The sequence below is a fragment of the Triturus cristatus genome, chromosome 3_1 (assembly GCF_964204655.1).
Source record: "Triturus cristatus chromosome 3_1, aTriCri1.1, whole genome shotgun sequence".
NCBI lineage: Eukaryota > Metazoa > Chordata > Amphibia > Caudata > Salamandridae > Triturus > Triturus cristatus.
The window spans coordinates 527,307,494-528,460,926 of NC_140583.1; the positions used below are offsets into that span (position 1 = coordinate 527,307,494).

At 46.6% G+C, this 1,153,433-nt stretch overlaps 1 protein-coding gene across 2 annotated transcripts; it reads left to right on the forward strand.

Annotated features, from left to right (window-relative positions):
* The first annotated feature begins 372,300 nt into the window (after positions 1 to 372,300).
* TICRR (TOPBP1 interacting checkpoint and replication regulator) lies at positions 372,301 to 959,014 on the forward strand. 2 transcript variants are annotated; one of them, XM_085644448.1, is made up of 22 exons: positions 372,301 to 373,109; positions 417,235 to 417,529; positions 445,507 to 445,748; positions 460,789 to 461,029; positions 461,158 to 461,302; positions 476,885 to 477,024; positions 507,753 to 507,962; positions 526,396 to 526,547; positions 526,767 to 526,867; positions 527,949 to 528,042; positions 536,049 to 536,128; positions 549,601 to 549,840; positions 566,932 to 567,025; positions 587,371 to 587,464; positions 634,856 to 634,999; positions 688,908 to 688,998; positions 724,431 to 724,492; positions 765,308 to 765,457; positions 812,091 to 812,233; positions 812,320 to 815,230; positions 900,445 to 900,567; positions 958,080 to 959,014. In XM_085644448.1, exons 1-22 carry the CDS (start codon positions 372,441 to 372,443, stop codon positions 958,214 to 958,216), a joined length of 6,558 nt encoding a protein of 2,185 aa, XP_085500574.1. In that variant the 5' UTR covers positions 372,301 to 372,440; the 3' UTR covers positions 958,217 to 959,014. The 2 variants fall into 2 exon arrangements, with proteins under 2 accessions (XP_085500574.1, XP_085500576.1); XM_085644450.1 differs by having other exon boundaries at positions 461,161 to 461,302.
* The last annotated feature ends 194,419 nt before the right edge of the window (positions 959,015 to 1,153,433 follow it).

Here is a 1,153,433-nt window from a genome sequence, read left to right on the forward strand (position 1 = left end):
TGAGTAGTGCGCTACACAAGTATCACATTTACATTTATAGATAAAGCTATCTATGGAGCCAGTAGAATGTTTAAAACCGTCAAAAAATTACTCTTTAAAACAACTAATAGCTAGCTAGGATCATTCTAAAAAGTAATCTGCAAGCCATGATAATATGTAAGCTAAAAAGCCTTAACAGTTAACATACTGTTCAAAATCCCAAGCACTCAGAAAGCCATGGTGCCTGGAAGAGAGAATTAAAACAAAATCTGTTTTGGTTCATTTTGTTTAAAAACAGGCCAAATCTTTCTCACCCAGAAAAGCCAATTTTGTTTTATTTGCTCTGCGTGCTAGACGCAGCATTGCTGTTTCCCACAACCGCATACGATGATCCCAGAGGCGCAACTCGAAGCAGGTTTATGGAGCAAAGGTGTTTCCATCCAGATCCTACAGCAGTCGCTGAGGGAGGTGTTGTATCCCATAAGGTCTCCGCAGAGCCGCTGTTCACATCACTAGAAGCTGAAGCATCCCAGGGTGGCTCTAAGAATGCATTCATCATCGATAGAATACACTGAGGACAGCCATACACATGGGCCTTTAAGGGGTCCATCAGTAATTCAGTATCCAGTGGCGCAACCAATTCTGATCAGAGACACATATCCAGGTCACAATTGTGGCTGCAAAGCAGATAGAATAATACAGGTTGTATGCAGTCAAGCAAGACAGGCCTGAAGAATAAGAACCAGTGCTAGTAGTTCAGTTCTTTAAGCCGTGGTGTGCGGAAGCAGTATACCAGGCCCTCACGGCAATGCAGCACCAGCAGTGCTATCTCCATTCCAGGTTGCATTGGAACATCCATTGAGGAACAGAAAAATTAAAATCACAATTCCCACCAGAAGAAGCAGGACAAGTGGGAGCCCTCCTAAAACGCTTTCCAACACAGAGTGTATAAAAAATTGTATAACTCCGAAAATCGTCTGAAAAGTGCTAACCAGACCAAATCCGATACATTTTAAAAAGTGCACTATTCCCTTCATATCATACAAGTTAAAGAAATGGAGGGCTTTCTCCCCAAAATGCAGGGGGAAGTTAGTGTGGAGTAGTGTCTGTATCTCAGAAGAGGACCTTGCAAACCGGAGGTCAAATATCTCTCTGGATGAAGGTAAGGCCACATCCTTTTGAAAAAGCATGGCTTTCAGTTTGCTCAAATAATCAAACTATATGTTTGTAACATTTATCAAAGGCCATAGCACTGCCTCCCTAACTGCCTCCCTAACTGTGCGGGCAGGTGGAAACAGAACTTGTGTGCAACAAGTCACTATGGAATTAACCGTCTCTAGATAAGCGACGCCCAGTTCCATTCCGCAGCAACCTTGGTCATTCAGCATCAATTAGCTCTCATTCGATAGCAGCTTAAACACTTGATGAATCACAGCAAATGGAGAACCCTTCAAATAACAAGACAAGTTCGCTACCGAAGCATTGCTGCCCTATGGAGTGAAATCTTCTTGCAGACTAAGGAACCACACAGTTGGAACTACTAAGGAAAACCTCAGTGTCCTCATTCCTACAGCTGAACCTGAACGGTAATTCCCAATACTCATGCACATGACCTTCCCCAGCGCATATACCTGTTGGCCTGTTGGTATTGGACACAGTATTGGAAATGGAACGTTGTGACAGGTAGGGTGATGTAACCATGGATTATCCAGTTAGTGGATGGTGTCTCAGCCACAGTGAAAGGTAATTTGTCTAATTTTTCAATGTGCAACATGGTATATTTTGCATCTCTGCGTGCCATTATTATCCGTCTTTCTGTTAGATCATATGCCAGACACAAACTTGTACTGTTGATGCAACGCCATGGCACGTGGCCAGAACTTAACATTTGTAACATCAGTTCAGTATTATGACTGACAATAATTGTGACTGTCCATGCTGTGAAATACACATATCTTGCTGTATTGTCAATTGCGGAAGACACTATGTTTTTTAATGAATACATTCTGGATGATAATGTGGTCATACCGTTGTCAACCTCATACAAAACCTTTTCTAAGTTAACCCTGTCGATCTTGTGCAATCTCTCAGCAGGTTCCTGTTGAGAAATCTTCCACAGCTCATTGCATATACAGTACAAAAAGCGCTTTTAATCTGGGTTCCGGGGACCTAATGAAAAATCCCTGCAATCCAGGTCATCAGAAAGAAGTTAGAGTGTGTTGCTTCACCTGGGAAAGTGTTGAGGTTTTGGCCAATCTAGGCATACCTTTCCTACACTTTATGATGTCACCACCCCAAATGTTCTGTTTGTACGCATAGTTACATAGGCCTATTGATCTTAAATCCTCCAGTGGTACCTAGGAATCTAGACTGTCAACTATTTGTGTTTATTGGCCAAACCAACCATCCATTCCAATTGGGATGTGATGAATTAAAGAGACCCATTACAAATCATGGTATCTAGTGTTTCAATTGTGTTACGTGCTGCCAATTTTCAAAGTGAGAGAATGTGGGAATATGCGGTGTTTGAATCCTTAATTTTTTGCTATACCAAGACATGAAGTTTGTTGCACTGTTGTTCAGAAAAATCGTTTGATGTGGTATGAGGCATGCTCTAAATAAGGCCTCTATTCATTGAACCTGCCAATATTTTGTCCCCCAGAGAGATTAAGGGTCTCATTACAGTGTCGGTCAGAAAGAATTCCGACCAACTCCTTGTCGAAATCGTTTTCAAACAACTTGGGTTCGGGGAGTACAACTGACCAATTACGATGGTTCCGAACAACTCCCATTGATTTCAATACAAGCCTGTGTTCCGACCAACAACACAGGAATGGGTGATTGCAGAAAACCTTGCTCCCTGTGGTGGGGAACCCATGGTGCCTGCCACACTGTGTATGGTTGCAAATAGGGGTTCCATGGGTACCCCCACGGGCCCCAACGGAGGGCTCTGTGTGAAAGGGGGGCTGCTACAGGCCTCCAAAGGCAGTTTCTGACAGCCTTTTTGTGTCGGCCAAACCGATTCGGAAAGGCTATCTGAATCCGACATCATAAAATGTCGGTCGGAAACGTGGTGCATAGAGCTGTATGATTCGACTCCGTCTGACTCAGAGTCTCCGAATGCCGGTCAGAAGCGAGTTGGACAGACTAAACGGTTACCTTCCATCGTAATCGGTTGGTCGTAAATGTGACTTCTGACTCGGGTTAAGAAAATCCGAAAGCCGTTCGGAGCCTTTCCGAACAACTTAGTAATCATGCCATTTGTGTCTATGGTGTCTCTTCAAAAGTCAAAACCCTGTATAGACAGTTGAGAAATGAAGGAAGCAGAGTATATCTGCTTGTTGTTTGTAAGCATATTTTTGTTTGCAGGCGTAGGTGCAAGCCTATAAAAATTCTAGGCTGGGTCTGATGTTTCGAAACCTGCAAATTATGCAATCTTTTGTGCAAATGTCTTTGAACTAACATTGGACGGAGTTGGGCAGTGTTCTCATTGTGTGTAATTATAAACAGCGCATGGGATTTCTGCAAAAAATGGCAATCACAATGTTGGTAGCAGAACATGCCCCCATAGTTAGATGTACCATCATACAATTCATCTTTAGAAAATGCAGCTGATTGCTCTAGATCTACAAGCAAATGATGCTCAGTTTCAATGTTCCAATCATCAGAGAAAGTAGTAGAGGCGATGATATCACTTAAGGAAATCTTTAAAAAAATAAGAAATTTGCACTTATTCTGTAGGACCATACACATCATACAATACCTTGTCCCAAATAATTCCTTCAGGAACTGGAACTGCTTTAAAGTTCACCAGGAACAGGTCCCTTAGTTCACGGTGCGAAGATGCATGTGGTTTAAAAATCAAGTTCACGAGTTGTACTGCAGAGTGTTCTGGGAGAAAGTGACCATTCAGAAGTAGGAAAAAGACAGTCAGTAAACCAATCCAGAGTACCAGGAAAAGTAATCCAATTGTAATCCAGAGATGTAGCCATTGAACAAGAAAGTAAGTCTTTTTCAGGCAATGATAGAGAGCATACATTCATAGCTGAAAGGGAGAGGCGGTGTTGGCAGGTCAGATTCACTTGGATCCAATGAGAAATCGTCATAATGCACAAAGTAGCCAGACACCATCCAGTCTATTCTTGGCAGCTCAGCGGGTTTTGTGGAACTGGTAGATGACTTGATCTGTGGGATGTTTACATAGACCTCGTCAATTTTTCGAACTGAAATATCTGTACTTGTTGATTATACAGTTTTAGCTGTTTCAAGAGGGTAAGTATAATTTCATTGTTGTTTACAGCTGCTCTTTGCAGAGTGGAGTCTTAGTCGATATTAAAGCTCCCATCTGAACTTACTGTACAGTCGCGAGAGGAGTGCTGCAGCTACCCAGGAGTCCACATGGCCTACTGTTGGGAATGTGGTTTGATCAGAACTATTGAGACAAACCTTTTGTCTCAGCGACCCGCAAGGGATGGAAAAAGTGCAGTTCTGGTACCTTCAATAGCCAGGACAGGTACAGGCACTCTGTAAGACAGCCCAAATTCTTTCTTGTCCACTATATTTCTCTGACCAGGTCCTAAATCTTCAGGACCCAGGCAGATTTTGGCAGAACTACCTCCTCTACTCCATTGGCGGTGCGTTTTACTTGGACATTGTTTTGTAAGGCCTGGAATTCTTGAGTTCCTGTAAAACAGCAAAACGTCCATTGATGTCAAATGGTGTTTCAGCTGCCACTATGCTGACACTTTCGAGGTCTGGTACCCACATTCTAACACCTAACAGGTGTTCATAAGGCGTACAACCACCTAGGGATTTTCTTGACATGTTGTTAAGTGTCCTCTGGACCCCAGATAGGAACCAACTGCCACCAAACCTATTACCCTAGCTGTTAAGGATTGCTTTAAGTCATTGTTCTTTCTCTCAATGTCCAAATTTCCCTCGGGACGGTAGGGGAGGAGTGCCGCAAAGCCACACCGAAGCTTCCCATAGCTTCTTTGTAAGCCTGTGAGCTAAATGCTGGACCATGGTCAGAATGCAGTGTGTCAATGGCGTATTTCCTGATCAAAACGTGCAAATCTTTTATATCAGTTTGAGCATCAGTCGAGCGCTGTGACCAAATCCTCAGGAATCTGGAGCATGAATCCACTGCCACCAAGATATACTTGTTAGTACCATTTGATTGTAAGGGGTTGCAGTGGTCCAAATAAACAATGGCTTGTCAGATCAATAGAAGTGTATGTGCTGGACATGCCACTGTGGAGCCTTTTATCTGCTGGCAGATGTCTCATTTAAGGACAAAGTCCTTGGTCTGTTTTGAGAGACCTGGCCACCAATATTGATACTTCAGTAAAGAAACTGTAGCAGTAATCCCTGCATGAGCAGAACCCAGTCCCTCGTGTGCAGCTATTATTTGCCCCAATCTGGAATCAGTGTTTAGTATAACTATATCCCCCACTCCTGAAATCTGAATATAAGGAATGTTTTTATTGCATCTAACTTGTAGGAGTACTTGAGTGCAAAGCCTTTTGGCAGAGCTGTTCCATTGCATAAGGCATTAACTGCCACTATAGTTGTTCCGTCTATCCTTGTACTTGAATAAGTTATTTCAGTAATGGCAGCAGTACGGACTGTTGTCTTGATGGCTTCATCTGCCATTGGATTCCCTTCAATGTGAATGCCAGCACACTGATGACTCAATGTATGAATGGCCTTCTTTCAGCTTTGCCACTTCTTCCCAAAGCATCTTGTGCTTTACTGTGCAACCTTTGGAATCCCTAAATCCATTTGGGCCCCAATAATGTAAATATTTGTTATAAGACTGGACACAGTAAAATGAATAACACAATTAGTGTGGGGAATTCATGATCTGTATTTTGTAGTGCAAAAACAACAGTTGATGGACAGAATGCAGAACAATGTCATACATTCACCCCAGTACAGAGATCTCGGCCTAAATCCATCGTTTTTTTGCTCACCATGCCATTCCAGTTTGAACCCAACCATATGCAAATCAGTCTTGACCCTGTGCCTCATGGGAACAGTCCAGCCCGAACTGCCAAGCCAGGTCCTCCCTGGACGGAACACAAGCATCCTAGGACCGGTTTCGGGGATTCACCCCTCTTTAGCCAGGATAGCTTGATTCCAGTGGCATGGAGAGCACGGGACTCACGTCTGAGCATACCCGTCCCACTCGGGGTGACAAATGCAAAAACAACAGTTGATGGACAGAATGCCGAACAATGTCATACAATCACCCCAGTACAGAGATCTGGGCCTAAATCCATTGTTTTTTTGCTCACCATGCCATTCCAGTTTGAACCCAGCCATATGCAAATCAGTCTTGACCCTGTGCCTCATGGGAAACCGGTCCTAGAATGCTTGTTTCCGGTCCAGGGAGGACCTGGCTTGGCAGTTCGGGCTGGACTGTTCCCATGAGGCACAGGGTCAAGGCTGATTTGCACATGGCCAGGTCTAAACTGGGGTGGCATGGTGAGCATAAGAATGATGGATTTAACCCAGATCTCTTGACGGGGTGTGAATGTTTTGATTTGTTTTGCATTCCGTCCATCAATTGTGTGTCTTTTGCTGTATTTTGTAGTGCCAGTATCAGAGCTTTTAGCACTGCTAGGTGCGCCGTACAGTCACTTAGGGCCTGAGTGTATGTTTTTTTAGGATGGAACTTTCTGTCATGCATGCACCCTTTTACCATTGCGCATGCCGCGTAATATTGCTTTTTCACTCCTACGGCCGCTGGCCAGAACCATCGGTATAGTTGATACAGTGATATCGATCTAGAGGCATCATTTCATTTGGCAGAGGATGTTCTTGTTTGTAGTGCAAGAATGCTTGTGTTTGTAATGTAGAGTCAAATCTTTAATCTACATCTTTTGCAGTGAGAGAGTTAGCCCATTGAATTTGTCTTGGATGTAATGCTTTAGCATTTGGGATGCTTGCTTTTATAATTGTCTCTTGGGCCGGTACCGGAGTCACAACAATTATGCATTTCTCCTGTGTTAGTGCTCTCTCACTCATTACAGCAGTACCGTTGTGAGTATCTTCGCAGTTGGTGAAAAACACATTTCAGCGTTCGTGTACAAATGTGATTTATATGCAAGAGGAACTGCATCGCCTTGATTGAAAGTGATATATGAGTACCCATTTGGTCCAGCAATTACGGGGATCACCAGGTTAGTGGTGTTAGCACATGTATATGAATGTTTAGAACCTATCATGTCAGCTTGTACGGAACCCAGAATATTTGTATGTTCCTGTGTTTAATAATGCACTGAAAAGTCAGGTCTAATTAAGTCGTAGAAAGGTTTCACCCTTTCTGCATAATCCAAAATGTATGTCCTGCCAAAATTCAAAAATCCTAAAATGTATTGTAGTCTTTTCAGAATCTTTGGAGGTTGGAGCAGTGCATATTTCTCCTAAAACTGTGCTGCCAGGAGTTTTCATTTACTTGACAACTTGATTTTTTAAATTGAATTTGTAACCCAGGTGAGCAAACCGAAGGATTTTGTGTTTCACTCTAGCTAAGTGTTCCATTAAGTCATCATCCGTCAGATAGATGTCATCTACATAAGACAATGCCTCTTCATCAAAATTTTAGAGTAACACTGTTACTCTAGCTGAAAACAACCCAGGGCTATTCTTATACCCCTGAGGTAATCAACAAAATTGGTATTGAGAACCTAGTGCTGAGAATGCTGTCAAATATCTGCTCCTAGGTGCTACATTTTGGCAGAAAAATCCATTTGAGATATCTAATGTTGTTTCGTGTTTTTTCCGCTCAATGTTATTCATTAGTGCAGCACAATGTGTATTTTTTACTGCAAATGTGCCTGTGTAAGCGTTGAAATGTCTATGGTCTAATATTAGTTGATTTGAATTATCGGGATTCATTACCAGAAACAAGGGATTATTCATAGGTGAGGTGCAATACTCTATCAAACACTGGTACTCAGTTTGATTTAGGATTTCCCTGACGTGTTACTTTGCTTCATGCTTTATTGGGTATTGTCTCTGTGGTTGAGGAATCAACTTTAATGGGATTTTGTGATGAGGTGATGAATCATCCCACCCAAAATGATTGCTAGTGCTAATGCCCACTCCTGTATGTATGAATTTGTTACTGATTCTGGTACAAGGTCAAACAAAGCAGGTAAAATAACTTCTTCCCCATTGGGCAATCCACTATGAAATCAGGTGGCTAATCCTTTTCTGCCAAAAGAATGTCATAACCATATGTCAGGTTCTCTCAAATGAGACACTTTACTTGCCTGGGTTTGTTCCCCTTCATATGGGGCGTTATTTTGTATAAACGATGTGGGACACTTACCCTTGTATCAGGTGTTTCCACGGTGATATGATCGCTCAGCACTACTGCCGCCAGATAATCCATCATGTTCCGGTGAGCAATAGTGACTTCTGCTGCGCTGTGTTGCATCGTCACTGCCCATTCCCCATTCAGTAACAGAGTCCTCAGTAGCATGGGCATTTTTAATTTTAATCCCAGCTACCTTCTTCTTTTTAAATTGAGGTTTAGAAGTCTTTTGTTTGTCTTCCTGTTTAATAATGTAGTCCAAAGTGCGGTGTATCTCCCTTTTCGACTTGACTCGCTCTTCCGATCTGTGTTCTGATGGTCCGTCACTCTCCAAACATTTTTCAGATGATTCCTGAAAGGAACAAGAGGAACGTGTATCAGTATCCTAATACCTTCCAGGCTTCATATTATTTTCACTGTTTCTCAAATTGTATTTTCTCTTTGTGTTCCTGTTGACGAGATCTACTCGTGACTGTGTTTAGTTTTGTTTAGTTTTTTGTGTATTATCTGATCTCTTCTTTGAAGAATCGGTTGCTTGCTTAGAGTTATCCTTCCAAATCGCTCTTAACTATTGATTTCCTAGGCATGGCTCCCAGATTATCACTACCTAGTGAAGCATATGTTTTTCCGATAATCTTAGGCAATTCTCGCTCCTGCTGTGAAGGAGTGAATTCCCTCAGGCATTGGAAAATAACCACTGCTGTTGCCTCCCCTTTTATGTTACTTAACATGATTGTAGATACCGGGTCAAAATTGCTCATCAGTTTCATCCCCAGATCTAGGGTGGCTCTGCCATGTACTCATTTTGTAATTGTTTCAGTACGTCTGGTATAACTGCTATTGTAGAGGTTCCATGAGTTCGGGTATAAGTGGCAATGAAGATAGTACCTCAAGTGACACAATCTTCTATTGGGGGAGCAATTCAATCAATCAAACAATCAATCAATCAATCAGAACATTTGTAAAGCACACTACTTACCCATGAGGGTCTCAAGGCGCTGTGGGGGGGGGGTGGATGCTGCTACTGCTCCAATAGCCAGGTCTTGAGGAGTCTCCTGAAGGTTAGCAGGTCCAGGGTCTGCTGTAGGAGGATGGGGAGAGTGTTCCAGGTCTTGGTGGTGAGGTGGGAGAACGATCTTCTGCCGGAGGTTGCTCTTCGGATGTGGGGGACTGTGGCGAGGGCGAGGTCGGCGGAGCAGAGCTGGCGGTTGGGGCTGTAGAAGCTGAGTCGTCTCTTGAGGTATGCCGGTCCGGTGTTGTGGAGTGCCTTGTGTGCGTGGGTGAGGAGCTTGAAGATGATCCTCTTGTTGACGGGGAGCCAGTGCAGGTCTCTCAGGTGGGGTGTGATGTGGCTACGGCAAGGGATGTCGAGGATCAGGCGTGCAGAGACGTTTTTGATGCATTGAATTAGTTTCAGGAGTTTGTCCGAGGCTCCTGCTGCTGACGAGGGCCTGGGTGACCGTTCTTCTTGTTTTGGTGGGGATCCACCTGTAGATCTTGCGGAGCATGCAGAGGGTGTTGAAGCAGGAGGAGGAGCCGGCATTGACCTGCTTCGTCATGAAGAGAGTAGAGTCGAGGATGAACCCTAGGTTGCGTGCATGGTCGGTGGGTGTTGGAGCTGTTCCCAGTGCGGTCAGACACCAGGAGTCATCCCAGGCCGAGGGGGTGAAGCCGAGGATGAGGACTTCAGTCTTGTCTGAGTTTAGCTCCTGTCGGCTGTTCTTCATCCACTCGGCGACTGCTTTTATTCCTTCGTGAAAGTTGGTTTTGGTGGTGAGGGGGGTCCTTGATGAGGGAGAGGATCAGCTGGGTGTCGTCGGCATAGGAGATGATGTTGAGGTCGTGCAGTTGGGTGATGTGGGCGAGTGGTGCTATGTAGATGTCGAACAATGTCAGGCTGAGGGATGAGCCCTGGGGTATGCCGCAGAGGATCTCGGTGGCTTCGGAGCAGAAAGGGGGGGAGGCGGACCCTCTGGAAGGAGGTGGTCCAGTCCAGAGCCTTGTTTTGGATCCCAGCGTCGTGGAGGTGTGTGCATAGGGTGCGGTGGCAGACAGTGTCGAAGGCGGCTGACAGGTTCAGGAGGATGAGGGCCACGGTTTATCCGTTGTCCAGCAGGGCCCTGATGTCATCGGTGGCGGCGATGAGGGCAGTTTCGGTGCTGTGGTTGCTGCGGAACCCGGACTGGGATGGGTCCAGGATGCGGTTCTCCTCGAGGTAGCGGGTCAGTTGTCTGTTGACGTCTTCTCGATGACCTTCACTGGGAACGGGAGCAGGGAGATGGGCTGGAAGTTCTTGAGGTCCTTGGGGTCAGCCATGGGTTTTTTAGTATGGCGTTGATCTTGGCGTGCTTCCAGTTCTCCGGGCGGGTCGCTGTCTTGAAGGAGATGTTAATGGCTTTCCGGAGATGGGGTGCGATGGTGGTGCTGGCTTTGTTGAAGATGTGGGGTGGGCATGGGTCTGACGGAGATCCAGAGTGGATGGTGTTCATGATTTGGATGGTGTTGTTGTCGTTTATGTTGGTCCAGGAGAGCAGGGGGTTTTTGCGGACGGTGGCCATGGAGACAGAGATCTCAGTGGTTGTCGGGCGCCCGTGATGTTAAGGCTGTCGTGGATGTCTGCGATCTTGCGATGGAAGAAGGTGGCAAGGGAGTTGCACAGTTCTTGCGAAGGTGGGATGACGTTGGTGTTGGAGCTGGGGTTGGAGAGTTCCTTCACGATGTTGAAGAGCTCTTTGCTGTTGTGTGTGTTGTTGTCTAGGCGGTTGGCGGAGCGGAGCTGGCGGTTGGGGGGTGTAGAAGCTGAGTCGTCTGTTGAGGTATGCCAGTCCGGTTTTGTGAAGCGCCTTGTGTGCGTGGGTGAGGAGCTTGAAGGTGATCCTCTTGTTGACGGGGAGCCAGTGCAGGTCTCTCAGGTGGGGTGTGATGTGATTACGGCAGGGGATGTCGAGGATCAGGCATGCAGAGACATTTTGGATGCATTGAATTCGTTTCAGGAGTTTGTCCGAGGCTCCTGTGTAGAGGGCGTTTCCGTAGCCCAATCTGCTGCTGACGAGGGCGAGGGTGACCGTTCTTCTTGTTTTGGTAGGGATCCACCTGTAGATCTTGCGGAGCATGCAGAGGGTGTTGAAGCAGGAGGACAAGATGGCGTTGACCTGCTTCGTCATGGAGAGAGTAGAGTCGAGGATGAACCCTAGGTTGCCTGCATGGTCGGTGGGTGTTGGAGCTGTTCCCAGTGCGGTCAGACACCAGGAGTCATCCCAGGCCGAGGGGGTGGAGCCGAGGATGAGGACTTCCGTCTTGTCTGAGTTTAGCTCCAGTCGGCTGTTCTTCATCCACTCGGTGACTGCTTTCATTCCTTCATGAAAGTTGGTTTTGGTGGTGAGGAGGTCCTTGGTGAGGAAGAGGATCAGCTGGGTGTCGTCGGTATAGGAGATGATGTTGAGGTCATGCAGTTGGGCGACGTGGGCGAGTGGTGCTATGAAGATGTTGAACTATGTCGGGCTGAGGGATGAGCCCTGGGGTACACCGCAGATGATCTCGGTGGCTTCGGAGCAGAAAGGGGGGAGGCGGACCCTCTGGGTTCTGCCATAGGGGAAGGAGGTGGTCCAGTCCAGAGCCTTGTCTTGGATCCCAGCGTCGTGGAGATGTGTGCATAGGGTGCGGTGGCAGACAGTGTCGAAAGGGGCTGACAGGTTCAAGAGGATGAGGACTACGGTTTCTCTGTTGTCCAGCAGGGCCCTGATGTCATCGGTGGTGGCGATGAGGGCAGTTTCGGTGCTGTGGTTGCTGCGGAACCCGGACTGGGATGGGTCCAGGATGCTGTTCTCCTTGAGGTAGCGGGTCAGTTGTCTGTTGAAGGTCTTCTCGATGACCTTCACTGGGAACGGGAGCAGGGAGATGGGCCGGAAGTTCTTGAGGTCCTTGGGGGTCAGCCTTGGGTTTTTTAGTAAGGCGCTGAGCTTGGCGTGCTTCCAGTTCTCCGGGAAGGTCGCTGTCTTGAAGGAGATGTTAATGGTTTTCCGGAGATGGGGTGCGATGGTGTGTGCTGGCTTTGTTGAAGATGTGGTGTGGGCATGGGTCTGATGGAGATCCAGAGTGGATGGTGTTCATGATTTGGATGGTGTCATTGTCATTTATGTTGGTCCAGGAGAGCAGGGTTTTTTTGCAGACGGTGGCCATGGTGACAGAGATCTCAGTGGTGATGTTGAAGCTGTCGTGGATGTCTGCGATCTTGCGATGGAAGAAGGTAGCAAGGGAGTTGCACAGTTCTTGGTAAGGTGGGATGTCGTTGGTGTTGGAGCTGGGGTTGGAGAGTTCCTTCACAATGTTGAAGAGCTCTTTGCTGTTGTGTGCATTGTTGTCTAGGCGGTCTTTGAGGCCCTTTTGGCAGATCTGATGAGGTGATGGTGTCTGCAGGTGGCGTTCTTGTGGGCTGCGTGGCTGTCCGGTGTCTGTTCACGGTGCCATTTCTTCTCTAGCTTTCGGCAGGTTTGTTTGGAGGCCTGGAGGTCTTCAGTGAGCCAGCTGCCTTTCTTGCTGTTGTGTCTGTTGGAGGGTTTCTTGATTGGGGCGAGGGTGTTGGCGCAGTCGTCGATCCATTGTATGAGGTTGCGGGCGGCGGAGTCGGGGTCGGTGGGGTCGGCGGGCGTGCTCTGGGCGAGGGTGGTGGTTAGCTGGTCTTCGGTGACTTTGCTCCAGCAGCGGCGGGGGATCTGTTGGGTGTGGTGGTGCGTGGTAGGTTTCCGGAAGGTGAAGTGGATGCAGCGATGGTCGGTCCAGTGGAGTTCGATGGTGTGGTTGAACGAGATGTAGGCGCTTGCGGAGAAGATGGGGTCAAGCGTGTGGCCTGCGGGGTGGGTGGGTGTTGTGATGAGTTGTCTGAGTCCGAGGTTGTCTATCAGGGTGGTGGAGTTGTTGTTCTCGAGGTGGAAGTTCAGGTCCCCGAGAAGAATGTAGTCTGTGGAGGCGAGGTCGTGTGTACTGACGAAGTCGGTAATGGAGTCGCTGAACTGTGGTCAGGGTCCGGGGGGTCTGTAGATGAGGGTTCCTCTGAGAGTGGTGTTGGGATCGGTGTGGCTCTGGAAGTGCAGGTGTTCGGTGGTGCTGAGGGTGTCGTCGATGTTGGTCAAGACTCCGAGAGTGTTCCTGTGGACGATGGCGATTGCTCCTCCTACTCTGTTGGTGCGGTCCCTGCGGGTGATCTTGAAGCCGTCCGGGATGGCTATGGCAATGTTGGGTGCCGAGGAGGGGGTTCAGCCAGGTCTCCGACAGGAAGGCGACGTCTAGGGAGGTTGAGCCGAGTAGGTCCCAGAGTTCAATGGCGTGTTTGCAGGCGGAGCGGGTGTTGAGAAGAATGCATCTGAGGTAGTTGCGTTCTTTCCCGGTGGGTGGATTTGCTGATCGGGTGCTGGTGAAGCTGCAGTTCTGGCAGGAGAAGGGTCTTTGTGTGCATTTCGGAGCGGCCAGGAAGCAGGTGTGTGATCGTCCGATGTTAAATGCTTGGCGGGTGCTTGCATCGTAGCGGCGTCGGGTGTCGTGGTGTTCGCAGGGGCCAGGGGTTCTGGTGCTGGGCGCGGTCCAGGCGCAGATGGGTGGAGGCGGGCAATTCCCAATGGCAGGCAAATTGTTAGTATTCTGTGTTTTTCCTGTAGGCTCGAATGGGGATAACCTGTTTCAAGCTGTGCTGTTTTCTGTGCCATCCAGAATGGGATTTGTCCCGGCTGGTGGAAATCTTTCCCATAACAGCATTCAGCGTTTAGGTGCTAATACCTGTAGTAGCTAATTGAGGTTTATGCAGCCTGAGGAGGCTGAGCAAGTTGGATTGTCAATGTTCCCATTATGTATCGTGTAAGACTTCTGTAAATTTTTACTGAATCTCTATAAAGGGCCTAACGGCATTTGCTCCGTCCAATTTGGATCGGAAACATGTCTTTATGACTGGCTTGGAAAGGTTTCCGACCGACCGACCGAGTATGATGCAAGTTAGGCGTTAGGAGTATCCCAATCCCAACCCCACGGCATTTGGAATGACCGAGCCATATGGAACCAAATCGTACGTCTCTACGGGCTGCGTTTACCTACGACCGAGTACACTGCTGGTTTTGGACAGCTGTCTGAATTGTGCTCTCCGACTCGAATTGGCAGTCGGAATGAGACTTTGGGGGCACGTAGTGGCCCCCCCTGCACCAAGAGCCTTACCAATCGGGCCAGTGGGGGTACCCACGGGCCCCCCTTACCAGCCATGCACAGTGTGGCAGGCACCAGGGCGTGCCCACCACAGGGTATCAGATTTTCTCCAGCCACCCCTTTTTTCAATGGGAGCCTATGTATTCGGTTGGAACAAAGGCTCCCATTGAAGTCAATGGGAGTCCAACCAAATCGTATCTAGAAGCATCCGGATGCATTGTACTCGGTCCGTTGGACTCTTCTGATCCGATTAGGTCAGAAACCATTCTCAAACCCATTTGGTCGGGAAGCTTTCCAAACCGCATCAGAATCGGACACGAAGTGCACGCATTACTGCTGCTGTTAAAGTAGCAATGCCTGGATGTGGTGTATATGAAGCTAAGACCGGCCATGTCACTCCTTCTTTGCTGAGCGGACCGAGTCTCACGTTTTCTGTGGTATAAAACCAATTAATATACTCGTAGTAAGTTAATGGGACTTCTATGTCCACCCATTGGAAATATTCCTCAGGTGGTTCATCTTCATGAAATGACCATGTATGTGCATCTGCAGGCAGGAATTTAACTGACAAGTAGAATATCTCTGTTCTGAATGCTTTGTGTGCCTCAACCACGAAGGTAACATCTCCACCCATTGTTGCAAGGCCATGTTGTAATAGTTTCATAGTAACTGCCTGTGTGCAATTTTCTATAATATTTAGAGCTGCTACCTCCTCTTCAATGTCCTCACCTGCTTTTCCATTTTCATACATTGTGTGAAGAGAAAAGCTAGTTTATTTGACTTAATATTTATGGAGATATGGTTTTCACAATGTGGGAACTTCTAATCCTCCAAGCTTGAATAACCTACAGCCAATACATAAGGTATTCCTATTCAACTTGTGGAAATATGGATTTTTATGATCAGTTATGTCCCCTATCTTGGACCCCAACGGTTTCATGTATAAATCACAAGTACATGTATGTTCCCTCCAGTTCCAGTTATGAAGACGCAAATACATGTGCGTCCACCGTTAACATGTCCTCTTTCAGATCCGCCATGAATGGGCCGGATATTCCATTCCTAAGTACGAAAGGCCACCGGCTTTATATGGTTCACTTATGCTATTTTTCAGTCCAGGCGAGTAGGCCCTGATTCTGCCATCAAGCTTTTCCTGCCTTCTGCCTCTGAGAGCTCCAGTCTGAGCCTGCATCTGTATCCATGAACTTTGTCCTCATTCTCTGCGCATCTAACAGTGCCTGACATCAGCTTGTTGCCTGCCAAAAACTGTATTTCACCTTCGAAATTATCTGCTCCGCTCCCTGCCCAATGCATTCCTGTCTAGTAGTTTAAGTAAACATCCTGCCAGCTACCGAGCAAAGGCCCGGCTTCTCTGTCTTTATGCAAGTAATTCATAGCCCTGTTACTATGGACGATTTCTGCCCCCGCATATTGTGTAGACACTTAGACGCTTGTACACGCACTCACAGTCAATATAGTCAGTATAGAATAAGGTTCTACTCCGAGAGACCTTTCTTTTTGGATAACATAGTTCTTTAAACATAGGATGTTAGATATGATTTGGGATTAGGTTGACATAATCCCAGACTTTTGTCTCCACATGTAGAGCTAAATGTCAAGTCCCTTTCTCCCTCTAGCCCCACGTCAGTTACACGTCATGCTCGAGTTGAGCACAAGTAAGGCAAAGTTCCAGTACAATTCCAGCAGATCACGCAACCCCCTCCAGGTATCCACCCACACATGACAAATTACCCATTATCATCAAGTGGACGCCCACATGGACGCCCACCTTCACGCCTACTTACACGCCCACATGCTCTTATGTCATTCTCTCTTGCTCTTTTGCTTACGTACAATTGAGAAATGTATATATACTGTACTCTGTGAATAATGTTTTGAGAATATTGAGAATACTTTTGAGCCCCTTTCCAGATCCAATTTTGGTGATGGAAATATTCTCCCTTTGACTCGAGTTATTGGAATAAATCCCTTTATGAACCTGATACCACAGACTCAGCCTCTTGCTTTATGCATGATCTTATTGATATTCTGAAATACATAGAGCGTAATATTTTATTTACCACATAATGGCGCCCGAACAGTTTAATCTCTTTCCCCACACGCCGGAGATGAAGGTCCAGTTTTGCCCCCTTCCATAGCCGTGATGGACTTCAAGCGCGCACGTCGCGGGTCTTCCCGCCAACTCCCTCAGGCCAACGAAGGGGACAGACTGCGACCAGGCATCCATACGAGGCGGTGAGGAACGCAGATTGTCCTACCCAGAGCCCACCTGCGAGAGAGCTGTGTCCGAGGTATACAGAGGCCCACCAGATTCCGAAGTTCCGAAGTATCCAGTCCAGTCCAGTCCGGTCCAGTCCAGTCCAGTTCAGTTCCGAGGCCTTCCGTTCCGAGCTACCCGGTGAGTACCATTGCCGGGGAGGCGTTCTGACGTGCACATAGGTTGTGCCGGTCAAGACGGGTTTGGGTACACAAATCCGGTCTGCACTGTTTTAGCAGTGTATCTGTACTGTTTAGCAGTATATCTAGTATATCAAGTATATAAATTCAGAATAATCCAGTTAATGCCGAGTATTATGTTTAGTGACTAGTTTCTTAGATCATCATCATCATTGTTGCTCATTAAATGTTAAATGTTAAATGTGTTAATACGTCCTACATATTGTGGTATGAATGACTGTTCATTATCGTGTTTTATTGTATTAAGTGTGTTCAATAATCAGGTATCAAATCAATTCTCAAAAAGGGGTACTCGAAGAAGCTGTTCCCATTCAACCTAGGGACACTCCAGGGTACTTTATGTATCATAAGCATGGCCTAGATGCCGTATTATTTCTTGATTTATGGGTGAACTACACCAAGGATTTACCAGAAAGTCAGAAGTGGCCCGCAGTTGGGACATGGGATGCAGATTGCATCATGAGAGTAGAAGAAGAATTATGGAAAAAGATAGCCAGACAGTAACATAATGATGCCATTGAATTATGGCGTAAAGAATAGCATAGACGCACAGAGTAAGCGCTCAGAAAAGAAGAGAAAAGTAGGGAGGATTCAGACAAAGCCCGAGAAAACGTGTTAGTTGAGGAAGGTATCCGAGTAAAAGCAGAACAAGTAGATGGACAACGAAACACTCTTATGAAAGAGAAAATGTAGACCAGCTTGGAAGGATGCCATTGAGTTTTGGCGCAAGGAGTCACATAGGAGGTCAGAGTAAGTGTTTCACGAAGCAGAGAGAAGTAGACTGGAGTCTGGAAAAGCCAAGGAACAGATGTTACAGGAGTAATTGGAGTAGGTAAAATGAGCGCAGGCTGACAGAGAAAGAAATACTGACGTTGCTGGTATTTATCCCGTCCTTTCAGAGGACCTAGCAAGAGTGGCCCCAGTAGAAAGACCAGTTAGAGTGCCACCGCAAGTACCACGATACATATAATAATGATATAGTAGCCCGAAGGTTCTTGAACCACCCACCAATTGAACAGCGCATAGCTGGTGTTTACATGGTCCAACATTTGACTACGTTGTCAATAGGAAATTGAGAGGGGTGTAGCTAGAGAAGGAGCAACACCTGTGATTTGATGACACCCCTAATGTACAAAGTGCTAAGAAAAAGTAATTTTTGAAAAGTTTAGCTTGAAAAAAAAAAAAAAAAAAAGAATTGTGGGTATTTCGAATTTGCAAATTGTTCAAGAATACAGGTTTGTGTTCTTGGTGGTCCAGTGAGCCAATGTGCTGGGTCAAGTCGGTAAGATTATGACCCCCTGAGTGCAAATTGTATGTAAAAATAATTTTTCAATTGAGCGAATTATTGCAGTTTTTATGGAATTGAGTAGTCTTTTTGTCTTTGACAGCTTCAGAGTGAGGAGAAGGTGGGGGCTGTGTAGAGCAGTATGTGATACAGAAATCGGAGACAGATTCTGACCTTGTAGCCAGTGTAGGTGGGGGCCGGTGAGAGGAGCAGAACAGAGGCACTGCTTAGAAAGCTTCTCTGACATCGCATCTGTGTAATGCCTGCAGCCGGAACAACGAAAAAAAAGTTGGCTGGCAGCCCAGGCTCAGGCCGCGCTGAGGGGCTATTTTTAACTTCTCTGATAAGACAGGGCAGCTGAGAAATGTAAGTCGAGAAAGATTCCCTTGTTCAATTCTGTGCAAAACGAGTGCCCCGAGGAAATGTCTATGGAGAAGATTTGTTTTATTTTTTAGAAAATGCTATATTGCTTCTGGCCAGAAAGTAAAATGTTGCTCTTGCTTGGAATTTTAAGGGCTATGTGCCTATATAAAAACGATTTTCAAATTCAGACATTTTTGAATTGTGGCCACAAGCTGCCACCAGTTGCATTGGATAAATGATCCAGTGGTTAAAAGTCTGTGAGGAGAGATGAGAGGTGCGTCTTCGTCTGGGACATTAGGGTACATTGTGTTGACGAAGATGCATAGCTCATTTTTATAAAAGAAAACAAACAGGTTCGTGTGTTCTTCGTTTTTGATTATTATTGCTGATTCTGTTTTTATAAAAGAAAACAAACAGGTTCGTGTGTTCTTCGTTTTTGATTATTATTGCTGATTCTGTGTGTCAGACTTGACACGGTGATTTCAGATGGGGGTGTATAGGGCAGGTAAATGAATTATTGATTATAAGCCTGACAAATTAAGCAGGCCAGAATGTTCGCCTCTGAGCTGTAGGTACTGTAATTGCGCATCGCTGCTCATTTATATATGTTAGTGCAATTATCTATGCTTTCTGTGCTTGGTATACTGATGGCTTGGCATATGTATTTTATATATGTTTTGTTTTTGTGTTGTATTGACCAGTCTGTTTAGCGTTTAATACCAAGTTCTCCTGTGCAAGTACAGAGATAGTCGTGACGACGGCGATCTTTGCACAGCGCTTGGCTGGAACTTGTTCACAATTACTAAATTTCACAGACGTGATATTACCTTTATCATGCTGTCAAAATAGCAGACAACACGTTATCAGTGTATGTCTAATTGGTGTTGGAGATGAATGAAATAAAAGGAAAAATTATGCAAGACTAAAATATTTTTCACATGACTGCCTTTCTCTTATAGACAGGCAGCCTCGGTCATATGTTTCCAGATTGGACATTAAGGAACAATTATGATCTGTGCACTCGCATCTTAACTCTTGAAGGCCTGTTTTAAATAAGGACTGCCACCACAGAGTGACAAATGAGGCTCGGTATTTAGGGTAATGAGAAAATATCTGACAGGATTTCCTTTTTAAAGTTTGCTTTAGTAAGCTCATTCTTGTAAGTGGTGGCCCCAAAAGTTGACTTGTTTTTAAATTAGGCTATTTATTGTATAGGTGGAAATTATTGCAAAATGACTGATTTCTTTAGCAGATAAATTATTAATTATCAACATTAACAACTGTTCTTAAACTTGGTTTTCCGAATATTTAGGTAATTTAGCATTCCTATTAGGGCCTACTAGCATTAATATTGACTTCAGGTTGGTGTAGGTTCATGTAATAGGGACATTTGCATATGAGATGTCATTTGGCTAGCTTATGAGCTAACACAATGAGGTTTGTACATTAATTTGAAGGATTTCTCGCCGTTTCAAATACGCTGTGTATCTCCTATAATTTTGCTTACGCCCAGTAGCTACACACAGGGATTAATAGTGTTGACAAGACACAGGGTTTGATAGTGTTTGACAGCAGTGAAATCTGTTTCAGATTTCCTCCTGTCAAAAAGGGGGGGAAGGAGGAGAATATTGGCTTTCTGCTGGCCCCTGAGGAGGTTCGCTTCCCGCTAGCCCCTTAAGAAATTAAGCCCCTTAGAAATTAGCCCCCTTAGAAATTAAGTCGAGGAAATAGGTATGGTGCTTTCCCCTTTTTCTCATGTTTTATTGTGATCTTTCAGGAGAATTAGTTGTGGGCACCGGAACGTATTCAATTGATTTCTGGTTTTTCCCAGCCCAAGACACAAAAAGACTAAAGTCCTCAAGAACACACTGTGGCATTTGAAGAATTAAAGAGAGCTTTATGTCAAGCACCAGTTTTAGCAAACCCTGATTACAACAAATCGTTTATGCTTTTTGTGACAGAGCGGGATGGAACAGCACTATCTGTCCTAACACAAGATCATGCAGGAAAACACGAGCCCTGTGCTTATTTTTCTAGTACATTAGACCCAGTAGCACAGGCTTTGCCTGCGTGCCAAAAATCAGTTGCAGCAACGGCCTTAGCCATAAGACAAAGTGACTTGATAGTGCTGGGCCACCCTCTGACAGTACAAGTACCACACGCAGTAGAGGTTCTCTTGAACCGGACACAAACACAACACCTGACTGTAGCTAGACTGACAGGCTATGAGCCAACGTTATTTCAACCACACATAGAGATCAGACGATGCAACATACTGAATCCTGCTACCCTTTTGCCCTCCAGTACAGAAAGCGTTTCACCACACGACTGTGTTGAAGTAATACATACCGTGACTAAACCAAGACAAGACTTGACAGACGTTGCACTCCCAGACCCCGACCTAACACTATAAGTTGACGGCTCATGCATGAGGACAGGGGCGGGAGAATTCGTGGCAGCATATGCAGTAACTACTGATACTGTAATAATAGAGACTAAAAGAATAGACATATTGTCAGCACAAGCAGCAGAGCTCATCGCCCTGACACAAGCGTGCATAAGAGCTAAGCACCTGAGAGTAAACATTTACACTGATTCTCTGGCGAGAAAGAGGTTTCTTGACCTCTCATGGGGCCAAGATACAGCATGGCCCCCATATTCAAGCCCTACTGGAAGCAATACATTTACCAACAGCCATAGCTATCCTAAAATGTAAAGCACATACTAGAGCCACAGATACCATTTCCCAAGGCAATGATCTGGCAGACCGAACAGCTAAACAGACAGCTCAGACCCCACTAGACATGACAAAGTTACAGGTTCAATAAGTGTCCAAAGCCATGACAGTTAGGGATCCTTCCAAGGATGTACAAGACATACAGACACATGCTACGATGGACGAATTAAAGAAATGGTCGGAACAAGGAGGGGTACTGACTGATCAGGGTTGGATGACAAGGGCAAATCCACATGGCTTCTTCCTGATTCGATGGTACAAGTGATTATAAATACCGCACATAGTCCTGCACACTTAGGAGAGAAAGCAATGATAGATAGCTTACAGAATATATGGTTCAACAAGCACCTGCGTGCAGCAGCGAAACAAAAGGTCAGAACATGTATGATCTGTTGCCAATTCAATCCAGGTAAAGGCATTCCGATGGAACAAGGTGGATTCCATCCACCTGACCACCCTTTTGAAGTGCTCCAAATGGATTATATCCAAATGAACAGATGTAGAGGTTACAAATATGTCCTGGTACTAATGAAGCAGGTGTCCCTTCTGTTAGGGTATACCTGGAAATTCCATTGTGTGTGACATCCTGAAGCAGCAGGCCTTGTAGAAAGACATAATCGGATATTAAAATTTGCGCAGACAAAGGCAAGATTGGATGGTAGCCCTGCCGGTTGCCCTCTTTTTCATGCGAATGGTAGCTCATTCTAGAACAGGCTTATCTCCCTATGAAGTGGTCTTTGGTAGACCACCAAATATGTGGGGCACTCCAATGCCTAAAAGATTACTGATGTTAATAGTAACATGCTGACAGATTACCTGGCTTCCTTGATGTCTGCACTACTCTCTTGTTGTTCGCAGGTTGCTGCCGCCTTCCCTGACAACACCCAGGTCAAAGAATACTCCATCGCTCCTGGATGAAAGGCGCCAAAGTCAGTGCTCTGGACCACGGGGACGGCCGTTAAAGTCAAAGTGCACCTTCACCACTCTTTTACAAAGGAAAAAGACTTTAAACTTGGATTTTGGATTTTGAACACCATTTTCTAGAGGAGACTCCCCAGAAGTTTCCACAAAGCTAAACTTTGATCTAAGAAGTCAGAACCCGTTTGATCAATTAAGTCCACTAGGTGGTGAAGCGGTTGAACATGTATTCTGGCTCGCATAAGATCTTGGACAATAACATAAAGCAAAAATAAGAGAGCAAGATAAGAAGCAAATAGATGTATAGTGACTGTAATTTTTCAATCTCTTCTGTGCATCACGATAATATGTATCAGCTTAATACTACATGCTATTTTTCCTCCTATTGCCTCACTCTTATACTCCTCCACTAATGATACCATAAAGCACACATTTAGTGATCTGCCATCCTATGAGCTATCATATCGACTTGCCTTACGCAACAATACCTTTATTCAGATGCTGCACCATTCACATCAGACTAGCAATGCTACAGACTGCTGGGTCTGTGGCCGACTCCCCCCCTATCAGAACTATAAGGGAGTTTTGCCCCTCTTTCTCTATCCGTTCACACACAATGGCTCCTGTGGAGCATGGTTTAGTTTGATTAATTCCCTAGATTCGAATTCCGCAGTTTATCAAGACAACTGGGTATGGGGAAACCTGAACTTAGTTTCGCTTAAAGTCTGCTACCCTAACAAGGAGGGACTTCCCAAAAGAACAGGAACTGATCTAAGAAATGAAGTATATGGATTAGGTAATTTTACACTTAACCTCATGATCCTGAACGTTGAATCTGAAGCTACACCAATCTTGCCCGCCATGTCCGTATTCCCAGTAAAAGGGGAATTATGTATAAGAAAGAATGGCTCCATACACATGGGCCATAGTAAATGCACCACTGTAATAAAATTTAGTGATCAAGGCAAGTCTACATTTAGAGCTTCTCGTCATTCCTACTTTATATGTGGCCAGACCGCATATATACGCCTACCTCTAGATTGGGATGGTACCTGTTACATAGCATTCCTCCTACCACCTGTTTTCCTAGCTCCTCCTGATTATCATAGAAATACTCATTTAGTACACAATAGACAGCAGAGAGATCTCCCAATTGTCGATTACACTGAAACAGCATGGGAAAAATACACAGATTTCAATAAAGGTTTCTTTCCCTATATAGGTACAGTTACCAATAGTAAGCTGATACGTAGATTAACCAGAACCCTTGAAGCAGTAGTGAACGAAACTATTTCTGCCTTAGGCAATTTAACAGAAGAGCAGTCTGCTATGCGGATTGTTGTGCTTCAAAATAGTCTTGTCCTTGACGTTATCCTGGCCGATAGGGGCGGAGCTTGTAGGGTCATCAAATCAAGCTGTTGCATTTTTCATACCAGAGAATTCGCCATCTGTATATAAAGCCATAACTCGCCTTCATAAGATTGTAAGCCAGATACACCAGAATCCAGGCACCTGGACTTGGTCCGGTTGGTTTTGGAGTGTATTATCTACCTTTGGATGGAGGGTCCTATCCTTCCTAGGTATTGGCTTTCTCATACTATTCAGTTGCTGCTTATGCCTACAATGTGGACCAGCGATTTGTGGTCTGTGTGCCACATCGTGTATTCCACCACCAAGATTTCGTTCGTCCCAGAAGAAAAAAGAAGAACAAATGATGCTATATGAACAGATCAATGGATTGATGAAGATTGATATCTCTTGACGGGCAAGTAGGGGACAAGGAGGGAATGTGGAAATATGGATTTTTATGATCAGTTATGTCCCCTATCTTGGACCCCAACGGTTTCATGTATAAATCACAAGTACATGTATGTTCCCTCCAGTTCCAGTTATGAAGACGCAAATACATGTGCGTCCACCGTTAACATGTCCTCTTTCAGATCCGCCATGAATGGGCCGGATATTCCATTCCTAAGTACGAAAGGCCACCGGCTTTATATGGTTCACTTATGCTATTTTTCAGTCCAGGCGAGTAGGCCCTGATTCTGCCATCAAGCTTTTCCTGCCTTCTGCCTCTGAGAGCTCCAGTCTGAGCCTGCATCTGTATCCATGAACTTTGTCCTCATTCTCTGCGCAGCTAACAGTGCCTGACATCAGCTTGTTGCCTGCCAAAAACTGTATTTCACCTTCGAAATTATCTGCTCCGCTCCCTGCCCAATGCATTCCTGTCTAGTAGTTTAAGTAAACATCCTGCCAGCTACCGAGCAAAGGCCCGGCTTCTCTGTCTTTATGCAAGTAATTCATAGCCCTGTTACTATGGACGATTTCTGCCCCCGCATATTGTGTAGACACTTAGACGCTTGTACACGCACTCACAGTCAATATAGTCAGTATAGAATAAGGTTCTACTCCGAGAGACCTTTCTTTTTGGATAACATAGTTCTTTAAACATAGGATGTTAGATATGATTTGGGATTAGGTTGACATAACCCCAGACTTTTGTCTCCACATGTAGAGCTAAATGTCAAGTCCCTTTCTCCCTCTAGCCCCACGTCAGTTACACGTCATGCTCGAGTTGAGCACAAGTAAGGCAAAGTTCCAGTACAATTCCAGCAGATCACGCAACCCCCTCCAGGTATCCACCCACACATGACAAATTACCCATTATCATCAAGTGGACGTCCACATGGACGCCCACCTTCACGCCTACTTACACGCCCACATGCTCTTATCTCATTCTCTCTTGCTCTTTTGCTTACGTACAATTGAGAAATGTATATATACTGTACTCTGTGAATAATGTTTTGAGAATATTGAGAATACTTTTGAGCCCCTTTCCAGATCCAATTTTGGCGATGGAAATATTCTCCCTTTGACTCGAGTTATTGGAATAAATCCCTTTATGAACCTGATACCACAGACTCAGCCTCTTGCTTTATGCATGATCTTATTGATATTCTGAAATACATAGAGCGTAATATTTTATTTACCACAAACTGAGGAGCATTTGTTTCCCCTCCCACTTTAGATGTCTACGTTTTAAATGTGAGTAGGGGTCTCTGAGAAAGCATGACTGAACTACTCAGATTGACTGTTAAATAAGAACTCAACCAACATTGGTGGCACCATGTCATGTATTTCCTACTAATCCATAGGGTCTGCGCTTTGTTTGGAGAACATAAACTAGGGGCTTGGTGCACAGACTGATTCTAAACACCCCCACAGGATATGTTGGCCTATAGACCACCTAGCTCACAGTGCCACCGTAAGCCTTCCAACGTACCAGGGAGCGAAACATTTCTGGTTACCACTGAACATGACAACCCTGACCCCTCAGGGATCATGAAAACAGTACAGAACCTTTCATTCAGTCAATTGTGCCTACTTATTCTCAGGGAAGTATACAGAGAATACACAGTGTAACGTTTTCAATATATTTATTCAGCCAACATTATTCTTGTATAGAATATATATGCTGCAATGATTAATAGACAGAAGCAGATAAAAGTGATTGCCAGCAACAAAAATGCGAATAGTAGATATCGTTCCACCATGGTGCTAAAACAATGTGTATATACTGGCATATAAAACAAGGCAGTAATCGAAAGTACTCCTACTATGCGAACCCTTCTCTAAGTGTACCTAGAGTGTGTGTAGTTGTAGAGCCAAGAATCCCCCCAAGGGGCGATCCAACCCCATTACCTGGTGGGAGAGAATGAAGGACCCCATCTTGGTCATGAAATGCACATCCCTCATAAGATGTCAGACCACTGCGTGGTGATTTCTCAGCATGAAAGGACCTACGGTTTCAGCTGCAGTGCCTCCTCTGCTAATCTGTCAGGATGCTTATCTTTTATAATAGAAAGCAGCCTTGAGATGTGTGTATAGATTAGATATGTTATCGATATGTAGATAGCCCTGTCGCCCCGTGGATGAAGATAGAGATGAGATTTGTACATAGTGTGAAAAGAGACCTTGTACATGATGTTCAGGGCATTGTGATAATATGTGAAGCTAGATGTGTAAACCAGTTTAGTGTCAGGGGAACTAATCCAACATTGCTGTGCACGCAAATATGTGCAAAAGGTAACTGCTGAAAAATACTACAATGTAAGAAATAAGTTGCTTCACTACATGGGCCTAACTCGGGAAAATAACAATGAGCCCTCATATTTTTTGTTCATTTTTTTTTATAATAACGTAAAGGGTCACCGTAAACCCCGATGGGGTAGAAGACAATCTCCACATGCTGCCCTAATACGGTGGTATATTCACAGCAGAGAGGCAGTCAGCAAATGTTTCATGTGGTACCCTCAGAGAGCACGTATAATGAGGAAAGTGCTCTACTATTTTACCCATTAGGTCACCAGTACGTAGTTGTAGTTAGGACCTGGTTTCCAGAAGAAAAGAGTTTTTGACTTGCTTATAACTTTGGCGACGTTCGACTCATTTTCACATCATTTTACCAAAAAATGTACTTCCTTTTTCTTGTTGTACATGGAAATTTTAGGAGTGATGTGGCAAGCAGGGCCAAGAAAAACAGGGGGGGGGAGGGAAATTGTTTTTAAGATGCTAATTCCCATAGAGATTTTAGGCACGACTACAGCCCGAATCTCTAAACGGAACTACACCAAATTTGGCAGAAGCTAGCTCGCTCCGGGTCCAGAAAAAGCCCTTTTCACTATTTTGTGTGAATCCGTTCAGCAGTTTTGGAGATATTAAAGGAAAAACATATTTGTGTATCTAGAGGCGCAGACCCTCAACGAATCTTGCATTCTCGTGCAGAGATCTGATTGGATGCCAGCACTTCAACCAGGGAGTGTTTGCAGCTATCTTGGGACTCAGACTCAGTCAAGTCTCAAATAAAAACATTAAAAAGGTAGGAATGCCCTGGCCCCCTGGGTCTGGTGGTAGTTTACTCCAGGGACCCCGCCAGGGCCAAAAATTATTATTTTATTGTTGCAGTGAAATTTGCAAAGAATCACAAATCCCATGTTTTTTTTTTTTTTAATAAGCACAGTCTCTTGCGCCTGTTTCTATTTCAGTCCCCAGGTGGGCCAGGTCCCAGGGGCAAGCGTACATTAAAAGGGGATGGGGCGCATCTGGCCCCCCCTTCCCAGAGGCTCTGTAAGGCCGAGGGCCACAATCTCCCAAAGGAGGGGCACAAATTAATGGAAGGGGGTCACGTGGCACTCCTACTATAAAGACCTATACTTTGGCCTATAAAGACTCCAGGACACAAACCAAGAAAGAAGGGGGGGGCCATGCAGCCTACCTACCATGCTATATTTGGCCCCAGGGACCATCACCTCCCTGGAGCTGGCCCTGTGCAAACTAAAGAAGGGGGGCACATGGTCCCCTTCCTGGAGATATTAATGGCCCTTGGGATCTCCACCTCCCCAGGTCCAGCTTTTTATCTCCCAAGGTGTCCACCATCTGGAGACACCAGTTTGCTTTCTCTTGGTGGGAGCTTTGACAGTCCCTGCCAAGCAAGAGCAAACTGTAAGTCTGCTCACAGTGGGCAATAGCAGGAGAACTGGTCCAGCCCGCTGGGAGCAGACTCTTCCTCCGTTTTCCTACCCACTGTCAAGTGGACAAGAAAACTGATGAAAAAAATTGCTTCCACAATCAGGGAGCAGAATTTGTGGCTACTCCCTCCATGCAGGAGCAAAGCCCACTCCTGCTGGAGGTGGGAAGCCTGCAGGAATCACAGGGGCATTGAAGCTCCCTCTGCTGTCCCCAATGCTGCAGATTGGGTACCCTGGGTGGATTCCTGGACATCCAGCATCAAAGAGCTGGGCCCTTGAGGATGGTGTCCCTGGGGCCAAATTCCACCCATGAAAGGGGCCATGTGGGCCCCTCCCCTTCATTTCATAAAGTTTAGACGCAGAGATTCACCTCTTTGCAGTCTCATCTTCTTCTCTAGGTCTCATTCATGTTATCACAGATTTGTGGATCAAGATGCTCAAGGAACAATCACATTAAATTTCATGCACACAAGGTCATTGGAGACATTTACTTGTGGTTCATTACACAGCTGTAGTGTGGACTATGAACTAATTATTACCCAATGAAGTAGCACTTACAAATTAACCAGTGGAAAATACTCAATTGGGTACACTTTTTCAGATGAACTGTGGAATTTTGCTGGCTAAAGGGGCAGGTGAGGTTCTGTTCTGGCCCAGTCACTCACATGGCTACTGACACATCCACGCAGTCACTCAGACACCCACTAACACACCCATTCAGCCACTCTCACATATATCCACAGACACACACAGCCACTCACACACCCACAAAACCACTAATTCACATACCCATACAGCCACTCACACAATCACTCACATACCCATATAACCACTCACACATCTACTCACAGACCCATACAGCTATTCACCCATCTATTCACACACCTACAAAACTACTAACATAAAGACTCACACTCATATAGCCACTCACACACCCACTTTAAGATCCATATACCCACTCACACACCCACTTACAGATCTGAACAGTCACTCACATACCTATTCATAGACCCATACAGCAAATCACACACCCACTCACAGACCCATAAAGCCACTCAAAAATCCAGTCACACACCCACACAGTAACTCATGTACCCACTCATAGACCCATACAGCCATTCACACACCTAGTCACCAACCCATGTAGCTAGTCATTCACCTTCTCATAGACCCATACAACTACTCACACACCCACTCACATTTCTACAAACCCACTCACACACCCACTCACAGACCCATACAGCTACTCACACAATCACTCATAGATTCAGGCAGCCACTCACACACCCACTCACTGACCCATACAGCCACTCCCACATTCACTATCAAAGTTTACAGGTTACAGCTAGGAAATAACATTTTAAAAACCTTAGAAATTCACAAAGAAAACAAAGGTTATGGAGATGTTATAGTTTGGAAATAATAATAAAAAACTAGAGCAATTCACTACAAAATAAACAAAGGTTACAGGGAAGTATAACAATAAAAAAACATAGAAATTTACTGAAAAACTCAAAGGTTATGGGAACTTTGTAATTAGGAAATAGTGTTAAAAAAAACTTAGAAATTCACTGAAACAAAGAAGTGTTACAGGCGCATACAAATAAATAATATTAATGAATACCAAAACTGGTGAAATTCGGTAGTTATAGTTACCTGAACTAACTATAACTTCTGCCCACGCAATGCACAGCTTATCACATCACTCATGACATGGTAAGTGACATTACTGATGACATCTTAAATTACATCACTGATGACATCATCCATAGAACAAATTACACACTCACTCATACACCCACTCACATACCCATATAACTACTTGTATACCTACCTACATACCCATACAACCATGCACAGACCCATTCAAGTACTCACATACCCACTTACATACCCATTCAACCACCCCCACACCCATACAACCACTCATATACCCACTCACACACCCACGCAGCTACTCCGACACCTACTCAAACACCCATACAGCTACTCACACCTCTACTTACAAACTCATACAGCCACTCACACACCCATACAACCATTCAAGCACCCACTCACATACCCAATTGCATACCCAGAAAAGCACTCACAAACCCATTCACAGACACATAGAGCCACTCACATACCCACTGACAGACCTATACAGCCACTTGCACACCCAATGACAGATCTGTACAGCCTCTCACACACCAACTCACATAATCAAACAGTATTCAGATACCCACTCACACACTAATACAAACATCCACAAAGCCACTCTGCTGACATATGTTAGAAACAGTACCACTCATTAGTATTACAGTAAGAATAGCAATTTAACTTATGCTGTAGCTTAGTATTTATCTTTCAGTCTCAAAAACATTTACAAAACCCTTACACTCACTGGATGATGTTCACAATAATGTGATATGAGATGTCATCAATGATGTCACTGACCATGAGTGATGTAATATGTAAGGTCATAAGCAGTGGAATGCAGGGGACGTAAGTTACCCTTAGCTTAGGTAGCTATAGCTGCTGAATTTTACTGGTTCTTTGTGAGTGAAATCTGACTCTAACTAAAATGTCCTTTCATTGAATATATATATATATATATATATATATATATATATATATATATATATATTCACTGAAAAAACCATGGGTTTCACACACGTTATAGTTAGGAATTAGCATTTAAAAAACCTTAGAAATTCAGTGAAAAAACCATAGGTTTCACACATGTTATAGTTAGCTGGACATTTTACTCGTAAAAAACCAATGAAATTGCCCCGTTATAGTTAGTTCAGCTAACTATAACTCGCACGCGCCCGCAATGCACTGCTGATGACGTCACATATTACATCACTCATGACATGGTCAGTGACATCACTCATGACATCACTGATGACATCTCAAATGACATCACTGATGACATCATCCAGTGAATGTGTGTTTTTCTGAAAATTAAATATGTTTTATATATGTATATCTCAAGGTTGATGGAAGAATAAATGGGTATATAAGTGTCTAAATGGATGATTTGTTTTTTAAAAATTGATTGTGTAACTGACTGATTAAGTGTATCATAGTGAATACATGGCTTAGTGAGTAATGTTTAAATATGTAAATATCTGTATCAGTCTCTCACTTGTATAAGTGGCTGCATGGGTTGGTGAGTAGCTACATGGGTGTCTATATAGATTATTAGTTGGTTTTTTGAGTGTCAGTCTGAGTATCTGCATGGTTCGGTGGGGGGTATTATGTAGTGCATAGGAACATGAATGAGTCACTCACTGTTTGTATGTGTTGAAGACAGCATGTGTGCAGGACTATATGGGTGGATGAGTGTGTGTATGGCTGTGTTAGTGAGTGAATGACTGTCTCAATAGTGACTTTATGAGTAACTACATATGTTTTAAACTAGTATATGTGACTATTGGTGTATATAAGTGAGTATATGTGAGAGTGAGAGATTGAAAGAGTTCCTGTATGAATAAGTATGTGTTTCTATAAGTGATTGATTAAATGACTAAGTATGTTTAAGTTTCTGTAGAAGTAAGTGTGGTGGTGTGTGTATAACTGTGTATGCAAGTAAATGTATGTTTGATTCTTTATTAGCATGAGTGACTATGTGTGTGAGTAACTCTATGGATGAGTGGCATTGTGTAACAGGATGTATAGGTGTATGAGTACATATGATGAGTGAGTACATGTATGAGTGACTGTATAGGACTGTTGGTGAATGAGTGGATGTGTATGTGGATCTTAGAATTACTGAAGAGGTTGTTGTAACTGGTATTGGTATGTCCATTGTTTTAAAAATTTTAGTCTCTATTATTCAATGTGTGTATCAAAGGTTATATTAGGGTGAGAGGAGGTCTGCCACTCTATCACAAGGATGATGTCATCAGTGATGTCATTTGAGATGTCATCAGTGATGTCATGAGTGATGTCACTGACCATGTCATGAGTGATGTAATATGTGACGTCATCAGCAGTGCATTGCGGGCGCGTGCGAGTTATAGTTAGCTGAACTAACTATAACGGGGCAATTTCATTGGTTTTTTACGAGTAAAATGTCCAGCTAACTATAACATGTGTGAAACCTATGGTTTTTTCACTGAATTTCTAAGGTTTTTTAAATGCTAATTCCTAACTATAACGTGTGTGAAACCCATGTTTTTTTCAGTGAATTTGCAAGGTTTTTTAAATGCTAATTCCTAACTATAACGTGTGTGAAACCTATGGTTTTTTCAGTGAATTTGCAAGGTTTTTTAAATGCTAATCCCTAAATATTTCGTTTTTGAAACCTATGTTTTTTTCTGAGAATTTGTATGGTTTTTTATATGCTAAGTTATGTATTTTTAATTAAAGATATTTTTTTTTATTTAAATAAAATTACTTTATATTCATTTATATATTATCTGTATTTTTTTATAAATTATTTTTTTAAATAATTCAATTTGGATATTTTTTTTTTATAATTTTTTAAATTATTTAATGTCCTCTTTTTTTTTTTATTTATAATTTCTTGGGGTGCGCGCTCTGAGCGCGCACCTAGTACTATTTCGTATGTTTTTTATGAATTCCGGCGTACGTTATTTACGTACGCAAATATACTTGTTGGTGCGCGCTGGGAGCGCGCACCCAGTACGTATGCGTACGTACGTACGCACGCATGCGTCCTACGCCCTCGACGCGGTTTACTTCCGCATACGCTAAAATTACGCGCAATAACGGTCGCGTATACGCGTGTTAAACGTATGCGCGCTAGGTGCGCGTATATGACGTATGCACCTGCGCGTTTACGCGTTCGTGCATACGTCATCACGGGGTGCGCGCTCGGAGCTTGCTCAGTGCGCGCACCTCGGGTTTATACATAAGAAAACAACATTTCTTATTGGTTATCATTACTTTCAGTTTCTAATTGTTTCAATACCACACCCAATCCCCTCATGGCAAGTCATGTGATCAAGAATCATCACTTTTGATTGGTTTGAAGTACTTTCTGTTCCAGATTCTTCCCAAACCACACCTACTCCCCTCATTATTAGTTCTGATTCCTTTGGAGAAGGAGCTATTCTGTTGTTGAGAGACAATGGCTGAACAGCAACCTACTTCAGACAGTGACCAGGACACTCTTGAGAGGCAGAGGAACAGGAAGCAGAAAGACAGCTTTATATGGCAGTTTTTCACTTTTCCAGAGAATGAGAAAAAGGTAAATGCACCAAAAGTTACATGTGTACTTTGTAACAAAGTCTTATCTCGTGGGAATCCTAACAAGAAATATTCTTTTAGCATTCACACTATGTTAAGACATGTTGACAAAATGCACCCAGTATCTTTTCGTCGAGCTTCTGAAGAAAACTCTCCACCTGCTCAGCCGACGACATCAGCAGCAGCTCAGCCGAGCACATCTTCGGCAGCTCAGGGGAGCACTTCAGCTGCGATGGTGCCTTCACCTGTTTCTTTACCTCTTGTTGGTCCACCTTGTTTGGCGAGGTTGTCTACACGGTGCACTGATTGCGGTTCACTTATTTCTGTGGGGGAGACCAGTCTTGATCTCCTTCAGAGAAAATTTGATGCGCATTCATGCACTAGGCCATAGATTTTTTTTCATTTTTTGCGTTTTTCTCTTCCTGTTTCCCTCCATTAACTCAAGGGCTCTTTTAAGAGCCACTTATAAACTTAACCCCAAAAATTTTTTTTTTGAAATTTTTTGGGGAAATTTTTTTGAGGTGCGCGCGTGTAATTCCTATTTGCACACAGAGTCATGTTTTCACATTAGTCACAAAACGAAAAATCTTTGCCAATTTGAATGCACACTTACTGCTCTTTTTTGTTGGCAAGTGAAAATTACTTTTACAGACTGACACATTATGAATCCACTTTTCAGATTTTTTTAAATGCACATGTCCAGACTGCATTTTCAGACCACAAACCATGTGTATGCTGGGTGACTGCCTACACTCCAGCAAGGGCAACCAGCCTTAGTGATGCTGAATGTATTTGCATTACAGACTGAAACCTCAAAACCCCACAGCACATTATCAGAGCCAGGACCTTTGTTCTCTACACCTCTCTCCACTCAGCAGAACCAGATAATGGCAATCTTTCCCTCTATTTTTCCACACATATAGATGTTAATTTCAAATCACACTGCTTCCCCCTTTTTTTCAAATGTAATCACACATTTCTATTGCTTGAAAACCAACCCTTTTCCAAATGTACCCTTCCCCCAACTTGACTTCTGCCTAGTACCCTTCCCCCAACTTGACTTCTGCCTGCTACCATAGCAACAGCTCATGGAACACTGCTGTGTGGAGTTAGGTCAGAAGTTCGCCACACAATGTTTCAATTCCACAGAGCAAGAGTGCTTGACTTTTCAAACCTTACAGCAAATCCATAGTACTGTTCTTTGGTAACACATTTTTCTGAACCAATACAAAACATGCTTCTATTAATTTACACATACAGCCTAGTTTTTAGTGTAGAATGGTATGAAACAGCCAATCAGTTCTTTTTTTTTTATAAAAAATATGTATGCCTCCATTTCCAAACTGTCTTTCATTTCTTTTTACCATTCTACTGAATTACACCTCCTGAGTGCATCCAGATCTCCTTTGAAGATGTTCACAGTGTGGATTGTAGGACACAGCTATGTCTTCTGGAGTGAAAAATTTGCAGAGAAAAGAGGTATGGTGAGAGACCTTGCTTTGCCAAATGTAGACATCAAGTGGATTGGTCAGAGAGGGTTAAAGTGGCACCAATTAATGCCTTTGGTGAAAACCTTTCTACATCTCCCACAGCCTAACCTTATTATTGTGCACTGTGGTGGTAATGATCTAGGCACTTTAACTGGGGTAGGTTTGGAAATGCTTATTAAGGACACCTTTGTGCAATTAATGTCGCTTTTTCCTCAATCTGCCTTTGTATATTCTAACATATGCCAAAGGCAAAAGTGGAACTGGTCCAACCAATTTTGTCCGCAGATTGACAAAGCAAGGAAGCACGTCAACAAATCTGTTTCTGCTTTCCTCCGTGACTATGGTATGGGTTCCATTTACCACAACAACTTGCGTTACGACATGCAAGACATTTATAGAGGAGATGGTGTGCACTTCAATGATGAAGGGAACAGAGTCTTCCTCTTGAAACTCAGACTCTGCGTTGGTACTTACTTGTAGGTACCGAAAAACAAACAATAAACACAAGGGCTCTTTTTAGAGCCACCTTATATCTAAACACTTAAATGCAATTTTTTTTAAATTTCTTTTATTATTTTTTTTTCCGGGTGCGCGCAGGGTGCGCGCACTCGGCGATATTTTTTTTCAAAATATTATTCTTTTTTTTTGCCCTACAAGGTCCTACTTTGACCCCCTTACAATGCCTACTGGGTCTATTTCTACCCACTCTGCCCCCTTTTCAAGTGCTCCCCCTTTGTTTATCACCCCCTCTTTATGCGATAGACAAAATGGCGGCCGTCGCTTCCTGACTTCCACCGATTCGAATGTTTACTAAGATCTAACAACCAATCAGAATTGCGCTCGCGCACGGCAAGGTGCGCGCACCCAGCGCGCACTCTGCGCGCATACATATATATATATTGATTCAAAGGCTATTTTCTCAGAATCTACTGAACAGATTTACACCAAACCTACAAAAGGCACTTCCTTGACCTAGGGACTACCTCACTGCCAAATTTTGAGTAATTCTGTTCAGCCGTTCGGGCTGTAGCTCGTTCTAAAGGTCCTATGGAAAAATGCATGGGAAAAACGCGTTTTGGGACCCCCCTTTTATCTCAGCCCCCGCTTGACGAATCCCCCCGAGACTTTCAGGGTAGGAGCGGAGCGTAGCGCCCCACCTATTTTGAAAAATTCGCGAGGATTCGTCGACCGGCGCCAAAGTTATTCAAAATAGAATGTTGAGGTTTTCCTATGGAAACGTGGTCCTAACTATAACTACCTACTGGCAACCGCCAGTAGGTAATATATATATATATATATATATATATATATATATATATATATATATATATATATATATATATATATATATATATTCACTAAAAAAAACATAGGTTTCAGGGGCGTTATAGTTAGCTGGACATTTCCCTCGTACAAAACCCTAGAAATTCCCCTGTTATAGTTAGTTCAGCTAACTATAACTCGCGCCCCCGCAATGCACTGCTGATGACGTCACATATCACATCACTCATGACATGGTCAGTGACATCACTGATGACATCACTGATGACATCTCAAATGACATCACTGATGACATCACTGATGACATCATCCATGTGATAAATTAGTGCATCTTCTCACACCCTAATATAACCTTTGATACACCGACTCAAAATTTCAGACGGCCATTTTGAAAACCATAGATACTCCAATACCAATAACTACATACCCACTCATTAACTTTTAGGTCTACACCGCCAATCATCCATTGAGGTACTGACACACATAGTCAGTCGTTCAAATAATTAAACACAGTCCAATTTACTCACCTATACAGTTAAACACACTCAAGTTCACTTACTCATAAAAATAGTACCACATTCTTACGCTCTTATACGATCATTGATACAAGCATACATTCGTCCATACAGCCACTCTCACAATCACACACTCTCACATATACCCACTTATATACTCTTATACACATATACACCGCCTTTCACATATGTAGTTAGTCACACATGTACCACTGAGAGATACATTCAATCCCTAACATACCCATACATACACTCACCCAACCATACAGTCCATCACAGATGCACTCTTAAAACCATGCACCCATAGAATCACCCACTCACACATCTATGCATAGAGTCATACACACCCTACCCACACAAACACTCAGGCACTCATACAGATACTCAGACAACCAATCAATAACCCATATAGACACTCATATAGCTATTCACAAAACCATGCAGCCACTTATACACCAACACACAGACACATACAGACATTCACACAGTTTAGTCACTAGTCTGCAGTAAGATACATTTAATGACTCACTTATAGAGTCAGTTACGCACCTAGAAAACCATCCATTCACACACTTGTACACCCACTCATTCTTCAACAGACCTTTCCCTATATATATTAAACATATTAAAACTCACTGACCATGTCATGAGTGATGTAATATGTGACGTCATCAGCAGTGCATTGCGGGCGCGCAAGTTATAGTTAGCTGAACGGGGAAATTTCTAGGGTTTTGTACGAGGGAAATGTCCAGCTAACTATAACGCCCCTGAAACCTTTGTTTTTTTAGTGAATTTCTAAGGTTTTTTAAATGCCAATTCCTAACTATAACGCCCCTGAAACCTTTGGTTTTTTCAGTGAATTTCAAAGGTTTTTTAAATGCTAATTCCTATCTATAACTTATCTCTAAAGATATCATGTTTAATGATTTTGATAGGATTTCTATATTTTTCAAATTCAGTGTGTCAATTTCATTAGTTATGGGTTTTTTAAAATTCTTTTTATCACCATTTTTTAAATTTATTTTTTTAATTAATTCTTTTAAAAATTAAAAAATATTATTTGTTTTTCTTGGGTTTTTCAAACATATTTTTTTAAATTTAAAAAAAATTTTTTTTTAACTTTATGTTCAAAACGTTATTTTATAAAAAAAAATTGCAATGTTTTTGGATCCGCGCACCCTATGCGCACCGTTCTCGATCCCTACGCGACAGCATCCGCACATGGTATGCGTTGGGTACGTGTTTAGTGTACGATCGCAATGCGACCGGTACGCGACTCCCAGCCTATACGCGACACAATCGATGTATGTAACGCGACGTTACGCGCTTCCGCGATGCATTATCTGCATCTATGACGCGGTAGGTGCGCGAATCTTGCAAAATTTTTAACATTTAAAAAAACATATATATATATATATTTCATGTGAATATTAATTGAAGACAAACTCTAAACTAGTCTTAAAACTAATATATTTTTACATCTAATCCTATAAAAAAAAAAATCCTCTTCTAACTATTGAAAGACCCCACCCAATTCAATCATTCTTCTTTGACCTTCTTTGCAGAGAAGAAGATTTTTTTAGACTAAGTTTACACTTAGCTCTAACTTTTTTCAACTAAAAATGGCTTCAGGGCAGCAGGCATCACCTGCATCTCCTCATACATCTGAGGATGATTTTTTGGAGGAGGCACCACGCAAAGAACGTTTTTCTTCAGTGGTGTGGAAATTTTTTACTTTTCCCGAGGGGCAGAATAAGACCAATGCCACTTTGGTCACATGCAAGATTTGCAAAAGAGTGCTGCCGCGAGGGGATCCTAACAAGAAATACTTGTGCGGCACGGCTAGTATGATGAAGCACATAAGGACCCTTCATCCAAACAATCTTGCACGAGAAGAGTGCAAACGGATAAGAAACACTCCTGCTCCTGCGCCTTCCACCTCATCGCAGCCGAGCACTTCAAGAGTGCATCCATCAGCCCAAAATTTGGACATCTGTCCTCAATTTCAACATTTAAAAGTGCTCTGCACTAAGTGCAATGCGACTTTGTGCTACGGTGCGCAGTCGATCGATCAGATCTGCCGCCGGTAAGAAAGTCACATTTGCTATTTTTTTTTTTTTTTTTATTGTTCCCTGAAGTTCATTGTTTGGTTACTCCTGTTTATTTCTTGTTTTTATTTTGCAGAAAAACCAAAAAAAAATTAAAAATTGTTCAGAAAACCCCCAAGAAAATATAAAAGAAGAAAGTAGAAAAAAAAAGTTCTTGTAAGAACTAACTTTCCTGGTTTAAAAAAAGAGCTAAATTTCTATGTTAGTGTGTGAAAGTTTAGACGAATGTATGTGTAGTACGTAATTGACTGAATGAATGCATTAGTAGCGTATGGTGAATGTATAAGTGCAGAACTATGAGGAAGTGCTTCAGCATCACACAGTAACCTCTTTAACTGCAGTGTGCTGTAGTACTTCCGAAGCACAGGGATGCAACATATGTACATAAATATGTTGCAAATCTATGCTTCTCACTGCACGGCTGCTTAAACTGCAGCCATGTGGTGACACAGGCACCCTTGCACCATAGTGCAAGGATATCTGTGTCATGTGCTGTTTTTTTTGTGCAGGAAGACACACCTTCCTGCACAAAAACAATCAGTAAAGGCATTTTTCTCCTTCAATGTATGCTGAGCATTGTAGCATGCATTCAAGATATAGAAATGTGGAGAAATGAAAACAATTCTAGAATGGTGCAGCATTCACACACATATCGAGATTTATGATTTCTGACAAATCTAGACATGTGTCTTGTTCGATGAGTATTCAGTGCAATCATGCACAACAACACTTATAGAACACCCTTTCAACGCAAACTGGTGTGCATAATGAGGTTGTATTTACATGGAGTTTAAAAAGTGCACAGAGTGCCTGTTCCTCTCTTTGTAAATATGAAAGAGTGTCTTGCGCAATAACTATGTTACAAAAAGTGACATATTTCCAGTTTTAAAATTCCTTGCGAATGATAGACCCATTCACAGACACATAGAGCCACTCACATACCCACTGACAGACCTATACAGCCACTTGCACACGCAATGACAGATCTGTACAGCCTCTCACACACCAACTCACATAATCAAACAGTATTCAGATACCCACTCACACACTGATACAAAATGTCTGCAAAGATGTTCAAAGAAGAATGATTGAAATGATTGCGGTCCTTCAATAGCTACAATGGGAAATATTATGAACACCTCAAATCTCTTTTTTTGCAGGTCCCACGATATCTGATTATGGTCAGATTTCAAAACTACATAGGTATAAACAGAGTGTTTTTAGAAACGTGTTTCAACTTTGTAGCTTCTTGCAGACCTCCGCATTCTGCATATTGAGACTTAGTTAAACTTACCTTCACAGTAATAGCAATAAAAAATGGTATACATTTTTTTCAGATTTTCATTGCAATCTAAATTTATATAAATTGCTTATTTTTAAATTTGGATCTGTGAAAGAAAAGGAAAAAAAAATATAACATGTAATAATACATTTTTTACAACACAGCATAATTTCCACAAAGTAATTTGTTTGCCTTTTTTGCTGTTCTCAGAATATATTGACACAGTGAATGGATTAGTACTTGGTACCTAATGGGTCACTAGAGGAGTGCAAAGGGAGTGACAGGATGTTTGCTGGACTATATGGATACTGACTAGGGAATTGAAGATGTGAAAGACAAGTGTATAGTATGTTAGAAGACTGTATGCATTCTGCATAGACATTTGAAGCAGTCTATGTGGTAATGTATGGTTCACAACATGAGTACTTGCAAACTGACTAAATCATCAGACTACTGCTAGGACAGTGCCTGGGTAAAACTTTAAAATTTTCAGTTCTGGCACAGTGAAGAGAATAGTACATGGTACTGCACTTTAGTGTCAAACCCTGACTCATTTTATCAATGCATAAGCAAAGAATAGCTTCTAAAGCTACTAAAACTTGACAACATGACCGGTTTTAAAAAAGTCATCTGTCAGCAAATGCACGATGTTACCATATGCTTCTCTCACAGTGGTTCCCAAATGCACACAGACTCACAGTGTGATTCTAGACAACAACCAAAATCCCTAGGAGTTTACCAAAACTCATTCACTACATTGGAAGTGGTAAGGAAGCTGCACACAATCTACATATTTCAGGACTGCACTTTTGTGTCAAAGCCTGACTCATTTAATCAAAGCATAAGCAAAAACTGCCTTCCAATGCTACTAAAACTTGACAACAAGACAGGTTTAAAACAGTTATCTGTCAGCAAATACACAATGTTACCAAATACTTCTCTCACAGTGGTTCCCAAATGCACACAGACTCACAGTGTGATTCGAGACAAGCAACACTATCCCTAGCAGCTTACAAAAACTCATTCACTACTGTGCAAGGGGTAAGGAGACTACACACAATCTACATATTAAAGTACAGCACATTAGTGTCAAAGCATGACTCATTTTATCAATGCATAAGCAAAGACTGGCTTCTAATGCTACTAAAACTTGACAACATGACAGGTTTTAAAACAGTTATCTGTCAGCAAATACAGGATGTTACCAAATTCTTCTCTCACAGTGGTTCCCAAATGCACACATACTCACTGTGTGATTCTAGACAAACAACACTATCCCCTGCACTATACCAAAACACCTTTCTTCATCTAGAAGGAGTACTACATTTTAGTATAGAAACATAACTCATTTCACAAATTCATAAACAATGACTGGTTTCTAATTCTACCAAAATATAAAAACAGCACAGTTTTCTGTATGCAAACCAATGAAAAACAAAAATGCTTATCACAGAATGGTTTCTACATGCACACACACTGTCAATAAGATTGTAGAGAAAAAAAAGTACTCCCTACACTTTAGCAGGAGAAATACATTAGTCTGATTAAAATCAAAATAGTCTACATACATCCCCTCACAATTAAATAACTCACCTTTCAAGTTGTTTTGTAGATTAAGAAGTATATCAGTCACACACCAGATTTTCTTTTACAGAATCTCTGCACTGTGCACCTCTCAGCAAAAACAAAGAATGGAAAAGTTTCCCTTTCACTTTCCACACATATACATGTAAACATCAAATCACAATCCTTCACACATAAATTCAAAAGCAAACACACATTTCTATTGGTTAAACATTTCAACCCTTTCCAAATGAAATACATTTCAACCCTTCCCCCAATCTGCCTTCTGCCTGTTACCATAGAAACAGGTCATGGAACACTGCACACAGGTCACAAGTTCAGCACATAATGTTGCTAAACAAGACAGCAAGTGTGCTTGACTTTTCAACATATCAGCTTATCATATATAATGTTCCTTACAATCAGTTTTTGTTAACCAATAAGAATTATGCCTTTAAAAAACAAAAATATACACACCACCTTTCAGGGTAGAAAGTTGACATACAACCAATAATTTCTTGTCTTTTTTCAATTTTATTTTCCTTGGATCCGCGCACCCAACGCGAGAGAATCCGTGCACCCAACGCAATAGGATGCGCACACTGTGCGCGCATTTCGCCGTGTTTTTTTTTAAAGGGGGCCCCAGGGGGTCCTTCTGGGACCCCTTACGCACCTCTAGAGGGTCAGGGTATTTCCACTCTGCCCCCTTTATATGTTTTACACACTTATTCCCCTTGCTTCTTCAGCCTCGCTTCTACCGAGGCAGAAAATGGCCGCCAACAGTTCCTGGTTTCGAATGTAGACAGACACTCGACAGCCAATTAACATTCAGCACGCGATCGGGAGGGTGCGCGCTCGGTTCGAGGAGGGTGACTTACGGTGCGGGTAGGGTGCGCGGATCCTCCCTGGCCATAGATATATATGTACTTTTAACTCTAATTTTCTCGTGAACTACTGAACGGATTCAAACCATTTATGCAAAAGGCATGAGTCTGAACTGAGGACTACCTCTTTGCCAAATTTGGTGTCATTCCGTTCAGCGGTTCGGCCTGTAGCTGTGACAACAGATCCTATGGGAAATTGCATGGGAAAAACGTGTTTTGGGACCCCCCTTTTTTCTCAGCCCCTGCTTGACGAATCACCACAAAACTTTCAGGGTAGGAGCAGAGCGGAGCTGTCCAAATGTTTGGAAAATTTTGCGAAGATTCATCAACCGGCGCCAGACTTATTGGGAATAGAATGTTGCGGATTTCCTATGGAAATTAGGTCCTAACTATAACTATCTACTGGCGACCGCCAGTAGGTTATATATATCTATATATCTATATATATATATATATATATATATATATTCACTGCAAAAACCATAGGTTTCAGGGACGTTATAGTTAGCTGGACATTTCACTCGAAAAAAAACATTGAAATTCCCGCCTTATAGTTAGTTCAGCTAACTATAACTCGCGCGCCCGCAATCCACTGCTGATGACGTCACATATTACATCACTCATGACATGGTCAGTGACATCACTGATGACATCACTGATGACATCTCAAATGACATCACTGATGACATCACTGATGACATCATCCAGTGACTGTGTGTTTCTTTAAAATTTAAATATGTTTTATATATTTATAGTGAAAGGCCTGTGGAAGAATGAGTGGCTGTACAAGTGTGTGAATGGATAATTTTCTAGGTGCGTTACTGACTCCATAAGTGAGTTATTAAATGTATCTTACTGCAGACTAGTGACTAAACTGTGTGAATGTCTGTATGTGTCTGTGTGTTGGTGTATAAGTGGCTGCATGGTTTTGTGAATAGCTATATGAGTGTCTATATGGGTTATTGATTGTTTATCTCAGTATCTGTATGGGTTCCTGAGTGTTTGTGTGGGTAGGGTGTGTGTGACTCTGTGCATAGATGTGTGAGTGGGTGATTCTATGGGTGCATGGTTTTAAGAGTGCATCTGTGATGGACTGTATGGTTGGGTGAGTGTATGTATGGGTGTTTTAGTGATTGAATGTATATCTCAGTGGTACATTTGTGACTAACTACATATGTGAAAGGCAGTATATATGCGTGTAAGAGTATATAAGCAGGTATATGTGAGAGTGTGTGATTGTGAGAGTGACTGTATGGATGAGTGTGTGCTTGTATCAATGATTGTATAAGAGCGTAAGAATGTGATACTATTTTTATGATTAAGTGAACTTGTTTGTGTATAACTGTATAGGTGAGTAAATGGGAGTGTGATGAATTATTTGCATGACTGACTAGGTGTGACAGTACCTCTATGGATGATTGGTGGTATGTGAGTGTCTATGTAGGTGCATAAATGCATATGATAGTCTTGTACGGAGTGACTGTAAGTATGAGTGACTGTACATATGAATGAGTGGAGGTGTATGTAAACCTAAGAGTTAATAAGTGGGTATGTAGTTATTGGTATTGGAGTATCTATGGTTTTGAGAATGGACGCCTGAAATTTTGAGTTTGTGTATCATCGGTTAAATTAGGGTGTGAGAAGATGCAGTAATTTATCACATTGATGATGTCATCAGTGATGTCATCAGTGATGTCATTTGAGATGCCATCAGTGATGTCATCAGTGATGTCACTGACCATGTCATGAGTGATGTAATATGTGACGTCATCAGCAGTGGATTGCGGGCGCGCGAGTTATAGTTAGCTGAACTAACTATAACGGGGGAATTTCAATGGTTTTTTTCGAGTGAAATGTCCAGCTAACTATAACGTCCCTGAAACCTATGGTTTTTTCAGTGAATTTGCAAGGTTTTTTAAATGCTAATTCCTAACTATAACGTGTGTGAAACCTATGGTTTTTTCAGTGAATTTCAAAGGTTTTGTAAATGCTAATTCCTAACTATAACGTGTGTGAAACCTATGTTTTTTTTAGTGAATTTGCAAGGTTTTTTAAATGCTAATTTATGAATGTTTTATTATGTTTTTTATTTATTTATTTTACAATATGCTACCTATGTATATAATTATAGATTTACTGTATCCTGCAATATGGAATGGCTCAGCTTTTTTTTTTTTTTTTCGGATATAGTTGAACAGCGTAGTTAATATCTTCTATAAACCTCTTAACCTTTTTTAAAAAATTTTTTTGAAGGGTTTTTGACCGTACGCGCACCATACATGTACGGTACACGCACGGTACGGTACACGCACGGTGCGGTACGCGCACGGTGCGCGCACGGTGCTTGCATGCGTACGTGCTCCTGTGCGCATGCGTACGTGATCCACTAGCGCATGCGTACTTCGTGCGTGATGCGTACGCGTGTGATGCATATGCACGTGCTCCGTACATGCATGCGTGCATGCTCCTTTTGCTAATGCGCGCGTGCTCCGTACGCGCATGCGCGCATGCTCCATACGCGGTCCATACGCACGTACTCCATACGCTCATGCGCACATGCTCTGTACGCGCATGCGTGCTTGTACCGTGCGTGCTCCGTGCGCGCAACGTACGCGCTCGGTGCGCGCACGGTAAATCATGTGATCAAGAAACAACACTTTTCATTGGTTTATAGTAGTTTCAGGTCATGTGATCAAGAAACAACACTTTTCATTGGTTTATAGTAGTTTCAGTTCCAGAAACTTCCAACACCACACACACTCCCCTCATTATTACTTCTGATTCCCTGGGAGAAGGAGCTGAGCAGCTTTTCTAGTACTTCAGTACTTCAGAATGGCAGAGCAGCAGTCATCTTCTGGGAGTGAGCAGGAGACTCTTGTGAGACACAGACAGAGGAAACAGAAAGATTCTTTTATCTGTCAATTTTTTACATTTCCACTGGGGCAGAAGAAAGTGAATGCTCCCAAAGTCACCCGCACTCTTTGTGATCGTGTCTTATCAAGAGGAGATCCTAAAAAGAAATACTCTTTTAGTATCTTCACTATGATCAGGCACGTTAGAGATGTACATCCTGTGGCTTATGCTCGAGCTGCTAGAGAAAACCCTCCAGCAGCTCAGCCGAGCACATCCGCAGCAGCTCAGCCGAGCACATCATCGGCAGCTCAGCAGGGCACTTCATCTGCGGCAGCAGCTACACCTTCTTCGGTTCCTCTGGATATACACCCACTGTTTGAGAGGGTGCATATGCGGTGTAACTTTTGTAATGCTCTTATCTCTTATGCGGACACCAGCATTCCGCTAATAGAGATGAAGATACAGCAGCACACACTATAATTTTTGCCAAGTCTTTTTTTTCCTCTGTCCCTCAATTAACACAATGGCTCTTTTTAGAGCCACCTAACATCTAAACACTTAAATTTATTTTTTAATTCTATTTTATTTGTTTTTTGCCGCCGTACGCGCACCGTGCACGCACGGTACGCGTACCCCGTGAATTTTTTATAAAAAATAAAATGTTTTTTTCGCCCTTTATGGTCCTTCAGGGACCTCCTGACAAAAGCTAGGGGGTCAGGAACTCTGTACCCTGCCCCCTTTTCACGTTCTCCACCTTTCTTTTAAATGGAAACACACATTTCTTTTTTTGCATATTTTAACCCTTTCCAAATGATTTCTACCCCCAACATGACTTCTGCCTGCTAGCATAGCATTAGATCATGGAACAATGGTGTGTGCAGAGACGTCAGAAGTTCAGCACATAATGTTTCTAATCCAAAGAGCAAGATAGCTTAACTTTTCAAACCTAACAGCAAATCCAAAGTAATGTTCTGTGTGAACACATTTTTCTGGACCAATACAAAACATGCTTTTAAAAGTTTCAACATACAGCCTAGTTTTTATTGTAAAATGGTCTGATACAGCCAATAGTTCTTTTAAAAAAAAAAAAGTATATAAGCCTCCATTTTACAACTACCTTTTTTTATTTTGTCATTCTATTGAAAGACACCTTCAGAGTGCATCCAGGTCTCCTCCTCACTCCCTGAAAAACACTGCTGTTCTACCATTTTCAAGTAAAATTGATTGCTGCTCAGCTCCTTGTCCCAGGTAGAAAGAAGAAATAGTGAGGGGAGTGGCTATGGTGTATGAAGATTCTGAAAGAGAAACTACTATGAACCAATGCTTCTGAGTGCATCCAGATGTCCTCCTCACTCCCTGAAGTAGATTGCTCTTCTGCCATTTACAACTAAAATTGATACCTGTTCTGCTCCTTGTCCCACGAAATAAGAAGAAATAGTGAGGGTATTGGCAAGGCATTTATAGAGTAGAAGGTGTACATTTCACAGATGAAGGGAACAGAGTCTTCCTCTTGATCTTTAGACTCTGCATCGATACTTACTTATAGGTACCAAAAAACACTCAATTAACACAATGGCTCTTTTTAGAGCCAACCAACATCCAAACACTTAAACTTTATTTTTAATTCTATTTTTTATACGATTTTTTTGTCGCATCTCTATGCTTCCCCTGCGCAGGCGTACAAACTGCAGCCATGCGGCGGCGCAGGATCCCTTGCACCATGGTTCAAGGATGCCTGCGTGGTGGGGAGATTGTTCTTGTGCAGGAAGGGACACCTTCCTTCACAAAAACAATCAAAAGAGGCTTTTTCCTCTTTCAATGCGTGCTGTAGAATGGAGGACGCACTAACAGAGGAAAAAACGAGGAGAAATAAAAACATTTCTCATCGTTGTGCCTCGCAACACCACCTCTAGAGTGGCGTAGCATTCACTCGCATCTCCAGAGTTACGATTTCTTGTAAACCTGGAGATGTGTCTAGTTCTTTGTGTGTTGCGAGGGAACACCCACAACAACACCCATGGAACGCCCCTTCAACGCACAGTGCTGCGTGTGAAGAGGCTGTATTTATGTGGAGAGGAAAAGTCACGCAGGGTGGCTTTTCCTCTCCTTGTAAATATGGAGGAGCTCCCTGCGCCACCAGTACGTTATGAAAAGTGACGTAGTGGTGGCGCAGGGGCCTTGTTAATCTTCCCCAGAGATGTTAAGCAAATTAAGGGTAAGACAGACAAAGCGAGAGAGATAGAAACAGAGACAGAGAGCAAGGAACTGAGAAGGAGTAAGGCAGTTAGAATGACTGAGACACATGGAGACAGGGAGAGATACATGGTTGAAAAAGTAGTGATGGAGGCAGTAAACCTAGGGGAGTAGTATAGAAGGAGTGAGGGAGTTACGAAAGAGCAGTAAAGGAAGAAGAGAGAGAGAAGGGGAATGAGAAAAGCAGAGTGAGGAGAAGTGATGAAAAGGGAGCATGAAAGTGAAGGGGTGAAAAATACAGATATTTCAAACTTACCTGACCAACAAAATAACTTAATTATAAATAAATGTTTTTTTTTATTTGCTAGAAAAAAGGATTACATTTCCTAAATTTTCTTTCTCGATCTGAAAAAAAAGAAAAAAAGTAGTAATATTTAACAATACATTTTAGAATACAGTACACATATTTTCATATTTAACAAAGTAATTTTTTGCCCTTTTTTTGCTGTTTTCAGAATATATTGAATTTCACTGCAAATTGTGAAATCAATTGCATTCATCACTTAACAGCGGGCAAAAAAATTAACAATCTGAAAGATTGTTTAAAAAAAGCCCTGAATTTCTCCTCAGTAAAACATACCTTGATAGAAATGTAACATATATATTAAAAATATCATCTAAGAACAATAACTATTTGCAATAAATAACGTCTGTAAATCTTGTTGCTTAAGCTCATACACCAAAATAATATCTGTTAAAGAAGTCCACAATAGAAACAGTTACCTTTCCATGAGGCCAAATGGTAATTTTTAAATTCTTTTTTGGTGAAATATCCATTGGTAATCCTATAAAATCGAAATATTGGTTTCTTCAGATGCTGCAATTTGTATCAAAAATTTGGGTTTTAGAAAAATTAAGTATGAATTTGGTAATTCTGCAGGCAAACGTTGCTTGAAAATCAATTGTGAATCATTACACAGTGTCCAGCCTTTTTCACATTTTAGATAAACTGTGTAATGACCAGAAGTTATAGAAGGTCCATCATGGAAAATTATTGCAACTGCAACAAAAGTCTTTTCTGATATTGATAATTGATTTCCTGTAAACTTCTTTATTGAAGTGTCCAATTTTGTTCCATCAGCTCCACAACGTTGCATCATTAAAATTACATACTGTCCATATTTCTTTAAAAATAACGTTGATAACATTTTTGATTTACATTGAGAACATTCCATGTTGTGATTTGCATCTCTAACTAATTTACTAAAAGTCACTGATTTACTCTCTGGTAATGTTAAATACATGAACCTTTCAGAGTCAACATTAGAGCTGCATGTGTTCAAACAGTTTTCACAACTATGTTCGCCTTTATAAGAGAGACCAAACATATTTTCTATTTCTATCCCTTCATTTTCCAGTACCATACGCATATCCATTAAGAATTCCTGTGCATCTTGCTGGACATTTTGTGTAAACTGTGTACATCCAGAACGTACATCTAACATCAGAAGCACTTTCTATTTTAGTTTTATCATTACTCAGCTTATCATAAAGGAAACTCAGTAGAGAACAGAATCTTTTTTCATGATTTAGTATTATCTGCTCTTTCAAACTTTCAAGATAAAATACAACATTCAGCACTACATTAGCGTAGCAGTTGACACCAGAGCTATTTTCAAAATGACAACCAACAACCTCTCCAGCATTCTCCTTTTTTTTGTTGCTTGCAATCACATCAGTCTCTATTTGTTTACTCTTCTGTACATCCTCATTACAGATATTCTCAATTCTCCTTTTCCGACAAACAACTCGTTTTTCAAACACAGGATACTGACCTAAATGAGGAGCATAGCTTCTTCTTAATCTATTATATTCCTTTACACAGTTTGCATCAGCACTAACTTTTGACTCATCAAAGTCTATCATGAATAAACCAGATATTTTTTTCACGCGTGACAAAGCAACATATGCCATACCTTCTTTAAACACACTAGATCCAATGTTTACAAAAGCACTATCTACAGTTAATCCGTGAGATTTGTGAATAGTTACAGCATATGCTACAGAAAACGGAAACTGTTTCCTACGTACATATAAGTCTATCACAAGCAAGAAACGAACTGAACAACGACTAATGTCTTTAACCTCTTCAATCTGATGAAATTTTATTTTAAAAAATTCAATTCCATCATTTTTCTGGTAATTAACAAAACCCACAACTTTACCCATAGCTCCATTCACTAAACCTTTTTCTACATCCAAATTACGTCTTAAAATTACTCGGCAGTTCATACATACATAAAGATTCTTTTCTAAACCAGCTGTTTTTGATATGTTTTTCTCTAGAGAATCCAATTTAGTTGTCAATTTGCTTGTCAATATAATAGTTATTTCTTCATGCTGTATTTTATCCACAGCTTCCAGTTTTACAATCTCCTCATTTCCAATTTCAAAAGTTCTTGATTGAATATAGAGCATTCATGTAGTGTTGGCATTAAGCAGATTACAGTATTTTTTCCAGCAATTTTCTTGTATATTTTCTCTGGAACTATTTGTTCTGTTGGAAACAAATTACATAGCAATCGACTCTGTAAAGCTTTTCTGCCATGTTCTGTGAGTAGTCCAATTCTGATATCTTTGAGAATACTTGCATAATGATCATCATTTGTTTGCCGCATATTGGTAATGAGTTCTTTGTACTCAAAGTATGTCCAAATATTCACATTACCTATACTTCCTAACGACTTTTTCGTGTCTTCATGTGTAAGAGTATGAAATACTGGTTGTCCTTTAACTGAAGTGAGCTGCAGTAGATACCCAAAAACTATAACATGTTTTCCTCCAAATAGCACATCATAGTTTGTCTTTAGAATTTGCTGCATTCTTAAATGCACAAAGGCAAGCATTAAGTTTGATACCATGCTTACCTCATCAATAATAAGAACTTTCATTTTTTTCAATACTCTTGAAACTTCAAAACATGCTTCTCCTGTTAGCTTGTGGTATTGTATTTTGTTCTCATGCTCTACTGGTAACATTAGCAAACGATGGAGGGCAATTCCTTTTATGTTATATGCTGCTAACCCAGTTGGAGCAGTAACAACACAAGACAAAGTTGAATCAGTTTTTTTCTGTAGGTAGCTTCTAATTACTTTAATTAAGAAACTTTTTCCAGTTCCAGCTTGTCCACTCACATACATTCTGATTGGTTCAAATGATGTGCATGAGCACTCTTTATTTTCATGTAGTAATCCATGCTCAATTTGTTTTGTGACTTCCTCATAAATTTGTTGTTGTTCATCATTCAGTTGCTGTTCCAAATTTGGTAAGTTTATTAAATCTTCCTGAGCTTGATTAATAGCTGTTTCCACTTCAGCCATGGCTATTGCAGCTTCATCTTCTAAGATTGGTTGTCCTAGGGGATCTTGACTGAGCGTCCCAGAACTTTCACTGTCTTGAGAACTGTCTCTAGCTACTTCAGCTGCAATTGTTGCTTCTTGTTCAATTTCTTCATTTAACATTTGTACATAAGTTGTGAAAGTACTGCATTCTATGTTATCTTTGCATGCATTAAAGGAATCTTCATAGCTTTGAAAATGTCCAAGTAATTCATTCTCTGAACGCCATGGTTTAAACAACTGTAAAAGTGCTAAGTGGTAAAATTCCATCTTGTCAGTAGTGTCGCAACTCAGCTTTCTGTGATTAATCAAACTTCCTTTTGTTTGTTTTACCAAACATCCTTCCTCACCAATGACTTTATATTTACCATTGTTGATGTCTTCTGTGGTATTCCGTTTAAAAATGTAGTTCTGCAGCACTTCATAGAGACACATGTTCTCAAGATGATGACTTCTCTTTGGGTAATATGTGTCTTAAAATGTCTGTACTTTCTGGTTCGTACTCTGCTAAATATTCAATTTCTCGAATAGATTTCAATACCCGATTTCGCATTCCTGCAAGGCCTAAACTTACCCAAATTATTCTTCTGGATTTGGAGTACAGACTTGCAGATGATAACCTATCTGAGCATTCATAAGAGCCAATTTCTCGATGCGATAACATCTTTAAACTGAAACTGTATAGCTTTTTACTGACAGTCTTCTCGTGAGAAATCTCTTCCCACATTTTTTTCAATTCCGTTTTCTCAGATTTAGTGATGTAAGATGTGACATACCGAGCAACAGCAATAGAATTGTCTGCTACATACTGAATATCCATGTTAGCATTCCACATGGATAAAATGACTGGGTTGTAGTCATTTATATATTTTGACTCTTCTTTTCTTCTTAGGTTGTAGGTATTTTTAGGCGATTTTCTTGTAATAGTATGTCGCACAGCTAACATAAAACTGTTTACTCTTCCTTTTGAAAGAACAGGTCGTAGAAATCCAAATCGACATTTTGTGTAGAATGTATCTTTACTCTTGTACTTTCGTTGACAGTATTTTCCACACCGATGACTTTGGAAACGTAAAACTTGCTCTTTTAAGTTTTTTTCTTCTGTGCTTTTAGGTATAGCACATGTTGCATATCCTTCAATGAAAGATAAAACTGCATCATCAGAATCTGTTCCAAATTTTGGGGCATCCTTGATCCACAACAGCATATGAATATGAGGAGCACCTCTTGCTTGGTACTCTTTTCTCCAAAAGAATTCCACAACTTCTCCAAGAGGTGGACTTTTTTATTGCAGATGAAGGACATCATAGCCTCAAATCTATGATTGAAATATCTGCAAACATTAACCGGATCCAATGAGCACAATTCTCCTGCTGTCTTGTATTGGATGTTTTCAATATTTGAATTTGCCTCTCGAAGAAAATCCAGTAAATCATCCCAAGCGTACTCAGCACAGCTTAGGGTAAGGAACCATGTAGGAGTTCCTAAATTCCGTAACAGACATTTCAAATCTCCATGACGTCGGTACCAATATTCATTAGTCCCACGCTGACAAGCCATCAGATTAATCAATTGTGATTCCAAATGATCATCTCGCTGTTGCACTTTGTTCAGAAAATCCTTTGCAGACACATTATGTAGATGTACTCCAGTTTTCAAAATGTGATTTACTGCATAAGATAGTGCAGATAAGTCACTTTCAAATAAAAGATGGAACAAATAAGGAATACTTTGACGAAATCTTGGATCTTCTGCATATAATCTTGTAGTCCGATACTCAGAAGCAGGAATCTGTACTGGACGTTCATCATATCGTCCACCTTTTCCTGTAGGAAACAGCTGAGGAAAACAACGAGCTTCCAAGCTCTCCTCCCATACACTCATGGGAGTTCCTTTTGCTTTTTTCATCTGAAACAGATCAATAGTGTTTCCCATAACTTCTTTAGAATGAAGAGGATGTATGCTGAAATGTTCATAAATTTCTTCTTCTTTTGACTTATCCACTTTTTCAATTTGCCCAGTTGGTATTCCTGTGTCTGCTAGTAAAACTTCTTCATCTTCATCCATATAAATTGATTCATACCATTTATTATTTCTTTTCAAATATAAATTTGCTCTTTGTACTTTTCGTACATCCACCAGCTCCTGCCAAATTTTCTTATTCTTTGTAGGTACACCATTAACCAGAATAACTAATGGTTCAGTTTCCAAACTATCTGCATCAATTGTTTCAATATTTTTTTTCAAATCTAATGGCAAATAGACAACTCTTCCTTTTAAACCTCTTTGTAAATCTGAAGGAGGTAATTTGCCTGTTTTGGGCTCCATACGAACTATAGTCTGAAACGGATGGACACATTGAATGAGTATAGACTCATACGTATTTAAATCACTAAGTTCTGCAGGAATATCAACCAATTCTAAATTATTATGTACAGCTCTAGCTGGTATTTTATTTTCTTCTAACTTGTTATAACAGTATTTACAAATACGCTGATCTTCACCCAATTCAAAACAATTTTCCAGAAACAAATATGTAGCAAAATCCTTCCACTCATAATTATTTTCTTTTTCACTTTTTTTATAGAGATCAACATTCCTTGTTTGAGTTTTATAATGGCTTCTCCGGCAACAAATACAAGTAATATTTGGTCTTTCATTAGAGATGATAGTAAATTTTGTCATTTGATCTTCAAATGTTTTACTAACAGTGGGTTCTACATTCTCTTCCACATTTTCTTCAATAACTGTGTCATTTCCTGCACTTTCTTGCTCTGGACCAAAGTAACAAAACTCAATATCCTCACAAACCTTCTTCACATCTGATACAGATCCACGGAACAGAGCACTATTCAACTCATGTAACTTTAGTGCTGGACTTTTAGCAAAATACAATCTTCTCACAAACTTTCTCATTTCAGTATGATGAACTGCCAGCATCCTAAAATGGTGAAAAACACTTTGACAAACTTTCCTAGAAAGACAAGCCAGAGAATGTCCTTGCAAACCAGTATTCTCTCTCACTCTGCATGGATCTAGTCTTTGAAGCACCTTAATCTTCTGTTTAACACTTTTTTACTATATTCTCTTAGAAAGTCACAAAATTTATCAATAGATTCCTGTCGTACAGTACAAATACTACTACAATTCCAAGTGTACACTGGGGCTTTAGGACGTCTCCCCATAACCTCATCAGCTAACACTTCTTCTTCATTTCTTGGAACCATTTTCTCCTTTTCCATTACACAACCATCCTTAACTTCATATGCTCGACCACTGGTGTCAACTGCATGCAGCAAACTATTACTTTGAAGATAACTCTCTTCATTAAAAAATGGTTCAGTACTTGAACTATGCTTCCATTCTCCTAAGAACACTTTACAAAAGTTTGTTTTTTTCACTTCTCTTTTTCTTTTTCTTTTTAACTTCATTACATTCACTAATTTATCTAATGTACGGATCCTGTTCAAAATTAAAATGAATAGTTTTCTTTTTAATACCAAAGCCTTTGCAACAATTGATTCAATATGTTTCTTTTTTTTATAAAATTTGGCTTTCTTCCTATATTTTTTCACATCCTTTAGCAAATTGAACATCACTCTTCTCTGAAACATTTTTCTACGAATGTTTTTAAAATCTAATTTTCTTTTTAAGTCATTCTTTCTTACTTCTGATTGTACATTAGCATTTAGTATATCTGTCGATTGTCTTGTTGTTTTCTACTTGAAACACTATTTCCAGTGGATATATTTTTTACATTATTTCTTTGCTTGAGGATATTTTTTATAAAATCCTTAGTCTGCTTACCAGAAGGCTTTTTCTTTTTTCCAACATGAGGTTCTTCAACTAATTTTTGTTGTCCAGTTGTCTTCAAATATAGATGGTGTTGCTGTTCTTTTCTCTTTCTTGATTTTATAGGCATCTTTAATTTATTTCAGTCTTGTTCAGCAATACCTGAAAGAAACTAAAAAAGAAACACCTTTATGTACTTTAAATATATTACTATATTTTTTATGAGCTTTTCAAAACCTATCATATGAGCTGTCCCTTTCCTACGACTGCAAGTCTTACACAATAAAAGCTACACAAATTAATTCTCTGACAACAATTCCTGTGTGCACACAGACTCATGGTGTGATTCTAGGCAGAAAACGATATTTGATTGTCAATTTCAAAGCACATTTACTACTGTGGTAGAGCAAGTCATAATTACTGTAACAGCCTGACACATTTTCCTTATAGTTTAGAGAGGCAGAAAAGAGCACATGTCCTAACAGTTACTTGAGACCATGAGTATGTGGAACCTGGGTGAGTGATTAGACTAGAGCAAAGGAAATGAGCCTTGGTGAGGTTGAATGTGGTAGCGTTACACACTACTATCTGAAATACCAAACAGTGCTGAATACTTAGCATGGGAGTGCAGGAGAAGCTACTGCCTGTGTGCTAAAAGTATGTTTCTGGAGACTGTGTATTGTCAGGTGCAAGAGAGATCTGCATGGAAGCTTGCACAACTGCATGAACACTGCAGAGATGTATGTAAGATCACCTGTTCTAAGGGTTAATTGGAGTTTTGAAAATGTAGGAACTACCTCACCCATTGCAGGAGTGGAAGGAAAATCTACCCTGTTGTTTTCAAATGTGTTAGCATTTGCCTCTCATTTGTGAGATATTGATTTGTGCTGAATGCTAGCCATCACACTTCAAGAAAACAAGCTGCCCCTTTCCTATGAATGCAAGTCTTACAGAACCAGACCAACACAAATTAAATCTCTGACAACAATTCCTGTGTGCACACAGACTCATGGTGTGATTCTAGGCAGAAAACGATTTTTGATTGGCAATTTCAAAGCACATTTACCATTGTGGTTTTGCAATTGATAATTACTGTAACAGCCTGACACATTTTCCTTATAGTTTAGAGAGGCAGAAAAGAGCACATGTCCTAACAGCTACTTGAGACCATGAGCATGTGGAACCTGGGTGAGTGATTAGACTAGAGCAAAGGAAATGAGCCTTGGTGATGTTGAATGTGTTAGCATTACACACTGCTATCTGAAATACCACACAGTGCTGAATACTTAGCATGGGAGTGCAGGAGAAGCAACTGCCTGTGTGCTAAGAGCGTCCTTCTGGAGACTGTGTATTGTCAGGTGCAAGAGAGATCTGCATGGACGCTTGCACAACTGCATGAAGACTGCAGAGATGTATGTAAAAGTACATGTGTGATAAGTTTTAATTGGAGTTTGTAACACGTAGGAACTACCTCACCCATTGCAGGAGTGGAAGGAAAATCTACCCTGTTGTTTTCAAATGTGTTAGCATTTGCCTCTCAGTTGTGAAATATTGATTTGTGCTGAATGCTAACCATCACACTTCAAGAAAACAAGCTGCCCCTTTCCTACGAATGCAAGTCTTACAGAACCAGACCACCACAAATAAAATCTCTGACAACAATTCCTTTGTGCACACAGACTCATGGTGTGATTCTAGGCAGAAAACAGTATTCCTGGGTGATACCAGTACACCTTAACTTATAGTGAAGACATACTCCATAATATCTTACAAGTTCAAGGCAGTTAAATATCTTCCAAAACATAAAATGTAAAACACAACTTTAAAACAAGAATCACATTTATATTTTTATATCAAAATGCACCACATATATCCCCTCACTGCAGATTATCAGAGCCAGAATCTCTGAACTGTACACCTCTCAGCAGAACCAGTAAATGGCAATGTTTCCCTCTCTTTTTTCACACATATACATGTTAACTTCAAATCACAGTGCTTCCCACATTTTTTCAAATGGAAACACACATTTCTATTGGTTGCAAATTTCAACTCTTTCCAAATGATCCCTACCCCCAACATGACTTCTGCCTGCTACCATAGCAACAGGTCATGGAACACTGGTGTGAGCAGAGAGGTCAGAAGTTCAGCACACAATGTTTCTAATCCAAAGAGCAAGAGTGCCTGACTTTTCAAACCTAACAGCAAATCCATAGTAATGTTCTGTGGGAACACATTTTTCTGAACCAATACAAAACATGCTTTTAAAAATGTAAACATACAGCCTAGTTCTTAGTGTAGAATGGTCTGAAACAGCCAATGAGCTCTTTTTATTAAAAAAAGTATGTAAGCCTCCATTTTACAACTATCTTTCTTTTCATATTGCCATTCTACTGAAAGACATCTTCTGAGTGCATCCAGATCTCCTTGAAAGATGTTCACAGTGTGGATTGTAGGTCATAGCTATGTCTTCTGGAGTGAAAAGTATGCAGAAAAAAGAGGTATTTTGAAAGACCTTGCTTTCCCAAATGTAGACATTAAATGGATTGGTCAGAGAGGGTTAAAGTGGCACCAATTAATGCCTTTGGTGAAATCCTTTCTACATCTCCCACAGCCTGACCTTATAGTTGTGCACTGTGGAGGAAATGACCTAGGCACTTTAACTGGGGTAGGTCTGGAAATGCTTGTTAAGGACACCTTTGTGCAATTGATGTCACTTTTTCCACAAACTACCTTTGTATATTCTAATATATGCCAAAGGCAAAAGTGGAACTGGTCCAACCAATATTGTCCGCAGATTGACAAAGCAAGAAAGCACGTCAATAAGTCTGTCTCTGCTTTCCTCAGAGACTATGGTATGGGTTCTATATACCACAACAACTTGCGTTACAACATGCAAGGCATTTATAGAGGAGACGGTGTTCATTTCACAGATGAAGGCAACAGAGTCTTCCTCTTGAACTTTAGACTCTGCATCGGTACTTACTTGTAGGTACTACAAAAAACACTCCATGAACACAACGGCTCTTTTTAGAGCCAACCAACATCTAAACACTTAAACTTGATTTTTAATTCTATCTTTTTATGAATTTTTTTCCGCCGTGCGCGCACCGTACGCGCACCGATATTTTTTAATTTTTTTTTTGTGCCCTAAGGGGTCTTTCATGGTCCCCCTGAGAAGGCCTAGGGGGTCAGGGACTCTCTACCCTGCCCCCTTTGCACGTTCTAAAAAAAATGTGTTTTTCACCCTTCGGAGTACTTCAGGGACCCCCTGACAAAGGCTAGGGGGTCAGGAACTCTCTACCCTGCCCCCTTTTCACGTTCTCCACCTTTCTTTTTCCCTGTCACACACACAACACACAAAATGGCGGCCGACACTTCCTGATTTCGACCGTTTCGAATGTTGACTGTCACAAATCCACCAATCAGAATTACGCTCACTTTACATGAGCATTGGTTACATCACACAAGAACAAATTCATTTTGGTTGTAGACATGGGGAGATTAAGTGATTTGACCAGAATCACAGAATGTCGAGCTGAGGCAGAAACTCTAACCTGGTTCCCCAGTTGCAAAGTCTGCAGCTCTGGAAGTAACACCACATCCTCTTCCCTATGTGCACATTTAATCAAGTGGTCAACTGGATAAAAAATCAGAAAGATAACAAATAATTTAAAAGTGCTTTGTCGCTATTTGAAAACTCAGAAAATATGTCCTCATTTTAGTTTTTTAGAGCACTAACCATAATTTTGATGATGCAAACAAGACCCTGTCATATATGTAATTTCTAAAGGAAATGCTCTAGGTATTACAGTTTTGATTACATCAAGATGACGTCGGGCGTTCCACACTCTTGTAATAAATATAGAATGTTAGCAATCTATTGGTTCATTAGGATACTGTTGAGAGGCAGAGGCCAGGGGCACGGAGTTTCCTGCCGCTAAAGCGGCGATAATTTTAACGCTGTCCTTGATAATATGCCCCCAAGTCTTTTAAACAATCACTTATAGAAACACATACTTATTCATACAGGAACTCTTCCAATCTCTAACTCTCACATATACTCACTTATATACACCAATAGTCACATATACTAGTTTAAAACATATGTAGTTACTCATAAAGACACTATTGAGACAGTCATTCACTCACTAACACACCCATACACACACTCATCCACCCTTACAGTCCTGCACACATGCTGTCCTCAACACATACAAACAGTGAGTCACTCTTTCATGCATCTATGCCCTACGTAATACCCCCCACTAAACCATACAGACACTCAGACACTCATACTGATACTCAAAAAACCAACTAATAACCTATATAGACACTCATGTAGCTACTCACCGACCCATGCAACCACTTATACACAAAGTGACAGACTGATACAGATATTTACATATTTAAACATTACTCACTAAGCCATGTATTCACTAAGATACACTTAGTCAGTTATACAATCAATTTTTTTTTAAATCATCCATTTAGACACTTATATACCCATGTATTCTTCCATCGACCTTGAGATATACATATATAAAACATATTTAATTTTCAGAAAAACACACATTCACTGGATGATGTCATTAGTGATGTCATCATTGATGTCATTTGAGATGGCATCAGTGATGTCATCAGTGATGTCACTGGCCATGTCATGAGTGATGTAATATGTGACGTCATCAGCAGTGCATTGCAGGCGCGCAAGTTATAGTTAGCTGAACTAACTATAACGAGGGAATTTCAATGGTTTTGAACGAGTGAAAAATCCAGCTAACTATAGTGCCCCTGAAACCTATGGTTTTTCAGTGAATTTCTAAGGTTTTTTACATGATAATTCCTAACTATAACGTGCCTAAAACCAATGGTTTTTTAAGTGAATATATTTATATTATCTACTGGCGGTCGCAAGTAGATAGTTATAGTTAGGGCCTATTTTCCATAGGAAATCCGCAATATTCTATTCCCAATAAGTCTGCCGGCGATTGACGAATCTTCGCAAAATGTTCCAAACTTTTGGCCATCTCCGCTCCGCTCCTACCCTGAAAGTTTCGTGGTGATTCGTCAAGCGGGGCCGAGAAAAAAGGGGGGTCCCAAAACGCGTTTTCCCCATGCAATTTCCCATAGGATCTGTTGTCGCAGCTACAGCCCGAACTGCTAAACGGATTTACACCAAATTTGGCAAAGAGGTAGCCCTCAGTTCAGACTTGTGCCTTTTGCTTAAATGGTGTAAATCTGTTCAGTAGTTCCTGAGAAAATTAGGGTAAAAAAGTTAGTGATAAATATGGCCGGGGAGGATCAGTGCACCCTCCCCGCACCCTCCCCGAACCATCCCGAGCACGAGCTGAATGCTAATTGGCTGCCAACAGTCTGAATCAGGAAGTGTTGGCAGCCATCTTGTGCCTCGGTAGAACCGAGGCACAAGAAAACCGAAAAAAAAGGCGCAAAACGCGACAAGGGGGCAGTGTAGAAACACCCTGACCCCCTAGGCCTGCTCAGGGGGGTCCCACAAAGACCCCCAAGGCCCCAAAAAAAAATGTTTTTTTGAAAATAATTGCGGCATGCATGTAGGGTCCGCGCATCCCACTAACGGAAAAAAAACCGAAGCGCGGGCTTCCACGCTTCGTTTTGATTTAGCCCCCGGGGGGGCCAAGTCCCGGGGGCAATACGGTATTATAATGGGGGGCCCAGAGGGGCCCCCCAGCCCCGGGGACCACCACCCCCGGGGCTTCAATTTCTTTAATGGGGGGCTCTCAGGCCCCCCCAGCCCTGGGGACCGCCACCCCCTGGGGCTTAAACAATGAATGGGGGCTCATGGCCCCCCGTGGCCCTGGGGACCGCCAGGCTTTTTTAAAAAAAAATATACCCTGTGTGGGGGGGCTCAAGCCCCCCCACACGCCCCGGGGACCGCCACCTCCCCGGGGCTCTAAATATGTAAAATGGGTGGTCCGTGAGGGCCCCCCCAGCCCCGGGGACCACCACTCCCTTGGGCTTTGAAAGAGGTGGGAGAGGGGCCTCACGGCCCCCCTCCTGGAGCCCTCGATGGCCCTGGGCTCCAGCAGTGTCCCGGGGTGCCAACCCTCAGGACACTGCCGTTTGCAATGACAGGGCGGGAGCCTCGCAGCTCCCACCCTGTCATTGCAAACTGCTTTGCTATTTGGAAGAGAGAGCAGGAAACCTGCTCTCTCTTTCAAATAGCAAAGCTGATTGCTTTTCCACATGGGGAGCAGCATGTTAGCTGCTCTCCATGTGGAAAAGCAATGCCGGCTCCCGCAGGAAGCGGGGAGCCGGCTGGGACCGTGGGGGTATTGGGACCCCCCCACAGTCCCCAACGAGATGGCCAGGCCCTGGGGGATAGGGTCCCCGGGGCCATATGTGGCCCGGGAGGGGGGCCGCGCGGCCCCCCTCCTCAACATTTAAAAAAAAAAAATTTTTTTAAAACGGCTCCGGGGGATGGGGTCCCCGGGGCCTTAAGTGGACACAGGAGGGGGGCTACGCATCCCCCCTCCCTAAAAATATCTTGTTTTTTTTTTTTAAAAGGCCCATGCCCCGGGGGATGGTGTCCCCGGGGCAGATTAAGGCCTCGGGATGGGGGCCACGTGGCCCCCTTCCACAGTATAAAAAAAATAAATTAGGGGGCAGGCCCTGGGGGATGGGGTCCCCAGTGCCAAAAAATAAGAAAAAGAAGGAGGGCTACACAGACCCCCTTCTTAAAAAGAATTTTATTTAAAAAAAATTGGGATGGGGAGGAGGCCATGCCCCCTCCTTTCATCACTCTGCAAATGCGCCCCCTGGTGCGTTTGCAGAGGTGGAACAAATTCCCCTTCAATACTGGGGGTCCCTGGGGGCCAACTAGCCCACCAGGCACCTCCAGTATGCACCAGGGGGCTGTGTTGCAGAGAGGTGTTCTGAGGCCATGCCCCTTTTTACACCTCTCTGCAACGCAGCTCTGTGGCGCTATATGGAGGTACCTGGTGGGCTAGTTGGACCCCAGTGGACCTCAGGATTCAAGGGGAGTTAATCTGCCAACTTAAAACGCACCACAGGGCGTGTTTGCACAGTGGTGAAGGTAGGGGGCGGGGCCTGAGGTGATACTGTGCAAACACGCCCTGTGGCGTGTTTTTAGTTGGGGAATTCATTCCTCTTCAATCCAGAGGTCCCCTAGAAGACAACTAACCCACCAGGTACCTCCACTAAGCTCCACGGAGCTGCGTTGCAGAGTGTTGTAAAAAGGGGTGTGGCCTCTTAACACCTCTCTGCAACGCAGCTCCCTGGTGTATACTGGAGGTACCTGGTGAGCTAGTTAGCCGCCAGGGAAGCTCAGGATTCAAGGAGACTTAATCCCCCAACTTAAAACACCCCACGGGGCACGTTTGCACAGTGGTGAAGGTGGGGGGTGGGGCCTGAGGTGATGTGTGTGCAAACACGCCCTGTGGCACGTTTTCAGTTGGGGAATTAATTCCTCTTCAATCCTGAGGGTTCCTGGGGACCAACTAGCCCACCAGGTACCTCCAGTAAGCTCCACAGCGCTGCGTTGCAGAGTGTTGTAAAAAGGGAGGTGGCCTCTGAACACCTCTCTGCAATGCAGCTCCCTGGCGCATACTGGAGGTACCTGGTAGACAAGTTGGCCCCCAGGGGACCTCAGGATTGAAGAGGAATTAATTCCCCAACTGAAAACGTGCCACAGGGCGTGTTTGCACACGTGACCTCAGGCCCCGCCCCCTTCCTTCACCATTGTAGAAATATCCCTGTAAAATCAGCCGAACTAGGAATTCCGATTTACTCACCTGTTATCAGGAGAGAACCCAGGGCTGCATCCTTTAGCCCAACACTGACTCAGAAAAGTAATTCTAAGCGTACTTACCAGTAACTTGTATTTCCTTCCATAGGAATCCATTGTGTGGTTTTCAGCAGAAAAGTTTCTAAGCGTCCATTTTTAAAACGTACAAATATTCCTCTAAAATCAGCCGAACTACGAATTCAGATGTACTCACCTGTAATCAGGCGAGGACCCAGTGCTGCATCTTTTAGCCCAGCATTGACCCTGAAAAGTAATTCTAAGCGTACTTACCAGTAACTTGTATTTCCTTCCATAGGAATCCATTTTGTGGTTTTCAGCAGAAAATTTTGTGTCCAATTTTGAAACGTACAAATATTCCTCTAAAATCAGCCGAACTACGAATTCTGATTTACTCACCTGTTATCATTAGAGAAACCAGGGCTGCATCTCTTAGCCCAGCACTGACCCTGAAAAGTAATTCTAAGCGTACCTACCAGTAACTTGTATTTCCCTCCATAGGAATCCATTGTGTGGTTTTCACCAGAAAATTTTCTAAGTGTCCATTTTTGAAACGTATAAATATTCCTCTAAAATCAGCCTAACTACGAATTCCGATTTACTCACCTGTTATCAGGAGAGAACCCATGGCTGCATCTTTTAGCCCAGCACTGACCCTGAAAAGTAATTCTAAGCGTACTTACCAGTAACTTGTATTTCCTTCCATAGGAATCCATTGTGTGGTTTTCACCAGAAAAGTTTCTAAGTGTCTATTTTCACAAACAAAATATTCCTAAAAAATTGTCTGTATGACTTAAACACATTCTTTCAACTGTTTACAGGAGGTTGGCCAGTGCTGGATCCAGGATCCACCACTGAGTAAGAAAAAGTAACGATAACACTACTTACCTGCTAATTGAATTTTCTGCCATAGGATAACATTGGTGATTCTATGGGAAAATGTTTCTAAGTGTCAACTTTTAAAATACAATAATATTCCTTAAAATTTACTACTGTAACCAAAGCACTTTTACTCAACTGTTTACAGGAGAAGTCCAAGGACTGAATCTAGGATCCAGTCCTGTGGTTAGAAAAGTAATCCATAAATTAACTAATTGCATTTAATTAGACATTCACATTGAGCTCAATGTTGCTCTGTGTTTGAAATTGTGTTGCCCATTGCAAAAACTGTAACTACTGTACTTAAAAGTCTGTTGCCTATTTGCCAAGTATTTAAACTAAAGTAATTCATTCTGAGAAAGTATATTTTGTATTGTAATGTATAATGTAATTATAATGTAATTAAAAATATATATCTAAAATTAAATAGTTTGAAAAATGTAGTAAATCAGTATAAAAAAAATCAGTATAACAATACATAAAAAATTGTCATTTACAAAACCTTTGAAATTCACTGAAAAAAACCATAGGTTTCAGGCCTTATATAGTTAGGAATTAGCATTTAAAAAACCTTTGAGATTCACTGAAAAAACCATAGGTTTCAGGGGCGTTATAGTTAGGAATTGGCATTTAAAAAACCTTAAAAATTCACTGAAAAAACCATAGGTTTCACGGGCGTTATAGTTAGCTGGATATTTCCCTCGTACAAAACCCTAGAAATTCCCCCTTTATAGTTAGTTCAGCTAACTATAACTCGCGCCCCCGCAATGCACTGCTGATGACGTCACATATTACATCACTCATGACATGGTCAGTGACATCACTCATGACATCACTGATGACATCTCAAATGACATCACTGATGACATCACTGATGACATCATCAAGTGAGTCTGTGTTTCTGTAACGTTTTAATATGTTTAATATATATAGGGAAAGGCCTGTTGAAGAATGAGTGGGTGTACAAGTGAGTGAATGGATGATTTTCTAGGTGCGTAACTGACTCTATAAGTGAGTCATTAAATGTATCTTACTGCAGACTAGTGACTAAACTGTGTGAATGTCTGTATGTGTCTGTGTGTTGGTGTATAAGTGGCTGCATGGTTTTGTGAATAGCTATATGAGTGTCTATATGGGTTATTGATTGGTTGTCTGAATATCTGTATGGGTGCCTGAGTGTTTGTGTGGGTAGGTTGTGTGTGACTCTGTGCATAGATGTGTGAGTGGGTGTTTCTATGGGTGCATGGTTTTAAGAGTGCCACTGTGATGGACTGTATGGTTGGGTGAGTGTATGTATGGGTGTGTTAATGATTGAATGTATATCTCAGTTGTACATGTGTCAGTAACTACATATGTGAAACGCAGTGTATATGTGTGTAAGAGTATATAACTATCTATATGTGAGAGTGTGTGATTGCGGGAGTGGCTGTATGGATGAGTGTGTGCTTGTATCAGTAATTGTATAAGAGCGTCAGAATTTGTTAGTATTTTTATGAGTAAGTGAACTTGAGTGTGTTTAACTGTATAGGTGAGTAAATTGGACTGTGATTAATTATTTGCTTGACTGACTAGGTGTGCCAGTACCTCAATGGATGATTGGCGGTGTGTGAGTGTCTATATAGGTGTATAAATGCATATGATAGTCTTGTACGGAGTGACTGTAAGTATGAGTGACTGTACAGGTGAGTGAGTGGAGATTAGGGGTAGGCGGAATTTGCAAAATTCACTTTCGCGAATTATCGCGAAAATGTTAAAAATCTCCGCACACACGCAGAAATATCGCGAAGATGCGGAAGTTTTTTTCCCGCCCGTTCGCGGTATTTTCTGCGTGGTCGCGGCTCGCCAACTTACCCATGCGGTTGCTCGGGGGCGCGGCCATCTTGTTTTCACTTGTCTCGCGGTGCATGATCGCGAGAAGAAAGACGTGATCGCGTGACGAATAATGTTACTGCAGGCCCGAACTGTCGCGAGACAGCGCAAATGGCTACCAACAATCCAACATCTCGTGGAGGATGCGACCGGATCGGGAAAACTTGTCGGCGAACGCGGGGATTCAGGTAAGGCGATCGCACGCACGCGAGAATGTATTATTTTACAGTGCGAGCAAGCAAAAAATTTCCGGTAAAATGCGGATTGCGGAAATTTTGACATTTTCGCGCTCTCTGCGGAACGCGAAAATGTCAAATTGTCGCAATTTCCGCGAGCGGAACAGGTTTTTAGCCCAGGCCTAGTGGAGATGTATGTAGACCTAAGAGTCAATGAGTGGGTATGTAGTTATTGGTATTGGAGTATCTATGGTTTTCAAAATGGCCGTATGAAATTTTGAGTCGGTGTATCAAAGGTTATATTAGGGTGTGAGAAGATGCACTAATTTATCACATGGATGACGTCATCAGTGATGTCATCAGTGATGTCATTTGAGATGTCATCAGTGATGTCATCAGTGATGTCACGGACCATGTCATGAGTGATGTAATATGTGACGTCATCAGCAGTGCATTGCGAGGGCGCGAGTTATAGTTAGCTAAACTAACTATAACAGGGGAATTTCTAGGGTTTTGTACGAGGGAAATGTCCAGCTAACTATAACGCCCTTGAAACCTATGGTTTTTTCAGTGAATTTCTAAGATTTTTAAATGCCAATTCCTAACTATAACCCCCCTGAAACCTATGGTTTTTCAGTGAATTTATATATATATATATATATATATATATATATATATATCCCATGCTTGCAGTCTCAAAAAAATCCGTATCCACGGAAAGCAGAAACCACGCATATCCAAAGTCAGGCACAAAAGTTGTTAATTTATTTTAAAGCCGAGTCTTCACAAACATCTGACGCGTTTCGGGCATCCGCCCTTGCTCACAGACAATCAGTAAAATAAAATGAGCCCATTTTATACATCAAGGCTTTCAATTGGCTGCATTTTTTTCACCATTTTTCTACACCATGTGACATTTAGAAAGTGAAGACACATTACTCCAACTTAGAAAGTCTGTTTTCCAAACAATGCATATTGGACCACATTGAACATGCTGTGCAACTGAATAACAGGTTAAAATCCAATATCATCAGGCGCAAATAATATATATGTTCTAACATAATAATTATGCAAAACATATATGAATACATGTCATTATATATATATATTCACTGAAAAAAACATAGGTTTCAGGCACGTTATAGCTAGGAATTAGCATTTAAAAATCCTTAGAAATTCACTGAAAAAACCATAGGTTTCAGGGGCGTTATAGTTAGCTGGACTTTTCACTCGTACAAAACCATAGAAATTCCCCCGTTATAGTTAGTTCAGCTAACTATAACTCGCGCGCCCGCAATGCACTGCTGATGACGTCACATATTACATCACTCATGACATGGTCAGTGACATCACTCATGACATCACTGATGACATCTCAAATTACATCACTGATGACATCACTGATGACATCATCCAGTGAATGTGTGTTTTTCTGAAAATTACATATGTTTTATATATGTATATCTCAAGGTCGATGGAAGAATAAATGGGTATATAAGTGTCTAAATGGATGATTTGTTTTTGAAAAATTGATTGTATAACTGACTGATTAAGTGTTTCTTAGGGAATACATGGCTTAGTGAGTAATGTTTAAATATGTAAATATCTGTATCAGTCTCTCACTTTGTGTATAAGTGGCTGCATGGGTTGGTGAGTAGCTATATGAGTGTCTATATAGGTTATTAGTTGGTTTTTTGAGTATCAGTATAAGTGTCTGATGTCTGTATGGTTTGGTGGTAGGTATTACGTAGTGCATAGGTGCATGAATGAATGACTCACTGTTTGTATGTGTTGAAGACAGCATGTCTGCAGGACTGTATGGGTGGATGAGTGTGTGCATGGGTGTGTTAGTGAGTGAATGACTGTCTCAATAGTGTCTCTATGAGTAACTACATATGTTTTAAACTAGTATATGTGACTATTTGGTGTAAATAAGTGAGTATATGTGAGAGTGAGAGATTGAAAGAGTTCCTGTATGAATAAGTATGTGTTTCTATAAGTGATTGTTAAAAAGACTAAGTATGTGTAAGTTTCTGTAGAAGTAAGTGTGGTGGTGTGTGTATAACTGTATATGCAGGTAAACGGATGTTTGATTCTTTATTAGCATGAGTGACTATGTGTGTGAGTAACTTTATGGATGAGTGGCGTTGTGTAACAGGATGTATAGGTGTATGAGTACATATGATGAGTGAGTACATGTATGAGTGACTGTATAGGACTGTTGGTGAATGAGTGGATGTGGATGTGGATCTTACAATTACTGAATAGGTTGTTGTAACTGGTATTGGTATGTCCATTGTTTTGAAAATTGTAATTTCTATTTTTGAATGTGTGTATCAAAGGTTATATTAGGGGGAGAGGAGGTCTGCCACTCTATCACAAGGATGATGTCATCAGTGATGTCATGAATGATGTCACTGACCATGTCATGAGTGATGTAATATGTGACGTCATCAGCAGTGCATTGCGGGCGCGCGAGTTATAGTTAGCTGAACTAACTATAACGGGGGAATTTCTATGGTTTTGTACGAGTGAAAAGTCCAGCTAACTATAACGCCCCTGAAACCTATGGTTTTTTCAGTGAATTTCTAAGGTTTTTTAAATGCTAATTCCTAGCTATAACGTGCCTGAAACCTATGTTTTTTTCTGTGAATTTCAAAGGTTTTTTAAATGCTAATTTCTAGCTATGCCTACAGAGATAGGACATGTGAAGAAAGAAGGAAAAATGCACAGAAAGAAAAAAAAGAAATGCAGAAAGAAGCAACAGAAGTCCTCAAAGGCGAAGAAAAGTGCAGGAAGAAGTATAACGTGCAGAAAGAACAAACAGAAGAGCAGAAACAAGCCTTGTTGCAAAATCATCCTGTACCCTCAACTTTTTCAGACGGATACTGGTGGTCACTGAGTCTGACTAACCAGTCCTAGAGCCAGTGCTATGTTAAAAGACACTCAGAATACAGTGAAAACACCTACATACACTAGGGAACATTATGTGTTGGGGTCCCCCTATGATTAGCATGACCGCCTCTGTAAGCCCCTAGTATATAATAGGGCAGGGGATTAAAACTACCTCTTAAAACGCACCACAGGGCGTGTTTGAACACGTCACCTCATGCCCCGTCCCCTCCCTTCCCCACTGTGTAAACACACCCTGTAGCCGTTTTAAGTTGGGAGATTAAGTCCCCTTGAATCCTGAGGGACCCTAGGGTCCAACTAGACCACTAGGTACCTCCAGTAAGCGCCACAGAGCTGCGTTGCAGAGAGGTGTAAAAAGTGGCACGGCCTGCACCACCTCTCTGCAACGCAGAGCAGTGGTGCTTACTGGAAGCACCTGGTGGGCTAGTTGGACCCCAGGGTCCCTCAGGATTGAAAGGGAATTATTTCCCCAACTTAAAAATGCGCCAAAGGGCCTGTGGACGTTCTGAGTTGAGAGATTAAGTCCCCTTGAATCCTAAGGGTCCCTAGGGTCAAACTAGCCCACTAGGTACCTCCAGTAAGCGCCACAGAGCTGCGTTGCATGGAGGTGTAAAAAGGGGCGTGGCCTCAGAACACCTGTCTGCAACGCAGCTCCCTGGCGCATACTGGAGATACCTGTTGGGCTAGTTGGCCCTCAGGGACCCTCAGTATTGAAGGGGAATTAATTCCTCAGCTTACAACTGGCCAGGGGGCGCGTTTGCAGAGTGCTGCAAGGAGGGGGCGTGGCCTCCGGCGTGATGCCGGTCTTTTATTTATTTATTTTTAAGAAGGAGGGCTGTGTGGCCCCCTTTCTTTTTCTAATTTATTAGCCCTGGGGACCCCATCCCCCAGGGCCTGCACCCTAATTTTTTTTGTTGAAAACAATTAATTTGACCCTCCCAAGGTCTTAATCGGCCCCGGGGACCCCAACCCCCAGGTCATGGCCTTTTTTAATTTTTTTTATTCTTTAGGAGGTGGGCTGTGTTGCCCCCCTCCTCAGGCCATTTATGGCCCCGGGGACCCCATCCCCCGGGGCCGGCCTTTGTTTTTTATCTTTTTTAAAAAATATATATTTATAGAAACACCTAGGACATGCTGGACAAACCGTATGTACCTATCACCATGACGATTTGCGTGATATTCATTAAAAGGCGACTATGCATACAATGAATCCACGTAGAATGTATTCACACCGCTAATGAAGCTCTGACATGGCTGACACCCTACTGTGCCTAATCCCGGCGCCCCCGCTGGTGGGTACTCTCCAAGTAGACACCCTTGTCGTTTATTTATACAAACATGGGTAGCTATTGACAGGCACATTTAATACACATGCACACCAAGCCATTCAAAGGGGATTCGACAAAAATTCGACCAAACTATGCAAGAAACCCCCTCACGGTTAATAAAACACACATCCACCGCCGGATGTGTAATACTTTTTATTTTACTCTCTTGAAAGGAGACAAACCTCACTTGAGAGTCACAGCGTGCTCCTGGCTGAGCCCAATGCTGTGTTACACCCACCAGTGCCTGCCGAGTGCCACACACCTCTGTGTTGTATTCCACCAGCTAGTGTATATGCTATGACACTCTCTAGCCCATGTGCACTGTAACACCACCCCGTGAATATGTCATGCCACACTTGCCTTTGCACGGGTTATATTGCCCCATCTAACGTGCCTTCCTCGATGCCTATGTTATAAAGCACAGCACTATGCCATACATATTACAATCTGGGATCCATATCTTTGTCACAGTGCATATGCAACTTTACACTCCCCAGCACATATTTTATATTACAACTTTAGAGACTAGTTATGTTACACAACACTGCCCTGTGCATATTACACTCCAAGGCGCATATCGCATAGCACGCGCTAGTGCCTGTGCTATCTCGTGCTCTCCAATGAATCTGTCATTGCGCACAATGTATTGCATATTATATTTCACGCCCCGGTTCATCTTATATCACACTTTTTGGTGCATAGTTTATACCATATACTATATCTAGTTTTCATTTTCAATCGTGCTCTCAGGACTATGTTCTATATAACACTGCATCCACCTACCCTTTTCACGGGCATTACATTTTGCGATGGGGGGTGGAGGGTCAGGGGATGTTTCTGCCAAGTGAGCCCGGAGTCACAGTCCCAAACGTCCTCTTCTTCCTGAATAAAAGTGAGATTATGCTGCATACTTGTTCATATTTTAAGTAGTTCGCACAGACACACATTTTAAAAACAATAAAGTTCCTACTACCCACCCTCTATGAACAGTTAGCTTGCTGCCCCATCCACCTCCTCCCTATCCTCTGTTTTCTGAATCCATGGACTAGCCTCCTCCCTCCTGCCATGCATGGTCTGATGTGCTGCCACTGCCCTGCATTTAGCATGATGTACCAGTCCACTCATCCTGCCCTCCATTGCCCAATACTATGGCCCATCATTGACCTCCTGCTTAGCCTCTGTGTTTTGCTTGCTGCCCCTATTCTCCTTCCCCTTTCCCTCCGATGTCTTTGTGCATGCCCCTGCTCCATCCTTTTTGACCACCATGTTCCATGGACCTGCCACTCCTATCTACTCTGAGTGTTCTGTTGAGCTGCCACTCCCCTACCACCTGCCTAGCATTGTCAGATGACTGTAACCTGTCCCTGCCACCTCCACCCTGCCTGTCCACATGCCATGCCCCTATCCCCTTCCTCCTGTCCTCCATGGTCCATTTTACTGCCACACCCTTCTGCCCTCCCTGGTCTGTTGTGCTGCAACTGCTCCTCCTGCCTGCCCCGCGCGGTCTGTTGTGAGGCCCCTTCCCCTGAACTCTCTTGTCTGTGCCCAGGTCCTGACCCTCCCTTCTATCCTCCACGGTCCTTTGTGCATGCCCCTGCACCCTCCTTCTTGCCCATCATAGCCATTGTGCTGCCACTAACCCTCCCGCTTGCCATGCATGGTCTTCTATGCTGCCATGCCCCTCCCACCTTCCCTGTGTGGTCAGCTAGCTGCTCCTGACACCCTCCCACCTTCCCTCCATGGTCTGTGTGTATGCCATCATAGTCTCACTGTTGCTCTCCATGGTGTGTCTTGTTTCTAGTGCCCATCCTGCCTGACCTCCATGGTCATCTTGCTGCTCCTGCCCTGCCCCCTTGCCCCCAGCCCTCTGTTTCCATGTGCAGACCCCTATTCCCTCCATCCTGGCCTGTCGGTTCCATTGTAATGCCCCTGATCCATCCCTCCTGCCCTTTATGGTCTGTTATGCTGCAGCTTTCTCTCCTGTCTGTCCATTATGGTCAGCTAGCTACCCTTGCCTCTTTCCCCTCTGTTGTCTGTTCATGTGCATGGTCCTGTCCCCTCCCTATTGCTTTCTATGGATTGTTGTGCTGCACTCCTGTCCCGCATGCCCTGTGTGGTGTATTGTGCTGCTGCAAACCCTGATGCCTGCCCTGTAGGGTCAGTTTGGTGCACCTCTCAATGTCCCTCCTGTCCTCTGTTATCCGAGTCCATGTCCCTACCCCAATTCCTCCTGCCTACCATGATCCAATGTACCATACTTGCGAACATTTTGAACTTGGTAAGAGGGAGATTTTGAAATAAAACTGGGGTATTGATTTTCCCCTTTGAGTTACATTGAAAAAGAGAAGATTGTAGACAGGAAACAGATCAAGTAAAGCCCATTTGAGCTTAAAAACATTGGACGTTTCCTGGCTGAAACGGGTCTGTTGGCATGTATGGTTGTATGACCACTGCCTCTTCCTTCTGCCCACAATGGTCTATTATATTGCCACAGCCTCTCTTGCCAGTCCTGTATTGTTGGTTTGTTGCCCCTGCCCCCCTTTCCACTGCCCTCCATAGTCTGTTGTGCTGCCACTGCCCTTCCTGCCTGCCTAGTGTGGTCAAATTGTTGCCTCTGCACTCTCCTACCTGCCTTCAATTTTCAGAGTCCGTGCCCCTGGCCTCTGCCTCTCAACAGTATCCCAATGAACAACTAGATTGCTAACATTCTATATTTATTACAAAAGTGTGGAATGCCTGACGTCATCTTGATGTAATCAAAACTGTAATGCCTAGAGCATTTCCTTTAGAAATTACATATATGAGAGGGTCTTATTTGCATCAAAATTAAGGTTAGTGCTCTAAAAAACTAAAATGAGGACATATTTTCTGAGTTTTCAAATAGCGACAAAGAACTTTTAAATTATTTGTAATCTTAGTTTTTTTATCCAGTTGACCACTTGATTAAATGTTGCATCCAAGGGGAGAGGGTGTGTTGTTACTTCCAGAGCTGCAGACTTTGCAACTGGGGAACCAGGTTGGAGTTTCTGCTTCAGCTCAACATTCTGTGATTCTGGTCAAATCACTTAATCTCCCCATGTCTACAACCAAAATGAATTTGATCTTGTGTGATGTAACCAATGTTCATGTAAAGCACTCCAATACCTGACAAGTCTGCACTATATAAAACTGCAAATACACAAAAAATAAGTGTTTTGCACACTTCTGTCATTGGGCTACATTTGGGCTACATCTGGGTGATATTTGGGCTACATTTGGGCTCTTTTGTCTCTGGTGGCCATTTTAGGAGATTTATTTGTTATGAAGTTTCTTAATTTCCTCATTTACTGCAGTCTCCTCAGTAGGAAATGCTTTCAGTTTTTTACTTTGATTCCATCAAGAAGGTATTCAGGGAGGGAGGAGCATAGCGCGCAACCAAGATGGCCGCGTAGGTGCGAGGCTCCCGAGGACCTCCGCGACCTCCTATGTTTATCCTGTCTTCATCCTGAATCGGTTGAGGGGACTGTGTCGGTGAACCTGAGCCGAGGTGGTACCCGTTCTCCGTTTTTGAATCGGACCCCGGGTGCCGTGATGAGCATCGATTGAAGTTTGCGGCCTGCTCCTCTCCTGACCCCGGACGTGAGTTGGGGGGTGATCCAGTGGGGAAGTGAATAACAACGGCGGGACGAGCCTGGCGAGTCGCGTACCCCACACTTTCACTTTCGCTTTTGAGTCCCCTTGCCGCCATCGCGAGTGGGATCACGGCGCTTCTTTGTGTGGTGGTTGCCTCGCTGGGGATCCTGCCTGCCTGCGGGGACCTGCTCCGCCTTCCTGAGGTGACCTCCGGGGTCCTCGGCCTCGATTGCTCGTCTACCGCTGCATGACTCGTAGGGGTGCGAGATACAAGACGATGGCCACGAAGCAGGATGGAGATCGGCTGAAGGCCAAGTCGACCCGGCGTGGCGCCGCACTTCAAGTCAACATTATGGATCGCTACACCCTACCGAAAGGTTCTCCCGGCGGGTCGCATAAGTCTTCCGAGTGCCCCGCGGATGCCCCGGATTTGCCGATGGATCTGACTTTGCAGGACGTCATGGGCGCCATAGCTGAGATGAAGACCTCGGTGGGTCAACAATTCGACACCCTGGCGCACAAACTCGACGCGGTCCTCATCGATGTCAACCTTGTTAGAGCAGATCTATCCAAGACAAATGACCGGGTTGACTCTTTGGCCCATACCGCGTCGGGCCTCACGACTGAGGTGGCGGCCCTCCAGGCGGAGGTACGCCGGCTCCGGCAGGCCAGTGCGCTCACGGATCGGCGACTGGAGGACTCCGAGAGCAGGGCCCGGAGGAACAACGTTCGCATTATCGGAGTGCCTGAGGGGCTGGAGGATTCGGCGGCGGATCTCTTTGTGGAGGATCTAATTTCTACTCATCTCCAGCCTCGAGGACTGAGTAAGTTCTTTGCGGTGGAGAGGGCCCATAGAGTTCCTGGCGGCAAGCCGAAGGTCGGAGCCCCCCCGCGGCCTCTTATTGCCCGTATCTTCAACTTTCGGGACAGGGATGCGATTTTACAAGCTTCCAGACTGCGGGGGCCGCTTAAGCTGGAGAACATGGAGGTGAACTTTTATCCTGATTTCACGCAGGCGGTCCAGAAGCAGAGACTGGGTTTCATGGGCGTCAAGCGGCGGCTTCGAGATATGAACTTAAAATACGCAATGCTTTTCCCGGCCAGGCTGCGTGTGGAGTCTGATGGTCGCACTCACTTTTTTGACCGTCCTGAGACGGCCGGGGACTGGTTGGACACTGTCTGGGGGACATGATCGGGATGGGATGGGGGCAGCGGGAGGAGAGTGCCCACCGGACCGAGTATGAGGTATTGACACTGGGGCTCATTCCTGATGATGCCACTTTTCGGCCAAGCTCAGGGTTTTTTGACTGTTGTGTCTCGTTCCCCCTCCATGGGAGGTTGTGCTGTGTCTCGAGGGGGTTCTCTTTCCTCCTCTAGGGGGTCTTTGTAGTTTAGTTCACACAGGGGCGACAGGCACACTGCAAGTTGGGGGGGCTGTCTGGGCTCATGCAGGGGTGCAGGGAGGGGGGAGTTTTGTTTGGGATGTTGGGTTGGGGTTGGGTATTGTTTGTTTGTACCACAAGGCAGAAGTATTGTTGTGCTGTATCTAAAGTGCTCTCTGGGGGAGACTGATCGGTTTTGGCTGTGATGGGGGGTAGGGGACTGAGACTTTTGTCCTGGAATGTTAATGGACTGGGGGACAGGATAAAACGGGGGGTGGTCCTGCAGTTCTTAAAACGGATTTCACCTGATATTGTATTTCTGCAGGAAACACACCTTATTGGTAATTCCTTCCGTGCCATGAACAGGCGGGACTATCGCCTTGTAGCTCATTCGGGCTTCACCTCTGGTTCGAGGGGTGTGGGCATTATGGTTAAAACTTTGCTCCCGCTGGAGGTTGATGAGGTGCTCCATGATGATAGGGGACGGTATACGGCTCTGGTGGGTAGATTGGAGGGTAAAGTGATCGTTTTGGTTTCTGTTTATGTCCCGCCGGGGTTGCAGACGACTACTTTCGCTGATCTGGGGCGCCTTCTTCTTGGACTGCCGGAGGGGACTTTAGTGGTTGGGGGGGATTTTAACGCTGTAATTTCCGGAACTGAGGATCGTCACCCGCCCAGGGATCTCCCCCGCGCCCAAGCTTGGTTGTCTGGCCTCTTGGATACCCTGGGACTGGTGGATTGTTGGCGGCTGAAACACCCTGCGCAGGTACAATACACCTTTCATTCCGGGGTTCATGGTAGTCTTTCGAGGATTGACTATGTTCTGATGCCAGCAGCACAGGCGGGGAGGGTTGGGGAGGTGCGGCATCTGGCTCGGGGTATGTCAGACCACTCCCCGCTCTTGTTGCACTTCGATATTGTCCCAAGGGGGGAGGGGAGGGTGATCCCGATCAACCCCTGGTACCTGCGTGACCCCACAATTCGTGCAGATTTGATTAAATCCCTTGAGCAATATTTTGGGGATAATGTGGGATCTGTGTCGTCTGCTGTTTCTCTGTGGGAGGCGTTCAAGACGGTAATCCGGGGGGAGGCCCTATCCCTCATTTCCCATTCCAGGAGGCGCGAGCGGGAGGAGGTGACCCGTATCGAATCTGAGATAACTGAGTTGGAGGGTGATCTGGATTGTGGTGTCACAGACGACAAACTGCATGCTCTCAGGCTCAAACAAGCGGACTACAAGGCTCTAGTCACAGAGGCGGCCAGGGGCCTGAGTAGGGAGCAACAGGGGCGACTGTATGATGTGGGTGATAAGGCTGGAAAACTGATTGCGTGGCTGGAAAAAAAGGAGAGAGCGAGTCGAGTTGTCCCGTCGGTTGAGAGACTGGATGGTGTGTGTGTCACTGAGCCGGAGGAAATTGTTGATTGCTTCGCTGAGTATTTCCGCGGGGTGTATTCCCCGGTATCTTCCCGCTCGGAAGAGGATTCCCACGACCTGCTTAAAGATATTGCGCTGCCTTCCCTTTCGGAGGAGGATAAATTGTTGATGGACGCGGCTCCGACATCTGAGGAGATTGCCCTCGCCATACGTTCGGTCGCCTCTGGCAAGGCCATGGGTCCTAATGGCCTCCCCATCGAATTGTACAAATTGCAGCCGGATACACTGGCTCCGCATCTCCGTGATATGTTCCTCGCGGCCCGTTCGGCGGGTTCCCTCCCGCTGGACCAGCGTCTTGCCACTATTGTGGTTATTCACAAGGAGGGGAGGCCGCGGGATAGGGTCACGTCTTACAGGCCCATTTCGCTGTTGAATGCGGAGCCGAAAATTCTGGCCAAGGTGCTGGCTAATCGGCTGGTCAGCGTGGTATGCGATCTGATCCATCAGGACCAATCCGGCTTTATCCCTCATCGCAAGACCGCGCTTAACCTGCGGCGTCTGCATGGGGTGCTCTCGAGGGTCCCGTTCATACGTGAGCCAGCCATTTTGGCGTCCTTGGACACCACTATGGCGTTCGACACGCTCGAGTGGCCGTATATCTGGGCGACGCTGGCGAAGTTTGGGTTTGGCCCGGGATTCATTGGCTGGGTGAAATTGTTGTACTCCGGACCGCTGGCGCAGGTGGTGGTGAATAGTAGAGTGTCGGCTCCTTTTGAATTGGGCAGGGGCACGCGGCAGGGCTGCCCGCTGTCGCCGCTCCTCTTTGCGCTCGCCTTGGAGCCCCTGGCGGAGTGGCTGCGGTGGCACCCTTCGATTCGTGGTCTCCGATGGACTCCTGAGTATGAGGATCGCGTCTCCCTTTACGCGGACGATATTCTTTTGTACCTTGCTTCCCCGCGTGAATCGTTGATTGTGTTAGTGGATGTACTGTGTTCATTTGGCCGCAACTCCGGCCTAGTCATCAACTGGGCTAAATCCTGTGTATATGTCCTCTCAGGGGAGGCTCCTATCCTTCCGCGGGATTGTCCTATCCAGGTTGCTTCGCAGGGATTTAAGTATCTGGGTATCTTTATTACCCTGGACTCGGCGGCCCGATATAAACAGAACCTACTCCCACCCCTCCAGCGCCTGAAGGAGGATGTGGCGCGTTGGAGGCGCTTGCCGCTCTCGCCACTCGGCCGTGCGGCGCTGTTTAAGATGATGTCGTTGCCACGTTTCCTATACGCTCTACAAAACACGATGGACGTCGTCCCGGCTCGCTACTTTCGGGAGGTGGAGGGTCTGCAGCGCCAACTGTTTTGGGATGGGAGGCCGCGTATCGCCATCGCGAAGCTGACGCTCCCGTGGTATGACGGGGGGGTCGCCCTCCCAGACATCAAACGGTATTACTGGGCCTCCCAGCTGGCTGCGATAAACCACGGGCTTTATGGGCCCACCCTCAACCCGGCTTTTGAAATGGACAAATTGTTGTTGCCGGGTGGCGACTACAATCGTGCGCTCTACTCTAGATCGCTCGACGCACCTTTGACGGGTCCTACACGGGTTGCGGTACGGGTGTGGCACGCGGCAAACTTGGCGATGGGGTGGAAGGATCGGTTGACCCGGGCGACGCCATTGTATGCATCTGAGCGATTGGGCTGCTTGTGGACTACGAAAGGCTTTGAGAAGTGGGATACGATTGGCATCAGCAGGGTGGGCGATCTCTGGACAAGGGGGGGATTTAAAACGTTTGATGTGCTGCAGACGGAATTCCAGTTGCAGGACAGGGAGTACTTCCGGTATATACAGGTTCGTCACGCGCTGTGTTCTGTATTCCCGGATGTGGCGTCCATCCCGGAGTGCTCCCCTCTGGAAGATAGAGTGCTAGACGGGCATGTACCGGATGGCACTATCTCATTGATTTATAAAAAGCTCATCAACGATCGCTCGGGACTGCTGACTGGCCTTCGTGAGGCATGGGTTGCCGATGGATTGGAGCTGGATGACGAGGACTGGGTATCTGCGGTGGCCTCCCCGAAAGAGGTGGCCATACCGGCCCGCCTTCGTTTCGTCCAGCTCAAAATACTCCACAGGGTCTACGTTACGGGGCCGGGACTGATGCGTATGGGATATGCCGTGGATGGGATGTGTAAGCGTGGGTGTGGTTTGTTAGGGACCTTCTTCCATACTTTGTGGGAATGTCAGGAGGTGGCGCGATTCTGGCGTGGTGTACATGCGGTGTTGCAAGCGGTCGCGCATGTGACGCTGTTTCCCGAGGCTAGGAGATGCCTGTTGAATGTGTGGGAACCGACTGACTACACGGTGTCGCAAACGTGGTGGGTGACACTGGGATATATGGTGGCCAAGCGTGACATAGCACAATTGTAGGGCTCCCAGAGGTCGCCAACGGTTTCGGTATGGAAGGACAACTTGGATTGGTGTATGTTTCGGGAAAAGGTAGTGTATGTGGCGAGAGGTAAGCCTGGGAAGTGGGTGAAAGTGTGGGGCCCCTGGAACTCCTATCGTGGCGGGATTTGTACCCCGCCACTGACGCCTGACTTGGCGGCGGCCCAGTCTCCCTAGTCTGCTTGTTCCCTTGATTCTGTGTCATCGTGCCCACTTTGTTTCTGTCCCTGCCTGTCCCCCCCCTATTCCTGTGGATCGGTAGGGTCCTCCCTAGGGGAGCACATAATGTTGCTTAGACTTTTGCTGCCTTGTGGGTTTGTTTGTAGTTTTTCATTAAAAAATCGAACCACCATTTGGGGGGTCTGGACGGTGTGGCCGCAAACGCTTCTTTCGACTTCTGGGTCCTTTACCACTTGCCGCTTGTGTTTTATAACTGTGTTTTATGATCTCACTGTTTGCTAGCGGCCGGCCTGGAGGTTGTAGGCCCATATTTGTATATCTATTGCATTCTGTAATAAAGGTTTAAAAAAAAAAAAGAAGGTATTCAGATATGTCACACATTTGCCATAAATTCTGAATGTTAGCACACTAGTTGCTCATTAGATCACTGTAGTAAAGCTACTGCTCACCACAAAAGTCTGCTGCTGGTATTAAACGTGCATGTTTCAGTCTGCATGTCAGAATGTTTTTATGAAATAAAAGAGGGTTTCAGAAGTCAAAATGTGCCCTAGTTTTTCTTTCTGCAGCACTAATCATAATTTATCTGGCAAAATGAACCCTCTCATTTTGTTCCTTTGTAAATTAAATGTGTTACCACTTTATTCCAATCAAGATGGCTTCAGGTGTGCCATACTTTTGTCATAAGTAAGACTGTTAGCGCTCTAGTTGTTCTTAAGAACACTCTGGGACATTCTGTCATTGGGCTATACTTGGGCTACATCTGGGTGATATTTGGGCTACATTTGGGCTCTTTTGTCTCTGGTGGCTATCTTGGGAGATTTATTTGTAATGAAGTTTCCTAATTTCCTCATTTACTGCAGTCTCCTCAGTAGGAAATACTTTCAGTTTTTTACTTTGATTCCATCAAGAAGGCATTCAGATGTGTCACACATTTTCCATAAATTCTGAATGTTAGCACTCTAGTTGCTCATTAGATCACTGTAGTAAAGCTACTGCTCACCAGGCAAGTCTGCTGCTGGTATTCAAAGTGCATGTTTCAGTCTGCATGTCAGAATGTTTTTATGAAATAAAAGAGGATTTCAGAAGTCAAAATGTGCCCTAGTTTTTCTTTCTGCAGCACTAATCATAATTTATATGGCAAAATGAACCCCCTCATTTTGTTCCTTTGTAAATTAAATGTTTTAAGTGTTACCACTTTATTCCAATCAAGATGGCTTCAGGTGTGCCATACTTTTGTCATAAGTAAGACTGTTAGCGCTCTAGTTGTTCTTTAGAGCACTCTGGGAAGCTGCAGTAGAACACAAAGGAATCAACTGACAGTCTATGCCCTTGTTGATGTACATGTTTTACTGAGAATGTCAGACTTCATTCTTACATGACTGAGAAAGATAATGTGAATTTACAGAAAATATGCTCTCAGTTTAGCTTATAGATCACCTTCCAAACCTCTGTGGGAAAAGTATGAGAAAATAGTTTTCTCTCAAACATGGTTCGTGATATCACAGCAGAAGGCTTTTTCACATGGTAAAATCACCTTAGAACACACCACAATTCCTAAAATGAGTATGGTACCATCAACAAATGATTTATAATGTAACTAAAGTCTTAAAACCTTCTATTAATTGCAATGCTTTTTAATGAGGTGCTATCATGTATATTGGTCCCAAGATGGCTGCCAACACTTCTTGGATGAAGTACTGACAGCCAATCAGATCTCACGATGAGATGTGTGGTTAGGCTCCGCCCAGATATGTATGTGATTTTACTTTTGATTTTCTCAGGAACTACTGAACAGATTGACACCATATATGCAAAAGGCACATGCCTGACCTGAGGACTACCTCTTTGCCAAATTTCAAGTAATTCTGTTCAGCCGTTCGGGCTGTACCTTGGACTAAAGGTCCCTATGGAAAATTGCATGGGGAAAATGCGTTTTGGGACCCCCCTTTTTTCTCAGCCCCCGCTTGACGAATCCCCCCGAGACTTTCAGGGTAGGAGCGGAGCGGAGCGCCCCACCTATTTTGAAAATTTTGCAAGGATTCGTCAACCGGCGCCAAAGTTATTCCAAATAGAATGTTGCGGATTTCCTATGGAAACACGGTCCTAACTATAACTATCTACTGGCGACCGCCAGTAGATAATAGATAGATATATATATATAGGTATAGATATAGATATATATATTACTAAAGTTCCTGGCCTGCCAAATCCTCGACAGAACCACTAGGCACAGACCTCTTAGGAGCCTCCAAAAGAAAATCCAAACAACTCCAATGTTGAATTAAGCAGTGCAAGGATTCATTTCACCGAATTCATCCATTGTTATTCGGGCATAGTGCCCGCCATGACGTGTTTCGCTCGCACACTCGAGCTTGATTACATGACGCACTTTGAGATAGGAAACAATAAACACAAAAGTGCGCACTAATGGCTCTTGAAAATAAAATGCCACGTTAGTGAAGCTGAAGAACAGACTGTTGAAATCACATCATATCAAATACATCACTGATAAAAACCAGTTTTAAAATTTGCGATGTGCAATAACAGGATATTTTAAGAGATTAAATTGTCAATATGACTTTAAAAAGTACGGGAACAAAAATGCAATGTGCAAAAGGTAATTCAGACAAATTATTGATCACTGTATATTTTAGGGCAATTGGGAAATATATTTAAAGCACCGATGAATGGTATAAATACAACAACAGAATAATATATAGCGAAAGTTTAAAATTCTACAAGTCGTATCAGAACATAGCGATCTTAAAAAGCTAGTGCTGTTAAACAAACCCTCCGGTTTTGAAATGCACAAACTTTATTTAAATGTGGACAGGAATGAATTAATTGTTGACACTGAGGAAGGCGACCGTGCCAAAACGCGTCTGTCATCCTGGTTGCGGTGGAATAAATGATTGAAATGTATAATTGCTCCAGAGTGCGCATATAATTTTGCTATTGTCAGGACAGGCAATAGCGGTCTCTGGATTGATTCTGCAATCCACGTGGTGAGGGGCACCCGTGGCGAGTGGTGAGATGGCTGGTGGACTGGTGTTATGGTATATATATATATATATTCACTGAAAAAACCATAGGTTTCACACATGTTATAGTTAGCAGAAATTTTACTGATAAAAAACCAATGAAATTCCCCCGTTATAGTTAGTGCAGGCAACTATAACTCACGCGACCGCAATCCTCTGCTGATGCTAATACTGTATTTAGACACTTATTTGCCCATGTCTTCTTCCATACATTTTTAGCTATACATATATTACAAATATTTTTTTTTCATAAAGACACATATGTCATCAGCAGAAGATTGCGGTCGCGTGAGTTATAGTTGCCTGCACTAACTATAACGGGGGAATTTCATTGGTTTTTTATCAGGAAAATTTCCGCTAACTATAACATGTGTGAAACCTATGGTTTTTTCAGTGAATTTGCAAGGTTTTTTAAATGCTAATTCCTAACTATAACGTGTGTGAAACCTATGGTTTTTTCAGTGAATTTGTACGGTTTTTTAAATGCTAAGTTACTTTACGTCATTCGTGGCGTGCGCGCCCACTTAACGCAGTTCGTTCCGTGTGCGCACGGTGCGCTTCGCGCACCGCGCGCCCACTTTACGCAGTTAGTGCCGTGCACGCACGGTGGGCACGCGGTGCGCTGCGCTCACCGCGTGCCCACGTTACGCTAGATGAGCCATGTACGCACGATGCGCTTCGCGCACCGTGCGCACATGGAGGACATATGAAGCACTTCGTTTTGAAAGGTAATATTTTAATTTTTCGTATATTTTATAAGCCATGCACAAATGGTGCCCTTCAGGCACCATTTGCACACGGGGTGGAGAGAGTGTGGATCATTTTTTTTTTTATTATTTTTTTTTATAATATTTTAGTTTATCTCATCAATAATAAGCCATGCACAATTGGTGCACTGCGGGCACCAATTGCACACGGGGTGGAGAGAGTGTGGATAATTTTATTTTTTTTTAATTTTTTACCGTACGCGTACGGTAAGCGTAATCGGCGAAATTACCGAAAAAATAGAAATTCAGTTTTTGGCCTTGGGGGATCTTTGGGGACTCCCTCAACATGGCTATGTTTGTGGGAGCTGTCTAAACAGCCCCTTTACATGTTTTTGGGCTTTATATTTTAAAAATCACTCTCAGTGCGAGAGAGAAAATGGCGGCCGCCGCTTCCTGGTTTCGGCCGATTCGAATGTTTACTAAGATCTAAGAGCCAGTCAGAATCGCGCTCGCGCACGCCACCGTACGCGTACGGTAAGCGTACCGTAAGCGCACCGTAAGCTGGTTCAGATATATATATTGATTTAAAGGCTATTTTCTCAGAATCTACTGAACAGATTTACACCAAACCTACAAAAGGCACTTCCTTGACCTGAGGACTACCTCTCTGCCAAATTTCTAGTAATTCTGTTCAGCCGTTCGGGCTGTAGCCCTGTCTAAAGGTCCTATGGAAAAATGCATGGGAAAAACGTGTTTTGGGACCCCCCTTTTATCTCAGCCCCCGCTTGACGAATCCCCCCGAGACTTTCAGGGTAGGAGCGTAGCGTAGCGCCCCACCTATTTTGAAAAATTCGCGAGGATTCGTCGACCGTCGCCAAAGTTATTCAAAATAGAATGTTGCGGATTTCCTATGGAAACATGGTCCTAACTATAACTACCTACTGGCGACCGCCAGTAGGTAATATATATATATATATATATATTCACTGAAAAAACCATAGGTTTCACACATGTTATAGTTAGCTGGACATTTCACTCGTAAAAAACCAATGAAATTCCCCCGTTATAGTTAGTGCAGGCAACTATAACTCACGCGACCGCAATCCTCTGCTGATGACGTCAGATATTACATCATTGTATTTAGACACTTATTTACCCATGTCTTCTCCCATTAATTTTTAGCTATACATATATTACAAATATTTTTTTTTCAGAAAGACACATATGTCATCAGTGATGTAATATCTGACGTCATCAGCAGAGGATTGCGGTCGCGTGAGTTATAGTTGCCTGCACTAACTATAACGGAGGAATTTCATTGGTTTTTTTACGAGTGAAATGTCCAGCTAACTATAACATGTGTGAAACCTATGGTTTTTTCAGTGAATTTGTACGGTTTTTTAAATGCAAATTTTTTTTTGAGATTTTTGGTAAACCTATGTATAAAATAATATATGTACTATATCCTGCATTATGGAAAAGTTAATTTTTTTAATGCATTTTTTTCCGTGCGCGTACGGTAAGCTGACGCTACGCGCTCCGTACGTCATAAGTACGGTGCGCTTACGTGATACGATGCGCGTACGGTAAGCTGACGCTACGCGCTCCGTACATCATAAGTACAGAGCGCTTACGTGATACGTACGTGACGTACGCGTACACGCGGAAGCAACGTCGCGGTTACGCAGGGGCGTGTAATGCGCATGCGCGAGTGCGTCTTACGTACGCCCTCCGTAAGTGCTCCGTAAGCGTCACGTTCGCGCATGCGTACTTGTTTCCGAGCGTGTACCGTAAGCTTACGGAGCGCGCACGGTAGGTCATGTGATCCACAAAGAACACTTTTCATTGGTTGAAACTACTTTCAGTTCCAGAAACTTCCCACACCACACCCATTCCCCTCATTACTGCTTGAGATCCCCTAGGAGAAGGAGCTGAATTGACATTGAGATACAATGGCAGAGCAGCAGACCTCTTCTGAGAGTGAGGCTAGCAGCACCATCATCAGACAGAGAAGGAGGAAACAAAAGGATTCTTTTGTGTGGGAGTATTTTACTTTTCCAGAGGGGCAGAAAAAGGTCAATGCTCCATTGGTCACTTGCACACTTTGTGACCGTGTTTTATCTAGAGGAGATCCAAGGAAGAAGTATTCCTTTGGAAATCACTCTATGAAGAGACACCTTAGGGATAGACATCCCAGGACCTTTGCGCGACATACTGGAGAAAACTCTTCAGTAAGTCACCTGAGCCCAACCTCAGAAGCTCAGCCGAGTACATCATCGGCAGCTCAGCTGAGCCCTTCCTCTAAGGTGGGAGCATCACCTTCTTCTGCTCCTCTGGACGTTAACCCTCGATTTGGGAGGGTTGCAATGAGGTGTACAACATGTTGTGGTCTTATTGTTTTTGGGGAGACCAGCGTTTCCCTTATTAACAATAAGATAGACCAGCACGTTTGTAGACGCTCATAATATTCCCATTCTTTCTTTCCTCCATCCCTGTATTAACCCAACGGCTCTTTTAAGAGCCAACCTTACCTCACAATTCTTTTTATTTTTTTTTAAGCTTTCCTTTTTGAAATTTTTTTTTTGCCGTGCGCGCACAGTACGCGTAATAGTTACGCGAAGTTCGCAGAATTTCTCCTCGCGGAATTTCTCCGTTTACGCCGTGCGCGTACGCTGCGCGCATTCGGCGATTTTTTGAAAAAAAATTAAAATTAATTTTTGCCCTTGGGGGTCCTTCTGGTACCCCCTGACAAAGGCTAGGGGGTCAGGAACTGTCCAGCCTGCCCCCTTTTCACGTTATCCACCTTTGTTTTTCACCCCCTCAGACTGCGAGAGACAAAATGGCGGCCGACACTTCCTGGTTTCGACCGATTCGAATGTTTACTGAGATCTAACAACCAATCAGAATCGCGCTCGCGCACGGCAGCGTGCGCGTACAGTAAGCTTACGGTACGCGCTCGGAGCGTACCCATAGATATATATATTGATTTAAATGCTATTTTCTCAGGAAATACTGAACAGATTTACACGAGACCTTCAAAAGGCACATCCCTGACCTGAGGGCTAACCTCTCTGCCAAATTTCAAGTAATTCTGTTCAGCCGTTCGGGCTGTAGCTCGGACTAAAGGTCCTATGAAAAAATGCATGGGGAAAACGCGTTTTGGGACCCCCCCTTTTTCTCAGCCCCCCTTGACGAATCCCCCCGAGACTTTCAGGGTAGGAGCGGAGCGGAGCGCCCCACCTATTTTGAGAATTTCGCGAGGATTCGTCAATCGGCGCCAAAGTTATTCCAAATAGAATGTTGCGGATTTCCTATGGAAACACGGTCCTAACTATAACTATCTACTGGCGACCGCCAGTAGATAATATATATATATATATATATATATATATATATATATATATATATATATATATATATATATATATATATATATATATATATATATATATATATATATATTACCTACTGGCGGTCGCCAGTAGGTAGTTATAGTTAGGACCACGTTTCCATAGGAAAACCTCAACATTCTATTTTGAATAACTTTGGCGCCGGTCGACGAATCCTCGCGAATTTTTCAAAATAGGTGGGGCGCTACGCTCCGCTCCTACCCTGAAAGTCTCGGGGGGATTCGTCAAGCGGGGGCTGAGATAAAAGGGGGGTCCCAAAACGCGTTTTTCCCATGCATTTTTCCATAGGACCTTTAGAACGAGCTACAGCCCGAACGGCTGAACAGAATTACTCAAAATTTGGCAGAGAGGTAGTCCCTAGGTCAAGGAAGTGCCTTTTGTAGGTTTGGTGTAAATCTGTTCAGTAGATTCTGAGAAAATAGCCTTTGAATCAATATATATATCTGTATGCGCGCAGAGTGCGCGCTGGGTGCGCGCACCTTGCCGTGCGCGAGCGCAATTCTGATTGGTTGTTAGATCTTAGTAAACATTCGAATCGGTGGAAGTCAGGAAGCGGCGGCCGCCATTTTGTCTATCGCATAAAGAGGGGGTGATAAACAAAGGGGGAGCACTTGAAAAGGGGGCAGAGTGGGTAGAAATAGACCCAGTAGGCATTGTAAGGGGGTCAAAGTAGGACCTTGTAGGGCAAAAAAAAAGAATAATATTTTGAAAAAAAATATCGCCGAGTGCGCGCACCCTGCGCGCACCCGGAAAAAAAAATAATAAAAGAAATTTAAAAAAAATTGCATTTAAGTGTTTAGATATAAGGTGGCTCTAAAAAGAGCCCTTGTGTTTATTGTTTGTTTTTCGGTACCTACAAGTAAGTACCAACGCAGAGTCTGAGGTTCAAGAGGAAGACTCTGTTCCCTTCATCATTGAAGTGCACACCATCTCCTCTATAAATGTCTTGCATGTCGTAACGCAAGTTGTTGTGGTAAATGGAACCCATACCATAGTCACGGAGGAAAGCAGAAACAGATTTGTTGACGTGCTTCCTTGCTTTGTCAATCTGCGGACAAAATTGGTTGGACCAGTTCCACTTTTGCCTTTGGCATATGTTAGAATATACAAAGGCAGATTGAGGAAAAAGCGACATTAATTGCACAAAGGTGTCCTTAATAAGCATTTCCAAACCTACCCCAGTTAAAGTGCCTAGATCATTACCACCACAGTGCACAATAATAAGGTTAGGCTGTGGGAGATGTAGAAAGGTTTTCACCAAAGGCATTAATTGGTGCCACTTTAACCCTCTCTGACCAATCCACTTGATGTCTACATTTGGCAAAGCAAGGTCTCTCACCATACCTCTTTTCTCTGCAAATTTTTCACTCCAGAAGACATAGCTGTGTCCTACAATCCACACTGTGAACATCTTCAAAGGAGATCTGGATGCACTCAGGAGGTGTAATTCAGTAGAATGGTAAAAAGAAATGAAAGACAGTTTGGAAATGGAGGCATACATATTTTTTATTAAAAAAAAAGAACTGATTGGCTGTTTCATACCATTCTACACTAAAAACTAGGCTGTATGTGTAAATTAATAGAAGCATGTTTTGTATTGGTTCAGAAAAATGTGTTACCAAAGAACAGTACTATGGATTTGCTGTAAGGTTTGAAAAGTCAAGCACTCTTGCTCTGTGGAATTGAAACATTGTGTGGCGAACTTCTGACCTAACTCCACACAGCAGTGTTCCATGAGCTGTTGCTATGGTAGCAGGCAGAAGTCAAGTTGGGGGAAGGGTACTAGGCAGAAGTCAAGTTGGGGGAAGGGTACATTTGGAAAAGGGTTGGTTTTCAAGCAATAGAAATGTGTGATTACATTTGAAAAAAAGGGGGAAGCAGTGTGATTTGAAATTAACATCTATATGTGTGGAAAAATAGAGGGAAAGATTGCCATTATCTGGTTCTGCTGAGTGGAGAGAGGTGTAGAGAACAAAGGTCCTGGCTCTGATAATGTGCTGTGGGGTTTTGAGGTTTCAGTCTGTAATGCAAATACATTCAGCATCACTAAGGCTGGTTGCCCTTGCTGGAGTGTAGGCAGTCACCCAGCATACACATGGTTTGTGGAATGAAAATGCAGTCTGGACATGTGCATTTAAAAAAATCTGAAAAGTGGATTCATAATGTGTCAGTCTGTAAAAGTAATTTTCACTTGCCAACAAAAAAGAGCAGTAAGTGTGCATTCAAATTGGCAAAGATTTTTCGTTTTGTGACTAATGTGAAAACATGACTCTGTGTGCAAATAGGAATTACAGGAAGAGATTTGTTGCGTTTTCCTCTGGTGATTTCACAGTTGCATTAGTAGGAAAAAGGGGGAGTCTCTCAAAAAAAAAAAAAAAAAAAAATTAAAAAAACCTTGGGTGCGCGCAGGGTGCGCGCACCTCAAAAAAATTTCCCCAAAAAATTTCAAAAAAAAAATTTTTTTGGTTACGTTTATAAGTGGCTCTTAAAAGAGCCCTTGAGTTAATGGAGGGAAACAGGAAGAGAAAAACGCAAAAAATGAAAAAAAATCTATGGCCTAGTGCATGAATGCGCATCAAATTTTCTCTGAAGGAGATCAAGACTGGTCTCCCCCACAGAAATAAGTGAACCGCAATCAGTGCACCGTGTAGACAACCTCGCCAAACAAGGTGGACCAACAAGAGGTAAAGAAACAGGTGAAGGCACCATCGCAGCTGAAGTGCTCCCCTGAGCTGCCGAAGATGTGCTCGGCTGAGCTGCTGCTGATGTCGTCGGCTGAGCAGGTGGAGAGTTTTCTTCAGAAGCTCGACGAAAAGATACTGGGTGCATTTTGTCAACATGTCTTAACATAGTGTGAATGCTAAAAGAATATTTCTTGTTAGGATTCCCACGAGATAAGACTTTGTTACAAAGTACACATGTAACTTTTGGTGCATTTACCTTTTTCTCATTCTCTGGAAAAGTGAAAAACTGCCATATAAAGCTGTCTTTCTGCTTCCTGTTCCTCTGCCTCTCAAGAGTGTCCTGGTCACTGTCTGAAGTAGGTTGCTGTTCAGCCATTGTCTCTCAACAACAGAATAGCTCCTTCTCCAAAGGAATCAGAACTAATAATGAGGGGAGTAGGTGTGGTTTGGGAAGAATCTGGAACAGAAAGTACTTCAAACCAATCAAAAGTGATGATTTTTGATCACATGACTTGCCATGAGGGGATTGGGTGTGGTATTGAAACAATTAGAAACTGAAAGTAATGATAACCAATAAGAAATGTTGTTTTCTTATGTATAAACCCGAGGTGCGCGCACTGAGCAAGCTCCGAGCGCGCACCCCGTGATGACGTATGCACGAACGCGTAAACGCGCAGGTGCATACGTCATATACGCGCACCTAGCGCGCATACGTTTAACACGCGTATACGCGACCGTTATTGCGCGTAATTTTAGCGTATGCGGAAGTAAACCGCGTCGAGGGCGTAGGACGCATGCGTGCGTACGTACGTACGCATACGTACTGGGTGCGCGCTCCCAGCGCGCACCAACAAGTATATTTGCGTACGTAAATAACGTACGCCGGAATTCATAAAAAACATACGAAATAGTACTAGGTGCGCGCTCAGAGCGCGCACCCCAAGAAATTATAAATAAAAAAAAAAAGAGGACATTAAATAATTTAAAAAATTATTAAAAAAAAATATCCAAATTGAATTATTTAAAAAAATAATTTATAAAAAAATACAGATAATATATAAATGAATATAAAGTAATTTTATTTAAATAAAAAAAAATATCTTTAATTAAAAATACATAACTTAGCATATAAAAAACCATACAAATTCTCAGAAAAAAACATAGGTTTCAAAAACGAAATATTTAGGGATTAGCATTTAAAAAACCTTGCAAATTCACTGAAAAAACCATAGGTTTCACACACGTTATAGTTAGGAATTAGCATTTAAAAAACCTTGCAAATTCACTGAAAAAACCATGGGTTTCACACACGTTATAGTTAGGAATTAGCATTTAAAAAACCTTAGAAATTCAGTGAAAAAACCATAGGTTTCACACATGTTATAGTTAGCTGGACATTTTACTCGTAAAAAACCAATGAAATTGCCCCGTTATAGTTAGTTCAGCTAACTATAACTCGCACGCGCCCGCAATGCACTGCTGATGACGTCACATATTACATCACTCATGACATGGTCAGTGACATCACTCATGACATCACTGATGACATCTCAAATGACATCACTGATGACATCATCCTTGTGATAGAGTGGCAGACCTCCTCTCACCCTAATATAACCTTTGATACACACATTGAATAATAGAGACTAAAAATTTTAAAACAATGGACATACCAATACCAGTTACAACAACCTCTTCAGTAATTCTAAGATCCACATACACATCCACTCATTCACCAACAGTCCTATACAGTCACTCATACATGTACTCACTCATCATATGTACTCATACACCTATACATCCTGTTACACAATGCCACTCATCCATAGAGTTACTCACACACATAGTCACTCATGCTAATAAAGAATCAAACATACATTTACTTGCATACACAGTTATACACACACCACCACACTTACTTCTACAGAAACTTAAACATACTTAGTCATTTAATCAATCACTTATAGAAACACATACTTATTCATACAGGAACTCTTTCAATCTCTCACTCTCACATATACTCACTTATATACACCAATAGTCACATATACTAGTTTAAAACATATGTAGTTACTCATAAAGTCACTATTGAGACAGTCATTCACTCACTAACACAGCCATACACACACTCATCCACCCATATAGTCCTGCACACATGCTGTCTTCAACACATACAAACAGTGAGTGACTCATTCATGTTCCTATGCACTACATAATACCCCCCACCGAACCATGCAGATACTCAGACTGACACTCAAAAAACCAACTAATAACCTATATAGACACCCATGTAGCTACTCACCAACCCATGCAGCCACTTATACAAGTGAGAGACTGATACAGATATTTACATATTTAAACATTACTCACTAAGCCATGTATTCACTATGATACACTTAATCAGTCAGTTACACAATCAATTTTTAAAAAACAAATCATCCATTTAGACACTTATATACCCATTTATTCTTCCATCAACCTTGAGATATACATATATAAAACATATTTAATTTTCAGAAAAACACACATTCACTGGATGATGTCATCAGTGATGTCATTTGAGATGTCATCAGTGATGTCATGAGTGATGTCACTGACCATGTCATGAGTGATGTAATATGTGACGTCATCAGCAGTGCATTGCGGGCGCGTGCGAGTTATAGTTAGCTGAACTAACTATAACGGGGCAATTTCATTGGTTTTTTACGAGTAAAATGTCCAGCTAACTATAACATGTGTGAAACCTATGGTTTTTTCACTGAATATATATATATATATACATATTATCAACTGGCGGTCGCCAGTAGATAGTTAAAGTTAGGACCGTGTTTCTATAGGAAATCTGAAATTTCTATTTTGAATAACTTTGGCGCCGGTTGACGAATCCTCGTGAAGTTTTCAAAACTAATGGGGCGCTCCGCTCAGCTCCTACCCTGAAAGACTCGGGGTGATTCGTCAAGCGGGGGCCGAGAAAAAAGGGGGTCACAAAACGCGTTTTCCCCATGCATATTCCCATAGGACCTTTAGTCGAAGGTAAAGTCCGAACGGCTGAACAGAATTACTTGAAATTTGGCAGAGAGGTAGTCCTCAGGTCAGGCATGTGCCTTTTGCATGTATGGAGTAAATCTGTTCAGTATTTCCTGAGAAAATTGCAGTTAAATCACATAAATATCTATAGCCGCGCACGATGCGCGCACCCTAACGTGCGCGAGCGTAATTCTGATTGGTGGTTACATGTCAGTCAACGTTCGAATCGGTCGAAATCAGGAAGTGTCGGCCGCCATTTTGTTTGTTGTGGGCGCGAGAGTGAAAAATAGAGGTGGCGAATGTGAAAAGGGGGCAGGGTAGAGAGTTCCTGACCCCCTAGCCTTTGTCAGGGGGTCCCTAAAGGACCCCGAAGGGTGAAAAAACATTTACATTTTTTTGAAAAAATCGCGGGGTGCGTGCACGGTGAAAAACCTTAAAAAAAAAAAAAAACATTCATTAACTTAGCATTTAAAAAACCGTACAAATTCACTTAAAAAACCATAGGTTTCACACACGTTATAGTTAGGAATTAGCATTTAAAAAACCTTGCAAATTCACTTAAAAAACCATAGGTTACACACATGTTATAGTTAGGTGGACATTTCACTCGTGAAAAACCGATGAAATTCCCCCGTTATAGTTAGGTCAGATAACTATAAATCGCGCGCCCGCAATCCAGTGCTCATGACGTCACATATTACATCACTCATGACATGGTCAGTGGCATCACTGATGACATCACTGATGACATCATCCTTGTGATAGAGTGGCGGTCGCGCGAGTTATAGTTATCTGACCTAACTATAACGTGGGAATTTCAGTGAAATGTCCACCTAACTATCACATGTGTGAAACCTATGGTTTTTTAAGTGAATATATATATAAATATATATATATATATATATACCCTTCTGCCCCACGGACTCTGGTTCTCGGGCCCTCCACCAATGTAAGCACCCTCCTCACCCTCAACACTGAATGCCATAAAGCCTGCCAACTTGTCTCACCAAAGGATCCCCACGGACCCTTCTCCTGCTGGATCTGCAGCTACACCTATACCTACACCTATACCCACACCAACACACCAGCTCTTCTCGCTGCCCAGCCAACCAACAGCTCACCAGACCGGATCACCAGCATCCTCCTCAACTTAAGCTCCCTCCACAAACATGCCACAGAAATCTGGACCAACCCCTACTCTGGTCCAGGCTTCGCTACTGCCATTCCCGATGGCTAAAAAACACCCACAAGGTCCTCGCAGACTGACCAGGAAGAGGCATCACTATCGTTCACAAGAACACTCTCCGTCTGACCACTCACTCAGACAACACAATGACAACCATGGATGACCTGGAAGACCTCCATTTCCAGATCCAGACCAACCCCAACACCACCCTCTGGGACACGCTCACCTACAGGCCTCCCGGCCCCCATCCGCCCTTCACCAACGCCATCTTAGACCTCATCGCACCCCAGGCTTTCTCATCCACCTTTTACATTCTACTTGGCGACCTCAACTTCCACTTGGACAGCCCCAATGACCAGAACACCCCATCCCTTCTAGAGAACCTCCCCAACATTGGACCCAAGCAGCTAGTCACCGCACCAAATCAAACAGCTGGACACATTCTCGACTCCCCGTCTTCACTGCCAGCAGGAACATCACCTACAACCACACCACTGAACTCCTCTAGACACCACTACGTGCACTTCACCTTCGCTTTCTCCCATGGTTCACCACCATCCTCACTGCCCCTGTTGCAGCAGGAAAAAGGCCAATAAAGAACATCTCAACACTTTCCTCAGCACTACCACACTGCCAATATCAACAGATGCCAACACCTCAGCATGCAACCTTCACAGGTGGATCTCAACTGTGCCAACACTCTGGCTCCCTTCAAGAAAACACCAGGCAAGCAACACCCCAAGAAAGCCAGCTGGTTCACTCCTCCCCTCTATGAGTCCTGACACACCTGCAGAAGACTCAAGAAGAGATGGAGGAGCAACAACCCCCCGAAACCCACGCAACCTTCAAAACCACCATCAAGACACACCACCTCCTCAAAACCACAATGAAAAAAGCCCTCCAAGACAGAATCAATGCCCACAACAACAAAGAACGTTTTGCCATCGTCAAGAAGTTTGCCAGGCCCAACAGCGAGACCACAGACGTCCCACCCTCCTAAGACCCCTGCAACAAACTTGACACCTTCTTCCAACACGATATCAGGTAAATCCATGAACACTTCGACAACCAGGACCCTGCCACAACACCCATCACCACCACACGCAACCTAGCCACACCCCAATGGACCCTGGTAAACTGGACTGTGCTTACCACAGATGACACACACAAGACCATGAAGAGCAGCCACTTCCATCGCCCCAGACCTTTGCCGCACCATCAACCGCTCCTCCGAAATCACCACCATCCCCAACATCAACCTCCTTCTGAGTTAGCCATCAGCTGACCCAACACACCTCCAGAGCTTCAGACCCATCTTCCTCCTCTCCTTCCCTGCCTAGGTCATCAAGAAGGCCATCAGTGCCCAACTCTCCGAGTTCATCAAAGAGAACCTGGATATCTCTCAATCCAGCTCCAAAGTAACCACAGCACAAGACCGCACTACTCGCCGCCATCAACAACCTAAGCTCCCTCCTCGAGCAGGGCGAAACCGCAGCCCTCATCCTAATGGACCAGCCAGCCACCTGCGAAACCGTCTCCCACCACACCCTAATCTCAAAACTCAATGGTGCTGGCATCTGATACAAGGCCCTGGACTGGATCCACTCCTTCCTTACCATCTGAACACAGAGTGTCAGACCGAACTTTCACAGTGGGGTGAAGGCTGTGGCCGCCGGGATGAAAGATAGCAGCCTCGAGCTCAACTTGGACAAGACCAAAGTACTCATCCTGGGACCTGCCCCTCAGCCTGGGACAATTCCTGGTGACCCACCGCATTGGGAACCCTCCCACCATGTGGGTAACCTAGGCATCATGCTGGACTCCTCACTCACAATGACTGCCAAATCAACGCTGTGTCCTCATCCTGCTTCCACATGCTCAGCCTGCTTTGAAAGATACTCAGATGGATCCCCACCAAATCCAGAAAGATGGTCACCCATGCACTTATCACCCACAGACTCGACTCTGAAAACGCATTCTATGTTGGCGACACCCAGAAACACCTCCGAAAACTACAGAACGTTCAAAACACCGCAGCCAGACTGGTCCTCAACATCGCCTGCTGCAGCCCCTTAACACAACACCTCTGATACCTCCACTGGCTCCCAGTCAACAAGAGAATCACCTCCAAGCTCCTTGCACATGCCTACAAAGCCCTCCATGACGCAGGACCCGCATATCTGAACCACCGCCTCTCATTACACGTACACTGCAGACAACTTTGCCCTGCCCAACTTGCTCTGGCCACTGTCCCATGGATCCACAAGACTGGAACCGGAGGAATATCTTTCTCCTACCTCACCACCAAGATCTGGAACACCCTGCTCCTCCACCTCCGGCAATTTATGTCACTGACCCAATTCAGGAAGGACCTCAAGACCTGGCTCTTCAACTGAACCGCCAAACCCAGAAAGATCAGCAGCCCCCCGCAGCACCTTGAGACCCTCTCTGATGAGTAGCCACACTTTAAAAACTTTAGATTGATGTGTGTATATATATATATACATACATATATATACATACATATATATTATCTACTGGCGGTCGCCAGTAGATAGTTATAGTTAGGACCTATTTTCCACAGGAAATTTGCAACATTCTATTCCCAATAACTTTGGCGCCGGATGACATATCTTCGTGAAATTTTCAAAACTCGTGGGGCACTCCGGTCCGCTCCTATCTTGAAAGTTTCGGGGTGATTCGGCGAGCGGGGGCCGAGAAAAAAGGGGGGTCCCAAAACATGTTTTCCCCATGCAATTTCCCATAGGAAACTTTAGACACGGCTACAGCCCGAACTGCTGAACGGAATTACCCCAAATTTGGCAAAAGGGTAGCCCTTGGTTCAGAAAGAACCCTTTTTTTAAATGGTGTAAATCTGTTCAGTAGTTGCTGAGAAAAACAAAAGTAAAAACACATATATATCTATGGCCGCGGAGGATCCGCGGACCCTCCTGATCACGAGCTTTATGTTAATTGGCTGTCAACACTCCAAACCAGGAAGTGTTGGCAGTCATCTTGTGCCTTGGTAGAACCGAGGCACAAGAAATCAGTGAAAGAAAATGCGCAAAACGTGAAAAGGGGGCAGGGTAGAAACACCCTGAACCCCTAGCCCTGCTTAGGGGGTCCCACAAGGACCTCTCTGCAACGCAGCTCTCTGGCGCATACTGGAGGTACCTGGTGGGCTAGTTGGCCACCAGGGACCCTAAGTATTGAGCAGGAATTAATTCTTCAACTTACAGAGTGCCACAGGGCATGTTTGCAGACATGTCACCTCAGGCCATGCCCCCTTCCTTCACCATTGTGCAAACGCACCCTGTGATGAGTTGTAAGTTGGGGAATTCATTCTCTTTCAATACTGAGGTTTCCCTGGGGGCCAACTAGCCCACCAGATACCTCCAGTATAGGCAACTATAACGTCCATGAAACCTACATATTTCGACTGTGTATTCCATAAATGTTTCATCTTTTGTGCCATACGCCTACACTGCGGTCAGCAGAGCTCACAATTTGAATTCAGTGTTGACTTATTAATTACAGACAGAATTGTGCTCTATGTCCTCATATTTTGTCAAGAGGAAGTGGGAAAAAGCATTCCTCGATGTCTGTGCTGACTACTGCCTTCGATCTACACTGCGGATAGCAGGGCTCACAATTCACATTGAGTCACGATTGCAGATGACGCAGTTCAGTAGGCAACAGACATTGCTACCAGTGCGGCCCTCGCGGACCACGCGTTTTAGAGAAGACAAGGGTACACCAATATGTGAACCTGGGGTGGTAAGATGTATTTAGGCAACAATGGTTCAGGTGTGGCCTTAAAGGTCCAAAGCAAAAAAGTGACCCAGCAGGGGGCACTGTGTTCTAAGGAAATGAAATTAATTCTGGAGGGAGCAAAAGAAAAGATCTACAGGGTCATGTAGGTCAAAAAATGATAGACATTTATTTGCAATTCAGTTTAATATTCAGGTGCTCACACAATACGTGAAAAGAAGTGTGACGTGAAGGGTAATAGTGAAGCCTTAAAAAGACATCGCATTGACAACAGTATTATGAGCTCCACAATTGATGTACAAAAAGTCATAGGAGTTCATGTTGTGTGGTGGTCGATGGCGTTTCGAACCCAATTATTGGGGTTCATCTTCAGGACATGGGTAAGCAAGCTGAATTTAAAGGCAGAATTAATCTTACTTAATTCGCTGAGCAGTTATTGGTGTGGGCAGACGGCAATTTTACAGTGATTTTTTAAAGTTGATTGGCGAGCGTGATAATCGTAAGGGCGCGCCAAAGAGCTGATTCGATCTGTCTGTGCCAGGGTGTGGTATTAATTAAAAGAAAAGCAGCCCAGGTTGGAAGGCAGCTGGGCAGCACATGAAGTCACATATGTTGGTTTAAATTAATGTCGACGAACAACAGGGCATTAAATGGGAGCCTGGAGCCGTGCAGACAAAAGCGTCCTGCTTCTGCCGTTGCTGGTAATAAATGCCATAATTCATCACCAGCAACAGCAGAAGCAGGACTTGAGGGCTGCACTATGTACTGGCACGTGGCTGGAGACACACCGGTGGCAGTAAGGTGAGCTGTGAGGATTTTCTCCACAGTGTCAACACTCACCCTCCCTCTCTATCTCTTCCTTTCTGTCACTCACACTCTTTCTCGCTCTCTCGCTCTCTCACTCTCTATCTCTTCCTTTCACTCTCACACACTCTTTCTCTATTTCTCTGTCTCTTCCTCACTCTCTCATTCTTTCTTTCTCTCTCTCTTCCACGCTGTCTCACTCTTTCTCTCTCTTCCTCTCTCTCACACTGTTTCTCTCTCTCTCTCTTCCTTGTATCTCTCTCTTTCTCTCTCTCTTCCTCTCTCTCTCATTCTTTCTCTCTTTCTCTGTCTTCCTCTCTCTCTCACTCTTTCTTTCTTTCTCTCTCTCTTCCTCTCTCTCACTCTTTCTCTCTTTCTCTCTCTCTCCTTTGATGGATGCATGACACACAATCTTATCTTTCTTTTTGTTTTGCAGGCTGTGATTCACAAATTGTTGAGGGATGACACGCCATGCCTGTACCTACTTCTATTTTGTTGTTTTGTTTAAATAAAATGTTTTATATGTAAATCCATAGATGACTGAGATTCTTATTTGTCCAACCTCACATGCATCTTCTTTATTATAATTGGGCCACATTAGCCAATTTGTTACGTTCCAGATTTCCTAAGGTTGCTGTCACATTTGTTTGTGGGGGTGAGGGTGGATGGCGGACAAGGGGCTGGTGGCAGGGAGTGTCGAAGCAGTGTTGGGTGTCCGAGCTGCATGATCGTTGGCTCCATTGCATCTGCTGTCATTCAGGTGTGGCTCTGGACTGGGCTCCCTTTCATGTTGCAGGTTGTAGTCTGACTTTACACCAGCTCAGAGCAGGTGTAAACTTCCTGCTACTAACACACCTTATCACCTGTTTTGTATTCTCTTCGATGATCTTGTTGGTGGTTGAGAAACTTGCGAAGTGATGTGTTTGCTGCTTTTTGCACGGGAACGCCTACTCTACATCTCATTAGCAATATTTGCCGGGGTCATTCGTGACAATGCTTTTTGAGGCTGCTATCGCTAGTAAACTGGTGATATGGGCTGTTTGCTCCAGCTTGTGAATGGTGCGTTAAATGTATCACCATTTTGGTTGCGATAAAGTGCCGTTAACTCGGCAATATGTCCTTCAGAATATACCCCTTGGTGTTTGAAAGACTTAAGAAATACTCGAGTGCTGTGCTGAGAGCAGAGCACCCATCGCTTTCACACGGGGGGCTGAGCTGAGAGCCGCGCTAGAGTCGCGACTCCATCAAAAAGAAACACCAAAATAGGTCCACTTTCACTAATTTACATTTGCCTCGGGCACCACATCCCCCAAAGAATGCCAACATGTTCATTATTTAAAAAAAAAACACAAAAAAACAAGAGGAGGGACGTGTAGGTCCCCCTCCCATGGCCAATTCTGGCCCCGCGGACCCCATTCCCCCGGGGCCTGATCTCACCGTTGGGGACCGTGGGGGGAGCCCCAATGCTCCCATGGTCCTGCCGGCTCCCTGCGTCCTGCGGGAGCCTGCATTGCTCTTCCACACTGGAAGCTGCTGCCATGCAGCTCCCCATGTGGAAAAGCAATCAGCTTTGGATTTTGGAAGCGAGAGCAGGTTTCCCTGCTCTTGCTTCCAAAATCGAAAGCTGATTGCTATAACAGGGCGGGAGAAGGGGTTTATGTTGTCATAGAAATTATGGTTAGTGCTGTAGAAAGGAAAATTAGGACACATTGTAAGTGAGCTTTCAAATATCTTCTTCTATTTCATGAAAACATTCTGACATGTAGACTAAACTTTCAACACTTTCAACACCAGCAGCAGGTGCCAGTTAACTCTCTGGTGATCAGCAGTTTACTACAGTCTTCTGATGAGCAAATAGAGTGCTAGCATTCTGGATTTTTGCCAAAAGTGTGGCACATCTGACCCCCATCTTAATGAAATCAAAGTGGAAAACTGAAAGAATTTTCTACTGAGGATACTGCATTAAATGTGGGGATTAGCGAGCTTCATAACAAATAAGTCTACAAAGATGGCCACCAGAGAGAAAATAGCCCACATGCAGCACAAATATCACCCAAATGTATCCCAAGTATATCCCAATGGCAGAAATGTACAAAACACCCACACATATTGGGCATCTTTATAAAAGTGAATGAAAGGGTTAACACATACTAACCATTAGGAATGGAGTGACAAAATAAAAAATGAAAATGTATTTTTGTTTTTGCTGACTTTCACTCTATTAGAGGGTGCAAAGTTGAAAATGCTGCCATTAATGATAACTTTGTGTGAGAGTAGTGTGCCATTCTTATGCTTAGTTTTTACATTTCCTGACAGTATTGTATCTATCTATCTTAACAAACTCAATTTTCAGGTATGTGAATTACATTTAATTTGGAGAGTAAAATTATTGAAAAGGTATATGTGTATGTGAGAATGTTCTAAGAGATTATCAAATATTTTAGAGAAAATATTGGAACTATATGAGGTAATGTATGAGTGGCGTTGTACGTTTAATTATAAGTGATTAAGATGCTTTATGAGTGTATGAGAAAGTGACACTTTGTCTGATTTGCAGACTAGGTGTGTGAAAAGTTGGTTCATAATCTGTTGCCTTGAATTAGTATGTTGTTCATTTGCTGGTTACTACATGGTGTATTTGATCGTAAAAAAACTGCAGATTAAGAGTTAAACTTTTAGCTAGCAAGGCATTAGAAGATGTGGAAATATTTAAATGAGTATATATATGATGTGCTCTTCTCAAAGAGTGTTTTCTTTGAATTCTGGATTTTATAGTACTGTGACACTACTTTGTCAGAAAGCTACAGAACCACATATACATTCAGTCACTTACCCAGAAACTACTTGTGCATGCAGCAGATTCAAACATGGTCACATCTATAGTACTCTTTCTTCTGTAAAACAGGCTCTGAGGTGTTTGTTTATAAACACTGACATAGATGTTTATAGAGTCATAGTGATACTAAAATAGACATTCACATATCTGCACATTTACTTAAATGTCTCATGGCACTGCTAAAGGTGCACTCCTGAAATTTCTCAGATATGTTGGCAAGTACAGACACAACCTTCTCATTCATGTAGAGAAATACTCTTTCAAACATCAATGATGCTTGGTAGAGCAGGCCCTGTGTGTGCACTTTCACTTGTAGCTTGATTTGCACTGTAAAAGCTGTTTGTCAAGTCTTAAAAGCAAGTTTCAGTATGGACACGTCACATGTGAGAGCTGCAGTAGGTGTGCCATAAAACATGTTGGATTTTGCTTAAGTTACATACCAGCACATTTACTTAACCATCTCATAGCACCGATAGAAATGTTTGTAGGCAAGTACTGACACAACCTTCTCAACCATGTATGGAAATAGTCCTTCAAATATGGGTGATGGCTACTAGTGCAGACCCTGTCTGAGATCTCTCACTGCAAGCTTCACTTAGCATGTTATAGGTATTTCTTTTTCTCAAGTGTCAAAGCTACTAAAAACTCATGCATCCAGTCACTGAACCACTCAGACACTCAGGCACCCGCTTAGACATCTACTCAAACAGTCAGAGAATCACCCAGTGATGCACCCACTCACACACCCAGGGAGACACCTATGCAGGTAGTACCAGACACACTGAGACACATACACACCCCAGTCAAACACCCACCAAGGCACTCTTGCACTCACTCAAAAACTCATTTTCAAAATTTACAGGTTATAGGTAGCATATAGAGTTTAAAAAACCTTGGAAATTCACTGAACGAAAACCAAAAGGTTACAGGGACGTTATACTTAGGAAACAGAATTTTAAAAAATGTAAAAATTCACTGAGAAAACCAAAGGTTATAGGGACGTTATAGTTAGAAAACAGAATTTAAAAGAAAATCAGCAGTTATAGTTACTTGAGCCAACTATAATTTACACCTTCAATGCACCAGCCCACGTACTGATTTCCTTCCACCGCTTTGGTGGGAGGAATTTGTTTTATTGGGTTAAGGCTGCAGAGAATTTACGGTTTAATTTTACTTAGCTGTCACCACGCATTTCTGCCATGCTTGTTTTGCTTCTTCAATGCCTTTAACGACCCATTTTACGAATTCTCCTCGTGGCTGCATCATTTGAAGCATCCTTGTTGTTTCTTTCTCGTCTTATGTCAGCACAAATTTCAAGCATACAGCTGTATTATTTTAAGGTATTCTCTGATGCATTTTAAATACTTTTACGCCAACTGGGATGCTGTTGGATGTTCATGTAAAAAGCAGGATTCTTTTTTAGATCAACCTGCAGGGGAACTCTTACTTTCCTACAGTGTCAATGTATAGGCCAGTTATGGCCGAGTGTACAGCACAGATGAGTGGCGACGTGTTGAGAGGGCATTTGTGGGGTGACATATTAAAAGATTGCATTAAATATTACCTTAATCGTTTAACACATTTGTGTGCAGCACTTTCCTGCCAATACATATTTATTTATAGATGGTAGTTCAGAACATGCATCTGTGCTTTCTCATGAGAGGCGGCATTAAATGTGTGCATGCTGTCCTTTGCACTAAATCAAAGCCCCTTAAGGAGGGAATGAACACAGAGAGGACCCAGATTTTCCGTACCCTCTATCTCTCTTGCGGTTAATGGCTGCAACACGGAGAGCATGTTGTCAATGGATCACAAAGCAGAGCTACGAGTTTACAGTGCCCCTTCTATGGACCCCACCCAAGCACCTTTTATGGGCCTCATCCTCTCACTCTCCTACACAGTGCTCAATTTGTAAAAGGGCCAGAAGATTGCTTGGTTCTAGCGAAGGTTGGGCCGTTTAGCCTATCAGCACAAGTTATTCTCGATCAACCAGATATAGGCTTACATGAAGCTGCTTCCTGAGTGGACATTCATTTTTCAAGGATTGTTTGGTGGCACTCCTCCACTCCGCTTTTGTGAAGTGTGCAGGATGGATTTATTTTGTACACTGATCCTTGTGGTATATCAGGGGAGACAAGGTAATGCACAATAAAAGAGAGGGAAAATGCCCCCCAAGTGTCTGGTGTTCTGCTACAGGCACATAAACACTCTCTGTGGAAGTGGGGCATTATGATTTTCATAATGAGCCAGCAGCTGCCATTCATTTCAAATACCTGACGGTGGCAACGAGGCGTCTATGTGTGAATGGAACTCCCTGAATCTGGCAGTTCTTCCAGCAGTGTGTCAAAAAAGTATGGGACTATTGGAACATTGTTGTGGGACTAATTTCCATTCAACGCTTCCTCCGTGCTGCGGTACCGTAAGTGTCAAACTTCCAAACAATCTTTTTTGCACTTAACACATCTTGGGTCGTCAGGTTTGCATTTTGTTAGTTGAAGGTATATGCCATATCACTTCAGTGTTTACAGGAAGGTATTGTGATTTAGTTTCCGTAGTTTACAGTAAAAAATGATTATATATTGTAACTGTGTGTTTGCAGAGAGTCATGGGTGTGGAGCATTATTGATTCGATTCCCTGCTTGCTCATTCATTCCCCTTTTTTTCATAGTATGCAGTCTTTTATGAACGGACATAACGTGTAAATAATCCTGCCCATACCATGGACTATGCCAGAGAAATTGTAGGTGCACGGAATTGGTGTACTGAATTATGCTTTATAAGTAAAAAGAAATTATCCTCCAGTGCTGTACCATCATTATCAATATCTCTGATACATTAACTCATTCATACAAAAGAAATACAGAGCTAGAAAAAAACAAATGGGTTTATAAATAATGAATATTGGACATACACATCAAGTCCTATTGAAAGTATTATCAATAAAAATAGACTAAGTCATATTGAAAATGCTAAATAGACAAAATAATGATTTTGTCTTGCAACTTAGCACACCAATGCCATTTAGTTTTATTGTAATGGGCTGCTGGAAGCTTCTCAGCAAAGCAGAGAAATACTACGCATTACACCTTTAATAATATCTTTTAAAGAATTACTTTTCATGTAAGGCATCATCATTTGTATAACAACTGTTTTAGGATAGTCTTAATCTACTTATAACTCCATGAAATAACTGCTGCTTTGGGAATAGTGTCTGATATAAAAATTATTGTAAGCGAAAAGTATTGTAAACCATTTTAATTTCTGAGAACGTATACTTTTTTCCTTCTCTGGCTACAGAGGATTTTGTTACTTGCTGCAGTTGGAAAAAGTATATGCCTTAGTGAATTTGTGATGTTAGCGTTACTGTATTGCCTTTGCATCTGCATAGCACTGTAGATTCCCTTGTGGTGCCCAAAGCACATTACGGTGGGCACGTAAGTAACTACTTTATTTGTCATTCATTCTTTCTTTAATTTTTATTGTTCAACTGCTTACCAAGCAAAACAAAATGTAATATTAATCACATAGGCGAAACCTATGGCATTTTCCAATGCTATATCTATTTTATTACCTAACTATAACGGCTCTGTAACCTTTGGGTTTTTCAGTGAATTTCTAAGATTTTTTAACTTCTATTTCCTAACTTTAACATCCTGGAATCTTTGTTTTTTTCAGTTTTCTGTTTCAGTTATTTTGTAGGGTATATTTTTAATACTGAGGTCCTTATTATGTATGACTTTCGCAGTCCCCTCAGGAAGCGCCACACCAGCGCTCTGACAAAGCCCTGCACACACCTCCCTGCAGATTAAAATTGTAATCCTTGGTGGTTGGCATGCTGCAGTAGTGTCTCATTTAAGGGTGAGTGGAGCTGGCGTAGTAGTGCTCTGCAGAATTTCACAGAGTTACTAGAAAACTCTGTGAAATTCCGTGGAGTTCCATGACTGGCAGAGTAACTTACTGCCTCCCACCCTGTTCCCCCCTGCTAACCCCCTGGGCCCCCCTCCCTCCCTCACTCCCTCCTGCTAAACCCCGTACACCCTTCCTCCCTCATAGTAGACTAGTAGTGCTGAGCAGAGTAAGAGACTTACCGTGCCTTGACTCCTGCCTGCTCTGTTCCTGCTGCTGCTGTGGCTCACTCCACTCACCTACTGCTGCTTGGCTGCTCCAGTGTTTAATTCCAGGAAAACCGCAGTGTGTATGGGGTACTATGTGAAGGCATGCCTCACTCTATCATGGAGAGTCAGGCATGCCTTCACGCAGTATGCCTTGCGCACTGCAGTTCTCTTTGGAATTGAACACAAGAGAAGCCAAGCAGTGGTAGGGAAGTGGAGCGAACCATAGGAGCAGAGCAGGCAGGCATCAGAACACTGTCTGGAGGAGAACGGTAAGTCTCTTACTCCGCTCCACTGCGAATGTGGAGTTTTGGAAAACTTTGCACTACAAACAGATGGCGGAGTTTTAAAAATCCGCAAACTTCGCTGGTGGAGTGGAGTTATCTGCCCACACTGCGTCACAGTGGTGCCTTTTAAAGGCCCAGAGGAGATCCTTAGAAAGGCACCACTTGGGATGGCTGAAGTACATTCCTGCATGGCATGGAATACACCATGTCGTGCAGTCCATGCCGTGCAGGAACATGGGGCTGCATACATACAGGGGGCACAGCACATGCCCTCCTGCATGCATTCTCTGGCCCAGAGGCAACAGGGTATCCTGTAAGGGCCCCCTTAGTGGTCTCACCACCATACTTTACATGGCAAGGCAACTTGTAATATTCTTGGCAGTGTCGCAGCCGTACTGCTAGCATTTTGCTGCCTCTGACGGCTGCACAAATGCCGTAGGAATTACAGATCCCCGACGGTTGTAGCGGTCCTGTGGCGGCCCTGTAATAAGGTCCTAAGTGAGTTACAAATTATTTTTTATATTTTTTTATAATTTCTTTTTTTTTTAATACTGTAGATCTTCTTTTATTACAAATAGACTTTTATACATTTTAAAATATTAAATTCACCTTTTGACAATGTAAAGTAAAAAAAGTTTGTTTAATGTAATGAAATAAAATTTATTTTTGCAAATATTTTTGCGGTACCGTGGTAACTTGGCTGGTCCGGAAATAGAGATGGGCTGCTACTCTACGGTTTTTAATCTTGATTCCGTGATTGGAACGAATCACCGAGTCCAAATACTAGATTCAACGAAATTGTTACAAACTACTGTGCATATATACCTCCCTCCATTGTCATTAATAACATCAGTGTGAACATATTTACAAGTATATTTGTTTTTCTAACAATGTACTCATTTACCAGTTTTGCGAATCTGTGAATTTATGGACCAGATTCACCCAAAAATACACGCAAACCTCACCTTCTGAACGGATATATTAGGACCCCACGCTGAAGGTATCAGCAAAATACGTAAAGTGCACAATTTATCGCAAGCAGTTATCCAGAGGCACTGCAAAGAAAGAATTGCATGGGACAAGTTCTATGTTTAAGCACCTAAAAGCATTTCATGAGAGATTCTACAACCAGTTTATGGGAGTGAAAGCAGATGCAACAGGACAGATGGCCTCTACAGCAGCCTTGGGAGAACCATCTTCAGCTACACTCCTTACAATACCAGCTGGCTGTGAGGAATTAAGAGACAGTGGTTGCTTACTGCATGAAATGTCAAGTTTGTCGCTGTAAGAACGTCTTCTGTGGGTGCATTCTCGGATACAGTGAAAAAGCTTTGCTGCTAGTTTGGGTTTTTTTGTATCCAAAGGCTGCATAATGTTTGTTGAAGAGTGAAGCTAGTTGTTTATTTGCATTTCTCCATCCTAACCCTTTTTACCACCTTGTTCAGTTTTTGTTAAAAAAGAAAAAAAGTAAAAAAAAACCTTCTAGAAAATAAACGGTTCTTGTTAGAACCACCATTTACTGATACAAAGACCTAACTCTGTGTTTTTAACGTGTCAGTGACTGTATCAGTGTGAGAGTGGGTTTATCAGTATGTGCATAAGTGTATGCCTAGGTGTATTAGTGTATGCATTAGCGAGTACCTGGGTGGGTTAATGTATGCATAAGTATGTGCTTCAGTGTGTTTGCATATGTATCAGTGTTTGCCTGAGCATGTTATTGGATGCAAAACTGTTTGGCTGGGTGTGTCAGTGTCTGCATTGCTGTATGCCTGGGTTTGTCGTGTCTGCAATGGTATGTCTCTGGGTGTGTCAATGCATGTGTCAGTTTATGTTATGTTATGTCACCAGTATTTGTATTGTGCACAGCCACTCCAGGGAGTGTCCCGGGGCGTGCCCAGCAAAGTGGTAAACAGAGAATCAGGCTAGTTAAAGATGAAGGTGTTCAGTCTCTTCCTAAGGATCGTTGAAGATGAAGAGCATGTAACTCCACTGGGAGTTGGTTCCAGTCTACAGCAGCCATACATAAAAGGGAGTTGACACCTATTATTTGTCAACGGAACCTAGGAGTGCATGCCATATGCTTTGTAGAAGAGCACAACTGCGTAGCAGGGGCAAAGAACTTAAATCTCGTTCTCAAGTAAGCCGCGCCAAGCCCATAGAGAGCTGCAAGAGCAATGACCAAGGAGTTAAATGTCACCCTCTCTTTCACTGGCAGTCAGTGCAGGCTGCACAGGTGTTGCCTAATGCTGACCCTCTTAGGGAGGTTCAGAAGAGTTCTGGCCACAGCATTCTGAACAACCTGAAGTTTAATCAATAAATAGCCAGACCAACATACAAAGCATTAGTATATTCAATGTGAGATGTGATCAGAGCAAGGGTAACCGTTTCCCTTGCTGAAAGCGGGAGTAGGGGAAGGAATTTTTTCAGTGCTTTCAAAATAACAAAACTCATTCCAGACAGTTTATTAATCTGAGGGCCAAAACAAGCTTTCCATCAAACCAGATCCCTAAATTCTTAGTAGGGTGACCCAGAGGTGTTGGCAAGGGGGACTCTTTGAGCCAAAAAGAGTGCCAGAACAGAGGAGGAAAGTTACCAAAGAAAAGAATCTCAGTTTTTTCCTTGTTGCACTTCAACTGAGCCGATATAAGCCAATGGAAAACTGCAGTCAGACATGTTTTGACATGGGAGATGGAAGAATCATTTTTATTCCACGTAAATAGACGCTGAGTGTCATCAGCATACGCAATGACTTTGGCACCCAGATCGTCTGCCAGTCGAACAAAGGGAGTCACATAAATGTTGAATAACAAAGGGCTCAATACAGAGCCTTGTGGAACCCCGGTCATGAAATTCTGGGGGGCGGCTGTAAAAGGCAGAATCCAGATTTGCTGAGTTCTGCCCTCTAGGTAAGATTTTAGCCAATTCCATGCTGACCCTACCACTCTGATTTCCTGAAGACGGGCCAGGAGCAGGGCATGTGGCAATGTATCAACCACAGTTGATGGGTCAACAAGGACCAGGGCACCCCTGCCCCCACATTTAGAGTTTCACGGATGGCCTCGGAAATTCCGACCAGTGCTGATTCCGTACTATGTGAGGATCTAAAGCCCAATTGAGCCGGGTGAAGAAGATCATAGTTTCACAAAGTCAGATAGCTGTTTATTGATCAATTTTCCAAGAACCTTAGCCACAGCAGGGAGAAGGGAAATAGGGCGGATGGAAGAGCAGGATCCAGTGCAGGTATTTTAAGCAGGGGAACAATCATCTCCTGTTTCCAGGAAAGAGGGACCATGGTCAATGCTAAGAATTGGTTGATCAGAGTATTAATCACCGGATTGATCACCTCAGAAGCAGTGGCCAACAATTTGGCTGGGCATGGATCAAAAGGCTATCCAGATTTAAGAGTTTTTAAAGCTGATAGTGAATCCCTCACAGATTTAGGTTCAAAGGCTATAAGTTTGGCGTAGGTGGAAGGGGGCGGATATGTCTAGGTATGTTATTGGATGCTTTAATGTTTGGCTTGCTGTGTCAGTGTCTTCATTGCTATAAGGCTGGGTATGGCTGGGTCTGTATTGCTATGTCCCTGGGTGTCTCAATATATGCCTCACTGTATACCTGGTTGTGTTATTGAATGCATTAATGTTTTGCTAGCTGTGTCAGTATCTGCATTGCTGTATGGCTGGGTGAGTCAGTGTCTTCATTGATAAGTCTCTGGGTCTGTCAGTGTATGTGTCAATGTTTCTTAAGTGTCTTATTAGTTGCATTAGTGTTTGGATGGGTGTTTTGGTGTCTGCATTGCTGTATGCCTAGATTTGTCAGTGGTTGTACTGGTAAGTCTCTGGATGTCTCTTTGTATGCGTCAGTGTGTGCCTGGGTGTGTTATTGGATGAATTAATGTTTGGCTGGCTGTGCCAGCATCTGCATTGCTGTATGCCTGGGTGTGTCAGTGCCTGCATTGGTACATATCTGGGTGTGTCAGTGTATGAGACAGTGTATGCCAGGGTATCTTATTGGATGCATTAGTGTTTAGACACGTGTTTAAACATTAAATCTGCACAATGTTGTTATTTCACTTGTTGGTGGTGAAATACCTCACTCACTATGAGTGTGCATTGTTGAGTAAAACGTTTTAACATTTAGTTCGGTTTAGCGACTTTTACTGCACTTTTTAATTAAGAGTATCTGCATGATTTATTTCTCATTTGCTGAAGAGTGTGGTACACACGTTTTGTTCATGGAATGAGATGACTAATAAATTACTTTTCATTTACACGAATGCAGCCCATACAGGATGGCAACAAGGCTTGGAAATGAGGTGACTGTAGCTGTTTCTTTTGTAAATACTGGTTCTACAGGAACACTAATTGGATATTACCATTTAGGTAACTTTTTCATAATGGTATTGGGTTTTCTGGTGTAAATACAATTTGCTTGAAATGTTAACAATACAGTCCGCCCACAAGCAAGTCTTTAGCCCTGTTCACTCCCTTCTCACTGTCAGGTATGTGACTAATTCTCAGGGCATTTCAAGGGTGAAAATATTTAATCAGATTTTTGGGCATTTCTCAGATAAAAGTAACCTTTGATTACACCTTGTACTAATGTACACCTATGTGCATAATCTCACGAATGTCTAGAGTAATGTTTTGGTGGAACAAGTTAAGGCCTAATTTTCCTCCGTGGCATTATGTGAAGTGGAATAATTTTCTATGGACTGAGTTAGGTTCTTCTTTTGACTGCTATTTAAGAATCAATTGGTTAATTGATCATATTTCTTTCTCACTTAGAAGTGATTTGAATATGAGAACCACAGGATCGTGATATGATTTATCCATCTGTATCTAATAGTGAATTGCATGTAACTTAGAAGTGATTTGAATATGAGAACCACAGGATCGTGATATGATTTATCCATCTGTATCTAATAGTGAATTGCATGTAAGTCTGGGATACTATGGCAGTCTATTTCGGATACTGGTCAACTACTGAATATAATTAGAAATAACATATGAAAAATCGATTTATGTTGGTTTTAGCTGTTTTCAAACTACAATACCTTTTACCGTACGTCAAGAAGATCTTTGTGTTTTCCAGTGGTTCACATCTCTTGGTAAGTGACCTTTTTTAAGAATCTGCCTGTCTTTTTCACTCTAGACCAAATGGGCAAAGGTACGGGGCCTTGCCTAGGTTCTTTGCACACCACCAACTCTCTTTTTCTTATTCCGTATCATGACTGATTCTTATTAAATGCTCAGTCTCTAAGAAGGAGCTGGGAACTTTTCACATGAACTTGAATCACTATCCATGCTTTCTTGGTCTACTCATTTCTACTCAAATATGTCTCCTGGGTGTTTTTTGATACCTGAACTTGTAGTAAGGAATCCCTTAATACGTCCATGCATTGTTAAGTTAGCATAACCACGTTAGATGTTAGAAAGCCATCTTGCTGCTTTTGCGCACGACACTGCATCTACATGTTATTGTTTATACAAACTGCTGACTCGCGCTTTGCCTCACACGAGAGCAATCTGTTGTTACCATCCCGAGCTCTGCGCAGCGACCTTGGTCTGTACATGGTGTGACAAACAGTCTGGGTTGTTAGACAATGCATGTTTTCCACTCTAGGTTGATCGACCCACTATTTAGCCATAACACACAGGCAGCTGCGAATACCTGAAAGTTGGTGCTTTTAATATTGCAGACATCATTTTTAATATTCAGACCGAAGACGAGCCTTCCTGCGAGAAGTCTTCTGATGCTCCTGTGATGTAATTTCACTAAGCTGATCTTTGAGGTATGGGGTCCCCTATTCAAGCCTAAGAGACCTTTTATTAGCATAATAATAATATTAGCTTCTTAGTAAAGGGAAGGTGGTAGTATCCACTGTCATTTATAACATGATCACTCCTTTTATATTCTATGGTATTGTAACAATGCTGATGGTTTTAATTATAATCATTTGTCTGCTTGTATTAGCCAAAGTACTGCATCTTAGGACACGTGGTCTATAAAAATAAACTCCTTTTATTTTCACCGTGTCTCTGTTTTATTATTGTTGTGGACTAATGTGAGAATAATATACGAACAGGTATTTCCGATTCCCACCATTCCTGAGAGTACACTGAGTCGCTTGTTCAGGGTTGTCTTTTCATTGGGATCGCCGAACTAAATCTCGGATAACGAATGGGACACTTATGCTAGCCGGATACTGGGTTCTGGGTTCTGAGGTGAGTTTCTGGTACACCACAATTCACTGAGGTCCTGGGGTTCTACGCATAGTTCTGTGTATAAGCAGAATCCCTGCAACATGGCGCACCTAACGTTTGGTCTATGAGTTGAAACGCCTTAGTAGTGCTGACATTAGTCCACAACACCCTCATTCTTGTTTCCGGATAACAAGTCTGACGGATTTAAACCTACCTATTTCTGTTGATATAGGTTTCTTCAAGCTTGATCATTAAAAAGGTTATTGAACCCTTGTGCTACTGATTGCTTCGAGTGTAGCTTGTCCTTATGTCGGTAGAAATAGCGGCGCATAGCCGTGCAGCTCTGAAACGTCATTTGACGCAGTATGGGGTGCCGGACACTGGTATGAACGTCATCTTTGTGGTGGGAGCCGATGCGGCTCACCCTTATGAGTTATTCTACTCTTGGGTGACGATTCCGGCAGTGAGTGAGGACGATAATACCTTTCATTCTTACACTGCCACTGCCGTGCCAGCGAACTATACACCGTATAGGACACAGGAAATACCAATATCTGCTTGGCAGCATCTTATTTGGTTTAATGGCGCCCTTCCCCATGTGGTTATACTGCCGAGAATGGGCCCTTTATCGATTGCAGGGGCCACTTGGCCGGTACTAGCCGGATTTACGCCTCATCCCCGTTACCTCACGGTGACGGTGGCTGAGTTGCGTGTACTACACACTGCCCTTATTACAGTATATAGGGCGTTGGTACAGTACGTGTCGCGCAATATGCAGGCGGGGGCACTTGCTGTTGCGGGACAGCCTACTGACCACCACGCGGTGGTCATTAGTCCTGTTATGGTTAATTCTGTTATGGGCAAGCGCCCCCAAAATCGGGATGATTTCCCTTTTTGGCTTGCTGAAAAATTTGACCAGATAGAAGCGGTTTACCCGAATACATCTCCTGTGGAGAAACACAGGATCCTTACCATTAGTTTGCCTAAAGACTTGGTCCTCGACATTGATGATTGTGTAAACTGGGGCAAGGTCTTTGCAGCGACGTACTCGCAGTGCTTTGGCACTCCGTCTATGTCGGTGCTGCCCTCCGTGATTAAACGTGTTCAAGATAACCACGGTGCGGAGTCTGCGATAGAATTAGGAATGCGGCTCCTCGGACAGTTTGACCTGGTGGCTACCATGATAATGTGTAACCTTAAGGGTGATGCTATGCAGTTCCAAGTTCGTAATGAACTGAAGAAAGTTGCTGATGAGGATAAGCCGCGGGAATTTGTGAAAATAATCTCGTCTGCGTACAGAGATTTGGGTCGTAGCTCTTTGGATGTTAAGCCTGTGATCAAAACTCCCGAAATTAAGCAGCAGGGTAAGGCGGAAGCCTCTGGTAAGGATGACCGTCCAAACTTTCCGAAACAAAATTGGCGGTCAAAACAACAGGGAAAGCAGCAGCAGAAACAGGGCTCTCGGCCTGCCTCTCCCGTACAGTCAGGTAGTGAACGCACTTATGATCTGCGTGATCGTGCTACTATTAAGTCTCCTGATAGATTTCAGGTTTCTGAACAACGTTCTCCTCGTTCTTCACAGGAAACATCGGCTTCACAGTCCGGTGGCGGAGGCGGTGGCAAAGGTCGGGGTGCTCCACAAACACGTGACCAGCCACGGCAGACTGAGGGTAAAGGCAAGCAGGACGAATTTGCACGACAAAGACCCCCGTTTCAGAAGAAGGAAGTGGCTGCTCTGACGGCAAGGTATGCCTCAGATAGTGCGGACACAGCTTCGGAACCGGACATGGGCGCTGACGCTCCTGGACAGCGCAGCGGAAATTACCATAGTCCGTCAAGCTCTGCGTCCATTTCTGGCGGCGACAGCAACTGATATATTGGTTACTGTTGAAACAGCTGACACCAGAGTGGCTCCCCCTGACAGACTTTACGAAATGGTCTTATTAATTGAGGGTGACATACAACGTACAATAAAGGGGATATTTTGGGATAATCTGACTACCACCTATGATATCCTCCTAGCGGAGGCAGATTGGCCCCCAGCTTTCATTTTAGAAGCTCCTAGAGGGGAGGAGGTAATCCTCCCGTCCTTTGGGCACCCAGTGCCTAAGGACCAGGCTGGAGTGTACGCTGAGGAGTGGGCACTGGCGCTGGCGCCGGCAGTGTATCGTACTCAGGTGGGGTGGGACCGGTTGTCCCCCTGCCATGAGATTCCATTGCGGTCTATGCCCCAGCCTCAACCCCAATATCCCATGCGTCGTGAAGCTAGACCGCACGTCGCGGCGATCCTTGAACAATTGAAATATCAGGGTGTTATTGAAACTTGTGTGTCCCCTATGAATAATCCTTTATTCACTGTGACGAAGCCTGACGGATCGTACCGTTTAGTTTTGGATTACCGGCACCTAAATTCGCATTGCCGGACCTGCGCGGTACAAAATACTCACAGCTCGCCTCTGGTCGACAGTCTCGTGCGTAAGAGATTTAAAACGACACTTGACATTTCCAATGGCTTTTTTAGCCGTAACCTGTCCACACTGAGTAGCCAGTGGACTGCGTTTACTTCGGGCGGCAAACAAAAACAGTTTACGAGATTAGCCATGGGCTACAAAAACAGCCCTGGCGTCTTTTCCGCTCGCGTGGTCTCTCTCTTAGAGAGAATAGACCCCGACGCATACTCCTATGTTGACGATATCTACCTCACGGATGATGAGCTGATGCCACATCTGTCTCGAGTCGACAATATTATAGTGAGATTTGCAGACTATGGCTACAAATTTGATTTTGCGAAGTCTCACATCGCGGAATATACAGTGTTGTTTTTGGGCTATGAGCTCAACAATGAAGGTAAGGGATTGGCTCCTCACTTTCTGGAGAAGTGTGCATGCTTGCGTGCTCCTACAACACTGAAAAAATTACAATCTCTGCTGGGCTTTCTGAATTTCGGCCGTACGTATATTCCTGATTATGCCCAGCGTATCAAACCGCTTTACGCCTTGGTACAACCTTCTTTTTCAAAGTCTAGCTGGCAACTAGAACATTCTGCTATTTTACAGTCTTTACAGGCTGATCTTCTTGCTTCACAATACTTGCTGACACGTGATAACCGCACGAACCTGGTAATAAGAATAGTGCCAGGCGCAGTTGGTTTCACGTATTTGACGTTCAATGAGGGCGATACAGTCCCCATTGCGTATAAATCACATTTGTACACCTCTGCCAAATTGCGTTTTTCCACTGTCGAGAAAGTTCTGACGGCAGTACAGATGGCGATCCTTGAAGAACGCGCACTGTCGCATGGAAAACAGATACTGGTTGTAACACCGTATCCTGCCCTAGAGGCAGTGACAAAAGCAAGTGTACCAAATTCGAAAGCTTTGCATCCACGGTGGATACAATGGGCCACGACTCTGACATCGCCAGATGTCACTTATATCTTTGACGCCTCTTTACAGACTCAGGAGTACTTACAGTATGAATTCGTTCATCCGGCTCCTCTGTCTTTGCGCCCGCTCGAAGAATACCATTGTGTCATATACACTGACGGCTCGGCGCAGCCGGCGATTGGTTCAAAGCATGCCTACTCTGCGGCTTGCGCAATTGTCGTAGGTACATTCGTGAATGGTGAATTCCAATCTGATGCAGTGCATACGCAGTCATTGGGTGATTGTACCGTGCAATTGGCGGAGCTTCGAGCTCTGTTGCTTGCACTGGAGTTTGCTGATCCCCGAGTCACTACTCTTATAGTGAGTGACTCCTTTTATTGTGTCCAGTCCTACAATGACAACTTACACTTCTGGTCTCAAAACGATTATCGAGATACCAAAGGTAGCACAATTAAGCATAAATTGCTTTGGGTTCGAGTGGCAGACTTTAAAGACCGTCTCCCTCTCGTGAATGTTATTCACATTCTTGGTCACCAACGACTTGGTGTCCATGCTGTCGGTAACAGCTTGGCTGACGAGGCAGCAAAAACCGCAGTGGCTACATACTTAGTGGCAGCAGTTACAAGATCCAAAAGTAAGATTGATGATGACATCTTGGCAGCTATTGCTGCTACAGAGAAGGGATGTGATTACCCGAAGGGTCTTCCTTCTCGTTATTTTTATCACTTAAGTCCTGATAACGTCCCGTTAGTGAGGATTAACGACGTTGGTGACAGAATTATTCCCAACGCGGACTGCAGACCAGCTCTGATACTAGCAGCGCACGAGGGATTGGCGTCAGCCCACGCCGGCGTGTCCGCTACTATATCTCTGTTACAACAACGTTACTGGTGGTTTGGTTTATATAAACAAGCGTGCGCTTATGTTCTTGATTGTGACATTTGCCAACAGATTAAACCTTCCACTGTTGCGCGCCCACCACAGACACAGTTGTACATATCAAATAAGCCATTTGGTTGTGTTTATTTAGATCACTGCGGTCCTTTTTCTTCTGATACTGCGTACAAGTATATCTTGGTTGCAGTGGATTCGTGCACACGTTTTCTCTGGGTATGGCCACAAAGGAGTGCTGACTCGCGGACTGTCATCAGGGATTTGCGTGTCTTTGTGGGAACTTTTGCGTGTGGTACCTTCCATTCTGATCAGGGCCCTGCGTTCGCCTCTAAGGCTTACAAGGAGGCTATGAGAAATTTGGGGGTCCAAGTCAAATTTTCGTCCCCCTACCGACCTGAGGGTAATAGTGTGGTGGAGCGAATGAACCGTGACTTAAAGCAATCTTTGACAGCACGTGTTTTAGGCACAGGCCGGAACTGGCTAGCCCATTTGTATAACGTCCAACGTGCACTAAATAATCTCCCTAGAAGGTCTCTGGGTGGGCGGACCCCGTACATGATGCTCTTCGGAATCAGAATGTTTGTCCCAGACCTTGATGGTCTAGACATGGCGGCGTCGACCACACCCTTTGACGTAGATGATCACTGTGCTGTTTTGCAGACCCTACAAGAAGCCAGAGACACTCTATCGAAGGAACACTTGCCCTCCACGTCTGATGCAGAGCTTCAGATTCCGGTAGTCGGCTGGCTACCCCGAGTTGGGGACCTGGTCCGTGAGAAGGTGGAGAACAAGAAGGAGTTTGGCCCCTCTTATCGTGCACCAGTTCCAGTGCTTGGAGTGCAGGGTACGAGAACAGTCATTTTACCTCCACTTCCTGGTCGAAAAGAAAACAGGTACATCTCTATTGACAATGTCAAACTTCAGCGAGTGGCCGATACTTCTTAGTCTGACTCCAGCAGTTTCATGCCAGACGATGCAAAGAAATTCAATGTTGGTTCCTGCTTCTAACACCTTGTCTGATGTTGCCATCGAGATGCAGTCTGTTACTGATCCCTTGTTAATGCCACCGGATGGTGGTCTGCCCAAAGAGACTGTATACTTATCCTACAAATGGTCACTCGCCTGTTTTTCAATCTACGGCAGTTGACCAGTCCCGTTTTTCCTTTGACACTAACTCATTACCCTCCACTCCCCCTTCGAACATTGCTGTTCCTGCGAGAAGACTTCTGATGCTCCTGTGATGTGATTTCAATAAGCTGATCTTTGAGGTATGGGGTCCCCTATTCAAGCCTAAGAGACCTTTTATTAGCATAATAATAATATTAGCTTCTTAGTAAAGGGAAGGTGGTAGTATCCACTGTCATTTATAACATGATCACTCCTTTTATATTCTATGGTATTGTAACAATGCTGATGGTTTTAATTATAATCATTTGTCTGCTTGTATTAGCCAAAGTACTGCATCTTAGTACACGTGGTCTATAAAAATAAACTCTTTTTATTTTCACCGTGTCTCTGTTTTATTATTGTTGTGGACTAATGTGAGAATAATATACGAACAGGTATTTCCGATTCCCACCATTCCTGAGAGTACACTGAGTCGCTTGTTCTGGGTTGTCTTTTCATTGGGATCGCCGAGCTAAATCTCGGATAACGAATGGGACACTTATGCTAGCCGGATACTGGATTCTGGGTTCTGAGGTGAGTTTCTGGTACACCACAATTCACTGAGGTCCTGGGGTTCTACGCATAGTTCTGTGTATAAGCAGAATTCCTGCAACAAACTTATGTATCCTTTTACTTTTTAATTGGTTGATTTCTTAAAAGATAACAATGTTAAGAAAATGGCATAAGAATGATTTTACTTTCTGACTTCCAATATCGCTGAATGGGTAGATGTTGTTTTTACATCTGTTTCCTTGGTTTGTGTAACAGGACACAGCTCCGTGGGTTCATGGGTTTGTTAAAACTTTGCATTTTTTGTGTAACTAACATATGTTTTTATTATTATCAGCCTCAAGTCAATAGCTTTTTTGTGTGTCTATTGAGTCATAACGTATGCACGTTTTCATGTTTGCATCCCTGATGATGCTTTTGTAAGATGAAACACATTGCCTGCGCTATCTTGGAAATACACAATAGAGAAAAATACTACATCAATAACTTAAGACCCACGAGCATCTGTTTAATGTTTAATGTTGAATGTTTTCTTCCTTAATTGTTTCTGTTGTTTCACTATTTTTGGTATAAAACTGTGTCTAATGTGTGCTCAATGTGCAGCTGACCATTGAGGTGGGCAACGGTTTCTGTTTATTGTAGTGACTACATCAGGGGGTGCAGCTTTGAATGCCCTGGCTACCTTCCTTTCTTGTTTAGTGTCTGTATTGGTAAGTCTCTGGGTACGTTAGTGTATGTATCAGTGTTTTCTTGAGTGTCTTATTGGATGCATTATTGTTTGGGTGGGTGTGTTGGTGTCTGCATTGCTGTATGCCTGGATTTGTCAGTGGCTGCACTGGTAAGTCTCCGGGTGTCTCTTTGTGTGTGTCAGTGTATGCCTGGGTGTGTTATTGGATTCATTAATGTTTGGTTAGCTGTGCCAGTGCCTGCATTGCTGTATGCCTGGGTGTTTCCGTGTCTGCATTGGTATGTCTCTGGATGTGTCAGCCTGATCCGGTAGCACCGAAAACGAGAAGCTGCACAAGCTAGGAGATTGTATCCCTGAAAACAATAAGCCTGTTCAAACTGCGCAAAGCAAAAGGACAGCCATGCAGCGCACCTCTGTAAGGATTTATGCACCTAAATAATTTGGATGCAATTGACACAAATATTCTAAACAGTGGGATCAATTACTTTCGTTGTGCTCTTGAACAAACAGAACGTAGAAGTAATGATCTAATACACCAGGATATATAAATAATTTTCAGAGGAGTTAAACCTCTAGAATATTTCTGTGTCTACTACAACAGTTGGAACACGGAACAGGTGTCTGGAAATCAGAGGCTACGCCAATAAACACACAGAGACCCCTATGTTTTCATCGCTCAGATGATAAAGATACCTGTAATAATACACTGGTCCTGAAGAAGGAGACGTAGAACTTATTTTTAGTCTCCAAAACGTACGTCGACCGGGAGTACCGACCATACACTGGGAGATCCACAGAAGAATTCAATCTCAACGTCCTGATCTTAGAATCCTAGGACTTAGCAAGAACTATTCAAAGTCTATGTTTATATTCCCTTTGAATTTGAATTGGAGTAGGATCTCTTGCCAGAGTTGGTTTGTGGTTTTAATAAGAAATCAAAAATTGTCTTTGGTAGAATGTTTGATAGTATGCAAGAGTGAGTGATAGGTGAGAATGTTGATGTGACGGTTTTTCTCATTTCCCCTTGGGGTCTCTCCACATAGGTCTCGTTATACAGTTTTGTCTTTTATATTCATAAGTATCTATGAAATTAAATTGATGTGGAAACATTGTATGAAGTAATGTATGTTCTACACATGAATTAGATTCTAAATAGATCAATCATGAATGTTTTGTTATGTATATTTTTTTAAAAAAAGAAAATTATTGAAATAAAAAATGATAATGCTTTTGAAGTAACTTTGCACTCTGGGGTTTTTTGCAACACAAAAGTGATTAAGTCTATAGAAATAAGATAGGTCAGATAAGAGGTCTTTTCTCTCTATTTGTCTCTTTCCCCTCCTCTTGGACCTAAAAGTACCCAGGGAAAACCTTTTGCACACATGTGGCAGTGTATGAGTCAGTGTATGCTGGGGTGTCTTACTGGATGCATTAGTGTTTGGATGGGTGTGTCGGTGTCTGCATTGTTGTATGCCTGGGTATGTCATTGTCTACATTGCTAAGTCTCTGTGTGTCTAAGTGCATACAACTGTGTGTGGCTGAGTGTGTTATTGGAAGTATTAGTGTTTGGCTGGCTATGTCAGTGGCTGCATTACTGCTTTCCTACTTGTATAAGTGGCTGCATTGGTAAGTCCCTGGGTATATCAGTGTGTGCCTGGGTGCGCTTGGCTGGAAGTGCCAGTGGCTGTATCAGTGTGTAGTTGGTGTGTCAATGATTATATCAATGTGTGTCTAGGTGTGTCAGTGGATCTCTTAATGTGAGCCTGTGTCTGTTAGCACCTAGGTCTGTGTGTAGCTAGCTATGTGAGTTGCTGTACTGATGCGTGCCAAGTTGTGTTAGTATCTGTAGCAATCTGTACTTCGGTTTGCATCCTCAAAATCTAAACTTATGGAACACCACTGCAAAAACGAATTAGTAAAGTGCATTTCCCCAATAGATGGTGTCATTGATCTGCATAAAAAGAAAAACAAAACATATTTAATAGTTTTACAATTATTAGTATTACAAAAATAACTTACAATTTAAACAACACATAAAGATATAATTCTAAGACACAACTAGACATTTCTCATACTATGAAGGTATGTATTAATATAACTAAGCATTTCATTTTCCGTTTTTTACTATTCTCGACTTCTTTATTCATACACCATAAATGATGTACTTTTTAAGCACACATCATTGAATAGTGAGGAAAAACAATCATAAAAATTGTAGGAAAAAAAACAAATTTGCACACTATCTCATTACAATTATCTGAGACAAAAGTCTAACTTTACGACTTTTGGTATTCACAGAGGTCATTTACAAATTGTATCTTTATGTCTGCAGTCGCACCTACACTACATTACAGTAAACAAATGAGAGCGCAAATTGTGGACCACATGTACCATGATGTATTATTTGCCAGGATTATATTTATATAGTAGGGCTCCACCCATGCACTTGCAGTGCTGAAATGAGAAATGAAATGAAAAGAGGAATTTAATAAAGCGCACTGCGGCCAGAGCGGCTTCCTGGCGCTGGGGGCTCAAACATGCTCACAGAAAAAACCCAAAAGGACTAGCCGGGAAAAGCCTGGGAAAAAAGAAAAGTTTTGAGGGCCTTGCGGAAGTGACGGTGGATGGGGATGGAGCGGATAGCAAGAGGGAGGCTATTCCAAAGCCGAGGGGCCAGAACCGAGAAGCGAGTGCCCCCGGTACAAGTTTTACGAAAGCGGGGAATGTGAAGCAAAGACAGTGATGAGGAACGAAGAGTGCGAGCAGGGGCATGAGAGGTGATAAGGGAGTTAATGAACAGGGGGGCAGAACGATGGTGGGCCAGGAAGGCCAGGCAGGCGAGTTTAAAAGAAGATCTGAAATGTACTGGGAGCCAGTGGAGAGACCTAAGGGCAGGAGTGATGTGAGAGCATTTGGGTAAGTGAAGAATAAGTCGGGCCGCCTGATTTTGGCTGGCCTGAAGACGGCGGGTTTCATAGGCCGGGATGCCAACATACAGGCCATTCCCATAGTCAAGGCGGGAGATGATTAAAGCGATGACTATAGTTTTGAGAGCATCAACCGAAAAAAAACGAGAGATCTTGCGAATGATACGAAGGGAAAGGAAACATGAAGAAACAACAGAACTAATTTGTGAGTGCATAGACAGGTCTTGGCTGATCTTGATGCCCAAAGTCCGGACAGAAGAGACGGGTACCGGGGGAGGACCAAAAGAAAGAGGCCAATGAACAGGGGACCAAGGGTTGGAAGGACCACCGGTGAGGACAAGCTCCGTTTTATCCGGATTGAGCTTCAAATGATTGGAGCTCATCCACTGCGAAATAAAAACTAGAGTAGAGCAAAATTTGGGAAGGGAAAGAGAAGGGGATGAAAGATCGAAAACAAGCTGGAGGTCATCAGCGTAGTTATACACAGAAACCCCCAGCTCGAGAAGAGAAGAGACAAGAGGGCGGATATAAAGATTAAAGAGAAGAGGGGAAAGAGAAGAGCCCTGCGGCACCCCACAGGTGACTGAACGAGGGGGAGCGGAAAATCCGGAAAGATGAACCGCTTGCGTCCTGCCTAAAAGGAAGGACGCGATCCAAGAAAGGGCAGCGCCCTGAATGCCCACTGCGCTGACACGGTCGAGAAGAATGGCATGATCGACCGTGTCAAACGCAGCGGACAGGTCGAGGAGAACCAGGGCCTGGGGGAGACTGCTATCAGCTTTCCCCTTAAGTTCATCCATGACTGCCAGCACCACGCCCTCTGTAGAGTGGCCAGGACGGAAACCCGCCTGGTGGGAGGCCAAAAGACGATTCTCCTCGAGATAGGTGGATAAGCAAGTGGTGACGTAGCTTTCAAGGATCTTCCCAAGATAGGGAAGCAGAGAAATGGGCCTGAAATTAGATAACAAAGAGGGGTCAAGACTAGGTTTTTTAAGAATAGGAAGAACAATAGCAGATTTGAATGAGGAGGGGACAGTAGCCAAAGTAAGAGAAGCATTAAGAAGAGCAAGAGGGGGAGCAGGGCAGATAGAAAAGAGAGTTCTAAGGATGCGAGCAGGAGCACAGTCCGCAGGAGAACCGGACTTAACTTTGGCAAGCAGATCCAAAAAAAGCAGAGAGGAAATGGGTTGAAAGTAATTAAAAGAAGAAGAGGGTGAAGAAGAAAAGGCAGAGAGTTCAGGTTGGGGCACGGGAGGAGTTTTGGCCTTAATAGTAAGGATCTTATCAATAAAGTAATCCTTGAGTGAGGAACATAAAGATTGGGAAGGAACCAAAGATGTGCAAGTGCGGTCAGAAGTGGCAAGACTATGAACTAAAGAAAAAATTTCACGCGATTTGTTGGCAGAGAAGGTAACTCTCTCAGTGAAGTATTTGGTCTTGGCCGCTAAAATAGCACTTTTGTACTCGTTCAAGAGGGTTTTGTATTTGAGCCGGAGAGTGGGACAGTAGTTCCGTCTCCACTGACGTTCAGAGCGCCTGAGACCCAGTTTAAGAGTTTTTAGTTCACAAGTAAACCATTTGTGGGCATCATAAGGTCGAACACGCTTAACCCTCTTGAGGGGGGTGGCCTGATCACAAGAGGAGGAGAGCCAAACAGTAATGGCGTCGGCCTGATCTTCCAAGGGCAAGTTAGTGAGGTCAGGAGCGGATAGGGCCAGAGAAGATGAGAGAGAATTAAGATCAATCTGGTTCCAGCTGCGTGCCAAGATGGTTTTAGAAGGAGGAGCTTTCTCGGCAGAGCCCAGATGGATGGAGAAAGAGATCATAGAGTGATCCGACCAGACACAGGGAAGAATAGAAATGGATGAAATGTTGCAACGTGAAGACCAGATTTGATCCAGAGTATGACCCTGTGTATGAGTGGGGGCCAAAACATGAGAGGAAAAATTGAGGCACTTGAGAGTGGCAGTGAAATCTTTGGATGATGAATCCTCCCTGGGATCACCTGGCCAATAGTTAAAATCCCCGAGTAGCAGCAACGAAGAATTGTTGACTACCAGGGTGGCCAGGAGGTCCAGCAGGGTGGACACAAAAAGCGGCATGGCTTGAGGGGGGCGTCTATTTTCCTTACCTCTGCAAATATTGGGACAAATGAATACTGGTATTGTCATCATATTGAGCTTAACTTCATGTTGGGAAGTACATGTTGTGAAATATAAGAACACAAGCTTGGTTTCTAACCCTGAGTAGTGCAGAATATCCCTGGGATCACTTACATTACTTTTTGAGAGAAGCATACTCTAATATTAACGGTATCATTTATTTAACTTCTGGAAGGGCTTAAAGGTACAGTTGTGTATTTTCCTTTAAATGTGAAACTGTGGTAGTACAAACAGATTTGGAAGAACCACTTGTTAGTCTAGTAAATGATGTGCCCAGTACAAACAACAAAATGTGGCATGAACTAGTTGATGTTAGTAAAGTGAAGAAAGCTACATTATATCTTAAACACAATGGGTACAGTAAAGATGTACGTGTTCTCTAACATGGAGTTGCATGGTGAAAGAAATGTTGCCTGCAAGTGGACAGGTTGACAAATTACATATAAGTAGAATGAAAGACATATATAAGCATTACAGTATCAATCTACTAAATTCAAAAGAGATTATGGGGATGCCATTGGACTGTATTAGATAAACAAGCTAGAATAACTCCATAAGTGCCTGAAGAAAAGGTTCCTCAAGTTGCTTCTTCGCAGTCCTCTTTGAAAAAAAAGAAAAAGTAAAAAACTGTTAGAACACCTTTGTAAAAAAAAACAACAGTACTTTTAACAAACATTTGACAACTACCACACAAAATCCTCCCACAGTTTCTGACTAACACTGAATTTCAACCTGCACTCCTCTGGGATGAATTCATACTTACTGACAAGGACCTCCTTTATAGTAGGATGCCTCAACCTCTTCCCTTTCTCTAGAGCCAGCATGTTGTCCATCCCATCACTATAAATATGACTTCAAAGACATCTCTACAATCCTCCTAAGAAAGCCTCTGTACCATTAAAAGGTCTTCTTTTAAAAAACATATTTTTACTTAACATATGCTCAGTATATTGGACTGTGATTGATACATATTGCAATGAAGTAAAGACATAGAGGCATTCTACATTTACAAGGTTCAATGATCTCTAAGAAGGGAACAAGGCAAATTTCCACATAAAGTATACTACTTTACATTACTGGAATAATTACCACTTAAATACAATTGCAGTCTACCAGGGTGTAAGGTCAGTAGCCACTGTATGCCACCCACAGGCCCCAAATGTTTTCACACTTGTATGGGTAAACTCGGCTCTGGTACACCAACTTTTCAGCATCACTGTACCAATCTAGGTCAGTCTTTCAGTCTCACACTCTAGACAGGCAGTTTTGCCCCTGGTCCTAGCTATGGTCCTTTTTGACACCATCAGCCATATCTTGTGATATTTCGGCCATACCTCCTCTCCCATTACACAAAAGATATGCCACTTAGCCTCTGTCGCGACCTCAAGGCCTGTGACCTCAATCATAAACTGCACCACCTCTCACCAATAATGCTAAACCATAGGGTCGGCCCATAAAATGTAGAATAACGATCCCACCTCCCCACACTTTCTGGCACATTGATCCAAACTGCATCGACCCAATCTATACAAAAGTGATTAAGAGGAGTAGGATCTAAGGAGGATTCATAGCTGTATTAGGCGACCTCTTGAAGGCTCTGAAGCGCCTCCACCCAGTCATCCTCCTTCAGCGGACCCAGTTTATTTCCCAGGCTTACCTCATGGTCCACAGAGGGTCTGGTGAGTTGTTCATGAGCTTCTTGTACATGAATGACTATCACTGGGCAAATAAATCACATATCCTCCAGGAGTGTGTAGTACAACAATTGCTCCTCTTCAAGCACATGCCTGCGCAACGTATGGCCCAGCTGTAAGTACCAAAATCTTTCTGTATTCCTCGGTTTGTATTCTACACTCAGGTCATCATAAGAGATCATTGCCCCCCCCCCCTTCAAACATCTCAGAGGTAATCAATGTCCATGAGTCCCCATTTGCGAAATCCCTTCAGGTTCCCCAACTCCCCTACTAAATCGTTATCCCATAGTGGGGTTTTCTCCATCAGCTTGTCCTCCCAGCCCAAATATCTGGTGGCCTCTCATCACACTCAGACCACCATCTGTGTGTGAGCAGGCAGCTGCCCCTCCAGCTTCCTACGATAAAGTACTGCCGGGTATCCGCGTCCACCCATTGCATTGCAATCCATCCAATAGGCAGGTTCATTCCTATCTTGTTGATGTTTATCAGCTGGACTGCTCAGCAATATTTCTTTAGATCTGGGACAACAACACCCACTTCAAACCACTACAGCTACTTCTTATGCCAGAAATAACCTGTCTATATCAAACCCCTTCTTAAAGTCAAGCACCATGTCTCTGAATAAAAGAACTCTTTCTTCTGCACTGGACAAAGTAGTGGTGTTCACACTGTTTCAGCTGGCTCTAACAGCTATTTGGCCCTCAAGTGCAGAACCCTTTTCTACTCTTAGCTTCTCTTAACCGTGCCTTTTCTCTCCTCTACACTCAGCTTGCTCCAGCTGTGGCCACAGGTTCTACTCAGCCTGTCTGTCTTTGAGATCATCAGGGGACTGGATTTGGGAGGAGACAGTACTTCTTGCACCATATCAAATAGAGGTTTGTCTCTGATGGATCACCTCTCTCCCCTAGAGACTTCACTCATTCATTTCTCCACTCTTCTCCCTCCTTATGAAATCCACTACACTTTAGGGCCCTCATTCTGAGGTCATCTACAATCATGTAACCGGATATGCAAGTGCCTGCCTGGCTGTGTGAGCATGTGCAAATTACATACTATTAAATTACCACTGTAAGCAATCACCCAATTCTAATTTCAAACACATTCATTCATACTGATTAAATAAAATAACAAAACTTTCAGTATACCAATGTCTCTTCTCATTTCCTGCTCACTCTATTTTTAGGTTTTACCTGCTTGCTGTTCTTGTGAAATCTCATGTATTCAATATATCTTAAAAGGTAGCTCTTATCAGTTACCGGTTCTGAAGTACTGTACTCATCCGGTTTTGTGTGGATCTTTTTTTTGTTTTCTTTCCCTGGCTGCATGATTTAAAACCATGCTTTTGAAGATGTTTTTGAGATGGTTACATTATTATTATTTCATCGCACATTTTGTCTCAAACCTGCTTTAATATGTTTAGGAAAATGGATTGCAATGTGATGTAAAAGTGGCAGTACAAGTCATCCTGGCTGATGAGGGGTAAAACACCGAAACCGGTCCTAGGATGCTTGACTCCGGTCCAGGGAAGACATGGCTTGGCAGTTCGGGCTGGACTGTTCCCAGGAGGCACAGGGTCAAGACTGATTTGCATATGGCCCTGTCTGAACTGGGGTGGCGTGGTGAGCAAAATAACAATGGATTAAACCCAGATCTGTGACTGGGGGTGAATGTTTTGCCAATGTGCAACATTCCGTCCATCATCTTGTGTGTTTTACTTTTATATTACACTTATTAAAGCAGGTTTTCACAAAAACGTAAGCAGCAATCTCGCTCAGCTTTTAATAACACGGGCCATATTATCAAGGAACGGCGATAACATTATCGCCGCTTTAACGGCAGGAAACTGCCGCTAAACGGCAATAATGGGCTTGATAATATGCCCTTGTGAATTCCCATAGAAGCCCAGGTTCTGGTGTGAACCTGGGTTTCTATGGGAATTCACAAGGGCATATTATCAAGCCCATTATCGCCACTTTAGCGGCAGTTTCCTGCCGCTAAAGCGGCGATAATGTTATCGCCGTTTCTTGATAATATGACCCTAAGTCCCTTGCACAGTGCTTTTTATAGAGCTGGAGAATTTAACGTAGAAAACATACATTTGTGTTTCTGCCTTACTTGAACGTATGGTGATCTGGGGTACTTCGGAGTGTTTAGGGCCTATTCACTCTGTAGGATTGCCAAACTGCTAATGGTCACAACAAGATCCAGCCAGTCGGCCAGTCAGAATGCTACATTGTTGCAACAGTGATTTGTTTCCTTCTTTCTCTTTGATGTTCAAAACACATGATTTAGGCTTCCTTGGCCCTTTTAATGCATGCCGTATTACTATTAAAAGTAGCAGTGGAACATTACCGTTTTTTAACTCTGCAAAAATGTGCTGTAATATGTTACACAGCTGATCTTTAAACCGAGCTATCATACTCTGTGGTGGCATAATGCATGTGTATGTTTGTTTGTATGCGAAGCAGAACTTGGTTTCAAGAATGGGTGCTTTAAAAAACATGCCCTTGTTTTATCAAATGGTTTGGGCCCTTTTTATTTGCGGATTATGAGAATTAGAAGATGTACAGCAATGGTGCTTAATTTATTGTTAATGAAAACCTAATTTTATTTGTTTGGTAAAATGGATTGGAATGTGACATAAAGTAGCAATGCAACTTGCAATCTGAAAGAAAAATATGTGCCCTTCAATTAATGTTTTTTTAAGCACTTTTGTTTTTTACAAATACAGCGAGATTGAGTAATTAACAGACCGTTTGTAATCCTGTTATTGAAGTTTCAAATTAGCCTCTATTACAGGATGTGCAATGCAATGAGAGTTAATAAATTATAAATATTTTCATTAATAGTTGGAACTACAGATAGCTAGCTACTTCTATAATGTTTGCGGTGTTTTTCTTTTTGGTCTGCTTCTAGCAGCAGGCGCTCTATCCACTGAGCTATCTCACTGAGTGGTGGTGCAATGAATCTATATCTTTTTTTTAATCATACCATGTATGTAAGAACATGGCCATTAAAAAACATGTCCACTTTTTAGTAAACAATAAGGGCCATTTTGATATGTGACTTTTGAGTATAAAACGTTGTACGGAAATGTTGCTTCCTTTTTAGCATAACTTCACCTTACTATACTCTACTTCAATACTACATTAAGGAGCATATTTCCCTTAGTTCTTACTTCAAAATTCATCACAACCAAAACAACTAATAACAGTTTCTAAAATGTAACAAAGGCAAAACCTATTGGCTTTGACAATGCTTGATAGTTAATGGGTCTCATCTAAGCTCCTTTCTATTTTTCCTTCTACTATATTCTCTAGAAGGTATAACTGTTCTTTCAATTTACATGCACTCACAATGTTTTATCTAAATATAGTTTTATATACCGCAACCAAATTAACATACCTGTAAAACCCCTTTGCTGTTCTCCCAGTTTTGTTTTTATCTTTGATTTCCATTTCAAATGTTCAGTCAGTACTCCTGCAAACCACCTCCTCTCTCAGTAGTAAAGCAGGTAAAATGGCTATCCTCCACCATGTGCTCTTAATTATGCTGCTCTAGTTAACAAATCACAGCGTTCCTTTCATCTTTCTTTTTTCATAGCATTTCTAAATGGTCAATATTTCTTTAACCCTTTCCATACTTCCTGCGAAAAAGCCCAATTTGGTAGGGTTTTTCCAAGAATCTGTGAATCCTCCACGATGCTCAGTGTGCCCCCCATGTAACTTTGTTGCACGGTTCACGGATTTACATGCGGGGGGGCACATGGAGCTCTGCAACAGCTCTGCGGATTTCACAAGTGACCAAAAATGTTTTCTGCCATTTTATGTGCCCATTAAGGATGCTTTCACCTCATTTTTAACACACCCATAGACTCAGGGCACCTGTACCCGGAACCCTTCATCTGTTTTACATGCTTCTTTTTAGACCTGGGGACCATTTCCCAACACAATAAATGGCAGCCACAACTTTTTTCTCAGGTTGTGGACAGCCAATCTGGTCCCTGCAGTGGCATATGGATATATATATATTTTTTTCTATATTTGGTGTAGCAGCGCCACCTCTCATGGGCCCTCGGTCACGGAAGGGACATTTGTTTCTGGGATACATTATATGGCTGTGGAGTGCGTTTTTGAATTGGGGGCACTTTTGATGAATAATTACCTGACGGCAGCCCATCCGTAAAGACTGCACTACCCCGAACCTCAGTGGGGGCCACGTAAGCCTGAACAATTAGAGGCCCACTAACTCTGAAAGTGAAATGCTGGTTGCTGGTATTAAAAGGTATTCTTTGAATTCGTCTGACTGTGGAGTCAGCGCCCCCGCTGGTGGGTACTCTCCAAGTAGAGACCCTTGTCGTTTATTTATACAAACATGGGTAGCTATTGACGGGCACATTTAATACACATGCACACCAAGCCATTCAAAGGGGATTCGACAAAAATTCGACCAAACTATGCAAGAAACCCCCTCACGGTTAATAAAACACACATCCACCACCAGACGTGTAATACTTTTTATTTTACTCTCTGGAAAGGAGACAAACCTCACTTGAGAGTCAAAGCGTACTCCTGGATGAGCCCAATGCTGTGTTACACCCACCAGTGCCCGCCGAGTGCCACACACCTCTGTGTTGTATTCCACCAGCTAGTGCGTATGCTATGACACTCTCTAGCCCATGTGCACTGTAACACCACCACGTGAATATGTCATGCCACACTTGCCTTCGCACGGGTTATATTGCCCCATCTAACGTGCCTTCCTCGATGCCTATGTTATAAAGCACAGCGCTATGCCATACATATTACAATCTGGGATCCATATCTTTGTCACAGTGCATATGCAATGTTACACTACCCAGCACATATTTTATATTACAACTTTAGAGACTACTTAGGTTACACAACACTGCCCTGTGCATATTACAATCCAAGGCGCATATCACATAGCAAGCGCTAGTGCCTGTGCTATCTCGCGCTCTCCAATGAATCTGTCATTGCGCACAATGTATTGCATATTATATTTCACGCCCCGGTTCATCTTATATCACACTTTTTGGTGCATAGTTTATACCATATACTATATCTAGTTTTCATTTTCAATCGTGCTCTCAGGACTATGTTCTATATAACACTGCGTCCACCTACCCTTTTCACGGGCATTACATTTTGCGATGGGGGGTGGAGGGTCAGGGGATGTTTCTGCCAAGTGAGCCCGGAGTCACAGTCCCAAACGTCCTCTTCTTCCTGAATAAAAGTGAGATTATACTGCATACTTGTTCATATTTTAAGTAGTTCGCACAGACACACATTTTAAAAACAATAAAGTTCCTAATACCCACCTTCTATGAACAGTTAGCTTGCTGCCCCATCCACCTCCTCCCTATCATCTGTTGTCTGAATCCATGGACTAGCCTCCTCCCTCCTGCCATGCATGGTCTGATGTGCTTCCACTGCCCTGCATTTAGCATGATGTACCAGTCCACTCATCCTGCCCTCCATTGCCCAATTCTTTGGCCCATCATTGACCTCCTGCTTAGCCTCTGTGCTTTGCTTGCTGCCCCTATTCTACTTCCCCCTGCCCTCCAACGTCTTTGTGCATGCCCCTGCTCCATCCTTTTTGACCACCATGTTCCATGGACCTGCCACTCCTATCTACTCTGAGTGTTCTGTTGAGCTGCCACTCCCCTACCACCTGCCTAGCATTGTCAGATGACTGTAACCTGTCCCTGCCACCTCCACCCTGCCTGTCCACATGCCATGCCCCTATCCCCTTCCTCCTGTCCTCCATGGTCCATTTTACTGCCACACCCTTCTGCCCTCCCTGGTCTGTTGTGCTGCAACTGCTCCTCCTGCCTGCCCCGCGCGGTCTGTTGTGAGGCCCCTTCCCTTGAACTCTCTTGTCTGTGCCCAGGTCCTGACCCTCCCTTCTATCCTCCATGGTCCTTTCTGCAAGCCCCTGCACCCTCCTTCTTGCCCATCATAGACATTGTGCTGCCACTAACCCTCCTGCTTGCCATGCATGGTCTCCTGTGCTGCCATGGCCCCTCCCACCTTCCCTGTGTGGTCACCTCGCTGCTCCTGACCCCCTCCCACCTTCCCTCCATGGTCTGTGTGTATGCCATCATAGTCTCACTGTTGCTCTCCATGGTGTGTCTTGTTTCTAGTGCCCATCCTGCCTGACCTCCATGGTCATCTTGCTGCTCCTGCCCTGCCCCCTTGCCCCCAGCCCTCTGTTTCCATGTGCAGACCCCTATTCCCTCCCTCCTGGCTTGTCGGTTCCATTGTAATGCCCCTGATCCGTCCCTCCTGCCCTTTATGGTCTGTTATGCTGCAGCTTTCTCTCCTGTCTGTCCATTATGGTCAGCTAGCTACCATTGCCTCTTTCCCCTCTGTTGTCTGTTGTCCATATGCATGGTCCTGTCCCCTCCCTATTGCTTTCTATGGATTGTTGTGCTGCACTCCTGTCCCGCATGCCCTGTGTGGTGTATTGTGCTGCTGCAAACCCTCATGCCTGCCCTGTAGGGTCAGTTTGGTGCACCTCTCAATGTCCCTCCTGTCCTCTGTTATCCGAGTCCATGTCCCTACCCCAATTCCTTCTGCCTACCATGATCCAATGTACCATACTTGCGAACATTTTGAACTTGGTAAGAGGGAGATTTTGAAATAAAACTGGGGTATTGATTTTCCCCTTTGAGTTACATTGAAAAAGAGAAGATTGTAGACAGGAAACAGATCAAGTAAAGCCCATTTGAGCTTAAAAACATTGGACGTTTCCTGGCTGAAACGGGTCTGTTGGCATGTATGGTTGTATGACCACTGCCTCTTCTTTCTGCCCACAATGGTCTATTATATTGCCACAGCCTCTCTTGACAGTCCTGTATTGTTGGTTTGTTGCCCCTGCCCCCCTTTCCACTGCCCTCCATAGTCTGTTGTGCTGCCACTGCCCTTCCTGCCTGCCTAATGTGGTCAAATTGTTGCCTCTGCACTCTCCTACCTGCCTTCAATTTTCAGAGTCCGTGCCCCTGGCCTCTGCCTCTCAACAGTATCCCAATGAACAACTAGATGGCTAACATTCTATATTTATTACAAAAGTGTGGAATGCCTGACGTCATCTTGATGTAATCAAAACTGTAATGCCTAGAGCATTTCCTTTAGAAAATACATATATGAGAGGGTCTTATTTGCATCAAAATTATGGTTAGTGCTCTAAAAAACTAAAATGAGGACATATTTTCTGAGTTTTCAAATAGCGACAAAGAACTTTTAAATTATTTGTAATCTTAGTTTTTTTATCCAGTTGACCACTTGATTAAATGTTGCATCCAAGGGGAGAGGGTGTGGTGTTACTTCCAGAGCTGCAGACTTTGCAACTGGGGAATCAGGTTGGAGTTTCTGCTTCAGCTCAACATTCTGTGATTCTGGTCAAATCACTTAATCTCCCCATGTCTACAACCAAAATGAATTTGATCTTGTGTAATGTAACCAATGTTCATGTAAATGTTTAAGAATACCAAGAGTGCCGAGGTACAGTGTTTTTCTCCTGCTGTTGTATGTCGGACTCCACTACCCCCCAACCTGCCCCTCCCCCACCTCACCGCTCCACAGCGTTACCTCTGCGAGCCGCCACTGCTGGAATTAGAGTGGACCTGTTTTAGTTTTGCATTTTTGGATGATTTGTTTGGGATTATTTTTCCATTTTTGGTGGATTATATTTTTGACCACATGGAGATGGATGAAGATCCACAGCTATAGAACAGCAAGGTGTAGTTAAGTTATTTTTGGGGGGTGGGAAATGTAATGAATGCTCTCCCCTCCTATATCAATAGTAAAAGTAAAGAGGTATATCAATAATGTTTTGATCAATAAGCATTTATTTAACGAAAAGTCAGTGACCTACTCGTATTAAAGAGTGGTCCGATATGCAGTCCAAATGAGATATGTATTCTTCTTCCTTCTCTTTTTTATACACTGTAAATTTGGACATGGAATGCATATATAATGTTTGTCATGAACAAATGAAATGACATTAATCCTCATTATCGTTGGATAACGTCGTGATATATGAATTCATTTTGATTAACAATTTAAAGTCACAGAAATAAGGGACAACTTTGTTTTTTGAAGGAGTTCTGTAAAAGTCTTTTGTTTATGTCCTTCGAATTTCTTTAAATAGACTCAACTCTGAACCTATGGTCATGTGACCAAGAGCTTGTATGCTCGAAACGCGTCTGTTTTTTGCCCTGTAAATAAATCGAGTATTTTTGAAAACTGGATTCGTGTGGCTCGTACTTGCATCGAGAGAGGATTTGCGAGTCGTTGGTGGATATATATATATATATATATATATATATATATATATATATATATAAATAGAATGTTGCAGATTTCCTATGGAAACACGGTCCTAACTATAACTATCTACTGGTGACTGCCAGTAGATAATATATATATATATATATATATATATATATATATATATATATATATATATATATATATATATATATATATATATATATATATATCTCCTAAACAGGATTTTGAAACTTGTTGACAAAAAGTTATGTAAAAGAAGTGCATATATAGATATATATATGTATATATATACATCTATAAATCTATATATCTATATATGCACTTCTTTTACTTAACTTTTTGTTAACAAGTTTCAAAATCCTGTTTAGGTAGATCTTTCATAATACTATGTAGTTTTTAAATAGTATTTTTTATTTTATACTTTACATATTCATTTCATATTTCTATATCACTTTTATTTACATGTTTCCATGTTTTAAACATTTTTACATTTTCTGGTTAATTCTCTAGTATTTTCTATAGTTTCACTTAGCGGGAAGGTGCTGCCGTTTGTGTTATCATGTAAGTCCTTTTTTAAGGTTTTCTATTGGGTGTTGAGGGTAGGGGGATGTAGAGAGTACTAGTACATTGTAGTTTTAGTGATGCTTTCTACCTTTTGGAAATGTTATTTGTAGTTTGTGTTATCTTTTTTATCAATGCTCTATGTTGAGCTTAGTTAGGGTTTGGTCCTGTTTCATTATTTTATTATAATTATTATTTTAAGTGGTTTGTATAGTTTTATATAATGTTTATGTTATGTTTGAAGATAGTGTTTTGTGTGGGTGGATTTTGTATTTTTTATTGCAGGGTTCCTGATCCAAAGTCATCATATGGATGATTGAATGCAGCTTTTTATGTATTTTGGTTCCTAGTAAACCACTATTTTTAATTTTGATTTCCTTTGGTTTTTGGGCCTTCCAGGATTGTTTCTCTTTTTTACACTTTTTCTGTTTTTTTGATGCCTTAGGAGTTTGGATTGCTTAACTAGAATTCAGTGGTGGCTCGCAGAAGTAACGCTGTGGGGCGGTGGGGCAGGGCAGTGGAGTGGCTAGGTGGGGGTCATTAGTGAGTCGGACATAGGACGGCAAAAGTGAACGTAAATTATACCTGCTGTTGTATACTCGCTTATGCCGGACCGGGATTGACGTATTGACATACGGCGGGATCGCCGTTAACAGGGGCATATCACAGCCCTTGTTCTTTTGCTGTATTGTGAAAGGGCACATTTTGGCCCGTGACCACTACAAACCATTAATATAGGGAACATTGAAGCTTGTTTTCGCTGCAAATTAAACATATAGAGTTTTTTCAAAAACGTGTTCTTAAAACAGTCATCTTCACTCTACTCAAGTGGGGTAACAACCACACATGAGTGAATACGTGTTAACTATTGGAGGCTGGACATACCCTTTCCAGGACCTATTCTGCTTGATGTGGGCTTTATCAATGACTTGTTCGGTACCGGTACCGCTTGTCACAAGGGTCTCTTGAATTTCCTTGAGAAACTTTTAAAGTCTTTACATGCTTGTTTGACAATTTTTAGTCTGAGAACTGCAATTCCTAAGGACTCAAGTCTTAAAGAAGTTACATTAGTAACGAAACACGTGTCGGCTGCCATCATCCTCTGTCATCAAGGAGGTTTCAAGAACAGGACCTCCATATGTCAATCCATTTTATGCAATCTATTTAATTATGTTGGATTGACTTGCACAAATTATTAAGACAGCATATTGTATTGTTGAGTGGAACATTGTCATTAGAAATTAAATAGCTTTGTTGAAATAACTTATCAAGACTGGTGTTTCCTGTGAGTTGCCATATTGAAAATAGGATAAACCAATATGCCTACTGTTTAAGAATACTAAGAGTGAGGAGGAGGAGCCTAGCGCGCACCCAAGATGGCCGCGTAGGTGCGAGGCTCCCGAGGACCTCCGCGACCTCCTGCATAAATCCTGACCGAATCCTGTCCTAGATGAGGGGACTGTGTTTGTGAACCCGAACTGAGGTGACGCCCGTTTTCCGTTTTCAATTCGGACTTCCGACACCGGCGGGAGCACCGATTAAGGTTTGCGGCCTTCTCCACACCGGCCCCCCGTACTGGAGTTGTGGGGCGATCCGGCGACAAAGTGAATAACAGCGGCGGGCAAGGTTGGGCGACTCGCGCACCCCGCACTTTCACTTTCGCTTTTGCGCCCTCCTTGCTGCCAGGCGAGGTAGGGTCGCGAAGCGGTGTGCGGTGGTGTGGCCTCGTTGGGGTGCCCTGCTGGCCCGCCGGCTGTGGTCCGTCCTGCGGAGTGGTGGTCGCCCCCCCCCAGAGCCCTTGAACGGGATTGTCTACCCCCTTTTTGAGGAGATTGGCTCGATTTGGGGACCGCGACTATGGCCACAAAACAAGATGGCGACCGGGCTAAGGTGAAGTCGACCCGTCGTGGCGCGGCCCATCAATCCAACAACATGGATCGCTACACCCTCCAGAAGGGGTCTCCAGAGGCGCTGCGTAGGTCCCCTACAGGCCCGACTGATGCTCCTGCTCTGCCCACGGACCTGACCCTCCGAGACGTCATGGGCGCCATCGCCGAGATGAAGGCCTCGGTGGACCAGCGCTTTGACACTCTGGCGCAGAAGATCGACTCGGTCCTCGTGGACGTGAGCCTCGTGAGAGCCGATCTGTCAAAAACAAATGACCGGGTCGATTCTTTGGCCCACTCTACCTCGGGCCTCACATCTGACGTGGCGGCCCTCCAACAGGAGGTGCGCAGGCTTGGCCAGGCGAGCGCCCTGATGCATCGTCGACTGGAGGATTCCGAGGGTCGGGCCCGGAGAAACAACGTCCGCATTATCGGGGTGCCGGAAGGACGCGAGGCAGAGGCAGCGGATCTGTTTGTGGAGGACTTGGTCCTCAACCATCTCCAGCCTCGGGGGCTGAGTAAATTCTTTGCAGTGGAACGTGCCCACAGGGTCCCCGGGGGTAGGCCTAAGGCCGGAGCCCCTCCGAGGCCTCTCATCGCCCGGATTTTCAATTTTCGGGACAGGGACGCTATCCTGCAGACTTCCAGGCTACAAGGGCCGGTCAGACTTGATAATATGGATATAAATTTCTATCCTGACTTTACTCCGGCGGTCCAAAAGCAGAGATTGAGCTTTCTCGGTGTCAAACGTCGCCTACGGGACCTGAATCTCAAATATGCGATGCTTTTTCCGGCTAAGCTGAGGGTGGAGGTGGATGGCCGCACGCACTTTTTTGATCGTCCCGAAGCGGCCGGGGACTGGCTGGACACTTTGCCCGGAGATCGGGGCCGGGGGGGAGGGGGGGGAGCGGTTGGTGGGGAGGGCCCGCCGGATCAGGACTGAGGGACTAATGGTAGGCCTTGCTCTGGACTGTGTTATTGTCACCATTGACTGTTAGGGTAAGTTCCCCTCCTGTGGAGGTCGTGTGGGGTCTCTTGGGGGATCTCCCTCCTCCTCTGGGGGACTAGTTAGTTTTCTTTCTATGGGGCGACAGGCACACTGCACTTTGGGGGGGCTGTTTGGGCTCATGCAGGGGTGCAGGGTGGGGGGAGTTCTGTTGGGATGGGTGGGTTGGGGTGGGGTGTGGTTCGTTTCTACCGCAAGGCAAACCCTTCATTGTATTGGTGTTTTTGAGATGCTCTCGGGGGGACAAATGATGGCTTCTGTATGTGATGGGGGGTAGGGACCTGACTTTGTTGTCCTGGAACGTTAACGGACTGGGTGATAGGATTAAGCGGGGTGTGGTCCTGCAATATCTGAAACGGATTTCGCCTGATGTGGTCTTTTTGCAGGAGACGCACCTCATTGGTAACTCCTTTTGTGCCATGAATCGGCGTGGCTATCGTTTGGTGGCCCACTCGGGCTTCACATCAGGCTCACGAGGGGTGGGCATTATGGTCAAGACCTCGCTCCCGCTAGAAATAGACGAGGTGCGCCATGATGAGAGGGGACGCTACACTGTCTTGGTGGGGAGAATGGAGGGCAAAGTAGTCGTCTTTGTCTCAGTGTACGTCCCACCAGGGCTACAGTCCACCACCTTTGCGGACCTGGGACGCCTCCTGCTTGACCTTCCGGGGGGGCTTCTGGTGGTTGGGGGGGACTTCAATGCGGTGGCCTCTGGGACTATGGATCGCTATCCCCCTAGGGACCTCCCCCGGGCACAAGCGTGGCTGTCTGGCCTTTTGGACACACTGGGATTGGTGGACTGTTGGCGTCTAAAGCATCCCACTCAGCTGCAATACACCTTCCATTCGGGGGCCCATGGTAGCCTTTCGCGGCTTGATCATGTCCTTGTCCCTGCGGCCTATGCCGGGAGAGTGGGGGAGGTGCGCCATCTGGCGCGGGGTATCTCGGATCATTCCCCACTCCTGTTGCACTTTGATGTCTTCCCGAGGGGGGAGGGCAGGGTAGCTCCAATCAATGCCTGGTACCTGCGCGACCCCACTATTCGTGCGGACTTGATTAAATCCTTGCAACGGTATTTTGAGGAGAATGTGGGGTCTGTCCCGTCGGCCATCTCCCTGTGGGAGGCTTTCAGGACAGTGCTTAGAGGGGAGGCCCTCTCCTTTATTTCCCATGCCCGGAGGCGCGCACAGGAGGAGGTGACCCGGGTGGAGGCCGAAATTACTGAACTGGAGGGTGATCTGGGGAGTGGGGTGACTGACGCTGCGCTGCACGTTCTACACCTTAAGCAGGCGGCCTATAGGTCCCTCGTCACGGAGGCGGCCAGGGGCCTCAGCAGAGAGCAACAGGGGCGATTGTATGATGTGGGTGATAAGGCTGGCAAGTTGATTGCGTGGTTGGATAAGAAGGAGAGAGCTAGTCGTGTGGTCCCGCTGATTGAGAGAATGGATGGTATACGTGTTACTGAGCCGGAAGGCATTGTCTCTTGCTTCGCAGATTATTTCCGCGAGGTATATTCCCCGGTTTCTCCCTGCCCGGAGGAGGATTCCCATGCCCTGCTGCGTGACATCGCGCTGCCCTCCCTCTCAATGGAGGACAGGGAGTTGATGGATGCCGCCCCTACCTTGGACGAAATTGCCCTCGCCATCCGCTCGGTCGCTTCTGGCAAGGCCATGGGCCCGAACGGCATTCCTATCGAGTTGTATAAACTGCGACCGGATGTACTGGCACCCCACCTCCGCGCAATGTTCCTTGCGGCCCACTCGCGGGGCTCCCTCCCGCCGGACCAGCGTCTGGCTACCATCGTGGTTATCCACAAGGAGGGGAGACCGCGAGACCGGGTCACATCCTACCGGCCTATCTCGCTCTTGAATGCGGAGCCTAAAATCCTCGCCAAGGTGCTCGCCAACCGGCTGGTCGGCGTGGTGGGCGATTTGGTCCACCAGGACCAGTCCGGCTTTATTCCCCATCGCAATACGGCCCTTAATCTGCGGCGCTTGCACGGGGTGCTCGCGCGTGTTCCGTTCGTGCGGGAGCCGGCCATCTTGGCGTCCTTGGACGCCACCATGGCGTTCGACACGCTCGAATGGCCCTACATCTGGGCGATGCTGGCGAAATTTGGATTTGGCCCGGGATTCATCAGTTGGGTCAAATTGTTGTACTCGGACCCATTGGCACAGGTGGTGGTGAATGGTCGAGTCTCGGCCCCATTCGTGCTGGGACGGGGCACGCGACAGGGTTGTCCCCTGTCGCCGCTCCTTTTTGCACTGGCCTTGGAACCCCTGGCGGAGTGGCTGCGGTGGCACCCTTCTATCCGTGGTCTCCGTTGGACCCCCGAGTATGAGGACCGCGTGTCCCTCTACGCTGACGATATCCTTTTGTACTTAGCCTCCCCGCGCAAGTCACTGATTGTCCTGGTCGATGTTTTGCGCTCCTTTGGCCGTAATTCAGGCCTTGTCATCAACTGGGCTAAATCCTGTGTCTATGTGCTTTCCGGGGAGGCTCCTGTCCTCCCTCGGGGCTGTCCGATCCAGATTGCCTCGCAGGGATTTCGTTACCTGGGGGTCTATATTACGCTGGACCCGGTGGCCCGCTACGAGCGAAATTTGCTTCCCCCCCTCCAGCGCTTGAAGGAGGACGTCGCGCGCTGGCGGCGCTTGCCGCTTTCGCCGCTCGGCCGGGCGGCATTGTTCAAGATGATGTCACTGCCGCGCTTTCTGTACGCTCTCCAGAACACTATGGACTTGGTCCCGGCGCGCTACTTCCGTGAGGTGGAAAGCTTACAGCGCCGTCTGTTTTGGGACGGGAGGCCGCGTATAGCTCTGGCAAAATTGACGCTCCCGTGGTACGACGGAGGGATTGCCCTCCCGGATATTAAGCGGTATTACTGGGCCTCCCAGTTAGCTGCAATTAATCACGGTTTCTATGGGCCCGCCCTAAACCCGGCATTTGAAATGGACAAAATGCTCCTGCCCGGTGGCGACTACAACCGAGCGCTCTACACTAGCGTGCCCGATTCCCGCTTGACGGGACCCACGCGTGTCATGGTGCGAGTATGGCACGCGGCTAATGCAGCTATGGGATGGAAGGACCGTTTGACCCGAGCGTCACCGTTGTATGCGTCGGAGAGACTGGGCTCTTTGTGGACCTCGAAGGGCTTCGAGAGGTGGGACATGATAGGCATCAGTACAGTGGGAGATCTCTGGACGAGGGGGGGATTCAAAACATTCGAGACGCTGCAGGCGGAGTTTCAGCTGCAGGGCAGTGAATACTTTCGCTACCTGCAGGTCCGTCACGCACTGGGTTCCGTCTTCCCAGACGTGGCCTCCATCCCGGAGTCCTCCCCCCTGGAGGATAGAGTGCTAGATGGCCACGTTCCGGACAGCACGATCTCCCTCATTTACAAGAAATTGATAAATGACCGCTCGGGCTTACTGACTGGCCTCCGCGAGGCTTGGGTTGCCGATGGGCTGGAGTTGGACGACGAGGACTGGATTTCCGCGGTGGCCTCTCCGAAGGAGGTGGCCATCCCGGCTCGCCTTCGCTTCGTCCAGCTTAAGATACTCCACCGGGTGTATATGACGGGGCCAAGGCTTCTGCGTATGGGCTATGCCGAGGATGGATTGTGTAAGCGTGGGTGTGGGGCTTTGGCGACTTTTTTGCACATTCTGTGGGAATGTCCGAGGGTGGAGCGATTCTGGCGTGGTGTGCATGAGGTCCTGCGAGCGGTTACGCATGTCGCGCTGTTGCCTGAAGCGAGGAGATGCTTGCTGAATGTGTGGGAACCGACCGATTACTCGGTTCCGCAGACGCGATGGGTGACTCTGGGATATATGATAGCTAAACGTGACATTGCTCAACTGTGGGGATCCCAGAGGCCCCCGGCGGTGTCGGCCTGGAAAGAACACATGGATTGGTGCATGTTCCGAGAAAAGGTGGTGTATGTGGCGCGGGGTAAGCCTGGGGCATGGGTGAAGATATGGGGCCCCTGGAACGCCTATCGCGGGGGTATTTGCGAGCCGCCGTTGTTGCCTCCCACTTCACCAGCTCCATCCCCCTAGTTGACCCCCTCCCTCAGCCCCGGGCACATTGTTCTCCCAGTCCCGGATCTGTTTCCCTTCCCCTCTCTGGATTTCTTTTGATGGTTGGGGTCCCCCACTGGAGGAGCACGTGTCGTCATTTTCGATCGCGGGTTGCCTTGCGGGTGTGGTTTTATGTTGTTGTGTTGTATAAAACGAAACCGTATGGTGGGCTCAGAGTCATGTGGCCCACGTTGTTGATACCTCCTGCTTTATCGTCTCTGCAAAGTCGGGTGCCTTATTGTATGTATGTCATTTGCTTCTGTCACTTTAGCGGCCGGCCGGAAGGTTGTAGGCCCATACCTGTATATATTTGAGATTGCAATAAACGGTTTCAACAAAAAAAAAAAAAAAAAAAAAAAAAAGAATACTAAGAGTGCCGAGGTACAGTGTTTTTCTCCTGCTGTTGTATGTCGGACTCCACTACCCCCCAACCTGCCCCTCCCCCACCTCACCGCTCCACAGCGTTACCTCTGCGAGCCGCCACTGCTGGAATTAGAGTGGACCTGTTTTAGTTTTGCATTTTTGGATGATTTGTTTGGGATTATTTTCCCATTTTTGGTGAATTATATTTTTGACCACATGGAGATGGATGAAGAACCACAGCTATAGAACAGCAAGGTGTAGTTAAGTTATTTTTTGGGGGTGGGAAATGTTATTATGTATGTGCATTTGATGTGATTGCTCGTAATATATTTATTTCTTTGTGTTGCATTTAATTGATTATATTTGATTTGATTTATAATATCTATCTTTGTGGTTGGTGACTTTTTCATTTTGTAACTAATTCATATGCATATTAATTCTATGAAGTCTAATTTCTTATTTTAGTTGTATGAATTTTTGACTAATGTATAATGTATAAAAATAATTTGTTAAATGTTTAGTTAAAAATAATTTAGTTATGCTGGTTTGAATTTTGCCTTAGGTCTTTTGGTTATTGTGTAGATAGTGTGGTAAATTTTAAATAGGGTTTTGGCTATTGGTTCTAAATAGTGTTCTACCTTGTTGTTAATAAAGAGTTTTACTTTACAGTACTTTACATTGTAACATGTTGTACATTCTATTGGAATGTTTTCTAATTTTAGGTTTCATTTGGGTTACAGAGTGCTTTATTCATAGTTGTTGGCAGCTTTGTTCTCTTTTTGTAGGGCTTTTATGAATTTGGAGAGTGTAGGTTGGGTTCTGCTTAGTGTGGTGTAGATTGGAAGGCATTTGACATCCTTCTACAGCGTTGTCAGTTTTGGCTTTTTGAGCCATGGTGCTGTCGTAGACATTCCATCATGGTATGATGTCCAGATCAGTGCAGTCTGCCAACCCAACTATCTCTAAAGAGGTCTATTAGGGGACTTAGTTTGTGTTCGTTTTGTTGGTAGGTCTTTTTTATCAGTAAGTTGAAGTTGTTAACTACCTCTGTTACAGGGACACAGTTTTAACACATTATCAGCTGTAGCAAATATTATAATGTGTTTTTGTATGTTAAGGCTACCATGTAGGAGCAAAGGTTCTTCATTATGTGTGGTGGTTAAGTATTTAGGAACTCGGATATCAAGAGCGGTATCATTGGTGCTTTTTTAGATCATGTTATTAATCCTTTTAAGGTGACTATAGATGCTAGCTTGCCTGTGATGTGTTAAGGGACTTTAGGGAGTGTAGCTTTTAGTATTTTATCTATGGGCTCTTGGGAACTAGTGATTGCCTTTTCTAAATCTTGCAGTACATGCCTTACTTTGGTGATTTTAAGTGGGGAGGTTGAGTTCTCTTTTATTAATAACAACATCATCTTGTACTGTAGCAAGCATTAGAGTAATATTTAGTACATTTTCAATCAATAATTTCTGTGCTTGTACTTTTTGGGCTGTAAGAGTATCTTTTGTGAGAGAGTAATTGTTTCCCTTTCTGTGATGTGATGTATACTTTATCTTGCTGTCATTATGTTGGGAAATAATGCAAATAACTAATGTGGGTCCGGTGGCTCCTATTCTGTTGGGAAGAAAAAGTTGCTTTAGTTTTATTTTCAATGTTTGTTTGCTGATAGCAAGTGGGGGCTGAGAGAGGCAAATTTATTTTTTGAGCCTTTTAGGATGAGCTGGTATTTAGAAATATTTTTATATACTTTTTCTGTGTCTTTTTCCGGGCATGTGATTGCTGTAGTTTTTCGGTAGATTAATAGTTTGTCCATGGTTTAATAATTTCTCTGTAGTATCTACAGTTTTAGAGATAAAAGAAGTAAAGTGTTTTTTAGTTCTTTTTTTCTTATTAATTAATTTATAAGTTAGTTTAAATAAATGTTTTATTTATTTAGAAGATAGTTGTATGTATTCTTTCACTTCTGTTTTCAGATTGCCTCTGGCAAATCTGTCATAGTACTGTTGCCTTCCAGCTTTCGCAGCTTTGGTGTGGTAAGTAGTTATATTTGCTGTGTCTTTTATGTTGTTAGTTTAGTTGATAATATAATTGTTTTGGTTACTTTGCTTCACAGTTTGTTTTTATTGGTAAGTGTTCCTTTAGTTTGAACTTTTATTTATTTATTGCCTTTTACGGTGAATGCTAAATAGTTTATATTTTATAATGTTGAATACATATTTCTTATTTGTGCTATTCTTGATGTATTATTTATATATCTTTTTTAAATTATTTTTGTTTAACATTCATATGTTAGTGATTGTTGTATATGTAATTTAAAAATAATATTTTGATGTATTGAAGTATAGACTTTTGGGGGCGGGTTATTTTATTGATTTGACATTGTTATAATGTTAGAACATGAATATATTTGTTTAAGTTTGTTATTCTCTGGTTTACATAAACTGCTGTTATTTAAATGGCTTTCTTTCTGGTGTAATAATTGTAGTCGATATTGTGTACTTTGATTGTTTGTATTTTTATTTAAAGGTAACAATATTTATGTTTCTGATATTTTTGTAATCAAAGTAAGTAAAAATAGATATTTATAACTGTGATATTTTGGTTATCGATATTTGGGTTTTTATTTGTCAAGTATAGGAAGGTGATATTTTTGTAAGTGATATTTAAATGCCAATATTTGTGTGAATGAATATGGTTGCTATTATATTGCTGATCCACTCTTGCTCTGCTTAGAACCAGCATTATCACCATCTGCTCTGAGAGCCATCACCTCACACAATGAATATGTCTGCACTGCAGCAAGAAAATTACATTTGAAAGTGAACTACCCCAGACTGGTTCCAGGATCTTAGACAGTGGATCCAGATCCCCTTCCTCGAAACTGAGCATAAAGTTGGGATCCAAAACCATCCCACTTTGTTCCAGTTCCAACTTCTTCTTGAGCAAGAAGGGAGTGCCTTGCAGAGTACTCAAAGAGCTGTATAACAGCAGGGCTGGTGTCTGCATGACAGTCTGTCCCTCCGTGGTAAAGGACAGCACCTGAATTCTGTGCAATGTGCTAGGGAAATTGTGGACTAGGTTCTGCCATTCCTGTTGTTAAATGGTAGCGGCAGTTTCAGTCGATAACCTTTCAAGTATTGCCCGGCGGTAATCGCCTCTTATACCATTCGATGATTAACCAACAAAAGAGGCAGGCGCCGGAGACTGGAAGGCAGGAAACAAAGTTTTATTCCGTCGGAGCAGACCACGTCAGATCGGACAGCAAGGTATCGTCTCGAGGTGCTCTAACCACATCTCTGAGGCCTGGCCTCTTATACACAGGTTTATTGCTTTATTACATGTGATACATTCTTGTTGAGACTTTGATGTACGGAAAGACATCCTTGGAATCCCCACTTCAAGCTTGTTCCCACACATATCTACAGTAGAAGTCCCCACCCCACCCATAGTAGGAAATGGCTATCACACAGCTGGACATTCCGCCAATTCCTGGGGGTGTGTGCGACTGGTCGGGTCTCAGGGGGTGGGGTGTGGATCTACTGTAATCCCTTTGATGTGGGGAGTCTCCCTTATAGTAGGGGCAATAAACTGCATCCGCAGGGCTAGGTGATGGCCTGGGATCGGTTCGGACAATCGGGCGCAGAGGAAGGGGGTTATCAAAAGGATGTATGACCATGTATGGGATGAAAGGAGGTGTTGGTCAGGCGCGGGATGTGGTTCCATGGCAGGGTCACGCAGAAGGAGAGGGTTTAGTTTATGGCCCATGTATGAGAGAGCGGGGGTGGCCGGCGCGCGGGGGGATGTTCGCAGCGCCAGAGGGACGCGCTGGCGATCGGCAATGAGCGGGGAGAGGGGCCATGGTGTCTAAAATGGCTGCCGTGTGTCTCTGCGTGCGGCGCTGGAGAGAGACAAGATGGCGCAGATAATGTTCAGTTACGAACTAAATTTCCACAGTCCTCCCTTTTAACATATCGCGCCAGCTTGTTTAGTTCGGATCTATCCCCATAATACCACGTACTTCTACCTCATACAGAGCTTTCATATGTTCTGCTTCAAAGTTCAGAGTCTTAGGGCAGATGCAGTTCGTGAAAAGTGAACATAGAGGTGGCAAGCATTGAATCCCCAGGCACCATCCACACAGTACCACAATCGGTATTAGGATAAACGTAAACAACCTCCACCCCCAACTTTTAATAGTGTCTCAAAACCAACTCCCAAGCGACCATCCTTCTTGCTCCTGATGAACCTCTGCGGAAAGTCTGTGGAGGTGTTCAATCGCCTTGTAGACTGAGGGTGAGTTATCCGGTACGTAGGTGCAACAGCTGGACCCAATGATGCGGCATGCTCCTCCACGATCAGCCAGAACCACGTCTAGGACGAGGCGGTTCTGAAGAGCTACCAGGCGGACGGCCTGAAGGTCAGCGGTGTTGTTGGTGAGGATGCCGGCTGTAATGTTCATTGTGGTTTCGACTGCCTGGGTTAGGTGTCAGATGGCACGGCTGTTTGCCATTGGACCCCATAGTGGAACAAGTCCCTTTACTGCATCCATGAACTGCGCTCCAGTGGAGTCGGCTTGTACAATGTCCTTTGCACGTTTCTGCCGGTGATGGTTTGCTGGAGCCACATATGTTGGAGGAAGGATAAAAGCGATGTAGCAGGTGCCTCCCCAACCCTTCGGAAGCCAGGTGTAGGCCTTAGTACCACAGACGAAGTACATATTTGGGGAGGCAACAAAGGAGGGTGGGTCAACTGAGTCCAATGTTCGGGTGATGAGACAGGAACTGTGGCCTACCGGCTGTGTCCCTAGGCCTTCGAGGCACACCAGACCTGTGATGTTGACGACGGATAGGGCCTCTGTTAGGGTGGCGGCCGTTCATTTCCGGAGGTAAGAGAAGGTGGGTCTGGCTGGGTTGTTGAACACCTGCATTTCAACTCGCTCCTTGGCAGGGATGTCCATATGGAGAGAGGTGTTTGATCTCAGCGGACAAAAGGGGGCAGAGGTTTTTCCAGTTTGGTTCAGCCAGAACCCATGATAGAAGTGCGACACAGTTTTGCCGGAAATGGCATTGTCCTTGTAACTTTCTTGCAGGAGGATTAGCCAAGCGAGGCAGGAGCCATGGACAGAGAAGGGCGAAGGGATGAAAGGGATAGAATGTCCAGTGGCATGTGGTAGCAATCCACAGATCCAGCAGTTAGTGGCATTGGCGGCAAGATTGTGTTGGTGGAGCAGTTGCACAAAAGAGTTATTCCAGAACTCCTTACGTCTTTCTCGGAGTTGGGGTGAGAGTGAAATCAGATGGTGTTCTTTCATGGTGGTGGGTTGAGCAGTGGTCAGCAATGTCTTATGAGCGGGTGCGTTTTCTTCCATGATCCAGAAAGTGACCATGAGAAGGAGGCAAAGGAGAAGGGTAATAAAAAGTGCAATAGTCTTTGAGCTGTGCATTTTGTCAGTCTTTGGGTTTTTGTAGTGGATCTTCGGACGTCCGGCTGCTTCCATCATCTTCATGTCGGGCGCTTCCATCACCTTCAAGGGACTCGGTAGTGGGCAGGACCACAGACTTTGTTTAGTTTCTCTCCTGGAGGCCTTTGAGGTGACTAGGCTACCGCTCTGAGATTTCAACCTAGTTCGTGGTCTGCTTAGCCGAAGTGCCCTCCTTTCGTCGTAGGTTATACCCTTCTTTGGATGGCACAGTGGGATCGGGATATTCAGTCAATTCAAGTGTCTCTGTATTCGGGTAGCAGCTCAGGGATGGTCGGTCTTTGTCCAGAAGTTCCTCTTGGGCGGTGATGTTGTCGGTGGTCGTCAGGGTCGATGATACCTTCTTGCAGTGGTGTGCATGCAGCCAATTACGTTTCCCCTCCACTCGAAGAGCTGTTCGGGTGGTGATCAGGACTTGCAGGGGGCCCGTCCACCGGGGCTCCAGACTCTTGGTGCGCTGGAAGTTGCGCACTAGGACAAAGTCACTGGGTTGGATGTCGTGTCCGAGGCCCCTGGAAGCATCGGGAATGGCTTTCAGCACCTGCTGATGGATAACAGACAACGTTTTAGTTAGATTGTACAGATAGTCAGACATGAGGACGTCCGGGACGTCGTGAATGGATGCTGGTTTTGGTGCAGTCCAAAGGTTCATGGGTCGCCCGAAGACGACCTCGTAGGGGGTTAAGTGGTGTTTGGTAGGAGTGGAACGCATTGATAGCAATGCTAGTGGGAGGGCGTCTGGCCATTTCAGTCCTGTGGTGGCAACTATTTTGGCTAGTTTGAGTTTCAATGTGGCATTATGTCGCTCAACCAAGCCTGCAGATTGGGGGTGGAAGACCGCATGAAACTTCTGTTTTACACCCAACCCTTTTAAGATGAGTTGGATAACTTCGGCTACGAAGTGGGGGCCGTTGTCGCTCCACAAAATTCGACAAAGGCCGTAGCGGGGGAAGAATTCTTTCAGTAGTACTTTTGCGGTAGTCATAGCAGTGTTGTCGCGGGTTGGGTAGGCTTCCACCCATTTGCTGAAGGCGCACACAACGACAAGCACGTACTTCAGGGTTTGGCACCTTTCTAACTGAATGTAGTCCATCTGTAGGACTTCAAAGGGGTGACTAGGAACCCCAAACCCTCCCCGGGGTACAGCAGTTCCTTTACCAGGGTTGTGTTGGAGGCATATCAGACATTGTTGGACTAGGCGTTTAGCTGAGTCTGGGATTTTGTCGTTGTGCCAGACTTTGGAGATGAGTTCAATCATGGGGGCAGACCCTATGTGTGCGGGGGAGTGTGTCATGGTCAGCATGGGAATCAGGTATGAGTCAGGTAGCAACCATTTGTTTGTGTCTCTAGTTCGCCAGCAGCCTTCATCATCTTTCAATCCCACCCGTGCCCATTCAGTCAATTCGTGTGGTGAGCTGGCCAATTGTATGTCTCTAATGGTTTCCCTAGCATCCTTCCATTTTTCAGTTTGTGACCTGGTCACGTACATGCGTGTTGTTGACCTATTCTCGTCTGTGGTTCGGGCAGTGATGTCAGCCAGCGCATTTCCCTGTCCTATAATGTCCGTCACCTTTTTGTGTGCCTGGCATTTGATCACAGCTAGCCGTGTGGGGAGGAGGACTGCTTCGGTCAGAGCAGAGACTAGATCTCCATGTAGGATGGGTGTGCCATGGGAAGTCAGGAATCCCCTCTCCTTCCATAGGAGTCCAAAGTGGTGAACCACCCCGAAGGCGTACTGGCTGTCGGTGTAAATGTTTGCGGTTGTCCCCGCTGCTAGGATGCATGCTCGTGTGAGAGCAATCAGTTCAGCCGCCTGTGCGGATCGCTGTGTGATGCGGGCTGTCTCAACAACTGTTCGGGCCGTGGTGACTGCATAGGCGGCTGAAGTGGTGCCGTCGGGGAGCTTGATGCATGAGCCATCTACCCACAGCTCTCCGTCAGGATCTGGGAAGGCAGTATCTCGGAGGTCAACCCTACTCTTGGTCTGTTCGTCGGTGAGGGTCACACAGTCATGTATAGGGGACGCATTGGGGTCATTGTCAGGGAGAGGTAGCAGAGTGGCTGGGTTCAGAGGGGTGCATCGTTTCAACGTGATGTGAGGTGCAAGCAGAGTCAGTTCATAACCAGTCAGTCGTACGCTAGTCAGGTGTTGAGTCTTAGTCTGGTTCAGGAGGGTGTCAACTGCATGGGGTACTAGCACGGTGAGGGGGTTCGAAAGCACGATCCCCTCACTTTGTCGGATAGAGACAGCAGTGGCGGGTACCGCTCGAAGGCATGCGGGCAAAGCTCTGGCTACAGGGTCAAGAGTGGCAGAGAAGTAGGCACAAGGGCGTTGCTTGGGACCTATGGACTGGGTTAGAACAGACAACGCGCATCCCTCTCTTTCGTGGGTGAAGAGGGAGAAAGGTTTAGTGTAGTCTGGGGTTCCTAGGACTGGTGCTGAGCAAAGGGCATCTCGTAATTCTTTGAAGGAGGATTGGCATTCGGGTGTCCAGGGGAGGGGGAAGGGGACATCTTTAGCCAACAGGGAAAGCAGAGGTTTTATAATAAGACTGAAGTTTGGCAACCACTGTCGACAGAAGGAGGTGAGGCCTACCAGAGACCGCACTTGCTTCTGAGTTTTGGGAACAGGGGTTTCTAGGATGGTCTGAATTCGGTCAGGTGTAAGCTTCCTCCCATCTTTGGATAGGAGGTGGCCTAGGTATGTCACTTGGGGTTGGCAGAATTGCAACTTCTTCCTGGAGACCTTGTGACCGTTCTCCGCGAGGAAGTGGAGGAGGTGGATGGTGGCTGTGACTGCAAGTGGAGTGGTGTCGGCCGCCAAAAGAATATCATCGACGTACTGTATTAACACCACTCCGTCCGGTAGTTGAACTGCATCCAGCTGTCTTTTGAGTGCTTGGCTATATATGCTGGGACTCTCGGTGTAGCCTTGTGGTGCCCTACAAAATCTGTACGAACGGGCTTTTAAGGTGAAGCCGAAAAGGTAGCGGCTGTCTGGGTGGATGGGGATGGAAAAGAATGCGTTCTTGAGATCAATAACGGTAAAGGTAGTGGCAGTGGACGGAATCAGGGTGAGGATGGTGGTAATATCTGAGACTACGGGGTACTGAGGTATGACTACTTTGTTAACCTCTCGTAAGTCGATAATGAAGCGGTATGCTTACTCATCTCCCTCGCCTTGCTTCTTAACAATGGGTAAGATAGGGCTGTTGCAAACATTACTAACTACTTCTTCTACCACTCCTGCATCGACTAGGGACTGGATGATTTCCGCCAATGCCTTCTCGCCTTCGGGTGATATCCGATACTGTGGAAGCTTTGGGAGCACTGCGTCCGGTCGGACAGTTATGTGTACAGGGTTGATCACCATGCGTCCTACGTCTGAGTCGGTTTTAGCCCATAGATGTGTGGGTAACGTGTCAAGTAGGGACAGGTCAGCATCGGTTATGGAGAACATACGTCGTGCGGGACAAGGCCCGAACAGATCTGGGTTATCGTGCAGTATGACTCGAACTCCGTCTGGGGAACATCTGATGGTAGCCCGTAACTGTTTTAGTAAATCAAGACCCATAATGGCGTCGGGGGTGTTGGAGGAGAGCAGAAATGTCGTGTCAGTGGTGTTATTTTCCAAGTCACAGGAGATTGGTGCGGACAAGGGATTAGTGGAGGGCGTTCCATCAAAGCCTATTGAGGTTACATGTGAGCCAGACAAGGGTGCCCTTGGGATCAGCCGTTTAGTATCTACCAAAAATTGAGACTTTGTGCCCAGGACCTTAGCAGTGACGTAAGGACCTTGCTGGTCAACACGGAGTTCGACTGGATCCCTCCCTTGCCCCTGGCGGCCCTATGCAAAGTCATGGGTGTTTTCGTAGTCGGACTGCTGGCACTGGTTCTGTCGGGGGCGGTCGAAGGTGTTTGGTCTGTCCGGCCTGTCGTTGGTGGTGTCGTTCGTGTACCCTCGCCCCTGTCCTCTATTTCTGGGGCTGTTTGCTATGTCTCTTGTGTCCCTATTCTTGTTCATATCCAGAAGGACCGGGCACTGGGATTTCCAGTGTCCGAACCTTTTACAGAACGCACACTGATTCTCGTCTAAGTCCCTGCGTCCAGCGTAGGGTGTGGGTGCATGGTCTCTAGGGGGTAGTCTTCTAGGAGCAGTCGGTTGGTAGTTTCCCTTGGGAGGTTCCCTTCCTATGGTCACCCCTTGCAACTGTGCGATCATTACCCTTTCCTTCAGCTCCTTTTTCTTTCTCTCGGACGCCCTATCGTTCTCATTCTTTTGGTGGATAGCCGCGGGTTTGGAGGCTGCCCAACTACTCTCGCTGGTCTGTAACTTCTGGGAGACTTCCTGTGACAGACCCTTCACATAATTCTGGACAAAGAGGTGATGTCCGGTTGCAGTGGTCATGTCCTGGCCACTATAATCGGAAAACACTGTCTCGAATCGAGAGAAGTATTCGGATACATCCTCCTGGGGTTTCTGGCAGCAAGCCGTCACTATCGACCAGTCTACCTTCCTTTCTGGGATTAGGGTCTTTAATTTCTGAACAATCTTGTCTGGGAGTTCCAATATGGCCTTTAGAGGTTTCTGTCCAGGTTCTCGCTGCTTGTCTATGGTATCGAGTTGTACCCAGGTATATCCGAACGGCTCAGCGTGGTCGACTTTCCGGATTTGCTTCCACACGTCAGCCGGCAGACATAACCCGAAGAACAAATCGATATCCGCCAAGGTCATTATAGTTGAACCTAAGGCCGTACCTAGTTCTGTGTAAAAGGCAGTCGGGTTCTTTCTTAAGTCGGGTAGGGTTTTTCTAAAGGTCAGGATGTCTTGTCGGTCCCATGGCTGATAGACCCAGTTATATACAACCCTTCCCTTCGCATCTTGGTGGTTGATGTCATCGTGTGTTCACTGACCTCGTGGGGGGACCCAGTAAGGAGCGGCTTCCTTGATGGGCATCATGGTATCAGCTTTTCCTGCCTGGGGTTCAGTCGCTATGGGGGTTTCTGTCTTGGTCGTCTGCCTGTGTTCTTTAAGATGTCGGAAGACTTCGAGTGTACGTGTGAAGAGGTCCGTCACATCGCTCTCTCCCCCTTCCCCAATATCAACCTTTCTATACAAGGTTGCTAAGCCTTCGGGACCTTTATCCTGGTACCTATCCTCATAGGCATTCAGAGTGTGATAACAAAGTCGTACGACAAAGTGTCGTCTGTGGTTGTCGGCATACGAGTTATACGTATCTGTCACATATTCCTCACTTTCCTTCCGTTCTACTAGTGTTCTCACTACCTTATCGATTCCGGCTCGTTCATCCTTTGTTAGCCGATTCATTCTGGCGGAATCTTTCTTTCTCGTCTCGGGGTCATCTAACGTTATTGCTAACGTTGTGTTTAGTACAAGAGGCTCGGCCGGCGCGGAGGCCGCGAGGACCGAGGCCCTGGTACTGCTTTCGTTTGCGTTCGGGGGTTGTGGGTGCGGCACTATAGGCTGGGAGGGAGCGTATGGAGGGGGCATGTAGATGATCGGAGGACCTAATAGCAATTCATCGTTCGCCCGTTGCTTGGAAGGCAACTCAGGGTAGAGCGTAGAGGGGGTCCTACCAGGGCACTGGCCTGACGTTTCAGATTCTTGTTTTTGTTTAGCTTCCTTTCTCTCCTTTATTTCTTCCTCTAACTTTCTGGCGGCAAGGTGAGCTGCCTTTCGTAGTTCTTTTTCTGCCTTTACTTCTTCTCTCTTTTTCCGTTGCGTTGTTTCTTTGCGCCACATGCCGATACTGTCGAGCATAGTGGGCGTCATTTTATTGCTACGTAGAGCTATTTCTAGCGTTTCTATTTTATGGTCATCAAAGGATCCCATCAGTGGCCACTGACTTTCGGAGTCCTTCTTTGTATATTTATGCCATAGTTTGCTATAAGCTACAGCGACTAGTCCATATTTAGTAAACATGTCCTTATTAGGGGTGCCTTCCAGTGGAGCCGGATGGTTCATCTCTAATAAGCGGTCCGGGCAGAACCAACTACCAATCAGTGGGGAGAAGATAGGCATGACGGGTTACAACGGGGACAAAAGTCTGCACTACCTATCTTTTCACTGCTTGCAAAGACTAGACAGAATATCTATATTCCACGTTATTTGTAAGCAGAGAATACCTCAAAAGAACCAATATCGAACAACTAATGTTCGGACAATCAATCAATGGGGAGACAAATAGGCACGACAGATTACAAAGGGGGACAAAAGTCCGCGTTACCTACCCTTCACTATCTGCAAAGACTAGACAGAATATTTCTATTCTACGTTATTTGCAAACAGAGAATATCTCAAAGAGCACTATTCTTCAAAAACAATCAATGTTCGGACAATCAATCAGTGGGGAGAAAAATAGGCACGACAGATTACAAAGGGGGACAAAAGTCCGCGTTACTTACCCTTCACTATCTGCAAAGGGAGAGAGAGTATTTCTACTCTTCCCCGTTTGCAGGCAGTGAATATCTCAAAAAGAACAATCAAATAAGCAATACTAGTATTTTCAATCAATCAATCAATCGTTTCGCAATTTGTCGTGTTACACGACCTTACCCGGACCGCATGGACAGTTTCTCGTCTTCCGTCTCCAGCGCCCGATCGTCCTCTACTCTCCGTATTTGCCGCGGCACTCCTGATGGTTCCCAGTCAGGACCGTAGATCACTCGAGAGAGGTCTGCTCGGAACCAGTGAAGTTCGGATGATCGGCTGCCAGACGAGGGTCTATCGGGCAGGAGCTCTTCCCGATCGTTGCAGTCGTTCACTCTGTCGTTGGATCCACGTGTCGCTGATGGGCCCCACGCTTGGGACGCCAATTGTTAAATGGTAGCGGCAGTTTCAGTCGATAACCTTTCAAGTATTGCCCGGCGGTAATCGCCTCTTATACCATTCGATGATTAACCAACAAAAGAGGCAGGCGCCGGAGACTGGAAGGCAGGAAACAAAGTTTTATTCCGTCGGAGCAGAACACGTCAGATCGGACAGCAAGGTATCGTCTCGAGGTGCTCTAACCACATCTCTGAGGCCTGGCCTCTTATACACAGGTTTATTGCTTTATTACATGTGATACATTCTTGTTGAGACTTTGATGTACGGAAAGACATCCTTGGAATCCCCACTTCAAGCTTGTTCCCAAACATATCTACAGTAGAAGTCCCCACCCCACCCCTAGTAGGAGATGGCTATCACACAGCTGGACATTCCGCCAATTCCTGGGGGTGTGTGCGACTGGTCGGGTCTCAGGGGGTGGGGTGTGGATCTACTGTAATCCCTTTGATGTGGGGTGTCTCCCTTATAGTAGGGGCAATAAACTGCATCCGCAGGGCTAGGTGATGGCCTGGGATCGGTTCGGACAATCGGGCGCAGAGGAAGGGGGTTATCAAAAGGATGTATGACCATGTATGGGATGAAAGGAGGTGTTGGTCAGGCGCGGGATGTGGTTCCATGGCAGGGTCACGCAGAAGGAGAGGGTTTATGGCCCATGTATGAGAGAGCGGGGGTGGCCGGCGCGCGGGGGGATGTTCGCAGCGCCAGAGGGACGCGCTGGCGATCGGCAATGAGCGGGGAGAGGGGCCATGGTGTCTAAAATGGCCGCCGTGTGTCTCTGCGTGCGGCGCTGGAGAGAGACAAGATGGCGCAGATAATGTTCAGTTACGAACTAAATTTCCACACTGTAGCATGCCTAAGGGACTTCTGCTGCCACTTACTGACAACTGGCATATCCTGTGAGAGCCATCATTGCCATTGGAGTGGAGGACCAGCCTTCAGCCTGGAGACCATCACTTCAGAAGATGAGCATCCATCAATTATGCCAGCAACCAGAGAAAGGCCAACATCTGCTGTCCGGTGCCACTGATGAACATACTGCGTTGCACCTCTGAGATGAATGACATCCACCACCTCTCCAACCATAGCTCTTCTGAGTAGGTAATGCAGGGCCTGAGATTAAAAGACTGAGACTACAACTCAACACAGAAAAAGAAGCTTGCAGTTTAAGAAGTTAATATTTACCATCATGTACTCTTTGACTCAAAAGCTGGTTGAACTGACCTAACGGTAATTGCTTGATGAACAAGCATCTGTGCCTTATTTTTTCCTATAACCGTATCTTTGATAAAGTCATTGTAGTTATTCAAGAGGTCCCTTAAAACAGGTATAGGGCACAGTAATTTCTTATGTATTTCTTGATCAGCAAAGGGAACCAAGGTCTCAATTGGCACTTCAATACAGATAGCTCTGTTCATTCTTTCTCACTAGCGAGCCAATTTATGGTAGATTACAACTGTGACTTATGTTTCCAGAATCCTGTATACAATCAGAACGATTACTATTAGAACTCTCATTGGTATCTACATGACATGGGGGTAACACATAGCTTTTTAACATAACTTTGTATATTGTTTCTCTCTTCCTCTTTGCAGACTATTGTAATACAAGTGAAATATACTATACTCCATTAAGCTTTCTAGACTTGGTCCAATTTTAAAGAACATACAGACTTAACTCAAGGTATGCATGGTGTTTTGTCATTTTTTTGTAACATTTTTTTGTATCTTTTCTGTTTCACTTGTCAAATATCCGATTTTCCCCTGTAGACTCTTTTCTTTCTATTCTTTTTTATTATCACTTACTCTTTGAAATGTACCATTTCCACTTTCGTCTTTCATTCATAGTTTATGGCTCTTTAATAGGTTCTTGTCACACATTGGATGATAGCAGATCAGAGTATTAGATGTATACCAATAATGAGTTGGTTATGGTCAGTTTAATTTTCACACAAAAATGTTCTTTGAGGTGGACAGTTTTCTCTAAATTAAGCTCCCACTTGACATACACCTTTCTGTAAATATGTACATATTGAAATAATATCTTTTATCTGTCTAATGTATGTTATTTTAAATGGTTGCTGCTTCATGTTGTCCATAAAAAGTCTTTATAATTTTTATATTATGTGGTCATTGTATGTTGTTAGTCCTGTGCTTTTTGATTTATATGTAATATATATGTTGGTTTGTTATGTTACAGCCCTGATGAAGTTCCCCTTGAGGGAATGAAACGCGTTGGCTGACCATCCTTTTATCAACCTGAAATCTATTTTGAAATAAAGAGTATACCTAAACTTAACATTGAGGCTCATTGGACTATTTCATCTGTGCACCCCCTTTTTCTCATTTTCCATGTTGTATTGATCTGGAGCACAGTAGCGCCACTCAGCGGCTGGCATATGGGGTTGACTGCACGACAACTACTTTATATATAAAATGTTTTTGAGAACTGATGTGAGGTGCGGCAAGAAGGGCCCGCCGTTGCTGCAGTTGAAAGATTGCACTCTCAAGAAGACCTCCTTGGGAAACAACCCGCATGGATTGGGAGTAGCGGGTGGGGGGGAGGTTAAGGGAATCTAAATGAAGAAAAAAAAAAGTACCTTATCGCTGCCTCTCTCCTCCGTCTCTCTTCCACTTTCCTCAGCACCGCCAGAACAGGAAGAACATCCATGCTCTCCTAAGCCAATCACAACATTGCAATGCAGCATTGTGATTGGTCTGAGCCCCGTGGTTTAGCACTCAGCCAAGAATGGGAGCCTGGGCATGTTCTCCACCCAGGCTGTAATGCAGCCTGGGAGGAGAACATGCAAAGTGTGCATTCATGTTTGGCTGGCCCGAGACGGCGGGCCAAACATTCATGTGTACTTACAAAATGTGCTCACTACTCCCCCTGCTCCTTTCGTCAGAGTAACTCTGCCCTGCCCTGCCAACCTGCCGCTGCAGGACAAAAGAAAATGATAATAACCTCAAGTTATCGTCATTTTATTTTTCCATTATTTCACTGTTGAGAAGCAGGGGGCGACACTCCTACGCCTTAGCAGAGAGCTGCCACTGATTTTATAACATGCCCACTAGTGGTTAGATTTATATTTTGTATTGCAGCATATAGGATGTTTCACACACGTGGCTTGGTGCAATGTTTGCTGTACTGCAATTTGTGAAAAATGTATGGAATGTCTTAATTTCAGAGGTCTCAGGGAGGGTGAATTCGTATTAAGTCTAGATGGGTGAGGCGCTGAAAGCTCCAGCCAGACCAGAGCCTGAAGTCTGCCTCTGGCTCAGCTCATGGTCTCTATGGAAATTCAAGGCCATAATAAGCTAAGGGGCATATCAGCAACAACCGGTGATAATTATCGCTAAGCGCACTTAGCGCTAGGATAATTATCGCCGGCTAGTGTGGATTTTTATCGCTGAGATAGCATATTAGCAACGCTTATCTCAAAAGTGATAAAAATCCTAGCGCTAACTGCCAAACGTGAGATTATCACTGGAAACCCAGGGATAATCCCATGAAGTTTGGCGATAGCTTGCTGATAGGGCCTCACATACTTAGCCATGATATCCACCTTCCATAGGATATCATGGCTAAGTCAGTTTCAAAGCAGGCATAAGGAAAGTAGCGATAACAGAGGTTATCTCTACTTTTCTTGTCGCTATGCTGCTTTGCAAGAGGCTTGATAATAGGAGAAATGTCGCTTAGCGACATTTCTCCCGTTATCCTGGGGAGGAACGCCCATCTTTGCATCTCATTAGAGATGCAAAGATGGGCGTTAGGAATTCAGGCGCTAAGGCAAGGTTTCACGCGGTAGCGTGACCTTGCTAATATAGCGATAAAATTGTCGTCGCTTTTCGGCCGAAAACGGACGCAAAAGCGGCGATAATTTTATATCGCCGCCTTGTAGATATGCCCCTGAGTTTGATGTGGCTTCTGCTTGCCATCCTGGCTCTACCTTCCTGCACAAAGAAGTAAAATCAAAGCATTAACATTTAAGGTGAAAAGGAGAGCTAAATATATACCCATTTAGTAGCTGATTTGTACAAAGTGAAACCAGGAAAACGGCTTAATTGCAGCTTCCCATTTCAGACAAATTGTATGATCTTAGGCAATTTTTTTCTTTTACTGACTGTCCTTTCTTCTTCATTATCGTAAATAAAAACACCTTCAAAACACTTGAGTTCAGAACACCACCAGTACAAGAACCTATTGTGTTTGATTTATTGAACTATAATATGACATATCAATAACAAAGCTTCCGTGTGTTAAGGAAATGCACTTTTTTTGAATTTTGAAGGGACTTTACATAATTTTATGTGTTATTTGTTGTATGATTTACATGGCAAAGGTTTTCATGGCTCGACTCGTGCAGAAGCTCGCCCGGTCATTTCGCTGGCTCACCCGCCTCCATTATCAACAACACCGATTAAAGAGCACATTTATTATTAAAACATGTTGTATGCCTTACAGGGCTGCAGCAGAAACATTACTTTTCAATAAACGAAGGCGAAAGAGAATGTTGGAAGAGCTATTTTTTAAAGAGTGCATACATAAAAGCACGTCTGCAGCTACAGAAATTGTGCAGTATTTCAAACCTTCCACTAGATGGCAGCAGTGGCAAAGAGTTAAATCAGGAATGCCTCACAACGTTTAGGCGAATTAATGAAGTTTGGTATTTGCTGCGGGCTAAATACAGTTAAAGCAGAGCTGCTTTTGAGCCCAGAAATAGCAAACATTGGCAAAGTCAAAAGGTCGGATTTTAGTAGGGTGTGCCAGTAATCTTGATGAATGCAAAGCAGAATCTAGACATAGGAAGCGACAGAATGACAAACACATAACACAAATAGCAAATGGTCTGGCTATGTGTGCATCAGTGCATGCCTGTGTTTGTATGCATTATAGCTCTTTATAGAATCAGCTATTTTGAGTAGCAGCTATTTTGTATGGATTGAAAAAGTGTGAACCAGGCAGATGTCACTGCAAAACTGCAATCTCAGGTAGTGCAGAGTTCGTTTAAAACTGGTCAACCCCTTGTATTAAGCTACCAGTAATGTGGGATTGAAGGCCTGTCTGCCAAACCTTGGGGCATATCAGCAACACCCGGCGATAATTATCGCTCAGCGCTCTTAGCGTGAGGATAATTATCGCCGGGTAATGTGGATTTTTATCGCTGCGATAGCGTGCTATTAGCAACGCTTATCTCCTCAGCGATAAAAATCCTCACGCTAACTGCCTAATGTGAGATTAACGCTGGAAACCCAGCGATAATCTCACGTAGTGCGGCGTTAGCTTGCTGATAGGGACTCACAAACTGAGCCATGCTATCCGCCTTCCATAGGATATCATGGCTAAGTCCGTCCTGAAGCAGGCGTAAGGAAAGTAGTGATAACAGGGGTTATCGCTACTTTTCCTGCCGCTATGCTTCATAGCGTGGGGCTTGATGATAGGAGAAATGTCGCTTAGCGACATTTCTCCCGTTATCCTGGGGAGGAACGCCCATCTTTGCATCTCATTAGAGATGCAAAGATGGGCGTTAGGAATTCAGGCGCTAAGGCAAGGTTTCACGCGGTAGCGTGACCTTGCTATAATAGCGATAAAATTATCGGCGCTTTTCGGCCGAAAACGGATGCAAAAGCGGCGATAATTTTATATCGCCGCCTTGCAGATATGCCTCTGAGTTTGATGTGGCTTCTGCTTGCCAACCTGGCTCTACATTCCTGCACAAAGAAGTAAAATCAAAGCATTAACATTTAAGGTGAAAAGGAGAGCTAAATATATACCCATTTAGTAGCTGATTTGTACAAAGTGAAACCAGGAAACCGGCTTAATTGCAGCTTTCCATTTCAGACAAATTGTCTGATCTTCGGCAAATTTTTTTCTTTTATCGATTCTCCTTTCTTCTTCATTATCGTAAATAAAAACACCTTCAAAACACTTGAGTTCAGAACACCAGCAGTACAAGAACCTATTGTGTTTGATTTTTTGAACTATAATATGACATATCAATAACAAAGCTTCCGCGTGTTAAGGAAATGCACTTTTTTTGAATTTTGAAGGGACTTTGCATCATTTTATGTGTTATTTGTTGTATGATTTACATGGCAAAGGTTTTCATGGCTCGACTCGTGCACAAGCTCGCCCGGTCATTTCGCTGGCTCACCCGCCTCAATTATCAACAACACCGATTAAATAGCACATTTATTATTAAAACATGTTGTATGCCTTACAGGGCTGCAGCAGAAACATTACTTTTCAACAGGGCCGTTTCTAGGTGTTTTGCCGCCCTAGGCGAGAATTGAAAAATGCCACCCCCTCCCTTTTACTACCATCATTCTCTCCCCCTGTCATCTAGGCTAGAAGAATTAATGTATTCAGCCCTGTCAAGAATCACGCATCAGACATTAGACTAACGCATTTCAGTGTGGTGGTCCGCATCACCGCACTGAAATTCTCCCAATCGGTCCTAATGCATGAGAGGAAATTGCACCCCTCTCCCAATCCCTTGGTTTGGTACTAAAAACAGTACTAACTAGGGTGAAGTGGGTCCCTCACACTACTGTGCACGGGTGCCACTGCACATGCTGCACTACTAATAACTACGCCCCTGAGATACCTGGCACCCCATCTAACAAGGTCATACTCACCTCGCAAGCTACAACCACAGCAGAAGACACTGCAACCCTCTCACTAGCTGTCCTGCCTCAGTCCCAAACGATGGTGCATCTCTCACTGTCTCACTCTGTGTCTCTCTCCGTGTGCCCCTTCCCGCTATTCTCTCACTCCATTGGTCGGTCTGCTTGCCACTCTCTTTCCTTCTCTGGGTGTCTCCCTCCATTTCTATTGTTGTCTGCTGGCGCCCCTAATCAACCCCTCCCCAATAAGTCTCTCGACCTCTGTTATCTCTTTCTGTTGCATTTCTCTCTCTCTCTCTCTGGTAAAAAGGACATATTATTTTTACTGTTCTCTATAACAAAAGTGAACACTCGGTGGGGGTGGAGGGTGTCACTGGGACTCAACGCCCAGCAACTCAACCCCCCCCAAAAAAAGCTCACCTGGGTCATAACTGACATGAGAGGTGGATTCTGGTTGCTCTGCTCAGGGGCTTTTCAGCTGGTTTTCTGAACCAAGACATTTGCTGGTGAGATTTACAACGGAGTTCAGTTGCGCATGTGATGTAATTTACAACAGGCCCTGTGTTGAGGAGTTGCCAGCGTGTCCATATGTGCTGATGAGTCCTCCTGGAAGGCTGGGTTGTGTTTACAATGTTAAAAAGTCTTGGAGCACAGGCTGATTTGCTGATATATTGCTAAGTGTCCCTGCTGTGCTGGTGCAGCCGATTTACCAGCTGATGAGTCTGGAAGTTCTGATGAGTTTTACTCAGTCCACTGCTATACTAATGCCTCTTAGAGCCAGACCGGTGCTAATGACGAGTCTAACTGAATACCTGAGCGTGCTGATGACTCTTGGGTTTCCTATGCTGTATCTATACGTCTTGCATGACGCCCTGATATGCTGATGAGCCCCAAGGTATGTCCAGATATGTGGGAGGGTTTAATGGGAATCCCTATTGTCCTGATGGCCGGGTGTGCTGATGAGTCCTCCGCTGTATGGATGAGCCATGCAGCATCATGGCCAGATGTGCTGTGAGTATCACAGATGGAGCTCCTGTGTTGGTTAGCTCAATGTGGCAGACCTCTACCCCTGAACTTTCAGCCCTCCTCCTTGCCACCACTGCCCCTATCTTCTACCCCGTCTGCAACCTTCACCCGCCACACTAGGCCCCATAACCACCTCCACACCCGCCTACATGTCTCTGCCAGTCCTATCCACAACAGACCTTCAGCCCCCCGCCTCCCCTGGTCTCTGCCCCTAGGTCTTCCACACTACCCTGCTCTTCCTACTCCATATCGATATGGCCTGTCCTCTCCCAGGCCCTGCCTCTCTGCCTCCTTTGCCCCCCTCCTCTGTATGCCCCTAACTCCTTTCCTCTCGTTCTCTCCAGCCTCCTCTTTTGCTCCCCCTCCTCTCTAGCCACTCTCCCTTCAGTATTTACATTACAAGGGTGGCCCCGACGGCCGTCGGCTGTGACTCCTTCGTTGAGCACTCCTCCTCGGACCCTCTCTGCCCACCCTTCTAGCGCCTCCCCTGCCCTTCTCGGCGCTAGCTTCATATACATTCAAATAGGCTGTGTGGCCCCAACCTTCTTTTCCGCCTCTTTCCCCCCCCTGCACCCCCTACAGTTCCCATGCCCTCTTCACCCCTCTCTCTCGCCCGAATCACCGCAACACCTTGGCTGTCTCCTCCCCCCTCCGTCTATCCCGCCTTCCTTTCCCCCCTGTTATCCCCGCTCCGCTGTGCCGTCTCTCGCAGTGCCTCCTGCACGTCCCCGAGCCTTGTCCTCTCCACGCGGCCCTCTAGCGCCCTCCTTCCCAACCGCCCCCACTCCAGATCCCAGCATTGCGCCGGACTCTAGCCTCGCTCTCTGCCTCACGCGCTCGTCGCACTGCTGTCTTGTGCAGCTTCACCTCTTGCATACCACTTTTCGGAGGCCTCCCGCGCGCCGGCGCCACTTCACACTTTATTTCTATCTTTGCCTCCTCCATCAATCTCCCCCTTTCCCTGTATCTCCTCCTTCTCCCTGTTACCCCTCCCGCTCCTGACCTCTCTGCCCCTGCCTCCTCTACGGCGTTAAACATTCTTTCATAGACCCCCTCTTCATTTCTGAGTCTTTCTTCACTCTTTCGTTAATGACCTAGCCCACATAGCAATCTGAAACCTTGGCAGCTTTGTAAATTAGATGTAAAAGAACTTGTATTTTGCCGCCCTTCCCCTTTTGCCGCCCTAGGCGGCCGCCTAGTCTTGCCTAATGGTAGAAACGGCCCTGCTTTTCAATAAACGAAGGCGAAAGAGAATGTTGGAAGAGCTATTTTTTAAAGAGTGCATACATAAAAGCACGTCTGCAGCGACAGAAATTGTGCAGTATTTCAAAACGTCCACTAGATGGCAGCAGTGGCAAAGAGTTAAATCAGGAATGCCTCACAAACGTTTAGGCGAATTAATGAAGTTTGGTATTTGCTGCGGGCTAAATACAGTTAAAGCAGAGCTGCTTTTGAGCCCAGAAATAGCAAACATTGGCAAAGTCAAAAGGTCGGATTTTAGTAGGGTGTGCCAGTAATCTTGATGAATGCAAAGCAGAACCTAGACATAGGAAGCAACAGAATGACAAACACATAACACAAATAGCAAATGGTCTGGCTATGTGTGCATCAGTGCATGCCTGTGTTTGTATGCATTATAGCTCTTTATAGAATCAGCTATTTTGAGTAGCAGCTAATTTGTATGGATTGAAAAAGTGTGAACCAGGCAGATGTCACTGCAAAACTGCAATCTCAGGTAGGGCAGAGTTCGTTTAAAACTGGTCAACCCCTTGTATTAAGCTACCAGTAATGTGGGATTGAAGGCCTGTCTGCCAAACCTTGGGGCATATCAGCAACACCCGGCGATAATTATCGCTCAGCGCTCTTAGCGTGAGGATAATTATCGCCGGGTAATGTGGATTTTTATCGCTGAGATAGCGTGCTATTAGCAACGCTTATCTCCTCAGCGATAAAAATCCTCACGCTAACTGCCTAATGTGAGATTAACGCTGGAAACCCAGCGATAATCTCACGTAGTGAGGCGTTAGCTTGCTGATAGGGACTCACAAACTTAGCCATGATAGCCACCTTCCATAGGATATCATGGCTAAGTCAGTCCTGAAGCAGGCGTAAGGAAAGTAGCGATAACAGGGGTTATCGCTACTTTTCCTGCCGCTATGCTTCATAGCGTGGGGCATGATGATAGGAGAAATGTCGCTTAGCGACATTTCTCCTGTCATGTTAGGTCAGGAACGCCCTCTTTGCATCTCATTAGAGATGCAAAGCTGGGAGTTAGAAATCCCCACGCTAAAGCAATTTTTCACGCGTTAGCATGGCCTTGCTAATCAGGCGATAAAATTATCGCCGCTTTTCGGACGAAAACGGCCGCAAAAGTGGCGATCATTTTTTATCGCCAGCTTGTAAATATACCCCCTTGACCGGGCCCGGCTTTAGCGCTGGTGGCGCCTGGTGTGGCAATATTTCTGGGGAGACCTCCTTCCACATGAATTCCTTCAATACCATCTTTCAACAGCGTTTCTCAACTCACAGCGCTGCTCTATTTCATCCATTCTCGGTTCTGTGATCTGCATGTTACACGTTCTTTGCAGCAGGCACATTGACCGTCTGCGCTACTTTAGGATGAGTCAAAAAACTTCCACCGACACAAAACTCCTATCACTCTACAGCAGGAACATTAATCACCAGAGTTATCTTGCCATTTTTATTGATGTTGCAAAACTGCTGGACACACAATGAACTCTGCAGCAGGTACTTTTAAACCCAGGAGTTACTTCTAAACACAGTTCCCAACAAAGGTCAGCGCCAGGTGCATGCTGCATTGGTCGCACCGTCTTAGAGCCAGCCCAGCCTTTGACAATTAATAGAATATCTTTTTGGGCATTGAATTATAGTTTTCTGTTGAGTCCAGCACCGATTAATATATTCCTTACATTTTTAAAAAGACTTTAATTTCATATTAATCTGATCTGACCCTGCTGATCAAATTGTGCAATGTCTCTTGATTTTTCCCATGGACATTGTAGGAACCCATTCTAGTAGGCTAGATACAATTTAAAATGTGAAATTACAGCAACAGTGGCCAATAGATTTAGCAGAAAATATGCGTGAAAATTCACATTGCAGAAACTGCCGCATGCTCAATGCCCCCTTAAAGTTGGAGATAAAAGAGCAGATTTTCATACCAGTAAAGGAATGATCTGATTTTATCCAAATACAGAGGTGAATATTATGCTTTTTGCGACTCCTTTAATATAATTATAAAGAAAATACACTTCATTCCTGTCAGACTTTGGGGAAAAGACTACAAGTCAAATAAGACCCAGTCAGTTGTGCAGTGCCCTTCTTTGCTGCTCATAACAAAAATAAGTACCATGGTTCTTCTGATTCCTTCCTTGTGCCACATTAATGTACCATATTTTTTTTTGTTTTACTATATGTCATGCATGTACTTGCATTCATCTTAGTTAGCTTGTGTTCGAAAAGTAAATGTGACCCTGCAATCCAATGTATTCACTTTCCCCAAGGTTTGGAGTTAGAGTGAATGGAGTTTCCCCAATGTTTGTACTTATAATAGTGTACTGGAATATAGTTTTAATGATTTTGAATCATTTTAATTTAGTAATTACATTTTTTGTGTAAGTTTCGAGTGCATCTAATTAAAATGTTGATAGTTTTAAAGTTGTTTTTACTTTTTTAAATTATGTTTTGTTTTTTAAAGATATTTTTGTAATCAATAGTCTTGTACTTTACATTACATGTATATAAAGTCAAATTTTTTTACCTGTCTGTTTTTTGCATTCTTTTTATATCAATAATTTTTCAGTTGATATTCCCACATAGGCGTGTCATGAGGGAATGTATGTTTTTATATGCATATGATTTGATTGGTCTGTTTTGGAAATCCTGATGACAAGATTTGTTTTCATTTTCTTGATGGAGTTTCGATTTAAAGTCATGTGGGTGTGGGTATGTTGTGGCTCACGCTGCATAATCCTGTTATTGATTGGGCAGCAACCTTCTCTCTACTGGTAACCCAGTACCTCATTGTAGCACTTGACCCTCACAGGATAACGACAGAGAACACTTCAAATCTTAACCAGGCGAAGTGTTGAGGCCTAGTTCCCCAGTCTGTAAGCACACAACACCCAATAAATTGTTGTCCACTTATAAAAAGGAAAAGTATTTTATTATGTACCCGCTACTCAATGCTACACATTATTTACAAGTATATACATGATATTAGGTCAAAATACCTATGATGACACCCGCCTAAGGATTCACCTCTCTGGGGAGCCCTGAAACCGTAAACCAAAATACACCCCACATATACTAGACCTCATATAATGGGGTCTTGCTATCAAAGGGCAGGACTATTGGCTTTGTCAGGGTATCACCACCGTAATAAAAGTAAAAGTATGACATAATAAACCAATACAACACCATTAAAACACCAAGGATGGTGCCACGTTATGACAATCATTAAGACCTGTAATAATTCACTGTTAACTATATTATTCTTAGTGAAGGATTTCAATGGTGTTCATTAATAAATGTAATTGTATACAGCGTTTGTTACCTTATGTGGGGCCCTGAAGCATTCACCTACATGAGTAGCATGCTAAACCAAGTTGGACGCATGGTTGTAAGTGAGTTGTTTTTGTTTTGATCCTATGTAGAAAATGTTTCCATGTTGTGCTTGATGGCCATAGAGATGCAGTGATCATGTTATGGGAGGCAGTGCTTAGCAGTGTGATGGATGAAGAGGTGTTAGAGAGAGGCACACAGTTTATGTTTTTCAGTAAGATGGCAGCTTTGAGCAGTCCCACTGGTCTATTTATCGTATTTCTTAGAATCATAGTCCATTTAGCTATTTACTGCTATCAGTTGTCCATTCTGAGATATGTTGCTCAAACTTTACTGCTGAGCAGGCATAGGTTAAAGGAAGAAATATTGAACCCCTTAGATTTCTTACTTAAATAATGCTCAACGTTTAAGAGTTCCTGCTATAGAAATAATAATAGTCTTCACAACATGGTCAGTTCCATTCCTATAGACCCTAATTAGGGAAGATTTAAGTTTCAAGATCGATAGTTACCGGAACATTTCTGTTAGACTGTCAGCCTTTGTGTGGTCTTCCCCCAAACCTTTTGCTACACCATTCCTATTTTTCTGTATTTGTTTTTTTTTGTGTAAGTACTCTGTGGACTTTACCACGGCTAACCAGTGATAAATCACTTGTGCTCCCTCCTTAAAACCTGGTAAAATTGTCTTACACCTGTTTGGCATATTTAATTTACTTGTAAGTCCCATATACTCAGGGTTGGTACATTAAATGCAACTAGTGGGCCAGCACTACTTATTGTGCCACTCACTTAAGTAGCCCCGTAAATCATGTCTAGGCTGGGGGGCTTTAGGTTTAAACCTATAAAAACTGATAAAACCCCACTGAAAGTGAAATAGCCCTCACCAGTGAAAACATATAAACACTGAAAAAACACCTGCACAACCACAAACCAAATGCCATTCAAAGAAAGGAAAAAGAGAGTGAAAGAGTCATTTTTTTTCTTCCTGAAGGGGCCACTACAATGTAACTTTCTATTACAAGCTAGCATTAAGAAAGACTGGGCTAACATTATTCTGCTTAAGTTTTGTTGTTTAAGGATGCCACTAAAATATTGTTTCTTCTTCCTTTTGCTTTTTTCAGTTTTGTGGTCTTTGGCCTAAAGATGCAGGGTTTAGAAGCATGTTTTAGGTCTCGTTTAATTATTTTATAAACTGTAGAGAATTAGGAAATATCAAAATCATATTTGATATTTTGGCTGTGTTTGATTCTTTCACTGATAGGTAAAATGGCTGGTTTCATAAGAATCTTTCCTAATATGTGTCAACACATTTACCCTCAGAGAATGGGTAAAAACCCTTAATTCATCCGCCTACAGTTTCTAGTGGGTCAGTATTGATAGTAGGTAAATTGCCAACACCTCAGGCTTTAAACATTCAATGCAAGGTATAGTGACAAGTATATGTATAAAGAGCGCTATCACCAAGCATCTGGGATAGTGGTGAAAACATGACACCAGACTTTTGGAAAACATGGAAGGCAGTGTCACTTAGAATGCTCTGCAAAAAAGGTTCTTTCCAAGTACAACAAAGATTGGAATGATATTGTTTGTATTTGCAGTGATTCAGCTACGTATATGAAAAAGTTGTGTGATGTCCTGTCAAAATTGATACCCGGGCTGAAGGGATTCCCTGTAAGAGATCCTTGCCACTTGTTAGATGGTATGCTGAAAGCATCTTTACAATCTTCGGAGTTAATGAGGGATGCTATTGACTTTTTAGTCCATTCGGTGCACTGTTTTCTTATGCACAGGAACTAAAATGGTAATTTTTTATCATTTTGTGCTTTGTGTGGCATCAAAGAAAGAGTCATCCCAACTGGGCCCCTTAGCTGATGGTTCTCAGTCCAAGGGGCTATGAATGCTATATTATCCATGTGGCAACTGTTTCCAAAATTTTGCTGAGTGATGAAACCAAAGGCAAGAAATGTGAGGATCTTTGGTTGCATATTGATGGTGATGTGAAAAAAGTACACTCTACTGCATTTCTAGATTTTTACAGGAGAACATAACTGCTGTAGTGGACATAATTAAAAACCTAGAGTCTGAAAAACCCCTTGTCTGCCAAGTGTTCAGCATAATTGGTGTAGATGTTAAACATCTCCTTGAGAGTAGGCAGGGCGACACCTTTAGGGACTTTGGCACTGCAACATGTTCCCATGAGGCACCTGGTCAGACTGATTTGCATATGGCCATGTCTGAACTGGGGTGGCAGAGTGGGCTAAAGAATGTTGATGGATCAAACCCAGATCTGTTGACTGGGTGTGAGTGTTTGATTGGTTCTGATGCTCCGTCCATCACCACCCCCTTTTGTGCCGCTTTGTTCGCCATAAGTTGGCAGGGTATGCTCAGACGTGAGTCCCTTGCTCACTTTGCCACTGGATTCAAGCAAGCCTGGCTGAAGACGGCTGAAATGCCAGAAAACGGTCCCAGGAAGCTTGTTTCCGGTCCAGGGAAGGCATGGCTTGGCAGTTCGGGCTGGACTGTTCCCATGAGGCACAGGGTCAGACTGATTTGCATATGGCCATGTCTGAACTGGGGTGGCAGAGTGGGCTAAAGAACGGTGATGGATCAAACCCAGATCTGTTGACTGGGTTGGAGTGTTTGATTAGTTCTGATGCTCCATCCATCACCGCCCCCTTTTGTACCGCTTTGTTCGCCATAAGTTGGCAGGGTATGCTCAGACGTGAGTCCCTTGCTCACTTTGCCACTGGATTCAAGCAAGCCTGGCTGAAGACGGCTGAAATGCCAGAAACCGGTCCCAGGAAGCTTGTTTCCGCTCCAGGGAAGGCATGGCTTGGCAGTTCGGGCTGGACTGTTCCCATGAGGCACAGGGTCAGACTGATTTTCATATGGCCATGTCTGAACTGGGGTGGCAGAGTGGGCTAAAGAACGGTGATGGATCAAACCCAGATCTGTTGACTGGGTGTGAGTGTTTGATTGGTTCTGATGCTCCGTCCATCACCACCCCCTTTTGTACCTTTAATGACTTTGGCACTGCAACATGTTCCATGTTTGAGTGCTTGCCACTTGGTAAGCAAAGCAATGTTGAAGAGCAATTCAGGAACGTTTATTTTACAATATATGAGAAATGGTTTGCAATGATGCATAGAAATGTCCCTTCACTACCAATGGCATTTGAAGTCAATGAAACCTCATTGTGGTACTCTGTACAAGTTCTTGATCCCTTTAGTAAAGGGGAATTTCCTCTGTAGGTTCAAAAGTGCTGCTTAATTTTTGACCGCTTTAAAAACTCTGAGGACATAAGCGTCCAGCTCAATGCAAATGTTGCAGAACCTGCCCTGAGAATCTCAATCTTCAAGTGCACCAGTATTGGCATGGAAAGCAATGTCAGTGGCCAGAGTTAACAAATTGTGTACTGTCTGTCTTGGCATTGCCCGTCTCAAGTGCCAATGTTGAGAGCGCAGTATTGTATTGTGTGCTACAATAAGTTTAATTTGCAAAAATCTATTTGGACCTCATATACACTATACGTACATGTCTATATACCATGTTCTATCGGTGCAGGAAGCAAGCAAAGCATTCCATAAATACCGGAAAAAACACTTTTTTTGTTGTTTTTAATGGCGCGAAAATGTGTAACCACTGATAACAACCGTTTTTTAAGGTATTGAAATCACTAGAAAACACTGGAAAAAAAAACCCAGAATTTACTAAAATTGAAACTGAAAATAGGAAAGCCTAATCATGTCCCAGGTCTACCATAGAAGCCTGTACACAGTTTTAAACTACCAATTTGACTTGACAAAATAACCCTTTAACCAGGCTAAAGTCCCCCTTTTTCAAAATGTGAGTTACCCATAGGGTAGCCCCTAAACAGTCCATAGGCCAGGGTGAAGAGTATTTAAAAAGTTGGACATGTACTTTTAATTTTTACATGTCCTAATAGTGAAAAACCCCTAACTTAGTTTTTCAATACTATGAGGTCTACGGCTCTCAGAGGAGCAATCAATGAATCAGGGAATTGTAAGCGCGCTACTCACCTGTGAAGGTCTCCAGGCGCTGGGGGGGGAGGGGGGTCCGTAGATCTGTTTAGCTGAAGAGCCAGGTCTTGAGGGTCTTCCTAAAGGTGTTCAGGGAGGGGGTGTGTCTGATGTCTGCCAGTAGCTTGTTCCAGGTCTTGGCTGCAATGTGAGAGAAGGATCTTCTGTCTGCTCTGGCGATGAGCGGGGTTTCGGCCAGTGCGAGGTTGGAAGATCGGAAGTTTCTTTTGGGTACGTGGAAGTTGATTCTGTCATTGAGGTATTTGGGTCTGTTGTTGTGTAGGCATCTGTAGGTGTGAGTGAGGATTTAGAAAGTGACTCTTTTCTCCACGGGGAGCCAGTGAAGTCTTTGTAGGTGTTGGCTGATGTGTTTGTGCCGGGGGATGCCGAAGACGAGTCTGGTGGCGGTGTTCTGTATTGTCTGGAGTTTTCGGAGTAGGGACTTTTTGATGCCGACGTAGAGTGTGTTTCCATAGTCCAATCTGCTGGTGATGAGTGCTTGGGTGACTGTTTTCCTTGACTCAGGGGGGATCCACATGAAGGTCTTGCGGAGGATGTAGAGGGTGTTGAAGCACCTGGAGGTGACGGCGTTGACCTGTCGGTTCATGGTGAGTGCTGAGTCGAGTACGATATCGAGGTTCTTGGCGTGGTCTGAGGGGGTAGGTGGGCTTCCAAGGACGGTTGGCCACCAGGTGCTGTCCCATGCAGAAGGGGTGGTCCCGAGGACGAGGACTTCTGCCTTCTCAGTGTTGAACTTCGACGTCTTGCAATCCTTTCTGGAAGTTGAGTTTGGCAGTGGTGGGGTCTTTGGTGAGGGAAAGGATGAGCTGGGTGTCGTCGGCGTAGGATACGATGTTGAGGCCGTGTTGTCGGACGATGGCTGCGAGGGGGGCCATGTAGATGTTGAAGAGTGTGTGGCTCAGTGATAAACCCTGCGGGACTCTGCAGGTGATTTTTGTGGGGTAGGAGAGGAAGGGTGGGAGTCTGATCTTTTGGCTTCTTCCAGTGAGGAATGATTGGATCCAGTCCAGGGCTGTTCCTTGTATGCCTGCGTTGTGTAGTCTGGCGATGAGTGTGCGGTGGGAGATGGTGTTGAATGCCGCTGATAGGTTGAGTAGGATGAGGACTGCGGAGTGGCCTTGGTCCAGGAGGGTGCGGATATCGTCTGTGGTGGCGAGTAGGGTGGTCTCTGTGCTGTGGTTGCTTCGGAATCTGGATTGGGATGATCGAGGATGATATTCTCTTCAATGAATCGTGTCAGTTTCCTGTTGACTGTTTTCTCTGCAACTTCGGCTGTGAAGGGGGGGAGCAAGATGGGCCAACAGTTCTTGAGGTCGGTGGGGTCAGCTGTGGGCTTCTTGAGCAGGGGTCTGACTTCTGCACGCTTCCAGTCGTCTGGGAAGGTGCCTGTTTTGAAGATGGTGTTGATGGTGCATTGTAGTTCGGGTGCGGCTCGGTGGTAGATGTGAGGGGAGCAGAAGTCAGTGGGGAGCCCGAGTGGAAGCTTTTCATGGTCGAGGCGGTGTCTTCGGCCGTGATTGGTGTCCAGTTGGAGATGGTGTTTCTGGGGGATGGGGCCATCTGTGGTGCCTGGTGGATGGTCGATGAAGTTGTCGTAGAGGTTTTTGTTCTTGAGGTGGAAATAGATTCCAAGCTTGTCACAGAGGTCTTGGGATGGGGTGATGTCTGTGGGTTGGTGAATTCTTGAATGACACTGAAAAGTTCCTTGGAGTTGGTGGAGTTGGCCAGTATTTTGTTGTGGAGGAAGTTCCGCTTGGTAGCTCTGATCTTGTTGTGGTAGTTCATCATGGCGTTCTTGTAGGTGGTGTGGTTTTCGGTTGTCTTGGTGTTTCTACAGTTCTTCTCCAGGAATCTGCAGGTGCGTCTGGCTCCTTGGAGAGCGGTGGTGAACCAGGTGGCTTTCCTGGGGTGTTGTCTGTTGGGGTTGCGTAGCGGGACGCGCTCGTCTGCGCAGTTGGAGATCCAAGTGTGGAGTTCTCTGGCTGCATCATCTGCTTCGGGTGCCCAGGTGTGGTTATCTCGGGTGACAATGGAGTTAAGTTGCTCGTCGGTAACCTTGCTCCAGTTCCTTCGTGGTGGGCATGGGGCTGGTTTGGGTGCCTTGGCTTGTTGATGGTGAAGTGTACGCAGTGGTGGTCGGTCCATGGCAGCTGCGTTGTGTGGCTGAATTGGACGCTGTTTCCTGCAGGGAAGATGGGGTCGAGGGTGTGTCCTGCTCTGTGGGTCAGTGTGTTGACAAGTTGGTTAAGTCCGATGCTGGCGAGGTTGTCACGAAGGATAGTGGAGTTGGGGTCGCTGGGGTTGCCTTATTACATTTATTAAGTGATGCATTTTGATTGGGAGCAGGTAGGAAAGGCATGTTTGGTGTCTGAGGAATTGTAATTTAAAATCATCTTTAACAGAAAAGTCTGATTTTAAGTCACAAAAATCCTGATAATTCCACTTTTAGAAAGTTTCTGTCCTAGCCATTTGGTGCCTGCAGCTTTACCTGGGTGATATGACTGGGTGTAGGTGGCAGTTGGCCTTTGTGCATTTCTTCCCGACAGCCACACAATAGAGGGATTTGAAGTGCCATGGATGGGCCATCTCAGGCATGATGGGTTGGTTAGAGCTGTGCACAGCCCCACTTGCACTTTAAAAGACTGTGCCCTTCTGTCACACAAAGAACTTCACTCTAGCTTATTGTACCACCAGACAGACTATGATCAAGTTAGGGAGCCAGGAAATTTCGGATTCTTCTGTTAGGAGAAGCCTTCAGAAGTTTCTGCAACTTCAAAGGAGGCACTAGGTATAAAACTAGGACCCTTAGACTCACTCTTCTGTTCACATTCAGGACCTGCAGAAGGACTCGGAGGACGACCTGCTGATATGGCCTGCAGTGTATTTCAGAAGACTGCTTTGCTGCACGAAGAAGGACTGCACTGCTGTCGGAAGTGGGTTCTGTGTTCCCAGAGGTCTGCCCGGCTGCTGCAGTCCTGCTATTCTACTTGAACCCAGGACTTCCAGAGTGTCTTCAAGGGCTAGTTGGCTGGTATCCTGATCAGCCTTAGAAACAGAAAAGGCTCATCCATCTCTAACCCACACCTGGACCCTGCTTGATTAAGTCTGGACCTTCCGAGTGGTGCCTCCAGAGTCCTGGACCATTGGAAGTGATGCTAAAAGTGACCTGATATCCCAAATCCAAAATCTGGGAAATGTTTGCCCAAAAAGTGCTCTGTGAACCCGAGAGGAGACTGGCTCCTACTTGCTTGTCCGTCCATCTAAGGTGAATCACTGGTCATGCTGACTTTGCAGCAGCATATGTGGCGTTCTCTGCTGAAGCAAAACATGTTTAATGGCTCCTCGCAGAAGGGGTATCAGGCCTCGTGGAGCCCTTGTCAGCTACAGTATACATCTTTGTTCCATTGGAGATTTGAGACTTTCAAAAAGAGACTATGTCCAAATGTAGGAATCTACACCTTGACTTCATCTAGCTTCTCCTCGATGACGACGCCTCCTCCTCGAACACCACCTGCTGCCTTGCCCTGCTGAACTTTACCTTTTCAGACATTTTCTTCCAAAAGGTTAGTGGAGACTGGGCAAAATGCACCTTGTGTATCCGACCTGCGCTCCATTGCGGTCGGCCATAACTTTGCCGCAGTCTTGCACATCTTGATGTCCGCAATTGGCACTTTGATCTTTTAGGTGCTACGTTCCACTTCAAGCTTAAAAAGATCATTGCTGTGTTCTTCTCCACAGCAGTAAATTCCGTTCAGTGGTCCTTCGCTAAAGAGGTATCCAACCTTATGGAAACCTCATCTACTACAGCCTACAGCTTCATCCTGCTGGAGGTTTTTGACTTCTGCCGGACCACAACCCCCAGCATTCCTAGGGGCAGGACGCCTCACAATCCCTCGCCAGGAGGTGCTTAAAGGCGGGCTCGGTGCTGAGTCCCTCGGCGTGCTGTTTGTCCTCTGCTGGCTGCTTGGTGTTTCCTGCTCTACCGGGGCCGGGCTTTGCTCTGCCCTCTACACCCGTTGTTTTCTCCTCACCGGGGCTTTACAGGCCATTTGACTCGGTCGGCCGGGCTTGGCTCCGCCGGATCACAACCCCCAGCATTCCTAGGGGCAGGACGCCTCACAATCCCGTGCCAGGAGGCGCTTAAAGGCGGGCTCGGTGCTGAGTCCCTCGGCGTGCTGTTTGTCCTCTGCTGGCTGTTTGGTGTTTCCTGCTCTACCGGGGCCGGGCTTTGCTCCGCCCTCTACACCCGTTGTTTTCTCCTCACCGGAGCTTCACAGGCCATTTGACTCGGTCGGCCGGGCTTGGCTCCGCCGGACCACAACCCCCAGCATTCCTAGGGGCAGGACGCCTCACAATCCCGAGCCAGGAGGCGCTTAAAACCGGGCTCGGTGCTGAGTCCCTCGGCGTGCTGTTTGTCCTCTGCTGGCTGTTTGGTGTTTCCTGCTCTACCGGGGCCGGGCTTTGCTCCGCCCTCTACACCCGTTGTTTTCTCCCCACCAGGGCTTTACAGGCCATTTGACTCGGTCGGCCGGGCTTGGCTCTGCCGGACCACAACCCCCAGCATTCCTAGGGGCAGGATGCCTCACAATCCCGCGCCAGGAGGCGCTTAAAGGCGGGCTCGGTGCTGAGTCCCTCGGCGTGCTGTTTGTCCTCTGCTGGCTGTTTGGTGTTTCCTGCTCTACCGGGGCCGGTCTTTGCTCCGCCCTCTACACCCGTTGTTTTCTCCTCACCGGGGCTTTACAGGCCATTTGACTCGGTCGGCCGGGCTTGGCTCCGCCGGACCACAACCCCCAGCATTCCTAGGGGCAGGACGCCTCACAATCCCGCGCCAGGAGGCGCTTAAAGGCGGGCTCGGTGCAGAGTCCCTTGGCGTGCTGTTTGTTCTCTGCTTGCTGTTTGGTGTTTCCTGCTCTACCGGGGCCGGGCTTTGCTCCGCCCTCTACACCCGTTGTTTTCTCCTCACCGGGGCTTTACAGGCCATTTGACTCGGTCGGCCGGGCTTGGCTCCGCCGGACCACAACCCCCAGCATTCCTAGGGGCAGGACGCCTCACAATCCCGCGCCAGGAGGCGCTTAAAGGAGGGCTCGGTGCTGAGTCCCTCGGCGTGCTGTTTGTCCTCTGCTGGCTGTTTGGTGTTTCCTGCTCTACCGGGGCCGGGCTTTGCTCCGCCCTCTACACCCGTTGTTTTCTCCTCACCGGGGCTTTACAGGCCATTTGACTCGGTCGGCCGGGCTTGGCTCCGCCGGACCACAACCCCCAGCATTCCTAGGGGCAGGACGCCTCACAATCCCACGCCAGGAGGCACTTAAAGGCGGGCTCGGTCCCTCGTCCCGCGAGGACACGCGCGCGATGCGCCGGCCTAAGCCCGGGCAAAGGGCGGGCCCTCTGTGGCCCTCAGAGGCCTGAAGAGACTGGACTGGGCCGGAGACTCTGGGTTTGTAGTGCCGGACTTCACTCGTAAAGAGAGACTCTACCTGTTTTACTTGTTGTTCAATGTATAGTGTCATCTGTTTTGTGTATTAAGTTACATGTGATATATTCGATATAATGTCTAAATTGAAACCAGTTAAAACCGCTCCCGTGCTGGGGACCTTGGATAATTACTTGGTGCAAAAAGTAAATCGCATAAATAACGATCGTATGACCTCTTTGGGATTGGGGAGCACTTTAGTGGTAGAGGAAGTTATGCCCTTGCCGGTCGACGTCATGGATGGGGACATTAACCTGGACACTAGAGAGAGGGCTGAGATACCGGTTGTTGCCCAGGTGCATGCAGATCCACATGTAGAACCGATGGACACCTCGATTGAGGAAATAGAGGAGATACCATCAGTCCCAAGGCCGGTGAGATCCTGTAGGAAAGCACAAATGAAACGGGCTGGGAAGCATAATAAAAAACGATCTGATTCAATTCAGCCAGTTTGTAATGGCTCAAAATCCTCTACTCTTAGTAGAAATAGTGAGGGCGATACCAATATAAATCTAGAGCAATTTACTTTACTGATTAACACCTTGGAAGTAAAGTTAGAGGCTAAACTAGAGGAGCTCACCCAGTTGAGTGAAAAAAACAGCAGTCTGGCCCAGCCTGACTGCGACGCCTTCCAAGGTTTCTTCCTCCAAAGGTGCAGGATATCCTCTCGGATATCTCGAGGCTCTCGGACAGTTTGCCAACACAACTTGGTATGGACAGCTTGCAGGCCGTAGGATCTTTGGTCAGGTTTCCCGCCATCAATGGAGAGCACCTGATAGAACTGGTTAGCCGTATAAAATCAGGATCTTCCAGTGATCCCTGCCCTCCGAAAATTTTCAAACTAGCCTTGCCAGGTATCCAATCCCAGCTTTCGCAGCTAATCAATGCCTCTTTGGATGCGGGCTACCTCCCAGCATCCCTGAAGGAGGCTAGGGTTTCCCCACTTCTGAAGAAAGCAGGTACTGACCCTTTAGTACTAAAAAACTACAGGCCTATCTCTCAGCTGCCGTTTCTAAGCAAGATCTTGGAAAAACATGTCTTGAATGTAGTCACCCACTACCTAGAGGAACACCATCTCCTACATGTCAGGCAGGCGGGATTCCGACCACAACATAGTACGGAACTGGTGATGGCCACGGTCACCGACGAGCTAAGAGTAAGAGCCGACAATAAACAACCTTGCGCTCTGATTCTGTTAGATCTCTCGGCAGCTTTCGATACGGTCAGCCATTCCATCTTGCTGAGCCGTATCGCGAAGTTGGGGATTGCCGGCCAGGCATACAAGTGGCTGGAGTCCTTCCTGTCGGGTCGTACTCAGAGGGTTCAGATGGGGGACCAGCTATCAGGGAGTAGTGATGTGACCTGGGGGGTCCCTCAAGGATCCGCACTCTCCCCCCTACTGTTTAATATCTATCTGCAGCCCCTGATTGAGCAACTCACGTGTAAGAACTGTGAGGTCTTTAACTACGCAGACGACACACAGTTACTGGTCCAGCTGGGTGACACATCAGAGGCCCAGGAAGCAGTCAGAGATCTTCTGAGATTCACGGTCAACTGGATGACTAACAACTTCCTTAAAGTCAATGCAGACAAAACGGAGGTTCTGGTGGTGACCAACATGGCCAATCCCTGGGATGATCTGTTTTGGCCCCCAGAACTCGGCAAAACTCCAAGCCCGGGGACGGTAGTGAAGAGTCTTGGCCTAAAGATCGATGCGGCTCTCTCTATGGCCCCCCAGGTGTCGGCAGTGGTAGGATCCTGCACGGCCGTGATGCGGCAGCTGCGTAAACTTACTGCCATTCTCTCTGCCTCCACGCTACAGACTGTTGTCTCCGCTACCGTCATCTCGAGGCTAGATTACGGCAACATTCTGTATCTGGGCCTGTCACAGAAGCTGATGAGGAAATTGCAAGTCGTGCAAAACGACGCTGCCAGACTGGTCTTTTCTCTCCCTAGAAGTGCACATGCATCCACTCTCCTTCGCAAACTGCATTGGCTTCCTGTGAAGCTTAGGGTCCATTTCAAAGGCCTCTGTATGGCTCATAAAGCACTATTTGGTAATGCCCCGGAATATATTAAACAGCGATTAAGGAAGTATGTTCCCGGTAGGTCACTGCGCTCTGGCTCTGTCTCAAATTTGGCTCAACCTAGATTCAATTTAAAAACCAAAGGAGGTAGGGCTTTCTCAGTGCTCATTCCTCAACTCTGGAATGACCTTCCGCCGAGCCTGAAGGAAGAATTCAACCTTATTTCCTTCAGAAAAAAATTCAAGACATTTTTGTTTGGCACGGTAACATCTTCGGCCTAATTGGGTATTGGCGGATGGTTGGGAGGGGCATGATGTTTGTGGGGCGCCTGTTTAGCGCTTAGAGACCAGTGGTGATAAGCGCTCTATAAGAGCCATATAACATAACATAACAGATGTTAAGACCTTTGACAATTAAGCTTGACATTTTGGCATTGGAAGTAGATAGACTTGGTGGTCTGTTAACTACACACTTGGCACCAGCTATTACGGCTGGAGCTAAGGTTGTGGATAAGGGGCAGGAAATCACGATAGGGAATGCACAGCGGCTTTCTCAGCATGTCGCTGCAGCAGTAACAATTCCTCCTGTGACACTAGCCATACCTCCCCAGTCTACATGTCCCACAATAGCTCTGGAGGATAGACATGATTCCATGCATATGAGGAAAAGCCGCTATCTTAATCTCCCTTCTGAGTGCGCACCATACGTGGTGGTGCTGTCTAATGTTCCACCTTGTGATGACCATCTAGCTCTACCATATGGGGAATCCCACACCTCATTAAAAAACAAAACAGTTGCATGGCTCAGCAAAAACTGTGGTTTTCCTGTTGCATATTCGGACCAGATAATAGCAGTAAGAAGGGTGAATTGGGTTGGTCCGTCCAGAAAATTAAGCAGTGGGGATTGTATTGTTGTCAATTTTAAGCATCCCCAACACGTGGCAACAATTTTATTAAGAGCATCCTTATTATTGTGCAATATGAATAGTATATGTGTCCGTCCACTGGGCTATTTCTATGCACATCTGAATAAAGATCCACGCCTTCAAATGAGAATTAGGCCAGCAAATTCAATTCAGAGCCCTGCCCTGGATGCACCATATGTGTACAATATTAATCAAGGTGGGTATGGGCTCTCTGTAGAAACACAAAATAGACTTAATTTTGCTGGCCATTGCAATAATGGGTTTAACGTGGACATACAGAATAGATATGATGCTCTGTCTGGCTTGGAGGCATGCGACTGACGTGAGGTGTCTGTGGGTCGGTATGTAACACCAGCTGTAACACCAGCTGAGATATCACCCATTAAGACCATACAGGTTAAAGCTAGTTGTAACAATGTTATTTCCTGGAACATCGCAGGCTTGGCATCAAAGATGACGGATGATAATTGGATTATGTATATTAAGCAATTTATGATCATCTGTCTGCAGGAGACATGGTTGTTCCTTGAAGGGTATAAGGCCTTTTATGTTCCTGCTATAGCATCAAGTAGAGGTAGGCCTAAGGGGGGACTGGTGATTTTTATTTCCGTTACACTATCCTGCAAAATTCGTAGAATTTTAACAGCAAATACTGGATTTATAGGCTTAGTATTGAATGGAGAAAATTGTCTGGCTGGTTTGGTCAATTTTTATAATGCTGTCAATGCCAACACGGGTTCTAACCAAATATTTGTACTAAATGAATTTATTAACTCTTCATTGAGGGAATGCCTCCATAACCTTATAATCATGGGAGATTTTAATGTTCATCCTTGCGGTGATCCCCTGTCGAAATGTTTAATGGATTTGCAGTGTGACCGCCTTGGCGGTTTGCATTTGGAACATACGATAGAAGGGGAATTCTTTAATGACTTATTGAGCTGTTTAGATCTTTCTTTGGCTATGGCCTTGAGGGATCCCACAAAGTGTTTTGATACCCCAACTTTTAAAGGCCATGGGAGGGGTACTTTTATTGATTATGTGTTACTCTCTTTGCCTATGCAGTCATTTGTGGACTCTTTTACTATCGAACAAAGTGAATTCAGTGATCATAATCCACTCACTGTTCACTTGAAGGGTCCCTGGATGATTAAAGAAGATAGGAAATGCTTCAATGGCAGGTTGAGCACAATCGATGGTAGACGGCGCCTAAGATGGTCAATGATTACTCCTGACCTATTATATAAAAATACTAGGGAGAACTGCACGCAGGACATTAAGAACTGTATTGAAGAAGGGGCAGACCCAAATCAGGTTCTTAGTGATTTTCAAAGCTTGACGGAGAAGGTGTCTGAGTTGATGACGGTCCCAGTAAAGACCATAGAGAATGAGGGCCCGAGATGGTTTAATCATGCTTGCTCTAAGGCAGCACGTAATCTAAGGATAGCCTTGGCAGCTAATCCTAGAATAAATACGAATGTTAAGTTGTGTCATAAAGAATATAAGTCTGCCATTGCTTCACGCAAGGAGTTGTTAAGAGCGGAGGCCTGGGGTGAGATTCTCGATCCCTCTACTTTAAAATGTAGCTCTAGATTCTGGCCGGTAGTAAAAAAACCATTTTTGGTCCAGGATCCGGGTGATGGTCTAGAATTCTGCATAAAAAAGGAAGAATGGGAATCACACTTCAAACAATTGTATATTTGTGTGTTGATTGAAAATGTAAATCTGCTCCCTAGTAATAATGGTGGAATTATTACAATTGATAGAGGCGAAGTTATGGAGGGCATAGTGGGACTAACAGCCAGGAAAGCTCCGGGCCCTGATGGGATCCCACCAGACTTATATAAGTCTGAACCTAGCTTTTGGGCTCCCATTTTAGAGTCTGTTTTTAACGCTGCTGCTGAAATTGGCTGTCCCCCTTCATGGGGAGTTTCAACGATTGTCCCTGTCTTTAAGAAGGGGGATAGAGGTAGTCCCTTTTGTTACAGGCCAATTTCATTAATTGACTCTATGGTTAAAATTGTGGGGAGAATCCTGTTGCAGAGATTGTCAAACTGGGCGCTTGAAAACAACATTATGTCAATTTCCCAGTATGGCTTCTGCAGTGGTCGTTCCACTATAACCCAGTGCCTTAATCTTTTCTTAATATTAAGTAAATACACTGACGTTCAGAAGGGCACTGTCCATCTCGCCTTCATGGATCTGTCATCAGACTTCGACTGTGTTAACAGGGGAAGGCTGTGGCAGTCCATGAGGGAGAAGGCTGTGGATAGTGGGATCGTTAATTTTTTGGTAGACCTACACAGTAACACTAGCGCTAATGTTAGGTACTCGTCGGATCTGTGTACCTCTGGCAATTTTGACATTAAGAAGGCTGTGCGACAAGGCTGTATTCTTGCCTCCTTTCTTTTTAAATTTTATATTAACGAGTTAGATACCGTTTTACAAAAGGTACAGGCTGACTGTCCCAGAGTTGGTAGGCGGGGTATTCCTGTTCTTTTATATGCAGATGATGCGGTTTTAATCTCTAGAACCGAGAAGGGTCTCCAAGCCTTATTAAATGATTTTAAATTGTTTATGACAGACAGAGACCTAATGGTCAACAATTCGAAATCATTTATTATGCAAGTGGGCCTACAGCCAAAAAGGAACTTTGTATTTAAATTAGACGATGTATTCATCCCCATCACAAAATCGTTCTCGTATCTGGGGGTCCTTTTTGATACTAAATTAAGTTGGGGCCCCCACTTGGCCAAAAAGAAAGGGGAACTGGCAAGGGTTAATGCTACTATTTTTAACTTTGCAACAAAATTGGGGAACAAGCCCAACAATGCCATAATGAAACTTTATAATGCAAAATCAGTGGCAACTGCTGTCTACGGCAGTGAATTATGGGGCTATGTGGCTGGCGAACAGCTACAGGTGGCTGAAAATGCTTTTATGAAGCGTCTTCTATGTGTTCCAATTGGCACATCTAACTTGGCAGTACATGAAGAATTGGGGGCACAATATTTATGTGACATCTTTTCTCTACGCCCTTTGACTTGTTGGGCAAAACTGTGGTTGAATCAGGACATTCCACTAACCCACTTGATTGTGAAAGACCTTTTGTCCCATGATAAGGCAATGTGCACCCCCTGGTTAAAATATTTGAAATCCTGTTTTTCTCGACTTGGTTGTCTGGAGTTGTTTGAAAATCCAAGCGGGATTGTAAAAGGGGATGTGGAGGCAATTAAGCGTGCCTTTTAGATGGGGAGAAGGGTTCAACGAGAGGGAGAGGAGCTCCTGAAACCCAGTATCAGGAAATACGTCATGTTAAAAACCTGCAAGACAATGGAGCCATATTTGATGGGCTCATTTAGTTCCCACGAGAAGTTCTTGCTGACAAGGTTTAGGTTAAATATCTTTCATCATCTGTTAATTAGACCTAAAAAAGATATTTTTAACAAGGCTGTGGCGGCGACGGAAAGTCTCCACAGGATATGCTGCATTTTATATTTTTATGTAAATTTTATGAATACCCGTGCAAACGCTATCTGGTAGCTCTTTTAAAGAAACTTAATTTTAACCAGATCAGACCAGCACTTATGTATTTACAACTTTTGCACAATGACAGTGTTCTCCATGTAATTGAATTTAAATTAAGAAACTGTTTGGACCAATGAGGCTGTTTTTCTGCCTCATTTATCTCAGGAACCTATATGGACTATACTTTGCCTTGCGCCATTTGCACTTTATCAACTATGAATTTATTGCACGGAATTTCAGATCTGCTTTTGTTTCTAACTGTGATGTTTATATGTATACTTTTATGGTTTGAATCAATACCGAAATAAAGTTTTATTGATTGATTGATTGACTTCCAAAAAAGGGACTAAGTCCAAAGGTAGAACTCTTCAGCAATACTTTGTCCTGAGGCTCCCCTGCAACAACCCCACCTCCTCAGACACAACCTGCAGCCTTGCCCAGCCAAACATCTGCCTTCTCAGAGCCTTTTTTTCAAAGGTAAGTGAAGACCAGGCTCAATCCACTTTGTGTATTTAACCTGCCCTCCAGCCCAGTCGGCCATAACTTTAGCACAGTTTTGCACGACTAAATGTCCACAGTTGGCGCTTTGATCTTTTAGGTGCTATTTTCCACTTTTAGCTATACTTTATTAACATTTTGTACAATGGTGTGGGGTTTTTCTTGTGTTGTGTTTTCAGTTTGTTACTGTTTAAGTGCTTCATAAAATCTTTACAATTTGCCTCAAAGTTAAGTTTGACTGCTTTTGTACCTATGTAAGCACAGGTAAATGTAATAACTTTTTATGGTTCAGCCTGATGAGGATTGTGACTACTTCTTGAGAAGGGCTCACACCCCTCTTAACCAGCAACCCAGTTTCTTACAATGTCTGTTCTACAATTGCCATTCATATGTTCATTTCAGTTCCTAAGGCTCCTGTTTGGAAACTAATGCATTTCCATGGATACCCGTGAGGAGAACAGAGAGTAGTGAATTCAGACCTTGGATTGTGATCTCACCATCCATCCTGGCCAAAGTGAATTATTACTATCTTTGTCATTGTCAATACAACTTTTCAATATTTATTAAACTGTGTGCATGAATTCTACTTTTACACAAGCTGTAAAGCAATATCAGGGCCCACCAAGCAGAGCCCCTCTACTGTAGACAATTTAAGTTAAAATCACCAGCTCCCGTAGTGCTTGAAACTAAGGTAAACCTCTCCTGGGGTCACCAATGTGGCCCTTACTGGGAAATTTAGAGCAACATTTTTCAAAAACTGTTAAGAGCTCACTGGTGCTATCCCTTACTCTCCTGAGGCACCGCCAACCAAACGTTTGTTTCTGGGCCTGCCCACAGGCCTTACCGGGAATGCCTTCCTACCAGTTTCCTTGTTCTTTCAGGTGCCAGGTTTCTTTTTGTACCCGGTGCCCAGTGTAGTGCTTCACATGGGTACCCCCACTTTTTGCTGGTGTTTCACTGTTTTTCGACCGTAGTCTGGCTGTGGCCCTGCTAATCAGGACCACAGCCTAGCTGCTTCCTCTCTAAAATGGTTTACATGTACATTAGGTACATATCTAATTGGATTCTGGAGTGCCTTATAAGCCCCTAGTATATGGTATACTATGTACCTAGGGCATATATACCTCAGAGGCCTACCAGGGGCTGAAGCATGTATTATGCCACCCCTGGGAAGCACTCCAAAATGGTGCCACAGGTCTGCTACTGCAGCCTGGGTAAGGGTGTGCTTGCACCCCTTACAGTGGTATAGGCTACCTATATCCACATATATATACAGACACATATAAACCTATAAGTCACTCCTATGGCAGGCCTTGACAATCCTGAAGGCAGAGTTGCTTGGTTTTGTGTGAGAGGGTGCTCTAGCAATCCTTCCTTATGGCTGTTCTGTGATACAGCCATACCATATACTCTTAAGTGCATTATAACCTCGCGGTAAATGCTAACTTTGGAATGGCTGCATCAAAACATGTCGTGTTTGGTGTCAAATGCTTTGGAATACTACCCACCCACGCCAGTTCTGGCGGCGGGGGTAGCATTCCACCCTTCTAGAGGGAGAGACATGTTCACACTGGTCAAACCCAGTAGGAGTTTCCTGAGCCCTGGCATCACAAAATGGATGCCTCTGCCACAGACACGGTTCTGGCCTCCTGCTGCTGACCGAAACTCAGGCCAGCAGCAGGCCTGGACAATAGGTTTCCTGTTGAAGGGAGGTGTAACCACCTCCCCAGACAGGCAGATGTGTATTGGGGCTGGGCGGGAGCATTCTCTGGTGCTTTGAAGTCCTGCACTGGGGGCACACTTGGTGTCCCCGTGCATAGTCCAGTTCAAACCGGTTGCAGGGGCTACCTGCCCCTGCTCTGGCGCGAAACTGGACAAAGGAAATGGGTATAACCACCCCTCTTTCCAAGCCCACCCATAGGTGGGGCCTTAGAGTTAGTCCATCCCCTAAACTTACTATAAGTATAGGAATCCAGTCCCTAGGACTTTAGATTACCCTGGACGAAACTCTGCAACATATATCCTGGACCTTCGACTTTCTATCACGACTAGAAGAAGGAAGAAATCTCCCTTGGGGTCAAGGAGTGACTACCCTGCTTGGCAGGCACCAAAGAAGCAACTGACCGGTCTGCATCGCTGAAGCTCCCGCTGGACACCGAAGACTTGGAATCACCAGAGGTGGATTTCCAGACTTCTCCGAGGCTACCCTGAGTCCACAGCAAAGCTGAGGATCGTGGCTATCATGGGTGACGTGGAACCACGACTCCTGGACACCGTGATCTTTTGCAGCAACAACATCTTCCTGGGATTTCTGAAAGTTGTGTTTTGGGCTCTGAGTAGCCCCAGCCTTGAGCACCTGCTGCACCGAAGATTGTTGGCCTTCACTCCACGAGTGACCCTTGGGCCAGTTTCAAGTGCGGCCGCTTGAGGCTCCTTCGCGATCACTAGCCCGTTGACTAGCAGGTCCCCACAAAGGCAACTCCTTTTTTGCTTGGGCTTTCCTTGTTGCTTCAGAAGTGCCCTCACTTACCTTCACTGGGTGAGTCCCTCAGACCTTGCTGGTCTGCACCGCAGTCCTTTCTCTGAATTCCTGTGACTTGCCAATGCCAAGGCTTGTTGGGTCCAATCTGGTCGCCGACGCCGCAGCACAGATTTTGAGGGACAGCTCAAATCTGGCTTGTAGACTTCGTCAATGCCTCCTAGACCTCGTGGCTGAAGAGTCAAGACACCCATCAACTCACCTGAAGCACCCGACATCTGTGGGCATTGGTCCATCCTGCCCTCGGTCACTGGCTAGTGACCCAGACTCTGTCCCCTCTGCTTTCAGGTTCCTACCATCCTAGATCCAGGCTAGAATCTCTTCGGACACTTCTCCTCGTCACTGCAGCAGCAGTTCTTTGCAGACTTTCATTGAAATCGACGACGCGACCTGACACCAAAAGACACCTATGCAGCCGGCTTCCCTGGGTGAGGTAACTCGAGTACTCCGGTGCTCCCATGGGGTGCTGGCCCTAGAACTTCTTAAGTCCAAAAGGGTTTGGTCCTGACTCGATTAAAAGTGTCCCTAATCTTTAAATTTCCAACCGTGACATTGCCCATAGAAGATAACAGGAATACGAGGTTGTATTTACAGTCTCCGTGGGTCCCCTGTGTCACTACCTTGGGTGGTTCCTTGGGGTCCCAGCGATTCTACAGGCTCTAGGCCTTGTGTCTAGTTCAGTCGTTGTTCTTATACCACTTTTTTGGTATATGGTTTGGTACGCCCCTAGGGCCCAAACATGTATTTGTGCTATTACTGATGATTGCAGGTTAGCGCTCCAGCCTCGCACGCCCCCCTCGCTATTTAGTTCCGACTAAGGGCGCGGACGCGCGCAGCACTGCTCAAGTTTTTGAGGCCGCTGCTAGGTGTTCATTCAGACTCTGGCGGTATCTCCTATCGGTCATTCTAGCCTGTGGAAAAGTAACGTTTTAAAATAGCTGCTCCTGCTCATTAAAAATTTTAATTATTTGCTTGTTTTGCACACTTTGACAGATGCTACATTTGCACATTGTTTTTTAAATATATTAAGCTGTATGTACTCACTTAAACTGTTGCCTCGCCCTGCTTAGCTGCCCCTGACCCCGTTCCGTCATGGCTTGTGCCGATTGAGCGGAGGGTCGCTGGGGCTGGTACTCACTTCCGGTTGCCACTGGAACTTGCAGGTTAGCGCTCCAGCCTCGCACGCCCCCCTCGCTATTTAGTTCCGACTAAGGGCGCGGACGCGCGCAGCACTGCTCAAGTTTTTGAGGCCGCTGCTAGGTGTTCATTCAGACTCTGGCGGTATCTCCTATTGGTCATTCTAGCCTGTGAAAAAGTAACGTTTTAAAATAGCTGCTCCTGCTCAATAAAAATTTTAATTATTTGCTTGTTTTGCACACTTTGACAGATGCTACATTTGCACATTGTTTTTTAAATATATTAAGCTGTATGTACTCACTTAAACTGTTGCCTCGCCCTGCTTAGCTGCCCCTGACCCCGTTCCGTCACGGCTGGTGCCGATTGAGCGGAGGGTCGCTGGGGCTGGTACTCACTTCCGGTTGCCACCGGAACTTGCAGGTTAGCGCTCCAGCCTCGCACGCCCCCCTCGCTATTTAGTTCCGACTAAGGGCGCGGACGCACGCAGCGGCTCGCCGGAGGCGCGCCAAAGGCAAGCCCGTCTGCGCCCGTCCGCGCCTGACCGTAGCCAGGAGCCAGGTACTGTGGTATTTTTAGCTCGTATTCCGCACTAGCGCTCTTAATATTTCTGTCCTATCTTCCTATCTTCATTATTTTGAGCGCGCTATCAGAAATATGGGTTTCATTCAATATACGAGCCAAGAGATCAAAGACTTACATCCCTACGAAGGCAGTTTTACTGGCATATGGGAAACCGATCCGTCTAAGGTCCAGGACATATGGCGTTCCTCTGCACCTTTTGGTTGCAGGACCCCAAAATGTCCTCCTTATTGCGGTAAACAAAACAAGTCCCTTACGGCGATCTACTTAAATGCTCGCTCTATTCCCAAATACTCAACTGAGGTATGGGATATATTAGACTCGAATAACTCTGACATATGTTTCATTACTGAAACCTGGCTTCATGCAGATGCTGGTCCAGATATATATGTCGCCTTTCCCTCGCAATATGAAATCATCCGAGTCGACAGGAAAGGAAAAAGAGGGGGTGGTATATTAATAGCTCACAAAGACACCTTAGCAATTACTATCTTGGATAATATAATGAATGCCCAGATGGAAATATGCGCAGTTAAGATTACCGGCCTCTCAAATGGTATTTGGAGAGCGGCTTTGGTCTATCGACCTCCCGGTGTTAAAGGCAATTTTTCCAATCAAATACTAGAATTCATTGCACCACACGTATTAGCCTTGGATAACTTTCTCCTGATTGGCGATTTTAATCACCATGCAGAGGCGTTGTTAAATCCTGATACGGACAAACTAATTACAAATATGAGTTCGCTAGGTCTCGCACAGTTGGTTGATGGTTCTACTCACCAAGCGGGGCACACACTAGACCTTCTGTTCACAAACATACCTGACATTGTTATGGAACCTCCAGAAGCACTGATATGGACCGACCACTACCTACTGAAATTTATTATTTCTACGGCTTCAACTGAGAAAAATAATCTGGTAAATGAAATCGTTCTACGCAGATCCTGGCGTAAGATTACCCCCCATCTTTTCCAAGAACATTTTGGTTCGGACCATAAAGTTTTAGAAATCAGCACTAATCAAAGGGCGTTAAATTTGAATGAAGATATTTTGGCTACCCTTGATAAAATTGCTCCTTTCAAAAAGGCCAATCCTAAGGCCAAAATCGCCCCTTGGTTTACTGATCAATTAAAAATTACTAAAAACTTGTGTAGAAGGGCCGAAAGATTATGGCGAAAAAATAGAAGCCCTGCAAATGAGGAAAGTTCTAAAAAACTGCACCATCTGTATATGAATGAAATAAAACAGAGAAAAAAGTCTTATCTGTTGAACCGAATAACTAGGGCAGAGAACTCTTCTAGAGAACTCTTTCACATTTTAAAAGATTTCACAACCTCTACAAGTCTACCTACTATACCCGTGTCCCAAGATTGGGCCGATTCATTGTCAAATTATTTTGATGAAAAACTATGACTATTCAAAAGACTTTTCCCCCGATACCCAACGATAGTCACCTAATAGAACGACCCTGTTTTTTATCAAATCCTTCGGGTCTTCTAGTCAAATTTATCGAATGTGATCAAAAAACTGTTACTTCAGCTATGCAGAAAATAAAGTCCGGCTCCCCGGCTGATACTATTTCTGCTAAATATTTTTCCAAAATAGCACCCACTGTCCTTGACAGTCTAATTGCACTTTTTAACCAATCTTTGGCTGACGCGGTGTTCCCTTCTGTTTGGAAGGTAGCTAGTGTCAGACCAATTTTAAAGAAACCAACAGCGGACCCTAAGGTACTTTTGAATTATCGCCCCATTTCACTGCTCCCATATTTCGGAAAAATACTGGAATCCATCATAAATCAGCAACTGGTGAGACATCTAGAGAGGTATGAACTTCTGGACCCCTCTCAATCCGGTTTTCGAGCAGCATATAGCACAGAAACGGCATTGGTCGAGGTCACCGATAACATCAGACTGGCCCTTGACAAACACCAATCGGCTGTGCTTTTCCTGCTCGATCTTTCCGCGGCTTTCGACACCATCTCCCATAAGACTCTTGAGCAAAGACTATGGGAGGTTGGTGTCAGGGGAAATGCTCTGAGGTGGTTCATTAGCTACCTATCTGAGCGCACCACTGCTGTTCAGTTGGGAAACTTTGTTTCCTGTGCAAGGCCAGTGAAAATGGGAGTTCCACAGGGCTCCATTTTAAGCCCGACTCTCTTCAACCTTTATATGACCCCTTTAGCTGAAGTAATTAGATCACATGGGTTTGATGTCATATCCTATGCGGATGACACGCAGATTCTGGTCACTTTTGGTCCTGACCCAACTGATACTAAAAAGCATTTTAAGGACTGTCTTATCTGTGTTGACAAATGGATGCGATCAAACCATCTTCAGCTAACTGGGGCCAAATCAGAGATTGTGCTCTTTGGAAAAGCCAACAACCATTGGTCACAGGACTGGTGGCCTTCTGAGCTCGGAATCTGTCCTGTTCCAAAGAATACAGTTCGAAACCTGGGCTTTCAGATGGATGATTGCCTATCTATGCGCAATCATGTTAAGCATATTATAGGGACTTGCTTCGGCGTTATGCGCAGTCTCAGAAAGGTTTTTAGATGGCTCCCCATGGAGGTGCGTAGACCCCTGACTCAAGGACTGATCACAAACAGAATAGATTATGGCAATGCCCTGCTGTTATCCATAAATGAAGACCTCACTGACAGACTTCAGGTTCTACAAAACACTGCCGCAAGACTGGTCTTGGACCGTCCTTACAGATCATCTTCGGCGGCCTGCCTGAATACTCTCCATTGGCTCCCGATAAAAAAACAAATCCACTTCAAAGTTTTATGTCTTACACATAAGTCTATTTATGGAACTGGTCCAAAATACTGGCGAAAAAAGTTGCAATGGTATCATCCGGCTAGAAGGCTGCGTTCCAGTGATGCGGCACTACTAACTCCGCTAAGAATCAACACCGCCAGACAAGGAGGTCGTTCATTTTCCTTTCTTGCACCGACTCTTTGGAATAAACTACCTTTCCATCTACGTACCATAAAAGAACATGGTAGTTTTCGTAAACAGCTGAAAACCTGGCTATATGTTAATTAGCCTGGTCTTTGCCCGCTTGAGCAGTCTGCAGCGCCATGAGACACTTGCTGAGTGATATGTTGCGCTATATAAATTTTCATTTGATTTGATTTGATTTGATTGCTATCTTGTAACTTAAGTACTTCGAACTCTAGTCTCATAAAGAGACTGGAGGGGTGTGTGTTAACCTAAATACATATATTTTAACTATATACCTGGTGTGGTTGTCCTTTCATTTGATCATTCAAGAGGTTATAGACTGGTAAAACAAGCTGCTTTACATTCCTTGAAGACTTAGCTTGAAGGCTGCTCTCCATAGCTACCACTACGATAGCTTTCAATAAAGGTTGTCTTTAACCTATCACCATAAGGGGTTGTTTGGACTGATACAAGTTGCCCACTAGTACTAGTGGACAGCATATATCAGGCCACCTTCTCACATTGGTGTGCAGCGTGTGGGATTCCAGCTTGCTATTGTTTCACCAGATAATCTCAATTGAATTGATCAACTGAAAACCACTAAAGGTACCTGAGGTACATATAATATCATGTTTAGCTACAGTAAGTTCTACTGAACTTAGAGTTGTGTGTTAAGGGATAGCACACCCTTTCTACAACTCAAGAGAGTTTAGTAGGCCACACTAGTGTAGGTAGTGCAATACACCACACAACATTAGTAATGTCTAACCAGCCAAGAACCAGTGGGTCCCTACCAGGAACCAGTGAGCTCCTTCCCTATAAATATGAGGATCTCCCCTTTGCTCAGCTCAGGGCCTTATGTTCAATTAATAAGCTGGAGACAGGCAAAAGTCCATCCACCCAGCATCTCATAAAGATACTTAAGCTGGATGATATCACAGGGCCTAGTGGCCCTGATGGGATAGACGGTGTGGGTGGAGCAGCACCTGAGGGTGGGCCTAGGGGAGGAAACTCCCCTGACCCTACCTCTGATGCTGGCCAGACTGGTGACAATGACCAGACTCTGGTGAACCCAGGTCTCCTGGATGAGGAGGATGACACTAATGCTCCTTCCTTTATTCCTCCAGGTAGACCTGACAACAGGGCTAGAAGGGATAGATCTCTGTCAAGGGGATCTGTCCAGTCTAACCCCTCTATAGGGACCTCTGACTTTTCTCACAGAGGGAGGGAAACCTCCCAGGAGAGGAGAGAGAGACTGCTGAAGTATGAGCAAGACAAGTTCAACCTCAGAAAGCAGCAGATGGCATTAGATAGGGAAGCCCTAGAGCTCCATAGAGCTAGTAAAAAGGAGGGACTAGAGTCCCTTGGTGGCAGCAGTTTCCCTAGAGATAGGGAGAGGTCTTATGACCATAGAAACCTAAGTAAGATTGTCCCTCCCTACCAGAGTGGGGATGAAATCCACAAATGGATAACTGACTTGGAGAGGGCCTGTAAAGTACAGAAGGTCCCTCAAGGTCAGTGGGCAGCAATCTTATGGCTCTCCTTTGCAGACAAAGGTAGAGACAAGCTCCTCACTGTAAGAGAAGAGGATGCTGATGATTACCAGGTCTTGAAAAGAGCACTTATATATGAGCTTGGCCTAACCACTGAACAATACAGGTTACAGTTCAGAGACACCCAAAAAGCACAAAATCAGGACTGGGTTGACTTTGTTGACTGTGCTGCTAAGGCTCTGGAAGGTTGGTTATTGGGCAGTAAAGTGTGTGACTTCAAAGGATTGTAAAATCTGATAATGAGGGAGCAGATTCTTAATAATTGGGGTTGTGTAGGAGAGTAGGATCTGTTTCACATGGGTGCCCCTACTTTTTGCTGGTGTTTCACTGTTTTTCCGACCTTAGTCTGGCTGTGGCCCTGCTAATCAGGACCACAGCCTAGCTGCTTCCTCTCTAAAATGGTTTGCATGTACATTAGGTACATTCTAATTGGATTCTGGAGTGCCTTATAAGTCCCTAGTATATGGTATACTATGAACCTAGGGCATAGGTACCTCAGAGGTCTACCAGGGGCTGAAGCATGTATTATGCCACCCCTGGGAACCACTCCAAAATGGCACCACAGGTCTGCAACTGCAGCCTGGGTAAGGGTGTGCTTGCTCCCCTTACAGTAGTATAGGCTACCTATATCCACATATCTATCCAGACACATATAAACCTATAAGACACTCCTATGGCAGGCCTTGACAATCCTGAAGGCAGAGTGTTTGGTGTTGTGTGAGAGGGTGCCCAAGCATGAGCTGAGCCCCTCTGCAGCTTTCAGAAATCCTTCCTTATGGCTATTCTGTGATACAGCCATACCTTATACTCTTAAGTGCATTATAACCTCGCGGTAAATGCGAACTTGGAATGGCTGCATCAAAACATGTTGTGTTTGGTGTAAAACGCTTTGGAATACTACCCCCCGCCAGTTCTGGCGGCGGGGGTAGCATTCCACCCTTCTAGAGGGAGAGACATGTTCACACTCGTCAAACCCGGTAGGACATTCCTGAGCCCTGGCATCACAAAATGGATGCCTCTGCCACAGACACGGATCTGGCCTTCGCTGCTGACCGAGGAAGGAGCTCTGGGCTAGCTGCTGCTGTGTACTATACGTAGGTCTACCGTGGGCTCTAAATTGCTTGAGAAGCCTTTTATCTTGAGGGCCTTGGTAGCCCCCGCTCCCAGGGGCCCTCACCACAATCCTGCAGTCCTCCGGATCGGTGTGCATCTCTCCGGATGTGTGCACCTCTCCGGATGTGTGCACATAGCAGGCCAACAGCGCTCTGGCCCAGTTCCTTCCGGCCCTGTACACATTAAAGCACTGATCCCGCGCTCTCCGAATGTGTGAACACTGCAGCCCAGTGAGGTATTTCAGTTTCCGATCTCGTTCGTATTTAGCCACCATTTTGTGTCTTTCTGCCATTTTGTGTTGCCCTCACTCAGGCGGCACGGTGAACGAAGTGTTGTTTTCCCTCATCCTACTGCAACGTGTCAAATAACCTCCTGCCTCTGTTTATAGCTGGTGTCAGGGTCCGGCCGACTCCATTAATCCTCGTCTGGTCTGACTGATCCCTGTTTCAACTATCTCTTGGTTCGCACCATTCTTTCCTGACTTTATCTTATCCTCTGGCCTTCGCTATTCTTTACTCGTATTCTCTCATTTCACAACTGTCCTCTGGGCCATACAAATGTGTCCTGCCACCTGCAAGTCGACTTATAAACACTACCACTGATTAACTTGTGGGGAAGGGTGACAAACACAGTTGGGAGAGAGGCTTATTTGAGTTACTTAATATCTTGTTTTCACATTCTTCTCATTGGTTGACCCTGTATGCATTGGGAGTGTTCTTTGTGAATATGAATGTTATAAAAGATTGTGCGCCACGAAGTAAAGTGGCAGTCTCCTAAGAACATACCGAGTGTACTTCTGGGACAACTGTACTTAGCTGCAGCTAATAAATCGAACCTTCTACGCCTAACGGAGTGTCCCGTGTCTCTGTTCGACAAAGCAGGTGAACTCAGGAGATTAAGGCGTACCCTGCGCCACGAGGCCCCTAAGGTCAGGTTCTTCAATTGGCGCCCGAACGTGGGCCGGCTTCAGAGGTAGCAGTTCTTGACCGAGGATCATGAGGAGCCCCGCAGGAAAATTCTGGAGGAATCGCGAACCACGTCAAGCGACCCCTGTATATCGAAGTGGTCCGAAGGTCTTTTGCAGCGCGGTTTCTCCTTTCTGACGGCTGCTGATGACTGCTGCCCTGACTGCCGCCCTGCTTTGGTCCCTTTGATGATGTTTGGTATTGCGAGACATTAAACGGGCCTCTGTTGGCATAAGAAGACACTTAGTTAAGTATTGGTGGGTAGCTCCCACTATTTTGTTTTTGGTTTGGGTCTTTGATTCGGCTATTGCAGAAGCTGAAGCCGAGGGGTGAACACGTTTGTGCTATAGTATTTGATTTAACCCCTTGATGTTTGTGAACAGTCCAGTGAAATAACGATGCCTGGTCTGAATAAGTTTAGGAAGTTCTGTTGCTTTGGTTGTAATAGGAATTCCCGGCTGGAGGACTCTTGTCCGATTCCTCCGGTTGGAACTCCCACCTATGAGCTTTATTCAAAACATGGTGTCGGCCCCATTGCCTTTAATAAGGCATGGATCCGATACACGAAGAACGATGGCGTTCTACAGTGGCCACAAAATGGTAGTTTTGAGCCTGACATATTAGACAATTTGGAAGCGATATTGTTCAAAAGACAAGCCCGGCCGGCAATGTTTGACTCTTTCCGCCTCTGGCGTAAGGAAGCCAAACAGAAAGAAATTAAGCAGGCAAAACGAGATAAGAAAGCACAAAATATGACAATTATACAGGCTGCCCAGCAGTTTAAAGATAATGAGATTGATAATGCAATGGAAATTTCAGAGAGACAGCATCGTATGGCAATAGATAGATGCTATCCGGTGTTGCCTAATTCCCCTTCTGATAAAAATAAGGATCTGGAGGAAGACCCTTTGATGTCTCACCTATTGAGATTGCCTCCACCCTATGTACAAGGTGTTAATGCACCCCCGTTGTTACAACCTGTTCAGCTACCTGTTGTCCCCCCACCTGTTCCGGTTCTTCCACATTTGCCTCTTCCGGTATTGCCACTCTCCCCTCTCGTGCCACCGATTCCTTTGTCTCCATCTCCTGAACCTCAATCTTCTTTGCCTTCGGCTCCCCTTAGAACTGCCAGTTCCTCTCCTGTATCGCCTAATACCTTGTCCCCTGTCCTTATGTCTAATTCTCCTACTGTGCGCAAACTAATATCTGGTTTCTTGTCCCCTTTCTTTGAGACTCTGAACATGTCTCCGGCTTTTTCTCGAAGACAGTCTCGTAGTCAACTTCCAGGTTCCGACGAACGGGTGGTATTGGACTCTCTCGCTCGCAAATGGATCGAGAAGGGTCCCCAGTATAGTGTGAAAGATATCATGACCACCTTTCATCAGTGGGAGGCGCCCACGCAGAGATATGTATTTAATGTTATGTGTGACACTCTCGCTAAAGAATGGGAGGATATGGATTTGGGTTTACTTCCCCAGGGTTTGTTGGATGTTCAGGCTAATTTCGATAAAGGACTCATTGTGGGTTCTAAGGTTGAGGACGCCGTAAGGACACTTGTTACTTTTAGGTCCTTATTTTCCTCACAAACTTTTCTTGATTCTGATCCTGCTGTTCGGCAAACATTGAAACATTACCCGATGAGTGAGGTTCCTCCGATATGGAGGGAAGAGGTTGCGCAAGCAGGTAATAATCCAGCTATTCCCGCTCACTTCCAGCGTATATGGGTACATGTGACCTGGAAGAGGTCTGATGTTTTGGCCCTCAAACAATCTCTACCGGATCCCCGTAAAAACCCTGCTGGTTACTATAAAGAATTGTCTCAGACTATTGATGCCTGTATTATGAACTTAGCGGATATTGACATGCTGATGGGAAATGTAGTCCCACAAGCGTTATGGGCTCGGATTCGTAGAGAGGATCACGCTCAAGAATTGGGTGGTACATGGAATGCTATTACTGCCTCGGATAGAGCACAAGTGGGTGGTGCTAAGCCTGATGTTTTGATCACAGAACTCCCTGGTAGGATTATTGCTTTAATGAAAACAATGATGCCTGCCTTACGAGTTAATTGGGATAAATTAGCCGCGTGTAAACAGAAGAAAGATGAGAGTGTCTCCGATTTCTTCACTCGTTTTGAGGAGACGTTTATGGATCACAGTGGTCAGGATATGACTACGGAGGGTGGACAGTGATTTTTTGTAGATAAATTTGTATTCAATTTGCTCCCCAAGTTGTCACATAAGTTAAAAGACTCTGAAAGTTCATGGGCTGTTTCTTCTTCGGCTCAGATATTGGCTACTGCTCAAAATTACGAAAACAGGGACAAAGAGGAAAAAGACAAGCAGGAGAAAAAGACTAAAGAATTAAAAACGAAGGCTCTTCTGCAACAAGCTTATCCTCCTCTTTCTGCTCAACGCCAGTTTCAACAGCCTCCCCAGTTTCAGAGGGTGTTTCAAAAGCCTGAGCCCTATATTCCGCGGCCTTTGTTAGGTTCCAACCAATGCGCATATTGTAGGGAGGAAGGTCATTTTAAGAATAGCTGCCCGATTTTATTACAGCGTAATGGAGGACTATCTACTCCACGAGGTCGTGGTGGTTCCCAGTTAGTGCCCAGGGATAGAGGTCGAGGTATGTCGCCCCAGACACAGCGTTCCCCTCCACCTCCACATTCTATGAACTACTTTGATCAACAAAATACTCAGTCTACACAGTATTACAATGATGATTACTATGTTGAAAGTGAGAATGACGGTCTTCATGCTAACTAGGACAGCCATAGACAAAGTGAGGGAGTTGTATCGATTCCAGTAGATCAGAATGGGCCTTATGTTAATGTCACTACAATGGGTGTTTCACAGCGATTTCTTTTAGATACTGGTGCGATGAGAAGTTCTATTATTCACTCCAAACTCCCTGGGGCACCTTTGTCTGGCTTAACAAACGTATCCATAGGATTTTCTGGCGCCCCAGTTCATAGCCCGATCTCTTGTCCTCTGCCTATTTCAATTGGTTCTTATGATTTGGAAGCTCCGCTTCTTTTAATGACTGGTTGCGGCGAAAATCTGTTGGGTTTGGATTTATTGAAAAGACTGCATGCAACGATATATTGTTCTCCTTCTGGTGTACATCTCGTTTTGGGGCAGAAACTGACTTCTCCAATGTATTTGTCTAAAGATCAATTTCCACCTGAATTGCTCTCTCTCCCTGCAACACTTTGGGCTACGGGTCCAAATGATGTTGGTTGTCTTGAGATCCCACCCTATGTTGTTACCCTCAAGCCCAATGCTAAATTGCCACGCATCCCTCAATACAAAATTCCCAATGATGGTGAAAGAGCACTTTTTGCTATTATTTTTGATTTGGTTCAGAAGGGTGTGGTCGAGGAGACGAGGGGAAATGTTTGCAATAGTCCTGTTCTTCCGGTTCTTAAACGCACTGATCTTTCTCAGCCTCCTGTCTATCGTTTTGATATTGATCTCTGGGAGGTTAATAAAATTGTTGTACCACAGTTTCCTGTTGTTCCAGATATCACTGCCCTGTTAACTATGATACCTGCCTCGGCAGCTTGGTTTTCTGTTATCGATCTGAAAAATGCTTTCTTCAGCATCCCCATTGCTGAAAAGAGTAGGGATATTTTTGGCTTCTCTTTAGGAGGCCGAAGTTTCCGGTTCAAGCGTGCACCCCAAGGCTATTGTGAAAGTCCCTGCATCTATAGCCAAGCTCTGAAATGCCAGCTTGATGCTTTTCCTTTGCCGCCAGGTGCTACCCTTATTCAGTATGTGGATGATTTATTGATTTCTGCTGATTCAGAGGATATTTGCAAAAACGTGACTATTGCACTATTGCGTCACTTGTCTGACCTTCACCATAAGGTTTCACCTTCTAAATTACAATATGCCCGCCAAGAGGTTACCTATCTGGGTCATCTCTTGTCGAAGGAGGGAAAGCGACTGACCCCAGAACGTATTCAAGCAATTGCACAAATGTCTGTGCAATACACACAAAGAGAAGTGCGTGCCTCTTTGGGCATTACCTCTTATTGTAGACAGTGGATTCCAAATTTTTCTTTGTTGGCTAAACCTTTGTTGGCACTCACTTTGAAAGACACACTCCAACCCCTTCCTTGGAATGATGAATGTCAGAAGAGTTTTTCGATTTATGTGCTGCTCTGTGCTCTGCTCCTATGTTGGGTACTCCGGATTACAGTAAGCCCTTCACGCTCTATGTCCATGAAAGAGAGGGTTGTGCGTTGTCAGTCTTAACACAACGATTTGGAGACACGCAGCGGCCATGTGCCTACTTTTCGGCTACATTAGATCCAGTAGCCAAGGCATTGCCTAGTTGTCTTAAAGCTACAGCAGCAGCAGCAATTTCTATTCGTCAATCTGCTGGAGTGGTGCTTGATAACACTCTTATTGTCATGGTACCACATGCAGTGGATACCTTGCTAAATAGGACAAAAAGGCAGCATCTTACAAGCGCTCGCTTATCTGGGTATGAACTGACGCTCTTGGCTAGTCACGTGCACATCAAACGATGTAACACTTTAAATCCAGCCACATTGTTACCTCTTCCAGAAGAGAAAGGTATTCAGGAACAACATGATTGTTTTCTCTGTACTGAGGAGGAGACAAAAGGTAGGATTGATTTGAAAGATACACCACTAATGGACCCGGATGGGATCCTATGGGTGGTTGGTTCTTGTTTTAAACTCCCTAATGGTGAAACAACTTCAGCTTACGCTGTTACCACCTTGCAAACAATTGTGGAGACAGCACGCATCAGACATAATTCAGCTCAGGAGGCTGAACTGATAGCTTTGACCAGAGCATGTGTGTTATCTAAGGGGAAGAGAGTGAATGTATATACCGACAGCCAGTATGCGTTTGGTGTGGCACATAGCTTTGGCCGTTTGTGGAAGGAAAGAGGATTCTTTACCTCCCACGGTACTAAAATACAGCATGGTCAGTTGGTAACTGATCTTCTTGAGTCACTTGCTTTGCCTACCCAGATAGCAATCATAAAGTGTAGCGCGCATAGGAGGATTACTGATGATGTTGGTCGTGGGAATGCTTTTGCGGATGAGGTAGCGAAAGAAACAGCCAGAGATGCTATGAGTCGCATGTATGTTGCGGGCCCTGCAAATTGGGTCAAGGAAAAAGAATGTGTGAGGATACAATAGAAAGTGTGAGATCGATTCAAGGAGAGGCTACAGAGAAAGAGTTGAGTAAGTGGAAAGAGAGTACAGGAATGTTAGACGCGATGGGATGTTGGATAGAATTGTCAGAACATCAGCGTTGGCTGTTACCAGATGCCTATGTACTGCCTGTAGTTGCTATGGCACATGGTCCAGCCCACATCAGTGCGAAAGGAATATGTAAGCTTCTGGCTCCAGTGTGGCTGAATGAAGGGATTCCAAAATGTGCAGATAATTTAGTGAAGCATTGTATCGTTTGCTTGATGCATAATCCAGGAAAGGGAACCCCAACTCCAGCTGGTCATTTTGCTCCCCCAACATATCCTTTTGAGGTGTTGCAAATTGATTATATTCACATGGAACGATGCAACAATCTCAAATATGTTTTGGTGGTGGTGTGTGCCTTCTCCAGATGGATAGAGGCCTACCCCCTGAAAGACAACACTGCTTTGTCCACTGCCAAAGTTCTTCTGAAAGAGTTCTTCCCTAGGTTTGGTTTGCCGCGCATTGTCTGGAGTGACAATGGAAGTGAATTTGTGGGCCAAATTATGAAAAAGGTGTGTGCCGGTCTTGGTATCATCCAAAAATTACATGCGGCGAACCATCCCCAATCAGCGGGTTTGGTAGAGTGCTATAACGGCACTCTCAAACTTAAGCTTGCAAAGGTACAGGGTAGCACGGGACTTGCCTGGCCCGATGCTTTACCTTTGGCTCTCCTATCCACTAGAACAGCTGTACATTCTCGTTTGGGACTCAGCCCATACGAAGTTGTTTTTGGGCACCCGGCTAATGTTTTGGAAGTCCCTCGCCCTAAAAAGTATTCTGACATACAGTATCCAATGCTGATTGATTACTTGCATGACCTCACCACTAAATTACGTGTTCTCCACCAACAGGTTCGAGACGCTTTACCAGAGGCCTCCACAGACCCAGGTCATTCTATCCAACCGGGAGACTGGGCCTGTGTGAAAACTTTTCAGAGGACAAGGAATTTGGAACCTCGTTGGAGGGCGCCTCGACAGGTTCTTCTAGTACCACATACAGCAGTGAAGGTCAAAGGAAAAAAAGAACTGGATCCATGGCGTGCACTGCAAAAAGGTGCCCTTGCCTTTTGACCAGTGGGTCCGTAAGGGTGTAGGTGATTTTGAAGGCGAAAGAGTCCCTCGGTTTGTACCTTTCAGTAGTGCACACCTAGATGGAGCTCGGTCTGAAAAAGAAGATGACGACGTTTTACAAGAAGCAATACCGCCACATCTCCGATTGAACACTACAGATCCACAGATACTATTTCAGGACCAAACTGTACTGAACAGAACTCGATATAATTTAAGGCCTAGACTGGTCAAGGACACCTGAAATGTTCATCTCTTTCGTGACATGCATCATCTGTCCGGGTTGCAGGGTCACGGTAGGAGTCTTGGTTCGTGACCTGTATAGTGGCTATGCCCCCAGGACTTTCAGTGTCATAGGACGGCTAATAATCACAGCCAAGTGAGTAAGGAAGATTGCCGTGAGCAACAATTTTAGAGGATGGATGTCAAATTGGGAAAGAATAATAAGAAGGAAGAGATGAAAAAGAAATATTGTAAATTAGTGTACAGTCAATGTGGCATAACATTGTGTGTTCTTATGTTTTCTAGTATCATATTGGCTTGTATAGGTTGGATTGTTCATGTTACGCAGCACAAATCTGTTCCTACTTGTATTTATTTGCCTTTTCATTCTACTATCTCCCCACACCGATTATATACGCTTCCCCAACATGAACTAATCAGGAGAACAGAATATTTTAACAATTCATTTGTCCAGTTATTGCACCAACACCAATTGGTAGTCAACACAACCGACTGTTGGGTGTGTGGACTTATGCCTCATACCACAGACAAAGGGATGCCATATTTAGCCCTTCCATTTTCCTATGAGGGTTCCGCTTGGGCCTATTTTGTAATGTTTTCAAATGCATAGCAGAACCGATTTAGACGTCCAGCAGGTTCATATGGTAATGGACAAGATTTTAGTCATAGTTGTCTGATAAAAAGAATAGTGGCTATGGCTAGAATTGTGGAGAATAGTAAGATTCCTGTTGATGAGAAACGGGCATATGATGCCTGGAACGTGACTCGTTACGCCACTAGCCTTACAGATAGAATTAAACAGGGAAAATCTCCACCAATTTGGACTGTGCCTCATCAAGGTAACTTTTGTTTACAAATGAATGGCCAGACTACTGACACTGGACAAGGAAAGAGTGTTTGTTCCCATACATACACTCACATATCTCAGAATTCACCACCGTTAGTGCCATCCCAGGGCACGTATTTTGTCTGCCACAATAGAGCGTACACGTGGCTACCAACGGATTTTTCAGGAACGTGCTATATAGCCTTTCTTCTCCCCCCTACATACACTGCTCCTTCGGGACATCACAGAAACAGATATGGCAGAGGGATTATTGATTCTAAAGACACGGCAGGACAAGAGGGAGGTGATTTCCTTAAAGGATTTCTTCCTTTTTGGGGCCCAATGGCCAACAGTAGAAACATGAGACAATTGGTTTCTGTTGTTGAGACTACCATAGACGTCACTGTGGGAGCCTTGAGCAATCTCACAGCTGAACTTCAGGCGGATCGTCTCATGACATTGCAGAACCGGATTGCTTTGGATGTTATTCTTGCAGATCGTGGTGGAGTTTGTAAATTGATCGGATCTAGCTGTTGCATTTATATACCTGACGACGCCCCTACGGTATACCAAGCCATCTCCAAATTACATGTGATCTCCGAGTCGATTCATTAGGACGAAGGAGATTGGTCTTTGGTGGAATGGTTTTGGGGATTACTGTCCAAATGGGGATTAAAGGTATTAACATTCCTTGGAGTGGTTTTAGCCATCAATTTTTCCTGTTGTCTCTGTATGCAGTGTGGCCCCGCCATCTGTGGTCTTTGTGCCACTATGTGTGTTCCAAGACCTGTGCCACGGAAGACGGAGAGCATTAAAATGATGTTGCAGCAACAGCTTGATGACCTCATGGCCATTGACGTCGACTCAGATTAAAATGAGTCTGTGTGTCTTGCCTGGGTAAAGGCAAAAGGAGGGTCTGAGGTAATTCAGTTTCCGATCTCGTTCGTATTTAGCCACCATTTTGTGTCTTTCTGCCATTTTGTGTTGACCACACTCAGGCGGCACGGTGAACAAAGTGTTGTTTTCCCTCATCCTACTGCAACGTGTCAAATAACCTCCTGCCTCTGTTTATAGCTGGTGTCAGGGTCCGGCCGACTCCACTAATCCTCGTCTGGTCTGACTGATCCCTGTTTCAACTATCTGTTGGTTCGCACCATTCTTTCCTGACTTTATCTTATCCTCTGGCCTTCGGTATTCTTTACTCGTATTCTCTCATTTCACAACTGTCCTCTGGGCCATACAAATGTGTCCTGCCACCTGCAAGTCGACTTATAAACACTACCACTGATTAACTTGTGGCGAAGGGTGACAAACACAGTTGGGAGAGAGGCTTATTTGAGTTACTTAATATCTTGTTTTCACAATCTTCTCATTGGTTGACCCTGTATGCATTGGGAGTGTTCTTTGTGAATATGAATGTTATAAAAGATTGTGCGCCACGAAGTAGAGTAGAAGTCTCCTAAGAACATACCGAGTGTACTTCTGGGACAACTGTACTTAGCTGCAGCTAATAAATCGAACCATCTACGCCTAACGGAGTGTCCCGTGTCTCTGTTCGGCAAAGCAGGTGAACTCAGGAGATTAAGGCTTACCCTGCGCCGCCAGGCCCCTAAGGTCAGGTTCTTCACCAGCAGCGCTCTGTCTCTGTGCACACTGCAGCCCAGCAGCGCTCTGGCCCGGATTCCTCCGGTTCCGTGTGTAGCGGTCTAGTTGCTGTTGTGCAGGCCTCCCCGTCCTGGAAGCACCCCCACACAATGTATCACTCTCTGGCCAGGCGTGGCCAGAGAGCATAAATAAAGGAGCCGAGGTCGCTCGTGACCTTCCGGGTCATACCACCAGGCAGGAGTGTTGTGTCGCATTATTGTTCATCTACCCCTGTTTAGCATATTGTTGTGCGAGGTCCATCTGAGCTTACCTGAACACTTACACTGAGGATGAGCTTGGGATCACGTCATGCCTCGAGATCACCCATCCAATGAGGCATTCCGCCGGTAAGGTAGCGAGCACGTTGCCGCTGTGAACAGAAGCGCACCCGCTCACAAAACAAACAAAAAAACACAGACTGCCCGCGGTGTTCGCGCTGCCAGTGAGGGAGTGCAAGCGGAGATCCCAGCGCCCGCTTTGCACCGCCAACAGTGAGATGCGTTCGATGCTCCCTGGGGATCGACCGGTCGAGCGAGCGTCGGAAAAAGAAGCGCACGCATGCGCGTTAACATCTGCTGCCTCAATTGACAAAAAAAACGGAATCAAAGTCAAGGAGCGCGTATGGACAGCGCTGAGTAAAGCCAAGCGTGTGGACAGCGCTGAGTAAAGCCAACGCAAGTGTCAGAATAACTAAGTGAACATACCACTAACAAGCCCTGGCAAATGCAAGCCTCAAAAAGAGGAAAAGAGGCAGATAATATTGTAACACAAGGACAGTAAATGGGCAGCAAGAACATCAATGAACAAAGCATTGGCTAATGCATGCCGCAGAGCAGAGAAAGTGCAGACCAACAGTGGCAGGCAAGCTCCAGTCAAGCTGGAAGTAACAGAGAACTGGCAGCAACACCCAAAACTCACACAAGAACTTAGTTACATTGGAAAGCACAGCAAATCAAGCACCAGCTATGGTGGATCAAGCAGCACCAGCGCCAGTACAACAGCCAGTCGCCCCTACAGCTCCTCCTCACCTACATTCGTAAGTCAGCGCACTTCCCCCATTTAGTGAGTTGATCGACCCTGCAACAGCATCACCTCGGTGGAAAGTATGGATAGGCCTCCTCGACAACTATTTTAATGCCACCAGAGAAACAGATGGGGCTGTAAAAAGATCACTTCTGTTGCACTCTGTGGGAGACGAAATATACAAGCTGTTTGCTCACTTGCCAAACACAGGGTCACAAACGGACTACGACGCAGCTGTTAGGGCACTAAATGCCCATTTTGACAATCAACTAAAGCCTGAATATGAACGCTTCAAACTCTGAGAGGCTCGACAGTGAGAGGGGGAATCAATGGACACGTTTCACGCTCGCCTCCGCGAGCTAGCCAGTACGGAGGATGACCAGGTGAAGGAAGTCCGAGCACAACTCATCCAAGGATGCCGCAATAAGACTCTGCGGACCCTCATCCTCCGACAGCCTCGTATATCTCTTGAAGGCATACTGATCCTAGCTCGGTCGCATGACCTGTCCGATGTCCGGGCGTCGGCCATGGAAGCCACACTCAACTCAACCACCTAACAAACAGTAACCGTCAAGACAGAACGAGCGGATGCTGTTCGCGTGATGACTCACGGAGGGCGAGGAAGGCGGCCCAATAGAAATTCACGACAGTCGCAGTGTGGATACTGTGGGAAAGAAGAGCATCCGCAAGACAACTGCCCAGCAAGAGGAAAGACCTAAACAAAGTGCGGCACTCCCAATCACTTCGCAAGTGTGTGCAGGGGAGGCACTCGATATAGAGGGGCATCAGGACGTAAACCACCATTCAAACAAGTAAGGCACCTCACACTCGACGAACCAGGCACTTCGAAAACAATTACTACGACAGCACACCGCCGACACTATCTGGAAGACTCGTCCTCAGAGGGTGAAGAAGAATGCCACTTCGTGTCATTCGTAAACGATCTCAAACAGAAACGTCGCCCACAACCAACGTGTGCCATCGAGATAGCCGGAACGCCGGTCACAGCTCTCATCGACACCAGAGCATCAGCTAACATCATGGAATGTCAACACTACAAATCACTGAACCCCAGGCCGACACTGATGCCGTCAAAAGTCAAGATCCTCACGTACGGGAGCCAGACCCCACTTCCTTTGAAAGGAAAGATGACTGTACAGGTTAAATCGGAAGACCAGGAAGACCAGGAAGTCATCAAAACATTCTACATAGTAGACAAGGAAGCAGACATACTGGCTGGGAGTCACACTGCAGAAGATCTGTGCCTGGTTACGTTTGTGACTGCAGTGAAAACACTACAAACTGAGGACATACTAGAGTTCGTCCCACAACTATTTGAAGGCTTAGGTAGTATGAAAAGACCGCCCGTAAAACTACACATTGACACTGCTGTAAAACCTGTGGCCCTACGGCATAGGCGAATACCCTTCCACTTAAGACCACTGGTAGAACAAGAGCTGGCGAAACTTGAGCAGCAGGGCGTGATAGAAAAGGTGACAGGCCCAACCCCGTGGATGTCTCCCATGGTCATCGCCGAGAAGCCACGTCAACCAGGAAAGATCAGGATCTGCATCGACATGAGGATGCCTAACCAAGCTATTAGGAGAGAGAGGCACCTAACGCCTACAGTTGAAGACATACTAGCTGACCTCAACGGATCGCAGTGGTTTTCTAAGCTGGACTTAAACGCTGGATACCACCAGCTGAAATTAGTCAAAGGAAGTAGATACATCACCACGCTTTCAACGCACCTAGGTCTGCGACGATACAAAAGGCTAAATTTCGGGATATCCTCAGCGGCTGAGATATTCCAGAACGCGGTGAAAGAAGTTCTGTCAGGACTTCAAGGAGTTATCAATGTCAGTGATGCCATCTTAATTCACTCAGCAACACTAGAAGATCATCATCGTCGACTCAAGGCTACACTAAAATGGCTGACAGAGCATGGAGTGACCATACACAAGGAGAAATGCCAATTCTTCAAGAAGTCTATTGAATTCTTTGGGTATGTCTTTAGTCAAGACGGAGTGAAAGTAGACCCTAGGAAATCGCAGGCGATTCAACTGGCCCCAGCACCCACTTCTGCATCAGAAGTCAGAAGCTTCATGGGCATGGCAACATACTGTGGGAGATTTATCCCGAAACTCACCACGATTGCAGAACCATTACATAACCTAACAAAAAAAGACTCCGCCTGGCGATGGACTCCTGTAGAAGAAGAGGTTTTTCAAAAAGTAAAGTCAGCACTACTAGCAAGCACAACCATGGCATACTTCAATACGAACCGGTCAACGGAACTGATAGTAGATGCCAGCCCAGTGGGGTTAGGAGCGCTACTGACTCAAGAGACGGAGCCAGGGACCTGGGTTACGCTGGCGTTTGCTAGCAAGGCACTGACAGCAACCGAGACTCATTATTCTCAAATAGAATGAGAAGCGCTTGCAATAAAGTGGGCCTGCAATCACTTTCACCTATGTATCAGTGGTCATCCATTCAGAGTAGTGACGGACCATCAACCACTACTCCTGCTGTTTAGAGGAACTGCACCTCATCCCCCACCCAGGATCAAGCGGTGGGCGACACAACTCCAACACTATCAACTAGAATTGGTATACAGACCAGGGGCCAAGAACCCGGCAGACTTCCTGTCACGTCATCCGGCGCAGTCCGCAGAAACTGACTTTGATCAGGAACGGAAAACAGAGGACTTCGTCAACATGGTATCCCAGTGATCATGCCCCCAAGCGATGTCGATTGACGAAAACAAGTCCCACATGGAATCAGACATGGTCCTTAAAAGGGTGAAAGACGCAATACAAAAAGGTTCCTGGGAGGGTTTTCTCCAGGATGTCCAAGGATGGAACGGAATCGACAGGGCCCGACTCGCAAAAGGATGGAGAATCCGGGATGAGTTCAGCATCGCTGAGTGTGGCATCCTGCTGAGGGGGTCATGCATCGTCATCCCTCAAGGACTTCAGGAACGCATGACCATATTTGCGCACGAGGGTCACCAAGGCACAGGAAGGATGAAATCTCGGATGAGAGAAAAGCTGTGGTTCCTAGGACTCGAAGATGCCGTAAACAATGTAACTGCAGAGCATGCCAACTCACTGGAAACGCAGAAGCACCAGCTCCGGTGATAACTGAAGACCCCGCCCTGTCTGCATGGTCATGGGTAAGCCTTGACTTCTGGAGCTTCCCAGATGGGAGGACCACAGCGGTCCTAGTCGACAGCTACACTAAATACCCCTGCGTTGAAGTCCTACCGTCCATGGCATTCAACAATCTGGAACCAGTGTTGACAAAAATCTTTGCATTGTTTGGTCTTCCCCAAGTGATTAAAACAGACAATGGTCCCCCGTTCCAGGGTAACGAGTTCAGAGACTTCCTCAGCCGGCTGGGGCAAAAAAAAAACACCGCATCACACCACAATGGCCACAAGCCAATGGAGAAGTTGAACGTTTTATGCAGACAGTGAATAAGATCCTACGCATAGCACTAGCCGAGCACGCTGACCCAGAAATCGAGTTGCAGAAGTTCTTGCAAGAATACCGCAGCACACCCCGCTGCACAGCACAGCGATCTCCATGGTCGTTGATGCTGGCAGGGCCCTGACAGTACAACTTCCCAGTGGCTGATAACAGAGAACCCGAACCATACAACCCAGCAAGCACCCAAGCCCGAAGAACAGCGAACAGCGCAAAAGCAAGTCACAGAAGGCGAGCGAAAACCCGACCGCTGATCCCAGGATGTACAGTCCTCATAAGGAACCGCAGGAGCGGAGGAAAGTTCTGCACCCCATACGAGGCAGAGCCGTGGACTGTGAGAGCCATCCGAGGGACAGCCGTGACTGTCGAGCGGAACGTAGAAATAATAACCAGAAACGTAGCATGGTTTAAGAAGATACCAGAGGCAAGTGTCGGACAACAAAACCCAGTACATGTACCAGGCAACAACACCAGGCTTGGAGAGACAGAGCACATTATCACGGATGAGACACCTCGGAGTCCAGTACCATTAGCACCTGAGGTGGAGTACAACCCTCAAGTCGTAGTCAGTGGAGGAGAGATGGTCAGCCCGTCCAGAGGTCCAAGCGATCGTCAACATCGTTACAACCTCAGGCCAAACCCTTGACCGAACCACAGACTGGCTGAGTTTGCATGGTAAACTTGTCACAATACAAGTTAGAAAAGAACTGATTTGGGATGGGATGTACCGGTCTAGTTGCTGTTGTGCAGGCCTCCCCGTCCCGGAAGCACCCCCACACAATGTATCACTCTCTGGCCAGGTGTGGCCAGAGAGCATAAATAAAGGAGCTGAGGCCGCTCATGACCTTCCGGCTCATACCACCAGGCAGGAGTGTTGTGTCGCATTATTGTTCATCTACCCTTGTTTAGCATATTGTTGTGCGAGGACCATCTGAGCTTACCTGAACCTTTACACCGTGCATACTGCAGCACTGATACCCCACTCTCCCTCAGCTCTCTGCTACCTCCCCCCTCACCTGTGACTGACAGCACCGGCAGCCCCCGCAACCTCCTATTGGGAGCCCAGCTGGGAAAGGGTTGACTCTAAAGCCAGGACCTGCAAGTTCAGTGACGGTAGGACAGAGGGGGTGGGTGGGAGACCGGGCTGGGGGCTATTAACTCCCTCCGGTCACCGTTAATTCTCACTGGCCAGCTAATTAAGCTAATTAAGTACAACTGACCCCTGCCTATCGTGGTCACGTACTGACATTGAAGATTGTTTTTTTAATACACGTTTTCAGTAATTTTATACATTGCTTTTTTTTAAGCACAACCATTTTTTTATGAAAGTAGTGACATTATTTGACTGTTCATTTGACACCGAATAGTACAAGGTCAATTTGCATAAGTAAGCGATGTTTAAGAGCAATATTTTTGATTTACAGTTCTGTTTAAAACATGTTATTTTATGTTCATCTGGATGAGTTCTGCGGCTGCCTTTTCAATGTGAGTCTACCAAGACTACTGTTTGTGTGTAGTAACTGTGTTGTGCTTCTGACACGATCAATAGGGTTGCCGTAAATTACACAGTATTTGTGATGTTTGCATATTTAAAAGCACTTTCATGCCATTGAAATAATTTATTAACGAGAATTTCTGGAAATATTGAAGTATACCCCTTTAGTCTTGTGAACTATGGGTTTTGAAACTTTTACTTGTGCAATATACAGTGATAGCAGTTCTTCCCTATGTGCAGTATTTTGTTATAAAGATATATGCATACTGTTAGAAATGGGGGTCTCTAGTTGGCAATGGTATACACCTTTCTCCAAATAGGGACCCTTGTTTCTAGTCAGGGAAAGGGGGGTACACTCCTGAATAACCCCTGCTCACCCCCTTGGTAGCTTGGCACGAGCAGACAAGCTTATCTCAGAGGCAGTGTGTAAAGCATTTGTGAACACATACAGTACCAGTTTAGAAAAATAAGTAATCTTTACTAGACTTAACACAAGACCAAACGACAAAATCCACAATACTGTAATAAAAATATGACGTTAAAATGGTAGAAATAGCTTAGTTCAAGGTAGATGGTAAAAGCGACACTTTACTCTCAATGTACCTTGGATGCGTCACGCAATACAAATAAAAGGGTCGCAGAGAAGGTGATGCTTCAGTTCCTTGCTTCGGGGGAGGTGATGTGTCAGTTCCTTACTGCAGCGCAGGGGAGGTGATGCATTGGTTCCTTACAGGAGAGGAGGTGATGCATCGGTTTCTAACTGTGATCCGATGCGATGCGACATAATGGCGGCTTTGATGCGATGCGACAATGTGGATGTGATGCGTGCATGCCGGACGGTGGTGTGGCGAGGTTGATGAGCTTCGGAGCTGTGACAGGCCCTGCGACACGTTGCTCTGGTGATGTGACAGCGACCTCTGAAGCGGCAGCACGCTTCTCCGGTGATGCGACACGCTACGTCCGTAATGCGCCGACGAACAGCTGCGGTGGCGGCACGCTTTGGCGATGCGACGGTAACTGCTGCAGTGGTGACACGCTTCTCCTTGTTGCGTCGCGCTTCCAGCTCCCAGCGACAAACAGTCTCTAGAGGTCCTAAACAGCTGCAGGCACCTCTCTGTGGGTTAGAATTCCCAGCAAGGAAATTCAGGGGGAGCTGGTGGTGAAGTCTTTGTGTCCCTGAGACTTCAGACAGGAGGCAAGCTCAGTTCAAGCCCTTGGAGATCTTCCTCAAGATGACAAAGCAAACAGCAAAGTCCTTTTCTCCTTTCCTTGGCAACAAGTAACCACTGCAGGCCAACCCCAGACAGCAAACAGCACAGGGGCAGTAATCCTCCTTCAGCTTCTCCGGTTTCTTCTCCTTGGCAAAGGTTCTTCTTGATTTCCCAGAAGTGATCTAAAGTTCTGGGTCCCCCTTTTTATACACACAAATCCTTTGTCTCTGAAGGCAAAGAGTGTCTGTATCTAGTCCAAACCAGTTCTGGGTGCACTCTGCCAGTGCACAACTTCTTCCTTTGTCAGTGTGGGCCAGGGTCATCGGACACACCGCAGGAGGTGGAGCCAGCATTGTGGAAGGCAGGCACAGCCCTATTCAGGCCCAGGTGCTACTCCTCCCACCACTCCCAATGCAGATAGGTCTATTCAGCCTACTGCTGACTCACCCTGTCTCCAGAGGCAGGCTGGATGGTTAGGCAAGAAAATAGCTACTTTCTAAAAGTGGTATTTTCAAACACAGAATGTTAAAACCAACTTCACTAAAAGATGTATTGTATCATTCTGAGTTCAGGCATACTAAATTTGTGTTTCTATCATGTTCCCTGGGTCAGTTAGGATTATAAGATGTTATAATCAAACTGCCCATTCTGGCCTATGGGAACAGGTAGCCTTGCAATAGTGAATAACTAAATTGGCGGTAGTTCACTATCAGGACATGCCACACGAATAACTGACATAATATCGACGACCACAATATCGACATGCAAAAATATCGGCACAAAATTATCGATAACACTATTATCGACTACCGATACTTATTTAAGAAATAATACAAATATCGAAACAATATATTCGTCATTAAAAATATTGTAGACAACATTGTCGAAAACACAAATATTGTTAAATAAATTATCGACATTCTTATAAAAAACATACAAAATGTCCTAAATATCGAATACTAAAATATAGACAGAAAATTAATAGAATTTATACAAATATCTACTTTTTTTAAATAACTAAAATGAAGATATCTTGCCCCCAAAATGTGCTTTCACAATTTAAACACTCACTACGCACATTATAACTATTGTATAATCTTATTATAACATATAAACATATAAAAAAATAAGATAATAACAAATCACACTAATATCTATTAAATAAAATATTATAACACATAACACATACAAAATTTAACATTATAAGCAATGTAAAACATACATAAGCAAGGAAATACGTTGGAAAAAAATAATTAGCACTAACAACTTCTTAATTAGCGTTTTCCATATATGGAAAACAACAGCCAGAAACTAAAAAAAAAATTAACAACAACGAATGAAAACCTCGCACTAATAAAATACACTAATGAAATAAACCTATCAATTAAACAAACACTATATAAACACCTACAATTTACTTTAATATAAACTATAATTCTACAGAAAAAAGAAGAAGATAGCTTCCAGAACGCAGATTTACATTTCAGAAAGAAGCTTTGCAACAGCACTTAGGGGCCTATTATCACGATGGGCGGATCGTCACCGCGGTGGTGGTCCGCCCACCAAAACACCCCGCCGGATTCCATTTACCCCCTGCGACATTAGCATGGTGGGGGGTACCGTGGTGGACGGAAAGACCGTGCACTGCTTTCCCGCCGGCAGGCAATCGTCACGATTGCCTGCCAGGCAGAAAAGGTCCATAATATGGTGGCGGTGCCTTGCAGGCACCGCCAACCATTTTATGATGTGTGTGGTGTGCATGCATTTCCATGGCGGAGACTCCGCCATGGAAAGGCATGCAGAGTTTACTTTGGGGGCCTGTGGCGAGCCCCTGGGGATTTGCGGGGGGCAGCACGTGGGGGTACATTGGCATTCACAAGGTGGCAGGCACCGTGCGTTTGCATGCCAATGCACACCATGCATCTTTTACATTACGGCGGGTGCTACTTACAGCACCCCCCGCCGCAATGTAAAACATGCAGGATGCGACCGCCAGGGTGGTGGTCCCATCCTAATGAGCCTGGCGGGACAGCCGCACCTCTGGCGGTCGGTCCCGTTTACCGTTACGGTGGCGGGCGGACATCGTAATGGGCCCCTAAGTAAGTAAAACTCCAGTTAGAATAGAACACTACTTATAGTCTTCACCAACAAATATATCAACATATAATTGACTAATATATCTCTCTTAAATTTATATCTCCTCTACAGATACCTTCTAAAGAGGACCAAAAACTACTGTATCAACAATAGAGTTACTAATAAAGTAAGTATATCTTAATTTTATATTGAACAATTCCCTAAAATCCCCACCCAAAAACGCACTTATCCACAATGTCCCCATCACCTACAACTTAATAGAACAAACATATTAACATTATATTTCTTCTTACCATAAGAAACATATTCAAGAAAACGAAAATAGAAGTTTGCAAAATAATCGAAACCATCTTCGCTGAGCTCAACAGCAACATTGTAAGTATATGCAACAAAATGTATATGTATTTACCTAAAAAGTGTACTGTATTATTTCAATTAATTTTTATAAATATTTTCCTTAGAACTAAAAAGACCACCATGACTGAAGGCGCACAATTTATTACGTTACAAAAAGGGAAAATGTTATTGTGTTATATGGGTTATGTATACACACAAGAAAAATAAAGTGGTTTAAAAGTGTTTTGGCAATGCAGCAAATATTATTCTAATAAATGCTATGGAAGAGCTATTACACAGGAAACCACTGTTCTGTCTGTGAAAGAACATAACCACCCCCCAAATGTAACCAAGATTGAAATAAGAGGTGCTCTTGAAACAATAAAAGAATCCAGCACTAGTACAGATAGACCTACCACAGAAATACTGAAAGAGCAATTACTAACAGTACCCCAACATGCATCTAGTCAATTACTCTCTATTGATTCTTTACAAAAGACAATAGCTAGACAAAAGAAAGCCACTACAACTACTACACCTGCCCCTAAAACTTTTCAAGAAGTAGAGATTCCCCATGAGCTAAGTATAACACACAGTAATAAACCATTTATACTATTTGATAATAAATACAAAGACAAAAGAATTATTATGTTTGCTACTGCAAACAATTTACAAAAATTACAACAATGTCACACTTGGATGATGGATGGGACCTTCAAAATTTGCCGCAAACCATTTTATCACTTATACACAATACATGTTTTTTTCCAAAATACTAATATTCCATGTATCTATTCCCTACTCCCCAACAAACAACAAGCTACCTACCTTGAAAATTTTAAACCAAATAAAAGCTAAAACCAATAATTATTTTGCTCAGAAAATAATTATTGATTTTAAGCATGCCATGATTAATACTATACTAAAATGCTACCCACAGGAATCCAGGGTTGCTACTACCATTTTAAGCAATGTCTATGGAGACAGCTGCAAAAGTCAACCCTAAGGGGTCTATTACTATGGCGGGCAGAGGCACCACAGCGGTGCTGGCGGAAAATGCTTTTTTCCCCACGCCAGCAGCAGTCCTCACGCCCGCCATATTAGTATGGCCCAACATAGCCCATTTCCCATCTGCCGTGGTGCGACGCGAACCGCCATCAGAGTGCGCCCGCCACCGCAGCGGGGGAGCCAATGGAGACTCACCCCGTGCGGAATGACGTCCCGTCCGCTGTACCAAATATCCAGTCGCACCGCAGCAGAAAAACCGCCCAACCAGAGATGGTGAAAGCACAACAGTGGTGCGTGAAACCAGAGTCCCGGTCCCTTCCACCCGGTCCAGACCGTAATGGATCCAGCTCTACACATCTTCCTAGTGCTGTACCTGATACATTACCAGCAACTCATGGACCGTCGCGGACGACGCAACACGTACGCAAACACACAAAATCGCAAACAACCACAACACACAACGCATGGGGTGATATAGGGTTCCTGTCCACACCAGACACTCTGGTGGGGACAGGAACACATCCACAAGTGTACCCACACATGTCCTACCTGTCACCAAATCACCCCTCCGCATCCAGGTCACCCATCTACCACGATCATGAAGTAATTTCCCGGTCACGTCCCCGCAGCGGTAAAGATGCATAAAAACATGCGCACAATGCAGAAGGCAGGGCCAGCTCCAGGCATGGGTGGTGCACAAAGACCACAGGGCCACACCTCTACCCTCCACACACTAGCCCTCCCCCAACATAAAGGGACATGCCATGTGCCCCTCCTGTGCTCCCCATGCACAATAACCAGCCAGATGAACCCACACCCTGCACCACACACCAAACAACTAGGGAGACAGCCACAGCAGGTGTGGCTGCAGAGGAACACACAGCACAGGGCCAGGGCAACCCACACACCACAACAACACCACACTCATGGCAAGAAAACTGAGTCCAAGCACAAAATGAACACACAGATAATGAACAATCACTCTACTGGATGCACAGCCTGCCAAGTTACACAGACATACCCCACACTGACACACAGCCACATACACAGACCACATGCCAGCAGCAATGAAGTACAACATATAGGAACGCTAAAGTGAGGTGCACACAAATGGAATGCCAAGGAGCAAACCGCCAAGCATGTGTACATCACAAGCAAGAGAAGGAACATATAACAACACCCTTAGCCCATCAAATCACACATGGCTGGCACAGTGAGTGACGTCAAACCACAGTCACCTCAGTGCAACAACTCAGGGAGACAGCAAGGCAACCCATGTATAGGCACAGGGATGAAAGGAAGGGTATGAAGTCAAACAGTGAACAGCCACACAGCTGTATCCAACTACTTGACAGGTGTATGTCAGCAGCACATGGAGGTGGAGTCATGCTGCCGTGAGACACAATGTGGGTGGGAGATTGTGGAGGGGTGCCTTTCCACTTCTTGGGTAGTCAAAATGGCTTCCCTGTCTTGGAATTAATGGCAATTGGTGTTGATACAACAGGCACACTCACCACCAAAGCTGCATCAGGTGCAGACGGTGGCCCTCCCTCTGGGGACATGCTGGATCCAGCTGTTTGCTTGGCCTGGCCTTGCCTTTGCCCCTCCATCCCCTGTTTACCAGGTTGACCCCCTACAGTGCTATCTTTTCCCTGCTTCACAGGGCTTTGGATGGGAGTTGAGGTTGTGGGTGAATCTGCCTTGGAGCTCTTCTTTTGTGGACTCTTAGCAGGCACCATCTTCTCAGCGGGCACATAAACTGTCTGCTTGACTTTGTGAGACACTTTAGGGACAGGAGAGTTCTTGGCTGGGGATGGCTCAGAGGCATGTGACCCTGAGGTCTGCTTCTTGGCTTTGTGGCCCTTGGTGTGGCCTGATGGGCTTTTTCCTTTGTGCTCTGGGGTTACTTTAGTTTTCTGTGACGATGGTGTCTTTGCCCTAGACCGCTTGAGCTGCTCCTGCTGTGTGATGTGTGTGCTGTATCTTGCCCTTGATGTCTGTGGTGCGTGGTCACTATCGTCAGATGTGGCCACTGGCAGGGGGGTGGACAAAGGGACTGGAGCTGGACTCCGAGATTGTGCCAGTTGAAGGGCTGCCGTCACTGCGGAGGACAAAGACTGGACAGTTCGGTGTAGCCCACCCACGTCTGACTGTATGCCCTCCATGAAAGCAACCACCCGTGCCAACTTTTTGTCATGGGCTATGAAGGCATTGAGGAGAGCTGTCTGGCCCACACACAGCTGGTGCAAAAGGTCCACAGACTCAGCACTGATGGCAGCAGGGGGGGCAGTGGCAGCGGTGCCAGGGGTGAAGGGCACTCTTCCCTTCTTACTGTTGTGAACACGGGCAGCACTAGTGGAAGTAGCTGTGAGGGTGGGCACTGTATGCTGTGTGATGGAAGAGAGTCCCTGTTCCCTGTGCCCGCCAACATGGATGCATCACCGCTGGCGTCAGATGACATTGAGGTTTGCGTCTCTGGTTGTGATTCCTCAAGCAGACTCCTGTCCCCCTCCGAGGCACTGGTCACATCGGTGTCACTGTGCTCATGTCCAGCTGTTGTGCTTGATGCCTCACCACTGGTGTCCATCCCCTGTCTTTCCGTGCCCACGGGAGATGATGCATGAGAGAGAGAGATGGACCACACAGCACAATAACCTGCTGGTGGCTCCGTTCAACCAGACACACAAATAGCTCTGAGCACACCTAGGGCCCTGATGGGGGCAAGGATGAACCCCACGACATGTTGCCACTGTCATTTTTGGATGGAGCAGAAGGGGACAACACAGATACAGACTACAACATGACAGTCTACAATGGCCATGAGCTCATGCCATCCACCATGTTATACTTTGGGGAACAACTACTGTTACACATTGGCGTCAGATGTCTAAGCCTCACAAATCTGAGGTCAGGCAATGCACGCATTGATGAAAGCACACTCAGATTAGGCACACTGCCGTTCCCTTCCATGTGATTTCCCAGACTACCCCAATGCAGATGATACCTGAAGCCCACGAATGCAATGTCAATGTACAGTACTCAAATTACATTAGGAAGTACAGGTAGGGCAAGCGACCCATTAGCAATCTCAAAAATCCTGTACAGAGGTCGAGTGAGAGGCAAGATGGTGGTCGAGTGAGACCGTGGTGCAGATGGACCGTTGCTGGGGAGGCAACCAGCAGCTCTGAGCTTTTCACAATAAGGGATTATATTTATCAAGTTCCCTGATGGTGCTGGAAACCGGAAAGACGCTAAATGCCGGGTCTAATGTAAATGCAGGAGCTTACCTGAAGACTCTCGGCTCGCTCATCGGTCTTTCTGTTATCCGCTTTCTATGTCGAGAACAGCTGTCAGCGCCACGGGAGCCGAGGGAGCCGAGGGAGCAACTACGCGGTGTCCGGGCAGAGATAATTGTCGGAGACTCTGGCCAGCAATCTCTTCACGATGTTGACAAGGAGGGGTCAGTGATGGCTCCTAAAAACGCTGGATCCACCGCCGCAGCCAAGGCAAGGGCTACAGCAGCGGCGGCGTCAAGCCAGGCACAACGGGAGGACGCTGTAAATGGAAAGCGAGCCGCCAAGGAAACGGACGTGGGCTCCGGCGCCAGGACTCCGAGGCAGGGAGCTGCGGTGTCAAGGAAAGGGAGCTTGACCGGCCCCTCAGTTGCTGACCTCCTTCGCCGAACACCGGGTGTAGCTCTTTCAGGTCAAATAAAGCAGAGCAAGCCAGTGAGTGCAGAGCTAGCGCTGCAGAATTGTTTGGGGAGCTCTGTAACCTTCGGAGTCACTGGAGTTCCAGCAAGTGAAGTAAGGTCTGATTTACTTGTGGGGGAAGTGGTAGAAGAGAACTTTGTAGACCCAGCTAATGCTAATGAAGTGCCTCAAAGTGCCCCCACCATTTCTATCCCACTTCAGTCAAAACCAGTTATAATTACAAATGTAAATCAAAATGAAATGCTTCAAAGTGCCCCCCCTATATTTATCCTGCAGCAGCCAAGTGCAGATATAATTACAGTTATAAACAACGACAAGGACATTGATGTCAGGGCAGCTGTCAGGGCAACTCCTGCAGTATTACCCGAGGCACGTCTCAAGGAGGCCACGGCTGGCATGGCTGGCAGAGATGTGATTCCACAAAATCAGACGGCTACTATGCCTAATCTGGAGGGACTGAGTCACCCTATTGGGTCCCAAGATAAAAACACTGAGAAAGTGGCTTGCACTGTTGAGGCAAACAATAGGAAATCTGTAGATACAGACGCGGAAAAGGACCCAAGTGATTTTTACTCCTTTTCTGACGAACTTGAATGGTCGGACGAGACATGCTCTATATCAACGGGGAGCGACAATGATAATGAGTCCGGTCGCGGAACTCAAAAAACAGTAGTCAGAAAAAGAAAGGGCCATCATGGCGCGACTGAATTGGTATGGGATTATACCCCTACAACGCAATTTATGCCGCAACAACCAACAGAATATACGCCGGCTAACGCCTTACATTCTCCCCACCAATCTGCTGCTCTTGGCTCTACAGATTTGCCCTCTGGCTCACCTGCTACCCTGGATACAGTAAAGGAAACTGTTCTCCAAGCAATTGCAGCACACAGGGAAGAGACTGTACATGACGGGTGTAAGGCCCAAGCTACTCTCCGGAAAGTACAAGGGGTGGTACGGAAATTAAATAAACCTGTTAGTTCATTTGGAGACAGAATGACTGACCTGGAGTCTCGTATAGTATCCAACGAAACTGAGATTGCTGTAAATCCTGAGTGAGCAGAGTCACATGAAGCAGAGCTCTCTGATGTAAGATGGAAGTTAGAGGACTTCGAGAACCGCCTCCGAAGAAATAACCTCCGCGTTCTTGGTGTCCCAGAAACATTAGAAGGGGAGGATTCTCGGTCTTTTATTATTAGAGTATTCCGTGACTCTCTACCAGAATTGTCCAATTGGAACTGGGACTTTGAAATACAACGGGCTCATCATGTGCCCATGAATCTAAAACAGCCCGTGCGTCCGGGGGGGTATCCACGAGCAATTCTAGTTTACTTCAGTAACTTCCTCCTCAGGCAGGCAATATCCGAGAAAGCTAGGCCAGAGGCGAAGCGTGTGAGTGGCACTATCTCCTATTTTGTCCGTCCCGATTTTTGCCATGCTACAGTGGAAAGGAGGTGGCGTCTCCACCAGCTGATTAAACCTTTCCAGGAGAAGAAAGTGGTGGCTTATCTGAATAACCCAGCCCGTCTTAAAATAATTAATGGGGGGGGCTACAACATTTTTTATATCTGAAATCAAGGCCAAAGAATATTTAGACGGTCTATGATTCAGCCTTCAATCTAAGCGTTGTTAAAGTCTTTGTTACAATAGGATGCACTTATTATAGAAATGAAATTTATATTAAGGTATAAGGGTACTGGTGGTAACATCGACGCAATGTTTTTGTAATATCTCCTGGTTTTCTTTCGTATTTTCTTTCTTATTTTTCTCTTTTCCACTTTATAATTTTCAAGCTTTAGGCTTTTTTTGCTCAAGTGAGCTACCGATTTTGTGTAAAGTTTATCATGATGATATAAGCATAAGGCTCCAGCACCGGTCCTAGAAACGCACACTCATCAAACAGACTCTTAAGGAGTCTGAAAGCCTCACTGAGGGTGTGGGGGGAGGAGTGGGGGGGGTGGTAGTAAAGGGGGGGGTAAGTTGGAAGGGGGAAAAAGTAAGGGAAAAAATGGCAACTTCTTACGCATATTGAATCCTAAAGCAATAAAGAGAATGTTTTTTTATAATTATAAAGAGATAATTTTGGAAATCAACTGGACGACGCTATGGGGAAGTTGAAAATATGCTCCTGGAATGTGGCTGGGATTAATGATAGAGCAAAGAGAGCTAGTATTTATGATTTAATCAAACAAGGGCCTTATGACATTCTTTGCTTTCAAGAAACCCACATTACATGGGAAGATAGGGACTTAATAAGAATGCCTGGGTATAAGTTGTTAGCAACCACTTCACAGACTTCAAAAACTTGTGGTGTAGCTATTTTCGCCAGAGGTTTTTTGGGGCAAGCTAAACGTAAGCTAGCAGACGCCTCTGGTAGATGGGTCATCATTGAGATAGAACCCGGAATTACAGTTTGTTCAGTCTATGCTCCCAATCATGACGATCCACACATATTTGAAGACTTAGAGCTCGAGCTGGCTTCATGGCCTAAGGTATTGATATTGTGTGGCGACTTGAATATTTCTCTTAATCACGTAGGAATGCCTTATAACCAGTATATGTTCACCTACACAGGAAGAAAACCCAAAGTTTACAGAGCGATCTCCCAACTTAGAGAAAGCCTGGACTTAATAGACATCTGGGCTTTTAAACAACAATCTGATCCTGGTTATACATATTTCTCATTTCCACACAATAAATATGTTTGAATTGACTATATGTGGGTGGTCAGTGATCAGGTTTCGGATGCTGAAATTGAGAAAAGTCCCAAAACACTCTCTGACCATAATATGCTCACCCTCACTATTAATTGGTCTAATCTGTATAGGCCCCACTTTAATTGGACATTCAACAGGAAACTCCTCGCGAATAGAGAGTATATTGACCACATTAAGATTTGGGCACAGGGGTACTTCGATTGTAATCGATATAGTACGTTGAGGGTTATAGTGTGGGACTGCTTCAAGGCTGCTCTTAGGGGAGAGACTTTGAGTTTTGTAGCCAAACAAAAGAAAGAGGCAAATCTGGTTAACCAGCAGCAGATGCAAGACCGTGCCAAAGTTGAGCAGGAACACACAACCGCTATAACGAAAGGTGGGGACGGCAAAGTTACACTACGCAAACTGCTAATTCTTAAAACTATGGTCAATAGTAGGATCAATCAGAAAGCAGCTGAAACCTTTCAAACTAGCCGTAACAAACTGTACGAAGACGGAGAAAAGGTCGGAAAGCAATTAGCCCTACGTACCCGACAGAAACAATCACTAAATAAAATTAGTAATATCCACGCAAACAGTATGATTTATACCGAACCAGATAAGATACTTGAGGTATTTAAAGGATATTATGAAAACCTTTACAGTAATGAAGAGACTCTTGAGATAGACGAAATTAAAGAATCATTACGGCTTTGGCTAATGGAATGTGGATTCAATAATATTCTTGACGTAGCCACTAGAGACGACTTAGACAAAGACATTATGTTAGTCGAGGTACAAGCGGCCCTAACAGATCTTGCTTCTGGCAAGGCAGCTGGTCCGGATAAGATCCCCCTAGACCTCTATAAAATACTGGGAGAGGTCATTATACCATATATATTAGATCTTTGTATAGTTATACAGGGGAATGGCAATACGCCTCTATCTTGGAAGGAGACCAACATAGTGATATTTCCTAAGAAGGGTAAGCCTCCAGAACTTCCCACTTCGTATCGCCCTATTTCCTTAATAAATTCAGACTCAAAAATATACGCAAAGGTCTTGGCCAATCGGCTCAGGAGGGTGGTAGAACATCTGGTCTCCCCGTGGCAGCATGGTTTCATTCCCCACAAAGGAACTACGGATCATACCCGTAGGGTCATATCACTATTTGACATCATGGCTGCGACGGGGGGCCAGATGTCTATGATCCTCCTTGACGCCGAGAAGGCCTTTGATCGAGTCTCATGGAAATACATGAGGGCGATAATGGATCTTAACAACTTTGGGGCCTGCTTTGTTAGATCTATACAAGCAATGTATCAAGATCCAATCGCTAAATTTCAGACGATGGGCTTAGAATCTAGATCATTTAACATCTTAAGGGGCACAAGGCAGGGGTGTCCCTGTTCCCCGATATTATTTGCCCTCTATATAAATCCGCTGATTATGAAATTATTGGCAAGTACTGCGATAACACCGATTAAGACAGGCAAGCATGAAACTAAGATACTTGCTTACGCCGATGAGGTGGCGGTCGTAACACCAAACCCCACCGAGGCAATTGGAGAAATTGAAAATATAACTCAGTCCTTCGGGGTCATGTCCGGATATTCCTTGAACCGCGAAAAAACTGTCATTATCTGTACAAATAATATTCTATTTAATGATCCCCGAAAGGCAACCAACGCTGTTTATTTAGGCATCTCTATATCCCCGCAGATCGAAAATATTAATAAACTTAATTATGACCCCCTGCTTGAAAACATAAAAAAGGACCTTTTGAGGGTCAATAGTTTATATCTCTCAATGAATGGTAGGGTCAACTTTGTTAAAATGAACATTTTTCCAAGGATACTGTACTTTTTTCGTGCAATCCCTATAATTGTTGAGGATAAGATGATTATAGCCCTAGAATCACAAATATCTTTATCTGGGGATACGGTAAAATTAGGAGATCCTCAAAATTCCTCTCCCTACCGCAGGAGAGAGGGGGCTTGGGGCTTCCAAATATAACTCTATATTTTTGGGTCAGTCTCCTCCAAGGGATGTTTCCACTATTTAACACAAACCCAATAAGTAATAACATAGCTGGGACTGGGATCCCCTCAATATATGAGCTAGCTGTAGGGGAGAAAGCAAAAGGCCTTTTGTTGAGACAGATAGAACCATCGTACTACAAGAAGGTTAAGTTTAAAATTATTGACAGCGCTTGGAAGGTATGGAAGAAAGTTTCCAAACATTTGGATATCTCAAACATCAATAAATATACACCATTATGGCACTCCTTCCTGCTCTCTAGGCAAGTCAATGACGATATCGCTAAGAGGTGGGAGAGCCTCGGACTGGTATCAGTGGGGGATTTTCTAGACAGTGAGCCCGGTGTGAGGTTCTCCAATCTCCAAATAAAATTCAACATTCCGACCTCTGACCTCTTTAAGTATATTCAAATAAATACCATTCTTTCCTCAAAACTCTCAAACATTTCAATGTTGAATATTTCTATTCTTGATCATATTGGGGGGAAGAAAATTTCTAGTATAAGCATACTCTAGCTGGAACAACAACATGACGATTTGGAGAGAACAGAATCACTCTGGGCATCTAAGTTGAACAATCCAAATGTTGACATTGATAAGGTCCTCTCCCTTACTGCTAAGGTTTTTCTAACATCAACCCTCAAGGCCCAACTTTATAAGACTATATACAACTTCTATTTTACACCGGCAAAATTGCACACATGGGGGAAAAGAATAGACGATAAATGTCCCAGGTGTGGTACAGGCCCGGCCCATTTAATACATATGCTCGCTGAATGTAGCAAATGAACTACCCTCAAATTAAAAGTATCAGACTTCTGGGAAGAGGTATTTGGGCATAAAGTTAATATGTCCCCGACCCTTTTTCTGTTAGGCTACGATAATACCCTAGGGCATAGTAAAGAAGAAGAAATTTGCTTGTGTTTGGGTATGGCTGTATATAGGTTAATACTGGCTACACGATGGAAAGATATCGATTCTCCTAACTTTCAAGTTTGGATAACCCGGTTCTTGGGGATATCCAATCAAGAAACGGCAATCTATTCAGCCAAGGGTAAAAAGGCTAGACAGCGTGGTATTCAAATTTGGTTGGAAAACCATAAGGGAGGGTCCAAGGGATCGTTTAAAGACCAAACAGACTCAGTCCCCTGTTCAGTAATCAATAACTCAAAAGAAGTCTGATGGTCTATGTGTTAAGAGAAAGACAAATACAAAAGGTGAGAGAGAAACTTTACAGTGCTATTTGGCTATAAAGGATTTCCATCAATAACCAGTGATTGGTCAGTATCATCATCTGGATATCCATCCTTCCCACCACAATAAACCCCTCCAACAAGGGGTGTTGCGTGTGGTATAGGTGTCAACCAGAGCACCTGAATGTAAACCGGGAAGGGGGAAAAAAGAAGACAGCAAAGATCACTGGCTTAGTCAAGAATGTGTGAATATATACCAAAAAATGATATGTAAATAGTGCAGTGCAAAAACGTGAAGTTAAAAAAGGATTTAGAGGAAAAAAGAAGTTTTATTCCCATACGGCTCAGATACACCCCGAGGTACCGACGGAGAGGGCGGGGCCTCCCTTAACCTGAGTCAGCACCGGGTGCTCTGGTTGACACCTATACCACACGCAACACCCCTTGTTGGAGGGGTTTATTGTGGTGGGAAGGATGGATATCCAGATGATGATACTGACCAATCACTGGTTATTGATGGAAATCCTTTATAACCAAATAGCACTGTAAAGTTTCTCTCTCACCTTTTGTATTTGTCTCTCTCTTAACACATAGACCATCAGACTTCTCCTGAGTTATTGATTCAAATTTGGTTGCCTATTACCTCCTGGAAAGATAGGTTTTAGTTTCTGTCTCTATGTAGTACTTGTAATAGGTCGTACTCCTGTGAATAAATGTAATTTAATGTAATTGAAATATGTATGTGTGAGATATCCCTGCCGCAGAATGTATAGCTTCTACATGTCTTAGCATTTTACTGTTCCATTATTTATCTCTTAATGGATTTAGGTATGCAGCTATATTACTGAAATATTGTTTTAATTGTCTTCCATATTTTTGTACGTATTGAAGTTGCTTAATAAAAGTTTTCAAAAAAAGGGAAGTACAGGTAGGACAAATGCATGACAGCTGCACCCAGCACAGAGGCCACTTACAAGCCACTGCATTACACTACCAACATCGCATAGCCCAGCACTGGCCCAGGCTGTGTACACATGCAGCCATTCACAGCCAAAGTCAACCTTCCAAGAATACTCACCACTAGCTTGCTGCTGATGCTCCTTCAAACGTGCATCCAGCTCAGGCTGTGTCACGGTCAAGATGCGGGCCATTAGTGGTGTCATGCTCTGCTGCACCAACCTGCCTGTCCAAGGGAGCAGGCCCATCGTCATCTCCGCCACGTTCTTGCTCAGCCAGCAGATGTCATCCCACCTCTTGTGACAGTGAGTGCGCCGTCAGGTTGAGACACCCAGAGCCCGCACCTTGCACGCAATGGCCATCCACACGGCCTTACGCTGGTGTACTTTGAGCTGCAGGCATGCGAGACAAGTGGGGGAAAACATCAGTGACACTGTGTTATGTACCACTATCTCTCAGTACAGTAGCATGATACTAACTCATCCCAAATCCACAGATATGTCTAACAGAGACAAGAATGCATCTCACATGGAACATCAGCATGGGAGATCCACACGTAAACGCATGCAGGTGTGAGGGTGGACACAGTACCTGCCCATCTCATACACATGCCAGATGCCAGCACAGAAAGTCATATGTAGTCTGCCCACATCTACTGTCCATTTTTAGGTAGAGCAAGACATACATTACATATCAATATATGTTTGGGGGTAGACTCACTGTGTCCAACACTGCACAGTCCTCAATGTCCTTGACCTGTGAATGGCTCACTGTGTCATGGATGTCACACTGAGGGACTTGATCTCACAAACCCACACGCTTCTCACAAGGCCTGTCGTGTGCAATCTACAGGGCTGAGATGGCTCATTGATGGAGAGTAAGGAAGAAAAGACACATGTAACACTCTGTACATTCAGTGATATGTCCTTGTCAGATTTGGTGGGGACTGTGCATGCCAGGTGGGCTCACATTGAGAAGGACAACAGGAACTCACACAGCCATTCACACAAGCAATCACTGTCCTGACACTGTTTGGCTGACAAGACAATACATGTCCCTCAAATCTTGATGTGCAGGCAGGGAAACGTGTGAAATAGGCTACACACCCCTTCCCTCTGGAGAAAGCATGCTAAGCAGTGCCTGACAAAACCCCACACTCTCAGGCACATACTGCAGCAGCTCAACTTCATGTGTGCCCCCCCTGCACTCTCACTCACACTGTTGAAGACTTGTCACAACATTTGGGGCACCATATAGCATTGGATACTGTGTGAGCACCTCATCCACCAGGACCCCCAGCTCCTCGTTGGTGAAGCGACTGGCCTGGATCTTCTCAGTCCTCGCCATCACTGTGGCCAAGTGACAGCAGCAGCAACAGTTGCTGTTGAGGGGTGGCAGGCAGCAGTCCCTGGAGACAGCAGCAGCAGCAGTTGGTGTTGAGAGGTGGCAGGCAGCAGTCCCTGGAGACAGAAGCAGCAGTAGTTGGTGGTGAGGGGTGGCAGGCAGCAGGCTCTGTGATCTGTGAAAATGTGAGGCTCTTCCCCACGTATATATAACCCCATGGGCTGGTTTCAGTGGTTCTAAGCTGCTGCAATTGGTGTTCCAGGTCAGCCTTTTTCAAATGTATCCAATGACCGGCTCCGCGGTGGCGGAGCACGCCTACCACAATTTTCAAAATTGCATTAGGCTACCGCTATTGCGGTGCCCAATGGCTGTAAGGGCATGGTCCTTGGTGGTGACACACCACAGGGGCCAGGCGGGCACTACCGCGGTGATGCATCTTTCAATTGCATCCCATGACCGGCCCCACAATGGTGGAGCACGCCTACCGTGATTTTCAAAAGTGCATTAGGCTATCGCGATTGCGGTTCCCATTGGCTGTAAGGGCATGGTCCATGGCGGTGACACACCACTGGTGCCAGGCGCTAGCTACCACGATTTGGGTGCCATACAATGACATGCGTGATGGTGATTTGGGTGGCAGAGCATGAAAATCGCCATTTGAGCATGTGTATATGCCTATCACCACTGCACTTGCGTTTTGAGGATTAGTGGTGAAATACCACTGGTGGAAGGCGTTAGCTACCGCGATTTGTGTACCATACATTGACATGAGTGACCGTGAATTGGGTGGAGGAGTCTGCCAACCACCATTTGGCAATACTCAAATGCCTATCACTACCACAATTGTGTCTTGGGCATTGATGGTGACACACTGCTGGTGCCAGGTGGTAGCAACTGCGCTTTGGGTGCCATACATTGACATGAGTGACCGTGTTTTGGGTGGCGGACACATGCTGTGTCAATGGCCAATGGGCAGTTATCAACAGTGCACAGTGGCCACATGATTAATGGCACATCATTGTGCACACAATGCCAATGTAACATTTAGCCAACTGATGACTACACATGCCATGTTTGTGTATGTGATTTTGAACATTTGCATGTACTACCTAACATGTCACTTGTGATATTGATGAGCATGTACACAGAACAGTGTTGTGATGGACTATCCAATGGGTACACATGTCAATGTGTGAAAGGGCTGAGAAAATCCCAGTGATGTATGTCTTAATGAACAATGTGCATATATGACTGTCTACTTTTCTTGGCTCAGGCACACACTTGTTGTTTACGCACAGACTGTGCTCATTGTGTTGTTGAAGTGTACCCTGTTCAAATTACACCTAAAGGTGTGGCAGGTACAGCAGCTAGGTATGAGACAGTAGTGTTGCAGTTTCACACATATGCTGCACGAAATACTCTCAGGGCTGCTCATGCTAGATGTGGCCATATCCTTTTGTGCATTCTCATAGTCCGATATTGTTTTGGAGGTACTTGCTGTGTGAAAGGGTACAAGTGTACGAGTAGTGTAGCTGAAGGTGTCCCTACATGTAAGGTGTTCTGTAACTCGACTGTGATGACAGTCATTGTTGGCGTTGTGTCAATCAAAATGTAAGATGTTGTACACATCTTATGGTGTATTGCATTGACCTGTGTCTCCTTTCATCTCAACTAGGAGGAGACCAAATCTGCATTGTCCCTTAAGAGTGCTGGCAGACTTGGAGCAAGAAAATCGTTCTGGATAGAGCCACCCTACGAACCCTATGTGCTATGTTGGAGCCCCACCTGCAGCCTCGCAGAACATATCCAAATGCTTTCACCCCAACATCGATTGTGATGGCGGTCCTGTATTTTTTTGCCACTGGATCATTCCAGCACACGGTGTCCAGCACAGATGGTATGTGGCAAACTATGTTTAGCATGGTGCTACGGAAGGTCCTGTCCGCTCTGATGATCTACAAGGACAGATATATCCATTTCCTCAGGAGGCATGAGTTGGCGGGTGTTAAGGGTGATTTTTATTCCCTTTGGCACATCCCCCAGGTTGTTGGTGCCTTTGATTGCACACATGTTGGGCTTGTTCCACCACAGGCATGTGAGCACATCTACAGGAATCGGAAACATTTCCATTCCATCAACGTGCAAGTGGTGTGCCAGGCGGATATGATCATCTCACAAATTTCCAGGCTCGGCCCATGACTCAAACATCATGCATAACAGCATTGTGCCCCAGCTGATGGCTACTCTGCTTCCTGAGCAGGCATGGATTGTGGGTGAGTATGCAGAGTCAATTACCATGCTGTGTGTGTGACATGCTGTCCTTTGCCACAGTTGTATTACAAAGTAGGTCTGTTAATCTCACACCTAGGTGACTCTGCATATCCCAACCGTCCTTGGTTGCTGAGCCCACTGCGCAATCCCCAGACACCGGCTGAAGTCCGCTACAACAATGCCCATGGGAGGACCAGTCGTGTGGGAGAGCATACTTTTGGTCTCCTCAAGTCACGGTTTCGCTGCCTGGACAGGACAGGAGGTGCCCTGATGTACTCGTCCCAGAAGGTGTGCCAGATTGTTGTTGCATGCTGCATGCTCCACAACCTGGCCTTGCGCAAGGAGATCCCCCTGCTCCTGGACAGTGATGAGCAGCCGAGGCCCCCTCCTCCAAAAATCAACCCATGTTCAGTGACGAGGATAGTGGAGACGAGGAAGGTGTTGACCTGCGTCAACAGCTCATCATCCACTACTTGTTATGTTATGTTATGTTATGTTATGTTATGTTAAAATGGCTTTTATAGAGCGCACGGCTACTCAAAAAGAGTGTCCCGGCGCTTTTATTTAAGGTAGGCTACAGTATGTTAACATAACACATTAAAAGAGAAAGTGACACAGACAGAAAGAAAAACAACGAACGAGACAAGACCTACTGAGTAAACAACCAGGATTTGAGATCCTTTCTAAAAGCTAGTAAGCTGGTGGCTCCCCGAAGTGTCAAGACAGAAAGAAAAACAACGAACGAGACAAGACCTACTGAGTAAACAACCAGGATTTGAGATCCTTTCTAAAAGCTAGTAAGCTGGTGGCTCCCCGAAGTGTAAGAGGCAGAGAGTTCCACAGCTGTGGCGCCAGTAGTCCAAAAGAGCGACCTCCCAAGCGCGCTCTCTTTACTCGCGGGACGGACGCCAAAAACAGGGATTCTGATCTCAGAGAACGAGCCGGTCGGTAGAAGGCAAGTCTCCTTTGGAGGTACTTTGCTCCCGTCGCGTGGAGGGCCTTATATGTCAGGGTCAATGCCTTAAAGGCGATCCGCTTGTGGATTGGAAGCCAGTGCAGGGTCTGGAGCAGGCCCGCAGCACTGACGGGTCTGTTCAAGCCAAAAATCGCTCTCGCCGCAGCATTCTGCACAATTTGGAGCCGCTGTAGCAGGTACTCTGGCAGGCCCAGGTACAGAACGTTAGAATAATCTAGCCTGGAGCCTATCAGAGCCTGCACAGTCAGCCTCCTGTGCTCCTCCGATAAGAGGGGAAGAAACCTCCGTAGCATCCTAAGGAGGCCGAAGCAAGTGCCCGACACCCCCAGGATCTGAGACTTCATAGTCAACCCCTTGTGCATCTTGACCCCCAAGTTCTTCACTTGAAGGTGAGTGACAAAGGTACAATGGGGCAATTGTCTGCTGATGTCGTTGTTGGTGAAAAGGTCTATGTGACCTTTGTGACTAAAGTCTGTTGTTGGCTGACAATGTTTAGGGAACAGGGTAGTTATGCACAGCTCAAGGATGTCTATGTCGGTACTGTTGCTCATTATCATGTGTGCAGATTGGAGTACCTTGATGACAAGTGTTGTGTGTCGCCTGTGATGCCACCGCCTATCTAGTGACTATTGTTCTGTTGTGTTTTCCTAGGTCCCTTCAGCCTCTCCTTGCCTACGGACAATCCATGCTCCTGTGACATTGTAATCATGGTTAACATTGCACATACTGTGATAAACATGGAGCAGACACAACGACATTGGTGTGTAAGGAGTGTTTATTTGCAATGGGTATATGTGACAGGGGAGTGAATATTTACAGACATGTGAAGGGTGAAGCAATGAGTTGTCAGTGATGGTAGATGAGACAGTTGAATCCTCACCACATTGATGTGGTGACCCAGTCCAACAGACGGATGCCTTTAACATGGCCGTGTAGGGAAGGACAGTTAACAAAGTCAATGGCAGGGTGAAGAGGTGTGCCATCATGGCTGGCTCCTTAGCTGGCTCCTTGGATGACGTTTGGCAGGTGCTTTGCCACGGGTTGCTCCCAAAGATTTCTTTGGACGGCCCCTTGGTTTTTTGGCAGGGGGCCACAGCTGCAAGGCCAGTGGGGTCTGAGGATTCACCCCTCTACGTGTCCGCAGGGGAGGATGGGGAACTGGCATCCTGTGGGACACCAGTGGGAGGTGGAGATGTTGTTTGTGCTGCTGGCCTGATCCTCAGTACCGCCACAAGCTCCCCCAAGAGGTCCACGATTTGGCCCATGAGGTTGTCTATGGACCTCAGAAGCTGTTGGAGCTCACGAGCATCTTGGTGAGCCTGGCCTGTTTGTCCCTGGACCTTTTCATAGGCCCCAAGGACTCTGGTGGATTCTGGTTGTCCATGGACCTCAGCAGCTGTTGGATCTCATGGGCATCTTGGTGAGCCTGGCTCGTTTGTCCCTGGACCTGTTCATAGGCCCTAAAGATGGTGATGTTTGCCAGGGCTTCGGTCCTATGGTCTAGTTGTCTTCATATCTTCCTTGGCCTCCCACCTGCCCTGCTGACATGGACCTGTTGCCTCACCACTGTATGCACACGCCTACTCTCCCTGCCATCCACAGTTGTTGGGGTGGGGTGGTCCTCCTCTGGGGCAGGGCGAGTGTTGCAGCCAGCACTGGTGGTGGTGGTGGCCGCACAGGTCGTTCCAGCAGGGGTCAGCGTTGTTGTTGTTGCTGAGGGGGCGGGGTGGCTGTGGTGTCTGGGACCTGTTGCGCCCTGGCATACCAGATGGGCCGGCTTGGAGATCCAAATCCTCAGAATCCATGGAGTCCGCATCAGAGAGTCCATGTTCCGGGGTAGGAGACTGGCTCTGCAGTTTGATGTAGTCGTCCTCTGCAGTCAGTTCTTGGTCACCTGTGGGACAGAGGGGAGATGATCATTGACGTGCACACCTCAAGCTTGATGTTCAATGTCTCTTATTTACAGGTCATCCAACACACATTTAACTATTTCACACATTGTATGTCTGCACAGTGATGTACATCATGACATGATGTGGGGGTACATACATTATTTTTACATGGTGTGACATGCCAATGGATACCATGCCCCATGTGAAGATTTTAGTATTACGATGAAAGGTTGTCATCTGACAACTGGTGGCTAAACAACTTGATGTGAAGCATATTTGCTGATTACTCTGCCTGGCAGCCGTTACTACTGCGCATGAACTAGCCATTGTCAACTCATGCATACCTTTGTCCTGTCCTGTGCTTTGATTTCTTTGTTCAACAGACCATGCTTGTTTACTTTTCCTATGATCCTTCATGATCAGCCCCCATGGAAGTACTAACCAAACAAGCCAAAACCAACAATGCTGTTGAAGGATGGCATAATGCCTTCCAATCAACAACAGGAAGAGGGATACCTACCCTACATAAACTACTCCAAGCACTCCAAAAAGAACAAAGTTATCAGGAACTTAGAATGGAACAATCTGTGACTCAAATCGGCCCTAAACTCACAAAGCAAACCAAAAAAATGTACGAATTACTACAAAGTCAGGTAACACTAAACACAACCACAAGAGGCCTAGAATACCTATCACTAATAGCTAAAACACTTCTCTAACTAATTATTCTAAAATAATTTAAAATAGCTTTCATACAAAACGCAAATTGTAACTGTACATATAATTTTCCTTAAGTTTGTACAATATAAATAATTTGTCATACATATTCATGTAATTATATAAATATATATTGACATCTTACTTACATTTTAACAAAAATAACACATATATAAAATATTACACTCAACAAACCCTCCCACAATTATAAAATTAATTACTTACGGTTTCTGTAGCTGAAGAAAATGTAATCCAAACATCGTTAATCCATCCAGGTAGCTCTTAATCCAAATGAATATTAAAAATAACCCCTAAAGAAATGTAAAAATACAACTGTTCCAAAATAAAAATCCAGTGTCAATAAATCCAATGGATTTAAACCATAAAAAAACCAAAAATATTTCTTTAAAAAACAAATGCTCCGGGAGTACCTGAAAAATTAAGAAAGTGTTAAATAAATATTAGTATTGAATACTAATACACACTTCTTAATAAAAAAAATGCAATCCTGTCCAAAACGCGATTCCGATAACGAAACCTGTATAAATAGAAATAAACATACCCACCCAAACTTATTCATACACTATAATAAATAACATGTAAAAACACTTTATCTACCATATACACACATTTCTATACATATCCTACCCTCTCTACACTAGGCCTCAAACACAAACTCTTGACATTTTGCTAAAACATAACTAACAACTAAAACACACCAAAAAAACAACCACCTAACACTACACATACTACCTACCACCTAAAGACATGCAAATACAAGTAAAAACTTAATTTAAATATAGAAGATTAAAGTTACCTTCTTCGACGTGATGCAGCATCTAACCACGAGCTTCTCCCCTGTGAAATGGCCCAAACGAAATGTAAAGGGTTACAAAATAGTCCCATAGAATATAGTCATAAATAAGCAACTTATATATTTTCTAAACATATTAGAATATTGCACTAATATTTTTAAAATATATTAACATTTTTTGTACATTGTAAAATTATAATAATAATTAATATAAAATATATTAATAATTATTAAAATTACTTCTTTATTTGTATCATTTACAATGCATATCCAAAAATGCCTAAAAATGTATAAAATGCTAAATAAAAACTTACCTTTTGAAAAGCATATTTGCATAAAAAGCAACAATGTACTAATTAATATTATACATTTTTCATATATTAATAATACTAATTAAAAATATACATTACATGTTCAAAAATAATTAAGAAGTGACAATGTGATTTTTTTGGGAACAAATATGTATAATATGATATTGTGTAATTAATAAAAAAATATATAACTATTTACTAAGGGGTCTATTAGGATGGCAGGCGGTGACACCACCGCAGTGCCTGCGGCGGCGTAAAATGCCTTTTTCCGCACGCCAGCAGTGGGCCTCATGCCCGCCATATTAGTATGGCCGAACACAGCCAATTTCCCGTCCGCCGCGGTGCGACACGGACCGCCATCATAGTGCACCCGCCACCGCGGTGGTGGGAGCCAATGGAGAATCACCGTCGTGCGGAATGACGTCCCGTACGCTGTACAAATCAGAATGCCTCAAAAAGCCAGTCGCACCGCAGCAGAGAAACCGCCCAACAAGAGACGGCGGAAGCTCGACAGCGGAGTGCGAAACCTGATTCCCGGTCCCGACCGCAATGGATCCAGCTCTTCACGTCTTTCCGGTGCTGTACCTGATACATCACTAACAACTCATGGACCGTCGCGGACACCGCCGCAGGTACGCAACAACACAGCACCGCACACAACACACAACTCATGGGCTGATACAGGCTCCCTGGCCACACCAGACACTCTGGTGGGGACAGGAACACATCCACAAGTGTACCCATACAGTTCCTACCTGCCACCAAGTCACCCCTCCGCAGCCAGGTCACACATCACCACGATCTCCAAGTAATGTCCCGGTCACGTCACCGCAGCGTCAAGACAAGGGAAAACATGCGCACAATGCAAAAGGCAGGGCCAGCGCCAGGCATGGTCAGGGCATAAAGTACACAGGGCCACACCTTCACACTCCACACACTGCCCCACAACATGAATGGACATGCCATGTGCACCCCCTGTGCACCCCCATGCCCAACACCAAGCTAGGTGAATCCACACCCTGCACCACACAACAAACAACTAGGGAGATAGCCACAGCAGGAGTGGCTGCAGAGGAAGACACAGCACGGAAGCACAGGCTCAGGGCAACCCACACACCACAACAACACCACATTCTTGGCAAGAAAGCTGAGTAACCAATTCAATTTAGAAAGCTGAGTATAAGTACAAAATGAACACACACATATACAATGAAAAAACATCCTACTGGACACAGAACCTGCCAAGTCACACAGACATACCCCATACTGACACACAGCCACAGACACAGACCACATGCCACCAGCAATGGAGCACAACATATAGGAAAGCCAAAGTGAGGTGCACACAAATGGGAGGCCAAGGAGACAACCAACAAGCATGTGTACATCACATGCAAGACAAGGAACAGAGAACAACACCCTCACCCCATCAAAGCACACATGGCTGGCACAGTGAGTGAACTCAAACCACATTCACCTCAGTGGAACAACTCAGGGAGACAGTAAGGCAAAACATGTATAGGCACAGGGATGAAAGGAAGGCCCTGAAGTCAAACTGTGAACAGCCACACATATGTATACAACAACTACACTGGGGTATGCCAGCAGCACAACACACAGGGCACACTGACCCACTCCATGACTGTCAAACACAAGTAGGATTCTCCACACATACCCCCCTCACACTGTAGTGTAGTTCCTATATGCCTGATAGGCCCTGCGCATTGGAATAATATACACTATAGCTTTGACATAGGACTGAGGTCCGTATGTCTCTATCGAGTACATTAAACGTAATTACTTGTGTGTGCCAGCTAACCCAGAGGTCACTAGAAACTTCTCGAATAAACAACCACATAAACATGACAACTTTGTTTCCCTTAGAATCGGAACAATCTCAGAATCGTGGAAACAATAGATAACAGTTTCACTCAGTCAATCATGCATGCTTTGTTTCTATAGAGTTACACAGAAATAGATAGACGGGCGTTTCAATAAAAAGGGTTTATTGAACAGTCTTATTTCTCGTGCAAGAGATATGAACTGCTATAATCATAAGACAGAATGCAAAGTAAAATATGTACAGCGTTAACAGTAAGATAAAATAATACTGCAATAGCACGGTGTGTAGCTATGACAGATATTCATAAAATACATACATAAATAACACAGGCTAAAATGTTAATACTCGAGCAGGGGAGCGTGGCCAAGATGGCGGCGCGATAGGACGTGGATTCCTGTCCCTCCAGCGCCGCCAGCCTACAGCTTTGAAATATTGCCTACCTTGGAGGCCATCCACGGGTCTTTGCAGGCAGGGAGACCTTGGCGAGCGATCTGGTGCCGGTGACTCGCTTCTGTCCGGCCACAGTCTCCTGTTTGCGGCGTTTGAGCCTCGCTGCCGGATCGCGGCCTGTCGGGCCTGGTGCAGCGCGTAGCACCAGCCGGGATCTCTTCAGCGGACGGATTCAGGAGATGCCCTGCGGCTGGGAGCCGTGGCGTGACTCACAGCAGTGCCCTTCAGTGCAGAGCCCGGGCGGATGGGGAAGACGAGCCTGCCGGTGTGGCCAGGTGTGGGACCGCTCTGGCACCATTTTGCGGCTTCCCTGCTGCGGCCTGGTGTGGTGGTGGAAGAGATCGGCTGACCTGCGGGGCTCGGGCCAGATGGTGCAGTGAGGTTGTCCGGGCCTGGCCCATCGGCTGAGCAGTGCGGAAGGTCCCTGGTGTGCCCGCAGCCGGTTGTAGTGCAGTGTTGAGGCGCTGCTGCTGCCTGGAGTGATCGGCGGCGACGTGGGAGGTGAGGAACAGAGGGGGTCTGGATTGCAAGGCGCGGCCTGGTGGGGCCGCCCCATGTCTGCGGATCGGCAGACAGCGTGAGTGGGAGGCCGGAAATGCCTTCGCTCCTTGAGGCCGGTAACTAGAGCGGATCTCCCGTGGCGGGGCCCTACAGCTGTGTTTGGGGCTTTGGAGGGCTGTGAAGCGCCCGTCTGCTTGCCAGGCCTATCGGCGCCTGGGAGGAGGATCTGTCCCCCCGTCTGGAGGACTGTCTGCGTGGCAGCAAGGATGACGGCGCTTTGAGGCTGGTGGCACAGTGCGGCTTCTCTGCAGACCCATGAGGTGTATAGCCCTAGTGCCCCCCCTTTTGTGCTGACAGCGAGCCTTCACGGGCAGCGCTTTGAGGGCCTCTGGTCTGCCTGGAGTGATAGGAACGTCTTGAGGTCCAGTGCAGTGCACGTTCTGCTGAGATCCAGGATGGGGGGCAGCGTGGAGGGAGGCCTTGCAGAGCGGGGGGTGCAACGGTGGCCCAGGTCGGTCCACAAGTCGGCGGACAGTGCATGTTGGGGCGGTGTCCTGCTGGTGATGGCAGCTTGGTTTTGAACACTGGTGGCCTTGGCCCCCGTGGGTCCTGGTAGCAGCCGGTCCCTGAGCGGTGCATAGAGCAGGCTGCACAGCGGGTGGTGGTGCTCGCCTGGGGGTGGACGTCGATGGCCCAGACGGTGGCTCAGGGGGATGTCCAAACGCTAGGACCCAGTGAGGCGGTCCGGCCCGAGTAGCCCCTTGGCGCGGAGGGCTCGCAATGGTGACAGCTAGGGCCCGCAGAGAGAAGTTGCTGTAAGAACTCCTCCAGAAACAGTCAGGTCCATCGCCCTCTCAAAGCGGGAAGAGTGCTGAGCAATTGGAGGGCGGTGATGCTCCAGCGACCAAAGCGTTTATGGTGGAGCTATTCACGGCTATCAAGGAAGACATTCAGGAGCTCAAATCCCAGTTAGCTGCCGATCTCAAGGAGGTGAGAAGCGAGGTGGACGACATCGGCGAGCGGGTGGCGACCCTAGAGGTGCATGATGTCGGCAGGGAAGATCTCCATCACCTGCAACAGGAAATGCTGCGCCTCCGTGACCAGAATCTTGATCTTCAGGCCCACGTGGAGGATCTGGAGAACCGTTCCAGACGGAACAATGTGCGGATCAGGGCCATCCCATGGAAGGAGGAGGGCGGCAATCTTCGGGCTTATGTAGGCGCCTTGTTTCAACAGATCCTCAGGAAGGAGGGGGACTTAGCTATCCAAATGGACTGGGTCCATCGGGTGGGTCTTCCCCACGGTAACAAAGCCCCCCCTCCTGATATCCTCGTGTGTGTTCATGACTTTCAAACGAAGGTACACATCCTGCGGAAGGCCTGAAAGCAGCATCCCGTACAGTATCGTGGTCATCACCCAGCTCTATTTCAGGACCTCGCGGTCTCCATTCTTGAAAAACGCAGAGCGTTTAAGCCTGTCACCACCTACCTGCGAGACAAGAATATTCCTTACTCTTGGGGTCACCCATTCCGCCTGATATTCAAACACCAGGGGAAGCTCCTACAGCTTAGATCACTAGAGGAGGCGATGAGAACCTTAGGTTTTGATGCTGCCCCATCTGCGGCGGGGGTGGACCGACCAGACGCCAGGCATCGCTCCCGCGCTTCGGAGTGGCAGCGAGTAGGCAGATCTTCACCAGGCCCGAATCCTGACCAGGCTGCAAGCATCCAGGAGAGGGAGGCGGTCCTTGCCTCACTGTCGCAGGTTACGGACTGCCCAGTCACTCCGTGACATTCCTTGCTGATGGCTCCAGAGTGTACTCAACGCTGGCCGCCAGAGGGGCGGAATGGACCCCTCGACTTGGACTGTTGCCTTTCTCCTGGTGGTGCAGTGGGTGAGAGAGATCCACCCTGCTGAGTGGGCGACTTTCCTATCACGCCCCCCTGAATGTGGACTGCTGGGGCATACTTTAGTCGTGTTTACAGCTTCAGCCTTGGTCATGTTCGTCCTGTTACACGCTGACGGACTTTCGTTATGTTCTTTCTCTATTTTCTTTTGTATTTGTTGGATTTGGGTGGGTTTTCTCCTCGGTGAGCTCTTCTACTGCTGCTGCACCCGCTGCCTGCGCGCTTGGGCTCCCATATCCCTTCCTATTGTAGCACCCGTCTCGTGCCCCTGCTTCGCTTCCCGGCGTTCCACCTTTCCCTCTGGATCTTAAAATAGTCAGTCTCAACGTCCGGGGCCTCAAAAACAAAGTCAAGCGGAGGGCAGTTCTGTCCTTATTGGAACACTCAGTTGCAATGTATGCCTTATTAAGGAGACTCACCTCTTGCAAACAAATACCCACCGTACGCGGCATGGTCACTTTCCACACCAGTTTTGGTCCTCGGCCTTTAGTAAATAGGGAGGAATAGCCATTCTAGTGGCCAAACACTTCAGGGGGACTGTACTTGGAACGGTCTCTGAAATCAAGGGGTGCCTTCTTGCAATGCAACTGCGGGTGGGGCCTACATCTTGCACTGTGGCTTCCATCTACTCCCCTAATGATTGCCCTGAGAAGTTTTTGTTAGATGCTTGCGCGGCAGTACTGCACTCTGCGGATCATGCGGTTGTCATTGGGGATGACCTCAACCTTGTGAGGAATGGCGACCTTGACCGATCTGGCTCGCGCATAAGTGGTGCCGGCGCCCTAACTGCAGGGGGTGTGGAGTGGCTGCGGGAGGATGGGACGAAAGACGCCTGGCGCTGCCTGCACCCAAATGAGATCTACTACTCCTACTTCTCTGCCGCTCACAATACATATGCTTGCCTTGACCACTTTCTCGTCATCCCAGCTGCATGGGCCACAGTCACAGACTCCACAATTGAAGCTAGGTCCCTCTCTGACCATGCGCACATTACCTTAGCCTTACGTTTCCCCCCTGTGGCATCGTCCCCTGCCCTGCACTGGCACCTGCGCAATTCCCTGCTCCGCTCCCCGAGTGTGGCCGTGGATATAGAGCGGTGTATCGCAGACTACATAAGTAATAATGAGGGTGTGGACGCCCCACTTTCCTCTGTATGGGAGGCGTTGAAATTGGTAGTGCGCGGCGCCTTCATCGCTAAAGCTGCTCATGACAGCAAAACTAGACAGGCCAAGCATGCAGAACTTGAGGCAGCTGTCCTGGAACTGGAGGCAATACATAAGTGAACTGGTGCGCACTGCATCTGGCGGCAGGTGGAGAAAGCACGCCTCCAGCTGCATCGGGTGGACCTTGATCGAGCGGAGCACGCCGTAATTCACCTCAAACACAAATACTTCGTTGGTTCCAACAAAGGAGGTCGCATGTTGGTGCACTGTCTACGTAGCCAGCAAGAAGTGCATAAGGTGAAATCGGTTTGGGATGAGGTTGGTTGTCTCGCTATGGACGACACCCGGATAGTCTTGTCCTTCCGTTCCTTCTATCAAACATTGTATGAGGCGGATCCCTCCTTAGGCCCTGATCCTTCTGAGTATTTGAGCGATGCGGCAGTGACGCCCCTGCCCGAGGCTTTAGACTTGCCTGTACGCGTCGAGGAAGTCATCTCTGCCATTTCTAGGCTGAAGTTGCAAAAGGCCCCAGGGCCAGATGGCTTCGGCGCCCTTTTTTACAAAACTTTTTGTGCCGAACTCGCCCTCCTGCTCACTCGTCTTTTTAACTCATTTTCGGACTCGGGCTCCCTCACCCCCTCCATGCTACAAGCGACTATTTCCGTTATTCTCAAGCCGGGCAAATATCCGGAATCCTGCAGCTCTTACCACCGATTTCTTTACTGAATGTTGATGCCAAGCTGTTCTCTAGTATCTTAGCGCACCGACTAAACCCCCATATGCCTGGCTTGGATGATCCGGACCAGTCCGGCTTTTTCCGGGGCGGCAATGTGGAGACAATACTAAGCGCCTTTGTTACCTGACCGACAAGGTCCAACGATCTAAAGTGGAGGACCTTTTGTTGGTGATCGACGCGGAAAAGTCCTTGGTCGTATCTCATTGCCGCTCTGGAACGTTTCGGACTGGGGCCTCGGTTTCAACGTTGGATAATGAGTATATACAATGGCCCACAAGCTGCGGTGTGAGTCACTGGTGCACTCTCCGAGTACTTTGATGTGGGCCAGGGGACGAGGCAGGGGTGCCCCCTCTCCCCCCTCCTTCGCGTTATACATGGAGCCTCTGGCCCAGCGTCTCCGGGACAACCCTCTTTCGCAGGGTATTCCTTTCGGTCGGGATCACCATCTTATTAGTCTGTACGCAGATGACATTATTTTTACGATTGCTCATCCCCTAACCACACTGCCGGCCATTATGCTGCACCTTCAGACGTTCAGTCGTTTCTCCGGCTTTAAAATTAACACGCAAAAGTCCCAGGTCCTCAACGTCATGGTCAGCCATCACACGGCAGAGGCCCTCCGGGCTCGCTTCCCCTTTGAGTGGGTGGCTGAAGGGCTTCCCTACCTAGGCCTGACTCTCCACAAGAGTTTGTTGAAAACGGCAGAGGTGAGTTACTCTAATCTGCTTTCCCGCATTCGCGCCGATCGCCAACGTTGGCGTTGCCAGCCCCTGACATGGTTCGGCAGGTTAGCGGCGATCAAAATGAATGTTCTACCGCGCGCGCTCTTCCTGTTCCAGACCCTGCCATTGGTACCCCCTCCGACAGTCCTTTGTAAAATACAGAAGGCGATTGAGGGCTTTGTCTGGGGGCCGATCTCTCCGCGATTGTCACGCTCCCAACTCTACAAGACAAAGAAACACGGAGGCTTATCTCTCCCTAATTTTACCCAAACTATCTCGCATCCGTCATCCGCTATATCGTCGAATGGAACCGTCCCTTGACGGAGAAATATTGGGTCTTCATGGACCACACCATGGCTGGCCACCAAATCTGGCGTGACGCCTGGCTGCCGAGGTCAGCTCGCGCTTGGGGGCTTTATTTCTCTCCGGTCACATGATCCACGATGCTAGTGTGGGACAGGGTCTCACGGAGAACAGTTTTGACCTCTTTCCCCTCTCCCCTGACTCTGCTTTTGTCGAACCCTGCTTTCCCACCAGGGATGAGTAGTAGGGCGGCGACATGTTGGGTGATGGAAGGTTGTAAGCGCATAGGCCATTTATACGACATTAAGGGCCTCATTCCCTTCAAGGAACTACAGAAGGACTACAATCTCCCTGACTCCGACATTTACTTACACTCCCAGATGATCCATTGGATCACGGCCTCCGGGACGCGCCCCCTAGCTCTTTGGCCAATGAAACCCTTTGAGAAGTGATTACTAACTAAGAAAGATGATAAGAGCCTTTATCTCTGATCTCTACTCCTACCTTAACGCTGCAACCCCGAGGGCGCGCACAGCTTGCCAGAAGTGCTGGGAGGTGGAGCTGGGGCGCACGTTGTCGGACAAGGAATGGGAAGACATTTTTTACCGAGCGCACCACACAACCTACTCCTCTAGCCACAAGAGACAGCTTTTAAAATTGCTACTTACTGGTACTATACTCCTGAATGGCTTTCTAGGTGGCAGTCTCAATGCATGGGCCTTTGCTGGCGTGGGTGTGGGAATCCCGAGTCACTGGTTCACTTACTCTGGCACTGCCCCAAACTGACCTGATACTGGGAACACATCCTGGATGACACTGACTCGGCTTTCAACACTTCCATACCCCGGCTTCCCGCGTACATGCTCCTAGGCCTTCCCAATGCGCTTACTTTCCCCCTGCGCTCGCTTAAGGGATGGCAGATGGCATTGGCATTGAACGCTGCGCACAGAGTGATCTTAGCACGGTGGAAAACCGATAAAGTCCCTGACCACACCCATTGGCTCCATCAATTGTGGAATTTGTTAGCGATGGAAAGGCTCTCCATGGTAGCAGTGGGGAAGGACAAGGACTATCCTAAACTTTGGGCACCTTTCCTAACTATTCTCTCTGCAGAATTTCAAGAATTGACATGCCCGCAGTATCTCTGCCTCTTGGGGTTGGTGCCAGACACTACTGCACGCACCACATAAGACATGGTCTTGTCAGGCTCTGTCCCTTCTCACTTTGTGGGGGCCCTCCTTCAGCACTATAACTCAGGGACTATCGCGCGTGCAACTCCTTCTATCAGCGCTCACCGAGGGGAAGGGGTGGAGGGGGGTGGGGGATTTTTGTGGGGTTTCCTTGGTTTTTGTTATTCTTCTGTTTACTGTTTCAATATGGAGCACCTCTCGGAACCTACGGACCATAGTGGGCCTCTCTCCCAGGGCCTAGACTATCTATATCCAGTCTGAGCACCTACTTACCCCTGCCTTGAGTCCCAGCTCACGTCCCTGCCTTCTCCTTTTTCAGACGCGGCCGGCTCGGCTGGGTCGTAGGTGGCATGCTGTGTTAAATATGCTATACCTACTGTTGGTCTAGTGGCAAAAATCTGTTATATCTCTTCTGTTATATCTATTGCGCACCAATGCCGGCCAACTGGGTTGTAGACATTTAGCGGTTCTATCACTGCAGCTGTCCCTCAATAAAAACAGATTTAATACTATGTTAATACTCATCTGATGCTTCTAGCTAGTTCTACCCCAGTGTACATAACCTAAGTGTAGTACGAGGTAAAGAAGTAGGTGCTGTTTGTCTATAGTCTAGTTTAGCTATAGTTGCCAAGATTTGCCAAAAGTCCCTCTAGGTTCTAGTCCGCTCCATACCTTAGAATGAGTGAGGTTGGAATCTCTTTCCGAGTCTCGATCTCTAACACCCCGCAAGGGGAGTCAGAAACACTGGAGCTGGATTCTCTGCGAGGAGGATGACAGCGTCTGGTCAGTGCATCAAGTGGGGACTTGACTTCCTTCCGAACTTGCCGTGGTGAGCCGCTTCATGCAAGTATGCAGTCGAACCATGGTTTGCCATGGTAAGTGAAGGTATATTTATACCTTGAAGGTGTTTTAGGAATGCCAGTATTGACGTAAAAGTCGGGTAGAAGAACGGCATGAATGAACCCCTAAGAAATAGATGGTCATGCATAATAAATTAGTTCTTGGAGAAATCAATATCCAGGCAAGGGGAAGTCCTAAAGGCTTAAGGATCTGGTTTTCCAAGATCTCGTTGTGACATAGATGAACGGATGTAGGTGGCAATGCCTGTATTTAGGTAGCATGGATAATGCCTAATTAAGGGTAGGATTTCTATGCCTAAATATGGGCAATGTGAATTGTGCCTATATAAGGACACAAATCGGGAAACCTATTTATGGTATCTAAATTGACACACAACAACACCTGCAGCACACAACCCTAGTGTCAGACACACAGAAGGGTGTCAATAATGTCCAGTCAATACAAAGACAAACAATCGCACTCCCTGGGGGTATCCACAAACATCACACACACAGAGGGATGCCGGAACCAATGTCTGCACCAAAACAACAGCCAAACATATAACTCAACAGAAACACACACAGAACCACAACAAGACCACACATGACCTGTGCAGCCAAACTGTGGGAAGGCAACGGGAGCACAGACACAACAAGAGTACACAACCTCATTAGTCAGAAACAATGCACAGACAACTTACCACAACACAGACAAGAAGTGCACCATTACAGAACAACACAGCCACATCTAACACACAACAGATGCACATGACAATAAATCACATAGCAAACACAGCGGGACATCAGGGGATGAACACCAGGCCAGGACAAGGCAACATACACCCACAGCACTGCATGCACAAGCAGTGTGTGCACACATAACAGTCCCACACAGCCATGAGTGACACACCATGAACTCCCACAACAACAATCAAAACAGCACACTGACAACATCACACACAGGAAGTCAAGCAGTACCCCAGCATACACACATACACCTAACACAACACCCACGGATGCACAAGTCTGGGACACAAAAGTGGAAACAACTTGACCAGAGGACTGGTCAGAACAGACAGTTGAACTGCATATGAGCAACCATGACTGCTGAACAGTACAAGAACAACACAGATAACTAATTGGGGAAATGTCATGATTAGCACAGTGCTCCTGGCCTAAGATCTGCACCACAAAGCACAGTGTCACAAATGAAGTGATGGGCAGGCACACACACAGGCAACACAAGGGGACAGCTGAAATCAAAGTGAAGTAGTGTGCACTTCAGTAGTGGGCATGGCAGGAGTGTACCATACACAAATAGAGGGAGTGCTGACTCACAATGTCAAGGTATCTGAAGCACAGATAGGGGATGGTATGACACCGCACACCACATGCCACACTGGAGGCAATAAAGCACCATGTGACAGCAATGCTTGAGAATATCACACCCACAATGTCAGTGTGGTTGAGCAGGTATGCACAGTGAGTACAAACAGTATCAAGACACACGGCTGTTCAATAAAACAAAACCCTGACTTGCTAGTTACACTGCCAGAACTGCAAGGACACACTAACACACTGCACAGTGCACAACATACAACTCACACATGTGCACACAATCACAGGCCTGAACAATCCAAACAACAGGCAGCCAACTCCTGGGTGACATGTGTGTAGTTGACATTGCATGGGCACACACACATCAACACCCACGACAAACTCCCTTCACACTGCTCACTTCTTCACCACCCAAGTGCACACATTGAAAGTAACCCACGTGACTAGGATGACTGCCCATCACAACATGACCATACACCTACACTTCTGGGCACACAGAAAGTAAGAACACACATACAGGATGACCGTGGCCAGCCTGCCTGCAATCCTGTGGAAAGAATTCCACACTGTGCTGGCAGTGCCCCCAAACCTGACATGTGTAAAAGATATCCAACATGAACGAAGAATGAAAATGACAACGGTGTACCATCTAAAAACAACATCATTGCACCCACAAGTATCACAGTCAGGAAGAACTGAAGTCCCTGTCAACCCAATACAAAATTGAACAAGTTAGACAAGCCATTGGCAATGTTGAAGTGGCACACAGGGCATGTGGCACAGTAAACCATATACACAGAGGAAAATCTTTATTCAGGACGGACACTGACAAAACAGACAACAGGAGCAACTGTCTTTATTCACAAATTGAACAGATAGGCACCAATATTAGACAAGAGCAAGACACAAAATGTAGAGCCTGCACATGAGAAGCTGCACAGGGAGGGGGCACACAGCAGTGAACGACAAGGCCATTGGGTAGGATAAAGTGCAGACTGAGTCCATGAGAAGCTGCACAGGAAATAGTTCAACACAGCAAGGAGCAACAAGGCCAGTGGTCAAAACGATGTGTGGAGCTTGTCCATGAGAAGCTGCACAGGCAGGGGGAAAACAGCAAGACCAGTGGCTAGTCCAAGGTGCAGCTGAGGAACAAGAGAAGCTGCACAGTCAAGGGGCAAACAGCAAGGCCAGTGGCCAGTCCAAGGTGCAGATGAGGTACATGAATAGTCCAACACAGCAGTGAACGACAAGGCCAGTGGACAGGACAAAGTGCAGAGTGAGTCCATGAAAAGCTGCACAGGCAGGGGGCACACAGCAGTAAACGACAAGGCCAGTGGGCAGGATAAAGTGCAGAGTGAGTCCATGAGAAGCTGCACAGGCAAAGGGCATACAGCAGTGAATGACAAGGGCATTGGGCAGGACAAAGTGCAGAGTGAGTCCATGAGAAGCTGCACAGGCAGGGGGCACACAGCAGTGAACGACAAGGCCAGTGGGCAGGATAAAGTGCAGAGTGCGTCCATGAGAAGCTGCACAGGCAGGGGGCACACAGCAGTGAACGACAAGGCCAGTGAGCAGGACAAAGTGCGGAGTGATGCCATGAGAAGCTGTACAGGGAATGTGTGTGACTACCCTGCCATGGTTAGCAACACAGTCGGGGTTGTCACGATGGGCAGCACAGACCCTGCTGTGGGAGAGACATGTGTGTGAGGTTGACCAACATTCAGACTAGGCTGTCAGTCGGACTGGGAGCTGGCTGTGTGTCGGGTACAGTTGGAGCACTTGACTGGGGAGAGAGAGGCCCAGCTAAGGTAGAGCTATCAGTGGCTTGGGAAGCCGGAGGGCTGCTTGGACCAGATGGTGTAGTGGCACGTGGAGGTGGAGTCATGCGGACGTGAGACACAGTGTGGGCGGGAGATTGTGGAGGGGTGCCTTTCCACTTCTTGGGGATTCTAAATGGCTTGCCTGACTTTGGATCAATGGGAAGTGGTGTGGACACAACAGGCTCACGCAACCCCAAGGCTGCATCTGGTGCAGACGCTGGCCCTCCCTCTGGGGAAGTGCTGGATCCATCAGGAAGCTTCGCCTGGCCTTGCCTCTGCCCCCTGATCCCCTGTTTACCAGGTGTTCCCCCTGTGGTGCCCTCCTTTCCCTGCTTCCTGGGGTTAGAATGGGAGTCGAGGTAGAGGGTGAATCTGCCTTGGAGCCCTTCTTATGTGTAGCCATGGCAGGCACTACCTTCTCAGTGGGCACGGAAACTGTCTGCTTGTCTTTGCGAGAAGCTTTTGGGACAGGAGAGTCCTTGGCTGGGGATGGCTCTGAGGCATGTGACCCTGAGGTCTGCTTCTTCGCTTTTTGGGCCTTGGTGTCGCCTGACTGGGTTTTCTCTTTGTGCTCTGGGGTGGCTTTGGTTTTCTGTGGGGATGGTGTCTGCGGCCTGGACCGCTTGAGCTGCTGCTGCTGTTTCTCCTGTGTGCTACGTGTGCTGAATCGTGACCTTGAGGTCTGTGGAGCGTGGTCACTATTGTCAGATGTGGCCACTGGCATGGGGTGGACAAAGGGACTGGAGCTGGACTACGAGATTGTCGCAGTTGAAGGACTGCCGTCACTTCGGAGGACATTGACTGGACAGTCCGGTGCAGCCCACCCACATCTGACTGTATGCCCTCCATGAAAGCAACCACCTGTGCCAATTTGTTGTCGCGGTCTATGAATGCATTGAGGAGAGCTGTCTGGCCTACACACAGCTGGTGCAAAAGGTCCATAGACTCAGCACTGATGGCAGCAGGGGGGACAGAGGCAGGGGCAGCAGTGCCTGGGGTGAAGGATACTCTTCTCCTCTTACTGGTGCAAACACGGGCAGCACCAGAGGGAGTGGCTGGGGGGGTGGGTATTGTTCGCTGTGTGGTGGAAGACGATGCAGAGTCCCTGTACCCTGTGCCCGCCAACATGGATCATCACCGCTGGTATCAGATGACATAGAACTTTGCGTCTCGGGCTGTGATTCCTCCAGCAGACTCCTGTCTCCCTCCAAGGCATTGGTCACATCTGTGTCACTGGGCTCCTGTGCAGCTGTTGTGCTTGTTTCCCCACCACTGGTGTCCGTCCCCTGTCCCTCCGTGACCACGGGAGATGCTGCATCAGAGAGAGAGATGTAGGGTCAGTTCAGTGGCAGCAACAGAACAAACAAATGCAAGCAAAGCAACACTGAGGATGACTAAATCTACATGTTGCACGCCAACCTGTGCAATAACATTGTGCAAACACACTTTTGTTACTCAAACAGTGCGTGTAAACAAAAAAAACAGGCATAAGTGAGCCATGTGATGACCACACAGCACAACATCCGGCATGTGGCTCTGTTCAAACAGTCTTTGGTAGCTAACCCTGAATGAGGGTGTGTCCCCAGGGCACTGGTAGGAGGTGTACCTTTAAAGTTTGAATAAAGTTGCATAGACTTTCAATTCAATAAACGTTTGTTTATTTCATCACGACGTTTGTTTTCATTTTTTTCATTTTTTAGTCGAAGATGCAGATTTAAACCAGTGCCATGATATTACAAATCCCAATGCATTTCGGCTAGGTATTAGCCTTCGTCAGGGTTTTTTTCTGAAACAAACGAAATATGTATACAGTCTTAATGTTTGCTGAGTTGTTGTATGGGTATGGAAAATAATAAATTAATGAGGGGAAAGGTGAACCACTAGTGAATAGTATATCCGGGTGGTTAAAAGATCCGGTGTTGTTACGCTTACATGCATGCTTAATTTCGTACCTTTTGGGCGTGGTGAAAAAGCTGGAAGAAATTTACCCCTGCGTGGCTTGATAGATGAAAGGAAACCTATACGGGCTTGTAAGTTGTGAAAATTTCGTGTGTTATAACGCTTCCGTGTCTGGTAAGTAGCGTGTATAGTTAAAGGGCTGGTGTTCTAACGTTACTGTGCTCGAGTGCTTTCACATCCGTGAGGGTGATCTCTCAGTACATAAAAAAAGTGAGTTAATTAGGGTAGGTGAACCGCAATCCCTTCTAGTATCAACACTTACTTGTAGATAAACGTGGACAGTGTTTTAGAGATTTCTGGGCGCGTTCGATCTGGCGACGTGCTTGGTGCTCCGTGGAGTGTAACGGCGCGTAGGTGGGCCTGTGTGATTAAATGTCCTGGTGTGTGTGAAGGTCAAAATGGGACTGGTTTCTATAACTATGGAAAGTGAAATAAGACTATGTCTGAGTTAGAATTGTGATGTAGAGCAATATGTGATTACAAAAATGCAATGTTGGTTGAATTAACATTGGATATATCACATTTTCTGAACCCAGGCACGGAGCACGCTATCCAAAGAAAAATGGCATATGAACAGATCACGAACTTAACGGACATCAGAGCAGACACGTTTACCTTTCCAGAAGATGCAGCAAACAAGATCTACGCTCTTATACAGGAGGACATCACGGAATCCACATCCTCGAGAACCAACGAACAAAACATACGCCAACTACTTTATCTCTCCAGAAAGGCAATCAATCAGAAACTACACGCCAGCACCATGATCAAATATCATAAAGCCCAACGCATCCTCAGAGGACTCAGAATTCCATGAAAACCATCTTTATGCAAAAACAACCAACCGTTCAAGGACCGCTGGTTTGCGATACTGAATAAATGTTCATTGGACTTAATCCTCCTAATCATAGAAGAGTTATCCAGCATACTAGAAGAATTAACTAAAGAAATAGACATGGTCAAAACGGAATTACAAACAAATTTACCCCCAGAAGACTGGAACAAAATACTAGAAGACATCAACATACAATTATTTAAACATACACTAGAAATCAACGAAAGAAAAATCCGAAAGTACAGAAGAGACACCGTAGATTACAAATTAGGAGAAGTCTACACCTGGGCGGACATATACGCCAAAAGGAGACAGAATAAACCATACAACATAAATACCGATACATCTTCCTCAGAAAGTGATCTTCCCAATGTCTCAAGGAAACCCACAGAACATACCATTCCAACAACCTCACAACCTGACACATCTGCATCGGTTTCTTTTTTAGAGGTAGGCACAACCAACGAGGAAGACCCAGGAGGAGTGTGTTATAATGCTTCCGTGTCTGGTAAGTAGCATGTATAGTTAAAGGGCTGGTGTTCTAACGTTACTGTGCTCGAGTGCTTTCGCATCCGTGAGGGTGATCTCTCAGTACATAAAAAAAGTGAGTTAATTAGGGTAGGTGAACCGCAATCCCTTCTAGTATCAACACTTACTTGTAGATAAACGTGGACGGTGTTTTAGAGATTTCTGGGCGCGTTCGATCTGGCGACGTGCTTGGTGCTCCGTGGAGTGTAACGGCGCGTAGGTGGGCGTGTGTGATTAAATGTCCTGGTGTGTTTGAAGGTGAAAACGGGACTGGTTTCTACAACTATGGAAAGTGAAATAAGACTATGTCTGAGTTATAATTGTGATGTAGAGCAATATGTGATTACAAAAATGCAATGTTGGTTGAATTAACAAAATTAATAAAGATTAATAAAGAATAATAAAGAAGAATAAAGAAGGCAATCAATTTAGAGATAACACGTGAATTCCATGCGATCATTCATCCCATGTGGTTTCATTGAATTCAATGTGCGAATCCAGTAGTTTTCTCGTTGCAGCAGTGTTTTGTGATTGTCTTTACCTTCGGATTTGGTGACTACTTCTAAGATATTGAACTTGAGTTGACTGATGTTGTGTCCAGCTTCTTGAAAATGGTTAGCCACTGTGGATTTCAGGTTGCTTGTTCTGATGCCACATGGGATGAATGATCGCATGGAATTCACGTGTTATCTCTAAATTGATTGCCTTCTTTATTCTTCTTTATTAAGCTTTATTAAGCTTTATTAATTTTGTTAATTCAACCAACATTGCATTTTTGTAATCACATATTGCTCTACATCACAATTCTAACTCAGACATAGTCTTATTTCACTTTCCATAGTTGTAGAAACCAGTCCCATTTTGACCTTCACACACACCAGGACATTTAATCACACACGCCCACCTACGCGCCGTTACACTCCATGGAGCACCAAGCACGTCGCCAGATCGAACGCGCCCAGAAATTTCTAAAACACCGTCCACGTTTATCTACAAGTAAGTGTTGATACTAGAAGGGATTGCGGTTCACCTACCCTAATTAACTCACTTTTTTTATGTACTGAGAGATCACCCTCACGGATGCGAAAGCTCTCGAGCACAGTAACGTTAGAACACCAGCCCTTTAACTATACACGCTACTTACCAGACACGGAAGCGTTATAACACACGAAATGTTCACAACTTACAAGCCCGTATAGGTTTCCTTTCATCTATCAAGGCACGCAGGGGAAAATTTCTTCCAGCTTTTTCACCACGCCCAAAAGGTACGAAATTAAGCACGCATGTAAGCGTAACAACACCGGATCTTTTAACCACCCGGATATACTATTCACTAGTGGTTCACCTTTCCCCTCATTAATTTATTCTTTTCCATACCCATACAACAACTCAGAAAACATTAAGACTGTATACATATTTCGTTTTTTTCAGAAAAAACCCCTGACGAAGGCTAATACCTAGCCGAAATGCATTGGGATTTGTAATATCGTGGCACTTGTTTAAATCTGCATCTTCGACTAAAAAATGAAAAAAATGAAAACAAACGTCGTGATGAAATAAACAAACGTTTATTCAATTGAAAGTCTATGCAACTTTATTCAAACTTTAAAGGTACACCTCTTACCAGTGCCCTGGTGACACACCCTCATTCAGGGTTAGCTACCAAAGATTATTTCATACGCACTTCTACTCAGAGAAGTGACACCCAGGAGCACGGAACAAATTTTGTTTAACTTACCACAACCTCAATATGTATTAGCTGTGCACGCGCTTAAAACATTGGGCACGGAGCACGCTACCCAAAGAAAAATGGCATATGAACAGATCACGAACTTAACGGACATCAGAGCAGACACGTTTGCCTTTCCAGAAGATGCAGCAAACAAGATCTACGCTCTTATACAGGAGGACATCACGGAATCCACATCCTCGAGAACCAACGAACAAAACATACGCCAACTACTTTATCTCTCCAGAAAGGCAATCAATCAGAAACTACACGCCAGCACCATGATCAAATATCATAAAGCCCAACGCATCCCCAGAGGACTCAGAATTCCATTAAAACCATCTTTATGCAAAAACAACCAACCGTTCAAGGACCGCTGGTTCGCGATACTGAATAAATGTTCATTGGACTTAATCCTCCTAATCATAGAAGAGTTATCCAGCATACTAGAAGAATTAACTAAAGAAATAGACATGGTCAAAACGGAATTACAAACAAATTTACCCCCAGAAGACTGGAACAAAATACTAGAAGACATCAACATACAATTATTTAAACATACACTAGAAATCAACGAAAGAAAAATCCGAAAGTACAGAAGAGACACCATAGATTACAAATTAGGAGAAGTCTACACCTGGGCGGACATATACGCCAAAAGGAGACAGAATAAACCATACAACATAAATACCGATACATCTTCCTCAGAAAGTGATCTTCCCAATGTCTCAAGGAAACCCACAGAACATACCATTCCAACAACCTCACAACCTGACACATCTGCATCGGTTTCTTTTTTAGAGGTAGGCACAACCAACGAGGAAGACCCAGGAGGAGCCAAAGAAAACACAAACGCACCACCCCAAACACGCATGACAACAACCAAACAAAACAAACAGAAGAAAGGGGGCCCGAAAACAACTTAGTCATCAATATTTCAGACTATCAACTAACTAAAATTGAAACCAACGTACTACAAAAAGGCACTTCTTTTGTTCCTACGTCACACACTAACTACCTAGAAATAGAAATAAGTTTCCTTAAACTGATGAGAAAACTGCGATTAAGACATTACTTTGAAAACGTAGTAGAACACAAGGAACCCAGCATTGAAGATCCTCTCAAAGGTTTGAAACCCAAAAGCACTTATATGGCTCCAATTAGCCATAAAAGCCTCGACACATTTGAAGCTCTCGTAAAACAAGACCTTCAGAAATTCAACTTTCAGAAACAAAAACACAAGAATCTCACACAGAAAGAATGGGGAGTCCTAAAAGCACTAGCCAATAGAACCAATATCACATGTCAGAAAGCAGACAAAGGTGGAGCATTGGTAATTCTCAACACCAGTTTCTATGAAGAACAAGTGGAAACTCATCTATCAGACGAAGAAACGTACATGAGAATGGATTTCAATCCCACTGAACAAATCAAAGAGGTCCTCATTAAAATAGTGGAGAAAGCCACCGACAGAGGCACCATCAACGAAAAAGTCAAGAAATACCTGATTCAAACGAACCCCAAAAGTCCTACCATCTACATGGTGCCCAAAATACATAAAGATCTGACCCACCCACCTTTCCGACCCATCGTATCAACAAAGAACAGCATTCACGAACCAGTAGGAAAATACTTGGACAGACATCTTCAACATAGCGTCACCAAACTTTCAACTTACATCAAAGACACTACAGATTTTCTCATCAAATTCCACGAAACCATCAAAGACATAAATCTACCCGTGACAATGTGTACTGTTGACGTGAAATCACTTTATACATCCATACCGCATCAACTAGACATAGAAGCCACAGAACAAGCTATCTTGCAGAGTGAGTACAATCAAGATTTACAAATTTTCCTTATGGAACTATTAATATTCACACTAGAACACAGCTATTTCAAATGGAAAGTCAACTGGTATCTACAAAAGACAGGTACATCGATGGGAAACTGTGCTGCCCCAACATACGCCAATATCTTCATGGGAAACTATGAAGAACAACACATCCTAACGAATCCAGAATGGCAGACTCATTTAAAAATGTTTGTACGCTTCATTGATGATATTTTCATTTTGTGGCAGGGACCAACAACCACCCTCACAAAATTATTGGCAGAACTTAACACCATTGATCAGAGAATACAGTTTACCTTTGACATCCAACAACATATGATCAACTTCCTGGACGTCACTATCATACAAACCAATCAAGGTTTTCAAACAGATCTCCACAGAAAAAGTACCGACAAAAATAATACCTTATCATATGACAGCTTTCATCTCAATGCCTTAAAGAACCACCTACCTTTCACACAAATTTTGAGAGTAAAAAGAATCGTATCTGATCCAGACACCATGATAGCACGCACCAAAGAAATGTTACATCGGTTCAAAACAAGGGGATATCCAGATAACATCCTTCGTCAAGCAGAAGTGAGAAGCAACACCATTAGTAGAACAACAGCATTACTACCAAAAGAAAGAACCCCACTCAACCGCATGACTGTGGTATCCAAATACTCCACAATGAGCAAACGTTTCAAAAACACCATCAAGAAACACTGGTCAATATTGCGCCTAGAACCGGATTTTAACAAAATCTTTGAAAATGAACCGATATTTGCATACACCAGAACTAAGAACCTGGGAGAGATCATAAAAAATCCCACCAACCAAGACCAACAGACCAGATACAAAGGAACCATTGCGTGCAGGAACTGCAACAATTGCAACAACATCACACCCGGACCATATATCACACACCCCATGAAAGGACACATCATTAAACTAAAGGTAACAGCCACATGTGATACCACTAACACAATTTATGCTCTAAAATGTCCTTGTGGCAAGATTTACGTGGGACAGACAGAAAGAAAAATCAAAATACGCATAAATGAACATAAAAGCAGCATCAGAACAAGCAACCTGAAATCCACAGTGGCTAACCATTTTCAAGAAGCTGGACACAACATCGGTCAACTCAAGTTCAATATCTTAGAAGTAGTCACCAAATCCGAAGGTGAAGACAATCACAAAACTCTGCTGCAACGAGAAAACTACTGGATTCGCACATTGAATTCAATGAAACCACATGGGATGCATGATCGCATGGAATTCACGTGTTATCTCTAAATTGATTGCCTTCTTTATTCTTCTTTATTATTCTTTATTAATCTTTATCAATTTTGTTAATTCAACCAACATTGCATTTTTGTAATCACATATTGCTCTACATCACAATTCTAACTCAGACATAGTCTTATTTCACTTTCCATAGTTGTAGAAACCAGTCCCATTTTGACCTTCACACACACCAGGACATTTAATCACACACGCCCACCTACGCGCCGTTACACTCCATGGAGCACCAAGCACGTCGCCAGATCGAACGCGCCCAGAAATCTCTAAAACACCGTCCACGTTTATCTACAAGTAAGTGTTGATACTAGAAGGGATTGCGGTTCACCTACCCTAATTAACTCACTTTTTTAATGTACTGAGAGATCACCCTCACGGATGCGAAAGCACTCGAGCACAGTAACGTTAGAACACCAGCCCTTTAACTATACACGCTACTTACCAGACACGGAAGCATTATAACACACAAAATTTTCACAACTTACAAGCCCGTATAGGTTTCCTTTCATCTATCAAGGCACGCACGGGAAAATTTCTTCCAGCTTTTTCACCACGCCCAAAAGGTACGAAATTAAGCACGCATGTAAGCGTAACAACACCGGATCTTTTAACCACCCGGATATACTATTCACTAGTGGTTCACCTTTCCCCTCATTAATTTATTCTTTTCCATACCCATACAACAACTCAGCAAACATTAAGACTGTATACATATTTCGTTTTTTCAGAAAAAACCCCTGACGAAGGCTAATACCTAGCCGAAATGCATTGGGATTTGTAATATCGTGGCACTTGTTTAAATCTGCATCTTCGACTAAAAAATGAAAAAAATGAAAACAAACGTCGTGATGAAATAAACAAACGTTTATTCAATTGAAAGTCTATGCAACTTTATTAAAACTTTAAAGTTACACCTCTTACCAGTGCCCTGGGGACACACCCTCATTCAGGGTTAGCTACCAAAGATGATTTCATACGCACTTCTACTCAAAGAAGTGACACCCAGGAACACGGAACAAATTTTGTATAACTTACCACAACCTCAACATATACTTAGCTGTGCACGCGCTTAAAACATTGGATCTGTTCAAACAGTAACACAAATAGCTCAGGCATGAAGCCCACCACCCAGAATGCTATTGAAATGCCCAGTACTCGAATTCCCTTAGGGAGTACAGGTAGGACAAATGCATGACAGCTGCACCCAGCACAGAGGCCACTCACAAGCCACTGCATCACACTACCAACATCACATAGCCCAGCACTGGCACAGGCTTCGTACACATGCAGCCACACACAGCCAAAGTTACCATTCCCAGAATACTCACCTCTAATTTGCTGTTGATGCTCCTTCAATCATGCATCCAGCTCAGGGTGTGTCACGGCCAAGATGCGGCACATAAGTGGTGTCATGCTGCACCGTGCCAACCTGCCACTGCGAGGGAGCAGCCCCAGTGTCATCTCCGTAACGTTCTTTGCCAGACATGAAATATCGTCCCACCTCTTGTGGCAGTGGTTGCACCGGCAGTTTGACACACCCAGGGCCCGCACCTTGCTCGCAATGGCCCTCCAAACGACTTACGCTGGTGTACTTTGAGCTGCAGGCATGGGAGACAAGAGTGGGAAAACATCAGTGACACAGTGTTATGTAACAATATTTATCCCAACTCCACAGATATGTTTTGCAGAGACAGGAATGCATTTCACAGGGTACATCTTCATGTGAGATGCACATGTAAATGCATACAGGTGTGAGGGGGGCCACAGTACCTGCACATCTCACACACAAGCAGGATGCTAGCACAGAAAGCGATGTGTAGTCTGCCCACATCTACTGTCCATTTTCAGGTAGAGCAAGACATACGTCACATGTGAACATGTGTTTGGGGGAGACTCACTGTGTCCAACACTGCGCAGGCCTCAACGACCTTGCCCTGTGAATAGTTCACTGTGTCATGTTTGTCCCATTGGGGACATCATCTCACAAACCCACACCCTTCTCACAGGGCCAGTCGTGGACAATCTACAGGGCTGATATGGCTCATTGATGGAGAGTCCTGCAGAAAACACACATGTAACACTCTGTACATTGAGTGATGTGTCCTTGTCAGATTGGGTGGTGACTGGGCAGGCCAGGTGAGCTCACACTGAGATGGACAACAGGGACCCACACAGCCATTCACACAAGCAATCACTGTCCTGACTCCTGCATTACCAGGTTGCTGCGTCACTTTATGGCTGACAAGACAAGACATGTCTCTCTAATCTTGATGTGCAGGCAGGGAAACGTGTGAAATAAGCTACACTCCCTTACCCCTGGAGTAAGCATGTTAGGCAGTGCATGACCCAACCCCACACTCACAGCCACATACTGCATCAGACCGACTACATGTGTGCCCCCCTGCACTCTCACCCCCACTGTTGAAGGCTTACCACAACATTTGGGGCACCATATAGTCTTGGGTACTGTGTGAGCACCACGTCCACCAGGACCTCCAGCTCCTCGCTTGTGAAGGGACTGGCACGGATCTTCTCAGTCCTTGCCATCACTGTGGACATGAGACAGCAGCGGCGGCAGTGGGTGGTGAGGGGTCTCAGGCAGCAGTCTCTGGAGGCAGCAGCAGGTGAGAGGTCTCAGGCAGCAGTCCCTGGAGGCAGCAGCAGGTGATGGGTCTCAGGCAGAAGTCCCTAGAGGCAGCAGCAGGTGAGGGGTCTCAGGCAGCAGTCCCTGGAGGCAGCAGCAGATGAGGGATCTCAGGCAGCAGGCTCTGTGAGCAGTGGAAATGTGGGGCTCTCTCCCACACATATATTGCCCCCTGGTGTCATTTCAGTGGTTCTAAGCTGCTGCAATTGGTGTTCCAGGTCAGCCTTTTTCAAATGCTTCCAATGACCGGCTCCGCGGTGGCGGAGCACTCTTAACGCGATTTTCAAAATTGCATCATGCTACCGCGATAGCGGATCCTATTGGCTATAAGTGCATGGTCCATGGCGGTGACACACCGCTGGGGCCAGCCGGTAGCTACTGCAGTGGGGCATCTTTCAATTGCATCCAATGACCTGTTCCGCGGTGGCGGAGCACGCCTACCGCGATTTCCAAAATTGCATCATGCTACCGCGATAGCGGATCCCATTTGCTGTAGGGGCATGGTCCATGGCGGTGACACACCGCAGGGACCAGGCGGTAGCTACCGCGGTGGTCAATCTTTCAATTGCATCCAATGACCGGCTCCGCGGTGGCAGAGCACGCCTACTGCGATTTTCAAAATTGCATCATGCTACCGTGATAGCGGATCCCATTGGCTGTAAGGGCATGGTCCATGGCGGTAACACACCGGTGGGGCCAGGCGGTAGCTACCGTGACTTGGGTGCCATACAGTGACATGGGTGACCAGGATTTGGGTGGCGGAGCATGCCAACCGCCATTTGGCAATACATATATATCAATGACTACCGCAATTGTGTCCTGGGCATTGGCGGTGATACACCGCAGGGGCCAGGCGGTAGCTACTGTGAGTTGGGTGCCATACAGAGACATGGCTGAACGGGATTTGGGTGGCGGGTGACTGTGACAGCACCAATGGACACATCATGCTGTGTCAATGGCCATCTGGCAGTCATCCACAGTGCACAGTGTCCCCATGGTTGATGGCACGTCATAGTGCACACAATGCCAATGTGCCATGTACCCCACTGCTGAGCACACATGCCATGTTTGTGTATGTGATTTCTTAGATTGGCATGTACTCCCTCACATGTCATTTGTGATATTGATGTGCCTGTATACAGGACAGTGTTGTTATGGACTCCCCAATGTGTACACATGTCAAGGTGTAAAAGTGCATGGAATATCACTGTGATGTATTTCAAGTTGAAGATAGTCCATATGTGCCTGTTCGCTTATGTTTGACCATGCACACACTCATCATGTACGCTCAGCCTGTGGTCATTGTGTTGTTGATGTGTGCCAGGTTCGACTAACGCCTGAAGGTGTGTCAGGTGCAGCAGCTAGGTGTGAGTCAGTGGTGTTGCATTTTTACACCAATGCTGGATGATATACTCCCAGGTGTGCCCATGGTGAACGTGGCAATATCCATATGTGCATTTTCATAAGGCGAGTATGATTTGGATTTACTTGCTGTGTGTCAGTTGACAGGTGTACGATCAGTGTAGCTGAAGGAGTCTCTACATGTCAGCTGGTCTGTAATACAATTTAGATGACCGTCATTGTTGTCGTTGTGTCCACCAAAACGTTAGATGCTGTGCCCATCTCATGATGTATTGCATTGACATGTGTCCACTTTCATCTCAACTAGGAGGAGACCAAATCTGCATCATCCCTTTACAGTGCTGGCAGACATGGAGAATGAGGAGATCATCCGGAAATTCCGTCTGGATAGAGCCACCCTACAGACCCTTTGTGCTCAGTTGGAGCCCCACCTGCAGCCTCGCAGAACATATCCAACAGCTTTCACCCCCACGTCTAAGGTGATGGCGGCCCTGCATTTTTTTGCCACTGAATCATTCCAGCACACGGTGTCCAGCGCAGGTGGGATGTCGCAACCCATGTTCAGCATGGTGCTACGGGATGTCCTGTCCGCCATGATGAGATACAAGGACACATATATCCATTTCCCCAGGGGGCAGGAATTGGCTGCTGTGAAGGGAGATTTTTATCCCCTTGGACACATCCCTCATGTGGTTGGTACCATTGATTGCACCCATGTCGGGCTTGTACCACCACAGGCATGTGAGCACATCTACTGGAATCGGAAACATTTCCACTCCACAAATGTGCAGGTGGTGTGCCAGGCAGACATGATCATCTCGCACGTGTGTGCCAAATTTCAAGGCTTGGCCCATGACTCCTACATCCTGCGGAACAGCATTATACCACAGCTGATGGCTAATCTGCTTCCCGAGCGTGCATGGATTGTGGGTGAGCATGCCTAGTCAAATAGCGTGCTGTGTTTGTGACATGCTGTCCTCTGACCCCGCAAAAACAACAGTTGATGCACAGAATGCAGAACAATGTCATACATTCACCCCAGTACAGAGATCTGGGCCTAAATCCATCGTTTTTTTGCTCACCATGCCATTCCAGTTTGAACCCAGCCATATGCAAATCAGTCTTGACCCTGTGTCTCATGGGAACAGTCCAGCCCGAACTGCCAAGCCAGGTCCTCCCTGGACTGGAAACAAGCATCCTAGGACCGGTTTCGGGGTTTCACCCCTCTTCAGCCAGGATAGCTTGATTCCAGTGGCATGGAAAGCACGGGACTCATGTCTGAGCATACCCGTCCCACTCGGGGTGACAAATGCAATAACAACAGTTGATAGACAGAATGCAGAACAATGTCATACATTCACCCCAATCAGTCCTCTGACCCAGCAACACTGCAATGTGTATCTGTGTTTGTCACACTTAGGTGACTTTGCATATCCCAACCGTCCTTGGTTGCTGAGCCCACTGCGGAATCCCACGACACCAGCTGATGTCCGCTATAATGATGCCCATGGGAGTACACGTTGTGTGGTGGAACACACCTTTGGTCTGCTGATGTCACGTTACCGATGCCTGGACAAGACCGGAGGTGCACTGAAGTACTTGCCTGGGAAGGTGTGTCAGATTGTAGTGGCATGCTGAATGCTCCACAACCTAGCCATTCGCAAGGAGATCCCCCTGCTCCTGGAGGCTGATGAGCAGCAAAGGCTGAAAACCAACCCGTGTCCACAGAGAACAGTCGATCGGAGGAAGGTGTTGACCTGCGTCAACAGCTCATCACCCCCTTCTTCACTTGAAGGTTAGTGACAATGTACAACGGATCCATTGTCTGATGATGTTGCTGTTGTTGTGAAGGTGTATGTGGGCTTTGTGATTGCAGCCAGTTGTTGACTCAGTGGTGGCTGGCAATGTTTCTGGAACAGGGCAGTTTTGTACTTCGACAGGATGTGTATGTTGGCACTTGTTGCCCATTTTGATATGTGCATGTTGGATTATCTTGATGGTAGGTATTGTGTGATGTCTGTGATGCCACAACAAGACTAGTGAATGTTGTTCTGTTTTGTTTTTCTAGGTGCCTTCAACCTCTCCTTGCCTACATACATTCCATACTCCTGGTACATTGTAATCATGTTGAAGACAGTACATTCTGGAATAAAGACGGAGCAGACACAACAACATGTGTGTAAGGATTTTTTATTTACAATGGTGACACGTGAGGAGGTGAACATTAACATTGAGGTGATTAGTGGAGCAGTGAGTTGACAGCTATGGTAGATGAGATAATTGAGTTGCCACCACATTGATGTGGTGACCCAGTCCAACAGACAGATGCCATTCACAAGGCAGTGTGGGGAAGGACAGTCCAAAAAGTCAATGCAGTGGTGAAGAGGGTTGCCATCATGGCTGGCTCCATGACTGGTGTTTGGCAGGTGCTTTGCCTCCAGATACTCCCAGGGTTTTCTTCGGACGGCCCCTTCGTTGCTTGGCAGGGGGGGCCCCTTCTGTAGGGCCAGTGGGGTCTGAGGACTCACCCCTCTCTGCGGGCGCAGGGGAGGATGGTGAACTGTCATCCTGCATCCCACCAGAAGGAGGTGGAGGTGTTGGTTGTGGCGCAGGCGTGTCCCTCAGTGCCACTACTTGCTGGCCCAAGAGGTCCACAATTTGTCCCATGAGAATGTCGATGGACCTCATCAGCAGTATGAGCTCGCAGATCACTTTGTCCTACTGACCCCCTCGTCCCGGGGCCCGTTCATATGCCCCAAGGACTCTGTTGATGTGGTCCAGGGATTGGGACCGAGTCTTCTGTTGTCTGTGAGTGACCCTGCCCCTCCCACCTTCCCTGCTGCTACGGACCTGTTGTCTCACCACTGTAGGCACCTGCATCCTCTCCCTGCCCTCCTCAGTCGGTGGGGTGGGGTGGGGTGGTCATCCTCTGGGACAGGGGGAGTGTTGCAGGCAGCACGGGTGGTGGTGATGTTGGTGGTGGTGGTGATGGTGGTGGAGGACAGCAGGGGTCTGCAGAGACGTTGGTATTGCAGCAGATGTGGTGTGGGGACGGTGGGGTCCTCTTACCTGTTGTGCCCTGGTGGTGATGGTGGTGGTGGTGATGGTGGTGGTGGAGGACGCACAGGCCATAACAGCAGGGGTCTGCAGAGACATTGTTATTGCAGCAGATGTGGTGGGCGGGACGATGGGTTCCTGGGACCTGTTGCGCCCTGGCACACCAGATGGGCCGGCTTCGAGCTCATCGTCCAGAGAATCCCGGGAGTCAACATCCGAGAGTCCATGTACCAGGGGTGGGGGAGACTGGCTGTGCAGGTTGCTAGTGTTGTCCTCTGCAGTGAGTTCTTGGTCACCTGTGGGTCAGATCGGAGATGGTCATTGTAGTGCACCCCGAAAGCTTTGTGTTAGCTGTATGTCATTCATTGTTGTACACCACTGTTGTACACCACACAGTTGACTAATCATCACATTTTGTTGTATGTGCACTACTGTGCCTCCTGACATGGTGCTGTGGCACATGCATTACTTGTCCATGGTGTAAGGTGTCAATACCTACCAAGCGCAACATGCATAATTTCTGAGTACAGGGACATGTTGCAATCTAGGGACTAGCGCAAGAAAAACCTTCGCTGAGGATTCTTTTTTGCTTTCTCTGCACTGGACGTTACATCTGTCCATGAAGTGGCCATTGTCATCTCCTGCATACCTTTGTCTTGTCATGTGCATATCTGGATTTGTACCACCAACCATGCTTTCTTGTTTCTCATTTGGTCCTTGCTGCTCTGGCCCCATGGCACTTACACATGGAATTCAGTGCTGTGCATGATTGTGCCCCGACTTTCTTTTACATCTGTATTGGCGTGTCACACTTTGGTTGCTGTGACGTTTGTATTCGCTTAGCTGTGTGCACACTGTGTGTGACAATAGGATCTGTGTGTATGTGTGTGCAATGGGAGGGCTGGTGTTGTCATGTGGCACCATGCTTTTTAAGGAGAATGGTTGTGTGCACATACTGGCTACTTACCTGTTATGTTTTCCCATTTGGCTTTGACTTGACACATCTGTGTGTGTGTCTGTGTGGTGGAGGCTTGCATCCTGCTCAGGGGTGTGACAAGCAAGTATGATATGTCTACCTACCTGTTAGTTTATTTGTAGTGATACAATGGCTGACACATGCATCAGGGTGGGAGGGGAGGCTCCATCGTGATGGTCTGGGGGACACGTCGGCCTGGGGTGAGTTGTTGTTCAGGCATCCCACCCCCAAACAGACCTCCCAGGGAAGATGTCTGCCTGCCTGTTAGTTTTTTTGTAGCGAGCCAATGGCTTGGAACTGTTTCTGGGTGTGGAGTGCTCCATCCTGCTTGTGTTGGGACAGGGCTGCCTAGTGAGAGTTTTAGTGCAGGCCCACCCCCGACCTCCCTGTGAGGATGGCTACCTACCAGTTAGATGACGGTCAACAATGCAATGTGTGCAACATGCTTTTGGGTGGGGGTGGTGCTACATCGTACTCAGGTGTGGGACAGGGTGCATGTTGGGAGTTGTAGTACAGTCTTCACACTCACAAACACCCCTCACTGTTAAGATGGCTACCTACCTGTTAGTTTGTTTGTAGTGATAGCATGGCTGCCACATGCATCTGGGTGGGAAGGAGTGCTCCATCTTGATGGGCTGGGTGACAAGGGTGCATGGTGGGAGTTGTAGTGCAGGACCCCACCCCAAAGAGCCTCCATGGCAAGATAGCTACCTACCTGTTAATTTGTTTGTAGAGGGACAATGGCTTCCAAATGCTTCTGGGTGGTGTGGAATGCTACATCCTGCTCAGGGGTGGGACAGGGGGCATGGTGGGAGTTGTTGTGCAGGCCTCCCATCCCCACACAGCCTCCATGGCAAGATGCCTACCTACCTATTAGTTTGTTCATAGTGGGACAATGGCTTCCAAATGCTTCTAGGTGGTGTGGAGTGATCCCTCTTGCTGAGAAGTGGGACAAGGTGGCCTGATGGGAGTTGTGCTGGCTACCTGTGCCCATGCCCCCATGGTGATGTTGCTAGCTACGTTTGGGGTGGATGTGAGTGAGTGAATGTTGGATCTGTGAGACATGTATTGTGGAGTGTGTGGTGCATATGAATGTACTTGTGCCTAGGAGATGTAGCTTTGTAGTTGTGCAAGACAGTACGTAGCAGTGTGGTGGTAGTCATTTGTTTGTACTTACCTGCCTCCACACCCGTGGCTACTCCTGTGAGACTCTCTGGATGCAGTATAGAGAGCACCTTCTCCTCCCATGCGGTGAATGGTTTTGGTGGGATGGGAAGACCACCACCAGTTCTCTCGACCAGCTCACGGTTCTTGCTCTTCTGTTTGACAACCCTCATCAGGTCATGACACCGCTTCATGATTTCATTTTTTGAGCATGGGGTGGTCCCTACTGCATAGATCTTATCGACTATCCTTGCCCACATTTGAGCTCTTGTGGCTGATGGTGTCTGTTGGACCAGGCTACCAAACAGTTGTGGTTCCACTCTGACTATCTCATCTACCATTAACTTCAACTCACTCTCTGTGAATTTTGGCATTTTATGTGTTGCAATGGTGTGTGATGTGCAAAGGGATTATGGGTGCAGGGGTGTGAGTGGTGGAGGGGGTGATGTGTATGGTGTGGGATGTGCAGGGGGGTCAGAGTTGCAGGTGTGGAAGTGTTGGTGGTGCTGTGTGTGGTGTGAGTGGTGCCGGTGTGTTGCATTGCCTATCCTATGTTGTCAGGGTTAGTGGCCTTCAGTCTTGGAATGTTGCAAATGTTTATGGTCAGAAAAGGGGCTGGTTTCTATACTCAGCTATGTGGGTGTGTCCGAATGGGTTATTTCTGTCAGGTGTGTTGTGTGGGTTGTCCTGGGATTTGTATTTTTGTATTTGCCATGTGGTTGTGTCATTGGGGTGTGCTCTGTGTTTTTTTTGCGGGGAGGGGGCATGGCTAGTTTGCTGTGTGCACTTTGTGGCCTTGTTGTGTTATTTTTTTTCATCCGCCATATTTGTCATGGCGTGTTCGCAGCGGTGGCTGTGCTGCAGCTCTTCCGCCGGCTCTCCCATTCATCACTGTTTGCGACTGCGGCGGTCGGAAACTGGGGAACATACCGCGTGGGCATCGGGGTTATCCTAATTTTTCCGTGCGGTGTCTCTGCTGTCCTGGCTGCGGTTTGATTGTTTTCCGCCGCAAATGCTACCGTTTTGCCCATCTCCGCCCGCTACGGGTGGTTTTTCTTGGCCTCGTTCCGCCGCGGTCGGTGTTTTTTGGCGGTTGTTCCTAATTTGGATGCCAGATTTTACACAGTGCCGGCGGGCGGTTGATTTCCAGATCCATGGCGGTCAGGGTGGTTTTCCGTCCGCCATCCTAATAGGCCCCCAAATGTTGAAAATGCAGAAACAAAACTGTAAAACTATGTAGTCTGTTACAATAATGTTATAAAATAAAATTTCAAAAAATGTTTCCTGCTACAAAAGAAAAATACCTATGTTGGAAAATATAAAAATGTTAAAAAAATGTATGTTCAAAAAAGTATGTATGTGACTAAACATATATCTCCAAATTATTTATTTTTTCAAAAGTGAAAAATGTGTATTTTTTCTATATTTCCTCACTTGTATAATATTGCCTTATTAAAAGTTTTTTTCTTTCACTCTAAACATTCTATTATTAAAAATCAAAAATCATTTTAAAAGTAACAAGTGTTATTCTTTTTGTATTGTTATTGTCATTAAATATTTCCTTAAATGTATATTTTAATGCAATGCATATATTTTTTAACTAATATATATATCATATGTTTATAGTTATTTTACTTGGCATTAATTCAGGAAAGGTGCTGGACACTAAACCTATATAATTTACAAATCCCACTCCAGTTAATATTAAATCAGAGAAGGTGCTGGACACTAAAGATATATAATTTACTATTCCCACTCCAGTTAGTATTAAGTCAGGGAAGATGCTGGACAAAAAAATTATATAATGTACTATTCCCACTCCAGTTAGTATTAAGTCAGGGAAGGTGCTGAACACTAAAGATATATACTTTACTTTTCCCACTTTAGTTCATATTATTTCAGGGAAAGTGCTGGACACTAAAGATATATAATTTACTATTCCCACTCCAGTTAGTATTAAGTCAGAGAAGGTGCTGGACACTAAAGATATATAATTTACTATCCCCACTCCAGTTAATATTAATTCATGGAAGGTGCTGGACACTAACGCGTGTTTTCCGCCTGACTCGTGCGAGCTACATGAAATTCACCAAACCGCTCCGTATGTCTCGGTCGTAAGATAACCGTGGCATGCAATGGATGTGATTCACGACCGAGCCAGTACGATGCACGCATCGGACAGCCTGTGCAAGCCGGAGTCTCCCCAACACAGACATGTACGGTGCGGATGGCACCGCGCGTACTCACTGTAGGGGGCGCACCTGTCCGCGACGTACCCATTCAGTCAATGGGAGCCCATGTGCGCGTTGTACGACCGGCTCCCATTGACTTCTATGGGAGTCCGACCGAACCGAGTCCGACAGCAGACGGCCGCATCGTACTCGCTTGGTCGGACGGACTGCAGGACTCCGGCTCGGTCGGAAAACACTCCGGATCTGGCTCGTGGGAGTGCTTTCTGACCCGGATCGGAATCGGCCCCTAAGAGGCTCATTAGAATGGTGGGCAGACTTCTGTCCGCCTGTCACCCTAACGGTGCTGGGACCGGCCGTCAGTGGTGCGGTGGTCCCACCCTCCAATACCCTGTGGGCCTGCAACGGGCCCCTGGAACAGAATTCCGCATGCCTTTCCGTGGCGGCAACACTGCCACGGAAAGGCATGTTTCCCCACCCATGCTAATATGGATGGCGGTGTCTAGCAGACACCGCCACCATATTAAACCCTTTTCCGCCCGGTCGACTTATCGACCGGGCGGAAAGCGGCGGACGGTCTTCCTATCTGCCATGGTACCCCCCGCCATACTAATATGGTGGGGGGTAAATGGGTGGCGGGCGGGGAAGGATGTAGGGTGGATCGCCTCCGCTATGCGGGCGGAGGCGATCCGCCCTACATCCTAATGGGCCTCATTAGATATATAAATTACTATTCCCACTCCAGTTAGTATTAATTCATGGGAGGTGCTGGACAGTAAAGCTATATAATTTACTATTCCCACTCCAGTTTGTATTAAATCAGGGAAGATGCTGAACACTAAAGATATATAATTTCATATTCCCACTACAGTTATTATTAAGTCAGGGAAGGTGTTTGACTTTAAACTTTATATTATCTAAATTACATAAAAAATGATTTTATTATATAGTATTAAACTGAAATACATAGGTTAAATATAATGCATTAATACAAATTAAAATCACTTTTTTAATCAATAGTTATAACATTATTATTACATAAGCATTTTAAAATATTAAGATTTTCAAATAAATTTACAATAAGGTGGCGATTCCGATCCGTTAAAAAAATGTACCGTCCGACTCGTATTCGTATATTTTTACGTACGAATCGTACAAGTACCGTACAAACTGCGAAGTACGATTCGTACGTGAAAAATACATGCGAATTGCGTCGGGAAAATGGTCCGAGAGGGAGCCGTAAAATTTTACGTCCGAATAGCGTCGGGAAAAGTGGCCGATAGGGAGCCGGACATTTTTACGTGCAAATCGTAAAACAGAAATCCGAGCGCGCTAGTACGATCCGTACCGCCCGTCCGAATACACAACCGCATGTAAAAGGCCCCATACGGAGAGAACGCTGTAGCCTACATGTGCACGGGTAAACTTGTGCCCGAATAGCCCCCCTCAGCTCGCACATGTCAGCACCGTACCCCCGTACGTCAGCACGGTATCCCCCCTCCGCACCATACCCCAACACTGTAGCACAGCCCGCACCTGTACGTGCCGCACCCCAACACCGTAGCACAGCCCGCACCTGTACGCGCCGCACCCCAACACCGTAGCACAGCCCCGCACCTGTACGCACCGTACCCCAACACCGTAGCACAGCCCACACCTGTACACACCGTACGCCAACACCGTAACACAGCCCGCACCTGTACGCGCTGCACCCCAACACCGTAGCACAGCCCCGCACCTGTACGCACCGTACCCCAACACCCTACCACAGCCTGCACCTGTACGCACAGTACCCCAACACCGTAGCACAGCCCGCACCTGTACGCACCGTACCCCAACACCGCGCACCGTACCCCAACACCGTAGCACAGCCCGCACCTGTACGCACCGTACCCCAACACCGTAGCTCAGCCCGCACCTGTACGCGCCGCACCCCAACACCGTAGCACAGCCCGCACCTGTACGCGCCGCACCCCAACACCGTACCCCAGCACCCTCACCCAGCATCGCGTATGTACAGCCCGTAGCACTATGGCGTACACCTACGGCAACACTACCATAGTGCTACAGGCCCTACACACGCGGGTACGGCCTGTAGCACTAGGGTAGTGTTGCCGTAGGCGTACGCCATAGTGATACGGGCTGTACATACGCGGGTACGGCCCGTATCTCTATGGCGTACACCTGCGGCAACACTACCATAGTGCTACGGGCCCTACACATGCGGGTACGGCCCCTAGCACTAGGGTAGTGTTGGCGTAGGCGTACGCCATAGAGATACGGGCCGTACATATGCAGGTACGAGCCCTATCTCCATGGCGTACGCCTACGGCAACACTACCGAAGTGATATGGGCCCTACACACACGGGTACGGACCGTATCACTGGAGTAGTGGTGCCCTAGGGGTACGTGTGGAACGCACCGTACCTGTGTGTGGATAGTGAAATAACATAGGGGACACATGAGGGACAAGTATAAGGGCCTAAATGCATGCTGGTTGTCATGGAGACCGAGTTTCCAGTTCAAATTTTTGCATCAGGTGGCCAGCAAAAGTCAGTTGGAGACAATATACTATGTTGCAAAGTGGTTGTTGACTTGACATCATGCTCAAATTTTGAACCATGCAAAGGCCCTCACTGGGGTAGGGATTGGAGGAAACGTAGGATGCAAATGAGATTGACCAATCACTCTGTACTCCTGTAAATGAAACAGCCCAGCAAGGGAGATATAAGGCAGCTAGGACCAATGAGAGAGCACTTGCCTGCACAACCTTTCACCACTGCTTCTGCTCGTGATTCCTCTGGCACCATGTCCAGGTCTGTGGAGAGGGCCCAGCCATTCACCCAAGAGGAGAATAAGGCGTTGCGGACGTCATCCTCCCACAGTACCCCTGCCTATATGGGAGACCAGGGGAGCAGGTGAGTGCTGACTCCACTAGCTGTGACTGTGCCCCTTTTTTGTGTCTGTCACTTCTGGCATTGTGTCCAGGTGTGACAGACATGCAATGTTGTTCATGGTGAGTCCCACCATTGTGCTTACTGTGACAATCACTGCATGGTGCATGCCACATTCAGCCTGGCTAATCCCCTTGGGAATGTTGTTTCCATAGTCCTGATGTGATTCTGTGGTCCCCCCAGTGTGACAGGTGACTGTACCCACAGATATGTGTGAGTTGAGTGTACCTGTGGTGATAGTGTCCAAATGATGTGTACGGCCCCTGGACATTGGTGTGTGTGTAAGTCCCCTGTCATGTGGGTGAGTGTCTATGTGGAGTGTTGCACCCCAGCTGCATGGAGGATGCATATGCCCTACCCATCTGATGTGAGCAGGGAGCCGTGCTGTGTGTCTGACGTGCTGAGCTAGGCCCACACCTGTGACTCCCCCCAGTCAAGTGGCACATGTGCAGAGTGATGTTTGTACCCGCAGTTGCCAATGGCAGTTGATTGTCCTGTGCCTGTGTGTGTCTGTGTACTCCGCTGAGGTTGCGTCAGTGGCCTGGGGCATGTGACTGCTTTGAGGTGCTGTCCATTATCCTGTTGTTGCTTATGATGCACAGTATGAGCCATGATCATTGATTCTGTCGCACCCCTCATGCCACCTGTGTACTTTAAATGCCACGTAGTGCATTTGGCCTTCCCCAGAGGATAATGTCCCTATGACAAAGGTGCAATGAGTTTGCTGCATACTATGCCCTGTTCAAACAAGCCCAATTGTTCTAATGTGTGTCTCTGTGACATTGATGTTGTCTCACTTTGTCATCCTCACAGGTAGCCACCTACGCCAAGGGGGAGATTTGGAAGCGGGCCGTCAGGGCCGTGAGGTCGGTGGAGGGTCGCAGTCGGCGCCTGGCCCAGGTGAGGAAACGCTGACAGGATATCCGGTGCTGGACCAGGAGGATCGCCCGGGTCCTGCTGGAGGACTCACCTCCACGCAAACACGGCAGGCGCCGGCGCCTGACCCACCAAATGAAGCGTGTCCTGGCGGTGGTCTTCCCTGACATGGATAGGCGGCTACAGGAGGAGCAGCAGCAGGAAGGGGGTAGGTACATGTGTGTTTGTTGTGTGTCACCAGCTTTTGGAAGTGCTCAGTCGCCTGGATACACTGCCAGGGTTTATATGTGCAGTGCATATCCTGTTCCCCAAAGTCAACCGGTCCTGTTCTTCCTCCCTTCCCCTCCTTGACATGTGTTCCCTGGTCTGTGTGTAGTCACTCTTGCACAAGGTAATCTAGGCTAGCAGTTAATCCAAGTGCCCAATGCTTGCAGCATCATGTGTGGGGGTGGTCTGTGACATGTGTTGGGACCTTGCCTGTCCCCTGTCCAGTTCAGTCATTTGGGGGTCCCTGATTGTTGGCACTGATGCAGAGTCTCAACATAGGAGTGTGAGGCTTAAAATGAACTGCCTTGCAGCATGCATGACCGATGTTGTGGCCTCAGACAAGATGTGAAAGAGGGGGAGATATGCATAGTGCGGGGACGGTTGCTCCTGTTGCAGTCAGATCTATCCAGGACCATGGAGCAGTGTGGCCACTACAGTCCCCTGAGACACCTTTTCCTAGGAATCATGTGTGTCATGCAACACTGTGGATATTCTCTGTGTCTTCAGCATAGGTTGGCCTCTGTGGCATTGTACCCTGGCCTCATTTGTACTTACGTAAAGTGTGCTACATGTGTACACTGTACAGGGTGACCCAATGTGGCTTGTGTATCCTCACACTGGCCAGTGCCTGTGTGTCTGTGTGCAACTATCTGATGATGGTTGTTTGTCAATATGTGTGGTCAGCCCCACGAGGGGTAGTTAGAGTGCAATTAGGCTTTAATGGAGCCCATTAATGTGATCCCTGATTAAGAGGTGTAAGTCCTTCCTCTGTCTCAATCACATTGTCTCAGGTAGGGGGGGGTTTGTGCAGGCAAGGCCTACATGTCCAAAGCATATGTCTCCTTGCCAGGTCTGGCCTGTGTGTGATGATAGTCGGAACAGACACTCCACAAGTATTGACCCAGTCATGTTGTGCAGGGTTTAATGTTTGTGCTTTGCAGCATGTGTCAAAAGTTAAAAGACATGGTTCCTGTTCATCTATTTTTGGCAACGGTGTGTGGGCCAGATGCTGTGCTCCACTGTCCCCAGACACTAGCTTCTCTGTATAATTCGATATCAAGTTCTTTGCTGTTGTGTCATGCTCTCCATTGTTTCAAAGTGGCATGGTGGCTCAACCAACTGTGTAGTGCATGGCCTACATATGTGCGTAGTATTGTAGATGTTACTCATGATGCTTTTCATGCTATGCACTGTGACCTATGTAGTTTGGACTCATGTGTCATATGTATACAGGTGTCTGATTATTTCCTGTCTCTTCACCTTGCCCACAGCATCGTCGGGGGGACACCGAGGGTGACACCAGCATGGACGCGGAGGAGGGATCCAGCACCGGTGCCACCAGTGCTGGGGAGTCTGGCGCAGCAAGTGGCACGGAGGGCGAGGGGAATCAGGCGGAGGACCTGTCCAGTCCCAACACCGACTATGACGCTAACGGGTCCGAGGCTGAGCTCCCAGAGGGGGCGGAGGCTGCTCCCACAGCTGAAAGCAGCAGTACATCTCTCGCCGCCCCCTCCATTCCCATCACCGCCCTCCCACTTGCTCAGGTCCCTTCTGTCCGTGCTAGGCGACCACATGTCTCCTTCGTGCCAGGCACCGCACCCCCTGCCCCTGACTCCCCTGCTGCCGTCAATGCTGAGTCTGTGGACATCATGCGCCAGTTGCAGGTTGGTCAGACTGCGATGCTTAATGTCCTCCATGGCCACACACGAGTGCTCACCCAGATGGCGGCATACATGGAGGGCATCTCAGCTGCGCAGTCTGACCAACGCCAGTTGCTGAGGTCCATTGACTCGACACTGACTGCAGCAGTGGGTCTCCTGCAGTGCTACGTCCCCCCCCTACCCCTGCACCATCCACACTTCCCACTCCCATGCCTGTCCAAAGCACACCCAGATGTACCCATGCACGCACCCCACCAGACACAGGCACCACACCACCAGGGAAGGCCAAGCGCACACCTCCTGTCACGCACACACAGGGTGAAGTAGGCACACCCACTGGGTCGGGGGGCAAACGGAAGACACGCAGCCACAGTGGGAGTCCACATTCATCACAACCCACTACCTCCAAATCCACTCCCCTCAGCTCTCCTGGCCAAGGTTCCACCAAAGAATCCTTCATGGCCGCTCTGTCCCTGAGCCCCAGTGTGACACCACCCCGCAAGCGGTCGAAGGAGTCCCCGGTCAGGGTAGTTGAGTCCCCCCCCCTGTCCATACCCTTCCCCAGTAGCGCTGCAACCCATCCCTCCGACCCCCCCCTCCTTGGGGCCTGTGGATCCTTCAGGTGCAGGGGAGACGCTGGCAGACCTTGCAACTGTGTGCAGCGCCATCCTAACCACCACCTTTGGTGCTTCCCCACCCCCTGTGGTGGAGTCATCCGTCCCTGCACCCACAACACCTACCCTTGCCCCTCCTGTCCCTGCGGTGCCTGGTCCTTCCCCCCCACATGATGCCCCCCCCCCCTGTGGATGGAAAGGAACTGTGAACTGTGCAGGCACGCTAGGAGAGACGCGTCCCAATGTGTCCCCCCCCCCCCCCGGAATTCGCATATGGACTGGCCTATGGGCCTTGTATATAGTGTACATTTCAAATCCAATTTTTTTTTATGCTGAATAAAGCATTTTGTTTTTCATTTGCACACGAATGCTTTTCTGGTATTGCTGTTGGTGCTGCTGCTCCCTGAGTTGGGGTGGTGATAATGTGTTAGGTGTCTGGGAAATGTTGTAGTGTGCTGCTCATGGGGAGGACCCTGGTATCTGCGTGCCATCACAAGGTCTCTGCAAATAATCTTTGGTCATGTAAGCTCTTACTGTATGGTGACATTGTCCCAAGGAGTGTTCCTTCCTCTGTGGGACCTTACTTCTTCCCTGCAGGGTGTTTCCCAATTGTTGTGCTGACCTGTGTCTACAGTTCCTTGCTGTGTGAGGGATCCCTTCAACTTTGCCCATGCCTGCTCAGCAATGTCTCCGCCTGCATCGTCTGTGCCATCCTTGGTAGTCACTATACTTGTGTATGGAGTATGTTGCCATGGCTTAATGTGGACATGGTCCCTTTTCCGCACTATGCATGTGTGTACTCCCAGCCTAGCACACATGTGTTACTTGTTCTGCAGGGTATTTGGGCACCTGACTGACAATTGTGGGCATTGTATCTGTGGGTACTCCACCCTTTTCCTTCCATGGGAGGCAACAACTTGTTGGCTGCCCCAGCACCTGTACATTCCTATCAGTCCTGGAATGTGGGTGACAGTGTGTGTTCCCTTAGGCTCTCTTAGTTTAGTGGGGTTTCACATGAGGATACAGTCTTGTTGCATGATCTCAGTGTGTATTGTGCTGCCACTGCCAGGGGTGGGTATGCATGTGTAATTTGTCATCACACCCACATGTGGTGTGTCATGCAGTGGGGGAAGGACATCCATCCTCATGGGAGTGGGACACTGCTGTCAGTGATGTGTTGTCATGGCACTATCAACATAGTCGCACATTGTGGATGCCTTCATGCACCCATGGAGTTTTGCTAATGGGATGATGATGTACACACCCCCATGTCTCTCTCCACTGCTGGGAGGCCTCTGCACCCACCCCTCATTTGTCTGGGCACTGCTGGGAGTGATAGGCACCCACCCCTCATATGTCTGGGCACTACTGGGGGTCCTCTGCACCCACCCCTCATATGTCTGGGCACTGCTGGGGGTCCTCTGCACCCACCCCTCATATGTCTGGGCACTGCTGGGAGTGATAGGCACCCACCCCTCATATGTCTGGACACTGCTGGGGGTCCTCTGCACCCACCCCTCATATGTCTGGGCACTGCTGGGGGTCCTCTGCACACACCCCTCATATGTCTGGGCACTGCTGGGAGTGATAGGCACCCACCCCTCATATGTCTGGGCACTGCTGGGAGTGATAGGCACCCACCCCTCATATGTCTGGGCACTGCTGGGGGTCCTCTGCACCCACCCCTCATATGTCTGGGCACTGCTGGGAGTGATAGGCACCCACCCCTCATATGTCTGGGCACTGCTGGGAGTGATAGGCACCCACCCCTCATATGTCTGGGCACTGCTGGGGGTCCTCTGCACACACCCCTCATATGTCTGGGCACTGCTGGGAGTGATGGGCACACACCCCTCATATGTCTGGGCACTGCTGGGAATGATAGGCACCCACCCCTCATATGTCTGGGCACTGCTGGGAGTGATAGGCACCCACCCCTCATATGTCTGGGCACTGCTGGGAGTGATAGGCACCCACCCCTCATATGTCTGGGCACTGCTGGGGGTCCTCTGCACTCACCCCTCACATGTCTGGGCACTGCTGGGAGAGATAGGCACCAACCCGTCATATGTCTGGGCACTGCTGGGAGTGATAGGCACCCACCCCTCTTATGCCTGGGCACTGCTGGGAGTGATAGGCACCCACCCCTCATATGTCTGGGCACTGCTGGGGGTCCTCTGCATCCACCCCTCATATGTCTGGGCACTGCTGGGAGTGATAGGCACCCACCCCTCATATGTCTGTTCCTGTGCACCAGGTCGTAGGCTATGAGGGCCGGGATGACACGTAGGATGGGGTCCATGGCTGTCCGTCGCATACAGGTGCTCCTTCCTCGCGTCGTCCTCAATTTCCCGGCAGTTTTTGGCTCCCGTAAAAAATGCTACGTGCGGAGTGACGTAGGCACGAATCGTACTTGCTGGTCCGTAAAACGCTGCCTGACTCCGTCCGGACGTCACGTACGCGGTGTCCCGGATCGGAATTGTGGGTATATTTTAGCCGGTCGGTGTTTTGTACGAATCGTACGGAAATGGTATTTCTGTACGAATCGTACTTGCGGGTTTGTAAGGTGGTTTTCCCGGGTACGAGTCGGACGGAGAAAACGCTCCGTACGACGGTTCGTATCCAGGTTTTACAGGATCGGAATCTGCACCTAAATGTATAATAATTCCTATTATTAAATATAATTGTTTTAATTAATTTTTTTGTTCACCTTTTTGTTAAATAATTTTTAAAAATTACATCAAATACAATTTTACATTATATTTCAAAACAGTCATCATTTCTTATTCCTATAAACATAAAATAGCAAATATATAATCTTTATTTTTATAAAAATTTGAAATGGAATTTATATTTATAAATTTGTATAAAAATTTCATTTCTCACCAACAACATCGATTATAAACACAACATACCATTGAAAATAACTCTAAATTTCAATTTTTATTATTTATCTTTAAAAAAATCTTTTTTTAATTTGTAATTTTAAATTAAAATCCCTACCATTAGCCGCTAAAAAAATTCTAATGCAAAAATATATATTTTTACCATAAATTAAACTTTTAAATTTCCAAAATTAATTTCTTACATTTTTTAAAACACTCCCCACCCATATCCCCTAAAAACCCAACATCCCACTGCTAAAACAACATTTCGTAATTTTTAAAATTGTAATTTACATTCAATTTTTTAAAATAAAATCATTTTTAAAACACTCCCCACCCTCATCCCCTAAAAACCCAACAAAATTTCAATTTTTCAATTTTACATTTTTTTCAAAATTTTGAAAATCAATTTTTAAAACACTCCCCACCCTTATCCCCTAAGAACCCAACATCCTGCTCCTAAAATTTATGACATTTTTTTTTTACAATTTAGGGGCCGATTCCGATTCCGACCGCAAAACGAACCGACCGACACGGACCTGGACAGAATACCGACCGACACGGACCAGCGCCGTACGACCCGTGCAGTACGATGCAACGCGTGTGAATTACAACCGACATGTACGGAATACAAGCCGTACGACCGAGCCGTAGGGAAAATAGTGATCCAGCTGGAAAACCGACGCGATTTTCACCAACCTACACGAACCCAGAATGAACCCAACCGACCCGTACCCGCGATGTACGATTAGTGCAGTACGATGCAATGCGTGTAAAACCAGACCGACTCGTACGGAGACCAGGCCGCACGACCGACACGCACAGACAACCGGCACACAAGCAATAGAGACCGCCGCGACCGACTCGTACCAAACACTGAAGACAGGCAGCGTGAACGAGGCGGAGAAGCCCGCACGAGACAACAGCAGCGGCCGTTTCCGTCACATGAACGGCTCCTTCATGCCTACAAATCACAAAGGAAAAAAGACAAAAAAAAGGACCAAACAAGCAATGACAAAGCCAATAAATACCAACAAAAAAAAATGGGACAAAGACACACCCACAACTCCAACTATATAAAGGACTACAATCACTACCATCATCCCTTGCAAACAGGAGACACAGCCAGCAGCAAACACCAGTACACAGCAACCACAGACACACTCACAACTCATCCATCACACAACCAACCCACCATCACTTGCACCCTCACACACACATCACTCACCATGCCTCCAAAGAAGAATCCAAAGTTCACAGATAGTGAGTTAGAAGTGCTGGTAGACGAGATCATCAGAGTAGAGCCACATTTGTTTGGTACATTGGTTCAAAGGACCCCCATCTTACAGAAAACCAAGATGTGGGCGAGGATTGTGGACAAGGTGAACGCACAAGCACCAGCAAGGCGCACAAAGGACGACATCCAGAACAGGTGGTATGACGTGCGCGGGAGGGTCAAGAAACTCATAAAAAAAGATCACACCCTGAGTCAGTGCACCGGCGGTAGCCCTCCTGCCAAACCAGTCTACTTCAGGACCTGGGAGGAAAAGGTGCGGGACATCCTACCACCAGAGAGCGTCCATGGCCTAGCACACTTCCCAGAGCCTGGTGAGTACACAAACAACATACACAAGATTGTGTGGCAAGGGGACAGTGAAACCATGCACCGCAACCAAAGCTACACTAACCAATAGGCAATCAGCCCAAGATGTGTATGCCAGTCACACCAACACAATACCTGCCATCTCATAGTGACTGGGGACTGTGTCATGACATGCACCAACCTACAAACAAATAGAGCAAGCCAGTGGCACTAAGCCAAATACACCCTGCCAGACAGTTTGACACCACAAACACACCACCTCACAGTGCAGCTGACTGTCATGAAGGAATAGTGGGGATGTGGGTGAAGTGAGTGTAGCCAAAAGCATGATGGGGCCTGTAGTCACAGATAATGCACACCCTCCTGATTGGCCCATCAAGACCTCTCAGAAACTTGCCCACTTCACAGGGAGTGGAAAATGACTGACAAGATGGCTGACACTGGGTCCTGCTGTGGGGAGCACAAAGCCCTCCTAGGGCTTGTGTGCAAATCAGAAGCAGGACACCACTGACTGACATCCTGAAAGACAACTTGCACGCCCTACAATGGAAGCACGTTTCATGATGGGAAGGAGGACTAATCAGCATGGGGAGACACCCCCCCAACACAAACTCCACACAACACACTGGGTACAATGCATTGCCACACACCTCATTGAAATATCAGTAGGCTGTCCGGTTTTAGGTTTAAACCTATAATAACTGATAAAACCCCACTGAAAGAGAAATAGCCCTCACCAGTGAAAACATATAAACACTGAAAAAACACCTGCACAAACACAAACTGAATGCCATTCAAAGAAAGCAAAAAGAGAGTGAAAGAGTCATTTTTCTATCTTCCTGAAGGGACCAATACAATGTAACATCATTATACAATCTACCAGTAAGAAAGACTGGGCTAACATTATTCTGCTTGAGTTTTTTTGTTTAGGGATGCCACTAAAATATTGTTTCCTCTGCCTTTTTTCAGTTTTGTGGTCTTTGGTCTAAAGATGCATGGTTTATAAGCATGTTTTAGGTCTTGTTTAATTATTTTATAATTTGTAGAAAATCAAGAAATATCAAAATCATATTTGATATTTTGGCTGCATTTGATTCTTTACTGATAGGTAAAATGGCTGGTTTCATAAGAATCTTTCCTAATATGTGTCATCACATTTACCCACAGAGAATGGGTAAAAATACTTAATACATCAGCCCCCAGTTTCTAGTGAGTCAGTATTGATAGTAGGTGAATTTCCAACACCTCAGGCTTTAAACATTCAGTGCAAGGTATAGTGACAAGTATATGTGAAATGAGCGCTATCACCAAGCATCTGGGATAGTGGTGAAAACATGACAACAGACTTTTGGAAAACATGGAACGCAGTGTCACTTGGAATGCTCTGCAAAAAAGGTTCTTTCCAAGTTCAACAAAGATTGGAGTTATATTATTTGTATTTGCAGTAATTCAGCTATGTATATGAAAAAGTTGTGTGATGACCTGTCAAAATTGATACCTGAGCTGAAGTGCTTCCTTGCCACTTGTTAAATGGTTTGCTGAAAGCGTCTTTACAATCTTCAGAGTTAATGAGAAATGGTATTGAATTTCTAGTCCATTCTGGTGCAGTTTTTTTATGCGTAGGAACTAAATGCAAATATTTCTCATTTCGTGCATTGTGTGGCATCAAAGAAAGAGTCATCCCAACTGTGTCCCTTAGCTGATGGTTCTCAGTCCAAGGGGCTATGAATGCTATATTATCCATGTGGCAACCGTTTACAGAATTTTTGCTCAGTGATGATGCCAAAGGCAAGAAATGTGAGGTTCTTTGGTCACATATTGATAGTGATGTGAAAAAAGAACACTCTACTGCATTCTTAGATTTTTACAGGAAAACATAACTGCTGTAGTGGACATAAAAAAACTAGAGCCTGAAAACACCCTTGCTGGCCAAGTGTTCAGTATAATTGGTGTAGATGTGAAACATCTCCATGAGAGTAGGCTGCGCGACAGCTTTAGTGACTGTGGCACTGCAACATGTTCCATGTTAGAGTGCTTGTCACTTGGTAAGCAAAGCAATGTTGAAGAGAAATTCAGGAACTTTTATTTTACAACAGCAGCTCACTTGGGACTCGTAGCCAAACAAACACCAGGATTTCACAGTCAGCCATCTTGCCATTGCTGTCACACCCCCTCACAGGGAAGCAGAGTCAAGAGGGAGGAAGTATGGGCATGCTGGGAAGGGGGGGTAGCCAAGAGTATTTTGGGACTCGCAGTCACAGATAGCCTACACCCATCCACATGGCCCAGCAAGATCAAACTGAACCATACTCACCTCACAGGGAGTGGTAAGGGACTGACAAGATGTCTGGCACTGGGCTCTGTTGTGGGGAGCACAAGCCCATGCGGGGAAATGGACAACAACAATATCAAACTCTGTCTGTGACAGGCTGGGAAAAAGCAGTGTACAGGCAGGCATCTGTTTAAAAAGTAGAAAATGTCATGTTTGTGAACCAACGATGCATGTAGAAACATAAATCACATTGTGTGTCTCTTCCAAACACAGGTGGTGCTGGGCACCCAGCACCAAATTACGAGGATACCCAGTCCCAGACTCTGGTGGACACTGAGCTCTCTGGTCTGACTCTCTCACTGTCCTCTTCGGATGACGACGACCAACCTGGCCCATCTGGTGTGAGCCATCATGCAGCACCAGCAGCATCAACACCTGCCCCCCCCGTACCCACGCCTCCAGCATCTGGACACCGGCAGGGCACCCCCACCAATACGGACAGACCAAGGACAATCAACACCCACAGCACAGGGACACAGGACCCCCCGGAAGCTACAGCCAATACCACCAGCAACACCACCCAAGGGGTCACAGTGTCACCTATGCGTACCGTCGCTGGTCCTGCCCGTGTGGAGAGGGGTGCTGGGAGGGGTGGGAGGCACAGGGCGTGCCTTGCAGAGGGGTCTGGACTGCATGATGACCCCCAACTGGCACGCATCTTAGATGCGTACCATGATAGCACCGGAGGATTTGGCCAGGTAGTGGGGATCCCCAAGGACATGCAACACGAGCAGGTCGCCCACCGTGCCCGCATAGAGGCCAAGTGGGATGACATCACTGCGGTGCATCGGGACATACTACAATGCCTCCGCCAGATCAACACCAACCTGTCCACACACCCCTGTGTGCCCACAACATCTGTCGTAACACCATCGACCAGCACCACAGGGAGGGAGGAGGACTATGGCGGAGAGTCCCCTTTACCGCAGAGGCCTGCACATGAGGATTCCCACCCCCCGGAAGAAGAGGGGTCGTCCGAAGAAAGACATGTGAGAGGCAGATGTCCCAGCACATCTCTCAGGGCCTCCAAACCTGTTCTGGACAATTTTATTTGTGCTCAACCCGTTCACCTTGTCCAATCGCACACAACTCGCCCACATGACATGGAGGGTTCATGTTGGGCCAGTGTATCAGATGACTGTGGACTTTACTCTGGACATTTCATCTACCAGCACTGCCAACTTCAATGTGAACTTTGGATTCCCAAACCACTGTACAGCACCCACCATCCTGTGCACTTCCCTCACACATGTTTATAAATAAACTCACCAGTACACCATACTTGCCTCTGTTGTGATTCCAACTTGCCATGTTCAGGGAGATGTCGATCTGCTACACAACACAGTGCATGCCAAATACTGCAACAATGTGACCAACGTAAGGTGAGTCATGGGAATGTGACACATGTTAGGGACACACACCACTATGGCAACACAAAACATACTCACCATGGTCATGTTACTCATCACACACAATGATGTTGACCTGAAACACATTGGCATGCACAGACACAACACCAAGCCCAGTCAGTGGTAACAAGTCCACAGGTGAGTTAAGCAGATGTCACTCAGATGTGGGAAGACAGACAACGCACATAACAAAGCGTAGCACAGGTTCATTACACATCAGCAACACGTTTATTCCACACTAGTTACACGGTAATTCTACGTAACAGTGGACACACGGTCCCAATGTGCTGGAGAATGGAAGTCCAGGGATGTGTGGTACATCAGTTGATGGGAATTGTCATCTTCCACACTGGTGTTGGCTTCTGGGTGTTGGGGGTCAGTGTTGACCACATAACAGGCAAAGTACCCTGGGAAGGACAGACAAGATACAGTCAAAAGAACAGAAGAACAGGAGAGAAATGCAATACACATGCACAAAACATGTTGCAAAACACCTACACAAACACTAGTTAGCAGTACTACCCTATTGTGGAGTACACACCAGCTGAATGGATACATCACAGCACGAATCCAGTCAAGTGGCACACAGACACACTCAGACAGCAACAGAGCTGGCTCAACACATTCCAGGCTACCTCCATACATTCACATAACAACCCTGGAAACTCACATTCAGGTGAAGAAGTTGTTGATGAGCTGGGAGCGGACGTCACCATCATCTTCATCATCAACGGCATCTTGGCCCAGGCCGGGATCCTCCACAGGTGCCGGAGGTTGGTCGTCGTCATCGTCATCCTGGATGAGAGGCACCTCCTTCCGCACCACCATGTTGTGTAGCATGCAGCAGACAAGGATTATTTTGCACACCTTTGCAGGCTCATATGGGAGGGCTCCTCCGGTCTTGTCCAGGCAGCGAAGGCGGCTTTTCAGGAGGCTCAATCACCCTCCTGCTCCGACCATGTGCCTCATTGTAGCGCATCTCAGCTGGTGTGACAGGGTTCCAGAAGGGGTGTCAGCAACCACGGCATGTTGGGGTATCCCGAGTCACCTACACACACAAAAATGAACAAGTTGCTGAGTTTTATAGGAGTGCGGAATACAACAGTGACAAACACACACAATGAGAAACAGTCAGTACACACCGACAAGCCAGGCATGCTGAGCTGGCATCTGTGACATCAGCGTTGCAATGCGACTATCCTCATAATGTAGGCATCGTGCGCCAAACCAGGGAACCGTGCACACACATGTGTGATCGACATGTCAGCAAGACAGACCACCAGAGCATTGATCGAATGGTAGTGCTTCCTGTTCCGGTATGCCTGCTCATGTGCCTGTGGTGGTATCAGGGCAACATGTGTCCCATCAATAGATCTGATGACGTTCGGCATCCTCCCCAGTGTATACAAGGCATCCTTAATTTCAGGGAGTTCATCTAGGCTCGGGAACTTGATATACAGGTCGAGGAATTGCAACATCCCCTCCAAGACATCGCGTAGCACCCGACTAAACATTGTTTGCGACATACCACCAGCAGTAGCCACAGTGTACTGGAAGGTACCGGTAGCAAAGAAGTGCAGGGCTGCTATCACCTTCACCTCTGAGGTCAGTGCTGTAGGGTATGTCTGGCCAGGTAGCAGATGTGGCGCCAACTGCTATGCCAACTCCGCAATCAGTGGCCTGGTGAAGCGGTACCGTCTGATGCAGTTGCGTTCCTGCATGGTTGCAAGGTCTGGGAACGGACGATGGACAGCTGGTGCCCTGCAGTAGAGGGATGCACAAAGGAAGATTGTCAGTACATCCACCCATGTGGCCATGACCACGATCACTATCACATGCTAGTTCATGACATTACACAATGTACTGAGGTGTGTGCTGTTGGGCATGGACACATATGTCACCTACAAGACCACCCCCTCACATCTCAATTCCACATGTCCACATGAGTCCCATGTAGTGCAATGGCCAATCATCTGTCTGTGTCACCCAACCTATGTGCTGCTGCAACGTTCAAAAAACACCCTCCAGTGACAATTGAGGCCTCATGTCTCCCAGGCATCACAGATCTTTGCCATGCAGAAACCCAGGCTCCCTGTATTGCCACATCAACACAGCAATGGATATGGCGTAGCACGTACACACCACAAAGCAAGCGTAAGTCCCACAGTTAGTGGCCACTGTTGTTCCTGCCAGCCCTACATGTACGTCTCTTAGACACACACCCCATCAAGCGTGATGCATATACCACATGGATGTGGAGACTGTCACCCATTGGTAACATGTGATCAGACACATCTGAGAAACAACATGCACACAGACTGTGGATGCACATCAGTATTGTGACTACAGGTCTCACTGGGACATACATGCCATCACCCCAAGGACTCAGGGTGTATGTGACATGTCCTAAACATATCCAATCTGACACTGTGGCCTTGACTCTTGCCCATTAGTGTCCAATTGCACATCACAGTGGTAATGTGCACAACACACAAAGGATTCTGCCCCCATGTACACGTGCACAGCCTGGGAGTGGCTGCACTGCCTGCCAGCCAAAAAAACAGCTATGGCCCCCCCAAACACCAAGGGAATGCAGCCTTACATGCCATGGGACACTGTGTGGCTGTTAGACCTGGCACCTTGGCGTGAGTTTACCTTCCACTTTTTGATGGTGTGCCTCGATTGTTTTGTTAGTGTTGTCCGCTCAGGGGGCCGCGCCACGGCTAATCCGTGACCGCAGCGCAAGTGCTCCCTAGATAAAGTGTTCATAATTGATATACATGATTGGTTTATTGGATTCCCTGTCAGTCCCCAGTAAAGTGCACCCGGAGTGCCAGGGCCTGTGAATGCCAATGCCACTAGTGGGCTGCAGCGCTGATTGCGCCACCCACAACAGCGGCCATGTAAAATGTGTCCTGGGTCTGCCACTGCAGACCCCGCGTGCAGTCCCGTACTGTCCCGCCGGCTGGGCAAGTGCCCACACTTGCCAGCCTCCAGAACCTTCCCTTAGCCTCATGTTAGTCACCCCTATGGTAGGCCCGCGGGCAGGGTGCGTTGTAGGTGTAAGGTAGGACAAGCCCTGGTTGTGTGGCCTGTCCTAGTAGTGAATTACCGCCATATTCGTGGTTCACTATTGCAAGGCTACCTGTTCCCATTAGGCCAGATGAGCTGCTGGAATTATTACACCTTATAATCCCAGCAGGGTCAGGGAACATGGTAGAGAGATATGTTTCGTATGCCTGAACTCGGAATGATAAAATACTTCTTGTAGCCAAGTTTATTTTACTATCCTGGGTTTGTAAATACGACTTTTAGAAAGTCCGTATTTACTCGCTTAATCATTTCAGCCGCCTCTGCTGTGCGTGTATCTGACTGTCTGGGCTATGTGAGTGACAGGGCTGGGGGGATGACAGGTAGCGAATGGCAGGAGAACACTTTGGTGGGAGGTGGGGATGCCCCTTGGACTCTGAATAGGGCAAGTGCTCCACCACCACAATGCTGGCTCCGCCCCCTGGGGAGCGACTGATGACTCAGCCTGCACCTGACCCAGGACGGGCGAAGCGCTGTCCACAAGGTGCTCCTGAAGGTACTTGTCCCCTGAATGCCGGCTCCACCTCCTGTGGAGCGGCTGATGTGCCTGCCCCTCTCAGTGAAAGCAGAAGTCAGAGTACCCCCAACAAAGTACTCAGGACTGAGAACGGTTATGCGCAGGCCCCCCTGGCCTGAAAGAACAAAAGAAATGTGGTATAAAAGTAGGAGCCCTGCTCCTTGCAAATCAGAATCCTGTTTTACCACAAAGAACCTCTGCCCGACTAGAAGGAGAAGAAGACGCTGGAAGGACTGGCCTGCTGCTTGCCTTGCTGAGAAAGGAGAGGAAAAGACCTGCTGAAAAGACTTTGCTGCTTTGTGCTTTAAACATTCTCCAAGGGCTTGATCTGAGCTTGCCCCCTGAACTGAACCCCAGGACCAGTGGGTTCTCTGTGCTTTTGCTCGTCCTGAAACTCGAGCTGTGTTTGCATCCCGCTGGAGAAAGACTGCGCCCCTCATCGCCCCTCCTAGGGTCGTGACACTCGGGAGCTCGCCTGCGTTTGACCCCGTGAGAGCCTCGCTCCGACCGGAGTCGCTCTCTGCCCCTGGGTTAGGCTACCTGCTCCTCTGCCACCGTCTGCGACTGGAGCGCGCTGAAGCGCTGTCACCCCTCCCGCCGGAATCCTTCCGACGATCGTGATCCTCGTCGGGTCATCAGCTGCACGGACCGTGCCCTGTGACCCCGCTTCGCTATCCCCGGAATACCCCAGGCCGCGCCGCCCCCGCTGTGGAGACCCCCCCGCACCGCCGTGCTGAGGGTCGTTGGCCGCACCTGCCTGTCTGCATACACCCGCTGACTAAGGACCCAAAAGTACTCCCCGAAACACCGAGTCGCACTGACCCATGCAGACTCCTAAAGCAACCGCAACGTTCTTCACAGAGTTCCAGTATCGGGCTCGGGGCCCGCAACGCCTTCTTTCCCCGTCAACCGGAGCCGATCGTGCCAGAGGACTGGGCTTCCTTCAACGATCTCCTAGGTGAGTGAGAGCGAGCGCTTTCCCCGTCCTCACCCCTGGGATCTCGAGCCCTCTGACAGTTACCGGGTTCCCGGTATCCCCCACCGCACCGCACGCCCGTCTCGCCTCCCGCTGCCCCAGAGCCGCCGGGAAGAGCCGTGCACGGTGCAGGCGCGCCGTGGTAGGGTCCGGACCAAGTCGTGTGTGGAACCACGAAGGAACATTGCTAAAGACTAAAAAGTAACCATTTGACACTGCAACAAAGAAACCATTTGCCTATTTTAAACCTCAGGTGGCATGAAGACAACGTTATTGGTCTTGTGTTAAGTCTGCATATATATATATACCTATTTTTACATAAAGGAGCGTATTTTCACATAACCAAGCCTGGTGTCCGTTTCTGGGGGGATTAATGTGTTTACTGTGTGCGGTTACAAATTGCTTAACTAACAAACGCCTGAAGAATCGCCTTGGCTGCTCACGCCACGCACCTAGAGGGTGAGCAAGGGTCATTCCAAAAGGGGTTATCCTGTGCCCTGACGTAGAGGAGAGGGTTCCTGCTTGACACAAGGGCAACCTTGCGCCAATCAGAGACCCCCGAGTCTAACAGTGGCCAATACTATAGTGTGGCAGGTGTGCGCAGGTGTCCATGGCCAGTATATGTGTGTTGCATCCGTATAATAGTCACACTAATGAGGACCGACGCGGGCGTACGCATTGCACGGGTCATATCTGAGCTGTGCGTACGCTTTGGCATTGAATGCAATGAGGTCCGACGCGGGTGACAATGCGTACGCATTGCACGGGTCATGTCCGAGCCGTGCGTACGCATTGGCATTGAATGCACTGAGGTCCGACGCGGGTGACTATCATGCATACGATTCAGACAGGCATGGTCTGAGACAGGCGTACGCCTTTGCCATTGAATCGTATGGAGACGGGTGCATGTGTACATTCAAAATACGCGTTGTACAGTCAGTTGAACGAGCCGTGCGCACCCATTGGCTCTGGACTGTCATGGAGACGGATGCGGATTCAAAAGTTGTACGAGTTTGTAGTGGTGGACTTGTGCGTCCTATCGTTCATCATTACAGAGTTGTGCACTGGAAATTCAGTTGGATGCCTACAACAATGTTGCAATTTCAAGTGTTCCATGAAGGTGAAGATTTGAACGATGCGGAAGGCGTGTACGAGTCGTACTTTTAAATGGATTGGCCAGATTCATAGAATGCAACCGTGTTGGACCTATCACTTGGGAAACATAGCACAGAGTCTGCCTCTGCAGCGCAGATATAAGGCTGGCTAGCCCCCAGGGAGCTCACTTGCCTGCACTACATGCTACTGAACCACATCCCTGCTACCACTGCTGCTGTCTCTGCATCCTCTGGCTCCTGCTATGGCACGTACTCTGGAGAGGGCTCCAGCCTTCACTGAGGAGGAGAACCAGGCCCTGCTGGACGGGTTCCTTCCAGAGTACAGAAAGCTCTATGGGAAACCAGGGAAGCAGGTGAGTGTGCAGTCCACTGCCTTCCTAATTATGCATGTTGTCTGACTAGCAGTACTAGCAGTGTGTACACCAGTGGCAAGCAGTCTCAATGACTGCTTTCATCCCCCAAAGTGTGTAGGTACATGCAATGAATAGTTTTCCTGCTGCTAAAGTGCATTATTGCAAGCTCAAACTATCCAGGCATTGTTAACATGTCAGACATGCATGTGCTTTTGCAATCCCCATGGTTGCACTACCTGTGTAATTTATTTCCCTTTGTGATGATGAAATGTCTCTCCAAATGTGTGCTGCAGCAATCTGGGGCATGTGTGTTAACGTACTTTTCACTTTGTCCTCCTCACAAATTGATGCCCACCAGAAGCAGGAGATCTGGCTGACCATCGCCCGGGCTTTTCGTTCTGTGGGGGTCTACAAGCGCCGGATCCGCAACTGCCAAAAGAGGTGGCAGGACCTTCGGGGCTGGACCCGGAAGATAGCTAGAGTCCAGCTGAAGCTGTCACCTCCACACAGGAGGGGTGGACACCTGACCCTGACTCCCCACATGCTCCGGATCCTGGCGGTGGTCTTCCTGGACCTGGATAGGCAGCTGAAGGCCAGACAGCAGCAGGAAGGGGGTGAGTCCATGTCTGATCTGTGTACTATGTCTGACATGCAAATAGCAGTCTTTTGTCCTGGTCACACTTCCACGTTACGTAGCTATTGTAGTCCCAAACTCAGGTCCCTCATTTGTGTGATGCACCCTCCTCATCCGTTCCACAGGTGTGGCCCCTCCAATCTGTTGCTTGTGTCACTAGGGCACTATGTCCCTGCAGTCAGCTATGCTTCAGGTACCGGTCAGCATCAGTTCCCGTGAATCTGTTGTGTGTTTCATGGGTGGGTCAATTGTTTACACAATGCCTGAGATCTGACATGTGATCTGTGTGTGCCCTTGAGATGTGTACCAATTGCTAGTCTTACTCGCAACATGTGGCTGGGGTATTCCAAACAAACCCATGCAGCAGGGGACTCCAATTTGTGGGCCTCAGGAGTATGTATAGCAAGTATGTCACACTTGCTTAGCCACCTGACTACTGTCCAGGGCCAAACACTGTTTCACTTAGTCCTGGCCAGTCATGCCCCCTCAAGGGCATTTACAAACAGTCTGTAATTCCACTCCTGTGTATGAAATTGCAGGTTGTGCTCAGTGGCATGTGCCCTCAGGTGTCTGTCTCTGTGTCATTAGGGTGTGGCTTCTTGCTACGTACAACTGGGGTGTCCATGATTCAGAGGGTCAGCATGACATCTGCGATGTGACTGTGAGAGACAAGACCTGTGTGACATATAGGTGTGTGATCATCTGGCAGCGCACAATGGTGTATGCAACTGTGTCCTTCATGCAGCTGGGTTACATGCATGGCAGACTGTGATGTGTTAATGTACAGGGATTTGTGTTTGTTGACACTCATATGTCTGATTTGCATGATGTGGGGTCTTGTGGGTCCTGGATATGTTGTTTTCATGGGATGTGCAAGTGCGCCGTTCATCTGCTGAGTTTGCTTTACCCCAGAGCTAGGATTGTGAGTCAGTGCATATTGTTGTTGTCTAGATGCCCTGCTCCTGTGACAGGAGACAGTGTTGACTGACTTTCAGGGCATACCAGTGCCATGGCATTTAACTTGCTATGAGTGAGCCTGCATTGTGTTCAAGTGTGCACCACATTGTGGCATTGGCCATCAGGACAGGAGTACATCACAGTGTGTGTTGCTGGCATGCATCACAAGCATGTGGAATGAGTCTCTGCCCATCCCTTCATCCGGACACCTGTACTGAGTCAGTAGCAAGAGATGTGCTGTGTGTATAGTGACATACTCCTACATGTTCACTTGCATGTACAACTGATGTGTGGGTGGTGCATGTTGGCACATTGGGGTGTTAGCATCCAACATGCAATGGACATATGTGTGAAAGTCAAGGAGGGATATGTGTGCCATGGTTGATGTTGAGACAATTTTCTTATCCTAAACAGTGTTGGCACTTTGAGCTGTGTTCAGCTGATGATGCCAGGGCTTGCCCTGTGATGTGATGTACTCACTGTGGTGTGTGCAGTCGGTGCAGGTGACTGATGTAGTTCTGTTACTTCCTATTCCTATCCAGATACATCCACGGCCACAGGAGGGGACAGCTCCATGGACCAGGAGGAGCCACAGAGCCTTACAGGGACCGAAGGAGAGGAGTCGGGTGGACCCAGTGGCACGGAGGGCGAGTTGAGCCACACAGAGGAGTCGTCGGCACCATTCCCCCCAGCTGAGGGCCACAGCAGCTCTGAAGATGACTCCCTTGTGGAGGTGGGTGTCAGCAGCCACCAAACCCCAGCTAGTGAGGCTGTCCCCGCCACCGCCACCACCACCACCACCACCCCCTCCCATCGGCTCCCATCCCAGAGGTCCCTGTGGGCTCCCATGTTCGTGAGCATGTCTCCTTTGTGCCAGGCACCACACTCCCTGCCCCTGTGTCCCCTGCTGCTATGGACTAATTTGACAGATCCATGTAGGGCAGACGTCGATGCTGAAGGTCCTCCATGCACACACAGGTCTGTTGACACAACTGGTGTCATTCATGGAGGGCATTTCCTCGGGCATGTCTGTCAGAGGACCAATCAGTCCGTGGCCTCCACCCTGACGGCAGCAGTGTCCCTCCTCCAACAGTCCCGCACCCCTCCTACCCCTGCACCACCCACAATTCCTAGCACCCTACCTGTCCCAACCACAGAAACCCCCAAACCAAGGTCTAGACGTGCACACAAGCAAGCGCAGGGGACTGATTCCACACTCACAGGGGCTGGTTTGCTGACACACACACAGTCATCCACAACCACTCCACAGTCCTCCGAGACCTCTCCCTCCCAGCCCCCTTCCCTTGCCTCACCTGCAACCCCATCCCCCCAGAAGCTCTTCCTCTGTGACCTTGGCCTCTTCCCCACCAACCCTCCAGATCCTGATTACAAGGGGAAGAGGAAGTCCCCACATACAGAAGGGAGTGCCCCTCATACCCGGACACCCTCCCCCAGGCGCAGTCAGACCGAGACACCAGCCCGCAAGTCCCCCCGGTCGCTACCACGCAGCTCTAAGGCAAAGTCTCTGTCCTCCATCCCCCAGGCCACCACTCCAGAGGTTTCCCCACCACTCCCTGCCCCGGGTTCCCCCACACACAGATACACCATCCCCAAAATGCTAAGGCCATCCCCCCCTAGCACTTGCTCCTCCACACCGGGTCAGACAGTTACTGCCACTGATGTGGGGACCGTGTCCCCCCCCTACCCTGCCGACCTCACCTGTCCCCCATTCCGCTCCACTGCTTTGGAGTCCACGACCACCCCGTCTGACTTGGGCACTGCAGTGGTGAGCCAATCCACTCCATCTGACCTGCCCACTGGAGTTGTGCCGGCACCCACCCCATCTGATCTGACTTGTGCCCCACAGTTGTGACAGCCCCCACCACTTCAGTCAGATCCACTGCAGTTACAAGTATCTCTCCTGCATCCACCACCTCTTCATTGCCTCCTTCTGCTGCGCCCTGATCCTGTGCCTGCGGTGCCTGGCCTGCCCCCATGTATTCCCCCCGAGGGGATGACCCCGGTCCTTAGCAGTGCAGGCAAGCAAGGTGTGACAGTTGTCACTCTACTTCACTCCTTGGCATTTGGACATGGACAGGCCATTGGCCTTTTGTTAGAACAGACGTTTCACTTTTAATATGCTGAATAAAGCTTTTTTCTTTATCCCTGTGAACTTGATGTAGCTGTACATTATGTTGATGTTGTTTTACATGCCCTTGCACCTGTAATGCTTGGTTTACAATGTTGAATACTGATGTGTTGATGTGAGGTACTCCCTGTGGTCCATGAGATATGTATCCTATTCTGGTGGGTATCCATGTCATCCTTTGCAGCTACCTGGGTGTGTCAGGATCAACTATTTGTGTACATCTCTCTGTGAGCATTTCATTTGCATGGTCACATCTGTGGCTTGCACCCCTGCACATATGATGTGCTTCCCATTGTCCAATTTGTCACTTCCACATAATTTGTGCTCATCAACACTGGACCTACAGATGTGGGCATCATTGTAATAGGAGCAACTGGGGCCTCTGTACAACTTGCTAGACATATGTTTTGGGTATGTGCAGAGGACTTAGGGGAGACTCACGTACCCAGGCTGTTGTGATCAGAGCCTTCATTGTGTGGTAACTGATGGGTGACTGACCAAGTGTTCTGCAGACATGAATGGGACTTGCAGTGAATATGTTTGGCACAGCTGGGCTCCCACAGGAGTTGTGTCCCCTCCATCCCTGTTCATACACAGACTGTGTTCCCTTGATATGTTCCTGTTGTTGATGCTTGCTGAGTGGTACTGGGTTCATCCCACTACTTTCCCAATGGGCTACCAGATGTGTGGGTGCATGACACACTACTGTTAATTGGTGTATCATCATTGGGATTTGTCAGTTCTGAGTGGTGATGATGTTGTCAGACACAGATGGGACACAGTCAGGGTTCCTCAAGGCACTTCTTTGTTCGCAATATCATGTAGTTGTTCCTAGGTGGTAGTTTTCAGTGATTGAGACATTTATATGTGTGTGTGACTGCTCCCACTTGTCGGGTTCACGGCTGCGATGCTGGCAGGTCTCAGCATGTGTGCCTTGTGTTTCTCCTTGGCATCTGCATTGTCCTGGGACTGTGGCAGGGATTCTGAAGGTTACATGAGCTTTGAGGTAATGGCCATGTACCGCATACTGTGCAGTATGTCTGTCATTCTCCAGGGTTGTGAACTGTCCTTGTGTGATGTGTGTGTGCACCCTAGTTCCTCCCAACAGTCCTGTGTTTGTAATGGGTGCATGTGCAATGTCACCTTTCCATGTGGGCTTCACAGATACACATTGTTGCAGTTCAGGGTGTGTGGTGTTGAGGGTGGACTGATGTGAATGTTTGCATGGGTGGTTCCCTAGCTCTCGTTTGTACATGGATGAGTGGCCATGCTGAGTGATTTGTGTTTGTGTATGTGTGATGTACGTTTGTGGCACAGGACACATGTCTGGGTTTCCCAGTTTGTACGACATCTGCCTTTAGCATCACCGTGGAGGTTTCATGCATGCTTGTGTCACTCCAATGTCTGTTCCCTGGGGGTAGTGGTGTTGTGTGTCAGTGTTGGACCTGGCCCTTTTTGCAGGGTCATCCCTAAACTTTTTGCCTTCCTCCGGTATTTTTTCTGACCTGTTGTTGGCTGTTTTATGACTCTGGGCACCTTACCACTGCTGATCAGTGCTAAGGTGCATATGCTCTCCCTATGGTAAAATGTTGATGTTCATTGGATTCCATGATTGGCTTATTTGGTTTACTATCAGTCCCTAGTAGAGTGCACCAGGGGTGCCAAGGGCTTGTATATCCGAATGCTGCTAGTGGGCTTGCAGCACTGGTTGTGCCACCCACAGAAGCAGCCTGGTAAAATGTGTCTAAGGTCTGCCATTGCAGAACCTGCATGCAGTCTGGAACTGTCATGCTGACTGGGCAAGTGTCCCCACTTGCCAGTCCCTAAACCTTCCCTTACCTTCATGTTAGTCACCCCTATGGTAGGCCCTAGGGCAGGGTGCATTGTAAGGATAAGGTAGGACATGCCCTGAAGTGTGTGGCATGTCCTAGTAGTGAATTACAGCCATTTTCGTTTTTCACTATTGTAAGGCTACCTGCTCTCCATGGGCCAGAATGGGCTGCTAAATTATAACACTCTATAGTCCTAGCAGGCTCAGGAAGCATGGTAGAAATTCGTGTTTAGTATGCCTGAACTCAGAATAATAAAATACATCTTTTAGCAAAGGTTATTTTAATATCCTGGGTTTGCAAATGCTACTTTTAGAAAGTTAGCCTTTGCGTGCCTAACCATTTCAGTCCGCCTCTGCTGGGAGGGGTTATCTTCTTTGTGTGTAGCTTGAGTGACAGGGCTGGGAAGTTCCAGGAGACAGGCTGGGGCTGCCAGGTGGTGAATAGAGAGATTACACCAGGATGGGTGGGAGGAGTGCACCTTGACTCTGAATAGGGCAGTGCTCTGCCACCACAATGCCGGCTCCACCCCCTGGGGAGCGTCTGATGTCTCTGCCCTGCCTGCTGAAAGAAGAAGCCAGAGACCCAACAACAAAGTGCTCCTCACTGAAAAGAACTGGACTGGGATTATGCAAAGGCCCCCTGGCCTGTAAATACAAAAGAAACTTGGTATAAATGTAGGAGCCCTGCTCCTAAGAAATCAGATCCTGATTGAACCATGAAGGAACTCTGCCTGACTAGAAGGACCTGGAAGAAGCTGAAGGAGGAGTAACTTTCCCTGACCTGGGGGATTGGCCTGCAGTTGGTGCCTTGCTGAGAAAGGAGAGGAAAAGACTGAAAGAGACTTTGCATTTTGTTTCAACTATCTCCAAGGGCTTGGAAGAAGAGCTTGCCCCCTGACCTGAGTCCCAGGACCATTGGACTCATCTGCCTTCCAAAACTGAGTTGCCTGGACAATTCTTGCTTGTTTTCCGCTGGATTTGGCCCCAGTACGACTTGTACCCCATCCGCCGCGAAGCCGTGTCTTTGCCGCCCGGCACCGTGTGTCTACGCTGATCCCAAAGCGTTAGTACGTGCCGTATCCCTCCCGGCCGCATCGCACTTAACCTTCCCCGCCGATTCGAGACGTACAACCCTGCCTGCCTAATCCTGTACGCCGGACCCAAGCTTCGCTGTCCCGCAGGTACGGTCCGTACGCTGCTAACGTACTGCCCGTGCCGTACTCAGAGCCGAGACGCCGCATCACACCGATCCTCCCCGTACGCTGTACGGTGCTGAGAAGTGTCGCTGCCTATCCGCACCGAAGGTACGGATTGAACGCCGAACGCCACGGACTCTGCAAGCTGATCCGGGCCATCTGCACGTATCTCTGAAGGTCCCGTACCAACGCCGCGTCCCGACGCCGCGACCCGACCAGCATCTGAATACGCTGCTGAACTACGACCCGGACCCATCAACTTGTCCCACACTGTCCGTCGCGGACCCCACGAACTTAAGGTACTTTGTTCTGTTCGCACCGCCGCATGCACGTCACGGACCCCGGAGTCCGCCACGATTGTTTGACTCGTACTTTCCTTGTTTTTAATGCCAACGAGTCGCACATCCAGGTACGAACCGTACAGAGCCTGAAAAGAAGCATAATTGACTAAAAGAAGCCTATTTTTGTATTTTAAGCCTTTCTACAAGAACATTGAACTTTGAAATAATACTGTAGTCCTTTTATTCGTTATTCTGGTCTTGTGCTAAGCCTTATATAAAGAAACCTATTTTTGATACAACCTTGACTGGTGTCCATTTGTGGTGTGTCATTGTATTACTGTATGTGTTCACAAATGCTTAACCTATGACGCCCTGAGAATAGTCTTGACTGCTGGCGCCACACTACCTAAAGGGTGAGCAGGGGTTATTTGAAAGGGTGATCCCCTTATCCTGACTTAGAAGTAAGAGTCCCTGCTTGTCACAAGTGCATACCTGTGCCAACCAGAGATTCCCAATTCTAACAGTCAGTCTCTTGCTGTGTTAGTTCGTGTTCATTCCATCTTGTGTCACAAGGGTCTGTTGTGCTCCCTCTCATCTCCCAATGCCTGATTGCCCACTGAGGGTGTCCCAATGATGGTTTACTTTTGTATGGCACTGTGTCCACATCTGTGTCACTGTGGTTCAGCCCCTCTCATGTGTTGTGTAGTTGCCAGGGGATACTGTGACACACACGCACACATGTTGTGTCAGATGTGCAGTGTGAGTTTGCCTGTTTGTGTTTGTGCATCTGCACCAGTGCATTGGTATTGCTGTTGTGGGCCTTTGTCTGGATGTTTGTCTGGATGCTGTTTCTGTGATTTTGCATGCTGTCCCTGTGAGTCATTTCACATTATTGTGCACATTCATCCTGGTTGTTGGGTGCCATTGCTGGCATGGAATGTGAGTTTGGGATCTGACACCTACAGTCTACACATGTTGTTTGGATTGGTGTGTCTATTTTCGAGATGTGTGCATGCTTGGTGATGGTCACTTATGCTATTGTGGCATTGTACGCTATATGCATTGTCATCCCCCATGTGTGCTGCTTCTCTGCACATGGCCAAGAGTGTGTTATGTTTTCACAGCACTGTTAGCCTCACCACATCTCTGTGTGTATGGGACGCAACCACTAGTTTGCCCCAGAAGTGTTTAATGTGTTGGGAGCAGGGACCATACATGCTGTTTGTTATTTGCAGCTTTGACCATGATGACACTTACCTGTTGGTCACTGTGATGAGGGGGTTTAGTCCCCATCACCACAATGCTCAACATCTGCTGCATTTTGGGAGCTACCACTTAACTTATGTTCTACACAGTGAGGGGGTGTTCTTTTTACATTGCCACAGTGCTATGGTGATGCTTGCCTTGTGTATGTCACACTCATGTGTTGGTCACACATGTGCTGTTACTTACATTGTATGCTCGAAGCCATAATCCCTGTTGCGGGCATTTGTCACAGACTACACACTGTTGACATGATGTTGGGGGGATGTATTTTGCGGACATACCTGATGTTGGAGTATGCTGGATGTGTTGCGCATCACCCATCCTATGGGTGGGGGTGGCAGGGGTGATGGGCAACAGGTCCCCTGTGAGTGGGGGTGGCAGTAGTGATGGGCAACATAAGCCCTATGGCTGGGGGTGGCAGGGGTGATGGGCAACAGGTCCCCTGTGAGTGGGGGTGGCAGTAGTGATGGGCAACATAAGCCCTATGGCTGGGGGTGGCAGGGGTGATGGGCAACAGGTCCCCTGTGAGTGGGGGTGGCAGGGGTGGTGGGCAGCAGGTCCCCTGTGATTGGGGGTGGCAGGGGTGATGGGCAACAGGTCCCAATGAGTGGGGGTGGCAGGGGTGATGGGCAACAGGTCCCCTGTGAGTGGGGGTGGCAGTGGTGATGGGAAACATAAGCCCTATGGGTGTGGGTGGCAGGGGTGATGGACAACATCAGCCCTATGGCTGGGGGTGGCAGGGGTGATGGGCAATTCAGCCCTATGGCTGGGGGTGGCAGTAGTGATGGGCAACAGATCCCCTATGGGCGGGTGTGTTAGTGGTGCTGGCCATGCGACCCCTATGGTGGGATGCTGTTAGTGGCCAGGATGTGGATCCCCTGTGTGTGTGTGCCAGTTTGCGGGTACGTGTCGTTTGTTTGTGTTGTAGGTGTCTGACTTTCCACCTGCGCCGTCAGTGCCTGAGCCGGTCATAGATGTAGAGTACTGGTATGACCTGCACGTGGGATTCATGATGTGTTCGTGTCGTACACGCTGCTTGTTGCTCCGTCTTGTACCCGCTGCAAGCAGGTCCGTCTCGTAGCCGTTTATTGATTTGTGGCGCGAATCGTAACTGATTTGCTTGTTTTCCGGATGCTGTGACGTCCCGTACGTGACGACCCGTCCGGCGCGTAGGAAGTACGCATCGTACTTGTCATGCCGGAAACTGCTATGGATACTGCTTCCGGGCGACTTGGTGTCGGTCGTGTTTTTGGCAGTTATGCGCATCGTACTTACTCTACAGGACGGACCGGCTCCGGGTACGTGTCGGTCGCATCGTAAGGCTACGGACAACTGTCCGACCGGCTATCGGAATCGGCCCCAGAGTACAACGATTATTACATAAAAAACAACAATATTTTAATATCAAATAATACTATGACGGAATTTTAAAAAAACGATATTTTATACATTCTATATATCTTTTCCGACATTTTAAACAACACTAACAAACAATATTTTTTCATTACGATATTTTGGAATCGATATTTCATACTTCGATGTTTTTAATATAAAAAAAACAATATTTTTAACATCAATATACATAACATCGATATTTATATATAATAAATTCAATATTATTGTATATCGATATTAAAAATTCGATATTGTGACCAGTTACCATGCCACACACATCAGGGCATGTCCTACCTTTTACATACATTGCACCCTGCCCTAGGGCCTACCTTAGGGGTGGCTAACATGTAGAAAAGGGAAGGTTTAGCCCCTTCGCTGCTAGGCCATCCCCCCCCCCCCCCCACCCCTCGTGCTAAGCCTTTTTTTTAGCTATTTGGTGTAGTTCACGCTTAGGCCCCTGTGACCTTTAGACCACATAAGGTATCCACGCCAAATTTGCATCCTTTTTTCCAACATCATGAGGATTCTAAAGGTACCCAGGGTTTGTGGATTGCCCCGGAGGGCACCCAGAAATTAGCCAAAATACAGGTACATTTTTGTTTTTTTGGGGGGAAAAAGGGCTACAGATAAAAGCGTCTGTTTTTTTCCCTGCAAATGGTATCAAAAAAGGGGTTGTGGTGCTCAAATCACCATCTTTCCAGCTTTCAGGGACAAGCAGACTTTTGTCAGAAAACCAAATTTATTTACACAGTTTTGGCATTTTTCTGGGACATAGCCTATTTTTGCTATTTTTTGTGCTTTCAACCTCCTTACAGTTAATGGTAGAAATGGGTATGAAAGCAATAATGGATCCTGGAAAGCTATACGTTTGAGAAAAGTAGACAAAATTCTGGATTCAACAAGGGGTCATTTGTGTAGATCCTTCAAGGTTTCTTTATAGAAACTAACAGTTAAATATAGGAAAAATTGAAAATTAGTTGAAAAAAACAGCCATTTGTGTCAACGTTTTCACCTGTAACTTTATCTAATTATGACAGCTGTTTGAAAGCAATATACCGTTACATCCGCTGGACCTTTCTGGTTATGGGGATCTTGTAGGTTCACCAAGAACCCAGCGAACCGGGAAAAAAGTTTGAAGATCCTCAGCTGGAATGTCAATGGATTGGGGGATAGACTAAAACGTACTATAGTATTACAATTTCTCAAACGACACCAGCCATATGTGGTGCTATTGCAAGAAACGCATTTGCTGGGGAATGTTTGTCAGGCCTTAAACAGATATGGCTACGCGCTAGCGGCGCACTCAGGTTTCACCACGGGGTCGAGGGGAGTGGGGGTCCTCTTGCGCCGCTCGCTGCCTCTTCACATAGACCTCACCAAGACTGATCCGCAGGGGCGCTTCACGGCGGTGTCGGGGCGTTGGGAGGGCCGGACGCTCAATCTACTCTCAGTCTATGTCCCCCCGGGCCTCCAGACCGGGGCCTTTGCAGACCTGGGCGCATTTCTCCTTTCGCTTCCTGAGGGGCAGCTGGTCCTAGGAGGGGACTTTAATGCAGTAGTATCGGGATCGCGCTACAGGCAGCCCCCTAGAGAACTGCCACAGGGGCAGAGGTGGATGGCGGACTTTCTAGAGTCCTTTGGACTTACTGACATATGGCGCATGCTCCACCCCACCGAAAATCAATTTAGTTTTTTCTCTGGGGCACATCACTCCTTCTCGCGGCTTGACCACATCCTTACCCTGCTGCAACATGAGATGGAGGTGCTGGAGGCTGTACTCCTCCCTTGCGGCATCTCTGACCATTCGCCGGTCCTTGCCCACATTGTGTTCGGAAGTAGGCGAGAGGGCTGCATTGCACCAATAAATGCCTGGCACCTGAAACATGAGGTTACTAGGAAACACGTTTCTACCTCCATATCGCGTTACTTCACAGAGAATGAGGGGTCGAGGACTCCCCGGTCACCCTGTGGGAGGCATTTAAACCCGTGGCGCGAGGTGAGGCGCTGTCGGCCATAGCGGCTCGACGGAGGGACCGAACCCAGCAGGTCATGACATTAGAGGCGCAACTGGAAGAACTGGAAAGGGAGGCATCGGCTAGCGGGGACCGGGAGGTTCGGCACAAGCTGCAGCTTAAGGCTGAGGAATACAGAGCGCTGGCGACCCACGAAGCCCAGGTGGTGATGCGGCACAAAATTGGCAGGATCTATGACCAAGGCGATAAAGCGGGGAAACTCATTGCTTGGCTTGAGCGGAAGCAACGTGCCGGTCGGGTAGTGCCTGAGCTGCGCGCTGAAGACGGGAGAGTGATTACGGAGCCGCGGGAGATAGTACAACAGTTTGCTGCTCACTATCAGCAGGTCTATAGGCAGGAATCGGACCGGCCAGAGGAGGACTCTATTGACCTCCTTGTTGACATACGTCTGCCCACTCTCTCGGACGCAGACCGGGGAGCTTTGGATAGCCCTCTCACTGAGGCGGAGCTACAGCGGGCGATTGGGGACCTCCGCCCGGGCAAGGCACTCGGTCCAAACGGAATTCCCATTGAGCTCTACAAGCTCCAGCCAGACGTCATTAGTAAGCACCTTAAATCCATGTTCGACCGTAGCAGGGAAATGGGGCTGCTGCCCCGGGATCAGCGCATAGCGACCATTGTAGCGCTTCCGAAAGAGGGAAAACCTAAAGACTTATGTGCCTCATACAGGCCCATTTCGCTCCTCAACGCTGAGCCCAAAATACTGGCGAAAACGTTGGCCAATAGGCTCAGGCCGGTGCTAGCCTCACTAATACACCCCGACCAATCGGGGTTCATGCCTCGCCGAAACACGGCCCTAAATATCAGGAGACTCCACGGGGTGCTAGGGCAATGTCATAGGCTTCAGGAGGACGCGGTGGTGGTCTCACTGGATGCCACCATGGCCTTCGACACCTTGGAATGGCCGTATATGTTCGCAGTCTTACGAAAGTTGGGTTTCGGGCCTCGCTTCATCGAGTGGGTGCGCTTATTGTACGCGGAACCCCTGGCGCAGGTGCTGGTAAACAACAAGGTGTCAGAAGTCTTCGCGCTAGCCAGAGGGACTCGACAGGGCTGCCCCCTTTCGCCACTTCTTTTCGCCCTCTCTCTGGAGCCGCTTGCGGCCTGGATAAGACAGGTTGCCACTGTGCAGGGCATAGCATGGGCGGAGGGGTGGGAGGATAAAATATCACTGTATGCTGATGACATACTTCTTTACCTCTCTAAGCCGCGTGGCTCCATGATAGCGGCGCTGGACATACTGGCTAGCTTTGGTCGCAACTCAGGGTTCAGAGTTAACTGGGCTAAATCGCACCTCTACGTCTTGCACGGGGACCCTCCCAGACTCCCTGCCTCCTGTCCTATTCGGGTGGCAAAGGATGGGTTTAAATATCTCGGAGTGTATGTCACCACCAATAAGACCCTGCTGTACGAGCACAACCTCAGACCGCCGCTGCTCCGGCTCCAGAGGGAGGCGAAATCCTGGCAAAACCTCCCACTGTCATTGCTGGGCCGAGCAGCGCTTTTTAAGATGTTATCGCTCCCGCGCTTCCTCTACGCGCTGCAAAACTACCCAGACCTGGTCCCGAACGGCTACTTTCTGGCGATCGAGACCGCGGTACGCACCCTCCTCTGGGCCGGGACGCCGCGTATCTCGCTGGCTAAGCTCACGCTGGGGTGGTACGATGGCGGAATAGCTCTCCCCGACATCCGTAAATACTATTGGGCGGCTCACCTGTCCGCGATTAACCAAGGGACCTACGGGGACGGGAACGACCCAGCGTATGGTATGGATAGGTGGTTGCTTCCCGGCGGGAATTATGACATAGCACTCTATTCTAAAAGAGGGGCACGCGGACTCACCGGTCCGACGCTCCACTCGGTGCAGATATGGCATATCGCACAGAAGAAACTCGGCTGGTCTGGCGTCCTCACGATGGCCACGCCACTCTGGGCCTCCGAAGCACTTGGCAATCTCAGGCGCACCAAGGGGTTCCGTAACTGGGACCTGATTGGCATCTCCCAGATCAAAGACATCTGGGGGCCTACGGGGGTCCGCACTTTCGCCCAAATGAAAGAAGCATACGAGCTGGCAGATACTGAACACTATAGGTACTTGCAGATAAGTCACTCCCTGCAGGCCAATATCCCACCGGAGGCCAAGCTGCCGCCCGCCTCCCCCCTCGAAGATAGGCTGCTGGACGGGCATCTCGCGGAACACGCCATCTCCCTCACCTACAAAAAACTTATCAATAACCCCCCAGATGTGCTTCTCCCCCTAAAAGCAAAATGGGTCGCGGAAGGGTTGGAGATAGATGACGAGGAGTGGCTCTACGCCCTGGCCTCCCCACGGGAAGTCGCGATATCGGCCCGATTGCGGCTCATTCAGCTGAAGATCCTACATAGAGTTTACATCTCTTGCACGAGACTACACATGATGGGGAGGGCGGACACAGCACGCTGCAGGAGGGGTTGTGGGTACACAGGAACGTTTTTCCACATACTGTGGGGCTGCCCGAAGATTCAGAGGTACTGGAGAAGAGTGGTGCGGTGTATGGAGGAGGTGTGGGAGGTGGAGATTCGCCCTGAGGCTAAAAGATGCATCCTTAATATATGGGAACCAACCGACCTGCCGCCAAAAGGGAGGCTCTGGGTCACACTTGGCCAAATGGTTGCGAAGAGGAACATAGCTAGGCTCTGGGGAAGCGCTGTTCCGCCAAAACTATCAGATTGGACCAATGATATGGACTGGTGCATGCTGCAGGAAAGAACTGTGTATGTTGCGAGAGGGTGCCCTAGTAAATGGGTTGAGGTATGGACCAAGTGGAACGATTTCAGGGGCGGCATTTGTGAACCACCCGCCATCGCGCAGGAAGAACCCGGAGATGTCTAGTATCCTGCTGGTGCGGTTAGGGTGTTGGGAGGGGGGTGGCGGCTGCAGCCCCGAGCCTTGGACACGGGAGACAAGTGTGGTGTGGACCGGTAGCTAAGGGGAGGGAGGGGGGGGAGTTTGTTGAGTTTGTTAGTTCGATTGTTTGGCACTGTAATGCAACTTGGGGCACTCTGCCCATATCTTGGTGGACATTCTGAAGGACACTAGATTTGCCACATACTAGCTACACCTTGGTACACCGGTATCCTTCAACGCCGCCGTACCTCCGGGTTGACGGCATATGGGCTGTGTGCTTCGAGACATATGCAAGTTAATTACCGCGGCCGGCCCATAAGGGTTGTAGGCTCTCTGCTGTGTACCTTTGACTCTTAATAAAGGTTTTTGAAAACAAAAAAAAAAAAAGAACCCAGCGAACCCAGAGCCAATAACCGAGCAGCATCTTGCAATAATGCTTTATTATGCACCGGGTATATAGCAATTATTTGGGGAAAATGTATACCTGGAAAAATAGGTATGAAAGACACCTATGTATTTCTGAAATGGGAACAAAATATAGAGTTTAGAAACAGTAGATATTTGCACATATCCAAAATTGGGAGTACCCATACCGTTGCAGGAATTCTGTTCATGCACAGAACTATGAGCTGGAAACAAGGACCTCAGTGAATTGCGGTGTACCAAAAAACTCACCTCAGTACCCAGAACCCCTATCTGACTAGCATCAGTGTCTCATTCGTTCTCCGTATCATCTCGAAGCTACCAATGATTAGACAACCCAGAACAAGCGACTTAGAGTACTCTCAGGAATGGTGGGAATCAGAAATACCTTTTCGTTATTATTCTCATATCAGTCCACAAAAAAACCATCAGCATAGTTACAATACCATAGAAAAGGAAGGGAGAAATCATATTACAAATGATAGTGAAAACAACCACCCTCCCATCGCTAGTAAACTATTTTTATGAAACTAATAGAAGGTCTCTTTGTTTGAATGGGGAACCCCATTCCGTAAATATCAGCTTAGGTGAATCACATCACAGGATCAGCTCTGCTCTTTGTGTCTGGAAAGGTTCTCTCCAAGTGTCTGAATCATGCATGCAAATGCAATATTAAAGGCACCCGAGTTTGAGATACTTGCAGCTGTGTGCGTGTTATGGCTAGAGCGTGGGCCGATCAACCTGAATTCAAAAGCATACATTGTTATTTGACCTTGACGGCTTCTGCACACAGTGTTCAGACTAAGGTCACAGTTGACGTCTAGGGATGTGAACAACAGACAGTTCTCATGTGAAGAAAAAGCAAGCAATCAGTTTTTCTTATAATAACAGCAACCTGCAGTGTCGTGTGCAAAAGCAGCAAAGCGGCAAGATAGCGTTTTACATCGAAGGCGCTTATGCTAACATAGCAATGTGTGTACATAGAACTCCGTCTTCACTACAATACAAGCATGAGAATTATAGGTCATTTTTTAAAATGACTTTTTTTTTACACGCTGAAAACCAGCCCGACCGCCATGGATCTGGAAATTAACCGCCCGCCGGCACAGTTGAAAATCCGGCGTCCAAATTAGGAACAAACGCCAAAAAACACCGACCGCGGCGGAATGAGGCCAAGAAAAAATGCCCATAGTGGGCAGAGATGGCCAAAACCCATCCGCGGCGGTCGCATTCGCGGCGGTAAACAATCAAACCGCCGCCAGGATAGCAGAGACACCGCACGTCAAATTAGGATAACCCCGATGCCCACGCGGTACGTTCCACAGTTTCTGACCGCCTCGTTCGCAAACAGTGATGAATGGGAGAGCCAACGGAAGAGCTGCAGCACAGCCACCGCTGCGGACGCTCTGTGAGAAATATGGCGGCCGAAAGAAAAAACCCACAACAAGGCCACAAAGTGCACACAGCAAACTAACTAACTAACCCATTTGGACATACCCACATAGCTGAGGATAAAACCAGCCCCTTCCCTGACCACAATCCTTTGAAATATTCCAAGACTGCTGGCCACTAACCCTGACAACAAAGGATAGGCAACGCAACACACCAGCACTACTCACACCACACACAGCACCACTTCCACATCTGCACCTCTGACCCCCCTGCACATCACACACCATACACATCACCCCCACCACTCACACCCCTGCTCCCATAATCCCTTTGCACATCACACACCATGGCAACACATAGGGCCCGATTCACAGAACTAACTTAAGACAAAATCCTAAACTTACTACCATTTTGGTATTCACAGAAGGCACTTGCTCATTTCGCTATTCACAGAAGTTAGGAGTCCTAACATTAGGACTCCTAAATGCCTTCTGTGAATACCGAAAGTCTTAAAGTTAGGATTTTTCTCAGTTTAGGAGTAGTAAAGTTAGGACTCCTAACTTTAGGACTCCTAAATGCCTTCTGTGAATACCAAAAGTCTTAAAGTTAGGATTTTTCTCAGTTTAGGAGTAGTGAAGTTAGGACTCCTAACTTTAGGACTCCTAAACTGAGAAAAATCCTAACCTTAAGACTTTCTGTATTCACAGAAGGCATTTAGGAGTCCTAAAGTTAGGACTCCTAACTTCTGTGAATACCGAAATGAGTAAGTGCCTTCTGTGAATACCAAAATGAGTAAGTGACTTCTGTGAATACCAAAATGGTAGTAAGTTTAGGATTTTGTCTTAAGTTAGTTCTGTGAATCGGGCCCAATAATTGCCAAAATTCACAGAGAGTGAGTTGAAGGTTATGGTAGATGAGATGGTCAGAGTGGAACCACAACTGTTTGGTCCAACAGACTCCATTAGCCACAAGAGCTCAAATGTGGGCAAGGATAGTCGATAAGGGCTATGCAGTAGGGACCACCCCACGCTCAAAAAATGAAATCATGAAGCGGTGGCATGACCTGAAGAGGGTTGTCAAACAGAAGAGGAGCAAGAACCGTGAGCTGGCTGAGAGGACTGGCGGTGGCCCTCCCATCCCACCAAAACCATTCACTGCATGGGAGGAAAAGGTGCTCTCCATACTGCATCCAGAGAGTCTCACAGGAGTAGCCGGGGGTGTGGAGGCTGGTAAGTACAAACAAATGACTACCACCACACTGCTATGTACTGTCTTGCACAACTACAAGCTACACCTCCTAGGCCCAAGTACATTCAAATGCACCACACACTCCCCAACACATGTCTCACAGATCCAACATTCACTCACTCACATCCACCCCAAACGTAGCTAGCAACATCACCATAGGGGCATGTGCACAGGCAGCCAGCACAACAACTTCCACCAGGCCCCCTTGTCCCACAGCTCAGCAGGATGTAGCACTCCACACCACCCAGAAGCATTTGGAAGCCATTGTCCCACTACAAACAAACTAACATGTAGGTAGCCATCTTGCCATGGAGGCTCTTTGGGGGTGGGAGGCCTGCACCACAACTCACACCATGCCCCCTGTCCCACCCCTGAGCCGGATGTAGCACTCCACACCACCCAGAAGCATTTGGAAGCCTTTGTCCCACTACAAACAAACCAACAGGTAGGTAGCCATCTTGCCATGGAGACTGTGTGGTGGTGGGAGGCCTTCACAACAACTCACACCAGGCCCCCTGTCCCACCCCTGAGCAGAATGTAGCACTCCACACCACCCAAGCATTTGGAAGCCATTGTCCCACTACATACAAACTGGTAGGTAGCCATCTTGATATGGAGGCTGTTTGGGGGTGGGAGGCCTGCACTACAACTCCCACCATGCACCCTTGTCAACCAGCTCATCAAGATAGAGCACTCCCTCCCACCCAGATGCATGCGGCAGCCATGCTATCACTACAAACAGCGAAGATTGATTGATTGATTGAGATGACAATGGCCAGTTCATGCCCAGATGTAACGTCTGACAGGGCAGAGTAAGCCTAAAATAGTCCTCACCGAGATTTTTAGTTGCGCTAGTCCCTAGAAGGCAACATGTTCCTGAACTCACAAATTATGCACGTTGCACATGGTAGGTATTGACAACTCACACCATGGACAAGTAATGCATGTACCCCAGCATCAAGTCAGGAGGCACAGTATTGCACATAGAAAAAACTGTGATGATTAGTCAACTGTGTGGTGTACAAACAGTGAATGATATACAGCTAACAGAAAGCTTTTGGGGTGCACTACAATGACCATCGCCAATCTGACGCACAGGTGACTAAGAACTCACTGCAGAGGACAACACCAGCAACCTGCAGAGCCAGTCTCCCCACCCCCCCGGTACATGGACTCTCGGATGTTGACTCCCGGGATTCTCTGGACGATGAGCTTGAAGCCGGCCCATCTGGTGTGCCAGGGCACAACAGGTCCAAGGACCCCACCGTCCCCCCCTACCACATCTGCTGCAATACCAACGTCTCTGCAGACCCCTGCTGTTCTCCACCACCACCAACATCACCACCACCAGTGCTGCCTGTAACACTCCCCCTGTCCCGGAGGATGACCACCCCACCCCACCGACTGAGGAGGGCAGGGAAAGGATGTGGGTGCCTACAGTGGTAAGGCAACAGGTCCATGGCAGCAGGGAAGGTGGGAAGGGCAGTGTCACTCACAGACGCCAAGAGGCTGGGGCCCAATCCCTGGACCACATTAACAGAGTCCTTGGGGCATATGAACGTGCCCAGGGACGAACGGGCCGGTCGGAAGAAGTGTTCCGCGAACTCATCCTGCTGATGAGGTCCATCAACACCCGGATGGGACAAATTGTGGACCTGAGGGACAGGCCTGCACCACAACCAACACCTCCACCTCCCTCTCGTTGGCTGCAGGATGACAGTTCACCATCCTCCCCTGCAGCCACAGAGAGGGGTGAGTCCTCAGACCCCACTGGCCCTACAGCAGGGCCCCCCCCTGCCAAGCGACAAAGGGGTCGTCCGAAGAAAACCATGGGAGTAACTGGAGGCAAAGCACCTGCCAAACACCAGTCATGGAGCCAGCCATGATGGCAACCCTCTTCACCACTGCATTGACTTTTTGGACTGTCCTTCCCCACACTGCCTTGTGAATGGCATCTGTCTGTTGGACTGGGTCACCACATCAATGTTGTGACTACTCGATTATCTCATTAACCAGAACTGTCAACTCACTGCTCCACTAATCACCTCAATGTAAATGTTCACTCCCCCTCACATGTCACCATTGTAAATAATAAATCCTTACACACATGTTGTTGTGTCTGCTCCATCTTTATTCCAGGATGTACTGTCTTCAACATGATTACAATGTACCAGGAGTATGGAATGTATGTAGGCAAGGAGAGGATGAAGGCACCTCGGAAAACACAACAGAACAGCATTCACTAGTCTTGTTGTGGCATCACAGACATCACACAACACCTACCATCAAGATAGTCCAACAAGCACACATCACAATGGGCAACAAGTGCCAACATACACATTCGGTCGATGTACAAAACTGCCCTATTCCAGAAGCATTGTCAGCCACCACTGAGTCAACAACCAGCTGCAGTCACAAAGCCCACATACACCTTCACAGCAACAGCAATATCATCAGATAATGGATCCGTTGTACATTGTCACTCACCTTCAAGTGAAGTAGAGAGTGATGAGCTGTTGACGCAGGTCAACACCTTCCTCTTCTCCACTGTCCTCATCACTGGACACGGGTTGGTTTGCAGGCGGGGGCCTTTGCTGCTCATCATCATTCTGGATCAGGGGCATCTCCTTGCGAATGGCTAGGTTGTGGAGCATGCAGCATGCCACTACAACCTGACACATCTTCCGGCCAGTAAATCAGTGCCCCTCCGGTCTTGTCCAGGCATCGGAAATGTGACTTCAGCAGACCAAAGATGCGCTCCACGACACGACGTGTCCTCCCATGGACATCATTGTAGCGGACATCAACTGGTGTCCTGTGATTCCGCATTGAGCTCAGCAACCAAGGACGGTTGGGATATGCAGAGTCACCTATGTGTGACGAACACAGATACACATTGCAATGTTGCTGGGTCAGAGGACAGCATGTCACACACACAGCACGCTATTTGACTAGACATACTCACCCACAATCCATGCATGCTCGGGAAGCAGATTAGCCATCAGCTGTGGTACAATGCTGTTCTGCAGGATGTAGAAATCATAAGCCGATCCTGGAAATTTGGCACACACGTGCGAGATGATAATGTCTGCCTGGCACACCACCTGCACATTTATGGAGTGGAAATGTTTCCGATTCCGGTAGATGTGCTCACGTGCCTGTGGTCGTACAAGCCCAACATGGGTGCAATCAATGGCACCAACCTCATGGGGGATGTGTCCAAGGGGATAAAAATCTCCTTTCACAGCAGCCAATTCCTGCCCCCTGGGGAAATAGATATATGTGTCCTTGTATCTCATCATGGTGGCCAGGACATCCCGTAGCACCATGCTGAACATGGGTTGCGACATCCCACCTGTGAACATGGGTTCCGACATCCCACCTGCGCAGGACACAGCGGAAAAAAAATGCAGGGCCGCCATCACCTTAGACGTGGGGGGTGAAAGCTGTTGGATATGTTCTGCGAGGCTGCAGGTGGGGCTCCAACTGAGCACAAAGGGTCTGTAGGGTGGCTCTATCCAGACAGAATTTCCGGATTATCTCCTCATTCTCCATGTCTGCCAGCACTGTAAAGGGACGATGCAGATTTGGTGTCCTCCTAGTTGAGATGAAAGTGAACACATGTCAATGCAATACACCATGAAATGGGCACAGCATCTCACGTTTTGGTGGACACAACGCCAACAATGACTGTCATCTAAATTGTGTTACAGACCAGCTGACATGCAGGGACTTCAGCTACACTAATCGTACACTAATCGTACACCTGTCAACTGGCACACAGCAAGTACATCCAAATCATACTCTCCATATGAGAATGCACATATGGATATGGCCACGTTCACCATGGGCACACCTGGGAATATATCATCCAACATTGGTGTAAAAATGCAACACCACTGTCTCACACCTAGCAGCTGCACCTGACACACCTTCAGGCGTTAGTCGAACATGGCACACATCAACAACACAATGACCACAGGCTGTGCATACATGACGAGTGTGTGCATGGTCAAACATAAGCGAACAGGCACATATGGACAATCTTCAACTTAAAATACATCAGAGGGATATTCCCTGCACTTTTACACCTTGACATGTGTACACATTGGGGAGTCCATAACAACACTGTACTGTGTAGAGGCACATCAATATCACAAATGACATGTGAGGGAGTACCAGCCAATCTAAGAAATCACATACACAAACGTGGCATGTGCGCTCAGCAGTGGGGTACATAGCACATTGGCATTGTGTGCACTATGACATGCCATCAACCATGTGGCCACTGTGCACTGTGGATGACTGCCAGATGGCCTTTGACACAGAATGATGTGTCCATTGGTGCTGTCACAGTCACCCGCCACCCATAACCCGGTACCCCATGTCTCTGTATGGCACCCAACTCGTGGTAGCTACCACCTGGCCCCTGTGGTGTGTCACCGCCAATGCCCAGGACACAGTTGCGGTAGTGATAGGCATATGCACATGGTGAAATCGCGGTTGCCATGCTCCGCCACCCAAATCCCGGTTACCTGTGTCTCTGTATGGCACCCAACTCGCGGTAGCTACCTCCTGGCCCCTGCGGTGTGTCACCACTAATGACCATGCCTTTACAGCCAATGGGATCCGCGATCGCGGTAGCATGATACAATTTTTAAAATCGCGGTAGGCATGTTCCGCCACCGCGGAGCCAGTCATTGGATGCATTTGAAAAAGGCTGACCTGGAACACCAATTACAGCAGCTTAGGACCACTGAAACGACACCAAGGGGCTATATATGTGTGGAAGAGAGCCCCACATTTCCACTGCTCCTAGAGCCTGCTGCCTGAGACCCCTCACCTGCTATTGCCTCCAGGGACTGCTGCCGAGACCCCTCACCTGCTGCTGCCTCGAGGGACTGCTGCCTTAGCCCCTCGCCTGCTGCTGCCTCCAGGAACTGCTGCCTGAGACCCTCAACTGGTGCTGCCTCCAGGGACTGCTGCCTGAGACCCTCACCACCCACTGCCGCCACTGCTGTCTCATGTCCACAGTGATGGCAAGGACTGAGAAGATCCGTGCCAGTGCCTTCACAAGCGAGGAGCTGGAGGTCCTGGTGGACGAGGTGCTCACACAGTACCCAAGGCTATATGGTGCCCCAAATGTCGTGGTAAGTCTTCAACAGTGGGGGTGAGAGTGCAGGGGGCACACATGTAGTCGGTCTGATGCAGCATGTGCCTGAGAGTGTGGGGTTGTGTCATGCACTGCCTAACTTGCTGTTTCCTAGGGTGAAGGGGGGTGTACCCTTCTCCACACGTTTCCCTGCCTGCACATCAAGATTGGAGGGACATGTCTTGTCTTGTCAGCCATACAGTGAGGCAGCAAGTTGGTAATGCAGGAGTCAGGACAGTGATTGCTTGTGTGAATGACTGTGTGGATCCCTGTTGTCCATCTCAGTGATGCAGGACTCTCCATCAATGAGCCATATCAGCCCTGTAGATTGCACGCAACTGGCCATGTGAGAAGGGTGTGGGTTTGTGAGAGCATGTCCCTCAATGTGACATACATGACACAGTGAGCTATTCACAGGGCAAGGTCGTTGAGGTCTGTGCAGTGTTGGACACAGTGAGTCTCCCCCAAACACATGTTGATATGTGACGTATGTCTTCCTCTACCTGGAAATGGACAGTAGATGTGGGCAGAGTACACATGGCTTTCTGTGCTGGCATCCTGATTGTACATGAGATGTGCAGGTACTGTGTCCCCTCTAACACCTGCATGCATTTATGTGTGCTTATCACATGCAGATGTACCATGTAAGATGCATTCCTGTCTCTGCAAGACAAATCTGTGGATTTGTGATGAATCAGTTTCATGCTACTGTCCTGAGTGATTTTGTTACATGACACTGTGTCACTGATGTTTGCCCCCTCTTGTCTCCCATGCCTGCAGCTCAAAGTACACCAGCGTAAGGCCATGTGGAGGGCCATTGTGAGCAAGGTGCGGGCTCTGGGTGTCTCAAACCGACGGCGCACCCACTGCCACAAGAGGTGGGACGACATCTCACTGCTGGCAAAGAACGTTGCAGAGATGACACTGGGGCTGCTCCCTCGCACTGGCAGGTTGGCACAGTGCAGCATGACACCGCTAATGTGCAGCATCTTGGCCGTGACACACCCTGAGCTGGATGCATGATTGAAGGAGCATCAGCAGCAAATTAGGGGTGAGTATTCTGTGATGAGTGACTTTGGCTGTGTGTGGCTGCATGTGTACACAGCCTGTGCCAGCGTTGGGCTATGTGATGTTGGTAGTGTGATGCAGTGGCTTGTAAGTGGCCTCTGTGCTGGTTGCAGCTGTCTTGCATTTGTCCTACCTGTACTTCCCAAGGGAATTCAAGTACTGGGCTTTTCAATAGCATTCTGGGTGGTGGGCTTCAGGTCTGAGCTATTTGTGTTACTGTTTGAACGGAGCGACATGCAGGATGTTGTGCTGTGTGGTCATCACATGGCTCACTTAGGCCTGGTTTTATTGTTTACACGCACTGTTTTCGTAACAAAAGTGTGTTTGCACAATGTTATTGCACAGGGTGGTGTGCAATATGTAGATTTAGTCATCTTCATGGTTGCTTTGCTTGCATATGTTTGTTCTGTTGCTGCCACTGAACTGACCCTACATCTCTCTCTCTCATGCAGCATCTCCCGTGGTCACGGAGGGACAGGGGACGGACACCAGTGGTGGGGAAACAAGCACAACAGCTGTACTGAAGCCCAGTGACACAGATGTCACTAGAGCCTCGGAGGGGGACAGGAGTCTGCTGGAGGAATCACAGCCCAAGATACAAAGTTCAACGTCATCTGATGCAAGCGGTGACACATCCATGTTGGCTGGCACAGGGAACTGGGACTCTGCATCATCTTCCACCACAAATCATACAGTGCCCAACCTCCCAGCCACTTCCTCTGGTGCTGCCCGTGTTCGCACCAGTAAGAGGGGAAGAGTGTCCTTTACCTCAGGCACTGCAGCCCCTGCCCCTGTCCTCCCTGCTGCCTCAGTGCTGAGTCTGTGGACCTTTTGCACCAGCTGTGTGTAATCCAGACGGCTCTCCTCAATGCATTCATAGACCACGACAAAAAATTGTCTCAGGTTGATGCTTTCATTAAGGGTATACATTCAGACGTGGGTGGGCTGCACCGCACTGTCCAGTCTTTGTCCTCCGCAGTGACGGCAGCCTTCAACTGGCATAATCTCGGAGTCCAGCTCTAGTCCCTTTATCCACCCCCATTCCAATGGCCAAGTCTGATGATAGTGACCACGCTCCACAGACCTCAAGGTCACGATACAGCACACGTAGCACACAGCAGCAGCAGCAGCAGCAGCCCAAGCGGTCCAGGGAGCAGACACCATCCCCACAGAAAACCAAAGCCACCCCAGAGCACAAAGACAAAAGCCTGTCAGGCGACAACAGGGACCAAAAATCAAAGAAGCAGACCTCAGGGTCGCATGCCTCCCAAGACTGAACTGTCCCAAAAGCGTCTCGCAAAGACAAGCAGACAATTTCCGTGCACACTGAGAAGCTGGTAAATGTCAAGGGTACACATAAGAAGGGCTCCAAGGCAGATTCACCCACTACCTCGACTCCCATTCCAAGCCCAGAGAAGCAGGAAAAGGAGGGCACTGTAGGGGGAACACCTGGTAGACAGGGGATGGAGGGGCAAAGGCAAGGTCATGCGAAGCGTACCGCTGGATCCAGCACGTCCCCAGAGAGAGGGCCAGCGTCTGCACCTGCTGCAGCCTTGGTGCTGAGTGTGCCTGTTGTGTCCACACCCATTGATCCAAAGTCAGGCAAGCCATTTAGAATCCCCAAGAAGTGTAAAAGCACCCCTCCACAATCTCTCACCCACACTGTCTCTCACGTCTGTATGACTCCACCTCCACGTGCCACTACACCACCTGGTCCAAGCAGCCCTCCGGTTTGCCAAGCCACTGACAGCTCTACCTCAGCTGGGCCTCTCTCTCCCCAGTCAAGTTCTCCAACTGTGCCCGACACACAGCCAGCTCCCAGTCCGACTGACAGCTAAGTCTGAATGTTGGTCAACCTCACATACCTGTCTCTCCTACTGCAGGGCCTGTGCTGCCCATCGTGACACCCCAGACTGTGTAGCTGACCATGGCAGGGTACAGTTGTACACATTCCCTGTGCAGCTTCTCATGAACTCACTCTGCACTTTGTCCTGTCACTGGCCTTGTCGTTCACTGCTGTGTGCCCCCTGACTGTGCAGCTTCTCATGGGCTCACTCTGCACTTTGTCCTGCCCACTGACCTTGTCGTTCACTGCTGTGTGCCCCCTGCCTGTGCAGCTTCTCATGGACTCACTCTGCACTTTGTCCTGCCCAGTGGCCTTGTCGTTCACTGCTGTGTGCCCCCTGCCTGTGCAGCTTCTAATGGACTCACTCTGCACTTTGTCCTGCCCACTGGCCTTGTCACTCACTGCTGTGTGCACCCAGCCTGTGCAGCTTCTCATGGAGTCACTCTGCACTTTGTCCTGCCCACTGGCCTTGTCGTTCACTGCTGTTTGCCCCCTGCCTGTGCAGCTTCTCATGGACTCACTCTGCACTTTGTCCTGCCCACTGGCCTTGTCATTCACTGCTGTGTGCCCCCTGCCTGTGCAGCTTCTCATGGACTCACTCTGCACTTTGTCCTGCCCACTGGCCTTGTTGTTCTCTTCTGTGTGCCCCCTGCCTGTGCAGCTCCTCATGGACTCACTCTGCACTTTGTCCTGCCCACTGGCCTTGTCGTTTACTGCTGTGTGCCCCCTGTCTGTGCAGCTTCTCATGGACTCACTCTGCACTTCGTTTTGACCACTGGCCTTGTTGCTACTTGCTGTGTTGAACTATTCCCTGTGCATCTTCTCATGTACCTCATCTGCACCTTGGACAGGCCACTGGCCTCGCTGTTTGCCCCCTGCCTGTGCGGCTTCTCATGGACAAGCTCTGCATTGTGTGCCTTGCTCTTCTCTAATGGGGCCTATCTGTGCAATTTGTGAATAAAGACAGTTGCTCCTGTTGTCTGTTTTGTCAGTGTCCTTACTGAATAAAGTTTTTCCTGTGTGTATATGGTTTACTGTGCCACATGCCCTGTGTGCCACTTCAACATTGTCAATGGCTTGTCTGACTTGTTCAATTTTGTACTGGGGTGACAAGGACTTCAGTTCTTCCTGACTGACATACTTGTGGGTGCAATGATGTTGTTTTTAGATGGTACGCCGTTGTCATTTTCATTCTTTGTTCATGTTGGCTATATTGTACACATGTCAGGTTTGGGGGCACTGCCAGCACGGTGTGGGATTCTTTCCACAGGATTGCAGGCAGGCTGGTCAGGGTCATCATGTATGTGTGTGCTTACTTTCTGTGTGCCCAGCAGTATAGGTGTATGGTCATGTTGTGATGGGCAGTCATCCTAGTCACCAGGGTTACTTTCAATGTGTGCACTTGGGTGGCCAAGATGTAAGCAGTATGATGGGGTGAGTTTGTCGTGGGTGTTGATGTGTGTGTGCCCATGAAATGTCAACTACACACATGTGTCATCCAGGAGTAGAGTGCCTGTTTGTGTGATTGTTGAGGCCTGTGATTGTGATTGTGTGCACATGTGTGAGTTGCATAACTAAACAAAATGGTCGCACGCTGCTCCACCCACTAGCGTGTTACCCCGAAGAACTGTGGTCCCTGTAGTCAGCGTCGGCGGGTACGCCTATGCTCAGTGGTGCGTGCGACACGTGTTTCGCAGTAGTTGCCGCTCGTCAGCAGGGAGTAGGAAGAGTGTGGGGTTGCATGTGTAGGCTGCTAAAATCATATCAGGTCTGGTACCTCTCGTAGCAACGCAGGTGCGTAACCTACAGCCCGTCGGCTGTCGGGGCTCAGAGAGCCACTAAATAACTAAACAAAATGGTCGCACACTGCTCCACCCACTAGCGTGTTACCCCGAAGAACTGTGGTCCCTGTAGTCAGCGTCGGCGGGTATGCCTATGCTCAGTGGTGCGTGCGACATGTGTTTCGCGGTAGTTGCCGCTCGTCAGCAGGGAGTAGGAAGAGTGTGGGGTTGCATGTGTAGGCTGCTAAAATCATATCAGGTCTGGTACCTCTCGTAGCAACGCAGGTGCGTAACCTACAGCCCGTCGGCTGTCGGGGCTCAGGGAGCCACTAAATAACTAAACAAAATGGTCGCACACTGCTCGACCCACTAGCGTGTTACCCCGAAGAACTGTGGTCCCTGTAGTCAGCGTCGGCGGGTACGCCTATGCTCAGTGGTGCGTGCGACACGTGTTTCGCGGTAGTTGCCGCTCGTCAGCAGGGAGTAGGAAGAGTGTGGGGTTGCATGTGTAGGCTGCTAAAATCATATCAGGTCTGGTACCTCTCGTAGCAATGCAGGTGCGTAACCTACAGCCCGTCGGCTGTCGGGGCTCAGGGAGCCACTAAATAACTAAACAAAATAGTCGCACACTGCTCCACCCACTAGCGTGTTACCCCGAAGAACTGTGGTCCCTGTAGTCAGCGTCGGCGGGTACGCCTATGCTCAGTGGTGCGTGCGACACGTGTTTCGCGGTAGTTGCCGCTCGTCAGCAGGGAGTAGGAAGAGTGTGGGGTTGCATGTGTAGGCTGCTAAAATCATATCAGGTCTGGTACCTCTCGTAGCAAAGCAGGTGCGTAACCTACAGCCCGTCGGCTGTCGGGGCTCAGGAAGCCACTAAATCACTAAACAAAATGGTCGCACACTGCTCCACCCACTAACGTGTTACCCCGAAGAACTGTGGTCCCTGTAGTCAGCGTCGGCGGGTACGCCTATGCTCAGTGGTGCGTGCGACACGTGTTTCGCGGTAGTTGCCGCTCGTCAGCAGGGAGTAGGAAGAGTGTGGGGTTGCATGTGTAGGCTGCTAAAATCATATCAGGTCTGGTACCTCTCGTAGCAACCCAGGTGCGTAACCTACAGCCCGTCGGCTGTCGGGGCTCAGGGAGCCACTAAATAACTAAACAAAATGGTCGCACACTGCTCCACCCACTAGCGTGTTACCCCGAAGAACTGTGGTCCCTGTAGTCAGCGTCGGCGGGTACGCCTATGCTCAGTGGTGCGTGAGTTGCATGCTGTGCACTGTGCAGTGTGTTGGTGTGTCCTTGCAGTTCTGGCTGTCTCCTGCTTGTTGCTTTTGCCAAATGTGAGTATGCAGAGTGTGTGACTGGCAAGTCAGGGTTTTGTTTTGTTGAACAGCCATGTGTCTTCATACTGTTTGTACTCACTGTGAATACTTGCTCAACCACACTGCATTGCTGTCACATGGTGCTTTATTGCCTCCGGTGTGGCATGTGGTGTGCGGTGTCATACCATCCTCTATCTGTGCTTCAGATGCCTTGACATTGTGAGTCAGCACTCCCTCTATTTGTGTATGGTACACTCCTGCCATGTCCACTACTGAAGCGCACACCACTTCACTTTGATGTCAGCTCTCCCCTTGTGGTGCCTGTGTGTGTACCTCTGATGGAGCAGGGTTTTTACTTTTAAACCAATTACCTGTTTCATTTTCGTATGTCATTATTAAAAATACTACTGATTAATTAGTAATTACTAAAGATTTGTCGAGTCTTGTCTAACCAACCTTATTAACAGAAGAATCACACGTGGGAATGCTATTGCATGGCTAAAATAATAAGTGAACTAAGTTGGTGAGCAAATTGACAGAATAGATGTTGCTTATGTGATGTTATTGTGTTTTGCGCTTATAATTAATATGCATTAATGGCTTTTGATGTCGCAAATGGCTAGATAAATACATACACATAAGGGTATTAGCAGGGGAATAAAACTGTATAATCATTTCCATGCAGTAATTATGTTTTGTGTTTCTTTTTACTTAAGTTGATCATTGTGGCCTGCTATAAAATGGCTACCACCCGCAGCCTGCATTTGAGTAGATGGAATATTTGAAAGGAGGCTTTGCGCTGACTGTGACCTTGTCCTCCCATTGAACTGAAAAGCCATGAACATGATGACAAATCTGGGAGAGATGCCAGATGCCCCTGAATGTGAAGATTTGTTGCGAATCCAAAATCCGACCTGATGAACTTATAATGGTCCCATGGATGAGATACATTTTATCCTAAAGAGACATCCGTAGAAGAAACGAATTAGTCATGGACTTCAAATTTCTATTCATTATTTGAGACTATCAATACGTGAGAAAATCCATCATTGTATCCCAATGTACCAAGACGACATAATTTCCGCCATTTCAACTGTTTTGAAAGATATGTTTGCAACATTTGGAATGTAATTTTGGTATAAATATTAGTAGACTAGAGAGGTCTAGTGCCACTTCTTCCCGAACCAATGATCAGAGGTCCCGATGCTGACGGAGAGGACGGTGACTCTACATGACGGCTAGAAACTTTAACTATTTTGCTGAGGACCAGTTCTGACTTAGAAAACGACTTTTAGCCAGAATAGGTAAATATGAGAGAAATGATTTTGCATTTTATTTGGCTTTTCTTACAATTTTAGATAAACAATATTCTGTTTGAATTACTGTGTCGGGTGGTTATTTTATTGTCATGTTTATTGAATATATAGAGTGTTAAGATGTTTCACCAGATCTATAGCAACTAGTTGATGCCATTGACCTCAAGGTATATGCAGATTGGTTAGGTACTGGAAAGTGTTTTCCCCTTATACATGGCACGGATAGAGTGGTAGGATGAATGTTGGTGTTATGGGCCCCACCAGCGTGTGATGTGTGTGTGCGCGTGTGACTGCGAAATCACTCCGTCCGTGGAAGAAGAGGGGATTCGGAAGCTCCGATCTGCACCACCTCCCCATCACTTCATTTGTGACACTGTGCTTTGTGGTGGCGATCTTTGGCCAGGAGCACTGTGCCACTCATGACATTTCCCCAATTAGTTATCTGTGTTGTTCATGTACTGTTCAGCAGTCATGGTTGCTCATGTGCAGTTCAACTGTTTGTGCTGCCCAGACCTCTGGTCAAGTTGTTTCCACTTTTGTGTCCCTGACTTGTGCATCTGTGGGTCTTGTGTTTGGTGTATGTGTGTATGCTGGGGTACTGCTTGACTTCCTGAGTGTGATATTGTCAGTGTGCTGTTTTGATTGTTGTTGTGGGTGTTCATGGTGTGTCACTCATGGCTGTGTGGGACTGCTATGTTTTGTGTGCACACACTGCTTGTTGTGCATGCAGTGCTGTGGGTGTATAATGGCTTGCCCTGGCCTGGTGTGCATCCCCTGATGTCCTGCTGTATTTGCTATGTGATTTATTGTCACGTGTATCTGTTGTGTGTTTGATGTGGCTGTGTTGTTCTGTGATGGTGCACTTCTTGTCTGTGTTGTGGTACGTTGTCTGTGCATTGTTCTTGACTGATGAGGTTGTGCACTCCTGTTGTGTCTGTGCGCTGGCCCTGCCTTCTGCATTGTGCGCATGTTTTCCCTTGACTTCACCGCTGCGGTGACGTGACTGGGACATTACTTGGAGATCGCGGTGATGTGTTACCTGGCTACGGAGGGGTGAGTTGGAGGCAGGTAGGACATGTTTGGGTACACTTGTGGATGTGTTCCTGTCCCCACCAGGGTGTCTGGTGTGGCCAGTGACCCTGTATCAGCCCATGAGTTGGGTGTTGTGGTTGTATGCGAGATTGTGTAGTTGCGTACCTGCGGCGGCGTCTGTGACAGTCCATGAGTTGCTGGTGATGTATCAGGCACAGCACCGGAAAGACGTGAAGAGCTGGATCCTTTGAGGTCTGGGCCGGGAATCAGGTTTCACGCTACGCTGTTGAGCTTTCGCCGGCTCTAGTTGGGCGGTTTCTCCGCTGTGGTGAGACTGGCTTTTTGAGGCTTCCTGATATGTACAGCGGACGGGACGTCATTCCGCACTGCGGTGAGTCTCCATTGGCTCCCACTGCCGCGGTGGCAGGCGCACTTTGATGGCGGTGCGCGTCACACTGCGGCAGATGTGAAATTGGCTGTGTTTGGCCATACTGATATGGCGGGCGTGAGGCCCGCTGCTGGCGTGCAGAAAAAGGCATTTTCCGCCACCGCAGGCACCGCGGTGGTGACACCGCCCGTCATCCTAATAGACCCCCTTGTCCTTCATTTGGAAGGCAGAAATGCATTGAAAGTCAATAGGTAATAACTGTTGCTCTACAAATCTCTGTTTCCCTAAGTCTCCCGATAAAAATGGTACCTCACTTGTGTGGGTAGGCCTAGTGCCCATGACAGGAAACGGCTCAAAACGCAACGTGGACACACCACATTTTCACAATGAAACATGACCCTTTTTGTGCAAAGTGCCAAGCTGTAGTTTTTTAAGCCTAGCTCTGCCGGCATCTAGGGAAACCTAGCAAATCTATACATTTTTAAAAACTAGACATCCAGGGAAATCCAGAATGGGGTGACTTGAGTGGCTCTCAACAGGTTCTGTTACCCAGAATCCCTAGGGAAACCTAGCAAATCTATACATTTTTGAAAACTTGACACCCAGAGGAATCCAGGATGTGGTGACTTGACTGGCTCTCACCAGGTTCTGTTACCTAGAATCCCTTGCAAACCTAAAAGATTGTTTAAAAAAACACTTTTCCTCACATTTCTGTGGTGGAAAGATCTGGAATCTGCGTAGAACCACAAAACTCCACCCACCCTGCGTTGCCCAAAGTCTTTTGAGAAATATGGTATCTCACTTGTGCGGGTAGGCCTAGTGCCCACAACAGGAAACGGCCCAAAACGCAATGTGGACACACCACATTTTCACAGTGAAAAATGACCCTTTTTGTGCAAAGTGCCTAGCTGTAGTTTTTGAACCCTAGCTCTGCCGGCACCTAGGGAAACCTAGCAAATCTATACATTTTTTAAGACTAGACATCCAGGGAAATCCAGAATGGGGTGACTTGAGTGGCTCTCACCAGGTTCTGTTACCCAGAATCCCTTGCAAATCTAAAGATTTGTCAAAAAAACACTTTTTCCTCACATTTCTCTGGTGGAAAGTTCTGGAAACTACGTAGATCCACAAAATTCCACCTACCCCGTATTCCCAAAAGTCTTCTGCAAAAAATGGTACCTCACTTGTGTGGGTAGGCCCAAAACGCAACGTGGACACACCACATTTTCACAGTGAAAATTGACCCTTTTTTGCAAAGTGCCTAGCTATAGTTTTTGAACCCTTGCTCTGCCGGCACCTAGGGAAACCTAGCAAATTGATACATTTTTGAAAACTAGACACCCAGGGGAATCCAGATGGGGTGACTTGATTGGCTCTCACCAGGTTCTGTTACCCAGAATCCCTTGCAAACCTCAAACTTTGTCCCAAAAAAACACATTTTCCTCACATTTCTGTGGTGGAAAGTTCTGGAATCTGCGTGGATCCACAAAATTCCACCCACCCCACATTCCCCAAAGTCTTTCGAGAAAAATGGTACCTTACTTGTGTGGGTGGGTCAAGTACCCGCGACAGGCAAGGGCCCAAAACCTATTGAGGCTCCATCAAAATTACCTATCGCAAACTAACCTGGTTTTCTAAGGGGGGTCCCATTTGTTTTTGGCCTAGGGCTCGGCAGCCATCTAGGGAAACCTACCAAACCCACACATTTATGAAAACTAGACACCAGGGGGAGTCCAGCGAGGTATGGCTAGCGTGGGTCCCCCAACATTCTCCTACCCAGAATCCCCTGCAAACCTCAAATTTAGCTGAAGAAATCCCTTTTTTCTTAAATTTCTGTGTGGGAAAGTTCTGGAATCTGCGTGGATCCACAAATTCCCTCCTACCCAGAATTCCCCCAGTTCTCCCAATAAAAATGGTACCTTACTCGAGTTGGTGGGTCAAGGACTCGTGACAGGCAAGGGCCCAAAACCAATTGAGGCGACATAAAAATTACCTATTACAAACCAACCTGCTTTTGCAGGGGGGGTCCCATGAGGTTTTGGCCCGTGGCTCGGCAGCCATCAAGGGAAACCTACCAAACCCACACATTTCCGGAAACTAGACACCCGGGGGAGTCCATCGAGGTATGGCTTGCATGGGTCCCCCCACATTCTCCTACCCAGAATCCCCTGCAAACCTCAAATATAGCTGAAAAACTCACTTTTTTCTCAAATGTCTGTGTGGAAAAGTTCTGGAATCTGCGTGGATCCACAAATGTCCTCCTACCCAGCGTTCCCCCAGGTCTTCCAATAAAAATGGTACCTCACTTGTGTGGGTAGGCATAGTGGCTGCAACATGAAATGCCCCAAATTGTACTGTGGAGACTTCAATATTACCTATAACAAAACTACCAGGTTTTGGGGGGAGCACCTGGGGTTTTGGCCCAGGGTTCGGCGGCCATCTTGGGAAACAACCAAACCCAAACATTTTTGAAAACTAGACACCCAGGGGAGTCCAATGAGGTATGGCTTGCGTGGATCCCTCAACGTTTTTGTACCCCGAAACCTCAAATTTAGCTTAAAAAAACACATTTTCTACATATTTGTGTGTGGAATCACCGTGCAGGCACAAATGTCCTACCCCACAGCGTTTTCCTTAGTGTCCCTAGTAAAATGATACCTCACTTGTGTGGGTGTCTGTTAGACCTGTCAGCCCTAGGGTGGTCTTTCCCTATGTTTTTGCCCTTCCCTCATTTTTTCCACCCTCTTTTTGGTTGGCCTTAGGTCTCCAAGCGCCTTTCCATTGCTAATCAGTGTTAAGGTGCAGGTGCTCTCTTCCCCCAATATGGCTGCCACAGGCCCCTGCTGCTGCGGAGTGGCCTTTTTAGTAGCACCCTAGTTGCCAGGAGCTGGCTGGGACCCTACAACATTGATGCGACACCAGCTCGCCTTTTTTCTCCTATAGCTAGAGTGGGTAAGCTCCTGGAACTTGCTGGTACCTTCTAGAAGAACGGTGGGGTTTACTTTTACCGCCTTAGAGAGTGGTCACCTGACCTAGGGATACTTAAGGAAAGGAGGGAACATTTTTAGTCAGTTGGGGCGACGCAGACCTGGGGGAACCCACGCAGGAGTTTTAGGCGGTAGGGCCTAGTCAGGGACCTATGCCACTGAAAGTGACAGGGCTTAGGTGCTGCCTTGAGTGAGGGATCCTGAACTAGCCCACTGATCTGGCCCAGCGGGAGGGGAACCCAGGGACAACCTACCAAGCCTGACTGAGAACTCTCTCCAGTCACCAACTCAATCTACCACCCTCCAAGGAACAAAACTACTAAGGGCGCCAGAACCAACAAGCGCCAAGAGGACTACACAAACTTACCACAGAAACTTACCACAGAAACTTACCACAGAACTGCTGGGGGATCGACCAGGTACCTGCGCTGTGCCACTCCTGCGCTCCCTGACTTAACCTGGGCCCCCTCCCTAGCTTGTTCTGCCCCTGGCGTGTGGCCTGCCACCTCCCAGCCTACCTGCCCCGAGCTGGGGCGTCTCTGGGGGGAAAAAGGGGGCGCTGGGCGCCACACCAATCGCCACCTTAAGCTGCAGGCCAACCCTTAATTTCCACCACCCCCCCTCTGCGGGGGACCTGAAAAGCACTCACCGCTGGACCTATGCCACTGAAAGTGACAGGGCTTAGGTGCTGCCTTTTAAGTTGAGTGAGGGATCCTGAACTAGCCCACTGATCTGGGCCAGCGGGAGGGGAACCCAGGGACAACCTACCAAGCCTGACTGAGAACTCTCTCCAGTCACCAACTCAATCTACCCCCCCCCCCCCAGGAACAAAACTACTAAGGGCGCCAGAACCAACAAGCGCCAAGAGGACTACAGAAACTTACCACAAAAACTTACCACAGAAGCTTACCACAGAACTGCTGGGGGATCGACTAGGTACCTGTGCTGTGCCACTCCTGCGCTCCCTGACTTAACCTGGGCCCCCTCCCTAGCTTGTTCTGCCCCTGGCGTGTGGCCTGCCACCTCCCAGCCTACCTGCCCCGAGCTGAAAGGGGAAAAAGGGGGCGCTGGGCGCCACACCAATCGCCACCCTCAAGCTGCAGGCCAACCCTTAATTTCCAGCCCCCCCTCCGCTGCGGGGGACCTGAAAAGCACTCACCGCTGCGGCCCGGGGCCGGAAAGATTGTCCCTGCTATCACTGGGGCCCGCGGAGAAGCCCGGGGCCCCGTTGCTGCCGTTGCAGCCGATCTAACGCGGCCCCCAGGGCGGAGAAAGCCGCCGGAACACAGCAAAGGCCTCGTTAGGCCTGGAGCCACCCAGCAACGGCCGCGCTAGGCCCTGAAGCCCATTCCCGTGTCACTTGACGGGGGCGGACTTCTCAACGCCGCCCCCGCCGCTTCGTGATTTGTTGTCCAGGCCGCGCCCCCGCAGGCCGCGCTGTCATTGGCGGCTGCGGGTGCGCCTTCCCAGAACCGGGAGGAATCACCGAGACCTGATTGGCCCGGACATCGCCGGGAGTCTCGCACGGCTGGCGGGAGGGGCTCTGAGGAGCGTGAGCTCACGCCCGGCCGTGGATCTTTGCAAGGGCCTGCGGTCGGCCGAAGAGCCAGGTAACCCCTAGGGGAGGAGGGCGGGAGGCCCGAGAGAGGCCCGGAGCTCGCCCCTCCCCTGGGGTGGCCCTCCGTAAGGTCTGCTGTGCCCTTCTGGCCCGGAATGGGGCCCAACACCAGCCACTGGCCTCAGTATCTCTTGCCCCACGAGGGGCTAAGTGCAAGCCTCCTCTCAGGGAACATTTCAGGAGCCTAAGGTGAGACGGTGTTCCCCCGGCCGACGGGATTATGCCTAATGACGCACCTGCCTCCAGGACTATGGTTAAGGCCCTGATCGAAGACTCTGATCCCAGGCCCTGACTTAAGGCTCCGAGTAGATGTGGGGCCCCGGGCTCAAATGTGACAGTAATGTTTAGCGCTTCAGTGTCCTACAAGGTTTAGCGCTTCAGTGTCCTACAATGTTTAGCGCTTCAGTGTCCTACAAGGTTTAGCGCTTCAGTGTCCTAAAATGTTTAGCGCTTCAGTGTCCTACAATGTTTAGTGCTTCAGTGTCCTATAATGTTTAGCGCTTCAGTGCCCTACAATGTGTAGCGCTTCAGTGTTATACGATGTTTAGCGCTCCAGAGATGTAATGTTCAGCGCGTCAAAGAGATGCAATGTGTAGCGCTGCAAGGATGTGTAAGGTTTAGCGCTCCCCTGCCCTACAATGTTTAACGCTCTAAGGAATTGCCCAGTGTAGTGCTTCCAGGAAAAGTAAGGTGTAATGCTCAAATGAATGGTCATGCGCAGCGCGTCGAGCACATGCTCTGGTAGACGCTCTAATGGATCGCCAGGTTTGACATTTTAATGAAATGCCAGATTCCTTCTTAATGAAATGCTTTGATCCCAATGTTGATCTAGATAAAGTGGTTTGGTTTTAATCAACCTACTGGTGTGGTGCCAATTATTGCGTGCGTTTCCTGTCTCAGTGGATGTGTGTGCTGTCTGGTCACTTTACACGTAAACCTTTGGGTGCCTACCTGCTCGCGCCACGTTACCCCCATAGGGCCTGGTGACCCCCAGTCCTACATTGTTGGCGAGCGTGGAATAAGGACCTGTGACTATACAGCACCCTCCAGTGAGACGGAGGGCGCCGCAATTAGACGCCTATTGTGTACTGTATTTCTGCATCAATTGACCCCCACTGTCTAGACTGAGAGTGTGGAGTCCTGGTTAGCCCAACACTGTTACTCACATCCTAGTATTTTTTTGCCTTGATGTCTGGGTCCCCACCTGTCACAATGGAGTTCCAGTTAGCCAACCTTGAGGGGTATACAGTAAGGCAGCTGAGAGAATTCGGGCAGGGGATGGGGGTGCCTGGGGTGCGGAGAGCCAAAGGACCGGAACTCCGTGCAGCCTTGAGGGCATGGGTAGAGGCCCACCCAGAGGGTAGAGGGGATGGGGGACAGGAGGGGCAGGGTGCACCTCAGGAGGAGAGCGTGCAGGAGGAGCCAGACCTGCTCAATGTTGATGTTTCTGAAAACTTGCCACCAAGGAGACGTTCCGGGGCAAACAGTAGTGCAGGGTCTAGGAGGAGTGCATCGCCAGAGGAGTATGTGGACAGGAGGGAGGAAAGGCAGTTGAAGTGGGAGCTGGCCAAGCTAGAACACGAAAGGGAAAATAGACAATTAGTGATGGAGGAGAAGAAGCTGGCGCACGAGCTTCAGCTTAAGGAGCTGGAGCTGCGAGCTCTACAGTTGAATGCGTCAGGTAATGATAATGGTGGCAGCGTACCAAAGGCTCAACAGGAGCCAAAATTTTATCTACCCAAGGATGTGATTGCCAGTTACACGGTGGGGGATGACATCACCAAGTGGCTGGAGGCGTATGAGGTGGCCTTGACAGCCCATGGGGTACCCGAAAGCAACTGGGGGGGTGGCCTGAATCGCTACATACCTCCCAATGTCAAAGACACCCTTTTGTACCTAGCAAAGGCGGATCAGGTCAGGTATGCCTCCATGAAAGAGGCGCTACTTAAGAAATTTGGGCTCAACCCTGAAAGGTATCGGCAGAAGTTCCATGGCAGCCATAAGCTGTCCACGCAAAATTGGGTGGATTTTTTTTAATATGCCCGTAAGGCTCTAGATGGTTGGGTGCGTGGCAGCGAGGTGCATGATTACGAGGGTTTGTACAATCTGTTTTTGAGAGAGCACCTCTTGGATAAGTGTTTTCCGGAGCTGCGCCAACATCTGGTGGACCGCAAGTTGACTGATCCCCGTGAGCTTGCGGAGGAGGCGGACATTTGGGTTAGCACCCGGGTGTCTCACAAGGGCCCCGGGGGAGATGGCCCGAAAGGCGGACAGGGTTTCCCCCAGAAGAAAGAGGGGGGAGATAAAAAGGTGGAGTTCTCCTGAGGCCCACAAACTAGACAGTTTGGGAAAGGAGTAGGGACCCCACCTCAGTCCAATTCCCCAAAGCCCACTTACCCTGACAAGAGTCAGCAGCCAAGGATTGTGCGGTGCTATGAATGTGGGGAGATTGGACACTACAAGGGCGATCCTAAGTGTCGCAAGAGACCCCCAGCCCCAATGGGCAGGAATAGCCCCGGGGTGGCTAGTGTAGCGCTTGGGGTGGAGCTGCCCCTAGATAGGGAAGGGGAGTGGACAGGCCTGACCCTGGTTTCACTCGGGGATAGAGAGATGGTCCCAGTGGTGTCCCTACCCCTGAACACTGCTAAGTACCAGCAGATGGTGAGAGTTAACGGGGAGGAGGTGGAGCTCTGAGGGACACAGGTGCCAGCATGACCACCGTAGTGAGGCGGCTGGTGTCCCCTGAGCAGGTGATCCCTGAGGAGTTCCATCCGGCCGTGTTGGCTGACGGCAGTGTGAGTCACTATCCAGTGGCTCAAGTTCCCTTTGAGTGGGGAGGAGTCAAAGGCCTATTGAGAGTTGCGGTGAGCCCTGCCTTGCCTGTGGAGTGCTTACTAGGGAACGATCTAGAGCACACCAACTGGAAAGATGTGGAATTTCGAGCCCACACTGAGATGCTGGGGTTACCAGGATGGACTTGCGTAGTCACGAGGTTCATGGCTGCCCGGCATGGAACTCAACCCGGGTTGGAGCCTGGGATTTTGGCCCAACCCAACGCCGATTTTGGAGAAGATAATGTGGTGGAGGACACGCCCCGTGTGATGGATGGTGAGCCCGCGGAGGTACCCCCGGAGTCCGCGGAGGTGGATGTTGTTCCCGTGGGGGACTTGCCGACCCTTGCCGACTGGCATGTGGAAGGAGGGCCTACCCGGGAGGAATTTTTTCAGGCGCAGAGGGAGTGCCCCACGCTTGATGGCATGCGGCGTCAGGCCGAAGCCCAAGCAGCCAATCAGGAGACTGGCGGTTATCACGTGTATTGGGAGGATGGCCTCCTTTACAGTGAGCCTAAGGTGCCGGTGCATGGATCTTCGAGGGCCCTAGTGGTCCCCCAATGCTACCGGGCCTTCCTGTTGGAATTGGCGCATGAAATACCCTTAGCCGGACACCTGGGCCAGAACAAACCCTTTGCGCGGTTGGTCCCACATTTTTATTGGCCCAGGATGAGAGTTGCCTCTGACACCTATTGTAAGACCTGTAAGTCTTGCCAGGCGAGTGGCAAGACTGGGACCAAACTGAAGGTCCCTTTGGAACTGCTCCCGGTGGTCGGGACCCCTTTTGAGCGGGTCGGATTCGACATTGTTGGGCCATTGGACCCTCCGACCTCAGCGGGACACCGGTTCATTTTGGTATTAGTGGATCACGCCACTCGGTATCCGGAGGCTATTCCTCTGAGGACCATCACTGCACCGGTGGTGGCGCGGGCCCTGTTGGGGATTTTTACCCGAGTGGGATTCCCCAAGGTCGTGGTGTCAGACAGGGGCACGAATTTCATGTCGGCCTACATGCAGGCCATGTGAAAGGAGTGTGGAGTGACCTATCGGTTCTCCACCCCTTTCCACCCCCAGACTAACGGGCTCGTAGAGCGCTTTAACAAAACTCTAAAAGGGATGATCCGGAGCCTGCCAGAGGACTTGAGGCGGAAGTGGGACGTCTTCCTCCCTTGCCTGCTGTTCTCCTACCGTGAGGTGCCGCAGAAGGGAGTCGGGTTCAGCCCTTTTGAGCTGCTCTATGGCCACCCCGTTAGGGGGCCCCTCAGCCTAGTGAAGGAGGGGTGGGAGAAGACTTCGAAGAATTTTCCCTGTGATGTTGTCAGTTACATGCTGGCATTCCGCAGCCAGATGGCCAAGCTGGTAAACAGACATAATATCGAATTCAAAATATCGATAGGACAGAATATCGAGTTTTTAATATAGAATGGACAGAATATCGAATTGCCAAAATATAGTGGTGAAGAATATCGAAAATCAGGTAAGAAATAAAATATCGATTTAAATAATATAGAAGTAAGTAATATCGACAGTCATAATATAGTTGTTAAAAATATCGCATTTTTTTATAGTGTTTTAAGTGTTAGTATATGTGTTAAAAGTATGTATAAATTTTGGAATGTATGTTTGAATATTTTTAAAGTAATGAATTGTATGTTATTTAATTTTTGTGTAATTTAATTCCGTAGCGGGTTGTGGGTTTATAGGGGATTAGGGTGGGAAGTAATTTAATTATAGTACATTAAATAATAATTTTTAGGAATTATTAATTATTTTTTATTTAATTTTGCGTTTTACTTCTGTAGCGGGTTGTGGGTTTATAGGGGAATAGGGTGGGAAGTAATTTAATTGTTATTAGGTAATTATTAATTGGTATTGAAAATTAATTGGTTGTTGATTAATTATTAATTGGTAAATAATTAGTATTAATTGGTAATTAATTAGTATTAATTGTTTAATTGATAATTATATTAATTGTATTAATTTATTATTTGTAGCGGATTGTGGGTTTATAGGAGAATATGGTGGGAATTAATTTAATTGTAAATAATTAATTATTGAAATAATTTTTGTATATTCCTAATTAATTTATTCTTAATTAATTATTAATTGGTATTAATTGTATTTATAAATTTTTGGTATTGAAAATTAATTGGTTGTTCATTAATTATTAATAGGTTATTAATAAAAAAAACATTGGTATTTAGAATAAATTAATTATTAAATATTGTGTGATTGGTAATTAATTTTCATATTTTTATTTGGTATTAATAATGTATTTATTTTTAATAAAATATTAAATTATTATTTTCCCTACTATTGCACTCACTGGAGTGGGAATAGTAATTTTTACCCCTACACTATCCAACGCTTACCCTAGAGTTGCACTCACTGGAGTGGGAATAGTAAATTTTACCCTCCCGCTATCCAACGCTTTCCCTACTGTTGCACTCTCTGGAGTGGGAATAGTAATTTTTACCCCTACGCTATCCAACGCTTTCACTACTGTTGCACTCTTTGGAGTGGGAATAGTAATTTTTACCCCTACGCTATCCAACCCTTCCCCTACTGTTGCACTCTTTGGAGTGGGAATAGTAATTTTTACCCTCCCGCTATCCAACGCTTTCCCTACTGTTGCACTCTCTGGAGTGGGAATAGTAATTTTTACCCCTACGCTATCCAACGCTTACCCTACAGTTGCACTCACTGGAGTGGGAATAGTAATTTTTACCCCTACGCTATCCAACGCTTTCCCTACTGATGCACTCTTTGGAGTGGGAATAGTCATTTTTACCCCTACGCTATCCAACGCTTTCCCTACTGTTGCACTCTCTGGAGTGGGAATAGTAATTTTTACCCCTACGCTATCCAACGCTTTCCCTACTGTTGCACTCTTTGGAGTGGGAATAGTAATTTTTACCCCTACGCCATCTGACGTTTTCCCTACTGTTGCACTCACTGGAGTGGGAATAGTAAATTTTGCCCTCCGGCTATCCAACGCTTTCCCTACTGTTGCACTCTCTGAAGTGGGAATAGTAATTTTTACCCCTACACTATCCAATGCTTTCCCTACTGTTGCACTCTCTGGAGTGGGAATAATAATATTTAGCCTACTCTATCCAAAGCTGTCCCTACTGTTGCACTTTTTGGAGTGGGAATAGTAATTTTTACCCCTACGCTATCCAATGCTTTCCCTACTGTTGAACTCACTGGAGTGGGAATAGTAAATTTTGCCCTCCCGCTATCCAACGCTTTCCCTACTGTTGCACTCTCTGAAGTGGGAATAGTAATTTTTACCCCTACGCTATCCAATGCTTTCCCTACTGTTGCACTCTTTGGAGTGGGAATAGTAATTTTTACCCCTACGCCATCTGACGTTTTCCCTACTGTTGCACTCACTGGAGTGGGAATAGTAAATTTTGCCCACCCGCTATCCAACGCTTTCCCTACTGTTGCACTTTCTGAAGTGGGAATAGTAATTTTTACCCCTACGCTATCCAATGCTTTCCCTACTGTTGCACTCTCTGGAGTGGGAATAGTAATTTTTAGCCCTACTCTATCCAACGCTTTCCCTACTGTTGCACTCTTTGGAGTGGGAATAGTAATTGTTACCCCTACGCTATCCAATGCTTTCCCTACTGTTGAACTCACTGGAGTGGGAATAGTAATTTTTACCCTCCCGCTATGCAACGTTTTCCCTACTATTGCACTTACTGGAGTGGTAATAGTAAATTTTACCCTCCAGCTATCCAACGCTTTCCCTACTGTTGCACTCTCTGGAGTGTGAATATAAATTTTTACCCCTACGCTATCCAATGCTTTCCCTATTATTACACTGTCTGGAGTGGAAATACTAATTTGTACCCTCCCGCTATGCAACGTTTTCCCTACTATTGCACTTACTGGAGTGGTAATAGTAAATTTTACCCGCCCGCTTTCCTACGCAAAAAATATTGATTTTTTAAAATAAATATTACGTTAATATATATGTATTATTATTTTTTTACTTACATTAATTATTTATTAATTTTAAAGTAATTTAAGTATTTTTAAGTATGTTTCAGTTAATTATATGTTTTATTTCATTAATTTTACATTAATTTTAAGACATTTAAAAAAATTCGATATTGTGACTAACTATATTTTTTACAACGATATTTAAGATTCTATATTTTTGTACTTACCTGTTTGGAGATAGGGCTTCGATATTTTGGCATTCTATATTTTTCCTTTGATATTTTGGCAATTCGATATTCTTCTTCTCGATATTTCGTCAGTGATCCGGCCAAGCTGTGGAAGGCAGCCTCGGATAATCTGGAGGCTAGTCAAGCCGTCATGAAGGAGTGGTATGACCGCAACGCTCGGACGGTAGAGTTGGACGCTGGACAGAAGGTGTGGGTCATGGAGCCTGGGGAGCTTAGTGCCCTCCAGGACCGGTGGACTGGTCCGTACGAAATTGTGGAGCGACGAGGCCAGACTACCTATGTCGTTGATATGAAGACCCCCGTCAGCCCCATCGGGTGCTCCACGTCAACCGCCTGAAGCCGCACCATGAGCGATCTGAGCTTGCTCTCCTCATGGTGACGGATGGGAGCGAGGAGGAAGAGACCTTCTGGCGGCCCAGGAGAAGGACGGATCGGTGGCGGGGGTGATCCTCTCCCCATCCTTGACCCCAGAGCAACAGAGGGACTGCCGCCAGGTGTTGGGGCAGTACGCCTCGTTGTTCTCCCTCACGCCTGGAATCACTCATTTGTGTACCCATGATGTGGACACAGGAGACAGCCCACCGGTAAAGAACAAGTCTTACCGGCTATCTGACCGAGTGAAGAACAGCATCCAGAGTGAGGTGGCGAAAATGCTGGAGCTAGGGGTGATCGAACCTTCCAGCAGTCCGTGGGCTAGTCCGGTGGTGTTGGTGCCGAAAGCGGCCCCACCGGGCACCACACCAGAACTGCGGTTCTGTGTGGACTACAGGGGATTGAACTCTGTCACGAAGACAGACGCTCACCCGATCCCACGAGCAGACGAGCTGGTGGACCGGCTGGGAGCAGCCCGGTACCTCAGCACTATCGATTTGACGTCAGGGTACTGGCAAATTGCCATGGCCGATGGAGCAAGGGAGAAAACAGCGTTCTCCACCCCCGAGGGCCACTTCCAATTCAGAGTGATGCCCTTCGGGCTCAAGAATGCTCCGGCCACTTTCCAGCGGTTGGTGAAACAGGTGCTATCTGGCCTGGAGTCCTTCTCAGCGGCATATCTGGATGACATAGCTGTCTTCAGTAGCACCAGGGAGGACCATCTGCAGCACCTCCAGGAGGTACTGCAGGCTCTGCAACGTGCTGGTCTGACTATCAAGGCCAGCAAGTGCCAGATTGGACAGGGATCTGTCGTTTACCTGGGACACCTGGTGGGCGGGGGTAAGGTGCAACCCCTCCAGGCCAAAATTGAAACCATCATGGCCTGGGAGCCCCCCAAGACCCAAACTGAGGTCCGAGCTTTCCTCGGCCTCACTGGGTATTACCGCCGGTTTGTCAAGGGATATGGTACCATCGTAGCCCCCTTCACAGAATTGACGTCCAAGAAGCAGCCACGAAAAGTAATCTGGATGGCTGCTTGCCAAGAGGCATTCAAGACTCTGAAGCACGCGATGTGCACCGCCCCGGTGCTAGCAACACCTGACTTCGCAAAAGAATTCATCGTGCAGACGGACGCCTCTGAGCACGGCATAGGTGCGGTGCTCTCGCAACTCAACAACGATGGCCAAGATCAACCTGTGGCCTTTATCTCCAGAAGACTCCTCCCTCGGGAACAACGGTGGAGCACCATCGAGCGAGAAGCCTTTGCGGTGGTCTGGGCTCTGAAGAAGTTGAGGCCATACCTCTTTGGCTCTCACTTCCTGGTTCAGACGGACCACTGACTCCTTCGCTGGCTCATGCAGATGAGAGGCGAAAATCCCAAGTTGCTAAGGTGGTCCATTTCCCTACAGGGGGATGGACTTTCGGGTGGAACATCGGCCCGAGTTGACCACGCCAATGCTGACGGTCTCTCCCGGTTTTTCCGCCTTAGTGACGAGAACTCCCTAGAGGTTGGGTAGCTCTCCCCTCTTTCAGCTGGGGGGACCGTGTTAGACCTGTCAGCCCTAGGGTGGTCTTTCCCTGTGTTTTTGCCCTTGCCTCCTTTTTTCCACCCTCTTTTTCGTTGGCTTTAGGTCTCCGAGCGCCTTTCCATTGCTAATCAGTGTTACGGTGCAGGTGCTCTCTTCCCCCAATATGGCTGCCACAGGCCCCTGCTCCTGCGGAGTGGCCTTTTTAGTAGCACCCTAGTTGCCAGGAGCTGGCTGGGACCCTACAACATTGTTGCGACACCAGCCCGCCTTTTTTCTCCTATAGCTAGAGTGGGGAAGCTCCTGGAACTTGCTGGAACCTTCTAGAAGAAGGGTGAGGTTTACTTTTGCCGCCTTAGAGAGTGGTCACCTGACCTAGGGATACTTAAGGAAAGGAGGGAACATTTTTAGTCAGTTGGGGCGACGCAGACCTGGGGGAACCCACGCAGGAGTTTTAGGCGGTAGGGCCTAGTCAGGGACCTATGCCACTGAAAGTGACAGGGCTTAGGTGCTGCCTTTTAAGATGAGTGAGGGATCCTGAACTAGCCCACTGATCTGGCCCAGCGGGAGGGGAACCCAGGGACAACCTACCAAGCCTGACTGAGAACTCTCTCCAGTCACCAACTCAATCTACCCCCCCCAAGGAACAAAACTACTAAGGGCGCCAGAACCAACAACCGCCAAGAGGACTACAGAAACTTACCACAGAAACTTACCACAGAAACTTACCACAGAACTGCTGGGGGATCGACTAGGTACCTGTGCTGTGCCACTCCTGCGCTCCCTGACATAACCTGGGCCCCCTCCCTAGCTTGTTCTGCCCCTGGCGTGTGGCCTGCCACCTCCCAGACTACCTGCCCCGAGCTGAAAGGGGAAAAAGGGGGCGCTGGGCGCCACACCAATCGCCACCCTCAAGCTGCAGGCCAACCCTTAATTTCCAGCCTCCCCCCCCGCTGCGGGGGACCTGAAAAGCACTCACCGCTGCGGCCCGGGGCCGGAAAGATTGTCCCCGCTATCACCGGGGCCTGCGGAGAAGCCCGGGGCCCCGTCGCTGCCGTTGCAGCCGATCTAACGCGGCCCCCAGGGCGGAGAAAGCCGCCGGAACACAGTGAAGGCCTCGTTAGGCCTGGAGCCACCCAGCAAGTGCCACGCTAGGCCCTGAAGCCCATTCCCTTGTCACCTGACGGGGGCAGACTTCTCAACGCCGCCCCCGCCGCTTCGGGATTTGTTGTCCAGGCCGCGCCCCCGCAGGCCGCGCTGTCATTGGCGGCTGCGGGTGTGCCTTCCCAGAACCCGGAGGAATCACTGAGACCTGATCGGCCCGGACATCGCCGGGAGTCTCGCGCGGCTGGCGGTTGGGGCTCTGAGGAGCATGAGCCCCCGCCCGGCCGTGGATCTTCGCAAGGGCCTGCGGATGGCCGAAAGCCAGGTAACCCCCAGGGGAGGAGGGCGGGAGGCCCGAGAGAGGCCCGGAGTTCGCCCCTCCCCGGGGGTGGCCCACCATAAGGTCTGCTGTGCCCTTCTGGCCCTGAACGGGGCCCAACACCAGCCACTGGCCTCAGTATCTCTCGCCCAATGAGGGGCTAAGTGCAAGCCCCCTCTCAGGGAACATTTCAGGAGCCTAAGGTAAGACGGTGTACCCCCGGCCGACGGGATTATGCCTAATGATGCACCTGCCTCCAGGACTATGGTTAAGGCCCTGATCGAAGACTCTGATCCCAGGCCCTGACTTAAGGCTCCGAGTAGATGTGGGGCCCCGGGCTCAAATGTGACAGTAATGTTTAGCGCTTCAGTGTCCTACAAGGTTTAGCGCTTCAGTGTCCTACAATGTTTAGCGCTTCAGTGTGCTACAGGGTTTAGCGCTTCAGTGTCCTAAAATGTTTAGCGCTTCAGTGTCCTACAATGTTTAGTGCTTCAGTGTCCTATAATGTTTAGCGCTTCAGTGCCCTACAATGTTTAGCGCTTCAGTGTCATACGATGTTTAGCGTTCCAGAGATGTAATGTTCAGCGCGTCAAAGAGATGCAATGTGTAGCGCTGCAAGGATGTGTAAGGTTTAGCGCTCCCCTGCCCTACAATGTTAAACGCTCTAAGGAATTGCCCAGTGTAGCGCTTCCAGGAAAAGTAAGGTATAATGCTCAAATGAATGGTCATGCGCAGCGCGTCGAGCACATGCTCTGGTAGACGCTCTAATGGATCGCCAGGTTTGACATTTTAATGAAATGCCAGATTCCTTCTTAATGAAATGCTTTGATCCCAATGTTGATCTAGATAAAGTGGTTTGGTTTTAATCAACCTACTGGTGTGGTGCCAATTATTGCGTGCGTTTCCTGTCTCAGTGGATGTGTGTGCTGTCTGGTCACTTTACACGTAAACCTTTGGGTGCCTACCTGCTCGCGCCACGTTACCCCCATAGGGCCTGGTGACCCCCGGTCCTACAGTGTCCAATGCAGAATTGGCTAAAAACTTAAAATTTTGCACTTAGAATTTTCAGTGCTATGCCCTTATTCCCTAATTTTGGGGCCCTTCCCAGTCACAGGCCCTTGCCTCACCCACACATGTGAGGTATCATTTTACTCTGGAGACTGAGTGGAATGCTGTGGGGTAGGACATTTGTGCCGGCACGGTGATTCCACCCAAAACATGTTGAAAATGTGTTTTTTTCAGCACAATTTGAGGTTTGCAGGGCATTCTAGGTAGGAAAATGTTGGTGGATCCACGTGAATCAGCCCCCACCCTAATTAAAATTGCCCCCCAAAAAATCCCTGGTTTCTAGTGGGCTTTCGGCCCCCCCCCCGAGGTGACAGAAAGACTATAATTGTTGCAGGGGGTGGGGGCATTGGCTTGCCTGTTTTGGGTAGCCCCCACCCTAATTCAAATTTCCCCCCAAAAAATCAGTGGCTTCTAGTGGGCTTTTTGCCCTCCCGGGGGGTCAGATTGGGGGCTACTGCTCCCATCTGTCTACCAGGGGTGGCAGAAAGGCTATCATTGTGGTGGGGGGATGGGGGCATTGGCATGCCCGTTTTGGGCAGCCCCCACCCTAATTAGAATTGACCCCCATAAAATCCCTGGTGTCTAGGGGGCTTTCTGCCCTCCCAAAGGGGGACAGAAACGCTGTAATTGTGGTGTGGGGGTGGGGGTATTGGCTTGCCTGTTTTGGGCAGCCCCCACCCTAATTAAAATTACCCCCAAAAAATCTGTGGTGTCTAGTGGTCTTTTTACCCCCCCGGGGGCAGAAAGGCTGTAGTTGTGGCAGGGGTTGGGGGCATTGGCATGCCCGTTTTGGGCAGCCTCCACCCTCATTGAAATTGCCCCCAAAAAAATTCCTGGCATCCAGTGGCTTTCTGTCCCCCCGGGGGGGCAGATTGGGGGCTACTGCCCCATCTGCCCCCAGAGCGGCAGAAAGACTGAATTTGGCCAATATTTTTTGGGGGGAGCAAAGGCCCTTTCCCAAGGGGCCGCTCCCCCCTCCCTGGTGTCTAGTGGTGGATCCCTGCTTGGGCATCGCCGTCCTGGGTCGATCCCCAAGCAGGGATCCACTGCGGATCCTCCCCTTTCCAATGATACCGCTCCCGTCTTTCTACTTGCTCATAAATGCTCATTTCAGTTTCGGTTTCTATGAAATGACGTTAGTGTGACGTGCTCGCTGATCGTCATTTCGCAGACACCACAAGGGGCTCAGGGGGGCCTCGGGAGCTGGGGAAGTTCTTCCCCAGCTCCCGAGGCTTTGGGGAAGAAAAATAAATCAGAGGGATTTTGGTGCCATGTACTAGGACGGCCGGGAGCCGTCCTGCGCACAAGAGCACCGTTGCGCACTTACCAAGTCAACATGGCAGTCCCAGACTGCACACAGGCTCTGAAATGGCAGGCCTGAGCCACATTTTACAGGCTGCTTTTGTGGCTGGCACAATCAGTGTTGCAAGCCCACCAGCAGCATTTGATTTACAGGCCCTGGGCACACATGGAGCACTGTACTAGGGTCTGACAAGTAAATCAAATAACCAATCATGGAATCACTAATCCATTACATTATTTTACAATAGGAAGCACTTGCACTTTGGCACTGAACAGCAGTGGTAAAGTGCCCAAAGCATCTAGACCAACAAAAACAGATGAGGCAACAGCAAAAAGTGGAAGGGAGACTCATGCCAATGGTGCCAAGTCTAACACATACACACACACAAAACTGGTGGGTGCCATCGTGCATCCAGAACACCAGAGGTGTTTCTCACAGCCGAAACAAGTAGATATTTTAACACAGAGAGAGAGAGACTCTCTAACACAAGTTACCTATAATTAGGGTTCCAGTTTTCCATTTTTACTGTTTTTTAAAGATAAATACAGACAGAACACTATTTCTTTTCCTGTCTGTATTTATTTTTAAATACAGAAAAATACAGAAAATAGGCCTTGATTGGATGATTTTTTCTACTGTCAGTCATGAGGGCCAGGTCAGTAGGTGTACAGATTAAGAGATTGGGGAGATGAAAAAAGACAATGGATTTCCAAATTAGCTTCGTTAAGTGCAGATCTACAGATACTGATGCTATTCTACAATGGAAGTGTTTTCAGATAACACTATTGCACTGTATACTGCTGAAACCTTTAGGACATTCAAATGTGAGTATACTTTTATCAGTTAAATAAATGTGGAAAATACCCATTGCAGCTTCATTTATACAGAAAACACAGAAAAAAATGGATAAATACAGAAAAAATGAGCAAAAAATAAATATGGATAAATACAGATGGAAATGTCAAAAAAATAAATACCATAAAACCGGGAGCCCTACCTATAATGTAGTCGATTTGTGGCTTATTTTTTATATTTTATTTTGCCATGTTTTTTTCTTTAAACATTGGAATGTTTTTAAAAAAATGAAAGTGAAATACTGTAATATACTATTTTGTTTTCTTTAGAAGAAAATAAATGTGTTAATAATGTAATTAAGACTGTAGAATTTTAGAAAACCCTTACTTTGTTTTGTTAAACACATAGGTGCCGATTCGGATCCTGGAAAAACCGGGTACGAACCGTCGGTCGGAGCGTTTTCTCCGTCCGACTCGTACCCGGGAAAAAAACATTACAAACATGGAAGTACGATTCGCACGGAAACACCATTTCCGTACGAATCGTAAAAAACACCGACCGACGAAAATAAACATACGAATGTGATCCGGGAATGCTCCGACGTGACGTCGGGACGCTTTCAGGCAGCGTTTCCTGACCCAGGAAGTACGAATCGAACCGACAGCAGTCCGGACGGCAATATTTTTACGGCACCCAAAAAGTGCCGGAAAAGCGAAGTACGCCGCGAAACGACCAGATTAGGGGGCACGGTACATGCCGTACCCCCCCCCCCAGCCCCCGTGTACGTTCGAGTCGAACCCCCACCCGTGTATGTACACCCGTGTACGTACGAGTCGTACCCCCACCCGTGTATGTACGGTGCGTACCCCCAGCGCGTGGGGTAGGCACCGTACATACACGGGTGGGGGTACGACTCGTACGTACACGGGTGTACATACACGGGTGGGGGTACGACTCGTACGTACACGGGTGCACATACACGGGGGGTTCGACTCGTACGTACACGGGTGTACATACACGGGTGGGGGTACGACTCGTACGTACACGGGTGTACATACACGGGGGGTTCGACTCGTACGTACACGGGTGTACATACACTGGGGGTTCGACTCGTACGTACACAGGTGTACATACACAGGTGGGGGTACGACTCGTACGTACACGGGTGTACATACACGGGTGGGGGTACGACTTGTACGTACACGGGTGTACATACACGGGGGGTACGACTCGTATGTACACGGGTGTACATACACGGGGGTTCGACTCGTACATACACGGGTGTACATACACGGGTGGGGGTACGACTCGTGCGTACACGGGTGTACATACATGGGGGTTCGACTCGTACGTACACGGGTGTACATACACAGGTGGGGGTACGACTCATACGTACGGGGGTGTACATGCACGGGTGGTGGTTCGGCGCGTACATACGGGGGCTGGGGGGGTGTTCGGCGCGTATGTGGGCACATGTCTCCATGGTTGCTATGGGAGTTCGGTGCGGACGGTGTTTTTTCCATACGGTTGCAACATCGGACGCACGGGATGGATCGTACTTGCGCGGTCGGACTTCACTTTTCACATTTGGACGGTAAATCGTCCGGGGACGTGTCGGACACATTTTCCGACCCGAGGACGTGTGGGGAATTATTCCCAATGCGATTCGTATGGACTTTTTCCCATGCGAATCGTACTTGGCAGTTTGTACGGCACTTGTACGATTCGTACGGTTAAAAGACCGGATACGAGTCGTACGGGGAAATTTTTTCCAGGATCCGAATCGGCACCATATTGTGTCCGGTCTGTAGGAAGGTCAGATTGTTGGTGCTGTACTCTAAAAGCTGCAGCCAACAATGGTCACTAATTGTAATATGAATTTCCGATTTGTATTTAGCTTTCATTACTAGAATGTAGTTTAAGTCATGGACTTTTGCAAGGCTGTGTAGGGTGGTTGGGGCAATCGTGACAACAAAAACCATATTTGACGAAGGGGTGGCATTAGTTGAATATTTCCATATTTTATAGGCACCTGTGAAATATTTTCCATGTGCTTTAGGTTTCCTATAAAATATGGGTTGTATACCACTGCACTTTGTGTAATAAAAGCATGACATCGTGTTTATATGTGTGCAGATGTGAAGCTCACCCACAGGTATTTAAATATAGTTTAAAATATTTACATTAATTATAAAATGAATTATAATCACTTTTTTGTGATTTGTTGTGGTAATTCCAACATCTGTGTCTGCCATAGTTGGGCAGTTTGTAATGCCACATCAAGGGTTGATGCTCAAGTGCATGGACAGCGGTCTTCATCACAAATTCCAAAAGTTGTTATTGCGCAGCCCTACTGTAGGAACAAATAGAGAAACTAGTGTTGATGGTCACGCAGCTCCTTAGGCGTATAATATGCAATTTCATTTTTCACCCCATTACAGATGCACACTATAGCTTGTATGCTTCTGAGCGAATCTTACAGTCCGTGAATCATCTTAAATACAACCTTCCAAGGGGCTGTTATTGACTTGTATTTCCTCTTTGTCATGAACACTTACAAACCCCCTCTGCACCTTCACACCTTAAGGCCTCAACCTTTTGGCATTTGTTATTTATCTACGTACGAGAAAGTTCTATTGAAGATGCTTTTTAACCAAATGAATATTAGACATTTCTACTAGGTGATGGACGCAGTGATGTTGGGAACAGCCTATTCAATTCTTGCATTGATGGGGAATGTACAGTGTGCACATCAGTCATTCGCTAACTTCTTTCCGCAGCCACCTTAACACGTGCAGTTTATGAAGTTCTAAATGTTATCTTTCTCTTTCAGGTATTTCGTATTCGTGCACAAGCTGTGTAGCTCACACCCCAGAAGCTGCAACACATTGAGCTTCCATGCCATTTTCATTTTATCACCCTGTTTCACTGCCCACGGGACCTGATATCCTTTTTGTCAGCCTTCAAAACACTTATAATTAACATTAATACGATACATACCTCATTGTTTATTGGTTTGCTCCCTTAAATCTAGCTACGTTCCTAATAAACCACCTTTACACTAATGGCCTACGTCTCCTTGTCTGTTTCAAGCCTCATCTATGTGAGCGAGAGGGATGCTTCGCCTACTAGTTTCTGGAATTTAGTGACGCTGAGGATGGGTGCCCAGGTATCTGGGTATATGGCTAGACTGCAGATGAGCCCCCAAGCCACCAAAGCTGTGGCTAAGGATTATGCCTGTGAATTGCCTACTGCAGTAAAGATTACAGACCCTGAAGCAGGGTCACCTGCATATAGTCCTGTTTCACCTAACATATGATGTAGCCCTACTTGTGTAAATCACAATTACATATGAGCGTATTGCATTTATGTTAATGCATTTAGAGACCATTGTTTGAAGTGCCTAAAAAGCAGTATGTGAACTGATCCGGAGTGCCGGGGGGTGGGGGGAGAAGTCAAACTGTGAATACTTTATTGCTTTTTCATCTCCAGATTACTGCATATAAAATTATGCAAACCTCACCGAAAAAAATAAATGCAGCTGTGAGACATTCCTTCAGGGCACTTAAAATGCTAAAAACAAACATCTTCATAAGCAACAAATATTTCCATTACAGTGCCAATAGCTCTAACTCTAAAAAACAAGTGAGACCTATTACACTGCAAATGCTTGTTCTATCTTATCCCTATGGGAAGATATGCTTGTAAAATGTTACATAGCATTCCCCATTCTGTGCTATGGTGCAAGATAGCCTTTCAATAGTGAAAACAAAATTGGCAGTATTTCACTATCAGGACATGTTACACACATCAGTACATGTCCTACCTTTCACATACACTGCACCCTGCCCAGGGGTTACCTTGGGCCTACCATAGGGGCAGGCGCGTAGCTAGGGGGGGGCGGTGGGGGCGGACCGCCCCAGGCGGCACTGTTTTTAGGGCGGCCGCTCAGCACTGGTGGCCCGTTGCGGCTGCGGCGGCCTTTATAATTTATTTAGGGACAGATTTGACTGTCCCTAAATAAATTATAAAGTCAGCCGCGGCCGCAACAGCGCGCGCGGCCGGCGGCCCAGTTAAAAGTTAAACGTCTTCAAGCAGCGCGGTGAGCGCGCTGCGCACTGCACGCACCTGACGCTGACCAGCAGACCTACTTGTTTGTGGTGCGCCAGTGCGTCAGCGCCTGCTGCAGTGCTGCCTTGCCATCATGACGTCGGTCGGTTCCGGTTCGCCAAGACTAGAGCCAGGACTTCGTATTGGTCACCAGCCTGCTCCAGGGCCTCGCGATGAGAACGTTACGTAGTGGTGACGCGTCACGCGCTTCACCACTACGCACTCGTGAGGACCCAATTCTGTGCTGCAGAGGTCGGAGTCGGATTGTCGGAGAAAATACGTTTGTTTATTCCTATTCCCCTTTCCTGACCCCTGCAGCTGCTTATCGCATCAGGCTGTGACACAGAGTTCGACTAGTAGGTAAGAGAATGTGTTACTATTTTTTTTCTTTTAAAAATATGTGCAGGCCCAGCAGGACACATACTTCTGTGCACGTCATTTAAACAGTTTTTATCCTTCTCATGGCCGATGCAGGACACAATATGACAACGCAATTCAGAATGCCCAGATAACGCTAGTGATTAATGATCCTGCTGGAGAGCAATCGTTTGTCTGTTGGTAGTTTTTAAGTGCAGATGAACTGTATTTTATGTGGATAGCTCAGTGGGTTACTGCCTTTGTCACAGAGATCCTTGTGTTACTTGCAGTTCAGAAGTCACAATCCTAACATAGGACAGTGACCAATGAACTGTCATCAAAGAGCTGCATACAAACATGAATGGTATCGTTTTTTTTGTTTTGTGATATAGTTAGAGCTTCCTCAGTCTTTCATCATTCTAATGTTGCTAAAATGAGTATGTTTGAGCAGAGATACATTTTTATCAGTAAAGCTGATCCCCATGGAATACTCTTTTAAATCCTAAGGTTGTGAAGGTTGTGTTTCCCCAGACCAAATCCTCTCAAAATATACTGCCCACCAGTATGGATGACATGTGATTCCTACACCTTGTAATCCTCATTGGCTTATGTGACATTCCCTGTAGACTGATTTACATACTTGTATGATTGATTGTCTCTGTATAATGTGTTTGTGGTGTAAAGTGCTGACACACTACACTACACTGATATGAGTAGCGCTAAACAACAAATGCATATGAGAGAGGGGCTACGGAGCGATGAGAGGCACTGGTGGAGGGTGGCAGTGAGGGAATCTGAGGAGGAGGTAGTTGGAGGGGCTGTGGAGCGATGAGGGGCACTGGTGGAGGGTGACTGCAGGGCTCGAGTCGGGGTACCAGGCGGGTGGACGGTGTCCCCTCACTTATTTTAACGGGAGCTCGATTACTGGAGCAAATGGAGCCACACATTTACTCTTTGGCCTCTCTGGGGCGAGATTGGAGCTCATTCAGAACGCTGCTCACGCGCTGGCTTCTCTGATGCAATGGCATCTAAGGGGTGAGCGAGGGGAGGCAATGAGTCTGATGGTGCAAGCCACTTTCGTGACATTACTTCCTGTTGTGACGTCAGCGTCCCCATACTTCTTTTTTTAGGACTTGTGCCCTGGGTGACAGTGAGGGAATCCGAGGAAGAGGTCATGGTGTGGAGGGGGAGCTAGGGTGAGATGAGGAGCACTGGTGGAGGGTGGTAGTGAGGGAGTCTGAGGAGGAGGTCATGAGGGGGAGAGGCTGCAGAGAGATAAGGGGCACTGGTGGATGGTGGCAGTGAGGGAGTCCAAGGAGGAGGTCATGAGGGGGAGGGGCTATGGGGAGATGAGGGGCACTTGTGGCGTGAGGCAGTGAGGGAATCTGAGGAGGAGGTCACTAGGGGGGCCATGGAGGGACGAGGGGCACTGTTGGAAGGTGGTAGTAAAGGTATTTACAGAGAAAGAGGTTATTAGTGTGGCGCCAAAAAAGACTTTCGCATCAGCGCTAAAGCCGGCCCTGTCATGGCCTTTCTGTTTTTGTTTATTTAATTAGCAGTCGGGTCATAAGGGCTACTGTGGAACATGCTTTAAAGTGCTGCTAATTATATTTACTGCTATATTCAATGTTTTAAGTTTTAAGGTGATTTTACTAATGTTTTTACCGGGAAAAAGCAAAGTGGAGCTCGATAGTGCCTGATATGGGGCTGGGGCCCAAGGACAGCTGTGAGAAAAGGTGCACTGGAGAGAGGAGTAGTGGATAATCAAGCCTGTAAGGGAGAGCGTTGCCGAGTCCGGGGTCAGCTGGAGGTAGTAATGAAGAGGGATCCTCCATGAAGGCTCAAACAGATGGAGCCTGAGTAGTATCACTTGCCTGATACTCCCACCTCAAAAAAATCCTCTTCCCATCAAAGGAACATTACATGGAAAAAGCACTTTTTGTGAGTGATAATATTTAGAAAGAGATTTGGAAAAGAGTGAGTTTTACTGGTCCTTATAAGGCTAAGAAGAGATAAAGGAGGGCTCTGAAGCAGGCCTGCCCAGACATATATGCGACAAATCGAGCCCGCAGTGGCCCACCCAAATGCACCCTTGGCCCACCCAAATAAAAATTCCTGGAGCCAGGCCTGATGTGTGGCAAAAATATTTGTGCATGTTTGTTATGTGGCATTGCTCTGTGGTGGTGACTGTTTTTAAGCTGCCTCATCTGGAGGCATCCGACTGGGCCTCAGTGGGTTTATCCTGCTGGCTACGATGCATGCTAGTATTTTACAATGAACATTTATGTGCGATGGGGATAGTGATATGTATGGTTAGGGTTGAATGGCCACACAGTGTTAAAGATCCTCAACCCTTTACGTTCAAAGAATGGGTGAGCACAGCTCTAAACGGTTTGAAGCTGAAAGGCTCTCCACAGAGAAGAGGTATGGGGCTTCAAAAAGCATTCCATAAGCGATCAATGACTGGGTGTATAATAATGTTAACAGACAAATCTTGTGGTTCCAGCAACTGAGCAGTACTTCCAAAATTAAGACCCATTACACACATTAAAATCCCACTCCACATTGAGGAAGAATGTAACAGCTTGGACCCAGGGGCTTAGTTGATCCTCGACCATTTACATTCAAACAATGGATGTCTGGAGCTGACAGCATGGCACTCCACAGAGCAGCCCTGCCCTGGCACTGCCTCCCAGCCCGTGTCTCTCTCGGCAGTGGCTCCCTTCCTGTGTCCTGGGTAGACTTGGGGGTAAGTTACAGGCTCAGCCCACAGGACAGGCGGCTCTCGGCTTCCCACCATTGGCTGCACTTCCAGCCCATTAGGAAAATGAAGACCCCTCTCCGGTTGCCCGAGCGGCTAATGCCGTTTTCTGGAAACCCTCCTCATTCTCTTTATCACTCCCTGGCCTCTCTCCCTCACACTGGCCCTCCTCATTCTCTTCCTGTCTCGCCTGTTGGTCGCCCCCCTAAGTATGTGCATCTACAGTCCCTCTACCAATTTGCCTGCCTCTACTCCTTCATTACCTCCCGCTGCTCTCTGACACAAGCCTGACCATGTAATTGCACGTTCTTTTTTCTTCCTGCATCGCGTCCTCTTCCATGAGGTTCCCTCCCTGTCCGGAGTGTGTCTTGCTGTGCATTGCCCTCCCAGGTTCTTTTGTGTCCTCCGTCCCCAGACGTGAACCAACCCCTGCCATAGAGACCCTGGCTCTGGCTGCCACCACTGTGGAGTGCTGCTGGAGGCTGAGTGAGGTAAGAGCTAAACGTTTTCAGAGGGGATATTTAGTGAGTGGCAGAGTGGCAGCATAGCTGCCAAGGTTTCAGATGTGTGACATTTTCTCATAACTTCAGTGTAATTATGATTGACATTTCAACGATTATGAGCATAGCTCCCAAGGTTTCAAATTGCTATGTGTGACATTTTCAGAATTCAATTGTAGTTGTGAGTGACATTTCAACGACTATGAGTGACACTTCTTTGCGAGCAAAACTCAAGCAATGAAGACGAGGGAAACATATATATATATATATATATATATATATATATATATCAGTAATTACACCCATTTGAGCAATGAGAAACTCTAAGAAGACTAAAACTGGTACAAATGTCTGCGGCGGCGGACTCATAATTGCAATAAAATTATGAAAATATCACACCCAGCAATCTGAAAGCTTGGCAGCTATGCACTTTGAGGCTGCTATTTACCAACTGACGTTGGAACTACTCAAAACAACAATGTACAGTAGAACTCTTCTTACTGTGTATCATCTGTGACTTGTCCATGCACATCAAGGGTTGGATCTCTTTGGCAGTACCCCCATATAAGTCATATAGATTGCACAATTTTCTTCTCTAATGTATAATTCAGATGTAGCTTACTCAAATTATTTTAACTTATGTTGGTAATAGATTTTAATGGGCACATATAACAGGGGGGCACAGTAGTATAGCACAATACAGCCCATCCCATAATCTCCATGATTATCTCATGTACATCCAGGGTTCGATTCCCTGGCTTTACATCCCTTAATTTTCAGTTTGATTGTTATTGTCTTCTTTAATTTAGCCATAATGTATGTGTGGTATTAGTTTGGCAATATATTTAAATAGACACACCTAACAGCATCTCATGTAAGTTTAGCATAATGCAGCCTACCTGGTATGCTCAAGACTCACCTCTGTACATCTACTTCCTTTAATCTAGATGTATTTCACTTAAATTTTAGCAGCTGACAATCACACTTAACATGCTTGATGTCGTCTTTGTCTTGTATCTATTTATTTGCCCTGCACATTTCTTTATTTCGAAACATTGACCATTCTTGGCCGACATCACTGTGGTTTAATATTTCTTGTTTCTTCTGAATATTCAAGGAGTGCCGCAGCGCCGGAACAGTTTGTCCCGGGTCTTGGATAGAGTTGAACAAGTCCCCATGGCCCCCACAACTGTGTTTAAGGATTGTGATCATAATGTGTCGGCCCTCCCTGTATTTTAGCTTTGGGCCCCCAGGCAGGCTGTGCACCATGTGTGTGCTGAGGCTGCTGTGAAGGAGAGATGCACTATTACAAGCTGGTTTTGGGTACCAAGAGCACACGTCTTTTCATTCCCAGGGAGTTGGTTGCTGCTGCTTTGAAGTAATGACAGGGAGCGGCCCCTGGATGTTGCCTTTGGGCCACCAGAGTGGGCTTTGTATCTGGTCTGTGTTGGCAAGGTGGAGCTGACTGACCCCTTTGTGCTGCGTTTAGTTTTAAGGGCACACAGTGAGTCATTCCCTGTGAATAATTAATTTGCTGTTTTTGAAAGATAAAGAATCACAGGCTTCAACACTGTTAAGTTGGTTTTGGGTCCCCAGAGCACATCACGTTCGTGCAGGTCCCCACTGCTTTAATGGTGGGACCATGATGTATGGTCATTTAATGTCAGCTGTAGATGAAGGTTACATGAACAGTGTCATGTGTGTGCATGTTTGCATTGTGTTGAGGGGATTACCAGGTAATTGTTCACGCAGCTCTCTGATGGATGTCATATGAGGTTTTTCTGAGTCCCCAGATAGATCATGCAGTCTGTGTGTTCTCTTTTGTACTGCCAGTCACCGGTGTATTCAACTGTGTAGCCTTGGACCGTGTCATGTATGTGCATGCAACTTGCATGATCAAGGTAACTATTCGAGGCGATATTACGTTTTTTTCGGACCTCTTTGAAGTGCATGCCCTCCCGCCAGGGATAGCCCCGGGCGCCACAAGCTCTAGCTACGCCACTGCATAGGGGTGCTCCATGTGTAAGAGAAGGGAAGGGTAGGGCCTGGCAAGTGGGTGCATTTACCAAGTCGACATGGCAGTGAAACTGCGCAAAAAGCACCGCGTTGGTCGGCCTGAGACATCTTTTCAGGGCTACTAATGAGGGTGGCACAATCAGTGCTGCAGGCCGACCAGTAGCCTTTGATTTACCAGCCCTGGCACACTCAGTGCACTTTACCAGGGACCTACTGGTAAATCAAATATGCCACTCATGGATAACCAATCATAATAACAATTTACACAGAGAACATATGCACTTTAGCACAGATCAGCAGTGGTAAAGTGCCCAGAGTCCTATAGCCAAAAAACACAGGTCAGGAATAATGGGAGGAAGAAGTTAAATGTTTGGGGATAACCCTGCAAAAAAGGGCCCTTTCCAACACAACCCCCTTCCAGTCTAAAGCCAGGGAAGACCAATCAATACCTTAATGGGCTTCCCTGCTTGGGGCGATAGAACCTGGAACCTGGCCTGAACAGCAGGGGTCTATTCCTGTTCTATGCCTTCCTGAACCCAGTTGGACCCCCTATCCATACTCTCTGGGCCCACTAAGATAAACCATGGGGGACCCTTCTCCTCACCTGGGGACACCATCAGTGCAGCGCTTAACCTTACCTTGCTCACAGATGTGTCCCAGCAACCAGACAGCACACACAAAGTCTACACAGTGGTGTGGCCCAGTCAACCCCCAGGGTGTGACTCCTGCCCCCCTCCCAGCGGCAACTCTGTCCACCAGGACAGCCAGCCAAAGTGGCCACTGACAGCTGTCAGTGATGAGAGCCAGGCCTCATGCCTTTCAGGCCTCTCTAACCTCTGCGGCATCAGAAAGTGGGGAGCAGTAGCCCCAGGTGCCTGGCACCTTTTCTCCACTCTCCCTCCTGCCAAGTCAGGTATGCCTTGGCCCACCAGCCCAGGGTCTGTACCCTGCGGCTGGACAAGAGACTGGGGTGGGCTCTTCCAAACCCTGTCTTTCTCCCTGGGGCACTGCACCCTCCTACCTGGAGCAGCATCCCCAGAACACAACTTGGTAGGGGCACTGTTAGCAGTCTCCCCTTCCTCCAGGTCAGTGGGGACACCCTGAACCTGGTCCTCCAACCCAGGGCCTGTACCCTTAAGCTGGACCTGTGCCAAGCAACCCAGGACTTCTGGGGAGTACACCCCCCCCCCCCCCAAGGGAAACACACTCCTCATGAGCTGTGCAAGAGTCTGCCTGGTGCAGGTCTCCAGCCTCCTGTCCACTTGACAGAGCATGAAGACCCCCCGGCCAGAAGTGGCCTCATCCGGGTCAGAGCTGGCAACCCGTGAGCCACTGAACCTTCCATTCACCCTTTTCTCTGGACTCATGCACCCTCCCCACTGCCTGACACCAGAACTGGTGGGATGCTGGTTACAGCAGTTCTCCCCAGTTCACCTGACGCTTTGGGATCCCCCTCAGTAAATGGCCTCCCGGTACAGACTAGGCCCCTCTCCTGGTGTTCAATTATGGAACCAACCAGGTCTTGAGACTGGATTTCAGGCACTTTGGGACACAGCCCACTCCTTCTCCTGTGAGACAGGACATGGGACCCTACACCCCTCCCACTACAATGGGACCTATCGGGGCTACCACCAGCAGCGGTCCTTGGAGGGAGTTCCGTGGGGTAGAAAGGCGGGGCGGGGGAGGGGCAGGGTGGGGGTTAGTAAACACCGGAACATGGATAATTGGAGGTAAGTAAACAATTAAATAAATAAAACGAATTTCGTAGCGCGCCCTGCATCACAAAATGCGGTGCAGCGCGCTACGAAATTCATTTTATTTATTAAATTGTTCACTTACCTCCAATTATCCATATTCCGGTGTTTAGTACCCCCCACCCTGCCCCTCCCCTGCCCCGCCTTTCTGCCCCACGGAATTCCCTCCACGGACCGCTGCTGGCTACCACAAACCTCCCCTACCTCACTTGGGGGGGGAAACTGAGCCAACCTCTTCAGGATCACTTGCAAAAGCTTCTTCAGACCCTCTGATATGCACCAAAAGGTCTGCCTCCAGCGCAAGCTCTCTGGAATCAGAGAACTCACACTCCACCGGGTATTGGTGTAGCTCTGGAAAACAGGGACTTAAAATATGCTATCCACAGTTGTTAACCAAGCTACCCTTTTCCCCACCATCCAGTGTCTCACACAAGTACCCCACACCCCTCTCCTGAGATTGGCAAGACAGTGTCTGACTATCTTTGTCACTCAACCCACACTCTTCTGGGCGGTCTCCACAAACACACACCAGGACTTCTACCTTGGGGGAACCCCCCTCCCTGCACCTCTCATCTAGACTCAGTAGAGTGTCCCTCCCACCACTAGGAATATGATCCACGGTGTTAGTTCTCCAATCCACTTCAGGGACACTGCACACCACTGGAGCTTCCTCATAAACCTGAACCCCATTATGTATGTTAACCCCCTCTTTCAAGTCAGGTGCCACACCTCTGGATGTGTGTACTGCACCTTCAGCACTAGACACTTCATTTTTGCTGCCACCATCTGAGCTGGACTCCACCTCCAATACAGCCAAGCTCACTTCATGAGCTGCACACATTTAGTTTTGCTTGGTTGAGACACTCGGGCCTAAAGCCTTGCGAACTCCTCATCGAACTCTCTCATTCTCAACTCATATGCCAAGTTCAATTTCTTATGTTCCAAGGCATAACCTCTCCTGCTCTCCTCTGCCTTGGCCTGGATTTCCATTTCCATCTGCCTTGTTTTGATCCTCTGGACTTCTAGCTCCTGCTCCCTGACCCTTTGGTTCTCCTCCAGTTCCCCTGGGGAAAAACTGCTAAAGGAATGATTGCTGCCAGCCCAGGAGGCTGCACTTCCCACAGACAGATCCTGTGATCCGAAACCATCACCACGTGCATCCTCATCCACCTCTGCATCCTGTGCCTCCCCAGCCCTTAAGTCCTTCTGTATCTCCTCCTTGTGAGAAGTTGGCCTGGCATATGCTGGTCACTAGTTCTAGTGACCATCTTGCACCAGTCCAATTCGACTCTTGGTAGATAGGTTTAAGGCAACCTTTTTAAAGAAAGCTATCCTAGTGGTAGCTGTGGAGAGCAGCCTTCAGGCTAAGGCTCTGAGGAATGTAAAGCAGCTTGTTTTACCTTATAATCTCTTGAATTACCAAATGAAAAGACACCACACAGGTATATATATCAAATATATATGTATTTATTTCTAAATATACTCTACTAATCTGTTTATGAGATTAGAGCCAGGTAAACATTCAAAAGATCAACAGTTCTCAATAAATTAAGCACAATTATGGCTGTAGCCCTAGGGGCGTACCAGACCATATACTAAAAAAATGGTATAACAAACTTGACTTGCAAAATGAAGAGGCCTAGGGCCTTGGGAATCGCTGGGGCTTCACTTCTGCAGTGTTAGCAGGTAAGTAATCAGCCCACAGGAGACGCATGCAGTGTCTAAACACACACGCGGGTTTCCTATAGGTTTCAATGGCAAATGTCGCGGTTTGTATTTTACAGTTTTAGGGCACTTCGCAAAAGTCAACAAGCAAGCAACTTACAGGGTGAGTATTTAGAGGGCCAACACACACTTGGGCACCGGAGTGCACGAGTTACCTCACCCAGGGAAGCCGGGTGCATAGGTGTCCTTTGGTGTCGGGTCGCGATGCTGTTTTCAATGGAGATCACTGAAGACTTGCTGCTTGTGACGACTGGAGAGGTGTCCGCTGGAATCTGAAGATGGATTGGAGTTGCAGAAGACCTAGAAATTGAGGGGACAGAGTTCAAAGTCACTTGCCAGTGACTGGTGGCCAGCAAGATTGATGACCACAGCTGTCGCGTCTCTTCAGATCGATGATGGTGTTTTGTCTCTTCGCTCACGAGGTCCAGGAGAGATCGACGATGACCAGCAGCTGGATTCGGAGGTTCCCACAACGTCTGCAGCTGATGACGGTGTTGGCACCCAGATTGGAGCCAACAAGCCTTGGCAACTGCAAGTCTCGTGTGGAGTGAAGATTGGCAATGGTGCATACCAGCAAGGTATGATGGACTTACTCAGTGAGGGTAAGTGAGGGCAGGCCCAGAGCAACCAGGCGAGCCCTTGAAGTCGATGTGGAAGTCTTCAGGTGAGTTACTACCCAACGGGCAAGCAACCGTGAAGACGCCTTTGCAGGAAAAGTTTAACAACAGCCCACGGTCACTCGGGATGGGGTAGGCCGCTGATCTTTGGTACTAGACCTGCTAGGGACTTGGACAACAAATGGTCCAAAGCACAAGTTCGTAGAATGTAGATTAGGGCTTGCACTCAAAATCAGTGCACGGTTCCCTGGTATTGCTGTTCCTCATCACTCGTGGGGTCCAGATGCCACAGCTTCGCTGGGGACTCAAAATGGCCGTCGAGAGGTCAGGAAGTCCACTTCAGGGGACACAAAGACTTCGGTCTCTGGCGGGAGCGGTAAAGTTTGCAACTGTTGTCAAAGAGTTTTGGTGCCTGCCAAGCCGGGGAGTCACTCCTTGACTCCAAGGGAGATTCTTCAGTCTTCCAGAGATAGTGGAATGTTGAAGGGCCAGGATTCTTCTTTGTAGAGCGTTGTCCAGGTGTAATCTAAGTTGCATTGGCAATGCTTGGTATCTTATAGTGAAAAGATGGGAGGGACTAGCTCTATGACCACTCCTCTAGGAGGGTCAGGGTAGTGGGTGGTTACACCCACTTCCCTTTGTCCAGTTTTGTGCCAGAGCAGGGGCAGGTAGCCCCTGAACCGGTTTGAGCTGGCATATGCACAGAGGAGCCTACTGCTCCCCCAGTGCAGGACTTCAAAGCACTCTAAGAGTGCACCCACCCAGCTCCAATACACTAAATCCTGTCTGAGAGGTGGTGACACCTCCCTGTGACAGGAAACCCTTTGTTGGGCTCCCTCCACTGCGAGTTTCGGTCAGCAGCAGGAGGGCAGCCCGGTGTCTGTGCTGGTGGCATCCATTTTGTGATGCCAGGGCTCTAAAAGATTTCTACCATGTAGTACAGTGGGTACATGTCGTCCCCTCTAGAAGAGTGGGATCCTACTCCCACACCAGTTACTGGTGTGGGGGTAGGATTCCAAGTTGTTTGACACCAAACACGACATGTTTTGAGCCAGTCATTCCAAAGTTAGCATTTACCGCGAGGTTATAATGCACTTAAGAGTATATGGTTTAACCGCATCCACAAACAGCAGTAGAGAATAGACTCTGCTAGCTGCAGAGGGGTCCTGCTCAGGCAGAAGCACCCCCTCACATAGTAAACCAAGCACCCTGCCCTTAGGATTGTTAGGGCCTGCTAGAGGGGTGACTGTTAGGTTTATATGTGTGTGTATGGTGAGATACAGGAACCTATACCTCAGTCAGGAGTGCTAACACTACCTCACACAGGCTGCAGTAGCAGGCCTGTGGTGTCAGATTGTGAATGCTTCCCAGGGGTGGCATAATACATGCTGCAGCCCCTGGTAGGCCTGTGAAGTACGAATGCCCTAGGTACCTAATGTACCATATTCTAGGGGCTCCTAAGGTACCACAGTATCCAATCACTAGTGCATCTAACATGCACACCAATCATTTAAGGGAGTAAGCAGATAGGCTGGGGTCCTGAATAGCAGGATCCCAGCCAGACTAGTCAAAAACCATTCAAACACCAGGAAAAAAGTGGGGGCAACCATATAGTCAGATTCCACCTTCCTACACTCCTTCCTGGAGCTGCTCTTCTTGGGACATCCTAAGTTCCTGCAGAACTGCTTGAGTTGACCTACTTTGAAACTACTTAACATTTCAATATCAAACAGCAGTTCTGCAACATCACTTACTGGTTTACCCTTTTGAGACATGGTGCGTGGATACTTTAAGGTTACTCAAAAATAGAACCAAAACAAAACGCAGTATGTGGATGCGTAGTGGTCTGCCCTAAACTAGTGAAGTACACCAATCATTATGGGTCAAGTGCAAATACAGGTTCAAATCCTCACCGTTGACCACCAATGTTAGAAATGGGGGTCTCTAGTTGACAGCGGTAGGTACCTTTGTCCAAATAGGGACCCTTGCTTCTAGTCAGGGTAAGGGGGATACACACTTTTAGTAACCCCTGCTCACCCCCTCGGTAGATTGGCATGAGCAGACAGGCTTATCCCAAAGGCAATATGTAAAGTATTTGTTACGTTATGTTATTTTAATTTATAACGTGCGCGGATACTCACAAGTGTCCGGGTGTGATGCCAAAAAGGGAGAGGGTGTCTGTTTAAGTGAAAAGATGTGTTTTCAAGTTTTTCTTTAACCCTGCGGGGTCCTGAATATTACGAAGGGCAAGGGGCCGTGTGTTCCAAGCTACAGTGCTCTTCCTTGCCAATAAACTGCCTCCTAGCCTCTGGTATTTGAATAGGGGGACCTGAGCAAGGCAAAGGGACGTAGAGAGCAAATGTCTAGATGGCACATAGAAAGAGAACCGTTTTTGTAGATAGAGTGGGCCGAGGCCATGTAGCGCACGGTGGGCCAAAACCAACGATTTGAACTTCACTCGTTCCGCCACGGGTAGCCAGTGTAGTGAGTGCAGGTGATGCCGCAAGCTGTTCCTGGCGGAGATAGCCAGAAGAAGTCTGGCCGCCATTTCTCTCACTGTCTGGGGAAGGAGAGGGAAGAACTTCCTCAGCGTCTTGAAGAGACCAAAACAATTGCCGGCCAGCTTCTTGATATGGTTTGAAAAGGAAAGGCTCTCGTCAAACCACACCCCCAAATTCTTTGCAGGCTTCCCTACAGAGGTAGGCAGGGCCAACTCAGGGGGCCAAAGAGATTCCCGGAAGTTAGAAGGGAATTTTCTAAATAGGAGAATCTCTGACTTCTCCTCATTACACTTTAATTGGGCAGCCGCTAGCCATTTAAAAATGGAAGAGAGGCAGTGGTGAACCGAGGAGAATGACTCATCGTTATCGTCCCAAGTAAATAGCAGCTGGGGGTCATCGGCCATCGACCATTGGTACCAACACACACAGTAACACAGTGAAAACACCACAAAAGGACAACACACCAGTTTAGAGAAATAAAATATATTTATCTAAACTAAACAAGACCAAAATGACAAAAATCCAACCAACACAGTTAAAAATATGACTTTCAAAAGGTTTCAAGAACTTGTACCATAGAATACTATGGATGTGTGACTTTTCACCAAAGTACCTGTAGATGCGTCAAAGTTCACATTCCAAACAGCCGCAGCATTGGAAGAAAAGAGATGCGACACTCCTGAGACCTTGGGGAGGCGATGCGACAGTCCCACTGCACGCAGAGGAAGGGTTGCGCCGAATCTGGTCTGTACTGGGAGTAATGCGTTGATTCTTCATGATGGTTCCAGTCTGTAGTTCTTTAAGTTTCTTCTTTCTTCCAGCTCCCAAACAGCAGCAACAACCTCCAGAGGGCCAAAACTGGCACAGGCACCTCTTGGCAGGTCGGAACTCACAGCAGCAGAGTTCAGGGGAGCTGGGGTGAAGTCTTTGTGTCCCTGAGACTTCAGAACAGGAGGCCAGCACACTTCAGGCCCTTGGAGATCTCCTTCAAGCAGGGGATACAGCGCACAGCAAAGTCCTTCTCCTTTTCTTGGCAGAAACAGCAACTGTAGGCCAACCACAGACACACTGCAAGGGCAGTACTTCTCCTCCGTCTCTCCAGCTCTTCTTCTTGGCAAAGGTTCCTCTTGAATTCCACGAATTATCTAAAGTTCAGGGGTTTAAGGTCTAGTACACCAAATGTCTTTGTTCTCTTTGTGCAAGGGGCTCTGAACCCAGTTCAAACCAGTTCTGGGGGGCACTTTGCAAGTGCACAACAACATTCATTGTCAGTGTGGCTCCAGACACACCACAGGGGGTTGACCCAACATTGTGGAAGGCAGGTATTTAGGTACAGGTGCTATTCCTACCATCACTCCAAATGCAGATCAGGCCTATTTAGTCTAGTGCTGACTCATCCAGACTCCTGGAGCCACTGCACCTCCCCAGCCCCTGTCACTCCAAAGCAAGACAGTCAAATCACGAACAGGCAGAGGCGCACAGGATGGTTGAACAAGAAAATAGCCACTTTCTAAAAGTGATATTTTCAAACACACAATTTAAAAACCAACTTTACTAAAACATGTGTTATTAAATCCTGAGTTTAGGGATACCAAACTCCAATTTTCCATCTTATCCCCATGGGAAGATAAGCTTGTAAAATGTGTTTGAATGACTTTATTCGATATAAAATATCATAAAAGTATGTACATTGTGAGGTCATCCTAAAAATCCAAGATAGTACAGCATAAACATTAAAAATATAAAAGGTAAATATGTACAATTATGCAACCACCACCAGGGAAGAGACATCAGTTAAGAGGAAGCGAAGTGCCACCCTGCAGTTCTCAAAGCCCAGATTCCTGCAAATGGGTCTAAGCCACTTCCTCCTGGCCGCCCTGTAAATTGGGCATGCAAAAAGGAAGTGGGAAATAGATTCGCTAGGAGCAGGGCACCCAGGGCAGTCAGCAGATGTTGGAGTCTGACAGTTCCAGCCTGCTACTAAGGAGTTAAGTGGGAGAGTCCCGAACCTAAGCTTCATGTAGAGCGTTCTATCTCGGGGGCATTGAATGTAGTCCAGGTATTGCTCGGCTTTTGCCACCAACTTGTGCTCAAGGAACTGGATAGTAAGAGTACCCCTTTTGGGGTCCCTATCTTCCTCTCCCTTCACCCAGACCCAGTATGCTTTTTTGATGACATGCTTTGCCGGTGGGGTCTGATTGAGCCATGCCTCCCCAAAGCCAATATCGGTCACCAATCGCTTTAAATTGCAGATCCATTTGATCTTATTGCCTGTGTTTAACTTGATGATCTCATCCAGGGCATCTGCATAGCTGGCCAATTCAGGGGTGCGTCTCAAGCGAACCCAGAAAAGCAGTGGGTGTAATCTTACAATATCCCTAATGGAATGTTTACCCAAATCCATACGGAGTGGTATCAAAGGGGTGGAAGGTGGGAGAGAGACCAATCCTCTCAAAAAGCGGTTCTCTGATTTCACCAGGTCACATGAATTCTCAAACCCCCATAAGTCCGCTCCATATAGTGCTGAGGGTAGAGCCTTTCCATCATAAATCTCGAGGGCCTCGACAATTGGTCTGCTAAAGGAGAGCCGCTGTTTTCTTAATATAGCACCCGCCACCCTCTTGTGAGTAAGGAACATTTTGGTTAAATGGTCATTCCATTTCATCGATTTGTTGATCCTGATTCCTAAATAGTCAAAGGAGTCTATGATATCTAGAGGCGTGCCATTAAGTGAAATGTCATTCTTGAAACGTTTGGAAGGGGAGAGTGTCATTAGTCTAGTTTTGGATGTATTAATTACTAAACCCCGTGCGTCACAGAACTGACAGAACCTGTCAAGCAGTTTTTGGAGGCCACTTGGACTTTTTGACATCAAAAGGGTGTCGTCGGCAAAAAGGAGAGTGGGGGTTTTTTCCCCTGCCAGGGCTGGGGCGTCTGAAGGCACCTCTCTCAAATAATCAACCACCCCGTTTATGTAGAGGGAAAACAGGGTTGGGGCCAGCACACATCCCTGGCGGACTCCCCTGTCTACCGCCACCCTGTCTGTCAGCTGACCCTGGTTGCCCCACCTGATCTTTGCATAGTTTCCCTTATGGAGGCGCATGATGATATCCAGGATCAAAGGTGGAAAGCCCAAATCGGACAGGACCGCCCAGAGTTTGGAACGAGGGACCAGGTTGAATGCCGTCTTTAGGTCAATAAAGACCAGATATAAACTGCCTTTCCCTATAACACCGCTTTCCAGTAGATTGTGTAAAACCGGAAGACCTGGTCCATCGTGCCCACCCTGTGTCTAAAGCCCGCCTGGAAATGTGAAAGCACATTGGCTTCGTCCAGCCAAATTCTGACCCTCATAAGGAGGACCCTGCCAACCACCTTCTGAATTACATCAATTATGCTTATCGCCCTGTAATTGGCAGGCTCCTCCCTATTCCCCTTCTTGAATATGGCTACCACTTCGGCGCCCTTCCAGGAGTCCGGAACAGGGTGACCTCTAGCAATTAGATTCAGTATGGAAAGAATAAGCTCTGTCCACATTTTTGGGTCATGAAGAAGGAGATCGCCCAGAATTCCATCTGGTCCTGCCACTTTCCCGTATGTCAGCCCTGAGATGGCAGAAGAGACCTCGCTAAGCTTAAAAAGGTCCAGAGCACTGAACGAAACAGGGGTCGCAGCTGTTGGGGAAACCTCGGAGGGTGGGAAGGGCACATCGCTGGGCAATTGTGGGTGGCAATTAGCCTCACTGTACAGCCCAGTGAAGTGTGTATGCCACTGTTGCGAGGAGATATGGTTGGGGATCAAAGCCTCGCCCATGCGGCTACCCTTATCAACAAGTCCCAAAAACAGCGTAGCATCCCGCAAAAGAGCTGCAGATCGAAGATCCTGTCCGTGCGCTTCCTCCCATATATGCTTGGCTAGCTCAATAGATTTTGCGTACTCTTTCCTGGCATGCCTAACAAGAGAGATGTTGTTACTTTGGAGGGCTACAGTTAGCTTACGTCTCATCTCCCTGCAATCCCTGGAATACCACGGGTTAGTGGATCCAATAATTGGTTTATTAGTGTGGGACTCTGGCATGGTGAGAAGAAGACCCATTTTGTCGATAAAATCTTCGTAATGATATGTGAGGGGGGAATTCTGTGCGCCCATAAAGGGCTCTTGAAGAAATCCAAGCTCCCTAGACTTCTGCTCTACCAAGGTTCTTATTTTGCACAGTTTGTCCTCATCATGTGCAACCTTATGCCATTTAAGGCGTCGGTTACAGTGAGAAGGAACTACCTCTTTTGTTATCAGTTTTGTTGCATTAACATATTTGGATTCCGACCAGGAATTGTTTAGGAGCATACAGAGCGAATTATGATCACTATCCTGAGATGGTATAATTTCCATGTCCACTAAGTCATGCCAGAGTCGTATGTCCAACAGGATATAGTCTATCCTGGACGGGCAGCTAGCTCTGTTGTTGGTATTAGCCCCGCACATATCGGAGCGTGACCTGCCGTTTACGGCTCTGAGGTTATGCTCCAGGGTGAGGGCACACATTTGTGTGGCCCTTTGAGACCACTTCTTAATTGGAGCCAAGCTAAGGGAAGGGATTGCAAATTTAGTATCCTGATCACCAATACCCAAAACATCCACGGTACAGAGAGGTTCATAGGTGCAATTAAAATCTCCAGCCACAATAACCGCTGAGTTGGGGTTAATTTTGGATAACTCTCTCTCTAATAGTACTATGGTTGAAGAGAGTTGGGCCCCAGGAGACCCTCTAGCATAGATGTTAAAGATTTACAGTTTGAGGCCTTTTTTTGGGCCTTTTATCGTCAAATGTAAAATATCAATCGAGGGGGTTGGATGAGAGGATACTGCCCAGTTTAAACAAACATTTATCCAAATATGAAGTCCCCCCGCTGGGCGGCCTTTCCCAATTCTCGTAGCTGGAATATAGTGGGTGGCAAACCCATGCTTGTGAAGGGGCACCGTGCTCCAAGTTTCTTGGAACAAACAGATGTCTTGGCCATCTATGAATGTGTTCCACTCAGGGAGCAGCAGTTTTTTTTGTAGCCCAGCAATGTTCCAGGAAAGGAAGCGTAGTGGCCCTTTGGAGTTGGCCACAGTTCCAATACATCCTACGCTTACATCGCTGTTGTGGTCAGCCAATGAAATCCCCCTCTCCACTTGCCCTACCCCCCTAAGATTTGAATAGGGGGCTATACCGTCCTTTTTCCCCTTTTTGTTTTTAGTATCGGGAGCTAATAGGGAAGTTTTGTCCAGTCAATCTACTGTGGTTAGGCCTGACTCGGTTTGCTCCCCAGCAAATGACCATAAAGGAGAGTTGCGGAACTGAATTTTCGATGGTCCCGGCGGAGAAGTACGAAATTCTAGTGCCACCAAATTTTCAGCTATTTCAACATTAAATAACTTAATCTCAATACAGTCTGTCCATGAGCCGTCTTTTTTAATCCTCGATACCTTTGCCAAATCCTCCCGTATTACTGACCTGCAACCCCTCACGTATCTTATCCAATGAATTACTTTATTATGAAGGGATTCTTGGGTTTCATGACTGTGGGGGCTCATAGGTTTTGGGACATTGGTCATAAAGATTGTGGGAATAGGGCCCCTTGGATGTATGTTGCCTTTGTTAGGTCTTGGATAGGGCCGAACGAGCTGCTCTTCCCTAGTCAAAGCCATGTGGTCACGGTTGGCTCCCAGGAGGGGTCGATCCAGTAAGCCATCTCTACTACCCTTACTGGAGCCCGGGTCGAGGTGTAGTTTAGATTGGGTGAGGGGGTCAGAGGTGCCAATGGAGGGCCAAACTTGGGACCCCTGACCTTTCACTAGTCCTTTCACTAGTCCTCGCCCAGCCCCTTCAGTGCTCTTTCCCCCCGAAGCCTGACATGATATAATAGTAGTCGGTGGGGGTGGAGGGGGGCTGGGCCAGGAAATCTATTCCCAAGCAAATCCACCTTAACCCTCAACATAGCCAGTTCCTTTTCAAGTGCATCCACTCTTAATTGAAGGGCATCATTCAGGGGGCCACAAACGCTACAGGACGATGAACTAACATGGGGCTTAGCCGTCCCTGCTTTGCTAGGGGTGGAAGTTTCAGTAGACTCTGCACTGAGATCTAAGACAGCATACCTATTAGAACAGGGTAATTGGGCAGACATACATTCGCTATTAGCAAATACGGGGGCGCTTGGATAAACATTTTTAGGTGGAGTTGAGAGTCCACAAATACTCTCTGCTGTGCTATGTCCCTCATGAGTAAAAGGTTTATTTAATGACTTCTTAGTGAACATAGCTGGAATATGTCTCTCATGTGGAAGTGTCCGTGCTGGCGCAGCCACAGGCTGATTTCCATCACTAGCTAAAGTAGTATCAATGTTAGTACCCAAAATCTCCTCACAATCATTCACTATGCCCTTGATCCTTGTTAGGACACAGTAACTGGCAGCATGGGCACATTTTTTGGCTTTCCTCCCTCTTTTACTCGTCAGTGGGCCCCCACTCTCAGTTAACTTCCTCTTCCCCATTGATAGAGGGCCACAGAACCCGGAGATTGATGCACAGTCAACAAGTCGCAATGGACCAAAGCTGAAGCAGACAATTATCTCGTCCACAACCGCAACAGTACTTACAGTTGTACGCTCCTACATCGGGAGTCAGAGGGCTTGCCCAGCCCGGCCTCCTTCGGCCTTTGACGGGCAAGGACGGGCCCGCCCTTGGCCCGGGCTTCGCCCGCACGCGTCCCGCGCCGCGATGGATGTTGGCGCCCTTTATGCGCGTGGCAACAGAGGCAGGTCTCCCTGGGCTGCAAGGCAGGCTGGGACTTAGAGTCCCCAACGAAGTCCGGTGCTGGTAAGGCGCGTCCCGCGCCGCGATGGATGTTGGCGTCCTTTATGCGCGTGGCAACAGAGGCAGGTCTCCCTGGGCTGCAAGGCAGGCTGGGACTTAGAGTCCCCAACGAAGTCCGGTGCTGGCAAGGCGTGTCCCACGCCGCGTAGGGTGTTGGTGCCCTTTATGCGCGTGGCAACAGAGGCAGGTCTCCCTGGGCTGCAGGGCAGGCTGGGACTTAGAGTCCCCAACGAAGTCCGGTGCTGGTAAGGCACGTCCCGCGCCGCGATGTATGTTGGCGCCCTTTATGCGCGTGGCAACAGAGGCAGGTCTCCCTGGGCTGCAAGGCAGGCTGGGACTTAGAGTCCCCAACGAAGTCCGGTGCTGGTAAGGCGCGTCCCGCGCCGCAATGGATGTTGGCGCCGTTTATGCGCGTGGCAACAGAGGCAGGTCTCCCTGGGCTGCAAGGCAGGCTGGGACTTAGAGTCCCCAATGAAGTCCGGTGCTGGTAAGGCGCGTCCCGCGCCGCAATGGATGTTGGCGCCGTTTATGCGCGTGGCAACAGAGGCAGGTCTCCCTGGGCTGCAAGGCAGGCTGGGACTTAGAGTCCCCAACGAAGTCCGGTGCTGGTAAGGCACGTCCCGCGCCGCGATGGATGTTGGCGCCCTTTATGCGCGTGGCAACAGAGGCAGGTCTCCCTGGGCTGCAAGGCAGGCTGGGACTTAGAGTTCCCAACGAAGTCCGGTGCTGGTAAGGCGCGTCCCGCGCCGCAATGGATGTTGGCGCCCTTTATGCGCGTGGCAACAGAGGCAGGTCTCCCTGGGCTGCAAGGCAGGCTGGGACTTAGAGTCCCCAATGAAGACCGGTGCTGGTAAGGCGTCTTATGACAATAATGTGAACCCTTGCTGCGTGGTGCGGTTGGCAGTCAGGCAGGTTTTGGTCTGGCTTCTTTGCTGGCAGCCCGCTTGTGCTGACATGGGAGGGGCTTCTCCGGGAGACAACTGTGGCACGCACTCCAGGCCCCTTTCCCACTGGCTGCTCTGTTTGGAAATCAGGGCGCCTTACTGCAGGCCTGTTATCTCAATGGGTGTATCTGCTGGATTTGCTTGGCATACAGCCTTCAAAACTTCATTCGCTTCTTCCCTCAAGTGTCAACTCCCCGCAGTAAAATGGTATAAAGCATTCCCCATTCTGTCCTATGGGGCAAGATATCCTTTCAATAGTGAAAAATGAAATTGGCAGTATTTCACTATCAGGACATGTTACACACACCAGTACATGCCCTACCTTTCACATACACTTCACCCTGCCTAGGGGTTACCTTGAGCCTACCATAAGGGTGCCCTGTGTGTAAGAGAAGGGAAGAGTAGGACTTGGCAAGTGGGTGCACTTGTCAAGTCGACATGGCCGTTAAACTGCGCACAGGCACGGCGGTGGCAGGCCTGAGACATCTTTTCAGGGCTACTCATGTGGGTGGCACAATTAGTGTTGCAGGCCGACCAGTGGCATTGGATTTACCAGCCGTGGCGCACTCAGTGCACTTTACTAGGGACCTACTGGTAAATCAAATATGCCAATCATGGATAACCAATCACAATAACAATTTACACAGAGAGCATATGCACTTTAACACTGATCAGCAGTGGTAAAGTGCCCAGAGTCCTATAGTCAACAATCACAGGTCAAGAGAAAATAGCAGGAAGAAGCAAAACGTTTGGGGATAACCCTGCAAAAAGGGCCATTTCCAACAGTGACCATGTTGAAAAGGGCACTTTCCTACAGTGTTCTTGTGTAATGTAATTGCTGATCATGTAAAGTGCACCTATACTTTCTAGTCGAGTATGCGCTATAAATATAATTTCAGAGCCAAAAATCTTACAACCATGGCAGATGGATGACTATTGCGGCGTGAAAGATAGACCCCTGTACTAGCTTCGTCAGATGTTCGCTCTTGCTGGAGCGCTGGGCCTTAGAATGTAATCCCGTAGTCATGTTGTCAAAAAAAATTCCCCATTGGTCATATAAACCTTCGATAGCTAACATAAGGCACTGAAAGATTGAAAAGACATCAATACAATTTTAATATGTTAAGCCCATGAGACTCCACAATGAGGACCAGGAGTTGCTGCATATTATTAAAGGGTTTTATTAGGATTACCAATCAATTCAGTAACTATGGAAGACAAATTCAAATTCAATAAGTACATTAGCACAATAGGCAAAGTGAAATATCTCAATTGATTGAGACGCAACAGAATGAAATACAGAATTTTGACAGCCACAATTATATAATAATATAAAAAAGTGAACAGATGTTCCATAAAGAAACTTCCCTTCTCTACTATAACCATAGGTCACGTATGGATTCATCTTTTAAGGGTCTCTAATTCGGGAACATAGAAGAAGATGTTAGCATGATCAGACTCCAGTAGAAGTCTAAATTAAAAGGAAATAAGTGTAGCATAAAGCATCTCACTTGCAAGAATATGACAAGCAGAGAGTTCTGCACCTCTCTAAGTTCAAAGAGAAATTCCTCTAACTCAGACTATAGAAACACCAAAATAAAAGGTAACAAGAGATTCAGAAATGTCTAATCTCCCTTACACCACCAGAAACCAATCAGAGCACTATTTGAGTGCATTTGTAACATATCTCTTAGCTCCCCACGTCTTGAACTGAGGCTGCAGTTCTCAGCCTTGAAGATCTTGCCGGCCTGGTACATGATGAACAGAAAGCTTCTGTCGACCGTTGTTTCCCCATGTTCACTAACAAGTCTCTCTCAGGCCTCAAAAATCAACAGTCTAATACAGACAATAAGCCTTTCTCTACCTAATGAAATAATAAACCTGCAAAAAAGAAAATCGTGCTGGCAAACAAAATATATTTCCACTGAGGCCTGCAGTCAGGCTAACTTAAATGAGCATTTAATGTGCACTTTGAGTACATGGTTATACATGCACACATAACTTTAAAAGAAATGCAATGTGAGCAAACAAATACATGTTTACATATGCAAATATAACTTGAAGTATAAATGTAAAATGTGAATAAGAATAAATGATTCATGTTCAACTGAACATTAGTGCACACAAATATAAATCTTTCGTTTCTACAGTGAATTAATTCCACTAATGTGTTTCACACGTTAATAAAGTTAAGGCACAGAATGAATGTAATGTAAGGTGCACATATATAATGGCATTTCTGTGACATGTATGGGTGTCATGGAAATTACGTTGCTCCACTCTCTTCGGACAGGGTACTGGACATGAAAAGATGATGAAATGGAATATTTCCTTTTACAAGAGTAAGCCGATTGTTGTATCGATAAATGAACTATGGAGCCACTATACGTTACAACGTGTGTTTATTGCTTACAGAGGCCCACGATCCGCTACGGCAGAAGCGCGGGCTTAACTCCAAACCCCCTGGTAACTCCCCCCTCTGACGTTGACACCATTCCTGGTTGGCCGGGTCCCACACGTGACCCGGCAGACACTAAAGAAAGACTGCATCCGTGTTACGGACGCACCCACACGACTAGCGCAAGTGCAACATCTCCTTTTTTTCCATAAACAAAAGAACAGTATTCAGTCCATAATATACTCATCATATCGCCTTGGCCTTCTTGCCTCCCTCCTTGGTCTACTATCGGCGTAAGACGGGGAACGTCCTTCAGCACTAGTGCTGCTGACGCTGTGCCCCGCGCCTTCGCGTTCCTGCCCATCCTGGGGCTGAATGGGCTCATTCGTACCTCTTCCTTCACAGCATGCCCCCATGGTGGCACTCTCTCCTTCTCGCCATTCTTGGACACTGTCGTCCCCACATTCATTGCTCTCCGAACTCCCTCTCAATAGTATTTCGGCCTGGCCCTTCTTCAGTTTGACCACATCATCCTTGCTGCGCCAGCCCCGGCCTTCCAAGCATACCGCACCTGGGATCGCCTCTCGCACTCGTGCTGGTGACCCAAACACAGACTCACCCTTCACCACCTTGTGCGGCTTCCGTACTAAGACCCAATCTCCCTGTTCAATGGCCTTCACCTTCGCCTTATTTGTCGCATCAGCGTACTGTTTCGAACACTCCTGTCTGGACACGATTCTCTCCCGCACTCCCAGCATCTCATTGCGTATAACCTGGGTGTCCTCACTCACATTGTACCATCTATTGTACTTGGGCGTAAGTTCGTTGGTGCACCGCCTCCCCCTCATGAGGAAAAACGGAGTGTGCCCTGTGACCGTGTTCGGAGTGTTATGGTAAGTGCAGATTTTCTCGGCCAGGAACTCCTTCACGTCCATATGAGAAGCTACGGCTTGTTGAACGCCTTCCTTCAGAAATCTGTTCATTTTCTCGACCTGGCCGTTACTCTTGGGACTATACAAGGGCGTTTTCTCTTGCTTGATCCCTAGGGCGGACAGGAAGTCAGTCATCTGCTTTGAAACCAATTGAGTACTGTTGTCAGAGACTAGGATTTTCGGCTGTCCCTCCGATGCAAAGACGTCCTTCAATACCCTTATGACACGTTCCGTGGTGACAGCCTGGACAAACTTGAAATGCATCCACTTCGAATAATAGTCTGTGAGGACAATCAGATGACGGCACTCTTCGGGCCGCTTAGAGTACGGGCCTGCAAAGTCTATCGCCAGCTTGCTCCAGGGGCCCGCCGGGATTTCGACCATCTGTAGTTCTCCTTTACTGGTCTTCCAGTGCTTATCCGCCTTCAAGCACTGATCGCACCTGTCGATGTACTCACATACCGCGCTGGACATTCCCGGCCACCAATAGTACATTTTAAGGATATTCTTGGTAGCGCTGCTCCCCGGATGTCCCTTGTGCGCGATCCTGATCAATGTCCCCCGCAGGCCTGACGGCGGAACAAACAAGTCGTGGCGCTTCAGGAATCCGTTCTCGATGGTAAGTTCCTCGCTCACCTGCTGGAAACTCCTCAGATCACTCTGCAAGCTCCGGATAGGAGGCCACTTGGTTGTCACGTACTCCACTACTTTCAAAAGGACGGAGTCTTCTTCCTGACAATGCAGCCATTCGTCCTCCGTGACGGAGCCGCTGCATATCACTGTCGCATCCACCAGCGCCACCACGCACTCGGTGTCATCGAGAGACGTCTCCTCCGCACCTCTCACTGGCAGTCTGGACAGGCAGTCCGCCCTATAGTTGAGACCACCCTTGATATGTCGGATGGTAAAGTGGTATTCCTGCAATTTGGAGAGCAGCCGCAGAAGCCTCGAGCTCGCTCTCCCATTTCCACGGTCTTCCCCGTCCATCATGTAGACCAGTGGCTTGTGGTCCGTGACAATCTCAAAAACCTTGCCCCACAGGTAGTTCTTCAGCTTTTCCACCGCCCATGCACACGCAAGAGTTTCCCTTTCGATGGTGCTGTAGCTCTTCTCCACGTCGCTGAGCGTGCGAGAGATGAAGGCGATGGTGTTCTCCTTGCGCCCCTGGAACTGACAGAAGACAGCCCGATGCCCTTGGTGCTGGCGTCAACGGTGACCACCTTTCGCAAATCCTTGATGTAGGGTCGCAGAACCGGAGCCGTGGCAATAGCTGTTTTGACAGACTCGAATGCGGCATCTTGCACACCTGACCAAACGTACTTCACATTCTTCCGTAGGAGCTGCCGCAGCGGCTCGACCTTGTCAGCGTATCCCTGGACGAACTTGGAATAGTATTCCCTGAGACCGAGGAAGGATCGTAGCGCGTCTTTGTCCTCTGGACGCGGAGCATTGCAGATCGCCTGGACCAGGTCGTCTTTCGGGGCTATGTCGTCCTGGGATAGTACATGCCCCAAGTACTCGATCTTGTCTTGCATGAATTTGCACTTGTCCTTGGAGACCGTCATCCCTTTGGCACCTATGACTTCCAACACTGTGCTCAGCAGCACCAAGTGCTCCTGTTTGCTCCTTGTGTGTAATAGGATGTCGTCTTGAAACGCCTCTACTCCCCGCATCTCACGAAACAACACGTCCATCAACTTCTGAAAGACCACCGACGCTGAGGCCAGCCCGAAGGGTAACCTGACGTAGCGATAAGCGCCGAATGGAGTAATGAAGGTGGTAAGGCTCCGGGACTCCTTGGTCAAACAGACTTGGTGATAGGCTGATTTTAAGTCGATTATAGTGAAGTACCGGGACCCAGATGTAGACGACAAAATCTCCTGTATGTTGGGGAGAGGATGACAATTTATCAGAATGTTCTTATTCAGGGATCGGAGGTCAACGCAGAGACGGATGTCTCCCGTCTTCTTCTTCTTGGAAACCACTATGGCGGAAACCCACTCAGACGCACCGGCCTCCTCAATCACACCTTCCTGTTTGAGTTTGTCCAGGACGGCCTTCAGCTCACATCTCACCGATAGGGGCACGGTCCTGACTTTGTGTTTTACTGGTGTGGCACCCTCCTTCAACTGTATGTCATGCACGAAGTCTTTCACACGCCCCACTTCATTCCTAAACACTCTGCCGAACTTGGCGAACACTTCTGGCAGCCCTTCCTGGTCCTCACCCTGGTCCCCATCCACATGCACGTATCCAACCCAATCGTTGCGTAGGACTATGGGATCATCCGCTCCTGGGACCAACAACACCCCCAATTTCGCTAGATCCTTCCACCCCACCAAATTTCTGCCCTTCTCGGCCACGTATATCTTCGTGGGAATCGCCCTCCCTTTAAAGGTTAGGGTATCACGGAAGTACCCCAGCATCTCAATGTCCTGCTCACCAAACGCCTTCGGGTTGACATCCATCTCATTCAACTGTACACCATCACCCCACCGTTCAAAAAACACCGTGTCAGAAATTATGGTAATGGGTGAACCCGAATCGGCAGTAAACGGCAACTCCACTGCCCCAATCAGCACCGTCCCTATTGGACCTTTCACATGGCCATCCTCCATCTCAATGGACAAGACAATGTTCGCACACATCTCCATATCGTCTTCACTCACAGAACTCACTTTCACACTGCGCACATAACTGCGCGCCTTACAGACTGTGGCAAAGTGCCCCACTTTCTTGCACTTCGAGCATGGTTTGCCCAGGGCAGGGCATGATTTGCTATCAGCTAAATGTTCGTGCGAGCCGCATCTAAAGCAGCATAGCGGCTTGCGGTCGCCTGTCTTGGCATGTCCGGCCTTGACCAAAGTCTTATGGTCCGATCTCTTTCTATCCTGCACATAAAACACGTTGGAGCTAGGGCTACTACTTGCCAATTCTTTAGTAGAGAGAAGCGACCTCTCGATACCTTTTGCAATGTCCGTCACCTCACCGAGTGTAGGGTTCCTGCAAGACAGTAGACGCTCCTGGACCTTTTTGGAGTGACAGTAGAACACCACCTGATCACGGATGTACGTATCGACTCTGTCCTCAAAGCCACAGTCCTGTGCCAGAACACGCAAACATGCGATGTACTCCTCGACGGTCTCACCTTCCGCTTGCTTCCGCAGTGCGAACTTGTGGCGCCCCACCATTATATTGCTTTCCACCGCGTACTGCCGCTCGAGACGTTTAACCGCCTCCTGATAGACGTCGAGCGCATCAAGCACCCCTGGCGGGTTCTTGTACTCTGGCAAACTGTCGAAAACTTCCTGGCCAGCCTTACCCAGCAGTCCGAACAGAAGCGCTTGTTTCCGATCAGCCTCAAACGCCTTCCCATCGATCGACACAATGTAGTTCTCAAAGGCCCTCAACCAGCTCTTCCATTTCATGCATGGCTTACCCGGCTCATCGAGGAAGAGGGATGGGACGCAGATGTTGTTGCTCTGCGCCATCGTGGCAGCGCACGCCCACGGCACGCTGGAAGACGCACGACACCAACCAGTCGACACCAGACAGGACACTCAGCAGCTGCGGGCAAGTCCGGGCCCGGCGCTGGCGCAGAGGACACTGGCGCAGGGCCCCCAGCAAGAAATGCAGGCAGGTAGCAGGAGAAGGGTTGCGTTGAGGACGCTGTCGCAGGGCGCCCAGGAAGAAGCGCAGGCAGGTAGCAGGAGCAGGGCACACCGTGACTCACGTGGCGTGCAGGGAGGCCGGACAGGCAGGCAGCAGGTGCAGGCACAGCAGACACAGGGGCATACTGTATGGACGTGAAGGCGGTCAGACGGCCGCCGCAGGCTCACAGGCTCGGCAGAAGGCACTCACAATGGAGCGCGTGCAGCATGCAACAGAAACGCACGTGGCAGTAGGTGCGACCTGTTGCGAAGGGGCGCGCCCACCAGCAGTAACAGGGCGCTCCAGAATGAAGAACTCTGCTCTCAGCAGGACCGGTAGAGATCCGTGAAGCAGGGCAGCCAGCGGGAAAGCGAGCGCGTCCGCTCGTAGGGGAAAGAGGCACAGAAATGCCCAGCCGCCGCCGGCGAAGCAGGAATGCGGTCCGCACGTCAAGGATCGCTCGTGGGCCTCTGCACAGACTTAACCCTCGTCGCCATTTGTTGTATCGATAAATGAACTATTGAGCCACTATATGTTACAACGTGTGTTTATTGCTTACAGAGGCCCACGATCCGCTACGGCAGAAGCGCGGGTGTTGTAATAACTTCCACAAAGATTGGTTTGTCAGGAGATGGAAGTTTATTGTACAGATCCTTCAGCCTCTCGTAGTGAGATGCCAACATTCCAACATGAGCTTCAGCCCCAACATTCTAAGGCTGGGCAGTACCAATATGCGGAGGAAAGGAGGGGGGGGGGGGGAAAAGAGAGGGAAGGGAACAGGAGCAGATTACAACACATCTCCCTGCGGAGCAAAGAACAATATACACAGCAATTGAACTCCTCGGATAACCATTACCTAACTACAAGAAGCAAAAAGGAGAGTAATAAACATACAAACATTTCAAGGGACAAGAACGTATGGAATAACGTTTTCCACCCATATACAGCTGTATAGAAGATACATACAATGCAGTCTCCCCCCCACTACCCTACAAGAAGGAGCCTATCTGACACCATCGGGTAGGGAGAATGAGACAAAGTGGAAAGATTAAGATCCCATTCTGTAGTCGGATTGCCAATTTGGGGGTTTGCGTACTCTGGTCACCTTGAGTTCACTACTACTGGGCGTTTCGGGACTTAGATCCATCTCATAAGTGGGTTCGACCCCAGTAGTGCTTGGACAACTTGCTATGTTGTCCATACTCCACATGCCGCCGTCTTCCAGCACAACTGAATTGTTGTTAACCCGCGTTATCCTCAGTGGTTTGGAAAATGAGGAGATCTTGGATTTGGACAGGGACGGCCTCTTAACAACCACCCACTGGCCTTCTCTCCACCTTTTGTTCGATGCTCCCCAACGACTGTCGTACCTGAGCTTGTACTCTTGTTGATGTTTCTGAGTTTTTTCCCTCCCGACGTCTCTATCCACCCACACAGGGGATCCACCATTTAGCCAGTTAGGAGTCAGTTTAGAACTCGGGTTCCTGCCTTTGAGAGAGACAAAAGGTGACACACCCGTGACAGCATTTGGCGATGTATGATATGACCACAGCATTTTCCTTATGGCGTCTTCCACTGGAACCTGGGAGTTCAATGCGAGCTGGATGGTGTCCTTTATCATCCTGTTCGCCCTTTCCACCAGACCATTGGCTTTGGGACAATACAGTGGGGATTTGAGATGTGTGATGGCCAGCGTGGACGTAAACTGCTTCATGTCCTCTGAAGCGAATTGAACACCATTGTCCGTTATTATGACCCCTGGAATACCTTCCTTGGAAAAGGTGTCTCTCAAGAAGTCTAATAGCGACGCGGTGGTGATGGAAGATACCATTCTTGTTACAATCCAATGGGAGTGGTAGTCTATTAGAACAAACATGAATCTATTGGATTGGTTTAGTAGGTTTAAAGGACCAATTATGTCCAATCCCAGCTTCTCCCAAGGTACGGTGGGGACCTCCACCGGGAATAGTGGAGACTTACGGACAACTTTGGTTTTGTCGCAGGAACCGCAGGCTGCACAATTCTTTACTTGTTCCTCCACTTGCGAATCCATCCCGGGGAACCAATAGTGTTGCCTGATTTTGCTTTTCGTCATGCTCCTCCCCGGGTGGCCCTCATGGGCAATCTGTATTATTCTTTCGTACATGTTTTTCGGAGGAATGATCTTGCTTCCTCTACAAATTTGGTTCCCGACGATGGATATTTCATCTTGCACAGGCCAAAAATGCTGAACAGACTCCGGCACCTCCTTCTTGTTGACAGGCCAACCACTGTGAATCATATTTCTTAATGTGGCTAAGTCACTGTCCTCACTCATGGATTTCTCCCACTCCTCCCGATTGATGGCCGGGATTTCCACCAAAAGAATGGTCTCCTCCGGAGGGTTTTGCATCGGGTTCCCATTGGTGATTGGTAGTCTGGAGAGACAGTCCGCTACCCTATTCTCACTTCCTGGGACGTATATCATGGTGTAGTTGAACCCTTGCAGACTCAGCACCCATTTAGATATTCGTGGGGTGGTATTTTCCAGGCGCTTAGTGGAGAATAACGGAATTAAGGGTTTGTGGTCCGTTCTCAGCACAAACGGGATGCCCCACAAGAAATATTTAAAGTGGTTTATGGCCCAATAGCACGCCAATGCTTCTTTCTCTATCGTCAAGTAGTTCAGCTCGGCATCTCTCAACGTTCTGGAAGCGAAAGCAATCACTGTCTCTTGACCTTTCGTCCTCTGCGTGAGTGAAGCACCCAATCCCTTAGCGCTAGCGTCTGTGGTGAGGGTGGTTTTAGCATTTGGATCGAAAGCACTCAAGATGGGTGCGTCAACGATGGCCTCCTTGATGAGTTGGAAGGCTGATTGGTGATCTTGCTTCCAAACAAATTCAGACCCCTTCTTCAGCAACTCTCTGAGGGGACACACCTGATCCGCAAAGTTTTTGACGAACTTTGACATGTATTCCACCAGCCCCAGGAACGATTTGAGTTCATCCTTGTTGGTTGGTGCCGGGGCTAATTTAACCGAGTCTACCAGACTGGATCTGGGTTTGATTCCTTCACTTGAGATGGTGTGACCAAGATATACTACAGATTCCACCCCGATTATGCATTTGTCTTTCTGAGTGGTGAAACCTGCCTTACTAAGTCTGGTCAACACCGCTTCCAGAGTCTTATTGTGTTCTTCATCTGATGAGCCGTGAATCAGGATGTCGTCCTGGAAACAGAGAACTTTTCCCAGACCTTGCAGAATATGCTGCATGACGCGTTGAAATACTGCCGCAGCAGAAACCAGGCCAAATGGTAATCTGGAAAACTGATAAGCTCCATGCGGGGTTATAAAAGAAGTGAGGGGCTTGGAATCCGGGTGGAGAGCGACTTGGTGGTAAGCCGAGGATAGGTCTAGGACAGTAAAGACTTTAGCTCCATGGATGGCAGACAGCATTTCATTAATGTTGGGGAGGGGGTGTCGGTCCACCCAAATGTTAGAGTTCAAATCCCTAAGGTCAACACATAAACGAATCCCCTTGTTTCCACCTTTGGCCGCTACGACGATGGGTGCCAACCATTCAGAGCTCTCAATCCTCTCTATGATTTTGCACTCCTCCAACCTGTCCAGCTCCTTCTTAAGCGGTTCTCTGGTCAACAGCGGGATAGACCTTGGTTTGTGGATGATAGGTCTGGCATCGGCTTTAAGTTTGATCTTATGGAGGAAGCCTTTTAGGAGTCCGAGTTTGTCTGTGGACACCTCTGGGAAACGATTGCAGATTTCCATCCCAATGTTGGTCCTGTCGATAAGATACACAGGTTCCGACGCGTTGGGGTCTAGTCTGATTCCTAACTCTTTTTGGTGTTTCCACCCTAGTAGGTTGGAACCATTTCTTGTGATGTAGACTTTTCCCACGGTCGACCTATCCTTAAAATTAATGTTCATGAGTAACATTCCTACTAGTGGTATAGGATCTTGATTATAGCCCCCTGGTTTGACATCAGGAGGTAAGAGGGTATACTCCCTTGTCCCCGAATTAGCCTGAAGTGTAGCTTCATTCACAAGTGTATATGGGGAACAGGAATCTGCGTAGACCTCATACTTTACATTGTCCAGAAATATTTCACACTTGGGGTAAGGAGTGCTGTTGCCTTCTGAAAAATTAGATACTTGAAAAACAATATCTTCGCTAGGTAGTTGAGGATCCAGATCACTGCCTATCATGTGGGTGACACTGTTCATTGCATTGTGGCATACTTTAGAGAAATGGCCCCTTTTCTTACACTTGCTGCACACAACGCCCCTTGCAGGACAGTTTACGCTGTTTGCCAGATGATTAGGATTTCCGCACCTATAACATTTCGGCTTGTTCCCTGATGCTGTAGGTGCTTCCGGACTGGAAGGTAAAGGTTTGTGTTTGTGGACTTTACTGGAGATCTTGTGTACACTGTTCTCCGCTACTTGTTTTACCTCCCCCGCTTCCTTCATTTCATTCATACAGTACGCTGTATGCTCTATGCTTTTAGCAATATCAATGGCATGTTTTAAATCAGGGGCTTCTGCAAGAAGTCTTTCTTGTATCTTCTTGTTAGAGGTACATCTAACTAGCTGATCTCTGATTAGTGATTCAGTTAATATTCCAAACTCACATGTAGAGGCTAAACCTCTCAGAACAGCAATATAATTTATCACTTTTTCATTTTTTCCCTGAATGCGCAAAAAAAATTTGTGGCGTTCTAACACAATATTAATTTTGTCACCAAATTGAGCTTCCAGTTTCAATAATGTTAACTGATACACATCATACTGGATATCACCCTCACCCCCAGCCCCCTCATTAGCATTTTCAACATTATAATCTGGTAGGTCATCAAAAATATCCCTCCCTTGCTTTCCTAGATTATGCAGTAGAACATGTTGTTTACGCACCGCCGAAAATCTGTCCCCACCAATGGCGATAAGGTAAGATTCAAACAGGTTTACCCATTTTTTCCATGGGATCACCGGATCTCCACTCTCATCCAGGAATGGGGGGGGTTGAGACATAGCGAATGCCGACATGGTGGAGAGAGTAGAAGAAGAAAATGCTGAAATAAGGGAAGAAAAAGGCAAAAGAAGGAAAAGGGGTAGGTAGAGGAGGGGATAAGAAGTATAGCGATAAGGAAAAGCTGACTGTGAAAAATTCACAGAAAGTTGCAGTAGAAGTAGAAATGACAAGAAACCACCAGTGCACCCCCACAGTATAATGGAAACAGTCTACCGTTGGAAATACCAATTAAAGACAATACATTTCCATGAGCTGAGCCTGTCAGCGAAAAATTACGAAGCAGGCTGGATGAGGGAAGAAACGTGCAATATTATATTCCACCAGCAGGAGGAGCAGACGAAGGAGCAACCAGAGAGCAGTGTCTCACAGCGGAGCGTCCTCTGAGGAAATCAATCTGAGAAGAGGCGGAAACCAGGAACAGGATGTTTGTGAGGAGATTACGACGTTGCCACAGCCACACACGAAGAGCAGCACTATAGTCCTCGACCATCTGCGACACAACACCCTTCACAGCGCTAAATGCTTAGCGACGGCACTCAGAAGCCAGCATGCGATCTCACTGGGGGAACAACAGGCGTCTTCCTGTCAGCCAGGACGGACAGCAAGTCCAGAGAGCAGCGCCGAGCAGCAGACGACAGGGACTCACCGGAGGGATGATCAGTTTCAGTAGAAGAGCGTGAAGGGACACTCACGCAGGCAGCGAGCTCCGTGGAGGGCGTGAAAGAGTCCAGCAGCCGGGAGCTCTTGTCGGCGGAGTCCAGGGAAGGCGTGAAGGAGCCCAGCAACCGGAGACTCACGGCGATGGAGTCAAACGAGGAAAGCTCCCCTTAACGCCACCACAGGGGGCGATGGCAGGAAAGGAACCAACACTGCCTGAGAAATCCAACGAGAGGCGGTAGGGCACTGGGGGAAGGATCCAGACCGTCCCCAGCACGGTAAGTCAGCTCGTCGCCAATAAATGTTGTAATAACTTCCACAAAGATTGGTTTGTCAGGAGATGGAAGTTTATTGTACAGATCCTTCAGCCTCTCGTAGTGAGATGCCAACATTCCAACATGAGCTTCAGCCCCAACATTCTAAGGCTGGGCAGTACCAATATGCGGAGGAAAGGAGGGGGGGGGGGGAAAGAGAGGGAAGGGAACAGGAGCAGATTACAACAGCGGGCTTAACTCCAAACCCCCTGGTAACTCCCCCCTCTGACGTTGACACCATTCCTGGTTGGCCGGGTCCCACACGTGACCCGGCAGACACTAAAGAAAGACTGCGTCCGTGTTACGGACGCACCCACACGACTAGCGCAAGTGCAACACCGATGTTGCGCCCATCTTGGAATTGAAGATTTTGCACTTGAGAATTAGGAAATACAAAAGACCCGTAGTCTTAATAGCAGAGGTCGAAGTGGGCGGGATCGGAGGAGCATGATGTGCCCATACTTTTTTACTTCATGAAAAAACGTTGCCCTACTTTTTGTGAAAAGACAACCATCCCGGATGGTTAATTCCGATACATTCCCATAGTTTAAATGCTTTAACTGATGTGTCATTCAGGGAGTCTCTTGTGCTGCGAAACCGACGAAGGGGCACACAGCTAAATAAAGCCTTCTCACCAGGTTGCCTGCTGCCTGGAAAATATGCAAATGTGGTCAACAGGTTAATCTGCAAATTTGAAGGGTGTTTGGGAGCCATACTGGCTTTAATTGATGGAATCACTTAATCTTTGTGATTACAAAGATTTAATCTTTTTGAGTGGTAGCATAAAGGAGCTACCAACTGAGCTGTGAAGTGTATTCTTTTAAGGGACAATTATGTTTAAAAAAAAGCATTAAGTACAGTCTGAGCATTACTTAAATCTACATTTTGGGAGCACCATTTTATCTTGAACCTTTTTGCATATTTTGTACCAGTCTGTCTTATGCTGTCTGTAATGCAAGTTTAAATTAATGACTTACATAATCACAGTGCTTTCTACTGATTTATGTAATTTTTTTGTGGATTTTTTATCTATGGTACGTGTTATTTTATATGTATCTACCTATAGGTGAAAAAAGGTACAGAACATATTTTTAACTATACCTTGGATCCCGCCCCCACGCTCACCCCGCCCACATTGCATTCAACAATACATCATATGTCGCATGTTTTTAATTGACTTTTTATTTATTTTTGCATCTTTTATATAGCGTGAACTCGACCCGAAGGTATTGGAGCGCTGCACATGAGCACCATATTTACATTACATATTTAGGCACGGGGAGATTAAGTGATTTGCCCAGAATTACAGGATGTGGACGGGACCCCGAGGCTCGAACCCTGGTTTTCAGCACCACAGTCAGCAGTCTAGCCAACGGACCACATCCTCTCCCCTTCAGCCGCCGCTTAATAGAAAAGAGGACATTGACCGTATCTATTTATGTTTACAGATATGATCATGTTATTAAAGCCTGGAGTATGTTTCCGTGACCTGAAATGCAATTTAAATTGCGAATGCATTACGATAACAAAACACTGTTGCACCCTTCCAATAAATCCATCCTGATCGGTGTTGGGACCTAAGATAAGTGTTGCATGATAATTTGTTGTGGCAAGGGCACCCCAGCGCTGATCCTTTTCACCCGATTATTATACCCAAAAGTTTTTGCACTTGACCTAACGTGGCAGCCGAACCGGACGCACGAAATAAACGAGTTTCGGTCTAGCTTCGAAGAGATTCACCCTCCAATTGAAAGGAGGCACTCTCATCACACTACTAAGTGCTCATTGGAGAGAGCAAAAGAACAACACTGGCCCAATCAGACAAACGCGTCTTTCGTGTGGACCAATTGCAAGCCTGGGGTAGAGGAGCGCGCGACATGTTTGTATCACTGTGAAGTGGTAGTGATCCTAGAACTGGAAGGGGGCATGGGGGAGTGGATTTTTGACTAAAGTTAGGGCTGCGGTCTCTGGAGCTGTCCAGGGGGTTGCAACGCAGCTATCATGGCTTCCACCTATACTGCTGTGCTGCTGGTTGACACATCCCCCGCTAGCCCAGAGCACCGCTTGCGCCTCCGGCTGGTCGCTTTGCGGCTTTTAAACTATCTGGGCTGCCGCCTGGGTCCCGGCCACGTCCGCTGGGGCTCCCGGTGCTTCGACTCGCGTGGACTCCATGGCCGACCATCTCGTCTCTGCCGTTTTCGGGAACTCGGGGTCCGTAGCTTTGAGGAGCTGGAAGAGGAGTTGGAGATTCGAGGGGATCGGGATCCCTCGCGTGCTACACGCACCCGAGTCCCGCCGCCGGTCTCCTTGACGCACACTGCACTGAAGGAGACGCTGTTGGATTACCAGTGGGATCGGCCGGACATCACTTCGCCAGCCAAGCCGTCTCTGTTGCGGTCTAGGGGGATTAGGCGAGGTCCCTCCGAGGAGTCACTACAGGCTCCTGGGAATACCTCTCCGAAGAGCCGCAACGCCATATTCCTACTTGCCCCCTGCCCACATTCAGAGGGAGAGTTGCGGCGCTTTCTGGTGGGAGCCGAGGCTGAACTTTCCAAAGGGGGGGCCATCGGCCAGGAGCTGAGAGACAGGCTATTTCCCAGGCCCCTTCAGGACTTGATCAACAGCAGAAGTGTCGCCCTCTATTGGGTGGACACCTCCGAGCAGAACAAGGTGAATCATACTAAAGTTTGGGCATGTCTGATGTGTCCGCAGATGCAATGTCAGTCTCTCTCCACACCCTACACTTAAGGGTGAGGTCTGAATCCCCAGTGAATTGGGTGACTGTTGGGATCACTCTTTGGCTTCGTCTTTTTGAGCTAGGTTTGGACTAGATGTAGCCCGTAATAAAAATGTTGTCATGGCGGGGTTGAGCTTCAGGTAGATGCTGAACTTTCATTTCCGGTTAAGGTGTTGCCTGCTTGAGGTGTTGGATGTGTGGAGCTGATTAGACTTCAAAGTTCAGTTGGCGTCGCCATCGGTTTCCATGTCAATGCTGCAGATGACCAAGCAAGATAGAACCCTACCTGCAGCTGATAGTGTCGTCTGATCTCTGGGTGTGGTCATGTGAACCAACTGGGGTCTGTTGACTAGGCAGGAGGAGAACCAATGAAAGATGTTGCTGATGAATCCCAGTAAAATCTTAATGGTATGGGTTAGGATGAGATCACCAATGTGGAAAGTAGTTTAGAGTTCTTTCAGTGTCAGTAAGCAGGTATCATCTTTTCCTATGGTTAGGAGGGCACCGCCTACGATATGCAGGTACCTTTAGGTGTATCTTTATTTACAGTACAGAAGTGATGTAGCAGGGTAACTTCTGTGTGCAATCGTGTTAAATATTGAATGCACTAAGTCCAAAATGTTGCTCCAAGGATGTGAAACAGCCACTGCACCCTTCAAGTAGGTGACCAGACTGCCCACAATCGCAATCCCGAGCACCAATGTTAAAATCACAGTTTTTCCACGAGTTGATGTAGATATGTTCTCTTTATTTTCAATCTTCGTATGTCTTCCAAATGTAGTCTGTAGATAATATATATATATATATATATATATATATATATATATATATATATATATATATATATACATGTCATCATCAAAGACTGTATAAACACTAAAACATATCCGCACCCTCACTATTTCTTGCAAACAAACCATATACATTCTGCACGGATATGGTACGTTAGGAAGATATAGTGAGGGTGCTGAAATGTTTTAGTGTTAATATAGTCCTTGATAATGATAAGATTACATGAATATATATTTTATTTACATACGGACTGTGTACTTGGAAGACTCTGGAGAACTTTGACTGATTTGGGTTGGCAACCGCATTGATCAATATGGTAAGCAGTTGATCCTTAGGGGGCTTACAATTGGTTTGGACTTTGGTCAAATATGGGAGCACTAATGGCATTACTTTATCCATTTAGGACATTGAAAGGCAGTATACAATATTGTGTGCTCGTAATAACCGCACCTTTACAATAAGACAGAATAGATGAGGAGGTTTGGAACGGAATCAGTCTGCTTATGGCTATTCTTTTGGTTTGAGCACAATACAGTGGAATGAGGCATAACATGATTTTGATCAAATAAATTATTAGGTTATCCTTCACGTCCTGTTTTTTTTCTTTTATTTGTTTCCCCTTTGTATGCATAAATATTTTTGTTGACATCAGATTTCACTGATCACAAGACTGTTCCAGGGAGTAACCATGGTACTAGAACACGGTCACATTGGATGTCTATGGCAGTATCTATATACTATTTTTAGCCATTTAGCTAAGGCTATAATTTGTAGTTCCTTACGCATCACATTCTTATCTTGGATCTATTGGTTTTTCTAATGTTTGTTGATACTTGCCACTTAGTTACATTTTAGGAGGAAAGATAGTTTACAGCTTGGAGAAATTTTACCGGTTGCACATCTCTGGCAAGAAGACTCTAGATAGACTCTCCCCACCCCCTAAGACATTGCGTCATAGTGTATCAAATCCCGCTGCATCAAAAATAAAACTTTGCAGCACACAATTGAATTTTGTTACTTCAAAATTGTTTGTTTTCAGCCTTTAAAAATGGAAGCTATTTGAGCAAAAGTATTAGATTTTTAATAGGTATGTTAAGGTAACGGAGTCGTATTTTCTTTACCTATCTTGCTTGAACAAGCTGCAGTTTGTACTACCCATTGCTGAGCCTGATGGGTTAAAAGGAAGTGCTTCCATGGAGGTCACCCCATAAGCAAACTATACCTTTATACTTTCTCAGAACGACTGTTCTATCCCTTTGAGTGCCGTGTACTCTTTTGAATGAGCCCTGTAGCTTCTTTCTCCATGCTGGTTACTTTTGTTGTATGTTTCCCTCTACTTGTAGATTCTCACTACAAGAGGAGTCTCCATGCACTGAGAGCAGTTCTGCTGTACACCATCCTCTGTGCAAGTGGCCTCCCTTTAACATCCCTCTGTAGGTCGCCTCACTCTACCTATTCTCTTTGCTTGTGTCCCACATCTACCCTAACCTGTGAATAAGCTTAGTTCCTGGTCCTTCTATGTGGAGGTGGCATGTCTCTATCCTTTCCTATAAAATTGACATACCCTTTCCTATGCATTGTATTTCTCTTTCTGCTTTCTGTCTGCACACTGCCCCACCCCAAATGTGTATGTTGTCAGCATATCTACCTGTGCCTTGTGCAGATAGCCCTGTCTCCTGCTTTCTTGTTCCCTGTGAAAGTGGCCATTGTTCCCTTTTCCGTTGTTGGACACTTATTCATAAAACTTGTCAATAAAGATGCTATTTCTCTGCCCCGTGCAAATGCAGACGTTCTCCATTTGTGTTCCCTGTATTGGTGGTCTCTTGTCTGCACCTTCGATATCAGATAGTCCCTTTATTGTGGTTGTGACCTCATTTCCTTCCCACTTGTAAACTTCTCCCATCAGGTCTCTGCCTTCCACTTTAGACCCTTGTGGGCCCCAAAGTATTAAGTTAGAAATATTGCTAATCTCTAGTGTTAACATACACTTTGTAGATGAAGTCTCCAGGCTTCTGTCAACTTGATGGCTCTCATGAATCAACTCATCTAGCCTGCACTTTCGCTATCTCCATTATACTTAAACTGACTCATTTCTGCACCTGTAAACGTAATAGAATTTTGTGTGTAGAGTAGTGCTCAAATGCAGTGTCTCTCGTGCCTAGCATGCCTGTTTCAAGCCGTTGAGTTCTAAATTGTGATTTAAGAGCGGACATTCCTAGAAGTGCAGTTAGCTGCTGGCTGGCTAGTGAGAGTCCTCTCCGAGCTGTTGTACTTAATAAAAAACACTACCTCTTCTTCTGCTGTGTCCATGCAGTTGCCTCCATAGCAATTATGGAGAAGAGGGTGGGATTTGACCAGCAAGGAAGGAGGCATTACTGTTGAGTGCTCTCGGCAAAGAGGATCAACGTGTGTTTAGATATTTAACTACAGATGTTGAGGCAAATGGTCAGCCCAATCAAGATGTGCTTAAGGAAGCTGGAGGCAGATTGGAAGTTCGGTATGCAAAAGGGGAGAACCTTGTCATGACTACGTATAAGTTTTTTATTCTCCACATCAGATAATTGAAGAGACCGTTAATGAGTTTTTAGCTAAGTTACATGAATTGTCTACCAAATGTCGTTTTGGGGTTTGACAGATGAGTTCATCAGGGATCAACTCATTGTACAATGCAAGAATAAGAAGAATCAAGAAAGGTTGTTTGCCGCCAAGAACCCAACATTGAGTGATGCTATAGGTATTGCCAAAGTTTTAGAACCGTCATATTTATGCATAAAGGAACTGGCGAAGGATCATGGAGTTGAGGTCTCTAAAATACGAGCGATAAGTAGATCGGGTTGTGAAACTTTCACTGCACCAGTCCTGGAGGCAATCAGAGGCCCTAGTCCGGGAGACAGTCGGGGGCGGGGGGGGCTCTTCTTTCCAATTCGCCATGGCATCAGCCTCCGTCTTCCTCAGCCAGAGACAATCCCAGTGTGAGCTTCTGTCCTGAGCAAAACCTTTTAAGGAGGGGCAGAGGCTGCTGGAAGGAATGCACCTCTGGTCTAGAATTGCTGTGTCACCTCACCTCTGCTTCTGATCCCACCTTCCTGCACAGGCATCGGGGATACTTTAAATATGGCGTTGTCCAGGGGTCCCAAGCCACATGATCTCTGAAAAGCCCTCTTCCCCAGCTTGCTTACATTATGGAATAGGTCTTGTGCCGGGTTACAGCTGCTGATTAATCCCCTGCATCTCTCCCTCCTGGAGAGACCTCCACCCTGGAGAATGCTTGCAGTGAAGGGCTAGGCCTCTGATGCTACAGTTTGGGGAGGAAGGTAATTAAAACCAGCCTCGCAGTCACACAAGGCTGGGCTCTAGTTCTGAGCTGAGTCAGAGGAATATGACATTTCTGAATGACCCATAATCAGTACAGATATGCTTTTGGACATAGCAGAATGGTTCTTTTCACACAATTTGTATTGCACTTTTATGCGTGTCTGGAGTTTGTAGGCCCAAGGGAACTGAAACCACCCCTTGAGGCCTCCTTTTTCATAGGAATATAATGGAGTGTTCCTACAGTGAAACAGCAAAGCACACTCACTATTCCTTACATGTGTACCCCCACATTATAAAGACTACTCCATGTCACCATCCAACTCTGCATAGTTCCCTCTGCGCCAGTCTGTCTGCACACATTTCCTGGTCTGCGCATGACAGGAATCTCCCCGACACAGCCTATACACGGGTGCTCACATGTAACCAGCCCAGGGTCCCTTAACCTGGCTGCATCGCATAGGCCTCATCTCACAAAGTGGACACTGGCGGAAAACACATACATCCCACTTTACCATGAGTGAGTGCCAGGTTATCATGCTCTCCCATAGTAAAAGGTAAGAAATCAGGTGATCAAAATGCGAATAATCCGGGCGGCTCAGAAGGTCTGAACCACCTTTTCACAGTGATATATAACCAATCCGGCAAGCTTCGGCACAGAGTATGTATCGATTTTTATCGGTCTCTTGTCTGATTTGAATAGCAGTTGCATGCTTGCTTTGGTGGCTTTGTATGTGTTTTCAAGATGGTTGAATGTGTTCATGAAAGTAATCACCGTAGAAGCCACAATTGTTGCTTTACAAAACATTTTCTTAGAGGAGATGGTTCCTTCTACCTTTATCACGGACAATGGTACACAGTTGGTTTCCCACAAAATGAAGAGGTTTCTCCAACAGCATGGTATCACGCATCATTGCAGTTCTTTTCACAAAAAACTGGGGAATGGCATTGTGTAACGGGCCAACAGAATGGTGAAGGGTGTGATCCAGATGGCTGATGTGGCAGGACAGGATATCAAAAGAGAAGTGGGGGAGTTGGCTTGGGCTTACTGCACAATAAGGCATTAGGCAACATTCAAATCACATTTGAGTTGATGAAGGGGAGGGCTCCAGGATCTAAAGTTGTACCCTGTTGGATGAAAGAAGGGTAGCTAGAGGTGGTGTGCAGGAACCTAGGTCTGAGAAAGTCTATTTGAACTCTAAAGGGGCAATCACTGAAATTGATTGTGTAAAAATCAGGACAGGACATGTGGTGAGAGGCTTGTCAAAGTTTAAAGGTCCACGTAAGGTGGTTACGTTTTATGTGTCTTGGAGAGTGGCGAACGGTGGAATAGACGCAGAATTGCATTGTATCTGAAAGGCGATGAGTGTGGATTGAAGAGGGTTGAGAATCGTAGAGGGCACATCTTGATAAAGAGATCGTGAGTTTGAGCCTATTCCAACACAGGGGAAAGTGGGACAAGTTGAGAAGTCTATTCCGACTGAGGACAAAACCGTTGATGTGTGTAGGTCTAAAGGAGTGTGACCACCCGTATACTTAAGGGATTTTATTTGGTAGTTCTTTTATAGTATTATGTTTGTATTATGAACTAGCAGAAACGCTTATATCTAATTGGACAAGTTCAGTAGCTTGCTATTTGTTTTAACATTTTTTTTATTTTTATCCTTTATTCATCTTCCTTTGACATGTGAACCTGGCTAATGCATTACAGTTATCGATACATCTGCTTCACAAAAATCACAGCTCCTATGGTTGGTGATTAACAATTACACATATAGATGAGTTGTCTCATACCGCTTTTGCAAGTAATTATCCAATTTCTGACATATAATCAGAAAGGAAACTAACAATGTCTATATTACTGTATTAACAAATAACAGTTAACTGCATTGCGGACTTAGTATCCCCCAGATCATGTTGTACATGCTGGTTATCGGATTACTCAGGGTAAGTCTTGTGTCTGATTATTCACCGTTGTTTTCGTGGAGGGGGGGAGCCAGATTGGTCAATTGCATCTACATTCGAACACCGTGAATACAAATTGTGTCCTCCTCAAAGCAGGATTATATGTTGTGTGTAATCCTCAAAGCAGGATTATATGTTGTGTGTAACCAAGGAAGAGTCTCTTGGTGCTCTTAGGTGTAGTGTAGCGGCGGGGGGGTCACACAATGTTAGCGCCCACATCCTGCCTACCACATTTGTAGTTTGTTGTTCGTCATTTGCTATGTTTGGTTTCAATGACTGTAAGGTATGCCCTCCAGTTTGGGAAATTAGTTGCATTCTGTACGACTGCCTGTTGCCCCTGTATGATGTATATCTCGGCCATTAAGACCTTGTGAGGGTCTTTTAGCCATTGGGAGAAAGGCGGCGGGGCAGCCTCGCTTTCCAGATCATAGCTAATCTACGTTTTGCCACTACCAGCGCAAAATCCCAAACTGTATTTATTGCTTTGCGTTTGGATGAGCGTTCAGTGATCCCAAGTAGGAAGTATTGATTGTCCAAGTGACTGCACTGTTGTTTCCGTAGCCTCCGATATTATTCCCGTTACTGCTTCCCAGTATGGGACTATTTTCGGACATGAACATACTATATGGACAAGCACAGCCATAGGGGTACCACAGCATGGGCAGCTGTCTGAGGAGCCAGGATACACCCTGGCTACCCCTTGTGTAGTAAAATAGGTTTGGTGTAAGTAGTTGAATTGGGTATACTTGAGCCTTGCATTAATTGAGATGCGATGGACACTAGATATGTAATTCCATGTGTTTTCTTGTATGCTCTTTGATTAATTCTTTACATATACTCAACAAGTGATGCCATGTAATATTGTTGTATTGTCTTGTCCCCTGTTATTGTGTTTGTAAACATAATCACTACATGTATGATGTTTTCATGTAAAAAAATTACCAGAACATTATACGCTGGAGTGTACATCTCTGAAAATATTAAATAACAGGTCAAATCATAGATATCAGAAGGAACAACTTTTTGTTTCTTCTATTAAAGAAAGATTTGAGTGATGGTCTTCGAGGTACCCTTCCATGATTAATTGTGAGGGTTAGCCAGGCATTTTGTCCATTGTTTGTCTGTCCGTGTTGGCGATAGTTCCTCGTCCCAGTAAGCCCTCAGTGCTGTTACCGGAGGTCTCCTATCCTGGCACAGAGATGTGTATAGCATTGTAATGGCCCGTGGGCAGTGCCATGAGTGAGGAGTGTTTGGAGGAGGTGGGATAACTCTGGTTCAGCATGGTTTTTTCCCTCCATAACGCTCTTAACTGGTTTGTCAGCGTGGCATATAGTAAGGAGAAGCCTGGGTATATCCAATAGTCTTCCACCTGTGTGTCAAATGTGAGCAGTATGGAGTCATTAAACATGTCCCACGGATTGTTAATCTCCCATTTTTCCATTCCGTTACTTCGGGTCTGCGAGCATGCGCTGTATAATTCTTGGCTGACCATAGCGGTAGAGCAGTTGTGTATGGGAAGGGAGAGTTCAGTTTATGTGCACCTTGGCGCCATCGGAGTTTAGCCGTACACATCAATAGATAATCTGGTTTTTTCGGGATTGTAGTCTCCGTGCTGAGGAGCTATTCTAAGATTATATGTGGGTAGGATGCATCAACCCAGCATCCCAATTCAAATAAATTGTGTCTTGCGATCCACCTCATACGCCATTGTAATTGTGCGGCTGCGTAATAGTATTCGTAATTTTGGACTCCTAGTCCCCCTTCAGACAGTGGCGCATATAGTTTTGTAAGTGAGACCCGTTTTCTACCCATGCCCCATATTAGAGCTGTTAACAATGCCATTAGTTCCAGAAATAATTTTTTGGGTTACATGTATTGGGAGGGCTGCAAAGTAGTGCAGTCTTGGTAGCAATAGCATTTTGGAGATGGCGATATGTCCCACGGTTGACAAGGGTAGTCCTGTCCAGAACTGCAGGGATGATTTGGTGCTAGTCCGATTTAGGCCTAGTTTTCCATCCATTAAGTCAGCGGGTGAGTGGTAAATTTGGACACCTAAATATTTGAATGTGTCACAGTACCAGGGCAATGGTTTGACTGGGAGCGGTCCCCTCCGTTCGGAGGTCAACATCGCCAGTGGAAAAAGGAAAGATTTGCCTGGTATGTTTCTATTATCCTTATGGTGTATTATTGCGTCCTCTGCAAATAATGATATTATATGCCATTCATTGTGAACATTTAATCCCCAGTCCTGTGCATGTTTACGAAGTGCACATGCCAGGGGTTGCATTGCTAGGCCAAATATGATCCGCGATAATAGGCAACCATGTTGTGTGCCCCGTTCTATATTGAACGGCTCCGAGATGATTCTGCCAGTGCGTACTCGCCCTGTTGGGGAGTTGTATGATAGTGATACCTACCTCAGGAAGCAGGGGCCTATACTGTTGCGTGTTAGCACTTCTGCAGGTACCGCCATCCCAGTGTGTCAAATTATTTTTCTATGTCGAGTGATGCCACCCAGCCATGTGTCTCATTCGTTTTCTCCCAGTCCATTAGCATGAATAGCCTTCGCAGATTTAAGAAGGTTCTTCTGTTCAGTATGAAACTGTTCTGGTCTCGGTGCACCAATATTTGTGTCAGGACCATTAATGTATTTGCAAGTATTCTTTCTAGGATCTTATAGTCTGCATTTAATAAGGATAGGGGTCGAATGGAGCCAAGGAGTAAGGGATCCCTACCCGGCTAAGGTAGTACCACCAATATTGCTGCCCGCAGGGAGGGAGGTACGATTCCTTTATCATACGCATCCATGTGCAGTCGGTGTAGTTGTGGGGCCAACTGGGTTTGGAAGGTCGTATAAAATTTTGGAGGCCTACTGTTCGCCCCAAGTATTTTTCCTCTTGCCATTTGTTGTATGGGGTCACCTATTTCAGTTATTGCAAGTCTCCAGGTCTGTGTACCTTGTCAGCAGTATCTGTGGAAGTCTAATGTCCTCAAGGAACTAATGTAACTATCATGTCTGCATACTTTGTGGCGCTATATAGTGTCACAAAGTAAGAATAAAAGGCTGTGTTTGTCATTATGAGTGTTAACTACACGTCCTTTCCCGTCTTTGATAGCTAGTATCGGAGTTTTCGGTACATCGGATCGTAATAGCCAAGCCACATTCCTGCCTGCTTTGTCACCTTCCGCATGTCTTTTAGCCATGTATTCCCTGCAGTCAATTGTTCCTAGCCGGTCTAATGCCTCCTTAAGATCTAAGCGTGTCTTTGCAAGCTACCCTCATTTGAGTTTGGGTTAGTGTTGCTATGTTGTAGTTGGTGTATCTCTAATTCTAATCAAGTTTTTTCCCTTTGGAGAACCATTTTGGTTCCGTATACAGATTTAATCGTGTTACCCCTCAGTACAACCTTGAATGCATCCCATTCAATCCCCGGGCCTGAAGCTGAGCCTGAAATTTCCCTAAAGTAGGAAATTATACTCTCAGACATGGCAGTCCGTAAGGGTATGTCCTTGAGTGCCGGGATAGCCACAACTGTAACAGGCTGTGGTCGGGCAGTGTGCAACCGAGGTACTCCGCTTGTGTAGGCCCGAGTAGAATGAATATTCCCTGCACTCTAGGTGTAGGCTTCTCCATGTGTCTCGGATGTGGAAGTCTGTACACCAAATATTTAGACTACATCTAATGCGATAGCTCGTGACACGGATATAGGAGGGCGGGAACGATCCATATCTAAGTGGGGTATGCAATTGAAGTCTCCTCCTCAAAAGGCAGGGGCTAACTTATCCTGCAATAACGCCAGGTTTAACGATTGCAAAATAGATGCCTGATTGGTGTTGGGAGCGTAGATGGATATCAGTGACCATCTAGTTGCCCCTCAAGAACAACTTGTCTTCCCTCTGGGTCAACACGGGTGTGACTAATCTACGGTGTCCCAGGTGCCACCCAGATCAGTGTCCCCCTAGCATAACTGGAGTAGTTGGTGCCTACCAGTTGGCCCTCCCAACGTTTGCATATTGCCTCCGTTTGTGTGGTGAGTTGTCTCTCTTGTAACAATGCTGTTGATACTTTACTCCTCCTACGGTATTGGTAGACTATGTAGCATTTAGTATAGCTTGCTAGTCCGCAAACATTCCATGTTAGTATGGATATTAATGAAGTTGTGTATGACAAATGTGGGTGTATTGCACTAGGGTCATCTGCCATTTCCAACTGGAGAGGGTCTCCCCTTCCACCCCCCCCCTCCATCTCCATTCCAACGCATTCCATCAAACAATACCCGGGCATGATCCTTGATCTTGTGGTTTAAGAGTAAACATCTGTCTCACAGATAAACCGCAACAAATAATCAATAACATGGTCCTACTCCCAAACTCTACCCAGATCGCCAACAGGTGCCCGGCCATTTGCACTTAAATGCATGTTTTACTGTATTGTTCGAAACAATATTAAGTAAGGTTCTGTACAGAATTTCCTGCTTTGCGGGGGTTGTCAAGCGGCCTAACCAGGCCCTTGATTAGTCTGTACCTCTGCAGGCTCTCTCTGCTAGCTTAGCGTAACAGTGTGAAGATGGTAGGGGTGTTTATAGTGCCCGCCCGGCCTCCCATGCCCACTCCAAACCTCATAAGGATAGGTCACATTAGGTCATCTGCCATTTGTGGTGTGACTGCTGGGCCATCCCCTACTGCCGCAGCTATCTGGGTGGCTGAGAGGGGAGTTTTGACTTCCTGTTGTATGCCCGACTCCGAACCAGATGTGGTCGGAGAGGAGGGTGATACGTGTTTTCCCTCTTCTTGCCCTGTTTGAGCCCTCTCCTTTGCTGCTTGTTCCTTGGTGGGTTCTTTGGGTGGAATTTGGAGTGCTTTCTTCTCGTCTGTTGCGTCTGCCACTCCTGCGGCGAGGCTTGCTCGCCTCCTCTGGTCGGTGCCAGTCCTTTCTGTTCCAGCAAGTCCCATGCTACCTCGGGAGTTTTCCTGAATTGGTTTGTGCCTTCGTGTTGGATTCGCAGGGTTGCTGGAAACTGCAGTGCATATTTTATTCCACGATCACAGAATATACTTTTCACTGCTATGAAGGATGATCTGCGTCTTTGAACCTCCAAGGTATAATCTGAGTAGATTTGTACTTGGGCGTTATCTACAGTCCATGGGCCCTTGGCTCTTAACACTTTGAGGATATGGTCTCCGTCCCAGTAGTTGAATAGGTGTGCCACCACTTGTCTTGGCTTTGTGCCTGGTTTGGGTGGACCTCCTGGGATACCCTGTGCTCTCTCCGCCGAAAAGAAGGTAGTCTGTTTGCCTTGCATTATCGTCCCCACAAACCAATCTTCCAAGAAGAGTTCCAAGTTATGGCCCTCTGTCTGTTCTGGCAGGCCCACTATGTGCACATTGTTGAGCCTAGAGTGCCCTTCTTGATCTTCGAAGGCGCTCTCGCAGGTAGGACACCTCTGATTGCAATGTACATATATGCTAATCTGATTCTTTCACCCTGGGGCGTAGTGTTGCTAGAGTAGATTTGGTCTCCTCTATTTGTTCTTTGAGTTTATTATGATCTTCATTGAAGATTCCCATTTTGATACAGATAGTCAAGTTTTGATTCCAGTGTCGGTTTGATATCCATGACAGCCGTGAGCCGCTCCTCAAATTTGCATGAGTGGTCTGACAATGTGGCTGCTAAGGATTTGTCCATAGTATCTTCGTCATTGGAGCATGTAGGTATAGCTTGTGGGCCTCCAATTGCAGTCTAATCAGCTTTTGGTTTCACCATTGTGATCCACATGGTGACAGGCACTGCTAAAGAGATACTTCACCCAGCCCTATATTACTTTGGAGGCTGAGATGTGGGCAGGTCGGGTAGTAGAAACAGTGGCCTGCTACTATCTCGTGAGCAACTTTATTCAAGGGGGGGGGGGTGTTTATCTGATCGGCGTCTTTAGGTGCTATAGGCTGTTGTGGGACCTTGCCCATCCGCTGTCACTACCACTGTACACAGGCCTGATGTGCAAGTTTCTTTTGGGGAGGAGGGCTTACCAGTGCCCATGTAGCTTCTCAGTGCGCCTCGGTATTCTAATAGCGGTGTGTATGCGCCTGCCCAGTCTCCGTCGAGAGCCTCTCCAGCTTCGGGCACGCCAATGTTCCAGGAGGAGAGAGCTGGGGAGGGGGGGGGGGGGGGAAGCTGCATGCAACATCCTGGACTACCCCTCTGTCTGCAGTTCAGGACGCTCGTTTAGTTCCTGTCGCGCTCGGCTGTGTACAGCTCCTGACCCGGGTCCAGGAAATGGCCTCGTCGACGGGTCCCACCGGTATCTCTAATACTGCCCTCTATCCGGGGGATGTGAAAGTCGAGGGGGTGGGTCCACTCACCTGATTGCCCGAGTTCTTTATGTTCGCTGCTCCACACCTCGCTGGCTCCTCAGTGCCAGGGACAGCGCGTCGGTCATGTCCAGGCATTGGTGATCTGTATGTTGCAGGGTGCATGGATCCGTGGTGCGGCGGTGGGCTGTCTGTTAGGACTCCTTAGGCCAGGGTGGAGACCGTGATTACAGAGGCAAGAGGGTGGAGGCTCCATCACCCAGACTCACTGCACCTCGGTATTATTGTCTTTCAGCCGCTCTTTGCCATGATAACACCCCGGCATGGGGTGTAGTTCGCCTCTCCGGCCTGGTCGATGGCAGCCGACATAGGGGGCTGGATACGGGCTTGTCTGTCAGCTGTATGTCAGCGTTGCCCCGTTTCTCCACTTCATAACCGGGTCTTACCTGCGGCGTCCGGAGACCCAGCACCTACCCCTCATGGTGCGGGAAGCTGCGGGACAGTGAGGGATCTGCAAGATATTGCTGGGCCTGTGGGGGGCTCGTTACATTTCGTGCGCCATGGCTGCCATTTTGGCCAAGCCCCCAGCTTGTTATTTGTTAACCAACAAAATGTATAAAGTTGTATTGTTATGTTCCATTATCCTCTTTTCTGTTTTCTACATATGGTTTTATTGCCATGCTTCTTGAACACTCCCCTCTCCTTATAGTTAAGGGTATTCCTGTATCCATTATTTTACATCTGTGCTCATACAGAATGAAAGGGGATGTTTAGTGAAGTGCTCGGGTGCCGTGTGCCTGGTGCCAAGCATGTCTGTCTCATGCCATTGAGCTTGTGGAACCCTGCCACAGCCGGGTTCCAGATTGTGATTTAAGAGCGTGCGTTCCTAGTAGGGCAGTTAGCCACTGGCCGGCTAGGTAACGTTTGCTCCGAGCTTTTGTGCTTAATAAAGCCCTACCTCTCCTACTGCTGTCTCCGTGCAGTTATTGTGCTTACCACAGACCACTTCTGGCACTATTGACACCTTCCATTTCGTCCTAATCAAATAAATTAGGACAATTTATATGGCTCTAAAAACCAAAACAAATGTGACTAAGCGCTACAAATATTTCAGCTGCTTCTGCCTTTTCTTTGAAGAGGTAGGGACGTAAAGAAAGAGTTTCAGGTGCTTCTTACGATGTTTCAATTTTGCAGTGTTGTACTTGGCCCTTTTTGCAGGGTCATCCCTAAACTTTTTGCCTTTCTCCTAGCCTTTTTTTAGGTCTGGCCTACGCCGCGTGCATTCGTTGCATAGGAGGGCCTTTAGCCGTTGCTCTACTCATTTTCAAGCACACACTCGTGCTTGTTGCGGCATCCACCTTGCGGGAGCGAGCAGCGGCGTGCCACAAGCATGAGTGCAGTGCTTGAAAATGAGCAGATTGCTCTCCCTAGCGCGCACGTACCACTCGCTGGCTCAGTAGACCGTACTGTGCACTTGGTTAGCAGACTCGTTACAAAAACAAACAAACATTGGCATAGCCAATAGGTCTCGCCTTTGGGAACTTATAAGTGTTTAGCCAGAGATATTGACTTTACCTATGTCTTTAAGCTGTGCTCTACAGAAGTTTGCAACATGCTGAAAAGTAATAATAAAGAAGTGTCAGAAGCATTTTTGTTACCTTAGATATAACCAAAAAAGCATTATGTACAACTAAACGACCAAATTAAAAAAGTATTAAAAATAATGTCTTTAGTTTTTGTTTTGTCCTTTCAATGCTGGCAACTTGTATCTGCCTGTCCCAATGGTTGCTTGTTGTGGTTTTTTTTGTTACGGGGGGCATAAATAACAGGAGGGTGAGCGTCAGTCGGTCAGTGAGCGTCAGTCGGTCAGTGAGCGTCAGTCGGTCAGTGAGCGTCAGTCGGTCAGTGAGCGTCAGTCGGTCAGTGAGTGTCAGTCGGTCAGTGAGCGAGAGAGTCAGTCGGTCAGTGAGCGAGAGAGTCAGTCGGTCAGTGAGCGAGAGAGTCAGTCGGTCAGTGAGCGAGAGAGTCAGTGAGAGTGAGTCGGTCAGTGAGTCAGTGAGAGTGAGTCGGTCAGTGAGTCAGTGAGAGTGAGTCAGTCGGTCAGTGAGAGTGAGTCAGTCGGTCAGTGAGAGTGAGTCAGTCGGTCAGTGAGAGTGAGTCAGTCGGTCAGTGAGTCAGTGAGAGTGAGTCAGTCGGTCAGTGAGAGTGAGTCAGTCGGTCAGTGAGAGTGAGTCAGTCGGTCAGTGAGTCAGTGAGAGTGAGTCAGTGAGAGTGAGTCAGGCGGTCAGTGAGTCAGTGAGAGTGAGTGAGTCGGTCAGTGAGTCAGTGAGAGTGAGTGAGTCAGTGAGAGTGAGTGAGTCAGTGAGAGTGAGTGAGTCAGTGAGAGTGAGTGAGTCAGTGAGAGTGAGTGAGTCAGTGAGAGTGAGTGAGTCAGTGAGAGTGAGTGAGTCAGTGAGAGTGAGTGAGTCAGTGAGAGTGAGTGAGTCAGTGAGAGTGAGTCAGTGAGAGTGAGTCAGTGAGAGTGAGTCAGTGAGAGTGAGTCAGTGAGAGTGAGTCAGTGAGAGTGAGTCAGTGAGAGTGAGTCAGTGAGAGTGAGTCAGTGAGAGTGAGTCAGTGAGAGTGAGTCAGTGAGAGTGAGTCAGTGAGAGTGAGTCAGTGAGAGTGAGTGAGTGAGAGTGAGTGAGTGAGAGTGAGTGAGTGAGAGTGAGTGAGTGAGAGTGAGTGAGTGAGAGTGAGTGAGTGAGAGTGAGTGAGTGAGAGTCAGTGAGTGAGAGTCAGTGAGTGAGAGTGAGTGTGAGTCGGTGAGAGTGAGTGGGTGAGAGAGAGTGGGTGAGAGTGAGTGGGTGAGAGTGAGTGGGTGAGAGTGAGTGGGTGAGAGTGAGTGGGTGAGAGTGAGTGGGTGAGAGTGAGTGGGTGAGAGTGAGTGGGAGTCAGTGAGTGAGAGTCAGTGAGTGAGAGTCAGTGAGTGAGAGTCAGTGAGTGAGAGTCAGTGAGTGAGAGTCAGTGAGTGAGAGTCAGTGAGTGAGAGTCAGTGAGTGAGAGTCAGTGAGTGAGAGTCAGTGAGTGAGAGTCAGTGAGTGAGAGTCAGTGAGTGAGAGTCAGTGAGTGAGAGCCAGTGAGAGTGAGTGAGAGCCAGTGAGAGTGAGTGAGCCAGTGAGAGTGAGTGAGCCAGTGAGAGTGAGTGAGCCAGTGAGTGAGTCAGTCAGTCAGAGGGAGTCTGTGGGAGACATTACACACTGACGACATTGTAGTAATGCAAACTGTGGGGGGCAGGATGTATTTGACACACAAGGTATGAGAGGCTGCAGAAATGCAACTGCACTGTGAAGTGAAAGAGAAAACAGTGGAAGTGATGAGCAGGGACACAACTTGTGCCTGGTGGCATCTCTACTAGGTATGAAAGGAGCGGGATCTACAGAGATTTGCAAAAAGCTAAGATCAAAAAATATAAAACACGAGATAGCAAGGGTTTGTGTATGTGACAGGTCCGAACATAGCCTAGGAGAGCTAAGATGGTGGAAATCTTCAACATGTTAGAAAAGATGGGGGTAAAGACTAAAAGGGGTACGGGCCATTGAAAGTATAGGTTGCGGCTAGTAGAACAAAGTGCAAGGAATGAAAGGGAGCGGGAAGACAAGCAAAGATCTTTACAACTTATCGAAGTAAAAGAGTCCGGACCATCTATGTACGGTCTCTGGCAAACAGAATGCAAATGTTTCAATTAAAAAAAAGTTTATAATAAAAGTAATGCGCTAGTCTCTTTTTAAATGAACATGACCCACAAGACGTAAAGGCAGTGACGCCCTAAATTGAGTGGCGACCTGCAGCTGTGGGAGCTTAATTGAGCATGCCTGCAGGCTAATTGTTAATTGGCTGGGCTGAGAAGTAAACAAGGTGCATGTTGACGGGGGTAGTGATTGGGGTGTGGCGATAATTCCACTAGGCTGGACTGTGATGTGCACCTGCGGGAGCTTCATTGGGAATCATACACGGCTAAGCTCGGTCAGCCGGGAAGCGCTGGAAGGGAGGCAGATGGCTGAGTGTGAGTGCGTGCACACTCGTGTGAACGCAAGCGCTAGGCCACCAAAAGCCTGCTGTGGCAGCCCTTTGAAAACCCTGAAACTAAATGTCTCGGTCAGCGCATGCGCTGGCTCAGCGAGACAAAAGGGAGCGGGAAGACAAGCAAAGATCTTTACAACTTATCGAAGTAAAAGAGTCAGGGCCATCTATGTACGGTCTCTGGCAAACTGAATGCAAATGTTTCAATAAAAAGTAATGCGCTAGTCTCCGTTTAAATGAACAAGGCGCAAAGGCAGTGAAGCCCTAAATTGAGTGGGGACGTGCAGCTGCGGGAGCTTCATTGAGCGTGCCTGCAGGCTAATTGTTAATTGGGCCCGGCTGCGAAGTAAACCAGGTGCATGTTGACGGGGATAGTGATTGGGGTGTGGCGATAATTCCGCTAGGCTGGACAGTGATGTGCACCTGCGGGAGCTTCATTGGGAATCCTACACGGCTAAGCTCCGTCAGCCGGGAAGCGCTGGAAGGGAGGCAGATGGCGGCTGCGTGCGTGAACGCAAGTGCTAGGCCACCAAAAGCCTGCTGCGGCAGCAATTTGAAAACCGCAATACTAAATGTCTCGGAGCAGCGGATGCGCTGGCTCAGCAAGACCTAAAAAGTGACTTGTGCCCATAACTTCATGCCGGTGCCAAAACAGAAAATATGTTGAGTATATTTATGGCTGCTCAGTTAGGTACGTTTATTTAAATAACATACTGAACCAGCTGATGAGAAGATAGCCCGAACCTAGTAGGGCACGAATATATAAAGTGTAGGCATTCCAAAGTATCCAAGGTGATAAACGGTGACCTGAACTGAAAAGAGCTCTGCATTCTCGATCAGAATCATGTGGACATTTAAAGAGGATAATCGAGTCTGTTAGTATGCAGCGGACTCGCGGGTTAACAAAATGTGAAACTGACTAATTTAAAATATGAAGTGAAAAATAAACAAACGATATACGGCAGGCTTGCATGTTAATACACAACGTGTATGGATGTATATCATGCTTTAACGCTCACCTTGCTCTGCCGAAATTAACCTCGTGCATTGGAATCAAATAAGGACAGGCAGTAAACGCGCTTTTCCGGATGTCTCTGACTATTTAAATCGTGAAAGTCAGAACTAATCGAAGTAAGAGAGTCAGGGCCATCTATGTACGGTCTCTGGCAAACTGAAAGCAAATGTTTCAATAAAACAAAAGTTTTTTTTTTTTTAAAGTAATGCGCTAGTCTCTGTTTAAATGAACATGACCCACAAGACGCAAAGGCAGTGAAGCCCTAAATTGAGTGGCGACGTGCAGCTGCGGGAGCTTAATTGGGAATCCTACACGGCTAAGCTCGGTCAGCCGGGAAGCGCTGGAAGGGAGGCAGATGGTGGCTGCGCGCGTGCACGCAAGCACTAGGCCACCAAAAGCCTGCTGTGGCAGCACTTCGAAAACGCCGATACTAAATGTCTCGGAGCAGCGCATGCGCTGGCTCAGCGAGACCTAAAAATAAGGCTGCTTCTTTTTCAGCCTAAAGCAGCCACTGGAGGACTCCTACCATACTTAACCCTCTAGGCAGCCCATGGCAGACCACACACCCCCTACCCCCGTGCCACACACTTAACCAGGCATCTCCTGCCCGTTTTTCTCCCCTCACCTGAAGGTATTCCAGCACCAACTTTCTCTCCTTTCTATCTAGTATTCCATAGCAGACTTGCCCCTCTCTCCCTAAGGTAGCCCCAAGAAAAATAAACTTCATTTGCAAAGCTCTGGCGGAAACCTCCCTAAGATAGCCAGGCTGACTTTCTCCATCTCTCTTGGAAGCAGCCACTGACAGCCCCCATCCCCTTCTCCCATAAAAAGCATCTCCTGGCAGACTTCCATCCTCGCTCCCTATTGCAGCTTCTGGCACACTTGCACCCCCTCCTCCTTTCCAAAGAAGCCACGGCAGTTTTCCGCTGCAGTTCACTGCACCAACCCCCCTCACACCCTCTTTTACAGGCAGCCCGTACACAAAGCAAACTCTTAATATACTACACAAGTAACCCTGGCAGTCTTCTGCCCCTGTTCCCATTAAAAAATATTTGTTAAAAAAAATTGTAGATCCTACCCCTCTGCCAAACCTGCCCTGGGCTGACAGCAGCTGTACAGAAACCATCACATGAGCGCACTCTGTATCCTGTGGCAGCCAGCCCTATTTTACATACTTTACCACGCTCCCCTTAGGGCGCTTCTGTTAGTCTCACAGGATGCAACTCTCATTGCCCCTGGCATCAATTAGAGGAGCTACCCCTGAGGGTCGACTGAAGAGGGCCAGGCTCTGTCACAGGAGACTGCTGGCGGGAGCATTAGTGAGGGTGATGGAAAGGCGGGGGTGCGGCTTTAATGTAATCATCTGCAACTACAACTGCCAAACACGCCTAATGACTTAATCCGCATCTTCACAGGTTCGGAGTCTGCGCGCCCTTATTTACCCCAGTGCGTTGGAATTTCATCCGGTACCGCATCTCGGTGGGTTTATGCGCCTGCTGCACAAAAGAGTATTTCATTTCCCTATCATATTTGAATCAAGGTGAGACCGAGTCAGCGTTTTATCTTAGTCGGTTGTGTTTGTTGTGGGAGGATGTATGCGTGAACGGGAATTGGGGCCTGAGGTGATTCAGAGAGTGGCGCGTGGGACACCTGGATCCAGAAACTTGTGGGAGGGAGATTTTGTTGTGTCTGCCTCAAGGTGGCAATGATGACGCAGAAAGCAGGAGTTAGGGGACAAAGCAGTGGCTATTTCAGGCGTGCTCATCACTTGGCTATCCTTTTTGCACGTAGATGCCTATACTAGTCCAGATCCAAATGTAAAATATTCAACCTAAAGCTACTTCCAAGTCATATGTTTACCACTATATAAAACCCTAATTCCTAAATAAATATCTCAAAGTTTTTTTTTTGTTAAGTAAGGGTTTCCGGATATTTTCAAGTGCTTCTGATTTTGGTAGACATGGAAACTGGGATACGGCATTGCACTGCTTTTCTGCTTGCGATTACGTGTCACTTAAAGTGTCACACAAGCCGTGCAAACGCCGCATGTGGGTACATAGCAACTATAGAAATGTCAGACATGCACAGAGACAATTTTGCAACTGTGAAGCTCCATCAACCCCTGCCCACCCCATCTCAACTTCTCTGCTTTCTTTTTGCTGCGCTGAGCGACTTCTCCCACACCCTCCTTCATAGTCTCCCTACGTTCCTTTATATTGTGCCCCACCCACCATTTCCTGCCTCCGTAACCTCACTGCTTCCAGTTAGCTACCCTTAGAGACCCCCCCCCCCTCCCAATTCCTCCGTGACATCACTGCTTCCCTTTAGCTTCCCCTAGAGACCAGCCTGCTCCTCTGTGGCTTTCATTGGCATAGCCAATAGGTCTCGCCTTTGGGACCTTATAAGTGTTTAGCCATGCAACAGTTAATGTTGTTGCAGTAAGGATATTTTGCTGTATAACTAAATACTTGTAAGGTCCCAAAGACGAGACCTATTGGCTATGCCAATGCTTGTCTGACATGGTGTTGGTGGTTTTAGGACTCTGGGCACTTTAGCACTGCTGTTCAGTGTAAAGTGCGTGTGCTCTCTGGGTTAAATATGGTAAGATTGGTCTACACCTGTTTGGCCTTTTTAATTTACCTGTCAGACCCTCGTAAAGTGGTATCTCATATACCAATGGCTGGTAAATTAAATGCTACTGGTGGGCTTGCAGCGCTGATTGTGCCACCCACCAAAGTAGCCTTACAAACCTATCTCAGGCCTCTGCCATTGTAGGGCCTGTGCGCTCAGTGTTACTGCCTCTGTGAAGTGGCACCTAAAGTGTGTGCCCCCCCTTTTTTTTACTACATGTCAGTTACCCCTAAGGTAGGCCCTATCTAGCCCTATGGGCAAGGTGCATTGTGGGTAAAAGATAGGACGTGTACCGTAAGTGTGTCCTGGCAGTGACAAACGGCCATTTTGGTTTCTCACTACTGTGGGCTGCCCTCCCATAGGAAAGCATTGGGGATTCCCTGATACGTAGTTCAGTGGTAATTCCTGATATGAGAGGCGCAGCGTGGTCACGTTTGGTATGTTTGGAATAGTGATAATAAATGCTATGCAATGGTGTGTGCAGATGTATTATAACTATTTTAGAAATGCCACTTTTAGAAGCTAGCATTTCTGTGTGCTATATGTGTGCCTGCCTGATATGGATTGTATGTCTGGCTTTTGAGTGACAGGGCTGGTGAGGTACGCGTTGCTCCAGGAGGGGCAGGGTAAGTCAGCGCTAGGCTGAATGGGACACCTGCATTTGGAGTAGGAGGAGGAGAGGTCCCTGGTCCCTGAATAGGATTGTGCCTGCCCCAGTGAATGCTGGCTCTGCCCCCCTGTGGTGTGTCCAATGACGAGCCCCCACCTGACAAAGGGGAAGAGGAGCCTTGTAAACAAAGTGCTCCAATTCCCCCCTGATCCAGTTTTTTCTGGTTCCCCAAGCCCTGTGCTGGCGCAGACAAAGGGAAAAGGTGATATAAATATAGGGGCTGTGAGACCATGTTTCTTGTGCTGTTCCTGACTTGCTTGGGCTTGCTGCTGCTGGGGCCTAGGAGGAACCGCCATGGGGGCTTCCCTCCCTGCTGGAGGGCCCTGTATGCTGGCTTCCCTTGGCCCAGCTATGCCCCTTGGACTTTTTCAGGACTTGAGCGCCTCGTGAGCGCTTTATTTTCGCTCCCAGGAGAGAGGGGAGTACCTGGGCTGTGCAGCGCTGCACATTATGGAGAGGGAATCCCCGGCATAGGGATTCCCCCCAAATTGCTGCAAGGAGCGGGAGCCCTCCCCGCTTTTATGCGTACTTACTTAGCGGGAGCCTACCCTGCGTTTATGCCGCGTTTTGGACCAGGTGCCCATCCCCCATGGATGCCTTGCTAGTGGGATCCCACCCAGCTCTCATGCCTTTTTAAAAGAACGGGTGCCCATCCCGCATTTATGCCAGAGACGCGGGTGCCCACCCGCATTTGTGTGTTCTGATGAATACATCTGCCTGAGGATGCCTCACCTTATGAATATCCCCTGCGCCAGCATTCCACGGAAACTTTTTTCCCCTAGCTCTCCACGCCGACAAGGTTGTCACAATTTCATGGCTCCGCACGCGGCTCCGCATGACGTCACAGGAGCCATAAGAAGACCATGTCGGTGTGATGACGTCCATTCCCTTCTTTCCGCGCTGTCGACGCTATCGTTTTTTCTGGGACTCGCCTTACTTTTGTCTGGATACATTGTAATTTTGATTTTATCTCTCTGTTTTGGCATGTCGGCCCAGAGGAAGTCGGGCTTTAAGCCCTGCAAAGAATGCGGGGGGTCATATGTTGATTACTGACCCTCCTGAGGACTGTCTTTGGTGCTTGCCGTGTGACCACAACGTCGAGGGCTGTTCTTCTTGCAGGAAGATGAATCCGAAGGCTCTGAAGGAACGGGAGGCCAAGCTGTATATGGCTAAGGCAAGAAAAGGAAAAAGGGATCGTAAAAGATCCAAGTCAAGATCTTCGACGTCGCATGACTCCAAGAGAAAGTATAAGAAGAAGAGGCATGCTTCTCGGTGCTGGTCGTCGAAGGCTGTGGCTTTGAGGTCGCCTTCTTCAGCCCATCAACGTCAAGAAAAGGACTTTGTCTCTCCTTCTCCTTCAGTCTCCCCCTCAGGTGACTCTGGCTCATTCTCCATACAAGGGGGACTCCGAAGCCGTCATCGACGCCGAGATTCTCACCGACTCCAGAGGGTGTGTCGAATCCGGATGATGCTGAGGTTCCTTCGGCTCCTGCGGCTCTGGCGGCTCTGACTTCAGAGGTGCCTCGTTTGGATCTTGAACCGGCACATTACCCACAATTTCCAGCGCCGGGTTCGGATCCATCGCATTTTTTAAATGCAATGAATGGCGTGTTAGCCAGGGTCTCGTATCCCTCTGTAGCACCTTCGGGTCCCATGGGTCCTATGGCTTTTACTTTGGGTGTGCCTCACCAGTATCCTCAGGCCCCCTTTGTACCATTTATGCCGGCGACGCCATCCTGGCAGTTTCTGGCTCCGAGGATGTTGACGCCGTATGGGCAGTCCCCGGCTCCATCCCGTGAACTTTCTCGGATTCGATCGGCGCCAGTTACTACAGCGGACCCTCCTTCGACGCCGTTCCTGGAGCCATCGACTCCGTGTGTGGTGCCGCCAACGCCTCAACCGAAGATTCTGTTGGTCAACCATGCATGCTGGCATATGAGGGCGCTTCAGTGGTGTCTCCGCAGGCAGTGGTATTAGCACAATGGAGATCTCAGGGAGTCAGTCAGGATCTCCAGAGAAGCTGCAGTGGATCTGTCTTGGTGGAGCGTGGAGGGCAATCTGTCTCAAGAAAAGCCCTTTCATCTTCCTCCATTGGCGGCCACGGTGATAGCGGATGCCTCTACCCTAGGGTGGGGTGCTCATCTGAGGGATCTGGAGATCAAGGGTCTTTGGTCTCCAGATGAAAGATTGCTTCATATCAATCTTCTGGAATTGCGGGCGAAACGTTTGGCCCTCAAGGCCTTTCTCCCTTCCCTTTGTGGTCAGTCGGTCCAAGTCCTGACAGACAACACTGCCGCAATGTGGTACGTCAACAAGCAGGTAGGGGTAGGGTCGTACCGTCTCTGCAGAGAGGCATTGCGTCTCTGGTCCTGGGCTCAGGACCATCGGATTTGTTTGATGGCAAATAATCTGGCTGGGGTGCTGAACGTATGTGCGGACAGTCTCAGTCGGCAGTTCTCCGCCAACCATTAGTGGAGGCTTCATCTGGAGGTAGTTCGACACATCTTCCGGACGTGGGGAACTCCTCGGATGGACCTGTTTGCCACTCTCGAGAATGAGCACTGCCAGTCATTCTGCAGTCTCTAGTTTCTGAGGCAGGGAGCGTTGGGGGACGCGTTTCAGTTGAGTTGGAGCTCACAACTCCTTTATGCGTTTCCTCCCATACCCTTGATTCCTCAGGTTCTGAGGAAGATTCGCCAAGACCGGGCCCAAGTTATATTGATTGCCCCAGATTGGCCAAGGAAGCTTCTTTCCGGTCCAGGGAAGACTTGGCTTGGCAGTTCGGGCTGGACTGTTCCCATGAGGCACAGGGTCAGACTGATTTGCATATAGCCATGTCTGAACTGGGGTGGCAGAGTGGGCTAAAGAACGGTGATGGATTAAACCCAGATCAGTTGACTGGGGGTGAGTGCTTGCAATGTTCAACACTCCGTCCATCATTTCCTTTGGTTTTTGAAGGGTGTGGTACACACAACTTCTTCACCTCTCGTAGCACCCTCCGCTCCGTCTCCCTCTCAGGGTAGACCTCCTCTCGCAGTCGGAGGGGCAGGTTCTACACCCCCACCTCCAGAGCCTGCACCTTCATGCCTGGAGATTGAACGGGGCAACCTGAATTCTTTCTCTCTCCCGCCTGACGTGGTGGATGTTATATTATCGGCCAGGCGACACTCCACCAAGTCTATCTACTCCTACAGGTGGTCTAAATTTGTTAAATGGTATGGCTAGAAGTCTATTGATCCCTTAGAAGCTCATCTTTCTGATCTTTGTTTTTCATTGCATTTGGCCCAGCAGGGTTGTGCTGTGGCTACTGTTAAAGGATATTTCTCTGCTTTATCGGCATTTCTTTGTTTGCCTGATCAGCCGTCTCTTTTTAAATCTCCGATTGTTTTAAGATTCATTAAGGGGCTTACTAACATGTTTCCGCCCACTCCTTTTATTATGCCCCAGTGGGATTTAAATCTGGTTTTAACTTTCTTGATGGGTTCTCCTTTTGAACCTATGCATAGTTGTCCTTTGAGACTTCTGTCTTTCAAAACTGTATTCCTTGTGGCTATCACCTCGGCTAGGAGGGTGAGTGAGCTTCAGGCTTTGAGTTCAAAGCCTCCGTTTTTGACAATACATGCAGAAAGGATGTTCCTCAGGACCAGGACTGCTTTTCTGCCTAAGGTGGTAACTCCCTCCCATCTAGGACAGACTTTCTATCCTCCCCCCTCACCCTTCCAAGGAGGAGGAGCGGCTTCACCGATTAGATCCTAAGAGGGCGATTAGTTTCTATCTTGATGAGACGAAGGATTTGCGACAGGACGATCAGCTCTTTGTGGGCTACGTTGGATGCCTGAAGGGCAAGGCGGTGCACAAGCGCACTTTATCCAGGTGGATCATCTTGTGCATCAAGATCTGCTACGCTCTGGCTGGTAAGGAGCCTCCTGAAGGCATTCGAGCTCACTCCACCAGGGCTAAATCATCTACTTCTGCCTTGTCCAGAGGTGTTCATGTGCTGGACATCTGTAAGGCCGCAACTTGGGCCTCCCTTCACACTTCCATGAAGCATTACTGCTTAGATTCCGAAGTAAAGAGGGACGGCTATTTTGCGTGCTCTGTTTTGCAAGACTTTTTGGTATAGAAGGGTGGACACCCTCCTCCGGGAGTGGGACTGCTGTGGGATTCTATTCATAAGGTGAGGAATCCACAGGCAGATGTATCCATCAGAAGAACAAGTTACTAACCTTCGGTAGAGCTTTTTCTAGTGGATACAGTATCTGCCTGTGGATTCCTCACTGTCCCACCCTCCTCTCCGTTGTCCACCCTTTTATACCTTAAAAGAGGTATTGGTTATTGTCATTTTGTATTGCCTCTATTTGCCTTTGTGTAGGTTTATAAGAAATGTTTGCTTTCTTTGCTTTCCTATTTCACTTTACATTGTGTGTATTGGTGTGAATTCTGTGTACTATGTATACATTGTTTCTATGGTCGGTCCTCCCGTTTGCCTCGGTGGCACAGAAAAAATGGGTGGAACTGACGTCATCACACCGACATTGTCTTCTTATGGCCCCTGTGACGTTATGCAGAACTTAATGCACTTTATCGTACTCCCCCCTGTGATGAAATGTGAAAATGCTTCGTTTTTAGGATGCTTTTATGGTTTTTCATTTTTTCAACCAATTAAAGCTTGCTTTGACTTGACAATACAATGCAAATTAGGAACCTTATATGACAACCTTATAAGGGACCAAATCGTCATTCATACTAATGATCCTAATGACCATAAACGTTATAGGCAAATAGTGAAACAACCTTGACGGTAGCTATAGCCATAGGGAAACAAGCTGCCTTAAACGACACTAATAAAGATGATACTGTTTATGTAGTCAACTCCTCTAAATTGTCTACTAAAGAATACAAGAAAACAAAGGGAAATTCCATGACTCCTACCAAGATTAAAGATTCAAAATCGTTTAATCAGGAATTTAAATCTTTAGGCACTAAAATGTGTTATAGATTTGGAAGCAAGGGACACTTAGCTACTTTAAGCATTGTCCAGCCTTGAAACAGGTACTCAAACTGTGGCATAACTGGACATTATGCAGTGTTGCATGAAAGGGACGTCTGCCTCAGTAAAGCGTGTTGTGAAATCTGGCTCATCTGGGTTGGAAGAGGATGATACTCAATGTGTTTTGTGTATAGATTATGATGTCCTAGAGCTGCAAAATGATTAAAGAAAGATCCTTTGTGCCCTATTGTTTTAGGTGGTAGGTGTTTCCTCTTACAATATAGCAGACTGTGGTTCACCTTATACCATCATCAATCGCATTGTATGGGAAGAAAAGTTTCCAAGTGTATTGGGTAATTTGGTTAATTACCCTGTGACATAGATCCTATGAGTTTCATAAGTGATCCAATCCTGGTTATTGTAAGTTGAGATTTGAATTCAAAGTAAGAGAAGCGGATGGTAAGTTACAAATATGTTTCTGAAAAGGGCCCATCTGTATTTAGATGAATAGTTCAAGGAAACCTAGGTATCTCATTAAATCACAAGAATCCCGAACAAAGCTTTAATCTCTGAATGCTCTTCAACCTATCCACAATCGTTGCATGAACAGTTTCTGAATGTCTTTTCAGGTAAGGTAGGATTCTTTAAAGGGTTCCAATACAAGATGATTTTGAAGGAAAAATACTGTCCTGTGTTGCATAAAGTGTGCATTATTCCCTTCAGTTTAAGGAAAGAGGTCAAACTTGAATTTGAAAAATTGGTAGAGTGTGGTATCATTATGGACTGCGCTTGACAGCACAGCTGTCGACAAACCATTGTATGAGCATCACCAGGAGAAAGGGGCTTTGCTCTGCCCATATGTTGAGAGCAAGAGTACACGATTTGATTGGGCAGAAGTTGTGGGCTTCCTGAGAACAAGTCCTAAAAAAGAAGCGGGGGGAATAACCTAGTTAGGCAGTATGAAAGTGTCATCGTGACGTGTGCCATCACAGCGCATAATGTCACTGCACGTGACATAGCACATGGCATCACAGGGAGTGACTTCACTGGAAGTTAAATCACAAGATGAGACATCAGATATTAAGACCGTACACATATTTATGAGGTACATCAGGAGTACATTTAAGCACAGCAGATTTAACAAATAAGATTTTGTGTTGGGTTAGTGCAAAAAAAGTGGTGCAACCCCGACGCGAGATCTGGGCCTCAACTAATACATTTAGGTCTCTTTTTTTTTTTTTTTAAACCATGCCTCAGAAAAATTGGCAACAAAGAAAAGCATTATAGTAGATTGGTTCTGCTCAATTGGTTGCAAAGTCTGCATTTTAAGATATTTTATGAGGTTATGGCAGTATATATCGGGAAATAATAATAATAATAGTAGTGAGATGACTCTGGAGATTAACTGGTTGCAAAGTCTGCATTTTAAGATATTTTATGAGGTTATGGCAGTATATATCGGGAAATAATAATAATAGTAGTGAGATGACTCTGGAGATTAACACATTTGTTGGAGAGATCTGTGTTTGTGTAGTCCCAGATTTTAATTGAAATAGTGTAGAAGGTTAATGTATCTCCTGTAAGGCACATCATGTAACATGCAGATGACAGATTTGCATTTTATGTAGATAGGTAAGTGGGTTACTGCTTTGAACAGAGATTCTTTTGTTACTTGCAGTTCATAAATTGTAATCCTTCTAATATAGCACAGTAAGCTATGAAGAACGTGACTCCTACATGTTGTAACCCCCACTTTCTCAAGTACCACATCTTGTACATTGATACACACTCTTACATGATTTATCGTCAATGTATAATGTGTTGTATTAAGCGCTCTTACACCCTGCATTGGGATGAATGGCGCTATAAAAGAAATTAAAACAGTACTATTTAAATTATTTGTGTAAATACTGGGACAGACCCAACACATCTGACATTTCTTGCAGTGCATGCACTTATATACATAGACTGGACAAAGTCAAAAGCATGCCTCTTAATTACTTGTGAAGATATAACAAGATCTGAGCCTTTCTTTCCCCTTCCTTGCATATGCATTTAAGTGTGAGGATCCAGGTACCCTTCAGTGAGGATACTCGATCTGCACGTTGCTGCTTGGAATGGAAAGTAGAAAATCACACCGGGAAAAGTTCTTCGTATTTCTGTGGGCCCAACTTCGCAGGGTGGACGGTGTCCACACTGTGAAACAAATGAATGGTCGTCGTGTACCCGCGACTTGTCAGTGCTTCCTCAGAAGAAGCATAATGCAGTCGGCGCACGCCACAGTGGTAGTGACCATCTTTTCCATGTACGAAATCCATGCTCAGGATGTCGGAGGTTTAGCCATCTGCGCACGTCAGATAGGGGGTCTACCCACATCTCCAGGCAAGGAGGAGGTCAATGAATGTACACCCCCAAACACTCCGGAATCCTTTCGGTTCCGGAATGCGGCACAAAAGTTGAGTGTGGGGGTCAGCAAGCGGTAGCAAAGTCATGTTCTGAGTGTTTTTCACGGAGTTGAGCCTAATAGTGTATTCTCATGGGATTAGCATTACAAGGTGACTTGGGCAGGCATGGCACATAGCGCTGTGACACCTTTTACATTTACCACTGCTACCTCAGGCAGGGATCTTTCCTGGCCAAGGTTGGTCGTCTCTTTGTCTCCCATTAGCTTCCTACCACCAAATCAATCACTGGGGGCGGAGAGGAAGGTGCGGCGCAGCGATCCCTCCATGCCGTCCGTCCGCCCGTGGTGTGGGCAGCCTCCGTAATTCATCTTTCTCTCCATATTCTCAAAAGCGCCACAATACTCCTTGTGTCGGTAGGACTCTCGCAGAATATTGGCAGTGTGCAGCAGCCTCTGGATTACACACACACCTTTTACTAAGTCTGCAGGATGCACAGGCCCTGTCCTGAGGAAGAAGTGCAAAAAAAGCGTCTACGTACTTTGCTAACTATAACCAATACCGGTACTTCACCTCTTTCTTTAACACCATTGGGATGACGTACAAATGCCAAGAAAAGAACCGTTATAGTTTGAATCCACCGACCAGCAGTCATTTTATGAAGGCGCTATTTAACATCCTGTTCAGAGACGACCATTTATTTGACTGCCTCCTCATCCACATGGTTAGGTTACAAACCAGGACCCCGGGGCCAAGTAAGCGCGTGTTTGTCTTGAGATTGTTTACATAGCACTTTCACACGCTTATGTGCTAGATATCCCAGCTGAGGGCTCGCAGAGCAGAATAATTAATCTTGAAAGCCGGCAGGCACATTTCAGCAAACATGTCTTATACTCTCATCCACCTGTGTGCAGCACGGTAATTGCCTAAATGTGTAAAATCAACTCGTCTCTTTCAGTTCCCAGTAAAATGAATTTAAACTGCATCAAAGTTATAACTGTGTATTCCATAATTAAGAAACGAAAAACCATTCCAAACGGGGAATTTGCAGGGAAATCTCTCTGTGCCGAAAAAAGCTAAGAACAAAAAACCCAGAGAAAACATGTAACGGAGTCTGTCTGTGGTGAAGGTCGACTCCACGCTATGCCATACTCTCCAAAAAAAAAAAAAAAGCATTTGCAGTGCAATAGGTCTCGCGTTTGCGAGAGTTTAGGTTATTGGCATTGTAAGTGACAATTACTTTAATTATATGTTTTGCAAACCAACACATTTATAAAAGGCATTGTCAATTCACATGTAAGACCACTTTAATGGTGGCTGCGCCCCTTTACTTTGCTCGCTGTGTTGAGGTTACAGCAAGCCACATCTAAAGAAAGGGGCGCAGCCACCATTAAAGTGAAAGCACAGCATAGGGTGCTTTTAAAAAAAAAAAAACATTTGTGAAGTCCTCAAACATGTTTTTTTGTAAAAGCGCCCCTTGCCGTGCTTTTAGTTTAATGGCATCAGCACCCCTGTGTTTAGATGCTGTTCGCTGTAACCTGAATACGGCGAGCAGCTCCTAAAGAAAGCATGTTATAGGGCGCTTTTTTTTGTGGCGCGGCCATTAAAGTTAAAGCGGACTGCGCTGACAAATACAATAAATAAAGAAGCGCGGCCATTACAGCGGACATCGCTGGCAAATTAAATAAATAAGCGCAGTCACCGTAGTTAAAGTGGACCTCCAGTATTAATTAAAATATAAAAGCGTGCGGTGTGCTTCCTTGTAGGAAAGCATGTCATGGGGGTAATTTGGGAAAATCATTAAAGAATAGTGCTCACAGACTTGATAAAGCAGACCGTGTAACAACATGAGTAAAAAGTCCAGTCCTCATTGGAGGTTAGAAATGCAGACAAGCCGGTACCAAGGAGGGACTACTAAGCCTATTCATGAATCTAATGTAACAATTTAGAAAGGACAGTAACAGAAGCCAATTGAAAAGATAGGCGGGGGAATGGGCAGATCTTTAAGTCCCTACCTGAATACAGCATGCCTCACAGAACAGTGTATGCACTGCCCAGGCTCGACCTAAACATGTGTATGCTGCCTTTCACCCACATACTGTGAGCCATATTATACAGTTAATAAATTGCATATGAAGTTTTGATATTCTGATGAACATAGATACATATATATGTACAATTTAATTAATATTTGCCTTTGAAAGTGGGTACAGTTGTTGGTAAAGTGCCATATGATTATTTTGTTGTGATCTGACCCAATTATAGAACATATCAGTTTGACATGTTGAAATAGTGTCCAACATATGATGCACCATGTTATGTCCAACCCATGGTGCCTAATTGATCAATCAACATATCATTCATATTGGCTGAGTGCCTTTAACTGGAGGGTGTGGACAGTAGCTTACGTCCTATATGATTGGAATAGTTCCAATGTTCTGTATTGGCTGTGATTGATCATAATGGCATCACATGTACTCTCATGTAAAGAAAGGGGGGGGGGTTACTCGTACATTCTGTCTTGCACAGTTGGACATATCTTGTAGACCAAAAACTCCTTTGTTGCTGATGAATTTCATAAGTACCGGGATATGGAGCTACTACGCCTATGTATCCGCAAATTCAATGCGAGTTAGAGATGGACACATAACTCTTCATCTGCGTTTAGTCCTTGCAGCTGTTTGGTCCCGAACCGTATTATCATACGAGACTCCAGGCGTCTTAATTTCAGTGTTCTGTCCCCACCTCTTTCTTGTTTGGGAACATGTGCTATGCCATAGTATCTCATTCTTTGCCATGTGTAACCTTCATGGGTTTCTCAGTGTTTCGCCATGGCATAGGTGGTATCCTTGTTTTGTACGGCTTTGATATGTTCCAGTATTTTTTATCTTTTTAGTGGACAGATTGTGCTGCCTATGTATTTCTAGCTGCAGTCATATTTGTTCATGTATGCAACATGTACACACACACACACACACCCCCCCCCCCCCAGATGGTGCCGCCTATGTATTTCTAGCTGCAGTCATATTTGTTCATGTATGCAACATGTACACACACACACACACACACACACCCCCCACACACGCACCCCACACACCCCCCTCTTTTGCAGGCTATGTGTTATGGTGCAGAACAAAGTGAACAGTTGACATGGCACACACGTCAGTGTGCCATGCCTACAACCCACTGCCCTGGCATAGGTCAGCTACCCCTCTAGCTGTGTGCACTATTTCAGTGGTGAGGGTACAGGTGCATGAGCCCTGTACCCCTACAGTGTCTATGCCAATTCTTAGACATTGTAAGTGCAGTAATGCCATTAAGAGTATATTATGCTGGGAGTTTGTCATTACGAACTTCACAGTACCATAATGGCTGTTAAATGGTAGCAGCAGTTTCAGTCGATAACCTTTCAAGTATTGCCTCTTATACCATTCGATGTTAAACCAATAAAGAGGCAGGCGCCGGAGACTGGAAGGCAGGAAACTAAGTTTTATTCCGTCGGAGCAGAACACAACAGATCAGACAGCAAGGTATCGTCACGAGGTGCTCTAACTGCATCTCTGAGACCTGGTCTCTTATACACACGTTTATGACTTTATTGCACGGTTATCATACATGGCACATTCTTGAGATCACTTTGATGTATGAAAGAATATCCTCGGAATCCCCACCTTGAGCTCGTTCCCACACATATCTACAGTGGAAGTCCCCACCCCACCCACAGTAGGAGATGGCTATCACACAGCTGGACATTCCGCCAATTCCCGGGGGTGTGTGCAACCGGTCGGGTCTCAGGGGGTGAGGGCCTTGATCTGCTGTAATCCCTCTGATGTGGGGTGTTTTCCTTACAGTAGGGGCAATAAACTGCATCCGCAGGGCTAGGTGATGGCCTGGGATCGGTTCGGACAATGGGGCGCAGAGGAAGGGGGTTATCGAAGAGATGCATGACCATGTATGGGATGTCGGTCAGGCGTGGGATGTGGTTCCATGGCAGGCTCGCGCAGAAGGAGAGGGTTTATGGCCCGTGTATGAGAGAGCGGGGGTGGCCGGCGCGGGGGGGGGGGATACTTGCAGCACCAGGGGGACGCGCTGGCGATCGGCAATGAGCAGGGAGAGACCAAAGTGCCTAAAATAGCTGCCGTGCGCTTTCCTGTGTGTCGCGCTGGGGAGAGGCAAGATGTCGCAGATAATGTTCATTTGTAAACTAAATGTCCACATGGCTTTACTGAAAACTGGGAAGTTTGGTATCAAACATGTCAGCACATTAAACCCACACTGATGCCAGTGTGGGATTTAATGAAAAATGCACACAGAGGGCATCTTGGGGATGCCGCCTGAAAAAAACCCAACACAAGTGTCCAGGCTGAGTGGCTACTCGCCAGATGCCACCACCAGACATGTTTCTAGACCCCTGGGTTGAGAGCCTGCTGCTCTCGGGAACCAATGCACATCCTGGGACGAGGTGCCAGGCCTCCTCCCCCAGGATGGGCAGGGTCCACAAAAGGGAAGCTTCAAAGGCTTGCCGCCTTTGTGAGCTTCCCCAGGCCTGTTGCTGCTTCCAGCAACTGGCCCCCACTGGTTCAAATCCCACTTCGGGTGGGAGAATCGGTGGGAAAACCAAGTGAGGAAGGGAGGCGTGCCCACCTAGCCAACACCGCGCTTCAGGCGGGGGAGGCGAGGTGAAGCACAACTCTCAGTCCCCGCCATCTTGCAGTTGGGGGGGACCCATCCAACCAGAGTGAAGCTTATGCCACCCTCACTTACCTGTAATGCCCCTAAATCTATTATTTAGGGGTCCCCTTGAACCTTGCCTCCTCAGACAAGAACCAACCAAGAAGAAAAAAAGGACAAAGAGCCGTGCTGAAACTAAGAAGAGGAGGATGCCCACTGACTTGGCCCCAACCCTACCGGCTTGTCCCCACCTCAAACCTGCTCCAGCGAAAACCCAGTGTGTCCTGCAGCCAGCAGCCTCAAGATCTGCCTTGCCTTCCACAGAAAATACTTGGTCTCTTGTGAGCACCAGATTTGCTCACCCACAGACTCTGGCCAAATCCGTGAGTCTGCACCTGATGCCCAGGGTTCCGGTTTGAGTGGCCCAACACCACGAGGAGGTCTCCCTGGCAATCCTGACCCAAGATCTGGGGATCTCTGACCTGCCTCGAATCTTAGAGAAGCCTGCAGCCTCTTTCTGGAGGATTCCCCCCGACCGCGACCGGAGCTGGTAAGGAAAGCGTAACGCCTAAAGACATCCATCCATTCGAAGTCCCCGGCCTTGGATGTTTCAATCGACGGTGTCCCAGCATCCTCAGGCATTCCAACTTACCTCTCAACCGGTGGTTACCTCCAGACAAATTCCGTCCCCGAGCCTGCAGTCGTTGTTGCAACCAGAGAATTTCCATTTAAATCAACCGGGCACCAGACGCCAAAACCGTACCCTGCACCCAGCCGCCGTTGCAGGTGTACTTTGGGTGCTAAATCGGATCCCCATTTGCCCTGCGCTATACCCCAGGAGCTTTGCTCCCACAACCTTGGGCCTACCCGTGAGCAGCCACCAACTGGAAGCCCCCTATTCCTCTTTTGATAACATTGGGCCTCAGCACTCTGCACCCGGCCGCCCTAGTGTCTCTGAGGGTATTCTGAGAGTGCTTCCTCGACCCTGGGGGACCCCTGGTTCTAATCCCAGATGACCAACTCCCACAAATAACGACTTGCCTGTAAACCATTAACTCTAGTTTTCTCCATAGGATTACATTGACTCATTTTTCCTAAAAAATGTGCCGTGTGGAGTTGGTTTTTATGGAACATTGACAAAACTGCAAAAGTACAAAAAGTGATTTACTTACCTTTTGTCTAGGAGATGTCTGTGTGATATCTAGGCATATCACACTGATTAGCAAAAGTACTCTGAAAAGTTATCCAATAAGTAGCGTGTAAAGTAACTTACAAAGTAACTGAAAAGTAATTTTAAAACAGTAACTTACCTGTAATTCATTCAACTGCATTTGAACCTGTATTCAGTTCTAAAATAATGCGTAAGATTTTGCTAAGCATTTTTTACACTTACCTGTACCACGCCTGGCTTGGTTCTAGAAATGAAATAACTAAATAATAATATTTTTGATACAAACAAATTGGTCTGAGTTCTGTCTTTGAGTGTGTGACATCATTTGCTGATTGAGTGTGTACAACAAATGCTTAACGCTACCCTATGATCAAGCCTTACTGCTCGCCCACACTACCACAAATGGAAAGTAAGGTGTTATCTACCTTTACCTCTGCCTACCTTTGGGGTTCCACTGGACTCTGTGCACACTATAGGATATACAGAGCCAGCTTCCTTCACTTTATCTTTGAAATCAATTAATTGTTTAAGTTGTAGGAAGATTGCTCCGTATATACTATACCAAAGTGAGGTATAGTGTGCACAGAGGCCAGTGGAACCCCAAAGGTAGGCAGAGGTAAAGTTAGATAGAACCTTACTATCTATTTGTGGTAGTGTGGTCGAGCAGTAAGGCAGTATCAGAGAACAGTGTTAAGCATTTGTTTAACACATTAAGTCAGCAAATGGATTCACACACTAAAGACTGAACTTCAGACCAATTGTTTTTGTATAAAAATATTCTTTAAGTTTTTTTTATTTTCTAGAACCAAGCAAGCCTGGCACAGGTAAGTTGATGAATACTTTGCAGTAAATAAACAGTTTGAAATGCAATTGTAAATGTACTTTAAAATGGTTACAGTTTGAATTACTGGTAATGCAATACTGTGAAATGCTGTACATATACTTTGTATCGACTTTGCAATGAAAATTACAGGTAAGTTACTTTTACGTTACTTTTGAGATTACTTTTTCTACTCAGTGTGATATGCCTACATATCACACTGGGACATTTCCTAGAGAAAAGGTAAGTAAAATCAGTTTTGCACAACTGTTACTTTCTAGGTTTCCTTACAAATTAAATCCACAGTTAAAAACATTTTTCAGAGAAAAACAGTCAATGGATTCCTATGGAGCGAAATGAAGTTAACTGTTACCAGGTAAGTAATCGGTCTTTGGAGTTGAGGTTCTTGGGTTAGAACAAGGGTTCCTCCAGGGTCAAGGATGCACTCTTGTTAACACCCTCAACGCTATTAGGGCGGCTGGGTGCAGGGTGCTGTTTCGACTTCGGGCGCCCTGTTGGTTTCAATGGAGAACCTTTGGTTTGTAAAAGCGCTGCAGACAGGGAGATGAAGGTCTTCTGGGTGCGACTGCCACTTCGAGAGCTAAGTTGGGAAGTTAGGGGTGGTTAGGCACCGTTAGTTTGGGCACACAAGGCCGTGGGGTGTCTGTTGCGGGGGTGCCTTTTGGGGGTAAGATCTTCTTACCAGCTCCTGGTCGCGCTTTGGATGAGCATTTCTGTATTTAGGCTGCAGGTGTCGGCTGGAGGTTTGAGGTAGGTCAGGGGTCGCCAGGTCTCGGGTCAGGATCACAGCGGTGACCTCCTCGCGGTGATTGCCCGCTCAGGCTGTGGACGGCGGGTGCAGAGTGGGGTGGATCCGTGGTGTCCGGCCAGAGGTTGCAGGTGAACAAATCTGGTGTTCAAGGGAGACAGTCTTTGTAGTTGAAGGCAGGCAGGTTTTCGAGGTTGCTGGCTGCAGGACACAGCAGGATTTCACAGGAGCAGGTTCAAGGTGTAGACATGCCGGTAGGGCTGGGGCCAAGTCAGTAAGCGTCTTCCTCTTGTTAGCTGCTGCACGGCTGTTCGGTCCTTCTTGTTGCTGTTGCAGGTTCTTGTCTGAGGAAGCAAGGTACAGGGGTGCCCCTAAGTACTAGATTTAGGGGTGTTACAGGTAGGTAAAAGGCAGAGACTAATGGGTCCCTTCCCTGGGATGGGTACACCCCCTATTATGCCACCCTCCAGTGGAGGGGGGTATGAGCCTGTCTCTAGTTGGCTGAGTCCCCCCATCTTCAAGATGGCGTGGACTGAGAGTAGTGCTTCACCTTGCCTCCCCCACCTGAGGAGTGGGGTTGGCAGAGGTGGGCACACCTTTCTTCCTCACTTGTTTTTCCCGCCGGTTCTCCCGCTCAAAGGGGGAGTCGGAACCAGTGGGGACCATCTGCTGAGAGCAGCAAGTGGCCTGGGGAGGCTCACAAAGGCGGCAAGCCTTCTAAGCATCCCCTTTGTGAACCCTGCCCATCCTGGGGGAGGAGGCTTGGCACCTCGTCCCAGGATGCGCATTGTTTCAGGCCCCAGAGAGCAGCAGGCTCTCGACCCCAGGGGTCCAGAAACATGTCTGGTGGTGGCAGCTGAAAGCAGCCACTCAGCCTGGACACTAGTGGTAGGTTAGTTTTCATGCCTCCTCTGTGCATTTTTTATTAAATCCCACACTGGCATCAGTGTGGGTTTAATGTGCTGAGATGTTTGATACCAAACTTCTCAGTTTTCAGTGTAGCCATTATGGTGCTGTGGAGTTCGTAATGACAAGCTCACAGCACCATATCCTCTTAATGGCAGCACTGCACTTACAATGTCTAAGAATGGACTTAGACACTGTAGGGGCACAGGGCTCATGCAGCTGTACCCTCACCACTGGTATAGTGCACCCAGCTAGAGGGGTGACTGACCTATGCCAGGGGAGTGGGTTGTAGGCATGGTACACAGAGATGCGAGCCATGTCGACTCTTTACTTTGTTCTGCACCAAAACATGCAGCCTGCAAAGGCAGTATGTGTGTGTGTGTGTGTGTGTGTGTAAAGGTACAGGGTCTCTAATGGTGGCACAATAAGTGTTGCAGCCCTTCGAGGTCTTCCCTGGTCACACTGCCCTCAGTACCTGTGGTACCATTAACCAGGGGCTGACCTGTGGCTAGAGATGCCAATTAGGTTAGTTTTGGGGTAAAAACACAGGCCCTGGGAACCTGATTGGCAGGGACCCAGGGCACATCAAGTCAAAATGCATCAGTAGTCTGGCAAAAAGGGGGGAGGGGGCTGTTACTGCAACAGAAACCCACTTTCCTACATATGTTTCTGCCAATTTTGTATGCCTTACATTTGTCACATTTCGTGAAGCCTTTCTGATAGTCTGTTTTCCAGGATTCGTTCTTTGAGCGTGAAAAATGGGTTTTTACTAATCTATCCTTTAAAATGGTGCTTTGCGGAAAGAGACATCCATTTTATTCACTAGAATTTTACCACTGTCTAACTTTTTTTTAATGACGTCCCAATATTTATTCATGATTTTGATAATTGAGTGTTTCTTTACTGTAGGTCATAATCAGCCTAATCTTTTGATTTTCACTTTCCCGGTTATGTTCTCCAATGTTATTTCTCAGAGTTTCAGGCCACGGGGTGGCTGCTGCTCGTGTTTTCCCCTGTTAGATGTTGCGCATTCTGTAATCTCTCTGTTTGAATTTCATTTGTTTCGATTGCTTTTAGTTCAAATTCATTCTCATCCGAACAGTTTCTTCTCATCCGCAGGCATTCGCTATTCGTAATGCTTTTCATCAAAGGTTTGGGATGAAAGCTGGATCCATGCAGCAGACTGTTTGTTGCTGTTGGTTTCTGATAGACCGTGGTTTGATTTGGTTATCTTCGATATATACATTTAAATCCAGAAATTGTACTGCGGTTGCACTGATGTAACATGTGAATGATAGCCCAATATCATTGTGATTTAATATGCAAAAGTATTCCATGAATTCATTCTCATTGCCATTCCAGATGATAAATAAATCATCTATATTACAAAGTCATAGATTATTTTTTTTTCAGTGTATTTCTCGTTCCCTTCTCCCCAAGCTATGGTTCTCTCCCACCATCCCATTGAGAGACTCGCATAGCTTGGAGAGAAAGAAACTCCTATGGCAGTCCTACAGATTTGTGAATAAAACTGGCGATCAAAGAGAAAGATGTTGTTTCGCAGGCACACTTCCATCATTTCAAACAACAGTTCAGAGTGTTTCAAGCATTGAATGTTTCTTTGTGCAAGGAAGTACCAAGTTGCTTTCAGGCCCACATCGTGACTTCTAGAAGTATAGAGTGAAATCACGGCTATTGTGACTAGCAATAAGCCACTTTGCCATTCAGTGTCTGCCAAATGCATCAAAAAATCTCCTGTATCCTTGATATAGGAATTGAGTGTAGTTACAATTGGTGCAAGGAAATGGTCAAACATTCTCATACAATGACCCAGAACTTATATCAGACATGGAGAAAATGAAAGAAAATCTAAGACACGGAGGAAGGATAGCATTAGATGAACTCACCAAAAATGATCTAATAGAGATCAAACCTGCTGATAGAGGAGGAAACATAGTTATCTTGGACAAATCACATTACATAAAAGAAGCAAAAAGACAACTTAATGATGGCAAAAATTACAAGAAACTCAAATCAAATCCTATAAATGATCGAACCATAACCTTAAACCAAAGAATAAAAAAGTGGTTTGAGGAGAGTTTAGTAAATGAGACAGAAGCCGAATTCCTAAAAAATGAAATCCCATCATTCCAACCATGTATTTCCTCCCCAAGATCTACAAATCTTTAATTGATCCACCAGGGAGACCAATCATTTCAAGTGGTCATTGTATGGGAATGTTTCCTTATATGTGGACGCATTCCTTGCACCTAGTGGTACAATTAAAGAACTTTTGAGAAAACTCATGGAGGATGTAGCTATAGATAGATATAGCTATATATATGTATTTTTGAGCTGGTGGTTTTCCTATGCTAAACATCATCAACTTTTCATGAGCATCAGTTAGCGACAAATACATTTATGGTAGGCACGGGAGATTAAGTGATTTGCCCAGAATCGCAGGATGTTGAGCCGATGCCGAGACTCGAACCTGGTTCACCAGCTCTGAAGTCCACAGCTCTGGCCATTACACCACATCCTCTCACCACTTTCATGGTTAATAGTTGGTTGTGTATTAGGCAGCGCTAACAGGAGAAATGGGCTGGTGCAAGCTGCCTCCTGATGAAAGCCCGGCACTCATTTTTTACAAACTAGCCACTGTATGGCTAATTACAGAAAAAACTTTTTGTTTACATTTGGTTTGTATGAAAATGTAATACATAAACCTATTTTTCTTTATAGGCTAAGTTTTTTATGGTAGGGGATGTCGGAGGACCTTCCAAACTGGGAGGGTGGGGATATGCTTGTGTACACCAGAGAATGCAGGGGATTCGTACTCTCTGAAATTGCACAACAAACACCTGAGTATTCCTTTGCCTAAAGAGTAAAAAAGGGGGGTGCGTACCACGACTAAAAACCATGTTCGTGAGAAATGGGGAAAAAGGAAAAGTAATCCTTTTTTATATACAATCCGCACCCCCTCTAGTAGTGGCATGCTTCATCATCTGGTTCACCCTGACCCCTATTAGTCATGGTGGGCTCAACCGTATTTGAGGGAGCTCTTTGTATTTGTATAAAGTGCCATCATCAGGGTCTTTAAAGTATTGTGTCTTGTTGCTACTTATGTAGTTTATTTTAATCTTTTCCCATCCACCCCACAAATAAAGGGATACCTTTGGAGTGTGTATGCATGTGTGTGTGTATATATGTATATATATATGTGTGTGTGTATGTGTATATATATCCACAGCTTTTTATCGCAAAGAAACCCAAGCCTATTGCAGCGGTGGGCTGTGACGGGGTCGCGAACCCCGGATCTCAACCACAATCGTTGTTTCACCGTACCAGAAAAAACGATGCCACAGCCACGTAATCCTTTTCAAAGCGTGTATATTTAATTTCGTTTGGCCAGTCCACTCGACGCGTTTCGGAGTACAACTTCTTTTTCACGAGTACGAGTGCTTTGCAAATACTGGTGTATATACAAACTTAAAGTGCCACACCTTCTTAGTAATAAACAGTGAAAACAGACCTCACGGCATATTTCTGTGCAAGGAGCTTAAGAAAACAGACTTCATAGTCCAATTAAGCGAATGATTTTAAAATAGCATTTTAAACATTTGCCATGTTGATTAATAAATGTGCGTTTGCATAGTATAATTCATATTCAGGAAAGGAGCATCGCTAATATTTCAGCACGTTCATATCTGCTCATCATTTGATCACAGCAAATTTTGTATGAACTTTATTGTTCCATGACGGTATGAACACTAGCCTCATATAAGCCCAAGTGGGCGTATTTTAACGAAAAGACGGCTTTAATTCATCAAAAGTAATGGCCGATCTGTTGCATTATAACCATAAGAACAAATTAATCCAGTCCTGGTAGGTATCAGTAATTTGATGCAGATGCTCCTAATTCATACATTCCACAAATCATTCACGTAAATGAAGTGCTTCGATGAGTCTTACAATCAACTCTCCTCCAATACCCTGCCGTGAATCTGTATAATCAAAAAAATAAATAAAAGTGAAACACCATCTTAAAATTCGAACAAGATTCGCAAACACTACAAATTTTAAAAAAAGGCAAACCAGGTTAGACAAGCTAAAAATGGATGTAAACGTTAAGCTCTATACAGGGGAAGATATGACTGCAAACATTAGCCTAAATGTGTCGAAAGTCCCTCGTCACAATTGTGGCCTTCAGGTTGCAAAGTGTGATACTTGATAATTATTTTGGATTCCAATCGTCTGAGCTCTTGGACTCTGTCCCCTCCTCTTATTCTGGTTGGAATATTATCAAGAACACAAAAAGAGAGAAGTGCATTATTACCCTTGTGGTAAGAGGCAAAATGCCTTGCAATTGGGTATTGTCTATCATTGTTCTTGTTCTTAATTGCCCTTTAGGTGTTCAAGGATTCGTTTTTTTTGCTTTATGTATGGTACTACCAATGTAGTACTTATCACATGGACACCTAAGGGCATACACTACAAATTCAGTGTTACATGAGTAGTGTTCAAGAATCTTAAAAGGTTTACAGTGGGCAGATAGTTGTACTTCTTTCACATTAAAACTAGGTGTCCATGTGATAAATACTACATTGGTAGTACCATACATAAAGCCAAAAAACGAATCCTTGAACACCTAAGGGCAATTAAGAACAATGATAGACAATACCCAATTGCAAGGCACTCAGACTTGGTTCCCAAGCAGGACACATGGGAGCTGGTTCCTCATTTCCACAGCTCAAGCACTGCTTCAAGGACCACTCACTGGTGTTATACCACGCTCACTGTCACACCTAGCGCTTGCTTCTTCGTGATGCTCCACTCGAAAGTGCGCGGGGCTCTCAACACGTAAGAGCCTCCTGCACCTCTCGCTTCACTCGTTTAGTGCTGATGAGCTTCAGGGGTCTGCGAATCCGAACACTTTTGTCCTTGTCCACTTTCTGACAGGCTCTCTCTGCCTGTCTCACGGGACTGTTCTGCCGGGGACCTGTGTGCAAAGTTTCTGAGCTGCGAGGTTTACCTGTCAAATCGAGCTGTGCCACTTAGTAGGGCTACAAGCGCGCAGCGCCTGACGGAACACATCTTCCCCACCCATCTCGCCTTTCTTTAGGCACCAGACCGAGGGCTCTCAGACATTATTTGTATGCAGCTCTCTTATACATCTGCGATTCTTTTTTTTCAAGCGTGGGGAGTGCAAGTAAGCAGTGCGTGCCCCCAATAACTGCCTCTGGGGAACGAAAGCACTTCTTCCATACATCAAACCGGGATCACAAGACTACTCGAGGTCAGCTTTCTGATGACCTATAAAATCTAGCGACTGGCCTATGGACTTCTCCTCTTTCGTTCGTCTTTCTTCGATTACGTTCCTTCCTTTCTTTTATCATCCCCACCCCCTCTCCACGTCATCCTTCCCCCATCCACTCGTTGCCCTGCATGTATTTTGTCTAACTACCCTGCTCATTTCTCGGCATCATATGTGTCTACCGGGCCCATTCTCACACAGACAGCTGTCTGATCCCTGCTGCTTGCTCACCCGACACCCTTGCCAGATTTTGCCTTCACTCTACTCCATTCTATGTGGTCTTTGGTATCTCTGTCCCACTTCGTTAACTCTGGTGCACTTCTTTGCCCCAGGTATTTGTCACTGCTCCATCCTGCATGCTCGTTAAACTCCCTGCCAGGCTCTCTTATTAACTTTTCCCTCAGTTTTCCTCAACCCACTCACTGTTTCTCCCTTACACACTCCATCACTGCTGCCGCTGTGTGCTTACGCGACAACGAATTAACCCCACGATCGCTCCAACGTCAACTGCTCTGTGCGTTCCTGTCCTACCTTTCATAAATGTTCATAAATCATGCTAAGTGGGCTTCTGCTCTTTTACTTGTGCTCTGTGTGCTTCCTATCACCGTAGTTGTTTTTACTGTTGATGCTCATGCAATGTGTGGTTCCACTTTAGCTGTTCATGTATGCGCCTATCCCAGTTGTTCATGCGCCTGTCTTAGCTGCCCAGTCTACGTGTGCCCCTACTTACCTGTTCTTGCGCAGTGCAGGCTCCCCCCTAGAAGTTAGCGCCATGTGCCCCCCCAACTCTAGCTTCCCTTGCTCTCCGCTCCCATCTGCCCCTGCAGCCCGTTGGAGACCTAGTCCCCCTCCAGACCCGCTCCTCTGGTACTTGGGAGCTTTGAGAAATAGTCCGAAGGTGCGAATTTCCCCCATGTCTCGGAGTTCTTTGTGTCTCACGGGGAGGGGCGGAACTCTTTTTCCCGCTGCCCCCTGTGCTTTTCTGTCTCAATGGAGATGGCAGCTTGGGACCCCTGCCTGGAGGGTGGGCTTCGTTGAGCTCACTAGCATCTTCGTGCCACCAGGGTCTTAGTAATTTTAACCCCTCAGCAGACACAGGTTTTAGGTACTGTATTATATAGCCCCCACTCTATTTGTTAGCCGCTTTATTATCTATAAAACTGCAGGTGCCTTAAAGTATTCCATGTGACTATTCTCTGTGAGTTCCTTTACTTTTTATGGACGTGGCACATTAAATATGCAATACTTGCATTATCGAAGAATACAGGCTTCGGTGTAACACCCTCCATGCTCAAATGTCATCGTTTTCTACTTCTATCCTCGTCTGGGCCCTCTGTCGGTTGCAGGGCCCTGGTATCCACCCTAGCAACCCCCATCCCACCTTTCTGTAGGATACTCGCTTGAGCTATCGTCAAGACGCGTGTCCCACAGCTCACTGCTCTGTACCCATTTTAACCTTTCGTTGCCAGCACACAAGCACTTCCTGCAAAGACCTGTGTTTGATCGGCTTTGATACAGCAGAGTGAAGGGCTCCCTGCTTGTTTGGGTGTCAGCAGCATGTTGGTCCCCATGTGTGCTTCGGCGTCAGCAGCTTGTTGAGCCCCCTGTGTGCTTGGCTATCAGCACTGTGGCAGTCGGCTCTCTGCTAGCTTGGGTGTCAGCAGTGTGTCTGTGGGCTCCCTGCATGCTTGGGTTTCAGCAGTGTGTCTGTGGGCTCCCTTCTTGCTTGGGTGTCAGCAGTGTGTCCATGGGCTCCCTGCTTGCTTGGGTGTCAGCAGTGTGTCTGTGGGCTCTCTGCTTTCTTCGGTGTCAGCAGAGTATCCCTGGGCTCCCTGCATGCTTGCATGTCATCAGGGTGTCCGTGGGCTCTCTGTTTGCTCAGGTGTCAGCAGTGTGTCAAGTATTGGCATAGCCAATAGGTCTCGCCTTTGGGACCTTATAAGTGTTTAACCATGCAACAGTTAATGTTGTTGCACCAAGGATATTGTGCTGCATAACTAAATACTTATAAGGGCCCAAAAGCGAGACCTATTGGCTATGCCAATGCTTGTTCCCACTGAGTTGGTGTTTAGTCGTGGCACGCAAGCCCCTCAACCCCCCTTTTTTCCCTCTTTAGGCAGAGGGATACTCTGATGTTTGTTGGTTACGTTTTATAACCTGTGGTGCTGTTTGTTTGCTTGAAATTTTGAACAGAGGCCACATTTGATATGCATGTTAATTGAGTTTGCAGCTCTGCTAACTTTGTGTTCTAAATCATTTCAGGTTTACGAATTTCCAGATCATGTTGGCTACTGGACACTGATGGAACAACTTCAGTTAGTTGGAGGCAAAATGTTGCCTTTCGAAACATTTTTTCACTGTTCACGTAAAGATTTTTGTCCACGTCAAGAAGAGGCAAATCAAACTGTTTGCAAAGGAAGCTCTGGACCTTCTAAATTCGAACTATGCTTTCCAGACCTCCCGTTGGACTCTATTTTAAATTGTGTACTCTCCAATGACCTTGACTACCTTGCATCATTCCCGCTGCAAGAAGGAACATTAGGCTTCGTAAGACAAGGTAATTATGTATCATATTCTTTAATTTTGATATTCTTTGCTAAAGTTACTTTAATCTATATTTACTGTATGAACCTTCTTTTGATTCTTTTCTTTGTTGGCCAAACGTTTCGATTAATTTGGACAATAATCCAATTATTTCAGACCATTTAGATATGTTGACACAACAGCATATTCACTTGTGAATAGGTAAACAAGTAAAAACTGGTGCTGTCCATAAAGCCTCCTATAGTTTTGTGGTGTTCGATACTAGCCCAGGTTAGCACAAAACGTACAGATGTTTTCTCATTCTCTGTGCACATGAGTCCAGCTTGGTGAGTTATTATGACCGTATTTTTTAATCTTAAGTTATAAGTGAAGTTATCTTGAGTTATAATTGTGAGGGTATTATTTAATCTTAAATCCCAAAAAAGAAGGGCTTTCCAGTGTATTTATTTATGGGACATGATGATTCAGTACCTGGGATTTATCTCACCTCCGTACAGTATTGCTATAAAGTAGACCTTTAAATGATTCTGAATCCTATGTCAGACAATATATTCTCACAGAGCTTTTATCAGTAACTTTTTTTAATTTTCTTTAATTACTTGTTTAGGTGCATTTAAACCTGAAATGGATATATACATTTATTTAGGATGGTAGCATAAACAATTTTGTTCAGATGGCAGTTAACACTCCGCGATGTTGTGGGTAAAGTAGTAACGCAAGAATTGCAGAGCAGAGTTCCCACCTTCTTCCTGGTCATTACGTACACTCTTTTCAGTCCATGATTCAGAGTCTTGCACTTTTTTATTTTGAGTCCATTGATATAATTAGATTAAGAAACATGAAATCAATGATTTTTAGGTGAAAGGTTTAGGACTGAAGTCAGTGTCCGTGATGACCTGGACCGAAGTAGTCACCGTTGGGTATAATTATACTGGTTTTAAAGTGCATTTTGTTTAATTGTCCACCTGCAAAGGCCTACCTCCCTAGAAGGCAAAGTCCTTTATTTTTTAGTCTGAATTGACAACATAACTGTCGACTCAACCGTATGTGATTGTATAAAGAGAGTTAATTCCTGAAGAATACATTTTCCTCCAGGTATCTCACCTTTTGAATTATGCTTTCAAGCTTCAGACTGGTACGGAAAGCTTTTCCTCAGCAATAGCTTTCCAGTACCACCAGGTACAGCCATGCTGCTCCGGCTGTGCCTCTGAATATGGTGACACCAGAGTGTATTGGGTACATACCGGTGCAGACGTTGGTTCCTGTTTTTCTGTGCATCATAGCCATATTTTTAGAGTGGGCTGACAAAATTCCTCCTCATATATACAGTGATTAGGCCTGATCTCTTCACCAGAGCCTTCAGTTTTCAAGCCTGGTCACACAAACCACAAGATTATGTCCCATTTCTCAATAAACTTTCAGTTGCTGTCTTGGATCAAAAGCTGGCTCCATTCTTGTGTGACTATGCTTCGAAGGAGAGTGGGTGGGAGCTCATTCCTCCAGGCTTTGGCATGTTGGCTTTGGACAGTGACAAGAATTGAATCCCACCTAGGCTCCGTTTCCTTTTCATTCGGAGCCTCCTTAGCGCGGATGCTGCATTGGAACAGACTAAAATTCCTCACCCAACGCAGTCGGTGTTGGAGAAACATGATCTGTTTGGTGAAGGAACACAGGTGAACTTTCATAATGTTCCCGTGGCAGAGCACCTCTAGGGTTCAGAGATTTGCCAGAATAGAACGATTTTTCAGCTCTGAAGCCCTTCTAATGCCTGATAAAGTTTCAGAGATTATGGCCGCACAAAGGATGAAGAGCCCTCCTTCACCGTAATGATGCTAGTGTTATACAGTTCCGACTAATCTAGGAGGGCTGCGTATTTAGAACAGGAAAACCTCTTAATACATAGTCTGAGTCTTTTTTATAAAATCTGTAAATATCCTAAACTTTTATAGTTAAAGTTTTGCAGTGTGAATCTTTCTGGATTCACTATGCTGTGAATTATTCCGCCATCTAGTGGTTGGGTCCATAATTGTTGTATTTCTTCTCTTTTTTTCTTTTCTTCGTGGCCTAGGTGGGCGTCGACATACCACCATTTGGTTCCCTTTCGTGACTTCGACGCGCTTCCTCCGGAAGCTCCCACTTTAGGTCGCCATCTTTAGATTCTTTTTATCCGCTTTTGGTCTGGATCGTCAGTGAAGGAGCTCCACAACTTTGGGGAGAAGAATCCATGGAAAACAACAGGAAAATTGAAAAATCACTGTAGAACATATCGGACTACGAGACACGCAACGGGGACAACGAAAGAGGAGAGAAACCTCTAGAACTTAGTTCTACAGAGAATGCACACGCAGGGGACTCCCTGGGCACAGTGATGGACAAAATACCCTTTAAATTTTGCGCCAACTGCCATCACAAGTACGCGCAGAAGTATCAACACCCTGTTTGCAATCTCTGCCTGCTGCTCGACCATCGAAGCGAGGACTGAAACGCCTGCGTGGCATTCACTCCGAAGACCCTCCGAGTAAGAGAGAGGCAAAGAAGGGCAAACTACAACATGCAGGGTTAGGGGACACCTCCATCGCTCCGAGATTCGGGCCTCTCCAGTGGAGAAGAGGACAACATCGCCGGAGGACGCCACAGTCGTTGAGGTCGAAAAGAAAACGCGGAAGGAGGTAAGAGAGTCGTCAAACCCCTGGCACTCCACTGATACTCGAAAGAGTCAGTCCAAGTCCTCGGAAGGAGCATTGCCGTCAAAATACTCTACATCCGCAACTGCATCCAAGGACTCAAAAACGGCGAAAACCCAAGATAAGGCAAAGGCATCAAAGAGCAGTCTCGAAACGGACTCTTTGACGTCGAAAAATGAACGTTTGAAAGCGGCTTCTACTTGGACGTCGACAACCGCGATGCGAGAGGCTGAAACTCATGACGCGGAACACATGTCCGAGATGGAAAAGAAAAAGAAGGGGCTCAAGGCCGAAATGGCGAGCATCTTGCAACGCAAGAGGGACTTTGACGAGAAGATGAAGCAGTTCACTACTCCGCCGAAGCCCAAAGGTGCACCGAGGACCATCAACTAGTCGAGTAACAGGAGGAGGAAGACCTGTATTACGGCGATGCCGAAGGTGAGGAAGACTAACAAACTTACCAGGGCTCGACATCCTCGGAGGCGCAAGACTTGCAGTGGCATGATCTCGAAGCCGAATCCCCTATCCTTCGAGGCCTTTGCTGCCGGACAACATGGGAATCTACAACTAGGTAATTAAGAGGGCTGCAGGCACATATGGAGTGCAGCTAGAGGAGGAGAAACCTCAATCTTGCTTCCTGTTGGAGGCATTACCATCCCAGACAATAAGCCTGTTCCTACCCATGCTCCCAAGTGTGCTGGACCAGGGGAAGGAGGTCTTCAAGGAACCTGCAATGTGTAAATCAGTAACTCCAAGGGCTGAGAAGAAATACAAACACTATTCTAAGAACACTATGTATATTAGGGGATCCGTACCAGCGGATTCAATCATAACATCCCCTGCTAGGAAGAGGGCCAATATACCCACAAATACAGTACCACCTCCAGACAAGACGAGCGGTAGAATGGACCTAATGGGGAGGAAATTGAAAGGAGTGCGGCGATCCAATGGTGCATCGTCAATTCTAATGCGCTCATGAACAGGCACGCATACCAGTACTGGGAGGAAGTGGGCGAACTCCTAAAACATCTGCCAGAGCAATACCAGAGAAGGGTGAGCCACCTGGTGGAGGAAGGCAAGAACATGGCTAATACATGTCTGAAGTCGGCCCTGGATGCAGCGGAGACATCAAGCAGGCAGATGATGCTGGGGTTAACTGAGAGATGGCATGCCTGGTTAAGAATTTCAGGCTTCAAGACTGAAGTACAAAACCACATCCTCAACACACCCTTCAACGGGGAACAGCTTTTCGGTGCTCCAGTTGACGAGATACTCAATCAGGTCAAGAAGTCCAGTGAGACAGCTAGGCCCATGGGGGCACTACAGTTCAGAGGAATGAGAAGATTAACACTGTTAGACCTGTCAGCCCTTTGGGTGGTCCCTCCTCATCATTATTTATTTTGTCCCACTTTTGCCTCAAACCCTGTTTGAATTTTTCCTTTTTGGGAACCACCAGACTTTTTCGTGTTGCTACAGATTCAGGGAGCCATTTTAGCTACCCCTGAAACTTCTGTCTGAGGGCCTGGAGCACAAAATGGTGGCCACCTGTGACATCACCAGCATCCACTGGAACCTACCAGCACCTTCCAGAACATTCCAGGAGATTCCAGAACTCTGTGACAGTTGGAGACCGTTTAGAATGTTGGGAGGATAAGAGAGGCAGTTGGAGCTGGCAGTTGGCACCTGACTGGTGAAGAGAGAGGAGCACAACAGTGAAGGAGGAAGGAGTGAAGCAGCAGGGGTGGAAACTTGTGCCTGGAGTGGGGTCCATAAACCCACCCTTGATACTTGTCCCTACTGATGGATCCCAGCCTATAGCCCTGTGTGGGAAGAAGACAGAAGAAACTTATCCTAAGGACCTGGACAGCAGGAACAGGCCTTAGAACCAAGAAAACAGCAAGATTCTGACCTGAGAACTGGTTTCCCTGGAGTCCGGCGTCGAGTAGCCTGAAGACCTGGAGCCCGAGGTGGAGAAGCGGCGCTGACTGAAGTAGCAGACGTCGTACCCGGAGCCGCCTGAGGTCGTGAGAGGGCGCCGACGAAGGTCGTGAGGAATACCAGAGGTCGAGGAGGAAGTGAACCGAGGTCGAGCGAGCGGCGTCATCGGAGGAGTGAAGTCCGCCCTCCGGAGTCGTCGGAGACCGAGGTAGAGGAGCACCGGAGGTCGGGAGTGAGGATCGCACTCCGGAGTCGCCCGGAAGCTGTGTGGAGGAGCACCGGAGGTCGGGGGTGAGGATCGCACCCCGGAGTCGCCGGAAGTCGACATCGAGGCCAGGCCGGCCGACGTCATCGGAGCCGAGAGCGCCATCGGACCGGAGCCGCCCGAAGTCGACATCGTGAAGAGACTGCCCGACGCCGTCGAATCGGAGGTCGAGATCGAACCGAGGCCACCGACATCGGACCGGAACCGCCTACCGGCGTCGACAAAGAACTGACATTGTGCCGAGGCCGCCGAGACCGAACCGGAACCGCCTCACGGCGTCGACACGACTCCAGCGGCGTCGGAACATCAGAAAAAGGGCAGTAAGTGGAGTAGAGGGCGCCTAAGGCCCTGTGGAGACCTGAGAGACTGCTCTAAGGGGCTAGGGAGGTGCTGAAACCAACCTGACTGTGCCTGGGGTGAACTGGGACTAACCTAGAGAGGTTGTGTGGAGAGAGAAAGCCAGGGCACTGGTATTCCCCCCTTTGATCTACCTCAGTTTAGGCCTCAGCCTTGTCCCAGCCAGGGAGTAGCCCCCCTCAAGCCTTCCACAACCCTACAAGCTGTGCCTGGGCCAAATCAGCCCTTAAGAATTGAAGTGTCATCTGATTACATGAGTGTTGCTGTATACTTTTAATTAATTATTGGGGGTACTGTATTTATTGAGTTTTTACCTATTTATTGCTTCACTATATTTATAGGTCCACAGGACTTGTTGGTGTACAATATTTATTGGTACAGTATTTATTGCCTCAAAGTATTTAATTGTCTGTATATATTGCACTTGTATTTATGCCCTGTTATTTATGATCACCCCTCTTTATTTCATCAAACAGCCAATATTTATTTGACCTGCACTAATTGAAACTTGTATATTGTGATTGACCTATTTATTTTTCCAATCAGCAACTAAGAGAAAAAGATAAAGAAAGAATATTTTCATAATTTTTACGGTGTAGAGTCGTTTTTGGAACGGATGCACGCATGGTTATTGTATGGGTATATTGTATGCTTAGCACTGCGCCTGTTTCCTGACCACTCGAGCCAAGCTACCACAGTGTGTTCGGGGAGTCCACCACCACCCTGCGGAGTGGGAGTGGGCTGTTTCCAACATAAATTGGTGTTCAGTGGTGGGATAGAGCTGTGCCTACATATACTCAACAATAACTGTGGGTAGTCCATAGGCCTACACCGGGAGTTTTCTCAAAGCGGCCTTCCTAATTGTGGGTTTTTGCTTTTTCCAAATTTACTCTGGTGGTGGGAGGAGGTATTATTAAAGGTACCCCCCTGCATTGTTACTGCACAAAACCTGTCCTCTAACCTGAGTGGGCAAGATGGAGTTTGTTCTTGAAAATCTAGACACGTACACTGTGGCCCAACTCAGGGAGTTTTGCCAGCGAGAGGGGGTGTACTGTCCCCCAGGAGCAAAGAAGGGTGCACTTCAAACCAGCTTAAGGGCTTGGGGGGAGGCACGCAGGGAAAGCAAGGCTGAGGAAGAAGACAGGGATGGAGAGCCTGACCCCGAGGGGGCTGAGATGTACCAACCTGAGGTGGGGAACCTGTCCGCAGGGCCCAGGACACTTTCTAGGAAGGGCAGCACTGTCTCTAGCGGGGGCTTATCCAGCGTGGAGTTAGCAGATCGGAGAGAGAAAAGACAGCTCACATGGGATTTAGCAAAGCTGGAGAAGGAGAAGGAGGAACAGAGGTTGGCTCATGAGACGGAGAAAGAGAGGATGGCTCATGAGATAAGACTGAAAGAGATAGAGCTTCAGATCCTAAGAATTGGAGCACCAACTGTTCCTAATGGTGGCAGCCAAATCCAAGAGTCCACCAGGGAACCCAAACCTTACCTGCCAAAGGACATAGTAGCTAGCTATGGGGCGGGTGACGACATCGCCAAGTGGCTAGCAGCCTATGAGGTCTCGTTGAGGGCCCATGGGGTTCCAGTGAAGTACTGGGGAGGGGGATTGTATAAGTACATGCCTCCAGCTGGTAGGGATGCTTTATTGGCCCTCGAAGAGGATGAGCAGACCCACTACCCCACCATGAAACTGGCGCTCATCAGAAAGTTTGGACTAACACCTGAAAAGTACAGACAGAAGTTCAGGGGTAGTCACAAACTGGGCACACAGAATTGGGTGGACTTCCTGGACTATGCAAAGAAGGCACTGGAAGGTTGGATTCAGGGCAGTGAAGTAAGGAACTACGAGGAGCTGTTTGACCTAGTACTGAAGGAACACCTACTCGAGAAATGTTTCCCTGAACTGCGGCAACACCTGGTGGATAGCAAGCTGACCAGCCCCCGGAAGCTTGCTGAGGAGGCGGACATTTGGGCTAGTACCCGGGTGTCCACAAGGGGGACTGGAGGGGATACTCAAAAGGCCGGACAGGGCGCCCCCCAGAAGAAAGAAGGAGGGGAAAAGAAAAAGGAGTTCTCCAAAGGCCCCCAAAATAACTTCCAAGGGAAGGGAACAGGATTCACCTCTAAGGCTAACCCACCCAGAAACCCTAATCCTGGCCAGAGTCAGCAGCCAAGGGTTGTCCATTGCTACGAGTGCGGTGGCGTTGGACACTATAAAGGAGATCCGAAGTGTCAGAAACGATCACCCCCTCCCACTGGAGGAAAGCCCCCCGGAGTAGCTAGTGTAGTGCTCGGGGAGGAGATGCCCTTAACTAAGGGAAGGGAGTGGGCGGGTGTCACTTTAGTGTCCCTGGGAGAGCGGGAGATGGTTTCTAAGATCCAGGTGCCCGCCAATACCGCAAAGTATGGGCAGTGGATCACCATCAACGGCCAAAGAGGGGAGGCTCTGAGAGACACAGGAGCCAGTATGACTATGGTGCGTAGCCAGCTGGTGTCTCCAGAGCAGGTAATTCCCGATGTACTCCACCCAGCCGCGATGGCTGACGGCAGAACAGGCCACTATCCCGTGGCCGAGGTTCCCTTTGAATGGGGGGGGGTTGCAGGTTCACTTCGAGTTGCCGTAAGCCCTGCCGTGCCAGTCGATTGTCTGCTGGGCAATGACATGGAGCACAACGCTTGGAAGGAGGTGGAATACCGGACTCACACCGAGATGCTGGGTACACCTGACTGGGCCTGTGTTAGCACAAGGTCCGAGACTACCCGAAGAGGGAGTTCATTCCGGCTGGAGCCTGGAACAAAGGCCCAGCCAGCTGCCAGTCAAGGGAAGAACCGAGGACAGGAGGAGCCTGCCTCGGCGTCTCCACCCCGTAGGACGGATAGGCCACCGGAGGTGGTGGGCCAGGAGTCTGCGGAGGGGGACGTTACCAACCTGGAGGACCTACCCATCCCGGCCGAGTGGCACGTGGAGGGAGGCCCGTCCAGGGAGGAATTCTGCCAGGGCCAGAGGGAGTGCCCTACCCTTGAGGGGCTGAGGCGACAGGCCGAAGCCCAGGCAGCAGGGAACGTTGAAGGGAACTACAGTGTTTACTGGGAGGATGGCCTCCTCTACAGTGAACCCAAGGCACCCCTACATGGATCGTCACGAGCCTTGGTAGTTCCTCAACGTTATCGAGCCTTCCTTTTAGAGTTGGCTCACGAGATACCATTGGCAGGACACCTGGGGCAAGACAAGACCTTCGCCCGTCTTGTCCCACACTTTTATTGGCCTCAGATGAAAGTGTCGTCCGATACCTACTGCCGGACATGTGTGTCTTGCCAAGCCAGTGGGAAAACAGGGGTGAAGCTGAAAGCTCCCCTGGAACCACTTCCTGTCGTTAGCACCCCCTTTGAAAGGGTGGGCATCGACATTGTGGGTCCATTAGATCCACCGACTACAGCTGGTCACAGGTTTATCCTGGTTCTGGTGGATCATGCCACACGGTACCCAGAGGCAATACCTCTGAGGACCATAACAGCACCTGTTGTGGCTAGGGCCCTGATGGGAATCTTTACCCGAGTGGGTTTTCCCAAGGAAGTTGTGTCCGACAGGGGGACCAACTTCATGTCAGCATATATGCGGGCAATGTGGAAGGAGTGTGGAGTGACCTACCGGTTCACAACTCCTTACCACCCCCAGACCAATGGTCTGGTGGAAAGGTTTAACAAAACCTTAAAAGGCATGATCAGAAGTCTGCCTGAAAGCCTGCGGAGGAAATGGGACGTCCTCCTACCCTGTTTACTTTTTTCCTACAGGGAAGTGCCACAGAAGGGAGTGGGCTTCAGCCCCTTCGAGCTTCTGTATGGGCACCCTGTACGTGGACCTCTTAACCTGGTGAGAGACGGATGGGAAAGAACTCCCAGAAAGCTCCCCCAGGATGTGGTGAGCTACATGCTGGCCTTCCGGAGCCAAATGGCTAAGTTGTGGAAGCAAGCTTCTGACAACTTGGAAGCCAGCCAAGCAGTAATGAAGGCGTGGTATGACCACAACGCTCACCCGGTGGAGTTGGAGCCTGGCCAGAAGGTGTGGGTGATCGAACCGGGAGAGCTTAGTGCCCTCCAGGATCGCTGGTCAGGACCCTTTGAGGTGTTGGAGAAGAAGGGTAAGGCTACCTACTTGGTGGACCTGAAGACCCCTCGTCAGCCCCTGCGGGTGCTGCATGCCAACCGCCTCAAACCCCACCACGAGAGGCCCGAAGTCATCTTGATGATGGTGACTGACGGAGGAGAGGACGTGGAAAGCGAGCCTCTCCCTGATCTGTTTGCGTCTCAGGAAAAGGATGGGTCGGTGGAGGGAGTGATTCTCTCCCCATCTCTAACTCCTGAACAGCAGGAGGACTGTCGCCAGGCCCTGGGGCAGTACTCTTCGTTGTTCTCCCTTGTCCCGGGTAGGACTCACCTGTGCGTCCATGACGTGGACACAGGAGACAGCCCACCTGTGAAGTCCAAGATCTACCGGATGTCAGACAAGGTGAAGGCCAGCATTCATAGTGAGGTCACTAAGATGCTGGAGCTAGGAGTGATTGAACCTTCTAGCAGCCCCTGGTCCAGTCCGGTGGTGTTAGTACCAAAAGCTGCACCACCGGGTGCCCAACCAGAACTGAGGTTCTGTGTGGACTACCGGGGACTGAATTCAGTGACAAAAACTGATGCTCATCCGATCCCTAGGGCGGATGAATTAATTGACCGGCTGGGAGCTGCCCAATATCTAAGTACCTTTGACCTTACATCGGGGTACTGGCAGATCTCTTTGACTGATGGAGCAAGGGAAAGGTCAGCCTTCTCCACGCCCAATGGCCACTACCAGTTCTGTGTGATGCCCTTTGGGCTCAAGAACGCACCTGCCACGTTTCAGCGCCTGGTAAACCAGATCCTCACCGGAATGGAGAGTTTCTCTACTGCTTATCTGGATGACATAGCCGTCTTCAGTAACAGCTGGGAGGATCACTTGCGTCACCTGCAAGCTGTTCTCCAGGCCCTGAGACAAGCTGGATTGACGATCAAGGCCAGCAAGTGCCAGATCGGGCAGGGGTCGGTAGTGTACCTTGGACACTTGGTGGGTAGGGGAACGGTGCAACCCCTCCAGGCGAAGATCGAGGCCATCATGGCCTGGGAACCCCCCAAGACACAGACTGAGGTCCGAGCATTTTTGGGCCTCACGGGATACTATCGCCGCTTCGTGAAGGGGTACGGTACCATCGTAGCCCCTCTCACGGAGCTCACGTCCAAGAAACAACCTCGACGGGTAGTCTGGACGGAGGCTTGTCAGCAAGCCTTTGAGAAATTGAAGAAAGCCATGTGCGAGGCCCCGGTCTTAAGGGCCCCAGACTTTTCCAAGAAGTTCATTGTCCAGACAGATGCATCAGAACATGGCATTGGGGCAGTGTTATCGCAACTCAACGAAGAGGGTCTGGATCAACCCGTGATCTTCCTATCCAGGAGACTACTTCCCAGGGAACAGAAGTGGAGTGCAATAGAGCGTGAAGCCTTTGCAGTGGTATGGGCTCTGAAGAAGTTGCGGCCATACCTGTTTGGCTCGCACTTCCTAGTTCAGACCGACCACCGACCCCTTCGTTGGCTGATGCAAATGAAGGGGGAGAATCCCAAGTTGTTGAGGTGGTCTATTTCCCTACAGGGGATGGACTTTCAGGTGGAACATCGGCCTGGAGTGGACCACGCCAATGCAGACGGTCTCTCAAGGTATTTCCGCCTTAGTGATGAGAACTCCCAAGGGGTTGGGTAGCTCTCCCCACTTTCAGCTGGGGGGGACGCGTGTTAGACCTGTCAGCCCTTTGGGTGGTCCCTCCTCATCATTATTTATTTTGTCCCACTTTTGCCTCAAACCCTGTTTGAATTTTTCCTTTTTGGGAACCACCAGACTTTTTCGTGTTGCTACAGATTCAGGGAGCCATTTTAGCTACCCCTGAAACTTCTGTCTGAGGGCCTGGAGCACAAAATGGTGGCCACCTGTGACATCACCAGCATCCACTGGAACCTACCAGCACCTTCCAGAACATTCCAGGAGATTCCAGAACTCTGTGACAGTTGGAGACCGTTTAGAATGTTGGGAGGATAAGAGAGGCAGTTGGCAGTTGGAGCTGGCAGTTGGCACCTGACTGGTGAAGAGAGAGGAGCACAACAGTGAAGGAGGAAGGAGTGAAGCAGCAGGGGTGGAAACTTGTGCCTGGAGTGGGGTCCATAAACCCACCCTTGATACTTGTCCCTACTGATGGATCCCAGCCTATAGCCCTGTGTGGGAAGAAGACAGAAGAAACTTATCCTAAGGACCTGGACAGCAGGAACAGGCCTTAGAACCAAGAAAACAGCAAGATTCTGACCTGAGAACTGGTTTCCCTGGAGTCCGGCGTCGAGTAGCCTGAAGACCTGGAGCCCGAGGTGGAGAAGCGGCGCTGACTGAAGTAGCAGACGTCGTACCCGGAGCCGCCTGAGGTCGTGAGAGGGCGCCGACGAAGGTCGTGAGGAATACCAGAGGTCGAGGAGGAAGTGAACCGAGGTCGAGCGAGCGGCGTCATCGGAGGAGTGAAGTCCGCCCTCCGGAGTCGTCGGAGACCGAGGTAGAGGAGCACCGGAGGTCGGGAGTGAGGATCGCACTCCGGAGTCGCCCGGAAGCTGTGTGGAGGAGCACCGGAGGTCGGGGGTGAGGATCGCACCCCGGAGTCGCCGGAAGTCGACATCGAGGCCAGGCCGGCCGACGTCATCGGAGCCGAGAGCGCCATCGGACCGGAGCCGCCCGAAGTCGACATCGTGAAGAGACTGCCCGACGCCGTCGAATCGGAGGTCGAGATCGAACCGAGGCCACCGACATCGGACCGGAACCGCCTACCGGCGTCGACAAAGAACTGACATTGTGCCGAGGCCGCCGAGACCGAACCGCCTCACGGCGTCGACACGACTCCAGCGGCGTCGGAACATCAGAAAAAGGGCAGTAAGTGGAGTAGAGGGCGCCTAAGGCCCTGTGGAGACCTGAGAGACTGCTCTAAGGGGCTAGGGAGGTGCTGAAACCAACCTGACTGTGCCTGGGGTGAACTGGGACTAACCTAGAGAGGTTGTGTGGAGAGAGAAAGCCAGGGCACTGGTATTCCCCCCTTTGATCTACCTCAGTTTAGGCCTCAGCCTTGTCCCAGCCAGGGAGTAGCCCCCCTCAAGCCTTCCACAACCCTACAAGCTGTGCCTGGGCCAAATCAGCCCTTAAGAATTGAAGTGTCATCTGATTACATGAGTGTTGCTGTATACTTTTAATTAATTATTGGGGGTACTGTATTTATTGAGTTTTTACCTATTTATTGCTTCACTATATTTATAGGTCCACAGGACTTGTTGGTGTACAATATTTATTGGTACAGTATTTATTGCCTCAAAGTATTTAATTGTCTGTATATATTGCACTTGTATTTATGCCCTGTTATTTATGATCACCCCTCTTTATTTCATCAAACAGCCAATATTTATTTGACCTGCACTAATTGAAACTTGTATATTGTGATTGACCTATTTATTTTTCCAATCAGCAACTAAGAGAAAAAGATAAAGAAAGAATATTTTCATAATTTTTACGGTGTAGAGTCGTTTTTGGAACGGATGCACGCATGGTTATTGTATGGGTATATTGTATGCTTAGCACTGCGCCTGTTTCCTGACCACTCGAGCCAAGCTACCACAGTGTGTTCGGGGAGTCCACCACCACCCTGCGGAGTGGGAGTGGGCTGTTTCCAACAAACACCTTCAAGAAGAACAGCGGGTATGGGGAGCCACCAACCTGTGACACCACACCAAAGCTTCCAACAGAGTTATCAAGGTGGTAACCAGGGCCAACAGCAGGGACAGCAGCAGCAAAACTGGCAGTACCAGCCCGAGGACAATCCTTTCGATGGCGCGCACGAGGAAGCGGAAACGGATAGAGAGGGGTTCGACAACCTACATCCAAGTGACTCCGCTGTAAGACCAACTCACACCCAGTCAACATCTCTAGGGGTGCAGCAAAGGATAAGACAAAGCCGAGAACTAATTCAAGACCAACAACAGTTCCTCCAGCATATAACACTGGTAGTAGGCAGGATAAAACACTTCTTCCAGGAGTGGAGGAAGATCACATCAGACATATGGATACTAAACCTCCTACAATACGGTTACTGTATAGAGCTAGAAAAACCACCTCCAAACAAGAGACTGAACAGCAGAGTACACTCCGCAAAGGAGCGTTCTCATTTACTTCAAGAAGCACAGGAACTTCTAAACAAAAGGGCCATAGAAATAGTACCATCCAAGAAACGGAACACTACTTCCTCATACCAAAGGTGGACGAAACCTTACGACCAATTCTGGATTTAAGGTTCTTTAACAAGTTCATAAAAACTCAAAGATTCAAAATGACATCTCTTCAAGAAGTAAAACCCCAAATACAGGAAGGGGATTACATGGCAACTATCGACTTAAAGGACGCTTACTTACACATCCATATCCACAGCAAACACAAACATCTACTAAGGTTTATGATCAACAAGACTCACTACCAGTTCACAGTGCTGGCATTCGGACTCCAATCCGCACCAAGGGTATTCACAAAATGCCTGGCAGCCGTTGCAGCACACTTAAGGAGGCATGGAATACATGTATACCCGTACCTCGACGACTGGCTGGTAAAAGCAAACTCATACAACCAATGCAAGTGGCACATGCAAGAGATCATACAAACACTATTCCAACTAGGGTTTTCAATCCATTGGGGAAAGTCATCAATAGAACCAGAACAGGTGAAGATAGTCTTAGGGGCGGAGATCAACACCATACAGGGCAAGGTGTTTCCGAGCACAAATAGAACTTTGGCAGTATTGAAGGCGACATGTCTTTACCACAAGGGTCAAGCTCTGACAGTGAGGATAGTGGGCAAACTGATGGGAATGATGGCGTCATGCATACATTTGGTCCCAAATATCTGCCTCCATATGAGTCCATTCCAAGAATGGATCCAACAACAATGGTCACAGGCTACATGGAGTTGGGAAGATCTAGTGGTTGTCACACAAGCAGGACAGCAAGAAATAGCGTGGTGGAAGAAGAACATAACACAAGGAAAACCATTCACACAGCTAACTCCTACAGTGACCATCACAACAGATGCCTCCCAGGCTGGGGTGGGGAGCACACAAAAACACACTCCAGGTAAGGGGATTGTGGTCATAACAGGATGCGATAAAACATATCAACTACCTAGAGCTGAAGACAGTATCCCTAGCCTTAAAAGCCTTTCAGAAACAACTGTACGGATGCAGGGTACTAATCCAAACAGACAATGCAACCACCATGTTCTACCTCAACAAACAACAAGGAACACAATCAGTGACACTATCAGTGCTAGCACAGGACATAAGAAGATGGGCGGTTCCAAGGCAAATAGACTTGCTAGGAATGCATGTACCAGGAAAGGACAATGTGGAAGCAGACAGGTTCAGCAGACAGACGTCCGCATCCAACGAATGGGAAGTCAATCAACCAGAAATCCAGAAGATATTCGACAAATAGGGAACCTCGTAAATAGACCTATTTGCAACACACCAAAATGCCAAAACCTCGCTTCCAGATAACCGTGTAAACGGTCCCTAGGGAATGCGCTATGGATAAGCTGGTCAGGGACATTAGCCTACGCTTTTCCACCGATACCACTGCTACACAAGATACTAAACAAATGCAGAATTAGCAACATGATGCTAATACTGATAGCACCTCAGTGGGCCAGACAAGCCTGATTTCTCACAGATTATGGAGATGGCACAAGCACCTGCACACAGGTTCCCCACAAGAAAGGACCTGTTAACGATGCAAAACGGAAGGGGGCTACACCCAGAGCCTGAGACCCTCAGCCTAGCAGCATGGCTCCTGAAGACTTTGTGTTTGCTGGTAGTTTGAGGTGTGCAAACTCTATGGCGGTGCTAAGAGAGGCAAGGAGGCCTACCACAAGGAAGTGCTACGTAGCAAAGTGGAAAAGATTCTCCGAATGGTGCATTAAGGAGAAACTACAGAGAAGGATTACCAAGGAAACAACAGTACTGAAGTGCGTAACACATCTACTACAAAATCAACTAAGCTACACATCACTAAGGTTGCACTTAGCGGCAATAGTGGCTTACACAAGTGGAGAAACAGGGAAGAGTGTCTTTACTTCCCAAGTAGTAAAGAGATTTCTAGAAGGGGCAAAAAGGATCGCACCGCCAAACAGAATGCCACCTCCAGCATGGAACCTCAATGTAGTGATAACTCAATTGATGAAGACACCATTTGAGCCTATTCATAAAGAAACACTGCATATGCTCACGCTAAAGACAGCCTTCCTAGTAGCTATCACATCACTACAAAGAGTAAGCGAATTGCAAGCGCTAACACTACAAGGGCCCTACCTACAAATACACAATGACAGGATCGTAATGAGACCGGACCCACATTTCATGCCAAAGGTGGTGTCAAGGTTCCACATAAACCCAGACAATACAAATACCAAGTTTTTCCCAAAAAACAACCACAAGCACAGAAACGGCGTTACACACACTGGACGCCAGGAGGGCAGTAATGTACTATATAGAAAGGACAAAAGAATGCAGGAAAACAAAGCAATTCTTTGTGTCTTTTGCCAGCAGTTTTCTGCGACGACCAGTTACCAAAAATACCATCCATTGCACAATGGATTGCACAAACCATACAATTCTGCTACAAACAGGCAGGGCAAGAATTACAAGGAGCATCACATGCTCACCCAACAAGGAAGAAAGGAGCAACAATTGCTTTTCTAGCAAATACGCCTATTCAAGACATTTGCCAATCAGCAACACGGTCCTTAGTGCACACGTTCACTAAGCTCTGCTGCGTAGATATTCAGATGAACAAGGAAGTACAAGTGGGACAGAAGGTCTTGCAACACATATTCAGTAGCCAACGCTCATCTTCCACCCAGCCACCACAAACCTAGCAAACCGCTACAAAGTCTATGCACAGCACAGTGAATCCAGAAAGATTCACGCTGCAAAACGTATAGTTTCTTACCTGTCGGTGTAGTTTTGCAGCTTGAAGACTTTCTGGAATCACTAGCGATCCCACCGTTCTCCGCCAGAAAGATGAGACAGGAGTAAGAATATTAGAATATTAAAACAGGACGAACAATATTAAAGGAGAAGAAACATTTTAAAAAAGAATCCGAAGATGGCGACCAAAAGTGGGAGCTTCTGGAGAAAGCGCCTAGACGTCATGAAAGGGCACCAATGGTGGTATGTCGGCGCCCACCTGGGCCACGGAAAAAAAGAGAAGAAATACAACAATTCCGGACCCAATCACTAGATGGTGGAATAATACACAGCATAGTGAATCCAGAAAGTCTTAAAGCTGCAAAACTGCACCGACAGGTAAGAAACTATACGATATTGTCGGTAACCTCGAATGTGACTATCAGATTCCAACAAAATCTTGGAAACAGATCTAACCGTTTCCTTTGTCACTTTTGCATGTCCAAAATATCACAAAGAAAAGATAAAATTTTGCTTTTTCTGTGGTGTGGAATTTAATAAAATATCTACTTGTCCATGGGGCAGGTTGCTTAAAACATCTACTTGTCCTGTAACAAAATCCACTTGTCCCTTTTGTGCCATGTAATGCACTGACAAATTATGGCAGCAATCTCCTATAAGAGCTCTGAAATAGCCTCCCTGATTATGCCAGGACTTCTTCCATAGTAGGGGTTGAATACTAGCATTTCCCTTATGTTGCCACGTTTCCGCAGATCTACATACTGGGACTGAATGTAATTGTAAGCAATAGTTCCAGGTTGGAATTCCCTTTTCAGCCTGTGCAAACCTACTAACATGCATGTTTTAAGGGTTTTCACCAACTCTTCTCTAATCTTTTCATATACTGAGAAAGGTTGGAAATGTACTCCCGACAATGGCAGACGTAATACTACTTCCAGGGTTGGGAACAAAGTCGTTGGAGGGAAAGTGAACTTCAAACACTCAGATTTTCGCATGAGCAAATCTACACCTGCGTATTTGCTCATGGTAAAATGCAGTTCACAAATATTTTATAGCAGTAATATGTCTTTGCCTACTTCTGTAGAGTTTTGTGAATTCACGAAAGCTGTATATCTGCACTTAATGCAAGGACATTGGTGCACGTTCGAGACTTTATTTAATATTTGGGCCCCTAATTTGGTCTGGCATGAACCATGACATTTTGTGTTTGTAAAAATTCTCTCTCTCTCTCTCTCTTTCAATCAACTAGCTACACGGTGAGTGACAGCATTCTGTTCTTTCAAAAGGAGCATATCGACACAGTCATTTTTTTTAGTGCCAGGAACTACTGTGACAATGTGTGCTTTTTGAGACCAAAAAACTAATTTTGCTTTTGCCAAGGTTTTTTTTAATGGTTAGGGCCCGGCAGTTCCCACACAATAAGATTTTACAGAAACCATGCCAAAACAAGTCGCGCATTGACAAAACCAAAAGACTAGCCAACAATTTCAGACCTACTGCCCTTACTAATGCTTGTTTATTCGTATGTTTCCCATAATCGTATTAAAACTGGTTACTCTGATTTTCCATTATGAATATTTTGGGGAAATACAAGCATGCATCAACACATTTTAGTAAATGATGCTGCAAAGAAATGGTACCTAACATTTTACAGTAGCTTAGCGAAATGTTTTTGAATTCTTTTTTGTGAACATTTTATCTTGAAAGCAAAGAGTCATCAATCTTGCTTTCAAGCTTCTGCAAATATTTGCATCTAATCGGAGAGCATTCTGGGAGCATTATACATAGCCTCATATTGCTAAACATTGAAAATGTGTGTATACATTTTTATAATGGAATCTCTGTCAGTAGTGCATTCTGAGCTTACAACATTTGCTTTGAGCACTCCACCTTATAGTAAATGCTTTTCATTAATGAACCATAAATACAAGTTTGAACAGCATTAACACATGAACACAAATATTACCTTAACTGCAATCAGTGCCTTTCTCTGAGCCATAATGTGGTACTGTAAACTGGCAGCCAAAGGGTTTGTGCTGCCGGGGTTTGGGCCTACTTTTCCCAAAGACAAAATACACATGAAAACTTGTTGTCCTTGACCCCAAACAATATGTCCTGGGCGTCAGGCTATGGAATTCCACATACCTGCTTTTTCAAACCTTTATTAAAACGTTCTAATCTTTGCAAATGAAACATGAACTGTGATTGTAAGAAAGATGAGACATTATTGTAATGAGCATTGGAATAGTGGAAAATACAAACAATTCAACCATGGTAGTTCATAACCGTGCTAATGTTATTACTCCTATCTGTTGCAAGGCTCTATGCTAAAGAGAGCATATCTGGAGTACCCATCTGCACGGTCTGTTGGAATGACCTAACCCTATACCTTGATAGTGTATGTTAGGAAGCCAGGATTCGTGCATCCACAGATGCACTCCGGAATGTACAGCTATCTTCCATATCAGGATGAAGGTCGGGGACAGCCAGTCTGCATGTCAGCAGCATTCCGTGATTACTCTGGCGTACTGTTACTAACATGCTTTAAATATTCATAAGGCAAGCTAATCAAACTGTGTAAAAAGTGCAGAACAGTGTTTTTATTAGACTGAAGCAGAAATGTTGCCTGTTTGCGAGCACAGAAAATAAAACAATGCTTCTATCTAAATTTTTGCGACCCTAGAACTAACTGCGCAGACTACATGGAGACAACGCCTACCCAAAAAAAATGTGAAAAGGGCTGTTCCCACAATAGAAAGCCATGCACAAAGCACTATTAGAAAATGAGGATAAGTTAGCAGGAGAACTAAAATGAAAGTTAAACGCAAGTCGCATAACACCCTCCCCTTTGTCGAAAAAGGGACGATTAAAAAAGAAATTAAAAATATGTCAAATATATCAAAAGCAGTGCGTTATGTTTCTTTACAAAGCCTTGCATTTTGCATAAAAACAATAACGCAAAAAGCAGATGCCAAAAGCAATAATGGCAGGTATGGGAACACATGGAGAGAAATATTACCTTTCAGTTGGAAATGGTATGGTCCAAAGCTCTGTTTTTAATATAAAATCAGGTCCTTCGGTGGTCATATAACTGAAAACACAAGATTTGAAAAAAAATATTATTGTCCCAGGTGCTCGTGGAAGACTATTTATATGGATTGGAATTTAAAGAATGCTAAAGTGAGTCAGATATTTTACTGACCTCTGCTGGTCATTTTCTATCAAGAAAGTTAAATAGAGGCAGTTGCCAGAAAATCAGCAGAAAGCAATTCTGGTATTTTACTGACCTCTACTGGTCGTTATGTATCAATACAGTTAAATAGAGGCAGCTGAGCAGGAAAAAAGTCCCTAAGCGGAAGCAGACCAGCCCTAGGGCTGATCTCCAGAGCCCATAAAGTACATACACTTATAATTATATACTAAGAGGTCTCGAATACTCGACCTAAAAAAAAATCAGGCACTCGTCCCATCATGACACAGCCCCTGCAGTGTGCAAATTGAATTACTTTAAACAGATATTTCCCTGAGTTATTGCGTTCTTTTAGACTGAAAGAGGCTAATCCTGCTCACTGTTACCGAGCTGTATTATCTGAAAATAAAGGACTAACTCAAAGAAATGTTGGGTTAAATTCATTCACTTTATGCACTGCAGGTGCATAAAACAGGATCTTTGGTCTCTGCTGAGCCATCAAATCCATTCATGATATGGCCCATGGAGAAGGAAAGGTGAAAGAAGGGAAGAACACTAAGGGAGAGAGGACATTAAGAGGCAGGAAGCACACAGAAATTGAAAGCAGCCAACAGGAGACACCGGTAAAAGGAACAGACAGGCAAGCAGGCCTTACTGAGCATGAGTGTATGGTTGTGTATCATCCACAGAAGCATAGCACTCAAGATATCAGAAGATAAAGGGAAGCATTGACTGAGGCTGATTACACAGGGTAGCAGAGCATAGGCAAGACAGGCAAGCAGGGCAGCCAGGGACACAGAGGAGAACATGCAGAGATACACTGGAAACAAAGTGCTTACTTAAGCTTTGTAGAGAAAGAAGCAGCACACGGAGAGAAAGGGAGAAACCAGGAAAGCAGAACACTCAGAGTGGCAGAGGAAGCGGGGAGCTAGGGCACCCAGTAAGAAAAGCTCACAGGGCGGGACAGCACACAAGGAAACAGCGCTCTGATCACACAGGACTGTAAAGTATGGTGAAGCATCCTACTCCGGGAATCAGAATTCATGGGCAGCAGAGCACATTGAGAGCCATGACACACAGGAAACAACACACTGTGGGGAGAAGAGCATGTATTGAGCCATGACGCACAGGAAACCTAACACTCTTGGAAGAAGAGCACATAGAGGGCCATGACACACAAGAAACCTAAAACTTGAAGAAGATGAGTACATAGAGAGCCATAGCACACATAAAACAGAATTCTCAGGGAAGAAGAGTACATGGAGAGGAATGACACACTGGGAACGTAACACTCATGGAAGAAGAGCAGGTGGAGATCCAGGGCACACAGGAAACAGAACACTCCGGGATGAAGAGCACATAGAGGGCATGGCACACAGGAAACAAAAAACTCTTGGGAGAGGATCACATAGAGAGCCATGACACACAGAAAACAGAATTCTCAGGGAAGAAGGGTACATAGAGAGAAATGACACTGGAAACGCAACACTCGTGGAAGAAGAGCACATAGAGGAGCATGACAAGCAGGCAACAGAACACTGAGGAAAGAAGAGCGCATAGAAAGCCATGACACCAGGGGTGTCTTCTCCACTTGGGCGGATGAGCGTCCCCCCACTTCTTTCTCACAGTGCGAGAAAGCCAAAATATAAAATGGTAATAACTTTTAGTTATTAACATTTTATGTTTTCTTTGCACATTGCGGGCAGGCCGGTGGATAGGGCTGCTCTGCTATTTGAGCTGGGCTGGAGAGGAGTGGTTTGCCCACTCCTGAGTGCGCAAAGACTGTTTGGTCGGCCCCCCCGAGCCACCCAAACCAGTCATGCGCACTCTGCCCTTCTCCATGTAGGCTGCAGTGCAGCCCGCGTGAAGAACATGGCCACCCCATTAGCCCCTGGCTGAGCACCGTCCCAACCAATCACAACTCTGCTTGCAGCATTGTGATTGGCTATGGGGAGAGAGCCTGACTGCCTACTTCCTGTTACTGTTGGAAGCAGGAGGGCAGGAGTAGTGAATACGCAAGACCCGGCAGAAAGGTAGGTTTAAAAAATAATTATTATGACCCATCCCCCGCCCCCACCCCACGCCGGCCGCTACTGCATGACACACATGAAATAGACTACTCGGGAATAGAGGGCCATGATACACAGGCAACAGCATACTAAGGGAAGAAGAGCACATTGGGATCCGTGGCACCCAGAAACAAAACAATCAGAGATGAAGAGCAAATAGAGAGCATGGCACACAGGCAACAGAACACTCTGGGAAGAAGAGCACACAGAGGGCCATGACACACAGGAGACCTAGCACTCTGGGAAGAAGAGTGTTAAACGGGGTCTCTAGTTGGCAGGGGTATGTACCGTAGTCCAAGTAGGGATCACCGGTTCCGACAGGATAGGTCTCAAAATACCCTAGACCACCCTCTGGTAGCTTGGCGCAGAGCAGGTAGGCTAACCCCAGGAGGCAACGCGTAAAGTACTTGTGCAACACACCCCCACAATAACACAGTGAAGATACCACAAAAAGGACACTAGACCAGTTTTTATAAAAATAAAAGCATCTTTATCGATGTTTTAGGCAAGATCAACAATAAAAATTCAACATATAGCAGGAGCTCTTATGAGCAATGTTTGCTGACAGTGTTCTGTGGAAAGGAAGCAATCTTGCAGGTCTTGGTAGTCCTTTAGGCAAACTGTGTAGTTACCAGTTCAGTCTCGGGGCTTATAATAAGAAAAGAAAATGTGCACAGGGACTGTATTCCTCCCAGTCCCCAGATAAGGGTCTTTTAGTGTGGGATTCCCCCGCCCACTCTTTGGCTTACGTAAGGTGTCTTTCAGTGGAAATACTGCCACAGGGGTTTAGGTTTTCAGGGTTAACATGCCCCCGCCGTGCTTACTGAAAGTATGCTGCCCCCAAAAAGTCAGGCTGTTACTGGTAATCGGCCCCTGCTGTATTTAGTGCAATGGCCCCGGTCCCAGCTGATCCAGGCGGGAGGCCGCGAGCGCTCTCCCGCAGTACTGCACCCCCCCTCACCTCAGGTGGTAACACGCATGCTCCCTGGCCCTAGCGGTTACCGGGAGGGGGCACGGTCTCTCCTTGTCTTGACACCGGCAGCAGCTGGGGACGGGTCTGGACGCCTCGCGCTTCCTCGGCTCCGGCGCGACTTCCCTGGGTGACGCTCTCCTGTTGCTGGGCAACTTCCGGCACCAATCCTAGTGTGGCTTCCCTCTGACGACAGCGGGGGGGAATCCACGCGGTGCTCCTGAGACTCCCGGGCCGGCGGCGGTGATTTCTGGCTCCCAGCGCTTCAGGTTACAATGCGGTTAGGTGCCCGGGCAAACTTCCGGCAGCGGTGAACTTTGGCTCCCAGCGCTTGCAGGATACAGCGCGTTCAGGGTACCGGGCGGCGGCGGTGATTTTCTGGCCACAGCACTTATTCCGCAGCGCTTACAGGTGACAGCCCGTTCAGGGACCCGGGCGGCGGCGGTGATTTGCACACCCAGCGCTGCAGAGGCAGTTTGAGGGAAATAAAATGTTGTTGCCTTTATGAATCTCCCATTAGGCAGGGGAACAGTCAGTAGTAGATTATGGAGACACTCTGGAGATGTTGCTTCAGTCTCCCTGTCAGGGCAAGATCAGCCGGCAATAGGGCAGCTCAGCAAGTTGGGGCAGCAGTTCCTGGGAGCAGTCAGCCTCAGCAGTGTAGCAATCCTCCCGGCACAGCAGTCTACACTCCAGCAGAGATTCTTCGTGGTCCAGTAGTGTAACAAGGATGTGTGGCCTGGACCCTCCCTTTTATTCCCTGGTGCCCAGTCACTAGAAGGGGGCAGAAGCTTCTGGAAGGGTCTAGGGGGTTCTGGTGTGTTCCCTGCCTTCCCTGACCTGGCTCCTGGCTGTCTACAGTGACAAAGGCAGGGTCGTTAAGCCTATTATGGGGCAGCCGGGCCCATCCTATTCATGTGTAAAGGTGTGCATCACCACTCCCTCCTAACAGCCCAGGAAGACTATCAGCATGCAGATAAAAGGTGGGAGTCTGCAGTGCACAAACTAAGTGCAGGCAGGAAAATGTCCGCTTTCTAAAAGTAGGATTTCTAAAGCAGTAGTGCCCAAACCCCATATACCACTAGAGAGGGTTCCCCCCTACGATTCCAACTATACCAAACATGACATACTTATTAGGTCTCAGTCAGAAGTTATCCCATAAGGGTGTTCCCAATGTTAACCTATTAAGGGGTAGGCCTCACTGCAGTAGCAGAGGCCTGTGGCAGGTATGCCAGTGTCACTGTGACGAGGGGGAATTGAGGAAGGACCCCCGGGGCACCAGGTCACCGCTGCCGGTACTGACTCTACTCTCACCTGAGAGGAGGGGCTTGAAGGACCCAAAAGCACCGGAAGCGGACACAGAAGGAGAGGAGCGGAGCGAGAGCGAGGAACATAGCGAGGAGCAGAGCGAGGAGCGGAGCAAGAGTTAGGAGCAGGGCGAGAGTGAGGAGAAAAGCGAGGAAAGGAGCGAAGGAGAAACAACGGCAGAAACCAGAGGCTACGCCGGGACGTACCCCAAGGAAGGACCCGAGGACGAGGCAGCCGGGGCCCGTGAACCGGGTCTCGGCTTCAGGCAAGTGCTAGAGGAAACCAGGAGGTCCCTCGTGGGTTGGTGGCACGCACAGTTGGCCTACTCCGGCTTATAGACAACCGCCGATAGGGATAGTGGGTGGGCAGCCTTTAAATCATCCCCAATGGGACACACCTGACGATAAGGCCCCGGGGACGACGGAATCGAAAAGCCCACACCCTAGAGGGAATAAGGGGTTGGGTACACTCCGGGTCGGTGTTCCACTCTGAAGTCCATACCCTGTAGAGGAATGGACCACCTCAACAATTTGGAATTTTCGCCCCTCATTTGCATGAGCCACCTGAGGGGCCGGTGGTCGGTCTGAATCAGGAAGTGAGAGCCAAACTGGTATTGCCTCCGCTTCTTCAGAGCCCAGACCACTGCGAAAGTTTCTCTCTATCGCACTCCACCGCTGTTCCCGGAGGAGTAGCCTCCTGAAGATGTAGGCCACCGGTTGGTCCAAGCCCTCCTCATTGAGTTGCGAAAGGACTGCCCATATGCCATGCTCGGAGGCGTCTGTTTGGACAATGAATTCTTTGGAGAATTCAGGGGCCCTTGAAGAAATCAAAATCTTCTCAGGGGATTCACTGATACACCTGGTCCTTTTAAACCAACAAAGAAGAGATTTGCACAGAAGCTGTAATATAAAAGACATCTTTTTTATTAACCTCAGATGAGGGAGATTGCATCACACAGTACCCTCAAGTCACTGTAGGAGGCATTCTAAGGAGTACAGAGAACAGGGGCCTTATATACCCACACAGGGGCTCAAAAGAATGCGGTACAAGTACACATGAGAATAGTTACACACATAGATGGTCATACAGAAAATGCACAGTCAAATGCCAGAAAACTCTTTAAAATAATATGCCCCTTTAAGAAGGGTCTCTTCTTTGAATAAAAAATAAATCCCTGGTGCCTAGTAGGGGCATTCCTGCTGCACGATCGCGACACCATGCGCGATCGTGCAGTAGGACTGCCCTGCAAAAAGACATTAGGACATTAGGATTCATCTTATTGATGTACCCCTCTTTCCTCTCCCTCGATGCCGAAAATGCACCCCAATTTGCCAGCGCTCCACCCCCCTGCCCCCTCCGGAGCAAAGAAACTTACCTGCTTCCTGCTGGATGCCTGGAAGCAAATGGCTTCCAGCACGTCCGGCTGTTCCTGATGACGTTGGCGTGTGCTGTCATCATGGGATTGCCGGGGTTGGGGTCGGGGTGGCAGTGGAAACTCTTCCGCTCCCATCCCCCTTTGTGGGGGCTAGATGGGCTGCCCATGGGGGGAGGGCCATGACGTAGCGGTTCCGTCATGAGCACACGCCCACTGTGGCTCATGATGAAACCGCTCCGTCATGAGCATAGAAGGGGTTAAGATATAGTAGATTTAAGATTCAGTAGATTTAAAATTCAGTAGATTTAAGATTCAGTAGATTTAAGATTCAGTAGATTTAAGATTCAGTAGATTTAAGATTCAGTAGATTTAAGATAGTTTATTGAAGATACAGTAGATTTAAGATACAGTAGATTTTAAATACAGTAGCTTTGATCGGGACTTATAGCCCCAGATTTCTCACCTTAGAATAGTCCCCAGGCGTCCAACTTTATCAATTTTCCAGCATATATTTTAATAAGCGGTACCCCTGTGTCCCGGTAGGTGGTGTAGTTTGGCTCCGTGTACCGCCGTCCACGCCAGAAGTGACGTGTACGGTGCCTACATAGGCGCTACCTCTTTACTTTCCGTGCCAGTCAGCGCATATCTAGAGAGAGCCACCCAGTCACCTTTTGACTGGCCTTTTTTCAACCTTTTGGTGAAGAAATGTTGGGATTTAATCTCCTGGTGTGCAAGATGTCCACTAGACAGGCAGGTTTTAGACCATGCGGCGCCTATCACAGGAGATACTGGTGACAGACCAGTAGTTGGTTTACCACTGGTGGTGGTAGCGTGATCACAACACCAAGACATACAGGGATTGCTGCCCCATACATCCTAAAGCGCTGAGGAGCTATCTCTCAAGTTCCGTGCTGCCCGGCGTCTAATGACTCCAAGATGCTCCATTTGTATGTCGCGAGTAACGTCTCAAGATCGTTTTTGAAGTCATGCCTGGCGATCGTCATCCCACTCCAAGTTGTCGGGTAAGCACAAAAAGAAGTAGTAAAAGGGGTCTTCGACTGCGCCGCGCAACTCTAAGGAAGAGTCGCACGGATGTCCGCACTCTCATGATTGAGCCTGCATCTGTGTCCTCTCTGTGCCTCCCTCAATTTCAGGGAGGCAGAGACCCCTAATGTAAGGAATTCTATGAGGCCCTGCACCTCATCGTTTGGTGGACCGACCTCTCTGGATTGTTCTCAGGCCCCACCTGTCCAGTAGGGGCCCCAACTATTGTTCCGCTGACTGGTCATACCTCTGACCCCCAGTTGGACCCCTGGGATCTATTGACTAATCCAGAGCGGTGCTAGTCGAATGACCTCGATCTTCCCCTGTGCCCTCTACAGCGCTGACTCCATCAATACTTATCGATGGTGCTGCCCTAATCATTCCCTACTCCAATATGGAGTCGGACCGCCCTCATCCAACTCTGTCGTCGACTCCCTATATCGGAGGCAGGGCCTTATTACTATGACAGGCCTGGAATGGGTGATGAGTGGGAGGGTTCTGCGACCCTTATTTTTATCAAATATTGGAAGAGCCCACGGACACCTGGAATGAGGGTCTGCATATATCAGTGAACTGGTCACCTCCCCAGACACTGGCCTGATCTCTACCCCTACCTTGGCTATAGTGGAGGGTGCCTCATTTGCAGTGGTGGTGCAAAAGGTTGGCTGATGTCCTGACCTTACCCTACCCTCCGTAGCAGTAGGAGCTTCAGCCGGGAGTTGCCCCCACAGAACCATTGCTCCCATTTAATGAAGCCCTTACTCTATCTCACCGCAGATACCTCACTGCCCTCCCACCTCTCCAGTCTGTGGAATGGTCTTTCTTAACATTTACAAAGGTCCTAATGTTAGTATTCAGTACACTAATAGCAACATTTGTTAGCACGTCGCGCCTGAGGTTACAGAAAAGGAAGAATAAGAAAATGATGTCCGTGCACAGGAGTTTTGATTGTATGCCGCTATGCTCCGTCACTTCCAGAGTGGTACAGAATTAACACCGAGCTGTCTGGCACCGCCTTGCAGCACACTAGAGCATTGCTGCAGAAAGGTTTTTCTGGTCCAGTCTGGTGCCTAGGGTGACAAATCTATGGTTGGATTATCCACCAGATAGAGCGTTATCAAACATAAGTAACCTGTTCTACTTCAGGTAATACTTTTTTCGCATGGGATTCATCTTATTGATGTACCCCTCATTTGTGCTGCATGACAAAACTGTACTTAATGGGGACATCTATGTTATTGTCGTTAGGCAACTTATATTTTAAAAAGTAATTTGTGCACTTTTTGCTCTTTTTCACTGTGCTAAAAATATAACGCAATTAAAAACCTATTATCAGATAATTATCTGGGCGATTTAAGATGCGTATGCTTCGTGGTTTCTGTGATACTTTACTCCCTTTTTTCCCATCCATGTGCAGATAACTTTTTAAACTAACTACGCGAGGCAAATTTACGATCTTAGTTTTGTTTCATAAATGGACGTGGGACTGGGTCTTGCTTTTTGTTAAACAAAAGATGTGGGCGAGAATTAAAGTTAAATATGTATTGATTGAAGTTGGTGGGGTGTGAAAGTCCTTGCCGACTAAGTGGTTAAGTCTTTGTTTAATTATTCAATTTAACTTTAAATCATGCATTGCTGGTCTGACTTAGTAAAAGTAAAGTGGGGGGAAAAAAACCTTAAACCTTCTGTTTTACTAAAACCTGTTGTCTATTTTGTACGTTAGGCATGCCAGGACAGTGGAATTATTCTACAGTTGTCTTGGAACCTGTATCAATGAACCAGCGCTTTCTGCAGCATCCAGTGACCATTACTTTGAAGGGAACCGTTAAGGATTGGAATTTGCAAGATACGTGCACGTTGAAAACAGACAGCTGGGTGCTACGACATTCTAATCTACACGATTTTGAAGTTGGAGGTCTATTTCTACACATTTTACAAAAACTCTCTGATGACCATTTGCATATGGTAAATTTGGTTCGTAATACGTTTTCAACAATTGTCAAAGTGATGTCATTTAATATCAAAACGTGTAACAACAGGGTTTTTAAGGTCTGGCCTAGATACAGCTTTAGCTATTTTTCTCGCCACATGTGTTCCCAAACAGTCTTAAATATGGTTAACTTTCGATGGGCTTGCTTAATTCATTTGTCTCCGCGTCTCATTCAACACTTAGCTACTGCCACCACAGCCTACATCATTAGGTAATGGGTCAGCTGACTTAAGACACTGGCGCTCTCTACTGCGAGTGAGGAAATTGTGCTCTTGTAGATGGGCACATCCATTTGGAAACTAGTTCAATTCAGTGCTTTGGTTGGTAGGCTAGACTCGGTTTATAATGTTTTTATTATTTTACTTGTTAGTATATTTGTTTTTTGCAAATGTGAACGCTTCATTTAGACCTCTTTTCTTTATATTTCTTTCCAAATAAATATAAATAAGTGCAGGCTTGCCAAAGCTAGACCTCTTGGCTTTTGCCAATGCTTCTTTATTAAATTAAATTACAATATACATTTGATACAAGCATCTTATTTGTCGGAAGAAAAACATTCTCCTGTACCAAGGTAAAATGAAGCAGAAATGGTTCAGAGAATATTAGCTCTCTATCCAGAAAATCTTTAAACTGTCACTGGAGGGTTTCACCGTGTTTTAAAGTTCTTGAATTTCACACATTATTCTCAATACCAGTTTGCTTTCATTGAAAGTTCAGAGCACATAGTATTTATAATGTAATTTTTGAATGGTGCTACACTGTAAAGTTAATTTCCTCAACGTGAAGTTGATCCATGATTTATCCAGTAGAATTCAGTTCGGCACCACTTTGCAAGAATATAAATATATAAGGGCTCGGAAAATCCACTCGACCGCTCGCATATGCGAGCTAAATCTAACGAGGTCGAGCTGTTTTTACGTCCTACTCGCCCTTTCTGGCGAGTAGGAAGACAAAATAACTTTTGTCATCCGTCTGTGAAAAGGTAGCAAATGTGACGCTAACAAGATTTAAAGGCAATTTTATTGCTCACAAAGTTAATGAGCAATACTTTTACTTTTACTTTCTTTCTTTATTCGGTTTCACAAAATAGAAAAACCATAAAAGCAATATATCAGTTAAAAACATATTCTCACAAAAAAAGCAGTTCCATACTAGCATTTGTCGTCACTATCTATACGTAAAAGAAAAGAAAGTCATCCAGTTCACAAATAAAAGACTTTTCACAAATTTGTTCTATGTTTAAAAATGCATTTTAAGAAATTGACGACATGATAGCATATACATTCAGAATCTAGAAACTGGAGTCGTAACATAGCCGGGCGACAACGCCTAAAGCCCCAGAATTTCAACAGAGGTAATAACCAGAGTTTGCGATGACCATGATAGAACTTACAGAACAGGACAGTGTGTATAGTCGTCTGTTCTGATATTTCATCGCAGGGGCATGGCGAAAGGATTGGGTCCCAACTGTTTCTTACAGGAAAAGCGACTAATCAATGGAAAAGATTCAACCTGAATCTCGTCAAAAGAAGTCTCTCAAAAACTTTGAGATCAAGTGTCAGGTAAGGCCGAATTTGCAAGGTGGTCTGAACCGTGATTACGTGTTGGGCAGAAGCTTTCATTGCTTCATTCGTGAGCCTTAACATTGCTAAATGGCTCAATGCCCTTGCTTTCAGATCCTTCCTTGAGATCTCAGATTGTCTCAGGTGATGTATAGTAAGACTCTAACCCTAAGTCAGTTAGAAAGTTTCGCACATAGAGGAGCCAACTAATTTTCACTGAGTAATCTAGTAACATACAGTCTGTCAAGATTTGTTTAGTTAATAGGTTCTTTTCAGAGATCCATATTCGTCGCCAAAGAAGAAGTGGTTGAATTTTTACCAAGTCCCCTAAATACGGGATCCCCAGTTCCATGTGACATGCTAATGTGGAAATGCGTTTGGGTGCCACTAAAAGGAACTTTAAAAACGTATTTTCTGCCACCTGCAGGGCTGTGTCAGCGTGCCCCCATACTCCCGCCCCGTACAGGGCTATTTCCTGGCATTTAGCACTATAGATTTTTAACAGTTCTACCGGGGACCTTTTACCCAACCTTTGGGAGAAACTTATAAGTGCAGCAATAGCTCTCATGAAAGAATGTTTTTGTGCCTCAACTGCGGCTTTCCAATTCAACTTGTCGTCTATCATGATGCCTAAATAGGGATAATGGGCCGTAACTTCAAGTTTTTGTTTACTGAGAAATATATCTTTGACCCGTTTTTTCACTGTACCTGCTGCCATTACATATGTCTTTTTTATGTTTATATGTAAATCAAGGCTCCCCATAAAGTCTGCATACCTATCCAAAGCCTTCTGTAGTTCGCGTGGGGTACGAGCCAGTATCACGGCATCGTCTGCGTAGAGCAGAGCAGGGATTGAACGTTTTTTTTTCCTGCGGAAGATCCTGGCCCCCCCTCAACATCTCCACCTCCAGACCATTTGTATACAGTGAGAAGAGAAAGGGGGCCAAGACACAACCTTGGCGAACCCCACGCTCTACTCCAAACGACGCAGACAATTTGCCTTTTACACCGAATTGTACCCTCGCGGATGCCTTGGAATATAGCTCCCTCAAAAAATCTACGAGGGGGGCGTCGACTCCTAATTGTGACAAAACTGACCAGAGCTTAACATGGGAAACTCAATCAAAGGCAGCGGACAGGTCTACATAGACCATGTATAGCTTGCCCCGTTTTGCGTATACGTATTTGCTCACCATCATTGATAGATTCAGGGCCTGTTCTATTGTGCCAAAGCCCTCCCGGAATCCGAATTGGAGATCGCTCGAGCACTACTCTACCCACAACCTTGCCCAGCGAATCCAGCAGTGAGATTGGGCGATAGCAGGATACCTCTTGCCGATCTCCTTTTTTAAATATAGGCACCATGATGGATCTAGTCCAGGATTCCAGCAGGCCCTTCTCTGTTACGGCCATGAACACCCTGGTCAATATTGGGGCCCAGAGATCTGTATTATACTTAAACAGGTCCATAGGCACCCCATCAGGTCCCGGAGCCTTCTCATTCTTACTCGCTTTTAATGCACGAAGGACTTCCGGAATATCGAATTCTAACGGGATAGGATATGAGACCGAAGGGGAGCTGCTAGTGTGAGATACCTCAGTCCCCATTTGTGCTGGGCCTTTCTGAAATATTTTCGAGAAGTGGGCCACCCAAGCTGATTCCTCAATTGCTACTTCTATTTTTGGGAGGTTTGTATCATCAACCAGGAATGGAGATTTTACCACTCTCCAGAAGGCCTCGCTGTTTTTCTCTAGGGAGCTTTTATAGAGTTGGTCCCAGAGTGATTGTTTTAGTTCGCCCTTGCTCTTCTTCCGTGCAATGTTATTCTCCTTTCTGAGCATACTAATTTCCTGTCGGTCTCTGTTGGATTTATTTAGTGCTGCTCTTAATTTGTTATTTGCTGCCGTGCAGCTATGATTAATCCATCCTACCTTCCTAAGTTGATCTCTTTTAGACTTTGCTGTCAGTGTTTCACTTATTTTTTCAAGAATTACCGCAAAGTTACTTAGAACTTCCTCCTCTATCTTCTAAGTCTAGGCAACTAATAATGTATGGATAGGCTGCTCTAATTACTTTTTCGGTGATTTGTCCAGGGTCTAGCTTCTCCCATTTTATAGAGTAACCATTTATTCTGTCTAGATGTAGGGTGTTCTGGCTTAGAGCGGTAGCTATAGTCTGTGGAGAAGAGTGTGTAAGGTTTAAATGGAGTTCTAAGAGCAGGGCCGAGTGGTCACTTAGTGCATTGACTAGTACATCAAAATGTCTGACTCTACTTGCCAGGATGTGTGATATTAAAACATAGTCAACTGTTGTTTCATACCCCCTCCCCAGGTATGTTGGTTGGAACCGGTCTAAAGTTGGTTCCAGTTTATTTACTATCATAAGATCCAATGCTGACAGGACTTCGTTCATGTACGAACCTAGCCTGGAGTGATTGAAATGGACGATAGGACCCTCATGTTCATCCACCAGCCCACAGATGTTATTACTACTCTGTGGGCAAGGATGCAGGTTGAAGTCCCCCCCCCCCATACAATACTTGCATGGCCCATTTCTCCATAATCCTTTGTCTGCTGGGAGAGTTTATCATGCACGGTCGACAAAACCTTTAGAACCTGCCCTTCCGCTAGGTTATTATAGAAGTAAAGCAATAAGATAATCTCTTTATTGCTAAAGGAAAGACAGAGAAGCTGAAAATTTACATTCAGCTGCACTACGAAAGTTTTCATTCCTTTTATTGTGTTGGCTATAAAAATAGTCAGTCCCCCTTTGGGCCTGCCCATGATGCCTGCTAGGGCTGGGGAAAAATAAGTTTTGTATCCTAGAAGGTGGAGTTCAGTCGTAGACCATGTCTCCTGAAGGCAAATTACTTTGTACATCTCCAGGAAACTCAGGGCAGTGCCGTCTTCGACCTTAGGACGGAGACCCGCAATGTTCCAGAAGATGACATTTAGCGCTTGGGAGTGTTTTTGTTACAGTACCACCCGCTAGGGACCCAGGGTCTATTTACTCCCCATATCGCACCAAGGTGTCGCCCAGTAGGGGAGAGAGGTCTATTTCCTCCCTGTTTCCCGCCAAAGTGCCACCCAGTAGGGGAGAAGGATCTAATTCCTCCCCATTTACCACCGAGGGCACCTTGGTCAGTCGACCATTTCCAGGCCGCTGTATCTGTTTGCAGTCGGGACGCCTCTCCAATAGTCCGTGTGAGCTACTTCTCTTACTTGGTTCCTGGCATGATTTCCTCCCCACTCCTCCCATTCACCACCCAGATATCGGGGGCCCACTATATGCCAGTTCCCCTCGTCAACTGGGCTGATACGACTCCTGGGAGGATAGAAGAAGGAGAGACGTTTTGTTCCTATGCCTTCATTCATCTCAGGAGAACCCCATGAGCAAATATAGTCAACTGTGCGTGGATCATCGAAATTAATCAAGACGCAGTCTCCCTGAATAGATTTCTTTCCGTGCCCCACCCAGGGAGCCCTGCGTACCATTAGAATCTTACTCGACCACGTAGGTGGTAAAGGACGGTTTATATTCAGCCAATGTTGGACCTTATTTTTTAATGACCAGCTTGGTTCTGCTACCCGATTTGCCACCTCCGGTACACCAGTCATCACAACCACAAAAGGACTGGCCTCAGGAGGCAAATTAACTGCAAATCTGCCATCAACGGCTCCCCTGTTCCAATCTCTGTTAGGATTTAAAACCGGAGTTTTCGGAATAATATGTTCCGGCCTAATCAATGGGGTTGGTTCTACAGTCTTCTCTGCAATTTTCTTTTGTATTACTATAGGTGGATTCGGTTTTGGTATTGACCCTGCAGATGATGGTTTTTTTTAACTTGTTGCCCTGTTAATTTGTTAGTGATCGGTTTATTTCCCCCAGTCTTTGGGTCCCCATTTGGTGGATTTTTTAAGATGACCGTCAATTCAGTTAACTGTTTTTCGATTTGCAGTAATCTGGCTTCTACTTGAAAGAAGTAGAGGTTAAATAGGTCTGCCAATCTTGTCAGAAGTTGGCTATCGACCTCTTTTATCTCGCTTCCCCCTGGTAGATCGTCCGGTATCTCTGCTCTAATAGGTGCAAGGGTCTCATTCAGGATTGGGTTTGGGAGGGCAATGTACCTGTTTTTTTTCTCCCTCTTTCTACAATTTGATCTACCTTCTCCCTTTGATTTTCGGGTAACTCCCGTATCTTGTTAACCTTAGGTGTTTTCGGTTTTCCCCTTTTTTCCGGACTGCACCCTCCCTCCTTCCTCTCCACTGTCTACTTTCCTCTGGTATAATTGGTAAGACTAGTTCTGGGGTCTTTTCCAATTCAGAACTTAGTTCAGAATCGGATAGCAGTTGTGAGGCCGATAAATCCACAACATTTGGTAGGCTATGGATATCGGCGCGAACTTCAATCAGTCCGGACTCCCTAGTCCGCTCAGGTGTTTTCGCGGTGGCTAGGTGTCCCATAGAAGATCTTTTTGCTAAAGCTAGATCTTGGGACACTCTGCGTTCCATAAGGGAGATACTTTGATCTATGAAGGAATTTGCCCTGATGATGAAGTTATCTAAAGGGCCTATAAGCTGGACCTCCCCTGCCGCTGTTTTACTTCTACTTCCTCGTGTTGTCATATTGCCAGCTTCAAAGGGAAGTCTAAGTCCAAAATAATAACTATTACAGGTGAGGATGTAATCTGTGCGAATAAAAAAGATCCAACATACGTACAGTTTATAATAGAGTCCTGTTGCTTAAGAGGTTAGAGGGGGGGCCCGGTCTGGCCTCCCACGATCTCGAACGGGCTACAATGGGCCCGCCCTTGGCCCGGGCTTCGCCCGGCGCGCGCCCGCGTGCGTTCCGCAAGGCGGGAATGGGAAACGCCTATATACCTATGGGGGGCAGGGGGTGGGATCCGGGAAGAGGACACAGCTGAGGCTGTTCGTAGGCTGCTGGTCCTCGCAGTCCCTACACTTCCACAATGCCCAGTTCGAAACACCAATGTCCTACCGCTGCGAGCGGCGCCCGCGAAGTGGGGGCTGCGAGCGGTAATGAGGCTGCAGGCAGGGGGCGGGATCCGGGAAGAGGACACGGCTGAGGCTGTTCGTAGGCTGCTGTTTCTCGCAGTCCCTACACTTCCACAATGCCCAGTTCGAAACACCAAAGTGCTACCGCTGCGAGCGGCTCCCGCGAAGCGGGGGCCGCGAACGGTAATGAGGCTGCAGGCAGGGGGCGGGATCCAGGAAGAGGATACAGCTGAGGCTGTTCGTAGGCTGCTGGTCCTCGCAGTCCCTACACTTCCACAATGCCCAGTTGGAAACACCAAAGTCCTACCGCTGCGAGCGGCTCCCGCGAAGCGGGGGCCGCGAGCGGTAATGAGGCTGCAGGCAGGAGGCGGGATCCGGGAAGAGGACACAGCTGAGGCTGTTCGTAGGCTGCTGGTCCTCGCAGTCCCTACACTTCCACAATGCCCAGTTCGAAACACCAAAGTCCTACCGCTGCGAGCAATAAAGATGCCTTTAAATCTTGTTATCTTGTCAGATTTGCTCCGCTTTCAGAGGCGGATGTCAAGTAGGTTGCAGTTAGGTCGAGGAGATTTTTCAGGGTACTAGTCCTGCAGGACTAGAACAATTTTTGGGATTTTTAGACCTAGTTACTGTGGGAAATTGATATTTTTGGTTTGCTAATAACTTTGACGGCATTTGACAAATCTTCACAACACCTTGCAGAAAAATGTTAATTCACCTCCGCTCCTTCCTTGAAAGTTTCAAGGTGATACATCAAGCAAGGGCCAAGGCAAAAAAGGGGGAAGAAAGGGTCCTTTCACAATGTAATTTCCATACTGAATTTTAAATGCAACTAACTCGAGATGTACTGAATGGACTGTGTCAAAGATCTAGCTTTCTGCCAAATTTGGTTAAAGTGTGCTTTTTAATATTTTGTTTATTTGGTGTAAATCCGATCAGAAGTTTTAAAGAAAATTAAGGTTCAAAATGTAAAGATATCTGGACAGTTGGGCTCGCAGACTCTCGCAGGAATCCCACAGGCATGCAACTTCAAATTATAGAACAGTCATATTGCCCTAACGGGCTTTTTTTTCCTGTTAGCACCTGGCTCACTTGGAAGTGAGAAGCTCCTGTGGGAGCGTGCACTCTGATTGGCTGGTTGCAACATGGAGAGAAATGTTTCGTCTGCCATTGCAGGACAAGAGGAGTATTGATCTGTGGGACTCTCATGAGAGCTAGCGCGTCCTCTTGCAAGATTAGAACCCACCCCCTTTTTTTAAATGTATTTTAATAAAACGGGGGGGGGCATGACTATATGGTGGGTTAGTAGCATACAGGCTGGTCTGCAGCCAGTCCACGCTAGGCAAAGAGAAGGGCTTTGAATAGCGTGATAACCTAATAAAGGGAGTAATAAAGCACTCAATATAGTTCTCCTTGCTTTCTTAAGTGAGATATCTTAAATTCAAAGATCAAATTATTGAGCACAATGACTATTATTTCAGATTCTGATTTTTGAGTCCTGAAGAAATTATTATTCGTAGAACCGGTGTTGGCTGTTATCAGGTAACCTGAAGGATGGTTGTCATGTATTTTTTTTGTATGAAGAACCATGTCAAAAATAGGACATTGAACTGTGACAATGAAAATTCATTCTTCGAATCGAAGATTCATCTTTGACAAAAGAAATTTCTTTGAAATAATCACAGTTCGTTATATCTTGTTTTTGGGTACATGAAGCTTTTCACCGGAAGGTAACTGGTAATCTGAGAGTTTAGCACCAGGCAAGATTACAATTCCCTATTGTATGTATATCTATGCATGTATTTGTGTGTGCATGTGTGTATGAGATGTGTGTGTATAAATAAATCTTTCTTTGCGTTTAGAAAACCCTCAAAGTCTCTAAAAAAATAAATAAAGGTTAAAGCGTTATGATAGTTGGGTAAGAATGTCAGTTTATACATAATATTTTAACCGGAAAAAAACCCTGAAATTCTCCTGTTTTTTCAATTTACCATAACTCGCGCCTCCCCATGTACAGTGTTGTCATCAAAAAAAGTAATTTTAGATGTGACCAGTGATGTTGTTCAATGTCTCATAAGTGAAGTAATATGTGAGGTAATAATCAGTGCATGGTGAGCAAGCATTCTGCAAAGATTTGGTGTAATTTGGTGTAATAAGCCATTTGGACTGTAGCACTCTTCATAAATCCCTATGCAAATTGCATGGAGAAATTAGGATTTGGGGCCCTCCTTTTTTTCTTTGCTTTTGCTTGGCAGATCACCATGAAACTTTCAAGAAAAGTTTTGTGAAGATTGGTCAAATGGCACTCATGACTAATTCGTAAATTTATTGTCTACCAACATAAAAGGGGTTGGGTGCGCAAGTGACGCCAGTTTATTTATTTTTTGCATTTATTCTAATCGATCTGTATTTGTGGAGTCTTTCCTAGCATTAAAAAAAAAAAAAGAACTTCTTTTGAAGAAGTTGAGATTTTTTTTCAACATGTTGGTATTTTCCGAAGTTATCCGATATCAAAGCCACGTACAATCTGTAAGATGCATATGTCTCTGCAGCCTGGACAGGGGACCAGCACTGTTTGTTTAATATTGTGAACAGAAACCAAACTTATGATTATTTAGGTAGTCTTGAGCCAGACCGTGATCACCAGTGGATCACTCAGTACAATCTAACATAGTCTTTGGTCTTAAGGCGACCCACGGTATGGTAGTAGTCTCAAGGTCAAGAGGGATGTCAAAAAAAGTGGAGTCGGGCCACAATTCTTTGGGTGAGAAACAAAATCACAGATCATGATCATGAGTTGATAGCTCTAAGATAGGATCTAAAAACCTTTACATGAGCAGTAATCCTGTGTGCTGCCAGGTGGCTCCATTTGGCAATGCTGGTGTCGTTGACCTCTGTTGTGACAGTAACCTATATAGGCGCAACCCAGGCACGCACATGTATGTTCTTTTCTTCCCACTCCAGTTAGCCCTGATCCAGGGAAGAGCTACTCCTCTGTCTCTTTTTGACAGACATTTTTCTGCGTATTGTCAAGAGATTGTTTCTTATGTGTTGAGGAATGACCTCTAGACGAGTGTGTGGTGCCTGTCACCATCCCATGTTGGTTACCACCCTCCCCCCCCCCATCCAAAGTCGTGCTCAAACTACTGTGCCATGGCACCGAAGGCCTTGAGGGAAGGATCCATGAAGCTTCTTGCAGCCCGGCAGCCAACGCCATCAAGCAAGACTCCTTGGATGTCATGATTGAGGAAGAAAGGGTCGTGGGACTGTCCAGGAGCCCCAAGTCCTCTTTGTCGCACATGAGGTTCTTGGGACACTCTGAGAAGATGCATAAGAAGTCTGTTGTCTGTAAATGAGAAGTGTGGGGAGGATCGACGCCCCAGGCACGTTTCCGCGGAATCGTTGCCGGGTCCTTCTCCTCCACTCCCACCATTTCCAGGACCCGGTGCGACTTCCGCTCACATTAAAGAATATTATGAGGCCATGCGCCGCGTATTTATGCGGGCCGACCCTCCAGAGCGCCTTCGGGGGAGACCCCATCAGGCTCCACGCCGACTACTCCAACCTCTGCACTGGTGGTGTCTCGGGGATCCGATTCCGGATCTGGGTCTGCAAAGGTTGTGCCAACGTGACCTTCACCGGTGCCGGTCCCAAAGACGGTGCTCCCTCTGCCGCAAGTGTTAGCCCCGTTCTGATAACCAACAACTCTGATTCATATTGAAGTCTGTCGATGTCTCCTCTAGCCACGTTGGCAGCCGTTTATCCATGCCGGAACCACACTGTACTTGCGAGCAAGGTTGCCCATCTATCCAATGTATTAAGGCTTCACTGACCTTGTGAAGAGCAACCTATTCTATACTGTAGGACAATTCCCTGAGCTGTCCGCACGTGAGCCATCTACCCTTTGCCGGCTTGTAGCATTGCTACTTTTGGACCTTCTGGAAGCTTAATTCTCTGGTCATTAACACACGACAATTCAGTTGACCCAGGACAATCTCCTACACCTGACTGTGTGTACCGGGGCATCCTCAAGCTCCCTGAATCATTTGGCCATGAACATCTAGCTCATCACAACTTGTACTTGATACTTTTCCATCCGTTATGCAAAATAGTTTTTTTCGGTCTACATTTGGAATCACTGTGGCTTTCCTGATGAAGGCGTCCTGCACGCCGAAACTCGCGTAGAAGATCCATCCTTTAGCCACCTGATTTAAATGTTTATTCCTTGGATGTACAGTGTTTTTTGAAAATCTACCATTACCATCCCTTCTTGATTTTTGTCACCACATCAATGTTTGTATATTGTTTTCTGTATTTTGTAAGTTATGTCGAGATGTTGTCATGTGTTTGAACCTGGAAATTGTTGAAATATGTATCGGAATGATTTTAAAGAGTTTTGTATGAAATAAATGAACTTTTAATGAATTCATGTGTACACAGAGTCCCTAATATCATGTTTATGTTTTGTTAGGTCTGAAAGTTGCTATAGACCTATAGTTGCCATGGGGTGTTTTCTGCAATTGTGATGTCTCCTCCAGCACCAGGGGAGCCCAGAGATTCTGCGTCGTTGCTTGTTCATTTTGAAGAGGTTTCAGGCATAGGAGAAGAATAAGAGGGGCCTCTGGAGCCTTTAGAACACCAGTTGGGCGCTGCTTGTGAGGAATTGGACTGGTATGAATAGCTTGTAGAGGCTAGTGGTCTGGACACCTCTCCAGATGCTGGTATGCTCTCTCTGCCTACTGTGGCTACCGAGGAGGGGGCATCTTATAATATGGTGGTGAAGATGGTGGCAGAGGTCCTTGACCTGGAACTGCCCTTGGCGCAGGTCAAGACTAATATCTTGACCAAAGTACTTCCACCTGTGGCTTCCTCATCCGAACCCCTTTCGCCCTTCAGTGAGGCACTTACGGATGTCCTTCTAGTCACTTTGTCCAAGCCTAGCACAGGGGATCCTGTGAATAGGACAATGGCACACTGCCATCGCCCTGCACTGGGTAATAAATGTTTCCTCAGCCAACACCCCGCTCTGAGAGCTTGGTAGTTCAGGCTTCAAAATCCCATGGTGCTTTCCCTTCCGCTCCCCCGTACAGGTAATCCAAGAGGCTGGATGCACTTGGGAAGAACATATTTTCTTCCAGCAGCCTTGCGTTGCTGTCAGTGAACACTGAATGTCTATTGGGCTGTTTCTCGCATACCTTATGGAAAACAGACCGTGCTCTCTCAAACAGTGAAAGATGGGAGAGATGCAGCAAAAGTTCACTATCGGGTGCTGTCTGGAAATGACTGACAAGCAGGGTAGAGCGGTTTTGTCGACAGTGGCCTCAAGGTGCCATGCCTGGCTAAGAACATCTGACATTTCTGGGAATGATAAGGCCAATCTTATGGACATGCCCTTCAATGGGACTCTGTCTCTTTAGACAGACAGCAGACTCTGCACTGGAGCGCTTTAAGGATTCACGGGCTACGGCCAGGCCATTGGGCCCCTCTGTTGCACCTTGCTCCCAGTCTGCCTTTTGCCCCTTGCGTGGCAATGGAAGGGGTTTTCAGCCACGTATGCCATATCCCAGCCACCGTCCTACACAGACTTCCCAAGTTGTGCAAGGACATGGACGTAGTACATTCTGGCCTTTTGGGAATGGTAGCCAGAGATCATCTGCCAACCACGCCCCGGCAGCTGCAGCCTCCAAGCCTTCCTAGTTGGTCCTGCAAGACTATGCCAGTCCAGTTGAAGGGAAAATTCAACGTAATCTCCCCCGCTGATGGCCCATACCATCGGAAGCCTGGGACTTACAGATCATTCAGGATGACTACTCTCTACCTTTTCTGTCTTTTCCTCCTCCTTTACTGCCAACTCGAGAGTGGCTGGCAGAGGATCATCTATTATTACTCTGAGAGGAAGATACAGCTCTCCTGGCCATGGGGTCTATAGAGAAGGGTTCGATTTCAGGAGTAGGCAGTGGTTATTACTCTAGCTACTTTTGTGATATCAAAAGAGAACAAAGGTTCACATCCTATTCTAGACCATCGGACCGTCAATCTCTTCCTCAAAATGAAGAAATTAAAAATGCTTACGTTGACTCTGGTCTTGTCTGCCCCAGACAAATGAGACTGGCTGGTAGCTTTGGACTTGCAGGATGCGTATTTCACATCCTCCTTCTGCTGGCCCACAGACATTAGCTGCAGCACAAGGTAGGCCACAAGCACTTTCAGTTCACTGTGCTACTCTTTGACCTTACAAGCATCCCTCGGGTGTTCATCAACGTGATGGCGCAGGTTGCGGCTCATCTGCGCTGGTTAGGGGTTTCAGTCTTCCCCCTACCTCGACGACTGGCTGTTGAAGGCGTCCTCACCCCAGACTGTTGTCTCCCACCGCCATACTACAGTGGACCTCCTGCATTCGCTGGGGTTCACTATAATTGTGCCAAAGTCAAATCTGACTCCTTCTCAGACGCTCTGTTTCATCAGAGCTATTCTGGACTCAGTGCAGTTTCGGGTTTATTCTCCCGAGCAGTGAGTCCAGGATATTCAGGTTATGATAGTGATGTCTCAGCCTCTATCCTGTATGTCGGTGAGAGGGACTTTGAGGCTGCTGGGACTCATGGTCTGCTGCATCCTGTTGGTAAATCATGCCAGATGGTGTACGTGGACTCAGCAGTGGGTCCTGAAGTTCCAGTAGGTGCAGCATCAGGGGAATCTCTCAGACATGGTTCAGATCACGGCGGGAACTGCAAAAGACCTGCAGTGGTGTTTAACCATTCGCGATTGGGTCTGCGGCAGACCCCTCTCTCTTCCCCAGCCGGATTTCATAGTAGTGACAGATGCATCTCTCCTGAGCTAGGGCAGCCATCTGCCAGAGGTGAAGATCAAAGGACACTGGTCTCTGGCGGAGTCAGGGTACCACATCAACTTGTTGGAACTTAGGGTGATCAGACTAGCTTTAAAAGCATTTCTTCCCTCTGTCAAGGGAAAGTTGGTGCAAGTGTTCACAGACAACATGAACACCATGTGGTACAGGGAGGTTTGGGGTCGTGGACCATTTGTCAATAGGCCCTACACTTCTGGATATGGTTGTCTTAGCAGGGCATGACCCTGGTGGTTCACCACCTGGCAGGTTCTTTGATGCCAGGGTGGACAAACTCAGTTGTTGATGCCTAGCGGATCACAAATGGTGTCTCCAGTCGGAGGTGGTGCAAGGTCTCTTTCAACAGTGGGGCTAGACTTGGTTAGATCTGTTCATCTCCGAAGAGAACGTGCTATGCCAGCAGTATAGCGGGCCGAGGCTTCCAATGCGACGATCACTTGGCGACGCTTTTCATCGCGAGTGGAGCTCAGGCCTCCTGTACACCTTTCCACCCATACCACTTCTGCCTAGAGTTCTCAAAAAGATCAAGAACGACTGGGCCCAAGTCATTCTTGTGGCTCCAAACTGGGCACACAGAGTCTGGTATGCAGAGCTTCTTCGAATGAGCATTGATCGTCTGATCAGGTTGTCCCTTCGGGAGGAACTTCTGTCACAGCAGCAGGGTAGGGTTCTTCACCCGAACCTCTTAAGTCTCTGCCAACTTGCGTGGAGATTGACCAGCGACAACTGATAGCTTTTGACCTTCCTCCCGAAGTATGTAGTGTTATCTTGATTGCGTACGACCAGATGGCCGACGGGATTGGTGCGACCAGATGGCCGACAGGATTGGTGCGACCAGATGGCCGGGACCTAAAGGACTCCCATCTGCCCGCCCCGAGCCGATCCATAGCGGTAGGGCTCCCGCCTGCACTTGCAGGTCTCCGGGGCTCTGCACCAGGGACCCTTGTCCCGGGTAGATGAACACTTGGCAGGCCGCAGGACGGGGGCTCCCAAACCCCAGGTCCTAACCGAAACCCAGGCCCCGGGGCTGGTCCCTGCTGCTCAACCTAGCCAGGCTGGGGAGATCGGCGAGCCTGCCCGGGCACGAGGGACCCCTGTCCTGAGGACGTGCGCTAGTTTTCCACACATTTTTTCCCAAATTCTGCGTAGTGGCGCTACGCAAATTCCACCCAGCCCTAGCCGTGGGGCATTGCAGTGCCGGCCCCACGTGGAGCTCAGAACGATAATGATGGGTGATGACCACGTGGGTGTAAGGGCGATAACTTCCAATAAGGAAGACCCCCTCACTTTTTATAAACTCCAATAATACGCCCTTTGTATAGGAACCCCCCCTCCCCCCCCCCCCCCCCGTTCATACTGTTAAGGTTCGACACAATATTCGCCATGAAGCAGGGCTTCCTGGCATTGTACCTGCTGTATAAATAATTAACAAACATTTACACAAAGTTCCCTAAGCAAGGAATTTGAACAAAAATGTGCTTTCCGTTTGATTTGTGCGCTCTTAATTTGTTATAATAACTTTCCTGTTTTAGCATTCATGTGTACGGATTTTGAAAGCCTATTTTTATGTCCTAGGTTACTGATGTCTCAACTTGTGAAGATACATTGCCTAACACTGCCATACTCTCACCAGTTTCTTATGGTGTTGCACTTCTGACTCTCATCAGCACTGCGCAAATAGTTGGACTCGAGAAAATGTTGTCAAGTGGGTCAGTGCCAGATTCTTCAGAAGATGTTAACTCTGATCTTCCCGATATTGTGACCAGTGTATTAAACCATGTTTACAGTGGCGACGAGGATGATGAACCAAAGTCGGGTAAGTGTTTGCACTGGCCGTTTATCTGTAATAATAGCAGCCAGGCTACTGTAGTTTATATTTAAATCTTTACTTGCGTTCACTGCCTCTTCCTTGTAGTGATGTAAGGATTTTCATTTTCCTTTCAGAAGCTGTTCCAGTTCCAGTTCCAGTTCCAGATTGGGTACAGCAAGAACTTGCTCGAACCAACCCTTGGAGTAATTCGATTGTCGAAGGGTGGTATCCATTGTCGAACGTCTGTGGAGCAAGTTCTGATTTAATGGAGTCATTTAGGTAATATACCGGTTATTCCCATCTGCTTCTGTAGCAATCTCAGTACCGAGCACAAAGGTCGTTATCGGGGACCTTGTTCGTCCGTGGGAAAAGCATTCTTTCTTACTGCATTACAATCTGCGACCTTTTGCTTAGGTTTCCTATATTCACGTACATATTCCTAGTTCGGTGCTATGTGGGCAATGTTTTAGATTGTCACATTGCTCAGCTAATCTTGGTCGCATTCCATAGTTTTCCCTTAGCAGTACAGATAACACGAAAAGCTGTTCCATGAACCTCTTTCAAATATACAGAGAAAGGATCCATGTTGGGGGACACTGGACACCTGCTATAGGGATGTATTTTTTTCTGGGTTCTCTTCACCCTTTCCAGACAAACTGGTAAATAACATAAGCAAAATTATTCTAGCAAATACCAGTTACAATGACCACAAAAAATAAACAGAATGTAAATAAAGTGAAAAGAGGCAATGTTTGTGATAATTTATTTCCTCTTCCTATTGAATCTGTTATTTGGAATTAGCACCGCCGCCTGAAACTCTGCCATTGAGAGAGGTACTGTACATCGTTGCTAACCTGTTTGGTAAAGGCATGCTGCTTCTTGCTCGCAAACCCAAGTACTCTGAGAGCCCACTTTATTTGCTGCCAGTGTCCTTAAAGGAGAAACAAGCTTCCTGTATTTATACATGTGATCCTTTCTGTCTCCGAGAGTTTATGATACGTGCTCTGTACTGTTTTCTAGGACAAACATGACAATTGTCCCCATAATTGCTGAAGGACCATGCTTGTAACAAATCCAACACCTAAGCTCATCACTATACTATATGGCTATATTTTAACAAAAGACACACTGTAATAATATGCTAAATATAAGCGGCACATTTGTGTATATATAATTCATAGTGAAATAAAAGCAGTTGATAATATCAATAAACAATTTGGAGTCCGGAACAATGACACAAAAGTGGAAAGGTGCACATTGCAGGAAAAAAGACAAAGCAAAAATTGTGACAATATATTCTACTCTTGGATTGAAAGCAAGCATCATTAGTGAATATCTATATTACATTGATCGTTTGCCCATGGTTTAAAACAGAAAAGAGGTCTAACTGAATTATTCCTGTAATTCACAATGCTGAGTTCATTTGAAGGATATTTAGCTTCCCTAAGGAAAGAATAAAGTTAAATTGATGTTTAACACACCTTTCATCTTTCTTTCATTGCTGCCTAAAGAAATGCTTTCACAGAGACAGTGTTGTTCTTAGACTATTAAATCGGCACACCTGAAAAGCTCTCACACAATTCTGGAAGAGCAATAATAACATGGAATCATTGGTCTTGCCAATGGTGCAAGATGATCCTAAGAGCTTAGAGTGCTGTGTTTTGTGCACACTTGAAAGCAAATCCACCCTAGATGGAAGGCTCTGTGTAGCTGCATTGCTTCTCATTTAGATACAACAAAGTCATCTTTGAAGACGAACAAGAAGGATGACTTTTGCACTGATTAAGATATGAGCCACTCCCATGAATACTTCTGAAGTTGGAGATCAATGAAAGTTTGGAAAGACACCAAATAGTCTTGTATGCTGTAAGCAATCCAGTCCTTATATTTTTGAAGGCAGCAGCAACAGCTGTAGTGTTCAAGGTGTTAAACATAGTACTGAGAAATGTTCATCTGACAAAGTTAAAGGCCTTTATTTTTGTGTTCAACAAGATTTTAATGTGTTCACTTTATCAATATGCTAAGAGGTCACAGTATGTTTGGTCAACAGGGAATGTCAGAAGCTCTAATGCTAGAGGGATATGTTGCTCTGCAGCATTTCAGTCATTTGAGCAATGAGTAGATGAACATATTCTAGACGCCACCCACTACATGAGGAATTTGGTCTTGGAATATAGCTTCTCTTTTAAACTAGTACATGGAATTATGGAATTTGAGGTGGATCCTGTGCTAATTGGTAAGTCGGGCCATGCCTGACATAGTCCAAAGAAACAATATGCAGCGATCAAGCTGTAGACATGGTCCCATTGATGTAGGAGAGAGGTGTTACCATAATATTAAAAGGTCATGATGTGCTACAGAATTGTTCCATGGTTTAACCACATTATGTTGGAATCAGCTGAATAGAAGAATTTGTCTTTTATTTGTTGGTTTTAAAGTAAATATAAGTTTCATGCTTTCCATCTGCAATTTTCTTTCTCGATCAGTAGTGTTATAATGGGCAAAGAGAGCTGCTTTATTGGAAATGCAGAGGGCCCATTATGAGAGTCTGTAGGGTCCCTTTCTTGTCGAAAGGATGACAAGCGGCCTGTAATAATTTAGACCACAGATGATGTAATAGTAGAAATAGAATATTATGTATCTCTAAACTGTGTTTTAACATTGTGAGAGAGAAGGTGTGTTGCAGTGTCTCCCCAAGTTCTGCTTTACATCGAACAGTGTATGCTGCTTTCTGTTATAGCAAAGTATGCATCTAGAACAGATATCCGCGGAGGAGCTGGGCCTGATGAAAGTCATATCATCATGTGCTGTTTGTGTGTGTGTGTTGGTTAATCAAATGAATTTTCAACAAGGACAACCGCATTTGATATAATTTACCTATACTGGAAGTAGTTCTGTTAAGTGGCCAATACTAGGGATCTAATTTATTGGCTAGTTTGCCAGTGGTCTTCGATAAAAATCAAACGGCACATTTGTTGCTTTGAAGTCGCCACAAAGCCATGCTCCTTTTCACTGAGAACGATGTTTTCATAGTGTTATTTTTAATTAGTTTATTAATTTAATTGGTAGTCAAGATCATTTCCCGTTTCTAGTCTGGTCTGAGAAGCGGGTGTAGTTGTTTTGAGGAGCTAGCAGGCTCATGTAAGTCAATGTCAATGAAGTAATTGTCAGTAACAAATGGAAGTACTTTGGGATCCTCCTATTGGAGTTTTTTAAATCCCAAATCCTCCTTTGTACTCAGCCAGACCCACAAAAACCCTTTTCAATTTTATGGGTTCCTCTCCATAAGCATACAGCTTAATGTCAGGTTTTTGTAGCTTGACATTCCTTTGTCGTTTTTAGGGGGAAAATACTTTTGAGATCAGTAATTTTTGGACCTGACTCAAATCATACTCTTGTGGTTTCCTCTTCGACTTGAATTTCACCTATTGGTCTCTTTTTTTTTTTTTTGTTTTCCTTCTTCCACTTTTAATGCTTTTAATCACATCAATCTCTTTGCTATTTCCCATATTCCTCTTTTGCATTTGTTCTGGAAGTGACACATTTTCCCACAATTTTTGCACAATGCTGGACAAACCTTAGAAAAAGGCAAGTGACTTTTACTTCCACATCTTAAACACTTATTTTCTACTGCGGGTTTTCTTTTTCGTACATTTCAATAGCTGGCTTTGTCTTCTGCATGAATTGTTTTTAATCACTTTTATTTCTTGCCCCAAATCTTTTTTGAGAACATCCATGCATTTCATAGAATGCTCAATTCTTTTCACTGGTACCAGCACCTCCTCCAGGGCAGGATCATCCTTTGACGACATTTCATCCTGCACTTGTCTATATTACAACCAAGCATGAACTGGTCTCTCATTCTTTCTTCAGCACTTCTGAGAATGTGCATGATGATGCTAGCTTCCTTAAATCCGTGACCTAATCTTCAGAAGATTTCCCACTTCTTTGTGCCCTACGACCAAAGTGGTACCTCACCAATATGGTACTGACCGTGGGTAAATAATAGCTGTCCAATTTTTTAAAACACAATTTGTACTTGTTCAAATTCACAGCAACATGATCAGGAAGGTCAAGGAGATGATCGAACATCTCATCCTTCAGGCCCCAAACAATCTAGCAATTAAGCTGTTTTACGCTCTGAACTTAACGAGGCACCACACATTCTTGCATACCTTTCAAATGCCTTTTAACACCGACTCTATTTAATACTAGAATCTCCAGGTGAGAAAAAGAACAAGCATTAAAAATGCAATAGGTCTCGCCTTTCATTAAGTTAAAGCCATTTGCTTTGCTATACAATACCATTAGCAAAGCAAATGGCTTTAACTTAATGAAAGGCGCGAGACCTATTACATTTTCAATGCTGGTTATTACTGTCGGTGCTGAGCACTGGCGGGACCCGGCACACTTAAACACGTTCTGGGCCCCACTTTTCACCGCTGTCTCCCATCTAGTGCCTTCATTTTACCCGCTCCCTCTTACCTCTTAATTTGTTCTTCACCCCTCCCCCTTCCATCACTCTGTCCTCAACTTCACCATTCGTGTCATCTTACTGTTATTGCGCTCCTCTTCCTATCCACTCCACTCTTCCCATCCACTCCACTCTTCCCCTACGTTCTGTGTCTATTCTCTTCCATCTCAGACCGTTTTGCAACCTGTCCCATCTCTTCTTCACCCAACAATTTCTCTCCTCCTGTTCCACCTTGTTCTGCTCACCTCTCTTTCCCGGCGCTCGTGCCCACCCTTTTCCACATCACGCTTACTCTTCTTCACACCCTGCCCCTTCTCTTCCCCTCTTTTCTTCCCCTCTTTTCCTGATGCTATCGCTCCCACCCCAACCCGAATTATCTCCACCCTGCTGTTCCCCGTGCAACCCCTACACCCGCCCTGCTTTTATCCCCTGCCTCCCTCAGTGTTCCGAGCCGTGTTGCTCACCCCCATCCCTGACGCTGTAGACACCGCTCTTGAATGACTTGTTTCGAGTCATCCGCTTGTTTCTGCTGTATGACGAGCACGTGCTGCTCCCGCCCCTCCCTCGCAGGGATGCTGGCTGCACGGAACTGTAATTCCTCCCCAGCAGAGGTCCCTTCCACTTGGGGAGCACATCACCCGCTGACCACTCTCTATAGGAAATAAACACTCAGGCGATGGGATCCCTTTTATTACCGAAGGGCCTCATTTATAAAAGTAGGAACTTATTTTATACCCACTAGAGTTTACCCCAATATCAATGCACTGTAAGCTAATGTGCTATTGTACATATATAGTTCCCAGCACCATATTGTGTCCTGCTTCTTGGAGCTACTAATGTTATTGAGATAGGAGGGAGTTGACAAACTGATTAGCCCAAGATTACACATTGTGTGGATGTGGATACTTTGAAAATTCATTTCAGCTCGTCGCTTTCCACCGCCGTCTTCACACACGTCACCACAACATAATATCAGATGCTAATATCAACTGGACAGCACTTCTCCTATCCATATTGTGAGGATGAAGATGAAGTCACAGCAAGAATGAAGGTGGGCTACAGAGCAGTGTCAGGCTTTGAAGACCGGGCACGTATTTTCCTAGCAAGCTTTTCAACCTTTTGAACACCTCATTTGCGAGAGGCGCCCCACCAATATAAAGTATTTTAATGATTTACATTTCAAAAGAATCAGAATAGATGTAAGAATACTGATGCCGGGGAGGGAGGAGATAGCGAACTGAATGCTGGGAAAATGGCATGATTTGGACAGAAGCGAGAGAGCCAGGTAGAGACGGCTCGAATGTTAGGAAAGGGTACACGAATGTAAGAAAGTGCTGGAGGTGAAAAATGTTAGATGCAGGCGACATGGCGTTGAAGGGCTTCCGAGCCTTTCGGCATTTCTTGTCACAGAGCATGGACCCCTGTGGGGGTTCCATCAGGATTCAGTCTGTCCGCATTGCCAATAGTTCTTTCTAAACGCTGCAGGGCAACCATTTTTACCTTTTTTTAAACGCCGAATAATAATAGTTGATGCTTCTGGCGCCCGATACACTATAATAAAATTCAAGCATTTGCAATGAAGCTGTCTGCCCATTCTTAGACTGTCACCTCGATTTAAAGCACGCCAGATGGAGCTGTGTCGGCACAGTGGGGGGTTCGCCCGATGACTTCCTACATTCGCTCATACCGTCGGGACCAGTCGAGCTTGGCGCGTGTTTATTTAATGCTCGTTACTGAAGGAGAGCTTCCAGGCACACCTCGATTAAAAGCACGCCTTGGAACCGGCCTCGACTGCCGGGCCTTGACTTCGATAGTTAGGCGGGAGCGGTCCCGCAAGCTACTTGAGTACCGACAGTCTGCTCTGCGCCGCTCAAGGAGGAGGTTGAGGGACTGGTCGCGGAGCCGCAGCCACCACCGCTCGTCGGGGTCCAAGTCTTCGAAATCTGGTAATTTGAAGCACAGCAAGAAGTCGAAGAAGCGACATCGCTCTTCTGACTCCCCTCACTGGTCGCGCGACTCGGCTGAGGGTTCGGGTGGCACCACCCGCGCGGCTCTGACGGAGCCGCAGGGGTCTCGTCCGTCCCCATACCCTCCGGTCCCTGGGACTGACGCGGCTCCGGCGGAGTTCAGTGCTTTCCTCATGGCCATGAGGAACCTGTCTCCGCCGTCGACTCCAGCCAGCGCGCCTTCGGGCCCCGCAGGCTCGACTGGGAGGCCTAGCGAGCCGACGGCTCTGGCCCCGGCGCCGCCGTCGACTCTGGTCCTGATGCAGCTGGGGGATCCAGGCCTAGATCCAAGTGGGCGCCGGTCGACCTCACGACCCCTCCGCCGGCGCCGACTCCTCCTTTGCCACCCCCGGTGCTGTCCCTGGACGACGCCGTTCTCCAGTTTAATATCGGTCCGGGCCTGGCGTCGGAGCGGCGCCGTCCGGCGCCGCACCCGACGCCGATGGGTGGCAATTTCATCTTCCGCCCGGCTCCGATCATTCAACCTGTATACCAGGAATCGGATGACGGTGACGACTGGGAGGGGTCTGAGGACCCTCTGGCCCGGCAGGGCCAGTTATCTCAGGACTGAGCAGACGAGCTGGGGGATGGCAGTGGTCTTGACACCTCCCATGACACTGGCTTCATCTCTCCTCCAACTGTGGCTTCAGAGGATGGTGCTGCATTTTCTGTGGAGCTGTGCAAGGCGGCCGAAGCCCTTGGGCTAGAGCTGCCTGCTGTGGCCGTGAGGACGAACTTCCGCACCGAAGTGCTTCAACCGTCAGCAAGCTCCATGGAGCCTCTGCTGCAGTTCAATGAGGCACTCATTGACGTTCTGAAGGGCACCTGGTCCTAGCCCTCCACAGTTCCTCCTGTGGACCGGCGCCACCGCCCTGCACCGGGCGACCCCAATTTTCTGTCCCAACACCCCACGCCCGAGAGCCTGGTTATCCAGGCCTCTACCTCCCAGACCTCCTTCCCGTCTGCTCCCCCAGACTAGAACAGTTTGGGAAGAAGCTGTTCTCCTCTCTTAGTTTGGGGTTGCGGTCTATCAACACAGCGTGTCTTTTGGACTGTTACTCCCACTCCCTGTGGGATACGGTGGAGGACGTGCTGCCCCAGTGTCCGGAGGAGGCCCGGACACGACTCGCTCAGGCTCTTGCCGAGGGGCGGTATGCGGCACGGCATGCCATTCGATGTGGACTGGACACAACGAACTCGCTGGGCGGGGCAATGTCGACCACGGTGGCGCTTCGTCGTCACGCCTGGCTGCGGTCCACAAGTTTTTCCGGGGATGTCCAGAGCACCCTCATGGACATGGCAGTCGCCTTTTTGGCGATAAAACGGATAGTGCGCTGGACCGCTTTAAGGACTCCAGTCCAGTCTTTGTGTCTTCCGGCCCTGCGCCCGCAAACTTCCGCTTTTCGTCCCTTTCGTGGCCAAGGAAGGGGCGCCGCCTCACGTCGGACTAGCCACAGGCCGCAGAACCAACCTCCACGCGGACGTGGATTCCACCGAGGCGGTCCAGGGGGACAACGTGCCGGTCCGTCCACATCTACCCCAGCAGCATCCGCCTCAAAGCCCTCCTAGTTTGAGCTTTCAGGCCCATTCCATGCCAGTGGGAGGCAGAGTTTGCCATCACCTGCTCCACTGGCGCACCATCACATCGGACAGGTGGGTGCTGCAAATCGTCCGAAGGGGCTACTCCCTCCCCTTCGAGGCGACCCCTCCAGCCATGCCACCGAATTTCGGGGGATCACTTGCAACTTCTGCAGGAGGAAGTTACGGCCCTCTTGGCCAAGGAGGCCATCGAGCGCGTTCCTGGTCCAGAAGTAGGTCGTGGTTGTTAGTCCCACTACTTTCTGGTTCCCAAGAAGGGCAAAGGGGGCCTACGCCCTATCTTAGACCTCAGGAGCGTCAACACCTTCCTCCGGAAGGAGAAGTTCAAGATTCTCACCTAAGCTCAGGTTCTGGCTGCCCTAGACCCTGGAGACTGGATGGTAGCGTTGGACTTGCAGGACGCTTCTTTCCACATCCCTGTCCTGCTGGCCCACCGGCATTACCTGCGGTTCACGGTGGGCCAGGAGCATTTTCAGTTTACCGTGCTCCCCTTCGGCCTCACCAGTGCCCCTCGGGTGTTCACGAATGTGATGGTGGTGGTCGCAGCGCATCTGCGCAGATTGGGGGTTCCAGTCTTCCCCCATCTCGACGACTGGTTGTTGAAGGCGGGCTCGCCCCAGGCAGTCGTCTCCCACCTCCAGACTACGGCCGACCTCTTGCATTTGCTGGGGTTCTCCATCAATGTGCCGAAGTCTCATCTGAGTCCCTCGCAGAAGCTCCTCTTCATCGGAGCGGTTCTGGACTCGGTGCAGTTCCGGGCCTATCCTCCGGAATAGCGGGTCCGGGATATTCAGGCTCTGATTCCCATCTTTCGGCCTCTATCCCGGGTTTCGGTCAGGCTGGTGTTGCGGCTTTTGCGTCTGATGGCCCCCTGCATCCTGTTGGTGCATCACGCCAGATGGCGAATGCGGGCTCTGCAGTGGGACCTGAAGTTTCAGTGGGCCCAGCATCAGGGCACCCGGTCCGACCACGTCCTGATATCGGAGGGCACTGCGAGACAGTTGTAGTGGTGGCTCACGGACCGCGATTGGGTCAGTGGCAGATCCCTCTCCCTACCCCAACCGGAGAACGTGGTAGTGACGGATGCGTCCCTCCTGGGATGGGGAGGAGGGGGGGGGGGTCATATGGGAGAGGCGGAGATCAGAGGCCTCTGGTCTCCGGCGGAGTCCTGGCTCCATATCAACCTCCTGGAGCTGAGGGCGATCTGACTTGCACTGAAGGCATTCCTTCCCTCTGTCCGGGGAAGTGTAGTGCAGGTGTTCACAGACAACACCACCGCCATGTGGTATTGCAACAAACAAGGCGGGGTGGGGTCGTGGACATGGCTGGAACATCAGGGCATCACCCTGGTGGTTCATCATCTGGCGGGCTCTCTGAACGCTACCGAAGAGAACGCGCAATGTCAGCAATTCTGCGCGTTGGAGTTTCCAAGGCGGCACTCGCTCGGGGACGCCTTTCGTCGCGAGTGGAGTTGCGGTCTGTTGTACGCCTTTCCGCCTATACCACTTCTGCCCAGAGTGCTGAAGAAGATCAGGCGCGACCGGGCCCAAGTCATCTTGGTGGCTCCGGATTGGGCACAAAGATACTGGTATCCCGAGCTACTCAATCTGTAGATCGATCCCCGATACGGCTGCCTCTTCAGGAGGACCTTCTGTCGCAGCAGCATGGGACGGTCCTCCACCCGAACCTGTCCAGCCTCCACCTCCATGCGTGGAGATTGAGCGGTGGCAGTTGATGCCATTTGACTTGCCTCCTGAAGTCTGTAATGTTATTCTGGCAGCCAGGCGTCCCTCCACAAAATCGGTATACGCCTGCAGGTGGATGCCATTTTGTGGCATGGTGCACAGCAAAAGCTATGGATCCCCTTTCCGCCCCTCTTTCTGAGGTTCTCCTCCTCCTTTCCTTGGCCCAGCAGAGCTCTGCTCTGTGCACCCTCAAGGATCATCTTTCAGCTTTTTCTGCTTTCTTACGGCTTCCTGATCAGCCTTCTCTTTTCAAATCCCCTGTTGTTTCTCGGTTCTTTAAGGGCATTACTCACATGTTTCCTCCTGTCCCTTTCGTAATGCCTCCGTGGGATTTGAACCTTGTTTTGGCCTTTCTGATGTGCGCTCCCTTTGAGCCACTTCATAATTGTTCCCTTCGCCTTCTCACTCTTAAGACTGCTTTCCTGGTTGCCATCACCTCTGCTAGACGGGTGAGTGAGCTCCAGGCTCTCTCTTCTAAGCCTCCTTTTCTTTCTGTCCATCCGGACAAAGTTGTTCTCAGGACTCGTCCTTCCTTTCTGACGCCTGGGGATATTCTAAGGTGAGGAATCTAACTAACTAATATTTCTTACAGATATATCGTTACCGAAGGTAAGTAACTTGTTCAACAAGTGCATGGGTGACTTTTTTCCTGGACTCGGTGGGGATCCACTTGAAAATCTTCCGAACCAGACTGAGTGTGTGGAAGCAGGTAGATGAGACAGCGTTGATTTGGCGGTTCACAGAGAGTGAGGAGTCCTGGATGATGCCGAGGTTACATGTGTGGTCCGTGGGTGTGGAGGAGTTCCCAGCGCTGCGGGTCACCAGGAGCCGTTCCAAGGGGAGGGGGTGGAGTCCAGGATGTGGACTACGCTCTTGTCTGAATTGAGCTTGAGGCAGCTGTCCTACATCCAGGTGGTGACTGCTTTCATCCTGTTGCAGAAATTGCTTTTGGCGGCTGTGAGTTCGTCTGTGAGGGAGAGAATCAGCTGGGTGTCGTCAGCATAAAAGAAGATGTTGAGTCCATGGCTTCTGACAAAGAATTCACTTATGTTAGGTAGACCTTACCACAGCATGAATAGTCCGACTGCACTACTACTTGAACTTTTTTCACACATTCACACTTTCACACAGATGACGACCAGCTCCTAGCTCTAGGGATATATGATACTGGATTACACAGTGCATTTGGTAGGTGTGTTGTGTTTTTGCCTTTGTTTGGATGCTCACTCTGCTTCTGTTGAAAGGGAAGCTAGCCAAAAGAAAGGGTGAGGGTTGGGTTTCCACCAGACAGTTCACACTGACATATGGAAGAAAGGAAAGGAGCTGGTGACCTCCTCTCCTTTAATTGAACTACTTTTCATGGAGGAAGGCAGGATGCAACTTGTGTAGGAGTGGATAGCTAAGGACATCTCCAGCGCGGCACAAAACAGTCTACCAAAATGTCTTCCTTACATGGGATGTCCAGTGGAACCCAGCATTCACTACTTTATATGTAACTCCTACTTTCCCAAACATACGACTATTTCTTTTCCTACATGTCCCTAACATGATGAAAGCAAAAAACAAACCAGTTTTAACTTTGACTAACATTTTGCTACTAACACCACTGTCGGCATCCACATAATATGATAGAGACTTCTAGCTGAAGATTCTTTACCATAGAATATTCCCCAGGCTTCAGAGTGGATCTGGTGCTCATCGGTTCGGCATCGTCTGTGCCGGATGTGACATGCATTATACTTGTATAGGTGCCACTCTAGTGTATAGACCAGTTATTTACTTTCCACGCCATCAGCTCAGATTTGGAGAAAGCTACCTCAGTCCATTTCTCTGGTAAATTTTTTGCCTCTTTGTGGACCCTTTTTGAACTTTTTCCTACCAGTGTGCGTTGGGAGGCACACTGTTTTTTGTCCACTCAAATAAAACCTGCGGAGTTTAAACTCTGTGGTTCATGTCACAGACAGATGTGTGCAACTTGCCCCCACTTAGTTTGCCTTTGGTGCCTGATGGTAGGCCAAGACTCCAAGGTCTGTCCCGACTGCCCTGCCATGGATCTAAAGGCGGTTCAGGAGCCTTCTCTGAAGCTCCCGGTCACCCGGTGCTGGTTGACACTGCATTGCGCCAGATCCCAGGCCATTCATGGCGCTTATCATCCTGCTCAAAGTCATCGCAGTGCAAGTCTCTAAAAAAATATAAGAATCCGAAATGCTCTTAGACTTCATTGCAAAAAGTGGTCACACCCTTCCACATCTTCCAGACCATCGCACTGGCGACCTTCTTTGCCTCACCCTTCCAAAGAAGAAGAGAGACTCCATCGTCAGGACCCGAAACAATGATTGTACCAGAGAACACTGGGTGGACGATCATCTCTTCATTGGGTTTGCCGGAGCAAATAAAGGGAAAGCTCTGCAGAAACTGACCATCTCTAGACGGATTGTATTCTGCATTAAAATCTCTTACGCACTGTCCAAGAAACAGTCCCCTGAGGGCTTGCAGGCTCTCTCCACCAGAGCCAAGGCTGCAAACACTGCGTTAACTCATGGAGTTCCCGGTCTTGGACATCTGTCAGGCTATGACATGGGCATCTCTGCACACATTTACCAAGCACTATTGCCTGGACATTCAGTTCTGTCGTGATGGGCATATTGCTTGTTCAGTCCTTCAAGACTTCTTGGTCTAATTTTGTTAGTAGACACACTTCTGGGGGAGTATTGCTTTGGTATCTATTTCAAGGTATGGAATCTGTAGCTAGAAGTCTCTATAGGATGAGCAAGTTACTTAACTTTTATAATGCCTTATCTGGTAGAGAGTCTATCTAGCCGTAGATTCCTTCCATTCTGGTACCGGATATTTCAACTAGCATGGCCCCTGTTGGCTCTTAGTGTCTGTGCACTGGTACATCCCCATTCTGTCATGGCTTCTTGCTTGTCATGTGGAAATGTCACGGAATGTAACGGTGTGCTGGGGCGACTGGTGCAGAGGTGTCTTTAGGCTGCTTGTTTTTCTTACCGGGAGCAGTCGCAGTAAAGGGGTCCTGTGTGCAGCTGCTGAAGGTGTCGTCGGTGAGTTCACTGAGGGGAAACCACAATGGACTGCATCTCTGGAGGGCTAGCGGACCACAATGACTCTTTATGCCCACTTCAATTTGACTTGGAGTGACGGGTGCAGTCATGTCTTCAGGTGTTGGGTTCCTGTGGCCACGTAGTCCTCACAGGAATCTTTGGGTGCCTGCAGGGAAGCAGGCCTGCTACTTCTCTGGAGGTCTTGGTTCCTACGTGAAGTGCTTAAAGGTCTCTCAGGCTTTGGAGACTCAGCAGCTGCAATTGACTTTTGGTGCAATTGTCTAAGTCTACAGGCAGGCTGGCAGGGTTGGGACTAGATCAGTTGCTGGGTCTTCAGTTTTTCACGTCCTTCTTAGTCTTTTAGATCAGCAGGATCTGATTGCCTGGTACCAGGGGTTTCCCTAAATGCTGAACTGAGGCCGATAGGGGTGTGTAGGGTAGTAACCAATGGGCTACTTACCCTTGGGGTCACTACCCCTCTATATGACCACTTCCTGTGGGAAGTGGATATAACCCTGTCCCAGAGTTCCTAAATGTGACGGCACAAAGATGACCACTTTTGAAAAACCATACTCGCATCAGGTTAGGCTACCATAGGGCTGATACTAGCCTGAGTGGTGGGTACGCCTACCTGACTAGTTAACTTCCTGTCTGTCCAGGTGCCAAGGGGCTCTGGACAAAGGGAGGGTCAGCCTCCTCTCCTGTCAGGGGAGCAAGATTTGCATTTCAAAAGAGGGAGTTTTTTAAAACTTGCAGGCCTAGAAGTGCTAATCAGTAGTTCATCCTGAGGGAGGGGGTGTAAACACCCTCTTCCTGTGCAGGCTTAGTTTCTGACCTCCTGAGAGCAAAGGACCTCATCCTGGGAGGTCAGAAATCTGTATCTGGTGGCTGGCTAGCAGAGAACAGTCAGCCAACGCATCAGAGGCTGGTAGGTTTGCAGAGGACACCTCTAAGGTGCCTCTGTGTGGCTGTATTCACAAATCCACCACTGGAATCAGGGTAGGCTTGTGAATGTGAGGTGTTTGATACCAAACATCCCTATTGTTAGTGAAGCCATCATGTAACTGGAGAACTAGTTTTCACCAGTGTCCAGCACATGTTTGAAAATGGCTTCCCTGTTCCCTTGCAATGGCAGTAATGGAACTGACCAGCACAGGGGCATATCTGTTCAATGCAGCTATGCCCTCACACGTAATACTAAGCACCCTGCTTTAGGGCTGTAAGACCTGCTGTAGGGTTGACTTACAAGTACTACAGGCAGTGTTAGAGACCTGGCACACAGGGAAGTGTCATGTTGTTTTTTCACTTTTGTCTGCACCAAAACATGCAGCCTGCGATGGTAACCGTACATGACTTTGGTGAGGGATCCTTTAGGGTGGCACAATTTCTGCCGCAGTCCTGGGGGTACACATTATTAGACCCTAGGTACCAGGGGTACCACTTACTAGGGATTTATAAATTGTGCTAAAGGTATTGCCAATTGGGGGAACACTTGTACTGTTTTGGGAAAGAGATCCTGCACTGGAACCTGGTTATCATTAACCCAGTGCATTTACAGTCAAAATCACATCATGTAGCAGGCAAAGAGTGGTGGTAACCATTTAAAAAAGGAGTACTTTTCTACGGTATACATGGGTATTCCCCGGAGAGCGGAGCACATGTCTCGCAATCTAAACCTAAAATACTGGGAATGCCTCCAGTGGGCTTTGAACATTGTCTAGATCACTGCGGGGAAAAGCACAGGGTTATTCAGAAAACATACAGGGGAAGCATGGCACTGCTTCACAGCACCAAGCAGAGGGCTTTGGGCCCACCATCTTGAAGAGTGTGAGACTAGCTGTGTGTTTTCAGTCCCCTTGAAAGGTTTACCTGCCTTTAATAAGGTTAGTATTCTAGACAAACACGCATCAGAGGCTGGTAGGTTTGCAGAGGACACCTCTAAGGTGCCTCTGTGTGGCTGTATTCACAAATCCACCACTGGAATCAGGGTAGGCTTGTGAATGTGAGGTGTTTGATACCAAACATCCCTATTGTTAGTGAAGCCATCATGTAACTGGCGAACTAGTTTTCAGCAGTGTCCAGCACATGTTTGAAAATGGCTTCCCTGTTCCCTTGCAATGGCAGTAATGGAACTGACCAGCACAGGGGCATATCTGTTCAATGCAGCTATGCCCTCACACGTAATACTAAGCACCCTGCTTTAGGGCTGTAAGACCTGCTGTAGGGTTGACTTACAAGTACTACAGGCAGTGTTAGAGACCTGGCACACAGGGAAGTGTCATGTTGTTTTTTCACTTTTGTTTGCACCAAAACATGCAGCCTGCGATGGTAACCGTACATGACTTTGGTGAGGGATCCTTTAGGGTGGCACAATTTCTGCTGCAGTCCTGGGGGTACACATTATTAGACCCTAGGTACCAGGGGTACCACTTACTAGGGATTTATAAATTGTGCTAAAGGTATTGCCAATTGGGGGAACACTTGTACTGTTTTGGGAAAGAGATCCTGCACTGGAACCTGGTTATCATTAACCCAGTGCATTTACAGTCAAAATCACATCATGTAGCAGGCAAAGAGTGGTGGTAACCATTTAAAAAAGGAGTACTTTTCTACGGTATACATGGGTATTCCCCGGAGAGCGGAGCACATGTCTCGCAATCTAAACCTAAAATACTGGGAATGCCTCCAGTGGGCTTTGAACATTGTCTAGATCACTGCGGGGAAAAGCACAGGGTTATTCAGAAAACATACAAGGGAAGCATGACACTGCTTCACAGCACCAAGCAGAGGGCTTTGGGCCCACCATCTTGAAGAGTGTGAGACTAGCTGTGTGTTTTCAGTCCCCTTGAAAGGTTTACCTGCCTTTAATAAGGTTAGTATTCTAGACAAACACCAATCAGCCATGAATGTGTACATTGCCTTTGAACAATTTATTTGTCACAAAATCAATGACTAACTGCCGTGTGTTTTTACAGGTTACTTGATGCTGTTCATGTTAATGAAAAGGAAGAGTGCTACAGGTTTGACTTGGACGTGGCCAATAATTTATCAGAGTTCTATCAAAAACATTCCAGTGAAGAATTGAGTTCTGCTGGTCAGGTAGAAAACAAAAGACGTAAGTATAACAGACCTACTTGGTACTATATTCATACTGTGGAAGGCCCGCGCTGGGCACCCTAAACCTCATTTTATAAGTGCTACAATGGCACAAGTTCATACCTTGGTGAGAATTCTCCTTCCCTAACGCATACAGCAGTCGAGCTCATTTGCAGATAGTGCTCCCACAGACACATGCTTACTTGCTGACAGCATTTACCCCCTTGCTGACATATAAATCACTCCCTACAAGCTCACACACTGATCATTGACAGTTCTCTTTTACAAACTTGCCTGCAGAGAGTACTCGCAAGTTTATTAGGTGATAGTACTCATTGCCTCTCTAATACTATTCACTTACCCTGACAGTACACACTTAATCATACGCTTACTTTGTCACCAGTAGTTAGAAGACCATTGGCTGACATTACACACTTCTTTGCTAACTCATACTAGCCATTCATTCACAAGCACACTGGCTGAATTCTTTGGCAGTCAGTACTCACTCCGCCTCCAATTCAGATCACTCACCCACAATCTCACATTCTTTCAGTGCTGTCAAGATCAATTAATGGCACTTATTCTCTAGCAAACTCTTAACTGATGATCACCGACCCATAAGCACATGTGCTGACAGTACTCAGTCTAACTAAACACATACCAGTCACTTACCCACAAGTTCCCTCACAGACCGGCTTGCCCGCAAGCTCATTCCCTGATAGTACTGCCTAACAAGCTCACCTATAGACCGTTCTCTCTCCATAGACTCACTGATTGACAGTACTTGCTCCTTTGCTAACTCATATATCCAATTCACCCACAACCACAAATTCACAACAGTCACTCCCTTATTAACACATTTTTCTCTTTTGCTTGTTCCGTGCAAGTTCACTATTTCACAGTACTCTCTTTTTGCCTCGTTAACTCTAATTTCTCATTGATGGGAGGAAAAATTACCATGTTGAGGCTAGTCTTGTGGGTGCATAGTGAAGTAACTGGAGCAGAAGTGCTGGCTGTGCAAGTTGCACATCTGTGTGAGATTAAATGGTGGTACTTGACGTGTGTATCCTATTTGAAACTAGAATACATGGAAACTAGGTGCAGCAAGGTTAACATTTTTAGTTTTTTAAATCCTTATTGATAATTATGTTTTATTTGTGTAAACAAAGATGCTTGATGCCTGAGTGTTTCGGCGGACCGCCCTTTAGTCAGTACTGTATCTGAAAAGGATTTAGACAAAAAAAGTATGCCTGGTCCTGAAATTCCAAAGGAATTTACTTGATTCTAAAATGGTGCCACCTCTGTACTCTTCTTTCATTGCTAGTTGATTATGGTGCACTTGTGTACTTTTTGTGTTTGGTGCCTGCGTTGATAGGTCTGCAAAGCTATCTGATTACTTTTATTAGATTGTGTTGCATTTGTGAATACTTCCCTGTTTGCTTGGGCTTTCAGTTCAAAGTATCCTTGTCCTCTGGATCTGTACAGTGTTGTCTTCAATCTCCAGATGAAATAGGCTACAACTTAGGTTTTTTGCAAATATGCATTAGTTACCAAACCTAGAACAGATGCAGAGTTTAGTCAAGCCTTTCTAAGGAACGTTTCGACTAATTTCATGCTTTATAAACTGTCTAGAAGAAGCGGTGGTATGTGCAACACGCTTCCCCCTCCAACAATGTTTGGATCTTCATGTTTGTATTTTAGGCTTGGTTTGGCGGTAGATGGCAATAACGAAGCAATGAGGAGTGCCTAAGTCAGGCTTCTGGCAGGGTGTCCTGACTGTGGTGTGAGAAATGCTGAGAGGAGAAAGGCTTCACTGAGAGGATAATAGTTTCTCATCTTCCGAATATTCCACAGGCGTCAGAATGGATCTTGAAACTTGTCAGCAGTATCTTTGCGTGCTGATAGGTGCACCCTCCTGCTCTGCACTGCCACAGTTTCCCTCCGCCTATATAGGCGCCACTGCAGCGCACTGAAGTCATTTACTTTCTTTCCAATCCACCAGGCATTGATCTGGTGCTAGCATGCGTCTGTTTGAGACCCTTACATTGGACAAAAAATATTTTTACAGTGTTCTAGGGACATGCTGCCTCCCAAAAAGGGTTTTAAGCCTTGTGAGAATTGTCTTGACTGGGGGTGAATGTTTAGATTTGTTCTGCATTCCGTCCATCAATTGTGTGTCTTTTGCTTTCTCACCCTAAGTGTGTTGGATATGCCCAGACGTGGGTCCCAGGCTCACTGTGCCACTGGATTCAAGCTATCCTGGCTGAGGGGTGAAACCCCAAAACCGGACCTAGGATGCTTGTTTCTGGTCCAGGGAGGACCGAGCTTGGCAGTTCAGGCTGGACTGTTCCCATGAGGCACAGGGTCAAGTCTGATTTGCATATCGCCAGGTCTAAACTGGGGTGGCATGGTGAGTAAAAGAATGATGGATTTAACCCAGATGGCTTGACTAGGGGTGAATGTCTTGATTTGTTTTGCATTCTGTCAATCAATTGTGTGTCTTTGTCAGAATTGTCAACAAATGTCGGACACAAATCCTCACCCAATTTTCCTGCGGTGCCTGGGGTCGAGCCATGATTGTGAGGCCTGCAGTGATTGTGCATCGATCAACCCAAAGACCATAGGAGACTGCAAACTGAAACTGTACCTTGCCAAGCATCGAAAGACACCGCTACTAGACTGGTCCATGTCGAAAGTTCAGTTCTGGTCATGTTCAACATCTAGAATTCTCCAGAGTCACTCCGGGATTGGTCTCTCTCTGGATTCAAATCTTTAAATAAGTCAAAGGAAACATGCAACAAATCTAAGCGGTACTTTGCCCCTTCATGCCACTCTCATATAGTAGGCACAGGAGTGGCACCATACAACTCGATCTCACTCCAGGGCAGTCTGACTCTACTTAGCAGAACGAAGAGTACTTCAAGGCCATGTTCTGACGCTGTGGATCCTTGCCAAATCCCTCTGGCACATCTGTGGGCCTCAAGGCGCTGAGGTTTTCCACCTGGTTGACTGCCAGCGGGTTCATCCACTGTCAGTTGGATCCTCTGAGCCCATAATAGGGTCATCTGCTCTACTCTTGATTCCACCTCCAGCACCATGGTCTATGGTTGTTCCTGCTGCAATGATGCCGTTGCCAACTCCGTCAACACCAGAAGACAAGGCCCAAATTGTCCTCTCTAATGCGGAGTCTGCCATCCGATTGACCTTGATCGAAGTCATGCCTGGGCACTGTTTAGTCTCCATTTCTTCCACTTGAGATGCCTTCTCAATAACAAGATGTGAGAAGTTGGCCTGGCATATGCTGTTCCTAGTTATAGGGACACCTTGCACCAGTCCAATTCGACTCCTATTGATGGTAGGTTTAAGACAACCTTTAAAGAAAGCTATCCTAGTGGTAGCTGTGGAGAGCAGCCTTCAGGCTAAGTCTTGAAGGAGTGTTAAGCTTATTGTTTTACCATAATAACCTCTTGAATAACCAAATGAAAGAGTAGCCCACACAGGTATATATATAAAATATATGTATTTATTCTAGACAGAATCCCACAGTCACTTTATGTGGCTAGTGGCAAAGTTACAATTCAAACAAGCATTTCTAAACACAATAAATAGCACAGAAATCAATGGGCCCCAGGGGGGGACCAAACCATATACTAAAATAGTGGTATAAGAACCACGACAATTCTACAGGCAATGCCTAGGGCATTCAGGATCGCTGGCCCCTTAAGAATCCACCCACAGTTAAGAGGAAGGGGACCCACGGGAGGCGTGTGCAGTGCGAGAAGTTGCTGTCGGGATCGCAATGTTAGCCTATGGAGAATGTCGCGGTTGAATAATTAAGGTTTAAGGACACTTCTAACAACAGTACAAAGTTAAGGCTTGAGACTTAAGGCTTTGGAGAGCCCACCACCACGGAAGTACCGAAGTACCACTGTTACCTGCCCCAGGGAAGCCGGGTGCATAGGTCGATTCTGGTGTCGGGTCGCGGGCTGATTTTCTATGGAAAAGGAGTCCAAACTGCTGCTAGCTGGAAGTGTCGCTGAAGTCGTGAAGATTGAAGTTGAAGAAAAGACAAAGATGAACCTGAAAGCAGAGGGGACAGAGTCTGGGTCACAGCACAGTGACCAGGGAGCTCACAGGAAGGAGCTCGTGGATGTCGGGTGCTTCAGGTGTGGGAGGTACAGCTGGGCTCTGCAGTCACGGGCTCCGGGAGGCTTCAAGGAAGGCCAGCTTCTGGAGGGCGACTGTCCCACGTCGGCTGAGGGTCGCTGCGGTGTTAGTGTCCCGATTGGATCCACTAAGCATTGGCAACCGCAACCCACGCAAGATGAACAAAGCAGCTGCTGGTGCAGACCCACGTGGTCTGAGGGTGCTCTCCTTTGCAGGGAGCGTAGAGCAGGCCTGGAGCAACCAGGGGAACTCTTAGAAAAGAAGATTGTCCTCCGTCAGGGCCCACAAGTCGAGAGACAAGGGACCGCGGAAGGCAGCAAAATGGAGTGCGTAAAGGGGCTCCCACGGGCCACCGGAGCGGGCCAGGGAGCTGAGGGTCGGCACAAATGCTGCTTGAAGGTTGGCTCAAGAATGGGCCAAAGCACAACTTCCCCACTGGTCGGGGTCGTGTGCTGGACAAGAGGTGGCCGGTGTCTCGGGGTATGCGGGGATCTCGACACCCACGTGGTCCAGGGTGCTCAGACTTGCTGGGCACACTCACAGGACGCTGGGATGCACTGGAGACCCACCTCGAGGTCGCTGGAAGGCGTCGAAGGTCGTGAGAGCAACGAAGTTCCAACCGGGTATCTTGTAGTCTTTTAGGTGCCTGCCAAGCAGGGGGATAACTCCTTTATCCCAAGGGAGATTTCTTCCGTCAGCTGGGCAGCAGCTCGTCGAAGGTCAGTTCTGTGAAGTCCTGTACGAATCTAAGGCTCTAGGGCAAAGTTATTCCCATATATCCCCAAGATTAGGGGATGGTCCAAAATAGAGCCTACCAATCAGAGTAGAGGCGGGAAAGGGTGGCTACACCCACTCCCCTTTGTGTGTTTCCCGCCTGGGCGAGGGGCAGGATGCCCCTGAACCGGTTCCAGGCGGTGTATGCAGAATTGGGGCTCTGCAGCTGCCTACGTGCAACTCTGAATGGACTTTTGGTGCACCCACCCTGTTCCAATCCACATATCCTGTCTGGGGAGGTGCTGGCACCTCCCTGCCACAGGAGCCCTATTGTCCAGATGGCGAGGCTGGGGTTTTCCCCAGCAACAGCCAGCCAGAGTCGTGTAGGTGGCGAACAGTAGCCATTTTGTGGTACATGTGCACTTTTAAATTGGTTTCCAAATTCTACCGCTTTTCCCATATCACCCTCCTAGCAAGGGGGAATCGTGCCCCCATGCCCATGGCTGGACTGGGGGTATGATTCCTTCATGTTTGACACCAAACACGATATGGTTCTGTGTAGCCACTCCAAAGTTACAGCGATGACGCAATAACTTATAATGCGGTTAAGAGTATATGGTATGGCTACACTACAAACAACCCAGTAACATTTTTACGAAGGTTGCAGGGAGGCCCTACTCACGTAGGGGTCCCCCCTCACACATACCTCAGCACCCAGCCCTGTAGGATTACCAGGGCCTGCCATAGGGGTGACCTATGAGAGTATATGTGTTGTAATGGTATGGGACATAGGGTACCTACATCCCTGTAAGGGGTGCTAGCACCACCTTACCCAGGCTACAGTAGTGGCCTGGTGGTGTCAGTTTGGATGGCTGTCCCAGGGTGGCACAATAAGTGCTGCAGCCCTGGTAGGCCTACTGGGGGCCCCATGCCCTGGGTACCTAGGGTACCATCTACAAGGGACTGGTAGGGCATGCCCAGCATCCAATTATGTTTGTACCTAGAGTACTCACAACAGTTTTAGGGAGAAAGCAGATAGGCTGGGGTCCTGGATAGCAGGATCCCAGCCAGACTAGTCAAAAACCACTTGAATACCAGGCAAAAAGTTGGGGGCAACCATTAGTCAGATTCCACTCTCCTACACAAGAGCACACCGTGCATTCCTTGTCCAGCACAGATGTAGATAATTATTACGTTGCAGGTGATGAGATTGGCCAACCTTATCACGAGGAAAATTGGTATGACCAACTACAGGAATCTAGTGGCATTGACACCCCGTCTAAGTCTAGTCTGCTCTGACCCTGCCACTGAGGAGAGTGCTTCCTATGTCATGGTTATGCGCAGGGAGGACGAGGTTGATGCCGTCCCTACCTTGGGGGTCAAGGCCAATGCACTTACAGGTTCTTCAGTTGGGCCACATCTACTGAGCACCTCTTATAATTTAACAAGGCATTTACGGATACTTGGTTGGGAACATGGGCCAGACCTTGCCACCAAACTGCAGGACCCCGCCGCCCTGCCTTGGGCGACCCAGCATTTTTATCAAATTTTCCTCACCTGAGAGCTTGGTGGTGCAGGCATCTGCAAGCAAGACTAATCCCAGGACATTCTCAATGACTCCCTTCGCTAGGGAGACTACATTGGGGAGACGTTCGGGAAGAGGGTTTTCTCATCCACCAGCTTGGTGCTCAGGTCAGTAAATGCCAGCTGCCTGCTGGGGTGTCCTGCTCATGCCGTTTGGGAGTTAGTGGCTCATGTCCTCCCAGGGGTCCCTGCTGATCTCTAACTGTTCCTTGCCCAAGCCATACAGGACAGTTGTGATGCAGCCAAGTTCACAGTTCATTATGACTTTGATACCACCGATTCCATCGGGTGGGCCATTGGCCCTGTCCTGTTTTTGCGGGATGTCCAGTTCCTCATGGACATTCCATTCGATGGAACGCGCCTGTTTGGTGACAAAGCAGACTCTGATTTCAAGCGCTTTAAGGAGAGTAGAACCACGGCGTGCTTTCTGGGCTTTTCGGCCTTACCTCGCCAGGCACATCGGCCCTACCATTCTTTTGTGGCTTCAGCAGAGGTACCCCATACCGTCGGCTAATCCAACCCCAGCAACGTGTGAGGCAGTTTTGCGACCATGGTGCCCATCGCCCCTTTGGTCAATGTCTACTGACCAACCAGTCCACTGCTCCCTGCCGCCTTCAGCCCCACCTGTGAATCCCCTTTATCACTCCCTTTGTTGAACACAGCCTCCTGGTAGGAGGCAGGATCAGGCAATTCTTGCTGGGATGGCAGGCCATAACATTGTAGAGGTTGATCCTGTAAATTTTGCGGAAGGGGCCACACCCTACCTTTCATTTCTGCCAAGCCACACCTTCCACCATCACCACAGCGACTGACTGAGGTCCATCTTTACGTTTAGGGGTAGGAAGTGCAACCCCGTTTGTCCAAAGGGACTATTCAGGCTCGTGCCTATGCCACAAATAGGACCCAGCTTCTTTTGGTGCCAAAGAAAAACTGAAGCCTTTGTCCATTTCTAGATATGCACCTCCTTCTTGAAGGAAAAAAAATCAAAATGCTCGCAGTACCCAGGTGTTTTCTTCCATTGACCCAGGAGACTGGATGGTGACGTTTAACCTGCAGTATGCCGATTTCCGTATACCCATCTTGCAGGCCCACCGGTGCTGCCTGCAGTTCGTGATTGAACAGGAGCATTTTCAGTTTCCCATAGAACAATTATGCAAAAGAGGTTGAGGCAATATGCTACAGCTAGAGTGGGAAGAAGTAATCAAACACTTAGAAAGGTGCACCGAACCAAAAGTTCAACCCCTTTCAACTTCAATGGAAAAACTTCGAGACATAAATCAAGTAAATGGTTTAGCGACCTTATTTGACAAAACATGTTACTTATTATTCATATTGGTGCAGCACAAAACTCATGGTATTCCACACATACAGTTTATGTAATTCACAATCTCCAATAAATATATTTTGAAGAAACGTCTTTAATCATATTCTTCTTCTTTTAATAATCTCCTTAAAAATAGTAGCCTCAGTAGCCAATGCGTTTCATCCTCATGGACTTCTTCAGGGCTACAAAATGCATATAAATACAGAAAAGCTTATTTAAAATATATACAAACAATTCGAATTGTACAATAAATAAGACCTACAAAATGAAAGTGACAATTGCACGTTGAGTTAATAATTTCATATTTTGTGACATGAACACAAACGCCAAAATCTATATCTGTATCTAGATAAAAGTTAAGTAAATTAGTTTTTGTAAACACAGTTTCTTAGGTTCTCATACAATTTCCAACTTCACACTTAGACCTTTTTCACAGAAAAGCAGTCAATGCAATCCTCTGGGAGGAAATGAAGTTATCCGTTTAAGGGTAAATACTTGGTTGTGGTAGTTGGGTTACTGGGGTTAGAACCGGGATTCCCCCAGGGTCAAGGATGCACTCAAAAAACACCCTCCGTGGTACTTGGGCAGCCGGGTGCAGAATGCTGAGGTCCAATTTTATCCAGTGGGGGAAAGCCTCCGGTTGGTGGCTGCTCACGGGCACACCACTTGGATGTGGGGGGAATCCAAGTTAGCACACAAGGTGCACCCACAGCGTCACAGTTGCGTCTATTGGTGTCTTGTTTTCCTTGCCTGCTCCGGTCGAGGACAATCCTCAAGAAAGGGGCTGCAGGTGTTATCGGGAACTTGATGTAGATCAGGGATTACCAGATCCCAGGTCAGGTTCGCCAGGGAGACCTCCTCGTGGTGTTGGGCCACTCGAACCCGGGCCGTGCAGGCTCAAGGATTTGGCCGTAGCCAGAGTCTGTTGGTGAGCAAATCTGGTGCTCACGGGAGACAGTATTGTTAAGGAAGGCAGGGTAGGTCCTCCGGGTTCTGGGAGGCTGCTGGCTGCAGGACACGCCGGGATTCTGCTGGAGCAAGCCGGTAGGGTTGGGGTCTTCTTCTTGTCTGAGTAGGCAAGGTTTGGGGTTGTCCCTAAATACTAGATTTAGGGGCGTTTTCAGGTAGGTACTGGTTGGTACCAATGGGTCCTTTCATTGGGGCGGTACACCCCTTATTTATGCCACCCTCCAGTGGGAGGGGGGCATAAGCCTCACTCTGGTTGGCTGAGTCCTCCCCCCCCCCCCCCCCCCCCCATCTTCAAGATGGCGGGGACTGAGAGTTGTTTTATAGGATGAGGGGTGAAAAGGTCCCGATCCCTTACTGGCCGTATATTGAGCAGGATTCCTTGTTCTGATACTTGCCCTTGACAGTTGGAAACCCCAAACTCCCTAATTCAAACAAGGTTTAACAGGATTGTTAGGGCAAGATAGGTTTCTATTATTACTTAGGAAAAAATTCCAATCCGAGACGATCGTTCATTTTGTTGGGTGTTTTGAAATTGTCACTCTATCCTTGAGAGTGAGTGAAGGAACAAACTGACAGCCAACACACGTTTCACCCCTTTACATGGCCATCCAGCCTGGGGCTTCCTCAGGGCGTAGTATTTTTGAAGATAGAGGTCGTCTGTAATAATGCGGTCCTGTAGTCAATCTGATGAAGTAAAAGGTGTAATGCCTGTCCGGTCGGATCTGTGGTAGCCTGGTGGAGTTGTGCTTCGCCTCACCCACCTGAGGGATGGGGTTGGCAGAGGGCACACCTCTCCTATCTTGGTTTTCCCGCCGATTCTCCTGCACAAAGTGGGTGTCAGATCCGGTGGGGGCCAGTTGCTGAGAGCAGCAAATGGCTGGGTCAGCTCACAAGTGCGGAAAGCCTTTGAAGCTTCCCCTTCGTGGGCCCTTCCCATCCTGGGGAGGAGGCTTGGCACCTCTGCCCAGGATGTGCTTTGTCTGCAGACCCCAAGAACGAGAGGCTCTCGACCCAGGAGCCCAGAAACATGTCTGGGGGTGGCAGCTGGCGAGCAGCCAGTCAGCCAGAACCCTAGAGTTAGGTCGTATTTCAGGGGGCATCTCTAAGATGACCTCAGAGCGCATTTTTCATTAAATCCCACACTGGCATCAGTTTGGGTTTAATGTGCTGAGAAGGTTGATACCAAACGTCCCAGATTTCAGTAAAGCCGTTATGGAGCTTCAGAGTTCTTATGACAAACTCCCAGACCATATACTCTCTATGGCTTTACTGCACTTACAATGTCTAAGAATCAAGCACCTTGGGCAAACTTTCCCCCACAACAAGGAGTTATGGGCCCACACCCCATGCAATTCCATTACCCTTTTAGCCCACATTTGGGTTGGAACCCTGGATATGCGTCCCCAATGTACCCTCCTAATCCCTTTACACAGAACCCTTTTTTAGAAAGGGGCCAAAGGGGAAAAGGCCGGCGGAGAGGGCCCAACCAAAGAGTACACTGGGTACAAGACGACCCAGTGGGCAACCACACCCGGAGCAAACAAGCGCAGGAACAGTTGGCCTCGGGACCGAGCACCTCGACAGCTTGATCGTCAATCTGTCGAACAAAACACTGACAGACCAAGAGAGATCCATTTTGGAAAAGGGATTGGGTTTTGTTCCATCAGCCCGCCCCGATAAATTCCGCCTTCACTGCGAACTTGCAGCATTCTTCAGGAAGTTGAAACTAAAAGCTTTTTTCGAGGGTCGCATCACAGATGAAGCTGACTTGGACGTAGGGGACACCCCCCTACGCCCACCATCCACCTTTAACCCCCCTCCACATACCATCCCTGTGGAAATCACAACCTTTGAACGAGCGGTGTTTGCCGAAATTGAACATTTAGACATCTCCACTACTTTTAAGAACCTGAGGGCAGATGAATACAGAGCCATCACCTCTCTCCGTGCGGACCCCAATCTCACCATAAAACCTGCAGATAAGGGGGGCGCAGTCGTACTACTGAATACCACCGACTACGACCAAGAGTGCCTCCGATTGTTAAACGATCGTCGAAATTACACACCACTCCTCAATGATCCCTCCGGTGAGCTAAAGGTTCAGATCTTGAGTATTGTTGAAGATGCACAGACACAAGGTGTTATCACCAGGGCTGAAGCACGATTCCTCACTGAAGGCCCGGGGAATATCCCTTATTTCTACACACTTCCTAAAATCCATAAAGAGAGATTCCCTCCCCCAGGACGTCCTATAGTCTCGGGGATCGGCTCTCTTTTGGAACCCCTATCACGTTTCTGTGACCACTTTCTGAAACCCTTGGTCCAAAAATCCACTACTTACCTTAAGGATACGAAGGACCTTCTAAAACTACTCAATAACACCACGTGCTCAGAACACACCATACTGGTGACATTAGACATAGAAAGCCTTTATACGAGCATTCCCCAGGACGAAACCATCAGGGTCCTGGAAGAATCACTTGACTCCACTCCCTAGGAGTATAGAACTACAAAGGAGTTCATAATCCAATGTGCTTCTTTGGCCTTGAAAAAGAATTTCTTCGAATACCAGGGACATCTGTATCTCCAATCCACAGGTACTTCCATGGGGAGTACCTTGGCTCCCAGTGTGGCTGGATTGTACATGTATGCTTTTGAACAAGAGTTCATCCTCCCTACTTCAAATCCATATCGCTCTTCCATAGGCTTATGGAAGCGATATATAGACGATGTGCTATTGATCTGGCATGGTAATAGCAACGCCCTCCAGTCTTTCCTCACATGGATCAACACTCTGAATCCAAACCTGAATTTTACATACACATATGACGAGTCTGAAGTTGTATTCCTTGATGTAGTGATCACTAAGACACAAGGGTCCTTTCAAACCAGGACCTATTACAAGCCTACTTCGAGGAACAATCTCCTCGAGTTCACTAGTTTCCATCCACGCACCTTGAGGGAGAATTTACCCTATGGACAATTTCTCCGCCTACGACGAAATTGCACCACCTTGAGCGATTTCAAGGCCCAATCTCACGATCTAACAACCAAATTGAGAGCTAGAGGGTACCCTTCCCCTCTCCTTTCCAGAAGCTATAAACGTGCGAGAAACCAACCAAGGGATGTACTCCTAACTGACTATGTAAAAGATACTGCTCCTATCCCACTAACATGTGTTACCACCTACAGTACCCTTTCCAACCAATTGAAAAAAACTATCAAACATTGGGGGATAATTAACAGCATTAATCGTAACTGGGAAAAACCGCTCTTTTCGTTTAAACGCGCTCAGAGCCTCCGCAATAGTCTTGTACATACACGCCCTTTGATGTTCCCCGAGACCCCACAAAGAACCATAACTGAAGCATGGGGACTCCCCAAGATAACTGGACATTTTCCTTGCTCTGACTGTAGCATATGCCATCTGACCTCACACACTAAAACCCTCAACCTTGAACCCAACAAGGTCTGGACCCAAAGAGGTCATACGAACTGTAACACATCAAATGTGGTTTACCTTATTACATGCCCTTGCGGTCTACGATACGTGGGGATGACGACGAGGAAGGTCAAACTCCGGATATGCGAACACCGGAGCAACGTCAGGTGTAAACGTGCTACCACAAAATTGAGTGAACACTTTCTATCCGTCAACCACACAACCAATGACTTAAAGTGGACTGTGATCGAAGAGATTTCAACAGGCAGAAACATCCCCAAAGTACTCTTTGAAAGGGAGCAGAGATGGGTCTATCGCCTGGGGACTAACCTCCATGGGTTAAATGATAATGTACCTTGGACTAATGTTCTGTAATCTACTCACGGTCCACAGGATGGGTAGTGTCTACCTTTTATACCCTATGTACTCCTGTGACTAAGAGACCTCAGCTGCTATGACTGAATAAAGTCATTTGGAAGAATCCACTTTCTGTAGTAGGGGATCTCTGTGTATAGTCATAATCTAGTGAATAGTCCCGCCCATGTGCGCGGACCCCGGAGCAATAAAAAATAATCTCTAAAAGGTGACAAATCATGCAGACCTGCATACACCTTTAAGAGAGAATTTAATTTAAAGACAGATAATGCAGCCTATACCCACAGGCTACACTGTCCAGTACTTCAACTAGAATTCCACCAAAATCCACAAACAGCACTGCCTGTCCAGTTTTTCTCCCCATAGGAAAAAAACCCTGCCTCTACCAGCAAAAGCCACTGGAATGATAGAGAGGAAGGAGTGGACAGACAAGCCCCATAGGCTGCCATTATGTGGCTTGGAACAGGATACTGTGCCTTTAAGAAAACTTTCCAGTTTTCCAGAACTTTCCCCAGTATCCCAGAATGCCCAGCAGGTCCCATTTACTTTCAGTTCTTTTTTCCGGCTCCTGCTAGCAGGACCCTGGAGCATTGAGCTCTACCTTTTTCAAGGTTTTCATTGAGATTTTGGCAATTTTTGTCACTTTTTCTTGTGTTTAATAGCTGGTACTGTCAACATGCCTGGCTTGTTCGACAAGTGCCCGGAATGTGGTCGAAAGAAGGCTAAAACTGACCCACACGAGGTGTGCATAGCTTGCCTTCCCCAGTCCCACGTGCCTGAAAGCTGTACCATCTGCCACTCGTTTTCAGCAAGAACCCTGAGGGACAGGATGAAGAGCAGGCTTCAAGCTCTGGAGGAGCGAAGACTGAAGGCACCAGGTGGGTCTGGAGGGGCTGATTTGGCCCATGCTGAGGCCTCTGGGGGGCTCCCCAGGGGCAGGAAGACCAGTAAACGCTCCCGCTCCCCGTCGACGTCGACGGCGACGTCGAGGAGGATGACCACCGTCTGTTCGCCGTCTCCCCAGGGCTCTGGGGAGAAACGGCGTCGACGATCGGCGTCGAGGGACCTGAATAGACCGCCGTCGACTACATCGGCGTCGTCGGCGACGACGCCGTCTTCGACTGCGTCCAGCGGTCGACGTCGAGAGAAGACCCGGCGTCGGCGTTCGGCGTCGAGGGATCGCAACTCGCCGTCGATGAGGAGAAGGAGATCGACGTCGAGAAAGCGAAGATCGCCGTCGAGGCGAAGATCGCCGTCGAGGCGAAGGTCGCCGTCGAGGCGAAGGTCGCCGTCGAGGCGGAGGTCGCCGTCGAGGCGGAGGTCGCCGTCGAGGCGGAGGTCGCCGTCGAGGCGAAGGTCGCCGTCGAGGCGAAGGTCGCCGTCGAGACATAAGTCGACGCCGAGGAGGAGATCGACGCCGAGAAGATCGCCGTCGAGGCGCAGGTCGACGTCGAGGCACACGTCGACGTCGAGGAAGAGAGAGTCGCCGGGATCGGTGTACTCAGTGGTGTATACCCCGCCTCGGAGGTCTCCGTCGCCTCCTCCTCCTCTCCCACCTCTGCCACCGCCTCCTCCACCGCCACCACCACCTCCACCGCCACCTCCTCCACCACCGTCTCCACTTCCTCCACCGCCTCCTCCGCCACCCCGGCCTCTGTTGCTGCCAAGCACTCCGGCGGTGCCGCCGCCGGTCCCCCCGAGGTCGGTTTCCCTTCCACGGTACCCGACTCCGCCGCAAGGGACCCCGAAGCCACGACGCCCACGGTCGCCTGGACCAGCGAGACCGGCGGACAGGCCTAAGCCGAAGAGGTCGCGCTCCCGCTCTCACAGGAGGCGTCGATCGCGGAGCCGAGGGCGATCCTCGTCAGACTCTAGACGACGCCGCAGAAGGTATAGGTCCAGGTCGCGCTCCTCGGACAGGGACCTTTCCCCGACGCTGTCGGACTCCCCGGGGACTAGGGTGTCGCCGGTGGACGACTTGGTCTCGTTCCAGGAGGTGCTGTTGCGAGGGGCTGCGAAGCTGAATATCACGGTGACGGTTCCAACACCCACGACGTCCGTGATATTTGAGACGCTTCATAAAAGACACTTGTCTCGCCCCCTCCTGCCTCTCGTGCCTGGACTGGTGGAACCAGCTTTGGAACTGTTCCTCACTCCCACAACAGCGAAGGCCGCTCCGTCCAGGCTCATGAAGAAATATAGGGCCCCGGAGTCGGATCCGTCATTCTTGAGAGGGGACCCGAAACCGGATTCGGTTATCGTGACGGCGGCGAGAAAACAACATGCGACCGCCCCGGCCTCCACGGTGCCACCGGACAAGGAAAGCCGCTGGCTGGACTCTGCGGGCAGGAAGGTGTGTGGTACCGCTGCCACCACGATGAAGGCGGCGAGTGCAGGGGCGTTGTTGGGCCGTTACGACTGGGCCCTGTGGGAATCCCTGCAGCAATATGCGGACCTCCTGCCACGAGACAAGAAGGAGGACTTCTTGGAGACGGTGCGCGAAGGCATGCTGGTTTCTAACCAAACGATCAGCGCAGCAGCGGATATATCGCTATTGGCCGCCCACGCCTACTGTCATGGCGTCCACCAGCGGCGGCATTCCTGGTTGCGCCTGACGTCCCTCAAGCCGGAGGCGCAGCAGAGAGTGGCCAACTTGCCCTTCTCGGGGGAGACCCTGTTCGGGAAGCATGCGGACGATGAAATGGCCCGCATGAAGGCTGAAGCGGAAACCCTGACGGCCGTCGGGTTAGAGAAGGCCGAGAAAAAGAAACGACCGTTCCAGAGGAGGTTCGGGTCGTCGGGCCGAGGGCGTGGGCAGGGCTCGGGACAGCAGCAGCCACAACAGCAGCAGTTCCGCAAGCCCTTCCAGAAGCGCCAGAGGGGCAGAGGTGGCCAGCAGGCTACTACCACAAACAAGGGCCCGGCCGGGTCTCGGCCCTGAGCTGTTACTTCCCCCTCAACCGTTACCCACTCCAGTGGGGGGAAGCATTCGATTTTTTCCGGCAGAGTGGAGAAAAATTACTCAGGACAAGTGGGTGCTGAATATTGTTTGCAATGGATACAGTCTTCGGTTCATCAGCCCGCCTCCAGCGATTCCGCCGGTCAGCTCTCGCTTCCAGCTGAGGGAGCTCCAGGCGGAGGCAGACATCTTGTTGAGAAAAAAGGCGGTAGAAGAAGTACCTTTGTCTCAAAGGGGAAGAGGTCTGTACTCTCGGTTCTTCCTCGTTCGCAAGAAGGACAAGAACGAGTTCAGGCCCATTCTGGATTTGCGACAAGCAAACAAGTGGATTCGCAGAGAAAAGTTTCGCATGCTATCGTTGCACCAGATTTACCCTCAGCTGCAACGGGGAGACTGGCTCTGTGCCATAGATCTACAGGATGCGTACTTCCATGTGCCCATAGCACAGAAGCACAGGAAGTTCCTGCGATTCCAAGTCGGCGCCAATCACTATCAATACACAGTACTGCCATTCGGGCTAAAGTCTGCTCCCAGGACTTTTTCGAAGTGCATGGCGGTGGTGGCGGCACACCTGCGGAGGAACAAGGTGTTTGTCTACCCGTATCTGGACGATTGGCTGATCAAGGCGTCATCCTTCGAGGAAGCGCAAGAACACTTCCGTTGGACGTGCGAGCTCTTGAACAAGCTGGGGTTACACGTCAACATGTCCAAATCGGTCCCATCTCCGGTACAGTGCATACAGTACCTGGGGGCCTCCATAGATACGCGGTCAGCAAGCGTGTCTCCTTCGGAGGAGAGACGGTTATCACTCCTTCGGAAGGCTCAGGACCTCAGGACTGCTCCATCGACGACTGTGAGGAAGGTGTCGTCTCTGCTGGGATCGATGGCCTCCTGTATCTTCCTCACTCCGCACGCACGTCTACAGATGCGACCACTGCAGGAGTGCTTGGAGGATCAGTGGGATCAGAAGACAGGCTCTTGGGACGACAAGATCAGACTGTCTCTACATGCTCGTCAGTCTCTGAAGTGGTGGTGTTCGGCGGAAAACCTCCTCAAGGGGGTTCCCTTCCACAAGGACATTCCCACGACGAATGTGGTGACGGATGCTTCTCTCCAGGGCTGGGGTGCGCATTCCGGGGACCTGCAGATTCAGGGGAAGTGGTCTCCTTTGGAATCGACGTACCACATCAATTTCCTGGAACTCAGAGCTGTCTTCCTGGCACTGAAGGCTTTCCTTCCGTCCTTCCAGACCAACTCGCTGCTGATACAGACGGACAATACAACCACGATGTATTACCTCAACAAGCAGGGGGGGTCGAGATCGCGCACTTTGTCGCAGGAGGCGCAGGCGATCTGGCGCTGGCTGCTGGCCCGAGGATTGACGATCACGGCCACACATCTGCCAGGGGTGCAGAATGCTCAGGCAGACGCCTTGAGCAGGCTGATTCAGGAAAACCACGAATGGGTCATAAACGACGAAGTACTAGGAGAAGTCTTCGCAAGGTGGGGGACTCCAGACGTAGATCTGTTCGCCACCGCCGAAAACAGCAAATGCCGAGACTTCGCATCCAGGTACTACCAGCGGGGGACGCTGGGGAATGCGCTATGGATCGATTGGTCGAACAGCTTTCTGTACGCTTTTCCACCCATTCCCCTGATTCCGGCGGTGCTCATCAAGCTGTCCCAGTCCAGGGCGCGGATGATCCTGATCGCCCCGGAGTGGCCCAGGCAGTGGTGGTTCACGGACCTTCTTCACCGGTCTCTCCTTCCTCACATGCGGTTGCCGTGCAGGCCGGACCTTCTCACGAAGTTCGGGGGGCGGATGGTGCACCCCAACCTCTCGTCTTTGAGTTTGGCGGCATGGCTCCTGAAATAGTGCAATACGGTCATCTGAATCTACCAGACGATTGTATGGACATTCTGAAGGAGTCTAAGCGACCTTCCACTAGGACATCCTATGCTTACAAGTGGAAGAGGTTCTGTATCTGGTGTAAGTCCAAGAACTTTGATCCGACAACATGTAAGGAAGATGTCATCCTTCCATACCTTTTGCATCTGGCGCAGTCTGGCCTTAATTTCCATTCCATTAAGGTTCATCTGGCTGCTTTGACTGCTTACAGGAAGTGCCCTTCACAGACGTCCTTCTTTCAGATTCCTGTGGTCAAGGATTTTTTGGAAGGCTTGAAGAAGGTGTTCCCTCCTGTCAGACTTCCCTCGCCTTCTTGGGACTTGAATGTGGTGCTGTCCAGACTGATGAGAGAGCCTTTTGAACCTATTCACAAGGCTTCATTGCAGCACCTATCCTGGAAGGCGGCGTTCCTAGTGGCCATTACATCGGCCCGCAGGGTGAGTGAACTTCAGGCATTATGTTGTCAAGAACCTTATACTGTGTTTCATGCTGCTAAGGTTGTGATGCGTACTCACCCTAAGTTCCTTCCTAAGGTTATCTCTGATTTTCATGTCAATCAGACCATAACTTTACCTACGTTCTTTCAGAATCCCTCTTCACCAGCGGAAAGGGCTCTCCATTCCCTGGATGTCCGTAGGGTGTTGAAATTTTATCTGGATAAGACCAAGGATATTCGTAGGTCTGACCAATTGTTTGTTAATTATGGCTCAGTCAGGACTGGTCTTGCGACCTCTAAGCAGTCCATCTCTCGGTGGATTGTGTCCTGCATACAGTTGTGTTATCAAAAGGCTAATAAGACCTTAGGGGGTAAACCTAAGGCTCATTCCACCAGGGGCAAAGCTGCCACGACGGCTTTGCTGCGTAATGTTCCGATTGCGGAAATCTGTAAGGCGGCCACTTGGAAGTCGGTCCATACCTTTGCTGCGCATTACTGTCTGGACTCAGATGCCAGGGCAGATGCTCAGGTTGGGCAGGCTTCGCTGCGAAATTTGTTCGCACAGTAGTGGTTGTGTCTTATGTGTTCTCCACCGCTTTTGTTGTGTGGGGATGGGCTTGCCATTCTATTCACTAGATTATGACTATACACAGAGATCCCCTACTACAGAAGGAGTAGTTTCTTTTCTGTAACTCCAGTTCTGTAGTAGGGGTATCTCTGTTATAGTCATAAGCGCCCGCCCTCCTCCCCGGTGGAGAGATACTTATTCATATGGAGAATGCTACAGGTCTGGCGTGCTACGCCTTCAAAAAGAACTGAAAGTAAATGGGACCTGCTGGGCATTCTGGGATACTGGGGAAAGTTCTGGAAAACTGGAAAGTTTTCTTAAAGGCACAGTATCCTGTTCCAAGCCACATAATGGCAGCCTATGGGGCTTGTCTGTCCACTCCTTCCTCTCTATCATTCCAGTGGCTTTTGCTGGTAGAGGCAGGGTTTTTTTCCTATGGGGAGAAAAACTGGACAGGCAGTGCTGTTTGTGGATTTTGGTGGAATTCTAGTTGAAGTACTGGACAGTGTAGCCTGTGGGTATAGGCTGCATTATCTGTCTTTACATTAAATTCTCTCTTAAAGGTGTATGCAGGTCTGCATGATTTGTCACCTTTTAGAGATTATTTTTTATTGCTCCGGGGTCCGCGCACATGGGCGGGACTATTCACTAGATTATGACTATAACAGAGATACCCCTACTACAGAACTGGAGTTACAGAAAAGAAACTACTCCTTCCCAGCCATTACGATACATGACTTTTATATATGATATTTCATATATTTTATCTGAGACAATTGGGGATTAATCACCTGCCCCATACCCCCTATGCACAGCTAAGCACCACTTGAATACGCGAGTCTGTCGACCGGTCACTTCTAGCAGAACCAATTTCAGCGTATGCATAACACTTTACCTTCACCTATTTGTGGTCTGGCCCTAACATCAGGCCCCTCTGCACACTCTACGTGTGGTCTGTGTTAGTTTGCTTTGTGTCCCTTTAGGAACCTGTCATTAAAGTTTTGTGCCTCCCCTCTTTCTTTCCCCTTTTTTTCTACGTAAACACGTCGTTCAGCACGCAGAACGACTCGTTTTTCTTTTCTTCACTCCTATTGGATACTCCAAATCCAATCAGTAACGGAGCTGGGTGATTCTACCCAATCACGTTGAAGCTCTCTGTGTGAGCCCAACCGGGGACGCTCCGACTGTCTTTTTATACGCACCTCCGGCCCCGGATCTCTACCATCCGGACCCGGCAGCAAGAGGCTGTGTAGGTTTACCATGGGTGCTGAGCAGCAAGGGCGTAAGTAATTCATACCGCTCCCCGCCCGAGAAGGTAAGCGGGTTCTTTCTCCTCCATTCGATTTAATGACCCGGACTCCTCTTTCCCTTTGTCTTTCCTTTCCTCGATGCAGGGTGTGCCAATTTGCTCCCAACCCCCCTCCCAGGATCCATGAGGCATTTAACGGATTGGCCTCTCTGTAAGATTTTATCCTAATACGTGCATATTGAGCATCGGGGGCAGTTGAATCATTCCCTAGCCCTCCCTTTTCTCCGTATTTTGAGTGGCACGCCAATACATTTCACGTGCGTTCCGAGATTTGACTAGTAGTCACAACCGATATGATAACTAGCCGTTGGCTTTATCAAACACCGATACTTGGATATACCTAGGTGCACATATCTTCACCTTTTTGCACCTGAGGTAGATCTAGTGGCACTCATTTGTCCTCTGAGCACGACTGTTCTTAACTCCTGAGTTGTAGAGCACGATTTTGCGACAAACACTGATAATTCTTCTTATGTTTTGTCTTTCTGTTTGTTTGTCATTTGTAATATCAGAATAAACTCGTTCCTCTCCCCTTAACAAATAATATTTTTGGGCGGATTTTTTACTATAAGTTTTTGATTTTCACACAAGTAGTCCACGGTAGGGTGAACCTTAGAGTGTTCACACCACCGGGGCTCCGCACGTCCACTCTGGTCCTGAAGAATGCCCGACTAACACTCATAGAGGCAGAAACATGTTGACCGCCGCGGAGTGAACCAGTTCTTTAATTTTTTTGACCCTCACTCCCTTTTATTCTTTTCCAATTAGCAAAATTATTAAAGTTTTTTATTTTTTGACTCAATTGGAGATTTTAAATTCACTATCCCCACACAAGAACCCCGCTCCGCAGTAACCTGGCGTTGCAGCACACTGGGATGACATTCGGTCGTCCCAGTGGAAGCCCGATGATGAAGCATGTCACCAACCAGGTTGGCGAGTGAGGGCTTTTAATACCAACTGGTATTGTTTCATAGAGGTCTACTTTCTTTTCCTAAACATACCGGTTTGTCTGGAACTTGTGGACCAGTGCTCTTTTGACTAACAGTGCCCCTTGTATTGATTTACTGTACACTGGCTTTGTTGATTTTGAATAAGAATAGACTTAGCCACTGTATGGGTAAAGGGCTCATACACCTATACCCTCACCAGTGGCAAAGTGCACCCAGCTAGAGAGGTGGCTGACCTATGCCATAGGCAGTGGCTTGTAGGCAGGGCACACAGAGATGTGTGCCATGTCGACGCTTCACTTTTCTCTGCACCAAAAAACGCAGTGTGTGTTAAGGTACAGGACCTGGGATGGGGCGGGGGGGGGGGGGCACATTAAGTGCTGCAGAGCTTAGAGGCATTCTCTGGTCACAGGGCCCTTGGTACCTAGGGTACCTTTTACAATGGACTTGCATGTGGCCAGAGAGGTGCTAATTTGGGGGTTCACAGTACAGTTTTAGGGAAAGAACATAGACCCTGGGTACCTGGTTGGCAGGAACCCAGGGCACACACAGTCAAAGAGCATCAACATCAGGAAAAAAGTGGGGGCAACCATGCCTAAAGGGGCCCTTTCCTACAACCTGGCATCGGGACTGATTTATGGATTGATGTAGATGGACCCCACCCCTGTAGGATGACATTTTGTTGATTGTTTTGTCCCTAGCCCGGCAAAGCCTCGCTCTGGGCACAGTGAATGGGTACCTTTTCGCTGTATCTGCCTTTTTGCGGTTGACAGATTATATGGTTTACAGCATTTGTTTCCACCCTCTCCCTTTGTTGTGCCACAGTGGGACCTTAAGTTGGTCTGCACATTTCAGATGCGCTCTCTATTTGAGCCACTTCACAGCTGTTCCCTGTGGCTCCTCACCTTCAAGTCAGTTTTCCTTGTTGTTCTAACATTGGGGCAGCATGTGATTGAGCTCCAGGCTCTGTGGCACAACACTATATACCACCTTCTTCCCAGAACTGGTTTTGCAGGCACAGGCATCTTTTTTGTCTAAAGGTGTGACGCTGTTCCCCATTTGTGTAAACATTACAGTGCCGGCGTTTTATGCTCTACCTCACCCCTCTAAAAAGGAGGAGAGACACTATCGTCTGAACCCCCAAAAAACCAGATCGCACCAAAGAACACTGGTTGGAGTATCAGTACTTTGTGGGGTTCTCTGGAGCAAAAAAAGGCAAGGCTGTGCAGGTGAGAGCCATCTCCTGCTGGATCATCGTGGGGAAATGGGATGTATTACATGGTGTGGTTGAGACCTTACTGTGTAATGCACTTACCAACCTCTTTAGGAGGAGTAAATTTTGTTTGTTAAAACTTGAGCTCCACCCTGGAAAGCTCTGGCTCAAATCAGTCAAGCTTACACAAAGGAACAAGTGTAAAGCATTTAAACAATACCAAAACAATTGTAGAAGAAATACTTAAGACACTTAAGAAATCTGACACAAATTTTAAAAAGTTAGAGCAGATTTGTATATACTTTTTGACACTAAAACGAAAAAGATCTACCTGAGGGTTGCTGGAGATACATAATTTACTCAACCTACTAACATGCAATTGCAAATTCAACACATTTTCCACTTAGAAACTTTTAAAACTTGAGTAGGTATCAATACGGTTACTTGAAGTTATTTTAGGCTACGAACTGCGGCAGGGTGCCAGTCAGCGAGACCAGTAAGGTCCACAGAAAGTTACCTCAAAATAAAACCAGTCTCCAGTCCAGTTCCAGCATCCGTGGCTACTTGCCATTGACTTCTAGAGAGTGGTTCTGATACAAGTGATAGAGGACGCTGAAGATGCTGTGCGGTCAATGGGGGGGGTATTCCTAGAAATACTTCTCGGTCCACAGGCTTGGTGTGGCAATCCAGGCCTCAGGTTTTGATATCCCTTTAAGTCCTTTCGAACTGGGTAGGAGTTTAGTTGCCACTGGGCTACCCGTGCCAGCTACAGTGGTTTAAGTTGTTTTCCTCTTTTGGCAGTAACTTACCTTTTGGGTGACCTAGCTGCAATCCAACAACTCTATTATGCTCCAGCAGACTGTGGGACAACGTTTGAATGTTGGGTCCTGTCCCGTGGACTGCATGGTGGCGAGGAGCAGCGATTCGGGAATCTGGGCTACCAACTCACCCCAGCAGGCTTCTTGAGCTGTTGTGGCCCTGTGCTGCAAACAGGAGTTCAGCCAACTGACCTTTGCTGTCTCTTACTTTTACGGTGCTCCAGAGTCGTCTTCTCCACGAGCAGCACACAGCAGGCACAAACCCTCTGCTTTGCTAGACAACAGGCGCAGCAGGCACAATCCACGTTGGTGCAGCCTCTCATCACTGCGGCCTTGGTATTGCGAGTTTTTACTGTTGGAACATGAATAATTACATGTCCCGCTTTCTCGTTATTATACTGCACACTGCCATTGGGCTTGATAGGCCTGCTTTACTGGTGTTTTCTTTGTATTAAAAAGGGAAGATTGGAATTTGCCATTGCTTTAAATAGCAAAGTGGGGTAAGCAGTTTACAACTACCCTTCCAGTCTGCAATGGTAGACTGGGAGCCATGTTCCACCTTTTTCATTTCCTGGGTATGCAACAAGTGCTACAATCCCTTGCGTGAACCTCTAACTTATAGGCCCGGGGTAGCATATATTAGGGACTTTCACGTAAGTTAGCTTATGCTAATTGGGTATAAGTTAATCAAACACACTTTTTAAGGTCAGGACACAGGTTTGGTTAGCAGGCCCAAATGCGCTCTAAGAGTAAAAAAAAAAAAACAAGCAGCATCAATCCAAAACTTTGGGGGGGAACATTCAAAAAGAGGCATTTCTTTACACTCGTATTCTGCATTATGATCTGCTACACAATGGCTAAAAATAAGCTTCTGGAAGAACTGCATGCTTATTTTACCAGGTCTAAAGCTTCCTATACTGCATTAGCACCAAAGTCCTGGTCCTAGACACTTGCCAGGCAGCTATGTGGGCTTCCTCCATACGTTCACGCTGGCACTGTTGTCTGCATAGTAACGCTGGCTGAGAGGGACATCTGTCCTGCAGAACTTTCTGGTTTGTGTCCATCTAGAGACCCACCTCCAAGTAAGTATTGCTTTGGTATCTGTTTAAAAGGTGAGGAATTTGTGTCTTGAAGTCTCTATCAGGAGAACACATTAATTCCCTTCAGTAATGCTCCTTCTGATAGCGACTGTATCTAGGTGCAGATTCCAACATTACCATCCTTCTCGTTCTGTGGTTGGGTTGTCCTCTATTCATTCATAACATCCTGCATCTAGGAATCTGCTCATTATCCAGTATTAGGGTATCTTTCATAGATTCACATGCCTGAATCATTCCCCGTTGTCGGGATGGGAGTCCCCGGTACATAAATGAAGTAATGCCTCATTAGACATATAGAGTAATAGGCCAAGGGCCTCACCTTAGTAACATATCCATGTCCTTTTGTAAAAAAGGACCACACTTTGGAGTAGAGCCAATCAGCTATCACCACCCTCTGGAACCTTCCTGGAAGATGCTCTAGTCCCTCAGATTTTCTACCGCACGTCGTCCTAAGGGAGTCTCCTCTGAGCTCTGCTCAGCTTTCCTTATTTTTGGATTTCCAGTGCTTCTTATTTCAATTTTCCATCTTCGGGGTGAAGTTCTCCAGTTCTTCATGGCAGATACTCCAGAGAAAGGCCTTTTTAGGCCTTGTGCGTCCTGTGGAAAAAAGAGACTTCATGTGGATGACCAACACAAGGATTGTCTCTACTGCCTTTATCTGGATCACTGCTCAAAGGACTGTAAGGTATGTCATACCTTTTCCTCAAAGACCCTCAAAGATCGTGAGGGACGCCTCTTAATTTGACTGCATTTCTTAAAGACAAAGAACAAGTACTGTCTTCTGAGGAGAGTGAGGGCTCTTCCATATCTTCTCAGTCCTCTTAGAATAGACCAAGCGAGGCTTCTCCAGGCCCTTTGTCGCAGTCACCTCAAAAGAAGGCGCATAAAAAGTCTTCAGAGGTACATCCCAAGGCTCTTTCAGCGAAGGTTTCTCCTCAGGAGGTTCTTTACACCTTCAAAAAGCCTTCTTCCACCCCGTCGACGACGGCCTCGTCGACGGTGGCCTCGACGACGACGAAATCTCCATCTACAGCCTTGTGTGTAACCTCATCGACGACTACTGTTTCAACTTCTGTTGCGTCTTCTTCATTATCCACGTCGACGATGACGACTCCATCGTCGACGGCCGGTAGGTCTGTCTCGTCAAAGCTTAGGATAAAGAAGTCATCGTCGACGTCCAAACTAACGTCGATGCTGCGATTGACGGCGACTGTGTCGACGACAACACCGTCGACGAAGACTATCCTGTCGACATCCACTTCATCGTCGGCGAAGACTCCGTCGTCGACGGCAGCTTTGACAAACTCCTTTTGACGACAACAACACAGTCGACGACGGCTCCGTCGACAGGAACTCCGTCTACCATGGTGCCCGTCGACACTTCACCGTTGAAGAATACACCGTCGACGGGCGCGTCGACAGCGGTTTCCAATCTAAAAAGTACGTACATACATCTGAAGATCACAAAACGTACGTTGACGCCGGCCCTGACTTCCCCTAGTAGGGTGCAGTTATTGCCTCCAGCACACCATTTGGAGGAAGAAGATTCTGATGATGGCAGTATGTTTAGGACGGTGACAAGCCCATCTCAAATTAAGGTCAAGTATCAGGACAGTTCAGACTATGAGGATCAAGTACAGGACGATCAGGCAGTTTATCCTGAAGAATCCCATCCGCCTCCACTTCCCATGGTTTGTCTGCCTGCATCTTTAGTTTCTGATCTGCAATTCCTCATTACGCTCTATAAGCAGAGATTTCCCACTTCTGCAACCTCTCCGCCTCCAGCTGTGTCTCCACCGCCAAGACCGCAGCCTCCACCTTTAAATTTGCAGTCTGGGCCTGTCACTTCACCACCTCCGCTTTCTACAGACGATGAGGAGAGGGATTCACATGAGGAAGGGGAACTTCAAGATTCCCAATCTACTCATGATGAGTGGGACGATTATGTACTCCCCTGTCCAGCTTCCCCCGGGCCCGCTCAAGCTGACTCGCCTCCTGAGGACATTGGGGGATTTCACATAGTGGAAAGAGCAGTGCAGCGTTTCCAAATACCTAAAATCAGTCAGATCTATCCCTATTATAGATTATATATGGGATCAGGGTGTTAAAATAATGCAAAACCCTTCCTCGGTGCCCCCAGTATTGCCTCGTCTGGATAAAAAATTCAGAGCCCCGGATACTGCTCCAGCTTGCCTAACCGGTCATCACACAAGCTGCTCAGCGGAAATTGAAAAATCCTTCCGCTCTGCTGGCCGCTCCTCCGGACAAAGACGGTAGTTGATATCGGAAAACGTTTCTCTTCAATGTCTGCATTAACAGTGCGTGCATCCAATTCCTTGGCACTGTTAGGACGCTATAACAGGCAGATATCGCTCCATATCTTACAGCCTTGCCAGATGACTCAATGGAAGAAGCAAAAAAGATCTTGCTGGAGGGCGAACGTTCTGCATCCGAGATAATAGACTGTGCGATGGATATCGCCTCTACTGGATTTCGCCAACTGGCTGGCGCAGCTGTACTACGGCGCCAGGGTTGGTTGAAGGCAACTTCATTCCGACAGGAAGTTCAAACAAAAGTTTTGGGCATGCCCTATGATGGTCAGCTTCTTTTCGGAACGCACATTGATTAAGCTCTTCAGGGTATAAAAAAGGATACCGACACAGCTAGAGCTTTGGGTACCCTTCAATTCAAGAACCCACCTTTTCGGGGCTCAAGAGGAAGAGGACAAACACCTGCAAGAGGTGAATACCAACACCGATCTTCCTATTCTTCCAATCAGCAATATCGGCCACAATACCAGCAACGTCAACAGCACCAATCAACCTACACTAAGTCCTCCTTTCGTGGCAAAGGAGGTCGACAGAAAGACTCTGCTCGGCGACAATGATTTTCCACTATCGCCGGTCTCCATCTCCTCTCCGCCCTCAAAGGTCGGAGGAAGAATTTCCCACTTCCTACAAAATTGGAAACAAATAACAACGGATCGTTGGGTTCTGCAACTAGTTCAATTTGGACATTTACTAGAGTTCATTCAAATTCCTTCCCAAACCCCTCCCTGACCTATGCTTCACAAAAATGTACGTGCTCCACTCCTGGAACTTTCACTTATGCTTCAGAAGGGAGCTATAGAAAGAGTTCCTCTTCGTCAAAGGGGGAAGGGATTTTACTATCGTTTTTTCTGGTACGCAAAAAGGAGAAGAAATGGAGACCAGTTTTAGACTTGAGAAGTCTCAACACGCAGTCGTTTCGTATGGTTACCATCCAGGAAGTACTGCAACTTCTCAAAGCGGACGACTACATGGTGTCTTATGACCTTCAGGATGCCTATTTTCACATCCCTATCCATCGGAATCACGAGAAATTTCTGAGATTCGCAGTAGCGGGCAGACATTACCAATTGCGTGTCCTACCGTTCGGACTCAAATCGGCGCCACGCATTTTTACAAAATGCCTTTCTCCGGTTGCCGCATAGCTCAGACAACAACACCATCAGTTCTTTCCATATCTGGACGACTGGCTCGTCAAAGCACCCTCTCTAGAAGGCGCGTCCAGGTCTTCCGATGCATGTCTACGGCTTTTCGATCGCTTGGGGCTCACTCTCAATCAGGACAAGGCCATCCTCGGCCTTCCCAGCGTATAAGTTTCCTGGGTGCTACTCTCGACACGACCCAGAAGGAAGCGTTTCCCTCACAAGAGCGAAGAGACCAGCTTCTTTCCTTGGCGATTCGCATACGATCCAAAAAGTCTCTTACAGTGCGCCTTTTCAAATCCCTGCTCGGGATGATGTCTTACTGCATTCTACTAGTTCCACACTGTCGCCTTCACATGCGCCCTCTTCAAGAGGCGCTATCAGCTCAATGGGTCCAATGTACGGGATCATTCGACGATGTCATCCGGGTGACCCCTCAGATGATCAAGGCTCTACGGTGGTGGATTTGCCCTCAAAACCTTTCTAAAGGCTTGCCTTTCTTGCTTCCTGCTTCTTCACATACCATTACAACAGATGCATCCCTGGATGCATCCCTGGAAGGTTGGGGAGCTTTCCTCCATGAACTCCAGATCAGCGGGAAATGGTCCCTTTCCAAAAGAAAACTCCACATAAATCTCCTGGAGCTACGAGCGGTTTATCTCGCTCTTCTGGCATTCCTACCACGGATCAGAAATTCACTAGTGCTTGTGCGGAACGACAATACCACGACAATGCACTATTTAAACAAGCAGGGAGGGACTCGCACTTTCTCACGAGTCGCAAAAAATCGGGAACTGGTTGCTCCATCACAACATTTCTCTTCGGGAAGAGTACGTTCCAGGAACACACAACTTTCTGGCCGACCCTTTGAGCAGACAACAGACAGCATGTCACGAATGGGAATTGAATCAGCGGACTCTCAACCGCATATTCTCTCAATGGGGCACCCCTCTTCTGGACCGATTTGCTACCAAGCAGAATGCCAAATGCTTACACTTGGCAAGCTGGTATCCCCAGAAGGGATCTCTAGGGAATGCATTTTCGTTCGCATGGTGCAACGTCTTTGCATACGCTTTTCCACCGATTCCCCCGATTCCCAGGGTTCTCAGAAAATTGAAAGCGAAACCTTGTACGCTCATCCTGATAGCTCCAGCTTGGTCACGCCAATTCTGGTTCACAGAGCTTCACCTTCTCTCCCTGGAGCCGCCGAACCAGTTGAAACTGTCCCTCTCTTCTCACAATGAACAACCAACAAGTCCAGCATCCGGATCCAGCATCTCTCAGATTATCAGCTTGGCTCCTGAGTTCAGAGAGGTCCAGGGTCTAGACATACCTCCGGACTGTAGAGCAGTTCTGGCTCGGGCAGACAGTACTAACAAAACATATTCCTTAAAATGGAAGAGGTTCTGTATCTGGTGCAAGTCAAACAAAATACACCCTCTTTCATCCTCTCCAGAGCAAATACTGTCTTACCTTCTCCATCTGGTGAACTCTGGTCTCGCTCATGCCTCCATTAAAGTCCATCTGGCAGCAATATCCCGTTTCAGGAAATCCTTTGCAGGCCGTTCTCTGTGGTCTAATAGGTTGAATAAACAATTTCTTAAAGGCCTATTTAGGACATTCCCTCCTGTAAAGACTTTACCTCCTTCATGGCAACTCAACACAGTTCTGGGTCAGCTTATGAAACACCCTTTTGAGCCGATACACAGAGCTGATGTTAAGTATCTCTGCTGGAAAACAGTGCTCCTTCTAGCCCTTACCTCGGCAAGGCGAGTGAGTGAAGTTCATGCTTTCTCAATTCAAGACCCTTTCCTTCAATTCAAACACGACAGGGTTATACTACGCACGAATCCGAAATTTATACCTAAAGTCCCGTCAAACTTCCATCTCAATGAGCCTATAGTGTTACGATCCTTTTTTCCAAATCCTCAAACAGTGGCAGAAAGGACCCTCCATTCTCTGGATCTTAAACGCTGCCTAAAATTCTACATTGACAAGACAAAGACATTCCGCAAATCCAACCAACTCTTTGTGGCTTACAGTCGACCTAGGAAAGGTCTCCCACTCACTAAACAAAGTATCTCTCGCTGGATCTCCGCAGCTATTACTTTTTGTCACCAGCAAGCGGGGCAGCCCCTGCATTCCATAGTTCGAGCCGTTTCCACGAGGGCAATTTCTACCTCAATGGCACTTTTTGCAGGTGTGCCCATTTTCAGACATTTGCAGAGCGACAACATTGAAGACGCCGCATACATTTACCAAGCATTACTGCCTGGATATGGAACTCGTGAAGGACGCTGCAGTGGGACAAGCGGTGCTCGGTCACCTATTTCATTAGAGGTGAGCCCTTCCTTTCATCCCACCATCCTTTCTTCCATACGCACATTTCTCTATTGTGTTTCTTACTATGCTATTTCATTGCTTTTTGGTACTCACGTTGATAAGTTATCTGGTGAATTCATATACACTGTACCATTCGAAATGTACTTATCATTGCTTACTACTCCGATTCAGGCATGTGAATCTATGAAAGATACCCTAATACTGGATAAGGAATGCGTTACTTACCTGTAACTGCAGTTATCCAGTATTGGTATCTTTCATAGATTCACATGCAACCCACCCACCTCCCCTGGAATGACTCTTGTGGGTCTCTCAGTGATACACCTACTTAGCACTGTGCTTACGAAAATCTGAGGGACTAGAGCTCCTTCCAGGAAGGTTCCAGAGGGTGGTGATAGCTGATTGGCTCTACTCCAAAGTTTGGTCCTTTTTTTACAAAAGGACATGGATATGTTACTAAGGTGAGGCCCTTGGCCTATTGCTCTATATGTCTGAGACATTACTTTATTTATGTACCGGCGGCTCCCATCCCGACGACGGGGAATGATTCAGGCAAAGAATCTATGAAAGATTCCAATACTGGATAACTGCAGTTAAAGGTAAGTAACGCATTCCGTAGTCACTTTGCTTTAGGGGCTGTACTTCGGGGGCACAGGCAGCGTCGAAAGCGACTGACAGCGTATGGGTGTGGTGCCTATATAGGCCCACACATCGTTTCCAGAGTGGAATGGCGTCATTGTAGAGTCGCGCAGAGGTAGTGCTGAAAAGCTTCTGGATCCAGGGTGACACCTGGGGAACATTCTAAAGATGAGGAATCTGTAACTTGATAGTCACTAGAAGAAATAGCATTACTGAAGGCAAATAACTTGTGCTTCAGGGCTAGAAGTTACAAGAGTGACCAGATAAGGAACTTGCACTGCTTTAACTCCTACCCGAACAAGTCATGTTTGATTTCCACTTAATTTAGCTAAATATATGTAGACTTTTCTTTTTTGCTTGTTAAAATTGTTCCTACCTATGTATTCTTGTTTATCCTTTAGCTTGATTATATTTTTGAACTTTTATATTGGTATTTCTTTCTACTGTCATTTTGTTTCATAGGTGGGATTCCTCGCACTCCAGTGAGGCAAAAGATGAAGACCATGTCTCGCTCTCTACAGATGTTAAATGTTGCCCGATTGAATGTAAAGGCCCAGAAGTGCCAGCAAGATGATCAGTCTCAGCCAGTAATCGAAAAAATGCCCCAGAGGCAGACAAGACCTAGGTTATCTAATAAAATAGAAAAGGCAAAATCACAGAAAATTGCTACAGGTAAATGTTACCTAGGGCATGGTTTAGTTTTAAGAAAACCTTTATTTCTTTATTGCAAAAGTACAGGAAATTATTTTTATTTGTAGCAGCATCTTTGAAGAGGAATTTGATATGTTCACTTTAGTCCATAGACTGGTAAAGATCTGCAGCCGTCAGTCACTGGATCTAAAGATGTACTTGTACATTCTGCAAAATGTCAAAGAGAATCTGCAGTTTTGCAGACCTCCTTACTCCACCTTAGCTGGCAGCCGAATCACTTATCTTGCTGTTTCAGGTTCCTTCGCATCCAAGTCTATGATGCTAGGGTTTTCAAGATAACTGTCTTGCTTCGCACTCCCAGATAATATAGCATACCACTCTCCCACACAGTGGCTCAAACACGACAAAGCAATTAACACAACACAACACACCCTGGAAAGGGATTTCACTTTATGAAATGAAGCACATCAAAACCTGTTTTCAGAATAAGGCTTGAGGTTTTATTTATGCAATGCTCTCTAAAAAATACACAAGCAATAATAACACACTTGGCAAAGGCAATTGTGCATGGATAACGATATGATAATAATATGGACGTCCTGCAAGAAATTAGATAGATATATACACTAAATACATCAGATGATCACCTTGGATGTGCACACAGACTCTAACGCATCACAAAGTCAATACTCAAAGTAAACACCTCCGATGATTATGATTTATAGCTACTGGAAACTGTAGGTGCATACAGACAGTCACGCATCACATTGACTGTTATACCCTCTGGAAACTGAATATCCATGCAAACAGTCACACATCACAACGGCAATAATCGAAAATCATCTGGTGCAAACCTCATCCAGGCCTACTACATTCTGGGGGTATTCACAGCCTGGGTCAAGAGACTCAGCCACCAGATATCTGCACTGACGATGCGTCCACCGTTCAGGCTCAAACAATCCCGTTCTCTAAGTCAGCAAGCCTTAGCTTTATAGTCTCAAAACACACTAGAAAGTTCCAAGAGGCTTTCCCTAGTGCCAAGGAAACTTACTGGAGTTGGACACTTTTCAAGCAAGCATTCCAAGGCAAAGGAGTTCTCATGTTCCTTCTGCATTTTCATGTGTCCAAGCCTTTATCTTAACCAAGCTTACAAAAGTCTTCGGAGGTACATTCAACAATAACAAAGCAACCTTGACCATGAATAACCTAAACAACTTGAGTAATCTGGGGGCCTGCCTGTGCACGCGAAAAGCTCAAGCAAGACCGAGTCAGATTTCAAGATGACATAAGGGCATGTCAAAGCCAATAGTAAGAACTTCATAATACTTCCCAATGTACAACACAATGCACATTTGTGCACTACTGCCTATAGCATCAAACACTTCATCTCCCAATGTGCAACATAATGCATATCTGCTCATAACAGTGCAATTCAAGACCAAAAAGTACATTCCACACCTCTCTCATGCTTTCAAATGCACATCCCACTTGTTCTGTTCTTGGCAAGCTATTGTAGTCTGTGACCGCTCCCACTTTAAAACGACAAAGAGATACAAAAGAAATCTTCAAGGGAAACATGCACATGCAGGGAGATGATCGTACATTCATGCTAGGGTATAACAAAACACCAAAAGTCAACTAAAATAATGGTAGTCAAAGGTCATCACATGGTTTCAAACCATGCCTCTAGCACTACAATAACTGGTTGAGTAATGCATTGCCCTGCTGAGAGTGTAATGTATTGGCTCCTTAGGTTAGTTGTATACTGGCTTCATGACCTTTTTTTTATGTAAAACTGACCTCTATGTATGCCTCTGCAACAACTGTATTTATGTGTGGGCAAGTCCCTCAATGCATCAATTCCCTCCTAATAACCTCAATGAAATGGATCCAGCTATTCCACATACACAAAAACCACAATATTCACCCATTTTTGCCATACAAATGGGTCGACAAAGGTATTCTATAAATGACAATACAATACACATTATGAACCAAATATTAAAAAGCACATAGAAAAACTCAGGGACATTAACTTTGAAAATCTGTGTGTAAATGATATTTCTCTTCCAGGGGATCCTCATTAAAGTCCTAAGCACATGAATATTCCCGCCCATGTGCGGGACCCCGGAAACATACAACATATATGTGGAAACATATATGTAGCTCTATGTGTATATATATATATATATATATATATATATATATATTACCTACTGGCGGTCGCCAGTAGGTAGTTATAGTTAGGACCACGTTTCCATAGGAAATCCACAACATTCTATTTTGAATAACTTTTGCGCCGGTCGACGAATCCTTGCGAATTTTTCAAAATAGGTGGGGCGCTACGCTCCGCTCCTACCCTGAAAGTCTCGGGGGGGATTCGTCAAGCGGGGGCTGAGATAAAAGGGGGGTCCCAAAACGCGTTTTTCCCATGCATTTTTCCATAGGACCTTTAGACACAGCTACAGCCCGAACGGCTGAACAGAATTACTTGAAATTTGGCAGAGAGGTAGTCCTCAGGTCAAGGAAGTGCCTTTTATAGGTTTGGTGTAAATCTGTTCAGTAGATTCTGAGAAAATAGCCTTTAAATCAATATATATATCTGAGCCAGCTTACGGTGCGCTTACGGCGCGCTTACCGTACGCGTACGGTGGCGTGCGCGAGCGCGATTCTGATTGGCCCTTAGATCTTAGTAAACATTCGAATCGGTCGAAACCAGGAAGCGGGGGCCGCCATTTTCTCGCTCGCACTCTGAGGGGGGAGCTGATAAACAAATGCCAAAAACATATAAAGGGGCTGCTTAGACAGCGCCCATGCACATAACCATGTTAGTTGAGTCTTCAAAGATCCCCCAAGGCAAAAAACGGTAATTTTTTATTTTTCGAAAACTTCGCCGATTACGCTTACCGTACGCTTACCGTACGCGTACGGTAAATAATTATTTTAAAAAAAAACCCCACTCTCTCCACCCCGTGTGCAAATGGTGGCCGAAGGCCACCATTTGTGCATGGCATATAAGAGCACTGCATTTCCCCAAAAAATTTCAACAGATTACCTATCACAAGGAAGCGCATAATATGTCCTCCATGTGCGCACGGTGCGCGAAGCGCATCGTGCGTACATGGCCCATCTAGCGTAACGTGGGCACGCGGTGCGCGTAGCGCACCGCGTGCCCACCGTGCGTGCACGGCACTAACTGCGTAAAGTGGGCGCGCGGTGCGCGAAGCGCACCGCGTGCTCACTGTGCGCGCACGGTGCGCGAAGCGCACCGTGCGCGCACAGAACAAACTGCGTTAAGTGGGCGCGCATGCCACGAATGGCGTAAAGTAACTTAGCATTTAAAAAACCGTACAAATTCACTGAAAAAAACCATAGGTTTCACACACGTTATAGTTAGGAATTAGCATTTAAAAAACCTTGCAAATTCACTGAAAAAACCATAGGTTTCACACATGTTATAGTTAGCGGAAATTTTACTGATAAAAAACCAATGAAATTCTCCCGTTATAGTTAGTGCAGGAAACTATAACTCACGCGACCGCAATCTTCTGCTGATGACATATGTGTCTTTATGAAAAAAAAATATTTGTAATATATGTATAGCTAAAAATTTATGGAAGAAGACCTGGGCAAATAAGTGTCTAAATACAGTATTAGCATCAGCAGAGGATTGCGGTCGCGTGAGTTATAGTTTCCTGCACTAACTATAACGGGGGAATTTCATTGGTTTTTTATCAGTAAAATTTCCGCTAACTATAACATGTGTGAAACCTATGGTTTTTTCAGTGAATATATATATATATATATATATATATATATATATATATATATATATATATATATATATATATTCACTGAAAAAACCATAGGTTTCACACACGTTATAGTTGGGAATTAGCATTTAAAAAACCTTGCAAATTCAGTGAAAAAACCATAGGTTTCACACATGTTATAGTTAGCTGGACATTTTACTGATAAAAAACCAATGAAATTCCCCCGTTATAGTTAGTGCAGGCAACTATAACTCACGCGACCGCAATCCTCTGCTGATGCTAATACTGTATTTAGACACTTATTTGCCCATGTCTTCTTCCATTAAATTTTAGCTATACATATATTACAAATATTTTTTTTTCATAAAGACACATATGTCATCAGCAGAGGATGCCAAATTTCAAGTAACTCTGTTCAGCCGTTCGGGCTGTAGCTGTGTCTAAAGGTCCTATGGAAAAATGCATGGGAAAAACGCGTTTTGGGACCCCCCTTTTATCTCAGCCCCCGCTTGACGAATCCCCCCGAGACTTTCAGGGTAGGAGCGGAGCGTAGCGCCCCACCTATTTTGAAAATTTCGCGAGGATTCGTCGACCGGCGCCAAAGTTATTCAAAATAGAATGTTGCGGATTTCCTATGGAAACAGGGTCCTAACTATAACTATCTACTGGCGACCGCCAGTAGATAATATATATATATATATATATATATAAATACAATGCAGCCTTCCATAACAATGCTGAACAATGTTGTAAGAAATTCCCCTGTATATGAATACATTCCAATAAAAGCAGGGAGAAAATGCACATTTGGAAAACTGCTTTAATAAAACAGTAGAAAAGACCATCTTACAAGGAAGAATGAGAAAACATTGTCAGCACATAGGCTGCATTGCATAAAAACCTTACTGTAGAAAGCTGAAAAGCTAACCCACAGAAACACACAGATAAACTGGCACCGTGACTTTAAGGCAGTCATGACCCCTAGCTTCCCATCATGCCTCAGGGGTGACAGGTCAGTTGTTCTTTCCGGCTCCTTCTGTCAGGACCCTGGTTACTTCAGCTCTAACTTTTTTCTGGTTTCTGTCAGAAAATACTTCTCTTTTTTTTGTCAAAAGCTTTTTACTTCGAGTTCTTTTTGTTGTTGGAGTATATCTCTGCTATTTTTGAGAGTTGATCATTATTTTCCAGTCAAACATGCCCTCTCTATTTGACTCTTGCCCTGCCTGTGGCAAGAAGAAGGCTAAAACAGACTCCCATCCTGTCTGTATTCTCTGCCTTATGATCATAATCCAAAGACCTGTCAGCATTGCCAGCTACTGTCCAACAGAACTCTTAAGGACAGGGAGAGGATACGCCTATATGGGCTGGCTGAGAAGAGGAAATCTCCTTCAAGAGGCAGGTCTCCGATGAAGAGGAGGAAAGAGAGCCACTACTCCATCTAGAAGTGAGGTTCCAGTCAGTCAACAATAGCTTTATTCGGTTAAAATTTTAAAACCATCAAAGGATACAACGGAATTTCAGGTAGCAAATAGTTACAGTTACAATAATCTACAAGATCCATTCAGACAAAACCAAATGACACAATTAACAATATTTCATAAATAATTAATCAAACAATATAATTGGCGAACAATCACAATAAAAAGTATGTCAGCCCAAAATTTATTCAATTTTTACGTCTTCCTAAAACCAAAATTAATAGATTAATCCACATTCTCCAACTGTCAAACAAAATTAAAAATGAGGGAGGGACCCGAAAAACTACACCCGGTTTCTGCATCTAATAGCCCCTATAATGTGAGGTTCAGTTGGCCGCACACTGCTCGTCACACCAGCAAATTGCCCCAAGGAACTGTGGTCAATGTAGTGGCGTCGGCGAGTACGCCTATGCCACGGTGTATATCAAAAATTATATGCTGCGTATATACATCCCTGGACACGTGTTTCGAGGTAATTGCCTCTCGTCAGCAGGGAGCAGGTAAGTGTAAGGGGTGCCGCGTGGACTGCCAAAGTTTAAAAACAGGTATAGTACCTCTCATGGCGCGCAGGTGCTGGTCCAGGACTCGTCAGTCCAATGGCTCGAGGGAGTCGTATTATATCAGGTTCAGTTGGCCGCACACTGCTCGTCACACTAGCAAATTGCCCCAAGGAACTGTGGTCAATGTAGTGGCGTCGGCGAGTACGCCTATGCCACGGTGTATATCAAAAAATATATGCTGCGTATATTCATCCCTGGACACGTGTTTCGAGGTAATTGCCTCTCGTCAGCAGGGAGCAGGTAAGTGTAAGGGGTGCCGCGTGGACTGCCAAAATTTAAAAACAGGTGCCTGCTGACGAGAGGCAATTACCTCGAAACACGTGTCCAGGGATGGATATATTTTTTGATATACACCGTGGCATAGGCGTACTCGCCGACGCCACTACATTGACCACAGTTCCTTGGGGCAATTTGCTGGAGTGACGAGCAGTGTGCGGCCGACTGAACCAGCCCCTATAATGTAGCTGGCTACCCTGAAACATACCAATGGTGAACCTAGCATTTGCAAATAAACCAGTGCGGGCCTCACTTGGTCAAAATGACAGTTCTTAAAAATAGGGCATATAAATTTCTTACGCTGCAAGACACTCCATCTAGAAGTGAGGTTCCAATCTGCTCTCCATCGGCGTCTGGCTCGGGGCTGCGAATTCCGATATCGGCAAAGAAAACGTCGACAAGAAGACCATCGACGTCGGGCTCGCCGTCGAGAGAACACCGGTCGTCGGCGAAGACAACAGATACGTCGGATCCTCCGCCACCGTCAACCCGGCGACGATCAGCATTGAGGGGTAGATCTCCGTTGGTGTGGGCTCGCCCAATGTCGAGGCATGGTTCCCTGTCGTCGCCGGCGAGGCGGCGTTCGACTTCGAGACATGTTCCGCTGTCGCAGGGTCACCAGCGATTGCCTTCAAAGCAGGCGTTTCTGTCGACGTCAACCAGGCGGCGGTCGACTTCGAGACATGTTCCGTCATCGCAGGGTCACCAGCGATTGGCTTCGAAGCAAGCGTCTCCGTCGACATCAACCAGGCGACGGTCGACGTTGAGACAGTCCTCGTCACCAGAGACAAGGCAATCATCACCTCCGTCGTCCAAGCGACGTCGAAGGCCAGATCCTCGTCGAAGGAACATTCGTCGTCGAGGCCCAATGTGAAATACACCAGACGTCGTTTGACGTCGAGACGGCGGTCTCCGCCAGCGACAAGCAGACGGTCAGCGTTGCAGCGTTCCTGCACTAGGAAGCGACGTCGAGAAGGATTTCTCCGTCCATCCATTCTTCCTTAAGGTCTCCTACACGCTCAACTTTGAAGGTGCAATCTGTATGTTTCAAGGGTTCGACGTTACATCATACAACGTCGAAGGTGAGATCGACGTCGAGGAGACTATCACGATCAAGGGGCTCACCAGTGATGGTGACACAGAGCCGTTCGACGTCGAGGCATTCTCCATTGACGTCACATCGCTCATCGAGACGCCGATCTCACTCCAGAAGTCAGAGAGTTCTCTCATTCTATCCGGAGCTCACCTCGGACAATTGCGATGTCACACAATTCTTCTGTTCACTCACCTGAGCCTCCAAGGTCACCAGGAGGCTCTCCAAGGAGACGGCGATCTCCTTCAATTCATCTTTCGCCCAGATGGCTCTAACCTCTCCATCATTGGCAAACAGTACCAACGGGTCACGTCCAACGATCTATGGACTATTCCAGTCCTCTGCACAGATCACCCTTACAACGTCTTGTGCAGGAAGTGGACAGGTCCTCCACTACTTGGACCAGAGAACACAGAGGCAGATCTCCTGAGCGCAGATCGACTCAGTCAGCGCAAGAGGCGGCGAACACCTTTGTGGTTCTCCTCTTTGCACTCACCCAAGAGGGATTACTCACCCACCCTCACGGCTAGTCCTCCTTCTAGGGTGTCACCCATCGACGATATGAACACGTTTCATGATGTTCTCTCCAGAGGAACACAAAAGCTGGGAATCACCATGTCAGCTCCTCAGACCACCACGTCTATCATTTTCGAGACCCTCCATCAGAGGTCTGCGAATAGATCATTACTACCCTTATCATTGAGCCGGTAATGGACGTTTTCCTTACTCCATCATCGGTTAAAGCAGCTCCTGCACGAATCTTTAAAAAAATGTAGACCTGCTGCCTCAGATCCTCTTTTCCTCAAATCGGATCCGCCACCAGACTCTCTCATTGTGGCAGCGGCAAAGAAGACACACGCAGTTGCTTCTTCCTCCTTAGCTCATCCGGATAAGGAAAGTAGAGCACAAGACTCTTGGAGGAGGAAGGCTTGCGGCTCTGCAGCGTCTTCTCCAAGTTTCTAATGCTGCGGCTCTGCTGGGCCGTTATGACTGGTCCTTATGGGATTCACTGGAGCGCTTCAAAGACAAACTCCAGAAGGAGGACCAGCAGGATTTCTCTGAAATTCTCCAGGACGGAGCGCTGGTGGCCAACCAAATAATCAGCACTACGGCGGATGGGGTGTCTTTGTCGGCTCACTCTTATGCACATGGCATATGTGCGCAAAGATCTTCCTGGTTGCGTCTGACTGCGTTCAAACCAGAGGCGCAACAACACATCCTAAATCTCCCATTTTCTGGCACCTCACTGTTCGGATCACATGCAGATGAGGAAATGGCTAGAATGAAGGCTGAGTTGGACACCTTAAAGGCCGTAGGCCTTGAAAAGAAAAAGGAATTTAGACAACGCTACAGGCCCTACAATCGTAAAAATTACCAACAGAGGGTTCAAACCCCTCAATGGTCGCAAAACAAGCAGAACAAGTCCCAGTTCCAGGGCCATCGTTCCTCGAGACGAAGAGGAGGACACCAACAGCAATCCTCTTCCACAACAAAAACTTAAGGGAAGCAATGAGCCTCTGCTTCCTCTAGCACCGTTGCACACTCCAGTGGGAGGAAGTATCTCAAACTACAGTCAAGAGTGGCGCAACATCACCAAAGACCAGTGGGTGCTGAATATACTAGACAATGGTTACGCACTACGTTTTTGCGCGCCCCCCAAGACGGGCTCCTCCGGTGAAATCCCGTCAGCTACACCTAGATCTCCTACATCAGGAAGTGTCGACCCTTCTCAGGAAACTGGCCATAGCAGAGGTCCCTTCTGCACAGAGAGGACAGGGGGTCTACTCAAGATACTTCCTTGTTCAGAAAAAGGACCAACTGAACAAGTTCAGACCAATTCTAGACCTACGTTGTCTGAACAAGTTCATCAAGAAGGAAAAGTTTCGGATGTTGGCGCTCCATCAAATATTTCCATATCTGAGAAAAGGCGATTGGATGTGTTCGGTGGATCTCCAAGATGCGTATTTTCACATCCCAATCAAACCACGGCATCGCAAGTTCCTGCGGTTCATGGTGGGCCCAAACATTACCAGTTCAAAGTCTTACCCTTCGTTCTAAAGTCTGCCCCAAGGGTTTTCACGAAATGCATGGCAGTGGTAGCGGCAGCATTACATCGCCAAGGTCTGTTCGTGTATCCATACCTGGATGACTGGCTGGTGAAGGGAATATCCCCCCACATGGTGCCGGAACACCTTCACATCTGCCTGGACCTCCTGCAACGCTTAGGCCTTCATGTCAACGTGGAAAAATCGGTTCTTCAACCGACTCAATCACTCCACTATCTTGGCGCCCCCCTAAACTCCGACCTCGGAAAAGTGCTTCCTTCGGTGGAGAGGTTGTCATCAATGAGAGTCAAAAGCAACATCATCCTCCAAACTCCTCAGCCATCAGTAAGACAAGTGGCTTCTCTTCTGGGGTCGATGGCATCTTGTATTTTTCTCATACCCAACGCCAGATTGAGGATGAGACCGTTACAACAAGATCTGGAGGACAAATGCGACCAATCCTTGGGTCAGTGGACCGACAGTATTCTCCTCTTGCCAGCAGCAAAGATGTCCATTCTCTGGTGGTTACAACCAAAGAATCATCTGGTGTTAGTCCCATTCCATCAAACTCTGCCAACACAATCCCTGATCATGGATGCGTACCTTCAGGGATGGGGAGCACATCTGGGTCATCTGCAAACTCAGGGCAGGTGGACCAGCAGGGAACGGACCTATCATATCAACATGCTGGAACTGCGGGCGGTTCATTTAGCCCTCAAGGCTTTTCAACCGTCGATTCAGTCCGAATCGATCCTAATACAAACGGACAATACAACCACCATGTATTACTTGAACAAACAAGGTGGAACAGGTTCTCGCCCTCTGTCTCTAGAATCCCAGGTGATCTGGCACTGGCTGCTAGCCAGAAACCTATCGATCACAGCAGAGGACCTACCGGGAGAGCAGAACGTGCGAGCAGACTCCCTCAGTCGTCACTTCAGCGAACAAGAAGACTGGGTGCCCAACGACAAGGTAGTGGCAGACATTTTTTATCAATGGGGTCATCCCTTTATCGACCTCTTTGCGGACGATCAAAACAAAAAATGCCACGCCTTCGCATCCAGGTTTTACCGACAAGGAACGAGCGGGAATTCTCTTTTGATAGACTGGTCAGGGACGTTTGCATACGCCTTTCCACCCCTCCCTCTCATTCCGAAGGTTGTGGACAAACTGATCTGATCCAGCATGACGATGATCCTCATAGCACCAGACTGGCCTCGCCAATGGTGGTATCTGGACCTTTCGCACCTCTCAGTGCGCCCGCATCGGAGACTCCCGTGCAGGCCGGACCTCCTGACCAAAATGGGACCCCAGTCTTTCCTCGCTCAGCCTGACAGCATGGCTCCTGATGTCCTGCAGTACGGGCATTTGAACCTCCCTCAAGATTGCATGGACATTTTGCGGGAGTCAAAAAGACCATCCACAAGGACCTCCTACTCCTTTAAATGGAAAAGGTTTTACTTGTGTGTGCGTAATGGGTGGAATCCAATTCAAGGGCAAGAAGAGGTAATCTTGCCCTATCTGCTCTACTTGACCAAATCTGGTTTGAAGTATACATCCATAAAAGTGCATTTGGCTGCCATCACTGCATATAGAAAATCGCCTAACCAGCCTTCGTTTTTTTCAACTTCAGGTGGTCAAGGATTTCCTAAATCCTTGACCAAATGCCGGAGAGTCTTCAGTACTTCGCAATTCGACAAAGAAACTCTCTTGTGATAGAGGTATTATCACCCTGCAGCTGCAGGTCTCCAAAACTGCAAAGTCCGGTCCAGCATTGTCCAGCTATCCAGCCAAACTGACGTCTCCGAGTGCCAGCTGAAGGTACACTTGCTCTGGAGGGTCAGCTCAGCCTCTGCACCAAGTCTTGAGGCCCCAGGACCCACTGGAGCTGAAAGGCACCCATACCCGGGGTAACGGACCCCTTGCTGCAAAACCCGGTATAACGAGTCAATGCAGACCCCAAGTCTACAGTGAGACAGCACCCGATGAGCAATGTCAGGACTCCAAATCCACCTCAGCAGTGGCCCAGCAACTCCAGAATTGTCGCTCCAAGGGGCCAGCTCCTGACCGCGCTGCACTTTTTGGCCCCCCATTGCCCATCTGCACGTCTTCGCTGTCCATCTTCATTTCACCCAGCCCTCCCGGCCGGTGCATCTTCAGACCAGCTGTGCTCTCGAGGTCCCAGAGCCCTTGCGCCCTCTACTTTCTCTTGAGAACCCTCGTACCTGCCTTCAAGACCCCCTTTGCTTTTGCAGGTGGCCCTCTGTCTTTGTAGAGCGCCAGCTGCAAAGTCCCCCTTTTCTTTGTTTTCAGAGGAATCCAGGAAGCTCCAGAGAACTTGGCCTTGGCACTTAGGACATTGGCCCCCAAACCTTCTTATTCTAAACAGTGTACCACTAAAGCAACTGCATTGTACTGATTTTTTTAATAGCTTTTTTACTTCCATAGGAAATGTATTGTGGGTAATTGCTCCCAACTGTGATTATTGCATTTATTGTGATTTTATCGTATTGCAAAAAGTATTTACCTTGTCCACGAAGTTCTTGGTATAAATATTTTAATGAAAAGATGTACTATTTTACTTATTTGGTCCCAACTTAATTTATTGAGTGTATCATTTACGCCCACATTACCACAAAATAAACCGTTAGCATGATCTACTTTTACCTCTGTAATCCAATAGGGGTCTCCCCGACCTCTCTGCACAGTATACCCTATTCTGGTGCACTATATAGAGAGATGGGTTTCCTACATCGGTCATTAAAAGTACTTCAAGCCGCGATAGTGGCTTATACAGAGTGATGCATAAGGAGAATATTCTTCACCACCCCAGTGATCAAAAGGTTTCTGGAGGGGGCAAAAAGAATAGTGCCACCAAGGAGTGTGCCGACATCCACGTGGAACCTTAACGTGGTACTGGCACAATTGATGAAAGAACCATTTGAACTACTCCCCAGGGCCACCTTGAAATTCATGACGCTAAAAAACGCATTCCTAATTACTAAGACATCGCTTTGCAGAGCAAGCGAGCTGCAAGCACTCACCACACAGGATCCGTAAATGCATACACACAAGGACAGGGTAGTCCTGAGGACCAACCCACACTAATTCCCAAAGGTCATAACTCACTTCCACATAAACCAAGCTTTGCAGACACCAAGAGCCAAAGACTTAAGCAGAAAGGGAGTTACCCACACTGGACGACCCACAGGGTGATGATATATTGCATGGAAAGGGATACAACTCCGTGTACCGTTCGCAGACAATAACAAAGGAGAATTGGTTCCAAGAACACAATCGCAAGGTGGATAACTCAGACAATTCAAATGCGTCTCAAGAGAGCTGGCATACAGCTAGATACTGAACCAAGAGCAATTTATTCTGCACTCTCTCTACCCCCCCCCCCTCCCACCTGTCACCCCTCCCCCCCCCCCCGCCCCCCCCCCCCCCAGCACCATTTGCTCCTGCCAGAGCCAGAGACGCTTTAAATCAGATCTTTGAGGCCAGGAGCTGTCAAGCCCTGCTCGGTGAAGAAGATTGATCGAGTCCCGGTTTTCCTTCCAGCTTGGTTAGAAGCTAGAAAATTGAGGGCCTTGCTTTTATCGTTCGAGTTTTCAAGGCCCCTGTGTTTAGATATTAAACAACCGCGCACTTTAGCTTGTTTTCTATAAACCGAGGCTTGGATTGCAGTTTTCCGGTGTTGCATTGCCAGGTATTGCTTTGTTGTGTCTGTGGACTAAAAAGTAGCTGAGCCCAGAAAGTACTTGTGAGGGGGCAAACGTCTCTTCCTGGCAGTCAGAAACAGTGTGAGGAGCCTGCTGCAGACAGAGGCAGGACCAGCCTAGCCTGTAGCACAAGAAACGCAAAAGAGGAAAAAAATATATAAAAGTATTTTCTGAAAGGAGTGCGTGTGTGTTAAAGTGTAAATAAATCCGTGCATGGTGCAGAATGAGGCCTGCCTGGCTTTTTTTGAATCAATCACACAGTGGCCTCTTTTGATTAAACCCCAAATTATCATTGGGCAGCGGCAATCATGTGACAGCCAATTCGGTCCAATTTCAACCTTGTCTCCATGAATTCAATAGTTTAATGGTAGCACGGTCCCCATACGGCTGTAATCAGTGAATTAGAAAAAAAACACACTCGGCGAGATTTTATGACATTTCTTGTTGTTTACCGGGGCCTTGTGAGGCATTAAATAAAAGACCTAACTTTGGTAAAGGGGCTCGGAGGACGAGGGGGCGATGAATTTCGAATTTGAGCGAGAGATTGGTTTTATCAATAGCCAGCCGTCGTTCGCCGAGTGCCTGACATCTTTTCCCCCTGTCCGTGATACATTTCAGACATCATCAATCAAGAGCTCAACGCTTTCCCACTGGACACACTTCCAAGCCAAGGCTATTGAAGTAACCAGCCTGGTCACAGGAAGTCATCAGCTAACAGAAGTGCTTGAAAAGTGCAGACGTGCGCGCGGCCACGCTAATTTGAAACAGATGGCCCCTGCGTGCCGCTGCTCGCTCCTGCAAGGTGGATGCCGCCACAAGCACGAGTGCTTTAAAAGTGCAGGGCGATTCCAAAAGGTCATCTCTTAGAGCAGCTCATGCGTGCCGCGCTTGGCCCGCCCTAAAGAGAGGATGGATTAGATGGTTGAAAAATGCAAAGCACGTGAATCCTTAAACATCTTCAAGCTGCAAAACGACTCCTATAGGTAAGTAACTATTTTGTCTTCTATTGTGGTTCATGTTATGGCTGCTGACTTGCTGCAATGTGAACAGTATAATCCTTGCCTGACATAGTAGGTCCATTTAAAAAAAATGTTTGTGTGCAGCAAAAAATAGTTTATAGCTTTGAAAATATGCCAGTCTCTGCATATTTGTTTCAAATAGATTTTCTTTGTTTTTGCCAAAAAAGTAGAGGGTCTGTAACAAGTCTTCAGGTTGTCTGCAAATGGGTTGTTTTTTTTATTTCTAAAGCAGAAGACCAGCATTCGTTTGACTGATGAGCATTGTATGCCTATGTACTTATGGTTTTTGCACTATGGCTTATAAACCATCCAGCATCGCCGAAGATGCTGGTGAGTTTGCTGCACTCTAGTGTAAGAAAGTGGGTTTCTGTTGCAGTAACCTCCCCCCCCTCCCCCCCCTTTTGCCTAATACCTGATGCACTTTTCCTTGTTGTGCCCTGGGCTCCTGCCAATCAGGTGCCCAGGGTCTGTGTTCCTTCCCTAAAAACTGCCTAACAGCCAAAACCCAAATTGGCAAACCCTGGCTACATGTCAGCCCCTGGTAAATGGTACCCTAGGTACCCAGGGCCTTGTGACCAGGGAAGGCCTCTAAGGGCTGCAGCACTCATTGTGCCACCCTTAGAGGCCCTGTACTCTAACACACACACACTGCTCTTGCTGGCTGAGTGTCTGGATACAAGACAAAACAGAGAGTCGACATGGCACACATCCCTGTGTGCCATGCCCACAACCTACACTGCCCTGGCTTACATCAGCCACCCCTCTAGCTGGGTGCCCTATGTCAGTGGTGTGGGCTTAGAGGCAGGAGCCCTGTGCCCCTACAGTACCCAGGTCCATTCCTGGGTCCTGTAAGTGCACTGCTGCCATCTAAGAGTATATGGTGCTGGGAGCTTGTCAAACACGAGCTCCACAGCACCATAATGGCAGCACTGAAGACTGAGAAGTTTGGTATCAAACTGCTCAGCACATTAAATCCACACTGATGCCAGTGTGGGATTTATTGTACCAAGCACCACAGAGGGCATCTTAGAGAGGCCCCCTGAAACCTAAACCTACAATCCACGTCTGTTCTGAGGCTGCCACACAGCAGACATGTTGCTGGAACCCTGGGTAGGAGAGCCCCTGCTCTCCTGGGTCTGCAACAATGCACATCCTGGGCGAGGTGCTAAATCTCCTCCCCCAGGATGGGCAGGGGGAAGCTTCAAAGGCATGCCACCTCTGTGAGCTTCCCCATGCCAGTGCAACCCCCCACTTTGGCGGGAAGCTTGTCCGGAAACCCCAAATAAGGACAGGGGATGTGCCAGCCTGCCAACCCCACCCCTCAGGTGGGGGAGGCGAGGTGAAGCACATCTCAGGGCTCTCGCCATCTTGAAGATGGGAAGCCCTGCCCAATCAGGCCTAGGCTACTGCCCCCCTCCCACAGGAGAGAGGCAGGATAGGGGGTGTACCCAACCCAGGACAGGGACCCATTGGCCCCTGCCCTTCACCTACCTGTAACGCCCCTAAATCTTGTATTTTTGTGGCACCCTGAACCTTCCTTCCCAAGATTCCAGATTCCAAAATCCGAAGAAGGGCTAGAAGAAAGAAGACCTGCCCTGCAGCTGCTAAGAAGAGGAAGACACCAACTGCTTTGGCCCTAGCCCTACCGGCCTGTCGACCCTCGAACCTTCTCCTGCTCCAACCCGCCATCTCTTGTAGCCAGCAACCTCACAAACCGTGGAGGACCTGGCTACCCTTTGACTCTAAGCCCACTGGGACTCCCATGAGTAGAGGCTTTACTCAAAATCTACTTCTAATCCCTGGCAGCAGCCCGGAACCGCGAACCCAGCACACTCTGCACCAGCCAAGCCTGGCCTGTGCCGGAGTGAACAAAGACCACGAGGACGTCCCCACGGCGACTGTGACCCGAGTCCGGCACCCAAGGACCTCCCTCGACACTCCTGAAGAAGCCTGCAGCCTCAGAACAAGGTGCCCCCCCAACCGCGATCAACAGAGGGTAGGATTTCCCGACACCCCTGCACCCGGCGCCCCGCGGCCCCCTGTGCCCAATCCCGGGGTACCTACCTATCCCCCAACTTACCTCTCGAAGTGGTGGTGGCACCTGAAGAATCCTCGTCCCCGAGCTAGCAGTCTTTTTCCAAACAGGAGATTTCCCATTGAAATAAATTGAGTGCCCGAAGGCTCAAAAGCACCCTGCACCCAGCCGCCCGAGTGGCCCTGGCAGTGCAACCTCTACACCTATCTACTTTCCCACTTGCCCTGAGTAAGTGACCAGGAGCCGAGCTCCCACATCTGCGTGGCCTGCTAGTCAGCAGCCACCAACCAAGGCCCCCCTATCCCTCATAGGATAACATTGGGCCTAACTCTCTCTGCACCCGGCCGCCCTAAAGCCGCTGGGGGTGAACCAACTGTACCTACCTGACCCTGGAGGACCCCTGAGTCTATGCCCAGAACCTCAACTCTGCCATTCGAGTTCTTACCTTTAAACCGATAACTCAATTTTCTTCATAGGGTAACATTGACTGGCTTTTTCCTGAAATTTCTTCTAAGTGTGGACTTTTCAAATCTTAAAATATTAACCAAAAATCAGCCGAGTAATGAAAATACTCACCTGCTCTTAGGTGAGCTCCCAGTTCTGGATCTTGGTGCCCAGCACTTTTTCTCCCATAGGAAATCATTGACCGTTTTTCTGTGAAATTTCTTCTGTGTCGATTTCTGCAATCTTTAAATATTCTTTAAAAATCATATAACTTCTGAAAACGTAATTGCTTACCTGTTTTGGATAAAGGTCCCAGTACTGAGTCTAGGCATCCAGTACTGGATTACAAAAGTAATGAGAACCTACTATACCTGTAACTTGAATTTTCTGCCATAGGGAATCATTGACTGTTTTCTATGAAATATTTTCTAAGTGTCAACTTTTAAAATAGCAAAATATTGTCTAAAAATCATCACAGTAATTAAGTCGACTTTTATCACTTGATTCCAAGTACTGACCCAGGACTGAATCTAGGATCCAGTCCTGGAATTCCAAAAGTAATCCTAAAAGTTATCTGTGGCAAATAACATGAAACTTCCATTGAACTCAATGCATTATTGTGTTTAAAATAGTGTTGCCTATTGCAACCACTTGTAACTCAGGGACCATTTTTGATTGGGGTAACACGCTTGGTAGGTGGAGCAGTGTGCGACCAATTAGACTTAACTTTATTGCAACCACTTGTAACTGTTTACAAAAGTCAATTGCATATTGCAAAAGTATTTATATAAAGCATCTCATTCTGAGAAAGTATATTTTAATTCCACTTGTTGGTTCTAAAATAAAACAAGCATATATTTTTTATATATAAAACATTGGCCTAGAGTTCAGTTATTGAGTGTGTGAAACCATTTGCTGACTGAGTGTGTACAGCAAATGCTTTACACTGTCCTCTGATACTGCCTTACTGCTCGACCAAGCTACCACTTTAGAGAGTAAGGTTATATCTAACTTTAGCCTCTGCCAAGCCTCTGGGGACTGTGGACTCTGTACACCCTGTACCTATTTGGGAACAGTATATACAGAGCCACCTTCTCACATCTAGTGTAAGCATTTGTCTGCAAATTAGGCATGCTTCTGGTTTGCTTTGTTAGTGGGCCAACTTCAGAAAGGACAACCGTTTTTTTTCTCTCTTACACGTTTCTTTCAGTTTATAGTAAACAGCTTGACAAGTACAGGCTTTATCTCTTCTGTCAAAGGCATGCTTTTCGATTCTCTTAAGAATATTCAGCCAGTCCTTTTATGGGATAGGTAGATTTGATCTAACCCAAGTTTGCACAAATCTAACAAGTCTATCCCTTTTATGAAAAGATTTCTTTCTCAGCTACTTAGTTTAATGCTTTCATTGCGATGACTGAGCAGATGAGGATGTATAGTTGCTCTCCATGTTTCAAAAGGGGAAGTTCCAAACATTTTACTCTTTTTAATTGGAAATAACGATATGAACCTTCAAAATAGCCCTTCAGTCCTAGGCATATAAATGAAATGTCCAAGTAGGATGACCAACATGTTACTGTGGCTGAGAACCCTCAGTACAATTGTAAATAGTTGTGGTGATGATGGTATGGTTTTGGTCCTTCTGAGGTGCTGGTGACCCATGAGCATGGTGGTGTTGCTTGCTCTGCCTGGATATATTTATTAATAAAAAGCAAGAATTCAGCATGTACTTTGAAAATGTTATGTTTTCTCGGTATATGAAAATGGATTTTGATGCCTATGACCCCCTTCTCAGCAATCGGATATAGATGGTGCAGGTAAATAATTGCTTAAATAAGCTGTGTTCTTAATACAGTGATTGAATTATTCTTGCATTTTAAGCAAGTTGATATTTTTTGGTCATAGTAATGTCTAGTTTGCATTAAAATATGCCTTAAGAATGGAAAACCTCTTTAATCAATGTGAAAAGTAATCATTGCATAAAATGTCCATGTTGGTGTTTCTTGCAGACTTTGAAACTGAAAAGGAACTTCTCTCTTTCATAACTGACGCCTATCAGAACGCTATCACAGAAAGAGGCCGTTCACTATCTTCATGTGCTCAGAATATGATTGCAGTCATTAAGACCTATTTCAAATCACGCAGTACTGAAGCGTTCGAGGTAATATAAATGCATTTTTGGTATATACTTGGCAACTGATATTTCACATATGCATTAATAACGTAATGGCCCCTTTTTAGCACCTATGTAAGTTGCTTGCTTAGTTGAAACACTCATGAATACAAATGAGCAAAAGCAAAAATACTGCTACATTCTTAACATATTTCTGTAAATTAATTATTTTTGCTTATAAAATTTTGAACTTTGTGTTTTATACAGTTGGACTTTTTGAAGATTATCCAATCTAATTTGTTGAAAACTGGCAAATTTATAAGGCAGCAGTTCGGTAACATCCAGGATGAAGAAGCCAAAGTCAGAGAGTATGATTTCCATTATTTCCCATCATATTTTGTACTTTCTGCCATGCTACTGTCTGGTTTTCTTGCATCTTTTATTTTAATTTCATTAAGTTTTCAGTCCAACACATGTTCTTTTTAGCTCATCTCACTGCATTACCAACTTGCTTATTTATTACACCTCTCTAAATGGATATTGTCAAAGAGCGTGCCTCTGCCCAACAGCGGTTGGAGCAAGGCACATGTGAAATTATGCTACCTATGCTTCGCCCCTGTGTGCTGCATCTTTCAGTTCATAATGTTTGTTTTCACAAACTGCATTAATTAAAAATCTGTTTCCATCTATACTGTATCACAGTTTAAGTTGCTAAGGGGTTTATATGCTTATAGGGCAGATTCAGGTCTTGATATTTTCCTTTACCATTTGATCTTATTGAGGGCCGTTTACTTGGCAACTGACTTGTTCTTGGCCTTTATGAATCTTAAGCAGTTTCTCTGACAAGCGTTTGCCGTCCTATGGATTTTCATCCCTATGAGTGGTAAAGGCAGAACGCTAGACTCTCTTTACGGTACCACCATGACACACCACCCTGTCTTCATTCTGAGCATTCAAGCCTTTCCTGTAGAAAACCGTGATGGATGCAATCAACTGTGTGCTTAATAAACTATTCCTTCGTTTTGAGTGGCGGGCCAGTGAAATGCTACAATTTTCTTTCTAAATGTGATAAACTTACTGCATTTATAGTGTTTTCGCAGTACAATGTAATTATACTAAATTATATTCAGATTGTTAGTAGTTGGATTTTTGCTCTGCTTGCCTGTTCTTACATCATTTCGGGTAGAGCAGATATTGACATGTGGAGTTAACACTTGATCAGATCCTAATTGTGATGTCTTAGTTATCTGCTTGCTTTTGGTGGTTTCTCTAAAGTACCAGAAGTTATTAAATTGTATGCACTTTCTTTGAAGGTGTGAGGAGCTGCATCTCCTCACTCCGTTTGGATAGCTGTGTGTTCACGTACACTACTGTCTGAAAGAATTAGAAAGCCATTTTTAAAGGCACACTTGTGTAAAATGTTAATTTTACAATTTTAAACTGTTATAGGTGCCAAATTCAAATTTTTCTGCGTTTGGAAATGTGTCAACAGTGTACTTCACTGCAGAATAATACAGATGCAATGGAGCTAATAGTTGAAGAGGTAAGGTGCCTAACTTTTTTTTAACAACTGTATGATTGGGAAACAAAAGTAATGTAATTATTCTGAAACCTATGCAACAAATATTGAACTTGTGGAACCAAAGACGGGGAAATCAGAAAAAAATCAGGAAATTAGGTCTATGGGCACAGTACAGTCTCTCTCTTGGGTGTTGATCTCTCCAGATATGTTAAGGGCTGGTACTTGATCTCATTAGAAAACAACTGTGGGCCACCAAATGCTGCTATTTCTGGCCCGATCTGTCCACAACTGGTTCTGGTGCATGATTGAAATCTCTCCCAACCAGTAATTAATCTGTCATTTATTGTGCTATATAAGGACAGAGCCAAGAATAAACAGGCTCCTTGTTGTCGTTAGAACCATACACTGAAAGTATACTATATGGTCTGCAGAATACAATTCTGTGTATCCCCACTAGTCTTTCCTCTTTATCGCTGTACGTAAATTGTACTTGTACTGGCACCCCCTTTCATTTTAGTCAGGGCGTTTCAAAGGAATTGAACTGGGAAGTATCTGTATTTTAGTCTGAGCAAGAGATGCTTCTCTTGTAACAGAATTGCATCTGCTTCTTTAGTATATAACCAATTCAATAGAGCTTCATGTTTTATTGGTCAATTCAGACGTCGAGTTACAATGGGTGAGTTGGCTCACTCATGTCTTATTAAGTATCCTTTTTTTTAAGTTTAAGTCTCTAACGGGGTCTCTAATCAGAAATGATCTGTCTGAAAAAATATATATATAGTAACCTGTGTTTCATCAGTTCCTATATAACAAATTATTGATGCATTAATTCGTTCAAGTCTTGAATTTTTTTTTATCTCTCACTGATCTCTGGTAAATCCGTTTTTGTTGTTGTAGTAAACAGCAAAACCCATTTCACCCCACCTGGAATTGATCCTACTTTGTGCAGCACGCTTAGTCTGCGGGGCCAAAAAGAATAACTACATCACACCTTTTCTGGTATCTCTCTGCTGACTTGCCATTGAAACCCAGGGCTGTATACAAGACTGCTTGCATCATTCAGAAGGCCCTACACACAGCCATTCCCAGTTACCTAGCAGATAAACTTAAGCTTTCAGTAGGTTCAAGGCCATCGCAAATAGCCAAAGTATTGATGCTAGTACCGCTGACCTTTAAAAAGGAACTACCTCTGGCATAATCCTACTGGAGCAGCACTACCATCTTGATGGTGACCTTCAGAACGGAACTGAAAGCCCTCCTCTTTTCAACAATACTTTAACTATGACATTGCAGCCAATATCCTCCTTTGAGAACATTTCACTCACCTACTAAACAGAATTGAAAGCAATATGTTTGTTAAGCCCTTGTTGCTCATCCTCTCCATTCAGAGCATATTTACTCACGTCTTGGCACAGAACTACCTCCACTTCATCATCAGGTGCTTACATATGTTTCACTGCTGTATATACCTGTTGTATAACTTGTTTCCTTTTTTCTATAATCTGCCATTTGTACTTCGAGAGCTTATGTAACTATCGTGGAGAATATTTGGAAATTCATGAACCCTCTAACTATGCATGAAACGACTTATGTCTACTGTAAAGCGCTCTGGCATCTTTGGATAATGTTCGCTCTATATAAAAATACAAATACATTATTAATCTGTGATTGCTTTGAGCATGAATATGTAATATATAGAACAAAAGATTTGTTTCAACAATCCTTCTGTTGAGGATACTAAGCATTCTCATGGATACTTGTATCTGCAGATTCCGTACCTGTAGAACAAACCAGGAGGTCCGACTAGATCAAGAAAGCTCCAATGCTCTCAAGTCACTTGTAGAGGGTGTTGGCCTCTTAGACACAGGAAGTAATGTCAGGCAATGTCACAAAGGCCATAAAACGCCAGCCCCGGTGCAGCGACGTCGGTTCCCTATTTTCCACGCCTTCGACTTGAATTTGTTCTCTCTGAAAAGTTTACTCACACAACATTCTTTTGAAGCAGTACCAGGTCTCCTTCCAAGAAATTAAGAATCAAACCACCTAGGGATTGTGAGGGACAGATGTCCATTATGTCCCCCTATGCAGCTTGTCTTTCGCGCCTGGGGTGAGACCAGACTTCGAGGCCTTTTCTTCTTGCCTCATCATGCACCCAAAGGCCATAAAAGAGTGGAAGGCTAAGGTCTTCCTGGTCATGGGCAGAGAAGACCATTGACGCCACAAACAGTCAATGCATCGCCTAGGAGTCGATCCTCCTCTTCAGCAGGCAAGAAAAAGAAGCAGCTTAGGAAGTCGAAGAAACACTTGAAAGGTAAGTGTCTTTGTGCTCTCCCACATGACCTTTGTCTTCAGGGCCTGAGTTAGTTGACCTTACTCTAGAGGATCCACCTCTGTGCAGTCCTCTTCTGCCACTGGACTATGCTCCGGATTGACCTTCTAACTGTCTGGAGCCCTCAGCTCTGTTACTTTTACCGCTTGAGGTTTTGCCTGTGCCGCCGAGCTTTCCCGAGTTTCTAATCCATGGGCAGGACCCAGCGGCATTCCTTAACACCATGTATTCTGTTTTTTCGAAAGGTCTCTATGCGGGCAGCCTCTTACCGATTTCCAGTGTTCATGCCCTTGCATTAGAGGCCCTTCAGGGCCGTTCCGAGAGATTCTGTGCCCAGGCCACACTGTTTTGAACAAGCATTCAGGTACTCAGCAGTTGACACTGTGGACGGCACCACGTCCACCTCTGCCTCCAGTGCCAAATGCGGTGCACGGATGCCACACTCCAACGTTGCCCCTCAGGTCAAATCCCATAGGGATGCCCATCATCTGGGGACTGTCCTCCTCCAGTGGCATAGACTCATCTCACTTCCCCACCAATCCACCAACGCCTGAAGTAGTCTCTGTGCATAACGTAATGATAAAGGCGGCAGAGTTCATAGATCTTCAATTTCTCACCACAGACACCAAAACAAATATTCTGTCTGAGGTCCTTTTTGCTGCAACATTATAACACCTCCTACCCTTTAACAAGTATATTTTAAAGCACACTATGACAGCATGGGAGAAACCCTCTTCCACCCCTGCAGTCAACTGTCTTGTAGTGCTATATTCCAGAGTTAGGCCCATGTGGCGAGGCAACTACTTTCTCACACTGTCCTCACAATAACATTTCAGCCGTGAACTTTTGCACAGGTTTGTGTGCGTGAAAATATTGGATTAGTTCCTCTGAAACTAAACTTGTTTACACATGTACCTTCACACAACATTATCACAATGCCCTGAACATCATGTACAAGGGCTCTTTTTGCACTATGTACAAATGTCATCTCTGTCTTCATCCACAGGGCGACAGGGCTATCTACATATCATTTACTAATCTATATGTAAATCGTAATGCTGCTTTGTATTATAAAAGATAAGCATCCGGATAGATTAGTGATGAAGGCACTTCAGCTGACACTGCTTGTCCCTGCATGCTGAGAATTCACCGCACAGTGGTCTGACACTCCGGAGGTGTGTCCATTGTTGACCAAAACGGGGTCCTTCATTGTCACCCATCAGGTAATGGGGTTGGATTGTCCCTTGGGGGATTCTTGGCTCCACAACTACACACACTCTAGGTGCACTAAGAGAAGGGTTTGATAGTAAGACTATGCCCAATTACTGCTTTCTTTTATATGCCTGCATATATACACTGTTTTAGCACCATGATGAAACTATATCTACTTTTTATGCTTTTGGTGCTTGTAATCACTTTTATCTGCTTCTGTTCTGCTATTAATCATTGCAGCACATGTATTTTATAAAATAATATAGGTTCAATAAACTTATTAAAAAACGTCCCACTGTATACTTCTCTGAGAATAAGTGAGCACGAGTGACTGAGTGAAAGGTTCTGTACTGTTTCCATGATCCCTGGGGGATAAGGATTGTCCTGTTCAGTGGTTGCCGGAAACCATTCGCTCTCTGATAAGGTTAGGGGGTTTTATGGTGGCACTGTGAGCTAGCTGGTCTGTAGGCCATCAAATCCTGCAGGAGTGTCCGGAATTAGTCTAGGCACCATGCCCATAGTTTGTTGTCCAACAAACTCACAGATCCTACAAATTAGTAGAAACTACATAACAGTAGGTCGCCTCTGTCGCCCAGCTCCAGGTAACTCAGTGTACCTTTCAGCCCATCCATCAATGCAGAGCCTTTGTGTTCCGAGAGCCAATCCATAGGCCCTTTTCCAACATCTCCCTGTGATACGGAATTAAAACGTCTTGAGGATTGGGGCAAAGAGCTTTTTCCATCGACTGTATGACCCTGAAGTCCCTTAACATGAGTAGCCCTCTAGCCAGATAAAATTGTGCCATATGGAACATGTTTGGATGACATTAAGGACCATTTCCAGGCTCTCAGTTTAGATGGTCACAATGCCTCCCACCATATTATCAAATCGGGCCTTGATACGTGCCATGGGTACCTCCATAACCATCCAGAGGCATGCTTGGATCCACATATTCAACTTCTCTGCGGATTTGTCCAGAGCGCCCTTATGGAACTTCTTTTTGATGGGGTGCCTCTTCTTAATAAAAAGGCTTCCTCCATCTAAGTCCGTTTTCAAACCAGCAAGACCACCACATGCTCCCTTGGTTTGCATCTCCCACCTCTGAACAGAGATTACCATCAGTTAAATCGCTTTCTCAGCTTCTAAAGAGGGTCTTCCTTTTGTCCCAGACAATTGCAGCTTCAACTCCCACAACAGCCTAATCCCCACATCAAACAATACAGGGTATAAGCCAGGATAAGTGTCGCAGATCCTCCTTGCCATCTTCCTTTTCTGTTTCCTCCTCTTCTTCCTCACTGCCAGGAAACAGGTCTAATTTGCTTCCGCCAGCTTCCGAAGAGCTTGTGGGAGAGCAGGTGTTTCATTTTCCGCCGGCCTTTAAGACGATTACTTCGGACCACATGGTCCTCCAAATCATAGAAAAGTGGTACACCCTTCCCTTTCTTCAGGCTCCAGTCCCCATCCTTCTCCCCTTTGAGACCCCCTATCCATACTACAGCAGGAGGTTACAGCTTTTCTCTTGAAAGGAGAAGTGGTGTTAGTGCCAGAGCAGGAGGAGGGCCAAGGATGTTACGCCAGTTACTTCCTCATGCCCAAGAAGGATGGCGGTCTTTGTCTTGTATTGTACCTAAGGGACCTGAACTCCTTCAGAAAGGAAAAGTTCAAGATGCTGACCTTAGCTCAACTTTTACTGTAGCTTGTATACTGTATGGTGTCGCTTGACCTGCAAAATGCGTATTTCCAGATCTCTATTCTGTGGTCACAGCAGAAGTGCTTGTAATTGTTGGTGGTTTCTATGCACTATCAGTTTGCAGTACTTCCTTCGGCCTAACAATGGCACCTTGAGTTTCACAAAGGTTATGGCAGTGGTTGTGAAGGTCGTGCATCCCCATTTTCATGTATCTGGACTATTGATTAATCAAATCAGGTTCGCCTGAGCTGGCGTCGCGTCATCTGCAATCGACCGCATCTCTGCTGTATGACCTGGGATTTTTATTCAACAAGCCCAATCCTCCCCTGTGACCTTCCCAACTGCTTCTGTTCATAGGATCCGTACTGGAATACTGGACACCACCCTTTACCTCTCCTCAACCTCTGAGTAAAAAAGCAACATCCAGGAAATGGTCTCATCCTTTGTATTTATAAAATAAATTGCTTGTTTTTGTGCTGGGTGAGGGGTGGGGTGGGGGAGGTGGTTTAGAGCTGGATCTCAACCCGAAGATATCAGAGCCTTTTACATGAGTACCAGTTGCGTTACAGACTGACGCATTCATTTTTGTTCGGCACAGTGAGATTACATTTGCCCAGAATCACAGTATGGTGAACGTCCCTGTCTTTCACCAAGGCACAAGAGTCCCAGTCCTGACTTTCCTCAGATTCCTAGGTCGGCTGGCTTCCTGCTTTCTTCTAATCGTTCATGCACGTTAGCCCTGCAGTGGTTCCTCCATAGGCAGTGGCTCAAGTACGGGTAAGACTTGTTATTACCATTGTCCTCCTCCCCAGGGCTGTGGCTTGGTGGGAGAACAAGGGGAACCTGAGCTGCGGAATGTCCTTCACTCCCCCTCCAACTTTGACTAAGGTAGTGATAGGCAAAGGAGATCAGAGTCTTCTAGTCTCTAGAAGAGCAGCTTCTTCACATCAGCCTGCTGTAACTGTGTCCATTCCTCCCCTTCATCTAAGGCTGGTCTGTCTGATTCTTGACGGACAACATGACCGTGATGTGCTAAGTCGACAAGAAAGGAGGAGTAGGTCTCATCGCCTTTCCTTGAAAGCATTGAGACTGTATTCTTGAGCACACCGCCTAGGGATTTGGCTTTACCGCCAATCACCTAACAGTCTCTGAATGTCAGAGCCGACAGCCTGAGCTGGGGTTATCTTACTGATTCTGAGTGGCGTCTTCTCCCACGGGTAGACCAGGTCATCTTCGCCCAGTTGGGTACGCCTCAGCTGGACCTCCTCATCTCCTTTGAAAATGCTCAGTGCCAGCAGTTCTTTGCCCCCCAATAGTTGAGGGGAGTCTTGAGGGAAGCTTTTCAGCTGAGGTGGATCACCCAGCTGCAATATGCATGTCTCCGCCATGCATTAGATACCTTGATTTCTTTGGAAGCTTCAATAAGAATGGGTCCAAGTCATTGTCAGCAGCTCGGATTGGCCAAGAAGGGTGTGTTATGCGGACCTTCTGCTCACTTTCACATGCCCCCTGCTTTACCTTCTGTTCAGGCCAGGCCTTCTCTCCCAGTCAGGAGGAAGGGGCCTGCACCCTAATCTCCAAGACCTCTACCTACATGCTTGGGATTGGGGTTTGAGTGTGGACTACACTGGAGTTGGTAGACCTAATCTTTTTAGCCCATTGCCCCTCCACAAGTCTGCCTTCTCCGGCAAAGGGGGCAACTTTGATGCCTGGTGTGGACTCCTTGCAGACCAAGTTGCTGCTGGTTCTGAAATACGGGCATTTGCTTGCTCAAAGGGGTTACGGCATAGGCACTGTGCATTCCTGTTTCTGTCCGACCAGCTCTCCATTTTTATGTCTCCTATTGTTATGTATTTTCTCAAAGGTTTGACAAAAATGTATCCTCCAACTCCTTTTGTGGTTTCTCAGTGGGACTTGTATCTGGTTCTATCACATCTGCTAGAAGGGTTAGTAGACTGCAAGCCCTTAGCTGCTGACCTCCCTTCACCTCTATCTTGATGAGTTGGTGTTGCGAACCAGGGCTGCTTCTCTCCTCTAAGGTGGTGAGCCATTTCATCTTGGTCAGTCCATCACACTTTCATGTGTTCCTATTTTAGAAATCTGCAAGGCAGCAATGTCTGCTTCCTTGCATACCTTCGCCAAGCACTACTGCCTGGACTTTGAGTAACACAGGGACTATGCTGTGCCAGGTCCGTTCTGCAAGATTTCCTCGTCTAGCTATACATCAACCCCCCCTCCTGCAATCTTCAAGAAGAAGTATCAATCAGAAGAAAAAGTTACTTGCGGTAATTTACTGGTGGATACTGTACCTGTTGATTTCTCACCGAACTGCCAGTCTCCCCATTTTTTTAGTTAGTTATAGGGAAAGTTAATACGATCCTAAATTTATATCTTTTGGTACTCTAATACTAGATAGATATGAATCTGTTTTATCGCCTCGGAAAAAACGGATGGAAACTGATGTCGGTGCACCAGGGTGGGCGCTTTATGGCCTTGATAAAGCTGCTGCCCTCGACCAGCAACTAAAAAGCTATGAAGTTTTCCAGTGCCTGGGAGTGTTCTGTAGATGAGTAATCTGCAGTTTGATAGAGTATCCATCAGAAGGTTAGTTACTGCAGGTAACTAACTTTTTCATATGGATTAATTAGGTTGCCACTTTGAATGTTTTCTTTTACAAAAAAAAGTGTAAATAATTTAACTAGTGATTAAGAATGCTTTGCTTTAAATATATACAAAGTTTGAAAAATAAAAGTTACTTTGGTAAAGCGAACTTGTTCTTTTTACTTTTTGCTATAGATGACTGATATGCTTCGTATTTTGTCTTTGACTGAAGATCCTGCCTATCTTACAACATTTCTTGAAGAAGTGCTTGATTTGTAAGTATGACTAGAAGAGTGCGCTCTTCTCAAAAGCCAGTAGAGCATTCTTGACCAACCTATTTTGGATATGGATAGACCTATTTTTGGACATTTATATGGTCCTTGTGCGGTTTTCTTGTCTTTGAGGCAAGGTGAGATGGTTAGCAGAGATCACTTGCATCGTGACGTCTATTGGCATGTAGCTTCAGGCAGACAAAACTGCCTCTCCTAGACCCAAGTCAATATAAAGTAAGCAATAACATAGATAATAGATTTTTGGGTAGTGTTTCAAAATAAGAATAAAGGAGCACTTGCCAGTTGAAACCTTTTGATTTAACCATCCCGTTGATGTAGGTTGTCTGCTGCACAAGAAGAGCTCCGTGACCAAAATAGAAATTGGTTTGTTGGCTGTGAAAACGTTTTCATCATTGCACATTTCATAGGCACACATGCACTGAAATATTCCGTAAAGCAGGGAATTCATGTCATGATATTGAATAAAACGGTATTAGAAGAGGCAACCCTTCTGCTTCTTTTTCCCTTTTATTCCTTTCTGACAGCAGTAGGCGTAGAAGAGAAAAATAATTTCTACAAGATAGAATTCAATTCTCATACTGAGAGATACCACCAGCAGCAGAGGGCTCAAACTCTCATTGGCCATATAAACAACCACAACAATGGCAATATTATGAGAGATTGCATTCATTGTCTTGATCCGGAAATCCAGGATATCTTCTAATTATCCTCCTCTGTAAATCACGCCTGCGGTGGAAAGTATTGCCATTATGCTGAAAAGAATGCAAAACATATCAAGAGATAGATGGATTCTAAATAATATGCAAAATCACCATAGTTTAGGCTGTGAAACACCCCTGCCTGCATAACAGCTAAAGGAGCCTACTAAATCAAGAAAGTAGAACCAGATAACCTTCTGACAAATTAGGCAAAAGAAACCAATATTATGAAAACACAAAATCCAAGGTATCTACATAAGATATATTCAGATTTGAAAGAATTATTCAAAACAAGAGTTTAGACTCGCTTTGGATCAGAAATGTGTTATTAAATAGACAAAAAACAAGACATTTCGGATGATGGCGCTGCAACATCTTTTCTTAGGTTACAAGTGAGGGATCATATGTTCCTTGATCTGCAAGATTTCTACTTAGAGATTGCTACTAAATACAAATATGTCTTTGTTTAGTTGTAAGAAGTCTACTACCAATACGAATTTCTGCATTTGTATTGAAATCAACTCTCCATGGCAGAGATTGCATTGTGCCTATGTACGAAAACAATTTTCATATGCCTTTTTCAAGACAATTGGCTAATAACAGGTCAGTCTTGCCAAACAAGACTTTTAGACAACTTTCTCTCTTCTTAAGGAGCTAGAGGTTTAGATAAACAGCCCAAAGTCAACACTTGTTTTAGCTCTTGACGGCCTGGCCTGGGAACAAAAGTAGACCCCAAAAATAGTGTTTTAGTTGGAGATTGTCTTTTCAACATTAATTGTCTGCAGACAATACAGTCAGAGTGCGTTGATTGATCTCTGCTGAACTCAGTTGTGGTCTGCATTTTCACTGTGCTGATAGCTTGACTCAAATGAGACCACTTCAGCAGTTATTGAAAATCACAGAAGTCAAAACTAAAGCAACTGGGAGGACAGGCCCACTCTGTTCCAAGCAGCACCACAATCTCTTTCATGATTGTACTGTCTGAAAAATCTCATGGGTGAGTTCTAATTCACAAGGACTATCTATCTCAGACTGATGTATACCTCGCAGGCTGGGGAGCTCATTGCAGATAAAGTTGCAATACAATAGCTGTCTTTTGGAACTAATGCCAGTTTATCAAGAAAGCAGCAAGGAATTATTTGTGGTATGAGAGGACGCTGAATTAAAAAGCTATTTGGAACGCGAGATAGGACTAACAAAAGTAGGCTTAGTTGCCAAGTAGCCCCTGCCATATGATTGCTTCAGCCCATCCTAGGTTTCTACATGACACTTTATATTCTCTGACTTGTAGTGTTACTTTTTACGATTTTAACTATGGGCCTCAAATCCTAATATCCAAAATTCTATTTTGCCGAAACCCTAAGACTTACTGACCCTGGTAGACCTGGCATAAGGCATGTGATAAAAAATTAGTACATCTAAAAATAAAAAAAAAGATTTTGGTGCAAAGTAGTCCCATGCCACATGCAATAGCTTCAGCATGCCCTGTCTTTTGAGTGCAGAGTGGATGGTAGTTTATGATTTCAAATAAGATTCCTATGATGTAGAACCAGGATCACAAGTACTGGCAACTCTGTCGCCCGGCTCAAACCAACTGAGTTCTCTACCTTTGCACCTGGGGTAGTTGGGAACATATAGCAGAGTCTAAATATATCACGGCAAATTTGATAAAATGTCTACACCCATACATCCATTAACTGGAGAAAAATATATTTTAATAGATGCCCATGTAACATTAAGGTAAAATAAGTACCTTAACCTTTCAGAAATAATGGGTCTCCCTGGGCTTTGAGTTTGTGTTGCCAGTATCACTTGTAGGAAAGTGCCCCTTTTTTCATGGTTACTCCCCCACTTTTTGCCTGATGATTGATGCTCTTATACTAAATGTGCCCTGGGCTCCTTCAAATCAGGTACCCAGGGCCTGTGTTCTTTCCCTAAAACTGTAGTTTTTCACCCCCAATAGGCATCTCTTTGGCCACATGTAAGTCCCTTGTAAATGGTACTAAGGACACTGTGACCAGGGGAGGCCTTAAAGGACTGCAGCACCTATTGTGCCACCCTTAGAGGTCCTGTACCTTAATACACACACACCCTCAGCCTTTGCAGGCTGCGTGTTTTGGTGCAGAGAAAAGTGAAGAGTCAACATGGCAGACATACCTGTTTGCCATGCCTTCAAGCCACTGCCTATGGTATGGGTAAGGCACCCCTCTTGCTGGGTGCAGTATACCACTGGTGAGGGTGCAGGTGAATGAGACTTGTACCCCTACAGTGTCTAAGTCTATTCTTAGACTCAGTAAGTGCAGTAAATCCATAAAGAGTATATGGTCTGGGAGTTTGTCATTACGAACTCCACAGCACTATAATGGCTTTACTGAATTCTGGGAGGTTTGGTATCAAACTTCTTAGCTCATTAGACCCACACTGATGCCAGTGTGGGATTTAATGCTAAATGCACTCAGAGGGTATCTTAAAGATGCCCCACAGAAAAACTACCTAACTCTAGTGCCCTGGCTGAGTGTCTGCTCGCCAGCTGCCACCCCCAGACTTGTTTCTGGACCCCTGGGTGGAGAGCCTCCCACTCTCGGGGTCCTGAAGCAAAGCACACCCTGGGCAGAGGTTTCAAGTCTTCTCCCCCAGGATGGGCAGGGTCCTCATGGGCAGGGGAATCTTCAAAGGCTTGCCGCCCTTGTGAGCTGACCCAGCCATTTGCTTCTCCCAGCAACGGGCCCCCACTGGTTCTAAGCCCCATATTGCGAAGGAGAATCGGCGGGAAAACCAAGATAGGAGGAGAGGTGTGCCCACCTTTGCCAACTCTGACCCTCCGTGGAGGAGGTGAGGCGAAACTCAACTCTGTCCCAGCCATCTTGAAGATGGGGGACCCAGCCAACTAGAGAGAGGCTTATGCCCCCCGCCCAGTGCCGGGTGGCATAATAGGTGTTGTACCCACCCCAAGGAAAGGACCCATTGGTCCCAAATTATACGCACCTGAAACGCCCCTAAATTTAGTATTTAGGGGCAACCCTGAACGTTGCCTCATCAGACAAGCAATAAGAAGGACCGAAGAGCCGTGCTGAAGAAAGAAGTGGAGGACACAATCCATCTTGGCCCCAGACCTCGAACTGCTCCAGCGGAATCCCGGCGTGTCCAGCAGCCCCCCAGAACCCAGAGGGCTCTGCCTTCCCTACAAAGACTGTCTCCTTGAACACCGGACTTGCTCAAGAATCAGACTCTGGCTCCGGCTGAATCAGCGAGTCTGCACCAGATGCCTATGGCCAGAATTTGAGTAGCCCAACACCACGAGGAGGTTCCCCCCCCCCCCCCCCTTTTCCCCCCCCCCCCCCAGCGAACCTGACCTGGGATCTGGTGATCCCTGACCTACTTCAAGCCTCCTGACGATGCCTGCAGTCTCTGTCTGGAAGGTTCCCCCACACCGCGACCAGAGCTGATAAAGGAAATCCAACACCTAAAGACAACCCTGCACTTGATGCCCCACGGTCTTGGGTTGCCCAACTGACAGTGTCCAGGCAAACCCCTGTATCCCATCTTACCTCTCCAACCGGAGGTCGCCTCCAGGAAGCCTCCCTGCCCGAACATACAGTGATTGTTCCGACTGGGATTCTCTCATTGAAACCAACAGGGGACCCGATTCCAAATCCGCACCCTGCACCTGACTGCCCCTGTGCCGCTGTGGGTGCACCTTTGCCCTGAGGTTAACCCCAGGAGCTTTGCTCCCTCAACCCCTTGGCTTGCCAGAGAGCGGCCACCAACAGACGGCCACCTACCCCTGTAGGCCAACTTAGGGCCTCCGCACTGTGCACCCGGCCGACCTAGTGCTCCTGAGGGTGCATCCTTGGCCCTGGGGGGACCCTTGTCCTAACCCCAGAAACTCATCCCTAAAAACCAAGTGCTTACTTGCAAACCGATAATCAAATTCTCCATTGTATTGAATTGACTGTTTTCCTCTGAAAAAGTTCTAAGTGTTGAGTTGTGTTTGTTTGGAGACCTTAGCAACTCTGTTTTAATGAAAAACTGTATCTGAAAGCAACACGTAGTGATAGATTCCTTACTTTAGAATTACCCCCAGGCGTCCGACTGGATCCGGAAAGTTTTTCGTCAGCAGTACCCCTGCGCATCGGAAGTTGGTGTCGTGCAGCTCTGCCTCCGTCGTTGGCGTTGTGGTCGCCAAGATGACATTGCGGCAGGTACTTAGACGCAACCCTAGTGCGCTGATGTCAGTTCTTTCTTTTTCCGCACCAGCAAGCGTAGATCCGGGAAGAGCAAGTACCCCCAGTCTCTTTTACACTGAGTTTTTTTCGAGGCCTTTTGTCTCACTTTTTTCGAGTCGATCGACTCCTGGTGTCATAGGGATGCCCGGCTTTAAGAACTGTGAAGACTGTCACCGCATGATGTCGGTGATGGACCCACACCGTGTGTGTATCTACTGCTTGGGGCGCGACCACGACTCCAAGTCGTACCCCGACTGCCGGGACATGACGCCAAAGACATTGCGGGAGCGGTCCCGAAAGTTGCTGGAAGTCCGGCAGTCGGCTACGCGACGCTCAAGGTCCCGATCCCGTGGGAGGTCGAGGGACCGGTCGCGGAGTAGTCGCCATCGTTCCTCTGGATCCAAGTCTTCGCACTCTGGGTCAGGTAAGTCGAAGCATTCCAAAAAGAAGTCTAAGAAGCGTCGTCGCTCCTCGACTTCCCATTGCCCGTCACGCAACGCGGCTGAGGGTGGTGCCACCCCGTGGCTCCGGTGGAGCCTGCGACGTCGCTGTCTACCCGCCCTTTCCGGGTCCGTCGACGACGCCTGCTCAGGTGCAAGAGTTTCTTGCTGCCATGGCCTGACTCTTTGGGCCAGTCTTGGCCCGCCGGGGCACCTACGGGCCCCGCGGGCCCGACTGGCAGTCCTGCCCTTTTTTTTTATTGCCGGCGGCTCTGGCCCCAGCGTCGCCGACGGCTTCGGCGCCACAGGACCCCCCTGGATCCGGGCTCTGATCCTGGGTGACACCGGTTGACCTCATAACACCTCCACTGGTGTCGACACCTCCTCCGGCACCACCTCCGACGTCGTCTGGTGCCACTGCCGACGTCGACCCCAGTTTCAGCCCTGAACCGGACACGGTGTCGGATCGGCGTCGCTCTACGCTGATTCCGACGCCGATGGGGCTCTCTTTACCCTTATGTCTGTCCTCCTTATTTTCAGCCTGTTTCACAGACTTCGGAGGAAGGGGAGGACTGGGAGGGGTGTGAGGACCCTCTCACACAACAGTGTGATTATGATCCGGACTGGGCAGAGACTTTGGGGGATGCCAGTGGTCTTGACACCTCACCTCACCTTGGCATGCTGTCTCCTCCTACCGTGGCTACGGAGGAGGTAGCCAGTTACAAAGTGGTGTTGCGTAGGGCAGCCGAGGCCCTCCACCTTGAACTCCCTACAGTGGCCGTCAGGACTAACCTCCTGACAGAAGAGCTTCAGCCGGCGGCAATCTCTTCGAAGCCATTGCTGCCTTTTAATGACGCACTTTCAGAGGTTCTTTTGGGCACATGGTCCAGGCCCAACACAGGGGCTCCTGTGGACATGAACGTGGCCCGACACCATCTCCAGGCGACCCCCCTTTCTCTCCCAACACCCCACTCCCGAGAGCTTGGTGGTCCAAGCCTCTGCTTCCCAGAGCGCGTTCCCTTCCGCACCTCCGAATAGGGAGTCCAAGAAGCTGGAGCAGCTTGGCAAGAAGCTGTTTTCATCTGCCAGCTTAGGGCTGCGGTCGGTCAACACCGCATGTCTTTTGGGCCATTATTCCCACTCTGTGTGGGATACGGTTGCTGCCCTACTGTCCGGAGGAGGCACGGACAGTACTCTCCCAAGCTATAGAAGCTGGGAGAGACACAGCTAAGTTCACTATTCATTGTGGGTTTGATACCGCCGACTCGCTGGGTAGGGCGCTTTCCACGATGGTGGCGCTTCAGCGCCATGCCTGGCTGACGACAACTGGCTTCTCAGGGGATGTCCAGAACACTTTGATGGGCATTCGTCTTTTTGGCAATAAAGCGGATAGTTCGTTGGAGCGCTTTAAGGACTCATGGGCTACGGTCAAGTCCTTGGGCCTGTCGGCCACTCGCCCTCCTCTGCCTTCCGCTTTTCGCTCCTTTCGTGGCCACGGAAGGGGTGCCCCAACACGTTTGTTCCAGAGCCACAGGCCTGCGCAGCAACATCCTCAGCGCGGCCGTGGATGTGGGAACCGTCGAGGCGGTTCTGGGGTCCAGCGGGCGAGTCAGTCCACCTCCACCCACGCAGCATCCACTGCAAAGCCTTCCTAGTCCGATCTTTCAGGCCCATCAAACGCCAGTGGTCGGCAGAATGTTATTCCCACTACTTTCTGGTCCCCAAGAATGCAAGGGTCTGCGTCCCATCCAGCCTCTATCCCGGGTTTCGGTCAGGAGGACCCTCCGGCTACTGGGCCTGATGGTCTCCTGCATCCTGTTAGTGGATCATGCCAGATGGCATATGCGGCCTCTGCAGTAGTACCTGAAGTTCCTGTGGGCCCAGCATCAGGGCAACCTGTCCGATCACGTCCAGATCTCGGAGGGCACTGCACGACAATTACAGTGGTGGCTCACGAATCACGATTGGGTCAATGGCAGATCCCTCTCCCTTCCCCAACCGGAACACTCAGTTGTGACGGACGTGTCCCTTCTGGGATGGGGCGGCCACATGGGAGAGGCGGAGATCAGAGGACTCTGGTCTCCGGTGGAGTCCCGGCTCCATATCAACCTACTGGAGCTTCGGGCGATTCAACTTGCGTTAAAGGCATTCCTTCCCTCTGTCAGAGGGAGAGTAGTGCAGGTGTTCACAGATAACACCACCGCCATGTGGTACTGCAACAAACAGGGCGGGGTGGGGTCGTGGACCCTATGTCAAGAGGCTCTGCGCCTCTGGACATGGCTGGAACATCAGGGCGTTTTTCCCTGGTGGTTCAACACCTGGCAGGTTCTTTGAACGCCAGGGCGGACGAGCTCAGCCGCAGGTGTATGATGGATCACGAATGGCGTCTAAACTGGGACATGGCGCAAGGTCTCTTTCAGCAGTGGGGAGAGGCTTGGTTAGATCTATTTGTCACCGAAGAGAACGCGCAATGTCAGCATTTTTGCGCGTTGGACTTTCCAAGCCGGCACTCGCTAGGCGACGCTTTTTGTCGCGAGTGGAGTTGCGGTATACTATACGCCTTTCCGCATATACCTCTTCTACCCAGATTGCTGAAGAAGATCAAGCGCGACCGGGCCCAAGTCATTCTTGTGGCTCCGTACTGGGCTCGAAGAGTATGGTATCCCCAGCTACTCAGCATTGCTATCGATCCCCTGATCCGACTGCCTCTTCGGGAGGATAGTCTGTCGCAGCAACAGGGGGCAGTCCTCCATCCGAACCTGTCCAGTCTCCACCTCCTTGCGTGGAGGTTGAGTGGCGGCAGTTGACTTCTTTTGACCTGCCTCCTGAAGTTTGTGATGTAATCTTGGCAGCCAGGCGTCCCTCCACTAAGACGGTATACGCCTGCAGGTGGAATAAGTTTATGGCATGGTGCACAGCAAAGCCTTTGGATTCCTCTTTCTGCCCCTCTTTCAGAGGTCCTTCTATTCCTCCTTTCTTTGGCCCAGCAGGGCTCTGCTCTGGGCACTATCAAAGGCTATCTCTCGGCCATTTCAGCCTTTTTACGGCTTCCAGATCAGCCTTCCCTTTTCAAGTCCCCTGTTGTCCCTGTTGTAAATAGATTCTTAAAAGGCATTACTCATCTTTTCCCTCCTGTTCGTTTCATAATGCCTCAGTGGGACATGAACCTGGTTCGGACATATCTGATGTGTGCTCCCTTTGAGCCCCTTCACAACTGTCATCTTCGTCTTCTCACTTTAAAGACAGCTTTCCTGGTGGCCATCACCTCTGCCAGAAGAGTGAGTGAGCTCCAGGCTCTTTCTTCTAAACCTCCTTTTCTCCCTGTCCATCCGGACAAAGTGGTTCTAAGGACTCGTCCATCTTTTCTGCCAAAGGGTGTCACTGCCTTTCATATCAGGCAGACCATTACTTTGCCCTCCTTCTTTCCACCTCCGCATCCCTCAAAAGAGAGAGAGGCTCCACCATCTGGACCCAAAACGTGCGCTCTCATTTTACCTGAACTGCACACAACAGTTCCGGGTGGATGACCAGCACTTTGTTGGCTATGTGGTTTTCAAGAAAGGTCGGGCCGTGCACAAGTGGACCATCTCTCGGTGGGTCGTTCTGTGCATCAAGGCTTGTTATTCTTTGGCTAAAAAGGAGCCTCCGGTGGGACTGCGCGCCCATTCTACCAGGGCGACGGCAGCCACTACTGCTTTGGGATGAGGAGTTCCCTTGCATGACATCTGTCAGGGAGCTACGTGGGCCTCGCACACGTTTACCAAGCATTACTGCCTGGACAGCCAAGTCCGGAGAGACGGCTTCTTTGGCCGTTCTATTCTCCAGGACTTTTTGGTGTGATCTTGGTTCGCAGACCCACCACCGGGGCTGGTATTGCTGGGGTATCTATTCTAAGGTAAGGAATCTATCACTACGTGTTTCTTTCAGATGCACAAGTTACTTGCCTTCGGTAATGATATATCTGTAAGAAACATAGTGATAGATTCCTTACTGCCCCACCCATCCTCCCCGTTCTGCGAACTGATTTCTAGGGTTAAGGTCATCCCTTTCTGGCCCTAGTTTCAAGGCACCAGTGGTCAGTATCTTGCATGGCTCTGCGTTCCTGGCGCAGAAAGTCGTGTACAGATCTGACGTCCGCGCGCAAGGGCGGTGTCTTAAGTAGCTGCCGCGATGTCATCTTGGTGACCAGGACGCCAACGACGGACGCGGAGCCGCACGGCGCCACCTGTTGACGACAAACTTTCCGGATCCAGTCTGACGCCTGGGGAATCTATCACTACTAATGTTTCTTACAGATATATCGTTACCGAAGGTAAGTAACTTGTGCTTTGCTTACCTTAGTCTTAGAAATGTCCCAGTGTGATATCTAGGCATACCACATGGAGTAGAAAAAGTATTCTAAAAAGTACTCTCAAGAGTAATCTGAAAAGTAATCACAAAGTAATTACAAATTCCTATTCCCTTTAAATATTTTACAAACCTGTAACAAAGTAAATTTCATCCAGCTTGCTTATTTTGAACAAACTGTTTTGAAAAGAACAATTCTACTTACCTGTACCAAGTACTGCTTTGTTTGAAAAATAAAATAAAACTGAAGAAATATTTTTTATTCAAACAATTGTTCTGAGTTCAGTCTTTGAATGTGTGACACCATTTCTTGACTACGTGTGTACAATAAATACTCAACACTACCCTCTGATAAAGCCTTACTGCTCGCTCACACTAACACAAATAAAGAGTAAGGTATTAATTTTATTTTAAGTCTGTAAGCCTTTGGGGATCCACTGGACTCTGTGCACACTATACCTTACTTTTGTATAGTATATATAGAGCCAGCTTCCTACATCAGTGGATCAGCAGTGGGATCTCCAACTTTGCATTTGTTGGACTGACTTGGTCAACACCTGATCTCATGACAGAACTATTAAATTGTCTTTAGAATTATGAAGTTTTTGAATTGACAATTTTTCCAAATTTCTAAAAGTCTGGTAAGGGCCTTTGTTAAGTCACTTTAGTATTTTTGTTTAGAAAAAAAAACTATAATTGTTAGGGGTAAGAGGGTTTAGAAATTTTTCTTTGGTCACTTAAAAAGATCCCTGCTATTAGTGAAAAAATGCCAAGTGCCATAGTGAACATGGTTCAGGAAATCAACCTAACTCCTTACTCCCATCTAGAGATGGCAAAGTTAAGGCATTTATGCAAACTCAAAAACCTTGTAATGGGGTCCCATCGTGCCAAGCAAAAGCTCCAGGAGCTCTTGGCAGGGTATGCTAAGGACCACTCATTTGAAAGCCGTGAAGACCTCTCAGATGGGGAAGGAAGTGGAGGAGATGAGGATAACTTCCAACCCCCCCTCACTTCATGGGGAGGACAGGGTCCCTGTGCCCCTGACTCCAAGAATACTACTCTCCGCACCTAGATCCCACATAGGTGGGTCAGGTACTTCTGAGACCATTGAGGACAGCCTCAATGAAGAGACCAACCTTTTAACAAGGTTGGACAAAAGATTAGACCTCGAGACTAAACTGCTGGCTCTAGAAAAAGAAAAAGCAGAGGTGAGCCTAGTTCCCCTCAATGGTCGCAGCCAAGCCGAGAGAAATCTTATGATCCCAAAATCCCCAAAGGAATTGTTTCCAAATTTGAGGAAGGGTATGCCATCACCAAATAGTTCACCTTTGAGATGGCTTGTGAACTGAGAAAAGGGAAGAAGTCACAATGGGGGTCACTACTTTAGGAACTGTTCACTAGAAATTGCAGGGACAGACTTCTGACCCTTATTGTGCCAGATGCTAGGTCTTATGACCTCATGAAGAACATTCTTATTGAGGGCTTTGGGCTCACAACTGAGGAATGTAGGATTAGTTTCAGGGCGGCTCACAAAACACAGAGCCAGTCCTGGGTTGACGATTAACTGGAAATGATGTGCATGATTTTATTTTATTTTTTTAAACAGTATGTTTTTATTTTCTACGCACAAAGTATAACAGAGGTCCAAATTGACACAGCGTTAAGCCTACAACCTATTTAGGGCCGGCTGCGTTTTATCCAGTTCCCTCGGGGATTATATAAAGGCATTAAGAGACAGGTGAAAACACAGCTTGTCGCCTACAACCCTTGGTCGGCCGGCCGCGTGACATTGCATGTATAACAATAGGAGAGTGATGTGCGAAATCGCAGGACCTTTTTGGTGCAACAACAAGAATAGTGAGAACACTGGTACGCGGCCCATCAAAAGTAAATAATAGGGAAGGAGCAGAAACGAGTCCGAAGAGGAGGGGAGAAAAGAAAGAAGGAAAGACACAGCAAGGAAAGCGGCTAGGTAGGCGGACGGGTATATGCGCATCGAGGTGCATGGTATTGAAAGCGCATATCTTGAGGCTTGCCGTGGGAAGCGTCGCCCAAGGCTAGTATGATTACGCAAGGAGCCTATTGGGGTCCGACGGGAGTATGGCATCTTCAAAAAGTCGTAGCGCTTGGAGGGTAGATAACGCACATGTTCTATTTTGCAGAAATATTGGACTAAGGGCCGCCAAACAGCAGTAAAGCGGATGTCGCGAGACTGCAATCGTGCTGTAAAAAGTTCCATGGTTATTAGATGCCATAAGCGTGTGAACCAAGCAGTTATTGGGGGAGGTTCCGTTCTTTTCCAGTACAGCGATACAAGTTTTGTAGCCGCCCCAAGTATATGAAGGGCTGTAGTCGAATCGCTGTGGGTAAGTGCCTTTCGGTTAGTGGGTTTAAGGCCCAAAAGGATTATGGTTGCAGACTCAGGCAGGGGAAAGCCCAATACCATGTGCATGATTTTACTGGGCTTTATAATCTTTTATGAAGGAGCACATTTTAACTAATTGCACTAATGAAAAGTTGCCTCAACATCTGGTAGACCTAGGTCTAATTTCTCCCCAAGAATTAGGAAAGAAGTCAGACCATTGGGCCAAGACTAGGGTACCAAAAACAACCACCGCGGGTGACAAAAAGAAAGGGGTTACCAAACCTTCCTAAAGGAAAGGGGGTGAAAACTCCAAAGATAAAAATCGAGAGTCTTCTAACCTGCTTGGGAAGGTGAGTCCCAGAACTCCTTCCAGACCACTGGTAGGTACAAAGGGAAAAACTTTGATCCCTAAAAGGCTTTGTGTTATGACTGTAAGACGTTGGGACACCTGACTGGAGATTGCCCTAACGAGAAGCCCCCTAGTCGCCCTCCAGTTTGAACTGGTGTAGACAGTCACCAGATGAGATCAACAGTGTGCCCCTAGCATATTAGGGTTCACACTGAAGCTATTTTAGTCACATAAGGGGAAGTTGAGTTCGCCTCTTTAGCTGTGTGGCCTCCCAACTTGAAAAAGCATTTGCAGTTCCCCTTGATCGATGGGACTAGAATAGAAGCCCTGAGGGGTACAGGTGCCAGTGTCAACATGGTGAGAGATACACTGGTTTCCCCAGAGCAATACCTGATTGGAAAATCTTATCCAGTCACCAATGCTGACGGTGTTACTACAGACCATGCTATGGCTATGGTAACATTAGATGGGGGCAGGAGGGGATTGTTTAAACGGGTAGTGGTCTCTCCAAGACTTCCAGCTGGCTGTCTTCTTGGAAATTACCTATAAATGCTTAACACTACCCTTTGAAAAAACGTTACCACTCACCCACACTAACACAAATAGAGAGTAAGGTATTATCTACTTTTACCTTTGTAAGCCTTTGGGGATCCACTGGACTCAGTGCACACTATACTTACTTTGGTATAGTATATACAGAGCCAGCATCCTACACCACATTCTCGATTAAAACATGACTACTAGATTTTTCTACCCTTTGAGAGTCAAGTGACACTAGCAGTAAACCATGGCGCTCCCCCGAGATACTGTCCCATAACCACTGATGCCCACGGCCCAAAGAACAGGCCTCTCAATAATTAACTGTCATGAATCAGTATGTATGTTTAGCCCACTTGTGTGTTAGTGTCGCTCCATTTAACGGAACTATTTCTTAGGTGTTCGTTGTTCAAAAGTAACACATCTTGAGTTTACCATATTTTTGCAATGTGAATCATCTGGTGATCTTTAAGATCTGATTTCTTCTCCTAGGTACATATCTTCTATACCAAAGATTCTTGGAAATCTGTACTTCAGTCTGGGGACACAAATGCCTGAGAAGCTGGCCTCTGCTCTTCCTGCTGATATCTTTGGTGAGGACTCCTTGAATCATGAGAGTACATCTCCCACACTAAGTCATCCACCAGCCTCCACTATGCCTAGCACTGCTTCAGTAAACAGTGAAGCTGATCAACTTGAAGAGCTGCGCACCAGATCAGCCAAAAAAAGAAGGTATTGCTACATTGTGAAACACTAATCAGATTGTTTAAATTGCTCTATTCTGGTATTTTTAAATGTTTATTTTATTTTTAAATTCAAACTCGTTCAGCCATAAAACCTTCCATGCATGAAATAGGTTTTCCAGCACTAGATCTTTACATGATTCAAATGTTTGAATCATTCCCTGCCATCTTGGATGGAGCATTTGTTCACTGTTGTTAGCAAATCATAATAGCAATCAGCAACAGAAACAAGGTAAAAACCTTTCAGTTCATTAGCTGCCCACATTATTAAAACTGACCCTAGCATAGTGAGATGGAAATGCTCTGAACTGCACTCATTCTGAAGCCACCATAGTCAGATTTTCAGAATTCTACTGCAGGTCATGTGTGCAGGTCATCTCCACCGAACTCTGCTCACTTTACCCTGTTGCTAGTTCAGCTTACAATATATGTAACTTAGTGGCAGTCACCACTAGGTAGTTATAGTTAGGTCAGCCGTGCCATATGAAAATAGATTTTTTGTTGCTAATAACTTTGGCACTGTTTGATGAATCTCCACGAAACTTTCCAAAAGGTGCTACTTTTTTACTAGTTTGTGCATCACAAGTTTCAGGGTGATCTGTTAGGCGGGGGTCATGAAAAAACTGGGGTTCCCAAATACAAAATCCCTATGCATTTTTAATAGGCTACAGCAAAAACTACTGAACAGAATTACATCAAATTTGGCAGGCAGCTAGATTTTGATCTGCAGATTGTGCTTTTTGTGATTTAGTGTAAACCAAACCAATAGTTTTTGAGAAATTAAGGTTAAAAAAAAAATTGTATATCTGGACTGTTGGGTCTGCAAGAGTCTCGAGAACCAATTTAAAATTGGAGCATTCTAATCGGCCCAGGGAGCTTTATTCTCTTGGGCCATCTCGTGATGATAGACTTCAAGCAACATGAGAAAAATGTTGCTGGCAGCCATTACAAGACTCTGGGACTTAGTCCCCTGCCATGAAATTAAAAAAGCACACTAGTATCGGGGCGGGGCACCAAGGGGGAGTAGGTATACCCTGATCACCTAAGCCCAATGGGGAGGATCCAGAGGAAACCCCAGGTCAAAAAAGACAAAATAAATTGGCAAAAACTGCAGCGTCTAGCAGGACTCCCGTAGGACCGAAAAAACAAAAATTGCAGTCAGGCTGCATTTACTGTGTAATAGGGAGGGAGAGCTGCATGGCCTAAAAATAAATAAATATATATATATATATCAGGTAAAAGCAAGCCGTCTCATCGCATTCAGGTCAGTGGATAGAGATGACATGAATCCCAAAAATCAGGCACAAGTAAATTTATTTAATTAAAGAGTCAGCGAATCTGACGCGTTTCAGGCCGTTGCCCTTGTTCACAGATAGCCAGATCTCGGCCCGCCATTTTTTTAAACATGCTTAAACAACACCACGTGATATAATAAACATAAACAAAATACTCTTCTTAGGCTGTGCGTGTTACGAGTCAGTAGGTCTGTTTTGTTGGATGGTCGGAACACCCCTATTGTAACATTTGCCCAATGATGTAAAATAGCAAACTTTCGGAAAGTGGTAATAATTAAAATACATGAATGTACATAAACCTGAACACAACACACAATATTGTGATAAAAGGGAAGTAAATCAATGGCAAGTCACATTATTTGAGCACATTATACTATCAATATAAAAATTGGAATTGATCAGCAATACATAGATATGCACCATTGAAAGTCGATACCATTTTATGCACACGAATAAAAAGTGTGCACCACTGTGTACGTTACTATGTAGTCATAATGTAAGTATATAAATAACACTAAGAACTATTACAAAAATCTTGTTGATGTCTGTATAGATGTGCAACAATTTATCAACAAAATAATGCAGTTCAATACATAAATACTGGGTTTGATGTGCAAATCAAGCAAATAGTTTGTAAACATATAATGCATGTGCAAATTACCGCAAGATTTGTAAAAGCATTTATAGTACTGTGCAAAATTCACCTACAATGTATCTAAAATTACTAATCAAATTATTAATAAAAATCCCTATGTTCAGGTTTTAATTTGATGTATTTAATAAACCCTGTATGTAAATTCAATTTGAGTTTGAGAAGAACCACTATCTGTCCGACCACCCAAATAGTGCTGATGTGACTATATAAAAAAGAGATTGACCCATAGTTCTATCTACAGCTTCATAAGTGTGCATACCTAATCAGTAAATAAAACAATAAAATCCCATAGTGAAAGATTATTAATTAGAACATTTGTTTGTTGCTATTTTTTTGTATATGTATATTTATAATGTTAATAAAATGACGCTGCAGGGAAGCAGCGTAAAAAAATCCTAATTAGTACTGAGTTCTCATAGGGCAACCATTGCATGTAGACAGTGTATAGGTAGTGTTTATAAGAAATGGTAAAGATCCTCTGTCGTATTTAGTCCATTGGGGAATTTGCTGTCTAGTTCCAAAATTATTTTACACTCTAACCTTCTCAGCATCTTATCTCTGTCCCCGCCTCTTCGTGGTTTGGCAACTGCCGCTATTACAAAGTAACTAAGACACTGTAAATCATTGTTGTGTACTAACTTAAAGTGTCTTGCGACAGGATATGAACTATCGTTATTCACGATTGCTCGAAGATGCTGAAGGATTCTGACATGCACCTGTAGCTTAGTACTACCTACATATCTTAAGCCACAGGTGCATGTCAGAACATAGACAGCATATTCAGTTCTACAGTTGTAATTCCCTGTAATGTTGAATTTTTGTGGGCTAAAAGGAGTGGCATATTGAGTGGTGTTTGCTCCGAACTTGCAAGCCCTGCAGCTGGAACATTTTACAAACCCCGGCCGGGGTTGTAGCCAGATTTGATCTTTGCTCAATTCTGGATTTTTTTTTTTTGTAATTTGCGTTCTCATTGAGGGCCCTTTCCTATATGTAATGGTCGGAGTTGCAGGGAGTCTAGGAGCCATAACTCCATCAGTTAGTAATATGGGCCAGCTTTTTGTTATAATGGCTCTGATCTTTCTTTCTTGGCGATTATAAGTTGTTATAAATCTAGGAGCCGATTCATTGTCTTTTTTTGTCTTTTAAGTCAGGATTTGCATCAATGGTATCTTTTGCTCTTAGGATCAGGTCCCTGGGCTTGGCATTCATTTTCTTGACGGGCTGTTTTAGGATAGTCTCTCTCTATCCTCTCTCTCTTTAAATCTCATAAGGGCCTGATTGGTACATGTGGCTAAATCTTCTTCCGTGCTGCAGATACGTTTAAGCCTAAGTAGCTCTCCATAAGGAATAATATTGATGACGTTTGGGATGAGCACTGCTGGCATGTAGTATGGAATTTCCAGCAGTGCTCTTCCTATAGAGGGTGGTAGCTATTCGTCCCTCACGGATAAAGATGGTAACATCTAGGAACTCTACCTGTAGTTTGTTGATATTGCTTGTAAACTTAAGATGTTCTTGATTTATATTGATGTTGTCAACAAATTCAAATGGCAGTTTTCTCATCTCCTCTCTATATAATAAAAACGTCATCAATATATCGCATCCATTCTAAAACATGATTGGTAAATATAGAATTGTGAGTGCGCTTGAGGACCTGCTCCTCCCACCAGCCCACGTGTAAACACGCGTAGCTAGGAGAGAAGCAGGCCCCCATCGCCATGGTTCTGTAAATGAATTTCATTACCAAACATAAAATTATTATTGTTAAGACACCAGGATACTAGTTCCATAATCATTTTGTTCTGATTATAGCATTGTAACGGTCTAGTACCCAAAAAATACTCCAAAGCTTTTAATCCAGCAAGATGTTCGATACTAGTGTAAAGGGACTCAATATCTAACGTAATAAACATTGAGTCCTCAGTCCATGGAATATGCATGATCTTATTTAAAAAGTCTCCGGTGTTTTTGATATAAGTTGGTCAACCTGTAACCAAATCGTGTAAAAAATAGTCAATGTATTGGGTGATATGTTCTGCAACACTCTGTATTGCCGATATGATTGGTCTTCCAGGGACTGGTACCGTTCTTTTATGTACTTTAGGTATCAAATATAATCTAGGTAGAACAGGATTTTCAACATGCAGAAACTTGAATTCCTCCGCTGAGATCATGCCCTCTCTTTTCCATTTTAGGAGTGTGTTTTTTAGATTATCTCTTGCATTATTGTATTCTTTTAGGGTAGATTTCTCATAGCATGTCAGATCATTCAATTGTCTCCGGGCTTCTGCAATGTATTCATTTTGTGGCCAAATAACAATATTACCACCTTTATCTGACGTGGTAACAATAATTTGATGATCATTGATCAATTTTTTAATCAATGCCGTGTATTGATTTTCCTGCTCACTTTTATGCCTTTTTCGGTGTTTGATAGTGAAATTTCTTCAGATCTTCCACTATGACATCATGGAAAGTGTCGATGGCATCCATGGGCATGTTCGGCACAAAAGTGGATTTGGACTTAAAAGGACTTGTGTGAGCTCCTATTTGAGGAATAGCTGCTTCAGTTAATTCTTGTTGAGTAGACATAGTCTGTTCTGAACTGCTATTATCCTGAACAAGTTGGTGCATGGAAAGCAGGGTTCTCGTGTCTGATGCCATAAGTTGGATATTGGCCTGATTGTCAGAGATAGCTTGCTGGTCCTTTAGCCCCTCTTTGATGCTAAAAAACTTTTTGAGCTTAAGTTTTCGAATATAGCAGAAGACATCAACACGTGTGTAATCAAAGTCACTAATAGGGCAAAATGACAGACCGAGGCTTAAAAGCTGTTTTTCCGCCCCGGATAATGTAATATTAGAAAGATTTACGATTGTGTTATCTTTTATTGATTCTTTCGCCAGTATTGCTTTCTTGGTTTTTTGTGAAAGCTTCCACTTTTTACGGCGTTCTCTCTGTCTTTTATTGATTCTTGTTCTTTGTTCTTTTGACTTCGTGGTCTCAGTGTCTGCAGACGATCGAATACTAAAAAATGTATCTCTTCCCCCAGATCAAGGATCTTAGTTTTATCACATGTCCCTGTTCTGTTTAGACTGTCTTCATCTGAGGACATGCTACTTATTAGTGATTCATTGTCACTACTTTCTGGGGCTGAGTCGATATTAGTACTTGTTGTTGCTACTGCTTGTGCCGTTTGTTTGGCTGGCTTTGAATTTAATTTGGATTTTTTTGCGTTTTCATATTTTCACGCAAAAGTGTAAATGCGCCGCTGCTCGTAATCTTCTTTCTCTTGCGCAAATGTATACACTTTGCGGGCTTTGATTTTGTCTTCCTGCTTGGTCAGTCTTTCTATGTATATATGTGTGTGTGTATATATATATATATATATATATATATATATATAACTCCTTCGGCCACAAGTTTGCAAAATGGGGAGGGGGGGCCAGCTCATTAGGTATGTCCTGGGAAGCCCCCCACTGGCAGACAGTGGTTTCACTCCCCACACCAGCGCATGCAGGGAAACCTATCATTGCTCTCGCTTGGCAGGAGCATTTTCAAAAATCCTGCCAAGCGGGAGCAAACTGTCTGCTCTCATCGAACGGGAGCTTTGAAAATGCTCTCGGTCACTGCTAGCAGACATTTGATCTGTTTCCCTGCTTGCACTGCGGAAATATTGCACATGCCCCGAGGAAGCAGCATTAGGAGCTGCTCCCTCTGGGTGGGAGCAGTGCCGGCTTGGAGGGAGCCAGCGGGTGCCATGCGGGCCTTGCCTGTCCCCCAGCGGCTCCTAAAAAGTGTATGGGGGGCCCTGTGTGGGTATCTACCTAAAAAAGCACAAAGCAAATGCAGGCCCGGGCCGATAACTGCTCGGGGAGGGGAGCCGTGCAGCCCACCTCCCCTTGGATCAAATCCACATCCTGGGGCGATTGAGTCTGTGTGCCTTTTTAAGGCTTGTGTTGGAGGGCCACGTGGTGTGGTCCTGGGGGGTGGGGTCCCAAGGACCTAACAAGGCTCCAGAGCGGGCCACGCAGCCCCACTCCCCTTTATATGAATGAGTGGCCCTGGGGGTCTCTATGACCTAACAAGGCAGGGGAAGGGGGACCGTGCGACCACCCCATCACCTTTAATTTTAGTAGGGACCTTGGGGCATGGGGTCCCCATGGCCTAACAAAGATCAGGGAGGTGGGGGGGGGCACTCGGCCTCCCATTCCATTAAATAAATACCAAATAGCCCTGGGGGATGTTGTCGCCTAATGAGGTTTAGAGAGGGGGTGGGGGGCAGTGGGTTGGTCTTAGACATCTGCTTCTCATTCTTTAAAAAAAAAAAAAAAAAAAACTCCCTGGGCGAAGGAGTTCCCAGCGCCCCTTTAAAAAGCATAAGACCCTGGTGTTCTCGGGCCCTAATGAGCCTTCTTAGGTATGAGAAAAAATAAGCCTTTTGACCTAACCCTCCCAGTGTTGGTGTAGGAAACTGGGTTTTTGTTGCAGTGCCCCACTTCCACCTCCACTTTTTGCCTGGTATTTGATGCAACTTTGACTGAAGTGTACTGGTTTCCTGCCAACCAGGTCCCCAGTACCCATGTTATTTCCATAAAAACTGTACAATTTCTCCCCCCAATTGGCAAAACCTTTAGCACCCTGTGTCCCTAGCAAATGGTTCCCAGGTGCCTACGGCCTGAGATTCTAAAGAGGGTCCCTAAAGGCTGCAGCACGAATACTGCTACCCTAGGGGACCCCTCACCGAGCACATGCAAGACTGCCGTTGCAGGCTGCATCTCTTGGTGCAGTCAAAATTGAAAAGACAACATGTTACACATTTCTTTTTGCCATGTACCTCACACTGTGTGTTATATTTGCAAGTCAGCCCTTCCACAGGAGATAATTACATGTGAGGGCATACCTGCATCAACAGATATACTGCTGTGCTAGTCAGTCCTATAACGTCCAGTACAAGTGACCAGAGAAGCTATCTTAAGATGTGCTGTACACTGGTGAAAACGAGTCCCCGTTCTACATGATGACTTCACTGAAAATAGTGATATTTGGTATCAAACATCTCGTATTGGTAAACCCACACTGATGCCAGTGTTGGATTTACCAATATATGGTTTCAGAGGGCATCTTAGAGGTGCCCCCTGAAAACCTACCAGCCTCTTGTGTCCTTGTGGGCTGGTTTTTGCTAGCTTGCTACCGAGAAGCTGTTCTTACCTCCTAGGGTGGGAGCTTTTCCTCTTAGGAGACCCAGAACAAAAGCCTGGCTGGGAAGTGGGTAAAACACCCCGTCCCACAGGATGACCTGTTGATTAGCCTCCTTGGGCCGTAAGCTTCAAAGAGCTGCTGCCTTGGAGTGCGGACCTTCCCTCCTTATCGACCATCCTGTACAGGACCCCTTTGGCACCAGGACAGGCAGGATAATTAGCCAGTCGGTAGGCTTGCTACCTTCAAGCTAGTTTCACCCCTAAGTGGGGGGGCTACTGTGAGGTGGAGACAATTTTTCAGAAGGAGCCATCCTTGTGATGACATATTGGGTATTCTGGCACAGGTTCATGCCCACTTCCCACAAGAAGTGGTCATAAGGGGGTTAGTGACCCCTAGGGTCAGTAGCCCATTAGCTACTACCATACACTCCCCTAAACTATATATGTAGGGGAGCCCCTGTCCCCAGAGAAGGAGATCCTGCCAACCTAAGAAGAGAGAGAACACCAAAGAGCCGCAAAAGCAGAGAGGAGGGAAGAAGCAGCTGACCTGGTACCATCCCTGCCAGCCTGTCTACATCCCTCATTGCAAACTGCGTCAAAGTCGGCTCGTCCTGTATTTGTTGACTCCAGAACCATGGGAGTACTGCCTGCCTTCGCAAAAAGAGTCGACCTCCCATAAACAGTGGACCTGTTCTAAAGAAACTCCAAAAGAGAGTAGCCTGAGGCCTCGGGAACCACCAAAACCCGACATCCGAATTCACCGCTGCACCCATCGTCTACATCCTGAGCTGAAGTGGACCTACCATGTCAACAAGGTCCCCCAGCCTTCTAGAACTGGAGTCCATCATGTTTTCACCCCTTCTGGACTCCCCAACGCCACCTGCAGCCTCTGCACGTAGGCCCCCTCAACCGTGACTGCTCTGGTAAGGAAAAACCCTACGCCTAAGGACACCCCTGCACCCGTCGCTCCTGGGCCTTTGAGAAGAGGACCTAAGTTGTTATCCCATCCCTGAGCATCGCAAGTATTGAACCCTCTTGCTGTTTAAGCCCAACTAGCTTCCTAGCCAGAGTCTGCAGCCTCTTTCTGCAGTGGCTGACTGATCAGTGAGCTCCCAATGCTGTTTTGCACCTTTCACCCTGCAGCGGCTGTGCCACTGCTGGTGCTGCTTTGGATCTTGCCCAGCACTCACCATAACTCCTTGGGACTGGTCTTGTAAGTTGCTGTACTATACCTGTTTGCAGAACTTGCCATAACATAGCATTGAAGAACTCAAAAATTACTCTATCCAATTTTTAAAGTGAAAAGAATTTGTATTTAAAAACATACCAACCTGAACAATTTTTCTTTGATGCCTACGTAAAGATACTTGCTATTTTTATAAATTGCTGTGGATCTTGAGTCATGTGACCTTTATTAAATCATTATTTGTATTTGCGAATGTCTTGCACTCCTCTGTTAAGATTAAGGCGGCTGTACCACAGTAGCCCCATATAGAGCACTTTGGAGTGCATAGTAAGCACCTGTCCACTCATAAGTTTAACCCCTGGACTCTTTACACGGTATAGCATATTCTTGATATGTCACATAAAGAGCCAGTTGGCCTTACGTATGGTAATAAAATATTACTTTATGGTTAAAAAGGAAAAAAAAACGAATTCACTGAAAAACCAAAGCGCTATAGTTAGGTGTGATGGAAAGATTTGTTTTTAATTAACAAAAAACTTTAGAATTTCATTGGAAAAACAATGGTTATATGGTTATAGTAATCTTATAGGTAGCTACGTTTGTCAGTGACTAAATTAACGTTTTGAACTAACTAACCCACTCCCCCCTCCACAGAAATGTACCTGTTATAATTAGCAGAGCTAACTATAATTTGTGCCTCCACCTGCACTGCTCCTGGCCTCACATATTGCATCACTCACAACATGCTCTGACATTATTTATAACGTGTTATGAATGTGTTTTTTTTTTATTGTAGCAAAACAGTATATGGTTTAAAGTCTGCAAAATCTTTGTAAATTGTGAGTATTAAACCGATAAATATTTAGTAGAAATTATTTGCTCAGTTATTGTAACTCTAATATAAAGGCTTCACCAGCAATCTTTTTTTGAAGTGTCATTACTCTTGCACTGACTGGTGTGTGTAGTAGGGTGTGTTGAGAGACTGACCTCTCTGCTGAGACCTCTCTCTGTAATGATAGGTACACTTGGGGTGAGAGGAGGGACTGGGCTCTCCTTTCTGACCTCGATCTCAGATGATGGGTATGCGAAGAAGGGTGTTTGGATGAGCCTCAACTGTACTCAAAACTCTTCTCAAACCAATGAGCATGAATAGTACGAGTCTGAAAAACACCATCCCCAGTAAAACATCTCCGTACAGTAACAAGTGTGCTTAGCAGAATGGATTCAAACATCACCGGCCTTAAGGCCGCATCCTGGATAGAGGGAGCCGCTTGAAAGCATCAGCTCTTTATGGGTACGAGGTTCCACAGGACCTCGAGCTCAGCCAGAGCCAAGCTTCAGGCTCAAGCTTTCAGTGGCTCCCTCACATCTATTTATTTGTACATAGTGAGAGGTACCTACATTTTAATAGACAAACCCATTGGTAGGGTCACTGCTTCAAAAGTTAAAGAAACCTTCAGACACCTTAGAAACCACTGGAGTGGGCATTCAGTGATTATTTTTGCCATAATTTGGGAGAAATTTGGTAGAGGCCTTCCTAGTGTTATGAACTCCAAAAGTCAGTTATGATGATTAGTTTTTGGGCTTATAAAAGACATGCGGCTAAAATAGTGAATTCCTCCGTGGTAGAGTAACAAGGATCTGAAAGAAACACGTTAGTTAGATTCCTCACCTTAGAATATCCCCAGGCGTCAGACTGGATCCGGAAGATTTTTCGTCAGCAATACCCCTTGCGCGTCGCTAGGCGTCGTCTGCGGCTCCGCGTCCGTCGTCGGCGTCGTGTGCCGGAATGACGTCGTCGGAGTACTTAGACGCCGCCCTCGCGCGCTGACGTCAGTTCTTCTTTTTTCCGCGCCAGTAAGCGCAGATCCGGGAGAGCTACCCCTTTTAGTCTTTTTTGACTAAGTTTTTTTGATCCTTTTTAGGTCTCGCCTGACCCAGCGCATGCGCTGGTCTGGCGAGACTTATTGAGAGGGCTCCAAAAAGTGCTACCAGGCCAGCCTAGAGCTACAGTGCATGTGCGCGGGTGCGCGCGCCACTTTTACCGAGATTATTTTCACTTTAGCGGCCGCTTTGATGTGTGATCGTGATGGCGATCACTTTCACTTTCGCGGCCGCAGGGCCGCCACTTTTACCGAGATTATTTTCACTTTAGCGGCCGCTTTGATGTGTGATCGTGATGGCGATCACTTTCACTTTCGCGGCCGCAGGGCCGCTTTGCATAGCCAATAGGTCTCGCTTTTGAGACCTTATAAGTATTTAGTTATGCAAGTGTTGCATAGCTAAACACTTATAAGGTCCCAAAGGCGAGACCTATTGGCTATGCCAATGCTTGTTGATCTTGTCTCGACTCCGGTGCCGGTAGGATGCCTGGTTTCAAAGCCTGTGCTGACTGCAACCGCTTGATGTCGGTTACGGATCATCACCGCCGGTGCCTTTACTGTTTGGGCCTCGACCACGACGCGGAGTCGTGTTCGGACTGCAAGGCCCTGACCTCGAAGGCTAGACGGGAACGGTCCCGTAAGCTCCTCGAGCTTCGCCACTCGGCTCCGCGCCCCTCTCGATCCCGGTCCAGGAGGAGGTCCAAGGATCGGTCGCGGAGCCGCAGCCGACGTCATCATCGCTCTTCTGGCTCCAAGTCTTCGGGTAAGTCGAAGCACTCCAAGAAGTCCAAGAGGCGACACCGCTCTTCGGACTCCCCTTGCCGGTCGCGCGACTCGGCCGAGGGTCAGGGTGGTTCCACCCCCGCGGCTCCAGCGGAGCCGCAGGCGCCGCGCAAGTCCCCATACCCGCCGGTCCCTGGGACTGACGCGACGCCGGCGGAAGTCAGTGCCTTCCTCTCGGCCATGAGGAGCCTGGCTCCGCCGTCGACGCCCGCTGGCGCGCCTTTGGGCCCCGCGGACCCGACTGGGCAACCTTGCATGCCGGCGGCTCCGGCCCCGACGCCGCAGGTTCCCGAGGGACTCGTCCCCGCCGACGCAGGTCGACCTCGTCACGCCTCCTCCGCCGGCATCGACACCGGTTCCACCTCCGACGCCGGCTCCACTCGGCGTCGAGCCCCGGTTCAGCCCCGCTCCGGATCCGGCGCCGTTACGGCATCGATGGACGCCGCGTACAGCGCCGTTAGAGACACATTATGTCTATCGTCCGGCTCCGATCCTTCCTCCTGTTTACCAGGAATCGGATGAGGGGGGGCGACTGGGAGGGGTCTGAGGACCCTATGGCCGTTCAGGCTCAGCTGTCACAGGACTGGGCAGATGAACTGGGGGAGGCCAGTGGTCTGGATACCTCACCAGACACTGGATTCATCTCTCCTCCGACTGTGGCTTCGGAGGAGGGTGCTGCTTTCTCTGTGGTGCTGCGCAAGGCGGCCGCAGCCCTTGGGCTCGAGCTGCCTGCCGTGGCTGTGAGGACTAACGTCCTCACTGAGGTGCTTCAGTCTGCAGCAAGCTCCACTGAGCCTCTGCTGCAATTCAATGAGGCCCTCATTGACGTTCTGCAGGGCACCTGGTCCAAGCCCTCCACAGTTCCTCCTGTGGACAGGAACGTCGCCAGGCGCCACTGCCCTGCTCCGGGCGACCCCAGTTTTCTGTCCCAACACCCCACCCCCGAGAGCCTGGTTATCCAGGCTTCTACCTCCCAATCCTCCTTCCCGACCGCTCCGCCGGACCGGGATTCCAAGAGACTGGAACAGTTTGGCAAAAAGCTGTTCTCCTCCCTTAGTTTGGGTCTGCGGTCCTTGAACACCGCCTGTCTTTTGGACCGTTATTCCCACTCTCTGTGGGATACGGAGGAGGACGTGCTGCCCCTGTGCCCGGAGGAGGCCCAGACAAGACTTACCCAGGCTCTGGCCGATGGCAGGGATGCAGCACGACATGCAATCCGATGTGGGCTTGACACTACGGACTCGCTGGGTAGGGCGATTTCTACCACGGTGGCGCTTAGACGTCACGCCTGGCTGCGGTCCACGTCCTTTTCGGGTGATGTCCAGAGCACTCTCATGACATGCCCTTTGATGTCACTCGCCTTTTTGGTGAGAAAGCGGACAGTGTGCTGAATCGCTTTAAGGACTCCCGGGCTACGGCCAAGTCCTTGGGCCTCTCGGCCCCGCGGTCGCAATTCCGCCTTTCGCCCCTTTCGTGGCCAAGGAAGGGGTGCCTCCTCACGTCCGCCTAGCCACCAGCCGCAGAACCAACCTGCGCGCGGTCGCGGACGTGGTTTCTGCAGAGGCGGTTCTGGAGGACGACGCGGTCAGCCCACATCCACCCCGGCAGCATCCGCCTCAAAGCCTTCCTAGTCCGAGCTTTCAGGCCCATTCCACGCCAGTGGGCGGCAGAGTTCGCCATCACCTTCTCCACTGGCGGTCCATCACATCGGACAGGTGGGTGCTGCAAATCGTCCGCAGGGGCTACTCCCTCCCCTTCGAGACGACACCTCCAGCCATGCCACCGCAGCACCACCGTATCTCGGGGGATCATTTGAATCTTCTCCATGAGGAAGTTTCGGCCCTCTTGGCCAAGGGGGCCGTCGAGCGCATTCCGAGCCCAGAAGTAGGTAGTGGTTGTTATTCCCACTACTTTCTGGTTCCCAAGAAGGGCAAAGGGGGCCTACGCCCTATCTTGGACCTCCGGAACGTCAATACCTTCCTCCGGAAGGAAAGGTTCAAAATGTTAACTTTGGCTCAGGTTCTAGCTGCCCTAGACCCTGGAGACTGGATGGTAGCGTTGGACTTGCAGGACGCATATTTCCACATCCCCGTCCTGCCGGCCCACCGGCGTTACCTGCGGTTCACGGTGGGTCAAGAGCACTTTCAGTTTACCGTGCTCCCCTTCGGCCTTACCAGTGCCCCTCTGGTGTTCACGAAAGTGATGGCGGTGGTCGCAGCTCATCTGCGCAGATCAGGGGTTCCAGTCTTCCCCTATCTCGACGACTGGTTGTTGAAGGCGGGCTCGCCCCAGGCAGTCGTCTCCCACCTCCAGACTACGGCGGATCTCCTGCATGTGCTGGGGTTTTCCATCAACGTGCCGAAGTCACACCTGAGTCCCTCTCAGAAGCTCCTCTTCATCGGAGCGGTTCTCGATTCGGCGCAGTTCCGGGTCTATCCGCCGGAACAGCGGGTCCGGGATATTCAGGCCCTGATTCCCATCTTTCGGCCTCTATCCTGGGTTTCGGTCAGGCTAGTGTTGCGGCTTCTGGGGCTGATGGCCTCCTGCATCCTACTAGTGCATCACGCCAGGCGGCGCATGCGGTCTCTGCAGTGAGACCTGAAGTTTCAGTGGGGCCAGCATCACGGCAACCTGTCCGACCATGTCTTGATCTCGGAGGGCACTGCACAGCAGTTGCAGTGGTGGCTCACGAACCGCGATTGGGTCACGGGCAAGAGCCTCTCCCTTCCCCAACCGGAGCATGTCGTAGTGACTGATGCGTCCCTCCTAGGATGGGGTGGCCATATGGTTGAGGCGGAGATCAGAGGCCTCTGGTCTCCGGCGGAGTCTCGCCTCCACATCAACCTGTTGGAGTTGAGAGCGATCCGACTTGCACTGAAAGCCTTCCTTCCCTCTGTCAGGGGAAGTGTCGTGCAGGTGTTCACGGACAACACCACCGCCATGTGGTATTGCAACAAACAGGGCGGGGTGGGGTCGTGGACCCTTTGTCAGGAGGCTCTGCGCCTCTGGACGTGGCTGGAACACCAGGGCGTCACCCTAGTGGTTCAACATCTGGCGGGCTCTCTGAACGCCAGAGCAGACTAACTCAGCCGCCGGTGCATGATGGATCACGAATGGCATCTGAACTCCGAAGTGGCGCAAGGTCTCTTTCAGCAGTGGGGAGAGCCTTGGTTAGATCTATTCGCCACCGAAGAGAACGCGCAATGTCAGCAGTTCTGCGCGTTGGAATTTCCAAGGCGGCACTCGCTCGGCGACGCTTTTCGTCACGAGTGGAGTTGCGGTCTGTTGTACGCCTTTCCGCCTATACCACTTCTGCCCAGAGTGCTGAAGACGATCAGGCACGACCGGGCCCAAGTCATCTGGGTGGCTCCGGATTGGGCACGAAGGTACTGGTATCCCGAGCTACTCAGTATGTTGATCGATCCTCCGATACGTCTGCCCCTTCGGGAGGATCTTCTGTCGCAGCAGCAGGGGACGGTCCTCCACCCGAACCTGTCCAGCCTCCACCTCCATGCGTGGAGATTGAGCGGCGGCAGTTGATGCCATTTGAATTGCCTCCTGAAGTCTGTGATATCATTCTGGCAGCCAGGCGTCCCTCCACAAAGACGGTATACGCCTGCCGGTGGAACAAATTTGTGGCATGGTGCACAGCAAAGGCTGTGGATCCCCTTTCCGCCCCTCTTTCTGAGGTTCTCCTCTTTCTTATTTCTTTGGCCCGGCAGGGCTCTGCCCTGGGCACCTTGAAAGGTTATCTTGCTGCCATCTCTGCCTTCTTGCGGCTTCCTGATCAGCCTTCTCTTTTCAAGTCCCCTGTAGTTACACGCTTTCTAAAAGGCATTACTCACACGTTCCCTCCTGTCCCTTTTGTAATGCCTCAGTGGGACTTGAATCTTGTTCTCACATTTCTAATGTGTGCTCCCTTTGAGCCTCTTCATAATTGTCCTGTTCGTCTGCTGACGCTTAAGACTGCTTTTCTGGTAGCCATCACCTCGGCTAGACGGGTGAGTGAGCTCCAGGCTTTATCATCAAAGCCTCCTTTTCTCTCTGATCATCCGGACAAGGTTGTCCTTCGGCCTCGTCCCTCCTTTCTTCCGAAAGTGGTGACCCTCTTTCATCTTGGGCAGTCTGTCACCTTGCCCACCTTCTTTCCGCCTCCGCATCCTTCCAAGAGGAAGAGAGGCTCCATCGTCTGGACCCAAAACGTGCGCTCTCCTTTTATCTGGACCGCACAAAGCAGTTCCGGGTGGACGACCAACTTTTCGTTGGATACGTGGGTGCTAAGAAGGGGAAAGCTGTGCACAAACGGACCATCTCTCGGTGGGTCGTTTTGTGCATCAAAATTTGTTATTCCTTGGCAAAAAAGGACCCTCCTGTTGGGCTGCGAGCCCATTCTACTCGGGCCACGGCGGCTACTACTGCTTTGGGGTGGGGAGTCCCTTTGCAGGACATCTGTCAAGCGGCGACGTGGGCTTTGCTACACACGTTTACCAGGCATTATTGCCTTGACAGCCAAGTCCGGAGGGATGGCTTCTTTGGCCGTTCTGTCCTCCAGGACTTTCTGGTGTGATCTTGGTTCGCAGACCCACCACCGGGGATGGTATTGCTTGGGTATCTATTTTAAGGTGAGGAATCTAACTAACGTGTTTCTTTCAGATGAACAAGTTACTTACCTTCGGTAACGATGTATCTGTAAGAAACATTAGTTAGTTAGATTCCTCACCGACCCACCCATCCACCTCGTTCTGCGAACTGACATCTAGGGTTAAGGTTATCCTTTTCAGGCCCCTAGATTTTATTTTTGGCACCAGTGTCGGTCTTTTGCATGGCTCTGCGTTCCTGGCGCGGAAAGCTATGTACAAGAACTCACGTCAGCGCGCGAGGGCGGCGTCTAAGTACTCCGACGTCATTCCGGCGCACGACGCCGACGACGGACGCGGAGCCGCAGACGACGCCTAGCGACGCGCAAGGGGTATTGCTGACGAAAAATCTTCCGGATCCAGTCTGACGCCTGGGGATATTCTAAGGTGAGGAATCTAACTAACTAATGTTTCTTACAGATACATCGTTACCGGAGGTAAGTAACTTGTTCTTTAGTTGCTTAATCCAATATTGAAATGAGTTTCAACGGACAGACCAGCTGGCTGCCTGCAGTCCACAGGGAATCTAGAACAACCTGGGCTCATTAAAAGAATGAGTAAGACCAGCGGGACAGGACTTTTTGTTTTCGCCCTATAGAAACAGGATTGAGAAGTCAGTCTCCCACAAAGATCTGTGGCGTTGAACCCTAGTATAGCTCTCAGAAGCTTTGGGGCTTCCAGGAAGAATTTGTGCAACTTTTGAGAAATTTGAGACTGAACATTTGAGAATGGTCCTGAAGCATAGCGGTGAAGAAGTCAAGTGTGCCTGTCTGCAAGATAACTGACCTAGCCATTGCTCTCCAAGGTTGCATGAGACACAGCAGTTTACTGGTATATTGGTGTAAAAGTGGCCTCCTGTAGCCACGTTTGCCGTGCCTATAGACCAACTTTGAGTTGTGCGTACCCTTTTTAAAAATATTTGTTCGAGGCATATGAGCTGTAGATCGTATACTTGTGCATAGATCGCCATCTGGTGTTGGGCTCGGATGTTTGCACTTTATTTTTGTCTTGGAAGAAGTCTTTCTTAGTCACGAGGTAGGTGATTCCGAGCTCAACACCAGATGGCGATCTATGCACAAGTATACGAATCTACAGCTCTACATGGCAAGAACAGATGCATACTGGTAAGTAGCATTTTTCTTTTACATTTCATCAAAAGCTCATAACTTCTGATCCTCTCTGCCAGTATTTGGCATTTTGATGTCATTTTAATGATTACTGTTCCTATTTTACTAAATTGGTTTTAAAATGTTAGCATTTGGTTTCTTGGCTTTCTTGATTTTGCGGCTCCTAAATCACTGAATATTATTTTCTCTGAAGTAGGCATTTTGCTTAAATCATACTCTCAGGAGAATGCCCAGGATTCCTGAGGAATTATAACTTGTTTGACAACAAAGCATCTTTTGCTCACATAACTTTTGTGATCAAATGTTTGTTTACAGAAGCTCTTTGGCTAGACACAGAAGCATAAATGAAACCGTGCAGAATTTGCGGCAAATTGAGTTACCTAAACTAGCAAAGGGGCAACTGAAAAGGGTAAGTTGTTGTTTTAAAGTTGGGTGAAATGTGGCCTTGGTTTCTCACAATACGTTGTGTTTTGCTTAGCCTGTCATAAAGCATGCTGAAGGCATCCTTTTATGGTACAATCTTTTTAAAATGTGTGCAGTGCTACATGAATGTTTTTACAGTGGGATCCTTTTACACCTTTATGTAAAAGTTTCAAGCGGGGTGGAGGGCATTCCTTTGACAAAGGTAACTACTCTAGCTGCGTAGATAATGCAGAGATGCATAACATGCAGTGGCCTTAAACCGGAGGAGCAAAGCTTACTTTGCACCCTTTAGTGCTGCTTCTTTTAATAATTTGTGTAGGTTGATTTCTGCCAAATATACATTATTCTCATTCGGCCTGTGATTTATAGTTTGTGTAGCGGGTGTGCAAGTAAAATTTTTGTGATCTTGAACATAATGGGTCGATGTAATGCTTTTTTTCTTCTCCAGTTTTGTATAGTAACTATTAATTCTCTAGGTTTTTAGGTCTCGCTGAGTCAGCGCGCATGCGCTGCTCAGCGAGACATTTTGTATGAGTTTTCAAAGTGCTGCTGGCTGGCCTAGCACTTGCGTGCACGTGAGCGTGCATGCGCGCAGCCGCCATGCGCTAGGCCAGCCAGCAGCACTCAGGAACGCCTTTAGCACGTCATAGCGGTCACTTTCGCTTTCACAGCGATCGTGATCGCGAAGACTTTCGTGGCCAATGCTTGTTTATCTTGTCTTCTGGACTCTGTGCACCTTTATGTCACATTTGCCTCCTTTTTCTTTAGCCTTCATTTTAAATGATTCGTTCTCCCTTACTCTGCTCTGCTTGTTCTTAGTTTCATAGCTTTCTCTTTAAACCCCCTTATGATTGCCTTGCACACATTCTCTTCTTTCCATTGCCTTCTATCTATATCATCTCATCACGTTGCCGTTTTTTGCACCCTCCCTCCAAGTTGCTCTTTTCACTGCCTTTTCCTCGACTTCCTTGTTTCTCTCCCTCTCACGCAATCTTTTAAAACCTTAGTTTTCCTCGCCCCGCTCCTCCATCTGTTTCCTTTCTCTGATTCCATCCTTCTCACTTTCGCTTATACCCCCCTCTCACATTCCTGTGTGCCCTTGGTTCTCGTGTCAGTCTCCTTTCCCTCGTCTTCTGGCCCTTTCATCTTTCTCACCTTCTCTTCCCTTTCTTGGCATCTCATCTTTCTGACAGCGCCCCTTTGCTCGCTCACCTCGTTGTCACCCCTTTTTCTCATTTCACTTTCTCTTCCTCTTCGTATGTCCTCCTCACTCTCTCCTAACCACCCACCACACATTTTCATTCCCCCACCCCTTCTAGGGCACCCTTGGCTCCCAGCCCTAGTACAGGCCACAAGTGAAAGTGCTCTGGGACTCCTGTCTCTGCCTCCTGAATTCAACTGAGGTGTGGGAGGGAAGGCGCGAGAGGGCGGGATGCAGGTGTTTGCCTCTGAGGCATTGGGCGCGCATTTTGGTCTGCTGGCAGGGGGCTGAGCCAGAATTCACACACGCAGGTGCCTGGCCTGTGGTGATTCAGTCAGGCATAGCCAAAAGGTCTCGCTTTTGGGACCTTATAAGTATTTAGTTATGCAGCACAATATCCTTGATGCAACATGATCAACTGTTGCATGGCTAAACACTTATAAGGTCCCAAAGGCGAGACCTATTGGCTATGCCAATGCTTGTTTAAATATGTTAGATTCTTAGAAGTAAAACAAATTGTAACTTACTGCAAAAGATTTTTCATTTAATCTTTGTTTTTTGTTGTTTGCTGATACGTAGGAAGCTGAGTGTACCAAAATGAGGTGTATTTGGTAGAGTCCAGGTATCCCCTACTAGTGTACAGGGGCTTGCCTTTGGAATCCCAAGGTGCTCTATTAGTAGCAGTGTGGTTGAGCAGCTTAGGCCCATCACAAACTAGTGTTAGGCATTTGTTGCAGACAGTCAATACACAAGACACACACTCAATAAGGAAATTTGACACCACTTTATAAAAATAAGACCGATTTTTATAATAATTTAGACATCAAGATCTTCTATCTCGGGTAGGTATTTTTCGAGTTAGCAATTTTCATACCCCTAGAAAATACAGCTGTCAGATTTGAGGCATGAGCCTTGAACGCGGTAATGTAAGCCTATAGGGAAAGATGCGTAGTCACTTGCAAACAACTTTTCTTCTGGATTTAAGGTAAGTAGAGGCCAAGGTCCAAGAAAGCACCAAGAATTCAGGTTTATCCATCAAGGGGTGTCCGAGTGCAGAGGTGCTTGTCATCTTTGGTAGCCTCGACCGCTACACATGGAAGTCAATGAGGAACACTAACTGCAAAGAAAGGCTACAAGGGAGGACTGAGGGACATGTCTGGCAGAACCCAAAGGAGGGGGTCTGCTCTTGAGGGTCCCACAGAGACACCATCAGTTTCAATGGACTCAGGCTAGGGTGCATAGGTGTTTTGTCTAGCACGTCAGTGAGTTTGAGGCTCTCCCAGTTCTTGGTGCAACTGCAGAAGAGGGACTACCTTACCATCTAATCAGTGTGGCTGAATTTCCAGGTATTTCCTCAGCTGGGGTAAAGTTTTTCTGCAAGTATGTTGCTAAAACAGCTTGGTTTCTTTCGCAACAGACCTTCTGGAGCTGCTTTGGTAAAGGTCCCAAGAGATGACAGAGTACATCCGCCATTTAAAGGTTCTGATTCTGTGCTGTCGCAATGATTCGACCAAATAGTGCTTTGTCTGCTTTCATGATAATTTTCTTGCCGTTGCAGTACACTGCCTTCTTCTTGGTTTTTAGTTTGTTCTTTTTCATTGGGTCATGGAACTTCTTAATAGGCGGATTATTCTCAAGTTGCGCAAGTTTGAAGTCTGCATAGGACTGTTCACCTATTTCATGTGCCTTCATTATGTTGGATACTATGTTTGCGATTCCTTTTTTTCAGTGGAGAGACTAATGTGATCATGTGGCCCAACAAATGGGTTTATCCATCCTTGAACCAGCCTAACTGCTCTCGTAACAGTATATTTTCCCTTTTCAATTTTTTACTTATGTAGGTCTGCATGAATAAGATCCTAACGGACTAACATCTGGCAGTTTAACTGAAAAGCATCTGTTGATGAAGTTGTTGTATATCTCTGGATGTTTCTCTGCAAGTAATGTAATTTCGGCATTGTATACAGGAAGATATCGAACGTAGTTCATCGTGTCCTATGCAAAACGCCATGGGATCATAGCGCGTATGTCAGTAAGATGTAAATGCCAATTTCCTTCTTGAGCAGCACGCAGCAGAGCCAGCAATAAATGTTCAACAAAATCCACATATAACATCCAAAATGCAGAGAGATCTCCATTTTCATGACTAAGATGTTCAAGGAATACATCCCTTAGCTGTTTTACTTAGTCAGAGGGCTGTATTCTGCAAGAGATCGTCTTATCTCTGTTGGCATAGGTATTTTGTAAAGTCATTAACGTGCTCCATGAAGGTGTCGACTACATGAATGTTCTCTTGTAATTCTTATACATGCAGGTGACAAATTCCAACCAAGCCTGTCTCAACATAGCTTCATACATGCACTTGTGTAATCGAACTGCATGATTGTACAAACAACCTTCAAGTACTGATGATATTGATCCTTCTGCTGTCATGTCTGCTTCAATGCAAAGGTAGCAAAGGTCTGCGTCTTGAAAGCGTTTTCCTACAATGGATACGACATTGTAAATGATATGAAAGGTGCCCATTCGAAGAATGATTCTGTCGTACGTTGAGTTATGCCTCCACACGATCTCAGTTGCTTTTGCGTTGAGAGCTTGAAAAATAAATTAATTAAAACATTTATAAATTTTACTTGCTATACTTAATATAATTATAATTAGAGCACCCGGTTTTATGGTATTTATTTTTCTGCCATTTCCATCTTGATTTATCCATATTTATTTTTTGCTAATTATATCCGTGTATATCCATATTTATTTTGGGTTTTGTGGAAAATGTAAGCTAAAATTAGCATATGTCCTCATTTAATTAACCAATAAATATGCACTAATGCTCTGCCAGGTTTCAGTGTTGAGCACCCTCAGCAGATAAATCATTGCACTTATATTAAAAAATGCAAATTTCACTATCAACCTTGTGCATATCTACTGCTAGCCTCATTACTAAAATCCCTTTCTTTTTTTAACCCACTTATCTATCAATCCACATATCTATTGGCTCTTGCAGTCTTGGCAGACATTGTTTAGAATTACTCAAAAAACAACCCAATTTCCGCTTTTATCCACATTTAAGAATAAATACAGACAAGAAAATAAATGTTTTCTGTCTATGTAAAAATCAGTAAAAATGAAAAGCGGGGAGCCTTAATTATAATTATCAATTTATATAATCACATTTACTGTAATTGTAGTTTTTAATAATAACATTTACAATAATAAAAATGTATATCAAAGTATCTTGGGAGTGGAGTGGTAACCCACAAAAGTCAAAGAGGGATGACCAGGGCTCGAGTCAGGGGTACACACGGGTGGACAGCGTCCACCCATTATTTTCGCAGGGTGGACGCCGTCCACCCTGCTAAGAAGTTGGGCCCCACTAAAAAATATGCCTAATTCGTCCCAGGGTTATTTGCAAACACCGGAACACAATCGGCAGCGCCTGCACGCCGTTGTCTGCTTTCGATCGCAACAACGTGCAGGCGGGGAAGCAGCTTTCTTGGTTCTGACTCCTGCTGGGCCAAGAACAAAGGCCCAATTTAAGGGGTCATCAGGCCTCCTTTTGTTCGAGTCTCCTGGCTGGGAACAGTCAGGAGCCTCACACTTAGAAGTGGAGAAACAAAGGCTCACACCTTGTTAACACATCACACCTAATTAATGAGGCATCTTTTCACTTTGTTCAGGCTTGGTCAGACTGCTGGTATAGTTTGTTTTTGACAGGTAGGCTGTTCCCAGTGTCCACAGCATGTGCGTAACAAGTTGTCTGACCAGGGATGAAAGAAAAGAGCCCAGCATACTGCCTTAGAACATGCCTGCAGTCAGTCTGCTGGTGGGCAATAATGGTGTCTGAGAAGACAACTCCCTCAACAGACCAAAGATCTTAAAAAAACCGACAGAGTACTCCCATCAAATTATCTGCATCCCGCGAGACACCGATAATTTGATGGGAGTACTCTTCATCATTTTTTTAAGATCTTTTAAATATACTTACTCTTATGTGCAGATTATTTTGGAGATATAGGTTCTTGAGGAATAGAATACAGATTATTTTACTTTTGGAAGCGTGACGCATTTTTGTACATAGTATTGCCCTGAGGAGGTTGATGGGTGATGACCCAATGACGAAACACGTGTTGGCTACATCCATCATCTGGCTGTGACTGTATCTACTACTGTACCAACCAAACTGTAACGATGCACTACTGGATGTGATTTTCATGAGATAGGAAGTGAATCCTTGGAATTAAAGAAGAAGGTTTTCAACCACTATACGTTTACGAACACTTGGACATTGTTTCTGCTCCGGATAAAGACTGATTGTTACTTTTAATTTTGGGGCTTCTTAAGTCCACAACATTCTTTGGAATGTGAGGAGGCCGTTTCTCCTTTATCCTTGGAAGCATTCAGAGGAATTTAGGAATTTTTATTTGCTTTACTGTTGTCCGCAGAATTTACCCAGCCACGATCATCTTTTAAGTACTGTTCTTTTAAGGGCTGACAGGTCTTCTCCCTGAGGAGAGGGGACCTGCGCTTTTGTTTCTAAAGAAGTTCGTTTCGCAGCCTTCTTGCCTTTTCTCTTGGAGGATTGGACCATTATTCCAGGCTTAAGCTCCTCTGTTTAACCATTGGCTTTGCACTATGCTCTAGTTTTCACACACTACTATTCAAGAATTCCCACCATGGCTGCATGGGATCTTAGCCTTCTGAGTCCCCAGATAATCTCCTAGCAGACATTGGACTGGAATTGCAGAAGACAAGGCCACCTTTTGGCCATTAACCCGTCCCCATTATAAGGTCATCATTGCCATGGGATGTAGCTTGGGGTGGTGTTCGCCATTGATGACTGGATACGTTTGTCCAGTCCAGTCATGCACTGTTTTGGGGATATTGTTTTTTCAGTCACCATAGTGACACTTGCACCTGTATTCCTCAGTGCTTTTACTTCAGCCCCATTGATATGTGGCTTTTCTTTGTACTTCAGGTTACTGGGCCAGACAGCCAAGGTAGCTATATCCACCCACCCCATTCTCGGAGACTAAAGTAGCTTCAGTTTGCTCTCTGACCTAGTCAGGGCACACCAGGATCCCATCTGCAGACTCGTCACCCCATTAAAAACTGTCCCACATCTTTCTCTTTGGGGGAGCGGGAATTAGCAAACCCTTTCTTTTGGTCACCACCACCATGAGTCTTTCTGGGGACCCTTGTTTTGATCCAATGGTCAGTCTTTTTCCCCAGCTCTTGGGGAGAAGCCAACCCTAGATCTTCTACCTACTGATGCAGTTTTTCTGGTTAGCAATTACTTAAGAAGTGCTCCTTCATCAACAGATTGTAAAGCCCCTCATAATCTTGCAACTTACTGGCTTTCAACCAGCCACCTAGTGTTTTGACTGAGAAAATAACAAAATCAACCCAAGACTGACTCGATGTTTTGTGAGTCTCCATGAATTTAATCCTGTACTCCTCAGTGGTGAGTCCAAAGCCCTCAATCAGGGTATCCTTCATGACGTCATAGCACTCAGCATCCTCCTCAATAAGTGTCCGGAGTCTATCCCTGCACTTGCCTGAAAAAAGCTCCCAGAGTACTGAGCCAACATATTTTTGATTGAGATTTCTTATTTTACAAGCCCTCTCAAAAGCTGTAAACCATTTTGTGGTTACTTAGAGGCCCGGTACTTTTACACACACACACTGCCTTTGCAGGCTGCATGTTTTGGTGCAGAACAAAGTGATGAGTCGACATGGCACACATCCCTGTGTGCCATGCCTACTACCCACTGCCCTGGCATAGATTAGTCGCCCCTCTAGCTGGGTGCCCTATGCCAGTGGTGAGGGTACAGGTGCATGAGCCCTGTACCCCTACAGTGTCGAAGTCCATTCTTAAACATTGTAAGTGCAGTGCTGCAATTAAGAGTATATGCTGCTGGGAGCTTGTCAATACGAACTACACAGCACCATAATGGCTATACTGAAAACTGAGAAGTCTGGTATCATACTTCTCAGCACATTTTAACCACACTTATGCCAGTGTGGGATTTAATGAAAAATGCACCCAGAGGGCATCTTAGAGATGTCCCCTGAAAAGCGACCAGCCTCTGGTAGGTTCCCTGACTGATACACACCAGCCTGCCATGACAAGACATGTTTCTGGATTCCTAGGGTGGGAGCCTTCACTCCCTGAGCCCAGAAACAAAGCCTTTCCTGGGCGGAGGTGTTCACACCTACCCCAGGCCAGGAAGAGCCATCTGTGGCAGGGGAGCTTCAGTGGCCTGGCAGCCTTTGTAATACGACCCCCAGCCTCTCCTGCTATCAGGAGCAGGCCCCCTTCCTGTCTCCCCTCCTTTTCGTCAGGAAGACAGGCGGGAACAACTAGCCAGCCCAGAAGGTGTGGCCAACTCCACCCCTCAGGTGGTGGAGGTGAGGTGAAGCCCACTCTTAAGTGCATGCCATCTTGCAGATGGCAGGCACTCCCCAATCAGGATTGGGGTTTGTGCTCACTCCGCGTGGGGTGAGCACACCAGGGGTGTAGTCCATTGGCTACTGACCTGAAGACCCTTAAACCCCCCTAAATACAGTATTTAGGGGGCAGCCCTGATCCAAGAAGGCAGATTCCCGCAACCTAAGAAGAAAAAGGACGAAAGAAGATGCCCTGCAGAGGAGACTACAAAGAACAACTGACTTGATCCCAGCTCTACCGGCCCGTCTGCAGTTTCCAGAGATCCTGCACCAAAAAGTGTCTTGTCCTGCAGCCAGCGACCTCCAGAACCCCTGGGAGGACTGACTGCCTTCAACAAAGACATGATCTCATGTGAACAGCAGCTCTGTTCAGAAGAAACACCAAACAAAGATTCCACGCCTGCTGAGGAAAAAGAACCCCACGCCTGGAACCACCAATGCATCCGTCGCCTACGGCCTGAGTTAAAATGGCCCACCGGTCCCAGCGAGGTCCCCCAGTGCTCCAGATTCCGAGTCCACCGTGGGTTGACCCCTCCAGGACTCCCTGACGTCGCCTGCAGCCTCTGCACGGAGACCCCCCCCCCACCCCCCAACCGGGAGTGCCCTGGTATGGTGAAATCCGACCTCAAAAGACATCCCTGCATCCAGCCGCTTTGTGCCCTGGAGAAAAGAACCTGAGGTGCACCTACAACCCCGAGCCCTCCAACTTACCTGCCCAGCTTTTGGTTGCTCCCAGAAATCTTCCTGGACCGAGCCTGCAGCTAAAAACCAAAACCGAAAGTCCCCATTGAAAACAACAGGGCACCTGACGCCAAAACAGCACCCTGCACCCAGCAGGACCTGCTGGTGCACTTTGGGTGCTAACCCGGATCCCACTTTGCCCTGAGACTAACACCAGGAGCTTGGCTCCTACAACCTTGTGGCCTGCTCGTTAGCAGCCATCAACCGGAGGCCCCTTATCCCCCATTGGATAGCATTGGACCTCAGCACTCTGCATCCGGCCGCCTTAGTGCCGGTGAGGTTGTAACAAGAGTGCATCCCTGACCTTGGGGGACCCCCAGAGTCTACCCTCGGAACCTCAACTCCCACTACCAAATACTTACCTCAATACCGATAACACTATTTTCCTCTATAGGATAACATTGACTCTTTTTCTCGGGAGAATTCTTAAGTGTGGAGTTTGTAAACCTAAAGAAATTCTTTAAAATTGTACTATTTAACCAAAACGATTTTACTTACCTATTTATAGGAAATGTTCCAGACTAGTATCCAAGGATACTACTCTGAGAAAGAAAAGTAATCTGAAAAGTAACTTACCTGGTATTTTACTGAAAAGCCCATTCAAGTCTATGTACTGTATTTACAAAGTATTGCATTTCTCTGCGACCATACTGTAGTTCAAAACAAAGTGCATATACAATTACAATTCAAACTGTTTACAAACTGCATTACTACTGTAAAGTATTTATTGCTTACATGTGCCAGGCTTGCTTGGTTCTTGAAAATAAAATGACTAAAAGAATATTTTTATACAAAAACAATTGGTCTGAAGTTTAGCCTTTGAGTGTGTGAATTCATTTGCTGACTGTGTACAACAAATGCTTAATACTGTCCTCTGATACTGCCTTACTGCTCGACCACACAACCACAGATAGAGAGTTAGGTGCTATTTAAGTTTACCTCTGCCTACCTTTGAGGTTCCACTGGACTCTGCACACTATACCTCACTTTGGTATAGTATATACAGAGCCAGCTTCCTACACCACCGAATGATGCACTTTTGACGGAATGAATGGGTAGATGTTTTAGGTAGTCCTGATTATGTAGATGCATGCACTTGTGGTACAATTAACATGTGTCTCAAAACTAAGCGCTGTCAAAAATGAGCCCCAGGTTTTTAGCAGATTTCACTGGGTTAGGAAGAGCGTCGTAGTCCTCTGGCCACCAAGTATTGGTTCAAATAGATTCTTGTACCCCAAACACCAGCACCTCAGTTTTGTCCGCATGGATTTTTTGAAAGTCTTCTTTCATCCAGGTGTTTATACTGTTAATGCAGTGATTAAACTTATTTGCTGCAGAGGGCAGATTGTCAGAGATGGATACAATAATCTGTGTATCATCAACATATGGACAATATATACGAAAAACTTTATTTCAATCACTATAGATCATAAAAGTACACTGTTGTAATCTTGTCCTTTTACGGTGCGTGCTTTTCCCTTCTCTGTCTATTGACCTTTTCCCCTCTTGGAATCTTCCTACCTTCCTTCCTTTCTCCTTCTCCCCTTCTGCTTTCCGCATTTGGTATTTCCCAACTGTTGGCCGGGAGGCTGCTTTAGAATGTTGGTGACAGAACCCTAACTGGCAGAGCTGCTGCTGGATGTGTACTGTGGAGGTGGAAAAAAGAATATTTTCCTGCTTTCAAGTTTGTATCTTTATTACAACACTGGCGACGAGAAGACTGCGCAAGGGAGCAGTATCCAACTCCTTCCCTTCTGTATAAAGAAAGCACTCCAGTAAAGTGGAATTGAAAAGTTTTACCTTGTGGCCACAAGGAAAGGTAATTTGAAAGAGCTATTAAGGCGAGATAATTAATCAGATATATTACGTGACTGACGTTCAGCTGAAGAGTTCTAACCTTGGAAAAGTTTGGGTTATGAGCGGAATCCAGCTAAATGAATTGAATTGTTTAAGCAAAGTCACAGGATCGTAATTTATATTGGATGTACTACGAAGATAAAAAAAAAAATAACATTCTGCGTTTTAACAGAAATATTACGATATAGACTTTGGCTGCAAAGTTATTACCGCTCGCTTTCCTGTCATAAGGTCTTGGATGTGCGGCATTGTTAAGGCGCTATCATGAAGAGAATCTTACCATAAATTAGAGTTGGGAGCTTCTCATATTTCGAATGTGAAGTCCATGTTCGCGCGGTGGTAACGAAGGGGTTCCGTGATGTGAGGAACGTTCGTGGAGCTTCCGCATTCAGCCTTCGCACCAAGTCCGCAATTCAGGACGCCATGCTTCAGATTTCGGTTGTGAAGTCTGTGTTCGCGCTGTGGTAACGGAAGGGTTTCGTGAGGTGAAGAACGATCAAAAGGCTTCCACCTTTCGCACTAGGTCCGCCCTTCAAGACACCACGCCTCTATGCTCTGCGGAGTGTGGTGCGCGGGAGGTGTGTCAGGCAGGGTGATCACTGCTAAAAAGAAAGACCGACTCATACGATTAAAGGAAGTGAATATATTACAAAATAAAAAAGAGAAAAATCTGCACAACGTTTGTTAAGCCTGCTTATGTACATCCACGGTGACGGGCGCAACTATAAAATATTTGCAAGGCATATTTATGAGAAAAGATATAACAATTTGGAGAATTATTAAGCATTCAAAAGCTTTTACAAGAGGAAAATTTGAAAAGTTGAACAGTGACAGGCACACCCCTTGCTGTGTATATTCTAATTGCATCAAAGGAAGAATATTATAAATTTAGCCTGTCAACCTGGTATTTCACTGACAAGAGTTTTAGAATGTCACACAATATTGCATGCAGTTTATAATTTTCAGTGACAGGCACAGTAGAGACTTAAATTGTGTTTAAATCTAAAGCTTATATAGTGTAATTTATTTTATGTACATTCTTTCTGAATAGTTATTTAAGCATTCATATCTAACTGTAAGATGGCGGCTAGCATGGCTCAACCCCAACCATTTTTAAATGAGTTCTCTGAACCGAATTGCCCATGGAAAGAATGGGAAAAAGCGTTTGAATCTTATTTGATAGCGATAGGAGGGGAAAAGTTTGGCCCAATAAGAAAATTACATACCTTACTACATAATCTTGGGGGCCATGGGAGAAAGATTTTTGATACCCTTCCTGATATTCCCCAAGGTTCAAATTTAGCTGATGATGAAATGAATGCGTACAGTGTGGCACTACTTAAGCTAAGATTACACTTTTGTGACCAGGTGAATATTGTTCTGGAAAGGCACATTTTTTAGCAGGGTGCAAGGGAAGCAAGAGAGTATTTAAAACTATGTTGCTGTACTAAGGGGTTTGAGTGAACTATGCCAATTTGGGGATCTTAAAGACTCTCTAATTAGAGACCAGATAGTTAGATGTACTGACAACCCTAAAATACAAGAAAAACTTCTACAGAAACAACCCAATCTTAAAGATGCTGTTGAAATAGCAAAATCAATTGAACACACAGCGTTATGCATCAAGGAGATGAAAGCGCCAATAACTAATGAACAAGTATCAGAAGTCACTAAATTAACAGAAGATGAAAATGTATGCAAAGTGAGAGAAAAAAATAATGAGCACTCACGTAGTGACGATAATACTAAATTTAAATGTTATCGCTGTGGTAGCAGCAATCACTTAGCTAATAGCCCTAATTGTCAAGCAAGGTCATCCACTTGTAGAAAATGTAATAAGAAGGGGCATTTGGCTAGGCTATGCCACAGCCGTTCGAAAAAGTTCTATAGTGTTAACTATACTCATGAGAACAAACAGGAGAGTGTAATAAAAATGTTTTTTTTACAAATAAATGATTGTAGTAATGTCAATCAGATTGTATATCCACAATGTGAAGTTGGGTTGGAGGGGAAAAAGATAAAAATGTACGCTGACTCATGCTCACCATTTACATTGTTGAATATTTCTGACTTCAAGGACATGGAGATATGTAAAGAAAATGATTTACTGGTGGCAGACATTTCCCCTAGTAGTTACACTAAGGATTCAATCCCCATAAGAGGGATGATGAATGCTCGTATCTCTTTTAAAGATCGTTCCACCACAGGGAAAGTTTACATTGTTGAAAATGGGTCAAACCTACTGGGGTGGCAACACCAGAAGGAGCTGGGAATCAAGCTTGACCCAAACAACCCAGAACAGGTGCTGGTAATAGATCAGGAAACATCTGGAAAAGAAATTTGTAGTCAATTTCCTGAAGTGTTTACAAATAAGTTAGGGCACCTCAAAAATTACCAACACCGCATTATGCTGAAACAGAATGCTAGGCCTAAAGCTCATAAAACCAGACCTATACCTCACCTCATGTGGGAACCACTCAAAAAAGAATTGGCAAAGTTACAGAACTTGGGTATTATACAACCAATAGACTGCTCTAAATGGGTTGCCCCCATAGTTATCGCTAGGAAGGCACACGGAGAAGACATCCGTCTATGCATTGATCTCAGAGATCTAAATGACAGCATAATAATTGAAAGGCACCCGTTACCCCGCATTCATGAAGTCCTCAGCACAATGGGCGAGGCAACGTGCTTTAGTGTTTTAGATCTTTCAATGGCATACCATCAGGTAGAGTTGCACACAGAATCTAGGGAACTTACAGCTTTCACCACCCCCTTGGGCACATTCATGTTTTGCAGAATGCCTTTTGGGTTGGCCTCAGCGGCCGCTGTATTTCAGAAAATTATGCAGCACATTCTGGAAGGCATACCTAATACATTATGCTTCCAGGATGATGTTATAATCTATGGTGCAACTACAGAAGAACATAACAATAATCTCTTCAAAGTACTTTCTAAATTTAAGGAAGTGGGACTTGCACTCAAAGTAGAGAAATGCAAAATAGGTGTGACCACAGTTGAGTACTTAGGACACACCATCACAAAGGATGGTTTCAAACCAAAAATTTGCCTGGTGGAAGCAGTAAAGAATGCCCCTGCTCCCACAAATAAACAAGAACTTCTATCTTTCTTAGGCTTATCTGAGTACATGGCAAAGTATGTTAGAAATTTTGCAGATATAACAAGCAAACTTCGGGACCTTACTAAAAATCATTTAAAGTTCGATTGGCAAGAAGAACATCAGAAAGCATTTGAAGAAATTAAATCTGCCATCCTCTCCACTCCATACCTTTGCAATTTCGATCCTAATAGAAGAACAATTCTCACCACAGATGCAAGCAATAAGGGTCTTGGTGCCACTATGTCACAAATAATTGATGGCAAAGAGCGAATAGTAGCATTTGCGTCACGCACCCTTAGCAAATCGGAAAAAAACTACTCCGTAATTGAAAAGGAAGCTCTATCCTGTTTCTGGGCCATTAAACACTTTAAATTCTAATTATGGGGTATAAAATGTACTGTGCGATCTGATCACAAACCCCTTATATTTATGTTCAATCCTAAAGGAACTTTTAACAGCACCCCAAAAGTAGCAAGGTGGGTGTTAGGACTAGAGGGATTCTGTTTTAAGGTTGAGTATGTGGCAGGGGAAAACAACTCAGCCGCAGACTTCCTTTCAAGAGCACCCCTAAAAGTGGAAGAACAATATGATGTCACAGAATACCCTATACTGGAAATACACTCTACCACCATAAGCTCTGATGAATGGTGCACTTTCCAAAACAAAGATGAGGTATTGACCCAATAAAAGAACTACACGTTGCAGTGGTGGCCAGAGTCAAAGGATGAAGTTAACCAAGATATTAAAAATTTTTGGGAAGTGAGACATGAAATTAATTTAAACCAAGACCGGGTGTTGAGGGATAACAAGATAATTTCACCATCTGGGTTAAGAGACAAAATCATCGACCTAGTTCATGAAGGACATATGGGGCGTAGCTTAACTAAATCAAGAGTTAGGGAGCGTTATTGGTTTCCGGGTATGGACTCATTAGTGGAAAAGAAAGTAAAAGATTGTAACGTGTGCGCAAATAGTGACAAGTCAAAGATGACATATAAAGCACCATTGTCTCCGGTATCTATACCTTGCAAACCATGGGACAAGCTAGCCCTTGATATCATAGGTCCTATCAACAAAAAAGGAGTAAATAAACGTTTTGCGTTTGTTTTAACTGATTACCATTCTCACTGGGTAGTCATCAGAATGGTGAACCAAACTACTACAGAGGCACTCATAAATTTCTTAAGAGACATATTCGCATCAGAAGGCATTCCTTCGACAATTGTGACAGATAATGGGGTGCAATTCACTCCTTCAGCCATGTCGTAATTTTTGTCTAATTTAGGCATAAAACAATTTAAGACGGCTCTTTATTGTCCTAGAGCAAACGGCATGGTTGAAAGAGTCAACAGAATGGTCAAAGAACACATTCAAATTGCGTTCTATAACCAATTACCAGTGGAGAAAGTTTTACAAGAAATGTTATGGGCATACCCTACTACTCCTAATCATATAACTGGCACCTCTCCATTTTCATCCCTAAGAGGGAGGAAACCGTGCACTAAATTCTTCCCCAACTGGATTGGTGGGGGGGGAAGTTTGGAGCAGGACGATGTAGAGCGAAGCAGAAGAGTTGTTGATAACCAGATTAAGTACAAATGTTACTATGATGTAAAACATGGTACAAAAGAAAAGAAATGGGAAATTGGAGACTGGGTGTCGGTTAGAAGACCAACACGTAGTGGAGAAAGTGAATCCAAATTCATGGAACCTTTGAAAATTGTGAAGGTAAACCAGAATACGGTTACTTTTGAAAATGGACAAAGCTGGAGCATGGATAGACTGTCAAGTTGCTCTGAACCTGTTTAGAACCTTTTAGTTTATCTTCTTTTTCACTATGTAACATTGTTTATCAAGAAAGTGACTATTATACTTATTGGCTGGTGTTTATTCGTAATACCACACTTACTACCCATGTTTAGGTCACTTCAAGATTAATGATTTTCTCTTCTTCTGTTAAGGGGAAGATGTGTTGTAATCTTGTCCTTTTACGGTGCGTGCTTTTCCCTTCTCTGTCTATTGACCTTTTCCCCTCTTGGAATCTTCCTACCTTCCTTCCTTTCTCCTTCTCCCCTTCTGCTTTCCGCATTTGGTATTTCCCTACTGTTGGCCGGGAGGCTGCTTTAGAATGTTGGTGACAGAACCCTAACTGGCAGAGCTGCTGCTTGATGTGTACTGTGGAGGTGGAATAAAGAAGATTTTCCTGCTTTCAAGTTTGTATCTTTATTACAACATACACCATAAAACAGAACACTTACAGACACAAAATGCAAATAGGACATGGCATTATGAATAACCGTTTGCAGTCCATTTGCAATAGCAAATGTTGGGTAAAGCAAATGTTAGGTCCTGCAAACAGCAGGACGCTGTGTGCAGGACACTTTTAAGACTACGAACTATTCTGAACTCGCTTTGTTGGAGGTCTGATTCACGGAGACTCTCCCCACTCTTAATCTCGGAAAGAGAAACTTGCCTTTCTGAATGTAATTATGAGACATATTTTCTGAATTCGCCGTGTTGAAGTATTTTTTCACCTTCACTTGTTTTAAACCTTGTAAAGAGACTACTGCCCTTTTGACTGAGATCGCCAGGCTTGGCTTTCTCCTATATACGGTATTGATATTTTCTCCTCAACCTGAATAGGAGCATATCAGTGAGGCACCCTTCTGTTTTTTAAATATTTGATTACTCAAGTTCTAGTTAATCACCGAGCTAGATTAGAGGGACTTACAAAGAAATGTATGTCCTGAAGATGGTCTGACGGATGAACTCACCAAACAGACCGAAACCTCGACTGCTACAGCCATTTCCCTAGCATTTGAGTTGTCTGAGGAATTGTTCTTTTTTGCATTAGATTCATCTTCCTCTTTATATACTTTTGGAATGGTTGCCTACACTTATGATTTGTAGGCCCTTTTATGTATCCTCCAACATGGTGTTTTATTGTCATTCATTGTACCCCTTACATTTCTGTTTCACATTAAAATTGTGTTTCTAGAAAAAAAAGATATACCCGTGTTTCTCTAACTGTTCTGCTGAATATTCACTCTATGAATAATTACATTAATGTTTAGATTTTTTCAACGTTTAGTCAGCATTTGGGACTCAACATATTAGTAACAAGTTCACAATAAAATCGACTAAGATTAATTAATAAAATCCCTTGTAGGCACCTTTACCTAACATTTGCTTATCTGCCCAAGCCTCCAAGGGTGTATTGGGTTTCCCACTGTTTTGTTACAACATTTGCAATAGCAGCATAATAAAGTGATCAGAGTACATCATTGTAGTTCTTTGGAATAGCAACCAGGTGTAACAATTTCTAATACATCATTGTTTGTAATTAAAAACGTTATCTTAAAATACACTAATAACAACGATAAAACATATAAAAGGACTTACAAAATGAAAAAACAGCATTTACTTAAAGTGACACGCGGCACACGATATGACTTTGGCAGGAACCATACAGTATGGTACAATGGTACAACCTAGAAGCTAACAGGGGTGTACTTGATACGCCTAATCCACATAGCCATTGAAAACTTAGCTGGACAGAATTTCAATCATTCTCGTTGTATTTGACTGCAGTATTCTATAGGCCTCCTTGTACTTTCTTACCCCCAAATGTCTGCACAGTGGGGCTTTCCAATTAGTTTGAGATTGGCAGTACAAGGGGCAAAAAAATTAAAACGTGTTCAAGTGACTTAAGTATCCCTTGGCAGCAGGGGCAATTTCCTTCAACCCTCTCCCATACTTTGCCCCATTTTCCTTTAAAATTATTTACAGGTAGGCAGCCATACCTAAACTGTAGGTATAGTTTCCTTGCTAATGGGGGTTCCATCTTGTCTATCATGGCCTCAAATGACAATTACTTTAAAATTAATAAAAGCAATCGAGAATGAACTCTTACAATTCATTATCAAATCGGTCTCCATGGTGCCCCAGTATGCAACTTTGAGACTGTGTTTGTTTATCTGACTAAGGATTTCCGGTTTACTCCAGTATACATCTAATCCTAATTTATGTAGCAAAGTCTTAACTGTACACATCCAAGGAATCTTGTCTTCACAAGTTGGTGTAATTAGTTCACGAAGACCCACCCTTTAGGAAGCAAGTGCTGCAGTAGACCATAGCCGATGCCAAAACATAACCATTCTTGGAACTATTTTATGTGCTATTCTTTTCTGGCCTAGATCAAAATAGAGCGGAATCAATGGGGTGGACACCAGAAGGCTCAATAGATATCTAAAAAATTCTTGTTCAGTTACTGAGAAATCGCTGCAATTTAAACAGCCCTACACCTCTGCACCATATAGGGCTGCACCAAGGGCTTTGACGTTCTATATCTTAAACGCTGGTGCCAGTTTTCTGGATATGGTTTTCCTATGGATCTTAACTATATTCACAGTTTGCTGAATTAAGGATAATCACACTCTTTCCATATTCTGTGTAAATCTTATGCCAAGTTAGTCAAACTCTGTCACTAGTTCTAGGGGGCCACCACCCACATACAGACGCTTCATATATTTTGTCTTTAAACTTGATGAAAAGAGCATACATTTTCTTTTGGAGCTAGTAAGATCCAAACCCTGTTGCAGACAGAATGCCTGAAAATCATTTAACAGCTGCTGGAGCCCTTGCGGCGACTTTGATAAAAGCAGAGTATCATCCACAAGTAGTAGAGCACCTATTTTCGGAGCATCACAGCCATCCCTGCTCAAAAAACTAATAACATCATTAATAAACAGGGTAGGTGCTAATACACACCCCTGTCTAACTCCTTTATCAACGTGAATCAGCTCCGTTAAAGCTCCATTATCACCCCATCTCACTTGTGCCAGAGTGTTCACATGAAGTCTTATTAGAATATTCAGAAGGGGAGTCGGCATACCCATGTTTTTTTAGGACCTCCCATAGTTTCACTCTCGGTACCATATCGAAAGTGACACGCAGATCAACAAATGCAAAATATAATTAGCCATTGTGGATTGTCACTTCCTTCCGAAAAATACATCAACATATGATACACTGCATTTGGAACCCGAATGAGCGCATCAGTTTGGCAAGAGGGGACGTAAAGGTTAAAGAGGGTGGGGCTAATATATGAGCCCCATGAGACCCCGCATAGAAGACTAAATGCTTTGGCTTTAAAGCCACCACAGCTAACAATTTGCACCCTATTGGTGAGAGAGGAATGCAAAGGTTGAGGGCCTTCTGGCCCACTCCAGCCTGATGGATGAGCTACACAAGGAGCAAGGGTGAGGCGGTATCAAAGGTTGCAGACAGATCCAGCAGCACCAGGACAGCCGCTCGACCCTGATTAACCTGGCCCTGATGCTATCAGCGGCAGTAAGTGCCATCCTTGTGCTATGGCCACTTCTAAATCTATTCTGTAAAAGGTCAAGAATGTCACAGGTGTCCAGCAGTTTAACTAATTCTTGATTGAGATATTTCTCTAAACTTTTTGCAGGTGTAGGCAAAAGTGAAGTAGGGCAAAACGTTTTCATGTCATCCGGGTCAAAATTGAGTTTGTTGTTTTTTAAAAAGGGGAATTACTGTTGCTTTCTTTCATGGCTGCCGAAAAATCCCTTTATTTAAGTCATAGTTGAGCACTCCATGTAGAGTCTTAGCAATACAACCCGGAGCTTACCTGTAGGATAGTGGAGACCCTGACATAAGATTCATAAGGAGCTCCTTAGTTTTATGCATTGAAATAGGAGGAAAGAGAGAGCGCCGAGGGGAAATGGTGGTAATGACCATCAGAGATTGTGCTTCGCAGAGGCAGGAAATTCAAAGTAAATGTTAAGGATTTTGTCTCTGAAATCGTTGGCCAGTCTATCGCAGAACTCTTGTGAGGGGTCTGTAAGGTCAAGAATTAAGGGCTGAGATCATTCTTTAACTACTTTAAAGAGTTCTTCAGAGGAATTTCCTGCCAATCTTATTTTTTCTTTGTAAAAAGTCGATTTAGCTAGGCCAATAGAAAGTTTTTTACACTGTCTTAAGCACACGAAAATTATATACACAATTATGGAAAAATAAATCATATGTTTTTCATTTTTGGTCAATATTCAACCTTTTTTGGTCCTCTGCCCACTTCCAACATGTGTTTCCTTGTTTGGGCGTCTTGCCCCACGAGTTCATCAGGCGTGTCTTTTTATTCAAATGATTCTTACACCCGGAAAATTTCCACTATTCCGGTGCCGTGCCTGAGAAAGTTATTAGGCTTGTGACCGTATCACAAGTTCAAAACCGCATTCAAGTCTTGCGGGAGAGAGGCAGCGTGTCCCCTTAATCTAGTTGAATGAGCTGGATCGTTCAAATCGCACTCAGTCTGTGCAAGAGATCCTGTAGTCAGTACACTTAGTATCACAGGGGCCAGTCTATCACAAAACTCTTTTGAGGGGATAATAAGGCCAGGAATTAAAGGCTGAAATAGTTCTTTAAATACTTTAAAGAGTTCCTTGGAGAAATGTTCTGCCAAACTTATTCTTCCTGTGTAAAAATTCGATTTAGCTAGGCCAGTAGCAAGTTTGTATAGGTGTACAAGAGCGTAATGACCCGCTTTATCAGTGGGATTATGGTGTAATTGCTATTTCCCCTCTTGTCTACGATCTATTGCATGATCACAGTTCAGAAAATGGGAATCTGTTCCTCAAGGGAGGTAATATGCTTTTCACATTAATGTTTCTAGAGTGAGACTGATCATGTTGTAATTTCATAGTGGCTTATTGTAAAAGCATTGCATGGCTACCAATTTGGTGTCAGAAACCATGACCAGTTTTTGCATGTGTTAAGTGGCGTAGCATTTTTAACGGGTTACATGTCATGTAGTCTGGTGGAAATTGTTGATGCTATTTGATGTGAAGACAAATGCAAAAAAGTGTTTTGTGGGTTATTTGTTTCACTGTAAATTTGGAAATATTTTTTTACATCGATCCATGTCTCATTACTTACACAGGAGAGTTCTCACTCATACCTTGCTGTTGTCGTTGAAAAACTTCAAATGCCGCTTGTTCCTCCTCCTCCTCCTCCGAAGAAAGAAGCAATTCAAGGTATTTATCACTGAGATTAATGTGGATTTTGATATGCATGTTTTGCCATGCTGGGATGTTCTTTCATATAATATTCTTTTGTGAGATGACATTTTTTTAAATGGACTGATTTTTCTTTAAAAAAACATCACCCTCTTTAGTCGATGTCACCTATAATGCATGACACCACCATGCATCAAATACATTGACTGTTGTAAAGAGTCTCAGTGCTAAGATGACACAGACTAATCCTCTAGTCCTTTCGGCTTCAGGCCCACAAAATCTTTTACAGTTGGGATCCAACCTTCACACATGGGTAGGATGAGGTTGATATCCTTTAGAGTCCACAGTGAGATATGCTGGAAAGTACTATTTACATTGATGCGGTTACATATCTCTGAGCCGTTACATGTAAAAAATAGCCTTACATTGGGAAAAGCTTTTTAAGAAAATTAGGGCATTCTTCATTCTGAGTAGAACCTACTGGCCACCAATAAACTGCTGTCATCCCCACATCCATCTCCTCCTTGTGAGAAGTTGGCCTGATATATGATGTCACTAGTTCTAGTGTACACCTTGTATCAGTCCAAACAACCCTTATGGTGATTGGTTGTAAAGTCAACCTTATAGACCAGCTATCCTAGTGGTAGCATGGACAAGAGCAGTCTTAGGCTAACCTCTGTATGGTATATATAAAATTAGAATGTATTTATTCTAACATATACCCTCAGCACTCTTTATGAGTTCAGAGGTCTAAGTACAAACAATTTCTTAAGTAGCATACGTTAAGTTACACAGGAAAATACAGTTGGGCCCAGGGGCCACGCAAACCATATACTAAGAAAGTGGTATAAATACCACTTCACAAACAGGGAGTAGGCCTAGGGAATCGCTGGGGCTACACTACCCTACCAATAGTTAGGAAGTGGGAGGCCCACAGGAAGCGTGTGCAGTGTGGAAACACACGCGGGTTACATTAAAGTCAATGGGAATGTGGGGGGGGCGCAAGCGAGCCCGCAGCAAGATGGCCGCAGACTAGTGCAGCTGTGCTGGTCGGGGCCAAAATACGTAAAATATCCTGCTTTTCTCAGGCACAGTTTGTGGTTTGTGGCGGCGTAACTGGTCTCCGAGACTGGTGACCGAAGATTGCTGAAGGAGCGGGTGTTATCGATGCGCGCTGTGGTCTGTGCGCGAAGAATTCGGCCCGGATCTGCCTCTGCGAAAATGGCGGCAGGCTTTCTGTGACCCCGGGGTGTGCGTGCCGAGCCGCGCTGCGGGGACACTGGAGCGGAGAGCGGAGCTGTGCTGCGTTGCCGAGGAATGGCCTTTTAATGGGGAGCGAGCAGTGAAGAGGCCGCGGACTGTGGAGCAGCAGGCGGCATAGACGCTCTGAGGCGGCGAGTCCTTACCGGGTGAGTGCGCGGTGGCTCGGCTCCGGCACTGGTGAGCTCCGCTTCGCTGCTGGCGCTGGATGCTGTGTCGCGGCGGGGCCCTGGGGAGGGCGCTGACGTGTGGTGCACTGCCCAAACACCTTCCAAGCTTAACGGAGGCGGGAACACACCGGTGAACACTTAAAGTGCCGACGGCTCACGCACAGCGCTGTGACTTCGTGTGGCTGCCAGGTGGCGGCGCTGTGCAGCTGAAGACCCACCATGTTGTTCCTAACGGTACAGATGCAGGAGCACAATATGCATGAGGAAACTGCCATTTTGACATACGGGCGCTCGCTGTTGTAGTTGCTGGCGCTGCATTGCAAGTAAATAGAAGAACTTAGCCTGTGTGGCTGGCATTGGTGTTCAAACTGACTGAGACTGGCACTTTGACTACTACCCTGCTTCATAGGGCAGCAAGCTCCGTGACATCTCGACTCTCGGGGCATTTCAGTGGTTGCTGCACACAGGATAGGCGGAAAGCCTGGTGCTGTACTTGGGAAGCACGGTGGAGAGAGTGGCGACATCGCAGTGAATGAACGGGGTCACGGGGTCCTTGCTGTGGTGCTGTTTCATCCTGTGTGTTCCAAGCTGCGAAAGGTACATCCCTGCGTACTATGTACAGGACAACACTGCTGGTGTCGGGTTGGAGGCTCCTGAACTGTGCCTTGGTGTCTGCACCGGCAACAAGCGCTTCAGACTAGTGAGTACGCCTCCACAATGGGCAAGCCGGAGAAGCAGGTGCAATCCACGTTGCCATTTGAGTCAAAGCGCCAAAAAAAACAGTTAACCCCCATCGCCACCTCAGACACGGAGACAGAGGTGGAGGCTGGTGGCACTAGTAAACTTGAACGAATGATGATGGCAGTGCAGCAGAGCTTGCATACTATAGACAGTAAAATTGATTCACTCAATCTGCGCATGGACAATATGGCGTCTAGGCTGGACAGGCACGACGAACGCATGACCGAGGCAGAGCAGCGCCTTTCTACTGCAGAGGATAAAGTTGGAAGTGTCGCCAAGACCTGCGCACAGATGGAGAAGCTGCTGTCCGTGATTAATGCGAAGAACGTGGACTTGGAAGCCAGGTCCAGACGCAATAATCTACGCATTATTTGGGTGCCTGAATCTACGAATATAGGGAAAATGGAGATATACGTTGAAGATTTGCTTAAGACGTTGTTTGGTGCAGAGAAATTTTCTCACCTGCTGGTGGTGGAGAGGGCGCATCGATCTCTTGCACCGTGCCCGATTCCAGGGTCTCCCCCGCGCCCAATAATCGCCAAACTCCTCAATTATAGGGATCGTGATGTCGCGCTCAGATTGGCGAGGGAAATGGGCACTACAATCTATCAAGGGGTAGAAATTCAGCTCTTCCCGGATTTCACGACGGTGGTGCAGCAGGCCCAGCGCGAGTTTCAGCAGGTAAAAAAGCGACTGCAAGCGATGGAAATCCCATATGCTATACTATACCCGGCCCGGCTCAGGATTCAGCATGGCAGCAGACCCAAAATATTCACGATGCCGAAAGATGCACTGCTTTTCCTTAAACAGATTGATCGACAGGGAAAGGCAGACGTAGGCGGTGCTGGAGCGGATACTGAAGATTAAATTCACTGCCAGCAGGTTCTGACTGGTCTTTGGTACTGGTGTCTACGAACTCCTAGGAGGTGGGCCCACAGATGCTCTACGCACGAACTAGAATATACTTTATATTTGGTACAAGTTGATGATTTGGACCTGTATTAGGCAGCAAACATTGGGATTCTGTGGTCCAGACAAGTCTTTGAGAACGTCAAAGGGCCGGCGAGAGTGGCTATATACGGCATGCCTAGTAAAGGAAATATATATGGGAGCAGGGAGTAGCGCCCAGGGTTTCATTAAAGTTGTTGGGGAAACCTAATGGTACAGGGTGCGACACTGCCTCAGAGCTCTGGCATGGTGGTAATAGTTGTGACTTGAGCTGGGGCTGTCGATGCTACGTTGCCGGCCCGCATTGTGTAAGTGGGCGATAGCGCATACGACTATGGGCCACAAGTATTAGATGTTGCATATCCTTTTTTTGCGTTGTTGGGAGTCATTTGGTACAACGGTTATAGTACAACATGATATAATCTGACAAGATGAGGGAAATTAGATATGGCTCTGACCACCCCTCATTCCAACGAGGGGGAGTTGGGCGGCTGCTGTCGTCCATAAGGGTACGCCCCAAGCAGTTGTGGGTATGCTTATTGGGTGCGAGCGGATTAGCTGCTCACGGTGGGTGCGGGGGGTTTTGTTTGATGGGTCTTTTGCAATGGGGATACTTGGCATAATTGGGATGCTTCAGTCGGTAGGGGGGATGGTTGGGGGTTTGTTTAACTGCAATAAAATGCGAATCAGAGTGCATTGTGGAGGACGGAATGTGATGTATAATATGCATATGAGTGTCCAGTATGCTACACACATTGAGAACAGGGTAGATGGCAGCTGAGATAGGCAAGCTTACATGGATAACATGGAATGTCAGGGGCTTGAACAATCCGAAGAAGACGAGGCAGGTATTGGCCTACTTGGATAGGCATGAGGTACAGGTGGCGCTCTTCCAGGAGACACATCTGAATAAGCAGGCATCTGAAAATGTGGCCACCAAATGGGCTGGGGCAAAATGGGCATCGTCCTACTCCTCTTATGCGAGAGATGTCATAATCTTAATCAAGAAAAATATTCCCTTTATGGCAACGCATGTGGATAGCGACGATAGCGGTCGATATATTATCGTACAGGGGAAGCTATGTGGCATGATGGTGACATGATGGTGACTCTTATTAATATATATGGTCCTAACGTTGATGACCCCGGGTTTTATGATGCGATCTGGAACAAAATCCATAATCTGCAGCCGGCTTCCATCATTTGTGGGGGGGACCTGAATGTAGTCTATTCTATTCTAGTGTGGTACCCGTAGTCAAAAAAGCTGCGCAAGCCGTTAGAAATGGTATACAGGAGCTCTCCCTCATTGACATCTGGAGGCTGCGGCACTCAAGTGAGCGGGAGGGTACGTGTCACTCATATGCGCATCGCTCCTGGTCTTGCTTAGACTATTGGTTGGCTACTGAAGAAGTCAACTCACTAATTACTGAGGTGTGTCACTTGCCTGGCACGCTCTCGGATTACTCCCCAGTACTGTTTTCAATGCTCGTGCCCACATACACTCCGCCTGCATTCCAATGGAGATTGCAGGCCACGGCCTTACAGGACCAGGTGTTCCGGGAGGGTGGGAGGGATGCCATTATACATTATTTTGATGAAAACGCTGGCTCAGTCGAAAATGTGTGTACAGTATGGGAAGCATTCAAGGTAACGATCCTTACAGGCAGGGGTGGTCAAATCACTTCGGGGCTCTATGAAACGTTTGGAACAGGACTTGATCGACCTGGAACGTCAATATGAGACCACATCCGACATAAATATCCTAGCATTGATCAGAACTAAAGTCACTGAATACAATGATTTAGCGGACTCTGAAGTGAAGTATATGTCCCGGCGTTGGCAGCCAGATATTATGGGGAGGGTGGAAGGCCAGGTAGGGCTCTAGCCAACAAAATTACAATGCAATGGGCAAAAACCAATATGGTGCAATCTATTGTGGATGGTGATGCTAGACATTGTGACAGTGCAGGTGTCCTTGACATCTTTGTCCGATATTACACGGATATGTATAGATCTCGACAGACAGCTGGTGAAGATGACATAGCGCAATATCTGGAGGATATTGCCTTGGTCTGGTTGTCAAAAAGACAGCAAGATTTTCTAATGCACCCTATAACAGTGGGTGAAATAAGGGATGCGATCCTCACTTTGCCTAATGGCAAAGCTACGGGAATGGACGGGCTCCGTGCGGAGTTCTATAAGGAATATATAGATTTGCTGGTGCCGCAGCTGCATACCATGCTTGAAGATGCCTATGAACAGCAGAAGCTGCCGGACACATTACGTGAGGCATTGGTCGTCACCTTATTGAAGCCAGGGAAGCACTCTGATAAATGCGAATCATATCGGCCGTTGCCCTTAATGAATACCGACGTTAAAATACTAGCAAAGGTCCTGGCCACCAGGTTACAACTACTGTTACCGGTCATGGTGCTGCCGGATCAGTCGGGCTTTGTCCCTGCTAGATCCACGGCTAATAATCTACGTACGCTCTTCGCGGTCCTGCATCTATTGGATCCCACTTTGCTGCGGCGGTCCTCTTGGATGCCGCGAAGGCCTTTGATTCCATTTCCTGGCGCTACATGATAGCTGTGTTGCATCGAATAGGTGTGCCCTTGGTTTTCACTAACTGAATCAAGTTACTGTATGCTGATCCAGTAGCTCGAGTGAGGGTAAATGGTAGGACGTCTGGGCAATTCCCCATACGGCGCGGAACAAGGCAGGGCTGTCCTTTGTCGCCAATACTCTTCGCGATAGTGCTGGAGCCGCTTGCTTGTATATTTCGACAGCGACATGCAAAGGCGGCACTCAGCTTTCATCAGAGGCCACTGGCTGTTTCCATGTACGCGGATGACATGGTGTTATATGTACGCGAGCCAGCATTGTATCTGGAACAACTCATTAGGGTATATATACGGTTTGAATGGCACTCTGGTTTGGGAAACTGGAATAAATCAGTAGTGATCTCCCTGACAGCATGTACGGCAAGGTTTGACTTAGGATTCCCTTTAGTGTGGAGTGATGATCCAGTTAAATATCTAGGTGTGTGGATACACAGGGATCCGCAATGTGTCATCAGGGAGAATTATGGCGTCACGATCACCCGGCTTGAACAGGTCGCCAGATGGATCCGTCTGCCTTTGACGTTTGCGGACAGGGAGGCTCTAATTAAAATGGTAGTTTTACCAAAGTTCCTGTATTTCTTTGTCACCGTACCCATAATATTGAAATCGCACTTCTTTAGCACACTCCGCGGATTATTGATCACATTGGTCTTGGGGGGGGGGGGGGGGTGGAAGAGCCACGTATCAAATGGGAGGTCTTAACGCGTCCCTATGAGCTGGGAGGCTTTTGAGTACTAGATCTGAACTTATACTATTTATGTGCACAGGCGCAATATGCCTTCTTTTGGCAGAACGCGCCCCCATACACACCACATGTAGCGGTTAAGGCAGGGGCTGTGCGACCGATACCGCTGAAAGCGATGATTGTAAACACAAATACGGTGTTTGAAAAGGGTGAGATTGATACGGTACAATGTACAGCTCGTGCGTGGAAAGAACTTGGGAGGCGTGCTAAGAGGTTGCCATTGTATGCACCGTCAATGCCGCTTCTGCATCATGAGGGAATATCGGTGACGGGTGAACGGGGCTCACTCAATGTTCTGCAAGGTGCCGGAATGTACACGATGGGTGACGTCTACCCTGCTGGCAAATTTGTTGAGCTTCAGGCTCACCCCTGTTTCCCGAATGAGCCACCGACTTTAACAGCGTTACAGATACTATACACCTTACCAACCCGTACTAAATGAATTACTAGGTTATATAATGCCTCGAAGGCTGATGAGGTGGTTGTTGCTCTGGGTCCTAGGGACAGATGGAATGCTATATGTAGGCTGTTGTAGGCTAACAGGACAGTATGCGTCTACTGGGAACTTGCGGCTGATCCACTTCAAATATTTGCATCAAATGTATTACACGCCAGCACAATTGCATAAATATGGGCACAGGGAGTCACACTGCTGTAGGCGCTGTGGTATGGATAATGCTGACTTCTGTCACTTGGCAAGGAATTGTCCAAAGGTGTCTGAATTCTGGGGCAAGGTCACAGGGGCCTTAGCGGAAATAATTGGTGAACAGGTGACATGCGATATGACATTATGCCTTCTAGGTAATGTGTTGAAGCTTAAAGCCTCTAATCGGAAATTGGCGGCACTGATGTTATTGTTGGCGCACCGTAGGGTTTCCATACATTGGGATGGCAGACCTGCACCACAGATAGCGCATTGGCTCAGAGATGTCGCCTATTGCCGTGATCAGCTGGTAAGTTATGGGGAGGAGCTGCCTCAAGCCGCACAACCAAAGGACATTTGGGGACCTTTCACTGCTTATATATTAGCACATTCTGCCACCAGCTAATGTCTCCGGATATGCCTCTGCAAATGATATTTGCCTCACTGCCAGGCTGAGCGTTTCTGAACTGTCATTGAATTTGATGATACTATTCTGTCTTGCTACTGTGTACTCTGTAATATGGCTGAAAGGATGAACATGTACTCTTCATCTTGTTAACTGAAAACTTTTAAATAAAATAAATAAAAAAAAGTCAATGGGAATGTAACAGTTGGAAATAGGAAGAATAAGGACACTTCCGAAGTAACTAGGAGGAAGCAACTAAAGACTTAGACACTTGGATAGTCAATATCCACTGGAGCACCGGAGTACTCGCTTTACCTCACCCACAGGAGACTGGTGCATAGGTGTGAAGATGTGTCGGGTGTCGTCGCTGGTTCCTATGGATGCCTGAAGAACAGATGCTGGCAGGCGGCCAGGAGGAAGATGTCCGGTGGACCCAAGGATGGATCTTGAAGGAAGGACACCTGCAAGCAGAGGGGACAAAGTCTGGGTCACTAGCCAGTGACCGTGTGGAACCAGGAAGGAACCAGGCGATGTGGTGCAGAACACAGGTGATGTCTTGAAGCTAGTCTCTGCAGCTGCGTGGACCAGGAGGCGTCTAGGACGACCAGAACCAGGGTACCAGCTGTCCCACGAAGGATCTTGCTGATGGCGGAGTCGACGTCCCGATTGGAGTCAACAAGCCTTGGCAAAGGCAACCCACGCGGAAATGGAAATTCGCTTCAGGTGCAGACCAGGAAGGTCTGAGGTGCTTCTCTTTCACAGGAAAGCAAGGGCCAGTCTGGAGGAGCCAAACCAGCGGTGGAAAGTTAAGGGTTCGTCGTCACTGAGGCTACTAGCCAACAAGCCAGCAACCGGACAGACTCGTCGAGCAGGAAAAGGCAGAAGGGCCCCACGCAGAACTCGTGGAGTGTGGAGGGCTGATCTTCGGTGCAGATGGTGCTCGGGGTTGGGGCTTCTCAATCCCCAGAGCACAACTACGAGGATGCCTCAGAAGCTGCGCTGGAAGCTACTCGCCAATTTTCCCAGGTAACCGGTCCCACGTCTCTCGTCGCCTCCACGGATCTCAGCTCTGCTGTGGATGTGGATCAGGGTCGGTGAAGTCTGGAGGTCAAGGCGCTGGTCGGGCTCTGCAGTCGGTTCCTCGTAGAACTTGGGCAAAGCAAACGGCAGGTCGCTTGTTGGTGCCTGTTTGCACAGGGTGGCCACTCCTTAGCCACAAGGGAGATTCTTCAGTCTTCTTGTCGTCGAATGTCGAAGGTCCAGTGTGTCGTGTCTAGTTTCAGTTCAGGATAATCCAAAGTCCTAGGGACTCAGCTCCCACTCTTCTACTAATCTGGGGGGCTGGGTTACCTGCTAGGTCCCTCCTATGGGTGGGACCAGGGAGGGGGGTGGTTACACCCCCTTCGTCCAGTTTCGCACCAGGGCTGGGGCTGGAGTGCCCCAGCACCGGTTTGAACCGTGCTATGCATGGGACACCTTATGTGCCCCAGGCAGTGTCTCGTTTCTTTCATCCCTCCCTGCCCCAATACACTAAGTCCTGTCTGGGGTGGTGCTAGCACCTCCCAAGGCAGGAAACATATTGTCCAAGCCTCCCTCGCTGGAAGGACTCCCAGCAGCAGGAGGTCAGACTTGTGTCCGTGGCAGCAGCATCCATTTTGTGATGCTGGGGCTCTGGTTAACTTTAACTGGGTAAGTAGGATCTTAACATGTCTTCTCCTCCCTCTAGAAGGGGGGAATACTATCCTCATCGCCAGAAATGGTGTGGGGGTAGTATTCCAAAGTGTTAGACACCTTACACGACATGCTTTGATAAAGCCAAACCATAGTTACCATAACCGTCTAAGATTATAAGGCACTTTTAGAGTATATGGTAGGCGATATCATAGAACAGCTATAAGGACATGGTTCCGAAAGCTGCAGACAGGCTCAGCTCATGCTAGAGCACCATCTCACATGTTACCAAGCACTCTGCCTCCAGGATTGTTAAGGCCTGCCATAGGAGTGGCTTACAGGTTACCCATGTGTCTATATATAAGGTAGGTATAGGAATACTATACCTAAGCAAGGGGTGATTACACAACCTTGCCCCAGCTGAGTGATCAGCCAGGTGCGTCATGATGGGAGGCCTGCCAGGGGTGGCATAATACATGCTGCAGCCCCTGGTAGGCCTAGGGTACACCTATGCCCTGGGTACCTAAGGTATACTGTACAGGGCCCCATAAGGTGATCCTTACCAATTGGGTTGTGTACCTATAGTACTTAGTATGAATTTAGAGAGAGAACAGCTGGGCTGTGGGTCTGATTAGCAGGCCCACAGCCACATCTAAGTCGAAAACCAGTGAAGCAAAAGCAAAAAAGTGGGGGTGACCATAGGAAGCTGACCCTACTCTCCTACACTCCTCACCATTCACAGTGTGATTCTGAACATGTTTTCTCTACAGATCCACTCCACTGCCCCCCTTGTCAAGATCCATGGATAGTAGTTCAGCATGGTTATACAACCTAATTGAATGATGACAAACCATTAGAGCAGTAGATTCAAATGCCTCTCCACCTGATGACACTTAGCCTGATAGAGCACTAATAGTAAGAGCTATATAACAACTTAATGTCCCACTGCATTTTTAAGAGGATTATTTCCCCAGTGAGACATTCTCTAAAACCAGCTGAAGCAATCTGTACTTACCTATGCAAAATACTGTGATCAAGTGTCTGATAACTTCGAGGACCCAGTTAAAGTAGGAATGGTTACGCCATAGGTGGAACAGAAATTCAAGCCAGTGGCCAAAGATCCAACATTTCTTTGGCTTCTGGTGCTCGTGGACTTGCTAGTTGCCCACACTGCCAGGAATATGGCTTTTATACTAGGCAAAGGAGATAAAGTGAATAGGAAAATACTCTTCTAGTAAGGTGCTGATTGGCGGGCAACTAAAGAGCGGTGCTTCACCAATACACAGGCACGGCCAGCTCGGTATGAAGGCCCCATTAGCAAGGTTTGGGAGACCTTTCCCACCCTCTGGCTCTTTTGCATAGGAAAAAAACACAATTGTGCTGGAACACATTTATCTCCAGTATCTGAAAGAGACACGTTAGTGATAGATTCCTTACCTTAGAATATCCCCAGGCGTCAGACTGGATCCAGAAAGGTTTTCGTCAGCAGTACCCCTGCGCGTCGGTGTGCGTCGTCTCGGCGCCGCAGCTGGCTTCTGTCTCGGCGCCGCAGCTGGCTTCTGTTTCGGCGCCGCCGGCTGGCTTCCGGCCCGGCATCGGACACGACACCGTTGCCTCCACGGCCGAACTACGACGAGCTTTGATTGACCTATCGTCCACCAATTCCTAGCCCAGGAGAGGTAATTTTCTCCCTTTCCCTGGCCTCTTACACAGCCGACGGCACAGACTGGGAGGGGTCTGGGGACCCTCTCACAGCTCAGTGTGAGGATGCGCCACACTAGGATGCCATCATGCATTGCACATGCTGGAGTCTACAATCTCCTTCAATCCATATGGGTTCATTTTTTTATGCGTATATGTACTTTCCGTTACCATTCCATCGCGTTGTTCATTCCCAAACAACACATTGTGCAATTTTTTGGTTGCTTTTCTTAACTTTTCTCTTGTTTGCTTATTATCAAAATTAAGGTAAAGATACAGTACTATAACAACAGATATCCACTGTAAAGAAACATAAATTGGCAACTCGTGATTAAGTTCAAAGTGATGTTTTGTAGGCCAATCTGACCAATTTTCAGATGCTTTGTGAAAAGTGTTGTTGCAAATGTTTTTTTGTCTAACCTAATAGGTGCCTCACTTGAAAGCTTAAATTATTTATCACTTGTCTCACTTGAGATACATGTACCAAAGCATTTTGGTTTGGCTCACCCAAATTGTCTGTGAATGACTTTAGTAACGGTTGCTGGTTTTCACTGTGTGTAGAGTTCTTTGATGTCCCATACCCCTCTGAAAACTTTAGCACTTACCAGTATTAAACTGTTTTCTCCATTCACTACCAAAGTCCCTTCTGGGCATAAAGCGATGTTCTATTGCCTGTTCTTTGCCTCTAAGCCCGCTCATGCCACTAAGTGTCCTTGTATGTACAATTTGATTTCCCCCCTGACAATACTCTTTGAAATTTTGGGTGCTAGGAGGATATGTCATCCATCCAGTCCAATCCTCCAGTACATGAACAGAGCCATGTGCCTTCTTTCTGGTTGCAAAATTCCGGTGAGAAGTTTACTTCCAGAAGCCTGCCTGAATGGTTTCACTCCAGGAATATGCCCCAGAACATTAAGCTGTTAGACTTCCATTATGTGCTGAGATGTCTGACCAGCTTGACTTGTTCTGCTTCACCCTCCTGCACAGGACATATATAAATGTATTGTTAACATGTACTTACTGTGACTAGCACCCAAAAGCTACTTTGTGGCATGCCTAGTTGTCCTAAGAAGAAAACCTGAGTACAGATTAAAATCCTAATACTGTATCTCGGGGATGGGGCTAGCTAGAACAATTATTCAACGACTATTTTTATTAATTATTAAAAAATCAGTTGTGACATTTAATTTTTAATAAATGGCGAGAAAAAGTAACTTTTTGAAAATTACCTTTTTTTCCACCTGAAAGTCCTAGAGTCCAAATTTGCATTTTTTCTTTTAGTTCCGCCAGCCAGTAATTAGCATTCAAGTAGGTATGAAAAAGGTTTGATATTCTTCCCAGGAGAAAACATTAGGGTGTGCTGAATGGGCAACAATGACTCCTAAACCTCACTGAATATGCAGATAGGGGCAGTGAGCATCCTTTTTGATATTGGTGTTTACTTTTAGAGGCTTGTCTGAATCGTTTCACTCCAGGAATATGCCTCCGGAACGTTGAGTGGTTAAATTTCCATGTGCTGATATGTCTGACCAGCTTGACTTGTTCTGTTTCACCTACCCAGAAAGGGACTGTTTGAGTGGCTGCAATCAGACAGCCATCTGCGTACACTGGTAAATGAATACTAGCTAAACGTAATTGGACAACATTTATCGGTGTGCCCATGTGATGCATCCATTGCAGCAAGGTTGAAACCTTGAGAGTAGTATCTATGCTGGCTACGCTTTGTTGTATTTGTATTATGTGGTGTTCCCGGAACTACATTCGCAATCAACTGTTGATCCCAACTTAGTTTGCAGAGACTTGATGGTCTGCTGCTTTACCTATTCCTTGTGCCAAATGGTTTTGTTCTTTTTCACTGGCAAAACCTATTGAGTTGCCAATTACCCCACTTGTATTGGGTACATTACACATATCCATTTTCCAGTTTCACTTTGGTTCAGGTACTTGATGTAAAAATACATATCTCTTATCCCATATTCCTTGTAAATGTCTATATGTTATACCTCAAGAAATTGAATGCTGCAGACTTGGTGAGTGGGAGAAATCAATCTTCTCAAAATTCTGATGCCATCTCAAAAGGCGAACCTGTACCTACCCATGCTTGTATGCTGGACCAGAGTAAGGAGGTTCATGGAACCTGCCAGAGTGTTTACTCTTCGAGTAGAGAAAAAATATAAGCAGTTCATTCAAAAAACCCAATGCATTATGGGGAACATGCCGGTAGACTCCTTCATGGTGGCGAAAAAAAGAAAGAGGAATTACGCTCCCACGTTAGCCAGCCCATCACCGGAAAAGAAGAGCTAAAGAATGGACCTGGTGAGTAGAAAAATAGAGAGGGCAGAGGCAGCGCAATGGAGAGTTGCACACTCCAGTGCACTCCAACAGGTATGGCCACCAGCAATGAGAGGAAACGTAAGGACTCATACAAAACTTTTCAGAGGAATTCAACAAGAATGCAAAAACAGTAGTTCAGGAGAGCAAGTACATTGCCAACTTCTGCCTCAAATCAGCACTGGACGTGGCGCATAACACCAGCAGGCAGATGTGCACGAGCATCAGCCTCATGGGACATTCATTCCTCAGGGTGTCGGGAATCAAGGTTGAAGTGCAAGCATCCATCATGAACATGTCTTACACAGGAGAAGCCTTTTTCAGGACTGCTGTAGACGATACACTCCAGCTAAAAAAGAAGGCGACGACAGCGAAGCCTATGAGGATCAGAGGATCCTTCGGGAGAAGGTGAACCTTCAAAGGAGACCGCAGGGCAGGTTTCTCACCATCCCCAAAACTACACCTGCAGCAGAGAAAGTGCCCCTTTTTTGCATGGTTACACCCCACTTTTGGTCTGACATGTTCCCAGGACCTGTGTTCTTTCCCAAAGCTGTGCCTCTGTATCCACAATTGGCACATCTCTGGCCACAGGTAAGCCCCTTGTAAAAAGTATCATGTGTACCAAGGGCACTGTGACCAGGGAAGGCATACAAGGGCTTCAGCACCTATTGTCCCACCCTTAGAGGCCCTGTACCTTACCACCCACACACTGCCATTGCAAGCTGTGTGTTTTTGTGCAGAGAAAAGTGAAGCGTCGACATAGCATACATACCTGTGTGCTATGCCTGCAACTATTTGCCTGGGGCCTAGGTAAGGCACCCCTCTAGCGGGGTGCACTTGCCACAGGTGGCACAGGCCCTGTACCTCTACATTGTCTAACTCCATTATTAGACATTGTGCTTGAAGTAATGCCATAAAAAGTATATGGTCTGGGATTTGGTCATTATGAACTCCACAGCTCCATAATCGCTTTACTAAAACCGGGGAAGTTTCTTAGCAAACTTCTCAGCACATTAAACCCACACTAATGCCAGTGTGAGATTTAATGTAAAATTCTCCCAGGGGACATCTTAAAGATGCCCTCTGAAAAACGACCAGCCCTGGTGTAGTTTCTGAATGGCTGCCTGTCATTTGCCACCACCAGACAGGTTTCTGGACCCCTGGGTAGAGAACTTCCATTCTCTGGGTCCTGAAACAAAGACCATCCTGGGCAGAGGTGTAATGCTTCCTCCCCTAGGATGGGCTGGGTCCACATAAAGGGAAGTTTCAAAGGCCTGTCGCCTTTGTAAGCTGTAACTGCCTTTTGCTGACCCCAGCAACTGGCTCCCACTGATTCTGACCCCCACTTTGGGTGGGAAAACCAAGCTAGTAGTAGAGGTGTGCCCACCTTTGCCAATCCCAGCCCTCCGCTTGGGGAGGCAAGGTGAAGCACACATCTCAGTACCCTCCATCTTGGAGATGAGGGGACCCAACCAATTAGGAAGAGGATCATGCCCCCCTCCGAGTGGAGGGTGGCATAATACGGGGTGGATTCACCCCAAGGAAGGGACCCATTTGTCCCGACCTGCACACCTCTGTAACATCCCTTAATTTAGTATCTAGGGGCGATCCCAGACCTGGTCTCCTCAGATTTTAGGAAGAAAGATGAAGGACCGAAGAGCTGTGCTGACCCAGAAAGACTAGGACACTTACTGCTATTACCCCTAGCCCTACCGGCCTGTCCCGACTTCCACCTGACTACTGCGAAGAAACCAGCATGTCCAGCAGCCCCCCAGAGCACTGAGGACCTGTCCTGCTTTCACCTTATAGACTCTGTCTCCTGTGAGCGCCAGATTTGCTCAACAAAGACTCCAAGACCAGAACCCGGACTCATGCGGCTCTGGTTCTGCATCCGACGCCCACGGCTTGAGTTTGAGTATCCCAACACCACAAGGAGGTCTCCCCAGCAATCCTGACCTAGGATTTATTGATCCCTGACCTCCCTCAAGCTTCAGGACAACGCCTGCAGCCACAAGCTAAAGGGTTCCCTCAACTGCTACAGCACCTGGTAAGAAAACCAGACGCCAAAAGACACTCTGCACCCGACGCCCCACAGCCTTGGGTGGCCCAACCGGCAGTGTCCAGGCATCCACAAAGAACCCAATTTACCTCTCCAGCCGGTGGTCGCCTTCAGAAAGTCTCCCTGCCCGAACCTGCAGCCTCTTTGCCAAACTGGTGGTCTCCATTAGAATCCACAGGGTCCCCGACAACTCCTTGGCACACTGCATTCGGACTCCCTTGTGCCACTGGTGGTGCAGCTCTTGTGCTGATTGTTGGCCCCTGCAGTACTGACCTTAATCCCAGGAGCTTTGCTCCCACAACAGAGTGGCCTGCCCGTAAGCAGTCCCTGATCGATGGCTCATTGGCTAATGTTGGGCCCCTGCACCCGGCCGCACCAGTGCCGCTGGTGGTGACGTTTGAGTACCTATCTAGACCTTGTTAAACCTTGGTCCTAACCCCCCAAAACTCAAAATCATAAGTCGTTTACTTACCTGATAAACCTTTAACATTTTTTCCTACAGGGAGCAATGTTGTGATGGTTTGTTCCCGGAAATGTAGTGAGCTGAACTTTGTATGAAAGAAAAAGTAACTAAACTGCAATCCCTAAAAAGTCTTACTTGGCTTGTATCATGAGATCCCCTTTGTGGTATCTAGGCATACCACCCCGAATAGTTGTTGTAATCTAAAAGTATTCCAAAAGTAATTACTGTGTAATTTAAACTGTTTTAAAAGCCAATACAAACCTGTAATGATTGCAAATTCAACCACAACTGCATTTTCTTGTAAAGTCTTGCCTTTGAGAGTATATTTTTCTTACCTGTGCCAAGTCCTTCTTGGTTCTAAAAATAAAACATAAGTATACCTTTTTTTATACTTACCTAATTGATCTGGATTCAGTCTCTGAGTGTGTGCTATCAGTCTTGATTGAGTGAATACAATTAATGCTTAACACACCCTATGGATAAGCCTAACTGTTCGCCTTCACTACCACAAAAAGAGCTGTTAGTATTCACCTAATTTAGCCTCTATTATACCTCTGGAGGCTCCCTGAACTCTGTGCACACTCTACCTCACTTTGGTATAGTATATACAGAGCCTGCTTCCCACAGAGAGGGCAACCCACAAAATGGGACAAAGCAAAATAGACTGGCCCACAGCCTCCGCAATTCCTCCAAGATTGGAGGTCAGTCATCTCAGACAATTGGATCTTAAACATAAGACACGGTTACTGCATAGAACAATCAGACCACTGCTTAAGTTCCTCCACACCCACGCCAGAAGGATTCAAATCACTCATTTTGAGACACATCTATTAAAAGGAAGGGAGCATCGTTAGTGAAGAGGTATCAACCCACAAGGACGACTGACTCATCAAATGACTTCATCCTCAGTATTTGCACCTTGGCCAGTAAAAGACTGGACCATTTTCTTGGACTGTCGTCCGTTGAGAAATACAGGATGATTTTAGCAGGGATTTCTTTCCCGCTAGTAATAGATTGAAGTACGCACTTCTCAAGGGTTAATAAAGCATAGTTCGTACAGGTTACACTCGCCTTGTATAGCCTGAGGAGGCCAGAAATTCAACAGGCCGAAACGGTCTAATTTTTCTCGAAAGGAGACCTCAAGAAAAAGAAAAGAATAGTTACAAGAAACACCAATTTGAAAGAGACACGTTAATGATAAATTCCTTACCTGGATCCGGAAAGTTTTGCTAGCAGTACCCCTGTGCGTCAGTAGGTGGCGGCGTGCAGCTCCGCGTCCGTCGCTGGAGTCGTAAGCACCGAGATGACGTCACGGAGACCACTTAGGCGCCACCCATGCGCGCTGACATCCGTTCTTTCTTTTTCCGCACCAAAAAGCGCGGATCCGGTTAGAGCACGTACCTTAGTCACTTTTTGACTACCCTTTTTGAGACTTTTGTCTCCTGTACAATTTTGGTTACCTTGGTGCACGTAGGGATGCCTGGATTTAAGTCTTGTGGGGCCTGCCGTCGCAATACGTCGGTGGCGGACCCCCATGATGTCTGCCTCTACTGCCTGGAGACCGACCACGACTCCCGGTCCTGTCGGGCCATGGCCCCGACGGCATTGAAAGAGCGGCACCGGAAGCTGCTGGAGGTCCGGCACTCGTCCCAGCGCCATTGCCGTTCCAGGGCCGTTCAGGGGAACACTCGCGGGGTCTCAGTCATCGCTCCTCTGGCTCCAAGTCTTCACCCTCGGATTTGGGTAAGAGACGACCCAAAAAGAAGTCAAAGAAGCGTGTTTGCTCTCCGACGCCCCCCTGTCGGTCCTCGGATGTGGACGAGGGGGACGGGGGATTTGCCCCCGCGGCTCCTTCGGAGTTCGAGAGTCCCGCAGCCTACCCACCTTTCCCGGGTCTGTCGGCGACTCCCACACAGGTGCAAGATTTTCTTGCTACCATGGACCGCCTCTTTAGGCCTCGGGCTCCCGCCGGCGCGCCTTCGGGCCCCGCGGTCCCGTATCTGGATCCTGTTGGGCCGCCGGCAGATCCAGCTTCGGCGCCACAGGATCCTGCGCCGTTGGCTCCGGCCACAGCTCCTCAAGGTCCAGAACTGCTGGCTCCTGCCCCAGCGCCACCCTCGGCTCCGGCGCCGCAGTGGGTGCCATTTGTCCCGCCCTTGCCCAGGTTCCAGGACCATTTTGTTCCTACATGGGATCCGCATTGGGACACAGCGCCGACTCGGCCTGCGTTGTTCTCGATGCCATTCCCGACTTCGTCGGTGCCCCTGCTACCATTTAACAGCGCCCTCTATGACGTCTTGCTGGGCACTTGGTCGCGGGCAGCCACAGGAGCCCCTGTGGATAAGAATGTAGCCAGGCGTCACTGCCCGCGCCGGGTGACCGTGATTTTCTGACCACTCATCCTACGCCTGAGAGCCTGGTCATCCAAGCCTCGACGTCCGAGTGCCTTTCCCACGGCTCTGCCGGATAAGGACTCTAAGAAGCTGGAGCAGTTCGGTAAGCGGTTGTTCTCTTCGCCCAGCTTGGGGCTGCGGTCGGTGAACACCGTAGGCCTATTGGGCCGCTATTCCCACGCGGTGTGGGATACAGTTGCACAGGTGTTGCCTCAGTGTCCTGAAGAGACCCACGCTGTGCTGTACCAAGCGGTTGCCGAGGGTAAGGATGCATTTAAGTTCGCCATTCGGTGTGGTTTGGACACCGCGGACTCACTAGGTAGAGCGATTTCTACGACTGTGGCGCTTCGTCGCCACGCCTGGTTGAGATCTACAGGGTTCTCACCAGATGTCCAAAGCTCCCTCATGGACATGCCCTTTGATGGCACTCTTCTGTTTGGTGATGAGGCCGAGAGTGCACTGGAGCGTTTTAAGGACTCGCGGGCCACGGCCAAGTCCTTAGGTCTTTCCTCAAAAAGCCCAGCAACTCCTGATTTTCGTTCCGTTCGGGGCCACGGCAGGGGCGCCCAGGCACATTCCTTCAGCAAGCCTGTGCAGAACCAACCTCAGCGTGGACGCGGCTTCCGCAGGGGTGGGTCAGGGAATCAGCGTGTGTAAGAAAGGGGCTCTGTATATACTGTTCCCAAATAGGTACAGTGTGCACAGAGTCCACAGTCCCCAGAGGTTTGGCAGAGGCTAAAGTTAGATATAACCTTACTCTCTAAAGTGGTAGCTTGGTCGAGCAGTAAGGCAGTATCCGAGGACAGTGTAAAGCATTTGTTGCACACACTCAGTCAGCAAATGGTCTCACACACTCAAGAACTGAACTCTAGACCAATGGTTTTGTATAAAAATATATGGTTGTTTTATTTTAGAACCAAAAATGGATTTCAATATGTACTTTCTCTGAATGAGAGGCTTTAGATAAATACTTTGAATATGCAATAGGCTTTTGAATGCAATAGACACAGTTGTTGCAATAGGCAACACAATTTCAAACACAATAATACATTGAGCTCAATGGGAATTTCTAGTTAAATGCAATTAGTTACTTTAAGGATTACTTTTCTAACCACAGGACTGGATCCTGGATTCAGTCCTGGGACATTTCCTGTAAACATAGAATCACCAATGTTATTCTACGGGAGGAATTTCACTTAGCAGGTAAGTGAGGTTATTGTTACTTTTTCTAACTCAGTGTTGGATCCTGGATCCAGCACTGGGGCATCACCTGTAAACAGTTGAGAGAATGTGTTTTAGTTATACAGGTGATTTTTAACGAATATTTGTAAGTTTGCAAAATCGACACAAACTTTTTCAGCAAAAACCAGGCAATGTTATCCTATGGATGGAAATTCTACTTATAGGTAAAGTATGTTCTCGTTACTTTTGTAATCCAGTGCTGGGCTCCTAGGTTCAGCACTGGGACATCTATCTAAAACAGGTAAGTAATTAAGTTTTCACAGTTGGTGTGATTTTTAAAGAATATTTGTAGTTTGCAAAAATAGACAATTAAAAGAAATTTCACAGAAAAACAGTCAATGGTTTCCTAGGGAAGAAAATTGGGTTAGCGGTAAGTATGGTTGTAATTACTTTTCAGGTTCAGTGCTAGGCACAAAGATCCAGCACTGGGATCTCTCCTGATAGTAGGTGAGTGTTTTCGTTTTCGTTACTCGGTTGATTTTAAGAGAATATTTTAAAGTTTAGAAACTCCACACTTAGAAGAATTTCCAAGTGAAACCAGTAAATGTTACCCTATGGAGGAAAAGAGAGTTATCGGCTTTTGGATAAGTACTCGACTGGCAGAGTTAAGGTTCTGGGCATAGACTCGGGGGTCTCCCAGGGTTAGGTCAGCACAGTTGTTACACCCTCCGCAGCACAGGGGCAGCCGGGTGCTGAGTGAGTTGGGCCCAATGTTATCCTATGGGAGGCAGGGGGCCCTTGGTTGGTGGCTGCAGGCTAGCAGGCCACACGGCTGTGGGAGCTGGGCTCCTGGTCACTTGCTCAGGGCAAATGGGGAAGTAGAGTAGACTGACTGACTGATTGTATTTATAGAGTGCACTTATGCCGAGGCGTCTTGGCGCTAGGTAACAAAATCTGGGGGAGCACCGAGGTTAGCCTTGTAGGAAAAGCCTGGTTTTTATAGCCTTTCTAAAGATGGAACGTGAAGGCTGAAGACGGAGGGAGGCAGGGAGGGAGTTGATTTGAGATTGCACTGCAGGGTGCTCAATGGATTGCAATGGGCGCTCAATGGATTGCAATGGAGAAGCTCAAAAACGAACAAAGTCTGCGAACTCTGGGACGACTATTCTTCTGGTGTGACCACCACTCGGAGAGGTAAGTTGGGTAGTTGAAGGATAGGTAGGCGCCCAGGAGTTGGGCACAGGGGGCCGCAGGGCGCCGGGTGCACGGGTGCCTTTTGGTGTCGGGAAGTCTTACCCTCGACTGGTCGCGGTTGGAGGGGTCCCTGGTTCTGAGGCTGTAGGCGTCGTCAGGAGCGTCGAGGTGGGTCCTTGGGTGCTGGATTCGGGGTCACAGTCGCCGGGAGGACATCCTCTGGGTCTTTGTCCACTCCAGCACAGGCCAGGCTTGGCGGGTGCAGAGTGTGCAGGGTTCGCGGTTCCTGGCTGACTTGCTTTGTGCGGTACCAATGCTTGTGGGAGTCCCAGTTGCTTAGAGTCACAAGGTAGCCAGGTCTTCCGGGGTTTGTGAGGTTGCTGGCCACTGGAGATGCCGGGGTTTAGCAGGAGCAGGTTCGAGGGTCGACAGCCCGGTAGGGCTGGGGCCAAAGCAGTTGGTGTCTTCCTCTTGTGAGCAGCTACACGGCAGGTCTTCTGGTCTCTTGATCTTCTTTGCTGTTTAGTTATCTGGATCTAAGGAAGGAAAGTTCAGGGTGCCCCTGAATACTAAATTTAGGGGCGTTACAGGTAGGTAAAGGGCAGGGACCACTGGGTCCCTGCCCTGGGGAGGGTACACCCCCTATCCTGCCACTCTCCTGTGGGAGGGGGGCGGTAGCCTAGTCAAGATTGAGCAGGGCTTCCCATCTTCAAGATAGCGAGAGCCCAGAGATGTGCTTCACCTTGCCTCCCCCACCTGAGGGGTGGGGTTGGCAGAGGCTGGCACACCCCCTGTCCTTCCTTGGGGTTTCCGGCCAGTCTACCCCCCCCTGCTCCCCCACCCCCACCTCCTCAGAGTGGGGGTTAGAACCGGTAGGGGCCAGTTGCTGAGTACAGCAAGTGGCCTGGAGAAGCTCACAAAGGTGTCATGCCTTTGAAGCTTCCCCTGCCCATCCTGGGGAAGGAGACCTAGCACCTCGCCCAGGATGTGCATTGTTGCAGGCCTAGGAGAGCGGATGGCTCTCTACCCAGGGGTCCAGCAACATGTCTGCTGTGTGGCAGCCCCTCAGACAAGACGTGGATTGTAGGTTAGGTTCAGTGGGCATCTCTAAGATGCCCTCTGTCGTGCATTGTACATTAAATCCCACACTGGCATCAGTGCGGGTTTAATGTGCTGAGAAGTTTGATACCAAACTTCTCAGTCTTCAGTGGAGCCATCATGGTGCTGTGGAGTTCGTGTTGACGATCTCCCAGCACCATATACTCTTAAATGGCAGCACTGCACTTACAGTGCCCAGGAATGGACCTGGGTACTGTAGGGGCACAGGGCTCATGCACCTGTACCCACACCACTAGCACAGGGCACCCAGCTAGAGGGGTGGCTGATGTATGCCAGGGCAGTGTGTGTTGTGGGCATGGAACACAGGGATGTGTGCCATGTCGACTCTCTGTTTTGTTCTGTTCCCAGACACTCAGCCTGCAAGGGCAGTGTGTGTGTGTTAGGGTACAGGGCCTCTAAGGGTGGCACAATAAGTGCTGCAGCCCTTAGGGGCCTTCCCTGGTCACAAGGCCCTGGGTACCTAGTGTACCATTTACCAGGGGCTGACATGTGGCCAGAGTTTGCCAATTTGGGTTTAGGTTTCAGCACAGTTTTAGGGAAGGAACATAGGCCCTGGGTACCTGATTGGCAGGAGCCCAGGGCACACTCAGTCAAAGTACATTCAGCAAAAAGTGGGGGCATACCATGCAAGAAAGATGGCACTTTCTCACAGCGTGGGGGTCAGTCCACCTCCGCCCCCGCGGCTTCTACCTCCAAACCTTCCTAATCCGAGCTTTGTGGAACACCCCACGCCAGTGGGTGGCAGGATCCGCCATCACCTCCCCCACTGGCACACGATCACATCGGACAATGTTGCAGATCATCCGCAAGGGTTACTCCCTTCCCTTTCAGTCGACCCCTCCAGCCATGCCACCTCGGTACCACCGCATGTCGGGGGAACACTTGGCAACTCTCCAGCAGGATGTTACGGCCCTCTTGGCCAAGGGGGCCATCAAGTGCGTTCCTAGGCCGGAAGTATGGAGTGGTTGTTATTCCCACTACTTTCTTGTCCCCAAGAAGGACAAAGGGGGTCTGCGTCCCATCTTGGATCTGCGGAACATCAACTGCTTCCTCCGGAAGGAGAAGTTCAAAATGCTGACTCTGGATCAGGTCTTGGCTGCCCTCGAATCTGGAGACTGGATGGTAGCATTGGACTTGCAGGACGCATATTTTCACATCCCCGTCCTGCCTGGCCACTGCCGTTACCTGCGGTTCACGGTAGGCCAGGAGCATTTTCAGTTTGCCTTGCTCCTCTTCGGCCTTACCAGAGCCCCTAGAGTGTTCACAAAGGTGATGGCGGTGATCACAGCTCACCTGCGCAGGTCAGGGGTGTCAGTCTTCCCTTCCTCGACGACTGGTTGCTGAAGGCGGGCTCGCCCCAGGCAGTCATCAACCACCTTCAGACTATGACCGACCTCCTGCATTTGCTGGGGTTCTCCATCAACGTGCCGAAGTCGCACCTGAGTCCCTCTCAGAAGCTTCCCTTCATCGGAGCGGTTCTGGATTCGACGCTGTTTCGGGTTTATCCTCCCGAGCAGCGAGTCCGGGATATTCAGGCTATGATTCCAAACTTTCAACCTCTATCCCGGGTTTGTCAGGATGACCCTCCGGCTCCTGGGCCTGATGACCTCCTGCATCCTGCTGGTGCCACATGCCAAATGGCATATGCGGGCTCTGCAATGGGACCTGAAGTTCCAGTGGGCGCAGAATCTGGGCAACCTGTCCGATCCTGTCCAGATCTCGGAGGGCACTGCACGACAATTGCAGTGGTGGCTCACGAACCGCGATTGGGTCAATAGCATATCCCTCTCCCTTCCCCAACCGGAGCACTCAGTGGTGACGGATGCATCCCTCCTGGGATGGGGTGGCCACATGGAAGAGGCGGAGATCAGAGGCCTTTGGTCTCCGGCGGAGTCCCGACTCCATATCAACCTTTTGGAGCTTCGTGCAATCCGTCTTGCACTGAAGGCATTCCTTTCCTCTGTCCGGGGAAGTGTGGTGCAGGTGTTGACGGATAACACCACCGCCATGTGGTACTGCAACAAACAGGGCGGGGTGGGGTCCTGGACCCATGTCAGGAGGCTCTGCGCCTCTGGACATGGCTGGAACATCAAGGCATCACCTTGGTGGTTCAACACCTGGCAGGTTCTCTGAACGCCAGGGCGGACGAACTCAGCCGCCGGTGCTTGATGGATCACGAATGGCGTCTGAACTCGGACGTGGTGCAAGGTCGCTTTCAGCAGTGGGGAGAGCCTTGGTTAGATCTATTCGCCACCGAAGAGAATGCGCAATGTCATCAGTTCTGCGCGTTGGAATTTCCAAGGCGGCACTCGCTCGGCGACGCTTTTCGTCGCAAGTGGAGTTGAGGTCTGTTGTATGCCTTTCTGCCTATACCACTTCTGCCCAGAGTGCTGAAGAAGATTCGGCGCGACTGGGCCCAAGTCATCCTTGTGGCTCGGGATTGGGCATGAAGATACTGGTATCCCGCGCTACTCTGCATGGCGATCGACCCCACCGATCCGACTGCCTCTTAGGGAGGATCTTGACGCAGCAGCAGGGGACGGTCCTCCACCCTAACCTGTCTAGTCTCCACCTCCATGAGTGAAGCTTGAGCGGCGACAATAGACCGCTTTCGATCTTCCTCCCGAAATCTGTGATGTCATTCTGGCAGCCAAGCGTCCCTCCTCTAAAACGGGCTACGCCTGCAGGTGGAACAAGTTTGTAGCATGGTGCACAGCTAGGGTTGTGGATCCCCTTTCTGCCCATCTTTCCGAAGTCCTCCTGTTCCTTCTTTCTTTGGCCCGGCAGGGCTCTGCTCTGGGCACTATCAAAGGTTATCTTTCGGCCATCTCCGCCTTTTTACGGCTTCCAGATCAGTCTTCTCTTTTTAAGTCCCCGATTGTTAACCGTTTCCTAAAAGGCATTACACACACGTTTCCTCCTGTACCGTTCATAATGCCTCAGTGGGACTTAAATCTTGTCTTGATATATCTGATGTGCGCTCCCTTCGAGCCTCTTCATACCTGTCCTTTGCGTCTTCTCACTCTCAAGACGGATTTCCTGGTAACTATCACCTCTGCCAGAAGAGTGAGTGAGCTAGAGGCTCTTTCTTTCAAACCTCCTTTCCTTTCTGTTCATCCGGACAAGGTGTTTTTTTTGCCAAAGGTTGTCACGCCCTCCCACATCGGGCAGACCATCACTTTGCCTACCTTCTTTCCGCCTCCCCATCCTTCGAAAGAGGAAGAGAGGCTCCACCGCCTGGACCCAAAACGTGCGCTCTCGTTCTACCTGCAGCGCACACGACAGTTCCGGGTGGATGGCCTGCTCTTTGTTGCTACGTGTGCGCCAAAAGAGGTCGGGCTGTGCACAAGTGGACCATCTCTTGCTGGGTCGTTCTCTGCATCAAGGCCTGTTACTTGTTGGCTAAGAAGGAGCCTCCTGTGGGGCTGCGTGCCCATTCTACCCGGGCGACAGCAGCCACTACTGCCTTGGGACGTGGCGTCCCCTTGCAGGACATTTGTCAAGCAGCTAGGTGGGCCTCGCTGCACACTTTTACCAAGCATTACTTCCTTGACAGTCCGGTCCGGAGAGACGACTCCTTTGGCCGTTCTGTTCTTCGTGACTTTCTGGTGTAATCTATTCGCATACCCACCACCTGGGTTGGTATTGCTGTGGTATCTGTTCTAAGGTAAGGAATCTATCACTAATGTGTCTCTTTCATATGCACAAGTTACTACTTGTGTAACAACAGATCTGTAAGAGACATTAGTTAGTGATAGATTCCTTACCGCCCCACCCATCATCCCCATTCTGCGAACAGATTTCTAGGGTGAAGGTCATCCCCTTACAGGGCTCTAGTTTCATGGCACCAGTGGTCGGTTTCTTGCATGGCTCTGCGTTCCTGGCGCGGAAAGTCATGTATAGAACTGACATCAGCGCGCATAGGTGGCGCCTAAGTAGTCTCCGTGTCGTCATCTCGGCGCTTACGACGCCAGCGACGGACGCGGAGTCACACGACGCCACCTACTGACACGCAGGGGTACTGCTAGCAAAACTTTCTGGATCCAGTCTGACGCCTGGGGATATTCTAAGGTAAGGAATCTATCACTAACTAATGTCTCTTACCGATATATCATTACACAAGTAGTAACTTGTGCTTCTCTTCCAGGGGATCCTCATCAATAGTCCTAAGCATTGGAATATTCCCCCCCATGCGCGGGATCCCGGAAACAGTATATTATATGTGCCCCACATATATATATCCATATTGTAACGCCCTGAACGTCTCAGGATCGTTTAACAGACACGATAATGAGAACGCAACCACTTGTGAAGGTTTAGTTATTTTAATGAAGGCAAAAATAATACAAGGAATAAACAAAGGTTATAGTCACTGGAATCCTCCAGGCTAAGTACGTTACCAGCCCACAGCACGGATGGTCCTAACCGTCCTCTGCATATACGCCGATCCCGGTGTATGCCAACAGAGGGCAGAAATTAAATGGCCGACAATGCCAATCGGTAGGCTGTGAGGGGCACGAAGAGTGTTGGGGAGAATCGAGGAGTCAGGGAAACACCCAGCCGGGGTCTCTACCTGAAGGGAGCAGCCGCTCAACCTCTTCCTCAGACTGCACCGGGACGCGGAGTCACCTCCTGGTGATGCGTCACCGATACCCCAATCACAAGCAAAGAAGACTGAACCGAGAGCAGCCGCTCGATCGATCCTGTGGACTTCCGAGTCTGTAACGCGGCAAACACCTCCTGGTGTGCGTTACAGCTGGCAGTCCCTGTATCTCTGGTCGGGCTGGGAGTTACGACTCCAACCAGCAAAAGCGCCACTGCGCTTTGACTCAGCCGAGTCAAAAAGCGAAGCTCAATGGTTATCCGGTAGAGCTTCCGGGTCCTTCACAGGTGACGATGGGGCAAGACACGGCCCAGGGAGTAACGACTCGACCTACCTCCGTTCTTGCCTTACTGGAGCACCACTCCGGAACACTGCTCTTCACTAAGCAGGTACGTCGGTTGTAAACACAATATCCGACAGCGTTGTACCTCCCGGTTCCTCCCTTTATAGGGCGTTGTTTTCCTTGAGTTATGTAACAGCTCTCCTGTTTACATAAGGGCGTGTTTTCCTTGAGTTATGTAACAGCTCTCCTGTTTATATAAGGGCGTGTTTTCCTTGAGTTATGTAACAGCTCTCCTGTTTACATAAGGGCGTGTTTTCCTTGAGTTATGTAACAGCTCTCCTGTTTTACATAAGGGCGTGTTTTCCTTGAGTTATGTAACAGCTCTCCTGTTTACATAACCTCTCAACCGCTAAGCATCCTGGGAGATGTAGTCCGTTTTCGCTGGTTACCGTTTTCCTCCCCTCGCATGACAGGAATTCTTGACAGTACATCCTCCCTCTCAGCGGCTCCCCACGGGTCCAGCGCTGGCAGGAAAACGCCGATGGAACAAGGAGACCAAGCGCGGAGCATGAACCCCTTCAGCCGGTTCCCATGACTGCTCCTCCGGGCCATAGCCTTTCCACGCAACCAGGTACCACAGCTTCCCCCTGCGCCATTGGGACACCCGTATGCCCGACACTTCATACTCCACCTCCGACTCCACGCATACCGGCCTAGGTGTCCCCGACGGCTTGGAGGGTGCTGGTTTGAGCAATGATACATGAAAGACAGGGTGTATCCGCAATGACTGGGGCAAGCACACCTTCACGTTCACGGGACCCATACACTTGGTAATTCGATAGGGGCCCATGTACTTGGGATGGAACACACTGTTCTTTCGAAACCTCATGTTTCTTGTGGATATCCAGACGTAGTCTCCAGTGCGGTACAGTGGCCCGGGCCTTCTCTTCCTGTCTGCCGCAGCCTTGTATCTTCTCTTGGCCTCTATTAGGACAGCCCTTGAGCGCGTCAACGTGTCTTTTATGTGTGCCACCCTGTCCGCTGTCGCGGGAATCCTGTCCTCTCTGAACGGATGTAGAAATGGCAAGAACCTGGGATGTTGGCCATAGTTGCTATAGAACGGAGATGACTGTGTGGAGCTGTGAGTGGCGTTGTTATAGGCGATCTCTGCAACCCATAGCAAGTCAACCCATTCTTCCCTGCCCTCGTCCACAAAACATCGCAGATACTGTTTGAGCGTTTGGTTCAGGCGCTCGGTTTGGCCGTCCGTTTGAGGGTGGTAGCTGGTGGACAGGGCGGTCTTAACATGCAGCGCAGTGCACCAAGTCTTCCAGAAGTGCGCAGTAAACTGCGACCCCCGGTCCGACACGATCACCCCAGGTAATCCATGCAGTCGTACCACATTCTTTAGGAGTAGTGACGCCAATTCCCCGGCCGTAGGGACTCTCTTGCAGGGGATGAAGTGCCCCATTTTCGTCAAGTAATCCACCACCACCAGTATTGCCGTCATCCCCTGGTCTACCGGTAGGCCCACCACGAAGTCCAGTGATATGCTATCCCATGGTCTATCCGGGGTCGGAAGTGGATGTAAGAGCCCTTGGGTTCGGCCATGGTCGGCCTTCATGGTAGCACACGTAGGACACTCCTGTCCCCACCTCCTGACATCCACTCTCATGGTTGGCCACCAGAAATGCCGTCCCATGCTAGCCACCGTTTTTTCAAAGCCCAAATGACCTGCGCATGGAGAGTCATGGCACCAGATGAATGCTTGTTTCCTTAGCCTAGGCGTGGGTATCAATAGGCACCTGCCCATCAGGGGTATCCCGTCCTTCAGCTGCCATTCTCTGTGACTGAGGAGCCACCTCCGCCATGCGAATGACCTGATCCCTCTCTTTATTCCCCTCAGGAAAGTATCCGGTTGGATAACCCCCAATACCATCGTCGGGGAAATGATGGAATGCTCGGTCGCAGGCAATGGTTCCTTAACTGCAGATTGACGGGACAGGGCGTCCGCCTTCCGGTTTTCCGTCCCCGGCCGATATGTGATGCGGAAGTTGAACCCCGCAAAGAAGATCATCCACCGCAGCTGTCTGGGAGAAAGGTGTCTTGTGGCCGTCATGAACTGTAGGTTCCGATGGTCCGTGTACACCGATACCACATGTCTTGCCCCCATCAACCAATGCCTCCATTCGGTGAAGGCGTCCTTGATTGCGAGAAGCTCCTTCTCCGCAATATGGTAGTTGCGTTCGGCGTCGTTGAGTTTGCGGGACATGTACGCAACGGGATGAAGCACCCCTGTGTCGTGGTTGCGTTGGGACAAGATAGCCCCCAGCGCCACATCCGATGCGTCCGCTTCCACCACGTAGGGGAGATCCGGATCGGGGTGAGCCAACACCGGTGCCTTACCAAAGGCGCTTTTCAGGGCCTCAAAGGCTTTGTTCGCTTCAGGGGACCAGACAAACTCCTTGGACTTCCTCAGTAGCTGTGTGATTGGGGCCACCAATCCTGAAAATCCATCTATAAACCGCCTGTAAAAGTTGGCGAAGCCAATGAAACTTTGGACGTCCTTCACGCTTTGGGGCACCGGCCATTCTTTCACCGCCTTGATCTTTCGTTCTGCCATCTCCTGTCCCTCTGGACTCAGCATCACTCCGAGGAATTCCACGGATGTGACGTGGAAGTCACACTTGCTGAGTTTACAAAACAGCATGTTTTCCCTCAGCTTTTGGAGCACAGCTTTGACGTGGTGTACGTGCTCCTCCACACTGGATGAATAGATGAGGATGTCGTCGATATATACGACCACGTAGATATCCAACTCCTCTCTGAATACCTCATTCAAAAAGTACTGAAAGGCTGCCGGGGCGTTGCACAGACCGAACGGCATGACGAGGTACTCAAAAAGGCCGAACCTGGTCTTAAAGGCGGTCTTCCACTCGTCTCCGTCCCTCATGCGCACCAGATGGTATGCCCCTTTCAAATCCAACTTGGTGTAGATACGAGCTTTCTTGACCTGTTCCAGGAGTACACTAATGAGAGGCAAGGGGTACCGATTCTTTACGGTTATCGCATTCAATGCCCTAAAGTCCACACAGGCTCTCAGCTCCCCATTAGCCTTCGGGATGAAGAAGAGTGGCGAGGCGGCCGGAGACTTGGACGGGCGGATGAATCCTAGCTTGAGGAGTTTATCCAGGTACCCCCGGAGATGCACGTTTTCAGGCTCCGTCAGGGCATACAGCCTGCCGCTGGGAACGCTGGCCCCTGGCACCAGGTCGATCTGGCAGTCAAACTGTCTATGTGGTGGTAGCACTTCCGCCTTCACCTCATCAAATACATCCTCAAAACTGTGATAAGCCTGGGGGAGAGCCACATCTTTTTCTGCCGCTGTAGCCACCGTCTGATTCCCGCTCTCATCTGCGTCAAGGGATTCCGTTCCTATTCCACAATGCAGGATGCAATACGGTGACGTCAGTTCGATGCGATGTGTTGGCCAATCCACAGAGGGGTTGTGTTTCTGTAGCCACGGCAATCCCAATATGACGCCATATTGGGGCGCTCGGATGATGTTAAAATCGATTTGTTCCAAATGGTTCCTCCCACATCTCATCGGAAGGACCCCCGTGTGCTGCCCGATGGGCCCCGTCACCAATCGCCTTCCGTCTACAGCATAGACGTCTTCGGGTACAGCTTTGGGAAGAAGCACTAGCCCTAGCCTGCATGCCTCGTTGTGGTCCATAAACATGCCAGTGGCCCCTGAATCCACCATGGCCACAACGGGTATCCACTGGTCATGCACTCCCACGTGCACCGTGAGAAACAGGTGTCGTTGTCCCTTAGTGACCGAGTTGGAAAGTGAAGGGATGGATGAGTGACTCCGAGATGCCCCTTCTTTGGTCTGGGAGTCCTCTAGTTTTCCGCCGGTACGTCCACCACGGCTGTTACCGACCGGTTGGCCCGATAACGTGACGTCTTCGGTTTGGCAGGGCATTCACGTACGTAGTGGCCTTTTTTGCCACAATATAGGCACAATCCTTGTTTACGGCGTGACTCTTTCTCCGTGGCTGTGAGGCTCGCTCGTATTGCGCCGATGTCCATGGGTTCTCCCTTGGATGCGGTGGAAGTTTCAGGACTTCCCACTGTCACATAGGATGGAAGGGATTTTCCTTTTCTCCCATGATCCCCCTTTCTTTCACTTAGCCTATGTTCCAGCCGTAATACCAGGTTGATAAGGCCCTCACATGTCTTGGGTTGTGGGTCAATATGAGCCACGGCGTCCTTGAGCTCATCGCACAGCCCGTGATGGAAGAGCGCCGTCTGTTTAGCAACAGGCCACTTGGTTTCCGCAACCAGCCTTCGGAACGCGTTGAGATACTGCACCAGGTTGTTGGATCCCTGTCTCAACTCAAGCATTTCACGGTCCGCCGTGTACGAGTCAGCCCTTCTGTCGAAGACCTTCAGGAATTCCTCGCGAAAAGCACCCCAATCACATAAGATGGGGTCGTCCCTGCTCACCAGAGGTACGGCCCATTGTGCCGCGTTTCCAGCCAAATTGGATATAAGGAAAGCCACACGAGCCTGGCTCGTGGGGAACGCCCTTGGTTTGCACGATAGATGTAGCGCCACTTGTGTGAGGAATACCTGCACTGTGTTAGGATCCCCACTGTACCTCTCTGGTGTTGCCAAGGGGACGGCTACCGGCATTTCCACTACTACCGCAGGGGTCTGGTTCGTGAGGGAGGTGCTGGGCGTGAGCGGGTCCAATTGGATAGCATCCAGTCTGGCTTTTACATCGGCTGTTTCTTGCCTCTAGGCAGCCAATTCAATTTGCACGGTCGCTAAAGCAGCCAGCACATCATCAAGTGTTGCCATGTCTGTTATCGACCGGGAGACAGTTAGTGTTATTAAGGTCGGATATTTTGTAACGCCCTGAACGTCTCAGGATCGTTTAACAGACACGATAATGAGAACGCAACCACTTGTGAAGGTTTAGTTATTTTAATGAAGGCAAAAATAATACAAGGAATAAACAAAGGTTATAGTCACTGGAATCCTCCAGGCTAAGTACGTTACCAGCCCACAGCACGGATGGTCCTAACCGTCCTCTGCATATACGCCGATCCCGGCGTATGCCAACAGAGGGCAGAAATTAAATGGCCGACAATGCCAATCGGTAGGCTGTGAGGGGCACGAAGAGTGTTGGGGAGAATCGAGGAGTCAGGGAAACACCCAGCCGGGGTCTCTACCTGAAGGGAGCAGCCGCTCAACCTCTTCCTCAGACTGCACCGGGACGCGGAGTCACCTCCTGGTGATGCGTCACCGATACCCCAATCACAAGCAAAGAAGACTGAACCGAGAGCAGCCGCTCGATCGATCCTGTGGACTTCCGAGTCTGTAACGCGGCAAACACCTCCTGGTGTGCGTTACAGCTGGCAGTCCCTGTATCTCTGGTCGGGCTGGGAGTTACGACTCCAACCAGCAAAAGCGCCACTGCGCTTTGACTCAGCCGAGTCAAAAAGCGAAGCTCAATGGTTATCCGGTAGAGCTTCCGGTTCCTTCACAGGTGACGATGGGGCAAGACACGGCCCAGGGAGTAACGACTCGACCTACCTCCGTTCTTGCCTTACTGGAGCACCACTCCGGAACACTGCTCTTCACTAAGCAGGTACGTCGGTTGTAAACACAATATCCGACAGCGTTGTACCTCCCGGTTCCTCCCTTTATAGGGCGTTGTTTTCCTTGAGTTATGTAACAGCTCTCCTGTTTACATAAGGGCGTGTTTTCCTTGAGTTATGTAACAGCTCTCCTGTTTATATAAGGGCGTGTTTTCCTTGAGTTATGTAACAGCTCTCCTGTTTACATAAGGGCGTGTTTTCCTTGAGTTATGTAACAGCTCTCCTGTTTTACATAAGGGCGTGTTTTCCTTGAGTTATGTAACAGCTCTCCTGTTTTACATAAGGGCGTGTTTTCCTTGAGTTATGTAACAGCTCTCCTGTTTACATAACCTCTCAACCGCTAAGCATCCTGGGAGATGTAGTCCGTTTTCGCTGGTTACTGTTTTCCTCCCCTCGCATGACAGGAATTCTTGACACATATATATATATACCTATATGTATACACAAGCAACTGCAGCCAATAAACACTAGAGCTGAAACATGCTGTAAGGAATTTCCACTATACATAAAAAAATAGCATTATAAATACGAGAAACAACATTATAACTTGTTTAGAAACTGTTTTAATGCTCAGAAAACATCAGAAATTCTTATAAATCACTGAAAGCATAGGAAGCTCCCAGGCTGCATTGCAAATACCCAGTCTTAAAAGACTGAAAAGTTAACTAATAGCTGCATAGGAAAAAACTGACACCGTGCCTTTAAGGCACACCTGACCCCCAACTTCCCATCATGCCTCAGGGGTGGCAGTTAGGCCAGTTGTTCTTTCCGGCTCCTTCTGGAAGGATCCTGGCAAAAAGAGCTCCACTTTTTTCTGAGTTTGTCAGAAAATATTGTCTGTTTTCCAACTGTTTTTTCCCTTACTTCGACGTTTTACATCTAAAGAAGTAGGAGGCTGTCTTTTTTAGGCAGTTTTGGGCATTTTTTCAACCTTAAAATGCCATCTCTTTTCGATCCTTGCCCTTCTTGTGGCAAGAAGAAGGCCAGGACTGACTCTCATAGGGTCTGTATCCTGTGTCTACCGGAAGGATCATGATTCCAAGACATGTCCTCACTGCCAGAGCCTGTCCAAGAGAACTTTGAAGGACAGGGAGCGAATTCGCATTTATGGCCTGGCACAACCATCCAGAGGACGATCTCCGGCGAGGAAGGGCTCCAAGAGGCCTAGAGATACTTCTAGAAGCAAGTCCTCTCGTCCTTCCACCTCAGCGTCGGGACCGGCGCTAAGAAAAGATCTTCCGGTAGGTAATGTTTCCATGAAGAGACCTTCGACAGCGGGCTCGCCTTCGAGAGCAGGTACGTCGTCGACGTCGAAGTCTAGACCGCCATCGTCAACTCGGCGGCGATCGGCATCGAGAACCAGAGCCTCTCCGCCGTCGTCAACCCGGCGACGATTGGCGTCGAGAGACACCACCCCTCCGCCGTCGTCAACCCGGTGACGATCGGCGTCGAGGTGCAGGGAACCTCCGCCGTCGTCAACCAGGCGACGATCGGCGTCTAGGAGCAGAGAACCTCCGCCGGCGGCGATCGGCGTCTAGGAGCAGGGAACCTCCGCCGTCGTCAACCAGGCGACGATCGGCGTCGGAGTGTCACCCCAACGTCGTCGAGGGCACGATCCCCTCCGTCGTCGCGACTCCATCAGCGATCGACGTCGAGAGGGAAGAGTCCTCCGCCGTCGTCATCCAGGCGGCGATTGGCGTCTAGGGTACCATCCACGTCGAGAGTGGCAGCATCTCCGCCGGCATCGAGACGGCGTTCGGCGTTGAGGGAGAGAGGGCCTCCGTCGTCGGCTTCACACCGCCGTTCGACGTCGAGGCGGCATTCTTCGCCTGCTGAACATGGCCGCTGGTCCACATCGAGGCGTCGTTCGACGTCGAGAAGAGGAGAGTCCCGGCGAGAAAGAAGGCGAAGCCACAGATCGACGTCAAGACCACGCTCGACGTCGAGACAGGCCTCGGACAGGTCGGTGGTCCTGGTGACGGAGTCGGCTTCGCGCCATTCCTCCTCACGCTCAGGGGCATCTCGACGACCGGCAATTCCACGAGAGTCTGCTAGCCAACTCCGCAGGTCTTCCCCTCAGACTCAAGGGACCATTTCTGCGGGACGACTGTCGCCCAGATGGCTGCTGCCAGCACATCATTGGCAGGATGCAGGGGCTACAAGGAGACTGCGGGAATATGTCAGCCAAGTGCATGACTCTCCGCTGCAACGGTTGGTGGAGGCAGTGGACAGAGCAAGTCCTCCCAGGCCAGCACGTGAGAAGTCACCTGAGAGCCGGCGACGCAGATCGCGCTCCCCCAGGCGGGAGGGGCGTTCAGCCGGATCACAGGCTCGTGATCGTCGCCGGGATCGGAGGTCACCATCAACGTCAACTTCCTCGTCCACCAGGTCCTCAATAAGGGACTACTCACCCACGCTATCGGGCAGCCCAGTGTCCAGGGTCTCGCCCATAGACGACATCAACACCTACCATGAGGTGCTGCAGAGGGGGGCGCAGAAGCTGGGGATTGAGATGTCAGTCCCGCAAGTCACCACGTCGGTGATTTTCGAAACACTTCACCAGAAGTCTGCGTCTCGTCCACTGCTGCCTTTGGTCCCAGGGATCATGGAACCCGTCATGGACACCTTCCTCACCCCAGCGACCGTCAAAGCGGTTCCGGCTCGTATCCTCAAAAAATATAAGCCGGCTACCTCTGATCCTGTCTTTGTAAAAATTGACCCTCCTGCGGACTCAGTAATAGTGGCGGCAGCAAGAAAGGGTCATGCTGTATCGGCGTCCTCTTCCGTCCCTCCGGATAAGGAGAGCAGAACCCAGGACTCCTGGGGGCGCAGGGCCTGCTCGTCCGCAGCGGCTTCTCTCAAGATCTCCAGCGCGGCGGCGCTGTTGGGCAGATACGATAGGGCTCTCTGGGACTCTATGGAGCGGTTCAAGTCCAAGCTCCCAAAGGAGGACCAAAAGGACTTCGAAGAAATAGTCACTGAAGGGTCACTGGTGGCTAATCAGTCGATTAGCACGGCGGCGGATGGTGCGCTGCTCTCAGCCCATTCTTACACACACGGCGTATGCGCCAGAAGGTCATCCTCATTGAGGCTGACAGGGCTCAAGCCGGATGCGCAGCAACGGATTTTAAACCTCCCGTTCTCTGGCACCTCCCTCTTCGGCACTCACACGGATGAGGAGATGGGGCGCATGAAAACTGAACTGGACACCCTCAAAGCTGTGGGGTTGAAGAAGAAAAAAGAATTCAAGCGCCGTTATAGACCCACCCAACGCAAGGGGCCTCAACAGAGGGTTCAAACCCCTCAGTTCGAGGCGGAAAGTCCACCAGGGGGAGAGGTGGACACCAGCAACAGTCCTCCACTACCACAAGAGGAGGAAAGTCATGAGCTGTGGCTTCCTCTACGACCGTTGCCCACTCCAGTGGGGGGAAGTGCGTCACAACATCTGGCAGAGTGGGACAGCATCACAAAAGATCGCTGGGTGCTGAATATACTGCAAAATGGATATGCGCTACGTTTTCGAGCGCGTCCAAAAGACATACCGCCAAAAAAAGTCCCGTCCTCGCCACTTAAAGCTGCTCCAAAAGGAGGTGAGGGCCCTTCTGCAAAAACAGGCCATAGAAAAAGTTCCTCCTTCGCAAATCGGAAGAGGAGTGTACTCCCGGTACTTCCTTGTGCCCAAAAAAGATCAAGAGCACAAGTTTCGGCCGATTCTGGACCTTCGTCTCCTAAACAAAGTCATCGTCAAGGAGAAGTTTTGTATGTTGGCGCTTTATCAAATATGTCCACATCTGCAAGTAGGGGATTGGATGTGTTCCGTGGACCTCCAAGATGCGTACTTCCACATTTCAATTGCAAGACATCACCGCAAATACCTGCGGTTTGTGGTCGGAAGCAAGCATTATCAGTACAAGGTCCTTCCATTCGGGCTCAAGTCGGCTCCGCGAGTCTTCACCAAATGTATGGCAGTGGTGGCGGCTTGCCTCCACAGGCAGGGTCTATTTGTCTACCCTTACTTAGACGACTGGTTGCTGAGGGCTCCATCCCAACAACAGGTGAGGAAAGACTTCCAGACCTGTCTGAGACAGTTGCACAATCTTGGCCTTCACGTCAACATGGCAAAGTCCGTGCAGCAGCCCACTCAGACCATCCACTGCCTTGGCTCCGTTCTGGACACAAGCGTGGGAAAAGCGTATCCTTCGGAGGAGAGACTGTCTTCAATGAAGCGGAAATGCAGGCTTATGCAGCAGATGCAGAGGCCGTCAGCCTGGCAGGTAGCATCTCTGCTGGGATCCATGGCGTCCTGCATTTTTCTCATTCCCAACGCCAGACTGAGAATGCGACCTTTGCAGCAAGCTCTAGAGGACCAATGGGATCAGTCCACAGGCCGTTGGGGAGATCAAATCTCTCTCTCCCAGGCGGCAAAATCCTCCCTTGCATGATGGACTCGTCAGGACAATCTGATGGTGGGAGTCCCTTTTCACCAGCCACTTCCGGTGCAATCGGTGGTGACAGACGCGTCGCTGCAAGGTTGGGGGGCCCACATGGGGGGCCTCCAGATACAGGGTCGGTGGTCTACAAGAGAGCAGGGCTACCACATAAATATGCTGGAACTCCGGGCAGTCCACCTTGCTCTAAAGGCGTTCCTCCCTGCAATCCAGGCCGATTCAGTCCTGGTGCAGACCGACAACACCACGACCATGTTCTACTTCAACGAACAGGGCGGGACTCGGTCACGTCCTCTTTCCCTGGAGGCACAGGCGATCTGGCACTGGCTGCTCACCCGGAACCTCTCGGTAGTGGCAGTGCACCTTCCGGGGGAGTTGAATCTCAAAGCAGACGCACTCAGCAGGCACTTTGAAGATCAGCCAGACCGGGTGCTACACGACGAAGTGGTGGCGGGCCTGTTCCATTGTTGGGGTCGTCCAGAAATAGATCTGTTTGCAGACGACGAAAATTCAAAATGCCACGCCTTCGCGTCAAGATTCCACCGTCCAGGGACCAGGGGGAATGCTCTTTTGATGGACTGGTCAGGGACATTTGCCTACGCCTTTCCGCCCCTGCCTCTGATTCCGAAGGTGGTATCCAAGCTGCTCAGATCCAACATGAAGATGATCCTCATAGCTCCGGACTGGCCACGCCAGTGGTGGTACCCGGACCTTCTCCATCTGTTGGTGCGACCTCACAGACGACTGCCTTGCAGGCCGGACCTGCTGTCCAAGATGGGCGGGAGGATTCTGCATCCCAACCTTCCCTCACTGAACTTAACAGCATGGCTCCGGAGGTCCTGCAATACGGACATTTAGATCTGCCTCCTGATTGCATGCATATTCTGAAAGAAGCGAAGCGACCCTCCACAAGAGCGTCTTAAGTGTTTAAGTGGAAGAGGTTTTTCATTTGGTGTAGAGAGAATCTCCTTGATCCTACGAAGGGGCAGGAGGATGTCGTTCTCCCTTACCTTCTGCACTTAGCGAGATCAGGCTTAAGTATGCATCAATCAGGGTCCACTTTTCTGCCATTACAGCGTACAGGAGGTCTCCCAATCAACCCTCCTTTTTCCAGATGCAGGTGGTCAAGGATTTCTTACAGGGGTTGAAGAAAGTTTACCCCCCTGTTCGAAACCCTTCTCCTCCGTGGGAGTTGAACTTAGTATTGTCCAAATTGATGGGCCCACCTTTTGAGCCCATCCACAGAGCTTCCTTGCAGCATCTGTCTTGGAAGGCCGCTTTTCTGGTAGCCATTACATGGGCACGCAGAGTAAGCGAAATCCAAGCGCTGTGTACTAAAGAGCCTTACACAGTTTTTCACCAGCACAAAGTGGTCTTGAGGGCACATCCATCTTTTCTCCCTAAGGTAGTGTCTGATTTTCATATTAATCAGTCCATTTCTCTTCCATCCTTCTTCCCGAACCCAGCGACCCCGGCTGAGCGGTCGCTTCATTCCTTAGACCTCAAGAGGGTACTTAAATTCTACCTAGAAAGTACCAAAGGCATTAGGAAGACGGATCAACTATTTGTCAACTATGGCACCATGAGAACAGGCTTCCCAGCAGCTAAGAGATCCATTTCCAGATGGATTGTTTCCTGCATTACCTTAGCCTACCAGCTGGCGAAAAGGCCCTTACCTTTGGCCCCTAAGGCTCATTCTACTAGGGGGAAAGCGGCCACAGTAGCTTTCTTGCATGACGTTCCAATGGCAGAGATTTCCAAGGCGGCCACCTGGAAATCGGTTCATACCTTTACCAGGTACTACTGCCTAGAATCCGATTCCAGGGCGGATGCCCAAGTAGGCCAAGCCTCCTTGAGCAACCTTTTTGGGTAGCTTGGTTTATCTAAGCATACTGTTCATTCTCTGTTTCTTTCCTTTGCCCGCAGGGGGATGAGGTGAGGCTCGCTATTCTAATCTAATGCTTATGACTATTGATGAGGATCCCCTGGAAGAGAAGGATTAGTTACTTACCTGTAATCCTAGTTCTCTTCCAGGGGTATCCTCATCAGTCATAAGCAACCCTCCCGCCTCCCCGGGCAAAGGTGTGCTATCTTTTTCAGAGGTTATTATTTCTTTGTGCCATGACTTTTCAGTCTCCGCAAAGAACAACTGACCTAACTGCCACCCCTGAGGCATGATGGGAAGTTGGGGGTCAGGTGTGCCTTAAAGGCACGGTGTCAGTTTTTTGCTATGCAGCTATTAGTTAGCTTTACAGTCTTTTTAGACTGGGTATTTGCAATGCAGCCTGGGAGCTTCCTATGCTTTCAGTGATTTATAAGAATTTCTGCTGTTTTCTGAGCATTAAAACAGTTTCTAAACAAGTTATAATGTTGTTTCTCGTGTTTATAATGCTATTTTTTTATGTATAGTGGAAATTCCTTACAGCATGTTTCAGCTCTAGTGTTTATTGGCTGCAGTTGCTTGTGTATACATATAGGTATATATGTATGGATATATATATGTGGGGCACATATAATATACTGTTTCCGGGATCCCGCGCATGGGCGGGAATATTCTAATGCTTATGACTTTGATGAGGATACCCCTGGAAGAGAACTAGGATTACAGGTAAGTTACTAATCCATCTAAGCATAACCGCTTATCAGTTTTGGATATTAAACTGGGTGGTAATTGATACATATGTGGACGACCTACAGGACTGACCCATCAGACAAATAAGAACGTGGGCCGTCAGCGTTCTTTGAAAGAATATATGCGGAAAAGAGTGTATAATTCTTGTTATGGTTGAATATCTTTTATATCATTGAATGAGTTGGATAGGGACACTGTTTTTTCAATAGGAGAAAATAAAACAAAAACTGATTTACAGGTATCCTGATTAGTTTTTGATATAATCATTAGAATTTACAGGTGAAGTTACTTTGATAGTCCAGTAGTAATTAAACTATTGTTGATTAAATAGTAGACCCAATTTATTTAAGAGGAGTCGTCACAGCACCTCGTGACTTGAAACATCTGGGTCCAACTCTAGATGGCAGGAATATGCACAGCACCTGAATCTACAGTTTGTTACCCAGCCGCCAATAGTTTGTCCACAAGCCGCTAAGATTTCATGGTCTAGCATCGATTATAGCAGACTCAAATAACAGAATGTATTATATTAAGATGTGATGTATTTAAGTTACATCATGTGCACTAATTCAAACTCAATGTAATGAAAATATAGACTCATGTAATTAGCTTTGGTCTATGGATGTGACCAATTGTGTTTATGAATTCTGTTTTATGTACATTCTTCATATATCAAAAAAATGTAATCGTGTATTTAAAAAAAAAAAGAAATAAGAATAAATTCTAAAACAAAATAATTCATAAACAATGTGATTTGTTTTATTAAGTATTGTATCTCCAATTTAGAAGTATTGCTTTTTTTCTAGAGTTGACGTGTTTTATAGATCAAATACACTGTGCCTGGTGGTGTTCCACTTTTTCCAATAGATCTACAGCACTACATGCCAGGAATGGATGCTTTCATGGTAGGCAACATATTCATTTTTCAGCCAGAAGTTGTTTTCTGGATTCACATGTGACTCACCTTCCTCCCCAGAACTGGGGGTAAAAACAATTAGGGGAGGTGAGTAACACTTCAAAACAAGGAAAGTTTCAAAGAGAATAGACACCCGGAGAAAAATCTGAAGAGGACGACCACGCACAGGAACATCTGTGGCGCCTTCTGACATCACACAGGAGATGGACTTAACAGCATATGGTGGTTGATGAAACGCGCATTCAAAATAGAGAAGGACTGTATGAAGCTGAATTTTTTATATGATATGCCAAAAGTAGGTATATTGTGCAAAGAATCTAGGTATTCCTTTACTAGTAGACAGAGGCTTGCTCTAGCAATCCCAAGGTACTGTTCTAGGGGGTAATGGAGTCGCACAGCCTTAGGCTTATCAGAGAGGAGTGTTTGACATCTGCAAAATACACAAGCAATCAAATTATGCATATGACTCAGTAAGGAGATCCACACCAATTTATAAAAATAATGCATATATATAGATACGGGTTCCACCCCCGTTTATGGAGCACCCGTCGGCAGCCTTGGTGGGATTGTGTTGAAGAATCTTATGTTTGGCTTGCCTGAACTGCCGCAGTTGAACTACAGTGGCCATGAAGGCCGTGGATTATACAAATCTAGGATGCCCAGTTAATGTATGGACACCTGCGAGTTCTGCGGCAGACGAGGGATGTGCGCAAAGTGTTTAATTTTCCAAAGGCATAATCGGCAACAGAAGATTGTGAAAATCCCGGAATATCGCTGAGAACTTTGCCACTTGTCTATTGGTCAAAGCCCCGCCAATAGGAACAACTGATGGGGGCTAAAACGTATTAACACTTAGCTTATTTTTTAATGATGTGACTGCACGGAAGAAGGCATAAACGCGAAACGCGTCTGCGAAATTCAAGTCATTAAAAATTATCCCGGGAGTGCTCCACAGTGTCCCCTGGTTGTTACTTACAGATACGGGTTCCACCCCTGTTAATGGAGCACCCGTCGAAGTGTTCGGCAGCCTTGGTGGGATTGTGTTGAGGAATATACATATAAATATATATATCTCCACCAGAATCAATACGATCATGTAAGTACGTTTTGAAAGAGACATACTGTACGTTTTCAAAAGTTGACACTTTTCAGTAGTCGCAATTTTATCCTTTGGGAGAAAAAATAAGTATGCCATACATGTAGAGTACTGAGACTTACAAGACCAATTAATAGGACTTAAGTTGAGCATTGGGCAAGGTCCAAAGCAGCACCAGCAGTTCACCTCCAGCAGCATTAGGGCGTCTGTGTGCGGTGGTGCAATACAGTGTCTGGTGCCCAATGTTAGTCTATAGGGATCGGTCTTCGTGAGAAGAGGCTGGAGATTTGGACAGAGAGACAAGTTGGGCTGAACCAACAGGGAAGGTCAGGCCTCGCGATGCTTGGGGACACCTTTGGTCCTCTTCTCCACAGGCCAGGGGCGACTGGTGCAGAGGTGTCCTTAAGTGTCAGGTTTTTGTCAGAGAGCAGTCGTGGTAGAGGGGTCAGCACACAGAGGCTGCTGCCGGTGTTGAGAAGTCCACATTTGGGGAAACCCGAGGTGGGCTTAGTCTGGAGGGTCTGAGGACCATGTTGTCACAAGTTGGCCCAATTCAGTTTGAGCTAGGCGGCTTGGGTGCAGTAGTACTTTCCAGTGTTGTGTTTTCAGGTTGATGGAGCTTCGCAATTTTTTTTTTTTTTAGGACCGCAAGGTGTAGGGTAGCAGCTTCACTGTTCCACTGGAGTTCCCGGTTCTCGAATGAAGTGCAGGCAGTTCTCCCACAGCGGCTGCAGGACCAGTCCTCTTTTGGAGCAATTGTCAAAGTCAACAGAAAGACAGGCGGGCAAGGTTGGCGCCAAGTCAGTTACTTGTTCTTCTGGTCTTGCTTCTTGCGACTCTTCACGTCCATCTCCTTCTTTCATGTCTGCAGAATCTGATTTTCTGGTGCCACAGGCTCCCCCAAATACCTAGTTTTGGGGCATTAGGGGAAGTGTAGAATAGTAGCCAATGGGCTGTGGACCCCTGGGTCACCACGCCCCCTGTGTGACCAATTCCTGTTGGAAGTGGGTATAACCCTGTCCCAGAATTTCTAAGTTCACCATCACCAAGATGGCAGACACTGACATTTCATCTACACTTCAGGCAGCCCACCTTAGGAAGGTGAGCACGTCTATTTGACTATTTTTCACACCTTGACCATGCACCAAATGAGTCCTTCAAGGGAGGGTCGGCATTCTCTTCTGTGAGGAAAGCCTGATTCATATACCGAAGGCGGGTGGGCTCTTTGAAGCTCACTGCTTTGGATTGCTAATTCGCAGGTCATCCTGTGGAAGTGGGTGTAAGCACCCTCTGCCCGAGCAGGCTTTGTCCCTGGCCTCCTGAGAGCAAAGGCCTACACTCTTGGGGGTCAAAAACTTGTCTGGAGTGGCAGGCTGGCTAAGACCAGTCCGGGAGCGCACCAGGAGCTGGTAGATTTTCAGGGGGCACCTCTAAAATGGCCTCTGGGTTCGTGTATTAATAAATCCATCACTGGAATCATTGTGGGCTTATTTATACGAGATGTTTGATGCCAAACATCCCAGTCTTTAGTGAAGCCATCATGTAGCTGGGGGAACTCGTTTTCACCAGTGTCCATCACATGTACCTAAAATGGCTTCCCTGATCTCTTGTACTGGCAGCAATGGAACTAACTAGGACAGGGACTTATCTGCTCATGCAGACATGTCCACACATGTAGTATAGTGCACCCTGTTTTAGACCTGTAAAACCTGCTGTAGGGGTGACATGCCTATACTGCATGCAGTGTCTTGTTTTCACTTTTGTCAGCACCAAGACACGCAACCTGCAGTGGCAGTCTGTATGTGTTTAGTGAGGGGTTCCTTAGGGTGACACAATTTGTGCTGCAGCCCTCAAGCACCCTCCGTAGCCTCCCTGCCCTAGGTGCCAGGGGTACCATTTACTTGCATCTTACAGAAAGTGCTAAAGGTATTGCCAATTGGGGTAACAATTGTATAGTTTTGAGAAAGAGATCTGGGACTGGGGGCCTGGTTAGCAGGAACCCAGTGCACCTCCAGTCAAAAACACATCAAATGGCAGGCAAAAAGTGGGAGTGACAATGTCAGAAAGGTAATTATCACGTGGGTCGCACACCACTCATCATACTAGCAAGTAGCCCCATAGGATTCTGGAGAATGAAGTAGCAGCGGCGAGTACACCTATGCCACAAGTATAATATATAAATGCCATCCCTGGACACGTGTTTCGAGGTAGTTGCCTCTCGTCAGCAGGGAGCAGGTCTGTATGCGGGGTGCCTAGTAGACTGCCAAATATATAAGGTTTAGTACCTTTCACGGCGCGCGGGTGCGGGATCCTGACTCGTCAGCCATTCGCTCGAGGGAGCTTTCAAATATAATTATCACGTGGGTCGCACACCGCTCATCATACTAGCAAGTAGCCCCATAGGATTCTGGAGAATGAAGTAGCAGCGGCGAGTACACCTATGCCACAAGTATAATATATAAATGCCATCCCTGGACACGTGTTTCGAGGTAGTTGCCTCTCGTCAGCAGGGAGCAGGTCTGTATGCGGGGTGCCTAGTAGACTGCCAAATATATAAGGTTTAGTACCTTTCACGGCGCGCGGGTGCGGGATCCTGACTCGTCAGCCATTCGCTCGAGGGAGCTTTCAAATATAATTATCACGTGGGTCGCACACCGCTCATCATACTAGCAAGTAGCCCCATAGGATTCTGGAGAATGAAGTAGCAGCGGCGAGTACACCTATGCCACAAGTATAATATATAAATGCCATCCCTGGACACGTGTTTCGAGGTAGTTGCCTCTCGTCAGCAGGGAGCAGGTCTGTATGCGGGGTGCCTAGTAGACTGCCAAATATATATGGTTTAGTACCTTTCACGGCGCGCGGGTGCGGAATCCTGACTCGTCAGCCATTCGCTCGAGGGAGCTTTCAAATATAATTATCACGTGGGTCGCACACCGCTCATCATACTAGCAAGTAGCCCCATAGGATTCTGGAGAATGAAGTAGCAGCGGCGAGTACACCTATGCCACAAGTATAATATATAAATGCCATCCCTGGACACGTGTTTCGAGGTAGTTGCCTCTCGTCAGCAGGGAGCATGTCTGTATGCGGGGTGCCTAGTAGACTGCCAAATATATAAGGTTTAGTACCTTTCACGGCGCGCGGGTGCGGGATCCTGACTCGTCAGCCATTCGCTCGAGGGAGCTTTCAAATATAATTATCACGTGGGTCGCACACCGCTCATCATACTAGCAAGTAGCCCCATAGGATTCTGGAGAATGAAGTAGCAGCGGCGAGTACACCTATGCCACAAGTATAATATATAAATGCCATCCCTGGACACGTGTTTCGAGGTAGTTGCCTCTCGTCAGCAGGGAGCAGGTCTGTATGCGGGGTGCCTAGTAGACTGCCAAATATATAAGGTTTAGTACCTTTCACGGCGCGCGGGTGCGGGATCCTGACTCGTCAGCCATTCGCTCGAGGGAGCTTTCAAATATAATTATCACGTGGGTCGCACACCGCTCATCATACTAGCAAGTAGCCCCATAGGATTCTGGAGAATGAAGTAGGGAGCGGCGAGTACACCTATGCCACAAGTATAATATATAGATGCCATCCCTGGACACGTGTTTCGAGGTAGTTGCCTCTCGTCAGCAGGGAGCAGGTCTGTATGCAGGGTGCCTAGTAGACTGCCAAATATATAAGGTTTAGTACCTTTCACGGCGCGCGGGTGCGGGATCCTGACTCGTCAGCCATTCGCTCGAGGGAGCTTTCAAATATAATTATCACGTGGGTCGCACACCGCTCATCATACTAGCAAGTAGCCCCATAGGATTCTGGAGAATGAAGTAGCAGCGGCGAGTACACCTATGCCACAAGTATAATATATAAATGCCATCCCTGGACACGTGTTTCGAGGTAGTTGCCTCTCGTCAGCAGGGAGCAGGTCTGTATGCGGGGTGCCTAGTAGACTGCCAAATATATATGGTTTAGTACCTTTCACGGCGCGCGGGTGCGGGATCCTGACTCGTCAGCCATTCGCTCGAGGGAGCTTTCAAATATAATTATCACGTGGGTCGCACACCGCTCATCATACTAGCAAGTAGCCCCATAGGATTCTGGAGAATGAAGTAGCAGCGGCGAGTACACCTATGCCACAAGTATAATATATAAATGCCATCCCTGGACACGTGTTTCGAGGTAGTTGCCTCTCGTCAGCAGGGAGCAGGTCTGTATGCGGGGTGCCTAGTAGACTGCCAAATATATAAGGTTTAGTACCTGTCACGACGCGCGGGTGCGGGATCCTGACTCATCAGCCATTCGCTCGAGGGAGCTTTCAAATATAATTATCACGTGGGTCGCACACCGCTCATCATACTAGCAAGTAGCCCCATAGGATTCTTTGACGGTTGATTGGCGGCCCTCTCTTCCACCCCTAACTATTTTCTCTACTGAGGAGGGAAGTTATCCCGAAACCCGGGCCATGTCTCGGGCGATATTTTAAAACCCGGGACATGTATCTGGTCTAGAGATCAAACAAGTACTTACTTGCACCCACTGGGGTGAACCACTTGGGAACTTCATGTGCCAGCTTCCCTTGGGGCGACCCGGAGGAGGGGCTAGCGGTGTGCGCTCCATTGCGGTTGTTTATAAAAATGTCAGAAAGGTCTATAGTCATCAGAGGAAGTGAGCTGCTTTCCTACAGTTACAAGACACGATTCCTGACCAAAGTGCTAGATGTCATAATAGATAGCGGGTGATGTGGGTTTGTCTAGGAAGATCCAAGATGAGTCTGGCTGCGGTGTTCTGTATGGTCTGTAGTCGTCAGAGAAAGTGAACTGCGATCCCTGCTTAGAGAGCGCTGCTGCAGTCCAGTGAGCTGGAGATGAGGGCCTGGGTGATGGTGCTTCTTGTGCTTTGGGGTAGCCATTTGAATATCTTATGAAGCATACGGAGGATGAAGAAGCAGGAGGAGGACATGGAATTTACCTGTAAGGTCATGGTTATCTTGTTATTCAGAATGATGCCTTGGTTCCTAGCGTGGTCAGTGTGGGTAGGAGTAGGTGTGAGTTCTGAGGGCCACATGGGAAGTTTTTGTTGCCAAAAAACAGTACCTTTGTCTTGCCCTTCAGTTCTAGCTGTAGGAATACAACAAGCTACAATAGGCCTTTCCTGCTTCTGCCGAGCTAATCTTTGGAAATGGGAACTCAGCTGGACCCTGCATTTGGTGTCTGCCTTACTCCCTGTTAGTGTCTAAGCGCCTCCCCTCTGCTCCTGGGAGGCTTTATAAGTGTACTCCTGTGGTAGATTCGGACTTAACAACTAAAATCAGAAGGTAACATCTTTTACAAGAGCCAACCTGGTTTGTGTAGCTGACTCGCGCTCCATCATGGTCCACATCGAATTGAGTCTGGTTAACTGTCTACCCCGACCAATGACTAGCTTTGGCACCTCATGCTTCATGTCCCTATTCCTACTTAAAACTTTCACACACCAAAAAATTCATATCCCAGGACGTCGCTTATTGGATTTTTGTAATTTCTATTCCATTTGATTTACTAAATTTTCCTTGGATGTTCAAATACCATTTGGGATTTATGTTTTTATTTCAATCATATTACTATTTTGTACTGCATAAAAATGCAACACATTGCCCTAAGTTAAGACTGTGTACGCTGTGTCATAGCCACCAGGGGGTTGTGCTTAAGTTAATTCAGTGACTGTGAAGGTTCACTCTGATAAGCGTTGTGAGTGTTCCTTGAAGTGGGTAGTCGCCACCCTGTCCTTGCCCCCAAATCCAATTTCTTACAGTGCAGAATTGTTAAACAGTTTTTTGCTTTGTTATGAATCAAAGTGTTTATTTTTTAATATTAATTACAAATTAGCTAGAACTACGAAGTTTCTGTTGGCATATTGCACGTGTATGCACAATCTTTTTTTCTCTCCTCCCTCAATACTATGAACATTAATATTTTTAGCAAGTATATTGTGTTCCTTGGCAGGCAGTATGATTGAAAAATATCATCACTTTGAAACCATGTTTGAACCAGTCTACAGTTAGTTAAACTGGGTTTAATGACATGCCTGGTTTATATAGAGTATTTACTTTACATTTTCACCCTTTCAGAAGTTACAAAAGTCAGACGGAACCTCTTCAATCAGGAGATTCGTTCACCAACAAAAAGATCTTCAAAAATGCCAAGAAGTCAGTCTGTTTCTGCTGTGGAGGGAGCCAAACACAAACGCAGTCTATCGAATGAAAGTAGTAAAGGTAGGATATGCATTTGATTTTTATTTCCTCTACTGATTTGGTATTGCCAACTTTCCAGGTTGCCCGCCCTTGATGTTTTTAACATTAACCCCTTCATTTTATATTGTAGTTAATGGTGCTTCTATTTTGTACTAGTCCTTTTTTAGGTCTCGCGTGGCGTTGCAGCGCAATGTGCTGCTCGCCTCGGCTAGATTTATTGTGAACGAGGAGTTTCAGAAAGGGGCTTTAAGCCCCTCCCCTCATTTCCATTGCCTGGCATCACCGTTTATTCTAAACGGTGGCCTGCCATTGGAAATTAGGGTTTTTGGTTGCCGCCCTTTCGCCTGCGATCCGGATTGGGTCGCCTGCTGTACTGCTGTCACAAAGCACTTTCTTATCTTTATGGGGCCATGTGTTTCTAATTAGAAACACATGACCCCATAAAGACAAGAGATCCCTATGCTCTACCTGAGACCCCACCTGCATACGATCAACATATATAGTTTTTATAAGAATGACAATAGATTCAGGGTCAGACAAAAGTCAAACAAGAGAGCCCTTAATAATATTCCGCAGAGTGTATTCCAAAGAGAACCATACATTTTCCCCCCCACAATGGGCCTCTTTGTAGGTGTAGTTGAAGTTTCGGTCCTAATCCAACAATACTCCAGGACTATCATCTGGACAATACATGGTGTGGGTTCTAATATACTCGGTTAGTGGTGCTGACAAAAATGAAATGGAAAGAATCATAGCTAATAAATTCATATCTCGCACCCTTGCATTTTGTAAACATCTCTCAACAACACCAGCAATCATATCAACAATCCTATAGCCAGCAAGGTCTACAAAAATGGAAAAATTTCCTGGGTAAATCACAAATTTCTCTATACAATGTAATGGTTTTATTAATTATTGCAATAAAGATTCCATTTGTACACTGCAACAGGACTACCAGTCACTAAACCGTCACTGTTCTTGTGGCGCAAGGTGGTATAGGAGGTGGATCCTTCATCCTGGTTGCCTGGACAAGCCCTTTAGAGTGCCGTCCTTCCGCAGCACGGGACATGAGCATTGCTGCCACAGCGGTACTACCAGTCCCAGAACCACCACTGTTCTTGTAGAGCAAGTAGGCACAGGAGGCGGGCCCTTCCTCAGCGTTGCCTGGACAAGTGCTTAAAAGCACCATCATCCTCCCGCAGCAGGGGGCTTGCCCAGGTGAACCACAGGCCAAGAGGTCGGCCTATCCACAGCAGGGCCTCCACTCTAAGCTCTGAGATTCTGCAGGTATGAAGGTGGGTCCTTTTGACAATGGATAAAGGAAAATCAACTTTGCCAGAGAACAATCCCTGCCCTCAGCAGAATTCCATAGTGAACTTTTTGCCTCGTGTGATGGAGGTTATTAACACATAGAAACATGAATGGGTGTAGGAATGTTTCAAAAACATAAATAAAAGGCATTGTCATTTGCAATGCCAATAGCTCAAACTTGGGTAAATGCAAGACCTGTTGCATTGCAAATGCTTGTTTATTAATGCAGTAAGTTTCTTTTCTGTGCCTCTGGTGTAATCCTCTGTGGGTCCACAGATATTTTATATACGATACCCATCCCATCTCTTGTGCCTCTAAAGATTGACACTCCAAAATGGCATCTTTTGACCCCCATTAAAACAAACCAGATTATCTCACAGGCCAGTTATTACTGGAAGCGTGCATAGCAGCTTAACCTCCTGCACTATCTTGAATGCTAGATTTTCTTTCACTTTTCAGTTCCAAAATGACATCTGCACAACATTGGATATTTTGGAGTTTTTACTTTCGACTTTCATTTTCTGCCCCATAGGTGTTATTTTTAGCACAGTGTTTTATACAAGAATCTTCAGTTACAGTAGTTTTAGTGCAGTGTCAAGGTGGTATAAAAGTTTTTTTTATTTTTGAAGGATATTTCCAACTGCAGATTCCTCGCCTTTAGAATATTGCACTGTAGCCAGACTGATTCTGGAAGTTTTCACACCAGTGCTCATATGGGCAGATGCCGGTTTGGACCTAGACCTTATCCTGGCCGTACTCCCGGGCTTTGCCATCTCCAGACTAGATCGGCCTCTGAAAAGGGGAGAGGGTTAACAATTATTGCTAAGGAAAATCTGAAAGTCTCCTTTGAGCCCCTACTAGAAATATCGTAATGTAAAGCGCTGGCTTTTAAAATTGCCCTGACAAACCAATCCTCCTTTAACAGGGTTCTACTGATTAGACCACCAGTCCCCAGTGCAGCGTTTTTACATAATAGCAGTCAACTGCTGGACATTAAAGTTCTGTTTTCAGATTTTAACATCCACCTAAAAAACACTGCAGCTTAAGACACTTCAACCTTCTCCGACCTGCCGGGAAGGGCGGGCTTCACATAACTTGTGAATAGCCCTACCCATAGGGCCGGTCACGCTTTAGATGGCATTTTCTCAAATAACCTGTATCTTACATTCTCCTCCATCATCCCTCTAGCCTGTTCCGATCATTCAGCAGTAATGTTCAGCATCTGTCCAAAAGCAGTAACTGACACGGTACCTCCATCCCGGGCCAAATCGCTGAAACGCCCATGGCATTAAATTACCCCAGATATCCTTAAGACCTATTTGTACTACTCTAAAACTGGTCTCCTGGCAGATCTAGACGAGGCGGCCAATATCGATCATAATTGGATTTCTGATAATCTAAATATTTTAGCACTGTTAAAAAGCATTACCAATAAAAGGACCATCCCCTCTGAGCCATGGTTTGATGACAGTTTGAGACTTCAGAAGCAAACGTGTCGTAGGCAGGCAAGGAAATGGCACACACATTATGAGCCTAACGACAAGATCATTAAAAAAAAAAATCTTGGAATCCAAAACAAACATTTTAACCGGGAAAGAAAAGCTGTTTTTGCTTTAAAATTAGTACTTCCCTAAATTCCTCCAAAGAACTCTTCTCGACAATTCAAAAGCTGTGTAAACTTCCTTTACAAGCAAACATGGGTCTAGATCAAGAATTCTGCAATTCACTAGCAGACTCCTTTGAGGCAAAAGTGAAAGTAGTCGCGGATTCTTTTTCTTGCACCTTTCGGATGACGGATGCTCACATGAAGGGACCTTTCTCCACTTCCTCGGAGGGACTAAGGGGTTCAGGTTTTGCAGCAGTGACCATCCCTAGCTTTAATACCTTTAATTCCATTCACATTTACAGATCATGAAAATTCCTAATCAGACCAAAGCTGCATCCCATTGCGACATGTGCCCCCCATAAGTCCTCGATTCAGTCTTTGAGGTTACAGCTAACCATCTCAAAGATATCTTCAATTCTATGTTCTGTGAGGGATACTTTTCTCTGCAATGGAAGAGGGGGTCTAGTCTCCCGATGCTGAAAAAAGTCAATCTGGACACTAAAGACCTCAACAGCTATAAGCAAATCTGCTGTTTGCCTTTGCCGGCCAAGATCGTGGAGAAGACCATGAATATAGAGCTTACCCAGTTTTTAAATGAGATTAAACTTCTGGATAGCTCTCAATGTGGCTTTAGGAGTCTTCATAGCACGGATTTGGCCTTGTTCAATACATTGAAGGAAATCAGAGAGGTCGTGGATAAAGGCGGGAAGTCAGCCTTGATCCTGCTGGACCTCTCGTCGGCATTCACCACAGTCAATCACGACCTCTTATAAACCGCCTTTTTTCTCTGGGCATTAGGGGTAGGGCTTTGGATCTACTGAAGTGTTTTCTCAGTGATGAAGAGCAACTGATGGAGCTTGGGGGTTACAAGTCCCTGTTATCTTTTACTTGCGGAGTGATACAGGGTTCCTCACTGAGGCCGACCCTTTTTAACCTTAGTCACTCCACTTTGCTCACTTATCAAGTCCTTTGGCTTTAAGACAGTATCATACACTGACGACACGCAAATCGTGGCATCCTTTGCTGGGGATCCATCGAACACCGCATCAAGATTCTAAGACAGTATGGGCTAAGCAGGTAATTTGATGTCCCAAAAGTGCCTGAAGTTGAATTCAGGTAAAACTGAGGTGCTTCTCTTTGGATGAGATAACTCCTTCTGGACACCAAGTTGGTGGCCACAGTAATTGGTAGAAATCCCTGACCCAGCCACAAAGGTGAAAAACGTAGGAGTCTACTTTGACACCAATCTGTCCTTTGGAGGACAAATCAATGTGATCACCTCCTCCTGCTTCTTTGATTAAAACCCTCAGGAAAATATTATCTTTTATTCCACCAAAGCTCCAGAAAGCTGTGGTCGCGGCACTCATCCGATCTAAAATTGATTACTGTAATGGGCTTTTTCTCAATATACAATCATGGTATCTTAACAAGCTGCAGGTCCTCCAAAATGCCGCAGCTCGTCTGCTGCTTGCTATTCCAAAACATCAGTCAGTGACCCATGCTCATCCATCCCTGCACTGGCTACCAGTTAAAAGACTAATCTAATTCAAGTCCCTCTGTATTACCTTTAAAGCGCTACATGGCCATAGCCCGATTTACTTCTTACAGAGTTTTAGATGGTATATCCCAGAGAGGCAGTTGCAGTCAGTGGCCTCCTCCTAGGGATAAAACTGCCCCATTGAAAGGGGGGATTTTTTGTAGCAAGCACTGCTAGCCTGTAGAACTCTCTTCCTCTAACACCTAAGAAGGAAAGCAATCTTGTGGCATTCTGCAAACTCTTAAAAACGTATCTCTTTAACAGCTAGCCGAAACACACTTATCCCACATCCACTCTCTGGTTAGCCAATTCAGCAGTAACACCGCACCTAGACACCCTCGGGTATTGGTGCGTGTTATAATTCTTACTTTCATTTCATTTAATTTCCTATGCGCTGTAAGGTGACATCATGCATCTTGGCATTGGCCTTGTTCAGCCCTGGAAGTGATGGAGCGGAAGTACATAGAGGCACCACTCTTGCACGCAGACATCCGTTCCTTTCTAATGCAAATCCAAAGCTCCACCTCCTTTTCGTCGTGGACAAATCCTTTCAAATTGTCTATTTTTCCATTTTGTATGGGAACAATGTCCCATTCAAATATCAAGGGTTCAAGCCATGCCATAACTGTAGGAAACAGATGTTGGCGAAAAACCCGAAGGAGGTCCGACTCTCGTGTTTATGTGCCTGTCAAGACTCCAAGATGTGCGAAGAATGTACCCTCATGCATCTGAAGGTGATCCGGGGACTGTGAAGCGAAACTGTATGTCGCCACACACTGGCAAGTTTTACAGACATCAAAGGAGTCCCGGTCTTCCTCCACTTCAAGGTGGCAGACCAGAGTCCGCTGTCAATGTCTTTCCAGCAACAGATCTACTCCAACATGCACTTCTGTCCCAAGGTGTCGAGATGCCACTCTATCTTGTTCCCGATCAGGGAGCTGAGTCGTCTTGTCTCGCTGGCCCCCGAATTGCCCCAGCTATCTGTGATACTGCAGCAGGTTCAAGTCCTTTAAGGAAGCCATGCTGCCTATTTGTGGCAATCATCCAGCTTCATCTGGTGTGGTTTGAAACCCCAAGGATCCAGAGAGGCCTCCAATCAGTTTACCACAGACGGGTAAGCCCTCTGCACCATCCGAGTCCCTTGAACCCACCTATGGTTCTGCACCTACTTACGTGCTGACTTCTACCCGGGCTCCAAGTCCTGTGCCAGTTCCTCTTTCATCTACGCCAGTCCCAACATCGCCGGAGGTCAATACCCGGTTGACTCTGGCGTTTGACCCTAATCGGCTTCGCCCCTCAGCAAATCTGTATCGACCCTCACCAAGATCACGCTATGCCTCCACACCAGTGTGCCTGGTTCTTGTATGGTCTAGCTCTGACAAAACACTTAGTTTTACTGGGGGTGGGTGTAGGGGTTGATGGAGGGCTCTTTGCTGAAGATAATTTTGATTTGTTTTGCCGAAGGAAGCCTATAGTGAGGGTGCTAAGAAAGTGTAGATGCAATTCGACCATTTAAATTTGATTGAGGGCCTCCCTTCAAATTGCCACGGTCTCAGCTACGATGATACTGGTGTGGCTGAAATCCTAAAAACACCGTCCCTGTTAAGGGCAGATGGCAACACATCGTCCTGCAGCCTCAGTGATGACTGGAACTCATTAGCAACTTTGAAAAAAAACAAGGCACGATAGCTACATGGAGCTATCATGACCGAATACTTCCAACATATCACCAAACGGCTTAATAGTTACCAACTCCACGAGTAGATAGTTTTGGAGGACACAAGTGGTCACATTTGCCTGTAAATGTACACATGACTGCCTGGTCTTGATCATCAACAAAGCCAAGGGCAATCCGAGACTCTACTAAAAAAAAATCTAATTTCCTGAGAATACCCTCAAGAGCAGCATTCAAATTTCCACTTTTAAATCTCGACTAGCAGAAATTAACTCTGAGATTACAAGCATAAAGACTTTTTGATGCATAAAAAAATATCCAAACTACAAAAGGCTTTAAAACGTTTGATAGGAAAAAGTCTGTCCCTGCTTAAGAGAGGACAGTTGTGAGTGACATGTCCTCAGAGGACGGAAGCACCACACGACACACAATAAATCATTCAGCAGTGCATTCATCAGAGACAGGTGGGGCAGTGACGGATGAAGAGGCCCCTTCCAATCTGTATGGGTACCCAGTGGGCCCCTTCCAATTTCCCCAACCTATGTGGCCACAGCAATTTCAGATGTTTTCTCCAGGTCCAGGTCCACAACTTCATTTTCATAGACTTTTCCTTGGCCTTTTTTAGGCTGGGGCAGAGGCAGAGGATGAGGCAGAATATGAGGGGGCAAGCTTGTGCAATAGAATCAGGCAGAACTCCAGATGCTCACAAGGAGCAAGACAAAAAACCTGAAGAGAAATTGATGATCAATCTTTCTCACAGAATACTTAGACATCTGAAAGAAACACGTTAGTTAGATTCCTCACCTTGAAATATCCGCAGTCGTCAGGCTGGATCCGGAAAGATTTTTCGTCAGCAATACCCTTGCGCGTCGTCGCTAGGTGTCGTCTGCGGCTCTGCATCCGTCGTCGTGCGCCGGGATGACGTCGTCTGAGTATTTAGATGCCGCCCTTGCCCGCTGACGTCAGTTCTTCTTTTTTCCGCGCCAGACAGCGCCGATCCGGGAAGAGCATACCCTTTTAGTCATTTTTTTAACTAAACTTTTTGGACTCTTTTGGTCTATTCTAGTCGACTCGACTCTGGTGCCGGTAGGATGCCTGGTTTTAAACCTTGTGACTCCTGTCACCGACTAATGTCAGTTACGGACTGCCACCGCCGGTGCCTCTACTGCCTCGGGGCCGACCATGATGCCGAGTTGTGCCTCGACTGCCGGGCCTTGACTTCGAAGCCTAGGCGGGAGCGGTCCCGCAAGGTACTTGAGCTCCCACAGTCGGCTCCGCGCCGTTCACGGTCCCGGTCGAGGAGGAGGTCGAGGGACCGGTCGCGTAGCCACAGCCATCACCACTCGTCTGGTCCCAAGTCTTCGGGTAACTCAAAGCATAGTAAGAAGTCCAAGAGGAGACATCGCTCTTCGGGCTCCCCTCGCCGGTTGCGCGACTCGGCTGAGGGTTCGGGTGGTACCACCCACGTGGCTCCATCGGAGCCGCAGGAGTCGCGTCCGTCCCCATACCTGCCGGTCCCTGGGACTGACACGACTCCGGCGGAGGTCAGTGCCTTCCTCGCGGCCATGAGAGGCCTGGCTCCGCCGTTGACGCCTGCCGGCCCGCCTTCGGGGCCCGCTGGCTCGACTGGGAGGCCTAGCGAGTCGGCGGCTCCGGCCCCGGCGCCGTCGTAGACTCCGGTCCTGATGCCGCAGGTCCCCGCATGATCCAGGCCTGGATCCCAGTCGGCGCCGGTCGACCTCACGACCCCTCTGCCGCCGCTTTCGGACGATGCAGTTCCCCGGTTCAGTCCCGGTCTGGGCCCGGTGTCAGAGCGGCGCCAGCCGGCGCTGCTCCCGACGCCGATGGGTGGCAATTTGATCTTCCACCCGGCTCCGATCGTTACACCTGTCTACCAGGAATCGAATGACGGTGACGTCTGGGAGGGGTCTACTGACTCTCTGGCCCGGCAGGGCCAGTTATCACAGGACTGGGCAGTCAAGCTGGGAGATGCCAGTGGCCTTGACACCTCCCCTGACACTGGCTTTATCTCTCCTCTGACCGTGGCTTCGGAGGAAGATGCAGCATTTTCTGTGGTGCTTACCTGCTGTGGCCGTGAGGACTAACCTCCTCACAGAAGTGCTCCAACCGTCAGCAAGCTCCTCGGAGCCTCTGCTGCAGTTTAATGAAGCACTAGTGAACGTTCTGAAGGGCACCTGGTCAAAGCCCTCCACAGTACTTCCTGTGGACCGGAACGTGGCCAGGCGCCACCGCCCTGCACCGGGCGACCCCAGTTTTCTGTCCATGCACCCCACGCCCGAGAGCCTGGTCATCCAGGCCTCTACTTCCCAGACCTCCTTCCTGTCCGTTCCCCCGGATCGGGAATCCAAGAGACTAGAACAGTTTGGTAAGAAGTTGTTCTCCTCCCTTAGTTTGGGATTGCGGTCTATTAACACCGCTTGTGTCTTGGACCGTTACTCCCACTCCCTGTGGGATACGGTGGAGGACGTGCTGCCCCAGTGTCCGGAGGAGGCCCGGACACGGCTCGCCCAGGCTCTTGCCGAGTGGCGGGATGCAGAGCGGCATGACATCCGATGTGGACTGGACACTACGGACTCGCTGGGTAGGACAATGTCTACCACGGTGGCGCATCGTCGCCACGGCTGGCTGCGGTCCACAAGTTTTTCTGGGGATGTCCAGAGCACCCTCATGGACATGCCCTTGCATGGCAGTCGCCTTTATGGCGACAAAGCGGTTAGTGCGTTGGGACGCTTTAAGGACTCCAGGGCTAAGGCCAAATCTTTGGGCCTCTCGGCCCGCGCCCGCAAACTTCCGCTTTTCGCCCCTTTCGTGGCCAAGGAAGGGGCGCGCCCTCGCGTCCGCCTAGCCACAGGCCACAGAACCAACCTCCATGCGGTAACGCGGACGTGGATTCTGCTGAGGCGGTACAGGGGGTCAACGTGCCGGTCCGTCCACATCTACCCCAGCAGCATCCGCCTCAAAGCCCTCCTAGTCCATGCTTTCAGGCCCATTCCACGCCAGTGGGAGGCAGGGCTCGCCATCACCTGCTCCACTGGCGTTCCATCACGTCGGACAGGTGGGTGCTGCAAATCGTCCGAAGGGACTACTCCCTCCCCTTCGAGGTGACCCCTCCAGCCATGCCACCGCAGTGCCACCGAATTTCGGGGGATCGCTTGCAACTTCTGCAGGAGGAAGTTACGGCCCTCTTGGCTAAGAGGGCCATCGAGCACGTTCCTGGTCCAGAAGTAGGTCGTGGATGTTATTCTCACTACTTTCTGGTTCCCAAGAAGGGCAAAGGGGGCCTACGCCCTATCTTGGACCTCAGGAGCGTCAACACCTTCCTCCGTAAGGAGAAGTTCAAGATGCTCACTGTAGCTCAGGTTCTGACTGCCCTAGACCCTGGAGACTGGATGGTAGCGTTGGACTTGCAGGACGCATACCTCCACATCCCCCGTCCTGCCGGCCCACTGGCGTTACCTGCGATTCACGGTGGGCCAGGAGCATTTTCAGTTTACCGTGCTCCCCTTCGGCCTCACCAGTGCCCCTCGGGTGTTCACAAAAGTGATGGCGGTGATCGCAGCTCATCTGCGCAGATCAGGGGTTTCAGTCTTCCCCTATCTCGACGACTGGTTGTTGAAGGCGGGCTCCCACCTCCAGACTACGACAGACCTCTTGCATTCGCTGGGGTTCTCCATCAACGTGTCGAAGTCGCATCTGAGTCCCTCCCAGCGGCTCCTCTTCATCGGAGCGGTTCTGGACTCGGCGCAGTTCCGGGCCTATCCTCCGGAACAGCGGGCCTGGGATATTCAGGCTCTGATTCCCATCTTTCGGCCTCTATCCCGGGTTTCGGTCAGGTTGGTGCTGCGGCATCTGGGTCTGATGGCCTCCTGCATCCTGTTGGTGCATCGCGCCAGGTGGCGAATGCGGGCTCTGCAGTGGGACCTGAAGTTTCAGTGGGCCCAGCATCGGGGCAACCTGTCCGACCACGTCCTAATCTCGGAGGGCACTGCGAGACAGTTGCAGTGGTGGCTCAAGGATCGCGATTGGGTCAGTGGCAGATCCCTCTCCCTACCCCAACCGGAGCACGTAGTGGTGACGGATGCGTCTCTCCTAGGATGGGGAGGTCACATGGGAGAGGCGGAGATCAGAGGCCTCTGGTCTCCGGCGGAGTCCCGGCTCCATATCAACCTTCTGGAGCTGCGGGCGATCCGGCTTGCACTGAAGGCATTCCTTCCCTCTGTCCGGGGAAGTGTAGTGCAGGTGTTCACCGACAACACCACCGCCATGTGGTATTGCAACAAACAAGGCGGGGTGGGGTCGTAGACCCTTTGTCAGGAGGCTCTTCGCCTCTGGACATGGCTGGATCATCAGGGCATCAACCTGGTGGTCCAACATCTGGCGGGCTCTCTGAACGCCAGAGCAGACAAACTCAGTCGCCGGTGCATGATGGATCACGAATGGCGTCTAAACTCGGACGTGACGCAAGGCCTCTTTCGGCAGTGGGGAGAGCCTTGGTTAGATCTATTCGCCACCAAAGAGAATGCGCAATGTCAGCAGTTCTGCGCGTTGGAGTTCCCAAGGCGGCGCTCGCTCGGGGACGCCTTTCGTCGCGAGTGGAGTTGCGGTCTGTTGTACGCCTTTCCGCCTATATCACTTCTGCTCAGAGTGCTGAAGAAGATCAAGCACGACCGGGCACAAGTCATCTTGGTGGCTCCGGAGATTCTGGTATCCCGAGCTGCTCAGTCTGTCGATCGATCCCCGATACAACTGTCTCTTCAGGAGGACCTTCTGTCGCAGCAGCAGGGGACGGTCCTCCACCTGAACCTGTCCAGCCTCCACCTCCATGCGTGGAGATTGAGCGGCGACAGTTGATGCCATTTGACTTGCCTCCCTAAGTCTGTGATGTGATTCTGGCAGCCAGGCGTATCTCCACAAAATCGGTATATTCCTGCAGGTGGAACAAATTTGTGGCATGGTGCACAGCAAAGGCTGCCCCTCTTTCTGAGGTTCTCCTCTTTCTTCTTTCTTTGGCCCAGCAGGGCTCTGCTCTGGGCACCCTAAAAGGTTATCTTTCTGCTTTAAGGCTTCCTGATCAGCCTTCTCTTTTCAAATCCCCTGTTGTTTCTCACTTCCTTAAGGGCATTACTCACATGTTTCCTCCTGTCCCTTTCGTAATGCCTCAGTGGGATTTGAATCTGGTCTTGACGTTTCTGATGTGCGCTCCTTTTGAGCCACTTCATAATTGTCCCCTTCGTCTCTTGCCGCTTAAGACTGCTTTCCTGGTAGCCATCACCTCTGCTAGAAGGGTGAGTGAGCTCCAGGCTCTCTCTTCTAAACCTCCTTTTCTTTCTGTCCATCCGGACAAAGTTGTATACAGGACTCGTCATTCCTTTCTCCCTAAGGTGGTAACTGCCTTTCACATCGGGCAGTCTGTTATGTTGCCCACCTTCTTTCCGCCTCCTTCGAAAGAGGAAGAGAGGCTCCACCGTCTGGACCCAAAACGGGCGCTGTCCTTTTATTTGGACCGCACCAAGCAGTTCTGGGTGGACGACTAGCTCTTTGTTGGCTACGTGGGAGCTAAGACGGGATGAGCAGTGCACAAGCGGACCATCTCTCGGTGGGTCGTTTTGTGTATCAAAGCTTGTTACTCCTTGGCTAAAAAGGAACCTCCTGTAGGGCTGAGGGCCCATTCCACTCGGGCCACAGCGGTGACAACTGCCCTGGGCCGGGGAGTCCCCTTGCAGGACATCTGTCAGGCAGCAACGTGGCCCTTTCTGCACACGTTTGCCAAACATTATTGCCTGGACAGCCAAGTCCGGAGGGACGGCTTCTTTGGCCGTTCTGTTATCCAGGACTTTCTGGTGTGATCTTGGTTCGCAGACCCACTTCCGGGGTTGGTATTGCTGGGGTATCTATTCTAAGGTGAGGAATCTAACTAACGTGTTTCTTTCAGATGAACAAGTTACTTACCTTCGGTAACGATATATCTGTAAGAAACATTAGTTAGTTAGATTCCTCACCGACCCACCCATCCTCCCCGTTCTGCGAACCGATATCTAGGGTTGAGGTTATCCCTTTCAGAGCCCTAGAATTTTTGGACACTAGTGTCGGTCTCTTGCATGGCTCTGCGCTCCTGGCGCGAAAGCTATGTACAAGAACTGACAGCGCACGAGGGCGGCGTCTAGGTACTCCAACGTCATCCTGGCGAACGACGACGGACGCGGAGCCGCTGACGACGCCTAGCGACGCGCAAGGGTATTTATGATGATAAAAATCTTTCCGGATCCAGCCTGATGCCTGGGGATATTCTAAGGTGAGGAATCTAACTAACTAATGTTGCTTACAGATGTATTGTTACCGAAGGTAAGTAACTTGTTTGAGAGTAAGGTCCTCAAAAAGTGCTTAGGGTTCGTACCAGCCCCCAAATAAGATGATTTCAGACTTAATTGCAAGGAATCATGCTAAATGTACACAGTATGCTAGTCTAGTTCCCAATGGTAGTCTCACTTTTGAACAGGCTGTCCTGAAAGACATCATGAATTTAAGGACTAAAAAAGAAGCTGACTTTCTAATCAGTGTCCAGCCTAGGATACCATACAATTACTCATTTCCCAAGATACATAATGTCATGTTTCCACCACCTGGGCGTCCCATAGTGTCAGGGATTGGTTACGTATTACAACCACTTTCAAATGTTTGCGACCATTTCCTTAAACCATTAATGAAAAGTCAACTGTAAAAAAAACAAAAAAAAAAACTAAGGATGTTCTGAATCTCAATGAGGATGCCATCAAAGTAAACAACATTGCTTTTCTGGTCTCTTTAGATGTGGAGGTCCTTTATACCAATATCCCCTCCGTATGTGGTCTTGGAGGTCATTGAAGGGGTTATGAGGTCAGAAATTTGGTCCTCCCCTACCCCAGTGCATTTCATCAAAGAATGTGCAACTATTGCCCTGAGAGAGAAGTTTTTCCCCATTAGAAGACCACTTGTATCTCCAAACACAAGACACTTCTGTGGGTATTACTTTTGCACCAAGTCTGGCCTGCCTGCACGTGTCCCATTTTGGGAAGGAATTCATTTTCTGCACTGACAATCCATATACAGACAATATACAACTATCGCAACATTACATAAATTACATTTTGATACTATGTAAAGGTGATTTCGAACCATGACAGAATTTCACAGAATGGATATACTCACTTAACCCTTAACTTCATTTCACTAAAACCATATCCAACAAAGAACTTCCTTTATTGGACCTGACCATTAGTATTGATGAAGAGAGGCTTAGAATCAAGGCTTTCAAAAAGTCTGTTTCACCTGGTGGATAGGGGCATCCTATGGAGCAAACTCCAGGCATGGGGCGTTCCAAGAAACCTGCTTAATGCTATCTTTGCACTCTATTCATCAACCTGGGTGAGTGTCAATCTCTCGGTCAATGCCCCCACAAATAAGATTAATACCAACCAAGGTCTAAAACAAGAATGTGTGCTAACCCCAAAGCTTTTCAACTTCTGTACGGCAGATATGTACTCATCACTAAACCATGCTAATCTTATTCCCCCTAAAATAGGAATTACCAAGATTACGATATTACAACATGCTGACGATATATTTCTTTGATAATTCAAAAATAGGTATCCAGAGAGCCGTTAACGCCCTCCATACCTATAAGACAAACAAGATTATAGTAAACGCTTCAAAAACAAAGGTGGTATCGTTTGGTAGGATGCTCAAGCAAACAAATCGTCACTGGTCCTTTGGCCCCTTAAAAATAGCAGGAGCAAAATCATATAATTACCTGGGCATTTGGCTCTCGGCAAACGGCGGACCCAAAATGCATCTGAGTCATCTTAAAGTTAAGGCCGCACTAATTACCACCAGACTGTGCCAACTGAATGCCTCCCTTGAAAGACTTTTTTTTATTTGTATTTTTTATTTATTGAACTTTTTTGTCAAGAATACAGTCACAATTTCAGTACATACAGCGGACGTACAACAATAACATGAGCAGGCATGTAAGATCATGTTTCAAATTACATACAGTTCTCTGCAATCAACTACATTCAGACAGTGATGTCAATGATACATTACGAAAGAGTAATATCAGAGCGTGAGTTTACCATTTCACCATTACCTATTACAGCAAGCGTGGGACGCAGGATTCTGCGCATATCCATGACGTGTGTATAGTCCGTCAGGGGTATTGGGAAGGGGGAGGACCCCATCTTACATTGACTGGCGTATTCATGGGGAGGCAAGTCCTGGCTTCAGGGCGTGTCCGTAGTATCGGCAGGGTGTTCCAGCAGATACGTCTGTAGTGGGCTCCAAATGTCGCGAGAGGAGGTAGGTAGTAAATCAGCGGAAGTACAAAGTTGATCTTGCCATTGTATCATATCTCCTAGCCATTCTTTAAATTTGGGTGCTTACCCCCTACCCCATCTGCAAGCAACTCGTCTTTTCGCCAGAACCAGACAAAATGACACAAATTTACGGTGCTTAGCAGGAATTCGTTCAGTGTACCCCGGAATGGCTACAAGTGCGGTCCTCAAGATGGGCATGGCGATCATACAATCCATAGCCAAGAGGACCCGTTGCCAGTAATTATGCATCCCTGGACACTCCCAAGCGAGGTGCAGGAAGTCAGCGTGATCCGATTTGCACCTGTCACATCTGCTTGTCACACAGACCAAAGTTGTGAAGCCTAGTCTGGGTATAGTAGCTACAATGTAGGAATCTATAGTGGATTATTCGAAGTCTGCTATTGGAGGAAACCTGTTCTGTCTGAAAAGCCACTGGGCGTCAGTGATGTCCTGTCCCAATTCCGCCACCCATTTAGCTCGGGCCGCACATGGAGGGTAGTCAATATCTACATATAGGGTGCAGTAGGGTGTGGAGACTAAGTGTGAAGCAGGGGGTGCGCGCAAAACTTGATGCAGAGGAACCAATGTCTCGGGCTCAGATGGGTATGTGGGGTTACAGGCCTGAACGCCATGTCGAAGGCGAGCGTATAAGAAAGTTTCCATGGTGGTGGGCGAAGGGGGGGGGGGGGGGGGGGGGGTCAGGGCAGAGTTCAGGGAGGGTACGAAATTTACCATGTTTATAAAAGTCTCCCCAGCATTGGATGTTTCATGTGTGTGCAACTTTCTTAAAAAAAGCCTTCTTGCTATAATGTCAGCTCTGGGTGATAGGTGAGCGGAAGGAGGGGAGAATAGAGGCAGGGATCATGGGTGCAAGCAAGTATGCGGGACAGGCATGTATTGTACAGTCTACGGGAAGATGGGCAACGCTCTCGAGGTTCAACCTTAAAAAGCAGGATACCATCAAGTAGAATAGGGTCCGCGAGCCAGTGTTCTGTGGCGACATGGGGAGTATAGCGAGGTGGGTGAAACCAAAAGTGGGCATAATGTGCCTGGGCGCGTATATAGTAAAGCTCAAGGTTAGAGATGTCAAAACCTCCCTGTGAGTATGGCCGCATGAGTGTGTCCCACTGTATGCGTGGTTGTTTACCACCCCATTCCAGGTGGATCAATTCAGAGCGGAGGGAGGCGAAGAAATGTCGTCCAGGGTCATAGGGGATATTGAGGTATAAATACAAAAACTTGGGAAGTACTATCATTTTAATAAGGGATATGCGGCCAGCCATGGTCAAGGGGAGGGCGATCCACCGATTAATGCATCCTTTAATGTGCTCAATTGCACACCCATAGTTGAGTCTCATTAACTCATCCCTGTCTGTCGTAACTCGGATCCCCAAGTATTTAACTTCATCATCGCACCAGGCAATGGGAAAGTCCGTGTCAAACCGAGTGACGGAGCTGGTTAACGGGAAGATCTGTGATTTGGACCAGTTAATATGAATTCCAGATTGACCTCCGAATTTAACAAATTCGCGGAGCAACAGATTAAGATTTTGAAGAGGTTCTTTAATGTATAAGGTGACATCATCTGCGTAAAGGGAAATAAGTATGGGGTGAAGGAGACCGCGTAGACCCACATGATGGTAGTGTTGTCTGATTTTGGACAACAAGGGTTCCATAACCAAAGCAAAAAGGAGCGGGGAAAGTGGGCACCCTTGCCGAGTGCCCGGCGAGAGAGATGTTGGTGACGAAGTGTGACCATTGATCAAGACTTTCACCGTTGGGGTAGTATATAAAAGCCGAATCCATGATATGAAGCCTGTGGGAAGGCCCATATACTGCAGGACGGTGAAGAGGTAATCCCACTCCACCGAATAGAAGGCTTTAGAGGCATCGAGGAACACCGCTACAAGCACCAGCTGTGGGTCTACAGTCTGTAGGATAGAGAATAGTGTCCTAAGATTGTGGGAAGTAGCTCTGCCAGGGATACAGCCTGACTGGTCTACGAGTACCAGCCTGTCCATCAGTAGGCGTAGACGATTCGCCACCAGTTTAGCAAGGATTTTTGTATCTCTGTTTATGAGGGACAGCGGCCGATAAGACTCGCACCGATCTGCAGGCTTGCCTGGTTTTAATAGGGATGTAATGAGTCCCTACCTCATCGAGGCTGGCAGAATCAGTGTTTCCTGTGCTTCCAAAAAACCTCTTTTAATACCGGAAGCAACTGGTCAATGTAAGTTTTGTAGAATTCGATGGAGAGGCCATCGGATACCGCCGCCTTCCCCGACTTCATTTGCATGATGGCTTCAAACAGCTCGTCATCCTCAAATGGCGCTGCTAAAAATTCACGCTGAGAATCCCCCAGCCACCCGAGCGCTATATCTTCGAGATTAGGAGTGAAATCAGGTGGGATGTGCGTTTTGAGCTGTAAAGGTCTTCATAGTATGTGGCAAATGTGTTCAAAATGTCCAGACTATCTCTACGGCGTGTCCCAGCGCTATCTATCACATCTAGGACGTAGTTAGAAAAGCGAAGTTGTCTAATAGTGTTCGCCAACGCCGGACCAGGCCTCTCGCCTTCCCCCATATCTACGAGTGATGAAATATTTGCCCCGGAACTTCACTTCACGTTCTGCAGTAGCAGTATAGTCTGAGTTTTTCGCGGAGCTCGTCCTTCTGGGCATCAGAGGTGGTATTCCACATATCCGTTTCGAGTTGTTTGATTTCAGCTTCTAGGCGTCTCAGGTTTCGCCTAATATCGCGGAGAACCCCAAAACTTTTGGAAATGCATATACCCCTGACGGTGACTTTAAAAGCCTCCCAAAACGTGCCCACATGTTCAACAGAGCCTTTATTTCTATTAAAACAGTCCGCAATATCTTCCCCCAGCTCAGCTTGGAAGACCGTGTCTAGGAGCGCCTCCGGCACTAGCCGCCAGCAGCGCGGGCTGGTAGTGGAATTAGGGGGAATCAGTTCTTGGTACACCGGCGCATGGTCGGAGTACGTGCGGGCCAGATATTTAGCAGTTTGGATCCAACAGGTCACACCTCGAGAGCAGATCCAGTAGTCTAAGCGGGACCATGTTGTGTGCCCTGCGGTATAATGGGTGCCTTCCCTGTCTACGGAGTGTATATAGCGCCACACGTCTACGAGGCCCGGCTCCATGAGCAGTCCCGCCAAGGCTTCACGTGCATTGGTATAATGGTGCGAAAGAGAGCTTGAACGGTCCATTGATGGGCATAAAGCAGTGTTAAAGTCCCCACCCCATACAACATGTGTGGAGCCTATTTGAAGTATGCTGCCCCAGAGAGCGGTGAAATAGTCAGGGTCATCTGTGTTCGGACCATAACTACAGGTGAAAGTGATTGATTGCATGCCCAGCACTCCCCAGAGAATGCAACTGCGACGGGAGGGGTCGCTGTGCATACCACCCAATATGAACAGTGTATTTCGTTTGACCAATATGAGCGTGCCTCATGAATATGTTGAGTATGAAGAGAACACTCATACAGAGGCCCATTTACTGCCAAAGCAAGGACGGCGGGGGTCCATATGTGTTTCTTGGAGCATGGCTATTTGAATGTGGTTCCTATCTAAATATGCTAGTATTTGTCTCCGTTTACGGGGATTACCAAGGCCTCTGATATTCCATGTGAGTAACTTAATGCAGAGCTGGTCAGTTTGTGTTGTCATTACAGATATGGTGAGACATGATGGCGAGTATATGGGTGCCTAAATGTAGCACAGCTTCCTCTAAGATGACTGTCATGTCGAGCTGTAATCGTCCAATATGTAACAAAACAGTGAAACAAACATCCCCTCCAACCTCCCCCAAAAGAAGAACCCACAATGAAAAAAATCAGAACCACCCACCAACATCAATGCCTCACCCACCCACAACGGCACCCCAATCGTGCCGGAATTTGGTTACCCTTCCAATGCCGCAAACCTCGCGGCCTGTCTAGTTTACTCAGACAACGCCTGCAGCATAAAAGAAAAACATAACACGAAAAAACATACCAATAACAATAGTATGGGGGATCTCCCATAGGGGGGCGCAAGGGGCATTAATCCCTTCCCATGACCCAACTCTAACTGCATTGCAGACCCTGGGTGTCAACCCATGTGGGTGAATAGAGCGTTATGGGGGGGGGGGGGGTGCTTGGTGACGCGTCCGGGAATTCTACCAGCAGTGCAGACAGGACAAAATTGAAATGTAACATGAACCACAGTGAATAGTCAAAGCCGCCAGGGCACTTATCTGTCCGTATCCACCCAGCCGGAAAAAAAACAGTTCCATCCAAAGGCAATGTCTGCAAGGCATATCCGGAACCAAAAAGTGACATACGGGCCTGCCTCGCCCCGTTACGACATGATGAAGTCGATCTAGCGCGAATGTTACTTGCAACGAGCGGTCTCGGTGAGGAGCTTACCACATCCGCTCAGCCAACAGATAGAGAAGGAGACCTGGAGGGGCGATCTCGGCGTGGCGAACGTTCCGATACATTTTTTAAGAAATCCTCAACTTGCTGCGGATTCGTGCAGAAAGTCTGTTTGCCATTGTGCGTGATTCAAAGCTTTTGCAGGATACAGGAGAGCACATTAAATTTGAGCCTTACAGAGTTTCTGTTTGACACTGAGGAACTTATGGCGCGCCTCCTGTACAGCCAGTGTGAAATCAGGGTAGATGGTAAAGGTATTCCCTTTCGAGTACTTACCCTTTAACCGATAACTCTATTTTCCTCATAGGGTAACATTGACTGGCTTTTTCCTGAAATTTCTTCTAAGTGTGGACTTTTCAAATCTTAAAATATTAACCAAAAATCAGCCGAGTAACGAAAATACTCACCTGCTCTTAGGTGAGCTCCCAGTTCTGGATCTTGGTGCCCAGCACTGACTCTGAAAAATACTTACAACTGTACTTACCCGTAACCCAATTTTCTTCCATAGGAAATCATTGACTGTTTTTCTGTGAAATTTCTTCTAAGTGTCAATTTCTGCAATCTTTAAATATTCTTTAAAAATCGTATAATATCTGAAAACGTAATTACTTGCCTGTTTTGGATAAAGGTCCCAGTACTGAGTCTAGGCACCCAGTACTGGATTACAAAAGTAACGAGAACATACTTCACATGCAACTTGAATTTTCTTCCATAGGAAATCATTGACTGTTTTCTTTGAAATATTTTCTAAGTGTCAACTTTTAAAATAGCTAAATATTGTTTAAAAATCATTACAGTAATTAAGCCGACTTCCATCACTTGATTCTGAGTAGTGACCCAGGACTGAATCTAGGATCCAGTCCTGGAATTCCGAAAGTAATCCAAAAAGTAATCTGTTGCAAATAACTTAAAATTTCCATTGAGCTCAATGCATTGTTGTGTTTAAAATAGAGTTGCCTATTGCAACCACTTGTAACTGTTTACAAAAGTCAATTGCATATTGCAAAAGTATTTATATGAAACATCTCATTCTGAGAAAGTATATTTTATTTTTTTTTTTTTTTTTTTTTTTTTGGAAAAAGTTTTTATTGAACAATAATTCGGTTACAAGTATGGGCCTACAACCACCCGGGCCGGCCGCTAGGTACATAAGGAAATATACACATATCAAAGCTGCAATCCGTTCCCAGGGCACTGCCCCGCAGTGGCTCAAGATAGTCCTCGAGGAACAGCAAGCGTCAGTCCAACAATAACAGAAACAAAAAGAAAAACAATAAAAACAAAAGGCGAGTTACGAGGGATACCAGTGCGGTTCAGGCTGCCCCCGGGAGACTCCAGTCAGAACATTTGAGCAATCCGCTAAAGAGAGGAGTACCGGGAGGCCGGGGACGGAGGGGGGGGGGGAGGGGGTCAAGGGAGATGAACGTCCATATGTGGTTGTTACAAAAAGCGCCAGGAGCCGTCAAGGGTCAGGGGGACATGGCGATATCAGTGTCTACCAGGGGGGGCGTACAGATGCCTCCGCGATACGCATTCCATTGACCCCAAATTCTACCCCATGCCCCCGGCTTGCCACGGGCCACATACACTGTCTTCTCCCGAAACATACACCAGTCCATATTCTCCTTCCATACAGACACGGTGGGCGGCCGTTGAGCGCCCCAATGTTGCGCTATATCCCTCTTGGCAATCATGTTCCCTAGGGCCGCCCACCGAGTCTGAGCCGCGTTGTAGTCATTGGGCTCCCACACATTCAGGACACAGCGACGCACCTCCGGCAGCAGCACAACCCCGGTGACCTGTCCCATAACCGTGTGGACCCGGCGCCAGTAGTCCGCCACCTCGCGACACTCCCAAAGGATATGAAGAAAGGTGGCGCTGAGCCCGCAGCCTCGTTTACAGAGTCCGTCGTCGGAGAATCCCATCGCGACCAAGCGCGGACCCGTAACATACACCCGGTGGAGAATCTTGAGCTGTACCAACCGGAGACGAGCCGGAATGGCAACCTCCTTGGGGGACGACAGTGCAGACTGCCAGTCTTCGTCGTCCAATTCAACCCCATCCCCAGTCCAAGCCTCCCGAAGGCGCACCAGGAGATCCGCCCGGTGATTAATCAATTTTTTATAAATTAAAGAAATAGTACTATCAGGGACATGTCCGTCAAGTACGCGGTCCTCGAGGGGCGAGGAAACAGGGATCTTGGTCCCCTCCCCGAAGACCGAGAGCAGGGCGTGTCGAACCTGGGCGTAGCGGAAGAACTCCCTGTCGGTGAGCTCGTATTCGGCCTGGAGCACCGCGAAAGTCTTGACCGCGCCCTTGTGCCACAGGTCCCCCACTTTGCTGATACCAATCGTGTCCCACTGGTCAAACCCCTTGGTGGTCCACAAGCTGCCCAGGCGGTCGGAGGCAAACAAGGGAGTAGCACATGTCATTCGCTCACTCCAGCCCGTGGCCGCAGTGGCAGCCCTCCAGGTCCGCACAGCAATCTTAGTAGGACCCGTAAGGGTCCGGTCAGCCAGGCGGGAATAAAGTGCCCTGTTGTAGTTCCCGCCGGGAAGCAGGAACTTGTCCATCTCATACGCCGGATTCAAGCCGGGCGCATACGTGGCGTGGTTAATGGCAGATAGCTGCGAGGCCCAATAGTACCTGCGAATGTCAGGAAGCGCGATGCCACCGTCATACCAGGGGAGAGTGAGCTTGGCAAGAGCAATACGCGCCCGGCCGTTCCACACCAGTCTCCTCTGCAGGCTCTCCACCTCCCGAAAGTAGGCCACTGGGATAACGTCAAAGGAGTTCTGGAGTGCATAGAGGAACCTGGGAAGGGACATCATTTTAAACAGCGCGGCCCGACCCAGCGGGGACAGGGGCAGCCTGCACCACCGGGCCGTGTCCTCCCGCAGCCGCCGAAGTGGACGCAGAAGATTCTGCTCGTAGCGAGCCACCGGGTCCAGCGAAACGTATATCCCCAGGTACTTAAAGCCGCTCAGAGATATTTGAATCGGGAGCCGAGGCGGCAGGAGAGGAGGACCACCAGCGATGGGATAAACGCAGGATTTAGACCAATTGATCGTGAGACCCGAATTGTTCCCAAAGGAGGTCAGAACGTCAAAAAGGACGTTGAGTGACTGCCGCGGTGAGGTGAGGTACAGGAGAATGTCGTCCGCATACAGCGAGACCCGATCTTCAAAGCCCGGGCCCCACCGGATCCCTCTAAGCGAGGGCTCCCAACGGAGCCAGGCAGCGAGTGGCTCCAGGGCGAGAGCAAAAAGCAACGGGGACAACGGGCACCCCTGCCTCGTGCCCCTGCCAAGGGCAAAGGGCCGAGAGACCCGCCCATTCACCACCACTTGAGCCATGGGTCCCGTGTAAAGGAGCCTCACCCAGCCAATAAATCCCTCTCCAAAGCCGAATTTATCCAAGACGGCCCAGAGGAATGGCCACTCAATAGTGTCAAATGCCATCGTGGCATCCAAAGAAACCAGCACGGCCGGTTCGGAGAGAAACTCCGCCCTGGCGAGGACCCCGTGCAGACGCCGCAAGTTAAGAGCGGTGTTGCGGTGCGGGATAAAGCCGCATTGGTCCGGATGAATAAGGTCGCACACTACACTCAACAATCGATTGGCCAGGACTTTCGCCAGGATTTTAGGCTCCGCATTGAGCAGTGAAATAGGCCGGTAGGAGGTACAGCGGTCACGAGGCTTGCCCTCCTTGGGAATAACGACTATAGTGGCCAAGCGCTGGTCGGCAGGAAGGGAACCCGCCGCAAGAGAGTCGCGGAACATGCGGCCGAGGAAGGGCGCAAGCTTATCAGGACGCAATTTGTATAGTTCAATGGGCAGACCGTTAGGACCCATAGCCTTGCCCGAGCGAAGGGAACGAATCGCGGTCGCTATTTCATCCGACGATAAGGGGGCGTCCAACCGCTCCCGGTCCTCAACGGACAGGCCGGGCAGAGCAATATCTCTCAGTAGGAGGCGAGAGTCATCCTCGTCCCTGTCAGTCACCGGGGAGTACACCGCCCGGAGGTGATCAGCGAAGCATTCCACAATCTCATCCGGCTCAGTCACACACACACCATCCGTAGCACGCAACTCGGGGACCACACGATTCACTCTCTCTTTTTTGTCCAGCCACGCAATCAACTTACCCGCCTTGTCCCCCGCGTCATACAATCGGCCCTGCCGCTCCCTATACATAGTTTTGGCCGCGTCAGTGACCAGGGACCTATATTCGAACTGTTTCAGGCTAAGGGCATGTAGTCCGCCCGGAGTAACATTCGCCTCCAGGGCCGACTCCAGCCCCGAGATGTCAGTCTCCAGCTTTACCACCGCCTCGCTCCTAACCTTCTTGGCCACCACTATCTGGGCGAGGGCGTGTCCGCGTAGCACCGTTTTAAAGGCTTCCCAAAGGGACAACGCAGACGACACCGACCCCTCGTTTTCACTGAAGTATTGGTCCATGGCCTTAACCAGGCTGTCCCGAGTCACAGGGTCCCGCAGGTACCAGGGGTTAATGGGAGCTATCCGACCTGCGGACCGCGACCCGGTGTCAAAGAGAAGCCACAGCGGAGAATGGTCGGAGATACCACGCGCCAGGTGTCTGACCTCTCGAATCCGACCAGTCTGCGCCGCGGGCATGAGAAAGTAGTCTAACCTGGAGAGACTCCCATGCGCCCCCGAATGAAAGGTGAACTGGCACTGGGTCGGATGCAATAGTCTCCAACTATCCACCAAGCCGAAGGTCTCCAACATCCCACCCAGCCATGACTGGGCAGCGGGGAGGGTCCTAGGTGGGTGACGATCCAGTTCACCCGAAACCACAGAATTAAAGTCCCCGCCCATGAGCAGGAGGCCGTCCGGAAGGTCAAGCAGCATTCGACCCAAGTCAGTGAAGGTGGAGTTCTGGAGGCCCGGGGGGACGTAGACTGAAACCAGGGTAAGGGGCTGCCCCTCCCACCTCCCAGTCAAACACACATAGCGCCCCCTGTCATCAGAGACTATCCTCGTGATCTCCACCGGAAGGGAGGTTCGCAGGAGAATGCCCACCCCCCTGGAGCCAGTTGTGAAACCAGAATGGGCTACGAGGCGGTATCCCCCCCTGTTCATCGCATGGCAGACATTGCCGACCAAATGCGTCTCCTGGAGAAACACCACATCAGGAGTCAAACGACGCAAATATTGCAGTACAACACCCCGCTTAATACGGTCCCCCAACCCATTGACGTTCCATGACATAATCCTCAACCCGTCTCCCCCCATCCCATCCAATAGCTCAAGAGGCCCCCAGCCCGCAGCACCGCTCCCAAATATGGATAAAAATCAATACCTCGCCCTGTAAACAAAAAACACACAACTAAACAACCCCTCTTCCCCCCCAACCCCCCCCCAAGTCCAACGCCCCCCACCCTGCACCCCTGCGGGCCAAAGACCCCCCCCAACTTGCAGTGTGCCTGTCGCCCCATTAACCCCATTCTACAAAAAGACCCCGGAGGAGGAAAGGGACCCGTACCCGCCCGCACCCCTCACGGGTCCTGGTAAAGCACAGTATGCAAAAGAAGTAAGACCCAACTGTACAGTGCCAAGCCGCAGAAAGTAAGGACCAAAGGTCAGTCTAAGGGGACCCGTCACCTGCGGTGCCCCCAGAGGGCCCGGGCCGGCCACCCCCGTCCGGCAGCGAGTCCAGCCAGTTACTTGCGGCCACAGGAGAGTCAAAAAAGGCTGTCCGCTCTCCATGCTCCACTCGAAGTTTCGCCGGGTAGATCATTGAGTACTTCAGGCCTAGCTCGCGGAGACAGCGCTTCACCCCTTGGAATCCCATCCGCTGTTTCTGGACCAGTTGCGTGAAGTCCGGATAAAAGTTGATGGTCGAGTTCTCGTAGCGGACCGGGCCACGGGTCCGTGAAGCCTGCAGAATAGCATCGCGGTCCCTGTAGTGGAACAGTTTAGCCACGATAGGCCTCGGGGGGGGCCCCCGGCCGCGGCCGGCCGCCCGGAACTCGATGGGCCCGCTCCACAGCGAAGAATTTGCTTAGGCCAACCGGGGACAGCTGTTGCAGGATAAGTTCCTCGACCACGAGGTCCACCGGGCGGCTGTCGGAGGACTCCGGTACCCCAATGATGCGGATATTGTTGCGTCGGGCCCGTCCCTCGAAGTCCTCAAGCCGCCGGGCCATATGGTCGTTGACCACTCTAATGTCCCCAAGCGCGGCCCGCAGATCCGACACCTCCGCACCCAGGGTGGAGGTCCGTGCATCAAGGGCCTGGACCTTCTCGTTGGTTTTAGAGAGGTCGGCCCGAATCAAGGTGACGTCGATCGCGACAGTGTCGATCTTACGGGCCAGGGCCTCATATTGCGTCGCGATAGTTTCCCTGATGCCCTCGATGGCGCCCATAATGTCCTGCAGGGAAGGTTCCGCAGCGACGGTCGTGCCTCCCCCTGCAGCATCCGGGGAGAGGCCAGCAGCGCCAGGGGACCTCCTGCCCTGGGTATAGCGGTCCATGTTGTTGCTCTGGACCGCTCCCCCGCGCAGTGAAGCCTTGGTCTTGCGCCCCTCCGGACCCCCTTTGCCCGCCATATGAGCACAGTCACTTAATGGGACCTCCGATCAAGGGGTGCGCGGGTGCCAGCGAAAGGACCACAAACCGTCGGTGTAGGGGCCGGAGGCGTCAGACCCGCCAGTAGCAGATGAAAGCAAACCTCGGGCAGAGGCCCAGGAGGCACCTCGCCACCTTGAGCACGCACGCCAGCTGATCTCCTGAAGGCCAAGACCGAAACCGAAAGTGCTGAATCGGTAACTGGCACCGCGCTGAGGCCGCTGTTGTTCAATTGCAGCCCGGCCCCACGGGTCACCTTCACCCCGGCCACCTCCGTCGGGTGGGTCCCAAAAGTTCCGGCGACAATAACTCAGGAGTCCCAGGTCCGATTAGAGTTTTGAAAAGAGATATATGATCAGCTGGTCTTCATCTCCCAGATTCCATACACCAAATCAGGATAGTGTCAGGATATATTCCGAGGAGCAGAAAGGGTCCGGGGAGCCCTGTGCTCACGCGACCATCTTGGATGCGCGCTAAGCTCCTCCTCCGAAAGTATATTTTAAATCCAAGTGTTGGTTCTAAAATAAAACAAGCATATATTTTTTTATATATAAACCATTGGTCTAGAGTTCAGTTATTGAGTGTGTGAGACCATTTGCTGACTGTGTACAACAAATGCTTTACACTGTCCTCTGATGCTGCTTTACTGCTCGACCAAGCTACCACTTTAGAGAGTAAGGTTATATCTAACTTTAGCCTCTGTCAAACCCTTGGGGACTGTGGACTCTGTACACCCTGTACCTATTAAGGAACAGTATATACAGAGCCACTTTCTCACACCCAAACCTCAATCCGCTCCTAAGACTGTACCGGACATCGGTAAACCAAGCAAACAGCTCGATTCCAAACGGGACAAATCGGCCCGAAGAAGGATTCTTCCATAGAAGAGCTTTTCCGCCCAGACCCAAAACAAGACTTCATATCCATCCAAAGACTGGACATATAATCACTGTACCTTATAAACGAAAACTGGAACCTCCTCCCACACCTTCAGTTCCACTCAAAAAACATGCTGAAAGTTCTCCCATAAAGGTACCTTCACCAGAACTGCCATATCTTTATATTTCCCCCACACACTTGCCACTCAGCCCACATAACCCTGATGACGATGATATTTCTGAGGGAATAGAAGATGAGCAACCCTTAGAGGACCCAGACAATATTCCTGGCCCATCAGGTGATCCTTGGGAAGACTACAATGCACCAGATGGCCCGGATCTACCCCAAGATGACGTATACCCCTCTAGGCCATCTCCTCCAGATGACTCCACAGGGTTTACACCACTCATTCACAGAGCAGCAGCCTGTCATGAGGTCGATCTCCATACTGACCCAGTGGATGACGACTTCCTTATAGACACACTATTACCCTCTCATAAGACCACAACCATCTTTCCAATCCTTAAAGGGATTACAAAGCATGCACCCGACGTATTCAAAGATCCCGTCAGAGCCAGGGTAATAAACCCCAGGTTGGAGAAAAAATACAAAGCCGCTCCATCTGACCCAGCCTATATCAAGGGCCATCTACCATTAGACTCTTTAGTGGTTTCCAACGCACAGAAAAGAGCTAATTCTTAAACAGGGGACGCTCCACCCCCTGATAAAGAATCCAAACTCTTAGATGCTTCAGGGAAACGTATGACATCTCAAGCAGCCAATGTCTGGAGAATTGTCAACACCCAAGCACTGTTGGCAAGATATGATAGGGCTCATTATGATGAGCTTGAAACCCTTCTACAACATCTACCAGACAAATACAAGACCAGGGCTACTGATATAATACAATAAAGGAAGGTTATTACTAATACTACCATCCAATGAGCTCTAGATGCTGCTGACACAGCCTCAAGAGCAATAAATACTGGCATACTTTTACGCAGGCATGCCTGGCTGCGTATTTCTGGTTTCAAACCAGAAGTACAAACAAGTATTCGTAATCAACCCTTTGACCAACAGCATCTGTTTGGCCCCTCAGTTGATAACTCTCTTGAAAAACTGAAAAAGGACACTGACACCGCAAAATCCATCGGGGCTTTACAAAATCAAGCTCCCAGAGCGTCCTTTCGTCGCTCCTCATATAGGGGTGCCTCAACAACTTTTCCTATCAACACTGCATGCTATTCTTACAAAACTCCCACCCAATCCTCGGCCAATAGAGGTTTTTACAGAAGAGGATACAGACGCAGCAATACTAAAGGCAGAGGTAACAACACCTGTGCTGCCTCCGCCCCCAAGCAGTGACTTCCCTCCCTTCCGTCGAGACCATTCCACTCCTGTCGGGGGAAGATTACAACAGTTCCTACCTGTCTGGAACTCCGTCACAACAGACAAGTGGGTGAGACAAATAATTCACTCAGGTTATTGCCTGGAGCTCACTTCCACTCCTCCAACAATACCACCCAAACAGCGTCCCATGTCACAAGAGCATCTCACACTCCTAAAACAGGAGGTTGTTGCTCTACTACACAAACAAGCAATAGAACCTGTAGGAGAGTGGAATCTGACTAATGGTTGCCCCCAACTTTTTGCCTGGTATTTAAGTGGTTTTTGACTAGTCCGGCTGGGATCCTGCTATCCAGGACCCCAGCCTATCTGCTTTCTCCCTAAAACTGTTGTGAGTACTCTAGGTACAAACATAATTGGATGCTGGGCATGCCCTACCAGTCCCTTGTAGATGGTACCCTAGGTACCCAGGGCATGGGGCCCCCAGTAGGCCTACCAGGGCTGCAGCACTTATTGTGCCACCCTGGGACAGCCACCCAAACTGACACCACCAGGCCACTACTGTAGCCTGGGTAAGGTGGTGCTAGCACCCCTTACAGGGATGTAGGTACCCTATGTCCCATACCATTACAACACATATACTCTCATAGGTCACCCCTATGGCAGGCCCTGGTAATCCTACAGGGCTGGGTGCTGAGGTATGTGTGAGGGGGGACCCCTACGTGAGTAGGACCTCTCTGCAACCTTCGTAAAAACGTTACTGGGTTGTTTGTAGTGTAGCCATACCATATACTCTTAACCGCATTATAAGTTATTGCGTCATCGCTGTAACTTAGGAGTGGCTACACAGAACCATATCGTGTTTGGTGTCAAACATGAAGGAATCATACCCCCAGTCCAGCCATGGGCATGGGGGCACGATTCCCCCTTGCTAGGAGGGTGATATGGGAAAAGCGGTAGAATTTGGACACCAATTTAAAAGTGCACATGTACCACAAAATGGCTACTGTTCGCCACCTACACGACTCTGGCTGGCTGTTGCTGGGGAAAACCCCAGCCTCGCCATCTGGACAATAGGGCTCCTGTGGCAGGGAGGTGCCAGCACCTCCCCAGACAGGATATGTGGATTGGAACAGGGTGGGTGCACCAAATGTCCTTTCAGAGTTGCACGTAGGCAGCTGCAGAGCCCCAATTCTGCATACACCGCCTGGAACCGGTTCAGGGGCATCCTGCCCCTCGCCCAGGCGGGAATCACACAAAGGGGAGTGGGTGTAGCCACCCTTTCCCGCCTCTACTCTGATTGGTAGGCTCTATTTTGGACCATCCCCTAATCTTGGGGATATATGGGAATAACTTTGCCCTAGAGCCTTAGATTCGTACAGGACTTCACAGAACTGACCTTCGACGAGCTGCTGCCCAGCTGACTGAAGAAATCTCCCTTGGGATAAAGGAGTTATCCCCCTGCTTGGCAGGCACCTAAAAGACTACAAGATACCCGGTTGGAACTTCGTTGCTCTCACGACCTTCGACGCCTTCCAGCAACCTCGAGGTGGGTCTCCAGTGCATCCCAGCGTCCTGTGAGTGTTCCCAGCAAGTCTGAGCACCCTGGACCACGTGGGTGTCGAGATCCCCGCATACCCCGAGACACCGGCCACCTCTTGTCCAGCACACGACCCCGACCAGTGGGGAAGTTGTGCTTTGGCCCATTCTTGAGCCAAACTTCAAGCAGCATTTGTGCCGACCCTCAGCTCCCTGGCCCGCTCCGGTGGCCCGTGGGAGCCCTTTTACGCACTCCATTTTGCTGCCTTCCGCGGTCCCTTGTCCCTCGACTTGTGGGCCCTGACGGAGGACAATCTTCTTTTCTAAGAGTTCCCCTGGTTGCTCCAGGCCTGCTCTACGCTCCCTGCAAAGGAGAGCACCCTCAGACCACGTGGGTCTGCACCAGCAGCTGCTTTGTTCATCTTGCGTGGGTTGCGGTTGCCAATGCTTAGTGGATCCAATCGGGACACTAACACCGCAGCGACCCTCAGCCGACGTGGGACAGTCGCCCTCCAGAAGCTGGCCTTCCTTGAAGCCTCCCGGAGCCCGTGACTGCAGAGCCCAGCTGTACCTTCCACACCTGAAGCACCCGACATCCACGAGCTCCTTCCTGTGAGCTCCCTGGTCACTGTGCTGTGACCCAGACTCTGTCCCCTCTGCTTTCAGGTTCATCTTTGTCTTTTCTTCAACTTCAATCTTCACGACTTCAGCGACACTTCCAGCTAGCAGCAGTTTGGACTCCTTTTCCATAGAAAATCAGCCCGCGACCCGACACCAGAATCGACCTATGCACCCGGCTTCCCTGGGGCAGGTAACAGTGGTACTTCGGTACTTCCGTGGTGGTGGGCTCTCCAAAGCCTTAAGTCTCAAGCCTTAACTTTGTACTGTTGTTAGAAGTGTCCTTAAACCTTAATTATTCAACCGCGACATTCTCCATAGGCTAACATTGCGATCCCGACAGCAACTTCTCGCACTGCACACGCCTCCCGTGGGTCCCCTTCCTCTTAACTGTGGGTGGATTCTTAAGGGGCCAGCGATCCTGAATGCCCTAGGCATTGCCTGTAGAATTGTCGTGGTTCTTATACCACTATTTTAGTATATGGTTTGGTCCCCCCCCGGGGCCCATTGATTTCTGTGCTATTTATTGTGTTTAGAAATGCTTGTTTGAATTTTAACTTTGCCACTAGCCACATAAAGTGACTGTGGGATTCTGTCTAGAATAAATACATATATTTTATATATATACCTGTGTGGGCTACTCTTTCATTTGGTTATTCAAGAGGTTATTATGGTAAAACAATAAGCTTAACACTCCTTCAAGACTTAGCCTGAAGGCTGCTCTCCACAGCTACCACTAGGATAGCTTTCTTTAAAGGTTGTCTTAAACCTACCATCAATAGGAGTCGAATTGGACTGGTGCAAGGTGTCCCTATAACTAGGAACAGCATATGCCAGGCCAACTTCTCACATTGGTGTGCAGCGGTGGGATTCAAGCTTGCCATTGTTTTACCAGATAACACATTGAATTTCTAAAGTGAAAGCCACAAGGTACCAAAGGTACATATAAATTCAAGCTAGAATACAATAAGTTCTACTGAACTTGGAGTTGTGTGTAGAGGGTCTAGCACACCTTGACTACAACTCAAGAGAGGGTTCAGTAGGCCACACTTAGTGTAGGTAGATACATCACTACACTAAACATGTCTTCAAGTGGCACTAAGGCTATGGAAGGACCCCAGAGGGTCCCAGTAGATAAGTATGATAATTTCACCTTTGCTGAGCTCAGGGAAATGTGCACCCTTAGGGGACTGAAGACAGAAAGAGGTGCCAACACAAAACGTCTCAAGGAGATCCTGCTCATAGCAGACTTTATGGAGTCCATAGGATCCAGAGGGACGGACAGAGTGGGTGGGCACCCCTCAGAAGAGGACACTCCCAGAGTGGAATCTGAAGAGGAACAGGAAGAGGATGAAAATCCTGACCTGGAAGAAACAGACCACTCACAGCATGGAGGTGATGGCCCAAGAGGCACTCCCTCCACCCTTAAAAGGGGAGTGGTGGGTCCAAGAATGAACAGATCCCCCTCAGTGGGATCCAACCATTCTAAGGGATCCAAAGGGTCCTCTGCCTCTTCTCAGAGAAGAGAAACCTCTCATGAGAGGAAATGCAGACTGATCAAATTTGAGCAGGCTAAGCTTGAGCTTAAAAGAGAACAGTTAGCATTGGACAGGGAAACCCTGGAGCTTCAGAAAGCTTCAAGAAAGTGGGGTCTAGAGATCCCTGGTGGCAGTAATGAAACCCCTAGAGTTAGAGAGAGAGTCCCTGACAATAGGAACCTCCACAAGATTGTGCCCCCCTATCAGAATGGGGATGATATCCACAAATGGATATCTGCTCTTGAAAGGGCCTGTAGAGTACAGAGGGTCCCTGTAGAGCAGTGGGCAGCAATCCTGTGGCTCTCCTTTTCAGATAAAGGGAGAGACAAGCTCCTCTCTGTAAGAGAAGAGGATGCTGATGATTATTATATCTTGAAAGCTGCTTTAATAGATGGGTTTGGCTTAACCACTGATCAATACAGACTTAAGTTCAGAGACACCCAGAAAGCACAGAATCAAGATTGGGTAGACTTTGTGGATTGTGCAACCAAGGCACTGGAAGGTTGGTTAAATGGCAGCAAAGTTAATGATTATCAAGGATTGTATAATCTCATTATGAGGGAGCAGATTCTTAATAATTGTCAGAACCAACTTTTACACCAGCACCTGGTGGACTCTGATCTGACCTCTCCCCAAGAATTGGGAAAGAAGGCAGACAAATGGGTCAGAACCAGGATCAGGCCTAAGAACCAAGTTGGTGACCAGAAGAAGGATTCCACTAAGCCCAAAGAGAAAGGTGGGGATGATAAACAAGAAAAGTCCTCTGAAGGGCCCCAACAAACCAGTGCTGGGGGTGGGTCCCAAAATACTTCCTCTAATACCAAGAAACCATATTGCCATGTGTGTAAGAAACCTGGCCACTGGAAGACTGACTCCAGCTGTCCTAAGAATGGCAATAAAGAAAGTGTTCCTCCAAAACCAGCTCCAACACCTCCTGTTACTACTAGTAGTAATCCCCCAGGTGGTGGGAGTGCACCCAAAAATTTAGTTGGGTTCTCTTTGGGGACACCAGTGGACTCTGGCCTAGCCAGGTCCCCTGCATTAGCAACAATGGTCTGTGATGGTGGCATGGGGTTTGCCAACTTTACCATGAGCCCCAGTATTCTGGGCAGGTACAGACAAGAACCAATGATCAATGGTCAGAAGGCTGTGGCCTATAAGGACACAGGGGCCAGTGTCACCATGGTGACCAAGAGGCTAGTGCCCCTAGATCAGCTTTTACCTGGGTTTAGTTATCAGGTGACCAACATTGATGGAATCAGGACAGATCATCCCATGGCAGTGATAAATCTCAGCTGGGGAGGAGTCACTGGCCCCAAGAGAGTGGCAGTGTCCCCAAACTTGCCTGTAGATTGTCTACTGGGGAATGATCTAGAAATCTCAGCCTGGGCTGAGGTTGACCACAAGGCCCATTTGAAAATGGTAGGAATTCCTGAGAGAGTGGATGAGACCCTGAGGGCCTCACCTCCACCCCAGGAGGAAATAGAAAGAGTGAAGCCTGAAACTATGGATCACTCTACACAAACAGAGAGCATAGGGGAGGAAGAGCAGTCTTCCCCCCACCAGACTACAGGTAAAGGTCCAGTTTCTCAGGGAACTGACCCTGCCCCTTGTGAAGTAACTGCCCCAGAAGTGGACAGGCTTGGCCTGCCCACCTCTCTGATGGCAGGGGATCCTTCCAAGGTGGTACCCAGTCTGGAGCAGGTATCCTGCCCATCTCTACCCTGCCTCAGTCAGCCCAGGGCTGCAGAGGTCAGGGAGGTCAGTGGACCCTTATTGGGCCCCTGCCCAGAGGAACCCCCTCATCAACAGATTAGGGACACCCAGCAGAGTAGTTTCAGCCAGGTGAATATTCCTCTACAAACTGAGGGATCCCCCTTACCCCTAGGTATAGGCACCCCTCAAATGGATGTTGTTGAGCACAGGGAAACCTGGGGCCTAGCTGCCCCAAACCTTCCAGTGCCCTCCACTATTCCAGCCAAAGGGATCCAACCCCCAGCTGTAGGCAGCCAGAGGTTGACCCTTAGGGCCAGATATGACACAGTCATGGGCAGAAAGGCTTCCATAGTGGCCAGTGATCTGAGGAGGTTGAGACCAACCCAAGTAGGGTCTCACTTCCAGACTCAGACACCCCACCAGCCCACCTCTGACCCAAAAACCAATACAGGTAATTTTTGCAGCGTGAATCTTTCTGGATTCACTATGCTGTGCATTATTCCGCGATCTTGTGGTTGGGTCCGGATTCGTAGTCTTTTCTTTGTTTTTCTTTTTTTTTTTTTTTTTTTTTTTTGTAGCCCAGGTGGGCGTCGACGTCCACCATTTGGTGCACCTCCCGTGACGTCGTCGTGCTTCCTGCGGAAGTCCCACCTTTGGGGCGCCATCTTCAGATTCTTTTTTCCGCCGTTGGGTCTGGATCGTCATCGGGAAGCTCCAGAAATTCACTCGGAGGAAGTAGGAAGAAAAGCGAGTTTCATCGATAGAATCAAGAGAAGACATCAGGAATAGAACAGATTTCATCAGGAGCACGAAGAAAGAGGACCAGCGAGCCTTTTTCTTCGACAGCCTTGGAGAATGCACGCTCAGAGACCCTGAGCGAAATGGACAAGACGCCATTCAAGTTCTGCCCAAACTGCCACCACAAGTTCGCGCAGAAAGACCAGCATCCGGTCTGCAACCTCTGCCTACCGGTGGATCACCAGAGTATCGACTGCAACGCCTGCTCAGCCTTCGCGCCGAAGACACTCAGGGTGAGAGAGAGGCAGAGAAGAGCCAACGCCAACATGGATGGCAAAGGGAAACCCCCGACACTCTACGAGCTGGGCCTCGACACGGACGACGAGGACAACGTCGCCGAGACAGCCGAAAACTTCACGGTCGTAGAGACCGACAAGAAAAAAGAAGACGAGGTAAGAGAATCGTCGAGCGCAAATCAAAAAACACCTCAAACACGAGGGTGACTCGAGGAAAACTGAGTCAAGGTCCACGAAGGGAGCCCCGGCGCCGAAAACTTCGACGTCCAAAGGGGGGACTTCGGACAAAAGGCCCAGCGGATCCTTGCAAAAGGACTCCCTGGTGCAGAAAGACGCCGAAAGGCAAGGGTCGTCGAAATCATCCCATGAAACGGGCCGATCGACGCAGAAAGAACGTTCGACGTCGACGCAAGTTTCATCGAAAAGACCCGCGGTCGACGCCGAAAGTATCTCCGAAATGGAGAAAAAGAAGAGGCGGCTCGAGGCCGAAATGGAGAACATCCTTCAAAGGAAGAAGGAGTTCGACGCCAGGATGAAGGAATTCAAGATTCCAACGGTTTCATCGGCGGACGTCGTCGAGGTCGAAGACGAGTTCGACGCCGAAGGGCTGACAAGGGATCTCGAAGAAGAAGAGGAGCCCTATTATGAGGAAGAAGCCGAGGAAGAAGACCAACAGTCGTTCTACGAATCGGCGGCATCTACCAGCAACGACGTCGAATGGCACGATCTCGACACCGAAAACCCGGAGGAGCCCGTGGACACGTACCCCTCGAGGCCTTCGCCACCCGACGACATCGGGGCATACAATATGGTGGTGAAGAGCGCAGCACTAGCCTTCGGCGTCAAACTCGACGAGGAGAGGCCGAAAGCCGATTTTCTCGTCGAAACACTGCTCCCTATCCAGACTAGGAGTCAGTTCCTCCCCATGCTACAAAGCGTGATGAACCAGGGGAGAGAAGCCTTCAAGGAGCCTGCCACCTGCCGGTCGATCACGCCCAGGACAGAGAAGAAATATAAGCACTCCTTCCTGGACCCACCTTACATCAAGGGTAGCGTCACCGCAGACTCCATCATAGCCTCCACGGCCAGGAGAAGGGCCAACGTTCCAGCAACTTCGGGCCCGCCTCCGGATAAAGAGAGCAGGAGGATCGACCTCACAGGCAGAAAGGTCGAGAGGAACGCCGCAATGCACTGGCGCATGGCGAATTCGAATGCACTCCTCAATAGACACCAATACCAACACTGGGATGAGATGGGGGAGCTAGTAAAGCACCTCCCCGAAGAATACCGCCAGAGAGCCTCTCACCTGGTAGATGAAGGCAAGAACATCGCCAACTCCTGTATAAAAACGGCGTTGGATGGGGCAGAGACTTCAGCAAGACTCATGGCCATAGGGGTCACAGAGAGGAGGCATGCATGGCTAAGAATCTCGGGATTCAAACCGGAAGTGCAGAACAACATCCTTGGCACCCCCTTCAACGGAGAGACACTGTTCGGAGCAACGGTGGACGAAAAGCTCACCCAGCTCAAGAAGGAAAACGAGACAGCGAGGTCCATGGGGGCCCTACAGCAGAGGGGAATGAGACGAGGTAATCCCTCGAGGAGACCCAACGGTAGGGGTGCAAGCCAACAAGGGACATCGCACCAGGCGTTCCAACAAGGTCAGCAGGGCGAAGGTCACGGACAAAGTCAGCAGAAGCAAAGCTGGCAATATCAACCTCGGGGCCAGTCCTTTCGCGGGAGAGGGAACGGACGTGGCCAAAGGAGGAGAGGGGGCGATCAGCCCTCCTCGAAGTGACTCAGCACGCAAGAAGACGCCTACCCTCGTCAGGTCCCCAAGGGTGAGGCGCAAAAAAGTGGCATCAGGGGGAAGACAAGATTCAAGAGCCTACGAGCATACGTCACCAGTAGGCGGAAGGCTGAGGTTCTACCTTCAGGAGTGGCGGCGTATAACCACAGACAAGTGGATACGGAACATCGTGCAGACTTGGAGAAAAGACCTCCAAACAGGAAACCGAAGGGAAGACAGAGATCGGCCCAAGAACTGGCAATACTCAGAGAAGAAACGCGGAAACTCCTACAAAAAGGAGCCATAGAGGCAGTGCCGTTCGGGGAACGCAACAAAGGGGTCTACTCAAACTACTTCGTGGTTCCGAAGGTAGACGGAGACCTCAGACCCATACTGGACCTACGTTACCTAAACAAGTTCATAAGAACGCAAAGGTTCAAAATGACTTCACTGCAGGAGGTACTGCCACAGATAAGAGAAGGGGACTTCATGGTCACCGTGGACCTCAAGGATGCCTACCTTCACATCCCAATAAACAGAAGGCACAAGGGCCTTCTAAGATTCAACATCGAACAGGAACACTACCAGTTCACAACCCTGGCCTTCGGATTAAAATCAGCGCCAAGGGTCTTTACAAAATGCCTGTCGGCGGTAGCGGCACACCTACGAAAGCAGGGCATACACGTATACCCATACTTGGACGACTGGCTGGTCAAGGCAAACTCACGCGAGAAGTGCGAGAGGCACGCAAAACGCGTAACAGACACCCTCACAAATCTGGGATTTTCCATCCACTGGGGAAAATCATCGCTGGAACCGGAACAGGTAAAGATTTTCCTGGGGGCAAAGATCAACTCCCTCAACAGTACAGTAGTGCCCAGCGACAGGAGGACAGATGCCCTACTGAAGGAGACGCAGCTCTACCAGAAGGGGCGAGCTCTGACAGTGAGGGCGGTGAGCAAGATGATGGGGATGATGGCGTCCTGTATCCAGCTGGTGCCGAATGTACGCCTGCACATGAGACCATTCCAGGAATGGCTGCAACAGCAATGGTCACAAGCAAACGGAAGTTGGGAGGATCTAGTGGTTGTTACGCACGCAATGCAGGAGGAGATAACTTGGTGGAACAGAGACAACATAACAACGGGGAGAAGCCTGACACCACCAAGCCCAACAGTGACCATTACCACGGACGCATCGCAGAAGGGATGGGGAGCGCACATGGACAACCTCAGAGTGAGGGGTCTATGGGCTCCAGCAGACGCGGTCCGCCACATCAACTACCTCGAGTTGAAAACGATACTGCTAGCCCTGAAGGCATTCCAGAGACACCTGTGCGGCCAGAGGGTGTTGGTACAGACAGACAACACCACGGCGATGTTCTACATCAACAAACAAGGGGGGACACAGTCGTTTCCCCTCTCATCCCTAGCTCAGGAGATTTGGAGATGGGCCATACCTCTCAAGATAGATCTACTGGCAATTCACCTACCAGGGAAGGACAATGTGGAGGCAGACTGGCTGAGCAGGCAGACGTCCGCATCGCACGAGTGGGAGCTCAATGGCCAGGAAACGGAGAAAATCTTCCGGAGATGGGGGACTCCCACAATAGACCTATTTGCAACACGCCACAATGCAAAATGCCAAAGCTTCGCGTCCAGGCAACCAGATCAGCAATCCAAGGGAAATGCCCTATGGATAAGCTGGTGGAGGACATTTGCCTACGCCTTTCCACCGATACCCCTGTTGCACAGAGTGCTCGACAAGTGCAGAACCAGCAACATGACTCTGATCCTGGTGGCCCCACAGTGGGCGAGGCAGACATGGTTCTCACAGATTCAAGAAATGGCGCAAGGCAATCCGTACAGGTTCGAGAGGAGAAAAGACCTGCTCTCAATGCAAAACGGGGAGGTCCTGCACCCAGAGCCAGAGACCCTCAACCTAGCAGCATGGCTCCTGAAGACCTAGAGTTCGCACACCTAAGGTTACCTCAGAGCACTATGCGAGTGCTACGGGAGGCAAGGAAACCTACTACAAGAAAGTGCTACAGCGCAAAGTGGAAGAGATTCACGGTGTGGTGCAGGAAAAAGGGCCTGCAAAACAGAATGACAAGAGACTCAACTGTGCTGAGGTACCTCACACACCTTCTAAAGAGTAACCTCTGCTCGAGCTCCCTAAGGGTGCACCTAGCAGCGATCGTTGCCTACACCAGAGGTGAGAAGGGTGGAAGTTTCTTCAGCTCGCAGGTGGTGAAGAGATTCATGGAGGGAGCCAAAAGATTGGCACCCCCGAAAAGGTTGCCGCCGCCGGCATGGAATTTAAACGTGGTTCTGACGGAGCTCATGAAGGCGCCGTTTGAACCCATTCACAAGGCCAATCTACAAATGTTGACGATGAAAACTGCCTTTCTAGTGGCCATAACCTCACTACGCAGGGTGAGCGAGCTTCAAGCACTAACTCTACAGGAGCCCTACATTCAAATTCACAAGGACAGGGTAGTCCTGAGGACGGACCCACACTTCATGCCCAAGGTAGTGTCGGCGTTCCACATGAATCAGAGTATCCAGATACCGAGTTTCTTCCAAAACCCGACTACAAACGCAGAAAAGGCCCTGCACACCCTCGATGCCAGAAGAGCGGTGATGCACTACATTGAAAGAACCAAGGAACTCAGGAAGTCGAAGCAGCTGTTTGTGTCCTTTGCTACTAGCTTCATGGGTAGACCAGTGACCAAGGGCACCATCGCTAGGTGGATTGCCCTCACTATTCAATTCTGTCACAAACAGGCTGGACAGGAGCTAACGGAGGGGCCCCAAGCTCACTCCACAAGGAAGAAGGGGGCCACAGTTGCCTTCCTGGCAAACACGCCCATCCAAGACATTTGTCTCGCAGCAACTTGGGCGTCTGTGCACACGTTCACAAAGCACTACTGCGTGGACATTCAAATGAATAAGGAAGCACAGGTCGGACAGAAGGTGCTACAACACATTTTCAACGACCAGCGATCATCTTCCACCCAGCCACCACAAAAATAGGAAAACCGCTACAAAGTCTATGCACAGCATAGTGAATCCAGAAAGATTCACGCTGCAAAACGAAAAGTTTCTTACCTTTCGGTGTAGTTTTGCAGCTTGAAGATCTTTCTGGATTCACTAGCGAACCCACCCACCTCCGCCAGGAAGATGAAGCTGGAGGAAGAGGGGGTGAAATGGATAGGATCAAATAAGTGGATACGTACAGAAATATGGACAAAAGGATTAATCAATCGCCTAGGGTTAGAGAAAAAAAAAAAAAAACAGGGAAAAAAGAACCCGAAGATGGCGCCCCAAAGGTGGGACTTCCGCAGGAAGCACGACGACGTCACGGGAGGTGCACCAAATGGTGGACGTCGACGCCCACCTGGGCTACAAAAAAAAAAAAAAAAAAAAAGAAAAACAAAGAAAAGACTACGAATCCGGACCCAACCACAAGATCGCGGAATAATGCACAGCATAGTGAATCCAGAAAGATCTTCAAGCTGCAAAACTACACCGACAGGTAAGAAACTTTTCGTTCCCTAGACTTTGGAGAAACTCTAGAACCCCTTGGGGTAGGATTTCCCAAGTGGACCATGACACAGGGAGCAACCATGTTAGTACAGGTTCTTCCTTATATGGCCACTCAGGAAATAAAGGCTTATCTGGACAAGGTTAGCCTTATCTCCTTTCGTTTGGGGGGGGGTTATGTAGGAGAGTGGAATCTGACTAATGGTTGCCCCCAACTTTTTGCCTGGTATTTAAGTGGTTTTTGACTAGTCCGGCTGGGATCCTGCTATCCAGGACCCCAGCCTATCTGCTTTCTCCCTAAAACTGTTGTGAGTACTCTAGGTACAAACATAATTGGATGCTGGGCATGCCCTACCAGTCCCTTGTAGATGGTACCCTAGGTACCCAGGGCATGGGGCCCCCAGTAGGCCTACCAGGGCTGCAGCACTTATTGTGCCACCCTGGGACAGCCACCCAAACTGACACCACCAGGCCACTACTGTAGCCTGGGTAAGGTGGTGCTAGCACCCCTTACAGGGATGTAGGTACCCTATGTCCCATACCATTACAACACATATACTCTCATAGGTCACCCCTATGGCAGGCCCTGGTAATCCTACAGGGCTGGGTGCTGAGGTATGTGTGAGGGGGGGACCCCTACGTGAGTAGGACCTCTCTGCAACCTTCGTAAAAACGTTACTGGGTTGTTTGTAGTGTAGCCATACCATATACTCTTAACCGCATTATAAGTTATTGCGTCATCGCTGTAACTTAGGAGTGGCTACACAGAACCATATCGTGTTTGGTGTCAAACATGAAGGAATCATACCCCCAGTCCAGCCATGGGCATGGGGGCACGATTCCCCCTTGCTAGGAGGGTGATATGGGAAAAGCGGTAGAATTTGGACACCAATTTAAAAGTGCACATGTACCACAAAATGGCTACTGTTCGCCACCTACACGACTCTGGCTGGCTGTTGCTGGGGAAAACCCCAGCCTCGCTATCTGGACAATAGGGCTCCTGTGGCAGGGAGGTGCCAGCACCTCCCCAGACAGGATATGTGGATTGGAACAGGGTGGGTGCACCAAATGTCCTTTCAGAGTTGCACGTAGGCAGCTGCAGAGCCCCAATTCTGCATACACCGCCTGTAACCGGTTCAGGGGCATCCTGCCCCTCGCCCAGGCGGGAATCACACAAAGGGGAGTGGGTGTAGCCACCCTTTCCCGCCTCTACTCTGATTGGTAGGCTCTATTTTGGACCATCCCCTAATCTTGGGGATATATGGGAATAACTTTGCCCTAGAGCCTTAGATTCGTACAGGACTTCACAGAACTGACCTTCGACGAGCTGCTGCCCAGCTGACTGAAGAAATCTCCCTTGGGATAAAGGAGTTATCCCCCTGCTTGGCAGGCACCTAAAAGACTACAAGATACCCGGTTGGAACTTCGTTGCTCTCACGACCTTCGACGCCTTCCAGCAACCTCGAGGTGGGTCTCCAGTGCATCCCAGCGTCCTGTGAGTGTGCCCAGCAAGTCTGAGCACCCTGGACCACGTGGGTGTCGAGATCCCCGCATACCCCGAGACACCGGCCACCTCTTGTCCAGCACACGACCCCGACCAGTGGGGAAGTTGTGCTTTGGCCCATTCTTGAGCCAACCTTCAAGCAGCATTTGTGCCGACCCTCAGCTCCCTGGCCCGCTCCGGTGGCCCGTGGGAGCCCTTTTACGCACTCCATTTTGCTGCCTTCTGCGGTCCCTTGTCCCTCGACTTGTGGGCCCTGACGGAGGACAATCTTCTTTTCTAAGAGTTCCCCTGGTTGCTCCAGGCCTGCTCTACGCTCCCTGCAAAGGAGAGCACCCTCAGACCACGTGGGTCTGCACCAGCAGCTGCTTTGTTCATCTTGCGTGGGTTGCGGTTGCCAATGCTTAGTGGATCCAATCGGGACACTAACACCGCAGCGACCCTCAGCCGACGTGGGACAGTCGCCCTCCAGAAGCTGGCCTTCCTTGAAGCCTCCCGGAGCCCGTGACTGCAGAGCCCAGCTGTACCTTCCACACCTGAAGCACCCGACATCCACGAGCTCCTTCCTGTGAGCTCCCTGGTCACTGTGCTGTGACCCAGACTCTGTCCCCTCTGCTTTCAGGTTCATCTTTGTCTTTTCTTCAACTTCAATCTTCACGACTTCAGCGACACTTCCAGCTAGCAGCAGTTTGGACTCCTTTTCCATAGAAAATCAGCCCGCGACCCGACACCAGAATCGACCTATGCACCCGGCTTCCCTGGGGCAGGTAACAGTGGTACTTCGGTACTTCCGTGGTGGTGGGCTCTCCAAAGCCTTAAGTCTCAAGCCTTAACTTTGTACTGTTGTTAGAAGTGTCCTTAAACCTTAATTATTCAACCGCGACATTCTCCATAGGCTAACATTGCGATCCCGACAGCAACTTCTCGCACTGCACACGCCTCCCGTGGGTCCCCTTCCTCTTAACTGTGGGTGGATTCTTAAGGGGCCAGCGATCCTAAATGCCCTAGGCATTGCCTGTAGAATTGTCGTGGTTCTTATACCACTATTTTAGTATATGGTTTGGTCCCCCCCTGGGGCCCATTGATTTCTGTGCTATTTATTGTGTTTAGAAATGCTTGTTTGAATTGTAACTTTGCCACTAGCCACATAAAGTGACTGTGGGATTCTGTCTAGAATAAATACATATATTTTATATATATACCTGTGTGGGCTACTCTTTCATTTGGTTATTCAAGAGGTTATTATGGTAAAACAATAAGCTTAACACTCCTTCAAGACTTAGCCTGAAGGCTGCTCTCCACAGCTACCACTAGGATAGCTTTCTTTAAAGGTTGTCTTAAACCTACCATCAATAGGAGTCAAATTGGACTGGTGCAAGGTGTCCCTATAACTAGGAACAGCATATGCCAGGCCAACTTCTCACAGAACCAGTTCCACTACACCAGCAAAACACAGGGGTTTACTCGTTGTATTTCCTTATTCCCAAAAAGACGGCTCCCTCAGACCTATACTGGACCTCAGACCCCTGAACCTTTACATACAGTCAGACCACTTCCATATGGTCACATTACAGCAAAACAAAGTCGCACCTTCAACCATCCCGGTCTCAACAGTATCTAGGTGCCACAATAGACGCCTCCAAAGGACTTGCATCCCCCAACCCAATAACAATACAGGCCATGCAAGCTCCTATACAAAAACCTCAGCTGCAACACTCACTAACAGCTTGAGTGTTCATGCAACTAATTGGAATGATGGCCTCTTGCATTTTTGTAGTACTGCACGCAAGACTCCAGATGCCTCCCCTACAAGAGTGCTTAGCAAGCCAATGGAACCAGGCTCAAGGTCAACTAACCGATCTGGTGGTGGTCGACGGCCGGACACACCGCCCTCGGCAGTGGTGAAACACCAAAAACCTTTCCAAAGGACGGCTGTTCCTCGAGCCAGTTCCACAGGTGGTGCTGACCACAGACTCATCCCTCATCGTCTGGGGAGCTCATCTGTCAGAGCACACAGTTCAAGGCAGGTGGACACCGCAACAAAAGCTACTCCTCATAAACCATCTGGAGTTGCTAGCCATTTTTCTAGCACTAAAATCCTTTCAAAATTGCCTATCAGGCAAGACTGTCTTAGCCCGCACAGACAATATGACAGCCATGTATTACATCCAAAAACAAGGAGGAACACACTCCTTACAGCTCTCCCGGCTGGCGCAGAGCATATGGCGGTGGGCCATTCCTCAAAAAATCTATCTACTAGCAGAGCATCGACCTGAAGTTCAAAATTAGATTGCGGATCTATTGAGTCGTCGGAGCCAACAGATTCACGAGTGGGAACTTCATCCGCAAGTTCTTCAACCTTTCTTTCAAGTATGGGGACAGCCACAAATAGATCTGTTCGCCACACACCTAAACTCCAAATGCCCAAGCTTCGCCTCCAGTTATCGACACCCATTGTCCAAAGGCAATGCGAGATGGATGAGTTGGTCAGGAAAATTTGCATACGCTTTTCCGCCTCTCCCACTCATTCCGTTAGTGGTACGCAAGCTGAAGCAATACTCCCTCACACTGATCCTAATTGCACCAACATGGGCAAGGCAACCGTGATACACCACACTACTAGAACTTTCAGTGGTACCACATCAAATACTACAACTCTCCCCACATCTGTTAACACAGAACCATGGAGAGATCATGCATCCGGACCCCATGCAGCTCAACCTAGCAATTTGTCTCCTGAGATCTTAGAATTTAGATATCTCAACCTCCCACCTGATTGCGTGAGCCTTATCAAAGAAGTTAGACGTCCTACCACTAGAGCTTGCTACGCAGCTGAATGGAAAACATTTGGTATCTATTGCACCAATATCAACATCAACCCACTAGATGTTTCCATCCAGAACATCGTATGCTACCTGCTGCATCTCCACACATGCACTTTAGCATACTCCTCAATCAGGTTACATCTTGCTGCCATAGCGGCCTCCCTCCAAAACAGACAGCATCTTTCATTATTCAAAGTTCCTGCCATTAAAGCCTTCATTGAAGGTCTTAAAAGAATAATTCCGCCCAGGGTACCACCCTCACCTGTATGGAACCTCAACATTGTTCTCACCAGGCTCATGGGCCCTCCATTTGAGCCTTAGCACAAGTGTAAATTACAAGTCCTTTCATGGAAAGTTGCCTTTCTAGTAGCTATTACATCACTCCGAAGAGTGAGTGAGATCCAGGCACTAACAATTCAAGAACCATTCTTGCAACTACATCAGAACAAGGTGGTTCTAAGGACAAATTCCTTCCAAAAGTCATTTCACCATTCCATCTCAATCAGTCTGTTGAGTTGCCAGTATTCTTCTCCCAACCTCAAACAGTAGCTGAGAGAGCTCTCCATATGTTAGATGTTAAACAAGCTCTCCTCTATTATACTGATAGGACAAAGCCATTCCGTAAAACAAAACCGCTTTTCGTCTCCTTTTCTCCCCAAACACAAAGGTAACCCCATTTCAAAAACTGGGATTGCAAGGTGGATAGTTAAATGCATTCAAATTTGATATCAAAAAGCAAAACACACTATCCATTCCCCCTAGGGCTCATTCCACCCGTAAACTAGGGACATCTATGGCATTTTTAGGGAACATTCCCTTAGATGATATCTGCAAAGCAGCTACATGGTCTACACCGCACACATTCACAAAGCACTACTGTGTACATGTGCAAGCAAAACAACAAGCTAGTGTGGGCCAGGCTGTATTAAAAACACTATTTCAAACCACTGCAACAGATGCTGGTACTCGCCGCTAAGGGAGAGAACTGCTATACAATCTATGCACTAGTGTGTGATCTGCAGCCCATATGCCTCAAACGGAAAATGCTACTTACCAGTATGCATCTGTTCTTGGCATGTAGGGCTGCAGACTCACACATGCCCACCCGCCTTCCCAGCTACCTCTATCTGTTCCAGTAATATCTTAATTAGATACGTTATTCATGGGCATCTCTTTCTGTTCTCGCACAACTTCATCATTTCCCGTAATGGCGAAAAACAATCTGAAGATGGAGTTGATGCCCATGCGCACTATGCTCCAGAGGAGGAGTCATTTACCATACAAAGACTCTTCCAGGACAACAACAAAGTGTAATCATCCAGGCCCATCACCAGATGGTGATCTATACACTAGTGGGTGACTCTGCAGCCCTACATACCAAGAACAGATGCATACTGTTAAGTAGCATTTTTATCAGTTTCATTGTTCGGTGCTCTTGGGGCTATCTCAGCCCCCAAGCACCAAAACACTTGGGAGGGGTAGCGTTGGAAAGGGGAGAATCTCCCCTTTCCAATGGTACCCTTCCCTAGTGTATCCCTGCTTATACACAATATGTTTAGGGCCCTTAACTGTCGCTGGTACTTAACCCACCCACACAAGTGAGGTACCATTTTTATTGGGAGACCTGGGGGAACGGTGGGTGGTAGGAAATTTGTGTCTGGTAAATTTGAAGATAGGATTCTGGGTAGGAAAACGTTAGGGTATCCACACAAGCCATACCTCACTGGACTCCCCAGTGTTTCTAGTTTTCAGAAATGTGTGGGTTTGGTAGGTTTCCCTATATGGCCGCAAGCCCGGGACCAAAAAACCAGGTGCCCACCCCCTGCAAAACCAGGTGCCTTGTGTACTTGACCCACCCACACGAGTGAGGTACCATTTTTATCGGGAGACTTTAGAGAATGCGGGGTGGGTGGAAGTTTGTGGACCCAGGCAGATTCCAGGACTTTCCATCCCAGAAATGTGGAGGAAATGTGTTTGTGCTTTTAAAAAAAAGAAACATGTATGCAAAGTTTAAGGTTCGCAAGGGATTCTGGATAACCGAACATGGTGAGCCAGACAAGTCACCCCATCCTGGATTCCCCTGGGTGTCTAGTTTTCAAAAATGTATAGGTTTGCTAGGTTTCCCTAGGTGCCGGCACAGCTAGGGTTCAAAATCTACAGCTAGGCATTTTGCAAAGAAAGGGTCAGTTTTCACTGTAAAAATGGGGTGTGTCCATGTTGCATTTTGGACCATTTCCTGTCTTGGGCGCTAGACCTACCCACACAAGTTGAGGTACCATATTTCTCGGAAGACTTTGGAGGATGCGGGATAGGAGGAATTGTGTGGATCCACGCAGATTCCAGAACTTTCCATCAGAGAAATGTGAGAAAATGTTTTGTCTTTTCTTTTTTTTTTTTTTTACAAAATTTGAGGTTTGCAAGGGATTCTGTGTAACAGAACCTGACGAGAGCCACTCAACTCCGCTCATGCTAGATTCCTCTGGGTGTCTACTTTCAAAAAATGTATAGGTTTGCTAGGTTTCCCTAGGTGCCGGCTGAGCTAGGGTTCTAAATCCACAGCTAGGCATATTGTAAAAAAAAAAAAAAGGGGTATTTTTTTCACTGTGAAAATGTGAAGTATCCACGTTGCGTTTTTGACCGTTTCCTGTTGCTGGCACTAGGCCTACCCACACAAGTGAGGTATAATTTTTATTGGGAGACTTAGGGGAACACAGGATTGTAGAGCAAGTGTTATTGCCTATTGACGCATTTCAGCCTTCCAAATGTAAGACAATGTGTAAAAAAGAAGTCACTAAATGTCCTATAATTTTCATGCTAGTATTGGTAACCACTATTTGGGAGATATGCAAATAGCTACTGTTTCTAAACTCTATATTTTGTTCCCATTTCAGAAATACATGGGTGTCTTTCATATCGATGTTTCACTGTTTATATTTTCCCAAATGAATTACTATACACCCAGTACTCAATAAAAAAAAAATAGCAAGACGCTGCTAAGTTATAGGCTCTAGGTTCTTGGTGAATCTATAAGTCCTATTTATCCCCACATTTGACATGGATACCTTGTGTGGTCAAAACGTTACAGGGGCCTAAGCGCGAACTACCCCAAATAGCCAAAAAAGGCTTAGCACCCAAGGGGGTGAGAGGGGAGGAAGAGGGAAGGCCTAGCAGGGAAGGGGTTAATGCATTACTCTGCCAACATTCTATCTGCCTCCCCATCTCACCAAAGAGCAGGAGGGGCTCTTCACAGGTTGCTTAGTTTTTCCCCTCAAAAGGGGCCAGTTTTGAGTACCCTGTTGATGATCGGCATTTCCTTTGCTGTGCTTGTTTCAGGGTATTTAGCAGGACATGAATGTTGCTGTCCATCACAATTTGCTACTCTTACCATGTAGGCTCCCACCCCAGGGGTCCAGAAACGTATCTTGTGGCGGCAGGCTGGTGTGTACCAGTCAGGGAACCCAGCAGAGGCTGGTTGTTTTTCAGGGGGCATCTCTAAGATGCCCTCTGAGTGCATTTTTCATTAAATCCCACACTGGCATCAGTGTGGGTTTAATGTGCTGAGAAGGTTGATACCAAACTTCCCAGTTTTCAGTAAAGCCATTATGGTGCTGTGGAGTTAGTAATGACAAACTCCCAGTTCAATATACTTTTAATGGCATTACCACACTTACAATGTCTAAGAATTGGTTTGGACACTGTAGGGGTACAGGGCTCATGCACCTGTACCACTGGTATAGTGCACCCAGCTAGAGGGTTGGCTGCCCTATGCCAGGGCAGTGGGTTGTAGGTTGGCACACAGAGATGTGTGCCATGTTGGCTTTGTTCTGCGCCAAAACACAAGAGAGGGAGGGAGATATATATATATATATATATATATATATATATATATATATATATATATATATATATATATATATATATATATATATTCGAGGCATATGAGCTGCAGATCACACACTTAGGATAAGATCGCCATCTGGTGTTGGGCTCGGATGATTGCAGGTTGTTGTTGTCTTCGGAAGAAGCCTTTTGGTCACGAGATAGGTGACTCCTCCTCTGGACAACAGTGCGCATGGGCATCCACTCCATCCTCAGATTGTTTTTTTCCGCCATTGGGTTCGGATGAACTTTTCCACTCCGGCTGAAAACTTCTGAAAATCCAGCTTTCGAAGCGAAAAACCTTTACAACTCGACGTCGAAATTCAATCGGACTGGTTCCGGACACGGCTCATGGAAAGGACACCTTTTAAAAAATGCCCCCAATGTGGAGCAAAGTTCCCCCACAGTGACCACTACGAGGTCTGCAACCTGTGCCTCTCGCCGGAACATAACGAATCCAGCTGTCCAGCCTGTGCCGCATTCCGATCCAAGAAAACCATCCGGGACCGAAGAGCTCGACGCCATATCATGGCCAGACCGGCTCCAGAACCAGAGGACATCTTTGCTCAGGATGTCCCGGAAGAAGATTCCGAAGAACTCCAAATTATATCCGAAGCGGACGATTCCGATGACCTCATCACTCCGGGGCAACGAGTGAGTACCAGTGCCCCTACCTCAACCCCCCCAAAAAAGGCATTGGTCAAGACTCCGCCAGCTGGCCCCAGTCGCGACCGAAAACCGTCTTCAGAAGCCCCGGGTTTGGCTCCGAAGAAATATAAGCCTACAGGTGGCTCGGGCTAGAGCAAACCACATTGTATAGTACCCACAGTACCTTCGGCACCGAAGACTCAAGACCTCTCGGCACCGAAGCAGGCTCCGAAACCATCGAGACCTATTGATAAACCGGCATCTAAAGCTATCAAGCTCAAAGATTCCCTCTCGGCACCAAAATCTCCACCGGCACCGAAATGTTCTTCGGCACCGAAATCCCCGCCGGCACCGAAACCATCATTGGTACCGAAACAACTGTCTAAAGTCCAAAAAGACTCTACCGATCATCCAGAACATAGATCGGAACCGAAAAAATCGACACCAAAGCCACTTTCGGACAATGAAGAACTTTTTCACCCTGATCCCACGCAAAAAAGGATTTATATCAATCCAAAAACTGGACATGTCACCGCTGTGCCATACAAGAAAAGGAAGCTGGACACAACACCTTCTCCAGCTCCCATAAAGAAGAAGGACTCCGCCACCTCACCCATTCGTCCTTCCTCTCCTATATCACCTCTCACGCCACCCTGCCCCCACCTCCTTCTCCTCTACCATCTCCTTCACATACACCACCTCCACAGGATGATGATGATGGCTTAGGGGGAGGGGGTGATCCGGATGACCTTAATGATCCTTTCACACTCCCGGATACGGCACCCTTAGATGACTGGGCTTACCCTTTACCCAATATTCCTGATCCCACTACATACCCCTCCAAACCCTCCCCTCCAGATGACCACCTAGGGTTTGGGCAGCTGATAAACAGGGCGGCACTTTTCCATGGCGTCACCATGCATTCCTATACACCTGAAGAAGACTTTCTTCTAGACACATTCGAACAGTCTCAAAAATCAGTTCAAATCTTGCCCATGATTAAGGGAGTCATAAAACACGCCACAGAGGTTTTTAAAGACCCTGTCAGAGCTAGGGTTCTTAACCCCCGAATTGAAAAAAAATATAGACCTGCCCCACAAAATCCCGCTTACATTAAAGCACAGCTCCCTCTAGACTCTTTAGTAGTTTCAAACGCAAGAAAGCGGGCTAACTCCCAAACAGCAGACACACCGCTCCCAGATAAAGAGTCCAAGCTATTAGAGGCCTCGGGCAAAAGAGTTGCAGCACAAGCTGCTAACCATTGGCGTATTGCCAACACACAAGCCCTATTAGCCCGATATGATAGGGCTCATTATGATCAGTTAGAAGATCTTTTACAACACCTACCAGATCAGTACAAATCCCCGGCCAATGACCTCACCCAAGAGGGGAAACTCATATCTAACGCATCTATCAAATGTGCACTAGACGCCGCGGACACTGCTTCTAGTGCGGTCAACACAAGCATACTTCTTAGACGCCATGCATGGCTACGTATTTCAGGCTTTAAGCCGGAAGTACAAACAACAATACTTGGTCAACCATTCAACCAAGAGCAACTATTTGGGCCTGCAGTAGATACTGCACTTGAGAAGATGGAAAAAAGATAACGAGACTGCTAAATCAATGGGAGCATTAGTTTCCACAACATACAAGGCTCCTTTCCACGCTCCTTCTATAGGGGAGCCTCCAAAAATATTGGGACAAACACCTCTTCCACTTTCAAAACCTCCGCGCAAACATCCTCCAACAGAGGATATTTTAGAGGAGGATATAGGGGAAACAACACCAAGGGCCGAGGTCGGGGCAATACCAACACCCGCACCTCTCCAGCCACTAAACCGTGACTTTCCTCCACTCCCCCCAGACCATTCCACTTCGGTCGGGGGAAGACTCCAACAGTTCCTACCTGTCTGGAATTCCATTACAACAGACAAGTGGGTAAGACAAATTATCCAGTTTGGTTACTGCCTCGAACTCACAAACACCCCCCCACACATACCACCCAAACACCGTTCAATGTCACCACACCATCTTACACTCCTCAAACAGGAAATTCGGTCCTTGCTTCAAAAACACGCAATAGAACCAGTTCCACTCCAACATCAGGGTACAGGAGTATATTCTCTATACTTCCTAATCCCCAAAAAGGACGAGACTTTAAGACCCATACTCGATCTCAGACTCCTAAATCAGTACATATACTCAGATCACTTCCATATGATCACTCTTCAACAAGTGCTCCCACTACTTCAAGAAGACGATTTCCTTACCACATTAGACCTCAAGGACGCATACTTTCACATCCCCATGCATCCTGCTCTCACAGGAAGTACCTAAGATTTGTGGTAGACGGACAGCACTATCAGTTTACGGTCCTCCCATTCGGAGTAACAACTGCACCCAGGGTATTCACCAAATGCCTAGCAGTAGTGGCAGCGCACCTCAGGAGACAACAAATCCATGTCTTCCCGTATCTCGACGATTGGCTCATAAAAGCCAATACTTTCGACAAATGCGTTCTCCACACTATTCAAACTTTACACAACTTGAGATTTACCATCAACTATCCCAAATCTCAACTGCAACCCTCCCACATACATCAATATCTGGGAGCCACCATAAATACTTCCAAGGCCATAGCTTATCCCAGCACAGCCAGGATAGCCAACATGCAAAACCTCATCTTAAAATTTCAAACTCAACACTCTCTTCCAGCAAGAGTGTTTATGCAACTATTAGGCATGATGGCGTCATGCATCTCCATTGTGCCTCACGCACGACTTCAAATGCGTCCCTTGCAAGAATGTCTAGCACAACAGTGGAACCAGGCTCACGGACAACTTACCGATCTGGTGTTGGTGGACAGTCGCTCACTTCGCTCACTGAAATGGTGGAACACCATCAACCTGTCCAAAGGGCGACCGTTCTTAGAGCCTCTTCCACAAATAATGCTGACAACCGACGCATCTCTCACAGGGTTGGGAGCCCATCTCCTACAACACACCACTCAGGGCAAATGGACCACTCAACAAAAACTGCTCCATATCAATCACCTAGAACTTCTAGCGGTGTTCCTAGCACTGAAATCTTTTCAAGTACATATAAGGAACAAAACTGTCCTCATCCACACAGACAACATGACGACCATGTATTACATACAAAAACAGGGGGGGACACATTCTCTCCAACTGTCCCAACTCGCACAGAACATTTAGAGATGGGCAATTCCCCAAAACATCAACCTGTTAGCGGAACACCTTCCAGGGGTTCACAACCAGATTGCCGATCTCCTTAGTCGACAGACACAACAAATCCACGAATGGGAATTAAACCCCAAAGTCCTACTCCCATTCTTCCAAAAATGGGGCCAACCAGACATAGACCTGTTCGCCACACACGAAAACACAAAATGCCCAACCTTCGCCGCCAGGTTTCCACACCCACAGTCGAAGGGCAATGCAATATGGATGAACTGGTCAGGCAGATTTGCGTACGCTTTTCCGCCTCTCCCACTCATTCCATTTGTGGTACGCAAGCTCAAACAAGTCTCTAAAACTGATTCTAGTAGCTCCCACTTGGGCACGTCAACCCTGGTTTGCGACACTTCTGGAACTCTCGCTAGTTCGACATCAAAAACTGCGCCTTTCCCCGGCCCTATTTACCCAGAACCATGGAGAAATCAGACACCCAGATCCACAGCAACTGAACTTGGCGATCTGGCTCCTGAACTCTTAGAGTTCGGTTACCTCAATCTCCCACCAGACTGTATGAATATCATAAAAGAAGCTAGAAGACCTACTACTAGGGCATGTTGGAAAAGATTTGCCATTTACTGCACTAATAATAATATACCTCCACTGGATGCTTCCATCCAAAACATTATTTGCTATTTACTACACTTGCAAGATGCAATTTAGCGTATTCCTCCATACGTCTACACCTAGCAGCGTTAGCAGCCTACTTACAAAATCGACAACACTTGTCACTATTTAAGGTACCAGCGATCAGAGCCTTCATGGAAGGTCTTAAAAGAATTATTCCTCCCAGATTACCACCTTCTCCAGTGTGGAATCTAAATATTGTTCTAACAAGGCTCATGGGCCCTTCATTTGAACCTATGCATAAATGCGAACTGCAATTCCTTACTTGGAAAGTGGCTTTCCTTATTGCAATCACATCCCTGCGACGGGTAAGTGAGATACAGGCTTTAACTATTGAAGAACCCTTCCTACAACTACATCGTAACAAAGTGGTTCTTAGGACAAACCCAAAATTCCTACCAAAAGTCATTTCCCCTTTCCATCTTAACCAATCAGTCGAGCTGCCAGTCTTCTTCCCTAATCCAGACTCAATAGCTGAGAGAGCCCTTTTTACCGTAGATGTTAAAAGAGCCTTGCTTTATTACATCGACTGAACCAAACCTTTTTGCAAAACCAAACAACTGTTTGTTGCTTTCTCTCCACCACATAAAGGCAACCCCATTTCAAAATCATGTATAGCCAGGTGGATAGTTAAATGTATCCAAATATGTTACCAAAAAGCTAAACGCACTCTTACAGTTCCCCCTAGAGCGCACTCCACACGTAAAATAGGGGCTTCCATGGCATTCTTAGGGAACATTCCCTTAGAAGATATTTGCAAAGCAGCCACATGGTCCACCACAGACACCTTCACTAAACATTACTGTGTTGATGTGCAATCCAAACAACAAGCTTCCGTAGGCCAAGCTGTCCTAAAAACTCTATTCCAAACTGCTGCAACAGATACAGGTGACCACCGCTAGGGGAGACACTGCTATATAGTCTATCCTAAGTGTGTGATCTGCAGCTCATATGCCTCGAACGGAATATACTACTTACCACTATGCATCTGTTCTTGGCATGTAGAGCTGCAGAGCCACACACGCCCACCCACCTCCCCGGGACCTGTATCTGTTCCAGCATTGTCTTAATTAGACATTACACATGGACATCCTTTCTCTTTATTCTTATACACTCAATAATTTCCCATCATGGCGAAAAACAATCTGAGGATGGAGTGGATGCCCATGCGCACTGTTGTCCAGAGGAGGAGTCACCTATCTCGTGACCAAAAGGCTTCTTCCTAAGACCACAACAACCTGCAATCATCCGAGCGCAACGCCAGATGGCGATCTTATCCTAAGTGTGTGGCTCTGCAGCTCTACATGCCAAGAACAGATGCATACTGGTAAGTAGCATATTCCATATATCTATATCTCTAAGGGTGGCACAATAAGTGTTGAAGGCCTGGTCACAGTGCCCTTGGTACCCATGGTACCTTTCACAAGGGACTGACATGTAGCCAGAGAGGTGCCAATTGGGGGGTACAAGGTACAGTTTTGGGAAAAGAACACAGGCCCTGGGAACCTGATGGGCAGGGATCCAGAGCACATCAAGTCAAAGTCCATCAGTAGTCTGGCAAAAAGTGGGGGGGTTACTGAAACGGAAAACCATCTTCCTACACTCAATGACAATTGTATTGTTCGAAGTGACTAAATGGTAATTAATTTTCATTTTAGATAATTACAAGCTTCTAACCAAAAAGGTTACAGAGACGCCGCTCCACAAACAAGTCTCCAATAGACTACTTCATAAGCAGATTAAAGGCCGGTGAGTAATTTAATCATACTCTTCTGCCATACTGAATGATTACAACAAAAAAATAATTCATATGAATAATTTCATTTTCAGAACCATACTTGAACACCTACATTCCTGTCCACCACATTTAGCAGCTGTTCACAATATATTTAATGCTGCCGTAGCTGCCATGTAAATATCTATAAAATGTGGATTAAGCAACAGTGCTTAATTGATGTATCATTTAATTAACCCTCTTTCCAATAATGGTTCACTTTCTGGTAGAGCAAGGGAAAACGTGATGTAATTTTGTCAAATTGCACATGTTGAATGCAAATTGATATTAGTGCAAAAATAACTATTTAACACAGTGTAGCTTGCAACCGGCATTTGATAAACCAAGATAAAGAGTGTGTTGCCATCTGGGGTGGAAACGTTTTGTCCCTCTGTGCCTGTGCTGTTCATCTTTGTCAACTTAACACTAATGGGGCTTACTTGTATTAGCAAGAAAGTAGTCCCTGTGAACCTAGAGCAGAACATCTGCGTGGTGCCATTTTCCATCAGAAAGTGCCTAATCTGGAAAAGCCTGTGGAATTACCATATTCCTTGATGTGGAAGAGAAGTAAGTCCTACCTACTTTCATGAGAGCCTTTACTGTACCTGCGAGAAAGTGTGACCTCTTTCCAAGAAAGGTGGCACAATACCAGGCAGACTGAAAGGACTTTGCAGACTGAAAGGACCCCGCAAGTAAAAACCTATGTAATCCCTGAGACCATGCAACTGTAAGCATGAATTTTGTAACTAGCTGTTTAGAACCCGCCACTGCAGTTACTGGAGTAAAACGAGTAAACGGGTAAAATGTTTTTAGATCATGAAGGTCCCTATATTTCTACTTTTGAGTTTCATTCCTCTATATGGGTGTGCCAAACAAAAGCAAGTTCCATTATAACCAAGCCCTTTAGACTCTATGAAACAGATTACTGGCCTTGCTAAAGACGATACTAGGAAATTCTAACAGAAGTTATGGCAAATGGTATGGCTGTACATTGTATCATATACAGAAGACAATGCAAGGAAGTAGCCTTCCAAACTCAAATTAATTAAATAAGAAATGCTAATGGTTTGATAAAGTCAAACCATCTTGGAGTATTTTGATGAAATAACACCATTGTGACACTGCATACTCCACGGTTGAAAAATAAGGTGTAGTTTGAAAGTGATATAAGGAGTCTAAACATATCAAATTGTTTTGTTAATAAGTTACTTTTAAGCTTGCTAGAATCCATACATTTCAGTACAGATATTATAGAGTTGTGTCTGTATGATTATGTTTAGCTGCTTTTTGTGGAAAATGGTAAGGTGGTACCTCTGAAATGCCTCCAAAAGTTTCTAGCTGAGGGCTAGGAGTAGTGCAGAAAGTGGGATGAAGCCCCACCAGCGCAGCATTCAAATAATAGTCTGATTAAGAGAAAACAGCTGTATATCCTTGCTTAACCTAGATATGCAGGAAAATTACAATTACACTGTCACTGTAAGGGTATGTTCTCAGTGATCATTGTGGCAGTCCTAGTGCAGGGTAGTTTAATAGCACAAAGTATCACTGCCAGTTAAATGGGTGCTCAGATCGGGAGTTGTTATAGTTATAATGGGGCGGATCTATTGGAGTGGAACAGGTGTATTAAGGGGAATGATTGTTCTGAATTTCAGTCCAGTTGTAGGTGTAAGTAATGACTAGTGTTCAGGGTCTTGAAGTTGAGAAGATGTGGATTTGTGAGTGGATTTGTTAGCTGCCAGTTCACATTGATCCAGCGGAAGCAGAGTAAAATTGTGGGCACAGACACAAGTTTCCCACCACACCATAAACTCAAATCTCAGTAATATAATTCACAACAACACAGAGTTTGGGGCCATAGAAACTCTAATTTCCACTTAAAATTATGAGGTCCTCCGATAGATCTCTGTAAGAGTTAATAGGGACTCAGATAATTAGAGACGGAAGCTATTCTATCATGAGGACCTGTAATGAAAAAAATGCCTATCTAACAGCAACAATCAATAACTATAACTTGTCATCAATAAGTAAAAGCAAAACTCAGTATAGTTATCAAGGCACTTTTATCTAATCTTCAAGAAGAATGATCAATACATAAAAACATGTTTAGAATTTTCATTTCTTGGTTTTTCAATTGAATACAGATAAAATCACAATACAATCACAGTTTGAAGCAAAATACATCATAAATCAAATAACTGGCGTGAGGATAGAGAAAGAAAAAAATCATCATGCATTGGAATTTCAGTATGTAATTTAAGGAATAGTACGAGTTCAGTTGTAGATTATCAAGACCGAAACGCTAGGTGGACTAAAGCAGAGCGTGCAATAGTCTGAATAATGAATCCTTCAGCCAAAAGATTTAGCCTGCTCAACTTCCCCAACCTATGAAATGCAGGGGAAATCAGGAGAATTCAGTTCAGAATAGTCAGAGTTTGGACCGACAGCATGTCACGCCCAAGAATTGCAAGGAAAATAGCTGCACTCATCATTTCCCACAAAGTTTTTATACCTCGAAATGTTCACCATTCCAGCCCACAAAGTAGCTTCTGCACAGTTTTGCATGATTCTATGGTTGAGATCCATTGGGTGATCGTGGAATGATCATTGTTCAGCCCCCAAATCGTCCGGAACCTACACGTAATACCTTTTTTCCCTATCTACAGTTTTCTGAGAATGAGCAATATTTATTTTCACCTCAGAAATAGGAAGCACACTCGCAATTAAACATGTTCACACGCTCGCTTCTGAGTTCGCTTGCAACAAAGTTGACACATTTATTCATACAGAGAGGATATTAAGACTGTAAAAAAGAAACTTCAGTGATGATACTTGTAACTAGAGCAATCAAGTCAGCAATTTTCTTATTAGAAAGAAATAATGAAGGACAAAATACATTTCTCTGAGGGCTACAATGGAAAGACGTAATACATTTTGAGGCCTACATGGAAACCCAAAAACATGCTAACTTTAAAACATTTGAAGAAAACAAAAAGGCATATGGAAACTAATATATAAACACTACTTCATTACTTTCATAATCATAGTCTAATCATATTTTGTTATTGAACAAACAGCTTCTCTTTGCAGTTTCCGATTTAAGGTTTGAGAAACCTAGCAAAACACATTTCAATAAAGCAATCCTTTCAAATCCTATTTTGCTAAAAACCCACCGACTGCGTTATTAGTTTTCACAGTATTGTCATAACACATCAGTAGCTTTTCTCTCTGTCATTAATCTCTGTTTTCACCAGTTTGAGAAACTTCTGCATGCTTTTACGATGCAGTTTTAAAAACTGTGTTCAACGAGACACAATGTTAGTCATGTTTTTTTAAAAGTATGTTTTAGTAATTCACACACAAGGAACAGGATTTGACGGACCAAAATCATTCTTAAATAGTCATGCTCCATCGACATTGATATAAGTGGTAAGACCGGTGTGAACTTTCTTTAATTTGACAAAAAAATATATCATAGATGTAATAGTAAACCTATTTTCTATCTCCTGGCATACGTAATACTAATTGGTTCCTGGAAAGGTTATTTTACAAATATTTTTTCATTGAGTACTGTTTTACATGGGGATGGGGGTGCCAATATCAGCTTATTTTATTTTATTTTGAGAGTTTTATATAGCGCAACCATGACCCTTGCTGGTATCAGAGCGCCTCACAGTAGATCAAGGACAAAAAGATTTAAAAAGTATTAAAGTCACTAACAAAAAAAAGGATGAGTCCGCATCCCTGAACAGGGAGGGTACAAAACGGTCATTACCAGTAGAACAAACAATAATATAGAGGAGAGCAGTAGTCCTCAATACAATTGACATGTGATGAACAATCCGAAGATAGGAGACCCTAGGATATAAGACAAAAATATGTTCATAAGAAGTACTTATTCCTGAAAGCTGCTGTAGAGGGATTCAGCCTGACTTCGGGGGGCAAGTCATTTCAAACTCTCGGGCGGAAATGGTTTGTGTGAGCAAGTGCCCACTTTCTGCATGGTTGCCCCCACTTTTTGCTGAACTGCTTATATACTTTGACTAAGTGTGCCCTGGGCTCCTGCAAATCCGGTACACAGGGCCTATGTTCTTTCCCTACAACTGCATTGAAGCCTAAACCCAATTGGCCTCTCTGGCCACAGGTCTGTCCCTGGTAAATGGTACCACAGGTACCCAGAGCACTGTAACCAGAGAAAGGGCTGCAGCACTTATTGTGCCACTGTGAGAAAGTGCCATCTTTCTTGCATGGTATGCCCCCACTTTTTGCTGAATTGCTGACGTACTTTGAGTGTGCCCTGGGCTCCTGCCAATCAGGTACCCAGGGACTATGTTCCTTCCCTAAAACTGTGTTGAAGCCTAAACCCAATTGGCATCTCTGGCCACATGTCAGCCCATGGTAAACGGTACACTAGGTACCCAGGGCCTTGTGACCAGAGAAGGCCCCTAAGGGCTGCAGCATTTATTGCGCCACCCTTAGAGACCCTGTACCCTGACACACACACTGCCCTTGCAGGCTGAGTGTCTGGGTGCAGAACAAAACAGAGTTGATATGGCACATATCCCTGTGGCAGGATAGGGGGTGTACCCACCCCAGGGAAGGGACCCATTGGTCCCTGCCCTTTACCTACCTGTAACGCCCCTAAATTTAGTATTTAGGGGCACCCTGAACCTTCCTTCCTCGGATTCAGATTCCGAAACAAGAACGATAACAAGGAACAAGAAGACCTGCCATGCAGCTGCTAACAAGAGGAAGACACCAAACTGAATTAGCCTTAGCCCCACTGGCCTGTCGACCCTCAAACCTGCTCCTGCTAAACCCCGGCATCTCCAGTGGTCAGCAACCTCAAAAACCCCGGAGGACCTGACTGCCTTGTGACTCTAACTACCTGGGTCTCCCACGAGCAGTGGTACTGCTCAAAGCAAGTAACTGACCCCTGGCATCAGCCAGGAACTGCGAACCCTGCACACTCTGCACCCGCCAAGCCTGGCCTGTGCTGGAGTGAACAAAGACCACGAGGACGTCCCCCTGGCAACTGTGACCCCAAATCCATCACCCAAGGACCCACCTCAACGCTCCTGACGACACCTGCAGCCTCAGAACCAGGGTATGGGCAGAAACCATGAACTTAGCCAAACTCTTTCAGAAGAATGATGGGAGCAGACATCCAGTTCACTGGGCAGGTTCTTCAGGATCAGAATGGGTTTTGACATTATAGGTTGTGGGCACCCTTCTCATCAAGAGAAGTGCACATGGATACATAGCATGTGATAAAGACAGGCTTCTTACTCGAGAGTATGGGGCAAGCATGAAGGACCATAGGAGACCCCACAAAAGAAGAGGCAAGTGGCACGTATAGAGAACTCTAGAAATAGTACTCTGTACTAACGGAGGAGAATATAGGCAAAAAGGCTGAAAAATGCCAACGTGCAGTTGAAAACATTAACTATTGTATATAATAAATAAGCAAAATCAAATCACATTACAGCATACTATCTGATGGAGACATCTAGCCGCACATTCCTTAACTTAGAATATCCCCAGGCGTCAGTCTGGATCCGTAAAAAATCTTCAGCAGTACCCCTGCGTGCCGGGAGACGGCGTCGCATGGCTCTGTCCTGACGTTGTCCACTGACATCACGTCAGTGGACCATATAAGTCCCTCCTGGTGCGCTGACATCAGTTTTCCTTCTTTTCCACGCCCCAACGCGGATCCAGAGAAGCGATCACCTCTGGCCTGATCAGGCCTTCTCGATACTTTTGGCATTCGGGAACAGTGTGTGATGGCTTTGTGCTTCAAGGCGTGTGAATCCTGTACGCTGCACACGCGATCTGCATGTGGTGCTTGGGAGAGCACCACGACTCCAAAGAGTCCGACGGCTGAAGCCGAAGTCTCTGCGGGAACATCGCATGAAGTTACTGTCCGCCCGGATGTCCAGTTCGTAGTCCTTACGCTGCTGGTCTCCTTCTCGTGCTAGGGGCCGGTTCGGGACAGGTCGCAGTCGTTCCCGCGGATGTCGCTCTCCTGCCGGAGGTAAGCACAAGGAAAAGTGACGGAGGTCGCCGACCTCACACGACGGTGGGCCAGCTGTTCCCCGTCTCCACCGGACATGGGTCCTCAGGTGTCGACCCCTACTTACCTGCCATTTCCTGAGGTTGGGGCGACTAGGGCCCAGATGGAGGCCTTTTCCCAGGCCTTACTAGCCATCTTTAAGTCGTCCCCTCTCCCTAGCGCGCCTTCGGGCCCCACAGAGGGTGTAGGGGCTCAGATCTGGATTTCACCGGCGGGTTCGCCCTCTGTGCGGGTCGAGCACCCTGACTCCGGTTCCGGAGTCGCTGCCATGTCGAGACACGACCTGGAGGGGCATCCTTCTTGCTCGTCCAAGCCTTCATGTCGTCTCCGCAAAGCCCTGGGAGGCTCCCTGGGCCGACGCCAGCTGAGGCTGCAGCGCAGTTCTCGACTCCAAGTCTACTCCGTTCCTCTCCACAGGTTCCCATCTCTGTGGAGGTCACGTCAACGCCGGACGGACGAGGCTCCTTCGGGGATCATCTACGTTGAGACGATGCTGTCTCGACGCCGGTGCCATCCCCGGCCATTCATCGGTTGGTGGAGAATGTGGAGGCTGAATCCGAGGAGGCCCCTGTGGGTTCGCCCCCCCCCCCCCAGGGTTTTTACGCTGTCCCTCTGGGCAGGAACCCATGCATTGGCAGGGCCTTGGATGTCTTCGGGCTGTAGAGCGCCCATGTTTTGGTGGCTGGATTAGCCTCATGCTGTCCCCTACGGATGACCTGTTGTCGCCACCTCGGATGGCCACTATGGCTAGTACGGCTTCTGCGAGGGCGGTTTGCAGAGCTACAGACATTTTACAAGTGCAGCCACCCTTAGTCTCTCTGTCCTCTGATCCCTTGATGGATTTTTTTTCACCAGGGCACTGTGGTAGTGGAGCCCTTGTTGCCCTTTGGCGAGTCGTTATACGACACTCTTCTGGGGACTTGAGTGAGGCCCTCTTCAGGGGACCCTGTGGATTGTGCTATTTCACATCGACATCGCCCTGCTCCAGATGACCCTGTCTGTTTTTCCCTCCATCCTAGGGCTCAAGGGCTGGTAATTCAGGCGGCTTCAGTCTCTCTGCCTTCTGCCCCTCCTCCGTTACTCCCTCCCACTTGGGAGTCTCGATGGTTGCAGTTGTGTGGCTGCCATATATTTGCATCCACCAGTTACTCTGCGTTGCCATGCCTGGCTGCGCAATGACTGTTTCCCTGCCAATGTCCAGGAGTGTCTTAGGGATTTGCCCTTTGATTGGGTCACCTTGTTCGACACACATGCTGACTCGGCGGTTCAACATCTCATGTCTGAGTTCCATGTGTTACAGTCCTTGTTGTGGACTTTGGCTTTTAGTTGCAGTATTGTCCCTGCTTTTTCTGGTGCTTAATCTATGGGCTCAAGGCGTTATTGCCCAGACTGTTTCTGCATTTCTTTGTGCGCCCTCTGCCTAAGAGCTCGCCTTTCTCTATGTGGGGTATTTTTTGGCTATTGTATAGCTGCTCTTCCTTGTACGGGAAGTTTTGAAGGCTCCCGCAGAGTCTTCTTCGTACTGATTATTTTCTGTCTATACTGCGGGTCTCCTGATCCGTCCTGCTCTCCCTACTGTGGTAGGATCTCCCACTGGTGGGACCCATTTGTTTGGTGTGGCTCTCTCCTGGGGCTTCTGGGTTGTCGTCTACGGTTGGTCCATGACACTATCCTGCCTCTGTGGAGGCACACTTCCCTGAAGTGTTTTGGTTTCTGCCACGCCTGGCCCTCCACGGCATGTTCTTTCGGCCTTGCTGTGCTCCTTCTGCCTGTCTGCACGTGCCCCTTGAGTGCATGTTGTTCTGTCCCGTTCCAGAACAGTTTCTTCTGTGTTCTATGTGGATTCGACATGTGTATACACACAGGATATGTTCGCTGTCACCGGGTGCCGGCGGTGTTCCTTGCGCCCCTGTCTTGGCTGCATTCTATTCTGGTCCATTCCTGGTGTGAGGAAGTGCTTACGTCTTCTCTCATGGCTCGGGCCCTGTGGGATTTTTGCCTATAGGCAGTGGAATGTTCGCCAGCGACGTCACTGATGTGCGTTGCCTTATTTTCTATTTCCATCTGCACTTCCCTGGCAGGGACTCCGGTCCCTATGATAATTGCCACGCAGAGGTTTAGGCGCTTCTGCTCCTGGTCTCTGCTGCTGTTTTCTGACCCACTGTGGCCTAGTGGTTGAGGTCTCTGACTCTTACTCCAAAGATTGTGTTCCACTCCACGTATTTCACTGGTTATGGGTTCTCAGTCAACACTAAAGGCGATATTGCTTTATTTTTCTGTCAGACTTATGTCTGTGTATTTCTCACTCATTCCTCGTGAGTGTAGTGGTCAGTGTCCCCGCCTGTCTGACTGGAGGCCAGGGTTTCTTCGCCTTTTTAGGTGTCTTGACATTGTTGTGTCCTGCGCTGCTTCACACCGATGCTGTTGGTACCTCTTGTGGATTCTCTTTTTACTTGGGGCATGCTCTTCGAGTTCTTCCCCTTGCTTTTCAATTTTTCACAATTTGTTTATATATACGTCTCTGTATGTATGTATGTGTGTGTGTTTATGTATACATGTCTTGAGCTTACCCACAGTTAGAGAGCACACATACTAGATTTTCCCTTGTTATAGTGTTGGCGTTTTTTTACCCCAGATCGATCTCTCTCCCGCATACCCCCTCCGTCTCTCTCCCCGGTTTTGCCGTTTTTTTCCTTCGCCGTTTGTACCTCGGGGTACGGTTGGATGCTTGACTACCTGATGCTGCGCCAGTCTTTCTTTGCTGCTGCATGTGTGCTGCTGGTGCTTCAATTCTTTGGACTTTTGCATAGGTGTGGTGTATTTCTTGTGGTACACACTGTCTCCTTGTGTGTATCCTGTCATCCACATGTCTCCTGGTAGTCCTGGTTCTGTATATCTCAGCATTGTGACGTTGTCCCCTCACCTTTTTTTGGGCCTCCACTGTGATGTATGCTCTGATGCTGTCATACTGTCTTGTCCCTTCTCTGGGAATGTCTCTCTTGCGGATCCATGGGATCTGGTGCTCAGTTGAACCTCTTTTTGCAGAAGTTTATACATTTCTTCCATTATGCACTGACCTTGTTGGTTTCATATCTTTCTTCCATTCCTGCCTGGACGAGGGTGGTCTAGTCCGTCCTCTAACGGGTTGTGGTGCCTTTGCCTCCCCTTCTAATAGCTCCCTTACAGAGCTTCATAGGTCTACTGTCAGCCGCGCTGGCATTTGCTGTCCCCACTGTGTTTTAGTCAATTTTATTGGCAGCTTAGTTCTTTTTGGAACTTGGTGGGTTTTCAGTCGCAGACCCTCCTCCAATGGGGTATGGGTTTGGTATCTATTCTAAGTTAAGGAATCTGCAGCTAGATGTCTCTATCAGATGAACGAGTTACTTACCTTCAGTAACAATGTATCTGGTAGAGACACAGTCTAGCCGTAGATTCCTTAACGCTCACCTGTTCTGTGAGGACCTTTTCAGATTGGGTTTTACCCACTTGCCTCCTTATAGGTGGCCTTTGTCTTCCTGTGGGGTGGTCTACTTCACCTCCCTCCTGGTCAGAATGGCTCATTCTGTATTTAACTATTGCTTCTCCACCCCTTCTCGATTTGGGTGGTGGGGTTCCAATATACTTTCACGCTCCTACACCCTGGTTCTTCCAGTGTGGGGATTAATCATGTTCTTTTTCCCCTCCCTTTCTCCCTCATCTATTTTTTATCTGTTACTTGGGGTCTCTTTGACTGTGTTGCAGTCAGTTGATGGGGTCTATTTGCCTATGCTATGGTCAATGGATCCTTCTTACGGTGTATGGTTGCACATTCTCTGTTGTTGCAAGAATGTGATCTATTACCATCAGTCATATTGTTCCAGTCTTGTTGCCCCTTACAGTTACCTCCTGTGGTTGCAGACTGCCTACCGTTTACCATGACATTCATTTCCAATGTCGTTTTGCCTCATGGGAGGGCATGGTTCTCCGCTTCTGCGAGACTGTTTCTAAGAGCAGATACTCTGCTCTCTCCCTTCAATCCCTTACTGTCATGCATGGTGGTGTTATTCACCATTTCTGTTTGTCATTATTTAAACAATTTTTGATATTTTTTGACACACTGTTCCTGCACTCTCACAGTTTTCAAAGTGGCTCCGCATTGTGGCATGGAAAAGTTTCACAGTAGAATACTGCTGTCAGCGCGCCGGGAGGGACTTATACGGCTCCATTGACGTCATATCTATGGACTACGTTAGGACGGAGCCATGCGATGCTGTCTCCCAGTGCGCAGAGGTACTGCTGAAGATTTTTTCCAGATCCAGTCTGACGTCTGGGGATATTCTAAGTTAATTAATCTGCGGCTAGACTGTCTTTACCAGATACATCGTTACCGAAGGTAAGTAACTCGTTCATTCCCACCTCTTCAATGTTAGACATACTGCAAATCCGTGTTCAGTTGATTTTGAGTTATCCTATTTTCTCAGATTCTGAACAGAATAATTTACAAGTCACATCATGGCTTTACATCATGGCTTTGTTGGGTATACCATATAAAATGTATGCATGAAGAATTTATTTTCTGATTGAGACTTTTAACTGTAGGTTCCTCACCTTGTGAATACCCACAGGCACCAGACTGGAAATAGAGACTATTTAATAGTAATTCCCTTCCCTGTCGGTCAGTGACGTCATGCGGCTCTGTGTTGGAACTTTCTGCCCCGTAAATAACGTCGAATTCCAAGTCTGCACGCTGATGTTAGTTCTTTATTCCGTGCCTTCTGAAGCAGATTCAGAGGTTCTTCGAATGACAAACTTTACCGAAGTTCTTCTCTCATACTTTACCAATGTACAAAGGACATGCCCCTACCAAACATATCTGTCTTTGTCTCTGCTCCAAGCACGGCTCTCCATTGTGTGACTGCTACGTGAAAATAAACAGTATGACCATCTGTGGTCGCAAACACAATTTTCTGTTGAACTCTGAAGGAAGTGGAAGATGACCAGGTCTCTATTTAAGTACACTCTTGCTTCCATGGCCGATCATGGGACTGTTAATCAATGTTATAAAGCTCAGGTAAGACAAAAATGTTCATGAAACGTATAAAAAATCTAAACACGGCTCCCTGATGCCCTGTTTAGAGTCATGCGATGCTCTGAGTACCTGCGCGCCACAAAGTCATTCCTTGAATTCGGAACTGATTCCGACCATGCTCCCTGACTTACCGAGACATCGGCGATGCCGTAAAAACTTGCTGAACTCCAGACAGCCTTTGACAAAATATTTGCTACTCTACTGTATCTCTCTGGCACGCATTTGTGCTAGAAGGATCTGAGGTGGCCTCCAGTCAGGCTATCACATGCTGATTTGTCCCAGATACAGACTGCATGTCAACTTGAGACCGTGGCTTTCGCCAGGCTAGACTTCACCAGCTCCAGCCCCGATGTGGCACCTGTCGCTGCCTTTGGCCTCTCAGCCTACTCAAAGTCTGAGTCTCTATGCCGGCATATACTCTAGAAGCGGAGCCAATAGTTTAATAGGTCTCAGAAACCTAACTACAACCACTCAGGTCACAAGCAACTCACTTCTGCACTCATTCAGACTGAAACAGAGCTACAGGATGATGAGGATGCTGATGATGCTATATATGGTGACGAAATATCCTAGATCCTAGGGTCTCCTCTCTTCGGATCATTCATAACATATCAATTGCAGTGATTACTGCTCTCCTCTACATTATTGTATTTTCTACTTCTCCAGACGTTTAATTATCCCTTTGTAACCCGGCTATGGAAACGGAGGAGTCTGCCTCTTTTGCCACAGTGATAAGGAGGGCAGCAGATGTTTATAGACCTTGCCATGCTCACAACAGAGGTAATGGTATATTCCCGGGTTAGGCCGATGTGGCGAAGCAACTTATTTCTTACGTTGTCCTCACAAAGAACATTTTCAGGCTATGACCTTTTGCATACATTTGCACTCACAACAATGTTGGATTAGTTTCTCTGTAACTAAACTTGTTTTACGTCTGCGCACAACATTATCACAATGCCCTGAACATCATGTACAAGGTCTTGTTCCTTACTACGTACAAATGTCATCACTATATTCATCCACGAGGCGACAGGGCTATCTAAATATCCACATAATCACTAACCTATGCATACATCTCAAGGCTGCTTACTATTATAAAGGATGAGCATCCCGATAGATTAGGAGAGGAGGTACTTCCGCTGACACAGAGGGCCCTTGCATGCTGCGAAATCACCACGCGGCAACTTGACATCTCTTATGGGTTCTCCAGTTTGTGACAAAGACTGGGATCTTTCACTCTATTCCATCAGGTAATGGGGTTGGATCATCCCTTAGGGGGATTATTGGATTTACACCTACACACACTCTAGTTACATCTAGAGTAGGGTTCGCATAGTAGAAGTATGATAGATTACTGTCTTGTTTATAGGCCTGCATATATACAATTGTTTAGCACCATAGAACTAGATCTGCTATTTATGTTTAGGTTTCGCCAGAGGCAGCGCATGCGTTGCTCTGGCGAGTCTTTTAGTAAGTGGGCTTCAAAAAGCCAACCACAGCTTTTTGTGTGGCCTAGAGCGTGCGGTTACAGCACAGTTAGTTGTAGAATTGCAATATGGTTTAAGCCTGGCTGCCTATTTAAATATTGAAAGTATTTTGTCTCAAAAACCACACTCTCAAGCAGATTTTAGATATAGGCTGTAATGTGATGTAATGGTATAATCGTAGATTTAAGAACGTTTGCTTCACGGGTGGCAGGGTGCCAAATTGCTGTGGTTCTACTTAACAACTTCTGATGGTCAGTAGTTCTCACCTGTGTTGAGTTTTCTGTGAGTTTTACTTCTCCTACTTGGATTCAGCTCATACTGTTTTGTGTAAGGTAGTAGATGGCACCCAAGTGCAGTAACAAGCATAATGGCATGCATCATGACAGAGCAGCCTTTTATTATTATTTAACCCCTTCCCCGCTCATGACGGAACCACTCCGTCATGAGCCACGGTTGCGCTGTGCTCATGACGGAGTGGTTCCGTCATGCTTCTGCCGCTCCGCCCACGCGGGGCGTTTTCCCCGCCCACGCGGGCGTCCAACGTAAGTGGGCGGCGCCGTGACGGAACCACTCCGTCATGAGCACAGCTCAACCGTGGCTCGTGACGGAGCGGTTCCGTCACGAGCACAGCGCCACCGCGCTGCCCCCAAACCCCCCCCCCCCCAGCGCCGCGGCGGAATTCCTGCCGCGGCGAAGGGGTTAAAGATGGCTATGTTGTGTGTTGTCCGGTGTTTATTCTGCTGAAAAGTAATGTCTGAGTTGGAAATAGCTTGGCAACATTCTCTCCAACTTCAAACTCTGGGGTGTGCGGAAGGGGGGCAATTCCATATAAATGCTTATACGACGTCCCATTATATCTAGATTTTCTACGGTACTGCGGTGTTAAAAGTGAACTGAACCGCTATCTTTATCGTTTTGTAAATAAACGTGTGCATACTGTCTTCCATTTTGAATGCCAGAAAAAGTGCAGTGAAGCATTATCGTAAAGTGCTTCCATGCATATATTGTCATATCACCTTGTCTTGAAGTGAATGAGCAGTTGTGAGTGGTTTGCAAAGCTGCAAGCTGTGAACCACCTACGTCTTTCTCTGATAGCTGCGTGAGTAACAAGCATTTGCAATGCAATAGGTCTCACATTTATGCAAGTTTGAGCTATTGACATTGCAAATAACAATGCCTTTTATTTTTGTTTTTGTTTTTAAAACCTAAATAAAAGGCATTGTCATTTACAATGTCAATAGCTTAAACTTGCGTAAATGCGAGACCTATTGCATTGCAAATGCTTGTTTTGGTGCTTGTAATCACGTTTATCTGCTTCTATCTACTAATTATTGTAGCACACTTATTTTGTGCAAGAATAACATTGGTTCAATAACTATCACTGAAAACACCCCGCTGTGTATCTCTGTATATTTCTCAGAGAATAAGTAAGCACAGGTGACTGATCGAAAGGCACTGTGCTGTTTACACATTGCCTGAGGGGTAAGGGTTGTCATGTTCAGTAGTTGCCAGAAACCATTCGTTCCCTGGTAGGTTAGGGGGGCTTACCGTGTCACTGTGAGCTAGCTGGTCTGTAGGCCAAGATATCCTGCAGGGACGTCTGGAATCAGTCTTGACCAAGCTCTTAGTTTATGTTGTCCGAACAATGCGCAGGTCCTATGGATTGGTAAGAATTACACGACAGTAAAGACAAATGTACTTACTGAGGTCCTAAATTCAGGACAACCCGGTCAAGAACCTCTTCAGCATCTCATTGAGGCTCTCGCTGATAATGATGCTGCACCTGGACAAAGCCATGATCATGCCCTCCAGGGAATAGGCAGGTGGCAAAGCAGCATAGACCTGCTCCTGGTTACCTGGATTTTCTCCTACAACATTCCACTCTAGAGAGCAAGTCTTCTCAACTCCAATGCTTTCTCGACCTAACTGCAAAACATGAAGTTGAAATGCTTGTAGACACAGGGATGTGAAATTCCTATAGCCCAACACCCAGAGCATATTGTTTGCGGTCAAGGGCAACAAGTTATCATGTGTATTTTGTCCTTGGGACAAGTAGGCCCATCCCCTGCAGCACAAACCCTTTTGCTGCCAGTTTGCAGTACCACATTATAGATCAGGGAAGGGCACTGTCTGCAGTTAAGATGATATTCTTGCCCCTATGTTAATGCTGTTTAAACTTTTATTCATGGTTCATTAATTGAAGCCTTTATTATTAGTGTGAGCGTTACAAGTACATTTTATAAGCTCCGACTGCACTACTGACAGTGGTTCCAGTATAAGAATGTTAACGCACGTTTTCAAAGTTTAGCAATATGAAGGCTATGTACAATGCTCCCAGAATGCTCTCTGATTTGATGCAAATATTTGCAGAAGCTAGAAAGCAAGATTGAGGATTTTTTGCTTTCAAAATGAAATGTTAATAAAAAATGAAAGCAGGAAAAAAAACATTTTGCTAAACTACTGTAAAATTTCAGGTACAATTTCTTTGCAGCATCATTTAGTAAAATGTGTTGATGCATGCTAGTATTTCCCAAAAATATTCATAATGGAAAATCAGTGTATTCAGTTTCAATAAGATTATGGGAAACCAATATAAATAAGCATTGGCAAAGCCAGTAGGTCAGAAATTAGTGGTCAGCTTTTTAGTTTTGTCAATGTGAGACTTGTTTTGGCATGGTTTTTATAAAACACTATTGGTGTGGGAGCTGCTGGGCCCTCACCATTATAACAAACATTGGTAAAAGCAAAAATTGTTTTTGGTCTCAAAAAGCACGCACTGCCACAGTAGTTACTGGCACTGAACAAAACTACTTTGTACTGATATGCTCCTTGTGAAAGAGTAGAATGCTGTCACTCTCAGTGAAGCCAGCTGATACAGAGCACGAGAGGGACAGAATTTAAATAAATACAAAAGGTCACAGTCAACACCAGACCAAATTATGGGCCCAATTACTGAAGAAAGTCTCAAAAGTGCACTCATGGTATATGTCCTTGCATTAAGTGCAGCTATACAGCTTTCGTGAATTCCCAAAATAATTTTAAGAAGTAGGACAAGAAATAGTACTCCTAGAAAATATTTGTGAACTGCGTTTTAGCAAGAGCAAATATGCATGTGTAGATCTGCTCATGCAAAATCTTTGCATGTTCACTTTCCCTTCAACCACAGTTTTTCCTAGTCTGGAAGAAGGTTTACGTCTGCCATTGTCAGAAGTAAATTTCCAACATTTCTCAGTATGTGAAGAGATTAGAGAAGAATTGTTGAAAACCCTTAAAATATTCAAGTTAGTAGGTTTGCACAGACTCAAAAGGGCATTCTAACCCTGGAACTATTGCCTACCTCTACCTTCAGCCCCAGTATGTAGATCTTCGGAAACGTGGCAACATAAGGGGATTACAAGTATTCAGACACTACTATGGTATGAGCCCTGGCATAATCAGAGAGGCTATATCGGAGCTCTTATATAATGAGATTGCTGCCATAACTTGTCACTGCACTACATGACACCAAAGGGGCAAGTGAATTTTGTTGCAGGACAAGTAGATTTATGAAGAAACCTGCCCCATTGACAAGTAGATATTTTATTAAAATCCACACTCCTGAGATATTTGCTAAGATGTTTTAATCTGCCAGCCTTGCCCTCAGTTCATTCCGTACCGAATGCCTTCAGGGGAGATACTCGCATGCGTTGTGGGATTGAGTAGCAGAAACTGACATAAGTGCATGGAAGTAGCACAGATATACAATGTCACTACTGGGAAGTAATGGATGCGATGCTGAGGCGCATGACCACCTACTGATGTGCAAGGGAATTGCTATTGAAATGTTTATAGATTCAGTCTGGTGCCTCGAGAGCCACCATTCATGTTCTATAAGGGACTTTGTTAGATGCCTGCTTACTCAGTTTTGCCACCACTGCTGAAATGGCGTTGATGATGTCCCCTACTATCTCTGCTCAGTCTGAGATGGATCACTAGCTGATTACCTTTATTGTTTTGTGACCTGGGAAAACGAAAGAAAATGAAAGTACAGCTTCGCATCAATGAAGACATTCGCTCTGTGACTCAGCGACACCGTATAGTTGCTTTCCATTTATAAGAAGCTGTAGAGAAAGAGTTGGAAGCGCTTTTAAAGCACATCATTGAACATTCCAAAGGTCCCACGCCACAGGTTTCCCTCAGAGTAATAGTACCAAAAAAGGATGTTAACAGAGCAGTGCGCATTTGCATTGGCAGGCGGCAGGCAAGCAAAGCCATTAAGCGGGAGACACCCCCTGAGTCACACATCACGGACATGATCATGCAATTGAACGGAGCCAAAGTGTTTTCCCTTCTTGACCTGAACAAAAGATGTCATCAACTCGGGCTGGAGGAGAACTGCAGGTACATTACTACCTTTTCGACTCATGTCGATTTGTTCAGACTGAGTTTTGTCGGCTGCAGAGATATTTCAGGATGTTATTTGCGGAGTAATCCAACCTGTTACTCATGCTTTCAATTAGTGATGATATACTGGTATTCAGGAGACCACAAGAACATGATATAGCCATTAAGCAAGTATGCCAGCAACTTGCTGATGCAGGTCTCAGTCTGAACACTGCAGAATGAGTTTCACAAAACCAAACTCAAATTTTTGGGGCATATATTCTCTGATGGGGCCCAAGCACTGTCATCCCACGACCAAGATGTTACCTTTCTATGATCCTTTCTAGGCATTACCAGCTATTGCTCAAGATACATTCTCAACTTTGCTACTATAAGTGCCCCATTAAAAGACTTGACAAAGCAAAATGTACAGTTTCAGTGGTCCCAGAATGCGACCAGACTTTAAAGGATGTTATACATGCCATTGAGAATGCAACTGAAATGGCCTAATTACCCAAGTAACATACCGAAATAGCGGTTGATGCTAACCCAGTAGGGCTTGGGCCAATTCTTGCTCAACACAGTGGCTATCCAAATTTTATTATTATTATTTATTTTTATAAAGCGCATAGTCACCCGGAGGTATCCCAGCGCTAAAAACCCTGATACAGCAAATCTGAGGCCCGGGAGCTAAGAGCCAAAAAGAGGAAGGGTGGGAAATCAAAACAGGGGGGGGGCATGGAAGCTAGGGAAAGAGATGTGTTTTTAGCAGCTTCCTGAAGCGCAGATATTGTGGTTCAAGACGTAAGTCCTGGGGGAGTGAATTCCAAAGACGGGCAGCTTGTACCGAGAAGCGTCTTCCTCCTGATCGGGCTTTCCTGAATCTCGGGGTATTGATGAGGTTTTCTGCGTTAGAACGGAGGGATCTAGTGGTAGTGTAAGGGGTAACAAAATTGCTGAGGATTGGAGGGCCTTGGTTATGCAACGTTTTGTGGACCAGGCACAAGGCCTTGAATTTGACTCTCTCCCTTATGGGGAGCCAATGGAGGAGTTTGAGAGCGGGTTTAGCAGATGATCTGGCCGGGGTGTTTGTGATGATCCGGGCAGCAGTGTTCTGAATTCTCTGCAATTTATTAAGGGTCGCTTCGGGAGCGCCCAAATAAAACACATTACTGTAATCTAGTCTCGATATTATGAGACCTTGGATTAGCAGTTTTTGGGGTTTAGGGGGAAGAAGGGGCAGGACTTTCCTCAAAGTTTTTAGAAGACCGAAGCAGGTCCCTGCTACCTTCTTTGCTTGCGGAATAAATGAGAGATCGGAGTCGATCCATACTCCCAAGCTTTTCACCTCTATTTTTGGGTCAGGGAGAGGACCTAGACAGGCTGGCCAGCTATCCAGGGGGAGTGAGGTTCCTTTCGGGCCAAGTATAAGGACCTCCGTTTTTGTCCCGTTTAGTTTAGGGCTGATCTATTCATCCAACGATGAACCTGCGTAAGACAGTTAAAGAGATCAGCTTTCTGTTGTTTGGGATGGGACAAAGACACCACTAATTGTGTGTCGTCAGCATAGCTGACGACGCTCACTCCGAATGGGGTGATAACCTCCTCCAATGTGGACATATAGATATTAAATAATGTGGGGCTCAGGGAGGAGCCCTGAGGCACACCACATTGGAGGGGCATTTCGGAGGAGCGGGCGTTCTTCTCCCAAATCTGATAGGACCGTTGGGCCAGGAAAGATGACAGCCAGGATAGGGCGGTACCTTCTACTCCAACTCTTGCCAATCTTTCGATAAGGAGTTGATGGTCGACGGTATCGAACGCCGCGCTAAGGTCGAGGAGGATCACTGCCACTGATCCTCCCCCATCCAGTAGCGCTCTGGCCTCCTCTACCGCTGCCAGGAGGGCGATGTCCGTGCCCTGCCCTGGTCGGAAGCCCGTCTGGGAACTTTTTAGTTTGTTATTGGCCTCTAGAAACTGCGAGAGTTTCCGGTTGACTAATTTTTCCGCGATCTTGCTGACTCCTGGGAGTAGGGAAATGGGCCTGTAGTTCGCCAGGTTCTCAGGATCGAGAGAAGGTTTCTTCAGTAGGGCTTTTACCACAGCTTTCTTCCAGCTCGAGGGTACGACTCCTTGTTGGAGTGAGATATTAATCAAGTGAGTAAGGGAGGGGATGATAATGGGGGCTACCTCCTTAAGGATCCGAAGAGGAGCAGGGTCCCTAGGGGAGCCGCTCTTCATGGAGTTGAACGTATTTCTCACTTCGTCTATTGTGACCTGGCCCCATGTGGACAGACAAGTGGACGATGTCGTGTATTGGGAAACAATTTCTTCCCCTGGGCTCGAGGGAGGAATTGAGTCCAGAATAAGTCGGATTTTGTCATGGAAGAAATTAGCCAATTTTTGGCATTTCTCCTGGTCTGCTTTAGGGTCGGAAGGAGGTCCCAGTCCTTGTTCTGGGGGTTTTGAGAGCTCTTTAAGGATGGCGTATGCTTCCTTACTGGAGCATCCCGCTTTTTCTAATCTCTTCTGATAAAACGCGCTTTTGGTTTTGCGAATAGCGATTTTGTAGCTTAGAAGAGAGGTAGAGTAGGTGTTTTTATTGGTTCCTGATTTTTCACGTCTCCAAGCGCGTTCGGTTTTTATGCACTCTTGGCGCAGAGCTTTAAGCTCTGGAGTATACCATAGAGCGGGGGAAATTCTCTTGGGCTGTTTAAGGGTGGTGGTTTTTGGAAGCATCGTATCAAGGGACGAGGTGATCCAATCACAAAATTGTTTGTCAGCCGTGTTGGGGTCAAAGGAGAGCTCGGGAATGGAGTCTGCAAGAGAAGCAGCCCATTTCTCCGGTGACAATTTGCGCCATTGTCGGTCGGTAACCTGGGTTTTAGGGGTTAAGAGAGTAGGTTTGGGGGTTTCCCAGGAAAAAGGGACCAGAAAATGGTCCGTCCATGGTAGGGTCACAGGTAGGTTGGTGGTCACCGCTGCTATATTGGTGAGGATATGGTCCAGTAAATGGCCCTTCTCATGGGTAGGCTCGTTATTCACTAGATGTATCTTTAAAGATGTTAAGTCGTGTCTAATATCCGAGGCTACTCGATCCATGGGGTCTAGGAAGTGGAAATTCAGGTCACCTAGTATAAGGAAGTTGGAGGTGGAGGAAGCTAATTGTGATACAGATTCGAATATGGAATTGATAAAATTGCCTGGGGGTCCTGGGGGGCGATAGATCAATAGCCCTGCCAGGGAAAGGGATGAGGAGATTTGGATGGAAAATTGGCCGCTCTCGCAGTCCTCGATACCAGCGTTAGCCATCCTACAGGTGAATTGTTCCCTGTGAATTATAGCTACCCCGCCTCCTCTCCCTTTAGGTCTATTTAGAGCTTGGCAGAAGTATCCAGTGGGTAGGGCCGCGACGAGGTCAGGGTCGGTGTTATCTGATAGCCATGTTTCCGTTAAAAACAGTAGGTCAAGATCCTGATTATGAATCAAAAGGTTTACTTCAGTAGCATGTTTGGGGAGGGAACGGCAGTTAAGAAGTCCCAACTTCAAAGGGAGTGTGGTAGATTTCAGGGGGGGAGTCGGATTGCATCGAGGACAGAACGAGAAAGCATTACCTGCGGTGAGCGTGTGGTAGCAGGTAAGGAAGTTCTTAGGTCGAAGGGAGCGCAATGTATCTGCTGTATACGTCACTCGGTCCTGAGGGCCACCCGGCAGAGTAACGGGGCCTAGGGCTGTCCGGGGCCGGACGGGCCCAGACGGGCTTGCCTTTGGCGCACCTTTGGCGCGCTGACGGCGCGCCCGCTGCGCTCGTCCGCTGCGCTTCCTGTACTGGCACATATCTAGGTAAGGAAGGGGGCGTGGCCTGAAAGGGGGCGGAGTCAGCGCGCACACCTGGGATGATGGCGGCAGCTGAGAAGCGCGAGGTAGGGCGTGGCAGCTCTCAATCAGCTGTGCGCCGAGGGCAGAGGAAGCGCTTGGGTGCGTGTTATTTAAAAACACAAAACAACAGTGACACCACACACAAAAACGAAATTAGCAGTTTTTTAAAACATAACAATCATAAGAGTACCTCCAGCTCCCGGCTTCCGCCTCAGGACTGGGTCATAGGTTTGTCTGAGATCGCCAGGAATCGGCGGTTTAAATACAGGCAGCAGGGGGCGTGGCCTGAAAGGGGGCGGAGTCCGCGCGCACACCTGGGATGATGGCGGCAGCTGAGAAGCGCGAGGTAGGGCGTGGCAGCTCTCAATCAGCTGTGCGCCGAGGGCAGAGGAAGCGCTTGGGTGCGTGTTATTTAAAAACACAAAACAACAGTGACACCACACAGAAAAACGAAATTAGCAGTTTTTTAAAACAGAACAATCATAAGAGTACCTCCAGCTCCCGGCTTCCGCCTCAGGACTGGGTCATAGGTTTGTTCAGACACATTGTAGCAAATGCCAGTCAAAGCGTGTCTGAAACAGATCCTACCTAATCTCAGCCTATGGAGTGTCTCGCTGGGTGTTGGCCTGCAAACATTTTCATGTATTCCTCTACGGAAACCAATTCACTATCATCACAGATCACCATGCATTGCTTACAATCTTTATAAACACGAAGGCTAAGATGCCCCCTCGTATCGAGAAGTGGGGATTGAATCTGCAAGAGTATGAGATTGCGCATAAACCAGGGAAGGATCAAACCACAGCAGATTACTTTTCATGAATGCCGCTACGTAATCACAGTTTGGTACCCAAGACAGCTAAAGCATAGCTGAACTTTATTGTGAGATCCAGCAAACCAGAGTCTGTCTGTGCAACAAGTCATTGCTGACACCAGAGCAGATAGCAACATGACCATAATCAAAGAGCTCATTACCCTGCCCCGTACTGATGAAGCTGAATTCCAAAAGTTCCGAAATGTAAAGGCTAAGTTAGCAGTTACCCAAGAAGGTGTAATACTGCGAGGCTCCAGAAGCGTCATACCTGGAAGCCTAAGACAGGGAGTCATCGAGCTTGCCCATGAAATATGTTGTAGCATTGTATCCACCAAGAGAGCCTTAAAAGTTCAAGTGTGATTCTCTCGGTTAAATGAACGAGTTGAGAAGGAACTGAAGGCATGCCACATTTCATTTGCAATTGTTTGTCTCCCAAGGTGACGCAGCACCCAGTGATTTTCAGACCTTCCTGCCCATGCTAGGGAGAGAGTTGCAGTTGAGTTTCTTGGGCCTCTAGGAAATGGATATCATCCAATTGTCATCATAGACTAGTATTCACGTTTTCTTTTGGTGGAAGACATATCTTCAACAACACATGACAAAATCATAGAACCGCTTAATCACCTCTGCAACGTGGTGAATCTCCAAAATCCTTAAATCTAAAACGGCCTGCCCTTTAACCGCAAAGAGTTCAAAGAATTTTTCACCCAATTCAACGTCAAACACCAAAAGAGTACACCACTCTGGCCTCAGACCAATGGTGTAGTTGAATACTTCATGGGAACCTTTAAGATGGTCATTCAACGAGTATCCATGCAGGGAATCTATCTAAGCCAGGCCCTCTGGCATATCGATCAACTTCTCCCTCCACAACTGGTGAGAGCCCACCCACCATGCTGTTTGGTATAGCCATCAGAATAAAATTGCCTCAATGCAGCCCATATCGATCAGTGAATACTGAAAAGGTTGAGACACCGATGCGACTCTGAAAAAGAAAATGAAAACATATGTAGATCAGTGTCGCCATGCCCAGGAGACCGCATTTGAGAAACGAGAATGGGTACTGTTTAAGGTGAGAACAAGCCTGAAATCTCCTATTCTGTTACAGGTTGTAGTGTGCAAGGGACATATGATAACAGCACATTGTTGCTGGACAGTCCATCACCGGGGGCACGTCACATGTCAGACACATTGCGCAGCACTTGTCGAGTCCTGAAACTGTGCGTGAAGGAGCTTTGCCAGCAAGTACGGCACAAGCACCTGAGCCCAGGTCACCGTTGTCTGATCAGGATGGAACTCGATCATCTCAGATCCACAGGTCCGGCCGACAAGTGCAAACACCTTGCCGACTGAATGAAGGAATGTGATTTTATTAATGTTCACCACCTTTTATTTAACAAAGGGGGAAATGTAAAATATTGAGTTTATACTTGCAGTGTGCAAGTGTATGCTGAGGAATAAAGAAGTATTTAACTGCAGCTCCTGTGTGGCTTATTTCATTTGCATGCTCCAGTGCTGGGGAAGACGCTACAATATGGTACCCCAACAATCCGAGCGGAGTTGGGTCCTCGTTCTTGTGCCAAAAGGGGAATATTTTAAAGGAGATGAATCCGCAGTTGGCTAGAGTACCTACCAATAAGAGCACAACAGAAGGTAAGTAAATTGTTCTTTCTTGCACTTGCTTGAGGAAAACTTGGACCTATTTGCAAAGCAGTCCTGTATGTATTTTCTCAAGATGCCAACGTTACGGTTCTCTTGAATCGTAACTGTACCAAAATATAGGTATACAGGAAGTGCTATGACAACATTGTTCTATTCTGTGAGGACCTCTGTTGGAAGCATGACACAATATCTGCTTTCCATCTCTATTTCATTCTTCTAGGAGGACCTCTGTTGATAGTATAGTGGAACTGAAGCTTTCCATTTCAATTGTACTGTTCTGCAAGGATCTCTGTTGGTGGTATAGCGGAAGTACAGCTTTCAATCTCAATTGTATGTTTTTTGTAAGGACCTGTGTTGGCAGTAGACTGCAACAAGTTTTTTTCTATTTTACTCTTCTGTGGGGATTTATGTTGATTGTGTAATGCAGCTCCAGCTTTCCAACAAACATAAGGCATTACAGTAGCAAGAGTGCACATGCAAATTTTGAGGCTGAAGCCACACCCCTAAACTTTTGAAGGAACTTCAGCAGCCCTTTCAGATACGCTGGTGTTGCAGTTACATGTATTCTTTGCTGAAATTCTAGGATGTCAGTCTCATCCCTGAATAGTTGTGGGGTTGCCATTCTCAACTGGGGTACATATCCTTACTCCTAAAAAGAAAGGAAAAGTTTGATGGTAGAAGTCAGCCCACGGTAAATGTGATATTGCAGAAGTTAATGTTTATCACACTTGTTTGAAAAAAACGTGGACCGAGGTGCAAAGCAATGATGTACGTATTTTCTCAAGATGTCAACTTGGTTTCTTTTGTCTAGCTTACTATTCCAAAGTGTAAGTATACATCCTTAAAGCGGTATGACACCATTCTACACTTCTATGAGGACTGCTGATGGTTGTAGAGCACAACTACGGCTTTCGATCTTCACTGTACTCAACTGTGAGGGTGTCTGTTGGGAGTAGAGTGCAATACGTTTTTAATCTGCATTGTTCTCCTCTTTGACGATCTCTGCTGGTTGTAAACTGTAACTGCAGCTTTTCATCTCCACTGCAGTCCTCTGTAAGGTCCCCTGTTGGTAGAATAGCGCAACTGCAGTTTTTCATCTCCATTGTGCTCCTCTGTAAGGACCACTGTTGGTAGAACAGCACAACTGCATCTTTCCTTCTCCATTGCACTCTTCTGTGAGGACCTCTGATGGTAGTATAATGCAACTTTGATTCCATTTCCATCGTTTTTTTTTCTGAGGACGTCTGTTGGTAGTGTACCTCAACTTGAGCTTTCAAGCATCCTATATTTTCCTTGAGGGCAACTGTAATAGGGTGCAATAAGCTTTCCATCTCCAATGTACTCTCCTATGAGGACATCTATAGGCTGCATAGTGACTCTTCAACTTTGATCACAGGCTGTGGAAATTTGGACCTATATGCAGTATAGTGCTGTGTGCATTTTCTTAAGATGGCAACTTTGTCAGTGCACACTTGTGCCTTTTCTTTGTTTTGGTCAGGGGCTGCTTTTCTTGTGTGTAGTTATTAATAAAAGAATACAGGGGGCGTGGCTGGGCGCCGATGGAGAAGGAAGCCTGTCCGTGCTCCCGCCGGTAATCCCCCATCTGGTGACATCCTGATCATTACAGGGGGCCCCAATAGGAACAACCTAGCTCTCCCGACTTCGGAAACACGGGGCAAGCAAGCACCTTTCAGCTGACAGGGAAGAAAGAAGCACAAGCGAGCCACGGATCTGCCGACAGCAGGACCACGAGGGACGACAAAATGGCGGCCGCAAAGTGAAGCTGAGCTTGGCGGCGAAACCAAAGGGTAGAGGCGACCAACAGAACCTGAAGGGTAAGCCCCCCGAGGCAGCGACAAGGACATGCTAGAGTGCGGCCACACACAGCAGCGAGGAAATAGCGACTCCTATCCCAGGGTGGGGGCCACGGAGGACACCGGGACCGAGCCGGCATCAGAGCAGGGTGCCCGCGACTTAAAGGGGGCCAGACAGCGGAGTCCATCGGTGAGAACACCGACGTGGGCAGAAGGGAAGTGGACCGAGCCCTGGGGGCGTGCAAGACCGGCTGCGGCTGACACAGGCAGAAGGACAGCGAGGAAATGGCGCCCACGCGCAAAGCTGAGCTAGACGGCGGAACCAAGGGGCAGAGGCGACCCACTGAACCTAAAGGGTAAGCCTCCCCCCCCCTGAGGCAGCGACATGGACAGGCTGGAGCGCAGTCATCCTGCAACACACAGCATCAAGGAAAGAGATTCTCCTCGCAGGGAGGTTGGAGGGGGAGGGTGGCGGAGATCACCCAGACTGAGCCGGCATCAGGGCAGGGAGCCCGCGACCTAAAGGGGGCTGACGGCGGAGTCCATCGGCGAGAACCCTGGAGTGGACAGAAGTGAAGTGAACTGAGCCCTGAGGGTGTGCAGGAACGGCGGCGGCTGACACAGGGGGGGCGGTCCCCCCCCCCCCCCCCCCCCCCCCCCAGCAGGCGCAGAGGAAAAGGAGATGCCCTGCCTGACAAAAGTAACTGAGGCAGCGGTGAAGCAGAGACCAGGGAGGCCGTTCGCTTTACCCCTGCAGCGCAGTTGGAGAGATACAGGAGGAGAAGTCGGCCCTCAACCCACCGGGAGTGAGGGGGGGCGGACAGAGCCAGGATGAACACGGAAGCAGTGGCAACCCAAACAATGCCATGAGCACGCCAGAGACTGCCCTGGGTGCAAAGGGACTTACCCCCTCCATACTTCCGGGCGTGGGGGGGGGGGGGGGGAGGCGGCGAAGAGAAGACCGGCCTGGTACTGTGAGGATGGCGGTCCAGAAAGTAGAGGTCCGTGCGGAGACAGCAAAACACAGGGGCGAGGTGGGCCTGCATGGGCTGGTGCTGCCAAAATAACCCACGGGGCACACCATGCACAGGAATCGTCGGAGGCCCGAACTCCGCGACAAGGGACTGCCAAAAAGTCAAGAGATGCCACGGACCTGGGACTGGGTGGAAATCGACCCCGGGAGGAGCCTGGACCAGCGGGCTAGCACCAAGCGGGACACTCACCCCCATAGCCGGAGTGAATTGCAGCCAGAGAGAGAGGAGAGCCAAGCAGACAACAGAACAGCCAATCAGGAGAACCTCCCTGGACCAACGCATACGGACCCACCCGGGACAAGAGGGGCACCAGAGACCGGACCACTGACCGATGGCCGCATCCACGCACAACGCAAAAGAACCCTGCCACGCAGATCTCACCACAAGGATGTGGGCACCATGGGGAAAATCACCAAACGGCGGGAGCAGGAACAACAAGAGCTGCCAGGGGATGAACCGGGGGGCACATCTATGAGAACGGGCTGAAATGGGGGAAGAGAGGCCCTGGAAGACCCCTCCCTATCAGACATTCTTCAAGCAATAGAGACATCAAGGACAGTGGTGGAAACCAAAATTGACACCCTCACAGAAGACTTGGGCCTACTGAGGGCAGACCATCAGAAACTAGCAGACCGAGTTTCTGCAACGGAGGGCGACGTTGGCGACCTAAAACCCCAGATGACCGCATCTAACCAAAGGCTCTCCGACATTGAGAAGAGAGTGCAGGTTCTGGAACTTAGGGCGGAGGATGACGTAAACAGAGCACGACGTAACAACTTATGCATAGTGGGCCTTCCGGAAAAGTGGAGGGAAACAACATGGTGGCCTACCTGGAACATTGGATCCACACCGAAGTGGCAGAAGAGGGGCTATCCCAATACTTTGCACTGGAGTGAGCGCACAGGGTCCCTGCAGGAGCACCCCCACCAGGAAGACCGCCGAGGTCGGTGGTGGCACGTTGGCTCTTCTACCGGGACAGAGACCATGTGCTGAGGCAGACTCAGCAGAAAGGGCAGATAAAGGTGGCAAACAGCGTGGTGAGGATCTTCCCGGACTTCTCCCGGGAGGTCCAGAAACAAAGAGCGCATATGTCTCTGCCAAACGGAAGCTGCAACAGCTGAACATACAGTACTCAATGGTAGGACGTGGCTGTTTTCCAAAGTAAGCGTCTGACCCATCACTTCCGGAACTTTGGACAATTTATACAGTTGCACGCAAGTGTGTAGTTTGGATGGTGGAGAGAATCTCGCTTGTCCTGGGGAGGGGGTGTTTATAAAGTTTTAAAGCAGGGGCACTGCAGGGCACTTGAAATAGCGCTAGGGACAGCTAGTTATGATCGCAACTGCCAGCGCTATCTCCTGGGGGATCCCAGCCAGGAGATCAGGGGGGAACAAGGGGAATGAATAATGGCAAACGCACCCACTGTACTGAGAATATTCACACCTCTCACACGCACACAAACTCCACGTACAGCTGGATGCATTCCTCTGCTCTTCAGACATGCATGCCATGATGCGAGGAGCAGAGTTTCTAACTCGCACAATATCAGATCATAACCTCCTCTTCACTAGGAAGCAGTGGGGAACGCAACTTCAGCCCATCCCAACATCGCTTCAGACCAGAGGTGCTCGAAGACTAGGTGTTTTGCCCAGAGATCGGGGGGGGCACATCGCCTCTTTCTTTACTGACAATGCCCACTCCATGGACTCTAGATTGACGGAATGGGAAGGTGCATGGCAACATCAATTGGGGTATGGCAAACATTATTCACAGATATAGAAACTGCAGACCCTGATACCCGGAGCTCCAGATGGAACTCCTGGAGGCGAAGGAGGAGATAGCTGCTCAGAAGGACTCATGTGAAGAGGGACAAGACAGGCAGGCTGCCGGCATGGCTGGCTAATTCGTCCCACAGTGGGAATAACATTATAGAATTAGCCGACCCAGCTGGACGGCCCCTATATAGGCAGACGGGCATAAAAAATAGGTTCCTGGAATACTATCAACAGCTGTATAAGAGCTCTGGGCCCAGAGGGGGGGAGGCAATAGGAGATAACCTGGAGGAGATCCCCCTATACACGTTACCTGGGGAGGACTCAGACCAACTGGGAGCTGACATCTCAGAACATGAGATTAGAGCAGCCATTAAAGTCCTGGGAAAGGCCAAAACCCATGCACAGACGGACTCCCTATGGAATTCTATGCCACCTATGTAGAGGAGCTGGCTCCCAAACTGGTTGAATTATACGCAGTGGCCTGGCAGGAGGGATCCCTGCCACAGACTACATGGGAAGCAGTGGTGATCTCACTACTTAAACCAGGCAAGTCCCCCCCCTAGACTGCACTGCTTATAGGCCCTTGTCAATGCTCAATCTCGATTTTAAAATACTAAGTAATTTACTAGCATCCAGACTGCACCCATACATGACCTCTCTGGTACATTCGTATCAGGCAGGTTTCATACCAGGCAGAAACACGACCCTGAACATTAGGCGACTCCTCTCTATCCTGGAAACAGGCAGAAGTGCAGATCGATATTCACCATAGACATAGAAAAGGCCTTTGACAGCCTGGAGTGGGAATTCCTTTATGCTGTACTAACAAAGATAGAACTGGGCCAGGGAATCATACGCTGGGTGAAGCGCCTATATGCCAGCCCGACTGCTAGGGTGCACACGAGTCGCTTGATCTCGGAGCAGTATCGGGTGGAGAGGGGCACTCGTCAAGCGTGCCCCTTCTCCCCAATGCTGTTTGCCCTGCTGGAACCACAGGCCTGTGTAGCACGGATGGGTGACAGATACAGGGGACTGAGGTTTGAGGAGGGGGGGGCGGGGCAAATACACTACATAGCGCTATACACCAACGACCTCCTGCTGTTCCTGAAAGACTCAGGGTGGATCTGCAGGGGCCAAAAATATGCTGGAGGAGTTTGGGGCTCTCCCCGGCCTAAGAGTAAATTGGCGAAAATCCAGGTTGTTCCCAATAGTAGCGGACCGACAGCAGCCTGAAGGGCTGGGGTACTTGAGGTGGGAACCCCGATGCCTCCGATACTTGGGAGTGCAGCTATTCCACTCGATCAAAGACGTTCAGGAAGGAAACCTATGCGGGCCTTAAAAGACAGCATGGGATTCTGGGGGAAACTCCCGATTTCCGTAGCAGGAAGGATTTCTGTGCTAAAAATGGTGGCCCTTCCCCATCTATTATACTTCTTTGTCACCTGCTTGTGTGGATCCCCAGGGCATGGTTCCGGAAACTGGACTCGTGCCTGTTGGCTTTCATATGGGGACTGGACGACATCGAGTGGCCTTGGCCACTCTAAAGCAGCCATCGGCAGAGGGAGGGTTAGCCACCCCGGAATTTGAGGCATACTATTTGGCAGGGCAGTTGCAGAGATTTACTCAATGGATACCGGGGAGGATTACGCCAGGTAGGGGAGTGCCCCCTTTCACCCCGGGAGGAATAAATTGCTCTGAAGACTAATTAGGACCGCAAAGCCACAACACATACATACCAATGAGCATAGAGTGATAAAGCGATGCTGGAGCAGATGCCTCCAGAGGACCCAGACGAAACAACCCTACTCACTGGAACTGCCACTGGGGACACTTGGGGCGCTGCCGCACGGGGGACAATGGGAAGGATTAGACGATTGTGTACAGACAGGGTCTAAGAAGGTAGTGGATTTATACAGACGGTGAGCTGCTTCCATTTGAAGAATTCAGTACTGATTGGGACATCCCACAGGGTCAGTTCCTACTTCACGGAGCGGTCACAGGAGCGATGCGGTGACACTGGCAGATGGGCACCATCCAACCACCAAAACACGCCACTTGCGAATATATTGGGATAGCGGGGCCGTTATGAAGGCAGTCAAATATCTATACAGGGCGATAGGGAAGGACTCTACTAAGCTGCTAGAGGAGATAAGGAACCATAGGGCGGAAGATTTAGGACGCCCGCTCAAGGACAAGGACTGAGAAAATGTACTACAAGCCGTGCCAAAGGTGTCCAGAAACACCTGATTAGCTTTTACACAATACACAGAGCATACATCACACCAGAACGAATAAACAGATACTTCCACAGGGAAGACGGACAATCTCCTAGATGCAAGTAAGTAGGAGCTAATTTCATCCATATGATGTGGAGCTGCCGGGCACTGGCGCACCATTGGCAAGAGGTGACGGCGGAGACAGCCCAAATCACTGATCGAATAGTCCTATGCACACCAGCACACTGCTTACTTTACATGTTCCCACACACAGCCAAGACCCAAGTCACTGCCAGATTCCAGGACCTGGCCTTTTTCCTAGCCAAGCGGGAAATCACCAGTAGGTGGAAAGCTCCAACCGGGCCTTGCATAGCTAGGTGAAAGCGGTAGCTAGAGAAGTGGGAGGGCTGCGAGAGCAGAGTTCTGATGAGTAACGCAAGACAGGGCTAAGGCAGGATGGAAAGGGCCCAGGCATGGGAGGCACTGGTGGAAGAGATGAAACGCAGCGCTCCAGAATCTGGTAGTTCCACCCCAGCAGCGAACCAGGGGAGCCCTCAGAGACAGGGTCCAGGTACCGCCCCAGGGCTGGAACCTGGGGAGCCCTACCTCATAGCTTGTTGAGGTGGAAAGAGCTAGATAGGAGGAGGGGAAGTAAACATGAAGATTGCACAGCTGGCCTACGAATAGCAAGGGGGAGCGACTACTGGCAGATGCGGCGCATCTAAATGGCTTGCAATACGGGAGAAGGAGGCGGGGACATGGGGGGGGGGGGAATTCAAACATGACTAGCCAATCCGGAGACACATGCAAGTATATAGGAAAGATGAAAGTATTAGAGAAGACAAACATGCAAATGAAAAGCCCGGTAACGTAATAGAATGTATGAGAATGCATTGTACAAAAGGTAATAAATTATGTTTATTTATTTATTTATTTATTATGCAACTTATAACGCGCAGACTAAACCCGAAGGTATCAAGGCGCCTATCAAAATCAATAAACAATAAACAGAATATACAAAGCACCACTACGGGAATGCACGTGTAAAAAGGTGAGTCTTAAGCGCGGATCTAAAAGTTTGCAGAGAGGGACTGGATCTTACTTCCAAAGGGAGGGCATTCCACCACTTAGGTGCCAGGAAGGAAAAGGCCTTACCTCCCCATCTTGCTTTTCTGACACGGGGTACAGAGAGGAGAAGTTTGTGACTGGAACGAAGATTTCTACTGGGGTTATGCCGAGAAAGAATGGATCCCATGCTTGTAGGGCTGGGTTTAGCTAAGGCTTTATACACCAGGCACATGGATTTGAAAAGGATCCGGTATTCAACGGGGAGCCAGTGCAGTTGTTTTCGGGCTTCGGTGGCAGAGGCACGTTTTGGTAGGTCAAGAGCAAATCTCGCTGCCGCGTTCTGGACCACCTGCAAGCGCTGTAGAAGACTCTTGTTCAGCCCTGCATACAGCGCATTGCAGTAATCCAGTCGCGAACCCAAAAGAGCGACAGCAAGTTGCTTTCTTGCCTGGGGTGACAAAAAGTGCCTGATTTTCCTCAGAATGTGGATAATCCCCCAGCAGGTCGAAACAGTCCTGTTGACCTGTTGGCACATACTAAGGTTGGGGTCGATCATAACTCCCAGGTTTTTTGCTGACAAGGTGGGCTCGGGACATACGCCCAGCGAGTTCGGCCACCACTCCGCCGACCAGATTGGTTCCTTTCCTCCAAAGACCATCACCTCCGTCTTCTCCCCATTCAGTTTTAGTGAATTGTGGATCATCCACTGGCCAACTGCCTCCATGCAAGATCTAAAATTGGCGGCAGTTGATGTAGCTGGCTGGGAGAGAGAGACTAAGATCTGGGTGTCGTCCGCGTAGGAAACTACCTCCATCCCAAAAGATCTAATGAGTCTGGCAAGGGGGGTCACATAGATATTAAAAAGGGTAGGACTGAGCGCTGACCCTTGAGGGACCCCACATTGCACAGACAGGGATGGAGATAGAAACGATCCCAGCATTATCCTTTGTTCTCTATGGTCGAGAAAAGAGGAAAGGAGTCCCAGAGCAGGCCCGCGGACCCCAATCTCCCACAGGCGAGATGTTAACACCACAGGAGACAGGGTATCGAAGGCCGCTGTGAGGTCTAGAAGGATCAGGAGGGAGGTCTGACCCTCATCAACTCTAGTGCGGATGGTATCCAGCACTATGGTGAGGGCAGACTCAGTGCTGTGTTCCCTCCTGAAACCATGCTGGGAGAGATCCAAACAGCCCGAGCTCTCCACAAATGCAGCCAGATGTTTATTTAGATGGGCTTCGAGCATCTTTGCGGGAGCCGGGAGCAGTGAAATGGGGCGAAAGTTCTTTAACACCCCGGGGTCCAGAGAAGGCTTTTTAAGCAAAGGTTTTACAACAGCATTCTTCCACTGCTGGGGAAAAATGCCTTCCTTCATCGCTCTGTTCATGATGTCAACCAGAGGAGGAAGGAGAGATTCTCTGCACTGCTTGAGGATCTTTAGCGGGCAGACATCCAACGGAGAGCCAGATTTAGTTTTATCAAGCAGGATTTCAAGATCCTGACAGGAAAGGGGAGGAAAGGAAATCAAATCCTGATGTTGAGAGGATTCAGCAACACTGGGCTCAGGGAGAGCAGGCAGCAAAGGAACGGCGGTCAGGGATTTTTGGACCTCCAGAGCAGCATAGATGTCGGCGATTTTTGACTGGAAAAAGGCGGCTATCTTGTTGCACAGGTCCTGAGAGGCAACCACAGGATCCGGTGTCTGAAGGGTCGTAAGGGAATCGACAATCCTAAAGAGTTCTCTAGGAGATGACAATGAGGAGGTGAGTGCCGTGAAGTATTCCTGCTTGGTCTTAATAACTTCCAGTTTGTAATTTTTAAGCAGGACCCTATGGGCCTCTCTATCCTTAGGGGCCCAACTAGAGTGCCATAAGCGTTCCTGCCTTCTTACTTCCTGTCTCCGAAGCCGGAGCTGTTCGGAGAACCAGGGAGCTGAAGGTCTTTTCCTAGCAGAATAGCAAGACCTTGCAGGAGCAAGTTCCTCTAAGGCCTCAGCAATGGTATTTTCAAATATAGAGACCGCAGTGGAGGTATCTGCCTCCTGAGGAATGGACAGACTGGTTGTCCATGGATGGAGGGAATCTTCCCTGATCTTTTTGAGGTTCCTTCGCACTTCCATGGTGCTCGAGGCCCTTCTAATATAGCCCCGTGAGGGATACATCATATTAAAGGGAACGGCCAGATGGTCCGACCAGGAGAGATGGAAGGGGCTGGCAGCTGTCAGCCTAGGGTCGTTAGAGAAGATGCCATCGAGCGTGTGCCCCGCTCGGTGGGTGGGACCGTTCACCAGCTGGGTGAGTCCGCAGGCTGACATTATTTCTACCAGGGAAATAGTGTCGTGAGCCTCCAATAGCTCAAGATGGAAATTGAAATCACCTAGAATGGTCAGATTTTGTCGGCCAAAATAGGGTTCCAGAACCTGCATCAATTTCAGCCCAAACCCTGCTCTTGGGCCAGGGGGGCGGTAGACCAAGATTCCATTAAATGCTGGATTAGCAGAATCGGAGAGGGAAAAATATAGGACCTGGAATGTGTCCTTGGGGTCAGAAAGGGGTATAGTGTGGCAGTGAAATTTGTCCTGATATAAAATAGCCAGACCACCGCCAACACGGCCTAATCTGTCAAATCGAGTTAGGCAGTAACCCTCAGGGACCGCTTCAACCAGATCAGGACCCGAGGAGTCTTTGGCCCAGGTCTCCGTAATAAAAACCCAAGAAGGTGTTTTATCTAAGACCAGTTCCTTGAATACAATGTTATTTTTAATGAGCGAGCGAGCATTGAGAAGAAGACAGGACTCGCTGGGATTTTTAGATGTTGATAAAGAGCAAGACTCCGGAGGAGCAGAGGAAAGAGAAAGCAGAGGCTCATCTGCATCAATCGGAAAGCACGCACAGCTAGGACATGTCAAATAATCCTCAGGTCTGTAGCGATGTGAGCAAGGGGCAGGGGCGGGCTTAAGCCGCAGCATTTCCCTTAAAGAGTATTTCAGGACAGGGGCGCCTGCCTTGTAATGGCCAGTGGTCCAGCCGTCCAGCCCGTCCTCAGCGCGGACGGGCGCAGACGGGCAGGACTCAGGCACGACTCCGGCGCAGGTTCGGCGCGTCCGCTGAACGCGTCCGCTGCGCGGAGGCATTGCCTTCCGTTTTTATAGTGGCCAATAGAGAGCGTGGAAACGCTGCCCCAAACCAAGATGGCCGCCAAAGTCGATTCTACCTGGCCGAGGCTCGGCTATCTCAGCATCCAAATCGGCTGAGGGTGATCCGAGTATCAGGGTGAGTGCTAAGTTAAACAAGCGGGGGGCAGGGGGATAATTTCTGCCACTTTTACATCAAACAGAGTAAATCAGTCACAATTACTAAACAGTGCAGCTAAGCTTCGTTTTTCAAGCCAAGTGCAGTGGAGTTAAAAGCTAAAAATACGGCGAGGTTTTAAAAGGTGCAAAACGAAATTATAATCAAACCAATAAAGCAGCAACCTCCCGGCTTCCGCCTCAGGAGGGGATTAAATGCACAACAAAAAAAATGTTTAAAAAAAAATAATAAGAAAAGATTGCAAATAACAGAAAGCAAGCAAAAAATTTAACTGTATGAACCCTTAAGTGTTCACCCAGGAAGAGCTGTGACACTCACACAGTGCTGCCATCCTCCGATTTGTATGACCCTCCTTCTGCATTAATCTTTTATTAGAGACTGTTTAGCGCATGTCCAGTCCTCTCTTCTCCCCTTCTTTATAATTTTATGTTAGTATGCCTCTTTTTCCTTTAGTAAAAGTCCTCCTTTTGTGAGGACATCTGTTGGCAGTATAGCTCAACTGCAACTTTCCATTTCATTGTATTCTTCTGTGCGGATATCTTTTGACTACACAGTGCAACATCAGCTTTCAAGCAATTGCATTCTACGTTGAGGACATCTGTCTGCTGTATAGTAAAACTGCAGCTGTCCAGGTCCTAGCTTGGTTGTCTGTAGTAACCTTCCATGTAAAAGTAGGAGTATACACGTCTATCTTCGAGATGTGTGAATAATTATACCTCCTAGACTATGATGACAAAATCAAAAGAAAAATTACTGCTGCAGTGCAAAACAAAAAATACTTAGTATAAACAAATTAATAATATGGAGTTAATCGTGTGATTTACATAGCCTGTTTTATTTGTCTCTTTAGTTGCTCAGATTCTTCTTCAGAAGTGGCCATTGTTGAGGAATCTCCAGATAAATCAGTCAGTGGTAAGTGCAAACCTTACAATACATTGTAAAAATGGGTGTATAACCCAACAACAGCACTGAAAGTATAGTGCAACAGTAACTGTGATGGCTTTCTTTCAGGGTTGTGGGGGTTCCTTTTTAGACGTTTTCACATTTTGAAGGAAGGCTACGTAAAATGCAATATGTGTTGGTGCAAAACAGAACCCCCATTAACACCAGTGCATGTAAAATGCATAGCTCTTGGCCCTCTGTCTGTATGAAATATGCCTATCAGACATTTCAATAAAAGCACAGTAATCAAGTTTCCTGCATAGTTACTTGGCAGTTGGTCAAGAGCAAGTAGGTCTTCCTCCTACCAACAGTTCAATTCCTTGTAGTGTGCAGAATCAGAATAGAGATGAGTATGATACTCATGCATAGTTTATTGTTTTCAGAATGGCCTCCGAGCTGAAGTATGCATGCATTGTTTCAGTGAATATTAAAAGAGATTGCTTATATGCAGATTAAGGCTAGCATCTTACACATGGGAAACAAAGGTGACTTGAATACAAAGCATTTGATGCCTGCTTCCACAACATATTTGGTGCTTCTCATCATACTTGCTTCACTATAGTCACCCATGGCAGCTGACCAGATTTCTGTGTCTCTGGTGCCTCTTCAGGCTCATCACCAAGCTCCAATGGCACCTGCTTTGCAGTCTCATGACATTATTCCCACTCCACCACTTCCTTTATGACAGTTTTATAGTGTGAACTTGTTGTAGATTCACATGAAATGCATCAATCCACCATCTAGTCTGTGCTTGTGGTGATCTCACAGTGCGTACTACTTGTCTTCCATCTTCAGATTTCTTTCTCTGCAGCTGGGTCTAGAACTATTCAAATGTTCGGCAATAGAAATGTATACAAGAGCAGCTGGAAAATGCACTTCAGTCACCAAAACCAAATTGTACATAGAAATTGATTGGACAACAACAGTAGCACCAAAGGGAGACTCAAAAACTTGAGCAGCTGATGGGTTTTGAGGATCTTCCTGAAGGATAAGACAGCTTGCCATTTTACAAAGATCAATTGGTAGACTTTAGCCATTGGAGGGCCACGGGTTCTATAGAATGCTTGTTGCTCAAGAAATTTGGGTCCAATGGCCTTCAATTTGGGGGTGCCGCAAGTCTATCCGCAGGCCCCTTTCATGCCATTTTTTCCGGCGACGGTGTCTTGGCATCTACCGGCGCCGAGGACTTCGACGCCGCTTCCTTCTTCTCCGGCGCCGGCCCGACCTCGTTCGACGCCGGCTGCTCCTGCGGATCCACGTTCGGCGCCGTCGGATTCAAACACAGCGCCGCCGACGACGCTTGTACGGATTCGGTCCAGAAGGGAAGCTCAGAGTGATTGATGAGCGAAGGTACCTTCTGGAAGAAGCAGAAGAAGGAGAGCTGGTGGAGTCTGACGAGGTGTTTGAGGAACTTAAAGAGGCTAGTGGATTGGATTTGTCTCCTGAGTGGGAAATTACTCCACCTTCCGATGAACCCTCGAAGGATGTGGCTCCATATCATGCAGTCATCAGGAAGGCTGCAGAACTGTTAGATCTTCAGTTGCCAACTACTGAGTTCAAATCAAATATTCTGACTGAAGTATTGCCTTCTCCCACTGCAGTTTCAGAGCCGTTGTTGCCTTTTAATGAGGCCATTATTGACCCTGTGTTGGAGGTGTGGCGTAAGCCTTTTTCTGCTCCTGCAGTCTCTAAGACGGTTGCTAGGAGGTACAGGGCGGCTCCAGGGGACCCTGAGTTCTTAACTTCGCATCCATCGCCTGAGAGCCTGGTGGTTCAGGCGGCTTGTTCAGGAAAATCCAAGGGTGCTTTTCCTCAGGTTCCAGGTGACAGGGAGGCTAAAAAGTTAGATCAGTCGGCCAAAAAGGTCTTCATCGGCCAGCATGGCACTTAAATCAACAAATGCCACTTGCCTCTTGGGACGCTATATTCATGCGCTCATGGACTCTGCGAAGAAATTGGCACCAAAACTATCTGAGGAGGATAGGGATGGCTTTAATGAGGTCTTGACTGATGCCCAGGCAGCAGCACGTCAGGTGATTCAGATTGGGCTGGACATGGTGGATTCAGTGGCGAGAGTCACGGGGTCTTCTGTTGCCACCAGGAGGGGTGCGTGGCTGAAGTCTTCTGAGTTTTCCCCGGATGTACAGTCTACTCTGTTGGACTTGCCATTTGATGAATCTGGTTTATTTGGCAAAAAGGCAGATGCTGCTCTTGAACGTTTTAAGGAGAGCAAGGCTACGGCTAAATCTTTGGGCCTTCAATCCCAATCAAGGGGGTCGTTTAAAAGATACAGAGGTTTCGGAAGGGCAACCTTTCGTTCCTACAGGCAGACTCCGCAGCATCAAGGCTCTTTGTCTAAAGGATACAGAGGTAGAATCTGGGGTCGCTCACGTGGCCGTCAACTCTCCTACTCTTCCTCTTCAGCCCCTCCTTCCACCGCAAAGCAGCCCTAGATCGGCCATTCTGGATCATGTTGGTCCTGTGGGGGGCCGGCTTACCCATTTTCTACAAGATTGGGAATCTGTAACTACAGATCTTTGGGTTCTAGATCTTGTAGAAAATGGGTTTGCCCTTCCCTTTCGGGAATTCCCTCCAAATTGCCCTCCTTGTCAAGGGGCTTGCTCAGAGAACCACTGTCTTCTCCTACAGGAGGAAGTCCTGAAGTTGTTTCCGAAAGGTGCAATAGAGGTGGTTCCAGAGCAGGAGAGGTGTCAGGGATGCTACTCCCGGTATTTCCTGATTCCGAAGAAGGACGGCAGATTGCGTCCGATATTGGACCTCAGAATCTTGAATCTTTTTCTAAAGCAAGAGAAGTTCAAGATGCTCACCCTTGCTCAGGTTCTTCAAGCGCTGAATCAGGAGGACTGGATGGTGTTGATCGACTTGCAGGATGCGTATTTTCACATCCCCATCCTTAAGTCGCACAGGAAGTCTCTCCGGTTTACGGTAGGGTCGCAACATTATCAGTTTGCGGTCCTTCCGTTTGGTCTTACTACTGCACCCCGAGTCTTCACGAAGGTGATGGCAGTGGTGGCAGCCCATCTCAGAAGGTCGGGGATCTCAGTTTTCCCCTATCTGGACGACTGGCTGATCAAAGCGGAGTCGCCAGAGAAGGTACTGCGTCATCTGCACGATACAACTCAGCTGTTGTACAAATTGGCTTTTTCGATAAATGTGCCCAAATCTCACCTGGTGCCCTCTCAGCGCAACCTGTTCATAGGGGCAGTACTGGACACTACTGTGTGTCGAGCATTCCCTCCTCCTCAAAGGATTCTCGACGTACAGGAAATGATTCCTTTGTTTTACAATGGAGCGGTCGTTCCAGTTCTGAAGGTCCTTCGTCTGCTCGGTCTGTTTGCTTCCTGCATTCTGTTGGTCAACCATGCACGCTGGCACATGAGGGCGCTCCAGTGGTGCGACCGCAGGCAGTGGTATCAGCACAAAGGAGATCTCAGGGAGTCAGTGAGGATCTCCAGATAAGCTGCGGCGGATATGTCTTGGTGGAGCGTGGAGGGCAATCTGTCTCAAGGAAAGCCCTTTCATCTACCTCCATCGGTGGCCACAGTGATTACGGATGCATCCACTTTAGGGTGGGGTGCTCATCTGGGGGATCTGGAGATCAAGGGTCTCTGGTCTCCAGAGGAAAGGTTGCTTCACATCAACCTTCTGGAATTGCGGGCGATTCGTTTGGCACTCGAGGCCTTCCTCCCTTCCCTTCGCGGTCAGTCTGTTCAAGTCCTGACGGACAACACTACCGCGATGTGGTATGTCAACAAACAGGGAGGAGTCTCTTTGTCTTTGCAGAGAGGCCCTGCTTCTATGGTCCTGGGCTCAGGATCATCAGATTTGTCTGTTGGCAAATCATCTGGCCGGAGTTCTGAACGTGCGTGCAGACAGTTTGTCGGCAGTTCTCCGCCGACCACGAGTGGAGGTTCCATCCGGAGGTGGTTCGTTACGTCTTTCGAATGTGGGGAACTCCTCGGGTGGACCTGTTCGCCACTCACGAGAATGCTCACTGCCCGTCATTCTGCAGTCTCCAGTATCTGATGCAGGGAGCATTGGGGGACGCGTTTCAGTTGTTAGGGCACTCAACTCCTTTACGCGTTTCCTCCCATACCCTTGATTCCTCTAGTTCTGAGGAAGGTTCGCCAAGACCGGGCCCAAGTCATATTGACCGCACCGGATTGGCCAAGAAGGGTGTGGTATACAGATCTTCTCCACCTCTCCTCATGCCCTCCGCTCCGTCTACCTCTGAGGGCAGACCTCCTCTCGCAATCGGAGGGGCAGGTTCTACACCCCCACCTCCAGAGCTTACACCTTCATGCCTGGAAATTGAACGGGGCAACCTGAACTCTTTTTCTCTCCCACCTGATGTGGTAGATGTAATTTTGTCTGCCAGACGTCATTCCACCAAATCTATCTATTCCTATAGGTGGTCTAAATTTGTTCTCTGGTGTGGAGAGAAGACCATTGATCCTTTGAAGGCTCGTTTATCTGTCTGTAGTTTGCCCTTTCTCTTGCTAAGCAAGGCTTTGCTGTGGCCACTGTTAAGGGATACTTATCGGCTTTGTCGGCTTTCCTTTGCTTGCCGGATCAGCCGTCATTATTCAAATCACCTATTGTTCTTCGTTTTCTTAAGGGCCTCACAAACAGGTTTCCTCCTACTCCCTTTATTGTGCCTCAATGGGACTTAAACCTTGTCTTAACTTATCTTATGGGTTCTCCCTTCGAGTCCTTACACAAGTGTCCCTTGAGATTGTTGTCTTTTAAGACGGTTTTTCTCATTGCAATCACCTCGGCAAGGAGGGTAAGTGAGCTTCAAGCTCTAAGTTCAAAACCCCCGTTCTTGACCATTCATGCTGAAAGAATGGTACTCAGGACCAGGGCTGCATTTCTGCCTAAGGTGTTAACTCCCTTCCATTTGGGGCAGTCCATTACCCTTCCTACCTTCTATCCTCCCCCTCACCCTTCCAAGGAGGAGGAGAGACTTCACCGCTTGGACCCTAAGAGGGCGGTGAGCTTCTATCTGGACAGGACTAAAGACTTCAGAGTTGATGACCAGCTCTTCGTGGGCTTTGTTCGCTGCAGGAAAGGTCGAGCGGTGCACAAGCGCAACCTTTCCAGATGGATTGTCTTGTGCATCAAGATATGCTACTCTTTGGCTGGTAAGGAACCTCCAGAGGGTTTGAGGGCTCATTCCACTAGAGCAAAGTCTTCCACTTCTGCTTTGTCTAGGGGCGTTCCTGTGGAGGACATTTGTAGGGCAGCAACTTGGTCCTCCCTCCACACCTTCGCAAAACATTATTGCTTGGACTCCGAGGTGAGGAGGGACGGACACTTTGCTCGTTCCGTCCTTCAGGACTTTCTGGTATAGAAGGGTGGACACCCTCCTCCTGGAGTGGGACTGCTGTGGGAATCTATTCACAAGGTGAGGAACCCACTGGCAGATGTATCCATCAGAAGAACAAGTTACTTACCTTCGGTAACGCTTTTTCTGGTGGATACAGTATCTGCCTGTGGATTCCTCACTCACCCACCCGCCTCCCCGTTGTCCACCCTTGTATACCTTCAATTCTATTAATGGTGTTTCAAAATGTGTTTTGTTACTGTCAAAGGCATTGTGTTATTTCTTTTGCCTTTCTACTTATTCTTCACACTGTGTGTGTTGCTTTGTATATTATGTACTGTGTATATATTGCTGTCAGTCCATCCGTGTGCATCGAAGGCACGGAAAAAAGGGCGGAACTGACGTCATCACGCCGACGAGGTGGTCTTATGGAGCCGGTGACGTCAGCGGAGTCGCGAGCGGAGCCGTGTCTCTGTGACGTCGTCTTCGACCTCATCGGCGTGGACTGCTACAAAAGTTTCCGAATGTTGCTGGCGCAGGGGATATTCACAAGGTGAGGAATCCACAGGCAGATACTGTATCCACCAGAAAAAGCGTTACCGAAGGTAAGTAACTTGTTCTTTTGGCTCGTGTGCTCATCTATATCATAGGACATGTGTGCACATAAACAACAGTTGCGGTCTTGTGTTATGTCTAGGTGTTTTTAACCTGGCCAGAAAGAATTACAAGGGACGTTGTTGTTTGACCTGGTGTAGGAAACTGGCTCTATATATACTACACCAAAATGAGATATAGTGTGTATAGCGTCCAGGTGACCCCAGAGGTAGGCAGAGGTTAAAGTTAGATAGAACCTTACTCTCTATTTGTGGTAGAGTGGTCGAGCAGTAAGGCAGTATCAGAGGACAGTGTTAAGCATTTGATGTACACACTCAGTCAGCAAATTAATTCACACACTCAAGGACTGAACTCTTGACCAATTGTTTTTATATAAAAAATATATTGTTTTATTTTTAGAACCAAGCAAGCCTGGAACAGGTAAGCATTAAATACTTTACAGTAATAAGTAGCTGATTGTAGAACAGTTTGAAAATGCAATAGAACTTTTACTTTGTTTGATTTACAGGGGATGCAGTAGGTTGCAACACTTAGCAAATACAGTACATTGAAATGAATAGGCTTTTTCAGTAAATTACAGGCAAGTTACTTTTTACGTTACTTTTCTAACTCAATACTAGATACCTAGATTCAGCACTGGCACATTTTCTGCAAACAGGTAAGTAAATACGTTTTGGTTATTCGTGCGATTTTTAAAGAATATTTTTAGACTTTAAAACTCCACACTTTTTCAAAGACAATTGTCAATGTTATCCTATAGAGGAAAAACAGGTTATCGGTTCACAGGTAAGTTGTCGACTGCGGGAGTTAAGGTTCTGGGGTTAGACTCGGGGGTCCCCCAGGGACAGTGATACACTCTAGTTGCACGCTCAGCAGCACTAGGGCGGCCGGGTGCAGAGTGTTGAGGCCCAATGTTATCCAGTGGGGGATAGGGGGCCTCCGGTTGGTGGCTGCTGGCAAGCAGGCCACTGGGTTGTGGGAGCAAAGCTCCTGGACTTTAGCTCAGGGCAAAATGGGGAAGCAAAGTAGCACCAAAGGTGCACCCTCAGCGGCACTAGGGTGGCCGGGTGCAGGTTGCTGTTTCGAGGTCGGGTGCCCTGTTTTCAATGGAGAATCTCCTGTTTGCAAAAGCACTGCAGGCAGGGAGACAAAGAACTTCTGGGTGCGACCACCACTTCGAGAGGTAAGTTGGGAAGTTAAGGGTTGGTTAGGCACCGTCGGTTGGGCACACAAGGCCGTGGGGCATCGGGTGCAGGGGTGCCTTTTGGGATCGGATCTTCTTACCATCTCCGGGTCGCAGTTAGGGGGGGGGCCTACTAGATTTAGGATGCAGGCGTCGGCTGGAGGCTTGAGGCAGGTCAGGGGTCGCCGGATCTTGGTTCAGGATCTCCGGGGTGACCTCCTCGTGGTGTTGGCCCACTCGAGCTTGGGCCGAGGACGGCGGGTGCAGAGAGGGTGCTCCCTAAATACTAGATTTAGGGACGTTACAGGTAGCTAAAGGGCAAGGACCAATGGGTCCCTTCCCTGGGGTGGGTACAACCCTTATCGTGCCACCCTCCTGTGGGAGGGGGGCAGAAGCCTGTCCCTGGTTGGTTGGGTCCCCCCATCCTCAAGATGGCAGGGACTCAGAGTTGTTCTTCACCTGGCCTCCCCACTTAAGGGGTGGAGTTGGCAGAGGTGGGCGCACCTCTATCCCTCACTTGTTTTTCCCTTCAGCTCTCCTGCCCAAAGTAGGGGGTAGAACCAATGGGGACCAGTTGCTGAAAGCAGCAAATGGTCTGGGGAGGCTCACAAAGGTGCCATGCTTTTGAAGCATCCCCTTTGTGAACCCTGCCCATCTTGGGTGGGGGGGGGGGGGGAGGCTTGGCACCTTGTCCCAGGATGTGCATTGTTTCAGACCCCTGCGAGCAGCAGGCTCTCGACCCAGGGGCCCAGAAACATGTCTGTTGGTGGCAGCCACTCAGTCGAGTCACTAGAAGTTGGTCGAGTTTCAGGGGGCATCTCTAGGATGCCGTCTGTTGTGCATTTTACATTAAATCCCACTCTGGCATCAGTGTGGGTTTAATGTGCTGAGATGTTTGATACCAAATTTCCCAGTTTTCAGTGGAGCCATTATGGTGGTGTGGAGTTCGTAATGACAAACTCCCAGCCCCATAGACTCCTAATGGCAGCACTGCACTTACAATGCCCAAGAATGGACTTGGGCACTGTAGGGGTACAGGGCTCACGCGCCTGTACCCTCACCACTGGTATAGTGCACCCTGCTAGAGGGGTGACTGATCTATGCCAGGGCAGTGGTTTGCAGGCATGGCACATAGGGATGTGTGCCATGTCGACTCTTCACTATGTTCTGCACCAAGACACGCAGCCTGCAAAGGCAGTGTATGAGTGTCGGGGTACAGGACCTCTAAGGGTGGCACAATAAGTGCTGTAGCCCTTGGAGGCCTTCTCTGGTCACGGTGCCCTGGGTACCTGTGGTACCATTTAGCAGGGGCTGACATGTGGCCAGAGATGCCAATTGGGTTTAGGCTTCAATGCAATCTTAGGGAAGAAACATAGGCCCTTTAGTACCGGATTAGCAGGAGCCCAGGGCACACTCAGTCAAGGAACATCGGCAATTCTGCAAAATGTGGGGGCATGTCATGCGTAAAGAGGGCACTTTCTCAAACCTGGGCATTGGTGTTTCATGTAAATCCTAGGAAAGGAGTAGAACGTGAAAACATACACAGGTTCCGTGTGAAAGTACAATGTAGCACATAAACATGCATGTTTATATAGTAACGTGTGCAAAGAAAAAATGAGGCCTACAATGTGCACAGTAAGGTTAACATAGGGAAAACTAGAATGGGCTTGCAGGAAACACACAACAGTTAAAATAGCTCGTAAGATGTTATGCATTAAAAAACAGACTGCATTTTATGACTCAAGTAACACTTTGACAGAAATAAGTTTTTTATTGATGCATTAAAATTATGCCACTCCAAAAGATTAGGCAGAAAATAACTAGTCAAGTCAAGATATACTTTATTCGGTTAATAAACAATAACCATAAAAGTTGCAAGAATACAAATTCAATTAAAATAATTCAGTACATAGTTATTATTACAGAGGAGAAGTGCAAGAGAATTTCTGTATGGACGATTTAAAAATTATCCATCCATTGATGTACGCAATTTAAAAACATTTTTAAAAAATTCTGTCAAAGAAGCAACAGTAAATATAGTGTCCATCCTTTGCAATTCTAAAAACGCTGGGCGGCATCTATTTATCTTCATCTCTTTGAGAATTGGGACGATAAATTTCCTACGGGGCAAGATATAAAATCTGCAGAAGAACAGCACATGAATATCAGATTGCGAAGATAATTCATCACATGGACATAAACACAGTTCATTAGACCAAGAATTCATTTGTGGGAAAGTTAATAGTCTAAAAAGGATATTAAATCTGAAACGTGTAAGGCAAAATCTGTCATGAGTCTCCATGGAAAGTGATAAGTATGGTTGTAATTCAGCACCACTCAATATCAACTGGTGGGAACACACGGTCTTTTTCTTTTTTTCCTCATGTAATCTTTTTTTTCCCTGAGATGTTCCATACAGGTTTTTTTCAGTGATTTTCTAGAGATGTGTACCATTGAGAGTGGGTCCTCAAAATATTGTTGGCAGTATATATCGGTCAAAAAGGACTTCACGTAGTTTAGCCATTTAATGGCATTTACATGTTCAAGTTGTAACACATCCTGGAGTATGGCACGATTTACAACACACTCATTGACAGTCCAAACCCTGTGCCATAGTAGAATGGGCTGAGTTCTAATTATATCTGAGATATACGGCTGCCCCAACTCCTCGTGGCAGTTGAGGATTGCAATACTATCGGGTACGGACAGCATGTACCGCATAAACTTGTTTTCAATTAATTGGATAGCATTTATATTGGCATACCCCCAGAGTCCTGCTCCATACACAGCCACCGATATGCACGTTGCATTGTAAACAGTTAAAATTTCCCTAAAGGGTTTCTTTCCCAATTTCTGTATGAAACTCTTCAAGGCCATTATTGTTTTTGAGAACAAGAGAGATCTTGCCCTAATCGCGTTTGTCCATGAGCCAGTCTCATGAAATAAGATGCCTAAATAAGAAAAGGCGGGTGTGTTTTCTATGCAGACGTTATGATAGTTTTCATCTTCTTCTTAGAACGTGTTCCGCAGTTCATGGTGTAAGTTTTACTACAGTTGATTTTTAAATCCAAACTGTGCATAAACTTATTGAAAGAAGTTATTAAGTTTTAGAGGGCATTTGGTGTTCGCGCCATTAAAACGGCGTCGTCCGCATAGAGGAGCGCAGGGATACGCCTATTGCCAACAGCAGGCATATCCCTGCCCTCCTGCAGTAGACGGTCTTCTAACCCGTTTATATATATCCGGAATAGGAAAGGCGCCAGGACACATCCCTGACGTACTCCACGCCGTATCCCAAAAAATCGACTGCATTCCCCCCCCTTTTCCATAGCGGACAGTGGCTGTAGCCCCAGAATACAGCTCTTCAGAAAACAAAGAATCGAGTCATCCACGCCCATCCTTTGCATCGGTTTCCATAATTTGTCATGAGACACGCAATCAAAGGCTGAAGTAAGATCGACAAAGGCAAGATATAAACGCTCTTTCTTTATCGATATATACTTCTGCTGAACAAAAAATAGATTAAAGCACTGCTCTATAGTCCCTATTCCCCTTTGAAAACCAAACTGTAGGTCACTTATTACCCCATTCTCCTCCGCCCAGTTTTGTAATTTAACTAAAATCACTCTACCAAGGATTTTTATAGATGAATCGAGTAAGGATATTGGCCTGTAGCATGCGCAGTTTTGTCTGTCTCCCTTTTTATAAATGGGAACCATAATGGATGTAAACCATGACGGGCTTAAACCCTTTGCAATGCTGCGTTAAAAAGCTGTACCAGAATGGGACCCCAAATATCACTGTTTGCTTTATACAGGTCAGCTGGGATCCCATCTGGGCCTGACGCCTTTCCACCCTTTGTGGCTTTTAGGCTCATTAATACCTCCGGCAACGTAACCACAATTTTTTCGGGAAACCCCCCTTTCTCCCGTTGGACCTCCAATGGTGTGACCGATACTTTTTGTACATCCATCCCTTTATCTCGTGGCAATGTAGAAACCTTTTGTGGGGGCTGTTCTGAACTCATATAGAGGGTGGAAAAATGTGTGACCCAATCGTCCTCACTGATTGCAATTTCTAAGCGGGCCTTGCTATTATCAAAGAGGAGGGGCGCATTAACCACCCTCCAAAATGCGGATGTATCTTTAGACTGTGAGGCTTCACATAATTGTTCCCAAGCCATCCTCTTTATGTTATTCTTTCTTTGTTGTAGTGTAAGATTGTAACGGCGCCTTAAGTCTCTTATTAGGGTTGGGTTACGGGGTTCCCGGTGAATGGCATGTTTAAGCTCAGTCAGGGCTTTAGTGCATGCATTATCGAACCATCTTCTGTCATTTTTAGACCTATTTCTAAAAGCCACCCTTAAGCTCTCTTTAACGGTAGCAGCTATAATGTTAAAATGTTCAATTATATGATCATTCTTTGAATTTTCATCAAGGCAAATTCTAAAGCTATCTGAACAAGTAGTGACCAATTTAGCTAAGAATTCGTCGGGGACCACTTTACTCCAGTTGAGGGAATACCCATTTTGTCTCCCCATCAGCACATCTGGGGCTGCCTGTATCTGCAAATTATCTTGTTGGCGTGCTGTAAATGGGCTATCAATTTCAAGTACTTGTGGGTAGTGATCGCTCAATGGCAATTCATAAATCTTATACTTTGTGGCTCTAAATCCAGAGGAACAAATGATAAAATCAATAGTGGTCGATGCACCCCTTCCAATAAAGGTCGGGGCAAAAGATGTTGGGGACATGCCCAGTTCATTTACATATCCTAAATCACAATTAAATAATATCTCGTTCAACAAGTCCCCAGTTAGAGTGTGGTCAAAATGTGTGAGATTAACGTCTTGCTCTAACTTTAAACCACAAATTCCCTTTTGACCCATTTTGCAAAGATGACAATTAAAATCCCCCCCCATAAAATCATTACTTCTCTCGTCTTGCTAACTATCTCCCCTTGTAGATCCTCATTTAGCTTTTTCAAAATCTCCTGAACTGCAGTACCTGGGATGTTGTTATAAAAATTAACAATAACAAGACATATCCCAGATTTAGTATCTATGACTACTTTATGATAGAAGCTGCAGTTTTGATAGAAACGAACCCTCTCATATGATAAAGAATTTGAGAGGTAGGTGATTATACCACCTTTAGGTCTCCCATGTGTCCCACCTACTGCGGGAGTACAATACGTTTTGTAGCCAGTTAAATGGATGGAGTTTATAATCCAAGTTTCTTGAAAGGCCATAATGTCCATGTTATGCGTGGCTGTCTCCCATGAAGGGTTAAGAATTTTATGCTTTAAACCTGCCACGTTCCAGAACATCACGGTACAGTTTTCTTTATAATTACATATTGTTGCCTCGTTTCTAGCGATATGACCTCCATCAGTCTCAACTATTTCGACTGCAAGTTCACCTAGGGTTTCTAGAGTTTCTAGTGGCTCAGAGATCAAATTTTGTCTGTTATGGAGTAATAATCCATTTTTTTGTTTGGCATACTCTTGCTCCATCGGATTGACCGAATAATTCAATTCTTGGCTTACTAGTACAAACTTGTTGCACAGATTGCCATTGGTCGTGTCAGAATCTTCGTGAGATAGGCTGAGTGCTAATGGATTTAAGGTAATATTTACAGAGGACAACAACTCAGTGGGTTTTACAGACCCTCGGTGTCAATCAACCATGTCAAGTGGGCTATATCTATTGTAGCATGGGAATGAGAATGGCACAGGCTGTATGCCTGGCCATTCTCCCCAATAATACGGGCCTCCCTTTTGATTTCTTCCTGCCTTTCGCTGTATGAGGGTCCAGTGGTCATCTTCCCTCCATCCCTGCCTAGTAGTGTTTAAATCCCCATACATATTTTGTCTCCTCCCTTCCCTTGCGCAGTTTTCATTCCTAGTCCAGCTCCATCTGTTATCTGGTTGTTCAGTTGGAGCATAAAAATAGGATAGGGGTCTAACTGTTATTAGCAGATCCTGATTCCTAGGGGCGCCCTGGCAGATGTAATCTACCGTTTGTGGATTTTCAAAAGTTATAACCACGCAGTCCCCCTGTGATTTTTTTCTATTATAGCCCACCCATGGAACCCTTTGGACCATTAGGATTCTACTGGCCAAAACTGATGGTATGGGATAGTTAGAGTTTAACCAGTGAATCACCTTATTTCTAAGTGCTTCAAAGGGTTCCATGGTATGTGGTGCCAATTCAGGGACCCCAGTTAATACTTCTACGTAGGGACATGCATCTGGAGGCAAATTTATACTTCTACGCTTTTCAGGTTTCTCCTGTTGTGCCTTATCTTGTTTGGGAGTGGGTGCAGAGGGCACAACTGTAGTTGGTGCAGTTGCTTCAGGGACCAAAATAGATCCCAGAGCGTCTGCAGTCACCACTGAGCCATTTATGTTGTGCATGGGTTTTGGGAGAGGAATTGTACGGGTTCTTTTGTTCCCTTCCAGTCGTTTATCATTTAAGATCGGCGGTTTTTCCACCGAAATAATCTCATTATTTGCCCTTTTTTCCTGGCTGCACTGCTGTCTTTATGTCTTTCTGCAGCATCAAAAGTAGCTTCTCTATACCATAGAGTCTCTCTTGTATGGGAGCAAGTAAGGATTTGATTAGTGTTGACAGGGTATGTATCATAGAATCCTCCCTATCTGCATAATCAACTAGACTATTATCTATAGTACTCTCACCAAGAATGGCATCTATCATAGGTAAGGACAATTTCTTGCGGCTGGCGACTTCTTTTTCAGATTCTATCCCAATTTCATTTATCGCAGGGTCTTTAGTACCACCCTTCTTAGTCGGTTTTGGCTTTACTTTCTTAGATATTAACTTAGTGTTTTTTGCACAATTTTTTGAAATTGTCCCCTGCCTTTTTCCTTTTGATTTTCTTTTTATAACCTCAACCTGAGTGTCCAAATGTACCCCTATCATAGTTTCTTCCGCAGATTTTGACAATTCAAGACCTCTAATGCTTGGATTCTGTGGGGCCAAGTCAGTAACAACACTATTATGTACCTCTGCATATACTTGCAGTAGGGGGGATTTAGGTAGAACATTTTCAGGACTACGTGCCGCGGCTATGTTGCCCATCGATGATCTCTTGGCAAAGGCTAAATCTTGAGATACCCTTCTCTCCATTAGTACTATCCCTTGATCTATCAGGGAATTAGTACGTACAATAAAATCATCAAGTGTTCCCGTCAACTTATTTCCCCCAGTCACGATCTTACTTCTAGTTTCCCGCATAGTCATTTTGTACGAGCTATATGCGAGGAAAGATTATGTAACTGTTAGTGTATAAAGTAGTCAAGTTATCCCAAATCACTAAATCAGGATCACAGTACACATGTATAACTATATAATAAACATGACGAAATATCATAAAAACAACACTTCAGCAGTACCCAATCACTGCCAACCACACAATGTATGGTGTGCAGGACTGTCTGATAATAAACCTTAATCTATGAGCGTCCCTGTGCTTCTAGAGAGCCTCCGAGAACCTGTCCTTTGCCCAGGCTCGGGTTGGCGACGCAAAGCGAGCCTTTCCTCTTTACGCGCCTCCGGACGCGTTAGCGAGCGGCAGTCTAGTGTAACGCTAGCGTCGCTGGGAGCTGTAGACCCGTCCAACTGCGGCCAAGATTTCTAATGGTAGCTTAGGAGAACTACAGCATTACCAGCCCAGGTGGAGATACAGTCAGCAATAGCCAGATAATTCCGTACTCGCTTGTATTTCAAAAATAGTTGGCAGTCATTACACAACGAATCTATAGTGATCTTTCCCCCCGGCAAGCTTCAGGACTTCTTCCTTGGACTTGGACTTGAAATGATCTTTTCACTGACCTTCAAGGTGGTGTTTGATGTCGTGGTTGACAGAGGGTGGGCCCGTCCTGGCCTCCTCCGGTCTCGAACGGGCTCAAACGGGCCCGCCCTTGGCCCGGGCTTCGCCCGGCACGTCCCGCGAAGCGGACCTCCGCGGTGTTTGTAGGCGCCACCTGGCGCGTTCACGGCGTCACCTCGATGCGCCGCCACTGGGGCTGCCGGGAGTTAGAGTCCCGGGGCGGCGACGCGGTGGATTGCACCCGCTGCTGCTTCCGACGGTTTTTGGCTCCCCTTATGACTCCTGGCGGTGGCGGCAGTATAAAAATCAATATGGGCCAAATAAGGTAGGTTTCTGCTGCTTTCCCTACTAGGAAAGAGGAAAAGACAGAAGTCAAGCACCATTCTCCCTTCTCACCTTATTCTCGATAAAAGAAGAGAGCTCAAACCAGTTCTCATGCACAAACCTGAGAAGTTTGAAGAAAAGCTAAAAAGAAATTGGAAGATTATTAGAATACATTCCTGCGATCATGAGAAAGAGAGCTACCTAAATAAGCTATCTCGCAAGATAACTTGTTAACATGCAATTTTAAAGAGTGCTGCCAAAACATTTTGTGTCTAGTTAGACCAATGGTGCCCACAATAATTCAAAAGGACAATTTTAAAGCACTGACCACTGCCAAACCTTTGACAGAAAGAGAATCTCTACATTATCCCGCAGTATACTAGGTCTCAAAAGGAACCTGATTGATCAATGGTGATGAAACCCTACAATGACCCATGCTAAGAGTTGATGCTGTCTGTATGAAGATGGAACACACTGTTGACAATCAATGTTGTACACTAAGCTCCACAGCATTCCTATACATTAATTGTCATCAACTGAGGTAAGCAGCTCCACATCTCCCAGTAGAAAACAAGAAAAGAACAGCTCCCACTGTGCAAGTAACCAAGATTTAAAATACTTGCCCAAAGTTAATCTTTGATTCCATAGAAACTGCAAGCATACACCTCAGCATGGAAATTCTCATCAGGAGGCATTTTTGGCTATCAGCATCTGGTTTTGAACACAAGAGCAAGCTAATGTTTTTAATTCTCATATCAATAACATGTGTTAAGCCTGCGAAGGTTAAGTATGAGCAAAAAAGACAATACAACCATAATGAGGGCAGAGAGGCTCCTATTGCAAAGGAACAAACATTTAAAGTCAACTGCAAGGCAATCAGCCTGTCATTTCAGTAAAGATGTGCAGCAGGGATAATAACAATCTGCTTTGTACTAGCAGCAACCTGACAGATTGTTCCTGGCCAAGAAAATACTGACAGGAGGCTTGTTAAGCTACCAAACCACACTACCCCGATCTTAAGGAATTTTTTGTTCCCTAGTTACTAAGATGGTTCTTAGCAAACAGAGAACAAACTGTTTGCAATGGGAGAGCATAAATCACATCCTTATGCCCTGCCATGGGGAGTGCCCTAGAGATCCTAGTTATCCCCAACCCTGTTCAATGTTTACGTTGGCTCTCTGGCCAAACTCATCCGCTCTCACGGCATTGCTGCTATTTGTTATGAGGACGATACGCAAATAGTGGTGTCTCTATCATCAAAGCCGGATGACGTGGCACACAAATTTAACAACTGTATGGTACACATTATCAGATGGATGCGTGACAACTCTTTAAAGTTGAATGCCGATAAAACTAAGGTGCTTCAATTCAGAAAAAACACTGCCCCCTGGAACACAGCTTGTTGGCCAGAAGTGGCAGGATCCTGCCCATCCCTTATCAGGATGGTAAAGAGTTTAGGTGTCCTTCTTAATGATCAACTGTCCTCATCAGACTCGGTCAATTATATTACATCCTCCTGCTTTTACACCCTGAAGATCATGAGGAAAATCCCACCGTTAAGGAAAACAGAAATTGTGGCCCTGCTGTTATCAAAGATTGATTACTGTAATGCTCTTTTATCTAGGTGCAAACAAAAGGACCATACGTAAGCTTCAATCACTTCAAAATGTGGCAGCACAATTACTACTTAAAATACCCAAATTCAGTTCGGTGTCCCAAGGGATATGAGAGTTCAATTGTTGCCGGTCCAGGCGAGGGTTCAATGTAAGTCCTTGTGCATTGTTCACAAGACTCTTTACGGGACACGACCTGCCTATTTCAACAATCGTATCAAGTGGCACGTCCCACAATGCAACCGCAGGGCATCAAATGCCTCTTGGTTGGTCATCCCTAGGGCAAAGACCGTAAAAAGGGGTGGAAGAAGATTCTTTCATCTGTCCCCCAAACTTTGGAACACTCTGCCTGTTACGCTGAGAAGCCAAACCAACAGACAACCGTTCAGAAAGGCGCTGAAAACATGGCTGTTCGCGCCCAACTTGTAACCTCTGTTCACCTCTTCTGCTCAGGTTATGACCGCTCCTCGGCATACACGCGCTATATAAAATCTTTATTTCATTTGATAAAAACTGTTTTTAGATATTTGCAGTTTTTCAAGTTCTCATACAAAACCAACTCCACACGTAAACATTTTTTCACAATAAAGCAGTCAATGCAGCCTATGGGAAGAAATGTGTGTTCGAGGCATATGAGCTGCAGATCACACACTTAGGATAGTAGATCACCATCTGGTGTTGGGCTCGGATGCTTGCAGGTTGTTGTTGTCTTTGGAAGAAGTCTTTGGTCACGAGATAGGTGACTCCTCCCTTGGACTACAGTGCGCATGGGCATCAACGCCATTCTTAGATTGTTTTTTTCCGCCATTGGGTTCGGATGCAACTTTTCCGCTCCGGTTGGAAATCTCAATTCCAAGCTTTTCGAAGCGAAAAACTTCCACAAAAACATCGAAGCACCTTCACTCAACATCGATTTAATCGGCTCGATTCCGGACGTTGACGCGGGCCGCTGGGCCTATCCACGCCGTGAGGCCTACGGCTCATGGAAAGGACGCCTTTCAAAAATTGCCTCCCGTGTGGAGCAAAATTTCCGTACAGTGACCACCACAAAGTCTGCAACCTGTGCCTATCACCGGAACACGACGAGTCCAGCTGTCCAGCCTGCACAGCATTTCGATCCAAAAAGACCATTCGAGATCGAAGGGCTCGACGCCACATCATGGCACAGAGACCAGCTCCGGAACCAGAAAACTTCTTTGATGAGGGTCCCGATGTCCCGGAAGAAGATTCCGAGGATCTACAAATCATCTCCGAAGCAGACGACTCCGACAACCCCATTACTCCTGGGCAATGCGTGAGTACTACTGCACCTGCCCCAAACCCTCCAAAACCAAAGGCATTGGTCAAGACTTCGCCTGCTGGCCTCAGTCGAGACCGAAAACATCCTTCAGAAGCCCCGCCTCCAGGCTCGGCTCCGAAGAAACATAAGCCTTCCGGTAGCTCGGGCCCAAGCAAGCCACATGTCATTGTTCCACCGGCACCGAAGACAAAAGACCTCTCGGCACCGAAATCGGCTCCGACGCCTTCGGCACCGAAAACATCAAGGCCCATAGATAAACCGGCACCGAAAGTTCCCAAGCCTAAAGATACAACTTCGGCCCCGTAACCATCATCGGCACCAAAACCACCGGCTAAGGACTCTCATACACCTCCTAAAGCCAAAAACTCCACCGATCAACCAGTACCTCGATCAGAACCAAAAACTGTTCCCAAAGAACAAGAACTTTTCCATCCAGATCCCATTGATCCAGGACAGAAAAAGATTTATATTAATCCAAAGACTGGACATGTCACCGCAGTGCCATGTAAAAAACGGAAACTGGACACGCCACCTGCCCCAGTTCCTATAAACAAGAAGGACTCTGCAACATCGCCTATTGCTCCTTCCTCTCCCATACTACCTTCTACCCCACCCCCTCAGCCTACACCACCCTTACCTCTACCCTCTCCATCACATACATCACCTCCACAGGATGATGATGATGACCTAGGGGGAGTGATCCTAATGATCCGTTCACGGATCCAGATAACGCACCACTGGATGATTGGGCATTCCCTCTACCAGACATGCCTGACCCTCCACCATATCCCTCCAAACCATCACCTCCAGATGACCACCTGGGGTTTGGCCAATTATTAAATAGAGCAGCACTTTACCATGGCGTCACCATGCACTCTTCAAAACATCGGGACACGTAGTTGTCTTGCTCCAGCAGAGATGCACAGCCGTATGCACATTGGAGAAATATATTCACTCGTACTCCATAGTGTTGTCAAAGTTCAACCAATTTTATTTCCATATTTATCCATTTTCATCCGTCACGTCAAAAGAGATGAAGTTTCAAAGGTTTTCGGCATTTTAAAAGCTCAGGAATTGCCCACCGGGCCTATTCACAGGCATGTAACCAAGCTCCATTGTTCCGATACATTTAAATAACCCAATGCATTTCGGTCAGATTTCGACCTTCGTCAGGGGTATCTAAAAATGATTAAAAAATGATCATCAGCCCATACTCATTTAACAATGTTAATGCTCAAACGTTAATCAAATACCCAAACTTATATATACAACATGGTAAACCAAAATCAATGTCCTAATCATCTCTCCTATGTTAAATGCAAAACAACTGTATAATCATACAATCTGTACAAATAAATAATACCCATCCATTACCCTGCTATCCTCCCTCTGCTTCATTCCCATTGATGTAACTAAAAAACCTCCCCGTGTCAAAATAACCTAAGTCCCTCTCTCAATCCAGCTTTCGTTCGACCCTCGGTTGTACCGCGTATCTTCCCCCCAACTCCCCAGTATAGTACCACTTCTCTGACTACCCACAACTCCCCAGATTGTACCTGTAGTCATATAATTACTACCGACCTGTCCAACCATCTAGTAGAACGCCATCCAAAACTGAACGCCATGGTTTCAAACCCGTAATCACGATCTTGCCGGTTTTTTAACCAAACGTTACCTCCCCACCTGTACTCATTCAATGACGTGCTTCCCTAGCCCCACCCCCATGAATCTTACGCATAATGCGTGTGTAACTTAAAAAACAAAACAAAACATTCATAATTGTGAACAAAACTCATCCCAGATAAATCAATGAATTAATACATTCAAATCAGCTTGCATCATGGTGTGGTGTGACATGTCATTTTTCAATGTCATTTCATTATAGATGATAATTTGTATGGATAATCTCAGACGTGATCATCTGTCAGTTTTCATGAGAATCGTTAAAGTTTTCTTGGGTGCTTTCAGAGTTGGAACGGAAATAATGTAATTCACTGAAAAGAGGTCTGAAGCACACCTAGTTTAGCCCACATTTTTTTCTGGTGATCCTATTTGGCGTGCACTCTGACACACCTGAGGAAGACTTCCTAATAATTTTTGAGCAATCTCAAGTCTGTACAAATTTTACCTATGATTAAAGGAGTCATAAAACACGCCCAAGAGGTATTTAAAGACCCCATCCGTGCCAGGGTTCTTAACCCAAGAATAGAAAAGAAATATAGGCCTGCCCCTGAAGATCCTTGTTGCATCAAAGGACAGCTCCCTTTGGATTCTTTGGTCGTTTCCAATGCTAGGAAACGCGCCAACACCCAAACCACAGGAGATACACCACCCCCGACAAAGAATCCAAGCTGTTAGAAGCCTCTGGCAAACGAGTAGCAGCACAAGCCGCTAACCATTGGCGTATTGCCAACACCCAAGCCCTACTAGCACGCTATGACAGGGCTCACTACGACCAGTTGGAGAATCTGTTACAACATCTGCCAGACCAATATAAAACACAGGCAAATGACCTTATCCAGGAGGGAAAACTTATTTCAAATGCGTCAAATAAATGTGCGCTTGATGCCATAGACACCGCCTCTAGAGCCATAAACACAAGTGTGCTCCTTAGACGACATGCCTGGCTACGCATTTCAGGCTTTAAGCCAGAGGTACAAACTACCATACTTAGTCAGCCATTCAACCAAGAACAGCTATTTGGGCCAGCAGTAGGCACTGCCCTTGAAAAAAAAGACACCAAGACTGTTAAGTCCATGGGAGCATTACAGTCTCCACAACCACGTGGCTCCTTTCGACGTTCCTTCTACAGAGAAGCCTCCAAGAGTATGGGAGTGGACACCTCCTCCACCTTCAAACCCGCTACACAAACATCCCCCAGTAGAGGATATTTTAGAGGGGGATATAGAGGAAACTACAAGGGACGAGGTCGAGGCAATACCAATACTCGCACCTCCCCTGCCACAAAACAGTGACTTTCCTCCACTCCCCCCAGACCATTCCACTCCAGTCGGGGGAAGACTCAAACAGTTCCTACCTGTCTGGAACTCCATCACAACAGACAAGTGGGTAAGACAAATTATCCAGTATGGTTACTGCCTTTAACTCACAAATACCCCCCCACATATACCACCTAAACAGCGTTCCATGTCACCAGACCATCTCACGCTCCTCAAACAAGAGGTTCTCTCATTGCTTCAAAAACAAGCATTAGAGCCAGTTCCCTTATAACATCAGGGTACAGGGTTATACTCACTGTACTTCCTAATCCCCAAAAAGGACGGGACTCGAAGACCAATACTCGACCTCAGACCCCTAAATCTGTATATAAACTCAGATCATTTCCATATGATCACTCTTCAACAAGTGCTCCCACTACTACAACAAGGCGATTTCCTTGCCACACTAGATCTCAAGGACGCCTACTTCCACATGCCCATACATCCTGCTCACAGGAAGTACCTAAGGTTTGTGGTGTACAGACAACACTGTGGTAACGTGGGAAAGGAGCACTCCCTGTGGATGAACTATACTAGGTTGTTAATCTACAAGTTTAAAGAGTTTTAACGTAAGGGAGCTAAGGTACTGGTTCCTCTGTCACTGCGGATGTGTAACATTGAAGAGAAAAGTGGGAGAACCCACTTGGTGCCTTGCACTGTTCACAAGTTTGAGGGATCCCCCCAAAAGACAATCTAATTCAGGTAAATTTCAAATGGAAATGAAAAGTGTGTGAACAATACGCATATTTAATGAAACCATTATTAACATGTTTGACCAATCCGTATTAAGGAAAAATTAATAAAGATATTCTATGGTACATCAAGTTAATAATTTCTTAACTGAGTGTACAGGTAGGCTTTTCAACTTTCAACATAAAATGACAGTATTATAGATAGTACAATGTTTTCAAGTCGTTGGTGAAAAGTGCCCAATGCATTTTGGGATCATAAAAGTCCCTTCGTCGGGGGCCAACCTAAAACAAATATGAACATAATAAATATTTCATGTGGTCTGGAAAAAATATTAACTTGGTGATGCTCAGGTGGATGTTAGTAGTTGCACATAGCATGCTGGTGGCTCTGAAGAATATCGATAGTAAGAGAAAAACGGCTGATGTGGGAGTGCACGTGTATGGAAATGGTGACGGATACAATAAACAAAGTGAGTCAGTCATGTAGGTGATGATAATAGAGTAAAATAGTGTAGCAACGTTATCATGGATAGTGAAGTGTAATGACAACACATTGGGAAAAACAAGTTGAGTCCGTGCGTTAGACGAAAAGCGGAAATGGAGTATGAAGAATGGTGAAAAAAAATGTGCGAATCTCGCTCACCTAGAAAACGCGTAATAGCTGTTTAATCAAAGAAGTTCCAGGGGAAAAGAAACTGGAACAAGGGTGCAATAAATCTGTGGGAAGATGGGGGAATCGATGTATTACATGAAGTGGAATTACATGAATACGAGATGTGGCAGGAAAGTAGAGTGGCTGCACGCTTACCTAAGTTCACTGGAGGTGAAATGGCAGCGCTGCGTAACCCACAAAGGAAAATGTTCACGGTGAATACTTCTGGTTGAAGTGGACTGAGGTAGGTCGCTAAACCCGTGGCAAATGTGAAGGACGACTGCTGTGGGCTGTAGAAATGTAAAACGCGCCATTGAGAGTGCTGATCAAGTACAAGAAATGCAACAAGCATCCGCGTGTACGGACAACACTACCAGTTTACAGTCCTTCCATTCGGAGTAACAACCGCACCCAGAGTATTCACCAAATGTCTAGCAGTAGTAGCAGCACATCTCGGAAGACAACAAATTAATGTCTTCCCGTATCTAGACGACTGGCTAATAAAAGCCAAGTCATTCAACAAATGTGTTCTACACACTCACCAAACTATCCAAATCTTACACAACTTGGGATTCACAATAAACTATCCCAAATCTCATCTACAACCCTCCCACATACATCAGTATCTAGGAGCCACTATAAACACCTCAAAAGCCCTAGCATATCCCAGCCCAGCCAGGATAGCCAATATACAAGCTCTTATCGCAAAATTTAAAACCCAAAACTCTCTTCCAGCAAGAGTGTTCATGCAACTCATAGGCATGATGGCGTCATGCATCTTCATTGTGCCTTATGCAAGACTTCAAATGCGTCCCTTGCAAGAATGTCTAGCAGGTCAGTGGAACCAGGCTCACGGACAACTTACAGATCTGGTGTTGGTGGACAGCCGCACACATCGCTCTCTCAAAATTGTGGAACATAAAAAACCTCTCCAAAGAGCGGCCGTTCCTAGAGCCTCTTCCACAGATAGTGCTGACAATGGATGCATCACTCACAGGATGGGGAGCCCATCTCCACGGACACACCACTCAGGGCAAATGGACCACTCAACAGAAAGTGCTCCATATCAATTACCTGGAACTACTAGCAGCGTTCCTAGCATTAAAATCATTCCAACTACATCTCCAGAACAAAACTGTCCTCATCCGGACGGACAACATGACAGCCATGTATTACATACAAAAACAAGGAGGCACACATTCTCTCCCGCTGTCCCAGCTCGCACAGAATATTTGGAGATGGGCCACTCTCCAGAACATATACCTACTTGCAGAACACCTTCCAGGGGTTCACAATCAAATTGCCGATCTGTTAAGTCGACAAACTCAACAGATCCATGAATGGGAACTACATCCACAAGTCCTACTGCCCTTTTTCCAACAATGGGGCCAACCAGACATAGATCTGTTCGCCACACACGAAAACGCAAAATGCCCAACCTTCGCCGCCAGGTTTCCCCACCCGGATTCAAAGGGCAATGCGATATGGATGAACTGGTCAGGCAGATTTGCGTACGCTTTTCCGCCTCTCCCACTAATTCCATTAGTGGAACACAAGCTCAGGCAACAGTCTCTCAGACTGATCCTATTAGCTCCCACATGGGCACGTCAGCCGTGGTTCCCAACACTACTGGAACTACTCTCGCTAGTTCCACACCAAAAACTACACCTCTCCCTGTCCTAATTAACCCAGAACCATGGAGAAATCAGACACCCAGATCCAGGTCAAGTGAATCTAGCGATCTGGCTCCTGAAGTCCTAGAGTTCGGTTACCTAAATCTGCCACCAGACTGCATGAATATTATAAAGAAGGCCAGAAGACCTACCACTAGAGCCTACTATGCTGCAAAATGGAAGAGATTTGCCATTTACTGCACTGACAATCCTATAAACCCACTGGATGCATCCATCCAAGACATCATTTGCTACTTAGTGCACTTGCAAAGATGTAATTTGGCATACTTGTCCATACGTCTCCACCTAGCAGCATTAGCAGCCTACTTACAAAATCGACAACACTTGTCACTATTTAGAGTACCTGCGATCAAAGCCTTCATGGAAGGACTTAAACGGATTATTCCTCCCAGATTTCCACCCTCTCCAGTGTGGAATCTAAACATTGTTCTTACAAGGCTCATGGGACCCCCATTTGAACCTCTGCATAAATGCGAACTACAGTTCCTCACATGGAAAGTGGCTTTCCTTATCGCTATCACATCCCTCAGAAGGGTAAGTGAAATCCAGGCTTTAACCATACAAGAACCAAAATAGGGGCTTCCATGGCATTCTTAGGAAACATTCCCTTAGAAGATATTTGTAAGGCAGCCACATAGTCTACAACACACACCTTCACTAAACACTATTGTGTTGACGTGCAAGCAAAGCAACAAGCTTCTGTGGGTCAGACTGTCTTTAAAACTTTATTTCAAACGGCTGCAACCGATAAAGGTGACCAGCGCTAGGGGAGACACTGCTATGTAGTCTATCCTAAGTGTGTGATCTGCAACTCGTATGCCTCGAACGGAATATGCTACTTACCAGTATGCATCTGTTCTTGGCATGTGGAGCTGCAGAGACACACACGCCCACCCACCTCTCCGGGACCTGTATCTGTTCCAGCATTGTCTTACTTAGACATCACACATGGACATCTCTCTCTTTTCTACAAACTCCATCATTTCCCATCATGGCGAAAAACAATCTAAGGATGGAGTTGATGCCCATGTGCACTGTAGTCCAAGGCAGGAGTCACCTATCTCGTGACCAAAGACTTCTTCCAAAGACAACAGCAACCTGCAAGTATCCGAGCCCAACACCAGATGGCGATCTACTATCCCAAGTGTGTGGCTCTGCAGCTCTACATGCCAAGAACAGATGCATACTGGTAAGTAGCATATTCCTTATCGGTTTCATGGTAAGTACTTTAGTTTGGGAGTTGGTTTTCTGGGGTTAGAACCAGGGTTCCCCCAGGGTAAAGGACGCACTCTCAAAGCACCCTCAGCGGCACTAGGGCGGCCGGGTGCAGAGTCGTGAAGCCCAGTGTTATCCTATGGGGGATAGGGGACCTCTGGTTGGTGGCTGCTCATGAGCATGCCACAAGGTTGTAGGAGCAAAGCTCCTGGTGTTAAGCTCATGGCAAAGGGGGATCGAGTTAGCTCCCAAACTACACCCGCAGCGGCGCAAGGGAGCTGGGTGCAGGGTGCTGTTTTGACGTTTGATGCCTTGTTGATTTCAATGGGGAGTCCCCAGTTGCAACAAAGACTGCAGGCTCGGGGACGAAGATCTTCTGGAGGGGACCACCATTTGGAGAGATAAGTTGGGATTCCTGGTGATGCTGTGACACCGTTGGTTGGGCCACCAAAGGCCGTGGGACGTCTAGTGCAGGGGTGTCTTTAGGCGTCTGGTTTTCCTTACCAGCTCCGGTCGGGGAGGGGGGATCCTCCAGAAAGGGGCTGGAGGTTTCGCTTGGAGATTCGAGGCAGGTCAGTGATCACCAGATCTCAGATCAGGCTCGCTGGTGAGACTTTCCTGTGATGTTGGACCACTCGAACTCGGGCCTTAGACGTCGGGTGCAGAGTGGTGAAGACTTTTGGTTTTGGCTGGGGCCCGAGTTTGTGGGTGAGCAAATCTGGTTCTCACTGGAGATAGTCTTTGGCTGGGAAGGCAGGGCAGGGCCATCTGGTTCTTGTGGCTGCTGGCTGCAGGACACCAGAATTTCGCTGGAGCAGGTTCGAGGTGTGGACAGACCGGAAGGGCTGGGGCCAAGTCAGTAGGTGTCCTCATCTTCTTAGTTTCATCACGGCTTCTTCGGTCCTTCTTCTCTTCTCACTTTTTGTCTGAGGAGGCAAGGTTCAGGGTTGCCTCTAAAGACTAGATTTAGGGGCATTACAGGTAAGTAAAGGTTGGGACCAATGGGTACACCCACTATTATGCCACATTCCAGTGGGAGGGGGGCATACGCCTCACTCTGGTTAGCTGGGTCCCCGGCGATCCTGACCTGCGTCCAGCATTGGATGACCACTCCTGAACTTTCCCACGAGTCCTGCAGTCTCAACTTGAAGGGTCCCCCAGACCGCGACCGGATCCGGTGAGAGAAACCAGAGGCCTAAAGACACCCCTGCACCGGCAGCCCCCAGGCTTAGGAGTGCCCAACCGATGCTGTGCTGGGATCCCTTTACTATCCAACTCACCTCTCCAGTTGGTGGATTCCTTCAGCCAGTCTTCTGGACTAAGCCTACAGCCTGCCTCCAACCGGACTTTCCATTGCTTTCTACAGGGCACCCAACACCTCTTTTGCACCCTGCACCCTACTGTCCCGGTGCCCCTGGTGATGCAGCTTTGGTGCTACTTGGTGGCCTCTGTAGTTTTGACCTCAACCCCCAGGGCCTGTGCCCCTGAACCCCGGGTACTTGCCGGCAACCGATGCCTCTTCAAGTTGCCCCCTAGCTCCCATAGGCTAACATTGGGCTCAGTGACATCTACACGCGACCGCCCCAGTGCCGCTGGTGGTGCAGTCCCTACCTTGGTCCAACCCTCGCCCAGTGTTGGTCAAACCTCCCGAAGACTGAACTTGTAAGTTGAGTGCTTCCCTGAAAATTGCTTACCTTTCTTTCCTCCCATAGGATTGCATTGGTTTTCTCTGTATTGCACTGTGTTGATTCTGAGAATAATACAAAGTATCTTCTTTTGCATTAAAAAGTATTACATGCACATGTAAAGTATTTTGAATGCCTATACAAACCTTTGCCAACTGTATATGGAAAGTAATACATGTTCGAGGCATATGTGCTGCAGATTACACACTTTTGCATAGATCGCCATCTGGTGTTAGGCCCGGATGTTTGCAGTTTGTTTTTCCTCTTGGAAAGTCTTTGGGAGTCACGAGGTCGGTGACTCCTCCTTTGGATCGTATTGCGCATGGGCTTCGGCTCCATCCTCAGATTGTTTTTTTCCGCCATCGGGCTCGGATGTAATCTTCGCGCTCCGGTTCCGAACATTTCCATTTCGACGATCGCAGCGGAATCCTCTCCTCACATTGTTTCGATCGCGATCTCCTCAAATCAACGCACCTTCTCATCGACAACTCTTCGGTTCCAGTTGTCGACAGCGGCCTTCGGGCCTACCCAAGCTCTGGTCCCGGCTGATGGAAAGAACTCCATTCAAGAAGTGCCCTCGATGTGGGTCCAAATTCCCCCACACCGATCTTCATGAGGTGTGCAACCTCTGCCTCTCCCCTGAACATGAGGCTCGAGACTGTCCGGCCTGTAAGTCTTTCAGATCGAAAAAGACTATTCGGGACCGAAGAGCCAGACAAAACATGGCACACTCCTCGACCTCCGTTCCAATCGATATCTTCGGAGACGACATCGAAGATCCGGGACAGCAGCGCACCGAAGAGGACCTAGTCAGTGCTTCCGAGGCCGACGACTCAGATGTGGAGGGCATCACTCCGGCGTAGAGGGTCGTGAGTAATATACCCACACCCGCGCCAACACCCTAAAAGGCTTCAGTCACGCCTTCGCGCATAGGCAAGACCAGAGACACTGCTTCACACACCCCACCTTCGGGCCCGGTGAAGAAGCCAAATAAGCCTTCCGGCGGCTCGGGCTCAAGCCAGCCTGCTAGCGGTGCCGGGAAACACACTTCGGCACCGAAAAAGAAACCGGCCTCTACCTCGACACCGAGCTCCGCACCGAAGGCCTTGGGGTCGAAACCCAGCGCCTCCGTACCGACGCTATCTTCGGTACCGACCAAACCCCATAAGGCCCTCGGCACCGACACTTCTAAGCCGAAGCCCACCTCGGCGCCGACCAAGAAATCGGAGGTTCCCAAGGCCAGTGCTAAGCAAACTGGCACGGACAAGCCTAAAAAGTCATCGGCCCCGAAGACTTCGGCGCCGACGGACCAAACACTGTCACAGGAACTATTTACACAGGATCCCTTACAAAAAACTCTCACCAGGGATCCAAAAACTGGACATTTGGCACTCTCTTCCAAAAAGAGACATTTGGATAAACCGGCTCTGCCTCCACCTCCAAAGAGGAAGGACTCTGCTACCTCCCCTTTCAGAATACCTTCCCCCACCTCCTCCACCCTCCCCACCTCCGCCTTCTCCACCCCCACCTCCACCTCATCGCTCTCCGACCCCGTCTCCAGACGATGATGATCAGGGAGACCCATATCACGATCCAGGGGATTTATTATTTATTTATTTCGTAAACTTATAAGGCGCAACAGCTACCCAAAAAGGGTTTCCCGGCGCCGAGCTACCATCAAGAAAGTCAAGGAAGTCAAGAAAGTCAGGGGTGAAGAGACTGGCTATTCACGTTAACATTCGAATAGCCAAGTCTTAACATTTTTCCGAAATCTGCCATAGTTGTCTTCTTTACGAATAAAGGGAGGAAGAGTATTCCAAAGTGCCGGACCCAGGTAGGCAAATGATTTGCCACCCATTCTTGCCAATTTAAATCTAGGAACACAGAAGTATGAGAGAGATTGTGAACGAAGGTTACGTTTGGGAAGATAAGGGTTGGCCAAAGCAAGGAGATATTTAGGCGCTGTACCTGCCTTGATTCTAAACATGTACGTCAAGGCTTTGAAGCGGATTCTGCTGTCTACCCTGAGCCAGTAAAGCTCACGGCGGTAGCTAGAGACCTCAGAGTTTTTTGGAATTTTACACAGCAGTCGGACTGCGGCATTTTGAACAAGTTGTAGTCGACTGACAACAGCTTTATTTGACCCAAGTTACAAGATATTTCCATAGTCAAGCCGCGAGGTGACGAGGGCATTGACTACAGTCTTCTGAGTTGAAGGGGGCAGCATCCAGATAATTTTCCTCAACCATTTAATGATGGTGAGGCACAACCCAACAACTTTATTGACCTGTTTGCTCATTGAGAGGGCACTGTCCAAAATGAAACCCAGATTTCGAACTTGGGTCACTGGTATTGGAAGAGCGGCCAGCTGGTCAGGCCAGTGGGCAGGAGTCCAAAGTTCTTGTTGTTTCCCTAAAAGGAGAACCTCAGTCTTGTCTCCGTTGAGTTTTAGTTGATTACTCGTCATCCAGTTAAGGATGTTTTGAAGGCCAAGTTTAAGGGGAGATGAAGAGGCAGTGCCTGGTTCGGATAAGGAAAAAATGATTTGGGAATCATCTGCATAGGTCATAAGGGAGAGTCCAGATTTTTCTGCAAGGTCAGCCAAGGGTCTAAGGTAGATGTTAAAAAATATGGGGCTCAGAATGGATCCCTGAGGTACGCCGTGGGGGGCACTGAATGATTCAGAGCAGGCCAAGGAGGATGTTATTTGGAAAGTCCGGTCATCCAAAAAAGAGCGAATCCAATCATGTGTCCCAAGACCCCACCTCTACAGGATCCCCAGACCCATGGGACGACTACAATAACCCAGATATTCCCGACGTCCCACAAGATGACCTTTACCCTTCCAGGCCATCTCCACCGGAAGACTCATTAGGTTTCCACCACCTACTTCAAAGGGCGGCACACTATCATGAGGTAGAGTTGCACACTGACCCAGTGAAGGAGGATTTCCTCCTCGACACATTTGATACCACACATAGGTCTACCTCCATACTACCTATGCTCAAGGGGGTGGTAAAACATGCGCCAGAGGTTTTTAAGGACCCAGTCAGGGCCAGGGTCATTAACCCTCGCATAGAGAAAAAGTGCAAAGCTGCCCCCACAGATCCTGCCTATATCAAAGGGCCAGCACCACTAGATTCCCTAGTGGTTTCCACTGCACGAAAAAGGTCCAATTCCCAGGCGTCAGGCGAAGCACCACCACCTGACAAAGAGTCAAAGCTACTGGACGCGTCAGGAAAGCGTACTGCGTCACAGGCAGCCAATATATGGCGTATCGCCAACACCCAAGCGCTATTGGCCAGATATGATAGGGCTCATTATGAGGAATTCGAAACCATAATGCACCACCTCCCTGGAAGATACAAAACTAGGGCCAATGAATTAATTCAAGAGGGTAAGACAATAACTAACACCTCTATACGCTGTGCCTTAGATGCAGCAGACACAGCCTCCAGGGCCATTAATACTAGCATCCTCCTCCGTCGCCATGCTTGACTAAGAATATCAGGTTTTAAACCAGAGGTACAAGCCTCCATCATGAATCATCCCTTTGACCAAGAACACCTATTCGGCCCAAAGGTAGATGAGGCCCTCGAAAAAATGAAGAAGGACACCGATACGGCGAAGTCCATGGGAGCCCTGCAGTCACACCCTCCTAGGCGCTCTTTTCGCCGCTCTTCCTTTCGGGGTACATCTAGAGGCTACTCCTCAGATAGCGCGTCCACTTCCTACAAATCCCCCACTCATTCCACCTTCACAAGGGGTTATCAAAGAGGCAGCTATAGGGGAAATAATAATAAAGGCAGAGGCAAAACAAATACCGCCCGCTCTGCCACACCGCCTACCCAATGACTTCCCCCTGCTCCCTCCAGACCATCCCACTCCGGTCGGGGGCAGACTTCAAAATTTCCTTCATGTCTGGGAGACCATCACCTCAGACAAGTGGGTGACCCAAATTATTCGGTCAGGATACTGCCTGGAATTAGCATCTACCCCCCCCCCAAACATTCCACCCAGGCAACGCCCAATGTCACAAGAACATTCCACATTACTAAAACAGGAGGTAATCTCCCTCCTACAAAAACAGGCAATAGAACAAGTTACCGTCATTCAGCAAAATGTAGGGGTCTACTCCCTATATTTTCTAATACCTAAAAGGGACCAGACTCTACAACCTATTCTAGATCTCCGGCCCCTAAACACATACCATTTTCACATGGTAACGCTTCAGCAGGTGCTTCCGCTCCTTTCCCAGAACGACTTCATCACCACACTGGACTTGAAAGACGCATACTTCCACATTCCAGTACACCATGCTCACAGAAAGTACCTCAGATTTGTAGTGGATAGGCAACACTACCAGTTCAAGGTGCTCCCATTCGGAGTCACAACAGCACCACGGGTATTCACTAAGTGCCTAGCGGTAGTGGCGGCACTCCTCAGAAGACAGCACATTCACGTCTTCCCATACTTGGACGACTGGCTGATCAAAGCCACGTCCTACAACCAATGTGTACACCACACCGCCACTACAATCCAACTAATTCACCTACTAGGCTTCACGGTGAACCACCAAAAGTCCCAGCTAACACCATCCCACATAAAACAATACCTTGGTGCCACCATAGACACCTCAAAAGCAATAGCCAACCCCAATCCGGCCAGGATTGCAAGCATTCAGGCTTTGCGACAAAAATTCTTACTTCAACACTCCCTTCCAGCAAGGGTGTTTATGCAACTGATAGGGATGATGGCACCTTGCATTTTCATAGTGCCTCACGCAAGACTCCAGATGCGTCCACTCCAATGCTTAGCGCGCCAATGGAACCAGGCCCAGGGACAACTGACCGATCTGGTGTTGGTAGACGGTCGCACCCATCGCTCTCTGCAGTGGTGGAACACCACAAACCTTTCCAAAGGTCGACCGTTCCTGGACCCGGTTCCACAAATAGTACTAACAACAGACGCATCGCTCTCCGACTGGGGAGCTCACCTATTACATCTCACAGTGCAGGGCACATGGACGACTCAGCAAAAGTTACTCCATATCAACCATCTGGAGTTACTAGCAATCTTTCTAGCCCTAAAGTCCTTTCAACCACGGATCTCGGGCAAGGCAGTCCTCATTCGCACAGACAACATGTATTATATTCAAAAACAAGGCGGCACACACTCTCTACAGCTCTCTCAATTAGCACAGAGCATATGGAGATGGGCAATTCCACACAAAATCTTTCTCCTAGCCCAACATGTCCCAGGAGTCCAAAACACTGTGGCAGATCTGCTCAGCAGACAGACACAACAGATCCACGAGTGGGAACTTCACCCACAGGTTCTTCATCCGTTCTTTCAAATGTGGGGGCATCCACAGATAGACCTCTTCGCCACCCACGAAAACAAAAAATGCCCAAGCTTCGCCGCCAGATACCCACACCCATTGTCCAAAGGCAATGCGATATGGATGAACTGGTCAGGCAAATTTGCGTATGCTTTTCCACCTCTCCCACTAATTCCATTAGTGATGCGAAAGCTGCAACAGCATTCCCTCACACTGATCCTAGTAGCTCCAACATGGGCCAGACAACCGTGGTACACCACGCTGCTGGAACTCTCGTTGGTACCACACCAAAAGCTACACCTCTCACCATGCCTCCTAACCCAGAACCATGGAGAGATCAGGCACCCGGACCCAGCGCAGCTCAACCTTGCGATCTGGCTCCTGAAATCCTAGAATTTGGATACCTAAACCTTCCCCCTGACTGTATGAACGTCATCAGAGAAGCTAGACGCCCTACCACTAGAACCTGCTACGCTGCCAAGTGGAAAAGATTTGTGGTTTATTGCCATAACAACACAATCAATCCTCTAGACTTGTCTATACAACACATCATATGCTACTTAATCCACCTACAAAGGTGTAATCTAGCCTATACCTCCATTCGGCTACACCTCGCAGCAATTGCAGCTTACCTACAGAACAGGCAGCACCTATCACTTTTCAGAGTACCTGCCATTAAAGTCTTCATGGAAGGCCTAAAAAGAATAATTCCCCCCAGAGTACCACCCTCACCTGTGTGGAACTTAAATATCGTTCTCACAAGGCTGATGGGGCCTCCCTTCGAACCTTTGCATAAATGCGAATTGCAATTTCTCACATGGAAAACAGCTTTCCTTGTAGCCATCACTTCCCTTAGAAGGGTCAGTGAGATACAAGCACTTACAATACAAGAACCTTTTCTTCAAATGCACCAGAACAAGGTTGTTCTCCGGACCAACCCAAAATTCCTACCTAAAGTCATTTCCCCTTTTCACCTAAACCAATCTGTAGAATTACCAGTATTTTTCTCGTAACCTCAGACTGTTGCAGAAAGAGCTCTACACATGCTAGATGTCAAACAAGCCTTACTTTACTATATACAAAGAACACAACCTTTCAGAAAGACCAAACTGTTTGTCTCTTTCTCTCCACCTCACAAGGGCAACCCCATCTCAAAATCAGGGATAGCTAGGTGGATTGTAAAATGCATCCAGATTTGCTACCACAAAGCAAAACGGACGCTATCCGTTCCCCCTGAAGCCCATTTCTACACGGAAGATAGGGGCTTCTATGGCTTTTCTAGGGAACATCCCATTAGATGATATCTGCAAAGCAGCTACATGGTCAACACCGCACACTTTCCCTAAACACTATTGTGTAGATGTGCAAGCCAAGCAGCAAGCTAGTGTGGGCCAGGCTGTTCTAAAAACATTATTTCAAACGACTGCAATGGATACCGGTGGTCGCCGCTAGGGTTGGGAACTGCTATATAGTCTATGCAAAAGTGTGTAATCTGCAGCTCATATGCCTCGAACGGAATATGCTACTTACCAGTATGCATCTGTTCTTGGCATGTAGAGCTGCAGATCTACACACGCCCACCCGCCTCCCCGGCTACCTGTATCTGTTCCAGTCTATCTTATTTAGATACAACACACCTGGGTTTCTTCACTGTTATTACTACGCTCCATCTTTCCCTGCTGGCGAAAAACAATCTGAGGATGGAGCCGAAGCCCATGCGCAATACGATCCAAAGGAGAAGTCACCGACCTCGTGACTTCCAAAGACTTTCCAAGAGGAAAAACAAACTGCAAACATCCGGGCCCAACACCAGATGGCGATCTATGCAAAAGTGTGTAGATCTGCAGCTCTACATGCCAAGAACAGATGCATACTGGTAAGTAGCATATTCCTTCTGAAAAGTCTACCTGCCTGTAATATACCTTATCTGTTCAACTTAGTTCCTAAAATAAAAGTAACTCAAGTCATTGAGTGTGTGTTCCTGCCTTGAATGAGTGTGTACAACAAATGCATTCACACTACCCTCTGATAAGCCTAACTGCTTAGCCCAGCTACCACTAAACCGAGAGTAAGGTATGATCTACTTTATCTTCTGCTATACCTTTGTGGACTTGCTGGACTCTGCACACTACATCTCTTTTTGATATACAGAGACAGTTTCCTACACCAACCAAAATGAGTTCAGGCTTTGGTGTGCCATGGGGAGCCAGGAAAGTGTCCCTGTGGGCAGAATTATGGTAGGGTTTAACAAATAGATTTGTTACTTGGTGTGTCATTAGCTAGATCTAACATTCAGCCGACGGTGGCCCAATTTGTCTATGTTCTGGAACATGTAAATTGCCAGTTTTTGTGAAATTGCTTATTATGTATCAATCAATCAATTCAGCTTTATTTCGACTTATTTTGTCATAAAAGCAGCATACATAGGTTAAAAAAGAAAACGTAGTACATAGTCCAAAGTTCCAGGCAATATGATGGGGGTCAATCACATTCAATTCTATCACAGCTATGCTAAAAACATATAAATAGTTAAAAAGCCAGATGATATAAAAAAGTTCATTAAAATACATTTTGCAAAGGGTAAAAGTAAAATTCATAGTATCAAACCAACCAAGTACATTAGCTAACCAGTCTTTAAGTGTTAAAAATTGTATCCTTTCTTATTCCTTATAAGATATACATTGAATAGGAATCTACTTAGACCAAAGACTATTAGTTGTGAAGTATTTGCTTTGAATGTACGTTCTGCCTCTTTAAAAAACCTAAACCCCAGATTTATACACAGGGGTTTAATCCATCGAATTCTTGGTTTTTTGTAAGCTGGGCAGAAAAACAGTATATGGGCATCATTTTCTATTGCTTTTTGTACGCAAAGGGTGCACAAACCACTTTCGTCTTCGTTGCCCCTCCAGCTACTAGTATTTGCAGCTATCTGTAAAACTCCATATCGGTATTGAAGATACAGTGTTTTTGCTAGTGGTGGTCTTATCTCATCCATGAATTGTTCGAATATAGGGGTATCCTTTACAGATAAGAATTTCTGTGACAATGTACCCAGTGTAGTATTAGTGGATACTTCGTTCTTTACATATGTCCAAAAAGCAGATTTCAGAATGTTTTTTGAAGATGGTAACATATTCTGGGGGTTTTCCCAAAGATGTGTAAACCCAAGCTTTTTGAACCACTGGGAGATGTGTTTTAACCAGAGGATACTTTTATATTCGTCGATCCTAATTATTTCTAGCAATCCATTCTTGTAATCGCTCAACTCAGGGGTTGTCCATAATCTAATCCAATAGAGTAGAGGCCTTAGTGTAGCTTGATGATCAGTTCTCTTAAGATTAATATCCAGAAAGACTGGAATTATCGGTGTTCTTACTGGTAATTTGAGTAACCTGCGTATAAAGTTATTCTCTTCCTTCCTAAAAGTATTGTTACAGGAATAACCCCAGACTTCGGCACCATAAAGTGCTGCTGATTGTGCCTTTGATTTAAATAATTCAAGTGCCGGCGTGATTGATTTAGATTGACTACTGCCATGCACCTTTAGGATGGGCATTGAATTTTGTTTTAGAATTAAATTACTTTTTTCCAATTGCCCTTTCCAATTGGGTAAACTGTCTAGCATAATGCCCAGGTAATTAAAGCTCTCAACATATTCCAGCTTCTGGTTATTTAAGGCCAAGTTCTTTCTAAAGGATTTCTGAGGATTTATGGACATATACTTTGTTTTAGATGAATTAATTTCTAGTCCCTTTTCCACACAGTAATTATTAAAGGTGTTTACTAGGTTTTGTAAACCTTGCGGGGTTTGCGAGATGAGGATTGTGTCGTCAGCAAAGAGCAATGCAGTGACTACCTCCTCTGCTAATTTCGGGGAATCATGTTTGCAATCTTTAAGATAATTGGGTATATTGTTAACATATAAGGAGAAGAGGGTGGGCGCCAGCACACACCCTTGGCGCACACCCCGATTCACAGGGATCTCTTTTGAGATTTCTCCTCCCTTCCCCCATCTAACCCTAGCATAGTTTCCTGTGTGGAGTCTAATTATTTCCCTGAGTAGCTCACTAGGGACTGCAATGTCTTTGAGAGTGGACCAAAGTAATTTACGGGGTACAAGGTCGAAGGCAGCCCTTAAATCGATGAATGCTACGTACAAACTTCCCTTTCTTATATTAATATATTTCCAGCAAATACTCATAAATCTAAATACTTGATCTACTGTGCTGGTTTTTAGCCTGAATCCTGCTTGGTATTTAGTTAAAATCTGTTCCCCTTTTATCCACAGTAGAAGTCTATTTAAAATATGTCTGGCGAAAGTTTTTTGTAAAAGATCAATTAAACTAATGGGGCGGTAATTTGCTGGATCATAGCGATCCCCTTTCTTAAAAATTGTTACAATTTCAGCCCCTTTCCATGAATTAGGGATTGGTGTCCCAGCCACTATAGAGTTACATAAAAAATTTATATAGGGTCCCCAAATTCCTACATCGTGCTTTAGCAAGTCACCGGGGATTTTGTCAGGACCTGGTGCTTTACCCGATTTAATGGCCAGGAGTGCCTCAACAGTTTCTTCATGGCTAAAATGTAGACGGGTATTATTATCAAGAAATCTATTTGTCTCGATATCATCCATGGCCATCTCCTCATTTGTGTTGCAGTATAATTTAGAGAAGTGCTTACACCAGGTTTCTTCATCAAGATATATATCCCTAGATGAGCTGCCTTTTTTATTTCCTTTGGAAATTAAGTTCCAAAATGTGGCCTGTTCTTTCTGGTGAGCTGCAATCAAAAGGTCATCCCAAAGAACATCATCCCAGGTTTTTTTTGCTTGGGACAGTGTCTTTTTATATGCTAGTCCACTGTCTTTAATTCCCTGAGCGTCCTTTACTTTTACAGCCTGAATCAGATCACTTTTAGCCTTGCGACAGTCTTTATTATACCAAGGATTTGTCGTCGCTGGGTTATTATCTTTCTGACTCAGATCCTTTTTGTAGCTTTTGCTTAGATGGGGAGTCAGTGCATCTACAAGTTTATAGTGTAAGTTAAGGACATCCTGGGTACCTAGAACAAGCATATGACTTCCCTCCAATACGTCAGCAAATGAATTATATATATTTAACATCGTTTCATCTTTGTCCAGAATGTGGGGCCACTTAATAGCACGTCTATTATTGGAGACCTGATGATCTCCTGCTGGGACATTTGATATATCTGTCATATTTATTTTTTGTACGAAAGGTTCTGGATGTAACCATAAATGGAGGGGGAAGTGGTCGCTCTCTGATCTATGGTCTATATTAAAATCTTTTATTAAGTACCATAGATTCATGGAAGCCATTAAGAAATCTATATGAGACCTATAGTTCCCCCTACCAAAAGTTGGGGCCGCTGGTCTATCTGACTTAAAACGGCCATTACACGCCCTTAATTCATGGTTTACAGTAATTTGTAAAATCTGCATAGCTGCTCTTGAATTTTTTACCATATTAATGGACTCTACAGAAAGGACATTATTAGCTATATCCTGTTCCTCAAATAAGGTATCCAAGCCCAATATCGGCTCATATTGGCAGTTGAAATCTCCACCAACAATTACCTGCTTACTTGGACTTAAGGTATTTAAAAACGAGTCAAGATAGGTTATCACCTGTGAATCTTTGCTATGGGGATACGGTCTATTATAAACATTTATTAAATATATTGTTTCTTTCCCCTTAGTCACCATTCTTAATCCCATTATATCTAGGGAATCAATCGGCAGTAGTGTGATTTCAACCTCCAAAGTAACCCTTATCCAAATCACCAAACCGCCAGATGCTCTTCCTCTCGCGGATGGCACTGCGCCCCGACTAAAAGTTTTATAACCCAGTCTATGTGGTGTATCTGTGGCCCATGTCTCCTGGAGAAGAATAATATCAGAGTTTTCAATGTAGGAGCACCATCCCTCATCCTGCATGTTCCTTAATATCCCTGCTATGTTCCATGATATTAATCTAACAGAAGTGAATTCAGCTACACCGTCCGCAATATTATGTGATACATTATTTCCATGCGGCGGTGAGTTAGCGATGGTTGGACCCCCATCCTTAGTCTGCCTAATACCAGATTGTCTCTTCTCGCCCAAGCTATCAATAATTACCATGGGGACCCCCACCCCTAATTGGGCAATTTCATCACTAGCTTCCACAATGGACAAAAACACATTTCCACCTTGAGTTGTTAGCTTGGTTTCCCTATCTGGCGCAGGGGGTGGAATTAGTCAATCATTTGAATCCAAGGAGCTTAGTGCCAAGTACCTATTATTCATATTAATCTGGAATGGTAAACCTTGGAAAACATTTTGAGGTATGCTCGGAGTGGTAATCTGCTTACCCCTAGCTAGGTGCTGGTAAAAATAGCCTAGCGGGTGTGCACCCACACTATTCTCTGTTGGTACCAATGATGCTGCTCTAAGTAGTACGGTCGCCACGTGTTGAGGATGTTTAAAGTTGATTATTATGCAATCTCCTTTACAAGCTTTCCTGGCACTCCCAATCCAGGGGACCCGTCTGGTTGATAGAATCTGTTCCGAATAGTTGACAGGGAACCCACAGTTGCGGTGTAGCCAGGAGACTGTTTTCCGTTTGAGACAGTCGTGTGTTTCATTTTGCACCTTGGACTGCATAGAATCTAGGGGTGGCACATTTGTAAGTACTACAACATATGGTTCGCATTGAGGGGGTAAATTAATAGAGCGGGTTTTCTTTGCTTGAACCATTGTCCAGCCTGAGGGGGATGTATCGGAGTCCAGGGCAATTATTTTATCTGGCAAATGATTGCTTAGGGTAGAATTAGATGGGGGGATGTTCTCCTTAGACGGGACTTGAGCATTTATATCCACTTGCTCATTTGAACCGCCCTGCGGATTGGTCTGAGTATTAATCAATGAGGATAGGGAGCCACCTAGTCTAAGCACTTCTGCGGATAATCTATCTATTTTTTCAACTAGTGGTTTTACCACTGCCTCTAATTTGTCCTCAAAGGCCTTAATAATACAGGACATAGTGTCTGGTGAAAATATATCATTACCACAGTTATCAGTCATAGTCCCCTTTTGGGTAAAGGGGTATTTTGTGGTGACTTGGCAGTTCGATTTTTGCTGTGCCCCACCTCTGTTTGATTTCGTTTTCCTGCACTCCCTTACAACCCTTTTTTTTGGGGAGCATTCGGAAAGAGAGACAATTCTAGTTTCTTCCAGAAGATTCAGGGGTGTGGTATTAGAGTCTACAGGCATAGGTACAGGACGCTCTAAGACTACAGGAGACTCAGGAAGCGCCATAAACTCTGTTAACAAACACTCAGTCGCTGGGACATTAGGCATCACAGTATTTATAATAGTATTACCACTGATACTCAGAGTGCCTGAATTGGTGGAAGTAGTATTTTCACGGCCCAGTGACTTCCTTCTATCCTTATTAATTTGGCTTACTACTTTCACAAGGTAGTTATCCATAGTCGAATATTTCTTTGCCATAAATTGACACTAAGGGTCACGATTAAAATCAGAGCCCTTATTGCTTAGCTATCTGTGGCCAACCTAGGCGCCCCGCGCCTCAAGATATATTACTTAAGCTGTCACCACAAATACAACACAGTAAATAGTAAGTTCTAAATTATTATGTATTCTGGCTAAGAAGCTATATGAGTAACATATGACTGAAGACCATCTCCAGGTGTGTTAGTGATATCCCAAATTAGGATGTATAACTGTAGTGCAACAGATGTATTCTGATTTGCTGTGCACCTGGATCTCATTATAAAGGGCCTATGTGATGTAATCAGTCTACACCCTCCTCTTCCTGTTTCCCTATATTTTGTTGTATTCTTTTCACATGGGGGTTATCAACCTAACCCAAATAATTACTGAGCTAACTGGTAACTATGATATATTATGTAGCATTTGCATTTGGTGATCAAGTCATGGGTGTTTAGCCAGTGTTTGTAGGCCTATTGAGTATACCTTATTTTCGTCAAGAGTTCTATTCTGTGTGCTGGTTCTTTTCACATTCCTCAACTGTTTGTTTAGTTTTGATGTTTCAGTTTGGTGCCTGTTGAGATTATTTTTCATCTAATGCGATGTCACCAAATTAAAGGTTTACAAACAATCACTAGCTCGAACCATAAGAATAGAAAACTACACTTGCAAATAGAAATACCGATAATCAAGGGGCATGTCACACGAGGAGAACTCATTGTGATGCATGCTGTTCTGTTTCTTTTTTTCCAGAAGTTAACGTAAGGAGAAGTCCAAGAATTAAAGAGCTTTCTATCAACAGGAGACATTCCAGTTCCTTTTACTCATTTAGCCAGCCAAAGTCACGAAATCTTGAGAGGGTAAATTCTGCTTCCCAGTTACGGATTAACTCGGAGTGCTCAGGTACACCAATGGAAGCACATTTAATATATTAATATCCTGTATGAATTACAATTCTGTTGTAATTTTAATCTGTTTATACCCTGACGTTTGTTTTGATACCTTGTAAAATTACACTTCTGCTTCTTACTTATTCTCTTCTTTGTAATATACATTTCTGATGTACACGTCTTGTGACTGATTACTCGCGTAATGAATATCCCCAGATGGCAAACTGAACTCTGAAAGTTTTTTCCAGCCGTGGTTATCAGTGTTGCAAAATGGTATTACCTGGCTCCTGCCGCTGCTCTGTATGCAGAGCTCCACTCATTCATCCTTGGACCCCGTCCCAGAAATGGCAACACTGTTTTTATTTGTTGTTTTCTTTTTTTTTTTACACCTTACTGATGCTGGTCCACAGCTCTATGAATTCTTCAATGATAACAAAACTTGATAAGCAGACTAGGTAAAATGTCACCTCTTAAGATCGGAGAGGTCCCAAGCTGACATCCCTTCCTATACCAGCAACATCTAAATGTGTTTCCTGTGGCCTGACCATAATCCTTGATGTGGTAGTTATGTCTTCATGCATCAATAGGCCATCGGAGAGCTGGAAGGGATTTTTCTTTTACTTGCCCTGTAATGAGATACCGACATGGTCAACCTTTTCTTCCTCCGGTAAATCTCCTGACGGGGAAAAATCTTCCAAGTGGTCCTCCCACAAATACACCATAGCATAGAATAATCGAGTTCTATTCCTAATTGAAGAAACTGTCCTACACCCGGGCCCATGTACAGACTTATCCACACCGTCTACTTTCTCTGAGCTGAGGTGATTTTTTTTTAAAAGCTCAGACTGGAATTTTTGGCTCCATCATCCACTTTGCCTCAAATTGAGGACTTTTGGCAGACCATGTTGGAACTGTATAGGGATGCTTCTCTTGCATGGACCAGGCACTTCTAGCCTGGTGATTCTTGCAGTTCCAACCCTCATTGCTGCTTGACTCCTGACCTCCATCTAAATTATTGGTGTGATTTTCTTCGTTGCAGCTTCTGATGTGATACCAGACACTGCTCTCCGGCTGCATTTTATGCAGTGTTACCCTTTAATCAGAGGAAATCATTCATTTGCCTAAGGAGACAGTAAAGGCTTCTTTTTAGGGACTGCCTCTTACTGACCCTCTTCCCAGAGCCTAGAGATTTGCACATATGAAAAATCGTCAGCTCAGATTCAGATGTGCTACGAATGACCATCCTGGATTTTAGAATCATGGAAGAAAGATGATTTGGAGACTGATATCCTCTTCCCTCCTTATCAAACAGCTGCAAGGCTTTACTGAGGCCTTCAGATTGCTATTAGTCTTGGTACATACCAGGTGATATTAGCTGTCCTTTGGGTTTCCCTCTGCGAACGTTTGTTCATTTACGTCTATTGCGGGTAAAGCACCGGAGGCTCTTGATTTGTCCCTACCATTTCCGTAGCACAAATCCAACCTTCTCAGTTAAATCCTGCTGCCATCTTCATCTGCACTGGAATCTTTTGTACTTCTCAATGGGGCTGTGTTTGAACCAATGCTAATTGCTTAGAAAGAATCCTTTTCGAGTTTGGCAGTACACAGGCAGGTAGTCTTATAATCTAAAATTGCTGGGCTGTGTGTTTAAATGACTTGAGTTCACTGGGAACTAAGTTTTTGCTTCATGTAATCTGCCCCTATGCACTGCTAGTGGCACATTTCTCCTTAGGCATTATGTCCTTGTGAGGAATAACATAGCCGACTGCAATTAGCCTCCCCAGATCATATGACTTGCCCATTTTCAAAGTTAGTTAAAGTTGTTTTTGTTCAAAACAGACTTTGAATGGGGACTAGTCTCAGCTCACATAATATTGCACTCAATGACAATGGCATTAAGGAGTGCAGGCTTTCCTGGATGTGCTCCGCTTATGTTTTTGGAGACATCCAGGCTGTTTGTTTATTTGATGGTGAGACTGTTTGGAAAGAAAGCACACTCCTCCTTGGAGTGCCTTAACAACAGCTACGGTATGGTATGCTCACTTGAACTAGCTTCCACAGTCACAGGGTCCAGTTTTCCCACAACGGCATCCCTCCTAGCAAAGCTTCATCTCCTTTTCTTGTGTGACGTAGTTCTAAAGGACCTGGCAGCTGCTGCAGTTACCCCATTTGTTCCCCTGGTTCTGCTGCCCTAAAGTCCATTTGTTTTGATCTCCCTCCACCAACAGCTTCCTTTCAAGGTGAGGGTCTACATTTTCCAAGCTATTGAGAGTCAGAGATCATTGGGTTCTCCAGTTGTCTACAAAGGTTACAACCTTCCATTTTCCTGCACTCCTTGAGCCTCCATCCGCCAGGAAGTGTACTTCAGTCCAGACCTTGAACTTGAAGAAAGATGTCCTGGCATTGCTGCTAAAAGTGACCATAGAAATGGTGCCCAAGGAGGAGAGGGGCACAGGATTTTAAGCTCTCTACTGTTTAGTCCCCAAGTAGTAAAAGTTGCCCCAGACCCATTCTGGGCTTGAGGATCTTGCACTTCATTGTCAGTCATAGACAATGCAGTCCTTGAGTAATGTTCTTTTGGCACTGAATTTGCAGGACACTCTTTTCTTCCTCCTAAAGCTCACATTTTACAGTGAGGTCCCAGACTACCAATTTGCAGCGCTACATTGGTGTTTGGATCTCTCCACAAATCTTCACTTCAGGAGGTTGTATATTTCCAAGCCAGACTGAATGCGTGGATAAGCAGTTGTGAGGAACTGGAGTGTATTATATGGTGTAGTTATGTGACCTTACCGTGTAATACACATCCAACCCGTCAAGCTTTGTTTGTCAAACCTTAGCTCAGCCCTAGGTAGCTGTCTGGCTTCAACAAAGGAATATGTATAAAACATTTAAACAGCACCAAAATGATTGACGATAATAAATACAAGACTCTTGAGAAATCTGACATCAATTTATAAAAATAGATTATATATTTCTATAGATTTATGGACATGAAAATGAAAAACATCCATGTCAGGATTCCAGAGATATAGATTTTTAAAGAAACATTAAATCAAGGCTTTTAATTCGGCCACATACAAGCATTGACAAATTCAACTTTTTCATCAGAAAATTACATAAAGGTTGTATGCAGTCACTTTGGTTTATTTTGAGGGACCACCTCTGGTAGGGAGCAAGTCAGACGGTCCAACAAGGTCCGAATAAACTGCTATCTTCCCAAGAAAAGCAGTCTCCATTCCAGTTCCAGCATTCTATGGCCACTTGCCATTGACTTCTATGAAGTGCTCCTGATGAAAGGGATATATAAGATGTTGAAGGTGCTGACTGATGCTCAAGATGCTGTGCGGTCAACTGAGCACTGCCTGGGGCTACTGCTTAGTCCATGGTCCAGGTGGGGTGACTTAGGCCTCAGGGGTCAAAGTCCTCTTTGGTCCACCAGAAGCCCAGTCCTACTGAACTACTGGTTACCAGGCACAACATAACAAATGGCTCCCTCCTTTTAGCAATAACTTTCCATTTGGGCAGCCTAACTGCACTCCGATGACTCTTCTGGGTATGGCAGACTCGGATGCAACTTTTGAGCATCGAATCTCTGTCTCTTAAGCAAGGAGTGTCAATTCTCACCCAGGCAGGCTTCCTTAGGTTTTGTGACCCTGTGCTGCGAACAGGAAGTCAGCCAACTGACTCTTGAATCCTCTGCATCTGGTTGGGGCCTCGTGACGATGACACCTAGAGCAGGACATATTAGGTACAGTCCTTTTCTGTGCTAGACCGAGGAGCAGCAGATGCAGTCCCACTCCGGTGCAGCCTCTATTTGCCCAGTCAGCAGAGCAATCCTTCTTAGGTCCTCTTCTCCAGTTCAAGGATTTTCGAGTTCTGGGGGCCAGGAACACCTCTTATATACCAAGAAAGTGGTGTAAATACTGCCCTCACACACGTGAGTGGCATGCTTCATCATGGGGCTGCTGCGACTCCCTGGTGCAGACCGTCTGGGGAGGAGCACAAAGAAAAAGAGAATGTAGAAAAGAAAGAAATCATAGAATAGGGTCATAAGGCAAAACCGGGTGACTATACTATACTATACCACAATACAGGGTCTAAGGAAATGAGGCTGATTGCGAGTTTTGAATGAAATTATTTGCGAAAACTGCATAATGTTGAACACGGAATAGTTGTTCCAATAAATCTACATAGTACCTTCTATGACTAATGAGAATATCAGGCAGGTTGCAAATCTGTAAAAGGTTTAAAATTGCGAGAACGGCATAGTGTTAAATATGGAACAGTTGTTCCGAAAACACACAGTGCGCCGTCTCAGACTAGTGATAATATCAGACAATCGGGCAACTTTCCATTGTTTCAAGCTCCACTTTTTTTGATCCTCTCATGACCTGTTTGCCGGTAAAAAAAGGGAAGGTAATTTAGACAGAGCTACAGCACAATAGTCCAACACGATGACTTAAGTGGTCTTCTAACTTTTAATTATTGCATTTATGTTAGTGTTTGTTTTATACTTTTTTTTTGCTTGTACGTGAGATTGAATCATTTATTTTGCTAGTACAGGAGTTGGAACACATGAGGGAGTTCCTTGGAATGGGCCTCCCTGATATACAAGTCCCACTAGGCATTCATTATTAACTGGAAGAGTGATACTTTGGGGACGTTCACTAACATGCAGGAGACAATTAAGGCAGTATCTACCCTAAGCTATAATGAGATTATTCTTTATTTCAGGGTGGACTACAGGACGGGATCATCACTCTGTCCCAGAGTTAGGGTTATCATTGATGGAAGTCAGGTAAATAGGTTTCCATTGAGATTCACTGAGCATGTGTGAATAAATTAGAACCCTTGTAAAGTGTCCTATTTTCTTTCGTTAACTGGGGAAATAGTTTTAACCTCCTTTAGGAAAGGCGATCACACAAATTGTGTAATTACCACCTTCGTCTGATGGAACGATTGCCTAGCCAGAGGTGAGGGTAGATGATGAGCTAACACTATCATACTTAACCTTGGTGTCTACTATCATCTTTTATAGGTACAAGAGACGGTGTGTGTCTACGAAAAGGGCAAGTATAGCCACTTATGAGTCCCCTACCAGATATTGACAAGACTAGGAGGATACGTAACTAGAACCTTCTTTAGGGATCCGTATCCTGATGAATGCCATCGACCCTGCCGGACGGCAACCTACAGCAAAATACATGTTTACTGCAGAAACATGTTGATACGGCAGACAGGGTAATGGTGGTGTTGCTTTCCCATATACCCTTATTTGAATCCTTTTTAATCCTGTCAAGTGGGATCCATAATAAAGGTATCGGACACCCACGTGGACATTTTTCTCTGCGTGAGGGATCCCTATTCTATGATTTCTTTCTTTTCTATATTCTCTTTTTCTTAGTGCTCTTCCCCGGATGTTGGTCTGCGCCAAGGAGTCGCAGCAGCCTTATGATGAAGCATGCCACTCATTGAGTGGGTGAGGGCAGTATTTACACTTCTTTGGGATTCCCAAATTGGTTCATCATTTCCATCTCTTGCCACCTTCTAGGGCATAATATAAAAATTATTTAGTCATTACCCTTATTCACATGTCCTTTTCGTAAAGTGAGTATTATAAATTGGTGGATTTAGGATTTGGTAGGCCTGCTATGGGGGTGACTTGTACAAAATGTTAAAGGTGGTTTCGACTTTGCCAATATTTGAAATGCCAAAGCAAAGTTAGCAGTTTTAAACTGCTTTACCAGTCTGCTGTGGCAGGCTGGGACACACGTTTTACTTTATCCCACTTGGGGTGGTATAACAAGTGCTGCAGCCCCTACGGAGGATACTTTAACTTACAGGCTTTGGGTGTAGGAAGCAGGCTTTTTATGTAATGTTCCAAAACAAGGTACACAATGTAGAAAGTCCAGATGACCCTTATTGGTTCACAGGGCTTAAATTATTAATCCCAAATGCTCTTTGTGGTAGTATGGACGTGCAGTGTAGGCTTAATAAAGGGTAATGTTAAGCATTTGTTGAACACACATAGTCAATGATCGAGATACAGACTCAAGAAGAAGCTAGAGACCAATTTAGAAAATGTCTTTTTGTATACATTTTGACACCAAGTTTATCGGAATCAGGTTAGTACTTTAGACGTTATCAAATTTGACAGTAAAAACAGTAGAAAATGACAGCTGTTACATATGAGGCATGAGCCTCGCACGCTCTGTTATCATGTGGGAGAAAAATACAATGCATAGGTATACTTACAGATGGCTTACACAACTGTTCTTTTGGACTTAAGGTAAGTAGGGGCCAAGGTCCAAGAAAGCCCCAAGAGTTCAAGTTTACCTGCCCTAGGGTGTCCGGCCTCAGAGGTGCTTTCTGCAGGGGTAGCCTCGAACGCTACGTGCTAAAGTCTATGGGGAAAAGTACATGTAAGAAAAGACTGCAAGGGGTGCCAGTCTGGCAGAACCCAAGATAGGGACTCAGCTCTTGCGGGTCTTTGGACCGCAGAGACACTGCCGGTTAACGTGAGCCCGGGCAGGGGTGCTCAGGTGCAGAGGTGTTTTATCCAGCGGGTTGGTGAGTTAGAGGCTCTCACCATTCCCGGTGTACCTGTAGAAGAGGGTAAAGAAACACAGCCGGGCGACTCTCGGACTCCTTTGGCGTGCAGGTATGTTTTGGTGGCAGTGGTGTTCCAACTGAACACAAACAAGCCTTGGTACTTGCAACTGGCTCTGGTAACTCTGGTATTGGTGCAGGGCGGGTCCTGGTGTCTCCAAACTGGGCAAGGAGATGGTGCTCCTGGGGCACAAAGACCTTTTGCTGGGGTGCTGGTCCCTCGGTGGGCCCAGGGTTTGACAGAACGGTTTACTGGGCAGCTGCAGTCGGTGTCTGCTGGAGCAGGAGAGTGGCTCTCCCACTCCAATGGAGATGTTGCTGGGTCGGGGACGTGCTGGCCAGACCTCCAAGGGTCTGGGGAGGTTATTCCACTTCTGGACAAGTTGGTGTCTGTGATTGCTGAGCAAGCATCAGTCAGGCATGGTTTTGCGCCAAAGTTAATGCTAGTCCACAGTTATCACGTTTTTCGCTCTTCTTCGTCCTTCTTTCAGGCAGATGAATCTGATTTCCTGGTGTCAGGGGGCCATCTGAATACTACATTTAGCAATGGTAAGGGGAGTCAATGGTAGTAGCCAATGGGCTACATACCCCTTTGGTCACTACACACCACTATATGAGCAATTCCTGTTGGGAGTGGGCATAACCCTGTCCCAGAGTTCCTAATTCCACCAAAAACAAGATGATCGAATCCTGCTATCGTGGAGCAAATCAGGTGGCATTTTAGAGGTATGACTAGGCTGGTGGTGCAACTCCCCTGTTTGCATAGCTAATTCCTGCCGGTCCTGGTGCCAAATGGGCCATAGGGGAGGGGGTGGCATCTTCCAGGTCTTAGGGAAGCCCAGGACTCGTATCGAAGGCGGCAGGAACTTTGAAGCCCCTGGCCTTGATATGCTAAATCACTGGCCACCCTGCTGGATGAGGTGTGAACACATTCCTCCAGAGCAGATATTGTTTCTGGCCTCAGAGCGCGGGCTCTCACCTGCAGATAATCTGAAACTTATCTCTGGTGGAGGCTGGATGGTACCAGTCAGCCAGCACACTAGATACTGGTAGGTGTTTCAGGGGACACCACCAAGGTGCCCTCTGGGTGCATATCATAATAAATCTAGTACTGGCAACAGTATAGATATATTAAGACAAGGTGTTTAGATTCCAAACATCATAGGTTTCAGTAAAGCCATCATGTAGCTGGGGAACTAGTAATGTCCAGTGCCCAGTACATATACTTAAGGTGGCTTCCCATTTCACTTGTATCATCTAGTAATTGAACTAGACAACACAGGGTCATAGCTGCTCAGGCAGATATGCCTTCACATGTAATATAATGGACCCTTCCTTAGGGCTACACGGCCTGCTGTAGTGGTGACTTGCATATTTTACATGCTGTGACATTGGCATGGCACACACTGAGTGTGCCATGTCCTGTTTTAGCTCATGGTTTGCACCCTGACATGCAGCCTGCAATGGCAGCCTGCATGCAATGTGCATGGGCGTTCTTTAGGGTGACATAATACATGCTGCAGTCCTTAGGGACCTTCTTTAGTACCCATGCTCTAGGTACCACAGGTACCACTTAACAGGGACTTGCAGGAGTGCTAAAGTGTGTACCAATTGTACCATAATGAGTTCCACTGGAACCTGGTTAGCCAACTTCAGTGTACTGGCAGAGTTGAAAGTTCTTCTGTGGGCACAAATATGGGGGACACACAACTACAACACAATTCCAGTTTCCTACTCTGGGTGCCCCTTATACAATTTGCTAGGAACTTAGAAGTAAGTTAATTTATGACATTTGGGTTTAGGCCAATCAAACATGCAGGTTTAAGGGTCAGGGGGGCACTGGCACTGATGTCAGGTTAGCAGATCTCAGTGCCCTCTTAGTCAACAGAAAAAGAACGCAACAATCTGAAACCTTGGGGAGGGGGGTGATTATGCAAAAAGAGGCATTTCCTTACATGGTGGGCTCTCCAGTGCTGTTTTTATACCCTCTGTGGTGCACCTTGCCCCTGCTTTATTGGCTGGGATTGTGTAGCAACCAGTGGAGAATGCCACCTGAGAGGGTGGTCTTCATTGGAGTGATCCTGGCAGTGTCCTCTGACATTTGGTATTTTCTGTTGCTGACCTGAGGGGGCACTCTCAATATGAAGACAGATCCCTCACCTCTTGATGATCAGCTTTGGCAGTTCCACCCCCAGCCAAGTACTACGCATCAGGCTTTAGACTAAAGCATTTTAGTGCGGTGGGCCTCATCACCGCACCAAAATGCAAAGTTACGCATTTATAGTGCTGGAGCACTGCTATATTAAGCATTGAGCAAAGCAGTGCGGACTGCATTCTGCTCTGACAGCTATAGAGTTCTTGATTGACCAACTGATTGCTGCCGCCTTCAGGCCTGGGGGCTGGCTCGTTTGGCTCTCTATTCACGGTGGCATTTACAAGACATTATGCATCACAAAGACTGCAAGAATGATTTGCCCAATTGTAAGCCCATGCAGGACTTAATGGGCGGCAGTTTAGGTTTCCTAAATAAGTTGGGCAGCTCGCCAGCTGCTTGCATCACTACCTGTTATGCTGCCAATATTTCGGTGCCTGCGGCGTCTGATGATGAATGCAGCGCGAGTCTGGAGTCGGGCCCACCGTAGCAGTGACTCGTCGCGGCCAGCCCTTAACCGTGGGTCGCACTGAGAGACTGTCTCTAGCACTCTCAGGTCTGTAATCCATTATTTATCCTTATTAAACAGCTGCGATCACCAGCAGTGGGAGGAAATTCATCAAATTATGCAACAGCTCTTGGAGGAGTACGAAAATAGAGCAAAGACAGAAAGAAGTGTAAAAGCATTGCCAGCACTTGCCTCGTCCCTCTGTGCAACAAATACACCAGCCGGCAAACATGCATGGGAACAACTCTGAGAAGACACTCATGGCTAAGAGGCTCTGTATTCAAGCCAGAGGTAAGAGCCTCTAACCACCCGTTTCCAGGTTAGGCCCGGCAGTGGACGGGGCAGTGCAGCAAATTAAGAAAGTCTGAAACAGCTGAGACAATTAAGTCACTTTAAAGGATCTTTCAGGAAAGGGGGGCATATCAATTAGGCCACCAAATAGATGTTTCTTTTTCAGAACCCCACAACAACCATTCTTTTACCAGCCATCAACACCCCATAGCACACCATCTGAGTGGCAGCACCCTCCACGCCAGGCCTTTCATAGGAGAGGCAGCGGGAAAGGGAAAGTCCCAAAAAGTTTGGGGCCTGCGGCCAAATTACTTTCATCACGCACTTACCTTGTACATGTGGATACTAAACATATTAAATAATGAGTATTGCATTGAACTAATCAAAAAGCCACCTTCAATAGGACTGATGGAGTAGGCACACTCCAAAGAGGAGTTACTCCAACTACTGTTGCCACAAGAAATACGGCAGATACAGGTGAAAAGCACAATTAGTGTCCTTGCCTGAGGATAAACATCCAAATAGTCACACTTTTACCGTCGCCGAAACCCTGAGAAAGCCTCACGCGCAAAATTTGTCATGCTTCATCATCGGCAACCTCTCCCTACCCGGGAAAGGACAGTACCTCCAGGGAGGACTCAACCTCCTGTTGGACTCACTGCAGGAAGGAGTTCTTAGATGAAAGCTTCTTGATAGTGAAGGGATCCAGGACAGTGAATTAACACTTTAATGTATCCCCACTATTGCCTTTATTAGTGAGTAAATTAGGTAAGGTTAAACAAAAGTTGAAAAGCGATAATTTAACAGCAATGACTCGCACCGCTTTAAAAGTAAGGGCAACATGTTTCTGCCCATCCTATAAGCCCTTAGTCTGGGGCATTCCTCCGGGTCAGGGATCCCTAACTCACTCTGAGGTGGGCTTTATTCACCTGCTGTATAAGGTGAAGAGGAAAATAGTGACAGAATACGAAAATAAATAATGTGCTCAGGTGAATCCTACCTGAAAGGGCACGTGACCCCAGATTATAGGGAATACTGGCTTCTTAAACAGAGAGGGGGGCGGTGTCCTTTGTAGTCACACATTTATATATATTTATTACTTTATTTCGGCCAATTTGGCCATAAAAGTCACATACATACATAGAAAATCAAGCTGTAAACATGGCAGCAATTTAAGAAAATGGTACATGGAGAAAGAATAGCTTTTACAATTCATTTCATTTCAATTTTAAAAATATATAAAAATATTAAAAATGTAAGAGTTATGTAAACATATACACCTTTCCAACTCAGAGTACCTGTCCTTGTTTCTTACGGGTTATGTAGGCAGAGTATAGGAATTTACTTATGCTAAATACAATGTACTGGGTTGAGTTACTTTTCATGATCCTAAAAGCTATTGCGCAGGACCTAGTTCCCAAGAGGTTGCACATTGGTTTTAGCCATTTCTTTCTAGCATTCATGTAGGCGCTACAAACAAAAAACATGTGAACCTCATTCTCAGAACAGACATTGGAACACATAGGGCAACACCCCGTTTTAACATTCAATTCTCCCAGTCTTTTTTGTGCCCATCTTTCGGTGTTGTAATTAAGCATAAGTATCCCGTATCTGAACTTTAAGTAAAGGGTTTTTGCAATGGGTGGCTCTATCTCGTCCAGGAATGGTTCAAAACGGAACTCATCCTTCAATGACAGAAAGACCTGGACTGCGGAGCCAACACTACTTCCATCCACTAAATTTCCGCTCATGTGGATCCAAAAAGCTCGCTTAACTATTAGTTTGGAAGAGGTGGACATTTTGTCGGGAGTCTCCCACATTGAATATAAGCCCAGGAGTGTAAACCATTTTTTAATATGCACTAGCCATTGGATGGAATTAAAGGAATCAAGAGTGATCAATTCATGTAGACCATTTCTGTATTCTATCAGTTCCGGGGTGGACCAGAGCCTAACCCAGAATATTAATGGTCTTAGGATAGCTAGGTGGTCTGTTCTCCTAAAGTTCAGGTCAAGTTGGAGAGGTAAAAGAGGTGTACTATTAGGGACCCTTACAGAAGCACGCATGAATTTGTTGTCCAGATTTTGAAAACTATTCTTGGCCCATGTGCCCCATATCTCTGCTCCATATAGCACAGCAGATTGTATTTTAAATTTAAAAAGTTCTAAAACCGGGGTTACACTTTTGCTCGTGCTAGTATTCATTTTGCATAAAATTGGCTTGACATTTTGGGCATATGTTATCTTGCTTTTCTCGATTTGGGCTTTCCAACTTAGTTTGGAATCGAGCACAACACCCAAATAGGAAAAGTTTTCCACAATACCCAATTTTTGGCTATTCAGGGTCAGGAACCCTCTATCTGGCATACTGGGATTTAATGACATGCATTTTGTTTTGTCAGCATTAATTTCCAAGCCCTTTGTCTGGCAATAGCAACTGAAGGAATTAAGGAGTGCCTGGAGGCCCTTTTTTGTTTGAGATATAAGTATTGTGTCATCTGCGAAGAGCAACGCAGGCACCCTTTCACCATTGAGCTGCGGCGAATCATTAACACAAACATTCAAATATTCGGGGACATCATTAATAAACAGAGAAAACAAGGTAGGGGCCAGGACACATCCCTGGCGAACCCCGCGTTCAATAGGAATATTGCGTGTCAACTCGCCATTAGGGCCCCACCTGATGTTTGCAAAGTTGTCAGCATGCAGCTCAACTATTTGGGCTAGGAGGCATCCCGGTAGACCTATTTCTCTTAAAGTTTTCCAAAGTAGACTGCGTGGGACAAGATCGAATGCAGCCCTCTGGTCAACGAAGGCAACATACAGGTGACCTTTTTTAATGTGCACATACTTCCAAATCAAACAACAAAATCGAAAAATTTGGTCAATAGTGCTGGTCCTACTCCTAAAACCAGCTTGGAATTTGGAAATTATGTTCGAATTTTCCAGCCAGTCATTAATCCTGAATAGCAAGTGTTTAGCATATAATTTTTGGAGCGTGTCCATCAGACTAATGGGTCTGTAGTTAGAGGGTATCAGTCTATCCCCCTTTTTAAATATTAACACAACCTCCGCTGCACGCCAACTATCAGGAAAGTTGCAGTTTGATGATAAAGCATTAAACAGGCGGTTCACATATGGGGCCCAGACGTCAACTTTGTGTTTGTAAAGATCCCCCGGTATTTTATCCGGGCCAGGGGCTTTGGTGTTTTTAAGTTCGTTGATCGCCCTTACTGTCTCATCCAGTGTAAAGTTGAGGGGTTCAATAAGGGTGGGTTCAATAAGGGGGGGGCACCATAAGCTCCCTTTACTGTCGCCATCGTATTGTTTATAAAGATTTGTAAAGTGAGTTACCCAGGTCATCTCATCCAGGAATACATCTTTCACAGCTCTCCCAGCGTGCCCCCCATTAGCCACCAGCCTCCAGAAGCCAACATTATCATTAACTTTTGCAGCAGCTAACATTTCAGCCCAAATTGATTCCTCCCATAGTTTTTTGGATGTTTTTAGTATACGTTTGTATTCCACCCTTGCAAGTTTAACTTCTTCTTTTGCCTTGTTTTTAATGGCAAGCAATAAGTTTCTTTTAGCAATCCTGCACGAGTGGTCATACCATAACTTTCCGTGATTGGCCACTCTTATGTTTTGTTGCTTTTTTCTCGGCATTTTTGATAGATACGTTTTTAGTTCTGAAAAGAAAACTTTGTGAAGATCAACGAAATGATCAAAATGTTCAGGTAAGAAGGCATGGTCAACTATATGTGCAAACATTTGCTCAAAAAGAGAGTACACCAACGCTAAGGCCTTACCATCCGCCAGAACACGTGGCCATCTTACTGCACGTCTGTTGTTGTTTGTGTGGACGTCCTCACACATGCTTACATGGATATTCTCAGTTGATGTTGTGATGGTGTCACTAACCATATTCATGTTGATGTAAAGTTCCAAAGGATAGTGATCGCTTTCCCCCCTACTTATTACTTTCAGATCAATCAAAAAGTGCCAGATGCTAAGAGAAACAAGTACAAAATCTAGATTGCTTTTAGCTTTAGAGAAGGTTGGTTGTTTTTGCAAGTCCGATGGGAGACGGCCATTGCCTGCTCTAAGGCCGTGATCTGCGGTGAGTCTTAGTAATTGGCTGGCCAATGTGGAGTATTTAACAGATTTTGTGGTATCAAGCTGGGGGATATTATACGCTTGGTCCTCATCTTCGAACACATCAGACATGCCCGGAACAGGTTCGTAATTACAATTTAGGTCTCCTCCCAAGATAACCGGGGTGTCTCCAACTACGTTTTTCAAGAGGAGATCCAGGGCTTCAAGTGTTGGTGAAACCTTGGAGTGGCCGATCGGTCTGTTATAAACATTAACGATGTAACATTCGTTTCCACAGGGTGGAGTAACCCTTAGGGCCAAGATATCAGGAGAGCCTGTATCAACAAGATCAACCTGCATGACCAAGGTGATTTTTAGCCAAATTATTAGGCCCCCCGATGGTCTTCCTCGGTCGGACTGGACTGCCTCAATACCATATGTTTTATATCCTACCCGATGTGGAACTTCTGTAGCCCAGGTTTCTTGTAGCAGACAAATGTCACAGGTGTCAATGTAGTCTGCCCAGTCAGGGTCTTTTAAGTTCTTGCAAACACCTGCGATGTTCCACGATAGAATAAGTAAGCGAGGTGATAGGCTCTGAGTGTCAGGGGAGGGATTGACTACACACTGTTTAGATAAACTGCCTAGCTGTAGGTTTAGCATGTCTTTCTCTGCATCCCTGGCTCTTTCTTTCACTACAGTATTAGATCCCCCATCCGGACCACCCTTAGCTTTACTATAGCATACATTTCCGGCTTTATAAGATAATTCCACTTTCTGGGGATTTGAAATGGTCCTATGCATCCTAACCTTAATGATCTGATCATCATGATGCAATTGTAGGACATTTTTTAGTTTGGGATTACCTTTGTCCATGCTACAGAAGGTGTCATATAAATTAGAGATACAGTCAGGCATAGTGGCAAGTCAATCGACAGCGTCAAGGCAACTGAATCTATTGAAGGTGGGGATGCCAGACCACATATTATAATCACCATGTCTAGCCGAATTGGGAGCACTGCCATAATACTGGTTGACAGGGTTCCACTTGGGGACATGATGAATGGGTCTAGGTGAAGGGTAAAGAATGATAAGGGTCTAGCTTCAATGGGAGGATTCGCACCGTACGATTTCCAATTGCATATTTGTTCAGCACTTTGGGGTTCTTCAAAGGATATGACAATACAGTCACCCGTGGTTGATTTGGCCGTTGGCCCTACCCATGGTACCCTCCTAACCATAAGGATCTTACTTTTCATCTGGTTAGGAATGGGTTTATATTTGTCTAGCCAAAAAATCACTTTGTTTTTTAAAGATTGGAAGTTTTCTTCATATTGGCTATCCAATTCTGGCACCCCTGTGAGGACAGCTACAAATGGACTAGCGTCTGGTGGAAGATCTATATACCCTCCTCTAAAATTACTGTACATGTGGCTAGACTGATGGTTTGACTTATGAGTGGTATTTTTAAAAGATTTATCAGGCAAGGATTGATTGCTTGCAGAAGTAATGTAAGGATATGCAGGCGGATTGGATCGGGGTTTATTTGGGACTAATACGCTCTGGTTAGAAGAGTGGGTAGAGGGAAGAATTGGCAATTGAGAAGTATTACTATGTACCTGATTTTTCTGTGAAGGTTTACTAGTAATATTTACAGCTGTAGAAGTTGAGGGAGTTGGATTAGGTTTTTCTTTAGTGCTAGTTGGTTGTTTAACATTAGTATTTCTTACTATCCCCTCCTTTTTTTGCTGCACATTCGATGAATTTGTGTTTATTGTTAAGACCGGGTTGGGTACTGGAGCTTGCTGGGTGGCTCTAGGCACTTCAGTACAGTTAAGGCTTAAACTTGACAAAGTGATGACACTTTTCTCAACTTCAAGTAGCTGGTTCTCAATGCCAGTTAGCCTGATTTCTAGTGGTTTAAGTAGTCTCTTTAGCGTCTCCCACACTATTTTTAAGAATTCTTCCCTTCCACCATCTTGTTCTGCCATATCAGACGAGACTCTTTGCCCCTCACTGGCCGAGTGATCAGACATGACGATAGAGATTTGTTCATCTATGTTAGCATTAGTATTTTCTACAGTTGCTGGTGCTACATCGTGTACAATGTTATCAGTTGTTACAGTAGGCATACTTGGTGTTCCCCCCGTGATATTGTGGCTAAGGGCTACTTTTGCTTTTTTCCTAGCGAAAGCGGTTAGGTGTTTGCGCTTTCTTTTATGCTTTGATGGTGCCTTGGCGGGTGACTTGCTTTTATTAGACTCTGTCTCAGCTGGTAGCTGACAGGGCACCTCATTTGCGATATCCTCAGCACTCTCCTTTGGAAGATTCAGCGGTGATAGGCTTTCAGATTCGGCTCTAACGGAAGGCCCAGGAGGTTCTTGATTAATAGGAGGGGTTGTTTCTTCTACTGTTGAGTAAACCTCGGCCGAGGTTATAATTGGTTTTGTGCCAGTAATGCGTTCAGGCGTTTTGGAGGTTGCAATGCTGCCTAGAGAAGATTTTTTTCTGAGTGCAAATTCAGTTGAGAGCCTCCTAGCACACTCAAGTTCTATTGAGACTTTGTGCTGAAGTTTAGTTATTTCATTATCAATAGAGAGGCTGGTCCTGGTGATAAAATCATCTAAGGTGCCTGTAGCCTTTTTGGAGGTCTTAGTAGCCTTACTCCTAGTTTCGCGCGAGGACATTGTGTGGAAGGGATATTACAATTAAATATGAGTAGTGCAGGAAGGCCAGCTAATGTAACACAGAAATTAAAAGCCAAGAGGAATGGCCCGGTCCGGTCTTAAACGGTCTCTAACGGCCTAAAACGGCCCTGTCTTTGCCCCGTCTTCGCCCGGGCTGCGTCCCGCGCTGCGGGAGTAGGAGGATGTTATGAAGCCTCAGGAGGGCGGGGGGCGGGCCAGCAGGGAGAGCGGACCGGAAGCTCTCCGTCGGTCTAGCAGGGACTTCTGGGAATTGAAGTCCCCGCACGCTCGCAGCCCCGCTGCAGCCACACGCCTGATGCCGCTTTTCCTCCTTACCGCCTCAGTGCTCCTCACAAACGTCAGGTATGTTCCCCTCCTCAGCACAGGCGAAGGGGCACCCGCGAAGCGGGTGCGCCAAGTGGTGGAAGTGCGCCGAGTTGTAGAAGGGTGAGCCGCTGTATCACGCTGGCAGTGCTATGTTCCTCCGTTTGGTGTGCAAACAATTTAGGAAAGTGTCCCACATTTGTCAAAAGCCCACGTGCCGGTCAACCTGCTTGGCACCCACTCTCTGCCGCTGAGCCAGTCTTTCTTGGAGGGCGTACAGCTGCTTTCCTCCTACTCTCTTCAGTGTGTTGGGAAGTTACTACAACCAGAGGTAAAGGAGTTAATTCAGAAACAAGCAATAGAAAGAACCTTCTAAGCCCCCCGCCCGAGCAAGTAAAAAAACAAAAAGGGGGTTCTCATCATACTTCTTCGTACCAAAATTGAACCAATCCTTAACGCCAAGTTTAGATGCCCGTTAACTTAACAAGTGCATTGACCTCAGCACTAAAAAATGGCATTCAAGGAGGTCATGCAACCCCCCTCAACACCCTTAAAAAAACAAGCATTGGCATAGTCAATAGGTCTCGTCTTTGGGACCTTATAAGTGTTTAGCCATGCAACAGTTGCATAACTAAATACTTATAAGGTCCCAAAAGCGAGACCTATTGGCTATGCCAAGCGGCCGCAAAAGTGATCGCGATCAAACATCAAAGCGGCCGCGAAAGTGAAAGTAATCGCGGAAAAGCACGGCGCGCGCTCCCGCACACATGCACTGTGGCTCTAGGCTGGCCTGGCAGCACTTTTTGGAGCCCTCTCAAAAAGACTCGCCAGACCAGCTCATGCGCTGGGTCAGGCGAGACCTAATGAGGGTGTAGTACATGGCCTCAGTAGATCTAAAGAACGTCTTTCTGCTGTTATAAACAAATCACAGTCACAAGAAGGACCTCAGACTTGTACATTATCAGTTCAAAGTTTTACTTATTGGCATAAACCTTCACCAAGGGTTTTTTGTTTTTTTTAAATACTTGCCTGCGGTAGCCATGTACCTAAAAGGACAGGGGGTACATGTTTAGCTCTAGCTAGATGATTGGTTGATTAAACGAAGAGAAACTTAGTCAAGTCCTCCCAGATTCCTGAACAGGTGAATATATTTATGGGAACGACCCTAAATTCAAGAAGGGCAAGAGCATACCCAAGAGTATCTTTGCATTAAAAGTGCAAACTCTTCTCTACCTGAAGATCCAGTTCTGACAGTAAGAACAATAATAAAACTAATCGCAATGATGGCATCCTGCATACCAAGCACACCAGACTACACATACACACTATCCAGCAATGGTTGCAGAACAAATGGTCCCAGGCCATGGAGAGCTGGGAGGATCTAGTGGCTATCACAGAACTGATTCAGGAAGAGATATAATGATGGAGCTCAGATCAGTTGCCATGGAAACCCCTTTGGAAGAAATGGTGTTATTGGGTGAGCAAGGTGGTAACCCACTTCAAGCAAAAGCCACAATCCTTGTCCGGGTGAACCACAAAAGTCACTAAATTAACCTGAGTATAACCCTCTCGCAACTTGGCACAAAATCAGTCAAGCTTAGCTCAGGAGCTTAACTTAGGATCCCTGTCCAAATTATTTATGCAGCACGCATGCAGTAATAAAGCGAAAACACAACACAAGGAAAAGTTCCTTGGTAGGTAAAGTTCAGTGGGTCAAGTCAGCCGGTTATGTCTGAGGAGACGGTGTGGTCATTAGGGAGCTGCTGAACGGAGTCACGTCGAAGAGTTCTATCTCCGGACTTTGTCACTTTATGTAAGTTGAAAACCACTATTGGACGAAGCTGTAGGATGTGGCAGAAGAGGGCTCCACAAGGCTGGATACTTTCACTGAGAGATCCATCTCAGCAGGATTTGCTGTTGCATAGATGGACGCAGTGGGAGCTACCCTGGAGTCAGGCTGACCGGCGATGCAGCTCTAGCGGATTGTCTGCATGCCGGTCTCAGTCTTCTGTCTGTTCTCAGGCCGCTTTTTGATGAAAAATGTACTAAGTCCTAACTTTTAGAGTTAGTCAAGAGCAGCATTTTCAACATCACTTCCAAGAGTCAATGACACTAGGTTCCCACTTGGAGTGACTCTCTGCAGCACAGCCAGATGCTGGTTTCAAGGTCTCTGGAGCTTATGTCCTTGTAGCTCACACAAGAGTCCTGCCATTTAGTCCTTGTAGTCACTTGTAGTCCTGGGTTCAAGCAGCAAGGCAGGCCTTAAGCAGCAGGGTACTCGTGTGGGGATCCAATGCAGTTCTTCTGATGTTTCTCTGCATGTCCAGGAGTATATTGAAGAGTTGGTCTGAGGTCAAATATATATACCTGGTGCCAGCCTTTGAAATGGGGGCACCTTCTAGGCCATGGATACTCACAAACATTTTCCGGGGGGGGGGAAGCAAAGCATGTATATTTAGTGACTGAACTCAATTGCGCAATGTGAAACCAGAAAACCTGGGATCAATCCCAGCTTCTCTACTTGACCAAATTGTGTGACCCTGGGCAATTGTTTTTTTTCAAGTTACCTCCTTTTTAGGTCTCGCGCCTAGCATTGCAGTGCGGAGCACTGCTCACGCAGCGAGAGATCTCTTGTAGGGGGTTTCAAGACGTACATAGAAATCGCACATGCTCACGCGTGTGTTTTTTCTTTTGATCCCCGCGATTGGCTTGTGCGTGCGTGTTTTGCACAAACCGAGCACGCAATAGGGCAAAGGCGGGCGCATCGCTCCGCCCATGGCCAATTGGTGTCTATTACGCGCACCGGCTGTCATGTGGTTTCAATTATCGTGCCCAGACACGGGCGCGATAATTGAAGCCACATGTCTCGCTGTGGCGCGCGTGCACCACTCGCGGGCTTCTTTGTTTTTTAATAGCAATCGCTTTTACTCTAGCGATCGCTACCACTTCCTGTGACTTGACAGTCTACTGTGGGCTTGTGGCTTCTATTAAACGCAGGAACAGTGTGGGAGCTTGCCTCTGACTTTTGCACAGCGACAGCACTTTTAGAAAAAAACGCAAAACACACACATTCGACTCTTTTGCAGAGACTTGCAACTCTCGGGACGGTGAATCTTGATCCCGGGGCTTCAAAAACCAGTCAGTACAAGGTGTCTGTTGTTCCCTTTCATTTAGCTTCTTTCTTCTTTTCCCTAACTCTACACAGACCGGAATCTGTTCAGGGGAATGTTTGTTCTTTTCACTTCACTTTCCTTCCTGTCAGGGTTTTACGTGGGCCTGAATTACCCCCGCCCTGCCTCTCACTCCAAAGCGCCTGGTAAAATCCAAAAAACGCCGTCCTCTAATACGGAACGGTGCACGTGTGCGGACTGGGCTGTAGGGAGGACAGTGTTCAGTGCTGTACTCTCAAAACAGCCCCGTCCGTGAAGTTAGCAGCGCTGGTCGTTCTTCCTGTGCGAGTGTTTGCCCCTGTCTATATTCCTGCTCCGATGAACACTTGTGTGCACTCTATGTAAATGCATGTGTACACACTGCTATATCAATGTGTGCTCTCAGTCGCGTTAGTGTGTGTTCGTGTCTACGTTTTGTGTTACCCTAGGTGCTCTAGTGTGAGTATATGTTATTTTCTCAGTGTGTGCACCCGCTTGTAGTACCGTGGAGTTGGTGTGCGTGTACGCTCTTGTGTCACTGTCGTTACACTTTGTTCCTGTTTGCGCATACCTTTGTTAGTGTGTGGGTACATGCTTTTGTGTTTATGGGTCCTGTTAGAAATGGGGGACTCCAGTTGGCAGCGGCTGGCGCCGGTGTCAAATAGTGACCCTTCTTCCTAAGTCAGAGTAAGGGGGCTACACCCTTTGATAGCCCCTGCTCAACCCTGTGGTAATGTAGCACGAGCAGGCCTATCTCAGAGGCAATGTGTGAAGCATTTATGATCATACACAACAACACTGGAAAGACGCTACAAAACGGACACCACAAACAAGGATAGAAAAATAGTTATCTTTATATAGGTTAGGCATGAAACGGAGAAATGCTCAAAGAACCACAATGCACATAATTACAGATTCATTCAGGGCCGATGGAAGCACTCGTGCGTGCGGGTGGAACGAGCTAAGTTCGAGATTGGGGCCTAGGCGGCCCGATGATGCACAATGTACCGGGGATATAAAGGGGGCACAGCTCCGCGGGGAAGGTGCGGGATGACAGGCGGACTCAAAGCGGCCACAGCTCCTCGGCTGCAGTGGTCCGCGGCGTGCACTCAAACTAATCCTAGGACGGGGTTGGAAGGTGGCGCCCAGCGGCACACGCAGAAGATGGCAAGGTTCGTGGCGTAGGGGCTAGCGTGAGCACTCAGCGGCGCAGCTCTTCAGCTGCAGCTGCCCATGATAGCGATATCACTGATTCTCGTAGTATCTCCTCGTGGTCGGACCTATGCGGGCACTCGGCGGCACAGCTCTTCAGCGGCAGCGGCCCACACTAGTGATAGCAATGGCTTTCGTAGCAAGGCCAAGGCGGGCACTCAGCGGCACAGCTCCTCAGCTGCAGCGGCCCACCATGGCGATAGCAACAGTTTCCGTAGCAAGTCAGATGCGGGCACTCAGCGGCACAGCTCCTCAGCTGCACTGGCCCACAATGGAGATAGCAATAGTTTCCGTAGCAAGTCAGATGCGGCGTTCCCCACAGTAGAACTCGAGACCCTGGATTTCTCGACAGAGGCCTCACCTGCAAATAGGATTCCCCTCAAGTGGAATCCGGGCTGCTGACGAATGAAGTGTAATGTCCCTGAGACTTCGGCCGGAGGCAAGCTCAAATCAGGTCCTTGGGTAGTTGCTTCAGTAGATGGATGATAGTTTCAAAGTCCTTTTCCTCTTGTTACGCGGACAGAGGTTCGTCTTGGCATCCCGAAGTTACACACCACGAAGGGGTTTCAGCCCAGATCTTTATACCCCAAAAGTCTTTGATCTTGAGAAAGTCACAAATCACTCGACCCGGCCAGAACCAGTTTGGTGTCGACTTGGGTCACTTTATTTACGAGGCGGCATCCTCCCTTTCAGGGAGAGGGACCCGCCATCAGATGCCCAGTGGGAGGTGGAGCCATCATTCACCTTGCCAGGCATAGCCCTGCTCAGATCAAAGGGGTCACCCCTCACCACACTTCAACGGCAAATTCCTCCATTCGACCTAGGTCGGTCTCAGCCTGCCCTGGCCCTCTAAACCAGACGGCCAACACACATACCAAGAAAACACATGGGGAGGTTTAGACAAAAAGATACCTGCTTTCCAAAAGCGGTAGGTGCACACTCAGAATTTAAAGACAATCACCACTACCAGATGCAAGTTAATATTTGAAGTACAAGCATACCAAGTTCGACTCTACTAACATGTTCCTTGGCACTACTAAGACTATACTAGTTCATACAGTTAATTTATAATAAGGAGCATTCGCGCTGTGTCACTGAATGGCAGTGGCACAGCGCCCAGAGTGTTTAACGCCAGCAACCACGAAGGAGACAAAAAGTGACAAAAAAATTGAAGGGAGACCTACGCCAATGGTGCCAGGTCTAACAGGTCCACTTATGCTTTCCTGTCGCCTCACAGTGTATGTGTACTCTTATGTTAGCACCTTTGTCTTGCGTCACATTGTGAAAGATTTTTTGTTGGTGCTTGTGTACTCATTGGTCAGAGTGTACAGGCGCTCTCGAATCAATATTTGTGTGCCCCAGTGTCACTGTCTGTTCTTTTGTGTCATATTGTGCATGCACACGAATGTCAGCTTGTGTATGATCGGTGTCAGTTTGTGCATGTCTGTGCTTTTGTGACTGGATGTGTATGCTGTTCTGATAGTAGTTGTGCGCTTGGATCAGTACGTGTGCTTTTCTGTCAATGCGTGTGCTCTCGTGCTTAAGTGTGTTTTTGTGTTAGTGTGTGCACTTGTGTGTTCTCCTGTGTCAGGATGTGTATGTTTTTGTGTCCAATTATGTGCATTGTCAAGTGTCAGTGCTTTTAAGCTCGTGTGTCAACATGTGTATACTCTTAAGGCAGTACTGTATATGTTTTTGTATCACTTTGTATGTGCTTGTGTCATCGTATGTATGGCTTGTAAGTTTGAGTGTTCTTTAGTGTCAGTGTGTACTCGTGTGATTTTTGTGTATGATCTTGTAGTGTCTGTAATCTCTTGTGGCAGAGGTTGTTTTCTATTGAGTCAGATTCTGTACACATGTGTCAGTATGAAGGTGCTGTTGTGTCAGTGTTTTATGTGCTTTTGTATTCCCGTGTATACGGTTGTATGTGATGGTGAACTGGTGTCAGATAGTGTATGGACGTGTGCCAGTGTGTGGGTTTTCTTCTGTCGTGAATGTGCTCTTATGCCACTGTATGTGCACTATTATGTCAGTGTATATGTATGCTCTGGTGCCTGTCTGCGAGCTGCTCCTGTGCTCTTGTCTGGGTGTTCTGTGGACAGTGTATGCATTCTTATGTATCACAGCAGGTGTACTTTTGTGCTACACTATGTATGCTCGTGTGTCAAGATGTTCGGGCTTATGTCATAGTGTGTATGATTTGGCTTCTGGTTGTGTGTTATGACAACGTGCATGTTCTTGTTTGTGTGTATATTTTGTTGCGTCAGTGGGCATGTTATTGTGTGTCACACGCAGTAATGTTTATTTTGGTTTTTTTATTCAGGCCAGAGTTGCCCCAACGGCAGCTACTTTGTCCCAATTACGTTGTCCTGATTTTTTTTGATTTTTTTTTTTTATTTAAAATGTGCCATTTTCCTGTTGTAAACTATTGACAGGTATGTTTACATAACTTTCCTGTCCAGGGCACACTGCCTGTAACGTAGCTGAGGGGGTTAAAGTGCCCGATGCAGAAATCTGTGTAAAACTTCCCAGTCACGTGTACCAACGCTAGTAAGGTGTTTCAGGGCACGGGGTTAATGTACTGAAAGCAGAGCTCTGTGTATCAGGAGAGGTTACAAGTTTAAATATGTTTAGTCCGTATTTATTATGCTTGTTGAAAGTGGACCCTGGCACCGTCGTAACTCAACCTCAGCCTCACCTCCGCGTACACAGTCTGGCGGGAGCTTATGTTGGCATTGACGTGAGAGTCCAGACGAAGGGCAGCTACAGACACTGTCTTATTAACCAAGCCAGAGATCAAGCACAACAGACCTCTCCGCTCCAGTCTCAGTCTCCAGGAAACGCGATGCCTTTTCGCCCAATTCTTCTGCCTGACAGGAACTTCAATGTAATAGATCTCATATTTACGCGACTTTGAACAAATTGCATTGTAAATGACAATGCCTTTGATTTATTTTTTTGTTTTTGAAACATAAATAAAAGGCATTGTCGTTTAAACTTGCGTAAATATGAGACCTATCTCACATTTGCGAGAGTTTAAGCTACTGGCAATGCCAATAGCACATACTTTAATAATGCGAGACCTATTGCATTGCAAATGCTTGTTCTTCATTATCACATATAAGAGGAACTTAAAATACACGACTTCAGGATGCACGCTGTTTAAAACCATCTCCTTTGCTTGGATGTAATCACTTATGGCATTGTTGTCAGGATGGGCAGTGGAGAAGCATGAACGTTTCTAAATTCATGTTTGAAAACCATCACTGTAAGAAAAATACTGCTGAATGTACTGCTATAATTTGATTTACTAAAGTGAAATGGTTCGAAAGGTCAATGAAATACACTTTTTGTATTTTGAAAAGACTATCGTATTTTTATAAGTTTTCTGTTTTTACAAATAAAGGTGTTCCTAAAGTTAAGGGCCTAGTTACTTCCTTTCCCTAACTACAATAAACCTTTAAATAAGTGCTTGCTGTATATTTAAAAAAGAATTGTTTGGGCTGAGTCCAGTAAACAGCTGCCCAGTGCTGCTGCTTCCCAGGGGGCCGCATGTAAAGGTCAGGAGGGCTGCATGCCGCCCCTGGGACGTACTTTGAGTATCACTGTTCTAGCTATCCACACATTTGGTTCTGGAAAGTTCCTTCCTTCCCCTGATAAGATTCCGAACAGTCTAGGGTCACAAACAACTAGGATGAGGTTTCTTTGTGTGTGCTTTAGGTAAGACTTTTTGAAGTGCAAGTGGGGCAGGGAACAGCTCTGCCACCCACGCATCCTACTAGGATGACCTATCCTGCCCACACTTAAGTCTTATTATCTCACTGTCTGGGAGGAATACACAAAGCCTAACAGCAGGGTCATGTGACCCAATACTCTGGCCGCAGGCACCAAATGGTTAGGACAAGAAAATGCCAACTTTCTGAAAGTGGCATTTTCAGAACTGTGACTTAAAATCGAAGAGTATTTAAAATTACAATTCATTTGAGACCAAACATGACATTTCTAACTGTTCCCAATCAAAAGGTATCACTTATTAAATTTAAAATGGTAACCCAATGCTATCCTGTGGGAGAGGTGGGCCATACAGTAGTGAAAAACAAATGTGTGAGTTTTTCACTACCAGGGCATGTAAAACCTACAACCACATGTCCCACATTTTGAATACAATGCACCATACCATGTTGGCTGTTTAGGGCCTACCTTAGGAGTGACTTATATGTATTAATAAAAAAAGGTTTCGGCCTAGCAAAACATTTATTTTGCCAGGTTGAATTGGCAGTTTAAACTGCACTACCGGCTGCAAAGGCAGGCCTGAGACATGTTATAAATTGCTACTTTAGTGGGTAGTGCAGGCCCACTAGCAGCATCTAATTTACAAATATGTGCAAAAATACACCTTTAAATTGAAGAGAGACATCAACTGGTGTAGTAAGCTGTCTCTGTATATGATATTGCTACTAGGTGGTTATACCGTGTGCAGAGGCCAGGGGTTCCCCTAAAGTGTACAGGGCTCAATGTCAAACCCAAAGGGCTCTATTTGTGGTAGTGCTGGCGAGCAGGCTTGCGCCTAACACAGCGTAGTGTAAGATATTTATTGCACAATATTGACCAGTATTGGACACATGACCCATAAAGGAGATTCACACCAATTTTCGAGAAATATACTTTGTATTTTATTTTAAGCCCAAGATCTTTGCAATAAGGTAAGCAAGTTTTTACATAAAAATAAGTTTTGCTTTCAAAATTTAACACAATATTTTTGAGACACTTCAATGTTATCCTACGGAGAAAACAATAATGTGGTTTAACAGGAAAGTACCACACTTACAAATCCAGTCTTTGGGCCTAAAGATCAGTAAGGGGCAAGGGTCAGGTGAGTTTGAAAACTGCACCACCAGCGGCACAGGGGCATCCAGGTGCAGAGGTAAAAGTCTGAGTTCGGCCCAAAGTGTTGGAGACTAGGTGTGCCTGGAGCCACACTGCTTGCACGTGAATGGATTGGTTGCAGGGGCAAAGATCCACATGGATCCGGAGTCCTTGCAGTCGATTCCTTCTGGACAGGGCCGCTGTCCTCTGGAGATTGGAGCTTTTTTCGAAGACAGCAGTCCTGCCAAGGTTTTCAGAGGTCACTGGCTGCAAACAGGTCGCAGGTTCGTCGAACCTGGAGACCAGCCAGTAGGGCTGGGGAAAAGGCAGTTGTTGTCTTCTATCTTCTCTAATGGGATGTATTCTTCTTAGGCCACTGCAGATATGAGTTCCAGGTCTGGGGGAGCCACCTAAATACTAGATTTTTTAGGGGAGTATCAGGTAGGGCCAATGGCACGTTACCTGGGGTGACTACACTCTTATTATCCCACCCTCCTTTGGGAGGGGGCATAGGCCTAGTCCTGATTGAAGGTGGTCCCCACATCTTCAAGATGGCAGGAACTGGAAGAAGGGTTTCACCTCGCCTCCCCCACCTTAGGGGTGCAGTTGGCAGAGCTTGGCACACCTATTCTAATAAGTTTTCCCGACTGTTTCCTCGCCCAAAGTGGAGGTGTAAACCCTGGGCTGCCAGAGGCTGGAGGTCGCATTAAAAAGTCTGCAGGCCTTTGAAGCTTCCCTCTTCAAGCACTGACCCATCCTGGGGGACGAGGTGTGACACCTCTGCCCTGGATTTGCATTATTTCTGGTCCCAGAGAGCAGAGGCTCTACACATAGGGGTCCAGAAACATCTGTTGGTGGCTGGCTGCCTTCAGCCGGTCGGAGAACACACCAGGGTTGGTAGATTTTCAGGGGGCACCTCTGAGATGCACTGTTAGTACATGGTACAAAAATCTCACACTGCATCAATGTGGATTTATTGAGAGGGGTAGTTTGGTACCAAACACTCCTGTGTTTAGTGAAGCCATCATGGTGCTGTGGAACTAGAGTTGTCAAGTGGCCAGCCAATATACTCTCTATAGCTTCCCTGGCACTGACAATATCAGGGAATGGACCCTCATATTGTTAGGGCATATCTGCTCATGCGATATGCCCTCACCTGTGGTATAGTGCACCCTGCCTTAGGGCTGTAAGGCCTATTAGAGGGATGACTAACATCTCCAGGCAGTGCTGGCTGGCATGGCACCCAAGCAGGGTGCCATGTCAACTTTGTCGTATTTCACCTCACAGGGGCATGCAAGCTGCAAGAGCAGTTGCATGATCCCAGTGAGGGAGGTCCCAGGGAACCCTCTTCAGTTCCCAGGCCCTAGGTAACCATGGTACAACTCACTAGGGGCTGACGGGGCCAGAAGTACCAATGGTTGATATGCTTTTAGGTGAGTAGCACTGGCACAGGGGACCTGGTTTGTAGTGACCCTGGTTTGTAGTGACCTTGTGCACTACAATTGAAACCACATCAAAACAAGGCAGAAAGTGTGGGCCAACCATGTAAAAAGATGCACTTTCTCACAACTGGTGTGAGAAACAAGAATTCATGAACGATAACTGGAAACGCCACAATCCTAACAAACTCGACCTGGGCATACCTAACGTCCTAATTTGTATGGTAGATTAACATACACATCACTCAAAGTTCACATGTCTACCATTGACTAGGGGACTCACGGTGAAAAGTTTATTTACATTACCAGTCAAAAAGAGATTGCTACAAGGAGCAAAAAGAGTAACCCCACTAAGGTCAGCACCCACTTGGGACTTAAACATAGAACTCACTGATGAGAGAACGATTTGAACCAGTGCACAAACATGAGCTCAGGTTCTGACTACTTTAAACCCAGTGTTTCAAGTAGCTCTCACTTCACTTCCGCGTGGCATTGGCACTCACCATTCTGGAACTACTTGCAAATTCATAAGGACAGGCGATCATGAGGGAAAAACTTAAATTTTCTTCCTCGGGTGGGGTCACATTTTTATGCTAACCAAACTATGCAGCAACCAGGAGTCTTCCAACAGCCATGCACACATTTAACATATGACGAGTGGCTATTAAAGACCTTTAGGAAACGAAGCTTGTAAGTAAAGAAAAACAATTCTTTGTCTCCCTTTGCACCAGCCTGCAAGCAAGAGGGAGCTGTGAGAAAGTGCCATCTTTCTTGCATGGTATGCCCCCACTTTTTGCTAAATTTCTGAATGTACTTTGACTGAGTGTACCCTGGACTCCTGCCAATCAGGTGCCCAGGGCCTATGTTCATTCCTTAAAACACACAAACTCCAAATTGGCAAACCCTGGCCACATGTCAGCCCCTGGAAATGGTACCCTAGGTACCCAGGGCCTTGTGACCAGGAAATGCCCCTAAGGGCTGCAGCACTCATTGTGCCACCCTTAGAGGCCCTGTACCCTTACACACACAACCACACTGCCTTTGCAGGCTGAGTGTCTGGGTGCAGGACAAAATGAAGAGTCGACATGGCACACATCTCTGTGTGCCATGCCCATCACCTACACTACCAAGGCATATGTCAGCCACCCGTCTGGCTGGGTGCCTTATGCCCATGGTGTGGGCACAGGAGCAGGAGCCCTGTGCCCCTACAGTACCCAGGTTCATTCCCAGGCATTGTAAGTGCAGTGCTGCCATTTAAGAGTACATGGTGCTGAGAGCTCGTCAAACACGAGCTCTACAGCACCACAATGGCAACACTGAAGACTGGGAAGTTTGGTATCAAACTTCTCAGCACATTAAACCCACACTGATGCCAGTGTGAGATTTAATGTACCAAGCACCCAAGAGGGCATCTTAGAGATGCCCCCTTACAACTAACCTACAATCCACGTCTGCTCTGAGGTTGCCCAGGCTGCCACACAGCAGACACGTTGCTGGACCCCTGGGTGGGAGAGCCCCTGCTCTCCCTGGCCTGCAACAATGCACATCCTGGGTGAGGTGATAAATCTCCTCCCCCAGGATGAGCAAAGGGAAGCTTCAAAGGCCTGCCACCTCTAGGAGTATCCCCAGGCCACTGCAACCCCCCACTCTGGCGGGAAGCTTGGCCGGAAACCCCATACAAGGACAGGGGATGCGCCAGCCTGCCCACCGCACCCCTCAGGTGGGGGAGGCGAGGTGAAGCACATCTCCGGGCTCTCGCCATCTTGAAGATGGGAGGCCCTAACCTATCAGGATTAGGCTACTGCTCCCCTCCCACAGGAGAGAGGCAGGATAGGGGGTGTACCCACCCCAGGACAAGGACCCATTGGTCCCTGACCTTCACCTACCTGTAACGCCCCTAAATCTAGTATTTAGGGGCACCCTGAACCTTCCTATTCCAGATTCCGAAACTACAAGAAGAGCGAGAAGAAAAGAAGACCTGCCCTGCAGCTGCGAAGGAGAGGGAGACACCAACTGCTTTGGCCCCAGCCCTACCGGCCTGTCGACCTCGGGACTCCCATGAGTAGAGGCTCTACTCAGAACCTACCTTTCACCCCTGGCAGCAGCCCAGAACCACGATCCCAGCCCACTCTGCACCCGCCAAGCCTGGCCGGTGCAGGAGTGAACTAAACCAACGAGCACGATCCCACAGCGACTGTGACCCCGAGTCCGGCACCCAAGGACCCCCCTCGACAATCCTGAAGAAGCCTGCAGCCTCAGAACAGAGTGCCACCCCAACCGCGATCAACAGAGGGTAAGATTTTCCAACACCAAAAGGCACCCCTGCACCCGGCGCCCCACGGCCCTCTGTGTCCAATCCCGGGGTACCTACCTATCCTCCAACTACCCAACTTACCTCTCGAAGTGGTGGTGGCACCTGAAGAGTCCTCGTCCCCGAGCCTGCAGTCTTTTTCGAAACCGGAGATTTCCCATAGAAATCAATTGAGCGCCCGACAGCTCAAAAGCACCCTGCACCCAGCCGCCCGAGTGGCCCTGGCCGTGAAAACTCTACTCTAACCTACTTGCCCTGAGTAAGTGACCAGGAGCCCAGCTCCCACAGCCGCGTGGCTTGCCAGACAGCAGCCACCAAACCAGGCCCCCCTATCCCTCATAGGATAACATTGGGCCTAACTCTCTCTGCACCCGGCCGCCCTAGAGTCGCTGAGGGTGAAACAACTATACCTACCTGACCCTGGGAGACCCCTGAGTCTGTGCCCAGAACCTCAACTCTGCCAGTCGAGTACTTACCCTTAAACCGCAAACTCTATTTTCCTCATAGGGCAACATTGACTGGCTTTTTCCTGAAATTTCTTCTAAGTGTGGACTTTTCAAATCTTCAAATAATCACCAAAAATCAGCCGAGTGACAAAAATGAATTTACTCACCTGCTCTTGGGTGAGCTCCCAGTGCTGGATCTTGGTGCCCAGCACTGACTCTGAAAAGTACCCACAACTATACTTACCTTTAACTAATTTTTCTTCCATAGGAAACCATTGGCATTTTTCCTAGCGGGATTTGGCGCAGAGACACTCTTACCTGCTCCTGGTAGCTGCACTGGGACGCTCACGCTGTTGGTCTCCCCTGCCGCCGACGGAGTTCACGGCCGCAGTTGGGGGAGACTACAGCTCCCAGCAGGCTTAGCGCCACCACCACCGGACTTCCGCCTACTTTCGTGCCCGGAGGCGCTCAAAAAGGAGAGGCTCCCTCGGTGGAGCGGCGGCATTTTTCCTAGCGGGATTTGGCGCAGAGACACTCTTACCTGCTCCTGGTAGCTGCACTGGGACGCTCACGCTGTTGGTCTCCCCTGTCGCCGACGGAGTTCACGGCCGCAGTTGGGGGAGACTACAGCTCCCAGCAGGCTTAGCGCCACCACCACCGGACTTCCGCCTACTTTCGCGCCCGGAGGCGCTCAAAAAGGAGAGGCTCCCTCGGTGGAGCGGGGGCATTTTTCCTAGCGGTATTTGGCGCAGAGACACTCTTACCTGCTCCTGGTAGCTGCACTGGGACGCTCACGCTGTTGGTCTCCCCTGCCGCCGACGGAGTTCACGGCCGCAGTTGGGGGAGACTACAGCTCCCAGCAGGCTTAGCGCCTCCACCACCGGACTTCCGCCTACTTTCGCGCCCGGAGGCGCTCAAAAAGGAGAGGCTCCCTCGGTGGAGCGGGGGCATTTTTCCTAGCGGGATTTGGCGCAGAGACACTCTTACCTGCTCCTGGTAGCTGCACTGGGACGCTCACGCTGTTGGTCTCCCCTGCCGCCGACGGAGTTCACGGCCGCAGTTGGGGGAGACTACAGCTCCCAGCAGGCTTAGCGCCACCACCACCGGACTTCCGCCTACTTTCGCGCCCGGAGGCGCTCAAAAAGGAGAGGCTCCCTCCGCGTCGCGTGACGCGCGCGGGCGGCGCCGGGCTAAGCCCGGGCAAAGGGCGGGCCGTTGTGTGGCCGTTAGGCGGCCGGAAGAGGTCGGGTTGGGCCACCCCCCCAAATTGTGATTTTAACATTTTATAATTAGGTTGACGTTGTGTGTTGTATCAGGGTCCTTTCCAGTCGAGCCATTGTTTCACCTGGGTTGTTAACTAGTGATATGATTGTTACACTTGGGGATCCAAGCGAGATAGGTATTCTTTTAACTTTGTCTTGTGCTTTCTACTGTGTGTAGAGCTACGTTTTTAGATAGTATTTGGTCTCTTTATTAATTATACTAAAGGCCGACAAAATTGTATTGTGGGTCAGAATGGCCAAGATTAACTCTACTTTGGACAATTATTTGGTTAAAATGGTGAGTAAGATAAACAATGATCGAAGAAAATTCCTGGGGAAGGAGCCTACTCTTGAACTCACCTCTTCTATAGATATTGATAGTGGTCATATTACATTGGATATACCCAGTGTTGATGCTACTCTTACTGAAAATATAGCTACCACTCCCTTAGACTGTGAAGTGTTTACTCAAGAACCAATGGAGTTGTTTAGCGAACCTGTATCACCTCACTCTCCCCCTAAAAGAGCTGTCAGGAAATGTAGGAATACCCTAACTAAGCGGGGAAACGCCCACTCTAAATCGATGTTGGACCAAGGACACAGAAGCACTGTGACCACTACTGATACCATAGCTAACATGAGTGATGTGAACGGTGACCTTGTGGGTCTCATTACTAAGATGTTTGAGGCAAAATTATACCTCGTGACCAAACCTCTCATGGAAAAAATTGATTCCTTATCTATGGAGGTATCTAGCCTATTTGAGGCAAAACTAGATCTTGTGACCAAACCTCTTAAGGAAAAAATTGATTTCTTATCTACGGAGGTATCCAGGCTGGGTGGTCTTTTAGAGAACAAGCGGAAAGAACAGACCGTGATAGCCTCTGAGTAAGCAACACATTCCAAACACTTGGCGCAGTCGGCCACAATCGGAAGTAAAAGTCCATCCAAACCTATACCTAGGGAGTTATATCATCCAGTTGGTAGTACCGCCCAGTTAAATATAGCTCCACCTAATAGTGAGAGGTATACCACTTGTGAAAATAGACCAAATCATATTAATCTCCCGCCCGACTGTGAACCTTACGTTGTAGTCCTTTCAAATGTTCCTCCTCTAGAACCGATAGCATTAAACTACCGGGAGGAATCCCATGATTCCCTTAAACGGAAATCAATCGCTTGGTTACACAAAAACTGTGGTTTTCCCCCACTCCTCTCTGATGATATACTGTCTACCAGAAGGGTATCTTGGATCGGCAACGCAAGAAAAAGGAGTAAGGGGGATTGTGTAATTATTAACTTCAGACACCCCCAGCACGTTGCGACCATCCTTCTAAGAGCAGCATCTCGGGATGTAGGGGAGCTTGATGTGGGCGTCCACCCCTCGGGTTATTTCTATAGGCACCTGATCAGGGTATCACAATTGTCTAATAACCACAGACCCTTGCCCAATAGAACAGGAATAAACTTTAACATCCCAACTGAAAATAGATTCTCGGCACTGAGCACATTAGAACAAAATGATTGACATTCACGGCCAAAGGAATCAAGCTCAGATACACGAATAGACATCCAGATATGGGGTCCAATTGCGAGTGTCGAACAATTGGGCTCAATATCCATAATACCATCATGTCCCGGTGATACTGTGTTAGACAAGTTGGAAAATAGGATTCTATCTTCCGATCTTAAAACGAGTGAGGCAGTTAGCCCGGGGGTCATAGACAAGAGTCATATAATATCAATAGAAGGGAAGGTCTACAATGAAGTTGTTAATCAAGTTAAAAATGTAAATCCTTTAGCTATATCCGAGGTCAACACAGGGAATGATATCATATCAGTAGGCTCAGCTTCATCTCATGCAAAAGAGGACCCAATTAGAATGATATCCTGGAATATAGCTGGGTTAGCCAAGAACTTAAAGGATGTGATATGGTGTTCATACATTGAGAACTATGATATCATATTCTTACAGGAGACCTGGATGGTGGAAACTCCCCATAGGTTGGGCTATAAAACATATTGTTCTAATGCAACACCATCTATTAGAGGTAGAGCATCAGGGGGACTGGTTATTTGGGTCAAAGTGTCTCTAGAAAGAGATGTTACCCAGATATCCATTACCCCTCCAGACCTACTTGGCATTAAAATTATTACTAGAGGGAAAGAAACCATTTACTTTATAAATATATACAATAGACCATATCCATCTCATAAGGAATCTAAAACGGTAGAACTCTTGGATTCCTTTTTAGAAACACTGGGAGATAATGCAAAAGTATTAGTTGGCGGGGATTTTAATTGTAAATATGAGCCTGTTTTGGGCATGGAACAAATATTTGATGAACAAGATGCCGTTAATGATATTTTACCCTTAGAGGCAGTGGGCTCAGTTAATAACACCGTCGCCGTTTTACAGATTTTGCAATTGACCGTGGCGCATGACTTAAGGGCTTGTAACGGCCGCTTTTGCTCAGACAGACCAGCAGCTCCGACTTATTTTAAGGGAACCTGTAGGTCACATATAGACTTTGTAATGGTAACCCGGAACGTATGGGACCTAATAGCAGATTTCAAGGTAGACCACAGGACAGAGAGTGATCACTTCCCTCTCCAACTGTGGTTAGATCCTCATCCATTTATTACTAGGTCTGACGTAGAAATGACATCAAAAATATCAATTGGGGAGTTACAAATATCTAACAACAGACGTGCTCTAAGATGGCCATACATCTTGGGATCGGAAAAAACTCTGATAAACATCTATAATGCTTTTACGGAAATCGTGGGAATACCCCAGCCACCTTTAGTGGGTACTCAGGGTGTTCTTGATCTACATTAGAAGTTGTTGGATGCTTTAACTCCACTACTGAGTAAAATGTATAAAACAGACAGTAATAGGGAAAGGAATTTTCTCGAGTCAGTGAATCCATGGTATAACAAAGATTGCCGAACAGCTAAATTAAGGTTGATCCAGGCAGTAAAATCTGGAAATCGTCTTGATATAAAAAACGGAAGATTAATTTATAACAAAACCATGGTGCAAGCAAAGAAATCCTGGGATGAAAGTATATGGGAGGATCTTTTAAATGCAACTAAGCAGTGTGACCAAAGAACGTTCTGGAACTTAATTGCCAAGGGGAATAAGAAGGGTAGTTCAACTCAGGATATCTTTCTAGATGAAAATACATGGTGTGATCATTTCACCAAGCTTTACTCCAATAAAAAGGAGAGCTTGTCCCTTCAGGACTATGATATAGATCTAGAAATGAGTAACGCTCCCTTACACTTTAGTCTAGAAGAATCCATGCAGGCCCTGCAAGCTGTGAAAATGGGCAAAGCTCCTGGTCCCGATAAAATCCCCGGTGACTTACTAAAACATGATGTAGAAGTGTGGGGACCATATATAAATTTCCTGTGTAATTCGATTGCGGCAGGAACACCAATCCCCGATTCATGGAAAGGGGCAGAAATTATAACAATTTTTAAAAAAGGAGACCGTTATGAACCTAGTAATTACCGCCCAATTAGTTTAATCGATATTTTACAAAAGATTTTTGCCAGACATATTTTAAATAGGCTTTTAGATTGGACTGAAGAGACTAAAATATTGACTAAATATCAAGCTGGTTTTAGAGCCAAAATCAGTACTATTGATCAAGTATTTAGGTTTATGTGCATCTGTTGGAAGTACATAAACTTAAGGAAGGGTAGTCTATATGTGGCGTTTGTGGAGCTCAGGGCCGCCTTTGATCTTGTTCCGCGCAAATTGCTGTGGTCTACACTAAAGAATATGGCGGTCCCAGGGGAACTACTTAAGGAACTTATTAGGCTTCACACAGGGAATTATGCTAAAATTCGATGGGGAAAGGATGGCGAAATTTCAAGGGCTATTCCGGTAGACCGTGGTGTGCGCCAAGGATGCGTGTTAGCCCCAACACTGTTTTCCCTATATGTTAATGATATACCAAGTTATTTGAGTAACTGTGCGCATGATTCCCCAAAGCTAGGTGGTGAAGCGGTTACGGCATTATTATTTGCCGATGATACCATCCTCATTTCTCAAACACCGAGAGGCTTACAAAACTTGGTTGACACATTCCAGAAATATTGTGTGGGGAAGGGGTTAGAAATAAACCCTAGCAAAACTAAGTACATGTCCATAAACCCCAAAAAATCCATCAGGGGTAATCTGTTCCTAGAGAATAAAAAACTGGAACAGGTTGGGAGCTTTACCTATTTGGGGATAATGTTGGACAGCAATTTGTCTTGGAAAGGGCAGATGTACAAAAGTTCCCTATCCCTCAAACAAAACTCAATGCCTATTTTAAAAGTCCATGGAGCCAGCTACTCCAAAGCTATATCTCCGGCTCTTGAAGTATATAAAGCTAAGGCACAATCGGCTGCCCTTTATGGTGCTGAGGTTTGGGGCTACTATTGTAATAATACCTTTGGAAAAGTGGAAAATCACTTTGTGCGTAGTCTACTAAAAATACCAACTAGAACCCCCTTGGTTCCCGTATTTTTAGATACCAATCTCAAAAAAATAGATTACCAAGTAATATTAAGACCTTTGCTATATTGGGTCAGGTTATGGGTAACCCCGGAATTGAGTGTTTATAAAAGTGGTCTAGTTGAATTATCTCAGATCGAGGGTTACCTGTATACTCCATGGGTAAAGTATGTTTCAAAGTGGTATGAGAAATTAGGGCTTGCACATTTATGGGATGCTCCACAGAATATGACACTGTCTTCTAGGAAGCTCGTAAAGGACACTTTTTGGTCGTATGTCAACAGAGAACTATTGCATAGCTCATCGTCTGGTAAATTGACCTTGGAATTTTTGAATTTCAAAGATACACCTAGTTTAGAGCAATTTATGGATGAGATCTGTCCCCCATTGGCAAAAACATTATACTTACAGTTTAGGTATGGGGTTCTACAGATTAATGCATATACATCCCGTTGGGGGGGGGGCGGGGCAAAGGTCCTGATTTGTGCACCCTTTGTTCTCTAGGGGTTAAAGAAGACGTCGCCCACTTACTCTTTTTCTGCCCGACATACAAAAAACCAAGGGCTTGTTGGATCAAACCCGTTTGTAACTATGTGGGGGTTAGATCCTACAAAGAGGCAGTGCGTATATTTAGGTCAAACACCTCACAGTTAGTGGTGTTTGGCACAAGTAGATTTTTATACAGTGTATATTTTATTAGGAAACGATCAGGTTATAAACTGTAAATACTTGATATGCTCTGCCTTCCCCCCTTTTTTGACTTAAGTACATGTTTTATTGTCTCTCCAGCCCACATAATTAATTCTCCTCTGGCTTTTAAACTATTTATAACTGTTATTTATATTTTTATACGCGGTATTGTGTACTCACGGGTTATTTATAGAGAAAAAAAAGGGAAGGGGAAAAAAAAAGATTTCTTTTTTTTTTTATCGCCAACTAAATGTAATAATCTCCCATTATCATGATGGATTGTATATATGTATGTTGTACTTATCTCTTGCTGACTTTTATGGCATATTGCCGAAATAAAGTTTAAATGATGAATGATGATTGACTGTTTTTCTGTTTTTCTGTGAAATTTCTTCTAAGTGTTGATTTCTGCAATTTCTAAATATTCTTCAAAAATCGTATAACATCTGAAAACGTAATTACTTACCTGTTTTGGATAAAGGTCCCAGTACTGAGTCTAGGCACCCAGTACTGGATTACAAAAGTAACGATAACCTACTGTACCTGTAACCTACATTTTCTTCCATAGGGAATCATTGATTGTTTGCTCTGAAATATTTTCTAAGTGCTAACTTTTAAAATAGCTAAATATTAGATAAAAATCATTACAGTACCAAAGTCTACTTTCAACAGCTGATTCTGAGAACTGACCCAGGACTGGATCTAGGATCCAGGCCTGGAATTACAAAAGTAATCTATAAAGTAATCTGTTGCATATAATTTGAATTTATCATTGAGCTCAATGTATTGTGTTTAGAAATAGAGTTGCCTACTGCAACTACTTGTAACTGTTTACTAAAAAGTCTATTGCATATACAAAAGTATTTTTATGAAACATCTCCTGTCGAGAAAGTATATTTTAATTCCAAGTGTTGGTTCTAAAATAAAACAAGCATATATTTTTTATATACAAACCATTGGCCTAGAGTTCAGTTATTGAGTGTGTGGAACTATTTGCTGACTGAGTGTGTACAACAAATACTTTACACTGTCCTCTGATACTGCCTTACTGCTCGACCAGGCTACCACTTTGGAGAGTAAGGTTATATCTAACTTTAACCTCTGTTAAACCCTTGGGGTCTGTGGACTCTGTACACCCTGTACCTATTCAGGAACAGTATATACAGAGCCACTTTCTCACATTGGTGGATCAGCGGTGGGATACAAACTTGCATTCGTTGGGACTACTTGGTTACCATCTGACCACATGACAGAACTCTTAAAAATTGCCATTAGAATTCTGATTGGTCTTTCCAAAATTACTAAAAGTCTTGCTAGGGGCTTGCTTAAGTCCCATTAGAATTTTAGAAAAATAAAAGTCACTATAGTCAGGTTAGAATGTCTCAAACAAACCCAGCTATTAGTGATAATAATAACATGGACCTGGTGGAGGAGCTCGACCTCACACCTTACTTACACTTGTCTTTCAAGAAATTGAGGTCCTTATGCAAACTTAAAAATTTACAAATGGGCATGCATCCAACCAAACTAGGGCTCCAGGAGCTCTTGGCTGAGTATGCTAAGGGCCACCCATCTGAACATGGTGATGGCCAGTCAGATGAGGAAAGGGAAGCAGAGGAGACTGACAACAACCCCCCCATGCTATTCCCTAGGGAGGAGAGGGCAACCATACCCTCCAATCCAAGGATTAGCATCTGGGCACCTAGAGACTACACAGGTGGCTCTGGTCCCAGAGAGAACACTGGGGGACCCCCCAGTGAAGAGGGCAGCCTTGTGAGGCTGGCCAAAAGATTAGAGCTAGAGTCCAGGCTCCTGGCTCTAGAAAAAGAAAGGAGAGAGATGGGGTTAGCACCCATCAATGGTGGCAGCAATAATAAAAATAAGGATAGGGAGGAAACTTCTGACCTTAAAATCCCGAAAGGGATTGTCCCTAAATTTGAGGAAGGTGATGATATCACCAAATGGTTCACAGCCTTTGAGAGGGCTTGTGATATCAGAAAAGTAAAGAAACCTCTCTGGGGGGCACTCCTGTGGGAACTGTTCTCTGGTAACTGCAGACACAGGTTTCTGACCCTTTCTGGGCCAGAGGCAGGATCCTATGACCTCATGAAGAAAGCTCTGATTGAAGGATTTGGATTCACCACTGAGGAGTATAGAATTAGATTCAGGGGGCTGACAAAACCCAGACCCAGTCCTGCATTGATTTTGTAGATTTCTCAGTGAAGACACTGGATGGTTGGTTAGCTGGACATGGTGTGCAGGATTTTACTGGATTGTACAATTTATTCATGAAGGAACATATTTTGAGTAACTGCACAACGAAAAGTTGCATCAGCATTTGGTAGACCTAGGTCTAATTTCTCCCCAAGAATTGGGAAAGAAGGCAGACCACTGGGTCAAGACTAGGGTGACAAAGACAACCACTGGGGGTGACCAAAAGAAAGTGGTCCCAAAACCTCCCCAGGGGAAAGGTGGTGAGAATCCCCAAGATAAAAAGTTTGAGTCTTCCAAAGGGCCCCAAAAACCTGTTCAGGTGGGTGGGACCCAAACTACTCCCTATGTGCCCCAACCATATAGGGGGAAGAACTTTGATCCCTTAAAGGCCTGGTGTAATACCTGCAAGAAGCAAGGACACCTAACTGTAGCTTGCCCCCAAAACAAAGCCCCTAAGGCACCCAGTACAGCTACTCCTGGGGCAGCAAGCATACAAATGGGATCAGAGGCGTACCCTGAGCAAATCTGGGAACACACTGAAGCAAGTCTAGTCTCCTTGGGAGAAGTGGAGTTTGCCACTGTAGCTGTGTGGCCACCCAACTTAAAGAAATACTTACAGTACCCCTGGGTGAATGGAACTAGGGTAGAAGCTCTGAGGGATACAGGTGCCAGTGTCACTATGGTGAAAGACACACTGGTTTCCCCTGAGCAATACTTGATTGGGAAGTCTTACCCAGTCACCAACGCTGACAGTGTCACCACTAGTCATCCCATGGCCATGGTAACATTAGGCCGGGGGGGGGGGAGGGGTTACTTGCCTGAAACAGGTAGTGGTCTCTCCAAAGTTGCCAGCTGCCTGTCTGCTTGGAAAGGCCCATGCAGCCATGCTGGGCATCCCTGAATTGGTGTGTGTGCAAACCAGAGCACAGAGCAAGAGGAAGGGTGAAAAAGTAGGTCTGGAGCCTGGAATAATTGCCCAGCCAACCAAGAGAAAAGGAAAGAAGACTGGGGAACCAGCTTCTACACAGCAAACCAGGAGGGTGGTAGTGCCACAGAAGTACAGGGAGTTCCTCCTAACTTTGGCTCATGACATCCCCCTAGCTGGACATCTGGGGCAATCCAAAACTTGGGAAATGCTAGTGAGTCGCTTCTACTGGCCCCAGATGCACCAAAAGGTGAAGGAGTGTGTCAGCTCCTGTGTCACCGGTCAAGCCAGTGGCAAGACAGGTGGCCACCCAAAGGCCCCCCTCATCCCACTACCAGTGGTGGGGGTCCCCTTTGAAAGGGTAGGAGTGGACATTGTGGGTCCACTTGAGCCACCCACAGCCTCAGGGAACACATTTATTCTAGTGGTAGTGGATCATGCCACTAGGTACCCTGAAGCAATTCCCCTTAGGACTACTACAGCTCCTGCAGTAGCCAAGGCCCTCCTGGGTGTCTTCACCAGGGTGGGTTTTCCTAAGGAGGTGGTTTCAGACAGAGGTTCCAACTTCATGTGTGCTTACCTAACACACATGTGGAAGGAGTGTGGGGTGCAGTATAAGTTTACTACCCCCTACCACCCACAAACCAATGGCCTTGTTGAGAGATTCAACAAGACATGATCATGGGGCTCCCTGAAAAACTCAAAAAGAGATGGGATGTCCTGTTACCATGCCTGCTTTTCGCTTACTGAGAAGTGCCACAGAAGGGAGGAGGTTTCTCACCCTTTGAACTTCTGTTTGGTCATCCTGTAAGGGGACCACTTTGTCTTGTAAAAGAGGGCTGGGAGAGGCCTCTTCAAGAACCCAAACAAGACATAGTGGACTATGTGCTTGGCCTAAGGTCCAGAATGGCTGAGTACATGGAAAAAGCATCCAAGAACCTTGAGGCCAGCCAGGAGCTCCAGAAGCACTGGTATGACCAAAAAGCTGCACTGGTTGAATTTCAACCTGGGCAACAGGTGTGGGTTTTGGAGCCAGTGGCACCAAGGGCTCTCCAAGATAAATGGAGTGGCCCTTACCCTATCCTAGAAAGAAAGAGTGAGGTCACCTATCTAGTTGACCTGGGCACTAGCAGGACACCCAAAAGGGTCATCCATGTGAACCGCCTCAAGCTCTACAATGACAGGGCTGACATCACCATGCTGATGGTGACTGATGAGGAGCAGGAAGCAGAGAGTGAACCTCTCCCTGACCTCCTCTCCTACAGCCCAAAGGATGGGTCAGTAGATGGTGTGATCTTCTCAGACACTCTCTCTGCCCAACAGCAAACTGACTGTAAGCAAGTCTGTGGGAAAGTGGCTCTGTATATACTGTTCCTTAATAGGTACAGGGTGTACAGAGTCCACAGACCCCAAGGGTTTAACAGAGGTTATAGTTAGATATAACCTTACTCTCCAAAGTGGTAGCCTGGTCGAGCAGTAAGGCAGTATCAGAGGACAGTGTAAAGCATTTGTTGTACACACTCAGTCAGCAAATAGTTCCACACACTCAATAACTGAACTCTAGGCCAATGGTTTGTATATAAAAAAATATATGCTTGTTTTATTTTAGAACCAACACTTGGAATTAAAATATACTTTCTCGACAGGAGATGTTTCATAAAAATACTTTTGTATATGCAATAGACTTTTTAGTAAACAGTTACAAGTAGTTGCAGTAGGCAACTCTATTTCTAAACACAATACATTGAGCTCAATGATAAATTCAAATTATATGCAACAGATTACTTTATAGATTACTTTTGTAATTCCAGGCCTGGATCCTAGATCCAGTCCTGGGTCAGTTCTCAGAATCAGCTGTTGAAAGTAGACTTTGGTACTGTAATGATTTTTATCTAATATTTAGCTATTTTAAAAGTTAGCACTTAGAAAATATTTCAGAGCAAACAATCAATGATTCCCTATGGAAGAAAATGTAGGTTACAGGTACAGTAGGTTATCGTTACTTTTGTAATCCAGTACTGGGTGCCTAGACTCAGTACTGGGACCTTTATCCAAAACAGGTAAGTAATTACGTTTTCAGATGTTATACGATTTTTGAAGAATATTTAGAAATTGCAGAAATCAACACTTAGAAGAAATTTCACGGAAAACAGTCAATGGTTTCATTTGGAAGAAAAATTAGTTAAAGGTAAGTATAGTTGTGGGTACTTTTCAGAGTCAGTGCTGGGCACCAAGATCCAGCACTGGGAGCTCACCCAAGAGCAGGTGAGTAAATTCATTTTTGTCACTCGGCTGATTTTTGGTGATTATTTGAAGATTTGAAAAGTCCACACTTAGAAGAAATTTCAGGAAAAAGCCAGTCAATGTTACCCTATGAGGAAAATAGAGTTTGCGGTTTAAGGGTAAGTACTCGACTGGCAGAGTTGAGGTTCTGGGCACAGACTCAGGGGTCTCCCAGGGTCAGGTAGGTATAGTTGTTTCACCCTCAGCGACTCTAGGGCGGCCGGGTGCAGAGAGAGTTAGGCCCAATGTTATCCTATGAGGGATAGGGGGGGCCTGGTTTGGTGGCTGCTGTCTGGCAAGCCACGCGGCTGTGGGAGCTGGGCTCCTGGTCACTTACTCAGGGCAAGTGGGGAAGTAGGTTAGAGTAGAGTTTTCACGGCCAGGGCCACTCGGGCGGCTGGTTGCAGGGTGCTTTTGAGCCGTCAGGCGCTCAATTGATTTCTATAGGAAATCTCCGGTTTGGAAAAAGACTGCAGGCTCGGGGACGAGGACTCTTCAGGTGCCACCACCACTTCGAGGGGTAAGTTGGGTAGTTGGAGGATAGGTAGGTACCCCGGGATTGGACACAGAGGGGCGTGGGGCGCCGGGTGCAGGGGTGCCTTTTGATGTTGGAAATCTTACCCTCTGTTGATCGCGGTTGGGGTGGCACTCTGTTCTGAGGCTGCAGGCTTCTTCAGGATAGTCGAGGGGGGTCCTTGGGTGCCGGACTCGGGGTCACAGTCGCCGTGGGGTCGTCCTCGTGGGTTTAGTTCACTCCGGCACCGGCCAGGCTTGGCGGGTGCAGAGTGGGCTGGGATCGCGGTTCCGGGCTGTTGCGAGGGGTGAAAGGTAGGTTCTGAGTAGAGCCTCTACTCATTGGAGTCCCAGGGGATCAGAGTTCAAAGGTAGCCAGGTCCTCTGGGGTTTCTGAGGTTGCTGGCCACAAGAGATGCCGGGTTTGGAGCAGGAGCAAGTCCGAGGTCGACAGGCCGGTAGGGCTGGGGCCAAAGCAGTTGGTGTCTCCCTCTCCTTCGCAGCTGCAGGGCAGGTCTTCTTTTCTTCTCGCTCTTCTTGTAGTTTCGGAATCTGGAATCTGGGGAAGGAAGGTTAAGGGTGCCCCTAAATACTAGATTTAGGGGCGTTACAGGTAGGTGAAGGCCAGGGACCTTGTCCCTGGCCTACACCCCCTATCCTGCCTGTGGGAGGGGGGCAGTAGCCTAATCCTGATAGGGTAGGGCCTCCCATCTTCAAGATGGCGAGAACCCGGAGATGTGCTTCACGTCGCCTCCCCCACCTGAGGGGTGGGGTGGGCAGGCTGGCACATCCCCTGTCCTTGTATGGGGTTTCTGGCCAAGCTTCCCGCCAGAGTGGGGGGTTGCAGTGGCCTGGGGAAACTCCTAGAGGCGGCAGGCCTTTGAAGCTTCCCTTTGCTCATCCTGGGGGAGGAGATTTATCACCTCACCCAGGATGAGCATTGTTGCAGGCCCGGGAGAGCAGGGGCTCTCCCACCCAGGGGTCCAGCAACGTGTCTGCTGTGTGGCAGCCTTGGCAGCCTCAGAACAAACGTGGATTGTAGGTTAGTTGTAAGGGGGCATCTCTAAGATGCCCTCTGGGGTGCTTGGTACATTAAATCCCACACTGGCATCAGTGTAGGTTTAATGTGCTGAGAAGTTTGATACCAAACTTCCCAGTCTTCAGTGTTGCCATTATGGTGCTGTGGAGCTCGTGTTTGACGAGCTCCCAGCACCATGTACTCTTAAATGGCAGCACTGCACTTACAGTGCCCGGGAATGGACCTGGGTACTGTAGGGTCACAGGGCTCCTGCTCCTGTGCCCACACCATGGGCATAAGGCACCTAGCCAGAGGGGTGACTGACATATGCCTTGGCAGTGTAGGTGATGGGCATGGCACACAGAGATGTGTGCCATGTCGACTCTTCATTTTGTCCTGCACCCAGACACTCAGCCTGCAAAGGCAGTGTGTGTGTGTAAGGGTACAGGGCCTCTAAGGGTGGCACAATGAGTGCTGCAGCCCTTAGGGGCCTTCCCTGGTCACAAGGCCCTGGGTACCATTTACCAGGGGCTGACATGTGGCCAGGGTTTGCCAATTGGGAGTTTGTGTGTTTTAAGGAACACTGTCCTCTGATACTGCCTTACTGCTCGACCAGGCTACCACTTTGGAGAGTAAGATTATATCTAACTTTAACCTCTGTTAAACCCTTGGGGTCTGTGGAGGAACAGTATATACAGAGCCACTTTCTCATAGGAGACGGTATCTGAAGGCACCATTGCATGATGGATAATACAGACAATCAAAACGTGCTGCTAAAAAGTGGAGAAACCGCTAGCCGACAAACCAAGGGCACACCCTGGACTTGGCAAACGTTTCAATCAATGCCATCTGTATGGCGGCTACTTGGTCCTCCATAAATACATTCACGAACCCTTTATCTAGATATACAAGTAAACAAAGAAGCCGGGGGGGAGGGGTGGACTGCTAAAAAATCTGTTAACAATTTCAAACTAATTCCTACCCAGCCTCCTTATGGAGACCAAAACCTCTACAAGGCTGTGCATTGCATGGTAATCCGGAAAAGATTCACTTGGCAAAACGTAGTTTTTACTTACCTGAAGGAGTAGTTCTGCAGCTTGAATAATTTTCTGCATTCATCTGCAACCCGTCCTGCTGCACGGAATTGAAAGGGGATCAGATAGGCAGAGCACCATGAAGCAGCACCAGACAAAAATAAGGGAAATTCAAACATTACAGTTCACAGGGAGGGAGGATTCAGAAGATGGTGACCACTTACAGGAACGTCCAGAACGCAAGTGTGGTGTGATAGGTAGATTGAAAAAAAGAAAGCATAGACTCGATTTCCGACCCAACCACTAGTAGGCGGAAAAATGCTCAGCATGTGAGATCAAAAAACTCTTTACGTTTTGAAACTGATCCTGCGGGTATGTAACCAATATGTTTCCAAATGCCAAGTACGTTGTTCTTTATTCTTTGTCATGCGTTTTTCAAACCTGCAGTGCAATTTTTTGCACTTCCTTGTACTTATTGTATTATTCTTGATATATTGTCCCAGACGAGGTGCTGATGCACTTTGTGTGTGGGTGGCATGCTATTCAGTGAGATATTTATAGCATTTGTCATGCAACTTGAGCAAAGATTTGTCATGCTTTGTAACAACCAGTTGTAACACAGTCTGTTATTAGTTTGCTATGCAATCTGTTTTATAAAGCTGTTACAAACTGTCATGCATTCTATCATGCCATATTTTCTTAAGAGGTTATGCAGTTTGTCATATAGAAAGCTATTCAGGATATTGTGCATGCCATCATATGGTGATCCTGTGAGCATTCATGCAGGCCTATATCTACCGTCTGGCAGTAGTGGTATCAATTAATACATTATGCTGTTAACCCAGAATGAACAATATACTAGCACCTCATGGTGGGGTAATCCATCAGAAAGCTCTATGTGGAGTCAGTACCGAAACAACAGAATCTTAGCCCCTCTGACAGTGCTAAACCACCAAGAGATACCATAAACTATGCTCTAATGATATGGAGACAACATGGTAGATGATCTGTGGATTCATTTGGGACTTATTGAATAGTTATATAGGCAGAGTAGTCGAACTTCTTTTAGTGTCTACAGGAGGATTGAGTTAGGTTAAATAGTAAAACAGTGATAAAGTAAGAGGTGAAAGGATAGGTGGCGATCCAAAAAAAAAGTAGTTTAGGCTGCGGCCTAATGCCCAGCTTGTAATTGGCATTCACCTATTTCTCATCAAGAGTTGGCAGAATTCAAACTTTGCTCAATAGGTGTTGCAAAGTGGGTTGCCCCTGAATAATCCCCCCTGATTTTTCGCTTTTGATTACCTGGCTTTTGGACATTCACTATGCGTGTCGCTGGCTGAATCTCACTAATTATAAATTCTTAGTAATGAGTGCTAACTGCCAGTTTACGCTGATAAGACCGCTGCTGGGCAGCAAGGTTAATAGGCGCTGGCTTGGTGACATGCACATATGAGGCTACCGTCTTGCACAGCCAGTTAGTTACATGTGCACAGGTAGCCTGTTGCGGGAGGGACCCTTTAAAGATAGGTACTGATCTGGGGTAGTCCTTATAGTGTGATAGTGCTGATACACAATCGACAAAGCTTTTTGTTGTCTAGATATTTTTCCAATGTAGTAACATTAACCAATCAGATTAGAGAGCTACATTGACAGTTTTTTTGTTGCCTGGTCTCGGTTGCATTTATTTGCAAGACTGTATTGCCCAGGAGAGTATGCTAAAGGGGTAACTTTGCTTAAAAGATTGATGGTACTGTATAGCTTTTGGCACTCATTTTTTGTGCTATGAGAGGTTTCTCCATCTAAATAGTTTTTCCTGTGTGTTCCTCCCAGTATGAGCAATCTGGATGGTTTGTAGTGCGAGAAGTTACTTTCTGTATGCTGAATACTTTGTTCTCTCTACAGACATTTTAATATTCCTCCCCATTTGCTTCACAGGTCCTTTGAGTTAGCATCCAGCTGTAAATAGGTAGAATTGAAGTGAACGTGTGCCATTTATACCCGAGATCATCAATGTTACCAACAATATGTTACTTTTTAATCTATTTGGCTGTGAAACCATTTATCACATCAATATTAACTCTTGTTTTACATCATTTCCTGTAGCCAATACATCACTACCTTTAGTGCAGAGTGTTAAATCGCCCAAAAGACTTCTCTTTGGGGCAGTGCTTGGAATGGACAGTCCACCTCAAAAAAAGAGACTGAGACAAAAGCTATCTGGTTGTGAAGAAAGTGCCTCTCATGTGGTAAATATAACTTATGCTAGATTTTTAGTAGTTTCCAAATGAAGTTAAACTTATATGTGTATTAACATGTTTAACTTTGTTTGCAGATTTCCAGCAAATCATCAGAGGAACCGATGAACCCAGTTATCTCAAATCAAATTATTTGGAAATCTCCTTCTGTACTTCTCACTGACTGCAGGACACCAAGAAAGATGGAAAATGTAGCGAGTGCACAGTCAAAGTCAGTTAAAAGCTTGGAAAAGTATTTCTCACCTACGCATGGAGAGTGTAAAAGCGAACCTTTAGTACAAAAAACCACTCAAAAGCGCAGCGGTGCATTGATTGATTGCTCTCCTTTTAAAAACACTGATGAAGTTGCTGTTACAAGTCCTTTTAGAGCATCTAGAAAAGCTTTATCTGCGGAAAGTACTCCTAAATCGAAGAATAGAGCATCTCAGATAAAACAGTCTGCAACCAAAATAGAAGACAGAAGTGTTCAAGGTTTACATACTCCAAGCAAAAAATCCATGAGAACCCCTCAAAAGACAGAAACACATTTAGCTTCAACTGATCCTGCGATCACGGAGTCCTTGAAAACCTCAACCTCTCCAGTTGATGTTTTGCAATCTAAGACACAAGACCAGTGTACTCCAAGAAAATGTACTTTGCGAATCCCTCACACATTAGAGACCCTGTCCACCTCAAGTGCATCTTTAAAAAACACTTTGCTTTTGGAAACGCTCTCACCGAAAGTTCTTCTAACAAACATGCAAGATCTTTGCACTCCCAAGAAGAACCCTGATTTAACTCATCAGAAACTGAAACAGATAAGCGCCTCAGGTACCAAAGTAGAAAAAGATGCACACTTGCCAACATGTCCTGCTGACTTTGTAGAAACGAAGCTGCATGGTTTCTGTACCCCAAGCAAAAGCCACATGGCTGCATCCCAGAAAGTGTCAGCCTTCTGTAGTCCTACTCGCTCACAATCTCTGAAATTGGCCAAATACCCAGTTAAAATTGTGGAAACAAATGTGCAAAATGTTTATAGCCCAAAAAAGAATGTTTTGAAAAGCCCTCAAAAGCCTGAAACATTGCCAGCCTCGGATACGCCTGAAAAATCTCCTTTTAAAGTTTGGGATGTCCATATGCAGGAGCTGTGCACTCCCCAAAAGAACCGTGATGCTACAACTAACAAACTGGTGTCCAGTACTCCAAGCAAAGCCTTGCACTTAAACTGTGGGATGGTTTCCCCATCACTTTTAATAACACCCGGTAAACTCAATATGGATGTCTCTGAAACGCCCTCTACACAGCTAGTCCCGCCATTTTCATCACCATTAAAGTCCTCATTGCGATCGTCGTCTTCACTCAGTTCACCTTCTGCTAAGTTGTCGAGCAGTTTAAAGCTTCCAACTTCTACTCTTGCTTCAGACTCCACGTCTAGAGTTATATGTGGACTTCAAACTCCAACAAAATTTGAGGCCACATATAAATCTCCTTCTAAAGTAGATAATTGTTCTACTAGAAAAAAAGGTATTGAATGCGAAGGGAGTACTTTATCTCCTCATAATTTCATGACTATGAAAGATACAAGAGCTTCTGATGATGATAAAAGTGTTTTTGTTCCAAAAAAGGAGTCATCACAAGCGTTGTCACCTTCAGACAAAGTGATGAAGGCCAGTCATATATCACCAAGAAAAAATGTCAAAGTACTTAACAGTGGTATCTCTTTGCTAAATTGTTCCATAAATAGCCAGCTAACATCAGAAGTTCGTGTTGTCTGTGAAAGACTAGACTCGTCTTCTTTAACCATTTCAAGTGCATCTGACTCTCTTACATCTAGTTCTCAAATGGACGAAAGTATTGATATCGCAGAGGCTAAGGTTCTGCCAACAGAAGGGTCAGGGCTGAAAATGAAACTCCTAGTTACTCGAAAGCCTTCATATGCTGATGCTCAGAAGCCATTGCCGGCTAAACCAGAGATTACAGGAAAGCATGGAGACTTAGTTTCAACACCTTCTTATGAGCTCCGTTGTACCCCTAACAGGAAGCAAAGAGAAGCTGCAGCACTCCTTGGAACACAAGAAATTCCTTCCAGCTTTTCCACTCCTAAAAGTCAGAAGAAGCTTGTCCCTGCCGGCACTCCAACCTATGAAGTTGAATTAGAAATGCAAGCCTCTGGCTTACCAAAACTTAGAATCAAAAGAACAGACTCTTGCTCAAGTCCAGACATTCGGCTATTGCAGAAGAAAACTAGTACTGTATCCCACAAACAAATAGGCGATGAAAGTCCTTTCAGTGAGCCCAATAGCCCCTGGTGTGGAAGGCATGCAAACAAGGTAGAATCAGTCTGTGTCTCTCCATCTTTTTGTCGTTCCTCTTACAACACACCTGGCAAGAGTGGAATACAGACATACATATGTCAATCGTACACGCCAACAAGAGGCACGTCTAACACCACCTCTCCATGTTGTACAGATGTGGGTGTTCCTTGGACCCCATCCCCAAAGCATAAAGAAAAAGCTACAGACACAATAAAGAACTGGCCCAGACGAAAGAAAGCTGCAGTCATTTGCTCTAATGCTAGTGTGAAGAATGAAAAAAATCAAGATTGTATTAACACAGTGTCTCTAACTGAAAACGTGAACGAAACTTCTGTTTCGGGACCCAGCAGCAAGAAAGCGGGACTGGGGGAATTTGAATTAGATGGTGTATCCCAGCTTCCAGACCAGTCTCCTGTCGCAGATTGGGACTTTAAAGCGGAAGAAAGCACTTCCATCTCAGCCTATGGAATGAAATCTAGAAAACGTAGATATGAATTCCTATCTCCAGAAAAATCTACAGAAGAGGTGCCATGTTTCAGTCACTTTGATATTGTCAAAAATTCAGTTAAAGACCAAATCGGAACAGAGCACCAAGAGTGTGAATCACCTTTTGGCCGCAGAAATGTGTCCTCTTCAAGTAAAAGTTATGCACAGCAGAGTTCCCTGGGTGATGACGATGTTTTCAGTTTTACAGGTACCAAACATACTTTTCCAAGTTACATTTAGAATATTGATCACATTTCACACCTGTCGTATTCAAGGTCACATTTACAAATTGGATTTCTCATTGGTTTTTGAAAAAACAAAGTAGTGATTTTAGGATTTGAATGTTTCAGAGATGCATATAAACTCAAACTATTCCTCAATTTATGTATAGATTGTTATTTAGCAGCCCCATGTGTGTTTGGGTTCCCTCGTGCATCAAATCGTACAACCACAATACCTTTTGTTTCATGTTGTGTGAGAGTGTTTTTAGGAACATTTAGTCTGATGCCTCCTTAGTGCCACTCGCCACAGTGTTCTAAACCCTTCACGTTCACTGAGGTGAATGTTTTCTTTTTTTCTTAACTGTAAGTGGTCAGGTTCATTGCTTAGTTCTGTGACGGACATTTCAGAGAATCTGTCTTGACTAGACAGACTTAGTTCTCCACAGCATTGCTTGTTGACAGCTACGACAACTAGTAGGTTTGCTTTTTTCAGATCTTAAATACCGTCTGGATTTTTTTTTATAGCGCTGCACATAGTGGTTAAGACCATCAATAACTGGCAACTGAAGTTTCATAAAGAACACCATATTTATTTCCCGTTTGTCAATTGACAGTAACCCTGACAATTTTATACTACATTAATTGCAACTTGTTTAGTGCTTGGAGCAATAGGCCATTACATGTGCATGTGTGTGCGCGCACTCAAACTTGCAGAAGTAAAATTCCAGCATGTGCAATTGTCTTAGTGCAAGGTTTTAGAATCTGGGCTGCTTGTGCACCATCTGTGTGTTTCTTGTTTTGACCTTAACATTTGCTTTCCAACCCATAAAAGGAATAGATCACATTTGATCTATTTTAATAAATAATTAAAACCCTAAACATATGCAACGCTGGGTAGCCTATCTCGCCCTTATCCTTCTTTGTATGTCTTTCCCACTGAGTGAATTGGAAGTACCAGGTCTTTGCTTTAAGATCACCTCTTTGATTCAAGCCAAAGGGCTTTACATGTGAATGTTTTGTCTTAGCCATGAGAACAATGGTGATAGTCATTAAGCTCGCAGAGTGGGGAAAACAGGCAATAGTGGCACTGGTCTACTCCTGGGCTAAATTACTGGGACAGGTCGGCATGACGCCCGCTTCTGACCATTCGGAGACCATAGAAGGACGATTTGTTTAGGTGGGGCCACCAACCTGGTCATGACAGGACTATCACAACAATGGTGTTCTGAATCTTTATTATAAGAAGCCACAAGTTTAAAAAGTGAATAGCAAAGATACCATCATTTAATTAGTGCCGAATAACCGGTAATTGTTAGACAAGTAAATACAAAAATAAATCAGAATTACACATTTGACCATGCACCCGTATGAAAAAAGTAAAAAATTCAAAGATTCTTTTATCCGTTTTATTGGCTCCAAACCGCTTTCATTTTATATCTATTAAATTAGCCAACGCGTTTTGTTCCAACAACAAACTTCTTCAGGGTTGCAATACAGTATAAAACTGCGTATATATTTATATATATGTATATATAATATAATCTATCACAAGAAACATCACAAACATATATACACATTAAAAACAACAAAATTTTGCTATTGATACCCCAACACCACATAACCCACACTGTGTATTAATAGTTAAAAAGAAAATTGATTTGATTTACTACAAAATAAGGTCTTGAATAAACCCAATAACAAACGAACAAAACATGAAGTCCTGTCAGGTTATATGATAGTCATATATTTTTAAGACCAATTGTGACACAAAGGGGCAACCATTCACGAGTCATTATGGTCAGTACATTGCATAATCAAAATAGCAACCATTGTTTCCGGCAGCATAATCAGTACCCAGTGTTACCTACATCACTTTAGAGAAGTATATCCTACCCCTAATATTAACAAAATGAGTTACTAACCAAAACAATCATAATTGAACATAATGCTACATCAAAAATAACGAACAACAATGTCAAACTCAAATAACAGAACCCCTCCATCACAATGTGAGGCATGTACCTGAATCAGTGTACCACTTTGTAACAGGCATTTCAACTAGCAAAAGAAGTCTCATTACCAAGTATCCTCCTTATATACTTTGTTACCCCCTCAGTAATGGGAAACACCTATGCGGTTACAACCTTCTAATTTATTCATAGAATACAATTCCAACATGATTGCCATTTTGAAATAGGAAAAAAAGAGAAACACATTTATACGAATACCCTATCCTCCCAATAATATAGTCAAGAAGAAAGATAGTCTTTTATATTTATGTTAACACCCCAGTAAACACGTCCTTCAATTCAAAGACTCAGAAGAAACAAACCAATGATGATAGGTCCTCACCCAAGCCTTCCAGCATGACCAATATTGTGCACCCATAGGCACCACCTGTAAAGGGGAAGAAAACTAATTTCATTGTTCTATTTGTTATCCTCATAGTAATCCACCATCCAGCCCATTTCTCCAAAAAGTTTTTGTGTATCCACATAATAAATAATATGCACAATTCAACCTATGTCACCAACATGTTTTGTTTTTGCCATATAACAAATGGTACGCATAGAAGCGCCATCTTTTTGGTGAGGAGTAAATATCACACTGAATACACCATCATAGGTGTTGTCTCATAGTGGAGAAAAAAATCAATCATATATCCGTGTTTATCAAAAGTGTCTTCATTCGAACATTCTTATTTTTTTATGTGACAAATGAAACGCTCCCATACGTGCCATCTTTTAAAGAAGAAAGAGGCCTAATTGGTTATTTACCAGTTATCATCCTCATTATGACCACAGTTCAGCCAATATCACTGACAATTTAATTATTCCCTTAAAACAGATGATCCGTTCACATATGCACTAGCTTTTCAGTGGAGAGTGAAATTCACACTGAATACACTATCATCAATATCGTCGTCCGTTATCAATTTCATCCCCTATATGTGAAAATCCTTATTATGACTTCTGTACAGCAGAATTCACCATCTCCTTCATCGTTGGTCACAAAAAAGATTAAATTCACTTTGTCAAGGCACAATTCTGTGGCTCTGAAACAGCAGATCCATTTTGCCTCTGTCTGTTTTCAGGAAATATTTCCTGTCATTGACACGTATGTTCAACAGTATAGGGTCAATCCCATCTTGGACTATCTCGATGTTTTGCATTATAATGCTCTGTCATGGGGTATTTTGTATCATCATTTTTTAATGCACTAGAGTGTTTCTGGATGCGCAATTTCAATGTTAAGCGCATGTTCCCCACATATAAAACGTTAGTCACAACCAATGACCTATATGACAAAACGGGTATTACAATTGATAAAATGTCTTATTTCGTAACTTTTGGAATATATTATACCTAAACTGTTGGTCTTGTTCTTACCCAGTTCACACACATTACAATTATTGCATGTAAAAAAAGCCCGAAGGTTTTTATGGCATCCAAATATGATTCTTACAGGGGATAGGGACGGCTCCCCCTCCTTTTCTCGCTCTCTCCCCATTATTGTTTGACACATCCAAATATCATGTCCTTGTGTGGGGGACACATATCTAGGACAGAGTAGGTTCTTTGGGCACCCACTCCTCCTAAAGGTCACTTTGGGGGTTCCTAGAGGTCATTTAAACTAGAGACTTCTAATAAAAGGTGCCAATAGTAATTGAGAATTTTGTACGTTTTATCACTACACATAGTGTGTTTACTAATGAAGGCTGTCACTCCAAGCTTTACATTCCTGCTACCTTCCTCCTTTTTCAGAGTGTCCTCTTTAATGATCTTATGTATTTTTGTCTCGGCTTCTTTCAGTGTTCTCTCGTCCTAGCCTCTATTCATGAATCTGCTCTTGACACTCTATGTTGGCCTCAAACCTGCTCTGCTCGTTGCAGGTCCGTCTTATAGGGACCATTCCATATGGCATATTGTTGACAAATTTTGAAGGGACGCTGGAAGCATTCAGAATACTATTGCACGCAGTTGTTTTTCTAAACATTGTGCTCTGTACCACACCAATTTTTACATAAAATTGTAAGTCGAAGGAACCAATGTTTTCCTTAATTAAATTAATTGTTTGTTAATGAAAGGAGAATCATTGATAGATCTATAATATTCATGTAATTGATCAACCTATCCTTTCTATAACACAATGATGTCATCGATGTAACTCCCCCCCAAAAACTATTATACTCAGTCCACGGCGAACAAAACAGAATCTGTCTGGCGTTAAAAAAAATAAAAAAATAACCGGAGTCAGCATTTTATTTGCAGCTGATCTTATGAAATGTAATCAAATCCCTGCATTCCTTTAAACGTCTGAGACTTTGACAGTCCTCGTGTAGCCAGGCATCCAAGTTCATTAGCAAATGGAACGTTGTCCTTCACAGTGCCACCTGGCATAGACACGTTTTCGGTTGCTTACAATTGAAACGAAGGCTGTCTTTCACTGAATAAAAAGTGTGTGTACAGTCTGAGAAATGCATTGCGACACTCTAACGTGTGAATTGCAAGTGCAAGTGTAGAGCACACTGGAGGCCCACACATATTATTGGTAAAGAAAAATAAGTCAACTTTGTTTCAGCCTACAGATGTAAGCTATATAATATACCGCACAAACTTATGCAACGCCAAAAGCATAATATATAAATTAATCCAATAAATAACCTAAAAGTGTTTTGCATCATCAAAATTACTAAGCCACCATTAGACTTTCCTGTACCCACAACCATTCAAACAAATCACAAAAAGTGCTGAAGCTGTGAACAGCCAGCCGATAAAGAACGCTTAGCTCTAATAATCGTAACAAAAGACTAATACTAATGGTACTTTCAAAGATACCTTACCTAATAAGGGTACTGTTTAAAATAAGTAATCAAAAGTGCAAGACGTGCTAATAGCTTGTGCAGATGGCTCATGAGGTGCTAAAAGGTGAGTGAACAAACAGATTAACTTTAGGCATAAACCATAATTAATACATTTGTTTGTTAAAAGCAGCCTGGTGACCTTCCAAACCGCATACATATTTGAAGATTCCTGATTAAAAATGACAACAGTTTCAGTGCGCATGCAGAGGGTCACAGCATCCTTGTAATGCCTGATGTTACCAGTGAAAAGAGCCATAGATAATGTCTCCTAATCTGCAGTGTAAACAAAGAGAGAAATATTAAGAGTTTTAGATTCTAAACACGCTCATCCCGCATCCCACTGTCCCACCCACAACTGTAGGCGGGTGATCTCCTAGCTTAAGTAATCCTAGTGTGAATGTAATATCTAACTGGCAGTGTGCCTAGTATGAATCTTGTATACAGTGCTCCATTAAGTTCTGGATTTATTTGGTTCAAGTAATGGTTTTACACAGGAAAGCTCATTGCTGATTGGATTCTCAAGTGAACAATATTGTAGTCTTGCAGCTTCTCCTTTACTAGCTGTGCTGTCTTGCAGACATGCTTTCAGGATTGGAACAAAAACTCTGAGCACCCTGTGGAGTTCAAAATGGCAGCTATGCCATTGTACTAGGGAAAGTTGGTTGACTTGGCACTTGACCGGAGCACACACAAAACCTTCAGGTAGTTGCACAACTACAGTTAATCCAAATTTGGATTCAGTACAAGATTGGTCAGGGTGCTGCGAGCTTGTCAACAGAAATAAGGCCCAGCCCCAGTCTAACAACATCTTTTGGTGGTCCAAGATGAAAAAGGCGTTGTGGAAATTGGTTCTCAAATCTCAATACATCAACTTTGTCTCTACACCTCGGCCCGCTGGGTCCTAGTGGCTAAGGCATGTGCTCGATATGCCTGGAAAGCAGGGGCAATTAATCTGTGGCCAAAATTGTTTGAAAATCTTCGAACAGCATTGGCACATTGTTGAAAACCTACAGGAGTTACAAACCTCAGAGAACAAATTTTTTAGGAAACTAACGGGTACTCCACAGAGTAGTCCGTTATTGCCTCTGAGATACGAGCTTGGCAGGAAAGAAATCTCGGAAATTGGCAAACTACGACCAATTTTATATTGGCGTAGGTTATGGACCACACCTGAGCTCACTCACTATGCGGCCGGGTTCACTGACGTTATTAAAGCAGATTGCTTTAATAGAATTAGATGGTTCAAATTATTAAAACTTGCACTATCTGAACTAGGCCTGAATGCACTATGGTCCGACCCAGCTGGGGCATTATTCCCTAATAAGACAACCCTAAAAAATATTTTTTGGGAAAATGTTGCTAATAAAAGTTTGCTCAGTATCAACTGTGGGTCCATGACTGCTAGTTTTCTTGAGGTTAAACTGTACCCCATGTATGAACTGTATTGGGATTACATATCCAAACCTTTGGATAGGAAACTACTTTTTCAACTAAGGGCGGGCTCTCTTCCTCTTCGTAACCTAACATCTAAGTGGAGGGAAGGAGGCCCTGCTACATGCCCAGCTTGTGAGGAAGGTAATGAAACACTTGGACATTTTTTGTTCTCCTGCAAACCATACTCTACTCCAAGGCGTGTTTGGTTGGCACCTATGTGTAGGAACCTGGGTACTAAAAGTAGTATGGTGGCTTTGCGCATAGTTAGATCGACTACTTTAACTTGGATTATAATTGCCACCGCTAAGTATCTGGGGTGGGATTGCTAGTCCGGTGACTACTCTCTGCCTAGAACGCTCTGAGACTGCTAGAGTACTGTCTATTCTCTGTTCAGTGTAATTTATCGTGTCATCTGAAAAAAATTTAAACGATTCTTTTTTTAGTATAAAGATTTTACAAATTATACTTAATTGTATCATCAACATCAATGAACTTTACACCTGTGAAATGAAATTCTAAACGGTTCTTTTATTAGTACAAAGATTTTATAAACGGTACTTAATTGCATTATCAATATTAATGAATTTTATTCCTGTGATTATGTATATTTCTTTTCTGAAAATAATTTGTATTTTTTTAGAAATGTGCGTATGTCAATATGACATCTCAGATTTAATTGTTTTTTATTATATGTTTGTATGTTTGCTTTTATGAGTAACACTCGAATAAAGCACTTCTTGACTTGACTTGACTTGAAAAGTGCACCTTTTGGTCAGCTTCACTTTTTGCCACTGGTACTGATGTTTTTCGACCGTTGTGCACTGGGTCACTGTTAACCAGGCCCCAGTGCTCTTTCCCTAAAGACAAGGTAAAATGGTCTAATTGTGATACATTTGGCACGCTTTAGCTCCCCTATAAGTGGTGCTCCTGGTACCTACGGCATGGGTATTAAATAGGGCCCCTAAGGGCTGTAGCATGTATTATGCAACCCTAATATGGTGCAAACCATGAGTGATAACACGACCTGGCACACTCACTGTGTGCTGTTCCAAAGTCACTGCATGTAATATGTGTTAGACATCCCTACTTTAGGCCTTGTAGCACTAAGGCAGGGTGCATTATATTACATGTGAGAGCGTAGCTGCATGAGCAGCTATGCCTATATGCTGTTAAGTTCGATTTCTAGATGGTACAAGTGAACAGGGAAGCCATCTTAAGTATATGTACTGGGCACTGGCCATTACGAGTATCCCAGCTACATGATTGCTTTACTGAAACCTATGGTGTTTGGTATCGGACACCTTGTTTTAATAAATCTATACTGTTGCCAGTACTAGATTTATTATTACATGCACCCAGAGGATACCTTTGAGGTGCCCCCTGAAAAACCTACCAGACCAGACAGTGTGCTATGTGACTGGTTTCGTCCAGCGTGCCACCATAGATACGTTTCAAACCCCCTGCAGGTGAGAGCTCACGCTCGCTGAGGTCAGAAACAATGCCTGGTCCAGAGGAAGGTGTTTACATCTCCACTAGTAGGATGGTTGGTGATTGAGCATATCAAGGCCAGGGACTTCAAAGCTCCTGCCACCTTTGACATCAGACCCGTTGTTCCCCTTCACCTGGGAGATACCACACTCTGCGATCAAGCCCATTTGGCACCAGAACAGGAGGGAAATTAGCTGTGTTGCACCTCCAGGCTAGTCATATCCTTAGGGTGGGCAACCTGATGTGCTCCTTTAAAGAAGGGTTCCACCATCTTATTTTTGGTGGAATTAGGAACTCTGGAACAAGAAGTGGTCATATAGGGGGTTTAGTGACCCCCAAGGGTATTCACCCCATTGGCAACTACCCTTCACTCCTCTTAATGCCCCTAAATTTAGTATTTAGGTGGCCCCATTACACCAGGAACTCAGATTTGTCTGCCTGTAAAAAAAGGACCAAGATGAGCTGAAGACATGAGAACTGTGGACCAGCATCAACCTTGGCGCAAAACCCTGCCTGACTGCTATCCTCCCAACAATCACCGACGCTGACTTGTCCAGAAGCGGAACAGCCTCCCCAAACCCTTGGAAGGCTGCCCGGCACTACCTTGACCCAGCAACATCTCCTTTGGAGTGAAGGAGCCACTCTCCGGGACCAGCAAGCACTGACGGCAGCTGCCCAGTATCCCCTTTCTGCCAACCCCCCAGATCCCCTTGAGGGAGCAGCACCACCAGGAAAGTTATTTATGCTGCTTGAGGTCAGATCTGTCTCCCTACCAGTTTGGAGACAGAAGGCCCCCAGGAGCAATACCTGAGGTACCGTAGCCAGACACCGACATCTCCAAAACTTACCTGCACAGCAATAGACTACAAGAGAGGCCAGCTCCACACTGGGAGTGCCCTGCTGTGCTTCTTTTTCCTCTTCTGTAGGTGCACTAAGAACCATGAGAGCCTCCAAACTCTTTGACCCGCCAGTCAAAACACCTCTGCGTCCAAGCTCCCCTGCTGGGCTCACGTAAACAGAGGGTGTCGCACACAAGAGAACAGAGCAGTGCTGACCCTTGAATGACTGATCTGGGGCTGATGTAGTCAGTGTTGCGAAATAGTGCACTACCTTGTAGTTCCACTGCTCGATAACCACCATACATACAACAAAGAACCTTATTAGAGATAAAACTCAATGTATTTCGTATTAATATTGTTCCAAAAATTAAGAGTAGTTAATAACTTCATAACACATGTTCGAGGCATATGAGCTGTAGATCATATGCTGTGCATAGATCGCCATCTAGTGTTGGGTTCGGATTTTTGCCATTAGTTTTACTTTGAAGAAGTCTTTCCAGTCACGAGGTAGGTGTCTCCTCCTTTCGCTGATAGTGCGCATGGGCATCGACTCCATTGTTGGATTGTGTTTTTTTCCACCATCGGGTTCGGGTGTGAATTGTTGCGCTCTGGTTCGACACTGTTCTTCGGGGCCCCTTCGATGCGCATTCCACTACCCTCTACGGTATTGTTTATCGATCGCGTTTCCCATTCTCCGCGTATCGTTTACACTCTAAAACCTTTGATCCGAAGATTCGTGGAAGGCCGTTGGGCCTACCTGTGCCGGTAGCAGTCGATGGAACTGACTCCATTCAAGTTCTGCCCAGGATGTCACGCTAAGTTTTCAGGCACCGTCTTGCCAAAGTGGGCAAAATGTACGTATCCCCAGGACACAACGAGAAGGACTGCGACGCCTGTCGGTCGTTTCGATCGAAGAAGATGCTCCGTGACCGTCGGGCTTGATGTCACGAAATGCACCAACAAAGCGGCTCCGCACCGGATCTCGTTGGAGAAGACTCTGAACTTGAAGAATCCCACGCGCAGGAAGCCGAATACGAGGAGGAGCACATCTCCGTGCCTGAAGCAGACTCTGATGCCGAAGACCTCACACCGGCACAACGGATCGTGAGTAAAGAGACTTCCTTCCCCTACCTTCTCCTACATAAAAAAGCCCCAGTCCCTCCTCTGCCTTCGGGCCAAGGTCGGCACCGAGTAAAGGTTTCAAGGGCCCCGCCTTCGAGTTTGGGGTTGAAACATAAACAGACTTCTGGCTCAGGCTCTACTCGTCCCCACACCGGTGCCGACCCGAAACCTTAGGCATCGAAATCCAAACGCCTTCTGGTTTCCATGCCACCTGTGCATAACGCTAAATCTTCGGAGCCGAAACTTTCGACACCAAAATCGGCGTCTAAAGAAAGTACTTCAACTAAAGAGCCATTGGACCGATATTCCACTTCGGATCTGAAACAGAAGGAGATGTGATTCATCCAGAAACTGGACATATTCATGCCCAACATACTTAGAAGAGGAAAATGGGCTTACAAGAAGACTACCTCATTCCTCTAAAAATGAAAAATGTGGGTACTAACCCTTCTCCACCATACATTCCACCTTCTGCACTCATTTATCCAAATTTACTTATTACACCTACACATTCTCCTCCAACACCTGACCCACAGGATACAGGGGATGAGAATATAGATGACTACACACCACAGGATACTGACCCGTTGGATAATTATAACGCTGACCCTCAACTAGTTAATGACCCCGACCTATATCCATCCAGACCTTCTCCTCCAGATAACATTGGATTTATTGAGCTCGTTAACAGAGCGGCATAATATCATGGAGTAGAGCTTCATCAAGAGACTTTAGAGGAGGATTTTTTGTTTGACACACTAAGTTCATCTCAAAGGGCTACACAAACATTACCAATGCTAAAGGTAGTCTTAAACATACTGAGGACATCTTTTAAGGCCCTGTAATAGCTAGAATCATCACTCCCAGGATACAGCAAAAATACAAACCTCCACCTAATGTCCCTGTATATATCAACGGTCAGTTACCCTTGGACTCTCTGGTAGTTTCCAATGCTCGTAAAAGAACTAATTCGCAAACAGGTGAAGCCCCTCCTCCTGATAAAGAGTCCAAATTAATTGACACTTTGGGTAAAAGGGTAGCGTCACAAGCAGCTAATCATTGGCGCATTACAAATGTTCAAGCTCTATTGGAAGGTATGATAGAGCTCATTATGATGAGTTCACAAAGCTCATTGAATTTATTCCTGATTAGTCTAGAGCTAGTGCCCTCATTCAAGAGGGTAAATTAATAACTAATACCTCTATCAGGTGTGCTCTAGATCAGGCAGACACAGCAGCTCGGGCAGTGAACACTAGTGTACTGCTCCGTAGACATGCTCTGTAGACCAGGGAATTATTTAGAGTTTAGAAGGAAATATCTTCCCTTGCTACAGTGGCAGCACTTGCAATAGGTTCAGTGGAGCTGTGTAACCAAATGGCAAATTTCTTTTCAGATAAGGTGGAGAAAATCTATTCCACCTTTCAGGACTCTGCCTTAGTATATCAGGATATTTTGGATGAGATAGGGCCAGTAAATGAGGGTGAGGGACTAGACAGTTTTATGGTCCCCCACCTCCCCCCCTACCCCCTCTTCCCCCCCCCCCCCCCCCCCCAGAAATGCTGATCAAAATCTGCCTGAGCGTGAAGTCGGGTTCTCCTAAAGATCAGGCATCCCCAATAATGCTTCGAGGGTGCATAGAAACTCTGGAATCTTTTATTAGACACCTTGTGGAGGTCTCATTTAGGACCAGCACAGTCCCAGGTCGTTGGAAGGAGGCAGTGGTACTCCCTCTGCCTAAAAAACCACACTTAGGTTTAGACCACCTAGATAACCTGCGCCCAATCTCTCTTCTGCCCTACTTCGCTAAGATCACGGAGAAAGTGGTGAATAAGCAACTCACGGCACATATTGGGAAATTTCACCTCTTACATCCTACCCAATCGGGCTTCCGAGAATGTCACTCGACAGAGTCTGCCCTGTTATTGGCCACAGAGACCATTAGGCAATATGTGGATGCGGGTCAGACGGCGGCCTTGATCCTTTTGGATCTAAGTACCGCCTTTGATACGGTTGCCCACCACACTGTTTGAAGAAGGGAGGTGTGTCAAGCAGGGCACTAAGCTGGATGGTTCAATTTTTGGCGGAGCGTAGCTTTCAGGTGAGGCAGGGCGCGTACTATTCTAGGGTCATCAGCCTGAAGCAGGGGGTACCCCAGTGTTCTATCCTGAGCCCGACCTTGTTCAATCTGTATGTGGCTCCCTTAGCGGAGATCGCAGATGGTTTTGGGATCAGGGTTGTATCCTATGCCGATGATACCCATCTGGTGGTTTCTCTAACACAGGAACAGGACTCGGCAGCACCCAACTTTGTGGCATGTTTGCAAGAGCTAGCATCATGGATGGACAAGAACTGCCTGAAGTTGAATGGTGATAAGACTGAGGTGCTGGTGGTGGGGAGAGCACCATCGGTGTGGTCATCGGCTTGGTGGCCGCAGAGCCTGGGACCCACCCCTGTGCCTTGTGCCCAGGCTAAAAACCTGCGGGTATGGATGGATTCTAAAGACGGGTTGCGGTTGCCTGCTTTGGAGTTCTAAAGGAACTCCGCAAAACCCTGGATATGCTGCCTATTGCAGCCAGGAAGACCTTAGTCCATGCCCTGGTTACATCTCACCTCGATTATGGTAATATCTTGTATCTGGGTGTAACAGGGAGATGTATGTGGAGACTCCAGTGTGTGCAGAACGCAGCGGCTCGCCTAGTTCTGATGCGTCCTAGGAGAGCCCCCTCTAAGCCGGCTCTTGCCTCCCTCCACTGGTTACCGATTCGGGAACGAGTCTGGTTCAAGGCGTTGTGTGTCTGCCACCACATTATTCATGGGACTGCGCCAGTCTATTTACTGGACTTTCTCACTCCTTATGTTCCAACTCGCCGCTTAAGGTCTGAGGGGAGAGGGTTGGTATGTGTTCCGGTTGTAAAGAGAGCCAGGATGGGCGGTTGCTCCTTTCGCCTTTTGGCGGCTCAACTCTGGAATAAACTTCAACTGAGTCTCCGATTGGAGCCCTTAGAGGGCGTTTTTAGGAAAAATCTGAAGACTCATCTATTTCCTCCAGGTTAATGGTTAGGTAGCTTACTTTTAGCGGCTCTCACCGTAGCGCGGGGACACACTGGCTAAGTGTAACCATACGCTTTATAAGTGCGAAATAAATAAATAAATTAAGAAATTCAGGATTCAAGCCTGAGGGGCAAGACTCTATTCTTAATCAACCCTTTGACATAGAAGACCTCTTTGGTCCAGCTGTCGATACATCACTAGAAAAGATGAAAAAGGATACTGAAGTTGCTAAGTCCATGGGGCCTTACAATCCCCTTCCAACAGAGGATCCTTTCATCGCTCATTTTACAGGGGCGGCTCCAAAAATTTGTCTACTGACAATCCATCCTCTTCTTACAAGGGCAACAATCAGTCTCCCTCTTCAAGAGGTTATTTTAGAGGTGGATATAGAGTTAACAATGGCAAGGGAAGAGGCAGAGGTAACTCAACACACACTTCCCCTGCAAATACCAAACAGTGACTTCCTTTCCATACCTCTCCCCCCCGACCATTCCACTCCTGTCGAGGAACGTCTTTCCCAATTTCTACCCATTTGGAATACGATTACATCAGACAAATGGGTTCTACAAATTATCCAATCTGGTTATCGCCTGGAACTTACAAGCACCCCACCGAACATTCCTCCAAGAACACCTCACCCTTCTAAAGCAAGAGGTTCTCTCGTTGCAGACAGGTGCAATAGAACCAGTCCCTTTACCATACCAGGGAGCAGGGGTGTACTCCCTTTACTATCTAATTCCCAAAAAGGACGGCTCTCTCAGGCCTATTTTAGACGTTAAAGAACTAAATATATACAATCAGTCGGACCATTTTTATACGGTAACACTCCAACAAATGCCCCCTTATTCAGCATGGCGACATTCTCCCACTCTGGATTTAAATGACGCTTACTTTTATATTCCACAACTACCTGTGCACCGCAAATACCTCAGGTTTGTGGTAGCAGGTCAGCACTATCATTTCAAAGTCCTCCCATTTGGAATAACAACCGCACCCAGGGTTTTAACAAATTGCTTGGTAGTAGTCGCAGCCCATCTAAGAAGACAGCATACTTAGACGACTAGCTCATAAAGGCCAGCTCGCACAAAAGCTGTCTACGCCACACACTAAAAACTGTGCAATTGCTCCATGAGCTAGACTTCATAGGAAATCTGTCAAAATCCCATCTCCAACCATCCATGTCTCAAGCATATCTAGGAGCTACTATAGACATAGAAAAAGCTCTAGCATACCCAATTCGAGCCAGAGTCCGGAATATACATACCCTGATGTCTCTGTTTCAGCCTCAACACTCCTTACCAGTTCGAGTGTTCATGCAGTTACTGGGAATGATGGCGTCTTGCATTTTTATAGTCCCCTACGCAAAACTTCAAATGCGTCCCCTACAGTAATGCTTAGCATGTCAGTGGAATCAAGCTCACGGTCAGTTTCAGATCTAGTGTTGGTAGACGGCCACACCCATCGCTGTCTGCAGTCGTGGAACACACCAAACCTTTTAAAAGGTCGGTCCTTCAGCGACCCGCTTCCATAGATAGTACTGACAGCAGACGCATGACTGACAGGTTGGGGAGCGCATCTCCAAACCCACACAATTCAGGGCATTTGGAGCTTGCAGCAGAAAAAGCTTCATATAAATCATCTAGAACTGCTAGCAATTTTTCTGGCGCTGAAATCATTTCAAGTTCAGCTAGTACGCAAGACTGTCCTAATTCATACAGACAACATGACAGCTATGTACTACATACAAAAACAGGGAGGGACACACTCTCTCCAGCTGTCACAGCTACCACAGACCATCTGGAAATGGGCCATACATCACAAAATATATCTTCTAACAGAACACCTTCCAGGAGTAAACAATCAAATGGCAGATTTGCTCAGTCGTCAAACGCAGCAAATCCGCTAATGGGAAATACACCCTCAAGTTCTCCTCCTCGCCACACATCTACCGCAAAATGCCCAGACTTTGTGTCCAGGTCCACACCCATAGTCCAAAGGCAATGCACTATGGATGAATTGGTCAGGGATATTTGCTTTTGCTTTTCCGCCTCTCCCACTCATTCCATGAGTGACTCGGAAACTCAAACAAGCGTCCCTGACACTAATCCTACTTGCTCCCACATGGGCACGTCAACCTTGGTTCAAAACTCTATTGGAACTCTCAGTACTTACTCACCAAAAGCTACGTCTTACACCCAATCTTCTCACACAGTGCCATGGGTACATAAGACATCCAGACCCCAGTCAACACAATCTGGCAATCTGGCTCCTGAAGTCTTAGAGTTTTGTTATGTTAATCTACCGACAGACTGGATGAATATTATCAAAGAGGCTAGATGTCCTACCACAAGAGCCTGATATGCAGCAAAGTGGAAGCAGTTTGTAATATACTGTAATAACAATCACATTAACCCACTTGATGCTTCTGTAAAAAATATTATGTTATTTGTTACATCTACAGAGTTCCAATTTAGCATACACATCCATATTCTTACATCTAGCTGCAATAACTGCATACCTCTAGAATAGACAAGATATATCTCTTTTTAGAGTGCCCTTTATCAAAGCCTTTATGGAGGGACTCGAGTCATTTCCCTGAGACGTCCACCTGCTCCAGTGTGGAATCTCAACATTGTTCTCACCAGACTAATGGGTCCACCCTTTGAGCCATTGTACACATGTGAACAGCAATTTCTCACATGGAAAGTTGCTTTCCTCGTTGCTATCACATCACTCAGAAGAGTTGGTGAGCTTCAGGCATTAACTATAGAAGAACCCTTTTTACAAATGCACTAAAATAAAGTGGTTCTTCGGACTAATCCTAAATTCCTTCCTAAAGTCATTTCTGCTTTTCATATAAATCAATCTGTTGCGTTACCTATGTTCTTCCTTCAACTAGATTCAGTGGCAGAACATGCCCTACAAACATTAGATGTGAAGAGAGCATTGCTTTATTGCATAGAAAGGACAAAACCTTCTGTTACACAAATCAACTATTTGTCGCTTTTGCTCCACCACACAAAGGCAATCCCATATCAAACTCGGGTATTGCAAGGTGAATAGTCAAGTGCATTCAAATATGCTATGCAAAAGCCAAACAAATGTTAACAGGTCCCCCTAGAGCACACACTACACACAAACTTGGGGCTTCTATGGTATTCTTAGGAAATATACCCATAGATTACAAATGCAAAGCTGCAACATGGTCTACACCTCACCCATTCACACAACACTATTGTGTAGATGTGTTAGCAAGACAACAAGCTAGAGTGGGCACTCTACACTATTTCCGACCACTGCAACAGATACATGTTAGCCACCGCTTTGGGAGATAACTGCAATGAAGTCTATGCACAGCATATGATCTACAACTCATATGCCTTGAACGGAAAATGCTACTTACACAGTATGCATCTGTTCTTGGAATATAGAGCTGTAGAGTCGTATGGGCCCACTCCCCTCCCAGGTACCTATACCTCCTGCAGTAGCATCTTACTTTGATACATGCATTCATGGATCTCTCCTTTTACTACTCTTACTAACTCCATTATCACCCTCTGCGGGAAAACAATCTAACAATGGAGTCGAAACCAATGCACACTATCACCGAAAGAAGGAGTCACCTACCTTGTGACTGGAAATACTTCTTCGAAGAAAAACAAAGTGCAAACATCCGGACCCAACACAAGATGGCGATCTATGCACAGCATATGATTCTACAGCTCTATATGCCAAGACCAGATGCATACTGGGTAAGTAGCATTTTCCTTTCTTCTGATCCATATAGGAGGAGGAAGCCATAACGTGATTTTTAAAGAATTTTTTTTTTTTTGTAAAGTTTCTTCATTTGTATTTCATTCACATGTCTCACTTCCGGCCAGCGCTTAGTCCTGTAAAGGACTTCCTCTGAGCTGCATATTCATTGAATGAATGAGTAACCAACTTATAAAGCGCAAACAAATGGCGCCAAGGCGCTGAAGCGGGTCAACCATCTGGCAGGAACATGAGCCCTCAATAATGGACAATTACAAGGCAAAAAGCCAGGTCTTCAAGGACTTGCGAAAAGGAAGTTGTAACTCAATACAAGAAATTGATAGAGGGAGCATATTCCAAAGCTTTTATCCTGCTACAGCAAAGGCTCTTCCTCCCCATCTTACCCTCCTGTACCTGGGGACAACCAGCCAATTTTTGTTGGCGGAATGCAGTGGGTGTGGGTAGCATTGGAAGAGGTGTCTAATTCCCTCCGGTCCTGAATTATGCAGCGGCATCTGAACTCATACATAGGGCCTTGAACAGAATTTGTTTCTCCGCTAGAAGCCAGTGCAGGTTCTGAATGGCAGCCGGGATTGAAAGATGTTTTGGTACATCTAAGACAAGTCTTGCTGCCGCATTCTGAACAAGTTGCAGCTTATTGATGGAGACCCTATTTATGTCCAGATAGAGGGCATTGCAATAATCCATCTTAGATAAAATCAATGCGACTGCTGCTTGCTTCTGTGCGGTAAACAAAAGGAACGGAAATATCTTCCTAAGGGTCCTTATGACCCAGAAGCAAGATTACACCGTCCTGTTAACCTGGAGTTTGAAGGACAAGTTGTTGTGAACTATGACACCAAGATTCTTTCCAGAGTCAACAGGACACTGACATAATCTAAGCGTTTCTGGCCACCTAGAATGGGTCCTCAAAGAGTGTTGGTTACCAAAGATCAAAGCCTCCGTTTTGTCCCCATTCAGTTGAAGTTAGTAGTTTTTCATCCAGTATTCCACTGCCTTCATGCAGCTGATAAAGTTGGCGGCTGAGGCCTCAGTGTTGGACACAATTAATTGCGTGTCATCTGCATAGGATATTGCCTCCAACCCAAATAATCTGACAAGCTTTGCCAGTGGGGAGACCTACTTATTGAATAGGGTGGGGCTCAGAGGACCCCTGTGAGACTCCACAAAGAGAGAGAGTGGGGTCCAAATAGAATTGGTCCATCATTACTTTCTGTGACCTATCTGGTAAAAAAGAAGACAGCTACTTCAAGGCAGAATCTGTCACCCCAAATTCCTGAAAGCAGTCAATCTGCTTTATTGGCGATGGTATCAAATGTCGCAGATAGGTCCAATAAGATAAATAACACGGTCTGCCCGGCATTAACCAAGATGCGAATGTTGTTTAATGCAGTTATTAATGCAATTTCAGACCCATGGCAACTTCTAAATCCATACTGAGAAGGATCAAATAGATGCTTTTGTTCCAAATACATACTCAGCTGGTCATTAAGTTGTTTCTCCAGAATCTTGGCAGGAACTAGAAGTAGGGGAAATGGGGCAATAGTTTTTAAATTCTGTTGAATCAAAATTAACTTTTTAAATAAGGGCCTGATGACCACTGTTTTCCAGTTAAGTGGGTAGAGTCTGGAGCAAATGACCACATTTTAGAGTTGTTATAAGATAGGGAACAATAATATCCCTACCCAACCTCATCAGCTTTGGGGAGCAAGGTACCAGAGGGACATTCTGCAAGTCACCCACACGGTGCGTGTTATATCACTCTAAACTTGCTCTGAAGTGCAGAACGATAGAAAAGCTTCAGCATACATATTCGTCTCAGAGGCTCTGTTACAGATAATTACTCCCCACAGGTAGGGGTCACTTAGAGGGATGTAGTGACACTGAGGGTAATAGCCCATTGGCTACTACCAGGACACCTCCGGGTAATTGCCGCGCTCTACAAATGTCATTTTATTATTATTATTTCGTAAAGAGCTAAAGACGTGGCTTTTTTCTCAATGATTAGGTCTTTTCTCCACTCTTCATCTGTTAGCTTTCTCAGGGGACTTAGATAGCGCCAGGACACCTCCGGGTAATTGCCGAGCTCTACAAATGTCATTTTATTTTATTATTACTACCCTTCACTCCCCTTAACGCCCCTAAATTTGATATTTAGGTGGCCCCCTGACACCAGGAACATAGATTTGTCTGCCTCATAGAAGTAGCAAGAAGTACCAAAGACATGAGAACTGAGGACCAGCATCAACCTTGGCGCAAAAAAAACTCTGCCTGAGTGCTGCCCTCCCAACAATCACCGACAACGACTCGTCCAGAAGCAGAACAGCCTCCCCAAACCCTTGCAGGTGTATCCAGCACTACCTCGAACCAGCAACAGCACCCATGGAGTGGAGAAGCCACTGCCCTGCACCAGCAGGCATCGATTGCAGCCACGGTTTACCTGCATGTCGAGGGCCGCCTAGAGAGGCCAGCTCCACACCGAGAATGGCCCTGCAGTGTATCTTGTCCATCTTCTGCAGGTACATCAAGAACCTTGAGAGCCTCTAAACTCACCGACCCACTGGACAAAACACCTCTGCACCCATGCTCCTCAGCCCGAGCTCACGTGAACCAACTTTCTCTATGGCCCTGGGTTCTGCCGGTCTGGTCCCAAAGTACCCCCCTTGCGGACTTTTTCTTACGGGTACTGTTCCCATTCACTTCAACATGTAACGTTCAAGGCTTATGCTTTGTATAGCACCTCTGCACCTGGGCACCCCAGGGCAGGTAAACTTGTACTCTTGGTGCTTTCTTGGACCTTGACCCCTACTTACCTTAAGTCCAGAAGAATAATCCTGTAAGTCATCTGTAAGTGTACCTATGTAGTGTATGTTTCTCCCATAGGATAACACGCGTTTGAGGCTCATGCCTCAAATCTGACAGCTGTCAGTTTCTACTGTTTTTACTGTAAAATTTGATAACGTCTAAAGTACTTAACCTGATTCCGATAATCTTGGTCTCTAAAATTGTTGACATTTTATTTTTCTAAATTGGTCTCGAGTTTCTTGAGTGTCTCATTTATTGACTCTGTGTACAACAAATGCTTAACACTACCATCAGATAAGCCTAAACTGCTTGTCCTCACGACCACAAACAGAGTATTTGGGATTATTAATTTAATCTCTGTAAGCGCTATCTGAACTTTCTACATAGTGTACCTCATTTTGGTACACTATATAAAAAGCCAGCTTCCTGCATTGCTGGATCAGCGGTGGGGTACAAGGCTTGGCATTTACTGATGCAACCTGTCCAAAAGGTTATTCAATGAAAAAAAAAACACAAAAGAATTCTTTAAATTTGTAATTTTTCCTTAATTTTCTAATCTGCACTGTTAAGGCCTTGTGTTTAGTTCCCTCGACTAGCTGCCCTGCGGTGCTCACCGGGATGCTGGATTACCGCGCTAACCATTCTCGGGATGCAGGGAGAGCGTTAACGCTGTTTTCAAGGCTCCTTTCAAGACTGTTGCTTCACGAAGGGGGGCCCATTCTGGATGTAATCGCCTGGGTTAAACGTGCCATCCTCTCGGACCCGCAAGCTTGGGCTGTGCTGCCTTTCACTTCTCCACACTTTTCAGCAGCGACAATCCTCTCCCCGGCCTCCCCAGCAGCCCTAAACACAGATAGCGAGTCCTGGAACCACCGGTCTCTTTCTTCTAGAAGAAATCAGGGTGAGAGGCTACACGGACCTAGCAGAAACAATATGAGTGCCCGGGGGGCACGGAGAGGCTCTAAACAAAAAACGCTTGCAGCTGTCAAGGACCTAAAGGACGCCAAAGATGTTAAAGGTGCCGCCTTTAATCCTTCAGAAGAAGCTTCAAAGACAAAGCCTGAGGTTGGTGGGGACAAGAGAGTGTTGGGTAAATCGTGGAGTAAATCCGGGGAAGGGGATACATCCGGAGTACCTAAAAACATTAACACTGCACACCCCCTCCCCCCTGCAAAAATCTTCCTGGGATCTAAAAAAACCCCCTCTAAACCCCAGCACTAAAACTCTTACTTCCTCCACTAACGCGTCATAAAAAATCTCTCAGCAAAAATAAACGTTGCAGCCAGCTTAAGTGGGATTACTCCGATTCCCAGATGTCATACTTACCTGACGAAGATGAGCTAAATGCTACTCAGTGGAGGAGCACAAAGAGCTTGCATGCAGGCTCCTTTGAGCCTTCTCTAGCCTTCATCCTAACATCCATCAAGGACTTCCATGAAGAGGTTCGGACGGACAACCGTATAGCTAAGATCATTGCCAAGAAACTACAGGGCGGGCTGTGGCGATTGAATAAGACTTGTGCTGACATTTGTGATAGAGTTACTATGATAGAAGCACGAACTGAACAACTGGAAACGGAAGCCCTGGCCACCAAACAGGAGGAGTCCAATACAGCTTGTATGATTGATATGATGGTAAAGATCGAGGAACAGGAAAATCGCCAGCGCCGAAACAACCTCCGCTTACTTGGCATTCCGGAGGGGAAGGAAGGGGACGATCCAAGGCGCTTCATAGTTAAACTATTACAAGATTCCTTCCCCGACCATCCGGGCTGGGATTGGGACCATGAAGTACAGAGGGCGCACCGATTCCCCTTCCATCAAAAGCGACTACACAACAGTGGCAATTCATCAGGGGGGCAACCAAGGGGGTTTCTAGTTTATTTCGGAAATTTCTCCTCAGGCAGATGATCTATGACCAAGCCCGTTTCAACTCAAAGAAAGGAGCCAACGGGATAGTGTTCTTTGCCAAACCAGATTTCTGCCATCAGACTGTTGAACGAAGATGGTGTATGAGGCAGCTAATCTCCCCTTTTCAACAGCAGGGTGCGGAAGTGTACCTTATGAATCCTTCAAGGCTCAAAGTAATCTCCAACGGGAATACCAAGATTTTCCACTCCGAAATCAAAGCTGGGGAATTTCTGGAGGAACTGAAATCCAGAACAAAATAATATTTAACTACTTTGTTGATTACTAAATTAAGCCTATGATGTGAACCCTTTTGACCTTATATGACTTCACTTGATGGTGCCTTCTGTTTGTTTTCCTTTTTTTTTTTTTTCAGCCTCTCTGCTTTCCTCATTTTTTTTTTTTTGACACGGTACTTTACACAGGGCAATACCAAAAGGGGGGAAGGCAAATAACCCTCTTGGGTAAAGGAGGAGGGGAAAGAGGGGAGGGAGAAGGGGGGAAAAAAAGTAAGAAGGGGCTCCTGGCCAATTCATTAAACTAGAGCTAAAGTTTCTTTTTCTCAGTCCGGCGTGGCTGGCAGTCGAGCTTGGGTTGATTGCCATCATTCAGGCCTTTCCTGATTGCTCAAAAAAGGGGTGAGGGGGGAGGCCTGGGAATGGCTCCACAATGGGAAAGTTTGACACAGAAAATTTAAATTCTACCCTTTTATGTCTTTCTGCACACACACACACGCACTTAAAATTCGCATGTTTTAGATTAGGACAAGAATTTGGGAGTTTGATGTGGTATTATTTATTTCTTCTTCTTATTTCTTTCTCTTTAAATGGCTAAGTTAGATGCATTAAGAATTGTGTCTGTTAACATATGCGGATTAAATGATCACTCTAAAAGGCAAAATGTTGCGCTGGGGCTTCGATCTCTGGGAGGGGGGATATTTACTGTTTACAAGAAACTCACATAGAGGGCTCCCAGAAGCATCTTCTAGACTCCTTGGGCTTCCAAGTCTTGGGGGCCACCACTCAAGGCTCTAAAACCAGGGGGGTTGGAATTCTCGCTGAGAGAAGACTTTCTATTTTCTCACCCCGGGTTAAGTCTGATCCCCTAGGTAGATGGGTTATCACTGAGTGTCACCTTTCTAATAACCCCCCTTTTACCCTTTGTTCAATTTATGGAAGCAACACCTGGTCTCAGGGGAATTAGCACACTGGCCCACCCCTATTGTTTTATGCGGCGATCTTAATCTGCATCTGCCTTGCAACTGGGAGTCTGACAACCATTGGAAATACAAAGGCAGAAAGCCCCTCGTGTTTCAGGCCATGATAAATCTTGCACAGATACACGGTTTAAGAGATTGCTGGGCTAGATTTAATCCCTCTCAACCCGGTTACACCTTTTTCTCAGCCCCACATCACACCCTCATTAGGTTAGACTACTTTTTTCTTTCATCCTCAATTATTAACAACTGTGACATTGAAATAGCCCCACGCTTTATGTCCGATCACAATCCCCTCATTGTTAACATCAGAGGGCTAGGCAAGTGCAAAGAGGCCTCTGCCTGGAGCTTCGAGAAAGCTCTGCTTCAGGATCTATCATATCAGGCTCACATGCAGGGATGGCTAAAGGAATTCTTAGAAATTAACGTTGGGTCTGCCTCACTTATGATTGTATGGGATACGTTAAAAGCAGGGATTAGGGGGGAAACCCTCGGCTTCTCAGTCCGTAAAAATAAAAAAGAGAAGATATTGATAAATAATCTACAGCAGAAGCTAAAGATGGCTGAAACTAAATTAGGCCACTGTATTCAAACAGGGCAAAACATAGAGACAGGGCAGAAAGAAGTAGTGGTGGCCAGAGCTGAAATTGGGGCAATCTTTGCAGAAAAAACAGCTGCAAAATGGGCAAGCTCCCGTGAGAAAAACTACGAGTGTAGCGATAGTATTGGACATCATTTGGCTGTCGGGACCAGACAACAGGTCTCTAACAGCGAGATACATACAATTAGACTTCCATCGGGGAATGAGACCAATGATATTTATCTCATATGAAAGGGATTCCAGGAGTTCTATTCTAAATTCTATACCGAGGAGAACCAGGGTCCCAATGATTTAATTACAAGGGAGACTACTTGCTATCTCAGCTAGATCAATCTTAGATCTCTTTCCTCAGACAACAGGGCCTTATTAGATTTAACTCCTATTTGGGACGAGATACTGGAATCTGTCAACAGTCTTCCCGATGGAAAAGCTACTGGTCTTGACGGCATCCCAGTAGAATTTTACAAGATCTTTGCCCCACAAATCAAAACAATTTTTACAGAAGTAATAACCTCTATATTTAACGGGGCTTTGCCCCCAGCTTCCTGGTCTATGGCCAGAATAGCTATCTTTCCAAAGAAGGACAAATCCCCCCTAGAGATGGGTTCCTATCAACCCATCATGCTTATTAATTGCGATTCAAAAATCTACTCTAAGATATTAGCAAAGAGAATCTCCTCAGTGGTTGATTCCTTAGTTTCAGAGTGGCAGCATGGGTTCATCCCAAAAAAAGGAACAACTGAGCACGTTAGACAAGCTATTACTCTTTTTGACGCCGCACAGGCCGCCGGAGACCTGATGTCACTCATACTCTTGGACTCTGAAAAAGCTTTTGACCGGGTCTCCTGCGATGCTTGTGGGCAGTCATGAGTAAAATGGGCTTCGGGCCAAAAATCTTACAGGCAATACAAGCTCTTTACATGAAACCAACTGCTTGTGTTACCATCAATGGGCAATTAACTGGGCAATTTGAGATCTCCCGGGGCACCAGGCAGGGCTGCCCTTGCTCCCCTCTGTTGTTTGCCCTCTACTTGAATCCCTTTATCAAGCAAATTCAGAGAAATAATGAGATCACTGCAGTTAACTTTCAAGGCAGCTGTACTAAGATTATGGCCTACGCTGATGATCTGGCTATCACCTCACCCGATCCCTCAACTGCCATTGTGGCCATTGAAAATGAGGCGGTTAAATTGGGGAAGCTCTCTGGCTATGCCCTGAATCAAAACAAAACTCAAATAATAACAAACAGTCAAATACCCTGGATTGATTGCAGGGTGGTCTCTAAAGCTAAATATCTAGGAGTCTCTATCTCATCAAACCTGGATGAGATTGTTGAAGACAACTTAGCTCCATTGGCCACACATACCAGGAAGGCTCTGAAACAAATTGATAACCTACACCTAACCCTTGTTGGCAGATGTAATGCTATAAAGATGACATATTTTCCTAAACTTTTATACTTCTTTCGAACCATACCTCCGGAATTTAACAAAATAAGTCTACAAAAATTCCAACAAATATTTACTCAGTTTATTTGGTCATATTCCCACTCCAGGAGGGCTTTAAGGCAATTATGCCTACCTAAAGAACGAGGGGGGTGGTCTTTCCCTAACATTACTCTTTGTTATTGGGCCTCGGTACTTCAATACAGTTGAGAATTGTTAAAAGAAGCTCCATTTCCTCAAACATCAGGGCTTCCTTCGCCATTTCAGTCACTGCTGGGTGAACAATCTTGGGGCTGTTTACTCCGAGAAACCACCTACGGATACTATAAACGGGTGAGATTTAAGACACTACTGAATTCTTTTAAAGTCTTCCGCAGTATCAGCAGAGTTTTTGGGCTGGGAAGATTCAATCATTATACTCCCACGCTAAATAATGACAATTTGCCTGCCATTTTTGCAAAGGCCTACTTTTCAAATTGGCATAAGGCCGGTATTTTGAAATTAGGAGATCTCATGACCAGCGAGGGAGTAATACCCTTCTCTGATTTATTGACCAAATTTGAGCTCCAAAGCGAAGACGCTTTTAAATATCTCTCTGTCTCTAAATTTCTGTCTAGGAAGGCCTGGGGTGCCTCAGGATTTAAGGAAATTGACTTGTTAAACTTGCTACATAATCCACTAACCCCTCGAATTGGCCTTCTATATAATACTATAAATAGACAGACCCCTGATGACCTACAAAAGATAGCTGAAAAATGGCACAACAAACTTACTTCTCACAGTAGCACTTTTTTTAATTCACTTGCATTATCACAGAATATCTTAATCTCAGCCAAACTACAGGCGCAACACTTTAAAACTATCTTTTTCCTGTACTTTACTCCTAGCAAGATTGCAAAGTGGGGGACTGGCCAAGGCACCTTTTGCCCTAGATGCTCTGAGTACGCGGCTGACTCAATTCATGTGTTTGCCTCATGCCTAAAGCTCTCCCACACAATAAACCGCATACAGGAATTTTTAAGGGAAGTCGCACTTCAGCCTATAACCTTAAATCCTACTATCATAATGTTAGGCACACAGACTGAAACCTCACGGCTGAAAAGAGATGGCCTAACATTCATTGCAATGACAGTCTGGAGGATTTGTGTGGCATCTGCCTGGCTTGATCCAGAGCCCCCTTCTTTCTCACAATGGCTAGCCAGATTTATTGCAACCTATCACCTAGAAATCACTGTCTACGCCAGAAAGGGTAGTAAAGGTCGGAAAAAGGGGCTCGAGGTGTGGGACAATCTCACCTGTTGGCTGGCATAAACAGGATAATCACCACGTTCTTTCTTTTTTGTTTCTCTTCTTTTTCTCTCTTTTCTATTTTTACCACTTGACTCTCAATAACTGCTAGTTTTTGTATCTTCTGTTGCCTCTACAGTATGTGTGTTTTTCTTTTTCTTCTGCTGTGTCACTTATTCCTAATCTACACGTCGTTTTTTCTCTCATGGGGGGGGGGGGGGAGTGGGGAGGGGGGGGGGGCGCTCCAATGAACTGCTCTTTGGTTTTTTTTTCTGTTAAAAAGGGGGAAAAAAAAAAGAATCACGTTACGTGATAAGAGGGCTAACTGTGATACCCCACTACCCCGTGAGCATACGAGCTTGGCTTGAAATTGCCAGAAAAGGGTCAAAATCAATGGAGCGCACGCCGTTCACAACAACTCGCGAGCCTTACCAACTACCGGTGGCATCACAAAAACTCAAAACGAAAGCACCGACTCTTACAATGAGAAAAGCCCTCATTTTGGAGCCGCGACGAACAATCAAAGCGAGTGCCCGGCTGAAACCAAGAGCAAACTCCAATAAAGCCCAGGAAGAGAATGTGAGGCATTCCGAAGGCTAGTAAGTTAAACATTACCACACCTAAGACGTTGCAATTCAAATGCAGCTAAAACGAATTAAGGCGTATTGTATATGCCTTCAGACTTTAAAACCTGCCAGTGCACATGTATGATGTACATTACTCATGCGTTCTTTTTTTAACGGCAGACCATCATTCAAAAGAGGAAACGCAACAAACATAACAAACAAGCAGGAAGTGGGATAAGGGAGGGGGTGGCAAATGGTAATCACCTTCGCGGCCGCGTTGATGTTCTCAGTGGCCGCGCGGCTCACTGAGAACATCAAAGCGGCCGCGAAAGTGATCAGGCAGGCTGACAAATGGTGCGCGCGCCCGGCGCACATGCACTGTATTTGGAGGCCTGAAAAGCACTAGTTTGCACTTCCAAATCCCCCGTTTACTAAAGCTCTCGCCAGAGCAGCGCTAAAGCGCTGGCTCAGGCGAGACCTAAAAACACAGTCTTCGGAAGGCACCTAAAAACCTATTCATGAGGGTGGGCTTAGAGACACTTCCCAATCAAAGGATGGGTACTATGGTAAGAACTGGGATTTCACAAAGGCTTGCCGTTTTGTTTTTTGGAGTTATATATAGCGCGAACTTGACCCAACTGTATCAGAGCGCTTTACATGAGCACCAGTTGTGTTTCAGATGGGCACAATCATTTTTTACGGGGCGATTAAGAGATTTGCCCAGAATCACAGGATAGGGATCGTCCCTGCTGAGACTCTAATCCGGTTTCCCAGCTTCGAGTACGACCATGCTAGCCGTTAGGCCACATCCTCTCCCCAACTGTAAAGCAAATGCACACCAAACATGGGACTCTTCCTGCCCCAAAATGGTTTTTACTAGTACACCTCCAGTCTCTACTGGGTTGGCGAGTCACCTGATGGAATCCTTGGTGTGCCCTAAGCAGGTCAGTGAGCACACTGAAGCTACTGTAGTCACTGAGGATCAGGTGGATATAGCTACCCTGTCTGTCTGGCCCAGTAACCTGGAGCAGTACAGACAAAAGCCCCATATCAATGAGTTGAAGTTGAAGCACTGAGGGATACTAGTGCAAGTGTCACCATGGTGACTGAAAAACTGATATCCCCAGAACAGTACTTGACTGGACAAACTTATCTAGTCAGTCCTTGAGGTAACTAAGCCCCAGGAACTTGGGCCTTACCAGGCTCCTAGGCCCAAGGGGACCATTTAGGAAAGATCTTTGCCAGGGACAGAAGGCCTATCCCACTCTTGAGAGCCTGAGACAGCTAGCTGCTCACCAGGAAAAGAGATGTCAGTGGCTCCCACCGAACCTATTGGGAGGAGGGACTTCAGTAAACTGAGGCCACAGCCTGTTGCTTGGATACGAGTTCATCCTAAATAAATGTAAAGACAAGAGGTGCTTGGCAAAACATGAACAAGTTGGTTTAATTAAACGTTGCTTCCGGGAGAGCTTAGGCAGAGTGCGTCTGCTCAAAGTCTCTCGTTGTACAAAGATTTGCCTGCTGTTATATACAGTTCACGAGGTACAATGAAGCAATTTTCTACATTCCAAGTAAAGCATCTCAGTCATAAATCAACAAATGCAGGCATCTAGTCAGGACACAGATAGACTCTTGGCCTCGGGGAGGGCTTGTGTGGGCCAGTATGTGTGTGTGTCCAGATGTCTCACAAGAGAAGTACGTGATCGCTACGTGTGGTGTGCAAGTAATTTCCTGATTGTTTGAGTGTTTCTATCCATATGTGGTATCTAGCTTTGTGGTATTTTGGGGAACGTGAGCCCTTGGCAAAAATGTTTTATTGGGGCCAATTTCATTTTTTATTGGGGGCAATTTCATTGGACTGGTTTGTGGTGCAACTATCTCCCTGTGGGATCGATCAGGGTTTTCCCTGGATGCACGTTTGTCTTTAGGTTACCCCACCTGTAATCTGGTATTCAATAGGCTCGGGTGTGGGTCGTAGGACTTCTCTCACCATGTATCTCTGACTCAGGGTTGATGGGGAAGTCACCTTGGGTGAATCTGACCGCATCAGTGTGAGTTTATTAGAACTCCTGAAAATCATATGGCAGTCACTCGTTTTTATCGACATCCTTGACATTATGCATAGTGTTGTCATACCATACATTGACACTGTTCTTACCGGTATTGGCACGGTTAAGTTTGCTTAGGTCATAACATACATCAGCATTGTTATTACTAGTAACAGTATCGTCTTTTGAGCATGTATTCTGACATACATTTATCTCGTCATTGCTGGTGTTGACGCTACTGTGAGGGTACAGGTTATGACTTACATTAACATTGCATTGACTATAGTGGCATGGTCGTGCGGGCACAGGTTATGGCGCAGGTTGATATTGCATTTATTGGTTTTGACGTTGTCGGGCCTGCACACAACATGGTAATCATTGACATCGTATTCACCTATTCCAACTATACCACTAGGATCCACTAGGAGAGTTGTAGTGCCTCAGCGGTACGATGTTCTTAATCCCTCTAGCAGATGACATCCCCTTGGCTGGACATCATGGGCAGACAAATACATGGAATAGGTTAGTCACCCACTTCTACTGGCCAGGTATGTCCCAGAAAGTGAAGGACTTTTGCAACTCCTGTGTTACCTGTCAACCCAGTGGCAAGACAGGTAGCAAGCCAAAAGCCCCCTTAATCTTCCTACCAGTGGCTGGGGTGCCCTTTGAGGGGATAGGGATTGCAATTGTTGCTCCCCTTGACCCCCAAACAGCCTAAGGAAACAGATTTGAGCTGGTGGTAGTGGGTCCTGCCACCATGTATCCTGAAGCAATTCCACTTAGGACTGTCATTACTCCTGCAGGTTCCAGGAAGGCTAGGTACATGAAGAAAGCAAAACCACTAAACCTTAAGGCAAGGCAGGAGCTCCAGAAGCAATGGTTTGACTCAAAGGCTTCACTGGTAGTGTTCCAACCAGGACAGAAGGTATGGGAATTTGCGCCTGTGGCACCTAGGGCCCTCCTGGACAAGTGGAGTGGCCCCTATCCTAGAAATAAAAGGAGAGATCACCTTTCTGGTAGACCTTTAACCCCTTCCCCGCTCATGACGGAACCGCTCCGTCATGAGCCATGGTTGCCGTGTGCTCATGACGGAACGGTTCTGTCATGACACGACCGTTGGCGGCCGCTCCGCCCACGCGGCGCTGTTTCCCCGCCTGTGCGGGGGGACAACGCAACTGGGCGGAGTCATGACGGAACCGTTCCGTCATGAGCACAGCTCAACTGTGGCTCATGACGGAGCGGCTCCGTCATGAGCATCGGGCCACCGCGCTGCCCCCCCGCACCCACCAGCGCGCGGCGGAATTTCCGCCGCGGCGAAAGGTTTAAACTTCCAGGAGCCCCAAAAGGGTTATCCATGTGAACCGCTTTAAACTCTATCCTGACAGGGCTGATGTGACCATGCTGATGGTCACTGATGCGAATCGGGGAGATGAGTGAACCTCTCCTTGACCTCCTCTCCAACAACCCTCAAGATGTGTCTATTGAGGGAGTTGTCTTCTCTGGCACCATCACTGCCCAATGGCAGGCTGAGTGCAGGTAAGTTCTTCGGCAGTATGCTGGGCTCTTTCCTTTGACCTCTGGTCAGACACCGTGGTGTACACATGATGTGGACACTGGGGACAGCCTTCCATTCAGAAATAAAATATACAGTCAGTCTGACCAAGTCACAGCTCAAGTCAACAAGATGCTGGAATTAGGGGTGATTTATCCCTCTGAGAGTCCCTGGTCCCCAAACCTCATTCCAAGGGAGGAAAACCAGAGCTTATTTTTGTGTGAACTACAACGGCCTCATTGCTGTCACTAAGAGACAGATGCACACCCCATTCAAAGAGCAGATGAGCTCATAGACAGGTTAGTGAAAGCCAGGTTTCTCAGTGCTTTTGATTTTACATCAGGGTACTGGCAGATTGTGCTGACCCCAAGAGCAAAAGAGAAGTCCACATGTTCCACCCCAGGTGGGCATTGCCAGTTTACTGTGATGCCCTTTGATTTAAAGAATGCCCCTGCCACCTACCAAAGTCCTGGATGGAGACCTTTAGTGCAGCATTGACAGCATCACCTGATCCACCTTGGAAAGCTCCTTGAGGCTGTGCAACATGCACCGCTCATTATCAGGGCAAGCAGGTACCAGATAGGGCAGAGCTCTGTTGTATACTTGGGCCACCTTGTAGGTAGAGGCCAGGGTCAACCTCCACAGCCCAAGATCCAGACTATTCTGGACACCGGAGGTCCAATAACCCAGACTCAAGTCGGGCCATTCCTTGGCTTGATTGAGTACTACACGAGGTTTGTAAAGGGGTATGGCACCATTGTGGCACACCTCACTGAACTGACCTCCAAGAAACAGCCAAAGAAATTTAACTGGACAGTGAGCCTTCAAAACACTTTTGACACGTCGAAGGAAGCAATGGGCTCAGCGCCCATTCTGAAAGCTAAAAAATTGTACAAAGAAGTTCATTGTGCAGACTGATTACTCTGAGCATGGGGTAGGGGCAGTTCTATCCCAGGCCAACGATGATGGCCAGAACAAACCTGTTGCTTTCATTAGCAGGAGGTTACCCCCCCCCCCCCCCCCCCAAGGAACAGCGTTGGAGTGCCATTGAGAGGAAAGACTTTGCAGTTGTTTGGTCTCTGAAGACGCTGAGACCCTTATGTGTTTGGGACTCACTTCCTTGTTCAAACTAACCACAGGCCTCTAACATGGCTGTTGCAAATGAAAGGGGAAAATCCAAAACTGTTGAGGTGGTCCATCTCCCTACAGGGAATGCACTTTCCAGTGGATCACAGATTTGGGACTGACCATGCCAATGGAGATGGCCTACCTAGGTTTTTCAACTTAGACAATGAAAAATCTCTTGGGAAAGGTTAGTCTCATCTTTCGTTTGGGGTGGGGGGGGCGGCGGGGGAGGTGGTCATGTAGGGAAGTGCCCTTTTTTGTCATGGTCACCCCACTTTTGCCACTGGAACTGATGTTTTTCAGCTATGTGCACTGGGTCCCTTCTAACCAGGCCCCAGTGCCTGAGCTCTTTCCTAAACTAAAAATGATCTAATTGTGATACAATTGGCACACACTTTAGCACTCCTGTAAGTCCCCAGTAAATGGTGGGTACGCCTGGTACCTAGTGCATGGGTACTAAAGTGGGTCCCTAAGGGCTGCGGCATGTATTATTCTACCTTAAGAGACCCCCTTACAAACTGCATGCAGGCTGTCATTGCAAACTATGAGTGAAAACATGGCATGGCACACTCACTGTGTGCCCTGTCAAAGTCATTGTATGTAATATATGGAAGTTACCCATACAGCAGGCCTTGTAGCTCTAAGGCAGGGTGCAATATATTACATGTGAGGGTGTTTCTGCATCTGCAGCTACACCCCTGTGTTGTATAGTTCAATTACTAGATGTTACAAGTGAACTGGGAAACCATCTTAATTATATGTACAGGGCATTTACAAGTTCCCCGGCTACATGATGGCTTTACTGAAACCTATGGTGTTTGGTATCTTAATAAATCTGTGCGGTTGTCAGTACTAGATTTATTATGACATGCACCCAGAGGGCACCTTAGAGGTGCCCCCTGAAAAACCTGCCAGTATCGAGTGTGCTGGCTGCCTGGTATCGTCCAGCCGGCCCCCACAGAAAGGTTTCTGATCCCCTGAAGATGAGTCTGCACTCTCTGAGGTCAGAAATAATGTCTGCTCTGGAGGAATGTGTTCACACCTCCTCCAGCAGGATGGCTAGTGATGTAGCATATCAAGGCCAGGGGCTCCAGAGCCCCTGCCACCTTTGATATGTGTCCATGGCTTCCCTTATACCTGTGAAATGCCACCCACTGCCCTGAGACCCATTTGGCACCAGGACAGGCAATAAATTAGCTATGCAAGTAGGTGTGTTTCACCTCTTAGCTATTCACACCCCTAAGGTGGGCGACCTGATGTGCTCCACGAAAAAAGGGTTCCACCATCTTGTTTTTGGTGGAATTATAAAATCTGGGACAGGATTATGCCCACTCCCCACATGAAGTGGTCAAATAGGCAGTATAGTTACCCCAAGAGTAAGTAACCCATTGGCTACTACCCTTTAGCGCCCCTAATTTAGTATTTAGGTGGCCCCCTGCCACCAGGAACACAGATTTGTCTGCCTGAAAGAAGGACCAAGAAGAGCTGAAGGAGTGAGAACTGTGGCCCAGCATCAACCTTGGCACAGACCCTTCCTGACTGCTGCTCTCCCAACAATCACCGACACTGACTAGTGAAGAAGCCGAACAGCCTTACCAAACCCTTGCAGGTCTGCCAAGCACTACCTCGACCCAGCACCGTTTCACTTGGAGTGAAGAAGCCACCTTCTTGCACCAGAAGCCACCGACGGTAGCTGCTCTGTACACCGTTCTGTTTATCCTCAGGTCCTCTGAGGGAGCAGTACCTCAGCAAGAGGTCTTCGTGCTCCAGGAGGTCAGATCCATTTCCAGGACCCCCAAGATCACCTTGGACTGATACCTGAGGTTTTTCCCATTGAGTAAGATTACCGTGTTCGAGGCTCGTGCTTCAAATCAGACTGCTGTCATTTTCTACTGTTTTTCCTGTAAAATTTGTTAGCTTTGGAAGTACTTGCATGATTCCGATAATCTTGGTGTCTGAAAGTCTATAAAAATGGTCTTGTTTCTGAATTGATCTTGAGTTTCTTCTTGAGAGTGTCTCTCATTTATTGGCTCTGTGTGTACAACAAATGCTTAACATTACCTTATGATAAACCTAAACTGCTCACCAACACTACCTCGGAGAGAGCATTTGGGAGTATTAATTTAAGCCTTGTAAGCCAATAAGGGTCATCGGAACTCTACATAGTGTACCTCATTTTGCTACACTACATAAAAACCCAAGCTTTCTACATATAGTGGGCCCAAATTATCTCGCTTTTTGATAATTGAGGGGACTAGTACGTTTTTGCATCAGATCTAAATCTCAAATAGTCATAATGATCCACTCAATCCAGCCATGTTCCATAGATTTTGAATGTATTCTTAAGATTGCATCTGTAATTAAGGATCATGTACTTTGTTTTTGAAGTGTTAATCCTTAAATCCCCTAAGGAGTTTGTGCGTAACAATTTTATTGCGAGATAGAATAAAGAATGTCACCAGCACAAAACAAGGTTGATGTTTTTGCCCATCAGAAACTGGCACGTATAGATTCAAAGCAACCAAATATTTATCAGCGCAATTGATAGAAATATTAAACCAGGTTGGGGCAGAATGCAGCTCAATCTTACCCCTACATTAACTGCAAAACTTGGAGTTTTCTCCGTTTAGATATCTGATGACAGATCTTCCTCATAAATTAGTTTTATTGCAGACTCTTGATTTCTCTGGGCAACCCAGAGCTAATACGTTTTTCCACAGAGAATGTTGGTCAGCACCATCAAAAGCCGCTTTAGGATGGATAAATGTCATATATAACCTTATTAAGGTTTTTATTAAGATATGTTCGAGGCATATGAGCTGCAGATTACACACTTTTGCATAGGGGAGGTAGCAGAGTCCTTCCTCTTTGGAGGTGGAGGCGGAGCCGGTTTGTCCAAATGTCTTTTTTGGAAGAGAGTGCCAAATGTCCAGTTTTTGGATCCTTGGTGAGGGTTTTTTGTAAGGGATCCGGTGTAAATAGTTCCTGTGACTGTGTTTGGTCCGTCGGCGCTGAAGTCTTCGTGGCCTATGACTTTTTAGGCTTGTCCGTGCCAGTTTGCTTAGCACTGGGCTTGGGAACCTCCGATTTCTTGGTCGGCGCCGAGGTGGGCTTCGGCTTGGAAGTGTCGGTGCCGAGGGCCTTACGGGGTTTGGTCGGTACCGAAGATGGCGACGGTACGGCAGCGCTAGGTTTCGACCCCCGAGGACTTCAGTGCGGAGCTCGGTGTCGAGGTAGAGGCCGGTTTCTTATTCGGCTCCGAAGTGTTTTTCTCGGCACCTCTGGCAGGCTGGCTCGAGCCCGAGCCGCCGGAAGGCTTATTTGGCTTCTTCACCGGGCTCGAAGGTAGGGTGTGTGAAGCAGTGTCTCTGGTCTTGCCTAGGCCCGGAGGCGAAGGCGTGACCGAAGCCTTTTTGGGTGTTGGTGTGTGGGGGGGGGGGGTATATTACTCACGACCCTCTGCGCCGGAGTGATGTCCTCCACATCTGAGTCGTCGGCCTCGGAAGCACTGACGAGGTCCTCTTCAGTGCGCTGCTGTCCCGGATCTTCGATGTCTGCTCTGAAGAGATCGACTGAAAGACTTACAGGCCGGACAGTCTCGAGCCTCGTGTTCAGGGGAGAGGCAGAGGTTGCACACCTCATGAAGATCGGTGTGGGGGAATTTGGACCCACATCGAGGGCACTTCGTGAATGGAGTTCTTTCCATCAGCCGGGACCGGAGCTTGGGTAGGACTGAAGGCCGCCGATGACGACTGGAACCGAAGATTTGTCGATGAGAAGGTGCGTTGATTGAGGAGATCGCGATCGAAACAATACCGCGAGGTGAGGATTCCGCTTCGATCGTCGAACTGTAAAATGTTCGGAACCGGAGCGCGAAGATTACATCCGAGCCCGATGGCGGAAAAAAACAATCTGAGGATGGAGCCGAAGCCCATGCGCAATACGATCCAAAGGAGGAGTCACCGACCTCGTGACTTCCAAAAGACTTTCCAAGAGGAAAAACAAACTGCAAACATCCGGGCCCAACACCAGATGGCGATCTATGCAAAAGTGTGTAGATCTGCAGCTCTACATGCCAAGAACAGATGCATACTGGTAAGTAGCATATTCCTTATAAAGCGCATCCTCATCCCCAAGAGGATATCCTGGCACTAGATCTCATACTTCCCAGTTCCAACCAAGTTGTTAGAACAAAAACAACTAAGTCGTCAGTATTCTCCAAAAGATTAACTGATCCAGAGACAGACATAGATTCCGAGGAAGGCTATTCTAATGAACAGCTGCCGAAAAATGTAAAGAACCACTACCCCTTCTGAATTTCTTGATTCATTTACAGAGTAGTAGAGCCTGAGAGCAGAGTGGAGATCTCACATTGGCTTTAAAAAAGTAACTCTGGGCCGTAGATTTGCTGGATCCTAATCATAAAGTGCTCTGCGCGCGGCAAACTAGCTTGAAGATTCATCTGTTTCCTAATGAAAGCCAGTGGAGATAATTGAGACAGGCCGTAGCATAACTCCAGCTAGGCTTGTTACAAATCAATCTTGCCGCAGCATTCTGAATAGACTGAAGATGTGTGGACAAATAATCCGACATGCCCATATATGAAGAGTTCCCGTAGTCTAACCTACTTGTGATCAAAGCTTGAACGATATTCTTTCACCACGTCACTGGGATCCACCACTGAATTTACTTGTTCCTGCAATAAAAATCATCAGTTTAGAAACCCAAATTAATTGCCACCTTTTTAGCCTGGCTGCAGGACCTGAAAATGAAGTCCACCAAAAATCATTCCAGACCTTGCAGGACCCACCAAAAATCAAGAGTTCTGTTTTATCTGCATAGAGTTTTAAACAGTGTGCCTGCAACCACCCTGCTATTTCCTAGAGGCGGCCATCCAGGTTCTTCTGCCTCTCTGTATACTTATTAGTGGAAATAATCAGCTGAGGATCATCAGCATACGCAAGGTGCCAGATAGATATTGAACAAGGTGGTACTCTTGGAAGATCCCTGAGGGACAACTCAGTGCAATTTACGAGGGCCAGATTTAAAAGGGGGCAACAATACCAAATGAGATCTGTTACTTAAAACAGGCTAACCCACTGCAAGGTAGAAGAATGTAGACCAATTTCATGCAGGTTCCGGAGCACAAGCCGGTGAAACACTCCATCGAAAGCCTCATACAGGTCTAAAAGGATCAGGGCATCGGATTTGCCCTAATTCACTAACTATCTTATATTGTCCAACACCACCAATAAGGTAAACTTTGTACTGTTTTTAGCACTGAACTCTGTTTGAGAAGGGTCCAGTAAGTTATTTAACTCCAAATGCTGTCAGTTTGATTTTAGCTATCTTTTCAACACCTTTGCCAGGTAAGGTAGCATTGACCTAGGGCGATAGTTGAATAGTATGGAAGCGCTTTCTTTACCAATGGCACAACCAAAACTTGCTTCCAGGCTGCGGAGAACTCAGCCACCTTCAAAGATTTATTTAAAGTGATGTTACAAGCGTACGAAGGATAGGGGCCAGGAGAAAGTAAATAAAATGTAGACAAGGGTCCAAGGCGGAACTTGATTTTACCTTTACCATCATCTCTTCCGCCATCTCCACTGATCGGTCTGCAAACCTACCGGATTTGGAGGCAGTTCCCAGGTGTGGACTAACATCCTTAAAAAGGTCCTTTTCAAACGGGGATTGATCTCCAAAGCCCAAATAAATGGTCTCAATTTTGTTGTTGAAGAACTTAGCCATTCCTCGTTAGGAGGCTGAAGCTTTGACTGTCTGATCCAAAGCTGAATTAGGTAACTCTTTAACGCTTTTAAATAGTTCCCTAGGTGATCCACTATTCTCCTCTAGTCTTCTTACAAATAAATGCCTCTTACCTAATTCTTTGATAGGCTTTAAATGTGTTTTTATAGATCATCCGGTCCTCCACACCCTTATTGCACTGCCTCTTATGCTCAAGTACATTGCAATCTCGTTTTATTGCCCTCAACTCATTTGAGTATCACTTTTCAGATGATCTACTTGAAGTGTGTCTCTTTTACTGGGTAACGGCCCACAAATGATAGGCATTGCATTTGTGAGCTCATTAGCTGCTGTTTCCAGGAGCATTTTCAGTTTGCCGTGCTCCCCTTTGGCCTTACCAGCGCCCCTCGGGTGTTCACGAAGGTGATGGCGGTGGTCGCAGCTCACCTGCGCAGGTCAGGGGTGTCAGTCTTCCCTTACCTCGATGACTGGTTGTTGAAGGCGGGCTCGCCCCAGGCATTCGTCAACCACCTTCAGACTACGGCCAACCTCCTGCATTTGCTGGGGTTTTCCATCAACGTGCCGAAGTCGCACCTGAGTCCCTCTCAGAAGCTCCCCTCCATCGGAGCGGTTCTGGATTCGACGCTGTTTCGGGTTTATCCTCCCGAGCAGCGAGTCCGGGATATTCTGGCTATGATTCCGATCTTTCAGTCTCTGTCCCGGGTTTCAGTCAGGATTACCCTCCGGCTTCTGAGCCTGATGGCCTCCTGCATCCTGCTAGTGCGACATGCCTGATGGCATATGCGTGCTCTGCAGTGGGACCTGAAGTTCCAGTGGGCGCAGCATCAGGAAAACCTGTCCGATTATGTCCAGATCTCGGAGGGCACTGCACGACAATTGGAGTGGTGGCTTACGAATCGCGATTGGGTCAATGGCAGATCCCTCTCCCTTTCCCAACCGGAGCACACAGTGGTGACGGATGCGTCCCTCCTGGGATGGGGAGGCCACTTGGGAGAGGCGGAGGCCAGAGGACTCTGGTGTCCGACGGAGTCCCGGCTACATATCAACCTTTTGGAGCTTCGGGCGATCCGGCTTGCACTGAAGGCATTCCTTCCCTCTGTCTGGGGAAGTGTGGTGCAGGTGTTCACGGACAACACCACCGCCATGTGGTATTGCAACAAACAGGGCGAGGTGGGTTCCTGGACCCTATGTCGGCTCTGCGCCTCTGGACATGGCTGGAACATCAAGGCATTACCTTGGTGGTTCAACACCTGGCAGGTTCTCTGAACGCCAGGGCGGACTAACTCAGCCGCCGGTGCTTGATGGATCACGAATGGCGTCTGAACTCGGACATGGTGCAAGGTCTCTTTCAGCAGAGGGGAGAGCCTTGGTTAGATCTATTCGCCACCGAAGAGCGCGCAATGTCATCAGTTCTGCGCGTTGGAATTTCCAAGCCCGCACTCGCTAGGTAACGCTTTTCGTCGCGAGTGGAGTTGCGGTCTGTTGTACACCTTTCTGCCTATATCACTTCTGCCCAGAGTGCTGAAGAAGATTCGGCGCGACCGGGCCCAAGTCATCCTTGTGGCTCCGGATTGGGCACGAAGATACTGGTATCCTGAGCTACGCAGCATGGCGATCGATCTCCAGATCCGTCTGCCTCTTCGGGAGGACCTTCTGTCGCAGCAGCAGGGGACGGTCCTCCACCCTAACCTGTCCAGCCTCCACCTCCATGCGTGGAGATTGAGCGGCAAAAGTTGACAGCTTTCGATCTTCCTCCCGAAGTCTGTGATGTCATTCTGGCACCAGGCGTCACTCCACTAACATGGTATACGCCTGCAGGTGGAGCAAGTGTGTGGCATGGTGCACAGCTAAGGCTGTGGATCCCCTTTCTGCCCCTCTTTCCAAAGTCCTTCTGTTCCTTCTTTCTTTGGCCCAGCAGGGCTCTGCTCTGGGCACTATCAAAGGTTATCTTTCGGCCATCTCCACCTTTCTCAGGGTTCCAGATCAGCCTTCTCTCTTTAAGTCCCCGGTTGTTAACCGTTTCCTGGAAGGCATTACACACACATTTCCTCCCGTGCCTTTCATAATGCCTCAGTGGGACTTGAATCTTGTCTTGGCCTATCTGATTTGCGCTCCTTTTGAGCCCCTTCATAACTGTCCTTTACGTCTTCTCATTCTCAAGACGGCTTTCCTGGTAGCTATCTCCTCTGCCAGAAGAGTGAGTGAGCTCCAGGCTCTTTCTTCCAAACCTCCTTTCCTTTCTGTTCATCCGAACAAGGTGGTGTTAAGAACCCGTCCTTCTTTTTTGCCAAAGGTTGTCACGCCCTTCCACATCGGGCAGACCATCACTTTGCCCACCTTCTTTCCGCCTCCGCATCCTTCGAAGGAGGAGGAGAGGCTCGCCGTCTGGACCCAAAACGTGCGCTCGCGTTCTGTCTGAAGCGTACACAGCAGTTCCGAGAGGATTTGACCAGCTCTTTGTTGGCTACGTGGGCGCCAAGAAAGGTCGGGCCGTGCACAAACGAACCATCTCGCGGTGGGTCGTTCTGTGCATTAAAGTATCTTACTCCTTGGCTAAGAAGGAGCCTCCTGTGGGGCTGCGTGCCCATTCTACCAGGGCAACTGCAGCCACTACTGCCTTGGGAGGCGGCGTTCCCTTGCAGGATATTTGTCATGCAGCTACCGGGGCCTCGCTGCACACGTTTACCAAGCATTACTGCCTTGACAGTCCAGTCCGGAGAGACTGCTTCTTTGGCTGTTCTGTTCTCCTTGACTTTCTGGTGTAATCTGTTTGGAGTTTCTTGCATGGCTCTGCATTCCTGACGCGGAAAGTCGTGTACAGAACTGACCTCAGCGCGCATGGGTGGTGCCTAAGTAGTCTCCGTGACGTCATCTCGGCGCTTACGACGCCAGCGACGGACGCGGAGCCGCACGACGCCACCTACTGACGCGCAGGGGTACTGCTAGCAAAACTTTCCGGATCCAGTCTGACGCCTGGGGATTATTCTAAAGTAAGTAATCTATCACTAACTAATGTCTGTTACAGATATATCGTTACACAAGTAGTAACTTGTGCATCTGATCATTTCTAGGATTATGATTAGCTTCAGGAATTGTCATCACTTCTAGTCTGGGTTGGGAGCCCGTGAGGTTGAAAAAGTGACAGATTAACACATTTCTCTCTTAACCATTAGAAATCAAACCATTTCCAGAAACATTGGTAACAATTTCTTTGGACTCTGTGAGGGAAATATAGTGACTTGTGTTGCTATGAGCCATGAAGGCCTGAAACTGGGTCAGCCTTGACAACAATAGTAGTTGTTAAGCGGTCATCACTTGTTTTTTGCTCCATTTGAACAGGTTCTATGTTAACCTGGTCATGAGGGCCAGGTTGATGAAGAAAAACTTTGGGAGAGATAGTGTAGCTGGTGGTGCAGAGCATAACTGCTTCAATAACGATCTTGGGCTAGTTGGAAATCTGTTTGCGGGTGCTCCCAGCAAGTATTAGCACACCTCAATATCTCGGTAGCTGGTGGGAACCTTTTGCCAACTCTGGCTACAGAATCTGACCACTGAGCTTTTTGAGCACACTTCTTTGAACTCTTCATCCCTTCTTAACAGGGTTACCAAGTCTGTTGCCAGATGTTCACGATTATTTTGAATGCTAGGTGGTTTCAGTTGCCTTTGTTTTTCACTGGTTTCTAACACTTGTGTACAGCCGTTTTCAGTTGACTATCCTCCCTTTTGGAGGTTCTGCTAAGTACCTGGAATGTTTGGTTGAATTGAAGCTTGTAGATCGATCGCTAAAAAATTCACTGGCATTTTGGGGGGTCAATTGTCAAAACTTGTTGAAGTGTAGTAGTATTGAGTGGCATTATCATGCAGGAAGCACTATTCTCCACCTTTTCTGTTCCACATTCTCCTCAAATAAGATTCAGTTTGCAATCTGTCAGTATAGAATTAATAACTGCTGGGACCTCTGCTTGCTTTGTGATGATTGCAAAACAATTTCTTATCTCACTTGAAAATGTGTTTTGTTCAAGTGATTCCTTTACTGCCTCCTCAATAGCATGCATGTTGAAACAGTTCTAGAGATTCTTTGCTTACCAGAGTCGACAGAAATTGGTTTACTTCTGGGGCCCTGGTACATTTTGGTTCTCAGTAAAGTTCGTCATTTGGCCTTGTATATTAGGGGAGTCATTTCCAAACTGATTTGTCCATCGGATCAAGATGGGGGTTTCAACAGGCTGCCTGCTGGCAGAGTACTTGGCAATTCTCTTTAGTGGTGTCTGAGACACTGTGGGTTGCAGATTGTTGTTGTACACATATTGATTGTCTAAGGCTAATACCCTTAGAAGCCTCTCACAACTCAGCTTCTCAGACAGTGCTTTTCTCCTGGTCAAGAACAGAAAAAGGAGACATGTGGAGAATGTGATGGAATGACATAGTGGAGTTTCAAATGACCAGGTTCCTGTTTCGAGAAAAAGCTTGGACTCATGGCCATAGGTAGCACCTCTTTCCAGATCGCTAAAAGTTTTTTTTTGTTTGTTTGTTTGTTTTTAAATATTTTTTTCTTGCATTTTCAAAATACAGCACAGCTTCTCTAAATTACTTATAGTTACAAATGAGGAAAAATCAAACTACATTTTACTAAACATTATTACATTTCGAAAATAGAAACAAACTTTCTTTAAATAAGAGAGTGGAAACACAAAAAAGCAAAAAAGAAAGAAAAAATATCTGATTTTCCATTGTATAACCAATAAAAAGGAAAATTCAAGTGGGCAAATTAATGACAAAATTGTGACTTGAGTACAAATAGCTGTCTTTTTAACACATAAAGCTATGGCCCACTGTGAGTCAGCGCTTCCTTCCAATTGTAAATAGGAGCCCATACTCTGCCTGCCGAGTAATTTCGCTCTCTTGCTCTTCCTTTCATATATTCCCCTCTCAAGATTGAATACTGAGAGGAGCCGGGCGAGCCATAGCTTGAATGTTGGGGCAGCTTGGTCAAGAAAGACTGATGCAACACAAATTCGTAACACTGCCATGGCAAGGAAGAGAAAGCGATAAGACAAAGTTTGAGCCTGGCAATAATCAACCCCAAGAAGTATCAAGACTGGAGTTAACTTTAAGACCCAAGGCAGACTCAAAGAATGCCGTAATGGAGGATTTCAGCCTATCAAGGCGAGGGCAAGTAGCAAACATATGAGCTAGATCGGCGTTTGAAAAATTACACCGTGGGCACCTAGTACCCTCCTGCCCTCCCCATTGTGAGATCTTAGCCGGGGTATAATATAAAGAAAAAAGTGTTTTGTAATGCATTGCCTGAAGCCCCGCGGAGCATAAAACTGTCTGACCCAAATCTAAAGACTGAATAAAGTTATCCGAATATATGCTCAGCCTGATTTCCCGTTTTTTACCTTGTTTTTCTAAGTCATCCAATTTAGTTGCCATTAATTCGCTGTAAATTCCCTTAATAGTACTATCATCCCGGCTACTTATTACATCAATGGCTTTCACATTACCAAATCTGTTAGAACCCCCCACCTTTTTGCTCAAAAAACTTCTAAGTTGGAGATATTTGAAGAAGTTCCTAGTATCAATACTACATTTATCCTGAATTTCCTTAAATTGATAAAATCCATCTGAACTTAATAAATCCCCGACTTTCGTGAACAGCCATTATTTGATCCCCAAAAAATTCTGGCAGCGTGGGGTTACCAAACAACTGAGTATAAAAATGTGTCCGCCCAAGGCCTGTCTTCTTCTTAAAGGCAGCCCAGATTTAAAAAGTTGCCTGCATAGTTTTGAATTTAGTTCTCTTAAATTATCTAGGCTCACTAAATTTCAAAAAACTATTTTCTGCGTCTACCCCCACCAATAGCCTATATACATCTGGAGTCTAAACTACAGTGGCAGGGCCTTCATGTTTGCCACCGAGCATCCCGCACATATATTGAAAGGCCACGGCCCAATAGTAAAATTTTAAATCTGAGACTGCCCCAGCCCCCTCTGTCCAGAGGTAGTCATAAATCGTAAGGCCCTCCTTGTTTTGCCGTGTGCCCAGATGAATCGGTTAACCATGTTATCTAAAACGGTAAACCACTTTTTCTCAAATTCTAAGGGTATTTCCCTAAACAAATATAATATTTTTGGTAGAAATACCATTTTGACCACGTTACAACGGCCAACCAATGACGAGTGTAGATTATGAAATCTGTCAAAGTCCCTTTTAGCCTTCTGAATCACAGGGTCAATGTTTACATCCACTAAATTATTCAGATCTGGGGTTATAGTGATCCCAAGATATACCGCTGAGACTATCATTCGCGGGTCAGAACGGCTAATCACCCCATTCACTACCATCTGGGTCTTCTGTTTATTCAAAGCGTATCCAGAAAACTCACCGTAAGCCGAGTCGATCTCGACTGCAATTATTGCAGCTAAGGGGTTAGAAGTAACCAAGGCAACATCGTCCGCATATGCAAGGACCTTTGTAACTACCCCATGATAAATAATAGGCAAAATTTCCCAGCGAGACTCGAATTGCCGAATTAGGGGATCTATATATATCGCAAATAAGAGGGGTGAACAGTGCCTCGTTTAATCCTAAAGGTGCAGTGTATTTCCCATTAATTCTGAGACGGGCAGTTGGAGCTTTACACAAACTACTGATGGCTCTAATAAACCCCTGCCCAAGACCGAACTAGCTCATTGCCTCCCATAGGTAGTCCCAGGAGACCCTATCGAAGGCTTTTTCTGCATTCAAAAGCAACATAGCCATAGGGTCTCCTGAAACTTCTGCTGCGTCCAATAATGTTATTACCCTGCGGATATGCTTGGTGGACCCTTTCCCCGAGGTAAACCCATGTTGATACGGGTGAAATACTTTCCCAATGATAGTATTTAATCTAGTTGCGAGAGCTTTGGACAGAATCTTTACGTCCGCATTTATGAGGGTGATTGGCCGATACGATCCGGGTTCCTGAGGTGGTTTACCGTTTTTTAGAATTATTATAATGTCTGCACCTGACTAAGAGTCGGAGACCGAGCCCCCAGATTGTGCGAGATGTATTATTTCGACCAGGTATGGTCCTACTTCTTCCAAAAATATTTTATAAAATTCCAAGGGAATCTGGTCGGGTCCAGTGGCCTTACCAGAAGGAAGGTTTTTCAGGGCACAATAAATCTCATCTTGAGTCAAGGTAGCCTCAAGTTTCATACTGTCCTCATACTCAATGCCTTGCAATGGTATACTATTAAGATATCCGTGGATTAAATTCTGCTGTCCCTGGGGCCCTACATCATATAACCATTGATAAGTGTCGAAACACTTCCTGAATCCCACAGGGGTATGTTACTATCTTTCCGCATTCATCTCTAATCTCATTTATCTCACTCGCTGCGCATTTCTGCCTAAGTCTAGCTGCCAGCGTGTGACCCACCCGTTCATTAAATTCATGGCAGTGTTCCCTTATAGCTAAGAAAAGCTCAGCGGCTTTTACGGCAGCACGATCTCCAATTCCTGCCTTAGCCCAGGCTTACCTGAGCAAGACATCTTCCGTTGCTAAACCTGAATTTACGGCTGCTGCCAGCTCCGTCTCAATTTGAGCTACATTTTTATATAGCGCTTCCACCAGATGAGCCTCCTTCTGTCGGGACAGGCTAAAACGAAGTGTCTCCCTCTAAGCCCAGCTTTAAAGGCCCCGGCGCTAGCACTGTATCTATTTATATCACAATAGATCTTAATTCATCCTTTCATATGGGAGATATAATCAGAATCTCGTAGTAGCCCTCTTTCAAAAGTCCAAGTCTGCTCGACCCGCCCACCCTTTGTAAATACCAAAGTGAGGACAAGGGGATTATGATCAGATAATATCCTAGGATATTTCTCTATTTTAGCCCGATACTCTAGAGATTGTGCCACAAAAAAATAATCAAGTCTATAAACTGCCTGATGTGGGGCAGAAAAAAAGGTACTACCAGGGTCCTGGCTATTTAAATGATGCCATAGATCTACAAGTCCATGATTTCTTACTATATTTGTTAGAGCCTTAAATACCTTCTTTTTACGACCAACATATAAATCTCCAGTACTACCCCACAACCCACCAAGCCCATTAATATTAAAATCACCACATAATAATAGTGGGGTAGGCCAATTAACTAGCTCATCATCTAAATACTCCAAGGCCTCTGGATAATCATCAGTGGCGCCATACAGAGAGCACAGAGTGAAAGACTCCCCAGCAAATACACAATGCAATACTACCCATCTGCCCCACCTATCTGAAATTTATTTTATTTTTATTTATTTTTTAACGATTATATCCTTCCTTAGGGTAAGAATAGCAACCCCTCTTGTCTTGGTCCCTTGTTTAGTGGCCCCCAATAGACGAAACACTAGTTGTTCTAGGACCCCTCCTCTACTGCCCTCTATATGGGACTCTTGAACGCATAAAATATCAACTCTCATAGATTTCAGAATAATAGCCGCCCTTTGTCGCTTAGCCTGGTCGTTAAGCCCACAGATGTTAATTGTTGCAATTCTAAGGTTAATAGAATTCATAGAGTAATTTTAGGTAACTTTCCTTAGACGTGAATTTTCCTGTTTTTCCTCTCTTGATGCCACCCTGAGCACCTCTTTCCTTCAAAATAGAACTTTCCTATATATTTCCCAAATACTTTAATACCAAGTATCCTCATCTGAAATGCTGTGCTGTAACAATTTCCCTCCCAAACCCCAAACCCTCCCCTGAACCAACCCCCCCCCCCCCCCTCCAACCCCACCATCCCACATAGACAAATTGGTCAATCATGACCTATGTGTGGCAGCCGATCACGCAACTCGAGCCCGTGTGCTCCCCACCCCCCACGCTAATGACAAAAAAAGAAAACAGAGAAAAAAGCACCTGTAGGGACCCCCCCATATAAAACATATAACAATATACAACAAATGAAAATTGATTAAGGATCAATTACTCTGCCATTGCCCCGCCCAAACCTCTGACATTAACATTTGTGGGTTACCCAGCAACCACAGGCAGGATCGGGCTGCATCCAAAAGCAACACACGATGTCCCACTCCCTTTAGGATCCTATTAACTCTGACATAAATTCTTGAGCTTTAATTCCTGTAAGGAATATGTGAACCCGACCCTTAACTATGACCTTAAGGCGGGCGGGATAAAGTAAGTAAGCTTCGCAACCCATCCCCTGAAAAGCAGAAATCAGTTGTCGGAGCCTCCACCTTCGTTCCACTGTGGCATGGCAAAAATCTGGCTGTGCGAAAAAGGTATGCCCTTCCCAAGACCGTTTGGCATCTGGTTTTGCCATATCTATTATGGCCTGACGAAGCATAAAGTTCCCGATGAAGATCAAAATTGCCCTAGGACTCTCTTCTTGTCTAGCTGAATAGTTCCTCTTCTTCTGTACCATTGGAAAACGATGGGCCCGTTGGACCTCCATTTGCCAATTCCAGTGTGCGAGTTACGGGAATGACCCTTTTAACAAGGATACGACGAAGAACATCATATTTCCCCCTTCTGCATCTTCAGCAATCCCGAGTAAACGAACGTTGTTTCTCCATTGGCAATTCTCAAAATCCCTAAGTTTCCAGCACATATCCATAGCCTGCTTTTCTTGCTACACTTTGGACTCTTGTAATTTATCTACCACCTCCTCCAAGGCAGCCGTTCTGACCTCCACTTGGGTAACCCTTTCGGCCATTTCGGTACAAAGCTTGTTTGTTGTACGAATGGAGGCCTGGAGCTTCTTTGTTGGTTGAAGTGACTTCCTGCTTTCCAATCTGGCCTCACTCTGCATTTGTTTTAAGGTTTGATATACCAAATCCAGTGAGGGAGGGACGGTGTTACCGGGGAGTACTATTAACCCCCCTGCGGCCGCCTGCCCATCGTTCTCTTGGACCAGACTTGTGGCAGAGTAGTCCCATTCCAGATTACGCACTGTGGTAGAGTCGGTTTTTGCTGGACTAGTCTTAGATCTTATTCTACGCCTCTGGGAGGTTAGCTTACTGTGAAGTACTTTTTGCACGGTAGAGGATTCTCCTGAATCCGTATCATCTGATATACTGGGCTCACTGAAAACCGGTGAGTCAGAGTCATCATTAAGTGAAAAAAAATGATCCTCCTTGGGAGAGCCATGTGTTGTCATCACCGGGAATTGTGGCGTATGGCTAGAATCGCTGTCAAGAGTGTTATCAATATATGGAGCATGATGTCCAACCTTGGAAATGACAGGGTTAATTTCCCCATTACAATTTATTCCTTCAGCCTCTACCCAGTTCTTATCTTGCCCCCCCCCATTGACTGTACAATGACGGTTAAGCCGCCATTCTATGGTGTCTCCCGTAGTCACTGTCAGCTCATTATTTTTCGTTAACGGGGGCTCCAGTTGTAAGAGTGCAGATAACTCTGCTGGATCTTTTGTGTTTTTTGGGCCTGCAGAGTCTATCAAGTGTGTTTCAGTCTGCTGAAACGGAGACAGGTCCGAATCCACCTGTGAGCCCTGCTCCGGTCCAGGATGTACCAGCAGCCGTACTCCCAAGCCAGGCTGAGCAATTTCTCCTCTCTGCAGCTCCTGCGCCCACCAAGCCGGCCGGTTTCTCTTTTATAAATTTTTTATTCAAAACGTCAGGAGTGGCTGACTAAGACAGGGAGAAAGCCTCCACCACTGTTGACTGCTGCAGCGACCCCTCAGTGACCGCCGCAGCCTCCCGGAGCCGAGTACCTCCTGCTGCGCCTATATCCTTTGAAACGCCATCAGTCTTCTTCGTCAAGCCGGGCCTCCGACCTGGATTGGGTCCTCTCGCAGGTATAGAGGTGGATACGGGTGCTTTGGGGTTGGGGATTCCACAGACCCCCCCCGAGATGTTCATAGAGTCCTTTTGCGCGCCTTTCACCACCTTTTCCGATTTCGGTGCCATAATCTGCTTCACACGGTGACGCTGTACCGGAGGTGCACAAAAGGGAGACCAAGAGCAACGGGAGTAGCGGGGCAATAGATGTAACACCGCCGTCAGCAATCGAAGTTTAAACGAAGTTCTGACTCCCACCAGCCTCTTTGCACCGAAGGGAGATTTCACAACCAAAGCAGATGCATAACGGATGGTTTTCAGTGTACTAATACAGCATCGTCTAAGAAGAGCACGGGGAGTGAGGAGCCACAGCAACCTTCATCGAGGTCAGTCCGCCATCCTGTCCCCCCCCACCCCCCTCTTCCCCCTCCCGCTCAAAGGTTTCCTTAACACACTTTCTATTGTCTCCTTGAGATTGCAGTTACTCTCTGGGTTGCTTTCGTCAGGCATTGAAGTGGTTTATACTCTTAGCTTAGTATTTTATATGGTATTCCTCATTGTCCCAGCTGGTTGGGCCTGCTTTTCCGAATGTGGCAGGGGGCGCGGAAACTGAGAGAATATATTATTATTATAGATAGCAGTATATGTGGCGCCTTGCAGACACAGAAGTGGACTTTTTCAATGTTGTGTGGCCTCAGGCTGCAGTTGCTTTGGTTGTCAAGAACACCAAGCTGGCGTACTGGCTGCATCCTGCAGATAGCTGCTCCTACTTAGCTTCATTCCTGGTACTTCTTTGGTGCTTGATACTTTTTTCCCTTTGGCTACATCTAGCTCTCAGCCTCCCTGCTGGATGAAGCGTAATGTAGGCAGAGAGCCATCGGTTGGAGCAGAAAACAAATAAGGCAAAAATGCAGTGGATGGAAAGGGAGGAGAGTAAGAAACACACTGGAGCATAAACTGCATCTGTTCCTAATCCAACCGCCTCTGCGTGCATCGGCTGGCAGTTAACCAGCTACAGATCCTTGTGACTGGGGACTAATGTTTGCATTGTCCAGCATTCCGTCCATCAATTTTTTCTTTTACATATGTTGCCATAAGTGGGAAGGGTATGTCCAGACGTGGGTTCCGTGCTCACTACACCACTGGATTCAAGCTAGCGTGGCTGATGAAGGGTGATGCCCTGAAACCAGTCCTAGTGTTAGAAATGGGGGTCTCTAGTTGGCAATGGCTAAGTCAGAGTAAGCAGACTACACCCTTTGATAACCCCTGCTCAACCCTGTGGTAACGTAGCACGAGCAGCTAGGCTTATCTCAGAGGCAGTGTGTGAAGCATTGATGACCATACACAGTAACACAGTGAGGAACACTACAAAGGGACACCACACAAGTAGTTATAAAAAAATAAGTATCTTTATATATAGACTTAACACAAGACCAATAACAGGAAAAAGCCACAATACTAGAAAAATAGGGTTACTCTTGAAATGCTGCAAAAATAGTTCAAGTGTGCAAAGAGGAGTTAAGTTAAAAGCAGTGGTCTCTGCGACCCTTTCACTTACAAAGTACCTGGATTCTGTAGCAAAACAACCAAAATGTCGCTAAGGAGCTGTAGCGATGATTTTCCTCACGATTTTCCTCATGATTTTCCAGCGATGCGTTGAATCCTTGCCGCAAGGAAGGATGATGTGCTGATCTGTGTGCAGGACAAAGCGACAAACTTCTCCTCTCTAAGCCGGCGATGCGTTGAAATCCTTGCCACAAGGGAGGATGATGCGCCGAACCTGTTGCGTGTGCGACCCTGTTGCTCCTCGAGGGAGCGACGATCCGGGTGCGATGCGATTAAAATTGGGGACGCCTGGCGTCCGCGCTGCGATGTCGTGAAGCGATGAACTCGATGCAATGATCTTTGGTTGGCAAGCACTTGGAGGCCCGCAAACGTGCGATGCGAGGATCTTCGGGTTAGCGAGCCTTTGGCAGCCCGCAAACGTGCAATACGATAATCTTGAGGTCAGCGAGCATTTGGCAGCCTGCAAACGTGTGATGCAATGATCTCCGGTAGCGAGCACTCAGCGGCCACAGTGCGATGATTTTACGTACGCGTTTCAGCTGCGGCGGCTCGCAAACGGGCGTTAGCGACGATTTTCAGCACTCTTTTCTCTGGAGTAGAACTAGAGGCCCTGGAACTCCCAGGAGCCTCACCTGCAGATAGAAATCCTCGCTGGGAGGAAACAGGAGGCTGATGGTGGAGTCTGATGTTCCTGAGACTCCAGCAGGAGGCTAGCTTTCTTATAGCTCTTGGGTGATTGCTCTAGCAAGTTGAAATAAAAGTTCTCTTCAAAGTCCTTTTCCTCTTCTTCCAAGTCCAGTGACAACTACTGCAGGCCAATCCAAGAAACAGCGCACAAGGACAGTCACCTCCTGCAGATTCCTTCAGTTACACGGACAGAGGTTCTTCTTGACATCCAGGAGCAATACAAAATGTAGGGGTTTCAGCACCGATATTTATACCCCAAAAGTCTTTGTTCTCAGAAGCTACAAGTCACTGAACCCAGCCAGAGCCAGTTTTGCACAGTCTTGGAGCACTTTGTTTACCAGGCTGCATCCTTCCTTTCAGAAAGAGGAGGTCTGCCATCAGACGCACAGTGGGAGGTGGAGCCAGCATTCACCTTGCCAGGCACAGCCCTATTCAGGTCAAGGAGCTACCCCTCCCCATACTCCAGTGCAGATCTCTCTATTCAACCCTGGTCTGACTCAGCCTGCCCTGTCCCTCCAAAGCCAGACAGCCAATACACATAACAGCAGAGCACACTGGAAGGCTTAGGCAAGAAAATAACCTACTTTCTAAAAGTGGTATTTTCAAACACAGAATATAAACATAAACTTCACTAAACGATGTATTTTAATATTCTGAGCTCGGGCATACTAAATTCGTTTTTCTACCATGTTCTTTGGGTCAGTTAGGACTATAGAATGTAATAGCCAAACCTCCCATTCTAGCCTATGGAGAACAGGTAGCCTTACAGTAGTGAAAAACGAAATTGGGTGTAATTCACTACCAGGACATGCTACACACATCAGGGCATGTCCTACCTTACACATATAATGAACCCTACCATAGGGGTGGCTCACATGATGCCAAGGGAAGGTTCAGGGGCTGGGAAGTGGGTGCACTTCACAGCCAAGATGGCAGTCCTGGACTGCACACAGACTCTGCCGTGGCAGGTCTGAGACACACTTTACAAGCTGCTTCTGTGGGTGGCGCAAACCAGCGCTGCAGGCCCACCAGCAGCATTTGGGTTACCAGCCCTGGGCACACACAGGCCACGCTACTAGGGACTAACAGGTAACCCAAATAAGCCAATCATGGAGATACCAATTCACAAGTCATATTTACACAGGGAGCATTCGCGCTGTGGCACTGAATGGCAGTGGCACAGCGCCCAGAGCATCTAATACCAGCAAAAACAGAGACCATAACAGCGAAAAATGGAAGGGAGACCCACGCCAATGGTGCCAGGTCTAACACCCAGTATGCTCGTTTCCGGTCCAGGTAGGACCTGGCTTGGAAGTTCGGGCTGGACTGTTCCCACAAGGAAAAGTGTCAAGATTTGCATATGGCTGGGTCCAAACTGGGGTGTTGGTGTGGTGAGCAAAAGAATGATGGATTAAACCCAGACTGGGCGTGAATGTTTCCCTTGTCCAGCATTCCGTCCATCAATTGTTTCTTTTACATAAGTTAACCAGCTACAAGCAGCTGCAAACACTGTCCCGACTACTCTACATGCTGATTTCCCTCATGGAACCCTGGGCTAACAGGCTGCACTCTGCTCTATTGCCATGCTCTTCCACATTGACGCAAGGTGCAAGGCCCGCAATCGATATAATCAGCACTTGATTCAACAGCCTTCATCATAGTCTTTGTTCTGTGTCCATCCAACACCCAGTACCAAAAATACCAGTAATAATTACTTGCATATATCATCTTCTCATCTGACCACCCATAAAGCTGTAAACCAAGAACAACCTTTAAATATTATAAAGAAAAACTCTGTTATACCCTACCTGGACAAGTGTCAAAAGTCATACATAACCGGTCAAAGGTGCAGACCAGAACACCGTAGAGCTTTCTGTTTTTTGTGGCTTTGATTGGAGCTTCATCTACACCCTCCTTCTCGACACCTCCCAGAATGCACTAGTAGAGCAAGGTGGAATCAGTAGCCAGACAGGGATCCACACAGCCTTGACCACGAAGTCTTGCTGAAGTTTTCAACACCGCATAATGCTGCATGAGTGAGAAACCTGGTTGTCTTGCCCACCAAGTTTGCCGCCGCCCTCATTGAGCCTGCCTCAACATCTTGCTTCAGTCCGACAGAGATTAAAAAAAAGGGGGACTGTTATTTTTCTCCACCCACTGGAAATAGTTCCTTCTGGTCACTACTGCATCCTTCATGTCGTCAGGGCAAAATCTTTGGTATCATGTCTCTCTCTCTCCAGCCAGGACTACCTTTGTGATCAGCTAGGCGATCTTCGAGTCTGATGTGCCCTCATGAACCCAAAGGCGATTCAGGAGCGTGAAGTGAAGCTGTAAGTCACTGATGTCAGAAAAACCCACGCAAGTCATGCTCCTGTCCTAAGTTGACGGTACAGGCTTGTTTCTTCTCTCAAGGCATTCCTGTGACAGGTCCTCTTAGTGGTGCAGTTCATCTGGTAACTCGAAGTCCAGATCGAAGTGGAAACTCAAGAAGGCCAAACTGGACTCGTCCACATCCCACCACTCTATCTTGAGAGAAGCCACAAAGGCATAAAGGTGCCACACGGTCCAGCTCCTGATTGAGGAGCCAATTGTTCAGTTGATCCAGATGCACCCTGAGTTTCCCAGGTCATCACCACAGCAGATAGAGGCCTTTAGGGAGGCCATGTTGTGCATTTTTGGCACTCTTTCGGTTCCCACTTGTGCACCTTTGGGGAGGCAAGAATTACGTAAATGATTTCCCCCACAATATAATTTGTATATGGAATTATACGTAGGCAGTGCGCTTGATTCGCCCTCTCCTTCCCCCCCGATAGTTGATTTCCCATTCTGGGTCACCAACATAAGAAAGTGCTTCTTTTGCAGTAGTGATAAGACGTGCTTTTGAGGTTGTGGATCTACAGCTTCATTCTGTGGAGGTCAACTCTAATGTTCTTACTGAGGTTTTATAGCCTGATCAGGCTTCCTCTGAGCCCTTACTGCAATTCAGCAAAGCCCTAACTGATACATGGAAGGACTGGTCTAAGCCTTGCTCTAGCCTACCTGTGAACAGGCACAGACTTGCGCCAGATGGCCCTGACTTTTTGACTCAAGACTCTACTCTGGAGAGTCTGTTGGTCCAGGCTTCCACCAGCAAGGTGAATCCCAATTCTTTTCCTATTACCCCCTGACCCCATTCCCTAAAAGGAAGTCAAAGCAAATTAAAACATTCAGGAAAAAAAGGTTTTCTTCAACCAGCCTGTCTTTAAGATCGGCAAACCCAAGTTGCGCACTAGGACGATGTTCGCACGTCCTCTGCAACATGAGTCAGCAAGATGTTTCCGGCATGATCCCAGAAGAGTTTAGACTTCCCCCCCTCTCAGATTATTCATTATGGTTAGGGGTTAGCCAAAGATATGATTCAGGGTGGTCTGGACACTGCAGATTGGGGGCGTGCGGTCTGCTCTAGCTTGGTGCTTTATCACCAATCATCCACAAACTCTCTAGCTTATGTATAAACCTTTTGATGGGTCCTGCCTTTTTGGCCAAAGAACTGATTCACTGATTCTGCACTACAGTGCTTCAAGAAAATCTGTCTGTGGAGTGTTTTTTGAGCCTTTCAACTGATAATAACCAGTTCCTTCATCAGTTACAGCACTTCCAAGGCTACTCCAGAGGTTTGGTCTACAGGTAATACAAGGTCCCCCCCACCGCCGCAATCCTTTCAGCCCTTATGGACCAGGTACAGGGATCTGGTTGACAATGTACAGGTTATCTATGAGCGTGATCTTCCCAGTTCCTTACCCCTGCAGCATCAGCCTCCAAGCCGCGTTTGTTTACACTGAGCAATGCACACTGTGAGAGGCAAAATCAGAAACGCCCTTACTGATAAATGGATGCCTGTGCAACCTGTGAAAGGCAAAATCAAACATTTTTACCAGGGTGGCAAATTATCAAGTCTGACCGCAGGGTCTTCCAGATTGTTTAACGTGGCTATACCTGTCCATTCCTTGTCGACCTGTTGCATATTCATATCCCCTCTGAGTGTCTTTCAGAGGACCACCTATCCATCTTGTTGCAAGAGTTGCAAGCTCTGCTCTCCAAAGGAGCCCTAGATAGGGTACCAGACTCAGAAAAAGGGAAGGAGGCTTTCGTTCTATTTTAACTCGTTTCCCTCTGAATGCCTTCCTACTAAACTGGCCCAATTTCTGTCTGCTTTGCATCTGGAAGACTAGATGGTTGCATTAGACCTGCGGGAAGCATACTTTCATGTATCCTTCCTGCAGTTCTACGTTCACAGTGGTCTAAATTTGGCCAAAAGCATTTTGTTTGCTATACTTTTTTCCAGTCTTCACCAATGCCCCTCTGGTGTACACAAAACCGATGGCCATCCACTTTGGTTGGAGATAGCAGTTTTCCCCCTACGTTGCAGACTGACTGTTGAATGCAAACTGCTGACAATGGCAAATCTCCTGACTTCATTGAAGTTCTCCTTCAATGATCCAGAGTAGCACTGGACTCCTCCAGAGGCTTTCTTTCATTAAAACTGACCTGAACACAGTATAATTCAGGGTCTTTTCTCCGCCACGAGTCCAGACTATTCAGCCCTTGATCTTGGTGTTTCAGACTCTGTCCGGGATCTTGGTGAGAGCAGCTCTGAGGCTTCTTGGCCAACTGGACTCATGCATCCTGCTTCTCCAATTCGCCATGGGGCATATGCGGACTGTGCAGTGGGATATGAAGTCTCAGTGGACTGAGCATCAAGGAAACGTATTGGATCTCTAACCACCTTGTTTAAATCACCTACTGTGATATGTTTTATTAAAGGTTTGACACACATGTTCCCTCCCAAACCTTAACTTGGTCGTAACTTTCTCATGTGCACTTCCTTCGAGCTGATGCACAGCTGTTTACTATATGTTCTGACTCAAGACTTCCTCTTCGTGGTCACCACAGATTGTTCCATGAACGAGCTCCGGGCTCTATCTTTCTACCTTCCCTACACTACCTTTTTCCCCAGGCAAACTGGTGCTGAGGACCAGGAAGGCCTTCTTGTCGAAAGTTGTAACTTCTTTTCAAGTTGGGTAATACATCACTCTCTTTGCCATGCCTTTTAAATCGATCACACCAAAGACCATTGGTGGACAAGCAGTTGTTTGTTAGTTTCTCGGGGAAGAGAGGTAAGAGAGAGCTGAAAAGGACTTTGTAAAGATGGATTATCCATTGCATTAAGATCTGTTACTAACTGGCTAAAAACTAGCTTCCAAGAGTACGCAGTACAATGTGCCTCCCATGACACCTATAGAAAATACAACAGGAGTCACCGATAAACCCAAGGGGGCTAGGGTAATACTTGTATCTACAAAAATGCCCCAGAAGGTGTCATTTGAAGAAAAACAGCTATGTCATTCATACAATACCTCAGAAGATCAATTGCATATATAAATATGAGGCCAATAATAACCCAAAACAGTTATATCATTTTAATCTTCTTGTATTTAATAGCAGCATCAAATGTAAGTTAAAGGAAAAGTGCTCTATATGCAAAGTGAACACACACTGCTTATGAAATTCACATGGCCGGCTCGAGGTGATGCACATAAAAATAAAGTAACAGCAAAAAGAAATGTTCGAGGCATGTGGGCTGCTGAATTCATATCTGTGCATAGATCGCCGCCTAGTGTTGGGTCCGGATGATTGCACATTGTTTTCCTGGAAGAGTCTTCGAAGCATCCTGAGATGGGTGACTCCTCACCTGGACCACAGTGCGCATGGGCATCCTCTCCATCCTCAGATTGTTTTTTTCCGCCATTGGGTTCGGATGCAACTATCTTAGCTCAACTTCGGAATACTTAGTTTAGGCCAAAAGGCCTATAGTTTTCGTCGGTACAGTTACCGTTCGGTGTCGACTACTAGTCCTAGTGCTCCACACCCTTTTCAAACTTTCGATTCGACTTGGTCAAAACTTCGACGCTCCATCGACGATGGAATCGAGAACTCCGTTCAAGAGGTGTCCGTTGTGCCACGCCAAGTACCCTCACATCGACGTCCACCCGGTCTGTAACAAATGTCTCTCGCCGGATCACGACGAATCAAAATGCATGGCCTGCGCGCGGTTCCGATCCAAGAAAACTCTACGGAACCGACGGGCAGCGAGACTCGAGGCGCAGCAGACAGCGCCTGCACCCACCAACATATTCAGCACCGAGGACGAGGACGCCGAGAGCGTGGAAGAAATACTATCTAGCCCCGCTTCGGAGCATGGTTCCCGATCGGACGACGATGACGAAGAGCTCTTTCGACGTGAAGAAGCCGTCGACGAGGTAGGGGACATCGACGAAGCCTATGGGGCTGAAGAAGACAGCTCTCCTGAGGAGTTAGGCCAATCCGTCGAAACGGAGGCCGAAATTAGTCGTCCGGCTCCGGTCGAGGGATCGCCTTCGGGCCTTACCCAAGACCTAATCCATGGTTCCTCGGCCCCGCCTTCCGGCCCGGCACTGAACACTATGCAAGAGCCAATATTACCCAAGACGACCGGGTTGTTAAACCCAAAAACATCCATCACTCCAGTCCCTTCAAAATCTAAAGCGAAACTGGTGGTGGTCGGATCAAGGGCGTCGAAACAGTCCGCTGGCCCGGCACCGACGCCGAAAAAAGTCGTCGGCTCCGAACGCGTACAGAAAGACTTCGGCGCCGAGCTCACCGCAGCAGACGCGGTCGACGCTCAGAAGAGGCGCGCCCTCGTGCACCACAAGGCACCGACACCTTCGGCGCCGACACCGAAGCCCGTCGCCTCCGCAGTCAAAATGGCCACCTCGGCAACGTCGACGCCTAAAGCACCGATGCCAAAGAAGTCCTCGACTACGTCGACTATCGATGCATCCCTTCAAGCCAGTGACCCCCTTCCGACAAAAAAGTCGGGGTCGGCCTCCACACCTACTACCAAGATGCCCACCAAACCACCGTCTCAGTTTGCTGTGCAGCAGGTCTCTGCCTCTCTTCAACGTATCCGGGACCAGGTAGCCCTCCACTCTACCTCGGGTCCCCACACTACCTCACCCGGTACAGTGCACTCGGAGCCCACCAACATCACCTTTGGGCTGCCACCGAAACTTTTTCAAATTCGGACACGTGTCCTCCACACACAGTCCACCGCCTCTGGCCTAACGGAACACGACCCTTCAGGGCCACAGTTTATCGACGTCGACACTGGCAGGCTCATGCTCCACAAGCGCAAGATCACGCCAGTCAGGGAAGAGGTGCCATACAAAATTCCTCTCAAACGCAAGCTACCGGCGGAGCAGGAACCAGTGTTGCAAGAACACTTCCATCCCCTCCCACTAGCTCCGCAGTCCTTTTCTCCTACCCCTTCTGAATCGGACACAATGCAGGAATATGGTGGGGACGATACCATCTACCCCGGGGACGCAGATCCCGATGACACACAGGATCCTGATCAGGCATGTGATGACCCCACAGACCCAAGTGTCACGCCACATGCTCAGGATGCGCAACTCTACAATATTAAAACTTCTCCTACAGAGGACACGGCCGCATTTAATGCCCTTATCGAATGGGCAGCTGCTCATCATGGGGTGGAACTGCACTCTGACGCCATTGAGGAGGACTTCCTGCTTGACACTTTCGCATCTTCGGAAAGAACTGTCAAGACTCTGCCCATGCTTAAAGGGGTTCTGAAGCCTGCCAAAGACATTTTCAAGGACACCACAAGAGCCCGAGTGTTAAACCCAAGGATTGAAAAGAAATATAAACCTGCTCCTGGTGACCCTAAATACATTAGGGGTCAGTTGCCATTAGACTCTATGGTGGTTGCCAACGCTCGCAAAAGAGCCCACTCACAGACAACTGGTGATGCTCCTCCCCCCGACAAAGAGTCAAAGGTCCTTGAAACATCTGTCAAACGTGTGGCAGCGCAAGCAGCCAATATCCTGCGCATCGCAAATACACAAGCACTCCTGGCACGTTATGAGAGGTCACATTATGACAACCCTAGAGTCACTGCTCCAACACCTACCAGAGGAGTATAAAGAGTCAGCGGAGCTCCTCATTAGAGAAGGACAACTCCTCACTAATGCGTCCATAAAATGCGCCCTAGACGCAGCTGACACAGCGGCCAGGGCAATAAACACAAGTGTCATGTTACGACGCCATGCCTGGTTACGCATCTCAGGCTTCAAACCCGAGATCCAAAACAATATCCTCAACTTACCGGTTAACACAGAATTTTTATTTGGCCCAGACGTTGACACTACCCTAGAGAAAATAAAAAAAGACACAGATACTGCCAAATCTATGAGGGCGCTACAAAGCCAACAATTTCGTAGTGGCTCCTTTCGTCGCACTGGAAATAGGGGAACGTCAAGGGGCCAGGGGTCACAACAACAGTATGCTAAAGGTAGCACACAGACCACCTACGACAAAAACAACAGGGGTGGATATCGTGGATCCAGCGCCAAGGGTAGGGGACGTGGATATGGCAACACCAGGTCCTCCCCAAAAAACAAACAGTGACGCCCTCTCCCTACCCCCCGACCACTTAACACCTGTCGGGGGACGACTCCAGCTGTTCCTGCCCGCATGGAAGAACATCACCACGGACAGGTGGGTCAGGGACATCATTCAACATGGGTACTGTCTGGAACTAACTTCCACTCCACCCAACATACCACCAAAGCACCGTCCTATGTCAGCCGAACACTTAGATTTACTCCAGCAAGAAGTGCTTGCTATGCTCGCAAAAGGGGCCATAGAAGTAGTGCCCACCGCCCAGCAGGGCACAGGAGTGTACTCTCTGTACTTCTTGATCCCAAAAAAGGACGGCTCGCTCGGACCTATCCTACACCTGCGACCCCTAAACCTATATATACTGCATTTCCATATGCTCACCCTCCAACAGGTTCTCCCACTACTCACTCAGGGGGATTTCCTAGCTACACTAGACCTGAAGGATGCATACTTCCACATACCAATTCACCCTTCACACAGGAAATACCTCAGATTCACCATTCAAGGGAATCACTATCAGTTCAAAGTTCTCCCCTTCGGAGTAACAACAGCACCCAGGGTCTTTACCAAGTGCCTGGCGACAGTGGCCGCACATCTGCGAAGACAAAATATTCACGTCTTCCCTTATTTGGACGACTGGCTAGTTCAGGCCAAATCAGCACAACAATGTGCCGCCCACATGTCCCACACCATTCACCTTCTTCACGATCTGGGATTCTCACTAAATTACCCAAAGTCAAGTCTCCAACCTGCGCACGTACAACAGTACTTAGGTGCTACAATCAACACTCTGGCTGCCACAGCTCAGCCAACTTTACTAAGAATCAACAGCATGCAACTGCTGATCTCAAAATTCAAACCTCAACACTCCCTGCCGGCGCGAGTGTTCATGCAGTTGATAGGCATGATGGCCTCCTGCATCTTCATAGTCCCACACGCGAGACTACATATGCGCCCGCTTCAGGAGTGCTTAGCACGTCAGTGGAATCGGGCTCAAGGACAGTTGAAAGACCTAGTGTTGGTGAGCGGTCGGGCATACAACTCTCTGCATTGGTGGAATCCACAAAACCTTTGCAAGGGCCGACCGTTCCAAGAGCCTGTCCCACAAATAATACTGAGGCGGACGCGTCTCTCCAGGGATGGGGAGCTCATGTACTCAATTACACAGTGCAGGGACTATGGACTACACAACAAAAGAAGATGCACATCAACCTTCTGGAACTGATGGCAATCTTCCTGGCAATGAAAGCATTCAAAGTACACCTGTGCAACAAGGTCGTGTTGATCCGGACGGACAACATGACTGCCATGTACTACATACAGAAGCAGGGAGGAACACACTCTCCACAGTTGTCTCATCTGGCTCAGAGCATGTGGAAGTGGGCCATTCAGAGAAACATATTCCTCATGGCGGAACACCTCCCAGGCAAAGACAACCAGATGGCGGATCTGCTCAGCAGACACAGCCACCAGATGCACGAGTGGGAGTTACACCCATCAGTGCTCCAACCGTACTTCCAGCAGTGAGGTCATCCAGAGATAGACCTGTTCGCCACAAGGGAAAACGCAAAATGCCAAAGCTTTGCCGCCAGGTTCCCACATCCACAGTCGCAGGGCAATGCGATATGGATGATCTGGTCCGGCAGATTTGCGTACGCTTTTCCCCCAGCGCCGTTGATACCGCTAGTGGCACGCAAACTGCGACAGCACTCTCTGACACTCATCCTGGTTGCTCCAACATGGGCACGCCAGCCATGGTACACCACCTTTCTGGAACTTTCCATGGTGCTGCATCAAAGGCTGCGGATCAAACCCGCACTTTTGACGCAGAACCATGGAGAAATTCAACACCCGGATCCGCAACAGCTGAACCTGGCAATCTGGCTCCTGAAGTCTTAGAGTTTGGCTACCTAAACCTGCCAACTGACTGTATGGAGATCATTAAGGAAGCTAGGAGACCCACTACCAGAGCTTGCTATGTAGCCAAATGGAAGAGGTTTGTCATTTATTGCAACAACAACCACATTAACCCGCTAGACGCATCTATTCAGAACATAATCTGCTATCTATTACACCTATACCGATGCAATCTGGCATACACCTCAATACGTGTCCATTTAACAGCAATAGCAGCCTACCTCCAAAACAGGCAGCACCTCTGAGTGCCTGCCATCAAAGCCTTCTTGGAAGGACTTAAACGGGTGATTCCCCCAAGGCACCCCCCGGCACCGGTGTGGAACCTCAACTTGGTCCTCACCAGACTAATGGGTCCACCCTTTGAACCTCTCCATTCTTGTGAGATTCAATTCCTCACCTGGAAAGTGGCTTTCCTGGTTGCCATCACTTCCTTAAGAAGAGTTAGTGAACTCCAGGCACTAACCATTCAGGAGCCATTTATACAAGTTCACGCAAACCGGGTCGTACTACGTACCAACCCCAAGTTCATGCCTAAAGTAATATCGCAGTTCCACATGAACCAAACCATTGAACTGCCGGTTTTCTTCCAAAACCCACAAAATGTCGCTGAGAGGATGCTCCACATACTAGATGTCAAAAGGGCCCTCATGTACTATATTGACAGAACTAAAAACTTTAGGAAGACTAAACAACTCTTCGTTGCCTTCTCTCCACAACACAAAGGCAACGCCATTTCCAAAGCAGGTATAGCCAGATGGATCGTTAAATGTATCCAAATTTGTTATCAAAAAGCTAAACGCACATTAAGGATTCCTCCACGAGCCCACTCAACACGGAAGTTAGGGGCGTCCATGGCTTTCCTGGGAAACATTCCTTTACAAGAAATATGTAGAGCAGCCACATGGTCCACTATACATACATTTACCAAACACTACTGTGTAGATGTACACTCAAAACAGCAGGCTGCTGTAGGACAGACTGTTCTCAAAACTCTTTTTCAGACTGCTGCAGCTGGCACGGGTGGCCGCCGCTAATAGGAGGTACTGCTGTGTATTCTATGCACAGATATGAATTCAGCAGCCCACATGCCTCGAACTGATTATGCTACTTACCAGTATGCATCTGTTCTTGGCATGTAGGGCTGCTGACATTCATATCGCCCACCCTCCTCCCCGGCGCCTGTCGCAGCTGCAGCTCTCAGAATTACTGTATAGCATGGTCATCACTTCCTGTATCTACTCCATCACTGCCACAATGGCGAAAAACAATCTGGGGATGGAGAGGATGCCCATGCGCACTGTGGTCCAGGGGAGGAGTCACCCATCTCAGGATGCTTCGAAGACTCTTCCAGGACAACAATGTGCAATCATCCGGACCCAACACTAGGCGGCGATCTATGCACAGATATGAATGTCAGCAGCCCTACATGCCAAGAACATTTCTTTTCGCTGTTACTTTATTTTTACTGGTAAGTAGCATAATCGATTCATGCAGTATTGTGCACGAATGAAGATATAAATCAAACTTTGATGTATATATCATTGTACAATAAGTATATTTTTCAGCGGGATTCGGTTGATTGCATTTCAAGCTTGTGTCATTTATCAGGACAAAAAGTAGCTCAGAGTCTGATTCCTGCCTTAAGAGGACAAAGGAGAAAGGGGCAAAGGAAAACCAGAAAGGGGGAAAAATAAATCATACATGGAAAATAATAATAAATGGAGGGACACATCTCTAGTACCTGTACGTGTTCCGGAGCATACTCTTTAAAGAAAAAAAAAAAGGAGTGTTAAAAGAAGGGTCTGATCTGTACTGGAAAATATACCAGATTAAAACATCGAAATGCTGAGAGCTCAATTGAAGACTAAGGAGTAGCTCCAAGCTTACGACTGATATAAGCCCAGAGCTCCAACATTCCCATGTTTGCCTTCATGTTTCTCCCTTATAAATTTAGAACATTCTACCCTTCGTGGATGAAATGTTAAAATCGTACAGCCCTGTTCCCTGGGCTAGATCGGTTGTTAAAGGCCCTCTCCCTCACTATAGGCCCTTGCCTGCGGCTCAGGCTATAACGCCGGCTCAAGGTCTTTAACAACCATTTTGGCCCTCAGCAACAACGCCGGCTCAGGGCCTTTAACACCCATTATAGCCCTCAGCAATGGGCTATAAGACAATCAGAAGTGAGGAAAGTGCACAACCAGTGTCACACCCTTGCAGTTGGATTAAGGATGATAGTTCCTGGTGGGGTTAAAAGAGCCAAGAAGTGAGTATTTGGGGGGAGGGGTGGGAGTATTCCCTTTGACATGTCAGGGCGCAGCTCGGGTGTCAGTTCACAAAGCACTACTCCCTTCACTACCACGGAAACAGCAGAGAAGCCACCTCTGAGGCTGATATCTAACTCCATTAAACAGCACTAGGTAGAAAATCGTGCTACAGTACTGGAGTCAGACTTGGGGGTGCTGAAGGATCAATCGGAAGCTCATGGGTCTCAAATCTCAGATATACGATGGAAATTTGAGGGGTTTGAGAACAGGTAGAGACAAAATAACTTGTGATTTCTGGGCCTGAAGGAAGAGGTTGAAGTCAATATTGTTAGGGCATTTATAGTAAATCTTCTCAAGGGTGCTTCCCCCGAGGTAACATCTTGGAACTGGTAGTATGAAATCTAGAGAGCACTCCCTTATGTTGAACAAGCTGAGTCAATCACAAAGCAGGAGCAAAAACAGACCTAGGGCTGTCATTGTGTTTTTGGGGGATTTTTTGTTCCAGCAAATAATCTTTGAAAAAGCTTGTCCTGATGCCAAGCGAAGTTTCAAGGGTCACTCTTTCTTCGCTACACCAAACTTTTGCCACGTAACTGTAGAGAGAAGATGGAGCCTGAGACAGCTAATCAAGCCGTGTCTGCTGCTGGCGGCTGAGGCATACCTCACAAATCCTGCCCGCCTCAAGATTGTCTTTAAAAACAAGACTCTAGTATTCACCTCAGAGATCAAAGCTAAAGAATATATGGTCGAACTCTCAGGCGGGACTTAAATTGTAATGTTTGCCAATGGTAGTTTCTTAACACTAATGAGGCTCGCAGCACACACATAAAACACCAATAAATTAGACTCTCCTCTCTTTGGTCTATTACAGATATATAGGATAGGGGTGTAGTTATATATCTGGGATGTGACGGACTCCAGTTAATACTCTCTCTGTCTATGCCTCATGCTTGGACAAAGGGTGAAAAAATGTTGTTCTAAAAACTGGGGAGGAGGACGTGGAGGTCTGATTGCTTTAAGGTATAGGTTTGGTGTGGGGGGCTGGGAGGAAGAGGGGGGGGGGGGAGTAGTCCGATTTGGGAGGGAGCTTTAGGGGCGGTTTAAAACTGCGGTGGTGAGGGCATAACACAAAAGGAGGAAGGAAACGTAAACAAATCTGGATGGTATACCAGTTGGTTACCAATGAGGCTGGTTATGAAGGAGGATAAAGGGATTTTGCATCAGCAGCTATATTACCCAGATGATGTATATACCTTGTACAGCTAAGCTATTTCTTGCCTCTGTTAATATTTGCGGCCTGAATGACAACGTCACAAGACAAAATATTGCTGAAGACCTTAAAGCTCTTCGGGCAAATATCCTTTGTATGCACGAAACATACATAGAGGGATTGAAGAAAAAACTGCTTGAATCTTTTGGTTTCATGTTAAGTGCATTTACGACACAAAGCACAAATACTCAGGGGTTTCAGTTCTAGCCTGCAGTAATATTTGTAGGCTTAAATGATGCTCCTCTGCAAGTACAGCGGATGGTTGATCCCAGAAGGCCAATTTCCTAGGATAATTACATTCTGCTCTGTTTATTGATCAAATTCAGATGACCCTGCACTATTTGACTTTTTAAAATAACAAACTGGCTATATGGCCTACAGCAATCCTAATGTGTGGAGATCTGAATCTCATCTTGTGGGTGTGGGGGTTTATTTAATTTGGCAGACAATGCCTTCTGTGACCGGAAGCCTTTCGGGCGCTGTACCATCTTAATAGTGGTCACAGGCTAGTGGATGTCTGTCATAAAATTAAGGCACTGGATCATGGATGCACTTATGTTTTTTAAACGCCCCCCTTCCTCCCCCAAGCAAACCCCAATAGGAAACACGCTTGCTTGGATTAATTTTTTGTATCCCTTAGGTTGGTTCAGGGGATTCAAATCAAGAAATATCCACGAGCTATGTCCGACCACAAACCTATTGTTATTGAAATAGCGAATATTAGGGGTGCAGGCTTGGTCATTCGATAGAGGTCTACTCTGCGTTGATAAATATATTGCCCATCTGAACAATTGGGTTGCTGAATTCCTAGGTTGGAAAAGAGTTTGTGCCTCATCTGATATTGTGTGGGACGTCTTTAAAGCAGGTATTCGGGGGGAGACGTTTAAATTCAGCTTGAATCGCCAGAAGACACAAAATCAGATGGTCAAAAAACTGTATAGTGAACTAGCGGATGCTGATGCTCAGCTTATTATATCTGCCTCAGGAAGAGCCAAATTAGCAGTGTTCCAACAAAGACTTGCCTTAGCTAAATCTGCTATTAATGATAATTCTGCTAATAAGCTATGGAAAAATACATGGCTCGCAAAAAGGAATGCTATTTGTTGGCGGTACGAACAAGGTAAAAAGTAACTTATGGGGAGATCACTAAAATTAACAACAAGTGGGGTTACTACGCCACTGAGTCCAAAGGCATTCGTGAGGTGTTCCAAGACTTCTATGAAGTATTGTGTAGTGCTGAGGGGGAAAAGGATGGAAACAATATAGAGAAACATTTAGAACTAATCTCTCGAAACAAAATTTGCCCTGAAGTTAGGGATTTTCTAGATGCCCCATTCACCAAAGAAGAAAAATATGCGACTCTCCAGGACCTTCCCTCTGGTAAGACTGTTGGGGTAGATAAAATTCCATTTGAATTTTATAAGTATTCTTCTCACATCTATACGACAATCTGCCTGAGTTACTCTTGAAAACACTATCAGGGCAACAGCTACTTCACTCTTGAGCTTCAACTAATATAGTGGTGTTCCTCAAAAAGGGGAAGTCCTGCAAGACCCTGGGTCATATAGAACCATCATGTTAATCAATAGTGACACCAAGTTATATTCTAAAGTCTTCGCAACAAGGCTAAGTCTAGTAATTGGTAAATTTGTCTCTATTAGACAACACAGCTTTATACGAGAGAGGGGAACTATGTATCACATCTGCTGTGTTATAGAAGTATTCGATGCTGCAGCGTTCTCAGAAGATCCTATGGCTCTTGCCCAGTCAGACGCAGAATAAGCGGTGACAGGGTAGCTGGGTATATAAGAGCACCAAGATACTGGCATATGCCGATGACTTCACACCTGACCCAGTGGCATCAATGCAGGTGGTAGAAAAGAGGCCATGGTTTTTTGTAAATTATCGGGCTACTCCCTGAATCCGCTTAAGACCCAGATGGTGGTTAATAAACAGTTACAAATTGCTGATGCTTGTATCGTGGAAAAAGCAGTTTATTCGGAGGGTAGTATCACGTCAGAATAGACCAGATAGTTGAATACGTCTGGCTCCATTAATTCAGAAATTCAAAAGGGGTCTACGAAGAATGGATAGTCTACACATGTCGAATGTTGGCCAATGTAATGTAATCCAGATGTTATTCTTACCTACGGTTCTGTACCTTTTTACACCTGAATTTGGAAACTGATGGTTTAAAAGGATGGAAGACCTGGTTAGCAGTTTTATTTTGTTATATGCTAAAGCAGAAGGGCTTTCAAATATTTGATGCTAACTAGAGACAGAGGTGGCTAGGCTGTTCCCAATTTCAAATGCTACCAGTGGGCCGCTGCACAACAATACATAAGATCCCGCATCGGTGGAAATGAGGAGGGTTGCTGTCAGACAGAGCATTCCTCCCCCATATATAAATTGCTAATAGATAAGACACCAAAAGCGGCTTCTTGAAGATGGTTGAGCCAGGCTATCACAAGAAGGTCAAGTTCATGACTTTTTGGGCAGCTCACAAAATCTGGGCGATTGAGGAAAAACCTTGGAATTGTTCTACCCAGTACGGTGAGCTCCATGTCTCGCTTCAATATTCTGTGATTCTTGTTGTCTCAGCTGGGAAGCTTCATTTGATGAACTACACCAAAACCTTGGGCTGGATAAGAGGGGAATTTTGTAATGCTTGCAGATCCGCTATTTTCTTTTACCAAAAGGAGGGGAATCAAGTGGGTTTAGCAAGGTGACTGATGGAGATCGTGGGTAGTAACTCCAGCTGTACAATTACCCAAATCTATGAAATTCTGGCCTCCTTCATGCCTGGTGATCTGAAAAAACATATGGGCAAAGGGAAGAAGAAAGTAGATACCACAAACTGTTCTTTTTATGAATCTTTGATGCTATGCTGTACTTTAGTTGTCTGTGGGACTACAAGCGCAACTTTTCAAAACGCTGTTCGATTTATATTCTACGCCGGCCAAAATTGCTAAATGGGTCAGGAACGCAGGTACTTGCTGTCGAAGCCAGGAAGCAGATTTGGTGCATATGTTTAGCTCCTGCCCTGCACACGAACTGTTGAAGCAAGAGCTAACTATTTATTGGGCATACATAATGATATGGTAACTAAATCTGGACATTTTTTTATTTTAATAGCTATGGCTGTATGTGTGATTAACTTATGTTATCATAACATTTTTTGAATTTTATTCTAAAGTCTAGCATTAATAGATCATTGAAATGAGTTATGTTTTCTGCACGGCAATATTCTCCTCTTGTGGACATAATGAAAAAGTGTATAATAAAAGTCTTTAAAAAAAAAAAAAAAAAGGACCTACAGTTAGTATCCATCAGAAGAACAAGTCACTTAGCTTCTGTAATGCTCTTTCTGGTGGATGCTTCATGTAACCACAGATTCTTCACTGCCAGACACCTCCCCGTCCTATGAAGTGGCCTCTTTCTCTCCACTTAAAAATATCCCATATTAGAAATCAGCACACTGGTAATTCCAGTTATTTTGTGGTCTTGTCTGAGGGCATGGAAGGAGTCAAGGAAAAAAAACTGACTGCGCACAGGTGTGTCTCTTATATTTTATGCCGCACTGTCACTTTTGGGCAAGAACAAAATCAACACAGAGCTACATGCCGCCACCTAGCTGTGCACAGTAGCACTTCTGGTAAGCTTTCCTATCCAGTCTCATCCTTGGATAAATTCTAAAGGTGAGGAAACTGCAGTTAAAATATCTACCCGAAGAAGTGTTACCAAAAATAATTAACATGTTCACCATTGAAATAGATTTTTTAAACTAGGTGAAAAGTATGGTTGAGTAATTTCTCTAGCATTTTCCCAGATACAATTGTATTTATAGCTAGGCCTATTGGTGGAAAATGCTACTTATCCAGTATTGGGGTATCTTTCATAGATTCACATGCCTGAATCATCCCCGCCGTCGAGGTCGGAGTCTCACGGTGCAAATAAAAGGTATACACAATAGTAGTAAAATATCATTTAATAGGCTATGATGGACCATGAAGTCACAACACCAGCCTATCCTTGTCCTTTTGTAAAAAATAGACAAATTTGGATCTCAGCCAATCAGTCTCCATTATCCTCTAGAACACTCCGCAGAGAGGCAAGTCCCTCAAATTTTCTACCACTCGTCGTGTGACAGGGAGTCTCCCTGAGCTCTGCTCAGTTTTTCTCAAAGTTTGCTGAATACTGTGAGTACAGGTTGTCTGAATCTTCAAAGAAAGGATTATTCTTGCTTTGTGGTTCCTGTGGGAAAACAAATTACATTTTGAGGATCCCCACAAGGAATGTATATACTGTTTGTATCCTTCTCATAAGGTCAAGGTCTGCAGGATTTGTAGAACCTTTTCTTCAAAGACCCTAAAGGATAGAGAGGGCAGGTTGTTGATCTGGTTGGAGAAAGTGAAGGTGAGATCTGAAGTGGCATCTGAAGAGGATGATATTGAGAGCCTCCCAGCGTCTAAGAAACTAGATAGATGTGAGGATCCACCTGAAAGAGCTGGCAAATCATCTAAAAAGTCTCACCATCGATGGCAGTGGGTAGGTGCTGACTGAGCCGGCCTCCGACGCAACCCAAATAGGGCGCTGGCAGCCTCGGCGGATCCTATGCAGCCCCGTACAGATACACGAGGGTTACACTAGTTTGGTACGTTCTTCTTGTTTCTGCTGACCAGGTCATTGTACCCCGCAGTCCCGTACCTTTTTTAACCTTTTCCTTAGACGTGAGTTACCCTTCCAATCTCTGGCACTCCCGTCTTCACCGTGCACTACTTTTCACTTATCTACGGTCCTGAAGAAACGCCACTGACCCGTCTGGGCATCCAAGGCGTGAAACATGTCGACCTTTTAATTATAGTCACACCAGCACCTTGAGCTGATTAGTGACCCCGTGACCTTTTGGTCTTTTTAGTCTGCCAGAGGGTCCACATTATTAAATATCCACCTTTTTGGACACCCCTAGGCATTTTTAAACCCACACACTTTGCACGCATCTTACCACTAACCTCTCGGATCCATCTCACCGCCTCTCTCTTTTTTTGCCCACACACCCGCATTCACCTTACGGCTTTTCTCTTTAAAAGACCTCCGATAGAGAGACCCTTCGGGGGACCGTCGGGCATTGCAGCGCCGGCCCGACGCCGGCCCGACGAGGAGCAACAACTAGCCCAATGATGAAGCAAGACATCCTTCGGGGTGTGTGAGGGCTCACGAGAGGCTTCATAGAGTCCTCCCCTTCAGGAGTGGATCCTTGAGACTGGGGAAATTCTCTGTGCCTCTTTTCATCCTACCCCTATCCCCCTCTCCTCTTCTTTCTTTTCCTCCCCCCCCCCTCCTTTTGTTCCCTCTCCCTATCTTCACACTCTTCCCACCTTTTTCTCCTCTGTTGAGCAGGTGAACGATATTCTCAGTTTCGCCGCCAACAGGGAACAATGTCCTTATTGATTTAACTGTTACGAGTGGAGCACGGACATTGGACCATAACGAGCTCCTGGTCCCCCCCCTCTCTTTTTTTGACTGAGGATGTTATTATGCTCAGCATATCGTCTAACGTATGGCCTGGTGCTGTGCTGCTGATGGTTAGGCTGTCAGCCCGACCTTAAGGTTTACAGGTTAACAGAGTTTAGAGTTGATAGACACCCTGAGCTGAGGATTTCCTGTCTTCCTCTACCGCACTTAAACACTCCACCACCTTTGCCCTTCCGCCCCCAGCTGCAATACAACCATCTTCACTGCCTGTGAGTGAATCTGTCTAGTAGACCTGACACCTAGAACGAATCACATTAGGCAGTGCGGCAGTTTATTTTTTTCAGGGTGTGTAATACCCACTACTTGACAGCAAACATCGACTCAGAATATTCCACAACAGATTTTTAGTCCCGATTTCACCGAGCTGCTTTGTGATACTGGAAAGACTCAGGTCATCGAATGTTCGCTGGGCGCGCCATGTCTACATCTCGTAAATGTCCAAACGCCACTCGCACATATGCTGAACATCACTTAATTAAATGTCAGTGACTTAACACACTGTTAAACGTAAGAAAACATTCACATTTCTGGTCTGTCGATGGCCTGGCATAGTGCTTCTGCAGGAGACCCATCTAACACGAGTGGTAGGAGAGAAGCTCCTTAGTGATTGAGTGGGCCATATCATTCATGCATATCCCACAATTGGGAAAGATGCATTGCACACAACCCAGAGGCATCCCAGAAAAATTGGGTGGCAGTACTCCTTAACAAATCATTCCTATGCAAGATCTTTCACAAATGTATAGACCTTGAACGGAGGTATATTTTTGCCAGACTTAAAACCAAAAATCATATCTTGGTGGTAGGATCCATATATACTCCAACAGGTGACAAAAAGTACTTCGTCTCTTGGATACGTAGACTCCTGGTTTCCTTTGGTAGGGTCAAAGTACTGATTGGGGGCGGGTATTGAAATGTCACAGTGATTCCCATACTAGATAGATCAGGAGCACCCACCCTGCACCATGGCAAAGATAGACATGCCTCAACAGATTTATTACGTGACCAAGCTTTGGTGGTATCCTGCCACCACCTTCACCCTAATGACCAAGACTACACATTCACATCATGCACTCACAACATACGCAGTAGGATTTACTATTTTCTTAAAACACCATTACTCACTAACCATCTCGTATGAGCAGCCATAATGCCTTGTGGGATTTCCAACCACTACCTTATTTATGTTCAGTTCAACTTAGACCTGATATGACCATCTGTACCATAAAACAACAGAAAGAATTGGACAAAGGCACTAGCCCTTTACCTCTTCCACCACCACTTCCTCCACCACCAAACCCGCCTTCTCCACCACAGTCTGTTGGAGACGCACTAGACATCCCACCTCAGGGTTCTCCACAATACGATGCAGTTGAGCACAATGGAGGACACAGAACCTTTGGGACACCATGACACACCGGCCTCTGGAACCCTGCAGGGGACACAGACCTCGACTTATATCCTGCTCTACCCTCTTCTCCTGACGTCTCAAAGGCATAGCAGGAGTTAATCTGTAGAACTGCTGCCTTTCATGATGTACAGCTCCACAAGGAACCCTTAGAAGAGGATATCCTCTTTGAGACCGTTTCATCTACCCATGGGGCTAATCAGTATCTAAAAATGCTAAAAGGAATGCTAAGACACACTTAGGGAATTTTTAAAGACCATAGTAGAGCAAGGGTTATAACACCCGCGATAGATAAAAGATATATAAGGCCTCCCCATCTGATCCCATATACATTAAGGGCCAATTACCACCAGACTCACTAGTGCTTACCAAATTCTAACTCCGAACTAAAAGTATAACCCAGTTGTGCAAGACACTTGTGAAGGTTATGCCTCTCCATTCTTTCAAATTCACCCAGGGACTAGGTAGGACTACCAACTGCCACCCATATTATTTATCCTTGCTTTAGAACTCCTGTCGATTTGTAATATGATGTAATAAGCAGATTGAGGGGATTATGATGACAGCCGGAGAACTCTGTGTTCTATTAGGCGGATGATATCCTGCTGACGGTATCGAACCCAAAAAGTGTTGGCTATGGCACTGGTAACGCAGGTAGATTCCTTTGCTTCGTTTTCCAATTGTAAAATCAACTTGTCTAAATGCAAAGCTCTTCTCCTCCCCACTCTAACACACTGTTACCACAAAGTCTCTTTGGGTGATCTCCCCTTTAGGTGACTGAATTTTAACTTGAAATATCTTGGAATTTACATTAACTGGGGCCTGAAACATGATTCAAGGTAATTTGTTCCCTTTAATAGTTGCTGTGGTAACGGATCTTCAGAGGTGGCTTGGTCTCAATCTCTCTTTATGGGAAAGGACCCAAATTATTAAAACGGAAGGAGCAACTTGGTTTAGTTAGTTCTTTGGCATGATCACTTTACAATGTCGAAAGTCCCTCCTAACAGAATTAAAGACTTTAATCTCGAGGTTTGTGCAGGCTGGGGAAAAATCCAGACTCAAGGGTCCCACAATGTACGCTACTACATAAAAGGGAGGACTGCGCCTACCACCTGTGGGAAGTTAATGGCTCGCTCCCAAATTAGTTTACACTATCTACCTTTTACTCGGGCACAGAGAGACTTCGCCGTCCGTTTTCATTGAACTTCATGCATTTACTGTCAACACGGTGGGAGATTAAGTGCCCTGTTACACAAATTAGCTAAGGCTATCGATACTTCACAAGCCCATTATTTGAGCTTCTCAGTACGCATGGCAGAGGGCTCATGTACCTAAGCATGACATGCAATTGTACACTCAAAAGCACCCATGTGGCATAACAGCCATAACGATTGACAAGGAGGAACTAAACTGTATGGAAAGCTCATAAGATTGAACACCTCAACAACCTTATAGCACTCAACTCACTGAAATCTTTTGAAGCATTGTTTAGGAATTCAGAATCCCGCCTACACAACATTGGCGATATTTCCAGTTATCATATGCTATGAGTATGATCTTGGTCATGTTTTGATGCGCCTCCTGCATAATTTCCTATAACTTGCTATAAAAACCTGAACATTTTTAAAGCTTACAAGGGTACCATTTCCAGCGTTTACACCACCTTGGTTGGTGTTCACTTCCCTGCCCTAACATCTCAGGCTTTACGTCTGTCATGGGAAACTTGTCTTAATATTCAATTTAGTGAGATTGAATGGGAAGACATACCTACAATAAGGTATTAGGGAATCCCGCATGAAGTAAAGCTATTTCAAGGTCCCACATTGATGGCACTGGTCACCCACAAAACTGTTCCAGGTAAAAAACACCGTAGACTCCAAGTACCCAGAGATGTGGGATTCGGGAGAGTAATCTCATACACCCTCTGTGGGACTGCCCGAACATATATACATACTACCATCAAATACGGGCTCAAATGAATCCGGACATTCATTCTTGCTCAACATTAACAGCCAGAATGACGCTTAAGCATAGTACATCATACTTTAAGGGTCTCTCACACTTGGAGAACAGAGGATTCACCACTGCTATGGGAGGGACTACTATCAGTATTTTAGACATCTGAAATATTGACAAGATCCCATTCCTGAAGACTTGGCTGTCAGACATACACGAAGTAGCATCCTTTGAGAAACTGATTATAAGCTCAGTGATAGGATTTCACAATTTGAAAGGGCTTGGGGAGTGATTCTTTTACTAAAAAAGTACCTGGGACGCATGCCCTCATGTTTAGGAACTAGTATTCAGATAAAGTACCTTTACTCCTACTCTCCCGCTCGCTCTCCACCCTCCTCCTTTTGCTAAGTATTCAAAGTAGTCATTACCATATGTTCGCCTAGACTCACTGTCCCATACTTCCGGTTAAGAGAGCACGTATCTTGTGGATTGGGTTTACCAGATGTTATTTATAGTCTCTACTTGTTTCTCATGGTGGAAGTCTTCACTTACCTCATTCAAGAAGAAATATATTAGTATATTTGTTTGAGTGCACTCTACTATATGGTGAAATGTCATGTAGATACCTCAATAAAGAATTGTGAATAAAAAAAGACGAAACTCAAACACCACTCAAGCACTTCATTTTGGATCCAAAAAGTCAAGCAAATAGTCCCTAATATTCCTTTGCTTTCTCAAATAAGATTACATGAAAAAAGTCCGATCATTGACCAAGCTTTTTCATTTCAATATGTTTTTTAGATCTTCGCTGAGGGAAGGCGGACACTGCAAACTAACTGAACACTATCAGCCATTTTTCTTATTTTCTGGCGCTCAGCTTCCCTGCTCCAAGCTCTAAACTATTTTGTGTGCTATTGAAACACTCAGATGAAAGTTTTGTCAAAGGATCTTTTCCTAAACTATACAAAAAAATTAAAACAACAGTTTTGATTCAAGATGAATCCCCTATACTGATGCTGACTTTGACGAGGAGAAAATGTCTTGTATTTGTTTCAAAACTATTTCTTCAAGTGGCTTGACATTGATTCTTCTAGCTAGAGCCATATTTTCACTGTCATACAAAGCAGTAGATTAAAATTGGATACATCTGCCTGTGGATTCCTCACCTTATGAATATCCCCTGTGCCAGCATTCCTCGGAAACATTTTCTCCTAGCTCTCCACGCCGACGAGGTCGTCACAATGCCATGGCTCCGCACGTGGCTCCACGTGACATCACTGGAGACATAACAGGGCCACGTCAGCGTGATGACGTCAGTTCCCTTTTTTATGCGCTGTTGACGTTAACGTCTTTTTCTGGGACTCTCCTTACTTTTGTCTGGATACATTGTAATTTTGACGGTATCGCTCTCTGTTTTGGCATGCGGCCCGAGGAAGTCGGGCTTTAAGCCCTGTAAAGAATGCTAGGGTCACATGTCGATTACTGACCCTCATAAGGACTGTCTTTGGTTCTTGTCGTCTGACCACGACGTCGAGGGCTGTTCTTCTTGCAGGAAGATGAACCCGAAGGCTCTAAAGGAGCGGGAGGCCAAACTGTATATGGCTAAGGCAAGACAAGAAAAAAGGGTCGCAAAAGGTCGAAATCAAGATCTTTGACGTTGCATGACTCCAAGAAAAAACATAAGAAGAAGAAGAGGCATGCATCTCGGCGCTGTTCGTCGAAGGCTGTCGCTTCAAGGTCGCCTTCTCCAGCCCATGGACGTAGAGTACAGGGCTTTGTCTCTCCTTCTCCTTCAATTTCTCCTCAGGTGACTCCGGTTCATTCTCCATCTTACAAAGGGACTCTGGAGCGTTCACAGACGCCGAGATTTTCACCGACTCCAGAGGGTGTGTCGAATCCAGCTGATGCTGAGGTTCCTTCGGCTCTTGGGGCTCTGCCTGTGACTCCGGCAGCTCCGACTCCAGAGGTACCTCTGAACCGGCTCAGTACCCACAGTTTCCGGCGCCGGGTTCGGATCCATCGCATTTTTAAAATGCGATGTATGGTGTTTTCGCCAGTGCCTAGTACCGCTCTGGAGCACCTTCGGGTCCCATAGGTCCTATGGCTTTTACTTTGGGTGTGCCTCATCAGTATCCTCAGGCCCCCTTTGTACCATTTATGCTGACAAAGCCGTCCTGGCAAAAGAAGGTCTTTTCATCGGCTAGCATGGCTCTGAAATCTACCAATGCCACTTGTCTGTTGGGTAGATACATTCATGCCCTTATGGACTCTGCCAAACAACTTCTTCCTAAATTGTCTGAGGAGGATAGGGGAAATCTGAGTGAGGTGCTGGCAGATTTTCAGGCTGCGGCTCGCCAAGTCATCCAGTCTGGTCTGGTCTCGACATGGTGGATTTGGTTGCCAGGGTGATGGGTTCATCCATTGCATGGATCCTAAGAGGGCGATTAGTTTCTATCTGGATAGAATGAAGGACTTGCGGCAGGACGATCAGCTCTTTGTGGGCTTCGTTGGACACATGAAGGGCAAGGCGGTGCACAAGCGCACTCTATCCTGGTGGATCATCTTGTGCATCAAGATCTGCTACGCTCTGGCCGGTAAGGAGCCTCCTGAAGGCATTAGAGCTCATTCCACCAGGGCCAAGTCATCTACTTTTGCTTTGTCCAGAGGTGTTCCTGTGCTGGATATCTGTAAGGCCACAACTTGGGCCTCCCTTCACACTTCTGCGAAGCATTACTGCTTAGATTCCGAAGTGAGGAGGGACGGCCATTTGCGTGCTCTGTTTTGCAAGACTTTTTGGTATAGAAGGGTGGACACCCTCCTCCGGGAGTGGGACTACTGTGGGATTCTATTCATAAGGTGAGGAATCCACAGGCAGATGTATCCATCAGAAGAACAAGTTACTTAACTTCAGTAACACTTTTTATGGTGGGAACAGTATCTGCCTGTGGATTCCTCACTGACCCATCCGCCTCCCCGTTGTCCACCCTTTTATACCTTAAGAGGTATTCTTTAATATGTAGTTTCATATTGTGATTCTGTATTGCCTCAGTTTTGCCTTTCTGTGGGCTTAAAGGAAATGCTTGTTTTCTTTTGCTTTCCTTTTTCACTTTACACTCTGTGTATTTGTGTGAATACTGTGTACTATGTATGCATTGTCTATATGGTCGGTCTGCCCGTTTCGCCTCCGTGGCACAGAAAAAATGGGTGGAACTGATGTCATCACGCCGACGTGGCCCTCTTGTGGCTCCAGTGACGTCACGCGGAGCCGTGTACAGAGCCATGGCATTGTGACAACCTCGTTGGCGTGGAGAGCTAGGAGAAAAATTTTCCGAGGAATGCTGGCGCAGGTGATATTCATAAGGCAGATACTCTATCCACCAGAAAAAGCGTTACCGAAGGTAAGTAACTTGTTCTTTAGTAGTTTTAGAGATAATAAATGAAAAGCAAATTTAGATATCTTGAGGCTCTGATTCTCAGAGGATCCGACAGTCCTTATGCTGATATCTGATTGGCTGCCAACACTTCAACCAGGAAGTGTTACCCGAGTCTCCCCACCCCCAAACAAAATAGGAACGAGGGCAGGCTAAGAATACCCTGACCCTTAGCGCTGGTCCTGGGATATCAGAGGGTCACTGCCAGGGCAAAAAATTACTTTTTAAAAAAAAACCTATTTTGCCTCAAAATTGCAATAGATGGACGAATCCCTAGCAAGAAAAAAAAAACATAGTCTCTTGCGCTTATTTATATTTTATCCTTTGGGTGGGCCAGATCCCGGGGGCATGCAGGCTTTAAAGAAAAAAAGGAGGGAGACACATAATGCCCTCCCCCTGAGGCTCTTTGAGCACCGGTCACCAACACCTACCTGGGGGTTTATTTACAGAATGTAGGGGGGGGCACACAGAGCCCCCTCCATGGGCACTCATGAGCCCCGGGGACCACCACTCCCTCTGGGCTTTGCTCTAGCAGCTGGGCCACACGCACCCCCTGCGCCCCGAGGACCACCACCTCTCCTCTGCCAGCTATAAAAATCTATGTGGGAGAGAGGGCCACTGTAAGAAACTGGCTCTATATATACTGCACCAAAGTGAGGTACACTGTGTATAGAGTCCAATGGTCTCCAGAGGTTTGGCAGAGGTTAAAGTTAGATAGAACCTTACTCTGTGGTAGCTTGGTCGAGCAGTAAGGCAGTATCAGAGGACAGCATTAATCATTTGATGTACACACTCAGTCAGCAAATGAATTCACACACTCGAGAATTAACTCTAGGCCAATTGTTTTTGTATAAAAAATATACTGTTTTATTTCTAGAACCAAGCAAGCCTGTTACAGGTAAGCAGATAAATACTTTCCATCTACAAGATGCTGTTGAATACTTTCAAAATACAGTAGGACTTTGTACCAATTCGAGTTTACAGAGGTTGCAATGCAATGCACAAACTTAGTAGACTCAGTACATAGGAATCAATAGGTTTTTTTCAGTAAAAATGCAGTTAATTACTTGTCGGATTAATTTTACTAACACAGTGCTGGATCCTAGATTCAGCGCTGGGGCATTTCCTGAAAACAGTTGAGTAAATGCGTTTTAGTTAGGGGTACGATTTTTAAAGAATATTATTGTATTTCAAAAGTTGACACTTGGAAACTTTTTCACATAGAATCACCAATGTTATCCTATGGGAGGAAATTCACCTTGCAGGTAAGTTACTTTAACGTTACTTTCCTTACTCAAAGCTGGATCCTAGATTTAGCACTGGGACGTTTCCTGAAAACAGTTGAGAAAATGCGTTTTGGTTAATGGAGGGATTTTTAAGGAATATTCTCAGTTTTCAAAAGTCGACACTTGGAAACTTTTTGGGAGAAAAAGTTTCAGTGTTCTTCTATGAGGAAAGAGGTTATCGGTTTCCAGGTAGGTAATCTGTCTTTTGAGTTAGGGTTATGGGGTCAGTGATGCACTGTTGTTGCCCCCTCTGTGGCACTAGGGCGGCCGGGTGCAGAGTTTTGAGGCCCAATTTTATCCTATGGAGGATAGGGGAGCTCCGGTTGATGGCTGCTGGCAAGCAGGCCACAGGGTTGTGGGAGCAAAGCTCCTAGGGTTAAGCTCAGGGCAAGTTGGGGACCAAGTTAGTACCAAAGGGGCACCCTCGGCGGCACTAGGGTGGCTGGGTGCAGGGTGCTGTTTTGAGATCGGGTGCCCTGTTGATTTCAATGAAAATTCTCCAGGACAAAAAAAAAACACTGCAAGCTCGAGGACGAGGATTATCCAGGAGTGACCACCGCTTTGAAGGGTAAGTTGGGATATAGAGAGTTGGTTAGGCACCGCTGGGTTGGGCACACAAGGCCGTGGGGCGTCAGGGTGCAGGAGTGCCTTGGGACGTCGGATTTTCTTACCCACTCTGGTCGCGGTAGGGGGTCCTCTGGATAGAGGCTGCAGGCGTCGTCAGGAGGCTGGAGGCAGGTCAGGGATCGCAGGATCTCGGGTCAGGATCGCCGGTGGGACCTCCTCGTGGTATTTGTCCACACGAGCTTGGGACGGATTTGGCGGGTGCAGTGTGTGCGGGATTCGCGGTTCCTGGCTGGCACTAGAAGCTGCAGTTCAAACACGTCTGGTGTTCATGGGAGAAACAGCTTGGAAAGTGAAGGCAGGCAGGTCCTCCGGGGTTTTTGAGGTTGCTGTCCGCTGGACACTCTGGGGTTTTGCAGGAGCAGGTTCGAGGGGAGACAGGCCTGCAGGGCTGGGGCCAAGTCAGTGGGTGTTGTCATTTTGTTAGCTCTGCACGGCTTCTCGTCCTTCTCTTAAATACTAAATTTAGGGGCGTTACAGGTAGGTAAAGGGCAGGGACCAACGGGTCCCTTCCCAGGGGTGGGTACACCCCCTATTCTGCCACTCTCCAGTGGTAGGGGGTCAGAAGCCTGTCCCTGGTTGGCTGGGTCCCCCCATCCTCAAGATGGCGGGGACTCGAAGTTGCGCTTCACCTCGCCTCCCCCACCTTAGGGGTGGAGTTGGCAGAGGTGGGCACACCTCTCTTCCTCACTTGTTTTTCCTGCCGGTTCTCCCGCCCACAGTGGGGGGTAGAACCAGTGGGGACCAGTTGCTGAAAGCAGCAAATGGCCTGGAGAGGCTCACAAAGGCGGCATGCCTTTGAAGCTTCTCCTTCGTGAACCCTGCCCATCCTGGGCGAGGAGGCTTGGCACCTTGTCCCAGGAAGTGCATTGTTTCAGGCCCACGAGAGCAGCAAGCTCCCTACCCAGGGGTCCTGAAAAATGTCTGGTGGTGGCAGCCTAGGCAGCCACTCAGACAGGTCACTGGAGGTTGGTGCATTTTACATTAAATCCCACACTGGCATCAATGTGGGTTTAATGCGCTGAGAAGATTGATACCAAACTTCCCAGTCTTCAGTGTTGCCATTATGGTGCTGTGGAGGTCGTAATGACAAACTCCCAGCACAATATACTCTAAATGGCAGCACTTCACTTACAGTGCCCAGGAATGGACCTGGGTGCTGTAGGGGCACAGGGCTCATGCACCTGTACCCTCACCACTGGCATAGGGCACCCAGCTAGAGGGTTGACTGATGTATGCCAGGGCAGTGGTTTGTGGGCATGGCACACAGGGATGTGTGCCATGTCGACTCTTCGCCTTGTTCTGCACGAAGACACACAGCCTTCAAAGGCAGTGTGTGAGTGTCAGGGGACAGGGCCTCTAAGGGTGGCACAATAAGTGCTGCAGACCTTAGGGGCCTTCTCTGGTCACAGTGCCCTGGGGGGGCTGACATGTGGCCTGAGATGCCAATTGGGTTTAGGCTTCAATGCAGTTTTAAGGAAGGAACACAGGCCCTGTGCACCTGATTGGCAGGAGCCCAGGGCACACTCAGTCAAAGCACATCAGCAGTTCAGTAAAAAAGGTGGGAGCATACCATGCAAGAATGAGGGCACTTTCTCACCGCCACGCAGCCCACCTCCTGATCCATATACAGCCCAGGAAGGTGCCCGTGAAAACAGAAGGCGGGGGCCATGTGTCCCCCCTCCTGGAGACATTAATGCCCTTGGGGAGCGCCACCCCCCAGGGCCGGCTCCTGCTATGTCTCAGTGTGCCCCCTGACCACTCTCCCCCTTGGACATAGCAGTTTGCTTGGCAGGAGCTGAGAGCTCCCACCAAGCAAAATCAAACATGCTTTCAGCAAGCTGGTGCTGTCAAAGTGCTTCCGCTTGCTGGAAGTGGAGGTTTCATCTCTTTCCCTGCCCACAGATATGCGGACAGGGAAAGAGATTAAACAATTGCTCTCACACACAGTGTGATACATGTTTAGCCTTCAGGCTCCCCCCGCGGTCCCCTTCCTTCACACTGGGTGCCCTGGGTAGGACCAGGGACACATGACCGGGCCCCAGGGGATGGGGCCACCGGGGCCAAAATCCACACGGGGAGGGGGCCTGTGCAGCTCTCTCTCCCTCAATACGTTTTGGCCTGGCCCCGGGGAGTAGATTACGGGGAGGGGAGCCGCGTGGCGCCCTCTCCCCAGTACAAAAGAGACAAAATAAAGGGCAGAAAAACAAGCAGAAAAGGCAAAACAGAGCAGAAGAGGGCAGAAAACAAGCAGGAAAGAGAAATCAAAGGACAGAAAATCGAGCAGGAAGGGCAAAACAGAGGGCATAAAAACGAGCAAGACAGGCAAAGCAGAAGAGGGCAGAAAAACAAGCAGGAAAGACGAATCAAAGGCAGAAAAACTAGCAGGAATAGAAAATCAGTATTCATAAGGTGAGAAATCTATGGGAAGATTATCTGTCCGCCGGCAACTTGAGTAACATCTGCAGCTCAGTGACTTGCTAAAAAAAAACGCAATATGAGTGAGACAGAGAGCACACGTTTGGGCCTAAGAGTTTTGAAAATGTTTAAATCCTTTGTAGTTTTGGTTACTGATCTTCAGGAGATCGTAGCACCTGTTTTTGCTGAAGAGCTAATAGTAAAGAAGTTAATTGGTGAGAATCTAATGTTTGCCTCAATCAAAATAATGTTTCTGGCAGTGCGTTCTACATGTAGGTACTAGCCTGCAGCGCATAAAAACAATTTATCTGAAAGAAACACGTTAGTTAGATTCCTCACCTTAGAATATCCCCAGGCGTTGGGCTGGATCCGGAAAGATTTTTCGTCAGCAATACCCCTTGCATGTCGCTAGGCGTCGTCTGCGGCTCCGAGTCCGTCGTCGGCGTCGTGCGCCGGAATGACGTCGTCGGAGTACTTAGACGCCGCCCTCGCGCGCTGACGTCAGTTCTTCTTTTTTCCACGCCAGACAGCGCCGATCCGGGAAGAGCTTACCCCTTAGTGAATTTTTGACAAAAATCTTTTTGACTCTTTTTGGTCTTTGTCGACTCGACTCTGGTGCCGGTAGGATGCCTGGATTTAAGGCCTGTGACGCCTGTCATCGCCTGATGTTGGTGACGGATCACCATCGCCGGTGCCTTTACTGCCTGGGGACCGACCACTACGCGGAGTCGTGCCCCGACTGTCAGGCCTTGACCTCGAAGGCTAGGCGGGAGCGATCCCGTAAGCTTCTCGAGCTTCGGCACTCTGCTCCGTGCCGCTCACGGTCCCGGTCCAGGAGAAGGTCCAAGGACCGGTTGCGGAGCCGCAGTCCTCATCATCGCTCGTCGGGCTCAAAGTCTTCGGGTAAGTCGAAGCGATCCAAGAAGTCCAAGAGGCGACACCGCTCTTTGGACTCCCCTCGCCGGTCGCACGACTCGGCCGAGGGTCAGGGTGGTCCCACCCCCGCGGCGCCGCAGGAGCCGCGTCCGTCTCCATACCCGCCGGTCCCTGGGACTGACGCGACTCCGGCGGAGGTCAATGCCTTACTCTCGGCCATGAAGGGCCTGGCTCTGTCGTCGCCGACCGCCTTCGGGCCCCGCGGGCCCGACTGGGCGACCTCGCGTGCCGGCGGCTCCGGCCCAGGGCCGTCGATGACTTCGGTCCCGATGCCGCAGGTCCCCGAGAGATCCAGGTCTCCGGACGACGCCGTTCCCTGGTTTAGTCCCTGTCGGACCCGACGCCGGCACGGCGCCGCAACCGACGCCGATGGATGAAGGTTTCATCTACCGTCCGGCTCCGATCGTTCCTTCTGTTTATCAGGAATCGGATGACGGGGGCGACTGAGAGGGGTCTGAGGACCCTATGGCCCTCCAGCCCTTCTGGCTGCCCTTGACCCTGGAGACTGGATGGTAGCGTTGGACTTGCAGGACGCCTATTTTCACATCCCCGTCCTGCCGGCCCACCGGCGTTACCTGCGGTTCACGGTGTGCCACGAGCACTTTCAGTTCACCGTGCTCCCCTTCGGCCTCACCAGTGCCCCTCGGGTGTTCACGAAAGTGATGGCGGTGGTCGCAGCTCATCTGCGCAGATCAGGGGTTCCAGTCTTCCCCTATCTCGACAACTGGCTGTTGAAGGCGGGCTCGCCCCAGCAAGTCCTCTCCCACCTCCAGACTACGGCCGACCTCCTGTATTTGCTGAGGTTCTCCATCAACGTGCCGGAGTCCCACCTGAGTCCCTCCCAGAAGCTCCTCTTCATCGGAGCGGTTCTCGATTCGGCGCAGTTCCGGGCTTATCCTCCGGAACAGTGGGTCCGGAATATTCAGGCTCTGATTCCCATCTTTCGGCCTCTATCCTGGGTTTCGGTCAGATTGATGCTGCGGCTTCTGGGGCTGATGGCCTCCTGCATCCTGTTGGTGCATTACGCCAGGTGGCGACTGCGGGCTCTGCAGTGGGACCTGAAGTTTCAGTGGGCCCAGCATCGAGGCAACCTGTCTGACAATGTCTTGATCTCGGAGGGCACTGCGAAACAGTTGCAGTGGTGGCTCACGGACCGCGATTGGGTCAGCGGCAGATGCCTCTCCCTACCCCAACCGGAGCACGTAGTAGTGATGGACGCGTCCCTCCTGGGATGGGGGGGGCCACATGGGAGAGGCGGAGATCAGAGGACTCTGGTCTCCGGCGGAGTCTCACCTCCATATCAACCTTTTGGAGCTGAGAGCGATCCGGCTTGCGCTGAAAGCCTTCCTTCCCTCTGTCCGGGGAAGTGTTGTGCAGGTGTTCACGGACAACACCACTGCCATGTGGTATTGCAACAAACAGGGCGGGGTGGGGTCGTGGACCCTTTGTCAGGAGGCTCTGCGCCTCTGGACCTGGCTGGAACACCAGGGCATCACCCTGGTGGTTCAACATCTGGCGGGCTCTCTGAACGCCAGGGCAGACGAACTCAGCCGCCGGTGCATGATGGATCACGAATGGCATCTGAACTCTGACGTGGCGCAAGGTCTCTTTCTGCAGTGGGGAGAGCCTTGGTTATATTTATTCGCCACCGAAGAGAACGCGCAATGTCAGCAGTTCTGCGCGTTGGAATTTCCAAGGCAGCACTCGCTCGGAGACGCTTTTCGTCGCAAGTGGAGTTGCGGTCTGTTGTACGCCTTTCCGCCTATACCACTTCTGCCCAGAGTGCTGAAGAAGATCAGGCGCGACCGGGCTCAAGTTATCTTTGTGGCTCCGGATTGGGCACGAAGGTTCTGGTATCCCGAGCTATTCAGTATGTCAATCGATCCCCCGATACGACTGCCTCTTCAGGAGGACCTTCTGTCGCAGCAGCAGGGGACGGTCCTCCACCCGAACCTGTCCAGCCTCCACCTCCATGTGTGGAGATTGAGCGGCGGCAGTTGATGCCATTTGACTTGCCTCCTGAAGTCTGTAATGTTATTCTGACAGCCAGGCGTCTCTCCACAAAGCCAGTATACGCCTGCCGGTGGAACAAATTTGTGGCATGGTGCACAGCAAAGGCTGTGGACCCCCTTTCCGCCCCTCTTTCTGAGGTTCTACTCTTTCTTCTTTCTTTGGCCCAGCAGGGCTCTGCTCTGGGCACCTTCAAAGGTTATCTTGCTGCAATCTCTGCCTTCTTACGGCTTCCTGATCAGCCTTCTCTTTTCAAGTCCCCTGTTGTTTCACATTTTCTCAAAGGCATTACTCACATGTTCCCTCCTGTCCCCTTCATAATGCCTCAGTGGGACTTGAATCTTGTTCTGACCTTTCTGATGTGCGCTCCTTTAGAGCCTCTTCACAATTGTCCCATTCGTCTTCTGACCCTAAAGACTGCTTTCCTGATAGCTATCACCTACGGCTAGACGGGTGAGTGAGCTCCAGGCTCTGTCATCTAAGCCTCCCTTTATTTCTGTTCATCCGGACAAGGTTGTCCTCCGGCCTCGTCCTTCTTTCCTACCGAAAGTGGTGACCCCATTTCATCTCGGGCAATCTGTCACGTTGCCCACCTTCTTTCCGCCTCCGCATCCTTCAAAAGAGGAAGAGAGGCTCCACCGTCTGGACCCAAAACGGGCGCTGTCCTTTTATCTGGACCGCACCAAACAGTTCTGGGTGGACGACCAACTTTTTGTTGGATACGTAGGAGCTAAGGAGGGGAAAGCGGTACACAAACGGACCATCTCGAGGTGGGTCGTGTTGTGTATTAAAATGTGTTACTCCTTCGCAAAAAAGGACCCTCCGGTTGTTTTGAGGGCCTATTCCACCCGGGCCCCAGCGGCTACTACTGCCCTGGGCCGGGGAGTTCCCTTGCGGGACATCTGTCAGGCGGCGACGTGGGCTTCACTGCACACGTTTGCCAAGCACTATTGCCTGGACAGCCAAGTCCGGAGAGACTGCTTCTTTGGCCGTTCTGTTCTCCAGGACTTTCTGGTGTGATCTTGGTTCGCAGACCCACCACCGGGGCTGGTATTGCTGGGGTATCTATTCTAAGGTGAGGAATCTAACTAACGTGTTTCTTTCAGATAAACAAGTTACTTACCTTCGGTAACGATGTATCTGTAAGAAACATTAGTTAGTTAGATTCCTCACCGACCCACCCATCCTCGCCGTTCTGCGAACTGACATCTAGGGTTAAGGCTATCCTTTTCAGGGCCCTAGATTTTTTGGCATCAGTGTCGGTCTCTTGCATGGCTCTGCGTTCCTGGCGTGGAAAGCTATGTACAAGAACTGACGTCAGCACCCGAGGGCGGCATCTAAGTACTCCGACGTCATTCCGGCGCACGACGACGGACGCGGAGCCGCAGACGACGCCTAGCGACGCGCAAGGGGTATTGCTGACGAAAAATCTTTCCGGATCCAGCCTGACGCCTGGGGATATTCTAAGGTGAGGAATCTAACTAACTAATGTTTCTTACAGATACATCGTTACCGAAGGTAAGTAACTTGTTCCATTGTGTCACTCTCTTTACCAGTTGACATGTGCAGCTGTACATTCAGAGGATTTTCAACTAGAATTCTTTATGCACAAATTAACCATCTGCATATTTTGTTTTTATGTTGTAACGTTGGATTCTAAATTTTAAGCATAATCTCGATCATTCTTTTTTTCCATACTCCAGGTTTGACACCACCTAACAAAATAATACGGAGTTCCTTATCGGCTAGTGGTTTAATGTCACTCACCCATTCTCCCCTACTTTTTCAAGGAAAAACACCTTCATCCAAACGGAAAGGCCTGCAAGGTAATTAATGTATTTCTAAAATTGATGTATCCCTAAAGCAGGTGTCCGCCTACTGATTTATTTTTTTGTGACTTCTGGTAAGATTCCTCTTTGAGATACTACACATCTTATACTGCTGCCTTGCTTGAGGACAGACTTCAAGAACCATTCTTTTAATTAAGTCACTTGAGAACATTATTTCATTTTCAGTTTCAGAGGTAGCTATTGTGCCTGGAGTATATTCTGGGCCTCTCTATTCTCTGGCTCACCTTTTTGTCAGTGGCAATTAATATCCGATTATTTTTTTTATAGGTAAGGTAATTTTTTCATTATTTAGTTGGGTCATATTCATATTGCTATGAGGTTGCCTGTTCATTTAGGCTTAAAAGTGCATTATGCCCTCTTGATTCTTCCCATTTGAGAAACCAGTGAGCAATGAATTTGGTGTTTAAAACTGACACAATGATGTTCTTTGTACAAGGCATGTAATTCCAAGACTTTTAAGTAGTTCTAAAATGTGCCTCTAAATGTAATGAAATGTTGCATGAACGCACAAGCTAAATTGAACGTGCACCATATCTATGATAAGTATGAGGACATTTTCTATTCTTTATAGGCTCTTTTGGGAACTTTTCTGGGGTTTAAGGACAGTCATGGGTTACTGGGTTCGAACTGTAAAAATGAAAGCCCTTTCCTGCTTGAGACCTGGGGTTTACTGTTCTCTAGACATCAAAACTGATCACCAAGTTCACCTCTTCAGCACTTGATCATCAGAGTAACAAAGGAAGCAAGCAGTTACAAGTTTTTTCTCAAGGAGATAGTTTGGGTTAGGCACTCAGAACTCAATGGAACTGGTAATACTCAATAGATCAATGTCCATCTAGTGCTTTTACATATAAAAAGCACTTCTCTTCTACGCACAATGTAATGCTCTACATACTAAATTCAGGAGCGAAACTCTGGTGCACATTACTTGCTTTGCGATTGTGGGTTACCTGGTATTAGGTTAGGCTGCTACCCAGTGGTAAGGTATTGTATTAAAATACAGTCAGTGCAGTTTAAGGCCCATTGTTCTGTTGGTGAAATAGGCAATTATGGTTCTTCAACTTTGTCTTGCTAATCTTCTGACAGAAGAGACAGGACTCTGGGTAATGGGAATTTCGGAGGGATATAGACATCATGACTGAGATTTTTGTTTCTGACAAGAGAGCATTATAGAAAAAAAACATCTTCTCTCCCCCCAAAAAAGATTTGTATTTTAGGGTTTGGAAAAGTTTCCAAAAGGAAAAAATGGACTCAAAGGCAGTCGTCTATTCTCCAGAATCCTTTTGACAGGATCCAGAAAATAGAACTGGCTAAACTGCTACTGGAATGGCATTATGAGATGCTGGTGTAGTGCCCTTTCTTAAATGAACTGTGTCGTTTCCGGGGTCTTGAGCTACACACTCTGGGCTAACTTGTCCTTTTCTACCACTCTTCCTTTCAAAAAAGATTATTTCACATTTTCTTCTCATGTTTCTGGAAAGAGTGACCCTTTTTCAAGTTTTGAAATATATTTGTTTTAAAGTAAATAAGTGAAAGTGGCTATTACAACTAGGCTGTCAGGTTTAATCAATTTGGCTTTACATGTTGTATATCATTATCAGATCAGCTTTATTTCAACAAAACGTGTCATGAAATCAATGACATCTATAAAATATAGGATATCAATATGTATAATGAAAAAACATATACAGTCATATACACGTGAGAGTGGAGCATCAACTCCACATAGTTAAAAAGGACATGATTCTTATAGCTCCATTAAACAAGATGAATCCATTAGGAATCCAGTATATTTCTCTTTATGTATCAATAAGGAACACAACAATTTTGATCTTATAATCCACATCCACCTTAAAAACTTAGCAATGGGATTTTCAAATTGTAGAGAAGGTTTTGAACACAGTATTCCCAAGGCAACATTGCTAGCTCTGATACCTAAATTCTTACAAGTCTGTTTGAGCCATTTCTTACGTGGACCCACATAGGCTGGGCAGACAAATAGCACATGGGAATACTTTTCAATTTGGTCAAACCGGTTGGGGCATTTATTATAGTCATCATCATCATATACAAACTTTATTCGGCATTAACAAACGCCATAAAAAGTACAGAATAAAAACATCATGTTTGAGGCATGTGGGCTGCTGAATTCATATCTGTGCATAGATCGCCGCCTAGTGTTGGGTCCGGATGTTTGCACGTTGTTGTCCTGGAAGAGTCTTCGAAGTATCCTGGGATAGGTGACTCCTCCCCTGGACTACAGTGCGCATGGGCATCCTCTCCATCCTCAGATTGTTTTTTTCCGCCATTGGGTTCGGATGTGCTTATCTTGACTCAAGTTAGGAAAAAGTTTTTCCAGGCCAAAAGGCCTCTAGTTCGCGTCGGTACTGTTCCCGATCGGTATCGATAGTATCTTTGTTAGTTTACTAACTTCCAGAACCACCTTTTTCGCATCTTACCCGACCATCGACCCGACATCGACGATGGAATCGAGGACACCATTCAAGCGGTGCCCTGTATGCAATGCGAAATATCCACACATCCGGTGTGCAACAAATGCCTTTCACCGGATCACGACGAATCTACATGTATGGCCTGTGCCCGATTTCGATCCAAGAAGACTCTCCGGAATCGACGAGCGGCGAGACTCGAGGCGCAGCAAGCGGCACCGGCCCCGGCCGACATCTTCAGCGCCGAGACCGAAGATGTCGAAGAAGTGGAGAACCTACCCTCCAGTCCCGCTTCCGAACATGACTCCGGATCGGAAGACGTCGACGACACACTCTTTCGCAGAGATGAAGACGACACCGAGGTAGGAGACTACAATGAGGCCTTAGGGGCCGAAGAGAGTAGCTCCGATGACGAGCAAGGCCTACCCGTTCAGACTGAGGAAATCCCAGTGCAACAGTCTATGGCTCCGGTCGAGGGATCGCCTTCGGGCCTTACCCAAGACCTATCCCGCAGTTCTTCGGCCCCGCCCTCGGGCCCGCCCTCGGACATTCAGCGGCAGCCATTAATGCCCAAGCCGGCTGGTTTCCCTTCTTCGAAACCGAAACCAAAAGCTGTATTGGTTCAACTGAAACCGAAACCGAAAGTGGCGCTGGTCGGATCGAGGCCCTCCACACCTTCGATGCCAGCAAAACCCGTCGGCACCGAGCGCAACAAACGAGACTTCGGTGCCGAGCTTGAAGCGGCCGACGTCGGAGTCGACATACGGAAAAAGACCTTTGGTGCCACCAAACCTGCTCGGCTCCCGGCACCGACGCAATCGGCTCCGGCCCCAAAGGTCAAACTGCCTGCCGCGTCTCCCACCGCTTCGACGGCATCACCAAAGCCACACTCATCGAAGACGTCGACGGCCATTTCCGCCCCTCGACTCGATGACTCACCGGCGCCGAAAAAGTCTACGCCCGCCTCCACAGAACCGGTCGGCGCAAAGGAATCAAGGGCGCCTGCCGAACGCTCTGCGGAGACGTCTCCATCGCATCTCATCGACGCCGACACCGGCAGGATGATTATCCACAAAAGGAGAATAACTTCTGAGCCAGCTTTGGACTCCTTCCGGATCCCACTTAAGAGAAAGCTGCCAGTGGCTTCGGAACCAGTTCTTTACGAACTTTTCCATTCACCCTACCAGGATCCACAATCCTTCTCTCCCACACACTCCGACACGGATGCGTTGGAGGACTACATGGGTGACCAAGTCCCCTACCCCGGAGGGATGGACCCTGATGGCCAACAGGACCCTGATCAAGCTTGGGATGACCCTGTAGACCCAGGTGCCCCTATGGATGCACAGGACCCGCAACTCTATGGAGCAAAAACATCTCCCACAGAGGACACTGCCGCGTTCAACGCTCTAATTGAACGTGCTGCGGCCAATCATGGGGTGCAACTTCACTCGGACACCATCGAGGACGACTTTCTCATGGATACTTTCGCATCCTCAGAAAGGAATATAAAGACCCTGCCCATGTTAAAGGGGGTCCTCAAACCAGCAAAGGACATCTTCAAGGAACCCACCAGGGCAAGAGTGATAAACCCCAGGATGACAAGAAATACAGATCAGCGCCTGGGGACCCTACTTACATTAGAGGCCAATTACCTCTGGATTCCATTGTCGTTGCGAATGCTCGCAAGAGGGCACACTCGCAAACAACAGGTGATGCTCCTCCCCCGGACAAAGAGTCCAAGGTGCTAGAGACCTCTGGCAAACGGGTTGCCGCCCAGGCAGCTAACATATGGCGCATTGCCAATACTCAAGCGCTCCTCGCTCGCTACGATCGAGCGCACTACGACACATTAGAGCAACTACTCCAACATCTCCCTGACCAATACAAAGAAGGTGCAGAGATCCTCATCAGGGAGGGACAACTGCTCACAAATGCATCCATTAAGTGTGCACTGGATGCCGCGGATACAGCTGCCAGAGCCATAAACACTAGCGTCATGTTGCGACGACACGCCTGGTTGCGAATCTCCGGATTCAAACCGGAGGTACAAAATAACATCCTCAACCAACCTGTCAACCCCGACTACTTATTCGGGCCGGAGGTTGACACCACCCTAGAGAAAATAAAAAAGGACACGGACACTGCAAAGTCCATGGGGGCCCTACAGACGCAGTCCTTTCGGAGCGGCTCCTTTCGTCGCCCCGGAAATAGAGGAGCAGGTAGAGGACAGGGGTCACAGCAAACATACAACAAGGGCAACACACAAAATACCTACGATAAAAACACCCGGGGTGGATATCGTGGCTCCAGCACAAAGGGCAGAGGACGCGGCTACGGCAACACCAGGTCCTCCCCCAAGAACAAGCAGTGACGCCCTCTCCCTTCCTCCCGACCACATAACACCTGTCGGGGGAAGGCTACAAAGGTTCCTGTCCACGTGGAACTCCATCACCACGGACAGGTGGGTCAAAGATATTGTCAAATACGGTTACTGTCTAGAACTAACCTCCACTCCACCCACAATACCTCCAAAAAACCGTCCTATGTCCTCAGAGCACTTAACGCTCTTACAGCAGGAGGTGCAAAGTATGCTTCTAAAAGGCGCAATAGAGGTCGTACCCGTCCACGAGCAAGGTACGGGGGTGTACTCCCTGTACTTTTTAATACCGAAAAAGGACGGGTCACTCAGACCTATATTAGACCTGAGACCCCTGAACCAATACATTCTTTCCGAGCATTTTCACATGCTCACTCTACAGCAAGTCCTCCCGCTGCTCAAGCAGGGAGACTTTCTGGCCACACTGGACCTCAAGGATGCGTATTTCCACATACCCATTCACCCCTCACACAAGAAATACCTCAGGTTCACTGTTCAAGGGCAGCACTACCAATTCAAAGTCCTTCCCTTCGGCGTGACAACAGCACCCAGGGTGTTCACAAAGTGCCTAGCTACTGTGGCGGCACATCTACGGAGGCAGCACATACACGTCTACCCTTACCTGGACGACTGGCTCGTTCAAGCGAAGTCAGCCCAGCAATGTGCCAGCCACATGTCCCGCACCATCCACCTCCTTCACAGTCTGGGGTTCTCACTAAATTACCCAAAATCCCATCTCCAGCCCGCACACGTACAACAGTACCTAGGTGCGACTATAGACACTCTGGCGGCCACAGCTCAGCCAAATTTAGTGAGAATCAACAGCATGCAAATGCTGATTTCCAAGTTCAAACCACAACACTCCCTTCCCGCGCGAGTGTTCATGCAGTTGATAGGCATGATGGCCTCCTGCATCTTCATAGTCCCACACGCGAGACTACATATGCGCCCGCTTCAGGAGTGCTTAGCACGTCAGTGGAATCGGGCTCAAGGACAGTTGAAAGACCTAGTGTTGGTGAGCGGTCGGGCATACAACTCTCTGCATTGGTGGAATCCACAAAACCTTTGCAAGGCCCGACCGTTCCAAGAGCCTGTCCCACAGATAATACTGACGGCGGACGCATCTCTCCAGGGATGGGGAGCTCATGTACTCCATTACACAGTGCAGGGACTATGGACACAACAACAAAAGAAGATGCACATCAACCTTCTAGAGCTGATGGCAATCTTCCTCGCTATGAAAGCATTCAAAGTACACTTGTGCAACAAAGTCGTGTTGATCCGGACGAACAACATGACTGCCATGTACTACATACAGAAGCAGGGAGGAACACACTCTCCACAGTTGTCTCATCTGGCTCAGAGCATGTGGAAGTGGGCCATTCAGAGGAACATGTTCCTCATGGCAGAACAACTCCCCGGCAAGGACAACCAGATGGCGGATCTGCTCAGCGGACACAGCCACCAGATGCACGAGTGGGAGTTACACCCATCAGTACTCCAACCGTACTTCCAGCAGTGGGTCATCCAGAGATAGACCTATTTGCGACAAGCGAAAACGCAAAATGCCAAAGCTTTGCCGCCAGGTTCCCACATCCGCAGTCGCAGGGCAATGCGATATGGATGAACTGGTCCGGCAGATTTGCGTACGCTTTTCCCCCAGCACCACTGATACCGCTGGTGGCACGCAAACTCAGACAACACTCACTGACACTCGTCCTGGTTGCTCCAACGTGGGCACGCCAGCCGTGGTACACCACCTTTCTCAAACTTTCCGTGGTGCCGCATCAAAGGCTGCGGGTCAAACCCGAGCATTTGACGCAGAACCATGGAGAGATTCTGCACCCAGATCCGCAACAGCTGAACCTGGCAATCTGGCTCCTGAAGTCCTAGAGTTTGGCTACCTAAACCTGCCACCTGACTGTATGGACATCATTAAGGAGGCCAGGAGACCCACTACCAGAGCTTGCTATGCAGCCAAATGGAAGAGGTTCGTCATTTATTGCAATAATAATGACATTAACCCGCTAGACGCATCCATCCAAAACATTATTTGTTACCTATTACACCTATACCGATGCAATCTGGCGTACACCTCTATACGTGTCCATTTGACCGCAATATCAGCCTATCTACAAACCAGGCAGCACCTCTCTCTATTCAGAGTGCCTGCCATCAAAGCATTCTTGGAAGGACTCAAACGAGTCATTCCACCTAGCCACCCACCAGCCCCAATGTGGAACCTCAACTTGGTCCTCACACGCCTGATGGGTCCACCCTTTGAACCTCTACACTCATGTGAGATTCAATTCCTTACCTGGAAAGTAGCTTTCCTAGTAGCGATAACGTCTTTACGAAGAGTTAGTGAACTCCAGGCACTAACCGTCCAAGAGCCATTTATACAGGTTCACGCCAACAGGGTCGTACTACGTACCAACCCCAAATTCATGCCCAAGGTGGTATCGCAGTTCCACATGAATCAAACTATTGAACTGCCTGTTTTCTTTCAAAACCCACAAACTGTCGCAGAAAGGGCACTCCATACACTAGATGTAAAAAGGGGCACTCATATATTATATCGACAGGACCAAACCCTTTAGGAAAACACATCAACTTTTCGTTGCCTTTGCCCCACACCACAAAGGTAACGCTATCTCCAAAGCAGGTATAGCCAGATGGATCGTTGAATGTATTCAAATTTGCTATCAAAAGGCTAAACGCACTTTAACGATTCCCCCACGAGCCCACTCAACACGTAAGTTAGGGGCCTCCATGGCTTTCCTAGGAAACATTCCTTTGCATGACATATGTAGAGCAGCCACCTGGTCCACTACACATACATTTACCAAACACTATTGTGTAGATGTGCAATCAAAACAGCAGGCAGCTGTAGGACAGGCTGTTCTCAAAACTCTTTTTCAGACCGCTGCAGCTGGCACTGGTAGCCGCCGCTAATAAGAGGGCACTGCTATATATTCTATGCACAGATATGAATTCAGCAGCCCACATGCCTCGAACTGAATATGCTACTTACCAGTATGCATCTGTTCTTGGCATGTAGGGCTGCTGACATTCATATCGCCCTCCCTCCTCCCCGGCGCCTGTAGCAGCTGCAGCTCTCAGAATTACTGTAAAGCATGGTCATCACTTTCTGTATCTACTCCATCACTGCCACAATGGCGAAAAACAATCTGAGGATGGAGAGGATGCCCATGCGCACTGTAGTCCAGGGGAGGAGTCACCTATCCCAGGATACTTCGAAGACTCTTCCAGGACAACAACGTGCAAACATCCGGACCCAACACTAGGCGGCGATCTATGCACAGATATGAATGTCAGCAGCCCTACATGCCAAGAACAGATGCATACTGGTAAGTAGCATATTCAATATTTACAATCTTCATTCTCATATGTTAGACCAATTAATCTTTTTACATCCTAAATTACTTAAGCACACTCCCCTATTTTGCCCACTTATATCTTAGGGCAGCCTTACTCTTGCCTGGTAAATCTCTAATAAGGGCATCCATATAATAAACAATAATATGTAGGGCTTCCTTAATCCTAACTAATTATTCCCTCAGCCAATCTCTCTCGTTTCTCTTAACTTAAAAGCACATATTAAAAAACTTATTATACAGAATAGAGCCCTGGGGTCTTTAGCCATTTGTAAATAAAGAAGGGCCACCTTTGCATGTTTAAATTTGTTCTCCTTCAACCGGTCAATTAAAAAATGGCGCCTTGGCAATGAATAAAAAGGACACAATAATACAAAATGAAGGGCATCCTGCGGAGATCGTTGATCGCAGCCGTAGGGGCCCTTTGGCTCAGAAACTTTATTAAAACCCGCCGGTACGGCTAATAAATAATGTAAAAAATTGAGCCTAAAACGTGTTAATAAAAATCTATCATGAGGGTTATATATGAGGGACAAATATGGTTCTATTCCATCAGTGGTCCTCACCAGCCCATATGCTTTCACCGACTTTTTCCTCCAATCCATATCTTCTCTTCCGGTGACTTTGTGCATACAAAATCCCTTTTTTACTACCTCCTTGTCTTTCCCCGTTATTCTGTCTGGGTTGGAGAAGAGATCTTCGAGGCCTATTGCTTTAAAGGTGGCTCTCAAATATTTTAGCCAAGGGATGTTCATCCCCCTGTCCCTTTCCAGGCAGTCTTTAATTATCTGTCTGGAGAGTTCCGCTTCCGGATTAGTCCAAATTTTTAGCCAGGCCAAAATTAGTCTGACCTGTACCTTGTCCTCTATATAAATGCTCGCACCTAGTTCTTCATGAATGATGCTTGCATGAACACATTGTGGTAGCTTGAGCAAGCATCTCATAAATTTATTCTCCTGTAAGTGCAGCTTCTCAACCCCCGCGAATCCCCACAATTCTGCTGCAAATGTCGCTTTAGCGAAGCAGATTGAGTTATATAACTTCATCATTTGTTCTGGGGCCCAGCGTCCAATCCTTCTGGCAAAATTCATGAGTGCCCCTACGCTTGCCGCGAGCTTGTTTCCCCTTTCTTCTGTAAGTTCTTTAAAATTTAAGTGCCCATCGAGTAGAATGCCTAAATATGAGAAGGTCACGACCTTCTCTATTTTGTGGGCGCCTATTCTGTAATTGTAGCCTTTTTGGACCCTCCTACCTGCTTCTAGTACGTAAGATTTCGCTAAATTGGCGCTTAGATCCAGATTGCTCATAAAATTGACAAACCCATTGTTCAATTTTTGTAGGCCCAAAGGCGTGCGTGCCAATAAGACTGCATCGTCTGCGTAAAGCAGGACAGGAATTGGTCTATTCCCTACTCTTGGCGAGTCTATTTTTAAATCCAATAGAGCTTTTTCTAGACCATTTATATATACAGAAAACAAAAATGGGGCCAAAATACACCCCTGCCGTACACCACTGGTACAAGCAAAGGGTTCCGTACATCCCCCCCTCTGTGTTGTACCTTACTTTAGCTGTGGTATTCCAGTGGAGTGTGTTCATTATCTCTATTAGTTCTTGATCTGCCCCTAATGTGCTTAATAGATTCCATAGTTTCTCCCTGTTAACACAATAAAAAGCAGCTGTAAGATCCATAAAGGCAAGATAAACCGCCTCAGTACTGGCAATGGTATATTTTGTCACCAACAAGTACAAATTTAAACATTGGTCTGTGGTGGCTCTACTTGACCTAAATCCATACTGAACGTCCGTAATGACGCTCTTCTCCTCTGCCCAAATTGTCAACCGATTTAAAATAATACATCCTAGTATTTTAGCGGTGACACCAATTAATGAAATTGGGCGATAGCAATGCGGGCTATCCCGATTTCCTTTTTTAAAAATTGGCACTATTGTGGCTGTAGTACATGATCGGGGAAGCCCTGTTGCTATGGCTGCATTTATTATTCTGGTAAGAATTGGTGCCCATAGATCAACGTTGCTTAAAAAGAGGTCTGGGGGTATCCCATCCGGGCCCGGTGCTTTATTCCTGGTGAGTCCACAGATTCCTACTCTTATCTCTTCTAGAGTAAATTCAGCTTTAGCTGCCCTCGTTGGTCTCCCTTCGTCTAACTGGGGATTTATTACATCATACCGATGCTCATTAATAGCCCGATTAGACAGCCCACTGAAGTGTTCCACCCACTGCTCTGCGAGGATATTAGAAGAGATCCGATCCCCAGCTCCCTCTTTAAAACAGGGATTATTTATTATTTTCCAAAAACTAGACGAGTCTTTTTTCTCCGAGGCCTCTCTAAGATCCTCCCAAATTTGGTTGCGTAGAGCAGACTTCCTGTTTTTAACTGCCTGCTTATAATTTAGTCTGCATTGTGCAATTCTTTGTTTATCTCTAGGGGCCACTTTTAGGGCATTTCTCAGTTTCTTTTGTGCCAGGGAACATGCCTTATCAAACCATTTAGGATCGTTATTTGGCCTGCCCTGTCCTTTAGATGTTAATAGGCCGTCAATTATACGGCCCAATCCTTCAAAGTGTTCTACCAGTTTTTTGCCATTTACTGCTAATTCTAGGCAGTCGTCCATTAACTGTTTGCCCCCTATTATGAGTGATCTGTAGAACTCCTCGCTATCTATGCAAGTCCATTTTAAGCATCTGCCCTGATCAGTGGCCGTCTCTACAATTGTCTCCCTTCCCTTTTTCTTGATTTTAGATAAGTTTGAATCTTCCAAAATCAGTGTTAAGGGGTTATGATCACTAAAGCCACTGATTTCAATAGAGAAATCTCTTATTCTTGGCTTCAATTGTTTTGACACCACAATAAAATCAATAAACGAGGAGCACCCTCTTCCCTTAAATGTTGGCGGTATCAATTTGTTTAGTCTTAACTCTAATAAATCTATGGTGTGCGCTAAATTCAGTGTATTTATCACCCGAGCTAACACCTTACCTTCGGGAGTATGTTCAAGATGTGGCCCCTCCTCATAATTGCAGGTGGTCCAATCCTCCTTGATCGGCAATAAATTAGGGCATAAATGACAATTAAAGTCCCCCACAATTAGAAACATAGGTGCAAGGGGCCCTAATGTCTTCTCATTCAAATCATTTAACCTTCCCTCAAGTTCCCTTGCACAATGACCACCCGCATTATAAAAATTAGCTAGGATGATATGGAGCCCCCTCATTCTTAGGCTTAAACCCATCATATTTTCAGTATCCCAATTCAAATCTGTCCAGGTTCCTACAATGGTTAAATCTACAAATATTAAAAGCCCCCCCCCCCCTTGCTCTCCCTGATGTAGATTTGCTCGCTGGGGTCCCGAATTGTTTATACCCCTCTAAATGAAAATGCAAGTATTCTGTCTCCCACGTTTCCTGGATGCAAATGATATTAAAATTTTTGATGTATGCTATCCATTCCTGGTTTGTGAATTTGGTCGCTAGACCTGCCGCATTCCAAGATACCAAATTCAATGTTCTTCCTGCACTAACATCCTCCCCTCCTCGGACAGCTTCCAGGTTTGTGTGAGAGATCTTCTCTTGAACTGTTTCATTTACTACCACCTTCCTAACCAGGACATTTTCCGCCTCATTTGCTGTTACATTTTTTAGAACCCCATCTTTTGGCTAGTTCTTGTCTCTGCCTGGTTTTTGTATCGCAAAGTCAATCTATTTTGCTAAGGCGCCTACCCCACTTAGGTCTCGCTTGTCTACTGCCTCCCCCCCCCCCCCCCCCACTCAGCTCTCCCTGATGTCTGCTGTGTACAAAGCCTACCCTCTCCTTCTTGCTGCGTAGACTCCCATATTCGTCCAAATTCCTGCCCGCTCTCTCTTATTCTTCCTATCTGGCCACTACATTCCTCCGCAAGCCGCAGATTTAAGCGAGTGCCCCCAAAATATGCGGGCCTATAAAAGTAACCCAACTCGTGAACCTGGATATGTGTCTCCTGATGTGACCATATTCCCCTACAGATGTGATCTACTACTCTAGGATCACTAAAATAACAATACAGTCCCCCCCTTTATTTTATTTTTTGCTCCCTCCTATCCAGTCCACTCTCCGTACATGAAGGATTTTACATCTTACCCCTCTAGGCAATGGTCTGTGGGTATTTAACCAATGGGTTACCTTGTTTTTCAGCTAGTCATAAGCTTCAATTTTATCACTCTCCCATGGTGGGACCCCAGTGAGAACCACCACATATGGGGAACATTCCGGTGGCAAATCTAAAATTGAATGCAATTCCAGATCAGAACCTCTGCTCCCCCCCCCCCCTTCATTAACACTTATGACTCCTCCCCCGGCTAGTGGGAACTTCCCACTCGTCCCATTCCTCCCCAAGGACACAACTGGGCATTCCTGTGGTATTGGGGGCACAGTAGAAGTTGTGGTGGTTGGGGTAGTAATAACTGGGATAGGGCGAGCCAACAGATCCTTCCCCGCCTCTCTCCCACCCGCACTGGGCAAATCTCCACACACTATTTTATTTTCCATCCCCCCAAAGCGGCTAACACCAGTTTTTCTGTTTCAACAAGCCTATTTTCAATGTCAAAGTCTTGTTGTTAATGGCTCCAATGCGGCAGTTATCAGTGCCCCTAATTTCTGCCAATATTAATCCTCCATTATCAGTGTGCGCCTGCTACAATTGTCTTCATTTGTGGGGGTTAGTGAGACAGCCAGTGTGACCGCTGGCCCAGGCGGCTCTTCCGCCTTATGGTGTTCTCCTTGTGCTATTCCCTGTTTTCTTCTTTGTGCAGCAATTTTGGACATCTTCCCCTTTTGTTGATGGGCTCCTCGCGGCCCCCTTCGTTTCTTCCTTATAGCCCCTCCTTGTGTGGGAGTATGTAGATCGGGGGGTCAATGGGATCAATGGGCACCATATGAATGTCTGCTCGGGTCTCACCCATATCCTTCCAGGGATGTGACTGATTAGTAGCTTGTGGCCTATCTACTGCTGGACAGTCAACCATGTCCGGTACTGTTGGTGGAGTTAGAGGTACCATTTCAATCATTTGATTAAAATCCGTGGCCAGAATAGGGTGACTCATTCTTTTCAGTGTACATACATTAGAAATGCCCCCCATTGACAACCTTTTCCTAAGCTGTGGCTCTAGTGATTGGCGTCTCTCTGTGGCGGCGATCTCATTAGCCAGTACAGATGATGCCCTTGTGATAAACTGGTTCAGTGTTCCCGCCACATAATCCACACCCATTACTTTCTTACACCTTCTTTCCTGTGCCGCCATTCTGACTGTGGACTACGACCCTTCAACTACAGTTATCCACACAATATCGAACTTCGGAAATGGGTCACCCTCTAGCGCGCTTCCTCAGATCGGTAGCTAGTAGCGTGTATTGCATCTCAGGGGGGTGGCCCAGCCCTGCCTCTCCTGTCTCAAAAGGGCTCAAACGGGCCTGCCCTTGGCCCGGGCTTCGCCCAGCGCGTGCCCGCGCACGTTCCGCGGGACCAAAGGGAGAGTCTGGGTAAATACACCTAGGCAAGGAGTATCGAGTGGGCGGCTCCTAGCCCCGCGGTCTTCTGGTCCACGTAGTTCTCTGAATCCAAACTCTCAGCCCCCAGCAGCTCCTTCTCACAACTTGCACCTTTGCTTTCAGCGAGTGTTTATTATAGTCAGTAGAAGACCATTTGGATTTAAAAAAGATTTTAATGGAACTGAGCCCGCTCGGAATCGAAAGTATAATCTCCTGCCAAAGGTCTTCGATATTGCATCCCAGTAGAGCTCAAACCGTGGGTAAGGTTTGAATTCTAAAAATCTCCCTGTCAGTGATCTGCTCTCACTTGTTCTAATGATGTTTCGCCCAACCATTTCCCAGTAGCACTTTTTCTTTAGTAGGAAACTGAGTGCCGTTAGGTTTCCCCATAGATACTGCATTCCCATGTTAAGCAGAACACCTTTGAAGTCGCAAAGCTAGACGAATTTAAATGAGCGGTCTGCCTCAACGGCATCCTTCAGAGCGTCTGCCTAGTTGGCCAGCTCAGGGGTAGACAATATTCTACACCAATATAAGATGGGGCGAAGTCTTCTGAGTCTTCCAGCGATTTTCATCCTAGATCGTTAAGCATAGGTTTTAGAGGAGTGCTTTGTGGTAGATTTGTGATAGTGCAAAGAAAAACCTGTTCTCTGCTTTACCGAGCGGTGTCAGTTTCTCAAAACCCCACAGCTCCGACCCATATAGGACCGAACTCGCCACTTTGGTGTGGTAGATTTGCAATACCGTGCTGATCGGCTTTGTCAATGATGTTTTAAATTCTTCGGTTAGTGCACCTGCTAACTGGCAGTGCTTCAATGCCATTGTTTCTATTTGGGGCCTCCAACACATTTGTTTTTCTAGTATGATTCCTAGATAAGTAAATGCATCTACCCGTTCTAATGGCTCACTCTCTAGATAAATTAATTGTACCCCTAAATGATCTATGCTGTTTAAAAACCATAAATTTTGTTTTGGTTGCATTAATTTCTAATGCTCATATGCTGCAGAAATCTTCAAACCGGGAGAGCGCGCGCTGCAAGCCACTCAGGGTTTTTGAGATTATGAGCATGTCATCTGCAAACATTAGGATCTGAATCTTTGTACCTGTGTGGAAATTAGCCCTTTTTAGGGGCCCACCGATGCAGGGGTTCACCCTTATCTGTCCACGGGTCTTTAGATCAACAAAATAGAGATTGGTATGGGAGCTGGAATATCAAATAAGTTTATTCACTCATGAGTGAGACCACATCCACACAACACCCTCAAGTGTTCCAGGAGGTAGTGGCTTGAATACACAGACCATGGGCCTTTTATACTGAGTTTTCTGCACTGGTAAGCATGTAGTTACAAATAGAAGGTACAGGCCTATACAGGAATGACTACTGACAAACATGGGCAAATGGGAAATCACTTAGTCAGCAAAGTGTGGGGGGGGGAGCAGGAGTGTTTATGGCAACACTAAGAGATTGACAGTTGAGTCTGAGACCAGGTGTTCTGGCAGCTACAAACTCTTTAGCATGCATATTGTTTTTAGCTGAGTCAGGAAGTTAACTAAAATAGACAGAACAGGCAGGGAAAAAGACGAGCAGCAGTGGATGAAAGAATTACATAGCTGACAAAACGGATGCCACAAACAAGATGGTTTCAGCTTGTGCTAACCAAGATTATTTTGATTTCCACACCTGCTAAGACCAGGGCATCTGATAGGAACATAGCTAAAAATTGCGAGACTCCATTATAAATAGGGAGAATAGTGTCGGAGCCATGACACCTTTGGCGTACCCCCTTTTCCACTGGAAAGTGACAATACCCTGAGTGCCCCATCGGACTTGTGCAAAATTGTCCTCATGAATCCTCACAATTAAGGACAGCAGGTCCGTGGGCATTCCTAGATCCTGAAGCACTAACCACAGTTTTTTACGTGAGACTAATTCGAAGGCTGACTTAAGGTCTACAAGGGTGGCATACATACTGCCCTTTCCTATCACGACAGTCTGCCAATATATTAACAAAAAGTGAATTCCTTGATCAATTGTGCAGAAGTACAGAAGAGGAGTTAAGATATCATTAGTAATGATCCACTCCTGAACCTTTGCCAGGACTAGGCAAGCCACCACCTTTTGGATTGAATCTATTTGGTTGAAAGGCCTTTAATTTCCTGGCAAGTACCTATCGCCCTTTTTATAAATGGTTATTATCTCTGCGCCCCTCCAGGAATCTGGGATAGGGGCACCACGAGCTATAGCATTTGCCAAAAGCGTTATGTATCTAGCCCACTAGTCCTTATCATGCAGAAATAGATCAGCCAGAATGCTATCAGGTATCAGGTTTACTGCAGTTCTTACATCTGTTAGTGTAAAGGTCAGTTCGACTATGTGCGGTAGTATGACAAAAGATCTTACCTTGCTGTTCGTCTTCATTGGCATATTGTCTTGCAAAATGTTCGACCCATGCACTAGGTTTTGCGGTGGCTAGGAGCGCCCTACCTCCTTCCCCATTTTAATAATTTCCAAAAATATTGGAGGTTGTTCCTTGAACATGCCAATTAAAGATCCTGCCATCTATTTTCATCCCAATCCTTTTCAGCACTATCTTGAGCTATCTTGTACAGTTTCCTCGCTTTCTAGATACTAATAGATTTTTTTCGATCTTGTAGCCTCTGCTGGGAGCCTACACGCTCTCTTGCATTCTTTGTTGAACCAAAGATGCTGTCCCTTATTGGGGTTGCCCTTAACATTAGAAGGTCTAAAAAAGTGGATTCTTATTTTATTGAATAGTTTATTATGGGCATTTGTCATGGCAACAGCTGGCGCTGTATTTGGCAGGTGTGCTTCTATTTCCACTATCGCAAGCTCAACGTCTCTACTTATGATGGACAACATATATGGCTTTTCCACTACATTGGACCATTTGAGTCGCATCATATCAAACAAATCTCTGGTGGATGTCGAGTTTGATGGAGTTATTACCTCGCTGGATTTCAAGATTTTTCTATTGTGGAGCTCAATTGATTGTGGTCACTCTCGACTCTCTCTATTATAACCATGTCGATGAGCGCAGACCACATTTCAGAACGATTAAGAGATTGTCTATTCAGCTTGCATGATATCCATTGTTCTAGGTATTGGCCCCTTGTCTCGTAAATAGTTCTCCCATTAGCGGCCCTGACACTGGTTTCCAAACAAAAAGCTTTAAGTTGCATATCTGTTTGTCCATCTTTTGATCGGTGGTAATTCTAGGCCTGGGATGCCCCAGAGTGCATCTTCCTCCCCTGCCAGATTATTGTCGTTTCTATCAAGTGGCTCAAAAGTTGAATTAAAGTCCACAGTTATTATTATGGAACATGTGCCTGAGAATTTGTCTAACAGTTTATCTAAAGCTATCACAGTCATAAACCTCTGTCCACCTCTAATTCCTCTCACATACACATTAGAGATGTCAAAATTGCTGTAGAAGCTACTCTGCAACTGAATGCCAAGGATATTGTGGCACTGCATCGGGATGGCCTGTGTCTTATACGCTGTCGTGCCTTATCAAGATTGTTAGCCCCCCCTAGTTGGCCTACCCTTTTTGCCATGGATCGCTGGAACATAGTATTTCAAATACCCATGATGGAATTGTGGATCTACAGACAATGTTTCCTGCAATAGACTGATGTCATACAATTCGGCAGAGCTGTTCCAGTTCAGGGAGTCACCCTTAAATCTTAGACCAGCTATGTTCCTGGACATGAGGGATATTTGACATGGTACGGAGGGAAGGACTGAAACTATTCTGTCTCTAGAGGCTACAATACTAGATTTTCCATTCCGTTGGCTCGATGTTATACAATTGGAAACAGTTTCCAAGGGGGAGCTTAATATTAGCTGCAGCTCACTGGCTCTTCCAGTGCATGCAGGAATTAAAACCCGACTATACACTTGGGAGGGTATCCATGGGGATCAATCTGGTTCAAGTGATGGAGTAGCCACACTGGATGGAGAGGGTGAGTTGTACATTCCAGTCTGGGATGTCACTTCGGGGAGCTTATACTTAAATTGAATGGTTGTATTGACAAGATGGGAAGTGCGAGCTTCAAAACCACTAGGTTCCCAACCAAGTCGCTATGTAATAGTGTCAGTGCAATGCAATCCAGGAGGGCACCCCGAGGGAGTGTCTTTTAGTCCCTATCATGTCATCCCTTATTATCAAAACAACATCACCTCACATGCCGAACCCATTTGGAGCATTTGTTTATAAAACAGCACTCCTCTTTAATTAATCTAGGCGATGGTTTTGGTACATTAATCAGATGCACTATACAGTTTTTATCTGGTGCCCTTGCTGCTTGCCGTGGAATTTGTCAAGCTTGTCTCATGGGAGCTAGATCTTAGTGGCAGCCCTGGGATGGCAATGGGTTTGGCCAGCTGCAGATGTCCTACATGCATTTGTACTGCCATGTTGGAATGGGTAGCTAACTGACGATCTGTATATTTATGCATTACAGTGGGATCAATATGTGCTGCTTTCCAGGGCTGTCCAAGAGAACCCTGTGTAAGCCTATTGGCCTGTCTTTCATGGTGCATCTGCCTTCGGTCCAGCAGTGTACGATCTACCAGCTGATTTTTAATATGAAAGGCATCAGAGAGTATCTTGTTAGTGGTATCAGATAAGCTGCTAACCGTTGTCCTACGGGCACTAACTTCTTGAGTTAGATCCCTAATCTGTTGTTTAAGATGGTTTAGCGACTCTTTTGCAAGCGTTTTTACATCGTAATTGCTGAGGAAAGTTTGTCATGTTCTTAATTTGTTGATGGAGCTACTTAAAGTAAGGATTGTTTGGTGCCATTGTGTCGCTCTCGAGTCAGCAAGGGTATGGAATCAGTAGGTGCTGATAAGTTTGCGCTATGTTGGGTTTCCTGGAGCCTGGTTCTATTCAATGGGCTCTCAGTTAAATAGCTAGTTATTGTGTTAGATTTTTCCCCTGGGTTGTTTGGAGCCCCCCTACTCCATGTAAGATCCGTTGTGTGCCACTGCGGCTTTCTAATGTTGCCACAGCTTCTAGAGATTTCTTAGGTGAGCGTATCTGTTTTGTTTTGGTCTGTGGTATTCTCGAGGGGGAATGTTCAGGGCCTGTAAGTTTTTTCACTTCCCCAAGTAAGTGATTTATTTCTTCTAGGGTACTTGTATCTTTTTTCCCTCTTTTTTTGTTGCTTTGTTTTTCCCTGGGCATGATCTACAGCCTTACGCTTTCCCATGCTAGCCCAGATTAGACTCGACAGTCTCACAAATGCCACAGACCCCACCAAACGCAGGTACGAAATTCCTAATGCAAGACATTTGAAGTACAAAAGACAGATTTAGATTAGAAATCGCACCACAACAGTCAATGTACTTTTTCGCCTTGGGTTCCAACAGGGGCTAACAATGGGCGACGCAGTTCTTTAAAAGGGCAGTACCTTAGCGATCCGGTTGTGGAAATGTGGCCGGCGGAGAGAAGGAGCTCCGTGAGGCTTTGGGTGATCCGCATTACAGCTGAGTGTGGAATCACTGCGAGGACTCACTTGAGGAGCCCGTGCAGGACCTATTGATGCGAGCTGGTACGCGAGGCCATGGCTCACTAAGGTCCCCAAGAGAGAAAACTCTAGCAGTGTCCTGTGTCTGTGCCAAGCGACTGGAGCAGCCCTGACGAAATCGCCATAATAAGATTTGGCGATGAAACATGTTGGCACTATGGTATGCACATTAAGCAACCTTTTTAATTGTTGATTTGGGTGCACATCAAAGGAGTAATTAAGTTTGAACCTATTGAGGGTGTATCCTTCTCAACCTTTTATCTTCACTATTCAGTCGTTTTGGTATGTGATTCTCTCACCACGTACCTTCACAAATATATTTTTTTGGACACTTTTCGAATTTTTCTTTGAAACATGATGGTAACCAATGATAATAAAAGTGGGCAGAGCTGATGAGTACCAATCAGCAGGCTCAATTGGTGTTGCGCACGTGAGGTGCCATCTTGTTTTTCTCACATTTTTTCTTATTTCTTTTACTATTTGTATTTGAAATAACACTTGGTGTAGTTTATATGTATTCATGCACCTTGAGGTTTGTCTGGGGGATTGCCACAGGTAAAAATCCTACTTTACAATTGAAGGTGGCTAGCGTAGTGGATGACTACCCTTTTTCCAAAAAAGTGGGGAGTGGTATATACCTAAAGTAATAGGATTTAATCCACAGCTAAGAGAAAAAAAGATTCTGCCTTCCAAGTCCTAGGTCTTTGTTGATAGATACTGATTGAGAGGAGGGCGGCCTAGGTTCTTTTTCCCTCTAAAGCTCCTCAGTGTGTATATGTGGAAATGTGAGAGCCCGACCCGTCTTTATCAAATCTTGCCGGACACAGACTCTAATTAGCACCACCCTGCACCTTGTTTCCCAAATAGCACAGTTTGGTGCCGGGCCGCGATGTTTTTCCGGACTACGAAGCACCAGCTACAGTGGTCTGGGGCACAGACAATATCTTCTGCTGGTAGAATCTCTCCCACACGGTGGAAATAATAGACTAATTGAGGTAGTTCTGAATTACTAGCCAGCTCTTCAGTTTACCCTGTAAGGTTTGCTTGAAAGACTCTGAACGAGACCCAACCTATACCGAGGGTGAACTGCCCTAGATCCCAAGGTTTACTGCCAAGGTGGGTGCCCCGGCCCCACCTCCACCTGTCGCCAACAGCCGCATGACGGGCCTACCCTAGGCCCGGGCGCGTCCCGCGCAGCGGTACGGCTGGACGTGCTATATAGCGCTAATCAGGTGTGTGGGCTGCTGGGTTCACCTCCTGGGCTGCTTGTCCAAGTAGTCCTCAGTCCCACCGTGTTGAAGTGCAGCTTACTCAAGTCTTGTTTATATTTTAAACAAATCGCTCCAGCATCCACATTTCATGAGACAATTCAGTGTTGATGACTAAGAGGATTATCCTGCAGGAGAATTAGCATTACATGGAAGGTACAATTCCCTCACTTCATACCCCTCTGGTGAGAAGGATATTGTGTCCCGCCAATGCCACAGGGTGGGATATTTGAGGATGGTTCATCCTTAAGCCAAACTAAAACCCACCGCCCAAACATAGCAGAGAGCTCATCCCAGTTCACTGTGATGATTCAATAAAGGTCAAATAAACTGTTGATTATGGCATTCAATCTTCTGGTAGTGCCAGCCTACTCTAGACGCATTGACTTGAGTTGATATAACCACAGTAGTGCTGTCACCGTTCTTCATGCACAGCACAATCTCAGGCATTACGTCTTTTTACAGGGAGATCACAAGATGCAGTTGTAATCTTTGGTGGAGGCAAGGCATAACAGATGCTTCAATTCCTAGCATGCCGCAAAGGCCTCAGAGTTCGAAGGCCTCATGACAACCTCATAGTGCACATCACTCCTTGAGTTACAGGGGGCTATATTTTGTGTTTCCCTTCTAAGCTCCTCGCAGTTTTCCTTTTTGAAGTAGCCTCTTTTGATACCATATTTGCAGACAGTTTGTGTTTTATTTAAGTCAAACTCTTGGGCCAATTTCAGGCAGTTCCTTACTTTGGCATATTCCTCTCAGATTGGTCCATCCATAATTTTTTATCTCACAGCATAGCAGGAAGGTGGGGTGGAGGTGGGAGCCCTCTGTGAGGGGAGACTAAAAGGAAAGCCATCCCCACATATCCACCGCTCAATATGTTGGGCAAACTCTTTTAGGGAACAGTGCTGCAAGAAATGGCAAGGGATTTTCTCAACACTACAAAGGGATCCACTGTCTCCTATCTTCATCCTACAGTCTGTTACAAACCATATTACAAAAATGCCCAGAAGCCAGGAAATTGTGTTGCTGTCCGGGTGTCTCTTCACTATCCATCTTAGGTACAACTCTAGTGCAAACAAATCAACATGGATTCTTATGTGTACACAGCCGCATGCACGTCACATACACACTTAGCACATCTCACTGTGTCATCCATGTCGCACATGGATGAAGTTAAGGGCTTGATTGCAAGGGACTGGCACATACATTTGTAAACAAAGGTGGGGTTTGTAGGATAATATCCATGGCAGGTAAAAAGGCCTGCCATGCAACTCTCTTCTGTTGCTGCTATCAATAGAAATCCTCTACAGTGTTTTGAGCTGACTGTAGTTACTCAGAGCACCCTCTTGGTGTGCCTCTCCAGACCCAGCTCTGGGTTGCATACTGTGGCACAGGAGGACCTCCTCAATCATGTATGATTGTTGTGTGTGCTGAGGATGAAAAGTTAAAACCAACAAATTTGAAATGGGTAAGTGGATTAAGGGCCCTATGTACTCCAAAGGAGACCCGTTCCGTCCCATTAGCTCATCACATTTTTTCACATCTGTGCCCAGGGAGAGGTTGTTTCTAGGCTACTATAACATCTCCCTCTACTTTACCAAAATGTATTTACCTACTTAATTCCAGCCATTAGAGAAAGCTTGTAAAACTATTTTCCTTGGTTATTAAGTAATTTTGTAGAGTGGGAATCAAAAGTCAGAAAGACCATTACAAATGCACAATTTAGGAAATCAGTTAAGTTGTTTTGGATTCCCACATTTTTTAAAGTATACTGAAAGTCTTACTTTAGAGGCTTCTTTGCACTAGTTACATACTAACGTTATCCAGCATCCACTCTTTTGTCCATTGGAGTGCCAGGATACTGATCCCATCACCTCTCGTGTCATTGTTGTCTATAGACAAAACCAAAAGATACATTGGAACTCCCCATCCAATTGTACATGCAATTAACACTTGGAGCTTTTGGGGGACAGATGATGAATATTCATTGATCCTGGAAACTTTATTATGGAAGGGTCTAGCAGTTAGGGTTTAGTATTACAATTTTATTCTGGAACATGTGTAGTCAGAAGTCCAGACTGATTGTTTTTCCCAAGTGCTAATGTAATCGTCTTTGAGTAACTGAATCAATAATATAAGTTGAGCACAAGAGAACAGTTAAGTTCTCTAGCATTGCATGTTTTATGTATTCACATACTATTTGTATGTTTTCCTATGTCAATGTTGGAATTCTCTGAACAATTAACATGAAATGTGTTTTTTTTTGTTATGTGAAGCCCAACAAATGTGCTCTTTTAAACCGTCAACTTAGATCACTTTTACCTGTGGCTTCCTGTTCTTTAGCAATCACACCCATGTACAGATTCTGACTGCGTGTGCTAGTACAAGTGAGTCTTCCAGAAGCTCTTTTCTTTATCTTTTGGGGTTGTCTTCATAATTGTTCCCAGCTACAGGTGTTTGTCTCTGGATTAAAACCTCCAGGGCCCCCTGTACCAGCCTCAGATGGTTTTGTGAAATGAAAACCAAAAAGGAGATGCTGTTTAAGGCTTGGGCACAGTCTGGACAAAGGAATATTTCAGAGGATGAGACATAACACAATGGTCTACTGCCCCTATCCTTGTCTTAATATCAACGTATTTGATATCTGTATTTCTCTTTTCATTAGAGAAATTTAGAAAAAGGAAATTAGGTTACTACATTGGAGCTCATTTTGAGAAACCCCATGAAAAAGCCCAGAATGTCTCAATCAGTTTTCTCACCAGATTCTCCACATCTATATCCCCCACCATATGGGGAATAACAATTCTTCTAGAAGGAGGAGCCCTTCTAGTCCTAGGCCATCTTTGATGTTGCTTGTTTTCACCCCAGTGTCGTCCTCTGGCTCTGGAGGCCCTCTCCACTTCTGTTAACATTATGCTGTCAACTGCGCTCACTCAGTGACTCCTTATGAATATCTAAGGCTCTGTAGACCTTTGAAACAAAACTCTGATGTGGGTTTATTCGGTAGCTATACAGTAGTCTCGTTCGAAATCTACTCTAAATTTGAACATCGGACAGTTCCGGGTGGACAACCAACTCTTTCTGGGGTACGTGGGAGCTGGGGTGGGAAGTTCAGAAAAGGACCATATGTCGCTGGGACGTTCTCTGCATTAAGATCTGCTATGCCCTGGCTAAGAATCAGCCCCCTGAGGGGTTAAGGGGCCATTCCACCAGGGGAAAGGCTGTGACTACGGCCTTGGCTCGGGGTGTCCCAGTACTGGATGTCTGTCAGGCAGCAACGTGGGCATCTTGCACACATTTGATAAGCACTACTACCTGGACAGTCTGGTCCGCAGGGATGGCCATTTTGCCTGTTTGATCCTAAAGGACTTCCTAGTTTGAGGTATTGGTCTGCATCCAATGGTATGGCTTGGGTATCTAATTTAAAGGTAAGGAATCTGCAGCTAGAAGTCACTATCAGATAAACAAGTTACTTACCTTTGGTAACTCATTATCTGGTAGAGAAGCTATCTAGCTGCAGATTCCTTCCAGCTCCACGCATGCCTCCCCGCATTGCGGACTATCTTTGTAGGGCTAGGGTTACTCCCCTTTTCAGGGTCCTAGTTTTGCACACTACTACATCAGTTACTTCGTGGCTCTGCACTTCTGGCGTGAAAAAAAAAAAGAAAAGTACTGATATCAGCACACCTGGGGGCGCCTATATAGGTACCGCAACGTCATCACTGACCACGTCACACAGAGCACAATGGGGCCACCCGACTGCGTGCGCAAGGGGTATTGCTCAGCAAAAGTTTCTGGATCCAGCCTGACGCCTGGCAAATACAAAGGTAAGGAATCTGGATCTAGAGTCTCTACCAGATAATGCGTTACCGAAGGTAAGTAACATGTTCTTATCTGGTGTCAAGCTCTGACATCAACCTAATCCTTGTTTCGCACATCGTCTGCTGTATCGCAATCAGTTTCTCAAAAAATTGTGCCAGAGAGGGATATGATTAGAGTCTTTGAAAGGAGAATAGAAATGAGAAAAGGGACATGATGGAGAGATCACCTCCAGGAACATAACAAACACCCATGCTGACAAAGAAAGAGTGCTGCAGGGAGACCGCTGTCCCAAGGAGAAAACCGACCAGGATCCAGGTCCACCCTCTGATTGTCTCTAACAGGGACTATCCCTCCATACATGTTATTAGGTGGCACGATAAGACTCCACATCGGCTTTGTACTTCCTTCTGAAGTGGCAGAACTATATATATGTACCAGCCCTGCATGTTGACATTTGTGGTTTATTGAGCCTTTCACAGATCCATATGCCACTATTTGGCTGTTGCTGGGTGAAGCTTTCTCTTTCATGCCATAGGCCACTCTGGTTTCTGCCACTCTGACACGAACCGAGCTCCTGAGGTGCTAGTTGTGGGCCAGACTCTGATGCGGGTCTCAGATCTGGAGCTGACTTCAGCTAAGCTAGATCTTGACAAATGTCTAGTTACAAGATCAATAAAGCACAGTCCATGCAGTGGAATGATTCTCTGGTACTGCCTTTACCTCCGCACCAATTCAATCGGCACCTTAACCCCTTTTTGAGTTCAGACTCTCATGTAATACAGGACCTTCAGAATGATTGAGTTGACGATGAGGGGGGAGTGAGGGGGGGGAGGTCAATCTGAACCGCCTCACTATAATGATGCTGGCCTGTATTTGGATATTTAAATTGCAAGTGGCTTTGATGCCTCACCAGACTCTCTATTAGGGCCACCCAGAAATAAAAGCACCTCCTTTGCAGTACAAGTCTGTAGTGCCACAGAGGTGTTTGAACTACTGTTGAAAATTGTGGAAACTAAAGATTATTTGTTTATAGAATCTTGTATATTCTGGACCTCCTAACTTCAAAGCATGACTGTCTGTGCCTGCATTCCCAGGCTTTTTTTGCTGCTATCAGAGGTGGTGAGCAAGGAGGCATGCACTCAGCACTATATAGTGTACCTATTACACCTGCATCATGAGACGTGGCTGGACGAACAATAAGCCTGCTGTGCCCAGAAGGGGCTGGGCCATACCTCTTAGTCTCTACTTTTTTACTTGCAAGTTTTTATTGTATCCCTTGTTATATCATGGACAAAAGAAAGGGACCATCCTTCCCTATGGAGTGATGGAGTGTTTAGATATCTAAAATTGTTCCGTCTCCTCCCCTTAGTGAATGTATCCCATGTGGTAATACCGTGACCAAAACAGCTTCTCTGTCGAATCTCTTTGTAGCTAAAATTTCTTTGGAGCGGAGGGGGGCTTACACAATAGTGATGCCGATTGCAAAAAAATAGCTCTCCCTGCAGTCATCATCACCTTCTTGTCCTGCTTCCGTAAACAACAAGGTGTGCAATTCTTTATCCTTCAAATTTCCTCCTTTGTTGCTGCACTGGAACCTTGTTATGAGCACATAAAAGAATGACTTCCCTTCATCAAACCCAAGGTCACAGGTGTGTTGAAATCCATGCCTTCCACCCTTTAATCGCTTCTGTGCCAATGACTTCCAACTGTTTGGGGTCAATGCAGACTCCGCTCTCAAGAGATGCAAAGAGAGCAGGGGTGTGGAATGCTCCATGGGCTTATTTGCCCACCTGACCAGCTGCCTCCCTACCGCTCCTTTTGCGGTTTCAGCATAGGTACCCCAATACCGCCAGCCAGTCCAAACCCGGCAGTTGTGCGGCTATTGTGCAAGTTCATCGGGCTGCCCAGTCCTCCTCATCCCTTGAAGCCCCACCTGCAAAACCCCTTTAGCGTGCCCTTATTGGCACCCGGCATCCAGGTGGGAGGCAGGATCCAGCGATTCTTACTGGTTTGGCGGGCCATAACATCAGACGTTTGCGGGGGGTGGTATTGAGATGGTGCCTGCGCATAAGCAGGGCAATGTTGTTACTCCTGCAACTTCCTGGCCCTGAAAAGGATAGAGATCTCCGGCCTATTTTAGACCTGTGCCCTCTCAACACCTTCCTCCGTAAGGAAAAATGGAGTGCTCACACTGGCCCAGGTCTTGTGTGCCATGTATCCTACTGACTGGATGCTAGTGTTGGACCTGTTGGATGCCCCTTTCCATATACCAGTCCTCCAGGCCCTACCTGGGGTTTGAAGTGAGACAGGAGCATTTTCAGTTTGCTGTGCTCCCTTTTGGTCTCACCAGTGCCCCTTGGGTCTTCACGAAAGTGATGTTTGTGGTTGCAGCACATCTTTGAGGTCAGGCGTGCCAGTCTTCCTATAGCTTGACTTTTGGCTGTTGAAGACTGGCTCGGCCAAGGCAGTCCTCAACCACCTCCAGATGATGGCGAGCCTCCTATCATATTTAGGGTTAACTATCAACATGCTCTAGTTACACCTGGCTCCTTCTCAGATGCTCCCCTTCATCTGAGCCATTCTAGACACTGTTTGTTTCATGCCTTTCCTCTGGGAAATAGTGTCCAGGACTTTCAGGCTGTGATCCCAATCTTTCAGCCTGAGTCCTGGATTTTCAGTGAGGTTGAGGCTGCTGGGACTGATGGCCTCCTGTATCCTACTGGTTGAACATGTCCGGTGGCATATGTAGGATCTGCAGTGGGACCTGAAGTCCAAGTAGGCCCAAAATCAAGGGGACCTCTCCAACCACATCCAGCATTCAGAGGAGACCGCAAAGGTCTGCAGTGATGGGCCCTGGACTGTGATTGCATCAGCGGCAGACCCCTCTTCTTACCTCATCCAGAGCAGACAGTGGTGACTAATACATCACGGCTGTGTTGGAGTGGCCACTTGGGAGAGCTGGGGATCAGAAGTTTCCAGCGTAGTCCTAGCTCCATAGCAGCCTTCTAGTGCTGAGGTCCATATCCTTGGCTCTGGAAGCCTTCCTTCCGTCAAGGGGAAGCTGGTACAGGTGCTCACAGATAACTTCACCTCCATGTTGTATTGCAACAGACAGGATGGGAGGGTGAGGTCACAGTCCCTGTGCCTAGCGGATCACAAGTGGCAGTTATATTTGTAGGTGCTGCGTGGTCTCTTCCGCAAATGGGGAGAATCTTGGCGCAGTCTGTTCACTAAGGCCATGTTAGCACTTTTGTTCGTTGGAATTTCCAGGGTGTCTCAGTCTGATGCGTTCCACCTAGAGTGGAACTCGGGACTCCTGTATTCTTTTCTTCCGAAACCACTTCTGCCACAAGTTCTCAAGATCATCAAGACAGACTGTATCCAAGTCATCCTAGTGGCTCTGGATTGGGCATGGAGAGTGTGGTATCCAGAACTCCTGGTCTTGAGCATCCGTCCTCCGGTCAGGCTGCCCCTTAGGGACGACCTGCTGTTGCAGCAGTAGGGCAGGGTTCTGCAACCCAGCCTTTGTATTATCCAACTTCATGCATGGAGGCTTGGTGGCGACAGCTGAACACTTCTGACCTTCTTTCGGAGGTGTTTGATATCCTGGCAACCAGGCATCACTTGACTAAAACTGTATACCTGTCGGGACTCATTTGTGCTTTGGTGCAGTACTCTGCAGATTGACCCCCATTCGAGCCGTGTTATGTTATGGGCACACTTAAAGGGTACATTTCAGTTCTTTCAGCTTTTTAATCTCCTGGAATGAGATTTTTGAAAGGGTTCCCTCTCTCTTCGTCATGCCACAATGGGACCTTAACTTGGGCCTCACCTTTCTAATAAGCACTCCAGTTCAGCCAGATAGGCTCATACTGGACTTGGAGGCTCTGGTACTCTGACCTGCTGAGTCTGCATCTGCCTCCCATTCAGTCTACCTCTTTGAGAGGACCTGCTATCCCAACAGGGCAGGGGTTTTCACACAAACCACCCCTACTTACACCTCTGTGTGTGGAGATTGAGCAGCACTAGCTGACTAGGTTCAGTCTTCCTAAGGATGTGGTGGATATCATGTTGGCTGCTTGCTGTCTGTCCAAGAAGTCAATCTAAAATGGAAGCGGGGCAAAGTTTGTGGCCTGATTGAAAGTCCGTCTGTCCGTTCGATCTACTGCAGACAAAATCTTCTGATGTACTTTGGTTTGTCCTGACATTGGACCAGCAAAGCCTTGCCTTGGGCACAGTTAAAGGTTATTTGTTGGCCCCTTCGGCCTCTATACATTTGTCTCATAAGCCTTTTCTTTTTAAGTGACCACTTGTGATGAGTTTGTGAAAGGGCTAACATATATTTCCTCATGCGCCTTTTGTTATGCAACAGTAGGACGTTAATTAGGTTCTTACCTTCTTTAAATGCACCCCATTGAGCCTATGAACAGGTGTTCTTTGAGTCCACCAGCCCATATGACCACCTTCCTCATTGTCATTACTTCATGCAAGCTATGTGTGAAAAATGCAGGTGCTGTCTTTGTAACTGGACAAGCTGGTGCATTGGCCGCTGCATTCTTTCTGCTGCAGGTGGTGTCATCTTTCCATATAGGACAGCCCATCATGCTCCCCACTTCTCTCGCCAAGTTCCTCAAAGGAGAAGAGGCTTCACATTTCTGAGTCCTTAGCTTTTATATGCTAAGGAGCATCAGGTTGATGACAAACTTTTAGTGGGATTCATCGATGTTAAGAAGTAAAAAGAAGTCCAGAAATTGACTTTCATCTAGATGAACGATTCTCTGTGTAAACATTTATTACTCCTTGAGCAAGATATTGACTCAAGGGTCTTCAGGCTTATTGTACCAGAACCAAGGCCACCACTACAGCTTTGGCCAGAGTTGATCTGTCGCTTAACATCTGCAAGGAGACCTTTACCAGGCATTAGTGCCTTGGCTTTCACGCCCTCCGTGAGAGACATTTTGCCTGCTTGGTCCTGCAGGATTTCTTGTTTTGAAACCCACTCCCCAGATACTCCACTTTTTGGCAGGTTACTGCTTCCGTATCTATTAAACAGGTGAGGAATTGATGGTTAATAATATCCATCAGAAAAACAAGTTACTTAACTGCAGTAACCCTCATTTTGTTGGACATTGTGTGTAACTGCAGGTTTATTACCGCCTGACCATCCTGTGGAGTAGATTTCTAGAAATGAATACGGTTTGAAGCTAGATTTTGCACAAAGTCACAATTTTTTAATCTGTCTCTGACGCTGCGTGTCTAAGGGGTGCATAATGCTATTCTGTGAACTGATGTCGGTGTGCAGGGGTTTAGTGCCTGTATATGGCTCCACACTGTCACTTTCTGAGATGGGATGAAGCCATTGTGGAGTGCAATGGCGTCATCTATTAGCACATAGGAATAATTGCTAAAGAGTCTGGATCCCACCTGATGGAATTCAGCAGATGAGGAATCTACGGTTAGAGTATCCATCAGAAAAAGAGTTCCCAAAGGTGAGAAATACGTGTTCGAGGCATATGAGCTGCCGATTACACACTTGTGCATAGATCGCCATCTGGTGTTGGGCCCCGATGTTTGCAGTTGTTTTTCCTCTTGGAAAGTCTTTGGAAGTCACAAGGTCTTTGACTCCTCCTTTGGATCGTATTGTGCATGGGCTTCGGCTCCATCCTCAGATTGTTTTTTTCCGCCCCATCCTCAGATTGTTTTTTTCCGCCATCGGGCTCGGATGTAATCTTCGCGCTCCGGTTCCGAATAGCTTCCAGTTCGACGATCGACGCGCAATCCTCACCCCAAATTCGCGGTATTGTTTCAATCGCGATCTCCCCACTCGACGCCCCTCTCATCGGCAACACCTTCGGTTCCAGTCGTCGACGGCGGCCTTCGGGCCTACCCAAGCTCCGGTCCTGGCTAATGGAAAGGACTCCATTTAAAAAGTGCCCTCGATGTGGCTCGAGACTGTCCGGCGTGTAAATCCTTCCGGCCCAAGAAAACTATTCGGGACCGAAGAGCCAGAAGAACCATAGCACACTCCTCGACGGTGAGCCTGGACGACATCTTCGGGGAAGGCATCGACGCTCCAGAACAACACACCGACGAGGGACTCGTCAGCGCATCCGAAGCCGACGATTCAGATGTGGAGGACATCACTCCGGCACAAAGGGTCGTGAGTACTAATCTACCCCCACCCCCCCCCCCCGCCGACCCCCACCCCCTCCCACCCTCACCGGCACCAAAAAAGGCTTCGGTCACACCTTCGGGCCTAAGCAAAACCAAAGACACTGCTTCCCACACCGCACCTTTGGGACCAGTAAAGAAGCCAATTAAGCCTTCGGGCGGCTCAGGCTCGAGCCAGCCCACCGTCGGAGCCGATAAACACTCTTCGGCACTGAAAAAGAAACAGGCCTCCATCTCGACACCGAGCCCCACACCGAAACACTCGGGGTCGAGACCCAGCTCCTCGGCACCGACCCCATCTTCGGTACCGACAAAAGCACACAAGGCCACCGGCACTTCGAAGCCGAAATCCATCTCGGCACCTACTAAACAATCGGAGCTTTCCAAGCATGGTTCCAAACAACGAACCAACACCGATAAACCTAAGAAACCAACGGCCCGATGCCTTCGACGCCGACGGACCAACCAACCTCTCCAGAACTATTCGCACCGGATCCCTTACAAAAAACACTAACTAAAGATCCCAAAACTGGACATTTGATGCTCTCTATCTAAAAGAGACAGTTAGAGAAACCTGCTCCGCCTCCACCTCCAAACAGGAAGGACTCTGCTACCTCCCCTTTCAGACTACCTTCCCCTCCTCCACCCCACCCTCATCATTCCCCGACCCCATCCCCGGATGATGATGATCAAGGGGATCCATATGAGGACATAGGGGATGTGCCCCAAGATATACCTACAGGGGACCCCATTCCCACAGGATCCCCAGACCCATGGGACGATTATAATATCCCTGATTTCCCTAACGTCCCACAAGACGATATTTACCCTTCCAGACCTTCTCCACCAGAAGACTCCTTGGGGTTCAACCATTTACTGCAAAGGGCGGCACACTCACGGGGTAGATTTACATATCGACCCAGTGGAGGAGGATTTCCTCCTAGATGCATTTGACACCACACATAGGACCACCTCCATATTGCCTATGCTTAAAGGTGTTATAAAACATGCACCGGAGATCTTTAAGGACCCGGTTAGGGTCATTAACCCGTTCATTGAAAAGAAATATAAAGCCGCCCCAACAGATCCCTCCTACATCAGAGGGCCAGCGCCACTAGATTCCCTGGTAGTATCCACAGCACGGAAAAGGGCCAACTCACAGGCGTCAGGCGACGCACCACCACCTGACAAAGAGTCTAAACTCTTGGACGCATCAGGCAAGCGTACTGCATCTCAAGTGGCCAATATATGGCATATCGCCCATACACAAGCACTACTAGCGAGGTATGACAAGGGCCCATTAAGACGAGTTAGAAGCCATAATGCACCATCTCCCTGATAAATACAAAGCTAGGGCCAATGAGCTAATTCAGGAGGGCAAAACAATTACTAATACCTCCATACGTTGTGCCTTAGATGCAGCAGACAGCCTCTAGGGCCATCAATATGGAGGTACAAGCCTCCATCCTCAACCATCCCTTTGACCAGGAACATTTGTTTGGCCCAAAAGTGGATGACGCCCTAGAGAAAATGAAAAAGAACACTGACACAGCAAAATCCATGGGAGCCTTACAATCTCACCTTCCCAGACGCTCCTTTCGCCGCTCTTCCTTTCGGAGCACATCCAGAGGCTACTCCTCCGACACCGCTTCCACTTAATACAAATCCCCTACTCAGTCCACCTTTACAAGGGGTTACCAAAGAGGCGGCTACAGGGGCAACAATACAAAGGCAGAGGCAAAACAAACACCGCCCGCTCTGCGCCTACCCAATGACTTCCCTCCACTTCCCCCAGACCATCCCACTCCGGTCGGGGGCAGACTCCAACATTTCCTTACGGTCTGGACTACCATCATCTCAGACAAATGGGTAACACAAATAATTCGGTCAGGCTACTGCCTAGAACTAATATCTACCCCCCCAAACATTCCACCCAGACAATGTCACTAGAACATCTACTGCTACTCAAGCAGGAGGTAATCTCCCTCCTAGACAAAAAGGCAATAGAACACGTTCCTACCAACCAACAAAATATGGGGGTCTACTCCCTATATTTTCTCATACCAAAAAGGGACGAGACTCTACGGCACATCCTAGACCTTCGGCCCTAAAACAAATATATACACTCAGACCATTTTCACATGGTGACGCTTCAGCAGGTACTTCCGCTGCTTTCCCAAAACGACTTCCTCACGACTTTGGACCTAAAAGACGCTTATTTCCACATTCCAGTGCACAACGCTCACAGGAAGTACCTCAGATTTGTAGTGGACGGCCAACACTACCAATTCAAAGTGCTCCCGTTCGGAGTCACAACCGCACCACGAGTTTTCACCAAGTGCCTAGCAGTGGTGGCAGCACATCTGCGAAGACAACACATTCATGTCTTCCCATACCTAGACGACTGGTTGATAAAAGCCTTTTCATACAATCAGTGTGTACAACACACACACACCACGATCCAGCTACTTCACCAGCTAGGCTTCACGGTAAACCACGAAAAGTCCCATCTACAACCATCCCACATAAAACAATATCTAGGTGCCACTATAGACACCTCAAAAGCGCCCGCCTACCCCAATCCTCCCAGGATTGCTAGCATTCAGGCTCTACGCGCAAAATTCATAGCACAACACTCCCTTCCAGCTCGGGTGTTTATGCAACTAATAGGGATGATGGCCTCTTGCATCTTCATAGTACCTCAAGCAAGACTCCAGATGCGTCCTCTCCAAGAGTGCTTAGCGCACCAATGGAACCAGGCCCAGGGTCAATTAACAGATCTGGTGTTGGTAGACGGTCGCACCCATCGCTCTCTGCAGTGGTGGACCACCACAAACCTTTCCACAGGTCGACCGTTCCTGGACCCGGTTCCCCAGATAGTACTAACCACAGACGCATCGCTCTCCGGCTGGGGAGCTCATCTATTACATCTCACCGTGCAGGGCACATGGACACCTCAACAAAAGTTACTCCACATCAACCATCTGGAGTTACTGGCGATCTTCTTAGCCCTAAAATCTTTTCAAACACAGATTTCAGGCAAGGCAGTTCTAATCCGCACAGACCACATGACAGCCATGTACTATATTCAAAAATAAGGCGGCACACACTCTCCACAGCTCTCTCAGCGAGCACAGAGCATATGCAGATGGGCCATACCCCAGAAAATCTTTCTCCTAGCTCAGCATGTCCCAGGAGTCCAAAACACTATGGCAGATCTGCTCAGCAGACAAACTCAACAAATCCATGAGTAGGAACTCCACCCACAAGTTCTACACCCGTACTTTCAGATGTGGGGGCATCCACAGATAGACCTCTTCGCCACCCACGAAAACACCAAATGCCCAAGCTTCGCCGCCAGATATCCACACCCATTGTCCAAAGGAAATGCGGTATGGATGAACTGGTCAGGCAGATTTGCGTACGCTTTTCCGCCTCTCGCACTCATTCCACTAGTGGTGCGCAAACTACAGCAGCACTCCCTCACACTAATCCTAGCAGCTCCAACTTGGGCCAGACAACCGTGGTACAACACACTGCTGGAACTATCTGTAGTGCCGCACCAAAGATTACGCCTCTCTCCACACCTCTTAACCCAGAACCATGGAGAGATCAGACACCCGGACCCAGCTCAGCTCAACCTTGCGATCTGGCTCCTGAAGTCCTAGAATTCGGTTATCTAAATCTTCCCCCTGACTGTATGAAGGTTATCAAGGAAGCTAGGCGACCCACCACTAGAGCGTGCTATGCCGCCAAGTGGAAACGTTTTGTTGTCTATTGTCACAACAACACCATCAGTCCCCTAGACGTCTCCATTCAACACATCATAGGCTACTTACTCCACCTACAAAGGTGTAATCTAGCCTATACGTCCATTCGCCTGCACCTCGCAGCTAAAGAAGCTTACCTACAAAACAGGCAACATCTATCACTCTTTAGAGTACCTGCCATTAAAGCCTTCATGGAAGGCCTTAAAATAATAATTCCCCCCAGAGTGCCACCCTCACCTGTGTGGAACCTAAATATCGTTCTCACCAGACTAATGGGGCCTCCCTTCGAACCATTGCACAAATGTGAACTCCAATTTTTAACCTGGAAAACCGCTTTTCTCATAGCCATCACTTCCCTCAGAAGGGTCAGTGAGATACAAGCATTACCATTCAAGAACCTTTTCCACAAATGCACCATAACAAAGTTGTTCTCCGTACCAACCCAAAATTCCTCCCTAAAGTCATTTCTCCTTTTCACCTAAACCAATCTGTAGAACCACTAGTATTCTTCTCGCAACCACAAACTGTTGCAGAAAGAGCTCTACACACACTACATGTCAAACGAGCCTTACTCTACTACATCGAGACAACACAACCTTTCCGTAAGACCAAACAACTGTTTGTCTCTTTCTCTCCACCACACAAGGGCAACCCCATCTCCAAGTCGGGGATAGCTAGGTGGATTGTCAAATGCATTCAGATTTGCTACCACAAAGCAAAACAAACGCTATCCGTTCCCCCTAAAGCCCATTCTACACGTAAAATAGGGGCTTCAATGGCTTTTGTAGGAAACATCTCATTAGATGATATCCGCAAAGCAGCTACATGGTCAACACCGCACACTTTCACTAAACACTATTGTGTAGATGTGCAAACTAAGCAACAAGCTACTGTGGGCCAGGCTGTACTCAAAACATTATTTCAAACCACTGCAACAGATACGGGTGGTCGCCGCTAACGGTGGGTACTACTATATAATCTATGCACAAGTGTGTAATCTGCAGCTCGTATGCCTCGAACGGAATATGCTACTTACCAGTATGCATCTGTTCTTGGCATGTAGAGCTGCAGATCTACACACGCCCACCCGCCTCACCGGCTACCTTTATGTGTTCCAGTTTATCTTATTTAGATACAACACACATGGGCATCTTCACTGTTTATTACTACGCTCCATCATTTCCCTGCTGGCGAAAAACAATCTGAGGATGGAGCCGAAGCCCATGCGCAATACGATCCAGAGGAGGAGTCACCGACCTTGTGACTTCCAAAGACTTTCCAAGAGGAAAAACAACTGCAAACATCCATGCCCAACATCAGATGGCAATCTATGCACAAGTGTGTAGATCTGCAGCTCTACATGCCAAGAACAGATGCATACTGGTAAGTAGCATATTCCTTTTCTTGAATTACTATATGAAAGCGTTTGGGTTGCCCACTTTATATCACCTGCCACTGAAAACATAATCCGGTTCAGAGTTAGCAATGGGTCTAGTAGGTCAGAGTCTCATTGTTGGCTTTTGCTCTTATCCAAGCATCTTCACAAAGCGAGTGATTCCAGTAGCTTTTTTTCACCAGAAGCAGCGAGTCCGTATTTTTAAGTATGTGGATAGCTATCTTGTAAAAGTGCCTTTGCAGGAAGGCACTATCAAGTCTGTCCAGAAGTGCACTGAACCCTTCGGGCAACTGGGCTGTCTATTTTCCGAAGTAATGATTGATTCCATCCAAGAACACTAACTTCTCCAGAAGTGGGTCTTTCATAGATTCAGATGCTTGAATCATTCCCCATTGTCAAAGAGGTAGTCAAAGACCGCTCAATGAAGAAGTCATAATAGAAAAGTATGTATCATTATGGTAGGCTATAATGCCAGTGAACAATTCCCCTCTGTCTTTTAAAAAAACAAAGAACCAAACTTCAGCCAATCAGGCGATAGCACCCTCTAGAATACTACCAGGAGAGGCTGAATCCCTCAGATTTTCTACTGCACAAAATGTGAACGGAGTCTTCTCGGCTTTTCGGGCCAGCGCTTAGTCCATCCGAACTCCATGTAAAATACCTGGACGATGAGGAAGAGGAACAGTATTATGAGGAGCATTGTAACCCACAGGCATGATATCCTGACAAGCCTAGACATTATGGTGAGAGCTACCAGCATTATGCAGAATCACCTTCTTGTGAGGGTGGGATTCACGTGCCTATGTATCTGTTTCACTACCTCCAGGCAATGCTGAGGGACTACTATAAGAGGTTTCCTCACGCTCCACAATAGCAGCCTAATGCTCCGCCTCCACCTCTGTGTCCAGAGGCCTATTCCTCCACGATAACACCCAGAATGATGCCTGCATTGGACATAGCAGCCCCCAGGCATGACCCATCATCATCAGATGATGACAGTGAGGTGGAAGAACTTCCAGACAACCAGCCCTCCAGTGACGAATGGGACAATTACCATCACCTGTACCGCAGCCTCTGGACTCGCCTACGGCGTACATAGGAGGATTTCACAATTTGAGAGGGCTGCGACAAGATTTCAACTGCCAGAATCAGTGAAGCAGTCGAGCGGCTTTCTGTGCTATTTTAAAAGCAAATAAAGAAATCAGTATGAGCCACCCCCATTATAGACTACATAAGGGAAGAGGGCACAAAGATTATGAGGAATCGGGCAACTGCAGCGGCAGTCTTGTCATGTATAGATAAAAAACACAAGGCTCCCGAAGACTCTCCTGCTTGCTTCATAGGGCATCCCAAGCCTGACTCTGTAATTTCACAAACGGCCTAACGCCATTCTGAGAACCCCTCCACTGCAATCTCTGCTTCACCAGACAAGGAGGGCAGGCACTTTAACAGTATCGGCAATAGATTCTCCACCCTGTCTGCCATCACTGTTTGTGCGACCAAATCACTGGCCAGCTTAGGTCGCTACGACAAACAGATGTGGTCTGACATCAGCGCCCTCATCGATCTTGTGTCGGAAGACAGAAAATCAGAGGGAAGAAAGATCTTGCAAGAAGATTAGCGCACGTCATCAGACGACAAGGTTGGCTCGAAGCGCCATCTTTCCGTCCAGAAGTGCAAATCAAAATCTTGGATATGTCCGAAGCTCTCTTATCCATCAAGACAGACACAGCTAAATCTGTAGGCTCCTTGAAGTTTCGAAAGCTTCCCATTCGAGGAGCACGTGGAAGAGGATTCTCAGCGTACAGAGGCGTATACCAGTGCCTTCAACAGTATCAGCCCTTCCAATCATAATATAGATCCTCCTACCAACAGCAGTCCTGCACCTATGGTGGCATACAACAGGATCTAGAAGGAAACAACCCCCCACACCCCTCTTCCCCCAGGTCAAGACAACAGCCTCAAACAGTGACCTCGACCAGTGCTGGCTATCCCCAACCCTTAAGAAGCTCTGGGTGCCAAGATTACCATCTACCTCCACCAATCGCAGGCAATAACATCAAACAGATGGGCATGAGATATTGTCACCAACGGTCATTCCCAAGAGTTTGTCGAGAGGCAGCCAGTCACTCCACCAAAGGGAGTGCACCCACCTCCTCTTCACTTACTCAGGTAAGAAGCCCTCCCCATGCTAGCCAAAGGAGCAACAGAAAAAGATCCCCATCCCCAGAAGGGCATTGTTTTCTACCCCCTTTTTTTCGTAATTTAAAAAACTGGGGAATGGAGACCCATCCTAGACCACTGAAAATTAAACGCGCATCTATGCAAGCAATCCTTTCACATGGTCACCCTCTGACATCCTCAATTTCCAAACCACGGAGACCACATGATAACTCTGGAGTTCCAGGATGCATGCTTCTACATCCCCATACATCCCAAACATCGCAATACCTACGCTTCACTGTAGCTGGCATCCATTACCAATTCAAAGTCCTCCCATTTGGGCTCAAATCATCTTCCTGCATTTTTACCAAATACTGCGCCTGTGATAGGCTATCAGGAAGGTCTGTCATCAGGTATTCCTCTACCTCGATGACTAGTTGATAAAAGTCCCAATGGCATCTCAAGCGTGCAAGGCCGCACAGTCTTGCCTAAAGAAATTTCACAATTTACTTCTCACTGTAAATTACCAGAAATCATCAACTACTCCATCCAAGAGGATAATGTACCTGGGCGTAGACTTAGATACTGTCCAGAACAAAGCCTTTCTATCCCAGGACAGGCAATGAAAGCTCAAGGAACTGCCTCTCAAACTATCCAGAAAAGGGTCTTTTTCAGTGCATCTGTTTAAATTGCTCCTGGGCATGATGCGGCTGGGGTGGTCATCTACAGTACCTGCAAATTCAAGGAAAGTGGTTCTCACTCTAGAAAGGCATGCATATCAATTGCCTGGAGCCTCTAAGCCATCTATCTCAGTCTCCAAGCGTTCCTTTCAAGGATAGCATGTTCTTCAGTGCCAGTGCACACTGCCAATTCCATCAGCATGCGTTACCTTAAGAAGCAATGGGGCACTAGATCGCTGACGCTTTCCAAGGAAGCTCAAGAAATCTGGAGCTAGCTAACAACTCACAATATAACTCTGCAGGCCGAACACATTCCTGGAACAAGCAATCTCTTAGCAGACACACTCATCAGAACCAAGGACAGCTGCCATGAGTAGGAGCTGTATCAGTCTGTGTTGGACAGAATCTTCTTTCTTTGGGGCAAACCAGAGTTGGATCTCATCGCCCTGCCCTTGCTAAGCTTCACTGGCTTCCTATTCTGGCCGGAGTGGCTTTTAAAGCCTTATGCTTTTGTCACAGAATCGTAAACTTGAAAGGCCCTCAATTTCTGTTACCCCTGATCAAACTTTACCTGCCAAATCGCTGCATTAGATCCTCTGGAACAGCTAAGCTTATAATACCCAAAACGCTTTGAGCTCATTTGGATGGCATCTCTTTTAGTCTTCTTGCGACAGAGATGTGGAACCTCCTCCCTCCAGACCTTAGAATGCAGCCTTCAGAAACTTTTTCACAGACATTTAAAGGCCTGGCTCTTCAGGCAATCATTGGTAATCTAACTGTTATGACTGGCTCTATAAACAGATTGAACTGATTGCTATTAGGAGAAAACGTACGGCGGGGAAACTCCGTATTGGAGTAACCAGGCCCTTTACAAATTTCTAATATAACATAACAAATGCCATTTCTATGTAAGTCGGTATCCACACTCCTGGTCATGGGGGGGAATGCCTTTTCGATCAGAAGGTCCAGGATCCATGCATACACTCCCTCCTCCTCCCTCTCATACCAAAGGTTGTCAGCAAAATGAAAGCAGAGTGCTGTCGCCTCATAATAGCCGCCAGGTGGCCCAGAGAGCATTGGTACACAGAGCGTCTCTTACTATCGGAATCCAACCACATTTGCCTGTAAACATCCCGACCACTGTTGGCGATGAGTCAAGGCCAGGTCCTTCATCAAGACCTGCCTTCTCTATACTTATTTGCATGGCTCCTGAATTCCGTGAATTCAGAGAACTAAATATTCCTCAGGACTGCAGGGACATTCTCTCAAAAGCAAGGCCAGAAGCCACCATAAAAATGTATGAACTGAAATGAAAACGTTTCTGCTTATGGTGCCAGAAATCAAATCTGCATCCTCTACAGGCATAACCTGAGCAGATACTACCCTATCTCCTCAGGCTAGCACAGTCTGGATTGGTGCATTCCTCTATCAAGGTACAACTTGCTGCAGTAACTCGATTCACTCTCTTTGTGCTCAAGCAGAATCATCCAACAGTTCATGAAAGGATTATTCCGATTTTTTCCTCCAGTAAGGTCGCCTCCCCCGGACTGGCACCTGAACATAGTTCTGTCTCAACTCATGAAGAGACACATTGTTGCTAGCGCTGACTAAGGCCAGAAAGGTGAGTGGGATACTGGCTTTCCCAACTCTAGAATTCTTCTTGCACTTCACGGACGATTCTGTCATTCTCAGAACCAATCCAAAATTCCTTCCTAAGGTCCCTTCTGACTTTCATCTGCATGAGCCTATAATATTATGGACTTGCTTCCTGAATCAGGCCTCACCAGCGGAAAGTTCTCTCCATACGCTAGATATCAAAAGATGTCTAAAGTTGTACCTACTTCACACTAGCCAACTAAGATAAACTGACCAGCTGTTGGTCTCATATGGACACTCGTAAGGGTGAGGCAGTCACAAAAGCAACCATTGCTCGATGGATCTCAGCTGCAATATAGTTTCGCCACTCAAAGGAGGGCAAACTGCTCACAACACGAGGTCACCTTCAACTAGGGCAGTGTCCTCTTCAACTGCTTTATATGATGGAGTTCCCCTGGAGGAAATATGTTGTGGAGGAGTGTGCATACTTTCACGCAGCATTATTGCCTGGAATCAGCACAGCGCAGTGATGCAGCAGTTGAACAGGGCTGTTCTACACCATTTAATTAAATAAGGTGAGCCTCTTTGAGTTACATGTGTTTGATTCTGTATTTATGCAAAGTTTAATGGGAGAGATATATACACACTGAAAAAAACATAGGTTTCAGAGACGGTATAGTTAGAAATTAGCATTTAAAAAACCTTAGAAATTCACAGAAAAAACCATAGGTTTCAGGGGTGTTATAGTTAGCTGGCCATTTCACTTGTACAAAACCATAGAAATTCCTCCGTTATTGTTAGTTCTGCTAACTATAACTCGCGCGCCCGCAATGCACTGCTGATGAGGTCACATATTGCATCATTCATGACATGGTCAGTGACATCACTGATGACTTGATGTCATCTCAAATGACATCACTGATATCATCCATGTGACAATCTGATACACCTCATCATACACTAGTATAACCTTTCGTCACTCACTGTAAAATACAGAGTACCATATTTGAAACCATTGACACACCAATACCAGTTACTACATACCCACTCACGGATTCCTAAGTCCACACACACAACTACCCATTCAACAACAGAATCATTTATACATGCAGTCACTAATTAATAGAACACTATCAAAGGCACTTATACACATTGACACATCTGCAGTCATCTTAGTCGGTTATGCAGTCATCCTACTCACTCATGAAAAAAATTATCCACCACCACCTCATTTATTCAAACACATAGTACTCGTAGTTAATATGTTAAAAAAATCACCATTACAATTACACACTCATTCATATAGTTACTCTCACAATCACTGACTCTTACACATACTTATTTATATACACCAACTCTCTCATACAATGCCTTTTATTTTTTTACTTTGTTGAAGATGTCCAACTAAAACATATATTCGCTCACCAACACACACATAAATACTCGGTCACCCAAACAACTGTTTCCACATGCACTCTTAAACCTATACACCTAGTCAATCAAACTTTCAGACATCTATGCATAGAGTTATACACACCCCATCCAACCACACACAAACTCGATGTCCCATTCAAATACTCACCCAACTACTAATATAGACACTCATGTTGTTAGTGACCAACTGATGCACCATGTTATACAACAACAGACAGTGCTGCACACATTCACATAGTTTAGTTACTTATCCATGTATTAAGTGAGACACTTTTAATTACTTAAACAGTCAGACAGCTACTAAATCCACCATCCAGACAGTTATATATCCACTCAATCTTCAATACAGATTAGTATATATATAATACATATTTAAATTTCAAACTAAATCACATTCACTGAATGATGTCATCAGGGATGTCATTTGAGATGTCATCAGTGATGTCACTGACCATGTCATGAATGATGCAATATGTGACATCATCAGCAATGCATTGCGGGCGCGCGAGTTATAGTTAGCAGAACTAACTATAACAGAGGAATTTCTATGGTCTTGTACGAGTGAAATGGCCAGCTAACTGTAACACCCCTGAAACCTATGTTTTTTTCTGTGAATTACCTACTGGCGGTCGCCAGTAGGTAGTTATAGTTAGGACCACGTTTCCATAGGAAATCCGCAACATTCTATTTGGAATAACTTTGGCGCTGGTCGACGAATCCTCGCGAAATTTTCAAAATAGGTGGGGCGCTATGCTCCGCTCCTACCCTGAAAGTCTCGGGGGGATTCGTCAAGCGGGGGCTGAGATAAAAGGGGGGTCCCAAAACGCGTTTTTCCCATGCATTTTTCCATAGGACCTTTAGACACAGCTACAGACCGAACGGCTGAACAGAGTTACCTGAAATTTGGCAGAGAGGTAGTCTACAGGTCAAGGAAGTGCCTTTTGTAGGTTTTGTGTAAATCTGTTCAGTAGATCCTGAGAAAATAGCCTTTAAACCAATATATATATCTGTGGCAGCTTACGGTGCGCTTACCGTGCGCTTACCGTATGCGTACGGTGCCGTGCGCGTGCGCGATTCTGATTGGCTGTTAGATCTTAGTAAACATTTGAATCGGTCGAAACCAGGAAGCGGCGTCCGCCATTTTCTATCTCGCACTCTGAGGGGGTGGAAGAAAAACAAAGACAAAAAACATATAAAGGGGCTGTTTAGACTGCTCCCAACCACCTAGCCTTGATGAAGGTGTCCTCAAAGAACCCCCAAGGCCAAAAATTCAATTTTTATTTATTTCGAAAAATCGCCGATTACGCTTACCGTACGCGTACGGTAAAAATAAAAAAAAATTAAAAAAAAATCCATAATCTCCACACCCCGTGTGCAATTTGTGCCTGGCATATGTATTAACAACTGCACTTCAAAAAATCAAACATTACCTTTCACAACGAAGCGCATAATATGTCCTCCATGTGCGCACGGTGCGCGAAGCGCATCGTGCGTACATGGCCCATCCTGCGTAACGTGGGCACGCGGTGCGCGAAGCGCACCGCGTGCTCACTGTGCGCGCACGGAACGAACTGCGTTAAGTGGGCGCGCACGCCACGAATGGCGTAAAGTAACTTAGCATTTAAAAAACCGTACAAATTCACTGAAAAAACCATAGGTTTCACACACGTTATAGTTAGGAATTAGCATTTAAAAAACCTTGCAAATTCACTGAAAAAAACCATAGGTTTCACACATGTTATAGTTAGCTGGACATTTTACTGATAAAAAACCAATGAAATTCCCCCATTATAGTTAGTGCAGGCAACTATAACTCACGTGACCGCAATCCTCTGCTGATGCTAATACTGTATTTAGACACTTATTTGCCCATGTCTTCTTCCATTAAATTTTAGCTATACATATATTACAAATATTTTTTTTTCATAAAGACACATATGTCATCAGCAGAGGATTGCGGTCGCGTGAGTTATAGTTGCCTGCACTAACTATAACGGGGGAATTTCATTGGTTTTTTATCAGTAAAATGTCCAGCTAACTATAACATGTGTGAAACCTATGTTTTTTTCAGTGAATATATATATATACATACATATATAAACATATATATAATCTGCATATCTATATAAATACAAATATAAATGCATGCATACATATACATACATATGCATGTTATGTACATGAAAGTTTGAAAAACACTAATACAAGCAAAGCTAAAAAGCCACCTAATTACAAACAGAATTGCTTTAACTTAAACGAGGGCGAGACCTATTGCATTTTCAATGCTTGTTTACTTTGGTTCGATCAAGAAGTCATTCAGATGTGTCACACATTTGCCATAAATGCTGAATGTTGGCACTCTAGTTGCTCATTAGATCACTGTAGTAAAGCTACTGCTCACCAGGGAAGTCTGCTGCTGGCATGTCAGAATTTTTTAATGAAATAGAAGAGGATTTGAGAAGTCACTCAAAATGTGCCCTAATTTTTCTTTCTGCAGCACTAATCATACTTTCTATGGCAAAATGAACCCCCTCATTTTGTTCCTTTTTAAATTAAATGTTTTAAGAGTTAACACTTTATTCCAATCAAGATGGCTTCAGGTGTGCCATACGTTTGTCATAAGTAGGACTGTTAGCGCTCTAGTTGTTCTTTGGAACACTCTGGGAAGCTGCAGTAGAACACAAAGGAATCAACTGACTGTCTCTGCCCTTGTTGAATGTACATGTTTTACTGAGAATGTCAGACTTCATTCTCTCATGACTGAGAAAGATAATGTGAATTTACAGAAAATATTCTCTCAGTTTAGCTTATAGATCACCTTCCAAACCTCTGAGGGAAAAGCATGAGAAAATAGTTTTCTCTCAAACATGATTCATGATATCCCAGCAGAAGGCTTTTTTACATGGTAAATTCACCTTAGAACATACCACAATTCCTAAAATGAGTATGGTACCATCAACAGATGATTTATAATGTAACTAAAGTCTTAAAACCTTCTATTAACTGCAATGCTTTTTAATGAGGTGCTATCATGTATATTGGTCCCAAGATGGCTGCCAACACTTCTTGGATGAATTGCTGACAGCCAATCGGATCTCACGATGAGATGTGTAGTTAGGCTCCGCCCAGATATATATGTGATTTTTCTTTTGATTTTCTCAGGAACTACTGAACAGATTTACACCAATTAAGCAAAAGGCACGACTCTAAACCAAGGTCTACCTTTCTGCCAAATTTGGTGTAATTCCGTTCAGCAGTTCGGGCTGTAGCTGTGACTAAAGGTCCCTATGGAATTTTGCATGGGGAAAACACGTTTTGGGACCCCCTTTTTTCCCTGCCCCTCTTGACAAATCACCCCGAGACTTTCAGGATAGGAGCGGACCGGAGCGGGCCAAATGTTTTAAAAATTTCGCGAAGATTCTTCAACCGGCGCCAAAGTTATTCTAAATAGAATGTTGCGGATTTCCTATAGATAATAGGTCCTAACTATAACTACCTACTGGCAACCGCCAGTAGGTAATATATCTCTCAAAGGGATATGTTATGTTTATATTTTTACCCTCCATCCTCTATTTGTGCTAATGCTTTAAAGTATACAAACAAAATAAATGCTTGCTATTCTGATTCAGTCATATAAATCTATGAAAGATACAACACTGGAGATGAAAATGAGTTAGTTACCTGTAACTGTAGATCTCCAATATTGATATATTTCATAGATTCACATGCAAGCCACCCTCCTCACCTAAGAGGCAACCCTTATAGCTTGTAATTTATTTCGCACTTGTGCTTTGGAAATCTGAAGGATTCAGCCTCTCTTGTGAGTATTCTAGAGGGTGCTCTCACCTTATTGGCTGAAGTTTGGTTCGTTTTTGTAAAGGACATAGGCTGTTAAAGTGATTGTTCATGCCGTTACAGCCTATAATAATGATACATACTGCTTTATTATGGTATGTGGGACTCCCACTTCGGGGAAAGGTTCAAGCATGTGAATCTATGAAAGATACCAATACTGGAGAACTACAGTTACAGGTAAGGAACTCATTTTCTTCCTGGGTGTATTCCTACAACACTAGGCACTACACTCAGTTGTGCACGATGCCCAATTTATTGAAACAGTCTGCTGCAGTTACAGCCAGGCAGTTTATGGTGCTGTTGGGCCTCAATTCATCTCACAACATAATTGTTTTGTAGTGCGGATTCTGCAGGAAGGTCAGGATGAATTTCATCAGCAGTAGGCCCAGATCTCTGGAAATCAAGAGAATACAATTTAATGTGATGGATTGCATGAATCTGGCCTTAAACCAGTGCATCCATACTCCTTATCTGACTGCATGCTTGCCTTTCCAATGCTGTAAGCACAGTGGTCACAGATGCCTCCTGGTGTGATGGGTACACACCTGTGCCTGCCATTTACCAGGGACTATTACAACTCTGGTTTCTAAGGATATGCAGGTGGTCAAGTGTGCTTTCAGTGGTTTCCAGGAACAAATCGCAAGAAAATTAATAGGGATTTTGACAGACACCTCAACTGTGTTCTCTGCATTCTTAAGCTGTAGCACTGCCTGGTTCTTCCCCGTGAAGCACAGGACATCTGAATGTGGGCTGTCAAATTGAACATTGGTCATTTGTGATGCTTAAGGAATGATGGGATGGACAACCTCAGCAGGAAGAGGAAGACTTCACCTCCAAAAGAGCTTTGAGCTTTTCAATTCAGCAATAAAGAGAACAGAGTGTGGATTTCCTGCTCTTTGTGTGTTTCACTGGTACCCAGAAAGGCTGGATTGTGCTATGCATAAGAATGTTGCTCACTGGCCAAGAAGGAACTCCCTGAAAGCCTACAGGTCCATTCCACCAGGGCCAAGGCTGCCATAATGGTACTGTCAATGGGGGGGGGGGGGGGGGGGTAAGGAGGGACTTCTTGTTAAGTACAATTACCAGACTAAAACATGGGTCTCAAGTGGACACATTTATCAAGCTCTACTGCTTTGACAGCCAGGTCTGGAGAGAGGGACATCACCATTTCACCTGCTCTGTCCTGCAAGTCTCTTTTGGTTGAGTCAATTCTTCTGTCCTTACACCATTTGGGAGGTACTGCTGTCTGTTCTGAAGATGAGGAATCTGAAGTAAAACATATTCATCAGAAGAACAAGTTACTTACTTTCGATAACGCTCTTTAACCACAGATTCTTCACTGCACTCCCGACTTTCTGTTCTGTAGAGGGGACATCTGCACTCAAATGCTAGTCAGGTGGCATGCTTTGTGAAGCACCATATTTTAGTTTACATGTTTTAATCCATACCCTTAATTGCACCTTCCACTCTCTTGGAAAAGATTTGTAGTTATGCTTCTTTGAGGGTGCCCTTTTAGAGCACCCCCCTCCATATCTTTTTCATCCCATTTAAAGTCCTGGACATAGTTGTAGTACAACCTTCACAAGCACATAGTAGAGCGCCCACTGTAGATGGCCATTTCCTCTTATTCAGCAAAAGCTGCACAGTAACAGCATATGTTTAAAAAAAAAAAAAAAAAATTGTAAACACATTTTATTGGTTTCAAGCATAGGAAGTACAACAAAGGTATTGCAAAGGCTAGATATTCGAGCAGTTACAATGATTTCTGAACAAAGGTATAGCCTCAGAAATGGCATATACAGAATATACATGACAATGTAGCACATCCCTCCCATTGCTAAACATTTGTTAATAAGAACTGAACACCTGTCCTCCCCTACCTCCAGTCTCGCATCAAGTTTCACGTTACCGGTTTACGCCGTCCAAGACTCCAAGTACAACAACCTAATTTGGTCATCTGATTTTCCACAGTATTGCCATATTATGTGTGGTTAGCCATGCCATTTTGTCTATTCAGTGTAAGGAAGACTCAAGAGTCACAAATTGGTCTACCAGCGCATTCCACTACAATGACATCAGGACTTTCCTCAAACCTCGGTTTTCTTCTTTGCGTATAGCCATGCCTTCCGCCCTCCCTTATCGTACCGGTTCATTATGCCATGTCAACACTGCTGGTGATTGTGCGGATTTCCATTTCATAGTAATTGAACGTTTAGCCAATATAAGTACCAGGTTCGCAAATCTGTACTGTCTCTTCTGAGATTTGCGTATTTTACAAAGCCCCAGTATACAAAATTCCACTTCATTAAGGAGTGTGTAGACTGTCTCCCATCAACTTAGTGCATGCCCAAATCATGTGTAATAGCCCCGCCGGCTGATTGTGGCATCTGGGGCATCGGTCTACCGAATCTGGTAACATTTTGCTCAGCCTATGTGGGGTCAGATATGCCTGATGTAATAACATAAGTTCGATCAGCTTAAATTTAAGGTTACGTGACACTTTCTTGGGATATTCTAACAATTTCTCCCATTCCTTATCTGTTAATTCGTGGCCCAGGTCAGCCGACCATTTTTCTCTGAGCTCTTGGAGTTGAACTGCTGCATGCTTTTGAAGTGTTTGGGTTGCTATTTTAAAAGTTGACACAAGAAATTTCATAGAAAAACAGTCAATGATTCCCTATGGGAGAAAATTCAAGTTGCAGGTAGAGTATGTTCTTGTTACTTTTGTAATCCAGTACTGGGCTCCTAGACTCAGTACTGGGACCTCTATCTAAAACAGGTAAGTAATTACGTTTTCACAGTTGGTAAGATTTTTAAAGAATATTTGTAGTTTGCAAAAATCGACCCAAAAGAAATTTCACAGAAAAACAGTCAATGGTTTCCTATGGAAAAAAATTGGGTTACTGGTAAGTACGGTTGTGAATATTTTTCAGGGTCAGTGCTGGGCACCAAGATCCAGCGCTAGGATCTCTCCTGATAGCAGGTGAGTATTTTCGTTTTCGTTACTCGGTTGATTTTTGGTGAATATTTTACGTTTTAGAAACTCCACACTTAGGAGAAATTTCAGAAGAAACCAGTCAATGTTACCCTATGGAGGAAAATTGGGTTATCGGCTTTTGGGTAAGTACTCGACTGGCAGAGTTAAGGTTCTGGTGACAGACTCAGGGGTCTCCCAGGGTCAGGTAGGTACAGTTGTTACACCCTCAGCGGCACAGGGGCAGCCGGGTGCAGAGTGAGTTAGGCCCAATGTTATCCTATGGGAGGCAGGGGGGGCCTTGGTTGGTGGCTGCTGACTAGCAGGCCACGCGGCTGTGGGAGCTGGGCTCTTGGTCACTTGCTCAGGGCAATGGGGAAGTAGATAGGTGTAGAGGTTACACTGCCAGGGCCACTCGGGCGGCTGGGTGCAGGGTGCTTTTGAGCCTTCGGGCACTCAATGGATTGCAATGGGAAAGCTCCTAGTTGAACAAAGGCTGCAAGCTCGGGGACGAAGATTCTTCAGGTGCCACCACCGCTTTGAGAGGTAAGGTGGGTTGTCGGACGATAGGTAGGTACCCAGGAGTTAGGCACAATGGGCCGCAGGGTGCAGGGGTACCTTTTGGTGTCGGGAAATCTTACCCTCTGTTGATTGCAGTTGGGGGGGTACCTGGTTCTGAGGCTGTAGGCATCGTCAGGAGCGTCGAGGTGAGTCCTTGGGTGCCGGATTTGGGGTCACAGTCGCCTGGGGGACGTCCTCAGGGTCTTTGTTCACTCTGGCACAGGCCAGGCTTGGCGGGTGCAGAGTGTACAGGGTTCGCGGTTCCGGACTGATGCCAGGGGTTAGAAACTGGTTTTGAGCAGAGCCTCTGCTCATGGGAGTCCCAGGTGATTAGAGCCAAATGGTAGTCCGGTCCTCCGGGGTTTGTGTGGTTGCTGGCCACAGGAGGAGCTGGAATGTAGCAGGAGCAGGTTCGAGGGCCGACAGGCCGGTAGGGCTGGGGCCAAAGCAGTTGGTGTCTTCCTCCTCTTAGCAGCTACACGGCAGGTCTTCTTTCTTCTTCCTCTTCTTAGTTTTTCGGAATCTGGAATCTAAGGAAGGAAGGTTCAGGGTGCCCCTAAATGCTAAATTTAGGGGCGTTACAGGTTGGTAAAGGGCAGGGACCAATGGGTCCCTGTCCTAAGGTGGTGGGTACACCCCCTATCCTGCCACTCTCCTGTGGGAGGGGGGCAATAGCCTATTCCTGATTGGGCAGGGTCTCCCATCTTCAAGATGGCGAGCGCCCGGAGAGGTGCTTCACCTCGCCTCCCCCACCTGAGGGGTGGGGTTGGCAGTCTGGCACGTCCCCTGTCCTTATTTGGGGTTTCCGGCCAGGCTTCCTGCCAGAGTGGGGGCAGCAAGTGGCCTGGGGAAGCTCACAGAGGCAGCATGCCCTAGAAGCTTTCCCCTGTCTATCCTGGGGGAGGAGACCTAGCACCTCGCCCAGGATGTGCATTGTTGCAGGCCCAGGAGAGCGGGGGCTCTCCTACCCAGGGGTCCAGAAACATGACTGCTGTGTGGCAGCCTAGGCAGCCTCCTACACCATACGTGGATTGTAGGTTAGGTTTCAGGGGGCATCTCTAAGATGCCCTCTGTGGTGCTTGGTACATTAAATCCCACACTGGCATCAGTGCGGGTTTAATGTGCTGAGAAGTTTGATACCAAACTTCTCAGTCTTCAGTGTTGCCATTTTGGCGCTGTGGAGTTCGTGTTTGACGAGCTCTCAGCACCATGTGCTCTTTTAATGGTAGCACTGCACTTACAGTGCCCAGGAATGGGCCTGGGTACTGTAGGGGCACAGGGCTCATGCTCCTGTGCCCACACCACTGGCAATGGGCACCCAGCTAGAGGGGTGGCTGATGTATGCCAGGGCAGTGTAGGTGGTGGGCATGGCACACAGAGATGTGTATCATAAAGTTTTAGATAGCGAGTGCACACAGAGATGTGTGCCATGTCGACTCTTTGTTTTGTCTTGTACTCAGACACTCAGCCTGCAAGGGCAATGTGTGTCTGTTAGGGTACAGGGCCTCTAAGGGTGGCACAATGAGTGCTGCAGCCCTTAGAGACCTTCCCTGGTCACAAGGCCCTGGGTACCTAGGGTACCATTTACCAGGGGCTGACATGTGGCCAGGGTTTGCCAATTTGGGTTTGAGGTTTTTAAGGAAGGAACATAGGCCCTGGGCACCTGATTGGCAGGAGTCCAGGGCACACTCAGTCAAAGTACATTCAGCAATTCAGGAAAAAGTGGGGGCATACCGTACAAGAAAGATGGCACTTTCTCACAGCGCGTCACAGAGATCATTAAGATCCCGGTACAGGTTATGACATGTGGCTTTATTCTTTCTTAGTCGTATGGCCATATATTGCTTACTGCCTCAATGCGTGTTGCGCATTGTAATGAGCTCTAAGGGAGTCAGTTGTACAGCTGGTGGCACTCTGTGACGAACAATCTAGGAGACTGGCATTGGCAGTGCCCAGTCAGCAGAGTACTCACAGTTTGTTGATACTTCAATCTCATCAAGCAGGCCCCTCAGTATAGTCTCAGGGTTTATAGCACAGTGACTTTATTTTGAGGGGTTCATTGCTCCCAGCCTCATGTGTCAATGTGATCGGTGTGCACAGTATTACAAAACTTCCATTTTTATGTTCCCAGTCTCCAGCGTATCCTAGAAAGTAAGCCCGGTACTAGGATTTTATGGTGTAATGGCAATATTTACCGGGGCTCACTACTCCAAGCCACACATATGGCAGTGTGATCCTTATGCACAGTAATTCAAGGCGGCCCCTCTGTTTTCTCAGCCTCGGGTGCGCCGCTGGTTATGGCCACGCTGTGCAGACCAGGTGCCCTGCCGCACCACACACTGCTCCCAATCGGGGCCTCTGGACCGGGCGTGTCCCTCCGCAGGCCTCAGGCAGCCGCTCCCATATAACCCCAATTCACACTGGAAGCCGGGCTCCTCAGTGCACCTCAGACGCACACAAGCAAGTGGGGGAACCATCGCATCCCAGGGCCGGCAGCAGGGGGAATCCAATCACACCCGCAACAACAGTCAGCCCCGGAGGTCTCATCCCAGGCACCCGGCAGCAGTCAGTGGGGTCGTCCTTCCGGATTCTCTCGGTGTTCTCCGCATCAGCCGCCCTCTCCAGCAATTCGACGCCCCTGAGCAGGTATCTACAGCTTGGTACCGGGTAATTCTGTTTCCCATGCAAGCGCGTACCTGCCACGGTGGTGTGTAGTCTCAAGGCGCCGTGCAGCCTACGCTAGCAATGCGTCTAGGCTGCCGTGCCAATTTCTCGGGCCCAGTATTAGCCGGTAGCAATGATTCACGGACACTGGAGTTTCGGTAATATGTTGCGCTGGTCTCTATAGGATCATGGGGCAGCAACAGGTGTCCGATGTCTCTGTGGCAGCAACGTTTCAGACAAGATTCAGGGCCTTGTCCGGAGCACTATTAAGACGTGTCCGCCATGTTCAGCGGTTAGCTGCGCCCCGAGTAATAGCATATGTTGACAGCATAGGCAGCTTCAGTGAAGCCTTCCAAACTTAATGCAGATGCAAAGCAGTCAGGTCATGTACAAACAGAACCGTTATGGCATGGTCTGCAGCTGTACAGGCTCACACACAGATTTCTCCCCCTCTCCCAATGGAGTGAATTACATGAGGATGCGGCAACCGCTGGGTGCTTGACCCACCCCAGAATTTTATTGTTATGAGATTTTCAACCAGGAGCATAAACCGCACACAGTATTTCATGTGCAACCGAAATCTCCATCCTGGACAGTACATTCTTAGTTATTGCTATAATTCTCAGTCAGCTCTCATCTCAACTTAGCTCACCCATTTTTGTTTTGAAATGGGCAAAACTTCTGGGCGCATATCTCTGATCCAGTTGGGCTGATTTTCTCCATCTTGGGCTTGTTTTCCTACTGGTGGCCAGGTCTAACCACCATAAGCAAAACTTCAGGTCTCCTGGATATCTAAAAAGGGAACATTATGTTGGGGGCTTTATTTTTTGGCTCCTTGCGCCAGACCTGTTCTTTGCCTGGCATCTTATGCAGCCCCACTGCAACCAGGCAGCAGAAAACCCTCCTTGCTTCAGGTCTGAGAGCCTCCTTGAAAATTGGAGAGCACCTGGATAGCAGGGAGTCCATGTACTCCCCCCAACCCAGCTCCTCAGAGGGCATGACGTGGCCATGAATCCAAAGGCCTTGCGGTAGCAGTCCCTCAAGCTCATGGTAGCTCGGCAGGAACACTATGACACTCTGTCTCGGTTGAGGTCCTGGGAACTGTCACGGAGTCCAAGAGCCTCGTCCCAATTTAAATTCTTGGGACATTTTGGTACGTCTCAATCTCAACACAAGAAAAAAAAGAAGCAGAAGAGGTCTTCGATTTTTCCTCATCTGTCGGGCGACTAGACAAGGGAACATCTTTTAATAAGTACCCCAGATTTGCTAGTAAGCCCTGCAGACCTACACTATGAATGCCCCCTTATATTGTTTTCAAATGGTCTGTGACTTGCCTCATCCTTGTTGACTTATTTTGTCTTTATCTCCAAGTTCATTAGTTACATTCACTTTCCTTTACTGTCCTCACCCCGTCCACCTGCCACCTAATTCAATTAATGCCTCCTTTGTCTCACATTGTCAAGCATCATAATGATTTGATCGTCCAGGATCACCTAGAATGCCATTGGAAAGCAACCAACATTGAACTGCATCATAGCATCTGAATTATAGGTAGAATGAAGTAAGCCCTAGCCGGTAGCTCCAACTACCTTGGCGTGTATACACTTCTGTTCCTCTCAACTGCAGGCCACATTTTTTACAGATGTATCACTTATGGACTGGGGTTGAAGAAAAGCTGCACAAAGACTTTTTCTTTTGTTGCTTAGGTCTGTCTGGTATGCCCGGATGAACTTCCACACTCATGTGTTGCGAAGGACTGTATTATTGAAGATGGGCAACACCAACGCAGTCCGTAAACAGAGAAGTACCAGTGCATACACTCTCAAGGCAAACACATAGAAATGCACTAGTGCTGCTAGGTATCGGAGCTTTCTGATCTGCACCATACAAGAAAAAGCGGACAGCCTAAGCAAGAAGTTCACATGTGGCAAACATCAAATACTGTTATTTTCATCCAAGAGGAACTATTTTGCTTCTTCAATTAAATATTATATAAATAACATATTGAAAAGCCAGGTCAATAGGGAAATATTCTAGAACACCTTCCCACAGCGGTGCTTGCCATCCACTCCCTCCTCAAGTATTTCTTGTTAAGTTTACAAGTAAATAAAGTTTGACTTGACAATGTACCCTTCTGGTCTCTCCAATTAATTATACGCATGCTTTTTGATTTCTGCAATCATGCCCTTCTCTCTCCAGAACAAATCATTTGTGCTCATCGGTTAGTTGTGAAGGTCAAAGAACTCTAAATCAAGTTAGGTGAGGCAGTCTGTTTTTAGGCACCACAGCCGCAACTAGCACTGCTCCTAAACACACTCCTTGTGAAGGGTAACCACAAAATTCACCAAATTAACCTATGTAACTAAATTACCCTCTCTGGTAGCTTTGCACGAAGCAGACAGACCCAACTTGGAAGCAATGTGTAAAGTATTTATGTAGCACACAAACAGTAAAAAAAAATGTAAAACACAACCAAAGAAAAATCCCAAAACCATTTGGAAAAATAGAGTACAAATTAATAGATAAAAAAAACACAACCACGATGTAAATCCATTCAGTAGAACAAGAGATTGCTTTTCAAAGTTGTAGATAAAAATAGCACCAAGAAGCACATAGTGCCACTCGCTGTCATCTTGTCACGCCAGGCCTGGGGAAAGCCACATATTCATGCTAAAGCAATGGGGTGGGGGTCAACTACATGGACCCGTTTAGTCCCTCTGAAGAGTTATCTTCTCAAGTTCAATTTGAAGAGCTACTTTTGAGGAGGCCGTGAGGAGGAGGTTGTGCACGGTCTTTACTGCAGCGCGAAGGACTGATAGTCGCTGGAGCTTCACGTTGGTTTATCATTGCGAATAGTCGCTTTCTGCATGAACTGCATGTCTTGGATTGCCACAAATTGTCGCAGCCAGTGTGAAGAGCAGGTTTCTCTGGAGCTTCGCATTGGCAGTCGATTCTCGGCATGTACAGGTCGCTTTGTAGTTGCACAGAGACCAAAATTGAGGAGGAGTTCACACTGATGCCAGCCAAGGGTCCCGGACCTGAGACACCTCTTGGGATCAGGACTCACTCCAGCAGATGACAGCAGCAGAGCTCAGGCAGGCCTAGAGAGGCCCAATTGGTGCTAATTAGCTGGGCAGTTGTAGGGAGGCCTGTGGAAGCTTGTTTTGTCCCTATAACTCACACAGGTCAGCCAACTGACCCTTGCAGTCATTCTAGGTAGCCTGGGATCAAGGCAAGCATGTTCAGCCTTCCTTATTAAGACAGTTAAGGCAGTCTTTCCAACAGCAGAGCAGTACTTCTGGTAGAAGGGCAGGCCGTCTGAATCTTCCACAGGTCCAGCAGTGTTCTGGTGAGTGGTTCTGAAGGTCCTATTTTAATACCTGGTGCTAGCCGTTCTGTGGGTGAATTCCCTGACATACCCACAAAACTGGTTCTGGTCTGTTCTTCCCCCGAGTTTGGTTTAAAACTGTCTAGGGGGACAAAAGGCAGTGCGGGCCTGGTGCCCGAATCCTTTGTGTGTGCTACAGACAGATCCTTTGGAAGTGTAATCAGGGCTTGGTACAGCTCCTCCCCAGTCATTCCGTCAGGAAGACCCTTTCCCCTCACACCTAGACTTCCTTTGTCTCGTTGTCTCAAAGCGACACTCAAAGGCCAACAGTGGAGTCATTCACAGTCTTGTGACCCAGGACACTAGCAAAAAGGCACAGTTGGTTCGGGCAAGAAATTGCCAAGTTTCTAAAAGTAGTTTTTTCAAAATTGTAATTTAAAATCCGACATCAACATTAAAGAGAATGTTAAATTACAATTCATTTGAGCGTAAACAGGATATATCTAGCTGCTCCCAATCTGAAGTTAAAAAACAATAAGGTGATGGATGCAATGCTTGAATAAATCTCAACCACAGGCAATCTCTCGGGCTGCATCCCAATCCATCTTTTTTCGCCCACCAAGCCTGCTCAGTTTGGACACAGCCATGTGCAAATTATGTCTTCACCCTGTTCCTCATGGGAACCGTCCAGCCCGAACTGCTAGGTCAGGTCCTCCCTGAACTGTAACACAAGCAACCCATTACTGGTTTTGCCCTTGTTAAGGGCTCTTCAGCTGGGTATAGAGTGGTTCAAATGCCACAGTGAGCCCAGGCCCCTTTCAGGACATGCTTGGTACATCCAGGGAGTCAAATGCAAAAGCAGCAAGGTGATGGACAGAATGCTTGAATTAGTCTCAGCCACTGTTAATCTCTTGGGCCGCATCCCAATAATTTGTTTTTCGCCCACCATGCCACCTAGCTTGTTCCAGTGGTGCTAGGGGGCCCACGTTCCTGTTCAGTGTCCCCCTGGCCCTCCGCTTAAGAATAGGAGGCTTGGGGCCAGATGTAGGACCATTTCATTTTGAGTCTCTAATTACGATATTTTTATTTTCTTTTGTGAGTCTCAATTAGAGATTTGCAAAATAAAATGTATTAATGTGTCTCAGACACATTAGCAATTCTCAATGGGGTCAAAATTTACCTGCCTCGACATTGATGAGGCAGGTCTCAATTTGCGACTCATTGAGAATGGGCAATAACCAGGTATGGTGGCCTGCTGGGGACAGCAGACTACCATGTCTGTGTTTTCTTTTAAATAAAGCAACTTTTTTTTTTTTAATGCAGCCCTTTTTCCTTAAAGGAAAAATTAAACCGTTCCATTTCATTTTTTTAAGGTTAGACAGTGGTCCGTGAGACCAATGCTTGCTCTTAAACATTTTTGCTACCATTCACAAAGGGGAAGGGGTCCTGTTTGCGACTTGCATATCACCTACTTGAAGTTGGTGGTAAACTGCACTTGTTTTGCGACTGCCCTCCGGACGTAAAACAATCGTACATCCTCCTGCGACTCTCTATTCGAAAGTGATGCTCTTGGCTTGCTGTTCCTAATAGTGACTCGCAAACTCTAACCACATCACTCACACTTATTTTCAGTTTTCAAACTGCTTTATGATAATCAATGTTTCTCTTGCGATCATCCCTAACTTTTCTAGTCTTTTATTTAAACCATTGTCGAACTCCCACTTCACACTGCTTCACCCCTTTGTACCCAACCAGGTTACAATTTGTTATTGATTTTTTTTTCCCTTCACCAATTCAGATGGTACTTTCCATGTTTGTCGAGTAAATCTGTAAGCATAAAGAAACCTCATCAAACCATAAATCCAGTTCTTTCCTGCAGACCTCTCGTAGTATGCACTCTTTAATGGCACGATTGAATTTTGCACCATTTCCTTTGTATAATATAAAGCACCTGTTATGTGTTTCTTAAACCTATTGCAACTAACAATTCTTTCATTTCTCTTGACACCATGTGAGGACCAAAGTCCATAAGTAGGGAATCCCAAATTCCCTTAAGACAACCTAGTGTTCAGAAAGTCAATAATATTTTAGGTTTCAATACTGCTTGCTATACCCATCTTAACCCATCTTGAATATTGGTCCACCAAAACCAGTAGATAATTACAAGTTCTCAGATGAAATGCCATAAATATCTTGTTTAAATATTGGTTGGCATCCTTGCGCGTTGGGGGAGTTGAGTTGTACATAGCAAATATTGTACTCTATATACCAATTCATTATTTTCCTTTCTACGTATAGTAGCTTGTCTTTAAAGGTAAAGTAATTCCCTTCTAATACACAACAAGGAATATCGGGTAATCTTTTTAGGTAGGACGATTTGCATAGGGCCTGCTTTCGTAATTACATTTTCATTATTGCTTTTAGACGATGTGTATACATTTTGCAACATTGTTTATTTTTTTGTTTTTGTTTCTTTTGTAGAGGAGTTGGACTTGGAGACTCCCACTAAGAAGGCTGTTCTTACCAGTGTTGCAGAAAAAGATGACTCTCCATTCAGTGGCGGTGTTCCTCGTCGTTCTGTTAATAGAATTTACACCAAAAAAAAACTTATTAGCTGAACGGAGAAATCTGAAATCTGCTTTTGAATGATCGCCCTTTTTTTAGCACTGGATATATGTTTGAACATCAAGCTTAACATACAGCTCGATTAAGAGACTCATCGAGTAGGTTGCACTGGGTATATCCAATCTGATTAAAAGTCCTATGTGTTGTAAATCCACGCCACCGTTTGTTACCTGCCGATGAGCTGCTTTAAGGTGAAAGGGAGAATAAGTTTAGCAAGTTAAAGCCTCCATATTAATGTGAAAGTTCTTCATTTTATTAAATGCTGTCACCTTTATAATGATATACGTTTCTGACAAAGCAGGTAAATGTTGGGGCCGGCATTAGCGCTATAAGTTCTGTAGGCTATGTATTTATTTGGAGGAATCAAGTCTGTGTTCTGGTTTGACCATTCCTGCAGGACACTAGTTTCAATTAAGGGTCACTACCGGGAAATGTAAGGTTTACAGTAAAATGACATTTGCAGTAAGATTTTGGGAACAATGTCACCCCCTAAGCTAACCCCCATCAGAGACTTTTCCAGCTACACATTACATTTAAGATGACAGATGGTTATTTTCTTTAATCCACTTACTTGATGTAAATAGACCATTGCATTTCAATTATTTTTTAATGTGAAAGTATTAAATGTTTGCCCACAAATTTTAAGTGACAATGCTTTGACATGAAGCCATTGAGGGATATGAATGTATTTTTGTGTGTGTATGTCTATATATAATGAAAATAGCTAACTGTAAATACATATTTTTATGGTTCATTTGTAAAAAAACAATAAATCTAAACATGAAAGTCTATATATTAGTTCTTGTGAGTTAATTAAAAAAATTGACATTTGAATACTGTGACTCTGTAATACATTCACACATATGAGCGTGTGTGTGTGTGTGTATATATATATATATATATATATGTCTGTATGTGTATATTATCTACTGGCGGTCGCCAGTAGATAGTTATAGTTAGGACCGTGTTTCCATAGGAAATCTGAAAATTCTATTTTGAATAACTTTGGCGCCGGTTGACGAATCCTCGCGAATTTTTCAAAATAGGTGGGGCGCTCCGCTCCTACCCTGAAAGTCTCGGGGTGATTAGTCTAGCGGGGGCCGAGAAAAAAGGGGGGTCCCAAAACGCGTTTTCCCCATGCATTTTTCCATATGGACCTTTAGTCCAAGGGACAGCCCGTACGGCTGAACAGAATTACTTGAAATTTGGCAGAGAGGTAGTCCTCAGGTCAGGGATGTGCCTTTTGAATATCTGGAGTCAATCTGTTCAGTAGTTCCTGAGAAAATGTTAGTTAAAAGTACATATATATCTATTAGCGCGCACCGTGCGCGCACGGTGACGTGCGCGAGCGCAATTCTGACTGGATGTTAGATGTCAGTAAACATTCGAATCGGTCGAAATCAGGAAGTGTCGGCCGCCATTTTGTCTCTCGCAGTCTGAGGCAGTGAAAAACAAAGGTGGAGAACGTGAAAAGGGGGCAGGGTGGACAGTTCCTGACCCCCTAGCCTTTGTCAGGGGGTCACTGAAGGACCCCCAAGGGTGAAAAAAACATTTATTTTTTTGACGAAAAAGCGCGGAGTGCGCGCACGGCACGCACAACGCATCGTGGGCGCTCGGTGCGTGAAGCGCACCGAGCGCCCACAGCGCGCGCGCACGGTGAAAAACCTGAAAAAAAAAATATTAATAAATACATAACTTAGCATTTAAATAACCGTACAAATTCACTTAAAAAACCATAGGTTTCACACACGTTATAGTTGGGAATTAGCATTTAAAAAACCTTGCAAATTCACTTAAAAAACCATAGGTTTCACACATGTTATAGTTAGCTGGACATTTCCCTCGTAAAAAACCAATGAAATTCCCCCCGTTATAGTTAGTGCAGGCAACTATAACTCACGCGACCGCAATCCTCTGCTGATGACGTCAGATATTACATCACTGATTACATATGTGTCTTTCTGATTAATAAATATTTGTAATATATGTATAGCTAAAGATTAATGGAAGAAGACATGGGTAAATAGGTGTCTAAATACAATGATGTAATATCTGACGTCATCAGCAGAGGATTGCGGTCACGTGAGTTATAGTTGCCTGCACTAACTATAACAGGGGAATTTCATTGGTTTTTTATGAGGGAAATGTCCAGCTAACTATAACCTGTGTGAAAGCTATGGTTTTTTAAGTGAATATATATATATTCACTGAAAAAACATCGTTTTCGGGAGGTTATAGTTACAAATTAGCATTTTAAAAAAACCTTAGAAATTCACTGAAAAAACCATAGCTTTCAGGGACGTTATAGTTAGATGCACATATCACTCGTACAGAACCATAGAAATTCGGCCGTGATAGTTAGTTGAGCTAACTATAACTCACGCCCCCGCACTGCTGATGACGTCACATATTACACCATTCATGACCTGGTCAGTGACATCACTGATGACATCATCCAGTGACTGTGTGTTTCTGTAAAGTTTAAATATGTTTTATAAATATATTAGCCAAGGTATATTGAAGAATAAGTGGGTATATAAGTGTGTGGATGGAGGATTTAGTAGATGTGTGACTGACTGTATAAGTGAGTGATTAAATGTGTCTTACAGAATTCATGGGTTTGTGGCTAAACTGTGTGAATGTCTGTATCAGTCTGTCTATTGCTGTGTAAGCAAGCTGCTGCATTGGTTGATGAATAGCTACATGAGTGTCTATATGGGTTATTGATTGGTTGCCTGAGTATTTGGATGGGTGCCTGAGTGTGTGGGTGGGTGGTAGGAGTGTGACTTTGTGCATAGATGTGTGAGTTCTTTATTCACTGGGTGTATGGGTTCAAGACTGCATTTGGAAACAGCTGTGTGGGTGGGTGAGTGTGTGTAGGGGTTTGTTTGTGAGTGAATGGATATCTCCGTGCTCCATGTCCAAGTAACTACATATGTAAAACGCAGTGCATAAGAGAGTTGGAGTATATAAAGGACTATACGTGAGAGTCAGTGATTGTGAGAGTGCTGTATGGATGAGTGTGTTCTTGCATCAGTGATTGTATAAGAGAGTAAGTATATGTTAGTATCACTATGAATAAGTGAGGTTGTGTGCGTATAACTGTATAGCTGAGTAAATAGAAGTGTGATTGATTCTTTGCATGACTGACTAGATGTGTGAGTAACTGGATGATTGGTGGTGAGTGTTTGTATAGGTGTATGAATGCCTATAATAGTGTTGTATTGATGAGTCACTGCATGTATGAGACTGTATGGGTGAATGAGTGGATGTGTGTGTAGACCTAGGAATCAGTGCATACGTAGTAACTGGTACTGGTGTCTCTATTGTTTCGAAAATGGTAGTCTGTGTTTTAGAGTGGGTGTATCAAAGGTTTTATTAAGGTATGAGGAGATGCATCAGATTTTCACGTGGATGATGTCATCAGTGATGTCACTGACCATGTCATGAATGATGTAATATGTGAAGTCATCAGCAGTGCATTGCGGGGGCGTGAGTTATAGTTCGCTCAACTAACTATAAAGGCCGAATTTATATGGTTTTGTACAAGTGAGATGTTCAACTAAGTAGAACGTCCCTGAAACGTGTTTTTTTCATTGAATTTCTAAGGTTTTTTTTTTTTTTTTTTTTTTTTAAAAACCTTTATTTAAAAATCAGGACACAGCTATTCAGCCGACAACCCGGAGGTTCGGCAGCATCGATAATTAGAAACAGTGATGCGTCCCCAGTACAGTACAAAGAGAAGTGCAAAGGTTCAATTTTAAACAAACACAAAAAAGCACAGCAAACCCCAGCAAGGCAAGAACACTAAAAACCATGGTGAGAGCCCCCAGGGGAGGCCGGACCCCACTCATCTACCAGTTACAAGATAGTGTAAGGAGGAAGAGGGGGGACAGCAGAGGCCCAAATAGTTCATAAACCAGACTGTGCTGGAAAGAAGGTCAGGGGGAAAGCTGTTCCTCGGGCGGTTCCAGATCAGGGGCAAGACATATTCCCCCCCTGTATTGATTCCACCGCCCCCAGATGGCGTGCCACTTCCGGGGGCGGCCTCTAGAGCAATAGACCGTCTTCTCCCTAAACATGCTCCAGTCCATGTTCTCTTTCCACGCAGTCAGTGTGGGGGGCCCCGAGGAGCCCCACAATCGCGCGATATCCCTCTTAGCGACCATGTTACCCAGGGTCACCCATTGGGTCCGCGCCTCATCGAGGTCAGTGGGCCCCCAGATATTCAGGAGACAGCACCGCGCCTCCGGCTGCACAGCAATGCCTGTCACCTCCCCCATTACTGCATGGACTCCCCTCCAGAATTCCACAATGACACCACACTCCCAAATGATGTGCAGGAAAGTACCCACCATACCACACCCCCTCCTGCACAGGCCGTCCTCCGAGAACCCCATGTGGACCAGCCTTGGCCCCGTCACATACACTCGGTGCAGTATTTTAAGCTGCACCAGCCTCAGACGCGACGGGATCGCAACCTCCTTAGGAGAAGAAACAGCTGACTGCCAATCCTCATCATCTAACTCGAGGCCATCCCTAGTCCACTGGTCCCTCAGCCCCAGAAGCATGTCCGCCCGGACGTTTATCAGTTTCTTATATATGAGCGAGATCGTGCTCTCGGGCATATGGCCATCAAGGACCCGGTCCTCCAAGGGAGAGGACTCAGGCACCTTCTCACCCTCCACGAGGACTGATCGGAGGGCGTGGCGCATCTGAATATATCTGAAATACTCGGAGGGCCCCAGCTCATACTCAGTCTGCAACTCCTCAAAGGACTTCACCTTCCCCTTATGCAGCACATCACCCACCCTGGAGATGCCAATCAGGTCCCACTTATCAAAGCCTTTTGAATGCCAAAGCCTTCCCAATCTCTCCGATTCAAACAACGGGGTAGCGAGGGTGAGCCTATCCTTCCAGCCCAGCGAGTCAGTTGCCATCTTCCACACCCGCACTGCCACACCGGTGGGCCCCGTGAGGGACGAGTCTAGGGATCGCGAGTACAACGCCCTGTAATAGTTACCACCACGCAGCAACCACCTGTCCATGGCATACCCAGGGCTGAGGGCAGGGCCATAAAGCCCATGATTGATCGCGCTCAGCTGTGTGGCCCAATAGTACCGACGGATGTCTGGGAGCGCAATGCCCCCGTCGTACCATGGAAGCGTCAGCTTTGCAATAGCAATTCGCGGCCGCCCATCCCACAGCAACGTCCGTTGGAGGCCTTCGACCTCCCGAAAGTATTTGGCCGGCACCCAATCCAAGGTATTCTGTAAGGCGTAGAGAAAGCGGGGGAGAGACATCATTTTGAACAGGGCCGCACGCCCAACGAGGGAGAGCGGCAGCCTCCGCCAACCTTCAACATCGCGCCTCAGGCGTGCCAGGGGGGGGAGCAGATTCTTCTCATAGCGCACAGCAGAGTCCATGGAGATAAAGATCCCCAAATACACGAAACCCTGCTGGGCGATCTGTATCGAACATGTTCTAGGGATCGGTGGAACCTCGCCACTAAGAACATACAAGTACGATTTGCTCCAATTGATGACGAGACCCGAGTTCCTACCAAAAGATGTGAGTACGTCACAGACCACTATAAGTGACTTCTTAGGTGAGGCAAGATACAACAGGATATCATCGGCATAGAGCGAAATACGGTCCTCGTGTTCAGGCGACCACCGAAGGCCCCGTATATCCGGGTGCCAACGTATCCACGCAGCCAGCGGCTCAAGGGCGAGGGCGAACAACAGAGGCGACAGGGGGCAACCCTGCCGAGTACCCCTCCCAAGCTGAAACGGAGTCGACGCCCGACCATTCACCACAACACTAGCTAGCGGCCCCTCGTACAGCAACCTCACCCAGCTCACAAAACCGCGGCCAAAGCCGAACTTGGCCAGCACGGCCCACAAGTATGCCCACTCCACCGTGTCAAAGGCCATCGTGGCATCAAGAGACGCCACAATAGCCGGTTCACGCAACGTGCCCGCCCTGGCGATTACGCCATGAAGACGCCTAAGATTCAACGCTGTGTTTCGGTGCGGGATGAAGCCGGATTGATCCGGGTGGACTAAGTCGCCAAGTACCCTAATCAAACGGGTCGCCAGGAGTTTAGCCAGAATTTTCGGCTCCGCGTTAAGAAGTGAAATAGGCCGATATGAGGCGCACTTATCGCGGGGTTTACCCTCTTTGTGTATGACCACAATCGACGCCAGTCGCTGATCCAACGGGAGGGCCCCACCCCCCCGCGCCTCCAAAAACATGGCGCTCAGGTGAGGGGCGACCCTATCCGGGAACAGCTTGTACAGGTCGATCGGCAAGCCGTTCGGTCCCGAGGCCTTACCCGAGTTTAACGCGCGGATAGCCCCCGCCACCTCGTCGACCGTTATTTCACCATCTAGATCGTCCCTATCTATAGCAGAGAGGCAGGGCAACTCGATATCACGGAGGAGGTCACACGAGTCCTCGGGCGGCCTATCCGACGCAGAGGCATAAACCTTACAGAAATAGTCCGAGAAACTCTTTACAATCCCCTCAGGTTCCACAATCGCCTCTCCCCTCTCTCCCGTCAACTCTGGCACCACTCTATTGACCCGTTCTTTTTTGTCCAGCCACGCCAGGAGTTTCCCTGCCTTATCACCAACATCATACAGTCGGCCCTGCTGTTCCCTACTGAGGGTCTTAGCGGCGTTCGTCACCAGGTCTTTATACTCAGTTTGCTTCAAACAAAGCTCATGCAGTGAGGACTCTGTAACCTCCTCCTCCATCGCTCCCTCCAGAGCCGCGATCTCCTCCTCCACCTGCAGAATCTCACCATCTCTACGCCTCTTGGCAGCCACTACTAGGGAGAGGGCTTCCCCCCGAAGCACGGTCTTAAAAGCTTCCCACAGCGACACTGCCGAGTCCACGGTTCCCTGATTGTCCTTGAAAAAATTTTCTACCTTCTTTACCAGGGCGCTGCGCATCTTGGGATCTCGGAAATACCAAGGGTTGATAGGGGCCACCCTTCCTCCTCCCTCCCGACCTAGATCCAGCCGGATCCACACTGGCGAGTGGTCAGATATACCGCGCGCCATGTGCCTCGCCTCGGATACCAACGAGGCATGCGCGGCCAGAGTGAGCAGGTAATCAATCCTGGAAAGGCTACCATGTGCCCCGGAGTGGAACGTGTATTGGCTCTGTGTGGGGTGCCGGAGCCGCCAGCAGTCTATCAGACCAAGCGTGTCTAGGAAGTCTGGAAGCCATTTCTGCGCCCCCCCTGTGTCTCTGGGCGGGTATCTATCCAGCAGGCCGGAGCCAACAGCGTTGAAATCCCCTCCCACCACAAGCATTCCCCCCGGGAGATCCAGCAGGGCCCTACCCAGATCTGCAAACGTGGAGGCCTGCAGGGCCGGCGGAACATAAACCGAAACTAAAACCAAAGTCCGTCCTTCCCACCGCCCCGCCACCGCCACAAACCTCCCCCTATCATCAACAATGGTGGAGTCCACCTCAAATGGCAACGAAGCTCTAACTAGGATGCCCACACCCCTGGACCCAGATGAGAATCCTGAATGTGCAATGAATTTATACCCCTTCCTATTCAGGGCATAGCACGTATTACCTATAAGATGCGTCTCCTGCAGCAGGGCAACATCCGGCATTGATCGTTTCAAAAATTGCAAAACAATCCCCCGCTTAATGCGATCCCCCAAACCATTAACATTCCAGCTTATAACACTTAAGCCCCTACCCCCCATCCTCAAACGGAAAGAGGCCCACCCCACACCTGAGGAGCCACCATGGAACAGCCCTGGAATTAAGCATCATGCCTTGCAGAAATAAACCCCCCAACAACAAACCCAAAATCCCTGAAACTCCCCCCACCCTGCACCCCTGCTGCAGCTTACAAAGCCCCCCCAACTTGCAGTGTGCCTGTCGCCCTACAAAAACAAAAAGTCTACAAAAAGTACCCTAAGGGAGGAAAAGAGCAACCCTCGTCCTCCCGCAACCCTCCACAGTTACTGCACTCTATGCAAGTCTTCAAGTATAGTCAAATCAAGTCAGACCGGCTCCGAGATGTCAGCCCTGCCCATCCCGGCCACTGTCTCCATCCTCGGCTGTGTCGTCCCCCGTCCGTCGCCGGGGCAAAGCGTCCAGCCATTCGTCGGCCATAACAGGAGAGTCAAAAAAGAATGTCCGATCGTCGTGCACCACCCGCAGTCTGGCAGGGAAGAGCATGGCATACTTCAGGTCTCTTTCCCGGAGCCGCCGCTTCACCCCCAGGAAGCCCTGTCTCTGCACCTGCTGGGTGAAGTCCGGATAGAAATTCACCGACGCGTTCTGGAAGGGGACCGGGCCCGTCACCCTCGATGCTTGCAGAATAGCGTCCCGATCTCGAAAATGAAAGAGCCGGGCAACGATCGGCCTCGGCGGGGCACCCGCCTTAGGCCTCCCGCCCGGCACTCTATGGGCCCTTTCCACCGCAAAGAACTTCCCAAGGCCCTTGGGCTTCAGATGATTAAGGACCAAGTCCTCAACAAGCAGGTCGACCGAAGCCTCATCCGAGGACTCCGGGACCCCGATGACGCGCACATTGTTGCGCCTGGCCCGGCTCTCAAAGTCCTCCAGCCGGCGGGCGACGAGATCACTCTCGGTCCTCAGCTTACGAACCTCGGTCTGCAGTTCCGTAACATCATCAGTGAGGCCCGTGGTCTTGAGGTCCAAGTTCTTAACCCGTTCATTCGTTTTGCCCAAGTCCGCACGGATCAGGTTGACATCCACCAAAATGGCATCCACCTTATGCGCCAGGGCCTCAAACTGTCTCCCAATCGAAGTCTGCATCCCTTCGAGCGCGCCCATGACATCCTGCAGGGAGAGCTCCGGGGCCACAGGCGAGTCCTCCTTCTGGGCATCCGGCACCTGGCTCGATCCACTCGGTGATCCCTTCTGCAGAGCATATCGGTCCATGCTGTTGACTTGGGTATAGGTTCCCCGCCTGGTAGACTTAGGCTTCAGCCGATCCCCTTCTGCTTTGCCCGACATGGTTGACTCCAAGCAGGTCGGTTCAGTTAAGACGGGTCCCTCTCAAGGAGAGGAATAAGGAGTGATCAGTTCTACCGTGGACCTCCAGAGTAGCCTGCAGAGCGTCCCCGGGGTAATAAAGCCACCCAGAGCTCTCCAGTAGCAGGGCTGACAAAGGGAGCGAAATCGAAAGTGAAAGAGCGGGGACCTCCGTCCGACAGTTCACACCTCGCCTGGCCGTTGTTGTTCAACTAGGAGTCGGGCATCCAGCCAACTCTAGCCCCTGGCTTCCCCGGGAGATAGGCCGCAATCTTCCGCCAGGCGTAAGTCCGGTTCCCGGTGGGCGATCCGACCGCGGGTAGCATCAATCGCCTCCCTGACCAATCATCTACACGATGCCATGCATGCAGACAGGATTAGAGACAGGATAGTCGACGGAGGGCCCGAGGGTCTCGGGAGCTCTAAGCTCACGCGGCCATCTTGGTCAAGCGCTAGGCTCCTCCCCCCTCTAAGGTTTTTTAAATGCTAATTTGTAACTAGAACGTCGCTAAAACCTATGGTTTTTTTCAGTGAATTTCAAAGGTTTTTTAAATGCTAATTTCTAATTATAATGTTCATTAAACCTATAGTTTTTTCAGTGATTTTAAATTATCATTCCATTCTCAACCTGGTGAAACAGCCGATATTACCAATTTTCCAGCAATAGCTTCCGCAAAAAAAATCGCCACAAATGAGAGCAACAAATAACGCTAATGATAATAAGAAAACAGGCGATAAGCTGCGTTAGCAGTAGGAATGTAACATCTGCCTTTTACTGTTGTAAAGAAAGACGACTCCCTCCAATGTGAAAGGGAGCTCAGCCCAGAATCACATCTGAAGACCAACTCATGTCATAGAGCTACTGATCCTGCACCTCCCACACCCAAGAAGACCACAAAACCCATTGCCACCACCCTCCGGACCTCTCCCCCGGACCACCTCCCACCCTACAACCACAGAGGCAGCGCACAACAGGACAGCGAACCTTCCAAAAACGGCATGGCCCCTCAGCCACACAATAGCTGAATGTTGCAAGATGTGGCAACCAAAACATGTGTGAAGGATGCAAGTCACCCACCAATAATAATGCACTCAATACCAAGTGTAGCGGTGATGTGCTGGACAGACCTCACTATGCAGCGCACAAACCGCTCCATGTGTACATATACTGCTGTTGCTTGTAGTGTTGTGGACAGTGGACGCAACCATGTTACCTCAGACAGTGGGGAAGATCTCGGTCATGTACCTGTGTTGTCATCCCCTGTAAGTGGAAGCGCAGTGGACTGGTCCAACGTCGCCACTCCAGCGTAAAAGTGTGAATAAATAGGCCGGGGCGCTGGGCGTGGTTCACTTGTGTGAAGGTCAATGCGTCTGCCCTCACCCTGCCACGTGGCCGACGCCATGACCGTGGGCCTCCTCAACACAAGCCCCCTGCGGACTCAGCGGCACAGCACCGCAGAGTTATGTCTGTACACACTACTGCCTTCGATCTACATGGCGGACAGCAGGACTCACAATTCAGATGGAGTCGCGATTACAGATGACACAGTCCAGGAGGCAAGACACATTGCTCCCAGTGCTGCCCGCCCGGACCACTCATCGCAGGCTGCGTACAGAGCGCCAGAGGTGCAGCACAAGTCATCGCCACGTGGCCTTACTGAGGCAGAATTCATTAGACAAAAGACATTGCTACAAGTGCGGCCCGCCCGGACCGCTCATCATCGCAGGCTCCGCACATGCTGGTTGCTTCAGGTGCCCCTAACTCAGTGCACCACTTATCTCTGGCTGCACACACGCTGAATTGCCAATAACTGCGCAGCTCAACTGAACGCCACATGGCTGTGGGGCCTTGCTGACCGCTGCCTCTGGCCTACACTGCGGTCAGCAGGGCTCACAATTAAAATTGAGTCTTTATTCATTAATTACAGAGTCCAGTAGGCAACTAACTACAACGTCTTCGAAACCTAAATAATATCCTTTTAGTATCCTTGCTTCAAGAACTTTTTTGATATCAATTATAGCTTTAGTACAATCACCAAATTCATCTTCCAAGTCCAAAGGAACACTGAATGGCAGTCTACACTGTGGCCAGCAGAGCTCACAGTTCGAATTCAGTCTTGATTCATTAATTTCAGAGTCCAGTAGGCAACTAACTATAACGTTCCCGAAACCTACACATTTCAACAATGTATTCCATACATATTTCATCTTTTGTTACCTACACTGCGGTCAGCAGACCTCACAATTTAAATTGAGACATGACTTATTAATTGCATACAGAATTGTACTCTATGTCCTTAGATTTTGTCAAGAGGAAGTGACAAAAAGCATTCCTCCATGTCTGTGCTGACTACTGCCTTCCATCTACATTGCGGACTGCAGGGCTCACAATTCAGATAGTCGCAATTGCAGATGACGCAGTCCAGTAGGCAAGAGACATTGCTCCCAGTGCGGCCCGCCCGGACCACGCATCATTGCTGGCTGCGCACACGCTGAATTCTTCTAATGCCCCCATCTCAGTGCACCACAACTCATGGACCCTTTATGATACAATATTTTGTGTATAATATCACATCTGGTGCCCCGACCTCAGTGTACCACAAGTCATGGACCCTTTACGATAGAAACTTTTGTGTATTATTTCACATCTGGTGCCCCTACCTTAGTACAGCACAAATCATTGACCCTTTATGATTGAATCTCTGTGTCTGATCCAATGATTACTGTTGTACTTGTTGCCAGCACCAACCATTCCCGGAGGGCTGGCTTACACTCACCCTAAACGCATCCAGCACAGACGTCACTGGACATGTGACCCTGGTAATAAAAAGGAGTCGAGCGCACGTGCCCGTACTCAGTTCCACTATCTATCTGTGTCTGTGTGTTCATTATGTATGCAACATTCTGTCCCTGGGCCCTACCACATTACATTGTGCTCTGGACAGCGTATGCAACCAACTTACCTTTGACAGTGGGAGAAAAGTTTGGTTATGTAACTTTGTCTCGGTCATTGTACAAGTACGTACGTAGAGACTGGATGATTAGAGTTCCCCAAGGAGAGTGTATAGTGAATGTATAAGTGCGTGGGGATTGGTGGAGTGATTGTATAAGTACATATGTTGGCGCAGCCTAACTCCGACAACAAGCTTGTCTCTAATTGGCTGACACTTCCGCACAAAAAATCCTGCTCCGCTGTAATTCAGGCGTTGAAGCACACCAGGGAGGCACTCGGTCTCCCTGGTGGGAACCCGATGATGAAGCATGTCACTGAGTGAGGGTTCTTTTTAAAAAATTGAGGTTTTTCCTTGCACATTTTTATTCCGGAGTATTTCTTCTTCTTTGGAATTTTTTTGACACTCTTTTGTTGATTCGAGTATATCTACCCAAGGGAATAAGAGTGACTACTCCTCCCTTTCTCTCTTGTTGTTTGATACATATTCTGCAGCGCACAGCTGAGAGAGAATTACCTGTTTGGTTCACTGCTTCACGTGTGAATCCCTCACCGTTAGAATGGAAAACGTATGCCTTTCTTATTCGAATGAGGTGGAGGATGCCCTTTTGGTCGATCCTTCTCCTTTTTCCGATCCATCTATTGCCTAAACCATATCACAGACAACCGAGAGGGAAAAGCTCACGGAACAAAAAAGAAGCTGAATTCGTACCTGTTAGAAATGGGATCTCTGGTTGGCTAAGGCTTGCGCCACAGCCAGGCAGAGGCCACCACTAAGTCAGGGCTGGGGAGTTACACGCCAAAGATAACCCATGCTCACCCCCTTGGTAGCTTGGCACGAGCAGTCAAGCCTATCCCGGAGGCAATGTGTAAAGCGTTTGCGCGCGCACACAGCAACACCCTAGGCCCACCACAAAAGAAACTCCACACAAGGTTATATATAAAAAAAAAAGCCTTTGTATTATAATAAACACATTAGATGATAATCACATAATTTACAATGTGCCAACTGGCACAGGGCAAAATTTTACATGGGACTATTTAGACAAGACAGGGCCACATGGACCACTGTCAGAATTAGCTGGAGGTATAAAACACAGGGTGCGCAAAACATACTACACACGGTACACGGTACATTTCCTAACACCCAACGCATTAACCAACCTCCTATGCAGAAATCATATCTATAGGTATAAAACACAGGGTGCGCAAAACATACTACACACGGTACATTTCCTAACACCATAATATTCTTAGCACATAGATCACATTAGGGCCTGGCGCCCTACAATCCCAACAGCCCCCCTGGCCAACCGGCAATCTCAAACAGTGGGCTCAAATGCCCTGTGTCCCCCAAAGTCAAGGCGTGCTGCAAGGGCAGCGAAGGTCAAGGGTGCGCAATCTGCGCTGACCTAAACGTTGCAGCTGCCCACTACTTGCTGGGCAGCTGGAGACAAGAACAGGGCCTAAACGCTGCAGCTGGCACCAAGTGCTGCGCAGCTGTGGAAGTTAAATATGAGGCATGGGCTCTCAATGGCCCTTGAAACCAATGTGCCCTATGTTGGAGCCATCTGGCTCAGAAAACAAACATGTCCCCATGGAGCGCACGGGCTCCTGAAATCAATATGCGTCAATCATTGGAGCCCTCTAGGCTCTAGAACAATCATGATGGACCAAATGGGCCCTGGCACAACGGTGCCCTCTGGGCCCTGTTGGGGGCTCTTTAAAATAACATTGCCCCCAAGCGGTACAGTGGCCCGCTACGGAGGCGCCACTGGAACTTCTGGCCCCCTCGTTGGAGCGCACTGGCTCACATTGGAGCGGCCCGCTGCAAGACTGGGCCGCTCAGAGACTATGGAAAGGGCACTGTACCTCGAGGGGCACCAACAACACGGAGCCCCCACTTACCGGGCTCTCTTCTTCACACCCGGTCCCTCTTCTGGGACCGGGACTTCTCCGGACCGAGCAAGCCGGAGCAGCAGCACACTTCTCGTGGCGCGGGGCTTCCCTGCACTCCTGGGAGCCTCGCGCTGCCATCGTCGGCCTCGGTCGCCTGCCTCCCTTCACCCGGGCCCTCTCCTGGGACCCGGGACTTGGATATCGAGCCGGCAAGGCTCCAGGCTTCCCCCGCAGAGCATCCCAGTGCGAGGTGGGCTCCCGCTTGGGTCGTCGGACGCTGCACTTCCTTCCCTACGTCGCCGGGGCTCCCAACCGCTCACGGGAGCCCCCTGCAAATTTACCACTCTGGCGCCACTTCCGGCTGGCTGCAGGCTCCGCCCCCGTCACGGGCAGGAGTACCTGACTTCCGGTTTGGCCGAACGGGCCGCAGCGGTGATTTCTTTTCGGCGGTGAGAGGGGTAGGCTCCCTCGGTGTGGAAATAAAGTTGACATGCGGGGTGGGCACCTGCTAGGGCTCCCAGAAGCGGGGTGGGCATCCGCCATAAACACCAAACATATAAGCGGGGTGGGCACCCGCAATACACCAGAGCGGGGGAATCCCTACGTCGGGGTTCCCTCGGCAATGATCGCCGCCAGCGCTGTAAGGGAAAAACAAAGCGCTCTGTAGGAAAAGAACCAAAGCGCTCACCCAGCGCTAGGGGTAAAATACAAAGTCCTCAGCAATCAAAAATAATAAGTCCTTAGGAATGAAGGGCAAGGACAGTCTCCCAGCCATCCTCAGGCCAGGCAGGAGGCTCCAAAAGAAGTCCTCCAGTATCCAGGGGCTGGGCAGGGCCCAGGGAGGCAAACCTTCCCCTGGGCCCCAGCAGCAGCACGCCCCTGGTAGATTCAAGTCAGAACACAAGAACAAGAAAATTTTCATGGGGTCACAGCCCCTCTTTTATACACAAAATCCTTTGTCTCCAAAGGTGCAGGGAAGGGGCGAACCAGATGCAACTGGTTCCTGAGCACTTTGTTTTGCTCAGCCCCTCTCCCTATTCACAGGACAGGCCAGGGACATCAGACGCACCACAGGGGGTGGAGCCAGCATTGTGGAGGGAAAGGCCAGCCCTATTCAGGTCCCAGGTGTACTCCTCCCTGCCATCAACATGCAGATCTCTCCATTCACCACCGGGGCAGACCCATCCTGACTCCTGGAGCCAGGCACACCAGCCAATCACGAGCCAGACAGTCACTTCACATTCATTACACAGACATGCCAGCTTCTAGAAGTGGCACTTCTACACTAGTCACAGTAACGCCGCACACATCATCGCGCAGCATTCAATCTCACGAGTTCGCACATACCAAACTCGACCCTGCACTCCTCTCACATCAGGACTTAACACGGTCACTCAGATCCCCCATGCATTCCTATGGGAGGGCAGGTCAGTCTCACTAAAACATACGCAGAGTGCACGCACTTCCCACTGGGACACAGTGTAAAAGCGCCTAGAGGTCTAAAACCACTAATACAACATAGGAAAAAGGCTAGGATAAATGCAAAAAGTTCTAGGGGTGAATTTGCCAGAAGGGCCAAGTCCAACAGTGTCGAGAAAACATCACGGTAGGAACGGACGTGCAAGACGGTGGCTGCACTTGGAATAGCATACGGCGGAGTTGAGTTGAATTATTTTCCTGTATCCTGAGCTGCTCGCCTAATGTAGTCACGTCAGTTGGAGTCACATCAAACCTTTGAAGGATACTTTGGAAAATATATGGGACAGTGAAAAATATAAATACTAATACGGACGGTGAATAAGAATAAGGCAAACATAAGAATAAGGTTTTAATGAGGTGCCACATCCATAATTTTCCTCTCCTCTGAATGAAATCGAAGATACTAGACGATTGGGAAACGAACATAATTGAAACTGAAATCCCTTTACAAAGGATCGTGCTGAATTAGGAAACAACTAACTGAGAAAACTGTATATATCTGTTGTCTTGAAAAAGATGGAAAAAGTTGAAATAATCCATCGAAACGCGTCGACGAAATTCTAAGTAACACAATCTCTACTGGATTATGGTCGTGTCATTGAACAAATAGAGGCTTGAAACAGACCATTTATTCACTGTTTTAGATGATGTGTTCTGAGAAAGACTAACGATAGTAGTCTGTCAATCTTGTTTTCTCTTGTGTGTTAATGGATTGATGTTTATGTCTTTATATACAAAATATTTGGTTTTTTATGTCAATGTGATTAGTTTGTATTGAATAGAGTGAATGTACCAAGAGACAATTGTCTCTGTGGATCGATTTTTTAATTTTCATGAAATATTAATTAAAGAAATACCTTCTTTCTAAATTACATGTGTTTTGTGTCAAGAATTAGTCTTGTTCTCTTGAATTTGGATGTCTTTAATGTGCTGTTTATTTTCAATTAGTTTTTATGTGATGGCATATTATTTAGATTGGTTCCAGAGGGAATTGATATTCTACAAGTCCAACAGTACCATCTTACATGGCACAATACTCACAGAATATTTAAGGAATAATGTCGCACCAAAGGGTCTTTTTGTGCCGAATGCCCCACAAATGTTTCTAGAGGATGCACTGTTCAGAAAAGAATGGGCCCAGATCACGTGGCACTGTACTGTAGTGCTCATAATCAAAACAGCCCTTAGTTTATCTGAAACATTGCTGGTGGAAATCCAGCTTACGGAAACTCATTCTAGAACTATTCTCACTGGGTACAAAAAGTGGCTAGACGAACTGAATAAAGAAATGAATGAATACAAAGACCCTTTAACACAATCAAAAGCACAGAAGTTCCAAAAAGATTTGAAGCGGTGGTCATATATCAACACCTATCCTTATGGCAATCCTGACTACACTACCCCACCTAAGAACGATTACAGTACAGACGGTTCTAATGATGATGGTTCCACCACGATTGAGTCCAGTGGGGAAAGTTTCAAACGAAGACAACGAGGGAGAGGCAGGAATAGAAGACAACAATACCAACAACCATGGCAATCCTTCCCACAGATTGGGGGAGGTGGCTATGAAAATCCTTTTCAACTGCCACATTTCCAACAAATGATGGGTTGGAATCCTGCCTTCATGCCTCATCCCCAATTCTAACAAAATATGTACCGCCCCCCTTTTTTTAGAGAGGGACCGGAGAGGACGCGGCAAAAGAAGAGGGACCAAACAGGTTCACTGGGAACAAGAGGAAGCAGTGGGCAACAATACACGGAGCAAGGCCCAGGACCAAGCGTGCAGGCCCGAGCAATCCGTTTGATCACCAACCTCTCTTCAGTGGTCCTGACCGAAGATGAAAAAGCCGTCCTAGAGAAGGGACTGAGCTTCATACCCACTGCACGTCTACACCGTTTCAAACTTCACTATGATCTTTCAGAGTTTTTCCGGAAATTGAAACTTAAAAGTTTCTTTGAGAAACAAATTACGGAAGGGACCCAAACTTTAACAAGTGTCACCGGATTGAGTTTGAAATAGACCTTCACTCCTCCACCTCACACTGTACCACCGGAAATTATAGCCTTCGAACAGGCTGTCTTCAATGATGAGTCCTTTGAGGAACCACTAGTCTTCAAGAACATGAAGGCAACTGAATTCCAAGCACTCCAGTCTCTGCAGTCCAACACCACCATTGTCATAAAAGCTGCAGACAAGGGTGGTGGGATTGTCATTCAAGATGCAGAGGCTTATGATAAAGAATGTAGACGTCTCCTGAACGATCAGACCAATTACACCGGGCTGACTACTGATCCTTCGCCTCAGCTCCGAATAAACATTCTGGAACTAGTGACTTATGCAGAAGCAAATGGTCACATCACTAAGTAAGAGGCCGATTTTCTAACTACCTCCAAGGGCACTGTACCATATTTCTATACATTGCCGAAGATGCCTAAGAACAGAATGCCTCCTCCTGGTCGACCGATTGTGTCAGGCATCGGTTCTTTGCTTGAACCACTGTCTAGATACTGCGATTTTTTTTCTAAAACCTCTGATTCAGGCAACCAGTACTTACATCAAGGATACCAAGAGTTTTCTTTCTGTACTACAGGAAATTGAAATTCCTAACGAACCATCATTCTTGGTGTCACTTGACATTGAGAGTCTCTACACCTGCATTCCGCAAGATGACACCATCAGGGTCATCGAAGAAACACTGGCGACAGCACCATGGGATTTCATAACACCGAAGGAATTCGTGGTTGCCTGCGCTACTCTTGCACTTCAGAAAAACTTTTTTGAATATAAGGGAGAACTCTACCTACAGTCGACAGGCACTTCGATGGGCAGTACCTTTCCCCTGAGTGTTGCCGGACTGTGTGTGTATGATTTTGAGTGCAAGTACATCCTTTCGGCACGCAACCCTTATGCATCCTATGTAACCTTCTGACAGAGGTACATAGACGATGTTTTAATTATTTGGCAAGGAACCGAGAAGACTCGTCTGGATTTTTTTGGGTGGGTCAACACGTGTGACCCCAACTTGAGGTTTACCCTCTCTTACAACAAAGAGATGTTTTTCCTTGATGTTGTCGTCAAAAAGTTGGTAATCATTTGCAGACCAAAACCCATCACAAACCAACAGCCAAGAACAATCTGTTGAATTCTTCTAGTTTTCATCCCCGCCCGTTGCGGGAAAATCTCCCCTTCGGACAATATCTACGTCTCCGACGTAATTGAAGTGAATTGACTGATTTTAAGTCACAGTCACAGGATCTTACCAACAAACTGCAGAAACGTGGCTACCCGGACAAAATACTCAAAAGAAGTTGCAAAAGAGGAAGGAACCAACACAGAGAAGCTCTTTTAGAAGACACTCCTAAAATAAATGTGGAGAACGTACCACTTACATGTGTAACTACGTATAATGCAGCATCCAATGCTGTAAATCGATCAATCAGAAAACACTGGAGAATACTGGAAAGTAACAATCACAATTGGGACAAACCTCTCTTCTCTTATAAACGTGCCAAGAGTATAAAGGATTCCCTAGTGCACACCCGCCCAAAGAACTTTGAGACGAGAACCAGACTGTTCTAAATGCCTGGGGCCTCCTCCCAGTTACAGGACACTTCCCTTGTGGGGGTTGTAGTGTTTGCCATCTGACTACCGCCACAAAATTCCTAGTATTGGAACCAGAAAAGCAATGGCCACAACGTACCCACACGAATTGCAATTCCACCAATGTGGTATACTTGATAACCTACCCGTGCGGGCTCAGGTTTGTGGGCATGACATCACCGGAGATTAAACAACGGATTTGCGAGCACCGCAGTAACAGCAGGTGCCGCAAAAACACCACCAAACTTACAGATCATTTCTTGCAATCCAACCATACTCCAAACGATCTTAGTTGGACCATCATTGAGCAACCCAAGTTCAGCCCCAATGCACAACATGTGCTTTTTGAAAAGGAGCAGCGGTGGATTTATCGTCTATCTACTCACCGCATAGGGCTTAATGATAATATCCTGTGGGGCTCAATGATAAAACCGCTTGTTCCTTTCTGAACAGAACTGCATGGACCACCCCTTCCTTACAACAAATAATGGATAATGTCCACTGCCTTTAGGCTTACACATGATTCCACCTCTAAATTTGTTTATTAGCCTTGTAGAAAAGTTTCAGCATAACCGTACACAATTGTCACTCTAAACATTATCCGGTCTACTAAACAAACATTTTGCCCATAATGATTGGGTTTGACATATGGCCCATTTTGTATTTTGTGTGTAACTAAACCAGCGCTGCCTCTGCAGTTTGAGTAAACTCGGTTTCATGATTTTTTGATCGAGAAAACACTATAACTGGGCTTCCCCGTTTGCTAACACTGTGTTTACCAATGAAAATCAATAAAGTTGTATGTCGGAGGAGCCTAGCGCGCAACCAAGATGGCCGCGTAGGTGCGAGGCTCCCGAGGACCTCCGCGACCTCCTGAATTAATCCTGGCGACATCCTGTCCTTGTTGAGGGGACTGTGTCGGTGAACCCGAGCTGAGGCGCCACCCGTTTTTTGGGCTCGAATCGGACCCCGAACACCGGTGGGAGCATCGATTGAAGGTTGCGGCCTTCTCCTCGCCGGCCCCCCGGATTGGAGTAGTGGGGCGATCCGGGGACGAAGTGAATAACAGCGGCGAGCGGGGCTGGGCGACTCGCGTACCCCGCACTTTCACTTTCGCTTTTGCGCCCTCCTTGCCTCAGGCGGGGTCGGGCTGCGGAGCGGGGTGCGGTGGTGTTGCCTTGTCCAGGTGCCCGGCTGACCCGCCGGCGGTGGGTTGACCCGCGGCCCGGTGGTCGCCCCCGCCCCCCCCCCTGACACCCGTGATTTGGTGTGGCGGCCCGTTTGGAGATCTTGGCACGACGGTGGAAGGGCCAGCATGTCCACCAAACAAGATGGCGACCGGGCGAAGATGAAGACAACCCGCCGTGGCACGGCGCACCAGGCCAATAGTATGGATCGCTATACGCTCCAGAAGGGTTCTCCGGAGACATCGCGGTCATCCCTGGTGGGCCCGACGGAGGCGCCTGCCCAACCGGTGGATCTGACCCTCCGGGACGTCATGGGCGCCATCGCAGAGATGAAGGCCTCAGTGGACCAGCGTTTCGATACCTTGGCGCAAAAAATTGACTCGGTCCTGGTGGATGTGGGCCTTGTGAGGGCAGACTTGTCAAAAACGAACGACCGAGTTGACTCCCTGGCCCACACCACAACGAGCCTCACTACGGACGTGGTGGCCCTCCAGAAGGAGGTGCGCCGGCTTGGCCAGGCGAGCGCCCTGATGGACCGGCGACTGGAGGATTCCGAGGGTCGGGCCCGGAGGAACAATGTTCGCATTATTGGTGTGCCGGAGGGCCGAGAGGCGGAGGCGGCAGATCTCTTCGTGGAAGAGCTGATCCTGACCCATCTCCAGCCCCGGGGGCTGAGTAAGCTTTTTGCGGTGGAGCGTGCCCACCGGGTCCCTGGGGGCCGCCCTAAGACCGGTGCCCCGCCGCGGCCTATTATTGCCCGGATTTTTAATTTCCGGGACAGAGACGCCATCCTCCAGACCTCCAGGCAACAGGGACCGGTCAGGCTGGACAACATGGATGTACACTTCTACCCAGACTTTACTCCGACGGTCCAGAAGCAGCGACAGAGCTTTCTTGGTATTAAACGTCGCCTAAGGGACCTAAACCTCAAGTACTCAATGCTCTTTCCGGCTAAGCTGAGGGTGGAGGTGGATGGCCGTACGCACTTCTTCGACCGGCCCGAGGTGGCTGGGGACTGGTTAGATACTTTGCCTGGAGATCGGGGTGGGGGGGGCGCGGCTGGCGGGGAGGGCCCGCCGGATCAGAATTGAGGGGTGACTGTATAGGCCTTGCTCTGGATATTGTTCCTTTACCATATATTGCTTTCGTATGTTCCCCTCCCATGGAGGTCGGGTGGGGTCTGCTGGGGGCTTCCCTCCTCCTCGGGGGGACTAGTTAGTACTTAGCTATGGGGCGACAGGCACACTGCACTTTGGGGGGGCTGTCTGGGCTCATGCAGGGGTGCAGGGAGGGGGGAGTTCTGTTGGGACCGGGGGGTGGGGGGGGTGTGTTGTTTGTTAGCACCGCAAGGCAAACCCGCAACTGTTTTGTTGTTTTTAAGATGCTCGGTGGGGGGCGACCGATTGTTTTGACTTATGATGGGGGGTAGGGATTTGATTGTGTTGTCATGGAATGTTAACGGCCTGGGGGATAGGATTAAGCGTGGTGTGGTCCTGCAGTATTTAAAACGTATTTCGCCAGATGTTGTCTTCCTGCAGGAGACACACCTTATAGGTAACACCTTTCATGCAATGAATCGGCGGGGATATCGTTTGGCGGCCCACTCCGGCTTCACTTCGGGCTCGCGGGGGGTGGGTATTATGGTCAAGAACTCGCTCCCGTTGGAGATTGACGAGGTGCGCCATGATGAGAGGGGACGTTACACTGTTCTGGTGGGACGAATGGAGGGTAGAGTGTTTATCTTTATATCAGTGTACGTCCCGCCTGGGTTACAAGCCACTACATTTGCGGACCTGGGGCGCCTCCTTCTGGACCTTCCGGGTGGCCTGTTGGTGGTTGGAGGGGACTTTAACGCGGTTGCCTCTGGGTCTATGGATCGCCATCCCCCTAGGGACCTCCCCCGGGCACAGGCGTGGCTGCCCGGCCTTTTAGACACGCTGGGCCTGGTGGATTGCTGGCGCTTAAAGCATCCCGTATTGCAACAGTACACCTTCCACTCGGGGGCCCATGGTAGCCTCTCGCGGCTTGATTACATCCTTGTCCCGGCGGCCCAGGCAGTGAGGGTGGGGGAGGTGCGCCATTTGGCACGGGGTATCTCAGACCACTCCCCATTGTTGTTGCATTTCGATGTCTTCCCGAGGGGGGATGGCAGAGTGGCCCCGATCAATGCATGGTATTTGCGCGACCCCACCATTCGTGCCGACTTGATCAAATCCTTACAGCGCTATTTCGATGAGAATGTGGGGTCGGTCCCGTCTGCCATCTCCCTGTGGGAGGCTTTCAAGGTGGTTCTTAGAGGGGAGGCCCTCTCCTTTATTTCCAATGCCCGGCGGCGCGAGCGGGAGGAGGTGACCCGGGTTGAGGCCGAGATTGCAGAACTGGAGGGTGACCTGGGGAGCGGGGTAACAGACGCCAAGTTGCATGTTTTACACTTAAAGCAGGCGGCCTATCGGGCCCTCGTCACGGAGGCGGCCAGGGGCCTCAGTAGAGAGCAGCAGGGGCGATTGTATGATGTGGGTGACAAGGCTGGCAAATTGATTGCGTGGTTGGACAAGAGGGAAAGAGCGAGCCGCGTGGTGCCTTTGATTGAGAGCGTGGATGGTGTGTGCGTCACTGAGCCGGAAGCCATTGTCTCCTGCTTCGCGGATTATTTCCGCGAAGTCTACTCCCCGGTTTCTCCCTGCTCGGAGGAAGATTCCCATGCCTTGCTTCGGGACATCGCACTGCCCTCCCTTACGGTGGAGGACAGGGATTCGCTGGATGCCCCGCCCACCTCGGACGAAATTGCCTCGGCCATTCGCTCGGTTGCATCCGGCAAGGCCATGGGCCCCAATGGTATTCCCATTGAGCTATACAAGCTACGCCCGGATGTGTTGGCGCCCCACCTGCGCGCGATGTTCCTTGCGGCCCACTCGCAGGGCTCCCTCCCGCCGGACCAGCGTCTGGCTACAATTGTGGTGATCCATAAGGAGGGGAAGCCCCGTGAGCGGGTCACATCTTATAGGCCGATTTCGCTTCTGAACGCGGAGCCCAAAATCCTCGCCAAGGTGTTGGCCAACCGGTTGGTTGGCGTGGTGGGCGATTTGGTCCACCAAGACCAATCGGGCTTTATACCACACCGCAACACGGCGCTTAATCTGCGGCGCTTACACGGGGTGCTCGCGCGTGTCCCATTTGTGCGGGAGCCGGCCATCTTGGCGTCCTTGGACGCCACCATGGCGTTTGATACGCTCGAATGGCCATATATTTGGGCGATGCTGGCGAAGTTTGGGTTCGGCCCGGGTTTCGTCAGCTGGGTCAAATTGCTATATTCGGGCCCGTTGGCGCAGGTGGTGGTGAATGGGCGAGTATCTGCCCCATTCGCGCTGGGGCGGGGCACGCGACAGGGTTGTCCCCTGTCGCCTCTCCTGTTCGCCCTGGCCATGGAGCCCCTGGCGGAGTGGTTACGGTGGCACCCTTCTATCCGTGGTCTCCGCTGGACCCCCGAGCATGAGGACCGCGTGTCCCTCTATGCTGACGATATCCTTTTGTATCTCGCCTCCCCGCGCAAGTCACTGATCGTCCTGGTTGATGTTTTGCGCTCCTTCGGTCGCAACTCAGGCCTGGTCATCAACTGGGCGAAATCCTGTGTCTATGTGCTCTCCGGGGAGGCCCCGGTCTTGCCACGGGACTGTCCGATCCAGATTGCCTCCCAGGGTTTCCGGTACCTGGGTATATATATCACTCTTGACCCGGAGGCCCGCTATGAGCGGAACTTGCTGCCCCCCCTCCAGCGTCTGAGGGAGGACGTGGTGCGCTGGCGGCGTCTGCCGCTCTCGCCGCTCGGCCGAGCGGCCTTATTTAAAATGATGTCCCTGCCGCGCTTCCTCTACGCCCTCCAGAATACCATGGACCTGGTCCCGGCACGCTACTTTCGCGAGGTGGAGGGCCTCCAGCGGCGCCTGTTCTGGGACGGGAGGCCGCGTATTGCTCTGGCTAAATTGACGCTCCCGTGGTACGATGGAGGGGTCGCCCTCCCGGACATCAAACGGTATTACTGGGCCTCCCAACTAGCTGCAATTAATCATGGCCTTTACGGGCCCGCCTTGAACCCGGCATTTGAGATGGACAGGACGCTTCTGCCCGGTGGCGATTATAATCGAGCGCTCTACTCTGGCGCGCCCGACTCCCGTTTGACGGGACCGACGCGTGTTATGGTGCGTGTCTGGCACGCGGCTAATGCAGCTATGGGGTGGAAGGACCGTTTGACCCGAGCGTCTCCGCTGTATGCATCTGAGAGGTTGGGCTCCCTGTGGACGTCGAAGGGCTTCGAGAAGTGGGACACGATCGGAATCAGCACGGTGGGAGATCTCTGGACGAGGGGGGGATTCAAAACTTTTGAGACGCTGCAGGCGGAGTTTCAGCTGCAGGGCAGTGAGTACTTTCGGTACCTACAGGTCCGCCATGCGCTGGGCTCCGTCTTCCCGGATGTTGCATCCATTCCGGAGTCTTCCCCCCTGGAGGACAGAGTGCTAGATGGCCATGTCCCGGACAGCACGATCTCCCTCATATACAAAAAATTGATTAACGATAGATCGTGTCTGCTGACTAGTCTCCGCGAGGCTTGGGTTGCCGACGGGCTGGAGCTGGACGACGAGGATTGGATCTCCGCGGTGGCCTCTCCGAAAGAGGTGGCCATCCCGGCTCGCCTTCGTTTCGTCCAGCTCAAGATCCTTCACCGGGTCTACGTGACGGGGCCAAGGCTTTTACGTATGGGTTTTGCCGGTGATGGAATGTGTAAGCGTGGCTGTGGTGCGTTGGCGACTTTCATGCATATACTGTGGGAGTGCCCGAAGGTGGAGCGATTCTGGCGTGGTGTGCATGAGGTTCTACGAATGGTTACGCGTGTCGCGCTGCTGCCTGAAGCGAGGAGATGCTTGCTGAATGTCTGGGAACCAAATGACTACTCGGTCCCGCAGGCGCGGTGGGTGACTCTGGGATACATGATAGCCAAGCGTGATATTGCCCAATTGTGGGGATCCCAGAGGCCCCCTGCGGTGTCGGCCTGGAAAGAGCATATGGATTGGTGTATGTTTCGTGAAAAGGTGGTGTATGTGGCGAGGGGTAAGCCTGGGGCGTGGATGAAACTCTGGGGCCCCTGGAACGCCTACCGCGGGGGTATTTGTGAGCCGCCGCTGCTACCGGCGGCCTCGCCGGCTCCGTCTCCCTAGAGGGCGCCCCTCCCTTGGCCGCGGGCGCGCGGTCCCCCAGTCCCTGATCTACTCCCGTCCCCCTCTTCAGAATTTCGCTGCTGGTTTGGATCCCCCACTTATGGAGCACGTGTTGTCACTTTGGATCGAGGGTTGCCTTGCGGTTGTGGTTTGTTTACGTTGTTTTGCTTTAAGAAAATGGAACCGTACTGTGGGCATGGAGCTGTGAGGCCTGCTCCATTGATCACTCCTGTCTTCCTACTGTGCACCGCTGAGGAAGTTTTTTGCTGTATGTATGTAATATGCTTTTGATGCTCTAGCGGCCGGCCGTGTGGTTGTAGGCCCATACCTGTAACTTCTATAAACTGCAATAAACGGTTTCAAAAAAAAAAAAAAAAAAAAGTTGTATGTCAATACAACCTTGTGAGCGCAGTCTAGTGTTTCCGCTTGATTCCTTCCTGACGCGTCACATCTCACGCTTACGCGCAGGAATCAAGTGATCCTAAGCCGGTATTTCTCCACTGAGCGAATTTACCGCGGCAAGATTCGGGCCACGGACGATCATGAATAGGTTGAGAGAGGGACACTGCTAATACATAAGTAAGTAGTTGTGATCGATAGACAGTGTATTTATGGACACCCGCTGTTCTGAATAATACTTTACCTCTCTTTGTCTAGACTTTCTTTGGCAAAAAAAAACCCAGCCGCGGACCCATGACGTGAAGCCACCTCATACTTCACGTGAGCCCCTAAGTTTTCCATGCTTCGGTTTTCCTTTTAAAAGTACACTTTCGTTGGGAGTGTACAACACGGTAGCGCCAATATGGACATCTATAGCGCTTTTGAGTTTTAACATGAGGGCCTACCACGGAGCACTAAAACTACCCGAGTGTAACTCATCAAAAAGGCATGATTTACACATCAATCGCTTTCACTTATAAGCGTCACACACCTGAAAACGTTAATCACGATAGCAGTTTTTGTTTGTAGTATGGACCCCTCTGGTGTGAATTGATAGCGGAGTGGTTGTGTTTTATGATCACTTGTGCCACAAATACAACCACTTGTGGTATCATTCTGAATAATCAATTGATTCACAGCATGTGATTATGAAGGAATACACACCTCTAAGATGTCTGACAATAAGAGATCAATGTCGTCAGTATACAGCGACATGTGCTTTCATGTGTGTCTCTTGTTTGTTTTTTCTTTCAGAATCTAGGTGCCTTTGGAAATTCCAGAAGGCCACATTGGTAAAACTACACATATTACTCCTCAGGTTAGAGTACGCCTTAGCGAGCGTATACCGCCGGGGAGTATCAGTCCTGATGAAAGCTTAGCACAATCGTATTTATAAGCAGAAACATGTCGACCATTCTTTCACTTAGTTAATAAATCGGACGGGTCTGGTTAACCTAACCAGCCAGCGCACGTCCGTCTCACTTGATTTTAATGATTTTTGTTATTTCCACCATTAAAATTACCCCTTGCACTGACACTTCTGCACAAAAAAATCCTGCTCTGCTGTAATTCGGGTGTTGAAGCACACCAGGAAGGCACTCAGTCTCCCTGGTGGGAACCCGATGATGAAGCATGTCACCAACCAGGTTGGTGAGTGAGGGTTCTTTTTTAAAAAAATAGAGGTTTTTCCTTGCACATTTTTATTCTTGAGTATTTCTTCTTTGGAATTTTTTGTTACTCTTTTGTTGATTTGAGTATATCTAATTGGCTGCCCTCAATGTCCCAAAAACTGAAATTTGGACTTTGCATGGCCCTGTATTGCTACAGCTGCAATACTCCACTGAATGTGCAATAAACATTCACATCTACACATGTGTGTCATGTCCACCATCTTTCTTGTGTAGAACTATGGATCAATGTAGGGTCAGTGATTCGCCGTACCATCCATATTGGCTATGTTGTGGGACTTGGCTCACAGATTGACACATTGATGCTTGCGACCTGGGTGACGGCAGCACTACAAGAAGAACACCCGCATGGCAGTGTTGCCAGATTTTTTCAGCATTCTCTAAAGCCAACCAAAAAGTAGCCCAAAGTAGCCCAATATTGCTAATTTAAGGAAGGAGGGGCAGGGACATCGTCAAGCAGGAGGTGAATGCATTCGAATTGATGTTGCAGCAGGCTGCCAAGTAAATATTTGTCTAATAACGCGCTTTAACATACTAGTTTGCTGGAGCGCTGTAAATATATGTTCGAGGCATATGAGCTGCAGATTACACACTTGTGCATAGATCGCCATCTGGTGTTGGGCCCGGATGTTTACAGTTGTTTTTCCTCTTGGAAAGTCTTTGGAAGTCACAAGGTCTTTGACTCCTCCTTTGGATCGTATTGTGCATGGGCTTCGGCTCCATCCTCAGATTGTTTTTTTCCGCCCCATCCTCAGATTGTTTTTTTCCGCCATCGGGCTCGGATGTAATCTTCGCGCTCCGGTTCCGAATAGCTTCCAGTTCGACGATTGACGCGCAATCCTCACCCCAAATTCGCGGTATTGTTTCAATCGCGATCTCCCCACTCGACGCCCCTCTCATCGGCAACACCTTCGGTTCCAGTCGTCGACGGCGGCTTTCGGGCCTACCTAAGCTCCGGTCCTGGCTAATGGAAAGGACTCCATTTAAAAAGTGCCCTCGATGTGGCTCGAGACTGTCCGGCGTGAGGTTGCTGACTCCTCCTTTGGATCGTATTGCGCATGGCCTTCGGCTTGTTTTTTTTCCGCCATCGGGCTCGGATGTAATCTTCACGCTCCGATCGACACGCAATCCTCACCCCAAATTTGCGGTATTGTTTTGATCGCGATCTCCCCACTTGACGCGCCTCTCATCGGCAACACCTTCGGTTCCAGTCGTCGACGGCGGTCTTCGGGCCTACCCATGCTCCGGCCCTGGCTAATGGAAAGGACTCCATTTAAAAAGTGCCCTCGATGTGGGTCCGAATTCCCCCACACCGATCTCCATGAGGTGTGCAATCTCTGCCTCTCCCCTGAACACGAGGCTCGAGACTGTCCGGCGTGTAAATCCTTCCGGTCCAAGAAAACTATTCGGGACCGAAGAGCCAGAAGAACCATGGCACACTCCTCGACGGCGATCCCGGACGACATCTTCGGGGAAGGCGTCGATGCTCCAGAACAACACACCGACGAGGGACTCGTCTGCGCATGCAAAGCCGACGATTCAGATGTGGAGGACATCACTCCGGCACAGAGGGTCGTGAGTACTAATCTATGCCCCCCCACACCCTCACCGGCACCGAAAAAGGCTTCGGTCACGCCTTCGGGCCTAAGCAAGACCAAAGACACTGCTTCCCACACCGCACCTTTGGGACCGGTAAAGAAGCCAATTAAGCCTTCGGGCGGCTCGGGCTCGAGCCAGCCCACTGTCTGAGCCGATAAAAACTCTTCGGCACTGAAAATGAAACCGGCCTCCATCTCGACACCGAGCCCCACACCGAAACACCGGGGTTGAGACCCAGCTCCTCGGCACCGACCCCATCTTCGGTACCGACAAAAGCACACAAGGCCACCGACACTTCGAAGCCGAAATCCATCTCGGCACCTACTAAACAATCAGAGCTTTTCAAGCATGGTTCCAAACAACGAACCAACACCGATAAACCTAAGAAACCAACGGCCCCGACGCCGACGGACTAACCAACCTCTCCAGAACTATTCGTATCGGATCCCTTACAAAAAAGACTAACTAAGGATCCCAGAACTGGACATTTGATGCTCTCTATCAAAAAGAGACAGTTAGAGAAACCTGCTCCACCTCCAAAAACGAAGGACTCTGCTACCTCCCCTTTCAGACTACCTTCCCCCCCCCCCTTCACCACCTCCTCCACCTTCCCCTCCTCCACCTCCTCCGCTTTCTCCACCGCCCCCTCATCATTCCCCGACCCCATCCCGGATGATGATGATCAAGGGGATCCATATGATGACATAGGGGATGTGCCCCAAGATATACCTACAGGGGACCCCACTCCCACAGGATCCCCAGACCCATGGGACGATTATAATATCCCTGATATCCCTAACGTCCCACAAGACGATCTTTACCCTTCCAGACTTTCTCCACCAGAAGACTCCTTGGGGTTCAACTATTTACCTAACAACTAACAGGAGGTGCTCAGTCTATTCATGAAGAACAGACAACCGCTGAGCGCTGTGAAGAATGCTTAGAAACCTCTTCAGATAATTTGCTCATCACCTGGCAAGAGTTAAGAGTCCATCAGCCCACCCTTACTGGCGGAGCTTCGTCATCTGGACCTCTAGGAAATCTAGATCTAGGGCCACAGTCTTGAGTCACCTGGACCTGCTGGGTACCTGACCTGACGTTCCTTAGAAAGGCTCTTGCCAAGGCGTATGTTCAAACCATATGAACTCAAGTGACGTGCAGTGCTCTAGTGTAAGTGAAAATTAAAAACGGCTACCTGGGCAAAAAATATATTTATTAACAATTGTCCAAGTGTCATACTTAAAAGAACCTAATAGTCTGGAAAAATTGACTATTTCCTGGCTAAGTCTATTGTGGTCGACATGTTTCAGCCAAATGAGTCAGTTGACCCGGCTTTCTTCAGGACCTAGATGTAATAGAGTAAAGGCTACTGCAGGATAAACACAATTCGTGCATAAACCAGTGTAAAACAACACTCATAAAGGAAGTATAATAATCAGGTAAGTATGTGGCGATAGCCACCCTACCAGTACAAGCGAACCTCGTGCTTGGAGGTAAGAGCTACCTCTTCTTTCCTAGAGAGAATTCAAAGAGTCAGACCATCAAAAAAGCGTATCCTCATAAATCACAGCATCAGCGACTACTATTCAACAGTGCCCATTATGCCCTGCTTAAATCGCGAAATAACCCAAACAGTGGTTCCATGCAAAAATGTGGGAGAAAAACCTCACCTCACCCGGCTGACTGCTCAGAGATGGAGGCACCGCTCTGTTTGTATGTGAAGTAAAACAGAAAAGTTGCATACTCATACTAGTCTGTCTGCACACTTTACATATAAATCAAACATTATGATAAACCTAAAAAATCAAAGACCCCACAACACTCAACCCCTAATAGGTGCAACACTCCGGGTAGAAGGAAAGAATGTCCTTCATGAAACCTCAGACTTAAAAAAAACTCTCAAAAATCATGCAGTCGGTGGGGCGGGGCTAGCTGCCGAGCAAGATGGCCGCAGCCTGAAGGAGCTCCGAGGGTGAGATCGTCTCCCCTTGCATCCGAACAGTCATCCGCAACTATAACTTTCCCTAAACGACGTGTGCTGTGAGCCTGAGGGTAGCGACGCCGCCTGTAGTGCCCTGGGGGCTCCTCCGTGCTACGAAACTCGGACGGCGCCGTCTTGAACTTTGTGGCCTGCGCCGCCGGCTGAAGCCGGGGCATCGATTTGATTGTGAGCCCGGGGGCGAAGCGGAGGGAGTCTGATCTGCCCGCGAGAGGTGTCGGAGACAGTGGTGCTGACCTGCCCTGACTTGGAATCATCCCGCGGCGGCGGCGCGAGCCCGACGAGGGACCCTGTGTGTCCGCGCCGCGGGCGTCTGGAGGCGGCCCTGAGGGGGGCTGGCGCTGACGCGGCCCGGCGAGGCGGTACCCTCCCCTGCACCGGGGCCGCGATTTGAGAGGCACGAGGCTGACGCTCGATCCGTGAAACCGCCGGCTGTGGGGCTCTTTTGCCCTGGGGGCCACGTGGATTGCGCATCACGGTTGGAGGAGTGGAGAGGGTGCGAATCGGAGTCCGGGACCCCGACTGATCCGGAGGTGAGCCTGCGGCTGGATCACTGGCGCGGGAGGAGTGCTGCTGGTTGGGGGCTGCGACGTCGTTGCGAATTCAGCTGCCTGGAGTGCGGGGGTATCTGCCCGGGGCCCCCGCTCCCCCACGTTGCCGGTGAGGTGTGAGCCCCCCCCCTTTTGGTACGGCATCCACCCGCTTAGCCATGAGTGGGCGAGGGACTCGAGCGCACCAGCAGAGTAAACTGGACAAATTTGCTTTTACCAAAGACGCCTCCACCATGTCGGAGAAGGCTGGGCGAACGGACAAGGCCGGAGACGAGGCCGGGGTGCCTAAAGTGACGCTGGAGGACATCATGGCGGCCCTTACTAATGTGCAGACAACAGTGGGGTCCATCTCCACGGATGTGTCCCTCCTCCGAGCGGACCTTCAGAAAATGACGACCAGTGTCACTGGAGTGGGACAGCCGCCCTAACGAAAGACACTGCCTCCCTGCTCCAAAAGGTGTCCCACTTAGAGGCAGAAAACAAGCGTATGGCTGCAAAGATGGACGATCAGGAGGGGCGCTCCCGGCGCAATAACGTGCGAATCACGGGAATTCCCGAAAGTGAGGGGAATCCCGCCATGGACTTGTATGTGGAGGACTTGATCAAAACCAAGTTGCAGCCACGGGGCCTGTCATCCTTCTTCTCTGTGGAGCGCGCTCATAGGGTGCCCGGAGGTAGACCTAAGGTTGGGGCGCCCCCCCGGCCTGTGCTGGCTGGTATATTTAACTTGCGTGACAGGGATGCCATCCTTCAAATGGCCCGGGTGGCGCCGCCCCTGCGCATACTGAACTCGACGGTGTCCTTTTTCCCGGACTTCACGGCGGCGGTGTCGGCGTGACGGAGGAGTTTCTTGGAGATCAAGAAGCAATTGAGAGCCCGGGAATTACCATACTCCATGATTTTCCCGGCGCGACTGAGGGTTGTTGCGGAAGGAAAGACGTTGTTCTTTGAGACACCGAGGAAGCACATGACTGGCTCGAGGGCTGGCAACGGGTGGGCGGCCATGGACACTCCGACAGGTGGAGGCGGCGGAAGATGTTGACGACCGTGGACGAGGAGAGGAGGACCCAGATCGGCTGTAAAATACAGTATTGTAATACCTTATGTGCCCTTCTTGGTTTATTGTGATGTATAACGCGCGGAGGTCTACTGGGGCAGGCGGTGCCTACTCAAAAATGCTTTGACAGTCGGACAGTTGGACAGTAGGACTTTGGGAGTTTCTGGTTTCCCTCGGACCTCCCGCACAGTTACACGCAAGTACTGTTCGGGGGTTTGGGCTTTGAGCACTCTGCTGAGTTGGGGTGGCAGGCAGTTCAGAGTCCGTATGGCAGGGAGGCAGGGAGGGGGTGGGGGGTAGGGGGTTGTTTAAAGGTTTTCTATGTCAGTTTACGTTAATGACGCATTGGGTATTCCAACGAACAGTACACGCACCAAACACAGCACGCACGACCTTCACCGATATATCCTTACTGTCAATTCTCCACTACCCCGGCTGCTGCGATGGCTGATACAACGCAAGGACAGTCTGATAAGATCCCCCTAACTCCGATGCAGCCTCTCTCCCTGCTCACGTGGAACGTGCGCGGTTTAGGTGACAAAATCAAGCGGGGCTTGGTCCTTCAGAGTCTTAAGCGGTGCTCTCCAGCGGTGGTTTTGCTGCAGGAGACTCACCTTTCGGGCAATGCGAGCAAGGCCATGGACAGGTGGGGATATAAGATGGTAGCGCACTCTGAATTTTCCTCCGGTTCCCGAGGGGTCGGCATACTGGTTAAAAAACAATCCCCGCTCATTATACACAGGGTTAGGACTGACGGCTCGGGGAGATTCGCAGCGATCATCGCCCAATGGGAGGGACGGCCCCTCAATATTGTCTGTCTACATTCCCCCTGCACTGCACGCCACGGCGCTCCCTGCGTTGAGTGGCTTTCTGCTCGATCTGCCGGAGGGGGAGCTCCTCATGGGCGGTGACTTTAATGCGGATATAGATGACCTGCTCGATCGCTACCTAGCGCGGACTGGGGGTACGGGGCCATCCCGACTCGGGAGCTTCTTCGAGGCACTCGGGCTGACGAGGCACTCGGGCTGGAGGCTACATCACCCTACACTGCGTCAGTACAAGTACCATTCTGGGGCGCATAATAGCCTAACTAGGATAGACTACTTCCTAGGTTCGGCTGGCGGTCTCCAACATATAGACAACGTGGAAATCAGGCCTAGAGGTATATCGGATCACTCCCCTATACTCCTGCGGTATACACACTACCACCTGGCTAGATACCGTATTTACTCAATCCACCCGGGATATCTTCAGATCCCCGCCATTAATAAAGCACTTGGGAAATCGACGAACCTGTACTTCCAGGAAAACGCCTCCTCGGTCGACTCCCCGACTAAACTTTGGGAGGCGTACAAAACGGTCCTGAGAGGGCAGGCTATAGCATCCATTATGGTGCACAAACGTGAGAAACGCCTTGAACTACAGGCGCTGGAAGCGGACCTCAGTGCGGCAGAGTCGCACCAGGCCGTGAATCCGGCTCCTGAGGCCACCCGCAGTCTTCGTGTGGCGCAGGCACGGTATAAGGAGCACCTAGCGGAATGTACCAGACAGCAGTTGACAGCCACTAGGCATAAAATATACGATGTCGGGGACAAGACAGGGAAGCTGTTGGCATGGCTGGATAGACGGTACGGAGGCACTAGGTGGATAGCGCAGCTTAGCTCCGATGGAGGACAGGTAGCAACTGACCCGCGCAAAATAGTGTGCATCCTTGCAGGTCATTTTCGAGCGGTCTACTCGTCTGCTTCCTCCATGACGGTGGAGGAGGCGCTGGCATATATTACTGATCTGGATATGCCCCGACTCGCCCCTGAGGCGGTGAAGGCTTTGGAGGCCGATCTCACTGCGGATGAAATACAGACTGCGGTGGTGGCGCTGCAGTCGGGCAAGGCATCAGGCCCCAATGGCATACCGATCGAGCTGTACAAACGAAAGGTGGAGACGCTCACACCCCACTTGCTCAACATGTTTGTAGACAGCCTGCAGAAAGGCGAACTCCCGCCCGATCAGTGTACAGCCACCATAGTGGTGATACCAAAACCGGGCAAGCCGGCGGATCAGTGTACGTCCTACCGCCCCATCTCCCTACTCAATGCGGAGGCGAAGATCCTTGCCAAACTACTGGCGACTCGGCTCACACCGTATCTGGCAGATATCGTACATCCAGATCAGTCCGGTTTCATGCCCGGCAGAAATACGTCCCATAACCTGAGGCGGTTGCACAGTGTGCTGGCGCGGGCGGATCGAGTGGAGGAGCCAGCGGTGCTTCTGTCACTGGACGCTCACATGGCGTTCGACATGGTCGAATGGCCCTTTCTCTTCGCAGTGCTGCAGCACTTGGGATTTGGGCCCAAGTTCTGTGCCTGGATCCGGCTTCTGTACACCAAGCCGGTGGCTCATGTCATTGCCAACGGGCATATGTCAGAGGATTTCCCCCTGACGCGGGGTACGCGCCAGGGCTGTCCTCTATTGCCGTTATTTGCCCTGGTACTTGAGCCGCTGGCGGCATGGATACGCTGGGAACCCATGATACGGGGACTCCAATGGGCGATCAATTGGGAAGACCGAGTTTCTCTCTACGCGGACGATGTATTGCTGTATCTGGCCTCCCCGCGCCGCTCCATATTAACGCTGCTTAACATCTGTGCCGTCTTCGGTAAAGCATCCGGATATACCATAAATTGGACCAAGTCGGTCATGTATGTGTTGCGCGGCCCTCCACCACTGCTGCCGGCAGATTGCCTGCTTAGATTGGCGGAGGGGTCCTTTAAATACTTGGGTATCCGTGTCACAGTAGATCCGTCGGACTTTCTCCAAAAAATCTTCGCCCCCATTGGACCGCCTCAAGCGAGATGCTCGTCACTGGGGAGCGCTACCGCTGACCCTGTTGGGGAAGGCAGCGCTCTTTAAAATGATGGCCTTGCCCCGTTTCGTATACGTGCTGGAAAACACGCCGTACCCAATACCGCCGACGTACTTTCGCTCAGTCGCGGCACAGGTGACTTGTCTCCTGTGGAATAACGGGCCGGCACGTATTACACAGTCCAAACTGACCCGCGGTTGGTATGACGGAGGGATAGCGCTTCCCGACATCCAGCGTTATTACTGGGCAGCGCAGTTGAAGGTTGTCAACCAATGGCTCCATGTCCCACACTACGACCCCGCCTTCAAGGCGGACAGGGATATACTAGGAACGCGGGGTATTCTAGCGCCCTTGTACGACGGGAGGCTGACCCCAGAATTGTTCGGCCCCCTGAGGCAGACTGTGGCCATATGGCACGCGGCCCAGGCTAGGCTGGGGTTTAGAGGAGTCTTGACTCTGCACACGCCCTTGTGGGACACGAAGCGGCTTGGGAGGCTTAGGGGCTGCAAGGGCTTCGATAAATGGGACGATATCGGAATATCCACGGTGGGCGACATGTGGCAGGGGGGTGCGGTGGTTCCCTTCACGCGCCTGCAACAACAATATCAGCTGGCGCCCTCGGAATGGTTCCGTTACACGCAAATTAAGCATGCCTTACTGTCAACAATAGACCCCGGCGCTGCTGTTCCGGAAGCGTCGCCCGTGGAGGACAGATTGCTGACAGATTACATGTACAAAAAGGCTACCTCCCTCACATACCGTAAACTCATAAATAATCTGCCGGACCCTATGGGACCCTTGCGTGCGAAATGGTCCAGCGATGTAGGGGAGTTTGACGATCCGGACTGGAGGGATGCATTGGCGTCGCCACGGGAGGCGGGGATCCCCTCCAGGCTTAGGTTGGTGCAGCTACGGATTCTCCACCGCTCATATTACACCAGACACACCCTGCACAGAATAGGTAGGGCACCACACCCATTCTGCCTACGCGGCTGCGGGGAGGAGGGTACCTTCTTTCACACCATATGGGAGTGCCCCAAGAATACTGGAGGCGGGTGATGAGGACACTGTCCCAGTCGGGGGGAGTCTCGCTGGTACCAGAGCCTAGGCGATGCCTGCTAAATGTGTGGGAACCCAATGACCTTAGCCGCCAGGCCCAGAGCTGGGCTACGCTGGGGATTGTGCTAGCCAAGCGGAACATAGGCCAAAAATGGGGTACGGGGGAGGTGCCTTTGTTGTCTGTCTGGAGAGGGGACATGGACAGACATGGACAGAGCTATGCTGGCTGAGCGATCAGTGTTCATTAGGCGTGCCCCCGAAAATGGGATAAAGTGTGGGGGCCGTGGAATAAATATAGAGGGGACATATGCGAACCACCAGCGCTGCAGGAGGACGAGGCCTCGGACTCAGACTGAAGCGAGAGGCTTTGAGACATACTCTTGGGGTGTGGCTGTCAAAACTAGAACAATGCGTAGCAGTCCTGCCGAGGGGTGGATATAGTGACCAATGCGCAAAGGTTTTCTGCTGTGGCATTAATGTGTACACGAATATTAATGCTTTGTACTGTTGTAAATCAAAATAATGAAAATTGTTTAAAAAAAAGAGAGACAGAAGATGTTAAACTCCAAGATTTCAAAATACAGTTTCCTCGATTTCAATTAAAAAAAAAAAATCATGCAGTCTAAAATAAATAGAAACCTCTATCTGTGTGACCCCCCTTGGCTCACTCAAGAGCTAAATATAACAGAGTCCAGGGAAAACACCATGGTATGCGAGGTTCAAGCAGTGTTGCCATATCACTGCTAAATTTAGTCAGCAAAAGACCCAAGTATCACGGACAAAAACGGGGGCTCTCCACTCCTTACCTGTCCGTCGGTACTTCAAACCAGACTACGAGCTGTCTGGGAGGTGACGGCAGGGGGAGGGAGAGCTCCTTATATATCCGTCTTAATTGCTCAGAATCACTTTATTTAGATCAGCTGCCGATCTTCCCTTAACCAATCCGCATGCGCCTGAGAGGCGGGATGCGCGAGCCTCGAAACACTCACTCTAGCGCATGCGCACTACAATATAACGACTAGCTACATGACGCGACATCATCTGTCATTATGCTCAAGGCAAAAGACACTCCGCTTTACACATGCGCAGTATGAGGGACCGGTGATGTACCCTGGCTCCGCATCCGCGCATGCGTGTTCGGATCCAGAAGGACTCGATTGAGTGGTTTTCAGAAAAGGCAGAGTCAGCACAAGTTGTTAACTCAGCCCATTGCAATTGCAAAATGCCATAGCGATAAACATACTCTGTGTCTCAATTTATTAGCATTCTACATAGACTCGCCTCTTTTAATTAGAGGCCCCCCTCTCATATAATATATGTCTGTACCATCAGCACTTAACCATATATCAATTTAATACGGAAGACTGTGTGGCAACAGAAAAACACTGTTACGGGCCGTTTTTTTTAAACGTTGCGAGTAGCACACATTCAAACGCAACACGAAAAGAAGGCCACAACTAGCGAGCCTTATCCACAAACAAGTGTCATTATAGCGTAGTTCAACTTAAACATAGTACTGGCAAGCAATCGCGGCCGCCTGCCGCATTGGGGTCGATAGTGGAATTGGTTCACCCAAAATCTATTAGACCAACGGTGGATAGAAGATGGCATGTACCTAAATATACATATGTTTATTTGGGATGATATCTGGGCTTGTTCTGCACTAATGCGCGGGTACCTGTTTGTATCAAAGAGTACAAATGATGACTCTGAATGTCGTCATGTAAGAGAATGTCGTCATAGCCTGGCATATTTGCACACTCGTCAATTTGGAAGGGAAAATCGGGCAATCAGAAATGGTTTCAGATAGAGGCCCATGGTATACTATCATTAAGGCCATGAATGTCTGTTTTCATTCTGAAAATCCACCTCTGCTCTTTTGAGAACAGAAATTTTGAGATATCTGATATGTGCTGGGGAATAAAGGGACGCTCTAGCACAAGCCATTTCAAATCATCGGCCTTATGTTGTTTGGAAAGAAAATGATCAGTCAGACAAGTGGACTGTTTCATACACCGAATGGTGCTCTTATGCTCACTTATGCGGAGCTTCACTTTGCGTGTAGTATGACCAATGTATTGCAGAGCACAAGGGCATGTGATCATATAGATCACACACTCAGAATTGCTATTAGTGTAATTCTGCAATATCCAAGGACGGCTGGTACCTATGTAAACTGATGTCGTTTTGGTTGTCTGAGGACATGCACTGCACGAGCCACAAGGATAGTGGCCTCGTACAGGGGGTAACGACCACAAGGTGTTAACGTTGCATGTAGGTTGTGACAGTGGTCGTGTATGAACCAAACTATTTCGTAAACTTGGGCCCTTCTTGAATGCAAAAAGAGGGGGCGGGATGGTTTCAGATGCCACATTGAGGATACGCCAGTGCTTGCGGACTGTTTTCTGTAATCGATTAGACAGGGTACAAAAGGTAGTTACAAAGGTCAACCTGTCATTAGGAATTTTGGGAGTGCTGTCATCCAGCAGCGCATCCCGATTGTTATTCAACGCTCTCTTCCAAGCCTGACGTACCAATCGCTTGGGGTACTGCCGTGACCGAAGTTGAAGTGCCAGTTCACTGGCATGTTTGTCAAAGAGGTCCCTGGTGGAACAGTTCCTTCGCACTCGTAGGAACTGTCCCACCGGAAGATTCTCCCTGAGAGCCCTCGGATGATAGCTGTCGAAGGGTAGAAGAGAATTCCTCGACATGGGCTTTTTGAATAGTTCGCACTGCAGTGTGTCTTCATGGGAAAAGATGGAGATGTCAAGGAAAGATAACCGTTGCTGACTAAATTCAATGGTGAATTTCAAAAATGCATTTTGTTGGTTGAGCCAAGTGTGGAAGGCCAAGATCTCTAAGCTGGTACCCCACCAAACCACCAGTATGTCGTCTATGTACCTCTTCCACAGCACCAGATGTTGACGATATGGGTTGCTGTGGTTCAGTACATAGTTCTGCTCGAAAAGATGGACATAGAGGTTGGCGAGGCTGGGTGCAAAAACGCTGCCCATAGAGGTGCCAGACACCTGGAGAAAGATCTGATCTTCGAACCTCAAAAAGTTCTCCATCATTGCTATTCTGGCACACTCCATAATGAAGCTGACCGGAGTCATGCTGTTCAACTCACGTGCCTCTAAGAGACCCCTAATGGAGTCCAAAGTTTCTTGTTGGGGAATGCACGTATAAAGAGACTCCACGTCAAAACTAGCCAGAATATCGGTACTAGTGTTAAACTCGATCTCAGGCAAAATCCGTAAAACATCAGACGTATCCTTGAGATAGATGGGCATCTCAGCGACCATCGGCCGTAGGAAAAAATCAACAAACAAGGGTTCCAGTAGTGAGCCGATCCCAGATATAATGGGTCGTTCAGGAGGTGGTCGTTGATTTTTATGGATTTTGGGGAGGCAATAAAAGTATGGCATCACAGGGTTGTTGACTACCAGAAATTTTGCCTCATGTGGCGTGATCCACCCTTCTGCCTCACCTTCCTCGACTAGATGTTTTATCTCCAAAGTCAACCTTGGTGTAGGGTCGGTATCCAAAATCTGGTAGGATTTGGTATCATTAAGCTGTCTTAAGCATTCGGTCCGATATACTACAGTATCTTGGAGGACCGTAGCACCCCCTTTGTCCGCTGGCTTGATAGTGACGGACGCATCCCTTGTCAAGTTCTGAAGGGCCAATCTGTCCTTCTTAGTAAAATTACTATGGTTAGTCAACCGTGAGTTACATAGTGCCATCACATCATGAGTCACTGCCTTCTCAAAGGTAATAACCTGGGAAGGAACCTGATGTGACAGAGGTGTAAAATTAGATTTGGGACGTAGACCGGTGTTCGTGTTCTTGTTAGGGGACACAGTATTATCCGGCTCTTTGTCTTTAAAGAAAAAGTGGAGCCGAATCTTTCTGAAGAAGTTTTCAAGCTCACATCTTAAAGCAAAAGGATCACCTAAATGGGTGGGCACAAAACCTAACCCTCTGTTCATGACACTCTGTTCATCTTCTGTGAGTGTCCTCGAACTCAGGTTGACTATCAGATCGTTCAATCCCCGGTCGAGTTGGGGGTCTGCTGCTGGTTGCCCCTCCTGCTCCGAGTATTCGGGAATGTCAGGTCTGGTTGCCAATGGACAGTGGGAGTACCTCTCCGTTTGCCACTGGTGCGACTTTGACCCTGGTCTAAAAAAGACTGGTTTGAATAGAATTGTTGTTGCGGTGGAAAGGGTTGCATATGTGGTGGAAAAGGGGGCGGTTGATTTGGATAAAGTCCTTGGTTACCCCGCCTCTTGTTGTATCTACGGGATTGTCCCCTCCCTCTCCCTTGGGGTGCCCCGGTCATGCAGGAATCAGAGTCACTTGATCCTAGATCAGACCCAGATGATGAATAGTTGGATCTGTAACGCCTGCCTTTGTTGTTAAATACCGGGGCCACATAGGTATCGCTGGTATAGGGGTAGACCTTCTCCCAAGAGAAACGGGCTAAGTCTTTATTGAACTTGTGTATTTTAGTGATCAAAATATTGTCTCTATACTCTTTATTGGTCTCATCCATTTGTTTCTTATATAGAGCCGGAGATCTTTAAGGACCCAGTCAGGACAAGGGTCATTAACCCGCGCATTGAAAAGAAATATAAATCCGCCCCAACAGATCCCTCCTACATCAGAGGGCCAGCGCCACCAGATTCCTTGGTTGTATCCACAGCACGGAAAAGGGCCAACTCACAGGCGTCAGGCGACGCACCACCACCTGACAAAGAGTCTAAACTCTTGGACGCATCAGGCAAGCGTACTGCATCTCAAGCGGCCAATATATGGCGTATCGCCAATACACAAGCACTACTAGCGAGGTATGACAGGGCTCATTATGACGAGTTAGAAGCCATAATGCACCATCTCCCTGATAAATACAAAGCTGGGGCCAATGAGCTAATTCAGGAGGGCAAAACAATTACTATTACCTCCATACGTTGTGCCTTAGATGCAGCAGACACAGCCTCTAGGGCCATCAATACTAGTGTCCTCCTCTGTCGCCATGCCTGGCTAAGGGTATCAGGTTTTAAACCGGAGGTACAAGCCTCCATCCTCAACCATCCCTTTGACCAGAAACATTTGTGGAAAATTTATGGGAGCCTTACAATCTCACCCTCCCAGACGCTCCTTTCGCCGCTCTTCCTTTCGGAGCACATCCAGAGGCTACTCCTCAGACACCGCTTCCACTTCATACAAATCCCCTACTCAGTCCACCTTTACAAGGGGTTACCAAAGAGGCGGATACAGGGGCAACAATACCAAAGGCAGAGGCGAAAACAAACACCGCCCGCTCTGCCACCGCACCTACCCAATGACTTCCCTCCACTTCCCCCAGACCATCCCACTCCGGTCGGGGGCAGACTCTAACATTTCCTTCCGGTCTGGACTACCATCACCTCAGACAAATGGGTAACACAAATAATTTGGTCAGGCTACTGCCTAGAACTAATATCTATCCCCCCAAACATTCCACCCAGACAACGCCCAGTGTCACTAGAACATCTACTGCTACTCAAGCAGGAGGTAATCTCCCTCCTAGACAAAAAGGCAATAGAACACGTTCTTACCAACCAACAAAATATGGGGGTCTACTCCCTATATTTTCTCATACCAAAAAGGGACGAGACTCTACGGCCCATCCTAGACCTTCGGCCCCTAAACAAATACATACACTCAGACCATTTTCATATGGTGACGCTTCAGCAGGTACTTCCGCTGCTTTCCCAAAACGACTTCCTCACGACTTTGGACCTAAAAGACGTTTATTTCCACATTCCAGTGCACAACGCTCACAGGAAGTACCTCAGATTTGTAGTGGACGGCCAACACTACCAATTCAAAGTGCTCCCGTTCGGAGTCACAACCGCACCACGAGTATTCACCAAGTGCCTAGCAGTGGTGGCAGCACATCTGTGAAGACAACACATTCATGTCTTCCCATACCTAGACGACTGGTTGATAAAAGCCAGTTCATACAATCAGTGTGTACAACACACACACACCACGATCCAGCTACTTCACCAGCTAGGCTTCACGGTAAACCACGAAAAGTCCCATCTACAACCATCCCACATAAAACAATATCTAGGTGCCACTATAGACACCTCAAAAGCGCTTGCCTACTCCAATCCTCCCAGGATTGCAAGCATTCAGGCTCTACGCGCAAAATTCATAGCACAACACTCCCTTCCAGTTCGGGTGTTTATGCAACTAATAGGGATGATGGCCTCTTGCATCTTCATAGTACCTCACGCAAGACTTCAGATGCGTCCTTTCCAAGAGTGCTTAGCGCGCCAATGGAACCAGGCCCAGGGTCAATTAACAGATCTGGTGTTGGTAGACGGTCGCACCCATCGCTCTCTGCAGTGGTGGACCACCACAAACCTTTCCACAGGTCGACCGTTCCTGGACCAGGTTCCCCCAGATAGTACTAACCACAGACTCATTGCTCTCCAGCTGGGGAGCTCATCTATTACATCTCACCGTGCAGGGCACATGGACACCTCAACAAAAGTTACTCCACATCAACCATCTGGAGTTACTAGCGATCTTCTTAGCCCTAAAATCTTTTCAAACACAGATTTCAGGCAAGGCAGACCTAATCCGCACAGACAACATGACAGCCATGTACTATATTCAAAAACAAGGTGGCACACACTCTCCACAGCTCTCTCAGCTAGCACAGAGCATAAGCAGATGGGCCATACCCCAGAAAATCTTTCTCCTAGCTCAGCATGTCCCAGGAATCCAAAACACTATGGCAGATCTGCTCAGCAGACAAACACAACAAATCCACGAGTGGGAACTCCACCCACAAGTTCTACCCCGTATTTTCAGATGTGGGGGCATCCACAGATAGACCTCTTCGCCACCCACGAAAACACCAAATGCCCAAGCTTCGCCGCCAGATAGCCACACCCATTGTCCAAAGGAAATGCGATATGGATGAACTGGTCAGGCAGATTTGCGTACGCTTTTCCACCTCTCGCACTCATTCCACTAGTGGTGCGCAAACTACAGCAGCACTCCCTCACACTAATCCTAGTAGCTCCAACTTGGGCCAGACAACCGTGGTACACCACACTGCTGGAACCATCTGTAGTGCTGCACCAAAAATTACGCCTCTCTCCACACCTCTTAACCCAGAACCATGGAGAGATCAGACACCCGGACCCAGCTCAGCTCAACCTTGCGATCTGGCTCCTGAAGTCCTAGAATTCGGTTATCTAAATCTTCCCCCTGACTGTATGAACGTCATCAAGGAACCTAGGCGACCCACCACTAGAGCGCGCTACGCCGCCAAGTGGAAACGTTTTGTTGTCTATTGTCACAACACCATCAATCCCCTAGACGTCTCCATTCAACACATCATAGGCTCCTTACTCCACCTACAAAGGTGTAATCTAGCGTATACGTCCATTCGCCTGCACCTCGCAGCTATAGCAGCTTACTTACAAAACAGGCAACATCTATCACTCTTTAGAGTACCCGCCAATAAAGCCTTCATGGAAGGCGTTAAAAGAATAATTCCCCACAGAGTGCCACCCTCACCTGTGTGGAACCTAAATATCGTTCTCACCAGACAAATGGGGCCTCCCTTCGAACCACTGCACAAATGTGAACTCAAATTTTTAACCTGGAAAACCGCTTTTCTCATAGCCATCACTTCCCTCAGAAGGGTCAGTGAGATACAAGCATTACCATTCAAGAACCTTTTCCACAAATGCACCACAACAAAGTTGTTCTCCGTACCAACCCAAAATTAATCCCTAAAGTCATTTCTCCTTTTCACCTAAACCAATCTGTAGAACTACCAGTATTCTTCTTGCAACCACAAATTGTTACAGAAAGAGGTCTACACACACTAGATGTCAAACGAGCCTTACTCTACTACATCGAGAGAATACAACCTTTCCGTAAGACCAAACAACTGTTTGTCTCTTTCTCTCCACCACACAAGGGCAACCCCATCTCCAAGTCGCGGATAGCTAGGTGGATCGTCAAATGCATTCAGATTTGCTACCACAAAGCAAAACGAACGATATCCGTTCCCCCTAAAGCCCATTCTACACGTAAAATAGGGGCTTCAATGGCTTTTCTAGGAAACATCCCATTAGATGATATCTGCAAAGCAGCTACATGGTCAACACTGCACACTTTCACTAAACACTATTGTGTAGATGTGCAAACTAAGCAACAAGCTACTGTGGGCCAGGCTGTACTCAAAACACTATTTCAAACCAGTGCAACACGGGTGGTCGCCGCTAATGGTGGGTACTGCTATATAATCTATGCACAAGTGTGTAATCTGTAGCTCGTATGCCTCGAACGGAATATGCTACTTACCAGTATGCATCTGTTCTTGGCATGTAGAGCTGCAGATCTACAGACGCCCACCCGCTTTCCCGGCTACCTTTATCTGTTCCAGTTTATCTTAGTTAGATACAACACACATGGGCATCTACACTGTTTATTACTACGCTCCATCATTTCCCTGCTGGCGAAAAACAATCTGAGGATGGAGCCGAAGCCCATGCGCAATACGATCCAAAGGAGGAGTCACCGACCTCGTGACTTCCAAAGACTTTCCAAGAGGAAAAACAACTGCAAACATCCGGGCCCAACACCAGATGGCGATCTATGCACAAGTGTGTAGATCTGCAGCTCTACATGCCAAGAACAGATGCATACTGGTAAGTAGCATATTCCTTTTAATCTGGCAACTAGCACAAACCAACATTTTACCGCACAACTGGGAAAAATATAGCCCAATTGTGCGTGATCTAGTCCAATCTGGCAACCGTGCCGCATCAGTTGATTCCTCATACAGCTCACGATGGAAACACGCCCATTGCTCCGGAGTCATTCTTCATAGCCTCACGCAGGACTGGCATACGCCAGGCCAGCCCACTCTGCTTACGCTTACAGGAAAGGACAACAACGCTACATGGCCCAGATTTTCATTGTAGTGATCTGCTGGTCACAGGTCTAGTTGTCATTATGCCACAGCCACTCCCTCTCGACTGGTATACACCCACACCACACCCATCCAGCACAGGTGTCACAGGACACGTGACCCTACCAATAAATAAGACCGTGCGCACGTGCTCTACGCCATTTTAGAGTTGCTCCCACATCATGTACTGTGATGGCCCGTTCCGGTAGTCCGGACACCTCATGTAGGCCAGAGCCATTGAACAGGGGGGCCTACCACCACGTGCGTGGCCTCACTGGTCACTGAGTTAGTGGCACCGCAAGGACTGAGCAGATGTGCAACCTGCGATCATGATAGGTGCACTAGTATGTCCTCTACCATGGAAAAATCAAGACGCAGCTCCAAATGTAATACTTGTAGGCTTGCGTAGCACGGCTGCATGATGTGGAAGGTGCCCTGTCCACAAAAAGGCGAGCAGTGAGGCCTGGGTGCGCAGCGGTGGGCAAATACGTCTGAGTGGCGGGAGTGGATGGGGTGCAGCAGCCTGGGTGTGCAGCGGCGGCAGAGCGATTTAGACGTACACAGTTGTATATACTCTGTCATTACTAATTCTGTACTATGTTTCAGATGTGGGAACTGGAGGGCTCCACTAGGTCCCGGCACGTGGTTAGAGAGACAGCGGTGGCGTAAAGGTGAGCTGTGAGGGTTTTGTCCACAATATGGGCACTCACTATCCCTCTTCATCTCTTCCTTTCTCTTCTTCACACTCTTTCTCTCTCTCTTCCTCTTACACTGTTTCTCTTCCTCTTTCTCACACTTTCTCTCTTCCTCTCTCTCACTGTTTCTCTCTCTCTTTGTCTCTCATTCTTTCTCTGTCTGTCTTCCTCTCACTTTTTCTTTTTCTCTCTCTTCCTCTCACTGTTTCTCTCTTTCTTTCTGTATTCCTCTCACTCTTTCTTTCTCTCTCCTTTGATGGATGCATGACGCATAATCTTATCTTACTTTTTGTCTAGCAGGCCTGCGATGATGCGTGGCCATCCTGCAATTAACACTCAACCTGAATTGTGAGCTCTGCTGCGCCGCGTGTACACAATGGGTGAGGAGGTTTCTTCGACACGTGGTGGACCCTCTTCGACACACGCCGGTGGCAGAAAGGTGAGCTGTGAGGATTTTCTCCACAGTGTCAACACTCACTCTCCCTCTCCAGCTCTTCCTTTCTGTCACTCACACACTCTCTCTCTCTCTCTCTATCTCTTCCTTTGTCTCTCTCACACTTTCTCTTCCTCTCTCTCTTTCTCTCTCTTCCACTCTCACTCTTTCTCTCTCTTCCTCACTCTCACTCTTTCTCTCTTCCTCACTCTCACTCTCTCTTCCTCACTCTTTCTCTCTCTTCCTTTCTCTCACTCTTTCTCTCTTCCTTTCTCTCGCTCTTTTTCTCTCTCTCTTCCTCTGTCACTGTTTCTCCCTCATCTTCGTCGCTCTCACTCTTTCTGTCTTCCTCTCGCTCTTTCTTTCTTTTTCTCTCTCTCTCTCTCCCTTCCTCTCACTCTCACTGTATCTGATAGAGACTACTAGCCGCAGATTCCTTAACGTAGAATTATCCCCAGGTGTGAGACTGGAGCCGGAAAACTTACTTGCCCAGCATCTATGCGCCCTGGGGGCGGTACCATGCGACTCCGCCCGACGTCCTCCGCGGGCGTGACGTCAGCGAGGTCACATAAGCCCCATCCCGGTGCGCTGACATCAGTTTTCTTCTTTTACGCGTGCAACGCGGACCCTGATCGTGTTCCTAGCCTGTTCAGGCCTTCTTTTTCCGCTTTGGGTGTTTTTCTTGGGTACAGTGTGCGAATGCCTTCGGGCTTTAAGATGTGCTCGTCTTGCGTGCGCCAGATGTCGGCGACGGATCCTCACCCCATCTGCATGTGATGTTTGGGGGAGCATCACGACTCCACAGATTGTGAGGCGTGTCAGCAAATGAAGCCGAAGTCCCCGCGGATGGCTTCAAGAACCGCAGCCCCCGTCTCCGAAATCCTCCTTCTCCAAGGCCGCAAGAGCGTCGCTCACCTGTTGGTAAGTGTTCGCAGTTTGTCTCCGAGACCCGGTCCCCTGCCTGTTGGGGGCGTGGGTTCTCCACGGATGGTGCGGCCCCGGGCATCGCTATCCTATCTGCCGTTCCCCGGCGCAGGGGCGACCAGAGCCCAGATGGAGGCCTATGCGGCGGCCTTGCAGGCCTCTTTGGCTCTTTCTTCTCCTCCTGCTCTTCCTGGGACGTTTGCGGATCCCTTGCCGCATGCGGGGACTTCTGCAGCATCACCGGTGGCTCCGGCGCCGACAGGTTCGGATCCAGGTTCAGAGGATGTGGGGCTGTCGGGGTGCGGCCCTTCGGGGTTCCCTACTTTGGACCCGGGCGCCTGTGCCTCGCTGCAAACTCCCGCCGGGGTCCCTGTGGTGTCACGGGAGGTTGCCAGCATTAGGGGCGTGTCCTCGAGTCCCCCTCGGTCCTCTGGGCAGGCGTCGACCTTGTCCAAAGTGACGTCGCTCAAGCGGCGGCGGCTGCTGGCGGCGCCACAGGGGCTGGCTAGGGGTCGGGCGTGTCCCCGGGCCCCCTCGTCCTTCTACACAGGTGGCTGCCACATCAGAGGTCGAGTCGACGCCTTTTCAGCGCTGTTACTTAGCCGCCCCGGATCCAACCCAGCTCCAACCCAGCTCCGGTTTTCCTGCGCCGCGCGTTGTGGCAGAGGTCGTTCCGGTGTCCCCTTCGGCGCCGGTCGACGTTGACCTGACGCCAGTCGCAGACTCTGCGGCGCCGGGTTGTTGAGTCGTCTTCGGACGCCCACTCTTCCCCAGAGGTTTGGCGATTGTTCGTTTCCTCTTCTCCGGAGACCGGCCACCTCTTCATGGAGTTTTCCCCGGTGTCTTCCAAGGATGGCTCATCGTCGTCGCCGCGCCCACAGTCTTCGCCGGAGGGGCCTCAGGTTCCCCATTCCTCGGCCCCCCCTCCTTGTCCTCCTACTTCCGGACTTGGCCTTACCTTCCTCCGGTTGGCCTGGGGGACAGCCGCCCTAGCTTGCAGCCGTCGCCCACCGAGGAACTGCTTTCCCTGCCACGGGGCCCTACGGAGGCCAGTGCTGTCTTCGCTCGGGCTGTTTCCACGGCAGCGGGGATCTTGCGCATGGGCAATCCAGCTGCCCATTTCCCCACGGATCATCTTCTGGAGGTCCTCCATCGGGGTTATGGTGGTCGGGAGCTGCTTCTTCCCTTTGAGACCTCGCTCCACACGTCTCGCTTGGGGGCGGCCCGCCATGGGGGATCCGGTACCCCAGCCACTTCTACACTGCCACCGACCTGCGCCGGATGACCTGTCTGTCTTTCCCTACAGCCCTCTACCAGGGGCCCTCTTTTACAGACTGCCTTTCCCTCACTGCCATCGGTGTTGTCTCCCCCGTCACGGGAGGCCCGCTGGTTGGATTCCTGGGGGCGCAATATCTTCACCTCCACCAGTGCGACTTTGCGGGCCCTTAACACTCTTTGTATATCGGCAAGGGCCACTTCTTGCTTGTGAGACTCGACGGAGTCCCTTATGTCGGCCGCTTCTCAGGAGGGTGCCTGTGTTGATCTCAAGCACCATGGGCCAGATTCACAGAACTAACTTAAGACAAAATCCTAAACTTACTACCATTTTGGTATTCACAGAAGGCACTTACTCATTTTGGTATTCACAGAAGGCACTTACTCATTTCGGTATTCACAGAAGTTAGTAGTCCTAACTTTAGGACTCCTAAATGCCTTCTGTGAATACCGAAAGTCTTAAAGTTAGGATTTTCTAAGCTTAGGAGTAGTAAAGTTAGGACTCCTAACTTTAGGACTCCTAACTTTAGGACTCCTAAATGCCTTCTGTGAATACCGAAAGTCTTAAAATTAGGATTTTGTCTCAGTTTAGGAGTAGTAAAGTTAGGAGTCCTAACTTTACTACTCCTAAACTGAGAACAATCCTAACTTTAAGACTTTTGGTATTCACAGAAGGCATTTAGGAGTCCTAAAGTTAGGACTACTAACTTCCGTGAATAGCGAAATGAGTAAGTGCCTTCTGTCTTAAGTTAGTTCTGTGAATCGGGCCCCATGTGTTGGATGGCCGGGAGCTGGTGGCCTCTATTCTTCGCTCGGCTCTGGACGTTTCGGACGTGCTTGGTCGTACGATTACTTCTTCGGTAGCCCTTCGTCGGCATGCCTGTTTCCGGGATAGTGTGTTCCCGGAGAACGTGAGGGAACGGTTGGTGGACCTTCCTTTTGACGGCACTCTTTTGTTCCACGCCCCTGCGGATTCTGCCATTCAAAGTTTCTGGAGGAGCTTCGTCCTCCTCCTCCTCCTCCTCCTTCTCCTCCTCAGTGACCTGTGAGACGGTCTGTGTTTTGGGAGGTGTTCTTCCGTGGTTTTCCTGGGGCCTTGTAGAGCGTACCCCTGGTTGTTTGTTCTGTGTGGTTCATGTGCCTTCGGAGCCCTTTGTTAGGACCTTGGTGCTGTTGGCTGCTGGTCCGGCCCCGTTTTGACTTGTGGTTTTGGCTGTTGGTAAGCCATGTAGGCCCTGAGAGTAGGTCTTCTGTGTATTCTTTATTGGCTGATTGACAAGCCGTCTGCGGTTTTATCCGCAGATCTTTCTGTTTGTCCTCTGCTGCGGAAACGTTTTCCTAAGAGGTTTCCCATGTTCTGGGACGTAACATGCCCTATGTGGGGTAATGGTAGCTATTATATAGCCTTATGTGCTGGGGAGGTGTGGTCGTCCTTCGGGCTTCTGCTCTCCGTGGCGTCACGGTATGTTGCAGGTGCGATCTTCTTCCTGGTGGTTTTGGAGTGGCTTGCGTTGCGCCCCCATTCGTCCTTCTCCTGGATCACTGTGTCGCTAGCCTAGTCCGGCCTGCTGTCTGCGGCATTGCGTTGTAGTGGTTTTGCACTGCTGCCCGCCTTGGTCACCTGTCTGGTGTTCCGGGGGCGGGGGGGGCCTGGTTTCCCTGGAGGACGGCTTGGTCCGTTCCCCGTCTTTCTTTCTTTCTTTCTGCCTGGTTCCACTTCCTTCGTGGGTCAGTGTGTGCCGGCCCCTCCCTTGGGGCGTGTCCTGGCCCTTCCAGGCCTCTGCCTTCGGCTGGCGACTAGCTTGTCCTGGGTGCACCGTTCCGTGGTGTTGTCTGCTGCTGGCTGTGCTTGCGAGTGCAGGCCTGTTTTCTCTACTACGCCGTTGTGGCCTTTGATGTATTCTTTTGTGCCTTTCTTCTTCAGTCTGCACTTTTAGCAGTGCAGCCGTCCCCTGCCTTGTCCGCTGCGTGCGGCTGGTGTGTGTGCAGCTCTTTCTGTCACTGTGTATGTGTTTCTTCAGGTGGGCCCTGCCTTCGGTTCTACCTCTTCTCCCCTACGTTTGAGGTGGTCCTTGTGTTCCTTGAGGCTTTTTTGGGCGCTGTCTGCCCCTGTGGGGTGTTGGGCAGTTCTCCCTGGTTTGGGCTTAGGCTTTCCTGGCCTTTCCCTTCTTGTCCCTGTGACATGCCCCTGGCTGGGGCCCTGTGTCTCTCCTGGTGGGGAGGCTCTCTCGCAGGCCCTCCTCCCTTCTGGGTATGGCTAGGGTATCTATTCTACGTTAAGGAATCTGCGGCTAGTAGTCTCTATCAGATGTACAAGTTACTTGCCTTCGGTAACAATGTATCTGGTAAAGACGATTCTAGCTGCAGATTCCTTCACGACCCGCCCTTCAGTCCCCGTTCTGCGAGGTCCCTGTGCTTGGGTTTCTGCCGTCACCTTCCTCTGGGTGACTTGTATTCTGTGGGTGTCCTCTTCGTTTTCTTCCGGCCAGGCGTTCCTCCAGCTGGTTTGTCTCCAGCGTGAGAGCCTACTTTGCTCTTTCCCTCTGTTGTTAGAGTTTCTGATCCCCAACGATCTTCTTCGTTAGGGGTTCTTTGCCTGTCCTTTGCACTCCTACTCCTTTCAGGGGTTATGGCCGTCCTTGGCAGTGTAGTCTGCGGATGGCTTACCTGTCCTTTGGCTTCCTGCTCCTTTCAGGAGGTATGGCCATCCTTGGCAGTGTAGTCTGGGGATGGATTGCTGTTGCTCCTCTGTTTTTTTCGCACACTGTTCCCATGCTCTCCTCAGTTTTGTTGTGATGGCTCCGCGTTGTGGCGCAGAAAAGTTCTCCGAAGCAAACTGACGTCAGCGTGCCGGGGTGGGGCATATGTGACCTCGCTGACGTCACGCCCGCGGAGGACGTCGGGCGGAGTCGCGTGGTACCTACCCCGGCGCGCCGAGATGCTGGGCAAGAAAGTTTTCCGGGTTCAGTCTCATGCCTGGGGATAATTCTACATTAAGGAATCTGCGGCTAGAATCGTCTCTACCAGATACATCGTTACCGAAGGTAAGTAACTTGTACTTCTCTCTTTCTCTCTGTATTCCTCTCACTCTTTCTTTCTTTTTCTCTGTCTTCCTCTCACTATTTCTTTCTCTCTCTCTCTCTCTCTTTCTCTCTCCTTTGATGGATGCATGATGCACAATCATATCTTGCTTTTTATCTAACGGGCTGTGATTCACGAATCAACGTCCCCCCCCACCACCACAGCTGAACACGTGTACAACCTGAGGTGATACGTGGCCATCCTGACAACGCCTCAGAAAGTTGCTTTGACACGTGGTGCACCCTCTTACACACACGCTGGTGGCGGAAGGTGAGCAGAGAGGCTTCTTTCCGCAGCAGCGGGCAGTCAGCTCTGAGTAGTGGGAGTGGATAATGTGCAGCAGCCTGGGCGCACTAGAGCGCACAGACACATCCGAGCAGTGGGAGTGGATGGGCTGCATCAGCCTGAGTGCGCATTGCCGAAATAGAGAATTAGGTGTATGCAGTTGTATGTACTCTGCAATTACTAATTCTATACTATCTTTCAGATGACTAAACTTGAGGGTGCACTATGTCCCGGCACGTGGTTGGAGACACACCGGTGACACCAAGTTGAGCTGCGAAGATTTTCTCCAGTGCCAACACTCCCACTCCCTCTCCATCTCTTCCTTTCTCTCTCTTACACTTTCTCTCTTTCTCTGTCTCTTCCTCTCTCTCATTCTTTCTTTCTCTCTCTTCCTCTTTCTCTCTCCCTCTTTCACACTGTTTCTCTCTTTTCCTTGTATCTTACTTTCTCTCTCTCACTTTCTCTTTCTCGGTCTTCCCCTCTCTCTCTCTCTTTGTCTTCCTCTCTCTCTCTCTTTCTCTCCTCTCTCTCACTCTTTGTCTCTTCCTCTCTCTTCCTCTCTCACACTGTTTCTCTCTTTCTCTCTTCCTTGTATCTCACTTTCTGTCTCTCTCACTCTTTCTCTCTTTCTTTGTCTTCCTCTCTCCCTCACTCTTTCTCTCTTTCTCCTTTGCTGGATGCATGACGCACCATCTTATCTTTATTTTTGTCTTGCAGGCTGTGATTAACAAATGGTCCAGCGATGACATGACATGGCTGTACATAGTTTATTTGTTGTTGTTTTGTTTTAATAAAATGTTTTATACGTAAATCCATACATGACTAAGATTCTTATTTTTCCAACCTAACATGACTGTCACATTTGTTTGTGAAGGGGGATGGCGGACAAGGAACACCTGCTAGGGGATGTCGGAGCAGTGTTGGGTGTCCGACCTGCATGATCGTTGCCTCAATTGCATCTGTTCTCAGAGACTTACAAGCCGGCGGGCTGGCTCGTAGATGAAGAGCTGCGAGCCGACTGGCAGGCTCATAGAGGGAGAACTGCGGACCGTCAGTTCGCAGAGGGAGAACTGTGGGCCAGCTCGCAGAGGAACACCTGAGGGCCCACTGGTATAGGGAAAGGTGCGTCCCATCGGCTTCCAAAGGGATAGCTGAGGAACAGTGATGTGGAGAGAGGGAGCGTGAACGGGGTATCTCGCAGAGAGAGACCTGCGGTATATTTCCAGTCTTGGCTTCACAGATAAAACCGGACCCGAGAACTCGCACCCGAAGAGCTGTGAGCCGACAAGTGGTTCGCAGAGGGAGACTTGTTGTTGGAGGTATGCTGTTAATGGGGGAAAAGGGTGCGTTACCTGCTGATGTAGGGAGGCGCAGCGTGAAAGAGGTATCTCGCACAGGCAGAGCTCCGGTATATTAAATTGCCCCCGGGACCTTTCTTTTATAATTTCACTCGATGCGAGGCACAAGATGGCTGCTAGTACTTCCTGGTTTGAAGTGTTAGCAGCTAATCAGAGGCAAGCTCGTGCTCGGGAGTTAGGCACCATCCATATATATATCTTTTTTCCTTTAATATCTCAAAAACTACTGAACGGATTTACACTATTTCAACAAAAGCGCGCTTTCTGGATGCAGAACTTTCTCCCTGCCAAATGTGGCGTAATTCCGTTCAGCAGTTGGACCTGTAGCTTTGTCTAAAGTTTCCTATGGAAAATGCATTGAGAAAACACTTTTTCGGACGCCCCTTTTTTCTCAGCCCCCCCCCTTGACCAATCACCCTGTAATATGTCTTCACAGCTGGATGGCTCCGGTCGTGAGTGCAAATATCTCGCAATGAACTTGCTTTCAATCAACAACCAACCTTGTACATCCTCAATACACCCCTAAACATTCAAGATACGAGCTGATCAAAAAAAGAGAAACTTTCTGGAAAATGTAGTAAAGATTCGTCAAATGACACCAAAGTTATAAGCACATGGAGGACTCCAGGAGGGGGGCTGCGCAACCCAGCCTCCCAACATGAGTGAAGCCCCGGGTCTGCGGGGACCCCAGCAGGCCCCAGCGATTCCATCCCTGTGTCTTATTAAAATAAAACACGCAAACCCACGACCCCAGCGCAAATTCCGCCGATATATATATATATTTTTCAAATAATGCTTTCTTTGGCCCTGAGGGTGCTTCTTGGACCCCTGAGCAGGCCTAGGGGGTCAGGGTGTTTCTACCCTGCCCCCTTCTCTTGTTTTATACCTTTGTTTCTCTGTTTTCTGGTGACTTGCTTCTACCGAGTCACAATATGGCTGCCAACACTTCCTGGTTTGGAGTGCTGACAGCCAATCACAGTGAAGCTTGTGCACGGGACTTAGGCTCCGCCCAGATATCGAAACTTTCATTTTTTTAAATTTCTCAGCAACTACTGAAAGGATTTACACCATTTAAAAAAAGGTCGCTTTCTGATCCAAGCACTACCTTTTTGCCAAATGTGGGGTAATTCCGTTCAGTAGTTTCTGCTCTAGCCTTGCACAAAGTTTCCTATGGGAAATTGATTTTTTGACTCTTATTCTTTGAATTCCTCAAATACTACTAAACGGATTTACACCATTTAAAAAAAAAGGTCGCTTTCTGAACCAAGCTCTACCTTTCTGCCAAATTTGGGGTAATTCCGTTCAGCAGTTCTGGCTGTAGCTCGTCGCAAAATATCCTATGGAAATTAACATTGGGAAAACGCGTTTCAGACCCCCTTTTTTTCTCAGCCCCCGCTTGACGAATCACCCCCAAACTTTCAGGATAGGAGCTAACATGGATAGACTTTTTTTTGGGAGGATTTCGCGAAGATTCGTCAAACTAGTCCAAAGTTATTAGCAAATCAAAAAATGCTTTTCCTATGGAAACTAGGTTGTAACTATCACTACCTACTGGCAACCGCCATTAGGTAATATATGTGTATGTGTATGCTTCTTCATATCGGAGGAGTTGTTTGGTTTGATATATATATATATATCGGAATAAGGTATCCTTTCGCCAAAAAGGAAAGTCGACGCCTTGTCTGCTGCGCACAAATCTTTAATCAGCTCAAAACGTTAAACGCGTTTCGCCTGCAAAGCAGGCTTGTTCACCAACGTTTGAGATAAAGTTTTCAGCCATTTTAAAGTAAACAGTAATCACGTGACAATTGAAAACTACTGAAGCATGGAAAGTGTTAACAGACTCGTAGTTTCGGAACATATGCAATTAGAATTTGCGCTCACGGTTACAATTACAAACAATTAGTACAGTGTAAATACAGTGTCATGTTCTACGATTAACCATCTATTTATGCGCTGCAATTCACAGTATTACAGAATTACAAAAATGGTTAGAACCGTTACCATTATAGAAATGTTTAAAATAAATTCGAACACTGTACTAATTGTTTGTAATTGTAACCGTGAGCGCAAATTCTAATTGCATATGTTCCGAAACTACGAGTCTGTTAACACTTTCTGCGGACCCCAATACCTTAGCCTATAGACGGTAGATCTACATCATAGGTGCTGTCTCGCTCTTCTCCCTGGAAAAGTCCCTCTCCAAGTGTATGCTCCCTATTTCCTGTATCCAAATAAGACCAAAGTACGTTGTCCCAAACAACAGCTGCATCAGTATGTTTCGTCTAGGTGCTAAGGCCTGGCGAGAACAAAATAACAAGGGGCATGGTTGTTTGACCTTGCTCACAATGTCCAGACAAAATCCCAGGAATCTGCAGAGTGCGAACACAGCGGTGGGTTTGCATGTGAAAAACTGCAATGGAAACAGTTGCAAAAATAAGTCTCATAGTAACGTGCTCAAAGCAGCCGGCAATCTGCAGTATGCTCATGCTAACAGTGAAGAAGACAATGTCCCCATCGGCCATGTGACACAGTAGTTTTTCCCTATTTAATATTTTGATATTGCGTTCCCTTTTCTTCTATCACTTTTCTTGGTATTTTGAGCGTGCCCACGGCTTGGAGTCATGTTCAAACTTTCGGACCATGGCAATGAAGGCCATGCAGTCACAGGCTTTGTAGATACATGCGGTCCTGCTCTATAGACCACTTCGAGTCTAATGTGACACTATTATATATATATTATGCATATGTCAAGGTGATACACCTTTGTGGCAAACATTTAAATTTAAATCTATTATCATATCATTATTGCCTCTTTGCAGTGCATTATGTAATATTCGAGCGGTCATTTTGCTCTAACAAAATTCTGTATACCATGGAGGTAATATTGCTCATCTTTCTTTTGGTGTTCATTCATCTTGGTACAATGGAATGAGTACTGAGACTCCTTTTGGATTTTATCAGGACCGTTCTTTGTCTGATATTTATTTTTTGTTGTGAAGAATGCGGATTACATGACTTTTGTCTGTTATCTGACAGGTGGTTCTTTAGGGTTTTCTTCCTCCTTTTCCTTCAAGGGCATATTTTCTCGGGCCTGTAGGGTTTTTTGTTTATATGTTCTGTGACATTGATCATGGATTCTATTAAGAGCCAAGCTCTTGTTTTGCTTTTCCTATGTCGATTTGGTCGGCAGTTGGTTATGATCGGCCGGTTCTCTTTGAGAACGTTTGTAAGTGTTAGTTTGCAGACTTTCCTCCAGGGGGGTATAACTATGGTATTTAATTCAAAAGTTAAGGAATCTGAAGCTAGATGTCTCCATCAGATCTAAAAGTTACTTACCTTCGGTAACGTAATATCTGGTAGAGACACATCCTAGCCATAGATTCATTAACTCCTTGCCCATCCTCCCCACTCTGCGAATGACCGAGGAGATAAGGGTTATACCCTTTTTCAGTACTTGTTTTATATACCAGTAATCACCATCTTAACTTGTGTTGGGAGTCAACAGACCCCTTAGCCTGGCCCATAGGTTTTGTTTAGATGTGGCCATACCATCCATTTCCAAATGTGCGTGGTCGGTAGGGTGGGGGCTGTTTTCTCTTTCACACTGGATTGTACACCAGTGGGCATATTGATGTATTTGTTCTCTCTTTAAAAGTCTTTGTTTGGAATCATCATAACTTGTATTGGCACTATCAAAGTCCCATAATTCTGTGATTCAACAAACAGTTTGGTATTGTTTTTATAGGATTAGTTTGCTGTTACCATGCCATTCATTACCATTGATGAATGGTCTATAGAATGTAAGGTTTTCTTCCTTTACATGATGGTTATTCATCAGGGTGCAGGGTTTCACGTAGCCCTGCGAGTTGTTGATTCTTTTGAGGTTTTCTTTAAAATCCATGTCGGGTATTAACATACCATTTGATGTTTCTTCTTTATTGTTTCAAAGATTTTAGATTTTTTTTTGGGCACACTGTTTCCACAACCAGTCTGTATAGTGGCTCCGCGTCTTGGCACAGGTGGTTTCACAGAGGAAACTGACATCCACGTGCTGTAGGGGACTTATATGGCTCCACTGATGTCATGACCAGAGTCAACGTCATCGCGGAGCCGTACAACGCCGTCCCTTGTCGCGCAGAGGTACTGCTGAAAAATGTCCAGATCCAGACTGGCGCGTCGGGAGAATTCAAAGTGAATGCGGCTAGACTGTGTCTCTACCGGATATTATGTTACTGAAGGTAAGTAACTTTTACCAAACGCACATTAGGTTACACTATGTGGCAGGGTACCCATATGATTGGCAAGACTTACTCTATAAGTCTCTATAGGGCAGGGGATTTAAACTACCTTTAAGTCCTTAGTGTATAATAGGGCATGGCAGTTAATGTGTGCACTGCGAAGAGCCTGTGGTCATTTTAAAAGCAGCCCTGTGTTGCAACACTGCTCTTAAATGTAAATTGTGCCCAAACTCGACATTAGTGGTTAGGGCATTTTACAATTGATAAACTACAATATTTTGGCATATTAGGTACCCCCAGACTCTCCCCTACGTGTCCATGGGATGAGGGGAGGAGGGGTACTCATAAGGAGGACCCTTATAAATGAGGTTTTATATGCACCCGGGATAGAGAAATTGCACATTTCACTTCCCCCACTGTAGTAAAGTGCTTCCAAAAATCTATTTTTTTGCTAGAAGCACTGTGGAATGGGTGGGGATCTACATTATTTTTGCTTTTTCAGGACCCCTCAAGTCTCCCCTGGGTGTCCCAGAGGTGGGGGTCATTTAGCTATAAGCAGGGTGCTTATAAAAGATGTTTAATAGGCCCTGGTGTTGGAGAAATTGGACTTTTCGTTTTCCCCATTGTAGATCCCAGCCACATAGGCTAATATTGCAATAGTTTATGAACTTATAACTATCGCTAGGGATTACCAAAAAATATCATTAAAGGACTTAGGAGGATGGTATTGGTATTTCCAACAATATGCTAATGTTGAATTTAGACTTTCTTCTCTGTAAGCTAAAATTCATCCTTCCTGCCCTCTTTCCCGATTGGTCACAGTTAACAGGATTAGCCAGGTTGCTTTGATGAAGTTATAAGTGGCACCAAGGTAGAGAAGCTATCTTGTAGGAGAGTTCTCTGCTACACAGGAATGCCAGAGCAGGGGGAGGGGTCGTAAACCATGGAGGTTCAAAGGAGAATGCCAGGCCCATGCCCATCTGCCCACCAGCTTCCCTGACCCAGCCAGGTGGCATGCTTAAGGAAATAGTCTGCAGATGTCAGGTGAAGGAGTGCTATAGAAATGAACCATACTGGAGTTTGGTTTAACTATTTCTTGTTCCTTTACTGAGACTTTATCCATATTTAATTTTGAAGGAATAGTGCTTTATGGGAGACAATTATGCCACACTTTGGAGGAAGTGGTCATGCTCTGGGGTGTTGCCCTGCACCTCATTGGACAGGAGTGCCCTCCTGCTCGACCCCAGAGAACACTGAATAACTATCTGAGAGTGGAAGAGCCTCTCAAATCTGCTGCTTGAAACTATGAGAAGATGGGTCTATGCTTAAAGTTTCATTTGCACCACCCAGGTACTGCAACTCTGACTGACTGCACCTGCTGCACAATCTGAAAGTACATCCCTGTGGACCTAATTTGCTTCAATAGGAATAAAGCAGATGTCCCCATAGGCGCTATAGGTTTCAATGTGCTATATAATGCTAAATCTTTAAAGATTCTTATCTCTGGTTCCCTAATTTGGATTTTTTTGTTTTGGTGTAATTTTAAAGATATAAATATTTCCTATTCTGAGCTCAAGACTGTGTTAGTGGCCTTATTCCTGCCAGTCTTAGATGCATATTTACCACTGCTAATAGTCCATTTTCCAACAAGAGTGTACAGAGCTCTGGAGAAAATGAAAAAAGCCAACAAAAACTGCTAAGCGTATGGGAGCCCTTCAAATGTACATGATCTCATTTAGTAGGGGTATACGTCCTGACATCCTAGGTCAGTGTAGGCATGGACTTAGTTCACAGGTGCAACGATAGCTGGGAGCATGCTTATTCTCAGGCTCCACAGAGTGGTAATAATGGGCAAAGCCCTTTTTTCTAGGCAGAGGGGAAGCAAGAGATTGACATTTAAGGGGATCTTGATTCAGTTCCTCTGTGACTCTACCACTCTCATTATACACTCATGCACTAAACACACCTGCAAGGGGAAAATAAAGTACATCTTAAACAACTAAAAGTCAATTACCATGGACAAGTGAGTTGAAAATATGTTTCGTCAAGGTTATTGCATAGACGTCATACAAAAGCCCAGCAGCAAAATCTCCGAAGCACTACAACAAAAAAGACCAATTATAAGTCCTTGAGGCAGAGGTACAAAAAGGCCTAACCATGTGATCTATTCTAGATCTAGGCTTTGTAAACAGGTAGATAAAGCCACAAACATTTCAAATGACAACGTTGCAAGATGTTATCCTTCTGCTATAAAAGGGAGATGATCTGGTGATAGTGGCTGTCAAGGATGCTTACTTTCACATTTCAATACATTGCACACAAGTGATACCTAAGATTTTTATTTATGTGGGACTTTTATCAGTTCAAAGTTCTATCCTTCACAATAAAGGCTGCACCAAGAATCATCACAAAGACACTGCCAGTGGTAGCAGTAGTCATCGGGAGACAGGCTATACATGTCGACCCCTAAATGGACGATTGGCTAGTAAAGGCAAAGGCATTCAAGTAGTGTCAACAAGATCTGGCAATGGTCGTATTTCTACTACACACACACAAACACTAGGTTACACAGTGAACTGGGGAAAATCATGGCACACTCCAGAGACAAAGCATTGCTTAGAGTGAACCTAGACACGGTGGTAGCAATGGCTTCTCTTTCAGGGGATACTCATCAATGGTCATATGCACTGAATAGTCACGCCCACGTGCGTGGATCCCGGAGCAATTAGAAATAATATTCATATACCTACATATAAATATCCACATATATAGGTAATATGCATATATATACATATTGTTAGACCTGTCAGCCCTTTGGGTGGTCCCTCCTCATCATTATTTATTTTGTCCCACTTTTGCCTCAAACCCTGTTATAATTTTTCCTTTTTGGGAACCACCAGACTTTTTCGTGTAGATGCAGGGTCAGGGAGCCATTTTCCCTACCCCTGGAACTTCTGTCTGAGGGCCTGAGACACAAAATGGTGGCCACCTGTGACATCATCAGAACCCACTGGAGATTTCTAGAACCTTCCGTAACATTCTAGAACCCTGTGACAGTTAGAGGCAGTTTAGAATGTTGGAAGGCTAGCTCAGAGTGGGAGTTGGCATCTGACTAGAGAGGAGAGAGGACCAGTTCAGAAGGAGGAAGGAGTGAGGCAGCAGGGGTGGAAACCAGTGCTTGAAGTGGGGTCCAGAAACCCACCCTTGATGCTAGTCCCTACTGACCAAGCCCAGCCTAGTGCCCTGTGTGGGACCAAGACCAGAAAAACCATCTTAAGGACCTAAATATTGTGAAGAGGCCTTAAAGAAGAAGACCAGCAAGTTCCTGACCTGTACAGCAGTGTCCTCCTGGAGTCCTGACGTCGAGAAGCCTGGAGACCTGGAGCCCGAGGTGAAGAAGCGGCGCTGACAGAAAGCAGACGTCGTACCCGGAGCCGCCAGAGGTCGATAGAGGGCGCCGACGAAGGACGTGGAGAGTCACCGGAGGTCGAGTAGGAAGTCACCTGAGGTCGAGGTGTGGCGTCGACGGGGGAGTGAAGTCCGCCCTCCGGAGTCGCCGGAAACCAAGGTGAAGCGCGCCGGAGGTCGGGAGTGGAGGTCGCACTCCGGAGTCGCCTGAGGTCGAGGTGAAGCGCGCAGGAGGTCGGGAGTGGAGATCGCACTCCGGAGTCGCCGGAACCCGAGGTGGAGCGGACGGAGGTCGGGAGTGGAGGTCGCACTCCGGAGACACCCGGAAGCGGGGAGACCGTGACCCTGTGACGCCGGAACACGACATCGAGCCAAGGCCGCCCAGCGACATCGATCCGGAGCCGCCTCACGGCACCGACCCGGCGTCAAGTAAAGCAGATCGACGCAACATCGAACCGAGGCCGCCCAGCGACATCGAACCGGAACCGCCAGACGGCATCGACACGGCGTCAAGTGGAACAGATCGACGCGACATCGAACCGGAGCCGTCCAGCGACGTCGACCCGGCGCCGAGCGGAGCCGATCATCGTGAAAAGGGCAGTAAGTGGTAGAAAGGGCATCTGAGGCCCTGTGGAGCCCTAAAAGACCATTCTAGGGGCTAGAGGGGTGTTAGAACCAGCCTGGGAGTGCCAGGGGTGAACTGAGACTGGTGTAGTGACCTCTGTGAGGGGTTGTGTATTGTGGGGGAGCCAGATCCTTAGGTTACCCTTATTCTACCTCAGTTCAGGCCCAGCCTTGACCAATCTAGGTGGGACACCCCCCATGTCATCCAAATGACCACAAGCTGTACTTGGGCATAGTAAAACCAGACTACCTCATAAATGTGATCTGATTTGCAATTGTTATTGATTGCTTATATTATTTATTGAAGGTGTTGTATTTATTGTCTGACAGTATTTATTGCCCTCTGTATTTATTGCACCTATATTTATTCCTTGCTTATTTATGACCTGATCCTATTTATTGAAACCCCACTGTGGTATTATTTATTTGACCTGCTATTTTCAAGAAAATCTTATTGTATTGTATTTATTTTATGAAACCTGCAACTAAGAGAAAAAGATAAAGACAAACTACTTTCTTTCATAATTTTTACGGTGTAGTGTCGTTTTTGGAACGGATGAACGCATGGTTATTGTGAGGGTGTGACGTACGCTTAGCACGGTGCCTGACCCCCGACCGCTCGAGCCAAGCTACCACCGTGTTGGGAACCTGGTGACTGCTAACCCGGTTGCCCGGTTTCCAACACATATGCAGCCTGAAAACATATTACTAGGCTCAAATCTGCCACAATTGCATTGTGAATCTTTTGCATTTGAAATAATAAAGAAACATACACCATGATATTTTCATGATACAGATAAAGAAAACTGCTTTCAGTTTGCTTTGAAAAACACAGCCTTTATTTTCAAAGGTGAAAATAAAGGCTGTGTATTTCAAAGCAAACGGAAAGCAGTTTTATTTATCTGTATAATGAAAATATCATGGTGTATGTTTCTTTAATATTTCAATTGTAAAAGATTTACAATGCAATTGTGGCAGTTTTGAGCCTAGTAATATGTTTTCAGGCTGCATATGTATATATATATGCATATTACATATATATATATATATATATATATATATGTATGTATATATGTAGGTATATGCATATTATTGGTTATTGCTCCAGGGTCCCCGCACGTGGGCGGGACTATGCAGTGCTTGTGACTTTGATGAGTATACCCCTGGAAGAGAACTAGGATTACAGGTAAGTAACATATCCTTACCCAACTGCTCTGAGGGTCCAATACAATACAAGCACAGGTTTGCCTTTACCAAACATCGTAGTCTCGGACTATGAGGATGGTAATGAAACTACTAAGGACGATGACCTCCTGCAGCCACCTCATTCCAACCACAAGGCTATATATGAAACCAATACCAGAGTAGTTGAACAGTCAATGGCCTTGGGTCTCAGGAAGTTGGGAATATCTAGGTGTTGTGACAGCCAAAGTCAGCAACGGAATGCGGTTGTGCAATACGATAAACCTGCTAAGAGAATCCTTTCACAACATCACTACCGCAAGCCATCATTACCACAGATGCCTCACAAAGAGGTTGGGGGGGCACACCTGGGTGCACTTGGAGGAGGCAACCAAACGCATCAACTTCCTAGAACTGAAAACAGGTTTTCTGGCAATGAAAGCTTTGCAAAGTCAAGTACAGGGAAGACAATACAATTACTAATGGACAACACAACAGTTATGTTCTTCCTCAGCAGGAAAGGGAGGAAGGTATAATTCCCATTCTTACAAATGGGACATGCCATCTACAATGGGGTCATTGTGAAAAACATTTCTCTGATAGCAAACCATGCGCCAGGGATAAAAAACACACAGGTCAGCATGCTAAGCAAACAAGTTGCACTCATGATTGGTATGTAAAACAATCTATACTAGACACGCTTTTCCAATAATGAGGTAGACCTGAGGTTGACCTTTGCAACACCAGAAAATTCAAAATTCTAATACTTCACATCCTGCCGCACCCATGTTGCATGGAAATGCCTTGTCAATAAGCTATATAGGATAGTTTTGTCTACCTTTGTTTATGTACCGCTAATTCAAACAGTTCTGGAGAAATGTAAAATGCCCAGCATGACAATGATCCTCATTGCTCCCTAATTGCCTCATCAACTATGGTCCTTGCAACTACTACAATTGTCGAAGCATATGTATGTCAATAACTGCGTACACATGGGCACTCTAACAATTCAAGGGGAAAAATATTCCAATCAAATTCAGGTGAACTGTATTTGAGATCTAGGTTCCTGAAATAGCTGAATTCCATCTCCTAAATTTAAAACATGCAACATTACGTATCAATAAAGAAGCACAGAGACCAGCTGTGAGAAAGTGCCCTCTTTCTGCATGGTTGCCCCCACTTTTTGCTGAACTGCTGATGAGCCTTGACTGAGTGTGCCCTGGGCTCCTGCTAGTCAGGTACAAAGGGCCTATGTTCTTTCCCAAAAACTGCATTGAAACCCAAACCCAATTGGCATCTGTAGCCACAGGCCAGCCTCTGGTAAATGGTACCACAGGTACCTAGGGCACTTGAAGGGCTGCAGCACTTATTGTGCCACCCTCTGTACCTTTACACTCACACACTGCCTTTGCAGGCTCAGTGTCTTGGTACAAAACAAAGTGAAGAGTTGACGTGGCACACCTGCAAACCACTGCCCTGGCATAGATTAGTCACCCCTCTAGGTGGGTGCCCTATACCAGTGGTGAGGGTACAGGGGCATGAGCCCTGTACCCCTACAGTGTCTAAGTCCATTCTTAGACGTTGTAAGTGCAGTGCTGCCGTTAAGAGTATATGGTGCTGGGAGTTTGTTATTACGAACTCCACAGCATTATAATGGCTACACTGAAAACTGAGAAGTTTGGTATCAAACTCCTCAGCACATTAGACCCACACTGATGCCAGTGTGGGATTTAATGAAAAATGTATACAGAGGGCATCACCAGACATATTTCTGGACCCTTGGGTCGAGAGCCTGCTGCTCTCGGGGGCCTGAAACAATGCACTTGGACGAGGTGCCAAGCCTCCTCCACTAGGATGGTCCGGGTCCAGGAAGGGAAAGGTTCAAAGGCTTGCCACCTGTGTGAGCTTCCCCAGGCCACTTGCTGCTTTCAGCAACTGGTTCCCACTGGTTCTGACCCCCACTTTGGGCAGGAGAACCGGCGGGAAAAACAAGTGAGGAATAGAGGTGTGCCAACCTCTGCCTACTCCACCCCTCAGGTGTGGGAGGCGAGGTGAAGCACAACGTTCAGTCCCGACAATTTTAAGATGGGGGGGGACCCAGCCAACCAGAGTGAGGCATATGCCCCCGTCGCACTGGAGGGTGGCATAATAGGGGCGTACCCACCCCAAGGCAGGGACCAATTGGTCCCTACCTTAACTTACCAGTAACGCCCCTAAATCTAATATTTAGGGGGCGCCCCAAACCTTGCTTCCTTAGACAAGAAATCAGAAGAAGAAAAGAAGGACCGAACAGCCGTGCCGAAGCTAACAAGAGGATGATGCCCACTGACTTGTCCCCAGCCCTACCGGTCTGTCCCAACTTTGAACCTGCCGAAGCAAAACTCTGGTGTGTCCTGCAGCCAGCAGCCTCAAGAACCCCGAGGCCCTGCCTTCAAAAGGAAAGACTGTTCCCTGTGAACACTGGATTTGTTCACCAACATACTCCAGGCCCGTCAAAGTCCGCGAGTCTGCACCCGACGCCCACGGCCCGAGTTCGAGTGGCCCAATAGCAAGAGGAGGTCTCCTTGTCGATTCTGACCTGAGATCCGGTGACCCCTGGCCTGCCTCCAGCCGATACCTGCAGCCTCAAACCGGAAGGTCCCCCCAAAAGCGACCAGGAGCTGGTAAGAAGATCCGACCCTAAAAGGCACTTCTGCACCTGTCGCCCCACGGCCTTGGGTGGCCTAACCGACCCTCAGCATCCCAATTTACCTCTCCAAGTGGTGTTCACACCCAGAAGACCTTCGTCCCCGAGCCTGCAGTGTTTTTGCAAACCGGAGACTTCCCATTGAAAGCTACAGGGTGCCAGACGCCACTGAGGTTGCACCTTTTGTGCTGGCTTTAACCCCCATTTGCCCTGAGCCTAAGTCCAGGGGTTTTGCTCCCACAACCCAGTAGCCTGCTAGTCAGCAGCCCCCAACTGGAGGCCCCCTGTCCCCCATTGGCTAACATTGGGCCTCAGCACTCTACACCCAGCTGCCCTAGTGACGCTGAGGGTGTAACAAGAGTGAATCCTTGACCCTGGGGGACCCCTGAGTCTACCCCCAGAATACCAACTACCGCAACCGAATACTTACCTTTGAACCAATAACCCTATTTTCCTCCATAGGATAACATTGACTGTTTTTCTGTGAAAAGTTTCTAAGTGTGGAGTTGCAACATCTAAGGCACCCTTAAAAACTGTAAATATATAACAAAAAACCTGTTTACAGTAAATGTCCCAGTGCAGTATAATGCACTTTGTAAGAAAAGTAATCTGTAAAGTAATCTACCTGATATTCTACTAAAAAGCCAATACAAAGTATATGTACAGTATATCAAAAGCATTGCATTACTAGTAGCTTTACTATAATCAAATTAAAGTGCATATACAATTGCAATTCAAACTGTTTACAAACTGCATTACTACTGTAAAATATATTGCTTACCTGTGCCAGGCTTGCTCGGTGCTAGAAAATAAAATAACTAAAAGAATATTTGGTCTGAAGTTCAGTCTTTGAGTGTGTGATATCATTTGCTGATTGAGTGTGTACAATAAATGCTTAACACTACCCTCTGATACAGCCTTACTGCTCGACCACACTACCACAAATAGAGAGTACTTTGCTATCTACTTGTACCTCTGCCTACCTTTGGGGTTCGACTGGACTCTGTGCACACTACACCTCACTTTGGTATAATATATACAGAGCCAAATTCCTACATTTGTGGCAGAGGTGGAATATACAACATAGCATTTTTTGGACCAACGTTGTTACCACCTGATCATACGACAGAACTCTTAAATTTTCTTTAGAATTCTGATTTTTGAAATAAGCAATCTTTTTCCAAATTATTAAAAGTCTTGTTAGGACCTTGGTTAAAGTCCCTTTAGAATTTTAGAAAAATGAAGTCACTTTAGCCTTACGGGGTTAGACGTTGTTTAACTATATCTCTTAACAAGAACCCAGCTGTTAGTGAAAATAACCACAATGACTTAGAGGACCAGGTTGAGGAGCTTGACCTCACCCCTTACCTTCACTTGTCTTTCAAGGAGTTAAGGACCCTATGCAAAATTAAAAACATAACCATGGAATCCCATCAAACAAAAGCTCCAGAAGCTGTTGGCTGGGTATGCTAAGGACCACCCATCTGAGAATGGTGAAAACCTCTCAGATGAGGAAGGAGATGGAGGGCATGAGGAGGTAGACTGATCCCCCTATCCCCCACACTTCATAGGGAGAAAAGGGCCCCAGTGGCCCTGACTCCAAGAATCAACCTCTCAGTACCTGGATACCACACAGGTGGATCAGTAACTATTGAGGACAGCCTCAATGAGGAGGACAACCTGCTAGCAAGGTTGACCAAAAGATTGGACTTGGAGACGAGAGAGAGAGAGAGAGAGAGAGAGAGAGAGAGAGAGAGAGAGAGAGAGAGAGAGACCCAGAGAGAGAGAGAGACCCAGAGAGAGAGAGAGACCCAGAGAGAGAGAGAGACCCAGAGAGAGACCCAGAGAGAGAGAGAGACCCAGAGAGAGAGAGAGACCCAGAGAGAGAGAGAGACCCAGAGAGAGAGAGAGACCCAGAGAGAGAGAGACCCACCTCCCTCCAGCTCCCATCAATGGTGGCATCAATTTACTTAATAAGGATAAAGAACAATCTTCTGATCCTAAAATCCCCAAAGGGATTGTCCCTATATATGAAGAGTGATGATATCACAAAATGGTTCACAGCCTTTGAGAGGGCCTGTGAAATGAGAAAAGTGAAAAAGTCACACTGGGGAAGGTAGGGGGGGGGGGTCAACCCTTTGGGAACTGTTCTCTGGTAACTACAGGGACAGACTCCTGACCCTTTCTGGGGCAGACGGTGGTTCTTATGACCTCATGAAGAGAACTCTGATTGAGGGATTTGGACTCACAGCTGAGGAATATAGAAATAGATTCAGGAGGGCTCACAAAACTAATTCTGGATTGACTTCATAGACTACTCAGTTAAAACACTAGATGCTTGGTTAACTGGAAACAATGTGCATGATTTCAATGGACTTTACAATTTATTTATGAAAGAACATATTTTAAGTAATTGCACAAATGAAAGGTTACATCCACATTTGGTAGACCTAGGTCTAATTTCTCCCCAGAAATTGGGAAAGAAGGCAGACTATTGGGTCAAGACAAGGGTGACAAAAACAACCACTGGTGGTGACCAAAAGGGGTTACAAAAGTTATCCCCAAGATAAAAAGCCTGAGTCTTCAAAAGGGCCCCAAAAACCTGCACAGGGCGGTCGGTCCCAAAACTCTTCCCAATCTACTAATAAGTACAGGGGAAAGAACTTTGATCCTGCAAAGGCCTGGTGTAAAAAGAGTAGAAAGTTGGGACACTTAACTGGAGATGCTACTTTTCATAACAAGAAGCCCCCTAGTCCTACTAAAGCTACTCCTGGTGTAGCCAGTCTCCAGATGGGATCACCAGTGTGCCAAGAGCAAATCAGGTTGCCCACTGAAGCAGTTCAAGTTTCAGAAGGGGGAGTTGAGTTTGCCACTTTAGCTGTGTGGCCATCCAACTTAAAGAAATATGGATTAATACAACTAGGATACAAGCTCTGATGGATATAGGTGCCAGAGTCACTGTGGTGAGAGATACACTGGCTTCCCCTGAGCAATACTTGATTAGGAGAACTTACCCAGTCACCAATGCTGACAGTGTTACCACTTACCATGCAATGGCTATGGTGACAGACTGCGGGGAGTTACTGGCATGAAACAGGTAGTGGTCTCTTCAAAGCTTCCAGTTGCATGTCTGCTTGGCAATGACCTGGAAACCTCAGCATGGGCTGAGGTAGAATTGAAAACCCATGCAGCAATGCTGGATATCCTTGAGATGGTGGGTGTAAAAACAAGAGCACAGAGCAGAAAACAGGGTGAAAAAGAAGTGTTGGAGCCTAAAAGGTATGGCCCTACTTTCCAAGTGGACTGGGAAATCAGCTTCTTTACAGCAAGAAGATCAGGACCCCTCTCCTTAGGGAGAGAACTTGGACACGCCAGAGGGAAATGAGCCCATGGAGCTTGACCCTCACCAGGTTGAACTCTTAGGCCCAGGGGGACCCTCTAGGGAAGAGCTGTGCCTTGGACAGCAGGACTGTCCAAACTCTTGAAAGCCTGAGGCAGCAAGCTGCTACCCAGGAAAAAGGAGATGTCAGTGGTACCCACAGAGTTTATTGGGAGGAGGGACTACTGTACACTTAGGCCAAAGACCCCAACCCTGGAGCCACTAGGAGAGTGGTAGTGCCTCAGACGTACAGGGAGTTCTTACTAACTTTAGCTCATGACAACCCCCTAGCTGGACATCTGGGCCAAACTAAAACCTGGGAAAGGCTAGTTAGCCACTCTTACTGGCCCCAGATGTCTCAGAAAGTAAAGGAGTCAATCAGCTCCTGTGTCACCTGTCAAGCCAGTGGCAAAGCAGGTGGGCACCCAAAGGCCCTCTTGATACCACTACCAGTCGTTGGGGTTCCCTTTGAAAGGGTAGGTGGTGTGAGCATAGTGGGTCCACTTGAACCTCCCACAGCATCAGGAAACAAATTCATTCTAGTGGTAGTTGGTCATGCCACTAGGTATCCTGAGGCAATTCCCCCTAGGACTAACTACAGCTCCTGCAGTAGCCCATACTCCTTATTGGTGTCTTCAACAGGGTAGGGTTTCCTAAGGAGGTGGTTTCAGACAGAGGTTCCAACACATGTCTGCTTACCTAAAACACATGTGGAAAGAGTGTGGACTGCAGTAAAAGTTTACTACACGCTATCACCCATAAACCAATGGCCTTGTTGAGAGATTCAACAAAACATTGAAAGGCATGATTATGGGGCTCCCTGAAAAACTCAAAGGGAGATGGTATGTCCTCTTACCATGCTTGCTTTTTGCTTACAGAGAGGTGATTCAGAAGGGGGTTTTTCCCCCTTCGAACTTCTGTTTGGCCATCCTGTGAGGGAACCACTCTGTCTTGTAAAAGATTGTTGGGTGAAGCCTCTCGAAGAATCCAAACAAGATATTATGGACTATGTGCTAGGCCTAAAGTCCAGAATGGCTGAGTTCATGGAAAAGGCATCCAAGAATCTTGAGGCCAGCCAGGAGCTTCAGAAGCACCGGTATGACCAAAAAGCTGCACTGCTAGAATTTCAACCAGGGCAAAAGGTGTGGGTTTTGGAGCCAGTGGCACCAAGGGCTTTCCAGGACAGATGGAGTGGCACTTACTCCATCTTAATGAAGAACAGTGAGGTCACCTACTTGGTTGACCTGGGCATAAGCAGAACACCCAAAAATGGGGATCCATGTGAACCACCTTAAGCTTTTCCATGATAGGGCTGACATCACCATGCTGATTGTCTCATGATCCTCATCAGTCACCGAGAGCGAACCTCTTCCTGACCTCATCTCATACAGCCCCAAAGATGGGTCAGTTGATGGAGTTGTCTTTCCAGACACCCTCACTGCCCAGTAGCAGACTGATTGCAAGCAAGTCTTGCAGAAGGATGCTAAGCTTTTTTCCTTGATCCCTACCAGACACACTGGTGTACCCATGATGTGGACACTGGTGACAGTTCACCTCTCAAAAATAAAATCTATTGACACTCTGATCAAGTCAAGGAAAGCATCAGAGCTGAGGTTAGCAAGATGCTGGAGTTAGGGGTTATTGAACCCTCAGAGAAACCCTGAGCCAGCCCAGTGGTTCTAGTCCCCAAACTTCACCCCAGGGTGTAAAGAGAGAAAAGAGGTTCTGTGTGGACTATAGAGGACTCAACTCAGTGACCAAGACAGATGCTCACCCTATCCCAAGATCAGATGAATTGATAGACAAACTGGGTGTGGCCAAATTTCTAAGTACCTTTTACTTAACTGCAGGGTACTGTCAGATTGGCGTGGAACCAGGAGCAAAGGAAAAGACAGCATCCTCCACACCTGATGGACATAATCAGTTTACTGCTATGCCCTTTGGTTTAAAGAATGCCCCTGCCACCTTCCAGAGGTTGGTGAATCAAGTCCTTGCTGGATTGGAATCCTCTAGTGCAGTTTATCTAGATGATATTTCTGTCTTTAGTTCCACCTGGCAGGATCACCTGATCCACCTCGAAAAGGTACTAAAAGCCCTGCAAACTGCAAGACTAACTATCGAGGCATCCAAATGCCAGATAGGGCAGGGAACTGTGGTATACTTGGGCCACCTTGTTGGTGGAGGCCAAGTGCAACCCTTACAGCCCAAGATCCAGACTATCCTGGACTAGGCAGTTCCAACAACCCAAACCCAAGTAGTTGCATTACTTGGCTTGGGTACTACAGGAGGTTTGTGAGGCAAATGGGTCCATTGTGGCTCCCCTCACATAACTTACCTACAAGAAGATGCCCAAAAAAGTAAACTGGACAGTTAGCTGTCAAAAGGCTTTTGACACCCTGAAACAGGCAATCTGCTCAGCACCAATTCTCAAAGCTCCAGATTATGCCAAGCAGTTCATTGTGCAGACTGATGCCTCTGAGCTAGGGATAGGAGTGGTTCTATCCCAGACCAATGATGAAGGCCAATACCAACCTGCTGCTTTTATAAGCAGAAGGCTTCTCCCCTGGGAGCAGCGTTGGAGTGCCATTGAGATGGAGGCCTTTGCTGTGGTTTGGTCCCTGAAGAAGCTGAGACCATACTTGTTTGGTACTCACTTCCTAGTTCAAACTGATCACAGACCTCTCAGATGGCTAATGCAGATGAAAGATGAAAATCCTAAACTATTGAGGTGTTCCATCTCCCTACAGGGAATGGACTTTGTAGTGGAACACAGACCTGGGACTGCCCATGCCAATGCAGATGGACTTTCCAGATTCTTCCACCTAGAAAATGAAGACTCTCTAGGGAAAGGTTAGTATCATCCTCTTTTGTTTTGGAGTGGAGGGGGGGGGGGGTGTTGTGTGAGGAAGTGACCTCTTTCTGTATGGTTGCCCCCACTGTTTGCTGAACTGCTGATTAGGCCTGGGTGGCAAATTCCGTTCCGCTCGTGGAATTTGTGGAATTTCGGTAATTTCGCGTTCCGCGGAGAACAATCCTGCTTTCCGCGACTTCGCAAAATTTTTTCTTGTTCGCGTTCTCAAAATGCGTGTTTGCGAGATATTTCTCCCCGAGCACGCAAACAGCAACTGTGAACAGGAAAAAAGCATCGCGAACAAGCAATTCCGCGTGTTCGCGGAATTTCTGCGTGTTCGCGGAGATTTTTTGCCGTTTCGCGGAGATTTGCGTGACGCAATAACGCGAATTCCGCCCACCCCTACTGCTGATGTGCCTTGACTGAGTGTGCCCTGGGCTCCTTCTAATCAGGTGCCCTGGACCTATGTTCTTTCCCTAAAACTGCATTGAAACCCAAACCCAATTGGCTTCTCTGGCCACAGGTCAGCTCCTAGTAAATGGTAACACAGGTACCCAGGGCACTGTTACCAGGGAAGGCCTCTAAGGGCTGCAGCACTTATTGTTCCACCCTTAGAGGTCCTGTACGTTTACACTGGCACACTGCCTTTGCAGGCTGCGTGTCTTGGTGCAAAACAAAGTGAATAGTCGGCATGGCACACATCCCTGTGTGCCATGACTACAACCCACTGCCCTGGCATAGATCAGTCACCCCTCTAGCTAGGTGCCCTATACCAGTGGTGAGGGTACAGGTCCATGAGCCCTGTACCCCTACAGTGTCTAAGTCCATTCTTAGACATTGTAAGTGCAGAGCTGCCATTAAGAGTATATGGGGCTGGGTGTTTGTCATTAGGAACTCCACAGCACCATCAGGGCTACACTGAAAACTGAGAAGTTTGGTAACAAACTTCTCAGCACATTAAACTCACACTGATGGCAGTGTGGGATTTAATGAAAAATGCACACAGAGGGCATCTTAGGGATGCTCCCTGAAAAAAGAATTCCACCAGTGGCCAGGCTGAGTGGCTGCTTTCAGCTGCCACCACCAGACATGTTTCTGGACCCCTGGGTTGAGAGCCTGCTGCTCTTGGGGGCCTAAACAATGCACATTCTGGGACGAGGTGCCAAGCCTCTTCCCCCACGATGGGCAGAGTCCATGAATGGGAAGCTTCAAAGGCTTGCCGCCTTTGTGAGATTCCCCAGGCCACTTGCTGCTTTCAGCCACTGGTCCCCACTGGTTCTGACCCCCACTTTGGGAGGGAGAAAAGGCGGGAAAAACAAGTGAGGAAGAGAGGTGTGCCCACCTCTGCCAACTCCACCCCTCCGGTGGGGGAGGCGAGATGAAGCACAACTCTCAGTCCCCACCATCTTACAGATGGAGGGACCCAGCCAACCAGAGTGGGGCATATGCCCCCCTCCCACTGGAGGGTTGCATTATAGGGGGTGTACCCACCCCAAGGAAGGGAACAATTGGTCCCAACCTTTACTTACCTGTAACACACCAAAATCTAGTATTTAGGGGCACCTCGAACCTTGCTTCCTCAGATAAAAAAGAAGAAGAAAAGAAGGAGGACCAAACAGCCATGCCGAAGCTAACAACAGGAGGACGCCCACTGACTTGGCCCCAGCCCTACTGGCCTGTCCCCCACCTCAAACCTGCAGGAGCGAAACTCTGGTGTGTCCTGCAGCCAGCAGCCTCAGGAACCCTGTGGACCTGCCCTGCCATAAAAAAAAAAGACTGTCTCTCGTGAACACCAGATGTGTTCACCAACAGACTCCAGATCCGGCAAAGTCTGTGAGTCTGCACCACTCTGCACCCGACACCCACGGCCCGAGTTCAAGTTGCCCAACACCAAGAGGAGATTTTCCTGGCGATCCTGATCCAAGATCCTGTGACCTCTGACCCAGCCGATGCCTGTAGCCTCAAACCGGAAGGTCCACCCAACCGTGACCGGGAGCTGGTGAGAAGATCCAACCCTAAAAGATACCCCTGCACCTGACACCCCACGGCCTTACGTGGCCCAACCGACGGTGCCTAGCCAACCCCCAGCATCCCAACTTACCTCTCCAAGTGGTGGTCGCACCCAGAAGACTTTCGTCCCCAGGAAAATTTTAGTTTTCTTTCAGACCTATACGGTCAAGGATTTGGTCCTGGGAAGGGCATTGACTGGGGTGGCACTTCATTATGAGTCTGGGGTGTATCAAATTCGTTCTTATTTGGGAAAGAGAGCAGCGCAAAGACAGTGGGAGCTCGGTTCTAGAATGTCCGAACTTAGAAGCCTGGGGGCGCAGGTTCAGATGAAATATCCCGCATTGTTGAAAGTAATGTGGAAAAATAGAATGTATAACTTTAGTTCTCCCGAAGAGGTAGATGCTTTTCTGACTCAGATGAAGGGGTAGGTGTCCGGTCTATGGATAAGGAAAGAGGGAAGGAAAGAAGAAAAGAGGGAAGAGAAGAGAGAAATGGAAAGGGGGAAGGGGGAAAAAGGAAGAGGAAAGTGGGGGAAAAAAAGAGGAGGAAAAGGGGAGAAAAAAAAAAAGCCCCGAGAATGGAAGGGTTAAGAAGAGATAAAGAAGAAAAGGAAGAAAGAAGAGAAGAAGGGGAAGAAGAAAAAAAAAGAAAAGAAAGGGGGGATGGAGAAGGGAAAATGTAAGAGGACTCCTTTGCCTCTTTGTTTTTGAATGGGGGTCACATCTGTTGGTATTTTTAAGGAGGGTGATGCCCTGGCCGCTCCATGGGGGATTCCAAAGGTGTTTTTTCTTACCGCCAAGGGATGAGAGGGGGGTTCCTCAAGGGCGGGCGAGGGTGGTGTGCACAGGGTGGGGGAGGGTGGGGTGGAAGGGGCAGAAAATTGGAAAAATGTGTCCTCATACTAGCTCAAGTAGACTACGTCAGTCTCAGGCGGGTAGTACGTTGGTTTGAACATGAGTAGGTTAAATAAAATAAAATTCCTAACTTGGAATGTTAATGGCTTAAGGAACAGTAGGAAGATAGCTCGGGTGTGTGAATTTTTAAAGAATAGTGAGGCCCACATTCTTCTGTTACAGGAAACCCATTTGGAGGCCTATGAATGCTAACAGGGGTTTAGCAAGCTTAGCTGGGTTCAGGATGTCCTATGTTCTAAACAGAGGGGCTGTACTAGAGGCGTAGCACTAATTATAAGATGCAATGCCGGGATAAAAGTTGAAAAATGGGATACAGACCAGTCAGGGAGATGGCTGGCGGCTACTATAACAAGCTGCAGCTCCCCAATAGTCTGCGCCGCCTCTTACGGGCCCAACAAAGATAACCCAGGGTCCCTCCTAAAACTGGAGGCTAGTTTGTTGAATTTGTCTGCTCCAATTATAATTGGAGGCGACTTTAATCTGGTACTTGATGCACAGTTAGACCGTACCTCAAAAGCTAAATACAATACTCCTTCTAGAACTCTGTCTGTGCTCAAAAATATTACTAAGGAGTTGAATTTGATCAATATGTGGAGGGTAATAAATGCTAATGTAAGGGATTTTTCCGTTTATAGCAAAAAATATAAACACTATTCAAGAATAGATTACTTTCTCGTTGATCAAAGTCTGTACTCGGAGTGTGAATCGCTGACGTATATCCCAGCGATTCTATCCGATCATTCAGCTGTCGAGCTGATATTCAATTTTAAGCACAAAGAGCAACAGAGGAGATGGACTCTCAATAGGACACTCCTATTAGGGGAGGGGGTGTGGTCCGAGCTTGTTGTCTCAGGCTCAATATGGGCACTGCTAGCGACCAGATAGTATGGGAAACCCTTAAAGCCTATCTGAGGGGGCTACTAAGCTCAGCCATGATCAAGAAAAGAAAAGTTGAGAAAGAGGCTGAGGCAGATAGATTTAATAAAATCAAGGCGAAGGAGGCCGAGTTACAACAGGCAACCTTGGCCGCCCGGAACCTTATGCCATCACTTGGCGTTTCTTCAAGCCGATTTTCAGTCCAATATTGATAAGATTCTTAAAGATAGATGGGACGCAAGCAAATTACAACACTACGCCTATGGCGAAAAATGCAGCTCCCTTTTGGCATGGAAGGCAAGGGTAGACAGGGGCAGAAACTACATAAAGAGCCTGTTACAAAGAGGGTCAGGTACCTTGATACACGATGATGATAGGATTAGGAAAGAGGCAAGATCATTCTTGCTCAGTTTATATGAAGAAGATAATGATTCTAGGCCGGAGGAGGTTGGGAGATGGTTGATTCTAGGGGTCTCCCACAGTTGTCGGAAACAGATAGGCAGTTCCTGCATTCTAGTATCAAGGAGGGCGAAATTAGGGAACAATTTAAAAGAATGAGCAGGGGTAAGGCTGCGGGTCCGGATGGACTTCCAATAGAAGTATACCTCGGGATAGTAGATCAGGTGTTGCCAGTCTTAAGGTCCCTGTTCAATAAAATATATCTGAAGGGTGAAGGCTCCCCCCAGTCATGGTCCGAAGCTACAGTGTCTTTGATTCTTAAACAGAATAAAGACCCTCAGAATATTGATGCCTATAGACCAATCTCTGTTAAATTCGGACCATAAGATCTTTCCTGGGGTATTGGCGGCAAGGCTGGCAAAAATTATTAAGAGCATCGTCCATCCGGATCAGAGAGGGTTTATACCGGGGAGACAGCTCAACGAGCTCACCTTTCAAGCTATAGGGGCAATAGATGTTGCAATTCATAAAAGGTTGCCGCTCGCTTTGGTTGCAATAGATGCCGCCAAAGCATTCGATCAGGTGAACTGGCTCTACCTATGGGAGATGTTGCAAAAATTCGGTTTGCCTTTAAATTTTATTGAGGCTGTTAAATCCCTTTATTTTGAACCCCGAGCAAAAGTTCTAGTCAATGGTACCCTGACAGATTGGTTTAGTATTTCCAGAAGTACTAGGCAGGGGTGCCCTTTGTCACCGCTCTTGTTCGATCTTTATATTGAACCCTTCATCTGTGCCATTAGAGCTGATCGCCTTATTAGGTCATTTAAAATAGGGTAGTTGGAGCTCAAGTTTGCATTGTATGTGGACGACCTCCTTATGTATACTTCTAATCCCACAGTTGCCTTACCTAGGCTGTTTGAACTGTCCGATGAATTTGGCAAAGTCTCGGGCTATAAACTCAATAAAGAAAAAAGTGAGATAATGGGGTGGAACTGTCCAACTGAAATCCAGGGGGCCCAAAGTCATATGAGATATCTCGGTATATATCTGGACCAGAACATAGCAGATACATCTAAAATTAGTTGGAAGAAAGTATCTAAGGAGGTGGGATGTTTGTTGGCACTCTGGGCTAATCTTCCCTTGAACATCTACTGGCGGGTCAACCTTATTAAAATGATAATATTGCCCAAGCTAACTTTCCTGTTCATTTCAATCCCTCTATCCTTTAATACCAAGGATATTGCTATACTTCAGGGCAAAATTGGGTCCTTTATTTGGACCACAAAAACCCAGAGAATCGCCTGGAAAAAGCTTAGGAGAGGGCTAAAGCTGGGGGGACTAGCTCTACCTGACCTGCTGTCTTACTGCCATGCTTTCCATTTTTAGGAATTTTAGAATCCTGGCTAATAAAACAGATTCCTCTTCTCTTGGTTTATTATTTCAGGCCTTGTTACATGATATCCCGTTGGGGCAGGAGTTTTATCTTTATAAATTTGGGGATCCCAAGTTCTACAAGAAGGTTAGACTTAAGACCCTGCAAGCTGCTTTAAATAACTGGATGTTTTTCAGAAGAGCTCTAAAAATCCCGTATTACTCTCTACATGCTCCAATTTGGGGCTCTCCCGGCACCCCAGCATGCCTTCAGGACCAACTTTGCCAACCACTCAGACTAGCTGGTATCAGACTCTGGGGAGATCTATGGCAGGACTCACAATTGATCAGCTGGGAGTCGATCTCAAGGCTAACTTGCGGGACACTGTCCAGATTCAAGTTTTTCCAGTTGTCTGCCTGGTGGGCAACGCAGTCGTGGGGGAATGGTTACTTGATTCAGTTTCCAGAACAGGAATATGGAAACAGGAAGTATCTTTTTGGTACTCGGCCCTTATAGATGCTGCGGATCGGGGGAACCTTGAGGTTGGGAAACTCTGGAGCAGCAACCTCGTAGGGGATGTTGAGCAAACATGGAAGCTCTGGTGCGATTCTTTTACTGTGTTGCAGGCAGTGGTGAAACCAGCTTCACTGAGGAGGAATCATCTCTACACAGCTTATAGGGTCTATTGGACTCCTGGGAAACTGTCAAAGGTAACCGGAAGGATTTATCATTGTCCCAGATGTAAGTACCCGGCTTCTGATGACCTGTACATTTTTCTGGACTACCCCAGAACTAAGCTCTTTTGGAAGGAGGTACGTGGTTTTCTTGAGGATGTGTTGCTTCAGCAGATTGAGGTTAGCCCGAGTCTAATCTTTTTTGGTCTCATGTCTAACTATCATATTAATGCTCTAGAAGTGAGATTTGTGTTTTATGTAATAATTATTGCAAGAAGGGAAATTTGTAGAGCTTGGAAATCATAACCCCCCCCCCTCTTTTGCAGATTGCTTAAAACAAATCATTTTTATTAGCCAATCAGATATGGCTTGTGATGAGTCCAGTATTTGCAAGACATGGGCGGCGTTGGTGGCCTGGAGAGAGAGGTAAAATGGGTCCTATGATTATGCCAGAGGACTGTTGGTCCGGTCCTCCCCAGTAACCAATGGCCTTCCGGATGTGGTGAACGGGAGTTGGACAAGGGTACAGTCTTATCTCTGGGACGACTCTTCTTTGTTCCCCCATAGGCATTATGAAGGGTCGCCATCGAATTTGCCTGTTGGAGGATAGGGAGGAATCCCATCTAGAGTGTTCCTGGCGGCATGTATGAGGACAAAAAAATAAAAAAAAAATTAAAAAGAAGACTTTCGTCCCCGAGCCTGCAGTGTGTGCAAACCGGAGACTCTCCATCGAAAGCTACAGGGCGCCCGACGGCAAATGAGCACTCTGCACCCGGCCACCCCAGTGCCGCTGAATGTGCACTTTTTGTGCTGGCTTGAACCCCCATTTGCCCTGAGCTTAAGTCCAGGAGCTTTGCTCCCACAAACCCAGTGGCCTGCTAGTTAGCAACCACCAATTGGACGCCCACGCACCCCCATTCGATAACATTGAGCTTCAGCACTCTGCACCCAGCCGCCATAGTGCCGCTGAGGGTGTAACAAGAGTGCATCCTTGACCCTGGGGGACCCCTGAGTTTACTCCCAGAATACGAACTCCCACAACCGAATACTTACTTTGAACTGATAACCCTATTTTCCTCCATAGGATAACATTGACTATTTTTCTGTGAAAAGTGTGGAGTTGGAAAATCTAAGAAACCCTTTAAAACTATAACTAAATAACAAAAACGCTTTTACTTACCCATTTACAGGAAATGTCCCAGTGCAGTATCCAGGTATACTGCACTGTGTAAGAAAAGTAATCTGTATAGTGATCTACTTGACATTCTACTAAAAAGGCAATACAAAGTATATGTACAGTATATCAAAAGCATTGCATTACTAGTAGCTCTACTGTAATCAAATCAAAGTGCATATACAATTGCAATTCAAACTGTTTACAAACTGCATTACTACTGTAAAGTATTTATTGCTTACCTGTGCCAGGCTTTCTTGGTTCTAGAAAATAAAAGAACTAAAAGAATATTTTTATACAAAACCAATTGGTCCGAAGTTCAGTCTTTGAGTGTGTGATGTCATTTGCTGAGTGAGTGTGTACAATAAATGCTTAACACTACCCTCTGCTAACATGTTATCAATCTAATAAGATTCAATACATTTAATCAGGACACAGTCATAGTACAGTAGCGTATACATGTGATACAATGTAAAAACTCCAATGCTTCGTGAAGTGTACATCTTATAGCCATTGCAGCCTTTCTAAAAGGGCTACCTGCCAAGCAGTTTTTTTGTTGTTGTTCCATTGTTGAAGATTTCTGGAAGGGGCAAAGCGACTCTTCCCAGCTCGGAAGGTGCTGCCCCCACAGTGGAACCCCTTACTGTTATTGACCAGATTAAAGAGGGCACCATTTGAGCCCACGTATAAAGCAATTCGCAAGCATCTTACACTGAAAACGGTCTTGGTGGCTATCAAGGCACTAAGAAGGGTGAGCGATCTACAAGCACAAACCGTACAGGAGCCATAAATATCCATACTTAAAGGTAAAGTAGTATTGAAGGCATGCCTGAAATTCTTGATGAAGGTCATTTCACCCTTCCACATGAACGAGACAGTCAAACTTACAGCTTTCCCCACAAAAAAATCTAATGCAGCAGAAAGTGCCTTACACATGCTAGAAGTCAGGAGGGCTGCAATGTATTACATACAGATCACACCCGACATCGGGAAAACACATCAGTTCTTTATAGGATATTCACCGCACCTCGTAGTAGGTACAGCAACAACAAAAAAATACTATTGATAGATGGGTTGTGCCAACAATTACAATGTGCTACTCACTAGCGAACAAACCTTTACTTGCTAAACTTAAGGCACACTCTACTAGAAACAAGCATTAAAAATGCAATAGGTCTCGCCTTTCATTAAGTTAAAGTCATTTGCTTTGCTATACAATACCATTGGCAAAGCAAATGGCTTTAACTTAATCAAAGGCGAGACCTATTGCATTTTCAATGCTTGTTCCACTCATGTGTTTCTCTTGTCAGTATCCTATGGCCGAAGTAGTGTTTTAATATGCTTTCGTGGAACTATTTTTTTTCTGGTTTTGCCTGCACAGCCCTTGTGCTTGCATTTTTCAAGTGCTGGTATTTCTTTTAGGAGGCTTAATTGGTTAGTCAAAAGTTTTCGTTTGTCGTCAGATCCGGTTTTCACTCCACGCTGTAACTTTCACTTCATCCCCGAGGCATGGAATAACAGTGAAAGGCAGGCTGGGGGGCCGTCAGCTGCTTGTCAGATGCATGTGTGATCCTGCACACCGGAAGTATCAGGAGCTGCAGCAATGGTTCTCACAGCAGCACGGCCGCTGGTGTCCTGACCATTTAGGTCCGCCTGTCTATGCTGCTGAAAGATCACCATGGTGCACACGGAGACCCGCCTTGCCTCCGGAAAAGGAAGTTTTCTTATATGCCTGAAGCGCGTGATAGCTTGCATTTATGGTATGTTTATTAAAATGCTAATTCTTTGATAAAGGCCCTACTTTCATCTGCGCATGCGCACAAGTGCAAGGCAGTCCTTGGAGGCGGCCCAGTCTGCCAATCCACGTCTTTTGTGCAATGCACTGCTGGTGGTCAATAGGACCCTTTTAAATATCATGATAGTTACCTCTAAATCACAGTGAGACTCCACTGAATGCCATACTAGTAAACGACTGTGTTCATACTGATTCATATCAGTAGGGGGTGTAGCTCAGTGGTAGAGCGCATGCTTTACCTATATGGGTCAGGAGAAACCAGTCCCTAGGATGTGTGCACTTTTCCTTGAAACTCTGTTTCTTATCGTGGTTCCACTTTTGTCAAACAAAAAACAATTCAAGGTTTCTGGAGGTTCAATGATTTCATTTGTTTATTTGTTCATTCATTCATGGGAAATTAACTCCAACTTCCACTGTAATATATACAACACAGCGCTTTTTAGGTCTAGGCTAGCGAAGGCTGCACTTGCGCAGTCTCGCTCGCGAGATTTAATGACTTGGAGAAGAGAGGCTTGAACCCGCCTCTCTTCTCTCCTCTTCTCCTTTGGCTGGCCTCTTAAATGCTGGTCAGCCATTGGAGAAGAGGTTTGTCTCTCCAAACAAGCCCCGTCCTTTTCGGATTCGGGGGCGTGTTTTTTCGATTCTTTCTCTTCTCTGAAAAAACACGCCCCCGAATCCGAAAACGCCGCTGCCTTTCTCCGAGGCATTTCTGCTTGACCTCGGAGAAAGGCGGCGGTGTCTGCGCAGAGCGGGTGCTAGCCAGAAGCTTCTGCCATCGTACTGACGCCCTGAAAAATAGTCTGAAAGCTTTGGGACTTGAGTCCCTCTTTTGTTTCGGATATGGTAACTAAAACTGCAGCGGGGCGTTGAGAAGGCTAAGACTGAGCCACTTTTTGCACGAAAGTAGGAACGCAGTTATAATGGAAAACAAGCACTCTGAATTAACCAGGTCCCATTTTCGAATGGTCCCATTGAAATACTTTTAAAAAGCAGATCGGAAACGCAGACCAAGGCTTTACTCGCTCTTTGCAGTATATGTTATTATCAAATTAACTTAAGAAAACTAATATGTAACTAATAAGTATAACATGTATATACACACTGGAATTAGAATTGTAAATACAATCATACAGTATGTAAGTATCTATTGCTTGGATCGAATCCACAAAATTAATGTTACTCTATGTATTATTTTTCAACGCATTGGGTGACGACATTTCAATATGGACGTCGCGCTTGTTGCCATTTAGCTCCGCTAGAAGCTAGTACTTCTTCTATGTTCGTTTCGAGCTGTCCCTGTGTGTTGATTCTGTAGGTGGTACAGCTGCTCGAGCATCCATCCGGATTACAGTCTACCACAACCCGAGCGAAGATGGCGCAGACACACGGAGGAATTCGCCTCAGCGCGGTAAGTGATGAAATAGCGGATGTCTTTGGTCACAGAGGCTGCCCCAGCTTACAGGAGAGGCTGCCGTTTGTTTACGGTAAAGAGTGGGGTGCTGTAGCGGGCACGAGTGCACCATCAGCTTTCGATTCACCATACCTGTATCCCGAGAGGCTGGCAATACGGGAGTCACCAAGGTCTCACATCTCTGGGACAATATGTGCCCACTAGCAGAGGAAGACCGTTCCCGTGCCCAGTTCACACACTTCAAAGGCAGCCTGGGGCAACACTCTGTGTATAAAATACCACGTTTTCTGTCACCAAAGGCGTTTGGATTGTACACAGCAAAGGCAATCTATAGGAAATGGCTGTGAGCGCGCGCAGCTGCCTAGGTCTGGAGGATGCTGAGGGATGCACGGGGGCTCTGTGTGTGTGGCTTTTTTTGTAGGTGGCTCTATGCATGGTGGCTCTTTGTGTGGGTAACTGTGTGTGTAGGTGGCTCTGTGGGTGGCTTTATTTGTGTGTGGGTTGCTCTGTTTGGGTGGCTCTGTGTGTGTGGGTGGCTCTGTGGGTGGCTCTATTTGTGTGTGGGTTGCTCTGTGTGGGTGGCTCTGTGTGTGTGGGTGGCTTTGTGTGTGTGGCTCTGTGTGTGGGTGCAAATGCAAAAGGTCTCGCATTTGAGAGTGATTAAGCTATTGGCATTGTAAATAACAATGCTGTTTCTTTAAATGTTTTAAAAACAAAAACATTAAAAAAAATAATGTCATGAGCAATGCCAATAGCTCTAACTTTAACAATGCCGAGACCATTGCATTGTAAATGCTTGTTCTGATACCCAATGCATTTCAGGTCGAGCAATGACCCTTCCTCAGGGGTTTCTAAGCGTTGGTGTCTGCGCTGATTACAAAATCTGACAGAATCTAACAGAATCGTATAGCTTTGAGAGCAGGAACACGGAAGTACAGCTTAGACGATTCCTTTAGATTCCGTCAGATTTTGTTATCGGAATTACAGTGGAAGTTGGAGTTAATTTCCCATAAATGAATGGATGAACAAATAAACAAATGAAATCATTGAAACTCCAGAAACCTTGAATTGTTTTGTTTGACAAAAGTGGAAACACGATAAGAAACATAGAGTTTTAAGGAAAAGTGCACACATCCTAGGGACTGGTTTCTCCTGACCCATATAGGTATTGTTGTATAGGGCACTGACAGATACAGTGCAACGGATGTAGTAGCACACCATTAACATATAAAGCACTTATATGAAAAAAAAATTGAACATCGATTTAAATTGGAGTTCACTGAGAAACAAAACTGTTATTAGAGCTCATGCTTTGCCATGTATGGGGGCCCGGGTTCAATGCTCCCTTTACAGATTTTTTCTTATATAGATTTCCATGGGGTGAGCAAATAAATCTTTTTAGAGACGTGTGAGCAGCTCAGATCCTTGTAAATCTCTTCACCAAACAACGCAAATGCCCCGAGGGCAGGAACTGAAAAAGACATAAAATAAGATTTTATTGAGAGCATGGCAAGACTTAAAACGGCATGCTACAGTCGGGATTCTATGCAGACTCATATTAATTAGTAAGGGAGGTGAGAGACGGGGTCGGCAGTGCTTCGTTCGCGTGAACGTGAGACGGGCTCCTCAATGCTGTAAATCTCGCAGATGGACTCTCCCGCTGTCGACAGCGGCTTCTCCTCTCCGTAACTTACAAGGCTATTTCGAGAGTTCATCCCTCTCCTGCACCGCTCTTACATACGCTCACCCCATCCATCACCTGCCCTCTGCCTGCCCTCACAGGATTGAGCGGAGACTTCAGCCGACTTGGCAAACACAAGAAGCACAACGAAGCTCATTCATTACCTAGAAGCTAGAGAATCTTCCTCGAAGACACTCCATACAGTAACGGTGAAAAAAAAAATATTATTCCACAAGCGTAACACAAGCTCCGCCATTCTCCCACATTGTTTAGTAAAAAAACATAGTGCTCACACACTAATTAAAGCTTCAGGTATAACACCTCCAGTAAAAGATCCAATCCCGGTGGACGGGGCCAAAAGGAGACAAGATGGCAACAAGGAGGGACCAAAAAACCTCCTTTACAATCACAAGCCAGCGTTTTGCATACAAGATGATGCCAGCGAATGAGAAAGATGGGCGGGGCTTCAACTCCGCCTCCGAGAGCTTCGGAATCTGTATCGATTCCAAGAAGCTCTCTGATGCCGAGAGCAGCGCATGCGCACTGCTGTTCTCCAGCCGAGACCTAAAAAAGTAACTACAATTAACTTTATGGCCAACATTTTTATGCGGGTGTTTAAATAGGTATTGACTGTGTTCATGGCACATCTGAGGAGATCGGGGGTGTTAGAAGACAAGTCAGCCTTAGGGTGGTCTTCCCTCTAAACATTCTGCTTTCCTCCTTCATTTTTCCTGACCTCATTGACCAGCACTAAAGTGCTCGTGCTCTATCCTCTCTATACATGGTAATATTGGCTTATCCCCAAATAGCAATTAGTCCCTAGTATCATGGCATGTTACGCCGGCCTTCACAACACAAGACCCGTCAATGGGACCCTTGTCAACGCCGCAGGCACTTGCACCACTACCTCCCCTCATTTCAGAACCGTTGCTTCACTTTTATTATGCGACACATCTTTGAAGCAGAACTATGCAATGCTCTGCAAACCAGGATTCAATGTACTTTTGTTCAGCTGACATAACTGGGTCCATATAGCCAGCTTGTGCTCCATCACTGTCGGCCTGAACTTGTGACTTTGTCCCAGTCTGGCGCGACCAGATATCCACAGTTGGCGCTTTACACCTTTTTTGGAGTTATTTTCTCAAAGTATAAAATGTGGTATCTCCGGTTCTACTTATTGGATTTTTGTCATTCTGGGATTGTTTTTTTTTATTACAATAAACTCTGATTTTAACCTGGTGTGGTATTCTTTTTGTGCAGTGTTTTCACTGTTTTACTGTTTGAAGTATTGCACAAATGCTTTACACATTGCTTCTAAGTTAAGCCTAACTGCTCTGGGCCAAGTTACCGGGGGGAGGGGGGAGGGGGTCACAGGTTAATTTGGGGGTTCCTTGTGCATGTAATCGGTTATCGGTTACAGATTATTTTGGGGTTTGCTGCTAGACCAGGGCTCACACCATAGTCAACCAATGACCCAATTTCTTACAGGGGGGTACCAATGGTCCCTACCTTGATGACTGGCTGTTGAAAGTGAGCTCACCACAGTCGAACATGAACCACCTCCAGACAATGGTGAACCTTTTGACAATGTTGGGGTTCTTGATCAACCTGCCAAAGTCACACCTGACTCCTTTACAGAGAGACTTCCTTTCATTGGAGCTATCCTGGATACAGTGCACTTTCAGGCTTTTCCTCTGGACCAGCTAGTCAAGGACATTCCAGCTATGAACCAGATGTTAAAACCTCTGTCCTGGGTCTCAGTGTGAATGACTATGAGGCTTCTGGGCCTATTAGCTTCCTGCATCCTGCTCCCCGAACATGCAATATGGCACATGCGAGCGTTGCAGTCAGTAATTATTTCTGAGTTGGGGCCAGCATCAAGGTCACCTACCGGATTCTATCTAGGACCAGAGATCTACAGTGGTGGCTGCTTCACTACAATTGGAACAGCGGCACACCCCTCTTCACTAGCCCACCCATAGGTGATGGATGTGTCATCACTAAGTTGGGTAAGCCATTTGAAAGACATTGAGATCAGGGTTTTCTGTTCTACAGCAGAGACCGACCCCCTTCCACAACAACTTGTCTGAGCTTGGGGAAATTCACTTGGCTTTGAAGTCTTTCCTCAATACAACAAGGACCTGGCTAACGAGAGTTGCTCAAATAACACTTCTGGGCACTGCTTTCAATATGGGGTTCTCCTTTTACACCCAATTTTTAGGCACCCTGTCCAATTTAAGCAGTCCCAATACTCTCAAATTAATTTTTTTTTTTTAAAGAAAGAAAGAAAAGAGAGAAAAATCGCTTTAACTCAAGCCGCCTCACCTCATCTTTTTTGCCCCCACAACATGTGAGTGAAAGAACGTACTTAGAAATAACGTGACCGACGCGCAGTACAGTGACGAAGAGATAATCCCCGGAAACTCACCGTGTGTTGATGCTGGGACGATACGCGGTGCTATCCATTTGTGGGTGCGGTAAGGACACTCATGGGGTTATTGGGGCTGTTACCTTGGCGATTTTGAAGTGTTAGTATTTTGCCCCGAGAGCAGGGTCGAATATAAGAACGTGAGGAATGTACAGTATTAGTGTGATGAAACTTGATGAGTTAAGGACACGGCCACACAAAAATCGGATATTGCTGGGGTATGTCGCAGTTTCCGGAATGCCCATTGATGTGCATATTATGGGGAAAATTACATTTACTGTAACCAGGCATAAGATTTTTTGACCGTTACGGAGCACGTAAACGCCACCTGGGTAAATGAGGGTCAGTATACACCTAATGGGAGAGAAGAGATATAACAATTACAGCGTCGCTGTAATGTTTTACGATTGAGACAGGGTCAGCGTATACCTGATAAATAGAAAAGGGACATAGAAACTGCTAGTAGAATTGCAGTGTTGATGTAAGGTTTACTATTATTATTTCTACAGGTGCAACTGATAAGCAACGGTAGTCCTTCAAAATAAGGGGTAACAGTGGAGCATATCCCCCTTTTGGTCTGGTGCAGGCTGGTATGAAAGCCCCCTGCCGACATCGGGTAACTATATACGATTTTAACCCATGCAGTGATGCTTACATATTACGTTGTAGTGTGACTGTATCTGGTTATCCAGTTTTTATTGAGAGATTTTTATTGAGAGATTTTCATTGTTACTTTTGTCTTGTCAGCTAACCCGCATTACACAAAGTACTGTCCAGAGAGGCAAGCGATTGAACCCTTAGCCCTGATGAATTTGCCACAACGTTTGTGAATTGGCAATAAAACATGTTGGCCTTCTTGGAAAAGGTTAGCAACATGAAGTGCTTTTAATTTGAGTAAGCTCACGTTTTTCAAATAAAGAGGGCAACGTAATAGTGAGTCTTAACTCGATTTTAAGTTGCACTGAACATTTTGTTCTCTGCATATCACGGGTTCTATATCTGGGGACAAGTTGATTTATTTTCTTCTGTCTTTCTCCTGGACACTATTTCTTTTGTTTCAGTGAGTGGGCAACCAATGATGATAGACGTGGGCATACTGGCGAGAACCTGCTGGTAGCCTCCCTGGTGTTGCATACGTGAGGTGCGCTCTCACTCTTTCACTTATTTCTAAGTACGTTTTTTCACTCGCATGTTGTGGGGGCGAAAAAGATGTGGTGAGGCGGCGTGAGTTACAGTGATTTTTCACTTTTCTTTCTTTTTAAAAAAAAAATATTAATTTGAGAGTATTGGGACTGCTTAAATTGGACAGGGTGCCTACAAATTGGGTGTAAAAGGAGAACCCCATATTGAAAGCAGTGCCCAGAAGTGTTATTTGAGTAACTCTCTTAGGAAGCTTTATGTTTTCTCATTAGTCTATTTGTTTAGGAGAAAAGGAGGTATGTTATATTCTATGATCAATGTTAAGCATGTTAACAATCACCTTCTGCCAGCTGGATGTGTTATGTGATGTCATCTCCTGATGTCACAGGTAGAATGTTATGTAGAGACTAGAGCAGACTGGCTGATGATGAAGGTGGTTGGCAGTTCAAGAGCTGTGTAGTTTTCCAATAAATTAACTTTCATTCAAACTGTTCCTGAGTGAATTACTACAAATTTTTTGCGGCTCCCACACGCTGTCTACTACATTACCCAAAGTTAATGTTGGGCCCCATGCATCCCCACACCATTTTTGTTTGTGTTGCCAAGCAGGAAGACTTTTGCACATATGGATTAACATATGGATTAACAAGGAAGGTTTCTATTTTCATTGTTTTACAACATCCAAGTTCAAAGGACAGTGACTTTTGGTTCAACTATTAGTTAAGGAATATATATATATATTATTTTTTTTTAAAATCTTAAGGATTTAAGTGTATGGTATCTGGTTTATTTACACTATTTACAAGTGTTTTATGTGACGCTCTCTAGTATTTCTAGTTAGTGCCTATATAAATATTAGCATAAGTTAAAACCAATTTTTCTGAATTCAAGTGCTAACGCAATTTCTGTTTTTTCATTTGCACATTCATTTCGATTTTGTTCTTATATTTTTGAAATTCATGTCAACTATGCAATCAATCAATGCTCCTTCCGCATTTTTAGAAACTCCAGGTGACCCACCTGTTAAGTGGGATGTTTGGTTCGATGCTTTCGAAACTTATTTAGGAGCAATTGGCGCACTTAGATACCGCCCAGAAACAAAAAATATCTTTTACTACATTCTCTTGGGTTCGAGAGTAGGTCAATATTTAAGCATCTACCTGATGTAGCAGTTAATGGTGAAGAGTTAGATGATTATCAGGTAACAGTATCAAAACTTAAGACTCGTTTCGACAAACAACCCAGTTTGATTGCATTAAGGCACAAATTTTTCAAGAGGAAGCAAACTGAAAATGAAGATGTTGATGGTTACATCTCTATTCTCAGGAAGTTAGCTGCAGTGTGTGTATTTGAGAATTTTACTGAACAACTTATTCGTGACCAGTTTGTGTGCCATGGCTAAACAGATTAGACAAAAATTATTGTCAATTGACAATCCCTCACTTGATGAAACGATAAAGGTGGCTAAGAGTATTGAGACCTCTCAAGTATCTTTAAAGGAACTTGAAGATAAACAAGCTGACAGTGTTAATTTTGTGGGAGGGGTGAAGAAAGATAAGAGCAAATTTGGTACAAATACCACTAGGAATTCATCTAATATCAAACCTAATGTATCAATACCCAGCAATGTCTGTCTGCGTTGTGGTAATGCATCACATGCTAAAGGGGGAAAATGTCCTGCTCTCAATTCAATTTGTAATTACTGTAAGAAAATGGGACATTTTGCGACTGTCTGTCTCAAAAAGAAATTCCAAAAGAAATCTGTAGCATGTGTTGTAGAATCCGCTGATGAGTCTGATGGAGAAACCGTTTCTGTTGTCCATGATGTAGTTCCTGTCCAGGAAACATCTCTTCCCCTCACTGGTGATCCCTCATGTTGTGTTGATCCAATTGTTGAAATAGTAGTGGGAGATAAGAAAATTAATCTTCTTGTGGATTCTGGTGCCAGGATCACTATGATAACTCAGAAGCTATTTTATGAGACCTGGGGAAGTAGAGAATTGTTCCCTCCTGATCGTTCTCCTGCTTCTTATGAAGGACGGAAAATCGATTTGTTAGGCTTCATTGAAGATTTTTTAAGTTTCAAGGGGAGGAAGATCAGGGGAAAAATCTATGTAGCTGTCAAGGGCTTGAACATTTTAGGGTGGTTTCACCAGGGCCTTTTTGGCATGATTCTAAAACCGGGAACAAAAGAACAGGTCATGTTAGTCACCTGTGAAGAGGAATGCACTAAGTGGAAAAATCAGTTTCCTTCTGTTTTTAGTAACGACCTGGGTAAGATTGCAGGATTTAAACACAAAATAATTGTTAAGGATGGAGCCATTTCTGTCAAGCACAAGCTCAGAGGTGTTCCATTCAGTATTCGAGAAGATCTCAACAAAGAGCTTATGTCACTATGTGATAAAGGAATCCTTGAGCCTACTGAGTCCTCTCTCTGGTTGTCACCTTTGGTTGTCGCTCAAAAAAGGGATGGGCAACTGCGTGTGTGTGTGGACCTCAGGTCTCTCATCAAAGAGATCTGGTTTGATTCCCACCCTTTGCCCAGAATATCCGATTTGTTCACATCTATCAAGGGTGCCAGTGTGTTCTCGAAATTAGATTTGGCTAGTGCCTATCATCAAATAGAATTACATCCTGATTCATGTGCTTTAACTGCGTTTGTGTCCCCGCTTGGTACTTTTCAGTATCGGAGAATGCCTTTTGGTTTGGCCTCCGCGGCGTCAGTTTTCCAGAGGGTTATGCAAAATATGTTAAGAGATGTTGAAGGAGTCATTGTTTTCCAAGACGATGTCCTTATTTATGCTAAAGACAATGACTCACATGACGCTATCATCAGACAGGTTCTGGAAATTTTCAAGAAGTGTGGTGTTGTACTTAAGACTGAGAAGTGTAAGTTCTCCTGTAGGGAGATAGAATATCTGGGACATTTGTTATCTCATGAGGGTATTAAGCCTAGACAAGGTCTGATTGATGCTATTTTGGAAGCCCCAGTGCCGAAAGACAAGACTGGGGTTAAGTCTTTATTAGGTCTTCTAGAATACTATTCTAGATTCAGTCCTAATTATGCGTCTGTAGTCAGACCCATTAGCAGTCTACTCACGGGCTCGCGAAAATTTCTGTGATGTGCAGAATGTGATCAGGCATTCAAGGAGGTTAAGAGCGTTTTGAAAAATAGTGATGCTCTTACTCCTTTTGATCCAAATCTTCCATGCTGCATAACTGTAGATGCCAGTCTGGGAGGTTTGGGCGCCATACTTACTCAACAGAATGGTACTGTAGAAAATACTGTTGCGTTTGCTTCAAGAGTGCTCAGGAGTGCTGAGACAAATTATTCGGTCATTGAGAAGGAACTACTTGCCTGTTTGTGGGCTATAGACAAATATCGACCTTATGTTTGGGGAAGACGTTTCTATTTAATAACTGATCACAAGCCGTTAGTTTCTATATTGTCTGCGGGTCCCAGTAAGTGCTGTACTCCAAGGCTTACAAGAATGGTCAGTAAACTTCTCCAATATCAATTTGAAGTTTTCCACATTGCTGGTGGGAAAAATACCAGAGCTGATTGTTTGTCTTGTTTTCCTCAGAGTAGTGGACATAGTGAAGGAACCAGTTTTCTAGACTTGAACGATGAAGATAATGAAGATTGTTTTGTAGCTTCATTAGACATTCCCGTTCTTGCAGTTGGTTCTGAATCGGCTTGGAAGGGAGCATTATTAGAAGATTCTCTTCTACAAGAGGTCTGCAGACTTTCTAGAGATGGGTGGCCCAAGGAGAGATCTTTGCCTACAACTCTACAGGCTTATTGGAAGGTTGAGTCTGAAATCTCTGTAGAAGATGGTCTGTTGGTGAGAGGTGATAAACTTATTCCACCTCACTCTCTGAGGCCCAAGATTATCAAAGAGGCTCATGAGGGGCATTTGGGAATCACTCTCACCAAACGACGAGTCCGTCAGGATTTTTGGTGGCCTAGTATGGATGTTGAGATTTCTACATTGGTTGAAAGCTGTCCTGTTTGTCGAACATCGGAGAAAACACTTAAAGTGACCACACCTCCTTTGCACCCTATTGAGTGTCCTTCAGGTCCATGGGTTAAAATAGGGATTGACATTATGGGACCTTACGAGATTCTTCCATTGGGAATCAAGTACATTCTAGTAGTGATGAACTATACATCAAAGTGGCCAGAAATTAAAGTAGTCAGGGAGGCTAATTCTTCAAGTGTCGTCAAGTTCCTCAAGGACATATTTTTAAGGGAAGGGTTTCCGCAGTATCTTGTGTCTGATAATGGGACGCAATTTTTGAGTGATGAATTCCAGTCTTTTCTAACACCGAGTGGTTTTAAACATCTCAAGAGCTCGCTTTATCACCCACAAACAAATGGTCTTGTCGAGAGAATGAATAGGGTTGTGGGTGAGTGTATCAAGTGGGCAGTGAGTGGGAGTCATGATGTATATAAGTCCCTTGAGAGTATGTTGTGGTTTTATAGGGCCACACCGCATTCATCGACAAAGGTGTCTCCTTTTGAGATACTTAGGGGTAGGAAAGCGAATACCAGTTTCCGACCGGGTTGGATGAGTAAATGGGTAGAATCTCTGTGTGATGTGGAGGTTCTTATGGAGAAAGTCAAGGTCAATTCTGATATGGCTCAGGGAAAAGAGAAAACATGGTTTGACAACAAAAGGAGTGTTACATTTGTTGCTCTTTCTGTGGGTGACTTTGTACGCATTAAGAATCCTGTGCACACCAAGAAAGTAAATTCGGGAATCCTGTCAAGGTTATTCGCATTTACAATAATGAATGCTGCCCAGGTTGAAGGGGGTTGTTGGTGGAATTTGTCTAGATTAGTTAAGACAAGATCTCATCCTACATCAAAAAATCCTTCCTTCCTGTGGGTCAGCGTAGGAAAAGTTCTAGGGTTCATGTTATTCCTCACAGGTTTCGTGATTGAATTGATTTAATTCATGCAGGTTACTATAGGAAGTTTCTGGTTTGTTTTAGTAGAAAAGGAGGTATGTTATATTATCTGATGGTATCTGTTCATTTTTCTAAACATGATCATTTTATTATAGGTTTCGTATTTAAGAATTTACTTAGGTTTTATTTTGCAATGTAGGAAGCTTTATGTTTTGTCATTAGTCTATTTGTTTAGGAGAAAAGGAGGTATGTTATATTCTATGATCAATGTTAAGCATGTTAACAATCACCTTATGCCAGCTGGATGTGTTATACTATCAGATAATATAACACTCTCGTTAGCCAGGTCCTTGTTGTATTGATGATTTCTGAGAGGAGGGTTACCTGTTTTTTTTCCCCTCTTGAGCTCCTTATTGTGAATAATTTGAAGGCTTTCCTGCCAACCATCAAATGTGGACAGATGCAGGCTCACGTAGACAACACTGCCATGTTGTACTGTAACAAACAGGGCAGTGTAGGGTCCAGGTCTTGTGCTAAGTGGCTCAGTCATCAAGGGCTGTCCCTGGTTGTACACCACTTTGCAGGATCTTTTAAAGTCAGGCTAGATGAGCGTGGTCAACTAAGCCTAACGGAATACAAATGGCATTTACATCCGTAAGTGGCACAGGACATCTTACAAAATTGTTCAGAGGGCCTTAGCTAAATCTATTTCCCACTGCTGAGAACACACACTGTTTGGCACTTATGCACACTGGTTTTCCCAAAAAATCTCTCTGAAATGGTTTCCATATAGAGATGAGCATGGGGATCCTGTATGCCTTCCCTCCGCTACCTCTCCAGGCCCAAGTTCTGAAGATAGATCAGAAATAATGGGGCCCAAGTATTTTTAGTGGCACCTTATTGGGCCAGGGGAGCGTGGTGCCCAAATCATCTGGGCCTGGGCATCTTTCTTCTGATCATGCTTTCACTGAGGTAGGACCTCCTATTATTTCAGCAGTGTGGGATCTTGCACCAAAGTCTGCACTATTTGCATCTCCATGCATGGAGATTGGGTGGAGGCAATTGAGTTCTTTTGATCTCCCTCACAAGGTTGTGATTTCATCATAGAGACCAGCCTCCCTTTCACAAAATCTCTGTACGCAGGGAACTATGACACGTGTTTAGCATGGCATGCTACCCATCAGTTAGACCCCATGCAGACTAAACTGTTGGATGGGTTGTTCACTTTGTGTTTGCCCAGCAAGGTCTTGCTCTGACACATTCAAAGTTTACCAGTCAGCTCTTTCAGCCTTTTTCCATTTGTCTGACCAGCCATCCATGTTCAAATCACCAGTTGTGATACATTTTATAAAAGATTAGCAGCATATATTTCTACCAAAATGTTGGGCTTGGCCTTTTTTGCAGGGTTATCCTCAAACTTTTTGCCTTCTTCCTCCTATTTATATGACCTGTTTTTTTGGCTTTCAGACTCTGGGGACGTTACCGTTAATCAATGCTAAAGTGAATGTGCTCTCTCCTTTAAGCTTGTAATGATTGGCTTACACCTGTTTGGCATATTTAATTTACCTGTAAGTCCCTTGTACTGTGGTATCCCATATACCCAGGGCCTGCAATTAAATGCTACTAGTGGGCCTGCAGTGCTGCTTGCAGCACCCGCAGAAGGAGCCTTTCAAACCAGTCTCAGGCCTGCCATGCCTGTGTGTGCGTGGTTTACTGCTACATTGACTTGGCATTTAATGTTACTTGCTGAGCCTGAAATTCCCCTTTTACTACATATAGGTCACGTCTAAGGTAGGCCCTAGGTAGCCCTATTGGTAGGGTGGTATGTAGGTAAAAGATAGGATGTATGCCTTCATTGTGTGGCATGTCCGGGTAGGGACAAACCGCTAATTTGGTTTCTCACTGCTTTGAGGCCTGCTCCTCTCATATTTTTGCATTGGGAATTCCCTGATATGTTTTTAGTGGTAATTCCTGATCTGAAAGGAGTAGTGCTGCCATGTTTGGTGTGTTTAGCATAGTAGTGAAAAATCGTGCTTACTGGTGTAGGTAAATTTTCTATTGTTATTTTGGAAATGCCACTTTTAGTAAGTGGATTTATATCTGGTAACAGTGCCTTCAATGGATTCAATTTAGAAATAGTCCAGCTTAATTATTCAAAATCAAATTGTAAGTGTCCAGATTAGTGGCCTCAGATATATGAATTATACAAATCAATTAAAGAAGTCACAAAAGAATGTATCAAAAAAGAACAACAATGGGTGTATACTTTTTACAAATTTATGTAGTTAAATAATGTAGATTCAGAGGGTGCAAAACAACATTCACATAAACAAAAATGACTGATTATCTTTCAAATAGAATTGTCTCTGAATCACTTTTGTGAATAACCCATTTCTTTCACCTATTTACAAATAGAAATTATCATTAAACATTCAGTGATTAATTACTATATAACAATTTTTAGGAAAATGAGTTAGATATATCGACGTTTCGGCCTTGTGATACATCTAGTAGAACATCTTCAGGACAAAAAAATTAATATGTAGACTGAAGACCCCTTTATAAAATGCATAATCACAAAAGTTGTGTTTGTCAGCTAAAGACATTGTAAAAAGAAAGATATACACCCGGAAAAAGTGAAAAAGAAAAACTAAATGGATTGATGTGGAAAAGTTAAGATCCCTTAGGTTTATAATCTAAATCATCGAAAGAGAAGGATATAAGAGAAGGTGGAAGAACCATCACCCACCTACTGTGTGATAAAATATCAGCAAAAACGTTCTCAAGATAGGATCGGCTAAGGACCTTGGAGCAATATGGATAGATAATGGATACCACAGAAAATCCAATAGAAATATAAATTTACTATCTACCTATATCCAGTTGAGTAGGGATACAAATGGTAGACCTTATCTAAAGGATCAAACTCCTATTGTGAAGGAAGTTAAGTTCCTCACAAAACGTTTAGTAACGCACTGTGTGGGTATCTAATAAGTCATTAATAGAGAAACGTATTTTAGGTCATAATCATCATAAATTAATCAATGTTATTTTGCAAAGTTTCAATACATGCTCTTGGTGTAATTTCACCGTTAACATATGGCGAGTTGAAACTTGGGCTTCAATAGACAAGAAACGAGCAGTGATAAAAGATGACGATAGTTTTATGAAACAAATTGTTTTAAAATAATAAAAGTGAAAAGAATTGCCTTACTGTTGCCTGCGGTATGTTTAAATTACAATGCGCGGTATTAATAGAATTTTCGGCGTTTTATATTTGGCGAGTCGACACTTGCGCTTGAAAAGCAAGGAAACAGACGGTAAAACATTTATATTTTCAGGATAAAGCCAATAATAAACATAGAATATGAATATTGTTACTGCTCTTAATTGACGAATGCATATAACACCATCAGGGATCGGTGTTCGTGCCGAGCAAAACAGCTGTTTGAATCCTGTAATCACGGACCCCCCACCCCAGCGACTCGTTGCTAAAGTCGGGAGTCTGTGATTACAGGATTCGAAGAGCTTCATGAGGTAGGAAGAGAAGGGAGGACACAATCAGTTACAAATCTGTATGGGTGGAGATGGGGGGCAATAACGGGATGATCACTATAGCATTTTGGAATGTGAGGGTCTGAACTCACCCCTCAAATGACAAAAGGTTTGAAATATCTATTAGATCACCACTTTGACGAAGTAGCACTTCAGGAAACACATCTCAAGAAAACAGAGGAGCTACAGCTTTGCCACAAAAGTTACTCTTTAATCTACAGATCGTCGGTGGGGACCAAGCAGAAAGAAGTTGCTCTATTGTTCCTCACCTCAACACAATTTCAGCCAGAAGCCATAAAAGCACACAAAGAGGTGAGGGTGCTCATGGTGAAGGGGAAACTAAGGGGTAGACAATGCACATTCATATATTGGCATACCCACCCAACACAGGTCAACATGTGTACCTGACCTCTATTGGATTTAGTGGGCAGAATTGCAGAAAGCCCGACAATTCTAATGGGAGACTTCAACCTAACATGGCACGCAGAATTGGATAGCACCCATCCCCTTTGGTCCGCAACAGGTAGCTTTCCAAAGGACTTAAACAGTCAATACAGGCGTTGGGCTTAAAAGACGCATAGAGAACGATATATCTATCTAGACAGCTTCGAGACAAATGGGAGAGGGAATTTATAGGGGTATCTGCGACGAGGAGGGCAACATAACAGGCAGATGAGCAAAGGCAAACATATTTGGAAGATTTTACTATAGAAATGTTTTAGCCAAATTCTTTTATGCATTGCATGTCTTAAGTTGGCATTCGCTGCACCATTTTGTATTCAGCCGCCATTTTGAGCCATGATCGAAACTAACTTCTGTCTCACTATGTACGTCTCAGCAGAAAACAGAGTGTAATAAAGCTGGTACACTGGATGGGGTTAGCAGAAGTTGATTTTTGAGAAGGAAGAGGTAATGTCCTACCCACACAGCGCCAGCAGGAACTGACCAGTTCTAATGATACTCAAACTCGATCAAGGGCTCTAGAATGAAAAACCCATTCTGGGTGTGGTACACAGAACATGATGCCACGCAGGTCATTATTCTGAGAGTGGAGCACAAAACACGATGACATGCAGGTCATTACACACCTTGCCCCTTTTACACAAGGAGAGCTCAAAGCGAGACTGGGGAGGAAGGAAAGATTGAGGCAAGAGAAAGAAGAGAAGTGAGAAAAAATAAAGAGCAAAGAAAGCATTAACAAAGAACGAAATCATGCAGTTTTGCTGGATCCTTCCAGTGCGAGAACTCCTTCGCAAGCAGGCAAATCTTTGGGAGGATTATTAGGAACAACCAACCTAGGGTGCACTTTAGTGCACATGGAGCAATTCCTGCTCAAGTTCTAGATGCGACCATCATTCAACTTTACCGCATTCTGAAAGAGTTTCTTCACCACATAGGGTGAGGAGAATTTGAGACTCCAGTGGACCTCTGGGGAAGATGTACACGCACCCTGTCTCCCACTTGCACACGAGTGTGAGTGACAGCATGCCTAGCGACAATGTACTCTTTTCTTTTGGCAATCTCTAAATCCTGCCCTCCTTGCCAGGACACAGCACCAGGATCCGCACTAGGGGTAGGAGTCAACACACCAGAACCAACATCCAAACCCACATTCGCACTTTTGTCCCTCATCCACGCTTGGAACATCTGGGTATTGGGATTCTGTTCGCAAAAAAGTTCAAAGGGAACTTTACTCGTGGTTGAGTGAGGTGTGAGGTGTGAGGTGATAAATCGTTACACGTTCTACGACCTCATACTTCCAGTCCTTGTTTTGGGCTTTGGGCAGTTGTATAGATTCTTTTAAAACATGGTTAAACCTTTCCACCATTCCGTTAGTTTCAGGATGGTAGAGGCTTCACGGCTTGTGTCTGATTCCCCTTTTTGCCAAATAGTCCTCCATCTCCCTCAAGACTAGTTGGACCCCGTTGTCGGTAAGAAGGCTGACCGGGAGTCCCTCTCGGGAGAAGACTTCATCAAGGAACTTGGTGATGTCTTTAGTCTCAATGCTGGGAGTAATCTTAATCTCCGGCCACCTGGAGAACATGTCTATTAACACTAAGACATAGGACTGGCCGAAGCTGTTAGTAATGGGACCCAGAAGATCCAAAGCCACCTCTTGCCAGCAACGTACAGGAGTTTTCAAGCACAACCATGAGTTGGATTTTAGTATTATAGACCTTGTCAGAGGCATTACATTCAGAGCAATCTCTCACCATGCGCTCAACAATGAGATCAATTCCAGGCCACCAGAAGTGCAAACGGATCCTTTCTTTGGTCTTGGAGATGGAAGAACCATCACCCACCTACTGTGTGATAAAATATCAGCAAAAATGTTCTCAAGATAGGATCGGCTAAGGACATTAGAGCAATACGGATAGATAATGGATACCACAGAAAATCCAATAGAAATATAAATTTACTATCTACCTATATCTAGTTGAGTAGGGATACAATTGGTAGACCTTATCTAAAGGATCAAACTCCTATTGTGAAGGAAGTTAAGTTCCTCACAAAACGTTTAGTAACACACTGTCTGGGTATCTAATAAGTCATTAATAGAGAAACGTATTTTAGGTCACAATCATCATAAATTAATCAATGTTATTTTGCAAAGTTTCAATGCATGCTCTTGGTGTAATTTCACCGTTAACATATGGCGAGTTGAAACTTGGGCTTCAATAGACAAGAAACGAGCAGTGATAAAAGATGACGATAGTTTTATGAAACAAATTGTTTTAAAATAATAAAAGTGAAAAGAGTTGCCTTACTGTTGCCTGCGGTATGTTTAAATTACAATGCGCGGTATTGATAGAATTTTCGGCGTTTTATATTTGGCGAGTCGACACTTGCGCTTGAAAAGCAAGGAAACGGACGGTAAAACATTTATATTTTTAGGATAAAGCCAATAATAAACATAGAATATGAATATTATTACTGCTCTTAATTGACGAATGCATATAACACCATCAGGGATCGGCGTTCGAGCCGAGCAAAACAGCTGTTTGAATCCTGTCATCACGGACCCCCCACCCCAGCGAGTCGTTGCTAAAGTCAGGAGTCTGTGATTACAGGATTCAAAGAGCTTCATGAGGTAGGAAGAGAAGGGAGGACACAATCAGTTACAAATCTGTATGGGTGGAGATGGGGGGGGCAATAACGGGATGATCACTATAGCATCTTGGAATGTGAGGGGTCTGAACTCACCCCTCAAATGACAAAAGGTTTGGAAATATCTATTAGATCACCACTTTGACGAAGTAGCACTTCAGGAAACACATCTCAAGAAAACAGAGGAGCTACAGCTTTGCCACAAAAGTTACTCCTTAATCTACAGATCGTCAGTGGGGACCAAGCAGAAAGAAGTTGCTCTATTGTTCCACACCTCAACACAATTTCAGCCAGAAGCCATAAAAGCACACAAAGAGGTGAGGGTGCTCATGGTAAAGGGGAAACTAAGGGATAGACAATGCACATTCAGATATTGGCATACCCACCCAACACAGGTCAACATGTGTACCTGACCTCTATTGGATTCAGTGGGCGGAATTGCAGAAAGCCCGACAATTTTAATGGGAGACTTCAACCTAACATGGCACGCAGAATTGGATAGCACCCATCCCCTTAGGTCCGCAACAGGTAGCTTTCCCAAAGGACTTAAACAGTCAATGCAGGCGTTGGGCTTAAAAGACGCATAGAGAACGATATATCTGACCACCAAAGACCACACCTCAGGCTCCCACATGCATCAATCTTATTCGTGGCTGGATTATATATTTATAAACCAATCTCTACTGGGGTCTTTCCAGGCGGCAAAGATTCTCCTATTCACTATTGCAGACCATAGTCTGGTCTCAATCTGCCTTTCCTGGGGGTGCGCTACACCAGGCCCACTGAGATGGTACTTCCCAGTGTCAATCACTAGAGATAGGGTTTCACGAGACGAACTCCGGGCGGCAATCACAGATTTTTTCCAGCTGAACCAGCCTCAGGCTACATCCCCTCTGAATAATTGGTATGTTGTCAAAGTGGTTATAAGGGGCAAATGCATTGAGCTAAACTCTACATTGAATAAACAGAGAATTGGGGAACGGGAGGCGTTAGAGGCTGAGTTGGAGGGAATTGAAAGAGAGAACAAAAATACCCCCCACTGGCACTGCAATGTCAACTTCGAGACAAATGGGAGATGGAATTTATAGGGGTATCTGCGACGAGGAAGGCAACATAACAGGCAGATGAGGCAAAGGCAAACATATTTGGAAGATTTTACTATAGAAATGTTTTAGCCAAATTCTTTATGCATTGCATGTCTTAAGTTGGCATTCGCTGCACCATTTTGTATTCAGCCGCCATTTTGAGCCATGATCGAAACTGACTTCTGTCTCACTCTGTCCGTCTCAGCAGAAAACAGAGTGTAATAAAGCTGGTACACTGGATGGGGTTAGCAGAAGTTGATTTATTGAAGAAAGAGGTAATGTCCTACCCACACAGCGCCAGCAGGAACTGACCAGTTCTAATGATACTCAAACTCGATCAAGGCTCTAGAATGGAGAACCCCATTCTGGGTGTGGTACACAGAACATGATGACACGCAGGTCATTATTCTGAGAGTGGAACACAGAACACGATGACATGCAGGTCATTACACAGCTGCAATATTTTTTGCATTTCTCCAAGGTTGAGCTTTGCTGTACTAATGAATAGACTGTTTTGTCATCACATACCTTTCTCACTGGATAGGCCTGCTCCCACCCTTAAAGCGGCGGGCACAGGTAGAGTAACATTGACGCTGAGATAGAATTCCCGGTCCCAGGATTGCAACTCATCTTTCTGTGTCCCCTTTGTTAACCAGCTACAAACTGTACATTTCTACTCTAGGTGTGTCTTTAGTGATTCTGAAGATGTACATTATGTGTTACCATGTAGGCAGAGGTCAGTCCATCCGCAGCAATCTAAGGAGGCTGATCAGACCGGACTCCACTTGAGTGTACCTCTAATAAATACCTTTGGTTTGTATTGTCTACTGTCTGACCGACTCTTCATTTGTTAGGAAGGCTGAGAGGTGGTCGCGAGTGAACCAGGTGGCCCTAATCGTGTCACTTCCTTCATTTGGCACCCGAACAGTGACTCCATTGGGTGACCCATCCTTGCCTGCGGATGGGTGAGGAGACGGGGGCCACGTCTGGTCGGATGGGCGGATCGGGGATCCCTGCACGAGAGAGTCTTGAACTCGCAGCTGCCTAGTCTGTCTGACCGGGCGGTGCCTCGTCCAGTGATCATCCAGGCTGGGGTCCTGAACAGCGAAACCCTTGGATCTGACCGTTTGGTTCGAAAAGTCAGCAGTGGAGAATAGATTTGTTTGAACCGTGTGCACCAGGTGAGTTTGCTTTGGTTCTTTGTGGATATGGCGCAATTCTGGTTTGTATTTGACACAGTCTGAGGACCGTCTTTGGGCAAGCGCTTGAATTTGTTTGAGTTCTTTATGAACATGGTACCATTTTGATTTGTATTTGATGAGGTCTGAGGGCCGACTTTGGTAAAGATATTTGCATATATCTATTCAGCATAATTAGTGAACCTGTTTTTTTGGGAAAATTACCTTGTCTCAGTAAAGTGTTTTGTTTGGGCTGTCTTTGTTGTTCTGCTGATGCTCGATTAGAAGAAAGTCCGCCAGCGCCTCCAGAAGGCATTCTAAATTTTGATGTGTACGTAAAACATGGCCTTGGCCCTATTATGTTTAGTAAGTTATAGCACAAATATACGAGGGACAATGCCGGGTTGCAGTGGCCATTGACGGGTACTTTTGATGAACAGAAAAATAATTTTCTGCAGGAAAAATTGTTTGTGAAAAGGAGTAAGCAGTCGATGTATGATTGCCTCAAAAGGAAGCCAAACATAGACTAATGAAAGCAGAGAAAGAGGCCCAGAAGGGGAGAATGCAGACTTTGATTCAGAAAGCCGCAGTGCATGATAGAGAGAAAATAGAAAAAAGGAATTGAGTGTGCCCGAGAAGAAAATTATACGTTTGTGGAGGAATTGTTAGATATGTGACCTCCACCCCTATACGCCTGCAGAAAATATATCCTAAATGTAACTCTCATTAATCATCTCTATCAAAACATTATACCTGATAGTCTCTTGGATCTTAACTTAAAACGGGATTCTGAAATGATTTAACAAATAAAAGAAAATAAAGTCTTTCCAAATATATATATATATATATATATATATATATCTATCTGGTACACAATATTGCCGGCAGTGAAGATCTGGCCTTATTTTTAAAGTACCCAAGTTCTTTGTTTAACTCCAGAATTGTTTCTTTACTGTTGTAGTTCGTAAGCTTCTAGATCTCAAAGCCTACCGCTGAATTAGCGTAGTCCTAAAATATTCCTGAAGTTGCCAACCTGCCAATAACTCCTTTTACTTTAGTTCGTGAAGGATTAATCAAGTTTCTCTCCCGATGAGTCCTTGTGACGAAAGTATGCTTGAAACAAAGTGCTCTTACCTCGTAAGTCCTTTTGTTTTTAGCGTTACCTTAATTCCCTCGAGGGTTGCTAAGCAACTGATGTTGTTGACCTTTTCTCTTTCTTTTGTTTTTACAGGAAGTTCGATGACGACCTCCAGGAAGCGGAAGACGGCACCACCGGAGTCTCCGGGATGTCAAGACTCTGAGCAGGGTCCTGGATTCAAGGCGGGGAGCGCTGAGCCAGCAGGAGACGGAGTCAGGTAAGTGGAGTTCACAAGAAGCGAAGCGCTGAAGCAAGGCGGGTGGGCTTTAAATAGAGCAGAGCGCGCATGGTTCTGGAAACGATTAAAACGTGTTCTGAGGATGATTTGCATAACTCGTGTACCGGCGCGCATGACTCTAGAAATGGTTGAAACGTGTTCTGAGGATGATTTGCATAACTCGTGTACCGGCTCGGTGGTTACCAAAACGTGTTTGAAGCATTTAACAACGTGTCCCAGCACTGTCCTTGGAAACAACAGCTTTGGTGATTTAAATATAATAAAAACGAACATTGGCAAGAGCAATACAACATGAATTGGCAAAAGCAATACAACATGTTAATCTCTGGGAATGATCAAAAGAACATCATGCCTTTTTGGCGGTCAATATCACTAGAAACATCCTTGACTAATGCAACAGATTACAAGGGTTCACATAAAAAACTAGTGTCAGAAACATTCAGAACACCAAATACACCTTGGAAGTGAGTGTGTCCTAGGTTTTCATAACAGATATGCCACCTGGTGAGGGTTTTGGCAATGGTGCAACGCTGGTTGCCTATCAGAATAGGCTGCTTGAGAAGAGTCCGAAGACAGTATCACAGTATCCGATGAGGGAAGTCCACCCCATATATCACCCTGAACTACCGGAGCTACGGGATCAGTAGAAAACCGTCATTAGACCAAGGGTAGAGGCCCGTTTCCAAAAACAATGGGTTTGCACTTCATGGTAAAGGAGGGACGTTTCGTCCCTTAAGACTCAGCTGCCTGACCCTAGGAAAAATCCTACTGCATATTATAAGGAATTGACTGAGGCTGCTTCATCAACAGTGATGATGCTTGCTGATATTGAAATGTTCTTTGGTTTATTGGTGCCCGTCGATATTTGGAGGCAGGTGCACACACAGGACCACGTTGTGGAATTGGGTTGTACCTGGGATCAGATTAAAGCATGGGACCTGGAGAGGAAGCCTGGTGAGAAGTTTAAGGCCGAGATGCTAGCTTTGCCTGGCTGAATTATTAACTATATGCACTCTCTTATTCCACCGAGAAGGGTAGATTGGGACAAGTTAACAGCATGTCGTCAGTAGAAAGATGAAAGTGTGTCTGATTTATTTACTCGATTTGAAGGTGTGTTTTGGGATTTTAGCGGACAGGATTTGTCGGTGGAGGGAGGTGTCCGATTGTTCGTTAATACATTTGTTACAAACCTGCTTCCTGAGATTAGCACTCAGTTGCAGGCCTTGGAGAGCACTTGGGCCACCTCCTACCCTTCTGTAATATTGAGTATGACACAGTATTTTGAGCACAGGGAAAATGAGGAGAAGGAGAAGGTGGAGAAAAAGCACAAAGAATTGAAGACAAAAGTGTTGTTGCAGCAGGCTTCTCGAGGGAATGGTAGAGGACATGGTGGTGCGGCCCGACAGCTACCTCGTACTAGTCTGAATACTATGCCTGTAGGGCCAAATCAGTGTGTGTATTGTAAGGAGGAGGGGCATTGGCGTAGCAAGTGTCCAGTGTTGTTGTAGAAAGTCATGGCCCCGAGAGGACGAGGCTCTCGTGGACGGGGTCGTGGACCTGGTGGACAGGATAGAGCTCAGCATGGCGCAGCATCACAGGACCATCCTGATAGTAACTACTTCGATGAAAATAGGGGGGCAGTATTATCATGATGACTATGTCAAGACTAGGTGACACTAATGTCTCACTGCTAGGACAGCCAGGGACAGAGTGAGGGACCAGTCCAGATACCTGTAGATCAGCGCGGTCCATACGTTACTGCAGATTTACATGGCTCATCTAAGGAATTTTTGGTGGTTACAGGTGCAATCAATAGCTCTATTTCTCATTCACTGGTCCCCGGGGCGGCCCTGTCTGGCCATAATAATGTTTCGGTAGGATACACTACAGTCTGTACGCCTTTGGAGTCGCACATTATTTTGGGTGGCTCTGAGCAGAAAGGGGGTTTCTCACTTCCCATGGGATGAAAATCAAGCATGGCCCTTTTATACATAGGCTTTTGTCCCGAAGAAATTAGCGATAATAAAGTGTAGAGCCCACAAGGCAATCACTGACAATGTGGGTAAGGGGAATGCCTTTGCAGACCAGACAGCTAAGGAGACAGCCCGAACGAAGACGAGAAAGATGTTAGTGGCAGGTCCCGCTAGGTGGGTGCCCGAGGCCACCATGTTTGAGGATATGCTGGAAAACGTCAAGGAGATACAGATTGAGGTAACGATTGAGGAATTAGTAGTATGGCAGGAAAGTACAGCACGTTTGAATGAGGAGGGTTGTTGGACTGATAAGTCAGGGAAGCAGAGATGGGTGCTGCCAGAAGCATATGTTCTTCCTGTAGTTACCATGGCACGGGCCAAGTCTTATCAGTGCTAAAGGTATTTGTAAGTTGTTAGACCCTGCATGGCAAAATGATAACATTCCAAAGACTTCCGCTAATTTGGTTACATATTGTGTGTATGATGCACAATCCTGGAAAGGGTACCCCTATGCCACCTGGTAATTTTGCTCCTCCCACTTTTCCTTTTGAGGTCCTTCAGATACATTATATAGAAATGGACCGAGTCAACAATTTGAAATATGTGTCAGTGGTTGTTTGTGCATTCAGTAAATGGGTTGAGGCTTACCCCACCAAAGAAAATACAGCCATAGCGACTGCAAAAGTACTCCTGAACGAGTTTTTTTCTCGCTTCGGCTTGCGCCGTTTGATTTGGAGTGATAACGGAAGTCACTTTAACGCGAGAGTCATTCAGTTGGTCTCTGAGGGACTACATATCAGACAAATATTTCATGCTGCAAATCACCCCCAGTCAGTAGGGTTGGTTGAGAAGTACAATTGTACTCTCAAACTGAAATTGGCAAAGATTCAGAAAAGCACAGGGATGCTTTACCATTAGCCCTTCTGTCCACAAGAACGACAGCGCATTCTAGGTCAGGACTGTCACCCTACAAGGTCGTGTTCGGGCGCCCAGCAAATGCCTGGGGCGTCCTGCGTCCTCGTCGGTTTTCAGAAATTGAATATCCTCTGTTGGTGGTAAGAGTTAACTAAAAATCTGCATTCTATTCACCAACAGATCCAGGATTTTCTCCCGCCAGTACTTGAGGGGCCAGGACATTACATTTGGTCTGGTGATTATGTGCTTATCCGGACATTTCAAAGAAAGAAGAATTTTGAGCCAAGGTGGAAGGGGCCAGTCCAGGTGCTCCTTGCCACCCACATGGCAGTCAAAGTCACCGGCAGAAGGACTGGATTCATTGTCAGCATTGCCACAGAGTGGCTCTTCCCTTGCCCTATGATCAGTGGGTAAAGGATGGATTAGGGGACTCGGAGTGGGAGCAAGTCCCACGATTTGTCCCCTTTTCGGATGCCAAGCTCACGTGGACCTAAACTGAGGCTGACAATGATGAGGTACTAAATGCAGCAGTGCCCCCGGAGATTAAGGCAATTCAAGAAAACCACTCCACTGGCCCCTCCGTGTCTGACCCCCTTTTTACTGACCCCTCTGTGCCTGGAGCAGCTAGGTACAATTTGTGCCCCTGACGGAGAAACAGTGCAGAGGAACTTGATGGTACTCTCAGTAGTGACATCCCTCTACAGTTAACCATTTTGAAAAATCATCCACAACCACAACGCCAAATCTGTCACTTTCATGTAATTCTCCCATCGGACCAAAAAAATCCAAACAAATGCTGTACCAAGCCTTACCAGGATTCTCAATGTGTCCATCACCTGATTTGCAACCCACTTTCAACCTTTTCTCACCCTCCTTGCATACAGAGCATCTTTCCACCGAATTGACCACCTGACCATCCAATCCAGGACTCCAAAAGTGAGTTTTCAAACGATGTTGGGTTAACGTTTGCCCAAGATGACCCTCATGGGCCAAAGCTAATAGTTTCTCCCTAATGCCAAAAGGAGGAACAAACCTCTCGCCCTCATCAACACCACATAAAGGTAATTCATAAGTGCAAACAGCAACCGAGACACAACTCTCTCTCCTAGATCCTGACTTCAACATATCCACAACCACACGTAGAGTGCCATCCAACCCCATTTCTCGCGTCCAATCATTCGTATCAAAAACACCCTCGCCCATAAAAACTACATCATCCACTAAAGCTCATCAATAAATTCCGGTCCTTCAACCAACTTCCAATCAACAGACATCCGAGACAAACAGTCCGCTTGAATATTCCTCCATCCATGAATATACTGCACCTCAAATTGAAATTCTTGTAGTTTAGAAGACAATTTTGCAAGCCTTGCCGAACCTTTGCCAGTACTACCAGGAGATAAGATCTTAATCTATGGTTTGTGGTCCGTTTGAAGCAAAAATTTGGTACCCCACAGATGAGTACAGAAATATTCCACTTCCCAAGATGCCGCAAGTACCTCCCTATCAATGACTGAATAATTTTGTTCTGCCTGGATCAATGTCCTAGAGGCTAATGCTACAGTTCCCTCAGGCCCCGCTTTGCGCTGAGACAACATGGCACCTAAACCCATGGCACTAGCATTCACCGTGACAACAGACTTAAGATTCACATCAAATGGAACTAAAACATTAACTTCACAGATCTTTCTTTATATGGTCAAAACATTCTGATTGTTGTACAACCCACACAAAACTCACCCACTTCTTGAGTAAACTTCTCAAACAAGCAGTTTTGTCAGAAAAATTCTTTACAAATTTAACATAATATTCAATTAAGCCCATAAATTACCTTAGTTGATCTTTGTCCAAGGGAGGAGGAGCCGAATTAATAGCACTTGAAAGACTTTTTTTTTTTAGTTTTGACACCCGTAGCAATAATGGTGTACCCTATATATTCAATATGTTCAACAAGAAATTTGCATTTCTCTTTACATAGTGTGAGACCCACATTAGACAGTTTCTCCAAAACCAATTTCAGGATTACATTGTGCTCCTGCACAGATTTTCCATATACCAAAATGTCATCCTGGAGATAAATGGTGGTGTTGTTTCCTTTAAAGATGTCTGTAACCATGCTCTGGAAAACACTAGCGGCTGAAGTTAACCCAAAAGGCATCCGCATGAATTGAAAGGTGCCCTCAGGGGTGATGAACGCTGTAACGTGTTTAGAGTCATTATGCAATTTGATCTGGTGGTAGGCACTCTTTAGATCGAGTTTTGAAAATAACTTATTACCTTCAAGAGTGGAGACCAATCCTGTGATATTTGGAAGCAGAAATGTGTAAGCAAAACACTCTGATTCAAAGATCTTAAGTCCACACAGAATCTCAATTTGCCATCAGCCTTCTTCGTAATAACTACCAGAGAAATCCACGGAGAGGCCTCCACAAGTTCAGTTACACCCACATCCAGCATTTCTTTGATAAGTGCCTTAACATCCTCCCTCACCACAATGGGAATATGCCTGACCTTGTGTTGTACAGGTACTGCGTCTTTCTTTAACAATATGCGCTGCAAATAACCTTTGAGCAGACCAAGCTCTTCTCTAAATACTGCTCCTGCCCCCTAAAGAATACATTTAATAATCTCCTCATTAACTATCATAACCTGCGTAGGTGCTCTGGGATTTACAATAATCTTCAAATCTTACTGGTGCACCCACCCAAGGATGGGTGGACCTTCTTCTGCCACATACACTTTACCTTGGATTTGCCTGCCAGAAAAACTGATGTGTGCCAAAAAGTATCCCAGAATATTGATGGATTCACCTTGATATCCACCTGGAGCAATGTCTTTTGGCAACAACTTTCTGTCAACCCATAGTTCTTTAAATAGCCTTTTAGGAATTATGGTGTATTTGGATCCAGTATCGACCATCAGGCACACCTCACAATCATCAACAGTGAACTTAGCTTTGGGCCTATTCTTTCGTCTTTCATCGTCTTTGGACCCATCCTCACCAACCACCAAAACTTTGTTCACATCCATCTCTTCTTCTCCTTGTATGTAAGCGATTCTAGGGTGAGATTTGCTCATTCCCAACCTAGCATAATGGCCCACACGACCACACTTCAAACATTCTTGTTTAGCTGCAAAACAAAAGTTTGAATCAGAAGAGTGCGAACTACTCCGCCACTTATTGCATGTTTTAGGACCAGGGTTCTTAGAGATGAGAGGTCTTTTGACAAACTTCCCTTTGTCTTTAATGGCAGCTATTACACTGAGGTCATTCTCAATACAGTCATTGTCTCATCTGTCACCATCTGACAGTTTAGAAACATCATGACTTAAATTTCGCTTCTCCAATTCCTTCATGCAGCCTTCAGATTGCTCAACAACTTTAGCTAAATCAATGGCTGTTTTAAGGGAAGGATTCTTCGCCGCCCAAAGTCTTTCCTGTATTTTCTTATTGTTGCATTGAACAATTAGTTGATCTCTTATCAACTCATCAGTCATCATTTCAAATTTGAATTTGATGAATAGTTCCCTAAGTCTCGCTATCAATTTGTCTATTGATTCTCCTTGTTTCTGATGCTGGGTGTAGAATTTGTATCCATTCATAACCAGGTTCTCCTCTTTAGCATATCTGGCTTCCAGCCTACAAATGGCTTCTTTGTACTCATCGGGCTTAGGTTGACCATTGGCTTGTAGCGCTTGAGGTAAATAGTGAAAAACACGTTCTTATTTCCCTAAAGTGATGAGTAATCGTGCTTTCTTTCTTTTTGCAGAAAACTACTGTCCATCAAGTGCATCAAGATAATTCTCAAACATGAGAATCCGATCTTCCCATGGGATGATAGGAGGTTCTGCTTGTGCCAAGAAGTTTGAAGGTAACACAACATAGATTTGGGGTGAGGTCCTGCTTAATTTACAAGAGTGACAAATAATCACCGTTAAAAATGGGGGTCTCTAGTTGGCAAATGGCGGGCCCCAATGTCCAAATAGGGACCCTTCTTCCTAAGTCAAGGCAAGTGAGCTATCCCCTTTGACAACCCCTGCTCAACCCTGTGGTAACGTAGCACGATCAGTTAGGTCTATCTCAGAGGCAGTGTGTGAAGCATTTATGACCACGTAAACACGGCAGTAACAACACCACAAAAGGACACAACTCAGGTAGGTATAGAAAAATATTTTCTTTATCTAACAGTTTAACTCGAAATTCTCAAAGTGTTTCAACAACTACAATTCACGTTTACCAGTAGGGACTCCAAAAGGCCAAACGTATTCACCAGAACGTGACACTGACTGAGTTCAAGGCCAGAGCCTACGCAACCCGTTGCGCACCAGATGCCTGTCGGTGAAAGGGGACACAGCACGCAGCTTCTCAAAGAAGTGGAGACGATGACAGGCGGACTCCCAGCGACCACAAGTCCGGGCTGCAGAGGTACGTAGCGTGCACCCACAATGATCTGGGCACTCGGGGACAGGCGGGCTCTCAGCGGCAGCAGCATGCAGCTGCGGCGGCCCGGGCTGATGGTGGCGATGACTCTCGTCGTGCAGCTCTGTGGTGGGCTCACAGTGGCAGCAGCTCTCTCTTAGCCACGGGACGATAGCAGCAATCATCAACAAGGGTGAACAAGGTGCAGACACACAGCGGTAGCAGCTCTCTCTTAGCTGCGGCGGCCCACAGGACAAATCTCAGTGATGCAAAGTTGACAAAGGTGTGGGCACTTAGCGGCCACAGCTCTCTCTTAGCTGTGGCGGCCCGCATGACAAATCTCAATGATGCAAAGTGGCAAAGGGTGCGGGCACTCAGCGGCAGCAGCTCTCTCTTAGCTGCAGCGGCCCACAGGACGAATCACGATGATGCCCAGTGGCAAAGGGTGCGGGCACTCGGCAGCAGCAGCTCTCTCTTTAGCTGTGGTGGCCCACAGGACGAATCATGATGATGCCCAGTGGTAAAGGGTGAGGATACTCGGCGGCAGCAGCTCTCTTTATAGCTGCGGCGGCCCACAGGAAGAACCACGATGATGCAAACGTTGGCCAGGGTGCGGGCACTCCCCGCCGGCAGCTCTCTTAGCTGCAGCGGCCCACAAGGATCCAGCGAAAGGTTCAAGGGTTCAGATTTAGGCAGGCTCTCAGCGGCGGCAGCTCTTTCTTAGCTGCAGCGGCCCACACGGAACCAGCGATAGGTTCAAATGTTCAGATTCAGGTGGGCTCTCAGCTGCGGCAGCTCTCTCTTAGCTGCAGCGGCCCACACAGATCCAGCAAAAGGTTCAAGGGTTCGGATTCAGGCGGGCTCTCAGCAGCGGCAGCTCTCTCTTAGCTGCAGTGGCCCCAACGGATCCAGCGGAAGGGTCAAAGGTTCGGATTCAGGTGGGCTCTCAGCGGCGGCAGCTCTCTCTTAGCTGCAGCGGCCGACACGGATCCAGCGAAAGGTTCAAGGTTTCGGATTCAGGCGGGCTCTCAGCAGCTGCAGCTCTCTCTTAGCTGCAGCGGCCCCAACGGATCCAGCGAAAGTTTCAAAGGTGCCCACTCCGCAGTCCTCACAGTAGAACTAGAGGCTCCGGATTACTTGACGGAGTCCTCACTTGCAAGCAGAATTCCTCACACATGAAATCCGACGGCTGACGGGGTGAGGTCTAATGTCCCTGAGACTTTTGAAGGAGGCACTCTCGATTCAGGCCCTCTGGTAGTTTCTTCGGCAAGCTTGGTGAAAGTTTCAATGTCCTTTCCTCTGTTCACTCGTACAGAGTTTCGTCTTGACATCCAGAAGGAATACACTCGGACAAAGTTCCAGCGTAGCATTTTATACCTAAAAAGTCTTTGTTCTCTAAGGTCGCAAATCACTGACTCCAGTCAGAACCAGTTCGGTGGGGTCGGGGAGCACTTGGTTTACGAGGTGACATCCTGCCCTTTCAGAATGAGGGGGTCTGCTATCAGACGCCCACTGGGAGGTGGAGCCATCATTCACCTTGCCAGGCACGGCCCTGCTCGGATCAAAGAGTCACCCCTCCCCAGGCTGTGAATACCGATCTCTCTCTCCAGCCAGGTCACACCCAGCTGGCCCTGCTGCTCCAAAACCAGACGGCCAATACACATACTCGCAAAGCCTACAGTAAAGCTTAGGCAAGAAACTACCGCGTTTTCAGAAGAGGCATTTCTAAACATGGGATATGAATGAATGAATGTATGAATGGATGAGGAAGCACTTGTAAAGCGGCTGGTTACCCGAAGGCATCCCAGCGCTAAGGAAAACACTAAACCAAATTCATAAAGTATCAGGGAAAGAGAAAAGTTTTTAACTGTTTACGAAAATGATGGTAATTAGCTTGGGAGCGGATGTGGAGGGGAATAAGATTCCAAAACTTGGCAACACTATATAAAAACAGGCGGCCTCCACTTCTTGTTCGTTTTGATCTTTGGGACTGTAAAATTATTTACCCTCCGATCTTAGGACTCTTTTAGGTTGGTAGGGAAGAATCATGGCCTGAATCAACGGGGATCGTTTTTCCGCCAGTGCTTTATGTGCAATGCACATAGCCTTAAATTGAATCCTCCCTTGGATTGGAAGCCAATGTAATGAGGCTAAGGCAGGTTTGGCTGAAAATCGTTTAGAAACATTTAAAAGCAGCCGGGCTGCACAATTTTGAACAGTCTGTAATATTTTAGTGGTGGACAATGGAGCTCCAAGATAAATAGCATTCGCATAATCCAATCTCGACAGGATTAATGCTTGTACTAACAGTCTTCTGGCCAGAACAGGTAGAATGGGGAGAATTTTCCTGATCATCCGCAGAAGGCCGGTGTAGGTGCCAGCCACTTTCCGCGCCTGTTCCTTGAAGTCTAGGTTGGCATCCAGTACGACTCCGAAGCTTTTTAAAGACTTTTTCGGAATGGGGGTGGGGGACCTAGGCTGTTAGGCCACCAAGAGTCTATATTGAGGGGGGCCGCATTGCCAAGAAGCATAATTTCTGTTTTAGCTCCATTGAGCTTCAAATATGAAGTATTCATCCAGCTAGCCACTTTTTCTAGACAAGAGGTAATGGCCCCTCCTGAGTTATCATTTTTGTTCAGTGAGACGACTAGCTGAGTATCATCTGCATAGGTGACAATATGCACCCCAAATGGGGTGACTATATGTGCCAGAGAACTCAGGTAGACATTGAACAGGGTGGGGCTTAATGCAGATCCCTGAGGGACTTTGCAGGTAAGGGGTACTGGTTTGGAGATACAGCCTTCCCCAAAAACCGAAAAAACTCTGTCTTCTAAAAAAGACTGCAGCCATGTCAGTGCCATTCCTTTAACTCCAACATCTCGAAGTCTGCTGATCAGGAGCGAATGGTTGACTGTATCGAAGGCTGCGCAAAGATCTAATAAAATAATTGCAGCGCAGCCTTCGTTGTCAAGAATCTTCCTGGTTTCCTCCACTACCGACAGTAGAGCAGTCTCAGTGCCCTATGATCTGAAACCTGTTTGTGAGAAATGGAGCAAGTCATTATTTTCCAAGAAGCCCGAAAGGACAGAGTTTACATGCTTCTCAGCAATTTTACTTATGCCAGGAAGCAGGGAGATAGGTCGATAGTTCGCCCAATCTTCCGGATCTAAGTTGGGCTTCTATAGCAGAGCCTTAACCATTGCCCGTTTCCACAAGGGAGGCACAGTTCCTGTGAGAAAGGAGGCATTAATCAGGTCAACTAAGACTGAGGAAATGGTCTTATAGAGAATAGTAGGCGGGGCTGGGTCAGCGGGTGAACCAGATTTAAGATGGGTTAGGATTTCTACTAAAGAATTCTGATTCAATAGGAGAAATTCCTTCAATGAGACCTGTTCCTTTATTGGATCAGTTTAATGTACCAGCTGCATGTCACTTTCCATAGGGAAGGATTTATAGATGGTCTGTATCTTCGCTGAGAAAAATTCCGCTAGCTGATTACACCGAGATTGAAGATTATCTGTGATCAGTGAGGGAACAGAAGGAGTCAGAAGTGATTTAGCAATCAAGAAGATTTCACACACAGAATTTACCGCCGATGCTACTTTCTCTTGATAATAGCAGCTTTGTGCAGATTTTATTTCTAGTTTATAATGTTTAATAGCTTCTCTATATTTGGCTTTATTGCTAGATGAGAAGTCTTTTCTCCACTTCCTTTCCAATACTTTGCATTCTTGCTTAAGCTTCCGGAGTCCCGAGGAGTACCAGGGATTTCTCTTAGCACCAGTTTTTATCTGTATCTCTTTTTTTGGGAGAGTAATATTTAGCGAGGACTCTAGCCAATTATTGAAGGTATCATTGGCAGTTATGGGATTGGGGTGGGGTATGGGTCTTGTGGTTTCCAGTTCATTCTCCCACGCGTTCCATGGAAGTGTAGACCAGGTCCGAATAAGTTTATTTATTTAGTTGGCCGGAGGACTTATTTCCTGCCTAGCCCATGTAAACGGGAGCAGGAAGTGATCGGACCAGGGTAATGGAATAGGTTGAAAGGCAATCAAAGATTGAATATTAGAAAAGATGGTGTCCAATAGAAGACTTTTATTGTGTGTTGACCCTGGTACTTTTTGATTGAACTGAAAGGCCGCTAGCCCCTCAACGAAGTCTGCTATTTGGGGGAGTTGAGCATTATCAAAATGTATGTTAAAATCTCCCAATACCATAAAATTAGGCAGGGAGCTTGCCAGATTAGCTACAATTTCCGGCAAAGCCTGAAAAAATTTACTAACAGGCCCTGGGGGGCGGTAAAGTAAAATACCCGAAAGGGTGGTAACAGGAGATACCCAGATCGAAAACAGGATACTTTCACAGTGAGGGATGGGATTATTCGAGATGCGGCATTTAAAAACGTCCTTATAAATAATGGCAATGCCCCCTCCCCGACCAACATCTCGGTCTTGCCTTCTTCTGTATCGTATAAAGAGGTGGAAGGGTTTGTATAAAAGCATAATCCATATCTTTGTCTAACCAAGTTTCCATGAGGAATAAGATATCGTGTTTTTCTTCTTCCAGTAGGATATGGATCTTCACAGCATGTTTGGGGAGGGAGCGACAATTAAGTAGGAGCATTTTGAGTTCCCTTTCCTCCCCTAAGAGGTCAGGCCTACATAGAGGAGAGCCGATTCTATAGTCACAGCTAGGACATTGTAAAGGATAATGCTCACAGCTTATAGAATATATAAACGGCCCTTACTAAAAGATGTCTCTCAATGTCCTGAGCACAAACATATCAAACCCGAAGTTCCTATCAGGTTCCTGGGGCCAGATAGGATGATAGAAAGTAATCCTCAACCGGCCCAATCTGGCCTATGAGAACGGATCATGTCACAGTAGCGACAGTGAAATGGAAGGTAACTCACTATTGGACATGGTACACAGATCTAGGCATTATGGGTATCCTAAGTCATACAGTCATTTATATACAGGGAGCATTCGCACTGTGGCACTGATTAGCGGTGGCACGGCACCCAGAGCATCTAAATTGAGCCAACATAAAACATAGGAAGAGGAGAGGGGAAGGGAGACCCACGCCAATGATGCCAGGTCTAACAATCACAATACCAGGAAGGCATACGGCAAAAATGTAAATAATGGATTAAGTACCTTTTTGATAAAAGAGCAACTGCCACCAAACTATATACCTCAGGTGTGTATATCACCAAAGAAATGGCTTACTTGCTTCACACATGGTTGAGCAGATGGGGATCGTCTTCGTAGTGCAGTTGCTAGGATATGTGATGTTATGCGGTTTCCAAAATGGCTGACAACGTGGGCATGCAAATGTGGTGCCTCATGACTCCAATAATGACGTGCTCCGCCAACGCGATGCTCGTTACTCTTCGCTGCATTGCTGTGAGACTGCAGGTTCTTGGCTCACCTGGTGCGTTACCTTATGTTGCTGGGAGATGGCCTCCCCCGAACACAAACACAGCAGGCATTCTCTGCTCACAGGGTGCGTTGCCTGGAAACTCCTTGCGTCGCGTTGCTGGCGTTCTCAGTCCACCAGGTATGTTGCCTGGAAACTCCTTGCGTCACGTTGCTGGGAGACGGCCTCACCTGAACATAAACACAGCTGGCTTAATTAACGGTAAACTTAAACCTCTACTGAATGACGTCATGATGTCATACAGCTACACCTCAATTTTCCTCGATTTTCTCCAAACTTACAGCAACTGGATTAGGCAAGGAAAAGAAGTAACCTGCTCTTGGAATTCGTCTCCGCTGTCCGTTCTCACCTCGAAAATGCCTCTAATATCTCAAAATCGACCAATTTTGTTTTTTACAGCATGAAGACAGGAACAGCCTAGGTCCACAGAAGATCGTCGCCAAAATGTGGTAAATCAATGAAGCTGAGACGCAGATGAGCTTGAGTCCTTTAATCAAGTTTGAGACGAAGGGCCTTATGTAGGTAAATTACATTTACCGATTCTTAAATACCGAATTTTACCGATTCGGTATTTATGAATCGGTAAATGTAATGTAGGTAAAAAAATACCGATTCGGTAAGTGTCGGTATTTTAGAATCGGTATTTACCGATTCGGTAATGTGTACTGCTCGATCTTTCCGGTCTTATTGTGTTGAAGGGTGATTTAGGTGACTTCAGTCTCTTTCCATTCAAGTCTAAGGGTTAGAGTAGTGTATAGAGCCTATTTATTAGGCACTTCGACATGATCCTGTGTTCTTCCCCATAGATCAGGGTTTGCATATATATATCCTAGGGGATAGATTCGTTAGCATTAGGGGTAATCTGTTCTGTAGTGAGGGTATTTCATGGAGCCGTGCTGAATTCAGGCCTGGTAGGCCTTAAACGGGAGAGACTCCATCTTTCCTCCTGCTCTGGCAGCTCGGGATGTTTCTAGGTCATAGGCAGTGTTTTAGTTAGGAGGTGTTATTCGCTTGGAGAGAACCGGTTCAGGCCGGCCCTTATCGAAGGATTGTATTTTTCTTCATGCCGAAGACACTACATCAGGCCGGCCGGCTGGGAACGTGTCCTTGGCACGGGGAGGTACAAGAATTTGGTGGGCGGCAGGTTACGGGCTGGAATTTTCCATGAGGAAATGCACGTCTGTATTAGTAAAAGTTTGAGGCAGATACTGCCACTTGCTTCTTGTCCATGGGCGGCACCTGGCCGTTAGTAGTAAAGCTGCTACTTATTCCAGGGAAGACAGATGACAAACTTGGAGGTGGAGAAAAACCGAGAGATAGATATTCCAAAGAGAAGAGAGTAGCCGATGAGGAAGAGGTCCCAGTGACTCGGAGAGGGAGACGGGAGTAAACCCGTGATTGCGGAGGTGTGACTTCCAGGCGAAGCCGAGGCGCAGACGAGAAGGGAACCTAGATGACCATTGAGTGCAGGCTACATACGACCAAGGTGATGTCAACCCCTTACTATTAGAGTGTACAACTTAATCTTTCACTTTTCTTTGCAGGCTATGTGACACGTATTATGTTCCGTGAGTGTGCATGTAATAACTAAATAAAGTATTCAGTTTGTAGTAAAGCAATATGTGCTACGTGTTCTTGTGTAAGAGGGTAACCTATTCTTCTAGTCAGCTGTGACTTAACATGAACAGATGTTAATCCTGATCAGGTAGGTGGTAACTGAATAAGGGAGAAAGGAGCCCTTCGAACTGGGGAACAAGTTGTGCTCAACTAGCTGTCTTTGTGTGATCTGATATATAGTAACACTGATGTCCTGGTAATTATAGGATGAACTCGTGCTAAGGCTGCCGTCTGGGCAGGAAGTCCTGGGTCCATTTGGGACCGCGAGGCTGTGACTGCCGTCTGGGCAGGAAGTCTGTGGCTGCCGTCTGGGCAGGAAGTCCTGGGTCCGTTTGGGACCGCGAGGCTGTGACTTGTCTAAAGCTGCCGTCTGGGCAGGAAGTCCTGGGTCCGTTTGGGACCGCGAGGCTGTGGCTGCCGTCTGGGCAGGAAGTCCTGGGTCCGTTTGGGACCGCGAGGCTGTGGCTGCCGTCTGGGCAGGAAGTCCTGGGTCCGTTTGGGACCGCGAGGCTGTGGCTGCCGTCTGGGCAGGAAGTCCTGGGTCCATTTGGGACCGCGAGGCTGTGACTGCCGTCTGGGCAGGAAGTCTGTGGCTGCCGTCTGGGCAGGAAGTCCTGGGTCCATTTGGGACCGCGAGGCTGTGGCTGCCGTCTGGGCAGGAAGTCCTGGGTCCATTTGGGACCGCGAGGCTGTGACTGCCGTCTGGGCAGGAAGTCTGTGGCTGCCGTCTGGGCAGGAAGTCCTGGGTCCATTTGGGACCGCGAGGCTGTGACTTGTAGGTCTTGGTATATATAGTAGGAATTCCCTGTCCTTAGGTGGTACATATATGTGGTTATTTAGGTGTAAATAGGCCCTAGGGAGGGGGTAACGTTCTGGTTTGGGTTAGAGAGGCTCTGCTGAGCGGGTTCCGAAAACCCAAGCAGAACATTTGGCGTCACGAACCGTTTACGAAACCTGTGTGCGTTGTGGTTGTCTTGTGTTTGCTTTCGGCGCGTGCGTGGTTTTGTTTGCATTTTCTTTTTGTATATTTGTGTGTATAGTTTTTATTTTTCTTCCTTCTTTTCTTTCTCTTCTTTTCTTCTTTTTCCTTTTTCACGATGTTTTCTAGAAGGTCTAAATCTACTTTTAAGTTGCCCGTTGATATTCCCGGATGGGATTCAACGCCTTATGAAGCCTTGGCCCGTGAGTGGGCTGATTCCACTGGTTTGAGTGAGAATTGGAATTCTTCTTTGGAGCTGGCAGAGCCGGCTAATGTGATTGCTTGTTTGCAGAAGGCACCCGTATCGAAGGGTGAGGAGATTCCCATTTTGGGGCGCAGAGGTTGGATTCTTTTGTCTGCATACAGGATTCTGCATGAGAGATTGTTGAAGTTACAGATATCTCTTAAAGATGTGGAAGCGCACTTTGTTGAGATTCAGAATTCTCATACTTTGTTGCGGTGTCAAAATAAGTTGCTTGCTGATAAACTTGAGACTTACCAAACTATTGCCGAATGGGCGGCTGTGCGAATTGCTCGTTATAAATACAAGAACAGGCGCGGTCGGGTTTCGACGCGAAAGGTGCGTCTGGTCGTGGCGACAGCTGGGCTGGATTGGAATCCTGATGAATGGGATGGTAATATCTGGAACTCGACGGATTCTTGTTCCTCGGGTGAGGAGTCTGCCAAGCGCGAGTCTTCTCGCTCCCGCCATGATTGTAAGTCTGCTTCTCGCACCTTTGATGGTGCACCCCGTGATTACGCTCGTTCTTCGAGTGGGATCAATGCTTCTTACACTGATTGTCCCTCTACGAGTACTGATCGGGCTCCTTGTGATGCTCGTCCCGCGGTTTCTGCGCATCCAGTTTTCCGTCGGAAGTTGCAGCAGTCTCCCAATGCTCCGCAGGGTATTTCTTTGGACTGTTTAGAAGACTTTACTCAGCAGGAAATTAGTGATATTTTGCAGCGATTTCGGCAACGAGCTGGTGAGTCCTTGCTCACATGGATGGTGCGCCTTTATGAACTGGGCGCTGCTGGTATTATGTTGGATACTGGCGATTGTTTAAAGTTCTGTTCCTTGAGTTTGGATTCTACTGTGCAGGATCATTTTCGTAACTATAATGGTGTTGGTCAGATTTCTTTACTCCAATTGGCGACTGAGGGTTGTAATCTAAAATATCCTACTGAATCTGACTGGCCTGTGAATGACAAGCCGTGGTATCTTTGCGTGATGCTGCTCAACGTCTCAAAGAGGAGGTGATGAAAACTGCAATTTTTCTGGGTACTGCTGACAGGTTGCTTGATGGTTCATTGACATCTTCTGTGCGGAACCGTATCATTCGATCTTCCCCTGTTGCTTATAAGCAGGTCATGATGACTTTATTGATTAATCAGACTGGTAACGTATTATCTACGGTTTTGGAATCGGTGCGCCAACTCGGTGAGTTGGGTGAGTGGTTTAAACCTGAACGGCAGTCCCGGCCTGACACTCGTACTCCTGGTGAAAATAAACTTACTAGACGTGATATTTTTTCTGGTCTTCTGGCTGATGGTGTGCGGAGGGAGGATATTGATGGTGAGACTACCGCTCGTTTGTGGGAGTTGTTTCGCAAACGTGGCTTGGATCGAAAGGAGGGTGCCCGACGTGTTCGGACGACTGAATGTGATCGTGGTGGTTCTGACGGTAGCGGTGATGACGACCGCCGTGGGCGCTCTGTTCGTCGTGATGATCGACGTTCTGCACGTGATGTGTCCCCCCGTCGAGAGAGAGACAGGGAGAGAGAGGGGGAAAGAGAAAGGGGGAGAACTGACTATGTTTACAGCAGACGTAGAGATGATAGGGATCAATCCCCTGAGTTGAGGAGGAGAGAGGATCGTCACAGTTTGGTCGATCGTAACCCGCAATACAATGCAGAAGATACGAATCCGTTCCGTACTGGGAATGGATATGAACAGGAGGTACCGATACCTAAGAAACGTGAGAGTCTTTATCCTGATCTATCCTGGTACACAGAATGCAGTAAGAATGACTAGGAAATAGGTCAAGCTCCGGTACACAGATGGGCTCACAGAGATAATAGACCCTATGTAGAGATTGATATTGATTGGAGACATCGTAATATCCAAAGGGCCCGAGCATTGGTAGATACAGGAGCGGAGGCCACTCTTATTCATGGAAAATCAAAGAAGTTTACAGGTCAGCCTTTTACTATTACCGGATTAGGTGGAAAAGAAACCCCTGCAGTTCAAACTTTGCTTGAAATCAGAATAGGTAGAATTCCTAGAAAAGAGTATTCTGTACTAGTAGTGCCACTTCTAGAATTCATAATTGGGATTGATATTTTGAGAGGAATGACTTTGCATCTAGATGACGGATGTTACCAATTTGGAACAACGCATTATATATCGTCCAGACCTATACGGGTTGGTCGTTTAAGAATGCCCCCCATACAAGTTCCCCATGCGACAAAAGTGGTTTGTCAGAAGCAGTATCGTATTCCAGGTGGTCATGAGGAGATTAGTACCACTATTCAGGAGTTAGTGGATGCAGGAGTCATAACCCCAGTTACTTCTGCTTGGAATAATCCTGTTTGGCCGGTGCGTAAGAGTGATAACTCTTGGCGCATGACCGTTGATTATCGAGAATTGAACAAGCACACACCCTCTTTGACTGTTGCAGTACCGGATGTTATTACACTTATTGAGAGAATCCAAAAGCATCCAGGTACATGGTACGCGTCCATTGATATTGCTAATGCTTTCTTTTCAATTCCGATTGCCCCAGAGTGTCAGGAACAATTCAGTTTTACGTGGAACGGGCGTCAGATGACGTTTAGAAGTCTTCCCCAGGGCTATGTGCATAGTCCTACGATATGTCACCGGCTGGTGGCAGAGCATTTGGCTGAGGTACCGGTTCATCCCCAAATTCAGATATGTCATTATATTGATGATGTTTTGATCCAAGGCGAAACACAAGAGGAAGTTCAGACCCAATTAGACAGAGTCATTGAGTGCTTGCGTGAGAAAGGTTGGGAAATCAACCCAGATAAATTGCAAGGTCCGTCCCAGGCTGTAAAATTTTTGGGTATTAATTGGCATGAAGGGCACCGTGAAATGATCCCTCAGGTAAAACAGAAGATTCTTGATTTTGCAGTTCCTAGAAATAGGAAAGAAGCCCAGAGCTTCATTGGTCTGTTTGGCTTTTGGCGCCAGCATATTCCTCATTTGAGTCAAATATTGGCCCCCTTGTACCGGGTCACGCGTAAAAAGAATGCATTTGAATGGGATAAACCACAGCAAGATGCGTTTAGTCTGGCAAAAGAGGCAATTCAACATGCTCTGGATTTATGGCCTGTACGTGATGGTGACGTGGATTTGAATGTGTCTGTACAGGGCCTTTATGCAAATTAGAGTTTGTGGCAGAAACAAGGCAGGAGTAAAGTACCGTTAGGTTTTTGGACCAAAAAGTTACCTGATGCTGGTGAGCGTTACACACCCTTTGAGAAACAGTTACTTGCTTGTTATTGGGCTCTGGTGGATACCGAGCAATTGACTTTGGAACATGATATAGTTCTGCGTCCGGAAATTCCTATCATGCAGTGGGTCCTGAGTTCGCCGAAAACTCACCGAATTGGACACGCTCAAGAGGCGAGTGTGATTAAATGGAAATGGTACATACAAGACAGGGCACGTGTGGGCCCGAAAGGAATTGCTTCTTTACATGAGCAGGTGGCGCGAGCGCCATCGACTGAGACTGAGAGTGAATGTTCCGTACCTTTAGCACAGGAGTCTCCTGTCAAGTGGGGTAAGCCTTTTGATGATTTGTCCGCAGCGGAAAGAAACCATGTTTGGTTCACTGATGGTTCAGCAAGGTTTATAGGGATGACACGGCACTGGAAGGCGGTGTCCTATAATCCGATCACACAGAAATTGTTGAGCACAACTGGTGAAGGTAAAAGTAGCCAATTTGCCGAGCTTTACGCTGTTTACCAAGTTTTGAAACAAGAGTTACCTGGTACATGTCATATTTTCACTGATTCTTGGTCTACTGCCAATGGACTGGCTGTTTGGTTGCCAACTTGGCATTCCCATAATTGGAAGTTACATTCCAAAGAATTATGGGGAAAAGAGTTATGGCAAGAAATTTGGGAGATGCTCCCACAGAGTACTGTTACAATCTTCCATGTGGACGCTCACACCCCGATAGATTCTCTTGACAAATTTTTTCATAACATTGCAGATGAGAAGTCTAAAATTGCTGAGGCAGTGGTGGACAGGCAAGATTCTGATATTGCGGGATTGGCGAAATGGGCACACCAGAAGGCAGGACATTTTGGAGAGAAGGCCACTAGCAGGTGGGCTGCTGATCGAGGAATTTATATTCCCTTAGATTTAATCAAAAATGTTATTTTACACTGCCCCGTTTGTCAGCATATCAGACGGCGTAAGGTGCCCCAAATTGTTAAAGGTCATTTACATCGCGGCAAATTGCCCGCTCAAATTTGGCAGATCGATTACATTGGTCCACTTCCCATGAGTAGGAATTGTCAATATGTTTGCACTATTGTTGATACATACAGTGGCCTGCTGGTAGCCCTTCCCTGTAAGCAAGCTACCCAATTGAATACCATTAAAACATTAGAATTAATTATGATGTACTATGGTGTGCCATTCCAAATTCAATCTGATAATGCATCCCATTTTCGTGGAAGATTGGTACAGGAGTTCTGTGCGGAAAACAATATTGAATGGATATTCCATATCCCCTACTACCCACAGGCCTCGGGCCTGGTGGAGAGATTGAATGGCCTGCTAAAGGACCAGCTGCGTAAGTTAACGGATGACAAGTATAAAAATTGGCGAGACTTTTTGCCCCAAGCACTATTGATTTTGAACAATCGTCCTTTTTTAAATGCTGAATCTCCACTCATGCGTTTGTTTCCCCCGAATGCTGAGGCTATGCCTAATGAAATCAGAGAAACCGTGATGTATTGGGAAATTACTCCCGGAGCTTTGGCTCCATGTAGAGCGACCCCAGGGTCGGCAGGTTTAGACTTGCATGCTATGGATGACATTGTTATAAAAAGTAGAGATCGAGTCATCATAGAGACAGGTGTTGGTGTTCAGATACCACCTGGAAATTTCGGATTGATCGCCCCTAGATCGGGGCTGGCTGTAAAAGGCATTCAGGTGCTTGGAGGAATTATCGACAGTGATTATCAGGGAGAGATTAAGGTGCTCCTGCTGAATAGCAGTGAGATTGACTTACTGATACATCGCACTGACCGAGTGGCTCAATTACTCATAATGCCTGTTTTCAGTGGTGTATTAATGAAAGGCACTGCTCCAACGTTGCTAACTGTACGTGGCCAGAAAGGTTTTGGCTCCACGGATAATCCTGGCGCCAGAGTTTGGGTGCAGTCGCCTAAGAATCCCCCTGAACAAGCAGAGGTCATTGCCACCGGTCAGGATAATACCATTTTGGTTATGAGACCAGGGAAAGATAGCTGGGAAGCGGTCCCGGCTGATAAATGTTATTTACGAGAATGATTAATGCCTGTATTTGGTTCTCTTTCAGATCATTCTTTGGATTGTTGCTGCAGGATGTGTCGGAGCCGGACTGTTTTCGGACTGGTACGACGAGAAAGGAGGGATCCTATCAACCCGGGATGAACTGGGAACCCGAGTGTTGCGTTCCTTCGCTGCATGGGATTCATCATCGAACTTTTGGACCGCACTTGCCAAAAGGGTGACTGACGCCCCTCACTTCTGTTTGACACCGATGAGATCTGTCCATGACATTCTGGCGACCTGCCTGGTTGCTGTCCCCGCCTCATTGGAAACTTTAACTCATATTTTTTATGTCTCGAAGGCCCGTCCCAATATTCTCCTGGGTGATTTTGCTACCCATGTATATTGCCCCCTATGTATTGAATTGCCGAACGAGCAAACCCCCATCCAGTCCCAAATACTTACTTATATTATCACACAAGGTGATTTGTGCTTCTTTCTTACGTGTAATCCTAGTGCGATCTCTGAATGTCTACGCCTCAAACTAAAAGGCGCCACTTCATTTACCGCTCACGAACGGACTTTGTGCTTTCAAAGGACACCGACCACATGTGTTTCAGTTCAGAACAATATGACTTGTAATAGTTTGGTAGTTACCCCCAGTCACTATCGCGCGATGTTACTACCTGCCGGATGGCTTTTCTCATGTGGTAATACTTCCTGGCCATTTGTCCCTGCAAACATTTCCGGAGGCCCTTGTGCCATTACGAGACTCAGTTTGTTGATGTTTGCATCGCACCCGAATGCCAACTCTCGTGTGCTTCGAGATACTGTAATGTTACAGGAGGATTGTGACCCATCTTTGCATTTATATTCCAAGTCTGAATACCTTAGCTTAGCTGTTTCAATTATTGGTGTTCCTGCTTTGGCGGTTTATAATGCCAAATCTATTGGGAAAATGGCCTGCTGGATGGTGAAATCTATTAATCATACTTCTACAATTTTGTCTGACATGCTATTAGACGCCCAGGGTGAACGTAGGGCCATTTTGCAAAATAGAGCAGCCATTGATTATCTTTTGCTTAAACATGGACATGATTGCTCGGACTTCGAAGGTCTCTGTTGTTTTAACTTGTCTGACCATACACAATCAATTCGTGCTCACATCGACAAGTTGCGTGACTTAACAGAAGAAGTTAGAAAACACATTGACCAGGGCTGGTTTGACTGGCTCTTTAATTGGTTACCTGATATACACGCGCTACGCCAAATATTAGGTGGTATTTTGATTGCTGTTGCTGTTTTGATTTCTATCTGTTGCTTTATTCAGTGTATTCCTTCATTATTTCAATTCTGCACACTTGGTACTAGACATAGATCAGTTAGCTTTGTTTCATATTATTCTTCCACAGATGTTAGCTCCATTTAATGAATGTATAATAGACTGAAGTCAAGGGTGAAATGTACTGGTCGATCTTTCCGGTCTTATTGTGTTGAAGGGTGATTTAGGTGACTTCAGTCTCTTTCCATTCAAGTCTAAGGGTTAGAGTAGTGTATAGAGCCTATTTATTAGGCACTTCGACATGATCCTGTGTTCTTCCCCATAGATCAGGGTTTGCATATATATATCCTAGGGGATAGATTCGTTAGCATTAGGGGTAATCTGTTCTGTAGTGAGGGTATTTCATGGAGCCGTGCTGAATTCAGGCCTGGTAGGCCTTAAACGGGAGAGACTCCATCTTTCCTCCTGCTCTGGCAGCTCGGGATGTTTCTAGGTCATAGGCAGTGTTTTAGTTAGGAGGTGTTATTCGCTTGGAGAGAACCGGTTCAGGCCAGCCCTTATCGAAGGATTGTATTTTTCTTCATGCCGAAGACACTACATCAGGCCGGCCGGCTGGGAACGTGTCCTTGGCACGGGGAGGTACAAGAATTTGGTGGGCGGCAGGTTAAGGGCTGGAATTTTCCATGAGGAAATGCACGTCTATATTAGTAAAAGTTTGAGGCAGATACTGGCACTTGCTTCTTGTCCATGGGCGGCACCTGGCCGTTAGTAGTAAAGCTGCTACTTATTCCAGGGAAGACAGATGACAAACTTGGAGGTGGAGAAAAACCGAGAGATAGATATTCCAAAGAGAAGAGAGTAGCCGATGAGGAAGAGGTCCCAGTGACTCGGAGAGGGAGACGGGAGTAAACCCGTGATTGCGGAGGTGTGACTTCCAGGCGAAGCCGAGGCGCAGACGAGAAGGGAACCTAGATGACCATTGAGTGCAGGCTACATACGACCAAGGTGATGTCAACCCCTTACTATTAGAGTGTACAACTTAATCTTTCACTTTTCTTTGCAGGCTATGTGACACGTATTATGTTCCGTGAGTGTGCATGTAATAACTAAATAAAGTATTCAGTTTGTAGTAAAGCAATATGTGCTACGTGTTCTTGTGTAAGAGGGTAACCTATTCTTCTAGTCAGCTGTGACTTAACATGAACAGATGTTAATCCTGATCAGGTAGGTGGTAACTGAATAAGGGAGAAAGGAGCCCTTCGAACTGGGGAACAAGTTGTGCTCAACTAGCTGTCTTTGTGTGATCTGATATATAGTAACACTGATGTCGTGGTAATTATAGGATGAACTCGTGCTAAGGCTGCCGTCTGGGCAGGAAGTTCTGGGTCCATTTGGGACCGCGAGGCTGTGACTGCCGCCTGGGCAGGAAGTCTGTGGCTGCCGTCTGGGCAGGAAGTCCTGGGTCCGTTTGGGACCGCGAGGCTGTGACTTGTCTAAAGCTGCCGTCTGGGCAGGAAGTCCTGGGTCCGTTTGGGACCGCGAGGCTGTGGCTGCCGTCTGGGCAGGAAGTCCTGGGTCCGTTTGGGACCGCGAGGCTGTGGCTGCCGTCTGGGCAGGAAGTCCTGGGTCCGTTTGGGACCGCGAGGCTGTGGCTGCCGCCTGGGCAGGAAGTCCTGGGTCCATTTGGGACCGCGAGGCTGTGACTGCCGTCTGGGCAGGAAGTCTGTGGCTGCCGTCTGGGCAGGAAGTCCTGGGTCCATTTGGGACCGCGAGGCTGTGGCTGCCGTCTGGGCAGGAAGTCCTGGGTCCATTTGGGACCGCGAGGCTGTGACTGCCGTCTGGGCAGGAAGTCTGTGGCTGCCGTCTGGACAGGAAGTCCTGGGTCCATTTGGGACCGCGAGGCTGTGACTTGTAGGTCTTGGTATATATAGTAGGAATTCCCTGTCCTTAGGTGGTACATATATGTGGTTATTTAGGTGTAAATAGGCCCTAGGGAGGGGGTAACGTTCTGGTTTGGGTTAGAGAGGCTCTGCTGAGCGGGTTCCGAAAACCCAAGCAGAACAGTAATGGTAACCTGTATATCATTGATTCCTATGGGCCAGGAGGCCCATAGGAATCAATGGGAAGCCAGTTACCATTACCGAATCGGTAAATACCGATTCGGTAATGGGGGGAGCTCAATCAAGGGTGGCAGGGTGTCACATTGACACCCTGTAGCACCCCTGATTCCTGCATGTGTGCACATGTGGCACACATACATGCCCTGAGGGCATGTGTGTCTGCCACATTGCACACATCTAAGGGCCAAAAACATGCATTAACTGATTCATTCGCCATTTACCACCAACTTTCAGTTGGTGGTAAATAACGAATCCCCACATCCACCACACACTCCCCCTACATCTCATTTCTGTATTCGGTATTTACCGAATCGGTAAAATTACCGATTCGGTAATTTTACCGATTCAGTAAATTACCGAATACAGAAATGGACCCCCTACATATCAAAAGCCTAAACACCGGTCGGTAACGGTATATTTACCGAAAATCGGCCGTTACCGACCGGTATTGGGCTACCTACATGAGGCCCTGTATGAGGGCTGACTCTTCCAAGCTGGTCAAGGCACTAACTGACTTGGAAAAGAACCCTCATCTTGAATAAAGACATGGAACACATAACAGGATGCATTCTTAAAAGACTAGACTGCTAAGTGTGTACTACACTTACCTGGAATCGCTACACTAAAGCTCCCAAAGAAGACCGTAACCCCACCAGTAGAGGTGTCAGGCTTTCGGTGTCCACAGCAGCTTAAATTTGTAGGTGTTTCTAGTGGTAATACAGGATTTCTACAATACATGGGATATTGGGTGATTTATACGTTTCCATCCTTACCAAACTTGCATATTCTGACCCTAATGTTAGGATGTAGGGTGTTTCTACATTGCCAGGATTTGTATAGTATGCACAGCATTTATGATTCATGTATTTTCAGGTTGCTTTTCATGACTTGATGGTCTTATGTATGTTGTTTTAATTTTTACCTTACCAAGATGATGCTCACTGATTCAGGGATTGCATTGGACGTACAGTACTTATGGTTTGTCATTTCTGGTCTGGTTACATGCACAATATACAATATATTTTTTATAATCTGGTGTGGTTTCTCTTTTGTGGTGTATTTATTGTGTCACTGGTGTGAATGTTTTGCCCAAAGGCTTTACACATTGCCCCTGGGATAAGCCTGACTTCTTGTGCTAAGCTACCAAGGGGGTGAGCAGGAGTTATCATGGGTGTGTAACTCCCTTTCCCTGAATAGAGTGGTGGGTTCTGCCTGACCTAGGTGCATACCATAGCCAACTAGATACCCCATTTCTAACAAACACCCTTTGTGATGGCACAGTGGAGCTTGAATTTAGCCCTCACCTTTCTGATGTGTGTCCCTTTCAAACCAATGCACATTTGTTCTTTGCACTTACGTTCCTTAAAAACTGTCTACCCTGTGGCAATAATATTAATTCGCCAGGTGAGTGATGCTCAGGCTTCCCCGGTCCAGCCTCCTTATTCCACCTTTTGTTCCAGACAAACTGGAACTCAAGACTTGAGCAGCATTCCTGCTGAAAGTGGGTGATTCCTTTTCACCTGAGGCAACCCATTACTCTTCCAACCTTATTTGCTCCGCCTCAACCCTCGAAAGAGGAAGAAAAAATCCATTGTTTGGACCCCAAGAGAGCAATCCGCATTTACACCGATCCTACCAAAGATCATCAAGTGGACGATCAGCTCTTTGTTGGGTTCTCTGGAGTAAAGAATGGCAAAGCAGCTTAGATATTGGTCAATCTTTCGATGGATATTTCTCTGCATTAAGATGTGCTACACATTGGCTAAGAAGCAACCTCCAGAAGGCCTAAGCGCTTACTCTAACAGAGCTAAAGCTGCACCCATTGAGTTCACACTCTGAGTGACTGTCCTGGCTATCTGTCATGCAGTTACATGGGAGTTAGTGCACATATTCACAAAGCACTACTGCCTCAACAGTAGATGGGCATTTTGTCAGATTAGTTCCGCAGCACTTTTTAGTATGTTATGTTAAATAAACTTTTAGAGCGCAACGGTTATCCTAGGGTGTCCTGGCGCTATGCACTGCCTGCTGGTTGTCAAGATTGGAGGGTGTCACTGGGTAAACAGCTATGTTTTCAGCTCCTTTCTAAAGGAAAGGAGATCTGCTGAGTTCCTCAGATGGAACGGCAGATCATTCCAGGCCTTAGAAGCACAGGTAATAAAACTCCTACCTCCCCAACAGGCTTTTTTGAATGGAGGAACTAGGACTTGTTTTGTTCCTGTGGACCGAAGAGTCCTTCTAGGAACATACCACTTGAATTTTTGCCTCAAGTGGTCAGGGCCTATTCCATTGAGGGCTTTAAAGGCCGTACAGAGGGCTTTAAAACGCACTCTTTTTTTCACGGGGAGCCAGTGTAGTTGTATTAATTCTTTCTTGACAGAGACAAATTTCGGTATCCCTGTCAGCAATCTGGCCGCCCTGTTCTGCACGATATGAAGCCTGTTTATGTGCTGTTTTTGAGCATTCAGATAAAGGCTGTTGCAATAATCCAGACTTGCCATAACAAGTGCTGTGACCACCGTCCTGAGACTTCCTTCAGAGATAATTTTTTTAATTTTTCTTATACTTCTGAGTATCAGGAAACATGCTGAGACCACCGTGCTTATGTAGTCACAAAACGTAAGCTTGTTGTCCACTATCACCCCCAGATTTTTTGCTTTCCGGGTGGGAGCAGGGCAGATACCCAGATCTTCTGGCCACCAATCTGGTGTCCATAAGTGTGGGTTATTCCCAAATATGATGACCTCTGTTTTGCTTGAGTTTAATTTCAGGCAATTAGACGACATTCACCCTGATATGGCTTTCATACAATCGTGAAAAAGTGCCCCAGTTTCCTTTTTTTCCCCGTCCCTAAGTGACAACACAATTTGGGTGTCGTCCACATAGGAGGTAAGTTGGAACCAAAGGATCTTATCAAGCCTGCCAGAGTTATCACATACACATTAAAAAGCGTCGGGCTTAGTGCTAAGCCCTGAGGCACCCCGCATGGGAGGGAAACCGGCTTTGTTGTTGTCCAATTCCACAGTTTGCGTTCTTTCAGAAAGAAAGGACTGCAGGAGGTTCCAAGCAGCACCTTGTACCCCTGCTTCAGACAACCGGTCCATCAGAACTTCATGATGTACCATGTCAAAGGCCGCAGACAAGTCTAGCATGATAAGTTTTGCCTTACCTCCGCAATCCAAGGCCGCATCATTATCATTGGATTTGAGGACTTTTGAATTTGATATTTTACAAGTAAGTTGATGTTGTTTGTTCGGTTGGGGCATTGCAGTTGCTGCAACCACAATTTTGGTACTTATCATTATTTTTTTTATTGTTGTGGGTAGCCAGTAGGCCCAGAGCTAGTCATGGGTGGGTGCATGATGAAGCAACTGTTCCTTTGGTGTGTGTTGAATTTATTTTAAACATCATTTAGGGCATGGATGGCATTGGATTGAATCGCAAAATGTGTTTTTTGGGGGTATTTCTGTTTTTGGGTGTGTGTTAAATAAATGCCTTTGTTGTGTGTGGTGTGTTGTGTACCTTGCAGACCTTGTTTAGCCCTGTGGAGTTTCGTTTTTGCATTTTATTGCATTAAAGGCAAAGCAGTGTGGTTTAGCATGCATCCTTTGCCTGGCTATTATAGGCCTTTTCTCAGTACATTGTTTTCCAGGCCTCCTGCTTGTTGCTTGTGATTTGTGAGTGTTCATGTGGCTGGTGGCCATTTCTGGTGGGAGTTATGAGTGTGCTGCTTTTGCCATATAGGCCTGCATGTTATTCCTTTGTGGCCTAGGCTTCTTGTTGTTGTGGGCCTGGCCTTGTGGCTGGCGGCCATTTTGAAGCCATGCAGTGTGCTTTTTGCAATAGGCCTGCATTGTCTGTCTTCAGTTTCTTGTAGTTGTGTGGACCTGGCCATGTGGCTGGTGGCCATTTTGAAGCCCGGTAGTGTGCTTTTGCCAGAGGCCTGCAAGCTTTTGGCCTAGTCTGCCAACAGGCCTTTCATCCAGTGGGCTCAGAGGTAGACACGGGTGCATGAAACAACTGTTTCTGTGTGTTCTGTTGAATTTAAACATCATTTAGGTCATGTATGGCATTGGATTGAATTGCAAAATGTGTATTTTGGGGGTATTTCTGTTTTTGTGTGTGTGTTAAATAAATGCCTTTGTTGTGTGCGGTGTGTTGTTGTGTACCTTGCAGACCTTGTTTAGCCCTATGGATTTACATTTTTGCATTTTATTGCATTAAAGGCAAAGCAGTGTGGTTTAGCATGCATCCTTTCCCTGGCTATTATAGGCCTTTTGTCAGTACATTGTTTTCCAGACCTCCTGCTTGTTGCTTGTGGTTTGAGTGTCCATGTGGCTGGTGGCCATTTCTGGTGGGAGTTATAGAAGTGTGCTGCTTTTGCCACATAGGCCTGCATGGTTTTCCTCTTGGCTTACTGCTTCCATCCATCCCCTTTGCCAGCAGCAGCTCCCTGAAGGATGTGATGAGCAAATAATTTAATGCCAAACAGGGTCCACTTCCATTACATTTGTATTTTTGTTGTTGTTTTTCTTCTTTCCTATCCTTCCTGAGAGTGTAGTATACACAGTATTTCATGAAAGCCCTTGTTGACAAAGTCTCACAAATGGCTACACTAAGTTATATCTTTAATTTGTTTGTTTGTACTAGTAGTAATTGAACCACAACAACAAATGCAACATTTCACTGTTCTCCTGGCTTCTTTGCTTTTAGGTACACAAAAAGACAGAGGAGGAGGTGTCATCATCATCACCCTTTGTACTGCCAGACAGAAGTCCTGCTGCACACCACGTCACGTCCACGTGTGACCAGTGACCACAGACATCTCTGTAACTTGTGGACCTGCGTCCTGCTGACATCTGATGAAGATGGGCCCAAAGAAAGGTAACAGGTCCTCCAGTACCAAGAAAGTTGTCAGTGAGAAGAAGGAATAGAAAAAGGAAGTGGCACTTACCAAGACTGGTGTACCGCCCCAGGTGTTTTTTGGGAAGAAAAAAAAATGATGCCTGCAGCAGCGTTGTCCGGGGACCAAGCTGGGAGCAGCACCTCCGCATCAGTGGGCCAGCCCCACCAACCTAAACCCAAGCCCATGAGTGTCGCAGTGGTAGCCAGTCTACTAACGAGCAGCGATGTTGAAAAGTCATTATCGCGAAGTAGTACACAATCAATGCAGGCAGAAACTCAGCAGATAAGTGGGCAGCCGCAGGTACAGCAGCAGCTGCAAGAACAGCTGCAGCCGCAAGAACAGCAGCAAGAACAGCCACAACAAGAGCCCACAATAGTAGTTGTTCCTCCTGAAGCAGGGGCATTTCAGGAAATCGAGCTTCCTGCAGACAAAGTGGAGCAAGCCACTGTTTCAGAAGATCCATTGTCTTCCAGACCCCCAGCAAGGAAAAGGAGGGTTAGTCCATCATCTTCTTCAAACCCCGCTTCTGATGATCGAGATGCCACTTGGAAGCCACCAGCTCAGTCTGAGAGTGATGCACGCCACAAGACAAGGCTAGTGAAAAGGAAGGTTCCAGAAAGCCTTAGAGTTATGGAGGTAGATGTACAAGAGGGGTGTGTGATGATGGCAAGCCAGTCATCACGAACATCACTCCCGGCCCAAATGAAATGGAGACCAACATTATTACCCTATCCAAAATCGCTGCGAGGGATGTAGCACGGATACCACCAACACAGGTAACGCCTCCTCCAGCTTCCATATTTGCATTTGCAAAGGCCCGGCAGGGACCTACATCCAGCTCAACCACCACCTCAGTAGGTAGTGGTAGTGTAACTGCACAGAGTCACATTCCAAGCCCACCCTCCAGTTCATCTGGTATTGAAAGTGGCACATCCAGCAGTGCCAGAAAGTTTTCCTCACCAGCTTGGGACTTTTCGGTTAGCAGTAAGGAGGAGAACATTGCTATATGCTCAATTTGTCGACAGGCTGTTAGGTGGGGTAAGCTTGGTACAAACTATGGTACCGGAGGCCAAACAAGTCATCTCAAAATACACCACAGTATCCAGTGGGAGGCTCACCTACTTCGCTCAGAAAAAAGTAAAACTGAACCCATTGCTGTTGTTGGGGATGAAGAATTAGGGGAAGATATGAAGGCGGTGGAAGGTGAACAAGAGGGAGACATTTCTAGGCCTGTCCCCAGCAGTATAGTGGTACCGCCCACATCCTCAGCAACATCTCAGTGGCAACGCAGTAAGAGTTATACTCAGAGTCAGACTGAGACACCAAGGCAACAGAGTACTGCAATGAAAAAAAGTGCATCGTTGAGCATAACTGGGTTCAAGAAAACAGCTGCACCACAAAGGAAAATAATCCAGCCTACCATTGAGAGCATGCTTAGGTTGGAGGGGCAGTACCAACGCAACCACCCAACGGCACGGTTGTTCAATGCGAAGCTGGCTAAAATGTTAGCTCTGGACCTTCTCCCTTTTTCATTTGTGGAAGGGATGGGTTTCCTTGAATTTGTGTCAGCCCTCTGCCCTAAATGGAAGGTTCCCAGCGGTCCTATTTTGCCAGAGTTGCTGTTCCAGCACTATATCATGATGTGCTGGAATTGGTTGGACAGGCTTTGCAGCAGAGTGCTGTTCACAATATCCACCAGACAACAGACATGTGGACCAGTTGTTAAGCCACTGATTACATGTGCATCACTGTACACTGGGTCTCTTTTGTGGGGGTTAGAGATAAGCTATCTGAAGTAGGTGCTGTTGACACAGTTGAGATTTGTAATGCTACGTGGAAACATGCAACTGTAGCCATGTTCGCCATGGAGAAATCTCATACTGCTGTAAACATTTTGGGAGAGTTTCACAGCAAGGTCTTTGAATGGCTGCACCCAAGAGGGCTTAAGATTGGGTTTGTTTCCACAGATAATGGCAATAATGTACTTAAGGCCATGGAGCTTGGATGCTATTTCAGGGTCCTTTGTTTGGCGCACTGCGTTAACATTATAGTTCAAGACTTTCTGAAAAAAGAAACCATAGTCAGCAACTTACTGACCACCTGCCAAAGAATATGCACTTATTTCAGCCATTCTTTTAAAGCTGGGAATCAGCTGAGGATCATTCAACGTGACTATAGAATGCCAGTCAAAGCACTCATCCAGGAGTTGGCAACACGTTGGAACTCAACTTATTGCATGCTTGACCGTCTGTTTGAGCAGTACAGACCAATCAATGAATATGTCATGCGAGGAGGGGATGCTACTGTGAAAGGCATGACCCTTCAGAAGGACCAATGGTGCCTAGTTAAATGCCTGACTGAGATGCTTCTTCCTTTCGAGGTCTTCACACGGGAAGTCAACAAGGAGGACTGTACTATGGACCAAGCTATCCCATTGTTGCACATGCTAGTGCAAGAGCTAAAGGAGGTGTCTGAAGTATACAAAGGTGTAGAGGAAAAAAAAGAAGCATATGAGTTGGTGGAGAGCTTATCCCGTCGCTTAGCTGACAATACAAGGGTGCAACATAAGATTTTGTAACAAGAACATTACATTTGTGCCACAATTCTGGATCCACGGTCCAAAGCGGCACTGAACAGTAAGATATTAATTCCTTTTTCAGAAGTGGATTTTGCCCGGTACAAAACTTGGATAGCTGAGGCAGCCAGTAATTTGGAAAATGAACGGCTGGTAATTAAAAGCCCGCTACATAAACCCACAACAAGTACTGCAGCAGGGCATCCGGCTTCACGTTCGACTTCGGAGCCTGAGGGCAGTGTGTTTGGCTCATAACACTCACCAACACTATCGACAACAGCAAGAACCGGATCATCAGCCCTAGTAAAATTGTTAAAGGATTGGTATTTACAGCAAGGACTTGCTATGTCCAGTGCTGACACAAAGACAAAAGAGGCCAAAGTGTAGCACCCCTAAACATTGAGCGGATGGTCCAGGCCTATCTGGATGACCCAACAGAGGTGTACATTGATCAAAACTCATTGCGGTATTAGTATGGGAAAAGGGGCCAATGGCCACTGCTAAGCAGGCTGGGGATAAACTATCTGTCTTGCCCTGTCGCAAGTGTCTCTTCTGAACGTGTTTTCAGTGCTGCTGGTTCCATTGTAACAGTGAGGAGGACCAGTCTCTCTGCCAAAAACATGGAGAGGTTAACCATGATCAAAATGAATCAGCACTTTATACCACCGAATTACACAATACATGAATCAACGGAGGAAGATGAGGACAGCGGCTCAGGTGATGGTAGTAGTGTGTTAGATGATGATTACCTACTTCTGGTTGAACCCCCAGAGTTTGAGGACGAGCTATCCTTCCCTGACAATTAGGCTAGCACTTCTTACTGTCTTCCTCCCTTATTTACTTTTGTTTGTGTGTTTGTCTTTCTGGTTCAAAACTTCAAATCACAACAAATCCATCACCACCGTCTTCTAGTCTTTTTATTGCCATATATGAGTTTCTTTCGGCTGTCTGCATTTCACAGTCCACTCCTCCGAGTCCTGCTCCTCCATCCTCCTGAATTGCCCTAAATCCATTGCCCTCAAGCCAGATGATGAGTGGATGTAGCATAATAGAAGTTAAAAGAAAATCTTGCCTCATTGAGTCCCTCCAAAAGAAGTGGAACATGATGATGACTACTATAGCTATCCTCCTTTCTGAGCCGAGAAAAACTGCCCATTAACTGAAGATGAGAAGGAACAGGTAATGAATGATGCCATGCATTGGATGCTGACTGAGTGATTTGTGGTGGTGTTGTTTGTTGTGCATGAAGTTAATTCATTGTGTAATATTATCTAACCTACACACTAAAAGTAACTCAAGGCAATGTTTCCATTCTTGACTTTTAATAACAAATTTGTACTTCTACTGCAGGCCGATCCATTGCATTTTGAATATGGAAAGGGGACTCAATCTGTACACTGCACCCAATGAGTTGGACAACAACATGATGATGACCACAGTGACATAATATCTTCGCAGTCACCCAGTAGGATCGGAGATGATTGATAGAATAAGTCAGGGCGTTTTATGAGTGACATTTAAAAGGTAAACAAGTCAACAACAACCACAGCAGACCTACATGTCTGTGTAGTGGTGGAGTCGATTGTAGTGGTATGACTGACAGCGGTGCATTGATTTAGTCACTTAATTTGTAAAATGTTATGTTGCTGTATATTTTCGGACAAAAAATGTACGCTAAATGGTGGATAGGTCAAGGGTGTCGTGGGCCTGCTCTATCCTGTTGTTGTAGGTTAATGCTGGAAACAGACTAGAGTAGACATGATGTATCCATGTCTCCTCTGAAAGTGTTCTTGTTGCACTCCACTGTAAATTATGCATTTTTTTCCTACTTGATTTATCACTATCCCTTTTGTTTTTCCATCTACAGTTACAGGCCGGCCCTTACCCTGTACTATACTGGGAAAAACAACTCACACTTACCTTACCAATGAATCTACATCTGCCAGGCAGGCAGTGGCGTCACCCAAGATTGATGGACGGAGCGTCCATGGAAGGGAGGACCAAGAGGAATGCCGAGATGTGACTCTCCATTTTGACCAGGATAACATATAGTAACAGTATCAACTTTCATCATCTTTTAAATAATTTGATTCATTTTTTGTCTTCAATCATTACTACTGTGTGTTGTTATTATTATGTTTGCTCGCTGCTTATAATAATTCATCCCTACAGCTCTTTCTGAATTTTCTTTGCTATCTTTAAAAGTAAACCCGGTACAACAGAGCAGAAACTGTGTATAATTCGGGTCTCTCTGAGGGCAGACAGGCAAGGCAAATACATAACATACTGCTGCCCTGTACTGTCTAATTGTCTAGTAGTAGTTAGTAAGTACTACTTCTCATTAACCATCATGTTATCATCATCATCATGCATGCATTTCCTTTTTCTCCCTTAACGGATTTATGGATATGGTCGTCTGCCAAGATTGTGTTTTGTTGTTTGTCCATGCATACTGTTTTTCTTTGTCAAACCTTTCCCTAAACCCCCCTTCCCAACCATTCATCAAACCCTAACTCTCTTCCCCCTGGCTGTGTGATTTATTGAGGTGTGACTAAATTAAATGTACACCAATAATTGATCACACGCTTGCTGGGGTGGATGTGGCGAAAGCAACACAAATTCAATTTCAAGGCAGGGCGAGGATCTTCTTCTGCTTGCCCACCCATGATCTGTATATTCAAAGGAACCTAAACCATCATCATAAATTTCTCGCATCGATTGCATTTGTCCTCCTCCTACACAGCACTAAAGGTTACGCTTGTGTCGAGTGTAGGCCTAGTCGAGTGACTCGTCACAACTACAGTTTCTAAGTTGTTGTACTAGGCTATCCCCGCCATCATTATCTTTTATTTTATTTTAGCATATTATTGTTTGGCAGTAATTTCTGTACTGTACTTCGGTCTACTACTCCTCCCACAGTTTCTCTCAGTCTCATTTTCTTTTTTTGCAAATGTTACTGCCAGTGTCTACTACTACCACCACAACCATGGAATGTTGGGAAACAAACCAAACAATCATCATCATCACCATGCAGACATCGCTGTGCCCAAGTCAAACATTAAGCACAGGTAAGAGAAGAAGTTTGGGGTGGCATAATTAATAATGGAAAATTTGTCATTAGTTCACACACCTCTTGAATCCAGTTGCAGAATGCATAGACTAGGAGGAGAGACTGACAGTACTAGTAGGACACGTCACTCAGTGAGGGGTAGCGCATCTATCTGTTTGTGTCTTACAAAGTCAGCCAATTATTTAAATCAAACACTGGCTGTGGCCCTGCAGAATCAAGGAAACATTGTGACATAAAACTGTAACCGCACCCACAAAATATTAAAAACATTGTAAGTAAAGTATAAATATATAATTTAATCCCCTAACAAAAATAAACTATGTAAAGAATCCCACAACAACACCTTGATCACCCCTCTCCCTAACCCCAACCAATGTCCATTGTCCGGAACAAAAAAGTCCAACAAATTAAATGTCCAATTGTCCAAATAAAGTGAAAACCCCAACGCCCGATTCCCACCCACCAAAATAAGCAATAAAAAAGGGGCATTCAACAGGGTCTGTTCATCGGCAGGCTCACCTCTCCAGTACACAAATATGCTCCTCAAGGCGATCCATGCGGTGCTTCATTGCGTGGCAATTGCATCCACAGGGGGGGGCCGTAGTGCTATTAAATGAAGTGCGGTGGCGGGCGGCTGCCAGACGGTGGCGCCGTAACACTGGAGGGGGTGGCAGGGACCCGGGGCATTGTAGGAGGCTGCAGCTGCTGCCGCCTCCTCCTCCTCCGCCAGAACCACCAGCCGCCGGTATTCCGTTTGTATGGCTTCCAGCGCCGAGCCTTGGCTGCTAACTCCTTCCTGTCTGGTTTCCCTTTGGAAGGAGTAGCGAAAAAACAAGACTATTGTAAAATATACTCTTAGCAAAGCAGTAGGACAAATTAATTCTACACATAGTGGCACAGATGCACTAGCAAGCACAGTACATAACATTTGTGGTATGTATCTATCCTCCCACTTCCTCGGCGTATAACATTTGTCGGAGTTTCAGGCATTCAACCACCCATGCATCTGATTCCTATCAGCCACCTATGCATGCATGCATCCCATGTATCCTTCTCTGCCAGTCATAAATATTAAATCTCGTCCGTCCTTCCTCCTTCCACGCTTCTTTCCCTTTTCGTTCAACCCATCCATCAAGGTCATCTGATCTGACTTTTAGTCTTCTCCATAAAACTTTCACAGCTGAGTTGAAGTCAGATAGAAGAGGCCATTGTTTACTCAACAGTACACTCCCACTGCTATTACTAAGTAAAGGGTGTCTTCATCAACCGTTCACAACAACTTCTTATTTAATAAGTCTCAACAGTACAGTATACAGTACACCCTTGCAGCGAGTGTAATGTCAATAAGTAAGGATTAGGAATATAGCTTACCACTGCCTGCCACTGCTGCTGGCACACCCCCTGCAGCTCCTCCTGCAACTGCTGCATCTCCTCCTGCACCCTCAACGGCCGCGTCGCTTCGCCGCTTGCCCCGGTACTGGTGGTCGGTAGTACACCTAGAAAAAACATTACACATTTTTTAGATGCCAGATACACCTCCCCCTATTTTTCACTAGCAAGATTGAGAAAAAAGTTAATACATACATATACAACATACATCACTAGTACAAATCGGGTAGTAGAGTAGACACTAGTAGTGTCATATGGTCCCTAGGGTCATTCTAGTCTTTGCTAAGTTAGCCCGAGCCATGCAACCATTTTAGCTTTGTGTCTTTTATTTTTGAGCACGTTACCTCGCAGCTTGTTGTGTAAGACGCCTTTGAGCCCACATGAGCTCATACTGCTCCTGTCTGAGTGCTGCGTACAAGGTCGAAAAACAACCCACTTTGTTATGGAGTCTGGTGCTAGTCCATATTGCTTATCCATAAAAATGCTACACTTTTTGGCACGACTGAGAAATGCTTGCAATATACTAACGCGCACCATTTTTCTCATAACAGATGGACGATTCCCTTCTACTAAACCAGAGCTTTGCAGAGCTTATGATGTAACCAGTACTAGGTTCTTCTAAGGTGAGTGGTTCTCAGAATTCACTCAGAGATCTTCATTTATAATTTTATTTAAACTATATTCCAACCAAGGGGAGGGTGGTTCTTCCACCACTGTTCAGTTCTCATGATTTCGCCTTTTGTCTTCTATGGACTTGTAGTTGTAAGTGTAACTAAGTGTAACAATGTTTATTGTTTTAATCTTATGCATTTTGCTGTTGGTGCTGCATTATAGAATTAGGTACAGAGCTTGTCAGTTGAAAATAAACATTTTGAACTTACATAGACTCAGTGGTATTTGGTGTGGACTTACATGAGTGAGTGAGCGAAAGGGTGTGCATTGCTTCCGCGACTGAGAGGTCGGGAGTGTTATGTTCTGGGTTGTCTACTCATTGGGTATCTTGGGGGGAAGGGGGGTCCTAATGAGACACTATAACTAGTCGGTCAGGGGATTGTGGTGGGTTCTGATTGAGGTGTGAGGAAGGTCCAACCTCCCATCACCAACATCCAATTTTCTTGCGCAAAGTTCTGTATGTGCAGAATTCCTACAACAGTAGTAGTATCCTATCCTATCAAAAATAGTAAAATCTGGTTGGACATTTTGTTGGTGGGAATTGTCGAAAAGCCTCAAGATTAAGAAGACTAGAAGCAGTAGAAGAGGACAACCCAAAGGACTGGACTCAATGGCTAGAGCTATTGGTGAATCTGAGTTTTATTTAAAACCTTTTAAATAAAGAGTGGCCAACTGGGCAAGCTTAGCTACAGACAGACTAATAGTAGTAGTACAGAGAGTCCTAGCAAGAGGCAGATAGAGGCAGGGATAATAAGAATTTAGAAACAGATAGTCTAGATCGAAGAAGAATTTGTAAAAAAATAGAATTAGAAAACCGAAATAATAGTTTGGAAAAAATATGGTGCAGGAAAAGTTAGGTAAATATAATTATTAATATTAACCACTGGATGACTTACTGGGGCCAGCAGCAGAGCCCTCGGTAGAGGAGTGGTCCTTGCCCTGGGAGGCATGTTGTTCTGGTTCCGCTGACTGAGAACCCGTCTTCTTGCCCCTGGGTGCTGCTGATCATGTAAGATTTAATAAAGAAAGAGACAAAAATTAATGTTTGTGTGAAACAAAATATTTTAAAATATGCTCCAAAATCATTTTTGTGAACAACAATTGCAATAAAATTGACCTATCTAATCTGATCGACTAGAAGTATTGCGAGATTCACGGACCGGGTAGTAAGCCCTAAGTGCCACCTGACCTAGCCCACCTATTCCAGACGGACCAATTGTTCGCTGAGTCTGTATTTCCATTTATTGTAGTCCTCAAAAATGCATAGATGTAGGACACATGCATACATGTTTGCATACACCAAATTGTTGGTTGGTTGCTGCAGATGTTCTGCTAGTTATGAGAAGCCTATTAACACTCACTAAACAAACTACAAAAGGTTCTACTAAGGACCGGAGTAAGCAGCACTCAGCAGCACGTGACGTGACAGAGGATGTGTCACGCAGACCACTTAAAAATTACCAACTAATAAGTAACTAAACCTATCAATCCACCACTATCTCTTCTTAGTGGCAGGAGGACAAAGGAAGGACTAGAGTCTCTCTAGCATTACCTAACTTAATTTCTCCAAAGTAAACTCTTACATAATCAGGCCAAGCGAGTGCAAAGTTGCAAACAAGTAAGATTAGTAGCCCCGAGCACCTGTGTCATAACAATCACAGAAGATTTTTCAACGTAATTTACCTGCAATGTAAGCAGCAGCGTTCTTGCTGGTCGGAAAAAAGATATATATTCGCTATAAATAACACAGAGCAGAAGAACACAAAGTAGTAATATTAAATAGCTACTCACCAAGCCCCGGGACCTCCACTCCTAGCAGGTCCTGCTCCTGGTCCAGGATATCGGACCACTGGTGTGTCAGCTGGTTATTGGTATGCCAGACACCAGAGCAGCGAAACCCTGCCCGGCGCACCTTTATCCACTGCTGCGGACGCTCCCGGAGCCCGTACCCGGACCCAGGCCTGCCGCCTGCTGCTAGGGTTAAGGGGAGGTGGCGCTGCACAAAAAAACCAAGCTCGGCCACCTCCGCCTCACCAAATATTTCCCGTTCCTGCACCCCTTTTGGGGAAGGCGGTCGTGGCTGCGGCTGCGAGCATCCTCGCCCTTTGACTTGCCGCCCACCCTTGAGCATGGTTATGGGACTCAGGGGCGGAAAAGAATAAGGAGGAATTCGAAAAGTAGGTAAAAGAAATGAAAAAAGCAAGTTATAGAAAAAGAGTGAAGCAGTAGTAAAAAAAAGTCACAAAAAGTTTTTCAAAAAGGCAAAATATACAATCAGGAAAATAGAGAAATAGATAAAAAATTAAAAAGATCTTTAAAAAGTGTACAGAAACAATGGATTGCAAAGATAGAGGGAGGATAGAAAAGCAGGCCCAGAACCATAGCAATAGAGTGAAAAACAAGATGGCCGCGTCCATTGTGATCGCGTGAGCAAGTTCGTGTGATATTTCCCCCGCGAGCACGCACAAAGCGCCGCTAACACGTAATACGCGTTCCCGAACAGGGAATCCTCATCACAGAAAGGGGCGGGAGCACGCAATACACGACCTGGAAGAGGAAATAAGCATTGCGAGCGGGCGGGACAAGTGAAAAACAAGATGGCCGCGCCCATTAGCAACCGCATGGGCAAGTTAGCGATATAGAATTCCCTACAAGCACGCAAAAACACATCGCAAACAGGCGGGACAAGCAATTCCGCGTCTAAGCGAAAGATCCGTGTGCTCGTGGAGATTTTTAACACTTTCGTGATAATTTGCGTAGCGCGACTATGCAAATTCTGCCCACCCCTACCTTAGATAACATCCTTTCTAGTGGATAATCTATCCAACTGAAATCCCTCGCCACCTTCCCGTGCTATGGTATGGTCTCCTCAACCTAAAAAAACACAATCTAGGAATCTACAGGCTGTTTTGTTCTATTCACCAATAGGCTACTCATCTGAGGCTGTGGAAGAGTTCCTGAACGAAACTGTCAGAGTGTAAGCGTGGTGCTTAGATGCGAGCCAGTTGCTTCTGCAATGGAACAGCGTTGATGTTAACTCACATGGTGCCCCCTGCTGGTACACAGGAGCACTGCTTTGAATTTTCCAGATGTAGTCTGTCTCCTAAGGATATTCACAAACTGAGGAATCTTCTAGTTAGATAGAGTATCCACAAAAGAAAGCATTACTTAAGGTAAGTAACTTGTACATATATACATTTATTTCACACTGGAGGTTGGCACAGTGTAGTTATAGATATTTTAGTGTTTAAAGAGGAATAAAGATTTTTGTTTTGCTAATAACTTTAGCGTCGTTTGATGAACCTGCATGAAAATTGCACAAAAAAAGGTTCATCTACCACTGCTCTTTCCAGAAAGTTTTGTTCTGATACTTCTAGGGGAGCAGGAGAGCCAAATGGGTATCCAAAAGTGTGAATGCCCTCGGGCTCTGCTGGGCACACCTCCTTGGCAGATTATTGCCCGACTCCCCATCCTCCACCTGGCGTGCGAGAAGGGACCTCTGAAACACCAACTCTCTGTGATATCAACTATTCTGGACTTCATGGCTACTGTTCAAGAGGCCAGCTGTAAATTTACAGAGGTGCGGCGCACGCTACGTAGCCTCAATATCAAACACTCTATGCTTTACCCACCTGGAGGTTGACCTAGACGGAAAGATTCACATTTTCCAAAATTCCACCGATTTTGGAAGACTGACTGAGACAAGGTCCTCACCTGCATCCCATGGAGGTCCCTCCCATCATACCCATCCAGAGATCCAGGAACAGACCGCCTCAGAAGACTGTTGCTCTGAGCCCTTACTGGGTGATATTGGCCTCTGATCTCTTTACCTGCTGTTTTGGTTTGCTGCATATTCCTCCTTTTCAAGTTCACCCCGGAGTATTGTCCTGCCCCATGGTGTGTATCACCCCTTGTTGGTTTTCTCTGGATTTATTTATTTATTTGAAAAGTTTTATATAGCGTCAACATGACCCGTGAGGGTATCAGAGCGATGTACAAAAGAGCAGAAGCAAAAAGGAGGTAAAGGCATAAATACAACAACGTAAAGGAACTTAACAAGTACAAATACCAAACTGGAGCATTTACCCACCTTGTGGGACATGTAAAGTAACAAAAGAGCAACCAATCTTATGGTGCATGCAGAGTCACAAAAATTGCAACATTGAATGAGATATCAAACGTCTCAACAAGAAATAAGTTAGTTATGGAGGCTTCAGGGCTATTGCTGTAGAGATTATTCGGGAGTAACCATTTGACTTGTTTTTTGTATGAGTAGGTAGAGGGGTTAGATCTGATCTGAGGAGGAAGGACGTTCCATATTCTTGGTGCAAGTCCAAACAAAGCATGATTGTATGTTCTTTTCTTTTTGAATTTGGGAGGTTTCAACGGGAGCGTTTTAGAGCTTCTTCAGGTCCGATTCAAGCCAGATGGATCACGTTTCTTAGCCTGGTAAACAGAGCTGTTATAATGAATAGCTTTGTGCGTCAGGCAGGCTATCTTCAACCACAGCCTTGCTTCGATAGACAGTCAATTTAGTTGAATTAGGTCAGGTGTGATGGGATCATGTTTTCTAGAACCAGTGATAAGTCTGGCAGCAGAGTTCAGAGAGGCTCTTAGAGGTGCCAATTTAGCTTTGGGTAACCCTGTAACAATTCCATAGTCAGGATTGTACTGCTGAATGTATGTCCTCAAAAAGCAAGAATGTCTTGATTTTCCTTAATGTGTTGGGATGATGATTGGTTCCCCTGGTTGTTGCACTGATGTGGTCTTGCATATTCAGGTATTTGTACAGAGTTATGCCTAAAGATCTCGCAGAGTCAACAACATGAGAAGTGCAGTTGAGAGCCAGTCTTGAATGGGTGGAGAGTGATTGTGAGGGGCAATCAGGAGGAATTCTGTAGGAGAGTATTTAGCAAAAGGTGATTGTGAGTTAACCATTGTTGAGTTTTCAGCAGAGCACAGTTAAGAGTTTTAACGTCATCTGGAGAAGAGATTTTCAAGTACAATTGAGTGCAATTGGCATACATGTGGTATTGAATGTCAGAACGGTTCTGAATAATGGAGAATGGTTCCGTGAATAGGTTAAAAAGCATGGGAGATAGAGTGGAACCTTGAGGTACTCCAATTGACTCTGGGGTACTGGTTGCAAGGGAGTGGATAACTTTAATTATTTGCGTTCTGTTTTGTGAGAACGAGACAAACCAATTTAAGACAGGGCCCGACGGCCCCATCTTTTTTGATGAAAATCAATCAGGTTTTCATGTTTGACCGTGTCAAACACTGAGGACAGATCAAGAAGGATAAGTAAGCAGGGTACATTCTGGTCAAGAGCTCCCAAGGCGTCAACAACAATGCGTGTTAGAGCCATTTCAGTACTATGACCCGCTGTGAAACCTGACTGATATTGGTCAAGGAGCTGAAATGTTTTGATGTGGTTGCAGAGCTGTGTGTGAACGCACTTCTCAGGCAGTTTGGCCAGAGTCATGATATGGGTAATTGGACGGAAGTTGTTAGGGTCTGCTAAGTCTGAATTTGGCTTTTTTGGGATGGGAATGACGTGTCCTATCTTAAGGCAATCGGGAATCCTACCCTGCATGAGGAATTCAGTGTGGGAGAATGGCAGATTTGAGCTCTTTGAAGTACTTGGCAGGTAGCGGATTGTTCAAGTGATTGGAGGGTTTAAAGAAGTCATAGATTTGAGCAGCTCAGCAACGTCTGGTAGTAAAAAGGAGATCCATGATGCATATTTTTTTTTTTTACTCTTTTTTATTAACAGTCATCGACTTCAAATAGAAAATAGGGCACATTACAAGAATGTAGATAATTCAATCAGGCACATACCAAGTTAGCAATGACATAGCACCGTGTACACTATGGGACAAATTAAGGAGAATGCATGTCATCAAGGGCTAGTTGCTGTGGTGGGGTCCAAATGTTGCCTCTGTATTGATTCCAGGGCCCCCATTTCCGGGACCACTTCCTGGGGCAGCCACGGGCCACATAAACATTCTTTTCACGGAACATGCACCAGTCCATGTTGGTCTTCCAGTCTTTCAGTGTTGGAGGGGCGGCTTCCCCCAAGTCTGGGATATGTTCCTTTTAGCCACCATAAAACCAAGTGTGGCCCACTGTGTTTGGTGTGCGTGCAGGTCAGTGAGCTTCCATATGTTGAGCAAACACCTACGTGCCTCTGGGAGCAGGGAGATTCCCAAGACAGTCCCCACCACTCATGAATCTCCCTCCAGTAGGACTGGACAAGTGAGCATTCCCAGATAATATGTAGGAACGTGCCCAGCTGGCCACACCGCCTACGACAGTCTCCCGTGGGCGCCCTTCCCATCAATACTAGTCTAGGTCCTGTCATATATATTCTGTGCAGGATTTTTAGTTGGACCAGTCGCAATCTTGCAGGGATAGCCACCACCCTGGGAGATGACACAGCCTCCTGCCAGTCTTCAATACCGTCCGCCGTCCATTTTTGTCGGAGCTGTGTGAGAGGGTCTTTCATGTTATGTATTAACTTATTGTAAATCAAAGAGATAGACTTCTCAGGGAGTTGTCTGTCTAATATCCTACTCCCCAGTGGAGGGTACTCGGGGGGAAGGGGGGAGAGAAGGAACCCCTGGGGAAGGCCGAGCGCAGGGCATGCCGTATCTGTCTGTAGCGAAAGTGTTCTGAGTCGGCCAGGTTATGCTGCTCTTGCAGGGAAGCGAACGTTTTTATGTCACCCTTTTCCCACATGTCCTGGACGCGGCAGATGCCTATCATATCCCACTTATCGAAACCTTTTGTCTGCCATAGGTGTCCCAGCTTCGCGGATTCCCATAAGGGGGTGGCCAATGTTAATTTACCCTCCCAACCCAGAGATCTGGTGGCGGTGCACCAGACGGTTATCGAGTGCCCGGTGGGGCCAGTTAGTGCAGGTCGAGCTGGTTTGGAATATAGTGTTCTATTATAGTTTCCCCCCGGGAGCAGCCACCTGTCTTTTCGATAGCCAGGGTCATCAGGGGTCCATATGTGCCATGGTTGATGGTGGCCAGGTGGGCGGCCCAATAATATTTCTTAATGTCAGGAAGGGCAATGCCTCCATCATACCATTTCAGAGTCAATTTGCTGAGAGCTATGCGCGGCGGTCCGTTCCACAGAAGCTCCCTCTGGAGTCTTTCAATTTCTTTAAAATAAGCGGGGGGGGACTGCTTCTAGTGAGTTTTGTAGGGCATAGAGGAAGCGGGGGAGGGACATAATTTTGAAAAGAGCGGCCATCCCTAAGAGGGACAATGGGAGAGATGCATATGTTTTTGGAATATAATCTATTGAGTAAGAAGTATGGGGCACTCGCTGTGGTTAGCCAAGATGATGGTGTGTTCTGAGTCTGAAACTGAGCATTTGGGGATGCGAGTAGCAGCTCAAGTTCAATTTTTCTTGCCTTTTCAATGAAGTGTGCAGAGAAATCCTCCCCACTGGGGAAAGAGATCTAGGGTGTAAAGTGTTGGTTGGTTGGGTAGTTAGCTAATTGTTTAATGATTTCACAGTTTTTTGGGTCTGCTTTTGGCGTTGTCAAGCTGTGCCCTAAGGTGTTTGGTTTTCACACTACGAAATTATATGAGCTTCCAGTAATCTTCAACTGTTTGAAGTTTGTGATGGAAGGTGAGTTTATCCATGATCACTCCGTAAGCCTTAATTTGCGTCGTTCCGTGTTTAGGGAGCAATTGAACTAGGGTTTGGACTGTTTGATCATCATCTTTCTGAGTTGCTTCGGTATAATTGTGTTGAAAATATTTGTCATAGTGTGGATGTAATGATCAGTAAGGTCATCCAGATTAGTCATGTTAGGGAGTGGAGCAAGTAGATTATTAGTAATGGAGGTTAGATAATTTACGTTGATGTCTCCCAGATTTCGAGACCACCGTTTGGTCTTGTAAGGTTGACCTTGTCTGCAATGAACCTTTTCCAGGATGTGAAAAGAGATTTGAACCGACCAGTCAAAAGGAGATATTTTATCAAGTTGTATGATGTTATCTTTAGCTATGATTAAATCAAGCGTAGAGCTCTTGTTGTGGGTAGGTCCATTGCAGGCCTGGGTGAAGTTTAGGTCAGAGAGGAAAACCTTGAAGGAGCACAATAATGGATCATTTGTGTCGTTCCAGTGTAAGTTGACTTCCGCAATGGTTGGGGTGTTGGTCAGAGTTTGAGGCTATGGACACCATTATTTGTTCGATGAAGAGAAGATTGTCACCTGTTAGGTGATAGATTGTGTGAAGAGACACTGCGAGAGCCATTGTAAGATAGAAGTAGGAAGAGAATGTCATCATCAGACAGATGGTGAGTAGACCTATAGGGCCTGGAGTGGTGATTAAAAAGGGGCTGTGTTTTCCAGAGTGGACTGAGCAGGTTTTCAGAAAACAACAATTTCTCCTGCAATGTTTATCCATTGTGGGAGGGCTGGGTTGATTAGTCTGAAGGGTAGGATTGAGCTTCCAAAACTTCTCCATCTTCATAGAGAAGTATAATACGGTCTGCAGGCTATCTTTAACAAGTTGAAGAACATGCTTGAGGTCAGCCAACTTATCCTCAATGGAGGGCGGGTTAGCATTGTGTGTGGCAGGTCTAGGAGTAGATAGTAGATGAGACCGCTGGAGGAGAGGAATGTTGGAAGGCAATATTTGTTTTTTCATAGTTAATTAGTGAGGGAGGGGTCGGGATCCTGCTTGAGGTCAGCCATCTTATCCTCAATGGAGGGCTGGTCGGCATTGTGGGCGGCAGGTCTAGGGGTAGCTAGTAGATGAGCACCCTCCCCCCGGGGAGAGGAGTGATGGGGGCTAAGTATATTTCTAATAGGTGAGGAGGTAAGTAGTGGGGGAAGAGACAGGATGTTGAGGGGCAGTGTACACCAATGGGCAAGAGAGGACGGTGGAAGAGTGTGGTCTCTTTTGGAAAGAAGAAGAAGTAGAGGAATGGTGGTTAATAGAGCTGAGGTTCACTAGACTATTGTTGTTGGAAGCTTTAGCAGAGTGAGAATTAAGTTTCAGACACATGAGTGAAGAGGGAGATGGCAGAATACTCACTTTGGTATTCGGGCAGACTTGAGTTGATACACCAGGACTATGTTTGTTGGCATTGAATTCACCATCAGTGCCAGGGGACTGGTCATACCGGATCAGGAGGAGTGAGGGAGAGGTGGAGAAGGAGGAGGATGATACGTGAGGTTTCGCAACTGAGGGGAGACTTTGATTAGGTAGGCTAGCTGGGACTGTATTATCCAATGTATTTTTAATCCACGTAAAGATTCTATCAAACTGTTCAAGATTTCGGTCTGATGCTTGTAAAAGGATGTTTCCATTGTTGTAGAGGGATATGGCAAGATCACCATTGAAGTCTGGTGATGGTATTCTGGTTATTCAGAAATTATGAGGAATTTTGCTCATTGGTTTGGATCGAAGTGTTAATGTTAAGACTCTTCTCAACTTGGCTCTTCTGGTAGTGAATAAAATTAGGTCGTTAACCACAACACCCTTTGATGTGCAGAAATAGGCATCAGAGATGGCCACTTTCTTAGAAAAGTTAGGGGGTAGACAATCTTAAAAGCATTAAGACCTACCTGTGCCAGGTTGTCATAGGAGCTAGTTTTACCTAGTGCCAATGTGGAGATAGCGACAAACGTTAATGGTTGTGAAAGGATCTTGGTTCGAGATTGAGATGTCACCAGAGTGTTATAGTATAAACAATCTTTTGATTCAAAGTATCCGGTACACTGTATATTGATTCACTAGACCACGAACAAGCACCATTCCAAGATGGCTGCTACTAAAGTCAATCCAGGTAAGAAGTCCTCCCTTTCTTTAGTACCCTGGTCGGTAGTTTAAAAGTTCTACTTTACTTTCTATGAGAAGGAAAGAGTGCTAGTCCTATGTTAATTTTAACAATCCCAGTGACCAAGGCTTCTCTTTCTTTAGTGCACTGGCAAGTTGTATAAAGTCCTTCTGTGCTTTCTATGAAAGAAAATGAACGCTAGTTCTATGTTTATTTTCATCAAACTACTTGGCCGTCAGCTTGAGAAAGAAACTTCATGCGAAGGGTGTAGATAGACTTTCCAAAATGGACGAGCGCAGTCCTCAATAGCAAAAGTCAGGCCTATAAATAAGTCAGGCAACAAAAGCAATTTCCCTTTGGGCACAGCAGTCATTAGGCAACCTCGCATCGAGCAAATAGTTCAGGGGTAAAGAAAAGTATGTAGTAGCGAGGAGCCGAATAAGCTGGACCGGAGTCACACAACTTCAACACCATAGATCGAGCGGTCTCAACAACAAGCGCTGGTTTCTGTTTGCCAGGTGGAGGCAGGCCCTGAAGTTTCAAAGGCAGACCGCCGGCCAAACCATGGCTCCCAGACGCCAAGATCCCGCTAGATTGTTGAAAGGCACGTCGTGCTGCAGGGGTCAATAAGACCCCAGGCCTCCATGTAACAGGAGGTGGCCGCTGAACTCAAGCAGGCGCACCAGACTGCAGCTCACTAGCAAGTTGGGGTAACAAGGAAAAACTCACCACCACCACAGCATAATAGAAAACACCAGGCGAGAGGCGTCACAACCGCTTCGTAGAAAGCAGCAGGGGCTCCACCAGGAATCAACTAGCGTTTGGGCTTTCAGGGCTTGGCGGCGCTATCCATCGTTAGAGTAGCCCCAGGAAATAGACTCCAACAGTTCAGAGGAGTCGCATCGGGAGCCTCGGGACACCAGAAGAGGACGATTGTCAGGGACCAGAAGAATCAGCGAGGTGTGGGCAGTAACTGGTACCAGGATCGTAGAAGGGATGGTTGGATCGCCTCACACACTACAGCCAAGATGGCCAGCTCATACGTCAAGAAAACCAGATGGAATAGATATCTGAGGTGCAGTGGGGGTTTGTAGCTAGAGAGATCCAAGAGCCCACACAGTCAACTCCACTAGTCCGGGTGATGCACAAAGGCATAATCTGGCGAGAGCTGTATGTTGCCAGTAGGATCCGCCACTCCTCGTCGCTCAACCACAGTTAGGTACAACAGTGATTTGAAACTGCCATGTCCAAAAAAAGCAACTCTGAACCCCAAATATCCTAGTAGTTATCATTCAATAACACGTCTCCCTCTTCCTTCTAAGGTTATCAAAAAAATCATAATTATCAGCTGATGGACCAAATTCAGTCTAATGATCATCTAGACACCACGCAGTTTGGTTTCTGCAGCAGCCATAGCACAGAAACGGCCTTGATCGAGGCAACCAAAGAGATCAGGCAGGTGCTTTATCAGAGCTTAGGGGCAGCACTTATCCTGCTTGGTCTCTCTGCTGCTTTTGATATGGTAGATCATGGAGTGCTATTGGAACGTGTGTCTGAAATCAATGTTTTTGACATAGCCTGTGACCTACTTAAATCCTTTCTTTCTGACAGAGAACGGTCAGCCAGACTTGATGATTTTGCATCTCATTCTTTCGCCTTTCCATGCGGTGCCCCCTGGAGATCATCGCTCTGTCCCACTCTATTTAATTATTTACATCACACCTCTGGATATTATAATTAAAAGTTTGGCTTTTCTTTAACTTCTTCCACAGACGACTCTCAGATCGTTGTATCGATGGCCAAAGAGGACACAGGTGTGAGCACCAGATTCTGTGACTGTATGCAGGCAGTCAGCTTATGGATGAGCAGGAACTGCCCGAAATTAAATGCAGGGGAAAAGGAAGTGATACTCTTTGGAGCACAAACTTCCTTCTGGACCCCATCCTGCTGGCCAGCAGAGTTGAGTCCTTTGCCTGCCCCCATCACCAAGGCCCGAAATCTGGGAGTTTTGATTGACAATAAACTAACTTACACAAATCATGTCAATGCATTATGCATTATCATCCGGTGTATTCTTCACTTTGAGAATGCTAAAAAAGATCCTCTCATTTATTCCCATGTACCTCCACAAAACTCTTATTGCATCATTAGTTATATCAAAGTTGGGTTATTGCAATGGTTTACTACTTACTGCACAACAGCACATCCTTAACAGGCACTACAAAATGCAGCAGCAAGACTCCTGCTAAAGATACCTAAACAACACTCTGTAGCCACAGCCATTAAAAATCTACACTGGCTCCCTATCAGACAGAGATGCACTTTTAAAGCACTCGGCATTGCCTACAAGGCACTCTATGGCCTAGGCCCCACCTGTCTACAACAATTTTTTAACTGGTACATCCCAGGCAAAACTCTACATTCTGCCTCTCCTAAACATATTTTTGTACCTAGATTCGAACTATCCACTGAGGTGGCAGGAGCTTCTTTCGAGGCACGTCAAAAGCATGGAACGCCTCACCAGTAAATGTTAAAAATGCGCCCAATCTGTTGAGTTTTAGGAAAGAGTTGGCTCTTCAGCAACTGCTATATTGTATCTTTCCACCCAGTCTCTCTCCTCTATCAAAGCCTCGTGCAAGACACCCTTGGTTAATCTAGTGCTATAGAAGACATATTAACATAACATAAAATATTCCTGTGTGGCTTTTAACCTACTGGCAAGCTGTGTTGATTCAGCGTGTAGATGTCTTGAGGGCATGCTTGGCAACATTTATCCTGCACTGGTTAACACATATGCCCCTAACGTTGATGAGCCACAGTTTTTCCTTGAGATCTTTGGTAAATTGTGCACTTTGGGGTTGAATTTATGGTGTGGGGAGGGGACTTGAATCTTCTACTCGGTCTGCAGTGGGACTGCTCTGGTACACGTCATTCCCACCATTCGGTCAATGTAGGAAATTGGGTTTTTGATTGAGGGGGTGAAGACTAACCCACTAGTTGCTTGTCATGAAAGCAGTCGGGCTTAACTTGTGTAAAGTATTTATGCAGAAACTGAACAAAAGTCGATTTCCCTTTTGTACTTTCTTGTATCTTTATCTCTCCTTTATATACATCAGCTCAACATTTAAGGGAGTACACATTTGAAGAAGTAAGCAACCTAAAGTTAAAACAAAATAGTCTCTGTTTTTCACTTTCTCCTACAGGAATTAACATTGGGGGCAAGATGGCCGCCGTGGCGAAGGCTGTGTAACAGCTCGACTCCCTGACCTCTCCCGACTGCTGGTGAATGTTCTGACTGATATGGCTTTTTGGTGATTTCGGTCGGTTAATAATCCGCACTTGGAGCCCCTGAATGTTTGGCGGGGTCCTCATTCCCCGATTCATTGCCAGAATACTCAACGGCTGGAGCGCGGCAATCGGACAGAGTCGGAGCCAGATCCGGAGCTGGGGAACGGCTCAGACTCGCTTACCTTTTATCGGCGTTCGGCGTGCTCTTCAGAACGCGGTTGATAGGTGCAGTCTTCAGTGCATGATGCCGCCAAAAGCTGTAACGCGTAGCACCAAGACCCAGGTAGCTCCTCCGGAGAACGCTATGGGTCTGACTAATGAATTAACAGAAGGAGCGTCTAACGCCGGTCCCAGCCAGCACTCCAGTAGCGCGCTTCAAAAGAAAGGGGACCGAGGCGGAAAAGAGAAACCCCGCACAGGAAAGCATGGAGCGGTAACCCTCCCAGAGCTGTTTGGAAAGCAGGTAACTAAAAGAGATACTTTGTTACAACTCGAAAGGGAGGGGGAGCCCTGCTCAATCTTACCGTGCAACAGCGACACTGTAGCTGGCAATCTCTCACCCTTTGTTGAAAACGATAATCTGTCTCTATACAATTCTTTAAAAAGCACTACAACAGAAGAACAGTTAATGGATAAAAACCAGCTGCTTCCCAATTCTGGAAGGGGAATTCTGGGAGATGTAGTACAAGAAACTCCTGTGTCTGAAGGTCTAATATCACAAACTGAGGTATCGGGGTTTAACAAAGGAGCTCTACCACAGGCAAGCGCTGGGTCTCAAGAAATTGCTGATAATTTTTATTCCTTGTCTGACTTTTCGTCAGACGAAAGCAGTAAGGATTGGTCTGACAATGAAGCAGAAAACTACACTGAAAATGAAGCTGATTTAAGCAAGGACTCCCCGATGTTAACAATAAAAAAGACTAAAAAAGGAAAAGAGCGCCTTACTATTAACAGCAACAAGGATATTGCTAATGGGGACACGCCTACAGGGCCTCTGAAGACGGGGCTAATATCGGAAAAACAGTCTGACATAGTAAACGATACTGCTACACAACTGTTAGATCATGAAATCACATTATCCACAATCTATAATACTATGATGGAGGACAGAGCCAAGATCAAATCAGAAAATGTTCGCATGCAAGCCACATGTCGGAAAGTTCAAAATTCTGTGCGTCGAGTTATAAAAATCTGTTCTGATACGGCAATCAGAGTGACTGAAGCAGAGTCTAGAATCTCTACTTTAGAAGATACCGTTGCAGCCCGGAAATAAGCTCTATTCGTGAACATAGGGATGATGATGTTGTGTTCAAACTGGCGGAATTGGAAAATCAAGCCAGGAGAAAGAATCTTCGCATTATTGACATTCCGGAAAAAGTAGAAGGAACTGATGCTCGTAAATTTATTTGTGATTTATTTGTTGAAGCTTTCCCGGAATTGACTTTATGGGACTGGTCTATGGAGATCCAAAGGGCCCATAGGATTCCTTTCAATGTTAGGAAGACTAGACTGGGTGAAGAAGAGAAACCTCGCGCCATTTTGGTTCGATTTAATAATTTGTAGGCCGGAGAAGCCGTGTTTGGTTTGGCGCGACCTGATAAGAAGAGAGTTGCAAAAGGGTGCAACTTCTTTGTTAGACCTGATTTCTGTAAGGAAACAGTCTCTAGAAGATGGCACTTACGACAGTTAATATCTGGTTTCCAAGAGAAAGGAGCTGTTGTATATTTGCAGAGTCCTGCCAAGCTTAAAGTTATGTTTAAAGGTCAAACTAGATTTTTCTTTTCTGAGATTCTAGCCAAAAGATTTCTTGACTCTTTATAGTATGTGATTAGAATTATAGGGGATGTCTTCTTTTTTAGCTTAATCCTGTCTGCAGTTGGGGGAGGAGGGGAGAGCGGTTGACCATCTTTATTAGGGCCTGTCTGTCCCTATGCCTCATTTGGTGGTTTGGGTGGGTTGGGTGGTTTGGGTGGGTTCGGGTGGTTTGCTGGGGGATTTTGGGTGTGGGGGAAGGGGAGAGTGGGGGGTGTTGGGGTGTGCGGGGGTGAATAAAAAACATCGGCAGTCTGGGCGTATGAGGTTATTTGATTGTACTGATCTGGAAAGAATGGTATTCTATGACAAAACCATATTAATGTATATACGAGATATCATCTCGATAACTCTTGTTGTTTTTATTAAGATGGTGGTCGGTTATGTTCTGTTTTTTTGCTATATATTATGGCCAGGAAATTAAAAATCTGCACGCTTAACATCTGTGGGTTAAATAATGTGAAAAAAAGAGAAGTTTTTGCGAAGTTCATACAGATCATAAATGTTGATTTACTCTGTCTACAAGAGACTCATGTTGCATGGGCCAGAAGGGGTTGCTTGAGGAAACTTGGATTAGAACTGGTTGCTTGCTCCAAACAGACAGGGGTGAAGAGAGGGGTTGCAACTTTAATGAAACGAGGCTTAGGTGTATGTATTAAGTCGGCTGAAGACAAATGGGGGCGATGGACGATTAGTTTATTTCAGATTGCATTATTTAGATTCACGCTCTGTAATGTATATGGACCTAATCTGGATGATTCAGAGCATATTCATTTTCTTAACGTTGAGCTAGCCCAATGGCCACAACCCCAAGTTTTATGTGGCGATTTGAATATTCATTTGGATGCTAATCTAGACGTTAGGATGATTACCCCATATAAGGGTAGAAAACCCCGTTTATATACAGCATTAAGAAATCTGATTATAGATCATGGGCTATTTGACACCTGGAACGCAATCCATGGGGATGACCTAGGATTTACTTTTTACTCTGCTCCGCACAAGAAATTTGTGAGACTAGACTATTTTTTTATGTCTTTACAATATTTAGGAAAATTGGAGCTAGAGATTTTGCCAAAACTCATATCTGACCATAATCCTTTAGTTCTCGAGTTCTCAATTGAATCACAAATAGAAACAGGGAATCAATCCTGGTCCTTCGAGCGGAGCCTCCTCTTAGAAACTGAATATCGTGAATTTATGCTTAAAGTTATACAGGAGTTATTTTCTTTTAATAAAGGTACAGCATCTATTCAAACTACGTGGGATGCATTTAAAGCCATAGTTCGTGGTGAGACCCTCAGTTTTTCATTATCTCGACGCAAAAGAATGTTGATAAAATATAAAAAGGATTTTCAGCTGGTTATGCTAGCTGAACATAAATTAGCTGAGGCAATTAGGTCTGGTAGTGACCCAGGACTGGCTCAAAGAGAACTTACTGTTAATAGGGCAAGAGTATATTCTAGCATCACGGACAAAATAGCCCTAAAATACAAACAACATAAAGAGCAAGCGTACGAGTTTGGTGAAAAAACTGGGAAAATCTTGGCTCAAAGATTAAGGCAAAAAGCGGCATATAATGATATTATTAAAATTATGGATGTCGATGGTGTTATTCAAGAAACAAGAGAGGGGGTCTTGGAGGCTTTTCAGAATTTTTATCAATCGCTTTACAGTGCCCCGGGTACCGAGATTTGTGATCATGATGGGGGTGGGTATATGATGGGGGGTGCGACAGCAGAACTTTCTGAATCACAGAAAACTTTCTTATCGGCCCCAATAACGTGGGATGAAGTCGAAGAAGCTATTTTAGCATTAGCTATGGGTAAAGCAATGGGTCCGGATCAGATCCCCTTGGAGTTTTATCGCACCTTTAGAAATATGTTGAAAAATGAATTATTGGAGGTGTTCCAACATTCCTTTTCGGGCAGACCTCCGGATTCATGGTCAGAGGCCATAATAGTAATTTTCCTAAAAAAAGGCAAACTAGAAGTAGATATGGGATCTTATAGACCCATATCTCTTCTTAACGTTGATAGTAAAATCTATTCGAAAATTATAGCAAACAGGCTAAATAATTTTATGCCTCTGCTGGTATCAAAGCGACAGCATGGATTTATTTTACAGCGTGACACAACGGACCACGTGAAAAGAATTATCTCCATACTGGATTGGGCACAGGCCTCTAACTCTCCGGTTGCAGTGGCTCTGTTGGACGCTGAAAAAGCGTTTGACCGGGTCAGCTGGAAGTTTTTATGGTCAACTCTAATTTGGAAAGGCTTTCCTGCTGAATTTATTATAGCTATTCAGGCTCTTTATAAAGATCCAAAAGCAACATTGCGTATCGCAGGTCGGCTTTCTGGTAAGATAATGATTACGAGGGGTACAAGGCAGGGCTGCCCTACATCGCCCCTGCTGTTTGCTCTGTATATTGAGCCCTTTTTAAATAGTTTGGACAATAATGCTGGAATCAATCCGGTTATGATACACGACATAGCCTATAAGGTGTTTGCATATGCAGACGACATTGCGATAGTCACAACAGATATTAGGACTGCCCTCCCTAAAATAATAGAAGCGGCGGGAAAATTTGGTCAATACTCGGGATATAAGCTTAATGTCGCCAAGACTCAATTACTTCATTCAGAAGCTGGACGTCCACAAGAAATGCATTTTGAGGCAGAGGCCACATACCTGGGAATAAAAATATCCGCTGACCTAGATAAAATTGTTGGTCTAAACACGGATGTGGTTATTGCTTCCGCCAATAAAACTTTGGAGAGGCTTGATAATCTTCGTTTGTCACTATATGGCCGCAGCAACGTCTTAAAAATGCTTATTTTTCCTAAGTTTTTGTATTTATTTCGAACTATACCTCTGTTTTTTTCCATGTCAATATTTAACCGAATTGAGAGAATATCGTCCAGGTTTCTATGGAGCTATCATAGATCTAGAAGAGCCTTAAAAAAACTTACTCTATCAAGAGATAGAGGAGGCCTGGCAATTCCTAATTTTCAATTATACTTCTGGTCTATTTTTTTACAGAATATGGGTGTCTTATTGGTTAATGAAACATATTTGGACGAGTCAGTTAGGCCATCCATATATGAGATGGTTTTAGGACAGGAGGCGCGCCAATGTTTAGTTCGTATTATCGAGCCGAGCTACTATAAAAAAAACAAATTTAAAATTATATTAACTGTGTTTGAGATTTGGAAAAAAATAAAGAAAAGAATAGGTCTCAGTTCTAACTTAAATTACTACACACCTTTAATTAATTGCCCTTTGTTACCGGATATATTTAAAGATCCAATTGTGCACAGATGGTATCGGGCCGGTATTAGACAACTGGGGGATTTATTCGTTGGACAACAAATGGCCTCTTTTCTGTCTTTACAACAGCAATATGGCCTTCCTCGTATAGAATTTTTCAAGTTTTTACAGATTCGCAGTTTTCTTGATAGAAAACGCTCTGAGAATCAAATTGTGTTTCAAAAAATTAAAATCATTGAAATACTTCAGAAAAGGTCGAGAATTGGAACTATTTATCAATTAATGCTTGCCAATTATCAGGATGACTTATTAATAGTAGCAGATAAATGGCAAAGGAAATTTGATGTAGATGGAATTGATATGAACAGAGTCATTGAAATATCTAGCAAAACGTTGTATAATGGATCATTGATAAGTCAACATTTCATGTCCATTTACGACTTATATTATACACCGGCTAAAATTGCTAGATGGGCACAGGCCAGAGGGAATAAATGTAATCGATGCGACTTAATAGCAGCAGACACTATACATATGTTCTTTCGGTGTCCAAAACTCAGCCAATTTATTAGAGACATCGAGAACTTTTTATCGACCTACTTAGGGGTTTCAACACAAATTACTGCAGAATTGGTGATTCTGGGGGTACAAACTAGTAGCAATAGCATAAGAACAGATGTGGAGGACAGGTTTGTATTTATATGTATGTCAATCCTTCGATGTTGTATTACCACCCAATGGCTAGATATTGAACCACCCGTTTTTAATAACTGGCAAGCAAGGCTACTTTCTGTGTATCACCTGGAAATGGCTGTTTATAAAACTAAGGGCAAAAAAAGGAGAGCAATTGGTTTGAAATTGTGGTCTCCACTTATCAATTGGCTATGAACTGATGTCGGACTCCTACGTATGTATTTTCTGGCGTGAGCCTTCTTACAAGTGATGTCTTTCTTTTGTTTTCTTCTTCAACTTATTGCATTTCTTGATTTTTGTCCTGACTGCCTGATGTTATAAAAATTCAATAAAGAAAATAAAAAAAAAAAAAGGAATTAACATTTATTAAAAAGATTATATAGACCACATATTCACGTTAAAAACGTATTGATAAAAAATCACATACAAATACATAAATCATGTAATTACACTCATTTTAAAAAATATATTTTAAAAAAGTCTGTCAGCAATGCATTTCAGTGGAAGTCAGATTGTTTCACACCATCTTTTTTAGGACATACATATTTCAGGCCGCACGCAATACTATAGGTTTGGATTGCTTATTGAGTATGTAGAAGAACTTTGGTGAATTCAAAGCAATTAAGATACACACTATATGAGCCATTCGCTCAATAGCTTGTTTTAAACGCTTGCCATTATTGTTTATTTTTGGATAGTAAAAAATCTTTTTTGTAATAATTGACACAGAAGGGCCCCGTAGGATGCAGGAGCAGAGCATTTATACAAAACAACAAAATCACTCGCAAAATGAGACCCATACTGCTTGTCCCTTAGAGTTAACATAGAAGTCCTATATGAGTAATTTACCAGAAATTGAATTGGGTAATAATTGTGATTAATAGGGAAGAAAACACATTAAAAACCATAGGGAGCGCTATGCTGAATCCAGATTTCTCTTGCTACTTGTAGACTGTATTTGTCATAGAGGTGGATAATCTAACTGACTCCGGGTGATTTCCTATCAATTGAAAAACTCAGAAGGAAACCAACCCCTTGCCTGAAGAACAGCAAGTTGTGATTAAGAATGAAGACTCTAGCATTAGTACATCTATGATTACATGTCATAGCAAGTAGGGAAAACAATCCGCCCTTTTGAATTGTTTTAGAATATCAAGGTAAAATTAGAACACGTGGATTAAATATGTCGTCACAAATCAACAGATTTTAATATAACAGGAGTTGTACCATCCTACTCCTAGCAAAAGAGCTGTTTCATAACATAACTCTTATCATACAGTGCAGCAATGTCTTTATGAGCTACAATTAATTGGATTAATTAGACACCATTTAGTTTATTCTGAAGAGTGGAGAAAACTGTGTCGATCGTAATATTAATGAACGTCTCACCAGGATTTGGCTAACTGTTTAAGCACAGCTTGTTCCTCCTAAATCATAGATGTTATTACGTATGTGACGACAATCGGTTATAAGGCACTTTGTGATTACATCAAGATGCCATTGTAGTGGAGTATAAGACTAATCATCATCATCAAATAAACTTTATTCGATTAATTGAATCCTAAAAGTAAGCATCATACATAAAACATCATAACATAATCATAATTAGTGGTAGAATAATAAGTGTGGGAACAATAGGTGACATTTATTTCCATGAGGGGAACAAGTTATTAACCATATGGCTTGCTAAACCTAGAGGTCCTTAATAGGGTGTTATGTAACACTGTGAGGCACATGTAGCAACAAATACTATTAGGGTCTAATATAACACTGCGAGGCACATGTAGCAACAAATATTATTAGGGTTTAATATAACACTGTGAGGCACATGTAGCAATAAATAATATTAGGGTGTAATATAACACTGCGAGGCACATGTAGCAACAAATAATATTAGGGTGTAATATAACACTGTGAGGCACATGTAGCAATAAATAATATTAGGGTGTAATATAAAACTGCGAGCCACATGTAGCAACAAATAATATTAGTGTGTGATATAACACTGTGAGGCAAATGTAGCAACAAAGAATATTCATTACTCCATTCAAAGGTGTGAGGTCCAACAAATGGTAGGCAAGATGTAATTATGTTCAGAATCATGAATAAAATGTTAAGTAAATATTGGGACACATAAAATAATGTGTGTACTCAGTATGAAAATAATACATTCTTTGTTTAAAAGTAAATCCTAAAGTGTATGTAACTGGAAAGTAGTGCATTTGAGCAATTGATTGCTTCTCTGATAGTCTTTGATTTTAATAGATATTTTCCTGTGAACCAATCTGACTTCCCCCAAGACACTGCGTCGACAGACTTCTTTAAATATATTTTTACAAAGCAGTGTAAATAAATGATTTATGTATTTGTATATTGTGTTAATGTATGTGATTTTTTATCAATATGGGGCAGAATTAGGAGAAAGTGACACATCTGTAGAGATGAGCCACTTTCCCTACGCCAGTCTGAGATGCGCCGTATTTACAGCAGTTCGGGCTGGACTGTTCCTTTGGGTGCAGGCTCAAGATTTGCATATGGCTGGGTCCAAACTGGAATGGCATGGTGAGCGAAAAAACGATGGATTTAGGCCCAGATCTCTGTACTGGGGTGAGTGTATGACATTGTTATGCATTCTGTCCATCAATTGTTCTTTTTGCATTTGTCACCCCGAGTGGGACAGTTATCCTGGCTGATAAGGGGTGAAACCCCGAAACCGGTCCTAGGATGCTTGCTTCCAGTCCAGGGAGGACCTGGCCTGGCAGTTCGGGCTGGACTGTTCCCATTGGGCGCAGGGTCCAAACTGGAATGGCATGGTGAGCAAAAAAACAATGGATTTAGGCCCAGAACTCTGAACTGGGGTGAATGTATGACATTGTTCTGCATTCTGTCCATAATTTGTTCTTTTTGCATTTACAATACGGCACACCATTGCGCAAGGATCGACTGATGCATCAGAAAGTCTGACGCATCTGTTGGGGCAAAAGATACGCATTGCTGGAGTCGTATCACAAGCACAACGCAACTCCAGCAATGCAGTTTGCGGCCTATTCTCACTACACTGAGTCACTCCGTACGCCTTCTTCAAGCAGGCGTAAGGTTTTGAGGTAGTGGCATCCTAGAAGTGATGCAGTGAAATCTTGTAGATTTCACTGCATCACTTTTACAAGGCTTTCCTGCGTGGGAACACCCACCCTGCATACATTATACCGATGCATGTATAATGTGACGCAGGGATTTAAACCTGACACATCTCCCTAGATGCGTAACGTTGTAAATTTGCTGCATTTTTTATGCCGCCGCTTTGTCACAAAAGTGATGCAAAACCGGCGCAAAAGTTCGCAAGAGGATTGTAAATCTGTCCCTATGTTTTTTACATCAGTCTGTAGTCTACATTAATCTCTCCAACGTCATTGGGACCCAAGGCACCTCCCCCCCCCCCAAATACCTACCTGGATCTTGCAGGTTACAGCATTGGATGATCCACCATTTTGGTCCTCTGTTGGTTCTGCCATTGATGACTATTTTGATCTTAATGGTGGCACTAACCATACCATACTGTCTGAGTGGGACGCGCTTAAGGTGACGTTCCAGGGCCATTGTCTGGGACTAAATTGGAACATGCGTCTGCAACTAGACTGGGACATCGCACACATTGAAGGTAGGCGTATGCACCTCAAAAATTAGCGTGATCCGCGTAGTAGGCCCCACCAGGGAGAGGCGCAGCAGGAACACTTGGCAATCCTGGAGAGGCTGCATTGCCTTAACTATGATACATGCGGCTAAGACCCAGGCCATGGCTGAAGAGCTGCCATTCTAATTGCATGGGTAATACACCAATTGTGGCGCAACGCTTTGCTGATGGTATCCTACTCTATACACATCGTGAGATCCATGGTGAATTGATACCCCATTATACATTGCTTTTATCAATGGGTGTCTGACGCCATCCCAGAAAATGTTGCCACCTTTCTAACCGCCGTGCCTCTCCCCTCCATCCCACAAGCTCATAATACAGAGTTAGACGACCCCAACATGACTTTTGAAATTCAGGAACCTATCCGTGCCCTCGCCACTGGCAGGACCCTCGGCCCGATGGATTTCCTACAGAATTTCATAAAGCCTACGCTCCTCTTCTGGAACCCTACCTACACACTCTGGACGAGGAAACCCTGGTGTCCACCCGTCTTCCGGACTCTGTCTGTGAGGCACTCCGGGTTTCACTGCTTAAACCAGATAGAGATCCCGAGGCCCTTGGATCATAGAGGCCACTAGAGTTACTTAACACCGATTGCAAACTCCTTGCAAAAAGTCTTGAGGATCAACTGGTGCCTCTAGTCGCAGCATTGGTCCACCAGGACCAAAACGTGTTTGTTCCAGCTCTCATCACCTTCCTTAACCTACAGTGCTTTTTCCAAATCCTTGAGTGCGCTCCTGATCCCTGACCCGTGCAGGCTACCTGGTCTTAGACCTAGAGATAGCCTTTGACTCTTTGGGGTGAACCCTTCTTTTCACATTATTACCGCACTAGGGCCTGGGTGACTGCTTCATCAGATTGGTGCGCCTCCTGGACACGCTACCATTGGCCAGAGTAAAGATGGGCTCACTCATATCTCATCCCATTCATATATGCAGGGGCATGCGCCAGGGCTGCCCCTCTCCCCATTGCTCTTCTTCTTAGCTATAAATCCCCTTGAAGCAGCTCTACGAGCCCAGGGCTCTGCATGGGATATACCTCTGGAAGATGTGTCCACTCTGTTTACCATTATGTGGATGACATTCTAGGTTACCTTTGCAATGTCTCTATGGTCCCTGCCACGATCTCCCAGGCTCTCAACCAATACGCTGCCCTCTATGGCTTGAAAGTCAAGTGGACCAAATATTGCCTTTTGCCATTGACTCCGTTAACTCCTAACCCTGGTCTCACCCCTGCTGATGTCCCTCTCATCTCGTAGCCCACCACATTTTGTTATTTGGGCATCCGTGTATTCCATACCTCAGCAGATTTGTTTGATGTCAATGTGACGCAAACCATCACCACCTAGATTGCCTTTTGGAAGAGGCTGCCCCTATCGGTAGAAGGACAAGTGGCCCTACTCAAAATGGTGCGCTCCCCTGCCTCCTATACTATTTTACCAATCTTCCACTGTATATCCCCACCCCCTTTTTCCGGTCCTTTGAACGAGTTATGAGAGATTTTATGTGGAATGCTTCCCACTGCAGAGTGGCACCCTCAAAGCTCTACCAACCAACAAACCAGGGTGGGCTTGCGGTGCCTAACTTCGAGCAATATTACCTGGCGTCCCGATTGTAGTGGGTGTCCAAATGGCTAACCTACCAACAGCTGACTGCCACAATACAGCCTGCTTGGACTCTTTTCAATATTTTGAAACTGTTCCACCCCTGTGCTAGGGCACCAATACACAAGCCCACACATTTACTGGTGGCTTACCGCTGCTTCCGCCAGCTGACTCTATATCACAAAAGCCACACCCCTACTCCCTGCACTCGCACTGTTCGGTAGACCCAGAGGGCAGCACGTCACTACCATGACAGAAGTATCTGCCTAGCACAATGCAGGACTTCAGACAATAGGAGACAGAGATGGGAAGCTCCTCACATACTCCTCGCAGCAGCGGGGCCTCGCACCTTTAAAGACTTGAGAGTCTCGAGGCCCATGGGCCCCCCTAAGAGTTTAAAGGTTTTCTTTCTTTTTTTTTTTATCAATGCCCCTGTTGGTCCCTCTGCCTGGGCCTAATCGCTGCATCTGCATGATGATGGCAGCGATTAGACAGGTACTTAAAGTGCCCTCACGTGCGCGTCACCCTGCCCCTGTATGAATGAAAAGCAGGATATCCTGCAGGGCGCACAACAAAGGATAGAATTACGACCTGTCACATGAAAACGGCTCACCTAGGATGAACCAAAACTGGGAAAGGAAGCATAGAGGTGAGAAAAAAGGGTAAGACAAACGGAATAAAGTGAGATGGTGGGGGAGCAGATAGGTGTGAGTATGGCAGTGAGACAATGGGTGCAGGCAGAGGAGCAGACACAGCATATACGAGTGGCTGGAGCAGGGCTTTAAGTGTCTTAGACCGAACAGTAAATTAGAACGGACATTGAAACGGGCCCCCTATCTGGTCCTATTCTCATGTTCTTACTTGATCTGCAAAAAACTGGTCTAGTTCTGCACGATGAAGGTATGACACGTGTTCAAGTTCTGATTGGCTACTAGGGCAATCAGGCTCTGCCCTACGATCTAATCTGTCAGGTCAGAATGTAGTTTTTTTGGAGCTGTTTCTTGGCCTGCTTTATGGTCATATGAGCTTACTGTTGATTTTTGGGATACTAAAACAAACATTGCTTGCACAAAACTCCAATCTATGCAGTATTCTATACCTACCTTACAAAATCGTATACAGCATATCTTTACAAGTTAAAAACTGCTTTAATTTGCAAATTTGAAACATTTTGAAGGTGGGGCCTATTTCCTGTCCCTGTCTGACAATGTATGTTAGGGTAATACATGGCTGCCAAATAGTTTCTGTTTGTAGTTCACATGATTCACTTGATGTTGCATTCCTCAAGGATTCTAGGTATTTCCAGGATGTGTGTTTCTGTATTTTGTTTCACAGCATATTACTCTTGTATGGCGCCTCCAGGTGTTTATAACAGGCTACAACTGAGAGCTTTGAAGTTGAGGCTGAAGGCAGTACAACTTTCTCACTTTGCCTGCCTGGGGGTCAAAAAGGTGTTCAGAATAAACGATCATTCAATACATGGCCTCTCTGCAGAGAACACAGAGCAACAGTACTCTATTCCAGTTGCAGTTGTGATTCTGTGCAAATCTATGTGAAGGAGGTACTCATTGGTCAAAACAGTGAAAAGGTGAAAGTAGAAGAATTTATTGTTGTTACTCATTTATCCTAAACAGCTAACAACCATTGACAAAATCAATACTCCTGCCTGTTTTAGGTGAATGTCAATTGTCGTGTGATATTTCTGGGTTGACTCACGGAAAGCCCAGAGAGGAAACAAAGTACCAGTCAGATTTAACTCTATGGGAATCACAGAAATTTAGATTACGCTTAATTACATAGACCACACCCCTTTTAGAGACCCACTCATTTTTTTCATCCCTAGGCTGGCAGAAAGGGAGGGAGACAGGGGATAGGAGAGATGGATGTAATGGGCAGAATCAATGGGAACAGGCTGGTAGAGAGATGAAGAGATGAGGTGAAGGGCATTACATTCAAAAGACAACGATGCAAGAGGGGTAGAATCCACGCAAAATGGTAGGAGACAGGGAAACCGGTGAACTTTGAAATGTAGAGGTTCCTAATGAAACTTTCAATAATTTGTTGTGTGCCAGGCAAGCCTCATCCTTCCTAGTGGTTTGGGGGTTTCACCCTCCTCAAGAATACTTTGAAAAATGGCAGAAGATAGTATTTTTGGCCCATTTTCCATAAAAAGTGGTTTAGAGGTCATATTTGTGACCCATTCTTACCAGTTTGCACCACCATCTTGTGCCTCATTGTCATGTAAGTGCTGCACGCCTGTCTTTTCCCTTCTGTAATCCCTACTTTCCCATATGCTCCATTTTACTCTTTCAATCAACACACCTGTCTGCAACATTCGGCCCCATTAATCACCTCTCTTTATTGTGTACTGTTCTCTAGTGCGCAACATTCTGCTCTCTAAGTTCATTTTTTTTAGAATACCATTACAATCCCATGTGTACTGTGCCTGTGTTGTCTCTTCTCTTCTTAGTGGACAAAACTGGAGCATGCTCCATTTGCATGTGGGTCTTATTGTAAACATTACTGCTAAATCAGCCTGAATTGGCTATTAATGAAACATAGTTTTAAAGCGGCAAATGTGTGAAATTAAGCGATTTATACAAAAGTTATTGTTCTATTTACTTTTCTTTGCAACTGAAGCCTTTCCGCCCCTTGGGATGTGTTCCTACTCAAGTGTAGACATTGTCAGGCTAAAATAGTTCAAACAAATTAATATGTCTGCTTTATACCAAGGGCTCTCACGGTTTTGCAGAAAATATACATTATGTTCAAACTTGGAAACAGGGAATACTGCAACACAGGAGGTGACCGTCATAAAAAAGGTTCTTTGTTTGTACAACACTCCTTACGTTAATTCCAGAATCCTATACCTGTGCCATCCGAAACTTAAGAGGTCCCTAATTGGAGAGAGATACTTATCCTTCCTAGATGTGCAAGACTGGAACTCTCTCCCTCTTGAACCATGGTGTAACTTCAATCTTTTGCAAAAACACTTAAAACTGTCCTTTCTCCACATTAGTAAAGTCTTAGTGCCAGGATTCCTGATTAGCATATCATTTTCATTTATCCCATTCAATAGAAGAATAACTAATTTTAAATAATTTAATGTATTTCGACTTAAGAAAGATGTAAAATATATGTACGCATTTTATAAGTATTATTATTGATATTTTTAACCATTGTATTCCTTTACAAACTAAGTAAGTAGCTTCTTGCAAAGTGGCATCAACAATGCCATATAATCTGTATTCTCTGAATAAACTGCACATTTTACAAAAAGCAGCAGCTCGTCTTTTAATTAACGATTTATTTTTATTGTATCGCCACTTCCACAACTCTTGTGAACACTATGCTCTTCTCCATTCCAGGCAGTTTAAACACTTATTGTTGTATGTTGTATTGTCTACACAGCGGATCACAATGATTCGCACACCCCTAGGTTTTTTTATCCTCAAACTTCAGTTTTTCTCCATTTTCCATTCATTCATAAACTTTTTCATATTTTTTTGGGGGGTTCCTCCTTTTCTCTTACTCAAGCTGTATACCTAATGGTTTATTTATGAATATTTAATTGCATATTTGGTAACCGTTTTGTAGCTATCATCAATCACTTGTCTGTACCCCTTTTCCTACTTGAACCCTATTGCCTTGTGATTTTGTTTTGGTTTTGGATCGTGCATCACAACATGTGCACTATGCAAGCAGTCACATCTCTACCATCATTTTTGGACAATCCAGGTGAACCGCCAGTAAGATGGGAAGTGTGGTTTGATGCATCTTCAAAATTCTGCTGGATATTCCATGAACTGAGGGTGAGAACATTGATGACTATCAAGAGACTCTTCTCAAGCTTAAAAATTGATTCGACAAGCAACCCAGTCTCAATGTACTGCGACATAGGTTTTTTTGTAAAGAAAACAAAGTGATGGAAAAGATGTAGATGTGTACATCTCGGTTTTAAGGAGGTTAGCTGCAGTGTGTCCTTTTGAGGGGTTCACTGACCAGCTAATTAGAGATCAATTTGTCTGTCAATGCAAAGACAAACTGATAAGACAAAAATTATTAACTATGTGTAATCCATCATTAGAGGAAACTATCAAAGTAGCTAAAAGTATAGAAATCTCCCTTGTTTCCTTAAAAGAATAAGTAAATAAATCCTCAGAGTCTGTAGGTGCGATTGGAGTGAATAAGCCCAGACAAAAGAGTGTGCATACTGGGAATGTTATGACTGCCAAACCTAAAGCTGATGCTTCCAATTTTATCAACAGCAACATGTGTTTGCAATGTGGAAATTCTCCACATACTAAAGGTGGGTGATGTCCTGCAGCGAATGTTACATGCAATTATTACAAAAAAGTTGGGCATTTTGCTAAGGTGTGCCTGAAATGGAGAAGTTAAAAAAAAGTCTGTGGTCTGTGTAGTAGACTCTGAAGATGAGTCTGATTCTGATGTTTCTGTCATCAGAGACAATCCTGTGTGTTGTCAAAGTGATTGTAGTATAACTGTGACTGGTGATCCTTTGAAGTGTGCTGACCCCATTGCGGGAGTCAATGTTGAGGGGAAAAGTTCTTAAAATTTTAGTCGAATCAGGAGCTAGGATCACCTTGATTACTCAACTATTTGAGAAGACATGGGCCAACAGGGTATTTACACCTCCTGACCAGTTTCTTATGAGGGATGTCGGAATGAGTTACTTAGTTTCATTGAGGATGAAATGGAATTCAAAGGCAGGAAAATTAGGGGGAAAGTTTATGTTTAAGTCAAGGGTCTCAATATACTTTGATGGTTTCAACAAGGGCTGTTCGGAATGATTTTAAGGACGGGCACTAAAGAACAAATTTTGGTTGTAGGTTGTCGTGACGAGGGAGAAAAAGTGGAGAAAATGCTGTGGCAACCACTTTGAAATGAAAGTAGGTCAGAGAACAGCTCTGCTCCTCCATTCCTGGCAGGATGGCCCATCCCGCCAACATGCAGTCCCTCTTCCTCACTGTCTGGGAGGAATACACAAAGGCTAACTATTCCCAATCATGTGACCCAGGAAACCGGCAGCAGGCACCAAATGGTGAGGACAATTCAGAATTTTGATTTTCAATCCAACTTTAGCATGAAAGAACATTTTAAATTAAATTCATTTGAGTGTAAACATGAAATGAATATCTCAATGTTATTCTGAGAGAGAGAGAGAGAGAGAGAGAGAGAGAGACAGACAGACAGACATGCATTGCAGCAGTGAAAACGAATTTAGGAGTTTTTCATTACGTGGACATGTAGAACTTAAACCTACATATCACACTTTTTAAATGCATTGCATCCTGCCTTATGACCAACGTTAGGGGTAACTTATGTGTATTAAAAAAGAAGGTTTTTTCACCAGGCAGAAAATGGCAGTTTAGAAACTGAACTACGGGCTGCCGTGGCAGGCCTGAGATATTTTTAAAGGCTACTTTAGTGGATGGCACAGTGAGTGCTGCAGATCCTCTAGTAGCATTTTCTTAAAGCCCCTTGGGACATGTAGTACCGTTTACTAGGGACTTGCAGGTAATTTACATTTTCCAGATAGGTGTAAGTCTATTGTACCATGTTTTAGGGAGAGAGCACAAGTACTTTATCACTGGTAAAGTGTACAGAGTCCTTATACCAACTAGAACAAATTTAGCAAAACACAAGGCAAAATGTTTGGGAGACTAGGGTTTTGGCTCTAACAGTCAAGGTATTGCAAGAAATCATTAACCTAAATGTGCTATCTGAACTATGGTGTGGGGCACATTCGACAGTAAAAGACTATTACTTCTACTCAGTGCCTCGTGAATCTTACCTCGACTATTGATTTGTCTCGTCAGAAATAGTCTCATCGCTGTTGGAGGTACAGCATTTACCCCACACGCTTTCTGATCACTTACCTTGACTTTTCCTTGCTCCTATTTGCTGCACCCACACTGTCACTTTCCAGCTTTCTCTCTCTTAGACCCAGTCTTTAAAGAAGAGCTTCAGTCCACGATACTGCAACATTTTCAGCATAATGTAGGATTGATCCCGAAGTATATCACAGTCTGGAAGGCTTTTAACGCCTATATTATAGGACAGGCAATCGACAAGCATGCCGGAGGGAAATTAAACAGCAACTAAATCGACTGGAGTCTACTCTTAAGATATTTCAATCAATTAACAGCAAACCCAAAATAATCATTGTACAGGAGTCAAATTTGTAGTTGTAGCAGTTCTGGGAATTTGAGGACAGAGAAGTGCACCACCTGGGGAAGTACGCCGTGGCTGGGCAATATGGGGAGTGGGAGAAACTGAGCGGGACATTGGCTTGGTTGCTTTACTTTGCTGATGTCATGACATTTTAATTGCTGGTTTAGGTTTCTTCTGTTTATAAAGTGCTTGTTGTTTGGATGCCTTAGTCAAGGGGTCTCCAGCTGTTCGATCACGAGCTACCCATAGCTCGACGATACCCGATGAGTAGCTCGCGGCCTGACATCTCTTTTTACCTGTCTATTGCTTTATTCAGATTTTCAAGCCTTTTTTAGTGCTCCCCTCACACGCTTCACCCAAACTAGATGCTTATGTTGGATGGGGCCTTAGCAGGGGCGAGCAGGAGATGTGTTGGACTGCCCACCGAGAGCCGCGTAGCCTGCCTTCTGTAGCATGACAAAATGCTTCCATCCTCGGTGACTTGTTCAGCAGAAAGGCAGCTTTGAAACCGGAGCCAGGCGTATGGTTTGCCACCTGCATACCGCTCTGCAGATTTTGCAGCTCTCGGCACAAAACAAGCTTGGCGCAACCAAAGTAAGTCCCTGGAAGCTCAATGCGCGAACTTGAACATTGTTTCACAGGGATCCTTTGTGTTTTCTAACTACATTACATCTTGCAAGTTCTCAAACTGGATTCAGGAACTTTCTTTACATTACATTTTAATGACATAATGGTAGAAATGTAAAATGAAGTTCCTTGGCTCTTAATTGTGCCTAGGGACAGCTTGCAAAGGTACTTTATTTAAAAAAAAAAAACTAAAATCCCAGTAAAACTCTGCTAAAAAGAGATTATGGGAGAAATGTAAAATAACCTTGTAGAAGAACAAACATAAGGTTTAATGCTTCACTTTAAATTGATTCAATTTAAAAAACAACCTCGCCCTTCCAATGCTCATATTTGTGTATTCTGTTGTAAATGTGATTTAGAGATAATAAAATTAATAGTTAGAGCTCAACATAGGGCGAGGATAAGTTCTATGACCCATACCATGAGCAGTCATGAAAATGTTTTGCATTTAAAATAATGCAAATGGTGAAACCAGGGCCATATATAGAAAGGTATGCGATTTTAAATTCAGAAAGTGTATTTCTCTTACATGCAGAAGAAGCCTTTTCTCTCAGAACATCAGATTATATCACTGAAATGATATGAATTTTTATAAGTGATACTTTTTAAACATTATGGACTTCCTCTATCCCTGATGACAAAACTAAACTTATTTTGTCATGTGTATCATGTTTGTGTCCTAGGTTATAGCTACATGGAGCAACTTTATAGTCAAACAGGAGAGATTTGTGTATAGTGTATACTCTAAACTCATGCATTTCAATGTGCTACAGTGTGTTCTAATGAAGAAAAAGGAGGCACAATATAATTAATTTGCATTCTATTGCAGTATTTATAGTGAGGCACTGAAGCGCCTACCTATGTGGCCATGTTAGGCATGTGGTTCGAAGGGTGTTGTCTTTGTTTTGTGATCTTATGCGTGAAGTGTTTCCATGCCGAGCGTGATGAACACTGAGGTGTGGTTATCATGCTGAGGCACGCAGGTAGCATGAAGCAGTGTGGTAGATGTGGGGCGTGGTTTGACCGCCGGAGAAGATGGTGGCGCCTAGATAGAGCTCTTCGGGGTGACACAGTCGGACCCCCGGCGACATCGCTCTACCTCCAGGCAGCAGACTCCTAACGACTGCGGATGATTTCCTGAATGCGAGGACGTCTTTGGCAGGTCTCGCTGCATACCCAGGACACAGAATTCCCATCTTGAAGTTTTCTACCTCGCAACGGCTGTGGTCGCGGTTGTGGCCGCCATTTGCAACTTCAAAGACGCTTCTGAGGTAAAAACCAACATGCTGATTGTATCGGCCTCTCGCCTTCTAGGCCTCCTCCAATACTCTCCCTACTTTTTCCTGCTTCAACAGAAAGGGATGAGTCTTCTGCACATCTTTGCAATGTTTTTTTCCCGCTTTTTAAACGGCAAATTGGCCTTTCCTGTTTCAGGATGTGGATGCACACGACCACCATTTTGAATGCATTTTTCCCACATGTTATTGCAGATGTGTGGTAGCGATATAGGGGTGACTGCTCCTTTCCTTCCGCTTTTATGGGTCAAATCTCGGCATCCCCCTTTGATATGGATTACGTCTCGTCACCTTTCTGCATCTGCTTTGTGACTTATTAACCGAACACTGTACCTAAAACATAGTCTGTCATTGGCGCCTATTACTCTTCTCCCTCCACTGTCACCGTCACTTCCGCTCTCATTTTAGCTAGGAGTCTGAAAAATTGTTGTACTTGCTCAATACTACGCCTACTCTATAGACTTTATCTCTCTTTTTGTTTTGTATGGGAAGACTGAAGAGAGTGAGTTCTTCCTTGGTTCGTCCCATGCAGGTGTTCATTAAAAAATCTACACTGCTTTCAAAATATTCTAAAATGGAAGTCTCTCTGGCCTCTGTACCAAAAGGCGCCTCCTTGTCGATACCTGCTCCTGTCTCTCAAGGAAAGGCTACCGAAACGCCTAAAAAAATCCACCTTCACCACAGAAACCATCTTCTCCTATTTCCTTAGACATGCTATTGGAGGAAATTCCATCATTGTGACCATTTATGGAAGATACCTCTGCTAAACTGTAATTTCTCACAGAAAATTGGTCATCAATGAATGAAAGACTTACTGTAGTAGAACATAATGCATCCTCACTTGGACTCACTACGAGTAAGGTTACTTCTCTGCAATCTCAAGTTAATTTGCTCCAAAGACAGGTGGAAGATTACGCTAAAAATACAGCTGATAGGCACAAGGAATTTCTCAATTTTAGACCTGACCTCCGATACCTCGGAGCTCGCTATGGTCTCTTCCAGCCGTGCCTATTTAATGTTACCTACAACAACAAAACCACGACCTATGAGCACCCAATCAGATTGAAGAGTTTTATCAACTCTTCCAAGATAGAAGCAATGGATTTTTCCGGATCGTCTTCCTCTCAGACTGTATAAACTTGTAGGAGTCTTTTTTTTTTTTTTTGGGGCTTTTACTGTTTCCTTCTTGAATTTAACAAAGTATCTTTTTTCATTCCAGGACAGTGTTGGTTATTATAACGATGTTTTATTAGATTGTATTACCAATTATAGTAAGGTTATTTATTTTCATTAACTATTTTTTCCTTCCTTACAGGTTCGTCCCTCTTTGTTCCTGTCTGTCCTCCTCCATATTCTGTGAGCCATGGTCCTTCCTCGTCCTTCCCTTTGACATGCTTGGGTGTCCCTTCTTCCCACGTGGCTTTTCCCCGCCACCCTCAACTGGATCCTTTGGTATGTTTCTAGCCTCTGTCCTTTTTGTTAATGTTCTTAAATATATTGTCTTTATTCTATTATAGTTCAGGTTGGCTTTTACATTATTCCTTTTTAAGATTTGCATATATTTTTATCAATTTTGCACGTGACTTGATCGATGTTGTAGTTGTTCTATGTTGTAGGATGGTTTACTTAGACTACTTTCTTCTTCATATCTCCATTTAAATGCTTTCATATCTCTGTTACTATCATTACTTTTCCCCTCCTTTCTTCCATTTTGTTCCCCTGCACTTCCCTTATTTTTCTCACCTTATTCTTTCTTTTTCTGTCACACCATATCTTTTACTTTCTCGTGTGTCATCTGTCACATGTCATCTTACATTTATATCTATCTTTCTTTCTTCTTCTATCATACTTGATTTATTTTGCATATAGTTGGTTAGTCTCTTCATATTTTTGCTGTCGTCTGAAGTTGCACATTGATTGTTCTCCTCTACTTATTTTCTTACTTATCTTATGTCCTTAAACTTTATTTCTTGGAGTGTCAGAGGTTTGCATTCGCCTATTAAAAGACAAAGGGTGTTGTCGCATCTAGCTAAACTGAGGGCAGATATAGCCTGTTTACAGGAGTCTCATTTAACAGCAGAAGAATCAGCAAAATTAAAGAGGGGATGGGTTGGGGAGGTATTTTATTCCCCAGGGGATGGTAAACGGAATGGGGTCTTGACTCTTTGTCGTAAACCACTTTCTGTTCAACTACTTTCTCCATGTTCTGATGATGACGGTACATGGCTATACACTAAACTATTGATTGATAATGCTCCGGTCTCTTTACTTGATTTATAAGCTCCTACCGCTGGGGATCCCTCTTTTTGGATATCCTTAGCTCAACAACTTGCGCATTGCATTGTGGATAAATTTATTCTTACAGGAGATTGTAACCAGGTTTTTGACCCTTTTTTAAATCGCCACTCAAAAGTCTCCTTTGTTACCCATAAAACTCATAAACCTTTTCTTCAAACTATTAAACAATATAAGCTTATCGATGCTTGGAGACTTTGTAATCCTACCACCAGAGAATACACTTTTTACTCTCCGGTTCACCATACCCAATCACGAATTGATTATTTTTTAATATCTCACAATATTTCCCAGTCATTCATGGCTGCAGATATTGGATCCATTTTAATATCTGATCATGCCCCTATTACCATTAAGCTCGATATCTTACAAAAGCCCGCCTCTTGTCGTAGTTGGGGCTTTAATAATACTTGTCTTTCAGATCCCACTTTCACATCCTCCTTTATTTCTTTTTTTAATTAATATTTTTCGTTCAATCAGACTGACAATATACCTTTTCATGTGGTGTGGGATGCTTTTAAAGCAACAGCCAGAGATGTTATTATTGGATGTGTCTCCAAAAGATGTAAAAAATCGAGAGTTTACCAAAACCCTCTTAGATGAGATAAAGAGACTGGAGCATTCTTACTATACCTCAAAGTCCAAAGATTGTTTAACGGAACTTATAAATGCCAAATTTCAGTTCAACAAAGAATCAACAAAGAATGCGTCAAAATATCTATTAAAATCCACTGCGAAATTTTATGGGGGTCAGAATAAAGCCGGTAAAGTACTAGCTAACTATTTGCAAGTTAAACATAATAAACTGAATATAGAGTCTATTATGGATGAGCAACAAACTTTGAAATTCAAGGATGACGAAATCTTAAATGAATTTCTTAATTTTTATCAAACACTATACGCATCAGAAATTCCTCCCACAGCCCATCATATATTTCAATTTTATCTATTATCCAGCAACCTTCTACTACCCAACCAGACTTTACTATCTTAGAAATCGACCTCTCACAAAAGGAGCTTCTTACCGCGTTACAGACACTTAAAAAAGATAAGGCCCCAGGCCCTGCCGGCTTCACTGTTGAGTTTTTTTTACACATTTTGCATCCTTTTTAGTCCCCAAATTACATGATCTCCTAAATTCTTTTTACACACTGGTGAATCCTCTGGATCTTTTTCAGATGCCCTAATTTGTCTTATTCCTAAGTCAGGGAAAGACTTAAGGTACTGTAAAAATTATGGACCCATTTCTTTGGTTAACATTGATTACAAAATATTTTCAAAGGCTTTGGCTTTACGTTTAGAGTCCCATTTACCTGACTTACTCGGAATGGAACAATCTGGTTTTGTAAAAGGTCATTTTATTACTGACAACACTCGTAAATATTTTGACATCCTCTCCAAATCCCCCCATGTCCCACATTCCTTAGCAGCAATAGCGTTAGGCGCAGAAAAAGCGTTTGATAGAGTAGAATGGTCATACCTTTTTCAAACTCTAAATTGGTTTGGTTTTGGACCTAAAATCATCTCCTTAATCTCAATTTTATATTCAAATCCAAGAGCGGCACTCCGTGCAAACGATGGTACGTCTTCTTACTTTAATTGGGTAGGGGTGTCCGTCAAGGATGTCCATTGTCCCCTTTTCTTTTTAACTTAGCTCTAGAGCCCTTTTTATCACAGATTAGTCAAAATAAGGACATCCATGGATTTGAATTCAAAGAAACTCAAATTAAACTGGCGGCCTAAGCTGACGATGTCCTCTTATTCCTCACCCAACCCCAATCTTCTCTCCCCGCATTCCTACACTAAGTGGATTCCTTCGCTTCTGTCTCCAGATAAAAACTAAATACAGATAAATGCGAAATATTACCCCTCACAAAATATACTCTCAAAGATGATTTAGCTATTTCCAATTTCACCTGAAGCCCCCAACACATTAAATATTTAGGTTTACAATTTACTCCTTCTATCTCAGGTACAATCTCAAGATGTATGGAAAATTACAGGCAGAGAATATCCTCTTTAACCACTAAATGGCATCCTTTATATTTATCTTGTTGAGGTCATCTCAATACCATAAAGATGATGCTTTCTCCTATAATCCTTTACACAATCTCCCATATCCCTGTTTCCATCCCCCTAAAATTTTCACGAAAATCAATTCTCTATTATCTTCTTTTCTGTGGAGCAATAAAAAATTCTGTATGTCTATATCAAAATGAATACGCCCTAAATCGGAGGGTGGTGTTTTTGTTCCTCATTTCCCTCTATATCACAAATATTTTCTACTTCGTCAAGCCTCAAAGTGGCTTTCTATATCTTCAGAAGGTTCTCCTCTCTGGGCTCAACTTGAACTTTCTTTTATCTCTCCCTTCTCATTTTAAGAATATCTTGCTTTCTCCCGCAAACCACAATCCCTATTAACTCCCATCATTAAACACTCATCGACAATTCTGAAACCCACTTCACCAAAAGACCCCATAAATTGGACTTCTTTTTTCAATTCCACGACCTGGCACAATAATATGTTATTAATACGTGGCGAGCCTTTTTATTGGCAATCTTGGCGGCAAAGAGGTTTAATTTGGATACGTCAATTATACATACAAGATCAGATTATGTCTTTCTCGCAAGTTAGTGGACTTTTTAGCCTTCCCCTACCTTTCTGATCTAAATATTCTATCCTTCAACAAGCTATTTTAACCGCTCATGCCCAATACATACTTCAATATCCCCTTAATGCTCTAGTACCTTTCTCTGTTGACAAACTACACTCTCTTCTACACACTAACTCCAAGGCCTCTGCTATTTATACTTACTTACACACATTGCACACTACTCGAGAAAAAACTAAGGTGGAACTCTCTTGGGAACATGACTTGGAAGTTACTTGGTCTACAAACACATGGCATAAAATATGGATCAAAATTAGGAAGTCTTCTAGGACAGCAAACACTACACAAACACTTGTTTTGTACATAATCGACTTTTTCTGACCTCGGCTACTCTACACACAATACGTGCTAATCTTTCAGATGCTTGCTGGTCGTGCTCTTCCTCACGCGCAGATCTCCATCACTTACTGTTTGCGTGTCCTCTTGTTTCTAATTTTTGGGAAAGGGTGTGGGCCCAAATTAACTTAATTTTTGGCTCCAAATATCCTTTCTCTGCTTCCCATGTGTTTTTAGGTAGCTTGTCTTCTATATGGGCATATTGTAATTCTAATACAAAAATAATTGACTTATTGTTGGCAGTTGCCTTTCAACAAATAACCAAAAATTGGAAAGATTTTACCAAATTATCTTATCAAACTTGGTGGTACGCTGTATGTTACAACCACAGATTAGACGCAACCTTTGTGTACCCTACTCATATGGCAGCGAAATGCTTAAATTTATGGTTACCTATCACATCATTTCTTGATGCTAATGCTAGACGTTCCTCCGCCCTGACTCCTGTTTCTAAACCTCCATGACATTCCGTATGTTCTGATTAGAATTACATGATCATTTTGAACTTTATATTTTGGTTTTTCTTATATATTATGTGTGCCGTCTTTTATTTACATTGACTGATTTGCATACCCCTGCCAATTTCTCCTTTCACGCCCTACTAGATTGCTTTATGTATCCGACTATCCTGTTTTTCAATTTAGAAATTGGTTCATGTGACTATTTATTGTTATAATTATATTCTGTACTGTGATTTATCCTTTCCTTAATAAACTTATTATTTGAACTTAAAAAAAGGCAGTGTGGTAGATGCTGATGTGTGAGAGACAGATACCCAGTTTGTGGTTTTCAGTCCACTGGCAACTTTGAGCAGCTCTGCAGGTCCCCATGGTATTTCTTATGGTTGTTGTATGTCTAGCTGGATACTGAAGAGATCAGGATCACACAATTTGTTGAAAAGGGACCTGGGATTGATCCCAGGTTTTCTGGTTTCATGTTGTATATTGCAGTCCCTAAATGTGTATCCCTTTCTCCCTAGATTTAGCTTGCCCACCTTCAGTGCTTCATAGGGTGAGTTGAGACATGCCTTACTGATCAAGAACGTGAAATTTGCAGCTTTTCTGGTTACATTTCAGACATGAGCAGAGCACCAGGGGCAGTTCAGACTATCAGTGCTGAATTACCTAGCTCTCTGCAACAGTGACAGCCAAAGAATAGGTGGACATCCTGATACATTTTCAGTCCTGAGTGTAATGGAATAGTGTTGGACCTGGCCCTTTTTGCAGGGTTATCCCCAACCTTTTTGCCTTCCTCCTGTATTTTTCAGACCTGTTTTTGTTGGCTTTAGGACTCTAGGGACTTTACCACTGCTGTTCAGTGCTAAAGTACAAGTGCTCTCTCTTTTAAATATGGCATGATTGGTCTACACCTGTTTGGCATATTTAATTTACAGGTAAGTCTTTTGTACAGTGGTCTTCCATATACCCAGGGCCTGTATATGAAATGCTACTAGTGGGCCTGCAGCGCGGCTTGAGCCACCCACAGAAGTAGCCCTTCAAACCTGTCTCGGGCGTGCCACTGCAAGGCCTGCGTGCTAAGTTTACTACTGCATTGACTTGGCATTTAAAGTTACTTGCTAAACCTGAAACTCCCCTTTTACTGCATATAGGTCATCCCGAAGGTAGGCCATAGATAGTCCTATGGGCAGGTTGCTGTGTAGATAAAAGGTAGGACATGTGCCTTGATTGTGTGGCATGTCCTGGTGGTGAAAAACACCCTATTTCGTTTTTCACTACTGTGAGTGCTGCTCCTCTCATATGTTTTTATTGGGAATTCCCTGATACGTTTTTCAGTGGTAATGTCTGATCTGAAAGGAGCAGCGTTGCTATGTTTGGTATGTTTGAAATAGTGGTGATAAATCCTGCTTTTTGGTGTATGTGGATTTTTCATTACTAATGTAGGAATGCCACTTTTAGAAAGTGCAACTAAAACCCAGAAGTGTGTCTGGGGATGCCCAGTGCACTACAGAAAAACACTATCCAGTGTGAATCTAGCGTATTCATAAACATTAGGTAACCATATACTTCACATGAAACACATTACAATATTATGAGTCCAAAGATATTCGCTGAATCAAACGACATTTTGTTTTAGACCTTTCGGACAATTTCTGTCACGGTTTAGGGTGACGGCTGTTCATTCACTAGTACTCGTGGTGTTTGTGATCACTGTTTTAGATTTTGTTCCCCAGTCGGTCTTTGATTCATTTGTCCTTCTTCCTTCTCCATTTCCACTTTCAGTTTTTTCTATCATTATTACGCACTTTTGGCATTTCGCTAGTCCTGTCCTCGCATGAGCCATAATGTGAATATCAATGTATACATATGTTGTAATGACAATTATACAGACCGTTATTGTTTATGTTTCACAGATTCCCCTGATGAAGGGCTTTGCTTTATCAGCCCGAAATGCATTGGGAAACTCACACATTGAGACGGTTGTTTTGATTATTTTTTAACGCTGTCTTATGCTACAGCAACTATGAACACCGATATTCTTCGACAATAAAGAAGAATTATTGTGCAAGCAACATATGACTTCGATTGGATTCTGTTTGATTCAGCGAATATCTTTGGACTCATAATATTGTAATGTGTTTCATGTGAAGTATATGGTTACCTAATGTTTATGAATACGCTAGATTCACACTGGATAGTGTTTTTCTGTAGTGCACTGGGCATCCCCAGACACACTTCTGGGTTTTAGTTGTACTGTTGTATTCAGTGGTCCGCAGAGCCACTCAACCTGGTGCACACACGATTGTATCAAGTCTATTTATTGGTCAAAGTTCTGTGTATTGTTTGTAATTTGATTCTTTTTGAGTGCATCACAGCTGTTTTTTCCTCTCACTTTTAGAAAGTGGGCATTCCTATGTGCCTATGACTCTTTGTGCCTTGCAGCCTGACTCCAATCCATGTCTAGGGTAGAGTGACAAGTGGGCTTGTGCATACTTCCCAGACAGCCATCACACAGGAATTGTTGGGTATAACAGGGTTGCATCTGCAATCATCTGCACATTGAATGGTCTTCCTGGGGTGGGAAAGAAGTAGGTGGGGCACACTTACATTTGTAAAGGCTGGGCCCTGCCCTCACAGAAACTGCTTGTTTACTCCCTACTGATGTCTGGAGACTGAGCTGGGATTGAATGGGGTGTTGCGCACCTCTAAAAAGTTCAAGTTACCTCCACATCAAAGACATGCACAAGGGGGTCTGACCCTATGATTTTAGACACTGCGTGGGACGTGAAACCAGATGCTGCTGGCTCCACATGTTGCACCGTGCCAGGGGACTATTGTGTTGCCAAGAAGAACCACCATTTGGACTACCTGCTTTATTGTGTGGCCTGCTGTCTGCTGGGTTGCAGGAGGGACTACTACTCTGCACTGCCTTATGTGCTGACCGGCTGACTGTTTTCTTACTCATATGCCCTCAAGTGCTCTCCCAGGAGCTCAGCACAAGGTGAGCACTGTGGACTGCTCCTGGCTTTACTGTGCGACTTGTGCCTCATTTCTTTGGTGTTTAGGAAGACAAAGCGTGTGCAGGACGCTTCATTTGGGGCACAAGCATTGGGAGTGCTCCCCCACTTTACAAGGAAAGTGCAGCATGTGGAGTGCTTGTTTGAAGTCAGCGTGTACCTATCTGTTTCTCCACATCTAGCGTGTGTTGAGTGCTTTCAGAAGAACATCGCACGCCTGGCGTCTCGCCCAACACTGTGCCCCATGGGGACAGGACCAACCTGCATGAGCTCTACACATACAGCGGTCCGTTGGGTGAGGCTGATGAGCCACAGAACCTTGGAAAGAATCTCCTGGTCAGCGCATTCTCGTTTCAGCACCTGTTGTGGGGAAGAGCATTGTGGGGACCAAACCGAGTGTTGCGCTGCAACAGGAGAAGGCACCTGCAAATCAGCTCAACTCCTTGCCTATCAACGTAGGCTCCACTGACATCTCACTTGGGGGAAAGCCGCCCCGCTCACATGAAGGAGCCTGTGCCCCGACGAGGCTGCGCAGGTCACTCACAACCTGTCACCATCCTGTCTGCAGGCACCTGCATTCCACACTACTGTCTCGATCCCCAGGGGCGGCAACCACATTGTGCTCGAGGCACTTGGGACCCCCGGGACCATACTTGCGACTGCTGTTCCCACGCTCCCCCTGAGAGGAAACCAACAGACTATCCCAGGCAGGGATCGTTACCGGCCCCAGAAGTCTACTGTAAACCCTGGAATAGAGTGCAGTGGCGCTCCCATGTGTCCAGTCCAGTGACCTTGGTGATCAGTAAGGCTGCATTAATATTGTTTTCCCCAGGGAGACCGTACGAGGCTTTCTCGCTTGATTTCTCAGAGTGGGTTCCCCCCTGTGTTGGCGAATGCTTTGGGGGCACTTGTTGTTTATTAGGGGCATTCCGGGGACATTCCTCGACTGAGGCCCCCAATTCATTGAGAAAATCACGGAGCTTACTGTATTCACTCTAGAGGGGTGCAGTTGTCCCTGTAATCAATGTTTGATGCTCACATTACTGCCTAACATATAATTGAGGTGCGGGTGCACTGCATCTATGTATGTATGATGGTATATTGTAACCCAGGTATAACTGATGGTATGTGATGGTCATAGGTGGTGACTTATGTACTACAATGATGTTTGGTGAGGCCCATGTTTTCTCTCCCTAACCTACCTGCTGCATTTCATGACCTGATGTTATGAGATATGTTGTTTTTGCCTTGTCAGGATAACGAGTATTATTTCAGTATTCACATTTGTGTGTGCAGTGATGGTGTTATCATGACGTGTGTGACCATATAAATCTTTATCTTATTGCACTAACTGTGATGTTTTGGACGATTGCCTAGTTGGCAAAGTGATTATTGGTTTATGACATCTATGTTTTCAATTCAATACAGAAATGTATTTTTATATAATATTGTGCGGAGTCTCTTTTGTGGTATATTTATTGTGTCAGTGGTGTGTGTGTGCGTTGTACAAATACTTAACACATTGCCTTTAGGATAAGCCAGATTGCTCTGCCAAGCGAACAAGAGGGTGAGCTTTGGTTATCTTGGGTGTGTAACTCCCTTACCCTGGCTAGAGTGGTGGGTTCTGCCTGGCTTAAGTGCATACCGTAGCCAACCAGAAACACCATTTCTAACAGATAATTATATAACACTATTCCTTGCCTCAGTCTGCAGTGTGCAATATGGAGTCTGGCATGGGCTGCACCTCACCCTCTGATGTAACTCTTGGTTTAAAACCCATTTAGGTTTTCGGACATGTTTTTTTGTAATTGTTCCTTTGAGTTTATATTGGGAAGGAAGCAATGATTCTAATGGCAGCATCCTTATTTAAAGCTTTCAAAAGTAGCACTGAAATTGCCTGCCTTTTCAGATGTGCAGGTAGTAGCAAACACTTTGACAAGAAGGGTATCTGCATTATCAACTATGTAGTTAGAAAAATTCCCTTTGAACTATAGAAACACACTTTACTTAAATCGCCACTTAGAGACCATACAGTCAAATGTATCACATGCTAAGAACAATTCAAAATGAGATGTGAGAAACCTTACACTAAATTGAATAAAATGTATTAACACATTGGTGATCCAATTCACAGCAATAGGTAATCATAAAAAAACATATAATGACACAAATATGTATCTTTATTAAAACAACACATGTAAATGTTCATACAAAAAGTACATATTTAAAACAATTTAATTAATTTGAGATCTCATAAAAAGACAATGAGTAAACATCACATGGAAGGAGAATATATAAAAAGAACACCAAAGTTGTGCCTTAACAGTGTTAATTTGTAACCTATATGGACCAGAAATAACCGGGAGCAATTCACCCAGATTTTTGTAATTCTAGTCCCAAGACAAATTCAACCAAAAACTTTGCGTCGACGCGTTACGGTGGAATAAAAAGATAAAACCACCTTCTTCAGGACTGGTAATAATATTCCTTCCTTTGGTATACATAAATGAGCATACCTATCACAAAATATAATGCAAAATAAAAATAAATTAAAAACATGAAAAACATACATATTAATCAGAGACATTGAAGATCTTTCTTTTAGTGGTTGAAAACATGCTCTAAGTGATCCGAGATTCAAGAATCATTAAAAATAATTGCTGTAACAGGATCAATGTGAAAAAACACACATTCAAACTATGTAAATAATCTAATAATTAAATACTTATTGCACAAAAGTAGCAATATGTAGATTTTTACACACCCCACTGAGAGTGTTCCATATTCTACCACCTATCTCTTACACATCTGTAATTCACACATTTTGGCATTCATGTATTAACCAGAGACGACTGATACTACACAACTTAAATAACAAATAATCATGCTCCCATTCATAGGTAGAGGCCAGTATTCCCCTGTGTCTCGCTACGTCAGTCATTAATCAAGATTCAGACATGTGTCCCCCAGAAAAGTGGATAATACATGCAAACCATCATAAATATGTCAATACCTCAGCTCATGCCGTTAAATAATAGCTGGCAGTGAACCTCTAAGCTTCTGGCAGCAAGAATTACTATAAAGAAATATGTCTGTCAAAAAGCAAGAGGATATAGCTAATTGTTAATTCATTAGGGGACCATGTGTAATTTAACATGATGCAGCAGTTTTAGGAGCTAAACTACCATTGAATTCTCACCTTAATGTATTCGAGGTAGGCTCGTTTCATATATTTATTTTAATTTATGTTAGGTGCTTATAGTAATTCCTGCTGCCGGAAGCTTAGAGGTGTCTTTTTATGAGATCTCAAATTAATTAAATTGTTTTAAAAATGTACTTTCTGCATGAACATTTACATGTGTTGTTTTAATAAAGATACATATTTGTGTCATTATATGTTTTTTTATGATTACCTATTACTGTGAATTGGATCACCAATGTGTTAATAAATGTTATTCAATTTAGTGTAAGGTTTCTCACATCTCATTTTGAATTGTTCTTAGCATGTGATACATTTGACTGAATGATACATTTGACTGTATGGTCTCTAAGTGGCGATTTAAGTAAAGTGTGTTTCTATAGTTCAAAATTAATTTTTCTAACTACATAGTTGATTCTGGTGCTCTGTCCCTTTGGACTTAAATGAGCCCCTCTCCTTGTTTTCAAGGTATCTGCATTATCAGCCAACATGAAAGAGCAGCTAGAGCAGGATTTAAAGACATGCAAATATATTTCTATTCAGTATGATTAATCCGAGTATGCAAATAATTTTACCCAGTTAGCAATGACTGTTAGATTGTTTTTTGAAAAGTCACATATTAAGAGGAATTTCTAACTTTATTGCCTCCGCAAACAACAGCCAGAGAAGCTGACATCCACAAGGAGGTGAAGAAACATTTTGCGAAACAAACTGTCCCATTGGAAAGATTAGCGCCAATGACAGCTAATGCCACACCTGCAAGGATAGGGCATCATTCAGGTTTATTTGCCAATCGTAAAGCAGATCCCGATTTCCCTCCATTATGAACTACCAATGCATAATACTTCAACAGGCAATATGTGCCAAGGTAATGGGGTTTGATCATGTGATGACTCCTGGGCCAGTACTACACATATTCCCTCTTTGCGCCACAGTGCACTTTTTAACAGGTGCACCAGGCGCAAACGGGGAAAATGCAACCTATTGTGATAAATGCGCAGCCCTCAGAGCAGCCACAAACTCTGGCTGCCCTGGGGGCAGTGCATTCAAGTGAAACACAGAGCAGCTATTTAAAAGCTCAGGCACAGAGTCAAAGTGACTCCCTGAGTGGTTGCACGGTTTAGCATTTGTGACAGAAAAAATCAATGTCTTGAACTGTGAAGAATAAAACAAGACAATAACCAACATAATTAGTTCTATCAGAACATTCAGAGAAAAACCTGGCCTTTTCATACAGCAAGTGCAGAAAAGGAAGATGCAGCAGTTTCCCTCTGTGCTCCAAATAGTTTCAGAAAACAAAGCTGTGGCTGAGCTCCTGGTTACTGAGATATACAGTAACCTCCTAATGAAGCTTAATCAAGAATTCAATTACTGGTTTAGTAATTTTGAGCAACTGATGCTCTGTGTTTTGTTTGATTCAAATCCCTTTATAGAAGTGGATGTTAGTGACATTGCTGAACAAAGAAGTGTGCTGCTTAACCTTGACTCGGCCACTATGGAGATTGTTACTCTTCAAAATGACACTGAATTGAAAGCAAGGCCATCTGACATTGATTTTTGGAGTCCTGTGGGTCCTAAAAAAGGAAAGAACATCTGAACGGCTGCAATGGAAATCTTTTTCCTTTTTGGTTTAGTGACTTGATAATTTGCATGTTCAACATGTTTCTTCACACAATCCCTGCAAGATGGAAGTTGATGACTGTCTATCCCACCCTTCTTTGAGCAGAATAGGTGATATCTCAAGGCATTCATGTGATTAACCGAAGGTTTTGATGCATACAGTAAGAACAAGAATTGCTCCAATTTATCCATTAGTTCTTCAGAGAGATCCCATTCGTCTCCGAGCTGTGAAAATGTTTCCTGTGTATGTCTACTGGCAGACAGGATTTTGAATGCACTTACTTTTGCTTTTCCCTCAAATGTGCTTACTGTCACATCCAGTAGACCTCTCATTGCTCAGCAAACATTTATGCCTAGAGTTGAAGCTATTTTCCCAAAGTCAAGGGCTTCCATGCGTATTTTAGTACCACATTTTAGAAACAATTTAGCCAGGATTCTGTTATGTAATCCCAAACACATAATAAACACATCAGTGTCATTAGAGCTTATCATTACTGAATCATAACGCTCAATATCAGCGCGTGCAGCATGCAGCAACAAACAACTATCTGCTTGTTCGTGTGTACTGTTGAGATCGGTTACTTCGTGGCTTCCTTGAGATGTGATTTTGTAGCATTTATCTTCACAGTTCAAGATCAGTATTTTATTCTCAAGTTTTACAAAATACTGTGGTTTCCTCCATTCATTAACAAGAAATGCGGTGAGAGTTGTTTTTTTCCTTACGCGGCTTAGGAATTTCCTCTACTGTCTGACAATCTGCGAAGGTGAGATGCTCTGTAACTTGTCCCCGAGTTCTTCCCCTCTGATTGTCCTTTCGTTGTTCTTAATAGATGTCTTGTTGTACGTATCAAACACAACTTTGTTTGACTCCTATTTCCTTTCTGCAAAGTCATGGGCAAAACAGTTATAGCCATCTCACCAAAGTTTGATTCCTTTCCTTTTACTCTCTGAATAAGAACAATACCATCAATCTGCGTGACTGAGTTTCCAGGTGTTTCCTCAGCACGGGCTACATTTTCTGCAAGTATATTGCTAAACAGCTTTGTTTGTCTTTCGTAACAGACCTTCTGGAGTTGCTAAAGTACATGTTAAATGTCCTAGGGGATGAGACAGAATACTTTCGCCATTTGAAGATTCACATTCTGTGCTGTCACAAAGATTCGACCAAATAGTGCTTTGTCTGCTTTCATGATGATTGTCCTGCCATTGCTGTTCACTGCCTTCTTCTTGGACATGTTAGTGAAGGGTTTTAGTTTGTTCATTTTCATTGGGTCATGAAACTTCTTAATAGGTGGATTAGTCTCATCACTCAAATTTGAAGTCTGCATAGCACTGTTCACCTTTTTCATGTGCCTTTATTATCTTGGATACTATGTCTTGCGAGACTAATGACTAATGAGATCATGTGGCCCAACAAATGGGTTTATCCAGCTTTGAACCAACCTAACAGCTCTCGTAACAGTATCTTTGTCTTTTTTAATTTGTGACTTATGTAGGGCTGCGTGAGTTAGATCTGATCTGTTTAGCACAAATACATGGCAACCTTCATCATGATAATATGACGATACGCTTCTTTCCGGACTTTACCCTTCAGGTCCAAAAGATGAGGCGCAATTTTGAGGCAGTTAAAAGAGAACTGTGTAAAAAGGACATTAAGTACATGATGTTGTATCCGGCTAAGTTAAAAATAATGGCAGAAGGGAAAACCTGGCTCTTCACCACTCTAGAAGAGGCCTGGGAGTGGTTGGAGGGATGGAGAGATGTGACACCAAAGACTCCTGAAGCGAGAGAAAAACAGACAAACGTGGGGCCAGACAGAGACAGCAGAACGGCTGAAAAAGGAGCAAAGAAATCTGTGAGACGAGGCAGACACTCCACCAATGGGGCCTGAACTGAACCTTGAGGACTCCAGGCAATAAGGACCAATGATGCCGATGTGAGACCGGTGAGACGGTTCAAGAGAGGGGTGGGAGATCCGGGGAGGGGGGTCAGTAAGAGATGAGAAATATTGCCTGGACGTAAAAAAATTGAATAGCCTGCGATAAATGGGCACGATGTAGCCTTGTTCCTAAGGAGAGCACTTATGGTTATAGAGTTGAAGATTAATTATTTTAAAGGAGCAAAAAAATGAATAATGTACATAGGGACATAAGTCAGTTCATGTGAAACATTTATTTCCACAACAATAGAATTCAGGTGCTCACACAATAAGTGAAAGAGGCGTGACGTGCAGAGTGATGGTGAAGTTTAAAATAACGGCATCGCCTTGACAACAATAGTGTAAAACTCCTCAAGCAACTTTATAGAATAGGAAGAGTTTTGTTGTAAAGGGTCAACGGCGTTTCGATCTCAACTGTTCGAGATCCTCATCAGGACATATAGCAGGTGAGCAAGCTGAATCTAAAATGAAGAAAAACGGGCAAATAAATAAGCTATTGTTTGATCCCTACATGTAGTATAATTAATACAATCAGAGGCTCCATTTTATAAAAAACATAATGACATACATAAATATATATTACTCCTGAATTATTCTGTATAACATGTCTAGGGGTCAAGGTAGGTGTGGAAATACATGAATTAAGGCAAATACAGAAGCGAAAGACATGATTTAAAGGCAAATCTGAAGCGAAAGTCAACGATGTAAATTACAAGTGGTGAAAGTATTTAAACGGTGGAAAAGAGAAGATAAATAGTAGCGATTCAGAAGCAAAAGACCAGTAATGGTGAAAATGCTGCATGTGAATATGCAAGCATAGGTGGAAGTACAAGGAATAATTTGCGCTAGTAGGAAGGCAGAGTTGAGAGCGCAGATAAAGCTGGGTAGCAACCCGCTAAATGAGAGAAGGGGGGAGAGGGAGAACACTCAGAGTAGACTTACTGATGCAATTACTCGTAGCGCAAAGAAGAGCAATTGAGGGCTTCAGAAAACAGCTGAGGGTAGATGAGTTCACCCAGATTAATTCGCTGAAGGTATGAGCGTGAGAATATCACGTGCTGTAAAAGAGTTAGAGCAGTAATTAGAAACTGGTGTGCATCCGTGAATGGCGCTTGCAAGGAAAGTGGTGAAAGGAAACACTTACTGTGTAAACTTGAAAGGCAGGGTCAACTGTATAAATTGCGCTTAATGACTTGCTGCCAATAAGTTTCTGTTAAGGGCAAAAGGAGGGTGGGTGGTCAGAAACACCAAGGTAAAGATTAAATGATGGTAAAAGTGTATGCGCAGTCATAGTACTTACAGTTACAGTCACTACCAGTTCATATTTGGAAAGTCTTGGGAGAGGAGCTCAGCGCGTCATGCTGCTTGGGCTGTTCACGTTTAGTGAGAGAGGGAGACAGAGTGAGCCAGGAAGTACTTAAGGGCTGTGTCAGCTGTGAAACCAGAAGCAGGGTGGAGCTAATTAGCACACACCTGCGAACGGTTGTGTGCAAGGGAGCATGCTGAAGGGAAATGGCTGTCAGTAGGAAACAAGTAAGGGAACGAGGGAAAAGTACTTACTCAGCAGAGTAAGAAGAGAGAAGAAAGTCATAGGAAAAAATAAATCAATGTGTGTGCAACAACTGTTTCAGGCACATGATAGCAGAATTAATTCTTCAGCAACCTAATGTGTTGTCCTACTGAGGTAGTTGCTATATGCATTAAAAAACAACCACAAAATCAGTCAAGGCATATAGTCTAGCAATGTACTCATTGATATTCAATTACTGTGGCAACATATAAACTAGACGTGAACCAATTGGTAGCACATTAACCAATGGGTAGCAAGAGGTTCAAACATAAGGAAGTGTGTATACATCTGTTAGGAAAACACTAAGCAAGAAGTACATAGTGGTATCAGGTGGCTGAGGTCAAAATGTGCAGATATGAATAGTCAAATGTTTATAGTATGGCATTCCATTCATCAATCGAGTTGAGACCATGTTCAATAGTGCGGCAATTAAAAATCCATTTGCATTCCAATCGGTTGAGGATCTGTTGTTGGTTTCCTCCCCTAACATTGGAGTGAAGGGTTTCAGTGACCTGCCAAGTGAAGTCTGTTTCAGAGTGTCCTTTTGATATAAAGTGTTCCACAAGGGGCGCCGTCGTGATCTTACATCGGATTCTGCTCCTGTGTTGGGTGATTTTTGCCTTGATATTTTGTGTGGTTTGGCCGATGTACCTAAGTTTGCATGGACACTCAATACAGTAGATTACATTTTGTGAATTGCAATTTGAAAAAGACTGTAAAGTATACTTAGAGTTCTCAAATTCAAATACTTTGGTGTTAGTAGTGGACTCGCATGTCATGCAGTTGTTACATTTGTAGTGCCCTTGCAGTGGAGGAAGATTGAGGTAGGGGTGTATAGTCTGATCTCTTTTTGTAGGTTTGTAGGCCCTAACCAAATGGTCTTTTATGTTGCGACCTCTTTTGAATGAAAAAAGTGGGGTGCCTGTTGCGAGATTTAGTGGCGCTAGGACTGTCCAATGTTTTTTGATCATTTTTGTCAGTTTGTTACTCATAGGACAAAATGTGGTCTGCTCAAACGGCAGAGGACTGTACAGAATTACTTAGAGAAATAAATATGCCATCAATGACCACTGAGGACAGAGATACATTAGAACATGACTTGACGACTGAAGAAATAATGAATGTCCTTATGAATCTACAGTCAAGGAAGAGAGCGGGTCCTAATGGCTTACCTGTGGAATTATATAAATGTGTAGCAAGTAGGATCGCACCTCACAAACATAATATGTATCAGGAATCCAGGCAAAAAGGGGAGCTCCCAGCGGATGTCCGGGAAGCTACAATAGTAGTGATACCAAGGAAAGGGAAAAATCTGATGGAGTGTAGATCTTATAGACCAATTTTACTACTGAATGTGGAAGTGAAAATTCTAGCAAGAGCTTTGGCGACTAGGCTGCAGACAGTGATCCCCAAATTTGTCCACCCGGACCAATCGGGATTCATGCTTCAAGGAAGCACAATACTGAATCTGAGGAGGTTATATGTGGTGCTACACTGGGCCAAGATGGATCAAAAAGAAGATGCAGTTATACTATCGCTAGATGCACAAATCGCATTTGATAGTGTGGAATGGGACTACAAGTTCAAAATGTTGCACAGGCTGGGCTTTGGCCCTAAGTTTTGCGAATGGGTAAAACTATTATACCAAGGCCAGAGTAAGGGTTAACAGGGTAGTCTCACGTCCCTTACCACTCAGAAAAGGCATACGACAAGGATGTCCACTTTCACCAATGATTTTTGCTTTGGCTCTTGAACCGTTGGCAGCATGAGTGAGGAATGTTCCAATCCTATCAGGAATCGAGGGGGGAGGTGGTTGGATGACTGGATATCTCTATATGAGGACGTTATATTGCTGTGTTCGACCAATCCGTATAGATCAGTGCACAGGGTGTTACAAATGTTCCAGCTGTTTGGGAGCAACTCAGGCTATGCGATTAACTGAAACAAGTCTCTGATTTTTCCACTAAAGGGAAATATCCCCCAGCGGTTGACTACAAAGATACTGCTTACTCCCAAGCATAAGTTTACATATCTTGGCATTCAAATTTCGTTGAATGCATACGAATTTCTGGTGGACAATCTACACCACCAACAACAGCGTCTAAAGAGTGCCGTAGATAACTGGAGAAGGCTGCCCATATCATTAACGGGAAGGGCCGCTATTTTTAAAATGATGTTTCTGCCCAGACTATATTCTACAAAACACCCCTTACAGAATACCTACATCCGTGTTCCAAGGTATTGATATCGAGCTGCGTAGGCTTCTGTGGGATGGAGGCTGTGCAAGAATCGCACTATGTATACTACACAGAGGGGTCTACGAGGGAGGGCTTGTGGTCCCAGACATCAGGAAATACTACTGGGCCTCGCAGTGACAGTGATAAGTGATTGGGCATTCACGGATCACAATGACCCGGCTTTTGGGATAGATCATTGGGCAATGAGACAAAGAGGGTACTTAGCAGCAATATATTGTAAAGGAGGAGAGAAACAGCTTCTACCACACATACACAGTCGGTTGTATGGGCATGGCTGGAAACCTCTAGATCCCTAGGATTGACCGGGAGGACACCTTTATGGGACAGCGACATGCTGCGGGAGCTTGGGGCACTCTCGTGTTTCAAACAATGGGAATTGCTGGTGATAGAAAAATTGAGTGACATTTGGAGAGGACAAGAACAAATAAAGTTTGAAGCACTACACAACTGAATTTGAAGTGGCGAGCTCGGAAAGATACAAATATCTTCAATTGAGACACGCCTTGCACTGACACATCAGAGAGGGGGAAACACCTACGAACTATTCGCAACTGGAGGACATATGGTTGATTGACCCTATGAGAGCCAAGGCAACCTACCTAATGCATAAAAAAATCCTATATAACTCACCTAGCCCGGTGGATCCCTTGTGGGGAGCATGGGAGATGGATGTGGGACTCCTCGAAGAAGATGATTGGGAGGAGGCAGTTTCAGAGCCTGAAGGAGGTAACGATAAAGGCCCGATTTCGTCTTATACAACTACGCATCCTACATAGCTCAAACACATCAAGAACAAAGTTAAAGCACATGGGTCTTGGTGCATCCATGTATTGTGTGAGGGGTTGAGGCTCCTTTTTCCACATAATCTGGGATTGTAGGAGGGTACATGCCTACTGGATAGAAGTAATATGAATAATGTCACGAGTCACAAACTTGGAGCCATGTTGACTGCTCCTATGTGTGACTGGTGTGGATAAATGGACCAAATATACATTAATATGGCTTGAAATAGCAGCAGTAGTGGCCAAAAGAAATATTACCAGACTATGGGTGTCATGATTCACTCCCTGTGCTCTCGCTCCCACCACCAGGGGGCCGAATTGTGGGGCTTTCCAGTATTCTGTATGCATATCCTGACTTCCAGGCATTTGGATATCATTTAGGAATTGACAATTATTCACAATCCATGCCGGGTTTTGTGGAAGCCAGTCTGCTCATGCTGGAAACTCCATTACCTGTAATCCTCTGCTCACTGCTTTGTATCCACCCCTGCAGGCCAAGGATGGGTAGAGGAATTCGGTTCACCTCTGGCTGGCTGCTGCTATCCTGCTCACACCTGATGCACATGAGTGTTGTGAGCTCTTTTAAGCCCCAGCTCCCTTCAGCCCAGTGTTGGTCATTGTAGCTGTTTTCCGGTGAGACCGATCATTGTTTCCTGAGCTTTTGATTTTCCTTGATTCCTGAGCTATAGTTAATCATTGTTCCTTGATTCCTGACCTATAGATATTCCTTGTGCTTGAATTAGCACTGCCTGCAGTGCTACCTTGTTTTCTGAGTTCCTGAGCTATAGCTAGTCCTTGTACCTGAATTATCACTCCCTTCAGTGCTACCTTGTTTCCTGAGTTCCTGAGCTATAGTTATTATTTGTTCCTGTTCCTGGGCTTCAGCTATTTCTTGTTACTGATTTGCACTGCTTGCAGTGCTCTCTTGACTCCTTGTTTCCTGAGCTGTATCTATTTCTTGTTACCTTGAACTAGTGCTACCTTGACTCCTGAAGCTTTAGTAATTCCGTGTCCCTGAACTAGCACTTCCTGCAATTCTACCTTGACTCCTGAATCTTTAGTAATTTCCCTGCTTCTGAACTAGCACTGCCTGCATTGCTACCCTGACTCCTGAAGCTTTAGTAATTCCCTGTTCCTGAACTAGCACTGCCTGCAGTGCTACCTTGCCCCCTGAAGCTTTGGTAATTCCCTGTTCCTGAACCAGCACTGCCTGCATTGCTACCTTGTCTCCTGACCATTGGCTCTATCATGGTTCCTGCCCCAGCACTTCCTTCAATGCTACTTTGTTTTCTTGATTCCTGAACCTGCACTATTCTAGTATATACTTATAGTTTCCCCTTCTGTATATCCTTTACCAGTACCTGCCTTTCTTCCCATGTCCTTGGTTCCAGTTCCTAGTTTGCTGTCTTTCTATTCTGCTGTCTTGCTCCTGTTGCCTTGTATGTGTGTTACCTGCTTTCTGCTAAGTGTGCCCTGTGATTTCCTTCCTTGCATGTTAAGCACTTCTCCTTGCCTATTGTGCTTGTGCTTGTGTTTAATTCTACCCCCTGGCTGTTACTGCCTTGCGTGTTCCTGTTTGATCGCCATGATCAGTGGGCACAGCTGACTACCTAGGTGGTGTTTATTGTTCACTGTGACTATTGTCTTTGAGTTGCATTTATAACATCACCATAGATATAAGCTTCACAGATCCTGCGTTTGCATACTTATCCTATATGTGGGTATTTTCAGTCAGTATCTGTAACAGCAATTGTGGGTGAGGAACTTACTGAGCTTCAGTCTTACCGTGTGGAGCTCCTGAGTACTTTACCCCACATTCCCTTTATTGTTAATGTTGTATTATATATATATATATATATTCACTGAAAAAACCATGGGTTTCACACACGTTATAGTTAGGAATTAGCATTTAAAAAACCTTAGAAATTCAATGAAAAAACCAAAGGTTTCACACATGTTATAGTTAGCTGGACATTTCACTCGTAAAAAACCAATGAAATTCCCCCGTTATAGTTAGTTCAGCTAACTATAACTCGCGCGCCCGCAATGCACTACTGATGACATCACATATTACATCACTCATGACATGGTCACTAACATCACTCATGACATCACTGATGACATCTCAAATGACATCACTGATGACATCATCCAGTGAATGTGTGTTTTTCTGAAAATTAAATATGTTTTATATATGTATATCTCAAGGTCAATGGAAGAATAAATGGGTATATAAGTGTCTAAATGGATGCTTTGTTTTTGAATTTTTTTTTGTGTAACTGACTGATTAAGTGTATCATAGTGAATACATGGCTTACTGAGTAATGTTTAAATATGAAAATATCTGTATCAGTCTCTCACTTTGTGTATAAGTGGCTGCATGGGTTGGTGAGTAGCTTCATGGGTGTCTATATAGGTTATTAGTTGTTTTTTTAAGTATCAGTCTGAGTGTCTGTATGGTTCGGTGGGGGGTATTATGTAGTGCATAGGTGCATGAATGAGTGATTCACTCTTTGTATGTGTTGAAGACAGCATGTGTGCAGGACTGTATGGGTGGATGAGTGTGTGTATGGGTGTGTTAGTGAGTGAATGACTGTCTCAATAGTGTCTTTATGAGTAACTACATATCTATTAAACTAGTATATGTGACTATTGGTGTATATAAGTGAGTATATGTGAGAGTGAGAGATTGAAAGAGTTCCTGTATGAATAAGTATGTGTTTCTATAAGTGATTGTTTATAAGACTAAGTATGTGTAAGTTTCCGTAGAAGTAAGTGTGGTGGTGTGTGTATAACTGTATAAGCTAATAAATGTATGTTTGTTTCTTTATTAGCATGAGTGAGTATGTGTGAGTAACTCTATGGATGAGTGGCATTGTGTAACAGGATGTATAGGTGTATGAGTACATATGATGAGTGAGTGCATGTATGAGTGACTGTATAGGACTGTTGGTGAATGAGTGGATGTGTATGTGGTTCTTAGAATTACTGAATAGGTTGTTGTAACTGATATTGGTATGTCCATTGTTTTGAAAATTTTAGTTTCTATTTTTGAATGTGTGTATCAAAGGTTATATTAGGGGAAGAGGAGGTCTGCCACTCTATCACAAGGATGATGTCATCAGTGATGTCATCAGTGATGTCATTTGAGATGTCATCAGTGATGTCATGAGTGATGTCAGTGACCATGTCATGAGTGATGTAATATGTGACGTCATCAGTAGTGCATTGCGGGCGCGCGAGTTATAGTTAGCTGAACTAACTATAACGGGGGAATTTCATTGGT

What these genes read in the sequence shown, in the direction of transcription:
- TICRR (XM_085644448.1), top strand. Translation starts at nt 372,441, where the DNA reads ATGGCTTCCACCTATACTGCTGTGCTGCTGGTTGACACATCCCCCGCT. An exon ending in GAAGAAAGAAGCAATTCAAG is followed by an intron (nt 587,465 to 634,855) that starts GTATTTATCACT and finishes TCACCCTTTCAG; the next exon opens with AAGTTACAAAAGTCAGACGG. An exon ending in CAAACGGAAAGGCCTGCAAG is followed by an intron (nt 900,568 to 958,079) that starts GTAATTAATGTA and finishes TTTCTTTTGTAG; the next exon opens with AGGAGTTGGACTTGGAGACT.